The sequence below is a fragment of the Pseudorca crassidens genome, chromosome 9 (assembly GCF_039906515.1).
Source record: "Pseudorca crassidens isolate mPseCra1 chromosome 9, mPseCra1.hap1, whole genome shotgun sequence".
In the NCBI taxonomy this organism is placed as follows: domain Eukaryota; kingdom Metazoa; phylum Chordata; class Mammalia; order Artiodactyla; family Delphinidae; genus Pseudorca; species Pseudorca crassidens.
Genome location: NC_090304.1, coordinates 82,585,683 through 83,715,016, shown reverse-complemented (window position 1 = coordinate 83,715,016; position 1,129,334 = coordinate 82,585,683). Strand labels below are relative to the sequence as shown.

Sequence of the window (1,129,334 nt, the reverse complement as noted above, 5' to 3'; positions counted from 1 at the left end):
GCATTGCACTTCATAATTTCTACGAGCTTATTTAAAGTGTAACATTTTTTCTGACATATTATTTGTTCATACTTATTCACTCAAGCATTTTTCATTACAGTGTGCAATTACCTATTTGTGTGTTCCTGTTTTATGCTACAATAAAAATAGAAGTGAGGGGTTTTCTTCCCTCTCCTGAGAACAAGGAAAATAAAGGGAACAGTGAACAGGCTAGAGAAGAAACATAACCTGGCCTGAAAGAGCTAATCACCCCTTATTTTATTTTAACTGTTACTAATCTGTAGTGTCTGTAACTAGATTTGTACTTCACAAAGCTAACCTATCACTCCCTAACTTTGTGTAAATTACATCCTCCTCCTGGTGTTTACATTTACTGTGCTCCCTTGTAACAAATCACCCCCTGTAGCTTTTGGCTTCAGAAAGAAGGTCGCTGGCCTATAAACCAGAGACAAAAGGACCCAATTACCAGGCTGCCTAATGCCAGCTATGACTGTTTTGAAAAAATGCAAGGAGAAAAAGAATGCCAGGGGGGCACAGTTCTTGAGGTGCTAACCTGCCATGTCTTCCCTTCTGCCTGGCAGAGGAATAAAGCCATCTCTCTATCCTCCAAAGTCTCTGTCTCTGTATTCTGTTCAGCATCCGTGCACAGAGAGCCAAGGTTTTTTGGCAACATCTCCCAAACATAGAACTTTAAGTTCCATGAAGAATAAGACATTCTAAAGTATTAATCAAGTGCTTTGAGACTATAAAACACCGAGCTTATATATAATCACAAAGATAAAGAAGGTTGGAGAATAATAACAAACTAGATACTTTAAAAACATTAAAAATAGTTAACATAAAACAGATTGAAGTATATCGACTAAAAAATTATTCACAGCCTAAAAGTTGAGAGTTATGTTTTATTTGGTGGGAATTTTAGGACTTCAAGCCTGGGAGGCAGCATCTCAAGTAACCCTGAGAGAACTGCTCCGAGGAGGCGAAGCAGGGAGCCAGGATATATAGTAGTTTTGCAACAAGGGGCAGGTAGTCTGAAAGTCAAAAGATTATTAATTAAAGAAAACCACATATGTCAAGTTAAGTAATTTAATGCTTTTCTATATATGGGGAGATGCAAGAGTCTGGGCTCACTGAAATCGTTGCTTTGATATGCACCTCAGCTATCTGGGGCCCATATCTTGTGTTTTCATATTGCTGTTTCCTCAGGGCTCTCCGTGGGGAGTGGCTGTAGTCTGATGGCTGCTAGATGGCAGGTATTCTTTTCCTTCCTGAGTTCCCTCAGGATTCAGCAGCTCACCATAGGCTGTGGCTGTAATCACTGATGACTGTGACATCCTTTGTTTACTGATATGGCAGGCAATATTCCATTTATCAGGTAAGTATGCTTCATTTTAAGTTTTCATAAAACTGAATTTGTGTTTCCAAGAAGCTTTCCCAGGAGTTTCTATTTCACCTATCTGAAAATCTTAACTTCAAACATATAGTGTTTACTTGTTTGATATTCAAAATAGATGTATTCATTGCAGTTTTGTTACAGAAAAGTGAATTTTAATTTATGAATTAACCTTGAAATATTTAATCCACTGTGACTTTGAGACAGGCTGGGACCTGGGACACTTTGCTGCAGTGTTTGCACCTGGACAAACGTCTCCTCCAGCAACAAAACACAAAGAAACTACATGGGACTAAAAATAACTGTGTGCATGCACAGTTGGGGCAAATTATGGACAACAAGATACAAAAAGACTAAAACCCAACTGCCACTTCTGAAGAGCCAGGAACAAAAACAGGAGGCAAAAGTAGGGTACCAGTAGCAAAAGCAGGGTAATGAGCATGACCCCTGTACACCATACCCGCAAAGGGGTGGGCAAACCACCTAAACCACCCCTCTGGCCCGACCCCTGGACCCACCCCTACCCTCACCCCATAGATGGAGACAGCTCGCCCCAGACTCAGCAAGCAAACATGGGAATCTGCTACTTCTTTTTGCCCCCTCCTGCTGCAGGATCCCCAATAAAGCCTTGCCTGAATTTGTCTGGCCTTTTATCAATTTCTATTAATTAAAGAAGTCTAAGAACCCTGGTAAATAACAGACTTTGTGGCACCCAGTGTGGGGCATTTGTCCCCTTCCTGGGAGAGAATCTGGGCATCTCTGGGACCACTGAATGCAGCTTTCCCATGGGTGTCAAGCGGCCACCTGAACCTCTTGTTTGGGTGTCACCAAGTTTGGTAAGTCTGCCTTCCTGGCCCCTGAGGACTTCAGTACCTTCATTCAGGCAATGCTTTCCCTCTCCCTTTTGTCCCTTTCCCTCTCCTGATATCTCTCTACTTCTCCTTTCTCTGTCTTCTTCTACTTCTCTGTCCTATCCATCCAAGAGAGTGGACGTCAGGCAGCTACAGCATCACTCCTCTTGGAAATGAGACAGGCTGGGACCTGGGACCTGGGACACTTTGCTGCAGTGCTTGCAGCTGGACAAATACCTCCTTGAGCAACCGAATAAACAAAGGGGTGGGCAAAGCACCCAAGCCACCTCTCCAGCCCAACCCCTGGACCCACCCCTACCCTCACCCCACATAAGGAACCAGCTTGCCTCCCTCCTCAGTGAGCAAGCAAGAGAAACTGTTACTTGTTTTTGCCCCCTTATGCTGCAGCAGGAGCCCCCAAAAATCCTTGTCTGAATTTCTTGTCTAGCCTCATCAATATCTATTGATTAAGGAAGGCCAAGAACCCTCGTTGGTAACAACTTGACAGATTTTTGTCATAATTAACCCAAATGTCACTCCACTCTTTCAGATTCTCTTGGGATTCAGAAAAGCATCTGTTTACCCCTTGCATCAATTGTGGGGTCAAAAAATTGGTGATAATAGCAGAAAAATGCAAAATTATATAACAGAAACTTTTAAATCCTATTTAAGGCACAGAAGAGACTAGAACAAATGAAGAGGCATACCATGTGCTTGAAGAAGGCTCAACATCATAAAGAAATCAATTGTCTATAAATTACTTTGTGAATACAATAACCAATAAAATTACCAACAAAAAATGCTGGCATCAGGGAGGGGAACTAGACAGGTTGATATAGAAAAGTAAGGTAAAGCAAGTTGTTGTTACCAGTTTGCATTTGGCCACATCAATAGAAATCCATGGTTTAATCAAACAAAGCGTAATGTAATAAGGAGCCTAAAGGTAGCTGGTCCAGGAACCATGTTGTTTCTCCTTTTCTGCTTTGTAACACTTAGTATGTAACTTAAGTCTTTATAGTCACAAGGAGTGTGTTCCATTCTTTCACATCTGTACATTGCATCTATTAAAAATAGGAACAAGGGGGAAGAATAAAGGGCAAGAAGTGTATGACACCTAAGCCTACCCCATTTTTATTAGAAAAATTATGACTTTCCTAAAGCCTGTCCATTTTCTTCTGTTTAAATCTTAATGAACCAGAAGTAGGTTACATGACCACAACTAACCGTGGAAGAGTCATGAAGATTCCAGAACAGTTTTGTTATAGAATGACACTCAGCTTAGATTTATCTGAGGTTTCTTTGTGGTTAGACTTAGGTTAAGCATCTTGGAGAAAACTATCACAGAAGGATGACTGTGTTCTCATTGTATCCTATCAGGTAACACAGAATTTCCATTTGTTCTATTACTAGTGATGTTAACCCTGATCATTTAAATAAAGTGGCTTCTGCCAAACTTCTCTACTATAAAGTTACTCCTTTTCCCTTTGTAATTAATAAGTATTTTTCAGACAGTTCTTTGAAACTACATGATCAGGTCACCCCAAATGGCTGTTCTCTTGCTCTCTGTACATCCCCAGTTCAACCAGTCCCTGCCTCACCTACACCCTACTCACCCTACTTCCCAATTAATCTTAGATCCTAATCATTAAATGCCTACATACTTACCCCCACCCTAGCTAGTGATTATTCTAATCTTTAGATCAGAACTATTTCCACTATGATAGTTTATCAAAGGGGTGGTGAGAGGTGTGCTCCTCTGCTGGTTTCCCTGGTAATCAATGAGCCAAGCTGAGGTCAATTCCCCCTATAACTGATAACACCTTCTTCCCCAGGTAGCAAAGTTTGCTCCCATATACTGTCTGCCATCTGCCTTCCATGGTGGGGTGTCCCTCCAAGACACTTTTGCTTTTGTAAGATCCTCTATCCATTAAACCATTGATGTCTTTGTCACTGACTTCGGGCTCTTTCCTTGGTCTTGAGGCTGGGTAATTACAGGGCTTGCAGGCCTGCAGGGGGCAGCCCAATAGAAACTATGCTAATTTATTATCAAACTTCCAAATTATGCATTTTTATTAGTATAGACTCATGATTTCTATCTCTATTCAGTAGATTCATAATTTTATTCAGTGGGATAATAATACATTATTATCAGAATTTATTTTGATGCCCCAGTTTGGCCAGTGAGAGCCCCAAGCTGGTTTTTGTGACATTTCCACATACCTCCATTTTCTTTGAGTGCTTCCTTACTTTCTAGTATAAGAAGATGACCTAGGCTCATCATGTCATTTCTCTGCCTACGCCTTGAAATCAGCCCATTCTCCAAGAATCCCTTGTATATTTTAGTTTAATAAGAATCACATTAAATCTGTAGATTGCTTTGGGTAGTATTGCCATTTTAACAATATTAATTCTTCCAATCCAAGAGCATGGGATATCTTTCTATTTCTTTGAGTCCTCTTTTATTTCCTTTACTAATGTTTTATAATTCTCAGTGTATAAGTCTTTCACCTCCTTGGTCAGGTTTATTCCTAGGTTTTCTTTTTTTTTTTTTTTTGGTGCAATCTTAAAAGGTATTGTTTTTTTACATTCCTGTTCTGATATTTTATTGTTAGTGTAAATGAATGCAACCAATTTCTGAACGTTAATCTTGTATCCTGCTACTTTGCTGAATTCATTTATTAGATCTAGTAGTTTTTGTGTGGAGTCCTTAGGGTTTTCTATATATAGTATCATGTCACCTGCATATAGTGATAATTTTACCTCTTCCCTTCCAATTTGGATAACTTTTATTTCTTTTTCTTGTCTGGCTGATGTAGGTAGGACTTCCAATACTATGTTGAAGAGAAGGGATGAGAGTGGGCATTCTTGTCTTGTTCCAAATTTTAGCGGAAAGGCTTTCAGATTTTCACCATTGAGTATTACACTGGCTGTGAGTTTGTCATAAATGGCTTCTTTTATGTTGAGATATGTTCCCTCCATTCCCACTTTGGTAAGAGTTTTACTGTGACTGGATGTTGAATTTTGTCAAATGTTTTTTCTGCATTTATTGAGATGATCGTGTTGTTTTTGTCTTTTCTTTTGTTAATGTGGTATATTACATTGATTGAGTTTTGTATGTTGAACCATCCTTGTGAAACTGGGTTGAATCCTACTTGGTCATGGTGTATGATCTTTGTTATGTGTCGTTGGATTCAGTTTGCTAGTATTTTGTTGAGAATTTTTGCATCTATATTCATCAAATATATTGGCCTGTAATTTTCTTTTTTGTTAGTGTCTTTGTCTGGTTTTGATATCAGGGTGAAGGTGGCTTCATAGAATGACTTTGGGAATGTTCCCTCCTCTTCAGTCTTTTGGAAGAGTTTGAGAAGAATCGCTATAAGTTCTTCTTTGTATGTTTGGTAGAATTCTCCTGTGAAGCCATCTGGTCATGGACTTTTGTTTGGAGGAAATTTGTTTGTTTGTTTGTTTGTTTGTTTAATAGATTCTATTTCACTTCTAGTGATCAGTCTGTTCAAATTACCTATTTCTTCTTGATTCAATTTTGGTGGGCTGTATGTTTCTAGAGAGTTGTCCACCTCTTCTAGGTTGTCAAATTTTTGGCATATAATTGTTCATAGTATTCTCCTATGGTTTTTTGTATTTCTGCAATATCAGTTGAGAGTTCTCCTTTTTCATTTCTTATTTTGTTTATTTGGATTCTCTCTTTTTTCTTCTTGGTGAGCCTGGACAGAGGTTTATCAATTTTGTTTACCCTTTCAAAGAACCAGCTCTTGGCTTTGTTGATTTTTTTCTATTGTTTTTTAAATTTATATTTTATTTATTTCCTCTCTGATCTGTATTATGTCCTTCCTTCTGCTGACTTAAGGTTTTGTTTGTTATTTTTCTAATTGTTTAGGTGGTAGGTTAGGTTGTTTACTTGACATTTTTCTTGTTTTTTGATGAAGGCCTGTATTGCTATGAACTTCCCTCTAAGAACTGCTTTTGTCGTGTCCCATAGATTTTGTATGGTTTTGTTTTCATTGTCATTCGTTTCAAGATATTTTTAAATTTCCATTTTGATTTCCACATTGACCCATTTGTTTTTCTGTAGCATGTTATTTAGTCTCCATGTAATAGTTTTTTTCTCATTTCTTTTCCTGTGGTTGATTTCTAGTTTCATGCCATTGTGGTCAGAGAAGATGCCTGAAATAATTTCTATACTCTTAAATTTGTTGAGGTTAGTTTTGTGCCCTAGGATGTGGTCAGTCCTAGAGAATGTTCCATGTACATTTGAAAAGAATGTATATTATGGGGGGATTTTTTGGATGTAGTGTCCTGAAAGTATCAATTAAATCTAACCATTCTATTGTATCATTTAGAACCTCTGTTGCCTTATTGATTCTCTGTCTGGAAGATCTGTCCATTCATGTGACTGGGGTGTTAAAGTCTCCTACTATTCTTGTATTCCTATTGACTTCTCCCTTTTGTCTGTTAGTATTTGTTTCTATGTATTTGGGTGCTCCTATATTAGGTGCATATGTGTTGATGAGTGTAAAATCCTCTTCTTGTATTGATCCTTTTATCATTATATAGTGTCCTTCTTTATCTTTCTTTATAGCCTTTGCTTTAAAGTCTATTTTGTCTGATGTGGGTATTACAACTCCCACTTTATTGTCATTTCTGTTTGCATGAAATATCTTTTTCCATCCCCTCACTTTCAATCTATGTGTGTCCTTTGCCTTAAGGTGGGTCTCTTGTAGGCAGCATATTGTAGGCTCTTGTTTTTTTTATCCAGTCTGCCACTCTATGTCTTTTGATTGGAGCATTCAGTCCATTGACATTTAAGGTAATTATTGACACATATGTATTTATTTCCATTTCAAACTGTGTCTCCCAGTTGATTCTTTTTTCTTCTTTGTTCCTTTCTTTTTCTTTCTGTTTTTCTTTTTGTGGTTTAATGATTTCCTTTTAAAAAGAAGAATGTTCTCTTCTTTTAGGTTTTTGTAAATCTATTGTATGCTTTTGATTTGTGGTTGCCCTGTTTTTCAAGTATGATAACCTCTTCCTATATCTGCTTGCTTTAGACTGATAGTCATATAGTCTCAAATATATTCTTAAAAAAAAGAGAAAGAATATGCATTTTCTTACTCTCCTCCCCCACATTTTATGATTTTGATGTCCCTTTTTACATCTTCATATTTATCCTTTTGCTATTTTTTTTTTTTTTTTGCGGTACGCGGGCCCCTCACCACTGCGGCCTCTCCCGCTGCGGAGCACAGGCTCCGGACGCGCAGGCCCAGTGGCCATGGCTCACGGGCCCAGCCGCTCCACGGCATGTGGGATCTTCCCGGACCGGGGCACGAACCTGCGTCCCCTGCATCGGCAGGCGGACTCTCAACCACCGCGCCACCAGGGAAGCCCTATCCTTTTGCTATTGCTTGTGTTTATCATTGCTTTCACAAATAGATTTTTTTTTCATTTTTGATCTGTATACTGGCTAATTTAAGTGATTTGCTTTCCAATTGTGATTTCCTCCTTCCTATTTTTTCTTGCTTCTTTTCTATTTAGAAATGACATTTCAATATTTCTTTTAGGATAGATGTAATATTGCTGTATTCTTTTAGTTTTTCTTGTCTGAGAAATTCTTTATTTCTCCTCCTATTCTAAATGATAATCTTGCTGGGTAGAGTATTCTAGGTTGCAGATTTTTCTCTTTCAAGACTTTGAATACATTTTGCCACTCCCTTCTGGCCTGCAGTGTTTTGGTAGAGAAATTAGCTGATAGCCTTATGGGGGTTCCCTTGTAAAGAACTCTTTGTTTTTCTCTTGCTGCCTTTAGAACCCTCTCTTTATCAACTTTGCCACTTTTATTATAATATGTCTTGGTGTATATTCTGTTTGGGTTCATCTTGTTTGGGACTCTCTGTGCTTCCTGTATCTGAATATCTGTTTCCTTCTTTAGTTTTAGGGAAATTTAATTTAGGGAAATTTTCAGCCATAATTTCTTCAAATACATTTTCAATCCCCTTTTCTCTTTCTTCTCCTTCAGCAAACCCTATTATGAGTAGATTGGCTCATTTTATATTATCCCATAGGTCTCTTATATTGCTTTCATTTTTTAATTTTGCTTTCTGTTTGCTGTTCTGATTGGGTAATTTCCATTATTCTACCTTCCAGATTACTTATTCTTTCTCCTTCATTTTTCATTCTGCTATTCATTGCCTTTAACTCAGCTTTTGTCTTGACGAATGAATTTTCTAATTTTTCTTGGCTCCTCCTTATAGTTTCTAGTTCCTTTTTACAGTAATCTGCATTTCTGTTGACAGATTTTCTTAATTCCTTCAGTATTTTCATTACCTCCTTTTTGAACTCAATGTCTATTAGACTGAAGAGGTCTGTTTCATTTTTTTGTTCCTTCAGGGGAATTTTCTTGATCTTTGAACTGAGTGTGGTTCCTCTGCTTCTTTGTTTTGCTTATATTTCCCTTAGTCTGGTGTTTAGGAGAAACAGTTATCTACTATAGTCTTGGAGAGCCATTTATAAGTGGGAGCATCCCTGTGTAGCTTGTGTGGGTTTAATATTTTTTTGGTGTAAGGGCTGTTTTTGGTTTGTATGTTTGCTGTCTCTTTCCCCAGTGTGTGCTGGCTCTTGTCCCCTTGATAGGGGCTGTGCAGGTGCACAGGTGCATGACTTATGCAGGGTCCTAGGCAGCCAGGGACAGAGGTTAGCTCCAGGTCACAGGTCCCTCCACAGCAGCAGCAGCAGGTCACGTCCCCCCGGGGAAGTTGGCCCCAGATCATAGAACCCTAGGCGGCAGCAGAAGTGGTAGCCAGTTTTGCGCCCCAGAGGAGATGGGGCAGTGGTTGGCACTGGGTTGTAGGGCCCTTGGTAGCAGCAGTGGTCCATGCACGTTCCTGGGGATGTTAGCCCTTGATCATGGGACCCTAAGCAGTGGTGGGCTGCACAGGATCCCGGGAAGGCGGGGGCAATGACATGCACCCACAGGATCCTCAGTGGTGACAGCAGCTGCAGAGGTCCATACCCGCCTCTGGAGTCCAAGATGGCAGCCGTGGCTTTTGCCTGCCCCTGGAGCTCATGTAGGTGGTGCCCTGTTACCTGTGAGCACAGGGAGAAACAAGATCCTATGACATGGGCCCTTTTTATTTTAAAATACCCCACATTCTGTGTTTAGCTTATTGCATATTATTTTAAAATTTATTTTAACATGATTCCTTATCTTTTATTTTTAATAAACTAGTGGTTAGATTTAGAGATTTGATTAGATTCAAGATCAAGTTTGTTTTTTTACAAAAATACTTGTCTCTACTTCCTATAGTATCACATCTTGAAGCACATTATAGTTGTTTCACTTTTCCTAGAGGTAAGATTGATAAGTGGACTCAAGTGTTGTCACCATGAATTCATCCATTACCAGGGTCCCCATCTATTTACTAGTTTTAGTATCTGCTGATGATCATTGTCAAGACTTATTATTTTACTAGTGCTCATAAAATGGTGATGTCAAATATTATTATTCCTGTACAATCAGTAGATGAAGTTCTTTTATAAAGAAATTTCCCTCATGGCCAAGATGGCAGAGTAGGAAGACGTTGAGCTTATGTCCTCCCACAGGCAAAACGGAGTTACAATTATTTACAGAGCAACTATTTCTGAGAAAGACCAAATCTAGCAAAAACTATCTTCTACTACTTAAGATACAAAGAAGGAACAACAACGAGATGGGTAGGAGGGCTGAAGTGCAGTATAGTCAAGACTCATATCCATGGATGGCTGGCATATTAATGGAAGGATAAATACAATTGCAGAGATTTTCCCCAAAGAATGAGGGCTCTGAGTCCCACACTGGACTACCCAGCTGTGGATACTGCACCAGGAAGATGAGCTCCCAGAACATTTGAAGGCCAGTGGGGCTTCCTTTCCAGAGAAGTTGAGGGGTGGGGGAAATAGAGACTCTACTCTTAAAGGGTGCACACAAAATCTCACATGCTCCAGGACCCAGGACAGAAGGAGTAATTTGAAAGGAGCCTAGGACAGAGCCACCTGCTGATCTCAGAGAGCCTTCCAGAGAGACAGTAGGCAACTGGAGTTCACCCTGGGGACAAAGACACTGGTGGCAACCATTTTGGGAAGCTCGTTCTACCACGTGGACACTGGTGCTTGCAGGTGCCATTTTGGAAACTTTCTTCTAGCTTATTAGTGTCAGTACACAGCCCTGCCCACCAGCCTGTTGGCACCAGTACTGGGATGCCTCAAGTCAAGCCAAGCAGCTAGCTGGGCAGGGAAATAACCCCACCCATCACCAGGCCAGCTGTCTTAAAACACACACACATCATAGCTGCCCTGGGACATATCTCTGTCCACCAGAGTGCCCAGGACCCAACCCTGCTCACCAATGCCCAGACAATAAACCTGGGATCCTCAGAGCACTGCATCCAGAGACCGCCAGACCAGCTTGGCCCACCAGAAGGTCAACACCAGCTCCAGGAACCCCCAAGATCCACAGCCAGAGACTGTGATACTTGGTTCCACCCAACAGTGGGCCAGCACTAACCCCAGGACCAGCATAACACACCAGTAAGCAGGCATCATCACCAGGACCCCACAGGCTCTAGCCCCACCTACAAACAAGATGACACCAGCTCCAGGACTACCAGGCCCTGGAGACAAACACACCAGGACCCAGCCTCATTCACCATTGGGCAGACACCAACCCAAGTACCACAGTAGCCCCACTACCTGCCATATCAAGACACATCTCACCAACCAGCAGGCCAGCACAAGTGACTGAACACCCAGGGCCATAGTCTCACTCACCAACATACCAATACCAGCTACAGACCACCAGGTCCTGCAGATAGAAACTCTTAAGACCCAGTACCACCCACCTGTGGACTGGCACTAGCCTCAGGGCCCAGCCTCACTCACCACTGGGTGACACCATTCCCAAGACAAACACAACCCTGCAGCCTGCAGTGCCAGGATCCAGCTCACCCAACAAGTAGGCCAGCACCAGCCTCTATGTTCTCTGGGCCCCAGCTACACTCACCAGAATGTTGAAGCCAGATTTGGGACATCCTAAGACCCCAACCAGCTGTGTAGGGAACCAGTCCAGCCGATCAGCAGGTAGACAATAGATTCAGAACCCAAGCCCATGAACCTCCCACCCAGAACTAGGTTCTGCCCAACAGTGGGCCAGCAGTAGCACCAGGAGCCCCCTGCACTCTGCAGCCATCAACCTCATGACCCAGCCCCACCCATGAGCATCTGGAAGCCTCCACACAAGGCAGGGCCTAACAACCAACTGAATGAGGGCCAGTCACATCTACAAGACCACCCACAGTAGTCATCCCACCACAACTGAAGAACCTATACAGCCCACATAGGAGGCACCCCTAAAGTATATAGCTTTAGTGACCAGAAAGGAGTGTGCTGCTGTGATGTATAGGCTGTCTCCTACAAAAGGTCAATTCTGTAATGTTGGGAAATAAAACCATCATCAAATACATAAAAATGAAAACAACAAATTAGGAAAAATAAGGTGACAGAAAATTATGTTCCAAATGAAGAAACAAGATAAAATCCCAGAAGAATAACTAAGTGAAGTGAAGATAAGAAATCTACCCAATAAAGAATTCAAGGGATTGATCATAAAGATGTTCAAAGAACTAAGGAGTAGATTAGGTGAACAGAGTGAAAAGTTGTAAGTTTTTCAAAAAGATTTAGAAAATACAAAGAAAAAGTAAACAGATGAATAATACAATAACTGAAATGAAAAATATACTAGAAAGACTCAACAATAGATTAAGTGATCAGAGGAACAGATCAGCAAGCTAGAAGACAGAGTAGTGGAAATCAGTGAAGATAAATAGAAAAAGGAAAAAGAATAAAAAGAAATGAGGATGATCTAAGAGACTTCTGAGACAACATCAAGTGTACTAACATTTGCATTACATGGATCCCAGAATGAGAAGAAAGAGAGAAGTGGCGGAGAACATGTTTGAAGACATAAGAGCTGAAAAATTCCTTAACCTGGGAAAGAAAACAAATATCCAGGTCCAGGAATCACAGAGAATCACAGACATGATCACACCAAGACACATTGTAATTAAATGGGAAAAATTAAAGATAAAAATAGAATATTAAAAACAACAAAGGAAAAGCAACAAGTTACATAGAAGGGAATTCCCATAGGGCTTTTCAGCAAAAATCATAAAAGCCAGAAGGAAGTTGCACTATATATGTAAAGTGATGAAAGGGAAAAACTTACAGCCAAGATTCTCTACCTGGCAAGGCTTTCACATTTGACTGAAAGATCAAAAGCTTTACAGACAAGCAAAAGCTAAAAGAGTTCAACACCACAAAACAAGCTTTGCAAGAAATGTTAAAGGGACTTCTCTAAGTGAAAAAGAAAGGGCCACAACTAGAAACATGAAAATTATGAAAGGAAAAATCTCATAGATAAAGGCAGACATACAATAAAGGTAGCAAATCAACCACATGTAACCCTAGTAGGAAGGTTAAAAGACAAAAGGAGTAAAACCATCTATATCCACAGTATTTAAGGGATACACAAAACAAACACATATAAAACATAATGTCAAAAACAATAATTGGAAGAGGAAGGGAGTAGAAATGCAGAGGTTTTAAAATGCATGTGAAATTGGACTTCCCTGGTGGCGCAGTTGTTAAGAATCCACTGCCAATGCAGGAGACATGGGTTCAAGCCCTGGTCTGGGAAGATCCCACATGCCACGGAGCAACTAAGCCCATGTGCCACAACTACTGAGCCTACACTCTTAGCATGTGAGCCACAACTACTGGGCCTGCGTGCTACAACTACTGAAGCCTGAGCACCTAGAGCCTATGCTCCACAACAAGAGAAGCAATCGCAGTGAGAAGCCTATGCACCGCAACAATGAGTAGCTCCTGCTCGCAACTAAGCCCATGCACTACAACTACTGAGTCTGTGCCCTAGAGCCCAGGAGCCACAATTACTGAGTCTGCATGTCACAATTACTGAAGCCCATGCACCTAGAGCCCATGCTGTGCAACTAGAGAAGCCACCACAATGAGTTGCTCATGCACTGCAACAAAGAGTAGCCCCTGCTAGCTGCAACTAGAGAAAGCCCAAGCACAGCAATGAACACCCAATGCAGCCAAACTTTTTAAAAAGATAAATAAATAAGTAAATAAATAAATAAATTTATAAAATGCATGTGAAATTAAGATAAGTAAATTAAAGTAATCATGTTTAGATATAGATTGCTATATATAAACCTCATGGTAGCCACAAACCAAAAATCTATACTAGATACACACAAAAAAGAGAAAAGAATACAAACATAACACTAAAGATAGTCATCAAATGACATGGGAAGAGAAACAAAAAAAGAAAAAGAAAAAAAAACCCACAAAAACAACCCAGATACAATGAACAAAATGGCAATAAATACGTACCTTTCAATAATTACTTCAAATGTAAATGGACTACATGCTCAAATCAAAAGACATAGAGCAGCTGAATAAATACAAAACAAGACCCATATATGTAATTCCTACAAGAAACTCACTGAAGATCTAAAGACACACACAGACTGAAAGCAAGGGGATGGAGAAAAGTATTCCATGCAAATGGAAATCAAAAGAAAGCCAGGGTAGCAATTCTTATAACAGAAAAAAATACATTTTCTAACAAAGAACTTTGTAAAAAGAAAGAAAGAATGTCGTTACATAATGATCAAGGGATCAGTCCAAGAAGAAGGTATAACTATTGTAAATATGTATGCAACCAACATAAGAGCACCTAAATACATAAAGCATATCTTAACAGACATAATGGGAGAAATTGATGATAAGGCAGTAATTGTAGGGGATTCTCACTTGCCACTTACATTAATGGACAGATCATCCAGACATAAAATCAATCAATGAGGATACACTGCCTTAAATGACACATTAAACCAAATGGACTTCATATATACATATACATACACACACACACACACACACACACACACACGCACACATATATATATGTATATATTCTGTTCAAAAGCTGCAGAATAAACATTTTTTCAAGTGGACATGGAACATTCTCCAGGATAGATCACATGCTAGGCCACAAAACAAGCCTTGGTAAATTTAGGAACTCTGGAATCATATAAAGTATCTTTTCTGACAACAACTCTATGAGCCTAGAAATCAACCAAGAGAAAAAAATGCAAAAAACACAAACATGTGGAGGTTAAACAATATGCTACTAAACAACAAACAGGTCACTGAAGAAATCAAAAAGGAGATATAAAATAACTGAAGATGAATAAAAACACAACAATTCAAAACATATGGGAGAGGGGCACCTTTAAGATGCTGGAGGAGTAAGACGTGGAGATCACTCTCCTCCCAACAAATACATGAAGACTACATCTATATATGGAGTAACTCCTATGGAACACCTATTGAACGCTAACAGAAGACCTCAGACTTCCCAAAATGGTCTTGATGCTCTGGTCGGCTGTCAGGCCTGAGCCTCTGAGGTGGGAGAGCCAAGTTCATGACATTGGTCCACCAGACCTGCCAGCCCCACATAATAGCAAATGGTGAAAGCTCTCCCAGAGACCTCCATCTCAACCCTAAGACCCAGCTCCACTCAACGACCAGCAAGCTACAGTGCTGGACACCCTATGCCAAACAACTAGCAAGACAGGAACACAAACCCACCCATTAACGGAGAGGCTGCCTAAAATCATAAGTTCACTGACACTCCCAAACACACCACCGGATTTGGTCCTGCCTACCAGAAAGACAAAATCCAGTCTCATCCAGCAGAACACAGGCACCAGTCCCCTCCACCAGGAAACCCACACAACCCACTGAACTAACCTTAACCACTGGGAGCAGACACCCAAAACAACAGGAGTTATGAACCTGCAGCCGGCAAAATGGACACACCAAACATAGTAAGTTAAGCAAAACGAGAAGACAGAGAAATACACAGTAGATGAAAGAGCAAGGTAAAACCCCACCAGATCAAACAACTGAAAACAAAACAGGCAGTCTACCTGAAAAAGAATTCAGAGTAATGACAGTAAAGATGATCCAAAATCTTGGAAATAGAATGGAGAAAATACAAGAAACCTTCAACAAGGATCTAGAAGAACTAAAGAGCAAACAAACAATGATGAACAAAACAATAAATGAAATTAAAAATTCTATGGGGGCTTCCCTGGTGGAGCAGTGGTTGAGAGTCCGCCTGCTGATGCAGGGAACATGGGTTCGTGCCCCGGTCCGGGAAGATCCCACATGCTGTGGAATGGCTGGGCCCATGAGCCATGGCCACTGAGCCTGCGCATCCGGACCTTGAGCTCTGCAATGGGAGAGGCCACAGCAGTGAGAGGCCCACGTACCGCAAAAAAAAAAAAAAAATTCTATGGAAGGAATCAATAGCAGAATAACTGAGGCAGAAGAACGGATAAGTGGCCTGGAAGATAAAACAGTAGATAACTACCACAGAGCAGAAAGAAAAAAAGAATGAAAAGAATTGAGGACAGTCTCAGAGATTTCTAGGACAACATTAAACACACCAACATTCAAATTACAGGGGTCCCAGAAGAAGAAGAGAAAAAAAAGGGACTGAGAAAATATTTGAAGAGATCATAGTTGAAAACTTCCCTAATATGGGAAAGGAACTAGTCAAGTACAGGAAGTTCAGAGAGTCCCATAGAGGATAAATCCAAGGAGAAACACACTGAGAAATATATTAATCAAACTATCAAAAATTAAATACAAAGAAAAAATATTAAAAGCAGCAAGGGAGGGGCTTCCCTGGTGGCGCAGTGGTTGAGAGTCCGCCTGCCAATGCAGGGGACATGGGTTCATGCCCCTGTCCAGGAAGATCCAACACATTGTGGAGTGGCTGGGCCCATGAGCCATGGCTGCTGAGCCTGTGCTCCAGAGCCTGTGCTCTGCAACGGGAGAGGCCACAGCAGTGAGAGGCCCAAACACTGCAAAAAAAAAAAAAAAAAAAAAAAAAAAAAGCAGCAAGGGAAAACAACAAATAGCATACAAAAGAATCCCCATAAAGTTAACAGCTGACCTTTCAACAGAATCTCTGCAAGCCAGAAGGGAGTGGCAGGACATACTTAAAGTGATGAAGGAGAAAAACCTACAACCAAGATTACTGTACCCACTACGATCTCATTCACATTTGAAAGAGAAATTAAAACTTTACAGATAAGCAAAACTAAGAGAATTCAGCACCACCAAATGAGCTCTACAACAAATGCTAAAGAAACTTCTCTAGTCAGGAAACACAAGAGAAGGAAAAGACTTACAATAAAATCCCAAATCAATTAAGAAAATAGTAAAAGGAACATACATAACAATAACTACCTTAAATGTCAGTGGTTTAAATGCTCCAACCAAAAGACATAGACTGGCTGAATGGATACAAAAACAAGACCATACATATGCTGTCTACAACAGACACACTTCAGACCAAGGGACACATACAGAGTGAAAGTGAGGGAATGGAAGAAGATATCCCATGCAAATGGGAATCTAAAGAAGGCTGGAGTAGCAATTCTCATATAAGACAAAATAGACTTTAAAATAAAGAATGTTATAAGAGACAAAGAAGGACACTACATAATGATCAAGGAATCAATCCAAGAAGAAGTTATGACAATTGAAAATACTAATGCACCCAACATAGGAGCACCTCTATACATGAGGCACATCCTAACAGCTATAAAAGGGGAAATTTACAGTAACACAGTAATAGTAGGGGACTTTAACACCCAACTTTCATCAATGGACAGATCATCCAAATTGAAAATAAATAAGGAAACACAAGCTTTAAATGATACATTAAACAAGATGGAATTAATTGATACTTATAGGACATTCCATACAAAAACAGGAGATAAGACTCTTCTCAAGTGCTCATGGAATATTCTCCAGGATAGATCATACCTTGGGTCACAAATCAAGACTTGGTAAATTTAAGAAAATTGAAATCGTATCAAGTATCTTTTCTGACAACAACACTATGAGGCTAGATATCAATTACATGAAAAAATCTGTAAAAAATACAAACACATGGAGGCTAAACAATACACTACTAAATAACCAAGAGATCATTGAAGAAATCAAAGAGGAAATCAAAAAATACCTAGAAAAATATGACAATGAAAACAAGACGATCCAAAACCTATGGGATGCAGCCAAAGCAGTTCTAAGAGGGAAGTTTATAGCAATACAATCCTACCTCAAGAAACAAAAAACAACTCAAATAAACAACCTAACCTGACATCTAAAGAAATTAGAGAAAGAAGAACAAAAACAAAAACCCCAAAGTTAGCAGAAGGAAAGAAATCATAAAGATCTGTTCAGAAATAAATGAAAAAGAAATGAGGAAATGATAGCAAAGATCAACAAAAATAAAAGCTGGTTCTTTGAGAGATAAGCAAAATTGGTAAACCATTAGCCGGGCTCATCAAGAAAAAAGGGGAGAAGACTCAAATCTATAGAATGAGAAATGAAAAAGAAGTAACAACTTACACTGCAGAAATACAAAGGATCATGAGAGATTGCTACAAGCAACTGTATGCCAATAAAATGGACAACCTGGAAGAAATAGACAAATTCTTAGAAAAGCACAAACTTCTGAGACTGAACCAGGAAGAAATAGAAAATATAAACAGACCAATCAAAAGTACTGAAATTGAAACTGTTATAAAAGTCTTCCAGGGCTTCCCTGGTGGCAGAGTGGTTGAGAGTCTGCCTGCTGATGCAGGGGACATGGGTTTGTGCCCTGGTCCGGGAGGATCCCACATGCCACGGAGCGGCTGAGCCGGTGAGCCATGGATGCTGAGCCTGCACGTTCAGAGCCTGTGCTACGCAACGGGAGAGGCCAAAACAGTGAGAGGCCCGCATACTGCAAAAAAAAAAAGAAAAAGAAAAAGTCTTCCAAGAAACAAAAACCCAGGACCAGAAGGCTTCACGGGCGAATTGTATCACAGAAGATCTAACACGTAGCCTTCTCAAACTCTTCCAAAATAGAGCAGAGGGAGGAACACTCCCAAACTCATTCTATGAGACCACCATCACCCTGATACCAAAACCGGTCAAAGATGCCACAAAAAAAGAAAACTACAGGCCAATATCATTGATAAACATAGATGCAAAAATCCTCAACAAATACTAGCAAACAGAATCCAACAGCACATTAAAAGGATCACACATCATGATCAAGCGGGGATTATCCCAGGAATGCAAGGATTCTTCAATATACGCAAATCAATCAATGTGATAAACCATATTAAAATTGAAGGGGAGAAGCCATATGATCATTTCAATAGATGCAAAAAAAAAAAAGCTTTCGACAAAATTCAACACCCATTTATGATAAAAACCCTGCAGAAAGTAGGCATAGAGGGAACTTACCTCAACATGATAAAGGCCATATATGAAAAACACACAGCCAACATCATTCTCAATGGTGAAAAACTGAAACCATTTCCACTAAGATCAGGAACAAGACAAGGTTACCCACTCTCACCACTATAATTCAACATAGCTTTGGAAGTTTTAGCCACAGCAATCAGAGATGAAAAAGAAATAAAAGGAATCCAGATCAGAAAAGAAGTAAAACTGTCACTGTTTGCAGATGACATGATATCATAGATGGAGAATCCTAAAGATGCTCCCAGAAAACTACTAGAGCTAATCAATGAATTTGGTAAAGTAGCAGTATACAAAATTAATGCACAGAAATCTCTCACCTTCCTATACACTAATGATGAAAAATCTGAAAGAGAAATTAAGGAAACACTCCCATTTACCACTGAAACAAAAAGAATAAAATACCTAGGAATAAACCTACCTAAGGAGACAAAAGACCTGTATGCAAAAAACTATAAGACACTGATGAAATAAAGATGTTACAAGCAGATGGAGAGATATACCATGTTCTTGGATTGGAAGAATCAACATTGTGAAAATGACTCTACTACCCAAAGCAATCAACAGATTCAATGCAATCCCTATCAAACTACCACTGGGATTTTTCTCTATGCCAATAAAATTGACAATCTGGAAGAAGTGGACAAATTATTAGAAAAGCACAACCTTCCGAGACTGAACCAGGAAGAAATAGAAAATATGAACAGACCAATCACAAGCACTGAAATTGAAACTGTGATTAGAAATCTTCCAACAAATGAAAGCCCAGGACCAGATGCTTCACAGATGAATTCTATCAAACATTTAGAGAAGAGCTACACCTATCCTTCTCAAAGTCTACCAAAATATAGCAGAGGGAGGAACACTGCTAAACTCATTCTACGAGTCCACCATCACCCTGATACCAAAACCAGACAAAGATGTCACAAATAAAGAAAACTACAGGCCAATATCACTGATGAACATACATGCAAAAATCCTCAACAAAATACTAGCAAACAGAATCCAACAACACAGTAAAAGGATTGTACACCATGATCAAGTGGGGTTTATCACAGGAATACAAGGATTCTTCAATATATGCAAATCAATCAATGTGATACACCATATTAACCAACTGAAGGAGAAAAACCATATGATCATCTCAATTGATGCAGAGAAAGCTTTTGACAAAATTCAAAACCCATTTATGATAAAAACCCTGCAGAAAGTAGGCATAGAGGGAACTTTCCTCAACATAATAAAGGCCATATATGACAAACCCACAGCCAACATCATCCTCAATGGTGAAAAACTGAAACCATTTCCACTAAGATCAGGAACAAGACAAGGTTGCCCATTCTCACCACTCTTATTCAACATAGTTTTGGAAGTTTTATCCACATCAATCAGAGAAGAAAAAGAAATGAAAGGAATCCAAATTGGAAAAGGAGAAGTAAAGCTGTCACTGTTTGCAGGAGACATGATACTATACATAGAGAATCCTAAAGATGCTACCAGAAAACTGTAAGGCCAACTAGCCTGAGGCAGGGGAGCACAATCAGATTCACAGGTTGCATCAGACCGAAATTCTCCGGACCACCCAGTTCCAGAAACTGCCCTGGAGGCATTCCGGACCACCCAGTTCCAGGAACTGACCTGGGGACTTTGCACCCGGCCCAGCCTTCCCGCCTTTCGAGGGGCGGGACTAACGGTCCCCCAGGATACCCGAAAAGACCACCAAATAAGGAATACCCTGTGCCCTCCCAGATTCACCACACCCCTTTCCTTTCTTCCCCTATAAAATCTTGCCCAACCCTCGCCCAGGTGCGACTTCTCTGGCCCCTTTCTCTCGGACCAGTGAACCTCGCCCGGGAGCACTCTCTAATAAAGCTCACTTGAAGCTTTCCTCTGTTTCGCGGTGCCGTTTGTTAAGATCCGACCTTACAAAAACTACTACAGCTAATCAATGAATTTGGTAAGGTAGCAGGATACAAAATTAATGCACAGAAATCTCTAGCATTCCTATACACTAATGATGAAAATCTGAAAGTGAAATTAAGAAAACACTCCTATTTACCACTGCAACAAAAAAAATAAAACATCTAGGAATAAACCTACCTAAAGAAACAAAAGACCTGTATGCAGAAAATTTTAAGACACTGATGAAATAAATTAAAGATGTTACAAATAAATGGAGAGATATACCATGTTCTTGGACTGGAAGAATCAACATTGTGAAAATGACTCTACAACCCAAAGCAATCTACATATTCAATGCAATCCCTATCAAACTACCACTGGCATTTTTCACAGAACTAGAACAAAAAATTTCACAATTTGTATGGAAGCACAAAGGACCCTGAATAGCAAAAGCAATCTTGAGAAAGAAAAACGGAGTGGTGGAATCAGGTTCCATGATTTCAGACTATACTACACAGCTACATTAATCAAGACAATATGGTACTGGCACAAAAACAGAAATATAGATCAATGGAATAGGATAGAAAGCCCAGAGATAAACCCACTCACATATGGCCACCTTATCTTTGATAAGAAGGCAAGAATATACAGCGGAGAAAAGACAGCCTCTTCAATAAGTGGTGCTGGGAAAACTGGACAGCTACATGTAAAATTATGAAATTAGAACACTCCCTAACATCATACACAAAAATAAATTCAAAATAGATTAAAGACCTAAATGTAAGGCCAGACACTATTAAACTCTTAGAGGAAAACATAGGCAGAACACTCTATGACATAAATCACAGCAAGATCCTTTTTGACCCACCTCCTACAGAAATGGAAATAAAAACAAAAATAAACAAATGGGACCTAATGAAACCTAATAGCTTTTGCACAGCAAAGGAAACCATAAACAAGACCAAAAGACAATGCTCAGACTGGGAGAAAATATTTGCAAATGAAGCAACTGACAAAGGGTTAATCCTCAACATTTACAAGCAGTTCATGCAGCTTAATATCAAAAAACAAACAACCCAATCCAAAAATGGGCAGAAGACCTAAACAGACATTTCTCCAAAGAATATATACAGATTGCCAACAAACACATGAAAGAATGCTCAACATCATTAATCATTAGAGAAATGCAAATCAAAACTACAGTGAGATATCATCTCACACTGGTCAGAATGGCCATCATCAAAAAATTTAGAAACAATAAATGCTGGAGAGGGTGTGGAGAAAAGGGAATCCTCTTGCACTGTTGGTGGGAATATAAGTTGATACAGCCGCTATGGAGAACAGTATGGAGGTTCCTTAAAAAACTACAAATAGAACTACCATACAACACAGCAATCCCACTACTGGGCATATACCCTGAGAAAATCATAATTCAAAAAGAGTCATGTACCAAAATGTTCACTGTAGCTCTATTTACAATAGCCAGGACATGGAAACAACCTATGTGCCCATCATTGGATGAATGCATAAAGAAGATGTGGCACATATATACAATGGAATATTACTCAGCCATAAAGAGAAACGAAATTGAGTTATTTGTAGTGAGGTGGATGGATCTAGAGTCTCTCATACAGAGTGAAATAAGTCAGAAAGAGAAAAACAAATACCGTATGCTAAGAAAAAGAAAAAAGGTAATTAAGAACCTAGGGACAAGACGGGTATTAGGACACAGACCTACTAGAGAATGGACTTGAGGATATGGGGAGGGGGAAGGGTAAGCTGTGACAAAGTGAGAGAGTGGCATGGACATATATACACTACCAAACGTAAAACAGATAGCTAGTGGTAAGCAGCCGCATAGCACAGGGAGATCAGCTCCGTGCTTTGTGACCACCTAGAGGGGTGGGGTAGGGAGGGTGGGAGGGAAGGAGATGCAAGCGGGTAGAGATATGGAAACATATGTATATGTATAACTGATTCACTTTGTTATAAAGCAGAAACTAACACACCATTGTAAAGCAATTATACTACAATAAAGATGTTAGGGCTTCCCTGGTGGCGCAGTGGTTGAGAGTCTGCCTGCCGATGCCGGGTACACAGGTTCGTGCCCCGGTCCGGGAGGATCCCACATGCCATGGAGCGGCTGGGCCCGTGTGCCATGGCCGCTGAGCCTGCGCGTCCAGAGCCTGTGCTCCGCAATGGGAGAGGCCAAAGCAGTGAGAGGCCCGCGTATCGCACACACACAAAAAAAAGACGTTAAAAAAAAAAGCAAAGCCCTTTATAACCTGAATACAATGAACAATTTCCCATAGTCACTTCAAGATTTTTTTACCAAGCTACCTACAAGAAGTTTGCCTATATTCTTTCAGTGAATGGAAGTTATACCTAGCCTGTGATGCACATAGTGATTTGTTTCCAAATTCCTGTAAATTGTTGAGATAAGCAAAGTGTGCTGATGTCGAAAGAAGGTAAAGATTTTTCAGACCACATTATTTAACAGATATCTCAATAATGAATACAGTGGATGATTTCTTGCTGTGGGAAAGTAATGCTACACTATATTTACTTATTGAGATGAAGATAAACTTGAAGTTTGATGCATTTAGTGTATAGTTTAAGATTCCTGTAATACTGCTATTTTTACAGGTCTTTTAAATCTGCACTAACAGCTTTCTTGGAACGCTCAATAGGAGTGAAAGCCTTTCAAACTGCATGGGAAAACCTGCGTATAGTTAATGTATGTGTTTTTCACCAGCTACTTTAAAGAAATTTTATTCACCATGTTCTTTCAGTATTTGGAACTTGTACCCAAAATTTGGAGGAAGTAGTGAAACGTTTTGAGAGACCAGCAAACCTATACTATCCAGAGCTTATTAGAAAGCTATGCTAAGCTCTGTGTTCTAAAGGCATATAAGAGTGATAGACTTTCAGATCACATGCAAGTGATGGTTTGCTATATAAGGAAACATATGTGTACTTTATAAGTTAGTGAAAGAAGTTTTTATGCAGTGTTCTTTCAGTAAATGGCACTTAACCGAAGTGGCTGAACCAGGTAACGTTTTATTTCACAGACTTGTAACACTAGTGTTGCTATAGGCTACTTTGAGTCTTTCCTCAATACAGGAACATAACTGAGAATAAAAGCAAAAGCTTTTTCAACACAGATACAATGAAGAGTTTCTTATAGACACAAAAAACCATTTACCAAACTATAAGCAAAAAGTTTTATGACTGTTTTTTCAATGAAAAAAGTTATACTCACTGTGGGATAGGTGTCCTGATTCGTTACAAAACTTGAATATCTAGCGTTTCTAAATTCCTGTACGTTGAGCTAAGCAAAGTGCTCAAGGTGAAAGGAAGGAAAAATCTTTGAGGTGAAACTGTACAACACGAGTCTGAAAAAATTAATGGGATGATATGGTTTCTTGCTATGGGAAAGAAATACTACGCACTGGCTTCTCTCATTGAGTGAAAGATATTTGAAGCGTGATGGATGTCTTGTATTGTTTCAGACCTGTAAAACTGCTATTTCTACAGATCTTTTAAAGGTGCACTAAGCTCTCCCTTGGAAAGTCCAATAGGCATGAAAGCCATACAGACAGCATGAAAAACCTGGATTCCCATATAGAAAATGTATTTATATTTTAGAGCTAGATGAAAATTTTATGCACAGTGTTCTTTCATTATTTGGAATTTAAAGAAAGTGGCTGACTCAGAAAGGGTATTATCTCAAAGACTTGACACACTAGTATTTCTATAGGCTGCTGTGAGACTTTCCTCAATACAGGTTCTTAACTGAGATATAAGCAAAGTCCTTTTCAACCTGCATAGAATGAAGAGTTTCCCATAGCCTCAACCGGACCTTGTTATCAAGCCACTCCCAAGAAGTTTGCCTCACAGTGCTCTTTCAGTGAAGGGAAGTTATACCTAGGCTGTGATACATGTAGTGATTTGTTTCAAAAACTTGTAAATCTAGCCTTGCTTAATTTGTGCAGGTTGTTGAGCAAAGCAAAGTGAAGTTAAAGACTTTCAGATAGCATGCTTCAACATCTCTCATATACTGAACGTAGTGGATGGTTTCTCTCTATGGTGAAGAAATACTATACCCTGTTCTCTCATTGTGAGGAGATATACTTGCAGTGTGACGTATGTAGTATTTAGTTTAAACCTGTAATACTGCTAATTCTACAGGTCTTTTATAGGTGCGCTAACATCTCTCTTGGAAAGGCGGATAGAAGTGAAAGTCTTTCAGACTACATGAAAAGGCTTTCTTCCTGTATAATCAGCATATGTGTTTTTTGCAAGCTAGATGAAAAAAATTTTATGCACAGTGTTCTTTCAGTATATGGAACTTGTACCCCGAATTTGGAGTATGTAGTAAAAAGTTTGAAAGACCTGGGCACATAGAGTTTCTAAAGTTTATTTTAAAGCTATACTAGGCTTTGTGTTCTAAGGGTGAGTAGGAATGAAAGACTTTCAGACTGCATTCAAGTGCTGGTTTCCCATATAAGAAATGTATGTGTATTTTATAACATAGATGAAAGAAGTTTTTTAGCACAGTATTCTTTCAGTAAATGGAACTTAACCCAAGTGGCTGAATCAGGCAGTGTTTTATTTCACAGACTTGTAACACTAGTGCTTCCACAGTCTACTTTGAGACTTTCCTCAATAAATGTATCTAACTTAGAATATAAGCAAAGACCTTTTAAACCCAGATACAAGGAAGAGTTTCCCATACAGGTATTTTAAACAGCCGCATACAAGAAGTTTTCTTGACAGTGTACTTTCAGTGAAGAGAAGTTATACCAACATGTCTCATATAATGAATTTAGTGGATGGTTACTGATATGGGAAAGAAATAGTATGCACGGGGTTCACTCATTGAATGGAAAATATACTTGAGGTGTGATGCATGTAATATATTGTTTAAGAGACTTGTAAAACTGCTATTTCTATGTGTCTTCTAAAACTGGGCTAAGCTCCCTCTTGGAAAGGAAGAAAAAAGTGAAAGACTCTCAGACTGCATGGAAATGCTTGCTTCCATTATGGTCTTTGAGTATATGGAACTTAACTCTTGTGGCTGAAGCAAGTTTGGTATTACTCCAAAAACTTGTAATACTAGTGTTTCTATAGGTTACTTTGACTCTTACCTCAATAGAGATTCCTAACTTAGATTAGAAGCAAAAACCTTTTGAACCCACATTCAATAAAGGGTTTCCCATAGTCTCCACAGGACATATTTACCAAGCAACCCCCAAGAAGTTTTCCTGACAGTGTTCTTTAACTGAAAGTAAGATGTACCTACACTGTGATACATGAAGAGATTTGTTTTAAACACCGGAAAATCTAGCCTTTCTAAATTCCATTGAGCTAAGCAAAGTGTGCTTAAGCAAAACAAGGTAAAGTTTTTCAGAGGGCATGGTTTAACAAGTGTCTCATATCATGAATGGAGATGATGTGTTTTTGCTATGGAAAAGGAATGGTATGCACTGTGTTCTCTCACCGAGCAAAAGATACACCTGACATGTGATGAATGTAGTGTATTTTTTAAGAGATCTGTAACACTGCTATTTCTACACGTCTTTTAAAGCTGCACTAAACTCTTTCTTGGAAAGGTTTTCTTCTCATACTTCAGTGAAAGAAGCTTTATGCACAGAGTTCCTTCAGCATATGGAATTTTACCCAAGTGCCTGAAGCAGGTATAACTATAAATGAAGTACAACATAAAAAATATTGAATCAATATGTTATACACATGAGACAAATATAATATTATAAATCAACAATACCTCAATTTTTAAAATAAATTACTACTTTTAAGTAAAAAATATGACATAATCATATATTAAGTTTACTTTGCAAATACAAATCAGAAAAATTAAATCTCAGTAGATTGTGTCCTAGGATGGCCTCACGAAAAGATAAAACTTGAGTTTGGTCTTAAAGATGGGATAGGTGTTAAAAAACAGAAAGGATAAGAGCAAACATTTCTGACTGGAAGAAAAACTTACACAAAAGCAAACTGATTTACTTTCAATTCTTACAAGAACATCTAAGACTCCAGATATTTCATTGAAAGCTGCATGAAGTTCTGTGTTCAAAGGGCAAATAAGAGAGAAATCCTTTAAGACTTCATAGAAAGCCTTGTTTGCCATTTAGCAAATGGACGTGTTTCTGATAAGCAAGTGGACAGGGACACAACCCAGCTGTGGGCAGGATGGGTCTACAAGCTGAGGGATTGTAGTTTTCTTGCAACTGTTGTCTGCTCCCTGGTAGGTGAGGCTGGTCTAAAGGTTAGTGCAGGTTTCCTGAAGGGAAGGGTTGGTGTCTGCCCACTGCTAGGTGGAACTGGGTCTTGACTGGTGGGCAGGGCCATGTCAAAGGGCATGTCTAGATGTGGTTGTTGGCTCAGGAAGACTTTAGGCAGCATGTCTGTGGCTGTGTTCCCACCAAGTTAGTTGTTTGGCCTGAGGAGTCCCAGCACTGGTGCCTACAGGCTGTTTGGTGGGGCCAGGTCTTGGAATTAATAAGCCAAGTTGGCAGCCACTAGCAGCAGTGTTCACAAGGTAGAATGTTCCCAAATATGGCAGCCACCAGTGTTTATGCCTCCAGGGTGAGCCACTGCCCACCCCCCCAACTCTTCAATAGACTCTCCAAGACCAGGAGGTAGGCCTGCTCAGGCTAATCAAGTTACTGCTTTTGCCCTGGGTCTCAGTGCACATGAGATTTTGTCCATGCCCTTTAAGAGTGAATTTTCTATTTCCCCCAGGGGATCCCCAAATTAAGCCCTGCTGTCCTTCAAAGCTAAATGCTCTGGGGATTCATCTTCTCAGTGCAGGACCTCTGGGTTGGAGAACCCAACATGGGGCTCAGAACTCTCACTCCTTTGGGAGAACCTCTGCAATATAATTATTCTCCAGTTCATGGGTCACCTACTGGGGGGTAAGGGATTTGATTATAATATAAATACAACTCTCTTACTCATCTCATTGTGGTTTCTTCTTTATGTCTTCAGTTGTAGTAGATATTTTCTTGTAGGCTCCAATCTTTTTCATTGATGGTTGTTCTGTAGGTAGTTATGATTTTGGTGTGCTTATGAGAGGAGGTAAGCTCAGAGTCTTTCTACTCCACCACCTTGACTGGTCTCTTCAAATTAATGTTTCTAAAAACTGCAAAGGTTATGCACTCATCAGTGTACTCTAGTGCATATAAGGGAAATATTTGCATCTGCATATGGAGAATTGTTTCCCATATCAGCAATAAAGATGTATGGAAAAAGTTACAGCATAGAGATGAGCTCAAGATGGTGGGGTAGAAGGACATGCACTCACCCCTTCTTATAAGAACACTGGAATCACAACTAACTGTTGAAAAACCATTGACAAAAAAATGCTGGAACCTACCAAAAAAGATACCCTACATCCAAAGACAAAGAAGAAGCCACAATGAGATGGTAGGAGGGGCACAAGTGTGACAAAATCAAACCCCATAGCCATCGGATGGGCAATCCACAAACTGGAAAACAATTATACCATAGAAGTTCTCTCACTGGAGGGAAAGTTCTGAACGCCACCTCAGGCTTCCCAGCCTGGGGGTCTAGCAACAAGAGGAGGAGTCCCCAGAGAATCTGGCAGTACTTCCAAATGACTGGGGGAAACAGAAACTCCACTATTGGAGGGCACACACAGATTCTTTTGCACACCAGGACCCAGGGGAAAAAAGCAGTGGCCCCATAAGAGACAGGGCCAGCCTTACCTGCTAGTATTGGAGGGTGTCCTGCAGAGGTGGGGAGGGGTAGCTGTGGCTCACTGCAGGGACAAAGATACGGGCAGCAGCAGTTCTGGGAAGTACTCATTGGTGTAAGCCCTCGAGGAGGCCACCACCAGCACCACCAAACAACCTGTAGGCTCCAGAGCTGGATTGACTCAGGCCAAACAACCAACAGGAAAGGAACACAGCCTCACCCATCAGAAGAGAAGTGGATTATAGTTTTACTGAGCAAAGCCCTGCCCACTAGAGGGACAAGACCCATCTCTACCCATCACCGGTCCCTTGCACAAGGGGACTCTTAGATAGACTCATCCACCAGAGGTCAGACAGCAGAAGCAAGAAAAACTACAATCCTGCAGCTTGAAGAACAGAAACCACAATCACAGAAAGTTAGATAAAATGAAATGGCAGAGGATTATGTCCCAGATGAGGGAACAAGATAAAACCCCAGAAAAACAACTAAGTGAAGTGGAGATAGGAGACCTTCTAGAAAAATAATTCAGAAAAATGATAGTGAAGATGATCCAGGATCTCAGAAAAAGAGTGGAGGCAAGGTTCAAGAAGATGCAAGAAATGTTTAACAAAGACCTAGAAGAACTAAAGAACAAATAAATACAGATAAACAATACAGTAACTGAAATGAAAAATACAGTAGAAGAAATCAATAGCAGAATAACTGAGGCAGAAGAATGGATAAGTGGCCTAGAGGCAGAATGGTGGAAATCACTGCCATGGAATAGAATAAAGAAAAAAGAATGAAAAGAAATGAAGATGGTCTAAGATAACTCTGGGACAACATTAAATGCACCAACATTCACATTATAGGAGTCTCAGAAGGAGAAGAGGGAGAGAAAGGACCTGAGAAAACATATGAAGAGATAATGGCGGAAAACTTCCCTAACATGGGAAAGAAAACAATCACCCAAGTCCAGGAAGTGCAGAATCCCAGGCAAGATAAACCCAAAAAGGAACATGCCAAGACAAATGGTAATCAAATTGACAAGAATTAAAGACAAAGAAAAAATATTAAAAGCAACAAGGGGAAAATAACAAATAGCATACAAGGGAACTCCCATAAGGTTATCAGCTGATTTCTAGCAGAAACTGCAGCCAGAAGGGATTGGCACAATATATTTAAAGTGATGAAAGGGAAGAACCTACAATCAAGAATGCTCTATCCAGCAAGGTGTCATTCAGGTTTGATGGAGAAATCAAAAGCTTTACAGACAAGCAAAAGCTAAAAGAATTCAGCACCACCAGATCAGCATTGCAACAAATGCTAAAGAAACTTCTCTAGGCGGGAAAGAGACCAGCAACTCAAAACAACTTTGTACGCATATAGACTGCCATACCTAAACCTCATGAGAACAGCAAACCCAAAAACTACAATGGATACACACACAAAAAAGAAAAAAAAACCCAAACACACCACTAAAAATGGTCTTCAAACCACAAGAGGAGAGAACAAAAGAGGAAGGGAAGAAAAAAGACCTACAAAAACAAATCCAAATCAATTAAGAAAATGGCAATAGGAACATGCATATTGATAATTAACTTAAGTGTAAATGGATTAAATGATCCAACTGAAATACATAGACTGGCTGAATGGATACAAAAATAAGACCTGTATGTATGCTGTCTACAGGAGACCCACTTCAGACCTAGGGACACATACAGACAGAAGGTGAGGGGATGGAAGAAGTTATTCCATGCAAATGGAGATCAAAATAAAGCTGGAGTAGGAATTCTGCAAATCAATCAGTATGAGACACCACATTAACAAACTGGAGAATAAAAACCGTATGATCATCTCAATAGATGCAGAAAAAGCTGACAAAATTCAACACTGATTTATGATAATAATAATAATAAAAAACCTTCCAAAAAGTGGGCAGAGAGGGAACCTTCCTCAACATAATAAAGACCATATACAACAAACGTGAGAGTCCATGGTGAAAAGCTGAAAGCATTTCCTTTAAGATGAGGAAAAAGACATGTATGTCCACTCTATCCACTTTTATTCAACATACTTTTGGAAGTCTTAGCTATGGCAATCAGAGAAGGAAAAGAAATCCAAATTAGAAAATAGGAAGTAAAACGGTCAGTGTTTGCACATGACATGATACTATACATAGAAAATCCTAAAGATGCTACCAGAAAACTACTAGAGCTCATCAATGAATTTGGTAAAGTTGCAGGGTACAAAATTGATACACAGAAGTCTATACACTGACAATGAAAGATCTGAAAGAGAAATTCAAGAAACTATCCCATTTACCATCGCATCAAAAAGAATAATATACCTAGGAATAAACTTACCTAAGTAGACAAAAGACCTGCACTCCAAAAGCTATAAGACACTGATGAAAGAACTCGAAGATGACACAAACAGATGGAAAGATATACCATGTTCTTGGATTGGAAGAATCAGTATTGTCAAAATAACCATACTACCCAGGGCAATCTACAGATTTAATGCAATCCCTATCAAATTACCAGTGGCATTTTTCACAGAACTAGAGCAAAATACTTAAAATTTGTATGGAGACACAAAAGACTCCAAATAGCCAAAGAAATCTTGAGAAAGAAAAATGGAACTGGAAGAGCCAAGCTCCCTGACTCAGACTATACTACAAAGCTATATTAATCAAAACAGTATGATCCTGGCACAAAAATAGAAATATGAATCAATGGAACAGGATAGAAAGCCCAGAAATAAACCCGTGCACCTATAGTTAATTAATCTATGACAAAGGAGGCAAGACTAAATAAATGGTGCTGGGAAAACTGGACAGCTACATGTAAAAAGAATGAAATTAGAACACTCTTTAAGACCATACACAAAAGTAAGCTCAAAATGGATGAAAGACCTAAATGTGAGACTCGACACTATAAAACTCTTAGAGGAAAACATAGGAAAAACACTCTCTGACATAAATCACAGCAATATCTTTTTTTATCTGTATGCCAGACTAATGGAAATTAAAACAAAAATAAACAAATGGGATCTAATTAAACTCAAAAGCTTTTGCACAGCAAACAAACCATAACCAAAATGAAAAAACAACCCACACAATGGGAGAAAATATTTGCAAATGATGTGACTGACAGGGATTAGTTTACAAAATTTACAAACAGCTCATGTGACTTTATATCATCAAAACAAAAATACCTAATCAAAAGATGGGCAAAAAACCTAAATAGACATTTCTCCAAAGAAGACATACAGATGGCCAACAAACACATGAAAAGATGTTCAACATCACTAATTATTAGAGAAATGCAAATCAAAACTATGGTGAGATATCACCTTATACTAGTCAAAATGGCTATCATCAAAAAGTCCACAAACAATAAATGCTGGAGAGAGTGTGGAGAGAAGCAAACCCTCCTACACTCTTGGTGGGACTGTAAATTGGTACAGCCACTAAGGAGAATAATATGGAGTTTCCTTAAAAAACTAAAAATAGAGCTACCATAAGTTCCTGTAGTCCCACTACTGGGCATATATCTGGATAAAAACATGGTCCGAAAGGATAAATGCACCCCAGTGTTCATTGCAGCACTATTTACAATAGCAAAGACATGGAAGCAACCTAAATGTCCATCAACAGAGGAATGGATAAAGAAGATGTGGTACATGTACACAATGGAATATTACTCAGCCATTTAAAAAAGTGAAATAATACCATTTGCAGCAACATGGATGGACCTAGAGATTGTCATAATGAGTGAAGTAAGTCAGACTAAGAGAAATATCGTATGATATCAGTTATATGCAGAATCTAGAAAGAAATGATCCAAATGAACTTTTTTACAAAACAGAAACAGACTCACAGACTTAGAGAATGAACTTATGTTTACCATGGGGGAAGAGTGGAGAGAAAGGATAGTTAGGAGTTTGAGATTGAGATGTACACACTGCTATATTTAAAATGGATAACCAACAAGGACCTACTGTATACCTACTGTATAGCACAGGGAATTCTGCTCAATATTATGTAACAACCTAAATGGGAATAGAATTTGAAAAAGAGTGGATAAATGCATACGTATAATTGAATCACTTTGCTGTACATCTGAAACTAACACAACATTGTTAATCAACTCTACTCCAATATAAAATAAAAAGTTTAAAAATCTTAATAAAAAACAATTTAAAAAAGCCACATCATAGCTCTGTATGGCATGTGTCTTCTTCCTGAATTGAACTTCTACCCAGGATTTCATATTTTTATTTATTTTTCTAAACTGGCCTTTGAAGTTGCCCTCAGCTCAGACTTTTGTCAATGAATGTGAGGGAAAGCTTTCTTGACACACATACAGTGAAGCAATACCCATACTATCAACCTCAATGTGTTTAACTGCTACATATAAGATGATTTCAGACAGTGTTCTCTCAATGAAAGGAATATGTTCTCAGTAATTCATGCCTCTATTGTGCTATTAGCAGTTTGGCCAAAATAAGATCGCACAAGATATAAGGGCGATGCACACCTAACAGTGTTACAGTAGTGCAGATACAAAGAACACTTTGTATCTGCTTGTGGAGATTTCTTCCTTTATTAGCAATATAGATGCTTGTAAGGAGCTCATGGTCCTATTGCTTGGCATTGTGTTCTTTACCTGAATTGACTTTGTACCCATAAATTTATGCTTGTAGTGAGTTGCTCCTAAAAACTATTATGATGATGATTTATCACGGTATTATAGCAGTGTATACAAGAGAAACCTTTGTGTCTACATGCAAAGACTTTTTTAATACTAATAATATATGTTTGTAAGATGCTGTTTGATAGTATTACTTGGCACAGTGTTCTTTTTTTGAATTTAACTTATACTCATTATTTCATAATTGTAGTGAGTTATTTAATTGGCTTGTTAAACCTGTGATTCTCTATCTATTAGCAAGCTGTGCTTAGCTAAACTAAACTTCTATCAGTGATTGGCCGGAGGGGAAGATGGCGAGGCCGGAGGGGAAGATGGCGGAAGAGTAAGAGGCGGAGATCACCTTCCTTCCCATATATACACCAGAAATACATCTACACATGGAACAACTCCTACAGAACACCTACTGAATGCTGGCAGAAGACCTCAGGCCTCCCAAAAGGCAAGAAACTCCCCACGTACCTGGGTAGGGCAAAAGAAAAAACACAGACAAAAGAATAGTGACGGGACCTGCACCAGTGGGAGGGAGCTGTGAAGGAGGAAATGTTTCCACACACTAGGAAACACCTTCACGGGCGGAGACTGCGGGTGCGGAGGGGGGAGCTTCAGTGCCACGGAGGAGAGCACAGCAACAGGGGTACGGAGGGCAAAGTGGGGAGATTCCTGCACAGAGTATCAGTGCCAACCGGCACTCACCAGCCCGAGAGGCTTGTCTGCTCACCCGCCAGGGCGGGCGGGCCTGCGAGCTGAGGCTTGGGCTTTGGTCAGAGCGCAGGGAGAGGACTGGGGTTGGCTGCGTGAACACAGCCTGAAGGGGTTAGTGCACCACGGCTAGCCGGGAGGGAGTCCGGGAAAAGGTTTGGAGCTGCCGAAGAGGCAAGAGACTTTTCCTTCCCTCTTTGTTTCCTGGTGCGCGAGGAGAGAGGATTAAGAGGGCTGCTTGAAGGAACTCCAGAGACGGGCACGAGCCGCAGCTAAAAGCGCGGACCCTAGAGACTGGCGGGAGACGCTAAGGCTGCTGCTGCCGCCACCAAGGGGCCTGTGTGCGAGCACAGGTCACTATCCACACCCCCCTTCCGGGGAGCCTGGGCAGCCCGCCACTGCCAGGTTCCCAGGATCCAGGGACAACTTCTCAGGGAGAACGCACGGCGGGCCTCAGGCTGGTGCAACGTCACGCCGGCTTCTGCCGCCGCAGGCTCGCCCCACACTCCGCGCCCCTCCCACCCCCCGGCCTGAGTAAGCCAGAGCCCCCGAATCAGCGGCTCCTTTAACCCCGTCCTGTCTGAGCAAAAAACAGACGCCCTCCAGTGACCTACATGCAGACGTGGGGCCAAATCCAAAGCTGAGCCCCTGGGAGCTGTGAAAATAAAAAGAGAAAGGGAAGTCTCTCCCAGCAGCCTCAGAAGCAGCGGATTAAAGCTCCACAATCAACTTGATGTACCCTGCATCTGTGGAATACATGAATAGACAACAAATCATCCCAAATTGAGGAGGTGGACTTTGAGATCAACATTTATGATTCTTTTCCCCTTTTCCTCTTTTTGTGAGTGTGTATGTGTATGTTTCTGTGTGAGATTTTGTCTGTATAGCTTTGCTTCCACCATTTGTCCTAGGGTTCTATCCGTCCATTTTTTGGTTTGTTTTTTTCAAATTAAAAAAAATTTTTTTTCTTAATAATTAATTTTAATAACTTTATTTTATTTTACTTTATTTTCTTTCTTTTTCTCTTCCTTCCTTCCTTCCTTCCTTCCTTCCTTCCTTTCTTTCTTTCTTTCTTCCTTCCTTCCTTTCTTTCCTTCTTTCTTTCTTTCCTTCTTCCTGTCTTTCTTTCTTTCTTTCTCTCTTTCTTTCTTTCTTTCCTTCCCTCCTTTAGACAACGGATCATCCCAAATTGAGGAGGTGGTCTTTGAGAGCAAGATTTATGATTTTTTCCCCTTTTCCTCATTTTGTGAGTGTGTATGTGTATGCTTCTGTGTGAGATTTTGTCTGTATAGCTTTGCTTCCACCATTTGTCCTAAGGTTCTATCCGCCAGTTTTTTGTTTGTTTGTTTTTAATTATTTTTTCTTAATAATTGTTTTTGAATTTAATAACTTTATTATATTTTACTTTATCTTCTTTCTTTCTTTCTTTTTTCCTTCCTTCCCTCCTTCCTTCCTTCCTTCTTTCCAACCACTATCCCTCCATCCCTCCATCCCTCCCTCCCTCCCTCCTTTCTTTCTTTCCTTCTTCCTTCCTTCCTTGCTTCTTTCCTTCCTTCCTTCCTTCTTTCTTTCTTTCTTTCTTTCTTCTATCTTTCTTTCTTTCTTTCTTCATGCTTCTACTAATTCTTTCTGTCTACTTTTTCTCCCTTTTATTCTGAGCCGTGTGGATGAAACGCTTTTGGTGCTGCAGCCAGGAGTCAGTGCTGTGCCTCTGAGGTGGAAGAGCCAACTTCAGGACACTGGTCAACAAGAGACGTCCCAGCTCCACATAATATCAAATGGCGAAAATCTCCCAGAGATCTCCATCTCAACACCAACACCCAGCTTACTCAACAACCAGAAAGCTACAGTGCTGGACACCCTATGGCAAACAACTAACAAAACAGGAACACAATCCCACCCATTAGCAGAGAGGCTGCCTAAAATCATAATAAGTCCACAGACACCCCAAAACACACCACCAGACGTGGACCTGCCCACCAGAGAGACAAGATCCAGCCTCTAACACCAGAACACAGGCACTGGTCCCCTCCACCAGGAAGCCTACACAACCCACTGAACAAACCTTAGCCACTGGGGACAGACATCAAAAACAACGGGAACTACAAACCTGCAGCCTGCAAAAAGGAGACCCCAAACACAGTAAGATAAGCAAAATGAGAAAACAGAAAAACACACAGCAGATGAAGGAGCAAGATAAAAATGCACCAGACCTAACAAATGAAGAGGAAATAGGCAGTCTACCTGAAAAATAATTCAGAATAATGATAGTAAAGATGATCCAAAATCTTGGAAATAGAATAGGGAAAATGCAAGAAACATTTAACAAGGACGTAGAAGAACTAAAGGTGAAAAACACATGATAAAAAACACAATAAATGAAATTAAAAATACTCTAGAAGGGATCAATAGCAGAATAACTGAGGCAGAAGAATGGATAAGTGACCTGGAAGATAAAATAGTGGAAATAACTAGTTCAGAGCAGAATAAAGAAAAAGAATGAAAAGAACTGAGGACAGTCTCAGAGACCTCTGGGACAACATTAAACGCACCAACATTCGAATTATAGGGGTTCCAGAAGAAGAAGAGAAAAAGAAAGGGAATGAGAAAATATTTGAAGAGATTATAGTTGAAAACTTCCCTAATATTAGAAAGGAAATAGTTAATCAAGTTCAGGAAGCACAGAGAGTCCCATACAGGATAAATCCAAGGAGAAATATGCCAAGACACATATTAATCAAACTGTCAAAAATTAAATACAAAGAAAGCATATTAAAAGCAGCAAGGGAAAAACAACAAATAACACACAAGGGAATCCACATAAGGTTAACAGCTGATCTCTCAGCAGGAACTCTGCAAGCCAGAAGGAAGTGGCAGGATATATTTAAAGTGATGAAGGAGAAAAACCTGCAGCCAAGATTACTCTACCCAGCAAGGACCTCATTCAGATATGATGGAGAAATTAAAACCTTTACAGACAAGCAAAAACAGAGGGTTCAGCACCACCAAACCAGCTTTACAACAAATGCTAAAGGAACTTCTCTAGGCAAGAAACACAAGAGAAGGAAAAGACCTACAATAACGAACCCAAAACAATTAAGAAAATGGGAATAGGAACATACATATCGATAATTACCTTAAATGTAAATGGATCAAATGCTCCCACCAAAAGACACAGACTGGCTGAATGGATACAAAAACAAGACCCATATATATGCTGTCTACAAGAGACCCACTTCAGACCTAGAGATACATACAGACTGAAAGTGAGGGGATGGAAAAAGATTTTCCATGCAAATGGAAATCAAAAGAAAGCTGGAGTAGCAATTCTCATATCAGACAAAATAGACTTTAAAATAAAGACTATTAGAAGAGACAAAGAAGGACACTACATAATGATCAAGGGATCGATCCAAGAAGATACAACAATTGTAAATATTTATGCACCCAACATAGGAGCACCTCAATACATAAGGCAAATACTAACATCCATAAAAGGGGAAATCGACAGTAACACATTCATAGTAGGGGACTTTAACACCCCACTTTCACCAATGGACAGATCATCCAAAATGAAATTAAATAATGAAACACAATCTTTAAATGATACATTCAACAAGAAGGACTTAATTGATATTTATAGGACACTCCATCCAAAAACAACAGAATACATATTTTTGGCAAGTGCTCATGGAACATTCTCCAGGATAGATCATATCTTGGGTCACAAATCTAGCCTTGGTAAATTTAAGAAAATTGAAATTATATCAAGTATCTTTTCCAACCACAACGCCATGAGACTAGATATCAATTACAGGAAAAGATCTGTAAAAAAATACAAACACATGGAGGCTAAACAATACACTACTTGATAATGAAGTGATCACTGAAGAAATCAAAGAGGAAATCAAAAAATACCTAGAAACAAATGACAATGGAGACACAACGACCCAAAACTTGTGGGATGCAGCAAAAGCAGTTCTAAGGGGGAAGTTTATAGCAATACAATCCTACCTTAAGAAACAGGAAACATCTAGAATAAGAAACCTAACCTTGCACCTCAAGCAATTAGAGAAAGAAGAACAAAAAAACCCCAAAACTGGCAGAAGGAAAGAAATCATAAAAATCAGATCAGAAATAAATGAAAAAGAAATGAAGGAAACAATAGCAAAGATCAATAAAACTAAAAGCTGGTTCTTTGAGAAGATAAACAAAATAGATAAACCATTAGCCAAGTCATCAAGAAAAAATGGGAGAAGACTCAAATCAGTAGAATTAGAAATGAAAAAGGAGAGGTAACAACTGACACTGCAGAAATACAAAAGATCATGAGAGATTACTACAAGCAACTCTATGCCAATAAAATGGACAACCTGGAGGAAATGGACAAATTCTTAGGAATGCACAACCTGCCAAGACTGAATCAGGAAGAAATAGAAAATATGAACAGACCAATCACAAGCACTGAAATTGAAACTGTGATTAAAAATCTTCCAACAAACAAAAGTCCAGGACCAGATGGCTTCACAGATGAATTCTATCAAACATTTCGAGAAGAGCTAACACCTATCCTTCTCAAACTCTTCCAAAATATAGCAGAGGGAGGAACACTCCCAAACTTCTTCTACGAGGCCACCATCACCTTGATACCAAAACCAGACAAGGATGTCACAAAGAAAGAAAACTACTGGTCAATATCACTAATGACCATAGATGCAAAAATCCTCAACAAAACACTAGTAAACAGAATCCAACAGCACATTAAAAGGATCATACACCATGATCAAGTGGGGTTTATTCCAGGAATGCAAGGATTCTTCAATATACGCAAATCAATCAATGTGATAAACCATATTAATAAATTGAAGGAGAAAAACCATATGGTCATCTCAATAGATGCAGAGAAAGCTTTCGACAAAATTCAACACCCATTTATGATAAAAACCCTGCAGAAAGTAGGCATAGAGGGAAGTTTCCTCAACATAATAAAGGCCATATGTGACAAACCCACAGCCAACATCATCCTCAATGGTGAAAAACTGAAAATATTTCCACTAAGATCAGGAACAAGCCAAGGTTGCCCACTCTCACCACTCTTATTCAACATAGTTTTGGAAGTTTTAGCCACAGCAATCAGAGAAGAAAAGGAAATAAACGGAATCCAAATCAGAAAAGAAGAAGTAAAGCTGTCACTGTTTGCAGATGACATGATACTATTCATAGAGAATCCTAAAGATGCTACCAGAAAACTACTAGAGCTAATCAATGAATTTGGTAAAGTAGCAGGATACAAAATTTATGCACAGAAATCTTGCATTCCTGTACGCTAATGATGAAAAATCTGAAAGTGAAATCAAGAAAACACTCCCATTTACCATTGCAAGAAAAAGAATAAAGTATCTAGGAATAAACCTACATAAGGAGAAAAAAGAACTGTATGCAGAAAATTATAAGACACTGATGAAAGAAATTAAAGATGATACAAATAGATGGAGAGGTATACCATGTTCTTGGATTGGAAGAATCAACATTGTGAAAATGAATCTACTACCTAAAGCAATCTACAGATTCGATGCAATCCCTGTCAAACTACCACTGGCATTTTTCACAGAACTAGAAGCAAAAATTTCACAATTTGTATGGAAACACAAAAGACCCCGAATAGCCAAAGCAACCTTGAGAACGAAAAACAGAGCTGGAGGAATCAGGCTCCCTTACTTCAGACTATACTACAAAGCTACAGTAATCAAGACAGTATGGTACTGGCAGAAAAACGGAAATATAGATCAGTGGAACAGGATAGAAAGTCTGAGATAAACACACACACATATGGTCACCTTATCTTTGATAAATGAGGCAAGAATGTACAGTGGAGAAAGGACAGCCTTTTCAGTAAGTCGTGGTGTGAAAACTGGACAGGTACATGTAAAAGTATGAGATTAGATCACTCCCTAACACCATACACAAAAATAAGCTCAAAATGGATTAAAGACCCAAATGTAAGGCCAGACACTATCAAACTCTTAGAGGACAACATAGGCAGAACACTCTATGACATAAATCACAGCAAGATCCTTTTTGACCCACCTCCTAGAGAAATGGAAATAAAAATAATAATAAACAAATGGGACCTAGTGAAACTTCAAAGCTTTTGCACAGCAAAGGAAACCATAAACAAGACCAAAATACACCTCAGAATGGGAGAAAATATTTGCAAATGAAGCAAGTGACAAAGGATTATTTTCCAAAATTTACAAGCAGTTCATGCAGCTCAATAACAAAAAAACAAACAACCCAATCCAAAAATGGGCAGAAGACCTAAATAGACATTTCTCCAAAGAAGATATACAGATTGCCAACAAACACGTGAAAGAATGCTCAACATCATTAATCATTACAGAAATGCAAGTCAAAAATACAATGAGATATCATCTCACACCAGTCAGAATGGCCATCATCAAAAAATCTAGAAACAATAAATGCTGGAGAGGGTGTGATGAAAAGGGAACACTCTTGCACTGCTGGTGGGAATGTGAATTGGTACAGCCACTGTGGAGAACAGTATGGAGGTTCCTTAGAAAACTACAAATAGAACTACCATATGACCCAGCAATCGCACTACTGGGCATATACCCTGAGAAAACCATAATTCAAAAGAGTCATGTACCAAAGTGTTCACTGCAGCTCTATTTACAACAGCCTGGAGATGGAAACAACCTAAGTGCCCATCATCGGATGAATAGATAAAGAAGATGTGGCACATATATACAATGGAATATTACTCAGCCATAAAAAGAAACGAAATTGAGCTATTTGTAATGAGGTGGATAGACCTTGAGTCTGTCATACAGAGTGATGTAAGTCGGAAAGAGAAAGACAAATACTGTATGCTAACACATATATATGGAATTTAAGAAAAAAATGTCATGAAGAACCTAGGGGTAAGACAGGAATAAAGACACAGACCTACTGGAGTATGGACTTGAGAATATGGGGAGGGGGAAGGGTGAGCTGTGACAAAGCGAGAGAGCGGCATAGACATATATACACTACCATACGTAAGGTAGATATCTAGTGGGAAGCAGCCGCATAGCACAGGGATATCTGCCCGGTGCTTTGTGACCGCCTGGAGGGGTGGGATAGGGAGGGTGGGAGGGAGGGAGATGCAAGAGGAAGAGATATGGGAACATATGTATATGTATAACTGATTCACTTTGTTATAAAGCAGAAACTAACACACCATTGTAAAGCAAGTATACCCCAATAAAGGTGTTAAAAAAAAATCTTCTATCATTGATTATAAGGGAACCCGACCCGCATACAGTGAAACATTTTCCATGCTATCAATATCAATGTTTTTAACAAGTTAATTACCAGACTGTTTGGGACACTGTTATATTAGTGAATGGAACAGATTCCCCGTACGTTATGCTTGTGCTGCATTGTTTATCAGTAATGTAAATCTATTCTTTCTAAAAACTACTGTGAGCATATATTCATCACAGTTTTCTTGCAGTGCATATTAAGTGAAACCTTTAAGTATGCATGTGGAGAGTCGTTTCTTACATTAGCAATATATTTGTTTGCAAGAAGCTTCTTCTTTAATAATATTAATAGGCACAATGGGTTTTTTCCCTGATTTAAACTTATACCCAGAAATTCATGCTTGCAGTGCATTGTCTAACAGGCCTGTTAAAGTAGTTATTCTACTAACTATTTGTAAGCTGCACTCAGCTCTGACTTCAATCAGTGAATGTAAGGGATAGCTTTTTCAATCCAGTTACAGTGAAGCATTTCTCATTCTATCAATATCAATGTTTACAACAAGCTAATTACAAAACATTTTCAGGACAGTATTATTTCCATGAATGCAACATGTTCTGAATATGTCATGCTTATATTCATTTGTTTAACAGTCCTTTAATATGAGTGTTTCTACAAGCTACTATGTCAATGAATTTTTCCTGTGTTCTTCCAGTGCATATTAAGTGAAACTTTTATTTCTTCATGTGGAGACTTTTTTTTATATTCGCAATATAAATGTTTGTAAGACGCTATATGATAGATGTAATTGGCACAGTGGTCTCTTCCTGAGTGGAACTTAAACTCTGAATTTGATGCTTGTAGTAACTTTTTAAAAACATTATCAATGTCAATGTTCATATCAAGCTACATATAGGATGGTTTAGGTACAGTTTTATTTCAATGAATGGAACTTATTCCCAGTTTGACCCTCTTGTATAGCATTGTTTAACTGTCCTGTAACACATTTCTAAAAGCAACTATGATGATGCATCATCACATAGTTCTAGCAGTGCATATAAGTGAAATGTTTTCATATGAACATGAAGACTTATTTTCCATATAAATAATATAGATGTTTTTAAGAGGGTTTATGAGAATATTACTTGACACAGTATTCCTAATTGAACTTATACTGAGACTATCATGCTTGTAATAATTTGTTTGACAGGCTATTAAACCTGTGATTCTTCTACTTACTTGGAATCTGTATGCTCTCAGGCTTCTATCAGTAAATATAAGGGGCGGCATTTCTACTCTCATAAAGTGATGCATTTCCAATATTATCAATTTCAATGTTTTTTAACAATCTACCTACAAGACAGTTTCTAGACAGTATTGTTTGAATGAATGGATTATATTCCCAGTATGTAATGCTTGTATTGAACTCTTTACCAGTCCTGAAATGATAATTCTTCTCAAAGCTGCTATGAAGAGGCATTCGTCACACAGTTCTAGAGATGCATATAAGTGAAATATTTCATTCTGAAATTGGAGACTTGTTACCTAGTTTCATATTACCTGGAACAGAGTTCTTTTCCAGAAGTGAACATAAACCAAAATTTCATGCTAGTAGTGAGTTAACAGAAGGTGAAAAATAAAGTCAGAACTGGAAATAAGAAAATTACAAAATGAGAAAACTCACTGGTAAAGGCAAAACATACAGTAAATGTAGGAAGTCATTCACATGCAAAGCTAGTATGGAGGTTAAAATACAAGAGTAATAAAATCATCTATATCCACAATAAGCAGTTAAGGGATACATGAAACAATTAAATATAAAATATGATATACAAAACAGTAATCATGAAGGGAGGAGAGTACAAATATAAGGGTTTTTAAAAATACATTTGAAATTAAGAAATATGCAACTTAAAACAATCACTTATAGATGTTATACCTCATGGTAACTGTAAACCAAAAAGCTATAATAGATTTACACAATGAAAGAGAAAGGAATCCAAACATAAACTAAAGAAAGTCATCAAAAGAGATGGGAACAAAAAAGAAAGGGGGAAAAAAGACCTACAAAAACAAATCCAAAACAATTAACAAAATGGCAATAAGAAGATACATATTGATAATTACCTTAAATGTTAAATGGACTAAAGACTCCAACCAAAAAACATAGAGTGGCTGAACCAATACAAAAACAAGACTAACTACAAGAGACCCACTTCATATCTAGAGACACATACAGACTGAAAGTGAGGGGATGGAAAAAGCTACTCCATGCAAATGGAAATCAAAAGAAAGCTGGAGTAGCAATACTTGTATCAGACAGAATAGACTTTCAAATAAAGACTATTACAAGAGACAAAGAAGGACACTACATAATGATCAAGGGATCAATCCAAGAAGAAGATATAGCAATTGTAAATATTTATGCACCCAACATAGGAGCACCTCAATATGTAAGGCAAATATTAACCAACATAAAAGGAGAGATCGACAGTAACATAATTATTTTAGGGAACTTTAACACCCCACTCACATCAGTGGACAGATCATCCAGACAGAAAATCAGGAAACAAAGGCCTTAAATAACACATTAGACCAAATAGACATAATTGATGTACATACAGCATTCCATCTGAAAACAGCAGAATACACATTCTTTTCAAGTGTACGTAGAATATTCTCCAGGATAGATCACATGCTTGGCCACAAAATAAGCCTTGGTAAATTTAAGATAATTGAAATTATACCAAGCATCTTTTCAAAACACAATGCTATGAGACTAAGAAATCAACTGCAAAAACAAAGCAAAACAAAAAAGCCACAAACACGTGGAGGTTAAACAATATGCTACTAAACAACAAATGCTAACTGAAGAAATTAAAGAGGAAATTAAAAAATACCCAGAGAAAAATGAAAATGAAAGCACAATGATCCAAAACCTATGGGATGAAGAAAAGCATTCTAAGAAGGAAGTTTATAGAAATAAAATCTTACCTCAGGAAACAAGAAAAATCTCAAATAAACAACCTAATCTTACACCTAAAGCAACTAGAGAAAGAAGAACAAACAACACCCAAAGTTAGTAGAAGGAAAGAAATCATAAAGATCAGAGCAGAAACAAATGAAATAGAAACAAAGAAAACAATAGCAAAGATCAATGAAACTAAAAGCTGGTTCTTTGAGAAGATAATGAAAATTAATAATCTTTAACCAAACTCATCAAGAAAAAAATGGAGAAGGCCCAAATCAATAAAATCAAAAATGAAAAAGGAGAAGTTACAACTGACACCACAGAAATACAAAGAATCATGAGATTACTACAAACAACTATATGCCAATAAAAATGGACAACCAAGAAGAAATGGACAAATTCTTAGAAATGTACAGTTTCCAAAGATTGAACCAGGAAGAAATTGAAAATATGAACAAGACCAATTACTAGTAATGAAATTGAACCAGTAATCTAGAAACACCCAGTAAACAAATTCCAGATGTCTTCACAGGTGAATTATATCAAACATTTAGAGAAGAGTTAACACCTATGCTTCTGAAACTATTTTTTTAAAAAGTTGCGGAGGAAGGAACACTTTTAAACTTATTCTATGAGGCCAGCGTCACCCTGATACCAAAACCAGGCAAAGATATCACAAAAAGAGAAAATTACAAGCCTGATACACTAGTGATCATAGTTGCAAAAATCCTCAGCAAAATACAAGCAAACCAAATCCAACGATACATTATAAGGATCATACACCATAACCAAGTGGGATTTATCCCAGGGATGCAAGGATTTTCAGGATACCCAAATCAATCAATGTGATACACCACATTAACAAATTGAAGAATAAAAATAATATGATCATCTCAATAGACACAGAGAAGGTTTTTGATAAAATTCAAAATCCATTTATGATTAAAACCTATCCTTAAAGTGGGCATAGAGGGAGTATACCTCGACATAATAAAGGCCACATATGACAAACCCACAGCTAATATTATACTCAATGGTGAAAAGCTGAAAGCATTTCCTCTAAGAGCAGGAAAAAGACAAGGATACCTACTCTTGCCATTTTATTCAATATAGTTTTGGAAGTCCTAACCACAGCAATTAGAGAAGAAAAAGTAAAAAAGGAGTCCAAATTGGAAAGGAAGAAATAAGCTGTCACTGTTTGTAGGTGGCATAATATTCTACATAGAAAATCCTAAAGATGCCACCAGAAAACTACTGGAGCTCATCAATAAAATCAGAAACATGCAGGATACAAAATAAATATACAGAAATCTCTTGCATTTCTATATGCTAACAACAAACTATCAGAGAGAGAAAGTAAGGAAACAATCTCAGTTACCATTGCATCAAATAAAAATACTTCGGGGAAAGACTACTCAAGGAAGTAAAAGACTTGTACTCTGAAAACTATGACACTGATGAAAAAAACTGAAGATGACACAAACAGATGGAAAGATATACTGTACTCTTGGATTGGAAGAATCAATTTTGTTAAAATGACCATATTACCCAAGGTAATCTACACATTCAATGCAACCCCTATCAGATTACCAATGGTGTTTTTCACAAAACTAGAACAAAAAATTTTTTAATTTGTATGGAAACACAGAAAAACCTGAATAACCAAAACAATATTGAGAAAGAAAAACAAAGTAGGTAAGACAAATCATGGTCTCTGCTTTCAGATTATACTACAAAGCTACAGTAATCAAAACAGTATGGTGCTGGCACAGAAACAGACACATAGATCAATGGAACAGGATAGAGAACTCAGAAATAAACCCATGCACTTAATCTCCAACAAATGAGGCAAGAATATACAATGGAGAAATTACAGTTTTCAATAAGTGGTGCTGGGAAAATTGGACAGCTACATGTCCAAAAGAATGAAATTAGACCATTCTCTAACACCATATACAAAAATAAACTAAAAAATGGATTAAAGACCTAAATGTAAGACCAGATACTATAAAACTCCTGGAGGAAAACAGGCAGAACACACTTTAACATAAATCACAGCAATATTTATTTGGATCTATCTCCAAAAGTAAAGGAAATAAAAGCAAAAATAAACAAATGGGACCTAATTAAACTTAAAAGCCTTTGCACAGGAAAGGAAACCATCTACAAAACAAAAATATAACTGGCTGAATGGAAGAATATATTTGCAAAATATATGATTGATAAGGGATTAATATCCAATATACATATACAGCTCATACAACTCAACATCAAAAAAACAAAAACCCAATTTAAAAATGGACAGAACTGATGTTTTTCCAAAGAGGAAATGCAAAAGGTAAACAGGCACATCAAAAGATGCTCAACATTGGTAATCATCAGGGAAATGCAAGAGACAACAATGAGATATTACCTCACACTTATCAGAATGGCTATCACTAAAAAACAAAAATAACAAATGTTGGCAAGGTTGTGGAGAAAAGGAAACGCTCTTACACTGTTGGTGGGAATGTAAAGTGGTATAGCTGCTGTGGAAAACAGTGTAGAGGTTTCTCAAAAACTCAAAATAGAAGTACCGTATGACCCAGCAATTCCAGTCCTAAGTATATATCCAAATTTAAAAAATAGTAATTCAAAAAGATACATGCATCCCAATGTTCATAGAATAATTATTTACAATTGCCAAGATATGGAAACCACCTAAGTGTCAATCAAGACATGAATGGATGAAGATGTGCTACATATTTATACAATGGAATACTACTCAGCCATAAAAAAGAACAAAATTTTGTGATTTGCAGTAACATGTATGGACTTGGAGGGCATTATGCTAAATGACATGATATATACAGATAAAGACAAATACTGTATGATATCACTTATATGTCAAGTCTAAAAAAAAATCAACAAACTAGTGAATATAACAAAAATAAGCAAACTCACAGATAAAAAGAACAAACTAGTGGTTACCAGTTGGGAGGGGGGGACTTTGAAGTGGGGTAGTGAGAGGCACAAAATATTGAGTGTAAGATAAGCTGAAGGATGTGTTCTATAACACACAAATATCGCCAATATTTTGTAATAACTATAAAAGGAAAGTAATATTTAAAATTTATATAAAATTTTTTTGAAAAATAAAATACAATGTCTATAATTTCAAAAAATTGTGTATAAAATTTCTTTCATCAAGTTTGTGAAAAACAGATACTATCACTATTGCATGCAGTCAGAAAGGATTTCACTCCAATATGCCTCTAGAACAAAAAGATCAGCAAGCTTTCAATTAACCTGTAAAAACTGTAGAATTACAGATTTCTCAAACTTTCACTACATACCCCAAATATTGGGTGCAACACCCTATAATGAAAGATCACCATGAATAAAATTTCTAATGCCTAGCTTGTAAAAAACACATACATTGTAAAAACACATTATATAGGAAACAAGACATTCCATGTTATCTGAAAGATTTTCATTCCTATTTGACTTTATAAGAGAACTTTAGTGCAGATTTGAAAGACCAGTAGAAATAGCACTATTAAAGATCTCTTTAAAAAATACACTACATGCATTCATTTTTTACTTAAAGACAGAATACAGTGTATTTCTTTTGCATAGTAAGTACAACCTTCTACATTCTTTATATGAAACATTTTTAAACATGCCATCTGAAATACTTTATCTTCCATTTGCCGTGAGCACAGGTAGCTTACATCAACATCATACAAGAATTTAGAAAGGCTAGATTTACAAGTTTTTGAAACAAATCACTACATATATCACACTCAAAATAATTTCCCTTCACTGAAAGGACACTATATGAAAACTTCTTAGAGGTATCTGGGTAAAATGATCTTCACCTGACTATGGGAAACTTCACTTTAGGATAGTTGAGGAGGTCTTATATTTTCAGTTAGGTACCTATAGAAACACTAGTGTTACAAGTCAGTGAAATAATACACTACCTGCTATAGCCATGTGGGTTAATTTCCATATACTGAAAAAACACTGTGCATAAAACAACTTTCATCTACATTATGAAAGATACATACATTTCCCATTTGGGAAAGCAGCTCTTCATGGCAGTCTGAAAGATTTCACTCCTATTTGCCCTTAGAACACAGAGATTAGCATGGCTTTAAAATAAACTTTAGAAAATTTAGGCTTTTTGAGAATCTCAAAAGTTTCCGTACATTCTCAAAATTCAAAGTACACATTCTGTGTATTGAAATAACACTGTGTATAAAAATTTATTTACTCTAACGTGTAAAAAACACATACTTTGTATGGGAAACAAGTCTTTCCATACAGCCTGAAAGGCTTTCTTCACTCCTATTGACCAATCAAAGAGAGAGATAAGTCCAATTATAAAAGACCTGTCACAGTGGAATATTACTCAGCCATTAAAAAGAATGACATAATGTCATTTGCAACAACATGGATGGACCTAGAGATTGCCATACTGAGTGAAGTAAGTCAGACAGAGAAAGAGAAATATATTGTATGATATTGCTTATATGCTGGAATCTAAAAAGAAATGATACAAATGGTCTTATTTACAAAACAGAAACAGACTCACAGACTTAGAGAATGAACTTATGATTACCAGGGGGGAAGGGAGGGGGAAGGGACAGTTAAAATTGACATGTACACATGGCTATATTTAAAATGGATAACCAACAAGGACCTACTGTATGACATAGGGAACTCTGCTCAATATTATAAAACAACATAAATGGGAACAGATTTTGAAAAAGAATAGATACATGTATAACTGAATGACTTTGCTGTACATCTCAAACTATCATAACATTGTTAGTCAACTATACTCCAATATAAAATTAAAAGTTTAAAAAAATAAAAAATTAAAATAAAATAATAAAATCTCAAAATAGAATGATAAAAAGAAAAGACCTGGGGACTTCCCTGGTGGTCCAGTGGTTAAGACTTCTCCTTCCAATGCAGGGGGTATAGGCTCGATAGCTGGTCAGGGGACTAAGATCCCACATGCCTCGCAGCCAAAAAATCAAAACATAAAATGGAAGCAATGTGGCAACAAATTCAATAAAGACTTTAAAAACTGTCCACATCAAGAAAAAATCTTAAAATAAAAAATAAAAGACCTGCCAAAATAGCAGTTTTACATGTCTCTGAAAAAATGCACTACATGCATCACAATTCAAAAATATCTTCCACTCAATGAGAGAACACAGTGCATAGTATTTCTTTCCCATAGCAAAAAAGCATCCCCTCCACTCATTATATGAGACACATGTTAAACGATGTCATCTAAAAAGCTTTACTTTCCTTTCACCTTGAGCATACTTTGATTAACTTTACAAGTTTTTGAAACAAATCGCTTACTTGTATCACAGCCTAAGTATAGCTACCCTTCGGTGCAAGAACACTGTCAGAAAAACTTCTTTCAGGTAGTCTGAAAAAGGTCTTGTAGGGACTATGGGAAACTCTTCATTTTATGTGGGCTGAAAAGACCTTTGCTTATCTTCTCAGTTAGGTACCTGTATTGAGGCAAGACTGAAAGTAGCCTCTAGAAACACTAGCATTCCAAGTCTGTGGAATAATACACTCTGATTTAGCTACTTGGGTTAAGTTCCATATACTGAAAGAACACTGTGCATAAACTTTCCTTCGACTAGTTGAATAAAAGACACATATATTTCCTCTATAAGAAACCAGCCTTCTCATGTAGTATGAAAGGCTTTAACTCCTATTTGCCTTTAGAACACAGAGCTTAGCCTAGCTGTAAAAGAAACTTTAGAAAGTGAAGGTCTACAGGACTCTCAAGAGTTTCCTTACATACTCCAAATTTGGAGTACAAGTTCCATGCATTGACATAACACTGAGTATTAAGTTACATTCATCTAAACTGGCAAAAACACGTACTTGACTGTATTGGAAACAAGTGTTTCCATGCAGTCTAATAGGCTTTCTTCATCCTATTAGACTTTAAAACAGATAGCTTGGCACAATTTTAAAAGATCTGTAGAAATGGCACTTTTACAGATCTCTGAGAGAACAAACTACATGTGTCACACTTCAAGTATATCTTCCTTTCAATGACAGAATGCAGAGCATAGCAAGAAAAAATCCTCTCCTTTCATTATATGTGAAATATATCTTTCATCAAACAAGTACTTAAATAAGAACATAAGAAAGGTCTTTCCAATACAGATACAATAAAGAGATTCTATAGTAAACAGAAGACCATTTTAAATACCAAACAACCAGCACAAGGTTTTTCTAATAGTGTTTTATCAGTAAAAGAAAGTTACACCTTGAGGGTGATATATGTAGTTAGTTGTTCCATAAACATATAAATTGACCATTTGTAATTCTTATGTGATGTTGAGTTAAACTGACTATGCTCAATGCGATTGGAAGGAAAAGACTTTCACATGGCATAGTTAAATGTATTTACCATATTAGGAATGTAGATAATTGTTTACTACCATAAAAAACCAACTACGATAAACTGTGTTCTTTCACTGAATGGAAGATATATTTGTAGTGTGATGCATGTAGTATATTTTTTCAGAGATCTGTAATACTGCTTTTCCTATAGGTACTCTACAAAGCTGCACAAAGCTCTGTGTTCTGAAAACAAATGGGAGTGAAGGTCTTTTACACCGCAGGAAAAGACTTGTTTCCATATAGAAGACGAATGTGTTTCTTACAATCTAGAAGTATAAAGTTTTATAAAGATTGTTCTCGCAGAGTATGGAATTTGAAACCAGGATTTAGAGTAGCTAGTGAAATGTTTGAGAGACCTGCAAACCTACAATTTATCATTTCATTAAAGCTGTGTGATGTTCTGAGTTCAAAGACTAAATAAGAGAAAAAGCCTTTCAGACTACACATAAAGTCTTTTTTTCCAATTTAGTAAATAGATGTGTGTATCCAAAACAAGGTGAAAGAATTTTATGCAGTGTTCTTTCAGTGTGTGGAATTTAACACAAGTGGCTGAAGCAGTTAGTGCCTTATTTTATAGACTTGCAAAACTAGTGTTTCTAAAGACTACTTTGACTCTTTTCTCAAAACAGGCAACAAATTGATAATATATGCAAAGGCCTTATTAACCTGCATACAATGAAGAGTTTCCCATAGTAACCAGAAGGCCATTTTACCAAGTTACCAACACACCGTTTTTCTCAGTGTTCTTTCAATGAAGGGAAGTAATAAAATTGTTTGTGATACAAGTAGAAATTTGTTCCATAACCTTGTAAAGCAAGCTTTTGTAATACTTATGTGATATTGAGATGAACTAAATGTGCTCATGCAATTGGAAGGTAAGCCTTTCAGACAACATATTTAAATTGCTTCTTGCCACAAGAACAAATATGCACTATATTAATTCATTGAGTAAAATATATTTGAAGTGTAATGCATGTAGTATATTGTTCAACAGGTCCATAATACTGTTCCCACTAGAGGTAAATATAATAAGATGTGCTAAACTGTGTTCTAAAGGTAAATAGGAGTGAAAGATTTTAATACTGCAGGAAAAGGCCTGTTTCCCATATTAAAAGAGTATGTGTTTCTAACAAGCAAGGTGAAAGATTTATACAGATTTTTCTTTCAGTGTACAGAATATATACCAAGGATTTGGAATAGAAAGTGAAATGCTTAAGAAACCTGCAAACATACCATTTCTAACATTTAGTTGAGACCATACAGATTCCATAGAAAGGCTTAGTTCCCATTCATTAAATTATGTGTTTCTCACAAACTGGATGAAACAAAGAACTTTTATGCACAGTGTTCTTTCAGTGGATGGAACTTAATCCAGGTGGCAGATGCAGGTAGTGCTTCATTTCAAAGACACGTAACACCTATGTTTCTGTAGGCTACCTTGAGTCCTTTATAAATAAAAACAGGAACCAAACTGAGAATATAAGTAAAGGCCTCTTCAACACGCATACAAAGCAGAGTCTCCCATAGTTGCCAGAAGACTTTCTTTTTTACCAAAAGAATAGCAAAAAATTTTTGTGTGTGACTGTGCTTTTTCTCAAGGGAAGTCATATTTTGTGTGTAATATATGCTTTTTCCCCCATAAACTCTTAAATCTAGCATTTGTGTTTCTTTATGTTGTTGTTTTAATTTTTATTGGAGTATAGTTGCTTTACAATGTTGTCTTAGTTTCTGCTGTGCAGCAAAGTGAATCAGTTATATGTATACATATATCCACTCTTTTTTAGATTTCCTTCCCATTTAGGTCACCACAGAACACTGAGTAGAGTTCCCTGTGCTATACAGTAGGTTCTTAATAGTTATCTATTTTATAAATACATAGTACTGTTTATATGCCAATCATAAGCTCCCAATTTATCCCACCCACACTTCCCCCGTTGGTAACTATGTTAGTTCCCTACATCTGTGACTATTTCTGCTTTGCAAATAAGTTCATCTGTACCATTTTTCTAGATTCCACGTATAAGCGATATTATATGATATTTGTTTTTCTCTTTCTGACTTACTTTGCTCTGCATGACAATCTCAAGGTCCATCCACCTCTCTGTAAATGACACTATTTCGTTCCTTTTTATGGCTGAGTAATAATCCATTGTATATATGTAACACATCTTTATCCATTCCTCTGTCAATGGACAATTAGGTTCCTTCCATGTTCTGGCTATTGAAAATAGTGCTGCAATGAACATCAGGGTGCATGCATCCTTTCAAATTCTGGTTTTCTCCAGATATATGCCTAGGAGAGGAATTGCTGGGTCATATGGCAGCTCCATTGTTAGTTTTTTAAGGAACCTCCATACTGTCCTCCATAATGGCTGTATCAATTTACATTCCCACAAAAACTGTAGGAATGTTCCCTTTTCTCCACACCCTCTGCAGCATTTATTGTTTGTAGATTTTTTGATGATGGCCATTCTGGCTAGTGTGAGGTAATACCTCATTGTAGATTTGATTTGCATTTCTCTAATAATTAGTAATGTTGAGCATCTCTTCATGTGCTTTTTAACCATCTGTATGTCTTTGGAGAAATATCTATTTAGATCTTCTGCCCATTTTTTGATTGAGTTGTTTGTTTTTTTGATATTGAGCTGCATGAGCTGTTTGTATATTTTGGAGATTAATTCCTTGTCAGTTGCTTTGTTTCCAAATATTTTCTCCCATTCTGAGGGTTGACTTTTCATTTTGTTTATGGTTTCCTTTGCTGTGCAAAAGTTTTAAGTTTCATTAGGTCCCCGTTATTTATTTTTGTTTTTTTTTCCATTACTCTAGGAGATAGGTCAAAAAAGATCTTGTTGTGATTTATGTCAGAGAGTGTTCTGCCTATGTTTTCCTCTAAGAGTTTGATAGTGCCTGGCCATACATTTAGGTCTTTAATCCATTTTGAGTTTATTTTTGTGTATGGTGTTAAGCAGTGTTCTAATTTCATTCTTTTACATGTAGCTCTCCAGTTTTTCCAGCACCACTTATTGAAGAGACTGTCTTTTCCCCATTGTATATTCCTGCCTCCTTTGTCATAGATTAGGTGACTATAGGTGCATGGGTTTATCTCTGGACTTTCCATCCTGTTCCATTGACCTATATTTCTGTATTTGTGCCAGTACCATAATGTGTTGATGACTGTAGCTTTGTAGTATAGTCGGAAGTCAAGGGGCCTGAATCCTCCAATTCTGTTTTTCTTTCTCAAGATTGCTTTGGTTATTTTGGGTCTTTTCTGATTTCATACAAAGTGTAAATTTTTTTGTTCTAATTCTGTGAAAAATGCCGTTGGTAATTTAAGAGGGATTGCATTAAATCTGTAGATGGCTTTGGGTAGTATAGCCATTTTCACAATATTGATTCTTCCAATCCAAGAACATGGTATATTTTTCCAACTGTTTGTGTCATCTTCGATTTCTTTCATCAGTGTCTTATAGTTTTCAAAGTACAGGTCTTTTGCCTCCTTAGGTAGATTTATTCCTAGGTATTTTATTCTTTTTGGTGCCATGGTCAATGGGATTGTTTCCTTAATCTCCCTTTCTGATATTTCATTGTCAGTGTTTAGGAATGCAAGAGATTTCTGAGTATTAACTTTGTATCCTGTAAATTCATTGAGGAGCTCTATTAGTTTTCTGGTATCATCTTTAGGATTTTCATGTCATCTGCAAACAGTGACAGTTTTACTTCTTCTTTTCCAATTTGGATTCTTTTTATTTCTTTTTCTTCTCTAATAGCCGTGGCTAGGACTTCCAAAACTCTGCTGAATAAAAGTTGCATGAGTGGACATCCTGTTCCTGATCTTAGAGGAAATGCTTCAGCTTTTCACCTTTGAGTATGATGTTAGCTGTAGGTTTGTTGTGTATGGCCTTTATTATGTTTAGGTAGATTCCCTCTAAGCCCACTTTCTGGAGAGTGTTTATCATAAATGGGTGTTGAATTTTGTCAAAAGATTTTTCTGCATCTATTGAGATGATCATAGGGTTTTTATTCTTCAATTTGTTAATATGGTGTATCACATTGATTGATTTGCATATATTGAAGAATCCTTGCATCCCTGGGATAAATCCCACTTGATCATGGTGTATGATCCTTTTAATGTGTTGTTGGATTCTGTTTGCTAGTATTTTGCTGAGGAATTTTGCATCTATGTTCATCAGTATTATTGACCTGTAGTTTTCTTTTTTTGTGATATCTTTGTCTGGTTTTGGTGTCAGGGTGATGGTGGCCTCATAGAATGTCTTTGGGAGTATTCCTTCCTCTAATTTTTTTGAAGAGTTTCAGAGTGAAGGTGTTAACTCTTCTCTAAATATTTGATAGAATTCACGTGTGAAGCCATCTGGTCCTTCACTCCTTGTTGGGAGTTTTTAAATCACAGTTTCAATTTCAGTACTTGTGATTGGTCTGTTTATATTTTCTATTTCTTCCTGGTTCAGTCTTGGAAGGTTGTATCTTTCTAAGAATTTGTTCATTTTTTCTAGTTTGTCCATTTTATTAGCATATAGTTGCTTGTAGTATTCTGTTCTGATTCTTTGTATACTGTGGTGTCCATTGTAAATTCTTTTTCATTTCTAATTTTGTTTACTTGCATCCTCTCCCTTTTTTTTCTTGTTAAATCTGCCTAAAGATTTATCAATTTTGCTTATCTTTGCAAAGAACCAGATTTTGGTTTCATTGATCATTGTTATTTTCTTCATCTGTATTTCATTTATTTCTGCTCTGATCATTATGATTTCTTTCCTTCTATTAACATTGGGTATTGTTTGTTCCTTTTTTTTTTAAACAACTTTATTGGGGTCTAATTGCTTTACAATGGTGTGTTAGTTTCTGCTTTATAACAAAGTGAATCAGTTATACATATACATATGTTCCCATATCTCTTCCCTCTTGCGTCTCCATCTCTCCCACCCTCCCTATCCCACCCGTCCAGGCGGTCACAAAGCACCGAGCTGATCTCCCTGTGCTATGCGGCTGCTTCCCACTAGCTATCTACCTTATGTTTGGGAGTGTATAAATGTCCAGGTCTCTCTCTCACTTTGTCACAGCTCACCCTTCCCCCTCCCCATATCCTCAAGTCCATTCTCTACTAGGTCTGTATCTTTATTCCTGTCTTACCCCTAGGTTCTTCATGACATTTTTTTTTCTTAAATTCCATATATATGTGTTAGCATACGGTATTTGTCTTTCTATTTCTGACTTACTTCACTCTGTATGACAGACTCAAGGTCTATCCACTTCATTACAAATAGTTCAATTTCATTTCTTTTTGTGGCTGAGTAATATTCCATTGTATATATGTGCCACATCTTCTTTATCTATTCATCGGATGATGGGCACTTAGGTTGTTTCCATCTCTGGGCTATTGTAAATAGAGCTGCAATGAACATTTTGGTACATGACTCTTTTGAATTATGGTTTTCTCAGGGTATATGCCCAATAGTGGGGTTTCTGGGTCATATGGTAGTTCTATTTGTAGTTTTGTAAGGAACCTCCATACTGTTCTCCATAGTGGCTGTACCAATTCACATTCCCTCCAGCAGTGCAAGAGTGTTCCCTTTTCATCACACCCTCTCCAGCATTTATTGTTCTTAGATTTTTTGATGATGGCCATTCTGACTGGTGTGAGATGATATCTCATTGTAGTTTTGATTTGCATTTCTCTAATGATTAATCATGTTGAGTATTCTTTCATGTGTTTGTTGGTATTCTGTATATCTTCTTTGGAGAAATGTCTATTTAGGTCTTCTGCCCATTTTTGGATTGGGTTGTTTGTTTTTTTGTTATTGAGCTGCATGAGCTGCTTGTAAATTTTGGAAAATAATCCTTTGTCAGTTGCTTCATTTGCAAATATTTTCTCCCATTCTGAGGTGTATTTTGGTCTTGTTTATGGTTTCCTTTGCTGTGCAAAAGCTCTGAAGTTTCATTAGGTCCCATTTGTTTATTTTTATTTCTATTTCTCTAGGAAGTGGGTCAAAAAGGATCTTGCTGTGATTTATGTCATAGAGTGTTCTGCCTGTTTTCCTCTAAGAGTTTGATAGTTTCTGGCCTTACATTTAGGTATTTACCATTTTGAGCTTATTTTTGTGTATGGTATTAGGGAGTGATCTAATCTCATACTTTTACATGTACCTGTCCAGTTTTCCCAGCACCACTTATTGAAGAGGCTGTCCTTTCTCCAATGTACATTCCTGCCTCCTTTATCAAATAAAGGTGACAATATGTGCGTGGGTTTATATCTGGGCTTTCTATCCTGTTCCATTGATCTATATTTCTGTTTTTGTGCCAGTACCATACTGTCTTGATTACTGTAGCTTTGTAGCATACTCTGAGGTCAGGGAGCCTGATTCCTCCAGCTCCGTTTTTCGTTCTCAAGATTGCTTTGGCTATTCGGAGTCTTTTGTGTTTCCATACAAATTGTGAAATTTTTGCTTCTAGTTCTGTGAAAAATGCCAGTGGTAGTTTGATAGGGATTGCATCGAATCTGTAGATTGCTTTGGGTAGTAGAGTCATTTTCACAATGTTGATTCTTCCAATCCAAGAACATGGTATGTCTCTCCATCTATTTGTATCATCTTTAACTTCTTTCATCAGTGTCTTATAATTTTCTGCATACAGGTCTTTCGTCTCCTTAGGTAGGTTTATTCCTAGATATTTTATTCTTTTTGTTGCAATGGTAAATGGGAGTGTTTTCTTGATTTCACTTTCATATTTTTCATCATTAGTGTATAGGAATGCAAGAGATTTCTGTGCATTAATTTTGTATCCTGCTACTTTACCAAATTCTTTGATTAGCTCTCGTAGTCTTCTGGTAGCATCTTTAGGATTCTCTATGTACAGTATCATGTTATCTGCAGACAGTCACAGCTTTACATCTTCTTTTCCAATTTGGATTCCTTTTATTTCCTTTTCTTCTCTGATTGCTCTGGCTAAAACTTCCAAAATTATGTTGAATAAGAGTGGTGAGAGTGGGCAACCTTGTCTTGTTCCTGATCTTAGTGGAAATGGTTTCAGTTTTTCACCATTGAGGATGATGTTGGCTGTGGGTTTGTCATATATGGCCTTTATTATGTTGAGGAAAGTTCCCTCTATGCCTACTTTCTGCAGGGCTTTTATCATCAATGGGTGCTGAATTTTGTCGAAAGCTTTCTCTGTATCTACTGAGGTGACCATATGGTTTTTCTCCTTCCGTTTGTTAATATGGTTTATCACATTGATTGATTTGCATATATTGAAGAATCCTTGCATTCCTGGAATAAACCACACTTGATCATGTTGTATAATACTTTTAATGTGCTGTTGGAATCTGTTTGCTGGTATTTTGTTGAGGATTTTTGCATCTATGATCATCAGTGGTATTGGCCTGTAGTTTTCTTTCTTTGTGACATCCTTGTCTGGTTTTGGTATCAGGGTGATGGTGACCCTGGGTCACCATCATGGGTTTGAGAGTGTCCTTCCCTCTGCTATATTTTGTAAGTGTTTGAGAAGGATAGGTGTTAGCTCTTCTTTAAATGTTTGATAGAATTCGCCTGTGAAGTCATCTGGTCCTGGGCTTTTCTTTGTTGGAAGATTTTTAATCACAGTTTCAATTTCAGTGCTTGTGATTGGTCTGTTCATATTTTCTATTTCTTCCTGATTCAGTGTTGGCAGGTTGTGCATTCCTAAGAATTTGTCCATTTCTTCCAGGTTGTCCATTTTATTGGCATAGAGTTGCTTGTAGTAATCTCTCATGATCTTTTGTATTTCTGCAGTGTCAGTTGTTACTTCTCCTTTTTCATTTCTAATTCTAATGATTTGGGTCTTCTTCCTTTTTTTCTTGATGACTTGGCTAATGGTTTATCAATTGTGTTTCTTTTTTCAAAGAACCAGCTTTTAGTTTTATTGATCTTTGCTATTGTTTCCTTCATTTCTTTTTCATTTATTTCTGATTTGATCTTTATGATTTCTTTCCTTCTGCTAACTTTGGGGGGTTCTGTTCTTCTTTTCTAATTGCTTTAAGTGCAAGCTTAGGTTTTTTATTCTAGATGTTTCCTGTTTCTTAAGGTAGGATTGTATTGTTATAAACTTCCCTCTTAGAACTGCTTTTGCTGTATCCTATAGGTTTTGGGTCATCCTGTCTCCACTGTCATTTGTTTCTAGGTAGTTTTTGATTTCCTCTTTGATGTCTTCAGTGATCATTTCGTTATTAAATAGTGTATTGTTTAGCCTCCATATATTTCTATATTTTACAGATCTTTTCCTGTAATTGATATCTAGTCTCCTAGCATTGTGGTTGGAATAGAAACTTGATACAATTTCAATTTTCTTAAATTTACCAAGGCTTGATTTGTGACCCAAGATATGATCTATCCTGGAGAATGTTCCATGAACACTTGAGAAGAATGTGTATTCTGTTGTTTTTGGATGGAATGTCCTATAAGTATCAATTAAGTCCATCTTGTTTAATGTATCATTTAAAGCTTGTGGTTTCCTTATTTATTTTCATTTTGGATGATCTGTCCATTGGTGAAAGTGGGGTGTTAAAATCCCCTACTATGAATGTGTTACTGTTGATTTCCTCTTTTATGGCTGTTAGTATTTGTCTTATGTATTGAGGTGCTCTTATGTTGGGTGCATAAATATTTACAATTTTATATCTTATTCTTGGATTGATCCCTTGATCATTATGTAGTGTCCTTCTTTGTCTCTTCTCATAGTTTTTATTTTAAAGTCTATTTTGTCTGATATGAGAATTGCTACTCCAGCTTTCTTTTGGTTTCCATTTGCTTGGAATATCTTTTTCCATCCCCTCACTTTCAGTCTGTATGTGTCTCTAGGTCTGAAGTGGGTCTCTTGTAGACAGCATATATATGGGTCTTGATTTTGTATCCATTCAGCCAGTCTGTGTCTTTTGATGGGAACATTTAGTCCATTCACATTTAAGGTAATTATTGATATGTATGTTCCTATTCCCATTTTCTCAATTGTTTTGGGTTTGTTATTGTAGGTCTTTTCCTTGTCTTGTGTTTCTTGTCTAGAGAAGATCCTTTAACATTTTTTGTAAAACTGGTTTTGTGGTGACGAATTCTCTGAGCTTTTACTTGTCTGTAAAGGTTTTAATTTCTCCATCATATCTGAATGAGATCCTTGCTGGATAGAGTCATCTTAGTTGTATGTTTTTCTCTTTCATCACTTTAAATATGTCCTGCCAGTCCCTTCTGGCTTGCAGAGTTTCTGCTGAAAGATCAGCTGTTAACCTTATGTGGATTCCCTTGTGTGTTATTTGTTGTTTTTCCCTTGCTGCTTTTAATATGTTTTCTTTGTATTTAGTTTTTGACAGTTTGATTAATATGTGTCTTGGCATATTTCTCCTTGGATTTTTCCTGTATGGGACTCTCTGTACTTCCTGGACTTGATTAACTATTTCCTTTCCCATATTAGGGAAGTTTTCAACTATAATCTCTTCAAATATTTTCTCAGTCCCTTTCTTTTTCTCTTCTTCTGGAACCCCTATAATTCGAACGTTGGTGCGTTTAATGTTGTCCCAGAAGTCTCCGAGACTGTCCTCAGTTCTTTTCATTCTTTTTCTTTATTCTGCTCTGCAGTAGTTATTTCCACTATTTTATCTTCCAGGTCACTTATCCATTCTTCTGCCTCAGTTATTCTGCTATTGATCCCATCTAGAGTATTTTAAATTCCATTTATTGTGTTGTTCATCATTGCTTGTTTCATCTTTAGCTCTTCTATGTCCTTGTTAAATGTTTCTTGCATTTTCTCTATTCTATTTCCAAGATTTTGGATCATCTTTACTATCATTATTCTGAATTATTTGTCAGGTAGACTGGCTATTTCCTCTTCATTTGTTAGGTCTGGTGGGTTTTTATCTTGCTCCTTCATCTGCTGTGTGTTTTTCTGTTTTCTCATTTTGTTTATCTTACTGTGTTTGGGGTCTCCTTTTTGCAGGCTGCTGGTTCATAGTTCCCGTTGTTTTTGGTGTCTGTCTCCAGTGGCTAAATTTGGTTCAGTGGGTTGTGTAGGCTTCCTGGTGGAGGGGACTAGTGCCTGTGTTCTGGTGGATGAGGCTGGATCTTGTCTTTCTGGTGGCAGGTCCAGTTCTGGTGGTATGTTTTGGGGTGTCTGTGCCCTTATTATGATTTTAGGCAGTCTCTGTGCTAATGGGTGGTGCTGTGTTCCTGTCTTGCTAGTTGTTTGGTATAGGGTTTCCAGCACTGTAGCTTGCTGGTCATTGAGTGAAGCTGGGTGTTGGTGTTGAGATGGAAATTTCTGGGAGACTTTCACCATTTGTTATTACGTGGAGCTGGAAGGTCTCTTGTGGACCAGTGTCCTGAGGTTGGCTCTCTCACCTCAGAGGCACAGCACTGACTCCTTGGTCTAGCACCAACAGCCTTTCATCCACATGGCTCAGAATAAAAGGGAGAAAAATAGAAAGTTATAAAGAAAGAGGATAAAATAAAATAAAGTAAGATAAAATAAAGTTATTAAAATAAAAAATTATTAAGAAAAATTTTTTTAAAAAAATAAATAAAAAACAAACAAAAAATGAATATACAGAACCCTTCAACAAATGGTGATAGCAAAGCTATACAGAGAAAATCTCACACAGAAGCATACACATACACACTCACAAAAAGAGGAAAAGGGGAAAAAATCATAAATCTTGTTCTCAAAGTCCACCTCCTCAATTTTGGATGATTCGTTGTCTATTCAGTTATTCCACAAATGCAGTGTACATCAAGTTGATTGTGGAGATTTAATCTGCTGTTCCTGAGGCTGCTGGGAGAGATTTCCTTTTCTCTTCTTTGTTCGCACAGCTCCCGGGGCTCAGCTTTAGATTTGGCCCTGCCTCTGCGTGTAGGTCGCCGGAGGGCGTCTGTTCTTCGCTCAGATGGGACGATGTTAAAGGAGCAGCTGATTCGGGGCTCTGGCTCACTCAGGCCGGGGGAAGGGAGGGGCATGATGCGGCGCGAGCCTGCAGTGGCAGAGGCCAGCGGGACATTGCACCAGTCTGAGGCGCGCTGTGCGTTCTCCTGGGGAAGTTGTCCCTGGATCCCGGGACCCTGGCAGTGGTGGGCTGCAGAGGCTCCCTGGAGGGGAGGTGTGGATAGTGACCTGTGCTCGCACATAGGACCCTTGGAGGCGGCAGCAGCAGTCTTTGCGTCTCATGCCCTTCTCTGTGGTCCACGCTGTTAGCTGTGGCTCGCTCCCGTCTCTGGAGTTCCTTTAAGCAGCGCTCTTAATCCCCTCTCCTCGCGCACCAGGAAACAAAGAGAGAAGAAAAATTCTCTTGTCTCTTCGCCAGGTCCAGACTTTTCCCCGGACTCCCTCCCGGGTAGCCGTGGTGCACTAACCCCCTGCAGGCTGTGTTCATGCCACCAACCCCAGTCCTCTCCCTGCGCTCCTACCGAAACCCAAGCCTCAGCTCTCAGCCCCACCCACCCCGGCAGGTGAGCAGACGAGCCACTAGGGCTGGTGAGTGCTGGTCAGCACCAATCCTCTGTGCGGGAATCTCTCCGCTTTGCCCTCCACACCCCTGTTGCTGTGCTCTCCTCCATGGCTCCGAAGCTTCCCCCCTCCACCACCTGCAGTCTCTGCCCGTGAAGGGGCTTCCTAGTTTGTGGAAACCTTTCCTCCTTCACAGCTCCCTCCCACTGGTGCAGGTCCTGTCCCTATTCTTTTGTCTCTGTCTATTCTTTTTTCTCTTGCCCTACCCAGGTACATGGGGAGTTTCTTGCCTTTTGGGAGATCTGAGGTCTTCTGCCAGCGTTCAGTTGGTGTTCTGTAGGAGCTGTTCCACGTGTAGATGTATTTCTGATTTATCTGTGGGGAGGAAGGTGATCTCCCCGTCTTACTCTTCCACCATCTGCCCCCTCTCCCCCATTCATTCCTTTGTAAAATGATACCTTTCTCATTGGAGTGTTGTCAAGATGATGAAATTATAACATTGTTCTAAGCACTTTACACTTATTACTTCACTAATCCTTGAAACAACATTATGAGGTATGTACTATGATTATCTTCCTTTCATAAATAAGAAAACTGAGACATAAAGTGACAGGAACTTAACCAAAGTCATAAAGCTAGGAAGTCACAATCCTGAACCTGTACCCAGGCCATCTGATTTTAGAGAGGCTCTTGCTTGACACACAGTTGGTACAAAACATATCATCTTCCCAGATATATGCACTGATTTTTCCCACATCTTCCAGATATATGAGGCAATTTTCCCCTCTTTGCATAAACTAGATAGAGTTACGTTTCTGACACTTAATACTGAAAAACTCTTAATATATCTGCCAACTGGTTGACTTCACCTTTGGTGGCTGGCTATTAGGGAGGCACAGGAGAGTCTCTGAATACCAACAAAGCAAATTTTCATGCAAAACTTGTCACTTATAAATATATGCAAAACGTTTTGTTTAATGGAACAAAGATAGAAAGCTGAACAAATATATATTACTCAATTATATTTTCTAAGCAAACACTCAAAAACATAGCCATACTAATCAAGAAAAAGGAGATGTCTCAAATAAATAAAATTAGAAATGAAAAAGAAGTTACAACTGACATGACAGAAATACAAGGGATCCTAAGAGAGTACTACAAGCAACTATATGCCAATAAAATGGACAACCTAGAAGAAAGAGACAAATTCTTAGAAAGGTACAAACTTCCAAGACTGAACCAGGAAGAAATAGAAAATATGAACAGACCAATCACAAGTACTGAAATTGAAACTGTGATTAAAGAACTCGCAACAAACAAAAGTCCAGTACCAGATGACTTCATAGGCGAATCCTATCAAACATTTAGAGAAGACTTAACACTTATCCTTCTGAATTTCTTCCAGAAAATTGTTGAGGCAGGAACATCCCCAAGCTCATTCTATAAGGCCACTATCACCCTGATAGCAAAACCAAAGATATCACAAAAAAAAGAAAATTACAGGCCAATATTATTGATGAACATAGATGCAAAAATCCTCAACAAAATACTAGTAAACAGAATCGAACAACACATTAAAAGGATCATGCACCACGATCAATTGGGATTTATCCCAGGGATGCAAACATTCTTCAATATCCACAAATCAATCAGTGTTATACAGCACATTAAAAACTGAAGAATAAAAACCATATGATCATCTCAACATATGCAGAAAAAGCTTCTGACAAAATTCAACACTGATTTATGATAATAACTCTCCAGAAAGTGGGCATAGAGGAAACCTGCCTCAAAGTAATAAAGGTCATATATGACAAACCCATAGTAAACATGATTCTCAACAGTGAAAAACTGAGAGCATTTGATCTAAGATCAGGAACAAGACACAGACATCCACTATCACCAGTTTTATTCAACATACTTTTGGAAGTCCTAGCCACAGCAAACAGAGAAGAAAAAGAAAAGAAAGGAATCCAAATTGGAAAAGAAGAAGTAAAACCATCACTGTTTGCAGATGACATGATACTATACATAGAAAATCCTAAGGATGCTACCAGAAAACTTCTAGAGCTCATCAATGACTTCAGTAAAATAGCAGGATACAAAATTAATGCACAGAAATCTCTTGCATTCCTATGCACTAACAATGAAAGATCAGAAAGAGAAATTAAGGAAACAATCCCATTTACCCTTGCATCAAGAAGAATAAAATACCTAGCAATAAACCTACCTAAGGAGGCATAAGACCTGTACTCAGAAAACTGTAAGATGCTGATGAAAGAAATCAAAGATGACAAAAACAGATGGAGAGATATATTATGTTCTTGGATTGCAAAAATCAATATTGTGAAAATGACTATATAGATTCAGTGCAATCCCTATCTAATTACCAATGGCATTTTTCACAGAGTTAGAACGAAAAATTTTACAATTTGTATGGTAACACAAAAAACTCCGAATAGCCAAAGCAATCTTGAGAAAGAAAAACAAAGCTGGAGGAATCAGTCTCCCTGACTTCAAACTATACTACAAAGCTACAGTAATCAAGGCAGTATGGTCCTGGCACAAAACAAAAATATAGATCAATGGAACAGGATAGAAAGTGCAGAGAGATAAACCCACACACTGATGGTCACCTAATTATGACGAAGGAGGCAAGAATATACCATGGAGAAAAGACACCCTCTTCAATAAGTGGTGCTGGGAAAACTGGACAGTTACATGTAAAAGAATGAAATTAGAACACTTCTTAACACCATACACAAAAATAAACTCAAAATGGATCAAAGACCTAAACGTAAGATCGCACACTATAAAACTCTTAGAGGAAAACATAGGAAAAACACTCTTTGACATAAATCACAGCAAGATCTTTTTTGACCCACCTCCTAGAGTGATGAAAATAAAAACAAAAATAAGCAAATGGGACCTAGCTAAACTTAAAAGCTTTTGCACAGCAAAGGAAACCATAAACAAAATGAAAAGACAACCCTCAGAATGGGAGAAAATATTTGTAAATGAAGCAACTGACAAGAGATTAATCTCCAAAAGATACAAACAGCACATGCAGCTCAATATTAAAAAAACAAACAACCCAATCTAAAAATGGGCAAAAGATTTAAATAGACGTTTCTCCAAAGAAGGCATACGGATGACCAAAAAGCACGTGAAAAGATGCTCAGGAGAGCTAATTTTCAGAGAAATGCAAATCAAAACTACAATGAGGTATCACTTCACACCAGTCAGAATGACCATCATCAAAAAATCTAGAAACAATAAATGCTGGAGAGGGTGTGGAGAAAAGGGAACCCTCCTACACTGTTGGTGAGAATGTAAATTGGTGCAGCTACTATGGAAAGCAGTATGGAGGTTCCTCAAAAAACTAAAAATAGAACTACCATATGACCCCACAATCCCACTCTTGGGCTATACCAAGAGAAAATAATTCAAAAGGATACATGCACCCCAATGTTCATTGCAGCACTATTTACAATAACCAGGACATGGTAGCAACCTAAATGTCCACAGACAGAGGAATGAATGAAGAAGATGTGGTACATATATACAATGAACTAATACTCAACCATAAAAAAGAATAAAATAATTCCATTTGCAACAACATGGATTGACCTAGAGATTGTCATACTGAGTGAAGTAAGTCAGACAAAGAAGGGCAAATATCATATGATATTGCTTATATATGGAATCTAAAAATAATGGTACAAATGAAGTTATTTACAAAACAGAAATAGAGTCACGGATGTAGAAAACAAACTTATGGTTATGGGGGGTGGGTGGGGGGAAGAAGGGTAAGGATAAATTGGGAGATTGGAATTAACATATACACACTACTATATATAAAACAGATAACTAATAAGGACCTAGTCTACAGCACAGGAAACTGTACTCAATACTCTGTGATGTCCTATATGGGGAAGGAATACAAAAAGAGTGGATATATGTATATGTATAACTGATTCAGTTTGCTGTACACCTGAAACTAATACAACATTGTAAATCAACTATACTCCAAGAAAAAGTTTTTTAAAATATGTACAATCTGAGACTCAAAGGAGATTAGGTAGTGTTTCTTTTTTTTTTTTTGTGGTACACGCGCCTCTCACTGTTGTGGCCTCTCCCGTTGCGGAGCACAGGCTCCGGACGCAGGCTCAGTGGCCATGGTTCACGGGCCCAACTGCTCCATCTTCCCAGACCAGGGCACGAACCCATGTCCCCTAGCATCGGCAGACGGACTCTCAACCACTGCGCCACCAGGGAAGCCCTAGGTAGTGTTTCTAAAGTCCCAGTACTAGTAAACAGTGTTGTTCTGATTTTAATTTAGTTCTGATGGACTCAAAAGCCCATTTTCTTTCTTCTACCACAACTGTCATCAAGATGAATGGTGAAATCCATACTTCTCCCTTTTTTGTAAGCAAAACCATCTTTGAAGCAGGTGTCACATTTCAGGAAATGAAATTAAGTTTAGAATCTGAATAATTATATCCACAGTTTGAATTTGAATCTCATATCTATATTTTTTTACTGCTGCAGTTTCTGTTGTCTTTAATGATCATCTAAATTTATTCTTCCCATTATAATATTTAGCAACTAAGAGTATTAAGAAAGTTTGTTTCCTTATTAAAGTGTCAGAAGTGCACAATGAATTCATAATGTCAAGGCAATAGCTGTTATTTTAGTCTAAAATACAGAGGAAAAGGTCATTGCTTTTCTTATGAGCTTAACATATGTTCTTGATGACACACCAGAGTTCTATTGGTGAAAAACTACTGTAGGCTTTGAAAGCCAGTTATTTATATTTAGGAGAATTTCATTCTCCCTTTGTGTGTAGCTGATTGTTTAAAATAGAAATTAATATTTTTATTCATGTATTTTATATTTTAGAATGAGCTTTGCTTTAAACAAATACTACATGTGTGCATTGAAAATTTTAATTTCACTGGATATGAGTTGTGCAATCATGAAATTGACAGGAAAATAGCTGTCAATACTTTTAATTTTGTTATGTAGACATAAATACTATAGATCATAGTGTGACTACTTATACTTGTTTAACTCATTTTCATTTTGCATTTCTCTTTTTAAAATTTAATTAATTAATTAATTATTATTATTTTTTGCAGTACGTAAGCCTCTCACTGTTGTGGCCTCTCCCGTTGCGGAGTACAGGCTCCAGACGCGCAGGCTCAGCGGCCATAGCTCATGGGCCCAGCCGCTCCGTGGGATCTTCCCGGACCAGGACACGAACCCGTGTCCCCTGCATTGGCAGAGTGGACTCTCAACCACTGCGCCACCAGGGAAGCCCACATTTTGCATCTTTAAACCACTGCTTTGAGTTTATTGATATTGATCAAGTGGCCACTTGATGGTCACTTTTAAATTGGCATCAGGGTGCTCTTGAGCTGTGTATGAGGAAGCTGTTCATTAATTTTCTCTTTCTGTGTATGTGTAGCTCCTAAAAATAAAAGACTAGACCATTTCATCCAAACAAACTTAATTTTGTTTAAAGCAAATATATACTGTGAATGATTAGATAATAATCAATGCATTTGAAATCTGCTATTAATTTAGGGACTTAAATATGTCTAAAATAAACTGGCAGACAATAAAATACTTACAATGAATAATGGGAATTAAAATGAGGAAATATCCTGAATCTGCAAACGCAAATTTCTGTTGTTTCTGTGGGAACCTCAGATATGTAAATGAGTACAGTTAACAATTAAGTTAAATGAAAATATTAATGTTTTAGTAACTTGGAAGAGATAAGCAAACTGTCTAATAAAGTTTGGTTTGTATCATTGTTGGAAACCTATTTTCTTTAATAATCAAAGAATTATTTTGAGGTCTATCTTTTTAATTTGGATATTCAGGATTAAGCTAAGTAACCGGGAAGCAAATTAATTAAAACCATTTTAGAACTGAGCTAGACAAGAAAAACCAGATCCTAGAGTCTTGATAAAGGTGGTTGGAACATTCTTTTTCATCAGTAAAAAGAAGTACAGTTCTTGGATAACAATCATCATATGGAAGAGGGTTTCTGGGGTTACCAAAAAATGGCATGTGATTTTGGGTTAAAGACACAGCCTTACTGATCTTTCACAGAAATCATGGTTCAAATATCAAATACATTGTCTGTTGAAACTACCTTCTGCAAAACTGACATTCTTTCAACTTTGGGCATGATTATTTACTAGAGAAAAATGTTTAGCTCTTCCTGAAGCTTAATCATATTTATATTTAGAATTATCATTAAAAATAGTATTTTTCAGGATAAAGAAGATGTGGTACATATATACATTGGAATACTACTCAGCCATAAAAAAGAATGAAATAATGTCATTGGCCACAACATGGATGGAACTAGAGATGATCATACTAAGTGAAGTAAGTCAGAAAGAGAAAGAAAAATACCATATGATATCAGATATATGTGGAATCTAAAATATGACAAAAATGAACCTATCTATGAAACAGAAACAGAGTAACAGACTGTATAGCACAGGGCACTATATTCAATATCCTGTGATAAACCATAATGGAAAAGAATATTAAAAAAGAATGCATATATATGTTCAACTGAATCATTTTGCTGTATAGCAGAAATTAACACAACATTGTAAATCAAGTATACTTCAATAAAAAAATAATATGAGGTATCTGGAAAAATTAAGAAAGGCACTAAGATAAAAAACTCAGCGAGGTGTCATAATGCGTTCATATTTTCCAACAACATTCTGTTTGGAAATCTTTTACTGACCAGTTTAGTTTCATAAACTATACTTTTTGGTTATAAGAAGGAGTTTTAGATACTTCACATCCATATATTAACTAATAAATTTTCAGCCCATCATGTTCATGCCTACCAGAATTGTCTCTCTGGAAAACCAAATTATATATGCATTGCCCTGATTGAAAAGCAGGATTCCTTTTTATCTTGTAGGGGCAAGTATAATATCCTTAATATAGCTTACAACCCTCTATCACAAAATCCTCCAGATTTTCATTTCTCTACTTATTCTGCCACATTACCCTTTAGTTACAACTGCTCCTCATTGCTCTCCAAACCCTCAGACCATTCATTCTCTGCCTTTTCTGTCCCTGCCTTTTCCAGCTGATTTAAATTCATGAGCACTAATATTAAATTGGTTGCAATCCTACTGCATTTTTCTGATTCACTCACCCAGGTGACTATTCCATACCTTTCCTTCTCTCCTCCAACCTCTAATGCATTATTCTCCATCCTTATTCTCATCTGATTACCTTGTTCCCTATACCACTGAAAACAGCAGAATCATTCAGAAGCTCCCTTTATCACATCCACCCACCTGGATGCATCTGTCCCCTTCACTCTGCCTTCCCTCCTGCTACTAGAGAGAAAGTGTCTATGTTCCTGCCTAAGTTTAGTCCCTTTGTCTGTACATTAGATTCAATTCCTTCTCTCTTATTTAAGATGTTACTTGAGCAATTGCCACCTCTTTGGCACACACATTTCCCCATCTTGACTGCATCATTCACCAAAACATAGAAACATGTCATTGCTTTTCCCACTACAAACACACACACACACACACACACACACACACACACACACACACACACACACACACACACACAATCCTCTCTTGATCCCATCCCTTACCCTTAGATACTGTCCCATATTTCTGTTCCCCTTTTCTGCAAAAACTTGAGATACTTTCATTATCTCCAATTTTTCTCATCCATTAACTCTAGAACTCACTCAAATGAGGCTTTTGCTCTACTCTACCACTAAAGGTTTTTGTTTGTTTGTTTTGTTTTGTTTTTTGTTTCAAGGTCACCAAAGACCATCATATTGCTAAGTCCTTGGGCAGTAGTAGTGTTCAGTCTTCATTCTCAGTGCTCATCTTACTTGACCTATCAGGAATATTTAACTCAATGCAAATGCTCTGTGTTAAGGGCTGGATTTTTGTGTGCCCCACCCCCATATGTTGAAACTATGCCTTCCAATATGATGGTATTAGGAAGTGGGGCATTTGGAATTAGGCGATTAGCGATTAGAATTAGGTGAGCTCATGAGGGTGATGTCCTTATGGATGGGATCAATGTCCTTATAAAAATCATGAGAGAGCTTGCTTCCTTTCTCTGCTTCTGTCATATTAGGATACAATGAGAAATCTGCAATCCAGAAGAGGGCTCTCACCAAAATTTGTCCATGCCTGCATCCTAGAGTGAGACTTCCAGACTCCAGAACTGTGAGAAATGTGTTGTTTATAAGCCACCTTGTCTATGTATTCTGTCAATAGTAGCCAGAACTAAGGCACTCTCTCTTTGATACAGTTTCTTCTCTTGGCTTCCGGGAGATAATGTCAATCAAGTTTTCCCCCTCCTTCTAATCAGTCAATTTTTCTTAGACTCCTTTGCTGATTCTTTTCATCTCCCCAAACCCTAAGTTTTAGAGGCTCCCAGGTCCTCGGATCTCACCTCTTCTCTTTCTATTACCACTCTCTTTAAATACACTGATGATTTCCAAACCTAAATCTCTAGGCCAGACCTCTCCCCTGAACTCCCAGCTTATATTTCTCAACTTGACATCCTCGCTTGTATGTCTAACACAAAAACACATTATGTTCAAAACTAAAATCTTTATCTCTTTAAAAGTTTTCTCATTCCACAGTTATCTCTCCATAGTAGATATAAATTCTACTTTTTAAAATGTTTGGGTTAAAAATCTTGGAGTTCCATTAACTTCTCACTTTCTCTTATACCCCACATATATTTCCAGTCTTTCAGCAAGTACTGTTGGCCATACCTTTAAAATATATGTAAATCAGACCACTTTTCATTATCTCCAAAATTACCACCCTTGTTGTATTCTTGTTTTTTGCTTATTTTACTCAAGATTTTACTTTTTAACAAGAAGCCAAAATGGTCCTTTTAAAACTTAAGTATGATTATATGCCTCTTTCGCTCAAAACTCCACATGGTCTTCCAACTTTCTCAGACTAAAGACCAAAGTTATTATCATGGCTGATGAGACTTTATATTAACTGCCTCTACCCTTACTACTTCTTTGACCTTATCTTCTATATTCTCTCCCTCTCTTGCTCTGCTCCACCTATATTGACCTCCTTGCTGTTCTTCAAATACACCAAGCAAGCTTCTACCTCAGAAACTTTTCAAGAAACTTGGAAAAAATTTCCCCAGGTATAAACATGGATTACCCCCTTACCTCCCTTTGGCTCTTATGAAAATATTGTCAAGAAAGCCTTCTCTCACCCCCTAACTAAAATTACGCCTTCTTTCCTAATTTTCCATACCCATTTATTTTTTCATTTTACTCATTATAATCTATATATCATTTTGCTCAGGTTTCTGGTATATTATTTGTCTCCTTATCCCCAGTGAATGAAAAATATTGCCTGCCATATCAGTAAACAAAGGATGTTGCAGCCTTCAAGCCATCACATTACAACCACCCTGACAGTGAGCCCTGAGGGAACTCAGGAAAGAAGCATAATGCCCATCATCAAATCATCAGACACTGTGGCCACCACACCGACTCCCAACAGAGCACCCCGAGGAAACTCAGGGTGGGAAGCACAGGATACTGGCCCCAAATATCTGAGATGCGTATCAAAGGAGTCATTTCAGTGAGCCCAGACTCTTGCATCTCCCCATACACAGAAAAGCGCTAAATTTCTTAACTTGAGATATCTGGTTTTCTTTAATTAACAGTAATCTTTTGATGTCCTGACTACCTGGTCTTTGTTGCAAAAACTCCTCTATACCCTGGCTGCTCCCTTGCCTCTTTGGAGCAGTCTCTCAGAGCTATCTGAGATGCTGTGTCCTGGGCTTAAGTCAATTTTGTCCACCTAATAAAACATAACTCTCAACTTTTGGGTGGTGCTTTTTTTTTTCTGTCTACATCCCCATTAAATATTAACTCCATGAGGGCAGAGATTGTAGTCTGTTCTGTTAATGGCTATATCCCTGTTGATTTGATCAGAGGTTCAATATGTATTTGTTGAAAGATTGAATACCTTCATAGTTTTATTAACTCTTCATGAGGCTTTATTAATCTTTTTTCTGAGATGTCTTGAATGTTGTTTGTTTAGCAAATTGTTATCTTCCATCTGTAGTACAGCATTCTACCAGGGAGATTTTTCTCTCTTATGAAAGCAGCTTCTAGTTGTTTTTTATAAAAATAATAATAATCACTAACACCTATGTTGTGCTTACTCTGATCTAAACGCTTTACCTGTATTAATTACAGGTAGAATAAAAACCCTATGATGGCTGAGCTATTGTAACATCTATTTTACTGATGAGTTAACAAAGTTTAAAATTACACAGGTAGTAAGTGGTGGAGCAGGGATATTTCAAACTCAGAGAATATGGCTTTAAAGTCTGTACTTTCAAGCACAGTGTTTTGCAGCTTAGAGATAGAAGTTCACTGTTAAGTAAGTCTGCAGAAAAGATAAATATCAATAGATACTTTCATTTGACATATGGAAACCAACCCCTCTTAGTGTTGGAGACAGAGTGTTCTTGAAAAGGATTGGATACATTTGCATAGAGGAGTATGTGGGCATTCCGGTGGTGGTGGGGAAGTAACTGAGTTACAATTTGATATTCTGGTGGACTGGGATGATAGAAAAAGTTGACTGTTTTTATTGTCATAGAGACTGAACTAGAAATGGCTTTGAGTTGTGGCGAGGAGCAAGGAGAGTGGTTCTGCTTCCATGATGCAGCAAACCGTGGAAGTGATCCTGACTCAGCCAACTTGTTCTTTAGGAAGCAACTGGGCAGGTGAACCAAAAACGGGCTTAGGAAAGCCTCAAAAACTTGGGATACATGAGGGAGGATGTCATCTCAACTGAACCTATAACTCCCTCAAAAAGCCTCTGGAGAGTTTCCCTTGCAGAAGTGCTGTCCCCTACAGTCCTCTCTTCAGTTCTTGCTATTATTTCTGAAAAGCTTCACCTCACAGCTGGAACTCCATAGTCACTAGCTCCTAAGGTGACTGGCACTCTGCAAACTGACTTGACCTTGCCACTCTGGGGCTGCCTTATGTCTTATGAATATGCATAGGTGAGGGAATTAAAAAGCATTGATCCTCAGGTCCCTGGCCTCTTCTCTAAGCATCATGCTGGGGAGTGGGTTCTTCCACCCTCAGAGAATCTTTACAGCTGTGATAAGCTGCTATCTTATTTGAGGAACCTCCATATTGTTTTCCATAATGGCTATACTAATTTACATTCCTACCAACAGCACACAAAAGTTCCTTTTGCTCTACATCTTTGCCAACATTTGTTATTGCTTGCCTTTTTGATAATAGGCATCCTAACAGGTATGAGGTGATATCTCATTGTGGTTTTGATTTGAATTTTCCTCATGATCAGGGATGTTGAACACTTTTTCATGCACCTGTAGGTCATTTGTATATCTTCTTTGGGAAAAACCTTTGGAAAAAAATGTTTTTTCAGGTCTTTTGCTCGTTTTAAAATTGGATTATTTGTGATTTTTTTTGGCCACTGAGTTGTACTAGCTTTTGTGAATGTTGTGATAGAAGTCCAATTTTATTCCTCTACAATGTGGTTATCCAGTTTTCCCAGCACCATTTATTGAAAAGACTATTTTTTTCCCCATTGAGTATCCTTGGTTCCCCTGTCAAACTTTAGTTCACTGTATATGCATGGGTTTATTTCTGGGCTTTCTATTCTGTCCCATTGGTCTGTCTGTTTTTATGCCCATACCATACTGTCTTTTTATAGCTTTGTAATATAGTTCAAAATCAAGACATGTGACGCCTCCAGCTTTGTTCTTCTTTCTCAAGATAACTTTGGCTATTCCAGGTCTTTTATGGTTCCACACAAACTTTAGGACTGTTTTTCTCTATTTCTGTGAAAATGCCTTTGGAATCTTGAGATTGCATTGATCTATAGATGGCTTTGGGTAATATGGACACTTTTAACAATATTAATTCTTCTGATCCATGAACAAAGAATATCTTTTCACTTGTTTTTTTCTTCTTCAATTTCTTTCATCAAAGTTTTGTAATTTTCAGTGTACAGCCTGCTGTCTCTAGAAATATGGGTGCTACTAGGCCCTGTAGAATATGTAGATTCTCCAATTGCCCCTGTCCCTATTTCTTTGCCCCTCTCTTTTGTGCCCTTTAGAGAGGGAATTGGGGAAATTCCTGCTGACGCCTTGTATACAGATAGGTCTAGTCAGGGCAATCTGCCCAAATAGACTGCAGTCGCTATTCAGCCCAACACTGACATCACCTGGATGCAAACAGGAACAAATGACAGCAGCCAGTTTGATGAATTCAGAGCAGTTTGTCCAATCACTCATGAGCCCTGGCCATTGATTCTTTGTACTGACAGCTGGACTGTTCTAAAGGGATTAATTCTATAGCTTGGACAATGGGAAGCCAATTGTGATCAATGGGATGATCATAAATAAGCAATTGTGGGGGGCAAAATATGTGGAAAGACATTTGGGTTTGCCTGAAAGAGCCTGAGGTAGTCCTCACTGTTTTCCATATGCCAGTTCATAAGGCATTGACATCCCCTGGCAATCAGGAAACTGATGTCCTAACCTGGGTATGAACACTAGCAACTGATCCCTCAGCAGATATGAGAGATTGAGTGCATAGGAAGAGTGGCCCCTGTAGCACCCAGGTGGGATGGCACATTGCTAAGGCTGTTGGATTGCCCTTGAGATACAGTGATTTGTTTAAGTTCTGGTCAAGAACAGCATGTTCTGTGTATTCTCAACAATGTCCAAGGCAACTGGCCAAGGAGTCTGGGGCCATCTTCTGAAGTTCCCAACCAGTGAGGAATTGGCAAATTGATTATATTGGCCCCCTCCCTCTGAGTAAGGGTTCTAAATATGCCGTGATTTTTGTGGACCCTACATCTGGCCTAACCTAAGCTTTCCCCTCTTGGTGCATAAACCAGCCTGCCACCGTTGGGACATTAGAGAAGCTGAGTACAAAGTACAAATACCCTTGATGAATAGACAGATCAAGGATCACATTTCAAAGGAGAAAGACTATGCAAAAGAATACAATATCAAATAGAGGTTCCATCTCCTCTATAACCTACTAGCAGCAAGGTTGGTAGAAAGGAAAAATGGAGTATTAAAGTGACAGATAAAGTTATGAACAGATAAAACCACCCTAGCTGGTAGGTCAAAGTACTTTCATAGGCTTTAATACATTTGAAAGATCAAAAACTAGGGCCTGTTGCCCTGTTTTCCAGACTGGGGTCCCCTGATGAGATACCCAACATTGTAAAGGTATGGAATTCTTGGATGATGGCCATTGCCCCTACTCTCGCCGTGGATCAATGTGCTATTCCACTGAGGACACCGAGTCCTATCATGCCTGGGAAAGGCATTATCTACTGCAGTTTACAGTGGGGCATCCCACTGGGATGAGTGAGTTACTTCAAACCCTTGTGCGAGGGGAAACTACTCAGTCACCACTGGGATCCCATTGTCCTGCTGCAAGCCAGATCTATTGAAACACACTATGCTGGAATGGAACATGCCTCACTGAAAGAGGAGAGAAGGCGGGGGTTCTGGTCTGGAGTGTCCTGCCCCCATTCATCTCCTCACACCTGACAGTTCTGCCCACCCCCAGCCCTGGTCAACGTGTGTAGTATGCACAACCAGGTCAAGTTCCTTAAGCTGACAACTTCTCTCTCCTCAAGGCCAGGTGGGTACATTCTGTTCTCCACTGAGAGAACAGATGATAATTTGGCTGCTATCTTTTTTCCCTCAATTGCCTTGGAGGAGGTTATGGCACACACAGAAGCCCTTACTAAATTCACCTAGCAAACTTTAAATGATAGTCAATAAATCCTGTCTTTACTGAACGCTAAAAAGCCTCTAATGAGAAAACCTGTGCTTCAAAATAGGATGGCTTTGGATATTATTACTGCCTTGCAAGGGGGTACTTGTGCTATTATCCAAACAGAATGTTTTGTGTTCATACCTGATGATCTGCTAATGTATCATCTTTATTAAATCACATGAGGAAACAAGAGAAAGTTCTGAGTGATTCTTTTTTTTTTTTTAATTTATTTTTGGCTGTGTTGGGTCTTCGTTGCAGTGCGTGGGCTTCTCATTGTAGTGGCTTCTCTTGTTGTAGATCCCGGGCTCTAGGTGCACGGGCTTCAGTAGTTGTGGCACGCAGGCTCAGTTGTTGTTGCTCATGGGCTCTAGAGCACAGGCTCAGTAATTGTGGCGCATGGGCTTAGCTGCTCCACGGCATGTGGGATCTTCCCGGACGAGGGCTTTTACTCGTGTCCCCTTCATTGGCAGGCGGATTCTTAACCACTGAGCCACCAGGGAAGCCCTGAGTGATTCTGTTGGCCTTAATAAATCATTGGTTTGGGTCGTGGGCTCTTGGTGGAAAAAAAATTACTTATTTTGGGAATCATTATCTTAACCTGCATTTTCTCTTGCATGTGCCTATGTTGTTGCTGTGGTATTTGCTTCCAGAGCAGCCAGATAGCTATAAAATGAGCCACCTCCATGCTAGTAAAACCCTTTGCTGACCACTCAGGGCACATTGTGGAAAAGGGGGGGGCATGTAAGACTGTAAGAGCCAATCATGAGTGTAGAATGTGGGAGGAGGTCATAGAGAAGATGCAACAGTTGGTTGACCTGTGAGCTGGACCCAGACAATCAGAAGATCCTGAGCCCCTCCCCTGTCCTTGGAGTATACATTCCACCCACCCACACTAGGAGCTGTTTCAAGGATGTAAACTTGACAGAATAAAGTTGTTGTAGAGACCATCTGGATGGTTTATGAGACTGAACCCAGTAAATGCCTCTATATAAACTTTTAAGATTCTGGAGTGTGGGTGCAGAAATCTCATCTTGTGGCCATCCAAGACAAGCCTTTAATGAAAGTTCCCTTGTTTATTAAACCTGCCATCCACCAATCTAGTCTGCCTCTTTCTTTGGTCTTTCCTTTACCCTCAGTGTATGGGGGCCAGTTTACAGACCAACAAAACTTATTCCTAAGTATTTTCTTGTTTTTAATGCTATTGTGAGTGGGATTGATTTCTTTATTTCTTTTTTTGGTAGTTCATTGTTAGCATATAGAAATGCAGCTTATTTGTGTATTTTGATTTTGTATCCTGCAACTTTACTGAAGTCATTGATTAGTTCTATCAGTGTTTAGGTGGGAATCTTCTAGGTTTCCAATATAAAATATCATGTCATCTGCAAACAGATACTTTCACTTCTTCCCTTCTGATTTGGAAGCCTTTTATTTCTTTTTCTTGCCTGATTGCTCTGGCAGGACTTCCAGTACTATGTTGAATAGAAATGGTGTTTTGCCACTGATCTTACAGCAAAAGCTTTTAGCTTTTACTATTGAGTATGATGTTAGCTGTGGGCTTGTCATAGGGCCTTTATTATGAGTTACATTCCTTCTATATCCAATTTGCTGAGGGATTTTTTTCATTTAAAGATGTTGAATTTTGTTAAAATTTTTTTGCATCTATTAAGATGACCATGTGATATTTTATCCTTCATTTTGTTAACATGGTTTATTTCATTTATTGATTTGTGTAATTTTTTGTTTTTCTTGGTTTTTTTTTCATGCAGAAAGTTTATTGAGGAGTGTCAAAATCAACACATATAGGAAAGTCCAGGAAGTGGGAACTGGGCAGAGGGAGGAGTTGAACTGTGATGTGGTTTCCATAAAGGCCTCAGATGACCTTAGGCGGGAGCTCTGGAGCTAGGATCATCTTTCAATGTTGTCCTAACTTGAGGCAAAGGGGTTGAGGTTCAGATTTTTTTTTTAAATTAAAGAATAGTTGACTTACAATATTGTATTTGTTTCAGGTATATAACATAGGGACTCTATTTTTATAGATTACAAAGTTTTTACAAAATACTGACTATATTCCCTGTGCTATACATTACATCCCTGTTATTTATTTTATAACTGGTAGTTTGTTCCTCTTAATTCTCTTCACTTATTTTTCCCCTCCTCTTCCCCTTGATTTGTGTATGTTAATACATCCTTGCATCCTAGGGATAAATCTCCACTTGATCATGGTGTGTGTTTCTTCTAATGTGCTGTTCAATTCAGTTTGCTAGTATTTTAATCAGAATTTTTGCCTCTATGTTCATCAAGGACATTTGGCCTGTAATTTTCTTTTCTTGTAGTGACCTTGTCTGGCTTTGGTATGAGAGTAATCCTGGCCTTGTAAAATGAGTTTGAGAGTGTTTTCTTCTCTTCAACTTTTTTTGGAAGAATTGGTATTAGTTCTTCTTTAAATGTTTGGTAGAATTTACCAGTGAAGACATCGGTCCCAGGATTTTCTTTTTTGGGAAGTTTTTGACTACCACTTCAATTTCCTTACTCACTGTTTTGTTCATATTTTCTATTTCTTCATGATTGATAGGTTGTATTTTTCCAGGAATTTATTCATTTTTTCTAGATTGTCCAATTGGTCTGATTCTTAAAAGAATTATTTGTTCAGCTAATAGGTGGGGAAGGCAGTGTGAAGTAGCAGCAAATGTAGAGAGATAGAAAACAGCTTGGAACATTGACTGTCAGTGTTGGGTAGGGGTGAATTAGGTGGAATAATAATTAGCTTCTAAGGTTCACAAGTTGGCTGCAAGGAGGGCTACAATTAGATGTGAGTGGTAGGGAGGGTGGTGGTCATCAATAATGTAACAGGCTAATGGATTTGAATTTTATTCTATAGATTATTGGAAGCCATTGGAAGGATTTTAAGCAGTAAATTACTTTGATGGTAATTCTTAACTCTTTAAGAGCAGTATTGTTACTTAAAAGTCTTCCCGCAAGCTTTGCCTAAATCTACTAAAAGTCAAAAAGGGACGTTTAATGGAAAAGTTAAACCAGATGCTTAATCCTTCTGATGGACTTGTCATACACAGATTGGTGAACTAAAAAAATAGCTGATGTCTAAAAAAGAAGATGAATTTATTCATTGATAAAGCAACCCTCTCTTTGTCAGGTTATATGGAAATGACCAAGTTACCTGTTTACTGTTTTCCCCAAACCTGGGATTGAATGTCCCATAGGGCACCTCTGTGGCTCAATTAAAACAAACAAACAGAAACCTTTATAAGTATTTACAAAACTCATAAATCTTGAGACTGACTTCAGAGATGAGAAAAATTTAAATAAAATGTGTGAAAATAAAAACCATCTGGCTGCCCAAAGATTAATTTTAATCCAAACAATGAATCCAGCTCAGCTTTATGCATTCTCTACTCATAACAGCAAAGAATGTAGAAAAGCACTGGTTATACATTAGTGCTCAAACTGCAGGACTTTTTATTTATTTATTTTGTCTTGAGCATTGAAAAACCCAATATAAACTATTAAGATCCTGTAAAATTAGATACAACCAAGTGTATTGATGTTTCATCTGATTTGTATTATACTCATTTCTTTGGTTTATTTTTATACAACATTGTTTTAAAAGCTAGTAAAATGAGTTTGAGAGTGTTTTCTTTGTCTAGTGTTCATTGTCTCCATATACAGAAATTCTATGAGAAACAATTCAAAAGGCATTTCTCCTATGCTGGATTCTTTGCTCATAATGCCAAGCATAGCTTAAACTACTTAACAAAATGTAGCTGCAAAATGAAATTCTTATATAAAATGCAAAACAGGAGGATATAAAAATAAGCCTGAGAAGTCCAAGTGATGGCTCTCAGACTAAGTCCTGTGCAAAGAAGATAACTCTGAGCAGGCTCCTTGGGCTGAGCCTTGAGTACCTTCCATGGCTGAGGAGGAAAGGATTTGAGAAGTTAAGTACAGTTCTGGTTTTATGATGGTAAGAGTAATAGACAAAACTCTTATTGAATAAACTATTTATTTGATAATCCAAAGACATCATGGGCATGATTAGCAACTCTTTGGCAGGTGGCAGTGCTCCCTAAAATATTATCAAATACAAAACTTCACCCAAATATTTGACTAATGATTAAATGACCTGAAATGGAAGAGCAAGTATAAATTAACTAGCTATAAAGTTTGAGTTTATTGGCTTAATGACACTTGACACTTTTAATGAGAGACTAGAAATATCAGGGTAAGAGAGGAAGCTCAAACTCTATATACTCTATATACAGCTGATGATTATGCAGAAATTATACATGGTTATTTTTTGGTCGGAGGATTGTAGATTTATTTGCATGTCTAGAATATATACAGAATAGTTTATTATCATTTTATCTTCTTATAGTGTTTTATAATTTACAGAGTACTCCTAAATGAGTTAAAACAGAAAGTGCTGTTAGCATTCAGTGTTCTCTATATAAATGCTAGATGAGAGAGCTTTATCTCAAAGTACCAAAAATCCTTCTTTTTCATTGCTGCCAGGGATCCTAGGCTAGGTTTTTTAGTAACTACTGCCTCTCTCTTTGCCATTGACATGGCTGCTTTCCCCTCCCCTCTTATTTATTTATTTTGCTTTCCCAAAGTTTTTTTTTTTTTAATTTATTGGAGTATAGTTGATTTACATGTTATGTTACTTTCTGCTGTCAGTGAAGTGAATCAGTTATACATATACATATATCCACCCTTTTTAAGATTCTTTTCCCATATAGGACATTACAGAGTGTTGAGTAAAGTTCCCTGTGCTATACAATAGGTCCTTATTAATCTATTTTTTATATAGTAGTGTATATGTCAATCCCAATCTCCCAATTTATCCCTCCCCGCTACCCCCCACCCCGGTAACCATAAGATTGTTTTCGACATCTGTGACTCTATTTCTGTTTTGTAAATAACAAAAGTTATTAAGTTCATTGGTACCCTTTTACAAATTTTTTTTAAAATTAATTAATTTTATTTTTGGCTGCGTTGGGTCTTCATCGCAGTGCGTGGGCTTCTCATTGCGGTGGTTTCTCTTGCTGCGGAGCATGGACTCTAGGTGCATGGGCTCAGTAGTTGTGGCTCGTGGGCTCTAGAGCACAGGCTCAGTAGCTGTGGTGCACGGGCTTAGTTGCTCCGGGGCATGTGGGATCTTCCTGGACCAGGGCTCGAATCTGTGTCCCCTGCATTTTGGCAGGCCGATTCTTAACCACTGCACCACCAGGGAAGCCCCTGTACCCTTTTTTTTAGGTCTTCTGCCCATTTTTTGATTGGGTTGTTTTTTTTCTTGTTGAGTAGCACTTTTTAAATTAAGCATTTTATTTTGACATAATTGTAAATTTACATGTAGCTGTAAAATACTAGAGATATCCTGTGTACTCTTTGCACGCAAAACTGTAGAACAATATTACAATCAGCATTTTGATATTGACAATCAAAATACATAACATTAACATCTCAACAAGGATCCCTCATGTCCTACTACAGCCATACCTACCTCCTTCCTGTCTCCACCACCTCTTTAAACCCTGGCAGTCACTAATCAGCTCTCCATTTCTATAATTTTGTCATTTAAAGAATGTTGTATAAATAGAATCATACACTATGTATGCTTTCATAATTGGCTATTTTTTTCACTCAGCATAATTCTTTGGCCACTCATCCAGGTTGTAAAGTGTTTCAATAGTTCATTCCCTTTTATTGCTGAGTTAGTATCCCATGGTATAGATCTACCGTAATTTAACAATTTACTACATAATAGTAGACTGGATAATGGTCCCCAAAAATGTCAAGTCCTAATCTCAGGAACCTGCAAATATTATTTATATGGGAAATAAATGTGATTTGGTTAGGAAACTTGAATCCTGGATTATCTGAGTGGCCCTAAATTCAATCACAACCATCCTTAAAAGAGAGAGACAGAGGGAGATTTGACACATGCTGAAGAGGAGGCCATATGTTCATGGAGACAAAGAATTGAGTGACATGAACACAAACCTAGGGATGTTGGCAGCCACCAGAAGCTAACAGGCAAGGAATAGATTCTCCCCTGGAGCTCTAGAGCCTCCAGAGGGAGTATGGCCCTGCTGACACCTTAATCTCAGCCCAGTGAAACTAATTTTAGACTTCTAGCCTCCAGAACTGTGATAGAATACATTTCCATTCTTGTAAGCAACCACGTTTGTGGTAATGAGCAAGTTCACACAGAATAGATCCACATTCCCCTCTCCCTAAGACTCTGGACTCTTCCCTTTATAGTACTCTGGGAAAGTTCTGACATTTCCAACTAGTTGACTGTAGGCAGCTATTGTGTCAATGTTACCATCATTTCCAGGTTCTCAAGCCAATACGTTAAATCACGTTTCCTGTGTGAATACACCAATATCAATATGCCTGGCCTATCTTATGTCATCCTTTTTGGTTTAATACCCTTAGAATCTACTCCCATACTTGTTCCCCAGACTCCTACCAGTGCAATGTGATAATATCCTGTACAGGTGCCTTCTCTTGGGCCTAATCTTGTACTCGTCTGGGATATGCTGGCATCTAATTGATTATTTTCCGGAGTGTAAAGATGGATAGTAGGTGTGGATCCTGATATCCCCTTATGAAAGAATTTTCTTAGGTGAAGTCACTGAAAGCTTTTTTTCTTGGGTGTATGGCAGTTGGGGTAAGACTGTTTCCCTCAGACAGAAGGGGTTGCTTCTGTCAGCTACAAAAGACAAGATATTCCCCTAAAGCTGCCATAATAAGTTTTCTGATGTTTCACGCTTGCTTTCAATTTATCCTTTTTCCTGTGTGTACATCCTGGACATCCAAAATGACTAGCCCGTGACTTCCTTGGCACTCTGGGGGCATGGGTTCGATCCCTGGTTGGGGAACTAAGATCCCACATGCTGTGTCGTGTGGCCAAAAATCAAAAAAGAAACAAAAGAAACAAAACAGAACTACTAGCCCTCACAACAGCCTCTGTAATCCCCATCATGGCCATAGTGACAAAATGCCACATCCACTTGATTTTCCTGTCTTCCAACACCTCACACCACCACTAGTGATAATGTGAGTAAATGTGAAATCACCTCTTGCCACAAGTATCCATTTCCCCTGACAAGGAAGGTATTTGTATATCCACCAAATGCATGCAATTCCAGAATCCTACTTTGAGGCTGTGTTTCTAGGAGCTACTCATGGTACAAATTACTATATTATACAGGTCTGCAGCAGGAAACAGATGGCACACCCAAATTGAGTGAGCAGAGTGTAGGCAAGGATAAAGGAAATTACAAGAGATGGTGAAGCAGCCTGGGCTAAGCAAGAGCAAGATGTTTCTACTCAAAAGAAGAAAAGGCAAGGAAAACTGGTTGCTGAACCTATGAGATCTACTTCTGGGCTATGTCAGGAGCTGTGATGTAGAGGAATACAGCTATTTCCAAACCACTGCATGGGAGGAAGGCAAGAAAATACACTCCCTGACCTCTTTCCCTTCCCACCCAGTCTTCTCCTAATGGTTTCTCCCATTTGCAACACTCAACCAAGGAAAAGGGATTCTGGTTAATATTGGGCATAGAAGTCAACTTCCCAGGGTACTGAGCAGGGTGAAGGGTAGAGTAGATTTAGAGGGGGGAGAGCCAGTTTAGCAGGCTTCCTGCTAAGGCAGTACTAGGAAGAGCACAGAAAGAGTGCTAAGTATCAACAGAAATAACATGGTACTGTTAGGACCACCAAACTTCTGGGCTTCTACTAGCCTACTGCTTAAGGTCTAGGCCAGTAGAAGAGTGGCCTTACACCTAGCACATGGGTACTTTCTCAGAGGTGACCTGCAAAGGTGTGCACTATGCCAAGCGTTAGGCTCTACTTCTGATTAAGTATTCAACAAATTGCACTTTTCATCCCCCTAATGTTGGTTCCCTAATGTTGGTTCCTTTCTAACTTTTCCACTGAAGAATGATCCTAAAAGAACAGTGACTGCATATTCCTAGGCAGGAAAATTCCTTTGCAGTCCCCTGCAACTTGTCTTAAAACTTGGGCAAGTTTGCATTCTATTTTACTATTATCTGTATTGCTTTCATCATATTCTTTCTGAAAATTTAGATTAAAATGAATGCCTCCAGGTGTCCTATTGTAACTCCTAAGGGTGACTGCTAACCCCTAAGGGTATGTATAATGTCCTTTAAATTTCTGCTTAAGTGAGCTGATTATTCTTACACTGTTGTCACTTTTAAGACATCCAATCCTGATGTTTCCATTCTAATAGGAAAATACAGGATATAAGTACATAACACTATGCACAGACTATGGATGCATACACAAGTAGTTAAGTGCATAAAACTACAAGTGATACAAGTTACCTCTGGAGAGGGAAAAAGGAATAGGACTGGGGGTGATGCCGAAACTTAGCCTCTGTGCACTGGCGCTGAATTGAATCTTGGAGACAGAGTTTTGTGTGAAGTAGAAAAGAACTTTATTGCTTTGCCGGGCAAAGGGGGACACAGTGGGCTAATGCCCTCAAAACTGTGTCCCAACCTGGAAGGATTTGGTGAGGAGTTTTACAACAATGGTTCAAGGGTGAGGTTGCTGATAAAGATCAGGGTGTGTGCAGGGCCTGCATTCCTTTAATATGGCCTCAGGTGTTCTCCTGATGAGCTTCTTGTGGTCCTGGATGTTATCCAACTGTGACCTTCTCTCTGGAATAAAGAATGCTTCATCAAGTAGTTAATAACTTCCATTTGTTGGGGGTTTTAGTTCTGCAGAAGAGCTCAAAGATATTGTTATGTGTATCCCTTGAGGCAGAACTAGGACCCTGCACTATTGTTTGACTGCTCCTCCCTTGTCTCTGCATCCCCTCCCTCACCTGATTAGCAGCTGTTTGAATCTGCCCTTTGCAACTCAGGGAAGGTCATGGAGACAAGCCTATTGCCTATTCCCTACAAACAAGAAAGAGGGAACACAGAAAGGCTTCCATGCCCAAGAGCCCCACAGAGTCCTGCTTGGTTTCAGGGGTGAGAGCTATTTAGCAGTATCTTTGGGATAAAAAATTTGACGCAGATATGGCAAAATAGTGTTAAACTAGTTGTTGGTGACACACCTGGCATTATTTCATGAAATCAGCAAAAACTACAAATAAAGGCTCCCAGGCCCAAGCATTCCTGCCCCAGGATTGCTTACATTCATTTACAGCAAATCACTGAATTTAGTAGAGCACAGTTCAGACTCTGGATCTAGGCTATCTGGTTCAAATATGGAGTCCACTGTATAATGGTGGTATGATCTTTATTTAGTAAGTTGCTTAACATCTCAGTACCTTATTTTTCCCACCAGTATACTGAGGATAATAGGACTTACCCTATAAGGTTATAAGGATTGAAGAGCTTGATACATGTGAAGCACTTACAAAGGAAGACAGGTATTCTACTATAAACACTCTCAGACAAAGAATATTAATTGGAGATATGTCCAAAGACTTCTGCCAATCCCAAATTCACAAACACTGATGGCATATTTTCCCCATAAAATGAAATAATTATTAGCTCTCTTCACATCCCTTTTAATATGATCTAGTACTAGGAGATGGAACTGTTTTTAGGCATAGTTTTGATCAAAGATGTATGTATATACATGTATGTATAAATCTGTTTAGTTGTTCAAGTTCAGTTGGCAGTCCTTCAGCCAGCGAGGCTATTTAGTTACCCAAATCTAATTAGTTTCTGAGGTTCAGATACTTAGTAGTAAGGATGGTGAATACTTTAATTGAAAAATATATCCAAATCTATTCAGTTCCTGAGTTTGAATAGCAAGGGGTATGTGAATATGTGTATGTGCATACGTACACACATAGATCCACACATAGATCCATCAGAGTTACTATGCAGGAAACTATTAACAGAAACCATTTTTTTTGCCAGAGCTGAATTATGTTTACTGTACAAAGAAACTAAAACTGTCCAAAATGAGCTCAGGAATAGTGCGAGTGTGGACGGCAGCAAAGGGTAGTGTTGATATGGTGAATGCCATCTGTAGTTAGATCTCCTATACCACTCTGCAAAAAAATGTATCTCCTGTGCCCCATTTGTTCTCAGGAAGCTACTTGAGGATATGATCCACACAAATGAAGGAGTAAATCTAAGACAGACATGAGATATAGGAAATGGGAAATCAGGGAATCCAATATAGGGGAGACACAAGCAATTCCTAGGATGATGTTGTTGTTGTTTTGTTTTTGCGGTACGCGGGCCTCTCACTGTTGTGGCTCTCCCGCTGCGGAGCACAGGCTCTGGACGCTCAGGCTCAGCGGCCATGGCTCACGGGCCCAGCCGCTCCGCGGCATGTGGGATCTTCCCAGACCGGGGCACGAACCTGCGTCCCCTGCATCGGCAGGCGGACTCTCAACCCCTGCGCCACCAGGGAAGCCCCCTAGGATGATGGTGAAAAGAGATTCCAAGATGACAGCTGTGCACCAGTCACAGAAGGTAAAAAGTCCAGACTGGACAAAACAGATTATTGCTCCAGAAGCAATTTCTTCAAGATGGATGAAACTGATAAAACAACTGGTATGTCTGAACATAGAGTTTTGGATTTAATTAGCAATAAGTATATAGAAACCTATGTAAACAAAATAAATTATTAAGTCAAGGAAATAAAAATGCAGTACAGGGTAAGAATAACACATCACTTAGCTGTACAGTGTTACAGTAATCTTAATGATGTAAACATTCTTAATCACAGTCAATAATGTAAACACTGAATTACATATGCTGGGAAAAGGGGAGCAGGAAGGGTAAGTGCAATGGTTGGGAAGCAGAAGAACAAAGCTTTGTATCAGGAATTAAAGAAATACCTCAAACTGAAAACAAGTAAAAGCAATATAAGCATGTTACCTGAAGATATGGTAATAAATAACAACAAAATAAAACCAGTGAAACAGCTTGCTCTGGGGACAGGAAATAGGAGAGGAAGGTCAAGGGAGTGGTATTTTTCATTTAGAAAAAGAATTTTTTATAGATCTATTTGATTCTAAACTATGTGAATCCATTTGACTCTATGTGAAACTTTAAGAAATAACAGAACCCCCCACCCCCACACCCCCAGAAATCTAGCATGGTACCTGACTCATAAAAATTCAATAATGTTAATTATTTTATTATTATAATGACAAGAAAGATGACAATTTTTCACATCACCATTACACTCATGCTAGGGATAACAATGCTTCCTCTACTATAAATGCTATTTGATCTTTTTAAAACATGTTATTTACTATGCTTGGAATATATGGGCATGCTTAATGAAATAAAAAATTATAAAACATTCCAAATTTTTTTTTTACTTAAGCAAAGTATCTAATTTTATACAATTTACACACAACTTTTAACCAATGAAACTATTTCACTTCTTGACATTCAACAATTATAAGACTTTAACTCCCCAAGACATGCACTACAACCACAAAATAGATTCTGTCATCAATATGATGGTCTTGGCATCTTATATATAATGTTTCCACTTTAAATTAAGTCTTATTTACCAAAATAGAAACAGGCTAAGATAATGAACAGGACGTTTATAAAAAAAGAATACGAACAGCGAATAGCAACACTGACATACCAACCTCATTTGTAATGAAAGAAACACAAATTTAAAAAATAAGGTACCATTTTTCACCTATTTTGGCATAGATTAATTTTTTTAAAAAAGATCCTATCTACAGATGACCAGAGAGTATGTAGGTGGGGGGTGAGAGAGTGGTCACACATATAACAATAACTAGAAGTATAAGTTGTACAGCCTTTTTAGAGAACGATTTGGCAATACTTATAGAAGCTCTAAAAATGTTTATTTAATTCCTTTGAACCAATCATTCCATTTCTAGAAATTTACTTTCTTAAGGACATAATTAAACGTACCTCAAAATGTGGTTACAAGGATATTCAACAAATCACTGCTTATAGTAAAAACTGCAGACATTCAAAATGTCTAACACAGAAGAAAGAATGAGTAAATTGTGGCACACCTCCATTATGGCAGACACTGGGCTTCCCCTAGATGTCATTCCCCCAGACTTTGCCTTAGCTTCTTCCTTACCCAACCCAAAAGTGTCAGAGGTCAACTTTCTCAGTGACCTGATCTGAGTCAACAGAAACTTTGTGGAAATTTTCTGGGGGCTCTTAAGAGGAAAAAATCTTCCTCACTGACAAAACTGAGATGTGAGAGGAAAAACAGCCTTTCCTGCCTTTTAGATACAATTTTTATGAAGATGTGAAGCTGGAAGTTACAGCAGCAGCTCTTACAACCACGAGGGAGACAAGCCTAAGGCAAAACCAATAAGCTGAGGCTAGGCAAAAAAAAGCGTCCTTAATGACACCTCTGAACTGTTTATGTGAGACAATAAATGTCCTTGGTTATTTAAGTCGATTATATTTGAACATTATTACCTCTGGTCAATAGCATCCTGATAGAAACCGTACAACACAATACTTTAGAGTCACTAAAAGTTACGCTACAGCAGTCTATTTATGAACAGTAGATGTACAGTTCAGAGAAAAAAAAATTAAAAATAGTATGTTCCCATTTAAAAAAAGAGTAACTATGTTAATATGGAATCGTTTGCCAAGAAAAAGGTCTGGGAAGATAGTTACCTCTGAAATAGTTATCTCTGAAAGATAGGAATTCGAATGTTCCCTTCTTGTGAATTCACATTTTCTGTTGCTTTCTAAAATGAACATATATCACTTTAAGATTCTCCCACCAGTTTCTATTTCTTCAGTAAATCCAATGCGATTTTGGGGAGGAAGAAGAGGTAAACATGCATTCTAGTGAGCTATCCTGAACTGGGAGTCTGCCTTTTTAATAGGAAAAGTTGTTTCTTCTTTTTTAAACTGTTTTGTGAAATAAAATTTGATACTCTCAGGCATTTATTTTTTAGTGAATACAGAAGATTACAGTTTTCATTTCCATTTTTACTTAGAAAATCATATCATGACTTTGTACCATTTCGTATTGAAATTTCTTCTGTGAAGCAAAAACAGTCCCAAAATGAAGGATCTTCAGGGGTCATAGGAACAGCAGATGATATTAAATCATTAAAGGTGAGAATAGTAAACTGCCTCTGGGTTGGTTTAGAATCACCTTGAAATGAAACCTAAAAGGGTAAAAAAATTAGATTACCTCAATGTTATACTGCATATTAATCTTATGGTCAATTTTGTAATTAGGAAAATAAGAAATCAGTAATCACATTTCAGCAATATTAAATTATACTTCAATAACATTAAATTACAACACAGTAGCATTTCTAGATAATTGCTTCTACTCCTTATATTAGTGTTGCCAATATAACAAATCAAGAAAAATATGAAATAACCTGATTCTCAAACTTTTTGTAGATAAAAATAACCTGTGGTATTTGTTTAAAATGTAGATTTACTGAGCCACACATCCAAAAATTCTGATTCAGTAGATGAGTCAAAAAGGATCCCAAAATATATAACTTTAACAAGCAGGTGGGTTATTCTGATAGAGAGGGACCACCAGGCAAACTTTTGAGAAATACTCTAGAGGGTGCGTCTGATAAAATACCCATAACCACACAGAGATGCAACACTTCATTAGGAAATGACTCATTCAACACTAAATTTAAACTATATCTTATACTCCGTGATAGAGCCCTTGTTCACAACTCAGCCCAGTGTGGACTGTCTTTAACATTCTATACATTCTACTAAAGATAGTACTTGGGTCTTCTACAGTGCTTTTACAAGGTTAATATCTATTTTATATGATGTAATTCTCATAACTGTGCTGATATGGTTGTTACCTCAACTCTATAGATGGGGAAATTGAGGCTCAGTAAGATCAATCAATTTATACAAGCTTACAACACAGGTTAAATGGTAGACCTGAGCCTGAAACTCAGCCAGGTCTTCTGAATAGTACCCTCACCCTTTTCTCACTATGCCAGTGCTGCCTAAATAGGCTGTCTCCAGGGAAATAAAAAGAAAGTACTGCCATGTGCAGACATTACAAAAAATATAAAGCTCTATGGAATCATAAGGTATTAGCAGAAAGGGTAATGCTGAGACTTCAGCACACAAGGACAGGTAACCTGGGTTGGAACATCTTCAGATTACAGGGGTCAATTTTAACATGTCATTCTTTTAAAAGAAAATAATCTATGAAGAATTTTAATCTTTTTAATCTGTCAAAGGCATGATCTGTAGACTGAGCTTTTTTTCTAAAAGTAATGATGCATACATATTGATCACACTACATTCTCTCATGCAGATTCCCTAAAAATAGTAATAAGCATATAGTTTCAATTATTGTGACATTATCAGTATTCCTTAAATAAATACTTCCACAGAATCACAGCTATATGTAGGCTGAGAGTCAAGACCCTAAGGTTTCTTTTTTAAAAAATTTCTCAACTTACCAATTAATTAGCAGAAGAAAGTAAAAATCGATTTTGATTGGAAGAATTGATGTTATGCTAGAATATATCACAAGATCTCTCACATTTTTGACACTTTGGAAATAATTTAGGAGAGTATTATAAAAAGGGGAAGGAGTTCAATTTGACAGATAATTCCATTACTCACTATCCCTCAACTTGGTACCCTTAATATTCAAAGACAGCCCCAATTCACCAGGAAATAAACCACTGTTAAGATGACCAAGACAGTGATTATCTTGAATATCTACTGAATATATGAATACTAGGACAGTACCACCAAAATTTTTTGTCATATTTAAGTGTATTTGAATGTGAAGAAGCAAGTAACATACTTTTAAAACATTTCTGTGAAATCCCAGATGATCTTAAGGATTAGATAATGAACACTTCTAAAGTCTATAATTAAAAAAAAAAAAATGCCCAAACCTCTAACCTGATATAAACCAAATGATTATTTCCATCAATAAATAACAAATTCAACTTTAATACATGCTTTTTAGAAAAAAATCAAGGAAATCTTAAAATCTTACATCCTGATGTCTAGATCCATTGGGTTTCCTAAGAGCTACTGCAACAAAATGGTGCTCATCTATTTTGCTTTCCTGAAAAATAAAACATAAGTAAATAGAGAATACTAAATATAGAAACATAGATATATTTCTATTTACATTTAAAAAATTTCACTCCCCCCAACCATATATACACATACATACATATATATCTCCACTCCCCCTGACTTGAAGGAATAGTCACATATATTTTGGCCCTTTACTCTGTAATATTTCAATATATATATTTCCTAATAGGGACATTCTCTCACATAACCACTGTAGTTAATAACTTTGGTAAATTTAACATTAAAATAATACTTAAATCTACTATCTGTACTCCAACTTTTGTGAATTAATCCAGTAATGTCCTTTTATATCATTTCCCCACCTCCAGTACAGGAGGCAGTCTAGGGTCAAGTATCACATTCAGTTGTCACTGTCTTCCTAGCTTTTCTTTTGTCTTTTAAGATGTTAGTATTTTAAAATACAAGCCCCACCCCCCACTTTTTACTAATAAACGTTGGCTATTTTCAGTCTGATGGTTCTTAATGATTACACTTATATTATACATTCTTAGTAAGAATACTACATAGATAAAGTATCCTATCTAGAGGCACATCTAGATAGCCATCTGCCCTCACTGGTGATGTTAGTTTTGTATATGCTTAAAGTGTACATTTAAAAAAATTAGATTGCAGCACTGGTTTATAAGCATTTAGTTAACTACATACTACAGCCGATGGAAAATCATGGTGGAAATTCATAGGTAAGACTTAAAAAATATGTAATTTCCTATTTTCCCCTATGTATGAGACAAAGGGGGAGGGGGCTTTAAAATATAATAGACATTGAGGCAGTTACCAGAGAAAAGTATGAACAACTGTTAAAAACTAAACAAAATTTCACCAAAAAGCCACTTTACTAAGGCAGTCTTCCATAAGACATGAGTTGAAATAGGAAACTACAATCAGAAATAGTATTACTTAGGGACTTTTCATCCTTCATCCTCTTCCTCATATCTTCATATGTTAAGATATCCAAATTAGCAATAAATAAATAAATAAATAAAAGAAATTCAAAAGAGATAAATTTAGGAAAACACTTCAAGAGAAGAAAAAATAACTAGCTAAGTATGAGAAAACATTTAATAGGTCAAAGTTTGTTACCGTAAACAAAACTATTCTTTTTGAACATGGTTCTCCCATTCTTTACACTGAATGTATCAATAATATAAACACTAACATACAGAGATGTTTTGGCTATAATTATTTTTGGAAAACAACTTAGATCAGCAGTTTTTGTAGTGTCTGTAAGGCGGAATATTAAGAGGTAACCGTGGGCAATAACTAGTTTTCATCCAGCCTGTCCACTAAAATGCCACTTAAATGCTCAATTTGTTTACTTACCTCATTATAAGCTAAAATTCAATGAGACTGATTTCAAAATATTCACCATATCTACTCGGACCTCATCAACATCACATAAATATGAAATTTGAAAACAGCAAAACTAGGGAAGTTATTTTACAATGACTCCAGTTTATCAAACATTAATATTCGATGTTTCACTAGAATAAAAGTTCTATGAGGTGATCACCTTTCCCTAAATCCTTTCTGCCTAGTACATCTATAATAAATATTAGTTGAAAAAAGAAATGAACCCAGCAAGCTAGCTAGCTAGTTAAGCTAGTACATTCAATGCTACTGAACTTGACTTAATTTTAAGACTTTATAAATTTTCAAAAGTTTCCTAAGCTTATAGTTTTTTTATCCATAAAACTATTGTGAATAACAAAATTTCCTTAAAATCTCCAACAAACCCAAAGGGAGCAAGAATATTTTACTTTTTCAGGAGATAGTTTAGCATTAGATTACAAAGATTAACCTGCTTTAGTCAAATTTTATGTCATTTTCTTAGTATGTATTTTCACCTTATAAACAAAGTAAAGTAACAGTTTAAGGTATAACTTAAATCATTCAACTTTTACAATGTTTTCCCAATGGTAAAGTACTAAAGAAAATCTCATAAATGTTAATATATCTTTTTTTTTTACATCTTTATTGGAGTATAATTGCTTTACAATGGTGTGTTAGTTTCTGCTTGATAACAAAGTGAATCAGTTATACATAGACGTATGTCCCCAAATCTCTTCCCTCTTTCGTCTCCCTCCCTCCCACCCTCCCTATCCCACCCCTCTAGGTGGCCACAAAGCACCGAGTTGATCTCCCTGTGCTATGCGGCTGCTTCCCACTAGCTATCTATTTTACGATTCGTAGTGTATACATGCCCATGATACTCTCGCACTTTGTCACAGCTTACCCTTCCCCCTCCCCACATCCTCAAGTCCATTCTCTAGTAGGTCTGTGTCCTTATTCCTGTCTTGCCCCTAGGTTCTTCATGACATTTTTTTTCTTAAATTCCATATATATGTGTTAGAATATGGTATTTGTCTTTCTCTTTCTGACTTACTTCACTCTGTATGACAGACTCTAGGTCCATCCACCTCACTAAAAAAATAACTCAATTTCATTTATATTTATGGCTGAGTAATATTCCATTGTATATATGTGCCACATCTTCTTTATCCATTCATCCGATGATGGACACTTAGGTTGTTTCCATCTTCTGGCTATTGTAAATAGAGCGGCAATGAACATTTTGGAACATGACTCTTTTTGAATTTTGGTTTTCTCAGGGTATATGCCCAGTAGTGGGATTGCTGGGTCATATGGTAGTTCCATTTGTAGCTTTTTAAGGAAACTCCATACTGTTCTCCATAGTGGCTGTACAAATTCATATTCCCACCAGCAGTGTAGGAGTGTTCCCTTTTCTCCACACCCTCTCCAGCATTTATTGTTTCTAGATTTTTTGATGATAGTTATTCTGACTACCGTGAGATGATATCTCATTGTAGTTTTGATCTGCATTTCTCTAATGATTAATGATGTTGAGCATTCTTTCATGTGTTTGTTGGCAGTCTGTATATCTTCTTTGGAGAAATGTCTATTTAGGTCTTCTGCCCATTTTTGGATTGGGTTGTTTGTTTTTTTGTTATTGAGCTGTAGGAGCTGCTTGTAAATTCTGGAGATTAATCCTTTGTCGGTTGCTTCATTTGCAAATATTTTCTCCCATTCTGAGGGCTGTCTTTTGGTCTTGTTTATGGTTTCCTTTGCTGTGCAAAAGCTTTGAAGTTTCATTAGGTCCCATTTGTTTACTTTTATTTCCATTTCTCTAGAAGGTGGGTCAAAAAGGATCTTGCTGTGATTTATGTCAGAGTGTTCTGCCTATGTTTTCCTCTAAGAGTTTGATAGTTTCTGACCTTACATTTAGGTCTTTAATCCATTTTGAGCTTATTTCTGTGCATGGTGTTAGAGAGTGTTCTAATCTCATACTTTCACATGTACCTGTCCAGTTTTCCCAGCACTACTTATTGAAGAGGCTGTCCTTTCTCCACTGTATATTCCTGCCTCCTTTATCAAATAAAGGTGACCATATGCATATGGGTTTATCTCTGGGCTTTCTATCCTGTTCCATTGATCTATATATTTGTTTTTGTGCCAGTACCATACTGTCTTGATTACTGTAGCTTTCAGTATAGTCTGAAGTCAGGGAGCCTGATTCCTCCAGCTCCGTTTTTCGTTCTCAAGATTGCTTTGGCTATTCGGGGTCTTTTGTGTTTCCATACAAATTGTGAAATTTTTGGTTCTAGTTCTGTGAAAAATGCCAGTGGTAGTTTGATAGGGATTGCATCGAATCTGTATATTGCTTTGGGTAGTAGAGTCATTTTCACAATGTTGATTCTTCCAATCCAAGAACATGGTATATCTCTCCATCTATTTGTATCATCTTTAACTTCTTTCATCAGTGTCTTATAATTTTCTGCATACAGGTCTTTCGTCTCCTTAGGTAGGTTTATTCCTAGATATTTTATTCTTTTTGTTGCAATGGTAAATGGGAGTGTTTTCTTGATTTCACTTTCAGATTTTTCATCATTAGTGTATAGGAATGCAAGAGATTTCTGTGCATTAAATTTGTATCCTGCTACTTTACCAAATTCATTGATTAGCTCTAGTAGTTTTCTGGTAGCATCTTTAGGATTCTCTATGTATAGGATCATGTTATCTGCAAACAGTCACAGCTTTACATCTTCTTTTCCAATTTGGATTCCTTTTATTTCCTTTTCTTCTCTGATTGCTCTGGCTAAAATTTCCAAAATTATGTTGAATAAGAGTGGTGAGAGTGGGCAACCTTGTCTTGTTCCTGATCTTAGAAGAAATGCTTTCAGTTTTTCACCATTGAGGATCATGTTGGCTGTGGGTTTGTCATATATGGCCTTTATTATGTTGAGGAAAGTTCACTCTATGCCTACTTTCTGCAGGGTTTTTATCATCAATGGGTGCTGAATTTTGTCGAAAGCTTTCTCTGCATCTATTGAGATGACCATATGGTTTTCCTTCAATTTGTTAATATGGTGTATCACATTGATTGATTTGCATATATTGAAGAATCCTTGCATTCCTGGAATAAACCCCAACTGATCATGGTGTATGATCCTCTTAATGTGCTGCTGGATTCTGTTTGCCAGTATTTTGTTGAGGATTTTTGCATCTATGATCATCAGTGATATTGGCCTGTAGTTTTCTTTCTTTGTGACATCCTTGTCTGGTTTAGGTATCAGGGTGATGGTGGCCTTGTAGAATGAGTTTGGGAGTGTTCCTCCCTCTGCTATATTTTGGAAGAGTTTGAGAAGGATAGGTGTTAGCTCTTCTCTAAATGTTTGATAGAATTCGCCTGTGAAGCCATCTGGTCCTGGGCTTTTACTTGTTGGAAGATTTTTAATCACAGTTTCAATTTCAGTGCTTGTGATTGGTCTGTTCATATTTTCCATTTCTTCCTGATTCAGTGTTGGCAGGTTGTGCATTTCTAAGAATGTCCATTTCTTCCAGGTTGTCCATTTTATTGGCATAGAGTTGCTTGTGGTAATCCTTCATGATCTTTTGTATTTCTGCAGTGTCAGTTGTTACTTCTCCTTTTCATTTCTAATTCTATTGATTTGGGTCTTCTCCCTTTTTTTCTTGATGAGTCTGGCTAGTGGTTTATCTATTTTGTTTATCTTCTCAAAGAACCAGTTTTTAGTTTTATTGATCTTTGTTATCGTTTCCTTCATTTCTTTTTCATTTATATCTGATCTGATCTTTATGATTTCTTTCCTTCTGCTAACATTGGGATTTTTTTGTTCTTCTTTCTCTAATTGCTTTAGGTGCAAGGTTAGGTTGTTTATCGAGATGTTTCCTGTTTCTTAAGGTAGGATTGTATTGCTATAAACTTCCCTCTCAGAAATGCTTTTGCTGCATCCCATAGGTTTTGGGTAGTTGTGTCTCCATTGTCATTTGTTTCTAGGTATTTTTTTTATTTCCTCTTTGATTTCAGTGATCACTTCGTTATTAAGTAGTGTTTTGTGTAGCTTCCATGTGTTTGTATTTTTTACAGCTCTTTTCCTGTAATTTATATCTAGTCTCAGAGCACTGTGGTCGGAAAAGATACTTGATACAATTTCAATTTTCTTAAATTTACCAACGTTTGATTTGTGACCCAAGATATGATCTATCCTGGAGAATGTTCCATGAGCACTTGAGAAAAATGTGTATTCTGTTGTTTTTGGATGGAATGTCCTATAAGTATCAATTAAGTCCATCTTGTTTAATGTATCATTTAAAGCTTGTGGTTTCCTTATTTATTTTCATTTTGGATGATCTGTCCATTGGTGAAAGTGGGGTGTTAAAATTCCCTACTATGAATGTGTTACTGTCAATTTCCCCTTTTATGGCTGTTAGTATTTGCCTTAGGTATTGTGGTGCTCCTATGTTGGGTGCATAAATATTTACAATTGTTATATCTTCTTCTTGGATCGATCTCTTGATCATTATGTAGTGTCCTTCTTTGCGTCTTCTATTAGTCTTTATGTTAAAGTCTATTTTGTCTGATATGAGTATTGCTACTCCAGCTTTCTTTTGATTTCCATTTGCATGGAATATCTTTTTCCATCCCCTCACTTTCAGTCTGTATGTATCTCTAGGTCTGAAGTGGGTCTCTTGTAGACAGCATATATATGGGTCTTGTTTTTGTATCCATTCAGCCAGTCTGTGTCTTTTGGTGGGAGCATTTAATCCATTTACATTTAAGGTAATTATCGATATGTATGTTCCTATTCCCATTTTCTTAATTGTTTTGGGTTTGTTATTGTAGATCTTTTCCTTCTCTTGTGTTTCTTGCCTAGAGAAGGTCCTTTAGGATTTGTTGTAAAGGTGGTTTGGTGGTGCTGAACTCTCTCAGCTTTTGCTTGTCTGTAAAGGTGTTAATTTCTCCATCATATCTGAATGAGATCCTTGCTGGGTAGAGTAATCTTGGCTGCAGGTTTTTCTCCTTCATCACTTTAAATATGTCCTGCCAGTCCCTTCTGGCTTGCAGAGTTTCTGCTGAAAGATCAGCTGTTAACCTTATGTGGATTCCCTTGTGTGTTATTTGTTGTTTTTCCCTTGCTGCTTTTAATATGTCTTCTTTGTATTTAATTTTTGACAGTTTGATTAATATGTGTCTTGGTGTGTTTCTCCTTGGATTTACCCTGTATGGGACTCTCTGTGCTTCCTGGACTTAACTATTTCCTTTCCCATATTAGGGAAGTTTTCAACTATAATCTCTTCAAATATTTTTTCAGTCCCTTTCTTTTTCTCTTCTTCTTCTGGAACCCCTATAATTCGAACGTTGGTGCGTTTAATGTTGTCCCAGAGGTCTCTGAGACTGTCCTCAGTTCTTTTCATTCTTTTTCTTTATTCTGCTCTGCAGTAGTTATTTCTACTATTTTATCTTCCAGGTCACTTATCCGTTCTTCTGCCTCAGTTATTCTGCTATTGATCCCTTCTAGAGTATTTTTAATTTCATTTATTGTGTTGGTCATCGTTGCTTGTTTCATCTTTAATTCTTCTATGTCCTTGTTAAATGTTTCTTGCATTTTCTCTATTCTATTTCCAAGATTTTGGATCATCTTTACTATCATTATTCTGAATTATTTGTCAGGTAGACTGGCTATTTCCTCTTCATTTGTTAGGTCTGGTGGGTTTTTATCTTGCTCCTTCATCTGCCGTGTGTTTTTCTGTTTTCTCATTTTGCTTATCTTACTGTGTTTGGGGTCTCCTTTTTGCAGGCTGCAGGTTCGTAGTTCCCATTGTTTTTGGTGTCTGTCCCCAGTGGCTAAGGTTGGTTCAGTGGGTTGTGTAGGCTTCCTGGTGGAGGGGACTTGTGCCTGTGTTCTGGTGGATGAGGCTGGATCTTGTCTTTCTGGTGGGCAGGTCCACGGCTGGCTGCATGTTTTGGGGTGTTTGTGGACTTATTATGATTTTAGTCAGCCTCTCTGCTAATGGGTGGGGCTGTGTTCCTGTCCTGCTAGTTGTCTGGCATAGGGTTTCCAGCACTGTAGCTTGCTGGTCATTGAGTGAAGCTGGGTGTTGGTGTTGAGATGGAGATCCCTGGGAGATTTTCGCCGTTTGATATTACGTGGAGCTGGGAGATCTCTTGTTGACCAGTGTCCTGAAGTTGGCTCTTCCACCTCAGAGGCACAGCACTGACTCCTGGCTGCAGCACCGAGAGCCTTTCATCCACACGGCTTTTTTATGAGAAGAAATTCTGCAGAATCGTTTCAGAAACTGAGGGAGGAAAGTGAATGAAGACAAAAAAGATCCTTTTCCTGCAATCCCTGGCCTCCTGGTATGAAGACACTAGGACAACATTCAATATTTCTACTTTTTAAAGCACTTCCTTTCAAAAGCAAAGAATTTCTGTTTCATCTAATTTCATCATTTGAAACTTTTTGGTGGTAAATTTAACTTTCCTAAGAGAAACCAGTTACGAAAATTGAGAGCCTATGAAATCATGAGATTCCTCTTGGCATAAGAATTCATATTTCTTCTAGAGTATTAATTTTCCAGGTGTGAGATACAATACTCAGGTAAGTGGAAAATCCTTTGGAGGATCTGTTGTAATAAATAATGGATTCTTGATGATGTCCACGCTAGCATTTTAGGTCTACAACAGATACAATGCTAAGTAAGATACTGCCCCTGCCTTCAGGGAGCCCTGGGAAAGTAAAGCAAGTAGAGAAGTACAAAGATTATGAGGCAAAATGTGGTATGTTGTAAGAAAGAAAAAAAAAGCTTGGTCTTAAATGAAATAAAGAAAAGGCTCCTGAAATGGATTTAAATTGTTCAAGGAGAAGGCAAGGTGGAGATTGCGGCAGGGTGGATGGGTGGGTGGTGGTGAGGACACAGAAGAATTGAAACAAATATAAATACAAGAGGGTTGGAGATATTTAAAGAATATCAGATAGCAGGTTGTGATTTGGCTGCAATGTGGAGTGTATATAGGGAAACGACGGCCAAAAATGAAGAAGGATGAAGCAAAATAATGGAAGAGGAACCCAGTTAGGAGGCTACTGCATTAGTCTAAGTTGGATGTAAACAGTGCCCACACTAAGCGTTTTCAGAGGGGAGCATGTCACTGTTAATTAGAGGGTTTGGTATAACAAGGGGAGGAGGAGGGGAACTTAAAAATGGGTCTGGGCTTTCTTAATCCTGGATGACTGGATGGTGGTACCATCAAAAAAAGTAAAGTTAGAAAAAGAAAATAACTTGAAGGGCAATTATTATTTTGACTTATCTGCAGAATTTGTGGTGTCTGTGTAGTGTTCAAGGAGAAGTACATAGCAGTGAGAAATAGGAGTCTGAAGAGTGAAAGAAACTGAGTTAAAGGTTTGGTAGTCATATGCAGAAAGGTAGTGTGCTTGAAACTGCTAATTGTGAGAGTGGATTCATGAAAACAGTAGATGCCTGGGAAAATGTCTATAATTAGAAGGTAGCAATGAAATGTACTTCTTAAATATAAGAGTTTTAGGGTTCAGTCTGTTGTCTTCTTTTCTATATACTTCTAGATGGTTTCACAGACTACCTTCCACTAACAGCTCTCGTTTAATGACAAGCCTATTCTTTCCTTAAAGCTCTCAGCTTCTATTTCATAGCTAAACTCTCATCTTGAATGTTATTCAAAACACTAAGTAGATTTTTTAAAAAATACTCATTTGCTTTATAATTTTCATTTCATATTCTTCTTTTGAGTCTCCAAGTAAATAAACACTCCTTTTTCTCCCAGGATGCAGAATTTTACCATATGTCCTATGATGGCACTGTCCTTTAGTTCTGCTTAAATGAGGATAGTATCCTTAGCCTTCTGCACCATTAATTTGTGTGCCAGTAGATACCACATATCCACACGTGCAGTCTAGACCCTATTTCTGGTATCCTGCAGGCATTCTTTTAATGCTGCCTGCAGGAACAGGGCTATTTTTTCCACTTAGCTTATCAATTCTCACACTAGGAAGAGAATCTATGAGTCTGAAGTAGTTCAGTTATTCACTGGCTATATGCATTAATTAATGAAAACTACAGTCTCTGACATGTACTATTTCTAGGTATTTGTCCCACCTCCAACCCAGGTAACAGTACTTTCTAAAATACCTTTAAAGGTACTTTCTAAAATACCCTGTGTGCTTACATTTAGTCATCAAATACGTATTTCTCCCATCTCCAACCCAGGTAACAGTACTTTCTAAAATACCTTTAAAGGTACTTTCTAAAATACCCTGTGTGCTTACATTTAGTCATCAAATACTTATGGAGAAAAAACCAAGCCATGGGGCTAATCATGTTTGGCTATGACTCTGTTTCAAGAAGTTGTGTCTACACAGTACAGAAAGGAGAGAAGAGCAAGATGGCTACAAAGTTGTCCTGTGCAGAGGTTTCATTTGGAGTTACCCATGAAAAGTAGGGAAGGGTTGAAACTTCTTCCTACCTTGTTTTCAGTTTACTAAAGCAGCTGGACTCTACAGAGTAGGAACAGAAGGCAACTTATTCTCTCTCACCATTTCCCTTTAAACAAGTTCTGACAATTCATTTTTCTCTTTCCCTGGATGAAATCTTGATCAGATCTCATAAATGACATTTCTGGTCATTCTCAGTATCAAATTTTCTCTGAAAAATGTTTGATCCAAATTAAATTTTATTCTAATTTCATAAGAAATTCTTCCTCCCACTATCCTAGCTCAAACCTAATTCAGGGTTGGAAGTCTCCAATAGGGAAAGGAAGTGATTTCCTCTCTTCCTAACTGCAGATGCTCCCTCATTCACTATGCTGCCACCTCTAGTTCTTCTAGTGTGGGTGAATTTAGTGTGTATGAGTGAGAAAGGAAAAGACTGAATAAAAGGGAGGAAAGGACAGTGAAGATCATTCACGCCACGGTTGTACACTGAAATCATAGCCCTTCCTCAGCTGCATACCTAAAGACTGGTTCTTTATCTTGTGGGGGTACTTGGAGATGCCCAGACAGGAACCTCCCGTCTGTTTCTTGACTCTAGGTATGCCTCCCCTGGCTCTACGTTCATCATTCTCCCCTCAAACCCTGGCTTCTGGCTATCCATACCACCAGATTCATCCTGTTAAGTTCACTCTCCCCTTCCAGGCCTGTTTATAGTATAAAAATAATCCACACTTAAATATATGCATCTAACATATATTATTTTTATATTTTTCTAACTGGTACACTGAATGGGTAAAACACCCAGGTACATTCAGTAAAGAATTTAATTTTTCTTCCATAGATGTCTTCAAATATGCCCTGCTGGATCTCCCTTCCCACCTTCTGAACAAGCCCTTAGACAAACCCCATAGCTCTTCAGTCACTTTCAGCTTAAAAAAAAAATCCCATTTCAATTGTTAGAACACATTCTTCTCCTTGGCCTCACCTTGCTCTTCTGCTCTGGTTTCCTTAAGGTAAGGTGGCAGAGAGGAAAGGGATGGAGGAAACAGGCAAAGTAATGATCAATGATGTTGTAATCTAGTTTTTAGAACTCTGGGTCATATCAAGTATCCAAATGCTGGCTTAGTGAGCATCTGAGGAATTTTCAGAGAACTACTTCCAGTTCCTTTGTCCCGTACCACTGCCTGGAACTAGCAGTGCATTTAACGGCTGACTTCTTGTAATTCTTACCCTCATCAATTAATACACAGTAGAATGCACAATGCCTCTTTTTGGAATTCCTCTTGGGTAGGGTCCTTTCAAGACACTTCAGGCCCATTTTCCACAGCATCTATTTTGGTCCACAGGAACTCAGACATCTTTGTCACCCAAAACGTTTAAGCACAGCTGGCCCAATCACTGACTCTTCCCTCCTCACCCTGCTACTAGGCCTACTCCATCTGGCACCACAAAGGATTTCCCCATGAATGAAATGGCTGACGTTTGCCCCTTTCAGTATGAATTATTTTTTTAAACAAATGTATTAAAAAATACAGTATCCTAATATAATATAATTTACTTTTTAATTCATAGAATCCCTACCTTACATGGTATGTTAGCAGTTTTGACACAACTCTCTTTCTCAAGATACTTTCTGCCCTTGGATCCTCCTAACAGTACTTTCGTATTTTACTTCTTACCATTTTGGTCATTCTTTCTTATTCTCCTCCCCACTCCACCTTTAAAAAGTATTCTCAGGACTCTGTCCTTGGTCTTTCTCAATTCTACCTTAGGTAATCTCATTGCCGCAACTGTAAATCCCATGGCTTCAACTACCATCCACGTGTTAATGATTATGATTTTTTCCCTTTAGCCCAGCCTTTCATTCTATTCGCCTGCTTGACAACTTCACTTAGATGTTTTTATGGTATCTCAAACTTAAATCCCACTTGTTCTCTAGTATTCAGTATCTCAACAGATGGTCATATAAGTCACAGAATTGATCATAACATCTTTATCACCTCACTTCCTTAACCTCCATATACCATCATAGACGGAACATGGTTTTAAAATACAATTCTGATCTTACCACTCTCTATTTAAACCTTGTTAAATTCCCTTGAGAAAATTAGTAAACACCTTCTATTTTATCCATTCATCATGAATTCTTTATTCTGGATACTGACTTTCTCTGTACACAATTCTGATGACTATGGGAACAACCACATTATAATACAATCCATTTGCTGGGCTCTGGACACTTGATACAAGTTGTAACACACTTCCTTGGCTACAATGATTGGTCAAGAGATAAGCACCTAACACCCAACCTAAGCCTTTCTCCAGGGCTTATAGGGCTTGAACAGAAAGGGAGTTCACCAATCTCTTAGGGTTTTTAAACTACAAACTGTTACACATAAGAGTGGTAGGCAGTCATGTTTCCTGCCACACAGACCAGATAAAGTTAAGAAAGCTGGTGTACAGAATGAGAAATGTGGGTGGGAGAAAACTAAAGCCAGGAAGGCAAAAGTAAAAGATAAAATGAGTTCTGAGTTTTCCAGTCCCTAATTCTAGCCAATTCTGAAACCTGGTTATATGAATTACTCTAGTAACCTACAATAATGTCTTTTTGGCTAAAATGAATTTGTGTTAGGTTTTTCTCACTAGCAACCAAGAATTCCTAGTGACAAAAACCAAATAAAGAAAGAGACCAAAATATTAACCAACCCATAATGCCCTACATGATATCATCAGCCTAACATAGCATCTCTCTCAAATCCCCTCAACACAGTACACTGGCAAAATGGCATCCTTTAGTTGTTCATACACACAAAGCTGTTTTATTCCAGGGCCTCTTTTCCCTTCTCTTTTACTTAATGCAATATGACTTATCTTTCAAGTATCAGCTTAAATGTTATTGTGCTCAGAGTATCCCTGACTTTACCTTCAGAGCACACAGACTGGATTCCAAATGTGTCTAGTTTCAATGACTAGCCTCCCCAAGTTAAGCGTATGCTCACATGCACAAAATAAGAAAATGCTTATAGTTATAGCAATTCTGATAAATCTCTTACCTCAAATGCCCATTCTTTTTCTTCTTCCCCATCCAGAAACAAACGTGTTTCTTTATAAACTTGGCCTATATCCAGGTTTAATGGGGATATATCAAATTCAAGCCGCTGCAATTCAAATCCTAATCCAACACCTATTGCTTTTATGAAGCTTTCTTTCAGTGCCTAAGATACAGACAGACATTTTCTCTTAGAGCTTTAGTAAATTGTTCATAAAATCTACTGTCCCCAAAACATATGGATTTTTAATTCTTTACTACTTTACAGCTATAAGCTATTTATTTTTACCCTTATAGTAGCATGGAAACAAACCAGTTGTGAGAACTTAAGACAAATCATTTAAGCTCCCTTTGCCTCCATTCCCTCATGTATAACATGTAATAATAGTAGTACCTTACTAGTGGGGTTGTTATGATAATTAACTAACTTATGAAGGGCTTACAATAATGTTTTCTGGCACATAATAAATATTATATGTTAAATAAGGTCTCATGTGTACGAGATCCTTTAAGACAGAAAACCTTATTTATAAATACTGATAAACTGTCTTGTTTTTAGCTTTAAGAGTATCTTCTAGTTGAGCATTAAATATATGTTAAATTTTCTTAAATGTCATTAGAATATAATAATGTGTACATAAAAATCATGAAGTTCCCAAGTAATGACTTATTTACTTCAAACACTGTATGAACTACAGGTTTACCACAGGACTTTTGCTCCTGTTTTTAGCAAAGATAATGGAATCAACACAGGGGCTTACTCTCAAAACTAGAAAGAAATTATACCCAATTCCTATAAAACATATCCAGCTGAGTCCATTCATCCTTAAAGCTTCTGATTGTTTCCCATTCTTTGTTGGTAAACTTTCTTTTCATAATATGAAAAAATTCTGGAATTGAACCACGACCTGTCAATTGAGGAAACAGAGAATTACCAAAATTATTAGACAGCGCATAAAAGAAAACTATAGTCCAACTTTACTTTTGAATACAGTCACAATAACCCTAAACAAAATATCAGCAAATCAAAATAAGCTGAGAGAAGGGTAGCTTAATAGAACAGTGAAATTCTGTGAATTATTAAATAATTAAGGAGAAAAAAACATATGGTTCTATATAGATGCTCACCAAAAATTTGATAAAATTTAGCAGCCAAGCTATTATAAATCTTAAATAACTAGGGGAAATTTCCTATATATGAGAGAATATCAGAAATCCAAAACAAGTACTCTTAAAATAGAGCAATAGTATGCTGGGGTTTAAAATTTTGCTTTGCCATTTCACAGGAAAATCAGGGAACAATTTCTTTACTATAATTTTGGGGGAACTGGTAGAAAGCTAAGGAGTGTTCTTTTATCCTAAGTTATTAACATGACTGGAAAGTTAATATACACTTACTTCCTTCACAATAACTGTTTTTAAACATGTTTTCTAATATGACTTTTCCAAACAAAAACAGATTTTAATTTCTGTTCTATTGGCTCATTTTTTAAAAAATCTCAAGTATATCCTTAGCTCCACTGTTCCATAGACAATAAAATTTTACATAGCATCCTAAAAATGAATAGAACTCAAAGGATCTGACTCCCAGAACTAAGACACAAATTAAAATATATGGTATGTCTTTCATATATTTTTTCAAAATATTATAATTATGTGTTTGTCTATCTTTACTACTAAACAGAAACCTTCTATCATCATTCATTTACTTATTGTACAAGTATGTAGAATGTGTACAAATACTATACCAATATGAATTGACCTAATGGTTAAAAACAAATCAGTCATGGTTCTTAGCCTCACACAATTACAGCCTAATTGGTCAATCAGAAAGTCTGGCAACAAGGTAGGTGAATCACAAATGTTTACTATATGAATAAATGTACATTAACTATTATGTGGTAAATTACTCCTAAATGCTCTATTGCCCTGTATCCTTAGTTCATGATTGCATTACTTCCAGTAAGCCTCTTGAAAGTAGTCCCTCTGCAGATTCTGTTAACATAGCTTGTCTACTCCGCAACTCCCATTTCTAAAATACTCAACTCCAAAATCTGACATTCCCAACTGGCTGCAACCATAGCATGTCTGGAAAGAAGAAATATGTCAATTCCCCTACTTAATGCTTTACTGGCATTTAACAACTAACTAACCCCATGAGGATTCAACATTTAGAACGACAACTATATCATTCACTCTAAAAATACCCAAGTGCTCGATGCCAGGAATATCATGATAATCAAAACAGACATGGGTCCTTATGTTCATAGAGAGTTTAAAGTTTCTCCTACAGTAACCAAGTACCTTTTCCATAGTTACCTCAAGGGTAGAAAATATTAAAAAAGAGCTCTCCCACAAAATCGTCTACAATTCCCCCACCATCCCTACTTCAAAATGGTCAAAACAGTCTCCTCTTGTTTACCTAGGAAATATTTCTAATGACATTCCAGTGATATGTGGTTCTTCACTTCACTTCTTCACTTCCTTGTTTGTTTTCAAGTTCAACAGACTCATTTAATTAATCTGTCTACTCTTTAGTCCTCTACTATTCGTAAGAAAGATAACTTTACAATCCATTTTTATTAATCAACTAATGCTTATTGTTTGTATCTGTTCATATTAATGTTAAAAGGCTATTATTTCCTAAAAGCCCTGCAAAGCTGTAAAGTCATTTCACGCAACAGCACTGAAATATTAAACTGGGACCTTAGGAGTTCCAGGGCAGGGCAGGAGATTCTTACCCTTTTGGGTCTATGAACCCCCTTTGATAGTCTGGTGCTTATTCCTCAAGCCCCTTAAATAAAGACTGTCTTATTAAAATGCAATGCATCACTAGTACATACTGGCTTGACAGATAAAACACTAAAGAAAGTAAAGAAAGCAAGCTTGCAAAAGTTATAAAAGTAAATCTGGAGATTTTAAACACTGGGAGCACTATACCTACATAAATTGTAAACTGTTTCCTCTTGAATAGATTCGGGTACAAATAGTGTAAATAAGAACAATGAGAAGAACAGCTACCTTGGATTTTGGAAGACAGCATTATATATTTTGAGTGGAATTGTAGTTTTAACAGAATACTATACAAAAAGCCTAAAATTTAAAAAGATATGCCTGTTGTCATCTATAGTGTCATTATGTTTGTTGGTTTCTTCAAGTTATAATTCCATAACCTTCAAGAAACCCCCTGATTTTTACATAAATATGATGGGGCAATCGAAGAAAAAATTTAAATATTCACACTAATAAAAAAAAACTCATTTAACATAAAAAGCAATCTAGCACAACCACTGGAAAAGAATCATAACTGATCATGTACAGCTTAAAAATATCCGATATGAGTGTGTTTTCATATACTTTTGAGAGCATCATATCCCACAAAATAAGAGATTGACAGCAACAGAAAAAGATGACTTTGTAAATATTCAGCCAAAGACAACAGCGCCACATTGTGGCATTATGGTGAAAATACACAGTGAATGAGTACTCTGTTAAGGACTTAGTTTATCTAGGAAATTGGAATTAAAAAAAAATCAGTAGGAAATACCAGAATAGTACGTTTGCCCCTCAAACTAGCTGAGACAGCACAATTATTAGACACATAAGTTGGCAAAGCCTCCTAATAATACCAACACATATTCATGTCTATTACAATATTTGATTTAATAGACATATAAGAACTTAAGTTAAAAAAAGATAAAGATAAAATAACTGAGAAACTTACATAGAACCACTAACCAGGTTTAGAAAAGCCAGATCCCTCATCTTATAGCTTAATCTTTAGGGAAAGCAGCACTAGATATTAACTAAGTGTTCTGCAATGATCAACTAACCAAGGTCACAGAGCAACTAGAAAGTTTATTAAACAGAGTAGTAACCTACAACAAAATAATTTATAGAGTTGAGCCTTGAACAAGGCGGGTTTGAACTGTGAGGGTCCATGTCTTCCAAAACTCATGCCCACACAGAAACTAAAAATGTGACCTTATTTGGAAATACAGTCTTTGCAGGTGCAATCAAATTAGGATGGATTAAGGTGGGTCCTATATCCAATGACTGGTGTCCTTATAAGGAGAAACATTTAGACACGAAGAGAGAATACAGGGAAAAAGGCAACATAACAATGAAGGTAGAAAGTAAACTGATATAGCTACAACTCAAGGAATGCCAAAGATTGCCAGGACACTAGGAAGAAGCAAAGAAGAATTCTTTCCTGGAATCTACAGAGGTAACATGGCCCTGTCAACACTTTGACTTCTGGCCTTCAGAACTGTCAGAGAATAAATTTCTGTTTTTTTAAGACACCAAGTTTTTGGTACTTTGTTAGGAGCCCTAGGAAACTAATACATTCACGCACACAATTTAATTCATTTATACAGACACACTCATATACTCTTAGCTTTAGTGTTATACCCCTGGAGTCAAATGTTCAAATCCTGGCTCTAACACTTCTTTACTATTATTTATTTAACTTCACTATGGCTGTTTCTTAAGCTATAAAATAGGGAAAAAGAGCTGGATAGTTTAAGAAATAAACATATAAAGGGCCTGGAGCTATTAAGTACCAAATAAATGTTAGCTCTAAGGCTATTGTGGTAGTTGTTTTATATATATATCCTCTTTTGTGAAATGTTTTATCAAGTCTTTGTCCATTCATTATGTAAGTCTTTCTTTTTTTAATGTATTTTTTTTTTTTTTTTTTTGCGGTACGTGGGCCTCTCACTGTTGTGGCTTCTCCCATTGCTGAGCACAGGCTCCGGACGCGCAGGCTCGGCAGCCTTGGCTCACGGGCCCAGCCACTCCGCGGCATGTGGGATCTTCCCGGACCGGGGCACGAACCCGTGTCCCCTGCATCGGCAGGCGGACTCTCAACCACTGCGCCACCAGGGAAACCCTAATGTATTTTTTAAAAATTAATTTATTATTTATTTTTGGCTGTGTTGGGTCTTCGTTGCTACGTGCCGGCTTTCTCTAGTTGATGTGCGCGGGCTTCTCATTGCAGTGGCTTCTCTTGTTGCGGAGCACGGGCTTCAGTAGTTGTGGCATGTGGGCTCTAGAGCACAGGCTCGGTAGTTGTGGCACACGGGCTTAGTTGCTCCGTGGCATGTGGGATCTTCCTGGACCAGGGCTCGAACCCATGTCCCCTGCATTGGCAGGCGGATTTTTAACCACTGTGCCCATTAGGTAAGTCTTAAGTGACTTTTCTATCAATACTTACAAGTATTTTAAATATTAACAATATTAACCTCTGTCTGTCTTATTTGCCCCAGTTTGCGAGAAGAGATTTAATATAAAATCAATTACATATGCTAACTTTGCCCGTTCTTCTTATCTTTGTAAGTTTAAAAGGCATCCTTCTTTCAGAAATCTGGCCAAATATACAATTCTATTGTGTTCTAGTAATTGTTATTAAAATTTAATTCTAATTAATTCTGTTGTACACTGTGTAACAAGGATCTAATGGCTTTCAGACAATTTTACTCATGAAAAAAAAAGTTGATGGGTTACAATCTTTCTTTTTGTTGGCTCTATAAATTACATCTAATATAGTGTTTCCCAAACGCTAATAGGTCTAACAATCACCTGAGAAATTGTCTGAATATAGAATCCTTGGTTGTATCTAAGAAATTCTAGTTGAAGAGGTCTGGGAGGGTTTCAATGAACCTGCATTTTTTTCAAGGAACCTGCATTTTTAACAGGCATCCTGGCTGATTTTAATATCCTGGCCACCATTTCAGAAACACCATTCTATACATATAACAGTAATAACTATCACAACCACCTTAGAGCTAACATTTACTTATTAAGTACTTAATAATTCCAGGCACTTTACATGTTTATTCCCAATCTAGCCAATGCTAGTGGTGGTATGACTGTTGAGCCATCAGTATGTAAAACATATACACACAAGTTTTAGGGGAATTAAAGATTTAAATGTTAAAAAAAAAAAAAGTGCAATTTTAGAACAAAATCTAGGAGACTCTATAACCTACAGTTGGAGTAAATCTTTTACCAACTTATTTTTTTTTTAAATGAGACAGAGTTCAGAATTTATCAAGGAAAAGTTAGATATATTAATTAAATAAAAGACAAAATTCATATGGCAAAAAATACAACCAAATTCAAAAGATAAACAAATAATAGAGTGGGAAAATAGTTGTAACAGATTTGGTCAATGAAGTGTCAATATCCATAATACATAAAGAGCTTTTATACATGGATTAGAAAAGATTAATAAGTAGTTCACAGAAGAGCAAATTCAAGTAGCTAACAAGCTACCCTAGTGATTAGTGTAATGCACCATTTAATAAATAATCTTTAACTGCTGAATTGAAATATTATGTATAAATACTGGGCACTAACCTTTAACCCTCCTAGCTGTCTATTCTTTTGCTAACACCACACTCTTTTGTTTACAATGCCTAATATAAAAAATTGTTAAGGCAAGTTCCCTCTCACTAAACTTTGTATACTCTTCTTAGATATCAGTTCCTTCACAAAAACTTTAAATTCATTTAACCCAGTTCCATGGAATTTTTCAGATTTTGTACTTGCAAATCTTTAAACAGGTATCAATAAAATCTAGTATTGAGAGGTCATATATTATAGAATGCAGTGTCTAAAAATATAGGCTTTGAGGTATGGGTTCAAATCCATGATATGCTACTTTTCAGCTTGGTTGCCTTGGGCAAATGTCTTAACATACTCCATAAAATAACAATAACTTATAACTTAGGCTTAAGAGGGTGAAATAAGATAATGCATAGAAGGCATTTAACACAGAGAAGTTGTTCAATAAATACTAGTTCTATGTTGTGATCCCACTCAAATCCTCTGCACAGTGGAAAAGACCCATCCTGTAACTTGGAAAGGGGGAAAACTACCTGCCAGTAAAGACCTGGTTTTCCAGCAAGTTCAGAGCACAAAGAGAAGTGTGACTTATTTAAGCTGCTTGCTGGCTGTAAATCTCCAAGTTAAAAAAAAACAAAAAACAAAAAACAACATTTTGCACATCCTGCAAAATGCAGATCCAAAAAGAATGTAGATCAGCTTAGAATGTAGATCACAAACAATAGTGGAATACAGATCTTCCTTGACTTACGATAAGGTTATGTCCCGATAAACGCATTACTAAGTTGAAAATAGTTTAGGTCAAAAATGCATTTAATACCCCTAACCTATGGAACATCACAGCTTAGGCTAGCTTACTTTAAATGTGCTCAGAGCACTTACATTAGCCTACAGGTGGGCAAAATCATCTAACACAAAGACTATTTTATAATAAAGTGTTGAATACCTCATGAAATGTACTGAATACTGTACTGAAAGTGAAAAACAGAATGGTTGTACTAGTTGTTTTACCCTCGTGATTGTGTGGCTGACTGGGAGCTATGGCTCACTGCTGCTGCCCAGCATTATGAGTATGGAATGGCATATGGCTAGCACAGGAAAATGTCAAAATTCAAAGTATGGCTTCTACTGAATTGCTTTTAAACCATCATAAAGTTGAAAAATTTTAAGTTGGACACTATAGACTGTAGCAGCAACAAAGTTGGAAACCGAATCTGATGGATGCAAATGCAGGAGAGAAGAAGCTAGGGAGATAAATGCAGGGTGAGGAAGAAGACTCGAAGGAAGAACTATTTTAAATCACAACTCACTGATGAGAACAGTTTATATTCCAACTAGAATCTGATATGAATATCATTTTTCACTGTAGTTGCATAACCACTTTTTAATTTTTCAACAAATTTTAGGAATATTTTGTGTGAAACTGAGAACTCCTATTATTTGTACATTCAATAAATATTTACTGAGCACCTGCTATGTGCTAGACACGCTGCTAAGTACTAGGTATACTGTGGCAAAAACAAAACAAGCATAGCTCCTGAACTTATTTAATGAAGGAGAACAGATAATAATCAAATAGCTAAGTTATAATTACAAATGAGAAAGGCCATGAAGGAAAACAAGATCAGGTGGTCAGGAAAGTCCTTTCTGAGGAGGTACTGGTACTGGCTACTTCTCATCCTTCATGTCTAAGGTACTCACGAAAGAGTGGGGAGAAGAACAGGCAGAGCGATCAGCTTTTCTGAAATGACCTGAACAGGAAAAAGTCTACTACATTCAAGGTAATAAAAGATGAGTATGGACAGAAAATAGTGAGCAGAGAGCAGCTAAAAATGCAAATGGAGAGATAAATGAGAATAAGACGATAAAATCATGTTAAAGGGACTGAATTTTATTATGAACCAACCTAAAAGTTTTAAGAAAATTGCTTTAAGGAAATTTTTAAAGACCACTCTAACTCTGTACTGAGAATGTACTGAGAGAGAACAGAAGTGAAGAGGGGGAACCAAACAGGAAGCTATTAAAATAGTGCTATAAATAGTATGGTGGAAAGAGACAACAAATAGGCTCTACCATAGCTACCATATAATATCACCACTTACTTTATACTTACTGTACGTAATTTACATAACAACTGTTCAAGAGGAGTAGTTCTATGATACAGTCATTTCAAAGTTATTAAATTAGTATTAAATCTCAAAATATTGAGTCATTTTGTCCTGCCAATTAATATCCAGCAAAGTTTATAACAAAAATGTGAACTTGAAAGTATAAACCTGTGGGGAAAAATATTTTCAGTCTTTTCCCAAATTTTAATAATTTTTATACTGTATCTCTTATCTTGCCTTGTAAACATGGGAACCAAACTGAACAATTCATACTTTTATACTTTATACAATCCTTACTTTTATACTTCTAACTGCAAAAGCCTTTAGTGGTAGATAAAAATTAGAAAATGAAGGAAAAACAACCAATATTTCTCAATTGGGTACAGCAAATTATAAAGATGACCCACAAAACACCTCACCCCACTCCTGACCACAGGGTTGGGATTGTATTGCACTGGCAATTTATCTATACTAGGGCCCCCAATATCTTATAATCCCTCTTCTCTGGATATCCATTAAACAATTATTTACTGAGTGCCAAGTATGCACCAGTTACTTCTGTATAAGTTTCCTCTCTCCATTAAGTAGAGAATAACGTGGTGGTTACAATAGGGTCCTTCTAGCATCTGGCTAGAAGGGAGAAACCCAAAACTTCTTACATCCATCAATATATTCTCTCCTGCCCTGCCATAGCAGCAATGGGAGAACTGGGAGATGGCGGGAAATGATCTGCACCTAGCAGAAATGTCTAATGTGATAAGGAAAGACTCCACAAGTTCCTACATGATGTTGACCTGCAGACAAAATGGGAGTAATAGAACTGAGTCTTACAATATACTCACGATGCCCCCAAAGTCTAACTCCATCTTGAGAGTTGATAATCTAATAACAATGCCCGAAACAAAGTACAATACTTCCCTTGCTCCTATACTGTTTTACCCTCCACCATTTAGCAACTCTTGGAAACCTTCCCTGCTCAATTTCCTCACTTACTCTGATAAGCAGAGCATTTCAAATGAATCGCCAGTGAAGTAAACCAGTGTCTACTTTCCTGAGAAATGATGCTGTGTCCATTAATCTTTCAGACACTAGTGACACAGTAACAATACTAATGGCAACTGGAAAACAGCTCTTCCCCAATGCATTACTGGATATATCAATAGCTTTTTGGCAATGAAAGAGCCAAATAGGAAAAGGCCTGGATACTGTGATTAGTCAAACAAGAGCAATGAAAAAAGATGGTGGATAAAAAAAGTCTAATAAAATATAATTAACAGAATCTTCACTTTTTGCTCAATTACCTTCCTATCATTTATTAAGTTTCAATTAGTACTTACTTGTTTATCTGGTATTGACCATAAGCCAACATTGCCCATTAAGCCAACTGTAATTAAATCTGTGTCTCACAGGCATTATTTCTAAGCAGATATCAACCTGATGAGCCAACCATTACTGTGTAATTGTACTGACTGCATTCTAAGGAGCAATGGTCTCTCCAATAATTTCTGATTTTTAGGGAAAGGTCACATAAGGACCACAGAAAGCTATGAAGTTTATGGGCTCATTTGCATGCTCACTCTGAATCCTCTGTAACAGTGGTTCGTTGATAAGGTTCACAATAAGCCTTCTATGACCCTGCAAAAAACCAGATCCTCTCTCAGAAAAATGTACCTGTGCATACAAAATGTAGCAAACAATTTCAGGAGGTTAAAAAAAAAATGACTTGATGCTTATCCAGGGTCAAGAACCCCTGCTATCATTAGTATAGCCTCCTTCTGAACAAAGTTAAGAATAGAGGTTTAATAGATTTATGAGCAGGTCAGAGAAAAAGCTGTTGGTGGGAAAATTCAAAGCAAAGACACTGACAATAAAGATGAGAGAGGAGATTCACAGCAATACCCTGAGGCCTAACTACTGCAGCACAAAGTGCTTATTCATTCATTTGACAAATATTTATTGCACATTATTTTGAACTAGGTAGGGTGCCAGACGTGATAGCAGATATAGCTACTATCAGAAGTAGCTAACATAGTTCCTGCTCTCATACAGCTTGTAAGGACCAGTGGGAAGAAAATCAACATCCTGAAAAATAATTATAAAATGAAATATATAATTGGAATGAAGGAAATATACTTTATGAGAGCCTAGAACAAAAGAACCTGGCTTAGATTGAAGGTCCACAAAGGCTTCCCTAAAGTAAGACTAAAGTGAAAGCTAACCAGTAAATAAGTTACCTATGCAGAAATGGGGGTGGGGGTAAAGTTATTACAAATATTCCAGTCCAAGGGAAACATAAGCAAAGATCCTGTGGTAGACACAGTGTGGAGATTAGGGAACTGCACTATGAAATTAGGAAAATGTTGGTTCTCTTATTTTAACAGCTTTCTTCTTATCCTGTTACTTATCTTCTGATAAAAATGATAGTATGCTGTGTCCCACCCACCCCATAATATACGTAAGGCACTTAGGAAAATGCCATGGCACACAGTAAGTGCACACTAATGTTAGTGATGATGAAAGTTATAGAGTAGTTGAGAGAACTTGTGTTCTAGTAAAATTACCTAGGTATAGTCAACACCACAATAAATGTTAGCAGTTCCTACAGCCACCAATTACAAATTTCTAAGGCAAAATATAAACAACTTAAAATATTTTAATAATTGCTTGCTCTTCATTTCCATTTATATAAATGTGCTACAAAGAGCTATATTTAGATACAGTACAAATACATGTTATCTCTACTTAAGGACTACAATATACTTTACCACTGAGATTATTCTTTTTTAAACAAACCAACAACTAATTGGTTAATTCTGGGAAAGACTTAAATGAAACCAAGTTCTTACAATACATATAATTACTATTTTTTTAATAGAATGATACTCAAAATTGACTCCCTGTTGAGTTCAATTTGATTGAACATCTACTACTTAAATAAAAAATATTGAGCTATGGAAAAACTGTTCTTTAGAAAATTTAACAGTCTTTGAGAATAGTTTCAAATTTAGTCTTACTTAACAAGCTGAGGTATAATTCAAAAAGAAAACCTTTGTTTTCACGTTGCCTCTAGGCAAAGTATTATACGAATCCCCAGTAACAAAGAATCTATCTTTTATGTAGAAGTCTGTTAACATTCAAGAAAATATATAGTAAACAAAGGATGTTGGGGCCCTCAAGCCAACAGCCACCCCCAACTGTGCACCCTGAGGGGATTCAGGATGGAGAAAAGCAGGATACTGGCCCTAGACAGTTAAGGTGCATATCAAAGGAATAATTTCAGTAAGCCCAAACTCTTGCATCTTCCCATACATAGAAAAGTGCTAAATTCATTAATGAAATGTTTGGTTTTCTTTAACAGTAATCTTTTTATGTTCTGACTACCGGGTTTTTGTTGCAAAAAACTCCTATATATCCTGGTTCCTCCCTTATCTCTTTGGAGCAGTCTCTCAGAGCTATTTGAGAGGCTGCTTCCCGGACTTGAGTCCTCAGAAAGTCTGCAGAATAATTCTCAAGTTTTGGGTTGTGCATTTTTTTCAGTCGACAATACCCTGCTCTCTCAGATATACTACCCTTGAGTACGAGCACATTTTTCCTAAACTTAAATATCTACATCTCCTTGTCTGATATTATTCAACAGGTAAGAACTAAGAGAAGACACTTAATAACTCTTGTACTACAAAAATGCAACATTACCTGGAAAACTAGTCTTCATTATATCAATTCCAACTTGTAGCTCAGACTCCGCAGCAAGTACAGCATAGTCTCCTTGATGAGAGATGTTAAAGTTGAAATTGGGGTAAGGATTCAATGAGTCTTTCGCAAGGATTGGTTTTCCTTTTGCAGTTCTTTGCAAACGAATATTATTCCAAGGTATATTCAATTTTTCTGCAACTAATTTCCTCATCATCAGACGACCAGCCTGTTAATAAAACATTTGTTAAGTATTGATGTCTGTACTAAAGATTTAGGTAACACTGCCTATAACATACAAAGTCTATTTTTGTGGTTTCTAAAATATTCATTTCTTAAAGTTTTTAAAAAGTACCTAAGTATTAAATACCTGCTTTAAGATTTAAGAAATGCTTATGAAGACAGACAACTTAAAGTCCCTCTTTAGCAATTCCCTCCCTCCCCTTAACAAGTAACCAACCAATGTTATCAAGTATTCATCCCTTCAGTCTTTTCTCTAAGTACCCAAAATATGTTCATTTGCTTTTACTATCTATCCATTTATATGAAATCCTACTATATGTACTATTCTACCATGTATAATCTTTTAAATTTCTAAGTGTTGGGGATTATTTTATGTTTGTATATAACCATCTGGCCTGTGCATTTCATACTATCAAGGTACCACAACTTGACTATCCCCTATTGTTGGATATTTTAGGCTGGCTCTAGTTTTACTATTATAAAAAAAATTCCCCATTGAGCAACCTTGTTGTACTTACATCTCTGTGCATATATGCATGTATTTCTAGATCATATATACTTATCACTGGGCTCAACAATTAGCAATGCATGACCTATCTTTTTTCACATATACCCCATCCACTCTCTCCCTCCATTAATTATTAAGAAAGAAATGGGGCTTCCCTGGTGGCACAGTGGTTGAGAATCTACCTGCCAACGCAGAGGACACGGGTTCGAGCCCTGGTCTGGGAAGATCCCACATGCCACAGAGTAACTTAAGCCTGTGTGCCACAAATACTGAGCCAGCGCTCTAGAGCCCACGAGCCACTACTACTGAACCCACGTGCCACAACTACTGAAGCCCGCGCACCTAGAGCCTGTGCTCTGCACCAACAGAAGCCACTGCAATGAGAAGCCCGCACACGGCAATGAAGAGTAGCCCCCCCACCCCACCCCCCGCCGCAACTAGAGAAAGCCCGTGTGCAGCAACGAAGACCCAACGCGGCCAAAAAGAAATAAATTAAATAAATTTTAAAAATATATGTATATTTTAAAAAAGAAATGACTAAAATCACACAAAAATACCTAAGGGTATAACAAGGCATATAATATTTTGAAAAATCTTCCAAGTTTTTTTCCCTTCAGTTCTAAACAATGACTTTTAAATACTGCACGAGTTTGAATTTGACAATTTCTTACAAATTACAGAAAGTATAAAAATATTCACCAATATGCCTTCAAAAATCAATCAGCCCACATTTCAAAAGAAAAAGTGCTTTGACAGAGGAACATTTTCAAGGTAACAGTCTTTGATGGTAATTAGAAGCTGTTTCAAACTGCGCTATATACACAGAAGTTGTTTTGAAACCCGTTTCCATTTGTTGCTAAAAATACGTAAGTAAAATAAACAATTATATCTAAAGTACTGTTTCCCAAGCTATTTAGTCAGAAAGGTATGCCTAGGACTGCATCCTTCCTTGACTTAAGTTTCCCTGGTAAAAGGAGGCTGGACTCTTCCAGTTCCACGGCGTGCAAGGCTAAAGTAAGTCATAACTGTCAATATTTCTTAGGGCCTATCACGTGCAGGAGAATGGTAGGATACTTAACAGGCTAAGAATGTGCTATGGGCCCAAGCAAGGAAAAATAAATTTTGATAACTTAAAAATAAGAAAAAAAACCATTGTGGGTAAAAAGAACTACTTTGTAGGCCTTCTCAACACCTATTTTAGGGTTTAGCACGATCTCTATTTTCAATTACAACGGGGGAGGGGCTAATATTTACAGCGGACGAGGCCTCCGAGGAGACTACAAAGACGGTGGAGACCAGGCCGCGCGCACACACGGTAGAGTCAGCAGCACCTACCACTCTCGCCCTGGGGCGGCCACAAACTGGCGCCGACGCTAGCGTGGGAGGGGGGAGTCTCTACAGCCCGGCCCACCATCCCCAACATCTGCTTCCTCGGCCCTCAATACGAAAGACCTGTAGTACCAAAGCTGCCTTAGCGTCGCGTGCAAAGACGAACTGGCCAATGCGCTCCTTCTCCTCGGGCTGGATCGATCGCACCGCGAGCAGCCATTCGGCTCGGCTCGGCAGCCAAGCGCCACAGGAAAAGGCCCAGCGCACGCCCTCCATTGCTGGCACCAAGCAGAATCGCTTAGCGGGGAAAACCATACACTGAAAACCTCACCGCCACCTCGGGCTTGATGGCGCGGACGCTAAAAGTGCCCCACCCACTTCCTCCCGGCGCTCGGGCGGAGGGGGCGGAGCGTCGCGCTACGTCAACTGCACGTTGCTCACCGAGAGCCCTCACTTCCACGCCGCCTACTCTGCCACCTCCTCCCCCGGGAGCGGAAGTGGAGACCCTCCTCTGCGCTTTGCGGCAACGCGTGACCGTCACGTGGGGCGGGGCTTCGGAGGCGAGCGAAGGGAGGGACAAAGGCCAAGAGCGTATAGAACGCCACTCACACTTGGAGAAGAGATAACGGGACAGAGGTGCAAGCCAATCGCAATCAGGCCTGTGGAGGCAGAGACTGGGGTGGAGACTTCGGAGACTGCAGTTCCAGGTGGGTGATTTCTGAGCTGTGAGAGAGGAGTGGGATGGTAGCGTCTTATTCCTGGGGACCAGGATCGGCCCCTATTAACCACAGAGAAGAGAATTTTCTTGGCTTAGGCTACCAGTGCCGCTCCTTCGTGTTCCAGGGCGGGAGAGGTTTCTGTGGCAGGAAGGGGACTGCATGGTGCCCCCAAGAGTTGTGTTTCCCGCGGCCCTGAGTTGCCTTCCTCCCCTGTCCCCTTAGGCCGAAACTCATCTAGACACTCCAACCCTAGCAGCCCTCCCTGAAACCTGCCTTCTAAGGCTGGGGCAAAGACTCTGCATTGCCTCCAGTGTAGGGCGCGGACCCTGCCTGAATCCAAGGCTGCTACCAAGCAGCTAACTGTGTTGAGGCCATAAAGTGACCCAGGTGCGGTTTTTGTGGCTGCCAAGCCTGGGCCAGAGCCCTAGGGAGAAAACTGAGGATTCTGTTGTTGAGGCACCGGTGGGTGGTCCCATTGTTATCAGAGGTCTTTGCTCTGAAAGCAACAGAACCAAGTTGCATAATTTCAGGAGCCCTTCATAATTAACTCTGTGCCTTTGATCAGTTATTTGCTTGTGATCAAAGATCCTTGCGGTTTTGGTCCAGGGAAAAGTTGATCTGTGTAGATCAATTTAAATGCCTAACTTTGTGGTAGATTAAATGCGACACTGGGATTCAGCCGACTCCCTTCTTCCTTTGGCTGCCAGGGAATGTCAACTAAAAGCCAGCAGTAGTAATTAACAGTTACTTGCGGCTTATTTCCATCCTCTTTAAGATAGGTTTTATTCTGTTTTCATCTATATTTGTTTCTGTTAACTTTTCGTGATATCATCATTCCCCTCCAATCATTTGCAAGTAAATGAGATCTTGAACATACACAAACACAAATCCTCAAAGGGCTGTAAAATGAAGTACTGGCTTCATACATCAGTTTAGCTAATACTATGTGTCAGGTGCTATATCTGCTTACAATCTGGCAAAGAAGATAAGACATGTACAAAAAGCTACAGTAAGAGAAAATGTAAAGATATGTAAAGTATAAAGTACTGTTACCCATACCAGCAATGATTTTAAGTCATTTGTCCACTTTTAACTTTATGTATCTAAGCACCATATTAACACTTTTCCATTCTTGTCTTTTTGAACTGACTATTACAATTTTGGTATATTTACTTTTCTATTTCTAAAAACACTTCTATGTCCATTATATCCCATGCTCGTCTATGCAGTAATTTTTACCGTTGGAGAAACAGATGAGAAAGATAATTTGTGGAATTATTTAAACTCAGGTTTAGGAACGTATGGTCCACTCTTTTACCTTTCAGCTAAGCTTTGTGTATTCAATCTATAGAGCCTAATAAAGGTAGGTAATGTAGTGGTTTTTTGTACTTGTTTTCTCAGAATGTTCTCTTCTCCTCCCATCAGCACATTCCTTGTTCCTCTTTGTCATTCAGGACTCAGCTCAAATGTCATACGAAAGAGAATGTCTCCACAGACACGTATAAAAAGCTCACTCTTCCCACTCCCTATCCCCCAGCCCTGAGCCTAGTACCCTAGTGGACACTCTTTATAGGTTTGTTTAATCCCATTCCCTATCTACTTTTTAAATTCTTACTTGTCCATCAGGGCTTAGCTCAAGCCTTACTTTTCCTAAAGGACTACTACAGAGTACTTAAAAAAATATATATATTGTCTATATAATTAATTTGGCAATTAATCTAGTACTGCCTTATTGGCCTGAATTATTTATATGTGTGTTATCTTGCAAATTAGAATGTAACTGCCCGAGGGGAAGTTCATGTGTACCTTGCCTTTTACAAATAGTATACTTCAGCAAATGTTTTTGATGAACTTTTAGAATAGATTTTACTCTTCATGAGCTAATACTGATATTTATATTCTGTCTACTTCCTTCCCTTTTTTCTTAAGGCAGTATAAAGTGTGCAGTTAATAGCTTGCCTAACTATATTCAGTAAACCCAAAAATGTATTATAGTATTTTTTATTGCATTGGTTAGGGGGAAAAAGGACTAAAGTGATAGCTCAGCAAGCTTGTAGTAGTCATCTTACCAGATCCTGATCTGTGGCTTCTTAGGATTCTGAGAGACTTGTGTTCCAGTTTCAGTTCTATCACCAATTATCTATGTGACTTTGGGTAAATCACATAACCTCTCCCAGGTATCAGTTTCAATGGAAAAGCATTAAATGAGATCATCTCTAAGATTTGGTGATTTTTTTAGATAATGTTCATTAGCTTTTTATTCTATTGCAAAACCTTGATTTCCCCTTTTCCTTTAATTCCTGTATCTGTTCTATCGCAAAGTTTTATTGGTTCTACTACTAAAATAGAGCTAAAATCTATTTCCCTCCATCTCCAGTCTCTAGTCTAAACCACCATATTTCTCACCTGAAATACTGATTAGTTTTCTATCTTGCTCAAGAAAGGGAAACATTCTCTTGCTATGTCTGTCCTCCATGCCATAAGCACTCCTGAAACAACCTGTCTTCAGAGCTAAGTCTAGAAGTCCATGCTCTTAATCACAGTGCTATAGGCCTCCTTAATTAGACTGAGAAGGAGATAAGAAACTTGAAAAGTGTTGTGGCACAGAAAAGAATGGGGAACTAGTTAACAGTGTGAATACTTCTGAGAGGTTAATAAGATGAGGGGAGTGAAGTTAGCATTTGACTACAAGATGGTAGTGTGGTGACATAGATATGAGCAATTTTATTTATTTTATTTTCATTTTTCTTTGATTATTTTATTCATTTATTTTATTGAAGTATAGTTGATTTATAAAGTTTCAGGTGTACAGCAAAGTGATTCAGTTTTATATAATATATATAATATAATATATATATAATATATTATAATATATATAAAATATAAAAATATATACTATATATGTTATATAAATATATATAAATATATGTGTATATATAATATATAAATTATATAAATGTACATAAATTATATATAAATTGTATATATAATATATATGAATATAATAAATATATATAATAAATAATATATTTATATAAATATACAAATAAATATATATAAATTTTATATAATATATAATATATATATATATAAAATATATATATATTCTTTTCCAAACAAGACATTGAATACAACTCCCTGTGCTATATGGTAAGTCCTTGTTGTTTATTGTATATATAGCAGTATGTATATTTTAATCCCAAATTATCAATTTATCTCTCCCCCCTTTCCCTTTTGGTAACCATCAGTTTGTTTTCCATGTCTGTGAGCCTATTTCTGTTTTTTAAATAAGTTCATTTATATCATTTTTTAGATTCCACATATAAGTGATATCATATGATATTTATCTTTCTGTGTCTGACTTACTTCACTTAGATGATAATCTCTAGGTCCATCCATGTTGCTGCAAATGGCATTATTTCATTCTTTTTTATGGCTGAGTAATATTCCATTATATATACATACACACACACACACACACACACACACACACTACATCTTCTTTATCCATTCATCTGCCAATGGACAGTTAGGTTGCTTCCATGTCTTGGCTATTGTGAATAGTGCTGCTGTGAACATAAGGGTGCATGTATCTCTTCTTTTTTTTTTTTTTTTTTTGTGGTACACAGGCCTCTCACTGCTGTGGCCTCTTCCATTGCAGAGCACAGGCTCCGGATGCGCAGGCTCAGCAGCCATGGCTTGCGGGCCTAGCCGCTCTGCAGCATGTGGGATCCTCCCAGACCGGGGCATGAACCCGTGTACCCTGCATCGGCAGGTGGACTCTCAACCACTGAGCCACCAGGGAAACCCCTGTATCTCTTCTAATTAGAGTTTTTGTCTTTCCTGGATATATGCCCAGGAGTGGGATCATATGGTGATTCTATTTTTAGTGTTTTAAGGAACCTTCACACTGTTCTCCATAGTGGCTGCACCAGTTTAGGTTGCCACCAACAGTATAGAAGGATTCCCTTTTCTCCACACCCTCTCTAGCATTTATTATTTGTAGATTTTTTGATGATGGCCATTCTGACAGGTGTTTTGGTTTGCATTTCTCTAATAACTAGCAATGTTGAACATCTTTTCATGTGCCTATTGGCTATCTATATGTCTTCCTTGGGGAAATGTCTATTTAGGTTTTCTGCCCATCTTATGTTTGTTTTTTTTTTGATATTGTGTTGTATAAGCTGTTTGTATATTTTGGAAATTAAGCCCTTGTTTGTTTGCATCATTTACAAATATTTTCTCCCATTCTGTAGGTTGTCTTTTTGTTTTTTTTTAATGGTTTCTTTTGCTGTGCAAAAGCTTTTAAGTTTAATTAGATCCCATTTGTTTATTTTTGCTTCTGTTTCCATTACTCTATGGGAGAGATCCAAAAAAATATTTCTGTGAATTATGTCAAAGATTGTTCTGCCTATGTTTTCCTCTAGGAGTTTTACATTTAGGTATCTGGTTTTACATTTAGGTCTTTAATCCATTTTGAGTTTATTTTTGCATATCGTGTTAGAGAATGTTCTAATTTTATTCTTTTACATGTAGCTGTACAGTTTTCTTAGCACCACTTATTGAAGAGACTGTCTTTTCTCCACTGTGTATTCTTGCCTCCTTCATCGTAGATTGATTGACTGTAAGTGTATGGGTTTATTTCTGGGCTTTCTAACCTGTCTCATTTATCTATGTGTCTGTTTTTGTGCCAGTACAATACTGTTTTGATTACTGTAGCTTTGTAATAGAGTCTGAAGTCAGGGAGCGTGATTCCTCCAGCCCTGTTCTTCTTTCTCAAGATTGTTTTGGCTATTTGGGGTCTTTTGTATTCCATGCAAATTTAAAAAAATTTTGTTCCAGTGATATGAGCAACTTGAATAGAGTGAAAAAGAGGAACTTGATTGTAGTGGGTTGCGATGATAACTGGTGGCAAAGTTACTGCAGACAGTTCTTTAAAGAAGTTTTTCTGGGAGTAAAGAAATAGGATGGTAGCTAGAGGAGGGTAAAAGATCAAAGGATAGATTTTTGTTTGATATTTGTTTAAAGATGGGAGATACTAAAATTTGTACATTGATCGAAAATGTTCAATAGAGTGATAGAAATTGTGGATATAGGAGTTTGTGTGTTCACCACTCTAAAGTGTACTCCAGAGTGGAGGACCTTGTCTCTATTGTTTTTGACTGTATGCCCAATATCTGGAATAGTGCTTACTACAATAATAGTTACTTCATAAATTTTCTATTATTTGTTGAATAAATGAATGACTTGGACTCTATTTATCTTACCTTCTCTCAATTCATCATTCACACATCAGCCAGAAAAAAATAAATCTAATCATGTCGCTGTCTAGTTCAGTCTTCCATAATTCCAGTTGCACGTAGAACAAAATTCCAGTTCCTTGTGGCCTATAGGATCCTGCATGAGGTAGCACCAGCCTTCTGTAACCCTATCTCCCCAACATTCTTGCTCTCATTAACTATACTCCAGCAATGCTGGCCTTCGTTCATATCCTAAAACTGAAGGACCCTTTCCCATTCTAGGGCTTTATACATGATTTCTCTCACCAACCCCTTACCTTGTCATTATTCGGGTGTCAGCTTAAATGACACCTTCTCAGAAAGGCTCTTCCTAATATTGTAGTGGATGAGAGCATGGGCTCTGGAGCCAGAGTGCCTGGGTTTACATCCCATCTCCTTGCTTACTTGCTATCTATTATTATCTTTAGGGTTTTGTTCCAAGATACTGAAAACCCATTCTTCACATTTTAATTCACATACACATGTAATGACAAATATGTCATGATTGCTGCCTGTCAAAAGTGATTGTAAGGTATCTATTTATCAATTTCAGATATCTTAAGCCTCATTTTCCCTGTATATAAAATAGGGACAATAGTATTATCTATTTTATAGTAGTTGTTTTGAAAATTAAAGAGTGTGTAAAGCATGTGGTACAGAGCCTGGCACAGAGTAAGCACTACGTAAGTGTTCACTGTTAACATTGTCATTATCTGAAGTTGAATACCACCCGCTGTTCATTTTTATATCTATTTCCCAGTTGTTTCTTCACAGTATTTATTGCAGTTTATAATTTGACAGTCTTCTTTTCTAGATACTAAACATCAGGAAAGGAGGGATCATGTCTGCCTTTATTCTCCATGCTCTCTCTAGTGCCTAATACAGTACCTGGTATATAGTTAGCACTCTGTAATAAATATTGAATAGAATAGGCCAGCAAAATGCTCTATGTTGAAACATCAGTGACCAAACTAATATCAGTGGAAGGCCCAATGAAATCAAAGCCCACATCAGTCACAGCACAACTTTAGTTTAATATTCCACTTCTATCAAGTTGCATATGCTCTTTTTCTTCTTTTTTTTTTGTTTTTGCGGTACGCGGGCCTCTCACTGTTGTGGCCTCTCCCGTTGCGGAGCACAGGCTCTGGACGCGCAGGCTCAGTGGCCATGGCTCACGGGCCCAGCCGCTCCGCGGCATGTGGTATCTTCCCGGACCGGGGCACAAACCCGTGTCCCCTGCATTGGCAGGTAGACTCTCAACCACTGCGCCACTAGGGAAGCCCTGCATATGCTCTTCTGTCGTTACTTAATATCAAAGGCTTGGTTCTTAGACTTGATTCTTGTACTTTTATTGAATAATTTTTTAAATCAAATTTTAATGGAACACATTAAAAGTAAAAACAAGAGAATAGTTTTGAAAATTGATTCAATGTTTTCGGCAGGAAGGTATTTCGTTGAAGCTGAGATGCATTCTTATAAAATACAAGACTGTTTTTTGTGCTACTAAGAAAGAAGAAAAGTGCCATTTAAACTATGACACAGCTTTCCATGACTTGGAATTTTTCGTACTTATGGAAAGCCCTTTTAAAAAAAATCATATCAACCTTGTACACACATTAAAAAAAAGTAAGCAAAATCAATTAGCTGAGATGCTCACATTCAGAATCTAACTCTTCTAATTCACCTTCGCCTCAGCATCTCAGTGTCCATGTTTTTCTACATAATGTTGTTCTCTGTTATCAGGAGCATTAATGATGTATCATTTCTTAAATGAGTGTCCATTTTTATCTTTAGGGTTTTCTTCAAAGACACTGATACACATCCTTCATATTTTGATGCACATACATATGTAATGACAAATATGAGTGTTATTTAACTAAAGTGATTATAAGATACCTATCTGTCAATTTCAGATATGTTAAGTGTGAAAGAATGTCTTAAAATTAGTGAAATATAATGTTGAATTTACAGAATATTTTGGAGGAAAAAAATTGCCTTACAGATATTTTACCAAGATTTAAGAATTGTTTAACAATTAATAATGTTATTGCCAAAGTATATGTTATTACTGATTTTAAACATTAATATTTTATATACCATTTGACAACGTTAGTTTAACATCAGTATCATTTAAGCATCACAACAGTACAATGTAATTGGCGTGTCCACTTTGCAGATGAGGAAGCCAAAGCCTTAAAGAGCCTCAATAGGGGTCACTACTAAGTGATGGATCATGTAAGACCCTGTTCCTTCAGCTCTCAATCCCAGGTTCTTTGCCATTTGCAAAATATATAAGTACAGACTTACTCAAACCTAATTTAAGAAATGAAAGCTTCAGCTTCTTGGATTTGTCATTCTGTGTAGAGTATACATGGCAGGCTTTATCTTTTAACAACATTTATAAAAGTGAATAGCTGTGTATGATCCTAATATATTTGAGAATACTTGAAAATTTCTAGTAAAGTTTGCTTTTTGTGACTATCTTTGTAGAAGTAAGAATTTCTTTATACTTATATCATTGTGTTTAATTCTTATTCATGAACAGTGAGACTGAATAATTGACTTAATTCAACACAGATCCAAATTACATTCATATTTTTAATGACAATGAACTTAATATAAAAAATTTGTGGTTGAGTTTTTTAAGTTGATGTTCTCAAGACCTATGCCACTATGAAGAAATATAGTTTTTATCCTTTTGAAAGTCTCAGGTTTGGATACCTTTTAGCTGTTTTGTTTTACATTCAACTTATTTTTAAAAACTGAGGAACCACCAAAAATAAAAGGAAATTTTCTTTGAATGTTCTAAGTGTTTTGAACAAGAACAAAACTGTAATGTCAAAGTAGTTTCTGATTTGAATTTATATATCATTGTCTTTTTCTTTTAATTTTTATTTTGAAATAATTACAGATATACAGGAAGTTACAAAAATAGTACAGAGAGATCACATGTATCCTTCACCCAATGTCCCCAGTGGTTATATCTTACATAATTATTGTCCAAATTCAAAACCAGGAATTTAACATTGATACAGTGTGTGTATAGTTCCATGTCATTTTATCACCTGTGTAGAGTACTGTAACTGTTGCCATAGTCAAGTCTCCTTTGTGCATATCCACCTCCCCCAACCCCCCACAACAAAGTCCTTAATCCCTGGAAACCACTACTTGCTTTTTCATGCCTATAATTTTGTCATTTCAAGAATATTATAGAAATGGAATCAAACAATATGTGACCTTTTGAGATTGAGTTTTTTCACTCATGATAATGTCCTTGTAATCCATCCAAGCTGTTGTGTATATAGTAGTTTGTTCCTTTTTAATGGTGAGTTATACTTCATGGTAAGAATGTTCCACAGTCTGTATACTCATTCATTTATTGAGCAACATTTTGGCTGTTTCCAGTTTTTGACTATATAAATAAAGCTGCTATGAAAAGTTATGTACAGGTTTTTAAGCCCACATAAGTTTTTGTTTCTCTAGGATAAATACCCAGGTCTATGATTATTGGGTAGTATGTTATATGTTTAGCTCCCCACCCTCCAGTTTTTTTGAGATATAATTGATATATAACATTGTATTTTTGGTGTACATGACTTGATATATGTATGTATTGCTGAATGATTACCACAATAAGTTTAGTTAACATCCATCACCTACAGTTACAGTTTTTTCTGATTTGAACTTGTAAGGTCTACTCTCTTAGCAGCTTTCAGATATTCAATACAATATTGTTAACTATAGTCATCATGCTGAATGTTACATTTACAGAACTTATTTATCTTATAACTGGAAATTTGTACATTTTGACCCCATTTACCCAGTTCTCCCTCCACACACACACCCCCACCTCTGGCTAACACCAATTTGTTCTATGTTTCTATGACTTTGGGTTTTTAGATCCCACATATAAGTTAACATCTTACAGTATTTGTCTTTCTGTCTGACTTAACATAATGCCCTCAAGGTCAATACATGTTGTCACAACTGGCAAGATTCCTTATTTTTTATGACTAAATAATTTTCCTCTGTGTGTGTGTGTTGTGTGTATCATATTTTCTTTATCCATTCATTTACCCATGGACGTTTAAGTTGTTTCCATGTCTTGGCTATTGTAAGTAATGCTGCAGTGAAATGGGGGTACAGATATCTGTTCAGGACAGTGATTTGATTTCTGTTGGATGTATACCCAGAAGTTGAATTGCTGGATCATATGGTACTTCTACCTTTAAGTTTTTGAGGAACCTGCATACTATTTTCTATATTGTCTATACCAGTTTACATTCACAACAAATGTATACAAAGGTTTCTTTTCTCCACATCCCCAACAGCACTTGTTATTGCTTGTCTTTTTGATAGTAGCCATGCTGACAATTGTGAGGTGATATATTGGGGTTTTGATTAGCATTTCCCTGTTGATTAGTGGTGTTGAGTACTTTTTCATGTACCAGTTGGCCATTTGAATATTTCTTTTGAAAATATGTCTGTTTGAGTCCTTTGCCCACTTTTAATTGTGTTATTTGGAGTTTTTTTGCTATTGAGTTGTATGAGTTTGTTATACATTTTGGAAATTGGTACTTTATCAGATGAGTGGTTTCAGAGTATTTTCTCCCATTCTATAGGTTGCCTTTTCATTTTGTTGATTGTTTCATTTACTGTACAGAAGCTTATTAGTTTGCTGTAATCCCACTTATTTTTGTTTTTGTTGCTTATGTTTTAGGTGTCATATCCAAAACAATCATTGCTATTACCAATGTCAAGGAGCTTATTCTCTATTTTTCTTTTGGGAGTTTTATGGTATCAGGTTTTACATTTAAGTCTTTAATCAATTTTGAGTTAATTTTTGTGGATATTGTGAAATAGGGATCTAGTTTCATTCTTTTGCACGTGAATATACATTTTTGCAAACACCATTTATTGAAGAAACTGTCTTTTTACCATTGAGTTTGTGGCTTCCTTGTCAAACATTAGTTGAACATATATGTGTGTGAGTCTACTTTTGGGCTCTTGTTTCTTTCCCACTAGTCTATGTGTCTGTTTTTGTACCAGTACAAAACTGTTTTGATTACTATAGCTTTGTAATAGAGTTTAAAATCAGGAAGCTTTGTTCTTTCACAGGATTGTTTTGACTATTTGGCATCTATGGTAGTTCCATATGAATTGTAGGATTTTTTTTTCTATTTTTGTGAGAAATGCCTTGGGAATCTTGATAGGGATTGTATTGAATCTATAGATGGCTTTGTGTAGAACAGACATTTTAATAATATTAATTCTTCCAATCCACAAACGTGGGATGTCTTTCCATTTATTTGTGTCTTCAATTTCTTTCATTAGTGTCTCGTAGTTTTTAGTGTGTAAGTTTTTCACCTACTTGGTTAAATTGACTCCAAAGTATTTTATTGTTATTGATGCTATTGTAAATGGGTTGTTTTCTTTATTTACTTCTTAGTTAATTTGTTGTTAGCATGTAGAAATCTGATTTTTGTATGTTGATGTTGTGTCCTGTAACTTTACTGAATTAATTAGTGCTAACATTTCTTGGTGGAGTCTTTAGAATTTTCTATATATAAAATCATGTCATCTGCAAACAAAGACAATTTTACTTCTTCCTTTCTGAATCTGATGCCTTTTATTTGTTTTTCTTGCCTGATTACTCTGGCTAGAACTTCCAGTACTATGTGAGAGTGGGTATCCTTATCCTGGTAGTGACATTAGAGGAAAAGCTTTTCAGCCTTTCACCACTGAGTATACTGTTAGCTGTGGGCTTGTCATATATGGCCTTTATTATGTTGAGGTACTTTTCTTCTATGCCCAGTTCATTGAGAATATTTATCGTGAATGGGTGTTAATTTTTCAAATGCGTTTTCTGTATCTGCTGAGATGATCATATGATTTTTATCTGACTGTTAATGTGATGAATCACATTTATAGATTTGCATATGTTGAACCGTTCTTGCATCCCAGGGATAAATCATGGGATATGATCTTTTTATTGTGCTGTTGAATTTGGTTTGCTAGTATTTTGTTGAGAATTTTTGCATCTGTATTCATCAGGGATGTTGGTCTATAGTTTTTTGGGGTTTTTTTGTAGTGGTCTTATTTGGCTTTGTTACCACAGTCATCTTGGTCTCGTAAAATGTGTTCAGGAGTATTCCCTCCTGTTCACTTTTTTTGGAAGAGTTTGAGAAGAATTGGCTTTAATTCTTCTTCAAGTGTTTGGTAACTTTCACCAGTGAATCCATCTGGTTCTGGACTTTTCTTCATTGGGGATTTTCTTTTGATTACTGATTTATTCTTAGAGAAATTGGACTATTCAGATTTTCTGTTTTTTCATGATTCAGACTTGGTAGGTGAATGTTTCCAGGAATTTATCCATTTCTTCTGGGTTGTCCAGTTAGTTGGCATATAATTATTAATGGTAATTTCTTATGATCCTTTGTATTTCTGTGGTATCAGTTGTAATGTCTCCTCTTTTACTTATACTTTTATTTATTTAGGTTCTCAATCTCTTTGTCTCTTTCTGTCTCTGTCTCTCCCTCTGTCTCTCCCCTCCCCCTGGATTAGTCAAGGTAAAGTCTTGGCAATTTTGTATTTTTTTTCAAAGAACCAACTCTTAGTTTTGTCATCCTGTTTTCTATTTATTCATTTCTGTTATCTTTATTATTTCCTTACTTCTGCTAACTTTGGGCTTATTTTATTTTTCTAGTTCCTTGAAATATAAAATTAGGTTGTTTATTTGAAGTCTTTCTTTTTTCTTGATATATGTATATATTGCTGTAAACTTCCCTCTTAGAACTGTTTTTGCTCCACTCCATAAGGTTTGGTATGTTGTATTTCCATTTTCACTTGTCTCAAGATACTTTTTAAATTTTCTTTTTAATTTTTTCTCTGATACATTGGTTGTTCAGAAGTGTGTTGTTTAATTTCCATATATTTTTCCATATATATTATATATATATAATATATATAATATATCCATATATATAAATTCCATATATTTTTCCATATATTTGTGTTGTTTAATATTCCATATATTATCAAGGTTTTCTCCTGATACTGATTTATAGTTTCATATGATTGTAGCCAGGAAACATAGTTGGTGTGATTTCAGTCTTCTTAAATTTGCTGAGACTTATTTTGTGGTCTAAAATATATTCTAGCCTAGAAGATGTTCTGTGTGAACTTGGTAAGAATGAGTATTCTGCTGTTGCTGGATGGAGTGTTTGTATATGTCTATTAGGTTCATTTGGTCTATAATGTTGTTCAAATATGCTGTTTCCTTATTGATTTTCTGGGTGATGTGTCCATTGTTGAGTGTGGGTGTTAAAGTCCCCAACTATTACTGTATTCCTATTTATTTCTCCTGTTAGTTCTGTTAGTATTTTTTTAAATATATATTTAGATACTCTGATGTTGGTTGCATAAATATTTACAACTGTTATATCTTCTTGATGGATTGACCCCAATTTCATTATATAATGCCCTTTGTCTCTTTTGACCATTTTTAGCTGAACATCTCTTTTGTCTGATACAAATATAGCTACCCCTGCTTTCTTTTGATTACCACTTGCTTAAAATAGCTTTACCCGTTGCTTCACTCTCAGTTTATGTGTGTCTTTAAAACTAAAGTGAATCTTTTGTAGTCAGCTTACGGTTGGATTTTTGTTTTTTAAATCCATTCATTCATTCTGTGTCTTTTGATTGATGAATTTAATCCATTCACATTTAAAGTAATTACTAATAGTAAAGACTTTTATTGGCATTTTGATTAACAAAATGTGTTCTGACTTCGTTTTTTACCTTTCTGTTAATACTGTTAGCTGTGGGCTTGTCATATATGGCCTTTATTAACAGTATTAACACACATCACATTAACAGTATTAACAAAATGTGTTCTGACTTCGTTTTTTACCTTTCTGTCTTCTTTGTGACTTGATGACTTTTTGTAGTGGTATTCTTTGACTCCTTTATCATAATTGTTTGTATAACTGCTATAGTTTTTTTTCTTTCTGGTTGCCATGAGGCTTACATAAAATTTCTCATGTTTTTAACATCCTATTTTAATCTGATAACATCATTTTGATAGCATACATAAACTTTACATTTTTACTTCTCCCCCTTTTCCATTTTAAGTTATTGATGTTTTAGTTAATATATTTTATATTGTGCATCAAATACATTATTGTAGTTATTACTTCTTTATGTTTTAACTTTTTTTTTTTTTTTTGCGGTACGCGGGCCTCTCACTGTTGCGATCTCTCCCATTGCGGAGCATAGGCTCCGGACGCACAGGCTTAGTGGCCATGGCTCACGGGCCTAGCTGATCCGCGGCATATGGGATCTTCCTGGACCAGGGCACAAACCCGTGTCCCCTGCATTGGCAGGTGGACTCTCAACCACTGAGACGCCAGGGAAGCCCTATTTTTTAACTTTTAGAGTTATAAGTGAATTATGTACCACCATTACAGTATTAGAGAATGTCACTGTATATTTACCATTGCTAGTTAGCTTTACACTTACATTCGTGTTTTTTTATGATGTGAATTAGCATCCTTTCATTTATGCTTGAAGAACTCCGTTTAGTATTTCATTTAAGGCAGATCTAGTGGTGATGAACTCCCTCAGTTTTTGTTGGGGAAAGTCTTTATCTCATTCATTTCTGAAAGACTGCTTTGCCAGTTACAGTATTCTTAATTGACAGGCTTTTTTTCTTTCAATATTTTGAATACATCACCCCATTCTCTCCAGGGCTACAAAGTTTCTGTTGAGAAATCTGCCTGTAGTCTATGGGGGTGGTCCTTTGTATATGATGTGTTGCTCTTCTGCTCCTGTTTAAATTCTTTCTTTTCTGACTTTTGACAATGTAATTACAATGTGTCTCTGTAGCTCTTTTGGGGTACAATCTGTTTGGTCTCCTTTCGGTCTCGTAACTGTGGATGTCCATTTCTCTCCCCAGGTTTGTACAGTTTTCAGCCATTCTTGCTTTAAAAATATTTTCTGTCCTTTTCTCTTTTCTTCTAGGATTCTCATAATGCAAATATTATTCTTTTGATGGTGTCCTGTGGCTCTCATAAGCTTTTTTCACTCTTTTGCATTTTTTTCTCCTCCGACTAGATAATTTTGAATGCCTTATTTTCTAGTTCATTGATTCCTTCTTCTTCTTGACCAAGTCTGATATTAAGGCTCTCCATTGAATTCTTCAGATCAGTCATTGTGTTCTTCAACTCTAGGATTTCTGGGTTTTCTTTAATAGCATTTATGTTTTGGTTGAACTTCTTATTTTGCTCATGCACTATTTTTCTCATTTTGTTTAATTGTCTGTAAAGCTCACTAAACTTCTTTGAAGGGATTATTCTGAAATCTTTGCACACAATTCAGAGATCTCCATTACTTTAGGGTCAGTTATTGGAGCTTTATTACTTTCCTTTGATGGTGCCATGTTGGCTCAGCTCTCTGCTCCATTGCTGTTGTAAGCAAGGCAGTAGGTTGGGCTGCGCAGTGTCCTGAGAGTTCTGATTAGTTTTTCTGGTTGGGCAGGCATGGAAGCTGTATTCAGCCCTAGGCCAGGCTTTCAGTTTGCTTCCCAACTTGGGGGCTGTGTAACAGAATTCACAGCTGGTATGGCTTGCTGGCCAAGGACCTGAATCAGGCAAAACTGTGCACAAAGTTCCTTGGTCAGACAGGTTCACTAGCTGGGCTCTGCAGATGAACAGAGTCACTGGCTTGGCGCTCTGCAAGTGCTGCTGAACTGCTCTGTTTCCTGGATGCTCTGGCCAGGTTTCCAAGTAAGTGGGGCTGGGATTGTGCTCAGTAATAGGTAGAGCTAGGAATTAGCTTCCCTGCTTGGGCCAGCAGCAGCAGCAAAGCGGGCATCAAAGCCAGCAAGGTGGAGATTTAAGGTGGCAGAGGAGTAGGTGGACCTGGAGTTCATCTCTTTCCACAGGATGCATCAGGAATACATCTATAGGTGCAACAATTCTCAGAACACTGGCTGAAAACTAGCAGAAGACCTTGGACACCAGAAATGACTATAAAGATTCCTGCATAACTGGGTAGGATGGAAAAAAAGTAGAGAGAAGGAGGAGGAGAGGAAGCAGACGGGACCTGAACCCTGGGGTGGGGGAGCTGAAGCAGAGGAGAGAGTCCTGAATTTGGGGAAACCCTCTCTCCAACAGAGAAGTTGATTGGGACGGAAGGGAAGCATTTGAGGCTGTTGGAAGAGGGTGAAGCAGCCAGTCTGTGGCAGACGGGACAGAGTGAGAAATACACAGGTGGTCCGAACCTCAGCCCTACATGCCCCAGACTGGAACATGTGTTCACAGGTGTGCAAGGGGGCTGGGAGCTGCTGCGTGGGGATTGGATAACAGGCCCAGAGCGAGAACTGCTGTTGTCTGTGGGGAGATGGACTGAGGGAATGAGAGAGGGGAAATCTGCAGCAGGGAATGCCTGTGGAAGAAGACTGAACTGCCATGGAAGCAGGGCGCTATTGCTGAGTCATACGCAGGGGAAGGAGCCACTATTGTAACCTCTCTCTCCCCACATGCTGATGCCTGCCAACGGACAATAAAAGAAGCGTGTTTAAGGCTGCCTCTTGCTTGCCGGCTGCCAAGCAATAAAAAAAAACCCCTTAGAGCTGGCCCTCAGGCGCCGGCTGCAGGACAATAATAAAAAGCCCTCTCAGGGCTGGCCATCGCACGCCTGCTGCCAGGTGCCAGAAAAACCCTGGCCAGGGCTGGCCCCCATGTGCCTTACGCCAGGTGCCAGAAAAGACCCTCAGTAGGGCCATATCTCTTGCACCCTTGGCCGCCAGCTTCCCTGTGCATTTGGTCCCGCTGGGGCTCCTGCAATCCAAGCAGTCATACCACCTCTACACCTGGTCCTCACAGGGGCAGACCCAAGAGTTCCAAGGCAGCCTCAGGACCAGACTCCTGTGGGTGGACCACATGCTGAGGTGGGGATAAAACCAAAGCTGAACCCCAGGGATGGGGTGACTAAGGAAGAATATCGAAAATCTTTCTATTGGCTGTATAAGCTACAGATTAAATCCCTAGGATCAACTATGTAGACCTTGCATCTATGGAATATCTAAGTAGACAATGAGTGTTCCCACAAATGAAAACGGTCTAGCTCTGGCAGCTGTGGATTCTGGGGGCAAGCACACGCAGGAATTGGGCCAGATCAGAGTCTGAGTGGTCCCCACAGGGCCTTCAGCAGGTCCAGAGACCAGCCCAGAAGCAGGGGGAGCCTCTTGGGGAGGCAGAGGTGGGCTGTGGCTCACGGTGTGTGCAAGGACACTTACACTGGAGACCCCAGGGAAACATAATTATTACTATTAACTTCATTATGTCTTGATTCATTCTGTTGTTGGTTTTAGCTTTTTTTTTTTGGTTTCCTTTTCTTTTTTTTGTTTTAGTTTTTTTAGTCTTTTGGGATCTCTGTGTTCTATAACATATCTTTATATATTTTTTTATACATTTTTGTTTTTACTTTTCTCTTCTGTGTTCTTTTCCTTTATTTTCTCTTTCTCTTTTTCTTTAATATATATTTTTAACATTTCCATTTATACTTTGTCTTTCTGTTGTCCTGGGTTGTTTCCCTTTTTTTAAAATTTTATTTTATTATTATTATTTTAAATCATATTTATCAGTTCTGTTTCCTTGCTTTATTCTTCACTTGGCACACTGCTTTGGTTTTTTTCGGTTATGTGGTTTTGTTAGTTTCAGTCCTAATTGTTTGATTCCATTTTTGATTTCTTCTATTTGTTTCATTGTTCTCTTGCTTTTTGTTTGATTTGGCTCTGTTTTTGTTTCTTTTACGTGTTTTTTTCCTTGTTTCTGTTTTTACCATTTCTTTGGGGTTTTCTGTGTCTTTTTTTTTTTCTTTAATATATTTTCTATTTTTTAAATATATTTCTGTTTCTACATTGCTTTTTTGTTGTTCTGTCGTCTTTCTCTTTTTTTTAAATACTGTTTTGGTCAGTTTGTATTGTTTTCTGCTTCATTCTTCAGTTGGCACTCTGTTTTGGTTTTGATTTTTGGATTTGGGTTTTTGTCAGCTTTCTTCTTAATTGTTTGATTTCGTTCTTGGGTTCTTTTGTTTGTCTGGTTGTTCTCTTGCTATTTGATTCATTTGGTTCTGTTTTTGTTTCTTTTCTGTGTGTGTGTGTTTCCTTGTTTCTGTTTCTGCTTCTTTTATTTTCTACCATTTGTCTGGGGTTTTGTTCGTTTTTTTTTTTTTTTTTAATCCAGTTTATTGCTGGGATGAGCCACTTGCGGGGTCTTGATCCCTTGACCAGAAGTCGGACCTGAGGCTCTGGAGTGGGAGCACCAACTCCAGGATGCTGGACCACTAGAGAATTCCCAGCCCCAGGGAAGATTCAACACCGAGAGCTCTCACAAAGGCCTCTATCTGAATCCAAGACCCAGCTCCACCCAACTGCCAGCAGCTCCCAGTCCTGGATGCCTCATACCAAACAACAAACAAGACAGGAACACAAACCCACCCATCAGCACACAGATGACCCAAAGTCATACTAAGTTCACAGACACCCCAAAACACACCAACATGGCCCTACTCATCAGAGGGAAAAGACTCAGCTCCACCCACCAGAATGCAGGCATCAGTCCCTCCCATCAGAAACCCTACACAAGAAAGTGGACCAACCCTACCATGGGTGCAGAGAACAGAAGCAAGAGGAATTATGACCCTGCAGCCTAGGGAAAGGAGACTTCAAATACTGTAAATTAAACAAAATGAGAAGACAGAAATATAGGCAAAAGAGCAAGGTAAAACCCCACAAGACCAAATAAATGAAGAGGAAATAGGCAGATTACCTGAAAAAGAAATCAGAGTAATGATAGTGGAGATATCTGAAAACTTGGAAATAGAATAGAGAAAATACAAGAAATGTTCAACAAGGACCTAGAAGAACTCAATAACTGAAATGAAAAATACTCTAGAAGGAATCAATAGCAGAATGAGGCAGAAGAGTGGATAAGACAGCTGGAAGATAGAATGGTGGAAATAACTGCCACAGAGCAGAATAAAGAAAAAAGAATGAAGAGAATGGAGGACAGTCTCAGAGACGTCTGGGACAACATTAAGTGCACCAGCATTCGAATTATAGGCGTCCCAAAAGAAAATGAAAAAACGAAAGGGTCTGAGAAAATATTTGAAGAGATTATAGTTGAAAACTTTCCCAACATGAGAAAGGAAATAGTAAAGTCCAGAAAGTGCAGAGAGTCCCATACAAGATAAACCCGAGGAGGAACATGCCAAGACACATATTAATCAAACTAACAAAAACACAAAGAAAAAGTATTAAAAGCAGCAAGGGAAAACCATCAAATAACATACAATGGAATCCCCATAAGGTTAACAGCTGATCTTTCAGCGGAAACTGCAGGTCAGAAGGGAGTGGCAAGATATAAAGTGATGAAAGGGAAAAACCTACAACCAAGATTACTCTACCCATCAAGGATCTCATTCAGATTCGATGGAGAAATCAAAAGCTTTACAGACAAGCAAAACTTAAGAGAATTCAGCACCATCAAACCAGCTTTACAACAATTGATAAAGGAACTTCTCTAGGCGGGAAACAAAGAGAAGGAAAGGACTTACAAAAACAAACCCAAAAGAATTAAAATGTTAATAGGAACATACATATTTATAATTACCCTGAATGTAAATGGATTAAATGCTGCAACCAAAAGACACAGACTGGCTGAATCAATACAAAAACAAGACCTGTATATATGCTTTCTACAAGAGACCCACTTCAGACCTAGGGACACATACAGACTGAAAGTAAGGGGATGGAAAAAGATATTCCATGCAAATGGAAATCAACAGAAAGCTGAAGTAAAAACACCCATGTCAGACAAACAGACTTTAAAATACTGTTACAAGAGACAAGGAAGGACATTATGTAATGATCAAGGGATCAATCCAAGAAGAAGATGTAACAATTATAAACATTTATGTACCTAACATAGGTGCACCTCAATACATAAGACAAATGCTAACGGTCATAAAAGGGGAAATTGACAGTAACACAATAATAGTAGGGGACTTTAACCACCCCACTTACACCAATGGACAGATCATCCAAACAGAAAATAAATAAGGAAACACAAGCTTTAAAAGACACATTAGACCAGATGGACTTAAATGATATTTATAAGACATTCCATCCAAAAACAACAGAATACACTTTCTTCTCAAGTGCACACAGAACATTCTCTAGGATAGATCACATTGTGGGTCACAAATCAAACCTTGGTAAATTTGAGAAAATTGAAATCATATCAAGCATTGAGAAAACTGAAATTGTATCAAGCATCGTTTCCGACCACATTGCTATGAGACTAGATATCGATTAAAGGAAAATAATGTAAAAAGTACAGACACATGGAGGCTAAACAATATGCTACTAAACAACCAAGAGATCACTGAAGAAATCAAAGAGGAAATCAAAAAATACCTAGGAACAAATGACAATGAAAACACAACAACCCAAAACCTATATGGTGCAGCAAAAGCAGTTCTAAGAGGGAAGTTTATAGCAATACAATCCTACCTCAAGAAACCAGAAAAATCTCAAATAAACAACCTAACCTTAAACCTACAGCAATTAGAGAAAGAAGAATAAGAAAAACCCAAAGTTAGCAGAGGAAAGGAATTGTAAAGATCAGGTAAGAAATAAATGAAAAAGGAAGGAAACAATAGCAAAGATCCATAAAACTAAAAGCTGGTTCTTTGAGAAGATAAACAAAATTGATAAACCTTTAGCCAGACTCATCAGGAAAAAAGGGAGAAGACATATCAACAGAATTAGAAATGAAAAAGGAGAAGTAACAACTGACACCACAGAAATACAGAGGATCATGAGAGACTACTACAAGCAACTATATGCCAATAAAGTGGGCAACCTGGAAGAAATGGACAAATTCTTTGACAGGTACAACCTTCCAAGACTGAACAAGGAAGAAATAGAAAACATGAACAGACCAATCACAAGCACTGAAATTGAAACTGTGATTAAAAATCTACCAACAACAAAAACGCCCAGGGGCAGAGGCTTCACAGGTGAATTCTATCAGACATTTAGAGAAGAGCTAACACCCATCCTTCTCAAACTCTTCCAAAATACAACAGAGGGAGGAACACTCCCAAACTCATTCTATGAGGCCACCCTCACCCTGATACCAAAACCAGACAAAGATGTTCAGAAAAAAAGAAAATTACAGACCAATATCACTAATGAACGTAGATGCAAAAATCCTCAACAAAATACTAGCAAACAGAATCCAACAGCATATTAAAAGGATCATACGCCATGATCAAGTGAGGTTTACCCCAGGAATGGAAGGATTCTTCAGTATATGCAAATCAATCAATGTGATACACCATATTAACGAACTAAAGGATAAAAACCATATGATACTCTCAATAGATGCAGAAAAAGCTTCTGACAAAATTCAACACCCATTTATGATTAAAACTCTCCAGAAAGTGGGCATAGAGGGAACATACCTCAACATAATAAAAGCCATATATGACAAAACTCACAACCAAGGTCATTCTCAATGGTGAAAAACTGAAAGCATTTCCACTAAGATCAGGAACAAGACAAGGGTGCCCACTCTCACCACTATTATTCAACATAGTTTTGGAAGTTTTAGCCATGGCAATCAGAGAAGAAAAAGAAATAAAAGGAATCCAAATTGGAAAAGAAGAAGTAAAACTGTCACTGTTTGCAGATGACATGATATTATACATAGGAAATCCTAAAGATGCTACCAGAAAACTACTAGAGCTAATCAATGAATTTGGTAAAGTAGCAGGATACAAAATTCACGCACAGAAATTTCTTGCATTCCTATACACTAACAACAAAAATTCAGAAAGAGAAGTCAAGGAAACACTCCCATTTACCACTGCAACAAAAAGAATAGTATACCTAGGAATAAACCTACCTAAGGAGGCAAAAGACCTATATGCAGAAAACTATAAAACACTGATGAAAGAAATCAAAAATGATATACCATGTTCCTAGATTGGCAGAATCAACATTGTGAAAATGACTATACTACCCAAAGCAATCTACAGATTCAATGCAATCCCTATCAAATTACCAATGGCATTTTTCACAAAACCAGAACAAAAAACTGTACAATTTGTATGGAAACAAAAAAGACCCTGAATAGCCAAAACAATCTTGAGAAAGAAAAACGGAGCTGGAGGACTCAGGATCCCTGACTTCAGACCATACTAGAAAGCTACAGTAATCAAGACAGTATGGTACTGGCACAAAAACAAATATAGATCAATGGAACAGGATAGAAAGCCCAGCAATAAACTCACACACATATGGTCACCTTATCTTTGATAAAGGAGGCAAGAACAGACAATGGAGAAAAGACAGCCTCTTCAGTAAGTGGAGCTGGAAAACTGGAAAGCTACATGTAAAAGAATGAAATTAGAACACTTCTTATCACTATACACAAAAATAAACTCAAAATGGGTTAAAGATCTAAATGTAAGGCCAGACACTATAAAACTCTTAGAGGAAAGCATAGGCAGAACACTCTTTGACATAAATCACAGCAAGATCTATTTTGACCCACTTCCTACAGTATTGAAAATAAAAAATAAAAAAAACAAATGGGACTTAATGAAACTTAAAAGCTTTTTCACAGCAAAGGAAGCCATAAACAAAATGAAAAGACAGCCCTCAGAATGGGAGAAAATATTTGCAAACACAGCAACTGACAAAGGATTAATGTCCAAAATATACAAGCAGCTCATGCAGCTCAATATCAAGAAAACAAACAACCCAATCCAAAAATGGGCAAAAGACCTAAATAGCCATTTCTCCAAAGAAGACATACAGATGGCCAACAAACTCATGAAAGCTGCTCAACATCACTGATTATTAGAGAAATGCAAATCAAAACTACAATAGAGGTATCACCTCACACCGGTTAGAATGGGCATCATCAGAAAATCTACAAACAATAAATGCTGGACAGGGTGTGGAGAAAAGGGAACCATCTTGCACTGTTGGTGGGAATGTAAATTGATAAAGCCACTGTGGAGAAGAGTGTGAGGCTTCCTTAGAAAGCTAAAAAAATAGAACTACCACATGACCCAGCAATCCCACTACTGGGCATATACCCTGAGAAAACCTTAATTCGGAAAGATACATGTACCAGAATGTTCATTGTAGCACTATTTACAGTAGCCAGGACATGGAAGCAGCCTAAATGTCCATCAACAGATGAATGGATAAAGAAGATGTGGCACATGTATACAATGGGATATTACTCAGCCATGAAAAAGAAGGATATTGAGTTATTTGTAATGAGGTGGATGGACCTAGAGACTGTCATACAGAGTGAAGTAAGTCATAAAGAGAGAAGCAGATACCATATGCTAACGCACATATGTGGAACCTAAAAATATGGTACTGATGAACCTAGTGACATGGCAGGAATAAAGACGCAGACGTAGAGAACGGACTTGAGGACACAGAGGGGTGAAGGGGAAGCTGGGACAAAGTGAGATAGTAGCTTTGACATATATACACTACCAAATGTAGAATGGAAGGCTAGTGGGAAGCTGCTTTATAGCACAGGGAGATCAGCTTGATGCTTTGTGATGACCTAGAGAGGTAGGACGGGGAGGATGGGAGGGAGCCCCAGAGGGAGGGGTTATGGGAATATATGTATACTTATAGCTGATTCACTTTGTTGTACAACAGAAACTAGCACAACCTTGTAAAACAATTGTACTCCAATAAAGATATTAAAAAAAAAAGCCAGCAAGCTCATGGTTTGGGCCTCACATGAGGCAGAATTGCACATTGAGTTCCCTGGCCAAATGAGATCACTGTCTTGAAAACACAAACTAAACAGCTTTTTAAGAAACTGCCAAATAATTTCCACTAGCAATGTATGAATGGTCCAGTGTCTTTGAATCCTTTCAAGCTTTTGGTGTGATTATTTTTAATATTATATTAGCAATTCTAATAGTAATAGTTCCCTGTGGACTTAATTTTACATTTTCATAGTGGAATCCTCGGAGATATAGGGGGTTTGGTCCAGACCTCTGCAATGAAGCAAATATTGCAGTACAGCAAGTTATATGTAGTTTTTGTTTTTCCAGTGCATATAAAAGTTATGTTTATACTGTATTATTGTCTATTAAATATGCAATAGCACTATGTCTAAAAAAGCAATGTACATGCCTTAATTTTAAAATACTTTATTTCTAAAAAATACTAACAGCCATCTGACATCACAGGGTTGCCACAAATCATCAAAAGTACAATATCTGTGAGGTGCAATAAAATGAAGTATGCCTTTAATGACTAATGATATTGAACATCTCTTAATGTGCTTATTTGCCATCTGTATGTTCTCATTGGTGAAATATTTCTTCATGCCCTTTTCCTATTTCTTAATTGATTGTTTGGGTTTTTGTACTGTTGAGTTTTGAGAGTTCTTTATATATTCTAGATATGAATCTTTTATCAGATTTCATTTACAGATATTTTCTCCCAGCCCATATCTTGTCTTTTCATTATCTTAACATGGTCTTTCACAAAGGAAAAGTTTTTAGTTTTGGTAAAATTCAACCTACCAATTTTTTTCTCTATTTCATGGATTATACTTTTCCTGTCATATCTAAGAACTCATTGACTCCTAGTCACAAAGATTTTCTCCTATAATTTCTTCCTTCTAAAAGTTTTATAGTTTTACATTTTATATTTAAATTTATGATGTATTTTGAGTTAATTTTTTTATGAAGTGTGATCATTAGATCAAGGTTCTTTTTTCATTTTTTTTGCCTGTGGATGTCCATTTGCTTCAATATCATTTGCTTTAGTACTATTCATTGAATTGCTTTGAACTTTGGTCAAAAATCAGTTGACTTTACTTGAGTGGAGCTACTTCTTAGTTATAGTCTCTGTTCCACAGATCTATGTATTAGTCTTTTCACCAGTATCAGGCAGTCTTGATTACTGTAGCTATGTAAACCTTTAAGTCAGGTAGACTGATTCTTCTCACATTATTATTATTTTTCAAAATTGCGTCAGCTATTCTGTTTTCCTTATCATCCCATATATGTTTTAGAGTAAACATCTCTATCTCAAAACAATTTTTTATGGAATTTTCATAGGAATTGTATTAAACTACTATAATCAATATGGGGAGAATTGACATACTTACTATGTTGATTTTTCTAATTCATGAATGTAGCATATCTCTCCATGTATTTAGGTTTCTTTGATTTCTTATATCAGCATTTTGTAGTTTGCAGTGTACGAGTCCTGTACATTTTTGTCAGATTTATACCTGTGAATTTTTCTGTCTCTCTTTCTCTCTCTCCCTCCCTTGCTATTGTAAGTGGTATTATTGTTTAAATTGTGGTTTCCATGTGTTCAAGGCTATTTTATAGAAAAACAATTGATTTTTGTATGTTAATATTATATCCTGTGGCATTGTTGAACTTACTATATATATATGTATTTATGGATTATCTGGGATTTTTCATAGACAATTTTATAGCCTATAAATAGAGACAGTTTATTTCTTTCTTTCCAATATGTATGCTTTGTACAGGATTTTCTTGCCTTGGTGTGCTGGCTAGAGCTTCCAGTACTGTGATGAAAAGCAGTGGTAAGAGTGGATATCCTTGTCATTTTTCTCATCTTAGAGTGAAGGTATTCAGTCTCTTACCATTTAGTGTAGTATTAGCAATAGGTTTTATTGTAGATGTTCCTTATCAAGTTGAGGAAGCTCTTCTCTATTCATTGTTGGCTGAGAGTTTTTCTTGTTAATACGTGTTGGATTTTTAAATGCTTTTTCTGTGTTTATGTGATCATATGATTTTTTCTTTCATAGCATCCTTCATGGTGGTTTATATTGATATTTGAATATTGAACTACTCTTACATCCCTGGATATGGTTGTAGTATATAATTTCTTTTATTTATTGCTGAACTATTTTTGATAATTTTTGAAATAATTTTTACATCATATTTGTCTTTTTTATTTTTGTAGTAGTGTCTTTGGGGTGCTACAGTAAAACTCACTTAATAAAATTAGTTGGGAAGTATTCCCTCCTGTTTTATATTGTGGATGAAATTGTATAGATTGATATTCATACTTTAAACATTTGGTAAATTTAATTTATTTAATAGTAACATGACTATTCAAATTTTATATTTTATCTTGAGTGAGTTGTGGTAATGTGATTTTTGTGGAATTAGTCTATTCCATCTGAACTATCAAATTGTTATGTATAGAGTTGTTTATAGTATTCCTTTATCCTTTTGATGTTTTCAAGGTCTGTAGTAATTCTCTTGTTTCACTCCTGATATTAATAATTTGTGTTTTCTCTCTTTTATTCTTTCTTTGTCAGTCTTGCTAGAGGTTTGTCTACTTTATTGAACTTTTCAAAGAATAAGCTCTTTGTTTCATTGATTTTCTCTGCATTTTAAAAATTTTAATTTCATAGATAATTTGCTATGTATCATTTTCTCTCTCTTGACTACATTGAGTTTATTTTGCTCTTCTTTTTCTAGTTTTCTTGAGGCAGGAGCTTAGGTGATTGATTTGAGACCTTTATACTTGCATAATGTAATCATTTCCTGAGATAAAGTTTTCTCTCAGCATTGTTTTAGCTACGTCCCACACGTTTAAGTATGTTGTGTTTTCGTTTTCATTCAATTCAATGTATTTTTTAAAAATTTCCCTTGAGACTTTCTCCTTGCCTCATGAATTGTTAACAAATGTGTTACTTCATTTCCAGGTGCGTGGAGATTTTAATTTTTATTTATTTAAATTTTTTTTGGTTGGAGTATAATTGCTTTACAATGTTGTGTTAATTTCTGCTGTACAATAAAGTGAATCAGCTGTGTGTATAAATATATCCCCTTCCTCTTGGACCCCCTCCCCATTCCCCAGTCCCACCTGTCTAGGTCATCACAGAGCACTAGGGTGAGCTCCCTGTACTATGCAGCAGGTTCCCACCAGCTATCTGTTTTTCACATTGTAATGTTTTTATGTCACACCTAATCTCCCAGTTCATCCCACCCTCCCCTTCTCCCCTGTCCACATTTCCATTCTCTACGTCTGCATCTCTATTCCTGCCTTACAAATAGGTTCGTGTGTACCATTTTTCTAGATTCCATATATATATGCGTTAATATACGATATTTGTTTTACTCTGACTTACTTCACTCTGTATGACAGACTCTGGGTCCATCCACGTCTCTACAAATGGCCCAATTTCGTTTCTTTTTATGGCTGAGTAATATTCCATTACATATATATGTACCACATCTTCTTTATCCATTCATCTGTCGATTAACATTTAGGTTGTTTCCACATACTGGCTATTGTAAATACAGCTGCAGTGACCATTGGGGTACTTGTATCTTTTTGAATTATGGTTTTCTCAGGTTATATGCCCAGTAGTGGGATTGCTGGGTCATATGGTAGTTCTAGTTTTAGTTTTCTGAGGAACCTCCATACTGTTCTCCACAGTGACTGTATCAATTTTCATTCCCACCAGCAGTGCAAAAGGGTTCCCTTTTCTCCATATCCTCTCCAGCATTTATTGTTTGTAGATTTTTTGATGATGGCCATTCTGACTGGTCTGAGGTGATACTTCATTGTAGTTTTGTTCTGCATTTCTCTAATAATTAGTGATGTGGAGCAACTTTTCAGGTGTTTGTTGGCCATCTGTATGTCTTCTTTGGAAAAATGTCTATTTAGGTCTTCCTCTCATTTATTGATTGGGTTGTTTGTTATTCTGTTATTGAGCTGTTTGTATATTTTGGAGATTGATCCTTTGTCCGTTGCTTCCTTTGCAAATATTTTCTGACATTCTGAGGGTTGTCTTTTCATTTTGTTGATGGCTTCCTTTACTGTGCAAAAGCTTTTAAGTTCCATTAGGTCCCATTTGTTTATTTTTGTTATTATTTTCATTACTCCAGGAGGTGGGTCAGAAAAGATCTTGCTGTGATTTGTGTCAAAGAGTGTTTTTCCTATGTTTTCCTCTAAGAGTTTTATAGTGTCTGGTCTTACCTTTAAGTCTTTAATACATTTTGAGTTTATTTTTGTGTATGGTGTTAGGGAGTGTTCTAATTTCATTCTTTTACATGTAGCTGTACAGTTTCCCCAGCACCACTTATTGAACAGATTGTCTTTCTCCATTGTATATTCTTGCCTCCTTTGTCATAGATTAGGTGACCATAGGTGCGTGGGTTCATCTCTGGGATTTCTATCCTATACCTTTGATGCATATTTCTGTTTTTGTGCCAGTGCCATACTGTCTTGATTACTGTAGCTTTTAATATAGTCTGAAGTCCTCCAGCTCCACTTTTCTTTCTCGAGATTGCTTTGGCTGTTCAGAGTCATTTGTGTTTCCATACAAATTGTAAAATTTTTTGCTCTAATTCTGTGAAAAATACCATTGGTAATTGATAGGGATTGCATTGAATCTGTAGATTGCTTTGGGTAGTATAGTCATTTTCATAATATTGATTCTTCCAATCCAAGAACATGGTATATCTCTCCATCTGTTTTTGTCATCTTTGATTGCTTTCATCAGTGTTTTATAGTTTTTTGAGTGCAGGTCTTTTGTCTCTTTAGGTAGGTTTGTTCCTAGGTATTTTATTATTTTTGTTGCAGTGGTAAATGGGATTGTTTCTTTAATTTCTCTTTCTGATCTTTTGTTGTTAGTATACAGGAATGCAAGAGGTTTCTGTACATTAATTTTGTATCTTGCAACTTTACCAAATTCATTTATGAGTTCTAGTAGTTTTCTGGTGGCATCTTTAGGATTTCCTATGTATAGTATCATGTCATCTGCAAATAGTGACAGTTTTACTTCTTTCCCAATTTTGCTTTCTTTTATTTCTTTTTTTTCTCCGATTGCCATGGCTAGGACTTCCAAAACTATGTTGAATAAGTGTGGCAAAAGTGGGCAACCTTGTCTTGTTCCTGATCTTAGAAGAAATGCTTTCAGTTTTTCACCATTGAGAATGATGTTGACTGTGGGTTTGTCATATTTGGCTTTTATTATGTTGAGGTAGGTTCCCTCTATGCCCACTTTCTGGAAATTTTTTTATCATAAATGGGTGTAGAATTTTGTCAAAAGCTTTTTCTGCATCTATCGAAATGATCATATGGTTTTTATTCTTCAGTTTGTTAATATGGTGTATCACATTGATTGATATGTGTATATTGAAGAATCCTTGCATCCCTGGGATAAATCCCACTTGATCCTGGTGTATGATCCTTTTAATGTGCTGTTGAATTCTGTTTGCTAGTATTTATTTGTTCAGGATTTTTGCGTCTATGTTTATCAGTGATATTGGCCTGTAATTTTTCTGTGTGTGTGATATCTTTGGTTTTGGTATTAGGGTGATGATGGCCTTGTAGAACGAGTTTGAGAGTGTTCCTCACTCTGCAGTCTTTTGGAAGAGTTTGAGAAGGATTGGTGTTAGCTGTTCTCTAAATATTTGGTAGAATTCGCCTGTGAAGCCATCTGGTCCTGGACTTTTGTTTGTTAGAAGACTTTTAATCACAGTTTCAGTTTCGTTAGTTGTGATTGGTCTGGTCATATTTTCTATTTCTTCCTGGTTCAGTCTTGGAAAGTTGTACTTTTCCAAGAATTTGTCCATTTCTTCCAGGTTGTCCATTTTATTGGCATATAGTTGCTTATAGTAGTCTCGTATCATCCTTTGTATTTCTGTGGTGTCAGTTGTAACTTCTCCTTTTGCAATTTTATTGATTTGAGTCCTCTCTCTTTTTTTCTTGATGAGTCTGGTTAACGGTTTATCAATTTTGTTTACCTTCTCAATGCACCAACTTTTAGTTTTATTGATCTTTGCTGTTATTTTTTTAATTTCTATTTCTTTTATTTCTACTCTCATCTTTATGATTTCTTTCCTTCTGCTAACTTTGGGTTTTCTTTCTTCTTCTTTCTCTAGTTGCTTTACGTGTAAGGTTAGATTGTTTATTTGAGATTTTTCTTGTTTCTTGAGGTGAGATTGAATTGCTATAAACTTCCCTCTTAGAACTGCTTTTGCTGCATCGCATAGGTTTTGGTTCATTGTGCTTTCATTATCATTTGTTTCTAGGTATTCTTTTATTTCTTCTTTGATTTCTTCAGTGATCTCTTGGTTATTTATCAGTGCAGTGTTTAGCCTCCATGAGTTTGTGTTTTTTACAGTTGTTTTCCTATAATTGATTTCTAATCTCATAGTATTGGTGTCAGAAAAGATGCTTGATACGATTTCAATTTTCTTAAATTTTCCAGAGCTTGATTTGTGACCCAGGGTGTGATCTATCCTGGAAAATGTTCTGTGTGCACTTCAGAAGAAAGTGTATTCTGTTGCTTTCACCTGGAATGTCCTATAAGTATCAATTAAATCTATCTGGTCTATTGTGTCATTTAAAGCTTGTGTTTCCTTATTTTCTGTCTGGATGATCTGTCCATTGGTGTAAGTGGAGTGTTGAGGTCTCCCACTGTTATTGCGTTACTGTCATTTTCCCCTTTTTTGGCTGTTAGTATTTGCCTTAGGTATTGAGGTGCTCCTATGTTGGGTGCATAAACATTTATAATTATTCCGTCTTCTTCTTGGATTGATCCCTTGATCATTACATAGTGTCCTTTCTTTTCTCTTGGAACATTCTTTACTTTTAAGCCTATTTTGTCTATATGAGTATTGCTCCTTTAGCTTTCTTTTGGTTTCCATTTGCATGGAATACCTTTTTTCCATCCCCTCACTTTCCATCTGTATGTGTCCCTAGGTCTGAAGTGGATCTCTTATAGACAGCATATATACAAGTCTTATTTTTGTATCCATTCAGCCAGTCTATGTCTTTTGGTTGGAGCATTTAATCCATTTTCATTCAAGGTAATTATAGATATATATGTTCCTATTACCTTTCTCTTTATTGTTTTGGGTTTGTTTTTGTAGGTCCTTTTCTTCTTTTTCTCTTGTGTTTCCTGCCTAGAGAAGTTCTTTTAGCATTTGTTGTAAAGCTGATTTGGTGGTGCTCAATTCTCTTAGCTTTTGCTTATCCCTAAAGCTTTCGATTTCTCCATCAAATCCGAATGAGATCCTTGATGGTTAGAGTAATCTTTGTTGTAGGTTTTTCTCTTTTATTACTTTAAAAATATCCTGACCCTCCCTTCTGGCCTGCAGAGTTTCTGCTGAAAAAACAGCTGATAACTTTATGGGGATTCCCTTTTACGTTATTTGTTGCTTTTCCCTTGCTACTTTTAATATTTTTTCTTTGTGTTTAATTTTTGTTAGTTTGATTAATATGTGTCTTGGTGGTTTCTCCTAGGGTTTATCTTGTATGGGACTCTCTGTAGTTTCTGCACTTTGGTGGCTATTTCCTTTCCCATGTTAGGGAAGTTTTCAACTATAATCTCTTCACATATTTTCTCAGATTCTTTCTCTTTTTCTTCTGGAACCCCTATAATTCGAATGTTGTGTGTTTAATGTTGTCCCAGAGGTCTCTGACACTGTCCTCAATTCTTTTCATTCTTTTTTCTTTATTCTGCTCCTCAGCAGTTATTTCCACCATTCTATCTTCCAGCTCATTATTTGTTCTTCTTTCTCATTCTGCTGTTGATTCCTTCTAGTGTATTTTTTTGCTTCAGTTATTGTGTTGTTCATCACAGTTTTATGTTCTTTAGTTCTTCTAGGTCTTTTTTAAACATTTCTTGTATTTTCTCAATCCATGCCTTCATTCTATTTCTGAGATTTTGTATCATCTTTATTAGTATCATTACTCTGAATTTCTTTTCAGGTAGCTTGCCTATTTTCTCTTCATTTATTTGGTGTTGTAGGTTTTTACTTTGGTCCTTCATCTGTAACACATTTTTTTGTCAACTCATTTTTTTTAATGTGTGGGGCTTTGTTCCTGTCTTACTGGTTGTTTGGCCTGAGGTGTCCAGCACTGGAGTTTGCAGGCAGTTGGGTAGAGTGAGGTCTTGGTGCCAAAGTGAGGATCTCCGGGAGATCTCACTCTGATTAATATTTCCTGGTGTCTGAGGTTCTCTGTTAGTCCAGCGGTTTGGACTTGTTATCCCCACCTCAGCAGCTCAGGCCCGACCCTCAGCCTGGGAAACAAGATTCTGCAAGCCGTGTGGCGTGGCAAAAAAAAGAAGAAAAAAAAAGTATGATATCGAAGAATAAAAAATAAAGTGAAAAATAAAAAATATATTGGAAAAACTAGAAATATAAGTGAAACAACAACAACAAGGTAAAACAGAACCAAAACAGGAAAAAAAAAAAAAAAGAGGCAGGGAAGAAACCAAAAGGAGCAGAACAATCACAAAGAGTAAAAGATAAAATAAAATTAGAAAAATGAAAGACTTAATAGAAAAAATAAAAATATAAATGATACCACCACAAGGTAAACAGAACCACAACGTTTAAAAAAAAAAAAAGAAAAAAATGAAGAAAAGAAAAAGGGGCTGGAAAAAGCCTTGGCTTGGGTCAAGGACCTTAGGTGGTGGTGGGGGTTTAAGGTGGGGGCGGGCCCCTAGGCTCAGGACCTGCACAGCCGGAAAGGACAACATGGCTGGAGGGGGCCTCAGAGCGTGGATTAGAGTGCAGGGGCAGGGTTTGGGCTCTGCACAGCCAGTGGTGGCCTTGGAGTGCAGAGGATCAGGCCCAAGACCTCAGCCGGCTCCGTATGGCCCAGGTGGGCGGGGGAAACACTGGCTTTGTTCCTTTCTGATCCTCCAATCTCCCAAGGGTCTCTCTGCATCCCCGTTGCTCTCCTCACTGTGGGTGGGCCACTCTAGGTGTGGGAACCCCTCCCCCAGCCGCCCCACAGGGGCATCCATCCCATCCTGCCTCCATTTCTTCTCCCCCACGCCACGTCCTACCTGGTTACTTGGGGGTTCTTCCCATCCCCTTCGGTGTCCGTGGCCCCTCACAAGTGCCTGGTAGGTGCCCTAGTTGTAAGGAGATGTGAACTCTGTGTCCTCCTATTTTGCTATCTTGACTCTGCCCCCTCAGATTTTAGTGTTAACCTTTCTCTTAATTGATTTCTAGTCTCATTTCATTGTGGCCACATAACATAATCTGTGTGCCTTCAATTCTTTTAAATCATTTAAGGGTAGGTCAGGATATGGTCACTTTTGCTATATGTTTCATAGGCACTTGAAAATCATGTGTATTCTGTTGATTAGATTCTGTTGGTTGCTGGTGTTATTGAGTTCTTGTGTATCATTGCTGATTTATTGTGTTCTTGTTCTATTAATTTTAGAGAGGACATTCAGGTCTCTAGCATTATAGCTATAATAAATGCATTTGTCTGTTTTTCTTTTCAGGTCTATCAGTTTTTGCTTCCCATTACTGCACCTCTTTTGTTTGATATGTACACATTTAGGTTTGCTATGTCTTCTTGCTGGATTGACATTATGTGATATATCTCTTTGTCCCTGATACTTTTCTTTGTTGATGTCTACTTTACCTGATATTAATATAGCCACACCTGTTTTCTTTTAATTCATGCTTATATAGTATATCTTTCTCTATCTTTTGACTTCCAACCTACTTATATCATTCTGTTTGAAGTGAGTTACTTTTAAGAAGTATAAAGTTGGGGTTATTTTTTTTTTAAATCTATTCTGCTGATCTCTGTCTTTTAATTGGTACGTGTGTATGTGTGTGTGTGTGTGTGTGTGTGTGTGTGTGTGTACCATTTACATTTAGTACAGTTATTGAATATGTGAGTACTGAAGTTTGCTTTTTGGTTGTTTGTTTTCTGTTTATTCTGGTTTTTTGTTTTTTGGGGTTTTTTTTGCGGTATGCGGGCCTCTCACTGCTGTGGCCTCTCCTGTTGCAGAGCACAGGCTCCAGACTCACAGGCTCAGCGGCCATGGCTCATGGGCCCAGCCGCTCCGTGGCATGTGGGATCTTCCCAGACCGGGGCACGAACCCGTGTCCCCTGCATTGGCAGGTGGACTCTCAACCACTGCGACACCAGGGAAGCCCTGTTTATTCTGTTTTTAATTTCTCTTTTTTCTTTTTTCTGCCTCCTTTGGGTTACTTGAACCTTTTTTAGGATTCCATTTTCCGTTTTCATTCTGTTATAATGATTCTGGGTGTATCTCTTTGTATAGATGCTTTAGAGATTGTTCTAGGATTACATCACTTACATATGTACATGTATACATTCATTCCTCCATATCTGTAGGTTCCACATCTGCACATTCAGAGGACTGAGCGTACTATGCCAGCCATTTAATATAAGGGAGTTAAGCATCTGAGGGGTTTGGTATTGGATGGGGAGGAGTGTCCTGGAACCGATCCCCTGTGGTTACCAAGGGACAACTGTACATAATATATATATGTGCATGTATATAATATATACTTTGTAATTGCTCACTGAGGTTTTTCTGTGATGGCTGCTTAAAATTCTTGGCACATAATTCTGACATCAGTGTCATCTCACTGTTGATGTCTGTTGATTGTTTTTTCTTATTTAATTTGATATATTCCTGGTTCTTAGCTCTACTGAGTATTATATAAGACTCTAGATCTTATTTAAATCTTGTATTTTAGTGGGGTTTTTTTTTAACACTGCTCTTTTCGGTTTAGGTTACCACCTCATTGCTGCCAGGTTGAGAAGGAAGTCCAGACTTTCCACTATACCTCTGTTGATACCTAGGAGAGGAAGGGCTCCTTTCTACTGCTGGACAGAATTAGAAGTTTAGGCTCCCCTCTCTGCATCCTCTGATACCAATCTCAGCCTCAGATTATCCGCTGATAACAAGAGGCACCTTGTTATTGCTCCTCACGTGGTCTCCAGTGACATCATTGGGGATGGCCTTGTTGCTGCTAATCGGTAGTGGAAGTCCTGATTCTTTACTTGGCCTCTGACTCTACTCCAGCCAGGAGGGGGTGGAATGCCATGTTACTGCCAGGTGGGGGTAGAAGGTCAGGCTCCCCACATGCCACATGATTGCCACTGATTGGGGGGGTTGTTGGTGGCCACTTGTTACCACCCAGAAATGATTAATGTCCTGACTCCCCACTCAGCCTTCACCAACAGCATTCCTTTGGGGGAATGGGAGGAGGAGAGCTGAGGCACCTCATTACAGTCTGGCAAGGGTGGAATTCTTGGCTCTCCATTCCACTTTTGCTGACATTGGTGGTATAGAGCCCCAGTTTTTTTGTGGTGTTTGTCAAAACTTTTGTCTTGCTAGGTTGCTCTTTTTCCTGGTCCTTTGCCTAAAGAGATCATGTTTTTCTTGGATCTCTTTATGTGTGTGCCCATTGGTGTTCAGTGTTGTCAGCTTCTTCACTATCTATGATATATTAGGCAAAAATAAAACCCAAGGAACTCATCACTGTCTTGTTCCTTGGGTCTGAAGTTCACTAGCCAGCCTGCCTGTTTCTCTCCACTTCTCACAGGCTCTGTATGTTTGTGAGATATATTTTTATATATGTCCAGGGTTTTTAGTTGTGCTTAGCAGGAGATACAGGGAAAAGTATGTCTACTCTACTTTACTAAAGCAGAGGTCTCATTTTTTATAGGAGTATTATTTATAAGAATTAAATTAAATGCTGTGTGAGACCCATGGCCCAGTACCTAACACATGGTACTGGCTCTATAAATGTTAGCTCTTATTTTTGTCATATATGTCTTTCTTATTCAGAATGATCTTAAATTGTCATGGTAAGTTTTGACCAGTACATTTATGGTTGGATCTTTTGAGCACTAAAATTACTTTCTGAGCTTTCATTTGATATTAAAATCCAGGGTCAGAATAGTATTGAAAAGAGCATGGACTTTGAGTGAAACAAGCATGTTTCTGTTAGTTTTGTGTCTTACACCTTATTGTTTAATCTCAGCCTCAATTTCCCATTTTGAAAAAGTCATTATTAATACTAATCTTAAAGGATTATGAGCATTGAATGAAATAGCTTTATAAATTACTTATAAATTCTAATATTTTCAGGTTTGTTATATCACAGATAAACTATGAAAATTGAGTCTCTAACCATTCATTTGCTTATCAGTGTTTACCTGTTAACAGAAATGAAAGTTTTGCCATATAGTATTGTTCTCTGATTTGTTGCTTTAAAGGTCCAAAATGATTCGCTTTGATAGGGATGTAAGTGCTTAATTTAGATTGTTGTAATCATTATCAAAAATTGCCCTCCATATCTCCCCTTTTTTGTCAGTGTATTAACATGCTCAAATTTCTCCCATCTAAAGCAAAACAATATTTCTTAGAATTGCACCTCTAGTCCCAACCTCACTGAACTTAAAAGAAAAATTTATACAAATTTGTTCATTATTCCCTCTTAAAACCACTGTAATCTGGCCTCTCCCCACCCCACCCTCAAATCATCGGTGACTTCAGTCCTTACCTTACCTAATCTCTCTCAGCTTTTGATAATATGGGAACTGCTTCATTCTTGAAATCCTCTTCCTTTGGCTTCCACCATCTTTCCTAATTTTCTTGCATTTCTCTTCCTGTTCTTTGTGAGTTTTTTCTCAGCTGTAGAACTTTTTCACCTGTATCTACTACAGATTGTATTTTCCATTATATTTTCAGTTTGTGTAGACCATCACCTGGTATGTAGCAGATGCTGCATAAATAATTCTTCAACTTAAATTGTCTATCCCTTAAGATTAGTTATCCTTGGTGTTCCATCCTTGGCCCTCTTCTCTGCTAATTCTACTTACTTTCCTTGATTGATTTTTATTAATTTCAATGGCTTTAGTTATCTTGTGGATCAGATCCCTCTTCCCCTTTCATATATTTTCCAGTGCCCTTTCTCTTTTTTTTTTTTTTTTAAGAAAGAAATGCAAAATTTTATTTGAGCCAAATTTGAGGATTATAACCTGGGAAGAGCATCTCAGAAAGGTCTGAGAACTGTTCCAACTGATTCACTTTGTTATAAAGCAGAAACTAACACGCCCTTTCTCTTTGATTGTGCTTATAATCGTTGATTAAGTAAAGTCTCCATGTAGAAATTCACTCAAGCCAAATTGACAAAATAGGACATTTCAGCTTCTCTGCTTGACCATTCTACATAGAGTAAACATGGAGGGCTTTAACTTTTAACCACTTTACAAAAGTGAATACCTGTGTGTAATGCTGATGTATTAGTTGATACTTGAAAATTTCAAATAAAGCCATTTTACTTACATTACTAGTTATAGAAATAAAAATTACAATGTACATTTATCGTTGGTTTCACTTCTTATCTGTGAACTATGAGCCTCAGTAACTGACTTAATCCAAGGTCCAAATTATTTATGTATGTATTATAACTTGGTATAAATAATTAGGTATAAATTATATATACACATACAGTGATATTTAAACGTATTGCAAACCATGTTGCTTTTATTCAACGTTGTACAGGAGGTCTTAGCTACTACTGTAGTACAAAAAAAGAAATAAAATTGGTAAAAAATAGGAAAGAAAAGCAACCTTAGTATTTACAAATATGTAATTTTTATGCAGAAAACACGAGAGAATCAACAGATAAATATTTAGATTAATAAATGTGTTTATTGAGTTGCTGGGATTAAAATTAATATTCATCAATTAAGATAATCCTATTTGTTGTAATAGCTACATCTCAGTGGCTTAACAAAATTAAATTTGTTTTTCATTAAGAAAAAGTGTTTGGATTTTTTAAAGTTGATATTCTCATTACCAGTGCCAGTGAACATGCATATCTGTCCCATTAGATAGTAAGCTCCATGAGGATAGGAGCCACATCTTTGTTACTCACTGCTATATTCTTAGCAGAATGATATTTCTAAACTGTAAATCCAGTGGTATAATGCCACTCCTTAAAAGTTTTCTAAATATTCCTCATTACCAATAGAATGAAACCCAAGCCCCCTTGCATGGTATGTAAGACTTTGCATGAGCCATTCCCTATTTACTACTTAAGCTTTTTTTACCCTATCCCCTGTCCTCAACTTTGTATTTCTCCAAAGGGGCCGTAATAACTCTTATCCATGCCTTTGCATTTATAAATTAATTTTTTCTCTTGGAAATGTCTTTCTCACCTTTGGTAACCATTTTCCTTTTTTTTCTTTTTTTTTTTTTAACAGCTCAAGTACTGTACTCATCAGGATGGCTTCCTCAATCCTCCTCCTCCCCTCTGTATTTTGTCCTTTCCACCCCTGAAAGCAAGTCTGAATGTTGTCCTTCCTCTATGCTTCCATAACACTGCTCATATCTCTATTATGACCCTTATACAGTTTACTTATTTCTTTCCCCACTAGCCTATAAACCTGTAAGAGCAGGGATTCTGTGCCTCATTTATCTTTATATTCCCAAATGTATGCACAGGTTTGAAACCCAGAAGATTTTAAATAAAAGTTTATAGAATAAGAAAGATCAGTGTTAAGGCTGTTGGGGCAATTCAAGTGAGAATGATGAGAGCTTAAACTAAAAGAATAGCAGTAGGGATGAAGAGAAGTGGTTTTAAAATGGATGTATATGGTTGGTGAAAGACGGCTTCCAAGTGTCTAGCTTGGGAAGTGTAGTGGCCGTTCATCTAGATGAGAAATAGAAAAATAATAGAATTATGGCGGGGGAAAACCAACATGATATTACTTAAATTTTGGTAGTTTCCAGTGGTAATTATGACCACATTAAAGAATTGGAAAGTAGAGGTACCCTGAAATGTCCAATAAGAATGTATTTTAAAATTAAGTTGTAGAAAAAAATTTTATGTATACACACACATACGTAATCAATCACATACAGAATGAAAGTATTATGAAACAAGTATTCAGTATCTACCCAAATCGTTTCCTTCATCTCTCCCTGATTAGACGGCTTAGAAGTCAGGGTAGTAATTTCTGCTGTAGATTGTCCCCTGTGGATCAAAAATCCTTGTCAACACCTATAATCCTAAACTTTGAGGGAACTTTTAAAAACCCAGATGAATCTAAGCTTATAGGAGATAAATTTATTTTTCCATCTTCAGTATCTAACTTCCTCTAATAAAGAAGGATTTAAATACGTATCTTTAAATGGATGAGAATTCGGAGCAGTTCCAATGGGTGTGTAGGTGATAAGGACTGAGTCTTTCAACCAATTCTGTGATTCTTTGAGGCAGGCCATGGAGAGACCCTATATTGCTGTTACAGATTATTGATGCTGTAGCCCATTGCTAGACTTGAGAAATAGACCAGGAGTAACACCCTGGCCTCATTGTGTTGTTGAGAAGATGCTTTGATCCTTTTCACAGCACTAACTCATGTCTATCTAGTGTATATCACGCTGGTTACCTGCTCTGTTATACTACCCCTTGTGTAGTATAAATACTCCCTGGCTAGTCCCTTTAAGTATTCCTTTCTATCATTATGGAGTCAGAAAGAGGAGGCTGGCTCAAGTCTCCACCAGTTGTCTCTTCTTTTCATTGATCCTGATACTCCATATAAAACTACTTTGCAATGATAGCTCTTATGTTCAGCTTTCCTCTTAAGCCCTAGGAATTATTAGAGAACTGTTTCTGCTGTCCCTCCCCCTACCACCTTTTAAATGTAAACATTTTGATTAATGTCATTTAAATGATTTCTTTGGCTTTTATGTTAACTTTCTAATAGAAAATAAGTACTAACTTTCATTTATTTAGCACATAGTAAATGCTAAACTATTTATTATTTTTAATCTTCTCAATAACACAACTAGATAGGTAAAGTTTATCCTTATTTTACAAATGAAGAAAATGAGAATCAAAGATCAGAAGTTACTTGCCTCAAATGTATCACAAGTATATTGCTGAGCCAGCATTGGAACTCAAGTCTTATCCTCTTCTAAAGCCCTACTCCTTCTTCTGTTTCATATTACATCATACCCCTGGGAAGATATATGATTTTATAGTTATTAGAAAAGGAGGAAAAACATGTAATTTTATAAACAGTTTTACAGGTGACTTAAGAAGTATGCCTTGTGAGGTGAGGAATTACTGGGATATTCCTTTTCATCCTAGGTCAGATGTTATCAACATTCTTTTGTTGTTGTTGTTGTTGTTTTGTTTGGCCGTGCCACACATCTTGCAGGATCTTAGTTCCCCTACCAGGAATCAAACCCAGGCCCCAGCAGTGAAAGTACAGAGTCCTAACCACTGGAGCACCAGGGAATTCCCTCAACATTCTTAAGTAAAGATTTGCACTGTTGTGATGATTATCTTTGTACCCCACTCTAACTTAGAATATTCTTTTCATCCTAGATCAGATGTTATTAACATTCTTACGTAAGATTTGCACTGTTGTGATGACTAGGCCACAGGGTGCCCAGACATTTGGTCAAACATTTTTCTGGGTGTGTCTGTGAGGCTGTTTCTGGATGAGATTAACATTTGAGTAGATAGACTGAGTAAATTATTGCCCACTCTAATGTGGGTGGGTCTTATCCAATCAATTGAAGACCTGAAGAGAACAAAAAGGCTGAGTAAGAAGAAACTTCACCTACCTGACTGCTGGAGCTGGAACATTATCATTTCCTGCCTTTGGACTGGAACTGAAAAATCATCTCTTCCTAGGTCTCCAGCCTGCCAGCTTTCAGACTAGAACTTATACCATCAGCTGTCCTGGTTCTCAGGCCTTTGGATTCAGACTGAAACTACATCGTTGGTTGTTCTGAGTCTTTGACTTGCCAGCCACGTATCTTGGGACCTCCATAATTTTGTGAGCCAATTATTTATATGTATATACATATAATATATTTATATATGCACACATATACATACCTACACACACACCACACACACATCACACATATACCAGTAGTTATATATATAACAAATAGGCTTATAGCCAAATATATAGCATACTGGTTCATTGGTTCTGTTTCTCTAAAGAACTCTAATACAACTGTTTTCTGCCTTACTTTTCTTCACAAATGCTCCCAAGCCTCTCATTACCTTTTTTCCCTCCACGACACCCACTCTCATTCTTAATATGTCTGTTTACTTACAGTTACTCAGAACACTGCTCACAAAATTACTGCAGGTAACTTATTTTTCCAATACTACTGTGAATTACATCCTATTAATGGCCCCTGCGTGTGCATGCACACACTCTTATACAGGCACATTATTCTTCATATAGTACATCAGCTAGTCAGTAACTTTCTGTGATAATGAAAATATGCTATGTTTGTGGTATACAATATAATAGCCATTAGCCACATGTATTAGCATTCTCCAGAGAAACAGAGCCAATTGGAAGGAGAGATAGATAGATAGATAGATAGATAGATAGATAGATAGATAGATAGGGAGATTGATTTACTGTGTGGAGTTGGCTTATGTTATTATGGAAGCTAAGCAGTCCTAAGATCCGCAGTCGGAAAACTGGTCCAGGAAAGCCAATAATAAAGTTGCAATCCAAATTTTAGTCCAAAGGCAGAAGTCTGATATTCCATCTCAAAGACAGTGGCAGAGAGAAAGAATTCTATCTTACTGGGCCTTTTGTTCTATTCAGGCCTTCAGTGGATTCAATGAGTCCCACTCACATTAAGGAAAACAATCTGCTTTCCTCAGTCTACTGATTCAAATGTTAAGCTCATCCAAAAAAACCATCACAGACACACCTAGAAATAATGTTTAGCCAAGTGTCTGGGTACCCTGTGGCCCAGCAAGTTGACACATAAAAGTAACCATCATATTACATATGGCTACTGACCGCTTAAAATATGGCTAGACCAACCAAGGAACTAAATTTCTAATTTTTATTTAATTTTAAGTAATTTAAATGTAAATAGGTATACATGGCTCACAGTTACTATTTTGTTTTTTTGTTTTGTTTTGTTTTGTTTTGTTTTTTTATATATGTTCCCATATCTCTTCCCGCTTGCGTCTCCCTCCCTCCCACCCTCCCTATCCCACCCCTCCAGGCTGTCACAAAGCACCGAGCCAATATCCCTGTGCTATGCGGCTGCTTCCCACTAGCTATCTACCTTAACGTTTGGTAGTGTATATATGTCCATGCCTCTCTCCCGCTTTGTCACCATTTACCCTTCCCCCTCTCCATAGCCTCAAGTCCATTCTCTAGTAAGTCTGTGTCTTTATTCCTGTTTCACCCCTAGGTTTTTCATGACATTTTTTTCCTTAAATTCCATATATATGTGTTAGCATACGGTATTTTTCTCTCTCTTTCTGACTTACTTCACTCTGTATGACAGACTCTAGGTCTATCCACCTCATTACAAATAGCTCAATTTCGTTTCTTTTTATGGCTGAGTAATATTCCATTGTATATATGTGCCACATCTTCTTTATCCATTCATCCGATGATGGACACTTAGGTTGTTTCCATCTCTGGGCTATTGTAAAAAGAGCTGCAATGAACATTTTGGTACATGACTCTTTTTGAATTATGGTTTTCTCAGGGTATATGCCCAGTAGTGGGATTGCTGGGTCATATGGTAGTTCTATTTGTAGTTTTTTAAGGAACCTCCATACTGTTCTCCACAGTGGCTGTATCAATTTACATTCCCACCAACAGTGTAAGAGGGTTCCCTTTTCTCCACACCCTCTCCAGCATTTATTGTTTCTAGATTTTTTGATGATGGCCATTCTGACTGGTGTGAGATGATATCTCATTCGCAGTTACTATTTTGGACAACACAGTGGTAGATTGTCTCAGTCCTAGAATGAAGCTTTGACTGATGCTGCAGGACCATTCAGACTACTTCTCCAGTATCTGGCTTCCACCTGGGCTTGAAACACCTCCTCTGGGAGAACACAGCCACCATGTAAAAAGTCCAACTACCCTGAGACTGCCATGCTATGAGGAAGTATTAAGCTAGTCACATGGAGAGAGTATATCAAGAGAGGGAGAGAAAGCCCTATCTGTTCTAGCCATCCATCCCATTTGAAGGAAATGTGAATGAAGAAACTGTATTGGACCTCTAACCCAATCAGGCCTTCAGGTGACTTCAGCCAGAGCTGCCACCTGACTCAATGAAAACTCACAAGCAAGAAGTTCCATCTAAACCTGCAGAACCATGAGAGATAATAAATTGTTGTCTTAAGCCACTCAGTTTTGGGGTGATTTGCAAGGCAATAAATAACCAGAACAGAAGTATGCTAAGGAATCAAGGCTTCCTATTTTTCTGGCTCCCCTAGATCCCAATCTTCTTTTCTTTCTGTTTTCTACTTTCTTGCTTTTTGTGGTATAAACTTTTATGCTTAGAACTAAATTAGCAGTTTGGGAAAGTCACAGTTATCTGGCCTTCAAGTATCTTGGCTTTTTGACCTCATATTTAAAAGGCTTTCCTGCTTTCAGATAGGCCAAGTTGGACCAATGTTTGCCTTTTACTTCCTTAGTAAAGGCCATAACCAGTTAATACAATCTAATACCCTGATCTTTTTCAATCAGTTGTCTTTTTTTTTTTTTTTTTTTTTTTGCGGTATGCGGGCTTCTCACTGTTGTGGCCTCTCCCGTTGCAGAGCACAGGCTCCGGACGCGCAGGCTCAGCGGCCATGGCTCACGGCCCTAGCCGCTCCACGGCATGTGGGATCTTCCCAGACCGGGACACGAGCCCGCGTCCCCTGCATTTGCAGGCAGACTGTCAACCACTGCGCCACCAGGGAAGCCCCGATCAATTGTCTTTTAAAAGTCTAATCCCAGAAGACAAATACCTATGCTTCAATATTAACATTTTAATCTCTACTTTGCTACCAGAAGAAAATGGATGGGAGGGAGAGGGATGTGTTGGGTAAATATTCAAATGATACCTGCTATATAAGCAATACCTCTTACATATAACAGACTAGTCATATACTCAGATCCTATATAAGTTATTTATACAACTTATAAATTGTGCTATTTAACACAGTTATATAGCCTTGAACTTTATCCCTTAATAATGTACTTTTTATTCCAGTGAGCTCAATATTTATAAAAATTTAAAAGGAATTTATTGCTAAATGTCAGGAAAACAAGTGTTTAGGACACGATTTACTATTATGATTGTTCTTAGTGAGCATTTTTTTGTGATTGACACTAAGAGGGCAAATTTTGGATCTGAAAATTTCATTAGGACTCTGTTACATCAGTGATTTGTTTTTTTCATTCCAGTTCTAAGAACAGATGGAAGTGGCTATGGATAATTCATATGATTTCAATCAACAAGGCTCATGTAATGGAATTCCATCTGAGAAGAAAAACAACTTCCTCGTGTCAGAAGATCATGGACAGAAAATCTTAAGTATACTACAGAATTTTCGAGAACAAAATGTCTTTTATGATTTCAAAATAATCGTGAAAGATGAAATAATCCCATGTCATCGTTGTGTGTTAGCAGCATGCAGTGACTTTTTCAGGTACTTTACCTTGTCTGTTTATCCCTCAGATTTTATGATACCACTAATTAAGTTATTTTTTACGGCTGTACTCAATTTCCCCCCACTGAACATGAAACAGTAATCTTTAATACTTAAAAAAAAATAATTAGAACCTAGATTAACTAATGATTTTTGAATATGAAAATATAAGAGTACCTTTTTTAAAGTTCAAGTCTTCCCAGGCTAGGATTGGGAAGTTCTGTGGAACATTAGTCCCTTGAATTGTTCTGGAAAAATATTGTTTTGATCTGGGGTCAGTTTTGTTTGGGGGATCCCTGCACTGTATAATTTGGGAAAAGAGGAAAGGACAGATTGAGCAAAAATGGAAGCCAAGTTCAAAGAAAATGAGGAGTCTGAGAAGAAAATACATTTCAGTCATGTATTATATCCCATGGATTGTCCAGGAGAGAGGGACTCTAATGCAGAGAATTTCTCTTCACTTTAGCCAAGATAGTCCTACAGTAGGGAAAAGTACTTCCAGAACCATTTCTGGAGAGCACCCAACTTTTTCTGATTCTAATTCTGAATATAATTTGGTTCCCCATGTAGATCATCCTACAAGGAATATCCTAGTCATGACACTGTAAGAATCCACTGTGATGACAGTGGGTTTCTGATTCTTAACAGTGATTAAGGGTCATGACCTTAGTACTGTGGTAACTGTATCAAGGTAATACCTGTGAGGCCTATTCATCAGACAGACAAACCTCTCTTGCTGACATCTTGACCTTCAGCCCTCCTAGTCATACTGCAATAAACTCAAATCCTAATTGCAGTATTTTGCATTATGTTCAGTTTTAGAAACAATTTTTATTCTAAGTAAGCAGGGGTTAAATCTCTTAACAAAACACCTGTTTCTGTAGGGTTTCCTGCTTTGAATTTGGGAGCAGTGGCTCACTGCTGCATCACAGTTTACTGGGGACAAGGGGGCTACAACTTTTACTAGCCTGTTGCCTAACTAGACTATATGTCTTCATGTATTCTTTTCATTTCATCTCTCATGTATCCTAAGTTATTCTTCTTCAGACTCTACTGGGGCCCTAACTGTTCTTATGTTCTCCCACTCTCAGGTTCCGCTAGTTTCTTCCCACCTCTCTTCTAATCCACTTTTTCTTCCAAGTAACTTTCTTGCTCCCTTATCTTTCATATCACCTCTTCATCAGAGGAAGCTGTACAGTATAATGGTTAAGTACTTGGCCTCTTAATGCACATGCCCTAAATCTAAATCCCAGCTCCACCACTTACTAGGCTTGTGACCTTAGGTAAGTTACACAACCTCTTCAGGCTCCTTATTTGTAAAAATTTAAGATAATAAAAATAGGACCTAACTCATAATGAGTGTTGAATGAAATATTGTGTATATATATATTTTTTGCGGTATGCGGGCTTCTCATTGTTGTGACCTCTCCCGCTGCGGAGCACAGGCTCCGGATGCGCAGGCCCAGTGGCCACGGCCCGCGGGCCTAACCGCTCCGCGGCATGTGGGATCCTCCCGGAGCGGGGCACGAACCCGTGTCCCCTGCATCGGCAGGCGGACTCTCAACCACTGCGCCACCAGGGAAGCCCAAAATAATGTATATTAATGATTATGTCAGTGCCCACTACATTCAATTAATGTTAGCTGCAATTATTATTATTTCCAAACCTAGCCAAAAAATGGAAATAATTTGGTATGAACACACAGTCTTATTTCTCCATAATGTTTTCATGTTAACAAAGTAAGAAATTCGTATAAGCATTTGAACTGGCAGTCCTCTACTCTTTATGTTGAAGTTATTTATTAATTAAATGTATTTGCACATATATTTGTCCATAGTACTTTGTTCAGCCTACTCCTAGCTTTTTAGGGATCTACTTTCAATTTTTAAAAATGATTGTTAAAACAACATGTTTTTCAAAATTCGCATCTGTTTTGAAGTAAAACAAATGACAGTTTTATAATGACCTAGATCCTTTATTATATATAGTATTTTACTAAATGAGTATATAGTTCACATAAAAATATGTACAAATGTAGATAGAAAGTCTACATTATTTACACTCTTGTATGATAAGGCCACTAATTCATAATTTTGTGTTATGATCAAACTCACTGGAGTATTGGGATATAAACTCACAGAAATATTGGGGTATATAAAATTAAAATAGAAAATTACATAGTGCATGGTAAATGCCCTTTAAAATATTTTTGGAAAATTAAAATTATGATTGAGTGTAAAGTCACTGGAGACAAGATTCAAAAGGAATCACACGTATTGTGTAAACACTTTATGATAACATGGTAAATTTGAGATAGAAGTTAACTGGATACTTTAAAGATGAGTAGGATGAAATATAGAAATATATTACTTGTGTTTTCTCAAAGAAAATGTGGAAGTTGGTGGTAAATTAGAAATACATACAATTTTAGAAAACTTTTTTTCTTAAAATGATATTAATAATAGTTTGCATCAATTAACTTAGTTATTTCTCTCACAGCTCAGTGAAATAGGTACTACTAGTATCCCCATTTTCAGATGAAGAATTTGAAGCACAATCAAGTTGTTAACCTCCCCAAGGTCACACAGTTAATAAGTGGTATAGGCTAGATACCCACCCAGGCAGTCCTGTTCTAGAGGCCATGCTCTTATTATTACCCTAAACTGACTATAGATATCTTAATAATCTAATTATAACCACAGGTTAATGTTTCTAAGTTGATATACATTATTGAAATATCCTGCATAATGTGTAACATGTATAAATTTTTGTAACTCTATTTATTCGTTATTGTGTTAAAAAGTATTGAATACTCCTAGTAGAAAGGGGCGTTAGCATCCTTTTCCTAAGGAGTATTCTGTATTTGGAAGGCTCCTCATATTTTTCAGTTGGACACTTGTGCTGTAGTAACTTTAGCTACTCTCTATAGTAGACTTTAATAATGAAGTTTGGTTTTCCCCCAGAGTACTTGGGCGCCTGAGCACTACTCACAAAGGTGTCCTGGACAGTACTGGAACAAATACAAACCAGTATTAAACCAGGACCAAAATCAGATGATCTTTAGTCTTAATGAATGTTCAACTGGCAGTCTTTAGTTCTTTGTTGTAGCTCTTTCCTCTTTATCTTTATTTGCAGTTCTACTGAAAACCATCATAATGGGTTTGTTTAAAGTGTAAAAATGAATAACTCTGGATATGAAATTAATATAAGGATGGACAGCAATATTGATCTTACCAAAGCCAAATGTAAAATATATCTTAGTCTCCTGCCTAAATATTTCTGAATAATTTATATTTTTGCTTAAACTGAGCCAAAAAATTTCCTATTTCCTTAGAGTCTATCAGCTTTACCAGATGGGGATAAATTAGAACTTATTATGAAGAACTTTCAAGCTGGTCTAATTATTCAGATCTGGAGACCCGTCTCCATCTCTCAGTGGCTATTTCTACAAAAAACTTATTTTTAGCCTTTTTAGTTTGGTGTGGTACACTGTTGTTTAGTTTCATAAAATCATATTCCCTTTTTCCTAAAGTGCTGTATGAAATGTGTTTTTAGACATGTATTCAAGTTTATCTTATTTGGTGGATTTCCCCACACAGACAGAGTCATTGGAAACATCTGATATCTCACTGTATTCCATCTTTTACATATTTCACTGCTGCCAAATTGAAAATTATTTTGAAAAAGACTTTTAAATCCTAAACCCAGAAGCTTTTATATATTTTAAGTAATTTTAGTTATCACCTGCAGAGTTGATACTAAATTAACCCATAAGTAAATAAATTCAGCCATTAGAGAGATTTTACCCTAATTTTATGAATAATATATAAGAACATCGAATCAGATGCAAAATTTGAATCTTTTTGTAGCCTTTGGATCCATTGCTGTGGGTCAGCTATAATGTGTATATTTTGCAATATGGGAGTTATGTAATACGTATATTTTACAGATAAATCATATGGTCTCTAACTATTATAGATATAAAATTAATTTATTAGGATGCTTTAAAAATATATTTTGTAAATGTATTTTACATCAACCTAAGAGTAAAGGAAACCTCTTTAAGGTAATATTGAAAATTATCGTGGAATAAAATATTCCTGTTTATTTGTTCTCCTGTGTTCTTCATTTTTGCAGGGCTATGTTTGAAGTAAACATGAAAGAAAGAGATGGTGGAAGTGTTACCATTACTAATTTGTCCTCCAAAGCAGTAAAAGCATTTCTTGATTATGCCTATACTGGAAAAACAAAGATAACAGATGATAATGTGGAAATGTTCTTCCAGTTGTCATCATTTCTTCAAGTTTCCTTCTTGTCCAAAGCTTGCAGTGACTTTTTAATAAAAAGTATTAATCTTGTGAATTGTTTACAGTTATTATCTATATCAGATAGCTATGGTTCTGCCCGTTTGTTTGATCATGCTTTATACTTTGTACAACATCACTTTTCTTTATTATTTAAATCCAGTGATTTCTTAGAGATGAATTTTGGAGTACTGCAAAAATGTCTGGAATCAGATGAATTAAATGTTCCTGAAGAAGAAACTGTACTGAAAGTTGTCCTTAGTTGGACTAAACATAACTTAGAATCAAGGCAAAAACATCTGCCTTATTTGATTAAAAAAGTAAGATTATATCAGTTATCTGAGGAGACACTTCAAGATTGTTTACTCAATGAAGAGTGTTTACTCAAAAGCACAAACTGTTTTGACATAATCATAGATGCAATTAAGTGTGTGCAAGGTTCTGGTGGACTTTTCCCTGATGCTCGACCATCCACAACTGAAAAATACATATTTGTTCACAAAACTGAGGAAAATGGAGAAGATCAATATACATTTTGCTATAATATTAAAAGTGATTCATGGAAGATACTGCCACAATCACACCTGATTGATTTGCCAGGATCTAGTCTGTCTAGTTATGGGGAGAAAATATTCTTGACAGGTGGTTGCAAAGGGCCGTGTTGTAGAACAGTTCGGCTTCATATTGCAGAGTCATATCATGATGCCACTGATCAAACCTGGTGCTACTGTCCGGTCAAAAATGATTTTTTCCTGGTATCAACTATGAAAACACCAAGAACCATGCATACATCAGTTATGGCTCTCAACAGATTATTTGTCATAGGTGGAAAGACTAGAGGATCCCAGGACATTAGAAGTCTCTTAGATGTTGAATCTTACAACCCTCTTTCCAAAGAATGGATATCTGTTAGCCCATTACCCAGGGGCATATACTATCCTGAAGCAAGTGCATGCCAAAATGTAATTTATGTTCTTGGATCAGAGGTAGAGATTACAGATGCTTTTAACCCATCACTTGATTGCTTTTTTAAATACAATGCTACAACTGATCAGTGGTCTGAACTAGTAGCAGAGTTTGGGCAGTTTTTTCATGCAACACTAATTAAAGCTGTCCCAGTAAACTGCACACTGTATATATGTGACCTTTCCACTTATAAGGTTTATAGTTTTTGTCCAGATACTTGTGTTTGGAAGGGTGAAGGGTCTTTTGAATGTGCAGGCTTCAACGCAGGTGCAGTTGGAATTGAAGATAAAATTTATATATTAGGTGGTGATTATGCACCAGATGAAATCACAGATGAAGTGCAGGTCTACCACAGCAGCAGGTCTGAGTGGGAAGAAGTTTCACCAATGCCAAGAGCCTTAACTGAATTTTACTGCCAGGTGATTCAGTTTAATAAATACAGGGACCCATGGTTTTCTAATCATTTCTAAAAGTAGTGTGTGATTAGATATTCTAAAACTATTGCAGTTTTAGAAACCTGCAGTAAATTTATTAACCTTAATTATTGGTAAAACCGTCTTTACAGCTTAATAACATAAAATGCACCTTCTATGAGAGAATTACTATGAATGTATACCATATATGAATTAGCAGTTCCCAGAAACTTAAAATACAAAATAAATTTTACCAAAAATTATATTGTATTTAATTTAATCTTGGAGAGTCTAGAATATTACTATTTTCATATGTAAATAAAATTCAGGCTTTGATGTTTTGATTTTTAAAGTACTTTATCCATGAAACACTAGTTAAAAACAAATCAAACTTCACAGAATTGTACAGTTAAGATGGGAGAAATCTCTCTAGGTAAAAATTATTTATTTACACTGTATTATATGAAGTGAAAAATAAATTAGAGTCGAGAATCCTATCTTGTTACTACAGGTATAAGAGTTGTCGAATTCCTATTTTTTCTGATCACTGGTTAGCTGCTTTTAAGCCCTTTCTTTTCTTTCACCATTTTTTAGTCAGAACATTTTCTGAAATGCAGTGTATTTCCCCAGCCTTCTAAACTGTACACTAAACATGGTTTAACTCTTTTCATGATTCGACTCTTCGTTAAGAGCATAATGTACTGTGCTGTATTGCCCTAATGCCATTGGCAGTTACTGAAATGTCTTAAAATTTGCTGATTCTATTAGTTTTCAGTGTTAGTTGGTTTCAGTTTTTAGCAGTATTATACCTTATTTTCTGGCTCAAGCTCAGTAAATTAACATTTTTGATTTAAATAATCAGTTCTAAGTTATACCTGACCTGAGTTTATCTTGACATGTAACCCATTTAGTGAAGTTCTTGGTTTCTGGGATCGTAGTCCTAAAATACTTTTTCTGTATCATTGCCAGTTTCCAATGTAAGTGAGGATGTAGAAAATCTGACCTCTAGATAAGTGGACCACTATTGTTGGCATTTCTTAAACTTTTACATGTACAAATTTGAGTTACAATAAGAAATTTCAGCGTTTAAATTAGTACCATATCAGTTTTCTGTGATGATATATACCAGCTGTAAAGTGCTGTGTATGTTTACTACTTCAGTAAATTATTCACAGTGAATTATTTTCTAAATTTAAAAATATGACTAGGCTTTTGGTATTGATAGTAGTATTTGAAACTTGCATCTTGTTAGATGTTTAATCATCTTTAACCCAAACAATGAAAGAGTGTTACTCATCCTTGTTTTCAGCTAAGATGATTCTGCCTTGTAAGAGGATATGTTTCTTTATCAGTTTTACAGATATAGGTATTTTAGGTTTTAAGATACCTGACTTATATCTCAGGTAATGTGCAGGTTGTATTTCTGTGGAATCAAATGTAGATTCCCACACACTGTAGTAAATGTTAATCTGTTGTACATATTCTTTAGAAGTGGAAATATACTTAAATGAAGGTCCTTTTATTTTACTATATAAATTTTTGCAATCATAAGTTTCAAATATATTTTTTAAAATAGAACAGAATATTAGACTGAATTATCGTGCAAGTCCAAAATCAGGGATTGTCTGTAATCAGATGACAGTTGCATAAAAAGTATTCTGTAGAATTGGTGGTTTCCTACCTTAGTTGGCTCTGCCCTTTCCTCTGTGTGTGTATTGTGTGTGTAAGAAAAAAAGAAAATTCAATGGAGGCTTTCTTTTACGTGTTACGTGGCATTCTGGAAACAAGTTATTTGAGAAAGACCATAACACAGTGGGGACTAAATTGTTAACTTAAGCACATATAAACAAATATTTCCAGAAAGGGAGAACTAAAGCAAAATAGAATCCATTCCTGATCTTGTTTCATTAATTTTATCTTGATTTCTACCATTCTTGTCATTGGCCATTGATTTCTGATGTTACTAGAAATATGCTTGTTATCAAGGCCTAGGTGACTCCCTCTGTATTTGATTTAATACACTTTCTAACGCACAAGGCTTTCTGCTTTAGTTTCTACAATTGCTGCAGGTTACTTGTTAATCACTTTCACTTATTGCCATCGCTTTACATCTGTACCTGAGTGCTCTTCATCAGTTATAACTGCAAGAAAAGTAGTCTGTCTAGTCATAAAACCCCAAACTCTTCCTTTACTTACTGTTCTTTTTCCTTGGCACCATAGCAATCTGTGCTGGGCTTGGCTCTGTTAATAATTGATCTTGTTCTCTCTAATTTTGCATCATCTGGTAAAGGTAACAGTTTCATTTGATCTATCAAATGGTTGTTGAAAATGGTTCTGGGTGTTCAAAATCCTCAAGGAACCGAATCACATACACACATTGTCAGTGACTGAACTGGTATTATTGATATCTTTCCGATCTTGCCAATCACTGCAGCTTCACTAAGAACCATATATATTATTCTGGCCTTACCCTCCATTCTGGATTTCTGACATGCAAATCTCAGTGCTCTCTCAAGTCTATTCTCAGTACCCAGAAGGAGCCGTCTTTCCTGTCTGTAAGGTTAGGAAATAATATCCCTTTATGACTTCTTCCCTTAGTCTTTTTTTTTTTTTTCTTTAAAGTCTGCTTCCCTTTCATTATCATCCTTCAGCCAGTGCTGCAGTGTAAGATACAAAATAATTATGCTCATTATCCAGATTGCTTTCATTCTTGTGGAAAAATTCTAATTAACATTTCTAAATCCTTTATCATTTGTCTGGGTCCACTACATTTGGCTTATGCATGCAAAAAATTTCCAATATTGTAATGTCTTCTAAAATTGAAAGTAGGTATGTGTCACTATTTAATATAAAAAAGGTTAAATTCAACATTTATACGAGATCAAAGTTAATGAACATTTTTAGAGCAATCTTCAAACTTGATTTACAATGTGGAGCACCTTTTGTTCATCTATTGCCTGTGAGACTAAGCAGTATGAAGAATATTTGCCTAATCAAAATTTACTGCATTCCCATAACACTCAACTCTGGTGTGGGGAGGGAAAGAGGTCTTTATCACAGCAGTATTCATTATATGTTACCCTTGAAAGCTAGAATATTATTTGAGAGCAACCACATCCTGTAACATGATTCAATTTTTCCCAGATACCAAGAAGAGCAATTGAATACATGTACAGGGTACCTAGCTCAAGGCATATGATTTGAAAATCAGAGTCAAGTATAGAGGGAGACATCTGTTTACCTTTTGAGATTTGGAAGCAATAAATGTAATGATTAAACATATTGTTGAATACATGATATTACTTTTAGATCATCATTCTCAGTTTAATTGGATCCAATGTTTGGAAACTCGTATGTCTAGAATTAAATGTGTTAAGACTCAAAAATGTCTTCCAATGGGCAGCTCTTGAGAGCAACCTAAAAACAAAAGCTGAAATTTATAAGGAAGGAGATTTCTGTTCAACATAAGAAACAATTTTACTCCACTTTGTAAAGCCATATTTAGAATAAGACTAGTTATCAAAGACTGTGGCATATGGCAGATAGATGATTAGCCCAAATAAATTCCTACACAGGAGTATACAACCAAAGATTTCTACATTCTATTTACACATTTTGATCTTAATAGTTTTCTGACTCTTGACTAATTTCTTCCTCCTTCAGTTTATTTAGCGTTTAGGCATTCTGAGTAACTTGATTTCAATGATTCTGCATACTCAAGATTTCAATAAGACATGAATCTTAAAATTACATCATTTTAGGAGCATTCTTTTTGAAGGAAACTTGTTCTTTTTTTTTAGTCACTCAGGAAGAAGTCTGTAAAGGGTGCTGACATTTATAGTGAGCTGCTAATAGGGATTTTTCCTTCTGTCTACTGTAAGTGCACATTTGTTTTATAGTGAATAGAAGCTGAAAGACCAGTACCTAAATTTCTCCTGAATTGTTCTTATTTCACTGCAAATGGAGCTATATAGCTAAATGTAATGATTCTAATTAAAGATTATGTGATTTGAAAGAATATCTTTACATCTTAAAAATCTATATGTTTATAAATTATATTTGATGGCACTATGATGCTTAATCAAATTTAATCTATAAATAGGGAATTTAATCACAGTATGATATTACACACTAATCAAAAGATAACTTTTCTAAATCATAGATTCATATTCAAACTTGAAAATAACCTTAGAATCTAATACAGTTTCCAACCTTGTATAGAAAGCCCCTCTAAATTCTAAAATACCCTTGACAGATGATTTTTTTTTCAAAATCTAATTCAGTTCTTTCAGGGTAAAGAGCTCACTACCTCCATTTTTGAACAGTTCTGTTAGAAAGTTCTTCCTATCATTGAAAGCAACTCTGCCTACCTGTAATAACTTTCAATCCCTGGTCCTAGGTTGCTGTCTCCAAGTATTGGAAACAGCATGTCTTCCATTCCTCTAAAATCAAGTCCTCACTTTCCTTCTTGTTCAAATGCTTAACACTTTAAAACTTGCCACAATGGCCAGGATTACATGCCTTCACCTTGTACAGTTGCCTCAGAGAATCTATCCTAGCTCTATTGCTTTTTTGGTGTGTTGAGCATAACCAGCATTGCAGAATCTCTTGATAATGCAATCATCTCATTCCCTTAACCAGTTCTCTAGCTCTTATAAATCCAATATCGGCTAGAGCCTTGCTGTATCTCTCTCCTTCTACCCCCTGTCAACATAATCACAAACATATACTTTCTGAGAGAGGAATTCTAAAGCCAAATTTTAGTGTCTTTTGATCATTTGTCATTGGATATGGTTTTCAGAATTTTAAAAGCGTTTCTAAAAGAGACCCTAAAAAGTATACAAAAAATAGAAACCAAAGCAGTCACATCCTTCGTAGTTAATGAAGGGACAATTTGCTCACAAATGAATAAAAACAATTTGCTCACAAATGAAAAAAACATTATGATAACAATCTAAGTTTGGAGATTCATCTGTGCTGATTGTTCAGTTGGATAGAGCATGATAATTCCATAAAACAATGCCATTATTAAATAACTCTATAGGTCAGTTAGCTTTATTCATCTCATTAACTTTGACAACACTCTCAGTCATATCTAACTAGCTCAGCAAATTATGCTATTGGTTCCAAGGGTAACAAGGTTGCTGGAATAACTCCGAGTACATTCTCTGAGTATCACATTGTGGTGTAAATATTTCTTTACATGTCTGACTTCCTTACTTAATTGGAAACTCTTAGGAATAGGGACATATATTTATCATTTCTGGACCTAGCAATTAGCACAGTGCTTGCATATAATAAGGCATTTAATAAACTAACATTCTATTAAGCCAATATATGAAGCAAAATTTATTATAGTTATATTGTTATTGAATGGATTCGATATAAATGTACATTTTGCAATTTATTTTCATGTACAAAAGAAATTAATTTACATTAGGATTTTACATTTAAGAATTCTTCACATTGTACTTTAGTTATCTACTAATGTATGTGTTAATTCTTTTTGTAGTATTTGATATCTTGCTCATGTTCAAAGTCTGGGCTAGGTAATTTAGACAACTTTTTGTTAGTATATGTTGTATATTAATTTTTGTTAGTATATGGAAAAGTTAATAATGAAGTATTTTTTATTTGAGAATGAAATTGCATTACACAGCACATTGCCCTCATTTGGCGAACATGTATAGTTGGTTGTATAGTCGTATAGTATATGTATATTTGGTTCTTGAAAGTGAAATTATACTTTAAAATAATTTATTTCCTTAATTTTTTAGTGCTTGAGATTATTCTCTGAATTTTAATTATAATATTTAATTCTGTGTTTCCTTCCAAATGCAATAATAGATAAGACAATGACTGAAAGTTTCATTAGTAAACATGCAACACCCATTTCTCCTACAAGAGCATAATAGCTCTAGTGACTTTTTTCCCACTTGGGGAGACTGTTCAAAGCTACTTACATTGCATACTTAAGTGATTTACTTCATTTCCTGTTAGTAGAATATGGGCTTTTGCCATATGCTGTGAGACATAAAATCAGCATTTTTGCAGGTCCATGTTAACCATATTAACATGTAGTAAAACATTTCAATTATATAAAATAATTATTAATGTATTAAAGTGTATCTCAGAAAAGAATATATATATTCTGTTTGTATTTATTGTTATTAGAAATAAAAAAGGTAGACAAAGGTGGATGCTAAAGCTTTCATTTTCTTGCCACCCCCTTCCCCAGATGCTCTGAGTAGCTCTAATGAGTCTCAGAATTCCTGAGAGAGTAGTGGTGGTGGCGGGTTACTGTCAGAAGGGGCTCTGTAGCTATGATGACATATCCAGCAACATAGACTTCAAGGTGGACATCCTGGTCTGAACAAATAGAATACAGCTAGATCTCAAATGAGTCATAGGTGGGGAGAGACCTCGAGGTTCTGACTGAACTAACAAAGGACAGACTAAATGTCCATGAGCCACAAATGAAAGCAGTAGAAGCTAGCTGAAGGTACAGGGTCAGGCACTGTCCAACCCTGCTTCACTGGACATCAGCCTCACAAGAATCAGCCAGCTGCCAGGGTATAAGCCTTGTTCCTACCTCATGTGTCCAAATGCTCGGGGGAAGCTAGTGAAGGGGTCCAGAGTCTGAGAGACTAAGCCGTACCATAAAAAGACTTTTAAAATGTTTACGTTGGACGTTTGCTCTCTTAGTTCCAGTTCGTATAATTTTTCCTCTTTCTGGACAGGCCCACTTGCTATCATGTTTCTGGTTTTCCCATGCAATGAGTTGTGATTTACTAAACAACCTTGGAGCCCAAGCCCTCTTCTGGACTACTGCTCAGGTTGAAACAGAGTTCATCTTTGAAAACCCAACCCTTAAAAAAATCAACTATCCCTATCCCACATGCTTGCATAAACCTAGTTACTTTCTCTGAATTTCTTAGGCTCTCTTAGCAAATCCTTGGTCCCACCTTATTGCTCCAGACTTAACCTTTATTACCTCCAATTCTCCATGTGCTTCAGATTTCTGTAGTTTACTTTGCCATCAAATATTGACTCATCACCTTCTCTTTAATCCCCCTAGACAGAAGCCTTTAACAAAGTTAATTTAAAATGTAAGGATATTGTAGGGAATTTACCTGTTACCAGGTTGTTGGGGATGCTCCCCTCAGAGGAGAAGTCTCCTCTCTTGGTGAACATTTTAACACTTGCTAGCTTTCCTCTCAAGTCAATTAAACAGAAATGTTAATAATCTCGGTCTGATGCATTGGCATTTGAAGTTCTTTCCCTAAATTCTGAACTGCCTGAATTTGTCCCTTTCTCTCCACTACAGGAGAAAAGCCCCTTAATGACAAAATTTAATCTCCATATTCACAGAAAATAAGTTGCAAAACCCATTTAAACTAGCAGTTTGTCCCCTTTCCAACCACTAAGTAACTAAGAGTTAATATTGTGCTACAGGCTCTTATGCAGTTACAGTATGTTACAAATATGTTTTGTCAAAAACTATTTGTAGGGCTTCCCTGGTGGCGCAGTGGTTGAGAGTCTGCCTACCGATGCAGGGGACATAGGTTCGTGCCCCGGTCCGGGAAGATCCCACATGCCACGGAACGGCTAGGCCCGTGAGCCATGGCCACTGAGCCTGTGCGTCCGGAGGCTGTGCTCCACAACGGAAGAGGCCACAAACTATTTGTAGCAATTTAGCCAATATACAGATTTTAATAGATTTATATGTGTATTTTTCAAAGAAAATAATAATCCTAAAAAGTAATTATTCTTTTCACTATGAATATGGAGTTTCAAAATAATGTTTATAAAGTGTTTTGAGGTTTTTGAAACTACAAAATATCGAATTTTTAGGCAATGTGGCACTAAACCAATCTACCTAATGAACATTAATTAATCAAACTTCAGGTTATTTTAATTATTTTTATTTATGTTTATAAAACCCATGTTTCCAGGATAAAGTTTTTTTGCACTTATTAAATTTTGCAATTCTAAAGACTTCTATAAAGCTTAATGAAACTAATCCCAAGATAGCAAACTTAAAATTCATGAAAAACTTAAGAAATTTGTGGGACCTATCTTAAAATAGAATTTAAGCATAAATATTGAACAGATCATCCTAGTATTTACAGTGTTAGATATCACTGGACCTGATAAATATTTTTGCATTTCTTCCAAGTTCAGGGCTTGTTTAAACTGATTTTGCTCTAGTAGTCATTAATGAATCTTACATGGGAAGTTATTTACCCTTACCTAACCTTGACCAAAACATATGGTGCAAAATTAGTTTAAAATTTTCAATCAAGAAAAGCCTTTCTCTGGGGCCTTTTCAGATTTAAAAATCCAATTAGCTTAATTTTTTCCTTTTAGAGATTAACCACACTTTTATGCTATGAAACATTAATTGGAATTCAAGCTATTGCTCTTTTTTAAACAAACTTTCAACAAATCAGTAAATTTTTTCTTTTACAAATAGTATTCACCTTGTATCTATTCCTGAAGGAATAAAATATACCACAATATTCTTCCATTTAAATACAATTCACACTTCTCTTACAAGCACAAATTAATGAGCACTCTTGTTTCTAGGAATTTTCACAAAGAGAATTATTCGGTAGTTCAAAGCATTTAAATTTCTTCCCTTGATAAATGAAGTATTGAAGCTCTAACCAATAATTATTTTTATGGGATGTCTACCCAGGAATATATGTGTCAGGCAGTATTGCTTAAACTTGCTTCGAAAAACATATCTGGGAGTCTGTTAAAAATACCGAATCCAGGACCTTACTCGTAGGGATTTTCAGTTAGTAAGTCTAATAGATTCGGGTCCTAGGAACTAATATTTTTAACAAGCACTGCAAAATATTCTTATCAGTAAGCAGGCCTGGAAACATACTGGGGTAGAGATTGAGAGCCCAGCTCTCAAGTCAGGCAGGTCTGGGTTTATATCTCAGATCCACCACAGAGTGGTTTAAAAGCTGTATAAGCTTGAGCAAGTTACTTAAACATTCTGTGACCCCAGGTTTTTTATTGGCAAAATTGAGATAATAGTTGTACCTCCCACAAAATGTTGTTGTGAGAATTAGATCAAATAATGCAGGTGACATGCTTGGCAATAGGAGATGTTCGATAAATGTCTTTTGTCTCCTCTCTTTTTTCATGTTTGATTTCAGCAGAAGCCATCTTCCCCTAACTCTCCAACATGCTACCACAGCCTTACATTCTACAATTAGAGATAAAATTTTAAATCTGAAAAGTACCCAAATGTACCTTGGCAGAGGGAATTGATGGGACAAAGTAAAACTTTGCCTAATACACAGTTTAGCTTTGACTTGGCCCTAACCATTCCCTCTTAGGCTCAACCATGGGTATCTCATTTATTAATTTATTCATTTAACAACCATTTCTTGAGTTCCTAATGTGTGTCATCAGTATACTAGGCTTGAGGGTACAATAGCAAGAAAATCAGATGTGTTCCCTATTCTCCTTGGACTCACTAAGTATTCTGCTGCTTCTGCAAGTCCCTCCAGATTTGTTTTGCCTGATCTCTATTGATAACAAACACTTTCAGTTTGGCCCCATTTTTGTTTTCCACTCTCTCTTTCAGGGCCTTGTGCCTTAGTAAGTTCTTTGGCTTCCACATCTGCTCTGCCCAGATGAGAATTCCCTTTTTCTCCTTGGCCCACATCTCTCAAGTTCAACAGTGGCTCCTGTGGCTGATGCCAGATGGAGAATGAAGCCCAGATCTCCTGTATACACATGAGCAGAGGGTCAGACAACCAGATTACAGAACCTAAAGCAGTCATAAAATGGGTGAGAGCTCTTAGAAGTCTACAAGGAATTTCAAATCTATTGAATGTTTTATTTTCACAAACTGAAATGTAGAAGAATGTATAAATCTTTGAACACAATTCAAAAAGTTTTTTCTCATTCGTTTCCCACCCTGGTATATGTATTCAGCCCTATGTAACATGTAATGTTGACAGACTCTCATATATCATGCAGAGTACTATTTTAATATTTTTTCACCTGGTAAATTAAGATTACCATTTCTCACCAGTTCCCCAAGCATTCAGTTTCCCCCTCACCGAAATAACACAGACTTAAGAAAATGTGCAGAGGTCAGCTTATTGATATTTAGAAATACAAAATGAGGATGGTCAGTCATGAAAAATTGCACTTATGTATAATGATCCCTCTCATTAATAATTTGAGTCCACCTCGATCTTGCAGATGTAATTAATGCAGCATCAGGGGAGTAAACGAAAGCAGAGGCAAGTAGTATAAATTCCATGTGACCAGGAATACTGATGATAAAATGCAGTCAGGACCTCAGTAGTAAGGGGAGGGCTGAAGGATAGAAACTAGTGATTGTATAAGAAGAGTTCGATCAGCAGCTACTGTAAGTTGTCATTCCTCAACCCTGTTCTGCTCAGCCAACATCTCTAGCCTTAAGTGGGCTACACTTACATATGGCCAGGAATTATGACAATCTATGTCTTTGAGTGGGGGAAAAAAGGCAGAAGGATATATTATGGGAAGTAAGAGGGGTCTGGACTTACAAGTTTTGTTGAGTCCAAAGAATAGACACTCAAATCCAGTGGCTGGGGCCCAGATTTCCTTGTTATAAACTTCCGTTGTATCATAGAGATCTCTCTGAACAGGGGTGAGAAGCTTGCACATGAAGACCCTAATGCTTAATAAATGAAAATGGTTCTTTCTACTTTGAGTGCCTCAATTTATTTAGCTGGGCCTAGGTGCAGTCCACACTTCTGCAGAATAACAGTGTCATAGTTTGAATGGAAAAGCACATGGCATTAAGGTGTCACATAAAAAAGGCCAGCTGGGGCTTCCCTGGTGGCGCAGTGGTTGAGAGTCTGCCTGCCGATGCAGGGGACACGGGTTTGTGCCCCGGTCCGGGAAGATCCCACATGCCGCGGAGTGGCTGGGCCTGTGAGCCGTGGCCGCTGAGCCTGCGCGTCCGGATCCTGTGCTCTGCAATGGGAGAGGCCACAGCAGTGAGAGGCCCGCGTACCGCAAAAAAAAAAAAAAAAAAAGGCCAGCTGGCTACCCCAGACAGGTCCTCATAGGATGGCAGGACTTTTTTGCCACCATGTCTATATCAGTTACCTATTGCTACATAACAAACTACCTCAAATCTAATGGCTTAAACAATCCTATTGCTCAATGATTCTATAGGTCAGGAATTTGGACAAGGCTCAGAAGGGGCATCTTATCTTTGTTCTACATGGGCTGGATAAATTCACATAGGGATGGAGGCCTCACACATCTGGTACCTTTGTGCTAGCAGTCAATGGGACAGCTCAGTTCTCTTCCCTGGGGCTTCTCTCTTTGTGTAGTCTCTTTCCTCTAGGGCTGCACTGTCTAATATGGTAAGCACTATCCACATGTGGCTATTTACATCAAAAATTATATTAATCAAAATGTTTTAAAATTAAAAATGTAGTTTCTGAATTACAAGTCACACTTCAAGTACTCAGTAGTTATGTGTGGCTAGTGGATGCCACATTGGACAATATAGAGTATTTCCATCATAGCAGAAATTTCTGTTAGAAAGCACTGCTCTAGGGCCTTTCTCTCCATGTGGCTCCAGCAGGATAGCCTGAACTTCTTTCTGTGGTACCTGGCTTCTCTCTAACCTAGCTATGACAGCATAGCTACAGAGCCTCAAGACATGGGCTCAGACGTCCCAGACACCACTTCTATATTCTATTGGTCAGGGCAATTCACAAAACAACACAGATTTAAGAGGTGGGAAATAGACTCCATAGCACATAGCAAAGACATATTGTAAAGGGTATGGAAACAGAGGTATGATTTATTGCGTGTCATTTCTAACAATCTACCAACATATCAAATCCAATTCTGAGTTCTCTCTAGGAAGTACTCACAGGTCAGAATCTGGACTCTTTTGAGCCTCTTCTCTCTTTACTCACATTCTCTGCACTATTTTTGGCAGCCGTATTCTCTCAGACCTCTGCTTCTATATCCTCTCTTTCTCCCTTACCATTGCAAGATAAAATTACATCATACGGTAAAAATTGCTTAAATTCCATTGTCAAAGTTTATGATCACTGCCATGCTTACACGGCATGCTCAAATCCTTTGCCCCTCTCTTGCTTTGTCATACTTACTGCACAAAATCAAAACTGAAGTGATCTGATGAGAACTTCTATAAATTCCCACCACCAACCACATCTACCCACCTCCTGGCATCTTTGTTCATATACTCAGTATTCCCCCTCTTTACAATAGATGAACTGTCCTTGTGGACACTCCCTGCTTGTGAGTAGATCAAATCCCCTCTCACTTCAACAATTCTTCCCCCTTTCTCCTTCAGCATCCCCATTTTCATGCATCATTTCCACCAGCATACAAACATGTTGATTCCATATACCTTCCAGCAACTGCCCCATTTCAACTGCATCCATTTTTTCATCTTTCTTCTCTGAGGATTTTGCCAATCATTTCACCAAAGCTGCTTTTGTTAAGGCCATCAGTGGCCGCATGATACTTCTTGATACCTGAATTATCAGCAGCGTTTTATCCAGTTCATCACTCCCTCCTCCTCGATATACTTTGCTCATGGGGCTTCCAGAATTCCACCCTGTTCTGGCTTTCTTTTTGCCTAACTCCACCTCAGTCTCCTATGCTTCTTCCTTCTCTTCTCCCACATCTCCTAATGTTAGAGCGCCCCAGAGATCAGCTTCTTAAGACTTCTTTTCTTTTCCATAACTCCCTGGGCAATCCTATCCAACAGCAAGGACTTAAATTCTATCCATTTTGTTGTCAAATCCAAGTTCCTATGCACAACACACAGTGATGCCAAACAAACTGAAATGTTTGGAGCAGAAAGGTATATTGCAAGGACCAAGCAAGGAGTATGGGATGCTCATACTCAAAAGATCTGAACATCCCAATGGATTTCAGGGAAGCGTTTTGTTTTTTGTTTTTTGTTTTTTGTGGTACGCGGGCCTCTCACTGTTGTGGCCTCTCCCGTTGCGGAGCAACAGGCTCCGGACGCGCAGGCTCAGTGTCCATGGCTCACAGGCCTAGCCGCTCCGTGACACGTGGGATCTTTCTGGACCGGGGCATGAACCCATATCCCCTGCATCAGGCAGGCAGACTCTCAACCACTGCGCCACCAGGGAAGCCCCAGGGAAGCGTTTTTAAAGACAAGGTGAGGGAGAGAGTCGCAGGGTACATGATCAGCTCATGCACAGTTCTTTAACTGGTTGATGGTGAAGTCACAGTGTTCTGTCATAGGGGTTAACATCATTAATCCTCAGGTTCAGCTGGTCTGGAGGCTATATGCTGGTGGAGATCATGCAGTTAGCTTTTATTCATCTGGTAGGGGGTTCATTATCTGGAAAACAACTTGGGAATGTGCATCAGACTGTGTTATCTATGTCCTTCAGGGAGAAAATAAAGATTCTGTGACTCAGTTATATGGCTGATCTATTGTTTAAGTTGTTACCAGTTCTCCTGGCCCAACTGCCATTTTTTGTTATTACATATTCACAATCTTTCAATCAGAAATTCTTGAACCAGCCTTTTGTGATTCAGGGGAGACCTGGGAGACTAAAGGTTTTCTACAAATGAGAGGCAGGAAGAGGACATGGGGGCAGGGGAGGTCTGTACCAGAAAGGGCCCAAAGGTTCCTGCTTGGTTACACATTTGTTGATGACTTCCAAATGTATAGTTCTAATCGACATGTATCTCAAAATTCCTACAAACTATCTCTTTTTTTAAAAATTTTATTTTATTTATTTTTTTATACAGCAGGTTCATATTAGTCATCAATTTTATACACATCAGTGTATACATGTCAATCCCAATTGCCCAATTCAGCACACCACCATCCCCACCGCCCCGCAGCTTTCCCCCCTTGTTGCCCATACGTTTGTTCTCTACATCTGTGTCTCAACTTCTGCCCTGCAAACCGGTTCATCTGTACCATTTTTCTAGGTTAATATGTGTTATTATACATACATGTGTTAATATACGATATTTGTTTTTTCTCTTTCTGACTTACTTCACTCTGTATGACAGTCTCTAGATACATCCACGTCTCAACAAATGACCCAATTTCGTTCTTTTTTATGGCTGAGCAAACAATCAGCAAAATATACAATATATTTTGTATATATCAGCAAAATATACAATATTCACCAAAACCTTAAGGTTTCCAAAACTAAACTACTATACTCTCTTACAGCTCTGTAATGGCATCTCTACCCTATTTCCTCAGGACAAAGTTTTTTGTTGTTTTTTCTTTTATTTCTTTTTTCCTTTTTTACTTCAAGTATACTTGATTGTGTTAGTTTCAGGTGTATAAAAAAGTGATTCAGTTACAAATATTTTTTGCTTGTTTGTTGTTTTTGTTTGTTTGTTGTGTTTAGGTAAGAATTGGATTTATTTAGAGAGAAACACACTCCACAGACAGTGTGAACCATCTCAGAAGGTGAGAGGCATGGTTAGTTTTTTGTTTGTTTGTTTTGTTTTGTTTTGTTTAACATCTTTATTGGGGTATAATTGCATTACAATGGTGTGTTAGTTTCTGCTTTATAACAAAGTGAATCAGTTATACATATACATATGTTCCCATATGTCTTCCCTCTTGCGTTTCCCTCCCTCCCACCCTCCCTATCCCACCCCTCCAGGCTGTCACAAAGCACTGAGCCAATATCCCTGTGCCATGCGGCTGCTTCCCACTAGCTATCTACCTTACTACGTTTGTTAGTGTGTATATGTCCATGACTCTCTCTCGCCCTGTCACAGCTCACCCTTCCCCCTCCCCATAACCTCAAGTCCGTTCTCTAGGAGGTCTGCATCTTTCTTCCCGCCTTACCCCTAGGTTCTTCATGACATTTTTTTTTTCTTAAATTCCATATATATGTGTTAGCATACGGTATTTGTCTTTTTCTTTCTGACTTACTTCGCTCTGTATGACAGACTCTAGGTCTATCCACCTCATTACAAATAGCTCCATTTTGTTTCTTTTTATGGCTGAGTAATATTCTATTGTATATATGTGCCACATCTTCTTTATCCATTCATCTGATGATGGGCACTTAGGTTGTTTCCATCTCTGGGCTATTGTAAATAGAACTGCAATGAACATTTTGGTACATTACTCTTTTTGAATTTTGGTTTTCTCAGGGTATATGCCCAGTAGTGGGATTGCTGGGTCATATGGTAGTTCTATTTGTAGTTTTTTAAGGAACCTCCATACTGTTCTCCACAGTGGCTGAACCAATTCACATTCCCAACAGCAGTGCAAGAGTGTTCCCTTTTCTCCACACTCTCTCCAGCATTTATTGTTTCTAGATTTTTTGATGATAGTTATTCTGACTACTGTGAGATGATATCTCATTGTAGTTTTGATCTGCATTTCTCTAATGATTAATGATGTTGAGCATTCTTTCATGTGTTTGTTGGCAGTCTGTATATCTTCTTTGGAGAAATGTCTATTTAGGTCTTCTGCCCATTTTTGGATTGGGTTGTTTGTTTTTTTGTTATTGAGCTGCATGAGCTGCTTGTAAATTTTGGAGATTAATCCTTTGTCGGTTGCTTCATTTGCAAATATTTTCTCCCATTCTGAGGGTTGTCTTTTGGTCTTGTTTATGGTTTCCTTTGCTGTGCAAAAGCTTTGAAGTTTCATTAGGTCCCATTTGTTTATTTTTGTTTTTATTTCCATTACTCTAGGAGGTGGGTCAGAAAGGATCTTGCTGTGATTTATGTCATAGAGTGTTCTGCCTATGTTTTCCTCTAAGAGTTTGATAGTTTCTGGCCTTACATTTAGGTCTTTAATCCATTTTGAGCTTATTTTTGTGTATGGTGTTAGGGAGTGATCTAATCTCATACTTTTACATGTACCTGTCCAGTTTTCCCAACACCACTTATTGAAGAGGCTGTCCTTTCTCCACTGTACATTCCTGCCACCTTTATCAAAGATAAGGTGTCCATATGTGCGTGGGTTTATCTCTGGGCTTTCTATCCTGTTCCATTGATCTATCTTTCTGTTTTTGTGCCAGTACCATACTGTCTTGATTACTGTAGCTTTGTAGTATAGTCTGAAGTCAGGGAGCCTGATTCCTCCACTCCTTTTTTCGTTCTCAAGATTGCTTTGGCTATTCGGGGTCTTTTGTGTTTCCATACAAATTGCAAAATTTTTTGTTCTAGTTCTGTGTAAAATGCCATTGGTAGTTTGATAGGGATTGCATTGAATCTATAGATTGCTTTGGGTAGTAGAGTCACTTTCACAATGTTGATTCTTCCAATCCAAGAACATGGTATGTCTCTCCATCTATTTGTATCATCTTTAATTTCTTTCATCAGTGTCTTATAATTTTCTGCATACAGGTCTTTCTTCTCCTTAGGTAGGTTTATTCCTAGATATTTTATTCTTTTTGTTGCAATGGTAAATGGGAGTGTTTTCTTGATTTCACTTTCAGATTTTTCATCATTAGTATATAGGAATGCCAGAGATTTCTGTGCATTAATTTTGTATCCTGCCACTTTACCAAATTCATTGATTAGCTCTAGTAGTTTTCTGGTAGCATCTTTAGGATTCTCTATGTATAGGATCATGTCATCTGCAAACAGTGACAGCTTTACTTCTTCTTTTCCAATTTGGATTCCTTTTATTTCCTTTTCTTCTCTGATTGCTGTGGCTAAAACTTCCAAAACTATGTTGAATAAGAGTGGTGAGAGTGGGCAACCTTGTCTTGTTCCTGATCTTAGTAGAAATGCTTTCAGTTTTTCACCATTGAGGATGATGTTTGCTGTGGGCTTGTCAAATATGGCCTTTATTATGTTGAGGAAAGTTCCCTCTATGCCTACTTTCTGCAGGGTTTTTATCATAAATGGGTGTTGAATTTTGTCTAAAGCTTTCTCTGCATCTATTGAGATGATCATATGGTTTTTCTCCTTCAATTTGTTAATAAGGTTTATCACATTGATAGATTTGCGTATGTTGAAGAATCCTTGCATTCCTGGAATAAACCCCACTTGATCATGGTGTATGATCCTTTTAATGTGCTGTTGGATTCTGTTTGCTAGTATTTTGTTGAGGATTTTTGCATCTATGATCATCAGTGATATTGGCCTGTAGTTTTCTTTCTTTGTGACATCCTTGTCTGGTTTTGGTATCAAGGTGATGGTGGCCTCATAGAAGGGATTTGGGAGTGTTCCTCCCTCTGCCATATTTTGGAAGAGTTTGAGAAGGATAGGTATTAGCTCTTCTCTAAATGTTTGATAGAATTCACCTGTGAAGCCATCTGGTTCTGGGCTTTTGTTTGTTGGAAGATTTTTAATCACAGTTTCAATTTCAGTGCTTGTGATTGGTCTGTTCATATTTTCTGTTTCTTCCTGATTCAGTCTTGGCAGGTTGTGCATTTCTAAGAATTTGTCCATTTCTTCCAGATTGTCCATTTTATTGGCATAGAGTTGCTTGTAGTAATCTCTCATGATCTTTTGTATTTCTGCAGTGTCAGTTGTTACCTCTCCTCCTTTTTCATTTCTAATTCTATTGATTTGAGTCTTCTCCCTTTTTTTCTTGATGAGTCTGGCTAGTGGTTTATCTATTTTGTTTATCCTCTCAAAGAACCAGCTTTTAGTTTTATTGACCTTTGCTATTGTTTCCTTCATTTCTTTTTCATTTATTTCTGGTCTGATTTTTATGATTTCTTTCCTTCTGCTAGCTTTGGGGTTTTTTTGTTCTTCTTTCTCTAATTGCTTGAGGTGCAAGGTTAGGTTGTTTATTCGAGACGTTTCCTGCTTCTTAAGGTGGGCTTGTATTGCTATAAACTTCCCCCTTAGAACTGCTTTTGATGCATCCTATAGGTTTTGGGTCGTTGTGTCTCCATTGTCATTTGTTTCTAGGTATTTTTTAATTTCCTCTTTGATTTCTTCAGTGATCACTTCGTTATTAAGTAGTGTATTGTTTAGCCTCCATGTGTTTGTAGTTTTTACAGATCTTTTCCTGTAATTGATATCTAGTCTCATGGCGTTGTGGTTGGAAAAGATACTTGATATAATTTCAATTTTCTTAAATTTACCAAGGCTTGATTTGTGACCCAAGATATGATCTATCCTGGAGAATGTTCCATGAGCACTTGAGAAAAATGTTTATTCTGTTGTTTTTGGATGGAGTGTCCTATAAATATCAATTAAGTCCATCTTGTTTAATGTATCATTTAAAGCTTGTTTTTCCTTATTTATTTTCATTTTGGATGATCTGTCCATTGGTGAAAGTGGGGTGTTTAAGTCCCCTACTATGAATGTGTTACTGTCGATTTCCCCTTTTATGGCTGTTAGTATTTGCCTTATGTATTGAGGTGCTCCTATGTTGGGTGCATAAATATTTACAATTGTTATATCTTCTTCTTGGATCGATCCCTTGATCATTATGTAGTGTCCTTCTTTGTCTCTTCTCATAGTTTTTATTTTAAAGTCTATTTTGTCTGATATGAGAATTGCTACTCCAGCTTTCTTTTGGTTTCCATTTGCATGGAATATCTTTTTCCATCCCCTTACTTTCAGTCTGTATGTGTCTCTAGGTCTGAAGTGGGTCTCTTGTAGACAGCATATGGTTAGTTTTTATGAGTTGGGTAATTTCATAGGCTAATGAGTAGGAGGACTATTTCAATAATTTGGGGGAAGGGCATGGATTTCCAGGAATTGGGCCACCGCCCACTTTTTGGCCTTTTATGGTTAGCCTCTGAACTGTCATGGCACCTGTGGGTGTGTCATTTAGCATGTTAATGTATTACAATGAACATATAATGAGGCTCAAGGTCTACTGGAAGTGAAATCTTTCACCATCTTCGACCTAGTTGGTTCTAACCAGTTTCTGTAATGTCCTATGGCTATGTCATTCTTTTAAAGGTTGTGCCCTGCCTCCTTTCCTCCTGTTTCATCCTTCCCTCAGAGATTTTACTCCCATAATCTTATGGGAAGCAGAGGGGCAAAGGTCCATCTTCTGTAACAGCTGAGTAGGGGTGTTGACCCTGCCTGTCAGGGAGTAAAAATCTCTGGATGCCTGACCTAGGTGTCCCAGGGGCAGGAGAGTGATTTGTTTTAAGTTGGTATGGGCTGGAGCCCTCTCATAGCCATCATCTTGATGTGGAACTGTTGTAATTGTTTCCTTGGCCTTCCTATGAATCTTCTTGATGATGAAGCACTTTTTGTAACAGCATCAGAGTAAAAGATAACTATCTATAAATGACAAAAGACTTAAAAGGCACTGTTAAACATCTGATTATAGTGTAATTGATGAACTTGGTTACAATAACCAAAATTACAAATGACTACATTAACATACCAAATAATCCTAGTTAATTTAGTATTTTTCTTCCTGCTGATAAACTCTGTAACAGGAATAACATAAACTTGAACTTCAGTAAACCTAGGTACTACAGAAGTATTATATTTAACACTGATAACTCTAAAGATATGTCTGTATTAATCAAACCAACAAGCTTAAGCCAGCTTTAAAAGCAGATATTAATTTAATGTTGAATATTTCCTAGACCACTTGAACCCAAAATTCATTTTGGCTGGTGATCTTCATATTTATGATATTTGTATGAGCACTTAAGTTCCTTTAAGCCAATTAAATAGAGCTCTTTTTTTTTTTTTTTTTTTTTTGCCGTACGCGGGCCTCTCACTGTTGCGGCCTCTCCCATTGCGGAGCACAGGCTCCGGACGCGCAGGCTCAGCGGCCATGGCTCATGGGCCCAGCTGCTCCGCGGCATGTGGGATCTTCACGAACCCGCGGCCCCTGCATCGGCAGGCGGACTGTCAACCACTGCGCCACCAGGGAAGCCCAAATAGAGCTCTTTTATGAATTAATTTTGGCAATATCATACATCTGCAACACACATACAGATACATAAAAACACACAAGCAAACAGAGACCTCATAGTTCGCATTTCAGAATTTCAGCCATGAATCAGGCACAACAACATAAAATCCATCAGTTACAAGGGGTTGGATTCAAATTGGTCTTCTGGCAAATGGAGCAAATCAAGGTTACATGTCTAGATGGCTAAACACTTTTTACTAATGTTTATAAAAAGACACTTAGGATTTCTATTTATCCAAATACTAAATTACTTTACCCATTTTTTCAAATTTTGCATTTTAAAAAGATGGTGGACGTAAGGGTTACTAGAGATGACCAGGTAGAACATTTGCATCTCAAAGGCACAAGCAAATTCCTCCTAGGATGACTTTGTTCCCTTGAGGCCAGAAAAATATTTTTTCTTCTTTTTCTTCTTTCTCAAAGAATTGGGTAGCCACCTCAATGATATCAAAAGACTGACACACCCATTTCACCGATGTTGTAAGGTTTTACTTTCCCTCAAAATTCCTATCAGGCTCTGAATATCATCTATGGTTAGTTTAGTTAGACCAGTGGCCTCCCATTTTAGTAATCTATTTACAAACCCTTTCAAGGATCTTCCTGGTTAAAGAAATTTGTGCCTTATATGTAGACACTCTATAACCCTTTTTAACTTAATAACCACCAACTGGATATCTTTGGCCAAGCCCAGAACCTCGATATTCCACACTCCAGGGTCTACTAAGGCTTCTATTTCAGCTCCAGATTCAATCTGTTCCTTTCCACTTTCTGTTAGAATCATTTGGTGATGAAGGTGGTTACCTTGCCCCTAGAGAAACAGAGTGGCCCCTAGCTTAGGTAACAAATCTCTTCCCATTAAAAGGATGGGACAATCAGGCACAAACAGAAAGGAATGTAAAAACAACTGGCCACTGATGGTGCACAAAAGGGGTTCCAGGAAAGTGTGCCCCTGCCTCTTCCCTGACACCCCCATTATATACTCCTTATGATTGCTAAGGTTTCCAGTCTTTTTGATTAAGACTGGAAAGGTTGCAATAGCATATATAAAAAATTTTATCAAGTGGACCACCACATCAATGACCACCCAAAGCTCGACATTAGTTATGTAGATAGTATTTCTAGACAGAGTCATTTTTGGGCTCTGGCCACTTCAGTCTTCTGATTGTAAAACCTTCAATGGCCAAGGGACCCCCACTGCTCTCTGGCATCTGGGGCATTCCCTCTTTTAATGCCCTAGCTGTTTGCAAAGGGTACATTGATCACAATCCTTCCTCCATTGCCCCTTTTGTCCACACAGGGTACACTGGTCCTGTCTGGGTACCCATGGGTCTAGTGGTCCACCAGGGCCAGATTGGCCCAGAAAAGCTGACCCCCACCCCCGCCACTGGTGGTCTCTGAGAGGACAAAGCCACTGCAATCATTTGGGCCTTTTGCATATTTCTCTGGGTGCGTTCAGTCTTTTTGGTCATATTCCTATTATTGAAAACCAAATAAGCCAATTGGAGCAAATTATTCATCAGAGTCTGAGGAGCAGTAGTTGCTTTCTGAATTTTGTGCCTGATGTCTGGGGTACACTGGGCTATGAAATGCATAGCCAAAAGGGCCTGTCCCTCTGGGGAGGAGGGATCCACATTTGTATACTTCCTAAAGGCCTCCATTAGTCTCCCTTGGAAGACTGCAGGATTTTCATCCTGTCCCTGTTGGACCTCTTTTGCTTTTTCATAATTAACATGTTTTACTGTAAGTTTCTTCATAAGCTCTATTAAACAGGTGATCATATGGTCCTGTCTATACCTATCAATAGAATTCACCTGGTAATTCCATTGTGAGTTCAACTTGGGACAGTGTTGTTCCCCACCTGGTGTACTGCATGGCCCCATAGGGTGGGTCTGTTAAAATGTCCTCTGTGTCTTTCCTAGAGTTATTCCTCTGAGCTACACATGACTTAGTTTTTAGGGGGGTCCATTGCCTAAATACAAGGCCATGAAAATTTGAACATATGGTACCTCACTCCATTTAAATTTCCTAACTCAGATTGTGGCCAAACCTGATTACATAACCTAATAAGTTTTTTCCTTTTTAATTCCTGTTGTCAGAATTTTTCTCAATCTTGGAATGTGTGGCCCAGGGGGGTATTGGTTGGGAATGATGCAACATGATCCATTTCAGACCCAAGCCTGAGGTGATGTCTCTAAATCCCATGCTATCCAAAATTCCACTTTCATGACAAAACCCACCAGGAAATTTGGTCAAGATTGGCACTTAGGATTTTAGATGCTATCCCTTCCAAAGTAGTCTCCCAACCAGGTGATAGTGCCCCAAAAGTTGATGCAAACAAATGTATAGAAGGTGGCCCCAACAGGATTGACAATGAGTAGGAGTTGGTCTAGCTATAAGTGGGAAATAAAAGGTCAGCACTTATCAATAAAAAGTACATCTTGGCAGCCACACAGGGCTTCTGGGGTTTAGAAAAGAAAGAAAGAAAGAAAGAAAGAAATGGTACAGACATGAATATAGAATGTAGGAGAAAAACCTCAGAGTCAAGATGAGTATAGATTATCAAATCCTGCAACAACAATTCTGTCCTGGTCCTGCTGTTGTATGTGCATAAGCATAGCCATTCCACACCATCTTTCTATAGCAAACCATGCCAGTTGCCATCATTCCCCTGGTCTGGACCTAGGTTCCCGATCAGAGTCCCAAAACATTTGGGGTTGACCAGCCTGACAAACATAGGCAAACATTGGCAGAGCAGCCTCCCTGGTACAGCTGGCTCAGTGTCCATTCTAACATGTCAGCTGAAACCGTGCACCTCAGATTGGACTTTAACCCACATGCAGGGACTAGAACCCAGCCAGAACCCACTCTCTTTTAATTGAGATCACACACTGTCTCAGGACTTAATGAAGCTCAGGTTATTTATGTCTAATCACAGAAAAAATTAAGTGAGAGATAAAGTGTAGGTAAAAAGTGGATTTATTTAGAGAGAAACACACTCCACAGAGTGTAGGCCATCTCAGAAGGTGAGAGGAGATAAATAAATAAATAAATATATATATATATGAAAGAATATATATATTCTTTTTCATATTCTCTTCAATTATAGCTTATTATATGATATTGAACATAGTTCCCTGAGTAGGTCCTTGATGTTTATGTATTTTATATATAGTAGTGTGTATCTGTTCATCCTAACTACCTAATATATCCCTCACCTGCGTTCCCCTTTGGTAACCATCGTTTTCTGTGTTTGTGAGTCTATTTCTGTTTTGTAAAAATGTTCATTTGTATCAATTTTTTGGATTCCTCATATAAGTGATATCATATGATATTTGTCTCTCTGTGTCTGACTTACTTCACTTAGTATGATAATCTCTAGGTCGATCCATGTTGCTGCAAATGGCATTGTTTCATTCCTTTTTATGGCTGAGTAATATTCCATTCTCTCTCTCTCTATATATATATATATATATACACACATATATGTGTGTGTGTGTATATATCTATATCTATATCTATATATATGTATATATACCACATCTTCTTTATCCATTCCTTTGTCGAAGGACATTTAGGTTGCTTCCATGTCTTGGCTATTGTAAATAGTGCTAAAATGAACACTGGGGTGCATGTATCCAATTTTTTAAAAAAAATCTTTATTGGAACGTAATCGCTTCTCAATGCTGTGTTAGTTTCTGTTGTACAACAAAGTGAATCAGCCATATGCATAAATATATCCCCATATTCCCTCTCTCTTGAGCCTCCTGCTCACCCTCCCTATCCCACCCCTCTAGGTAGTCGCAAAGCACCAAGCTGATTGCCCTGTGCTATGCTGCTGCTTCTCACCAGCTATCTCTTTTACATTTGGTAGGGTATATATGTCGATGCTACTCTCACATTATCCCAGCTTCCCACCCACCACCCATGTCCTCAAGTCCATTCTCTATGTCTGCATCCTTATTCCTGCCCTGCAAATAGGTTCATCTGTACCATTTTTCTAGATTCCACATATATGCATTAATATAGGATATTTGTTTTTCTCTTCCTGACTTAATCCACTCTGTATGACAGTCTCTAAGTCCATCCACATCTCTACAAATGACTCAGTTTCATTCTTTTTTATGGCTGAGTAATATTCCATTGTATATACATGCCACATCTTCTTTATCCATTCACCTGTCATTGTAAATAGTGCAGCAGTGAACATTGTGGTACATGTCTCTTTTTGAATTATGGTCTTCTCAGGGTATATGCCCAGTAGTGGGATGGCTGGTTCATATGGTAGTTCAATTTTTATTTTTTAAGGAACCTCCATACTGTTCTTCATAGTTGTTGTATCAATTTACATTGCCACCAAGAGTACAGGAAGTTTCCCTTTTCACCACACCCTCTCCAACATTAACTGTTTCTAGATTTTTTGATAATGGCCATTCTGACCAGTGTGAGGTGGTACCTCACTGTAGTTTTGATTTGCATTTCTCTACTAATTAGTGATGTTGAGCATCTTTTCATGTGCCCCTTGGCCATCTCTATGTCTTCTTTGGTGAAATGTCTATTTAGATCTTCTGCCCATATTTTAATGGGGTTGTTTGCTTTTTTGATATTAAGCTCCATGAGCTGTTTGTATATTTTGGAGATTAATCCTTTGTCTGTTGTTTCATTTGCAAATATTTTCTCCCATTCTGAGGGCTGTCTTTTCGTCTTGTTTATGGTTTCTTTTGCTGTGCAAAAGCTTTTAATTTTAATTAGGTCTCATTTGTTTATTTTCATTACTCTGAGAAGTGGGTCAGAAAAGATCTTGCTGTGGTTTATGTCAAAGAGTGGTTTTCCTATGTTTTCCTCTGTAGTGTCCAGTGTTACATTTAGGTCTTTAATCCATTTGGTGTTTATTTTTGTGTTTGGTGTTTATTTTTGTATATGGTGTTAGGTGGTGCTCTAATTTCATTCTTTTACATGTAGCTGTTCAGTTTTCCCAGCACCACTTATTGAAGAGGCTGTCTTTTCTCCATTGTATGTTCTTGTCACCTTTGTGGTAAATTAGGTGACCATATGTGTGAGGGTTTATCTCTGGGCTTTCTATCCTGTACCATTGATCTATGTTTCTTTTTTTGTGTCAGTACCATTCTGTCTTGATTACTGTAGCTTTGTAGTGTAGTTTGAAGTCAGGGAGCCTGATTCCTCCGGCTCCATTTTTCTTTCTCAAGATTGCTTTGGCTATTCGGGGTCTTTTGTGTTTCCATACAAATTGTAAAATTTTTCTTCTAATTCTGTGAGGAATAACATTGGTAGTTTGATAGGGATTGCATTGAATCTGTAGATTGCTTTGGGTAGTATCATCATTTTCACAATATTGATTCTTCCAATCCAAGAACATGGTATATTTCTCCATCTGTTTATGTCATCTTTGATTTCTTTCTTCAGTGTTTTATAGTTTTCTGAGTGCAAGTTTTCACCTCCTTAGGTAGGTTTATTCCTAGGTATTTTATTATTTTTGTTGCAATGGTAAGTGGGATTGTTTCCCTAATTTCTCTTTCTGATTTTTTTTGTTAGTGTATAGGAATGCCAGAGATTTATGTGCATTAATTTTGTATCCTGCTACTTTACCAAATTCATTGATTAGTTCTAGTAGTTTTCTGGTGGCATCTTTAGGATATTCTATGTATAGTATCATTCATGTTATCTGCAAACAGTGACAGTTTTACTTCGTTTCCAATTTGTATTCCTTTTATTTCTTTATCTTCTCTGATTGCCATGGCTAGGATTTCCAAAACTATGTTGAGTAAGAGTGATGAGAGTAGGCAACCTTGTCTTGCTCTTGATCTTAGTGGAAATGCTTTCAGTTTTTCACCATTGAGTATGATATTTGCTATGGGTTTGTCATATATGGCCTTTATTATGTTGAGGTAGGTTCCCTCTATGCCCACTTTCTGGAGAGTTTTTATCATAAATGGGAGTTGAATTTTGTCAAAATCTTTTTCTGCATCTATTGAGATGATCATATGGTTTTTATTCCTTAATTTGTTAATATGGTGTATCACATTAATTGATTTGCATATATTGAAGAATCCTTGCATTCCTGGGATAAATCTCACTTGATCATGGTCAATGATCCTTTTATTACATTGTTAGATTCTGTTTGCTAGTATTTTGTTCAGGATTTTTGCATCTATGCTCATCAATAATATTGGTCTGTAATTTTCATTTTTGTGTTATATCTTTGTCTGGTTTTGGTATCAGGGTGATGGTGGCTTCATCAAATGAATTTGGGAGTGTTCCTCCCTCTGCAATTTTTTGGAAAAGTTTGAGAAGGATCAGTGTTAGCTCTTCTCTAAATGTTTGTTAGAATTTGCCTGTGAAGCCATCTGGTCCTGGACTTTTGTTTGTTGGAAAAATTTTAATTACAGTTTCAATTTCATTGCTTGTGAGATCTCTTTATATTTTCTAATTCTTCCTGGTTCAGTCTGGGAAAATTGTACTTTTCCAAGAATTTGGCCATTTCTTTGTGGTTGTCCATTTTATTGGCATATAGCTGTTTGTAGTAGTCTCTTATAATCCTTTGTATTTCTGTGGTGTCAGTTGTGATTTCTCCTTTTTCATTTCTAATTTTATTAATCTGTGTCCTCTCCCTTTTTTTCTTGATGGGTCTAGCTAAGGGTTTATCAATTTTGTTTATCTTCTCAAAAAACCAACTTTTAATTTTATTGACCTTTGCTATTGTTTCCTTCATTTCTATTTCATTTATTTCTGCGCTGATCTTTATGATTTCTTTCCTTCTACTGACTGAGTTTTTTTTTTTTCTTTTTCTCTCATTGCTTTAGGTATAGGGTTAGACTGTTTATTTGAGATTTTTCTTGTTTCTTAAGGTGAGATTGAATTGCTATAAACTTCCCTCATAGAACTGCTTTTGCTGCATCCCATAGGTTTTGAGTCATTGTGTTGTCATTGCCATTTGTTTCTATGTAGTTTTTGATTTCTTCTTTGATTTCTTCACTGATCTCCTGGTTATTTGGCAGTGCAGTGTTTAGCCTCCATGTATTTGTGTTTTCTTACAGTTGTTTTTCCTGTAATTGATTTCCAATCTCATAGCATTGTGGTCGGAAAAGATGCTTGATACAATTTCAATTTTCTTAAATTTTCTGAGCGTTGATTTGTGACCCAAGATGTGATCTATCCTGGAGAATGTTCTGCATGCACTTGAGAAGGAAATGTATTCTGACAGTTTCACGTGGAATGTTCTATAAATATCACTTAAATCCATCTGTTCTATTGTGTCATTTAAAGCTTGTGTTTCCCTATTTATTTTGTTTGGATGATCTCTCCATTGGTGTAAATGGGGTGTTAAAATCCCCTACTATGATTGTGTTACTGTCGGTTTTCCCTTTTTTGGTTGTTAGCATTTGCCTTTTGTATTGAGGTACTCCTATGCTGGGTACATAAACATTTATAATTGTTATATCTTCTTCTTGAACTGCTCCCTTGATCATTGTGTAGTGTCCATCTTTGTCTCTTATAAAATTCTTTATTTTAAAGTCTATTTTGTCTTATATGAGAATTGCTACTCCAGCTTTCTTTAGATTCCCATTTGCATGGAAAATCTTTTTCCATCCCCTCACTTTCAGTCTTTATGTGTCCCTAGGTCTGAAGTGGGTCTCTTGTAGACAGCATGTATATGGGTCTTGTTTTTGTATCCATTCAGCCAGTCTGTGTCTTTGATTGGGGCATTTAATCCACTTACATACAAGGTTATTATCAATATGTGTGTTCCTATTACCATTCTCTTAATTGTTTTTGGCTTGTTTTGGGGGGTCTTTTTCTTCTCTTGTGTTTCCCACCTACAGAAGTTTCTTTAGCATTTGTTTTAAAGCTGGTTTGGTGGTGCTGAATTCTCTTAGCTTTGGCTTCTCTTAAAAGCCTTTGATTTCTCCATCGAATCTAAATGAGACCTTTGCTGGATAGAGTAATCTTGGTTGTAGCTTTTTCTCTTTCTTCACTTAAATATATCCTGCTACTCCCTTATGGCCTGCAGAGTTTCTGCTGAAAAATCAGCTGATAACCTTATGGGGATTCCTTTGTATGTTATTTTTTGCTTTTCCCTTGCTGCTTTTAATATATTTCCTTTGTATTTAATTTTTTTTAGTTTGATTAATATGCCTTGGTGTGTTTCTCCTAGGGTTTATCCTGTATGGAACTCTCTGCACTTCCTGGACTTGGGTGACTATTTCTTTTCCCATGTTAGGGCAGTTTTCCACTATAATCTCTTCAAATATTGTTGCAGTTTCTTATGTCAGGGCTGAGAGTAAGCTCATCACACAAGATGAATTGTGCAGAAACATGACAGTAGAGGGCTGCTGCTCTCTCAGGCAATAACAGCCCCGTCTCATCCTGCTGTGGTGACTTTTATTTAAGCATTATCTAAGTTTACATCTTAAGACTTGTTTACTTAACATTCCAGAAATACCAAAGCAGCCAGATATGCTTTTACTGATTATACAATACAATGGGCTTTCTTAAGAACATGCTGTGTTTCGTCCTTGAATGCAAAAGCAGCACAAGGACATTTCCTTGTGTTCCCATTATTCTGATTATACTGAGGACATTTCATGGATCAGTGCCCAAAGTGGCCAGGACTGTTTGCAGTTCTGGCTTTTTCTCACGCACCCAGCTTGCTGGGGGGAGAGCTCATGGGTCACGTCTCCTTCCATGTCCTCAGTTATTTCTCTACAAATATTTTCTCAGACTCTTTCTTTTTCTCTTCTGCTTCTGGGACCCTTATAATTCAAATATTGGTGTGTTTACTGTTGTCCCAGAAGTCTCTGAGATTGTCTTCAATTCTTTTCATTCTTTTTTCTGCTCCGTGGCAATTATATCTATCATTCTGTCTTCCAGCTCACTTATTCGTTCTTCTGCCTCAGTTATTCTGTTATCTATTCCTTCTAGTGTATTTTTCATTTCAGCTATTGTATTGTTCATCTGTGTTTTTTTGTTCTTTAGTTCTTCTAGATCTTTATACAACATTTCTTTTATTTTCTCAATCTGTGCCTGCATTCTATTTCCCAGATTCTGAATCATCTTTACTATCACTACTCTGAATTCTTTTACAGGTACATTGCTATATCCTCTTCATTTATTTGGTCTTCTGGGTTTTTACCTTCCTACTTACTTTTTTGCCATCTCTCTTTTTTTTTTTTTATGGCTGGGATTTTTTTCCTGTCTTACTGGTTGTTTGGAGTGAGGCTTCCAACACTGGAGTTTGTAGGCTGTTGGGTAGAGTGGGTCTTGGTGCCAAGATAAGGACGTTTGGGAGATCTCCCTTTGATGAATATTCCATGAGGTCTGAAGTTCTCTGTTAGTCCAGTGGTTCAGACTTGGAGCTCTCATGACAGGAGCTTTGGCCCGACACCTGGCTCATGAACCAAGATCCTGCAAGCCAGATGGGGTGCAAAAAAAAAAAAAAAAGGAGAACAATAACAAAGTGTAAAAAACAAAATTAGACTAGGAAACTAACAGATATGTTAGAAAGAATATAAAAATAAAAATATAGATGAAACAACAACTGGAAGTTAAAACAGAACCATAAGAGTAAAAAAGAGGAGAAGAAAAAAAGTGCGGAAAAGGCCTTGGCTGTGGGGGGCGGGGCTTAGGCAGGGGTGGGTTTATGCCATGGGCGGGGCCTATGCTTAAGACCCACAGGGCTGTAAAAGGCCCTGGGTGGGGGAGTGTGTGTGGGGGGGCTTAGGCTCAACAGAACACAAGGGACCCAGTTGTGCCTCTGGTCTCAGAGGGCTGGGGACGTGACCTGGGATCCCAGCTGGCTTCCTAGGCCCGAGTGGGCAGGGCAAATGTGCTCCACTCCTCTCCCACTCCTCTGGTCCTGGGGAACCCCTCCCACCTGCCTCTCTTTTTCTCCCCCAACCTCCCTCTTACACCCCCAGAACCATGTGGCCTGTAGGAGGCTTTGGAGGGAGGCTCCGACCTGGGAGCCCAGCAGGTTTCCCTGCTGAGTGGGCGGGGCAAATGTCCTCCACTCTTCTCCTCTCCTATGGTCCTGCAAGGCCCCTCCCACCTGCCTCTCCTGTTCTTCCCCAACCTCCCTCCTATGCCCCCAGGACCAACATAGTCTGGAGGGGGTCTCTCAGGTTGTACGACCTGGCCCAAAAGCCGGGCAGGCTTCGCAAGCCAGTTGGTCAGGGGAAACGCTTGGTGCACTCCCCCATGATCCAAGCTCCCAAGGGTCCCTCCAGGCGTGGGCACCACTTACCCCTGCCAGAGAACCCTCAGGGACACTGGCCCTGTCTGGCTTCTACTTCTCATCACTCCTGAATCCCCTCACGTCCTACCAGTTCACTTGGGGGTTCCTCCCATGTCCTTGGGCATCAAGGTCACCCACCAACATCTGGCAGGCACACTAATTGTGGGGAGAAGTGAACTCTGCATCTTCCCACACCTCCATATTCTGATTCCAAATCTTTATGTTCTTTCTGTATGCATCCTTTTTTTTTTTGACATCTTGATTGGAGTATAAATGCTTTATAGTGTTGTGTTAGTTTCTGCTATATAACAAAGTGAATCAGCTATGTGTACATATATCAGCATATCACTCCCCCTTTCATCTCCCTCCCAAACACCGTACTCCACCCCTCTAGGTGGTCACAAAGCACAAAGCTGATCTCCCTGTGCTATGCAGCTGCTTCCCACTAGCTATCTATTTTACATTTGATAATGTATATATGTCCATGCCACTCTCTCACTTCGTCCCAGCTTACCCTTCCCCATCCCCATGTCCTCAAGTCCATTCTCTATATCTCCGTCTTTATTCCTGTCCTGCCCCTAGGTTCGTCAGAACCATTTTTTTTTCTTGTTTTTAGATTCCATATATATGTGTTAGCAGATGACATTGGTTTTTCTCTTTCTGACTTACTTCACTCTGTATGACAGACTCTTGGTCCATCCACCTCACTACAAATAACTCAATTTCATTTCTTTTTATGGCTGAGTAATATTCCATTGTATATATGTGCCACATCTTCTTTATCCATTCATCCTGTGATGGACACTTAGGTTGCGTCCATGTCTGGGCTATTGTAAATAGTGTGGCAATGAATATTGTGGTACATGGCTGTTTTTGATTTATGGTTTTCATAGGGTTTATGGCCAGTAGTGGCATTGCTGGGTCATATGGTAGTTATATTTTTAGTTTTTTGAGGAACCTCCATACTGTTCTCCATAGTGGCCATATCAATTTACATTCCCACCAACACTGCAAGAGGGTTCCCTTTTCTCCACACCATCTCCTGCATTTATTGTTTGTAGATTTTTTGATGATGACCACTCTGACTGGTGTGAGGTGATACGATATTGTAGTTTTGATTTGCATTTCTCTAATAATTAGTGATGTTGAGCATCCTTTCATGTGTTTGTTGGCAATCTCTATATCTTCTTTTGGAGAAATGTCTATTTAGGTCTTCTTCCCATTTTTGGATTGGGTTGTTTGTTTTTTTGATATTGAGCTGTTTGTATATTTTGGAGATTAATCCTTTGTCAGTTGCTTCATTTGCAAATATTTTCCCCCATTCTGAGGGTTGTCTTTTCATCTTCTTTATGGTTTCCTTTGTTGTGAAAAAAGCCTTTAAGTTTCATTAGGACCCATTTGTTTATTTTTATTTCCATTTCTCTAGGAAGTGAGTCAAAAAGGATCTTGCTGTGATGTATGTCATAGTGTTCTGCCTATCTTTTCCTCTAAGAGTTTTACAGTGTCTGGCCTTACATTTAGGTCTTTAATCCATTTTGAGTTTATTTTTGTACACAGTGTTATGGAGTGTTCTAATTTCATTGTGTTACATGTAGCTGTCCAGTTTTCCCAGAACCACTTATTGAAGAGGCTGTCTTTTCTCCATTGTATATTCTTGCCTCCGTTATCAAAAATAAGGTGACCATATGTGCGTGGGTTGATCTCTGGGCTTTCTATCCTGTTCTAATTATCTATATTTCTTTTTTTGTGCTTGTACCATACTGCCTTGATTACTGTAGCTTTGTAGTATAGTCCGAAGTCAGGGAGCCTGATTCCTCCAGCTCCATTTTTCTTTCTTGAAATTGCTTTGGCTATTCGGGGTCTTTTGTGTTTCCATAAAAATTGTGAAAGTTTTTGCTCTAGTTCTCTGAAAAGTGTCATTGGTAGTTTGATAGGGATTGCACTGAATCTGTAGATTGCTTTGGGTAGTATAATAATTTTAACAATGTTGATTCTTCCAATCCAAGAACATGGTATATCTCTCCAACTGTTTGTATAGTCTTTAATTTCTTTCATCAGTGTCTTATAGTTTTCTGCATACAGGTCTTTTGTCTCCTTAGGTAGGTTTATTCCTAGGTATCTTATTCTTTTTGTTGCAGTGGTAAGTGGGAGTTATTCTTTAATTTCCCTTTCAGATTTTTAATCATTAATGTATAAGAATGCAAGAGATTTCTGTGCAGTAATTTTGTATCCTGCCAAATTCATTGATTAGTTCTAGTAGTTTTCTGGTAGCATCTTTAGGGACCTCTATGTATAGTATCATGTCATCTGCAAACAGTAACAATTTTATTCTTTTCTGATTTGGATACCTTTTATTTCTTTTTCTTCTCTGATTGCTGTGGCTAAAACTTCCAAAACTATGTTGAATAATTGTGGTGAGAGTGGACAACCTTGTTTTGTTCCTGATCTTAGAGGAAATGGTTTCAGCTTTTCACCATTGAGAACAATGTTGGCTGTGGGTGTGTCATTTATAATGTTGAGGTAGTTTCCCTCTGCCTACTTTCTGCAGAGTTTTTATCATAAATGGGTGTTGAATATTGTCAAAAGCTTTTTCTGCATTTATTGAGAATATCATATGATTTTTATCCTTCAATTTGTCAACCTGATGTATCACATTGATTGATTTGTGTATATTGAAGAATCCTTGCATTCCTGTGATACACCCCACTTGATCATGGTGTATGATCCTTTTAATGTGCCGCTGGATTTTGTTTGTTAGTATTTTATTGAGGATTTTTGTATCTATATTAGTCAGTGATATTGGCCTGTAGTTTTCCTTTTTTGTAACACCTTTGTCTGGTTTTGGTATCAGGGTGATAGTGGCCTCATGAAATGAGTTTGGGGGAGTTCCTTCCTCTGCTATATTTTGCAAGAGTTTGAGAAGGATGGGTGTTAGCTCTTCTCTAAATGTTTGATAGAATTCGCTGTGAAGCCATCTGGTCCTGGGCTTTTGTTTGTTGGAAGCTTTTAAATAACAGTTTCAATTTCAGTGCCTGTGATTCGTCTGTTTATATTTTCTATTTTTTTCTGGTTTAGTCTCAGAAGGTTGTGCATTTTTAAGAATTTGTCCATTTCTTCCAGACTGTCCATTTTATTGGCATATAGTTGCTTGTCATAATCTCTCATGATCCTTTGTATTTGTGCCGTGTCAGGTGTTACTTGTTTATCATTTCTAATTCTGTTATTTTGAGTCTTCTCCCTTTTTTTCTTGATGAATCTGGCTAATGGTTTTATCAATTTTGTTTATCTTCTCGAAGAAAAATCTTTTAGTTTTATTGATCTTTGTTATTGTTTTCTTCATGTCTTTTTCATTTTTTTCTGATTTGATCTTTATGATTTCCTTCCTTCTGCTAACTTTGGCGTTTTTTTTGTTGTTCTTCTTTTCTCTAATTGCTTTAGGTGTAAGTTTAGGTTGTGTTTTTTAAGATTATTCTTGTTTCCTGAGGTTGGATTGTATTGCTATAAACTTCCCACTTGGAACTGTTTTTGCTGCATCCCATAGATTTTATGTCATCGTGTTTTCATTGTCATTTGTATGTAGGTATTTTTTTATTTCCTCTTTGATTTCTTCAGTGATCTCTTGGTTATTTAGTAGTGTATTGTACAGCCTCCATGTGTTTGCATTTCTTGGGTTTTTTCCTGTAATTGATATCTAGTCTCATAGCTTTGTGGTCAGAAAAGATACTTGATATGATTTCAATTTTCTTAAATTTACCAAGGTTTGATTTGTGAACCAAGATATGATCTATCCTGGAGAATGTTCCGTGAGCACTTGAGTAGAAAGAGTATTCTGTTGTTTTTGGATGGAATGTCCTGTAAATATCAATTAAGTCCATCTTGTTTAATGTATCATTTAAAGCTTGTGTGCTCTTATTTATCTTCATTTTGGATGGTCTTTACATTGGTGAAAGTGAGGTGTTAAAGTCCCCTACTATTATTGTGTTCCTGTCGATTTGACCTGTTATGGCAGTTAGAATTTGCCTTATGTATTAAGTTACTTCTATGTTAGTGCATAGATATTTACTATTTTTATATCTCCTTCTTGGATTGATCCCGTGATCATTATGTAGTGTCCTTCTTTCTGTCTTGTAATAGTCTTTATTTTAAAGTCTATTTTGTCTGATATGGGAATTGCTACTCCAGCTATCTTTTGATTTCCAATTTGCATGGAATAACTTTTCCCATCCCTTCACTTTCAGTCTGTATGCATCCCTAAGTCTGAAGTGGACTCTTGTAGATAGCATATATACAGGTGTTGTTTTGTATCCATTCAGCTAGTCTATATCTTTTGGTTGGAGCATTTAATCCATTTACATTTAAGGTAATTATCGATATGTATGTTCCTATTACCATTTTCTTAATTGTTTTGGGTTTGCTTTTTTAGGTCTTTTCATTCTCTTCTGTTTCCTGCCTAGAGAATTTCCTTTAGCATTTGTTTTAAAGCTCGTTTGGTGGTGCTGAATTCTCTTAGCTTGTGCTTGTCTGTAAAAGTTTTAATTTTTCTGTTGAATCTGAATGAGATCCTGCAGGTAGAGTAATCTTTGTTGTAGGTTTTTCCATTTCATCACTTTAAATATGTCCTGCCACCCCCTTCTGGCTTGTAGTGTTTCTGCTGAAAGATCAGCTGTAAACCTTTTGGGGATTCCCTTGTATGTTATGTGTGCTTTTCCCTTGCTACTTTTAATATTTTTTATTTGTATTTATTTTTTGATAGTTTGATTAATATGTGTCTTGGCATGTTTCTCCTTGGATTTATCATGTATGGGACTCTCTGTGTTTGCTGGACTTGACTATTTCCTTTCCCATATTAGGGTAGTTTTCAACCCTAATCTCTTCAAATATTTTCTCAGTCCCTTTCTTTTTCTCTTCTTCTCTGGAACCACTATAATTCTAATGTTGGTGCATTTAATGTTGTCCCAGATGTCTCTGAGGCTGCCCTCAATTCTTTTCATTCTTTTTTCTTTATTCTGATCTGTAGTGGTTATTTACACTATTTTATCTTCCAGGTCACTTATCCGTTTCTCTGCCTCAGTTATTCTGCTGTTGATTTCTTCTAGAAAAATTTTAATTTCATTTATTGTGTTGTTCATCATTGTGTGTTTGCTCCTTAGTTCTTCTAGGTCCTTGTTAAATGTTTCTTGTATTTTCTCCATTCTATTTCCAAGATTTTGGATCATCTTTAGTATATTACTCTGAATTCTTTTTCTGGTAGACTGCCTATTTCCTCTTCATTTGTTTGGTCTGGTGGGTTTTTACTTTGCTCCTTCATCTGCTGCGTATTTGTCTATCTTCTCATTTTGCTTAACTTACTGTGTTTGGGGTCTCTTTTTGCAGGATGCAGGTTCGTATTTCACGTTATTTTTGGTGTCTGCCCCCAGTGGGTAAGGATGATTCAGTGGGTTGTGTAGACTTCCTGGTGGAGGGAACTGGTGCCTGTGTTCTGGTGGATGAGGCTGCATCTTGTCTTTCTGGTGGGCAGAACCATGTCTGGTGGTGTGTTTTGGGGTGTCTGTGAACTTATTATGATTTTAGGCAGCCTCTCTGCTAATGGGTTGTGTTGTGTTCCTGTCTTGCTAGTTGTTTGGCATGGGGCGTTCAGCACTGGAGCTTCTGGCCGTTGCATGGACCTGGGTCTTAGTGTTGCAATGGAGAGCTCTGGGAGAGCTCTCCCTGATTCAGATGCCTTAGGGCTGGGAGGTCTCTGGTGTTCCAATGTCCTGAACTTGGCTCTCCCACATCAGAAACTCAGACCTGACACCAGGCAGGAGCATCAAGACCCTGTCAGCCACAAGGCTCAGAACAAAAGGGAGAAAAAAGAAAATAATAATAAATTAAAATTTTATTAAAATAAGAAAACAGTAATAATAATATAAAAGAGAGCAACCAAACAATACACAAATCCACCAATTATTACAAGTGCTAAAAACTAATCTAAGATAAACATAAAATCAGAAACAAATCAGTCACAGACAGCAAACCCCAAGTCTACAGTTGCTCCCACAGTCCACTGCCTCAATTTTGTGATGATTCATTGTCTGTTCAGGTATTCCCTAGATGCAGGGTACATCAAGTTGACTGTGGAGTTGTAATCCAATTCTCCTGAGGCTGCATGTAGAAATTTCCCTTTCTGTTCTTTGTTCGCACAGCTCCTTGGGTTCACATTTGGTTTTGGACCCATCTCTGCCTATAGGTCTCCCTCAAGAATCTGTTCTTCCCAGAAAGGATGGGGCTAAAGCAGCGGCTGATTAGGGGCTCTTGCTCATTCAGGTTGGGGGAGGGAGGGGTATGGTAGTTATATTTGTAATGCAGGGTGAGTCTGCAGTGGCAGAGGCCGCCTGACATTGCAAATGCCTGAGGTGCACCATTTGTTCTCCTGGGGTACTTGTCTCTGGATCATGGGACTCTTGCTGTGCTGTGCTGCACAGGCTGCTCCCACGGGGGGTGTGGATAGTGACTTGTGCTTGCACACAGGACTCTTGGTGGCAGCAGAAGCAACGTTAGCATTTCACATCGTCTCTGGGGTCCAAGCTGATAGCTCTGGCTTGTGTCCATCTCTGGAGCTCGTTTAGGCGTTTGCTCTGCCTTCCATGCGCAGGCAGAGAAGGAATCCCCTCTCCTCATGCACCCCAAAACAATGGCCTCTTAGGCAGGTCCAGACATTCTTCCGGACTCCCTCCCATCTAGCTGTGGCACACTAGCCCCCTTCAGGCTGTGTTCACGCAGCTAACCCCAGTCCTCTCCCTGGGATCTGACCTCCAAAGCCTGAACCTCAGCTCCCAGCCCCAACGCACACCAGCAGGTGAGCAGACAAGTCTCTGAGACTGGTGAGTTCTGGTCAGCACCAATCCTCTGTGCGTGAATCTCTCTGTTTTGCCCTCTGCACCCCTGTTGCTGCACTCTCCTCCATGGCTCTGAAGCTTCCCCCCTCCCATCCCCCCATCTGCGCCAGTGAAGGGTCTTCCTAGTGTGCAGAAACTTTTCCTCCTTCATAGCTCCCTCCCAGAGGTACGGGTCCCATCCCTATTCTTTTGTCTCTGTTTTTTCTTTTTTCTTTTGCCTTACCTGGGTATGTGGGGATTTTCTTGCCAGTTGGGAAGTCTGAGGTATTCTGCCAGCATTCAGTAGGTGTTCTGTAGGAGTTGTTCCACATATAGATGTATTTTTGACGTATTAGTGGGGAGGAAGGTGATCTCCACGTCTTACTCCTCTGCCATCTTGAAGGTTCCCTAAGCTGCATGTATTTTTTGAATTAGAGTTTTCTACAGATATGCCAGGAGCAGGATTTCTGGATCATGTGGTAACTCTATTTTTAGTTTTTTAAGGACCCTCTGTACTGTTCTCCTTAGAGGCTACACCATACTGTTCTCCTTAGTGGTTTACATTCCCACCAACAGTGTATGGTGGCTCCCTTTCCTCCACACGCTCTCAACTTTTATTATTTGTAGACTTTTTGACGATGGCCATTCTGACTGGTGTGAGGTGAAAACTGATGGTAGTTTTGATTTGCATTTCTCTAATAATTAGTGATATTGAGCAGCTTTTCATGTGCTTTTAGCCATCTGTATGTCTTCTTTGGAAAAATTTCTATTAGATCCTCCACCCATTTTTGGATTGGGTTGTTTGTTTTCTTGATATTGAGCCACATAAGGTGTTTGTATATTTTGGAGATTAATCCCTTGTCAGTTGCTTCATTTGCAAATATTTTCTCCCATTGTACAGGTTGTCTTTTTATTTCATTTATGCTTTTCTTTGCTGTGCAAAAGCTTTTAAGTATAATAGATCCCATTTGTTTATTTTTGTTTTTATTTTCATTTCCCCAGGAGGTGGATCATGAATGATCTTACTGCGATTTATGTCAAAGAGTGTTCTGCCTATGTTTTCCTCTAAGAGTTTTATAGCACCCAGCCTTACATTCAGATTTTTAATCCACTTTGAGTTTGTTTTTGTATATGGTATTAGAGAATGTTCTAATTTCATTCTTTTACATGTAGCTCTTTTCACCATTGTAATTCTCTGCCTCCTTTTTCATAGATTAGGTGACCAACAGTGCGTGCGTTTATCTCTGGGCTTTCTATCCAGTTCCATTGATCCATATTTCTGTTTTCGTGCCAGTACTATACCATTTTGATTGCTGTAGGTTTGTACTACAGTCAGAGAGCTTGATTCCTCCAGGGCTGTTTTCGTTTCTCAGGATTTCTCTGGCTATGTGTGGTCTTCTGTGTTTCCATGCAAGTTGTAAAATTTTTTGTTCTAACAGTGATAGTTTTACTTCTTCCTTTCCAATATGGATTCCTTTTATTTGTTCTTCTTCTCTGATCACTGTGGCTAGGACTTCTGAATCTATGTTGAATAAAAGTGGCGAGGGTGGGCATCTTTGTCTTGTTCCTGATCTTAGAGGGAATGCTTTCAGCTTTTCATCCCTGAGTATGATGTTAGCTGTGGGTTTGTCATAGATGACCTTTATTACGTTGAGGTATGTTCCCTCTATGTCCATTTTCTGGAGTTCTTATCATAAGTGGATGTTGAATTTTATCAAAACATTTTTCTGCATCTATCTAGATGATCAAATTATTTTTATCCTTCAATTTGTTAATGTGGTGTATTAATTTTCAGATATTGAAAAATCTTTGCATCCCTGGGATAAATCCCACTGGATCATGGTGTATGATTCTTTTAATGTATTGTTGGGTTTGATTTGCTAGTATTTTGTTGAGGATTTTTGTATCAATTGGCCTGGAATTTTCTATTTTGTGTTTTATCTTTGTCTAGTTTTGGTATCGAGGTGATGGGGGCCTCATGGAATGAGTTCACATGTGTTCCTTCATGTGTACTTTTTTTGGGAATATTGTCAGAAGGATAGGTTTTAACTCTTCTCTAAATGTTTGGTAGAATTCACCTGTGAAGCCTCTGGTCCTGGACTTTTGTTTGTTGGGAGTTTCTAAATTACTGATTCAATTTCAGTACTTGCAATTGGTCTGTTCATATTTTCTATTTCTTCCTGTTTCAGCCTTAAGAGATTGTACCTTTCTAAGAATTTGTCCATTTCTTCTTGGTTGTCCTTTTTACTGGTGTATAGTTGCTCATAGTAGTCTTACGATCCCTTGTATTTCCATGGTGTCGGTTGTCCCTTCTCCTTTTTCATTTCTGATTTTATTCATCTGGACCCTCTCCCTTTTTTTCTTGATGTGTCTGCCCTATGGTTTATCAATTTTGTTTATCTTTTCAAAGAGCCAGGTTTTAGTTTCATTGATCTTTTCTATTGTTGTCTTAGTCTCTATTTCATTTATTATATCTCTGATCTTTATGATTTCTTTTCTTCTACTAACTATGGGTTTTGTTTGTTTTTTCTCTAGTTGCTTTAGGTGTAAGTTTAGGTTGTTTATTTGAGATTTTTCTAGTTTCCTAAGGTAAACTTGTATCTCTATAAATTTCCCTCTCAGAACTGCTTTTGCTGCATCCCATAGGTTTTGGATTGTCTTATTTTTGTTTTCATTTGTCTTTAGGCATGTTTTGAGTTCTTCTTTGATTTCTACAGTGATCCGTTGGTTGTTTAGTAGCGTATTGTTTAGCCTCCACGTGTTTGTATTTTTTGCAGTTTTTTCTTGTAGTTGGTTTCTAGCCTCATAGCATTGTTGTTGGAAAGGATGCTTGATATGACTTCAATTTTTTTAAATTTACCAAGGCTTGCTCTGTGGCCCCACACATGATGTATCCAGGGGAATGTTCTATGTGCACTTGAAAAGGATGTGTGTTCTGCTGCTTTGAGATAGAATGTTCTATAAATATCAATTAAGTCCATCTAGTCTAAAGTGTCATTTAAGGCCTGTGTTTCCTTATTGATTTTCTGTCTGGATGACCTGTCCATTGATGTAAGTGGAGTGTTAAGATACCCCACTATTATTGTGTTACAGTCAATTTCTCCTTTTGTCTGTTAACATTTGCCTTATATATGAGGGTGCTCCTATGTTGCACACATGTATATTTACAACTGTTATATCTTCTTCTTGGATTGATCCTTTGCTCATTATGTAGTGTTCTTCTTTGTGTCTTGTAACAGTCTGTATTTTAAAGTCTATTTTGTTTCATATAATTATTGCTAATCTGGCCTTCTTTTGATGTCCATTTGCATGGAATAACTTTTTCCAACCCCTCACTTTCATTCTGTATGTGTCTCTAGATCTGAAGTCAGTCTCTTGTAGGCAACATATATACAGGTCTTGTTTTTGTATCCAGTCAACCTGTCTATGTCTTTTGGTTGAAGCATTTTGTCCATTTACATTTAATTATTGATATGTGTGTTTTTATTGCCATTTTGTTAATTATTTTGGATTTGTTTTTGTAGGTCTTTTGTTCCCCTTTCTACTTTTGTTCTCTTTTCTTGTGATTTGGTGACTATCTTTAGTGTTATGTCTGGATTCCTTTTCCTTTTTTCTGTGTATATCTACCATAGTTATTTGGCTTGCAATTGCCATGAGGTTTCAGTATGAGTCTCTCTCTCTCTATATATATATATATGTACACATATATGCACACACATACATGATTGTGTTAAGTTGCTGATCTCCTAATTTCAAATGCATTTTAAATATACACCCTTTGTACTCTCTTCCACTCACAAATACTGTTTTTGATATCATACTTACATCTAATTATTTTGTGTATCCCTTAACTACTTATTGTGGATACAGATGAGTTTGCTACTTTTTTCTTTTAAGCTCCCTACTAGTTTGTGTGTGGATGATTCCCTACTTTTACTCTATGTTTGCCTTTACTGGTGAGCTTTTTCATTTCATAATTTTCTTCTTTCTAGTTGTGCCCTTTTCTTTTTCACCTTGAAAATTTCCTTTAATATTTTTTATAAAGGTGGTTTAGTGGTGCTGAAATCGTTTAGCTTTTGCTTGTCTGTAAAGCTTTTGATTTCTCCATCAAATCTGAAGGAGAGCCTTGCTGGGTAGAGTATTCTTTGTTGTAGGTCTTCCCTTTCATCTCTTTAAATATACTATGCCATTCTCTTCTGGCCTGCAGAGTTTCTGCTGAAAAGTCAGCTGATAGCCTTATGGAGTTCCCTTGTATGTTATTTGTTGCTTTTCCCTTGTTGCGTTTAATAGTCTCTCTTTATCTTTAATTTTCATCATTTTGGTTATAAGGTGCCTTGGGATGTCCCTCTTTGAATTAACCTTGTATGGAATTCTCTACACTTCCCGGACTTGGGTGACTATTTCATTTCCCATATTAGGGAGGTTTTCAGCTATTATCTCTTTAAATATTTTCCCAGGCCCTTTCTCTCTCTCTTCTCTTTCTGGGACCCCTATAATGCAAATATTAGTGTGCTTGATGTTGTCCCAGAGGTCTCTTAAACTGTCCTCATTTCTTTCATTTGTTTTTCTTTTTTCTGCTCTGCAGTAGTGATTTCCACTACTCTGTCTTCCAGTTCCATGATCTGTTCTTCTGCATCTTTTAGTCTATTACTGATTCCTTCTAGTGTATTTTTCATTCCAGTTATTGTATTCTTCAACTCTCTTTGGTTGCTCCTTATATTTTCTAGCTCATTGTTAAAAACCTCTAACTTCTCGCTCTGTGCATCCTTCCTCCCGATTTTTTTGATTATGTTTGTGATCATTATGCTTTCTTGGGTAGACAGTTCACTTAGTTATTCTTCTGGGGTTTTATCTTGCTCTTTCATCTGGAACATAGTCCTTGCCACCTCATATTGTCTAAGTTGCTGCTTGTATTTTTATGTATGTGGTAGCTTAGTTACATTTCTCAACCTTGGAGCAGTGGCCCTCTGTTGGAGTCATCCTATATGTCACAACAGTGCACTCCCCTCTCATCATCCAAGCTATATGCTCAAGAGGTTCCCTCTAAGAGGGCTTCATGGGTCTTTCTATTGTTGCAGGCTGACATTGTGGGTGGTCTAGTAGGCTTTGTTGAGCCCCTGACTTTTGCTTATGCTTTGGGCTGCCTGGTCACATGTTGGCTGGTTGCAGAATCCGTGGTGTCCTCAGGGATAGTGTTGGCTCACTGCTGGGTGGAGTCAGGGTCTCAAAGGCTCTGGAGCTGTTGCCGACCCACTGCCAGGTAAAGCCAGATTTGGGGGTTATTTTAAGACCGCTGGCCGACAGAACTAGTTCCTGGAATTTGGATGCAGAGTCCTGGGATCGCAGACCTTGTTTCAGATCATTGTTGGAGGGGGTGCCAATTCCTGACACAGTTAAGTATGGGGTGCAGGGTGTCCTGGAGGTGGCATTGGTCTGCTAGTGGGCAAGACCAGGGCCCAGCTGGTCCCAGGGTAGAGACTGCCCTGTATTGTGGAATTGTGATTTTCTTGCTTCTGGTTGCCTCCTGGTAGGTGAGGCTGGTCTAGAGGCTTGTTCAGTCTTCCTGGTGGGAAGGGCCAGTGCCTGTCCAGTGGTGGGTGGTGCTGGGTCTTATACCTCTGGTGGGCTGGCTGGACCTTGTCTAGTGGTGTGTCCAGAGGCAGTTGTGGGCTCTTTAGTTGTTAGTCAACCAGTCTACTTATGGGTGGGGTTGTGTCCCCACCCAGTTAGTTGTTTGGCCTGAGGGTTCCCAGCACTGGCATCTCCAAGCTGTTGGGTGGTGCTAGCTTTGGCAAATATGAATGAAAATGGCAGCTGCTTACAGCAGCAGTGTTCATGGCACTGAATGTTCCACAATATGTCTGACACCAGTGTCTGTGTCCCCAGGATAAGCCACACTCCCCCCTCCCTGCCTCTGCAGGAAACTCTCCAAGACCAGCTGGTACGTCTGGCCTAGGCTCCTATCAAATTATGTATTTTGCCCTGGGTTCCAGTGTGTGTGAGATTTTGTTTGCATCCTTCAAGAGTGAAGTCTCTATTTCCCCCAGTTCTGTGGGGCTCCTGCAATTATTCCCCACTTGCCTTCACATCCAAATGCTCTGGAGGCCTGTCTTCCCAGTTCCAGCTGCCCAAGCTGCAGAGTCTGATGTGGGGCTCAGAATTCTCAGTCCTATGGGAGAACCACAGCAATATAATTATTCTCCACTTGTTGGTTACCCTACTGGAGGGTATGGGTTTTGATTATATTCTGAATCTGCCCTTCTTCCCCATCTCACTGAGGTTTCTTTTTATGTCTTTTGCTGTAGAAGATCTTTTCTGGTAGGTAACAATTTTTTCCATCAGTGGTTGTTATGTGGTTAATTGTGATTTTGGTGTGCTTGTGAGAGGCTGTGAGCTCAGGGTCTTTCTACTCTGCCATCTTGGCCACTCTCCATATAATTATATATATATATATATATATATATATATATATATATATATATATATATTTTAACACAAAAAGCCCCTCAAAACCGCAGGGAATTTCCTTACTAACTTTTGTGGCCCTTAATTGCCATTAATCTCCTACTTATTTCACTGAAAAACAGGCAAAAATATTCTCCTTTACCTATTAATATTTGATTTAAATGTAACATTTCATAAATTAAAGCTGTTTTTGTACAGGTTTAATGTAAAAGGCTTATTCTTAATAACAAAAAGATTGCTTTACTATTGTTCTACTCTCGTAGTTTCCTGCTAGATATTTTTCTATATTTAAGCATGTTTTTAAGTTTGATTAACATGTAGCAGGAGATTGGTTCAAGATGGCAGAGTAGAAGGACGTGCTCTCACTTCCTCTTGTGAGAGCACTGGAATCACAACTAACTGCTGAACAGTCATCGACAGGAAGACACTGGAACTCACCAAAAAAGATACCCCACAGCCAAAGACAAAGGAGAAGCCACAATGAGATGGTAGGAGGGGTTCAATCACAATAAAATCAAATCCCATAACAGCTAGGTGGATGATTCACAAACTGGAGAACAATCACACGACATAAGTCCACCCACTGGAGTGAAGGTTCTGAGCCCAATGCCAGGCTTCCCAACCTCGGAGTCTGGCAACAAGAGGAGGAATTCCCAGAGAATCAGACTTTGAAGGCTAGCGAGATTTGATTGCAGGAGTTTGACAGGACTGGGGGAAACAGAGACTCCACTCTTGGAGGGAATACACAAAGTAGTGTGCACATCAGGACCCAGGTGGAAGGAGCAGTAACCCCATAGGAGACTGAATCAGACCTACTTGCTTGAGTGGGAGGGTTTCCTGCAGAGGCAGGGGTGGCTGTGGCTCACTGTGGGGACAAGGACACTGGCAGCAGAAGTTCTGGGAAGTACTCCTTGGCATAAGCCATCCCAGAGTCCACCATTAGCCCCACCAGAGAGCCTGTAGCCTCCAGTGCTGGGTTGCCTCAGGCCAAACAACCAACAGGGAGGGAACTCAGCCCCACCCATTAGCAGACAAAGGGATTAAAGTTTTACTGAGCTCTGCCCACCAGAGCAACACCCAGCTCTACCCACCACCAGTCTCCCCCACCAGGAAGCTTGCACAAGAACTTAGATAGCCTCATCCACCAGAGGACAGATGGCAGAAGCAAGAAGTACTACAATCCTGCAGCCTGTGGAATGAAAACCACATTCACAGAAAGATAGACAAAATGAAAAGGCAGAGGACTATGTACCAGATGAAGGAACAAGATAAAACCTCAGAGAAACAACTAAATGAAGTGGAGATAGGTAACCTTCCAGAAAAAGAATACAGAATAATGATAATGAAGATGATCCAGGACCTCAGAAAAAGAATGGAGGCAAAGATTGAGAAGATGCAAGAAATGCTTAACAAAAGACCTAGAGGAATTAAAGAACAAACCCCCAGAAGAATTAATTAAAGAACAAACAAACAGAGATGAACAATACAATAACTGAAATAAAACGTACACTAGAAGGAATCAATAGCAGAATAACTGAGGCAGAAGAATCGATAAGTGACCTGGAAGAAAGAATGGTGGAATTCACTGCTGCAGAACAGAATAATGACAAAAGAATGAAAAGAAATGAAGACAGCCTAAGAAACCTCTGGGACAACATTAAAAGCACCAAAATTCACATTATAGGGGTTCCAGAAGGAGGAGAGAGAGAAAGGACCCGAGAAAATATTTGAAGAGATTATAGTTGAAAACTTCCTTAACATGGGAAAGGAAATAGACACCCAATTCCAGGAAGTGCAGAGAGCACCAGGGCAGGGTAAACCCAAGGAGAAACACGCCAAGACATGCAATCAAATAGTAATCAAGTTGACAAGGATTAAAGACAAAGAAAAATTATTAAAAGCAACAAAGGATAAACGACAAATACATACAAGTGAATCCCCATAAAGTTAACAGCTGATCTTTCAGCAGAAACTCTACAAGCCAGACGGAGTGGCAGGATATATTTAAAGTGATGAAAGGGAAAGAACCCACAACCAAGATTACTCTACTCGGCAAGGATCGCATTCCGGTTTGATGGAGAAATCAAAAGATTTACAGGCAAGCACAAGCCAAGAGAATTCAGCACCACCAAACCAGCTCTACAACAAATTCTAAAGGAATGCCTCTAAGTGGGAAACACAAGAGAAGAAAAGGACCTACAAGCACAAACCCAAAACAATTAAGAAAATGGTAATCGGAACAAACATATCAATAATTACCTTAAATGTGAATGGATTAAATGCTCCAACCAAAAGACACAGGCTTGTTGAATGGATACAAAAACAAGACCCATATATATGCTGTCTACAAGAGACCCATTTCAGATCTAGGGACACATACAGACTGAAAGTCAGGGGATGGAAAAAGATATTCCATGCAAATGGAAATCACAGGACAGCAGGAGTAGCAAACTCATATCAGATAAAATAGATTTTAAAATAAAAAATGTTGCAAGAGACAAGGAAAGACACTACATAGTGATCAAGGGATCGATCCAAGAAGAAGATGTAACAATTATAAATATATATGCACCCAACATAGGAGCACAGCAATACATAAGGCAAAGGCTAACAGCTATAAAAGAGGAAATAATAGTGGGGGATTTTAACACCTCACTTACACATCCAGACAGAAAATTAAAAAGGAAACACAAGCATTAAATGACACAATAGACCAGATAGATTTAATTGATATTTATAGGACATTCCACCCGAAAACAGCAGATTACACTTTCTTCTCAAGTGCACACAGAACAGTCTGCAGGATAGATAACATCTTTGGTCACCAAACTAAGCCCTGAGAAATTTAAGAAAATTGAAATAATATCAAGCATCTTTTCAGAACACAATGCTATGAGATTAGAAATAAATTACAGGGAAAAAAACCTAAAAATAAAACACATGGAGGCTAAACAATACATTATTAAATAACCGAGAGATCAACGAAGAACTCAAAGAGGAAATCAAAAAATACCTAAAGACAAATGAGAACAGAACTGCGACAATCCAAAACCTATGGGATGCAGCAAAAGCAGTTCTAAGAGGGATGTTTATAGCAATACCTCAAGAAACATGAAATATCTCAAGTAAACAGTCTAACCTTACACCTAAAGAAACTAGAGAAAGAATAACAAACAAAACCGAAAGTTAGTAGAGGGAAAGAAATCATAAAGATCAGAGAAGAAATAAATGAAATAGAAACAAAGAAAATAATAGCAAAAATCAATAAAACTAAAAACTGGTTCTTTGAGAAGATAAAAAGATTGATAAATATTTAGCTAGACTCATCAAGAAAAAGAGGGAGAGAACTCAAATTAATAAAATTAGAAATGAAAAATGAGAAGTTACAACAGACATTGAAGAAATACAAAGCATCATAAGAAACTATTACAAGCAACTCTATGCCAATAAAATGGATAACCTGGAAGAAATGAACAAATTCTTAGAAAAGTATAACCTTTCAAGACTGAACCAGGAAAAAATAGAAAATATGGACAGACAAATCACAAGTAATGAAATGAAACTGATTAAAAATATTCCAACAAAAAAATCTCCAGGACCAAATGGCTTCACAGGTGAATTCTATTAAACATTTAGAGAAAAGCTAACAGCCATTCTTCTCAAACTCTTCCAGAAAATTTCAAAGGAAGGAACACTCCCAAACTCATTCTATGAAGCCCCTGTCACTCTGACACCAAAACCAGACAACGGTACTACAAAACAAGAAAATTACAGACCAATATCACTGATGAATATACACGCAAAAATCCTCAACAACATACTAGCAAACAGAATCCAACAACACATTAAAAGGATCATATACCATGATCGAGTGAGATTAATCCCAAGGATGCAAGCATTCTTCAATATATGTAAATCAATCAATGTGATATACCATATTAACAAATTGGAGAATAAAAAACCATATGATAATCTCAATTGATGCAGAAAAAGCTTTTGACAAAATTCAACACCCATTTATGATAAAAACTCTCTAGAAAGTGGGCAGAGAGGGAAACTACCTCAACATAATAAAGGCCATATACGACAAACCCATAGCAAACATCATTCTCAATGGTGAAAAACTGAAAGCATTTCCTCTACAATCAGGACCAAGACAAGGATGTCCACTCTCACCACTATTATTCAACATAGTATGGAGGCTCTAGACATGGCAATCAGAGAAGTAAAAGAAATAAAAGTAATCCAGAGTGGAAAAGAATTAAAACTGTCACTGTTTGCAGATGACATGATACTATACATAGATAATCCTAAAGATGCCATCAGAAAACTACTAGAGCTAATCAATGAATTTGGTAAAGCAGCAGGATACAAAATTAATGCACAGAAATCTCTTGCATTCCTATACACTTACAACAAAAGATCAGAAAGAGAAATTAATGGAACAGTCCCATTCACCACTGAAACAAAAGAAAAAACATGCCGAGGAATAAACCTACCTAAGGAGGTAAAAGACCTGTACTCAGAAAACTATAAGACACTGATGAAAGAAATCAAAGATTACACAAACAGATGGAGAGATATACCATGTCCTTGGTTTGGAAGAATCAATATTATGAAAATGACTGTATTACCCAAAGCAATCTACAGATTCAGTGCAATCCCTATCATATTACCATTGGCATGTTTTACAGAACTAGAACAAAAAATCTTAAAATTTGTATGGAGACTCAAAAGACCCTGAGTAGCCAAAACAATCTTGAGGGAAAGGAATGGAGCTGGAGGGATCAGATTCCCTGACTTTAGACTATACTACGAAGTTACTTAATCAAGAGAATATGGTACTGGTGCAGAAAACAGAAATATAAATCAATGGAACAGGATAGAAAGCCCAGAGATAAACCTACACACCTATGGTCAACTAATCTATGACAAAGGAGGCAAGGGTATACAGTGGAGAAAAGACAGTCTTTCAACAAGTGGTGCTGGGAAAACTGGACAGCTACATGTAAAATAATGAAATTAGAACACTCCCTAACGCCATACACAATAAATAAGCTCCAAATGGATTAGAGACCTAAATGTAAGACCAGACACTATAAAACTTTTAGAGAAAAACATAGGAAGAACACTTGACATAAATCACAGCAAGATTTTTTTTGACCCACTTTCCAGAGTAATGGAAATAAAAGCAAAAATAAACAAATGGGACATAATGAAACTTAAAAGCTTTTGCACGGCAAAGGAAACTATAAACAAGACTAAAAGACAACCCTCAGAATGGGAGAAAATATTTGCAAACCAGTCAATGGACAAAGGATTAATCTCCAAAATATATAAACAGCTCATGCACCTCAATATTTAAAAAAACAAACAACCCAATCAAAAAATGGGTGGAAGACCTAAACAGACATTTCTCCAAAGAAGACATACAGATGGCCAAGAAGCACATGAAAAGCTGCTGAAAATCACTAATTATTAGAGAAATGCAAATCAAAACTACAATTAGGTATCACCTCACACCAGTTAGAATCGGCATCATCAGAAAATCTTCAAAAAACAAATGATGGAGTGGATGTGGTGAACAAAGGAACCCTCTTGCACTGTTGGGAATGTAAATTGATACAGCCACTATGGAGAACAGTATGGAGGTTCCTTAAAAGAACTAAAAGTAGAGTTACCATACAACCCAGCAATCCCACTACTGGGCATACACCCAGAGCAAACCATAATTCAAAAAAAACATGCACCCCAATATTCATTGCAGCACTATTTTACAATAGCCAGGTCATGGAAACAACCTAAATGCCCATCGACAGATGAATAGATAAAGAAGATGTGGTACATATATACAATGGAATATTACTCAGCCATAAAAAGGAATGAAATTGGGTCATTTGTAGAGATGTGGATGGACATAGAGATTGTCATACAGAGTGAAGTAAGTCAGAAAGAAAAACAAATACCGTATATTAATGCATATATGTGGAATCTAGAAAAATGGTAGTGGTAAACCGGTTTTCAAGGTAGAAATAGAGACACAGATGTAGAGAACAAACATATGGACACCAAGCAGGGAAGGTGGGGTGGGTGGAGAGGTCGTGGGATGAATTGGGAGACTGGGATTGACATATATACACTAATATGTATAAAATAGACAACTAATAAGAACCTGCTGTGTAAAAAATAAAATAAAATTCAAAAATAAGAAATAAAATCTCTATGTTAAAGAAATATTTATTTGAATTTCAACAACAACCAAAAAAAAAAAAAGTAGCAAAGTGTGTCTCATGTTGTCCATGTCCTAGTGCTAGAAAACATCCTCAATACTTCTTGTGCATTAATAGTACTGGCCTTTCCTTCTTCTTGAGGGGTGAAAGGGGCTTTATTTTAATAGAATTTGGAAATGATGTCAGAATCCAAGATTACATTACTATAGCAACAGAGAGTAATGGAAAGACTAAATGTCAAACAGATTCACTGTTGCCATAGTGACAATCAGTTGCCTTACCAAGTATGTTTACTGCTATGTTCTGGTTCCATTTTTAAAATATGCTTATCTATATGAATGCTCCAAAAGGGGAGAAAAAGTCAAAATGATGAAAGACAGAGAGAAGCTCTTCAAGAGATGAAAGCAATTTGTTTCACTATGCATTATTTAATAAGAAGCCAGAGTCCACAAAAAGCCTACAGGGGAAATAGAAATAACCATTTCTGTTCAAATAAGTATCTTTTCTATTTGCAGTCAGAGAAATTGAAGCATGGAGTCTAAGGCATGTCTGTATTGTCATTTCATGCTATTTCAAATGATTTTTTTCTGAGCTCATGAAAATAGGGAATTCTGCCACCTTGAAATGGAGGAGTTTTTAAGCAGTAGCACCTGAGGACAGCACATGCATGCCAGACAGCTGAACCTGAGGCAAAATCATTAAAGCAAGCAACAATTTATTTTAGCCCCTTTGACTATCTTTTCCTTTTCCTTTCAGCAGCCTCCTCCCCTTGCTGACAAAACATTCTCATTATAGGAACTCATCAAGGCCCTCCCCATCCCACAGCTTCCTAGTGACCCCAATTTGTACCTTTCTCTACCTCTTCCCATAATTATTTCCACTAGACTAAAGCTAGGGAGGGCAGTGCTCACTCTTACCATTGAAAATGCAGTTCCTTTTTTAAAATCAGGTTGTTTTTTGTTTGTTTGTTTGTTTTTGCGGTACGCGGGCCTCTCACTGCTGTGGCCTCTCCCGTTGCGCAGCACAGGCTCTAGACGCGCAGGCTCAGTGGCCATGGCTTACGGGCCCAGACGCTCCGCAGCATGCGGGATCCTCCCGGACTGGGGCATGAACCCACGTCCCCTGCATCGGCAGGCGGACTCTCAACCACTGCGCCACCAGGGAAGCCCGGGTTGTTTGTATTTTTGATGTTGAGTTGTATGAGCTGTTTATACATGCTGGATTTTAACCCCAAATTGGTCATATAATTTGCAAATATTTTCTCTCATTCAGTAGGTTGTCTTTTCATTTTGTCAATGATTTCCTTTGCTGTGCAAACGCTTTTAAGTTTAATTAGGTCCCATTTGTTTATTTTTGCTTTTATTTCCTTTGTTTTAGGAAACAGATCTGAATAGACATTTTTCCAAAGAGGAAATACAGATGGCCAGAGACACATGAAAAGATGCTCAACATCACTAATTATTAGAGAAATGCAAATCAAAACTACTTTGAGATATCACTCCACACATGTCAGAATGGCTATCATCATGAAGAACACAAATAACAAATACTGGCAAGGATGTAGAGAAAAGGGAACCCTTGTACACTGTTGGTAGGAATGTAAATTGGTACAGCCACTGTGGGAAACACTATGCAGGTTTCTCCAAAAACTAAAAATAGAACTCCCATATGACCCAGCAATTCCACTCCTGCGTATATACCCCCTCAAAAAAGCCAAAAACACTAATTCAAAAAGATACATGTACCCCAATGTTCATAGCATCTTTATTTACAATTGCCAAGATATGGAAGCAACCTAAGTGTCCATCAACAGTTAAATGTATATGTATACAATATTCAGCCATAAAAAAAAGAATGAAATTTTGCCATTTGCAGCAACGTGGATGGACTTGGAGGGCATTATGCTAAGTGAAGTAAGTCAGACAGAGAAAGACAAATACTCTATGTTAGCACTTATATGTGGAATCTGAAAAAATAACAAATTATTGAATATAACAACAAAAAAGAAGAAGACTCACAGATATAGAGAACAAACTAGTGGTTACTAGTGGAGAGAAGGAAGAGGGAAGTGACAAGATAGGGGTAAGGGAATAAGAGGTACAAACTATCAGGTATAAAATAAGCTACAAGGGTATATTGTACAACACAGGGAATATAGCCAATATTTTATAAAACTGTAAATGGAGTATAACCTTTAAAAATGGTTAAAAACAAACAAACAAAAAGTAACCAGTAAAATAAATAAATAGATATTTGTTTTAGAAAATGCAATTCCTAGTATAATGCCTGACTCATAGTAGGGCACAATAAATATGAATTGAATGAATGAGCTTCCATCAAATGATATCCTTTTTTTAGTTTTCTAAGATCCACTAGGTGACTGAAACACCAAATCCAAAGTTACATGTAAATAGACAGTAATGGCCCAATAGGTCACTTTCTCAAAGTCTACTTTAGAAATGACTGGTATTTAAAGGTTAATTTTGGAGGTGGTTGTTGGGAAATCAAGATGCATTTATTCTACAGAAGCAATGTGTGAAATGGTAGTTAAGTTTCTGCACTGACCAGCAAAAATACATGTAATGCCAAATGTGCCTGAGCTATAAAAATAATAGTCCCACTTCCATAATTTCTAACCCATTTGTAAAATTGTTTCAATTGTTCAAAATTAACTTTCATTGTCATTTCAGGAGCTTGTCTCCACCAGCAAATAATGGTAGTTCTGGCAACAGAAAACATTCTTAGGTATCAGTAATGTGCTGACTAACTATACTTCTGTAGTAGGCAGGGTAATTTCCCATGAAAGATGTCCACATCCTAACTCCCAGAACATATAAATATGTCACATGGCAGAATGGATTTTCCACATGTGATTAAGGATCTTGAGATGGGGAAATTATTCTATATTATCTTGGTGGGCCCAATTTAATCACAAAGTGTACTGATAAGTAAAAGGGAGGATGAGAGTATCATAGTGATGCAGTGTGAGAAGACTTAACAAGACATTGCTGGCTTTGAAGAGGGAGTAAGGAATCATGAACCAAGGAATGTGGGCAGCCTCTAGAAGATGGAAAAGGCAAGGAAATGAATTTAACCCAGTGACTCCTATTTGGAATTCTGACATCCAGAACTATAAGAGAATAAATTTATGTTGTTTTAAGCCACCAAGTTTGTGTTCTTATTAAAGCAGCAACAGGAAATTAGTGCAACTTCCACATCTACATAAAGGAAATGAGCTCTCAGAGAGCAGTGGTTTTGAAATGCTTTTGATTTGGCCCACTTAAATTCCATTTAAAAACTTTTCCTTCACCCACTACAGCTATCCTTACTTTCCAGTGAGCAAAAGAACTCTAATCATACTGAAAATGTACAAAGTAACAATAAAAATGAGAAATAGCCATCATTAAAAGACAAAAAATCAGCAAAAGTAAAAATTTTATGAATATATTAACAGCAGTCAAAATCCACAACCAGATTAAACCAACACAGATAATTCAATAACAATTTTCCTTCCAGAAAACTTTGGGGATTCCAATGATCTGCATGTGCCCATACCCAAAGAGGAAGTTTGCAATGTTGTCAAGAACTATGTGAAGTCAGACTCTCACTGAACTCATTATGTGGTAGTTTTAGTTTATGAGCATCAAATTTTATTAACCCTTAATAACATACTAGGTAGCCTACTTGGAATTAGCCCTTATCCATATGAAAATTAGTCCTTATCCATATGAATAGGGCTTTTGAAATGGACCCTTAAGAACGAAAAATCAGCCCTTGATTTGGAACATTCTAAGACAAACAGTAGGAGATCAAACTTTGACAATTCTTCCTGCAACTTTTGTATAACGTATTAGAGAGGAAATACTTATTGTGTGCATAAGATAAGGAACTGTGAAGAGGGATTGAAAGAAGGTGAAAGAAAATAATTTCAAATTTTGAGAGATGATCCCATTCATTATGTAAGTCATTATAAATTGATTCTTTTTCTTGGAACACTTTGGTTTAAACTTTTATTTTTCATTCATCTATTCATGTTTCATAATGTATATCTAGAATATAAGGGATATGATGTTATCACAACTTAATCTAGGTTTAACAATTAACACTTGTTACAGTTTAATCCAGGTATTAGAGTTACCCTACCAGACAAAAATAATTTGGTTGCTATATTTTCAAAAATCTCCATAGAAAACTGATAGCAGATGTTCCAGATATTAAGATGGGAGCCACTGAATCACAAGAGTGAAAGGGTCTCTACAGGTGACCAGCTTCAAATAATTTAATAAATGTTTGAATCTCATCTACCCAGCACCACTAAGAACTTTCTACCAAAACAATCCCAATTCCTTTAAGTAATTTTCAAAACAGGATTTCAAGCCTCGTCACACCTTGGTCCTTTAGAATACTTCTAGTATTCTTTTTTTAAATGTGATATGCAATATTCTAGATATAAAATGGGATCTCCCCATAGCAGATCAAACCATAATTTTCCTTATTAATGAAGGCTAATATTACATTGACCTGCTGTTTATTTTGGTTGCCATATTTATTCATTCAACAAAAATGTATTGGGAATCTACTATGTGAACAAAACAATAAAAAAATCCCTGCTCTCATTGAGTTTACACTATATGACGTTGTAAATGTATAAGTCCTAAATTCATTTTGAATTTATTTTAAATCTATCCATCCAGGTTCCTGCCAGCTTCACACCACTTTTAAGCCACTGCTTGTCCATGAGATGTTTGCTTCTGCTCTGTTCAGAAAATTTTCTTCAAGTTTTCATAGCTTACCATGTGTAAGAGTTGCCATTCTTTCACAATAAACAGATCTTTAAATGAAAATATTTTTATTCACTTTTTACACTTATCATTTAACTTAAAATTATTTACTATTTCCTTTCCTTCTTGAAAATTATAATCTCAAGTGAGAAAAAGCAGAATAGTGAAGTATCTTAGAAAACTAAGCAACAACAAAAAAACAAAAGATACAACCTCAGCACTTTGAGAATGATGAAAAGAAAAAGAAATTATGCATAAATACAGGAAGCTAAGCATTACTTTGTAGTTAATTGCCAAAATGAACAGCAGAACACTACTGAGGGCAATTATTAAGAAGCACATCACCCAGTATTCTCTATGTTGGCTATTGGATTACACTTGTTTTCATTCATGCATGTGGACTTTAAACATTATTTTTAATTATGCCATAAAGAAAGCTGAACATGCTTTTTGTTTCATGCAGAAAACAAAATGATTTTGAAGCATCACTGACTAAAGTAATAACTTATTTCAAGGCACTTTTCGAAAACATGAGTCACTACTTTTGCTGGAAAGCAAGACTCCCTAAGGTCATTTGATTCAACATACACTAATCCACCAGGAGTTTCTCACAGCTAACAAAGGAAGGGAACATTCTAACATGACTGGCTGTATTTCTCCTTCACCAGCAAAACTAATAAGTCTTTTTGATTTTCTTTCTTCAGTGTTTTTTTCAAAACTGTTTCATTCTATCTCCTCTGTGTTGTGGTTCTCAACATCTTTTGCCTACAGAAAATATGGTCTCCTTAATAATCCCCCTGCACCAATCCATCTTGTTCACTGCTATCAAGATTCTTATCTTGAAGCATACATCCCATCTTGCTACTCTCTTCCTCAAAAAATCTCTACCCTCCTGGGCTTCCCTGGTGGCGCAGTGGTTGGGAGTCAGCCTGCCGATGCAGGCGACGCGGGTTTGTGCCCTGGTCCGGGAAGATCCCATGTGCCGCGGAGCGGCTAGGCCCGTGAGCCATGGCCGCTGAGCCTGCGCGTCCGGAGCCTGTGCTCCGCAACGGGAGAGGCCACAGCAGTGAGAGGCCCGCGTACCGCAAAAAAATCTCTACCCCTCATCCTGCTCCCTATTGTTCTTTTTTATACCAACATCTCATTTATAACTTCTGAGTTTTTACAAGGTAATTTTTATTTTGTTTTCTTATCACTAACAAGCTCTTTACCCTGCCTCTCTCTCTTATCTGGGATTTTATACATGTGGGGATTTTTGTCTCTTTGTATTGTTTACCTAGGGGAGAAAAAGGGGGTGAGGGAAGGTGAGGAGTCTATGTGTTTTTAGGCTGTGCTACATTCTAATGAATATGTGGATTCCTGTCTTTTTAGTAGGAAGGTAGGTAATAGTATTAATAAAACAAAATTCATATTTTATGGCAAGACAAGAAAAATTTAAACATAAAATTTTCTCTCAGCCCATTTGGGCCTCGTCCCTCCTCTTTAGTGAGCACTGTACATGCGCATTATTCATTAACCAGACCTTAGAAGACACAGGAATGCCTGCTCTACTGAAAAGAGCAATTTTTCTCCTGGCACCAGCAAGGTAGCTCCTTAGGAGATAACATTCCTTTCTCAATCCTGTAAAGGGTCACAATGACCCCACTACTCGCCTTGTATGTGTAGATCTGGACTATGTAAACTGTCAGTATGTTACTTTGATGTATAATCCTTTTCTCAAAATATATGTAACTGTTGCTTTGAACTCTAGTGGATAGAACAGTCCTAAGAGCTTTCTGAAAGACTGTCTGCTGAATTATAATCCTCAGGTTGACTACAATAAAATTCTTTATTTCTTTTTTAGGTTGACTATTATTTAAGTTTTCATCGACAGTATCTTGGACAAGCATTGAAAGTTGGTGAGAAGATTAGACAGGACAGTAAAGTATGCCTGACAAGAAAAAAGTCTTCAGTGACAATACAGAGGAGGGGTTTAAGTGAGAAATGGGGAAAGAACAGCAGGCAGAGTTGGAGCTCTGGTGGCTGGTAGGTGTCAGTATCACAGCAACACAAGGATTTACAGTAGAGGCTGTAAGAGGTTAAAAGTAGTCTTGAGCCATTTCTCTAAGAATAATTAAATCAGCTTGGTGCAAAATACTGTACAATCCATGGTGGTATTAGAAATTTACTAGATGGATATATTTAAAAGTCATTATAATGCAAGTTTAAAACCATATACATTTATTGAATCTGTTTTGTTGTTTTCCTATGGAGCAGTTTGATGTGGTGGAGACATCACTGGATAGAGATTAAGAGAATCTGAGTTTATGGAAGATTATATGTTCCAGAGATGACCACAACAATATCTCCCACCCTCCACATTCTTCTACAATGTGACTTTACCACTACCCATTAAGAGAGGGAGTCTATTTGTCCTCCTCCTTGAATCTGGGCAGGTCCTGTGACTACCTTGACCAAAACCAAAACAAACAAAAATCTCCAACCACAACAATAAGAAAACCAGCAGAAGCAGTGTTATCATGCCAGTTCTAGCCAAAACCCTTAACTGGCATGGCAGCTTCCACTTCTGCCTCTTGCAAGGCAGCCACTATATAAGAAGTGTGACCACCCTGATACTACTAAGTGTGTGAGAAGTCTATACCTAGAGAGGTCCTGGAGGATAAAATGTGATGTGGAGATGGAAAGACACCATGAAGCACTGAGGTGGCAGACATGTATATGAAGAAACCATTTTGGAAGTTGAACCCTCACCTGCTGGCCCAGCTGATGCTTCACAGATCAGAAACAAACCACAAGCCAAACACTTCTGAAATTCCTCATCCACAAAATGGGAGGGGAGTGGCAGATGCAATGGTGGTTCTAAACCGGTAAATTTGGGGATGTTTTGTTACATAGCAATAGATAAACAAAATAGGGTCTTATTCCATTTGTCTTTTAGTAATCCAGTGAATGAAGAGGTCCACCTCTAGAAGATGGGAATACCAATCCTTGTCTATCTACCTCATATACTTGCCTGATGTTAAAAGAAGATAAATAGGTGAAAGTGTTGAGGAGGCAAGATATTATTATTGTTCCATGAACAATGTCTATGTGTCTATATTACTAGTTTGTGTTTGCCCATGTATATATGTTTTCATTACCTCATGATTGTTCTTTCCAATTATAAGCTGAGATATTTGAGATTTGGTCACTGAATTCCCTTTGTGGTAGCTTTCAATTTAGGTGGAATATCTTTTATTAAACATAGAAATTATCCTATGTTATTTTAATAACAATCTTTTAAGCAATATTAACATTTTTCATTCCAAATATACATTTTTGTTCTATATGATTAGAAAGCATACTACATTTTTAAGTTATCAAAATAATTTTCTAATTGTTTGACCGAGTCACAAAGCCTTAAAGGAATTCTATGGTTCATTGTTTCTTGACTAAGGTAATTTGAAAGAGGAAATAAAAATCAATTGTGCTTCTCTGAATAATAGAAAAGCAAATGAGAAATCAAAGTAGCAATAAAATTGTATTGACTGTTTTTCTTTCTATAGAGCAAGCATATTTCTAATTTATAGTCAGCTGAGTGACTCATTCTGTAGAGTTGGTCAATAGTGTATTTCAATCATTCTCAAACTTTGAGACACTTTAGTTAATGACAGAAGGGCTCACTTTTCAATAATTCAGATGGATAATAACCTTATAATGTTGAACAAAGATTAAATTTTTTCTAGTAATAAAGTAGAAACATTGATCAAATAAAGTTTCACAACTATGCTACTTCCAACTATGGTGTCTTGGAATTAAGTGTTCTAGTCAATTTAATAATCTGATTAATAAAAACTTTTATAGAGAGGCAGTGTGTTTTCAAAAAAATAGTTCTAGGTCCTATCCTGAGCTGCTCATCTTACTAGTTGTGTGTCTTCAGACAAAGTATACAACTGTCTACACCTCAGTTTACTCACCTTTTAACTCATAAAATGAAGATTATGATATCTATATGATTAGAGTGTGATGAATAAGAAATGTATATAGAGTACCTATTATTATTCTTTATGTCTAGAAGTTTTCATTGGAATCTGCTGTTTGATATCTATCTTGGAGGGAGGACTGGGCATTTTGCTGCCTATATCACTAATATCAGCCTTGTCACTTCTATAACTACTGCTATCACCCTTTACTCCCACTACTTGTTATTGCTCATGATGGGTCAGAGGCAGACCCTCTCTTTACCAGAGGGTCCTGAAAAGGATAACCTCATATTTTAACTTTTCTTATAGTCCTTTTTTTCTATATAAGTTTCCCTTGAGCTTGGTTAGTGGAAACTTGAATCCTCCCCACAGTCAGTCACAGTGCCAGAAGAGCTCCCAGAGGTTAGGGCAGCCGTTGTTGTTTCCCTCTACTCCACCCCACAAACACACAACATATTTCTTTGAGACTTTTAATTTTAGTGTCTATTTGACAGTCCCACAGTCTATAGGTGCAAGGAAAAGGACTCCCCATGACTTACCCCTCTTCATTCTGAAATTTCCAGTAGATACAATCTTTCTCCTAAAGCCTTAGGGACATCACATTTAAAGGTTTCTGACTGCCTGTAGATGGTTTTCTGTATGGCAATTCCTCTTTTAGCACTTGCTACTCCAACTAGAGAATCATCTACTATATCAAGTTATAGAACTGGGCTTGCCTTGAGAGTATTATATGGCTGTGCTTAAGGCCTTATACAGCCTAAGGGACTGAATAAGAAGTTTCTTCTTTGATTTGCCTTTCTAACATGGTTTAAAAGGAACGAGAATAAAAAGGGAAAGAAAGAAAACAGTGCACTGAGTTTATTCCATTTATGAAAAATATTTCAGCAAGCAGGCCACACAAATTTTCATTAAAAAATTAGATCAATATAGTAATCAAACAAAAATCCACTAAGCTTTGAAACAGCAGAGCTACACATCTATGTTGTCTTTGCATTTAGTTGTTAAGGGATAAAATATTCAGAGGAAAGATGAAGTGAGTCCTTGGTTTTAAATAGATTTAACCTTGCAAATACCATTTGTATATGCAGTCTCTACTACTAGAAAGACATGATGGTCAAAAGTGCAAGTTACTTTACCAAAATATCAGAACAAAACATTAAATAGTGTTTTTGAGAATCCTGAAATATTATCATTAAATGTTTAATAAGCACCCACAGGATGGACTGTATTCTGTTAGGTACTTTGGGACCCCTGTAATTTTAATTAGAGCAGTTCTTGTCCTCAGAAACTTTATTTTTTAATTAATTTTTATTGGAGTATAGTTGCTTTACAATGTTGTGTTAGTTTCTGCTGTATGGCAAAGTGAATTAGCTATATATATATATATATATATATATATATATATATATATATATATCCCCTATATTTTTTTGGATTTCCTTCCCATTTAGGTGACCACAGAGTACTGAGTAGAGTTCTCTGTGCCATACAGCAGGTTCTCATTAATTATCTATTTTATATATAATAGTGTATATATGTCAATCCCAATCTCCCAGTTCATCCCCCTTCTTCCCCGCCCTTGGAATCCATGTTTGTTCTCTACGTCTGTGTCTCTATTTCTGCCTTGCAAATAAGTTCATCTGTATCATTTTTCTAGATTCTACATATAAGCAATGTTATACACATATATTATAAGCAATATATATTATAAGCAATATTATAAACATATAAACATATATATTATAAGCAATATTATACATATATATACATATATATGTTTTTCTCTTTCTGACTTACTTCACTCTTTATGAGGTCCATCCGTGCCTCTGCAAATGGCACAATTTCATTCCTTTTAATGGCTGAGTAATATTCCATTGTATATATGTACCACATCTTCTTTATCCATTCCTTTGTCAATGGACATTTATGTGGCTTCCATGTCCTGGTGATTGTAAATAGTGTTGCAATGCACATTAGGGTGCATGTATCTTTCTGAATTATGATTTTCTCTGGGTATATGTCCAGGAGTGGGATTGCTGGGTCATATGGTAGTTCTATTTTTAGGTTTTTTTAAGGAATGTCCATACTGTTCTCCATAGTGGCTATATCAATTTACATTCCCACCAACAGTGTAAGAGGGTTCCCTTTTCTCCACACCCTCTCCAGAATTTATTCTTTCTAGATTTTTTGATGATGGCCATTCTGAACAGTGTGAGGTGATACCTTATTGTAGTTTTGATTTTCATTTCTCTAATAATTAATGATGTTGAGCATCCTTTCATGTGTTTGCTGGCCATCTGTATGTCTTCTTTGGAGAAATGTCTATTTAGGTCTTCCACCTATTTTTTGACTGGGCTGTTTGTTTTTTTGATATTGACCTGCATGAGCTGCTTGTATATTTTGGAGATTAATCTTTTGTCAATTACTTCATTTGCAAATATTTTCTCCCATTCTAGCCCTCAGAAACTTTAGGATGAAATAAGGAAAGAAGCAGGTAAGCATTAAGTATAGTATATATTGATTTATGTAATATTAAGTAATTTACTTGTTAGATCACTGAGCAAAGCTACCATTTTAAAATTGTGTTATGTCATCCTGTTCTCTTTAACTTTAAATCCATACCCTAAGCTAAAAATCCACAGAATTATATTTATAAATAAATATACAACTTAAATTTCAAAATTGGGGTATCAATAATAAAAACTAACCCTCATATGGTGCTATTATAGGCCTAGCACTATTCAATGGGTTCTATATATGTTAACACACTGAATTCTCACAATGATCCTGTGATGATGACACTACTAATATTTGTATCTTTCAGAGGAAGAAACTGAGCCACTAAGATGCTAAATAGCTTAGTGATTGAGCCCTCTGGCTCCCTAAACCAAATTCCTAGTGAAGGGAATTAAGAGTGAAAGAGGAATGACTTGTTCAAATAAAAATAATTCCACATTGCAAAATTGATGTTTAAATCTCTCAAATATTCACAAACACAAGACAACTAAATGTATAAGACAAAAAACATTTGTTTAAGAAAACTATGAATTTTGAAAATAAAGAAATTACAGGCATTTTCCTGATGAAGTACCTACTTCAAGCCTTTATGGACTAATATGCTAGAAGGAGTTAGTTTATGTAGCAGATTTCTTTCAAAATGGGATATAGGTAAGAAAAATAAGATAAGGAGGGAAGACTAGTAGAGGGAGAAAGGGTAATTAATCTTTCTTGACAATTTGACCTGGAACTGGTGTTAAGATATGATTTACCTTCAGAAAATTAATTTGTCACCTGGAACAGTTAATGTTGATTATCAAACTGTTCTATAATGTATTTAAATTTATTTTGGCATTGGTTCTGACAGCGATACAGGTAAAATATGCAGTTTCTAAAACTTCATTTAGTTATTCAAAAAATATCTATTAGGCACCCATGATGTACCAGGTATTAAGTACTTGAGATATATCAGTGAAACAATAGACAAAGAACCCTGGCCTTAACAGAAATTAAAGCATATTAGAGGGAGATATAAAATATAACTATATAGTATGTTAGAAGTTGAGCAGTGCCATGGGTAAAGGAAGAGCAGAGTGTGAGGGGTTGGAGGCTTTAGGGGAAGTGGGATGTTTGTAGGTTTAAACAGAGTATTAGAATAAGTGTTATTGAGAAGGTGACATTTGAACTTAGCTTTGAAGGTGGAGAGGGATATAGCCATACAGAAAGCTTGGGGAAGAATATTCCAACCAAAGGAAACAGCCAGTGTAAAAGCCCTCAGGAGGAACTACCTTTGGTGAGTGAGTGAAGGGGAGAATAGTAAGAGAGGAGGTCAGAAAGATAAGAGGGAACAGGTCCACTGTATGGGCTTTGGTTTTCTTAGAGAAATTTGGAGCCATTGGAAGGTTTTGAGCAGGAAAATGAGATGATCTGATCTATATTTATCTTAATGATGTCACTCTAGATGTTGTATTGGGAACAGATTGCAGGGGTGGAAGAGTAGAAGCAGAGAGAATAATCAAGAGGCTATTACAATAATCCATATTGGATATGATTGTGGCCGAGGTAGAAGCAGAAGAAGTGGTAATTCTGGTTATTTTCTGAAGGGAGAGCCTACAAGAATTCCTGATGGATGGGACATAGGGTGTGAACAAGAAAAGTTGAAGATGTCAACAAAACATTTGGTCTGAGGAGTGAGCAGCAAAGAAGGTGGAGTAGAAAGACCCTGAGCTCGCCTCCTCCCACGAGTATACCAAGATCACAAAAAGGTGCAGAACAACCATCAATGAAAGAGACTGAAACTTACCAGTAAAGATCTACAACTAAAGACATAAAGAAAGAACAATGAAACAGGTAGGAGGTGTGGACTTGTGATATGATCAAATCCCATAAACCCCAGGTAGGCAACCCACAGATTGGAGAACAGTTATATTGCAGATGTTCTCCCATAGGAATAAGAGTTCTTAGGCCCATATCAGGCTCCCCATCTTGAGAGTCCAGCACCAGGAAGAGGAGACCCCATATGGCTTTGAAGGCCAGTGGGGCTTAATTGGAGGCACTCCAAGGGACTGAGGGAAATAGAGACTTCATTCTTAAAGAATGCCCACGAAATCTCACCTACACAGGAACCAAGAGCAAAAGCAGTAATTTGGTGGGAGCCTGGATCAGAGCTACCTGCTACCGTTGGAGGGTCTCCTGGGGAGTCTGTGGCTCACCCTGGGGACATAGACACTGGTGAGGGACATATTAGGGAGTATTTATCTGTGTGAAACCTCCTGGTGGCTGACATACTGGGTCATTAGTACCAAAACCGAGCCACATCCAACAGCCTGTAGTCTCCAGTGCTGGGATGCCTCAGGCAAAACAACTATCTGGGTGGGGACACAACTACACCCATCAGCAGACAGGCTGCCTAAAGACATTCTGAGCCAACAGCCACCTCAGGACATGACCTTAGACACAGCCCTGCCCACCAGAGGGCCAAGGCCAAACTCCATCCACCAGTGGGCAGGCACTGACCCCCTCTAACCAGGAAGCATGCACAAGCATCTAGAACAGCCCTGCCCACCAGGGAGCAGACACCAGAAGTAATAAATGTACAATCCCACAGCCTGCAGAACACAAAGCAGGCCAGAACCTACCCTGGAAAGAGCTCGTCCCTGGCCCATGTGTGAAAACAAGGGAGTGTACTGCGGGGACACATAGGATCTCCTACAAAGAACAACTTCTCCAAGGTTGAGAAATGTAACTAACCTACCACATACATAAAAATACAAACAGCAACTTGGATAACATGAGGTGGCAGAGGACTATGTTCCAGATGAAAGAGCAAGATAAAACCCCAGAAGAAGAACTAAGTGTCTACCCAAGAAAGCATAATGATCACAAAGATGATCAAAGAACTCAGGAGAAGAATGGATGGACAGAGTGGGAAGTTAGAAGTTTTTAACAATGAGATAGAAAATATAAGGAGCAACCAAACAGAGTTGAAGAATACAACAACTGGAATGAAAAATACACAAGAAGGAATCAGTAATAGACTAAATGATGCAGAAGAATGGATCATTGAGCTGGAAGACAGAGTAGTGGAAATCACTACTGCAGAACAGAGAAAAGAAAAATGAATGAAAGAAATGAGGACAGTTTAAGAGACCTCTGGGACAACATCAAGCACACTAATATTTGCATTATAGGGGTCCCAGAAAGAGAAGATAGAGAGAAAGGGCCTGGGAAAATATTTGAATAGATAATAGCTGAAAATGTCCCTAACATGGGAAAGGAAACAGTCACCCAAGTCTGGGAAGTGCAGAGAATCCCATACAGGATTAATTCAAAGACATCCCAAGTCACCTTATAATCAAAATGATGAAAATTAAAGATAAAGAGAGACTATTAAATGCAACAAGGGAAAAGCAACAAATAATATACAAGGGAACTCCATAAGGCTATCAGCTGACTTTTCAGCAGAAACTCTGCAGGCCAGAAGAGAATGGCATAGTATATTTAAAGAGATGAAAGGGAAAACCTACAACCAAGAATACTCTATCCAGCAAGGCTCTCCTTCAAATTTGATGGAGAAATCAAAAGCTTTACAGACAAGCAAAAGCTAAACGATTTCAGCACCACTAAACCACCTTTACAAAAAATATTAAAGGAAATTTTCAAGGTGAAAAAGAAAAGGTCACAACTAGAAACAAGAAAATTATGGAATGAAAAAGCTCACCAGTAAAGGCAAACATACAGTAAAGGTAGGGAATCATCCACACACAAATTAGCAGGGAGCTTAAAAGACAAAAGTAGTAAACTCATCTGTATACACAATAGGTAGCTAAGGGATATAATTAGATATAGTATACAAAATAATTAGATGTAAATATGATATCAAAAACAGTAATCATGAGTGGAGGAGAGTACAAACGGAGTATATTTTAAATGCATTTGAAATTAAGAGATCAGCAACTTAACACAATCACGTATGTGTGTATACATATATGTGTGCATATATATATATGTGTATATATATATATATAGAGAGAGAGAGAGAGAGACTCTTATACTGAAACCTCATGGTAACCACAAGACAAATATCTATGGTAGATATACACACAAAAAAGAAAAAGGAATCCAGATATAACACTAAAGATAGTCATCAAATCAGAAGAAAAGAGAACAAAAGTAGAAAGATGAACAAAAGACCTACAAAAACAAATCCAAAACAATTAACAAAATGGTGATAAGAACACACATATCAATAGTTAAATGTAAATGGACTAAATGCTTCAACCAAAAGACATACACAGGTTGACTGGATACAAAAACAAGACCTGTATATATGTTGCCTACAAGAGAATGACTTCAGATCTAGAGACACACACAGAATGAAAGTGAGGGGTTGGAAAAAGTTATTCGTGCAAATGGAAATCAAAAGAAGGCCAGAGTAGCAATATTTATATCAAACAAAATAGACTTTAAAATACAGACTGTTACAAGACACAAAGAAGGACACTACATAATGAGTAAAGGATCAACCCAAGAAAAAAATATAACAATTGTAAATATGCATGCAACATAGGAGCACCCCCATATATAAGGCAAATGTTAACAGACATAAAGGAGAAATCGACAGTAACACAATAATAGTTGGGTATTTCATCACTCCACTTACATCAATGGACAGGTCATCCAGACAGAAAATCCATAAGGAAACACAGACCTGAATTCAAACTTTAAACCAGATGGACTTAATTGATATTTATAGAGCATTCCATCTGGAAGCAGCAGAATACACATCCTTTTCAAGTGCACATGGAACATTCTCACAGATAGACCACATGCTGGACCACTAAGCAAGCCTCAGGAAATTTAAGAAAATTGAAGTCATATCAAGCATCTTTTCCGACCTTAACACTATGAGGCTAGAAACCAACTACAAGAAAAAAAACTGCAAAAAATACAAACACGTGGAGGCTAAACAATACGCTACTAAACAACCAATGGATCACTGAAGAAATCAAAGAAGAACTCAAAAAATACCTAGAGACAAATGAAACAAAAACAAGACAATCCAAAACCTATGGGATGCAGCAAAAGCAGTTCTGAGAGGGAAGTTTATAGAGATACAAGCTTACCTCAGGAAACTAGAAAAATCTCAAATAAACAACCTAAACTTACACCTAAAGCAACTAGAGAAAAAACAAACAAAACCCATAGTTAGTAGAAGAAAAGAAATCATAAAGATCAGAGATATAATAAATGAAATAGAGACTAAGACAACAATAGAAAAGATCAATGAAACTAAAACCTGGCTCTTTAAAAAGATAAACAAAATTGATAAACCATAGGGCAGACACATCAAGAAAAAAAGGGAGAGGGTCCAGATGAATAAAATCAGAAATGAAAAAGGAGAAGGGACAACCGACACCATGGAAATACAAGGGATCGTAAGACTACTATGAGCAACTATACACCAGTAAAAAGGACAACCAAGAAGAAATGGACAAATTCTTAGAAAGGTACAATCTCTTAAGGCTGAAACAGGAAGATAGAAAATATGAACAGACCAATTGCCAGTACTGAAATTGAATCAGTAATTTAGAAACTCCCAACAAACAAAAGTCCAGGACCAGATGGCTTCACAGGTGAATTCTACCAAACATTTAGAGAAGAGTTAAAACCTATCCTTCTGAAAATATTCCAAAAAAAAAAAAAATACACATGAAGGAACACATCTGAACTCATTCCATGAGGCCCTCATCACCTTGATACCAAAACTAGACAAAGATAAAACACAAAATAGAAAATTCCAGGCCAACTGATACAAAAATCCTCAACAAATTACTAGCAAATCAAATCCAACAATACATTAAAAGGATCACCCACCATGATCCAGTGGGATTTATCCCAGGGGTGCAAGGATTTTTCAATATCTGAAAATTAATACACCACATTAACAAATTGAAAGATAAAAACAATTTGATCATCTAGATAGATGCAGAAAAAGGTTTTGATAAAATTCAACATCCATTTATGATATGAACTCCAGAAAATGGGCATAGAGGGAACATACCTCAACGTAATAAAGGTCATATATGACAAACCCACAGCTAACATCATACTCAGGGATGAAAAGCTGAAAGCATTCCCTCTAAGATAAGGAACAAGACAAAGATGTCCACCCTCGTCACTTTTATTCAACATAGATCTGGAAGTCCTAGCTACAGTAATCGGAGAGGAAGAACAAATAAAAGGAATTCATATTGGAAAGGAAGAAGTAAAACTATCATGGGTTAGAGCAAAAAACTTTACAGTTTGCATGGAAACACAGAAGACCACAAATAGCCAAAGCGATCTTGAGAAAGGAAAACAGACATGGAGGAATCAGGCTCCCTGACTTCAGACTATAATACAAAGGTACAGTAATCAAAATGGTATGGTACTGGCACAAAACCAGGAATATAGATCAGTGGAACAGGATAGAAATCCTAGAGATAAATCCATGCACCAATGGACACCTAATCAATGACGAAGGAGGCAAGAATATACAATGGAGAAAAGACAGTCTCTTCAATAAGCAGTACTGGGAAAACTGGACAGCTAAATGTAAAAGAATGAAATTAGAACATTCTCTAATACCATATACAAAAACAAACTCAAAATGGATTAAAAACCTAACTGTAAGCCTGGGTACTATAAAACTCTTAAAGGAAATCATAGGCAGAACACTCTTTGACATAAATCGCAGCAAGATCTTTCATGATCCGCCCCCTGGGGAAATAAAAATCAAAACATAAATAAACAAAGGAGACCTAATTAAACCTAAAAGCCTTTATACAGCAAAGGAAACCACAAACAAAAGAAAACCACAGCCCACAGAATGGGAGAAAATATTTGCAAATGAAGCAACTGACAATGGATTAATTTTCAAAATATGCAAACAGCTCATGCAGCTCAATATCAAAAAAAACAACAACCCAATCAAAAAATGGGTGGAAGATCTAAATAGACATTTTTCCAAAGAAGACAAACAGATGGCTTAAAAAGCACATGATAAGTTACTCAATATCGCTAATTACTAGAGAAATGCAAATAAAAACTACAATGCGGTATCACCTCACACTGTTTAAAACAGCTATCATCAAAATGTCTACAAATGGGGCTTCCCTGGTGGCGCAGTGGTTGAGAGTCCGCCTGCCAATGCAGGGGACACGGGTTCATGCCCCGGTCTGGTAAGATCCCACATGCCGTGAAGCGGCTGGGCCCGTGAGCCATGGCTGCTGAGCCTGCACGTCCGGAGCCTGTGCTCCGCAACGGGAGAGGCCACAACAGTGAGGCTCGCATACCCGCCCCCCCCCAAAAAATGTCTACAAATGATAAATGCTGATGAGGGTGTGGAGAAAAGGGAACCCTCCTAAACTGTTGTTTGGAATGTAAACTGGTACAGCCACTATGGAGGACAGTATGGAGGTTCTTTTAAAAACTGAAAACAGAGGTACCATATCATCCAGCAATCCCACTCCTGGGCATATATCTGGAGAAAACCATAATTCAAAAACGTACATGCACCCCAGTTTCATTGCAGCACTATTTACAATAGCCACGATGTGGAAGCAACCTAAATGTCCATCGACATTGACGATGTGGAAGCAACCTAAATGTCCATTCTTTATCACAAATAATGTGATAAAGAAGATGTGGTACATATATACAATGGACTATTACTCAGCCATGAAAAAGAACGAAATAATGCCATTTGCAGCAACATGGGTGGACCTAGAGATTGTCATACTGAGTGAAGTAATTCAGACAGTGAAGGGCAAATATCATATGATATCACAATGGTACAAATGAACTATTTACAAATTAGAAACAGAGTCACAGATGTAGAGAACAAACTTATGGTTACCAGTGGGGGAAAGAAGGGGAGGGATAAATTGGGAGATTGGGATTGATATATACACACTACTATATATGAAATATTGAATAGATAACTAATAAGGACCTACTGTATAGCATAGGGAACTCTACTTAATACTCTATAATGGCCTATATGGGAAAAGAACCTAAAATTGAGTGGATATATGTATATATATAACAGATTTACTTTGCTGTACACCTGAAACTAACACAACATTGTAAATCAACTATACTCCAATAAAAATTCAAAAAAAACAAAGGAGGGTGGGGAGACAGGCAAATTAGTAGGTAGGTGTGTAGATAATCCTTAATTCCCCGTTCCCCCAGCCTTCATTGTTCATTCCATTTCATGTCTCCTCCAAGCTTTATGCTAAATGTTTAGTATTTTCGGAAGGCATTGTGAATGTGAGCAAATTGAGGATTCAGGGAGGGGAAGGGGAATAATTGGTTGTGAAGTGATACTGTAAGCAGAACTGTGAAGAAAATTTAAATGTATTTATTTCTTTTAAAAAAAAACTTTAAAGATATGAAGAAAAAAAGTGTCACTGTTTGTAGATGACATGATACTATGCATAGAAAATTCTGAAGATGCCACCAGAAAACTATTGCTATTAGAGCTCATCAATGAATTTGGTAAAGTTGCAGGATACAAAATTAATATACAGAAATCTGTGCATTTCTATATGCTAAAAACAAACTATCAGAAAGAGAAATTAAGGAAAGAATTCCATTTACCATTGCATCAAAAATATAAAATACCTAGGAATAAACCTACCTAATGAGGCAGAAGTTTCTGTATTCTGAAAACTATAAGATGCTGATGAACGAAATTGAGGATGACACAAACAAATGGAAAGATATACCATGTTCTTGGATTGAAAGAATCAATATTGTTAAATATACTACCCAAAGGCAATGTACAGATTCAATGCAATCCCTATCAAATTACCAATGGCGTTTCTCACAGAACTAGAACAAAAAAATTTTTAATCTGTATGGAGACACAAAAGACCCTGAATAGCCAAAACAATTTTGAGAAAGAAGAATGGAGCTGGAGGAATCACATTTCCTGACTTCAGACTATACAACAAAGCTACAGTAATCAAGGCATTATGTTACTGGCAGAAAAACAGGCACATAGATCAATGGAACAGGATAGAAATCCCAGAAATAAACCCACACACCTATGTTCTATTAATCTATGACAAAGGAGGCAAGTATATACAATGGAGAAAAGACAGTGTCTTCAATAAATGAGCTGGGAAAACTGGACAGCTATGAGTAAAAGAATGAAATTGAAATATTCTCTAATACCATATAAAAAAATAAACTCAAAATGGATTCAAAAGCTAAGAAAGACCGGATACTATAAAACTTCTATAGGAAAACATAGGCAGAACAGTGTTTGATACAAATTGCAGCGATACCTTTTTGTATCTGTCTCCTAGAGTGATGGAAATAAAAACAAATATAAACAAATGGGACCTAATTAAATGTAAAATCTTTTGCCCAGCAAAGGAAACCATAAACAAAATGAAAAGACAACCTACAGAATGGGAGAAACTATTTGCAAATGATGTGACCAACAAGGCATTAATTTCCAAAATATACAAAGAGCTACACAGCTCAATATAAACTAAACTAGACTCTATGACTCATTTTCCCTAACTATAAACCCCTTTAAAGAGATAATACATGTGAAGTACTTAATAGTGTCTAGTATTTAGTTAGTGTCCAGCAATTGTAGTAGTTGTTACATTTTATAGCTGGGAATTATGGAAATGGAAGGAATTCAGAAAGGACATAACATGGGTCTATTTTGTTTTATGTTTTTTGTCTTTGATTCTCAAATCATGAAGTTTTCGAGAAACCAAATAATTTGATATAGAAGAACATGCTATTTGAACAGGCAGAACATGACTCTGAAGTAGAACACAATAGAGTGGAAATAACCTAGAGGAGGAGCTGGCAGACTTCTGATGTGGTCTCAGATTAGCTACTAATTAGTTATTAGATAAGCCACAAATAACTCTGGACATGCTTTCTCTTTTGGAAAATGGAGATTAAAAGATAACATCTTGAGAACAGAAATAAAAGGATACACACTATAAATAAAAACATGATAATAAAATAGTCTTTTAATTGATCTTTTCATGAAGTTAAAAGTTATTTTGAAAAATGATTTATCACTAGGATCCCCCATCTACCTTATTAACTATGGTTTAAATATGTATTTTCATATCTTGTACTTGCATATATATGTATGGTGTAATGTGTTAAATAGTATAAAGACAGTGTTGTATGCTTGTGAATGCGGGATAAGTTAAAATTTGAAGGACTGCTTATTTCTGGATCTTGTGAAATGCATTTTCCCCAAAAAGTTTTGTCAGGAACCACTACTCTTGTCTTTAAAAATTTAAATAAGTTGAGTAACCAAAGGCAAGTTCCAACTTAGGTTCCTATTTACATTTGTATTATTGTTACTGCATATTGATCACAGCCACTATTACTCCCAATAAACAATGTGAATAGGAAAAAGAACCGAGAACAAACTTTTCTCACAGACAATACAGGCTGTGGTGTTTAGCAGAAGGCATTCCATGGAAACTGGTGAAGAAGTGAAGTAAAAGCAATGGGAAATGTAGTATAGAAAAGCTTATATAAAATAGATAACTAATAAGGACCCACTGTGTAGCACAGCGAACTCTACCTAGTACTCTGTAATGGCCTATATGGGAAAAGAATCTAGAAAAGAGTGGATGTATGTATATGTATAACTGACTCACTTTGCTGTACACCTGAAACTAATACAACATTGTATATCAACTATGCGCCAATAAAAAGTTTTAAAAAACCTTTCAGACAGCTGCTAACCAATGATAGATTCATTGACTAAGGCTACTGTTCAGAGGAATTATATGACCGTTGTCCATCCTACAACCTGAAATCTAAATTTGTTTGGGAATAAACTGTGAATTCAAGGTCTTTGCTAGGTGCTAGGGGCAAAAGAAAGACATGATCCCTGCCGTTGAGGAGCTTACAATAGAGCCCAACAAATGTTAGAAGAAAGTGTTTTGTGGGGACACTTTTGTTATCCCTCTACTTCACTAAAATCTTTTCAAACGTTTTGGCATCTTTAAAACAATCTCCTTGCAAGTAGTGCAAGGAGACATTTTTTAAATGAGTTGAGGAAAGAGAACTGGCCAGTGATTTTTGGAGTTTGGAGCTCCCAACTCCAAAAATCTGTGAGATTCTTATAAAAGGAACTCAAGAATACACATCCATTTTGAGTGATGTTATAGCATGGGGTTTAAATGTAGGCTAACTGGGTTTAAATTCCAGCTCTGCCACTTACTAATTCTGCAAACTTGGAAAGATATTTAACATCATTTTGCCTCAGTTTCCTCATCTAAAAAATGTGAGGAATACCAGTAGACTTCCTACTTAGGGTTATCATAATAGTCCAATAGATTAATGTAAATGAAGCCCTTAGATCAGTGCTTAGCACAGAACAGTCTTCAAAACTTATTTTTTAAATGAGTTGAGGAAAGAGAACTGGCCAGTGATTCTTGGAGTTTGGAGCTCCCAACTACAAAAATCTCTGAAATTCTTATAAAAGGAAATAAAGAATGCACATACATAAGCACAACCAAGAGGTTATAAAAAGTCACAATAATTTCTCAAACTGAGAAAACAGTATGATCAATCTTTACTATTAAAATGAAATTTATGCATATGTTTTTCTGTTGATACATGATGTAAAAAAGGCTAGATCAATTTTCACTAAATATTAAGGGTGTATTTGGGATGGGTAGTTAAAATATAGGCTATTTGGCATAAATAAAACTCATTCTGCAGGGGACTCAAAGAAACAGGTGGTCATCCTACAAAAGTGCTAAAATTGTTATTCAACAAGAAGCCTCTGACTTTAAACAGCAGAGATAAACCAAAAGTGATTTTTAAAAATGAGCTCCAAATAGATAGTCACCAGGGCACATATTCCAAATTATAAGAATAGATTTGCAACTGATCTGATTCTTTCATGGGCAACTCCATGTATAGGTGTACTGGAATGAAGAACAGAATGAGATATATACATATATGTGTGTGTGTGTGTATGTTTTAAATTCTACACTTTCTTCCTTTTCTTTTTTTAAAATTTATTTATTTTATTATTTATTTTATTTTTGGCTTTGTTGGGTCTTCGTTGCTGCATGCGGGCTTTTCTCTAGTTGCAGAGAGCAGGGGCTACTCTTCATTGCGGTGCGTAGGCCTCTCATTGCAGTGGCTTCTCTTGTTGTGCAGCATGGGCTCTAGGCACACGGGCTTCAGTAGTTGTGGCTCGCGGGCTCTAGAGTGCAGGCTCAGTAGTTGTGGTGCACGGGCTTAGTTGCTCCACGGCATGTGGGAGCTTCCCGGACCAGGGCTCGAATCTGTGTCCCCTGCATTGGCAGGTGGATTCTTAACCACTGAGCCACCAGGGAAGCCCCAGAATGATATTTTAAAAAATATATTTTTTAATGATTCTTCTAATAACCATTGACCTATAGTATTTCATAGGCTATTCTAGTAGAAACCAAACCTCCCACCATAAATAAAAATGGCAACCTAACCACAGCTGATGCTGGTTGGAATGCCAGAAACCATTTGACTTCTCAAGATTTGACCAAACTGATCTTTGAAACTAAAATTTTCCATCCCTACCTCTTGCTATAATGATTACCATTTAAAAATAGCTTGTGTTCTAACACTTCCTATTTTTCCCAGTTATAACAAAATCAAAATCTAAAGGAAATTAATTGAAACAATTCTACAGGAAACAAATGGGCTTTCCATTCAATGTAAATTTTTTAGAAACATGAAATTTGCTGGTGAAAAGTTTTCAGTGTTATTTTACAAACCATTATAACTTACCTGATGGATGATGAAAATTGCAAGCAATATTATCACAGAGGAAAAAACAGAGTGAGTTTTCTTTTGTCAGTTTTCAGGTCAATTCATCAAATATAATTTTGTCAGACTAAGTGCCAGGTAATGTGCTACGTGCTGAAGATAAAAAGGTAAAAGGTAATAGCAATACTGAATGATATCTAAATAGAACATGTATAGGTGTAAAACTCATACGAAAAAGGAAAAGATCTGTTCTAACATTGTCAAGGAAGAGTTGGTTTTAAAGGGGAATAAGAGTGTGTCGTAAGGACAAGGAGGAAGCAGTACCTGTGCAAAGGAAGAAGAAACAGCATGTGCAAAGGCAAAAATGGAGACTGAAAACAGCATTGATACAGTTAAGTGCAACTGTTGGTATATAATAAAGGTTATAACGTGTTCACTGGGTTATTTTTTTCTTAACTAAACTGTGTCTGGAAGAAAGAAAAAGTGATTTTTTTCTTTCCCTTTGGTTAAATAATAAGCAATGAAATAGAAAGATTTTTGTTAACAATTATATTCTTATTGTGGCCAGGCACAGTCTAGAACAGCATTGTCTAATAGAAATATAATGCCAACCACATATATGTTTAAATTTCCTATTAGTCTCATTTTAAAAAGTAAAAAATTCACAGGTAAAATTAATTTTAATAATATATTTTCCTTGATCCAATTATGCAAAATATTATAATTTCAACTTATCAATATAATCAATATGAAAATGATCAATGAGGCATTTTACATTTTTATATTAAATCTTTGAAATCCTGTATATACTTCACACTTACAGCACATCTCAATTCACATGTTAATTTTATCAGAAATATTCAATCTGTACTTAGATTTCAAAAAATTTATAGTTGAAAAAGTAGATTCACAAAGCTCAAGTTTCCCAAACATATATAGACATTATGTAGTAACTGAATTGAATATCAGTTTTTAAATTTAAAATTAAACACAACTAAAATTCAGTTATTCAGTTGTTGTAGCCACATTTCAAGGGCTCATCAGGCTTGTTCAAGTGGCTACTGCAGTTGAACAACCCAGTTCTAGAATAAATGTTAGGTCAAATCTCTAGTCTGAAATTACTATTACAAAAATCAAATCAGTAAGCAGACTATCAGGTTGGTAATGAGGTACTAATATTAGGCATTTTGGATTACCTTTCACCTCTCCCTTGTTGGTCCATGTCTACCCAGACAAAATACAGATGAGAAAAAATAGTGAGGGTATCTGGAAAAGATCTTGTAATCAACAAGGAGAATGAGGTTAATTGGAGGAAGCTTAAGAGTTCATGATATAAAAGCAGAACGTTCCTAATACTTACTGACTTACTAGGCCTTAACCCTGTTACTGAAGTAAATAAATAGATTCAAGCAGTAGACAGCTTCTGAAAGGGTCAGAGAGAAAGAGTCTGGTCATAATAAGGATGGATAGTTCTCTTGCCTTCTCACTACACTCACCCAAAAAACATCCACTATAAACGAAACCCCAAAACATAAAATACAAGTTCTTATATTTTTCCAAAAGCAAAAAATTTTTTTTGTTCTACTTAGGCAAAGTTATAGACATGCTTCTTTCACAAAGTCATAGGTAAAAATATGAAAGACTAAACTAATTGTTACATTTCAAAGAGGATTATTTCATAAGTACTTCTATTTTATGGAAGAGAGTTCCTCCAGGAATATTGAGCAAGTATTCACGATTCACCTAGAATATTCCATTATTTATTTACCAAATCTTTTTTGAGCGACTATTATATTTTAGGCACTGCGCTAGGCAAAGAAATTTCAGCGGTGAACAAGAAACACCTGCCCGCACAGAATGTGTGGTAAGAGCTGTCAGAGGAAAGGTACTATGATAGGAGCATGCTGGAGTAGGTTGCCAGATTTAGCAAATGAAAATACAGGATGTCAGATATTAAATGGGACATAGTTATACTAAAAATTATTTGTTATTTATCTGAACTTCAAACGTAGTTGAGTATCCTGTCTTTTATCTGGCAAACCTACATTAGAGGGACAACTTGGAAGTGGAGGTAGTGTGAATGGAGAGAAAGGAAGGCTTCCTTCAGAAAGCAACTTTAAAAACAAATTCTGGGCATAGCAGGGAATAGGCAGGGAGAAATCATTCCAGGGGGAAACAATGCAATGCAAACCAAGTCCCAAGGCCACTGTCAAATCTAGGAACTGACAGAAGGGAAGTAATTGGAGTAAGGAAGAAGGAAAACGAAAGAGGAGGAATGTTGATGAAAGATATGCCTGAGAGAAAAACAGAAGAAACTCTTTTAAAGAGTTTATACTTTATCATAAGATGAGTGCGGTTCCACTAAAGAACTTTAAGCAGCCTGTCTTGGCTACAGTGTGAACAATGGACTACAGTCGTACTGGCAGGATAACTGACAGACCAGTAAGAATGCTACTGATGTAATTCAGGATTTCAATAGAGGCCTGAACAAAGGCAATGGAAAGACGGACCCATTAGTAACACCGTAACCTGAGATGGCAGCGAAAGAGGCAACTGCAAAGGGGATAGAGAAGAGGACTGAGAGGAAAACCAGGAGAAGCATTATGTAAATCAAATGAAGAAAGGTCAACAAATCAAATATTTTTTGAGGAGGTAAGATAAGGACAGAGATGTGATGCCTAGATTTAGCCGTAAGACAATCACCAGTGAGCTTTGCCAGGGGCAGTCTCAGAGGAATGATTTTGAGGCCAAACTAGGTCACAGTTGTCTGAGCAGAAGGTGATGCTGGACTAGGAACCAGCTGGGGCAACGCAAGGATCCCACTTCCTCTTTGCCCTTTTAACAGGTAAGGGTCAGGATAGGAGTAGAGTTTGGGGACGGAGCAACCTGGGTCCCAATCTTGTTGAACAGGCTGCGGGCTGATTGCTAGGGGCCAATCCTTTCCTAGAGCTCTTGATTGACAGAGCCTTGCGCCAAAGACTGAGCTTGAACGGGAGGCCATGACTCACAAGGGGGCGGAATTCCAGGGCACTAACCCGGAACGGTTTGGGACTCGCGTTCCTTTGTGAGGAACACCTAGGGCGGGCCCTCTGCCAGAATGGCAGTATCCTCCGGGCCAATGGATGAACCTCGTTAAACGAGCGGCAGCCGCGCCAGCCAATGGCTTAGCGGCAGGAAGCGGGCGAAGTCAGTGGGCGGGGAATTAATGAAGCGTCTTTTTGCCACCCCACCCCCACACACCCCAGAGGCGAGCGTGGGGAGGTTCCGCCAGCGTCGTAGGTGAGCTGTGGCGTTGTGGAGGAGGTTGCTAGGGAAGTGGAGGCTCCGCGGCCGGTGGTTGCTAGCGTGGCAGCGTCAGGTAGCTGCCCCCCCGCTGCCGGCTCTGGACCTGGCCCTGCGGCGTAGCAGACTACGACGTTCAGGAGAAATACCAGTCGCAGCTGCCGCCTGACCTGGGAGGGTAGGGAGGGCCCAAGCCGCTGAAACAAGGCTGCGAAGGTTTTTCGGCCGCCCAGTCGCGACTCTAATTTAATACGCGGAGCGGGGACTCTTCCAGTTTGCCCCACATCCTACCAGGTGCAGTCATTGCTCTGTGGCAGAGTCATGGGCGCGCCCCCTACTACTGACTGACCTCCCAGGAATTCAGCCTTCCTGGATTCTCCCAAGGGGAGCTGCTCCAAAGGAAGAGGTGGGGAGTGAGAGGTATTTTATTAATATGATAACCGGCGACACTTAAGTAAACTTTAATCATTTACCTATCACAGCTTATGGAGAAGAGCGTCCTATTCGGCAGGAAGGTTAATTTCCTCTAAGAATATGGTGGCGACTGTGGGGTGCGGGGTTGGTGGGAGGTGGGGAGCACACTTCCAAGAGGATTGGGGTGGGGGTTGGGGGAAGTTTGTAGATTTTGTGATGTTTTTCTTCTTGAACAGCCTAATGAGTTTACCAAAAAAAAATTTTGGACCCAGAATTTACTGCCTGATTTAACTCAGACCTCTTACTTCTGTCTTATCATGCAATATTTAGGAACTTCATTCTTAAGTATTAGTCCTTGAAAAAAATTGCCCAGGTATAATATGCCATTGGTGGTACACCATCTTCACAAGGATTACCTAAGTGAACTACTTATACCTATTTCCAACCAGGAAAGAATTATTGTGAAATGGGATTTCAGGAAAATGGCTGTTCTCTGTGATTGGGCATGGAAGAACTAAGAATTTTTAGAGGTTGCAACTACTAAATTCCCTTTTGTAAAGATAGGGAAGAAAACCAATATGAAAGGGATAGTGTTTGACATCTAAAATGGCATCTTTTCATATTTTGTGAGGTGTTTAGCCCCAGCACCAAGAATATGTGCCTGCTACATAGTAGGAGTTTGATAAATATTTGAGTAAATTATTGGGTAATGGATGATGAAAATCTAAGCTGTTACATGAGTACCAAAATGTAAAGGAGAAGAGAGAAAAAAGAAATTCCTGGAAACATAGCTTAGTTTCTTTTCGTGCAAGCATAGCTACCAAATTTCAACTCGTTTGCTTTGATTTGGGTACTGTCTTAACACTAATCAGATGTCAAAGATTTTCACACACTTAAGCCATGACTGACTGGAAATCTAAGATACATATTGTTGTCAATTTCAGTGAGCTAAAAAATTTGTGTTAAAGTGCATTTTGTTGAGTTCCCTGATAGTCTAGTGGTTAGGGTTCTGCGCTTTTACTGCTGTGACCCAAGATTCCCTGGTCAGGGAACTCCGCAAGCCGTGCCTCCCGGCCAAACATTTAAAAAAATTAAAAAATAAAGTGCACTTTGTCAATGAAATAGTTCATCAGTTTAGCATAGAACAGTCAGGGACAAAGGGATACCACTTTTGTAGGATAGAGATATGGAGTTACAAATTGTTGGGGGGTGGAAACAGGATATGCACATAAAAGCAACTGCTGCCAAAATTTTAAGAGTGTATTGACTCAAGCATAGTTTTAGAAGGATTGTTATTTTTATCATTACAAAATTGATCTCAGACTCTAAGAGCAGCAAAATCTGATTATGGGTTTCTGCCTAAATTAGGATTCTCTTGACAACTGCAGTCATTGTTTATTATTATGCACTTGTATTTTGCATGTTATAGTTTGTATATTATTACAGTAACATTGCCTCCATATAAAAGGTATGTTGCTTGAATTTCAAAAATATGTGAATTTTCACTGATATATTTGCCTCTTATAGTAAGTTTTTTAGCAAAGAATAAGTTCTTACAAGCCAACATTAAAGATTTGCTGACATTTGGCCCCAGCCTAGCTATCCAACTTTGATTCCTGATACTTCTGCCATTTATTACTGCCCCTCATTATTATATTTGTTTTTTAAGACCCAAATCAAGTGCTAATTCCTTTTCACAACCTCCCTTGATCCCACCAAAGATTTCTCCTTCTGAACACCCAGGGTATTTTGTTAATAACTTCTCTTGTTGCACTTTTCTTACATTCACATTATTCATTGAGTAAAGAAATATTCACTTACTATGTCTAGACTATACTAGGAAATGGATAATAGCTGGTATTTGTTAAGGGCTTATTATATCCTACATATTATAAGCTTCTTGACTGGATTATCTCATTTAATCCTCAAAACATCGTGAGTATTATTCTATTTTTCCCATTTATAAATTAGGAAATAAGTTTAAAAGGTTAAGTAATTTGCTTAAGATCACAGAGCTTCTAAGTGGTGGAATTAATATATAAGCCTAGGTAGTCCGTATTCAAACTTGACATTTACAGTCTCCATTAAAATTTTTTCATGTAAATTTTATGCGTATATGTTTTACTAAATTATAAATTATTTGATAGAAATAATATATTCATCTTTGATCCCTTATTGCGCCTAATGTAAAGTAAGTGATTATAATATAGCCTGATAGTGGAAGCATGTAGCAGGGACATTAGATTTAGATTAATGGAACAATGAAGGTGCTGAGGATGAATAGTCACTGGCCAGATAAAAGAGCAAAGACCATGGGAATTGGGAGCATGTGCCAAAGGAATACATGTATGATAGTCCTAAGGTAGGGGTCATGAAAGCTAGAACTGGGCTGTCCAATACAGTAGCCAATAGGCATATATTGCTATTGAGCACTTGAAGTATGGCTAGTCCAAAATACTCACTGGATTTTGAAGACTTAGTAGAAAAAAAGAATGTAAAATGTCTCGATTGTTTTTATATTGTTTAAATATTGAAGTAATAATATTTTGGTATATTAGTTTAAATAAAATATATCGTAATTAATTTTTACCTGTTTTTCTTTACTTTTTTTAATGTGGCTACTAGAGGATTTAAAATTATATATGTGACTGTCATATTTGTATGGGACAGCACTGGTCTAGAATTTAGAGGAATTTCAGAATGACATACTGTGTGTGCCCATACTGACGTGTATTGGAGAGGGTGGGTTGGGAAAGTATGTTTGGGGTTAGTATTGGAGGTGATAAAATTGGCAAAGGTAGATACGAATATATATAGGTAGGACTCAGGGTTTGTAATAGGGAGAGAGAGAGAAAGACTAGGGAGAGTAAATTTACCTCCGAAATGTGTACAAAGCCTTTGAAAGGTTTTAAGCACTCAATACATATTTGTTGAATGAAGCATTGTGTCTTAATCGCTCAGTCTTAATGGATGTTTCCAATGTATACTCCTAGTTCAATGCTAATTCTAATAAAGATATGGGTAGCTGTCTAAAGACTTAAAAGAAAGTTTGGTTCTCTAACGAGAGCAGTCCATTTCTACTTAAGTCTAAATTGACTTAGCTTGTATTCCTTTGATGTATTCCCAACACATAGGAGTGTGAATTGGTTCTTACAATTAGACATATTCCTCTTCCACCTAACATGACTTTCTCCTGGGCATATTTTTCCAAAAAGAGTCCAGCTTTGTCTGTTGTTGCAAGTCTTGTGGCAGATGAAGCCTTAATGATCTCTGAAGGGAAATTTCTTAGCAGCTACAACATTTGCACTCCATCTTGCCTCTCAGTACACATTTGAGCAAGTCGACTTTTAACACTGATTCTCTAGCGGGGTGCTTCTCAATCCTGGCTGCAAATGAGAATCACCTGGAGAAGATTTTTTTAACTTTATTGAAGAATAATTGGTAAATATAATTGTATATGTTTAAAATATACAGCATGATGATCGATATACATAATACATTATGGAATGATTACCAAGATAGAGATAATTAACACATCCATCATCTCACATAGTTAACTCTGTGTGTGTGTATGTGTTGAGAATGCTTAATATCTGCTAGAGCACTTTTTAAACTCCCAATGCCTAGCAGTATTTTAAGATTGTTTTAATTGCTCAGAGATAGGGACTGGTTATAAGTATTTTTTAAAAGCTCCCTAGGTGATTTTGATGTGCTGTAGATCTGTACTAATATATGCTATTGAGTTCTTAGAATGTGTTTAGTACAAAATGAGATGTGCTCTAATTGTAAAATATACACTGGATTCAAAGACTTAGTAGCAAAACAAGAATGGAAACTCCCTCATTAATCATTTTTACATCGACCATATATTGGAAAGATAATATATTGAACTTACGGGGTTAAATATGTTAAAATTAATTCTACAATTTTTTTGGTTTTGTTTCATTTTTGCTTTTCTGAGGCCACTAGAAGATTTTAAATTACATGTGTGGATCCCTATTTCTGTTGGTGTAGTCCAAGGACCAGCAACATCGGCATCATTTGGGAATCTGTCAGAAATGTAGAATCACTGGTCCCACTCCAGACCTACTGAATCAGAATCTCATTTTAATAAGCGCTCCAGATGATTCAAATACGTAAGGTTTGAGAGACAACATCTTTAGAATTTTTTCAATTTCATAATTTTTCTTCATTTTTTGTTGATTATTTTTCATTGTAGAGGGTGGTAAGTTTTTACATTCATGATTTCCTCTTTGTCTCTTCATTTGTCCTTTAGAATCATTCATATACATCTCATTTTTCTGTTTTCAATTTTCCTTTCATTTTCTTATAATTTAACATCTTCAACAGTCACTGCTTTTTTTTTTTTTTTTTTTTTTTTGGTGGTACGCAGGCCTCTCACTGTTGTGGCCTCTCGCGTTGCGGAGCACGGGCTCCGGATGCTCAGGCTCAGTGGCCATGGCTCATGGGCCCAGCCGCTCTGTGGCATGTGGGATCTTCCTGGACCGGGGCATGAACCCGTGTCCCCTGCATCGGCAGGCGGACTCTCAACCACTGCGCCACCAGGGAAGCCCAGTCACTGCTTTTTAAATTAATGAATGGAATTAATATGCATTCATGTAATATGTGTAATATATAATGTTTCATAAATACATCTGTACTTTTATATTCATATGATTTTCTGGAAAACATCTCAAGAAATTATTAATATCAATTACACTGGTGGTGGAGAGAGATTTTCACTTAATTTTGTTGCTTTATTTAGGTTCTCTAACCATACCTATGTATTTTACTGTTTTTTTTTTTTTTAAGTCAACAGAGATTTGTGGGTATTGGGTTTATGGAACTTTAAAAAGTATATTTTTCTGTAATAAAAATTCCTCATAAATATATTTTTAATATAATGTTAATCACCTCAAAGTAAAATGAAACAGATGTGCTCTAGGCAAACAAACAGCTCTGTGATTGAGACAAACGACTGTATACATGATCCCTAGAACTGGTGGTTGGTGGTGGACAGAGTGAGTGAACCTGTTGTAGAGCATAGCATGTTCTGTCTATAAATGTTCCTAAGTTGAAAACTGAGCTTCTGTGAGTATGTACACACACATAGACATATGTACACATTCCTTTTCTGGTTTTGTTGGCTTGCATTAACATAGTAAAATGTTGTGCTAAGCCATATTCATACTTTAATTGGGCATCATATTCCATTATGTAGCTGTAGTATAGCTTATTCATCTAATCCCTTATTGATGAATATTTATATTTTTACCATGCTTCTACCTTTTAAATATGACAGTGCTTTTTAAATGGTTCAAGAAGCTATTTAAATGGTCTGAAACATTCTGTATCTTTTGGAAACAAAAAGTCTTCCTTAATGCATTGTAAGTAATTTGATATGGAATTTGATGTAACTTTAGCAATCTGTTCTATTTTTAAGGACATCTAACCTGCTGATTTCATTTTTTAAATATGTCTTTGATAACCTGCTCATCATTGGTTCATGCTGCCTAAGTAGTAACATAGCCTATTTATTTAAAATTTCCTTTCAGAATTTTGTATAACTTGTTAACTGTTATATTCTTTGGCATAGTTATAGGGTAGGTAGTTTATCTAAAGTCTTCACTTAATCTCACAAACTGCTTCTTGCCTATATTGACTTGAGCTGCCTTTTCCTTTTAAACATAATGCTTTGCCCATAGCAGTTTCAGTTTTGCTAGCTGACCTTACTTGAGTTATTTTCCATTTCATTTTCTGCTCTCTTTCCCATCCCTCAATCACTGCCTTATTTTAAGTTGTATTTTTACCTCCTTCTGTTTGTTAGGCACAGTGTTATGTGTTCAGGATACTGCCTTTGGAGCAGGTGGGCTACCATCTTCCAGCTCCTCATAGGGGTGGAGCAAATGGTAGAGGAAGGAGAAAGTCAAGTTTGACTGCAGTAATTCCTTGAAATATGCCACAACCACAACATAGGTACTAAAGAGAAGTATATTTGGGCTGGTTTAATAATGTGTAAATCAGTTAGGTTCAGTTCCTTTTTTGTGTTGCTTATAAATATAGTATTTCATGAGTATTCTTCAGTTGCCTCTAGAGAAAAGCAGAATACTTGCCCAGCCCAATTGATAACTTGAATTACATAAGGAATGTTAGGTCAGTGCTAATTAAATGTGATCCTCTAAAATTACAAGTCTTCTAGAATGTTCACTAAACTGTTGTGGGATCAGATGTTAAAACATTGCATTTTCTTAATTTTTATTAGGTAATATTTGAAATATGCAAAAATCATGTAGCTTTAAGTGTGCTAGTAAACTAACTCCCTGACCACTCAAAAGAAAAATGTTCTAGTTTGTAACATTTATCCAGTTCTATGTTATAAATACTGCCATCTTGGCCAGTTTCTATTTCCAAATATGACATTACTGAATGTGGAGTTGGGAAGAGATGTGCACAATGACCTTTGCCAGCTCACATCAGCAGGCTCCAATATACCACTAATGTTATAAAGCATAATGATAAAGACCCACAGACCTACCACTTGACCTACGAACTAGAACAATACCAATATTATTGTGGCCTTTCTGTTTCCTATGTCAAAATTATTTAAAGATTTGCCTTTCGTGCAATAGTAGTAAACCTAATTTGTTAACTGTGTTCCAGGAACTATTCCATATTTTACTAAAACCTTTAATCCTTACAGTATCTCTATGAAGTAATAATATTATTTTACAAGTGGAATTGCACATAGGGAATTTAAATTAGGCCACACAGCTAGGAAGTGGCGGAGTCAGGATTCTAACCCAGGCAGTCTGACTGCAGAACGTGTGCTCATAACCATTACACTACACTACCTCTTTTGATGATATATTTTTTTAATAGATCTTTATTGGAGTATAATTGCTTCACAATACTGTGTTAGTTTCTGTTGTACAACAAAGTGAATCAGCCATATGTGTACATATGTCCCCATATCCCCTCCCTCTTGAGCCTCCCTCCCATCCTCCCTATCCCACCCACCCCTCTAGGTCATTGCAAAGCACTGAGCTGATCTCCCTGTGCTATGCTGCTGCTTCCCACTAGCTAACTATTTTACATTCGGTAGTGTATATATGTCGATGCTACTCTCACTTCACCCCAGCTTCCTCCTCCTGCCCCATGTCCTCAAGTCCATTCTCTATGTCTGTGTCTTTATTCCCGCCCTGCCACTAGGTTCATCAGTACTATTTATTTTTTTTTATTTTTTTATTTTTTTAGATTCCACAGATATGTGTTAGCATACAGTATTTGTTTTTCTCTTTCTGACTTACTTCACTCTGTATGACGGACTCTAGGTCCATCCACCTCACTACAAATAACTCAATTTTGTTTCTTTTTATGGCTGAGTAATATTCTATTGTATATATGTGCCACATCTTCTTTATCCATTTATCTGTTGATGGACACTTACGTTGCTTCCATGTCCTGGTTATTGTAAATAGTGCTGCAGTGAACATTGTGGTACATGTCTCTTTTTGAATTATGGTTTTTGTATGAATATGTTTCCTTATATTCTAGTGACAAGAGGCTTATATTTGACTATAAAGGCAGGATTTGCCTAGGGCAAGATCAAAAGTGCTGCCACTGATGATACATTCTTATTTAGTGGATTTCAATTTTATTATTAAATGTCTCAAGAAATTTTGGAAGTCTGCTTTAGGCATAGTTTGCTGCAATCTTTTTTTGTTTTTGCATGCTTTGCCCTTTTTGTGGATGTATGAAATTGGCAATGATTTCTTGAGAGTTAATTTTCTACTCTTTTGAACTTTTAGTTCTCTCTAGTCTCCATTTCAGCAGCAAGTGGCAGTTCAGGAGATGGTTATTCTACATCAGAGGTTAGAAACAAAATGACATAGTGGTGGGTATGTTTTTGGTGATGTTATTAGATACACAGTTGAAAAAGATTACTGGAAACTTGAAAAGGAAAAAATGCATAGAAGTTTAGTGAAATCTTAATAAAAATTACCTTTTTATTAGAGTTTAGAAATAAGGGATTTGCATCCACTTTTAAGTCCTAGAGAGAAGAGGCTCAAACAGTGATAGAAAAGATTAGTGCATTTTCTGATTAAATTTAGTTAGCCTTACTCAGTTGCTGTGTTTTTGCTTCAGTAGAAAATACTATTTATATTTTTAATTACAAGGGAAAAATTTTTCACTCTAATAAAAATTTTAAACTGGCAGATATTAAAGTTTTTAAGAGAAGAAACCATGGTAGAGTGAAACATAACTGGTTGAAACTTCGGAGGGTTTTTCTGCCTATATACAGAACTTTATCCAAACCTTCCACATAGATAAGGATCTGTTCTTTTTGAAAATTTTCTACTAAAAGGCATCTCAAAACTTAGCAACACATTGCTAAGATTTAGCTATCACAAGCTGCTAATAAAGTGGAAGGAGATGTGGCCTAAGGGAGCCTGAATTTATATCCAAGTTCGGTCATTTAACTAGCCATGTAATGTGCAAATTATTCAGTTTGCCTGAATCTTGTCGTATAAATACAAATGCAAATGATGGTATCTCGCATTCAGTGCTGTGGTGGGGATTAAATGACAGGACATGGAACTTAATGGATATTTGGTATTTTTTTCTTTGTATTGGCAGGAAATGTGGACCTTAACAGCCTCATCCCAACCCTCTCATTTTGTAAGCAAGGGAAAAAAATCGGCTCTGTAGCAGTGATCAGTATGTGAATTAGAAGTCATAAACCATGGTTTGTTTATATATCCCTTACTCTTTCTGAGCCCTTGTCCCCATTACATACTTTTAAAAATCTCTTTTCCAAGAAAAAGACCCATTCAACATCTTTTCCAGTTTGCTAGTGTGCCTTCCCATAATGCAAAGGCTAGATAGCAGAAAAACTACATTTCTCAGCTATTGTATTGAGGATTTGGATGTGCTTTAGATTCCACCAAACAGATGCACTATTTATAAGACTCGAAATCAGAGTCTGTAAGAGAATCAGGTGTGTGAAGCATTTGTTTCACTGGTGTGAGTCAGCCCCATGGTTTTCAAACTTTAGCATGTATTAGAATCATCTGGAAGACTTATTGAAACACACATTGCTGGATCTTGCCCCCAGAGTTCCTTATTCAAATGGTCTGGGGTGGGGCCTGAAAAGTTTACCTTTCTAGCAAGTTTCAGGTACACCCTCTTTCAGAGTCTAAATTTTTTTGCTTTTTGACATCCCAAACTAATGGTCATTTTGGCAGGTTGACTCATTTATTCATTCAAAAAGTATGCCTGCCATATGCCAGGATCTCTGCTAGACTCTGGGGACGTGATGGTGAGTAGAAATGTTGCTGTCCTCATGAAACTTCTGTTGAAATAGGAGAGACATTCTTAGTTGTATGTTAGCACAAGTGTAACATTTAGATGAAGACAAGGAGTAATTTGACTTGTCAGCAAAGGCATCACTGAGGAGCAGATGTCTAATCTGCAAGTTGAAGGATGAGGAGGAATTAAGTAGGCTAGGCAGGGAACAATCCATTTCCTAGGCAGAGGGAACAGCGTGTGCAGAAGCCCTAAACTGGGAAAGGGACTGACAAGAATGGGTGACTGAAAGAGGCCTTTGTAGTTAGAGTAGAAAGGATGAATTTGGGAGAGTAGAGTAGAAGTAGGGAGCAAGTCAAGAGTGAATACTGTCAATTAGTTCGGAACCATTACAGCAGCCTAGGTGAGAGAAAACGGTATCTTGGACTGTGGTAATGCTGGCAGAGACACAAATATAGTCAGTTTTGAGCCATGTTTAGAGGTCTTTTGTTTTTTTAATTATATAGCTTATTGGGTTGAAGTACATTGCAGAAGTTGCAGGTTGATTGATTTTTACTTTTTTCTCTTTAGGAATCATCCATCCTGCCTGTGCTATTGGATGAATGGAAAACTCTGATTTAAACAAAGTACTAACAAGGAATTGTCCTTGATTTCTGTACTTCGTAGCATTCCTCAGAATTCTTTTTACATCTTTTCTTACTGTAAAAACTGCATTTAAGTTAGAAAATGAAGCAATTGAAAAGGAAAAGGAAAAGCAATTTCAGTGTACAAGAAACTCAGACCCTTTTGAAAGAAATTACAAAAAGGAAAGAAGTCATTTTTTCCAAGCAGCTCAATACAACAATTAATGTGATGAAGCGAATGGCTTGGGAGGAGATTGCACAGTGTGTGAATGCTGTAGGAGAAGGAGAACAGAGAACAGGGACAGAAGTGAAAAGGAGGTACCTTGACTGGCGAGCACTTATGAAGAGAAAGAGGATGAAGGCGAACATTAAGCTAGTTGGTTCGGGGTTTCCCCTTCCCACATCCGATTTAGATGATTCTCTCACTGAAGAGATAGATGAAAAGATTGGATTCCGAAATGATACAAATTTTGATTGGCAAAATGTGGCAGATTTCAGGGATGCAGGTGGATCCTTAACTGAGGTCAAAGTGGAAGAGGAAGAAAGAGATCCACAGAGTCCTGAAGTAAGTATTAGCCTGTGTGAACCCTCTTTTTATTTCTCCATTTCTGATATGAAAGTTTATTATAGACCAGGAACAGTTAAGAAATTCCCAGATTTTCAAGCTAACTTAAAAATAGTACATAACAAAGTCATTCCATTTTTTTCCATCTTAATATCATCAATCTCTTTCTTTTCACCTAAATATACTTCTCTTAATTATATATATTAATGATGTCAGGTAATAGTAAATATTTTTCAAAATTCAAAGTAAATGGTTTTGTGTGCTCAAACAATACAGAAAGCTTTTAAGAAATTCTTAGACAAATTAACAACCATGAAGTATAAATAAATACTGAGAACTACTTTTCTCTTTTAGTTTGAGATTGAAGAGGAAGAAGAAATGTTGTCATCAGTCATACCGGATTCCAGGAGGGAAAGTGAACTTCCTGATTTCCCCCACATTGATGAGTTTTTTACTCTGAATTCAACACCATCTAGGTCTGCATATGATGAGCCCCATTTGCTTGTAAACATAGAGAAACAGAAACTAGAATTGGAAAAACGACGGCTTGATATTGAGGCTGAAAGACTGCAGGTAGAGAAGGAACGCCTACAGATTGAGAAAGAGAGGCTGCGACAGTTAGACATGGAGCATGAGCGGCTTCAGCTGGAGAAGGAGCGGCTGCAGATTGAAAGAGAGAGGTTGAGGTTACAGATAGTCACCTCAGAGAAACCATCTTTGGAAAATGAACTTGGTCAAGGAGAAAAGTCCGTATATCAACCACAGGATATAGAAACAGAGAAGTTAAAACTTGAGAGAGAACGCTTGCAACTAGAAAAAGATAGGCTGCAGTTTTTAAAATTTGAATCAGAGAAGCTGCAGATTGAAAAGGAGCGCTTACAAGTAGAGAAAGAGAGACTACGAATGCAGAAGGAAGGACACTTGCAGTGATCTATCTAGATCTCCATTTATCAATCGTTTGTAAACCATAGGCTTAGATAATATAAAAACGGTAGCAGGATTAGCTGTATTTTTTTTTTCCTGTTTAGTATTAGTATTTTCAGGGCTTCCCTGGTGGCGCAGTGGTTGAGAGTCCACCTGCCGATGCAGGGGACACGGGTTTGTGCCCCGGTCCGGGAAGATCCCACATGCTGCGGAGCGGCTGGGCCCGTGAGCCATGGCCGCTGATCCTGCGCGTCCGGAGCCTGTGCTCCACAACGGGAGAGGCCACAACAGTGAGAGGCCTGCGTACCGCAAAAAAAAAAAAAAAAATTGGTGTTTTCAATAGGAAAAAGATAGTTATTTGTGGGTAATTATATGCTTAAGTAGTATATTGTATAAAAACTATGTGCCCTTGCATAAACAGTATAGCAAAAACTATTGTGCTATACTCTTTAAATTAGTAAAATTACATAGTCTTGTCTAATCTGTGCACTCAGAGTTTACAATTATGTCTGTAAAATTCTAGCTCAATAGTTCTCAACTGGGGGTGACTTTGGCTCCCAAAAGATACTTGGCAGTGTCTGGAGACATTTTTGGTTGTCAAAACTGGGCAGTGGGGCATGTTGCTACTGGCATGTAATAAGGAGAGACCAGGGATGCCTACATCCTGCAATGCACAGGACAGCCCCCCACAAAAAAGAATGATCCAACCCAAAATGTCAACATTGCTGAGGTTGAGAAACCCTGTCCTAGCCTGACTGAGCACCTCTTCAGCTTTGTTTCAGTTTCAGAATATTAAAACCTCAGATATTTATGTGGGAGTTACTTAAATGGCCCAGAACTTTAACTATGAAACATTACTGTGTAGTATATTGAATATAGAAAGTTATGAAGATTATAGGTATTTTATTCATATGTTTCCATCTGTAAATAACGTGAGTCAGAAAACAATGTAGGGAACATCAGAGATTGTCTAAAGTGGGTCACTTTGAAAAGCAGTTCATTCGTCTAGCTATTGATGCTTTAGATACCACGCACACTTTTTAAGCTTTAGTTAGTTACGCTTTCTTCTTTGACTTCATTGTCTTAGTTTAGACAAAAATTTTCATTTCAGACATGTACTGAAATCTTAATGTAAGTGGTTGAAGCTAGTAAAAATGTTACCAATTTAAAAATGGTACCCGTAGTCAATGAGCTTGAACTCGGTAAGTGGTAATTTGATTTTTAAAATAGATAATAGCTATTTGGAACTGGGAGTGGGGGTGGGGGGAGAATGTCCTTGTATCCAATAGTAATGATGATGGTGATGAAATAATGATAGTAGCTGTGTGTTTTGAATTAGGGAATCACTGCACACTACCTGACCTAATCTGTAGAAAACTGAGAGTAGTATCTATTATTATTCCTGAATCTGAGGCTTAGAAGTCATACAGTGTGTAAATGGCTAATTTCATATATCATGATGTATTTTGTCTTTGCTCCTCCCTGTGCAACAAAGTATGTATCTTTAGTCCCTTTGGTATTTATTCTGAGACCAAGGGCTTGCTTAATTTGGTGATTTGCCTTCAGTCCCCTGAAGGTACTTCTTCCACAATCCAGGTGATTCTAATGCACACTAAAGTTGAGAATCACTGCACGAGATCACTTTGTATTTTCCCATTTCCAGAGCTGATATGTAGCCTTAGTATATCTCTTCTATTGACAGGTACTACCTTGATTCTGCATTTGGTCCTTGTTAATTTAAGAATGTCTTGAAACCATATGTGACATTTGAGTATGGGTATATAAGGAAAAAATATACTTCTTCTTAGTTACCTTGACTTTGAAATAGTGTTATTTTTCTATAACTGAAATAAATGCTTCTACCATAAAAATAAAATTTGCCTATACTAACTATGTGAACGTTTATCATTTCAAGTGATGCTCAGTGATGAGGGTTGAGGTTGTGAAGCCTGGAAAAGAGCTTTATCATGGTGAGTGGGGGAAAGGGGCCTAAACATTTGTGTTAGACATTGTGCTATGTGCTTTTTTTATACATTATTTTATTTGTTTCTCAAAACAATCCTGAGCTAAGTCATGTTAGCCCTACTTTTATAAGAAAGGAAATAGTGCCTCAGAATACTTGAAAAATGATATGCCAATACTGACCCAAGATTTTAGCATAAGAGCTCTAAGGAGAAGGAGTATTGAAAGTTTGTAGGTGTAATTATAAGTATTGTAGCTTGGTCACTTGCTACTTGTGAAAGTCATTTAATTTACTCTGTGATTTGATTTCCTCATGTGTAAAATGAGTGTAATGATATCTGCTCTGCCTGTGCTTCATAGTTCTTTTTTTGTTAATAAAATGGTATTGAAACTATAGGCTATTTTAAAATAGGCTATTTTAAAGGCAAGTTGATATTAGTGTTACATTTAAGATCAATAGATGTTAATTTCCTAGAAGTAAGCATTGAAGATAGCCAATATTATTTATGGATGGAGCATTCTTGGTTACTATAAGTAAGAGACTTAAAAAAAAAAGCATCAGCTTAATATCTTCCAGGGCTTTGGTTGAGGAGCCTTGGGTTTCTTAACCCTGCCCCAGGTATAGATGGATTGGGTTGGGTCACTATAGTAGGAAACTTCATTGCTGCATTTCTGAAGTGGTAGGCACACTGGGAGTGAGTCATTTTGGTTATTTCTGTGTAACAAACCACTCCAAAACAGTGGCTCATGTTGCTTATGATTTTAGAGGCAATTAGGCTGAGCTCAGTTGGGTGGTTCTGATCTTGGCTGGGTTCTCATGGTCAGCTGCAGGTTAGCTAGGCTGTTCAGCTTCTGGGGGTGTTAACTGGATATTGGTTTGGGGTGGAGGGTTGTCTTAGCTCTCCTGATGGTGTTTAATCCTTTAACAGGATTTGTTTTAATGGCGATGGCAGGAGTTCAAGAGCGAAAGAAGTGATTCTCAAAGTGTCTTGAGGTCAAGGCTCAGGACTGGCACTTCACTTCTGCTGCACGATACTGGCCAAAAACAAATCATCGGGTCAGACCAGAGTTGACAGGTGGGGAATCGAGTCCACCTCTTGATATGAGGAGCTGTAAAGTCTTTGCAAAAAATGGGGATACAGAGAGGGGTGAGGAATTGTGTTCATTCTCATAATCTACTACACAGTCATTTTGGTTTGCCTGGGATACTCCTGATTATACCAGTGGTATTGGTAGCTTATCTGGTTTAGCATTTGTCCTAGGTAGAAATACCCCAATATGGGCATTAAATTATATTGTCATCCTGATCTTGAGGAACACCTTCATCCCTTTTGTAAGGATGCTGATTTAGAAGAAGAAAGGGGCCATAAATTTGTTTATAAACACTATAGTCTTTGTGATTGAAGAGAATTTTTGCTTAACTTCTTTTTTCTACCTAATTTGTCCATTTTTTATTACTTTGCTTCCTCTTTTCATTTTTCTACCTCTTCATGCTTTGTCACTTATATCCTGAAAATAAAAACAGATCATAGTGCTTCCAGAATATTTTGTTTTAAATTGGTAGCTACCTTTCCTACCTCTCCTTAACTTTTTTTTTGTTTTGAAATCAAAATTGTTTTCACTGGGTTGCTCTACATTTGTTTTAACATTATACTTCCCCCCAAATAAATTAATTTTTTAAATACAGGTGACCCATTGAACAATGTGGGGGTTAGGGGCACTGACCCCCCTATGCAGTTGAAAATCTGCATGTAACTTTTGACTCCCTGAAAACTTAACTACTAATAACCTATTCTTGACTGGAAGCCTTACTGATAACATAAACAGTTAGTTAACACATATTTTGCATATGTATTACATTCTGTATTCTTACAACGGAGTAAGCTAGAGAAAAGAAAATGTTATTAAGAAAATCATGAGAAAGAGAAAACACATTTACAGTGCCATAAACAGTGTCTGTTTACAAGATGAATTGTCTGTCTTGGCAGTATCTACATCAATATTGTGTTATATGATACAAAACACAGTAGATGTTATATGTATTACACCAGACATCAAAAATGAATAAAATATGAAAAATTCATTTATTTACAGGTATGATGCTTCATGCATTGATAATAAAGGAGCAGCAGTATGATTGCTTTATGGTAGCCTAGTGTAATCAATATAATTAATTTATGGTAGCCTAGCCTATACACTAATGAATGAATCGTTATAAAATTTTTATGAAATATAGTATACAGTCATATTCATTATAGAGTATTGGAAACATTGTTACATTTAAAAAAATCATTGTGATGATAGGCTGATACTGTTTCTCCAATTATGAGAGAGACATACTGTACAGTAATGTAATACTTTGAAAACAAGTTATAAAATAGCAAGAAAACTAACACATTACTAATCTTATATTAAATATCACTCACCTTATTCCTATATAAGGATAGGCTTTCCACTTATATACAAGTCTTGCACATGATGTTCTACACAGTGAATACTTAGGTGATAATGACTGTGACACAAAAACGTCTCATACAGTTCTTGCTGTACAGTTATTATATTTTCACATGCAGACACACAAACAACAGATAAGTTTATTAACAGTACAGCATAGTGATTATTTACTATTCATTAAGTGGAAGTGGATCATCATAAAGACCTTCATCCTCATAGTCTTCACCTCGAGTAGGCTGAGGAGGAGGAGGAAGAGAAGGAGTTGATCTTGTGGTGGCAGAGGCAGAAGAGGTGGAGGAGGTAGAAGGAGAGACAGGAGAGGCAGGCACACTCAGTGTAACTTTATGGAAATACATTGTAATTTCTGTCTTTTTTGCTTTTTCATTTCTCTAGAAATGTTTTAACATGGTACCAAACCTTCCACTATCTGCTTTAGTTTTGGTGCCCGTATCAGAATGGTCCATGTTGTAAAAGAAGTCAAATGCAGTCTTGCATAATTGGAACACTTCTACCAGATTATCTAATGTCAATTTGTTTTCTGGCACTGCTTCTGTTATATCTCTTCCTCATCATCTGGTTTGAAAGCACTCATCTTCATCAAGTGGTCTTCTGTTAATTCCTCTGGTTGTGGTGTCTATCAGCTCTTGAGTCTCTCCAAGATCCATATCTTGAAACCCTTCCCTCACCCCCCACCTTTTTTGGTCATGTCCACAATCTCTTTTATGATTTCCTTGATTGGCTCTATCATAAGTCCTGTGATGTCATGTAACACAACTGGACACAGTTTTCTCCAACAGGAATTTACAGTTCCAGGCTTAATGGCTTTCACGGCTTTTTCTAAAATAACCATGACATCTTCAATGGTGTAATCCTTCCAAACTTTCATGATGTTCTGTCAGGGTTCTCTTCCATTGTGTTGATAGTCCTTTCCATAGAGTACCATGTGTAATGAGCCTTAAAGGTCCTTATGACCCCCTGATCTAGAGGCTGAATTAGAGATGTTGTGTTTTGGGGGAAGTAGATCACTTTGATGCCTTTGATGTTGAACTTATGGGGTTCTGGGTGGCCAGGGGCATTGTCCAATAGCAAAATAACTTTAAAAGACAGTCCCTTCCTGACAAGATATTTTCTAACTTCAGGGACAAAGCATCTATGGAACCAGTCCAGAAAAAGGGTTCTCATCGTTCAGACCTTCTTGTTGTACAACTAAAAGCCTGGCAGCTGGTGTTCATCTTTCCTTTTCAAGGCTCAGATGTTAGCAGCTTTATAGATAAGAGCAGTCCTGATTATAAACCCAATTGTATTTGCATAAAAAGTAGAGTTAGCCTGTCCCTCCCTGCCTTAAATCCTGGTGCTCACTTCTCTTCCTTACTAATAAATGTCCTGCATGGAATTTTTTTCCAGAATAGGGCACTTTTGTCTTCATAAAAAACCTGTTCAGGCAGATATCCATTCTCCTCAATGATTTTCTTAATGGTGTCTGGGAACTTGTCTGCTGCCTCTTGGTCAGCAGAAGCTGCTTCTCCTATTATATTGGCATTTTTAAAAAGCCAAACCTCTTTCTAAAATTATCAAACTGTGCTGGCATTAAATTCTCCAGCTTTAGATCTTTCACCTTCCTTTTGTTTTAAATTATCATATAATGACTTTGCTTTTTCTTGAATCAAATTAGAGCCTATAGGTATGCCTTTCTTATAGCCACCCTGAACCCATCTAAAAGCTGCATTTTCAATATGAGATAAAAAGGTATTTTGCAAAAGTGCAAGGTTTTCACACCTGCTGCTGGAGCTGCAGTGACAACTTCATGAATTTCCTTTTCCTTTTTTACAATGGTCCTTATGCGGAATTCATTTATCTTGAAATGGTGGGCAATCGCAGCTGCAGACCTTAATCTACTCTTCACATCAAGCAATTCAACTTTTCCTTATAAAGTTATGACTTTTCTCTGCTTCTTGGGAGCATTTCCAGCATCACTAGTGGCATTTTGTATGGGTTCCATGGTGTTATTCAAAGTTGATGGTATTGCACTAAACACGATAAAAAATACACAGGAACTGTGAGAGATCACTTTTAACTGTGGTATGCAATTTACTGGAGAGGTAAACTGCTCATACAGAGATGATTAGCATCACATGGCATTTTAAGCTGATACAACACGAGCTCACCACAATAGCAACAAAAGGTGGCTATGAAATTATTATAGTGTTACAATAAACACTACAGTTAATTTATGCAGTTATTTAATACTGGATTTTTACATTTGTTTACATTTCTTTGGACTATGAATGGTGCCATATATGGTCTATGTGTGTGTAAGTTTTGATAAATTGTAATTTTTTATAATAGATTTTTGTATATTTTGATAGTAAATAATGAAATAGACTAGTACCTACGTATATTTTATGCATTCATGACATATCTTTTTCTTATGTTTTTGATATTTCTAGGCTATGCAGTTCATCTGTGAGTTTTTTCAAATTGTCACAAATCTCCAAAAAGTTTTCCAGTATATTTATTGAAAAAATTTGCACATAAGTGGACAGCTCAAACCTATGCAGTTCGAAGGTTCAACTGTATATAACTTTTGTCAAGGCTTTCTAGTTGCTATCCTTAGACCTGAAGTTGTAACTTCTAAAGCTCCCAGAATATTAAACACCTGTTTCATTTTTTGACCTCTAACTTCTTTTTGACACATGCTGAGCCTTTAGAACATACATATCAGGTGGCATTTTGTGCAGTGCCTTAATTAAAACCCAGATGAGAATTGTCAAAGGTATCACTTTGAAATTTCTCCCCAATGCATATCAAAAAGGATTTAGCTTAAACATAGTGGGAAGAAAACCAAAGAACATATCTTCTTGGGGGAAAAAAAAGAGTTGTTGATTAAATCTCAGGAGATTAATTTACCACTGTAGATAGAAGCATTGAGACCATGCTGAATTGAACTGAGACCAGAAGAAATGAGAAATTGACAATGATTATAAAATTTGAATTTTGATAAATATATTCTGAGAAGAACTTTCTTGATATGAATTTTATCAGGGAAAACCCTTTATTATTTACCATTTATTTTCTGATGTGACCCATTCATCTTTAAAAAATTTTAATAAGTTGAAATATAAAATCCATCTACTCTGGTGTCAATTCCTTTCAAATCTAAATTTCCAGTTCCAACATTTGAATTGAACTATAAACCTGTATTTTCAATTGTTATATGGCATTTCACCATGTATAGTTTGCTGTTTTCTGAAATACATGGTATATGCCAGAATCAAATTCATTAACTCCCTTCTCTCATATCTGTAAATTATCTTCCCTATGCAGTTGGTATTATTTGTACCAGATTGTTTGGTTGGAAATTTTAGTGGTGTCTTCTAATCCTTTGCCTTTTTCAATCTGCTCATGTTGTTAAGTCCTGTATTTTCTTCTTTTGATGGCTCATTCCAACCTCCTTCAATCTCACATGTAGTCTTTGGCATCGTGGCATTTGCAGTCTGTATCTCAGGAGTCTCCTGATTCTCAGTTTGCTTCTATTTAATCCTCCCTGTATGATACTTCCAGAATAGATTTCATAAAGTACTGTGTTCATTATGCCCTGAGAATTAACAGGACGTGAACTAGTGGAAGAAGAGCAGAGCTCTGGAAAGACCATAGGTCCAGTCTCAGCTCCACTTTATCAGCTGAGTGATGTGGGGCAGTTGGTGTTTCTTAGTCATGGTTCTTCATCTCTATTACATTGAATATCATGCCCTAACTCTAACTGTGTTTATATTAATAAAATTAATATATGAGAATGCAGTTAGAATTTAGAAATCAGCTTAAAGACATTACACATTTTTCTTCCTTGTAACAAGGATTCCTTCTGAATCAAGTGTAATATCCTCAGATGTTCTTTGCCTACCCTAAGATTGTCTCATACCAACATAAATAGGTTTGTCAATGTTCTTTCCAAATACTCCATGAAGTTTTCTTCCCTTTTCCTTTGATCATGTTGCTTTTACACTTGAACTTTTCAGTTTTTATCCTAGAGTGACAATCAGAAGAGAAAAGCTTTTTTCTATATGGGGACTTAGTCATTTCTACCATTCTCTACCATAATTAAAAATATAAAAATGAATTTCCCTGAATAAAATTGAAATATTTTATCATATAAATTTGGTATCATTTTAACAAGTTGATGTATAGTTGACTTACAGTATTATCTTAGTTTTGGGTATACAACATAGTAATAGTATATAATAGTAATTTGATGTTTTTATAGGCTATACTCCATACAGAGTTATTATAACATATTGACTATATTCCTTGCTCTGTATATTACATCCTTGTAACTTATTTATTTTATACCTAGTAGTTTGCACCTCTTAAAGCCCCTCACCTATTTTGCCCCTCCACCCATCCCTCTCCCCTCTGGTAACCACTGTTCGTTTTCTATATCTGTGAGTCTGTTTCTGTTTATTTGTTTTATTTTTTTCTCTTTTTAATTGGGGTATAGTTGCTTTACAATGTTGTGTTAGTTTCTGTTGTACAACGAAGTGAAGCAACTATATGTATACGTATATCCCCACCCTCCTGGGAACTCTCTCCCAACCCCACCCCATCCCATCCATCTAGGTCACCACAGAGCACCGAGCTGAGCTCCCTGCGCTATACAGCAGGTCCCCACTAGCTATATGTTTTATACATGGCAGTGCACATACGTCAATCCCAATCTCCCAATTCATCCTCCCCTCCCCCCATGTCCACACATCCATTCCCTATATCTGCCCTGCAAATAGGTTCATCTGTACCATTTTTCTAGATTCCACATACATGCGTTAAAATACGACATTTGTTTTTTTCTTCCTGACTTACTTCATTCTGTATGACAGACTCTAGGTCCATCCACCTCATTACAAATAACTCAGTTTTGGTCCTTTTTATGGCTAATATTCCATTGTATTTATGGGCCACATCTTCTTTATCCATACATCTGTCGATGGACATTTAAGTTGGTTCCATGTCCTGGCTATTGTAAACATTGCAGCAGTGAACGTTGTGGTACATGTCTCTTTTTGAATTATGGTTTTCTCAGGGTATATGCCCAGTAGTGGGATTGCTGGGTCATATGGAAGTTCTATTTTTAGTTTTTTAAGGAAACTCCATACTGTTCTCCATAATGACTGTATAAATTTACATTCCCACCAACAGTGCAAGAGGGTTCCCTTTTCTCCACACCCTCTCCAGCGCTTATTGTTTGTAGATTTTTTGATGATGGCCATTCTGACTGGTGTGAAGTGATACCTCATTGTAGTTTTGATCTGCATTTCTCTAATAATTAGTGATGTTCATCATCTTTTCATGTACCTTTGGCCATCTGTGTGTCTTCATTGGAGAAATGTCTGTTTAGGTCTTCCACCCACTTTTTTATTGTGTTTGCTTTTTTGATTATTGAGCTTCATGAGCTGTTTGTATATTTTGGAGATTAATCCTTTGTCACTTGCTTCGTTTACAAATATTTTCTCCCATTCTGAGGGTTGTCTTTTTATTTCATTTATGCTTTTCTTTGCTGTGCAAAAGCTTTTAAGTTTAATAGATCCCATTTGTTTATTTTTGTTTTTATTTTCATTACTCTAGGTGGTGGGTCAAAAAAGAACTTGCTGTGATTTATGTCAAAGAGTGTTCTTCCTATATTTTCCTCTGAGAGTTTTATAGTGTCCAGTCTTACATTTAGGTCTTTAATCCATTTTGAGTTTATTTTTGTGTATGATGTTAGGGAATGTTCTAATTTCATTCTTTTACATGTAGCGTCCAGTCTTCCCAGCACCGCTTATTAAAGAGACTGACTTTTCTTCATTGTATATCCTTGCCTCCTTTGTCATAGATTAGGTGACCATCGGTGCATGGGTTTATCTCTGGGCTTTCTATCCTGTTCCATTGATTTATATTTCTGTTTTTGTGTCAGTACCATACTCTTGATTACTGTAGCTTTGTAGTATAGTCTGAAGTCAGGGAACCTGATTCCTCCAGCTCTGTTTTTCTTTCTCAAGATTGCTTTGGCTATTCAGGGTCTTTTGTGTTTCCATACATGTTGTAGAATTTTTTGTTCTACTTCTGTGAAAAATGTCATTAGTAATTTGATAAGGATTGCATTGAATCTGCAGATTGCTTTGGGTAATATAGTCATTTTCACAATATTGATTCTTCCAGTCCAAGAACATGGTATATCTCTCCATCTGTTTCTGTCATCTTTGATTTCTTTCATCAGTGTCTTATAGTTTTCTGAGTACAGATCTTTTACTTCCTTAGGTGGGTTTATTCCTAGGTATTTTATTCTTTATGTTGCAATGGAAATGGAATTGTTTCCTTAATTTCTCTTTCTGATATTTCACTGTAAGTGTATAGGAATGCAATCGACTTCTTTGCGTTAATTTTGTATCCTTCAACTTTACCAAACACATTGATTAGCTCTTGTAGTTTTCGATGGCATCTTTAGAATTCTCTATGTATGTACCATGTCATCTGCAAAGAAAAGAAGTTTTACTTCTTTGGATCTTCTTTGGATTCCTTTTCTTTTTCTTCTTTGTTTGCCATAGCAGGACTTCCAAAATTATGTTGAATAATAGTTGCAAGAGTGGACATCCTTGTCTTATTCCTGATTTTAGAGGAAATGCTTTCAGTTTTTCAACACTGAGAATGATGTTTGCTGTGGGTTTGTCGTATATGGCCTTTATTATGTTGAGGTAGGTTCCTTCTATGCCTATTTTCTGGAGAGTTCTTTTTATCATAAATGGGTGTTGACTTTTGTCAAAAGCTTTTTCTGCATCTATCGAAATGATCATACAGTTTTTATTCTTTAATTTGTTAATATGGTATATCACATTGATTGATTTGTATATATTGAAGAATGCTTGCATCCCTGGGATAAATCCCACTTGATCATGGTGTATGATCCTTTTAATGTGTTATTGGATTCTGTTTCCTAGTATTTTGTTGAGGAATTTTTTGTTGAGGAATTGCAGAGGAAGGAACACTCCCAAGCTCATTTTCCTCAGCAGTGTTTTGGAAGGGTATGAGGAGGATAGGTGTTAGCTCTTCTCTAAATGTTTGATAGAATTCACCTGTGAAGCCATCTGGTCCAGGACTTCTGTTTGTTGGAAGATTTTTAATTGTAGTTTCAATTTCATTACTTGTGATTGGTCTATTTATATTTTCTATTTCTTCCTGGTTCAGTCTTAGAAGGTTGTACTTTTCTAAGAATTTGTCCATTTCTTTCAGGTTTTCAATTTTATTGGCATATAGTTGCTTGTAGTAGTCTCTTATCACCTTTTGTATTTCTGTAGTGTCAGTTGTAACTTCTTTTTCATTTCTAATTTTATTGATTTGAGTGCTCTCCCTTTTTTTCTTGATGAGTCTGACTAAAGGTTTATCAATTATGTTTATTTTCCCAAAGAACCAGCTTTTAGTTTCATTGATGTTTGCTATTGTTTTCTTTGTCTCTGTTTCATTTATTTCTGCTCTGATATTTATGATTTCTTTTCTTCTACTAACTTTGGGTTTTGTTTGTTCTTCTTTCTCTAGTTGCTTTAGGTGTAAGGTTAGTTTGTTTATTTGAGATTTTTCTTATTTCTTCAGGTAGGATTTAATTGCTATAAACTTCCCTCTTAGGACTGCTTTTGCTGCATCCCATAGATTTTGGGTTGTCGTGTTTTCATTGTCATTTGTTTCTATGAACTTTTTCATTTCCTCTTTGATTTCTTCAGTGACCTCTTGTTTATTTAGTAGCGTATTGTTTAGCCTCCATGTGTTTGTGTTTTTCACAGTTTTTTTTTTTCCTATAATTGATTTCTAATCTCAGTGTTTTGGTTGGAAAAGATGCTTGATACGATTTCAATTTTCTTAAATTTACTGAGGCTTGAATTGTTACCCAAGATGTGATCTATCCTGGAGAATGATCTGTGTGTACTTAAGAAGAAAGTGTATTCTGCTGCTCTCTGATGGAATGTCCTATAAATATCTATTAAGTCTATGTGGTCTATTTCATTTAAAGCTTGTGTTTCCTTACTTATTTTCTGTCTAGATGATCTGTCCATTGGTGTAATTGGGGTGTTAAAGTCCCCCACTATTTTTGCATTACTGTCAATTTCCCCTTTTATGGCTGTTAACATTTGCCTTATGTATTGAAGTGCTTGTATGCTGGGTGCATAAATATTTATAATTATTATGTCTTCTTGGATTGATGCCTTGATTATTATATAGTGTCCTTCCTTATCTCTTGTAATAGTCTTTATTTGAAAGTCTATTTTGTCTGATATGAATACTGCTACTCCAGCTTTCTTTTGATTGCCATTTGCATGGAATATCTTTTTCCATCTCCTCACTTTCAGTTTGTATGTTTCTCTGGGTCTGAAGGTGGGCCTCTCACTGTTGGGGCCTCTCCCGTTGTGGAGCACAGGCTCCGGACGCGCAGGCTCAGCAGCCTTGGCTCACGGGCCCAGCCGCTTCGCGGCATGTGGCATCTTCCCGGACCGGGGCACAAACCCATGTCCTCTGCATCGGCAGGCGGACTCTCAACCACTGCGCCACCAGGGAAGCCCCGGGTCTTTTTTTGTATCCATTCAGCCAGTCTGTGTGTTTTGGTTGGAGCATTTAATCCATTTATATTTAAGTTAATTATCAATATGTATGCTCCTATTGCCATTTTCTTTATTGTTTGGGGTCTGTTTTGTAGGTCCTTTTCTTCTTCTTGTCTTGTGTTTCCTGCCTAGAGAAGTTCTTTTAGAATTTGTTGTAAAGCTGATTTGGTGGTGCTGAATTCTCTTAGCTTTTGCTTGTCTGTAAAGCTTTTGATTTCTCCATCAAATCCAAATGAGATCCTTGATGGGTAGAGTAGTCTTTGTTGTAGGTTCTTCCCTTTTATTACTTTAAATATATCCTGCCCCTCCCTTCTGGCTTGAAGACTTTCTGCTGAAAAAATAGCTGATAACTTATTGGGATTCCCTTGTATGTTATTTTTTGGTTTTCCCTTGCTGCTTTTAAGGTTTTTTCTTTGAATTTAATTTTTGTTAGTTTGATAAGTATGTGTCTTCGTGTTTTTCTCCTTGGGTTTATCCTGTATGGGACTCTCTGCACTTCCTGGACTTGGGTGACTATTTCCTTTCCCATGTTAGGGAAGATTTCAGTTATAAACTCTTCAAATATTTTCTCAGACCCTTTCTCTTTCTCCTCTTCTTCTCGGACCCCTATAATTCAAATGTTGCTGTATTTAATGTTGTCACAGAGGTCTCCAAGACTGTCCTCATATCTTTTCATTCTTTTTTCATTATTCTGCTTTTTACAGTTATTTCCATCATTCTGTCTGCTGGCTCATTATTTGTTTTTCTGTCTCAGTTATTCCTTTATTGATTTCTTCTAGTGTATTTTTCATTTCATTTATTGTGTTGTTCCTCACTGTTTGTTCTTTAGTTTTTCTACATCCTTGTTAAACATTTCTTGTATTTTCTCAATCTGTGCCTCCATTCTATTTCCCATATCCTGGATCATCTTTAGTATCATTACTCTGAATTCTTTTTCATGTATGTTGCCTATTTCCTCTTCATTTATTTTGTATGTAGGTTTGTACTTTGCTGCTTTGTCTGTAACATGTTTTTCTTTGGTCTCATTTTTTTTTTTTTTTGATGAGTGGGGATGTGTTCCTGTCTTGCAGGATGTTTGGCCTGAGGCATCCAGCATTGGAGTTTGCAGGCAGTTGGGTGGAGCTGGGTCTTGGTATTGAGATGAGGACTTTTGGGAGTCTGCATACTGATTAATATTCCCTGGGACCTGAAGTTCTCTGTTAGTCCAGAGACTTGGACTTTTGATTGTGTTGTTTGCTTTTTTGATTATTGAGCGGCATGAGCTGCTTGTATATTTTGGAAATTAATCCTTTGTCAGTTGCTTCATTTGCAAATATTTTCTCCCATTCTAAGGGTTGTCTTTTCATCTTGTTTATGGTTTCCTTTGCTGTGCAAAAAGCTTTTAAATTTCATTAGGTCTCATTTGTTTATTCTTATCTTATTAATATTTCCTTTCTTCTGCTGACTTTGGGCTTTCTTTCTTCCTTTTCTAATTCCATTAGATGGAAAGGATTTGAGATATTTCTTGTTTGTTGAAGTGAGCCTGTATTTGTATAAACTTCCCTCTTAGAACTGCTTCTGCTGTATCCCATAGATTTTGTAAAGTTTTGTTTCTATTTTCATTTTTCTCAAGGTATTTTTTTTAAGTTTTATTTTGTTTTTTTTTTTGTTGCCCCATTGGTCTTTTAGTAGCATGTTGCTTAGTCTCCATGTGTTTGTGTCTTTTCCCCAGGTTTCTTCCTGTTATTGATTTTTAGTTTCTAATTATTGTAGTTGGAAAAAAGGCTTGGTATAAATTTCAATCATCTTAAATTTATTGACAACTGCTTTGTAGCCTAGCATATTATCTATTCTGGAGAAAGTTCCATGTGCGTTTGAAAAGAATGTGTATTCTGCTGTTTTCAGATGGAATGTTCAATGGATATGTATTAAGTCCATCTAGTCTAAAATATCATTTAAAGCCACTCTTTCCATATTGATTTTGTTTGGATGATCTATCCATTGATGTAGGTGGATATTTGTATTACTGTCAGTTTCTCCATTTATGTCTGTTAATATTTTCTTTATATTTAGGTGCTCCTAAATTAGGTGCATATATGTTTATGAATGTTATATCCTCTTCTTGAATTGACCCCTTTATCATTATATAATGCCCTTCTTTGTCTTTTGTTTTAAGACTTAAAAAAGTCTATTTTGTCCAATATGAGTATTACTACCCAGATTTCTTTTCATTTCCTTTTGCATGAAACATTTTTTTTCTGTCCTTTCGCTTTCAGTCTGTATGTGTCTTTAGTTTGAAGTGACTCTCTTGTAGCCAGCATATAGATGGGTCTTGTTTTTTTATCCATTCAGTCACCCTGTGTCTTTTGAATTGAGCATTTAGTCCATTGACATTTAAAGTGATTATTGATAGGTATGTACTTATTGCTATTTTGTTACTTGTGTTCTTGTTGTTTTTGTAGTTCTCTTTTCTTCTTCTTTTAGTGTTTTCCCTGTGGTTTGATGATTTTTTTTTTGTTGTATGTTTGGATTCCTTTCTCTTTGTTTTTGTGTATCTATTGTAGGTTTTTGATTTGTGGTTACCATGGGTTCATATATTTTGATCTATAAAACTACTTGTTTTAAATAGATAGTCATTTAAGTTCAAACACATTCTAAAAGCTCTATATTTTTTATTTACCCCTCCATGTTTTAGGTTTTGGTGTAATATTTTACATTTTATGTGTATCCTTTAGCTGCTGATTGCAGTTATAGTTGATTTTACAATTTTTGTCTTTTAACCTTGATACTAACTTAAGTGGTTTATCCATTGAATTTCGTATATATTGACATTTATCAGTGAGATTTTTCTTCATATATTTTCTTATTTTTTTGTTTCATAGCCTTTTCTTTTTCACTTAAAGAAGACCCTTTAACATTCTTGTAGGGCTGACTTAGTAATAATAAACTCTTTTTTTTTTTTTGCTTTTCTGGGAACTCTTTCTCTCTCCTTCAATTCTGAATGATAACCTTGCCTGGTAGCGTATCCTTGGTTGTATGTTTTTTTCCTTTCAGCACTTTAAATATGTCATGCCTCTCCCTCCTGGCCTGCAAAGTTTCTGCTGAAAAATCAACTGATACCCTTATGGGAATTCCCTTGTATGTGACTCTTTGTTTTTCTCTTGCTGCCATTAAATTCTGTCTTTATTTTTAACTTTTGCCTTTTTAATTATGATATATCTTTTTGTGGATCTCTTTGAATTCATGTTGTTTGGGACTCTCTGTGCTTCGTGGCCTTGGATATCTGTTTTCTTCTTCAGGTTAGAAAAGTTTTTAGCCATAATGTCATCAAATACCTTTTCTGCCCCTTTCTCTCTCTCTTCTCCTTCTGCGTACCCTATAATGCAAATATTTGTAACTTGATTCTGTCCTAGAGGTTCCTTAAACTATCCTAATTAATTTGTCTTCTCTATGCCATTCTGATTGGGTGATTTCCACTATTCTGTCTCCCAGGTTTCTTATGTGTTCTTCTGTTTCACCTAATCTGCTGTTAATTCCTTCTAGTGTACTTTTACTTTCAGTTTTTGTATTTTTCAGTTATGATTGGTTCTTTTTTATATTTTCTAGTTCTTTGATGAAATTCTCACTGTGTTCTTCTATTGTTTTCCCAAATTCAGTAAGCATTTTTGTTACTACTGCTATGAAGTCTTTATCAGGTAAATTACCTATCTCCATTTCATTATGTTCCCTCCCACCCCCAGGGTTTTATCTTGTTCTTTCCTTTGGAACATATTCCTCTGTCTCTCATTTTGTTTGACTTTCTCTATTTTTATCCATGAAATTAGGCAAAACAGTTACCTATCCTGGTCCAGAAGGTATGTCCTTGTGTGAGAGCATCCTCATGTGGTTTGTAGCTGCCCAGTGGTTTTGGTTAGAGACTTGGATCTGAAGCATGGATTGTCTTTCCCAGGGTGTACTGGCAACCAGTGGTTTGGTGGAGGGTAGGTCTGCAGTTTGAGGGGCTAGAGCTCAAGTCTGGTGCAAACAGGGGCTTCTCTCAGGGTCAGTGGTGGTCTCTGACTTGGCTGGGGGTAGGCCAGGGCCCAAGAGGCTGGAGCCATAGTTCTGGTCTCGTTCCACTTCTCCTCAGGGTGATGGTGGTCTACACCTTGGCAGGAAGCAGTGCCACAGCAGGACAGCCTGTAGTAGGTTGGTGTGGCCTGGGGGCATGCTGGGGTGGTCCTGGCAGGCTGGCTAGAGCACCAATCTGCTGCCTTTGTGCTGGGACTCAGAGCAAGCAAGTCTGTATGCATGTTCTTCAAGAGCAGAGTCTTGGTTTCCTACAACCATCTGGTAAGCCCCACTGGTTTTCAAACCAGCCAAGGAGGTTCATCCTACCTAGGGAGGATCCCTGAGCCCATTATATCCCCCTCTTCTTCTGGGTCACCAAACATGAGTGTGGGTCCTGACTAGATTTCTTCTCCTCCCTTCCTTCCATACTCTGTGTGGTTCTTTCTTTATAACATTGGTTGTAGAAGAGCCATTCTGCTAGTCTTCTGGTCGTTCTCAAAGAGAATTACTCTATATGTAATTGTAATTTAGATGAGTTTGTAGAGGAAGGTGAGCTCAGGGTCTTCCTACTCTGCCATCTTGATTGATATTGAAAATCAGTATCTTTATGTCTTCCAAAGTCTTCCTGGGTACCTTTTGAATAAAAATGTTAATATAAAATGAACATCAATCTGCCCAGCTTATAATTCATTCCCCACTAATTTGAGCACTGTTTCCAAACCATAGGTGTGGGCCCTGGTAGCCAAGTGTGTGTTCTGTGATTCTTTTCCTTTGGCTGCACAATACACACTGCAGTAGGAGTGGACTTGGCTTGGCCTTGCATTCGCTGAGGTAACCATACCATTTGGATGATTCTCTTTCCCATTAAAGATGATTTGGTTTTCAAACCAGCCAAGGAGGTTCATCCTACCTAAGGAGGATCCCAGATCTAATGTTTCTTTTAATGATTCTGCAAATGACAGAATGACAAATGTTTCAATTCATACATATTTGCTATGTATTCTGGTGCCCTCCTATGGGATTTGGGATCAGTTGTTTCGTTTAGAGTCCTCTTTGCTCCCCATGCTTTTTCCAGATCGTTGCTTCTTCATTCTTTTATTAAAAAAAAAAATGCATCTTTGAAACTAATCCACTGACCAAAACCCAGTGTCGTTCTCTTTTCATTACTCTTCTCTGTCACATTCACTGACTCATTTTCTCTCTACACTTGATTGTTCTAGGAACTTTCCAGGTAACTTTGGTGTCTAGGTGGAGAATCCCTGAAAGCTTTGACCACTGAGTTCTGTGTCCTCATAACCAGTTCCACCTCTTCCACTTCACCTCAAACACCCATTCTGTCCCACAATATTCTTCTGGGCTAAGCCACCCTGTTCCTCCATGATAATGAATTCAAACACCAGCTCAGTGAGTACAATTCCAAAACCTCCCAGCTTGCTGCAAGTTCTTTTCATTCTCAGGACTTGTAGTCCAGTGCCCTTTCCAATTTCTCCTCTCTCATCTGTTCTTTCCCAGCTCATATTCTATGACCACCATTTCATTCTTGTTCCCAGGCAGATTGGTGTTACTTTAAATTCACAGCCCCATCTTGGCTCTCAACAGCACTTGACAATATTGCTTTGGTTCTTTAGAATGCATGCTCTTCCATTCTTCAAAACCATGTGCTGTGGGTTGAACTGTGTCTCTCAAAAAGATACGTTGAAGTCCTGACAGGTACTTGCGAATGTAACATTTTTGGGAAGTAGAGTGTTTGCAGATGTAATCAAGTTAAGATGAGGTTATATTGGATTAAGCTGGACCCTAAATCCAATGACTGGTGTCTTTATGAGAGTGCAAGATTTGGAGATGAGAATACACATAGGGAAAGACATGTGACGATGGAGGCAGAGAGTGGAGTGATGCAGCTATAAACCAAGGAACACCCTTGTTGGTAACTATCAGAAGCTAGGAGAAAGGCATGGAACAGATTCTCTTTCAACCTCCAGAAAGAAGTAGCCCTGTTGACACCCTGATGTCAGACTTCTGGATTCCTGAATTGTGAGAGAATAAATTTTTGTTGTATGAAGTCACCAGCTTGTGATTACTTGTTAAAGCAGCCCTAGAAAACTAATACACATGATTTCAAGAGGTTTCCCACAGGAAAGCTCGGACCTTCCTTTGCCTCTCCCTTTATGTTCAGTGGATAACCTTAACTTTAAGGAATTAGAAGCCACCAGACAGTAACTTATTGAACTTCTGGACACCAGAGTTACATATCTACACTTATTCTTTTCCTAATTTTCTTCCTTTTAGAACAAGGACAGTATGATCATATATCAAGCAGTGATTAAGGGTCCAGGGTCTGTAATAAGAATATTTGATTTTAAATTTAGATTCTCCAATTGCCAACTCTATAATTTTGGATAAAATATCTAATTTCTCAGTGACTCATATTCTTTTTATGTAGAATGGTTAATACTTCACAGGGTTGTTGTAAAGATTAAATCCTAAATATCAGAATTAACTGTCATATAGTACTCAGTAAAGGCCAGTTATTATATTTAATTATCACTTGAACCTATGAAATTGTTATACTTATAAGTAAAAAGTGCTTAAATATTGGCAATTCTGTATAGTTCAGCATATCATTTCAATAAACAGTCCAGAGGTAGTCTGAACTTTTATTAAAAGAGAATATTTTCTTGTATCCTCTTGGTGTTGATCTCATTCCTTCCGCTTTTTCAGACACACACAAGCTATCTCTTTTCCTGTATTTTCAACCTCAGTCTTTATATATGCTACTTTGCATCATTACATAAATGTGCTCTACTCTCTACCATTTAAAATTAATACATGGGCTTCCCTGGTGGCGCAGAGGTTGAGAGTCTGCTTGCTGATGCAGGGGACGCGGGTTCGTGCCCCGGTTCAGGAAGATCCCACATGCCATGGAGCGGCTGGGCCCGTGAGCCATGGCCGCTGAGCCTGCGCGTCCGGAGCCTGTGCTCCGCAATGCGAGAGGCCACAACAGTGAGAGGCCACAACAGTGAGAGGCCCGTGTACCACAATAAATAAATAAATAAATAAATACAATTAATACATAAAAGTGACTGAATAAATGAATAATTTCTAGATGTCCATCTCCCCTCAATGCCTTTCACAGCCAAAGCTTTCTGACTTTTTCCTTTCTGACTCTGCCTGACTCAACTCCCCATTCTTTATCTCACTTGAGCTTTCAATATTATCCAAACCAGGTGACCACTCCTTTCTTACATTCTTTTTTTTTAATATAAACTTATATATTTACTTATTTATTTTTGGCTGCACTTGGTCTTTGTTGCTGTGCGCAGGCTTTCTCTAGTTGCAGTGCATGGGCTTGTCATTGTGGTGGCTTCTCTTGTTGTGGAGCATGGCCTCTAAGCACATGCACCTCAGTAGTTGTGGCTCGTGGGCTCTAGAGAACAGGCTCAGTAGTTGTGGAGCATGGGCTTAGTTGCTCTGTGGCATGTGGGATCTTCCCAGACCAGAGATAGAACCCACGTCCCCTGCATTGGCAGGCAGATGCTTAACCACTGTGCCACCAGGGAAGTCCCCTTTCTTCCATTTTTCATTTGGCTTCTCTGGTCACACTCTTGATTCACTGTTCTATATCTGACCATTGCTTTTCTCTGTCTTTTGCCAGTTCCTGGCATCTTTTCCCATCTTTTAAATGTCAAATTTTTTAAGACTCAGCACTATGATCTTTTTATTCTACATCAGTGGTTCTCAAAGTGTAGCCCCTGAGCCAGCAGCATCAATATTACTTGTGAAATTGTTAGAAATATTTACAAATTCTGGGGCCCTGCACTCAGACCTACTATACTTACCAGGGTTCTCCAGGAAACCAAGACCAACAGGGTATGTATTTTTTTAAAGAATTCGCTCATGCAATTGTGGAGACTGGCAAGTCCAGAATTTCTAGTGCAGGGGCAGGTGAGAAACTCAGGCAGGAATTGATGCGTCAGTCTTGAGATAGAATTTCTTCTCTGGGGAATCTCAGTTTTTGCCCTTAAGGCCTTTCAACTGATTGGACGAGGCCCACTCATTTTATTGAGGGTTATTTCCCTTACTTAAAGTCAACTGATTATAGATGTTGACAACATCCAGAAAATACCTTCACAGAAACCCCCACATTAGTGTTTGATTAAATAACAGGTACTAGAGCCTAGCCAAGTTGACATATAAAACTAATCATCACACCCACTGAATCAGGACCTCTGGGGTGGGGTCCAGCAATCTGTGTTTTAAATAAGTTCTTCAGGTGATTCTCATGTGCAGTAAAGTTTGGAAGCTACAGGTCTATATTTTCTACCCAGATGCTCAGACATTTCAACGTCTTCAATTACTATCTATTGAATATATACTGACTCTCAAAGTTCAATCTCTTGCCCAGATTTCTCCTCTGTTCTGTTCAGATGTTTCACAGACACCTCAAATTCAGTGCATCTAAAATTGAACTCTTGATCTACTGCAAACCTGGTCTTCCTCAACTGTTCAAGAGGTCAACAAATAATAACACCCTCCTCCTAGGAGTTCAAGCTAGAAACTTGGCATTTTTCTTTGAGTAAACCCTGTTTTTCACACAGAAGTCCAATCAATCACAGTTGTCTTATAGATTTTACCTCTAAATAATTTTTCATTCTGTTCCCTTCTTTCCATTTCTGCTGTCACCATACTATCCCAAACCCATCACTGTTTCACTTGGATTAATGCACTACTCCTTCCAATCATTCATTCTCCTTGTAGATGTTTTGATTTGTTTTGATGCAGATCTGGACATTACTTAATAATAGGTGATATACATCTGTTACACCTGTGCTTGTACTATTTAGGATACCTTTGGGTACAGTTAAAGAAAAGACCAACTGTAAATGGCTCAAACTATAAGGGAATTTATGATTTCACAAAACAAAGTCCAAGGTTAGATGATTCCAGAGCTGTTTAGTTTGGCAGTTCATCAGCATTATGAAGGACCAACTTCTGTCTGTCTCTCGGGGGACTACTGTAGTCTCATTGTAGGATGTAGTGTTTATTGTAGCCTCACTAATGTGTATTTCACAGACTGCATGACTGTTAGTGGCTGCCTCATGTGTTGGAAACAGGACCATGGAGGCAATGTGTGCAAGGACCAGTGAGGCCAAGGTTTAGATTAATTCTCTATGTGCATACTGAAATCACCAAAAATAGTGATACGAATGTAGGTAAAGAGATGGGCAGAAAGTCAGGGACTAAAATCTCTAATGAATGAGAAATGACCAGGAATATGGTAGATGACTGCAATAAATGGAAATAATAGATGTAAGGCAAGTCCTTCAACGGAGCTGGATTTTTAGAAAGAAGAGAGGAATAATGATCTGGCAGCAGCAATAAGGAGCAAGGATAGCATGTATCACCTTCAGATCCAATAGGAGAAAAGAAAGAGACTTCTTTTGAGAGGGCTTCAGAGGAAACTATGTCCTTAGGAGGCATCCAGTTTTTTAAGTGAAAGTTAAGGGACAAAATCATAGCCACAGAGGGAAGTTGGAAAATGAGTTTTGTGCCCAGATAAAAATCAAGAATTCAGGTTCAGTTATTCTTGAAGGAGAAAATAGATGATGTGGAAGAACAGCAATCTTTGCTGTAAGTACCATCTCCCCCAGTGTTACTATTTTATTTGTTAGCAGGATTTAGGAAGATATAATGTAGGTTGTTCTTAGCATTTGGCATTGTAATTGTACTTTTAGGGCAAAGGTCCCTAATAGGTATTCATGAATGGATTCCAGGTGTACCTCAGCCCTGAGGATGGTGGTGAATGGCCTCAAACTAGGGGTTGTCTTGTCAGGGACACTTCTGAGAGCAAGTCCCATAGTTCCCTCTGATTTACCTGGTACCTGTTGCTCTGCCCCTAGTGCAGGGCCAAGGGGCCAAGGATTGTCCTCTGGATATCCATTTTAGTAGCCAACTGAAGAATGTGCCACTGCCCATTATGAACAAGGGACACCTAAATCTGCAGGAGGCGTGCTCAAGGGTCACTGTACCTCACCCAAGGTTTTGCTGTGGTATCTATGGGTGGGAAGTGGAGAAGGGAGAGAGACTTTACAAAGCAGAGCTCTTGGCTGTAGCAGCAAAGAATCTCTGTCCTTATATATATTTGGCAGATTCTTCCATCCCTTTGTGTCACATATACTCTTTAATGGCATCCAAGTGAGCTTCAGGGTGACTGCTCCAATAAAGCATGTGCATTCATCAAAATTTCATCATTTTAAAATAATTCATACAAAAAGTTTTATTGGATTCAAATCTATTCACATTTATCAAGAACTTTCAACATTATATTTGTTGACAAAAGAAAGGGAAGATTTGTTGTATCCTTTAAATATAATTTTATTTGTTGTAAATTTTTGAATGGTTGTAAAAATGGTTTAAACTTTTTAAAAAAATCACTAGTACAAATAGCGTTTCTGGTTGATGTCAACCATTAAGGATTTAAAGAGGTTGTCTCTCCTTTGTTGAGAATTGTGGGTAGGCATTTAAGTATACAACCTGATTTAAAACAAAAGGTATGGCTACAGAACTAAGCTCATGTTTCACAGTAAATTTATTTGGAAAATATCTGATTTGAAAGCATGGACAGATTTATTCACTAATGCTTTGTATTCTTATTTCTTATCAATTATGTAATATAGAAAAAAATAGAGTTAAGGTTTTTCACCAAGTCCCACATAAATGCCTCTAAATAGCTTCCAGTTTACTCCAAGTGGGCTGCTAAAATGTTAGTGCTTAAAAAAATTTTTATTGAAATATCATTGATTTACAATGTTGTGTTAGTTTCAGGTGTACAGCAAAGTGATTCAATTATACATATATATATATATATATTCCCTTTTTATAGTTCCTTTCATTATAAGTTATTATAAGATACTAAGTATAGTTCCCTGTGTATACAATTGGTCCTTGTTGGTTATCTATTTTATATATAGTAGTGTTTATATTTTAATCACAGACTCCTAATTTATCCTTCCCTCCCTTTCCCCTTTGGTAACTATCAGTTTGTTTTCTATATCTGTGAGTCTATTTCTGTTTTGTAAATAAGTTCATTTGTATCATATTTTTTAGATTCCACATATAAACAATATAATATGATATTTATCTTTGGCTTACTTAGTATGATAATTTCTTAGTCCATCCATGTCAATGCATATAGCATTATTTCACTTTTTTATGGCTGAGTAATATTCCATTGTATATATACAACATCTTCTTTATCCATTCATCTGTTGATAGACACTTACGTTGCTTCCATGTCTTGGCTATTGTAAATAGTGCTGCTATGAACATTGGGTGCACAAAAACGCAACAGGGTAGAAAGCCCAGAAATAAACCTACACACCTATGGTCAACTAATCTATGACAAAGGAGGCAAGAATATACAATGGAGAAAAGACAGTCTCTTCAATAAGTAGTGTTGGGAAAACTGGACAGCTACATGTAAAAGAATAAAATTAGAACATTCTCTAGCATCATGAACAAAACTTAACTCAAAATGGATTAACGACCTGAATGTAAAGCCAGATACTATAAAGCTCCTAGAGGAAAATGTAGGCAGAATACTCTTTGACATAAATCACAGCAATATTCTTTTGGATTTGTTTCCTAGAGTAATGGAAATAAAAACAAAAATAAACAAATGGGACCTAATTAAACTTAAAAGCTTTTGCACAGCAAAGGTAACCATAAACAAAATGAAAAGACAAGCTACAGAATGGGAGAAAATATTTAAAACAATGTGACTGACAAGGGATTAATCTCCAAAATATACAAACATCTTATACAGCTCAATATTGAAAAAACAACTCAATCAAAAAATGGGCAGAAGATCTAAATAGACATTTATTCAGAGAAGACATACAGATGGCCAAAAAGCACATGAAAACATGCTCAGCATCACTAATTATTAGAGAAATACAAATCGAAACTACAGTGAGGTATCACCTCACACTGGTCAGAATGGCCATCATCAAAAAGTCTACAAATAAATGCTGGAGAGGGTGTGGAGAAAAAGGAAACATTCCCATTGTTGGTACAGCTATTATGGAGAGCAGTATGGAGGTCCCTTAAAAAAAAAGAATAGAGCTACCATATGTTCCTGCAATCCCATTCCTGGGCATATGTCTGGAGAAAACCATAATTCGATAAAATTTTAGCACTTTTGATGTGGGCCAAGATGTGAAAGACTGCTTTAGTAAGAGTAACGCTTCAGTTTAACCAAAATGGTATTGGTAATATCTGTCTTCTCTACTTGTTAAAATACACATTAATAAATTGTGTGTGTGTTTTCTAAACATTCCCAGATAGTTTGAGTTACTACCAGGTAAAGTCATGCTTTTCTGTCCTGAAAGAAATAGGAATCTGGCATCTTTTGCTACTGTGATATACGTACTGGTACCAGAAATATGAAAAATTCTGACTAACAGGCATTTTTGTTTTGTATGTCAGAATTCATGTCCTCTTCCTGGGTTTATAGATTTTCTTCTAGAAATCACTACGTTTCCCATCTTCACAGTCCAAGGAAGGTTGACTTGACCACAAGCTCTAGGAGTGGGGTATGATGTGTGCAAGCCTATCCCTATATTCCATTCTCTTGCTACAAGGTTGGTTCAGAGACAGGCAGATAACTCATTCAGAGCCAATGAAACAGAAGAAGGTATTTGTTGAAACTTCTAAGAAAGAAACGTTCACTCTTCCCCTTGACATCTTAGCTTCCCATGGAGATGAGATATCTGGAAATGTATAAAACCATTTTGCTATATTGAGTGGCACAGTTGGCAAGTCTCTGTATAGAGCTTATCAGGGAAGATATAAATGAGACGGTAAAGTTGAGCCCTTGATGAGATCACTTGAACTGTTGAATCAAACCTCTCCTGATGTTGAGGCTAATTCTGAATTTTCAATTTTATGAATCAGCAAATTTCTCCCTGTTCTGTGCTTTCCTAGATTCTGCATTTGTCTATTTGGCATACATTCATCGCAGGGTCAATTTGTGGCCTCTCTGACTAGGTAGAGACTGCTCCTCTCAGGACTAGCCAATTCTTAGAGATAGCCTGCAGCATGCATTTCATATGCAAACCAACCAATCTTGAGTCTGTATGCCCCAGCCACTCCCTTTATCAAACTATAACAAACCAATATTTCCTCAGCCTTAAATCAACCCAGGACCAAGTATGCAATATTTTTTTTCACATCTTTATTGGAGTATAAATGCTTTACAATGTTGTGTTAGTTTCTACTGTACAACAAAGTGAATCAGCTGTATGTATACATATATCCCCATATTTATTAGACAACTTTCTTCTCTTACACCCTTCTCTCCCTCATTTCCTCCCCCTTTTTCTTTCCCTCCATTCAATATTTATGAAGTGTTCCTGAGCACCTGTGCTGGCACAAATGTTACAAAATTGTATGAGACAGTTCCCACCCTTGAATGTGTAGCAATGAATACATTTGGAGTAGACAGATGATAAGTAACCTGATAGAAGCATGTACAAGATTTAGTGGGGCCTGAGGAAGGGAGTGATCAGTTTTTCTTAAGAGTGGTATTCAGGAAGTTTCCTAAAAGGAGTGGGTACTAGGTAGATTTTGTTACCAAAGGCAAAAACAGAGCAGAGTAGAGCTTTCAGTCAGAGGGTACTGCATGGACAAAGACTCAGAAGATTAACTCTTGTCATGCTTAGGTGTGGACAAGTGATTTTCTATGGCTGGAGCACGGGATGTGGCACTTGGTATGGTGCAAAATTTAATGGCACACCAAAAAACTAAGTAATAGATAAATTTATTTTAATGCAGTATTTTTTTTTTTTAATTCATGCAGGGCTTCCCTGGTGGCACAGTGGTTAAGAATCCGCCTGCCAATGCAGGGGACACAGGTTTGAGCTCTGGTCCGGGAAGATCCCACATGCCGTGAAGCAACTAAGCCCATGTGCCCCAACTACTGAGCCTGTGCTCTAGAACCTGAGAGCCACAACTACTGAGCCCGTGTGCTGCAACTACTGAAGCCCGTGTGCCTAGAACCTGTGCTCCACAACAAGAGAAGCTACCACAATGAGAAGCCCACGCACCGCAATGAAGAGTAGCCCACGCTCACCACTAGAGAAAGCCTGCGCACAGCGATGAAGACCCAACACAGCCAAAAATAAAATAAATTAATTTTAAAAATAATTTTTAAAAATTCATGCAAAATTCTTGATAAAATATGAAATTTTGAAAACTTAAAAATTGACATAGTAAAACAAATGGTACCTTGCTACCTTGCAAAAGAAGTTTCAGTAAGCTGAAGTTAATTAAAAATTATTGAAGATGTTTACTTATTTTAAAAAAGTGTCAAAAATGTCAATTCTCTCAATTGAAAAGAAGATAAAGAAGTTAATTTTGAAAGTACTATGAGTTTGTTTGATTAAAGCCAAGAAAGTAAAAACGTAATACAGGGGCTTCCCTGGTGGTGCAGTGGTTGGGAGTCCGCCTGCTGATGCAGGGGAAACAGGTTTGTGCCCTGGTCTGGGAAGATCCCACATGCCGCGGAGCGGCTGGGCCCGTGAGCCAAGGCTGCTGAGCCTGCGCATCTGGAGCCTGTGCTTCACAACAGGAGAGGCCACAACAGTGAGAGGCCCACGTACAGCAAAAAAAAAAAAAAAAAAAAAAAGGTAATACATTTTGTTTTGATATAAATAAAATATTTAAACCTAAAATAATATTGTTGGTTTAATACATCTATTTTTTAAATTTTCAATATTTTTTCAACTACCTTAATATTCTATAATAAAAGCTAACCATTACAAACAAAAACTTATATAGGGACATTTTTTCTTTTACTTCACAGTCTCATATGGCTTGATATGGAGCTCTCTGAATATTATCTTTGTTTAAAATTTTGATGTTTTATCAAAATGTTTTGTAGCAATTTTGATTTTTAAAAGAATATTGCAATAAAATATTATTTAACTTGATTACTGAGTTATTTGATTTCCCCTTAATTTTTGCTCTTAAAGCAGTTGTCTCACTGGTCTCACTCTAATATTGGCCTTGGAAAAGGAGTTAGATTCATTTAAAGACGTAACATATTCTTACTGTTTATACCCACTACAAATTGCTTTCTGATGAGTGAACTTAAACTGGTAATACTTAACTGAAGCTTACAACCATTGCGTTAGAAAAACTTAGCAGTCTTCCTTCTATGTGTCCCTCTTACTCCTCACACAGAACACTTCACTTCTGACACTTCTGGTCGCCAACTATGTGGGGATTTTTTTCCCCAACACCAAGCAATCCTACACAACACCAGCTGGTGTCCTATAATTTAATTCAAAATTGTAATTTAATGTCTCTGTCCCGTAAGACTGTTCCCACCCCACTTCAGATGCCAGTGGCAAATAGTAGGTTCCCAAGTTATTCACAACTTCTTTTTTTTTTGGCTCCATTGGGTCTTCATTGCTGCACGTGGGCTTTCTCTAGTTGCAGTGAGTGGGGGCTACTCTTTGTTGCAGTGTACAGGCTTCTCATTGGGGTGGCTTCTCTTGTTGCAGAGCATGGGCTCTAGGTATGCAGGCTTCAGTAGTTGTGCCACATGGGCTCAGTAGTTGTGGCTCACAGGCTCTAGAGCGTAAGCTCAGTAGTTGTGGTGCATGGGCTTAGTTACTCTGTGGCATGTGAGATCTTCCCAGACCAGGGCTCGAACCCATGTCCCCTGCATTGGCAGGTGGATTCTTAACTACTGTGTCACCAGGGAAGTCCCAAGTTACCCACAACTTCTGTCAGACTTGGCTACAAATGAGAGCTTCCCATTACCTGCTCCTCATTGGATTTAATAATTTGCTGAGCAGCTCACAGACCTCAGGGAAACACTTAACCAGCTTATTAAAGGATATGATAAAGAATACAGATGAACAACCAGATAAAGAGATACAAAGGACAAGGTCTGGGAGGGTCCTGAGTACAAAAGCTTCTGCCCTTGTGGAAGGTGCATCACCCTCTCAGTAAATGGATGTTCACAGAACTGGAAGCTTTCCAAACACCATACTTTTGGGATTTTTATGGAGGAGTTATCACACAGACACGATGGACTATTAACTCCATTTTCAGCTCTTCTCCCTTCTCAAGAGAATAAGGGGTGGGGCTGAAAATTCTAAGCTTCAAATAATGGTTTGGTCTTTCTGGTGAATGGGCATCCAGGAGCCCACACAGAGTCTCCTCATTAAAATAAAAGCCACCCCTATCACTCAGCAAATTACAAGGGTTTCAGGAGCCCCATGCTAGAAATGGGGATGATGACAAAATATATATTTATTATAAACCACAATATCATACCATTATGTAAAAATCAGGCTTATATACATAGCCCTGCCCTCCAGAGAGCCTGCACTAGCTTCTAGACAAGCCTCACCTACCAGGGGGCAGACACCAGTTGTGAGAAAACAACAGCTCCACAGTCTCTGGACCTGTCCTCCCTTCAACCAGCAGGCCAGATCCTGTACTGAGATGGGTTGGGCCCTGGCCCTACACACTAGCAGGCCACCACAAGCTTCAGGACACACCAGAACCCACACCCAACTGTGTCAGAAACATGCCCTACTCACCAGTGATCTAACATCAACTCAGGGATCCCTGGGTGCTGCAATCAGACTCCAGGACCCAGCTCTGCCTGCCACTAGGCCAGCACTAGCCCCAGGAAATGGCTTTCCCATTAGTGGGTGAGCAACAGCCCTAGAGTCTCTAGCTTCTAGACAAGCCTCAACTACCAGGGGGAAGATACCAGTCATAAGAAAACAACAGCTCCACAGTCTGTGGACCTGCTCCCCACCACAACCAGCAGAAGGATACATGCAGCTCTCATAGGAGGAATCCCTAGAGCATATAGCTCAAGTGATGAGAGTGGACGGATGCATAAGGATGCATAGGACGTCTCCTACAAAAAGTCACTTTTCCAAGGTTGGGAAATGTAAACAACCTACCAGATACATAAAAAGAAAAACAGCAACTTAGGCAAAATGAGGTGACAGAGGAACATGTTCCAAATAAAGGAAAAAGATAAAACCCCAGAAGAACTAAGTGAAATGGAGATAAGCAATCTACCAAAGAAAGAGTTCAGAGTAGTGATTATAAAAGATGATCAGATAACTTGGGAGGAGAATGGATGCACAGAGTGAGAATTTGGAAGTTTTTAACAAAGAGAAAATATAAATAACAATAAAACAGAGATGAAGAATACAATAACTGAAATGAAAAATACACTGAAATACACTAAAAGGACAGTAGACTAAATGGTACAGAGGAGCAGATCAGCAAGACAGAAGACAGAGTAGTGGAAACCACTGATGCTAGACAGAAACAATAAAAAAGAATGAAAAGAAATGAGGACAGTTTAAGACACCTCTAGGACAATATCAAACACACTAATATTTGAATTATAGGGGTCCCAGTAGGAGAAGAGAAAGAGAAAGTGGCTGAGAACATATTTAATAGCTGAAAACTTCCCTAAACTGGGAAAGGAAACAGTCATACAAGTCCAGGAAGCACAGAGAGTTCCATATAGGATTAACCAAAAGAGAACTACACCAAGACACATTGTAATCAAAATGACAAAAATTAAAGATAAACAGAATATTAAAAGCAGCAAGGGAAAAGAAACAAATAGCATACAAGGGAACTCCCATAAGGCTATCAGCTGATTTTTCAGCAGAAACTGCAGGCCTGAAGAGAATGGCATGAAATATTTAAAGTGATGAAAGGGAAAAACGTATAATCAAGAATACCCAGCAAGGCTCTCCTTCAGATTTCATGGAGAAATCAAAAGCTTTATAGACAAGCAAAAGCTAAAAGAGTTCAGCACTACAACCACTTTACAAGAAAAGTTAAAGGAACTTGTCTAAGTGAAAAAGAAAAGACCACAACTAGAAACGTGAAAATTATGAAAGGAAAAATCACATCAGTAAAAGCAAATATACAGTAAAGGTAAGAAAACATCCATGCACAAATCTAGTGGGAAGGTTAAAAGTAGTAAAATCATCTGTATTCACAATAAGCAGTTAAGTGATATACAAAACAATTAGATGTAAATCACACTATCAAAAACAGTAAATGTTAGGGGAGAAGAGTACAAAGACAGGGTTGTTAAAAATGCTTTTGAAATTAAGAGATAAGCAACTTAAAACAATCATATATATATATAGTTATATAGTTATATAGTTATATATATAGCTATATATAACCTCATGGTAACCACAAACCAAAAATCTATAATAGATACTACACAGAAAAGAAAAAGGAATCCAGACATAACACTAAAGATAGTCATGAAATCACAAGAGAAGAGAATACAAGAAGAAGAAACAAAAAGGACCTATAAAACCCCCAAAACAATTAAAAAAATGGCAATAAGAACATACATATCAATAATTACTTTAAATGTAAATGGACTTAATGCTACAATCAAAAGACAGTGATTGAATGGATATAAAAACAAGACTCATATCTGTGTTGCCTACAAGAGACTCACTTCAGATCTAAAGACACACACAGACTGAAAGTAAGGAAGTGGAAAAAGATATTCCATGCAAATGGAAATCAAAAGAATGCTGGAGTAGCAATACTTGTCTCAGACAAAATAGATGTTAAAATAAGACTGTTATAAGAGACAAAGAAGAACATTACATAATGATCATGGGATCGATACAAGAAGAAGATATAACAATTGTAAATATATATGGACCGAACATATGAGCACTTCAATACATAAAGCAAATATTAATGGACATAAAGCGAGAAATTGACAGTAACACAATAATTATAGGGGACTTTAACACCCCACTTACATTAATGGACGAATCATTCAGAGAGAAAATCAATAAGGAAACACTGGCTTTAAATGACACATTAGACAAATGGACTTAGTAGATACATATAGAACATTCCATCCAAAAGGAGCAGAATACATGTTCTTCTCAAGTGCATATGGAACATTCTCCAGTATAGATCACATGCTAGATCACAAAACAAGCCTTGGTAAATTTAAGAAAATTGAAATCATATCAAACTGGAAATCAACTACAAGAAAAAAACTGCAAAAAAACCCCACAAAACTCTTGGAAGCTAAATAATATTCTACAAAACAACCAACAGATCACTGAAGACATCAAAGAGGAAATTTTAAAAAACTAGATATAAATGAAAAAAAAACATGATCCAAAATCCATGGGATGCAGCAAAAGCAGTTCTAAGAGGGAAGTTTATAGAGATACAAGCTTACCCCAGGAAACAAGAAAAACTCAAATAAACAACTTAACCTTACACCTAAAGGAACTAGAAAAAAATAAGGCCCAAAGTTGGTAAAAGGAAAGGAATCATAAAGATCAGAGGGCTTCCCTGGTGGCGCAGTGGTTGAGAGTCTGCCTGCCGATTCAGGGGACACGGGTTCGTGCCCCGGTTCGGGAGGATCCCACATGCCAGACCCGTGAGTCATGGCCGCTGAGCCTGCGCATCTGGAGCCTGTGCTCTGCAACGGGAGAGGCCACAACAGTGAGAGGCCTGCGTACCACAAAAAAAAAAAAAAAAAAAAAAAAAAAAAGATCAGAGCAATAGTAAATGAAATAGAGACTAAAAAAAAAAAAAAGAAAAGATCAATGAAACTAAGAATTGGTTCTTTGAAAAGATAAACAAAATTGATAAACCTTAAGCCAGACTCATCAAGAAAAAAGAGAGAGGGCCCAAATCAATAAAATTAGAAATGAGAAAGGTGTAGTTACAGCAGATACCAAAGAAATACAACAGATCATAAGAGATTACAATGAACAACTATATATCAATAAGATGAATAATGCTAGAAGAAATGGAAAAATTCCTAGAAATGTACAAACTCCAAAGACCAATTACTAGTAATGAAATTCAGTCAGCAATAAAAAAAAAAAAAAAAAACTCCTAACGAACAAAAGTCCAGGACCAGATAACTTCAGAGGTGAATTCTACCAAACATTTAGAGAAGTGATAACACATATTCTTCTCAAACTGTTACCCCAAAATGCTTCCCAACTCATTCTGAGGCCAGCATCACCTTGATACCAAAACCAAAGATATCACACACACAAAAAGAAAATTTCAGACTAATTTACTGATGAACATAGATGCAAAAATCCTCAACAAAATATAGCAAACAGAATCCAACAATACATTTAAAGGATCATACACCATGCTTAAGGGAGATTTAACCTAGAGATGCAAGAATGACTTAATATCTGCAAATCAATGTGACACACCACGTTAAGAAATTGAAGAATAAAAACCATATGATCATATCAAGAGATTCAGAAAAAGCTTTTGACAAAATTCAACATCCATTTATAAAAACTCCCCAGAAAGTGGGCATAGAGGGAACATACCTCAACATAATAAAGGTCATATATGACAAGCTCACAACTAATATCATACTCAATGGGGAAAACCTGAAAGCATTTCCTCTAAGATCAGGAACAAGACAAAGATGCTCACTCTTGACACTTTTACTGAATATAGATTTGGGAGTCTTAGCCATAGCAATCAGACAAGAAAAAGATATAAAAATATACAAATTAAAAAGAAAGATGTAAAACTGTCACTCTTTGCAGATGACATGATTCTATACATAGAAAATCCTGAAGACACCATCAGAAAACTATTAGAGCTCATCAATGAATTCAGTAAAGTTGCAGGACACAAAATTAATATACAGAAATCTGTTGCATTTCTATATGCTAATAACAAACTCTCAGAAAGAGAAATTAAGGAAACAATCCCATTTACAATCACATCAAACAGAAGAAAATTCCTAGAAATAAACTTGCCTCAGGAGGTAGAAGACCTGTATTCTGAAAACTATAAGACACTGATGGAAGAAATTGGAGATATGTTCATGGGTTGAAAGAATAAATATTGTTAAAATAGCCATACTACCCAACGCAATCTACAGATTCAATGCAATCCCAATCAAGTTACCAATGGCATTTTTCACAGAACTAGAACAAATAATTTTGAAATTTGTGTGGAAACACAAAAGACCCCAGATAGCCAAAACAATCTTGAGAAAGAACAACAGAGATGAAGGAATCATGCTCCTAACTTCAGATTAAACTACAAAGCTACAGTAATCAAGATAGTATGGTACTGGCACAAAGAAAGACACAAAGATCAATGGAACAGGATAGAAAGCCCAGAAATAAACCCACACAGTTATGGTCAATTAATCTATGACAATGGAGGCAAGAATATACAATGGAGAGACAGTCTCTTCAATAAGTGGTGCTGGGAAAACTGGACAGCTACGTGTAACATAATGAAATTAGAACATTCTCTAGCACCATACACAAAAATAAACTGAAAATGGATTAATGACCTAAATGTAAGATCAGAAAACATAAAATTCCTAGAAGAAATCACAGGCAGAACTGTCTTTGACATAAATTGTAGCAATATTATTTTTGGATCTGTCCCCTAAAGCAACGAAATAAAAGCAAAAATAAACAAATGGGACCTAATGAAACTTAAAAGCTGTTGCACAGCAAAGGAAACCATTGAGAAAACAAAAAGACATACTGAATGGGAGAAAATATTTGCAAATGAAATGACCAATAAGAGGTTAATATCCAAAATATATAAAAGGCTTTAAACTCCACATCAAAAAAACCCCAAACAACCTGATTACAGTATGGGTAGAAGACCTGAGTAGACATTTTTCCAAAGAAGACACACAGATGGCCAAAAGACACATGAAAAGATCCTCAACATCATCAATCATCAGAGAAATGCAAATAAAAACCATGATAAGATATCACCTCATATCTGTTAGAATGGCTGTAATCAAAAAGAACAGAAGGATATATTGTATATCACAGGAATATAGCCAACAGTTTATATGAACTATGGAATACAATTTTTAAAAATTGTGAATCACTTTGTTGTACATTTGAAACTTATGCAATATTGTGCATTAACTATACCTCAATTTTTAAAAAAAGTTAAAAAATAAAAAATTAGACTTAAATAATTTTTCTACTATTTATTGTATAACAGAATTTTAGAATTTTTGATCCATAGCACAAGTACAGAGAATAAACTATATGAATGAATTGAGAGCCTTTGTTCTTTATCTCATTTATTGTAACTAAGAAGTAGACTTTGAAATTACTGTTGAGCTTGTAAATCCATGGAGAGCTAGGGGCTTATGTAGATAGATTTCAAGGGGTGTTTGTGAACCACCTTAAATTTTAGGCAAACTTTTTTTAGATATGTACATGTCCATGATGTTGATCTGATTCTGTACTCACCATTTTATTTTTCATATGCTATATTTTTCTGGCAATTATAAATTCCATTCATTCACTCAGTAATTTGAATCAGCATTTTTAATGTGTCAATTATTATATTTGTGGTTATGGTTATATTTTAAGTGGTTTTCTTGTATATAGCTGTGTATAGATAGTATAATGCTGAGTATTGCTTTTTCCTCTGATCCTCAATCTCTCTCTATCTTTAATGGATATATTTAGACCATTCACATTGGCTATAAATATTAGCATGGTCATATTTAAATTTATCATCTTGCTAGCTGTTTTCTATTTGTTGATTGGTTCTTTGTTCCTTTTTATTTTCCTTTCCTGCCTTCTGTTGTATTATATTTTATAATTCAATTTCAGCTCCAGTAATGGCTTATTAGTTATACATTTTTTTAAAAAGTAAATTTTTTTCATAGTGTTTCACCTAGGATTTACAATATATGCCTTCAATTTATCAAATCTACATTCAAATACTATTATAGTATTTCATGTGCAGTGTAAGAAACTTCACATAGTGTACTTTCAATTTTGCCCTCCCTTCCTTTGTCATTATTGTTATTAATTTTACATTTTCATGTATTTTAAGCCCCTTCATTTCCTTGCCACATGGCTATTCACAAATGGCATTCTTTCAGGCCAGCAGCAGTGCATCTCTCTTCTTTTTTTACGTCTAGGCCTCCTTTTAAGAACTCACTTTATTAGGTCAGGCCCACCCATAATAAACTCCCTTTTGATGAAATCAACTGGTTAGGGACCTTAATGACATCTGAAAAAAATCCATTTTCCCATATAATGTATCATATTCAAAGACCTGCACTTGTGATTATACAAGAGCTTGCCTCATTAGGGGCCATCTTAGAATTTTGCCTAATGCATTTATTTAAAGACCCTGTGTTATAGTTCCAGCAGCTGGGTATGTTCTGTTTATCAGTTTATTTCTTGATGATGGGCTTTATTTGTGTGTGTGCCTTGTAATTTTTGATTAAATACTGGAAGTTGTAGGCAGAAGAACAGGAGAGACTGAAGTAAGTAATATTTACATGTGTAAATGGCACTTCTTTTTTTTTGGTCAGGACTTTGTTTTGGGGGTGTTGAGTAAATCTAATTAGGAGTTGTGCTGGATTTTGTTGTCGTTAGCATTACCTTCAGTATACCATAGGTTTCGAAGTCGTCTAGTTATGGGCTGCTGTTACCCTGTGCTTAATGTGGAGACTGAGGTGCAAGAGAGTTTTTCTCAGTGTTCCTGTTCCTCCCATAAGCTTTCAGCCATTCCTTCACACTTTTACCACTGTAGAGACCTCTCTCCACACTCTTATCCCTCTGCTCAGTAGCAGACAGCTGTTGCTTGTTAATCAGTACTAGGCTTGTCATGGGAGCAAACTAGGATTTTCTGTTATGCTTGTCTAGCATCAGTCATAGGCAGGCATTACTTTGGCATTGAGAGTGAGACTTTCTCAGTATTCCTATCCTTCCATCTCTTAGAATCAAAGCTGTAGTCTATTTTGGGTGAGAAATTCCTGCCTCTTGCCGGTAGCAGTAGATGTCTGCAGAGTGTTGGAGTAGAATCTTGGGCCCATGACAGTTTCCTATGCCTCCTCAGGGGGGCTTCAGTTAGTTCAGTTATTCAATTATTTCTCCAAAAGCAATAATTCTTTGTTTGATGGAGAGAAAAGGATTTGCTAATCCTCCTCCAGTAGCTTGAGACTTTTGATTTGTAGAACAAAAGGGTCTGGGAAGTCATGCGGGACATGTTAAGTGTCCCGCAGTAGGTGCTATTCACCTCATGCATATCTGCTTCACCAAAGGAGTCTTCCACCCTGGCCTCAATCTTTCTTCTGAGCACTCAGTGAAGGGTCATGAGAAAGAGATTGCAAGTAAGTTTGAATTCTCGTGGTTCAGGGTCCTCAGCTATTTCAAACTGACCTACTAGCCAATACTTGGCCTTTAAGAATGTCTTGACATTTAAGCTGAATTCTTCTTACCCACTTGTGTTGGTAAGAACAGTGTCACCTCCTCTCTGCTGTACTAAGTGTGTGAAACTGTTTCTGTATCCCATCACTCCCTGAAGGGATTTGTCCTTTTTCCAAATTCAGTTTACTTGGATGCCATGAGAAGTTCCCTGACTTGCACAAAAAAAGTTATGATTTTATTTTTTTGATTATTTGGCTTTTTCTTGTTAGGGTGAAAGTGACATTTTTGCAGCTTTCTATCCTAGGTAGAAGCAGAAGTCGAAGGATATAGAGATAAAATAAATATAGTTTTTTTAATTGAGCTCCTGTTACCAGATGCTGTGATAAGCAATTTATGAACATTCATTCTCCACAGCAACATCAAATGCTAGGTATTCTTGTTTCTATCTTACAGATGAAACAACCGGCTTTTTTCCAGAGGTTAGAGGGTAAATGCCCCCAAAAAGGATTTATACTTAGTTCTGTCTGACTCTAAAGCTAATTCTGGTACTCATTGTTGCCTCTGGAACCAAAGAGTCTAGAAAGATAAACTGAAGAAGTTTATAAAACTAACCATGTAACAGTGGTATAAATGCTGTTATAGAGGCACACACAGTACTTAGGGAAACAAAAAAGAGGGATCTCCAAACTGAGAGAATCAGGAATGTCTACCCAAAGATATGATTTCCAGAATGCTTCTTGTTGGATGAGTAGGAATTAGGCACAAAGGGACAGATGATATATGCCACACTTTGTGCCCACTCAGCTTCTTTTGAATATCTTCTTACATATATTTTCCACAGTATGCTTCCCTAAAGTGGAAGCCAGTATTTGGTTTCCCTGTCTCCCTTGTGCAAAAGGAAGGAGAGAACTGAGTTATCATCTAAAACCACCAGTTAGAATTCATGCCTGCAGTTTTGATTGGAAAGAGGCCATGCATGGAGCCCATTTCCTGAGAAGGAGACAGAGTATGCTGGGAGGCACCCCACCTTCAGAGGCAGTAGAAACAGAAGTCCTAACAGCAGTGTCCCTTGTTCAGTGTCCTTGCTCTGATATATGTGTCCACTGATAGTTAGGGGCAGATCAGTGATATAACTTAGGCATTGTTCTTGGCTGCTTTGGCTTCATGTCTGACTCTCTGTGTTTTCCAGAGATTCTGTGAATTCTCTAGTATTCATTAATAAATTCACTTTTTGCTTAACTGGACTAAAGTAGTTCTGTTGGTTATAATTAGGAATAATTTTTGAAACAGACACATTTCAGGTAGAGGTAATATTTGGCAAGACTTAGAAGGGAAAGAACATGAAGCATTCTGAAAACTAGAGCTGTGATAGTAATTTGGCATTAATGGAATGAAAAGTGGGTGAGGGAACATACTAGAGATGTTGATAGGCCTCATATAATGGATGTTGAATTATTTTAATCAGGAAGGTGACAGGATCATATTTGTGTTTTAGAAAAATCTCTCTGGCAGCCATGTAGAAATGGACTAGAGGGGGATATAAGTGAGAAAAGAAGCAAGGAAACCTATTAGGATACAACTGTAGTACTTACAGTGAGAGATTGAGTCCTTGATTAAGTCAGTCATTGTATGGATGAAGAGCATGGGACAGAATAAGGAGATATTCAGGACATACAAGAAATTTAAGGGGCTTCGCTGGTGGCGCAGTTGTTGAGAGTCCGCCTGCCGATGCAGGGGACATGGGTTTGTGCCCCGGTCCGGGAAGATCCCACATGCTGCGGAGTGGCTGGGCACGTGAGCCATGGCCGCTTAGCCTGCGCGTATGGAGCCTGTGCTCCGCAACGGGAAATGCCACAACAGTGAGAGGCCTGCGTACCGCAAAAAAAAAAAAAAAAAAAAAGAAATTTAAGATGTTGATTAATTATATGTGAGAATGATGAAGAAAAGTGGTTCTGGAATGATTCTCATGTTTCTAATTTGGGAGATTAGGTAAATGTTAGTGCCACTCACTGAGGGAATATAAAAGGAGGTAGGAATGTATAGTGAAAGTTTGACAAGTTGCAATTAAGTCAAAAAGAGATAACCACTAGAAAACTGGATATGTGAGACTAGAATGGAAGATAAAGATTTTTGAGCTAATAATGTATAGATGATTGTAGACATCTTAATGATGGTGAGATCAACCAGGTGGTTTATGTCCTGAGAAGAGAAAGAGGAAGAGGATACAACCCTGGGTATATCAACATGTAAGGTTTGGTTGGAGGAAATAATGAACATAAAATAGACTGAGAAGGAATAAACAGGAGATTAGGGGGAAAACTGAAAAGTAAAGAGATTAATTGGTTTAGATCCACATTAAAAATTTTTAGTTAATACAGCTATAGGATGTTTACTTGTGACCTTGGGATGGACATTTTGGTAAAGTGATGGAGCCAAATAGAGGGGTTAAACAAGGGATAAAAGGCCACTCTTTTTAGTGACTAGGGTATGAAAGGAAGGTGAGAATTGAGTTATCATCTGGAGAAAGATAAGAAGGTAAATAATCATAAGGTCTGCTACATGTCTATTGGTATGGGTGACTTAAATAACATAGGGTAAAAGAACTGCAGGGCTAGGGCTTACATGAAGCACCTACATTGACCTTGAAGTTGTTCAATACGATAAGAGAACTTGGAAAGAATGAATAAGCCAAATGCCATAGTCCTTGATGAATGTGAGGCAATGACAGAGAAGTCAGCAGACAAAATGGACAAGTAGGCAGTCCATTTTGACAGTGTGCTTACATGACATACACTTCAAAGAGGAGAGGTTTTTTAATGCATGGAAGAAGATGTATAATTGTAAGGATTGCCATTCCTTTTCCTTCTAAATTCCACTACTGTATGTGGAGTGATATTGTTAGGAGATTGGACAGTGCTCTGGGGAGAGACTGAGGCTATCAGGAGTTTCCTAACTTTATAATGAAGACACTAGGAAGAATGGTGGCAAAGTCAGGGAGAGAGGGAAGCAGTGAGAAGATGAATGGGGAGAAAGATGAGAAGTGCAGAAGAATTTTGGGAGGAGAATGTGGGATGAGAGAGAGAGATTATTGGGATAATTTCGAAGTGTGGCTGTGACCAAAGATGACATGGAGGTAAGCCTAATGGGTTGAAAGTTTCAAGTGAAACTCAAGTCAAAGTATCAGAATTTCCTGTACAGGTCTGAGGCCCAAAGATCTGGAAGCTCTGACCTGCTCTGATGGTGGTCTTAGAAGATTCATGATGCTAATAGACTTTGATTGTGTTTAGAGTTATAAACAAAATATTGTTGTAAAGTATGGCTCTGAGAAAGTCTCAGGCATGTAGAATTAATCAACCCCCACATTTTAGAAGTTTGGAATTGCACCAGTTTTCAGTGACTAAGGTCATTCTCTAGATGTATACAGATATGGCCTAAATTGTTTCAGATACCTTCTTTGTTAGAAAATGTTAAAAGCATTCACATTTATGCAGAAAATTAGCTCAGGGAGCTGACAGAAATTTCTATACAGGCAATGATCACGAACGTCTTTAGTTGGTTTTCACTCATTAGTTCCTTTATTCATTTAGTCAATCAGCTCATTCAATCATATATTGAAATACTGATTGCCAATGACACAGTTTTCAGCCATTACTAAATGTTTAGGAACTTTAGAAGTGTTGGCCAAGTGTATGAACTCTGAGGGGGAAGTTATAATAATCTTCTACTTAAGCAGATTCTCGTTGTGTTTGGGATTACAGGATTACAAATCTCATAAATAACTTCATTCAAGCCATGAATTAGACATTATAATTTAACAGATTATTTACTTAATGATCTTATTATATAATTAAATAATGATCTATGTTTTATGATTTATTTTGTTGTTCATGACACTTTGCAGTCAGCACAAGTGGCTAAAAAACAGTTTATGTATTCTGGAGGTCTTCCTAACCTGCCATCTTCTTCAAATCCAGAAAAAAGTAAAATGAACCTTCATTCTTTGCCATGTGGAAGGACAAGTTTCAATCTAGATTTCTGCACATTTTTGTGGGAAGCAGACATATTATTAGGGCTATTTCTGGCATCAACCCAAACATGGGATTTAGAATTTTCTCCTTGACTCCCTCCTTTAATCCAACCACAAATACCAGTCTGTGGCATGTAGGAAATTTTAATCTGCAGGTCATGGGAAAAGGAATACATCAAACATTGCATACCTACAATGGAAAAATCATATGCCAAACATTCCTGTTCCTGTAAGCTCTTTTGGCCACCCAATCCTATCGGCCTTTTACCCAATTTCTGCTCCCTTAATGTCTCTTTTTTCTCTAATCTTTTATTTTTCCTCATTCTTCAGTCCACTTTTTCACCCAAAGAAAATGAAATTAAAGCAAGATAAATAAATGGGTTATTCTTATTTCATGGAAAATAATTTATCTCTCTCTTGTTTTTTGAGATACAATTTCCAAATCTCATCTCTTGCTCTTCATAATTTATCAAAATCTTTTCTTAAAGAGCAGCTCTCTTTTGAAAATATTACTGGTACTAGCTGTTTAGAAAATATATAAACATACTACTGATTACATTTGCATTTGGTTTTACAAATGCTAAGTACTCTAGCCTGCTGGACTATGTGAAATTAAAAACTGTTTATGAATGTGCATGAAAAAGCACACTTTTCATGCAGCATCATATTGATAAATATAAGGCAAATGAATCTGTGCAATTTCAATTTGTCTTTTCAGAAACTCTCCTAGATGTTACTTTTCATTTAGTTCTTATTAACACTTTATTGATTTTGAAAATTGGGATAGTCTATTTTCTGGGAAAGCTATTAGACCATTTTTTTCACTGATACTGACTATATAAAGTTGTGTTTATGCACTGACAAATATATTGAACACCCACTATGTGCTATGCCTTAGGGAAATGGAATGAGTTGACAGTTGATAAGTGGGAGACCAGGAAGCAACCTGAAGCAAGCCTGAAACAAGTGTAGTAACAGTGTGGCATTTTCAATTAGTAGCTATTGAATTGAGTGTAGCAAAGTGGTTCTCCTGAGGGCTCTTTATATCTTTCATATGTGGTCATCATGTACTAGCTGATATAGTTTCAAAATTGGCTTTTCCTAAAATGTTCAGGAAATTCTGCCCTAGATGGTGATCATGCTTGCTTGATAATTAAGTTCTTTACTTTATGGAACTAAGGTTTTTAGCTTAAATGTTTTTAACTTAGACATACATGTTTTAAAATCACATTTCCTAGCTTTATAGCATTTCCTCAGATTAGATAGATATCACTTTTTACTAAAGTCAAATTTAAAATTTTGTTTTTGGCAAAATTATTCTATAAGGAACACAGAAATTTAAACATATAATAGTATTACTAATATAGAAATAAAACTATAAGAAATATAACTTCTTAAATTTATATCACTAATCCACTCTGTGACTTAAATGAAAGCTATTTTTAGAAGCATGGCTAAAACCTTAATCACCTTATGATAGTTTCTCTAGCTAAACAAATTACTTCATAGCTAGATACAATTACATGGAATACCTTCTTATCTGATCAGAAAATTAATCAGATCATATATATTTTTTTAGTGCTGTAGACAATGCCATGAAATCAGCCAAATTTTTTAGTGCTGTAGACAATGCCATGAAATCAGCCAACCTTCACTCTTCACTTTGACTCACTATATACTTAACACACACTGTTAATGAGGAAAAGACTGTTAATGATGAAAGATGTTGTCTTTTTTTGCTTCTATTAAATTAATTCAATTCAATTCATTCATTCATTCAACAAATGTTTATTAAGCACCTACAATATGCCAGGCACTGTGCTGGGTGCTGGGGATACAACTGTGAACAAGATAGACAGTGCCTGCCCTCAAAGAGCTTACAGTCTAGTAGTTAAACAGACAAGTACACAGGCAATTACAATGCAGTATGGTAAGTGCTGTGATGGGGACAAAACATCAAAAGGACACCTAACTCAGTCTCATGGGCAGGGGCTGGTAGATAGTCATGGAAATCTTCCTGGGGCAGGTAAAATATGATTTGAGTACTGAAGAATGTGTACCAGTGAATCAGGTAAAGAGGAAATAGGGAAGTGTTATAGTTTGAGGAAATAGAAAATGCAGTGTCCCTGCTTTTGAGGTTCATTTATGGGCAGCAGAAGTTGGGTAGAGGGGAGAGAATTCATGGAAGAAATAAGTAAGGGCCAGATTATAAAGCAATTCATTTGCTTTGCTCAAGAGCTTGCAATTTTTCCTGAGGGAACTCTATGTGTGTGTGTGTGTGTGTGTGTGTGTGTGTGTGTGTGTAAGCTATCAGATTTGCACTTTTTAAGATTGCTCTTACTGCAGCACAGAAATTGAATGGGGGACGAGAATCTTGAGAGTTGAAGCAAGGTGATCAGTCTTTCAACTTTTCCAATTTTACCTTCCATGATATCACACCCATTTCTCTTCAGCTCATATACTCCTTAAACAATCCATTGACAAGCCAAACTTTGGGTCACTGCTCACCTATAAGGTTTTTAACACCTGTAAAAACTCCACCTATGAAAACTCAACTCATCCTTCAAGGCCAGACTTCCAAAATCATCCTATCTTGTGCTTTCTGCCAAGATCTCTAAGTATTGTGATGTTTATCTGTGTTATGGTACTTATTATTTCAAATGATCTAAACCTCCTTTTGAACCAAGTTAATTTAATCCCTACATAACTAAGGTGATTTTTGTAAATAAACATGTATAATTTTCAACAAAGACTAATTCTTCATACGTTGTCTACCACAAAATATTATTAGTGCCTTCAAATTATTTAAATGGAACAATGGGAATGGGGAGAGAAGCCCAAGAGACACATTATTTTATGCAGCAAAATACAGCCAAGTAAAATTTCAGTACATAATTACCAGGTATGTTGCTGTTATGACAATGATTCATTCCCCAATTTAAATACTCCATCTTTGACAATTTAACTGCTAATGAAGCAAAGATCTGTTAAAAAGAGTAGCTTACTATGCAAAAATAATAAGGGCTTGCTACATTTTTAAATATGGCCCACAATTTACTTCTACAATCCCACCTATAGTCTTACAATTTCTCAAATAACTTTTATAATGATAAGAAAAAACTTTAAGCTCTGTAAATATTTTAAGAATGTCTGTTGTTTATTCTTTTTTGTGGGTACAAAAACCACAATTTTGTACACAGAACAAGATTATAAATAATATAGATAATATGAGTGACCCGTAGGCTCTTCTGAGTCTACATTGTGGACTGATGATTTTACTTTAAAGTTGTCTTCATTTTGTTTTTGTTCCTGGTAGTGAGAAAAATGTAATCTGTGGACACTGATTCATGTGACAGAGTGAAGGTTACAGCAAACAAGAAGATGACCAACAACTTTTATTTTAAAAAAGTCTCTAAAGTTTCTTACAGTGGTGGCATTTATTTCAATTATTGCAATGTATTGTTCCCTAAGATGGTTAGAAAAAAGAATTGTGTTGTCCTCTACCGAATTTACGTCAGTTAAAAAGCAAGCATGTTTCAGTATTTGTTTTCTCCAAAGTAAGTGTAAATACTTCCTTTAATTTTTTTCACAGGATTTACGTGTTTGTTTATTATTTTCTTATCAGAGTTTAGTGATTTTGTTTTCTTGGCTGGATAGTCTTCCATTGAATATATGGGTGTTCTGGAGACACAGGTTAGCATATTCATTGACTTCTGTAACTATTTTATCCCTTGGAGTGAAGACTGAGGCCTTTCTGAGCAAGAACTTCACAGTTTAATGTGCTAACTCGCATGTCTGATTAGTTTTTAAGTTCACTCAAGTGAAATCTGTTGCTGTTGATACACCCATCCCAGCTCCCCCCACCCACTCCCCCCCCAAAATTCTAAATTTTGAGTTTTCCTGATATAAAATCTGAGTTTGGGTTTCCGAGCTGAGCTCATGCACATGTTGCTGCTGCTGATGTTCAGCGCCTTAGGATGTACTTCCCGCTCTCAGCCAAAGGATTGGTTTGCGAAGACCTGCACTTAGCATGTCCCTCAGGGCTGCGTTTCCATCAGTCACCAACACAGTTTAATTAAGGCACTCAATTATTTTTTTGGTTTTTATGGTAGGTCTGATGCAATGACAGCCAATCCTGAACTTTGTCTAATTGCAGTTCCAGTGTGTACAGCCTTTGGGCAGTCGGGTGTCAAGACGCGGCCATTTTCACCTACACTCCCAGTGATGGATAATCTGGCTTTGTTTCTTATGGCTTCAGAAAAGGTCAGCTGGGTTGCATGGAAAGGAAACAGAAAGAATGTGGAGTGTTACAATATTTCTGTCTTTTCAACAAAATATGACACAACAAACACCAAAATATCAATAATTAGACATCTGCATTTTTTCCATATTCTTCTGGTCATATGAAAACTGCTTATCACAGGAAAGAAAAGCTCAACTACCTGGAAGAATAAATCACTCTAGAGTTTGTGGTCCTATCTGTTTAAGAACTAATTCTAAAATCATAAAACAAGATTTTGTTTGGCAAATCTGGGCAGGACACATCTTTCAACTTGCTGCACTCTACACCCTGGTATTTCTAGTCCAACTTAAAAGCTTCTTTAGGTTTGACAACATTCTTTATTTGGATCTTTTTTTCTTGTTATAAAATGTCTTAACAGTTAAATGATTGTACTTTTAAAATTGTGATGAATTGTCTAACCAAACTATATATATATATAGACTATTTATGACAGATATTCCTGTCTTCAGAACACAGATCTATCCACAGATACTTTCATTCATTCACAGCAGCTATAGATATGACCCAGAATAGGACAATTAGTGACATAAAGTTCATTCTATGCCTACTATGGAAGTTAAAGTTCATATTTTAAGAAGCTTTAAGTGGTTAAAGGGAAGTGCACTGAAAGGGGGCATGTTTCAATGCCTCATTGAACGGTCATCACTGGGGAAGTTCCCGGATTGATGTTATGGGGTCAGGTCTCATTATATTCTTGTTCTGTCATATTAGGTAGAAGGTAACAATACTACACTGAGGAGAAACAGGCAGTGTTATTATGAAATCTACTTGCTGTTCATTCATTGCCTTTAAATTCTTTCTAGTAGCTGAAATTTAATGTTAAAATCTTTCTAGTAGCTGAAATTTAATGTTAACTCAAGAAGAAATAAGGTAAAGGAGATATTCCCTAAGTTTGTTGTGGCTTATCATAACTTTCTCATAACTCATATTGTGTCTTAATTCCCTGTTATGAATTTAAGTTTACCTAATTCTTTAGGAAATTCCATCCCTGTATTTATTCTGCCTTGTAACTTAAATATTAGAATAATGATGTATTAAATATGAAATAAAAATTGGATTAGAAACTGTTATAATGAGAAGGTTTTGAGATCAGTTACCCTGATAACTTCAGAAAGTTGAAGTCAAATTGCTACTGATGTATGTATGATAAACACTGAGGTCATTATTATAGTTCACCTTTAGTAAACAGTCTCAAAAATTAAATTTTACTTATCTTTATAATCAGGAGTCAGGAGACAATCTCTATAGAAATTACTCATCCCTAAATTAAAACAAACCAAGATGACAGTCTGACTTTGTTTCTTCAGATTCCCTTTCAACATTTAATATTAAGTAAAATAATTATTTTAAAAAATCTATTAAAGTTTTTTGAAGAGGAAATATTAAAATATAATTAATAAGAGCATTGTGATTTTTTCAGAAAGCTTTTGCCATAAAATCTATTTTTTTCCCTTTATTTTCTTGATTGCCTTTATGAGGAAAAGAAAATATCAAAACAGGAAGTATTCCATGTACTCTCAAGTAATCTCTCCTTCTCTATGGATTAATGCAACTGAGTGTTAATAAGTCTTTGACAACTTCTTATTCTCTCTTTAAATCTTAGTATTCTTAGTTCTCTGCATTCTTATTTCCTATACTTATATCTTCTGCTTCTTACATAAAATGTCGTTTCTATTAATCTTTGTGTGACCCTGCTGAGACTACTCAAACTGGAAAACTTTCTTATAAATTTACCATATAGTCTGGTTCTGGTTCTGGTTGGATGTTATGGCCAATGGCTGTGACCTTAATTAGGTGTTCCCTTGAGGGATGATCACTTTTAAAGTAGACATTCAGATTTTGTTTTTGAAATTCTGATACAATATTATCTAAATTATCAGTCATTTTCATAATTATGGTCAATAGAATTTTTGAAAGGAAAAATCCATTTAATATGGGAGTACAATGGAAAATGCTTGCTCTCAAGTCTTCTCTACAGAATCAGATCATTTCATTTGCTCTGAATGCCATTAAGTCTTTTAAAAAGTCATATGGATATGAATGCTTTATTTATTTATTTATTTATTTATTTATTTATTTATTTATTTATGCGGTACGCGGGCTTCTCACTGTTGTGGCCTCTCCGGCTGTGGAGCACAGGCTCCGGACACGCAGGCTCAGCGGCCATGGCTCACGGGCCCAGCCGCTCCGCCGCATGTGGGATCTTCCCGGACTGGGGCACGAACCCGTGTCCTCTGCATCGGCAGGCAGACTCTCAACCACTGCACCACCAGGGGAGCCTGAATGCTTTATTTTTATTTGAAATTTATCGTCTTAAAAGTTCAGCTCTAAAGGCAATTCATGTGATGAACTGCAGTACTAGGTTCTGACTCCAAAAACATTTATTACATGTGAATTTTATGTACATAACCTGGGAATTCATATCTCTTTCTAGCAATTTCCCAGAACTTTGTATTGAACTAGCATCCATGAGTATTTCTAGAATTTTTCTAGAATGCATTTGCTATGCTAAAGAAAACTTTTAAACGATATCTTATGAAATTCATCACAGAATGAAGTCCAAATAATTGTCTCTGAAAACTTCTCAGATATTGTTTTTTGCAGTTCAGGAAAAATCTCTCCACAATTCTATAAATATTAAGTTGAAAGCATTATTATAATGGCTAAGAAAGCTTGACATCATCATAATTTGTTGTTCTGCTATTAGAAGACATACTCTAAACATTCTGATCTGAGTGAATTGAGGATTTTGTTCTCAATTCTTTTTCACAAAATTTGGAAAGAACCACTTTGGGCTTATCTATGTACAGTTGTACTCAGTCACTGATTTCTAGATTATGGATAAAAGCAATTAGATCTTGGTTAAAGAGGGATGGCTTTTGCTCTTTGCTTTAAGAGACTAACAAGTATTTCAATAGCTTTTTTTTTTGGCCATGCCACCAGGCTTGTGAGATCTCAGTTCCCTGACCAGGGACTGAACCTGGGCCACAGCTGTGAAAGCCCGTAATCCTAACCACTAGGCCACCAGGGAACTCCCTCAGTAGTTTTTTTTACAAATAAATATCAAAATCAAGCATGTTTACCTGGCATAACCTCAGGTATACATCTTATTCTTATAAAAATTATATTGGGTTTGACTCTAGGGTGCCTCAAGCACTAAGTGTCTCTTGGGAGTTCAAAGTTTCATTTATCATTGTTAATAGAATGGCCATTATATATAATTTCAGAAAATGGAATTTAGATACCCGACTTTAAGAAAAGCAACAACAAATGCTTCCAGATCTTATTTTAAAACGATTTTCTATTATCAGAGGGAAAAAGTACTAGACATTTAGTCTTAAAAAAAATGACCTCCATCCTATATTTTACTGAATGCTTATAATTTTTTATTGTCACATGATGAAAGAGTGTAAGTGGGACTGATCTGGCTTACTTAAAAGCAATTGAAATGAAAACAAAAGTCAATAAATACTCACTGCAATTTTTATTTTTACTGTGTCTCTCCTAATGAACATATATTGCTGACATCTTTGATGGAGAAATTGCCTAAAATGCCTGTTCACCTTAGTGATGCTGTGAAAATAAAAGTTGAATTTCATCTAATAAATGTGGATTGTAGTCAATATTCTGATGATCACTCCTGCCTAAAGGTCTGACTCAAGGACTACTGCCAGATGAACAAATAGCAGGGTTTCACTCTTTAAAAATATAGAAAGATGGCTAATGTATATAAAACAAATTAGAATAGGAGCTAAAATTCATTGAGTGCTTACTATGTGCCTTGGAGATTTTACATATATTTTCTCAGAAAACAACACAACCTTATTAAAAATAGGCAACTGTCTAGGCTTTGATCATTTGAAACAGGTTTTATGCTTACTTTGTTAGCATTTACCTTAAAACTAGTTTGTTCCAGAGAAGATTAGCCTGTTCTGTGTACAAGGAAACCCAGATCTAATTTCAAATTTCTCCCAATTTTCAGGTAGAATATACTGTTTAAAACATTTTACAGAGCAATTCTGGAAGTTTGTTTTAGTCTTTTGAACACTTTCAATGCAGATATCTATTGGCAACATAAAGTTTCGAACAGTACATCTGCAGCCAGAGAAAACTGAACAGTGCACTGAAGTTTTCAAAAATGTAAAGCTGTAAATTAGAAGCAAGCAATACCACCACAGACAGGTCACAACACTGCATTTACAGAATGCATCACCCACTCACTGTAGTAGGCCCTAAGTCCTACCCCTAAATTTTAATACTTTCGGTTCCATATACGTTGTAACCTTCTCTATAGGTTGCTAAATTCTGGGTATTCTGCGAGGAAGTTGGGTTAAAAGTCTGTGCACTCTTTGCCACCTTCATTCTCTTCGCTTCTGCCCTGGACTTGTAACAGAACTCTATCAAAGCCACCAGCATTGCCAAGCCCAAGCCGCCAACCAGAATGTAGAAGACGCCTGCTACGTTGCTCAGGCTCAAGGCACTCGTCTTGTCCTGGAGGGGATAAAGACACTTGAGTTAACTGTGCAAAGTCACATCCAGAAGATGAAAGAACACATGAAATCCAAACAGCTAATTAAAGTAAATGCTTAATTTAACCTGAAATTATTTAACATGTATAAGTCACTGGTGTAGCTTTATGGATTTAAACATAAAGCTTATAGGTCTTGGCAGAAGTGAAGTTATGATGATTACCAATAAATTGTGTGTAATTACATTCAATAAAATCTATAACATTTATCATTGCTAAATATACAATGAAAACCACTATACTTAGCCATATATAAGCATAGGCAGAAGTGGGCTTATTATTGTTAAGTTTGAAAATGACATTTTAAAAACCCAATTACATGTGAAGGAAACCTCTTTTGGCTTTCCCTCCATTAAAACATTTTTAATTTTTGATATTTCTTTTGAATAAATTTAACTGCATGCTTCCTACTTAAAGAACTAAGGGACTTTAAGCTAGCAGTTTCACATTTTGTTCATCATGACTTTACCAAATACATGCAAATAGTGTGCTAGGGTATATGTTATTTGTTCTTTTAGTCACATCTGTTTAAGAAATCTCCTGGAAAGTGTCAACTTTAACATATTATATACTATTTAGGAATAACTATATATGCAACACATTGGAAACTTTTTAAAAAGGTACTTTAAAAATATACAAATGTTTCCACGGTCAGTTGAGAACTAAATTATTTATGGACAGATTTATAACTATTTTTATTGACTTTAAAATATGATTCCATTTCGCTTAAAAATGCTTGATCAGTTAATATTTTAGACATATTATTCTCCAGAGATTTAGAATACATATTATTTCATAATAAATTCAGAAATAGTCTGAAATATGGAAGCATATAATTGCAATTAAAATTGTAACAAGAATTCATAATTTTTCATAAATTGTAAATATATGTTATATAACATTATTTGAATAAGTATTTTGGGTAGACTACCTGAAGGATGCCCCGTGGTCAGCAGTGTGTTTTGTGCAAGCTTAAATAGTTTTATTAGGAGAAGGTTTAATTTTAAAAATTACTATGTACACTGTTCTCTTAGCCATAACATCAACTGATTGGACCAAAAATTTAGGGTAACTTCATTTTAAAAATAATCACTCATTAAGTACTTTTGCTTCTCTAACTTTACATAAGGGCTTGAAATAGCTATTTCATTATTTGGCCAAGCTTTTCTCATTCCACTCTGGTTCAAAGGCAGACAAAAGTGATTGAAACACGGGGAGAAGCCTGAATAGAGATCAGTTAACATTACTTTGTCTCTTTCTTAAATTAACTGAGGTTCTCTTATATATGTAAGTCACTTATTTAATGTCGTAGAATAACCAATAATTTTTTTCTTTCTAAAAGAAGATACAGGAAAAAATAAATGAAGATTTCAAGAATCCTCAACAATGCCTTTCAGGCATTATGTCCTATTAATTTGTGCAGGTGTTTAGATTCACTGATAAGTTGTTACATTTTTTTCTTTAAATGAAAATATAACTGTTTGTAACACTATTTTCATTTGTACTCAACATGATCAGGCCTATAGGTTTCTGCATTGTTCTAAAAAAAATTCATGAATGAGATCTTAGAAGCTGAAGATATTATTTGTAAACATTGATTTATTAAAATAATTTTGCTAGAACAGAATTGAAAGGTTTACTCTGTTTATCAGAACAAAAATATAATAGGTCATCTTCAAACTAAAGTGGAATGCTTGGCAAAATGGTGACAAAAGACTGAACTCCTGAATAAAATATATTTAATATTTAAAATATTCTTTCTGTAGATGACTGCTGATCAATTCCCCATTTCCTGTTCTGAGAATACATCAATTCTTGAAATAATACATTTCATGGTCTTTGCCTCCAAAACAAACAAAAACCAAATCCAAAAGCACTATTTTTATTAGTGGTACGTATATTTGAGAATAATATAGGAATTTTATTATTTTATATATTTTTACAGTTAATTTGTTTATTTAAAAGCCTTAATATTGAGGAGCAGTTTGCAATTTTCTGAGAAGCTACTCCCTTTGGCTTAAATCTATGACATTAGCTTCTAGTTTAGGCAGTGTATAGAGAAACATTTAGTTTTTACTGTTTCCATATACTCTTGACAATTGCTCCCATTTACTGCTTTGTGAGCACAAGAGGAGGCCCCGAACTGCAGCGACTGACCTTGCTTCCAGAGTCCTTGGGTCCACATTCACCTTTATCGTACCACCATTTGTTTTTCAGCTTGTCTAAGACGCCTGCCTCACTGAGTTTCAAAACGGCAAGGTTTACAGGAGTTCTTCACGTGGAAAATAACATAAATAACATTATATATGTTATTTTATGTTATTCAAGTAAAACTACATTAGAATCGCATGGCAAAGTGACAGAGCAGAGGCCACAGTAGGTGTTATGTCTTGTACTGTAGGCCCAGGTTTCAAATCAGACATAAAACTGGGGCCTGCTCCATCGCTTTAGGTAACAGGCACATACTGCTAGGGACGATTTTTAAATAAAATGTATGCAATTACTGTGAATCCAAAACTATTAGCCTGGATTGGGTTTCTTGAGCATTTTCAGTTTTCCCACCATAAACGTGGAGTCATTCAAAGTCCAGAAGCTCCTTTTTTTCTTTCAAAATTAATGGAAGTGGCTATAGGTTGACAGGCTTAAAATAGAAGCTAGGTAGGACTGGTTTCATTTCTTGCCGGCATTATGATTCAGCTAGTGGAATTTTACTCTATGCCTTAAATGTATGGCTACAGTATCCATCATTAAATTGACTCCTTTGCCACTCTCATCCAAGACCTAATTGAAAGAGGAAGGTGAGTCAGGTGTTACTGACAAAGGGCCACCTCATGCAGAGGAAAGTCCTTATAAGACAAATATGTAAATCATTAGTTTAAAGTATAAGCCCATGCTGATATTTTCCTTCTGAATTGCAGTATTTAACTTAAATAATATCACCAGAAATAATTTTCATCTATCTTGAGTCTACCATATGAATATATTCTAAGTATAAAGTGCAGTAATTATAATATATTCTATAAATTCTTAGAACAAATACATGATAGGTTAGGGGTAACCAAGATTTTTATAAACAGACAAACTCCTCATACTATAAAATTCCATTTTTCTTTTCTACTGTCTTTGAGTCCTTCAATACTAAATATTATACAAGGAGTCTCAGAGAGGAAAGTTTCACTTGTCAGTCAGTGTCAGTGTTCTGAGGAACCTAAGAATTCTTCTGGCTTTCATTCCCATGTTAACCTCTGTGTGTGTAGAATAAAGCCTAAAAAGATGGATGGGAAGCAGTAACGCCTAGGATCTTCTGTTGTTACTGTTTTTGTGGTTGTTTGGTTTTCGTTTCTTTTTGCTTTTACATTCGGAGAGAGACTCCTTGCATTCCTCTTGACATTTTTAAGGCTGCCACAATCATTTTGTCTGGCTGTATCTCCTAATGCTTCACTTCTTCTAGGAAATATTGAGTGCATTTGGAGAAACACAGCATACATTTATTTGGTTACCAAGGGATTAATTCTATGAACCTATCTACACAACTAGGTAATGCATTAATAATTATGGTGATGATGATTCCTAACATTTACTGAGCACTCACTATGTACCAGGGACTATTAAAAATATTTTACATGTTTAGTTACTATTATCACCTGTATTTTACAAATGAGGAAACCAAAACACAGAGAGGTTAACTCATCTAGTCAGCTAGGAAGTACCTGAATCAGGGTTTGTAATGGTCTGTGTAATTGAAAATATTAACAACAGAAGACTTAGGAAATAGGGGTTTCTGGTTAATTGAGTTTTCTGATTAACAGTTAAACTAAAATCCATTTTTTTTGGTACTGTTTTTCTGAAAAAAGTTTCTAAAATATAAGTTTTTGTTTATCTGGTTTCTGAATTCAATTAAATTTTTGTATCAATGTCAAAGATCTTACAAGGTTTATTGTTCAATTTAAGCATATGCACTTGCCACATTCATAAAATATTATATTGTTTTTTGGATTAAAATCTAATGTCAGCATGATTTAATGCTTTGTACTAAAAACCTGAGTTTGGGTGTGGGGTGAGGATTATGGTTAATTGGGGTTCTTGGTTAGCCCCAGTTAATCTAGATTTTACTGTCTATAACCTCCCCACCCCCACATTACATCCCCCACTTCCATTTATGAAATGATTGTTACAAAACTACACCTGAGGGTTGGTTGGTGAACTGTGAACTCCTTGAGAATAGAAGCCACATCTCATTCATCTTTGTAAAATATTTACAAGGATATCTGACTCAGGGTAGGGGCTCTGTAAAATTATTACATTTAAATTATTCTGAATCCAGAACAAGCATTTTTGTTTAACTGATACTAAGGGTTTTTAGGTCCCCAGGCTAGCTCACCAAAGCCTTTTTAACGCACGTGTAAAGTACCTTATATTAGTCTATATTGTACTTCTTGCATGGGTTGTGCGGGGAGGAGGAGGACTTAATGCTGAAAAGAGAAGGAAAATGAAAGCAGTTTCCTTAAAGTTTCTTATAGATGGGACAGCTATTTTGAATCCAAAAATATGGATTAAATCAGCGGTCCCCAACCATTTTGGCACCAGGGAACAGTTTCATGGAAGACAATTTTTCCAAGGGGTCGGGGGAGGGATGGTTCAGGTGGTAATGCTGGGGAGTGGCAGATGCAGCTTATCACTCGCCCAATGCTCACCTCCTGCTGTGTGGCCTGGTTCCTAAGAGGTTGCAGACAGGGTTGGGGACCCCTGGATTAAATGAAGACTGCCTTTGACTTATCTCTCTTCCTTCTTAAGGACCATTTCTCCTACCTGCTTCATTTTCCCCTTGCCTCTTTGTCCATTCTGCTATTCACTCCAGTAGTCTGGTTTTACAGGATAAGATTAGATTGGAATTTTGAATAATAGATATTTATTAACAACCAAGCTTAATGGTCAACTGGTGGAATGTCAGGCACTGAGCAAGAAATTCATTACTAGGAGAGTCCTTCTCCAAGGGTTAGCTTCCCTTACTGGTCTTTGTTTACAACATTTTTTCCTGCTTATGAATGCATATGTTCCATAATAATCCCTTTATTATTGCATTGGTTTCCATGGCTGGGGAGAAGGCCATTTGCAAGTATAACATATTTTAAAGTCAGGAATGGACTGTATTCTTCAAAATGCCAAATTAAAAACTGGGTATTGTGAGATTTACTATAATTCCTAAAGAACTCATTATTTGGTAACAACATTTACAAAATGACTTAAATATGAATATCCACATCCATGAGTATGCCTATTTTTATATATATAGGAGGAGAATAAAGTATAAAACAAACAGAAAAAAATCAATAATTTTGTAGATATTATTAGCATTATGGGTCATTGATGATTACAAGTATTGCCAAAATTTCCAACTAGAACCTGGATTAAACAACTCACATAAAAATTGGCATAAAATTCTGTGTATCATTTGTGCTCAGACTAAATCATATCAGATTAATCAAAGGGGATATGAGTTTTAGACTTTGCAATGAAACTTTTAAATTGGTTCATTGCCAATTAGTAAATTTCTCTTATTCACAAGAATGAGTATGAATTTCTTATGACCATAAAAAAGGCCACAGCACAATAACATTCAAAGGAGTAATTTTTCAAACAAATTCATCCCCTCTCAAATCATGCCTTTCCACTTTATTTCATTTAACATACCAGACCTTTTCCCTTATTTCTTCTGTGGAGCCTCTGGCCTAGGGCTGCCTTGGTCATGCTCTGGGAATGGCTATCAGTTGAGTGGGGAGGCTAATGATTTTGTGAACTGGAAGCTGCCACTGTGACTCCAAATAATTCAGTTGTTGATTATATTAAATCAATCAATCAACAGTGGGTATTTCTTCTTTTACCCATAGATATTGGTGCATAGCCCAGGTAAAACAGAACTTTAATAATGTGCTGCTGTATGGAAGGCTGGAGATGTCTTTCCTTGTTATAATCCTGTAAATGACAGGTGGGTCAATTAGCCCCTCATTGGAACATATTCATGTGTGGTACAGCTTTCCATGCTTTCCCCCCTTTGCCAGATGAATCACTGTTAGGAAAGTTAATTTTTTCCTACTAAGATTCTTTATGTCAAGATCACACCAGATGATTTGTATACTTGTGCTGAGATCACTGAGTGTGCATTTCACACAATGTGCCTTGTAGATAAACTGGCAGTATTTAATTTTCTCTTCTGCTTTGGCTTTATACTTAGCAAAGGCTTAAGAGCCAGCCTCTTCCTCCAATTCAGCGCTTTTCCTCCTTTCACCTCTTTCGATAAAGATCAGGCCAAATGGAAGGGGTAAGTTTAAAAAGAAAATCAGTCACCCAAAGGAGCTACAGAACAAAAATTTAAAAGCAGCAACTATCTCCTGGTAATTTACTTTGATTCTAAGTTAGGTCAGGCCATTTAAAATACCACCTTTTAAAATAAATGCAGAGTAGGGTATTATTATTATTACCTATTCTATTGGTGATAAATATTATATCAATATACAACCGACTAGAAATATTTTTCTAGTGTGAAAACAAAATTCCTGAGGGAAAATAGAACATACTGTAATTATATATGTAATTAACATACATTTTATGTTAATTTTTATAACATTTTAGAAAATGACTCAAAATATGAAATAACATTTTAGAATGTCATCTTATAGTTCATGTTTGGTGAAAGTAACAGGTGAAAGTACAGGAATAAGCAGTTTGATTTTTGAAAACTACAAGGTTAGCTTCATATATTTATTTGGTGTCCATTATGTACCAATGTTGGATGCAAACAGATTAAAATTCAATTGAGTTGTCCAATCCCTTATTTAAGTAAAGTAAAATGACTTTTGTTACATAGATTTTTCCATTATGTGTACATTTCTGCTTCTGCTTGCTTATTTTTCTCTGGAAAGAGTCTAAGAGTCTTTAATATACACTAAAACAGGAATTCATTATTCATTTTTTGTGGAAAATTTTATCTGTTAAGCAATATTATACTTTGTTTATATTTGTGATAAAAATAAAAATTTGCAAACAAAGTTTTTCTAATTGAATAGAATGTCTTCAGTTTTGTTTTCTCTGGTCTTATTAGAGTACATTTTCTTACATTTCTAATTTGCATAGAGGAGTAGATTATTAGTGTAAATGAGCAATTTTCTATTTATGTGTGTATATTATTTACGCATTCATATTTTTATGGAAATGATCAGAACATTCTAGGTAAGTTGGGGCTCCAAAATATAAAAGAGTTAATACTTCTGAAGAAAACATACGGTTGCTGTCTTGAATGGAGGTGTCTTAAAGGGGAACCATCTCAGAAGAATCCCTGATGACTCTCTCTAGCTTTTCTCTGCTTTTTTTCTCCAGGGACTCAGATTCTCCCTCAGGATAGGAGATGGATGATCAGAATTGGGTCCACACAATTCTGTGTCTCCTCCTTTTTCATGCCTCCTTCTGCGGCCAGAATATTCATTTTGCAAAGTTTATTTTTTCTTCTCCTGCAACAGGGCTGTCTATAAGATGGAAATATACAAGTAAGCTGAATTTGAAAGGCTTTTCAGATCAGGATCGAGGGGGAAGTTACCAGCATTGGAAGAGGTTGAGGTTTGCAGCCTCCTTGACAGATATACCCTTTTTAAACAGAGCATAATTCTCTGGGTTTGGTGGCCAGGCAAGTGAGAGAATTTGTAGCCCAACCAAGAACCTGAAGATGAGCAGGACTACTTGTTTTGGGCAATTCTCTAGAATTTAAAATAAAGAGTGTATATTTAAAATTTTTCAATGTTCTTACATACCAGTTGAAGATATGTAAGGAAAGAAAATTCAGTCAGAATATTCCCATCACTGGATTGGTTTTCTTTATGTCTATCCACAGTGAAGAAGAGTTCTGGAACACTAGTTAATAACTTCTGCTTAGAAATAAAAGCAAAACATTATTTTATGAAGCTGGAAATAAGACAGGGATGCAGTAAAGATAAAACTGAGTTGGTCTTATTTTTGTAGCCGGATATTTCTTTAGTTTGACCCATTATGGAAGGCAAAAACTGTCTAGTTCATATGATTACCTTTGATTTGTTATATAACTTGCTATTTAATGGAAGCCTGAGAGTTTTAAGTGGAGAAATGTCTTTCTGGTAGGTACCTGATTTAGTGGAGTCAGATTATTGTTATTACTTAAAAACATTTCGTGGCAGCTCTTTTCGTGAGGAAAACAAGACAGACTGAACTTCTCTGTTCTCTCTCCTCTTCGCTAATTGCTCTTTCAAAAGCCTGCTTTCCAAAACGAAGGTTCCTAGGACTATGTCTGATCCATAACTTCTTCAGAGCCAGAGATTTTCAGTGACTATTTTAGTTAGGTTTGTTAGTGTGTCCCCAAATTGATATTGTTTGCAAATATTTTTGCTTTGACAGTAATTGCATACTTAAGTTTGTGAAGGGACTTGACTAGCAACTTCAGTGGTATTAGTAGGTCTAAATTATGTCTCCCAGCAGATGCACCTATTACTTTACATACTGTTTACCCGCTTTTGGTGACATTGAGGCTAACCTTGGAGTCACCTCCCCCGCTGCCACATTCTCCTTTGTCGTACCACCATTTGTTTTTCAATTTGTCCAAGAGGCCTTGTTCATTCAGTTTTAAAACTGCGAGGTTAACAGCATTTCTTGAAACGATAAAACATATTTTGTAAGAAACTGCACAGCTGTTAAGATGTTAGAAGGAATGAGGATTTAAGCTCTTTTATAAGCTTCTCCCAGACGCTAAATAAACCTCTCATTTTGTCATCCTGCAGCCCCTTCCACCAGGCAATTGTAGTTTCCTTCAAAGTGTATTAAACCTGTAGCATTTGGTGTTGTTCACTTTCACAGTTCATTTCTTGTCAAGTAACTGACATCAACATCAACCAATTACATGGATTTTTTTTTTTTTTTTGCAAAACAGTAATAAACTTGAATTTACTAGTAATTGACAAAGAATTGTGTCTTGAATTCCTTTGCCTCTAAGAATGTCAACCACCGGTAAGAGACAAATGAAAATTCATTCCCAGAAGGAAAAACATAATTGCGTAAACAAATCAGCAAATCAGCCACTAATTTTTGTGTACAGATTTTCTGACAACAGAGTATGGCTTAATTATTATTCCTTTTATTATTTGTGTTGGTTCAGTTTCCTGGGCTGGAAGTCATAGAATAGTCAAGAGAAATGTAGTAGCAGCTCTCAGGGAGCTTATATTTGAATTTCGTGTTGATTCTTAAAGTCACTAGATGCTATTTAGAAACCAGGATCATATATCCAATTTGACTGTTTAAATTATGTAATTAAACCACAGGAAGTCATGCTGCATTTGATATGGACTTCGCAAACAAACACTAGATTAGATTTCCTCCATGTTTATCTCTTTAGGGGAATAAGGGTAGCACATTCTAATTATTCTCTAAAAGGATTAAAAAAATGTGTCATGGGTTTTGCCTCCCATAAAACAAAGCAACCTCATGTTAATAAGTAGCATTTGAACATTGATTTGCAAGTGAAATATCATTTAGTTGATTAATAAAAATGTCACATTTCACCACAAATCAGCCTATTAATGTATTTATTCTTTTAAAATGTTTTTGTAATATTTCAGGTAAATGATGTGCATTTTCCAGTGTTGTAATGGTCTGATCCACTTGGAGAGTAAACATTTCCCATGAGTAAACCACACACTTTGAGAGGATTAACACTTTTTTTTTTTTTTTTTTTTTTTTTTTTTGCGGTACGCGGGCCTCTCACTGTTGCGGCCTCTCCCGTTCCGGAGCACAGGCTCCGGACGCTCAGGCTCAGCGGCCACGGCTCACGGGCCCAGCTGCTCCGCGGCATGTGGGATCTTCCCGGACCGGGGCACGAATCCGTGTCCCCTGCATCAGCAGGCGGACTCTCAACCACTGCGCCACCAGGGAAGCGCAGGATTAACACTTTTTAAAAGTTAGACTACCATTTATTAAATGCTAAGTAAATAATTAGCTGTCCCCACATTTCCAAGTAAGTCCCATGTTAGTGGTGTAAAATAATTAATATACTTCCTGAAGTGAACAATACCAAGTTGTCAGTTTAATCACCAAAAGGACCAGACTGAAATCTAGGGATGAACGAATATTCAGTGAAGCTAGAGTCATCTATTTTTTTAAAATGCTGTTGGGAGAAAAGGGTTGTTTTAATTTATTTTACGTCCATAAGAAGCTAAATATATTTGTCTTTCAATGAAGTGAAGCTAACAACTAAAGTTTTCTATTTTGGAGAAAATTAGTTTTATAATCCACTTTAGTCTTAAACATTTCTATTAGATTTTTTTCCAATAAAGTGGTATCCCAATTATTTTATATGTTGATTTAGACCATTCCTTTGATAAAACTAAAATCATTTCATGAGAGGGTTATTTAACATGGTTACTAGCCATCTAGTATATCTAAAGACAGTTTCTAAAGATAAACATATCTAAAGACAGTTTCACAGCACAATAGAAAACAAAAAAGCAAAATTAAAAAATGGATAAGGAAAAAAGCTTTATGTTGAGAAAACTGTTTGGAATAAAGCTTTCTACAAAGTTATTCTAAGACATTGTCTTTCTAACAACATCTAATAGGCCATGTAAAAACAGTTCAGTTTCACACTGCTATCCTTATATATGTGTGTGTATGTATCTATATTTGGTTAATATAATATACTTGACCCGTAGGTAAGTCACCGCCCAGTTCACAATCCACATTTTCCTGTGGTCCTTCAATAGAATTCACATAATACTATCACATGTAAAATTTACTTTTACTTAATGAAGTAAAATTTTACTTTTCTTAAATGAAGGCACTTTGTAATTAATATTTAGGGACAGTCTTTAGGATTTCAAAATTTCTTTGCCTATTAAAAGTGCCTGCTATTTTCTACAATTGTCTGACTAAAGATGTAATTTCTCTATGTAATCAGTTTAAGTCTAAAGGCATCCTTAGATTGCTATTTAAAATGCAGCATAAACCACATCTGTAAGGACTATTTGAACATCTGTTCTATTTTATAGAATGCATCACTTTTACATGTTATTAATAAGAATCATCAACTGACTTTTAAAATGTACATAAAGTTACTTTACTCAGTTTTCTAGACTAGTTTAAAAAGTATTTTTTAACCAGGCAAAAAGAAAAAGGAACCCTGAAGGAATAATTACAAGCAAGCCTAAGGAAGTCATAAGGAGTCAGGTAAATAAGGCACATAGACAGCAGATCCTTGCTGCAGCACATTTTACTATTACTTTGGAATCCCCTTCATACATTTCAGACATAGATTTTGAAATCTATGTCAGAAACTCATATTGATGATAAGGATATTCTTGTCCTGATTAAGCATCAGAGAAGCCATAATAGTAATCTGCCAAGCAGATAAAAGAAAGAAGAAAAATATTGTGGGCTATTTTTTACATTAATTATTCCTTTCATTCTATTAAATGCAGCTTTTACAGAATAAACTCAATCGAAATGGATTGCTTTCATTTAAAAATGGAAAAAGAGGAAGAAACAACAATAAGTGATCATATTTTTGCTGGAAGTGTAAATAAACCACATTTGAGAGCCCAGGTATGTTGACAGTGACCTTTTATAGACTGCAATAGGACCCAGGTAACATACTTATTTGCCTTTTCCTTTTATAACTTAGGGGAATCCTAGGTAAGAAAAACCCCACTCCAAATAGCTTTTTTCATAGTGGTGAGGTGATGGAGAACTTAATTCAGGCCTGGAACAAAAATGCTCACCTGGACAAATTCCAGGACCTCTGGAAAAATTCCAGGAGTTTTTACTCCTGCAATCATTCAGTTGAGTTTGAGACTATGAAAATCCATCTCTCCTTGCCCTAGCATCTGGGACCCATTTTTGTTAACTAAACAAAAGCTTTAGAATGGAAATTAACAGACCTAAACTTTTTCCATTTATTAATTTTGGGTAAATTAGTGCAAATTAAGATTTTCTTGTTGAAACCATGCTCAATTTAAGCTATTTATCTCTTACTCTCTACATTTCCGTAAATAATTTATCATTAAATTCTATAGATTTAGATATGCTTTTATGTTTACTTTATGCCTCACTCATTGTATTTACTTCTAGACCATAATTCTTATAGTATAATTTTTTCTGTTGGTGAGATATTAAAGTTTACATCTGATGAAATGTTTACCTATATAAACAGAGAAATTTTTAAAAGTTTGTTTAGTAAAGTATTCTTATGATTTCCTGGATTTGAGAATACTATTGTAAAGGACTGATATACAAGCCTTAGACTTAGTCATTGTTTGCACACAAGATATTCAGGGTATATATAATTTGTAGAATAAATAGTTTCCAATATTATATTTAGTCTGGTTAAAACAAATTCAATTACATTTCACTTAGTAGGTTGAACACTTCATTATTGTCCCTGATATCAATAATATATGGACCTAATGGATTTTATTTGTCTAAACTACTGTGTAATTTTGCTAATGCTTTATTATCCTTATAAAAAAGGATCCATTAATTATATACACATGAGAAAGTCTCTTTAGTTTTAGGCCTGTACTCTTTTAACTTGAGTGTTCTCTTCATACTAAACTCTCTATAAAATTTAAAGATCAGGTGTTAAAATGTCCAGAATATTTACCTGAATGATGCTAGAAAGTTTTTTTGTAGTCCTGATACATTTTAATATATTTTTTAAAAACTGAAAAATTATGTGAATCAACATGCAATTGTGTAAAACACATAAGAAAATCCTTTAAAACCTGCAAAGGATATTGGTAGATAATTTATGCAGGAAGAAGTACAAAATCATATAAAAATAATTCAACCTTACTTGGAATTAAACTAATGTGAATTAAAGAAATGCAAATTCATTTTTTTGCTATTCATATTGGCAAAGATAAAAGTAAGGATAATATTCAATACAGTAAAGGATTTAATGTCCTAATACACTGAAAATAGAATTTAAACCAGGAAAGAAAATAATATGGTTTTGTACAACAAAAACTTAAAAACAATTCTTACCCTTGAAAATTATTGACAATATTGAAAATTATTGATAATAATTCCTCTATGAGGAATCAATCCTAAGAAATTAATCAGTGATGTTGACAGAGTAACATAATAAATGTTATAGTATATTTATATAGCAAAACGCTGAAAGCAATTTATATGCCCAACAGAAAGGGAGAAGTAAGTAGACTTTAGTGTACAGCAGTGGTTTTCAAGCTTGATCTGAGTGTCAGAACCACTTATTACAAATACAGATGCTCAGGGCTAAACTTGCTGTATCAGAATCTTCTGCTGTATCAGAATTAGGGCAGTGTATCTACATTTTCGCAAAGTTCTTGAGGTGTTAGTATTGGTAAGCACCAATAATCCATATGACTGAATGTTTAACAATCATTACGTGATTTTAATGACCAGGGAAATGCTTAATGTTGAGTGAAAAAAAAGAAAAAAATTTGTATATTCATTGTGATCTTCATTTGAGAAAAACATATATAATGTTTATATGTATATATATATATATATATAAAAATGTTAATGTAAAAAAACTGGTAAGAAATACAACAAATAGCTATCTGTAGGTAGTGGGATTATGATTGATTTGGACTGCATATTGTTCTTTATGCTTCCGCACTCACCCCAAATTTTCTGCAATGAAAAGTGACACTTTAATAATCAGTAAAGAACAAACAAAAACACTCTCTTAATTATTTTATAATATAATGCCTAATAGAATTATTTCATGAAAATCAAAATATATATTCTATTTTGGATCAAGAAAAATTGAGGAAGAATTAGAATTTAGAAGTTATTCTTAAGGATCTCAGAAAAAACATTCATTGTTCTGATAATGTGGTTTGCTTTGGTTCACTTTGTTTTGTGTCTCTAGTCACAGGCTGAATGGAGAAAATGTGATGCATTTGGCTTCTACAAATGTTCTACCTTATTTGAGGGGAACAGGTCAGGAAGAGAGGTATGCGTCTACCCATCAGATAGTATCAGCAGGAGGTTAATGAAACTCTCAGTGGCCTAGAGAGAAGCCTTGCTGTTTCACATGAACTTACATAGACAAGGAGAGTTTTTTCACTTAGGCCGGATTAAATGAATGTGATTGATTGTGAATAAACTTGAGTCCTGCTACGTGGGTGATTAAAAAAATATAAATATAGCTCTGTTTTTAGAAAAAGAGATTCCATGGCTGGCAGCTTTGTTCTTTTCCAAACAAGTATTAGACACTCTAAGAAAAAAGTCTTTTTCAATGTTTTGCAGTAATTTTTAAAAAGGCAATTAAAACAAATCTTCCATCATATAACATATTCACTCTATCTTTTTTTTGAAATCAAACTAAAATTCCAGACCGGAAAACTCATTTGATTTAAATTTTGTTATGTAGCTGGTAAATATATGCAGAAGTTTTTCTAGGGCTACTCTAATAAGAAAATAGTAATTTCATGAAAAATAAATAATAACTAACTCTGTATAGATTATTCATTCTGATAGTTAAATGATGGCCATATTGTCAGTATTGTAACAAGTGTTGCATACATGGAAGTCCATCCCATATACAAGATGAGATAGGTAGACATGAGCAAATATCACATGGGATTTTACTTTTGTGGTTTAATGATGTCCCCCTCCATCCCCTTCCCATCCCCACATAAAGGCAGCTAAAGTAAATTAGCAGGAAAACAGAATTTTCAACAAATCCCAGAACTTTGTATATAGTCAGTTAATAACTAGCTGAGAAAAAGAACTATTTTATCACTCAAGGAAATATAAAAAGTGAATAAAAATCAATAGGCTGTCAAATAATAAGAGGTTAACTAAATATATCTGATTTAAGGAAAGGTATTTGCTTTCACAGTTCTACCGTTTATCAGCTGTTTAGGCCTGGAAGACTAATTCTCAGCATTTATCAATGCTCCACTGTTTTCAATTTAACTTGTAGCTATGCTATTAATTTTTTCCCCAAATTATTCCTTCCAGTAAACAAGCACAAGGCTCTTTTTGCTTCATTGGATTTGTGCACTTTTTTCCAAAGGCAGAATTTGGGCTGAGTTGCTCTCCATATATATATACATGCAAACATTTTTAGAAAAGTTATTAAGTTTTCACTCCAGTTTGCTTATGCAATGACAGGTAAGATTTGCATAAAATGGCACTATTGATCAATAATTTAATATCAAAATTCAGAGGGAAATTTTTTTTTAAGGGGAAAGACAATTCAGACCCAGCAGGATTTATAATGAGCATTTGAAAACCACTTTGATAATGAGGGATTTATTGTCTTTATTTTGGATTTTGGCTGACATATATGCAGTTAAGTTAGTCTATAGAAATGTTTGTATTTCATACTTCAATTGAAACAAAAAGAACTGAACAAATTGAGTTAATACCAGGCTAGATTCCAAGAACTGTCTCTAAATTGTGTTCTTTGGAATTTGCATGACTAATTCCTATTTGAGAACTAGGTCTGAAGAATGTGATGTTTAGAAGGATCACTATGATATTTGTGAGGATATCTGCCAGTAAATTTAGTCAGCACACTAGCTTGAGATTGTGATAAATAAAACATTTAATTGTATTTTTACTGTTGAGTTTTTTTTAAATGTTATATTTACAAATATTTCATGCAGTCTAGTTTCTTGACTTTTGTCAATTTTAGGTCACAGAGTAGAATTTTCTATCCTCCTTTGGTCATGGACTTCTTTTAGAAGTCAATGAAAGCATGGATACTTTCTCAGGAAAAATGCACAAATGTACAAAATCCAGATTGATATACAATTTCAGGGAATTGCTGGGGAACAAAATCTGCCACCCCAAAATATCTCTGGACTTCGTGACTCTTGGTTTAAAATTTGGTAGAGTACTACTTTTGGTTTGTTGATCTTTTTTCTCCCAAGGATGGTCACTGTTTTTCTTTGTCTCTGTCTTTTGTGTCATTTGTTATAAGGAGAAAACCATTGGTCTGATCAAGTTTTCTTTTTGTCTTCTATGCCTTGAGAGTTTAGTTTATATACTAATGAGAAAAATCTCTCTGGTTTCTGCCATTCAAAAGGTCCACATACCAGTGTGCATTTGGCAGCCAGTTAAATAGACTGGGATTCTGAGCAGTCTCTTTGTCCAGCTGTGCCAGCTTTCAGAGGAGTTTTGTCATTAGGGGTCCAGTCCATAAGGGGCCTTTATCTTCTCAAACTTTCTTAGAATATTTTTAGGAGTGAGCCTTTGGAAGATGGGAACTACATCATCCATGCCCTCACTTCGGGACGCCTCTTGTGTCCGTGGTACCATGGTCTGGAAAGTTACCTCAGGGTCTTTCCGTAAATTGGCTTATTGGTTTGAATCACTATTAAGATCCTACTCATCAATGGCCAGATGATGGATCCTTTGAATTGGAAAAACTTATAAATTGGTCAATTTTTAGAAAACTCTCATCATAAACAGCTATTTTACTGGTACCTATGGAAAGACCAAATTAAAAGGTGGATATAATGATATATAACAGCTAACCTTAAGAACTCTCTTAGTTTTAAAAATAAAAACAAAAAACCTGTTCAGGAAGCCTTATTAAATTTGTGGTCTCCGCTTCCCCTCAATGGGTCTTACAGATGCTAATAAAAACATTAGATTAATTAATAAGAGAATTGAGGAGAAAGAGGCTCTTCCCAACAAGATGGAAATTTTTAAAGGGTTGTTAAAAAATAAAATAAATAAAGCAAATATTGAAAGTGGTAGAATAAAGAGGAATCAGAAAGGGAAGAGTCATGGAACTCACCACAGCAAGATGGAAATCTTTAGATGGTTATTAAGAGTTGGGATAAATAAAACGAACATTGATGGGATCAAAACAAAGGTTTTTAATACAGCACTACCTAGGACTGTGTGAGCCAAAGGGACCCCCCATTGGTGCTCCCCGACAAGGCCACCAAACAAATCTGCTCTAATTACCCCAGTTTGGATAAATTTTAAAAGCTGGTAGGAAAAAATTACACTGAGAAACCTGACCAGCAATTGCTTGGGGCAAGATTTAGGCCAATTAATCAAATCAAAGATTGACAAAAAGGCTTGGGTCCCTTGGCTCAACCCCTTACTGGGGTCCTCAAAGCCTTTTATACAGGAATGAATAAAATGGCTGGGGGAAAAAAAGGAAAAGTTTCTGGGACTCCTTGTAAGACAGACTTGTTGGTCCTAATGGAAACTAAGGTTAAAATTATAAGAACTGATAGAACTAAGATGAAAGTTTATAAGGAAATTGGTGTATTTGAATGGGCTTTATGTAAGATGGTTGCATCTCTTTTGCCTGATTGCATTGTGGGGATGGACATTTTGTCTTCCCTTGCCTGGTATTGTAAGACAGGGCAGGTAAATCCACCCTTTAGGCAGTGTTAATTGAATATGCTAAAGGAAGCCAATAGGGTTGCCTGAGCCCGCATAATATGAGAAGGAAATTGGGGGTTGATATTTAGGGGATAAAAGAACCACTAGTGGAAGATTTTGCCCCTAGAGTGAATTGGTATGGGGTGGCCTTGTGCACTCAGAAAGAGGGAATTTATTGAATGCTTTGTGCAGACTTTTTGAAGGCACGATGCCTTGAATCCTAAAGTTCTAGAACATAGAAATCTTTTGGTTTCCATTTTAGTTGGAAATCTTCTCTGTGATATAAAGAAGCAAATTAAAGAAAATGTAGTTGGATGAACAGATCAGCCTTTTGATATTATTTCGGCAGCAGCCCAGTTCTTAGGGGAAATGGAAAGCAACCATCTTTGTCTTGCAAATCTCTACAAAATCAGAAATGTAAATACAGCTCACAATGGCCTGAGACTGAGCCTGGCTGACTCAATCAGATAGAACCTGAAACACCAAAGAAAAAAAAGAGATCTTTTAAAAAGTACAATCTGCTGGAAATGCTCCCTCACACAAAATCTAATCCACAGCCTCCTTAAAGATTTATCAAGGACAAATACAAGTCTTAAAAGTCTTTTCCACATAGTAAAAAGCCTTAGCAATCTGAGCAGATACAAACTTATTCCAATTGTTGTTTATAAACCAGTGAGTTTTGTGTTGTACCTAATTCATGACTAAACTTTTACAATGAAAGCTATGACATCTGTGGTTGTGTCTATGTCTATGTGTGTACATTATAGATATGGTATTTTTGTATCTCTGAATGGTATTAACCAAAATTAATTTGTAAAGAACTCTTTTTAATTGACTTAAAAGTAAGCACTTACAAATTAAACATTTCTAAATGTAGCAGAAATGAATCCAAATAGTTTTCAAGTGTACCTGATCTAGGATTAATCTTTAATAAATAAAAGCAAGTTTAAGTTTGTTGGTTTAATTAAACAGGCTTATCTTGAGAGTTATCAGCATTAAATGTAAATTAAACACATTCTACCAGGTTTACCACAAGTTAAATATATTCAGTTATCTCTGTTACAAAATTTGTCACCAAAAAGGATAAATTTTGTATGATAAAATTTTCATAAGTAATTAAATAAATTTAAATAAAACAAGAGTTTTTAGATGAACTCTTTAAGAATAATTATGTTTTATGGCATATCTACTTAAAAGTAATTTCCTTAAATTTTATTGGTAACTTGAAGCTTTAGAGTTTTGCTAAGTTAAATGATGGGAATTCATTGACTGTCTAGATCATTTCTAGAGAAGATAAAATACTGAAATATTAATTGTTAAACAACTCTAAGTCTACTTTTGTCTTCTTATTACAGAAAAACTAAAGATGTTGGGTTTATTAGAAACATGTCATGCATCACATTGAAAAAAAATTATGCCATAAGGAAATGTATGTTTTTGGATATTATAAAATGTATTTATAAGTTTTCCAATAAAAAAAAATACTGGTATAACAGTTTACAGTTGCTTAGTTTTCAGTAGAAATTAAGGTTTCTAAGGGTTACAAATTCTAATTAATCTGTATAAGTAAAACTACTAAAACTAATAAGGAAAACATCTTCATATGTAAGGAGAAAAAGGTATGAGTGGAAATGCTTTTTGTTAAGGAAAAAAAGTAATTTTGTCCTAAAGAGGGGTTAAAAAAAGAGGGAAAGAGTAAAAGAGAAATCACAGGACGAAATCTGAAGGTGAAAAAGGAAGTTATAGAAGATTTGTGGAAAAGGAGCCCTGCGAAGAGTTTTGTGCTTGGTCAGGACTGGTTAAGATTAAAATAAATTTAATTGAGTGAATTAATTTTAATGTTAAAAGTAAGCTGGTGCAAAATTAGAATTTGGTTTTCTCTCTTGTTAGGAAGACAAAGTTTTCTTGGAATATTCATCTACTTTGATAGCAGATTGTAAAATTTCTTACCTTTCAAGTAACCTGTTGTAACTTTCTGTATTTACTTTTGAAATCTTTTATTGTCACTTTGATTAAGTGAATAAGTATTGTTTCACAGTGACCTATAATCCTATTTGACCAAGTGTTTTAAAACCTTTTGATATCTTTGACAAACTTTCCTAAATCAAAATTCTAAATAAAGTCCTTTTGACCTCTAGCTAACTTTGGGATGTTTCAGAGGGCCCCTGAAAAAGCTCGAAGAGAGATATTAAACTAACAAACATGGTATGTCAAATTACATGGGAAGCATTGTCAAATGAGAAATGATAAACCTTCTTAGGTTATATTGTATGGGTAAATTTTATTAATATAAATGTTCTAGAAGTTATATGAAATTCCTAAAATTCAGATATGTCCTGGTATGTTACCATTTTTCTAGTTATTATCTTAAAATGTTGTATGTCACAGAAATAGCCAAATTTCCTTGTCAATCGCATTGCAATCAGATTTTTAATTTGTCTTTTGTCATTTATAGACAGTTATTGTCTTACTAAAATGTTTTTACAAAATGAAGATCTTCAAGATGATTCATAGAAAGGATTTTTGGACAAATATAAGTTTCTGATAACTTGTAGATCATACCACTAAACTAGTAAGAAATTATAGAATTCTAATGAAAAACCTAATGGCTTCATAAAACTGCTAATAAAAGATCAAGGTCAATAAGAATAATTATATGGGACTGAATGAACTGATGAATGTGAGTTATAATTTTTATGACTTTTTGTCTGAAATTATACTGGCTTTTTAATCTTTGCTTTCCAGATAAAAAGAAATATTTCCTCTTATATTAACTATAGCTTATAGCAATTCGGTAAATTATACCTTTGTAAATAGAATTGAAATAACTTTTTCTTCCTACCTTATCCCTCCAGAATTTGGAACTCTTAGTGAGTATTCTTATTTTCATGACAATATATTTATTTACACATGTTCACTAAGAATCTATTCTCCTTGTATTAGAACACAATTGGAAACATTGGTTATATTACCAAAGCTTTGACTGGAATGTCATCTTTGAGAATATGCATAGAATCAGATATGACCAGACAGCTTTAAGGAACTAAGATTGACTTTATGGAGCCATAAAGCCCTTTGGAAAAACAGCCTGGTACCTTTCTTACAGGGTTCCCAGCAGCCTTACCAGGTGAGTAAGGAAGGTCATTGCCTGGAAGGCACAAGAACCTCAGGATATTTTCGGGACATCAAGAAGAGAAGAATTCAACCAAATCTATATATATTACAGGTAAATTTGATGTCAAGTCCTTGGCATGGCTTCATGGTATGAGAAGCATTTAAAAGTTCAATCTGGAGATTCCTTTGAATAATTCCAGCAAAGCAGATTTAAAAGAGATTATATGGTCAATTACTATTTTTGCTGGACTTAGGTAAATAATCAGGCCAAGTTTAATGACACTAAACTTATTTTGCGAACAAATTAGTCTTAATTTGGTTTTCTTTGATAGAAGTGAGGGTAATTTTTAGAGAAAAAAATGTGTGTTTCAGCAGAAACTATAATCTATATATATAGATCCAGTCCTGCAAACTGGACTTGATCCTGAATTCGTATAGTTTCCTCAAATATTTGGCTACAGCTCTTCAAACTAATGTTTCCAATTTTTCTCCTGCTGCTCCTTTTCATTTGGAATCATTGAGAACTAAAGCTGCCCTTTCCCTGAAGCCCTGCACACTGAAGCTGAACAACTTGTTATAAACTTTAGAGAGATCACCATAATTGCCTATATTTAGACAAACCTCTTGACTGTTGCTGTGTAAGCTTCTTGGAAAGTTTGCCTGAACACCCAATGACATCACTGAAGACATTTCAAACTGTAAAAGATGCTTTGACCCTGATATCTAGAAATCTTGATTGGTAGCTCTCAGGACTCAGACACTGGGTTTAGAATTTGCTCCAATAATTAACCTTTGTTTTTCTTTTGTCTCCCCACAAATACCTCTTATTAAATATCTGATTGCTTGCACCCTATAGGCCTAACTTTGAGAGCCTACCTGCATCACAGCCTCCTGAAATGAACTGACTTATCGTCAGGACTATGAGACTGATTGGATAAGATATAAAGCAATATATCTATTCAACTTCTGGACTGTGAAACTTCTCGAAGTTTCAAAGGTGAGACTGTAGGGGAACAAAATCTGCCACCCCAAAATATATCTGGCATGTGAATTATTTCAAGCTGAAAACAATCAAGCCCCAAAAGACTCAGGAAGAAACTTTGACCTTCTTGCTAACTGCCTTAAGAATTTAGATAGAGGGCCTGTTATAGGAATAGAGCTATCACCAGAGAAATCTGCAAAGAATATGGACCAGGTGTGGTGGGGGTATCCTTAGAGATCAGAGACCACTCAGTGTACCACTGTCTCCACATGACCCAAGCATTTGTTTGCTAAATATTTGCTTTTCCATCTCTATGTGAATTGTCTTCCTCCCCCTTTGAGGTCCCAAACGACTACCTCCAACATCCTCTTTTGTCTTTAGCTGAAGATTGTTTTTAAGGTGAGGGCTTGGGCCATTTTGGCAAGTTAGTCAGTTTTCCTGGGTCTCTCCCATGTATACATGTTATTAATCTTTTGTTTGATTTTTCTCCTGTTAATTTGTCTCATATCAATTTAATTCTTAGACCAGCCAGGGTAGAGGAAGGGTATCTAACCCTCTCTGACAATTCTAATAAATCTATTTTTAAATTAATTAATGACGATTTTCATGTATGCCTATTAAAGGTAAGAGAAGTAAAAATATTTCTATGACCCATGGTGGCTCCAGAATTTTAATAGAGAAGAGGTTTTTAGTTTTGTTTTTTTTTTGCGGTACGTGGGCCTCTCACTGCTGTGGCCTCTCCCGTTGCGGAGCACAGGCTCTGGATGCACAGGCTCAGCAGCCATGGCTCGTGGGCCCAGCCACTCCGTGGCATGTGGGATCTGCCCGGACTGGGGCACGAACCCGCGTCCCCTGCATCAGCAGGCAGACTCTCAACCACTGCATCACCAGGGAAACCCAAGAGAAGAGGTTTTAAGACTGTGATTTGGCAAGAAAGAATTTCCAAGGTATTAACTCAATTTGTGATCATTCTGCAAGCACATCATATATGGGTTTTTTTAAAGGACTGTCTGTTAAATCAATAAAAATTTAAAAAAAACTGTCAAAAGATATTATTTACCCTTACATAGTATTTAGAAAATATAAATTAATCATATTAAATAATTTAAATTTTATTTTATTTGTGGTGGCCTTTGAGTGTGCTATTTGAGATTATATGGGATAAAGTCCCTGCCCTAAGCCACCCCATTATCATTATCTGTTATCAAATTGTACAAAAGGGCTTTATTTCAAGGTGAAGTCACAACTACCAAGATTGTGAAGTGCTTCAAGTTATCTCTAGATATCATTCACTATTTAAGTTGTGATTATCATCATTCTAAAATAAAATTTAAAAAATACTAGGCTTTTCACAAAGATGCTTTGTCTGGACTGTCATTTGCTGTGTGCACTCTGCCCCATCCCTGACTTTAGATTCTTTCATCTCCTAGACCATTCTCCTTATTCTTTTTATACAATTTCCAGAATTCTAAACCATTCCATGAACCATGACCATGTTTCCTTTTTCCATCCTTTGCTGAGTCTTAAAAATGTCCATCGATTGCTTTAAAGAACTAGAATCCTACAATATTTGAGTCAAAATGTGGTTTAGAGGTTGTCTCCAACGTTCTCATTTTACAGATGTGGTCACTGAGGTCTAATGAAAGTTAGGTGACTTGCTCAACAAAGCCCAGCTGGGACACAGGTCTTCTGCCTTCTAGTCCAGTGCTCTTTTCTACAGTACTATGATATCTTTGTTCCTGTCTTCCTTTCTTGTGTAGTTAAACTATTTGCTCATTCCTCCTATGGCTATCTAAGGAAACTTTTCTTTTTCCTGAAAAGTTTTTCAGGGTTGGTAGGGGTTACCCCTTGATTAAGCTTTGACTCATATTCCCTGCACTAGGAAGGTGGTACCTCCTGTTCTCTCTGGCTAAATACTCCTTGAGCTGAGATAAATCTTCAAAGGTAAGTGATCTTGTCAACTGAATTGATCCTTCCCAAATATCCAAGAAGGAAGTATAGTAGATGACTTCCTTTAAAAAACAGTACTAAAAGCCTAAATGATGACTTGATTTCATTAGATGGTAACATTTATTTTCTCTCATGGTTAAAATAAGATAGGTTTATTTTGATACATACAAGGTTCTTAATGATTTAAGTGATAATCGTTTAGGATACCTAATCTTGGATCTCCAAGAACAGTATCATAATAAAGCTTCAGTATAGTGAATTAGAAGGTCACGGAAACTCAATCTCATCTTTGAATTCTCATTTCCCCTCCTTTCCTATAGCCAATTATCCATTAAGAACTGTTTTTCTGAAAAGTGTCTCTTAAATTTGTATTTTCATTTCTATTACACTGGCATCGCCTTATCAAAGTCTTTATCACCTGAGACAAGATCCACTGACTCTCGATCCATTCTCAGATCCTCAGAGTCAGAATAACCTTGTTTCTCTGCTTGTTTGTAGTGCTTTGTCAAAAACCTTCAGTGATTCCCGATTGCCTCCAAGATACTATTCTATTCTAGTTTTTCTGGTATTCAAGGCTTCCCAACAATTCAGTTTACATATATCTTTAAAATATAATTTCATTATATTTTGTTGAGCTAGACTCTGTGTCAAGTTCTCTGTATTCTCACTGAATCCTCATTGAATCCACATGGCTAGTAAATGGCAAAGATGGAAATAAAACCTGGGTCTGTCTAACACAGTAGCCCAGCCTCTTAACACCCCTAGTTTCCCAAACAGAACTTCTCTGCCTCCAGCCAGTCTTGTTTCCTTATAGTCCCAAATATGTTTTATGCAGAATCAATTCCAGTCTCACGATAGAAAGTTTACCAGGAATTCCTTTTTTTTTTTTCTCTTAGCTTTTCTAAATTCTTATCATTTTCCAGTAATCACTCATTGACTTATTCATTCAATTAATATTTATCAACTATTACATCCGAACCTATTTTATCAGGTCTTTCCCAAATATTCTAGATTCTAATTATCTCTTGCTTCTTTAAATTATCTATTTATTTTCAGGAGCACTCACATTTGCTCTGAGTCATACGTTCCTTTACAATGTTAGCTGTACCATTTTTTCTCCTTCTTGGAGGACAGCAGCTGTGTCTTATGGTACTTTATACCATTCTCAGTCCTAATGCAGGGCAAGAAATATAGTAGGCATTCAATAACTAAATGCAGAATTGATATCTCAGTGAGTTAACTTAAGGTGCTACTTTTCAAGCAACCTACTAAAATGAGAGTATAGTGTGTTAGACAACAAAAGAGAATCAACCATGGAACCTAATGAATTTTGGGAAGACCTGGTATGAAGAGTGTTTTAAAACACACAAAAAAATAAAATAAAACAAAATAAAGCAAAAGGCTTCAAAACTGTCTTTTAAATATTGGCAAGGAGGACATAAAAAATTACTGACACTAGCCGTCTTAATGAATAATGGCAAGCAATTTTGTCCATTGTATAAACAAAATAATCTAAGAAGGTATTCCATATTATAGATAGTTAAAGAGATCACCAGCTCAGTTTGTGTAGCCAAAGAATACTAAAAGATAAAATCATATACAAGTTTGTTTGTGAATATCAAGGGAAATCTGATACTTCCAACTAAACCCAAAGACAAAAATCACAGATACTGGCAATTTTATAGATCAGTTTTAATCTATTTTAGTGTAGCAAATAAAACATACTACCTTTAGAAATTTTTTTACTGCTTAGAACAATATAATTCAGCACATTTTAGAAATTAAAAATTTCATTTATCATAAACAGATTTTAAATGTCAACTGTATTTGTTTTAACTTAAGATTTATTTTATTGTATATATAAATAATGTATTTAATTCACTAAATACATCTACTTAACCTTTATATACAAATACTTTAAATTTCCTATCAAGTTCTTGAGAGAAAATATTAAAGTTTTAATTTTTCTCTTTCATTTAAGGTTGCAGGTTCATTAGTAATAGAATAGTCTTTAAATATAACTCAAAATACATAACTTAAAATGTCTTTTAATTGATCTTGTTTCATCTACCTTAACTTTTGGGTTGGATTTTGGTTAGGTGGGAGAATGGCACAAACAGAAAAAGGAAATTGATTGATAAAAATAGGTCTTAGAGAAATAGAGATTATAAGCTAATGGGATCTTGAAAGGAAGCTATCTGAACTTGCCATACAAACTAGGAGAGCATGTGACTTTTCTGTTATTCTCTGACAATAGCTGAAGACTAAGAATTCTAAATATTTGTCTATAAATATTTTAAGTTTATGCCATTCTAAGTGAAACATAAAGCTCTTATCTTTGACAGCAACAGGGCTCATAATCATATTTCAAACAGAAACATATTCTCTCATTTATTTTTATTAAAATTTAAATAGGAAGAAACGACAAAAAGTTTAAATTATTAAGTCTCGCCTACAGTTGTTCCTATTGGGGTTAATACTAGAACATATCACACAGTCTTTTAGCTATTAGCTCCTCATCAGGTTGGATACTTTTTAAACTACCAGTTTGGGCACTTTCATTAATTATTTTTAATATATTTAATAAATGGAATGCAGTTAATATGAGATCAATACTTTTCACTTTACTGAGCGACTAAACAAGAAAAAATGATGTTTTATCTCAATTTCAGGTTATCCAAAAGAACTTGAAGTCACTGCAGAACCACCAAACAATTCTTTCTTGGAATTAGATTACCATGATATATTTCGTAAGAATTCAAAGTACACAACAGATCTGCCTGACATAACTAATATCTGTGTGGGTGTCCAATTTTAACATATAAATAGCCCACTAAAAATATTATGACTTTTTTTTTCTTTGCTTAGGAATGAATAATGTGCCTCCAATATAGCCTATACCTTTCACTAAAGGAGTCAGTCATTGAGAAACTCGAAGTTAGTTTCTATTAGGTTTCTGGATTTGGTGACCATTGCAATATCATTATCTACATAAATAGTATACGTTGGCATTAAAATCAAATTTCTAGTTCGTATGTGTGCTCTCCTGTATGTTCCTAATCACATGACTACTATGGCTCTTACTCAGAAGATAGCAATCTCTAACAAAAATATATCCTGCTGAAATGAATTTCTTTCATTAAAAACCCCAACAATCCAATTTTAAGATAACGCCAAGATTCTAAACACATTTGTAACAAAGCAAAAACTGTGTTTCTGTAAGATGATGATTATTTACTGACAACTCATTGCCTGAATTCTCATTCTTTTGGCACATTTCTTCTCCTTCCTAAAATTTCCTTCTTCTTGATCCCCAACTGTCTCAGTTACATGATCCTAAAGCTTTCCTAAAATCTGTTTGAGTCACATTAAGATGTAGCCTCCTTGGAGAGCAACAATAACAAAAAGCTATTGCTGGATAGAATCTGGAAGCTGATCCCTCCATAATCCATATGATTTCTTCAAATATCTCAAATTCTGGATGCTTTGTAAATTCTCTCACTTGTTTCCACTTTGGATTTCTCCCCTATGGAAGGACCAGTTTGAAATAGAGTACCAAAGGCAGGGAATACTGATGATGTTCATTGACAACAACGTAAAACGTGAGAGGTAACACTGGAAACCATTAAAGAAAATGTAAAAGGCCTGGGAAGTGCTTCTATAAGCATGGAGAAGTACTGCTCAAGACAATATTACCTCCCTTTCATCTTATTTTTCTAACCACAGTTTTCATAGGGTATCTTAAAAATTTCATTAATCCTATACTACTTCACACCAAAAGTCTAACTGACCATATTTCAAATTATGTATCATTTAAATTATATCAGCTGCTTATTTTAATAAAATTTTTTCTTAATGATATATTTTCTATAGAAACACTTTGGATTTTACTTTTAATATTTTTGTAACCTCATTATCCATTATGGTTTGATTGTCAGTTACTATCCATATTTTACATGTAGTGAAATTAACAACTGATGACAATTTCCTAAGGCCTATGTAAAAATCTAATCCTTAATGGAAAACTGGCACTGATATTTAATGATGATGGAAAACCTTTACATATAACTGATAAGACTTGTGTGAAGGTTTTTATTTTTTTCCTATTTCATTTGTAAGTGGATATTCAAATAACTATTATGCATAGGTGGCAAGCTGCTTTCCTAATCCTGTTGGGTTAAAAAATATAAATATATAAAGAAAAAGGGATTAAAAATAGGTGGGGGAGGGGTTTCCTTCAAATAAATGGAACCCATTCTTTTGAAAGAAAACTCCCCTCTTACCTTGGTCCTGGAGCTGGTTAGTTCTCCTCTGTCCTCCTCCTAGGGGAGAAATACCCAAAGTTAAACAATAATAGAACATGGTCTTGTATTAAAGTCAAGTTCAGTTCTGGTTGATCCCTTCCTCAGGTCTCACAAGACACTACCAACTATCTGATATACTGGGGCATTCATTGAATTGAACTTAAAATACATTTAAAGATTAAGCCAAAGGGGAATGAACATTAGCTGTGTAAGGGAGACAAAACTGTCTGCTCTTTAGTCAGTCTATTTTATTAGAGCTTCAATAAGCTGAAGACTGACTTAGAGCAGAGTAATTTATGGAAGGGCATTGATTGGGTAATTTTCATCAGCTGGAGTGAATCATGAAGGGTGTACCATGGGGAGTACCTAAAGTTCCCCAAGTAGAGAGAGGCATGCTGTGATGTTTCAATGCATTTCTCTGATGTTCTTCATGTCTTTTGAGGGTAAAATGATAGTGCTACAAGCAACACCATGTTTGAAGCAGTACTAAATCTAGTATGAACAAGAATTATTGTGAAAGTGAAAAAAAACCCTAATAGCTCATTAGATGGAAACATTTGGAAAAAGTCTGAGACATGGATATGATCAGAAACTATGTGCTTTAGTTTTTTCAAAACAGGGAATCATAGGTTAGATAAAGAGGGGATTTTTTTTTTTTCCTCAATGTGTCTCTAACTAGTACTCTCAGTGTCTTTGGAGAGAAACAAGGCGGCATAGTGAAACAAGCATGGATTTTGGAATTATATAATAATGGGGTCCTATTCCAGTTCTGTCATTTCTCAGCTCTTTGACTTGAATTTCAGCAACATCATCTGTCCACATGAAGATAGTAGAACCAATGTCAAGGGGTTGTGGCGGAAAATATATTCATATACATGTGCTTGGTATGTAGTACAGTAGTTATTAAATTTTATTTCCTTTTTATTTATATGGTCTCTGATATGGCATATAGTTGATTTACAATGTTGTGTTAGTTTCTGCAGTACAGCAAAGTAAGTTTGTTGTACATGATATGGTCTTTTCTTACTTGAATGACTTTATCTCTTTAGAGACCAATGTCTAATTAACTGACCTTAGCATCAATTCCTATATACCCCTTGGCGTAATTTCAGAGATAGTGACCAGCTCCCATAAAAAAAAAAAAAAAATCAAATACCAGACAATTGATTGAATTCTGTGAGACATGGAGGAAAGTGGAGACCAAGAATGAGCCTGAACCCATACAAGATCATGTGCTATTGTTATTTAACTTTGGGTAACTTATTAAAATTCTTTATCAAGTAAAATGACATCAAGTGAGAAAATGGATGTACTTTTGGAACGTCAGGTTGTCACAGTATATCCCAGAGACGTCAAAATGAAGGATGCTGTAGTCATTACTCAAATGGCTATTATGAAAATGTGCAGGGAAAAAACACTGTATGGCAGATTCTATATTATACATCTATTACTGTTACCATTTATTTAATGTTGGATTCATCCTATGAACTTTAATCACTTTAACGTTACATGATATAAATATGGCACAATAAAACTCCTCCAGCTACAAATATACATGTTTTTTCTCATGTTCTTCCTTGGAAACTTTAACTTCATATATTTAATGAATATTCTAAGAATGGCTATTTTGACAAACCAGCCTTTATCCACTATACTCTATAAATTCTAAAGAATATATACAGAAATAGAGACTTTCCTTTTTTTCTGAAACAGATATATTCAAAAATCATAAAGCTGTGCTATAAATAGAAAAAAAGAGTAAATTATATTTTATGAAACACCTACTTCATCCATGGAACCCACTTATCTGATAGAGTTTTTGATGGAATTATCTTTATATTCTGAAATGATCTGAGAATCTATGAATAAGAACAACTGTAGGTACACTGCCAGGCTTGGTTGCAATTACAGTGGCTATACAGTCTTCATGCTTCAGGGCATAAACTGATTGCTATTTATAATGAAGGGAAAAATAAAAAAGAAATTAAGTAGTACTAAAGTTGTTGGAGCTATTATGGTGCTCTTAAAAATCAACCCTCTCAAATATTACATATTGAACCACCACGGGATACCACATTTCATAGATCAATTTTTATCATATCTAGATATGGATATATATGTTTTATTCTTAAAAAAACAAAGTAAGTCCTTCTACATGTATGTGTATCACCTTAGCTGTTTTATTCCCACTTTAATATAATCCAAAGAATTTTGTCAGATTTGTACGTTGCCAAAAATTTGATGTCAGTATATAATTTTAAATCTCTCTCTATATAAATATAAAAGAATTGTGTCTATCTCTAGCTCTGTGGTTCTCTCAGAGAAGTTCTTTCCTTAAATACTTTTCCATTTCACAATGTAGACAGACTATGATAAAAGCAGCTATTTACTTAATTAGTGACTTACTTAATTCCAAAACCTGATGAGTTTCTATTGATGTTCTGGGGATGAATTTTCCTCCAGTGTTATTAGGTGTCCACAACTTCAAAGAGGTATAAGAGAATTCTTTGGTTGTTTTGCTAAAGACAGTTCAGGGCATGACTCAGAATCTTAGACTCTCAAAGTGAGAAGGGAATTTTGATGTCACTGTCACAGTACTCTCTAAGAGATGTGAGAATCCCTTCTATTTCTGTTTGAACAACTCTGATGTCGAGAATCATAGCCAATTTCCCCCCATTTTTTGGACCAGTTTTAATTGTTGAAAAATCTTTCTTTGTGTTGACCCAAAATCTACCTCTGTGTAATTTCCTTAACTTATCAAGAGTTTATTTAGTTTTTAATATTAATTAGACTTTATAGTTTCTTGAGCTCTTATATGGCTATTTGCAATATGCCTTGAAATTATCAGTGTTGCTGAAACTGCAGCATGGAATAATCATAGAACCTGTTCAGTAAGTTTTCAAAGTAAACTATATTTATATTAATAAGTTTTTTTTCTTTTTTTGTTCTTTTCCTATAAGAGCACTGGAGAGAGTCAGAAGATCTCCGTTCCAATCTCAGCTGTGTGAGACTGTGGGCAAGTCACGTAACGTCTCTAATTTATAATGTCTTCCTCTGTAACAAAATGACATCATAAAAGGGTTAAAAGGAGCAAGTAAAAAATATATATATGTGGAAGTGGTTTGAAAGCTATAATGCTGTACTGCTACTATTATTGTTTCACTTTAGAAATACATTGCTCAGCAATTTTTAGAGCTCTATGTTAAGCTAAATTTAAACATTATGTCTTAAAAGTGAACAAATTAAAAAGCACATTAATTAAATAATAGATTAACTGATTCTTTGCATTATATGATATTATCATTGCTATATCATTTCATAGTAAATAATTCTTTTTTTTAGTCTATGACCTTCATTTTTACTCTGGAAGACAATCAGGTCAGTTTTTCTTGGATCCCATTTACTTCTATTTACCTCTGATTAGCCTAGCCTCAAATATAAGCCAAAAGTTAGGGCATTGATTTAGGGTTCTGGATACTTGGTTTAATTTTAAGTTTTTTATTTCACATTCTTTTTATCTTTTAAATTTACTTTTCATGCTAAAGATGTTAGCAACTTAGAGCAGCTGTACTTATTGATAATACTTTTTTTGTGATCCTAGTTGCAAATTCCTGAAAAGAGGGGAAACTAGGGACCGGGTGTCTGATGATGTCTTCTCTTAGTTACTAACAGGATTCTGGCCTGTTACTATATCTAAAAGGATGTTCAGAAGTTGCAAATCTGTCAGCTCCAAATATGAAACAACTAGGCTTCTATAATAGCAGAGGCCTTGCAGGTAGTTCTTGACAGTTTTTATATAATCTTTTGTGTAGTGAAGCAACAATGGAGAGGGTCCATATACTCTTATGTTGTCTTTGAAAGTGAGTTGCTTGTGTCACATTTGTTTGATTGACTCCAATTTAATTTTTATTTTGGCAAACTCCCAAATAGTTAACACTTAGAAAAAACAGATTGAATTTTTAACATTTCTGTAAAAAATATTTGTGTATTAATTTCTTCATTGAGTACCCTAGAGAAAAAGTTAAGATAAATAAAATCTAGATTATTTCAATATGATGTCATGACTTTGTTTGGTCAATAGTATTTACAGTGATAGATTTCTTCAATATTTTGGTATTGTATACTTTGAAAGGCAGAATTAATGCTAAGAAAATTTTTATGCCTTTAATGATTCTTTCATTGTTGAGTTGTGTGACAGTAAAGAAACATATTGAAATGGCTTTACGAAGTTTCTGAAAGTGTATTTCATTCTGTGAATGAGTCCTAACAATGAATTTTAGGTTTTCAGAAAGTTTGGAATCTGTCCATTTAAAATAAACTACTTTTAATCATGAAAAAGCTATTCCTGGTATTAAGGAGGATAAACAATATATTCACAGTATTTCTAACTTCTGTTTTTATGATTATTATTTTTAAAATGTTCTCATAATCAATATAATGCCCATTTCTGAGAAGGCTTGTGGCCAGGCTAGGTATTTTAAAAACTCGAATGGTGACTTTTCTATTCAGGTGTTGCCAGGTGTGTATGACTATGTTTGTGGCAAAGCTATTTCAAATGTATGTTATTTCATTCTGAAAACAAGAATTATAGGACTGATTTTTGGGGAGAAATAAATATTTAAATAAATGACCTACAGTTTCTTATCCCTACTTAAATTAAAGCAGAATATAATTCTAAACTAGGGTCTTTACTATTTCCCAGTTCATTACAAATGACTGCCAAACTATTCTATCTTCCTTCTCTTAAATATGAATAATAAACCAGCCCCATCTTGGCTGATATTGTTTTGGCCAAACAGACCCCTTTTCACTTGCTTTGTTGTTCCTTTGTGTCCCCTTTATAACCTGAGCGCTAGCACTGCAATTGCTTCTGGAAACCAATCCTTGTAGTGAGATGATGTGTAAAGATGAGTGACATAATATGGAACCTGTCAAACTATTAGACATATATCAAGAGGAAACACTTAAATACACTACTAATATAGGGATAAGTTCATCTACAGCACGTTTATTACATATCAGATTATGAACTTTATCCTTAGATACAACTATATGTTTCCTAAATACACGTGGCATGGGTAGGTCAAGGCTGCTTGACTTGGTTGGCTATAGGTTCTACACTCACATTAGTTGTGTGTTGCAACTGAATTAACTTGAATTTTATAGGATATAGATATTCTTTTGGGGGATTCTTTACACTTAATATATTTGTTTATAAGACAATTGTGTGGGACTAAAGAACAACAGCTTGGAATTCTGGCTTTTCACAGAACTGTCAAAATTGAGATCTAAACTTAGATCTCTTGTCAAATCAGGTTGTGAAGGCTTAAACTGTTAAACTTCTTTTGTAGCAGTTTTATCTTATTAAATTTAATCCTCTTTGAAGTGGTATAAACTAAAACAGCCACAAATTATCCACGTTTCTCAGGCAAGTTACTAAAATATAGCTTCTAAGTGTAATGGAGAGGAGGCATATACAGGTAAACACTGAATTTAAACTTTCAGATGGTGTTACCTACGGCAGCCACAAAACATCCCCAGAATGAACAACTTGAAAACTCTCTGGTAAATTCTCAGGTGGAACCCAGCAACCATCTGTTGAATAAATTGGCAAATGAATGAAGGCAAATCATATTGGCATTTTTTTCTTTTTACAAGCAGGGAGAATGGAAAATGTATAATACTTGGTGATCTTAAAGAAATGCAGAAAAATGCAGGATTTTTTTCCTTTTCATGGGGAGCTGTAAATTTAATCATCTTTTGACTGCAGGAAAGAGCTAAATGAAAAATCTAAAATTTCAAACGGCAATAGAAAGTGTTATGTTTCCTACTGTACTCAGTATCTAGCAAGAGAAAGATGGGATGCATGAATTCTAAAGGGGATTATTTTCCCCTGGGACACATTTAGCATTGATACCTTTACCATGTGACATCTCAGTTTGTGAATGTAAAATACTTGGTACCCACATCTCTAATAGCAAACTGAGTAAGTGTTTAAGCATATCACAACCAGGGGGATTTGCATGTGTTTGTGTGCGTTTATGCTGAGAGGTGCAAATGATTTTTGTATGAGTGTGTTTTCTAATCCCTAGGCCAACAGACTATGTTCCAAAACATAATGGGATCACAAAAACTAAGTTCAAAAACTAAGTTATCTGTAGCATCTTTTAATATGCCACCTAATAAAATGAGGGATATTCATAAATGAAAACATATCTCTCCCTTTCCATAATAGTTAAAAATAAACCCATACTTGTGTACTAATCTGCTGCAACTCGTTTCCAGAAAATAAGTTAAAAGTATATTTACTTGAGGCCAAGTGCTGCTAAGTAATATTAAGTACTCACTTTAAATTTCTGTACTTTTAAGTTTTACTAGTGTCTACATTAAGTGCTAACAATTGACTTGTTACTAATACCAAAAACAGACTACAACTTTAGTGTCACACACAGCATCCAGCAAATTCCTTCTTTCTAAACTTTCCAAGTATACCTGAACTTATGACTAAATATATCTCAGAAATTTTATGTAGGAAAGTGGTTCCTTCAAGATAATATATTTTTCACACATGAATTTGAATATTAAATTTAATACATCTGCCCTAAAAAAATACTCCCAAGTTGAAGAAACATAATTTGGCCTACAGAGAACTCTACTTACCCTGATACAGATTTAGACTTGAGACAAGTGTCTTATGAGGTCAGTGATTGTGTTAAATACCGAAATAAAAAGTCCAATGAAGATGTGCTATTCTAATTCCCATTCTTAGTACTTCCTCTCCTCTGCCATGATATTGCTGTGGGGGCTCTGAGTTGCCTGTTGTAAACTAAGCATGATGTGCCTGGTTTCAAAGGAGCAGCTCCTGTTGCCACAGGTTCCTGTACCTGGGCATCAGCAAGTCCAAATGGGCCTCACTTTTCCCCAGATTTCAACCACTGATCAAGTTCTTTTGGAACTGCTTTCTCTTGAAAGACCTTTTTTTTTTTTTAACGACAGATCATTTGTCTTATATTAGGCACAGTTCCACAAATATCTTTAGAGAAGGCAAAATTTGAATGGGAATTATCCCTATTGAATAATAAAAGTATAGGAGACTAGCTTTTTTCTTTTTTAGTTTTATTTTTAAATTTTTGGCTGTGCCACGGCTTGTGGGAACTTAGTTCCCCGACCAGGAATCAAACCCGGGACCATAGCAGAGAAAGTGCTGAGCCCTAAACACTGGACTGCCATGGAATCCCCAGGACACTAGTTTTTTTAATGTGGCTTCAAACATTAGGGTCAAGCATAAAAATCTTTACAAAGGCCAGGAAAATTCTGAAGATATGATCCACTTCTTTGTTTCCTGGAAGTACTTGAAGATACTAGATACCATGAATATTTTTAAAAGGGGTATTTCTCATTTAACAACTATTTAATAGTCAGTAAATCTGTATTAAATAAATTATGATTTACTCTAAACAATCTTTATCAGTTTACTTATTGCATGGTAAAGTTGAGAGTCTAGAAACTAGTGTAATATAGATAATACACTAAAGAAACTACTTTTTGATAGTAAAGTATACAACTTTCCTAGATAATAAATACTATAGTATAGTACGTATCTATACTAAAGTTGCATAGTAAAGTTGATAGTATTGATAGTATAGTCAAAATACACTTCCTCTTTCATCTAAACTTTACATCACATTGCTATGCCATCTAGAGTGTCTATTTTAAAACAACCTTTAAAAATTTCTCAACCAGTGAAGGCTTTTACAAGAGTTTTGGATTGCCAAGGGTACTGGAGAAGGGATGAGAAGGAAGTTCATGTAGAATAAATGGCATTGTGTATGTGGAAAGAAGATTCAGGAGAAATATCAAAGTAGGGAGATAGTGAAACATAAGAGATTTTACCCTTTTATCTCACAATAAGACCTGAAAGTTTTCTTTGGAAGGTAACTTAGAAAAACAAATAGTAATGCCAGTAAGATTTAAGTTTTTTGACTCACTGATATTTATAGCTTGTAGGTACACTTACCTATAATTGCTTTCCTTTTCAATTTTAAAATTTATAGATTCTAAGTTTAACAACATCAATATACCTGGCATCATTCTATCACCTACAAATTGGAGAATCTATGTCAAATCATAATATACTGATAATTTCTGAGCATACTTACTGGCCTTCTGTTACTGAGAGCCGTTAGTGATAGCTTGATGGTTTTAACATTGTGAAATGCTACGTATGTGTATGCCCAGCAAACACTAGCCTGAAATAAAGTCTCTCTGAACAATAGGGAGCTTTGAATATCATTCTCTGCCATAAAGATGGGTGCCAGTCATAACTGGTTTAATATTTGTTACCCTAGTCACAGATATATGCTCTGTGATGATCCTGATTGCCTGTGTTTTAAAGCCTACATTAAAGACCCAAGTCTTGATTTTCCATCCTGATTATATATCCTACTCTTACTCTTTTCTGTGACATTTATTTTGAAGCATTTTGACCAAACAGCAAGATCTGGAAATAAAAAAACTCCCTAGATCAACAGAAGATTGCTAGTCATTTGTCTGCATTCTCTGGTTATACTTATATAGAAGGAAGATTGTTTTCCTTTTCATAAAGTCTCATATTACCCAATGAATCAAAACAGCAGCGTTTGGAAGAAAGCCATAATTAATGACAGTGAAACAGACCAATCTCAATGTGTCCAGAACTATTAACCTAAAAACTTGGTTAAAAAAATAGATCTTGTGGGAAAACAGACTTAGTCTCAACTGAACAAATGAGGCAGAAAGTTTTCAAAGATACTCTTGATGAAGGTATGCCCTCTGGATCTTTCTCTGATGACTAATTATTTTGAATTTCGTCATTTATACAGAAGGTGCCTATTGGTCCATCTCTATATTAGTTTGCCTCTTTTGAAGCAGAAGGTTACTAGTTGAATAAGAATGAGAATTTAAGCTTAATGAGCCTCCTGCTTAGTTGGGCTGGGTGTGGGGGAGTAAGGAGGTGTGGGTAAGGTGAATGGTGGTTAGCCTTCAGTGCACTTCCAGTATTCTCAAAGACAGGACAAAATGACTGTGGTTTTGGCATGCAGGGACCAGCTTGCTCAGGAAATTGTGGCATGTATAAAGCAAAGCACATAAACAAACTCTTAACCCAGGAAGCTGAGTTTAACAATTGCCTCATTAACAAGATCCAGGGAAAGACAGGAAAAGAGGGGGAGGCCAATAGCTGATTATTATACAGTTCTAGACAGATGAAGCCCTTCAGCTTCTCCCTAAACAATCCCTGTAGTGTGGATTTGACAAAGTGGTACATTTAAGAGGGAACACTCTTGCTATCAATGGGAATCAGGCGCGCCCTTATCTGAGGGCCAAATTCAGTCCCTGGAACTTGACTTTATCAGTAGACACAAGACAGAGGACAAGGCAGCTACATCCACAGAGAATTAATTAAGAGCAAATGCTACATCCAGTGAATGTAATCAATAGTGTGAACAGTAATCTACATATCACCCTCTGTTGCTGTCTCCCTTTCTATTTACTACTATTTCGATAGAGATTTATTTGCCACATGGCCTCACTGAAATTACATATTTCTCATGTTGCATCAAACAATATATTCCCTTAAAGACCAAATATTCTAATGTCACTTTTAGTTTCTGAATGGCTGAAATCTTTTTGGGTAGAATTTTATCATAGATAATTTATTTGTTTGGCTTTCTCCGTGCACATTTCTCCAGTTTCATATGCGAAGTGTGTTCAAATAAACCTGACTTCAGTATTGCCAAAGTCTACACCCAAATATGTCTTTGCTGGCTAATTTTGTTCTATCTCCTTTAAAAATTGTCCCTTTTGAACATACCATGGAACCCCTCTTGAATTATTACAGTGTTGTTTGCAAACACAAAATACTGTTTTAACACAAACTTTTCAGTACTAGTATTTGTTTCTTATATCTGTCTCAACTTCTCCCCCACCCAGCACATATACCTAAAGTACATTGCAGCTCCCTTTTTGAAACCAATCATATAATTTTATATTGTTTTCACTCCTACTAGGCAACAGTACAGGTCTCATTACCTTCATTTTTCAAAGGCTTACCAGAAGCATCATTTTTCAAGACCAGGTTCTTGGTTAATTCCTTTGGCAAAGATTCTGATTTCTTCTTGAATCTGTGCTTTGTATGAATCTCTCCTAAGCAGCACTGAGACCAGAGTAATTTATCAGTCGTCACTTTTGACCCCAGCTTTGCTCTAACCCCAGCAATTCAACAGCAGCCTTTGTTACTTAAGGAAAATAGGAAACTCTGCCTCCTGGACATAAACATGTGAATTTTCTATGTCCAGGACCAAAAGGGTGAAAAGGGCAGATTTTACCAACATTTCCTTAAGAAACAAAGTCTCACTTTTAACACATGTGGACTACCAACCACATGTGTGATGCTTTGGTCATAAGTCACATTTTAGGGGTCTATGTGTGAACAATTTTGAATTGTTACTGGGTCTAATTTTACAGATCTTACTTACCCCATACTCCCTTTGCAACAGTAGAGAGTGTGACTTGAGTAAGCACAATAAAATCAGAGCCCAGTTTTCCCTCTGATCATAATTGCATTTATAAATAAATGTGATTTACAAAGTTAGCATTGATACAACTCAGGATTTTCTAAAATATAATGATGTCATAATAAATGAAACATTGAAATGGAAAAAAAGTGTTTTTCTAGAAGATATTGATTTCTTCTTAGAAACTAGCAGGCAGGCATAATTTTAAAAATAATGAAAAAATGTAGAATTATTACTGACACAATGAGAATGTAGATTTCAGTGACCAAAAAAAGTTGATGAGATATAGAAGCATATGCTACCCATGTTTTAGGCCCACTGGAAGCAGCTAGTGTTCAACCAGTTTGGTTTTTATATGGCCTTAAAAGATATATGTCAATTAAGATTAATTATTCTAAAATTAAAAAAAAATACCTGATTGTTGAGCAAAAAATATGAAATGGAGAAACAGAAAAACAAACAAACATACCATGTTCACACACAAAACAAAATAATTCTCTCAGGGACATCAGGGAAGGTGGAATACTATAACAACACATGTTATATTGTTATACTATTCCACCCACCTTAATGAAGAACCCTTGGGTGTTGCTACTCCATAGCCTTTCGAATCCAGATTTCCTCCCACTTTCATTGTGTCACATGGCTTTCGCTGCTCAATGTATTCATTCATAGTGGACTCCAGGAGAAAGGCAAATTTGCCCTTGGATTTTCGGACACGAGCTACTCCCTCAGCTGTAGTCCTAGTGAACACTGATGGCTCTGCTGATCGCATGTAGGTCCACATCTTTTCATACACTGCTATTTTTGATCTCTGGAGGACATTAAAATAAAATTAAATACAGGAAAGAAGGGAACAAGATGTTAATATTGACTGAACCGAGATAAGGATAAAACCTTCTACGTTACCCTCTAATTGCAATTTGCCATAATAACATTATTCTTTTACAATTAGAAAACTGCCTTTTACAACTGTTTAAGAAAATCACTGAAATGAAAGACATTTAAAAGTGATATTTGGAGAAAAAGGTACCTCATGTCATAATAACTACCTTACTCAACTGCTTAAAGAACAACTTATTATTATTATAAAATGTAGACAGCCATAGAGAGAGTTGTACTGAATTATAACAAACAAGGAGAGTTGTTATATTGTTTTATTTTCATATTTTTCCATGCCTCAAAGTTTTAATGTAAACCATTCTAAAAAAATGTATACAAAATGTGCAGTTCCTATCAAGTCAGTATTTGAACACCAAAGGAGGAGGAGAAATCTGCCCTAGTTTACAAACCAAATATCCATAAAACAAGAATCAAACTAGGTTCACCAAAACATTTTTAGACCTTTTTTAACAAAATCTCCAAATAGAACATATATTAAACTTTAAAGAGAACTAATTATTGTTTTCCCACTTTATATTTTGGAGAGTTAGTTTTTCTAATCCCTTGACTTCAGCCAAGAAACTTACTTATATTTTTGTTTATTTGGGCTGTATCTACATTATTTGCAGGACTTAATTTATCCAATTCATTTTGTTGGTATCTGCATTCATATTAGATTTTTTCATCCACACATTTTTTCACACGAAAATATATCCAAATGAACTCAAATGTCCCCAAAGGATATATTTAATAAAATAGAAAAGCCCAAATCCTGTTTGGTGTTTGACAATACAATGATACACACAGACTTTTATCTGGTGCAATTAATTTTGTTCAATAGCAAGATGTGGAAATTTTGCATCTGGATCCAAATTAAAAGTAATGGAGACTTCAGTCAAACCTAAATCTAAGCATGAGGCCAAATCCTGAGTAGCATGTATACTTATTTACACCAACCTTGTTTTGTTTACCAGAAGATAGAATCCAACAAGAAGCAAATCTTCAATAATCAACAAGGTACCCAAATAGCAAATTTAAGAATACATGTTTTGGGTAAAAGCAAATTACTCAGGTGAACAAAGAAACTGATAAAAGTGGTATTCAAAATTTTGGCTTCATAAGGTGGAAATTTAGTAATCAGTAAATCTATATAATAAGTCACACAATAAGAGATTTGCATACCTAAACACCGAAAAACCCCAGATATTTTATGTTAATGTATATTCAAATGGTGATAAATATCAGATAGGAAATAGATATCCTGTATCCTCTGAAATGTTTTTATGTTATTAACACTTGAAAATATCTCATGATTCAGAGATTCTGATATGTTTGTGTATGCGTGTTTAGGTAATGACAGGTTACTTCTGGCTATAGAAATCCTCACATTAGGAAAATTCTATGCCAAATATAATTCAGTTGCAAAGATTCTATATTGTACCAGGACAGAAGAGTATCTGGATTCAGAACCCTTAACCATGAGATCCACTAGGGAGGCCATGTTGCCAGGCCTCATTCACTCCATCTCTGATAATGAAGTTCTCTTCTAGAGTATGAACTACTCCATTTTATAATGAGTTCCAATTTCTGAAAATTATCAACTCTCTGGATCACTTGATACTGATTGTGTTTAAACATCTATCCTGATGATTTCAATTTAGATGTGTTGCTAAACAACATCATTTAGGCATATAATCACTTTTTTTAATGTATTGATAACTTCACTTCAGAGTTACACCCCAAAAGGTACAGAGTTCTCTATATATTTTTTGTTTCACTATGTATACTACATTGAAACCAGAGGAAATAAAATCTGAGTATTATTTTAATTAAATTTCTTTTGAAAAATTTTAAGAATATGAGAATCATGCTAGTTACTTGGCAATTTTCTACTTATTTTTTATATCTTATTAAAGGAAAAGAGAACAGCTAAACAAAACTAAGGCAGCAAAATGGAAAAAGAGTATTTTTAGGGCTTGGTAATTATGAAGATAATTTAACTATATAGAATGCAACATAATATTAAAGCAAATGATTTTTTTAAAGGAATAAAATACCTTTAGGTCATTGATATTTTATAGATGTCCATTCCCATAATATTAATGTGAGGAAAATTACTACTGCTTTTGTTTAAATATATTGAATTACATATACCTTAAGTGCAAAAGAAGTTAAATTAATTTCTTTGAAGTCCAGAAGAAAGAGGAATCTGTAGTGTAATTATGCTTAGTTTCTTATGTATAATAGAAATTATAAAATACACACTCTCAGTGGAAAATAGAGGAATGATGAAAGAAACGTTTTTGGAAAAAAAATTTATATGGTGTGTCACTATGTTAATGTTTAGAAATTCTGATTCTGATTTAAAGGGGCATGGTTTAGATAAAATCAAGTCCACATGGTGGAGAGGGTGAGGTTGGGAAATTCAGGAGGTAAAGGACTGGAAATAATATCGCTGTGCCTTACTTGTGACTGTAAGAGGGTGTTTGCTAAGGAATGAGGATAAGGTAATTTTTATAAATTTGATGAGACAGACTAAAATGAGATTTTTGCAGACCCAGTAAGCTCATAAATGTAGTGATAGTGGGACTTTTACATCTTTATCTTCAATTGTGATATCTACTTAAAGATCAGGTTTGGGGAATGAATATGCTCAAGGTAATAAGCAAAGATAATATGTCATTTTTTTTAAATTATAAAATTGATCTCAGATTTACTTGTTTCATCTTTATTGTGAAACACAATGCATGGGAAACTATTTAAAGCATTATTTCATTACTTATAATAATTCTTGGAGATTTAAAAATGTGCCATCCTTTTAATTTTTCAAAATTAAGTATTTTGCCATTTCTGCTTTTAATAGAAAATATGTAAAAATGTCATGCACTATAGTTGATATTTACATTGTTATCAGGTAAATTATTTCCTGCTTTTAGTAGCTTATGCAGCAAGACTGATGTTCCAGTAAGAGCTTATCAATGTACTATTTGATAATATTATAAGCCCTGAAATACTAATCCATCTCATTTATGCATTCATGATTTCACTGATGACTGAAACAGGTACAGGATAAAATCTGCACTGAAATGAAAATCAGTGTGTTTAAATCAGGTTTATAATAATGTAAAAGTACCTTAAAAAAGCCTGTCATTAAGTGACAAGTACAAAATTCCTTTAAATGCCTCTATGTGTATGCTTAACAAGTGGCACAGAACATGAAACATATCAAGTTTCATAATGGTACAAAACCAAGGCAACAGTTGAATTCTGATGTAATTTTCTCCCATGGCCTAATTCTTTTTCCAGAACAACTGCAACATTTTTTGAAATGCTGAGTATTCATTTCCTGAGGCAGTTTAGTGAAGCTGATAGATGTACCATTACTGTGTTCCTATAAGAAAACATTTTTGACAAGGGCAAAAATACCTTTCACGTTCTGTTTCCTCAACAACCCATCAGACAAATGATTTATTTAAACCAGGTGATCATGTATGAGAGAGGAGGGAGAACATAGGGTAGGAAATGAAGGAGATTTTTATCAGAGAACTCAAATTTATGTATTCCTGGAAGTATGCTTCCAGGGAAAATTATTTTCTTGTCCTATTAGGGTTCAAACTATTCTGCAACATAAATACCTATACATATAACACTCTTTCAATTTTAAAACTATAATTGGGTGGGACAGAAAGGAAACAGGGCATGGTGACTGCACTACTTATATGGGAGGCTCTGTATCTAGGAAGCAGCTTTCCTTATTCCTATATTTCTAATCAATATATTCTCTTACCTACTTCATTAGTTTTTCAAACTTGAGCAGTTTTTAAAAACTCTCTAAAGATTAGAAATAACATTCTCAATGTATTTGATGCCAAAGAGCTCTACAGTGAGTTATTTTTGAAACATTTTCAGGGAATCAATATGATATTTCTTTTCCCCTTTCTCACTCAAGGCAAAATGATGAACCTACAAATATCTGCTTTATTTACATGAAAATCAGTCATCATTTTTCAGTAAAATGTAAATGATAGCACAAATTTGTATTCTATTTTGATGCATATACATAATGGTTTTTAGTCAAAGTCACTAAATTTTACCTAGTTTCTTTTGGGTGGAAACACAGATTTCCAGAAAAGTACTGAAATTATGCTGAATTATGTGAAAAGTACTGAATTATGTGTTACTATATTAAGCTTTAGAGACTGGAATGCACTCAGTAAGTTAAAAAATTTGGCTAATTAAGTTTATCCATAGAATATTGTTAATAAAATATATTGTCATGACTATTATTCACAGTTTTAGAAAAATCTACAAATAGTTTATAATTTACAAATTTTATATCTATTAGTAATGTTCCAAATTGTTGACAAAGGTGTTCACTGCCTGTTTTTTTGAAAACAATGTGCAATGATGGGTTTGGCACAATTTTTGAGTGATTTGTTCCTGATTTAGTGTTACATAAACATCTGTCATATCTAAGAATACTATAATTGAATTTTTTTTAAAAGAAATATTATTGAAATTCAAGTGCATGAAAGTTAAGGCTGGCTTAAGGAGTAGTATCTTTTGTTGTTTTTAATTTCCAAGCTGAGTGAGAAAACAATAAATATACACATTTAAAATGAAAATGTAATCTCCCAAGTACTGTATATAAGTGTGAATTTACTTTAAAGGGCTATCATTAATTTTACACAATAGTTTAGGAAATAGTGAAACATATCTTGTCTTCTAAATTACTAAATATTTAGTCTCTAAGCAATTGATGTTAAATATAAGATGCCACAATTACCTAATGAAATATTTGTGAAAATTTCACCCTGACCACTTTTTAGTTTTTTGGTTCTAAAGTCACAAAATTAACCCTTATCTCTGATCACACATTGTGAAATTTCTGGATTTAAGTAAAAGCAGAGTGAAAGAGATTCACAGATCAAAAAATTCATCCTTATAGTGGTACAAACAGCTAAAAACCCCAAAACCTCCAAAATACCTGCCATCATGATGGCAAACCAAAGGAATTATATCCATATGTGAAACGCAATTATATCAGTTTGAACAATTTTATCTGCAAAAGCAGAGAAATCAGCAAAAATGCAATATCATACAATGTTTTACAAAGGTGCTAGAACTTAGTAGTTCTTGTTCCCATTATCATGTGAGAAAGCAAATATATTGCTTTGAAATCCATTGTTACAGAATAGATTATAGAATAATAAACATCATATAGGTACTATAACATGAAATTAAGGTTTTGGGATTCAAATGCAGCAAGGTAAATGTATTCTTTGAAAAAAAAAAAAAAAAGCCATGCTTTCATTTTTATGCTCTAAATTCCAAAGCATAGATAAATCCAAATCTTGCCAGATGAAGTATCTTCATAGCATTATGAATATTGGAATCTTTGGGATAAATTATGTTATAAAGTTGCTTTATTTACCTTTTTATTGTTACTTTTCCTTAGTAAGGGTCCCTCTTGTAATGTGAATAAATCAATTAGCTTTTTCATATTAAAGTGATTATAAAATCCAAGTAGAAGTATATAGCATTGCTATGTTTAAACATAGCAGTTACCATTATGTTTGCAAAACTTATAATAGCTAGAGCCCATAATATAATAATTGGCAAAATTGCCTGAATTTGAAAGTTATGAACATTTCCTTTTTAGTTTTCCCCTCCACTTACTCTGAAAAATTCTTTTGTTGACCCTGAATCCAATGTTCCATAGGCAATTTCTGTTTGTTTGGCCAGGTCTTCCGCACTTTCTATGGGGGAGACCATTCTCTCGACAGTCAGGAAAGCAGCGAGGTTAGCAGTATAAGATGATATAATGATGAGTGTAAAGAACCACCAAACACCTCCAACAATTCGACCTGAGAGGGATCTAAACATGGATAAGATAATAACATTTTCCTTTCTATAATCAACATAGAGAAAGAAAAGAAATACCATCAGTTCACCGTGTATGTTTAATAATAATTACAAGTATCATTTTATGTTCTGAATAGTCTACTCAGAATGGTTCTAGTATTTCTGTATCACCTGACATCCTTTTTGCTATATTGAATGTATAAATGCCACATTTAGAATACTTTTCCTTTTTATTGCTTACTTGGCAGAAATGTAGAACCAAAAGCCTTTCCTTCAGGTCCAGAAGAGGAATGCTTACTTAAATTCATTGATCCCTTTTGCACTTTAACATCTCTGAAATTAAGATGCAACCTATGTTTGATGAGATAAAACACAGTACCATAGTTTGATTGGCAGCACTGTTTCTCTCTCTGTGGCACATAAAATAGGAATACATCTTAACAATTGGTGAGCTCTTAGATTTGATACAAGATGGCAGATGCTCTTCTGAGAGAACTTGTTTTTACCTTCAGTCAGAGCTATGCCAAGATGGATGGGACATATGCCAAGGTGGGGCTGGACCACATGAAGATCTAGGATTGGTCTCAAAGTAACCATAGTTAAGAATGTTTTGTTTGTTTGTTGGTTGGATTGATATTCCATTTCTTATCTGAATGGAGGATGAGCTATGTCTTAAAGTTCTTTACACACTGGTATAAAAATGTTCTCTCTGCCACTTCCAACCTGAGACCAAAGCATGTGACTTGTTAATATGCAGTGTAACGGCACTGAAAACTGAGGCTAGAGCTCAGAAGAACATTTTCTCTTTACCATTTCTCTGGTTATCAGGGATGTGTGGGTGAGCAGAAGAAAAGTGAGAATGAAATGAATAAAAATTCAGAGCATAATCATAATTGATCTCATTCAACAGGACCATCAGACTATTTTAAATTCCTGTGACAAATTATTTTTAAACATTTTCTTAATATGAGGAAAGATTTCATATTTTCAATGGCATTTCTAGCTTAAAATGCTCCCTTCTTAACCATTATTATATAAGTGACACCTGTTGGTTTTAACTTAACATTTGCTTAATCCTGGTTTTAAAACCATAAAACTGGGGATTTGTTCAAGATTGTGGAGTAGAAGGATGTGCGCTCACTCCCTCTTGTGAGAACACTGGAATCACAACTAACTGCTGAACAATCATTGACAGGAGACACTGGAACTCACCAAAAAATTACCCCACATCCAAAGACAAAGGAGAAGCTGCAATGAGACAGTAGGAGGGGCGCAATCATAATAAAATCAAACACCCACAAGGTGGGTGACTCACAAATGGGAGAACAATTATTCCACAGAAGTCCACACACTGGAGTGAAGGTTCTGAGCCCCACATCAGGCTTCCCAACCAGGGAATCTGGCAACGGGAGGAGGAATTCCCAGAGAATCAGACTTTGAAGGCTAGCGAGATTTGATTGCAGTACTTCAACAGGACTGGGGGAAACAGAGACTCCACTCTTGGAGGGCACACACATAGTAGTGTGTGCGTCAGGACCCAGGATGAAAGAGCAGTGACCCCATAAGGGACTGAACCAGACCTACCTGCTAGTGTTGGAGGGTCTCCTACAGAGGTGGGGAATGGCTGTGGCTTACAGCGGGGACAAGGGTACTGGCAGCAGAAGTTCTGGGAAGTACTCCTTGAGCTCTCCCAGAGTCCACCATTAGCCACACCAAAGAGACTGTAGGCTCCATTGTTGGGTCACCTCAGGCCAAACAACCAACAGGGAGGGAACCCAGACCCACCCATCAGCAGACAAGCAGATTAAGGTTTTACTGAGCTCTGCCCACCAGAGCAACAGCCAGCTCTACCCACCACCAGTCCCTCCCATCAGAAACCTTGCACAAGCCTCTTAGATAGCCTCATCCAATAGAGGACAGACAGCAGAAGAAAGAAGAACTACAATCCTGCAGCCTGTAGAATGAAAACCACATTCACAGAGAGATAAAATGAAAAGGCAGAGGGCTATGTACCAGATGAAGGAACAAGATAAAACCCCAGAAAAACAACTAAATTAAGTGGAGATAGGCAACCTTCCAGAAAAAGAATTCAGAATAATGATATTGAAGATGATCCAGACCCTGGAAAAAGAATGGGGGCAAAGACTGAGAAGAGGCAAGAAATGTTTAACAAAGACCTAGAAGAATTAAGGAACAAACACCCAGAAGAATTAAAGGACAAACAGAGATGAACAATACAATAACTGAAAAGAAAAATACACTAGAATGAATCAATAGCAGAATAACTGAGGCAGAAGAATGGATAAGTGACTTGGAAGACAGAAAGGTGGAAATCACTGCCACAGAACAGAATAAAGAAAAAAGAATGAAAAGAAATGAAAACAGCCTAAGAGACCTCTGGGACAACATTAAACACACCAACATTTGCATTGTAGGGGTCCCAGAAGGAGAAGAGATAGAGAAAAGACCCAAGAAAATATCTGAAGAGATTATTTGAAAACTTCCCTAACATGGTAAAAGAAATAGCCACCCAAGTCCAGGAAGCACAGAGAGTCCCAGGCAGGATAAATCCAAGGAGAAACATGCCGAGACACATAGTAACCAGACTGACAAGAATTAAAGACAAAGAAAAAATTTTAAAAGCAACAAGGGGAAAATGACAAATAACATGGAAGGGAACTCCCATAAGGTTAAAGCTGATTTCTCAGCAAAAACTCTACAAGCCAGAAGGGAGTGACACAATATATTTAAAGTGATAAAAGGGAAGAACCTACAACCAAGATTACTCTACCCAGCAGGATCTCACTCAGATTCGATGGAGAAATCAAAAGCTTTACAGTGGGCTTCCCTGGTGGTGCAGTGGTTGAGAGTCCGCCTGCCGATGCAGGAGACACAGGTTCATGCCCCGGTCCAGGAAGATCCCACATGCTGCGGAGTGGCTGGGCCCATGAGCCATGGCCGCTGAGCCTGCGCATCTGGAGCCTGTGCCCCGCAATGGGAGAGGCCACAGCAGTGAGAGGCCCGCATACCACACACACACAAAAAAGCTTTATAGCCAAGCAAAAGTTAAAAGAATTCAGCACCAACAAACCAGCTCTACAACAAATGCTAAAGGAACTTCTCTAAGCGGGAAACACAAGAAAAGGACCTACAGAAACAAACCCAAAACAATTAAGAAAATGGTCATAGGAACATACATATTGATAATTACCTAAACGTGAATGGATTAAATGCTCCAACCACAAGACACAGTCTTGCTGAATGGATACAAAAACAAGACTCATATATATGCTGTCTAGAAGAGACCCATTTCAGACCTAGGGACACATACAGACTGAAAGTGAGGGGATGGAGAAAGATATTCCATGCAAACAGAAATCAAAAGAAAGCTGGAGTAGCAATACTCATATCAGATAAAATAAACTTTAAAATAAAGAATGTTACAAGAGACAAGGAAGGACACTACATAATGATCAAGGGATCAATCCAAGAAGAAGATATAATAGTTATAAACATATATGCCCCCACCATAGGAGCACCTCAAAACATAAGGCAAATGTTTACAGCTATAAAAGAGGAAATTGACAGTGACACAATAATAGTGGGGGACTTTAACACCTCATTTACACCAATGGACAGATCATCCAGACAGAAAATTAATAAGGAAACAAGTTTTAAATGACACAATTGACCAGATAGATTTAATTGATATTATAGGACATTCCGTCCGAAAACAGCAGATTACACTTTCTTCTCAAGTGCATATGGAACATTCTCCAGGATAGATCACATCTTGGGTCACAAATCAATCCCTGGTAAATTTAAGAAAATTGAAATCATATCAAGCATCTTTTCTAACCACAACACTATGAGGGTAGAAATAAATTACAGGAGAAACCCCCATAAAAACACAAACACATGGAGGCTAAACAATACATTACTAAATAACCAAGAGATCACTGAAGAAATCAAAAGGTTTTTGATAAACCACAGCAAGATCCTTTTTGACCCACCTCCTAGAGTAATGGAAATAACAACAAAAATAAACAAATGGGACCTAATGAAACTTCAAAGCTTTTGCACAGCAAAGGAAACCATAAACAAGACGAAAATGCAACCCTCAGGATAGGAGAAAATATTTGCAAAGGAATCAATGGACAAAGGATTAATCTCCAAAATATATAAACAGCTCAAGCAGCTCAGTATTAAAAAAACAAAGAATCCAATCAAAAAATGGGCAGAAGACCTAAATAGACATTTCTCCAGATAAGATATACAGATGGCCAAGAGGCACATGAAAAGCTGCTCAACATCACTAATTATTAGAGAAATGAAAATCAAAACTACAGTGAGGTATCACCTCACACTGATTAGAATGGGTCTCATCAGAAAATCTACAAACAACAAAGGCTGGCGAGGGTGTGGAGAAAAGGGAACCCTCTTGCACTGTTGGTGGGAATGTAAATTGATATAGCCACTATGGAGAACAGTATGGAGATTCCTTAAAAAAGTCAAAGTAGAATTACCATATGACTCAGCAATCCCACTACTGGGCATATGCCCAGAAAAAAACCATAATTCAAAAAGACACATGCACCCTAATGTTCATTGCAGCACTATTTACAATAGCCAGGTCATGGAAGCAACCTAAATGCCCATAGACAGATGAATGGATAAAGAAGATGTGGTACATATACACAATGGAATATTACTCAGCCATAAAAAGGAACGAAATTGAGTTATTTGTAATGAGGTGGATGGACCTAGAGTTTGTCATACAGAGTAAAATAAGTCAGAACGAGAAAAACAAATACTGTATGCTAACACATATATATGGAATCTAGAAGAATGGTACAGATGAACCAGTTTGCAAGGCAGAAATAGAGACACAGATGTAGAGAACAAACATATGGACACCAAGGGGGGAAAGCGTGTGTAGTGTGGTGGTGGTGGTAGGATGAATTGGGAGATTGGATTAGTGTACATATGTACACTAATATGTATAAAATAGATAACTAATAAGAACCTGCTGTATAAAAAACAAATAAATAAATTTTTAAAAACCCATAAAACTATGACTTGATTTGCTTTAATTTCTTTTCATTTCATTATTTGAGGATTATTGATTCAACTTTCTATGTTATTGGAATTTAAGCACATTTATAGTGTTCCTGGTTCTTAAGGAATGCAAACTGCATTGTAACTAAAATGTCTCTTTTTGAGAAAGCATTTCTTTAAAAATACATATATTTGTGATGCTAATATAAGTCACTTTAAATTCAATTCTTAGCTTCTCATGCCTTCAGCTATTTTTCTGAGAGAAATTTGGTATTTTTCTTGCAACAGGAGGTTGGCTGCATTTTTGACAAACATAACTGAAACACATCCTTATGGATATGAGCCGTTACTCCACCGATAAGGAAAACAAATATAGTATTTACGTTGCTGACTCTTCGCCTACTGCTTAGCTTGTTTATGATTATTAGATAGAACAATGTATATCTGGAACCTACTATATTAACTCAGGTTTTAGGTAACTCCATGGTAGAAATCTCCATTAAGCTACATGGGATGTAAATCGAATTCAAAATTAATTTTCAAAAGTGAACAAAACAATAAAAACATTTGATTTTGAAAAGGAGACAACATAAAAATAAATTCCTATTCTTAAGAATTTAGATTTAGTTTCCATCTGTAATCACTGAAAGAAATATTAATACAAAGTTATTTTTGAGCATTCTGATGGGTTCCATATGTTACTTTTCCATTGGGAAATTAATCTTTATTATGTATCCATACTTTGTGCTAATTTGGAAAAATCGGTTATGAGTATATTTAGATTAATTTGGGATTGCAAAGTTTTTCTGTGTTTCAAGCAATGCTCTGCCTCCAGGAAAAGAACATATAGAGAGATGTTATGCACAATATTTAGAATTACTGTGGAATTGGTGAAGAACTTAAGGGTTTTGAAACTAACCTGGGTGAAATGTCACATCCTTGCTGCATAAAAGCACCCAAGGAAAACCAGAGGCTGTTAAAGATGCCAAACTCATTGGGAGGCTGGTCACTGGGTCCTTCCTTTCCATCTTCTGGCTCTTCTGTGTGCCACTCATATGGACTAAACCTACTAACTAGGAACAAGACCACGCTGACACCAATGTAGGCAAAGACTATGCACATCCAAATCTCATAGGCCAGAGGATCCAAGAAGGAAAACACTCCTGGTTTAGATTTCTGAGGCTTTTTGATCATAATAGATATGCCCAAACTCATGAAGGGCTTAGAGAAGTCAATGACCTCCTCTCGGACCAAAGTGATTGTCAGAGGGGCAATAGCAATCTCTGCTTTCTATAAAAGAAAAGACACATGAAAACATGTAGGTTAATAGATTTCATGAAGCAAGTAGTACTGGATTGATCCATTCAAAGTTAACCAGTTATGTATTTATTCTACATTTTTTGGGGAATACCAACAATAAATAAGGCCAGTAATAAATACAAAGATGAACAGATTTGTTTTCATAAAATATTATGTCACTTTAATTGCACAGAATATTTTTATTGGTGCTAGTAATTAGATGAGAGGAAGAGAAAACGAGTAGACATAAGCAAAAATAACTTGAATTCAAATAACTGCCTTAGTCTTTAAGGGTCTGAGATGGCGCAGAGGAGGATATTCGATAGCTTTTCCATATGGCTGAATTTCTGAATTTCTTAGCCAGAATTGCTGCTATTTTGCAGTGTTTTCTGTTTCATTTGGAATGTTGTCACTGATTCATTACTTGGCCATTCCTTAATATTATGAATTTCAAACATCCTTTTCTTTTTTATTCCTTTCCAGTTATGAGTAAACCTATCATAAAGTCTGCGTTTGTGAGATAAAAGAAACCTATTGTTTGACAACATTTTTTGACTCAGCACACACACACAAATCTGGAAACTGACATTTATTTCTTCCTATTCACATACTTTGATTTCTACTTTCAATTTCTAAAAACGATTTTGGAAAACAGTGGATTCAATTCTCATATATTATTATTAATAAGACACCAGCTTCCATTTTCATTTTGTGATTCTGAGTAATTTTTCTGAGCCTTTTTCCATATCTGTAAAATGAAGACATTTTCTTTCCTGTTTACCTCATTGTGTTATTGCAATTATCTGTTAAATAAGCCTTAATAAAACAATAGTGAGCATTTAATGAGGGATTATGTATCTATGCTGATTTAAATATTAGGAATGGCTTTTCACTTAACCTTCTTAAAGAGATAAACAATCTTATGTTTATCATTGTTTTATAGATGATGAAACTGAGACAAATGAGTTTTACACATCATAGCAGCTCTGCAATTTGAGACTGTACTTCTATTAAATCATGCCATCTCTAAGATCAAATGAAATAAAGTGTGGTGAAAAAACTGTAAATTGTTACATGATCTACAAATGAAAAAAGGATTTTTGATTATTTATTTTAAATGGAAAATATTTGGCATTGAAATGGAATCTGAAACACAGACATATATGCTCTTACATAGTGGCTGCCACTCTTACATTCACTCTATATCTCCTCAGGCCCTGGATTGATACAATGGCCAGCAGCTTGATACAAATGCAACTGGAGGGTTAGCATGGGGAATGTACTCTGGCTGTCACGTTTTCCACTGGGTGACTGAGGATTAACTGCATACACTTTCAAGTGGGAATAAACTTAGTTCACATCACAAATGCCCACATATAATACAAAAGCCAGAGAATCATTGCTGAGAGGTTATTTCCCCATAGTTATTATTATCTGTATAATTTTCATTATACAGTGATATATGAAGTAGATATAGAAAAATTAGTATATAAAAACAGAACCAGAAATTTAGGAAAATTTATCTTCATTTCCTTCACCTACTCTTATTATTTTCTTTATATATGCCCTACTAGACATTGTTTTATGAATATTAATTTCTTATTTTAAAATGGGATAATATATAACACTATATTTTATAATTCCTTTTCTCAAGAGAATGAGTTATTTCAACATATATAGTAAAAATAAGTTTTAATGATTGCAAATATTTTATCATGTTAAAGCATCAAAATTTACTCAATTTATTATTTTATCAATTTATTATATTGTTTCCAGTTTTACACAATTTATAATAATGGTGACGTGAACACCTTTGAAGACAAATCTTCGCACATATCTTTATTATTTAAAATAAATTTCTAGAAAGGGATTGCTGATCTAAATGATAACAATCTTTTTAATGTTCGTTACACGTTTTGCCCAACTTTTCTCCAGAAAGATCATGCAAATAGCACTGTGGGAAAGCACCTTCGGCTTTGAACCTTGGATACCCCGTGTATCTTTATTCTCATCTATCTTCACCAATTTGCTAATTTCATTGTATTGATTTGAATTTTTTTTTGTAAAACAAATAGCCACTTTTACTCTTTTTATGTATTACTTGTCATAATCTGCCCCATTTCCATATGAGGTATTCATTTTTTTGCTTACTAATTTATGTGTTTTAAAATAAATATTAAAAATATTATTTTTCATATATGTTTTTAATATTCCCCCAGTCATCAATTTTGGTTTACATTACTTAGTTCATGATACTTTATTGCATTATATACGTTTTAAAATTTTGTTGTAGCCATATAAAATTATCTTTTTGTGTTTTCAGCCATTGGTTTCATGCTTAGAAATATCCTTCTCATATCATGATTAATCTCAATCATATATTTTATTCTAGTACCTATGCTCCCTCTATAATTTATCTAGCATTTTGCATGATAATGTATTACAAAATTGTCCTGCTTTCCCAGCAGGAATAAGTGAATAATGCATTCTTTCACTGATTTGAAATACTACCTTTCACATACTACAATGTTATGTGTAGTATCTTCTGAAATTTTTTATTTATACAAGTTACCACTAATGAGAGTAAGCCTTAAAAGTAGAGAAGCATGAAGAGAAATAAAGGAGTCTCCAACACATAAAACTAGATGCAATGGAAAGCAAGCATTAGATGATAGTGTGACAGCAATGTTCAATGAGGACACATTTGAAGTTCTGAAATTTGTGATTTGAAAGAGGCCAGTGAACAGAGGATACATCTGAGTTTTCTCTGCTAACATTGGAGATGCTGTGTTTGCCTTGTTCCATTACCTCTCAGTGACTTCCAAAATTGTGAGAAATATCTCCTGTAAGAATCTGATAATATTTGGATTCTCAAAGACCTCTGGAGTAAGGCTCATGAACCAGCATTTTAACACACACCACAGGTAATTCTGGTGTTGGAAGGCCATGGAACTTGCTTTGAGAAAACAATCCCTTGGGTTGTTTATACACACACAAGTACAGCGGGGCCCAGAAGAAGGCGCTGGAGCAGTGTACCACAGAAGATCATATAATGAACTTGCTGCAGTGTGCAGGTGTGACAGGCAGAATGGACCTGAGAGTGTCATGGAGGTTTTGAGCTTTGGGGTAACCATCTGGTGGTGTGCTGAGATTACATATGCCTGTCTCACAGATAATCTATCCCTAAAAATTACAGTAACAAAGTTTGCAAAGAGTAAAGTAAAAAAAATGGATTCAAAGTTAATCATTTTGCTGGCTTTATTGAGTATAAGAATATAGATGGAGTTTTATTTAGGGCCCTGCAAACTGGGATTTCATGTAAGTATTAGCAGTAAAAAGAAAAAAAAAGTAGTTGAGAAACAAGTAAAAACTTTGCAGACACCAGAATGGAAAATAACAAATCTGTGGAAAGTGTATGAGACATGGAAAAAGATTCCTTTTGGGAAAAAACTGGACAACTCAAGTGGCAAAGATCAGATTATTTAAACCCTAGCAGGCTGGCTGATGAATGAATAAGCATTAATAACCATTATGTTATCTTCTCTCTCTGAGAACTGCCTGGGACTTTCTGTGCCTGTGACACGAGTACTACTGATACAAATTTTTGGTGTTAATTACGTTACTCTCTTCATATCACCTGTTTTCATTATTTAAACAATATTCTCCCAATAAAATGTGGTCAGAACCCTTGCCAAGGGGTGAGCCTGGGCTGCCAAATTGGTAAGGACTCCAGAGGAGAGATATGTAACAAATGTCTTAGAAAGTAACTCTGGTTAGTTATCTGGTCCATAATTAATTGGTAATCCAAGAATGAGTTTTTGAGATCAAATACTCAATAGTGTCTTCTGAAGGATATGAATTAGTGTAGTTCTAACATTTAGGTTAATGTTCACATTTAAAGTCTAAAAGTTTAAAATATTACCAATGGACACATGCTTTAGGAACCCTTTTTCTTTGGGACTTAAAACTCAATATCAAACTGTTGATGAGCCCTGTGATAAAGTACTTTTTGATTTTTTAAAAGTGCGAATTTAGTTTTCCTCACTTAGGGCACCTAACTAGTCGGCAGTTCTTTCAAATGAATATAAAACTAACTAATTGCTCTTTAATGTCAAACAATTTCCTCTTGCTGCTGAGGTTATAGCTACCATACTGGACTGTGTGGAGAATGTTCATTGCTTCACGGTCTGAAAAGCAGGATGCAGAATCACAAAACTATTGAATTGCAGTTCTGGCTCGGAAAGTGAACCCCTCTATATATTTCAGTTATGCTCTAACTTGTTCTACCTTTATTCTTTCCTGGTGAAGGATGACTCTTGTGTAATTCTTTATTTTTAAAGGGGTCTTGTGACAATTAATCAGACAATGTGTTTTGAAGGTGAAATTTGTGAAATATGAATTAGCTTATAGAAAGTTTCAGAATACATTTCAAGTGTATGTGACTTATTGGTTACTTGATGAATAGAGCTTACTGTGAGCTCTAGGTTTGTTTTCTGGACTTTGGAAATATCATACCTTCACTAGCATTTGATAACTGTTGGCTTGATTTTAACACTTTGCAGTAGAACCTGAAGAGACCAATCTTGTTCTGGTTCAGGCAGGAATGTCTACATTGAATTTGCCCTTGGCTTTCGATATATACACTCAATATCTTGTGAACTCAAAGGGAAGGGCATGACATGATTTCATGTGAAGCCCATTATGGAATAAATTCTAGCTTTTGTGTTTTGTTGTGTAGGAAAAAATGATGTTGTTGCATTAAGTTTAAATTTACTGTGTTCAGCAGAGTTGTAAGAACTTCACATTATTGGTGAATACTTTAATATATGTTAAAATAGTTTACTGATTGCTTCACCAATAACTTAAAATATATTTACCAGTAAATACAACCAACAGGGATATAAGTAACTCTCAAAATAGTTCTCAAAACAACATGTCTATTGTATAACAGCATCAGGCTTAAGAGAATAATCATGGCAGATACTGAAGTCAGTGTTATTTTTTATAAAATAGGACATTGTATTCTGAATTTTTATCTTTTTGAAATTATCAAGTATTGGTTTCTCCCATTGTTTGGAAATTGCATTATTAATGAAATAGAGAAACATTTGACATCATATATGCTTCTTTGAATGTAACTGCAAATTTAAAAGACAACAGTAGACATTTAAAAATTGGTATGTGCCCACATGAAAAAAAACTTCAGGTTTATGTAAGTAAATTTTCAATAGATTGATTTGCTTACCCCATAAACAAGTTCCCCTACCATCCCATTCCAGATTTTTGTGTCTGCATCCCTTGCTCCATATTTTCCATCAGGGACAATGGCAATTTTATACTTGATACCAATATGTTTTGCAATTTCAGATGCCAAATCTACACAGTATCCTTCATACTTGTCATTTCCTTCAAACATTTCATGATTTTTCTTGTACATAACATATGGGGATTCCTATAATGAGAGAAGTAGAACTGTAAGGGAGAAATTATAAAACATTCAAAAACTTCATGCAACTCTTCAGTTTCAGAATTTAACAAAATATTATATTTAGTATTAGTACACACACTGATTTTGTGTGGCAAGAAATTGATAGTAAAACAGATGAATGTATAAATGTGCTTAGAAGTATATTAAGTTGCTTTACATTGGATACTAAAAATTAAATCTTTAAAATAATTTTCTCTTGAGTGATTATTACATACCTAGCACTGTGACTGTGATAGGAAAAATATACATTAATAATAGACTAGAGAAGCATAAATTATCATTTATGGCAATGAAATTACTATTTCCAAAGTATCTCATGACCTGAAGACTATTTAGGAGTCAGCTTCGTGTAATAAAAGACTCATTCAAAGTCACAGTTCTCCGTATTCTGCATCTTATTTAGCCACATTCAACTGAGACTTTCTTTAGGAAAAGAGCTCTATCATTCTTCTTTGCTCTTTAGCATTTAGCAATATGTCTTTCTCAGAGCAGGCATTATTAGCAAGTTCAAAGAAGAAATGAATTAGTAGTTTTTAAAATTTTATATACTAATTTACATTAAATTGGCTTTCCTAAAATTGTCCTATATTTTGGCTTTAATTAGGGCTGTGTTCCATGAATTTTTATCCTATTATAAAATATGTTTCCAATGGAAACTAATAATTTTTCCCCAGTTGTGACAATCACACACTTCAAGTAATATTCCCATTTAGTTTCTGAAGCAAGTAAGACAAAATAGCATGAAGAATTATTGTGAAAATCCTTATAAAATGAAAAAGATTACTGTTAACTAATAATAACTGAACAGTTTTCAGTACACATACACACACACACACACACACACACACACACCTCTAAACCAAACCATTTAAAGTCTGTGAAACTAAAGAGACATGTTAGCAAAAAAGCACTTGATTTTATAAATAAAACCTAATGCCACCAACTCAAAGATAGGCCTGGCGAACACGCAGTACCTACAGAACTCCTGGTCACACTTCAGATTTTTTAGTCATTTGCAGACAAGGAGTGACCACTTTTGACCACAGTGTCATTGAAGTAATGATTCATATTTTATAAAATTGTACTGAGACATTTAGTAATTTTAATACAAATCTTTTCTTTTCTCCCAGAAATCTGTAGTTGGGAAAGTTGAACTTGCTCTTAAAACTCTGGATTAGAAGGTAATTTACTTTGTATTACATGGCAGTCTACACTAATTCTGATTTTGTTTTTAAGTACTTTGTAAATGTAGAAACTATTTCTAAAAACTTAATAAAACTGTACATTACATGATATATGATTCGCTCATAGAGATGCCTAAATAACTCTATTGTGGGAAATTGTATAGCATTGCTCCTTGTATTGTTTTCTTAAATCCTGCCTTAGGTAGACACGGCCAAGTGACCCAGAAGTCTCTCACTTCTTCCTTGAATTTGATGAATATTCTAACACTGGACTTGGGTAAAGAAAGTTTCTCCACCAACAAAATAAAGGCCGCTAATTGTCTCTTTAGATAGATGAAAATTAGTTGTTAACTTACAGAAAACATTCTCCAAATATGAAGCATTTTTCAAATTATGAATGTGGTTATGAAAATCGGTGAGTTGTTGCAATACATTGTTAACTTCTAAGCTATGCTGTGGAATATTAGTAGTTAAAATGAACTAATCCTTTCATTATTTCTTGAAATAGCTAGTTAAAATATGGAAGAATATGTATAAAAAAGCAAGAATCACACATTTGCAAAATGCTTAACATTCTAATTGAAATGGCTGTTAGTATAACAAACAAGAGGTTTTCAAAAGGAATATTGCTAAGGTTCACATTTGGTACTAAGGTTGATAAATTCTAAAGTGTCTGAAATATTTGAACACATGAATTTTAGCCCTCAGATATGTATACTACCATATTAGCTTGTGTACAGAAGTTTCTCTAGCTAGCATTATCATCTAATTTGCAAAATCCCCTTACATTATATAGTGAATAATTTGCATCATTCAAAGCTGCATTTTTAGTATTTACTTAAATATTTGTTAAACACCCACTGTGTGCCAGGCAGCTTTCTGGGAACTAGGGGTACACAAATAAATAAAATATCCCCTTCGTCCTCTTGTGATTAAGGTTAAATTCTTTTTAATAAAGGTAAAGGAGTGAGAGTGGTAGGGGACAATAATAAAATATAGTAGTAAAAAATAATATTAGCCCTCACTTATTTAGTGCTTACTCTGTGTCAGTTACAGAGTTCTAAGTTCTTAATTGTTCTTTAATTGTGCTCTTTTATTTACTTTTCACACTGCCATTTTGAGGTAGGCATTTCCCATTTTGCAGATGGAAAATTTAAGCTTAGTTTCAACAAATTGCTCAATTTCACAGAACTAGCAGGAGTGAGAGTTGAACCTATATTTTGAAATATCTGGACATTTTTGAAGCTATTGTTGCATCTGTCAAAATATATGCAACCATTTGAGATTTCATATGATTTAACAAGCAAGGTGACAAGATTAGATAAATGAATTTCTATATTTTTAGTGAATGAAATTCTCTATATGAAATCTTGAGTAAACAATGTAGATAAAATCGTTCCATATTTCCTCATTGTGTCTGGTACTCAATAAATATAAGGCATTCAATAAATATAAAGATCTCCTTGTCTATCAGTGCTTCCTAAGTAAGAATATCATGGAAAAGTAATTGTATTGGAACTTCTTATTCAGATCTTCAAAAGGAAAGTAAATATTGACAAGTTCCAGGTCACCTCTTCTGAAACAGGTACATGTATATATAAATACAAATTTATTTAGTGTTTTCATCTTTTTCAGTTTCCTTTTTGGATAGCAGGGGCACATCAGGTCTTTGTTTTCCTGACAAATGAACCAATAAAGGCTAGAGAAACCTTCAGCTTACCGAAGATGTTGATTAGAAATTTAGCTAGGCTTTTTGCACAAACAAGGGCATGCATAATTGTTGATATTCAGATATTGGTGCATGGAAATTAAGAGAAATAAGATGATCACACTCAGGAAGATGGAAGAACAAAGGGAGAGAATTGCTAGGCATTTCTTGCAGGAAACCTCTCACAGTTGCTCAGCTCTTCCCAATTTCTTTGAGTGTGTCTCATTTTCCTTTTCTTCCACATCAAATCCAAATTAGCAGCAAATCCTCAACACTTTCCCAACCTCTTCATTTGCCCCATCTTGAATCTGATAATTTATCCCCAAGTAGCCCTTCAAACACTGCATACTTGAGGAGATTCAATACAAAGTTTGGGGGCTACTACAGGTGAAGAAAATACCAAATCTTTTCAATATAATAAAAAACGAGTTATAGCCAATCATTAAGGGGTATTTGTGGGCCGTTTTTGTTACGCAACCTTATGGAGCCCCAAGTGTTCAACTGTGAATAAAAATGGAATATAACCTACCATCTTTGTTATCAACTACTTTGTTCTGTGGGACAATAATTCCTTAGAAGTTATTTGAAATGCACTACTTCTTAGTGACTATGAGCTTATTACCACAATTTCCATAATGCATAGTGTTCTACATCTGCTCTGCAATTTCAGGAAAGAAATCAATCTCCGTTTAAAACTACTACATTAGGGTTTGCTTATGAAAATGTTTGTGTAAATGAATTAAGATGATTTTCAATCAGTAAAGTATCATTTTCCTATTGAGGAAATTCTTGTTTGTATTTAGCAAAAGTAAAACTATTGAAATATATATATTTATTAGAAAAGCTTTAAGATTTTCTAAACATCACAAATATAATCATTAAAATTGCTACTTGAAAACAGTTAAAATAATAAAATCAGTAGCATCAACAAAGGTTATTTGCTATGTGGATATTTGTTTTTCTCCAAAGATCTCAATGTAGATAATTTATCCCATGTGTAAAATTCTTAAAAGTGAATATTAAAATGTTATTATTCAATACATAAAAAATGAGTAAATTTAATGGTGGCACAGTTTTAAACTTATTAAAAATAACATTTAAAAACATTCAGTTATAAGCTCTTTGGAGACAGGTGTATGTATGGGGAAGATTAATATCTGGTACAGGAAGAAAACAAAAGTATCTATTTTCTGTATCGGTATATACATATATGTGTATATAAATATGCATGTGTATATTGTATACACACATGCATCTATGTATACTGCACTTACAAAATTCTACATAGAAGAGATAAAATATCAAACAACTCATAAAATGTATAAAAAATATTCCTCTGGTACAAGGAAGAAAATAAAAATATCTGTATTTTCTGTATCGGTATATACATATATGTGTATATAAATATGCATGTGTGTATTGTATACACACATGCATCTATGTATAGTGCATTTACAAAATTCTACATAGAAGAGATAAAATATCAAACAACACATAAAAAGTATAAAAAATATTCCTGGAAGGACTAAGTGGTATAAGTAAAATTGCTTTAAGGTTTATAATGTAATTCTGAGTCTACGGTGAATAAATTTGGATTTTATGCAAAAATTTCCAAAAGGATTGTTATGTTCCTATGATGGCAAGAAGTACATTCTTACTTTAGTAATGCATCATCAACCTCTTTACCTTCAGTGGTAAAGATTTGGGGAAAAATGGGCTTGGCTGAAATATAACTGCATCATCTCTCTTTTTCCAGAGAGTTCAGCCAAAGTAGTGAGATTACAGACGAAATCACCACTACGACGTCTACTGCAAACTGCCTTTTCCTCAATTGCTGCACTTACCCAAACCACATGGCACAGATTTGGCTTCCTTAGGTTGTTTATTTTGAATGTAAAATGTTAAACCACTGTATGGTTACAGTCTCATAAATTTTGCAAATTTTTAGTCACTAAGACTTAGAAAAAATGATGAGCATCTGAATCTAGAACTTTAGACCCTTCAACTTTGTAGTCATGATTCTCATGTGATGATATTGTCAATTTTACTTTTATTTAGACTTAGTTAAGTTATATTCAGTATGACTATATTCAGGAAGAATACATTAGTCATTAAAATGAAGATCACATGTAGATATAAAACAAATAGATTTCAGAAATTCAAAAAGCTAAAGACACTTTTTATTTAAGAATGATATCTACTATACTTATTTATCATGTTTCTTGTCTGCTTTCTCTCACTAGAATGAAAGTTCAATTGAGAGTGCAGGATTTTTGTCTGTTTTGTTGGCTAACATATCCCCGGGCTTATAACTGTGCCTAGCAAATAGCAGACGCTTAATAAATATTTATGAATGAATAAATGAATTTCTCAATCAACTTTATTTAACAGTATCATATACTATTACAGTGTATCAACATGTAAATAACAATATACACAAAGGAAAAACAAATGGGAGAACAGCAAGGCCATATCAATTTCGATCAAAATGAGTGAGTTCCAGTGCCACAACACTCTCAGCCTTCTTTTGTGTCTAGATATCTGTCTTGCACATAGTTTAATATCTAACCAATTCCATTGCTGTTGGAAGTTTTCAACTGAATTTGAGGGGTTATTATACACTGGTGCCAATATCTCATTCATTTATAAGGAAGAATATTTCTTTCAAAATGAATGAGATGATGGAGATGTCATAGGTCCTGGAATATCATTTTCAACAAAAGCAAATATAAGGAAGGATTCTAGTTTTTTTTTTTTGAATTATTGAAGTTGCAAAGGTCAGAGGCATTATTTATATGGAGACTACATTTTTATACAAAAGACAGATACTAGTATTGCACTATTTTGATTGCAAAAATATTGGTGATATCACTGTCAAAGAACAGATAACTTTACAGAATAGTCGTTATGTATATAGGAAACAATTGGATTCTTCAGTAATTTGTACTTATTTTTTGACAGCATGCTTCCTGAAAAACAGCCATGCTTGCAAAACTAATTCAATATTTTGGTTTTAAGAATTATATCTCCAGCTCCTTTAATAACAGAAAAAAAGGAGATTCTCTACATTATATTTATAATGCACATTAAAACACTTTATTTCACATATAACAGGCAAAATTTCAAAAAATCTTTAAAGAAAACAACTACGTGTATTCAGAAAAGAAGGACACAAATTCACAGATATTTACTTTTAGAAAATCTACGCTTGGAATTAGAAGTATGATAATTCCATCATTTACATACAATGACCTCATTTCCAGATATGGGAATGGATACATCAGAATTAAGCGACTCTTTTTCAACATCTATTTTCTTGAAAAAGATGAGGATTAATTCTTCTTTTGTTTTAGTATCTCAGGAAAGTCACAGAACTTAAAAACTTTTTTTTCTGGTTGTCCAGAGTTGGTCATCCAAGAAGAATCCCACATGAAAAATTAGCTTAAATTTACTACACAGGAGAAAAAGACTTGAGCTTTAGTTAGGAATGGTCGAACAGCGTGGAGCTCATTTCTTTCTTGATCAATTCCTTAAAATAGGATTCTTCATCAGAGGCTGAAAAGAGGAGGACTGAACTGAAGTATGACTTTCCATTACTGTCTTTTTTAGGAATGTATATATATATGTATATTATATATATACATACATATATATATATTTAAGTCCCATGCAAATATTACACAATTAAGTTAGAAGATATATATTTTGCATCCTTACACAAAAACTGCTGTTGGTTGGTTTGCATTCTAAAATTATAAACTTCCAACTAAGTCTTGGCAGATTAACATTAAGTTTCTAGCTGGTGATGCAACACTGATAAAATTAACTGCAACATTATGAAAGCTTTTCTCTGGCATTTTCATGCTTTGACCTCCATGTCAAAATTTTGGAAATAACTTGACATTACTAAAAGCATAAAATTAAAATTACACAAGCTAAAAACTAAATTACATAAAATACTTCCACTTTATTTAGAGTAAGGGCTTCAAAAGTAGTCAAAAATGTGTTCTGCCTAACGAGACAGTGAGCTGAGGATATACAACTTTAAATTAGATAGAAAAGGTTACCGATTGTTGATCTCCTTTGACTAGCATTGACTCTAAAAAGCATGTTTGAATTTAGAAGAGAAAAATATGAGGCATCATATTATTTAAAAGATAAGTTCACGAGAATCTCTTTGAAAAAGCAGCCTTAAAATTTAGAGTATTTTTCATTTTATGATGTGACTGAATGAATATCATTTTTCTTAATTCCTAGGAGAATTCCAGTACATTTTATTGTGTATTTGTCACAGGTCAATGAGAAAAATAATCGGTATAAAAACCCCTTTTTGCATTAAAATTAAATATAAAATAAATTTATTTCTAAAGCATAGTTGTGTAAAGCATACTCATTAAAATCTTCACATTCATACCTCCACTATTATAAACAGACAATGCAAATCATTATTAAATGGATAAAGTACCTGAAAATTATAATTTTAAACACTATTAACGATTATTACATTGGTGTTTTAAAAACATAATAACAACAATGATATGATCTTTACTACTGGATATTTTTATGTGATTAGTTGTTGATCTTTTTCATGTTTATTCTTTTGTCCTTTGAAATCTTAGCATTTCATACATTTCCAACTAGAGAGCTTCAATTTTTAACACCTGAGCATTTTTCCAAGAACAGTAATGCAACAAAAGATAATACAAATAAAAGTACTAAATGTACTCAAAGTTCAAGACAAACTTATTCAAAGCCTCGATAGACTTTTGTGGATCAGAACACCCATGCCACCATCACTAAGATGCAGCTTTCATCCTCCCTGTTCACTGTAGCTGGGGAATTAAAATTGCCTGTGGACAAAATGGAACATCATAAAGCACAGACCAAAACTTACCATAATAGTGGTTACAACCACTGTTCTGTTCTCAATAGCTGCTGTGTCATTGCCAAGAGTGGGCATATCTTGAATTAAGACTAATTTATCCATATCATTCCAGTACCCAACCTGCCAAATACAGAAAATTATTCAAAACACATTTTAGAAGAGTTTTCTTTAGTTCTTATCAGAGCAATGAGAGGTATTAATAAGTAAGCAAACAAAACAAATTTATAAAGCACACAGTAATGTGTTTGGAAGTTTTCTTAATTGATAATGAGCCAGTTTTCCTGATGCTAATGATACTGCCTAGTTATACATTTGGCAAATTTGCAATTTACAATCATGGAGTAGCCAAGACATTGAGAATGGATGAGTTCAAAAAAGAAGGTGGATACAGATGGAATACAATTTGTGTTGATCCTCTTGTAGTGAGATTGATTGGCACCTTCTGTAACTAATTTACATGATTTTATCAATAATGTTACAGGTTTTATGGTAAAGGGAAGAGTCAGATTTACATAGAGTACACATACAAGATGTTTTCAAGAAAAAAGACTTGTGTATTTTTAAAGCAATATGGAAATAGTTTTTGGTTTCACATAACCTAGCCACTAGTCTCACCATTTTTAAATGCTAAATACATCAGATGTTAATATTAATGATTACTTAACATTTTCACTTTTGAAATTTTTTAATTTTTTCACTTTAAATCCTTATATTACTTCTCATTTAGATGTGGAACAAACTCCTTTCCATAAAATATATGAAGTAATTAGTTAAACACTTTACAAAGTAAATAAATGGGGTCCTAAAGGAAATTTAAGGTTCTTTTTATCATGCAGACCACTAAGTAATACTAATGGCTACCACTTCTTGCCTGCTTGCTCTCTGGCAGACACTGTAATGAATACTGTTTAAAAAATATATGCATCTTAAAGTTTATACACATAGCAAATGTAAAGGTAGGTGCAATTACCAGTCCATATACTTTGCTATTATGCTACATAAACTCCCAAAATGGGTGTTCGTTTAATGCTTGCCAAACTTCTTTCTTGAATTTCTGGCTGCAGTTGATAAAACTCATATTTCCAATAAAATGTATGTAATTGCTCACTGGTCTGTAATCACTATTTGTCCCAATATGTTTTGAAAGTCTCTCTTGCTTCCTCTAAGTTCTTAACTTTCATGTTAGTATTTGTGAACATTTTAAAATAAAGTAAGCATTAGCATATCAGAAAGAGACACTATATTATTCACAAATATTCAATAACAGAATAGACATAAAAAAGAATTTTCATTAATATGGTTTGCTATATTGCTTAGTTTGATCCAAAATTATGAGTATAAATCAATTCAGCAATTATTTTCAATTGCCCATTTGAATTTATTTATAGCTAATATTTATTTAATGAGTCAGTGAAAAATTTAATTAAAACAAAACAAGTATGACTTTGAGACCTATCCTCTCTTCAAATCCTACATGTACTTAAAAAATAACTTAAAAAACATAGTTGCTCCCTGTTAGTTTTCCTTTCCACATGACAGTTATACAACATAAAAATAGGTTTCACAGTTTAGTACTCCGTTACGATGCAGCCACCTTCCAGATCTCAGCAACCCATTTTCTGGGAAAGCATTTTTTCTTTATTAATGAGTTCCCACAACAGAAAAACTACAGATCTGGGACACATTCTGGAGAGTCTTCGGATGTTGACAAGACCTTGACATTTTGCAGTTAAGAACAACCTGTGTGTTCATGACTATCTCCCCCCACCCAAAGATAAATGATTTAGAAGTACTGGCAAATTAAAATAATAGGCAAAATTTTACCCAACTGTATCTATTTGCCTTATATCTGCTTGAAATTCTGGTGAAAAAGAAAACCATGGTTTGTGTATGGAGTCATGGTTTGTGCATAGATCTCATGTGGGTCATGGACTTTTTGGGAAGTAGGACAGTATGGGGTGAACAGTGATATAAGGGTCACTTCTTAAAGAAAGGAATATTAAAGTTTATACCTAGAACTTCATATGAGATAGAGCTTTTCTCTCCAATTTTTCACAACATTTTACAATTTACTAGGGACACTTCCCATGCCTGATCTCATTTAATTAGACAGGGAAAGAGGCACTTTTTTCCTAGAGACAGAAATTCGGTGAAAAATAATTTTGTAATGTTAAAGCAAAAACATGGAAGCATTTAAATTGCTAACTGGCAGGAAATGTCAGAGAAGTATTTGTCTTCTTTGGATTCCTAAAGGTGAATTGTGCACAAATATAACCATAATATAATATATGAGTAAATATCTCCATATTTATGGTGGACTTTGCCTGCAATGTAGGGATTATGTAGAGATGGAGGGGCTATGAGAAGCCTCTGTTCTACTCAAAGTTGGTTCCTGGGAGAGCTGGTTTGACCAGACCTGTCCTGAAAGATATGGCTTAGTTCTCATACCAACCCTCAAGGGAAAAGTTATGGGCCCTGGGACTGATGATATTTTGTAACAGTTACGAGAATAGCTTTGAAGCTAGATGAGCCTTAGTCTCCACCCCAGCTCCATCTCTTTCTAGTTTAACATCCCTGAGCAGGTTACTTAGTTTCTCTGAGCCTTACTTTTCTCTTCTATAAAATGAGAAAAATACATGTTACTTTCAGGTTGCTGTAAGGATTAAATAATAAAATGCACATCAGTTTCCCTTTACTGTGTCTGGTGTATAACCTGCTCTCAGTAAATACAATTTTTATGATTAAGAATTCCTGAAACCACGCAAGCCTGGTTTTAGAGCATTCTTGAGAGATCACTGGAATGGCAAGAAGATTCCACCATACTTAGGAGCTGAGACTTCAGAAAGAGCTTTGTGGCTTCTGCTTAATGAGACTCTCACTCACTTTCCCTGTTACGGAAGTCAGACAAACTGATGGGTTAACTCTCTGATCTATTTTCAAAGATAGCTCTCTTACTGGCAAGTGTTCAATTTAAAAGAATGGTTGCTCGCTTTTCAGACATATTGCCAAGTCTCACCAGCAGAGTGTTTCTCATGGTAGTTCATTTTTAAGTTTAATATTCCTGACAGAGTGCCCAAGAAAAACAAAGATGGATGAGTCTACACCATTTCACATTTCATATTTCTTTTAAGAGTCTTAGACAAATGTCAGCTGAGTGTGAAGATGTACCGTTCCTCACTTTTCCAACTTATTCTTTAACTTTCTCCTCTAAAAACCTTATTTTTTGTTACCATCATGTTTCAATAGGCCATGAAAAGATTCAGTGCCGTAAGTAGCCCACTTGATGTTACCACTAGTTACCACCAGCTTCCTTTTTCCATTATTCTTTCTTTTATAAAGAGATCGTTTTACTTTTTGTACTTACTGTTTTGTGAAATATGGAATTGTCTTTTGCATTTTAGAAAGGTTCTACTTAAATGGCTAATTTTGCAGAGTCTGGTTTGTGGCAGGCTGGTCACCAGTTAGCCAATGATTTTAAGGACTTATGGAATATTCTGTCTGCTCCACAGCTAGCAGAGGGACTTTGCTTAAAATGGGCTTCTTTGTTTCTTGTTGCTGGTTGCGTGCTGACAGAGTGGGTGAAATTGGTGTTTACATGGAACCTCCTAACTTTCTTCTTGGGAGCATGTCAGTCCCTTTCTTCGGGTAGTACCCTTAAAAGAGCCCATCATACAGCTTGGCTTTCAAGCTGTCATTCCATCTCTTGCCCTTACTTGATCTGGATCAGATAGGCTCCTGCTTACCCTATATTAGCTGGCAGCCTGCACTAAAGGAGATGCCACTAAAAGGCTGAAAAGCTAGAGATGGTTTGCATGGCAGCTCCAAATCTCTCCTCACACATATGCAGAAGCACATGCTATGACAGACTGGAGCAAAACACAGCTTGGAAAGTCTTTGCCATCTTCCACGTATGACTTTAATTATCCTGCATCCAGCCTATCCTCAGGTTCTTGCCTCTACCATTTCTACCTATCCAAACTAACTTCATGACTAACTTTAAATCTCCACCATGCAGCCTTCTTTGATTTGTTTTCCTCCAGCTGGAAGTGATCTCTTCCTCTTTAGACTTTCCACATGCTTTCTCTTTAACTGTCGTATGGAACTTACTATATTCTATGCTACTAGAAAATAAACTCCTTTACAGCAGAGTCTACTCAGGCAGGGTACTAGGTAGAAGGGTTCTGGAGTCAGACATATCTGAATTAAAAATCTTTGTTTTCTCACTTGTAGGCCTTAGACAAGTAACCATAGCCTATTGCACTGTAACTTTCTCACTAGAAAAAAGGAGATAATTGTACTCTGTTACAGGCTTATTGTGAGGATTAAATTACACCAAGTCCAGTGGTTGGGACATAGCAGGCATTTCATAAATTGTAACTATCATTATTATACTAACAAAGGAAAGTATATTTGGGAAAGTTTTTTTAAACAGCCAAGTGTTGAAACAAATAGTTTTTAGATAATGTAAGTTGAGCATGTCTTTCCTTGAGCATCCTAGCTAATGCTAGAGAAAAGAATGTTAAAAAATTATATGTGTTAAGTATAAAATGTTTATAGCCAATTGCTGTGGTGGAATTATATTGTTCCATTATATAAAGTACTTTTTGGACATTGGGAAAACTATGCTTAGTCACATCATAAGAAGACTTGCAGAGTTACTTTCTGAAATCCAAAAGTCTTTCATCATCAGCTTCCTAAACAACCTCCCTGGCTCCTCAGTTGATGTTCTTAGGTGTTTCTCTCCCTCTTCAACCTAACAATAATCTTAACAATATTATCTTCCATCTCCTCTTTTCTTTGCTCATTTGAATGTTTACTTGCTTATTTCAGGAACATTTAACTTGTTCTAAATATGCCCTTTAGAAGTAGTCTTCTTTGTTCTCTCTCTAATAGTTTCATAAATGACTACATGGAAGTGAGTAAGTCTCTTACCTACATTGTGTGCTTTCCTGAAGAGTACATTATGGGTTCTGTGGGATTTTTTTGCTAAGCCTTTAAAAATATTGCTTCTATTTTGGATAAAGGATGTAAACAACATGTAAATTAGTTCATTTCAGCTTTGGTACACCACTAAATATCAGTCATAGGACACAAGAATTTATTTCAGCATGAATTATCAAGAAAGTATTATTTGTAAGTGTAGTTGACCCTTAATCAACACAGGTTTGAACTGCTCAGGTCCACTTTTACACGGATTCGTTTCATAGTAAATACTACAGTACTATACAATCTGTGGTTGGTTGAATCCTCGGATGTGGAACTGCAGCTATGGAGGAACCACATATATGGAGGGCCCACTAAAATTTAGACCTGGATTTTTGACTGTGTGGAGGGTCAGAGCCCCTAGCTCCCACTTTGTTCAAGGGTCAACCATATTCACAATTTTTAAAAAATGTAGACTATCCAGCTACCTTTCACCTATAAGGCTTTAAAAATGTCAAATGAAAACTAAGAAAACAGTTGAAGTGTGGCTCACCTTTCTAGGTCCTGTGCTCTTTAGCTCAAACACATCCATTGTGTAATTGACCCTACGTCCATAGTGGTCAAACTGAACATTTCCTGTCAGCCCTTGAATTTGAACCTATGAATGAAAAAGAAAATCCACACATGTAATCACTTGCCATTTTAATTACAGAAATCTTGACTTCATCTGCTAGGCTTATGACTACACATGGGTATGGAACTATAAATTATAAGCAACTCACTAAAAAACCATGGGATATTTGAGCTACTGGGATAGAATCTGAAAGAGGAATATCAAAGTAATATATAAGCAATTCTGTTATGTGTTTGGGAGATGAACATGTTTTATTTATTTATTTTTTATTATGAAGTTCCCATTGTAACTAACAGAATACTCCCTCAAAATTGTTTATAGGAATGGAAATATGGTTTGTTTTATAGTTACTTTTCTGTTTTATCTGCATATACACATAACAGATTAAATAGCCCTGATAACCACATCGGATCATATTTCTCCTCATTAATATTAAAATTAAGATATAAGAAATCCAGAAAAATAAACATATTTTTGAAAATATTCAAGTGTACTTTATTCCAAATTTCCTTTAATTCATTTATACTTAACTTACGTTCTGAATCCATGGCATTTCAGAACATTTAAGATGTAATACTAAAAATACAGACATATCACATTAATCACTTGAAAAATGGTGTTAGTATTAACTATAAAAGACTAAAGTAAACAAACAATCCAAGGTTACAGGCAATTTAAAGATCTACTGAGAAGAGACCTTCAAGATGGTGGAGGAGTAAGACGTGGAGATCAACTTTCTCCCCACAAATACATTAGAAATACATCTACATGTGGAATAACTCCTACAGAACACCTACTGAATGCTGGCAGAAGACCTCAGACTTCCCAAAGGCAAGAAACTCCCCCATGTAACTGGGTAGGACAAAAGAAAAAGGAAAAAACAGAGACAAAAGAATAGGGACAGGACCTGCACCTCTGGGAGGGAGCCGTGAAGGAGGAAAACTTTCCACACACCAGGAAGCCCCTTCACTGTCGGAGATGGTGGGTGGTTGGGTGGAAACTTCGGAGCCATGGAGGAGAGCACAGCAACAGGAGTGCAGAGGGCAAAGCAGAGAGATTCCCACACAGAGGATCAGTGCCGACCAGCACTCTCCAACCTGAGAGGCCTGTCTGCTCACCTACCAGGGCGGGTGGGGTCTGGGAGCTGAGGATCTGGCTTTGGAGGCCAGATCCCAGGGAGAGGACTGGGGTTGGTTGCGTGAACACAGCCTGAAGGGGGCTAGTGCACCACAGCTAGCTGGAGGGAGTCTGGGAAAATGTCTGGAACTGCCTAAGAGGCAAGAGAACATTGTTTCAGGGTGCACAAGGAGAGGGGATTCAGAACACTGCCTAAACAAGCTCCAGAGATGGGCGCGAGCCACAGCTATCAGAGCAGACACCAGAGATGGGCATGAAATGCTAAGGCTTCTGCAGCAACCAACAAGAAGCCTGTGTGCAAGCACAGGTCACTATCCACATCTTCCCTCCTGGAGCCTGTTCAGCTCACCAATTCCGGGGTCCCATGATCCAGGGACAACTTCCCCAGGAGAACACATGGCACACCTCAGACTGTCATGCCGGCCTCTGCCACTGCAGGCTGGCCCCGCATTCCGTACCCCTCCCTCCACCCAGCCTGAGTGAGCCAGAGCCCCCAGTCAGCTGCTTCTTTAACCCCATCCTGTCTGAGCAAAGAATAGATTCCCTCTGGTGACCTACACGCAGAGGCAGGGCCAAATCCAAAGCTGAACCCCAGGAGCTGTGCAAACAAAGAAGAGAAAAGGAAATTTCACCCAACAGCCTCAGGAGCAGCGGATTATATCTCCATAATCAATTTGATGTACCCTGCATCTCTGGAATACCTGAATAGACAACAAGTATTCCCAAAATTGAGGTGGTGGACTTTGGGAGCAACTGCAGACTTGGGGTTTGCTTTCTGCATCTAATTTGTTTCTGGTCTTCTGTTTATCTTAGTTTAGTATTTAGAGTTTATTATCATTGGTAGATTTGTTTATTGATTTGGTTGATCTCTTCCTCTTATTTTTTAATGGTTGCTCTCTTCCTCTTTTATATATATATATATATATATATATATATTTCCTTTTTCTCTTTTTGTGAGTGTGTATGAGTATGGTTCTGTGTGTGATTTTGTCTGTAGAGCTTTGATTTTACCATTTGTCCTAGGGTTCTGTCTGTCCCTTTTTTTTTTTTTGTACAGTTTTTAGCATTTGTTATAATTAGTGGATTTGTTTTTTGGTTTGGTTGCTCTCTCTTTCTTTATTATTACTTTTGAATTTTTAATAATTTTTAAATTTTATTTTAATAACATTATTTTATATTTTTCCTTCTTTCTTTCTTTTTTTCCCCCTTTTCTTCTGAGCCATATAGCTGACAGGATATTTGTGCTCTGGCTGGGTGTCAGGCCTGTGGCTCTGAGATGGGAGAGCCGAATTCAGGACATTGGTCCACCAGAGACCTCCCAGCTCCATGTAATATCAAACAGCAAAAGTTCTCCCAGAGATCTCCGTCTCAATGCTAAGACACAGCTCCACTCAACGACCAGCAAGCTACAGTGCTGGACACCCTATGCCAAACAAGTAGCAAGACAGGAACACCACACCACCTATTAGCAGAGAGGCTGCCTAAAATCATAATAAGGTCACAGACACCCTACAACAAACAACTGGAAGCAGACTTGCCCACCTGAAAGACAAGATCCAACCTCATCTACCAGAACACAGGCAGCAGTCCACTCTACCAGGAAGCCTACACAGCCCACTGAACCAACCTCACCCACTGGGAAAGGACACCAAAAACTATGGGAACTATGAACCTGCAGCCTGTGAAAAGGAGAACCCAAACACAGTAAGTTAAGCAAAATGAGAAGACAGAAAACAGCACAGCAGATGAAGGAGCAAGGCAAAAACCAACCAGATCTAACTAATGAAGAGGAAATAGGCAGTCTACCTGAAAAGGAATTCAGAATAATGATAGTAAAGATGATCCAAAATCTTGGAAATAGAAGAGAGAAAACACAAGAAACGTTTAACAAGGACCTAGAAGAACTAAAAAGCAAACAAACAATGATGAACAAAACAATAAATGAAATTAAAAATTCTCTAGAAGCAAACAATAGCAGAATAACTGAGGCTGAAGAACAGATAAGTGACCTGGAAGATAAAATAGTGGAAATAACTATTGCAGAGCAGAATAAAGAAAAAAGAATGAAAAGAAATGAGGACAACAATTGTCTCAGAGACCTTTGGGACAACATTTAATGCACCAACCTTTGAATTATAGGGGTCCCAGAAGAAGAATTGAAAAAGAAAGGGACTGAGAAAATAGTTGAAGAGATTATAGTTGAAAACATCCCTAATATGGGAAAGGAAATAGTCAATCAAGTCCAGGAAGCAGAGAGAGTCCCATACAGGATAAATCCAAGGAGAAAAAGCCAAGACACATATTAATCAAACTATAAAAAATTAAATACAAAGAAAAAATATTACAAGCAGCAAGTGAAAAATGACAAATAACATACAAAGGAATCCCCATAAAGGTAACAGCTGATCTTTCAGCAGAAACTCTTCAAGCCAGAGAGAGTGGCAAGACATATTTAAAGTGATGAAAGGGAAAAACCTACAACCAAGATCACTCTATCTAGCAAAGATCTCATTCAGGTTTGATGGAGAAATTAAAATCTTTACAGACCAGTAAAAGCTAAGAAAATTTAGCACCACCAAATCAGCTCTGCAACAAATGCTAAAGGAACTTCTCTAGGCAGGAAACACAAAAGAAGGAAAAGACCTACAATAACAAACTCAAAACAATTGAGAAAATGGTAATAGGAACATATATATGGATAACTACCTTAAATGTAAATGGATTAAAAGCTCCAACCAAAAGACATAGGCTGGCTGAATGGATACAAAAACAAGACCCATATATATGCTGTCTACAAGAGACCCACTTCAGACCTAGGGACACATACAGACTGAAAGTGAGGGAATGGAAAAAGATATTCCATGCAAATGGAAATCAAAAGAAAGCTGGAGTAGCAATACTCATATCAGATAAAATAGACTTTAAAATAAAGAATGTTACAAGAGACAAGGAAGGACACTACAAAATGAGCAAGAGATTAATCCAAGAAGATATAACAATTATAAATATATATGCACCCACCATAGGAGTACCTCAATACATAAGGCAAATGCTAACAGCTACAAAACAGAAAATCGACAGTAACACAATAATAGTAGGGGACTTTAACACCTCATTTACACCAATGGACAGATCACCCACACAGAAAATTAATAAGGAAATACAAGCTTTAAGTGACAAAATAGACCAGTTAGATTTAATTGATATTTATAGGTCACTCCATTTGAAAACAGCAGATTACATTTTCTCTTCAAGTGGTCATGGAACATTCTCCAGGGTAGATCATATCTTAAGTCACAAATCAAGCCTTGGTAAATTTAAGAAAATTGAAATCATACCAAGTATCTTTCCCGAAACAACACTATGAGACTAGATATCAATTACAGGAAAAAATCTGTAAAAAATAAAAATACATGGAGGTTAAACAATACACTACTAAACAACCAAGTGATAACTGAAGAAAACAAAGAGGGAATCAAAAAATACCTAGAAACAAATGACAGTGAAAACACAACGACCCAAAACCTATGGGATGCAGCAAAAGCAGTTCTAAGAGGGAAGTTTACACCAATATAATCCTACCTCAAGAAACAAGAAACATTTCAAATAAACAACCTAAACTTACACCTAAAGCAATTAGAGAAAAAAGAACAAAGCAAACCACAAAGTTAGCAGAGGGAAAGAAATCATAAAGAACAGATCAGAAATAAATGGAAAAGAAATGAAGGAAACGATAGCAAAGATCAATAAAACTAAAAGCTGGTTGTTTGAAAAGATAAACAAAATTGATAAACCATTAGCCAGACTCATCAAGAAAAAAAGGGAGAAGACACAAATTCATAGAATTAGAATTGAAAAAGGAGAAGTAACAACTGACACTACAGGAAAACAAAGGATCATGAGATATTACTACAAGCAACTATATGCCAATAAAATGGACAACTTGGAAGAAATGAACAAATCTTAGAAAAGCACAACCTTCCGAGATGGAACTGGGAAGAAATAGAAAATATAAACAGACCTATCACAAGCACTGAAATTGAGACTGTGATTAAAAATCTTTCAACAAACAGAAGCCCAGGACCAGATGGCTTCGCAGGTGAATTCTATCAAACATTTAGAGAAGAGTTAACACCTATCCTTCTCAAACTCTTCCAAAATATAGCAGAGGCAGGAATACTCCCAAACTCATTCTATGAGGCCACCATCACCCTGATACCAAAACCAGACAAGGATATCACAAAGAAAGAAAATTACAGGCCAATATCACTGATGAACATAGATGCAAAAATCCTCAACAGAATACTAGCAAACAGAATCCAACAGCACATGAAAAGGATCATACACCATGATCAAGTGGGGTTTGTCTAGGAATGCAAGGATTCTTCAATATATACAAATAAATCAATGTGATATACCATATTGACAAATTGAAGTAGAAAAACCGTATTATCATCTCAATAGATGCAGAAAAAGCTTTTGACAAAATTCAACACCCATTTATGATAAAAACTCTCCAGGAGGTAGGCATAGAGGGAACTTACCTCAACATAATAGAGGCCATATGTGACAAACCCACAGCCAACATCGTTCTCAATGGTGAAAAACTGAAACCATTTCCTCTAAGATCAGGAACAAGACAAGGTTGTCCACTCTCACCCCTATTATTCAACATAGTTTTGGAAGTTTTAGCCACAGCAATCAGAGAAGATAAAGAAATAAAAGGAATCCAAATCGGAAAAGAAGAAATAAAGCTGTCACAGTTTGCAGATAACATGATACTATACATAGAGAATCCTAAAGATGCTACCAGAAAACTACTAGTAATAATAATTAATTAATAATAATTAATGCACAGAAATCTCTTGTATTCCTATACACTAATGATGAAAAGTCTGAAAGAGAGATTAAGGAAATACTGTCATTTACCACTGCAACAAAAAGAATAAAATACCTAGGAATAAACCTACCTAGGGAGACAAAAGACCTGTATGCAGAAAACTATGTGACACTGATGAAAGAAATTAAAAATGATGCAAACAGATTGAGAGATAGACCTTGTTATTGGACTGGAAGAATCAACATTGTGAAAGTGGCTATACTACCCAAAGTAATCTACAGATTCAATGTAATCCCTATCAAAGTACCAATGACATTTGTCACAGAACTAGAACATAAAATTTCACAATTTGTATGGAAATACAAAAGACCCTGAATAACCAAAGCAATCTTGAGAAAGAAGAACAGAGCTGGAAGAATCATGTTCCTGGTCTTCAGACTATACTACAAAGCTATAGTAATCAAGACAGTATGGTAATGGCACAGAAACAGAAATATAGATCAATGGAACAGGATAGAAGCCCAGAGGTAAACCCACGCACATATGGTCACCTTATCTTCGATAAAGGAGGCAAGAATATATAATGGAGAAAAGACAGTCTCTTCAATAAGTGGTTCTGGGAAAACTGGACAGCTACATGTAAAAGAATGAAATTAGAACACTTCTTAACATCATACACAAAAATAAACTCAAAATGGATTAAAGACCTAAATGTAAGGCCAGACAGTATAAAACTCTTAGAGGAAAACATAGGCAGAACACTCTATGACATAAATCACAGAAAGATCCGTTTTGACCCACCTCCTAGAGAAAGGGAAATAAAAATAAACAAATGGGGCCTAATGAAACTTAAAAACTTTTGCACAGCAAAGGAAACCACAAACAAGATGAAAAGACAACTCTCAGAATGGGAGAAAATATTTGCAAACGAAGCAACTGACAAAGGATTAATCTCCAAAATTTACAAGCAGCTCATGCAGCTCAATATGAAAAAAACAAAGAACTCAATCCAAAAATGGGCAGAAGACATAAATAGACATTTCTCCAAAGAAGATATACAGATTGCCAACAAACATATGAAAGGATGCTCAACATCACTTATCATTAGAGAAATGCAAATCAAAACTACAATGAGGTATCATGTCACACCGATCAGAATGGCCATCATCAAAAAACCTACAAACAATAAATGGTGAAGAAGGTGTGGTGAAAAGGGAACCCTCCTGCACTGTTGGTGGGACAGTAAATTGACACAGCCACTATGGAGAACAGTATGGAATTTCCTCAAAAAACTAAAAATAGAACTACCATACTACCCAGCAATCCCACTACTGGGCATATACCCTGAGAAAACCATAATTCAAAAAGAGTGATGTACCACAATGTTTATTGCAGCACTATTTACAATAGCCAGGACATGGAAGCAACCTAAGTGTCCATCAACAGATGAATGGATAAAGAAGATGTGGCACATATATACAATGGAATATTACTCAACCATAAAAAGAAATGAATTTGAGTTATTTGTGGTGAGGTAGATGGACCTAGATTCTGTCATACAGAGTGAAGTAAGTCAGAAAGAGAATAACAAGTACCATATGCTAACGCATATATATGGAATCTAAAAAACAAATGGTTCTGAAGAACCTAGGGGTAGGACAGGAATAAAGATGTAGACGTAGAGAATGGACTTGAGGACACAGGGAGGGGGAAGGGTAAGCTGGAACAAAGTGAGAGAGTGGCATGGACATATATACACTATCAAATGTAAAATACATAGCTAGTGGGAAACAGCTGCATAGCACAGGGAGATCAGCTTGGTGCTTTGTGACCACATGAAGCAGTGGGATAGGGAGGATGGGAGGGAGATGAAAGAGGGAGGAGATATGGGGATATATGTATATGTATAGCTGATTCACTTTGTTATAAAGCAGAAACTATCACACTATTGGAAAGCAATTATACCCCAATAAAGATGTTAAAAAAAGTAAATAAAGATCTACTGAGGTAGTCAGTAGATTAGTAGATTAATAGTGTTTGCCAATGTTTGAGGTTCTTCCTCATTCTTGGCCCAATGTAGGCTTGTACTTCTTGCACCCTTTTTGGTTAGCTAGGTCTATGTGACTCTTTCTGACAAATGAGTTGTAAACAGATGTGATGAGTGCCAGAGCATTTAATTGCCAATTAGAAAACTGCCCACAACTCTTTGCCCTTGGTAGCATTCAAGATGGTAGCTGCTATGTCAGCTTGGATCCCTGAGTGATTATAATAAACAAAGTGCCCCTACTAATCTGGTGATTGTGAGTGAGAAATACTCTTTTGATGTTTTAAGCCACTGAGACTTGGGGTTGTTTATTACTGTGGCATAACCAGCTTATCCTGGCTAAGCATCTACATATCATATAAACATCAGTATTCTATCCAGTATCCTATTTAGAAAAGTCTCAGAAATGAAAATGGTTCAATATAATAAAATGACAATTGTAATATATATTTATTCACAGATAGATTATTCTGTTTTCTTGAATATGCCATTAAAAAATGACTGTGAAATAAATTGAATGTAAATAAAATTGTGAGTTACCTGTTTTAGCGTCCTCTCCATGTCAATCCCCTGGCCCCATGGAGCAGCAGGATTTGCCAGACAATCTCCAGCATTTCCTCTCCTGGAAATATCAATTTTCTGTCTCCTAAGACTTCGGAATGTTTCAGCCATCACAAGGACTCCATCATAAGTCAGAGCAGATGTATACTAACAAAATGAAAGTAATTATAATGGTAAATGTTAAATTCTTATCAATCACCGGAATTGGGGACTAGTCTGGGGACTCTGTTTGTTTATGACATAAAGTACCATGCTGCCAGAAGGGCAGTTAAATTACTGATAATTAATTGCCTCTAGCTTCAGAAATTTCTATTATTACTTTATTACAAAGACTGTATATCAATTCTTAACACTGTGGTTTTAAAAGGAGAAAACACACTCTGAAAAATAGAAATTCTAATGCACAATTTTCCATCAGTTGGGAGAAGCAAGGCCTCTAGGTGTGGTCTTTTTGTTGTGTCCAAGTGAAACAGCTAAAGTATAAAAAAAAAAAGACTAAATGCCGTAATCTCTTGCTGTGTTTGAACCCCTGGAGGGCTGGAATGTCTCACTCTTTCCTCCTCCAAATGCCCATCAGGAGTCCCTGAGATTTAATATATGTTTATTGACTTGGAGTATATAACTCTGTCCAGTTTCTCAGAAGAATGAGTGGGAATGTTTACTGTTACTCAGATATAGAATGCCAGAAATAACATCTATTTATTTAACAAGTGTGTATACACATGGTTAAATAAGCACAAGTATTGTTATGTCCATGCCTGTTGAGTGTGCTCAGGAAGGTTAAGTCATTTCTCTAAGTTTTTATCATAACTTAGGATACAGTGGAGAAATGAAGTATAGATCATCTGCTTTCTGATGATTGTCCCATGCTTCTCTTTGAGAAAAGACAAAACTCTCAGGAAAAGATTATTAAGGTTAGGAGAGGAAATGAGGAAAATCTGAGAAGAAAATGTGATTTGTTTAAGCTGAAAATAAAAAGAACAGGGAACATTTGTAAAGTTTGATTAGAAAATTCCTAAACATATGAAACAATGGAACAATTCTCTTGTGTGGCAGAGCATCAACTGCTAGTCATAAGAAAAAAATACATTATCTCTTTCAGGAATTCCATATGGTCAATTCTATATTATTAACACATTCTAAGCCTATACGAGAGGTACTTTTGTGCTATGGAATGTGGAAAATGATCCTGAATTGCTGCTTATAAATTAATAAAAATCGTTTGAAATTTAAATCATAGAAAGTAAACTTAGGCAATATACCTGCTAAGCATAGCAGTCAGCGATCCTGGGAAGAGAAGGACTAAAACATGGATAAGATAAAGAATATAAATTCTAACAAAGAACCTTTCAATGTCAGAGAATCTAATTAAAGCTTCATCAGAAAGATTTATATGTGACTTATAAATTATAAGCCTTGCTATATATTCTTCAAGGACATGACAAAATAGGTTTAATGATAAGCATACACCTTCATATTTGGAATGGGATGGTCGAAGGAAATTAAGGTACTTAACCAAGGTACTCAGCCAAAAATGGACATACCTCCTCCACTGCCTGGAGCAACATACCTTTGAGTAGAGAAAGCCATCAAATCATCTTTCTGGATGGCAAGAAAATAAAAACAAGTAATAAAGTAGAACTTATCAAAGATATAAAGGGCAAGAGAAAATATGCAATGCTAGCATTTTAGGATCAAGGAGAAGAAAAGAAAACTATTGTTGCTTTTCTAATAGGAAGAAAGAAGCTGAGAGATATGACTCCAAAAAAGCAAAAGCACTTGCTGTGTTTTAAAAAGTCCATTCATTTTTATGAAACAAGTGAACTAGAAAAGAGAACAGATATCGTATAGAGTGGAGCAGAGAAAAGCAGACATTCAGCCAGAGTGGCAAAAGCTTTTGACGGGTCATAGAGCTGATAGATGGAAAGAAGCAGTAGTTTAAACTGGTTTTACCATTTTAAAGGATTTCATTCTTTTCCATGTGTCTTATTGTGCTGAAGTCCAAGAAACCATATTTATGGGCACGCATTTCTAGATGGTATCTAGAAATTCTTATTAAACATACTCTTCATTTTGGAGGAGAGTAAAACTAAGTCTTGACCTAGAGCTATTCACTGCTTTAACCAGTGATTAGAATGGTGGGATGAATTCTGTTTATCAACATTTGTATATAAAAATATAGAGTTTGGCAGAATCACAGCACAGTGGCAAGAATTTAGGTTTTGAGAACTAGGTGAATTCTAATTCTGCTACTCATAGTTTTATGGGAATATGTTGTACATTTTTCAGCTATGAAGCAGAACAAAATCAAATAAAATAATGACTATCTTCTGTGGTACTTGTGAGGATTGAATTTCATAGCATATCTGAGAGCTAGATACTGGCTAGGAATGGTGAAGACTACAAAGATGGCCCAAAAGATGGCTGTCTAGTGCTCCTCAGTACAAGAAAGCTGTGATGTGTCTTATGGAAAAAAATACATGTTAGATAAGCTTTGTTCAGGCTTGAGTTATACTGCTATTGGCCATGAATTCAATGTTAATTTATTGACAATGTTTTAAATAAGATATCTTTAAACAGAAACACAGATAAAACAAAGTGTTATGTGTTGATTGTTTGACAAAAATGTAGTGACCTAACCTTGTAATTTCCCCTAGGAGTAAGTGTTCAGTATTCACTCATTCAGTGTTCATGGCAACTTTATAGAATGGGACTACCATGAACAATAAGAACTGGCTATATCTATTTATTAAATGGCCACTGGGTGCCTACTATTACGCTAAGAAAACTCTGAAAGATGAGAAAATTATATGTATTTATATATAAAACAAAGTGCCCAAAGCTTTGACATAGATAAGTCTGGTTGGAGATGATCAAATAGTAAACATTGTGATAGGCTAAAGGCAAGATAGGGAAGGACAAACGACACCAGTGTGTCCAGACAGGAGGACCACAGTGGACACATATTATTACATATTATCACTGAAATGGAAAAAGTCACAAGGTGCTGCAAAACACTGCCAAGAAGTTTGAAGCCCATTCTACATACTAAAACTGTAAGGGTAAAAAAAACTTGAAGAGATGGTTTACAGAAAAAATGCTGAGATAAAATATGGCTGAGAAAAAAATGTGAGGAAGGAAGAAATACAAATAGAGAAGAGAAGGGCAAGGGAGTCTCTACATACATTGATGACAGAATGAGGGGAATATCTGTAAAGCAAACTGTCCCAATGAGTTTAGAAGGAAGCTTTACACTTTTCTCCTTGTGTATTAATACTTGATATAATTGAGCTTTTGGGATGATTTTTCTCTGAACCAGCTTGAAGGCAAAAAGACTAAAAGACTTCTCAAGTTTCTTTTAATCCTGAAGGTGGTTTACATCTTGAAAATTTTTTGGCTTTTTAATATGCTTTCATATGTATTATCTAAGCATGAGAAGTGGTGTAATATAGTGGACAATGCACTTGTCTAAGACTCAGGGAACCCATGACTTGGTCCTGGGCATTCCACAAACCTGGTCCTTGACTCAGGGACAGCCAATTAACATACCATTTAATATCTTGTATTTATTAATCTGTAAAATCAGAGGGTTGGACTACAGTGTTTGAGCATAGTGGATACTCAATAAATGCTTTCTTTTGAAATTCCATGCTTCTATAGAGTAGTGAAAATGTTATGACTAGCCAAATTCCTATATTACAGAGAAGAAATTGACATGGATAGTAGAGAAAGTTTTATAATTAGGAAATGGAAGAACCGACTTGCTCTACCCCTAGATCATAGTTTTCTAGGCTAGAATTTCCAAATTATATTTGAAAACTTTTTACTAGAATACACAGTGAGAGATTAGTAAAAGTTGTTGAAATGATGATTCCTTTTTATGTAGGAATTCAAAACCATGTAGGAGTTGGAGTTTAAGAAACATTATGCCATTATTTACATGATATCTAAGGAAGTCATCTATCTCTTCAGGAGAGAAAAAAATGTGCTTATGATCAGAAATTTACCAGCTTCCTTTGTAGATACCAATAACATACTTCTGTAATGTCTGTCACATAAAATTTAAAAATCTGACATTTTACTGTTAACTTGAAAGAGAAATTTTGCAGAAGCTTATACATTTTACATTTCTACCAATTTCCCAATTTCCCTACTCATTGTAAATCACTTTGCAAATATATTTTTATCTGGGTGGAATAGCTATCAGTGGTTGTTCACATTTGAAATATTTAGTTCACAAAATTTTTTTAAAAAGCATACAATTTCTTCATGGAAATTCATACACAAAGTAATCATAAAATAATATAAAAACATAATATAATATATATAATATAATATATAATATAATATAGTAAACTACTTGAACTAATGTCTAACAACTCCTCTCTTAAATATAGAAATTTAGAAGTTATTAAGGGCTGTGTGACAAATAGTGAAAAAATATTTCTGCCCTATGCCACATTGTGTCTGGCAAAATATTACTAGGAAAACTGCATAATGAGCTTTCTACCTTAAATTTTAAAAAATACTAAAAATTCTAAAAATAGATAAGATAAAAACAAACAAATACCTTTGGAGGTGTCTCGGATCCTGGATATTCTCTCTGATCTAGTTTCTTCCAGCGATCCATTAATTTGGTTACCATAGGTGTATTAAAATCTACTAACTGGAATCCTGTAACATTGGCTCCACCATGTATAAACCTCTCAAGAGAAATATCCTTGAATCCCTATAAAAATCAATATGACAGTTTGTTTATTATTTATTTATTTATTATATACATTTATTATTATATACATTATTATTATATATACATTTATTATTATACATTTTGGCTCTTCAATGGTAACATAAATTGGTAATCAATATGATTTCTAATAAAGTGATGGCTAGAAACAGATGGAAGATCCAATTTAGCTGTTAAATTCTGTCATTCAAAATTTAATACATGACACCACATCAACAAAAGAAAAGACAAAGGTCACATGATCATCTCAATAGATACAGAGAAAGCATTTGACAAAATTCACCATCCACTCATGATAAAAATTCTCACCAAAGTGGGTATAGAGGATACATATATCAACATAATAAAAGCTATTTATGACAAACCCACAGCCAACATAATACTCAATGGTGAAAAGCTGAAAGCCTTCTTGCTAAAATCTGGAGCAAGACAAGGATGCCCACTCTCACCACTTCTATTTAACATAGTATTGGAAGTCCTAGCCACAGCAATCAGAGAAGAAAAAGAAATAAAGTGTATCCAAATTGGTAGGGAAGAGGTAAAATTGTCATTATATGCAGATGACATGATACTATATACAGAAAAATCCTAGAAACTCCACATAAAAACTACTAGATATGATAAAGGATTCAGCAAGGTAGAAGGATGCAACATTAACATACAGAAATCTGTTGCCTTTCTTTACACTAACAATAGATATCTGAAAGCAAAAGTGTAAAAAATAAACTTTCAAAATCATATCAAAAAAATTTAAAATACCTAGGCATAAACTTGACCTCAGAGGTGAAAGACTTATATCCTAAGAACTATAAAACAATGATAAAGGAAATTGAAGATGATTCAAAGAAATGGAAGGATATCCCATGCTCTTGGATTGGAAGAATTAACATTGTTAAAATGACCATACTGTCTAAAGTACATACAGATTTAATGTGATGCTTATCAAATTAGCCATGCCATTTTTCATAGAACTAGAATGAATAATCCTAAAATTTATATGGAACCACAAAGGACCCATAATTGAAAAGCAATCTTGAAGAAAAAGAACAATGGTGGAGGCATAACCGTCACAGATTTCAGACAGTACTACAAAGCTACAGTAACCAAAACAGCATGGTCTTGGCACAAAAACAGACATATGGATCAATGGAACATAATAGAGAGCCCAGAAAAAAACCCACACACCTACAGTCAGTTAATCTTTGACAAAGGAGGCAAGAATATACAATGGAGAAAAGATAGTCTCTTCAGCAAGTAGTTTTGAAAAAGCTGGACAGCTGCATATAAATCAATGAAGTTAGTATATCCCCACACACCATACACAAAAATAAATTCAGAATGGCTTAAAGACTTAAATATAAGAAATGATCCCATAAAACTCCTAGAAGAAAACATAAGCAAAACAATCTCTGACATAAATTGAACAATGTTTCATAGGTCTCCCAAGGCAAAGTAAATAAAACCAAAAATAAACAAATTGGACCTAATCAAACTTAAAAGCTTTTGCGCAGTAAAGGAAATCATAAATAAGATGAAAAGACAACCTACAGAATGGGAGAAAATATTTGCAAATGATGCAACCAACAAGGACTTAATTTCCAAAATATACAAACAGCTCATACAGCTTAATAGCAAAAAACCCACAAACAACCCAATCAAAAAATGGGCAGAAGACCTAAACAAACATAATAGACATGTTTCCAAAGAAGATATACAGATGGCCAAAAGGCACATGAAAAAATGCTCAACATTTTTAATTATTAGAGAAATGCAAATCAAAATCACAATGAGGTATCACCTCACACAAATCAGAATGGCCATCTTCAAAAAGTACAAATAATAAATGCTGGAAAGGGTGTGGAGAAAAAGGAACCCTCTTACACTGTTGGTGGGAATGTAAATTGGTGTAGCCACTATGGAGAACAGTATGGAGGTTCCTTAAAAACTAAAAATAGAGTTACCGTATGATCCAGCAATTCTACTCTGGGACATATATCTAGAGAAAACTCTAATTTGAAGACATTTGCACCCCAGTGTTCATAATAGCTCTATTTACAGTAGCCAAGACTGGAAGCAACCTAAGTGTCCATCGACAGATGAATGGATAAAGAAGATGTGGTAAATATACACTATGGAATATTACTTAACCATAAAAAGAATGAATGCATGCAGCAACATGGATAGACCCAGAGATTATCATACTAAGTGAAGTAAGTCAGATGGAGAAGGACAAATATCATATTATATCAGTTATATGTGGAATCTGAAAAAATGTTACAAATGAATTTATCTACAAAACAGACTCAACAGACATAGAAAACAAACTTATGGTTACCAAAGGGGAAGGGGTGTGAGGGATAGATTAAGAGTTTGGGATTAACAGAAACACACTATTACATATAAAATAGATAAACAACAAGAGCCTACCATATAGCACAGGGAACTCTATTCAATATTTTGTAATAATCTATAATGGAAAAAATCTGAAAAAAAAATATACACACATATGTGTGTGTGTATATAACTGAATCACTTTGCTCTATACATGAAACTAACATATTACAAATCAACTATATTTCAATAAAAAATCTAATACCTGAGAAAAGGATATAAGTATTTCTAGTTCAGTTCAACTCAATTTAACAAGTATTTCTGAAATGGCTCTGAGTGCCTTTTATGAAGCATGGAGGAGGATATAGGAGATGAATGAAAGCATCAAAAAGTCTTCTGTTGATAATATAATTGCCCTCTGATATAGATAAGCAGATATGTGTCTCATGTGAAAATGCATCTTATATCAAGGTATAATGGTACCCTGAGTCTGTAATGGGTAACACTTTTTAGGGAGGTTCAGTTTAATTACAAAGTGGTTTTAAAGCAGACAGAGATGGCGACTTGAACTAGAGAGGGTGAAAGCTTTGATTACATCAGTCACTACAACCCTCGTAGTCCTGGGAAATGGCAGTGGACAAGAAGAGAGCAAATAGGCCATTCATGTGTGATAGGGAAAAATATGGGGCCCACCAGGTGGAGTGAGGAAGGTGGCAGGAAAGGGTGTCATCTCACTTGGCCCAGAAGTAGTTATCTGAGTTTAAAAAATTCTGGAAAGTTATTTATTTTCTAACTGTATCTTTCTATCATCTATCTATCTATCTCACTATCATCTATCTTCCATATAGTTTATTTTAGAACAGGCCCTCTCTTTTCCATTAAGAATTTAAGGTACATTACAAAAATACACACCCAATTTTGTAAACAAATAATTACAGGAAGAAGGCAAAAAGTGTATTACAGAAGTGAATTCATAAAACCAAATATATTAGCTCTGAGAAAAGTAAACCACACACACACACACACACACACACACACACACACACACACACGAGTTTGAAGGATCTGTGCTTTCTTTCTTTTCTGTTCCCTCTTAGTATTTAGGAAACTTTCTTTTGAAAATGTGAATTTGATTCAGTCATGTTGAGAAAACTAAGGGAAAGTGTTTTGTCTATCTATCTATCTATCTATCTACCTACCTACCTACCTATCTATTTATTTATTGGTCAAAGTAAAATATGCAGCAGTGACCCTACAGTATAGTAAGATTCAGGGAGAAGAGGAAGACCTATCCTCCTGCATATGTCTCAGCCATGATTTTGGAAACTTCTCTGTGTTTTATTTTAATAACAAAGGAGACTGTCTTACTAGCCAATATATGCACGTTACTTTCTGGCTATCTAAAAAGAAACAGACCAGTCTAATGGCAACTAAGGAAGGTTGCTATAGAAAGACCCAGGAGTGTGTATTCATAGTTAATATTGCTGCTGGGCTTATTAGGTACCAGGCACTGTGCTAAGCACATTTCACAGATTATCAATCTAGTTTAGTTCTCATAACAAACTTATGAGATAGATCTTATTATTAGCCTTATCTTACAAAAAAGGAAACTGAGAATCAGTGGAGATCTATTCAAGATCTCCCAGCAAATACATATTAGAACCAAAAGACTCTTAAGTTTGTGTTTTTAACCCCATGGTCTTGTGTATTCTTACACAAATATGAGTTTTCAATTTTGGTATTTATCATATCCATAGGAGAGGCAGGGAGAAAGTGTAGAAAACAACCCAGGCTTTGAATCCCACTTCTGTAACTTTCTAACCTTAGGTTTCCCACATGCAAAATAAGAATGATAATGCTAAAGCAGCTAGCATCTGGTTTAAATTCAGTAAATAATAGATATTATTAATTAATTCATTCAACAAATATTTATTGCATGCTTATTATATCCTAGCTAATTTGACAGTTCATCAGTAATATTCTCATTTCACTGGGAAAGAAACTAGACACCAGAAATTAAATCCATGTTTTTGAAATTGGAAAAACACTGTTTGTCAATTTCTAGCTAGTAAAATGTCAGTTGAACATTTGTTTGTTTCTATGAGAAGATAAGGCAGACAGAGGCAGGAAAATAATTTCAATTTTCTAAAAGACACAGTGATTCAACTATTGCATTAGCTGCTAATTGATGACATTTTATTTTATTTTAGCAGTGGCTGAAATAAAAGGCCTGCCAAGTTTTCTTTGATAGAGTTATCCCACAGCTGCAATACACACAGGCAAAAAACTGCAGCCTTCAGAAAAGTCATCTGATGTAAAGTCTAACTGATAAATAACAGTTCACATCTCTCTGATTCCATTCTGCTGCTATGCTGAAGGTAAAGGTGAAAATATTACCACATCTGATTACAAGCTCCTTTTAGTTATGATCTGAAAGAATGGTGGGTGGCTCAGTTAATTTTAGCTATGTCTGAGTACAGGCAATATTTTTTCCTTCATATATTTTAAAATAATTTTATACAGCAAATTGATAGGATCTAGATTGTGAAGCAGTTTTCTTGGAAACGGTTACTTTGGTGACTGTTTAGATTTCAGTTTTTACCCAGAGAATATTGTGGAACTGAAAGTTCTGAGAAACACTGTAATAAAATTGTAACTCTACAGTCCTGGGGCAGTGAGGGGAGGTGGTCAGTGGCTAAGTAACTAAGTAAATAATGTCCCACAGGCAGAGGGGAAACCAGGGTAGAGGCCTTCGGCTTGTTGAAATGGGCTATTCAACAATGCTTGCATTTCACAATGGTCAGTGACATCCTAATAAAATATTAATTTCCAACTTGGTTTTCCTTTTAATTTTCACTTAGAGTTCATACATCCTCTGGGAATAAGGGGGAAAGTGAAATTAATAAATTATAGAACTTCAGATATCTTGATGATTACTGATGTAAATCTATATACATCCATCACATCATAGGTATTTTATAAATACTTATTTTATGTTTTTTCTAATTAAGATAACATTTCTGCTGTTTTGAATTTCAGGTTCACAGGTTGGCTAAATCATACTGAGACAGCTCGGGTGCAGTTAAAAAGAAGGAACCTTAAATAGAATGGGAAAGATTCTGTCTTAACACCTTTTAAAAATTAGGTTAGGGGGGCTTCCCTGGTGGCGCAGTGGTTGAGAGTCCGCCTGCCGATGCAGGGGACGCGGGTTCGTGCCCCGGTCCGGGAGGATCCCACGTGCCGCGGAGCGGCTGGGCCCGTGGGCCATGGCCGCTGAGCCTGCGCGTCTGGAGCCTGTGCTCCGCAACGCGAGAGGCCGCAGCAGTGAGGGGCCCGCGTGCCGCAGAAAGGAAAAAGGGAAAAGGAGAAAAAAAAAAAAAAAAAGTCTATTAAAAAAAAAAAAAATTAGGTTAGGGCTTCCCTGGTGGCGCAGTGGTTGAGAGTCCGCCTGCCGATTCAGGGGACACGGGTTCGTGTCGCAGTCCGGGAAGATCCCTCACGCCGCGGAGCGGCTGCGCCCGTGAGCCATGGCTGCTGAGCCTGAGCGTCCGGAGCCTGTTGCTCCGCAATGGGAGAGACCACAACAGTGAGAGGCCCACATACCGCAAAAAAACAAAAAAACAAAAATTAGGTTAAAAATTGACTTAAAGGATGCGGTTTTGATGATCATGTAGATAGATGGTGGAGTCAGACATGCTCAATGCAGAAAAGTTGAAAAATATAGGAAGCACCAAGCAAAAAGTAAAATAATGTCTCCAAATTAATGGAATCTTTAACTGGGGTCATTGCACTTGAGTAAAAACTTGCTAGACTCCAAATTTCAAAAATTGAGTTTTAGTCTCCATTCTTACTAACCAGACACCTAAATGTGGACATCACTTTCCTCTCTGTATATTAATTTCCTTACATTCTAAATGAAGCATGAATGGTGTGTGCATGTGTGTGTCTGTGTGTGGTGGTGTGGAATAGGTAAGGAATAGATTCTGTTAATTTTTAATGATATATTCTGAACATTCTATAATTTTATACTACTTTATGACAGAGCCAGGTGTTTTCCTAGATGTGATAGTAAATTTTAAATGATAGATTTTAAGAATGTGCCTTGAAGGAAATTGCCTTGGAACAAACATCAACAGTTCCTTATTGCTACTGTTGGCCATATTTAAATCATCTGACTGCTGGAGGAGAGATGAAGAATGCTCTGAATATAAATACAGAGAATGTTTGTAAGGTCAAATTTCCCCTTAAGGGTGGTATAGGAAATGCTTAAATTAATGGTCACTTTGTGGCTATATAACTTATTTACTAATCTTGAGTTTATTTATTTATTTGAATTTATTTATTCTTTGCAACTAGACAGCACAGAGCTTCAATCTTGATTTTGAGACTTAGATGTGTGTGATCTTGGGTAAATTATACTGAACCCCATTTTCTGATCTATGTTTATCTATTTTGAGGATTAATTTGAAAAATTATAGTAACAAAATAAATGCAGTGACATAAGCTGGGTGCTGGAGGATAAAAAGCCATTCAACACATAAAGAGTAAGGATAATGGCCCTTTTTACAAGGTCAAAAAAGACATTGTTCCTGCCCTTAATGATCTTGTGAGGTGCTAATGTTTCAATTGCCACTAGGCTACAGGAAGTTGGACAATACCTGGCACAGAGGAAGTATAAAAAATGATTTCATAAAGGAAAACAATGAATGCATTCTGTACTATTAGTGTACAGGGTGATTTGTGAACCCAGAAGAGTGGCTATCTGATTAGGTATATAAGGAAAGCTTTCTAAAAGAAGTAACTGTTAATTAAGACTGGGTGGGGTAAGTGCTTCCTGGTGTAGAAAACAGCATAAGCTAAAGCTGCAAACATAAAAGCAACATTAGGTCTGGGAATTAATTTGGTTTTAGGAAGGGACACATATAGGGTGGAGTGGGAGAGAGGCTCTTGGGTTAAGCAGGGATAAATCTTAAAGAGCTTTGTACATTAAGGTAAGTAGTGTAATACTTTATCCTAAAGGATTTTAGTAGTGTGGTACTTAGATTTAGAATGCTTACTCTGATAGGAGATGGTAACAATGGGTGCAATTGCAGTATGTCATTTTGAGAGAAATGCAAGAAGTCAGTGGCAGGATGAGATGGAAGCAGGTAGAGTTGGAAAGACCAAGGGGTCTTTCCCTTTTATGAAGAGCATGAATTCTTTTACTGAATTTACAGCCTGGAGCCAATGAAAATAATTTAAGCAGGGGAATGAAATAATCATACATGTCTTTGAAAAATAACAGGGAGCAAAGTGAACAAACTGGAAAAGAGAAAGTGCAAGGGCAAAGTAGGCAAGTAATTTTCTTATTTAAATCTGAAAAACAGACTACATTGAACCACCAGATAGACAGTTTTCCTGTATCTAATTTTCTTTGAAATTTCTAGAACAGAGCTTAATTGATTGAGATACAATATGCTTTCACCAGTACCTCTAGATGTGTAAATAAAACATACATATACCCACATATTTTGGGCACCCTAGCCCTGGGGTCCAACACTGGGAAGATGAATCCCCTTAGCTGATTTGGAAACCAGTGGCACTAACAGTAGGCCTGTAAGAAACATAGACTGCTCATGAAGAACACAAACACACTTGCTTACCTGTGGGAACAAGGAAGAAGAAGCAAATTGAAACAGCCTGGAACTCTGGCCAGTTACCCATGACTGCCCCAGCATGTGCCCTGGTCTACAGTGAACACCTCCTCCAGCCTCTCTTGCTCCAGCTGCTCACAACTAGGGCAAAGACTACCATAGCTGAGGAGAGTGCACAATTGGTGGGGATGGAGTTGGCATGGCATCTGAAAGGGGTAAATGTGGCCATTACTGGTGTTTGTGAAGGTGGCAGATCAGGAGCAATATGGAACTCTGACTGGTGTGCCAAGGCTGTCCCAACACATGTGCCAGCCCCCACCTGGTACCTATTCTGGTCCCTCTTCTCCAGCACTGCTCCCCTCTGGGGCAAAAGTGCCATTATTTGGAGTGAGGAGGGCACACACTTAGAGGAAATGGAACCAGCTCTGACCCGAACCTTGGGGCATCTGCTCCAGCAACTTGGGACCCAACACCACCCATGATAGGGCAGTGATAGCCACTAAGCATCGGAGAAGCCCCAGATCACACTTGGCTCTGGATGAAGTCTCTCCATCATCAGCACCATCTCCTGTCAAAGTGATAGCTGCCAGTACATTCTGGCATGGGGAAAACATGAAACATGATCACTTCAGATCCAGACCTCCCACAAAAGCCACCGGGCACATATAGACTGCATTGAGATGTTCCCACACAAGGACACCCCTTGAAAATCAGGATGGGTTGCTGTGTCACCCAATTTTATAGAGAAAGAGAAAATTAAGCAAGATGAGAAGGAAGAGGAATTTGTTCCAAATGGAACAATAAGAAAAAACCCTGAAAAAACAACTAATAGAACAGAGATAATTTACCAGATGAAGAGTTCAAAGCATTAGTGATAAAAATGGTAATGGAACATGGGAAAAGAATAGATGAACACAATGAGAATTTAAACAAAGAACTAAAAAATATAAAAAAGAACCATTCAGAGCTGAAGAATACAATAACTGAAATGAAAAATAGAAGGATCCAGAAGGAGAAGAGAGAGAGAAAATGATTGCAAATATATTTTATAATATTGTGGCTGAAAACTTCCCGAATCTGAAGAAGGAAACAGATATCCAGGTACAGGAAGCACAGAGCGTCATAAACAAGATGAACCATACAAGGACATATTATAATTAAAATGGCAAAATCTAAAGAGAGAACTTTAAAGGCATCAAGAGAAAAACAAAGAGTCACATAAAAGGGAACCTCCAAAAGGCTATCAGCTGATTTTTCTGCAGAAACTTTGCAGTCAGGAAGGCAGAATCATGATATATTTAAAGTGCTAAATAGGGAAAAACCTACAGCCTACGATACTCGAACTGGCAAGATTATCATTCAGAATTAAAAGAGAGCTAAAGAAGTTATCAGACAAGCAAGAACTAAAAGAGTTCATCAATACCAAATCAACCTTACAGGAAGTGTTAAAGGGGCATATCTAAGTGGAAAAGAAAAGGCTACAACAAGAAGAACTTATAGGAAAAAAAATCCCACTAGTAAAGAAAAATATATAGTAAACGCTGTGGATTAACCACTTAAATAAGCTAGTATAATGGTTAAAAGACAAAAAAAAGGAAAATCAACTATAACTACAACAAATAGTGAAGAAATAGATATGAAGATGTAAAATATGACATCTAAAACACAAAATGTGGGGGAGGGGAGTAAAAAAGTAGATGGTTTATAACATGTTTGAACATAAGTGACTATCAGTTCAAAACAAATAGATATAGTTAGAGGTCAGCATTTATGAACTTGATGGTAACCAAAAATCAAAAATCTACAACAGATACACAAAAGCCAGAGAGAACCAAACACTAGCATACCACAAAAGAAAATCATCAAACCACAAGGGAAGAAACTAAAAGAAAAGAACAGAGAACTACAAAACAAGCAGAAAACAAGTAACAAAATGGCAATAAGTACATACCTATCAATACTCACTTTGAATGTCAATGGACAAAATACTACAATCAAAAGACTTAGGATGGCTGATAAAAGAACAAGACCCATCTATATGCTGCCTATAAGAGACACACTTCAGATCTAAAGACACACAGACTGAAAGTGAGGGGATGGAAAATATATTCATGAAATGACAAATAAAGCTGGAGTAGCAATATTCATGTCAGACAAATCAGAGTTTCCAAAAAAGTCTATACCAAAAGACAAAGAAGGATATGATATAATGATACAGGGATTGATACAAGAAGAGGATATAGCAATCATTAACATACACACACCTAAAATAGGAGCACCTAAATATATAAAGCAACTACTAATAGGCATAAAGGAAGAAATCAACAATAGTACAAAAACAGTAGGGAACTTTAACACCCAACTTACATCAATAGACAGGTCATCCAGACAGAAAATCACTAGTGCAACAGAGATTGTAAAATAAATGATAGACAAGTTGGACTTAATAGATATCAACAGGACATTCCATACCAAAGCAGAAGAATACACATTCTTCTCAAGTGTACACAGAATGTTCTACAGAATAGATGACATGCTAGGCCACAAAACAAGCCTCAACAAATTTAAAAGAATAGAAATTATATCAAGCATTTTTTCTGACCATAGCAGTATGAAACTAGTTATCAATTACAGGAAGAAAAATGGAAAAGACACAAACAAATGTTGAATAAATAATATGTTACTAAAAACAAATGTGTCAATGAAGAATTCAAAGAGGAAACCAGAAAATACCTTGAGACAAATGAAAATAAAAATACAAATTTCCAAAAACAATGGGATGCAGTGAAAGCAGTTCTAAGAGGAAAGTTTCTTTTAATTGTTAATGTTTTTTAATTTTTATTTTTTAAAAATTTTTATTTTTTTAAATTTTAATTTAAAATTATTTTTATTTTTTAAAAATTTTACTGGGGTATAGTTGATTTACAATCTTGTGTTAGTTTCAGGTGTACAGTAAAGTAAATCTGTTATAACATACACATATCCACTCTGTTGTAGAATCTTTTCCCATATAGGCTATTACACAGTATTGGGTAGAGTTCCCTGTGCTGTACAGTAGGTCCTTATTAGTCATCTATTTTATATATAGTAGTGTGTATATGTCAATCCCAATCTTCCAATTTATCCTGCCCCCCTTTACCCCCTGGTAAAAATCAGTTTATTTTCTATATCTGTAACTCTATTTCTGTTTTGTAGGTAAGTTCATTTAGAGGCTTTTTTTAAGATTCCACATATAAACGATATCATATGATATTTGTCTTTCTCTGCCTGACTGACTTCACTCAAAATGATAATCTCTAGGTCCATCCACATGCTGCAAATGGCATTATTTTGTTCTTTTTATATAGCTGAGTAATATTCCACTGTATATATGTACCACATCATCTTAATCCATTCCTCTGTTGGTGGACATTTAGGTTGCTTCTATGTCTTGGCTATTGTAAATAGCACTGCAATGAACACTGGGGTGCATTTAACTTTTTGAATTATGGTTTTCTTCAGATATAGGCCAAGGAGTGAGATTGCTGGATCATATGGTAGCTCTATTTTTAGTTTTTTAAGGAACCTCCATACTGTTTCCATAGTGGCTGTACCAGTTTACATTTCCACCAATGGCATAGGAGGGTTCCCTTTTCTCCACACCCTCTCCAAATTTATTGTTTGTAGACTTTTTGACGATGGTCATTCTGACTGATGTGAGGTGATACCTCACTGTGATTTTGATTTGTCCTTCTCTAATAATTAATGATATTGAGCATCTTTTCATGTGCTTTTTAACCATCTGTATGTCTTCTTTGGGGGAAAATGTCTATTTAGAAATAGACATTTCTAAATGTCTATTTAGATCTTCCAATCATTTTTTTTGTTTTTTTTTGTTTTTTTTGTTTTTTTGTGGTACACGGGCCTCTCACTGCCGTGGCCTCTCCCGTTGCGGAGCACAGGCCCCGGACGCGCAGGCCCAGCGGCCATGGCTCACGGGCCCAGCCGCTCCGCGGCACGCGGGATCCTCCCGGACCGGGGCACGAACCCGCGTCCGCCGCATCGGGAGGCGGACTCTCAACCACTGCGCCACCAGGGAAGCCCCCAATCATTTTTTGATTGGGTTGTTGGTCTTTTTGATATTGAGCTATATGAGCTGTTTGTATATTTTGGAGATTAATCCCTTGTTGGGTGCTTCATTTACAAATATTTTCTCCAATTCTGAGGTTGTCTTTTCATTTTGTTTATGGTTTCTTTGCTGTGCAAAACGTTTAAGTTTTATTAGGTCCCATTTGTTTATTTTGTTTTTGTTTTCATTACTATAGGAGGTGGATAAAAAAAAAAAAACTTCCTGCGATTTATGTCAAAGAGTGTTCTGCCTATGTTTTCCTCTAAGAGTTCTATAGTATCTTACATAACATATATGCCTTTAATCCATTTTCAGTTGGTTTTTTTTTGTATGGTGTTAGGGTGTGTTCTAATTTCATTCTTTTATGGCTGTCCAGTTTTCCCAGCACCACTTATTGAAGAGGCTGTCTTTTCTTCACTGTATATTCTTGCCTCTTTTGTCATAGATTAGGTGACCATAAGTGTGTGCTTTTATCTCTGGACTTTTTATCCTGTTCCATTGATCTATATTTCTTTTTTTGTGCCAGTACCATACTGTCTTGATCACTTTGGTTTGTAGTACAGTCTGAAGTCAGGGAGCCAGATTCCTTCAGCTCTGTTTTTCTTTCTCAAGATTGCTTTGGCTATTCCAGGTCTTTCGTGTTTCCATACAGATTGTAAATTTTTTTGTTCTAGTTCTGTGAAAAATGCCATTGGTAATTTGATAGGGATTGCATTGAATCTGTAGATTGCTTTGGGTAGTATAGTCATTTTGAAAATATTGATTCTTCCATTCAAGAACAGGGTATATCTCTCAATCTGTTTGTGCCATCTCTTATTTCTTTCATCAGTATCTTATAGTTTTCTGAGTACAGGTCTTTTGCCTCCTTAGGTAGGTTTATTCCTAGGTATTTTCTTTTTTATGTGATGGTAAATGGGGTTGTTTCCTTACTTTCTATTTCTGAACTTTTGTTGCTAGTGTATAGGGATACAAGAGATATCTGTGCATTAATTTTGTATCCTGCAACTTTACCAAATTCATTGATGAGCCCTAGCAGATTCCTGGTTGCATCTTTAAGTTTTTCTATTAATAGTATCATGTTTTCTGCAAACAATAACAGTTTTACTATTTCTTTTCCAATTTGAATGCCTTTTATTTCTTTTTCTTCTCTGATTGCTATGGCTAGGACTTCCAAAAATATACTGAATAAAAGTGGTGAGAGTGGAAATCCTTGTCTTGTTCCTGATCTTAGAGGAAATGCTTTCAGTGTTTCACCATTGAGAATGATGTTTGCTGTGGGTTTGTCATATATGGTCATCTCTGCCCACTTTTTGGAGAATGTTTATCATAAATGGGTTTTGAATTTTGTTGAAAGCTTTTTCTGTATCTGTTGAGTTGATCATATGGTTTTTATTCTTCAATTTGTTGATGTGGTGTTTCACATGGATTGATATGTGAATATTGAAAAATCCTTGTATCCCTGATTTAAATCCCACTTGATCATGGTGTATGATCTTTTTGATGTGTTGATGGATTCTGTTTGCTAGCATTTTGTTGAGGATTTTTGTATCTATGTTCATCAGTGATATTCGCCTGTAGTATTCTTTCTTTGTGACCTCTTTGTCTCATTTTGGTATCAGGGTGATGGTATCAGAATGAGTTTTGGAGTGTTCCTCCCTCTACAATATTTTGGAAGAGTTTGAAGATAGGTGATATCTCCTCTCTAAATATTTGATAGTATTCATCCTGGGCTTTTGCTTGTTGGAAGATTTTTTTTTTTTTTTTTTTTTTTGCGGTACATGGGCCTCTCACTGTTGTGCCCTCTCCCATTGCGGAGCACAGGCTCTGGACGCGCAGGCTCAGTGGCCATGGCTCACGGGCCCAGCCACTCCATGGCATGTGGGATCTTCCTGGACCGGGGCACGAACCCGTGTCCCCTGCATTGGCAGGCGGACTCTCAACCAATGCGCCACCAGGGAAGACTTGTTGGAAGATTTTTAATCACAGTCTCAATTTCAGTGCTTGTGATTGACCTGGTTATATTTTCTATTTCTTCCTGGTTCAGTCTTGGAAGGTAGTGCTTTTCTAAGAATTTGTCCATTTCTTCCAGGTTGTCCATTTTATTGGCATTTAGTTGCTTGTAGTAACTCTCACGATCCTTTGTATTTCTGCTGTGTCAGTTGTTACTTCTTTTTTTTTCATTTCTGATTCTATTGATTTGAGTCTTCTCCTTTTTCCTTGATTAGTCTGGCTAATGGTTTATCAATTTTGTTTATCTTCTCAAACAACCACCTTTTAGTTTTATTGATCTTTGCTATTGTTTCCTTCATTTCTTTTTCATTTATTTCTGATCTGATCTTTATGATTTCTTTCCTTCTGTGAACTTTGGGCTGCTTTTTTTTGTTGTTGTTCTTCTTTCTCCAATTGATTTATGTGTAAGGTTAGGTTGTTTATTTGAGATGTTTCTTGTTTCCTGAGGTAGGATTGTATTGCTATAAACTTCCTTCTTAGAACTGCTTTTGCTGCATCCTATAGGTTTTGTGTCATCATGTTTTCATTTTCATTTGTTTCTAGGTATTTTTGATTTCCTCTTTGATTTCTTCAGTGATCTCTTGGTTACTTAGTAGTGTATTGTTTAGTCTCCTTGTGTTTGTATTTTTTACAGATTTTTTCCTGTAATTGATATCTAGTCTCATAACATTGTATCAGGAAAGATACTTTGTATGATTTCAATTTTCTTAAATTTCCCAAGGCTTGATTTGTGACCCAAGATATGATCTATCCTGGAGAATGTTCCATCAGCACTTGAGAAAAATGTGTATTCTGTTTTATGTGGATGAAATGTCTTATAAATATCAATTAAGTCCATCTTGTTTAATGTGTCATGTAAAGCGTGTGTTTCCTTATTTATTTTCAGTTTGGATGATTGGTCCAGTTGTGGAAGTGGGGTGTTAACGTCCTCTACTCTGATTGTGTTACTGTTGATTTCCCCTTTTATGGCTCTTAGCATTTGCCTTATGTATTGAGGTGCTCCTATATTGGGTGCATAAATATTTACAATTGTTTTATCTTCTTCTTGGATTGATTCCTTGATCATTATGTAATGTCCTTCATTGTCTCTTGTAATAATCTTTATTTTATTTTATTTTATTATTTTTTTATTTTTATTTTTTGCGGTATGCGGGCCACTCACTGTTGTGGCCTCTCCCGTTGCAGAGCACAGGCTCCGGATGCGCAGGCTCAGTGGCCATGGCTCACAGGTCTAGCAGCTCCGCGGCATGTGGGATCTTCCCGGACCAGGGCACGAACCTGTGTCCCCTGCATTGGCAGGCAGACTCTCAACAACTGCGCCACCAGGGAAGCCCAATAGTCTTTATTTTAAAGTCTATTTTGTCTGATATGAGAATTGCTACTCCAGCTTTCTTTTAATTTCCATTTGCATGGAATATCTTTTTCCATCCCCTCACTTTCAGGCTGTATGGGTCCCTAGGTATGAAGTGGGTCTGTTGTAGACAGCATATATATGGGTCTTGTTTTTGTATCCATTCAGCCAGTCTATGTCTTTTCATTGGACCATTTAATCCTTTTACATTTAAGGTAGTTATTGATATGTATGTTCCTATTCCCATTTTCTTAATTGTTTTGGGTCTGTTATTGTAGGTCTTTTCCTTCTTTTGTGTTTCCTGCCTAGTGAAGTTCCTTTAGCATTTGTTGTAAAGCTGGTTTGGTGGTGCTGAATTCTCATCGCTTTTGCTTGTATGTAAAGTTTTAAACTTCTCCATCGAATCTGAATGAGATCCTTGCTGGGTAGAGTGATCTTGGTTGTAGGATTTTCCCTTTCATCACTTTAAGTATGTCCTGCCACTTCCTTCTGGCTTGCAGAGTTTGTGCTGAAAGATCAGCTATTAACTTTATGGGGATTCCCTTGTATGTTATTTGTTTTATTTCCTTTTTTTTTTTTTTTGCATTACGTGGGCCTCTCACTGTTGTGGCTTCTCCCATTGCAGGGCACAGGCTCCGGACATGCAGGCTCAGTGACCATGGCTCACAGGCCCAGCCGCTCCGTGGCATGCGGGATCCTCCCAGAAGGGGGAACAAACATGCATCCCCTGCATTGGCAGGTGGACTCTCAACTACTGCGCCACCAGGGAAGCCCCCTTGCTGCTTTTAACATTTTTTCTCTGTATTTAATTTTTGATAATTTGATTAATATGGGTCTTGATGTGTTTCTCCTTGGATTTATCCTGTATGGGGCTCTCTGTGCTTTTTGGACTTGATTAACTGTTTCCTTTCCCATATTAGGGAAGTTTTCATGTATAATCTCTTCAAATATTCTCTCAGTCCCTTTCTTTTTCTCTTCTTTGAGACCCCTATAATTTTAATGTTGGTGCTTTCAATGTTGTCCCAGAGGTCTCTGAAACTGTCCTCAATTCTTTTTCCTTTATTCTGCTCTGTGGTAGTTATTTCCACTATTTTATCTTCCCAGTCACTTATCTGTTCTTCTGTCTCAGTTATTCTGCTATTGATTCCTTCTAGAGAATTTTTAATTTCATTTATTGTGTCATTCATCATTGTTTGTTTGCTCTTTAATTCTTCTTGGTCCTTGTTAAACATTTCTTGTATGTTCTCCATTCTATTTCCAAGATTTTGTATCATCTTTAGTATCATTACTCTGAATTCTTTTTCAGGTAGACTGCCTATTTCCTCTTCATTTGTATGGTCTGGTGGGATTTTCCTTACTCCTTCATCTGTTGTGTGTTTCTCTGTCTTCTCATTTTGGTTAACTTACTGTCTTTGGGGTCTCCTTTCCACAGGCTGCAGGTTTGTAATTCCCATTGTTTTTTGTGTCTGCCTCCAGTGGCTAAGGTTGTTTCAGTGGTTTCCTGCTAGAGGGGAACTGGTGCCTGTGTTCTGGTGGATGAGACTGGATCTTGTCTTTCTGGTGGGCAGGACCACGTCTGGTGGTGTGTTTTGGTGTGTCTGTGACATTATTATGATTTTTGGCAGCCTCTTTGCTAATGGGTGGGGTTGTGTTCCTCTCTTGCTAGTTGTGTGGCATGGGGTCTCCAGCACTGTAGCTTGCTGTTCCTTGAGTGGAGCTGGCTCTAGCCTTGAGATGGAGATCTCTGGGAGAGCTTTCTCCATTTTCTATTACTTGGAGCTGGGAGGTCTCCGGTGGATGAATGTCCTAAATGCAGCTCTCCCACATCAGTGGCACAGACCTGACACCCAGCTGGAGCACCAAGACCCTGTCAACCATGCAGCTCAGAAGAAAAGGGAGGAAAAAAGAAAGAAGGAAAAAAATAAAACAAAATAAATTTATTAAAATAATTTTTTTAATTTAAAAAGTTAAAAAAGCATAAAAAAGAAGAAAGAAGAGAGCAACTAAACAAATAAACAGATCCACCAATGATAACAAACCCTAAAAATTCTACTAAAAAACAAAAAAGGAAACCGACAGACAGAACCTTAGGACAAATGGTAAAAGCAAAGCTATACAGACAAAATCACACAGAGAAGCATACAAATTCACATTCACAAAAAGAGGAAAAGGAAAAAAAATCTATATATAAAAAAAAAGGAAGAGAGCAACCAAATCAATAAACAAATCTACCAATGATAATAAACTCTAAATACTAAACTACGATAAACATAAAACCAGAAACAAATTAGATGCAGAATGCAAACCCCAAATCTACAGCTGCTCCCAAAGTCCACCACCTCAATTTTGGGATGATTTATTGTCTATTCAGGTATCCAGTGATGCAGTGTACATCAAGTTGATTGTGGAGATTTAATCTGCTGTCCCTTAGGCTGCTGGGAGAAATTTCCCTTTCTCGTCTTTGTTTGCACAGCTCCTGGGGTTCAGCTTTGGATTTGGCCCCACCTCTCCATGGAGGTCACCTAAGGGTGACTCTTCTTCACTTAGACAGGATGGGATTAAGGTAGCAGCTGATTAGGGGGCTCTGGCTTAATCAGGCCAGGGGGAGGGAGGGGTATGGAATGCGAGGTGAACTTGAGGTGGCAGAGGCCGGTGTGATGTTGCAACAGCCTGAGGTGCGCTATGTGTTCTCCTGAGGAAGTTGTCCCTGGATCATGGGACCCTGGCAGTGGCGGGCTGCAGAGGCTCCCAGGAGGGGAGCTGTGGATAATGACCTGTACTTGCACACAGGCTTCCTGGTGGCTGCGGCAACAGAGTTAACATTTCATGCCTGTGTCTGGTGTCTGCGCTGATAGCCATGGCTCGTGCACATCTCTGGAGCTCGTTTAGGTGGTCATCTGAATCCCCTCTCCTAGTGCACCCCAAAACAATGGTTTCTTGCCTCTTAGGCAGTTCCAGACATTTTCACAGGCTCCCTTCCAGCTAGCTGTGGTGCACTAGCTCCTCTCAGGCTGTGTTCATGCAGCCAACCCCAGTACTCTCCCCGGGATCTGACCTCCAACACCCAAGCCTCAGCTCCCAGCCCCCACCCGCCCTGGTGGGTGAGCAGACAAGCCTCTCAGGCTGGTGAGTGCTGGTCAGCACTGATCCTCTGTGTGGGAATCTCTCCACTTTGCCCTGTGCACCCCTGTTGCTGCATTCTCCTCCATGGCTCTGAAGCTTTGCCCCTGCCCACCCCCTGTCTCTGCCAGTGAAGGGGCTTCCTAGTGTGTGGAAACTTTTCCTCCTTCACAGCTTTCTCCCAGAAGTGCAGTTCCCGTCCTTATTCTTTTGGCTCTATTTATTTCTTTCTCCTTTTGCCCTACCCAGGTACATGGCAAGTTTCTTGCCTTTTGGGAAGTCAGAGGTCTTCTGCCAGCATTCAGTAGGTGTTCTATAGGAGTTGTTCCAGATGTAGATCTATTTCTTATATATTTATGCAGAGGGAGATGATTTCCACATCTTACTCCTCTGCCATCTTGAATGTCTCCCCGTTTATTAATTTTCTGTCTGAATGATCTATCCATGGGTGTAAGTGGGGTGTTGAAGTCCCTTACGATTATTGTGTTACTGTTGATTTTCCCTTTTATGACTGTTAGCATTTGCCTTTATATTGAGGTGGTCCTATGTTGGGTACATATATATTTACAATTGTCATGTCTTCTTCTTGGATTGCTCCCTTGACGTGATGTCTTTCCTTGTCTCTTGTAACAGTCTTTATTTTAAAGTCTATTTTGTCTGATATGACTATTGCTACTCCAGTTTTCTTTTGATTTGCATGAAATGTCTTTTTCCATCTTCTCACTTTCAGTCTGTATTTGTCCCTAGGTCTGAAGTGGGTCTCTTGTAGACAGCATATATACAGGTTTGTTTTTGTATCCATTCAGCCAGTGTGCATCTTTTGGTTGGAGCATTTAATCCATTTACATTTAAGGTAATTATCATTATGTATGTTCTTATTGCCATTTTCTTAATTGTTTTGGGTTTGTTTTTGCTGGTCATTTCCTTCTCTTGTGTTTTCTGCCTAGAGAAATTCCTTTAGCATTTGTTGTAAAGCTGGTTTTGCAGTGCTGAATTCATTAGTTTCGTTTGTCTGTAAAGTTTTTTATTTCTCCATCGAATCTGAATGAGAGCCTTACTAGTTAGAGTATTCTTGGTTGTAGGTTTTTCTCTTTTATCACTTTAAATATATCATGCCACTCCTTCTGGCCTGCAGAGTTTCTGCTGGATAATCAGCTGTCAACCTTATGGGGATTCCCTTGTATGTTATTTGTTGCTTTTCCATTGCTGCTTTTGATTTTTTCCTTTGTATTTAATTTTTGTTAGTTTGATTAATATGTATCTCAGTGTGTTTCTCCTTTGGCTTATCATAGATGGGATTCTCTGCACTTCCTCGACTTGGGTGACTATTTCCTTTCCCATGTTAGGGAAGTTTTTGAATATAATCTCTTCAAATGTTTTTTTCAGACACTTTCTCTTCTTCTTCTGGGATGTTTATAATTTGAATGTTTGTGCATTTGATGTTGTGCCAGAGGTCTCTAATACTGTCCTCATTTCTTTTCATTCTTTTTCTTTACTGTCTTCTGTGTCAGTGATTTCCACTATTCTCCACTATTCTCTCTTCCAGCTTCCTTATTCTTTCTGCTGCCTCAGTTATTCTGCCATTGCTTCCTTCTAATGTATTTTTCATTTCAGTTATTGTATTGTTCATCACTGTTTGTTTGTTCTTTAGTTCTTCTATGTCCTTCTTAAACATTTTTGTATCTTCTGGATCCATGCCTCCATTCTTTTTCTGAGATCTTGGGTCATCTTTCCTATTATTACTCTGAATTCTTTTTCATGTTTATTGCCTGTCTCCTCTTCATTTAGTTGCTCTTGTAAGTTTTTGGATTGCTCCTTCGTCTGCAACATATTTCTTTGTTGTCTCTTTTTGTTTAACTTACTGTGTTTGTGGTTTCCTTTGCAGGGTTGTAGTTCCTCTTGTTTCTGTCCCCTGGTGGGTGAGTTTGGTCCAGAGCCTTGTGTAGGCTTCCTTTTGGGAGGGACTGGTGCCTGCGCTCTGGTGGGTGGAGATGGGTCTTGTCCCTCTGGTTGGCAGGGCTGTGTCAAGGGGTGTGTTTTGGCGTGTCTGTGAGCTTAGTATAACTTTAGGCAGTCTGTCTGCTGATTGGTGGGTTTCTGTCCTGTCTTGCTGGTTGTTTGGTCTGAGGGATCCAGCACTGTAACTTGCAGGCTATTGCATGGAGGTGGGTCTTGGTGCCAAGGTGAGGAATGCTGGGAGAGCTCACACATATTAATATTCTCTGGGGCCAGGAATTCTCTGGGCATCCAGCAGCCAGGACTTGGCACCCCCACCACAGGGCTCAGGTTCGACCCCTGGTTGGGGAACCAAGACCCCACAAGCCATCCAACATGGCAAAAAAAAGAAAAGAAAGCAAGCAAACAGAAAATAAGACAAACAATAAAAACCAAACCAAACAAACAAACAAAAAAGAAACAAAAAAGTAAAGAAAACAAAAACCAGACACACAAAAAGACAACAAAGGAAAATAGAAAAAAATAGAAACAATAAAGAAACAAAAAACCAAAGCAACATCAAACAAAAATCAAAACAAAAAATAAAATAAAAATAGAAAAATAAAAAATTTACTAAAAATTCTTTAAAAATAAAAAATAATAAAAAGAAATAAAACAACAAAACAAAACAAATTCCCTAGTGTCTCCATTATCAGTGTCATTTGCCCCACTGTGAGCCACAGCCAACCTCTACCGCCCCATGAGGCCCTCTTAGTAAATCTCTGGATCTGCTGTGGGTACTGTGGGGGCAGCTCAGACTCTGACTTGCTCCAGCTCCCACGTGTACATGCCCCCAAAGTCCACAGCTGCTAAAACAAGACTGGTCTCAGTTGTGGGAGCACTTGTTTTCCATTCAGATATTCCACAGATGCAGGGTTTACCAAGCTGATCACAGGTATTTAATCTGCAGCTTGTGCAGCTGTATGGAGAGATTTCAGTTCCTCTTCCTTAGTCACATAGGCCCTGGGGCTCAGCTTTGGTTTTGGCCCCTCCTTTGTATGTGGACCACCCTCAGGTGTCTGCTCCCCACCCAGGCAACAGGGGGCGAAGGAAACAGCTGACTGAGGTACTCTTGGTTGCTTAGGAGGAAGGGGCAAGAGGCAGTGACTGATGGGGGCAAGCATGCTTGCTTAGGGGGGTGAGGGATAAGGTGGCAATGACTAGGGATTGTGTGCTCACTCTGCTGGGATCCCCCTCTAGTGCCTGTGGACACAGGGGTTGGCAGGAGGTGGTGACAGAGTGGGGCACACATGCTAACTCAGGCATGAGGGAGGCAAGGTAGCAATGACTGAGGCATTAATGTTCACTCTGGTGGAAGACCCTCTCAGTGCCTATGGAGGGAGGAGCTGGCATGTGAGCAGAGAGGCCGTGATGGCAGCCCCACCCCTTGCACACCACTCAACAATGGTGCCTTGCTTCAATGGCAGTCCATGCTTCCTCCAGGAGCATTCCCAGTTGTGGAGCTCCTCACTCCTGTCCCCTCAGGCTGTCTCCACGCAGCAGAGCTCCTCACTCTTGTCCCTTTGGGCTGACTCCATGCAGCCAACAGCAGTCCTCTCCACAGGTCCGCTCTCCTAATCTGACACTTCAGCACTCAAACCCTGCCTCAGGCTGGGGATTGCAGGGCTGTGGCACAGACTGTCCGTGCAAGTCTTGCTCTGTCCTGCCTCTCACAGACTGGCTGCTGCACTTTCATCCAATAACCTCTGAAGACCTCCTCACCATTTCAGCTGATCTTGCTGCTGGTAAGGGGGCCTCCCTGGGTGCAGTAACCTCTCCTCTCCTTCAGCTCTCCCCCAGGGATGAGGGCCCTATCCGTTTTCTCTTTTCTTTATCTCCCCTTTCTCTCCTTCAGCCTACCCAGTTATGTGAGGAATTTTTCTTGCCCTTTTAGGTATCTGAGGTCCTCTGCTAGTGTTCAGCAGGTGTCCTGTGAGAATTGTTCCACTTGTAGATGTATTCTTGATGTACTTGTTGGGAGAGGTGAAACCCAGGTCCTCCTAACATGCCATCTTGACCTCTCTCCATAAATCCTTGTTTAATGACTCTAAGAGGGAAGCTTATAACAATACAGGCTTACTTCAAGAAAACTCTCAAATTAACAACCTAACCTACTATCTAAAGTAATTAGAAAAAGAACAAAGAGAGCCCAAAGTCAGCTGAGGGTGCTAATAATAAAGATTAGAGAGAAAACAAATAAAATAAAGACCCAAGAAACAATAAAAAAGATTAATAAAATGAAAAGATATTTTTTGGAAAAAAAATCAAAATTGATAAGCATTTAGACAGGCTTATCAAGAAAAAATAAAAGACAGGACCTAAATAAACAAAAAAGAATGAGGAGAAATTACAACTAATATCATAGAGATAAAAGAATCATAAAAGAATACTATGAACATTTATATGTCAACATTGGACAACCTAGAAGATATGGATAAATTTCTAAATACATATAATCCAAGAGTGAATCAGGAGGAAACAGACAATATGAACCGACCAATCACTAGTAGTGAAATTGAATAGTAATCAAAAAACTCCCAGGAAACAAAAAAGTCCAGGACAAAACTGCATCACAGGGGAATTCTACCAAACATGAAAAGAAGAGCTAATACCTTTCCTTCTCAAATTATTCCAAAAAATTGAAGAGTAGGAAATACATCCAAACTCATTCTACAAGGCCAACATTACACTGATACCCAAATCAAAGTTACTACAAAAAAAGAAAATTACAGCTAATATCTTTGATGAATATAGATACAAAATTCCTCAACAAAATATTAGCAAACTGAATTCAACAATATATAAAAAGGATCATATAACATGATCAAGTGGAATTTATTTCAGAGATGCAAGGATGGCTCAATATTCACAGGTCAATAGATACGATTTACCATATTAACACAAGGAAGGATAAAAATCACATGATCATCCCAATAGACTCAGAACATTTTTTTTGAGAAATTCGGTATCCATTAATGATTAATTTCCTATGGAGGTAATTTATCTGAAAATAATGAAGGCCATATATGATCATACAAGAGCTAATATCATATTCAGTGGTGAAAAAGTAAAAGCTTTTCCTCTAATATCTGGAATAGGACAAAGATACTTACTCTCAACTCCTATTTAAAAGTGTTGGACGTCCTAGCCACAGCAATCAATAAAAGGCATCCACATTGGAAGGGAAGAAGTAAAATTGTCACTATATGTAGATGCTATGAAACTATATATACAAAACCCTAAAGTTCCCACTAAAAAACTATTAGAACTAATAAATGAATTCATGGAAGTTGTAGAATACAAGATTAATATACAGAAATCTGTTCCATTTCTTTACACTAATAATTAAATTTCAGAAAACAAACAAGCAAATAATCCCATTTAAAATTGCAACAAAAATAATAGAACACGTAGGAATAAACTTAACCAGGAAGTGAAAGACCTATACTCAGAAAACTGTAAGATGCTAATGAAGGAAATGGAAGGTGATATAAAGAAATGAAAAGATATTTCAAATTCATGACTTGGAAAAATTACCATTGTTAAAATGAACACACTACCCAATGCAATCAACAAATTTAATGCAATCCCTATCAAAATATAATGACATTTTTCACAGAACTACAATAAATAATCCTTAAATTAATATGGAACCACGAAAGACTCTGAATAACCAAAGCCACCTTGAGAAAAAAGAAGAAACCTGAAAGTATCACACTACCTGACTTCAGACTAAAATACAAAGATGAAGTAATCAAAACAGTATGGTACTGGCACAGAAATAGACACATAGATCAATGGATAAGAATAGGGCCCAGAAATAATTCCACAAACTTATGGTCAATTAATGTACAACAAAGGAAGCAAGAGTATAAAATGGGAAAAAGACAGTCACTTCAATAATGGTGCTGGGGAAAACTGCACAGTTACATGTATAAAATAATGAAACTAGAACATTTTCTCACATTGTATATGAAAATAAACTCAAAATGGATTAAAGACATAAAGACTGAAAACCAAAAAATTGAAGAGTAGGAAGTACATCCAAATTCATTCTACAAGGCCACCATTACACTGATACCCAAACCAGACAAAGTTACTATAAAAAAAGAAAATTACAGCCAATATCTTTGATGAATATAGATGCAAAATTCCTCAACAAAATATTAGCAAACGAATTCAACTCCTGAAAGAAAATACAGGCAGACCACTCTATGACATAAATCACAACAATATTTTGGGGGGCCCATCTCCTAAGACAAAGTAAGCAAAAGCAAAAATAAACAAATACAGACTAATTGAACTTAAAAGCTTCTGACAGCAAAGGAAACCATCAATAAAACAAAAAGACAACCTTCTGAATGAGAGAAAATACTTACAAATGCTATGACCAGAAATGGCTAATATTCAAAATATACAGATAGCTGATACAACTCAACACTAAAAAAACAAACAAACCACTTAAAAAATGGGTAGAAGGGCTTCCCTGGCGGTGCAGTGGTTGAGAGTCCATCTGACGATGCAGGGGACACGGGTTCGTGTCCTGGTCTGGGAAGATCCCACATGCCACGGAGCGGCTGGGCCTGTGAGCCATGGCCGCTGAGCCTGCACGTCCGGAGCCTGTGCTCCACAACGGGAGAGGCCACAACAGTGAGAGGCCCGCATACCGCAAAAAAAAAAAAAAAAAAAAAAAAAATGGGTAGAAGACCTGAATAGACATTGTTTTAAAACAAGACGTAAACATGGTCAACAGGCACTTGTAAACATGCTCAACATCATTAATCATCAGAGAAATGAAAATCAAAACCCCAATGAGATATTACCTCACGCCTCTCAGAAAGACTGTTGTAAAAAAGACCACAAATGACAAATGTTGGCAAGGATATGGAGATAAGGGAAACCTAATACACTGTTGGTAGGAATGTAAATTGGTATAGCCACTATGGAAAACAGTATGGAATTTCCTCAAAAATCTAAAATAGAAATACAATATTATCCAGCAATTCCACTCCTGGGTATATATACAAAAATAAATAAATAAATAAAAGCACTACAAAAACATACATGTGCCTGCCGCCTGTGCCCACCCCATCCCCAACAGCCTCCCGCTGCTGAGTCTCTGCTGTGTCTCGACCCCAGACAGTGGCAAGAGAGACCCCATCACCTCCTTTCTGCTGTGTTTCCCAGCCTGGTCTCTGAATCTCCAAATGACCCTAGTTACAGGAGGTCTGGCCAATAGAGCGGACAAAGTTCTGCAACCTTGAGACACATGGAGTTTGATTTGGAACTGCAAGCAGTACCCTTCGATGTGCCTAGGAGGAGAAAGTACCCCTGCATCCAGACATAGCACCTGGACTAAGAACAACTGAAGACTTAAATAGTGCAGTGTGGCTGACAGGGTCCAGGTGCTCCAACTAGGTGACAGGCCTGAGCCTCTGAGGTGGGAGAGCTGAGTTCAGGACATTGGACCACGAGAAACCTCCTGGCCGCATGTAATATCAACTGGTGAAAGCTCCCCCAGAGATCTCCGTCTCAACACTAAGACCTAGCTCAACTCAACAACCAGCAAGCTCCAATGCTGGACATCCCATGACAAACAATTAGCAAGACAGGAACACAATGCCACCCATTAGAAGAGATGCTGCCTAAAATTATAATTAGTTAACAGACACCCCAAAACACATCACTGGATGCGGTTCTGCCCAACAGGAAGACAAGATCCCACCTCATCCATCAGAACACAGGCACCAGTCTCCTCCACCAGGAAGCCTACACAACCCACTGAACCAACCTTACCAACTGGGAGCAGACACAAAAAACAACAGGAAAAACGAACCTGCAGCCTGTGAAAAGGAGACCCCAACACAATAAGTTAAGCAAAATGATAAGACAGAGAAATATGCAGCAGATGAAGGAACAAGATAAAAACCCAACAGACCAAACAAATGAAGAGGAAATAGGCAGTCTACATGAAAAAGAATTCAGAATAATGATAGTAAAGACAATCCAAAATCTTGGAAATAGAAAGGAGAAAATACAAGAAAGTTTAACAAGGACCTAGAAGAATTAAAGAGCAAACAAACAATGATGAACAGCACAATAAATGAAATTAAAAATTCTCTAGAAGGAATCAATAGTAGAATAACTGAGATAGAAGAACAGATAAGTGACTTGGAAGATAAAATAGTGGAAATAACTACCACAGAGCAGAATAAAGGAAAAAGAATTGAGGACGGTTTCAGGGACCTCTGGGACAACATTAAAAGCACCAACATTCGAATTATAGGGGTTCCCAGAAGAAGAGAAAAAGAAAGGTACTGAGAAAATATTTGAAGTGAATATAGTTGAAAACTTCCCTAATATGGGAAAGGAAATAGTCAATCAAGTCCAGGAAGCACAGAGAGTCCCATACAGGATATATCCAAGGAGAAACATGGCAAGACACATATTAATCAAACTATCAAAAATTAAATACAAAGAAAAAATATTAAAAGCAGCAAGGGAATCCCCATAAGGTTAACAGCTGATCTTTCATCAGAAACTCTGCAAGCCAGAAGGGAGTGGCAGGACATATTTAAAGTGATGAAAGGGAAAAACCTACAACTAAGATCACTCTACCCAGCAAGGATCTCATTCAGATTTAACAGAGAAATTAAAACCTTTACAGACAAGCAAAAGCAAGTTGAATTCAGCACCACCAAACCAGCTTTACAACAAATGCTAAAGAAACTTCTCTAGGCAGGAAACACAAGAGAGGAAAAGACCTCCAATAACAAACCCAAAGCAATTAAGAATATGGTAATAGGAACATACATATTGATAACTACCTTTAGTGTAAATGGATTAAATGTTCCACCTGAAAGACATAGACTGGCTGAATGGATACAGAAAAATACCCATATATATGCTGTCTACAAGAGACCCACTTAATATCTAGGGACACGTACATACTGAAAGTGATGGGATGGAAACAGATGTTCCATGCAAATGGAAATCAAAAGAAAGCTGGAGTAGCAATTCTCATATCAGACAAAATTGACTATTACAAGAGACAATGAATGGCATTCCATAATGATCAAGGGATCAATGTAAGAAGAAGATATAACAATCGTAAATATTTGTGCACCTAACATAGGAGCACCTCAATACATAAGGCAAATATTAACAGTGATAAAAGGGGGAATCGACAGTAACACAATCACAGTAGGGGACATTAACACCCCACTTTCACCAATGGAAGATTATCCACAATGAAAATAAATAAGGAAACACAAGCTTTCAACGACACATTAAACAAGGTGGACTTAATTGATATTTATAGGACATTCCATCCTAAAACAACAGCATACAGTTTCTTCTCAAGTGCCCATGGAACATTATCTAGGATAGATCATATTTTGGGTCACAAATCAAGCCTAGGTAAATTTAAGAAAATTGAAATCATAGCAAGTATCTTTTCCAACCACATGCTATGAGATAAGATATCAATTACAGGAAAAAACTGTAAAATATGAAAACACATGGAAGATAAACAATATGCTACTTAATAACCAGGAGATCACTAAAGAAATCAAAGAGGAAATCAAAAACTACCTAGAAACAAACGACAATGAAAACACGACAGCCCAAAATGTATGGGATGTAGCAAAAGCAGTTCTAAGGGAGAACTTTAGAGCAATAAAATGCTACCTCAGGAAACAAGAAAAATCTCAAATAAACATCCTAATTTTACACCTAAAGCAATTAGAGAAAGAGGACCCAAAACCCCCAAAGTTAGCAGAATGAAAGAAATCATAAAGATCAGATGGGAAATAAATGAAAAAGAAATGAAGGAAATGATAGCAAAGATCAATAAAACTAAAAACTGGTTCTTTGAGAAGATAAACAAAACTGATAAACCATTAGGCAGACACATCAATAAAAAAAGGGAGAAGACTCAAATCAACAGAAATAGAAATGAAATAGAAGTAACAACTGACACTGCAGAAATACAAAGGATCATGAGAGATTACTACAAGCAACTATATGCCAATAAGTTGGACAACCAGGAAGAAATCGAAAATAAAACAGACCAATCACAAGCACTGAAATTGAAACTGTGACTAAATATCTTCCAACAAACAAAAGCCCAGGACCAGATGGCTTCATAGGTGAATTCTATTAAACATTTAGGGAAAAGCTAATACCTATCCCTCTCAAACTCCTCCAAAATATTGCAGAGGAAGGATCTCTCCCAAATGCATTCTATGAGGCCAACATCACCCTGATACCAAAACCAGACAAAGATGTCACAAAAAACGAAAACTACAAGCCAATATTACTAATGAACATAGATGCAATAATCCTCCACAAAATACTAGCAAACAGAATCCGACAGCACATGAAAATGATCATAAACCATGATCAAGTGTGGTTTATCCCAGGAATGCAAGCATTCTTCAATATACATAAATCAATCAATGCGATAAACCATATTAACAAATTAAAGATAAAATCCACATGATAATCCCAATAATGCAGAAAAAGCTTTCAACAAAATTCAACACCCATTTATGATAAAAGCCATTCAGAAAGTAGGCATAGAGAGAAATTACCTCAACATAATAAAGGCCATATATGACAAACCCACAGCCCACATCATTCTCAAAGGTGAAAAACTGAAAACATTTCCACTAAGATCAGGAAAAAGACAAGGTCGCCCAGTCGCACCACTATTATTCAACACAGTTGTGGAAGTTTTAGCCACAGAAATTAGATAATACAGAAATAAAAGGAATCCTAATTGGAAAAGAAGAAATAAAACTCTCACTGTTTGCAGATGACATGATACTATGTATAGAGTATCCTAAAAATGTTACCAGAAAACTACTAGAGCTAATCAATAATTTCATAAAGTAGCAGGATACAAAATTAATGCACAGAAATCTCTTATATTCCTATACACTAATGATGAAAAAAATGATAGAGAGGTTAAGGAAATACTCCCATTTACCACTGCAACATTAAGAATAAAATACTGAGGAATAAACCTACCTAAGGAGAAAAATGACCTGTATGCAGAAAACTGTTAAGACACAGACGAAAAAAATTAAACATGATCCAAACAGATGGAGACATATACCATGTTCTTGGATGGGAAAAATCAAAATTGTGGAAATGAATATACTACCCAATCTACAGATTCAATGCAATCCCTATCAAACTACCAATGGCATTTTTCACAGAACTAGAACAAAAAATTTCACAATTTGTATGGAAACACAATAGACCCCAAATAGCCAAAGCAATCTTGAAAAAGAAAAACGGAGCTGGAGGAATCAGGCTCCCTGACTTCAGACTATACTACAAAGCTACAGTAATCAAAGCAGTATGGTACTAGCACAAAAACAGAAATATAGATCAATGGAACAGGATAGAAAGCCCAGAGATAGACCCATGTACATATAGTCACCTTATCTTTGATAAAGGAGGCAAGAATATACATTGGAGAAAAGACAGCCTCTTCAATAAGTGGTGCTGGGAAAACTGGACAGGTACATGTAAAAGTATGAAATTATAACACTCCCTAACACCATACACAAAAATAAACTCAAAACGGATTAAAGACCTAAAGGTAAGGCTAGACACTATAAAACTCTGAGAGGAAAACATAGACAGAACACTTTCTGCCATGAATCACAGCAAGATCCTTTTTGACCCACCTCCTAGAGAAAAGGAAATAGAAACAAAAATAAACAAATGGGACCTAATGAAACTTAAAAGCTTTGCACAGCAATGGAAATCATAAAGAAGATGAAAAGAGAACCTTCAGAATGGGAGAAAATATTTGCAAATGAAGCAACTGACTAAGTAGTAATCTCCAAAATACACAGCAGTTCATGCAGCTCAATATCAAGAAAACAAAAAACCCAATCCAAAACTAGGGGGAAGACCTAAATAGATATTTCCAAAGAAGATATACAGATTTCCAACAAACATATGAAAGGATGCTCAACATCACTAGTGATTAGAGAAGTGCAAATCAAAGCCACAATGAGGTTTCATGTCACACCAGTCAGAATGGCCATCATCAAAAAATCTACAAATGATAAATGCTCGAGTGGACGTGGAGAAAAAGGAACCATATTTTACTGTTGGTGGGAATGTAAATTGATACAGCCACTATAGAGAACAGTATGGATTTTCCTTAAAAAACTAAAAATAGAACTACAGTATGACCCAGCATTCCCACTACTGGGCATATACCCTGAGAAAACCATAATTCAAAATGAGACATGCACCACAATGTTCATTGCAGCACTATTTACAGTAGTCAGGACATGGAACTAACCGAAGTGTCCATCAACAGATAAATGGATAAAGAGATGTGGCATATATATACAATGGAGTATAACTCAGCCATAAAAAGAAATGAAATTGAGTTATTTGTAGTGAGGTGGATGGACCTAGTGTGTCATACAGAGTGAAGTAAGTCAGAAAGAGAAAAACAAATACCATATGTTAACACATATATATGGAATAATAAAAAAAAATGCTCTGAAGAACCTAGGGGCAGGACAGGAATAAAGACACAGATGTAGAGAATGGACTTGAGGACACAGGGAGGGGGAAGGGTAAGCTGGGACAAAGTGAAAGGGTAACATTGATATATATACACTACCAAATGTAAAATTGCTAGTGGGAAGCAGCTGCATAGCACAGGGAGATCAGCTCACTGCTTTGTGACCACCTAGAGGGGTGGGATAGGAAGGGTGGGAGGGAGGTACAAGAGAGAGGGTATATGGTGATATATGTACACGTATAGCTGATTAACTTTGTTATGCAGCAGAAATTACCACAACATTGTAAAGCAATTATACTCCAATAAAGATGTTTATATGGAACCACAAAAGACCCAGAATTGACAAAGCAATCCTGAGGAAAATGATTAAAGCTGGAAGTAAAACCCTTCCACACTTTGACTATAGTGCAAAGTTCCAGTAAACAATACAGTGTGGTATTGGCACAAAAACAGACATATAAAGCAATGGAACAGAATATAGAGCCTAGAAATAAACCTATGCATCTACTATAAATTAATCTATGACAAAGAAGTGAAGAATATACTATGGAGAAAAGACAGTCTCTTCATCAAGTGCTGTTGGGAAAACTGAATAGCTATATGTAATTCAATGAAATTAGAACACTCTCTCATACCATATACAAAAATAATCTCAAAACGGTTTAAAGACCTAAATGTAAGACAGGACACTACAAGCTCCTAGAAGAGAACACAGGCAAAACAGTCTTTGACATAAATCGTAGTAATATTTTCCTTGATCTGTCTCCCAAAGGCAAAATGTATAAAAGCAAAGATAAACAAATTGGACCTAATCAAACTTAAAAGCTTTTGTGAAGCAAAGGAAACCATAAGCAAAATGAAAAGACAACCTATGGAATGGGAGAAAATATTTTCAAATGATGCAACTGACAAGAGGTTAATATGCAGAATATACCCACAGTTCATATAGCTTAATATCTGAAAAATAAACAACCCAATCAAAAAATGGACAGAGACCTAAATAGATATTTCTTCCAAAGAAGACATACAGATGACCAATAGGCACATGAAAAGATGCTCAACATCACTAATTATTAGAAAGATGCAAATCAAAATCTCATTGAGGTATCATCTCACAACAGGCTATCATCAAAAAATCTACAAATAGGGCTTCCCTGGTGGCTCAGTGGTTGAGAGTCGGCCTGCAAATGCCCCAGTCTGGGAGGATCCCACATGCCACGGAGTGGCTGGGCCGGTGAGCCATGGCTGCTGAACCTGCGCATCCGGAGACTGTGCTCCACAATGGGAGAGGCCATAACAGTGAGAGGCCCAAGTACAGCAAAAAAAAAAAAAAAAAATCTACAAATAATAATTGCTAGAAAGAGTTTGCACACTGTTTGTAGGAATGTAAATTGGTGCAGCCACTATGGAAAACAGAATAAATATTCCTTGAAAAATTAAAAATAGAACTACCATAAGATATAGAAATCCCTCTCCTGGGCACATATCCAAGAAGATACATGCAGCCCAATGTTCATAGTAGCACTATTTCCAACAGTCAAGACATGGAAACAACCCATGTGTCCATCAACAGACAACTGGCTTAAAATATATGGGATATATATATATATATATATATATATATATATATATATATATATACACAGTGGAATATTACGAAACCATAAAAAGAATGATATAACACCATTTGCAGCAACATGGATGGACCTAGAGAATATTATGCTTAGTGAAGTAAGTCAGACAGCAAAAAGACATATACTATATGATATCACTTATATGAGGAACCTAAAAAAGAATACAAATGAATCTATATAGAAAACAGAAATGGACTCACAGACATAGAAAAGAAACTTATGTTTACCAAAGTGTAGAGGGAAGGAGAAGAAACAAATTAGGAGTATGGGATTAATGGATACAAATCTACTATATATAAAATAGATAAGGAATAAGAATTTACTGTATACCACAGGGAATTACATTCAATAATTCATAATAACCTATAATGAAATATAATCTGCAAAAAACCCCACACCTAAATCACTATGCTGTACACCTAAAATTAACACAATATTGTAAATGAACTATACTTCAATTATAAAAATAATATGCTTGTAAATTCATGATATAATTTTAAACATCCCATTTTGATGTTTGCCTTGTTTCATTCTTCTCTTTTTGTTAAATATGAATTGGACTTCATACTTTCTGTTTTGATTTTCAACTTTATGACTACAGAATATTTGAAACTTTCTAGAATATTTGTAGCCTTCACTAACCAGTAAGAATTTTTATTTTAGGAATCAGTTCTTACTATTCTCATTAAATCAGTATTTTTTCAACTGTATTGAGGGATACATGACAAATAAAATTGCGATATATTCAAACTGTACAATTGATGATTTGATATGTGTACACACTGTGAAAGATACCCACCATTGATTTAATTAACACACCCAACACTTCACATTTCTTTTTTTGATGAGAACAAAATTTCTACTCTCTTAGCAAATTTCAATAATATAGTATTAATAACTATAATGACCATGTTATACCATGTTTTTATATATATATATAATATATATTTATCCATTTAGATAATAGCCACCCTAACGAATTTGAGGTTTGAGGTGGTATCTCATTGGGGTTTTGATTTGCATTTCTGTGATGAGTAATTATGTTGAGCATCTTTTCATATCTGTTGATAATTTGTCTTGTTTGGAAAAATGTCTTAGGTCATTTGTCCATTTTTAAATTACTTGAGTTTTGCTATTAAGTTGTAGGAATTCCTAGTATATTTTCAATATTAACCCTTTATTTGATATGTGGTTTGCAAATATTTTCTCCCATTCAGTAGATTGTCTATTTATTTTGTTGATGGTTTCCTTTGCTGTGTAGAAGCTTTTTCATTTGATGTAGTCTCACTTATTTGGTTTTTTTTTTTTTTTTTTTTTTTGCTTGTGCTTTAGGTATCAGATCCAAAAACTCATTGCCAGGACCAAAGTCAAGGGGATTATCCCCTAGCTTTTCTTCTAGGAGTTTTACAGTTTCAGATCTTATTTTCAATAATCCATTTTATATAGTAAAAAGGTCCATTTTCATTCTTTTGAATGTGCATATTCAGTTTTCCCAACATTATTTATTGAAGAGACTAACCTTTCCTTATTGTATATTCTTCACTCCTTTGTTGAAAGTTAAGTGACCATATATGCTGGGGTTTATTCCTGAGCTCTATATTCTGTTCCATTTATCTATGTGTCTGTTTTTATTCCAATACAATATTGATTTGATTACTATAGCTTTGTAATAGAGTTTGAAATCAGGAAATGTAATGCCTCCAGCTGTTCTTAATTTTTCTTTCTGAGAGTTTGCTGTTATTGTATAGAAACACAACTGAGTTCTATATTAATTCTGTATCCTGCAAATTTACTGAAGTCATTTATTCTAAAAATTTTTTTTGGAATCTTTTTTGGTGATTTTTTCTATCAATACTATAATGTCATTTATACAGACAATTTTACTTCTTCTTTTCTAAATTGAATCCTTTTATTTATTTATTTTTTGGCTCATTGCTCTGGCTAGGACTTCAGTACTATATTGAAAAATTGTGGTGAGAGATTGAATCAAGATGACAGACTAGAAGGACGTGTGCTCACTCCCTCTTGCAAGAGCACCAGAATCACAACTAACTGCTGAGCAGTCATTGACAGGAGGACACTGGAACTCACCATAAAAGATACCCCACATCCAAAGACAAAGGGGAGGCCACAGTGAGATGGTAGAAGGGGCACAATCACAATAAAATCAAATCCTGTAACTGCCGGGTGGGTGACTCACAAACTGGAGAACATTTAAACCACAGAAGTTACCCACTGGAGTGAAGGTGCTGAGCCCCATGTCAGGCTTCCCAGTTTGGGGGTCTGGCAATGGGAGGAGGAATTCCTAGACAGTCAGATTTTGAAAGCTGGCAGGATTTGATTGCAGGACTTTGACAAGGCTGGGAGAAACAGAGATGCCACTCTTGGAGGACAAACACAGGGTGTTGTGCACATCGGGACCAGGGGAAGGAGAAGTGACCCCATAGGAGACTGAACCGGACCTGCCTGCTAGTTTTGGGAGGTCTCCTGCAGAGGTAAGGGGTGGCTGTGTCTTACTGTGAGGACAGAGACACTGGTAGCAGAAGTTCTGGAAGTACTCCTTGGCATGAGGCCTCCCGGCATCCACCATTAGCCCCACCAAAGAGCCTGGGTAGGCTCCATTGTTGGGTCACCTCAGGCCAAACAACCAACAGGGAGGGAACCCAGACCCATCCATCAGCAGACAAGCAGATTAAGGTTTTACTGAGCTCTGCCCACCAGAGAAACAGCCAGCTCTACCCACCACCAGTCCCTCCCATCAGGAAACTTGCACAAGCCTCTTAGATAGCCTCATCCACCAGAGGGCAGACAGCAGAAACAAGAACTACAATCCTGCAGCCTGTGGAACAAAAACTACATTCACAGAAAGATAGACAAGAAGAAAAGGCAGAGGGCTATGTACCAGATGAAGGAACAAAATAAAACCCCAGAAAAACAACTAAATGAAGTTGAGATAGGCAACCTACCAGAAAAAGAATTCAGAATAATGATAGTGAAGATGATCCAGGACCTCAGAAAAAGAATAGAGGCAAAGGTTGAGAAGATGCAAGAAATGTCTAACAAACACCTAGAGAATTAAAGAACAAACAAACAGAGATGAACAATACAATAACTGAAATGAAAAATACACTAGAAGGAATCAGTAGGAGAATAACTGAGGCAGAAGAATGGATAAGTGACCTGGAAGATAGAATGGTGGAATTCACTGCTGTGGAACAGAATAAAGAAAAAAGAATGAAAAAAATGAAGACAGCCTAAGAGACCTCTGGGACAACACTAAATGCAACAACATTTGCATTATAGGGGTCCCAGAAGGAGAAGAGAGAGAGAAAGGACCCAAGAAAATATTTGAATAGATTATAGTTGAAAAATCCCCTAGCTTGGGAAAGGAAATAGCAACCCAAGTCCAGGAAGCACAGAGTCTCATACAGGATAAACCCAAGAAGAAACGAACCGAGACACATAGTAATCAAATTGAAAAAAATTAAAGACAAAGAAATATTATTAAAAGCAGCAAGGGAAAAATGACAAATACCATAAAGAAGAACTCCCATAGAGCTAACAACTGATTTATCAGCAGAAACTCTACAAACCAGGAGGGAGTAGCATGACATATTTAAAGTGAGGAAAAGGAAGGACCTACAACCAAGATTACTCTACCCAGCAAGGATCTCATTCAGATTTGATGGAGAAATCAAAAGCTTTACAGACAAACAAAAGCTAACAGAATTCAGCACCACCAAACCAGTTCTAAAACGAATGCTAAAGGCACTTCTCTAAGTGCAAAGCAGAAGAGAAGAAAAGAGTCTACAAAAACAACTGAAAATAAATAAGAAAATGGTAATAGGAATGTACATATCAATAATTACCTTAAACGTGAATGGATTAAAAGCTCCAACCAAAAGACACAGGCTCACTGAATGGATACAAAAACAAGACCCATATATATGCTGTCTACAAGCAACCCACTTCAGACCTAGGGACACATACAGACTGAAAGTGTGGGGATGGAAAAAGATATTCCATGCAAATGGAAATCAAAAGAAAGCTGGAGTAGTAATACTCATATCAGATAAATAGACTTGAAAATAAAGAATGTTACAAGAAACAAGGAAGGACACTACATAATGATCAAGGGATCAATCCAACAAGAAGATATAACAGTAATAAACATATCTCCACCCCCCATAGGAGCACCTCGATACATAAGGCAAATGTTGACAGCTATAAAAGAGGAAATTGACAGTGACACAATAATAGTGGGGAACTTTAACACCTCACTTACACCAATGGGCAGATCATCCAAACAGAAAATTAATAAGGAAACACAAGCTTTAAATGACACAATAGGCCAGAGATTTAATTAATATTTATAGGACATTCCATCCCAAAACAGCAGATTACACTTTCTTCTCAAATGCGCATGGAATATTCTTCAGGATAGATCACATCTTGGGTCACAAATCAAGCCTCAGTAAATTTAAGAAAATGGAAATCATATCAAGCATCTTTTCTGACCACAATGCTGTGAAGTTATAAATCACTTCCAGGGAAAAACAAGTAAAAAACACAAACACATGGAGGCTAAAGAATACATTAATAAATAACCAAGAGATCACTGAGGAAATCAAAGAAGAAACCAAAACATACCTAGAGACAAATGACAAGGAAAACAAGACAATCCACAACATATTGAGTGCAGCAAAAGCAGTTCTCAGAGGGAAGTTTATAGCAATACAATCCTACTTCAAGAAACAACAAACTACTCAAATAAACAATCTAACTTTACACTGAAAAGAACTAGAGAAAGAAGAACAAACAAAACCCAAAGTTAGTAGAAGGAAAGAAATCATAAAATCAGAGCAGAAATAAATGAAATAGAAACAAAGAAAACAATAGCAAAGATCAATAAAACTAAAAGTTGAAAAAAAAACCAACTAAAAGCTGGTATTTTGAGAAGAAAAACAAAATTGATAAATCATTAGCCAGACTCATCAAGAAAAAGAGGAAGAGGACTCAAAACAATAAGATTAGAAAGGAAAAGGAGAAGTTACAACAGACACTGCAGAAATACAAAGCATCCTCAGAGACTACTACAAGCAACTGAATGCCAATAAAATGGACAACCTGGAAGAAATGGACACATTCTTAGAAAGGAATAAGCTTCCAAGACTGAACCAGGGAGGAACAGAGCAATCGCAAGTAATGAAATTGAAACTGTGATTAAATATCTTCCAACAAACAAAAGTCCAGGACCAAATGGCTTCACAGGTGAATTCTATCAAACATTTAGAGACGAGCTAACACTCATCCTTCTCAAAGTCTCCCAAAAAATTTCAGAGGAAGGAACACTCCCAAACTCATTCTATGAGGTCACCATCACCATGATACCAAAACCAGACAAAGATACTATAAAAAAAGAAAATTATAGACCAATATCACTGATGAATATAGATGCAAACATCCTCAACAAATGCTAGCAAACAGAATCCAACAACAAATTAAAAGGATCATACACCATGATCAAGTGAGATTTAACCAAAGAGTGCAAGGATTCTTCAATATATGCAAATCAATCAATGTGATGCAGCATATTAACAAATTGAAGAAGAAAAAATATATGATCATCTCAATAGATGCAGAGAAAGCTTTTGACAAAATTTAACACCCATTTATGATAAAAACTCTCCAGAAAGTGGGATTAGGGGGAACCTACCTCAATCTAATAAAGGTCATACAGAACAAACCCACAGCAAACATCATTCTCAATGGTGAAAAACTGAAAGCATTTCCTCTAGGATCAGGAAAAAGACAAGGATGTCCACTCTCACCACTATTATTCAACATAGTTCTGGAAGTCCTAGTCATAGCAATCAGAGAAGAAAAAGATTAAAAGGAATACAAATTGGAAAAGAAGAATTAGAACTGTCACTTTTTTCAGATTACATGATACTATACATAAAGAATCCTAAAGATGGCACCAGAAAGTTACTAGAGCTAATCAATGAATTTGGTAATGTTGCAGGATACAAAATTAATGCACAGAAATCTCTGGCATTCCTATACACTAATGATGAAATATCTGAAAGGAAAATTAAGGAAACCCTCCCATTTACCACGGCAACAAAAAGAATAAAATACCTAGGAATAAACCTACCGAGGGAGACAAAAGACCAGTATGCAGAAAACTATAAGACATGGATGAAAGAAATTAAAGATGATACAAACAGATGGAGAGATATATCATGTTCTTGGATTGGAATAATCAACACTGTGCAAATGACTATACTACCCAAAGCAATCTACAGATTCAGTGCAATCCTTATCAAATTACCAATGGCATTTTTTACAGAACTAGAACAAAAAAATCTTAACATTTGTATGGAGACACAAAAGACCCTGAATAGCAAAAGTGGTCTTGATGAAAAAAAACGGAGCTGGAGGAATCAGACTCCCTGACTTCAGACTATATTACAAAGCTACAGTAATTAAGACAGTATGGTACTGGCACAAAAAACAGAAATATAGATGAATGGAACAGGATAGAAAGCCCAGAGGTAAACCCACAAACCTATGGTCAACTAATCTATGACAAAAGAGGTAAGGATATAGAGAAAAGACAGTGTCTTCAATAAGTGGTGCTGGGAAAACTGGACAGCTACATATAAAAGAATGAAGTTAGAATAGTCCCTACAGGGACTTCTGGGAAGATGGCGGAAGAGTAAGATGCGGAGATCACCATCCTACCCACAGATACACCAGAAATACATCTACACGTGGAACAACTCCTACAGGACATGTACTGAACGCTGGCAGAAGGCCTCAGACCTCCCAAAAGGGAAGAAATTCCCCATACAGCTGGGTAGGGAAAAATTAAAAAAACAATAAACAGAGACAAAAGAATAGGGACGGGACCTGCACCAGTGGGAGGGAGCTGTGAAGGAGGAAAGCTTTCCACATACTAGGAAGCCCCTTCATGGGTGGAGACTGCAGGTGGCAGAGGGGGAAGCTTCAGAGCTGCGGAGGAGAGCACAGCAACAGGGGTGTGGAGGGCAAAGTGGAGAGATTCCCGCACAGAGGATCGGTGTCGACCGGCACTCACCAGCCCAAGAGGCTTGTCTGCTCACCCACTGGGGCAGGCGGGGCTGGGAGCTGAGGCTCAGGCTTCCCTCAGAGCACAGGGAGAGGACTGGGGTTGGCAGCATGAACACAGCCTGCAGGGGGTTAGTGCACCACGGCTAGCCGGGAGGGAGTCCGGGGAAACGTCTGGACCTGCCGAAGAGGCAAGAGACATTTTCTTCTTTCTTGGTTTCCTGGTGTGTGAGGAGAGGGGATTAAGAGCGCTGCTTAAAGGAGCTCCAGAGATGGGCGTGAGCCGCGGCTAACATCATGGACCCCAGAGACGGGCATGAGATGCTACGGCTGCTGCTGCCACCACCAAGAAGCCTGTGTGTGAGCACAGGTCACTATCCACACCTCCCTTCAGGGGAGCCTGTGCAGCTCGCCACTGCCAGGGTCCCGGGATCCAGGGACACCTTCCCTGGGAGAACGCATGGCGCACCTCAGGCTGGTGCAAAGTCCTGCTGGCCTCTGTTGCAGCAGGATCGCCCTGCATCCACAACCCCTCCCTTCCCCCAACTTGAGTGAGCCAGAGCTCTCGAGTCAGCTGCTCCTTTAACCCTGTCCTGTCTGAGCAAAGAACAGACACCCTCTGGTGACCTACATACACAGGCGGGGCCAAATCCAAAGCTGAGCCCGGGGAGCTGTGTGAACAAAGAAGAGAAAGGGAGATCTCTCCCAGCAGTCTCAGGAGCGGTGGATTAAATCTCCACAATCAACTTGATGTACCCTGCATCTGTGGAATACATGAATAGACAATGAATCATCCCAAAATGAAGAGGTGGACTTTGAGAGCAAGATTTATTATTTTTACCCCTTTTCCTCTATTTGTGAGTGTGTATGTGTATGCTTCTGTGTGAGATTTTGTCTGTAAAACTTTGCTTTCACCATTTGCCCTAGGGTTCTATCCTACCGTTTTTTTTTTAAATTTTTTCTTAATAATTATTTTTTATTTTAATAACTTTATTTTATTTTATCTTACTTTATTTTCTTTTCTTTTACGCTCTTTCTTTTTTTCTTTCTTTCTACTTTTTCTCCCTTTTATGCTGAGCCGTGTGGATGAAAGGCTCATGTTGTTGCAACCAGGAGTCTGTGCTGTGCCTCTGAGGTGGGAGAGCCAAATTCAGGACACTGGTCCACAAGACAACTCCCAGCTCCACGTAATATCAAATGGTGAAAATCTCCCAGAGATCTCCATCTCAACACTGACACCCAGCTTCACTCAATGACCAGCAAGCTACAGTGCTGGACACTCTATGCCAAACAACTAGCAAGATAGGAAAACAACCCCACCCATTAGCAGAGAGGCTGCCTAAAAACATAATAAATCCACAGACACCCCGAAACACACCACCAGATGTGGACCTGCCCACCAGAAAGACAAGATCCAGCCTCATCCACCAGAACACAGGCACTAGTCCCCTCCACCGGAAACCTACACAACACACTGAACAAACTTTAGCCACTGAGGAAAGACATCAAAAACAACAGAAACTACGAACCTGCAGCCTGTAAAAAGGAGACCCCAAACACAGTAAGATAAGCAAATGAGAAGACAGAAAAACACATAGCAGATGAAGGAGAAAGATAAAAACCCACCAGACCTAACAAAAGAAGAGGAAATAGGCAGTCTACTTGAAAAAGAATTCAGAATAATGATAGTAAAGATGATCCAAAATCTTGGAAATAGAATAGAGAAAATGTAAGAAACATTTAACAAGGACCTAAAGAACTAAAGATGAAACAAGCAATGATGAACAAGACAATAAATGAAATTTAAAATGCTCTAGAAGGGATCAATAGCAGAATAACTGAGGCAGAAAAACGGATAAGTGACCTGGAAGATAAAATAGTAGAAATAACTACTGCAGAGCAGAATAAAGAAAAAAGAATGAAAATAATTGAGGACAGTCTCAGAGAACTGTGGGACAATATTAAATGCACCAATATTCGAATTATAGGGGTTCCAGAAGAAGAAGAGAAAAAGAAAGGGACTGAGAAAATATTTGAAGAGATTATAGTTGAAAACTTCCCTAATATGGGAAAGGAAATAGTTAATCAAGTCCAGGAAGCACAGAGAGTCCCATACAGGATAAATCCAAGGAGAAACACGCCAAGACACATATTAATCAAACTGTCAAAAATTAAATACAAAGAAAATATATTAAAAGCAGCAAGGGAAAAACAACAAATAACTCACAAGGGAATCCCCATAAGGTTAACAGCTGATCTTTCAGCAGAAACTCTGCAAGCCAGAAGGGACTGGCAGGACATATTTAAAGTGATGAAGGAAAAAATCTACAACCAAGATTACTCTACCCAGCAAGGATCTCATTCAGATTTGATGGAGAAATTAAAATCTTTACAGACAAGCAAAAGCTGAGAGAGTTCAGCACCACAAAAACAGCTTTACAACAAATGTTAAAGGGTCTTCTCTAGTCAAGAAACACAAGACAAGGAGAAGATCTACAATGACAAACCAAAACAATTAAGAAAATGGGAATAGGAACATACATATCGATAATTGCCTTAAATGTAAATGGATTAAATGCTCCCACCAAAAGACACAGAGTGGCTGAATGGATCAAAAACAAGACCAATATATATGCTGTCTACAAGAGACCCACTTCAGACCTAGAAATACATACAGACTGAAAGTAAGGGGGTGGAAAAAGATATTCCATGCACATGGAAACCAAAGGAAAGCTGGAGGAGCAAATCTCATATCAGACAAAATAGACTTTAAAATAAAGCCTATGAGAAGAGACAAAGAAGGACACCAAATAATGATCAAGGGATCGATCCAAGAAGAAGATATAACAATTGTAAATATTTAAACACCCAAAATAGGAGCACCTCAATACATAAGGCAAAAACTAACAGCCATAAAAGGAGAAATTGACAGTAACACATACATAGTAGGGGACTTTAACACCCCACTTTCACCCATGGACAGATCATCCAAAATGAAAATAAATAAGGAAACACAAACTTTAACTGATACATTCAACAAGATGGACTTAATTGATATTTATAGGACACTCCATCCAAAAACAACAGAATACACATTTTTCTCAAGTGCTCATGGAACATTCTCCAGGATAGATCATATCTTGGGTCACAAATCAAGCCTTGGTAAATTTAAGAAAATTGAAATTGTATCAAGTATCATTTCTGACCACAATGCCATGAGACTAGATATCAATTACAGGAAAAGATCTGTAAAAAATACAAACACATGGAGGCTAAACAATACACTACTTGATAATGAAGTGACCACTGAAGAAATCAAAGAGGAAATAAAAAAAATACCTAGAAACAAATGACAATGGAGACAAAATGACCCAAAACTTGTGGGATGCAGCAAAAGCAGTTTTAAGGGGGAAGTTTATAGCAATACAAGCCCATCTTAAGAAGCAGGAAACATCTAGAATAAACAACCTAACCTTGCACCTCAAGCAATTAGAGTAAGAAGAACAAAAAAACCCCAAAGCTACCAGAAGGAAAGAAATCATAAAAATCAGATCAGAAATAAATGAAAAAGAAATGAAGGAAACAATAGCAAAGATCAATAAAACTAAAAGCTGGTTCTCTGAGAAGATAAACAAAATAGATAAACCACTAGCCAGACTCATCAAGAAAAAAAGGGAGAAGACTCAAATCAATAGAATTAGAAATGAAAAAGGAGAGGTAACAACTGACACTGCAGAAATAAAAGAGATCATGAGAGATTACTACAAGCAACTCTATGCCAATAAAATGGACAATCTGGAAGAAATGGACAAATTCTTAGAAATGCACAACCTGCCAAGACTGAATCAGGAAGAAATAGAAAATATGAACAGACCAATCATAAGCACTGAAATTGAAACTGTGATTAAAAATCTTCCAACAAAGAAAAGCCCAGGACCAGATGGCTTCACAGGCGAATTCTATCAAACATTTAGAGAAGAGCTAACACCTATCCTTCTCAAACTCTTCCAAAATATAGCAGAGGGAGGAACACTCCCAAACTCCTTCTACGAGGCCACCATCACCTTGATACCAAAACCAGACAAGGATGTCACAAAGAAAGAAAACTACAGACCAATATCACTGATGATCATAGATGCAAAAATCCTCAACAAAATACTAGCAAACAGAATCCAACAGCACATTAAAAGGATCATACACCATGATCAAGTGGGGTTTATTCCAGGAATGCAAGGATTCTTCAATATACGCAAATCTATCAATGTGATACACCATATTAAAAAACTGAAGGAGAAAAACCATAGGGTCATCTCAATAGATGCAGAGAAAGCTTTTGACAAAATTCAACACCCATTTATGATAAAAACCCTGCAGAAAGTAGGCATAGAGGGAACTTTCCTCAACATAATAAAGGCCATATATGACAAGCCCATAGCAAACATCATCCTCAATGGTGAAAAACTGAAAGCATTTCCACTAAGATCAGGAACAAGACAAGGTTGCCCACTCTCACGTCTCTTATTCAACATAGTTTTGGAAGTTTTAGCCACAGCAATCAGAGAAGAAAAGGAAATAAAAGGAATCCAAATCGGAAAACAAGAAGTAAAACTGTCACTGTTTGCAGATGACATGATCCTATACATAGAGAATCCTAAAGATGCTACCAGAAAACTACTAGAGCTAATCAATGAATTTGGTAAAGTGGCAGGATACAAAATTAATGCACAGAAATCTCTGGCATTCCTATATACTAATGATGAAAAATCTGAAAGTGAAATCAAGAAACCACTCCCATTTACCACTGCAGCAAAAATAAAATATCTAGGAATAAACCTACCTAAGGAGACAAAAGACCTGTATGCAGCAAATTATAAGACACTGATGAAAGAAATTAAAGATGATACAAATAGATGGAGAGGTATACCATGTTCTTGGATTCTTGGAAGAATCAACATTGTGTAAATGACTCTACTACCCAAAGCAATCTACATATTCAATGCAATACCTATCAAACTACCACTGGAATTTTTCACAGAAATAGAACAAAAAATTTCACAATTTGTATGGAAACACAATAGACCCTGATAACCAAAGCAATCTTGAGAATGAAAAACGGAGCTGGAAGAATCAGGCCCCCAGTCTTCAGACTATTCTACAAAGCTACAGTAATCAAGACAGTATGGTACTGGAACAAAAACAAAAATATAGATCAATGGAACAGGATAGAAAGCCCAGAGATCAACCCACGCACATATGGTCACCTTATCTTTGATAAAGGTGGCAGGAATATACAGTGGAGAAAGGATAGCCTCTTCAATAAGTGGTGTTGGGAAAACTGGACAGGTACATGTAAAAGTATGAGATTATAACACTCCTTAACACCATACACAAAAATAAGCTCAAAATGGATTAAAGACCTAAATATAAGGCCAGATACTCTCAAAATCTTAGAGGAAAACAGGCAGAACACTCTATGACATAAATCACAGCAAGATCCTTTTTGATCCACCTCCTAGAGAAATGGAAATAAAAACAAAAATAAACAAATGGGACCTAATGAAACTTCAAAGCTTTTACACAGCAAAGGCAACATAAACAAGACCAAAAGACAACCCTCAGAATGGGAGAAAATATTTTCAAATGAAGCAACTGACAAAAGATTAATCTCCAAAATTTACAAGACTTCATGCAGCTCAATAACAAAAAACAAAAAAAACAATCCAAAAATGGGCAGAAGACCTAAACAGACATTTCCTGAGAGAAGATATAGAGATTGCCAACAAACACATGAAAGAATGCTCAACATCATTAATCATTAGAGAAATGCAAATCAAAACTACAATGAGATATTATGTCACACTAGTCAGAATGGCCATCATCAAAAAATCTAGAAACAATAAATGCTGGAGAGGGTGTGGAGAAAAGGGAACACTCTTGCACTGCTGTTGGGAATGTGAATTGGTACAGTCTCTATGGAGAACAGTATGGAAGTTCCTTAAAAAACTACAAATAGAACTACCACATGACCCAGCAATCCCACTACTGGGCATATACCCTGGGGAAACCATAATTCAAAAAGAGTCATGTGCCAAAATGTTCATTGCAGCTCTGTTTACAACAGCCAGGAGATGGAAACAACCTAAGTGTCCATCATCGGATGAATGGATAAAGAAGATGTGGCACGTATATACAATGGAACATTACTCAGTCATAAAAAGAAGTGAAATTGATTTATTTGTAGTGAGGTGGATGGACCTAGAGTCTGTCATACAGAGTGAAGTAAATCAGAAAGAGAAAGACAAATACCATATGCTAACACATATATATGGAATCTAAGAAAACAAATTGTAATGAAGAATCTAGGGGTAAGATGGGAATAAAGACACAGACCTACTAGAGAATGGAGTTGAGGATATGGGGAGGAGAAAGGGTAAGCTGTGACAAGGTGAGAGAGTGACATGGACATATATACACTACCAAACGTAAAATAAATAGCTAGTGGGAAGCAGACACATAGCACAGGGAGATCAGCTCGGTGCATTCTGAACACCTGGATGGGTGGGATAGGGAAGTTGGGAGGGAGGGAGATGCAAGAGGGAGGAGATATGGGTACATATGTATATGTATAACTGATTCACTTTGTTATGAAGCAGAAACTAAGACACCATTGTAAAGCGATTATACTCCAATAAAGATGTAAAAAAAAAAAAAAGAATACTCCCTAACACCATACACAAAAATAAACTCAAAATGCATTAGAGACCTAAATGTAAGACCAGACACTTAAACTCTTAGAGGAAAACTTAGGAAGAACACTCTGACATAAATCACAGGAAGATCTTTTTTGATCCATATCCTAGAGTAATGGAAATGAAAAGAAAAATGAAAAAATGGGAGCTATAGAAACTTAAAGGCTTTTGCACAGCAAAGGAAAGTACAAACAAGATGAAAAGACAGCCCTCAGAATGGGATAAATATTTGCAAATGAATCAATGGACAAAGGATTAATCTCTAAAATATATAAACACCTCATGCAGCTCAATATTAATAAAACAAACAACCCAATCGAAAAATGGGCAGAAGACCTAAATAGACATTTCTCCAAAGAAGACACATAGTTGGCCAAGATGCACATGAAAAGCTGCTCAAAATCACTAATTATTATAGTAATGCAAATCAAAACTACACTGAGGTATCACCTCACACCAATTAGAATGGGCATCATTAGAAAATCTACAAACATTAAATTCTGGAGAGGGTGTGGAGAAAAGGGAACCCCCTTGTATTGTTGGTTGGAATGTAAATTGATACAGCCTCTATGGAGAACTCTATGGAGGTTCCTTAATATAACTAAAAGTAGAATTACTATATGAACCAGCAATCCCACTACTGGGCATATACCCAGAGAAAACCATAATTCAAAAAGACACACATACTCCAATGTTCATTGCAGCAGTATTTACAATAGCCAGGACATGGAAGCAACCTAAATGCACATTGACAGATGAATGGATAAAGAAGATATGGTACATATATACAATGGAATATTACTCATCCAGAAAAAGGAATGAAATTGAGTCATTTGTAGAGATGTGGATGGATCTAGTGACTGTCATACAGAGTGAAGTGTCAGAAAGAGAAAAACAAATATTGTATATTAACACATATATGTGGAACCTAGAAAAATGGTACAGATCAACCAGTTTGCAGGGCAGAAATTGAGACACAGATGTAGAGAACAAGTGTATAGACATCAAGGGGGGACGTGGCGGGGGTGGGTGGTGGTTGTAGTGTGATGAATTGGGAGATTGGGATTGACATATATACACTAATATGTATGAAATGGATAACTAATAAGAACCTGCTATATAAAAAAATAAAATTAAATTAAAAAATAAATAAATAACTAAATAAATATAAAAATAAAAAAAGAAAAATAGTGGTGAGAGAAGACATCCTCATGTTAAATGAAAAGCTTTCAGCTTTTCAACATTAGATATGATGTTAGATGTGGGCTTGTCATACATGGCCTTTTTTATAGTGCAGTATGTTCCTTCTATACTCAGGTTCTTGAGATTTTTTTATCATGAAATGATGTGAATTATGTCAAAAGCTTTTTCTGCCTCTATTGAGATGATCATATGATTTTTATTCTTTTTGTAATGTGGTGCCATCACATTGGTCAATTCGCTGATATCAAACCATCCTTGCATCTCTGGGCAAATCCCTCTTGATCTTGATATGATCTTCGTTCCATCCTTTTAATGTACTGTTTAATTTGGTTTGTTAATATTTTGTAGAGGATTTTGTATCTATGTTCAACAATCAGTCTGAAATTTACTTTTTTTGTAGTGTCATTGTCTGGCTTTGGTATCAGTGTAATGTTGGCCTTGAAAGTAAATTTGGAAGTGTTCTCTCTGCTTCTATTTATTGGAATAATTTTAAAAGTTTTGGTAATTATTCTTGTTTAAAGGTTTGGTAGAAATTATCCATGAAGCCATATGGTCCTTGACTTTTTTGTGGAGGAGTGATTTGGTTACTGATTCAAACTACTCTCTTGTTATTGATTAGTTCAGATTTTCCTTTTAATTATAATTCATGCTTGATATGTTTTATGCTTCTAGGTATTTATTCATTTCTTCTAGGGTATATAATTTGTCAGTATTATTGTTCATAGTAGTTTCTTATGATCTTTAGTATTTCTGTGGTATTAGCTGCAATTGATCTTCTTACCTTTATGATTTTTAAAAGTTTTCTTTTTCCTTTGTCTAGTTAAAGATTTGTCAATTTTGTTTATCTTTTAAAACTACCTTCATCGATATTTTCTATTGTCTTTTTAGTCTCTATTTCATTTATCTCCACTTTGATCTTTGTTATTTCCTTCCCTCACCTAAATTTGAGCTTAGTTTTTTCTCATTTTTCTAGTTCCTTGAGGTACAAAGTTCTTTATTTGATTTCTCTATTTTTATTTAATGTTGGCATCTATTTCTATAAACTTCCCTTTTAGAACTGCTTTAGGTGTATTCCATATGTTCTGGCATGGTATGTTTCCATTTCCAATTGCATTTGTCTCAAGGTACTTTTTTATTTCACTCTTGATTTCTTTTGACCCAATGGTTGTCAGGAGCCTTTGGCTAATCTCCACATATTTGTAGATTCTCCAGTTTTTTTCTTGTAATTAATTTCTAGTTTCACACCACTGTGGTCATGTGGATGCATGTCCCATTGGCTTTTGGACCTAGGTGTTTTTGAGGGGCTCTCTCTTGAGTGGCAGCCTTAAAAACTGAGGTGTTAAACATGTGGTCCAAGTCCTTTGCTCTTCATGTAGAAGCTGAGGGTTGGGGATTCCCTTCCAATTGTATGGCACTATGCTGGGAGTAGTGTTTATGGAAAGAGTGTGCCTCACCCTTTCCAACCCATTTCTGTGTGGGTGTTTGCTCAGCTGCCTGATGTGTAGGAGTCATTCAGTTAGTTTCTGGATTTTTCTCAGAGGAATTGCTCTGTATGTGTGTCTGTGGAAGGAAGGGAGTTTAGGAGCTTCCCTTGTCTCCATCATAATCCCTCCAACTAAATCAGTCTTTTCTACTTCATATGTTGTTACTTAGTCGTTATATAGATGACTTGAATGTGATGCCATCTACTAGGGCTGTTTAATACAGGCTGTTATACCCATTAGGATATTATAACTATTAATTCTTTTAATTTTGTATTGGTTTGTCAATGTCAGCAATTCCGTTCTGGCATGATAATCTGTAACATATTGTCTTTTTTCTTCCTTCTGAATTCCATTGTTTGGAAAGAATAGATGGTATTAAAACCTTCTATTTGCTAGAGTCTCCTTGTATAATGTCATTGTGACATTATAAGTCACATCAATAAATGTCTCTCTTTTTCTCTTATGGTGATTAATATCAGGATATATTTGCTTTAAGATTTATAGTTTTATAAAATATTTTGAAACATCCAGACTACAGGCCTACTAAAAGCAATGGAAAAAACAGGTAAAAATTTCTCAGTATTTTCATGATAATATTAAGTAACAAAATTATACTTTATTCAAGAAACACAATACAATAAAACTTTAGAGTTTACTGATGTATTTTAATATCTCAACTCCATAGTGAAACCTAGTTCACTAAAGACTTAAAATTCCTGTCTCAAAGTATGATGGCCCACTTGCCACATGAAAAGAGTGGATGAATATGAATCTGTTTTGTAGCATTGTGTTCTTTCCATGCTTTGAGTGCAAGATCCTCACCAAAGAAATATGTGGTGGGAAAAGAGGAAAAGGAGAACACATTCTTAACTTCTCTAGGATAAACCACTTTTGAGATCAAGCCCTTAGGGAAGATATGATACTGCCCTTTTTATCAGGGTACTCTGATAAATCAAGGAGAATGGCCCTCTGCATGGTCAGTTTTCCCCCGCACTTGCAAAGTTAACAAGAAATACTTGAGCCTTGCCAAGAAATCTAAAAGGACTTGACTTACACCTTTAAGAATTTTATACTAATGCCTGTATGTTGTACAAACAATAAACATCTATATATATGTGAAAAGTTGACAGTATTAAAATAATTTGGATTACTCCCAACAAAAGACTTTCTTAAATAGCCATTTCAAACTTGTTTTTCATAAAATTAAAAAACATGGGTCATCAATTTTAATCATTCTTGTAATACATCTAAGTATTGACAATCTTCATCCATAGAGTAGCACATTTATCATTCACACAGACAAAAGGCCATTATCTAATTTGTCAAGTAATATCATAGTAAAACAAACATTATAATTAGCTTTAAAGGTCACTATGGCAGATATCAAGCTTATCTGCACCAAAATATATTGAATTAGAAATATGATCACTGTGATTAATGAAATACAATTGTTTTTAAGGAAAGACAAGAAAAATTTAACAAAATTTTTCCACCATTTGAGCTACCACCTCCTCCCCTTTAGTGTTCAGTGTGCATCTGCATTATACATTAATATATTACCTAGATTCTCTTAGATGACCAGGAATGCCTACTCACAAAAAAAAAGAAAGAAAGAAAGAAAGAAAAAGAAGCAATTTCCTACTGGCACCAGCAAGCTAACTACTTAGGAGATTAGGAGATAACATTCCTCTCTCAATCCTGTAAGGGGTCACAATGACCCACTATTGCCTTGTTGGACTATGTAAACTGTCAATATGTTACTTTGATTCATAACCCTTTATCTCAAAAAATTATGTTTTGACCTCTAAGTTGTGCAGAAAATCTCGTTGCTTTGACCTCTAATGGGCAGAACAGTCCTCAGAGCTTTCTGAAAGACTAACTAGCAGGTTATAATCCTCAGGTAGGCCTAAATAAAATTTTCCATTTCTTTCTTAGATTGACCATTAATTTTTTTGTGGACACATAAGAGTACTATCCTATGTGTTATAAAAAGCTTAGTAAGTAATATAGTTTAATAATAGAGCACTATTTCAAGGCACAGTTAACATAATCTTGAATGTCTGAGCAATTCTTATGAAAAATAGAAAATAAAGAGTTCTTACCAAGTTTGCAATGATATAATGGTAGCCTTTAACATGCTTTCCAACACTCACAATCTGTGAAGATATAAGGAAATATGAGAAAACCAATTTAACTTTACTGAATGATCATATTTTTAAAAACAGAATTTTAACTATTCTAGCATAATGCCATGTGGAAACATGTTGAGAAAATGATATCGTTTCTCTTATGAAAGTGATTTATCCTAATTATAAGAAATTCATAAGCCACACTAAAAATTAAGTGGTTGAAGTAAAAAAAAAAACAAAAACCCTGTAATTTCAATCCCACTGTATAAATGACCAATCATTTCATTATATCTTGTTCAGAAAACTACTATGCTATAATCCCCTCAAAGAGAATGACAATGTTATGAGACAAACCAATAGTTTACATATATTTCTAAAAAAGAATACTTTAACATAAGAAAGAAAATTATTTTGGTTCAAAGAATTTAGATGTACTTAATTTATTGATGATTTATAAGAATTCATGATAGACTGTTAGGTGCCTCAACTGGTGAGAATCATTTTCTATGAGTAGATTGGATCGTTGTCCTGAAAAGCAGGTAAGATTTTTCTAGGCAAAATCTCTGTTTTTAGATACCTCTGATACCACAGAATACCTAGGTAATTCTCACTTTCCTATGGATATAGCAATATTTTATTATGATAAAAAGAATAAGGACAGGGGACCTTGAAGATGGCGGAAGAGTAAGATGCGGAGATCACCTTCCTCCCCACAGATACACCAGAAATACATCTACACGTGGAACAACTCCTACAGAACACCTACTGAACGCTGGCAGAAGACCTCAGACCTCCCAAAAGGCAAGAAACTCCCCACGTACCTGGGTAGGGCAAAAGAAAAAAAAAGAAAAAACAGAGACAAAAGAATAGGGACGGCACCTGCACCAGTGGGAGGGAGCTGTGAAGGAGGAAAAGTTTCCACACACTAGGAAGCCCCTTCGCGGGCGGAGACTGCGGGGGGCGGAGGGGGGAGCTTCGGAGCCGCGGAGGAGTGCACAGCAATGGGTGCGGAGGGCAAAGCGGGGAGATTCCCGCACAGAGGATCGGTGCCGACCCGCACTCACCAGCCTGAAAGGCTTGTCTGCTCACCCGCGGCGGGGCTGCGAGCTGAGGCTGGAGCGCAGGGAGAGGACTGGGATTGGCGGCTTGAACATAGCCTGAAGGGGTTAGTGCACCACGGCTAGCTGGGAGGGAGTCCGGGGAAAAGTCTGCACCTGCCGAAGAGGCAAGAGACTTTTTCTTCCCTTTTTGTTTCCTGGTGCGTGAGGAGAGGGGTTTAAGAACGCTGCTTAAAGGAGCTCCAGAGACGGGCGCGAGCCGCGGCTAAAAGCGCGAACCCCAGAGACGGGCGCGAGCCGCGGCTGAAAGCGCGGACCCCAGAGACGGGCGGGAGACGATAAGGCTGCTGCTGCCGCCACCGAGGGGCCTGTGTGCGAGCACAGGTCACTCTCCACACCGCTCTTCCGCGGATCCTGTGCAGCCCGCCACTGCCAGGTTCCCGGGATCCAGGGACAACTTCCCCGGGAGAACGCACAGCGGGCCTCAGGCTGGTGCAAAGTCACGCCGGCCTTTGCCGCCGCAGGCCCGCCCCGCACGCCGTGCCCCTCCCGCCCCGCCGGCCTGAGTGCGCCAGAGCCCCCGAATCAGCGGCTCTTTTAACCCCGCCCTGTCTGAGCAAAAAACAGACGCCCTCCAGCGACCTACACGCAGTGGCAGGGCCAAATCCAAAGCTGAGCCCCTGGAAGCTGTGAGAACAAAGAAGAGAAAGGGAAATCTCTCCCAGCAGCCTCAGAAGCAGCGGATTAAAGCTCCACAATCAACTTGATATACCCTGCATCTGTGGAATACCTGAATAGACAACCAATCATCCCAAATTAAGGAAGTAGACTTTAGGAGCAAGATCTATGATTTTTTTCCCTTTTCCTCTTTTTGTGAATGTATATGTGTATACTTCTGTGTGAGATCTTGTCTGTATAGTCTTGCTTCCACCATTTGTCCTAGGGTTCTATCCGTCCATGGTTTTTTTTAAAAATGTTTTTTCTTAATAATCAATTTTAATTTTAATAATGTTATTATACTTTACCTTCTTTCTTTCTTTCTTTCTTTCTTTCTTTCTTTCTTTCTTTCTTTCTTTCTTTCTTTCTTTCTTTCTTTCTTTCTTTCTTTCTTTCTTTCCTTCCTTCCTTCCTTCCTTCCTTCCTTCCCTCCTTTAGACAACGAATCATCCCAAATTGAGGAGGTGGTCTCTGACAGCAAGATTTATGATTTTTCCCCATTTACCTCTTTTAGTGAGGGTGTATGTGTATGCTTCTCTGTAAGATTTTGTCTGTATAGCTTTGCTTCCAACATTTGTCCTAAGGTTCTATCTGTCCTTTTTTTTTTTCTAAATAAGAATTTTTTAATTCAATAATTTTATTATACTTTATTTTATTTTTACTGTATCTTCTTTCTTTCTGTCTTTTTTCCTTCTTTCCCTCCTTCCTTCCTCCCTCCCTCCCTCCCTCCTTTCTTTCCTTCTTTCCTTCTTTGCTTCTTTCTTTCTTTCTTCCTTCCTTCCTTCCCTCCTTTCCTTCTTTCTTTCCTCATACTTCTACTAATTCCCTCTACTTTTTCTCCCTTTTATTCTGAGCCATGTGGATGAAAAGCTCTTGGTGCTCCAGCCAGGAGTCAGGGCTCTGCCTCTGAGGTAGGAGAGCCAACTTCAGGACACTGGTCAACAAGAGACCTCCCAGCTCCACATAATATCAAACGGCGAAAATCTCCCAGAGACCTCCATCTTAACACCAGCACCCAGCTTCACTCAATGACCAGCAAGCTACAGTGCTGGACAACCTATGCCAAACAACTAGCAAGACAGGAACACAACCCCACCCATTAGCAGAGAGGCTGCCTAAAATAATAATAAGGCCACAGACACCCCAAACACACCACCAGACGTGAACCTGCCCACTAGAGAGACAAGATCCAGCCTCATCCACCACAACACAGGCACTAGTCCCCTCCACCAGGAAACCTACACAACCCACTGAACCAACCTTAGCCACTGGGGAAAGACATCAAAAACAGCAGGAACTACGAACCTGCAGCCTGCAAAAAGGAGACCCCAAACACAGTAAGATAAGCAAAATGAGAAGACAGAAAAACACACAGCAGATAAAGGAGCAAGATAAAAATGCACCAGACCTAACAAATGAAGAGGAAATAGGCAGCTTACCTGAAAAAGAATTCAGAATAATGATAGTAAGGATGATCCGAAATCTTGGAGATAGAATGGACAATAGAATGGACAAAATGCAAGAATTAGTTAACAAGGACCTAGAAGAACTAAAGATGAAACAAGCAACGATGAACAACACAATAAATGAAATTAAAAGTACTCTAGATGGGATCAATAGCAGAATAACTGAGGCAGAAGAACGGATAAGTGACCTGGAAGATAAAATAGTGGAAATAACTACTGCAGAGCAGAATAAAGAAAAAAGAATGAAAAGAACTGAGGACAGTCTCAGAGACCTCTGAGACAACATTAAATGCACCAACATTTGAATTATAGGGGTTCCAGAAGAAGAAGAGAAAAAGAAAGGGACTGAGAAGATATTTGAAGAGATTATAGTTGAAAACTTCCCTAATATGGGAAAGGAAATAGTTAATCAAGTCCAGGAAGCACAGAGAGTCCCATACAGGATAAATACAAGGAGAAATACACCAAGACACATATTAATCAAACTGTCAAAACTTAAATACAAAGAAAGCATATTAAAAGCAGCAAGGGAAAAACAACAAATGACACATAAGGGAATCCCCATAAGGTTAACAGCTGATCTCTCAGCAGAAACCCTACAAGCCAGAAGGGAGTGGCAGGACATACTGAAAGTGATGAAGGAGAAAAACCTGCAGCCAAGACTACTCTACCCAGCAAGGATCTCATTCAGATTTGATGGAGAAATTAAAACCTTTACAGACAAGTAAAAGCTGAGAGAGTTCAGCACCACCAAACCAGCTTTACAACAAATGCTAAAGGATCTTCTCTAGGCAAGAAACACAAGAGAAGGAAAAGACCTATAATAACGAACCCAAAACAATTTAGAAAATGGGAATAGGAACATACATATCAATAATTACCTTAAATGTAAATGGACTAAATGCTCCCACCAAAAGACACAGATTAACTGAATGGATACAAAAACAAGACCCATATATATGCTGTCTACAAGAGACCCACTTCAGACCTAGAGACACATACAGACTGAAAGTAAGGGGATGGAAAAAGATATTCCATGCAAATGGAAACCAAAAGAAAGCTGGAGTAGCAATTCTCATATCAGACAAAATAGACTTTAAAATAAGGACTATTAAAAGAGACAAAGAAGGACACTACATAATGATCAAGGGATCGATCCAAGAAGAAGATATAACAATTGTAAATATTTATGCACCCAAAATAGGAGCACCTCAATACATAAGGCAAATACTAAAAGCCATAATAGGGGAAATCGACAGTAACACATTCATAGTAGGGGACTTGAACACTCCACTTTCACCTATGGACAGATCATCCAAAATGAAAATAAATAAGGAAACACAAACTTTAAATGATACATTAAACGAGATGGACTTAATTGATATTTATAGGACACTCCATCCAAAAACAACAGAATACACATTTTTCTCAAGTGCTCATGGAACATTCTCCAGGATAGATCATATCTTGGGTCACAAATCAAGCCTTGGTAAATTTAAGAAAATTGAAATTGTATCAAGTATCTTTTCTGACCACAATGCCATGAGACTAGATATCAATTACAGGAAAAGATCTGTAAAAAATACAAACACATGGAGGCTAAACAATACACTACTTGATAATGAAGTGATCACTGAAGAAATCAAAGAGGAAATAAAAAAATACCTAGAAACAAATGACAATGGAGACAAAACGACCCAAAACTTGTGGGATGCAGCAAAAGCAGTTCTAAGGGGGAAGTTTATAGCAATACAAGCCCACCTTAAGAAGCAGGAAACATCTAGAATAAACAACCTAACCTTGCACCTCAAGCAATTAGAGAAAGAAGAACAAAAAAACCCCAAAGCTAGCAGAAGGAAAGAAATCATAAAAATCAGATCAGAAATAAATGAAAAAGAAATGAAGGAAACAATAGCAAAGATCAATAAAACTAAAAGCTGGTTCTCTGAGAAGATAAACAAAATAGATAAACCACTAGCCAGACTCATCAAGAAAAAAAGGGAGAAGACTCAAATCAATAGAATTAGAAATGAAAAAGGAGAGGTAACAACTGACACTGCAGAAATAAAAGAGATCATGAGAGATTACTACAAGCAACTCTATGCCAATAAAATGGACAATCTGGAAGAAATGGACAAATTCTTAGAAATGCACAACCTGCCAAGACTGAATCAGGAAGAAATAGAAAATATGAACAGACCAATCACAAGCACTGAAATTGAAACTGTGATTAAAAATCTTCCAACAAAGAAAAGCCCAGGACCAGATGGCTTCACAGGCGAATTCTATCATTTAGAGAAGAGCTAACACCTATCCTTCTCAAACTCTTCCAAAATATAGCAGAGGGAGGAACACTCCCAAACTCCTTCTACGAGGCCACCATCACCTTGATACCAAAACCAGACAAGGATGTCACAAAGAAAGAAAACTACAGACCAATATCACTGATGAACATAGATGCAAAAATCCTCAACAAAATACTAGCAAACAGAATCCAACAGCACATTAAAAGGATCATACACCATGATCAAGTGGGGTTTATTCCAGGAATGCAAGGATTCTTCAATATAGGCAAATCTATCAATGTGATAAACCATATTAACAAATTGAAGAAGAAAAACCACATGATCATCTCAATAGATGCAGAGAAAGCTTTTGACAAAATTCAACACCCATTTATGATAAAAACCCTGCAGAAAGTAGGCATAGAGGGAACTTTCCTCAACATAATAAAGGCCATATATGACAAGCCCATAGCAAACATCATCCTCAATGGTGAAAAACTGAAAGCATTTCCACTAAGATCAGGAACAAGACAAGGTTGCCCACTCTCACGTCTCTTATTCAACATAGTTTTGGAAGTTTTAGCCACAGCAATCAGAGAAGAAAAGGAAATAAAAGGAATCCAAATCGGAAAACAAGAAGTAAAACTGTCACTGTTTGCAGATGACATGATCCTATACATAGAGAATCCTAAAGATGCTACCAGAAAACTACTAGAGCTAATCAATGAATTTGGTAAAGTGGCAGGATACAAAATTAATGCACAGAAATCTCTGGCATTCCTATATACTAATGATGAAAAATCTGAAAGTGAAATCAAGAAAACACTCCCATTTACCATTGCAACAAAAAGAATAAAATATCTAGGAATAAACCTACCTAAGGAGAAGAAAGACCTGTATGCAGCAAATTATAAGACACTGATGAAAGAAATTAAAGATGATACAAATAGATGGAGAGGTATACCATGTTCTTGGATTGGAAGAATCAACATTGTGAAAATGACTCTACTACCTAAAGCAATCTATAGATTCAATGCAATCCCTATCAAACTACCACTGGTATTTTTCACAGAACTAGAACAAAAAATTTTGCAATTTGTATGGAAACACAAAAGACCCCGAATAGCCAAAGCAATCTTGAGAACGAAAAAAGGAACTGGAGGAATCAGGCTCCCTGACTTCAGACTATACTACAAAGCTACAGTTATCAAGATCAATGGAACAGGATAGAAAGCCCAGAGATAAACCCACGCACATATGGACACCTTATCTTTGATAAAGGTGGCAGGAATGTACAGTGGAGAAAGGACAGCCTCTTCAATAAGTGGTGCTGGGAAAACTGGACAGGTACATGTAAAAGTATGAGATTAGATCACTCCCTAACACCATACACAAAAATAAGCTCAAAATGGATTAAAGACCTAAATGTAAGGCCAGAAACTATCAAACTCTTAGAGGAAAACATAGGCAGAACACTCTATGACATAAATCACAGCAAGATCCTTTCTGACCCACCTCCTGGAGTAATGGAAATAAAAACAAAAATAAACAAATGGGACCTAATGAAACTTCAAAGCTTTTGCACAGCAAAGGAAACCATAAACAAGACCAAAAGACAACCCTCAGAATGGGAGAAAATATTTGCAAATGAAGCAACCGACAAAGGATTAATCTCCAAAATTTACAAGCAGCTCATGCAGCTCAATAACAAAAAAACAAACAACCCAATCCAAAAATGGGCAGAAGACCTAAATAGACATTTCTCCAAAGAAGATATACAGACTGCCAACAAACACATGAAAGAATGCTCAACATCATTAATCATTAGAGAAATGCAAATCAAAACTACAATGAGATATCATCTCACACCAGTCAGAATGGCCATCATCAAAAAATCTAAAAACAATAAATGCTGGAGAGGGTGTGGAGAAAAGGGAACACTCTTGCACTGCTGTTGGGAATGTGAATTGGTTCAGCCACTATGGAGAACAGTATGGAGGTTCCTTAAAAAGTTACAAATAGAACTACCATATGACCCAGCAATCCCACTACTGGGCATATACCCTGAGAAAACCGAAATTCAAAAAGAGTCATGTACCAAAATGTTCATTGCAGCTCTATTTACAATAGCCCGGAGATGGAAACAACCTAAGTGCCCATCATCGGATGAATGGATAAAGAAGATGTGGCACATATATACAATGGAATATTACTCAGCCATAAAAAGAAACGAAATGGAGCTATTTGTAATGATGTGGATAGACCTAGAGTCTGTCATACAGAGTGAAGTAAGTCAGAAAGAAAAGACAAATACCGTATGCTAACACATATATATGGAATTTAAGAAAAAAAATGTCATGAAGAACCTAGGGGTAAGGCAGGAATAAAGACGCAGACCTCCTAGAGAACGGACTTGAGGTTATGGGGAGGGGGAAGGGTGAGCTGTGACAGGGCGAGAGAGAGTCATGGACATATACACACTAACAAACGTAGTAAGGTAGATAGCTAGTTGGAAGCAGCCGCATGGCACAGGGATATTGGCTTGGTGCTTTGTGACAGCCTGGAGGGGTGGGATAGGGAGGGTGGGAGGGAGGGAGACGCAAGAGGGAAGAGATATGGGAACATATGTATATGTATAACTGATTCACTTTGTTATAAACCATTGTAAAGCAATTATACCCCAATAAAGATGTTAAAAAAAAAAAAAAAGAATAAGGACAAAACAACATCAAGAGACTTTTCCTTCTGCTACATTAATCTTTTCTATGAATGTTTTTTAGAAATGTTTAGAAAATTAGAAACTAAGAAAGTTTAGAAAAAAGTAATCAGATATTTAAAAAAGTGCAACTTTATTTCCGTACTAGAAATTAAAATTCTTATTTTGTGAAACTGAAAATTTCTTTAATTAGAGAAACTCTAATGACAGTTACTAATGAGCAGCTTTGTAGCCTCATTGGTGTCCTCAAAGGTAACAACACAATATAAGATTTACATATACTTTTATTATTATTTTTTTGCGGTACGCAGGTCTCTCACTGTTGTGGCCTCTCCTGTTGCGGAGCACAGGCTCCGGACAGGCAGGTTCAGTGGCCATGGATCACGGACCCAGCCGCTCCGCGGCATGTGGGATCTTCCCAGACCGGGGCACGAACCTGTGTCCCCTGTATCGGCAGGCGGTCTCAACCACTGCGCCATCAGGGAAGCCCTACATATACTTTTTTCATTAAAGAAAAAATTGAGTTATTTTTGGTATTTTAATATCTTCTAAAATAATTCTTTGTAAATTAGTGACTTGTGTATGAAACACAGGAAAACCATTTTATTTTTTTATTATTTTTTTCAAGATAGCAGAAGCAGCTTTATTCTGAAGCTTGCATAGCTTTGCACAAATAAAGCATTGGTGATATCTAGTATTTTAAAAGTTGCCGTATGAGTATTACATGTTTAATTAATAAAACAATTCAATTTAATGAAATGTTTAGATAATCCCAGAAATGTTTCAACAGAACTTCAGTCAGAGACATTCACGGTGAGAATTACTGCTAGTAAGTATCAGCTTATTCCAAACAATATTTGTGAACTAGGGAGCTACAATAGGGTTCTCATTTCCATTCTTATTCATGTCCCATAACCACACTTTCATGCAGGTGCAAATTTTATTCCTGAGAGATTGGAGTTAATTTGTGCAATATTGTCACCTTGCAAGCTGCCCAGCACCATAAACAACCTATCTTATTTATAGCTGAAAAGGAAAACAGCTGGAGGCCAACAGATGCACTAACTGTCACTGTTTACATTCTACTCCACTCCTTGGTTAGTTTTTAACCAGAGCCAAGTTGGCCTCATGTTAACTCCCCCGTTTTATATGCTCACCTGCTCTTCCCCTTCTACCAATCTATTTTTCCCAAGGGGTCCAATCCAGTTTTTGTTTTTTTAAATTTTTATTGGAGTATAGTTGATTTAAAATGTTGTGTTAATTTCTGCTGTACAGCAAAGGGAATCAGTTATACATATACATGTATCCACTCATTTTTAGATTCTTTTCCCATATAGGTCATTACAGAGTACTGAGAAGAATTCCCTGTGCTATACAGTAAGCCCATACTAGTTATCTATTTTATATATAGTAGTGTGTATATGTCATTCCCAATCTCCCAATTTGTCTCTCTCCCCTTTTTCCCCTCAAGTTTGTTTTTTGATTGGGTTGTTCGTTTTTTTGATATTGAGCTGCATGAGCTGTTTGTATATTTTGGAGTTTAATCCCTTGTCAATTGCTTCATTTGCAAATATTTTCTCCCATTTTGTCGGTTGACTTTTCATTTTGTTTATGGTTTCTTTTGTTGTGCAAAAGGTTTAAGTTTAATTAGGTCCCATTTGTTTATTTTTGTTTTTATTTTTATTACGGTAGGAGGTGGATTGAAAAGATCTTGCTGTGATTTATGTCAGAGAGTGTTCTGTCTATGTTTTCCTGCAAGAGTTTTATAGTATCCAACCTTACAATTAGACCTTTAATCTGTTTTGATTTGATTTTTTTGGTATGGTGTTAGGGAGTGTTCTAATTTCATTCTTTTACATGTGGCTGTCCAGTTTTCCTAGTACCAGTTATTGAAGAGACTGTCTTTTCTCCATTGTATATTCTTGCTTCCTTTGTCATAGATTAGTTGATCATAAGTGTGTGGGTTTATCTCTGGACTTTCTATCCTGTTCCATTGATCTATATTTCTGTTTTTGGACCAATACCATACTGTCTTGATTACTGTAACTTTGTAGTATAGTCTGAAGTCTGGGAGTCTGATTCTTCCAGCTGTGTTTTTCTTTCTCAATATAGCTTTGACTATTCAGGGTCTTTTGTGTTTCCATACAAATTGTAAAATTCTTTGTTCTAGTTCTGTGAAAAATGCCATTGGTAATTTGATAGGGATTGCATTGAATCTGTAGATTGCTTTGGGTAGTATAGTCACTTTGATAATAACAATTCTTCCAATCCAAGAACATGGTATATCTCTCCATCTGATCTGCTTGTGTCATCTTTGATTTCATTCATCATTATCTTATTGTTTTCTGAGTATCTCCTTAGGTGGGTTTATGCCTAAGTATTTTATTCATTTTGATGCAAGGATAAATAGGATTGTTTCCTTAATTTCTGTTTCTGATCTTTCATTGTTAGTGCATAGGAATGTAAGAGATTTCTGCATATTAATTTTATATCCTGCAACTTTACCAAATTCATTGATGAGTTCCAGTAGTCTTCTGGTGGCATGTTTAGGGTTTTCTATGTACAGTATCAGGTCATCTGCAAACAGTGACTTTACTGTTTTCTTTTACTTTTCTTTTTCTTCTCTGGTTGCTATGGCTAAAACTTCCAAAACTATGTTGAATAATAGTGATGAGAGTGGGCACCCTTGTATTGTTCCTGATCTTAGAGGAAATGCTTTCAGTTTTTCACCGTTGAGAATGATGTTGGCTGTGGGTTTGTTGTATATAGCCTTTATTATGTTAGGTAAGCTCCCTCTGTGGCCACATTCTGGGAAGATTTTATCATAAATGGGTGTTGAATTTTGTCAAAAGCTTTTGCTGCATCTATTGAGATGATCATATGGTTTTTATTCTTCAATTTGTTAATATGGTTTATCACATTGATTGATTTGCATGTACTGAAGAACCCTTATCTCCCTGGGATAAATCCCACTTGATCACAGTGTATGATCCTTTTAATGTGTTGTGGTTTATGTTTGATAGTATTTTATTGAGGAGTTTTGTGTCTATGTTAATCAGTGATATTGGCCTGCAACTTTCTTTTTTTGTGATATCTTTGTCTGGTTTTGGGATCAGGGTGTTTGTGGCCTTGTAGAATGAGCTTGGGACTGTTCCTCTCTCCGCAATTTTTGGGAAGAGTTTGAGAAGGATAGGTGTTAACTCTTCTCTAAATCCTTGGTATAATTCACCTTTGAAGCCATCTGGTCCTGGATTTTTGTTGTTGGAAGATTTTTAATCACAGTTTCAATTTCATTATTTGTGATTTGTTCATATTTTCTATTCTTCCTGGTTCAGTCTTAGAAGGTTGTATCTTTCTAAGAATTTGTCCATTTCTTCCAGGTTGTCTATTTTATTGGCATAGAGTTGCTTATAGTAGTCTCTTATGATCCTTTGTATTTCTGCAGTGTCAGTTGTAACTTCTCCTTTTTCATTTTTAGTTTTCTTGATTTGAGCCCTTTCCCTTTTTTTCCTGATGAGTCTGGCTAAAGGTTTATCGATTTTGTTTATCTTCTCAAAGAACCAGCTTTTAGTTTCATTGATCTTTGCTACTGTTTTCTTCATTTCTATTTCATTTATTTCTGTTCTGATCTTTATGATTTCTTTCTTTCTACTGATTCTGAGTTTTGTTTGTTCTTCTTGCTCTAGTTGCTTTAGGTGTAAAGTTAGGATGTTTATTTGAGATTCTTCTGAGGCAAGATTCTAGTGGTATAACCTTCCATCTTAGAACTGCTTTTGCTGCATCACATAGGTTTTGGATTGCTGTGTCCCTAGGTCTTTTTTTTTTTTTTTCATCTTTGATTTCTTCAGTGATCCACTGGTTGTTTATTAACATATTATTTAGCTTCTATGTGTTTGGTTTTTTACATTTTTTTCTGTAATTAATTTCTAATCTCATAGGGTTGTCAGAAAATATGCTTGATATTATTTCAATTTTCTTAAACTTACCAAGGCTTGATTTGAGACCCAAGATGTGATCTATCCATGAGAATGTTCCATGCACAGTTGAGAAGAAAGCGTATTCTGCTGCTTTCTGATGAAGTGTTCTATAAATATCATAGTCTGCCTGTTCTAATGTGTCATTTAAGTCTTTTGTTTCCTTACTGATTTTCTGTCTGGATGATCTGTTCATTGACGAAAGTGGTGTATTAAAGTTCCCCACTATTATTATGTTTCTGTCAATTTCTCCTTTTATGGCTGTTAGCATTTGCCTTTTATATAAAGGTGCTCTTATGTTGGGTGCATATATATTTACAAATGTTATATCTTCTTCTTGTATTGATCACTTGATCATTATGTAGTGTCCTTCCTTGTCTCTTGTAACAATCTTTAAGTCTATTTTATCTGATATGAGTATTGCTACTCTAGCTTTCTTTTGATTTCCATGTGCATGGAATACCTTTTTCCAACCCCTCATTTTCAGTCTGTATGCATCCTAGGTCTGAAGTGGGTCTCTTGTAGACAGCATATGTATGGGTCTTGTGTTTATTTTTATTGGAGTATAATTGCTTTACAATGTTGTGTTAGTTTCTGCTGTACAACATTGTGAATCAGCTATATGTATACATATATTCCCTCACTCTTGGACCTCCTTCCCACCCACCATCCCACCTATGTAGGTCATCACCAAGCTGAGCTCCCTGTGTCATACAGCAGTTTCCTATGGGTCTTGTTTTTGTATGCATTCAGCCAATCTATGTCTTTTGGTTGAAGCACTTAATACATTAATATTTAGGGTAATTATCAATATATATGTATCAATATGTAAGTTCCAATTGCCATTTTCTTCATTGTTTGGGTATTTTTTTTTTTGTCCCTTCCATGCCTCTTTTGTTCTCTTCTCTTGCGGTTTGATCACCATCATAAGTTCTGTGTTTGGGTTGCTTTTTCCTTTTTTTATGTGTACCTATTGTACTTTTTTGGTTTCCATTTCCGGTTTGGTTTTGATAAAGTAGTATATATATATATACACACACACACACACACACAAAGTTGTTTTAGGTTGCTGGTCTCTTAATTTCAAATGCATTCCCATTTCCTGCATTTGTACCCTCCTCTTCTTATGGTTGCTTGTTTTAATATCCTATTTGTGTATGGATGATTTCCTTTACCAGTGAGCTTTCCCATTTGTAATTTTCTTGTTTCTCATTGTGGCCTCTTTTTTATCCCTGAACAGAGAGGTTCCTTTAGGATTTGTTGTAAAGCTGTTCTGGTGCTGCTGAATTCTCTTAGCTTTTGCTTATCTGTAAAGTTGTTGATTTTTATGTCATATCTGAATAAGCATCTTGATGGGTAGAGTATTCTTGGTTGTTGGTTTTTCCCTTTCATCACTTTAAATATATCATGTTACTCCCTTCTGGCCTGCAGAGTTTCTGCTGAAAAATCAGCTGATAATATTATGGGAATTCCCTTGTATGTTATTTGTTGCTTTTCCCTTGTTGCTTTTAATATTTTTTCTTTGTATTTAATTTTTGTTAGTTTGATTAATATATGTCTTGGCATGTCTCTCCTTGAGTTTATCCTGTATGGGACTCTCTGTGCTTCCTTGAGTTGGGTGAATATTTCCTTTTCCATGTTAGGGAAGTTTTGGACTATAATCTCTTCAAATATTTTTTTCAGGCCCTTTCTCTTTCTCTCCTTTTTCTGGGAACCATAAAATGCAAATGTTTGTGTGCTTAATGTTGTCCCAGTGGTCTCTGAGACTGTCCTCATTTCTTTTTATTCTTTTTTCTTTATTCTGTTCCACAGCAGTGATTTCCACCACTCTGTCTTCCAGCTCATTTACTCATTTTCTGCCTCAGTTATTCTGCTATTGATTCCTTTAGTGTATTTTTCCTTTAGGTTGTTGTGTTGTTCATTTCTGTTTGTCTGTTTGTTAAATCTTCTATTTTTGTTGTTGTTGTTGTTGTTGTTGTTAATCATTTCTTGTATCTTCTCAATCTGTGCTTCCATTCTTTTTCCAAGATCTTGGGTCATCTTTACCATCATTACTCTGAATTATTTTTCTGGTAGATTGTCTATCTCCTCTTCATTTAGTTTTTCTTGTAGGTTTTTATCTTGCCCCTTCCTCTGCAACATATTTATCTGTCATTTCATTTTGTCTGCCTTATTGTGTTTGTGGTCTCCTTTCTTCAGGCCACAGGGTGTTAGTTCCTCTTGCTTCTGGTGTCTGCCCCCTGGTTTGTGAATTTGGCCCTGGGGCTTGTGCAGGCTTCCTGATGGGGGGGACTGATGCCTTCCCTCTGGTGGGTGGAGTTGGTTCTTGTCCCTTTGGTGGATAGGGTCATGTCAAGTGGTGTATTTTGCGGTGTCTGTCAGCTTAGTATGACTTTAGCCAGCCTGTCTGCTGATGGGTGGGGCTGTTTCCCGGTCTTGTTGGTTGTTTGGCCTGAGGCATTCCAGCACTGGAGCCTGCAGGCTTTTGGGTGGGGTCAGGTCTTGGTGTCAAATGAGGACCTCTTGGAGATCTCACACAGATTAATATTCCCTGGAACCTCTGATACTAGTGTCCTTGCCCCATGGTGAACTACAGCCAACCCCCGCCCTCCCAGGAGACCCTCCAAGACACCTAGGTAGGTATAACCCAGGTTCCTATGGAGGTACTGCTTTGTGCTCAGTCCCAGTGCGTGTGAGACCCTGTGTGCACCTTCCAAGAGTGAAGTATCTGTTTCCCCCAGCCCTGTGGAGCTCCTGTCCTCAAGCCCTGCTGACCTTCAAGGTTAAATGCTCTTGGGGTTCTTCCTCCTGATGCCAGATGCTCAGACTGTCTTGGAGGTTTATTTTTATATGGGAACATCCCTATATAACCTCCATATGTTTAATTTGTGTGTGTGTGTGTGTGAGGGCTGTTTTTAGTATCAATGTCTGCCACCTCTTTCCTCAGTGTATGCTGGTCATTATCCCCTTGATAGGGTGTTTGAGTGGTTTTGTGGTGACCAGGCCTGCCCTGGATAGTAAGCAGGGTCTCCCCTTTACTCTGTGGTTGTCAATGCCTGTCAAGGGCAGGGTCTGCTTCCCAGTTGTTTGAATGGAGGCCCCCAGATTTGTCTCATAGCTGTTTCTGATCTACGGAGCGAGGTAGGTGAGATTGGAGCACTCCCACTGGGAAAGAAGCCACTGAGTCTTCCTCCTCTGGAGCAGTTCACCTGTGAGCATGTTGCATTGTATCACCTTTCACCCGTTGTGTGAGCTTACAAGTTATTCTTGTTGTTGGCACTGCTCTCGGCCCCACCTTAACTGTGGGTATGCTGGCAATTGGCCCCGGTGTCTCTCAGGCATTGTTTTCAACAGTCCACCAACATAGATCCACTTAAGTCAGCTCCCAGGATTGCAGTAATTATAGATCTGGACCTACTGTGGGCTCTATGGGGGCAGCTCAGACTCTGGCCTGGCCCATCACCTGTGTATGTGCTCACAAAGTCTGCAGCTGCTAAAGCTAGACCTGTCTTGGCTGCAGGAGCACTCATTGACCACTCAGATATTCTGCAGTCACTGAGTTTACAAAGCCAGTCATGGGGGTGTAATTCTGTGGTTTGTGCATCTGTGAGGAGAGATTTTAGTTCTTCTTCCTTAGTTGCAGTGCCCCTGGTTTCAGCTCCGCCTCTGCGTGGGGGAGCAGGATGCCAAGGGCGTAAGAGAGCTGGCCACAGCAGGGATGGGGCATGAGGTGTGGCCAGGGGCTGCAAGTGCGAGACAGCCAGTCCCAGCAGGATCCCTTCCTAGTGTGCTGGGGAGGCAGGGGCTGGAGCATGGGGAGAGAGGCTGCAATGGCAGCCCTGCCCTTTGTGCATCACTCAACAATGACACTTCACTTCTATGGAGGTCTGGGCTTCCTCCAGGAGCATTCCTGGCTGTAGAGCTCCTCTTTCCCATCCCCTCAGGCTGTCTCCTCACATCCAACAGCAGTCCTCTCCCCAGGTCTGCTCTCCAAACCCCGAGTTCCAGCACCCAGGTCCTGTCTGCACTGGCAGACACATGTCTCAAGCTGGGGTATGCAGAGCTGTGACTTGGACCCTCTGTGTAGATCTCACTCTGTCCTGCCTGCTACAGACTGGTTGCTGCACTCTCCTCTGAGCTCCCAAATCTCCCCTTCTGTCCCAGCTGATCTCCCTGCTGGTGAGGGGGCTTCCCCAGATGCAGGAACATGTTCTCTCCTTCAGCTTCCCACCAGAGGTGTGGGTCCTGTCCCGCTTCCTCTCCTCTCCTTTTCCCCTTCTTCTTTCTTTCATCTTACCTGGTTATGCAGGGATTTTTCTTGTCTTTTTAGGTGTCCAAGGTCCTCTGCTAGTGTGCAGCAGGTTCTCTGTGAGAATTGTTCCACTTGTAGATGTATTCTTGATGCATTTGTGGAGAAAGTTGAACTCTACATCCTGCTACTCCTCTGACATCTTGACTTCTCAACCCATTTATTTTAAACCCAGAACATATGAATTGTGTTGGAAAACAGAGTTTTGCATACATAGCTTTTGGTGAAATGGAGTTTCTGTTCATCTAATCTTTTCTTTTCAATTACATCTAAGACATTTTCTTTGTATTAAAGATTCTTCAGTTTCATTACAATGAGTTTGGATTTTTACTTTTTAATTTTTGTTTACTTTGTTCAGCATTTTGTGCTTCCTGACTATAAGGATTGTACTTCAACAATTCTGGGCAATTCTCAGCCAAAATCCCATAACATATCCATTCAAAGATATTTTCTATTTGCTTCTAACAGATACTACAATGTTGGTATCACTGGCCTTAGGGTCACCTTTATGATAATTTTCCAGTTTCCAGATTCCCAGATCACAGGGTATGGTATAAATTCAAACTACAATATGCCTAACAAAGGCTGTGATGACAAATTCTCACTGAAGATATCTCCCTCCCTACACTAAGCCCAGGCCAAGACAGAAAACACTTAAAAGTAGATTTTTTCTACTCTTCCTCTTTATTGAGATGTTTCCTTTCAATAGTCTGGCTTTATGTGGGATCCAAGATCTAACTTATTGCCTTGACTGAACACAAAGTTCTTGTTCTTGAGTGAGCATTAAATCCCCAGTCAGGCTACCCAATCTGACAACTTCCTTCAGCACAGTCATCTTGCATTCTTGACCCCTGAAGATTTTCTTTACTTTCTTTGATGCTCAGCCATACATTTGTAATGTTCTACATAGTATTCTACATGTTTTATATTGCCAGATTTATGTAGTCCATAATTTATCTAAAACTGAAATCCCCTTGACAATCTTACCATAAAGATGAGGACAAGCAATAAATAGATTGCAGTATAAAGAAAGTTTGGTAAATAAGCAGTTTAATTACTCATGTTATTGGGTAATGCAAACCTGAGTGGTTTAGCATGGGCTGAGCAGGCTGGAGCCCTCTTATTCTCTGGGTAGCTCAGTTACAGCTTTTGCAAAGATAATTATCAAAGATGGTTGGTACATATTTGGGAAACTGCATACTCTATTGTTGAATCTTACTAGAGATTCCTGCTATTTGATCTCAGCAAGGATTGTTGCCACTTGGCAATCCATTATTTATCTCTTGCTGATTCACTATAACTTTTCTCTGGTGTGGCTATTTAAGCCTTTTATGCACTCTCTTTAACCCCCTTACTTCTCCTGCCTCTTCTTTCTCAGCTTGCATTTTCTGTGTGTCTGTAGTCAATCACCTCTGATTTCTTTTAAATTCATTTTAAAGTATAAACACTTGTAAATGTTAAAAAGATATGGAACCAATGGAAATTCTGCACTAGGTGTCTCCATGAAGAAACTACTCTTGGTTCTAGATTGCTCGAAAGAACTATAATAAACTAGAGCTTATGTAATACATTTTCAAGAGGTGAGGATTTAACAAAACCACAAAGAACTGAAAGTGATGTAAATCCTGGCAGAAAAGGCCTTGCACAGCTTGATATGTATCAATATTCTGGAAACTGAGAACTCAAAGGCCAGAGGTCTGAAGATTTATTTACCTGGCTGGTTATGCTAGACAGAATACCATTTTTGCTGAGCCAGATCCTGGCTGGGAAAAAACAAATGTGCTAGACAAACTGTTGCAAAGGTCTCATTGCTTTTAAACACTCACCACCCTAACCTAGTGTGGCCATGGTGTAAGGTCAGATTTTGGTCCCTCTGCCAAGCATCCACCACTAGATGGAAATTTCTTTGTGAAAAAAACCCTAATTTATACTCTGTAGCAAAGTGTCCTACACCTAGAAGGTCATTTGTCTAAGGTTTTTTTTTTTATGTCTGTGTAAAACTGACAATGTCATGAGTATGGTTTTTCATAACTTTCATCATCACAACCAAAGTGAAGACTGTCCCGTAAAACAACCAAATCTGAGTGACTTAATTTTGCATGCAGATCAAACATTGTGTCTCTGTATTTCTGATGTTATTCTTTTATAAAGAGGGAAAATAAACAGCTTGAGGTGAAAGATATGTATAGCTGATTCACTTTGTTATAAAGCAGAAACTAATACACCATTGTAAAGCAATTATACTCCAATAAAGATGTTAAAATAAATAAATAAAATAAACCATTAAGAAAATACAGTAGCAAAAACAAAGAAGAAAGAAAGAAAAAGAAAAATAGCATTACCTTCATACAGTGTGTTTGGCCAAGTCATTAAGAGAAAACAATGCCTAGGGTGAGGACTTGGTTGCAATAATTAATTAAGGCCTTTCATAGAGACAGAAAAATGTAGGAGTAGAAAATCTGCATCTCCATTCTTTTTACCTTCTTGAAAGACACAGAGGATGCAACTAGACAAAGAATAATGATCAAGTGTCTGTTTAGAATTCTAACTAATAGGTTAGGAAAGATTATACAAGTTACATTGATCATTCTCTTTCAAAGGAGTCCATCTTTACAAGAATAAAATACTTACAGAAAGTGACTAATTGATTCCTTTAATTACTTTTTCTTGTTTGTTTTTTAGGAAACAAACAGCTGTTTAGAAGTATCTTTGGTGCTGGTCAAATGAGTCAGTTCTAAAATTAAGCCTAGGTATATTACCATGGTAAACCCCAGATGAGATCCCAACAATTGTTTTATTAACAAATTATGACATAATTGATATTTATGAATGTGACTTCTAAATATTTATTAATTTATTAAAATTAAGGAAAATGGATCCAGGACAGTTCCATCTTGATCTCACCCTTAGATAAATTTAATTCAATAGCTGTTACCTATGTACAAGTTTAGGGTAAGGGGATTCAAGAACTATAAAGTAAGTCAGTGCTGCTGTTATAAGGGTGTTTACTTTCTCGTAAGGGTATAATATTTAAATAGAAATGACTGAAATGCAGAGCAGAGTAAAGGGAGTGTTGTGGGTTTTAAGGAGAAGTGGTATCACTTGGTTAGGAGAATAGGTAGTTTTAAAGAGAGAACCGATAATAAATATTGATTAAAATATAAAGAAGTTAATGAGGATATAAATGTCACAAACACTAGTTTATTAAGATGAACTCAAGACTCCCAAATGAATGACAGTTCAGCCTTCAATCCACAATCTGATTTTGTGTTAATTCTTTATATTTCAATGACTTATAAAGCATTCAGATGTCTTTCTAGATAAGAGCTTATATTACCTCAAATTATTATTATAAAGCTATGACCATTATATTGAGCACTATTTTTAAGCTAAAGATCTGCAATGGCACACTTGAGTATGAATGATTTTGGTTTCCCTTTTAATTTCATAAGTTAGCTGGAAATTCCTCTCCCAGGAATTGTTAATTGTTATTATGTTCCAGAGAATTCAGTGACAAGGAGAAAAGAGTACAACATATTTGGTGGTGATAGGGACATGATGCCTGGTAAATGTTGGAAACATTATCATGAAGGCAGTCACTGTCACTAATACTTTTTTTTTATAGACATTCCAAAGTCCAAAATGTTCCCTGAATGTTGATTTTTAAGGTGTTTCAAAATATATTATTATTGATAAAAACAAAAGCTTTAGTTTGTTTAGTTCACTTCAGTTCCATCAAAGTAAGACATAAGGCAAAGGACTTTTGCAAACAACCTGCAAACTTAAACTACAACTTGTAAGATAACAGCAGGCCCTCAGTATGATGCACAGATGGGGAGAGGAAAAGAAGGAATCCCTGACCAAAAAGGACTAAGGCTGTTTAGTGTGAGAAGAGATTCAGGGAGAAAATAGGGAATGAGAACTCTCTTCATATATTTAAACATAAATATTTTATTTTCTTCTATACTTGGAAATGTTAAAAATTATAAAAGTTTCTAATTAGGACAAACTCTTTTTAGGGGAAAGGGAGGGGAAAAGAGTTGTCCATAATAAGATGGCTGCCTCTTAAAGTAGTGATCTCTCTCTCACTGGAAGTTCCTAGCAGATACTGACTGACTACAAGTAAAAGATTTTGAGTACCCTTCTTTGAGCTCTAGAATCCTGTACAAACTTAAATTCCTATGTCTGTATTGTTAGTCAATGTAATAAACACTACTGATGCTCCACCTACGTTTTTCCTCTTACTATTTCAATGCATAATTGCTCACCTTCTAACTGCCAGCCCCTGAATTTCCTTGACTCAGGGTCTTCTCTGATCTCTAGAGCCCACTTTGCCCTTGGTGGTGGGGAGACCAGGTTAGAAGTGCCAGGGAATTAATACATTCCTTCTCAGCAGCCCTCATACAACGATTGACAGAAGCTGGTGCATAAATACTCTCAACTCCTTGCCTCACAAGTGAGAAGATTCTGACATGTATGTTCTACACTAGCTTTTATTAATTAGTTTACGCTAATTTCAAATGAGATTAAGCCACTGTCACTCACATGATAATCTCCTAGATAAAGGCATCTTTTATTGACTGCATTTCTCCAGTCCGCTCTTAGTGTGTTCTTCCCCTCCTAAACCAACTGATTACACATACATCCTTGTCTTAAGATCTGTTTCTAGGGGAAACCAAACTAAGACAGTCTCCCAATAAAAAACTTACCAGTGTGGTAGTGAAATCAATAATGTAAAAAACACTTACTTTTTGTTGGCAAATTGTCCCAAACTTTTCATCTCTGTAGTGTAGCACATCTACATTATACTCTGTGTCCCTAGTCTGTATGTATAATCAAGGATTCAAGTTTCATAAAATACTTTTATTTAGATATCTAAAGTTTGTGAAAAAGCTTTATTCTCTTATATAGGGAAATAGGAATGAACCAGTACCTTTATATTCCTGACTCATGATTCCCTCCTTCATATTGTCTTATATACCTTAAGGACACCCATTCTTAGTACTGGTTTGTTTTTGTTTCTTTCCTTGACTTTATTGCAAATGTTAAAAAATTTCTTCACTTTCATCCTTTCAGATCACAGATCACTTTATATACACCTCTCTCTCATTCAGGGCCCTATAAGCAATATAATTTGAGTAGGGTCATAGAACTATGAGTGAAAAGCAAGTGCTGATATGTGGGTGTTTCATTTCCACTCCATGACACTCCATCTCACTATGGTAACTGCCAATAGCTTCAGAAATGCACATTGTAGAGTATATCCTTCTCTCTGTTTATTATGGTGGTTTTAAAATTCTATACCCACAAAGCTTGGCTAAAATGATTCTCATTCATGTTAACTATGAACATCTCTTAGCAGACATCCATTTTAACTGCATTTTAATTTAGTGATTTAAAATATTTGCAAAGAGGCAAAAAATATTCTGTGGAATTTGTGGTTATGAATTTGAAATACACGTTATAGATTGAAAGAACCAGTGAGGAGCATGCTCTTTTAATTAACAGCCTTTTTTTTTTTTTTTAACAGCCTTTTTTTAAGAAACTATATAAAAAATAATTTTAATGAGATGTAGGTGGAGGAGGCAATTCTTTGCTTTCATAAATAGAAACACAGAATAAATACAGTTATTAAGTGATGTAGGTAGGACTCCAGCCTGGGTCTTTTGACTAGAATTTTCATACATTTTTCACTACACCCTATTGCCTTCCTTAGGCCAAGCAATTCAGAAAAATGATATATTTTTGGCCAATATTAATTTATCTTGTGCAAGAGAAAAATGAATAAAACAGATATTTGTGAGTGACATTTTAAATCATATTAGATATTTGATGAATGTAAAATTTGTTTATGAGAAAAAAACATCTTTCTCATGATGAAACAAAGACACAGTTCCTTTTCTTCAAATAATCTATATGAACATATTGCTTAATTGAATAAGAACATACATGCAAGGTGTTCCTAGTTCCATTTTTCTTCTAGAAGTTTTATGGCTTTGGGTCTTACATTTAAGTCTACAATCCATTTTGAGTTTACTTTGTATATGGTGTGAGAAAATTATCTAGTTTCACTCTTTTGAATATAGCTGTCCAGTTTTACCAACACAATTTAATGAAGCAACTGTCTTTCCCATTGTGTATTCTTGCTCCTTTGTCATAGATTAACTGACCATATGAAGTGGGTTTATTTCTAGGCTCTCTATTCTGTTCCATCGATCTCTTTGTCTGTTTGTTCAGTACCATACAGCAGGGGTCCCCAACCTCTGGGCCATAGATACTGGTCTGTGGCCTGTTAGGAACTGGGCTGTGCAGCAGGAGGTGAGTGGTAGGTGAACAAATGAAGCTTCATCTGTATTTAGAGCTGCTCCCCATCACTCGCATTACTGCCTGAGCTCCATCTCCTGTCAGATCAGTGGTAGTATTAGATTCTCATAGGAGCGCAAACCCTACTGTGAACTGCACATGTGAGGGATCTAGGTTGTACACTCCTTATGAGAATCTAATGCCTGATGATCTGAGGTGGAGCTGAGGTGGTGATGTTAGCACTGGGGAGCGGCTGCAAATACAGATTATCATTAGTAGAGAGGTTTGACTGAACAGAGACCATAACAAATCAATTGCTTGTAGACTCATATCAAAACCCTATCAGTAGGGACTTATCTGGTGGTGCAGTGGTTAACAATCCACCTGCCAATGCAGGGGACGAGGGTTTGATCCCTGGTCTGGGAAGATCCCACATGCCATGGAGCAACTAAGCCCATGCTCCACAGCTACTGAGTGCATTCTAGACCCCCTGAGCCACAACTACTAAGCCTGTGTGTCACCACTACTGAGGCCCTCATGCCTAGAGCCCATGCTCCACAAAAAGAGAAGCCACCACAATGAGAAGCCTGTGCACCACAATGAAGAGTAGCCCCCGCTCTCCACAACTACAGAAAGCCCATGTGCAGCAATGAAGATCCAATGCAGCCAAAATAAAAACCCTAACAGTGAGTGGCAAGTGACAAGCTGCATCTGGTGGAAGACTTTATAGTGGCAAGTGAGTTGATGTACTTCAATTGTACAGTTGCATCTGGTGGCAGGCTTTAAGTCAGAATCCAACACTTATTTTAGTCTGTGTATGGCCCATCCATTATTTTATTTACCACTTCTGTCTGCACCTCTTTCCCTCACTGCACACTTGTCTCAGTCACAGTTTTGGTAAGCCCACAAGCTAACCCTAGCCAAAATGAGTTAAAAACAAATGTCGCTGGAGAGGTTCTTTGAAAAGGGGGAAAGACTCAATGATGAGACAGCAGAAGACTCTAAGACTGCCAACAAAAAGAAAGCTGCATTTAAAAGAAAATAGCAAGAGTCCTACTTAAATTATGGGTTCATTGCAACAGGTGATTCACATTCTCCAAGCACCCTGCATTCAAAGACAAGGCTTTGGAGTTTTTCAAAAGAAAAAAGCATGAATACTAAGAGCAGAAGCAATTATTGAAGGCCACCACTTCATCAAATGTGTCTGCCCTGAGAGCATCATTCTTAGTGGCTAACCACATTGTTAAAGCTAAGAAGCCCTTTACTATTCATGAAGAGTTGATCCTCCCTGCTGCTAAGGACATTTGTTGTGAGCTTTTAGGAGAGGCTGCAGTTCAAAAGGTTCAGTTCAAAAGAGTGTTCCTCTTTCAGCTAGCACCATAACTGGATGAACTGATGAAATAGCAGAGATATTGATGTACAATTTTTAGAGAAGATTAATGAGTCACCGTGGCACACAATCCAGGTTGACGAGTCTACTGATGTTGACAACAAGGCAACAATACTTCTTTTTGTGTGATATATTTTTTAGGAGGATGTGCATGAGGATATGTTATGTGCACTTAACCAACAGCACAGCTGCAGAACTATTCAAGTCTTTGAATGATTACATATCAGGAAAATTGAATTGGTCATTTTGTGTCAGTGTATGCACAGACAGAGCAGCTGCCATGACTGGTCAACTTTCTGCTTTCACTACTTGGGTCAAAGAGATTGCTTCTGAATGTGATTCTATGCACTGTGTCATCCATAGAGAAATGCTGGTTAGCCAAAAAATGTCACCTAAACTTAACAACGTTTTGTAGGATGTGATTAAAATTATCAACCACATAAAAGTACATGTCCTTAACTCACTTCTGTTTGCACAGCTCTGTGAGGAGATGGACTCAGAGCACACATGTCTTCTCTTACACAAAGAAGTGAGATGGCATTCTAAAGGTAGATCACTAGCCAGAGTTTTTGAGTTACAAGGCTACCTCAGAGATTTCTTTCAGAAAAACAGTCACCACTGGCAGTACATTTCAGTGACATAGAATGGGTTGCAAAACTTGCTTACTCGTGTGACGTATTCAACCTGTGCAACGAACTCAATCTGTCACTTCAGGGGAGAAAGACAACTGTGTTCCAGTCGGCAGATCAAGTGGCTGCATTCAAAGCCAAACTAGAATTACGGGGGCGATGAGTGAACTTTGGGATTTTTGACATGTTTCAAACATTAGCAGAGATTTTGAAAGAGACTGAGCCAGGGCCTTCTTTCTCCTAGCTGGTGCATGATCACCTATCTCAGGTTTCCAGAGTTTGAGCATTACTTCCCAACCACAAAAGACCCCCAAACTGGGAAGGAATGGATCCAAGACCATTTGTGAATAAGCCAGGTGAATCAACTTTGTCTTGCTAAAAGAAGATCAAATGCTTGAGATTGCAAATGATGGTGGCCTTAAAAGTATGTTTGAGACAACTTCAAATCTCCATACGTTCTGGATTAAATTCAAGGTGGAATATCTTGAGAGTGCCACAAAAGCACTGAAAAGCCTGCTTTCATTTCCTACATCCTATCATTTTGAAGCAGGGTTTTCAGCAGTGACAGCAACCAAAAAGAGATTATGGAGTAGACTGGACATAAACAACACATTTCGTGTGTCACTGTCTCCCATCACCCCCAGATAGGACCATCTAGTTGCAGGAAAACAAGCTTAGGGCTACCATTGATTCTGCATTATGGTGAGTTGTATAATTATTTCATTATATATTATAATAGAAATAAAGTGCACAATAAATGTAATGTGCTTGAATCATCCTGAAACCATCCTCTCCCCTCTGGTCCATGGAAAAATTGTCTTCCATGAAACCAGTCTGTGGTGCCAAGAAGTTTGGGGACTGCTGCCATACAGTTTGATTGCTATAGCTGTGTAGTATAGTTTGAAGTATGGGAGCATGATACCTCCAGCTTTGTTCTTTTTTTTCTAAAGAGTGTTTTGCCTATTCAGGGTCTTTTGTGGTTTCATACTTTTAGGATTATTTGTTCTAGTTCTGTGAAAAATGCCATGAGTATTTTGATAAGGATTGCATTAAATATATAGATTACTTTGGGTAGTATGGACATTTTAACAATATTAAATCTTTCAATCCATGAGCACCATATATCTTTCCATTTATTTGTACTGTCTTCAATTTCTTTCATCAATGTTTTAAAGTTGTCAGAGTATGGGTCTTTTATTTCCTTATTAGATTTATTCCTAGGTATTTTATTATTTCTGATGTAAATTGGATTGTTTTCTTAATTTCTCTTTCTGATAGTTCATTGTTAGTGCATAGAAATGCAACAGATTTCTGTATATTAATTTTGAATCCTGCAACTCTACTCAATTCATTGATGAGTTCTAGGATTTTTTGGTGGTGTCTTTTGGATTTTCTATGTATAGTCATGTCACCGGCAAACAGTGTCAGTTTTACTCTTCCTTTCCCACTTGGATTCCTTTTATTTACTTTTCTTGTCTGATTAGTGTGGCTAGGCCTTCCTATACTATGTTAAATAAAAATGGTGAGAGTGGGCATCCTTGACTTGTTCCTGATCTTAGAGGAAAAGATTTCAGCTTTTCACCCTTGAGTATGAAGTTAGCTGATGGCTTGACATATATGGCCTTATTAAGTTGAGGTATATTCCCTCTATAACAACTTTATTGAGAGTTTTTTTTTTAATCATAAATGGATGTTGAATTTTTTCAAAAGCTTTTTCTGCATCTATTGAGCTAATCATACGATTTTTATCCTTTGTTTTGTTATTGTCGTGTATTAAATTGATTGATTTGGGGATATTTAGCCATCTTTGAATCCCTGGGATAAATCCCACTTCGTGATGTATAATACTTTTAATGTATCATGGAATTATTTGTCATTGAGGATTTTTGCACCTATATTTATTGGGAGTATTGACCTGTAATTTTCTTTGTTTTGTGATATCTTTGTCTGGATAGTGTCATGGTGATGTTGGCTTTGTAGAATAAGTTCAGAAACATTCTTTCCTCTACAATTTTTTTGGAAAAGCTTGAGAAGTAGAGGTATTAACTCTTCTCCAAATGTTTGGTGGAGTCATCTGCTCCTGGACGTCTGATTGTTGGTAGTTTTTTTAAATTACTGATTTAATTTCATTACTGGTAATTGATCTGCTCATATTTTCTATTTCTTCCTGGTTCAGTCTTGGGAGATTGTACATTTCTAGGAATTTGTGCATTTCTGCTAGGTTGTTCATTTTATTGGTGTATAATTGTTTGTGGTAAGCTCTTATGATCCTTTGTATTTCTGTGGTGTTGAATATAAGTACTCCTTTTTCATTTCTGATTTTATTGATTTTGACCCACTCTTTTTTCTTGATGAATCTCTCTAAAGTTTTATCAATTTTGTTTATGTTTTCAAAGAACCAGCTTCTCATTTCATTGATCTTTCCTATTGTGTTGTGTGGTTTTTTTGTTTGTTTCTATTTCATTTATTTCTACTCTGAACTTTATGATTTATTCCCTTCTACTAACTTAGGGTTTTGTTGTTCTTCTTTTTCTAGTTCCTTTAGGTGTAAGATTAGGTAGTTTATTTGAGGTTTTTCTTGTTTCTTGTGGTAGGCTTTTACCACTATAAACTTCCCTCTTAGAACCTCTTTTACTTTGTCCCTTAGGTTTTGGATCATTGTGTTTTCATTTTTCTTTGGCTTCAGATATGTTTTTATTTCTTCTTTGATTGACTCAGTGATACATTTGTTGTTTAGTAGCATATTGTTTAGCCTCTAACTCTCTGTGTTTTTTGCAGTTTTTTTCTTGTAATTGACTTCTAGTCTCATAGCATTGTGTTAGAAAATATGTTTGATATAATTTCAATCTTCTTAAATTTACTTCTTAAATTTATTTACTTTAAAATACATTTTAAATTTATTTTGTGGCCTAGCATGTTATCTAACCTGGAGAATGTTCTATGTGTCCTTGAAAAAAATGGATAGAATACTGCTTTTGAATGGAATGTTCTATACATATCTATTAAGTCCTGCTAGTTTAATGTGTCATTTAAGGTCACTGTTTTCTTATTAATTTTCTCTCTGTTCTTTCTGAATTATCTGTCCATTGATGTTAGTGAGGTGTTAAAGTCCCTTACCATTATTGTATTACTGTCAACTTCTCCTTTTATGTCTGTTAATATTTGCTTTATGTATTTAGGTGTTCCTATGTTGGATGCATATATATTTACAACTGTTATACCTTCTCAAGGGATTGATCCCTTGATCACTATGTAATGTTCTTCTTTTTCTCTTGTTACAATTTTTGTTTTAATGTCTATTTTGTCTGAAATAAGTACTGCTACTCTGGCTTTCTTTTCATTTCCATTTGCATGAAATATCTTTTTTCATCCCTTCACTTTCAGTCTGTGTGTGGCTGTGCCTTTAGATCTGAAGTGAGTCTCTTATAGGTAGCATATATATGGGTCTTGTTTTTGTATCCATTCAGCCACTTTATGTCTTTAGATTGAAGTATTTAGTACATTTACATTTAAAGTAATTATTGATAGCTATGTACCTATTACCATTTTGTTAATTGACTTTGGGTATTTTTATGATTTGGGAAGATTTTATTTTTTGGATGTTGTCAGAAATTACAGCAATAAATTCATATATATGCAATTACTACATTCAACAAATAATATTACAATACAATTAATGCATACAAGTACACTTAGAACAGGTTTAATTCCACAGCACCTAAACTGCCCCCAGAGTGACTAAGGCACTCTTCCTCCTCCCTCCCATGTACTGGTTCACTGTTCTAGCTATTAAGCACAGGTACATGCAAAGTAACACAACTGATTAGCATGGTATTCCTCAGGTCAAGGAAGAGTTAAGGAGTTTAGGTTAAGTGCTAGATCAGAAAGTTGGGGATATACTATTACAAATAGTAAGGAAGTTAATAGCCTAGTTACTTGGAAGAGTATAGAAGCAGCTACTAAGTGGCTAATCTACACTGTAGAAGGAGCAGCCTTTGTGTTGTTTGTGTAGTTCTTTTTTTTTTTGGTTTCTTTCTTCTTCTTTTGTTCTCTTGCACTGTGATCGATGACTATCTTTAGTGTAATGCTTTAACTCTTTTCTGTTTTCTTTTTAATGTGTATATCTATTATATATCTTTAGTTTGTGGTTACCAGGAGGTTTGTATATAGCAATTCATATAGATACATATGATTATTTTAAGTTGCTAATCTCTTAAGTACAAATGCATTTTAACAACCCTGCATTTTTACTCTCCTGTCCATGTTTAGTGCTTTTGACATCATATTTTACATCTTTTTGTTTTGTGTATTCCTTGTTTACTGTGGATATATATGATATTATCACTTTTTTCATTTAACCTTCCTACTAGCTTTATACATGGTTGGTTTTCTATCTTTACTATGTATTTACCTTTACTAATGAGATTTTCCTTTCACAATTTTCATATTTCTAGTTGTGACCTTTTCAGCTTAGAGAAGTCTCTTAACATTTTTTGTAAAGCTGGTTTTGTGGTGCTGAACGCTTTTAGATTTTGCTTGTCTTCTAGTCTCATAGCATCATTTTAGAAAATGTTTGATGTAATTTCAATCTTCTGAAATTTACTGAGACTTATTTTGTGGACTATTTTGTGATCTAAAACTGTTGATCTCTCCTTCAAATCTGAATGAAAGCCTTGCTCAGTAGAGTATTCTTGGTTGCATGTTTTATTCTTTCATCACTTTAAATATATTGTGCCACTCTCTTCTGACCTGCAGAGTTTCTGCTGAAAAGCAGCTGATAGCCTTATGGGAGTTCTCTTGTTCATAATTTGTTACTTTTCTCTTGCTGCTTTTAATATTTTCTATTTTTAAGTTTTGCCACTTTAATTTCAGTGTGTCTCAGTGTGGTCCTCTTTTTGTTGATCATATTTGGGACCTCTGTGCTTTCTGGACCTGGAGGTCTGTTTCCTTTTCCAGGTTAGGGAAATTTCCAGCTATTCTGTCTTTAAATATGTTCCATGTCCCTTTCTCTCTTCTCCTTCTAGGACTCCTATAATGTGAATGTTGGTATGTCTGATGTTGTCTTAGAGGTCTCTTAAACTGTGCTCATTTAAAAAAAAAAATTATGTTCAGTTTCAGTGATAGCTGCTACTCTGTATTTCTGGTCCATTCTTCTGTATCATCTAATTAATTGTTGACTCCTTTTAGTGTATTTTTATTTCAGTTATTGTATTCTTTACTCTGGTTAGTTCCTTTTTATATATTCTAACTCTTTTTTAAAATTCTTACTGTGTTCATCCATTCTTGTCCCGAGTTCTTTGAGCATCCTTATGATTATTACCTAAGACGCTTTATTGGGTAGATTGCTTATCTCCACTTCACTAGGTTCTTCTTCCCTGGTTTTATCTTGTTCCTTCTTTAGGAATGCATTCCTTTGTAACCTCATTTTGCCTAATTATCTGTTTTTAATTCTATGTATTTGGTAGGTTGATTACATTTCCCAATCTTGGAGAAGTGATCTTTTTTAGGAGATGTCCTATGAATCCCAGCAGCACACTCCCCTCTGGCCACAAGAGCTATATATTTAGAGGTTCCCCCTCTGTGGGCTGCATGGGCTCTTCTGTTGTGGTGGGTTAACTACTATGGGTGATCTGGTTAGCATGGCTGGCACCTGGTCCAATTGGTTGTCAAGCTCTGCCCTTGTTTACAGGCTGCCAGCTGCTTGTGGGTGGGGTCTGGTCATGGGTTGGCTAACTGTAGAGCCCTGGTTGGGGGGGGTCTCAGGGCTAGTGCTGATGGGTGGATTCAAGTCCTTGGGTGGGTGGTTTTGGGACCAATTGTCCTGGATCTAGTTTTGGCCTCCTGGTGGGAAAGGTCAGCTCCTGAAATGGGTGGCTGTGGGATCTGGGATGTCCCAAAGTTGGCACTGGCCTATGGGTGAGTGGGGCTGGGTCCCAGTGTGTGTGGTTGAGGAGCCCAAGGTGTCACAAAGCTGGTGTTGTCCTGCTGATTGCCAGAGCGGGGGCCCAGAGGTCGTTAGGGCTAGTGCTGGCCTGCTGGTGGATGGAGTCTGGTTCCAGAGTCTCTGGCTACAGTACCCTGGAGATCCTGGAGCTGGTGTCTGTCCACTGATGGGCAAGGCCAGTTCCTGACACAACTGGCTACGGCATGCATGGTGTCCCAAAGCTGGTATTGACCTGCTGGTGGGTGGGTCCTGGGGTCTCTGGCTCAGGACTCCAGGGATCTCAGAGTTGGTGTTGGCCCCTTGAAGTGGGGTGCCTGGGGCTAGAGGTGATTGCTGGCAGAGCATTGTCCTGTGGAGTCCCAGGGTCTCTGGATGCAGGGCCTTGGATGTCCTGGAGTTGGCTTCAGCTGGCTGGTGGTAGAGCCAGGGCCCAGGGGCCTTGGGACTGGGGCCTGCCCAGCGATGGGTTAGGCTGGTCCCAGGGCTAGTGTCAGCCCACTGGTGGGTGGAGTCAGGTCCTGGGGTCTCTGGCTGCAGGGCTCCAGGGATACTGGGACTAGTGCCAGCACACTGGTGGGTGGGTCTTTGTCCTGGGCTTTCTGGTGGGCAGGTCCAGGTCCTAGGGTGGCTGGGGGCTCAGGGGAAGCTATGGCAGTCAGCCTGCTGATGGATTGGGCTGTGTCCCTGCCTTGTTAGCTGCTTGGCCTGAGGCATCCCAGTATTGGTGCCAACAGGCTGGTGGGCAAGTCCAGGTCCTGGCACTATAAGCTGGAAGGAGGATTCCAAAATAGCATTTGCTAGCACCAGTGTCCATGTGGTAGAAGGAGCTTCCCAAAACTGCTGCCACAATTGTAATTATCCTCCTGTTTGTGGCTCAACCACTGGGGGTATGGGACTTGACTATATTGTGTCTCCACCCCTCCTATAAGTCTTGTTGTGGTTCCTTCTTTATATCTTTAGTCGTAAAAGATCTTTTCTGCTAGTCTTCAGGTCCTTCTCATCAATAATTGCTTCATAAATAGTTATCTTTGTAAAAAAATTTCTCACTTGTTTCTTCATTCTTCCTCTAAGTTCAATGAGCATCTTTATGACCATTACTTTGAATTCTTATCTGGAAGATTGCTTATCTCCATTTTGCTTAGCTCGTTTTTTTAGGTTTTGTCTTGTTCTTTCATTTGGAACATATTCCTTTATCTCTTCATTTTGCCTAATTCTCTGTGTTTGTTTCTATGTATTAGGTAGATCAACTATATCTCCCTGTCTTGAAAGAGTGGCCTTGTGTAGAAGGTATCCTTTGGGGTTCAGCAGCATGGTCTCCCTGGTCATCAGAGTCAGGTCCTCCAGGAGTACCCTCTGTGTTGGGTATGTGTGCCCTCTTGTTGTGGCTTACTGTGAGAGAGCTGCTATGTGGGGCTGGCCTTTGGTGAGTCTGACTCTAAGGCCCAGCTGCAACTGTTACAAAAGCTTTTATGTGCAGGGCTGGGCCCTTCTGTGGAGCCACTTTGGGGGGCATCAGTGAAATCCATGGGTGCCTGACAGTACTGGTGGTGTGGGGAGCCACTTTGGAGGGGCTCCAGTGCCTACTGAGGGAGACTGCCAGGTCTGCTTTGGGGGATTGCTGGTTGGATCTGGTTCAAAGCAAGTCGAATGCAAGGCAAAGTGAGTGGTGTTGATTAGATAGGGAGAACCAGAAATGACACCTGATAGTGCTGGGCCAGCAAGGTGGACAGTGAGTCACAACCTCCACCCCCCACACCCCCAAATTGGCATCCACCACTTCCTCCATTCCCAGAGAAAGTTCCAACAGATCCCTGCCCCTCAGGCATATGCTCTAAAATTAGTTGATTAATCTCCTTCATGTATGACTGAGGTGCTTTTCAAACTACTGTCTCTGTGCTGGGAATTGGGAGAGGGTAAGTTTTTAAGTGTGAACCCTATAATAGTGGATTCTCAGTTTCCTATAGCCCTCTGGCTCTCCTGGAAATAAACCCTGCTGTTTTTCAAAGTCAGACATTATGGGGGCTCATATTCCCAATGCAGGTTCCCCAGGCTAGGGAACCCAACGTGGGGTTTGGAGCCCTCATTCCTCAGGGACGACCTCTGAGCCTATGATATTCCTTCCAGCAATGAGTTGCAGTGACGGAGTGTGGGTTCTGGCTAGAGCATGTCTCTGCCCCTCCTATCCATCTCAATGTGGCTTTTTCTTTTTATATTTAGTTGTGGAAGTCTTTCTATTAGTCTTCAGGTTGGTCTCAGATATAGTTTCTCTACATATAGTTGTAATTTTGGTGTGTTCGTGGGAGGAAGTGAGTCGAGGATCTTCCTACTCTGCCACCTTGTCCTGGTCCCTGGATTGAAATTGATTAACTTTGTATACAATGCTTGGAAATTAGTAGGTATTGGATAAATGTTTGCTTAATAAATGAGCAAATAGATGAGTGTTGTATACATGTTAAGAAAGCAAAATTATAGTGTGGGGTGGGCAGAGACAAGAAAAATTGTTTCTCTTCTGTTAGCTGCAAGATATTTGTAATATATTATTATCTTACACAGAATATTTGACTTTTAAGTTTGCATTATGATAGCAATCAGCAGAAATAGACACAAGTTAATTATAAAAATAGAATTCAAATATATATATTTCTAGTATAGTTTCTATGGTTTTAAAGGGAAAGACATAGGGCAAGTACAGATACAATTTAAGCCTGGACTTTGGAAAAATGTAACAAACATTTGGTTTGTGACCTTGAAAAAACCTTAAAAAATAGAAAATAAATTCCCTATATCTAATCTTGATCTTTCTTCCATTTGCCAGTGATTATGTGAACCTTTATTTTCTTGCTTCCTTCCTCCCTTCTTCCCTCCCTCTCTTTCTCTTTTTCTTTCTTTCCTCCTTTTTTCCTTTTTGTAAGAACAAGACCACTTTAATTTTCTGCCACAATCTGATTTTAAACTTGGCATTGGTTGTATATGAGCTCAGAGAAAACACAGAAAATCAGTAGGGGAGTATTGAATGATTATATGGTTGATCTTAAAGGGAGAATTAGGAGTGAATTTGTTCCTTTACCTTTCTGACTGAATCAAAGTGATCAAAAAGATTAATCACTTCATCTACTGGCAGATAGTATACTTTATCACTGAACTATTTAATATACTCTAGGATTTATAAAGAGTAAATATATTTATAGTGTTTACAAGATTCAGAAAAAGTGTCCTCAAAGGTATTGTTGAATGTTTTACTTCTTTTTTGTTAATTTCACTGTCTTTTAAACATTTGAAGAGTAGATGCAAAATTCTACTGAAATAAATTATGAAGTTCTCTTTTCTATTTAAAGAGAAATAGGGGCTTCCCTGGTGGCGCAGTGGTTGAGAGTCCACCTGCCGATGCAGGGGACGCGGGTTCGTGCCCCGGTCCGGGAAGATCCCACATGCCGCGGAGCGGCTGGGCCCGTGAGCCATGGCCGTTTAGCCTGAGCGTCCGGAGCCTGTGCTCCGCAACGGGGGAGGCCACAGCAGTGAGAGGCCCGCGTACCGGGGAAAAAAAAAAAAAGAGAGAAATAGTGCTTGTCTTTCCCTAAACCATAGTAGATACTTCTATGCAGCTGCTTTCTATTTAAGGCTAGTAAAACTAATTTATTTTATATTTCTAAAATTATCAAGAATATTTTTCTTTATCTTTTTTTTTAAAGCTGAGCTTTTGAATGTTTCTGACAACAATAATAATGGAAACTATTCTAATAAGTGTTCTTGCAGCATCAACTAAAACAAATTAGTTGAACACAATTTAATCCTAGAATTCACAATTCTTTTAAGACAAAAACTATATTTTTCTTTTTCAAAAAAACTTATATTCTTTGCTTGCTTTACTTTTCAATTTATCTTTTTAAAAAATTTTAGAACAAAATTAGGAATAGCTCCATCCATGGCAACAGTAGCTAAGAGACAATTAGAGACCCCTTTCTAATTCCCACAAATTTATACTAGTCTGACTGAGATATGTAAATGTATTTTCATTTTCTATGAAAACAACAAACCCCATAAATTGTAATGGGGCTTGTACATTCAAATCAATTTGGCAAAAAATAAAATGAAAGAAGTAAAATTTTCCTTTTTTTGGACATAACTTCATGTCTTTTAAGTTCCTCTTATTTTGTTGCAGCTCCTGACTGAGCAAAGCTCTATTTGCAAATGCAGCTTTATAATGAAGCAAAAGCAGCAAGCTCTGCCAGTACTGTAGTGTAGGAAATTGCTGATATAATTTCTTTGCTGTAGTAATTTGAGTGCCTGATTTGTTCCCATTGCACCTTATGCATTGTTACTTTAATATATGGAAATGAAACTCTTATGCTTTTTTCAGCTTATACAGCAAACTCTAGAAAACCCAAATTTCCTATCGTCTTTGGTGGGTGATATATTTTCGACAAGAAAGCTTCTCAGGTAACTGAAAGCTTACCTTCAGAAACTCCGGGTGCTATTGGGTGCTCTTCCCTTGAACACATAAAAGAAATATCTCTTGCCTGTGTCTTCAAGTGAAGCTCATTCAGACTTTCATTTATTTAACAATAATTTTTTGATCCTCTTTCATATCACTGGGAATATATTGGTAAATAATTAGAATAGACCCTGCTCTGATGGAGATATGTCAACAGCAAAGACAGATAGCTAAACTAATACAACACAAAGAATTCATTTTCTTGCTACTACAGGTCTTTACCACTTCATCTTAAATTACTGTGCCACTCTAATTCTACATTTGCTCCCGCCTGATTTTTATCAGCTAGAACTATGGGTTGGTCAAGAAGTTTGTTTGGGTTTTCCCACAACAGTATCTGCCTTCTGAGCTTTTACAGACCTCCTTGTTTTCACAATTGTTTCTGTCTGGAATATCCTTACTTTTTTCTGTTCCTGGAAAAATACAATGCATTTTCAATTTAAATGTCTGTTTTCTCTGTGAAGCATTTCTGACTGTCTTGATTATATTCAGTCACCACATCTTCTGGGTTCCTGATATATTTTGTAATACTTCGGTTTCTGAACCAATCAAATTGTTTTGTAATTATTTATTCATGTTTCTGATATCCCAGCTTGAGTGTAAGCATTCTCAGTATAGGGAACATGTTTTGCTCGTCTTTGTACAGCCCTGCAATGCCTGGAATGATGTCTGGCACATAGATGTTGAATTAATACATTAGGAATCAAGGGCAGAATTGTCTAGTCTACTACTGTTGACTCATTCCTACTGTTAGAATGTGTGCTGTTTAATCCTATAGATGATTCAAATAATCAAAGCTATTATCTCCAATTATCAGATTTCTTCTTCAGTGACTACTCCTTATAACTGAAGGTAGCTTTACTCTTTTCTTTGTGCTTCTTTTGTCTCGTCTATCCCTTACTCTTGTTTTTGTGTTTTCTTTAAAAATTTTAGTGTGAAAAAATGACTTTATGGTCATTAGCCAGTAACTAAATAAAACGTGTATTTCCTTCTAGATAATGATACAACCAGTTATGGCATAAGAGGCAGGCTACTGAAGGCTTTGGTTGTTTTTGATACTTTATTCAGAGCTAGAGATGTTTTTGGAAGTGGAGGTGGATTGGGTAGAGTTCTAGATTTAATGCAATTTTTTTATGTTAGAGAATTCTGAAAATTTGTAAATGCAGGCTCTAAATAAAGAGTCTTATCTGTTGCCATGCATTTGACAACTTGCCAAAAATCCTGTCTGAGATCTGACATCTCATTTAAGTAGTACTAGGTAAGGAGGTGGCCTTGGATTTAGAATAAGTTAGCTGGGGGCTATGTCCACATTTCACCACTTATGTGCAAACAGCCATATTTCTGTTTGTAAGGAATTTTCCTTTTTCTAATTGATCATGCCCTGAGATAGAATTATTGGCTTCCTTTGGTGATGTAACAAACCTCTGAGAGGTCAGTCATGGCTTTTAGGCTTTTTTGATTAATTTTCAAACAGTATGACAAGGTCACTGGGTTTGCCAATTATCTGAGTGTCTAGTGGGACACTGAGTTTCCCTGTCATATAGTGAAAGCAAGAATACTGTTGAAAGGGACACCGATTTGAGTATGTATTAGAGGTAGTTTGAGATAACTGTGAGCCACCTGTAGAGCCATTTTTCCCCATTCTTTTGTTAAACATCTATTTCATACTGTAAGGTTGACCCATACCATCTTCTCCTGATAAATACTTGGTTAGACTCCTTAAATACATCCTACGGCCAAATAAATAAATTGTCCTAGAGCCAATATAGTTCCAGTTCTCTATCTAATGCCTTTCATATCATCATGTATTGAATAAGAACTGGCACTCATAGCAAAATTCCTGAGATGCTTGATCATTTTATATGTACTATATTTCTAAAAGAAAGAATATATTTTAGTAGGATTTTAGGAAATGCTTTTGGTTTGAGCCTTAGTTAACCAGATAAGAGTTACTAACTAGAACAGAAATTGCTCATAAATTTATCTTCAGCAGAGCATAATGTCCGACCTAAATAAAGTGGACACTCAATAAATATTTGTAGAATGAATGAATATACAGAAATGGCCACTTGAGTGGCCATTGAATATGGCCATTGAATATACAGAAGTGGCCACTTGAATGGCCATTACTTCATGCTTCTTTTCAACATATAGCCTATGTGTAAAATTATTTATTGCTTCAGGATCAAATGCAATTATCAGGAAGTCTTCATTGGAAATAACATTATTGACTTTTAGAGTGAGAAGGGTTTTACAAGATCATCTCAGCCCAATGCTTATTTAAAGTAAGGAGAATAAGAGTCATAGGCATTAAGTTACTCCACTTACTTTTTCAAAATTAACAATTGAAGATTTCTTACCCATCTCTCAAAAGCTAAAAACATTAATCATTTTTGGAAACATCATTATTTTGGGAATATGTCAATTGACCAAAGGAAGAGGTAGAAGAAAGTACATGCCATCCCACTGCCCAGACTGTATTCCAGAAAAGGAGGGTTTCACTGACTATAGAACACAGAAATCTAGCTGCATGACTCTTGGGTATTTTTCATGGTGTATTAAAAATATGTGAGCAACCATTAGCCTTAAGTGCTATTTTGGTCAAATAATCTTTAATGCCTGAAAGACAGTTAAGATCAAGTTTGTTGCTGCTTTTTGGTATACTGGGTTATACACATGAATCAAAGTCTGACACTTAAATGTCCAACTGATAAGGCATAAGATAAAATCATTAGGGACTTTTTGCAAGCAATCAAAATTTAAAATCAAAGTATATGTGTGAAAATAAATAATATATGAAAAGGTTCCCACTTTATAGTGGGCACTTATTTTGATATAAAAACAACTCATTTGTTTCCAGCTATATTAAGCTATTTTGAGCTACTCTATAAAATAATTGATGAAGAAAACTAGGTAAGATGAATAATGTTAGTGTCCAAAATGGTATATTACTTTAAGTAAAAATTGAAACTCTTTCTATCAATAATTGATCACAAATTCAACAAATACTCAAAAAGTATCTTTAGTTTTAAGTTTCTTTTCATAGTTTTTTCCTGCAGATGATTGAACCAAATTGCCCATTGGATTTAGAGAGACAAAATGTAATTTGTTTTATTGCAGCATGAAACAAACAATATAATAAATCTAACTTGGTGGTTTTGCTATATTTCTATTGCCTTAAATAGCTCTGTGAGTGATATTTACATAAATTCTTTCATTTTTTTCTGTGGTGTAATTTAGGGTGGAAAAGTCAATATAACTTTAAAACACATTTTCAAATACTTGTTTTGAAATTCATGTTTTGAAATGTTTGAATGAATATGTGGTTAACTGCTATTTTAACTAACAATACATTTATAAGAACTAATTAATTCATAGCATAAAAATAATTTGGAAAACATGTACAGAAGATAAAGTGCTTTTTGAAGCAGTTGTTCATTAACATATTTTGAGAGAAAATTGTGAGCTATTTCCATTAAGTTTTTGAAAATTGATACAAATTGAAGTGTCAATGAAGTAATTATTGACAGCATGTCACCACAATATGAAGTGTGCCCATCCTTCTAGAAATTTACTAACACATCCCCTTATCCTCATTGTACTAATTTCACTATCTTCTGAGAAAGGGCTACCTTTTGTCAAAGGCATTTTTTGACGGGAGATAAAGATGGCAGAGAAGGAGGACATCAAGCTCACTTCCCCCCACAAACACATCAAAAATATATCTATATGTGGAGCAACTTTAGCTGTAAACAACTGAAACTGGCAGAAAAGCTCTTCCACTAACAAGACTGTAAGAAAGATCCACACAGGGATGGGTAGAGAGGGAAGAGAAGAAATCAGGTCAGAACCTCCATCCCTAGCAGGGGACACAGAAAAGGAGGAGGATATCATGGGGTTGGACATTCTCCCTCGACCGTGAGGGGTTTGAACCACATATTGTGCACCCCATACCTGGGGTCTTGCACTAAGACAAGTCCCCTTAGCTGGTTTGTAAACCAGTTGGACTTAACACGAGGCTGTAAGAAATTGACACTTTACTTTTGAAGAATGTGCACACACACTTGCTTTTGGGAAAAGGTGCGGGAAGCAGATTGAAAACTCCCTGGGGTTCTGACCAGTTTCCTGTAGCCGCCCCAGAGCACACCCCAGCCCACACTGGCAGCCTGCTCCAGCCCCTCTTGCTCCGCTGCAACTCTCCACTAGGGTGAAGGCAGATGATGGTGCTGGCTGGGACCTAGACCTGCACCTGAACAGGGTGTACTGAGTGCAGAGGAGGCAGTTTGGGATTGGCCTGGGGCTCTATCTGGCAGGCCAGGGCTGTCACAGTGTGTGCCTGAGCCTGCTCCAGGTGTCTGCTCTGATCCCACTTGATCTTTACTACTGAGATTTTTCCTTTCTTATAAATTCTCACTTCTTGTAACCTTTTCTTTTCCATTTTAACACTTCTTGTAGAGTCGGTTTAGTATTATAACAAACTCACGGGTCACATCATATTCAACAGTGAAAAGCTGAAAGCTTTACCTCTAAAATCAGGAACAGGACAAGGATGCCCAACCTTGTCACTTCTATTTTCATAGTATTGGAAGTCCTACCCACAGAAATAAGATGAGAAAAAGTAATAAAAGGCATCCACATTGGAAGGGAAGAAGTAAAACTGTCACTACTTGCAGATGACATATTAGTATATATAGAAAACCCTAAAATTTCCACTAAAAAACGATTAGAACTAATAAAACAATTTAATAAAGTTGCAGGATACAAGATTTATATACAGAAATCTGTTGCTATTCTATACACTAATAATGAACTATGGGAAAGAGAAAGCAAGAAAACAATCCCATTTACAATTGCATCAAGGAGGTTAAAGACCTATACTTTGAAAAATATAAGACATTGATGAAGGGAATTTGAAGCTGACCCAAAGACTTGAAAGGTATCCCATGTTTATGAACTGTAAGAATTAACATTTTAAAAATGTCCATACTACCCAAAGCAATGTACAGATTTAATGCAATCCCTATCAAAATACAAGGACATTTTTCACAGAACTAGAATAAATAATCCAAAAATTTATATGGAACCACAAAAGACCCTGAATAGCCAAAGCAAGATTGAGAAAAAAAGAATAAAGCTGGAGGTATTACACTCCCTGACAACAGACTATACTAAAAAGCTACAGTCATCAAAACAGTATGGTACTGGCACCAAAAAGACACATATATCAGTGGAACAGAATAGAGAGCCTAGAAATAAACCCATGAACCTATGGTCAATTAATCTACAATAAAGAGGCAAGAATATACAATGGAGAAAAGACAGTCCTTCAATAAGTGGTTCTGGGAAAACTGGACAGTTACAGATAAAAGAATGAAATTAGAACATTTTGTCAGACCATATACAAAGAAAACACTCAAAATGGATGAAAGACCTAAATGTAAGACTGGAAACCATAAAACTCCTAGAAGAAAACATCTGCAGAACACATTATTTGACATAAGTCATAGCAATATATTTTGGATCATTCTCTTCAAGCAAAGGAAACAAAAGCAAAGGTAAACAAATGGGACTTAATTAAACTTCTGCACAGCAAAGGAAACCATTGACAAATAGAAAGACAACTTAGTTAATGAGAAAAATTACTTACAAATGATATGACTGATAAGGGATTAATATCCAAAATATATAAACAGTCCACACAAGATCAAAAAAACAAACAACCTGATTAAAAAATGGGCAGAAGACCTGAACAGATATTTTCCCCAAAAAGACAGAGATGGTCAAAAGGCACAAGAAAAGATGGTCAACATCTCTATTTGTTAGAGAAATGCAAATCAAAACCACAATAAGGTAGCACTTCACACTTGTCAGAATGGTTATCATCGTCAAAAGCCCACAAATAACAAATGCTGGCAAGAATATGGAGAAAAGGGAACCCTAGTACACTTTTGGTGGGAATGTAAACTGGTGCAGCCACTATGCAAAATAGTATGGAAGTTTTTTAAAAAATTAAACAATAGAACTACCATATGATTTAGGAATTCCACTCCTGGATATATATCTGAAGAAAATAAAAACACTAATTCAGAAAGATACATGCACCCCAATGTTCACAGCCACATTATTTACAATAGTTAAAACATGGAAGTAAAGTGTCCATTGACAGATGAATGGATAAAGAAGTTGTGATATACACACACACACACACACACACACACACACACACACGTGTATATATATAGCATGAAATATTACTCAGCCATAAAGAAATAAAATTTTGCCATTTGTAACAACATGGATGGACCTGGAGAGTATTATGCTTAGTGAAATAAGTCAGGCAGAGAAAGACAAATACTGTTTGTTATCACTTATACGTGGAATTTAAAGAATAAATAAGTAATTAACATAAGAAAACAGAAACAGTCTCACAGATATAGAGCACTAACTAGTGGTTACCAGCAGGAAGAGGCAACGGGGGAGGGACAAGACAGGAGTAGGGGATTAAGAGGTACAATATACTATGTATAGAATAAATAAGATTCAATGACATGTTGTACAGTACAGGGAATATTGCCAATACTTTATAACAACTCTAAATGGAAGATAATCTATGAAAATATTGATTCACTATGTTGTACACCTGAAAATCATCTATACTTTAATAGAAAAAAAATTAGAGACATTTTTCTGATCAAGATTACTTAGCATTTTACTTTTTAAAAAATGCTTTGTTTGAGTCTCTGAAATTGTTTTCTATTGTTATTTCATTTTATTAAGGAGGATATTGAAACACAGAGTTATTGAAGTAAATGTACAAGTTCCTGACAAAGTTTGGACTAGCTCTTGTTTTTAGATGAGTCAAGAAACATTAAAAGTGATTTTGCTTAGAGCTACAGGAATTAAAATATAGACAGTTAAAAAATGTTCAGAATAGGAAACAGTTTTTCTTGGGGAGAAATTTTATAGGACAATTAAGAACACAATATATTCTTACAGTAGAGTAGACTTTGTTACAATTTATGATATTTATATTTGAGCCGCATTTTAAATAGACAAAAATCTATTAATAGTCTCATTATTACTATGCAGTCATGATAAAAAAAACTTTTAGCATTCTGAAGAAATTAAAATAGAAATGGTAATGGTAAACACTCAAGTTTTCTAAGCTCTGGGGATCTAATGTACAGCATGGTGACTATATTTAACAGTACTGTATTGTACACTTAAAACATGCTAAGAGAGTAGACCTTAAATGTTCCCACCCCTAAGAAGAAATGGTAATTATGTGACGTGATGGAGGTGTTAGCTAGCCCTACTGTGGTAATCATTTCACAATATATTTGTGTATCAAATTATAATGTTGTATTCCTTAAACTTATAACATGTTACATATTAATCATATCTCAATAAAGCTGGAAAAAATAAAAAAAATAATTTCTTTGAAATCATAACAAAAGTTAGATGCTTGGTTCCCTTAGTGAGAGCTTATTTAAGGTTTATTTATTCAACAAGTTTATCCATAGCACCTGGGTGTACTGATTTTCTTCTTAGAAACCTGCTAAGCCTCTGAAATGGGTCAATATGCTTTAGGCACTCAATTGCCTTCTCCAGCTGTGGTCTTTTAAGCACAAGTCTTTTAGCAACTAGAGGGTCTTTCTGAGCCTTACCCACTGACAGGAAGATGTTAGAATTGACTGTTCTGTGGGATTCATGAAGAGTTATTTACAAAGCTTCAGTTGTTCATGTCAAACAACTCAAACTCTCAACATACGGGTAGAGTGGGAGGGAGGGAGAATGGGAGTTTGAGCTGAAGTGACCAGGTCTTACTTAAGAAAGTAGGAGAGTTTTTTCTTGGATTCCATAAATGCACACTAAAAGTTTCATATACCTCGTATAATCACAACCATAATGATTTCTTGGACTCCCTGAGGAATAAACCTGAGTGATGTACAGGTTAAAATTAACATTTTCTAATAGAATAATAACACAATTCATCAATCAAATGTTTTTTTCCTTCTTTTATAAAAGTGTAACAGGAGGAGAGTACTCTTTCATTTTTCCTTACAGTATAGTCTGGCTTCATGAGAACTTTAAAAGAAATACTACATGCTTTTTTTTTTTTTTAATAATCTTATTTATTCTCTCCTTGTTTATTTCTTTTTTTTTAAATTTTATTTATTTATGGCTGTGTTGGGTCTTCGTTTCTGTGCGAGGGCTTTCTCTAGTTGCGGCAAGTGGGGGCCGCTCTTCATTGCGGTGCGCAGGCCTCTCACTATCGCAGTCTGTCTTGCTGCGGAGCACAGGCTCCAGACGCGCAGGCTCAGTAACTGTGGCTCACGGGCCCAGTTGCTCCGTGGCATGTGGGATCTTCCCGGACCAGGGCTCAAACCCGTGTCCCCTCCATCGGCAGGCAGATTCTCAACCACTGCGCCACCAGGGAAGCCCACTACATGCTTTTTTACTTTTAACATTTACAAATGCTAATTATAGTTGAAGAAGGAAACTTATGGCATCTAGTTCAGCGTCCCTGGATATTAAGGAGAAATCTCTGAAACATATCTTGGCTTTGATATGTATAGTTGAGTACTTAACTTGTTCTCATAAATAAACCTCCAAATTGGTAAGTGAATCAAATCATATTGTTATGCAAATAAACTGTATGCAGCAAACTAACCAATAAAACATGCTACATTATTGTCTAGCTAACCTAACATATTGTAGATAAATAGGAGCAAACATTTATAAAACCACTAGATGGCATTCATTCACTGCAATTTTGGCCAAATACAGCCTTTAAAGCTTTATCATGATATGCAGGATTAGGGGCAAGTGTTATCCATTATTTGATGATATTTTTCTTTCATATAACACACTGACAAAGCTCAATTTTATCTTTTCCTGTATGCTTCAAATCAAATCAACAGATACTTACTGAAAGCTTTATTAAATGATTCTTTCTTGTGAGGAGATTTGAAAGCCATCTTCACTGTGGTGGTAATGTATTTACTTACAACATCTAGAAGAAAATATGCTATATGCACTGTGCCACTTAATTTTCTTTTATTTCATTGCTTTATTAATTCATGTTGATATTTCTCACAGAGCTATTTCTCTAAAGGTTATAAAAAGTACAGAGTCACATTTTCTAATATTTTAGATGGAATTAATCTTCAATCTTAATGCTTATGAAAATAGGAGGTCAAGAGCTCTTGAGTCACAAAAAGTCCTTTCTATTGTATGTCTTTAAAATGTGTGAGGAAAAGTACTTCTAACTTCATTGAGAACCACAATGACCTTTGGTGATAAAAGATTATGATTTAGTCTTGGAGATAAATAAATCATGGAATGAAAACTCCCAAACTCCACACTTCAGGCTAAACTGTTGGAAGAAGATATTGATGGGCCAAAAAAAGTCAAATATTTTTGTAGAAGGTCTAGGTTAATAGTAACATAAAGTCCAGTACTTACCTGTTCTAATATGTTTTGAAGCCTCTCTATCTCACAGTCTATTACAAATTTCTTTTCTTGTCTTCTATCAAGCTCTTCTAGAAGTTGCCTATAGCTGACATCATTAAAATTTTCCACACATATAGCGCTGACATGCCAACCATTTTGTCCTGCTTTTTCCATGATAGCTTGAAGTATCGAGTATCCTAGTGGGGAAAAAAATCCAGAGGGGTTACTAAAAACATGCCCTTAAATAACATGCAGGCACTGAGTCTACCTCAATATTTTTATATTCCAAAACATACAATGAATTATTAGAAATTTAAAAACATGAGTGGTTATTTCTGAATCATTTAATTTTACTTTCTTTACTTAGGGCAAAAACATTCCTTAAAAATATTGCTTGAATGAAGTAGCAACATCATACCTTGAGTAAGCTCTCAAAATCCCTCTACCAAAGACTATTACATTGCTTTGGATATATTTTTGATGAGATAAACCAAAAACAAAATCTAGTACCACCCGTAGTCAAGAACAATTTCATAAACTTTTTGCTAATTTTACTCACTAGACAGAATTAATTTTGAACAGCTGTATTGATTTTCCCCTTGAGCAAAGTAGTAACAACATTTTTGGGTTCAACTGTGTCATAAAATAAACATTGCAACACTATTTATTGAGGACCCATTATTGTAAATGGAGAAGGCATTATTTAACTCTTCCTGTCTTGGTAGGGGAGTGATGTGGATTGGGGGTGAACTGAATGAAAACTAGGTGATGCAATGGGCACTCAAACTCATAATCTAGTAGAGGAAACAGACATTCAAATAAACAAATGAAACTTAGTTTAAAACTGTGTAATGATAGCCGTACTCAAGGGAAAGTGTTGGCCCAAGGGAAAGTTTGGTAAAATCTGCCTTAATGGGACCAGGAAAACTGCCATGAGGAGAAACAACTTGAACTGGGTCTTGAAGGTTTAAAAGGTGCCTTTAAGATTGCTGAAAAAGGAGCATTTATTAGCGGGAAACAGACTTCCAGAGGGAATGGAATGGTCTTTACACTGTTCTTCATTCAGATCTCTCTGCATGTGGAAGGGAAGTCATGGGTCTTAATGTCTGGGTTAAAGATGAAGGGGCAAACTCATGAACCCAGCACTTAGAATATTTCTTCATGACAACATTGTCTTGAAATCTTGAATTTTTGAGCTCTCAGTTTTGAGTTGGAATGTGAAAAAAAGGAAAAAAGATTCTTTGAATCTATGTATAACATTTAAACGAAGGTTGTTTTGGATCAGAGCCTGTTATTTTTTCCCCTTGTGGCTTAGCATAAAAAAATATGCTAGTCCTCTTTAAGAAGGTCTAACACTTATTTGAGCTCATTCTATGGCAGCAGTTGCCTATAGTTTCTCCCTCCCTTGGTCCCTGGACTTAGAGTGGAGAGCTGGGTGGATTAAACCTGAAGACTTAAAATGAATGCAAAGCATTTGCTAGATAAGAGCACCCTTTACTCAGTTTTCTGTTTGGTATGTGAGTCTCTCAGGTTCAAGGATTTTTATTTTTAGGTATGTTTTCTACAAGTTAGAGTTTCAAACATTACGGATGTTCATTTAATATCAACAGATGGAACTGATGATGAGGTCATATTTGAAATATAAATTACCTGATATCCTGCCAAATGAAATACTGTGGCAGTCAGGATTAATTTTTATCAAAATGAAAACAATTCCCTAAAGAGGAAGAAAGAGGGCATGTTAATTACTATATAATTATTCTAGTATATCTATTGCTTTGTTTAGTCTTTCCTTTTGTAATGTATGCCTGTAATTATCTCTTCAAATCTTACCTAGATCCCCCCTATCCCTGCCCCAAATTCAGTACTCTTTCCCTTGTTTCCTATTATATGCATACGTAACATGATGGTCTGCATCCTATCTTAATGAAATCAAGCAGGACTCTGAGGGTCCTCCTGGGTTCAAAAGTCCCTCAGTGTCCCGCGTTTCTTGTTTTTAGAGAAAGGCTTTAGTCTTCTAGGCCTTCCTTGAGTTCCAAAGAGCATCAGTTACTAATTAGGGAAGTGAGGGAACACACAAACAAAGGTGAAGCAAACTCAAATGGTCTTGGAGAAAACACAAAGCCCAAAAGGTCTTAACAGAAAAAAACATCAGGGGCCAACTGGGAAATGAAATTCTTGACCATCACATAATGCTCTAAGTAAATAATAAAATGTCTCAACTATTGTTTTTGCTCTCTCCTAGAAAGAAGTTAAAGGATCATAAGACCATGATTTACTAATTTGCTTTGTAGGAACAATCAATCAAAATCACCAATGACACATCAAATCATAAGACGGTGGCAGGGGGCTTCCCTGGTGGCGCAGTGGTTGAGAGTCCGCCTGCCGATGCAGGGGATACGGGTTCGTGCCCCGGTCCGGGAAGATCCCACATGCCGCGGAGCGGCTGGGCCCGTGAGCCATGGCCGCTGAGCCTGCGCGTCCAGAGCCATCGTTCCGCAACGGGAGAGGCCACAACAGTGAGAGGCCCGCGTACCGGAAAAAAAAAAAAAAAAAAAAAAAAAAAAAAAAAAAAAAGACGGTGGCAGGAAGTCTGCAACTGAGATCTATGGGAAGCTGAAATTACAAGGCCCCCTCCCCTTTTACCCTTTTTGCTTTTAAAACCCTTGCACCCTGGCCAACCAGCAAGATGGATCTGAGACAAACCTACATCTCCCATCTTCTCTGGAGAGCAGCACCCTCTAGATCAGTAAACCTTTCTCTGATCCAAACTCCGACGTTTTTGTTTGTTTGGCCTCACTATGCATCTAGCACACAAACTTGGGTTAAACAACATTAATGTACACTGTACACGTTCATGCCTCATTTATCCTGTTACTGGGATTTGCTCTCTGATAGTGAATTAATGTTCTTTCATTCATTTTTGACACCTATGAACATGCTCTTTTTAAAAATACCAATTGACATCTTATTTTCCGTTTTCTCCTTTTATTTACTGTAGTATCAAAATAATTAAAAAAAACTTTTTGTTTGATTTTCTTGCATGTTGTAAAAATAATAACTATGTCCACACACATCATCCCTGTGACCAATTCACAGCTTGGCACAGTTCTTTAGATACTGCCTTTGTTTGTTATCATCACGTCATGTGGATATGTCAGTGCTAGGCTGTTATTTTCCTACCTACAGGAATTTCACAGAATATAGAGCCACACGTCTTCTGATGAAATTTATATATGTTCCCAGTTGCATAACAGATATTGAAAGATTCACACTAATAAAACAAAATTATAATTCAAATTCAACATTTTGTTATCTGAGTTTTCAGATTTAGAAGTGACACTAGAATTGAAATAAAACAAAACCCTAGGACACAATCTTTGTTAAAAGACAAAGAAAGTTGGCTGCCTAAAAAGAACCATTAAGCATAGTCAGAAATAAATGGCATCTTTTTAATGCAAAGGACACACAGTTATAGTTTCAGAGCCCAGGTGAAAATTTGAGTTCTTTTACAAGCTGTGTTTGATTTTAATATCCTATCTTATTCATTGCAACTCAGATGTACCTGTCTTATTTATTTGCCAAGATAGTTGGGAATACATTGTAATTCAGAGAAAATACTGCTGTTGAATCTATGATTGTGTAACTTACCTGTTATATAAACTAGAAAATCACAAGTCAAGTCATATTAATTCTACAACTGCCTACGATTTGTATCTCCTAGTTCTTAGAAAATCTGTAGTGCAATATTGTTGGTCAGAAAATGAATACTACAGTTTTAGGTGAATATCACAAGAGTAATGAGGAGTTCACTACTGTAAAGAATTTTTAAGTCTTGCTTTTATTTAAAAGCTGTCTAACATTTTAATCTAATATAATTTATTGAAAACTAAGACATCCGAGATTCTTTAAGATATGCCAGGATAAACAAAGTTATGATTCTTGTCTTGACCAGGATCTAGCAAAACTGATATTTAAGTAACTATTATACAAATTACACTGTATTGTGTAAGTAACTTCAAAAGACCCAAAATAATTTTATTAGAATAGTAGTGAAAATGTATGATGGAGAAGATCACATTGTTGGATTAAAATAAATGATTAAAGGCTTTTTCATGGTTATTAAAGAACACTATCAGTTACACATACAAATATTTTAAAATGTTATATTATATAATGATATTACTAATTATGTTAAATAGAATCATAGTGATTTAAGCAGTCTTGAGCTACTGTATCCTTACACATCAACACTTTTTATATCACCCATGAATAATGACCTATTTTGGGTGAGCAGTACCATCCAGATATTCAGCTGTTAGCAACACAAACTGGGCTTGTTTATCTGATGTTCTCTTTTGAAAGAGTTATTTGATTCAACTATCTGCACATGGAGGGGCAGGAGGAGAGTCAGGAAATATCTATGTCAGAGTGGATATAATTTCAAAAAGGAGAGAGTTATCTGTATGCTATTAAAAACCCTTCTCTTTGATAAGGATAGAAAAGTGCTTTTTAATTAGAAGGTCACTGGTGCACACAACAGGAGTAGCATCAATGGAATGCTGAATATAGGAGTCATATTTCAGAGAAGTAAGAAATTGAGAAAATGAGAAGTGAAAATGTAGAAATTAGGGAGGAATATCATCAGAATAATTAATTTAATGAGATGAAGGATATGCCTCTATAAGTATGAGATAGAGAAAAATTGAGGCCATGGGAACTCATTTGGGAAGGAGAGGACTGGGTCTGTCCCATGTGGCATCGTTGAGCTTAAAAAGAAGTGACAAAGGGATATAGCAGCAGTTTGTACTTACTCAAATTAAAGCCTCTTTCATTAATTTTATAGATTGCTATGCAGGTACCCACTACTACCCAATTTCTCTGATCTGGCATAATTACTGGCATCCAAAGCTAGTATATTCCAAGAGAAAGGTGTGTATATCTGAAAGTCTACTTTATACTGTATTTTAATCTCAGTCATGAGAGGAATACGATTCTGTAAACCTCACGGCATTTAACGCCATCATAATGGCACTACAGAGCCGATTTAGTAACCATTTGGTTTGGACTCTTTCCAAAGCAGCCTAGGTACTGAAATAACATGTTCAAAGGCTACAGTCTGAACTCTAAGATCTCAGAACACAGAAGGAGTAACCAACATTGTAGCTTGGTTAAAATTATCGGCAGCTGTGACTATAGCATTTATTTATGCCATAGTTCAAGAAGGGCATAGTGAAAATAAGCAAAGATCTGCCAACTTACACAGTTTGAAGCCATACATATAAACCTGAGGTAAGATGGAATGTCTTGAGTTTTCCCTTTTCTACAAAAAATCAAGAGTAAAAATAGAAAATCCTTCTTCAAAGATGGTTATTTTGGGTCTTAGATTTTCCCTAAGTCCTCTTGTATTTTCTGACAATAACATTTATTGTCTCTTGACCACTACATTGTAGTGTCCATATTTAATTCAGAGATATCATACAGGGGAATTTGATACTTTAAAACTTTAAAGTTTTCTGTCAGTTGCAACTGAACCTAATCTTTATTTATACAGGCATATAGCAAATATTTTCAACTATTTGCCACAGGTTCAAGGCACTAAACTCCTCCTCCCAGGCATGCGTTATTTTCTTATTTCTCTTGGGCTTTTCTAGAACTAGACCACTGGAGAATTTTATTTCACTTGTTTACATGGCAACTAGACTAATCTTTGTCTAGTTTGTTTCTGTCTGGAAAGTCTATGGCACTTCCTTGAATGAAGCTTTCAATGTTTTCCTATTCTTTTATGTTACATACCAAAATCTGGTCATACTTGTCTCCTCCCTCTCTTTCTAGTCTCATTTTGTACCATTATTCTTCTTGCTTTCTAACCTCTAGCAGCATTGTCCTTCTCAGATATTTTAAAAGGTAGCATGCATCTCCACCTCATTGCCTTTACACATGTTAGTGTTCCCTTTAAAAGACTATTTCCTTCCATTTTTGCCTTCTATTCATTTTTCAGACCTCACCTTAGACATCACTTACCTTCTAACTAGATCACTTACTCCTCATATAATCTCTTGTAGCTTTCTGTACATTTCTTTCAGAGATTTTTTTTTACCAGTTTCTAACCATATATTTTGAATGATGATCTGATTAGTGTCTTCCCTCTCCTCCCCCCACTCCCATACTGTAGGCTCCATGAAAGTAGTGAGTATTTCTGTGCTCAGTATTTAGTCTAGTGGTTCTCAGTAGATGCTCAGCAAAGTTGTCTGAACACAGAAATAAATTAATGGGAATTTCATAGAGAGGAATCAGGATGTCAAGAGGATCAGAAGAAGCATGGCAGGTCACATTCAGGAACTTCAAATGCTTCAGATTATGTTGTGTGTTTGGAAGAACAAGGAGCGTGTGGAAAATTGGTGTGGACTGTGGGAAGAGCTTCAAAGGCTGGAGAGGTAACAAGAAAGGGACACCTCATAAGGGCCTTCTCTACCATATTATAAAATTTGGCCTTTACTCCTCAGGAACTTTAAGAAGAGACTGACAGAACTGCATGTGTTCTAGAGGGATTGTTTAGCTAAGGTGTGAAGGATACAATGGATGAAGGTAACACAAAAAACAGGAAAACCAGTTGGGAGGCCATATTGAAGTAATCCAGGTGAGAGATAATAAGGAAGGAGAGTAATTTCTAGATTAAAGTGGCAGAATAAATCAACTTGATTATTGTTGAAACATAAGGAATAAGGAGAAGGAAGATTTGAGCATAATGACAATCTGTTCTTCTGGTGTTCATTTTACTTGTTTTCAGAAGAAACTCTTAGGTCTTTTTGATCTCCTGAAGAAACGAATATTTTTCTATTTGGATTTCAGATGTCAAGTAACTTCTAATGATATGGTCTTTGCAGTCACCTCCCTCATCACCCAAAGCAGTATGCTAAATTCTGAGACAGGTTTGAGAAACCCACTTTTCTCTCTTGCTATAAACATCAATTTTTCAAGAGACCATCTCTGTAGATTTTGAATATTCCCTAAGAATAATTGGATATTTTTTCAAGCTTGTTTGTAGCATTTTTTATCTCCTCAGCACTATGGATATTTATCAATATCTTTTTATACTATAAGGGAATCTCTTTTTATGCAAGAAAAGCATTCTTGAAAAATTTGTGTAATTTTAAAGCCAAATGACTGAAGACCAATTTCCTAAAGAAATAGATATCTAGCATAATTTATATAGTTACTATTTTGCTCATCAATTGAGATTTTATCTACTTTTTATAGTATACTACATAAAATTCACAATTCTGATTTTACCTATTTTTTAATATCACAATATATAAAGTTCACAATTCAAACTTGCATAAAATACAACCATTATATCTTCATAAGGAGATTAAAATATAGATTTATGAATTAACAGTCACTCAAATAATGTTTGTTTCATATTAAACACTTAAAGTACTTAAGACCTAATTTTCTTTTTTTTTTTTAACATCTTTATTGGGGTATAATTGCTTTACAATGGTGTGTTAGTTTCTGCTTTATAACAAAGTGAATCAGCTATACATATACGTATGTTCCCATATGTCTTCCCTCTTGCATCTCCCTCCCTCCCACCCTCCCTATCCCACCCCTCCAGGCTGTCACAAAGCACCGAGACAATATCCCTGTGCCATGCGGCTGCTTCCCATTAGCTATCTACCTTACGTTTGTTAGTGTGTATATGTCCATGACTCTCTCTCGCCCTGTCACAGCTCACCCTTCCCCCTCCCCATAACCTCAAGTCCGTTCTCCGGTAGGTCTGCGTCTTTATTCCTGTCTTATCCCTAGGTTCTTCATGACATTTTTTTCCTTAAATTCCATATATATGTGTTAGCATATGGTATTTGTCTCTCTCTTTCTGACTTACTTCAATCTGTATGACAGACTCTAGGTCTATCCACCTCATTACAAATAGCTCAATTTCATTTCTTTTTATGGCTGAGTAATATTCCATTATATATATGTGCCACATCTTCTTTATCCATTCATCTGATGATGGGCACTTAGGTTGTTTCCATCTCTGGGCTATTGTAAATAGAGCTGCAATGAACATTTTGGTACATGACTCTTTTTGAATTTTGGTTTTCTCAGGGTATGTGCCCAGTAGTGGGATTGCTGGGTCATATGGTAGTTCTATTTGTAGTTTTTTAAGGAACCTCCATACTGTTCTCCATAGCGGCTGAACCAATTCACATTCCCAACAGCAGTGCAAGAGTGTTCCCTTTTCTCCACACCCTCTCCAGCATTTATTGTTTCTAGATTTTTTGATGATGGCCATTCTGACTGGTGTGAGATGATATCTCATTGTAGTTTTGATTTGCATTTCTCTAATGATTAATGATGTTGAGCATTCTTTCATGTGTTTGTTGGCAGTCTGTATATCTTCTTTGGAGAAATGTCTATTAAGGTCTTCTGCCCATTTTTGGATTGGGTTGTTTGTTTTTTAGTTATTGAGCTGCATGAGCTGCTTGTAAATTTTGGAGATTAATCCTTTGTCAGTTGCTTCATTTGCAAATATTTTCTCCCATTCTGAGAGTTGTCTTTTGGTCTTGTTTATGGTTTCCTTTGCTGTGCAAAAGCTTTGAAGTTTCATTAGGTCCCATTATTTTTGTTTTTATTTCCGTTACTCTAGGAGGTGGGTCAGAAAGGATCTTGCTGTGATTTATGTCATAGAGTGTTCTGCCTATGTTTTCCTCTAGGAGTTTGATAGTTTCTGGCCTTACATTAAGACCTAATTTTCATATTAAAGTTATATACCAACACTTTGGGAAAGCAAAGTGTTGAATTGAGAGGAGGAATAGCGCCCCTCAGAGAGAACTTCACTGCAGAGAGAATGACCTGTACTATGATTTGGTCCTTAGAGGACAGGGAGGGTTTAATCGGTGGAGATGGTGAAGAGGAAGGAGTTACTGCAGCATAAGGCAAAGACAGAGAGGTGGAAGCTTAAAGAATACTTAATAGGGGCTTCCCTGGTGGCGCAGTGGTTGAGAGTCAACCTGCCGATGTAGGGGACACAGTTTCGTGCCCCAGTCTGAGAAGATTCCACATGCTGTGGAGCGGCTAGGCCTGTGAGCCATGGCTGCTGAACCTGCGCATCCGGAGCCTGTGCTCCGCAATGAGAGAGGCCACAACAGTGAGAGACCCGCGTACCGCAAAAAACAAAACAAAACAAACAAACAAAAAAGAATACTTAATAAATTATTAATAGTTAATAGACTAGTTTTCTAGAGTAGTAGATTCATAAACTATATTATGCTTTATTATCATTTTACAATACAGTTGAATCACCTAAGAGCCTTGTGAAGTAGGTATTATTATCCCCGCCATATAAGTGAAGATATAGACATAAAGATAGATTATGTGATTTATGTCAAATCATTACCCTAATAAGTGGCAGAGCCACAGTTTGAACTCAGGCCTTCCATTTTTAATTTTAGGGACTTTTCCACCACACTTTAGTGAACAGGGAAAGCAGGAGATAAAACTAGGCAGGAAGGTTGAGGCTGTGTTGTGAAGGCCTTTAAATAACAGTCATCATCAACTCTTCTTGTTCACAAACACATCTCATATTTCAGCATATTCTGTCAGTGCTATCTTTAAAATATATCAAGAATCTGACCATTTCTCCCTATAGCCACTGCCAGCATCTAGGTCCAAGTCACATTGCCTCTTGTCTGGATTATTACAATTATCTCCTTACAAGTCTCCTTGCTCGGCCTTTGCCTCCTTCAGACTAGTCACAGCAAGCAAGTCAGATCATATCACTCACAGCCCAAAGCTTCTCACTGATTCTTTACAATAGCCTGCATAGCCCCACATCTCTGACCTCATTTACTCTCGTTCTCAGAAGTCAGTAGCAAACTTGCCTTTTTGCAGTTGCAATAACCGAACAGGTGATACTCTAACTCAGGCTTTTGCCCTCGTGTGCTCTCTCCAATGTGGGTCTGCAAGGATTATTCTTTCATTTCCTCTAGGTCTTTACCCAAATGCTTTCTCTTCAGTGGGCCCATCCTAGGCTACTTTCTCCGAACTTTTGTCCTGACATTTCCTATTGCCCTTTTTTGCTTTATTTTTCCCTAACATCACCATCTAACATACTATATATTTTTTTCAGTTAGCCTTGTTTATTGTCTATTTCCCGCACTAGAATATAAGCTCATGAAGGTAGATTTTGTTTTGTTCACAGTGCTAGAAGAGTGCCTGGCAACTAAAAAGCACTCAGTGAAACTTCTGAATAATAAACTACTAAAAGTTAAATTTTACTCCATTGTCAACAGGGAAACTCTGGAGATTTTGGAGCAGAGAGGAGACAAATTTATAAAATTGCTTTCAGGGGCTTCCCTGGTGGCGCAGTGGTTGAGAGTCCGCCTGCCGATGCAGGCGACACGGGTTCATGCCCCGGTCTGGGAAGATCCCATATGCCGCTGAGCGGCTGGGCCCGTGAGCCGTGGCTGCTGAGCCTGCGCGTCCGGAGCCTGTGCTCCGCAACGTGAGAGGCCACAGCAGTGAGAGGCCCGCGTACCTCAAAAAAAAAAAAAATGCTTTCAGTATATTAGAATTTATAGTATTAGAGGAAATGAAGGATACAGTAGAAAGAGAAGAGAGAAAGATAGTCCATATAGGACGCTACTAAAATTAATATAGGTGTAATGGAATAACTCCTCTAATCTAGATAGGTTCTGAAAAAAAATACAGAGAAAGGAGAATGTCAGTTGCTTGCTTTTCTCTAAATTCTATACATTTTCCCTCATTCTGTATTTATCTATGTAAGAGTCAGGAGATTTTTCATTATATCAGGTGGAACTATAAGAAGTTGTCATTCCTGTTAGTCTAAAATATTCAAATTTCGGCAAATGTCTTATGGTTCAATCTAATTTCTGAATCTATAATAAATAATATTCAGTGGAATTAAAGTGATATGAAAATGACTTAGTTTATATAGTTAGACCCTAAAAGAATGTGACAAGTAAATGCAAAAACTCCCAAACTGGGGCGGAGGGAGGTCATGAGTGGTATGAGCCAAGAGCCCTGCACACCTCAGCAAGTCCTTAGGTTATCCCTGGAAATTGCTCTAAAGTTTTCATGATCAGTCTTCATAGCAACCTTCTTGAGTCATTAATAAAGGCTAAAATAAGTCTCAAAAAACGTAGAATTAAAGAAATTGTGAAATCCATTTTAGAAAGGACTATATTCTGAATGATAAAAACAGGCATACTTTTGGTTCATAAAAACAGATCCTCAGCTAACCCTGAAAAGTTGGTTCATTGGTTAAGGATGCAGGAGAGCCAATGCTATACATAGAATTCTGGTTCTTAAAACAGCAATTAACTTATTCATCAATACACTATGTTGAAGTTTGAGGCCAATATATCTCCTTAATTAATCATGAAAACATCACTAGCAACAAAACATACAGAAGTGTTTCACAACATATTAAATATCAGTTTATTAGATTTAAATTCCAAATTGTGTACTATAAATAATATTAATTTGGATCTGGCTTTTACACACAAAGCCAAAACAATTCATTTGTGTTGATTTGAAAGTGATATTTTAAAATGTTACTTTTGTCTTCTCTTTAGAAAAGGAGTAGCAATGCATAATTTTCTGTGATGATTCTGGTGAAAGAATTTGCATACAATTAGTGAGACAATTTCTGTTTCTAGTAGGGACAAGCACAGGATGAAGTAAGTATTCACCATATGATTAACCTAATTTTTATATCCCACTGAGGCTAGCTCAGTTCCAAGAAGTAATTGTAAACTCATGGCAGGGACCATGAGCATGAATACATTTAATTACTCACTATTAAATTTCTTTAGTAGGGAAATGATACTGAGTTTATCATCTAAATAAAGAGAAACTTCTTCAACAGCATGCCAGGTGACAAATGATGGGTTCAGTGGAAGACTCAGTTATGTTCAACTGCAAAAATTTGTTTTTCTCATTTCAACTATATGGTTCTGAGGCAGGTTATTTGAATTTCTCAATTGTCCACTTTTGACTTCCGTGCAATGAAGATGATAATGTAGGGTTTTATTAGTTATAATAGTTTGCTCTGTAGCTGTTAATAAAAATCAGCTTCATTCCTTATGGTAGAATGAATGTAGACTGCTGTTGTACCTTTGAGGGAAATACTTTGTGAATTCTTGATAGGTGAGGGAATTCCTCACTACAACTCTGGGAGAATCATAATGTATGACTCAACATCCGACACCATCACAAAAATGAAAACAAAAACTTAACTCTTACTCTTGAATCCATATTTGGTTATTAGCCATTTACTCAGTCACTTTAGTCAGAAACCCAGGGGATACTCTCAGACTTGGCACTCTTCTCTACCCTTATACCAAGTCAATCCTGATATTTCTTCCTAAATATTATATTTAAGGTCTTTAATAAGCAAATCCCTACTTATTCTTTCATTTTTCATTCAATGAATATTTACTGAGGGTCTACTATATGTCAGGCCATTGCTCTAGAGGCTGCAGGTATTGAAATAATAAAAACAGTAAAAGATGCCTACCTTCATGAAGTTTACACTCCAGTGGCTGAGCCAGACAAACAAATATACAGATACATTTATAGTATAATGACAAGAGATGGTAAATACTTTGAAGAAAAATGAAGGAAGAACAGGACAGAAATGACTGGAGATGACAGTGGGAAGGGTGCTTATCTTTCCAAACCAATCTTTCTTAAGTATGCATCACTCAAGTAATACTAAAGATTGGTAGTTTGCTGAATAAACCAGGTTCTCTCTTGCCTTAATGCGTTGCAATGGCAGGTCCTTGTGCTAAGAGAGTCTGTATTCTTTATCCTCATTTGCAACTTCTAATCCTACTTTAAGTCTAGCTTTAGCTTTAGGCCATTTTAGACTTCTCTGACCTTCCTATATTGAGTTGTTGTCTTTTTTCTTTATATTTCCCTAGCTATCTGTACAATAATTATACCTCATGTCTCACTGAATTAATTAAATTTTTTATCAAGTAAGCACTATATGCTACTTTTGAAAGTACTAAGTATACAGTAAGTCACAGTTATTTATCTCAAGGGTTTGAATTACAGTAATTGCAATTTCTAGTTTACCTGTCTAGCTCTCATTAAGTATGAGATGAGTTCTTGTTCATTTTTGTTTCTCTAGTTTTTTTGTTTTTTTTTTTTTCACACAAAGGAAAGAATATGGTCAGTATGAGTTATATTGAATTGAATGGCAGGGTAAAAATCCTGCCTTTTTATATAACCCCTCCCTCATTTGATCAAGCATAATAATAATAAAGATAATAATAAAAATAACTAACAATTATTGACTGTCTACATAATCCATAATAGACTATAGTAATTGTTTTATGAGCATGGTGATAGTTTTATTGTCTTCAATTTGTATAAAGAAAACTGATGATAGAGAAGTTAAATTCTTGGCCCAAACTACTTAGCTATTGATTGGTAGAGCCTCATTCTGTCTGATATTAAAGTCTGCCTTTTATTCTCCTCTATGATATGGTCTGTAATACAAGAAACAACTCTATTCTGTTTGGGTTAATTTTATCCCCTTATTAAGAATTAATTTCTGCCACAGAAATATCCCTGAATGTGAAGCACTCTTAGGTACCATGAATATTTCCAAGGAGTGCTGTGTCCTCTATTCATGCTGGGGATATGCTTGCTGCTTTAATTCCAGGTTCACAGAGAAGTGAAGTACCTTCCCTTCAGTACCGACTCCCCAACAATTTCTGGCAGATCTGATCCAAATGTTACAACCACTGAAAAGATTACAATAACACAAAGTTTCTTCTTTGACAATAGCCTGTGAATGCTGTCCTGTGGTCAAGTTTGGTTAATGATGTCGTCCCTGGCACTGCTCAGGACATACCATCAACTGCTTTCTCTCTGTAAGGATATCAAACATTAAATCATAGAATTAGGTAAACGCTGGTGGAAAAGCTTTTGAATTACTATTTAGATCAATCTATATGCTTGCCCAAGTTCTTCCCTTCTAGAAGGAGTCACAAAACCCTACAGCAATATTTCATAAGTTATACTTGAATCACAGTATGGGATGCCTTTTGCTGATGGAGGGATTAATGTCGGCGACTTATTTGAATAGGTATTAAGATAGTAAAACCAAAAAGTACTAGTATTTTTAATTAGAATATGGTTGCCTGAAAATTGTAATGGATTTAGAAACAATTGTATACACTTTTATTATTGTAAGAAATTTGAGCCAAGTTTGTATAGTCAGGATGAAAAGTCAGATCAGGCTATTCATTTTTTTCAATCAGCTATTTGCAATATGGCAGTAAGTCAGTAAATCAGTGTCTGCTTTGGTTTCTGAATCAACAATCTATAGATTGTCTATGTACCACTGACATCTTGACTGAAGGTTCATTTCAAGGTTCATTCTGATGAAACTAATAAGTCACTATCAAATTAGTTGTGTTAGTGAATTTGATTTTTATTAGTTTAGTTATTATAAAGCATCTGATGAATTAATTCATAAAGTTGGTACAAATTTCTTCATTATGTGCTTTTAAAATGTAAAATTTGAATTATATTATATACTGACTATTTTAAACACCAAGTGTTCCCTCAAGGCTCATAATGTTATGAATGTAATTATAATACTTGGACTTCCCTGGTGGCACAGTGGCTAAGAATCTGCCTGCCAATGCAGGGGACACAGGTTCGATCCTTGGTCCAGGAAGAACCCACATGCCACAAAGCAACTAAGCCCGTTTGCCACAACTACTGAGTCTGAGTGCCACAACTACTGAAACCCGTGCACTCTAGGGGCCCACATGCTGCAACTACTGAGTGGCATGCTTCAACTACTGAAGACCGTGTACCTAGAGCCTGTGCTCCACAGCAAGAGAAGCCACCACAACGAGAAGCCTGCACACTGCAACAAAGAGTAGCCCCTGCTTGCCACAACTAGAGAATCCCTGCACACAGCAAAGAAGACCTAACACAGCCAAAAAAAAAAAAAAAAGAAAAAAAGAAAGATAATACTTGAACTCAACTATTGTCTTTGTTCTAAAAAGCTTTTAGTGCTGGGATTTGTGAAAATATATTATAGTCCATTTCTGAAATGCCCATTTGCAGATAGATACTTAGAATTAAATGAGTCTATATGCAATATTTCCTCAAATAATGCTGACTTCTTTAAACATGGGTTGCATTTTATGATACCCCCTTGATAATTCTAGCAATGTTTGTAGATTGCACTATTTCAGTACAATCTGGGGAAAAAAATTTTTTTTTTTTAATCAAATTGAAAAACTCTAGAGTTCAAAAAAGACTTATTTTTTTCCTGGGACTCACCTCTTTGTAGATGTGGGGTGGTCTTGGGTCCAGAAGAGAGTATAAGTTGGATTTCTGAATTTTGTAACAGAATGTTGATTTTTGCCATCTGTATATATTTTACATGAAGTATATAGACTCTCTTTGCAATTGGGAATGCAATTCTGCTCCCCTAGCAAATCTAAGATCTCATTGACTATTTGCAACCCAAAGAGACTTTAGGGATAATGTAGTCCAAATTCTTGAACTTGAGGGAATGAAGGCCCCCACCCCCCAAAAAAAGGACTTACCAAGATGTAAGTGCTAGGTATGGTAGACACTAAAACAGAGGTCTCCTGACTTCTAAATTAGTATACTTTCCTGCATATCACTGTCTCATATTCCTGTTACAAAATTCCAGCTAGCAGTTACTATTTGAAGAAAGTGATCTAAAGAATATGCTATTCACTAACGATCTAATTATCAGATATGAATCTTTATATTCTACTTATTTATTTGGACCTCAGCATCAGATATTTTGCAAGGTAATAAAGCATACTTAATGACCCTTGTAGAAGAAAGAACCTTGATAAATTCCTTTTATAATGCAAATGAAGAAAGAGTTTGCCTCTCTAAATCAAGATCCGAATCTAGATCTTCCTAATCTAGATCCTTTTGTAAAACAGTATGAATAAAAATTTAGCTAAACATGTCTCCTGTTTTGCTTTGGATCCAAGAAAGATAAGACTGAACGCTAAAATCATGGTATATCTTTCTCTGAGTATACTTCTACTGTATTATGATGCCATGTTTCAAATATTATTGCACTAAATGCAAAGCAACTATTATTATGCTACCAAATGTAAACTAATGATCACAAGTGGCCCAGGTAGGGAATGGGAAGGTGTGTTTGTAAATGTTGGAGGCCTGTAGGAAAATAATTTAAAATTATTGAATATGGCTGAGTAATTACTGAATGCGGCTGAGCGCTATTTTCATATTTAGCAATCATAAAATTTTAAAGAGAGAAGAAAACTCTCATTTTATAAATAAGGGAACTGAGTCTTAGGTAGAGGAGATGCTAGACACCTCTTAAGAAGTCAATGGCAAAACCAGGAGCTGAAGACTAGAGACTATGAAATATTACACATATAATGAGGATCCAGAAGTCTCTCTTTCTCTCTCCCATTCTTCTCATTCTCTTTCTCCTCTATTTCTTTCTGTTTCTCCCCATCCATCTAACCCTCCTTCCCTTCTTCAGTAATCATTTCATCTTACTACACTTAAGATTATTTACACTAATTACATTTCACTTTACAAAATGATTTACTGTACATATAGACATGATATCCAAAATATTTAACAAATCATGTAATACTGGTCATTCAAAATGATCACTGGTGCAGCATGGTCCTGGAGGGAAGAATATAATTTCTATGCACATGTTTTTTTTGTAACCCTCATTTTTCTTTAATAATAGATCATTTGTATCTTTTCAGGTCAAAAACATAGAACTATATCATGATTATTAATGGTAACAGAGTATGCCATTGCATGGTGTGTCAAATTTTATTTAACATTTAGGTTATTTCAACTTTTTTTCTTATTATAAACAACAACATAATTTTTCATTTTAAAATGTAACTCAGATCAAATCAATGTTAATTAATAAATTGGTGAGCAATAAAAAACAGGCTAAAATGTTACAAATCATTTTTGTTTTCAATAAATGTGTAATTACTAAATTGCAATATAGCTTTTTGGCTTTTATAAACAGAAACCAAATAGTATTGGAGTATTCTCTTTCTGGCAAAAATCCTTCCATGTACATTTAAAACTGCACATAAAATCAAACTGATTTCTCTTTTCTTTGCATGTGGCTGTGTGCTTGTGTATGTGTCCACATGCACACATTTACTTAGGTCTTTACATTCAAGCATCAGTCTAAAAACTTTAAAAGCTCCTAAATAATGTAAATGTAAATGAACAAAGAATATCTTAAACTTGAAAATAAACCAAATGTGCCATTTGAGAGATTTAATCATATAAAATAAATGTGCTTTTGCGTATTTGTCTTTCTTTTGCCTCAAAATGCTCTAATCTCAGTTTTAACACACTGTTGGAGCTGAGAGCAGGTAAAGTGTGAGATGAGTTAACTTCTCTTCCATGACAGGGACTGTCTTGGGTCTTTCTTGAATATAAGCCTTGATCAGGTGATCGAAACGTTTCTGCTGTCACTCAAAAATATCTCAGATGGCAAATCAGCACAAAATTTAGAAAAAGACTATGCTCAAGTAGGTACACCTTTGCAACTTTCTGATACTGGAAGAAAATTTTAAAGGTTTCAATGGGTTTTTATCAACTGTAGCTATTTAATGTTTTCCTATTTCTAAAAGTAATTCATCCAAATCTCTGTCTACCTATGTAACTATTTGTCTGTCTAACTATCTGTTGAGAGAGAGATAGAAAGAAAGAGATAGCAAGAGATATGTACAAAGTAAAACAAAATTTAAAAAATCAACCATATAGATCCTCAAGATGGCAGAGGAGTAGGAGGATGTGGAATTCATCTCTACTTACAAACACATCAAGAATACATCGACAAATGGAACAATTCTCACAAAGCACCTGCTGAACACTAGCAGAGAAACTCAGACACCTAAAAGGACAAGAAAGATCTACATGTAACTGGGTAGGATGAAAGAAAGGACAAGGGAAAAGGAAGAGGAGAGGAATGGGACAAGACCTGTGTCCCCAGCAGGGAGCTGAAGGTGAGGAGAGGTTTCCACATCTGGGGAAGACCTCACCACTGGGGAGATCAGCTGGGACAGAAGGAGAGATTTGGGGGTTCAGAGGAGAACCCAGCAACCAGTCTGTGGCAGGTAGGACAGAGTGAGACCTACACAGATGGTTCGTGCCACAGCCCTGTGTGCCACAACCTGGTTTGGGTGTCCACTGATGTGCACAGGGGCTGGGTACTGGTTTGGAGAGCAGACCTGAGGAGGAGACTGCAGTTGGCTATGAGGAGACAGCCTGAGGGGATGGGAGTGAGTAGGTCCACAACCAGGAATGCTCATGGAGGAAGCCCAGACCACCAAAGTAGTGAAGTGCCATTGTTGAGTGATGTGCAAGAGGCAGGGCCATCATTGCAATCTCTCTCCCCATGCACCAACCCATGACTCCATGGGCACTAGGAAGGGCTCCTGCTGCAGTCAGCTTCTGTGACTAAGGAAGAAGAGCTGAAATCTCTCCTCACAGCTACATGAACTGCAGAGTTACACCTCTGCTGATGGTTTCCTAAATTCAGCACCTGCAGGATATCCAAAAGTACAACAAGTGCTCCTGCAGCTGAGAAGGGCCTGGCTTTAGCAGCTGTGGGCTTTGTGGGCATGGACACTGGGGGTTGGGCCAGGCCAGTTTCTGAGCTTCCTCCATAGCTCCCAAGCAGGTCCAGGTGAATGACTACGGCAGTCCTGGGACCTGACCTCAGTGGATCTGCAACAGTGGCCTGGTGAAAACAACATCTGAGGGTTAGCAGGGCCAATTGCTGGCATACCCACAGTTAAGGTGGGACTGAGAACAAAGCCAACAACAGTGTACTTTGTAAGCCCACACAGTGGGTGAAAGGGGACACAACAGAGCACATACACACATGAACATGTCCAGAGGAGGAATACTCAGTGGCTTCTCTCCTGGTTGGAGTGCTCCATTCTTACCTACCTCACACTGCAGATTGGAAACACAGCTAAGAAACAGACCTAGGGCCTCTACTTCAGTAACTAGGGAGCAAACCCCACCCTTGACAGGGCATTGACAACCACAGAGCAAAGGGGAAGTCCCACTAAATATCCAGGGCAGGCTCTGGTCAATACAACACCAGTTGACCCCCCTATCAAAGGGATACTGGCACAAACCTCTGGACCAAACTCATCCACCAGGGGGCAGTCACTGGAAGCAAGAAGAACTAAGATCCTGCAGCCTGCAGAAAGGAGACCACAAACACAGTAAGTTAGACAAAATGAGATGACAGAGAAATATTCTGCAGACTTAGGAGAAAGATAAAAACCTATAAGAAAAACTAAATGAAAAGGAGAAAGGCAATGTACCAGAAAAATAATTCAGAATAATGATAGTAAAGATGATCTCAGAAAAAGAATAGAGGCATGGATCAACAAGATACAAGAAGTGTTTAACGAAGACCTAGAAGAGCTGAAGAACAAGCAGAGATGAAATCACAATAACTGAAATGAAAAATACACTAGAAGGAAGCAGTGGCAGAATAACTGAAGCAGAAGAGAGAATAAAAGAGCTGGGAGACAGAGTGGTGGAAATCACTGCCATGGAACAAAATAAACACAAAAGACACTAAATAACCAATGGATCACTGAAGAAATCAGAGAGGAAATAAAATACGTACAGACAAATGACAACGAAAACACGACGATCAAAAACCTATGGAGCACAGCAAAAGCAGTTCGAAGAGGGAAGTTTATAGCAATACAATCTTACCTCAAGAAACAAGAAAAAACTAAAATAAACAACCTATTCTTACACCTAAAGCAACTAGAGAAAGAAGAGCAAAAAAACCCTCAAGTTAGTAAAAGTTAGATAAAAATCAGAGCAGAAATAAATGAAATAGAGACAAAGAAAACAATAGCAAAGATCAATAAAACTAGGAGCTGGTTCCTTGAAAAGATAAACAAAATTGATAAACCTTTAGCCAGACTCATCAAGAAAAAAAGGGAGGGATTCAAATCAATAAAATTAGAAATGAAAAAGGAGAAGTTACAATGGACACCACAGAAGTACAAAGAATCATAAGAAATTACTACAGGCAACTATATGCCAATTAAATGGACAACATAGAAGAAATGGACAAATTCTTAGAAAGGTACAACCTTCCAAGACTGAACCAGGATGAAATAAAATATATGAACAGACCAATCACAAGTAATGAAATTGAAACTGTGATTAAAAATCTTCTAACAAGCAAAAGTCTAGGAACAGGCGGCTTCACAGGCAAATTCTATCAAACATTTAGTGAAGAGTTAACACCTACCCTTCAGAAGCTCTTGCAAAAAATTGAAGAGGAAGGAACACACCCAAACTCATTTTATGAGGCCACCGTCACCTTGATCCCAAAACCCAACAAAGATATCACAAAAAAAGAAAATTATGGGTCAATATCACTGATGAACACAGACACGAAAATCCTCAGCAAAAAACTAGCAAACCAAATCCAACAACACATTAAAAGGATCATACACCATGATCAAGTGGGATTTATCCCAGGGATGTAAGCACTCTTCAATATATGCAAATCAATCAATGTGATACACCACATTACCAAAATGAAGAATAAAAACCATATGATCATCTCAGTAGATGCAGAAAAAGCTTTTGACAAAATTCAACACCATTTATGATAAAAACTCTGCAGAAAGTGGGCATAGAGGGAACTTAACTCAACATAATAAAGGCCATATACAATCAACCCACAGCAAACATCATTCTCAATGGTGAAAACCTGAAAGCATTTCCTCTAAGATCAGGAACAAGTCAGGAATGTCCAGTCTCACCACTTTTATTCAACATATTTTTGGAAGTCCTAACCTTGGCAATCAGAGAAAAATAAGAAATAAAATGAATCCAAATTGGAAAAATAAGTAAAACTGTGATTGTTTACAGATGACATGATACTATACATAGAAAATCCTGAAGATCTTACCAGAAAACTATCAGAGCTCATCAATGAATTTGGTAAAGTTGCAGGATACAAAATTAATACACAGAATTCTCTTGCATTCCTGCACACTAACAATGAAAAATCAGAAAGAGAAGTTAAGGAAACAATCCCATTTATCGTTCCATCAAAAAGAATAAAATACCTAGGAATAAAACTACCTAAGGAGGCAAAAGACCTGTACTCGGAAAACTATAAGATAGTGATGAAAGAAATAACAGATGACACAAACAGATGAAGACATATACCATGTTTTTGGATTGGAGAATCAATATTGTCAAAATGACTATACTACCCAAAGCAATCTACAGATTCAATGTAATCCCTATCAAATTACCAATGGCATTTTTCACAGAATTAGAACAAAAAATTTTACAATCTGTATGGAAACACAAAAGACCCTGAATAGCCAAAGCTATATTGAGAGAGAAAAACACAGCTGGAGGAACCAGGCTCCCTGACTTTAGACTACACTACAGAGCTACAGTAATCAAACAGTATTATACTGTTACAAAAACAGAAATGTAGATAAATGGAACAGGATAGAAAGCCCAGAGATAAACCCACACACCTATGATCACCTAATCTATGACAAAGGAGGCAAGAATATACAGTGGAGAAAAGGCCATCTCTTCAATAAGTGGTGCTGGGAAAACTGGATAACCACATGCAAAAGAATGAAATTAGAACACACCCTAACACCAAAAAATAATCAACTCAAAATGGATTAAATATTTAAATGTAAGGCCAGATACTATAAAACTCTTAGAGGAAACCATAGGCAGAACACTCTCTGACATAGATCACAGGAAGATCTTTTTTGATCCACTTCCTAGAGTAATGAAAATAAAAGCAAAAATAAACAAATGGAACCTAATTAAACTTAAAAGGTTTTGCACAGCAAAAAAAAAATAAACAAAATAAAAAGACAACCTACAGAATTGGGGAAAACATTTGCAAATGAAGTAACTGACAAGGGATTAATCTCCAAAATGTACAAACAGCTCATGCAGCTCAATATCAATAAAACAAACAACTCAATCAGAAAATGGGTGGAAGATCTAAATAGAAATTTCTTCAAAGAAGACATACAGATGGCCAAAAAGCACATGAAATGATCTTCAACATCACTAATTATTAGACAAAAGCAAATCAAAACTGCAATGGAGTATCACTTCACACCCTTCAGAATGGCCGTCATCAAAAAATCTATAAACAATAAATGCTGGAGAGAATGTGGAGAAAAAGGAACCCTCATACACTGTTGGTGGGAATGACAACTGGTAGAGCCACTATGGAAAACAGTATGGAGATTCCTTAAAAAACTAAAAATAGAGCTACCATATGATCCAGCAGTCCCACTTCTGGGCATTATCCTGAGAAAACCATAATTCAAAAGATACATGCACCCCAATATTCATTGCAGTGCTATTTACAATAGCCAAAACATGGAAGCAACCTAATATCCAACCACAGAGGAATGAATTAAGAAGATGTGGTACATATATATACAATGGAATATTACTCAGCTATAAAAATGAACAAAATAATGCCATTTGCAGCAACATGGATGGACCTAGAGATTGTCATATTGAGTGAAATAAGTCAGAAAAAGATAAATATGTGATATTGCTTACATGTGGAATCTAAAAAATGGCTACAAATGAACTTACAAAAGAGAAATAGAGTTACAGGTGTAGAAAGCAAACTTATGATTATCAGAGGGTAAGGCTGGGGGTGAGATAATTTGGGAGATTGGGATTGACATATACACTCTATTATATATAGAATGGACAACTAATAAGGACCTAGTGTATAGCACAGGAAATCTGCTCAATACTCTGTAATGACCTATATGGGAAAAGAATCTAAAAAAGAGTGAATATATGTATATATATAATTGATTCATTTTGCTGTATGCATAAAACTAACAGAACATTATAAATCAACTATACTCCAATAAAAATTTTAAAAAGTCAACCATATATCCACAATCCAAACTATCTTTTAATATTTATTGAATTTCTTCTAGTTCTTCTTATTTATATTCTCACCAACATGAATGCTAATGTTGTATGCATATTTTTGTTTCCTAAAATAATTATTTATCTCTGCTATTAAAAACCTAACAAGCACTATTTTAAAGGCTGCTTAATATTATTTCATGATGGTTTTCTAAAGCTCATTTGTATCCTTATTAAGATTGTTCTCTTTTTTGTTCTTGTAAACAATATTGTAATCAATATATGGCTTCTAATGCTCCATTTCAACTGTTTCAACTCCATAGAGGTAGTTCTGTATTATGTGTCAATAGATATTCATAATGTTAAACCATTTTATTTGCTTTCTATTTGGGAAAACATTCATTATCATCTCTCTAAAACTGGAAAGTTTAGTAAGGCAATAAGACATATAGAACACAGAAAATACACTGATTTATTAGGTACAAATCCTTTTAGAAACTTTTTAAAAATTTTTTTGAGAATGATAAATTCCAGTAGGAAATCCTAGGGTTTGTTTTTAAGGCTAATTATGAATGTAAATCTTGAGGTATTTATATCCATAACATATCTTTAGTAGTCGAGGTTGCAGAAAGGAAGGGATCGCTACTGTTGTTTGAGGTTCTATTTATCTTAGATTACTAGTCCTAGAACAACTGCTTCCAAGTTTATATAGCTTAGACTCTCCTTATCTGAGGCATGTACACTGGTCCTACATCATTTGATCCATCACTTCACACTAAAACTACTTTGGCTGTGTTGCTGCTGCTGATTTGTTTAAACAGGTAGTTCAGCATCATTGCCAAATTAACCACTCCAATACTCAATTAGCTATTCATTTTTAAAAAGGCAAGCTTGTAAATTCAAAACTATAGACTTATTATCTTGCTAGTTATCTGTACTCAGATTTTATGCTAAGTGTTTCTTTGGGAATTGTGCTGGATTGTCCATCCAGATACACTTTTTAAAAAATTGAAGTATAGTTTACTTATAATGTTATGTTAGTTTCTGTTATACAGCAAAGTGATTCAGTTATACATATGTATACATTCTTTTTAATATTCTTTTCCATTATAGTTTATCACAGCATATTGAATATTGTTCCCTGTGCTATAAAATAGGACCTTGTTGTTTTTCCATTCTATATATAATAGTTTTTATCTGCTAACCATATGATATCACTTATACATGGAATCTAAAATATGACACAAATGAACCTATCTACAAAACGGAAACAGACTCACAGACATAGAGAACAGACTTGTGGTTTCCAAGGGGGAGGGGGAGTGGGGGAGGGATGGATTGGGAGTTTGGGGTTAGTAGATACACTTTTCATTTTTCCCCATCTTGCCTTGGGTTGATGGAAGAGAAGCCTGACCAATGTGGTCTGAATTTATGATATTTGACTTCCAGTTGAGTTGATTAAAGGAAGTCAGTTGCAAGAATACCAAAGAGCTGGAGAAGAGTGAGGTTAGGCTATTCTTTCCATGATTCCTTTCCTGCCAGGTCAATGTGGGGTGACCGCATCCATTAAATAACCTGCCATTCAGCATTCTCCATACAGCTACACTCTCCATACAAACATATCATCCACTTACTTGTGCAGTCACACTTATGGATGTAAAGTCTCCATGCTGTTGCTAGCTTGAGGATATAGCACAATCCTTTTTCTTGTTGGTGTCCCTAAACCCTGCCAACAATTTTTCAAGCAGTTCTTGATTACTGTTTCAGTCTGCTCTGGCTGCTATAACAAAAATAACATAAACTGAGTGGCTTTTAAACAACAAACATTTATTTCTCACAGTTCTGGAGTCTGGGAAGTTTAAGACCATGGCACTGGGACATATTAGATCATGGCCCACAGTGCAGGCCAGCTTACTCATTGACAGCTCTTTCCTCACTGTAACTTCACATGGCAGGAGAAGAAGGAGAGTAAGCTAGCTCTCTGGGATCTCTTTTAAAGGCACTAATCCCAATCATGAGGGCTCCACCCTCATGACCTAATCACTTTCCAAAGGCTCCACTTCTTAATACCTTCACACTGGGAGTTAAGGTTTCAACATATGGGAGAGGGGGAAGATGGCAAAAGAGTAAGACATGGAGATCACCTTCCTCCCCACAGATACATCAGAAATACATCTACATGTGGAACAAGTCCTACAGAACACCTACTGAACTCTGGCAGAAGACCTCAGACCTCCCAAAAGGCAAGAAACTCCCCACGTACCTGGATAGGGCAAAAGAAAAAAGAATAAACAGAGACAAAAGAATAGGGACGGGACCTGCACCAGTGGGAGGGAGCTGTGAAGGAGGAAAGCTTTCCACACACTAGGAAGCCCCTTCGCGGGCAGAGACTGCGTGTGGCAGAGGGGGGAAGCTTCGGACCTGTGGAGGAGAGCACAACAAAGGGGTGTGGAGGGCAAAGCGGAGAGATTCCCGCACAGAGGATGGGTGCCGACAGGCACTCTCCAGCCCGAGAGGCTTTTCTGCTCACCCGCCAGGATGGGCAGTGCTGGGAGCTGAGGCTCGGGCTTCCCTCAGAGCGCAGGAAGAGGACTGGGGTTGACGGCGTGTACACAGCCTGCAGGGGGTTAGTGCAACACGACTAGCCAGGAGGGAGTCCTGGGAAAAGTCTGGACCTGCCGAAGAGGCAAGAGACTTTTTCTTCTCTCTTTGTTTCCTGGTGCGCAAGGAGAGGGGATTAAGAGTGCTGCTTAAAGCAGCTCCAGAGACGAGCGCGAGCCGCGGCCAAAAGTGCGGACCCCAGAGACAAGCATGAGAGGCAAAGGCTGCTGCTGCCGCCACCAAGAAGGCTGTGTGAGAGCACAGGTCACTATCCACACCTGCCTTGTGGGGAGTCTGTGCAGCCCGTCACTGCCAGGCTCCCGGGATCCAGGGACAACGTCCGTGAGAGAACGTACGGCATGCCTCAGGCTGGTGCAACGTCACGCCGGCCTCTGCCACCACAGGCTCGCCCCACAATCCGTACCCCTCCCTCCCCCCGGCCTCAGTGAGCCAGAGCCCCCAAATCAGTGGCTCCTTTAACCCTGTCCTGTCTGAACGAAGAACAGACGCCCTCCGGTGACCTACACGCAGAGCCAGGGCCAAATCCAAAGCAGGACCTCGTGAGCAGTGCAAACAAAGAAGAGAAAGGGAAATCTCTCCTAGCAGGCTCAGAAGCAGCGGATTAAAGCTCCACAATCAACTTGATGTACCCTGCATCTGTGGAATACCTGAATAGACAAAGAATCATCCCAAATTGAGGAGGTGGACTTTGAGAGCAAGATTTATGATTTTATCCCCTTTTCCTCTTTTTGTTACTGTGTATGTGTGTATGCTTCTGTGTGAGATTTTGTCTGTATAGCTTTGCTTTCACCATTTGTCCTAGGGTTCTATCCTACTTTTTTTTTTTGTTTTTACTTAAAAAAATCTTTTTTCTTAATAATTATTTTTTATTTTAATAAATTTATTTTATTTTATCTTACTTTATATTATTTTCTTTTATCCTGTTTCTTTCTTTCTTTCTTTCTTTCTTTCTTTCTTTCTTTCTTTCTTTCTTTCTTTCTTTCTTTCTCTCTATTTTTCTCCCTTTTATTCTGAGCTGTGTGGATGAAAGGCTCTCAGTGCTGCAGCCAGGAGTCAATGCTGTGCCTCTGAGGTAGGAGAGCCAACTTCAAGACACTGGTCCACAAGAGACCTCCCAGCTCCATGTAATATCAAACAGTGAAAATCTCCCAGAGATCTCCATCTCACCACCAACACCCAGCTTCACTCAAAGACCAGCAAGCTACAGTGCTGGACACTCTATGCCAAACAACTAGCAAGACAGGAACAAGAGCCCACCCATTAGCAGAGAGGCTGCCTAAAAGCATAATAAGTCCACAGACACCCCAAAACACACCACCAAACGTGGACCTGCTCACCAGAAAGACAAGATCCAGCCTCATCCACCAGAACACAGGCACTAGTCCCCTGCACCAGGAAGCCTACACAACCCACTGAACCAACTTCAGCCACTGAGGAAAGACACCAAAAACAATGGGAACTAGGAACCTGCAGCCTGTGAAAAGGAGACCCCAAACAGAGTAAGATAAGCAAAATGAGAAGACAGAAAAACACACAGCAGATGAAGGAGCAAGATAAAAACCCATGAGACCTAACAAATGAAGAGGAAATAGTCAGTCTACCTGAAAAAGAATTCAGAATAATGATAGTAAAGATGGTCCAAAACCTTGGAAATAGAATAAATGCAAGAAACATTTAACAAGGACCTAGAAGAACTAAAGATGAAACAAGCAACGATGAACAACACAATAAATGAAATTAAAAATACTCTAGATGGGATCAATAGCAGAATAACTGAGGCAGAAGAATGGATAAGTGACCTGGAAGATAAAATAGTGGAAATAACTATTGCAGAGCAGAATAAAGAAAAAAGAATGAAAAGAACTGAGGACAGTATCAGAGACCTCTGGGACAACATTAAACGCACCAACATTCGAATTATAGGGGTTCCAGAAGAAGAAGAGAAAAAGAAAGGGACTGAGAAAATATTTGAAGAGATTATAGTTGAAAACTTCCCTAATATGGGAAAGGAAATAGTTAATCAACTCCAGGAAGCACAGAGAGCCCCATACCGAATAAATCCAAGGAGAAACACGCCAAGACACATATTAATCAAACTGTCAAAAATTAAGTACAAAGGAAACATATTAAAAGCAGCAAGGGAAAAACAACAAATAACACACAAGGGAATCCCCATAAGGTTAACAGCTGATCTTTCAGCAGAAACTCTGCAAGCCAGAAGGGACTGGCAGGACATATTTAAAGTGGTGAAGGAGAAAAACCTACAACCAAGATTACTCTACCCAGCAAGGATCTCATTCAGATTTGATGGAGAAATTAAAATCTTTACAGACAAGCAAAAGCTGAGAGAGTTCAGCACCACAAAACCAGATTTACAACAAATGCTTAAGGAACTTCTCTAGGCAAGAAACACAAGAGAAGGAAAAGACCTACAATAACAAACCCAGAACAATTTAGAAAATGGGAATAGGAACATACATATAGATAATTACCTTAAATGTAAATGGATTAAATGCTCCCACCAAAAGATACAGATTGGCGGAATGGATACTAAAGCAAGACCTATATATATGCTGTCTACAAGAGACCCACTTCAGACCTAGAGACACATACAGACTGAAAATTAGGGGGTGAAAAAGATATTCCATGCATACAGAAACCAAGAGAAAGCTGAGGTAGCAATTCTCATATCAGACAAAATAGACTTTAAAATAAAGACTATGAGAAGAGACAAAGAAGGACACCAAATAATGATCAAGGGATCGATCCTAGAAGCACATATAACAACTGTAAATATTTATGCACCCCACACAGGAGCACCTCAATACATAAGGCAAATACTAACAGCCATAAAAGGGGAGATCAACAGAAACACATTCATACTAGGGGACTTTAACACCCCACTTTCACCAATGGACAGATCATCCAAAATGAAAATAAATAAGGAAACACAAGCTATAAATGATACATTCAACAAGATGGATTTAATTGATATTTATAGGACATTCCAACCAAAAACAACAGAATACACATTTTTCTCAAGTGCTCATGGAACAGTCTCCAGGACAGATCATATCTTGGGTCACAAATCAAGCCTTGGCAAATTTAAGAAAATTGAAATTGTATCAAGTATGTTTTCTGATCACAATGCTGTGAGACTAGATATCAATTACAGGGAAAGATCTGTAAAAAATAAAAACACATGGAGGCTAAACAATACAATACTTAATAATGAAGTGATCACTGAAGAAATCAAAAAGGAAATAAAAAAATACCTAGAAACAAATGACAATGGAGACACGATGACCCAAAACCTATGGGAGGCAGCAAAAGCAGTTCTAAGAGGGAACTTTATAGCAATACAATCCTACCTTAAGAAGCAAGAAACATCTTGAATAAACAACCTAACCTTGCACCTAAAGCAATTAGAGAAAGAAGAAAAAAACCCAAAGTTAGCACAAGGAAATAAAACATATAGATCAGATCAGAAATAAATGAAAAATAAATGAAGGAAATGATAGCAAAGATCAATAAAACTAAAAGCTGGTTCTTTGAGAAGATAAACAAAATTGATAAAGCATTATCCAGACTCATCAAGAAAAAAAGGGAGGAGACTCAAATCAATAGAATTAGAAATGAAAAAGAAGAAGTAACAACTGACACTGCAGAAATACAAAAGATCATGAGAGACTACTACAAGCAACTCTACGGCAATAAAATGGACAAACTGGAAGAAATGGAAAAATTCTTAGAAGTGCACAACATGCCAAGACTGAATCAGGAAGAAATAGAAAATATGAATAGACCAATCACAAGCACTGTAATTGAAACTGTGAATAAAATTCTTCTTCCAACAAACAAAAGCCCAGGACCAGATGGCTTCACAGGTGAATTCTATCAAACATTTAGAGAAGAGTTAACACCTATCCTTGTCAAACTCTTCCAAAATATAGCAGAGGGAGGAATACTCCCAAACTCATTCTACAATGCCACCATCACCTTGATACCAAAACCAGACAAGGATGTCACAAAGAAAGAAAATTACAGACCAATATCACTGATGAACATAGATGCAAAAATCCTCAACAAAATACTAGCAAACAGAATCCAACAGCACATTAAAAGGATCAAACACCATGATCAAGTGGGGTTTATTCCAGGAATGCAACGATTCTTCAATATATGCAAGTCAATCAATATGATACACCATATTAAAAAACTGAAGGAGAAAAACCATAGGGTCATCTCAATAGATGCAGAGAAAGCTTTTGACAAAATTCAACACCCATTTATGATAAAAACCCTGCAGAAAGTAGGCATAGAGGGAACTTTCCTCAACATAATAAAGGCCATATATGACAAAACCACAGCCAACATCATCCTCAATGGTGAAAAACTGAAAGCATTTCCACTAAGATCAGGAACAAGGCAAGGTTGCCCACTCTCACCACTCTTATTCAACATAGTTTTGGACGTTTTAGCCACCACAATCAGAGAAGATAAGGAAATAAAAGGAATCCAAATTGGAAAAGAAGAAGTAAAGCTGTCACTGTTTGCAGATGACCTGATACGATGCATAGAGAATCCTAAGATGCTACCAGAAAACTAGTAGAGCTAATCAATGAATTTGGTAACGTAGCAGGATACAAAATTCATGTACAGAAATCTCTGGCATTCCTATACACTAATGATGAAAAATCTGAAAGTGAAATCAAGAAAACACTGCCATTTACCATTGAAACAAAAAGAATAAGATATCTAGGAATAAACCTACCTAAGGAGACAAAAGACCTGTATACAGAAAATTATAAGACACTGATTAAGTTAATTAAAGATGATAGAAATAGATGGAGAGATATACTATGTTCTTGGATTGGAAGAATCAACACTGTGAAAATGACTGTACCACCCAAAGCAATCTACAGATTCAATGCAATCCCTATCAAACTACCACTGACATTTTTCACAGAACTAAACAAAAAAATTCACAGTTTGTATGGAAACACAAAAGACCCTGAATAGCGAAAGCAATCTTGAGAATGAAAAACGGAGCTCGAGGAATCAGGCTCCCTGACTTCAGACTATACTACAAATCTACAGTAATCAAGACAGTATGGTACTGGCACACAAATAGAAAGATAGATCAATTGATCAGGATAGAAAACCCAGAGATAAACCCATGCACATATGGTCACCTTATCTTTGATAAATGAGGCAGGAATATACAGTGGAGAAAGGACAGCCTCTTCAATAAGTGGTGCTGGGAAAACTGGACAGGTACATGTAAAAGTATGAGATTAGATCACTCCCTAACACCATACACAAAAATAAGCTCAAAATGGATTAAAGACCTAAATGTAATGCTAGAAACTATCAAACTCTTAGAGGAAAACATAGTTAGAACACTCTATGACGTAAATCACAGCAAGATCCTTTTTGACCCCCCTCCTAGAGAACTGGAAACAAAAAAAATAAAGAAACAAATGGGACCTAATGAAACTCAAAAGCTTTTGCACAGCAAAGGAAACCATAAACAAGACCAAAAGACAACCCTCAGAATGGGAGAAAATATTTGCAAATGAAGCAACCGACAAAGGATTAATCTCCAAAATTTACAAGCAGCTCATGCAGCTCAATAACAAAAAAACAAACAACCCAATCCAAAAATGGGCAGAAGACCTAAATAGACATTTCTCCAAAGAAGATATACAGACTGCCAACAAACACATGAAAGAATGCTCAACATCATTAATCATTAGAGAAATGCAAATCAAAACTACAATGAGATATCATCTCACACCAGTCAGAATGGCCATCATCAAAAAATCTAGAAACAATAAATGCTGGAGAGGGTGTGGAGAAAAGGGAACACTCTTGCACTGCTGGTGGGAATGTGAATTTGTACAGCCACTATGGAGAACAGTATGGAGGTTCTTTAAAAAGCTACAAATAGAACTACCATATGACCCAGCAATCCCACTACTGGGCATATACCCTGAGAAAACCAAAATTCAAAGAGTCATGTACCAAAATGTTCATTGCAGCTCTATTTACAATAGCCAGAAGATGGAAACAACCTAAGTCTCCATCATCGGATGAATGGATAAAGAAGATGTGGCACATATATACAATGGAATATTACTCATCCATAAAAGGAAACGAAATTAAGTTATTTGTAGTGAGGTGGATGGACCTAGAGTCTGTCATACAGAGTGAAGTAAGTCAGAAAGAGAAAGACAAATACCGTATGCTAACATATATATATGGAATCTAAGAGAAAAAAAATGTCATGAAGAACCCAGGGGTAAGACAGGAATAAAGACACAGACCTGCTAGAGAATGGACTTGAGGATATGGGGAGGGGGAAGGGTAAGCTGTGACAAAGTGAGAGAGTGGCATGGACATATATACACTACCAAACGTAAAATAGATAGCTACTGGGAAGCAGCCGCATAACATGGGGAGATCAGCTTTGTGCTTTTTGACCACCTAGAGGGGTGGGATAGGGAGGGTGGGAGGGAGGGAGATAGGAGGGGGAAGGGATATGGGGACATATGTGTGTGTGTGAGTGAGTCACTTTGTTATGAAGCAGAAACTAGCATACCATTGTAAAGCAGTCATACTCCAATAAAGATGTAAAACACAAAAACAAACAAAAAAAAACCCCCAAAGATTACAACATATGAATTTTGGAAAGGGGTGGAACACAAACATTCAGACCATAGCAATTAGCCAGTTACAGTGCACTGTTTGTTTCCTCCCAGGATCACAACTAACTGAAGTAGTTTGAGTCCAAAGAAATACAAGTTTCGTAGAAGGTATTTATAGGTATGATTATTTTACCTATCCTGTTAACATTTCTCACCTTAATATAAATTCCAAAAATTTCATAAGACAGTTCGTTACTTTAGCTGTGTGATTATTTCTTTCTGTGGTCAGAAAAGCCTGTGAGCTAACCCTTTATCCAAGATATCACTACTTCCAAATATGCTACATTTTAATATTGCTTCAAAAATTAAGAAGATCTAATGCAACAGTTTATAATTTCAAAGAGTATAAAAAAGAGCTGTATTCTGGCCCTCCTTATTTTTGGGTTGTACCTTAATGATCTTGTATTCCTTTTACATTTTCGACAAAGGCTATTTTATAATAAATAATAAGCAAACCTTCTCCATTATGTTAGTGATATATCATTTTTATGAAACAGATATGATTTGAAAAGACAAAGGTTTTTGTTATCCAATTGCTGCCACAAAGATTGGCTTATTTGACCAAAAAAATCTGTCAAAATTAAAATTATATTTGTTAGACATTATCCAAAATTAAATTGTTTAATTCTACAAAACTTCATCCAGCAAGTTTTAACTTACATTGAGTATATTTTCTAGTTCACCCAGGCTGGCAGGCACACCAGATGGTTAAGTGCTTCATAGCCAGATAGTCTATAGGGACCTCAATAGTGGATTTTCAGTGACTCAAGTGGATCAGTTTTAATACTTGTTATTAAAGTTTTCCAAATCTAAATATTTCTCCCTTATGATTTGGAACTTTGGGGTTACAGTCAAGCAAGTATACAAATGTTTGACTTGACAGGTACAAAGATGCTTTGTGGGAAACATTCCAGCCTTGTCTACAAATTATTTTCTGCAGGGAGATAGGGATACCTTTTCTGTAATTTTTCGGCATTCAAAATAAAATATCTTATCCTGCCACCTGATCATCTGATTCTCAAAACATATGGATGCTGTCTCAGTCAGTAATAAGAAACAAAAAACAGTGTTTTAGGACCTCATTAAATATACTTGAATAATCTGCTATCCTTTCATTAAGTACAGATAGAGAAAAACAGGTTGATTAGTTTTACCCTTTGGTTGCTTACACATTTTACAGTATAGCCTGTGTCAAAATAGGTTACTGGATGGCACCTGCTTAGCCCCACCTACAGAATTGGGTTAACAAATATCCTATAATATTATATACTCAACTTTTATTGAGAAACACTATTTAGACCATTTCTGCATTTGTTGTAAACTATCTCTAAAGAAAATATTTTTTACCCAATGTCCTCCAAATAAGTCTCACATTTAACCTATTTTTATGACTTCATCATCAGGATGATCCTTCTTGGAGAACTTGTAAACTCAATATTTTATGGTAACAGGGATTACACAATCAATACTTTTCCTTTTGTCCCCACTTTTCCCATTTGTCCTGAACTGTCCCCAAGCAGTTCAGGACAAATGCTATATTCAATTATTATAACTGTATTAGCCCTTGTGTTTCCATAGTTGTTCTTTCCTTCTTTTTCATGCCTTTGTCTTTTATTTCTTTTAAAATAATATACATGTATGTGTGTGTGTGTGATATTCAGATATATATGTAATGCATATATACATATATGTATAATTACATAAATATGTAATTGCATATATGTGAATTCCATAGTATATTATGTATATACATTTTCATTATCTTTTAAAACCATCTCAGTTCCATTTTGTTAAGAATCAAGTTATGAATAGATATGAAAATACTTTCTGAAATTTCATATGAATACATGTAAAAATAATTTCTTCTTCTCTTCTTCAAAACTAACTGCAGATGTCAAAACAATTTACATGCAATGGACATTAGAAAAATCAGTAATTTAAAAATGGGGTTTGTTTTCCAAATTCCAAATACAAGTTTCCTAATTTTTAGAATTATTAACAAAGAACCATTATATATACAAAAGAAGTATGTATATGTAGATTCCCAAAGTATTTAAATATTGTCATCAGGAACTTATTCTTATCATTTATTTTACAGACAAACACATCATGACTAGTTAATGATCAATTATTTTTCTTCTTTTCTTTGACAAATGAAAGCATTCCCTCTAAGAAGAAACTGCATGAACCATAGTTCATGAGTGCTTACTTAATTCTCACATATACTCAGTGGCTTTTGTGGGAGGCCTATAGCTGAAATGAGTGTGGGCTGAGGCTTTTTCTGGGACTCACCAGGATTGCTGCCTTGGTAGGGGTGCTGGAGCTGGAGCAGCTAGAGCTGAAGCCTGGCATGGGATAGGCCCTCTCCTGGGGTGCACTGGGAGTTGCAGCTTTGGCAGGGGGTGTTGGAGCCAAATATGGGCTGGGGGTGTGCTAGGGTGGACTTGGCAGGCTGGCTAGAGTACCAGGTGCTTTTCAGTCTGCTGCCTCTGTGTTGGGACTTGGAGAGAGTAAATTTGTGTTTGTGCCCTTCAAGAGCAAAGTCTGGTTTCCTACAGCCCTCTGGCTCTCTCTGTGGTAAACTGGTTTTCAAAACCAGTTAATGAGGCTCATCTTTCCGGTGATGGCCCCTGGTGTTGGGGTGCCCAATGTGGGGCTTGAGCCCCTTGATTCTTAGGGAGGACCTCTGAGTTTGTGATAGCCCCTTTCTCTTTTGGGTTGCCTGCTGGGGGTTGTGGATCCTGATTAGATCAATTTTCTTCTTCTCTTAGCCATCCTGGTGAGGTTTTTTCTTTACATCCTTAATTGTAGAAGAGCTGCTCTGCTAGTCTTCAGGTTGTTTTCAGAGATCATTATTTTATATGTAGTTGTAGTTTTGATTTGTCCTTTGGAGGAGATTAAGCTCAGGATCTTCTTACTTTGCCATCTTGATCACTAGTAATAGACTATTCATCCGTTGAACAATCTGAAATTTTTTCAAGCATGGCTGACAGGGATCTGCATCTCAAATTCATTCAGACTGGATTGGTCATTTCTTAGCCCAACAATATTTAACCTTGCTTATAGGTAGAATGATTATACAATTTATCATGCAAACTGAGATATTTTCAAGAGTAAAAGGGGGCACTGTTAATATTACACTAGGGTGTCAGGTGTAAACCAGAACTTTGCAGTCAAACCAAAATATAGGGGTCAGCTGTAAGCCTATGTTCTGGGGACAACAGAGGTAAATAAGGCATTGCAAGCAGCTCATAATTTTTGAATTTCTCTTATGTTGTAATTGAGAACTGATCAAAACCATTGACAGAAAAAAATGATCAATGGGAGAGGTCATGTGAAAGTCCAGAGGTATTATCTGTGAAGTGGTCTTAGTTGTCCAGGCAATCTCTGAGTCTCCTTTATTGTTTTTCTTGTTCTTACTTGGCTAAAGTTTAATTAATCCATGTCTCTGAGGACTTACATGTGAACCTATCAACACTCTTTTTTTTTTTCAAATCTCAGAAACTTAGGATAATAGAAATTCTGTGAGGTGTCTAGAGCTGGGGATCTGGAATAAGGATCCAGTGTTTGAGATCAGAGAGTTCTGGGCCCAATGGAAAGCAATTCAAGCTTTCTCAGTTTGGAAAGATATTAAAAGGGTGATGCACTTGGGTTAATAGAATGGATTCAATGGATTCTATTTCTGAAAAGCCAAATTAACTTTTACACATATAAGAAAATTCAAAAATAGGCCTAATACATTATTTATTGAAGCTTTGTTTATTGCATATTATATTTTATACTTTTGAAACCAATTTAAAGATGTTAACAAATAAACATAATAGTACCTTTCTAAACAAAACAACATAGACTAGTAAATTTGAAGATCAAGTGACTTTATCAGGCAAGCAAATTTCACTTCCAATTCTAATCTATGTTGAATCAAAGCATTTTACAGCTGGGAGGAATTATAGTGCAATTTAATCAAACTTCTGATGTGAACACAAAGGCTGAGCCAGTGTGCTTATATGACTTGCCCAAGGCAAAGGGCAAGTTATGGGAAGCTGATTGGTGGCAGAGAAGGATCTAAAAAAAAAACCTTCTTGTGTCTCTGAGAACATTGTCCTTGTCCTTGGGGAAATCTGGATGAGGCAAAGCTAAAAAGAACTCAGCAGTCCTCAAAAGGATTTGGACTTCCATTAGCTTTGGGCGGAATAAAGCAAAAGAGGAAAAAGAGCAAAATAACGTGCCTATTGAGTTCCTACGAAAATAAATATTTTAAGAAGGCTCTTAAGGATTATCAAAGGTTTAGTTTTCTTTTTCCTCAGCTTCATATCTTTCTAGAAATAGATTTGTATCAAGAATTCTTGAATCATTCAATGATTGGTTGGTTCCAGACTCTGTGGACATGAAACTCCACTTTCCATTGTATCTCATTGCTTTCACTCTTTCATTTCTCCTTTAGGAGGAGTGGCTGCCACATCTTTGAAAGAGATCAAGAGAGTATGGGTTGAAAATTATCATGTGATTGTCTCATGGCCTACTTAAGCAAACTTACAGTTAAAGTATTTGCTGGTAGAATGCTCTAGGAAGTCATTTATCCATACCTTCCAGGAAAGTATGATCTAATATTGCTAGATCCTGTACTCTCTGCATTCTCTCGGTTGTGCCTTCAAAATTAAGGTGGACACTTCTCAACATATTCACTACTGTTGCTCTGGTCCAAATCACCATAATCTCTCATCTAAGTTATTGCAATAACCTCCTAACAGCTTTTACTGTTTTGGTCCCGGTCTCCTTCCAGTCTATTCTCATCACAGTGGTCAGATTGATCCTGTTCTGATCCTACATCTCTGCTCAAAGTCCTCCGATAGCTTTCCATATCACTCGGGGAGTACATACATAAAATACATACATACATAAAATAAGTAGAAATTTTAAAAAATAAAGTTTTTACAATGGCACTTTCCTCCCACTCTTGGACTTCTTTACCTTTCCTCAACAATTTGCTCACTCTGTTTTAGTTAACTGACTTCATTTATATTCCTTAATTATACAAGGCATACTCTCTCTTCAAGGCTTTGCACATGCCGTTCCCTCTACCTTCCATGTTTTTCCCTCAGAAAGCCACACAGCTTCCTCATCTCTTTCAAGTTTCACTCAAATAATACCTTCTCAGTGAGACCTTCCCTGAGCATCCCATTTAAAAATTAAATTTAAAAAAATGTTTAAAAAGTAAAACCTATATCCCCAGTGGTTAGTATGTGGTAGGCATTCCGTAAATATTAATTCAGTGAATGAAGGACAATCACTTGTGCCCCATTAGCTGTGACATTCACAACTATCAGCACTAAGCATCTCTTCTTGTCTCTAGCTTCTCTTGGGGAGCATAAAATGACATGTGTAGATTTGACGGTTTCAAATCCAGAACTGGAGTGAAATCTCCATGTGACTTCGGAATCAAGACTACAATCTTTGGAACAACAGCAACAATGAAAATGCAGGTACCCACTTGAATTTGTTTTTATTTTAACAAATCAGGATGATAAAAAATACACAAAAACCTTATAACTACCATCTATATCTGCACAATTTTATATGAGAAAACATTTTAATTCTAAAAGAGTAAGAAAGATACAGTTTTAGAATAAGGAACGTTTCTTCAAATTAAAAAAATTAGCTTCACAGAAACTCTCTACAATCTCTTGATTTTGTCTCCTGTGCTCACTATGGTAGGTGGATCCATAAGAGACATGAACTTTGGACTCCAGACTTGCAATCCTGCTGTGAATGAGTCCCAACCATCCACAGACAGAGCAGGCTCCCTCTGCCCACAAGGCTGCAAGACAGAACAATGCCTGTGTCTTCACTTTATTAAAAGACAAAGCTAAGGGTTTAAGAAAAGGTTTTGGGGTTAAGATGTTGTATATAAAAACAAGAGTGAAAATTTTAAGACTTAAGGACTTTTCTTGGGAATACTCATTCTTTGTATGTAGGAACAAGAGTGAAAATTTTAAGACTTGAAAACTTTTCTTGGGAATGCCCATTCCGCATTCCTTTTGCAGTTCAAGTATCTGAATGTTGACTTATTTGACTTTACCAAAGAGAATTGGTAGAATTCTGGTAGAATTTGGGAAATTCTCATACTCCACTGTCTGACATACTCCACTTAGTATGATATTCTCTAGGTCCACCCACATTGCTGCAAATGGCAATATTTCATTTTTTTTATGGTTGAGAGGTATTCCATGATAGATGGATAGATAGATAGATAGATAGATCAATAGATAGATAGATAGATTATAGATATAGATAGATATAGGTATAGATAGATATCACATCTCCTTAAACCAATCATCTGTTGATGGGGACTAAGGTTGTTTACATGTTTTGGATATTATAAATAATGTTGCTGTCAGACAGTATGTCAGACAGTGTAGTATGAGAGTTAAAGAGAAACCATTAAAACATATAGGAGGAATGTTAATCACCTGAATTTTGCTTTGGAGCAGATTGGAAGCTTAAGAAGCCCAAAACAAAATTCAAATTTTTAAGGCTTCTTAATAAATAAACAGTAATTTCTACACAGGTTGACTCCTTTGCTTGCTTTTAAAGCTTTCCATAAGACATAGAGGGCAACAGTATATGTTTTGAGGATTTAGGATGCTTAATTATGAAAAGGTCTAAAAGGTAAGAAAAGGTCAAACCTCTTGGTTAATAACTGATAATGAACAATGTATGAAACCACAGGCACATTAAAATGGAGGAGCAGTTCAGATTTCAATTTCTTTATAAGACTGGCTTTCTAACTAATACACAGTTTTCACCATATTTTGAGTCTGTGAGATGTTTGTACTTTTTGATGTCACAAGTTAAACTTACAGATGATATACTGAAGTTGAGAGCTTCCTTGAAACAATTTTGGGGTATATTATAATATTGTAAAGAAACTGCATCGTTCAAACCTTCTACATACATGTGAACGCAGCACATCACCACTAGTATTCTACAACATATCAGGATCCATTATGCTGTATTAATAAGGCATTCTAAATGCTGTAGGTATATGCTGCAGGTATATTTGGAAATTTCTATCAAAACAAATTATTTCATGTTCACCTATCATATTATGCTTATTAAGTTCCCTCATGAGTTATGTTGTCAATTTTGAGGGACAGTACTGGAACTTGAAACATAATAATGTACTTATGGACCATTTATTAGTGGCTTATACATTGTGGAAGAATACATATGTTTTAGTGTCAATAACAGGGTGATGCACTTTGTTGTGGGTAATAATTTGGTTATTAAATATTTTAAACAGCTTCAGTGACAAAAAGCTTGTGTTCAAGAGTTTATAATGGAAAAAGAACATTAGTTTAATTTATGAAAAGAAAAATCTATTGACTTAAAATGAATTAGAGTTTTCATCTTTTCCAGATATATCCCCAGGAGTCGGGATTACTGGATCACACGGTAGCTCTATTTTTAAGTTTTTAAGAAACGTAGGTATTGTTTTCTATATGGTCTGCACCAATGTATATTCCCACCAATAGTGTAGGAGGGTTCTCTTTTCTCCATGCCCTCTCCAATATTTATTATTTGTAGACTTTTTAATGATAGCTATTTTGACTTGTGTAATTCAAAAAAATACATGCACCCCAATATTCGCAGCAACATTATTTATAATATCCAAAACATGTAAACAACCTTAGTCCCCATCAACAGATGATTGGTTTAAGGAGATGTGATATCTATCTATACCTATATCTATCTATATCTATAATCTATCTATCTATCAATCTATCTATCTATCTATCCATCTATCATGGAATACCTCTCAACCATAAAAAAAAATGAAATATTGCCATTTGCAGCAATGTGGGTGGACCTAGAGAATATCATACTAAGTGGAGTATGTCAGACAGAGAAAAATATTATATGTTATCACTTATATGTGGAATCTAAAAAGTAATACAAATTTATCTATATACAAAACAGAAACAGAGAAACTTATGGTTACCAAAGGGGAAAGGGAAGGAGAGAGGGATAAATTAGGAATATGGGATTAACAGATACAAACTATTATACATAAAATAGGATTTACTATATGGCATAGAGAGCTATATTCAATATCTTATAATAGCCTATAATAGAAAATAATCTGAAAAATATATGTATAACTGAACCTCTCTGCTGTATACCCAAAACTAACCTAATATTGTAAATCAACTATACTTCAGTAAAAAAAAAAAAAAAAAGGAAAAAATGAATAAAAGTCTTCAGGGTTTTTAATCTACTATTCAAAGTAAATAAGAATTATTTGAAATGTCATAATGTTATCTATCTATAATAACTTGTGAAATATTAGTTAAATTGTTTTAAAACATAGAACTTTTGTTTTGACAGTAATAACAAAACAATCTAAAAAGACTTATATAGCATTAGCTAATTTAGCACTTGTAAAAAGTTCAGATAAGGTAGGCCCAGGTTTATATTTCCCTTAACTATTAATGAAATTTTGTAAGAAAATAATATTATTAAAATAAAATAATAAATTAAAGCTGATTATAGTTAAAAATATATTTGAGACAAATTTCTTTATAAGATGATTATGGAAATTATAATATTCTGATTAAAATTATATTAGATAAACATTTCTGTATAAGACAATAGTTATGATCATTATAAATAATGGTTATGTATATTATAGAAAACCTCTGAGGAGTTCTATTTGCTCACAGCGGTTGGTCAACAGCATGGTATTGAATATGCTTGATTCACATAAAATTTTATTTTTGTTAAAATGTTCTGTAACACTGATTTATGATTATTTCACATTATTGAAGTTTGAATGTATTAGAAAAAAGTCTACCTCCATTATTTTTACTAGACTTTCAATACTTGATATTTTTAAGATAGATTTTAAAAAAGAAACTAATAATATATTAACTTATACCCACCCATTTATCATTACACCTTTGAATACGGGGGATGGAGGGAGTTATGATTATTCCCATTTCACAAATAGAGAAGTTGATTATAGGAATTATGTATCAACCATTATTAATAAACTAGAGATAAAGCTAAGTGTGTAATTTGGGATCCTTATTTTCAATCTTTCATCCATTAATTCTTCTAAATTATTGACTGTGCTTATATAAGATTTTGACACAGTATCCCATACAAACATGTGATACATTTTCAAGGAAGAATGATATCTTTTCTGTTTTATAGCCAAATAAAATGAGATAGAGATTAAATGACTTGAAAAAAGATAAAAAGGGAAACCATTATCAGAATAGAAACAAGAATTGAGAGAATCTTGTTTCTTCGGTATCCATTCTTTCAATAAATATTTATTGAACACCTTTCTATATTTAGATATAGTGATTTAGACTTGAGAAATAAAGAGAAATAAAACTGGCCCATGCCCATGAACAGTTCACACTGTATCAGGAGGGGCAGGAATCCTCCTCTATAGTAGGAAAGATGACATGTATATAAATAACTTTCCTACAAGGCTGAAATTAGTAGATATAATTTGAGAGCTCTAGATACACTACTGTAAAATTTCAGTAACAATAACTTCTTTTTCTAGAGTGAGTAGAATCTTCCATATGTATATCTTTATAGCATCAGAAAGGAAGGAAACTAAGCTATAGCAGTAGATGGCAGGCTGGAGGAAGCCTGTATATGGATGGGGTAGGATGAGGGCCTTGTCTCTCAAAATGGGTATGGGGACATGGGAGACACTGAAGAAGCATATGAAATACAGTTGAGTAGCAAGAACTAGAAAAGTTCCCGAAGAAGAAAGCTGTGCTAGTAGGAGCCTGAATGTCAATTTCATGTAATGGTCATGTTTCAGGGGTCTGTCATTAGTCGCTATCCTGTCCCCAGGAGAGAGGCAATATTTTCTTCAATGCAGTAGTTCTTTGAGTTGACACAGGAAGCAGTGCTTCTGCTTCAGGTAGATTTGAGACTGTTTCAGGGGTCAGATGAGGGTCAACTCTTCTGTATCTTTTTAATCAATACTCCTTAGATCATTCTGCATAGCCAGAACCAGAACTCCACAGGCAAGCATTTACCTGGGAACCTGGGGAGTATAAGGTATGTATCTATAAAGTAGTGGGCTGGGTCTGTGAGCTCCACAACAGAAGAAAATGCATTATTTTACACAGAATGAAATAGGCCTGTGCCTATTAACACATGCCACATCATCATGTAGAAAAGGTTCATATTATTGCTTAATTTGTAGAAATGGAAATTCCAGGTTTTAATTTAAAACTTAAAACATTTTAACTCACAAAAAGAGAACCGTAATTATTTAGTTAGGTGATTTTTATCTTTATTAGAAAATAATACTCATTTTTTTTACCTTTACCTTTTAGCGAGCATTTTAATCAAAGTTTAATTTATTTTAATGATCAAAACCTAGTGTGATTTTGAAAATTGCCAGAAATTGGTCAATCATTTTGAAAACAATCTAAATAAATTGTCTTCAGTGTACTGGGAAGATAAGTGATTGTAATAGAAACAGAGTGAATTACTCTGTCTTGTTTTCTCACTCAGCACTGCAATTCACAATGATATGTAGCTCTTATTTGGAAATCATAATATGCTAACACTCTAATTTGTAATATTTTTGACTTAATTAAAAGATAGTACAATAAATATCATACTAGACCTTAAAAATCAGGCAAAATTCAGGAATTCCTGATTGAAAACATTTCTTCATACCATGAGAACCTACTCCATGGCAGTATGGAATGCACTTATTGATTCTGGATTGAGTTCCACAGAATGCTTCTCTTTTCCCTTTTGATTTGTAGATCTAGTCTCTTTCTGTCCTGTATTAATCTCACCTTCAGCAGTTGGACTTACTGTTCTACCTGACTGAGAATATGAAAGACATCTGGAAGGATGTCCTTTAAGCACTCCCTAGCATGTGAATCTAGACTGTGCTCCTTGCCCTTTCCTCAATAATGGAGGGACTACTGGAAGGTGCACCTTCTTCTCTCTAATGTCAATGACGCCAGCTGTGGTCTTGGATATAGCATGTGAAGATCCAAAATGGTCCTAAGGTGTCTCTGGGAACATCCTCGCTAGTGGGAATCACTAATTTTAACTATGTCATCTGAGTCATCCTGCTGCTAGTTCAAGAATACTATGCAAATATTTTTGGAGTATGGATTATCACATATATAAAATATAAAATCAAAGTTATCAGTATTAAAAGTAATGCACACACATAATAAATTCATCCTTGTATATCACTTAAGATTATTTCTCAAAATGTTATTTTCAGATCATCTACATCAATATTACCCAGTGTGCTTGTTAAAAAGAGTATACTTGGGCTCTACACCAGACCTACTGAATCAGACCCTCGGGGTGTGGGACTCATAAGCTCCCCATGTGATTATTATGGAAAATAAAGTTTGAGAGTCATTGACTTAATATGATGGCAAAGGTAATATTAGCTATGAGTGCTCTGAAGTGAAACCTAAGGTGAAGAAAAGTGTCCATAATATGAAGGAATATTTGCCAAAGCAAGGAACCCAGAGTAAACATAGGGCAATGGCCTCATGGGGAGGATAGGAACTCCACCAATCATCTAGTCCATGCTCTTGATATCACTGTACAACCTCACGATTACTTTCAGTTCAATGGCTAAAAGTTTTGAGTCACCACTCCATCTCTTTGGACAGTCTTCTCACTGAAATTAAGTGAGGTGGTCCCAATATTAGCTCCTCCCCCCACCGCTCAGAAGATAAGTAAGTCAAATAGAGCAAGTCAGCATCCAGTACTTTCTCCTTTCTCTTTTATGCTCTGGGTCTGGTGAAAAGGAGGAGGGGAGAGGAATATAAAAAAATTGCTGCTTCAAGAGTCCCATGTTGCGATGACTAATTACTTTCCCTTTCTACCAGCCTAGGAGCTTAACTTTTTATTATTGAGAAGAACTAAGAGAATATTATTGAGCTGAAATTCTATTAATTCACAATATATTTTTGTTATCACTTTTATCCCCTTCTTCTCCCTGATACTCAAAATCTCCTTTTAACAGCTCTAACCTTCTATCCTCAAACATACTGAGACCCTTCCATCTTGATAAACTGTTTATCTTTCCCCCCTCTTACCTTAATTAATTACTGTATTATTTTTCTTCTTTCTTTCATTACCAATCTTCTCAAATGCCTAGTGTTTACCTGCTGAACTCATTTTCTTGCAACCCACTTTATTTCTACCCCCCCACTTTAAAGACACCACTCTCAAACAACAATGGTCTCTGCTTTTCTAAATCAAATGACTTTCACTCTTCTTCATGTTGATTAAAAGCTATAAAAGAATTATGCAGTTTAATATGTATCATCTGGGAATCCATTGGCCAAACTGTTAATTGATCACAAGTATTAGTGTGATATTTAATAAAAGCCCATGGATTTGTCAATCATTATTTGGACATAATTGGTTACATTTCATCACCATTTGATTCTGCCCACTGTTGCATTCATAGCTTTATTTCTAACTCATTAAAATGGAGGATGAGAATGCAAAATCATAGTATAGTATAATTTAAATAAAAATCACATCACATACATCTGTGTTTAATAGACTGTACAATTTACAATAGTTTTTGTATTATTTGTATATTATATATAAATTTGTAAATATTTACAAATCAAATATTTACTAATGTATTAGTAAAAACCATATCATGTAATGAATGCATCCCTCATGTGTAAATCAAATTTTATAATCTGATTGTGGGATATTTTAATTTATGAAGAACATTCTCCACTTAAAATTTGTCAACATAATAAATCTTTTTGATTTGTTTTGCTCAAATTTTTAAATTTTTAAGTACAATGTTTAATAATAAAGTTAAAAATATTTTTAAAAAATTTAAATATATTATAAAATACATGGAGTAGACAATAACATATTTCAGCTCTTTGGATTTTCAGTTTAATATTAACATTTCTAGAAATAGAAAGTAAGAATTACTTTGTATTTTATGATAAAAGATAAATAATTAGAAATCTTAAATATCCCCCAATTTCATACATATATTGATCAGAAATTCTTGAATCAAATGCACTACACTAATGTATTTATTAGGATGATGTTAAAACTTATTGAAGACTATTTGCAGCAAGTTGAAATTTAAACAATCAGCCTGAATAGGTTTTCTGTTTGTTAGAACATCAACTTGATGCAGGTATATTCAAGGACTGCATGTCTGCCTGAACCCCCAGGAAACTGAACTTATCCCTTAAGGTCACACAGCATGGTAGCTAAAAAAGGTCTTTATGTAGCAGGACTATAATACTTACATCTGCAAATTTATTTAAATAACTCTTTAGATTTCACTGCATATTTCTAGGTGAAAACCATATTTTCCATAACTCTTTGATTCACTTAAGATCTTTTCTATCTTCTTATCCTTAAAATGCTAGCATGCTTCCCACAGAGAATATTAGCATTGCTCTCCCCAAACACATTTCATTAGTGGGGACAGCATGCTACCATGTCATTCTCCATTTAGAGACTCTGTACTCAAGCCTGTGCTGATTTTAACATGGAATGGTCAGAGCTTTGTAATGGATAGGGCCATGTGTATAAACAGCATATGTGGGATAATTTGGGCTCTGAGCCCTCATCTGTCCTTAAATACTTTCCCATTGATCTTCCATTACATTTGCACAGATTAATTTACCATGTTAATAGTTATTATCTTGGATAATTTAGATATTATGAAAAGATTGAAAAATTGAGATATGGAAGATGGAGTGTGTGTGTGTGTGTGTGTGTGTGTGTGTGTGTGTGTGTGTGTATGAACATAAAGACAGCAACCTCTGGAACAGTGTCAGCTCTTCTGTTCCTCCTCTAATTTTTTCTGACTATGATATGCTCATATATTCCTACTGGCACATCATAATATCCTGTATTTCCCAAGTCAGGACAATTACAATACTTTATTATAACTATTCTTTACATTGACTATATTGAACTAGTCAATTAATCAACATATGAATTAAAATAAAGTATTTTATAAATGGAGACTTAACAGCCAGGAATTATGTTTATAGAAACACAAAATGAATGTAATAAATATTAATCATGTAAAAATAGTAACATAACAAAAAAATTTGAAGATGGTTGGAGATAGGTAGGAGAAAATGTAAGGGTACTATGTACCATGGCTTATATAGCACAAAGCCAATCAGCACCTTTTAAATAAAACATATAAGGGGACCAAAAAGGTGGAGTAGGAGGATATGGAACTCACCTTCCCCCACAAACACATCAAAAATGCATCTACATATAGAACAATTCTCACAGAAAACAAACTGAAAACTAAAACTGTATAGAAGAAATCCTATACAACTAAAGCTGCAAGAAATATTTCCACAAAACAAGGTAGGATGGGGAAAAAAAGGCATTAGATTGGGACCTGTGCCCCTGGGAGGGATCTGTAATGAAGAAGTAGTATGTATGGACAGATCTGAGCCCCGGGGAGTGAGCAGGTCAAGCCACAACCTGGGCATCACAGTCCTGGGGTCCTGCATGGAGGAGATGAGAACTTTGCCTGCTGGGAGAACCACTGGGATGGAGGAAAGGTCTAGGGAAGCCGAAACTGTATTTGTGAGGAGTGCCTGCAAGCTGCTTTGCCAACAATCAGGGCAGAGAGAGTCTTGCACTGGTGGCTGCCACCTCACCACAACCCCCAATCTGAATGGGGTAAACACACTGGCCCCACTCACTCCCCACCACAGACTTGCACTAGGTCTGGGATAAATGCAACAGAGAAAGGGACGAGATTTTGCACTACTTCTGAGTAGAACCAGGACACATCCACAGGCAGTGCATAGGTCCTCTGTGACTGCATGAGCCTTACTTGTTTCAGCAGACCTCTTCTCTGACAGTGCAGCAACAGCCATGGAGCAGGGAGGAAGTCTCACCTCACATCCTGAACAAGCTTTAAACTCCCCACCACCAACCACATACTCTGTCAAAGGGATAATAGCCAGCACACACTGAAGAAAGATGCGTCTGGCATCCATAGTAAAACCAGCACTCACAACAAAGACATTAGACACACACAGTCTAGACAGGAATGCTCCCACAGAAAAACACCCCTTCAAGACCACAGTAGACAACTGTTTCTCCAAAATGCACAGAGACAGAGAAAGTTAAGTAAAATGAAAAGACAGAGGAACTACTCTCAATGAAAAGAACAAGAGAAATCCCCTGAAAGAACAGATAATGAAACAGAACTCACCAATCTACCAGACCCCAAGTTCAAAGAGATGGTAATAAAATCCTAACTGAATTAAGAAATATTATCTATAGAAATGCAGATCACTGTAACAAGGAACAAGAAACTATAAAGATGAACCAATCAAAAATAAATAATTCTGTTGCCAAGATAAAAACCAATCTAGAAGCAATGAATAGCTGATTAAATAAAACAGAAGAAAGAATAAGTGATCTGAAAGATGGAATAATGGAAATCACCCAATCAGAGCAGCAGACAGAAAGACAAATGAAAAAAATAAAAGCAACATATAAAATATATGGGATAATATAAGGTTGCCAACATATGGATAATAGAGGTTCCCCTAGGAGAAGAGGGGATCCAAAAGCTATTTGAAGAAATTATGGCTGAAAAGTTCCAAAATCTAAAGAAGAAACCAGATATCCAGGTATAGGAAGCACAGAGGGTCTCAAAAAGATAAATCCAAACAGACCCACACCAAGACATACCATAATTAAAATGGCAAAATTTAAAGATAAAGAAGATTCTAAAGGCAGCAAGAGAAAACCAAAAACTCAGTTACAAGGGAACTCCCATAAGGCTATCAGCTGATTTCTCCACAGAAACCCTGCAGGACAGGAGGGAGTGGCATGATATTTTCAAAGTCATGAAAAGGAAAAGTCTGCAACATAGAATATTCAACCCAGGAAGATTATCATTTAGAATAGAAGAAAAGAGAAAGAATTTCTCAGAAAAGCAAAAATTAAAAGAATTCAGTCATACTATTCCTACCCTAAAAGTAATGCTGATGGCTCTTCTCTAAATGGAAAAGAAGCAAGAATCTGTAGGAATGGGAAAATTACAGTGGGAAAGGCAAATATATGAAAAGATTGAAGATCACTTAAATACATCAGTACATAGATTAAAAAAACATTTAAAAATTTGTAAAAGTGATTACAACTATGATAAACAGTAACAGGATAAGCATGAAGATATAAAATAGGACATCAAAATCACAATATTGGGGGAGTATAAAAATGTAGATCTTTTAGAATATGTTTGAAATTGAATGACTATCAGTTTAAAGCAAGTATGGATCAACATACCTGAACTCCATGGTGACTACAAATCAAAAACATACAACAGATACACAAAAACCAAAAAGAAAGGAACTCAAGCACACTACAAAAGAAAATTATCAAACCACAAAGGAAAAACAAAGAAGAAAAAATGAACAAAGAACTACAAAGACAACTGGAAAAGAAGGATTAAAATGACAATAAATACATACCTATCAATAATTGCTTTAAATGTCAATGCACTAAATGTGTCAATCAAAACACACAGAGTGGCAGATTGGTTAAAAAATAAAACAAGAGCATGAAATATGCTACCTACAAGAGACTCACTTCAGTGCAAAAGGCACACACAAACTGAAAGTGAGGGGCTTGAAAAAGATATTTCATGCAAATGGAAAATGACAAGATATTGGAGGTAGCTATACTCATATCAGACAAAATAGACTTTAAAACAAAAAATTATAAAGAAAGGCAAAGAAGGGCATATAATGATAAAAGAATCAATATAAGAAGAGGATATTACACTCATTAACATATACATACCCAATCTAAGAGCACCTAAATATATAAAACAAATACTAACAGACATAAAGGGAGAAATTGACAATAATACACTGATAGTAGAGTTTAACACTCCACTGACTTCAATGGCCAGATGATCCAGATAGAAAATCAACAAGGCAACAGAAGTTATAAATGACACAATAGACCAGTTGGACTTAATTGACATCTACAGGACACTATATCCCACCAAAACAGAATACACATTCTTTTCAAGCACAAATGGAATGTTATCTAGGATAGACCACATACTAGGTCACAAAACAAGCCTCAACAAATTTAAGAGGATGGAAATTATTTTAAGCATCTTTTCTGATTACAACAGTATGAAACTAGAAATCAGCCACAGAAAGAAAAATGAGAAAAGAATGAACACATCGAGACTAAACAACATGCTACTAAAAATCCAATGGGTCAACAATGAAATTAAAGAAGAAATCAGAAAATACCTTGAGAAAAACAAATATGAAAACATGAATTTATAAAATCTATGAAATGCAGCAAAAGCAGTTCTAACAGGGAGGTTTGTAGTGATACAGGCCTTCCTCAGAAACAAGAAAAATCTGAAATAAACAACCTAACCTAACACCTAAAAGAATTAGAAAAAGAAAAACAAACAAAATCTAAAGTCAGCAAAAGGAAATAATTAGGATCAGAGAAGAATCAAATACAATAGAGCTAAAAAAATAATAAAAAGGATCAATAAAACCATGATCTGATTTTATGAAAAGATAAACAAAATCGACAAACCACTAGCAAGGCTCACCAAGAAGAAAAGTGAGAGGACCCAAATAAGCAAAATAAATAATGAAAGAGGAAGAAATAGTAACAATACAACAGAAATATAAAAAAAAATCATAAGAGAATACAATAAACAGTTATATGCCAACAAATTGGGCAACCTAGAAGAACTGCACAAGATTCTAGAAACATGCAGCCTGCCAAAGTGACTCAAGAAGAAACAGATAATTTGAAAAGAAATCACTAGAAGTGAAATAGAATCTATAAAAAAAAAAAAAAAAAATCCTTGCAAGCAAAAGTCCAGGACCAGATGGCTTCACTGGGGAATTCTACCAAATATACAGATAAGAACTTATACCTATCCTTCTCAAACTATTCCAAGAAATTGAAGAGGAGGGAACACCCCCAAATTCATTCTATAAGGCCACTATCACCCTGATACCAAAATCAGACAAAGACAGTATAAAAAGAGAAAATTATAGGCCAATATCTTTGATGAATATAGATGCAAAAATCTTCAACAAAATGTTAGCAAACTGATTCCAGCAATATATAAGAAGGATCATACACGTGATCAACTTGGATTCATTTCAGAGTTGCAAGGATAATTCAACATATACAAATCAATCAATGTGATACACCACATAAACAAAAAGGATGACAAAACTACATGATCATCGCAACAAACACAGAAAAAGTATTAATATTTGACAAAATTTAACATCTGTTCATGATAAAAACTCTCACCAAAGTGGCTATAGAGGGAACATACCTCAATATAATAAAGGCCATTTATGACAAATCTGCAGCCAACATAATATTCAATGGTGAAAAGTTGAAAGCCTTCCCACTAAATTTGGGGACAAGACCAAAATACCCACTCTCACCACTTCTATTCGACATAGTATGGAAGTCTTAGACACAGCCACCAGACAAGAAAAATAATAAAATGTATCCAAATTAGAAGGGAAGAGATAAAACTGTCACTGTTTGCAGTGACATGATACTCTATATAGAAAACTGTAAAGTCTCCACACAAAAACTATTAGAATTAATAAATGAATTCACCAAGTTAACAGGATATAAGAATAATATACAGAGATCTGTAGCATTTCTTTACACTAATAATGGAATATCAGAAAGAGAAAGTAAAAAAAGAAAAAAATCCCATTTAAAATTACGTCAAAAAAAACACACCTAGGAATAAAGTTAGCCAAGGAGGTGAAAGACCTATACGATGAAAACTATAAAACATTGATAAAGGAATTTGAAAATGATTCAAAGAAATGGAAAGATAGCTTGTGCTCTTGGATCAAAAGAATTTGTATTGTTAAAATGGCCAGAAGCAATCTACAGATTAATACAACTTTATCAAAATATCTATCACATTTTTCACAGAGCTAGAACAAATAATCCTAAAATTTATATGGGATAACAAAAGACCCAGACTTGCCAAAGCAATCCTGAGGAAAAAGATCAAAGCTGGGCTTCCCTGGTGGTGCAGTGATTGAGAGTCCGCCTGCCGATGCAGGGGACACAGGTTCGTGCCCTGGTCCAGGAAGATCCCACATGCCGCGGAGCGGCTCGGCCCGTGGGCCCGTGGGCCATGGCCGCTGAGCCTGCACGTCCGGAGCCTGTGCTCCGCGACGCGAGAGGCCACAACAGCAGGAGGCCACAGCAGTGAGAGGCCCGCATACCGCAAAAAAAAAAAAAAAAAAAGATCAAAGCTGGAGGTATAACACTTCTTGCCTTCAGGCTATACTACAAAGCTACAGTAATCAAAAGTTTGTGGTATGGCAGAAAAAACAGACATAGATCAATGGAACAGAATAGAGAGCCCAGAAATAAACCCACGCACTTATAGTCAATTAGTCTACAACAAAGGAGACAAGAATACACAATGGAGAAAAGACAGCCTCTTCAACAAGTAGTGTTGGGAAAGCTGGACAGCTACATGCAAATCAATGAAACTAGAACACTAGAACACTTCCTCACACCATATACAAAAATAAGACCCAAATGGTTTAAATACAAGACATGACATCATAAAACTCCTGGAAGAGAACATAGGCAAAACATTCTGTGACTTAAATCACAGCAATATTTTTGTAGATCAGTATCCCAATCCAAAAGAAATAAAAGTGAAAATAAACCTATGGGACCTAATTAAACTTAAAAGTTTTTGCACAGCAAAGAAAACCATCAACAAAATGAAAAGACAACCTATGGAATAGGAGATAATATTTGGAAATGATGCAACTGACAAGGGGTTAATATCCAAATATACAAACAGCTCATATAACTCAATATCACAGAAACAAACAACCCAATTGAAAAATGGGCAAAAAACCTAAATGGACATTTTTCCAAAGAAGACATGCAGATGGCCAACAGGCACAGGAAAACATTCTCAACATTGCTAATTATTAGAGAAATGCAAATCAAAACCACAATGAGGTATCACTTCACACTGGTGAGAGTGGCTATCATCAAAAATAACACAAATAACAAATGCTGGAGAGGGTGTGGAGAAAAGGGAACCCTCCTACACTGTTGGTGGGAATGTAAATTGGTGCAGCCACTATGAAAAACAGTCTAGAAGTTCTTTAAAAAACTAAAACTTGAGCTACCATATGATCCAGCAGTCCCACTCCTGGGTATATATTCAGAAAACATGAAAACTCTAATTAGAAAAGTTACATGCACCACAATGTTCATAGCAACACTACTTACAATAGCCAAGATATGGAAACAACCCAAGTGCCCATCAACAGGAGACCAGCTTAAGAGGAATGAATTATTACTCAGTCATAAAAAAGAATGAAATGTTGCCATTTGCAGCAACATGTATGGACCTAGAGAATATTATACTTAGTGAAGTAAGTCATACAGAGAATGACAAATACTATATATCACTTATATGTGGAATTAAAAAAATAATATAAATAAATCTATATATAAAACAGAAACAGACTCAGAGACGTAGAAAACAAACTTTCAGTTACCGAAGGGGAGAGAGAGGGAGGGAGGGACAAATTAGGAGTATAGGATTAACAGATACAAACTACTATATATAAAATAGATAAGCAACAAGTATTTACTGCACAGGGAATTATATAGCACAGGGAATTATATTCAATATCTTGTAATAACTTATAATGGAATATAATCAGAAAAAAATAACTGAATCACTATGCTGTACCTCTGAAATACACAATATTTAAATCAACTATACTTCAATAAAAAACTTTTAAAATATAAACACATGTCTCTAAGACAACAAAAATGACCATGATGACTCCAGCCTCTTAATATTTTTCAGTCTTTTTCTCAAAATTAAAATAATCTCTTGGGAAGTAATATCTTTTGTCATAAAGGAATTTATTTAAAGTTTATCAATTGCTTTTTCCTTGTCTTCTAATGAATTCAAGTAGAATAATTATTTATTATATATATAAAAATTACATTATTGCTCAAAGTCAATTATGTGAAATTATTTCCATCCTACCTTTTACATATATTTGTATATCTTCCATTATATTATCACAGGTTAATTTACAAGGTCAATAATTATTATCTTAATTAAATTAGATATTACACAGAGATGGAAGGATTGAAATATGAAGTAGGGTTATGGAGATATACCTGTCTATCTATCTACCTAGAAATAGTTGAAATAATGTTCATCAAATATTGACACCTGTTATTTTTGGGTAATAACTCTGTTCTGACTCAAGAATCTTATACAATGTCTAACATCTAGTAAGTGTTCAATAAATATTTGTTGCATGAGCTACGAGAAAGGAAACTCTGCTTAGAAATACAAAGTAAAGCAGTGGACACCCTCATAATTAACTTCTGACAAGGGAGTGCTAAAAAGGGGGGTGGTGAAAGATGTAGGAATTTGAAAGAAATAGTACTGTTAAACTCTTAAGAATATGTTTTATAATTACATATAATTATGTAATTATGAATATGTTTTATAATTACATATAATTATGTAATTCATATAATTATGAATTTGGGGGCTGAAAAGATAATGAGAGATGTTTCTATCAGTAAAAAGGCATGCTTGGGGCTTCCCTGGTGGCGCAGTGGTTGAGAGTCCGCCTGTCGATGCAGGGGACACGGGTTCGTGCCCCGGTCCGGGATGATCCCACATGCCACGGAGCGGCTGGGCCCGTGAGCCGTGGCTGCTGAGCCTGTGTGTCCGGAGCCTGTGCTCCGCAACGGGAGAGGCCACACAGTGAGAGGTACGTGTACTGAAAAAAAAAAAAAAAAAAAAAAAGGCATGCTTGATTTCCTAGTTGTGAGCTTTGTTCAAGTGCATTTGTAAAGGCAGTGACAACCAATTAACTTTCTTCATCATGTGGAAGAAGTAACATATACTCTGAAATTCACACCACAGAAAGAGAAAGAGTGGAATGCACAGCCACAAAACCATGGAAGGACATGTACCAGCCACCCTAGAAGCCCAGCTGCTGCCACACCTTTCCTGTCAGAGCTGTTAACTCTAAGGCAGGAAATTCTCAGTTTGGATAATACAGGCACTTGCGTAGATGAATGAAAAGCAAAGATTTGATCCTTAATGTAACAGAGCAGCTCAGTGGGAACAGAATTGAATTAGGTGTCAGAGGACCGAGCTCCACTTTGGAATAATCACTTCTCTCTGCTTCAGTTTGCTCCTCTGTAAAATGAAGGTACTAATACTTGCCTTGAGTACTTCTGAGGGTGATGGTAGATCACAAATTAGATAAAGGAAGTGACATGCTTGGTAAACTGTAAAGCACTACCCAAGTCAAACTTATCATTATTTAAGGTTATTTTTGATACTCTGCAGCAGGAAGAAAGTCAGAAAGAAAAAGCAGCTTTACCGTGAATTAATACCTTGTCTCAGAAAGTGAGTGTAAAGACAGTGATAGAAAGTTAATTGTCCCTGTTTTAAGCAGAGATCTTTACATTTGTTTTAAGAAAATGGCTTTTACTGATCTATCTCAACTAGCCGATACATGTCACGTCATGTCTGCTCTTTCTCAGAATGCTTCACTGCTCCCATCATTCTGTCTCTTACATTCCAGACTCTTCCTCTTCTACCCGAACCTCTTGTTCTTTGGTGATCTCATCTATTCCCCTGCCTTACTCTGCTCCAAATGAACACTTCCTATCATACACATAGACATAGATGTTGAATAGGCACTTCAAACCCAGAATGTCCAAAATGGAATTCATTGTCTTCCTTACTACACTTACTTCTTCTGCTGGGCTTTCTATCTCAGTTGGTTACATTGCTGTTTACCCAGTTTCTCAATTTTGAAATTATAGAACCAAGGATGTGGTAGATAGTTTTGCACTGCATAACTCTAAGGGATGCCATTCATACAGTAGTCTCTGTGAATGCAGCCAATGTTGTGCAGTGTACAACCTGCACAACTGAACATGGCAGTCCTCCCAACAGCTCCCCAACTTGTTCCGTTATCTCAATTGTCATTTATTTCTTGATTTTCTACAATAGAGAGAAGTCTGTGGACAATTCTCAATTTATCGGAGGACCCCACTTAAACATTCATGACACTTTATCACAGTTTATCTTTAGTTAATAAGTCAGAGACAGTATTCTCAGTATGGACTGTTATAGGTGAAAATGATAATGCAGGAACGTTTTTGTATTAATTTAAACATATATATTTTAATACCACATACAGATGAATGTGGTGCATATGTGTGTGTATATGTGTTTAGTAGAGAGTATACAAAGATAACCCTCAAAAATCCCCCCTCCCTGTATGCACATGCTGCTCCTCACGTCAAGAGGTGGAGCTTATTTCCCCTTCCCTTGAATCTGTGTTGATCTTGTGACTATCCTTGGTCTATGGGATATTACAGAAGAGATGCAACTGAAGACTTGCCAAGTCTTGAACAGAGTGTGTGAACCTTGTCCTTGTCCTTCTGAAACACTACTTTTTAGAACCAAGCTACCATGTTTGAGAAATATACAAAGAGACATGTTGGTTAATAGACCCAGCTGAGATCCCAACTGACAGATAGTATCAACTTGACAGTCATGTCAATTAGCCATCTTGGACGTTCTCGCTCACTCAAGTCCCCAAATGACTATAGCCCTATCCATTGTCACAGGATTGCCCAGCTGAGCAAGTCACCACAAAAAGTCATTAGGAATAATAAATGCTCCTTTTAACTCACTAAGTTTGGGGTGGTTTGTTACCCAGGGATAGATAAGAAAGATAGTATATGTATGTGTGTGTACACATGAGAGTGTATTTAATTCATCTCTTTAAGGAGCCTAAGGTAAAGGCACAAAAGGCCATTAGCTAAAAGTGGTATGTATACTTTTGGTGGGAACAGTTTCCAAAACAGTTCTCTCCAATATTCAGTAAAACCACCAGTTAAGGCCATGGGATAAATAATAGAAAGGAAGAGAATGCCCCAGTGATGAGGAGAACAGGGCCTGATCCTGGGTGGAGAATGTAGACAATGAGTCTCATAATCTAAGCTTCTGGTTATCCTTTTGTATGTCATATCTATGCCTAACTGAGTTGATAAAACTTCAAGCAAATGAATAAAAGTGAAGCAAGTGAAGATTGAGGAGTTTCAAACATGTCTTCCACCTTTAAATTCCATACATAGAGACCCTACCATCTGGTGACTTGTCTATAAGACCAGAAAACCTGCTGAGATGTAGCTTGTCATCTATGGGACTAGTACCATCATCAACTCTATGGGAGCTAGGAACCAGCAGGGAGGAGCTTGCTTCTCTCTTCCCAGTCCTTATCTAATGTAGATCCTCCAGATTTTGTCTAAACAGCCTTGAGACAAAACATTCTGCTTTTGAGAAAACTTAGATAAGTCTTAGCATTCTGAAATTCAAGTCCAATGCAATTCCCATTTCCACTTTCACTATTTTAGTTTATAGCCTTTTCATCTTTGAGACTAAACCACTACATTAGTTTCCTAAGTCATTACCCTATAGTTTCTATTTCCTTCCATTAATACTCCATTCTGCTGTCAGTGATCTTTTAAAACACAAATCTGTCACTTTACTGCCCAGTTAGAAATGTGACATCGAATTTCTCAACACACAGAATGGAGTAATTGTTAAGAAAAACAGGGATGGGAGATCTTGGGTTTTATTCAATAGGGAATAGGTATAATGATTTTTCAGGCAGGAGTAAAATAATCAAAGCAGTATTTTGAAAATGTCTTTCAATATCAGATTCATTAATTCCTCTTGATTTTAAGAAGCCTGTTAGTTTTAGTTCATAGCAACTATTTTTTTGTGGGTCTCTTTTTTATCCTTTTTTCCATTTTAATCTGCACATGTCTCATGCTCCAATTCACACTCCTAGTCACACGTTTCCCTAACTCAGACCTCCTTATACTTATCTCTGTTTGAGTCTACAACTTTAAGTTTATATTTACATATAGATACAAAAGCTTTCTGCTTTTCTCCCTTCAATTTCTGTCATCTAAAGAAAATGGAACTAGTCCCAATAGATCAGATAAATATTTCCCTTTCCTTTGAACACCTCTCCAAACAAATATCAGCACCTCTGTTAGTATATGTTGACATGAAGTAGGGAATATATCTTATAACTGGGACATTTTAAGTGGTTTCTCTTGCATGAGGATTAACTCTCTGTGGGTAGTTGATCATGTTTCAATTTAAACTGCCTAGCACAGTCCCTTCACTCTCCACAAAGACAACTGCAGGGGTTGTTCCCAGAAGCCAGCAGTCATTGCTACTTTTGTCACTGGCAGATGAGACTGGTAAATTAAAATGATTCTATAGGCATCCTCTGAAGTCTTCTCAGTTTGTAGCAGATTCACTGAGTAAGAAAATTAAATATTAGGACATATTTCTTGACTCCATGTAGCTCCTGCTAAAGAGTTAGTTATTGCTCTTGCATTGCCAGAAATTTGGACTTCAACTTAGAAGGGTCTTGATGTTTCAATTCCTCATTTAGACATGTCCACAGTTCAAATCTCTCTCTTCCGTGCAAGCTGGATGGTTTTCCATAAGTTACTAAATAGTTTCAATATTCTTGTCTGTAAAAGGGTTATAATGGTATCTTCTGAGAATTAGAAATTATCAGTCTGTGCGTACATGTGTGTGTATGTGTGAACATTACTGACATAGCACACAGTAAATAGAGCTATTATTATTAGGTGATTCTATGACTCTTTTCCCTATTGCAGGTCTGTCTGGGAATACTGGGAACTCTATGTCTTCCTCCCCACTGAGGAGCAGTTTCCCATTTGTAATGTCAGCAAGCTATTCTCTGAGGTAAATCTGAAAATTGTCTCTATACATTTGGAATACTTTAAGTAGCTGAATATAAGCAATCTCATGTCAAAAATCACATCTGTGACACTGCATGGAACAAGAGGTAATCCCCAAAGATATGTTTTCAGATAAACCATTTCTCAAGAATTGTGCTATGGCCCTTGGAAAATTTTGTTACACCATGTATAAAAAGTCAGATCATGGGGTACACAAAAACTGAAAATCTGAAAGCCTTACACTCTTTTTATGAAAACACTGAGATTTGTCTCACCTGTCTTTCATTCTCTAGGAAGTCTGCTGACCGGCAAAATGTCATGTTTAAATCTCTCCTTATTTTGAATTGTGATCAGGAGGTACAAGCTTTCTTAAATATGATTTTCATCTATTTTAGTAGCCTCCGTACCCTGTATTGGCCACCTCAGGTAGGCACTAGCAACAGTGCTTAGCTGCATTTCCAACATATGGAATAATCTGGGTACATACCACATACAAGGTCAGTGGTGGCTACTGTGTCAACCAGTTTCTCATGCGTAAGAAATGCGTGCCTGGCTATGTCATTTGTCCAACTTTAAAAATGTATCTAGACTCAGCATGAATACAGTGGCTCTTAAATAGAGCAAAACAGCTTGGGAGATTTTACTTTCCCTCAACAATGCCCAGAATCCCTTGTTCAGTTAAGAAATAAATTAAATTTTGTGGAGGAGAAACAATAGTATGTTTGAAATATCCATAGCTGTTCCCCTTTACTTATATTTTAAAATGACTAACATTATTTAATTTACATTTGTGATGTCAATTGTCAAGTAGAAATAAAATCTTGTGGACCTATTTTTAATGGCTAAAAATAGTGTTGCAATAAAAATTCCAACTAAAAAAGCAGTCCTGTTTCACTGATGGTATCTTAAGAAAGCACAACATATTGGAAGTGTTTGCTGAATGGTCTTTTCTTATGTGTACTAAAATTCTTTTTTTTTTTTTTTTTTCAGTACGCAGGCCATGGCTCACGGGCCCAGCCGCTTTGTGGGATTTTCCTGGACCGGGGCACGAACCCTTGTCCCCTGCATCGGCAGGCAGACTCTCAACCACTGCGCCACCAGTGAAGCCCTAAAGTTCTGTATACCAGAAACATACCAAGATGTTTGGCAGAACCTGTGATACATTGTTTAATCCTTGTTTATATAAGAAAGCAAATTGATTTTAAAATATTTATGCAGTGTAAGAAAATGTGAGGAGACTTAATAAATGCATATTTTTCCCTTTGGTATCCCCATTAGTTTCTCCTCTGTTCTTTTGATGATGAAAATTATAAAATAATCAGCAGTAATATCATATAGCTCTATTTCCTCTCTAGCTCTATAGCACTGATGATTGGAAGAGAATTTCAACAAATTTTTAGCTCTCATTATCTTTTACTTTTTGAAGACTTTTTTTTTTTTTTTTTCCTGCGGTAAGCAGGCCTCTCACTGTTGTGGCCTCTCCCGTTGTGGAGCACGGGCTCCAGACACGCAGGCACAGCAGCCATGGCTCATGGGCCCAGCCGCTCCGCGACATGTGGAATCTTCCCAGACCAGGGCACGAACCTGTGTCCCCTGCATCGGCAGGCGGACTCTCAACCACTACGCCACCAGGGAAGCCCTGAAGACATTTTGAAAGTGTTACCAGGACAGCTATGCCATCCTCTTCTCATCCCCTAACTATAAAATAAAATTATACAATATTTTAGTAAACCCATGAGATGAAAGGGATTGATTTTAAGATAAGTTGCTTTAACGTGAAAAATTTTTCTGAAATAGAAATTTAACTTTAGGTTATTTTTCCAGTTTACTGTTTCTTTTCTAAATATTTTATATTTTGCTTCATAGTGTCAACTTTAGTTGGCACTCGCCATTGGCACTTGCTATCTACCTCTACAAAGATTAAATCATGTGCTGCTGCAGATGCTGATTTTCAACACCCCCTGAAAAGAGTTCAGCGTGGAGAGCAGAAATGAGGAACTCTGTGCAGAACAGGTCTTCAGATAGTTAGGTATTTTCAGGAGCCAATTTTATGAGGCCAATTCTTGTATCTCCTCATACCTAGAAAAACACTAAAATCCTTCATGATGATGTCTGCTCCTAATGACTAGCAATAACCTTCATGAGACTAGCAGAAACCTTCTACAAAAAATATGTGCTTGATTGCATGTACTCCCCCTTCACCAAAATCACATATATACTGACCTTCCCCGCTACCTCTTTGGAGCAGTTTCTCAGAGCTATCTGAAATGCTGTCTCCTGGGCTGTCGTCCTCATTTTACCCCAAATAAAACTTAACCCGCAACTCTCAAGTTGTGCATTTTTTTAAGTTGACAATAGTAATCAATTAACAATGTAATTTAGCAAATACAATGTCACTGACATTGGTATCTTGTACTGAATTAAATTACTAGGCCCAAGATGGAGCCAGTCCTGCCAGGGGGGCCATGTCAGCAGACTGAAACTTAGATAACTTTTGTGAATGAAAAAATGTCGCCTGCTATATTAGTAAACAAAGGATGTTGCAGCCATCAACCCATCAGCCACTGCAGCTGCCCCTGACTGTGTACCCTGAAGGGATTAGGGATGGAGAAAAAGAGGGTACTGGCTCTAGACCATTAAGATGCATATCAAAGGAATGATTTCAATAAGCTCAGACTCTTGCATCTTCCCATACATAGAAAAACCCTAAATTCATTAACTTGAGATGTCTGGTTTTCTTTAATTAACAGTAATTTTTTGATGTTCCAACTACCTGCTTTTTTTGCAAAAACTCCTATATACCCTGGGCTCCTCCCTTACCTCTTTGGAGCAGTCTCTCAGAGCTATCTGAGAGGCTGCATCCCAGGCTTAAGTCCTTAGCAATTACGCTTAATAAAACATAATTCTCAACTTTTAGGTTGTGCATTCTTTTTTCCGTCGACACTTCTGTGTCCCTGTAAATGCTCTATTTAACCAGAAACTTAGTATATCCAGTCAGCCAGTCTTCAAACACCAAGCCAACTATCGGCTCTATACATATTTCCTTGTTTTTTATTCATTTTCTATTTTTCTCTTTCTTATTTCTTATTCTTTATCCTATAAAAGCTTCCTGCCTTCTGCCTCATTTTGCAGTTCTCTGGACCTTGGGAAGAGAGACTGACTGCTTTAGGAAGTGTTAAATAAAGTTTGCTTGCAAATTGTCTTCTTTAATCATCTTAACAGTTGTATATAACAAAATATTATTTTGCTATGGCAATATTTTATGAATTTTTGATTTAAATGTATATTTTTGGAATCTGTTCAGATTTCAAGTAGACACTAGAATTACACAAGCTTGAAAACTATTTTTATCTCATGTTTTCAAGTGGGAGCCCAGATATTCTGCTAGGTCATTTGAAAGCAATTGCTGAGCTTAAAAACTTCTATTTTGGCATCTTTGCAGCTTTGCAAACAATGATGCTCAATTAACATATGAAGAAGCTCCATTTCATCTATAGGAAGTGAGAGTCTTTTCCTATTTTCCTTCTTTGTATCTCCATAGGCCTTCCCTTCCTTAAAAATCTATCATTGTTCTGGTTAAATATGGCAGACTGAATGCAAATGAATATTTTTTCTTCCTCCTTAAATCCAACTAAAATGACATTGCGAAGGGATAAAACTAAGGTAAAAACCCACAGAAACACAGAAAATTGGAGAAGATATGAAAGAACACACTTGAGATGTCAACAAAATATTGGAAGCTGAAAAGCAGATGGACAAGTGGTGACATTTAGACAAGCAGAGGCAGATGAAAGGTACTTGTTTGCAGTGAGGGAAGCAAGAATCAAGACAAATAATGCTGCAAAACACCAATGTCTCAGGATTTGGAGGTGTCAGTTACTTCTGAAGGTTAGAAAATCAGTAAGGCTAAATAACAGAAATAGAGTGGGTTAGTCTTCCAGATTCTCTCTTTAATCCTAGCAGGAAACAAGTAGTTTACTGCCTGGAGAGGACACCAGCAGAGATGAGGGTAAGGGTACTGTATTGAGCAGAGGGGATAATGTGAAAGTCTATATGTTAAAAGGTGAAGAATCTCAGTCCCTTTCTCCAGCTCATTTCCAAGAATTGTGGCTGCTAAGGTTACATACAATAAGCAAGAGATTGATGATTCTTCCTGGGGATATTGACTAGTCCAAGAAGAAAGACCTAGGGAGTTGAAATGGCTAGGTTCTTCCCCAGTCATCCTATAATGAGGCCAATCACTTGACAAACTCCAGCCATTGCTACAGAGCTTCTAGTCAGCTTTTTTTGTTCTCTCAATCTTAAATAAGGGTAAATAGGCAAGGAACATCACACATTCAAAAAAAGTTGTAAGATTAAAGATAGAGATCAAAACAAAAAAGAACTTAAAGGGAACACATCAATTCAGGGAGCAGAAGAAGACTCAGAAAACAAAACAAAACAAAACAAAAACATTATAATCAGTATGCTCAGAGAACTAAGAGAAAGTACTGTACCTATGAAACAAAAAAGTGTAAGCTTTTGAAAAGAAACATTCAGAAACTTAAAAGAAGGAATTTAAAACTTAAATTTGGAAACTAAAAAAATGACAGCAGAAATGAAAAATTTAGTAACTGAGTTGGAAGAAAAAGTTAAGAAAAATCTCTCATAAAGTAGAACAAAAAAAGAGAGAAAACATAAAAAAATTAGAAGATAAGTCCAGAAAATCTTATAGTTAAATAATAGGAGTTTTAGAAAGGGAAACAGAGAACACAGAGAAGAAGAAATTACCAAAGAAACAATAAGAAAGTTTCCCAGAAGCGAAGGGCAAGAATTTGGAAACAATTTACTCAGAGCAATTAATTCAAGAACAAATGTTTGTCTCACACCTACATTGGGAGACAATTCTTCACGACCTCTCACATTTATGCATGTCTTGTGAGAACTGCCTTTGTTACAGACTATCTTTTCATAGATATTTGTATAGCAAACAACCTTGGAAAATAGAGATAGCATTTACTTCTGGGGCAAATAGTAGGTTTGTTTACAGCTCTGGAAGATGAAGATAGTGTCTCCTCTGGAGCATAGGGTTAGGCATCCTTACTGCCCATGAAAAAGATTCCTCAGCTCAGGGTTCCTTTCCTTAGATGCAATGTACTGTGTATGCAGATGTCACCTGTCCCTTTTTGTTTCATCTTCTGAAAATTGGAGCTTGGGGAATGAACACAAAAATGATTGATACTCTAGCTACTATGATTGCTATGAGTAATAAACTGTCCTTCATCTTTGATCCAGGAGACTTTTGTCTTCTTCCAGCATTCATAAAACAATATCAGGATAACTAAGCCTACAGATAGGGTAAAATTTCAGACCCATTACAACTCTTGACAGTTTTGGCAATGAGGATGAGATGTGGAGAGATAATGGCTTTCTGAGAGCAGAGGGGTATGTGTCTCACAGGCTGATTGACAGGCTTTAAAGGAAATCCATAGGAATCAGTAGCAAAAATGTTGACTAAACTATATCGTCAAACAAGGCAGTAAATTATCCTCCACTTTATAGCCTGTTAATGAGAAGGAACTGAAGATGTGGTTGCTGACTGAGTAACAGAAAGTAGGTTCAAAGACAGCTGCCCAAATAGTGCCCTATTTATTGTTAACTCTATTCCAGATAGGGAATTTCCTTGCCAGTGTGGTATTCAGTCTCAGGTCTGCCCTATTGTAATGAGCATTACTACTGCTCATTCTGTGTGGGAAGAAGGTTTTCCCACCTTTCACATAATACTTTCAGAGTTGTGCACTCTCACTGAGGGAGAAAGGAGAGAAATTTGTTACAATTTTGTCTGGTTTGCTTAGAAAATGGGGGTGGGGTACATAATGCTTGTTAAGGAATAATGTCAACAGCAAGGCCATCGTTAGGCTTAACCCCCCTTGCAGTCTATGCTGACAAACTCTGATCCATTCAAACACAATAACAAAATATCTAAGAGTTGTTTTTTGTTTTTGTAATGGGTGTTGGTTTTTGAAACGGAGCTTTGGCCCTTTGGGGTAGATTTCCCCCAAAGATAAACTCTAATCAGAAACTACAGATGAGACATTGACTAGTTTGGGGGCTTTTAGTGCCCTGGATCTGGTTGTAACACTGATGCAGTTGACACACTGCAGAATGAGAAACTGACCCAGAGAAGTCTAAAAGTCTAGCAGTAACACAGCTTGAGATGGAAAGCAAAAGCAACACCCAGCTTCTACAGAGCTGCTTTCTTCCTCCAAGTCCTCTCCTGTCTCCACATCTCCTCCCTCCCAACTACCCCAACATCAGCTGCTTTAAGGAGAAAGATGTTTAATGGTGGGGTCAGATCTCCTCAAGGGGAACTGAAGGTTATATACACATGTCTAAGTATGTCAGGGAGGGAAGGGACTCAAACTTTTACAGCACTGTTGGATATAGGTGCCCATTATCCCAGTCTGTCCTGCTCAGGAGAGAAGACACCCACATTTAACTGATAGGATTTGAACAGAGTTCACAGTGGGGACCGGAGCTGAAATGACCTTGTGAGTCAGGCTTTTTGTGCTAATTTGATGTATTATTTTTGTGGCTTACTCTGTAGAATATATAATTGGTATTGCATGCATGCCTGTACTATGAATGTTCATAAATGCCAGAGGGAGTGTTCCCATATGAAAAGAGCTATAGTTGGAGAGGTGATAGTATCTGCCCACAACCCTAAAGACCCTTTGAGATAAATGTCTCTGTGACTGATGATTTTGCCAATTGAAACCTCTGGCAAAAGGAGGCAATATCTATCCAGAGACACCCTTGGGGTTTGGGACTCTTTGTGTCCTTAGCACAGCTACCAGGTACATCCTTTTATAAAGCAGCTATTAATTTGCTTCTAGGTTCTTGCTGAAATCAAATGTCTGAAGCATAGAAGTTTTTTGACTCTTTGACCTGACATTCCCATTTTGGGGTAAGTCAACTTTCACTCAATGCCTAATAAGGTAAAAGGGCCCAGCAAGCCTCAACGGTTAGACAGCTGTGATGTATTAAAGAATGTAGCTGACCTAGACACAGCAGCATATCAATATTAGGTAAAAAATTGCACTGCCTAAACCAAATCTCTGGCTCAATGCTATCTCCAGTTCACAGCAATTTCTCTAAATGCCTGGGCCTAGTTTACTGATGGTTACTGATGATTCAGCTAGGCTGAAGTCTAGTGATATCCACTGAAATACTGCAGCTTTTACCAAACACACAGAATTGAAAATGGATGTGGTTGCTTTGTTTAGTGGGCAGAACTCAAGTCCATTCTCATAGCTCTGGCTAATGCTTCCCTTCATAAACCTCATTATATTTTTACTGACTCATGGGTGATTGCCACTGGCCTTAGCTTTTTGGCCTGACACTTGGAAAATTATAAATTGGCAGATTAGTGATCTCCTCTTTGAGACCACAAACTGTGGGAAAAAATTGTGACTGCTGATTATACTGAGTCATTCACTTGCCTCAGTGACTAATGGGAATGGGTCCATTCTCTGATAAGACTGGAATCAAGGGCTGATTGAGCCTGCACCACTCAGACTGCCACCATTTCTTCCTGGATGCATCATTGTGCTAGCAATGACAACACATCCATCATAACAGACTGGGAATAAAATAAATGGCCCCAAGTGTTTAAGGAAATGTCTGCAGTAGATCTTGCAGCCTTCAGATGACTCTGGCAATCTCTTCAAAATGAGGCCACCCTTGGTTTATTGGGAGATCTTCTTGGAGAGCTAAATGAGTTGTTATTTGTGCACAATCTGTGAGGTAATTATTAACTCCAGGGAAAACAAAATATATTCCAGTTATAATCATGGTGCTCTACATGGCTCAACTATGAATAATATTTCAATAAGCACAGAAATGAAAACATCAAATATTATGATGAATCTATATTGTAAAGATGGAGGAAGTGAAATGTGTATGTAGATGTGTTTTTGTGTTTCTTCAGCAGAATAAGCCACTGAAGAGCTAAATCCCCATCTTTCTTAGTAGGGAGTCATTAGATATTGTTTAATGAAAAATTTAAGAAATAATGTAAAGTGCTATTTAAAAATATGTAGGTATATAACACCAGGAAGAAAAACTAAAAGACCTGGTAACAATTGACTTTGTGGAGTGGGAAGTGGAATGTGGGAATTGGAATGAGCAGGGGGTGGAGCAGGAAACTACAGGGTGTTTTTAAGCTTAACTAAACTGTTTGACTCTTAAAACCATATGCATGCTGTATTAGTTTGCTAGGGCTGCCATAACAAAATACTGTACTGGGGGGCTTAAACAACAGAAATTTATTTCTCATATTTCTGGAGGCTGGAAGTCCAAGATCAAGATGCTGATGGGCTTGATTCTTTCTGAGGTGAGAAATGGAATGTTGTCTGCCATATCAGTAAACAAAGGATGTCACAGCCATCAGCAATTGCAGCCACCATGAGCCCTGAGGGAAGGAAGGAAGGAAGGAATACCTGCCATCTGGCAGCCATCAGACTTCAGCCACTCCCTATGGTGACCTCTGAGAAAACTCAGGATATGGAAACACAGAATACTGGTCCCAGATAGCTGAGGTACATATCAAAGGAATAATTTCAGTGAGCCCAGACTCTTGCATCTTCCCATACATAGAAAAGCGTTAAATTCCTTAACTTGAGATATCTGGTTTTCTTCAATTAACAATAATCTTTTGACATTCAGACAACCTGCCCTTTGTTGCAAAACTCTTGTATAACCTGGCTTCCCCTCCCCCTTGCCTCCTCGGAGCAGTTCTCTCAGGGTTACTTGAGATGCTGCCTCCTGGGCTTGAAGTCCTAAAAATTTCCACCGAATAAAACATAACTCTCAATTTTAGGTTGTGAATATGTTTTAGTCAACAGAGGACTCCTTCCTTGGCTAGCAGATGGCTGCCTGTCTCTGTGTCCTCATATGGTCTTTTCCTTGTGCATCCTTAGTGTCTCTCTCTGTGTCCAAATTTCCTCTTCTTATAAGGACACCACTCAGATGGATTAGGGCCCATCCTAGAGTTCTCCTTTTAATTTAATCACTTCTTTAAAGGCCTTAGCTCCAAATATAGTTACATTGAGGTTCTGGGGGGTAGGGCTTTAATATATGAATTTGGGGGCAATGCAATTTCAGCCCATAACTTATGCATTAATTAAAATAATTGAAAAAAATTCTATCTCAGAAACGTCCTTCAGATTTAAACCATGTAGCACTTGATAGTTATCTGGAGTTTCGAACTTCATTGTTAGCTCTAACAGCAATATCCATAGGTATTAATATACTTTGTAAAATATGTCAGGACTTGAAAAGTAACATTTAATTTTAGATCCATTTATCATGTTTCAAGTAAGATAGCAGTAACCACAATATCTTGGGAGAATGCCACCCTTACTATTTTGTCAGTTGTTTCCACTCAATCTTGCAAAATACCCTTTCCATCACCTGCTTTCTTGAGCTCACACAAGCAGTTCTTCAAGCTACTTATCTATGTTTTTTCAAATTTGTTTATTTTGTCCTCTTTCCCCCATTTTTTGACCTCTTCTCTTTTTTAGCTTAGTACCTTATTTTTCTCCACAAGAACCTAACCACAGAATTCTTGCCTATTCTTAGATGAAATTGGATAAGACGAGAAGAAAAAGAAATTCACCTCTATCGTTTGTAATAAGTTCTGTAATTCAAACTCTATTCTATAATAAGTCAAAACCAACTCTGGCAAATCCTTCGGGAGACATCTGCCAACAAACATTGTGATTCCAAATGAATTTTTGTAAACAGTGATAAGAATCCTGCTTTATCACAATGCATTTGAGAATATCTTGACAGAAATACTAAACAAAATTAATGACGAAACATGAAATGAGATTGAACTGAGAGAGAGTTAATATATTGCTTAGTACCACTGTCATTCTAAAAGAACAGAAAACGTTGGGAATAGCCTATAAATACTGAAAAGAACTGAGTATTTAGCACATTATGAAACTAGGGGTGTTCAAAAGCATCAATTGTACTAAAGGTAGCAGAAAGGAATTGGCCAACAAAATATATTGTATCCAGACCTTGCAAAGTAATGCTCAAATATTATACACTCCCATAAAAAAAAAATCCATTTTTGTTATATAATTTTGTGACATATTAACTGCACCTTATTTTTCAGATACTTTTGCTCTTTTTCCTGCCATTATACTATTATTATGTTAAGAAGATATATAATTAAGACATATCATAAGGCTGTGAACTAAGAATGCTGCCAGCCATATAGGTAAACAAAGGGTGTTGCAGCCACCAAGCTACCACATGCCCCATATATAGAAAAGCCCTAAATTCCTTAACTTGAGCTATCTGGTTTTCTTTAATTAACAATAATCTTTTGATGTTCCGACCACCTACCCTTTGTTGCAAAAACTCCTCTATATCCTGGCTCCCCCCTTGCCTCCTCAGAGCAGTCTCTCAGTGTTATTTGAGATGCTGTCTCCCAGGCTTGCAGTCCTAAGAATGTCTACCAAACAAATCATAACTCTCAACTTTTAGGTTGTGCATTTTTTTTCAGTCGACAAGGCTAATTAAATCCCAGTTCATCACACTTTAATTAATTACTCTATTACCAAAACACAACAAAATTTAAGTAAGCTTACAAGGACATAGAATAAGAATGTGAGCAAATATGGTAAAAGTAAAATCAGGGTAGAAAAAAATCAATGCATTTCCTGAACACCCTACTGTTTGCCAACATTATGCTAAATGTTATATACATGCAAAAGTGTTTAAAACATGTTTCTTTCCTAAGAGTTTAAAATCTGCTTGGTGACATCAACCTGCATAAACACTTATAGTAGGTATCTAACTTTCCCAAACTTACAAATCATTCTCTAAAATCAACCAAAAGAAAACAGAAATGTCAATAAACCTCAGGTTCTTTTTCTCAAAAAATTTCTGCTCTCCTTTGGGGTAGGCTTCAGGCAGCACTCCTAGCAAAGTCTTCTGGCTGGCATTTAAACTTTATCTTGGTTATTATTGCATACTAGTCATGAAACCATATATTTGTCAAGTGCCTTATTACCTTGAAGTATGAAATGTGCTACAGGAGTTAAAATAACATTATATACCCAAAGGAATGGCTTGGCTTCAAGCTAAGCATTTTCAGTTCCACTTAAGCTTTTGGTATTACTGTCTCTTTGTAATGCAAATTGTTCTACAGCACAAGGATTTTCCCAGTTCTGGGAACCTTTATGGCTAGGAAGGCTTAGACTAGCTCATCTGCAGTTGTAATAGTTCTGCTGCATTATGTGGTACTTAAGAGCAGCAGTGAAATCAGCCTAATATGCTTAATATGATAAGTCATGGTTTGTGTCAGCCTTTGGCCTAATGTGGTGTCTGTGTGTATGTGTGTAGAGTTTTTTTAACATAATTTTTTGGGAAATTATGGACAAGAAATAGAAACTACAGAATTCAAATTAGTAAGATCCTTTGAAAATTTCTTCAGAAGGAGTGGTATTGACAAAATTAAATTACTTCAATACAATTTTAATTAAATCATTCAGATTTTGAGTTTTCCCTTTTTTTAACATATTATTTTCTGAAAACAATTTCTAAAATGCAACTTTTGAGTCTAAGTTCTCATCTCACCATTTTCTTGAGTATTGAGGTAAAGTGAGCTCTTAGTTCAGGGTCTTCTAAAGATTCAGTGAAATTTAAAATTTAACAGAAGGCACACAATAGAGGCAAAGGGGTCAATAGTGGTGTAAATGGAGAGCCAGTTAATACACAACAGTATCAGCAACAAACTACTGGAAGCCCAGGCTTCATAATTGTCATGGAAGTCTTCCCTCTGTCCCTAACTGCCTTCTGATCAATTTCTGGATTGGAGAATTGGACAGAGATTACATATGGCATAAGTATACACAGCAAAACCTACATTTAAAAGTTGTGAGTGCCTTAGTTTACGGATCCTGAGTATAAGGAACTTAAAATTCATGAGGTTGACAGCCTACTACAGGTTACTAATCACCTGCAAGCACAACTGAATGAAATGAGAGCTAAATGAAATAATGAATAACGATAGGATGTGGATATAAACAGGAAAAAAAAGGAGTAATTCTGACTAGGTAGATGAAAAACATGGATTTGGGGGCGTTTGACTTAGAATTTGAAGGGTAAGGATTTTCATGAAGGGAAAATGGAGGGAAACATTTCAGGTTGAGAGAACACTGCATATGAAAATTGCCCAGTGTGATGCCTGGCATGGAGGAACCAGGCAATAATTACATTTTCCTCCCTTTGACCAAGTACACAGAAAGTGCATGCCTGGCAGTGGGGAAGGATTAGTTGAGGAGCATGGCTGGAGTGGAAGGTGTAAAAAAGAATGATGGAAAGATACAAGGAGTTGGGTCTTAAATCCAAAACATGTGGATTCCTTTACCTACTAATTATGTGATCTTGGATAAATCTTTTACTCTCTGGGCCTGAATTTCCTTATTTGTGAAATTGGGATTGTATTAGCTTCCTAGAGCTGTTGTAACAAAATACCACAAATGTGGTAGCTTAAAACAAGAGAAGTTCAGTGTCTCACACTTCTGCAGGCTAGAAATCCAAAATCCAGGTGTGGACAGGGCTCTACTCCTTCTGAAGCCTGTAGGGAAATCTTTCTTTTTCCTTTTCCTAGCTTCTGATGGTTTGCTTACAATTTTTGCTGTCCTTGGTTTGGAGCTGCATATCTTCAATCTCTGCTTTAGTTGTCACACGGCATTTTCCCTTTGTGTCTCTGGCTTCACATGTTGTCTTCTTATCAGGATTCCCTAATAATACTTGATTAAGAGCACCCCACTCCAGTATGACCTTATCTTAAATACATCTGCAATGAGCCTATATCCAAATAAGGTCATGTTCTGAGGTATTGGATGTTGGGATTTCAATGTGTCTTTTTTAAGGTGACACAATTCAATCAGTTGGAGGCATTGTAATGTCTACATATTTCATTGTATTGTTGAGAGGCTTACCTATGATAGTGTATGATAATGTATGCATGTTATAAAATACAAAATTACTTGAGAGCAGGTTATGTGCTGAGCACTGAAATTATATGAAATAATTGTCACCCAAATAAATTCATGACCATTCTCACTTTAACAGATGGGAAAAGTAAGGTACAGAGATGTTAACTGCCTTGCAGAAGGTCACATAAAATAGTAAGAGGAAGAGCCAGGATCCAAAATCAGATATGATGATTAGACCACAGGTTCTCGAACTGTGCTCCATATGTCTCTCAGCAATAGCATGCAGACAAATAAGTAAAGATCCATTTCCACTTTTTTACCCTTGATGCCCTAGTTCTTACTGAAACCATAAAATGGTTTCATAAAAAAAACATGCCTCAAGGGAAAAAATTATATACTAAAATAAACTGACAGTGTCCAAACTTGAAAGCCTGCTTTTTTAGGTCCTTAATCCATGTGCCTTAGAAAGATGAAGGAAAAATTTTCTTCCATTGTCCTGATTTCCTTGTCTAAAATGGATGGTCATGAAATCTAACAATTCACATACTTTTTTTTTTTTTTTTTTTTTGCGGTATGCGGGCCTCTCACTGTTGCGGCCTCTCCCATTGCGGAGCACAAGCTCCGGACGCGCAGGCTCAGCGTCCATGGCTCACGGGCCCAGCCGCTCCGCAGCATGTGGGATCTTCCCAGACCCGGGCACGAACCCGTGTCCCCTGCATCGGCAGGCAGACTCTCAACCACTGCGCCACCAGGGAAGCCCCCAATTCACATACTTTGATTTTCTTATACAATCATAAAAATTTGATTAAAGACAGAGGAAGTGTTTAGGTTTAAAACATATGACTTCTAAAATCCCATATCAAAATTGTAGCAATTTTCAGAGGCATGTCAGCATCAAGGAATAAAGGTGACTTATGTATGGCTATTAAGCAGAAGCCCTTCTTGGCTGCATTTTCTGTCCTGCTGTTGCCCTTTGGCCATTTGGTTCCCATTATGCTCTCTTCTATGCACGTGAAGGGAAGAGGTCAGCCTTTAAATGTTGCATTTGTCACAAAATTGCTCTCAGCAGGCATTTTGTGCTGTAAGGTGACTGAAGTTTCACTTGGAGGAAGATTGTGACCATTCTAAGAATGTCATCCATCTGAACTACCTCTGTCACTGTTATTATGTGTAATAAATTATTAACTAAATATTTGGAGAAAAATAGCATAACAAGCAAGGAAGATGGAGATTAGCGTCAGTGATTAATAATGGGTAGAACTATCAACAGCCATATATGCAAGTTATTGCTGTGCAATAGGTTACCCAGGCCACTCTCTTAATGTGAAAAAAAATGTTGTGAATTTGCATCCACCTCTCTCCTGAGTAACAGACCTGTACTTCCAACTCTCTATGGGACATCTCCATATGAGGGTGGCACGGGCACTTCTAACTCATTAGACGCCAAACCAAACATCACCTTTTCCTAACAAACTCTTGGGACTATAATTATTCATTGAGTGGATTTACTGGGCCTGTCTTCCATAACTGCAATTTGCTATCTAATCTCTTAAAAGTCTTTAGCAAACCACTTTATTTGGCTCACTTTTGATGACTCATACTGTACTTTTAGCAATGTTAATTCTCTCCTGTCCTTCTAATTTCACCTTTCTTTCTTTTTTTTTCCTTTACTTTCCTGAGCATCTTTATCTCTGCTTTGTGTTCTTTCTTCATTTAAGTGCTTGCATCATTAAATTGAAATGTTTGGCAAACAAACAAACAAACTCATAGTAAAAGAGACTAGATTTGTGGTTACCAGAGGCAGTGTGGGGACAGGGGATATTGAATGAAGGCAGCCAAAATGTACTACAAATTTCCAGTTTTAAGATAAATAAGTACTAGAGATATAATGTAAACGATGATACATAGAGTTAACACTGCTGTATGTTATACATGAAAGTTGTTAAGATAAAAAATCCTATGGGTTCTCCTCACAGACATTTGTTTCTTTTTCTTTTATTTTGTATCTATATGGGATGATGGATGTTAACTAAACTTATTGTGATAATCATTTCATGATGTATGTAAGTCAAATCATTATGTTGCATACCTTAAACTTATACAGTGCTTTATGTGAGTTATCTCTCAATACAATTAGAATAAAAGAAAATAAATTAAAAAATAAATGTTCCAAAAACTTGTTTACAAGTTTTGCTGGATTCAATTTGTTGGTGTATATTCTTTAGTTGTTTGTTTTTTCCATTTATTTCCATCCTTCCCACCTCCCTGCCCCCCCCCCCCCGCCACATACTTTTTGATTATTAACCTTTGAAGGAGGTCATTTTCTTCCTTAAGTATCTATTTGTAGACAATATATATTGGGGAGGGATGGGTGGAGCTCTTTTCTAAGGAGACAAATTTTCTTTCTGAGCCAGGGTTTTGCCAATGGGTCTGCTTCACTTTTACTTCTCCCCATCCAGTGGAGAAAGACAGATGCTAGATTGCTGGCAATGTAAACCCTTTCTTCTCCCCAGACTCCCTCTACCAGCTATGGGGATTCATCTCCTTGCAAATACAGATTGTCTGTGTTAGTTCTTACTTAGCAATATCTCCTCTACTTCTTGGAACAAAACAGTCCAAGGAAGCTCCTGGCACTATGATCTGTCGCTGTCACAGATATGAAATTGAGGCTTTATATCTCAGGTAGTGCCTCTCACTTTAAGACACATAATTTTCCAGTTCTGAAATCTGTGGCTTCGATGTCTTTTCTAAGTTGCCCTTCTACCACAACCCTGCTTGATAGTGCTTTGGGTAAATTTTTTATAGTTAAATAAATAATTGTTTTGTTTTGTTTTAAGGTTTCTGTTTCTAGTTTGTTTTAAGGTTTCTAGTTTCACCAATGATGGACTTTATGATTGTTTCTAAATTTTCTTATTTGTTATTGTGGAAAAATCCAAGAGGTAAGGTAGCTAACTTTATTTCACCATATTTAAATATGATTTGAATGTGATAAATGTTTTTAAAGTAAAATCTATAGATATTCAACAAGATTTTGGTTATCCAAGCATTGGAGTTGTCTTATTCTTGAATATGCTGTCTTTATAAAAAAAGAATCAAAATGTAATTCATATACCATAACATTTACTCTTTTAAAGTGTACAACTTAGTAGTTTTTAGTATATTCACAATGTTGTACAATTATTACCACTATCTAGTTCCAGAAGATTTTCATCACTCCATAAAGAAACCTTATACACTTTAGTGGTCATCTCCAATTCCTTCTTCTTCACAGCTCCTGCCAACCACTAATCTACTTTTTGTCTCTATAGATTTACCTATTCTGAACATTTACTATAAATAGAGTCATACAGCATGTGGCCTTTCGTCTCTGGCTTCTTTCACTTAACATAATGTTTTCAAGGTTCATCCATGTTGTAGCATGTATCAGTACTTCATTTCTTTTTATTTCTGAATAATACTCCATTATATAAACAGACCATATTTTGTTTATCCATTCATTAGTTGACGGGCATTTGTTTTGTTTGCAAGAAAACTGGAATGGGGCAGAAAGTAAAATAATCACATAATATTTACAAGTGTCTATCACTTATATTATGTAAGACCCTATTAGAAATCATACATGTACTATTTCAAAACATAAAATACCTTATAAAGTAGGTATTATTTTACTGAAAGGGAAACTAAAGCTCAGAGAAGTGGCTTGTTATAGACCTAGGATGAGTGAGCAGAGACCCCAGGCATAGGAAATCTAAAGCCTATGCTTTCTCCATTATGCTATGCTACATCATGTTGTATCACACACACCCAGAGTGGTATATATGACATCAGGTGGGCTACTGGACAACAAGGAGGAGTTGCATCTTAATTAATTAATTCCTGGAAATTTAGAAAAATGAATGAATATCTTGGAACATTAGTAAATTCAATCAACCTTAAAGTGACTGAGAAATTTCATAAGAAATTATGACATTTTCCTATTAAAATTATACACTCCCTGAAGCTATCTGACTTCCTAAAATATTTATTAAAATTTAGATGCAGCAGAAATTATTTCCAAACTCTATCAACTCTGCTAATGCTTTGGAAGTAAGAAAGAAGATATCCTGTTAGGACTCATTCGTACAAGTTTTGTTTTGTTTTGTCATTTTTTGATTATATAAACTCAAATATGTAACTGTCAGTGTATCTAAAAGTTTCTTACTCAGCCTTCAGCGGTAGTAGCTGGAGCAACATCAATAACAGATGGGCTAGGTAACAGAAAGGACACAGAGAGATCTCAGAATTGAGGGTGACCTGGCAGGTGAAGGAGGTCAGGAGTCAGGTAAGAGTACAGATGAATAGTGGGAGTAACAGCAAGGCTCTGGAAAAGGAAGGACATTCCCATTTACTTCTCTGTGAGGCGAAAGAATCTTAGCAACATTTCTTGTCTTAGCTGACTCTATTTCTAAATCCCTTTTTTGAAACCAAGTAAAGGATTTGCTTTGTGTTCAAAATGGATGAATATACTTCCAGAAGTGACCTTAAATTGCATTGGTCTATTAGATAGGAATCTTTGATTCATGACACTGGTTTAAGCAAAAAGGGGGGTTTATTGACTCATGTAACTGGAGATGTCCAGTGGAAAGGCTGGCTTTGTATTGCTTGATTTAGAGACTTACACACTATCATCAGGAGTTTATTTCTCAATGAGCAAAAAGGACTCTTGGTAGCCCCAGACTCAACTTATCTACCTATTCACTCCAACAAAAATTTTTCTTATTGCTGTGGCAGAAAAGTCCCTGATTGGCAAAGCTTGGATCACATGCCCATCTTTGAACCAATCACTCTGGCTGGGGGTAGGATATTATAATTTGGGCAACCATGAGTTATGTGTTAATGGGGTTAATGGCAAGTAAGATCTACCCCATCCTTGGAAGGGGTTCTCCATGAATTAGTAGAGATATCCCATAGTGAAAGGAATAACAGGAAGAGCTGCCAGGAATATATGACAATAGATGTTCACATGAATTGCTATGCATTTATTTCTGTATATATTGCATGTGTTCTTAAAGATATGAGACAGAAAATGTATCCAGTTTTGTTTTCCCCTTTGTGTATACACTTAAAATAATAATAATGAGCAGCATTTGTTATTTGCCTACTATTTGCCTCTCTGTTAGGCATTTTGTGTTTTTTCATTTGAATCCGAACAGCCTTACCATTGTTACCATTTTACAAATCAAAACACTGAATTTCCAGCGAGATTAATTTGCTCAAGACTACACAGAAACCAACATATGTACAAAATAATCTATCCTACTTAATACCATATCGTTTTAATTTCTGTAAATGGTCATCATGCACATGACACTGTCACTAATACTTTGCTTGTACATTTAGAGTAATATCAACAATAATGATTAGCAGAGGTATTATTTATAAAGTAATAATAAAATATTAATTGATAACATTTATTGGACATTAAGTATGTATCAGACACTAAAATTCACTTTCTGTGTAGCAGCCACATGATTTCTTTAAACTATAAGTCGAATAAATCAGATCCCCTATCACCTGTTTAAAAATCTTCATTGATTCATTTTGCTCTTACAAGGAAACCCAAACTTCTTAACAAGGGTTAAAAGACCCTGCTCTCACTAACCTCAAATCATACCCCTTGTCCTCTTGCTAATTTTGCAACACACTGAGTTCTTTTTTAGTTCAGCACATTTGCACTTGCTATTACATCTTATGGAAAGTTTTTGCCCTTTTTTTGTTGTTTTCTGCAGGGCTGATTCTCTCTTATCCTTCAGGTCTCAGCTGAAATGCAACCTGAAAAAGAGGCTTTCCAGGACCACTTATCTAAAGGAACCCCTCACCCCCACCCCTTACTCTCTTGCACATCCTCTTATTTGTTTCCTTCCTTTTATAACCTGTAAATGTCTATCTTGTATTGTTCATGTTTCCTGAGTACTTTGAGCACAGGCAGACACATACTAGGCACTCAGCACTTTTAGAAGAGAAGGTTGTTTTCACAGTCTCCTATGAACAGGACACTATCAGAATCCTAGTTTATACTAATAAGGAAATGAGTTGTTAGGTGGGATTAGGTCGTGTCCAAATGTTGCATAGCTACTAAGTGTCAGAGTCCACATTCAGCCTTATTACCTGACTCCAGAGCCTGTACCTTGCTGTCCTTATTTGTTTGGGGTTTTCCTAGATCCTAATTAAATTTGGAACTAAGTAACAGTGTCTCCATACCATTTTTCCCCAGTCATTTATAAAGTATAAGGCAGGAATGTTTCTGCCTTCAACTCCTTCTAGAATTTTTCTTCATTTTGGAGAACTATTCTTGGCACTTTAGTGACTCAGGATCACACTATGAATTTTATTACAGCTGTTCAATTCCTGAAAATATTTCAAGCTCTACATAACATTGCTAAATGTGAAACAAATTACATAATAGATGAATTCCTCCTTATTGAGGATCTCCAATTAATCTATTATCTGAATATGAATAGATAAGCTGTGGTTTTATGATTCCTTCTCCTTCTTCCCTTCCAACTTACCCTTATAAAAAATGGCATGTTTCACTCTTCAGGGTAACTTTGGTACTTACTTCTTAACTTAGATGAAGAGAACAGCTAGTCATTCCTAATTTCCTTGTAATCATCCTTTAAATAAGAACGAAAACACTTTTCCCTAATCTTCCTGTCATACCTCTGTCTATGAGCAGAATGATTTGGAGAGAAGGTAAGAATCAGAAGCCTGAAGTTGTAATTTGGGTTATAACATTATGTATTTGTGACAAGATCCTATAAGGGAGAGGAGAGGAAAGAAAGGAACACTGAGTTCTCACTTTGTATTAGTTACTTGATATTCATATTCTTATTTAATTTATTCCAAACACCAATTAGGTTATTATTATCACTGTTTCAAAGAGGAGAAAATAGGTTTGTAAAGGTTATACAAATTTCCTAAAAGGACAAAGATGATAGTAGGTGACAGAGATGGGATTCAAACTGTGGTGTGACTGAGTCAAAAGTCTGGGTATGGTGTGATCCTTCACATCACACTAGAAGATGGCACCAGGTAGTGGAAAGGTCAAGTCAGAACTTGCCTGGGTCTCAGTGTTCTAATCTGGAGAATGAGATGGCTGGAAAAGGGTCTCCAAAAGTTCCAATAAATCAAACTTAACGTAATTCTTCATGCCAATTATTTACAACATTTACATGAAGCCTGGTTTATCCATAAATGCTTATCAAATAAATCTGAAAGAATCCCTGTATGCTACTTAGGAAAGGGCAGAGAAAGCAAGTGGGCAATAATCTGGAGAGAACAAAGGAATGACAGTTCACAGTAGAAACTCAAAAGCGTTTGTGAATAAATGAATAAATTATAAAATAACAGAGATAATCCTTGGCAAAATAATGAGATATTCAATGTTTACTTCAGGTGCTTTCCTTTCTCCTCGTCAATATTTTCCCACCTGTCCAGGTGTCAGTTCTGGGTACATTAATGGAACCATCTTACTCTGAAATCAGAGTCCACAGGTTTCCTTTCTGAAAAGCAAGAGAGGGAAAGGTAAAGCAAAGGATGGTAGGGATAGAAGGGAACTAATGAGTACTGCAAGGATGCTGATCTTTGTGAATTCTAGCCCAGCAGAAGCACTTACTAAGGAGAGTGAGTACAAAGTATAAATGTCCTTGCTTGCTTTGTCATGGCCTAGCTTTGTGATGTGATCTAAGATTGCCAGATACAGTAAGTAAAAATACATGATGCTCAGTTAAATTTGAATTTCAGATAAACATCAACTAATTTTTTAGTATTTTCCATGCAGCGTATAGAATATAATTTTCAAAAAAAAATTCATTGTTTATCTGAAATTCAAATTTAACTTGGTATCCTGTATTTCATCAGGCAGCCCAGTCTTTCATTTTTTAAAGACACTAAAGCATACAGATAATATCACTGTTTCATTCATAAGTGGGCATTAAAAAAATTCCTCCTGAGACTGAACAATTCCAGTCAACCCTTTGTTTACTGCCAGGCTGAGGCTTGGAAGTCGCTGACACCAGAAGCTGCCTTTGGGGACTTGACGTTTGGGACTTGACACACCAAAAGAAAGTGGGAGATAGGGTGAGAGAAAAAGGAACTGAAGAGACAGGTTAAAGGTCTCCCTGCCTCTGGTTCCCAGATATGTTGCCATAAGAATTTGCATTTTATAGTCTAAGACTGTTGAGGTAAATCTGAAAGTCACAACTTGTTTTTAATATAATTCCCTCGCCATTCACTCTCTGCAGTGCCTGCAGTTCTCTCAACCATGGGTCATACTGGCAGCTTCCTTTCTCCTCTTACCACTTAAGACTCCCTGCATGGATAATTTTATAATTGGGAGAAGGGGTGATTGCACTCTAATAAAAATGCAAGTCATCACTTCCAAATAACTCATCCCTCTCCCCTCTCTTCTCAAATATACAAAATCTCATCTTGCATATAATTTGCTAAAAGTTGTAGCATTGCAATCAGTATTGCAGTGCATGCTAGACAGCTTCAGAAATAGCAGGCTTAAAAAAAAAGCAAACAGTAATCAACATTTTAAAAATGCTTAAACACAGTTGCAAATATTGCACTTTCTTATAAAAGTAATTCTGAAGAAGGAGGCCAACAAACATTTGCCTTTTCTTATATTGTAGCTTACGCAAAAATGTCTGCTTACTCTTGTTTTCAGGTGTCAGGTGAAATTCTGAAAGATGCTAGGGAGATAGTAAGGGAAGTTTTCCCAAATATCCAGGCAAGCTTTAGCATTTACATATAACCTCTTCTTTAGAGAGTCAGCTAGGCCTCGGGGAGAAGTTTGGAGACAGGTATATTTTGGAAAAGTTCCTTGAGGAATTGCTTTTCCTTCTCACCTTGGCCACCCATACTCAAGAAATGCTACTTGGTTATATTAAGATTTACAGGGGTTGTGACCCATTTTAGCCCCCTTGAGGACTGATTCCTCTAGGACCTAATGGAATAAACTTTTTAAAGATAGGCTTTTACTGTGACAGGTTCACTAAACTGAGTTGCTTGGCAAGTGTCATTGCCTGGGGTCCTTTAAATCACCTTCAATAGGTGTCCAGATGGCTAGTGAGAGCAGCAGATCCTGGCTTTCAGTCAGGTGGAGGTCTAGCTCCCTCACTCTTGCCCTTCCTCTCAGAGGAAAGAAAGAGGTTAACAATTGGCAAGCTGTCTTCCAGAGTTAAAACCAAGTTATATGACTGCAACTGCCACCCCACAACAAGGCTGCTATAATATGACTGTTAGTTAATTCATTAGCCAACAGTGTAGTAACAAATAGAATATGTTCCTTTGTATAAAAGTGTATCTCTTAAACTGTCTTTATGTTTAATATTTTTTTTTAAAGTGTATTAGTGACAATCATACAGTGCTTCATATTAATTATGTACCTTTTTTTAGGAATCTTATCCCCATCCTAGAACATTCATGGTTATCATTGTTACTGTTTCAGGTAGAAAATAAATATTATTTGTTTTGATTCAAAGAAGATGAAATGTTCTAACATGGAAGCCTCAAACTAAACTCCAGGCTCCACAGATGAAAGCTGTGAGGCAAAGCAAAATGAAAGCTATCCCTATCCTTAGAGGTCAACAGTGATGGATCGTTGGAAGAGACTGAGAAAAAGCAGAAATCAATGAGTTGCACTTTCTTGTAACAGATAGCAAGTTTAAGTTTTTGAAAACTCTTTAAAAACTATTAAAAATGATGCTTAGCATTGCCTTTATTTGATTATTATCTGAATAAAAAATTAAATATATGCATTTATTCCATAAATTTATGGAGCTATTTGTTTTTCTTTGGAATTCATTCAATTCTACATTTGCTGTTACATTATGAATTAGCTGCAGATTTTTTTGTTCCCCATTTGTTATTCATATTTTAGTTTTTATTAGTTAACAGACTTTTAACTTAGTCACTTTAAATTTCAGGGGATATAGATTGAATCTGTATTTTACTACTTGTGAGACAGGCTAGATACTGGCATTTATTCATATTTAGGGAAAAGATGTACCTAACTATATTTTTGATCAAAAGTCTCTGTCAGCTAAGTTTAAGTTTGTCTGTTGATCTGCCAGTGATCTTGTTTTATCATCTCTGGGGACAGGAGTGAATTACAAGCAATAGCAAAGATCTTGCCATTCCTGAATTTCTTTATCATAATTAAAATATTTTTACAGCCACTATGGAGAACAGTATGGAGGTTACTTAAAAAACTAAAAATAGAACTATCACATGACCCAGAAATCCCACTACTGGGCATATACCCTGAGAAAACCATAATTCAAAATGAGTCATGTACCACAATGTTCATTGCAGCACTCTTTACAATAGCCAGGGCATGGAAGAAACCTAAATGTCCATCAACAGAGGAATAGATAAAGAAGATGTGGTACATATATACAATGGGATATTATTCAGCCATAAAAAAGAACAAAATAATGCCATTTGCAGCAACATGGATGGACCTAAGATTATCATACTGAGTGCAGTAAGTAAGTCATACACAGAAAGACAAATATCATATGATATTGCTAATATGTGGAATCTAGAAAAAGGGTACAAATGAACTTATTTATGAAATAGAAGTAGAGTCACAGATGTGGAAAAAGAACTTATGGTTACCAGGGGATAAGGGGTAGGGAGGGATAAATTGGGAGATTGAGATTCATATATACACACTACTATATATAAAATAGATAACTAATAAGAATCTACTGCATAGCACAGGGACCTCTACTCAATAATCTGTAATGGCCTTTATGGGAAAAGAATCTAAATAAAGAGTGGATATATGTATATGTATAACTGACTCACTTTTCTGTACACCTGAAACTAACACAACACTGTAAATCAACTATACTCCAATAAAAAATTTTAAAAATCAAATAGCAAAAAAAACCCAAAACCGTTTTTTTTTTGATCAAGCAACAACAATGGAAAAGGACAGGGACTGTTACAAACCCTGAGAGGGTTTACTATCATAAGTTTTTCCAATGGAAATGGATCTTTATTTTCATCTTTTCCCAGTTTGTCTTCTAATCTTGGATCCAGAGAGAAGGAATTCTGAGCTCCTGAGCCATATGAGAAAAATAATTAAAAGCTTCCTCCCCTTTATTATTTTTCCCCTCCAGTCCTGGGTAAGATTTTCTATTTCAACCATGACTCTGGGGGTAAGATATTAAGTAGCCCTTCAAGATTGATTGAGCCCACAATAAAGATCAACAAATTGAACTCAAGGAATAAATAAATAGAAAATAGTAATTAAATCCATGGAAAACATTCTTAGCACATACATTAAAAAATGGACAACACTGTGAAAACGTAGAAAAGGATATATCTCCTTAATTAGATTTAATAGATTTCAAAGAAATGAATGCTAGAAATAGCTATTTTTATTAAATAGAACAAGACAGGATCAAAAGAATGGACCATGATATGAAAACTGAAATAGACCAAATAAAATTAATATTGTAAACAATAAAAAGTAACAGGCAATAGAGATTATCTGAAGTTACACAGACGATAATTGTGAGAAATATCCAGAAAAAGAAAGAGGCAAGTAAAAAATCCAGAAAAATATGAGCAAAGATAATCAGAGTAGGAGATATGGAGAGCTATTATATGAATAACTAAAGTCTTTGAAAATAAAGGACAGATATAATCAGTGATAGAGTAGGACAAAAAAAAACCCTTCAACTTTTCAGAACCAGAGAAAGATACTTAAATCAGATATTATGGATCTCACTGAACTCTACAAAAAGCAAATAAGTAGTAATTAATATCAAAACACACACACTACTGCAGAGGGCAAAGCAGAGAGATTCCGCACAGAGGATAGGTGCCAACAAGCACTCACCAGCCTGAGAGGCTTGTCTGCTCACCCACCGTGGTGGGTCAGGACTGGGAGCTAAGGCTCGGGCTTTGGAGTTTGGATCCCGGGGATAAGACTGGGGTTGGCTGTGTGGGCACAGCCGGGGGTGGGCTGGTGTGCTGCAGCTAGCTGGGGCAGAGTCTGGGAAGAAGTTTGGAATTGCCTAGGAGTCAAGAGACCATTGTTTCGGGGTGTGCGAGGGGAGGGGATTCCGTGGCTGTCAGCACAGACACGAGAGACGGGCATGAAACACTAATGCGGCTGCTGTAGCCACCAAGAAACCTGTATGCAAGCACAGGTCACTATCCACACCTACCCTCCCAGGAGCCTTTGCAGCCCTCCACTGCCAGGGTCCCTTGATCCAGAATCCCTGGCAGAACACATGGCATGCCTCAGGTTGTTGCAGTGTCATGCTGGCCTCTGCTGCCGCAGGCTTGCCTCCCCCTCCCATTACTTACCTCTCCCTCCCCCCAGCCTGAGTGAGTCAGAGCCCCCTAATCAGCCATTCCTTTAAAACCCTCCTGTCTGGGTGAAGAATGGATGCTCTCAGGTGACCTGCATCCAGAGGCAGGGCCAGGTCCAGAGCTGAGCCCTGGCAGTTGTGCAAGCAGAGAGGAGAAGGGGAGGTCTCTCTGGGTGGCCTCGGGACCAGTAGATTGAATCTCCACAGTGAACTTGATGTGTGCTGCATCTGTGGAATACCTGAGTGGAGAGTGAATCATCCCAGGACTGAGGGCATGGACTTTGGGAGCAACTGTGGACTTGGGGGTTTGCTTTCTGCATCTAATTTGTTTCTGGTTTTGTGTTTGACTTAGTTTGGTGTTTAGAATTTATTATCATTGGTGGATTTGTTTTGTTTCTGGTTTTGTGTTTGACTTAGTTTTGTGTTTAGACTTTATTATCATTGGTGGATTTGTTTTTTGGTTTGGTTACTCTCTTTTTTTTTTTTAATTACTTAAAAAATTTTAATAACATTTTTTTATTTTAATGACTTTCTTTTCTTTCTCTTTCTTCTTTCTTTCTTTCTTTCTTTCTTTCTTCTTTCTTTCTTTTCTCTCTTTTCTTCTGAGCTATGTGGCTGACAGGGTCTTTGTGTTCCAGCCAGGTGTCAGGCCTGGCCTCTGAGGTGGGAGAGCTGAGTTCAGGACATTGGTCCACCAGAGACCTCGGAGCCACAAGTAATATCAACTGGAGAGGACTCTCCCAGAGATCTCTGTCTCAATGCTAAGACCCAGTACCACTCAACAACTAGCAAGCTCCACTGCTGGACACCCCATGCCAAACAACTAGCAAGACAGGAAATCAATCCCACCCATTAGTGGAGAGGATACCTAAAATCATAGTAAGTTCACAGACACACCAAAACACGCCACCAGACAAGGTCCTGCCCACCAAAAAGACAAGATCCAGACTTAACCACCAGAACACAGCCACCAGTCCCCTCTACCAGGAAGCCCACACAACACACTGAACCAACATTACCCACTGGGGGCAGACACCAAAAACAATGGAAACTACAAACCTGAAGCCCATGCAAAGGGGATCTCAAACACAGTAAGTTAAGGAAAATGAGAAGGCAGAGACATACACAGCAGATGAAGGAGCAAGGTAAAGACTCACCAGACCAAGCAAATGAAGAGGAAATAGACAGTCTACCTGAAAAAGAATTCAGAGTAATGATAGTAAAGATGATCCAAAATCATGGAAATATAAGAGAGAAAAATACAAGAAACATTTAACAAGGACCTAGAAGAACTAAAGAGCAAACAAACAATGATGAACAACACAATAAATGAAATTAAATATTCTCTAGAAGGAATCAATAGCAGAATAACAGGCAGAAGAACGGATAAGTGACCTGGAAGATAAAATAGTGGAAATCACTACCACAGAGCAGAATAAAGAAAAAAGACTGAAAAGAATTGAGGACAGATTCAGAGACCTCTGGGACAACATTAAATGCATCAACATTCGAATTATAGGGGTCCCAGAAGAAGAAGAGAAAAGAAAGGGACTGAGAATATATTTGAAGAAATTATAGTTGAAAACTTCCCTAATATGGGAAAGGAAATAGTCAATCAAGTCCAGGAAGCACAGAGAGTCCCATACAGGATATATCCAAGGAGAAACATGGCAAGACACATATTAATCAAACTATCAAAAATTAAATACAAAGAAAAATATTAAAAGCAGCAAGGGAAAAGCAACAAATAATATACAAGGGAATCACAACCAAGACTACTCTACCCAGAAAGAATCTCATTCAGAATTGACAGAGAAATTAAAAACTTTACAGACAAGCAAAAGCTAAAAGAATTTAGCACCACCATACCAGCTTTACAACAAATGCTAAAGGAACTTCTCTAGGCAGGAAACACAAGAGAAGGAGTGGACCTGCAATAACAGACCTAAAACAATTAAGAAAATGGTAATAGGAACACACATATTGATAATTACCTTAAATGTAAATGGATTAAATGCTCCAAGCAAGAGACATGGACTGGCTGAGTGGATGCAGAAACAAGACCTATGTATGTGCTGTCTGCAGGAGACCCACTTCAGAAGTAGGGACACATACAGACTGAAAGTGAGAGGATGGAAGAAGATATTCCATGCAGATATTCCATGCAGATATTCCATCCAAGAAGATATTCCATTCCAAATCAAAGTGGGGCTGGAGTGGCAATTTTCATATCAGGCAAAATAGATTTTAAAATATAGACTGTTGCAAGACACAGAGAAGGACACTCCATAAAGATCAAGGGATCAATCCAAGAAGAAGATATAACAATTGTAAATACTTATGCACCCAACATAGGAATGCCTCAATACATAAGGCATATGCTAGCAATCATAAAAGGGAGGTCAACTGTAACACAATAATAGTGGGGGACTTTGGCACCCCACTTTCACCAATGGACAGATTGTCCAAAATTAGAGTGAATAGGGAGGCACAGGCTTTGAATAACACATTAAACAAGATAGACTTAATTGATATTATAGGACATTCCATCCAAAAACAACAGAATACACTTTCTTCTCAAGTGCTCATGAAATATTCTCCAGGATAGATCATATTTTGGGTTGCAAATCAAGCCTTGGTAAATTTAAGAAAATTGAAATCGTATCAAGGATCTTTTCTGACCACAACGCTATGAGACTAGATATCAATTACATGAAAAAAAATGTAGGAAATGCAAATGCATGGAGGCTAAACAATACACTAATGAATAGCCTGGATATCAGTGAAGAAATCAAACATGAAATCAAAGAATACCTAGAAATGGGTGACAGTGAGGACCCGATGGCCCAGAACCTACGGGATGCAGTGGGGGCAGTTCTAAGAGAGAAGTTTATAACGATGCAATCCTACCTCAAGAAACAAGAGAAATCTCAAGTAGGCAACCTAACCTCACACCTAAAACAATTGGAGAGGAAAGAGAAGAGGAAGCCCAAAGTTGGCAGAACATAAGAAATCATAAAGGTCAGATCAGAGATAAATGAGAGGGAAGTGAAGGAAATGACGGCAGAGATCAATAAAACTAGAAGCTGGTTCTTTGAGAAGATAAACAAAACTGGTGAACCATTATCCAGACTCATTGAGAGGAAAAGGGAGAAGACTCAAATCAATGGAATTAGAAATGAAAAAGGAGAGGTGACAGCTGACACTGCAGAAATACAGAGGATTATGGGAGATTGCTACAGGCAACTATATGTCAGTGGAATGGACAACCTGGAAGAAATGGACAAATTCTTAGAAGAGCATGGCCTTCTGAGGGTGAACCAGGAAGGAATGGAAAATATGGACAGACAAATCACAAGCACTGAAATTGAGACTGTCATTAAAACCTTCCAACAAACAAGAGCCTGGGACCAGATGGCTTCACAGGAGAATTCTATCAAACATTTAGAGAGGAGCTGGCACCTATCCTTCTCAAACTCTTCCAGGGTATGGCAGAGGGAGGAACATTTGCAGGCTCATGCTCTAAGGCCAAGATCACCCTGGGGCCAAGTCCAGACAAAAATATCACCGGGAAGGAAGGCTGCAGGTCAGTGTTACTGGTGAACATGGATGCAAAAATTCTCAGCAGGGTTCTGGCAGGCAAAGACCAGCAGCACACTGAGAGGGTCGTACACCATGATCAAGTGAGGTTTATCCCAGGAATGCAAGGATTCTTCATTATATACAAATCAATCCAAGTTGTACATCATATTAAAAAATTGAAGGAGAAATCCATATGATTATCTCAAAGATACTGAAAAAGCTTTTGACAAAACTCAACACCTATTTATGATAAAAACCTTCCAGAAAGTAGGCATAGAGGGAAATTACCTCAACATAATAAAGGCCATATATGACAAACCCACAGCCAACATCATTCTCAATGGTGAAAAACTGAAACCATTTCCACTAACATCAGGAACAAGACAAGGTTGCCCACTGTCACCACTATTATTCAACATAGTTTTGGAAGTTTTAGCTAGAGCAATCAGAGAAGAAAAAGAAATAAAATGAATCCAAATCTGAAAAGAAGAAGTAAAACTGTCACTGTTTGCAGATGACATGATACAATACATAGAGAATCCTAAAGATGCTACTGGAAAACTACTAGAGCTAATCAATGAATTTGGTAAAGTAGCAGGATACAAAATTAATGCACAGAAATATATGGCATTCCTATACACTAATGATGAAAAATGTGAAATAGAAATTAAGGAGACACTTCCATTTACCACTGCAACAAAAAGAATAAAATACCAAAGAATAAACCTACCTAAGGAGACAAAAGACCTGTATGCAGATAATTATAAGACAATGATGAAAGAAATTAAAGATGATACAAACAGATGGAGAAATATACCATGTTCTTGGATTGGAAGAATCAACATTGTGAAAATGACTCTACTACCCAAAGCAGTCTACAGATTCAATGCAATCCCTATCAAACTACCAATGACATTTTTCACAGAACTAGAAAAAAATTTCACAATTTGTATGGAAACACAAAAGTCCCTGAACAGCCAAAGGAATCTTGAGAAAGAAAAACGGAGCTGGAGGAATCAGGCTCCCAGACTTCAGAGTATACTAAAGCTACAGTAAGACAGTATGGTACTGGAACAAAAACAGAAATATAGATGAATGGAACAGGATAGAAAGCCCAGAGATCAACCCACGCACCGATGGTCACCTTATTTTTGATAAAGGAGGCAAGAATATACAATGGAGAAAAGATAGCCTCTTCAATAAGTGGTGCTGGGAAAACTGGATAGCCACATGTAAAAGAATGAAATTAGAACACTCCCTAACACCATACACAGAAATAAACTCAAAATGTATTAAAGACTTAAATGTAAGGCCAGGCACTATAAAACTCTTAGAGGAAAACATAGGCAGAACACTCTATGACATAATCCCAGCAAGATCCTTTTGACCCACCTCCTAGAGAAATGGAGATGAAAATAAACAAATGGGACCTAATGAAACTTAAAACCTTTTGCACAGCAATGGAAACCATAAACAAGATGAAAAGACAACCCTCAGAATGGGAGAAAATATTTGCAAATGAAGCAACTGACAAAGGATTAATCTCCAAAATTTACAAGCAACTCATGCAGCTCAATATCAAAAAAACAAACAACCGAATCCAAAAATGGGCAGAAGACCTAAATAGACATTTCTCCAAAGAAGATATACAGATTGCCAACAAACAAATGAAATCATGCTCAACATCAGTAATCATTAGAGAAATGCAAGTCAAAACTACAATGAGCTATCACCTCACACCAGTCAGAATGGCCATCATCAAAAAATGTACCAACAGTAAATGCTGGAGAGGGTGTGGAGAGAAGGGAACACTCTTGCACTGTTGGTGGGAAAGTAAAGTGATACAGCCACTATGGAGAATATTATGGAGGTTCCTTAAAAAACTAAAAATAGAACTACCATGCAACCCAGGAATCCCATTACTGGGCATATACCCTGAGAAAACCATAATTCAAAACGAGTCATGTACCACAATGTTCATTGCAGCTCTATTTACAATAGTCAGGACATGGAAGCAACGTAAGTGTACATTGACAGATGAATGGACAAAGAAGATGTGGCACATATATACAATGGAATACTACTCAGCCATAAAAAGAAACAAAATTGAGTTATTTGTAGTGAGGTGGATGGACCTAAAGTCTGTCATACAGAGTGAAGTAAGTCAGAAAGAGATAAACAAATACCGTATGCTAACACAGGTATATGGAATCTAAAAAAAAGAAAAAATGGTTTTGAAAACCTAGGGGCAGGACAGGAATAAGATGCAGACGTAGAGAATGGACTTGGGGACACAGGAAGGGGGAAGGGTAAGCTGGGATGAAGTGAGAGAGTGACATGGACATATATATACTACCAAATGTAAAATAGATAGCTAGTGGGAAGCAGCCACATAGCACAGGGAGGTCAGCTTAGTGCTTTCTTTCCAACTAGAGGGGTGGGTTAGAGAGAGTGAGAGGGAGATGCAAGAGGGAGGAGATATGTGGATATATGTATACGTATAGCTAATTCCCTTTGTTATACAGCAGAAACTAATACACCATTGTAAAGAAGTTATACTCCAATAAAGATGTTAAGAAATTAAAAAAAAAAACATGCTGTGGCTCAAGAAGAAAAAATAAAGTAAAAGTGAAAATTTAAGGATTATAGAGGGCTTAAAACAGAACAGAAGCAAAGAAAGTTGCAATTGCAAAAGACAAGTCCAAGCTATCATTTTTCAATTCAATAAAAATAATCTACCTTTCTTATTTTAAGTTAAAACATTTAAACTTCTAGTTATATAAGAATTGAACTTATTTCTTTATTCAAGACAATGGGAATGGGGGAGCTATGAATTGGGGGATCTGTAAAGTAGTGAGATTCTAAGTATTTGACTTAGCATAATGGAGGAAGCTGAAAGACCTAAGGAGGGACAATTAGAAGCACAGAGCCCAGCAGAAAGGCTCAAGAATGAAGGCACCAATTTCATTGAAAAGAGAATACCTCTGGAGCTAGAAATAGGTACATTGGCTGAAAGTCTACTTTAAAAAACTTTTGAACACCCCACTTCTTTCCTAAGTCAATTAACTGCATCTGCCTATCTCCTACCCATGCAAATCCAGATGAATAATTTATAAAGAGAATAAAGCAAAGGTATTCTAGACCTGAGGACAAGAAGCTGAGTTTAGGGAAGACGTGCCATGATGAAAATAGGCTGTGAAATGAAAATCTGCATGTTGAATCATAATCCTCTCCTAGTTAGTTTTTTAGTGCCTTACTTATACATCTTAGCAGTCACCCCATGGGAAATTTGAAAAATGCCCCAACTGGAAAATTATTCACCCAAACAAAACAAAGTAAATAATTTTCAAGTGAAAAGACGTCAATAAGGAAGCCAAAGAATATGTCAAAACACTTTTGTTAATACATGAGACAATGCTATGTATGCATGAAAAAAGAGCAGGAAGCTATTAAAAAGGACTATTCAGAGAACAACAACAAAAAGCTCTTGAAAAGTAAAAATAAGATAACAACCCCCCAAAACACAGAAAAGTACAACACTGAAGTATAAAATTGGCAAAATCTCTTAAGAGGTGCAACCAAAAGACAAAGAAAGGAAAAATAGGAGTGAAAAATTCAAGTAAATTTGATAATCAGTCCATGACACCCAATGTCTAAAGAGTAGGAATCTCTAAAGGAGAAAACTGAAAATATCATATACTTCAAGGATAAAAATTTCTAAATGAGGAGATCCACAGATGGTTCAGCACAAGTAATGGGGGGAAAACACTCAGGCTTCTTCATCCTATAAATTAAAAACACTGAGAAAAAAAGAATAGGTTCTAACAGCTTCCATAGTGAGTAACAAAGTGGACTGATTCAAATAATTGGGAATAAAATAACACTGTACATTGATCTTACTTCAAAGGATAGCAATTTTATTAGAAGTAAGAGAATAGAGGTAGGATACATCGGTGGGTATTAAAGAGGAGGGAGATAGCTCAGTCTTCATCTTTAATGGCAAGAAGCCAATAGATAATATTTAACATTGAAAAAAGGCCAAGAAAATAGCAGTTTAAGTATGATATTTAGAATTTATGTATTTAGATATTTAGGATCTAGTCCAAAACTGTCAGGAGTTACAAGTGCTTACCTCTAAGGAATGAAAACTGAGGTTAGAAAGGAAAGATCTTTTTCTTTTCATGCCTTCTGGAACTAGTTGTCTTGTTAAACTGACTATATGTATAATATTGATTTCTTTTAATTAGTGGGTGTGTCTTGTTTTGTTATGTTTTGGTCTTTTTTTGTTTTTTTTTATTTTTTAACACCTTTATTGGAGTATAATTGCTTTACAATGGTGTGTTAGTTTCTGCTGTATAACAAAGTGTATCAGGTATACATATACATATATCCCCATATATCCTCCCTCTTGTGTCTCCCTCCTAACCTCCCTATCCCACCCCTCTAGTTGGACAAAAAGCGCTAACCTGATCTACCTGTGCTATGTGGTTGCTTCCCATTAGCTATCTATTTTACATCTTGTAGTGTATATATGTCCATGTCACTCTCTCACTTCATCCCAGCTTACCCTTCCCCCTTCCTGTGTCCCCAAGTCCATTCTCTACGTCTGCATCTTTATTCCTGTCCTGCCCCTAGGTTCTTCAGAGCCACGTTTTTTTTTTTTTCAGATTCCATATACCTGTGTTAGCATACGGTATTTGTTTTTCTCTTTCTGACTTACTTCACTCTGTATAACAGACTTTAGGTCCATCCACCTCACTACAAATAACTCAATTTTGTTTCTTTTTATGGCTGAGTAGTATTCCATTGTATATATGTGCCACATCTTCTTTATCCATTCATCTGTCAATGTACACTTACGTTGCTTCCATGTCCTGACTATTGTAAATAGAGCTGCAATGAACATTGTGGTACATGACTCGTTTTGAATTATGGTTTTCTCAGGGTATGTGCCCAGTAATGGGATTCCTGGGTTGCATGGTAGTTCTATTTTTAGTTTTTTAAGGAACCTCCATAATATTCTCCATAGTGGCTGTATCACTTTACTTTCCCACCAACAGTGCAAGAGTGTTCCCTTCTCTCCACACCCTCTCCAGCATTTACTGTTGGTACATTTTTTGATGATGGCCATTCTGACTGGTGTGAGGTGATAGCTCATTGTAGTTTTGACTTGCATTTCTCTAATGATTACTGATGTTGAGCATGATTTCATTTGTTTGTTGGCAATCTGTATATCTTCTTTGGAGAAATGTCTATTTAGGTCTTCTGCCCATTTTTGGATTCGGTTGTTTGTTTTTTTGATATTGAGCTGCATGAGTTGCTTGTAAATTTTGGAGATTAATCCTTTGTCAGTTGCTTCATTTGCAAATATTTTCTCCCATTCTGAGGGTTGTCTTTTCATCTTGTTTATGGTTTCCATTGCTGTGCAAAAGGTTTTAAGTTTCATTAGGTCCCATTTGTTTATTTTCATCTCCATTTCTCTAGGAGGTGGGTCAAAAGGATCTTGCTGGGATTATGTCATAGAGTGTTCTGCCTATGTTTTCCTCTAAGAGTTTTATAGTGCCTGGCCTTACATTTAAGTCTTTAATACATTTTGAGTTTATTTCTGTGTATGGTGTTAGGGAGTGTTCTAATTTCATTCTTTTACATGTGGCTATCCAGTTTTCCCAGCACCACTTATTGAAGAGGCTATCTTTTCTCCATTGTATATTCTTGCCTCCTTTATCAAAAATAAGGTGACCATCGGTGCGTGGGTTGATCTCTGGGCTTTCTATCCTGTTCCATTCATCTATATTTCTGTTTTTGTTCCAGTACCATACTGTCTTGATTACTGTAGCTTTAGTATACTCTGAAGTCTGGGAGCCTGATTCCTCCAGCTCCGTTTTTCTTTCTCAAGATTCCTTTGGCTGTTCAGGGACTTTTGTGTTTCCATACAAATTGTGAAATTTTTTTCTAGTTCTGTGAAAAATGTCATTGGTAGTTTGATAGGGATTGCATTGAATCTGTAGACTGCTTTGGGTAGTAGAGTCATTTTCACAATGTTGATTCTTCCAATCCAAGAACATGGTATATTTCTCCATCTGTTTGTATCATCTTTAATTTCTTTCATCTTTGTCTTATAATTATCTGCATACAGGTCTTTTGTCTCCTTAGGTAGGTTTATTCTTTGGTATTTTATTCTTTTTGTTGCAGTGGTAAATGGAAGTGTCTCCTTAATTTCTATTTCACATTTTTCATCATTAGTGTATAGGAATGCCATATATTTCTGTGCATTAATTTTGTATCCTGCTACTTTACCAAATTCATTGATTAGCTCTAGTAGTTTTCCAGTAGCATCTTTAGGATTCTCTATGTATTGTATCATGTCATCTGCAAACAGTGACAGTTTTACTTCTTCTTTTCAGATTTGGATTCATTTTATTTCTTTTTCTTCTCTGATTGCTCTAGCTAAAACTTCCAAAACTATGTTGAATAATAGTGGTGACAGTGGGCAACCTTGTCTTGTTCCTGATGTTAGTGGAAATGGTTTCAGTTTTTCACCATTGAGAATGATGTTGGCTGTGGGTTTGTCATATATGGCCTTTGTTATGTTGAGGTAATTTCCCTCTATGTGTACTTTCTGGAGAGTTTCTCTTATAAATGGCTGTTTACGTTTGTCAAATGTTTTTTCTGCATCTACTGAGATTATCATATGGCTTTTATTCTTCACTTTGTTTATATGGTGTATCACACTGGTTGATTTGTATTTATTGAAGAATTCTTGCATTCCTGGGATAAATCCCATTTGATCATGGTGCATGGTCCTTTTAATGTGCTGTTAGATTCTGTTTGCCAGTATTTTTTTGAGGACTTTTGCATCTATGTTCATCAGTGATATTAGCCTGTTGTTTTCTTTTTTTGTGACATCTTTTTGTGCCTTTGGTATCAGGGTTATGGTGGCCTGCTAGAATGGGTTTGGGAGTGTTCCTCCCTCTGCTATATTTTGGAACATTTTGAGAAGGATAAGTGTTAGCTCTTCTTTAATTGTTTGATGGAATTCGCCTGTGAAGCCATCTCATCCTGGGCTTTCGTTTATTGGAAGATTTTTAGTCACAGTTTCAATTTCACTGCTTGTGATTCATCTGTTTATATTTTATGCTTTTCTATAGTTTATGCTTTTCTAAGAATTTGTCCATTTCTTCTAGGTTGTCCATTTTATTAACATATTGTTGCTTGTAATAATCTCTCATGATCCTTTGTATTTCTGCATTGTCAGTTGTTCTTCTTTTTCATTTCTTATTCTGTTGATTTGAGTCTTCTCCCTTTTTTTCTTGATGAGTCTAGCTAATGGTTTATTAATTTTATTTACCTCCTCAAGGACCAGCTTTTAGTTTAATTGGTCTTTGCTATCATTTCCTTCTTTTCTTTTTCATTTATTTCTGATCTGATCTTTATAATTTCTTTCCTTCTGCTAACTTTGGGTTTTTTTGTTGTTGTTGTTCTTCTTCTTTCTCTAATTGCTTTAGGTGTAAACTTAGGTTGGTTATTTGTGATGTTTCTTGTTTTTTGAGGTAGCATTTTATTGCTATAAACTTCCTGCTTAGAACTGCTTTTGGTGCATCCCAGAGGTTTTGGGTTGCCGTGTTTTCATTGTCATTTGTTTCTAGGTATTTTTTAGTTTTCTGTTTGATTTCTTCAGTGATCTCTTGGTTATTTAGTAGTGTATTATTTAGTCTCCATGTGTTTGTAGTTTTTACAGATTTTTTCCTGTAATTGATATGTAATCTCATAGCATTGTGGTCAGAAAAGATACTTGTTATATTTCAGTTTTCTTCAATTTACCAAGGCTTGATTTGTGACCCAAGATATAATCTATCCTGGAGAATGTTCCATGAGCACTTGAGAAGAAAGTGGGAAGTGTATTTGATCACATATACTGACCTTTAACATTCTAGAATTTTTTGGTTTTGGCATTTATATTGTATTACCTTAATTAAGTCATGAATTTTATGACAATGCTTTGACTTTGGCTAGTGGTTTTGCTCCTATTATTCCAGTTTTTGGCTTCCGATATGGGTTTATCTTTTTGTAGGTGTTTCCTTTGGTTTTGTAATTTCTTCCTATTCACTTAAGTAAAGGTTAAGCTTTACACTGCTTGGATATTTTGAAAATTTTGATTAACTTGAGAGCCAATTTAGGGTTAATTGTTTTGTTTCCCCTCTTAACCATCAATTACTGATGAGTGGGCTGCCTTACTAAATCATGGATGATCTCTTCACTCTTTCTGCTTTATGTTCATGATCAATTGTTCTCAGATGAGTCATATTAATTAAACAGTACTCTGAATCTTTGTTCGCCCTCTTACTCATTCCTAAATAAACTTCATATTACAATGTCAACATTGCAGAAATGGAATGGGAAAGACCAGCTTAAAGTAATCAATGTAACAAAGTGTTAATTTAAAATATTAGCAGCTAAATTCTCAATCCCATATAAAATTGTTTTAAATTTAAGAATTCTATGTCTGAAAGGGAAGAGTCCTTGAAATCAGTTCCTTTAACTTATGAGGATAAGATAACCTCTAAAGTGTATTTTTCTACTAGGTACTCACACATATTAAGTAATTATTTTTTAAATAGAGTTATTTTAATGTTCTCTTTGGAAAAAGGCAAAATACTGTGTTCCAATCATTGAATTGAAAATAGCTTTACAATGGTCATATCTGGTACATTTCCCCAGTGGTTTTCACATGAGAATAGTTTTCAAGCAAAGCATACTTTTCATACGTTAAGAAAAGGAAAGTGGTTAAAAAAAGGAAATTCGGGGCTTCCCTGGTGGCGCAGTGGTTGAGAGTCTGCCTGCCGATGCAGGGCACACGTGTTCGTGCCCTGGTCTGGGAAGATCCCACATGCCATGGAGTGGCTAGGCCCGTGAGCCATGGCCGCTGAGCCTGTGCATCCAGAGCCTGTGCTCCGCAATGGGAGAGGCCACAACAGTGAGAGGCCCGCATACGGCAAACAAAAACAAAACAAAACAAAAAAACTGAAATTCGGGATTCCCTGGTGGTGCACTGGTTGAGAGCCTGACTGCCAACGCAGGGGACACGAGTGCATGCCCCGGTCCAGGAAGATACCACATGCCGCGGAGCGGCTGGGCCCATGAGCCATGGTCACTGAGCCTGCGCGTCTGGAGCCTGTGCTCTGCAACGGGAGAGGCCACAACAGTGAGAGGCATGTGTACCACAAAAAAAAAAAAAAAAAAAAGAAAGAAATTCATTAACTTACCACTTGCTACTACCATGCTCTCAGAATTTTTAAATTGTGCAATCATCCATGGAAAATTTATTTAGTTTTATAATAGTTTTCTCCTTTATTCCAACCAACTACAGTTAGCCAGTACTTAGTTACCCTCTTGACAACTTTAACAATCCTTATCAGAACCTCCTCATGTCTACTGTCATTTTCTTTTTGTGCAAGAGTACACAACCAGAATTCATTTTATCTCTTTTTTGATACAATTCATAGTTAAAAAAATCTGTTTAGAAAGTAATTCTGTTTTTTCCTTTAAATTCAAAACACGTATCATTTCCTGAGAATGGTGTGTGTGGTGTGATTTGTGTGCATGTTTCAATTAAATGGAAGCAAGAACACTTGATGTTCAGAAAATTGTTATTTATTAGGGGAAGCTAAAGATTGCTTTAAGTCATAATATGACTCTAATAATCAGGTTTATATTTTTCTTTTTTTCAAATTTTTATTAAAGTATAGTTGATTTACAATGTTATGTTAGTTTCTTCTGTATAGCAAAGATAATCAGTTATACATATACATATATCCACTCTTTTTTAGATTCTTTTCCGATATAGGTCATTACAGAATATTGAGTAGAGTTCCCTATCCTGTACAGTAGGTCCTTATTAGTTATCTATTTTATATATAGTAGTGTGTATATGTCAATCTCAATCTCCCAATTTATACCTCCCCCACGTTTACATTTTTCAAAGTGTAGGTGAAATTATTTTAAGAAGTTATTTTGTCACCCCTACCTGCCCCTGAAAGCTAAAGGATCCTTGCCTTGATTTATCTCTGTGTTTGTTTCAAAAGCCTCCGGAATTTAACAGAGATATTTCACAGCTGTGCTTTAAGAGATATGCAGTGGTCAATAGCCATGAACTGGCTCTGACTTGACCACAGAAACATGCCTGCACAGATTAGACCTGGAGGTGTCCAAAAGTTACCTCTGCATCATTACCATGCTAAGATCTCCGCACAAGGGTGGATTCATACTCTACTAGGCACAATTCATGCTGTGTGCAAAGTAATGTGGAAGCCTGTGCATGCCCCGTCTGACCAGCTTCCCCTGGCAAATCTCTGCCCCTTTCCTAGAGCCCTGATGACATGTCTGCTTCTTACCTCTTAAACTTCCCTCACTCCCTTTCCTTTGGGAAGAAGGTGTTTTTAGAGCATGAGCTCTCCCTTCTTCATGTCTTGGTCAATGGAAAAGTTTCTGCTTTGCTATACTGAACCTGGCTTCATTTGATTTACATTTGTGACTCTAGAGGGAAAATGACCCATTGAGGGGTCACTGACCTGCTGAGGATTGGTAACAATATCATACGAATTTATTAATTAGGATGTTTACTTAACATGTCCTATATGTGTAATGTAAGAGTGATTCACTAGATTACTAATTTACACTTAAATAAATGTAACATCAAAAACAAGTAAATAACAAAACATTCTACAATAAAGTTCCCAAATATAGCAAATGAACAGCTTTGCTTATTTTCCATGCTCAAATACCTCATCTTCTTATCTGAAATTTAACTTTAGCTTTTTCAGATCTAGGAAATACGAAGCATACAAGAGAGAGCCAGTCTTAATCGTAAACTTCAAGATATCAATATCTTGATATTTAATTTTTTTTTTTTTGGTATAGCACCAAGTAGAATCACTTATCTATTCAACTTACCAAATATATTGTAAGCCTACTTTGAGACTACCACCATATCTACATTTTTGAAGCCTAAAACAAACCTCATTAAGAGCTTATAAAGTGTTCTTTATCTGGAAGATTTACAATGTGTATTGCTTAACTAATTAAGAATTATGATGGAAATAACACCTCAATTTATTTAGCTGTTCATGAATGTTGCTCTGAAATATTTTTCAGAAAAATCTATGGATTTAATTACCTCAATTATGCCTTAAAGCAGTTAAAACAAATAATTAACTTTTCAGTGTAACTTTGCGTTCACATTAACATGAATACCTAACTTTTGTTATGCTTTATGATGCCATAATATCATACATAAGACTGTCATATATATATATATATAAATGCCTGTATACATCTCTATATGTATATTGAAGATGTATTTATTTATATAGGTAGACATAAATGTATAATTCTAAAAAAGAATCTAGACTTCAAAGTGTCAATAATCCAAAATCCTAGAGCCCCAGTCTTCTTTATATTATAGAAATAATATTAAACCCAATTAAATGATTAATTAAAAGGATCATACACCATGATCAAGTGGGATTCATTCCACAGATGTAAGGATGGTTCAAAGTCTGTAAACCTATCAGTGTGATACATCACATTAACAAATGAAGAATCAAAATCATATAGTCATCTCATTAGATGCAGAAAACTCTTTTGACAATATTCAACATTCATTATGACAGAAACTCTCAACAAATTAGGTATAGAGAGAACATACCTCAGCATAATAACGGCCAAACATAACAAAACTACAGCCAACATTATACTCAACAGTGAAAAGCTGAAAGAATTTCCTCTGAGATCAGGAACAAGACAAGGATGCCCAGACTTGCCACTTTTATTCAACAGAATATTGTAAGTTCTAGTCACAACAGTCAGACAAGAAAAAGAAACAAAAGGAATACAAATTGGAAAGGAAGAAGTAAAGTGTTGCTGTTTGCAGATGATATAATACTATGCATAGAAAATCCTAAAGATGCCACCAGAAAAACCTATTAGAAGCAATAAATGAAATACATTTATTCAATTCATATATTCAATTTATAAAGTTGCAGTATAAAACTTAATATGTAAAAATCTGTTGCATTTCTATACATTAACAACAAACTATTGGAAATAGAAATTAAGAAAACAAACTGATCTAAAAGTATAAAATACTTAGGAATAAATCTATCCAAGGAAGTAAAAGAATTGTACTCATCTAACTGTAAGATATTGATGAAAGAAATTGAAGATGACAAAACAAATGAAAAGATATACCATACTCATGGATTGGAAGAATTATTATTGTTAAAATGACCATACTCCCCAAGGCAAATCTACAGATTCAATGCAATCCCCATCAAAATACCAAAGGCATTTTTCACAGAACAAGAACAAATAATTCTAAAATTTGTTGGAAACACAAAAGACCCCAAACAGCCAAAACAATCTTGAGAAAGGAGAACAAAGCTGGAAGAACAATGTTCCCTGATTTCAAAATATACTGCAAAGCTACAGTTACTATAGCAGTATGGTACAGATAAAAAAACAGATACATAGATCAATGGAACAGAATAGAGAGCTGAGAAATGAACCCACAGTTATATAATCAATTAATCTATGACAAAGGAGGTAAGAATATACAATGGGAAAAAATACAGCCTCTTCAATAAATGGTATTGGGAAAACTGGACAACTACATGCAAAAGAATCAAACTGGACTACTTTCTCACACCATATACAAAAATAAACTCAAAATGGATGAAACAGTTAAATGTAAGACCTGAAATCTTAAAAACCCTAGAAGAAAACATGCCCAATACACTCTTTGACATCAGTCTTAGCAATATTCTTTTGGATATGTCTCCTCAGGCAACGGAAACAAAAACAAAGATAAACAAATGAGATTACATCAAACTAAAGAGCTTTTCACAGTGTAGGAAACAAAACAAAAATGATATATCATATATCATTATATCATTACAAATATATGCTGTAAGGGGTTAATATCCAAAATATACAAAGAACTCATATGATTCGATGTCAAAAAAAACCAAAAAACAACCTGATGAAAAGATGGGCACAGGATTTAAATAGAAATTTTCTCAAAGAAGACCTAGAGATGGCCAATATGCAGATGAAAATATGCTCAATATTACTAGTCATCAGTGAAATGCAAATCAAAACAACAATGAGACATTATCTCACATCTGTCAGAATGGCTATCTTCAAAAAGACAACAAATAATAATGTTGGCAAGGATGTGGAGAAAAGGGAACAATTGTGCACTGTTGTTGGGAATGTAAATTGGTGCAGCCACTATGGAAAACAATATAGACATTCCTCAAAAACTTAAAAATAGAACTACCGTACAATCCAGCAATTTAACCTTTGGGTATTTACCTGAAGAAACAAAAACACTGATTTGAAAAAGATATATTCACTCCAATGTTCATTGCTGCATTATATACAATAGTTAATATATGAAAGCAACTTAATGGATGAATTGATCAACAAATGGATATCCAGCAGTGGACAAATGAATAAAGAAGTTATGATACACACACACACACACACACACACACACACACACACACAAACACAATAGAATATTACTTAGCCATAAAAAAGAATGAAATCTTGCCATTTATGAAAACATGGATGGATTTAGAGGGTATTATGCTAAGTGAAATAATTCACAGAGAAAGACAAATATGGTATGGTCTTTCTTATATGTGGAGTCTAAACAAAACAAAACAAAGCAAGTTTGTATATACAGAGAACAGATTGGTGGTTATTGCCAGAGGCAGGGGGTGGGAAAAATGGATGAAGGGGGTCAAAAGATAATAAGAAAATAGAACAGCAATGACTGGAGCTAGAGGAAGTAGAGGAAGACAGCTGGTTTGAACATATTTTCATATACTTGGATAAGAAACAGAGAGCAATTCAGAAAAAAAAAAAAAAAGACAGACTCCTAGGTCAGAAAGGTGATATATATTCAAATCTTGAGACCTCAAGATAGGTTTTCAGGGGAAAAAAAAAACCTAAAATTGACACGTTTTGTACATGCTACATTAGCTACTGAACCTAACAGCAATCCAGTGAAGTAGGAGTTCCAACATATAAGTAAACTTAGTTTTAGTGAAGGTAGGAAACTTTTCAAAAGTTGTACAGCTAGTATATAGTGCCAGGATTCATCTCTCTTTTCTATCTGAACTGCAAAGCCCAGCTTTTTTGTTATGCTGTCTCAAAAAATTTAAAGTATATAGTGAATACTATTATTAAGAGGTTCTAGTATGTGTGCTTATGCCTGTGTATATATGCAGTGTGTCTATACAGGTACATAGTGTGTATAATATTTACATTCTTAATATAAATTGATATATTAATATATTATAATAATATAAATTAATAAAATATAGCTATAAATAATCTTTTTGAAAGAAGTAAGATAAAAAGAAATGATACTTCAAGGACATAAGCTTTGAAATTAATTAAGTTATAGAATGTGCTTTTGTAAGAAAAATTATATTCAATATGCTTGTAAAGAAAAACAATTCTTAATAGAGACACAGATGTACAGAACAAACGTATGGACGCCAAGGGGGGAAAGAGGGGGGTGGGTGGTGGTGGTGGTGGTGTGATGAATTGGGAGATTGGGATTGATATATATACACTAATATGTATAAAATAGATAACTAATAAGAACCTGCTGTATAATAAAATAAAATAAAATTCAAAAACAAACAAAAACAAACAAACAAAAAAGAAAAACAATTCTTGGTAAACATTAAAGAAATTACCAGTATTTTTATTTGTAAGAATTTCTGATTGATTAAATAAGCAATATCCAGGAAAACTTTTAATAGCTTTACTGATGCTGAGAAGAGAGGGAATATCTTACCTATTGTAATAGGCTCAGAAATATTAAAAATAATTACCTTTACTGATAGGCTTGGTTGTGTCACAAACCATTTTTCTCATTTTGTGCCCACAGTTCAATTAGCTAATACTTTCTACATCTTGACAGCCAGGGTCACTGATGAGGTTAACTAACTCCTTGGATTTTATTTGATATTAATGTATGCCTACTCATCTTTATTCTGCAAGTACCAATTTATCTCAGATTGTTCTAAATCTAAGAGTCATTGACTCAGGTCTTAAATAGGAATGCATAGAAGAAGCTCTATTTCAGCATCTTGTCTAGCACTGCCATTCTGGCTTTGCTTTTGATGTTCTACCAGCAGATGGATTCTTGCTCTCGAATTCCAGCCTCCATTTGGCTATTTCTGTTCTTATGCTCCATTTTCCCACTGCCAGTCTCTGGAACTCAGATGTCCTGTGTTTGTAAGTTTGTTTTGGTCATTGACCAAACAGATGAATCTCCTTGAAGTGGAAGCATATTCCCATCTGGACCTAAGCAGGTCGCCTGTCCATCTGAGTCTTTGTTGTTTTTCTCTATCTTAGATATCCACTAATTGCCTGCCTTTTTCTGCTAGAATTGGCATGCCAGATGCCAATTTTCTTCAACCTTGTCTAATAATACTGCTCTTCTTCATGTCTTTCCTTTGTGACTCATACCTAGGCATCACACTCTTAGCATTAGAGACTATTTTAGTTAGATATTATGAAATATTTTCTTGAACACCTCCAGTGATCAGAAGCACAGTATCTTCTAAGGAACTCAATTCCATTTTCATTATAATTTTGTTAGAAAGTTCTTTCTTATTTTGAGTCAAATTCAAACTCACTATAGTTTTTTCCCTGGTTGGCTTAAAAATGAGCATAGTGTTTATGCAATGAATACAATAAATCATAGTGTTTATTATTATTTACAACACAAAGTTTTCAATTAAAAGATATTTCTGCCCATGGATAATAATAGTGGAAACAAAAAGCCACCGTTCAGAAAATGTAAGTAACACGCAAAAAGTTATAGTTAGTAGATTGTGGTCCCAATATGAACAAATGCCATTTTGGTTTTGTTATTTCTTTTTTTCAAGTGATCTTGATTTCACCCAATCACATTTAGCCACTCATTCCCATGGATATAATCTTGACGTTGACAAAAACTGCAATCGCTACATAATCAATTGGACAACCTTTAAATTTCACTTCCTATGCCTCCAACTAATTCCCTCTAGAGCCATACTCCAACAATTCTTTGACCCCATTAGAATCATCAACCCATTGATCCTACTGCTTTTGTTCTATCCCTCATTGTCCTTATGTGTTTTCTTGTCTCCTAAACCGCTTATAATTCATGGTTAATCATAGTTACACTTGTATACACTCTCAACTCCTTTACCTCTCTCCAGTTTATCATATTCATTTGGCAAAATTCTAACCCAGATTAAGTCCAATTCTTAATCAGACTGAGCCTACATCCATATAGCTGAATGTGGCTGGATAAAAACTCACAGTCATACCAACTAGTGTCTTTAATGGTGTCTGGAAACCTAATTCATTCTCTTTCCTACTATCTTAGATGATTATTATATCTTTTCTTTCCTCAAATATGAAACTTTTTCACATGCTCAGTTTCAGCAGACCTTAACTCCTGTTTTGTCTAAAAACTGAAGCTTTCAGAAAAGAACTTCCACAAGCTCCTACCACTATATCTGCCCATGCATCTGACTCTGTGTGCAAATATTCTACTTTCTCTTCTGTTACTATGAGTGAATTATCTGTGTTCCTAGCTAAGACCAAGTCCTTTATGTGTACCTTAGATTCCATCTGCCCTTACTTACTCAAGGACATCTCCTTTCTCTCCAACATCACCATTTTTCTCCTCTCTAGATCATTTATCAGCGTATAGACATGCTATTATTTCTTCCATATCTTGATCTTATTTTCCCTCCAGCTACTGCCTCATTTTTATCGTTCTCTTTACAGCAAAACTCCTTGAAAGAGTCATCTACTTTTGCTGTCTTCAATTTCTCTCCTTCTGTTCTTTCTTGAACACAAATTAGGTTTTCACCCCCTCCGGTGAAACTGCTCTTGTGAGGATCATCAATGACCACAATTTTGTTAAATACAATGGGAATTTCTCAGACCTAATCATACTCAATTTATAAATAGCATTTTACTCAGTTGATCACTCTTCCTTGAAACCACTTGATACTTGGCATCTAGAACTACCACACTCACCTCACTTTCCTTCTTTCTAGCCATTCATTTCTCAGTCTCTGTTGGTTCCTTTTCATCTCATCCATGTCTATAGATCACAGTGCCCAGGGCAGAGTTCATTACTTGGATTTCTCTTATTTTTCTACCCTCACTGTCTATGTGCTGACATTCTCTTGTGATGGCGATGACTTTAAATACCACCTTATACTAATAACTCCCAAATTTATATCTTAATCCTGTTCCTCTCTAAATTCTAGACCAACATATATGTCTACTTAACATTTCCACTTGGAGATTGAACAATGAACACCTCAAAATTAACATGTTAAAACCTGAGTTCTCCTTCACTCCCCACCAATGTTCTTCTGTCTGTCCACATCTCAGTGATGATAATTGCATTTCTAGCTGCTAGAGCCTAAACGCTTGATGTCAATGTTGTTTCCTCCATTTCCCTCACACTCCACAATAGCAAGTTCTATTGACTCTCTTCAAAACATATCCTGAATTTAACCACTTGTGACCACCCCCAGTGCTAGTCTACGCATTTCTTGCCTGGATTATTGCAACAGTCTCCTAAATGGTCTCGTGTTTCTGCCCACTCCCATTCTCAGTCAGTACCATAGAGATCCTGTTAAAAATGTAAGTCATATTATGTCATTTCTCTTTTCATTCAAAACTAGATCCTGCAGGGTCCCATGTAATATAACATCCATCACTTCTCTGAGCTAACTTCCTATTCTTCTCCTTCTCTTCCTGTATTTCCAGCCACTTCATTTTATCACTATTCGTCAAGCACTCTAAGGAATCTGCTTTCTTGCTCAGGTTTTTGCAATTGTTTGTCCTGCCTGAAAACTCTCCCATAGATGTTCTGAGGGCTAAACCTTCAATTCTTTCAAATCTTCCTCAAAATTACCTCCACAGGTGACTCCACCCTTCTACTAACAATTCATATCTCTTTCCCTAGCTTTATTTTTTTCTTTGTCAACGTGTCATCTAACATATCTTTTTATTGTTTGCCTTTTCTCTATTTCAACACAAGCTCCATGAGTATAGCATGTATTGCTGGCTCTGTGTGTGTGTGTGATTTTGTGTGTATGCATATTGTGATTTCATCTGTCTTGCTTATATGGCTAAATCTAGGATAGTTCTTAGTAAAAAGTTGTTTCTACATATATTTTCTAAATAAATGAATACATAGGAGGAAGAATTCAAACTAGGCTTATCTTGTTCAAAAAATTCAGGTAATTTCTATTTAAATTGTAGTCAGCAGTCACCTAAACAAATACATTGAGCTCTATGCTGTATACTAGAAGACATGCTGATATAGAGTTTGCATTCTTTCTGGAGAACAGATGAAGCCAACAATAAGTAGCAGAAATTGGCTTATAATTAATTGCTATTGATATAGTACTGATGACAAGTCCCAAGAAGGGGAAATGAATAAGATATAAAGGAATCCATTATGGTTTCAAAAAGGTGGTGTAGTTATTAAGCTGATTTAAGTGATGGGTGATATTTAGCCAGATAATGAGGATAAAACATGAGTTAGATTGGAAGGATGTTGGAAACCTGACTAATTAGAATGGCTTAAGAGTGAAATCGGGGAATAAATTTTAATTTGGTGATGGTATTCCAAGAAAAATACAGAAGCATGCAGTGTTAAATTGATAATTAAAGTGTAATAATAGACCCCAAATCTCACTGTATAACCAGGTTTCCTGATTATTCATATTTGTAGAACCAAAACAGTTAAATTTTTCTTTGTTACGCATGTACCATAATTATCTTCTAAAAGGTGCACACCACCCTTTAAGCCTTCATTCTATAATCTTACTTAGAGTGAGCTTTATTTATGTCTTTTTTCTCATCTAAACATAAATTCTTTAGTATTTCTTATATGTCATTGCTCCTAATGTAGTGCTTTCTGTACAGTCTCTGATTTACTTTGGGCTTCTTTCTTCTATTACCAAAATAAGATATTAAGGTTTACAGTGTGTGGAAAAGAAAAATGACAAAAACTTTTATGAACTCTTTATAAGACAAATCATCAGTAGCTATGAAAGTATTAATCTATTGCTCAGTGTAAGTTTGGTACAACTATTTAAAAAATGTTCAGAGGAAAATAAATTCTATTTTATTTATTTACAGAGTCACTTTATAAAGATGATTTTTCTTTCTTATTTTCCTAGTTTCCCATGTGTTTAGACTCTAGATAACTATCTAGTACCTATTTGTCTTGTCCTGTACCTCACAGGATGATGGAGGAACCAGAACACTGATGGAAATCACCTCATACAACGAGATTGGTTGAAGGTAAATCAAGTAATGACACAATATTTGTCAAATATTGGAAATGTATGACTACAATGAACATTGATATTCATGAAACTTGGTACACTGGAAACTAAATGCTTTAAGAGGCCATCTTATAGTTTCCAGAGGTCACTCATTGTGTCCAACATATATAACTTTAAAAATCATATATAAATGATATACAAAAATCATATATAAAATAATTATATATAAACACAATTAAATTTGTATCACGTGTCAATCGATTTGAAAGAAAACAATATGTTTAACATTTAATCAACAGAAAATACCCAACTAAATGAGAATGTGCTAGAAAGAGCAAAATTTTGGACAACCTTGCCAAACAATGTACTGCATTTGATTTTAGGAAAACGGATTAGTTGGATGGAATCAATGAAAATATTGAATTGCATCCTGGGGAACTAACAGTACAGGAAAGAGAGGATTTGGCTAAAGATAAAATTAAAATTGAAGCAACTGATATAAATGTGCTTTGAAATGATATAGCTTATCAAAAAATCACTATGTCAAGATTGGAAGCTTAGAATGATGATTAGAAATGGGTTCCACTTCAGGCATTTGGCTGGCAGTCTTTCTTGCATGGACTCACAGCTAAAATGGCTTTTGTCACCTGCTGAAGCTCCTACCTTACTTCCTTTAACCGCTAAAAGAAATGTAAATGGTTGTATTAGGCAAGGGAAATAAGGTTTATGCTACTAATAACAAAATAATTGTAGTAAAGTTGAATATGAAAACATAATAAGCATTGATGTTCTAATACTGTGTTAATTTTATTTCTGTATTTTTCTAATGACAATGCAAGTCTCAGACAATCTTCCTGAATTATTGTAACTATTTTAATTGCTCTCCCTGCTTAATGGTTGCCCCTCCCCAAATCAATTCACTCCAGAGTAATCTTTTACTCTGTTTTTAAAACTCATCAATAGCTTCCCACTATCCTTAGAATAAAGTGCAAATCTTACTTAGCCTAAGTGTATCTCTCCAGCTTCTATCTCTTACCCCCCAAACACCCACCTCATTTACTCACACAGTCACTCTGGTTCCTTTCACAGTAAACTTCCTTCAGTTTCTCAAACATGTATACTCTCCTACTAATGCTTCAGAGGGAGCAGAGGCATGACTTCTCTGGAAATCCTTGCAAGACACCCCATCTATCCTATGTATGTGCAATGATAGCATCATATTCTTCCCCTATCAGCATACTTGCCATATCATTGAATAATAATTACTTTTTAAATTAATTTATTTTATACCCCTAGACCTGGAGTTCTTAACAATTTTTGGTATCATGAACATATTTAGTATTCTGGTGAGGTCTTTTTAAAGGCATAAGATAGATTACTTAGGATAACAAAAGAAACCAGTTATATTGAAATAAAATTTCAAGATATCAAAATTGTATTTCAAGATATTGAAATACAATTTCAAGATATATTGATATACTAATATATTTGCTTTTTAATTATTGCATTGAGTAATAAAACCTAGTGGCATGTCAATAGCAAACAACTTAAAAATTATGATGAGCAAAAATGATACTTTCAGATATCTGTAGCACTGAAAAGTGTTATCTCTGATTTTTAATGGTGACAGAGTCACAGGTATACTAATACCTCTGCGATTTGTGGCCTATATTAATAATTAACTTTAATGCTAATTTTCAGTTACAGGTTAGGAAATATAAAGATGTCAATTTTTTTCCCCATACTAGTTTACAACCCCTCTCTCGTTATCTTAGGTTAAAACCTCTCTACACGTGGGTCAACTCAGTAAGGAGAGGCACCAGATCTGTCTTGTCTATCATTGAATCCCCATTTTTTTTACTATATAACCATATAGCAGTAACTATAATATAACTACATATATAACACTTTCTGTTTTAGGTGTTGGAGATGGAGCTGTGAATAATAAGACAAAAACACTCTGTCTTATGGAACCTTCATTCTAGTGGGAGAGGAAAGCACATCATAGACACTCATATTGTTTCTGGAAACAAATGTTCCTCTTTTGCTTTGACCTCTTCTAAGATCAATAAGTGCCTACAAACTGCTACTATAGCAGTTTCTAGTCAGGTATTGAAGTTCTGAATTAATTGGCTGATAATAAAGAGATCATTTAAAAATGGAGAGAAATTCTTATTGCCCTTTAAAATATACATTTTCATAACTGTCTGCTCATTTAGGGTTTCTTGATAGAGAATCATAATTCCTACATCTTCGTGTCCTAGCTTATGCAATTCTCCCTTGAGATCCTACTCTTCTTGGTTAACTACTAACTTTTCAAGACTGAGATACCACTTACTCTGGGGAGATTTCTTTCCAATTCTCCCCACATAGCTTCACCACTCTGGTTTGGAATTCTTCCTTGGTGTTCAAGTAGTACTTTGGGCATATCAATTTTTGAACAGCTGACAGACAGGAGTGAAATTATCCACCTGTGTATTCATAACCTCGTTTGCCTTCCCTTAAATTATGTGACCCTCTGTCTCTGCTAGACTACAAGGCCCTCAGTAAAGCAGGCACATTGCTCTCTCTACTGAAGCACTGCTTCTGAATTCCCTGTGGGGATGAAAACCTTTCAACTCTGAGAACATTCATTCTTGCTTTATTGAGAATGTTTAAAGGTCAATTTTAAGAGAGGTAGCAGAATGCCTGTATTTTGGGGCTCTCAAAACTCCAAATGACATTATATGCACTTTTTGAGCTCCTTACTGTTGGATTCTATGGGCTATCTCCCTGTAGGACAGGGACTCAGCAGGGATTGTGTCTAGATATTGTGATCCTAATACCTGACCTGCATTATACCTCATCCTCTATTTACCTGCGAGGAGGTGTAGAATAGGGACTGTGTAGTATCCTTATTACTGTCTATATCTTTAAAAGTATAGGAAATGGCGCTGGCTTCAGGTATACTCCCAAGGGATGTGTCAGACCTCACTTACATCTACTTTGTCTAGCCTAAAATCCCAGGGAGTGGTAGCCCACTCTTATTTTATTTATATCTCCAGGAGTTAGCACAGTGCTCAGCAAGGGCAGTAGTTAGCTAGAAATGTTTCCTGAAGTGAACCAAAATGACTTTAACAAAATTATGAGATTTCTAGCCTGCTGGCACAAGAAAATGTTTTTCTGTTGATAATGCACAATTTTCCTTAAATAAGAGAATAAAGAACCTGTGAGAATCTGATATGATTTTGGCTGTATTATTTTAAAATCTTAATAATTTAATTTATGGGTAGACAATAGGGATGATATGCCACCTAACTTTGTATTTTGGATCAATCAGTTGATAAAATGGCATAGCCTTGACCAGATGCCTGATTGGTACTTTAAATATCAATTTAAGAAGTTGGTGGATGAGGAAGACCCTGAGCTCACCCCCCACCATGAGCACAACAAAATTACAACTATTTACAGAACATCTATTGATGAGAGAGACCTGAAGACTAGCAGAAAAGATCTTCCACAACTAAAGATGTAAAGAAGAAACCACAATGAAATGGGTAGGAGGGGAAGAAATGAGGTATAGTCAAGACCCATATCCCTGGATGGGTGACCCACAAACAGGAGGATAATTACAATTGCAGAGGTTCTCCCCAAGGAGGAATGGGTCCAAGTCCTACATCAGGCTCCCCAGACCGGGGATCATGAACCAGGAAGATGAGCTCCCAGAATGTTTGGCTTTGAAGGTCAGTGGGGCTTACTTTCAGAAGAGCCAGAGGGCTGCAGGAAATAGACTGAACTCTTAAAAGGGTGCACACAAAATCTCACATGTCTCAGGACCCAGGGAAGAAGCAGTGATTTGAAAGGAGCCTGGGTCAGATGCACCTCCTGAGATCTGGAGAGGCAAAAGGCAAATGAACCTCAACCTGGGGACACAGACACTGGAGGCAGCCATTTTTAGAAGCTTCTTCTGCCACAAGTACACTGGTACTGGCAAGCATCATTTTGGAATCCTCTCTTATTAACACTCACACTCAACCCTCCCAACAGCCTGATGGCACCAGTACTGAGATGCCTCAGGCCAAGCAGCTAGCTGGGTGGGACAATAGCCCCATGCACCAGCAGGGTGGCTGCCTCAGGGTACCCCTGAGTCCCCAGATGCTCTGGGACCCAGCCCTACCCATCAGAGGGGCCAGAACCCAGCCCCTCCTACCAGCAGTCTATCACCAGCTCAGGGACCCTTGGTCCCTGCAGTCAGAGACCCCACATCCTAGCTCCATACCCAAGTGGGCTGGCACTAGCCCCTGGTATCTCTAGGCCCCTGCCACCCCCCAACAGTGGACTGACACCAGCTCTGAGAACGCTGTACCCTGCAGCAACAGATCCAAGGAACCAACATCACCCACCTGTAGGCTGGCAATAGGTCCAGGAAATGACTTCATCCACCAGTGGTACGCACTAACCCTGAGATACACTGAGCCCTGGTCCCACTCATGAGCAGGCCGACACCAGCCTTAGCACCCCACTGAGCCCCAACACTTCTCACCAGCAGGCTGCACCCAGTCTGAGAGACATTGGGTCCCTAATCTAGCCACCCAGGGATCTGATACCACCCACCAGCAGGGCAACACCTCCTTTGGAACACTCTGGTCCCTGTAGCCAGCTGTATCAGGAACTGGCCTCAACCACCAGCAGGCCAACACTAAATCTGGGATACCCTGGCCACAACCAGATATTCCAGGACTCTGCGCCACCCACTAGTGGGCTAGTGGGCCAGGAACAGCCTGAAGCTACACAGCCAGCCATCTTGAGACCTGGCCATGACCACAATGGCCAGCATTTGCTGCATAAGGCAGGGCCTGGCAACCAACGAAACTGTTGGAAAGCCACACTTACAAGACCGCCCACAGTAGTCAGCCTGCCACAACAGAAAGGTCCATGCAGCTCACATATGGGGCTCCCCTAGAGCACATAGATCTTGTGACCAGAGGACTGCATTGCTGGGATGAATAGGATGTCCATGGAAAAGGCTAGTTCTCCATGATCAGGGAACATAACCAACACACCAAAAACAAAAAATAAAAACAGCAAATTAGGCAAGATGAGGGGACAGAGAATATATTCCTGTTGAAGGAACAAGATAAACCCCCAGAAGAAGAACTAAGTGAAGTGGAGATAAGCAATCTACTCAAAAAAGAGTTCAAGATAATGATCATAAATATGCTCAAAAGTACTTGAGATAAGAATGGACAAACACAGTGAGAACTTTAACAAGGGGTTAGAAAATATAAAGAAGATCCAAACAGAGCTGAAGAATACAATAATCAAAATAAAAAATATACTATAAGGAATCAACAATAGATTAGATGATACAGAGGAAGAGATCCATGAACTGGAAGAAAAATGGAAGTCACTGAAGCTGAACAGAAGAAAGAAAAAAGAATAAAATAATGAGGACAGTTTAAGAGACCTGTGGAACAACAGAAAGCATACTAACATTCACATTATAGGGGTCCCAGTAGGGGATGAGAGAGGGAAGAGGCAGAGAACATATTTGAAAACAAAATAGCTGGAGACTTCCCTAGCCTGGGAAAGGAAACAAACATTCAGGTCCAGGAATCACAGAGAGTCCCAAACAGGATCAAACGAAAGAGGAACACACCAAGGCATATTGTAATCAAAATGGTAAATATTAAAGATAAGAGAGATTATTGAAGTCAACAAGGGAAAAGCAACAAGTTACACCCAAGGGAACTCCCATAAGCCTATCAGCACACTTTTCAACAGAAACTTTGCTGGCCGTAGGGGAATGGCATGATATATTTAAAAGTGACAAAAGGGAAAAATGTACAACCAAGAAGGCTTTCATTCAAGAAGGCTACCTGGCAAGGCTTTCATTCAGATTTGAAGGAGAGATCAAAAGTTTCACAGACTAGCAAAGAGTTCAGCACCATGAAACAAGCTTTACAAGAAATGTTGAAGGGCCTTCTCTAAGCAGAAAAGAAAAAGCCACAACTAGAAATATGAAATGGATTAAAGGAAAAATCTTATTGGTAAAGGCAAATATACAGTAAAGTTAGTAAATTAACCACATATAAAGCTAGTAGGAAGGTTAAAAGACAAAAGTAGTAATATCATCTATATCCACAGTAAGTAATTAAGGGATACACAAAGCAAAAAGATGTAAAATATGATGTCATAACAGTAAATATGGGTGGGTTGTAAAAATGCAGGGTTTTTAAAATGCATTTGAACTTAAGAGATTAGCAACTTAAAATAATCATGTATATATAGGATGCTATATATATAAACCTCATGGCAACCACAAACCAAAAATATATAATATAAATACACCTATAGAAAAGAGAAAGACATCTGAATATATCACTAAAGACAGTAATCAAATCACAAGGGAAGATAGCAAAAGAAGAAAGGACCAAAAAGAACTACAACAACAATCCAAAATCAATTAACAAAATGGCAATAAGTACATACCTAACAATAATTACTTTAAATGTAAATGGACTAAATGCTCCAATCAAAAGACATAGGGTGGCTGAATGGATACAAAAACAAAACCCATATAGATGCTGCCTACAAAAATTTCTCTTCAAATATAAAGACACACATAGACTGAAAGTGAGATGGAAAAAGGTATTCTATGCAAATGAAATGAAAATAAAGGTGGAGTACCAATACTTAGACAAAATAGACATTAAAACTAAAACTGTAATAAGATGATCAAGGGATCAATCTAAGAAAAAGATATAACATTTTAAATATATATGCACCCAAAATAGGAACACCTAAATACATAAAGCAAATATTAACAGACATGAAGTGAAATATTGACAGTAACACAATAATAGTAGAGGGCTTTATCTCCTCACTTACATCAATGGACAAATCATCCAGACAGAAAGTCAATAAGGAAACAATGGCCTTAAATGACACATTAGAGCAGATGGACTTAAATGATAATAGAACATTCCATCCAAAGCAGCAGTATACACATTCTTATCAAGTGCACATGGAACATTCTCTAGGATAGATCACATGCCAGACCACAAAATATGTCTCAATAAATATAAGAATATTGAAATCACACAAAGTATCTTTTCTGACCATAATGCTATGAGACTGGAAATCAACTACAAGGAAAAAAAAATTCAAAAGATCACAAACACAGGGAGGCTAAATAATATGCTACTAAACAACCAGTGGTTCATTGAAGAAATCAAAGAGAAAACCAAACCATGCCTCAAGAGAAATGAAAATGAAAACACAATGATCCAAAATCTATGGAATGCAACAAATTAGCTGTAAGTGGGAAGTTTACTGTGATAGAAGCTTACCTCAGGAAACAAGAAAATCTCAAATAAATGACCTAATTACATATCTTATTAAAATAGAAAAAGTAGAAGAAACAAAATCCAGTTAGTAGAGGGAAAAATCATAAATATCAGAGCAGAAATAAATGATATAGGGAGGAAAATAACAATAGAAAAGATCAATGAAACTGAGTTAGTTCTTTAAAAAATAAGCAAATTGATAAACATTTATTCAGACTCACCAAGAAAAAAAAAGACTTTCAAAACTAATAAAATCAGAAGTGAAAAAGGAGACATTACAACTAATACCCCAGAAATACAAAAGATCATAAAAGATTACTATGAACAATTATATGCTAATAAAATTGACAAACTCGAAGAAATGGACAAATTCCTAGATATGTCCAATGTCCCAAGACTGAATCAGGAAGAAATAGAAAATATAAACAAACCAATTACCAATAATAAAATTGAATCATTAATTAAAAAACAATTCACAACAAGTCCAGAACCAGATGGCATCACAGATGAATTCTTGTAAACATTTAGAGGAGCATTATTACCCAAATTTCTTAAATTATGCAAAAAATTGCAGAGGAAGGAATGCTTTCAAACTCATTCCATGAGGCCAGCATCACCCTGACACCAAACCAAATATATCACAAAAAAGAAAATTATAGACCAATATCCCTGATGAACATACATGCAAACATTCTCAATAAAGTATTAGCAAACCCAGTTCAATGATCCATTAAAAGGATGATACAACATGATCAAGTGGGATTTATTCCAGGGATGTAAACATGGTTCAATATCCCCAAATCAATCAATGTGATTACCATGTTAACAAATTGAAGAATAAAAATCATATAATCATTTCAATAGATGAAGAAAAATCTTTTGACAAAATCCAACATCCACGTATGATAAAAACACTGAACAACGTGGATATCAAGGAAACATACCTCAATATAATAATGGCCAAATGAAAAATCTACAGTCAATATCATACTCAATGGTGAAAAGCTGAAAGCATTTCCTTGTAATATCAGGAACAAGACAAGGATGCCCACTCTCAATATTTTATTCAGCATAGTATTGAAAGTCCTAGCCATAGCAATCAGACAAGAAAAATAAGTACAAGACATTAAAATTGGAAAGGAAGAAATAAAAATGTCACTGTTTGTAGATGATATGACACCATAGATAGAAAATTCTAAAGACACCACCAAAAAAATTTAGAAATAATAAATGAATTTGGTAAAGTTGCAGGACACAAAATTAATATGCAGAAATCTGTTGCATTTCTGTACACTAACAACAAACTATCAGAAAGAGAAATTAAGAAAACAATCCAGTTGCAACAACAACAAAAAAAAATACCTGGTAATAAATTTAACTAAGGAGGTAAAAGATCTGTATTTGGAAAGCTATAAGACAGAAGAAAGAAATTGAAAACCATGCAAGCAGATGATAAGATACAACATGCTCATGGACTGGAAGAATTACTTTTGTTAAAATGATCATACCATCTAAGGTAATCTGCAGATTTAATGCAATCCCTATCAAAAAACCAATGGCATTTTTCACAGAACTAGAACAAATAATTCTAAAATTTGTTGGAAACATAAAAGACCTCAAATAGCCAAAACAATCTTGAGAAAGAAAAAAATCTGCAGACATTATGCTACTGGATTTCAAACTATACTACAAAGCTACAGTAATCAAAACAGTGTGGTACTGGCACAAAACAGACACATGGATAAATGGACCAGAAGAGAGAGCCTAGAAATGAGCCCACAGTTATGTGGTCAATTAATCTATGACATAGGAGGCAAGAATATACAATGGAGGAAAAACAGCCTCTTAAATAAATGTTGTTCAGAACAGCTACATGCAAAATAATCAAACTGGACTACTTTCTCACACCATATACAAATATAAACTCAAAATAGATTAAAGACTTAAATTTAAGACCTGAAACTAAACCTTCTAGAATAAAAATAGGCAGTATGCTCTTTGATATTGGTCTTAGCAATGATTTTATGGATATATCTCCTCAGGCAAGGGAAACAAAAGCAAAAATAAACAAATGGGATTACATCAAACTAAAAAGCTTTTGCACAACAAAGGAAGCTATCAGCAAAATGAAAAGATTGCCTACTAATGGGAGAAGATATTTACAAATGACAGATGCCATAAGGGGTTACTTTCCAAAATATACAAAGAACTTTTATAATTCAACATCAAAAAACAAATAACCAGATGAAAAAATGGGCAGAGGATCTAAATAGACATTTTTACAAAGAAGACAGAGAGATGGCCAACAGGGACATGAAAAGATACTCAACATCACTAATAATCAGGGAAATGTAAATCAAAACCACAATGAAATATCACCTCACAATTGTCAGAATGGCAAAAGGATGACAAATAACAAGTGCTGGCAAGGATGTGGAGAAGAGGGATGCACACTTTTGATGGGAATGTAAATTGATGCAACCACTATGGAAAATATTATGGAGATTCCTCAAAAAAATAAATAGAATTACTATATGATCCAGTAATTCCACTCCTGGGTATTTATCTGAAGAAAATGAAAATACTAATTCAAAAAGATATACACATCCCTACGTTCATTTCAGCATAATTTACAATATACAAGATAGGGAAGGAACCTAAGTGCCCATCAATGGATGAATGGATAAAGAAGATGCTGTATATATATATATATATATATATACACACACACACACACACACACACACACACACACACACACAATGATTTATTACTCAGCCATAAAAACGAATGAAATCTTGTCTTTTGTGACAACATGGATTGGCATAGCGGGTATTATGCTAAATGAAATAAGTCAGACCGAGGTATATAAATAGTATATGATTTGACTTATGTGGAATCTAAACAAAAAAGCAAATGAATAAGCATAACAAAACAGAAATGGAGTCACAGATTCAAAGAACAAACAAACAGATGGTTGCCAGAAGGAGGGGGTTAGGGAGAGGATAGAAATAAGTGAGGGAGATTAAGAGGTACAAATCAAGTAAGTGTCATGAGTATAAAATATACAGTGTGGGGAATATAAATAATTATGTAATATCTTTTTATGGTGACAAATGGTAACTGGAGTTATTGTAGTGATCATTTTGAAATGCACAGAAATATTGAATCACTATGTTGTGTACCAGAAACTAACAAGAGTGTTGTAGATCAGTTATACTTCAAAAATCAGCAAACAAGCAAACATACTCATAGAAAAAGAGATCAGATTTATGTGTACCAGCAGTGATGGCAGGGGAAGAGGCAACTGAATGAAGGCAGTCAAAAGGTACAAACTTCCAATTATAAGATAAATGAGAACAGTTAAGTCCCCATATACAAATGAGTTCTGTTCCAAAAGCATGTTCATAAGTCTAATTTGTTCGTAGTCCAACAAAGTTAGCTTAGGTACCCAACTAACACAATCGGCTATATAGTACTGTACTGTAATAGGTTTATAATATTTTTCACACAAATAATACATAAAAAGCAAATAAACACCAAAAATAAATTAAACATTTTAATTTTACAGAACAGTACCTTGAAAAGTACAGTACAGTACCAGCTACATCACTGCTGCTTTTATGCTTGCTTCCAGACATACTGGGCTTGAAATATAGATACTGTACTACTGTACTCTATACAGTACTGTACAGTAAAGTACACACAAGTACAACCACTTATAGAGGATGCACACGTGACAATGTACACCAGACACATAAACTAACTTATGTAACTGGACATGCGAATGCACGTTCACACCTTTGAATGTTTACAGCTTGAAGGTTTGTATGTAGGGGACTTCCTGTACTAGGGATGTAATGCACAGCATGATAAATATAATGAACACTGATGTATGTTATACATGAAAGTTGTTGAGAGCAAATCCTGAGTTCTCACCACAAGGAAAATATATTTTTTCCATTTCTTTAATTTTGTATCTATATTAGGTGATGGATGTTCACTAAACTTATAGTGGTAAACATTTCATGATGTATGAAAGTCAAATAATTGTTGTGCACCTTAAATTATACAATGCTGTATGTCAATTATATCTCAATAAAACTGGAAAAAAATTGTAAAATATCACTTTATCAGTGTCTATATCCAGTTCTAGACTATAAACCACTTGAAGGCATGTTTAAATGAACAGTTTAGATAAAGATCCCCCTCAAAAGATATGTATAATCATTAAGTGTCTTCCCTCTTACTTATAATTATTGGAAGAACTAAGGAAATATCTTCAGGTATGTTAAAAATATGTGTTCTTTATTATTTTATTATTTTTCTTTTGCGGTATGCGGGCCTCTCACTGTTGTGTCCTCTCCCGTTGCGGAGCACAGGCTCCGGATGCGCAGGCTCAGCGACCATGGCTCACGGGCCTAGCCGCTCCGTGGCCTGTGGGATCTTCCCGGACCGGGGCAGGAACCCATGTCCCCTGCATCGGCAGGTGGACTCTCAACCACTGCGCCACCAGGGAAGCCCGATGTTCTTTAATTTAAAAAACATACATCGTCAAAATACAGTTAATGTATATAAAATTATACTGGGGAGACTGACCATGTTTGAGCATCAAAGTTTTGATTAAGAGTTGTGTTGGTTTTCCATATGAAAAGGACCTAATTTATTCTTGGCAAAAAATCTTTAGAAGGATTATGATATAAATATAAATATCCAAAGCTTTTAATTGTAAGGTGTTAAGACTTTGTTTTCACTACTAGTAGCAAAAATTTTTCTTTTATAGGAACTCTCTTGACTAAACTTAGGCAAAAAAATTGCATATTTGACTATGGCCACTCCCCTTGCAAATTACTTTTTATATCTGAATATATTTAAAATATATAAAAGATAATTTATGTTCTTACTTTTGATGTTGGTTTGTTTCTTGTACTTTATATCTACTTTTTCAAATTCCACAGCCTGACATTGACTGTCATCCTACAGACTTAATAGTTATATGATGTTCAATAAAATAGTATTTTATTTCTGCTTTTCATATGAGAAGAACCAAGTGCAGTTTTACTCTATGGCCTTCCTAAATATTTTTCTATTTTTTTAACATATGGCATTTATAAATAATATTTTAAAAGCATTCTGCTACCCTTATAAGGGGAAGTGATGGTTCTTCTTCGGTCTATTTTCATTCAGCTAACATTAGTTTGGTTCCATGTAAACCAACTTTCTTACATGACCCTCCATGAGAATCTTTTCAGCCTTCTACATCACATATTGATCATATGGGGAGAAATCCTTTCACTAAGCTTTAATGTTTTAGAACACAGATGACATTGCCGAAGTGTAATTCATTTTAGAATTAAATCTCTAACGTTAATTTCAAGTGGATATTCAACTAATAGCAAAATTCATATTGCTATGGCATCTCTATACCTCTGAGTGTATCATATTTCTATACTCTCTATGATGACATAAACTCTAGAAGCTGGGCCAGGTCATTCCTTTTGAACAGACGAAAGGATTACTGAGTGGCTAGTATAACTAGGAACAAGTTTTTTGTGTAGATACACGTTACATGTAGTTGATAAGACAGAACAGGGCCAGAATTTGGTGACTGGTGAAGAAAAATAACCACTAAGAATTTAGGAATGAAATGGAGGCACCCTCCCTTAACAATGAAGATGGCAGCCCCATGTGTATATTGAATATGTAATATTTTTAAGCTTTAAAAAGTGAATTAGAAAAACAATTACAATGTCTTTTATAGAAGGACTGTGTGTATGAAATTCACATTGCTTTTTGAGACCAAGCAACAAAATAGAGTATACTTAGACCTGTTACTATTGATACACATAAGCGCATATCACAACTTTTTTTTTCTTTAACACTGTGGAAAATACCTTTACTGTCTTTAGTTTTTAAAACAGCACTGTAATTCATAATTCAAATGTATTATTTTTTTTGTTGGGTGAGACCAAACTGCATCAGATAAACCCTATATTAAATGAGCCAACTTAGATGGGAAAAAAAGGAAACAAAACAACCCTCAGGCATAAGCAGCAAGAAGGCCATGTGGGGTGAAATTCTTCAACACTTAAAGGGATGGAACACTCAAACTTATCACCCATCCAGTGGGAAGGCAATACTCACAGAAACCATTGGATCTGCTGACACAGACTTTGGGTGATGATAAATAGGGTAGAAGGCTGTCTATGTGAAAAGGTTTTTCAATGGACAGCCAATGTTCTTTAGGGCAGAAAAGCATGCAAATGATCAAGTCACATAAGAAGTAAATGAAAATATACATTATTCTACATGCAACAATCATCATTTTAGTTTGTCTCTTCAGGACTTAGCTCTTCTCACCACCTTCTTCAGATCTAAAAAACTTTTTTTAAAAAAAAATACAAACAGTTCATACAGCTCAATATCAAAAAAGCTAACAACCCAATAAAAAAATGGGCAGAAGATCTAAGTAGACACTTCTCCAAAGAAGACATACAGATGGCCAAAAAGCACAGGAAAACATGCTCAACATTGCTAATTGTTAGAGAAATGCAAATCAAAACCACAATGAGGTATCAGCTCACACCGGTCAGAATGACCATCACCAAAAAGTCTACAAATAATAAATGCTAGAGAGGGTGAGGAGGAAAAGGAACGCTCCTATACTGTTAGAGAGAATGTAAATTGATGCAGCCACTATGGAAAACAGTATGGAGGTTCTTCAAAAACTAAAAATAGAGTTGCCATATGATCCAGCAATCCCACTCCTGGGCATATATACAGAGAAAAACATAATTTGAAAAGATACATGCACCCCAATATTCATTGCAGCACTATTTACAATAGCCCAGACATGGAAGCAACATAAATATCCATCGACAGATGAATGGATAAAGGTGTGGTATCTATATAAAAAGGAATGAGAGTGGCTGCATCCTAATAAAACTTTATTGATGAAAAATTGGTAAAGGGGCATAACTTGCTGACCCCTGAGTTTTAGAGAATTGACCTACCCAAGATGGTGGAGACGGAGATGGTGATAACAGTTACAAAAGAAGCAGCAGTAGCAACTCACTTGTATACTGAGTTTCTTGGCACAGTTCTTGGTAGATTGGGCACAGTTCCAAGGATCTAAAGTGCAGTAGCTCATTTAATTTTTTTTTTTTTTTTCGGTACGCGGGCCTCTCACTGCTGTGGCCTCTCGCATTGCAGAGCACAGGCTGCGGACGCGCTGGCTCAGCGGCCATGGCCCCCCGGCCCAGACCCTCCGCGGCATGTGGGATCCTCCCGGACCGGGGCACGAATTCGCGTCCCCTGCATCGGCAGGCGGACCCTCAACCACTGCGCCACCAGGGAAGCCCACTCATTTAATCTTGATAATAATTTTATGAAATAGGCACTATCTAGCCTCATTTTATACACTAAGAAACAGTATATATACAGTGGAATATTACTCAGCCATAAAATAGAGTGAAATAATGTCATTTGCTACAACATGAATGGACCTAGAAATTATCATACTAAGTGAAGTAAGCCAGACAAAGACAAATATCATATATCACTTATATATGGAATCTTAAAAAAATGATACAAATGAACTTATATACAAAACAGAAATGGACCCACAGACATAGAAAACAAGCTTATGATTACCAAAGGGGAAAGGGTGGGGAGGGATAAATTAGGAGTTTGGGGTTAACATATATATACTACTATATTTAAAATAGATAATCAACAAGGACTTAATGTGTAGCACAGAGATCTATGCTCAATATTTTGTAACAACCTGTAAGGGAAAAGAATCTGAAAAAAATATATATATATGTATATATATATCTGAATCACTTTGCTGTACACCTGAAACTAACACAACATTATCAATCAACTATACTTCAATAAAACAAACACACTAAATAAAACTAACTGGCAAAAATAAATAAATAAATCAAAACATTTAAAGTGCCAAGAGTAACACAATAAACTCCTGTGTCTTGCAAACCTCTACTAAGGCCTCCACTGACTGTCACAGTTTTCAATTTATAGCATTACATCTAATTCTTTTAGTTCCCAGACTTGAGACAGAAAGGGGAAATGTAATGGAAGAATGGTATACAAGGGCATTAAGGTTATATTAGGGATGCTTCGCAATTTTATCTTTATTCTCTGTGCTTGACAGTGTAGTTTAAAAACTGGCAAGGGAGTTATAGAGGTAGCATGTCATTTCTGCAGCATGGGAGAAGATAAATAAGCTCACAGATCACCTGCTACCAGTGTCTGAAATTGAAGATGGGCAACACATGTGTTGCTAGTGATTGACACAGCTAAACAGAGCTTCCAGATGAAGCTTAGTAAGATTTGTTGCAGAATGTTGGCATGGAATAACCAAAGCCTGACATACACCAATGTGAGTTGGCTTCTATAAAGGTAACAGATGTCTCTTTGACAGGTTAGCTAGAGAAAACAGTTTTTATAGTAAAAGAATGTAGAAAAGGAGACAGAATAAAGAAATTTGGAGAAGTTCCCACCCAGCCTGTGGTTATTATCCATGCAGGTGGAAGGAAAGAAAAGATTATCTTCTCTCAGATTTTGGTAGTCGTTTTTGCATTTTGAATAGCTAACAGCATTTCATAGCTGTGTGAGAGTGATAGAAAAAAAATTCTGTATTTTTCTCTTCATTTGCAGAAGCATAAAGTCCCCTTGTGTGACTCAGACTGCCTTGATCATCCATCAGTGTTGCTGTCCACTATGTTTTAAAGAGGAGTGCTTCAGAAGAAGCAGCCTATTGTTCAAATTGACATTTAGTACTGTTAAGAATATCACAATGACTTCACTCAGCATTTTTGTGTGTTTGTGCTGCTGCTTTTAGTCAGTAAAGTCATCCTGAACAACAATGAAATTAAAGATATTCATTTAGAGAATCTGTTTATATAAGCTTAAATTTCACTTCAACAGGTCAGAATATTATCTTCTGTGTTTTTCTTTTAAGTAATGTACACACAAGATAACAATTTGAATTGTTGGTGCTGTAATCAGCTGAGGGTATGATTGAATCTAATTATTTTCCAACTGAAAAAAACAAGGGCCAAAGAGATAGAACTGTCAGCATCACAGGGCAAGTTAAGTAAAGGGCCCTTCAGGTCCAGCACTGAGGCAGATTATGTTGCAAGAACAAAGGAGGCTCCAGTAGGACACACACATCTTGTCTCTGAATACTCCGGAAATTTGTTTAAATATTCATTTTACTTGGCATACATACCTGCTAAAACTGGTGTTAGATTTTTCATGTTCTAGATGAGTTCAGAGAAAATAAAAATTGGTGGGGGCTTTAGTAGTCATGGAAGCTTCCTCAGCAGTTTGAGATCTTGAACCATTGGTAAGATTCTAAACTCAATGGCCGTTTATAGTTGCAATTCACCAGACTAGAAGCCTATATATTACTATTTTTATAGATCTATATTTCATCATACCATGGAATTAAAATATTAATTTGTCTTGCATACTTTTATGTCTTTTTGGCTTTTATCAGTTATACTTGTAATTATACAAAGTTTGACTTTTTTTTCCAAAAAGTGCTTATTTACCTCTTGGTTCGATTTTACCTTTAGAATGAGGGTAGAAGCCATTAAATGCTTTCATCTACCTGTGTGTGGCTAGAAATGTCTAATTCCCACATTTGACTGTAGATATTTTAGTCATGATCCCTAATTTCCTTTGACTCGAGAATTCCAGATTTCATCATTCAACATTTTTAAGCATAATCTTCATGTCACTGTCTAGTTTTTATATGAATATATTTTATCAGAATTTTTAATTATCAGAATTTTCAAGGGCTTTAATAGATTGTCCTTATTTCATACCTGACTTCCAGTTTTCAATCCAACCAGTCCTGAAGATATTGACTAATGATGGAAAGACTTTTTTCCCCTACCATTTATTTGCATGGATATTTGCAGTTGCTTATTGAAAGTAACAGTGATATGGTAGAACATCTTAATTCTATTAATTTTAGAATGATCACATAGAGTTTTATGGGTTTGTTTAGAATATTTTAATCCCATTTTCATACAGCATATTGCAATTTCTAAAATGGTATTTTTGTCATATAATCATTCAATTTCAATTTTATTTTTATTGAATGTTAATTTATTATCAACAATAGTTTTTGATATTAGTGTTATTAATCAAACATGGAGTAATTCCATGTGCTTTTCTTTCTTTGATTTAGGGGAGTAAATCCGTGTGCTTTTCTTCTTTGTAATGAACAGTCAGTATACTCCTATTCATTAAATAGAAGTATACTATTATAAAAACATTATATTTTCAGTGCTAATGCTAATAAAACAAAGACAAAACAAACACAAAATCCCAAACTAGGGACACTGGCAATTCACTTTTTATATTTTACTACAAACAGTATTTAAACAACATTTAAAAACATTAAACTTGTATGATATCAATAATACTTGCAAGATTCTCCCAGTCTTTATCAGCTTTTCTGTTTCTGAACTTGAGAACAGCTCAATGTATAGAATTCTTCACCTCTAACAGACTGTATAATGTTGCTTACAAAATGTTTCCTTGGTCTTAGATTTGTCTAAACTCCATGACTACATGGACAACATTTCACGTTTTTTTTGTTTTCTTCAGGGGGATCTAATACAACTCTACACAAACAATGGGGCTTCATGTACTTTTAATTGATTGGGGAAAAATAATCACCATTGCTTATTCACTATGTCTGCTCAAATTTACATTATAAAGAGTTATATAATCGTTTATTAATTGTTTTGAGTATAATCTAGTAGAGTCAAATGCCTTTTGACTCCTTTATTCACAGAAAAATAGATTTTGAACGATTCTGAAATTGTCTTTGTCTAGAACTACCAGAATAGATTCTCTCTGGTCTTTTCACCAGAATGTCAAGAATGGAAATCATTGTAATGTTTCAGCTCTGTTTTCTGAGGAGAAGCTGGGAGAGTCAGAGAACAATACCTTCATCTCCATGGGGGTGAGTGCCAGCTCTGATAGCTTTTCCTTTACCTCCTCTCTGAAGGAGATTTCTCCCTTTGCATGAGGGAGTCCATTTCTCTTTTCTCAAAGTCCAAGATGCACCTTAACAGCATGTTTACAGTCTAATTCACAGTGGAACTGCTAGTGATTCGATTAAAACCACTGTTTTGTAGATTAAATCTTTAAATGGAGCTTCTCCTGCAGAGTAATGGTAACATTATTTTTAAGCTTACCTTACAAAAAAAGCAAAAGAACCTCATTTAATAAAAGACCTTGCCATGGGGCAAGATTTTTCCCTCTACTGAATTAGAAGAGAAAGACTAATATGTACTATACCTTATTTATCGTTTAATCACCAGAATTTAGCACACTACATGATACCACATCAGCACATGAAAATTTTTGGTTAAATGAATTAACCAGTGAATTAGTTAACATAATTAATTAATCCAGTCTTAGATTCTGTTTAGTATGCTATCTTTCACCTAAAAAATTCACATAAGTAGAAATTAAAGCATTATAAAGATAAGTGTTTCACAAATCAATAATATATGGAGAAGTAAAATCTACACTGCTTAAATGATTTTTGAAATTTGTTATAATGAATGATCATAAAAAGAAACAATTTATTGCTTCACTTCCCTCATGAATTGCGATAATCCACTGTAATAGGAGATTCAACTCAATGTGATCTTAACGGCTGTAACAAGGGCAATATTTTATGAAACATTGTCATAAACTGCTGATTAATAGCAGACATTTCATTCTAGGCATGAATACTTTTATCCCAGTCAGCTGATACCATTGGCAAGAGTTCCCCACTATTTTCTTTTGTTTCAATTGTTTGCTTTTAGTACTAGATTAAAAACAGAATACAGCAGTTAGGAGAGATTAGCTATCAGATGTTAAATTGAAACAAGTAACAATTGATGTTATATAACTTTAAAGATGTGAGCATAACTTGATTTATATTGTAAATTTCCTATGAAAGTACTATCATTTGAAAAAATATTAAAAGTCCAAGCTATATCAACACATGCCTAGTTCATGCTTTAGAAATGTCTGAAGATGATGATTAGTTATAACTTCCCAAGAAACAATTTGTGTCTCTTTGGTACTTTATAGCAGTAAATTAAATCACTGCTAATTAATGTAAATATATTTTTTTGCGGTACGCGGGCCTCTCACCACTGTGGCCTCTCCCGTTGCAGAGCACAGGCTCCGGACGCGCAGGCCCAGCGGCCATGGCTCACGGGCCCAGCCGCTCCACGGCACGAGGGATCCTCCCAGACTGGGGCACGAACACGTGTCCCCTGCACCGGCAGGCGGACTCCCAACCACTGCGCCACCAGGGAAGCCCTGCTAATTAATGTTTTATTTGTTAAACATTTTTTTTTCATTCTGTCCTTTTTGCAATGTCTTGCTTATTCCCCATTTGATATTGGAAACAAAATTTATTGCCTTTCAGACTGATATAATTGATCAATATTATAGCAATAATTAATATATGCATACTTTACATATATATGTATTGGTGAATTTCTTCAGATTCCTGGAATCCACCCCATACCCACTAAATCAGAATCTCTACTGAGAATCACAGCTATAGTCTTTCCAATTAAGTGATGCTAATCCTTTTTTAAAAATTATTTTTTCCTTTCAAAAGAGGTTATATTTTAACAGGTCCTTTCTTTTTAACAACACAGATGTGATTTATGCCAGCAAAATGTGTATGGGTAAATCTTTGACTGCAAGAAATACTTGTAAAATTTAAAGTTTACATAATTTATAAATGGAAAATTGATAGTTTATTGTGGTACAGTAGAAAATATGATTTGTACAAAAAAATAAGAAATTTCAAGAAGCCTAAGTCAATCTCCACTATTTACTAAATAGCTTTTATTCATTCAACATGTACTGACTGAGTGCTCAGACATGCCCAGTACTGTGCTAATTACCAGGATTACAAAGATGAGTAAGAGGGGGACAGACTCCTGTAGTCATGCCATTTAAACAATATGTTCAGTTCTAGAATTAATATTGAATTAAATATTTTAATAACAGTAGTGAATTTTTAATAGCTATTTGTCTAGCCTCTATGTAAATTATAGAAATGTAGAGATGTCTAACAGACTACAGAAAATGTTTTTTTGTCTTCCAAATTAAATGTCTTCCAAATTAAATCTGATAACAAGTTCACCAAATTATATTGCAATTAATTTGCTAAACCAACATAGGGATAAATTTATGGGATAATAAATAATGCTAATAATGAAAACTATAACTTATATAGTATTTATGATGATTCAGGCACTGTTCTAAGCACTTTTCATAGATGCACTCAATCTTCCAAAACAAGTGTGTGGGGAAGGTAGTATTATTGTCTCCATTTGACATGTTAGGGTGAGATACAGAGAGATAAGCAAACCTGTGAAACCTGTGAAAAAGCAAACCTGTGAAAAAGTTCACAGAAATATAGGAGGTAAAGTCAGCTTGTAAATACAGGTAGGCTTGCATTGAAGACAATTATGCTGTAATAACTTTGCTACATCTAAATCAGCTTGTAAATGATTAATCTATTTCAATGCAACTTCATAAATTTGAGTAATATGAAGCTTAATGCTGGTGCATTTTCTCAAATTAATTTTGTCTCTTGACCTTATACTTTATTGTTTCAATTATGTAATAGACTGGTAAGATATTTTCTCTTTTATACACACACACACACACACACAAAACTAGAAGCTATTTTATCTCTTCTTATTTGAAGGTCTGCCATATTTTGAATAGCACAATTGAGAAAATATTTTAATACTATGCCTGAATAAATAGTATTCAATATAATTTTGGAATTGCAACTGTCAGGAAGAAACATATGGATAATAAAGGAAACTTTGCAGCATTTCTGATGAGCAGCTGTTCTAGTTGGTTGAATCCTTCCTTAGGATGACCGTTATTGAGTCTTTATACTTCTGCACTGGCATTATGCATCCTCTGAAAGGAATTCAGAATTATGCAAATGAGTGGAAAGAGATCTATCTCTGTGCAATTGGATAATTCCCAGTGTAACAGCTGTGTGGGGCTAAGACTGAAAGTGACTCTGGAAGCGAAAAGATTGTGTGGCTTCGTGTTCCCTTAATTTTGGATTTAAACTTTCCCAAGTGTTTGAGAACTGCATACACTAAATTGTTCATATTAGATGAGTTGAAAATGCCTTTTAATCCACTATAATGATAAAGTTGATACATACATTTTCTTTTCTTCATAGAGTGTTAAATATTTGGGGAAAAAAAGAGCTACAATAAAAGACATTTCTCCCTGAATTATATTAATTTTGAATTTTTTCAAGGGCAGCACAGTGTTATAAAGGTAAAACCATAGAATTCAGTGTCAGAAGATCTCAATTTTATGCAAAATTATGAGTAAAGTGGGAATAACCTTTATTAAGCAACTCATGGGCTAAGTATTGATTTGAGTACTGCTATAACTTTACATTTATTATTTCACTCTATCCTCAGTCCCACTGGAGGTTTGGAAAGTTGAATAAGCAGCCAGAAAATGCTGAAGCCAGAATCCAAACCCGAGCCAGGTCTGTTTGAACCTCAAGTCCTTGACCTTTCCATAGCACACTAGCATTTCTCTTCTTGTTTATGAAGTCAGCTGGGCTTTTGTTGATGAAGAGTGGGGAGTTCCTTGGCATGATCTGAGAAGGACAAAAAGATCTACCTACAACAGTGCTTAATCTCCATCCTGCTGCTTATCCATTTGATTCAGTCTTCAAGTTAAGGCAGCGCTTCTCAAACTTGAGAAATCACAGACTCAAAAGAGTATCTTCAGACCTCTAGGAGTCCGTGAATCCTAATGTGAGAAACACCACCTTAAAAACTGAACCCTGTAACTTTGCTGTATGGTTTGAGGACATGTAATGGAGAGTAAAACTTCACACATTGATAGAAATACTGAAATAATGCACACTTGGTTATAAAAGGATATTCAATAACCCTTCACTAATTTTGTTATTATTATTGAAATAAAAGCATACATTTTAAAAGTCTCAAAAACTTGAGAATTTTTTAGTATGAAAACTTTGGGATGTGGAATTTTGTTTCTAAGAAACTATGTTAGGGCTTCCCTGGTGGTGCAGTGGTTAAGAATCCACCTGACAATGCAGGGGACATGGGTTCGAGCCCTGGTCTGGGAAGATCCCACATCCTGTGGAGCAACTAAGCTCGTGCACCACAACTACTGAGCCTGCACTCTAGAGCCCACGAGCCACAACTACTGAAGCCTGTGTGACACAACTACTGAAACCCACGTGCCTAGAGCTCGTGCTCCCCAAGAAGAGAAGCCACTGCAATGCGAAGCCTGCACACCTCAATGAATAGTAGCCCCCACTTGTCACAACTAGAGAAAGCCCATGTGCAGCAATGAAGACCCAACACAGCCAAAAATAATAAATAAATAAAAATAAATTTAAGAAACTATGTTAACATCAAACACATTTTGGTAAGATGCATATTTATTCAGAATCATTCATTAAAAAATTAGTGCTGATGAATTTGTGAGATTAATTAGTAAATATCTAGAACTATCCTGAGGGGATGAGGCAAAAGCTAGATGTTTCCCTGTGGGAAAGAAGTCTAAACTGTGCAGGTGAAGGGTTATTGATACTACAACTGATAGAGAACTTAGCTCCAGGCCAGATACACCATGTGTGACCTGATCATAACTGGTCTTAAATTCAGGAAAGGGGAACAGTTTCCAAGATTATATTTATGATTTAGAAAATACAATGAGTTTATCTTAGGCATCATCTTCTGCTTCTGCTTCAGATTTGTTTATTTTACAATTAACAAAATTCTACCGTCTTCTCTGAATCTTTAAGCAAACATTACTTTAAGAGCCAAATACCCTTTTGTTAATTGTAAAATAAATCTGCAGTGAAGAAATAAATGCTTCTCTTTTTGGAGGTGGGGAGAGATTCTTTTTCCAACCACTTTTTCCTAGGCCCCCTGGGTATAATTTACCCTTGCGTGCGCTGGAAATTTAAAAGTAAGCATTTTTAGGATTTTCTATGTGTAGAATCAAGTCATCTGCAAATAGTGACAATTTTACTTCTTCTTTCCCAATTTGGATTCCTTCATTTCTTTTTCTTCTCTGATTGCTGTGGCTAGAACTTCCAAAACTATGTTGAATAAAAGTGGCAAAAGTGTACATCCTTGTCTTTTTCCTGATCTTAGAGGAAATGCTTTCAGTTTTTCACCACTGAGTATGATGTTAGCTGTGGATTTGTCATATATGACCTTTATTATGTTGAAGTATGTTCCCTCTATGCCCACTTTCTGGAGAGTTTTTATTATAAATGGATGTTGAATTTTATCAAAAGCTTTTTCTGCATGTATTGAGATGATCATATGGCTTTTTATTGTTTAATTTGTTAACGTGGTGTATCACACTGATTGGTTTGCAGATATTGAAAAATCTTTGCATCCCTGGGATAAATTCCATTTGATCATGGTGTATGATCCGTTTAATGTATTGTTGGATTTGGTTTGCTAGTATTTTGTTGAGGATTTTTGCATCTATGTCCATCAATGATATTGGCCTGTAATTTTCTTATTTTGTAGTATCTTTGTCTGGTTTTGGTATCAAGGTGATGATGGCCTCCTAGAATGATCTTGGGAGTGTTCCTTCCTCTGCAATTTTTTGGAAGAGATTTAGGAGGGTAGGTGTTAACTCTTCTCTAAATGTTTGTTAGAATTCACCTGTGAAGCCATATGGTCCTGGACTTTTATTTGTTGGGAGTTTTTAAATTACAGATTCAATTTCAGTACTTGTAATTGGTCTGTTCATATTGTCTATTTCTTCCTGGTACAGTCTTGGAGATTGTACCTTTCTAAGAATTTGTGCATTTCTTCTAGCTTGTCCATTTTACTGACATAGTTGCTTGTAGTAGTCTCTTATGGTCCTTTGTATTTCTGTGGGGTATGTTGTAAAAAACTAAAAATAGAGCTATCATATGATCCTGCAATCCCACTCCTGGGCATATATCCAGAGGAAATCATAATTTGAAAAGATACATGCATTCCAATGTTCCTTACAGCACTATTTACAATAACCAGAACATGGAAACAACCTAAATGTCCACTGACAGATGAATGGATAAAGAAGATGTGGTATATTCATACAATGGAATATTACTCATCTATAAAAAAAGAATGAAATAATGCCATTAGCAGCAATATGGATGGACTTAGAGATTATCATACTAAGTGAAGCAAGTCATACAGAGAAAGACAAATATCATATGATATCACTTATATATGGAATCTAAAAAAAAGTGATACAAATGAACTTTTATACAAAACAGAAATAGACCCACAGACATAGAAAACAAACTTATGTTTACCAAAAGGGAAAGAGGGGGAATAAATTAGGAGTTTGGGATTAACATATACACACTATTATGTATAAAATAGATAACTAACAAGGACCTACTTTATAGCACAGAGAACTATACTCAATGTTTTGTAATAACCTATAAGAGAAAATAATCTAAAAAAATAAATATATATGTATGTATAATTGAATCACTTTGCTGTACACCTGAAACTAACACAACATTGTAAATCAACTGTACTTCAATAAAAAATAAAATAAAAGAAGTTATACAAATGGGCAATATACACTTTAATATATATATATATATATATATATATATATATATATATATATATATATATATATATATAGGATAAAGAAAGTTCCCCAGAGAAAAAAATTCACATAATCAAATAAAAAAATACTCAACCTCAAAAAAAAGTAAGCGGAAGTTACACTGTGTATTATTGCACTAGGTGATTCCTATGAGGTTTATAAGCGATTTTTAAAAGACTTGTGAGTTGAATTTAAACTAGCTATAAATTGAAAGAATACCAGTGAGAAAACAGTTCTTTTTTCCTGTAGGATCTAATTCTATACAGAAGCATTAATTTTTATTTTCCATGAGTAATGAAATAATCACTGATATAAAATGAAACGTACCCCCAAAATTGTGAAACAAAAATTTAAAAAAATTAGTTATGCAATTCATATATCTAGAAACTTCATCTTTGATTTAAAAAATTAGACTCTGAATGGTGGAATTAAAAAAGAACAGGAATGGGACTTCCCTGGTGGTCCAATGGTAAAGAATCCCCATTCCAATGCAGGGGATGCGGGTTCGATCCCTGGTCGGGGAAACCAAGATCTTACATGCCGCAGGGCAACTAAGCCCATGCATCACAACTACTGAGCTCACGCGCCTCCACGAGAGAGCCTATCTACCGCAGAAACTACAGAGCCCACGCTCTCTGAAGCCCGTGTGCAACAACTAGAGAGAAGCCCGTGCGCCGCAACAAAGACCCGACTCAGTCAAAAAAAAAAAGGAAAATAAATAAATATTAAAAAAAAAGAACGGGAGTTTGTATGGGTGAACAAAGATAGGAGAAGAACTAGAGATCCACAGCTAAGATGTCCCTGTCAGAGTCTAACACCTAGAAGACTTTTAAAGCCTGAGGGAAAGCTACACATGAGGAGACCACTGTAAGCAGGCAGTCAGGGTAGACTTGAGGCACTCATCTCTTTGAGCACTAATCAGTGCTCTGTAATTCCATTATCCTAATACTTTTATTCTCTTAAGTAACCCCTTGAGTCAACTGATGCCCCATTGAAAACAGACATTCCATAGCTTTCAAACAACTGCTATTCAATTGAAATGCAAAGTCCATAAATGTGAGCTATTGAATATAAATGTGGATATTATTCTTACTTGGATAACTTACTATGATAATATAAATGGAGTATGAGCTGAGATCTATACTCTGTAACATTGATGGGACTTTTAATAATGTTTTCCTATGTTTGGTTTGTGTCTTAAACAGCTCCCCTTTTACTTAGTGATTTAAAGATTTTATTTACATTCACTTAATAAAACTAGAAAGGCATTTGTAAAAGATGTGTGCATCTTTGCAAAAAATATATTTAGGGGTTTCCACATGGCACAAATGATCCCCTTTTTTGAACATACAATCTATAAGATGGGTTCCCTGAATTTATGATGAAATAATGTTCAGTAATAGAAACTAGAAGGCTTTTAAAAGCATCAGGGAAACTACATACGAGGAGACCATTTTCTTTAGTTATTTGGACAAGCGGAATTCCTTACCAAATCTGGACCAAGAATTCCCTTTAACAGAAATTTGGAATAAAAACTAAGAGGACCTAACCTAGTTCAGTCTGGCTTAGTCTCATGAATCAGTATCTGTGGAGTGACTATCTTTGACCCATTTTTGAAATATAGGAACTATGATTGAAAACCTGAAGCAGAAGTGAATCCTCCTGCCTGGCCTGGTGATTTTTCAGTTCTTCGTCCCTTTCCCTTACTGAGGCCTCTTTGTATTCCTGACTTTGGGACCAATGAAGCACCCGTGCACACTCACTGTCATCACTTTCTGTTACTTTCAAGTGAGGGGTTGCGAGAAGTAACACTTTTGGGACTGTTTTGGGACTGTTATTGTACTTTAATTATTCCTATGAAATTGTACTTTGGGACTGTTATTGTACTTGAATTATTCCTATGAAAATTATTGAGATGAATGGCTGTCACTCTAATATGTAAAATGGGTTCTAGAAGCTGAACTTTCCTGGCCTTCTTTTATATTTCCATGAACTTAGGCTTCATCCTGATGGTATTTGGAATCATAAAGATTTTTTAAAAGACACTATTTGATTAATGTGTTATTTGGGACACCACTGAAACAACGTTAAAGATTTTCCTGAATGATTATGCAATAAAATGAATAAGGACTTATTTTAATCAGATGAATATGAATTTTATTTAAATAAAATATGAGAATGTAAGGCAAGATGTATGAATATTAAATAGAATGTTTCATCTCTACGGGGAGGGAATGGGGAACTATTTAGCAATAAATAGGTAGGTGAAATTTTCTTTCAGTTTTATTAATCACATATATTAATTTCTGCCCTTGACTGCATTATTTATTTTTCTGCATGTTTAACTTAGGTATATAATGTGTGTCTTTTTGTTTTTTAAGCTTCTTGAGTTGAAAGCTTAGTTTATTTGTATCCAATTTTCTTGTTTTGTGATAAATGTCTTCAAAAATATGAAATTTCTTCTCAGTACAACTTCAGTTACATCCCACATATCTTTATAATTTACATTTGGAAATAATTTTAACTTATGGAAAAGTTTAAGAATAAAAATAATACAAGAGGGCCTTCCTGGTGGCACAGTGGTTGAGAGTCCGCCTGCCGATGCAGGGAACACAGGTTCGTGCCCCGGTCCGGGAAGATCCCACATGCCGCGGAGCGGCTGGGCCCGTGAGCCATGGCCGCTGAGCCTGCGTGTCTGGAGCCTGTGCTCCACAACGGGAGAGGCCACAACAGTAAGAGGCCCGCGTACCGCAAAAAAAATAAAAATAAAAAAAAATAATAATACAAGAAAGACCCATACGCCTTTTATAAAAATTTACCTATAGTTAACATTTTACACACACAAATATATATATATACATATACACACACAGACGTGCACACAGACACTTGTATGGGTTATACGTACTTTTTTTTTATACGTACTTTTTTTCTGAAACAAAATGCATACATCATGACCCTTTAATCCTAATTATTTCAGTGCTTCAGGGATTTTGGAATCATTCAGACCAAAATTACAGTTAAGCAATGGTAAAAGCAGCATTGGCTCCAGAGGGAATGTTGAGAGAGCAGAGTTGAGCAGTAAGAACTGAATGTGGAGAATACTAATGGTTAGGATCAGGAACATAAGGCAGAGAACAGGCAGCATGCTTGTCCGTTAGTATCTGCAGAGTATCAGTTCCAGGACTCTTGTGGATACCAAAATCCACAGTTGCTCAAATCCCTTATATAAAATGTAGTATTTGCATGAAACCTAAGCACATCCTCCCACATACTTTAAATCATCTCTAGATTACTTATAATACCTAACACAATGTAAATACTATGTAAATAGTTTTGATTTTTGGAACTTTCTGGAATTTTTTCCCAACATTTTTGATGCAGTTTGTTGAATCTTCAGATGTGGAACCTATGGATATGGAGGGCTGACTGTACTGAAGATGATCATGGGAACATAATGTTTCAAAAGTTAGTGCAAAATAATGTCAGATACCAAAGAACAATTTAAGAGGATAAAGAATAAGAAGCACTTAAGAATATGAAATATCAGGAACGTCTTTGGATTTGGAGAGCTGAAGGTTAATTTTTGAAGAGGTTAAATTCTGTAGAGCTGGTAGGTAGAACCCAAATTGCAAAGGACTAAAGAGTGAAAACGAGGAAGAACTTTGTAGACTGTGTTTCAATGAATGTGATGATGAGAGACTTAGCATAGTGGTTCAGGAGAGCTCGAATTATAGAGGGTGTTGAGTGCTTGTTTACCGTTGGGGAAATTTGGTCTTGTATATAGACAAAGAGAGAGAAACTGAAGGTCAAAGAGGTTGTGTAGATAACTGAAGGGAAATATGAGAGAAAACATTTGGAGGGTTAGCACTGAATGAAGGCAAAGACTATTTCTTGAAGGCAGAAAGAACATAGAGTATTCAGATCATTTTGATGTGGATAGAATATTGAGGGAACTCATGTTAAATGACCTCAATAAAAGTACCCTGATCTCCAGAGAACTAAGGGAGTAGAAAAAAGTCCAGTTTGATATATGTGAAAATTGGTAAAACTTTGAAATAAGAGCTTTGGGGAAAGTAATAAGGTTTTGACTAGGGATGAGCAGAAATTGCTCAGCCAAAGTGAGGGCCTTGGTCAGTCTGTAATGGCACAAAGTGATCCCATTTTATGTCTTTCTCCAGGACTACTTGGCAGTCTAGAAATAGAAAAAGACTGAATGACTGGGTTTATTTTAAAAATTGTGTTAAATTGGAGGATATTGTTAAGTCATGTATTAAAATACTTAATATTTTAAGTATTCAGGTGTCATCACAGTCAAACTGTCCTTGCTTCAGGATGTTATGTGCATTACAAGGCTGTAGTAAACTAGAGCACTTTATCATCCACATTCTATATGTATATCATGTAAATACACAAAATAGTAATATAAATGATGTATTATGACATAAAGAAAATGTATATATTGATGTTACTAGCATCTTTAGTACATATTGAAATACAGAATTGATGTAAGAACCCATGAGTTAAAGTAATACCTTGTTTTTGTTACTTAAAAGTAACTTAAAAGTTAAAATGGAGGAAACTTTTTAAAAATAAAATCTGGCTCCAAATCCCTAATGATAAATTTTGACTAAAGCCAGCCTACTCTGATGATTCATGTACTTGACACCTTCTTAGCATTTATGTTTATAGGTTTTACTATGCTCTTTTTCACTTGTTTATGTGTCACATTCTAATTTTCCTAGTTGCTTTTTCTTCCCTGCAGAATCTTACCACCTTCAGTTCATTGTCTATATTGCTTTAGTGTTCTATTTTCGAAGCATAACCTTTTATCATGTCAACACTCTACTTTAAAATAACTATTGGCACCCCTTTACCTAGGGCACAGAGTCCAAATTCTCAGGTGGGCGTATACAATCTGACATTATCTGTTCTCATCTGTTCCAGACATCCTCGGTCAGCCCCATTCTCCCTGACAGTCATCTCCCACTCCCTTTTTTATTGAGCCATACTGAGTTACTTACCATTTGCATAACATATCATACTGTTGCCTCTAAGAAACACCATTCTTCCCTCACTTCATCGGGAAATCTCTTAGTCAGTCTTTAAGATCTACCTAGCTCAAATGTCATCCTTTCTGAAGCCTCCTCTTGACTGTCTAGGCAAATTAATCTGGCTCCTGTGTACCTGTGCTCAGTCTTGTATTGTATGTGCCTCAATTAGAGCATGGTTTACATTAAATAATGGTTATCTGCATAAATACCATTACACAAATTGTTGCACTTAACATTTCATCTACGTGTTATCTAATTTCACCTACATTCCAAACACCTGTTATATATCAGCCACAGGTCTGGGGAGTCTGAACAAGACCTAGTACTTCTCCTTTGGCTCACAGTTCTCTTACTAGATGCTAATCTTATCCAGGTTACTAAGCCTGTGCCCCAGAAAATGTGGACAGCTCTCCATTCATGTTGAAACTTTACCTTCTTACCTCTACGCCTTTATTCATTCAATTTCCTCTCCCTGGAATGCCTTCCCTTTCCTGTAGTTGAAAGCATGCATTAACTTCTTAGGCACCAATTCAAATTCTACTTCCTACTTAGGGCCCATCTTAGTCTCAAATCTGATATGGGGGTCTTCTTCCTTTGAATCCCAACATTTTCTTTGTAACTTTCTTATGTTACTTTCTTTTTTTTGCTAGATCACCATTGTATTTATTTATTTTAACATCTTTTTTGGAGTATAATTGCTTTACAATGTTGTGTTAGTTTCTGCTGTATAACAAAGCGAATCATATACATATGTATATCATATATATATATATGTATACATATATCCCCGTATCCCCTCCCTCTTGCATCTCCCTCCCTCCCTCCTTTATGTTACTTTCTTAATGTACTTTCTATTACAGTGACATGTGTTCTGTTTTCTTTTTGCTATCAAAATCTATAGTTTATGCATATATTCATGTAGCATGGTACACATGGCTAATCATCCACAAACATTTGTTTAATTCAGTTGGATGATTTAACTCATATAAGGAAAGCTCTAGCCCATTTTCACCAAAGCATCATTTATTATGGTCTGAAGCCTCTATTTATAGAAAATACCAGGTTTTTTTTTTTTTTTTTTAAAGTCTGGGTATGGTTTATTTATTCACTTTTCTTTTTTTAAAATATTTTTTCCATGAAAAAGTAAGCAATACTTTGACTTCCTAAAATAGAAATATGTAGATTCTGATTGTTCACTTGATATTCAAGTAGTCATTCCTTGATGTAACTGTCTGATTTCATTACTCTGTTATCTTCAGTTTTTAAATAAAATTTTAACTTTTAAAGCCTGCTAATGTTACTATTTTTATGCCAGTATCATCCTTTATCCATCTACAGATGATGCTTTTAGAAGACAACTTTGTTTTTATTAAGTAAAAATGCATTTAGAAGAAAACTGGCACATGCATATCTTTGACTTTCAGTATTAAACTTGGCACATTATCTCTTGGGGCTGGCAGTCGCCACTATGCTTGCCTTGTCATTCTCCATTATGTGCTCTAGTAGTACAGCCAACACCTGTGACCACACAAAAGCCCATACACAGCAGCTGCAGGACTCAGATGTCCATGCTGAAATAAATTTCTAAAGCTGAAATATTTGGATCTGTAACTGGTTCTTCTTTTGAGCCTTTCAGGAATTGTTGGGATTTCCCAGTGCTGCATAGTGTTACATATGAAGTGTCCAGGACCTGCTTACTCTGCTATCTTCTTTGGCTATCTTTGATTCATTTTTTTTTTTTTTTTGGCCGGGCCACAAGGCTTGAGGTATCTTAGTTCCCCAACCAGGGAACGAACCCGGGCCCTGGCAGTGAAAGCACCAAGCCCTAACCACGGAACTGCCAGGGAATTCCCTATCTCTGATTCAAATTAAAGGTGGAGGTCCTCATTAGTATCATAACGTAGTGTGTTGAGCACAGATTTTGAAGTCCAACTGCCCAGATTTGAAGCCTGGATCTGTAACTGACTTGCTGTATTATCTTGGACAAGTTATTTAACCTCTGTAGGCCTCAGTTTTATGATCTGTAAAATGGAAATACTAATATCACCTACCTCAGAATACTGTGATGAAGAAATGAGTTTATATATGTATAGCTTTTAGAATCATGCCTATACACTGTATGCACTATATAAGTGCTTGCTATTATTACTAGATTATAAATTTTCGAAGAACCTCAGACACCACTTGAAAGCAATATTCCTCTAATACCTATGATTAGCATTTTTCCTTGTTCATAATTTTCTTTTTCCATTTGCATTTTTGTAGCATATGCTTCTTTTTTATCAAAAAATGCATGAGTCATCAAAAACACATTGGTGGGGGGACTCGCACATGTTTTAGAATATTTTAAGAACGTACTATACCACTTCTTATTTATACAGTCACAAATTGTTAAGTGTTAAAATTAGAAAAATATTTTCCTAGTTCAAGTATAAATAACTTAATAAGTGATAAGATATCAGAAACTCCATGAATCCCATGTCTGTCTTAGAAACCAAGCAATCCTTGTCATTCATTCCTGGGCCTCAGGAACTCCAGACCACCATCTCCTGAAATAACGATTAGATGACGGTACATGCTCCAGTCTTTTGTTTTTTTAATCATTATACTTGCCAATTCTTAATTCATTTGTCAAATTTCATTTGACACATATGTATGGTGTATCTTCTATGTGCCAGGTACAAATCTAGACCCTGAGAGTGCAGCACTGAATAAATAAACACAACATCCTGTTGTAATGGAGCTTATGTTAAGTAAGTAAATGTTTAGAATGCAGAGTGGTGAAATGTGATATAGAGAAAAATAAAGCAGGAAGGGAGAATGGGGAATACCAGGATGGAGAATGGAGGTGGTCAGAGAGAATCTCACTGAGAAGGTGATATTAAGAAAAGACTTGAAGGAGAGGCAGAGAGGTCTTTTTACTTCTGTAGAAAGAGTATTCCAGGCAGAGCAAAGAGCAGGTACAAAGGCCCTGAGGGTACAATGTACCTGGCATGCCATCATAAGAACTTTGATCTTACACTGAGTGAGTAGGAAGCCATTGAATAGCTTTGGGCAGAGAGCTATGGTCTGCCTATCTTAGAAGGTTCACTCTGGTTATTGCATTATGAAGACACAGATTGGGGTAAGGATGGGAGCAGAGAAATCAGTTAAGAAGCTATGGTAGCAATCCATAACAAGGACCTACTGTATAGCACAGGGAATGCTGCTCAATATTCTGTAATAACCTAAATGGGAAAAGAATTTGTAAAAGAATTGATACATGTATATGTATAACTGAGTCACCTGAAATTAACACAACATTGTTAATCAACTATGCTCCAATATAATATAAATTTTTTTTAAAAAAGCAAAAAAATAGAGACAGAATGCCAGAATAGTAAAGAGCAGAGCAGATAACAACAACAAAAAAGAAGCTATGGTAGCAATCCAGCTTAGATATGATGGTGCCTCTGCCTTTGATCTATTTTTTATTTGAGTTACTAAATATGTAACTAAATATTACTAAATATGTAAGTCATAAAACAAAGCTAAGCCTTATATGCAGGCCCAATTAAGATTTTGGAAATATGTGTAAATGCATTCTAAAGTTAAAATTGCTGGTACTACATCACAGTGGTTCCAAGGTTAATTTCCAAAGTCCATATCTATTACTTAACATAAGTATAAACATAAGCATAAAACAAAAAAACGCTAAATATGACTTGGGATAAGTGACAACATTATTTTATGTTGTTTTTCTTCATCTACCATATATACATAAACAGTAAAAACTTCTATACGCTTGGATGCCTTCGAGAAATAGTTTTTTTCCCCTCCTAGAGAAACCTCATGCATAAAGGTAAACAAACAAATAATCCCTATTTTGATATTTCACATTAGAGGCTTTGATCAGGTTTATGATTATAGGGTATCCTGAAGAATAGGAAATATCATTATTTAAATAGAAAGACTTGAGTTCTATTTATCTAGTAATTGAAAGGAATAGTTCAACTGTGAAAGATATGAAAACTAAAACTTTGTTAGGTCAGGAATGCAATATATCAGGTGTAAACACCTATGTTCACGGTATAATAGATTTATAATAAATACTATTTCCATAGTACTCATACTCCACTCTTGTATAAATCCTGAAATCAGCTGCTCAAATATTTAGTGAGTTACTTTTATGAATAATTTTTAAAAGATATTTTTGTATTATGCAAATTTGGTTACTTAGCAATGTAAGCATACACAGAACAAACAGAAACTTAAACTCTTTCATATAAGATGATTCTATTGACATAATCAATTTTCAATGAAGATTCTAAGTCAGGGGTTAGCAAGCTTCTGTAAAGGGTCAGGTAGTAAATATTTTAGACTTTGCAGGTCATACAGTCTCTGTTGCAACTACTCAGCTCTGCCATTGTAGTGAGAAAGCAGCCACAGATTATACAAAACTGAGTATGTGGCTGTGCTCCAATACAACTTTATTTGCAAAGAAAAGCTGTTGGCCAGAATGGATCCTCCAGATGTAGTTTGCTCAGTCCTGTTCTAGAAGTTAGGAGTGAAAAGTTTCAGACCTATGAAGATTTGTGGTAACTGGGAAATTCTAGTTATTATGGATGCCCAAAGGCACAATTTTCAGACTTGGTCCTGTCTATGCTCTTCAGCATTATCCGTTCCAAATTTATTTCCACTAAGCAGTTCATTTTCTCATCAGTGATTTCATTAGCAATATGTTAGCTCCAGTGCTTCTTTAAACTCATTCTGATTTGTCTAATGTACATGAGTTTTCAGTACCTTAACTCTTGCCATTGTTGTTGATGCAATTCTACTCTTGCTAGTTTTAAAAACATTACTCTGTATTTTAAATTTAAACATCTGTGTACAGAAATACAGTGCTGAATAGGATTATTTCTCTATGTTACATCAGAAAAATCTTAGCTATTTCATGATCTGTTCCATTTTGAACCCTATGTTAATCTGTATTGAGTTCTGCTGTATCACAGCCTTTGCTAACTTGGGATGCTCTTTCAATCCACTTTTCAAGGTTATACTGCTTTAATGGTCCTCTCCCTCTGAGGGCATATCTTAGAATCTATACAGCCATAGAGCTGAAAACACCATTGGTCACACAATTCTGGGGGCTGATCTGCTTGGCTGTAGTAACATCTGGCCCAATGGGTAGCCCTGGCCTTATTCTGACAAATGCATGACTTTAATAGTCCTCTTGGATCTAGTAAGGATCTACCTTGTTACATGTTTTTGACAAGAAACAATAATTTCCTGCTCAGGTGCTACTAAGAAGACTGTTTCTTAAGAAAATAAAAATTCCCTTTCTTTAAGTCTTCTTTTTCCTCTTCTTCTTTTTAAAAACAACCTGCTTTTCCCTGACTACAGTAATATGCAGCCAACATATGTTTAATATTTAAGAAGACAGCTCACTCTCAAACTTGCCATTCTAGCTGAACAGACATTTTGTCATTTAAAACCTGCTAACTCCTTAATACACTATCCATAGTTCCTATGTAAACCAGTGCAGATTTTCAGGGGGTTTGAGCTGGGGTAGGGGTAGGGAGAAACTCTTTCTAATATAAATTAAATTTAGAAGGGTATTTTTTAGACTTAATAGGAATGCATACTCTTTGATTCTATATATCATTTATTTCCTAAATAACTGAGTGAAAACTTAGATAATGTAAATAGATAATATAAAATTCACAAAATGAAGTAACAGAAATGCTTTAAATAGCATACATTTCAAGTAAAAATTTAAAAAAGAATTAACATAAATCATCAAGTTTAATATAAAACTACAGAAAAATAATCTCTTCAGGATATATCAGTGGCAAATGTTAGTTTTAATTTCATACTCTACTTATTGTTTATTTCTGAATTGACATTTTAAGGTCGTGTTTGGGGGTATTTTAAGATACAAGCACACAAATTTTTTAAATGAGTCGTAGCTCAAATCTTCCCTAAATTTGAATTGATAGAAAGGTACCTTTTAGATATCCTTTTCTAAAATTCATATGAAAATACCTAAATGATTCTCAATGAAGTGAGAGAGGAAGAGAGTAACATGTGCACTCATATAAAATACCCTATGACATAGAATCCTTTCTGACAGGGTATGGTAAGCAAAAATGTAAAAGTTTCAGAGAGCAATGTCCCTCACAAAATTCTTTTCTCTACTTTCCAAATTAAAGTAGCAGAGTATTACAAAGGAGGGTATTTATACTAATTTCCTCTAGTAGAGGAAGAATGCTTGTTTGTTATTGATCTTAATCTGGCAACTATCAAAACATAATAAAACCCTAAAATAAAGTTTGAAAAATAGGTAGAATGTAATCTTTTGTATGACAATCATTACTGTGTTTAGATACCAAATATTCTGGTATATTCTGTTTGTCCAGTAGATCTTATCTATTCTGCCATGAATTGATGATTCTAGTTACATTCCAAACTCTCTCAGAAGTTTTAAAAGGTAGTTTTAGTAAATGCACAATGGCACAGGGCCAACGCATAATCTTAGTGAACTCTTAGTGAAACGTAGTCATCACAACCACCTTGCTGGCCTCAACTGGCACCTCCCTGTAAACCCTGTGTGCCAAAGGTTTTAACCAAACCAGACTTCTTAGCATCTGCAAAAGTCCATGAGTTCTTCACTTTCATGGCTTGGTTTGTGCTGCCTGCTGTACCTAGAGTGCTCTCTTTTCTCACTCCTATTTCTTCTAGAAAATCCTATTTCTTCTAGAAAATTCTATTTCTTCAGACTCTTTTTGTCCTCCCCAAAAGAATATTAGAATCTCCTATTACTTTGAACCTGGTATTTACCCATATCCTCTTTTTATTTTGTATTTCTACCCACTGCTCAACTTAGCATAGGACCATGCATATACCACACTGAAACATGGTCCTTAAATTTGATTCAACAGTTGCTCTTGACATTGATCTCAAATAGTTCTTTATGCCATTTTGTTTGTTATTCTGTAATCTGTTGGTATACAGATGAACTATGATGTAAAAAATCTTCAAAGCAAACAAAAATATTTATGGCAGATACATATTTCCCAAACAAGCTAATACCATATAGGTTGGAGATCTGGATTTCAATTTTGGAGATCAGAAGTTTATTCTAGTCATTAACCAATTAGAGACAAAAAACACAAAGAAAATAATTGTCAGAAAAATTATTAGTTTGACTCTAAACAAAAATCTATCAAAGAGTATCTGGTTCATGTCCTATAGAGTTTAAATATCAAGACATCCCAAAGGAGTATGAGTAAGAGCTATCTTGGGAAGGTGTGCAGGCTCATACATGTGTAGTAACACTCCATTTATCTATATAATTGGAGAACCATTTCTAACACATTAATGAGTTTTTAATTTAATACAGTTAACCCTATTAAACAACAACACAATGCTTAAAAATTATATATTTTTTAAAAATGGAGATCTGTACACATTTTGCAAACTACAGTTCATGGACCAGGCCCCCAATTGTCTTGGTATGGCCTATAAGGAATTAATGGTTTTTACATATTTAAATGTTTGGAGGGGAGTGAAACAAAATAAAAATAAATTTTTGTGACACATTAAAATTATATAAAATTCAAATTTCAGTGTCTATAAATAGAGTTTTATTAGAGCACAGATATTCTCATTCATTTATGTATTATGTATTAGTATTATCAGTGGCTACTTTTTCATACAACATCAGAGTTGAGTAGCTGTAACAGAAACCAAATTGTCTGCAAAGCCTAAAGTATCTGCTATCTGGCTCTTTATAGGAAAAGTTTGCTGACCCTTGGCATAGATCATTCTCCCTCATTAAGTAAGGCATAATGAACATAATGTAAACTTTTATTTTGGTACGTAGTATAACATAATGGTTAAAGGCAAGAGTTTGTCGACTAAAGAGGCCTAGCTCTCTCATTGACTGCTCTGTGACTTTGGGCAAATTATTTAAACTCTCTAAGTTTTAATTGTCTCAGGAATAAAACAGGATAATAATTCTACTTATCTTTTGGGTTTGGGGAGAATTAAATATATAACATACATAGCAAATAACCTAGTGCATATGACAGTTGTGGAGCCCAAAAATATGCCTAAAATGTAAGGACACAGGAAAGAAAATAAAACAATGGCAAAAGATACACTTGACAAATATGGGCCAAAAGAAAACTTGGGTAGCTATGTTAATATTGAAAAAATAGACCTTAAGACAAAAAGCATCATTGAGGAGAGAGGGGCTCATTACCCCTCTAATATACATTAAAAAAGGTTCAATTTACCAGGAAGATGCTAAAAATTCTAAAGTATTTTATATAAGATATATCAATCACATATAAAGCAAAAATCTATATGAATACAGTTAGAAATTGATAAATCTATGACCACAGTGGGAGGTTTCCATGTACATTTCTCAATTAGGTTAAACAGTCAGAAATTTAATAAAAACATAGAAGATTTGAATAAAAATGTGTAATGATTATATAGAAAAATTCTCCATGAAATATTATTAAAATTGTACTTGTACTGGAACACGAAGAAAATTCTAAGAAGTTTCAAAGAATTAGTATTATTGAGAACACATTTTCTGCTAGAATTCATTAAGCACTTCACACAAATGAATTTTATATATCTTAACAAATGTGACACAAGGACAAATGAAACATTTGAATGAGGCTACCGACTCATGAAAGAAATTGAAGCATGGTTTAAAAAGGTTCTTCAAACTTCATGCCCAAATATTTTAAGACAAGTTTTATCAAACTTTTGAGGAAAAGTTAATTTTAACATTATACAAACACATCCAGAAAAGATAAAAATACATAATATTCTGCAACATATTCTAGAAGGCTAATATAAATCTTGCTACAAAATTCCATTTATAATTACATGTGTAAAATGACATGTGTCGTAAAGGGGGTGATGTAGTTTTATTTCCCCTCCACTCCTTCCTGTTGACTTTAATACAGATATATGATTGGAGCTTAAGTAGCCACCATGGACCTTAAAGTGAAGCCACATGTTGAGGATGTCATAGCAACAATAATAGAAGTCTGATTGCCAGAAGATAATGGGACTTCCATAGCAGTTATATAGTAGTGCCATACTATATGTACCTCATATATATATACATATCTATGCATGCGTAGGGGTATGCATACATATATTGTTATTTTGTATTTGTTATTATTTGTGGCCTAAACTATTCCTATCTAATAGAAAACCAAGATAGAAAACAATTTGCAGTAATTTTCCATTGTACTTTTCTTAGAAATATCACACTTCACACAAGTGTCTCATGAATTATTCTTTCCAAATATATAGGGGAGTCTTCCTGGCAAGTATTTGTAAGTACAATGTACAATTTCTGAATGCTTCTGAAGATTTTAAAGCACAAAAGTGGCATATCTGTGGTTTGTGTTGCAAGTAGTTCACCCTTGCAAGTTAACAGAAGATGAGTTTAAGAAGGACAGTACTGGAGCCAAGGAGAGAAGTTGATTGATGCAGGAGAATGAAGAGGGCCTGAGCAAAGACTTCACTACTCTCCTCCTCAAATTTATCTTCTGTGCACTTACATGGAGGAAGGGATAAATTTGGCATATTTTTATGTGGCACACATTTGGCAGGACTGATGATTGGTTTGAAGAAAAAGGAGCAAGCCTAGCATGCAAGGCAGAGCACTACCTTCTAGGATAGAGAATATATGAAAAGGAACAAGTTTGAGGGGGCAGGTGATAGATTTATTCTTGAAATGCTGAGTTTTCAGATACAAATGGGACACAATAGTTACTATGTAAATGAGTCATACAAGTGAGTATGAGACCATAAGATTCATTCATTCATAATTACTGAGTGTGACTAAATAACTGGTCCAGTCCTTGTTCAGGGAAACTCAGTGAGTAGGACAGAATTCCTGCTATTATAGACCTTAAATAGTCCAATGGCAAACGCATAGAATTAAAGAGTTGGAATACCAGGTTGATAGAGATAATACAAAATGCTATGGAAGCACACAGAAGGGGTGTTAACTCATTCGAGGGTAAATGTGTAGAAAAAGACTCCTTGAAGCAAGTTATGCTCAGACCTGAAGGATGAATAGGAATTACTCCAGAGATATGCAATATATGTTTGAGGTTGAGGAAATGGCATTTGCAGAGCTGTCAAGGCAAGAGAGAACCTAGGGCTCAAAATCTTTAGAAAAGCCATTTTCACTGGGGCTTGGTGTTTCAGGGGAAGTGGACTATATAATGATATGGGAGAAGCAACCAAGAGACGGACTGTAAAGCATCATTTAAGGAATTTGAACATTATAAGAAGGGTAATGAAAAGTCATAGAATAAATTTTAATCAGGAATGGGGTATATGCAGGTTTGTGTTTAAGAAATTTACAGAGGCAAAGTTGCTGAGGACAGACCCCAGGGGGAAATGTCAGCATTTTAGGAGAAGTTAGAGGAAGTCTACAAAGGAGATGAAAAATAAGAAATCACAAACTTATGCTTCAGTCTGTTTCTTCATCAATTTAGCATTTATACCCAGAAATGTCTTATGTATTATGAAGGTTTATGTCTCATAAAATATTATCTTATAATAAAAAATTGTCTCATAATATAAAATATTATATAAAATATTAACCAAACACCTTTGATTTGTGATTAATAATACTGAAATGATAAATAGGGCTTTCCTGGTGGTACAATGGTTAAGAATCCGCCTGCCAGTGCAGGAGACATGGGTTCAAGTCCTGGTCTGGGAAGATCCCACATGCCGCGGAGCAACTAAGCCCATGCTCCAGCCACAACTACAGAGCCTGCGCTCTAGAGCCCGCAAGCCATAACTACTTAGCCCATGTGCCACAACTACTGAAGCCCATGAGCCTAGAGCCCATGCTCCACAACAAGAGAAACCCCTGCAGTGAGAAGCCTGCACACCACAATGAAGAGTAGCCCCCGCTCGCTGTAACTAGAGAAAAGCCCATGCACAACGAAGACCCAATGCAGCCATAAATAAATAAACAAACAAATAAATAAATAAATAAATTTATTAAAAACAATTAAAAATTCTGTTTAAAAAATGATAAATATTTATTGGAGTTTAAGCATAAATTATTATGGTATTAGTATACTACTACCACTAATTGCTACTACTAATAAATATAGTAGCAACAGCAACAACAAAATAATAGCTATAACTTATATAGTTTATTATATGCCAGGAATTTGATAAGCACGTCATGTATAACTCATAGTGACCCAGTAGATTTGATTATTAATACTATTTTTCAGACTAGAAAACTGAGATCTAACTATGTTAAGGAACACCTAATAAGTAATACATCTGAGATTTGAATTCAGGCACTTAACACTATGGTCTTAGGACTGTCCTCTACGGACAAAATCTGGGCTATAGAACTGAAAGAATGCTGGAGCTATTTCTGTTTAAACATGCAAAAGATTGTCAAGGCTATCATATATTAAACTAAGGAAGTTATATCTAAGAACTCCTTTCCATTGCTTCAAATAGTAAGTTACTGCTTTCCATAGTCCTGATATATGTATTATAACATGGTGAATGAACTCTAAAAACACCATTGAGTAAACCTTACCTCTGACATAAGTTTTATGCTGTAAGGGTTTTAACCTTAATTGTGCATTGTCACTACACGCACATTTTGTTCCATTTTTATAATAGAATGAAAATTAATTGAGACAATGTAAATTATCTTGAGGCACTGTATTCAATCAGAGCTCTAAAAGAAAGCTTTTCCCCTCAGATCTTCAAATAAGCAATATTATTTTTAAACAAAGAAGCAGTCAGGAAATTGCAAGTCATTTGCAGACTTACTGCTTTTGAAAGTTGTGGGTCACTGAAAAGGTGGAATCATGAGAAAGCTTATGCAGTTTGACCTTTTAGGATAAAAAAAAATTGCTAAAACATTATACTCACATTCCATCAATTTAAGGATTCTCAAGGAACGTGTTCCTTACCCTTGGTCCTCAGATGTGGCTGAATAACTCTATTGACAGATTCAGCATCTGTTCAGGGCTCTGACACAGCAAAGGCTTTAAAAATTTTTTAATATTTCAAAAAAATCATTAAAATGGTCACCATGAGGGAAAATTAGAACTCTCTTGGACTCCCATACATTTATTTTGTAATTTGTTTGTTTGAATTTTGAATTTCCATTGGGCAGGGCATAATCACCTTTCCAGTGAGTAGGGCCTCCAAAGGTCTCATCCAGATCTGTTCTTTTAATACATTACTTATTTATATATTTCATTGAAGTATGCCTGATTTATAATATTATTTTCAGGTGTACAACATAGTGATTCAATATTTTTATAGATTATATTCCTCTTAAAATTATTACAAAATAATAGCTATATTTCCCTGTGCTGTACCATATATCCTTGTTGCTTATTTATCTTGTACATAGTAGTTTGTATCTCTTAACCTTGTATCCCTATCTCGCCCCTCACCCTTTCTCTCTCTCCACTGGTAACCACAACTTTGTTCTCTATATCTTCAAGTCTATTTCTGTTTTGTTATATGCATTGGTTTGTTTCACTTTTTGTTTTCCATATATAAGTGATAACATTCAGTATTTGTCTTCATCTGACTTATTTCACTAAGCATAATACCCTCTAGGTCCATCCATGTTGTTGCAAATGGCAGAATTCCATCCTTTTTTATGGCTGAGTAATATTCCATTAGATCTTCCTTATCCATTCATCTGTTGTTGGATACTTAGGTTGCTTCCATATTTCTGTTAATGTAAATAATTCTGCTGTGAACATTAGAGTGCATGTAATTTTTCAAATTAATATTTTTGTTTTCTTCAGACATATATGCAGCAGTAGAATTGTTAGATCATATGGTAGCTCTACTTTTAGTTTTTTGAGGACTCTTTATACTGTTTTCCATAATGGTGCCCCAATTTATATTCCCACTAACAGTGTACTAGGGTTCCCTTTTCTCCACATCCTCCCCAACATTTGTTATTAGTGGAATTTTTGATGAAAGCCTTTCTGACACATGTGAGGTGGTATCTTCTTATGGTTTTGATTTGCATTTCTCTGATGATTAGCAATGTGGAACATTTTTTCATGTGCCTGTTGGCCACCTGTGTGTCTTCTTTGGAAAAATATATATTCAGGTCTTCTGCCCATTTTTTAATTATATCGTTTGCTTTTTTGATATTGAGTTGTATGAGCTGTTTATATATTTTGGATATTGACCCTGTATTGGTCATATCATTTGCAAATATTTTCTCCCATTCAGTAGGTTGTCCTTTTGTTTTGTTGATGGTTTCCTTTGCTGTGCAAAAGCTTTTAAGTTTAATTAGGTCCCATTTTAAAATTTTTTCTTTTGTTTCTTTTGCCTTAGGAGACAGATCCAAAAAATATAGCTAAGATTTATGTCAAAAAAGTATTCTGCCTATGCATTCTTCTAGGAACTTTATGGTTTCTGGTCTTTAATCCAATTTGAGTTTATTTTTGTATGTTGTGTGAGAAAATGTTCTAATTTCATTCTTTCACATGTAGCTGTCCAGTTTTCCCAGCACCACTTATTGATGAAACAATCTTTTCCCACTAATATTCTTGCCTCCTTTTTTGTAGATTAATTGATCATGTTAGTTTATTTCTGGATTCTCTATTCTGTTCCACTGACCTATGTGTCTACTTTTGTGCCAGTACAATGTTGTTTAGATTACTGTAGCTTTGTAGTATAGTCTGAAGTCAGGGAGCATGATACCTCCAGCTTTGTTCTTTTTTCTCAAGATTGCTTTGGCAATTTAGGGTCTTTTGTGGTTCCATATACATTTTAGGATTATTTGTTCTAATTCTGCAAAAACTATGGATATTTTTATAGGGATTGCATTAAATCTGTAGATTTCTCTGGGTAGTATGGACATTTTAACAATATTAATTCTTCCAGTCTAAGAACACAGGATATCTTTCCATTTCTTTGAATCATTTTCAAATTCCTTCATCAATGTTTTATAGTTTTCAAAGTATAAGTCTTTCACCTCTTTGGTTAACTTTATTCCCAGATATTTTATAATTTTGATTTGACTGTAAATAGGATTTTCCCCCTAATTTCTATTTCTGGTAGTTCTTTATTAGTGTATGGAAAAGTAATGGATATTATAGTATATTAATCATGCATCTTGCAAATTTATTAGTTCTAATGGTTTTTTGACAGAGACTTTAGGGTTTTCTCTATATAGAATCATGTCATCTGCAAATAGTGAGAGTTTACTTCTTACCATCCAATTTGGATGCCTTTTATTTCTTTTTCTTTTCTGAGAATTGTGGCTAGGACTTCCAATATTACGTTAATTAAATAGAAGGAGTGAGAATGGGCTTTTTGTCTTGTTCCTGATTTTAGGGAAAAAACTTCTATTCTAAATGATAATCTTGCTGGGTAGAGTATCCTAGGTTGCAGGTTTTTCCCTCTCAGGACTTTGAATATATAATGTAATTGCCTTATGGCCTGAAAAGTTCCAGCAAAAATATCAGCTAATAGTCTTATGAAGGTTGCCTTGTATATGACTCTTCATTTTTCTCTTGCTGCCTTTTAGAATTCTATCATTAACTTTTCTCATTTTAATTATGTTGTGTCTTGGTGTGAGCTATTTCAGTTCATCTTGTTTGGGTCCCTCTGTGCTTCCTGTACCTGGGTATCTGGTTCCTTCTTTAGGTTTGAGAAGTTTCCAGCCATAATTTCACTAAATACATTTCTGGCTCTTCTTTCTCTCTTCTCCTTCTGGGGACCCTATAATGTGAATGTTGGTACAATTCATGCTGTCCCAGAGGTCCCTTAAATTGCTCTCAGTTTAAAAATTTGTTTTTCTTTTTGCTGTCCTGATTGGGTGATTTCCATTAGTTTATCTTCCAGATCAATTGTGCATTCTTCTGTATCAACTAGTCTGCTGTCTTTTTGTTTTGTCTTTTTATTTTGTTGATGGTTTCCTTTGTTGTGCAAAAGGAAAAAAGCTTCTAATGTGTTTCTCATTTCAGTTATCACATTGCTCAGTCCTGATGGCTTCTTTTTTATATTTTCTAGTTTCTTGTTAAAATTCTCACAAACTTCCCTATTTCAGTTAACATTCTTATTACTATTCTTTTCCCTAATTCAGTTAGCATCCTTATTACTAATGCTTTGAGCTCTTCATCTGGTAAATTATTTATTTCTGCTTTATTATTTATTTTTCATGGGTTCTTCTTGCTCTTTCAATTGAAACAAATTCCTCTGTTTTCTCATTCTGCTTAAATTTCTCTGTATGAAATTAGGTGAAACAGTTACCTACTGCAGTCTTGAAGGAGGGCGTCTTTGTGTGGGTGTGTCTGTATACAGTCTGCATGTGCCCAATGACTTTGTTGGTAGAGCTGGATCTGATGTGAACACAAGACATGACCTTCCCCAGAGTGTGCTGGTAGCTATCACCTTGGAAGGAGGTGGAGCTTGAGATGGAGTGGCTAGGCCAGAGTCACATGTAGTTGGGGCTTCTCTTCAGCTCAGTGGCCTTCACTACCCTATCTGAGGTGCAAGTGGGTCCTAAGTTGCTAAGACATAGGTCCTGAGGGTTAAATCTGAGCTGGCTCCATTCCATTTAAGTGTGTGTTCTACAACCTTCTAGCACCTGCACCCTCACCCCTGAGGGGAGCAGTGCTTGGGCAAGAGGGGCTGGTGTGGGTGGTCCACTTGGGTCTGCACATGGGCTATGGTGGTCCCACCATAGTTGGAACCCCAGGATGCTTCTGATACACTGTCTCTGTAAACACCATCATGGCTGCCCCTGCCCTGCTCAGATGCAGCTCAGGGTCTAAGCTGCCTTTGTCCCTTCCAGCTGAGCTCTCCCCTCAGCGGCAGCAGCCCTCACCCCAATGGGGAGCTGTGTCCTAAGCAACCGGCTTAGGCTGAAGTACATGCAGGGGTTGTCACGGGAAAATGGCCAGTGACCTGGTGCAGTTTCAATCTGCCCTCTCTGCCCTGCTTCAGGAATAAACAAGTGTGTGTGTGCTCCTCAGGAGTGGAGTCTAGGCTCCCCACAGCCCTCCTGCTAGTCCCACTGGCCCTCCAACAAGCCAAACAGACTCGTTCCCCATGTCAGACCCCGGGTCTGGGAGTCCAATATGTGGCTGGAACCACTCACTCCCCAGGGAGGATCTCTCCTCTTCTGTGTCCCTTCTTGGGGGTACAAGTCCCAACCTGATTGCTTCTCTTCCCTTCCCACTGGATTCTGTGTGGATCTTTCCTACAACCTTGTTTGTACAGAAGTCTTTCTGCCCGTCTCCGGTTAGGTGCAGTGAGAATTGTTCCATACGTAGGAGTATTTTTTTTATTTTATTTTTTTTTTTGTGGTACATGGGCCTCTCACTGTTGTGGCCTCTCCCATTGTGGAGCACAGGCTCCAGACCCACAGGCTCAGCGGCCATGGCCCACGGGACCAGCTGCTCCGTGACACGTGGGATCTTCCTGGACCAGGGCACGAACCCGTGTCCCCTGCATCGGCAGGCGGACTCAACCACTGCGCCACCAGGGAAGCCCGGTAGGTGTATTTTTGATGTGCTCTTTGGGGAGGTGAGTTCCGTGTCCTCCTACTCTGCCACCTTGATCTCTTCCCCCCAGATATGTTCTTAGTTTTTTTATTTAGAGACTGAACACTGATGGTGGGAAAGAAGTGAGAAAGGAAGAACATCCAGACAGGTGATCTGTCAGTCAGTCAACAATATGTGTCTAGTGCCTACTAAGTGGCAACTAAATTGACCCAAATATTCATGGAAGGTGCAAACTTATTTTCTCTGCCATCACACTCAGGCCTCTTTAACCTTTCAAATGAATGTTTGAGAGGCTGATGGCACCACAAAAGCAACTGTAGGCTTCTGTATTTCATCACAGAATTTCTCCATCCTGTCAACCCACTCTTATTTTGCTGCTCCTTACTCTGCTCTCTTCTTTGACTACCCTTGTTTTAGCTTCATGTCATTGTTCTTTGCTAATCTCTGCCTTGTTTGGCAGTCCTGTTCTGATTCATTCTCCTTGTTAGATTTCACGACTCTTTCAGCATACAACTTTCAGCATTTGTCCTCAAATCTTTCATTCTATGACCAGGGAAAGTGGGAGGTGACAGAGAGATGTGCACCTCTCTTTTCCTTCTCTCACCAGGGAAAAAGGATTAGACACAAACCCTCTTTGTAAAAACACCCACCAATAGTCCTTCATCCCATCCTCTCACCCCTTAGTACACTGTTCCCCTTCCTAGTCCATTGTGGTAACAGCCTGTAGAATCTGGGATAATAAGGGCAGGGAATAAACATTGCAGTGACAACCAATGGAGATGCTATGAAGGGAGCAGAGAATGCCTTACCTCTTCCTGATTACAGTAGTCCCTGTTATCCAAGGCTTCACTCTCCATGGTTTCAGTAACACTTGGTCAACCATGGTCCAATAATATTAAGTGGAAAAGTGCAGAAATAAACAATTTATGTTTTAAATTGTGTGCCCTTCTGAGATGCGTGATGAATCTCCCACTGTTCCTGCTCCATTCTGCCTGAGATGTGAATCCTCCCTTTGTCCAGCCATCCTGCACCTTAGTCACTTAGTAGCCAGCTTGGTTATCAGATCAACCTTTGTGGTATAGCAGTGCTTGTGTTCAAGTCACACTTATTTTACTTCATTTTGGCCCCAAAGCACAAGGGTAGTGATTCTGGCAATCCAGATATACCAAAGAGAAGCCATAAAGTGCTTCCTTTAAGTAAAAAGGTGAAAGTTCTCGACTTACTAAGAAAAGAAAAAAAATAGTATGCTGAGGTCACTAAGGTCCACGGTTAGAATGAATCTTCTATCCATGAAAGTGTGAAGAAGAAAATGGAAATTTATGCTAGTTTTGCTGTTGCACCTCAAACTGCAAAAGTTATGGGTACAGTGTGTGGTAAGTGCTCAGTTAAGATAGAAAAGGCGTTAAATTTTTACAGTAAGATATTTTTAGAGTAAATATCAGTACATGTTTATAATTTTCTATTTTATTATTAGTTATTGTTATTAATTTCTTCCTGTGTCTAATTTATAAATTAAACTTTATCACTGTAAAAACATAACATATAAAGTGTTCAGTACTATCCATAGTTTCAGGCATCCACTGGGTGTCTTGAAACATATTCTCCATGGATAAGGGGGGACTACTGTACTATTTCTTCCTCAATTACAAGTTAAAATCTCTATAGGAAGCTCCACTGTTATTTTTATACCTGTATTTTCCTTTGCTCTCCCACTGGCCTGGATCCAGCAGGAAGACAGTGATACACTTGAAAGATACAGTTAAGAGTTGTTTTCCTCCTGTTGGAATGTATTTTCCTCACACTTAGCAACTGGCAACAAATAAATATTTGGCATTGTCAGACTGACCATAAATGTAATAAAAGTCAGTAAGTAAATAAATTTGGATGAGCTATAAAATATAGTCTAAATCCTAATGGGTTCACTATAAACAGTTACCTGAAAGTTGTCACAGTAGGTTTACAAAAAGGGAACTCTTCTTCATCCTGGTGAGGGTTTTAGACTTAAAGATTTTTTTTTCAGGATTAGAAAATAAGTTGAAAATAGGGCTTAATGTTGTAAAGAATTAAAGATAAATTACTCATCCTTTCTTGGATAATACCCAGTTAGAACCTGAAAGATTCTTACTTCTCCTGAACTGATATGTCAATTAACTCTGTTTTGCTATTGTGTTTGTAATTTTGTTTTTAATAAGAAAAATGGTCCAGAGCATTTTAAGTGGCACAATTAATGGTAGATGTGTGCTAGCAGAGTATCAGTATGTGTGGTAATTAGGAATTGGAGATGGGGGGAATGAGGAAAAACAGGTGCTTGTAATTAGCACTGTAGACACTAAGCACTCCAAGTCCAGTTGAGAGGTTGTATAATTACCCCTGATTTTCCCCATCCCACCCCTATCTGAAAGGGATTTCAAAGAAGGAACAGATATCAGTAATTTTACTTTGGTGTGAATTGAAGTCATTAGGCTCTGTTCCTTAGAGTTATCTGCTCTGTCATCCCTCTATATTATTATGAACTTGAGTTTAAAGGGATCCTAGGAGTCCATAACTGGTAATGGATGAGAGAAAGGTTAAGGTTCCCATTGTGCCTGAAATCATTCACTTTGCCTTCTCTCTCTAGGTTCTGAGGGAAGGCAGAGAAAGAGGGAAAGAGCAATAAAATGAAACAGTATGAGAAAAAAATAAAGAAGAGAATTGGAACTGAACCCAAAAGGAAGATAGGAGAGTTTTCTGGAGTGATTTATACAGGTTTAATTTTGGGGAAATAAAAGAGAAATCGAAAGGTGTCTCATGCCTCTTCCTTTTCATTTACTCCTTTTTCTATTACTTAGATCTCAACTTTTTTGTAAAAGGATTTAAAGCAGTTTTAAAATAAAAGGTATGCATGCATTGAAACCCAAAAAGCAGAAATAAAATAGGAAGATCTCTCCCCTCCCCATGCAAACATACTCCTCTTTCCATCCCCTCATCACTTGCACTGGCTTTAGCATGGGATAGCAGCATATACATATTATGCCATCCACAGCATTGTTTCCTAGACTTCTCAAAATATGTTGTGCAATGTGTAGAACGTATTTTTGTAAAAAATAGTGCTAAAAAGAAAAAAAATGACCAAAGGAAACAAGCCAAACTAGCCAAAGTAAAGTTTTATCCTCTATGCTTTGCCAAATATATCTCTCCTAGAAACAATTTACATAATGTTATAATATTTATTAAGATAATGGACACAAGATATTTAGCAACCTGTGAAACATCATTAGCCTGGAAAGCACTAATGTAGGTAAAACACTGAGCAGTAAATGTTAAAGAGAACCAGGATTAAGTAAAATAAGGTCAGTGTCAGCCATTGCTTACATTAGACACGAGGTCAAAGTTGCTGGTCATCATAACAGTTTTGAAAAATACCGACAGTGATCATTAGAATTTTAAAAAATGTTAGGTTTATGTCTCATCTTTCCCTTGATCATAAATTCACCTTGTTATCAGTGGTGTTAGAAATGGCCTTAAACACATCATAAATACTTAAAATTCTGGGCAACAGACACAGGTAAAAAATATGTTATTTTGAAAAGATTTATTGAAAAACAACCATACTTATAAATATTTAAATTAATGTCTCTTTTTCACTCAAGGAAAATGACATATTAATTAAATTTGAAAAAAATTTCAAGATTTTATATAACTGAAAATATTATTTAAATTTTTCTAAATATTTAATTTAATATGTCTAAATTAAGAATGTTATTTTTCAGCCTTCTCCATATTTCTTCATCATAATAAAATTGCATTCAATTCAAGTACCATTCTTACAGGAGAATTTTTCATTTTGACTACTCTATGAACTATTTGGTTCATTAAAATATGGTGCCATTAATAAAAAATAAGTTACATGATTAGTTATTAGAGCTCTAAATTTATTTGATACTATTGTCAATGACTTCATTTGATTAATTCATTTATTTCATATTTATAGTAACCCCTGATAGTATGCCTATCAGGGGTTACTATGCTAAACATGAAAGGTATAAATATAAAAAGATATAACAATAACTGGAGAAGGACTTACATTTCTAAGGGAAGAAAAGATATGTAAATGTATAAAAAATGAAGTATGAAAATTACTATATAAAGGATTATGTGCAGGATGTTCTCTAAGTTCTTTTCTTACATAGTAAAATATAAATCAAGAAGAGATTTGGACATTTCACTCAAAGTGAAATATTGCAGATGAGCTCTGTGGTTAGATATGCTATGTTGTCCAATACAGTAGTTTTTAGGCAAATGTAGTTATTTAAATTAATCAATTAAAGTTAAGCAAAATTTAAAATTCAGTTTCTCAGGTAGATACATAAGTCACATTTTAAATCATTCAAGAGTATCATATTTATTAACACAAAAATCTTATCAAAGTTTGTGTTTAAATGATGTTTTATAATTGTTTTTCCCAAAAAGGCAATGATCTTTTTGGAAAATAGTTGTGTTCCAAATTAAAATTGTAAAAACATCAAGCTATGCATCAAAGACAAGTTTCCAGTTGTCAAGTAGAGTGTTGTGCACTATTTTCTAATGAAGTCATAGCAAGAGAGTTAATTTATTTTCAGTAGTAGCTTGCTCATTATTGCATTATTAATATTTATCAAAGTACCTGATGAAAACTGAACAAAGTTTTATTAAATGTTAAATGGATAAATGGATACATTGAAAGAATAAATAAATGAACACATTTTTTTTCTTCTTTGAGAGTCAGTCAAACACACAGAAGCAGGAAGTCATCTGCTGGTAAAGAGATCACTGATGCCACCTACTACTTTTGTTTTCCACCCACAATTTCCAGGGAAGGAATAGAATATTTGGAATATAAAATATCAAGAAACCTTAAAGATAGTTTGAATGAGCCTTAAAGAAAGTGCAGTTCAACTTTCCTTCCTCCTGCCCCTGCGTCCCCTTTCTTTCTCTTTCTTTCTTCCTTCCTTTCTTTCTCTTCCTTCCTTCCTTCCTTCCTTTCTTTCTTTCTTTCTTTCTTTCTTTCTTTCTTTCTTTCTTTCTTTCTTTCTTTCTTTCTTTCTTTCTTTCTTTCTTTCTTTCTTTCTTTCTTTCTTTCTCTGTCTCTCCCTCCCTCTCTCCCTCTCTCCCTCCCTTCCACTCTCCCTCCCTCCCTTCCTTCCTTCCTTCTTCTTCCTTCCTTCCTTCCTTTCTTCAGGTGTGGACAAAAATATAGACAGGTTCACACAGCTCATCAACAGCAGACTAGGACTAGAACACAGGTTTTATATCAGAGGAAATAAAGTATGATTCCTTTTATTGATTGCAATTCAACATTTTAAAACACTACTTAAAGTTATAATAGAGTGAAGCTCTTGTATCTTAAGATATCACTGTATCACTATAGTGATTACAATTTCAGAAATAATTGAGTGGATCAATGAAATAATTTATTCCAAAATAAGAATTTATGAGGCATCAGAAAGTCAGGTTCCACTCAAGTTCATAGAGAAATTCAGGGTCATATTAAGGCAGCTACTTAGAACAGGAAAAATGTTTAGATGAGCAGTTCATGATCACAGTAGAGGATTAGAGAAAAGTACTAAAATGTACCATACTATCTTATTTCTTTACACTTCATTTTTGCATTATATTTAAATATTCTGATCTTTAATGTTGATGTGTGTTCTTTTAATTATTCATGATGTGAAAATATGGATGACTCTTAGACAACTATATTTATGACAGAAGTTAATCATACTTTCATAACTGTGGTTCACACCTCAGTTGGTGATAGTGATACATAATTTTAAAAACTGTATCTAAGAGGAGGTAAATTGGGCTTGTGATCCTAAATTCATAAAATGAGCACAATAATTTCAAAGAGGGAAAATTATTCTCGTCTTTTGCAAGTACTTACGTAAGACCCAGAATATTGAGAAAAATGGTAGTATCATGGCAAAGTGAGCCATCTGAACATAAGAAACAGCCATTTTCCTGACATGTTATTTTTCATTCATGCAATTACCACTTGGAATAAAGGTGTATACTCTGTGATTTTTTAAAAATTTATTTATTTGTCTGCATCGGGTCTTAACTATGGCACACAGGATCTTTGTTGAGGCAGGCAGGATCTTTTTTGTGACGTGGGCTCTTCATTGTGGCATGTGGGTTTTCTCTTCTCTAGTTGTGGCATGTGGGCTCCAGAGAGCATGGGCTCTGTAGTTTGCAGTGGGCTCTCTAGTTGAAGAATGAGAGCTCAGTAGTTGTGGCACGTGGACTTAGTTGCCTCGCAGCAGGTGGGATCTTAGTTCCCCGACCAGGGATCAACCCACATCCCCTGCATTGGAAGGTGGATTCTTTATCACTGGACCACCAGGGAAGTCCCTAAAGGTGTATACTTTGAAGTTGGATCGAATTACTATAATAGAAGGCAATTCAAAGGACTAGCTATTCATCCCAAAGTAAGTATTGGAGAGAACTAAGAAATACTAGAGAGTGATTTACATCAACTGGTTAAAAGTAACCAGTTAAATTCTAGGGTGATGACAGGAGAAAGCAGGCTTTTGTGCAGCAAGTTAATAGGTAGATTAAAAGTTACAGGATGCCTTATTAGAAGAAATAGTGCTGGTACCATGATGAGTTTAAGCCTTTGAAGGCAGAAATTTAACCAGGAGAAAGAATCTCTAAATAACCAAGTATTGTCTGCTTATACTAGAGAGATCCCATGGTAAAAAGTAATGGGAGGTGGACCAAGTTTGGATCATCTGACTTGTTATGCAGGAGTGAGGATCCTAAAAAGTACAAACTGGTGCAAAAGCAAATCATTAATTTTAATCCCTGTTTGGTGGGGAGACTGATGCATGAATGCCTAGAATCCTCTCCTTGCCAGAGACTGGTTTGCACAAGGGCAGAGGAAAGTGAGACAGGTCCCAATGGTATTTCAATGAGACCAAGATGCCATAAGATAAGGATCTTCTGCCCAAAGTGGCAAACTAAGCTGTGTCATAACAAGCCACAGGAAGAACCATCTCATCCATATTCCAGTATATATTTCTTGACATTATGATTCAATTTTTTAAGCACTTAAAATCAATTTTATTGAAGTGGAATTTTTTTTTCACTTGACACTCATATTATATAATTGATGAACTTACATTGGTACGTTATTACCCAAAGTCCTAGTTTACACTAGGGTTCATCCTTGGTTTTATACATTCTATGGGTTTGGAAAAATGTATAGTGACATGCATCCACCATTATAATATTACACAGAACTCTTTCACTGCCCTAAAAATCCTCTGTGCTCCACCTATTGATCCCTTCTTCCCCTTCACTCCTGGAAACCACTGATCTTTTTATTGTCTCATAGTTTGTCCTTTCCCAGAATGTCATATGGTTGGAATAATGCAGTATTGTATCCTTTTCAGAATGTCTTCTTTCACTTAGTTATATGCATTTAAGTTTCCTCCATGTCTTTTTATGTCTTGATAGCTCATTTATTTTCAGTTCTGAATTGTCTAAATGTATCACTGTTTAATCATCCCTTCACCTACTGAAGGACATCTTGGTTGCTTCTAAGTTTTGACTATTATGAATAAAGCTGTTATAAACATCTGTGTGAAGGTTTCTGTGTGGTTTGGGTGAAAACACCAAGGAGCATGATTGCTGGATCATATAGTAAGAGAAAATCTAGTTTTGTGAGAAACCGCCAAATTGTCTTACAAAGTGGCTGTACCATTTTACATTCCCCCCAACAATGAATGAAAGTTCCTGTTACTCCACTTCCTAACCACCATTTGATGTTGTCAGTGATCTAAATTTTTTCCATTCTAATAGACATGTAGTAGTATCTCATTGTTGTTTTAATTTGCATTATGATTCAATTCTCAGTGTCCCCTAGCTTAAGAATATTTCCAAAAGTTAGAAGTGAGGAGAGTGATAATCTCTCTAATCTGTAATACATTCTCTAGGATGCTTTGGATTGTTAGCTATTGGAAAATGATACCATGAGATATACATAGGCTCCCAAATTTCAAAATGAGAATTAGAGTATGCTACAACCATGAAGAAAATACACTGATGATATTAAATTTTCTGAGCTTGTTTCCAAATGGAAAATTTACCAAGAATGCCAATATAAACAAAGGACTATCATTGGTGTGAAATCTTATATGACTTACATTTCCATCTAATTAAATATGTAAATATAAATGAGAAATATGAATTCATTTAATAAGTTTTTGTCTCAATATAGGATTCTGAATATTTGGATTTTGAAGATAATTATATCTTCAAATGATTTATTTTGTTTATTGTTTTTATATTTATTGTTTTACTCACTTCACAGGTAGAATTTTACTAAGCATGTTCTTGAAATGTTGCCTGTTTGAACTTTTACTATAACTTCTTGTCTGCTCCTAAATCTTACACTTTAAGGAAAAAGAACTGAAAACAAAACCCCACAGGTGATTCCCTGATGTTTATTTTGAAACATAATATGTTGCTATATTCTGGTCACTAAATAAAAAGCAGAACTGAACAAAAATTGGAATTCCTTAAGTTATGTCTCCAACCGAAAGTCAAAGTATATCAACATTGTACAGAACTGTATGGATTGCCAATAATTTAGTGTTAGTTATCCACCTTGTTTCTCCAACACATGGATCATACCACTTATTAATCTTTAAAGACTGATAGGTAAAGATAAAGTGAAAGATTGCCAGCAAGCAGAAGACTTACCACCAAATCTTTATTCTCATTATCATGACCCTTCAATTACTCATTTAACATTTTATATTTCAAACTCAATGCTATGCCTCAACCTGATACTATTTAAAAATCTTCCAAATCATGAAATAATTTGCATTTGAGGTAAAGGACATACATATTTTATGACTGCACCTGAAATATCATCATGGAAATTAAAAAAAAAATTTCTATTTTAATTTCAACTAAAGAGCATGGTTTGCTCAAGTAACCTTGTGAATTTGAAGTTCATTTAATTAAAAATTTTTCCCCAGAGTCAAGATAAAAACACTGAGAATACACATTGACCATTTTCTGATTTTAGCCACATTAGGGATCAAAATATTTTGCTCACACAAGTGATACAAAGTCATTTCAGATAGCAAATTAGAGTTTTACTTATGTAGATGTGGAATTGCGACTTACCCCTGTCTGTGTCATACAGGAAGACAAAACAGTTCCATTCATAGTGATCCAGCAGACTCAAGAGTGCTCCTCGTAAGGAAGGCCTTAGCTGCAGCACAAACTGGCTCTCCCCCTCAGTAGGGAAACTTGGTGTGATGAGGGAGATGTGTAAGGCGCTGCAGAATGAGGTCAAGGTATGTACTGACCTCTTATCATAGAGTCCAAAAATGGCAAATACTCCTCTAGAATACTGGGAACAGACTGAAACAAAAACAAACAAAAAAACCCATAAACTATTAGCACACTCTAAAACTGTTGACTCCACATCTATAGTTTATGAAACAAACAAAATCTCTGAGTCATTGATATGTCAGGAATATAATATAAGGAAACAGTAAAAGTGAAGTGTGCAATTATTTATATAATCAATTAGTGAAATGTTAAGCTTGTCCTCAAAGCCCTGCAGTAAATGAGATAACAAGGGGTTTTCTCAAGAGACCAATTTGAATTAAGAAAAATTTGACTAAAATGAAGTAATATATAACATTCCACGATAATGTGACAAATCCTATGCTAGAGACTTTTAAGTGTGACCATAAGAAGCCTAGGGTGTTGGGTAATCTAGAGATATTTATCTTAGGAGTAGTTCCTTGTGAAACAAAGAAATTAGATTTTTCTTTGTTAAAGCAGTTATAGTTTCTTGAAAAAAATTAACTGTCCTGATAACATTTATATCTATATTCTATATCTGGGTTTTAGGAAATTATGAAGCATAATTAAATAAGATAAATTAATAAAATCTGGAGGTATTTCATTTATTCTTTTTTATTGTGCCTCTTGAAACTGGAGAGAGAGCCTAAGAAATTTAATTAAATAAGAAGAGGGTAACAATTAACAGAAAATAAATTGCTACTGGTTTTCTTTAGATGATGTGCTGTAAGAGATACACACATGTTCTGGAAAAACTAAAGTCCAATTAAGGGACCAGAATTTACATTCATAAAAAAAGACTAAGAATTGACATTAAGATATAGGGGGAGCTTACCCGGCTCTTTGGTGGGGATAATGGCAGACACTGGGAGGGCTCACAACAAGTAGTACTTCCCAGAACTTCTGCTGCCAGTGTCCTTGTCCCTGCAGTGAGCCACAGTCACCTCCCATCTGCAGGAGACCCTCGAGCACTAGCAGCCAAGTGGCTGACAGAGTCTTGGTGCTCCGGCCGGGTGTCAGGCCTGAGCCCCTTAGGTGGGAAAGCCAAGTTCAAAACATTGGTTCACCAGAGACCTCCAGGCCCCACATAATATCAAATGGTGAAAACACTCCCAGAGATCTCCATATCAACACTAAGACCCAGCTCCACTCAACGACCAACAAGCTACATGGCTGCACAACTCATGCCAAACAACTAGCAAGACAGGAACACAACCCCACCCATTAGCAGAGAGGCTGCCTAAAATCATAATAAATTCACAGACACCCCAAAGCACAGCACCAGACATGGTCCTGCCCACCAGAAGACAAGATCCAGCCTCATCCACCAGAACACAGGCATCAGTCCTCTCTACCAGGAGTCTACACAACCCACTGAACCAACCTTAGCCACTGGGGGCAGACACCAAAAACAATGAGAACTACGAACCTGAAGCCTGTGAAAAGGAGACCCCAAATGCAGTAAGTTAAGCAGAATGAGAAGACAGAGAAATACACAGCAGATGAAGGAGCAAGGTAAAAAAACACCAGACCAAACAAATGAGGAGGAAATTGGCAGCCTACCTGAAAAAGAATTCAGAATAATGATAGTAAAGATGATCCAAAATCTTGGATATAGAAGGAAGAAAATACAAGAAATGTTTAACAGGGACCTAGACGAACTAAAGAGCAAACAAAAAATGATGAACAACACAATAGATGAAAGTAAAAGTACTCTAGAAAGAATTAATAGCAGAATAACTGAGGCAGAAGAATGGATAAGTGACCTGTAAGATAAAATAGTGGAAATAACTACAACAGAGCAGAATAAAGAAAAAAGAAGGAAAAGACTTGAGAACAGTCTCAGAGACCTTTGGGACAACATTTAATCCACCAATCTTCGAATTATAGGGGTCCCAGAAGAAGAATTGAAAAAGAAAGGGACTGAGAAAATAGTTGAAGAGATTATAGTTGAAAACATCCCTAATATGGGAAAGGAAATAGTCAATCAAGTCCAGGAAGCACAGAGAGTCCCATACAGGATAAATCCATGGAGAAACATGGCAAGACACATATTAAACTATCAAAAATTAAATTGAAAGAAAAAAATATTAAAAGCAGCAAGGGAAAAGCAACAAATAACATATGAGGGAATCAGGCATCAGGTTCCCTGACTTCAAAATATACTACAAAGCTACAGTAATCAAGACAGTATGCTACTGGCACAAAAACAGAAATATAGATCAATGGAACAGGATAGGAAGCCCAGAGATCAACCCGCACACATATAGTCACCTTATCTTTGATAAAGGGGGCAAGAATAAACAACGGAGAAAAGACAGCCTCTTCAATAAGCGGTGTTGGGAAAACTGGACAGCTACATGTAAAATAATGAAATTAGAACACTCCCTAACAACATACACAAAAATAAACTTAAAATGAATTAAAGATCTAATTGTAAGGCCAGACAAAATAAAACTCTTAGAGGAAAACATAGGCAGAACACTCTGTGACATAACTTACAGCAAGATCCTTTTTGACCCACCTCCTACATAAATGGAAATAAAAATAAACAAATGGTACCTAATGAAACTTAAAAGCTTCTGCACAGTGAAGGAAAATATAAACAAGATGAAAAGAAAACCCTCATAATGGGAGAAAATATTTGCAAATGAAGCAACTGACAAAGGATTAATCTCCAAAATATGCAACCAGCTCATGCAGCTCAATATCAAAAAAACAAACAATCCAATCCAAAAATGGGCAGAAGACCTAAATAAACATTTTTCCAAAGAAGATATACAGATTGGCAACAAACACATGAAAGGATGCTCAACATCACTAATCATTAGAGAAATGCAAATCAAAACTACAATGAGATATCACCTCACACCAGACAGAATGGCCATCATCAAAAAATCTACAAACAATAAATGCTGGAGAGGGTGTGGAGAAAAGGGAAACCTCTTGCACTGTTGGTGGGAATGTAAATTGATACAGCCACTATGGAGAACAGTATGGAGGTTCCTTAGAATACTAAAAATAGAACTACCCTATGACCCAACAATCCCACTACTGGGCATATACCCTGAGAAAACAATAATTCAAAAAGAGTCATGTACCACAATGTTCTTTGAGGCACTATTTATGATAGCCAGGAGAGAGAAACAACATAAGTGTCCATTGACTGATGAGTGGATAAAGAAGATGTGGCACATATATACAATAGAATATTACTCAGCCATAGAAAGAAATGAAATTGAGTTTTTTGTAGTGAGGTGGATGGACCTAGAGAGTGTTATATAGAGTGAAGTAAGTCAGAAAGAGAAAAACAAATACCGTATGCTAACACATATGTATGGAATCTAAAAAAAAAAAAAAAGTTTCTGAAGAACTTAGGGGCAGGACAGGAATAAAGATGTAGACATAGAGAAGGACTTGAGCACATGTGGAGGGGGAAGGGTAAGCTGGGACGAAGTGAGAGAGTGGCATGGACATATACGCACTCTCCAAAGTAAAATAGTTAACTAGTGGGAAACAGCCGCATAACACAGGGAGATCAGTTTGGTGCTTTGTGACCACCTAGAGCGGGGGGGATAGGGACGGTGGGAGGGAGATGCAAGAGGGAGGAGATATGGGGATATATGTATATGTATAGCTGATTCACTTTGTTATACAGCAGAAACTAACACACCATTGTAAAACAATTATACTTCAATAAAGATGTTAAAAAAAAAGATATAGGGGAAAGACTGCAAACTTTGCAAGTAAGTTCAAATTGTTGTGATTTTGCTTATTAGCCAGGTAACCTTGGCTAAATTCCTTAAAATTGCTTGTCTCAACTCTGAATATATAATATGCCAAGGATTATATGAGATAATGTATCTAAAACTGCTATCCTATGAGGCTATACGAGGCAATTAGTAAGTGATAGATTTTATAAACACAAACTTTCTACATGCATGTATAAAGTTTAGTATTTTTATTATTTAATAAGAGAGTAAAATGATTAGAGGGTAAAATACCACAATTGATCCACAACCAACTATTAAGATTCTTATAACAAATACCAGTTATTTTCATGAATATTTAATAAAGAAATACTATCAAGAAAGTACATCCAATTCTAATTCTATGCTCACCAGAAACTGGAATTTGATTACCTGAGTAGATTGACCAAACTGGAAAGCTGGTTCTGACAGTGTGACTGGCTATAATTTTCCTGCAACTTATGAGAAACATCATAATTTAACATATGAATATCTTAGGCTTAAACTCAATTCAGTTCTATGATTTAAGGGACCGAATAAATCAAGTTGCTGAATTGGACCTTAACCTCATGAATGTTCCACCAAAGTTTGGAGATATTTATGTAAGTGCTATACATTTGGCATATAACCTGGAGTTACTCGGTGCTTTTCTTATTTCATATTTTCTTGTTCCTTTGATTTTCATGCAAGTTGAGGACCCACTTTCCATCTTTATGTAGTAGATAATCTAGTTCAATTAATTTTTATTTTACTTTACTGAAAAAAATTTTAAAGAGCTTTAGAACTCAAATCTAAGATACTGGCTTTCAGTTTGGCGCTGAAAAATATTGTACTTCATATAAATTCATAAAATTCATAAAATTTTATATAAAAAATATATTTTATTTATATCTTTTCTTCATTCATTCATCCATCAGTGAACATTTAGGTTGTTTCCATGCATTGGCTACTGTATATTAATATATAATAATGATGTATAATGATGCTGAAATGTACATGGGTATACAGATATCTCTTTGAGGTGGTGATTTCACTTCCTTTGGATATATACCCAAAGTGGCATTGCTGGATCATATGGTAGTCCCGTTTTTTAATTTTTTTGAGGAACCTCTATACTGTTTTTCATAGTGGCTATACCAATTTATATCCCTCTCTCCCCACAGTTTGTGAAGGTTCCCTTTTCTCCACATCCTTGCACACTTGTTATCACTTGTCTTTTTGATAATAGCCATTCTAACAGGTGTGAAGTGATATCTCATTGTCCTTTTGATTTGCATTTCCCAGATTGATTGATTTCTCTGATGTTGAGCATCTTTTCATGTATCTGTTGGTCTTCTTTGAAGAAATGTCATTCAGGTCTTTTACTCCTTTTTAAATCAGATTGTTATTATTGTTATTAAATTGTATGAGTTCTTTATATATTTTGAATATTAACTCCTTATCAGGTATATTATTTACAAATATTTTCTCCCATTATGTAGGCTGTCTTTTCATATTGTTGATTGTTTCTTTTGTTGTCCAGAAACTTTTTAGTTTGATGTTTATTTTTGCATTCATTGCCTGTGCTTTTTGTGCCATATCTAAAAATATCAATGCTATGACCAGTTTAAGTCTTTTATCCATTTTGAATTAATTTTTGTGAGTGGCATAAGATTGGGGTCCAATTTCATTCTTTTGCATGTGAGTATTAAGTTTTTCCAAAACCATTTATTGAGACTATTTTTCTTCATTGAGTGTTCCTGGCTCCTTTGACAAATATTAGTTGACTCTAAGTATATGGGTTTATTTCTGGGCTCTTGATTCTGTTCCATTGTTGTATGTATTTGTTTTTATGCCAGTATCATACTGTTTTAATTACAATACTTTGTAATGTAGTTTGAAATCAGGAAGTGTGGTTTCTCCAGCTTTGGTTTTCTTTCTCAAGATTGTTTTGGTTTGGGGGTCTTTTGTGGTTCCATACAAATTTTTAGGATTATTTGTCTTAGTTCTGTGAAAAATATCATGGGTATTTTTCTAGGGATTGCATTAAATCTGTAGATTTCCTTGGTGGAGGGACATTTTAACAATACTAATTCTTCCAATCCCTAAGCACGGTATATTTTTCCATTTATTTCTTTCATCAATATCTTACAGTTTTTGGTGTACAGGTCTTTCACTTTCTCGGTTAAGTTTATTATTAAGCATTTTATTGTTTCTTAAGCTATTGTAAATTTTTAAAAATTTATTTTTCAGAGAGTTCATTGTTAGTATATGGAAACTCAACCGATTTTGGTATGGTGATTTTATATCTTGAAACTTTACTGATTCATTTATTAGTTCTAATAGTTTTTTGGTGGAGTCTTTAGGATTTTCTATATATGAAAGCATATAATCTGAAAACAGAGACATTTTTTACTTTTCCCTTTCTGATTTGGGTGCCTGTTACTACTTCTTCTTGCCAATTGCTCTAGGTAGGACTTCCAATACTTGGTTCAATAGGAGTGGTGAAAGTGGGCACCTTTATTTTGTTCCTGATCTTTCAACTTTTCACCATTAAGTATGATGTTAGCTATGGGCTTATCATATATGACTTTTATTTTGTTAAGGTACTCTTTCTATGCTTTCTTTGTTAAGAGTTTTTATTATGAAAGGATGTTGAATTCTGTCAAATATTTTTTCTGCATCTATTGAAATAATCATGATTTTTATCTTTCATTCTATTAATATGGTTTATAATATTTATTGATTTGCAGATGTTGAACTATCCTTTCATCCCTGAAATAAATCCTATTTGATCCTGGTGTATAAACCTTTTAATGTGTAGTTGCATTCAGTTTGCTAGTATTTTGTTGAGAATTTTTGCATCTATATTTTTCTGGGATATTGACCTGTAGTTTTCTTTTCTTTCATGTCCTTATCTAGCTTTGGTGTCAGGTAATGCTGGCCTTGTAAAATGAATTTGAGAGTGTTCTTTTCTCTTCAATTTTTGGGAAGAGTTTGAGAAGGATTGGTATTAATGCTTCTTTAAATATTCACCCATGAAGCCACGGGTTCTGGGCTTTTCTTTGCTGGGAAGTTTTTGATTACTGATTAAATATCTTTACTTATTATCAATCTGTTCAGATTTTATATTTCTTCATGATTCTGTCTTGGTAGATTGTATGTTTCTAGGAATTTATCCATTTCTTAATACCATCTTAAGAATTGTTTCCTGGCTGTTTTGTAATTCCTTTGCTCCTTTCTTCATCTCTTGCTGTCTTTGTGAATTAATCATTTTCCATAGTGATTTTGATTCCCTTCTCTTTATGATTTGTGTAACAACTGTGGGTTTTTACTTTATGGTTACAATAAGGCTTACATAAAACATCTTATAGATATAACAGTCTATTTTAAGCTAATGCCAGCTTAACTTCAATAGCATACAAAGCTCTACCCTTTTACTCCTCCCCATTTTATGTTTTAGATGTCACAATTTCCATCTTTTTATATAATATATCCATTATGGTTATTTTTAATACTTTTGTCCTTTAATTTTTTTTTTTTTTTTTTTTGGTCATACACGGGCCTCTCACTGTTGTGGCCTCTCCCATTGTGGAGCACAGGGTCCAGATGCACAGGCTCAGCGGCCATGGCTCATGGGCCTAGCTGCTCCGAGGCATGTGGGATCTTCCCATACGGGGGCACGAACCCGTGTCCCCTGCATCGGTAGGCGGACTCTCAACCACTGCACCACCAGGGAAACCCTGTCCTTTAACTTTTGTACTAGAATTGTGATTAACATACCATCATATTACAGCATTGGAGTTTTCTGAATTTGCCTATATAGTTACTTTTAGCAGTGTGCCTTATAGTTTCATACATTTTCATGTTATTAATTAGAATCCTTTCATTTTAGCTTGAAGAATTCTTTTCAGTATTTCTTGTGAGGCAGATCTAGTGGTGATGAACTCCCTCAGCTTTTGTTTGTCTGGGAAAGCCTTTACTTCTCCTTCATTTCTGATGGACAACTTTGCCAGATAAAGTATTCTTGGTTGAATTTTTTTTTTTCTTTCAGCACATTGAATATATCTTCCCACTCTCGCCTGGCCTATAATATTTCTGATGAGAAATTCACTGATAGCCTTAGAGGATCTTTTATGAGTGGCAAACTTCTTAATTCTTGCTACTTTTATTATAATGTGTTTGGATAAGAACTCTTTGACTTTAATATGGTGACCTGTAAGCCCCATAATCTCAAATATACAAATCTTGCCCCTGATCTGGGAAATTTTCAGCCATTATTTTTTTAAGGAAACTTTCTGTCCCTATCTTCTTCTCTTCTCCTTCTATAACTCCCATAATTCATAGATTGTTTATCTTAATGGTGTCTCATAAGTCCTGTAGGTTTTCTTCATTTTCTTTTCTTTTTTTTTGTTTTTTAATGTTACTCTAACTTAGATATTTTCAAATTGGGTGCCTTCACACTCATTGATTCTTTCTCTTGTTTGGTTGAGTCTGATGTTGAAGCTTTCTATTGAATCCTTCAGCCAGTCATTATATTTTTGAGCTCCAAGATTCCTGTTTGGTTATTTTTATATTTTCTATCTCTTTGTTGAACTTCTCATTTTTTTGTATTGTTTCCTTGATTTCTTTAAATTGCTTACCTGTGTTCTCTTGTGGCTCTCTGAGAACCTTTAGAACAATTATTTTGCATTCTTTGTCAGGCAATTCATGGATCATCATTTCCTTAGGGTCAATTACTGGATATTTACTGTGTTCCTTTGGTGGTGTCATGTTTTTCTGATTCTTTGTGATCCCTGTAACCTTGGGTAGGTGTCTGCACATTTTAAGAAAACATCTCCTTTTCCAGACTTTATGGGCTGACTTCTTTATCTGTGAGTTGGGGAATGCTGGAACATTTTGTGACTCCAGCCTAGTCTAATACTACAGAGTGCCAAATGCAGGGGTGTGTGTGAGTGCTCCAGGTCTTGGGAGGGCATTGTGTCTCATCAGCTCAGGCAGCTGGGGTCTGTGACATTGAAAACTGCATGGTCCTTGGCAAGAGTTATGGGGGTTTCACATTGGCTACTAAGGCTGATGGTGGGGTTCTCAAGAGCACCTCCAGGTCCAGCAGCTAGGGACTGGGGAAGGTGGCAGTGGTGGCCAGAACCAGTGGTGTGCATACACTTGGCTGACTGCATACACACACACAGTGGTGAGAGCTGGGACCAAGAGGAGTCAGAGCCAATTGCAGGAGCACAAGCAGCTTCTGGAGCCCTGGTTGTTGGCATGTAGTCATGGAACAGCATGGCCTAGCTGCAAATGCATGTATGGTGGTGGGGGCTAGTGATAGGAATCAGGGCAGGCATCGTGCAGGTTCTTGACTACTAGGACAAGCTGCAGGCAACCAATCGCAGGGCAGGCCAGTGAAAAAGGTCAGGGCCAGATCCAGGCCGACAACAGGTGTGGGGACCTTGTTTGTTGGTGGGCACTGATGTGGCTACAGGGGCTAATAATGGGTGTGCACACAGCAGTGGGAGTTGGCTGCAGGAGTCTAGGCTGGCATCTTGCATGCACATAGCTGCAGAGGCTGGGACTGGCTGCTAGTACTGATCTTGGGTTCTGGCAGGAGGAGGAAGGAAGAGAACAGGAAGGGATTCAGGCAACTGGCATCTGTGAATGTGGAAATCTGTAGGACAAAAATTTCAGCCATGAAATAGGCAGGGGATCTGTAATGGTTGTTTTGATTGTTGGTTTCTTCAGCAGAGAAGTCTGCCTGTGCCCTTTGTGGGCCAATCTGCTGGGGTCCAGTAATAAAAGCTGTGCTAGTCTGCAATATCTTTAAAGGTTCTGAGATTCTTAGTAGTGAAGCCTACTGGGATCCTCTGACAAGCAGGCTACTGGGAACCAAGGTCATTCCTGCACATGGCTGTTATTGGTAGCCCCTTCCCTTCTTCCTTGTTCCTAGATGTCTCTAGATGTCTCAGCTTTGCTGGTCTCTGGATGGGGTGAAACCACAGTGGGTACTTTGTGCAGTTCCCTAAAAGACTGGGGAAGCTGGTCACTCACCCTCCTCTCCTTTTCTGGGCCAAGAGAAATCTCTTGGGTTGGGAGTTCCCTTTTGGCACTAAACAGTGCCAGTCTTGGGGAAGGGATGATGCAGGCAAAATGAAACTTTTCTTCCTATCGTTTCTGTGTGGTTGTTCTCAGATTTTTGCTCTATTGTGTTGTTGAAGCTTCGTAAGTGGACTCCTGAGCTCTGAGCTATTTTCATTTGTGGATAGCTTCCTAACTGTTGTTCTTTGTGGGAAAACAGAAGCCTGGGTCTCCTACACTGCCATCTTGGTCATAAAATTCTAAATTTATTAAATATCTCCACATTCCATCTGAATAACACAAGGACATTTAAGCATTTTAACCTAGAAATTGTGCTCCTGTCATACATGTTATTATTATTCAATATTGTAGTTCCACATGTGTTTAAATATTTTAAACATATCATAGCCTCTATCCAATGTTACTATTAACTGAAACCCTTGGTAATTTAACACTTCTTTGTGTGGATTATAGTTCTTACTCCAGGTGAATTGTCAACATGTTAGTTTCATAGCTTTGAACTGTGAGCTCATTTTAGCAAAGTCTGTCTGTGAGAATTTAGAGAAACCTGCTTGGATAAACATTTCTCAAAAGTGATTTTGCATTTGCCAAGCATCCCAGTGTATTTGTATATGTGGTGGTGGTGGTGGTGGCAGTGCTGGTGTGTGTGTGCATACATACCTGTAAATCTCAGTTTATGGTCTCTTGGAAAATGCAGAGTGCATAAATTTGTACAGGAAACTTACATGAGAGCAGACCATGTGTAAAAATTCTCATGAGAGACCATCATTATGATTATTTTTGTATACAGAGCTCCTGGCAAGCCACTAAAATTACACTCTCTCACTAAAGCTATAGCCTGATTTGTATGGTAGTCTTAGCTCCAACTTCATGCTACTTGTTGGTCCAATGTCTTTAAGATTATGTTCTCATTCAGACATTTAGTTCAAATCTCCTCAAGGGAAAGCCACAGTGTCCACTCTTGGTTTTAAATTATTATTGTTTTCAGTTCCCCAGTTCTGTCCTTTGGATATATACATTTTTATTTTCTTGTAAACTCAACATACATTTAAAAATTTTTTTTTTTTTTTTTTTTTTTTTTGCGGTATGCAGGCCTCTCACTGCTGTGGCCTCTCCCGTTGCGGAGCACAGGCTCCGGACGCGCAGGCTTAGCGGCCATGGCTCACGGGCCTAGCTGCTCCGTGGCATGTGGGATCTTCCCGGACCGGGGCACGAATCCATGTCCCCTGCATCGGCAGGAGAACTCTCAACCACTGTGCCACCAGGGAAACCCTATAACTGTTTTTAAAAAGTATGTTTATGTTATAGAATCAGTAATAATTCTGTAACTGAAAGTCTTTGCTGCATGTGTTACTGTATATGCAGATGTTGTGATCTAAGGTAGAAATTTCATCCAAACTTATGTTTGGCATAGCCTCTAAAATACTTTGCTGTTTCTATGAATTATCAATCCTAATTATGCAGAAATTTCCTTTTCTTGTAAACCTTCCCTGATTCCCTTAGGCTGAATTAGAGGCCCCTTCTCTTTTCTGCCCTCATACTCTGTGCATTTCTTAAAACACTGACCTTCCTTAGCTGTATTTGATATAGTTATTTTTGATATTGTCCATCCCTAGCAATAGCCATGAGATTCCTGGGAGTCTTATTCACCTTACATACCCCAATTGATATTGTGTTGACTGGACAAGTGAATAAATAAAGTACAATAATATTTTAAGGAAGAGTATCATTTTATATAATCTGATATATTATTCTCTCAGAAACTTTATTACTTCCTCTCTATTATTACATTGTAATAAAATTACTTGTTTCTCTCTTATCTACTAGGTTTGTATATACAATTAAGATTAGACATTACATGTTGTACACATATTGCATAAATGTTTATAAACATATTACAGAAATAATTGTTGGGTAATATTAATAAAAATTACATCTATTAATATTGGAGAAAGGGAATGTATTAATTTTATTTACCAGAAATGGAATGTGTTGAGTCAGTAAGTTCAGGGGAAGAGGAATAATCAAGCAAACATTGAGGAGAAGGAGGCAAGCTAAAACAGAGGAGGCTACAGGATATTTCCATTCCGATGATCACAGCAGTGAGGTAACTTAAGAATGTGTTGGAACAAGGCTATGTGGGACAAGAGTCTCAGGATAAATTGAACTACACAGGTCTCATTGCTAGCAGTCATGGTCATAAGCTTCCTCCTTATATTGATGATATTTTACCAATGCAAATAATGTTAAAAATGGCAATTAGAACAACAAATGAAGTAGTAATTACATTTTGCAGATAGAACTAGGGAAGAATTTGTGAGCCAGATATAGGTGAGGTGAGGATTGTAAAATAAAAGGCATTGTTATGCTGGGGATATTGGCTTGGTACTGCAAATCTGTTGTTTCTCCCTTCTCATGGATTAGTCAGTGTAAACATAATAGGTGTTTTGTGCTTATATGTTACTTCACCTGTTTTACCTGATGGTCATTATTACACTGGTGGATACCCAAGAATTAAACACATTCTCCCACTCTGATGGCTTTGGCAAATTGGCTGATGCTGTTAGCATTTGTGAAAATCTATTGCCTTGAATAATTTCCCCAACCTTTTCTGCTACAAGAAGGGTTAGAATGTGTCGGCAGAAGATTAAAAAAATAAAGATAACAACTTATTCCTTTAGATAGATCTTTACATTTTACAAAGAACATTCACATATATTACCTCATTCATCATTATTGATATTCTATTATTGTTACTCTTATCTTTGCATTGTGCAAATACATACTATAGAGATCCTGTACCATTAAAGCCCAACCAGACAAGAGCTGAGGCCTCTCTGGGTGTTGAGGGGCGTTGGCAGCAGCAGAGATCACAATTATCACACTGTTGCTTATTGTGGGGGAGCCAGCTTGCTCTGCCTGGGCTGAGTGGGCAGGTTGTACTGGCTGACCCATGCTCCCTGACTGGGGTGGGCTGGTGGGTATGTCTGGAAACTTCAGTTTTCCTGGAGCCTCTTGAATTTGGGGTTCACAAAGGAGAAGCCAGAGAATGCTGTTTGGTCGATGGGGTTCTTGTCACTGTAGGAGAAACATGGCTTCTGATCCAGGAACTCCTGGTTAAAGTTGCTATACATAACTTCTAGGAGTTAATTAGCAATACTAGTAATAGTGAGTTCCTAATAATACATTTCAGATTCATGATTCCAGTAACAATTGGATTAGATATCAATAAAATGTTGTCTTCATTAATGATCTAATGATGAATTTATCTTCAAAGGAATATGACTTCTCAGAATATCAAGTAGTAATATATATATATATTCGGGGGGTGTTCCTTGAGGGAGGACAGGAGAAATTTGAGCATGTTTATAGGTTGAGGAAATGGAGCCAGTAGAGAGGGAGATATAGAAAAGAAAGGGGGCAGTGATTAAGTAAGGCCCCAGAAAAATAGAATGTTTGGGGTCAGTGATGGGTATAAGGTTGGCCTTGAATGAGATGTGCAAGTGTGTGAAGGGTACCTCTTTCCATAAATTTCACAGATGAAAAGATTAGATAAGATGTATGTGGGCTGATAGTTTTCTAGTTGCACTGATATAAAAGACAATGTTGTATCACTGAGGTTTGATAAAGGTGTTTGTAAGTGGCACACATTTCAAATGGTTGCAGAGGGTAGGAGAGGAAACTAAAACAAGAACATATAAAATGGCTTATAAATTCCATGATGCTAAAGAACCATGCCTATTTTATCCACAACTGTAACCAACACAACATATTAACACAATACCTGGCATTTAGTAAGTGCCCTATAAAACCTTATTGAATGAATGACAAAACAATATGTATGATTAAATGAATGCTGACAAAAGACAAGATCAGAAAATATGAGTTGGAAGTGGCAGCAACTTAGAAATTCATGATTTTCTTCAGGCTCAACACAAGGATGGTGATCAAAGGGAATAATAAAGAGGAGTTGGTGTTTAGGAGTTTATTACTGTCTTTTTTCTTGAAACACATTATTGTCTTGGCTTACTTAACAGCACACTTTCTTGGGTCTCCTCTTATCTGAACACTGATTCTCAGTTTCCTTGCTTGTATCTCCCTGTCTGACCTCCTTCCTTTCCTTTCTTCTTTCCTTCCTTCCTTCTTTCCTTCGCTTCTTCTTTCCTTCCCTTTTTCCTTCTTTCCTTTCCTTTCTTTTCCAGCTTTACTGAGATATAATTGACACTATGACTTATCTTGAAATAATGACATAACCCTTCTTCTATACTCTTTCTTTAGATAATCTCATCTATTTTTATGATTTCAAATATCATCCATGTACCAATATATCCCTGACAAATATCATCTGTTTTGTCATCTCTGATGAGCTTCTGACTCAAATATCAATGCTTGACATCTCCCTTTGATTGTCTATCCAGCACTGAAAATCCAGCTGGGACAAAACAGAAGAATTTCATTTTTTTCCAGAACGTGGTACCTGTTTTCCCCAATCCTAGTTAAAAGCATGACCATTTATCAAAATGTTCTGTATTTTTATCTTCTTTTTGTCCCCATATTGAAGTCGTGAGCAAATCTTGATGGTTTTACCTCCAATATGTCTAAAATAATACCTAAGTCCCTTCAGTTCTCTATATCCCCATTACACTGCCATTATCTTGCCCAGTATACTACAAAAGTCTATAAGTATACTAACTATACTTCCTACTTCCAGTTTTCTTCCTCCCCAATTACTCTACAGTCAGCAGAGAATGCAAGTAAGATTGCATCTCATTCCTACTTAAAATTTCAGTGGCTTTTCATCATATTTAGAATAATATTCATGTGGTCTTAAAAACTTCTAATGATCTTGCCTTCACTAGTCTCATTGACCATTGTCCCCTCTCTCAGTACACTCAGCCAAACACTCCCTTTTCATCCCATGGTAGGGCCTTTGCCTTAGCTGATCCCTCTTCCTGGCCTTCCTATGGCTGGAATTTTCCCTGTTCTTGTCTCAGCAAAGATTCCAACTCCTCAGAGAGGAGCTCCCTGACACCTCTATGAAATGAGGCTCCCATAGCTACAGTTACTCTCTATCACATGATCTTTTTAAATTTTTTGTATAGTCCTTACCACTATTTGAAATTATCTTATTTATTTGCTTGCTTATGCATCTCTTTTATCCAGCAGAATAAAGGATCTACAAGAGCAGATAATTTGACTTCCTTGTTCACTGATGTATTCTCAGGTTCCAAAACTGGCACATGGAAAGTGCTCAATTAATATTTGCTAAATGATTGAAATCATGGTCTCTAGTAAAAGAAATAAGGAAATAAGACAGACTAGGAGAGGGTGGAATGACTGACTGGAAGCCACAAAAATCTACTTTCAGGTTGATGAGTTGACTTAAGTAGTTAAAAATTTTCATTTCTACTGTGAGGCTAGACAATTTACTTTCGATGTTTGTGTGTGTTCTCTCTTCCCTTTCAACTGTGTGCCAGTTTACTCTTAGTTTTTAATTAAATTTTAGTCTCTGAAAACTGCCAGCTATTATGACATAGAAATTTAATGATTCTATATAAGGAAACCGATTGTAGTCAAAATTATATATTAATTTTTTAACAATTTAAAATTCAGGTAATAGGACAATCCTCTCCTTCACAATTGAAAAAAACATACTTTTTTATTTCATATTTTTATCAGAGCGATGTTATAATTTCATTTTTATGCATTTAATTTTCACTACCTAGAAGATGATGAGGCTATGAGTTCACCCAGCAGCATAGATTCTGGAGCTGCTGGTGAAATTCTATTAATTCCTGGTCCTGCAACCTCTCCTGAACCTCATCCTGCACAGCTCCTGGTCCTAGAATTTCCTGACTACTGTTTTCCACCATGAGTTCATCTAATTTCTACCTGTTAATTTTTAGAATTCTGCCATTTATTTTTCTTCTAAAAGAAATATTATCACCCATCTGGATCTTTAAAATAATTTCCCTTAAAACACTAACAGTTTATATGAAATCTTTAAAAAGTCAGAAAGTATTCATTAAGCATCTTCCTCTTTCTCCAATTATTTGCTGTTAAAATGATAAGCTCCTCATAGTCAAATTTGAACAGGCTAAATCAGATGGTAGGTAGTGCATGCTGGACCCAGAATTCATTAATTTATGCCTTTAAGGCATTATTATAGGTTATTAATATATAAAAGCTAATTTTCTTAGATGTCTAAATGGTGGGTAGCTACAGTACATAAAGTTACTGAAGTTCTTCACCATAAATGACAAGTTGAAATGCAAATTACACAAAAATATTTCACCTTAATTATACCACAATTAAGTTCTTTCACTTTCTCAGAAATGTCTTCTCTGAAGATGCTCTGCACAAGGCCATCAAAGATCACAATGAAATATAATCATGGGCTGCACTTGTACAGCCCTGTACATGCTCCCCTTCAGTTTTATGGTGTCTCAGCTAGAAAGAAGATTTAAATTCTAAATTAAACTAATTGAAAGCTTAGTAAAATCATACAGACTTGTTTGCACATTTCTTTCTGCAGTCAGGCCATTGTAATGGAAACACATGGCTCATTTTTCTTTCAAGGCCTATAAAGGAATAAGCAGAAGCCTATTTGCAATATTCAGCACGAGAAACAAGATTCCATTCAGTGTAAGGTGGCTTCCTTGGCAATAGTTTGGGTGGTGTGAAGATCATATCTTTCTTTTACACTACTAATATATAACTGAAGGACTCCAACAAGTGAACCTTTAGAAGGAAAGAAGGTGAAAGGAGAGGAAGAAACCAATTCTAAAAAGCACCTAAATCATAGCAAGTATGTTTGGTTCTTTATTTGTCAAATTCCAATCATGAAGAAAGTGTAGAAGGAAGGGCAACCAGTGATTTACTGTTTAGCATTCAAGGATCTGGAGTATATTTTTACCTTTAAGTGGCTCCTTAATGGAAAAATTTGATTCATCATCTGTATTTTATACCATATAACTCGGTTGCATAATTTCAGTAGATTCTTCTTATGCTGGAGAAACACTTTTTCAAGGATCTTAAATAATACGTTGAAAGCTTTTCTTCATCAGAGGAGACACAGCTGTCTTCCTGAAAAGCATTTAAATACATCATGGAAGTGGTGGATAACATCAATTAAAAATGGAATGGAATAATATTTGCCAGATATTTGAGTGGGTTTTAGAAATTGTTCTCATGAATATTATGCTTCCTGAATAACTGAAATGTCATCACTTATTTTGGATGCAGAATTTGTGACATTTGTTTAATGTCTGTTGGTACTACTAGACATAATTCTGTGGCAGCAAGGATCCTGGCACCTTTTTTCCTCCAGCAGCCAGCATAGTTCTTGGCACATAGTTGGTGGTCAGCAAATATTTGCTGAATGAATAACCAAATCAATGGACACAAAGAAGAGGTTATGTGTGAAAGGTATTCGTGATTCATTAAGATATTTGGCCCTAACTAATATTTTGAATGAAGCAAGCAGCCATTTCAAGCAAATCTAACATGTAAAATTGTGTTTGCACAAAGTATAATTATGCCTCATTGTATTTAAGATGACACAATTTTACCAAAGTTAATTTACACACAGCTTGTTTGGAGCTCACAGCTTACATACTATTTTTTAAGATTTTTTTTTTTTTTGATGTGAACCTTTTTTTTTTTTAAGCCTGTATTGAATTTGTTACAATACTGCTTCTGTTTTATGTTTTGGTTTTTTGGCCATGAGGCATGTGGCTCTCTGACTTGGGATCGAACCCGTACCCCCTGCATGGGAAGGCAAAGTCTTAACCACTGGACCAGCAGGGAAGTCCCGCAGCTTACATACTTTTAATGGGACTGCCTGCTCTGTGCTTTAGGCTAAGGATACATGTACAAATGTTCTAATGTCATGTTCCAAGCATGAGGGAGCCATCCAGACAGCTAGCTGAAGAAGGGAAAGGGAAGACAACTTGACAATTATTAAACTATTGTGTGTCAGGCTCTGTAATAATAGTCATTTTATATTCATTATCTCATTCAAACTTTCTACAACCCTGCAAGTTATGCATTATTCTCATTTTTCTTTTCCTTTTTTAAAAATGAAATTAGGTAAAGTTATATAACTTGTATACAATTTTACATCTAAGTGGGGAAAGAGCAATTTTTAACCCAAGTCTGATTCCAAAGTTCATGCTTATTCTACTCTACTGCTTGAAAAGAAAATCGCTGGTGAAGCACTTCTTCCATTCTGCTCTGCTGAAGGGATTTTGGCCATTATACCCCTATACTACTGGAAGAGGCACGATAAGTGTACTTATACTTCATGGAAAAAGAAGTAGGTCTTACAGGATTATGGAAAACTGATGTTGTGTTAAAAAGCCACTTCTTAAAGCAAACCAAATTTTAGCTGTCAATTTAAAAAGGACAAACACATACATAACTCAGACAAGTAAGATTGCAGTATCCACTGTTTCAATTTTTTTTTGTAATTGTGCATTTCTAAAACACCCTGCACAAAATCCTGAAAGAGAATTTACAAGTAACAATGACTAGATGGAAATACTAAACATTTGCATGGTTTAGTTGGTTCATCTATAAAAACATCTACTAAAATATTTTTCCTGTTCTAGAATATAATATTAGAGCCAGTAGTCAGATGTTAGTAAATATCATAAAATGGTTGGTTTAATTGTGTGTTGTGATACATTATTTTGTCTATAATCAAATTTTAAGAACAATTGTCAAACATCTGGACTGTACACTGAGAAGGAAAACACAAAATAGAAACAATGAGCCACTCTAGTTACTTTTTCAGTCAAAGTTATATTTTTAAGCTTTTTGAGTTCTCAGAACCATTTCCAAAGTTTTCATAGTTAAATAAACTCTGATTTATAAAGCACTTTACTGCTTTGCTCTAAGCTATTAGGATATTATAGAACAGAATGGTGTCTAATAAAAATGCTATTTCATTCCCTATGATATTAAACCATGATTTATTATTCAAAGAATATTATTTATAATTTGCTTTGACTGTGTTTGTGTGTGTGTCTGAGTGTGTGTGTAATGAAAATAGAAAACACTTTTGGGTTTTGAGAAATTAGAATATGCCTTAGTATAGTAATCACTACAATCACAATACTTTTAAAAGCATTAAAGCTTGAAGTATTTATTTCCTTGCTTTTATATTAAAATAACATTTTTTCTAATAACTATTCTTAGAATAGTTAAAATCCCTCATGACCAAACAATCAGACTTTATATTAGAACATAGACTTTTGAAAAAAATTGAAATTTATGTACATCTGTTTCTTAGCCAATAAAATGAAGAGAAGTTTATTCATTCTATCCAAAGGAAAATAAATTATGCAATATGAGATTTCATTATGTATATAAAGAAATTTATGTCAAGGGTTGAAGAGACTGACAGACATGTATACTGTAAGATATAGTACACAGGGAGATTCTAAAATTTTTCTAAACAACTTATTTGGTACGCTACGAAAGAAAAGAGATTTCAGAAATTATATAACACTAAGATCCACGGTTTTCTGAAAAATCATGAACTTTTCAGACACAATAGTTTTCTAACATAACCAACCATGTTTTTAGAGAAGTGCACAATAATAAATGTTTTTTTCAGTTTGGCTCTCCAGCCACCTGTTTATTCACCTAACATTAATGTCCTCTAAATGACAACTGCAAAATTCAACCACTGCAGGTGCTAGGTGGGGAATGTGGATGGGTGAAACAGGGAAGTGTGGTGACATCAGCAATGAACTTGAGAGGACTTGCCCATTTAAGGGGGCTAGCCACTCTCATCTCCATGTAATTGTGGCAAGAGGGATTAATGGCTCAATGTGGCTGGGAATTCAGAATTTTTGACAAAATATTTAAATATGAATATTTGTGAGTAATCGGCTCGTTTTTAAATGTTGGCCAACAATTGAAACATTATTTATTGTAGACTGGGTCAGGACAACTTTTATTTGTGGTCAGCATAATTCCTAGAACTGACAGTTTTCTGGGACTATTGCTGTCCTCTGTTCATTTAGGTTTGACAATATATTGCCAAACTAAATTTTATGATCTTCACAGTGTTTTTTAACCTGGTGCTCTTAAATTTGAGCTGTTTATTGTCAGTATTAAAAAGTATGTATAAGTATTTAACTGTGTATATTTCCAGCGCCAAAGAGAAAATATCTTTCCTAGATTATGGAATTTGGTGACTGGAAGAGACCTTAGAGACTACCCTGATGAACTATCTCCTTTGTGAAGGAGGAAAGTGAATTCCTGTTACACAGTTGTTTTCCTATGGCCTCTGGACACTGACAAAGCAAAGCAGACATCCTTAGCTTAGACAAACAGTACAAGTCAAAAGTCCATCCAAATGAGAGAAACAGTAACAAGATGCTAACATGAATTAATAGATATTTAAATTTTATAGAGTATATTATTTGTTACTGGTAAGGCAGGGAGCTCTGCGAGAAAGGAAAGTGTACACTGTCTTGTGTCATGGTGTTAAACTATATTTCATGAAATCATTGAGCTCAGAGAGTCTGCCAGATACTTCTGTAGATTTTCATTATGGGTCTGAGTACCTTTTAATTACTCAAATATTTAATCAGTGCTTCATTTTGTGTAAACTGTTCTCCTTTTTCTTCTGCTGATCAAGACAAAATGAGTTGCTTATTTCTTCTATTCACTTACAGGCAAACAGACATATAAGCCATAGTGCACTATATTGAGTCTTTAGGCAGATTTTTTTTTTTTTTTTTTTTTTTTTTTTTGCGATACGCGGGCCTCTCACTGTTGTGGCCTCTCCCGTTGCAGAGCATAGGCTCCGGACGCGCAGGCTCAGCGGCCGTGGCTCACGGGCCCAGCCGCTCCGCGGCACGTGCGATCCTCCCGGACCGGAGCACGAACCCGTGTCCCCTGCATCGGCAGGCGGACTCTCAACCACTGCGCCACCAGGGAAGCCCTAGGCAGATTTTTGTTTTTGCAACTTGATTTTTCTTTTCTGAGAATGCTTGCAGATGTCATGGGTAAAATTTCTTAGGACGTTTTATATTAAAATTTTTATAATTTTTTTATGTTTAGAAGTTATATTTTTTATATTTAGAAAATATAAAAGTGAATTATTTTGAATAATAATTTGTGGATGAGGTAGCTATATATTAATTCAGCATATAATGATTGATTTGCATATTATGTTTCAGGTCCTCTATTAGGGGCTGGGAAAATAAAAATAAGTAAAATATGTTCTAATTTTGAGAATATGCAAAATTAGACATTTATGTAACAGTATTTAATTCCATCAGGGCTAGAATATTCATTCAACAGTATTAAGCATCTATTTTGAGTTTCACAATGTTCTAGGTGCTGGGGGACACCCCGATAAATAATTCACATGTGATCCCTACTCTTACACTGAACAAATGATGACAAATGGAATAAATGCTTTTAAAAGAGGAGAGGAGTAAAGGATGCATATTTAATGAGTGTTAACTAGGAGTATGTCAGTCATAAGGTGAGGAAAAACTTTTTCAGATACAACAAATGAAAACTGCAAAGAGCTATAAAGAAACTAAAGAAAGACTATTTTGTTTCCCCTCCTACAGAGGGTGGGGAAATGGTAAGCTATAAGGCTGAAGAGCAAGTACAAAGCCAGGTCTTGGAGAACAGTATAAGAACAGTGTGGATTTTGGACTTTATCCTAAGTGCAATGGGAAGCCACTCTCCTATTTGGAAGTAGGACAGTAAAGTACTATGATTTGTGGTTTTTTTTTTTTTTTTTTTTTTTTTTTTCGGTACGCGGGCCTCTCACTGGTGTGGCCTCTCCCGTTGCGGAGCACAGGCTCCGGACGCGCAGGCTCAGCAGCCATGGCTCACGGGCCCAGCCACTCCGCGGCATGTGGGATCTTCCCGGACCGGGGCACTGGTGCTAGATCATGCGAATATTTTCTATTGCCAGCTGATGGAATGTGAGGCTTCATCACAGAGGGCACAAGGTGGTAGTAGCAGGCAGATATTGGCTTTAGGGTTTGGTCCTCCATTATTACTTTTCCATGCAGGAATACAGCAGCTCCCTCTGAGGAGCTCCAGCAACATCCCCAGGCCACACTCTCCTCACCAGAGACTTCCAAGCTTCTCCAGCCCACTAGAATACTCTAGCAACACACAGCTGTTCTATAAACCTGTACACGTGAGACAGGCTGGGACCTAGGACCCTTTGTTGCAGTGCTGCAATGCTTCCACCTGGACAAACAAAATACAAAGAAACTATATGGGACTAAAAATAACTGTGTGCATGTGCAGTTGGGGCAAATTATGGACAAAAAGATACAAAAGACCAAAAAACTGCTGCCACTTCTGAAGAGCCAGGAGCAAAAACAAAGTATTGGGAGCAAAAGCAAGGTACTGAGCATGCCCCCTGCAGTCAACACCACCTAAGGGGTAGGCAAAACACCTAAGCCACCTCTCTGGCCCGACCCCTGGACACACCTCTACCCTTACACCATATAAGAAACAAGCTTGCCCCCTGCTGCAACAGGGGCCCCAATAAAGCCTTGTCTGAATTTCTTACCTGGTCTCTATTCAATTTCTATTGATTGGGGAAGGCCTGGTAGGTATCACACCCTCCAAACAATAACAGTTTCAAATGCTTCTGAAGATCTGATTCTGCGAGCTCGAACCCTCTACTCATCAGATCTTCTCTGGCCATTTCTAGAAACCAGGATTGGCCTGAGACTTCCTGCAGGTTTGCCTCCTGCAGGCTGTAATTTCCTATGGTAGGTACACTCTCTTCACAGAAGTCTGAATTTCTTCCCTTGACAGGGAATCTTCTCCTAGTCTTTAATTCTTATTGTTCACTCTTCCTCAGCCTAGGATTGTAGCTATTCTTTTGCATTTGCTAATTTTGGACATGTTGGAGTCCTCTTGCATGCCTTTTAGTACTTAACTTCATTCTACTAATGATTCTTTACATTAATTCCCCACCCCCCACCCCTAGCAAATAAATCATGTGGTTTCTAACTCATGATGAGATTCTGACACAGCTCATGATCTGTATTTTGCTAATCAAAGCATCCTGAAGTAGCAACCACAGGATGCCTTCTGTGGTGGCAGTCAGGTTTATGTCCTAAGCCTGGTGCAAGAGGCTATATGTTGTGTGCAGGGCTGAAGCCAGGCAATGATACACGTGTCCTCACTGGACCATTTTGCGGTCAATTTGTGCAATGTTCATGCCTTGTTCTTGGATCTAGTTAACCAGTCCTCCTGGCAATTCTGGGAAGTACTTAGTAAATTTTTAATGAATTAGCTTTTGACTTAAGTGAGCTAGAATTAGTTTCCATTGCTTGCTACTAAGATTCATGCCTTGTTCTTGGATCTAGTTAACCAGTCCTCCTGGCAATTCTGGGAAGTACTTAGTAAATTTTTAATGAATTAGCTTTTGACTTAAGTGAGCTAGAATTAGTTTCCATTGCTTGCTACTAAGAACACTGTTAGAAATAGCTAATATTTATTGAGTACTTAAATTGTTCAAGCACTGTTCTAATTACTTTATATGTATTATCATATTTAATCCTCATAGAAATCCAATAAAGTATGATTATTCATATTTTACAAATGAGGAAACTAATGTTCAGAGAGGAAAGATTTGTCCAAACTCACAGAAATAAATAGTAGAGTTGACAGTCAAAGTGACATTGATTTCTAAATCTAGTGCTCTTAATTGCACCTACAGACATCCTCTTTATTATTTTTGTGACGACAATGTGTGATCAAACACAGAGTTTTATTTTTCCCAAACAACATAGGAATTACATTTGATGGTCAAGCTAGAGAGAAAAAGCTATCTCTGTATCATTAGTGTTCAATCCAGAGCTCAAATTTTATTGAGTTTGGGGGCCAAACTGAGTCAACATTTCCTTGAGATATTTTCTGATCATTTTCTACCCATTTCTCATAGTTCTGCTAAAAATTGATATATTGGGAAATCTAACATAATTATTAATTTTCTATCCAGTGAATGGTCCAGATTAGGGAGGATAAGGGAGTTGAGGTTAAGATTAATTGCTATTAACAACAAGGTAAATAAAATTAGTAGGAAGTAAGAATCTGATATCCTTTCTTCCTCATAGTGTGAATATTTTTTCTTAGAATTTACATATCCTAACTCTCTAATTTGTTCTTTGGAAAATCATCTTATTAATTTATCATAAAAGCTAACAAATCATTATTGTTTACTAGATATGTTGATATATTTTATTCTTGAGAAATGTAAAATTTATATTTTTATTTTAAAAGTGTAATGATGTAGTTCAGTCAGTCATTCTTTAAGGATATAATTTAGAAACACAGTTTAGGCAACTAAATGCTCTTGGACCATTTTAGAAAAAACCATGGTTTAAACAATTTAAAGAGCCCATTACACTCAACTACATTTTAAAAATTGCATAATTTGATTAAAATGACATTTAAATGTCAAGTACTTTTCCAGCATTTCCTTTCTCATGATTGCTCACTGCTGAGATATTTGTGCATAATTAGGAGGGTTTTCTCCCCCTCTTTCTTTTTTAAGTAAAAGTCTATCTCTTCAACCTTATTCATTGACACATTTGAGTGTCCATTTGTTTTCTTCCTGGAATTGAACTGTGGGGTAATTAAAACTGAGCTATTATATCTCTAACAGTTTTAATATTTAATTAAGTGAAAATCATTTAAAAGAAGAAATAGTATTTTTAAATAAGTTGACTTATAGAAGTGACAAATTCTAAGTGTGTAAATTATAATATTAGTTTGGTTGTAATATGATTTCATCAGTATAGGGAAACTGTAAACTACCTAATTTCCCAATATTGAAAAATTTCACAGTTGAATATACAATATGATTTCAAATTGGTAGAGTAGAAAAATATGTGCCAAGATATCAAGAAAAGTTGTCTTTGAGAGAAAAGTAAATGAAATTTTTATATATTCTCTTATAATTTCGAGCTCATATCAAGTTTACTATGATCAACATTCATTACGTTTTTGTTGTAAAGCAGAAACTAACACACCATTGTAAAGCAATTATACTCCAATAAAGATGTAAAAAAAAATAATTTCAAAAACAAAAAACAAACAAACAAACAAAACATTCATTACTTTTATAATTAGGAAAAAAAAAGCTTTATTTTGAATGTTTGAAGATAATGACTGGCTCTTCTTCAAAGTGTAAATGGTCTTTGAGCTCAAGACCAAAGCTTTCCCCAACATTTCTAGTGCAGTTTATCTTGGGCTGTTTTAGTGTTCCATGTCCAATATTAATGATTGGGAGGATAATATTTAGTTTGCTGTGGGAATAGCTGAGGGCAAAATGCTCCAGGCAGAAGGTAGAAAATTATGAAGGTCAGGATTAATAATTGCACAAATAATTTGTGCAATTGCTTGTTTAATTACGTTTTTCTTTTCTGTTTGATTGTAAAACCCACTAGGGCTAGACCTTCTGCAGGGATCTATCTGCCGCACTTTTTACAGTGCTTTGCAACATTAATAATACATACCATAATATATACCTCATATATACCATGAGGTATTCATGGTATTCATGAATACCATGGGGTATTATCGCATTGTGGTTTTGATTTGCATTTCCCTAATAACTAGTGATATTCAATAACTAGTGATGTTGAACATCTTTTCATGTGCCAGTAGGCCATCTGTATGTATTTTTTGAAAAATGTCTATTCAGCTCCTCTGTCCATCTTTTTAATTGGGTTGTTTGTTTTTTTCTTGTTGCGTTGTGTGAACTCTTTATATATTTTGGATGTTAATCCTTTATCAGATATATGATTTGCAAATATCTTCTTCCATTCAGTAGGTTGTATTTTCATTTTGGTAAGTCAGACAGAGAAAGACAAATAACATATGATTTCATTTGTATGTAAAATATAAAAAAATACAAACAAAAAACAAAATAAATGAACAAATCAAACCAAACAAAAACAAACACATAGATACAGAGAACAGAGTAGTGGTTATCTGAGGGGAAGGGGGGGGGAGGGTGAAATGGGTAAAGGAGATCAATTGTATGGTGACTAATACAACTAAGTTGTCGGTGATAAGCACACTGTAGTGTACACAGAAGTAGAAATATAATGTTGCATATGTGAAACTTACATAATGTTATAAATCAATGTTACCTAAATAAAAAAAATTTAAAAAAAATAATTAGGGACCTCTCTGATTGACATATATATTAAGTAAAGGAACAACTGAAATGTTCATATATTGCTGATGGGAGTGTAAAATAGTACAACCACTTCAGAAAATTGTTTGTTCCTTATGAAGTTAAAAATACACCTACCCTGCATTCCAGCAATTCTAGCCCCTAGACAAATGAAAGAACATGTCTACTGAAAGATTTGTACAAAAGTAGTAGGTTTATTAATAATCACCCAAACTGGAAACAATCCAAATGCCCATCAACAGAATAAAGTCATGGTATAAATACTATTCAGCAATTTAAAAGAATGAGCTATGGTACATTCAACAACATGGATGAATCTCATAAACATTATGTTGAGCAATAGAAAGTATATTTCATATGACTCATTTACATGAAATTTAAGAATAAGTAAGTATAATCAATGTGAAAGAAATCAGAGCAGTGGCTGTCTGTAGGGGTGAGGATTGATTGGAAGGAATCATTAAGGAATTTTCTGGAATGATAGGGGGTATAGAGATCAATACAGTTATCAAAATTCATTAAATTGTACACTTAAGATCTGTGCATTTCACTATGTGTAAATTTTACCACAATAAAGAAATGAACACATAAAGAATAAAGAATAAATTTCAATAGTTAGTACTACTTATGAGGAATCTGAGGATGAAATATGCTTAGTGAAAGACTAATTGGCAATGCAATTTTAAAGAATGTTATTTGCTGTGAAAAATACAATATAGAACAGGAAACCCTTCACATTTATAGTTTCAATAGTCATTGCTTGGAATATTACCCATGCCAAGTCAGGCTCCTTTTCTCCATCAATGACTTTCTCCCTCCCACTTAGCCAAAGTCCATCTGAGTTATGTGTAAAATAAAAAATTGAAACAAAAACTTTGTGGTATATATTTACATCCCTGTACTCAGGGCCCTCAAGAAGAAAAGCCCCATGAGGGATGAGGGCTTCCTCATTAGTTTTCAGAATAAACTGATCATACATGTTTATTTTAAAAATAAACTCTGTTTTGAGTGCCTATTATGTGTCTGCTGCCTACGGTGCCATGTCCTGAGGACTCCATAAACTCGGTTCCTGCTCTAAAGTGGTTCATAATTATACATGTGTTTCTACCTGCTCAGAATTCTCCAATGACCTATTTCTAATATTTACAAAACTTAAAAGCATACATGTGCACAAAGGACCGATGGTTTGGTAAGAGGTATGTCCACAACAGATCAGGAGTCGTAACCTCCCAAAACATAGTGACTCAGGGGAAAACTATACTGTAATTACCTAATCGTTTTGATAATTCCTAATACCAATCACAATTCTCTCTAGCAAACACAATGAGTGGCAGGGAAAATGGAGAATTCTGTTAGTCATTATTACCCTTTGGGTGAAAACGGACTCTTTTTTTTTTTTTGCGGTACGTGGGCCTCTCACTGTTATGGCCGCTCCTGTTGCGGAGCACAGGCTCTGGACTCGCAGGCTCAACGGCCATGGCTCACGGGCCTAGCTGCTCCGCGGCATATGGGATCTTCCCGGACCGGGGCACGAACCCGTGTCCCCTGCATCGGCAGGTGGACTCTCAACCACTGCGCCACCAGGGAAGCCCAAAAACGAAAACTCTTTATAGCACTTTCTAAACTTAAAATTAAAAAATCGGGTACCAAGACCAGGTACTAATGTCTGAAGAGGTTCAGCTTGTCTGTTCTAGAAATAAATGCCATACAGTTAAACTGTTATCAGTCGACTTTCTTTTAAATTTAAAAATAATTCAAAAAGTCAATTCTTCATATCAAAAAACAGAGAGAGAGCAAGAGGTTGAGAGAGAGAGAGAGAGACTGTAAGAGAGATAGAGAGAAAGAGAGATAAATTTTTTAAGAATAAAGGCTGCAACACAGTCAATGGCTCAAATATGGAGCTCAACAGACATACCTGTGATGTAAGCTCATTCATGTGTTCACCTTGTGTCCCGTTTATGGTTCCAAATTTCTAAGTAGGCCACTGATTGAAATTGACAAGAATTCTGCTCTAGGAGTTTCAGCAAGCACAAATCTTTTCCATTTCAATACACTGATAGCTCAAAGGAATAAGCTGCCAAGGGAGCAATAGAATGGAACGGCATTCCCTCTCCTTTCATCAGTGCCTGCATTAACAGTAAACTCAGGCTTCCATTTTAGCTCCTTTCAAGAGACATTAGTTTACTAGGCAAAAAAGTTATCACTGCCACCAAACACAAAAAAGAGACCTCATTTAGGACTTTGAATATGCATATCATTTGGTAAGAAAATAATCAATTCTATTTTAGGTGACTGGTCTTTTTAACTCTCTGCTATCAAGTTTCTTTTAATAAATTGCTCTCTCACTGAAGTAAAAAGTATGCAAATTTTCTTATAAAGAGAGTTGCCTACACATTTTTAAATTGAGAATCCCTCAGAGAGACAAATATGTTATCTCTGAAGATTCTACCAATGAATCTTTATGAATAATAGTACTCTGTCATATCACAACCTGTGAGATCTTCCAGACTCTCGTAAAAATGAGGTAGGAGATAGATGGGCCCCAGGCCAAACAGCAAAGTTAGTTCTCCATAAAAGCAGGATAATGGGGAGGCTGGGCCCCGCCCAGATAAGAAATAAAAGACCACATATACCTCACCCTCGCAGTCAAGAAGACCTCCCCAACTACACATGCACAGAAAGACTCCCTGGAGGTCAAAAAGAGAGGGGGCGCCACCCCATAGTAAGTGATGTCAATTACCCATAGGACTTTTCCCTAGAATACATCTTGGCTAGGAGATGTGCACGCACACATGGGAGGACCCTGAGTTATATCAAATACAGACTCAAAACCAGGCAAAACCAGATGATTGGTCAAAGGAAACCCAGAAGACATGCCCCATATAAATGATTCAAACTACCACAAGGGCGCAACTTTCTCTCTCTGAGCCTGCCCATGTGTCTATCCACAGGTACTGTACTCTTTTTCCTCCTAATAAACACTTTATTTGCTTCACTACTTTGATCTCAATGTAGAAATTCATTTCTACACAGCTAACGGGCCAGGGCCTTGTCCTGATTCAGTGCTCTCACTGCCGCTGCCCAACCTCAATCTCTGGCTGGAAACTGAAACCCTGCTTCAAGCAGCTTTAGGCCGAGGCTACCCGAGATCATATTTGGTGCTGAAACCTGGGACTTCAAGGTAAATTGTGGGCTTCGCCCAGCTGTGGCTTGAGACCTCTGACTTTCCCTTTTTCTCGCTTTCTCTTGTTCTCTGCTTCACTTTCTTTTCCAGTCCCACCCCTCAGGCCCTCTGGTCCTGACCCCCATGGAATTTTCCATTGCGGCCAACTCTAATTCCTCCAGGAGTTCCCCCTTCACTCCAGGCCTTGGTAGTCCACACACTGTAATGGACAGCCTATTGGGCTGGCCACTTTTAAGCAGACGGCAATGCTCAAGGACAGCCCTAGCAATGCACTAGCAATGATCCAAACGTCCCCTATTGGGGTCCCCTCGTGCAAGGGGCCTGGTTGATCAGAAACGTCTAATCAGGGGCTCATGGGAGAGTAGAGTATGCTCAAAATCCCATCAAGCACAGGATTCAAAGGAAATTCAGAGGACACTCTGAATCTCCTTCAGGTGTCTCCTAATAATGTTTCCAGGATGCTGGACTTCATTTCTAGGAGTGCAGTTAAGCCAGATGGGCTGAGAAAAGGAAAACTTAGGTTCTGCTCTAACATTTGCCTGGCCTTTATTTAAGTTGGGCATGGAAAAATGACTTGAAAATGGCTTGAAAAACACTTACTTTACCTAGACGATCTCTAATTCTTGAGACTGAGGGGAAAAAAACACCAAAAGTGGAAGAAGCCTTTAAAATTTTTTCTTATTCCAACTGTTATTTATAAACTAGTGAGTTTTATATTGTGACATCTGATTCATGACTATGTTTAGAAAAAGAAGTTAGATCTCTCGTGTCTGTCTGGATATATGTATGTCTCAGTATGTGTCTCTGTGTTTGAATAATATTGCTGAGGTTAATTTGTAAATGAGCTCTATTTAATTGGCTTAAAAAAAGTAAGTGCTTACAAATCAATCAATTCTAAATACAAAAGAAATTAAGCTAAATAAATTTCAGGTTCATGTGAACTGGGAAAAATTCAGTATTAAATTAATATCTGGTATTAATGTATAAGTTTGTCAATCTAATTAATATAAACATGTCTTTAGAGTCATCAACACTAAGTATAATATTTTATTACACATAGGTCTAATATAAGTTAAACAAAATCTTGTTGTATTTGTTACAAATCTGTCAGCAAGGAAAGTAACTCAATATGAAGAAACTTTAAGGAAATAAAATGCAAATGAGGTAAAAACTTTGAGTGAACTTTTAGGAATAAAATAAATACTGACACATAAATTACTGAACATTGGCCTCCTTTTACAGAGAAACAAAAGGTTTAGAACTATTAATAACTATGTTTGGTGTCACGCTGAGATATTTTCTATAAGAAAGCACGTTTTTTTCAAAGAATTATTATTTGGATTTATGTTTACCAACCTACAGAGTGCTGACATAAAGGACAGTTTGTGGTTGCTTAAAGAAAGTAGGATGTGTGTTTTCACAAAAGAAGGTATAAAGAATTAAATTGCATTTTATTAAGGGAAAAGGAAGTAGGTCTGACTTACAGGTGGCTGTTTTTGGATAGAAAAATATGGTGATGAATACAGAAAGTGTTAAAAAGATTTGTGGAAAGTGGACCCTGAGAAAAGAGTTTTGTGCATGGTCAGGATTGACTAAGTTTAGAATGAATTTAATTGAGTAAATGAATTTTAAAAGTAAGCTGGGGCAAAATTTGAATTTGGCTTTCCTCTCTGTTAAGAGGACAAGTTTTATTAAAATGTTGAACTGCCTTTGATAACAGATTTTAAGTTTTTTTTACCTTTTATGTTATCTGTTCTGTATTAGCCTTTGAAATCCTTTATTCTTACTTTGGCTAAGTGAATAATTTTTGTTTCACAGTGATCTATGATCCTAACTGACTGACTGTTCTAAACCCTTTTGATATTTTTGACAAAACTTCCTAAATCAAATTCTAATGAGGGAGATAGATAGGTTCTAGGTGGTGGAGTAGAAGGATGTGCGCACACTCTCTCTTGTGAGAGAACCGGAATCAAAACTAACTGCTGAACAATCATTGACAGGAGGACACTGGAGCTAACCAAACTAAATACCCCACATCCAAAAACAAAGGAGAAGCCTCAGTGAGACAGGAGGAGGGGTGCATTCACAATAAAATCAAATTCCATAACCTCTGGGTGGGTAACTCACAAACTGAAGAACAATTATACCACAGAAGTTCACCCACTGGAGTGAAGGTTCTGAGCCCCACATCAGGCTTCCCAACCTGGGGGTCTGGCAATGAGAGGAAGAATTCCCAGATAATCAGACATTGAAGGCTGGTGGGATTTGATTGCATGACTTCGATAGGACTGGGCTAGACAGAGACACCACTTTTGGAGGGCACACACAAAGTAGTGTGTGCATCAGGACCCAGGGGGAAGGAGTAGTGACCCCTTAGTAGACTGAACCAGACCTATCTGCTAGTGTTGGAGGGTCAAATGCAGAGACAAGGGGTTGCTGTGGCTCACCACGGGGGCAAGGACACTGGCAAGAGAAGTTCTGGGAAGTACTACTTGGTGTGAGCCCTCCTGGAGTCTGCCATTCGCACCACAAAAGAGCACATAGGCTCCAGTGCTGGGTCACCTCAGGCCAAACAACCAACAGGGAGAGAACTCAGCCCCACCCATTAGCAGACAAGAGGATTAAAGTTTTACTGAGCTCTGTCCACCAGAGCAACACCCAGCTCTACCCACCCGCAGTACCTCTCATCTGGAAGCTTCCACAAGCCTCTTAGATAGCCTCATCCACCAGAGCACAGACAGCAGAAGCAAGAAAAACTAGATTCCTGCAGCCTGTGGAACAAAAACCACATTCACAGAAAGATAGACCAAATGAAAAGGCAGAGGACTATGTACCAGATGAAAGAACAAGATAAAACCTTAGAAAAACAACTAAATGAAGTGGAGATAGGCAACTGTCCAGAAAAAGAATTCAGAAAATGATAGTGAAGATGATCCAGGACCTCAGAAAAAGAATGAAGGCAAAGATCGAGAAGATGCAAGAAATGTTAAACAAAGACCTAGAAGAATTAAAGAACAAACACCTAGAAGAATTAAAGAACAAACAGAGATGAACAATACAATAACTGAAATGAAAAATACAGTAGAAGGAATCAATAGCAGAATAAATGAGGCAGAAGAACGGATAAGTGACCTGGAAGGCAGAATGGCAGAAATCACTGCCATGGAACACAATAAAGAAAAAGAAATGAAAAGAAATGAAGACAGCCTAAGAGACCTCTGGGACAACATTAAACACAACATTCACACTGTAGGGGTCACAGAAGGAGAAGAGAGAGAGAAAGGGCCTGAGAAAATATTTGAAGAGATTATACTTGAAACTGTCCCCAACATAGGAAATGAAATAGCCACCCAAGTCCAGGAAGTGCAGAGAGCCCCAGCAAGATAAACCCAAGGAAAAACATGCTGAGACACATAGTAATTAAACTGACAAAAATTAAAGACAAAGAAAAATTATTAAAAGCAACAAGGGAAAAATGATTAATAACATACAAGGGAACTCCCGTAAGGTCAACAGCCGATTTCTCAGCAGAAACTCTACAAGCCAGAAGGGAATGGCACAGTATATTTAAAGTGATGAAAGGGGAGAACCTACAACCAAGATTACTCTACCCAGTAAGGATCTCATTCAGATTCAATGGAAAAATCAAAAGCTTTACTGACAAGGAAAAGCTAAGAGAATTCAGCACCACCAAACCAGCTCTACAACAAATGCAAAAGGAACTTCTCTGAGTGGCAAACACAAGAGAAGAAAAAGACTTACAAAAACAAACCCAAAACAATTAAGAAAAAGGTAATAGGAACATACATATCTATAATTACCTTAAATGTGAATGGATTAAACACTTCAACCAAAAGACATAGACTAGCTGAATGGATACAAAAACAAGACCCATATATATGCTGTCTACAGAAGACGCACTTCCGACCTAGGGACACATACAGACTGAAAGTGAGGGGATGGAAAAACATATTCCATGAAAATGGGAATCACAAGAAAGCTGGGTGGCAGTACTCATATCAGATAAAATAAACTTTAAAATAAAGAATGTTACAAGAGACAAGGATGGACACTATATAATGATCAAGGGATCAGTCCAAGAAGAAAATATAACACTTCTAAATATATATGCACCCAACATAGGAGCATCTATATACATAAGGCAAATGCTAACAGCTATAAAAGAGGAAATTGACAGTAACACAATAATAGTGGGGGACTTTAATACCTCATTACACCAAAGGACAAATCATCAAGATAGAAAATTAATAAGGAAATGCAAGCTTTAAATGACACAATAGACCAGAGAGATTTAATTGATATTTATAGGGCATTCCATCTGAAAACAGCAGATTACACTTTCTCAAGTGCCCACAGAACATTCTCCAGGATAGATCACATCTTGGTTCACAATCAAGTCTCAGTAAATTTAAGAAAATTGAAATAATATCAAGCATCTTTTCCGACTGCAAAACTATGAGATTAGAAATAAATTACAGGTAAAAAGACATAAAAAACAAAAACACATTAAGGATAAACAATACGTTACTAAATAACCAAGAGATCACTGAAGAAATCAAAGAGGAAATGAAAAAATACCTAGAGACAAATGAGAACAAAAACGCAATGATCCAAAACCTCTGGGATGCAGCAAAAGTAGTTCTAAGAGAAAAGTTTATAGCAGTACAATCCTACCTCAAGAAACAAAAAATCTCAAATAAACAATCTAACCTCACACCTAAGGGAACTAGAGAAAGAAGAACAAACAAAACCCAAAGTTAGTAGAAGGAAAGAAATAAAAAAATCAGAGCAGAAATAAATGAAATAGAAACAAAGAAAACAATTTAAAAAATCAATAAAACTAACAGTTGGTTCTTTGAGAAGATAACAAAATTGATAAACCTTTAGGGAGACTCATCAAGAAAAAGAAAGAGGGGACTCAAATCAATAAAATTAGAAATGCAAAAGGAGAAGTTACAATGGACACTGCAGAAATACAAAGCATCATAAGAGACTAATACAAGCAACTCTATGACAATAAAATGGACAACCTGGAAATAATGGACAAATTCTTACAAAGGTATAACCTTCCAAGACTAAAGCAGAAAGAAAGAGAAAATATGAACAGACCAATAATGAAATTGAAACTGTGATTAAAAGTCTTCCAACAAATAAACTCCAGGACCAGATGGCTTCACAGGTGAATTCCATCAAACATTTAGATAAGAGTTAACATACATCTTTCTCAAACACTTCCAAACAATTGCAGGGAGGGGACCACTCCCAAATTCATTCTACAAGGCCATCATCACCCTGATACCAAAACCAGACAAAGATACTACAAAAAAAGAAAATTACAGACCAATATCACTGATGAATATAGATGAAAAAACCCTCAACAAAATCTAGCAAACAGAATCCAGCAACACATTAAAATGATCATACACCATGATGAAATGGGATTTATCCTGAGGATGCAAGGATTCTTCAATATCTGCAAATCAATCAATGTGATGCACCATATTAACAAATTGAATAATAAAAAACATATCATCATCTCAATAGATGCAGAAAAAGCTTTTGACAAAATTCAACATCAATTTATGATAAAAACTCTTCAGAAAGTGGACATAGATGGAACCTACCTCAACATAAAAAAGGTTATATACAAGAAACCAACAGCAAACAACATTCTCAATGGTGAAAAGCTGAAAGCATTCCCTCTAATATCAGGAACAAGACAAGGATGTCCACTCTTGCCACTATTATTCAACATAGCTTTGGAAGTCCTAGCCACAACAAACAGAGAAGAAAAAGAAATAAAAGGAATCCAAATTGGAAAAGAAGAAATAAAATTGTTACTGTTTGCAGATGACATGATACTATACATAGGAAATCCTAAAGATGCCACCAGAAAACTACTAGAGCTAATCAATGAATTTGGTAAAGTTGCAAGATACAAACTTAATGCACAGAAGTCTCTTGCAGTCCTATACACTAACAATGAAGATCAGAAAGAGAAATTAAGGAAACAATCCCATTCACTATTGCAACAAAAAGAATAAAATACCTGGGAATAAACCTACCTAAGGAGGTAAAACACCTGTACTCAGAAAACTATAAAACATTGATGAAAGAAATCAAGGATGACACATCACATGGAGAGATATACCATGTTTATGGATTGGAAGGATCAATATTGTGAAAATGACTATATTACCCAAAGCGATTACAAATTCAATGCAATCCCTATCAAATTACCAATGGCATTTTTACAGAACTAGAATAAAAAATCTTAAAATTTGTATGAAGACAAGAAAGACCCCAAATACTCAAAGCAATCTTGAGGAAAAAAAACAGAGCTAGAGGAATCAGACTCCCTGAATTCAGATGATACTACAATGCTACAGTAATCAAAACAATATGGTACTGGCACAAAAACAGAAATATAGATCAATGGGACAGGACAGAAAGGCCAGAGATAAACCCACGAACCTATGGTCAACTAATCTATGACAAAGGAGGCAAGGTTATACAATGGAGAAAAGACAGTCTCTTAAATAAGTGGTGACAGGAAAACTGGACAGCTACATGTAAAGGAATGAAATTACAACACTCCCTATCACCATACACAAAAGTAAACTCCAAATGGATTAAAGACCTAAACGTAAGACTGGACATTATAAAACTCTTAGAGGAAAACATAGGAAGAACACCCTTTGACATAAATCACAGCAAGATCTTTTTTGACCCACCTCCTAGAGTAATGGAAGTGAAAACAAAAATAAACAAATGGGACCTAGTGAAACTTAAAAGTTTGCCCAGCAAAGGAAACCATAAACAAGACGAAAAGACAACCCTCAGAATGGGAGAAAATATTTGCAAATGAATCAACGGACAAAGGATTAATATCCGAAATATATAAACAGCTCAAGCAACTCAATATTTAAAAAAACAAAACAACCCAATTAAAAAATGGGCAGAAGACCTAAATAGACAATTCTCCAAAGAAGACATACAGATGGCCAATAAGCACATGAAAAGATGCTCAACAGCGCTAATTATGAGAGAAATGCAAATCAAAAATACAATGAGTTATCACCTCACGCAGGTCAGAATGATCATCATCAGAAAATCTACAAACAACAAATGTTGGAGAGGGTGTGGAGAAAAGGAAACCCTCCTGCACTGTTGGTGGGAATGTAAATTGATACAGCCACTATGGAGGGCAGTATGGAGGTTCCTTAAAAAACTAAAAATAGTACTACCATATGAGCCAGCAATCCCACTACTGGGCATATACCCAGAGAAAACCATAATTCAAAAAGACACATGCACCCCAATGTTCATTGCAGCACTATTTACAATAGCTAGGTCATGGAAGCAACCTAAATACCCATCGACAGACAAATGGATAAAGAAGATGTGTTGTATATATACAATGGAATATTACTCAGCCATAACAAGCAATGAAATTGGGTCATTTGTAGAGATGTGGATGGACCTAGAGACTGTCATACAGACTGAAGTATGTCAGAAAGAGAAAAACAAATATCATATATTAATACATATATGTGGAATCTAGAAAAATGGTACAGATGAACCGATTTGTAAGGCAGAAATAGAGACACAGATGTAGAGAACAAATGTATGGACACAAAGGGGGCAAAGCCAGGGTGGGTTGGTGGTGTTGGGATGAATTCAGAGATTGGCATTGAGATATATACACTAATAACTATAAAATAGATAACTAAAAATAACCTGCTGTATAAAAAAATAAATAAAATTAAATTCAAAACAAAAATTTCTAATGAAGTCCTTTTGACCTGTAGATAACTTTGGGATGCTTCAAAGGGCCCCTGAAACATCCCAAAGAGCGATATTAAACTACTTAGGTTCATTTGGCATGCTAAATTACATGGGAAGCATTGTCTAATGAATAATAAATATTCTTATGTTATATTGTAAGGTAAATGTTATTAATATAGATATTCTAGTAATTATATGGAATTCCTAAAATTCTGAGATGCCCTGGTAAAATGTTATCAGTCATAATTCTAGTTATTATCTTAAACTGTTGTATGTCACATCAGAAACCAAGTTTCTTTTTCAATTGCATTGTAATCAGATTTTAAACGTGCCTTTTTAAGGCTTTTATCATTACAGACACAGTTTCACTCTAATGCTTCGCAAAAATGCTTCCTCTTCAAGAAGACTCATAAAAAAGACTTTTTGATTAATACAAGTTTCTGACTCTCAGACCATAATGCTGAACTGTGTAAGAAGTTGAAGAATTCTAATGAAAAACCTGATGGCTTCATAAAAAGTTAACAAAAGAACTGATTGAACTGGTAAATATGGTTATAATTTTTATGGCTTCTATCTGAAAAATTACTAGTTTGAATCTGTGTTTTCCAGGTATAAGGAAACCTTCCCCTCAAACTTATTATGACTTACAGTAATTTGGTAAATTATACTTTTGTAAGCAGAATTGAAACATTTATCTTTTTTCTCTATCTGCTCACTCCAGAGATAGGAAACTCTTATGTTCCCAGCAGCTTTATCAGATAAATTAGGAAGGACACCTCACTAACCGTTACAGAAATCTCCAGGTATTTTTGAGCCTTGAAAAGGGATGAATTCACCTAGATCTGTTAGGCGAAATCTGTGATAAGCCCTTGGCATGAATTTCCTAGTACTGAGAGGTCTTTTAAAGTCCAGTCTGAGACTCATTATAAAAGTTTCAGCAAGCAAAACACCTGTATGATCAAGTATAGTAGGCTAAGTTTATTGAAACCAGACTATTTTGCAAACAAATTACTCTTAATTTGGTTATGTTTGGTAAAAACAAGGGTAACTTTAGAGAGAAAAAGATTATGTTTCAGTGAATATTAAATTCTAATTTTGTTAATGGAGGTCTGTATTTACTAAGACACACCTCCCAGATAGTTCCTTGCTTTTATGTTATGTTAATGTAAAGTTTAATTGAATTATTTAAAGGACACTCTAAGTTTGTTTCTGAAGCTTATCTCAGTAATCTACCTTTGAATGAAGGTCAGATGCCCCACAACCTGAAACCAGTGGATTATGCACACTGGAAAAGACATAATTTAAAGGACTATCTCCAGCTTAGATGGAAAGACCCTTATCAGGTACTCTTAACTAGCTCATGCACAGTGAAACTAAAGGGAACTGACTCTTGAATTAATTTCCACTCACAAAGGGCCCCTGAATTGGACTGGCCTATAGGGAGGACTGCTGACCTCAAACTCACCTTAAAACAAAGCTCAAACAGAGGAGATACTACACTCACACTAGGACAAAAAGAAGACGACACCAGAAGTAGACAGCTAGCCCAAGATCCTGGACCTGACTTGTACGATCATTTATAATGTTTTATTTTGTTTCCTTTTTTTGTTGTTGTTGGAGTATAGTTGCTTTACAATGTTGTGTTAGTTTCTGCCACACAGCAAAGTGAATCAGCGGTACATATACACACATCCCCTCCCTATTGGACCTCTCCCCCACATCACACCCAACTAGGCCATAACAGAGCACCAAGCTGAGCTCCCTGTGCTATACAGCAGGTTCCCACTAGCTATCTGTTTTACACATAGTAGTGTATTTATGTCAAACCTAATCTCTCAATTCATCCCACTCTCCCCTTCCACCCCTGTGTCCACATGTCTGTTCACTACATCTGCCTTTCTATTCCTGCCCTGCAAATAAGTTCATCTGTATCATTTTTCTATTTTCCACATATATGTGTTAATATACAATACTTGTTTTTCTCTTTCTGACATACTTCACTCTGTATGACGGACTCTAGGTCTATCCACGTCTTTACAAATGACCCAATTTAATTACTTGTTATGGCTGAGTAATATTCCATTATATATATGTACCATATCTTCTTTATCCATTCATCTGTCAATGGACATGTAGGTTGTTTCCATGTCTGGCTATTGTAAATAGTGCTGCAATGAACAGAGGGGTACATGTGTCTTTTTGAATTATGGTTTTCTCAGGGTATATGCTCAGTAGTGGGATTGCTGGGTCATATGGTAGTTCTATTTTTAGATTTTTAAGGAACCTCCATACTGTCCTCCACATGGCTGTATCAATTTACATACCCACCATCAGTGCAGGAGGGTTTCCTTTTCTCCACACCCTCTCCAACATTTGTTGTTTGTAGATTTTCTGATGATGATCATTCTGACAAGTGTGAGGTGATAACTCATTGTAGTTTTGATTTGCATTTCTCTAATAATTAGCGCTGTTGAGCATATTTTCATATGCCTCTTGGCCATCTGTATGTCTTCTTTGGTGAAATTTCTATTTAGCTCTTCCGCTCATTTTTTAATTGGTTTGCTTGTTTTTTTGCTATTGAGCTGCATGAGCTATTTGTATATTTTGGAGAGTAGTCCCTTGCCTGTTGTTTCATTTGCCAATATTTTCTCCCATTCTGTGAGTTGCCCTTTCGTCTTCTCTATGGTTTCCTTTGTTGTGCAAAAGCTTTTAAGTTTCATTAGGTCGCATTCACTTATTTTTGTTTTTATTTTCATTACTCTAGGAGGTGGATCATAAAAGATCTTCTGTGATTTATGTCAAAGAGTGTTGGTCCTATGCTTTCCTCTAAGAGTTTTAAAGTGTCCTGTCTTACATTTAGATCTTTAGTTCATTTTGAGTTTATTTTTGTGTATGGTGTTAGGTAGTGTTCTAATTTCATTCTTTTACATGTAGTTGTCCCATTTTCCCAGCCACATTTATTGAAGGGGTTGTATTGTCTGCATTGTATATCCTTGCCTCCTTTGTCATAGATTAGTTGACCATAGGTGTGTGGGTTTATCCCTGGGTTTTCTGTCCTGTACCATTGATCTATAATTCTGTTTTTGTGCCAGTACCATACTGTCTTGATTACTGCAGCTTTGCAGTATAGTCTGAAGTCCGGGAGCCTGATTCCTCCAGCACGATTTTCCTTTCTCAAGATTGCTTTGGCTAATCGGGGCTTTTGTGTTTCCATACAAATTGTAAAATTTTTTTGTTCTAATTCTATGAAAAATGTCATAGGTAATTTGATAGGGATTGCATTGAATCTGTAGATTGCTTTGGGTAGTATAGTCATTTTTACAATATTGATTCTTCAAATTCAGGAGCATGGTATATCCCTCCATCTGTGTCATCTTTGATTTCTTTCATCAGTGTTTTATAGTTTTCTGTGTACAGTTCTTTTGCCTCCTCAGGTAGGTTTCTTTCTAGGTATTTTATTCTTTGTGTTGCAGTGGTGAATGGAATTGTTTCCTTAATTTCTTTTTCTGATCCTCATTGTTAGTGTACAGGAATGCAAGAGATTTCTGTGCATTAATTTTGTATCCTGCAACCTTTCCAAATTCATTGATTAGTTCTAGTAGTTTTCTGGTGGCATCTTTAGGATTTCCTATGTATAGTATCATGTCATTGGCAAACAGTAACAGTTTTACTTCTTTTTTTTCAATTTGGATTCCTTTTATATCTTTTTCTTCTCTGATTGTTGTGGCTAGGACTTCCAAAACTATGTTGAATAATAGTGGCTAGACTGGTCATCCTTGTCTTGCTCCTGATGTTAAAGGAAATGCTTTCACTTTTTCACCATTGAGAATGATGTTTGCTATGGTTTTGTCATATATGGCCTTTATTATGTTGAGGTAGGTTCCCTCTATGCCCACTTTTGGGAGAGTTTTTATCATTAATGAGTGTTGAATTTTGTCAAAAGCTTTTTCTGCATCTATTGAGATGATCATATGGTTTTTATTCTCCAATTTGTTAATATTGTGTATCACATTGATTGTTTTGAGTATACTGAAGAATCCTTGCATCCCAGGACAAATCCCACTTGATCATGATGTATGATCTTTTTAGTGTGTTGTTGGATTCTGTTTGCTAGTATTTTGTTGAGGATTTTTGCATCTATGTTCATCAGTGATATTGGCCTGTAATTTTCTTTTTTTATAGTATCTTTGTCTGGTTTTGGTATCAGGGTGATGGTGGCCTTGTAGAACGAGTTTGGGAGTGTTCCTCCCTCTGCAATTTTTTGGAAGAGTTTTAGAAGGATAGTTGTTAACTCTTCTCTAAATGTTTGACAAAATTCACCTGTGAAGCCATCTGTTCCTGGACTTTTATTTGTTGTAAGATTTTTAATTACAGTTTCAATTTCATTACCTGTGATTTGTCTGTTTATATTTTTTAATTCTTCCTGGTTCAGTCTTGGAAAGTTGTACCTTTCCAAGAATTCATACATTTCTTTCAGGTTGTCCATTTTATTGGCATATAGTTGCTCATAGTAGTCTATGATCCTTTGTATTTCTGTGGCATCATTTGTGATCTCCCCTTTTCACCCCTATTTTATTGATTTGAGTCTTCTCCTTTTTTTCTTGATGAGTCTGGCTAAAGGTTTATCAATTTTGTTTATCTTCTTAAAGAACAAACTTTTAGTTTTGTTGACCTTTTCCATTGTTTTCTTCACTTCTATTTCATTTATTTCTGCTCTCATCTTATGATTTCTTTCCTTCTACTAACTTTGGGTTTTCTTTGTTCTTCTTTTCCCAGTTGCTTAATGTTTTCTTGAATTTTTGTACCTTTGTGTATGAATCAAATGTTTTCCTATCATGGACACGATCCCATGTTAGTTGTAAAATCAATCCAATTGTTGGGTTTGTGGCTAATTACTTTTTCTAGGCCTTATGGGTCACCTTGGTGGTTTTCTCCACTCCAAGTCTCTTATTGGCCAGCTGTTAGGGAATTTTTTCTAGAAGAGAGAATTACAGTCATGTTCAGGCCACTACTGCTATTACTAGGTGGGAATCCCCTCACCTAGCTGATTAATAATATTTGCTCTGACCCTGGTCATGAATGTGAATTTTCCTCTATTACTCAAGCTCAATCAGAGCAACAAGCAAAATTTCAGCCAATAAATAAAACCTCCCACAATTATGGGATGGATTTATGTAGTTAACACCAGGGTATGGTAATTTAAGTTTAGAGGCTCCTTTATGCTGGGAACAATTAAATCCTTCTAAGGCTAATCAGTCTAGTAACACTAGGAAAGTGAGCTGGGTACCTTATGGACAGTGCCAATATATATTTTCCCTTAATGATAAGGATTGGTACAGAACAGACTAAGTCAGACGACCTGAGGATATACTGAGCTACACCTAATGGAAGGTTTTGACTTAAATTCTTAATTGTGAACTTACTAATACTGCTAGATATATTATTTTCTATATTGCCTGTTTCAGAAAATTGTTGTTTCTTAAATTACCAAATGTATGACTGAGCCTCTGATAAAATGATGATATATAGTCCCATATGAGATCAATGATTGTAATATTGTAACTCTAGATGTGAAAAGGAGCAACGAGAGGGAATATTTTCCTGGATCATAAGAGACTAGTAAGACAGGTGGCCCAGAGAATTTTTGCTACTTGCACGGCCTAGTCCTGTAAAAGCACATTGAGTCGCCTATCAGTGAAATCTTTGTCAGACTTGGAAATGAGCATTCCTAGCACCATGGGACAAAATGGTCATGAAATATCCCCCCAAACCATGGTCAAATTTATGACCATGAAGGGACCCTGCCAATTGGAAACTGGTACTTGCTATTTAACTCTATGAAGATTAAATCATGGCCATTGAAGCTGCTGACTTTCAACACCCCCTGAAAGGACTTCAGGGTGGAGGTCAGGAACGAGGCACTCTGTGCTCTGGGAAAAACTTGCAGAACAGGCCTTCAGATAGTTAGATACTTTCAGGAGAAGATTTTGTAAGCCCCAATTCTTGCATCTTCTCATACCTAGAGAAACTCTAACATCATTGATGGTGACATCTGCTTTGACTATTAAGGAGAAAATTACAACTAAAAGTCAAAATGGAGTAGCTATGGTTTAGATATCCAAGGAAATAACTAGGGACACTATGGGTGTGATTTCAGACAAGTTCTTGTATTGCTAAGAACTTGAGTTTTCTGAGCTATGTCAGACTTGGGATACCACCAGCCACTCTCAAAACAATGTCAGTTGGTGGCTGGTGACTAAAACCTTACTTTTTAAAGCTCTCCTCTTGGAACTATTACGTTTTTTACACAATGAAATTACTTCAGATCATACATTAACAAAAGGAAGGGACATGTATAATGACCAATAGCACTTGTTATCTATGTGTTAATAACCACATTAAAAGTTAAAACCTGCTTAGATAAAACTGGACAACTGGCTACCTGGCTACAAGTCTCTCCAAAGTGCCAGGCCCAGACTGGGTTTCAGCCTTATTCTCCTGAAAAGAAATAAGATCTATTTTGTCTACTAATGTCCAAATTGTCCAACTACATCTAACTGGGTCTGTTACACCTATATCAATCATACTGAGCTAATAGAAGAGTACATCAAAAATGTATATGACCATCCCAAATGGCTCCATTCCTTTGTTCAGCGTAACCCAAGCACTGACTCTATCTGGACCAAGATCAAAATTGCTATCACATGTAACCTGGTTCTTACTCCTGCTTGGCCCCTGCTTACAATAATTCTTTCACTGATTTTTGACCCATGCCTTCTTAATCTACTTGTCTAGCTTGTTCTTTCTAAGGGCACAACAGTTTCCCAGACAAGATGACAGTTAGGCAGAGATTCCAGCCACTCCTTGAAACAGATCCTGCTGGAATAACAACAGAAGTCACCCTGGGCCCCTTAAAGAGACCAAGCGAGAGCTCCGTGACCCAACTAGGTAAGGTCAATAAGCCCCTTGCCAGCCTGAAGAAGCTACGGAAGACAGACCTTTGCCCTTCATCCTCCCAAAAAAGATTTCTTGTGTTCTATGTCTCTCAGGGGAAATTTGAGGTAGGAGATATGTGGGCACCAGGCCAAACAGCTGAAGTTTGTCCCCTGTGGACAGAAACTCCATAAAAGCAGAATGATGGAGGAAGCTGGGTCCTGCTCAGATAAGAGATAAAGGACCACATATTCCTCATTCTCAAAGTCAAGGAGATCTCCCTGATTACACATGTGCAGAAAAATTCCTTGGAAGTCGAAAAAGGAGGGGTGTCACCCCATAGTAAGTGATGTCAACTATCCATAGGCCTCTTCGCTAGAATACATCTTGGCTAAGAGATGCACATGCACATTAGCCAGACTCATCAAGAAAAAAAGGGAGAAGACTCAAATCAACAGAATTAGAAATGAAAAAGGAGGAGTAAAAACTGACACTGCATAAATACAAAGGATCATGAGAGATTACTACAAGCAACTATATGCTAATAAATTGGACAACCTGGGAGAAATTGACAAATTCTTTGAAAAGCACAACCTTCTGAGACTAAACCAGGAAGAAATAAAAAATATCAACAGACCAATCACAAGCACTGAAATTGAGACTATGAATAAAAATCTTCCAACAAATAAAAGCCCAGGAACAGATGGCTTCACAGGTGAATTCTATCAAACATTTAGGAAGAGTAAACAGCTATCCTTTTCAAACTCTTTCAAAATATATCAGAGGGAGGAACACTCCCAAACTCATTCTATGAGGCCACCATCACCCTGATGCCAAAACCAGACAAAAAAGTCACAAAGAAAGAAAACTACAGGCCAATATCACTGAAGAACATAGAAACAAAAATCCTCAACAAATACTAGCAAACAGAATCCAACAGCACATTAAAAGGATCATACACCATGATCAAGTGGGATTTATCCCAGGAATGCAAAGATTCTTCAATATACACAAATCAAACAATGTGATAAATCATATTAACAAATTGAAGGAGAAAAACCATATGATCATCTCAGTAGATGCAGAAAAAGCTTTTGACAGAATTCAACACCCATTTATGATAAAAACCCTCTAGAAAGTATGCATAGAGGGAACTTACCTCAACATTATACAGGCCATATATGACAAACCCACAGCCAACATGATTCTCAGTGGTGAAAAACTGAAACAGTTTCCTCTAAGATCAGGAACAAGACAAAGTTGTCCACTCTCAGCACTATTATTCAACATAGTTTTGGAAGTTTTAGCCACAGAAATTAGAGGAGATAAAGAAATAAAAGGAATCCAAATCAGAAAAGAAGTAAAGCTGTCACTGTTTGTAGATGACATGGTACTATACATAGAAAATCCTAAAGATGCTACCAGAAAACTACTAGAGGTAATCAATGCATTTGGTAAAGTAGCAGGATACAAAATTAATGCACAGAAATATCTGGCATTCTTATACACTAATGATGAAAAATCTGAAATAGAAATTAAGGAGACACTCTCGTTTACCATTGCAACAAAAAGAATAAAATACATAAGAATAAACCTACCTAAGGAGACAAGAGACCTGTATGCAGAAAATTATAAGACACTGATGACAGAAATTAAAGTTGATACAAACAGATGGAGAGATATACCATGTTCTTGGATCAGAGGAATCAACATAGTGAAAATGACTATACTACCCAAGCAATCTACAGATTCAGTGCAATCCCTATCAAACTACCAATGGCATTTTTCATAGAACTAGAACATGAAATTTCACAATTTGTATGGAAACACAATAGACCCTGAATAGCCAAAGCAATCTTGAGAAAGAAGAACAGAGCTGAAAGAATCATGCTCCTAGACTTCAGACTACACTACAAAACTACAGTAATCAAGACAGTATGGTAATGGCACAGAAACAGAACTATAGATTAATGGAACAGGATAGAAAGACAAGAGATGAACCCATGTAGGTATGGTCACCTTATCTTTGATAAAGGAGGCAAGAATATACAATGGAGGAAAGACAGCCTCTTTAATAATTGGTGCTGGGAAAACTGGACAGCTACATGTAAAAGAATGAAATTAGAACACTCCTTAACACCAAATACAAAAATAAAGTCAAAATCGATTAAAGACCTAAATATAAGGCTACACACTAAAAAATTCCTAGAGGAAAACATAGGCAGAACACTCTATGATATAAATCACAGCAAGATCTTTTTGACCCACCTCTTACACAAATGGAAATAAAAACAAAAATAAACAAATGGGACTAATGTAACTTAAAAGCTTTTGCACAGCAAAGGAAACCATACACAAGACGAACAGACAACCTCAGAATGGGAGAAAATATTTGCAAATGAAGCAACTGACAAAGGATTAGCCTCCAAAATTTACAAGCAGCTCATGCAGCTCAATATCAAGAAAACAAACAACCCAATCCATAAATGGGCAGAAGACCTAAATAAACATTTCTTCAAAGAAGATATACAGATTGCCAACAAACACATGAAAGGATGCTGAACATCACTAATCATTAGAGAAATGCAAATCTAAACTGCAATGAGGTATCACCTCACACCAGCCAGAAAGGCCATCATCAAAAAATAAATGTTAGAGAGCATGTTGAGAAAAGGGAACCCTCTTGCACTGTTGGTGGGAATGTAAATTGATACAGCCACTAATGAGAACAGTATGGAGGTTCCTTAAAAAACTAAAAATAGAACTACCATACGACCCAGCAATCCCACTACTGGGCATATACCCTGAGGAAACCATATTTCAAAAAGAGTCATGTACCACAATGTTCATTGCAGCTGTATTTACAATAGCCAGGACACGGAAGCAACCTAAGTGTCCATCGACAGGTGAATGGATAAATAAGATGTGGCACATGTATACAATGAACTATTACTCAGCCATAAAAAGAAACGAAATTGAGTTATTTGTAGTGCGGTGGATGGATCTAGAGACTATCATGCAGAGTGAAGTAAGTCAGAAAGAGAAAAACAAATACTACATGCTAACACATATACATGGAATTAAAAAAAAAATGTTTCTGAAGAACCTAGGGGCAGGACAGGAATAAAGACGCAGACGTAGAGAATGGATTTGTGGACATGGGGAGGGTGAAGGGTAAGCTGGGATGAAGTGAAAGAGTGGCATGGACATATATACCCTGCCAAATGTAAAATAGATAGCTAGTGGGAAGCAGCCACATATCACAGGGAGATCAGCTCGGTGCTTTGTGACCACCTAGAGGGGTGGGATAGGGAGGGTGGGACGGAGTCACAAGAGGGAGGAGATATAGTGATATATGTATATGTATAGCTGATTTACTTTGTAATAGAGCAGAAACTAACACACCATTGTAAAGCAATTATACCCCAATAAAGATGTTAAAAAAATTATTAAAGTTAAGGTAGTTGAGAGTCCAGTGATAAATAAAACTTCTGAAAATCATTTGAAATGTATATATTATCAAATTGTACTGTAGAAGTAAGAAAATTATTTTACTTCTTTATGTAAATGGAAGTCTGTTCTTCCTTCTATGCTCTCAATGAAATCTACATTTAATCAGAGCTATAAAATGTGCTATAGTATAGGCTGGTGTCCTATCAATCTAGGATTTCTTATAGAACCAAAACCTTTGAGAATATAGCTAACATTTTTGCATATGGAAAAAGAAATAGTTGTAATGGATAAGAAATTTACAGAGAAATTATAAACATTGTCTAAGAAAAAATTATGCTTGTTACTACACCTAACTTTGTATTTTAAATGTAAGTTATTATTTTTAATATTTGTGGCAGAGTCCACTAGCATCTATTCACTTCTTCCTGGCACTCAGTTACACTACATTTCTGGGTCTCGCTTGCAGTTACTGGTGGCTGAGCAAGTAAGTCTTTCCCAATGGAAATCAAGTAGAAATGATATGATGAGCCACTTTCAAGCTTGACACATTTCACCTCTTATGTGTACTTTGTACTTTTTCCTGCTAGCTGATGGCAGATGACAGGGATGGCTTTATAGGATGCCAACACCACAAAATGAAAGGATCCCAGGTCCCCAAACACCAAATAGAGGAAAGCCCTTCTCCCGTTAACTTGAAAACCCACTATTGAGTTACGACTTCTCTTGTCTTCATCTTGAAATGTTTGGGTCTTTTTGTTATAGCAACCTATCATATTCTAGCCAGAACAGAGCTATATTGAGGCCTTTATGCCTGTTTAATATCCAACTATATTCCATATTCTCAGACCTGGCTCAAATTCACTATCTTCTGTGCAGCCTTCCTATTACTTTTATCTTGACGTAAATCGTATCTTCCTGACCAGATTTCTTATACTAATCTATTGACTATTAATTAGAGCGAAACATCTGCCTGTAGGCTTCTTGACCATCGAATCAGAATAAGTTCCATATTCTTACTTCCAGTGGGGCCAAATCATGGATGGAAAGAAAGATTTCTCTAGTGTTAAATTCTAAAATATGTTTCAAACATGGAACTTCATATAGGGAAGACAGTGATATATAATAGAAAATGCGCTCAACAACATGCCTGCAACAAATGTAATGAATAGATGCAATAGTATTGTAAGTTATAGCATCTTTTGATTGTCATGGTTGGCAGCCCTGCAGGGTGCCAAAGTGAAACATAGTAAACAAGTAATTGATGTTTTCCCGCCTCAATCCAAAGATCAGTCTTATACTTATTTGACAACACATTGTTTAGTAATTCTCCATAAGATATAATATCTGTATGCCAGATTAAAAAAAAAAAGAATTGAACAGCTATCAATTGTGATTGTCATCAAGTCTGACCTCGAAGACAGCAAGTTCTGAGTTGTTGGTTGATGGTGAATCCATTGCATTTGAGACCAGAAAAGCATATGCTTTGACTGCTATCATTTTGTGGACATTAGGAAACCTAATCTAGACTGTTTATTAATAGAAGGCTTTCAAAGACACCTGATGAAACAGTCAGAATATACACAAACATGCACACACACACACAGATTTCTGGGTCTGTTCCAACTTGCTTAAGATCACAGAGTCATTCTGTGCAGTGTAACTGTATTACATTCTAAAGCAGATATTATCATTGCAGTTGAATAAATATCTGCATTGCCATGTCTAGTTTGAGCAATACAGATTCCTGGTGAATCTGAATAAAATAATTATTTGGAAATACATCCATCAAGATGGGTTTACTAAATATGAACCAATTACATTTTGAAAGACAACTGATGTTATTTTATAATAGATTATACTAGTCTTAGGTCTAATAATATTTAGGTGCCAGGCTCAACTGTTGATTGAGGCCATTGTTAATTTGTGACATATCATTATTTTACTATGGGGACTTGTCCATCATTTATTATAGGGAAATGTCAACAAGGTTATGTAGAAGTGGTATCAGATCATTAAAATGTTAAGAAATTGAACACAGTCTAATTTTGTGACACATATTCTCCAGCACAATATCTTATATATAGAAGTTGCACCAATTACTTTGTCTCAATTATATGTTGATTTGGTTTCTCTTGTTTTTTAGAATTTAAAGTATTTCACAACTAATTTTTGTAACTCTTAGTTTAAAAATTACAAAAATAAGATTGAGATAATGAATTCCTAAAAAAGAAAAAAATATTTAATTTTAGTTTATCAAATATAGCCTCTAAATAATGTTTCTGTAAATTTGAATTTGGAAGTTGAGATATAATTTCTACAATTCTCACATAAAAGAAGCTCAAAAATATTTTGTAAAACCTAAATCATGTAGACTTTGTCTAAAGGCCTTTCTAAGTTTAGTGGTTTCTGTATTATCATTATAACAAAGAAAATTAGCTTAGCATAGCTGTGCTCACTAAGTACCATACAAGTTCCAAAGCCTGCCACTGCACAAGTTAATTGTTTTACTGACAGCTGTACCTACTACTGGTCCTCTGGGTCAGTTGCTAATAATTGTTAAATTGTCCTTTTGTTACTTTAATGGTCACGAGCTACTTTAAATTTCCATTCTGGTTTCTGTTTGTGCATCTTTAAAATATTTTATGTTCTTAATTAGCATATATTAATTAATAATTCCTGAACTATTTTCCCTGAGTAATTTAACAACAAACCCAATTTTAAAAGCTTCTCATCAAGATAGAGAAACAGGTAGTTGAAAGTTTACTGAAAGCTTGTGTTCCCACAGATCATTCAGGAAAGAAAAAACACTTGCAGTTGATATTGGAATATATAATTCATGATGGTGTTTTTGTAAATTAAGCATGGGTTTAAGTTATTAAAGCATTAGAGAAAAATTAGAAATTTCCCATAATCCTATCATTTTAACAAATAATTTCATTTTATAAATTTCCTTTGAGTATGTGTCCATAGGTACACAATTAAATGTATTCAGAATGTTTTTCTGTATTATGTTGCAATAGTAACCTGTTACTTAGTAGAAGAGTTTTGCTTAGATTTCTAATGATAAACACTATTTTTATATCTCCATCATGAAATTAAACATCTCATCATATACAAAAAAATATTGAGCAATATTTACCTTTCTAAATTGTATTTAAATTTAATATATGGCTTCTGTTTATGAAATCATTTCTCCAGTGCCTTTTTTAAACACTGTTTTCATATTTTTTGAGCATTCACTAGTTATGAGGAATGGCCTGAGGTCAAATGTACTTTTAAATCTGGACTGCAATGATTTATTCATAGGTAATTCACTCAAAGCTTTTTCAGTGTTTAAAAAAACAAAACAACAACAACAAAACTACATGAAAAAGATTCACTAAGTATGGTAAAGGGTACAAGTAATGTGATTTTTAAATTATGCGCAAAAATAGGATTGTTTGAAGTGTTGAAATAATCTTTTTATTGAGAAGCAAATATGAATTGACTTTGAAATCTTTATGTCTATGGGAGGAAGTTTGCATTTCCATTTCTATGATATTTTCTCATTCCAAATAAGATAAAAAAACTTAGTGAATTAAATGGCTGACATAGCATGAATAGGAATATGCCTATAGACCTTTACAGTTCCCTTTAGTTTATCTTCGTTATCTGAAGATTTTACTTTTTCTATCTAGATATTCTACATATAAATCTCTTGGACAGTTTAACATGAATTAGATACACCAGTTCTTTATTATAGGGAAAAAAATCCACCAATACTTTCCAGTGTCCTAGTATGAGATGTTGGCCACAGAGATGAACCGACCAATATGTGTATTCATTTGGTGAGACTGGCTTTCTTGATAAGTGTAAATTGAAGCCATTTTTCTAATTATTCATAATAACAATTATTTACATATATAATGATTTATAACCTATAACATCCATGTATTTTAAAGCTGAATCTTCTCAAAAAATGCTGTCATAAAGGGTAAAGGAAAGAAACACTGACATTTATTTCCAGCCAATTATTTTCAGAATATTTTACATTTAATTCTCACAAGTTTTCAAAATAAGTGTTGTGGTATCCCCATTTTACGAGGGTGAAAGAGCAGTTCAGAGAGGTTTTAAACTTGTCCAATAGTACAGCTTTAGTAAAGTGCTGAGCCAGAATAGAATTAAGCCTCAAGGACTATATAGTTCCAAATCCTTAAGGACTGATGCCTCATCTTAAAAAGATTATATCAACAAAATTGCCTATAATGTATGGAACATGCTTAATCAATATTCATTTCATGAAATAACCTCTCTTTCTTGTATCGCCATCCCTGTAATATCTTCTTAAAGTCGCTCTCATAGAAATAGTGTTCCGAGTTAAAGAAGTGTATTTTATTGATATTTTCAAAGAGTGGCTGCTATTTTGTTCATTTTCAGTTTTTTTCCCCAAAGGGAATGTATAGATGAAATCCATATAAATCAAGTTCTATATAATGAGAAAAAGTTTGGACAGACTAAAACACAAGTATGCTGTAACACATGAAGGAATAATTTTTCTTCTCTTCATAATTTTATTTTTAGAATGTTGTTTTGAACTAAATTAGGTGAATAAATTTGAGTTACACAGGTCAGAGGTGTATTGTGTATACTTTGACAATAATCTATCTGCTTTAGCAATGATTCACTATATTGATATTTATGATCTTCAAATAAATAAACTGATGTTTGCTTAATAATGTGGCTGATAAATGGAATACTGACTGCCATATCAGTAAACAAAGGATGTCACAGTCATCAGCGATTGCAGCCACTGCCAACGGTGAGTTGGTGAGCCCTGAGGAAACTCAGGATATGAAAATACAGGATAGTGGTCCCAGGTAGCTGAGATACATATCATGAGGAATGATTTCAGTGAGCCCAGACTCTTGCATCTTCCCATACATAGGAAAATGCTAAATTACTTAACTTGAGATATCTAGTTTTCTTTAATTAACAGTAATCTTTTGACATCCAGACTACCTGCCCTTTGTTGCAAAACTTTTATAATATATAACCTGGTTTCCCTCCTTGCCTCCTTGAAGCAGTTCTCTCAGGGTTACTTGAGATGCTGCCTCCCAGGACTGAAGTCCTAAAAATTCCCACCAAATAGAACATAACTCTCAACTTTTAGGTCGTGAATATTTTTTAAGCCAGCAGTAGTATATATTTGTGTATGGTATACAATCAAAATATTGTTTCTGCAAATTACTAAGTGAATTATTTTTTCCTCTATCTCCTTCAAGTATGGTTATGCCATTCATTTGTAACATAGTTAGGTATTTTTGTAGTATTATTATTTTTTGTATTCCATTTTGGGCTCCCCCTACATCCTGGTTTTGTCATATATTTTTGTTTGAGGGTACATCCTATAAGACAGTGCTACACAGAAAAGTATACTTAAAGAAGTATCATCCCTTTTACATTCTTTCATTTCCATTCCTACCCACATTATATTGGTAACCAATCTCATTATTTTCTGATTTATTTTTCTGATATTTCTTTTGAAGAGATTAGTGGATAAATGTGTTTTATTCATTGCCCTTTTTTCTTACATAAAGGATCGCATACTATAGGTACTCTTTCACATATCCTTTTTTTCATGATTGTACAAATGATTTTTTATTTAAAAATACAAAATAAATGATCTATAAGCATGGACAATGAAAATCATTATATATTGTCAACTGAAACTAGTAATTGAGGATTATAGTGAGTTTCTTAAATATCAGACAGCCTTTTCTTCATTTTCTTCAATTGACTTCTCTGAAATTATTGGTGAGAAACATTGTCTCAAGCATCCTGTCATAGTTCATTAGTAATGGTGAAGCACTGTTCTAGGAATTAGAACTTATCACCCTCTATACCATCCATTCCACTGATTTCCAGGATCTTTCTCTTCTTTAGCATCCAATAAAGAAGTTCTTACAAACTTAGTTGGATCAGTAATTCCCTTCTGCACCATATTCACAAAAGCTCCAAGCATAGCATCATAACCAACTTCTGAGGAATTTAGCATAATTTTCTCAATTATCAATAATCTTTCAACATCTACATTCTTAACAATGATAAGTACAAGAATTTTGAGTGTTCTTTTAATAATTTCTGTATCATTTTTAAAAATCTTCATTAGCTATAATTAGTGAGTCTAAGGCTGAAATGTAGCAAAGCAGAACACAACCCCCTCCCAGAACAATGCTTTGTTTAACAGCAACTCATGGAACATCAAGGGCATCTGTAAATATTTTTTCATTCACTGCAGCATAACTTGTTTAATTAACCTTCAGCACAGCTATTCTACTGAAAATTTTGCTAGAGTCCACTCAGTTTTTCCTTTTCACATTCTTTAATTATGATATCTGACTGCTCATTGATTTCTTGAATATGTTTTTCAATTTGAGACTGCTAACTTTTTCCTTTTAAGAGCAGAACTTCATCTTTGGTCATAATGACCTCTCCAACTTTTCCTAAGTCATGAGTCTGAAAATCATCACCATCATGATTTAGGGTCAATCTCTCTTCTCTGAACACTGAACCACCACTAGCTATTGCCATGTTTTTAAACAGGTTTTTTTCTATTGTCACAAACACCTGGAGCTTTGACTGCTACAATCTGAAGACCAACTTTTAGCCTATTCAAAAGGAGTGTATTTAGAGCCTCTCCATCAACATCTTCAGCAATTAGTATCAAGGGCTACAATGAACATTGGCAATTTCAAGGGCCAGTATAATAGACTAGATACTTTCTTTTCAGTCAATAGAACACAGGCATTCTGAAATACACATTTCTGATCTTTTGATGTATACAAAATATGAAGAAATATAAACTTCAACTTAATAATTTATAATTTCTAGTTCATCATTCGGGGGTTTTCTATCCTTTAACATGTCTACACCATTTATTCCAATCTTTTTCATTGCATTGGAAATTATATTGCCAATTTCTTTGTTTGCAGAAATCTTAGCAATCAGCAATTTCTTAAAGGGTTGGTACAAGTTTAGACTGTGTCCTAAGTTCAGCAATTACAGCACCTATATCTAACATTACACCTCTTCTGATTTCCACCGGCTAAACACCTTTGCTAATCTTCTCTAAGCCATCTTTGGTAATAGAGTATATCAGTAGGGCAGCAGTGGTGGTGGGCCTATGGTCTTTTTATTTGTATCATTGGCAATATTTTTAACAAATATGCTTTTTCTGTCTCTGTGAATGGCTGCTTAAGTCTTTTTCTTATTTTGCCATTGGGTTTTTGATTCCTTTTTCTTCAGTTTTAAGAGTTCTTTATGTATTAGGGATATTGGCTCTTGTGTTACACATTGCAAATGTTTTCTCCCAGTTAATAAATTGTCTGTGATATTGCTTATGTTATTGTCTTAGCTTCTTTTTTTTAACTTTCACTTTCACGTAGTCAAATTTATCAATGTTTTCTTTCATTTCCTCTAGAGTTTGTGAAATAGAAAGTATTTTCTTATTGTGAGGAGAAAGAGAAATTCATACCAGTGTTCTTCTAGTTCTTGTTTTCATTTTTTATATTTGCATTCCTGATCAATTTGGAGTTTATTTTGGTATATGGTGTGTGATATTTATCAAATTTTATTTTTTTCCAAATGGCCACCCAGTTGTTCTACAACCATTAATTAAAAAGTCCACCTTTGCCTCATTGATGCCCCACAGATTACCTTGATCATATAAGCTTCCTTATGTATTTGAATCTACTTCTGGGTTTTCCATTCTGTTCCTCTGTTCTCTTTATCTATTCATGTGCCAGTACCACACTATTTTAATTGCAGCTACTTTGAAGTATATCTTTATAGCTTTCTATCTGGCAGGGCTAATATCCTTTCATAGATTTTCTTTTTCAGTGTTTTCCTGCCTCTTCTTGTATGTTTGTTTTTCCATATGAACTTTATTATTATTTTCTACACCATAAAAAAGGCTGCTAATATTTTGATTAAGATTGAGCTAATTTTATAAGTTAATTAAGGGAGAACTGACATCTTTATAATGTTGAATAGTCTCATACAGGAAGAGGGGATGTCTCTTTACTTGTTCAAGTATACTTTTACTTCTTTCAGGTATGTTTTAAAGTTTTCCTTATAGAGGTAGCACATATTTCTTTTTAAGCTTATTCCAAAATATTTAATCTTCTTTGCTGCAGTTGTTAAAGGGGTTTTCTCTACCCATTCATATCTTTCTTAGACTACTTAAGAAACTCCCAGCAATCATCCATATCTTCCTTCAATCCTTTCTCTACACCAGATTCAGGGTGATCTTTTAAAAATGTAAATTTGTTCATTTTCTTTCAAAGTCCTTCAGAAGCTTCTACATTAAGATGAAGACCAAGTTCTTAGCTAAGCTTAACAAGTCTTCCATCTTCTGGCCTATACAGCCACTTCTCTGTGGACTTTGACCACACTGGCCATTTTTCTTTCTGTGGGGCCTTTGCCACCTACTCCCTCAGCCTGAAATGTTCCTCTGCACTTAACCACTATTCACTCACCTAGTGGCCTCTTAGTCACTTTTCATTACTCAGATCAGTTACTATCTTGAGGATATCTTTCCTGATCCCTAAATTCAGCAAACATTTTGCAAGCTCTCATAGAACCTATAATTTTTATTAGCATTCCCTGCAATTGTAATTAAATAGTTAATTAGGTTATAAATTGATTAATAAAAACTTACGGGGAAAGAATTATTTCTTTGGTGGCTGCCAGAGAGTGTTGTGTATTATAGACACTCACTGAATGAAGAAAGTAAACGTGTCTTTTTAAACAAGTATTACATGTTAAGTTGTATTGAATAAGTATTTATTATATTTACAGACCTGGAGATATCTGTAAGCTTTTGAAATAAATTAGATAAAGATATATTTATAATTATAAAATATCAGTGAAGTTTTTGGTCCTCTTCTTTACTTTTTTGAGTATTTGTGCAAAATCAATTAAGTACTAGTAATTTTATTTTATTTTATTTCTTACAGAAAAGCATTGTCAGCACTTAAATGTACTATAACTAAAATATTAGATGAAGTATAATAGATTAATCCTATAAATATTCACAAGAAACTGCTCATTCTTTATACATCCCAGTAGGCTTTGGAATCTAATGCAGAAAAGGCAGAAGGTAATAGGTTTGATAATTTGGTAAATTAAAAATAAAGCCGTAGTCTTAATTTTCTTTTATGTTTGTAAGTGCATCAAAAAGTGAATTTATTTTTTCAGAAATGTAAAATATTTAAAAGGAATCTATCATTTTGTCTCCATTATGGAATAACTACTGTCTCTGCTTACCAATATTTATTTTTTGGTACATATAGGTTTAAAATAGTTCTAAGAAGAGTACACTTAAAAATGGTACTCTGGAAGAGTCATGCAGAGTTTGGGTCAAGAAGGCAGAATAGGAGGACCTGGGGTTCACTTATCCCCACAAGTATATCAAGAATGCAGCTACAAGTGGAACAATTCACACTGAGCACCTGCTGAGCACTAGCAGAGGACCTCAGACACCTAAAAGGACAAGAAAAGACCCTCGCGTAACTGGGTAGGACAAAAGAGAGAAAAGAAAGAAAAAGAAAAGAGGAAACAGGATTAGCTCCTCCTCTTGCAGAGGAGCTGAAGGAGATGAGAGGTTAACATAACTGGAGAGGCCCCCTCACTGGCAGCTCCATCAGCTGAGATGGAGGGAAGCTTTGGGGGCTATCGGAGGAAATTGTAGCAGCGGGCCTGTGGCAGGTAGGACAGAGAGAGAATTTGACGGACAGTCTGTGCCACAGTTTTGGGCACCCCAGCTTGAGACAGGGGTCTGCCAGTGCTGGCGGGGGTTGGGTGCTGAAACATGGGGTTTGGAGAGCAGACCCAAGTAGAGGACTGCTATTGGCTGCATGGAGACAGCCTGAGGGGATGGGAACGAGGGGCTCCACAGCCAGGAATGCTCCTGGAGGAAGCATGGACTGCAATGGAAGGCATCAGTGCTGAGTGGCACACGAAGGGCAGGGCCACCATTGAGGCCTCTCTCTTCACACACCAGCCCCTGCTCCATGGGTAATGAGAGGGACTCCCACCAAAGCAAGCACTCATGCACCAATCAGTCACCACCTTTTGCCCCCCCACCTAAGCAAGCAAGAGTGACCCAGTCAGTAGCTGCATGCCCCATCCCACTAAAATGGGCCATCCTGCTCCCAGTCCCTGCCTTCACCTCATCTCTCCTGGGTGGGGAGCAGATGCCTGAGGGTGACACACATGCAGAGGTGGGACCAAAACCAAAGCTGAACCCCAGGGGCTATGTGACTAAGGAAGAAGAGCTGAAATCTCTCACTGCACCTGCACATGCTGCAGATTAAACCACTGTGATCAGCTTGGTAAACCCAGCACCTGCAGAACATCTGAATGGACAATGGGGTGCTTCCACAACTGAGACTGGTCTAGCTTTAGCAACTGTAGACTTTGTGGGCACGTGTACATGAAAGTAGGGCCAGGTCAGAGTCTGATCTGCCCCTACAGTGCCCACAGTGTGTCCAGAGACCTAATAAGAGGTCTTGGAGAGCCTTCAAGGGAGGCAGGGGTTGGCTATGGCTCACTGTGGGGGCAAGGACACTGATAGCAGAGGACCCAGGGAAGTTTTTAACTTATTCATTTATTATTTTTATTTCTTATATTTTTTAATATATATTGTATTTCTTTATTTTTATATTATTTTTTGTTTTTGGGGGGTTTGGTTTGGGGAGGTTTTTTGGTTGTTGTTGTTTCTTTGCTTTTTTGTTTGGGTTTTTCTGTTTTTTGTTTTTGTTAGTTTTGTTTTTATTGTTTGTTTTGGTTTCTGGTTTTTTTGTTTCATTGTTTACTTTGTTTCTGTCTTGTTTTTTGTTTTTATTGTTTGTCTTGGTTTTTGTTTGTCTGTTTGAATGTTTTGTTTTGGCTGTGCCACAAAGCTTGTGGTGTCTAGGTTCCCCTGCTGGGGGCTGAACCTGAGCTCCCAAGGGGGATCACCGAGTCCTGGCCACTGGACTGCTAGGGAATTCCCGGCCTCAGGGAATATTAATTAGCATGAGCTCTCCTGGAGGTCCCCATCTTGGCACTATGACCCAGCTGCAAACAACTGCCTGCAAATTCCAGTGCTAGAACACCTCAGGCCAAACAACCAGAAACACAGGAACACAGCCCAACCGATCAGCAGAAAAGCTGGCTAAAGTCATGCTAAGCTCACAGACACACCAAAACACACCACTTGACATGGCCCTGATCACCAGAGGGACAAGACTCAGCTCCACCCACCAGAGGGCAGGCCCCAGTCCCTCCCACCAGGAGGCCTACACAATCCCTGGGACCAAGCTCACCCACCAGGGGCAGACACCAGAAGCAAAAGGAACTACAACCCTGCAGCCTGTGGAAAGGACACCACAAACACAGCAGAAAAAGTAAGACAACAAAGAAATATGCTGCAGAAGAAGGAGCAAGGTAAAAACCTGTAAGACCAAGAAAATGAAGAGGAGACAGGCAATCTACCTGAAAAAGAATTCAGAGCAATGATAGTAAAGATGATCCAACATCTCTGAAAAAGAACGGAGGCAGGGATCCAGAAGATACAAGAAATGTTTAACAAGGACCTAGAAGAACTAAAGAACAAACAGTGATAAACAATACAATAACTGAAATGAAAATACACTGGAAGGAATCAATAGCAGAATAACTGAGGCAGAAGAAAGGCTAAGTAAGCTGGAAGATAGAATGGTGGAAATCACTGCCATGGAACAGAATAAAGAAAAAAGAATGAAAAGAAATGAGGACAATCTCAGAGACCTCTGGGACAAGAAAAACACACCAACATTAGAATTACAGGGGTCCCAGAGGAAGAAGAGAAAGGGAAAGAGACTGAGAGAATATTTGAAGGAATTATATTAGGAAACTTCCCTAACATGAGAAAGGAAATAGTTATCTACATCCAGGAAGTGCAGAGAGTCCCATACAGGATAAACCCAACAAGGAACATGCTGAGACACAAATTAATCAAACTAACAAAAATTAAATACAAAGAAAAATATTAAAAGCAGCAAGGGAAAAGCAACAAATAAGATACAAGGGAATCCCCATAAAGTTATCAGATGTTTTTAAAGAAGAAACTCTACAGGCCAGAAGGAGTGACAGGATATATTGAAAAGGAAAAACCTACAACCAAGAATAATTTACGCAGCAAAGCTCTCATTCAGATTTGATAGAGAAATCACAAGCTTCAGAGACAAGCAAAAGCTAAGAGAATTCAGCACCACCAAACCAGCTTTAAAACAAGTGCTAAAGGAACTTCCTTAGGTGAGAAACACAGGAGAAGAGAACAAAAGAGGAAGGGAAGAAAAAAGATCTACAGAAACAAACCCAAAACAATTAAGAAAATGTCAAGAGGAACATACATATTGATGACTATCTTAAATGTAAATGGTTTAAATGCTCCAACCAAGACACAGACTGGCTGAAGGGATACAAAAACAAGACCCGTATATATGCTATCTACTAGAGACCCACTTCTGACCTAGGGACACGTACAGACTGAAAGTGAGGGGATGGAAATAGATACTCCATGCAATACTCATATCAGATAAAATAGTCTTTAAAATAAAGACTATTACAAGAGACAAGGAAGGACACTACATAATGATCAAGGGATCAATCCAAGAAGAAAATATAACAATTGTAAATATATATGCACCCCACATAGTGAGCACCTCAATACAAAGGCAAATTCTAACAGTTATAAAAGGGGAAATCAACAGTAACAGAAAAATAGTGGGGAACTTTAACACCTCACTTACACCAATGGACAGATCATCCAGACAGAAAATTAATAAGGAAACAGAAGCCTTAAATGACACATTAGACCAGATAGACTTAATTGATATTTATAAGACATTCCATCCGAAAGCAACACAATACAACTTTTTTCTCAAGTGCACATGGAATATCCTCCAGGATAATCACATCTTGGATCACAAATCAAGCCTGGGTAAATTTAAGAAAATGGAAATCATATCAAGCATCTTTTCTGACCACAACACTATGAGATTATAAATCTATTACAGGAAAAAAAAGAGTTAAAAGCACAAACACATGGAGGCTAAAAAATATGTTACTAAATAATCAATTGATCACTTAAGAAATCAAAGAGGAAATAAAAAAAAAATACCTAGAGACAAATGGTAACAAAACCCCAGTGATCCAAAACCTATGTGACACAGTAAAAGCAGTTCTAAGAGGGAAGCTTATAAGAATACAATCTTACCTCAAAAAAAAGAAAAATCTCTAATAAACAACCTATCATTACACCTAAAAGCAACTAGAGAAAGAAGAACAAACAAAACACAAAGTTAGTAGAAGGAAAGAAATCATAAAGATCAGAGCAGAAATAAATGAAATAGAGAAGAAAAAAACAATAGCAAATATCAATAAAACTAAAAGCTGGTTCTTTTAGAAGATAAACCAAACTAATAAAACTTTACTAAGACTCATCAAGGAAAAAAAGGAAGAGGACTCAAATCAAAGATTAGAAGTGAAAAAGCAGGAGTTATAACTGGCACCACAGATGTACAAGGATTATAAGACATTACTACAAGCAACCATATGCCAAAATAATGGACAACCTAGAAGAAATGGACAAATTCTGAGAAAGGTAAAACCTTCCAAGATTGAACCAGGAAGAAATAGAATATATGAACACAATCACTGTAAATACAATAATTTCACAATTACTGAAATTGAAACTGTGATTAAAAATCTTTCAACAAACAAAAGTCCAGGACCAGATGGCTTCACAGGCAAATTCTATCAAACATTTAGAGAAGAGTTAACACCTATCCTCCTGAAACTCTTCCAAAAAAATTGCAGTGGAAGGAACACTCCCAAGATCATTCTACAAGGCCACCATCACCCTGATCCCAAAACCAGACAAAGATATCACAATAAAGAAAATCACAGGCCAATACCACCAATGAACATAGATGCAAAAATCCTCAACAAAATACTAGCAAACTGATTCCAACAACACATTAAAAGGATCATACAACATGATCAAGTGGGATTTATCCCAGGGATAACAGAATTCTTCAATATTGGCAAATCAATCAGTGTGATACACTACATCGACAAATTGAAGAATGAAAACCGTATGATTATCTTAATAGATGCAGAAAAAGCTTTTGACAAATTCAACAACATTTATGGTAAAAACTCTCCATAGAGAAGGCATAGAGGGAATCTTCCTTAACATAATAAAGGCCATATATGGCAAACCCACAGCAAACATCATTCTCAATGGTGAAAAACTGCAAGCATTTCCTCTACAGCAGGAACAAGACAAGGATGTCCACTCTCACCACTGTTATTCAGCATAGTATTGGAAGTCCTAGCCATGGTAATCAGAGAAGAAAAAAACATAAAATGAATCCAAATTGAAAAAGAAGATGTAAAGCTGTCACTGTTTGCAGATGACATATACATAGGAAACCCTAAAGATGCCACTACTAGAGCTAATCAATGAATTTGGAAAAGTTGCAGTACACAAAATTAATACACAGAAATCTTTTGTATTCCTATACACTAACAATGAAAGATCAGAAAGAGGAATCAAGGAAACAATCCCATTTACTGTCCCAACAAAAAGAATAAAATACCTAGGCATAAACCTACCTAAGGAGGCAAAAGACCTGTATTCAGAAAACTGTAAGATACTGATGAAAGAAATAAAAGATGACACAAACAGATAGAGAAATATACCACGTTCTTGGATTGGAAGAATCAATATTGTAAATGATTATACTACCTAAAGTGGTCTACGGATTCAATGCAATCCCTATCAAATTACCTATGGCATTTTTCACAGAATTAGAACAAAAAAATTTTACAATTTGTATGGAAACACAAAAGTCCATGAATAGCCAAAACAATATTGATAAAGAAAAACACAGCTGGAGGAATCAGGCTCCCTGACTTCAGACTATACTACAAAGCTACAGTAATCAAGACAATATGGTACTGGCACAAAAACAGAAATATAGATCAATGGAAAAGGAAAGTCCAGAGATAAACCCACGCACATATGGTCACCTAATCTATGACAAAGGAGGCAAGAATATACAATGAAGAAAAAATAGTCTCTCCGATAAGTGGTGCTGGGAAAACTGGACAGTTTCATATAAAAGAGTGAAATTAGAATACTTCCTAACACCATAAAGAAAAATAAACTCAAAATGGATTAAAGACCTAAATGTAAGACTGGATACTATAAAAATTTAAGAGGAAAACATTCACAGAACACTCTCTGACATAAATCACAATAAGATCTTTTTATGATCCACCTCCTAGAGTAATGAAAATAAAAACAAAAATAAACAAATGGGACCTAATTAAACTTGAAAGCTTTTGCACAGCAAAGGAAACCATAAACAAAATGAAAAGACAACCCTCAGAATGGGAGAAAATATTTGCAAACAAAGCGACCAACAAGGGATTGATCTCCAAAATATACAAATAGCTTATGCATCTCAATATCAAAAAAACAAACAAGCAAGTCAAAAAATAGGCAGATAATCTAAATAGACTTTTCTCTGAAGAAGACATACAGATGGTTAAAAGTACATGAAAAGATGCTCAACGTCACTAATTATTAGAGAAATGCAAATCAAAACCACAAATAGGTATCACCTCACCCCCTTCAGAATGGCCATCATCAAAAAATCTACTAACAATCAGTGGTGGAGAGGGTGTGCAGAAAAGGGAACCCTCCTACACTGTTGCTGGGAATGTAAACTAGTACAGCTACTGTGGAGAACATTATGGAGTTCCTTAAAGATCTAAAAATAGAGCTACCGTATGATCCAGCAATCCCACTCCTGGGCATATATCCAAATAAAACTATAATTTGAAAAGATACATGCACCCCAATGTTCACTGAAGAACTATTTACAATAGCCAGGACATGGACACAAACTAAATGTCCATCAACAGAGGAATGGATAAAGAAAATGTGGTATTACTCAGCCATAAAACAAAACAAAATTGAGTTATTTGTAGTGAGGTGGATGGACCTAGAGTCTGTCATACAGAGTGCAGTAAATTAGAAAGAGAAAAACAAACACCGTATGCTAATCCCAAATATATATGGAATCTAAAAAAAAATGGTCATGAAGAACCTTTGGGTAAGACGGGAATAAAGCCACAGACCTACTAAAGAATGGACTTGAGGATATAGGAAGGGTGAAGGGTAAGCTGGGACAAAGTGAGAGAGTGGCATGGACATATAAACACTACCAAATGTAAAATAGATAGCTAGTGGGAAGCATCCGCATAGCACAGGGAGATCAGCTCGGTGCTTTGTGACCACCTATAGGGGTGGGATAGGGGGTGTGGGTGGGAGGGAGGGAGACGCAAGGGGGAAGAGATATGGGGATATATGTATATGTATAACTGATTCACTTTGTTATAAAGCAGAAACCTACACACCATTGTAAAGCAATTATACTCCAGTAAAGATGTTAAAAAAGAAAAAAAGAAAATGTGGTAATATATACAATGGAATATTACTCATCCATAAAAAAGAACAAAATAATGTCATTTGCAGCAATATGGATGGACCTAGAGATTGTTATTCTGAGTGAAGTAAATCATTCAGAGAAAGCCAAATATAATATGATATTGCTTATATGTGGAATCTGAGAAAAAGGGTACAAATGAAATTATCTACGAAACAGAAATAGAGTTACAGATGTAGACAACACAATATGGTTACCAGGTGATAAGGGGGGGTGGGGGGAGGGATAAATTGGAATATTGGGATTGATATATACACACTACTGTATATAAAATAGATAACTAATAAGGAACTACTGCATAGCACAGGGAACTCTACTCAACACTCTGTAATGGCCTATATGGGAAAAGAATCTAAAAAAAAAGAATGGATATGTATATGTATTACAGATTCACTTTGCTGTACACCTGAAACTAACACAACATTATGAATCAACTATACTCCAAAAAAAATTCTATTTCGTCCTTTCACTTAATGTTATTTCACAAATACTTCTCAGTACTGCTTTATATTTTTGAAACCTATCATTTTTAAATTGTCTTTATTATTTATTTATTTTATTTTTATTTTTCTCTGAATCGGGTCTTAGCTGCGGCACGCGGGATCTTCTTTGACGCATGTGGGATCTTTCGTTGTGGCACGTGGGCTCTTCGTTGTAGTGCACAGGCTTCTCTCTAGTTGTGGTGCATGGGCTCAAGGGTGCGTGGGCTCTATAGTTGTGGCATGCAGGCTCCAGAGCACATGGCCTTTGTAGTTTGTGGCACACAGGCTCTAGTTGAGGCACACGGGCTCAGTAGTTGTGGCACGCAGGCTTAGTTGCCCTGCGGCGTGAGGGATCTTAGCTCCTGACCAGGGATCAAACCTGCATCTCCTGCATTGTAAGGCAGATCCTTTACAACTGGACTTCCAGGGAAGTCCCTGAAACATATCATTTTAATGGAGATATAAGTTTCATTACAATGACATCTCCAATCTCTTTAACAATTTATCAATTTTTGAGGTTTTTTTTTTTTTAGGAATTACTGCAACTACATAGCCCTGCCTACTCAGCTCCCTGTGCAAACATGTTGTAATGTCTTTGTACAGAACTTTTTAATTACTTAAGTTTTGAATTATTTCTTTGGAATAAATTATAAGAAATGGCATTATGAATCAGAAGGTTGAATAAAATCATTTCGTTTTAATATTAAATTCTTCTCCAAGAGAACAATAACAAATTACTATTTAATTGATATTTATTCATAAGTCTCTCTGTTCTATTGCATCTTCACATGTGTAATTTGATTGTCCTTATTTTAAATACATGATTAGATGTGGATAAGAATCCCTGCCAACACCGGGCAAGTCATTTATCCTATCTGTTCTTCAGTTTCCTTAACTTTAAATGGCGATAATATCACATATCTTATAGGACTAAATGCATTAATATATGCAAAATGTTTAGAACAATGGCTGGCATACCTCAAACACTATGTATGAGTGATATCAGCATCATGATGACGTGAGATGTTTCTACTTTTTGTCCCCTTTTCAACCAAGAATTAGACACCCTTCCATGAACAAAAGCACATTTTCTGGGAGTTGTGGGATCCAACATTACATGACAAGGAACCTAGGAGAAGTCTTGCCCATTTGTGCATCCAAACCAGGCAGACAGACTGTTCAGGCTGTGGAACTGGCAAAGTAGCCAACCTGTCTCAACCCCTGTTGCCAAGGTCAGGAAAAGAACCTGGAGAGTGCTGACCTGGTAAGATACCTACAAATGAGAGAGAAACTGTAGAAGTCCAGCCTCTTAAGGGGAAATTCTAGCACACCGTTGGAGAAAAAAATGTATATGAGTTATAGAATGCAGTGAAGATGGTAAGAATTTTAACAGTGCTGTCACCACTCCCACCCCCTCATCCCATGCAACACCACATGGGGATGACCTATCAAGCAGTGGCCTCCTTTCTTGCAAAGGAAAAGGACAGCAGTAAACCCATTTCTCTCCAGCAGCACCCAGAGTACTGAGGCAAGATCTCCATGACTGGGAAGAGGGAGCTGATCAAGAAAAAGGAAGATAACGATATCAAAGGGATTAAAGGGATGCAGTTCCTGCAGACTGCACTGCAGACTTCATCAGGAAGCCCACCTGTGAGTTTTTGGGAGTACCTTACCTGAGTATCTCCCTACTAGGTCTGTAGGCACCCCCAATGCCACAAGTGGTAAACACACACCACCCACCACACTGAGGCAGCTTCTTGTGCATGTTCCAAAGTGCAGAGGGAAGATTGAGCTACAGCAGACAGGAAATACACTCAGAAAACAGACCAGGGTCTGTGGGCAAGGGAGAAACCACAAATTTCAGCTATGGTGCCACCTTTTGAAAAACAAAAGAAAGGCTTCCAGTAGCAGTCTGGTGAGTTGTAAGAACCAGATAAGACATCAAAGCTTAAGAATTCTGCCACAAGAGGGAGCAAGAAGAGTAGAATGTACCTATACAAAGGCAGAGAAAAACGCAGATTTTTTTTTTCTTGGGGTCTCATATTGGAAAAGATACAGCAGCAATGAATAGAATAACCTAGCTGAAGGAAACTAGCAAAGATTTAAGGTGTCTGCTATGTCAAATATGAAAGCAGCAATGTAAAACTACAAAGAACATCAAAAAAATCAAGGGAATGGGGACTTCCCTGGTGGCGCAGTGGTTGAGAGTCCGCCTCCCGATGCAGGGGACACGGGTTCATGCCCTGGTCTGGGAGGATTCCACGTGCCACGGAGCAGCTGGGCCCGTGAGCCGTGACCGCTGAGCCTGCGCGTCTGGAGTTTGTGCTCCGCGACGGGAGAGGCCACAGCAGTGAGAGGCCCGTGTACCGAAAAAAAAAAAAAATCAAGGGAATGTTATTATCAAAAGATAAAAATAATTCTCCAATACTGAGCTCAAGGTCATGGAGGTTCATGATCTAATACATAAATAACTAAAAATAGCTGTTTTTAAAGAAACTCAACAAGCTACAAGAAAACTCAGAAAGACATTTCAATGAAATCATGAAAAAAATACATGATCAAATTGAGATATTTATGAAAAGAACTAAACAGAAATTCTGAAGCTTAAAAAATCAATGAATGAAGTAAAATATACAATAAAGAGCATCTGCAGTAGAGCAGGACAAATGAAGACGTAATAAATGAGTTAGAGGACATAGATGTTGAAATAACTCACTTAGAAGAGAAAAAAGAATGAAAAAGAACACAGAAAGTCTATGTGATCTATGGGATTCCATAAAAAGCACAAAGAATAATCAGAGTCCAGAAGGAGAAGAGAGGGCAAAGGGGATAGAAAGTTTATTTAAAGAAATAATAGTTGAGAACTTCCCAAACCTGGGAGAGAATTGGACATCCAAGTTCATGAAGCTGATAGCTCACCCTATTATTTCAATGCAAAAAGACCTTCTCCAAGACACATTGTAAGGAAACTGTCAAAAATCAAAGATAAAGAAAAATTCTAAAAGCAGCCAGGGATTGATTGTAACCTACAAAGAAACCTCCATTAGGCTATCAGTATAAATGTATAAATGTATCAGTACCATGTATAAAATCAACATACAGAAATCAGTTGCACTAACAACCATACACAAACAACAAAACAGCTGAAAAGTAAATAAAGAAAACTATCACATTCATAGTAGCATCAAAAACAATAAAATACTTAGGAATAAATTTGACTAAGGATGTATAAGATTTGTACAATGAAAACTACAAGACTTTGATGAAAGAAACTGAAGAAGACACACATAAATGGAAAGATGGCTGGGTTCATGGATCTGAAGAATTAATATTATTAAAATGTACATACTACCCAAAGCCATCTATAGATTCAATGCAATCCCTGTCAAAATTCCAGTGACATTTTTCACAGAAATAGAAAAAGAACTGTCCTAAAATTTGTATGTATTCACAAAAGACTCCAAATAGCCAAAGCAATCTTGAAAAAGAAAAACAAAGCTGGAGACATCACATTTTCTGATTTCATACTGTATTACACACCTATAGTAATAAATTAGAACAGTATGGTACTGCCATAAAAATAGACACATAGACCAATGGAATAGAATCAAGAGCACAGAAACAAACTCCCACATTTTCAGTCAACTAATATTTGACAAGGGAGCCAAGAACACTCAATGAGGAAAGAATAGTCTCCAACAAATGGTGTAAAAACTTGATAACCACATGAAGAAGAAATTGGACCCCTCTCTTACCTCACTCTGAAAAATTTACTCAAAGTGGATTAAAGACTTAAACATAAGACCTAATATGATAAAACTCCTAGAAGAAAACATAGGGAACAGTTCCTTGACATTGGTCTTGGCAAAGATTTTTTTAGATAAGACACTGGAAGCACAAAACCAAAAATCAACAAGTGGGACTACATCAAACTAAAAAGATTCTGCACAGCAAAAGAAACAATTAACAAAATGAAAAAGAAACCTGTGGAATGGGAGAAAATATTTGCAAACCATATTGGATTAGGGTTAACATCCAAAAATATATAATGAACTCATATAATTTGATGAAAAAATCTGTTTAAAAAATGAGCAGAGGAACTAGACATTCTCCAAAAAAGACATCCAAATAGCCAACATGTACATAAGAAGATACTTGACATCACTAGTCATCAGGTGAATACAAATAAAAAATCAATGAGGTATCACTGCACATCTGTTAAAATGGCTATCATCAAGTAGACAAGAGATAACAAGTGTTGGCGAGGATGTGGAGATATTTACTATTGGTGGGAATGTAACTTGTATAGCCACTATGGAAAGCAGTATGAAGGTTCCTCAAGAAATTAAAAATAGAACTACCATTTGATCCAGCAATTCAACTTCTGGATATACAGGCAAACCTTGGAGATATTTCTGGTTCGGTTCCAGACCCCTGCAATAAAGTGAATATCACAACAAAGAAAGTCATGCAAATTTTTTGGTTTCTGAGTGCAGATAAAAGTTATCTTTACACTATACTGTAGTTTATTAAGTGAGCAACAGCATTATATCTAAAAAACAATGCACATACCTCAATGTAAAATGGTTTAATGCTAAGAAGTGCTAACCATCACCTGAGCCTCCAGCGAGTGCTAATGTTTTTGCTGGTGGAGGATCTTGCCTTGATGTTGATGGCTGCTAACTGATCAGTGGTGGTTGCTGAAGGTTGGGGTGGCTGTGGTACTTCCTTAAAATAAAACAACACTGAAGTTTGCTGTATCAATTGACTATTCCTTTCACAAACAATTTCTCTGTAGCATGCAATGCTGTTTGCTAGCATTTTACCCACAATAGAACTTTCAAAATTAGAGTCAATCCTCTCAAATCCTCCTGCTATTTCATCAGCTAAGTTTATGTAATATTCTAAACCCTTTGTTATCATTTCAACAATCTTCACAGTGTCCTCACCAAAAGTAGATTCCATCTCAATAAATCACTTTCTTTGCTCATCCATAAAAAGCAACTCTTCATCTGTTAAAGTTTTATCATGAGATTGCAGCAATTCTTTCTGTCACGTCTTCAGGCTCCACTTCTAATTCTAGCTCTCTTGCTATTTCCACCACATATGCAGTTACTTCCTCCACTGAAGTCTTGAATCCCTCAAAGCCATCCATGAGGGTTAGAATCAACTTCTTCCAAACTCCTATATATGTTAATATTTTGACCTCTTCCCATGAATATTAATGTTCTTAATGGCATCTAAAATGGTGAATCCTTTCCTTTACTTTGCCCAGATCCATAAGAGGAATCACTATCGATAATAAGACTTGAAAGGCAAAATTACGCCTTGATCCATGGGCTGCAGAACAGATGCTATGTTAGCAGGCATGAAAACAACATGAATCTCACTGTACCTCTCCATCAGAGCTTTTGGGTGGCAAGATGCATTGTCAATGAGCAGTAATATTTTGAAAGGAATTATTTTCCTGGGCAGTAGGTCTCAAGAGTGGGCTTAAACTATTCAGTAAACCATGCTGTAAACTGATGTGCTGTCATCCAGGCTCTGTTGTTCCATTTATAGAGCATAGGCAGAGTAGATTCAGCATAATTCTTAAGGGGCCTAGGATTTTGGAAATGATAAATGAGCACTGGCTTCAACTTAAAGTTGAAGTTAGCCTCTAACAAGAGAATCAGTCTGTCCTTTAAAGCTTTAAAGGCTTCTCTAGCTTTGAAAGTCTTAGAAGCCATCTCCTTCCAATATAAGGCTGTTTCATCTACATTGAAAATTTGTTGTTTAGTGTGGCTATCTTTATTAGTTATTTTAGCTAGATTTTCTGGATAACTTGTGGCAGCTTCCACATTAGAACTTGCTGCTTCACCTTGTACTTTTATGTTATGGAGATGGCTTATCTCCTTAAACCTCAAGAACCAACCTCTGCTAAGCTTCAAATTTTTCTTCTGTAGCTTCCTCATCTCTCTCAGTCTTCATAGGATTGAAGAGAGTTAGGACCTTTTTCTGGATTAGGCTTTGGCTCAAGGGAATATTGTGGCTGGTTTGATCATCTATACACACCAGTAAAACTTTCTCTGTATTAAACATAAGGCTGTTTTGTTTTCTTACCATTTCTGTGTTCACTGGAGTAGCACTTTTAATTTCCTTCAAGAACTTTTTCTTTGCATTCATGGCTTGGCTACCTGTTTGGTGCAAGGGGCCTAGCTTTCTGCCTATTTAGACTTTCAACATGCCTTCTTCACTAAACTTAATCATTTTTAGCTTTTTATTTAAAGTGAGAGGCATGTGACTCTTCCTTTCACTTGAACACTTAGAGGCCATTGTAGGGTTATTAATTGACTTATTCCAACATTGTTGTGTCACAGAGAATATGGAGGTCTGAGGAGAGGAAGAGAGATGGAGCAATGGCCAGTCAGTCAGTGGAAAAGTCAGAACACACACAACGTTTATCAATTAAATTCATTGTCTTATATGGGCATGGTTCACGGTGCCCCAAAGCAATTATAACATCAAAGATCAATGATCACAGATGCCCTTAACAAATACAATATAGCGGAATTTTGAACTATTGAGAGATTTACCATGGAGACAGAAAGTGAGCAAATGTTGAAAAAATGGTGCTAACAGACTTGCTCTATACAAGGTTGCCACAAACATTCAATTTGTAAAAAAAAATGCAATATCAATGAAGCGCAATTAAGTGAAGAGCAATAAAATGAGATATGCTAGTATTACACACACACACACACACACACACACACACACACACACACACAGAGGAATATTATTCAGCCATGAAAAAGAAAGAAATCCTGCAAGTTGCACAACAATATGGTTGGACCTTGAGGGCATTACATTAAGTGAGATGTCAGACAAAGAAAAACAATACTGTATGATATCACTTATATGAGGAATCTAAGAAACTAAATTCATAAAAACAGAGAGTAGAATGATGGTTACAAAGGATGGAGGGTGGTAGAATTAGGAAGATGTTATTTAAGGGTACAAACTAGCAACTAGTAGATAATTAAGTTCTGGAGCTGTAATGCACAGAATAGTGATTACAGACAATACTGTATTATAAATTTCAGAGTTGCTAAGAGGCTATATCTTAGTTGTTCCCACTACAAAAAAGAAATTATAATTATGAGACATGATACAGGTTTTAGCTAATTCTATGGTGGTGATCATATTGTAATATATAAATATATTAAATTACATTGTACACCTTAAACTTACATAATGCTATATGTTAATGATATATCAATAAAAAACTATACATGTTAATATCATTACTGTGATTTGTTAATACTTTAAAAAATATTTTTATTATATGAATTTCTTTCTATTCCTGTTTCCATCAGCCATTAGTTATATGTTTCCCATTCTTTGGTTTTCCTATTATCTTTATTATTATTATTTTTATTTTATTTGTTTTTTTAGTTTTATATATATATACGTGTGTGTGTGTGTGTGTATGTGGTTAAATATCTTACAATTATATTCATCAGTTTACCTTTGTATTTTCCTGTATTACTTCAGAATCTTCTGAATGATCTGTATATTAAATTTTGTTTTCAATTGTTTTATTTTATTTTTATTTAATTTGAACTTATTGTGCTTTGTCTTTGAAGCTGTAGATAGCTATAAGCTAACTTTTCTTCAATGACTAGAAAAAAGTGTGTAAGAATAAAAGTGCCTTGAGAAAAAATTAATATATATTATTGTGGTCAAATATTTCTTCTACAGCACAAAGTAGAAATAAAAAAATTTACAGTTTTAAGTCACACACCTAACTTTAGGGGAAGTCACTTTAAAGTTTGATAGTATTAGGGCTTCCCTGGTGGCGCAGTGCTTGAGATTCCACCTGCCGATGCAGGGGACGTGGGTTCATGCCCCGGTCCGGGAAGATCCCACATGCTGTGGAGCCATGGCCGCTGAGCCTGTGCGTCCGTAGCCTGTGCTCCACAACGGGAGAGGCCACAACAGTGAAAGGCCCGCGTACTGAAAAAAAAAAAAAAAAAAAAAAAAAAAAAAGTTTGATAGTATCAGGTTTGAATGTGTATTATGCTTATTAATTTACTCTTACTCATTTTCTGGTGTTGTCACAAATCCAATAATTAACACTTTTCAGGTAGAAGAGGCTAAATAAATTGTAATCTTAATCAATGATTTTTCCACACTGTTTAATTGCATTCAAGGAGGTTAAAAATTATGTTTGCCTTACACTTGCTGAAAGTGTTAGCCAATACTTTAAATAAACCTTGTTTCATATTCATATGAACACACGTACTCTCTCCAATAATCGAAGTGAATTTTTGATCAACATGTAATGAATACATTCTGCTTTGAAATAAAGAAAAGCTTTAATTTAAAATCACATTTGTATATATTCTAAAGCCTCTGATTGTCTTGAAGGATCTGTGAACTTCCAAAAGTGACTTCTACGTAGACGTAATATGGAAACATACCATCTCAATGAATATAAATACACTTTCATTGCAGTTAAGAACTTATTCAACAAATAATGCTGAACATTTACTGTGTGTCAAGCACTGTGCTGAACACAGAAGATATACCTGTAGGCTAGTGGGTAAGGAAGAAAGTAAATAAGCAATTTCAGCACCGTTTGTTTTCAATCTTGATAGGGGTGATCACAGAGTGACAAATAAGCACAGATAAAAGACACCTAACTCAGTCTCAGGGGATCAAGAAAACTCTGAATATGATAGTCTCCAAACTGAAATCAGGAAGGGGGAATAAACCCCACTAAAAATGGGAGAGAAGTTTTACCAAGTATAAGGAATAATGTGTACAAAGTCCAGAGTCAAGAAAAAACATGACTTTTTCAGAGATTTTGCAGATAACTCAGAAGGACTGGAGCTCAAAGGGATTAGGAGTAGTTGGGAAGCTGGAAAATGAGGCAGGTGTCTATTCATAAATTATCTTTCATGCCAAGCTGAAGATTTTGACTTTATTCTGAAGATTAAGAGAAACCAATATAGATTTGCATTTTTGAAAAACTATCTTGTATTCTGTTAGGAGAATGCATTGGAGAGAAACTAGACCAGAGGCAGGAAACCCAGGGAGAAGGTAATGCATTAGTCTTCCCAAGAGGTGATGTTTTCTTACACTAATTTAATGTCAGTGGGAATTAAAAGAGGTCAGTTTCAAGACAGAGCTGACTTACTATTTTTAATGCTTGGATTTGGGGCTGAAGAAGAAAGAGGGATCAAGGATGCTACTCCAGCTTCTGGCCTGGGCATATGGGTAAATGTAAGCTACCATAAGTGTATAGATATCTTCTGACAAATAACGGAAAAGGGAAAGAGACATTCAGTGCAGGATTAGACAGATTCATTGAAAATTTGCCAGCATCTAACTAATTATCACATGGGATTTGAGCACTTCTGTTCACAGTGAGGCATAAATATGGGGGAAAGTAACAGGACCACATGAGACTGAAACTACCAATAGAAATGATCTACTCTAGTTTAGCAAAATGTGCCTGGCATAAGCTTGCAATTGTCAAATCAATCATTTCACTAATTAAATAAGAGGAAGATGATATGGTAGAATTCTGGAAATGTATTCACCTATCTATGGTTCAAGTGTTATACCAGAAATGAGCAGACTCATTCTTCTCTTTCTGCAATTATGCAATTATTGTATCACATCAAGTCAATCGTTGTCAAAAAGGTTTTTGCTACTGGGAGTTATGTCATCATCCCAGAGGAACTTTTACAGAAGCATCTACCTGAACTCTTCACATACTACCAGTGTCATACAATAAACCATCATATCTCTATGCTTTGTTAGGCAGTATATGATATGCATGGATTTATATCATTCATTTATTCAACAAATGTTTATTGAGTATTACATTAGGTTTTAGGCATTGTTCCAGGCCTTGGGAATAAAATAGTGAATAGAACAAAGTTCCTACCTTCACAGAGCTTTTGGTAGTTGAAAACAGATGATAAACAAATGTGACAGATAGTGATAAATGCTATGAAGAACAATAAATCAGAGTAAGGAGAATAGGATAGGAAGTGTGAGCAGTGGTGGAATAGGAGGTTGTGAAGTTTCTAATTTAAGTAGGTTGGTTATGGTGAGCCTCTCTGATGAGATCATGTTCAAACAGAGTGTAGGGTTGAGGGAGTGAACCATGTGGGTATCCATGAGATGAGTATTTCAGGCAGAGGGAATAGTAAGTGCAGAGGCTGTGCAAAATCAAAGCAGGAACATATTCCTGTAGTCAAGGAACAATAAGAAGTTTTATTGTGCACCAACTATATATATGCCAGGTTATATGCAAGGTTTAACAAAGGAAACAAAGATAAAGAAGCCCTTGCCCCCAAGGAACATATACTTTAATGCAGAAGATAAAAAGTACAAAGTAGAAGGTGTCAATATAAAGAAAACGTTATGGTATTATTTCTGGCAGAATGGATTGGGAAACAAAACACTGATTAAAAACTGGAGTAACAAATGACATAAATGTATTTGCATCATTTGTATCATTGTATCCATATCCAAACATCACAGAAGGTTAACAATACCTGAAGTTATGGGTCTGTTCAAATTTCAGTATTGTCATGTGACATGATTTTGTTCCAGAGAGGGCTACTTGTTTCTTGAGTAATTCTATAAACCTTATTTGTAAGCCATCTTTAAAATTAAGTAGCAGGGGCTTTTCTGGTGGCACAGTGGTTGAGAGTCCGTCTGCCAATGCAGGGGACACGGGTTCGTGCCCCAGTCCAGGAAGATCCCACATGCCGCGGAGCGGCTGGGCCCGTGAGTCATGGCCGCTGAGCCTGCGCGTCCAGAGCCTGTGCTCCGCAACGGGAGAGGCCACAACAGTGAGAGGCCCGCGTACCAAAAAAAAAAAAAAAAAAAATCAAGTAGCAGGTTTGGAACAGCCAAAAACAGTGTTCAGGGAAAGTATTTGTCTTCTTCCTGCTCTATTCTTCACATAGAGCACATGGAAGGAGATAGGGACATGATAGGTCTTCAAGAATCTTTTCTGAATGAATGGATAAATGAGTGAAGAGAAAACAAATGCCCAGAGTTTAAATGATATTCATGAAAACATAATTCTTGTCAGTTTCAGCATTAGTAAAGAGTACAGGAGTATTTGGGGAAAGCAATATGATGGAGCTGTAGAAAGTTAGGTAACTCAGCACAGACAGATCAAACTGTCATGGTATATTCAGGAATTGGGTGGCTCTTTTGTGCAGAGTTGGGATTGGCTTCACATTTAAATGGATGCCCTTTAAACAGCAGCATGCTTTGCAAATAGCAGCTGCAGCTGCAAAACCAGAGAATCATCCTAGCATGTGCAGCATGAAAAGGCCCATTGTTCACAAATAGGTCTTTCAGTCACACCCGCACATGGATCATAATATGTCATCAAGTATGGTGGATAACAATATCATATACACGTAGTGCTATGCCCTCCTTTCCAAGGTGATTGTTTACCCACATTCTCTCTGGTTTTCTGACAGATTATATACAAAAAGTTTTCTTTGGTTCCACTGCAATTTACTTGAGGCCACAATTACTTCAATGATTTGATCAAAGTCTCCCTTGGTGTCTCATTGCAAAGCAGTTCCATGTTACTAGGAAAACAGACCCAAGCCTGAGTCTCAATGAATGTCACAGAGAATTAAAATTACCTCTAACCCCACCTGAATTTGACTGAAGCCACAAAAACTGTTATGTTAATTTGAGATATCCTTTTGCATGTAAATAATTTCAGGGTAATCAAAAGATGCCATGTTTTCCATTAAATTTCTATAAAAATATTCATCCTATTTTGGGCACTGTTATGATGCTTAAAACGATAACCTTACAATATTACTGCATTGATTACATGTCACATTAATACTTTTCATTCTAGTCATTTAATATTAATATAATTAAATCATATTTTGTGATTCTAGAATTCATTAAAATTTTCATTTATTTGCACGTAATATCAATTAGGAATGAAAAATGGCTACTGGGTATAAAATCAGTGTCATAGTAAGCAGAAACTTCCAAACAAATGAATTCATTTTCCTTATCTCTAGCATGATATGCTAGTTTATGTGAGAAACACAGAGAAATTGCCTAGTTTAAAATAATAACTATTCTTCCACAGTTGCACTTCCCCTTCACTCTCTCAGTTCCTAGCACAGCGGCCAATTGAATGGGTGGATGCGTGAATGAGTACAAGTTTTTTTGATTACAAACAATTGAAATCATCTTTTTAGGTAGCATTCAAGTTAGGAAGTATTTCAGATTTATACACCATTGTGCAGCCTTTTCTGAAGCACATACTTCTTGACCATTTTTAACACTCTTGTCCTTCCACCTTTGTCCCACCTCTTGGCTGAGTCCATGTTCTTTTCAGGTTGATTTTAGTCTGGGATTTCTTAACCTATTTTTCTTGAATGAAACACAAGAATCTTAAAATTGTAGGCAAAATTGTTGAGGATATGTGCATTTGGGCATTGTTCTGGAGAGAAAGAGAGAGCCTATAGCTTTTATCAGTCTTCAAAAGGATGTTGTGTTCCAATACAAGAACTACCCTTAAATGACTTTACACATCAACAAAATGTCTCTCACTGGGTTCTAAGTGCTTGTTTCCAGAAAATAATATTTTCCAGAAAGTAATAAAGTAATAAGTATGCTAGAAAATATGAACTATAGTTAGTTTAGAATATAAAGTATGTTATCAGGAAAATGTTATTCTTATATTTCTTGGAACTGCATTTTATGCAGAATAAAATACACTTTAAAAATCCTTATCAGGTACAAACATTTAATTAAATTTTAGTAAGAAGTAGTATCTTGCAAACTATTGAGTAATTATTATTATTAAATTTTAAACACCTTTAATAAACACTTCATTTCAATACATTCTGAATGCATTTAGGAAGCTCACAAGTATAATATAATGACTATATACAACAGCAATTCATTTGCACATTAAAGATAGTTCAATTGACTCAGTACATACTTACTGAGGTCCTGCTTTTATGTTGGTCTCTATGGTATATGCTAGACTAGAAGTACAATGAGAATAAGACACCACTCTCTTGTCTTCGGGGTTATAGTGTAGCAGAAGCCTTATTCTGAAGGCATACCCAGGACCCTATAAGAACCAAGGTCAAATGCCTAACAAGTCTTTGGAGCTTAGGGGAAGCTTCAAAGAGGAAGTAACTCCTGTCTTGACCAGTATCTCCCAAGGGAGATGGGATGGGGAGGAGGTGGTGTGAGATCAATGAACCAGCAGTAGGGGCAGCCAACATAAAAAGTCCAGACTGCCAGGGAGGTTGCCACCTTCAGAGAACTAAAGATTTTTTCAGGAGAACTGAAATGCCAAAGGTTTCTGTCTTTTATTAAAAGAGTTTGCTTGCCCCTTATTCAGAGGGCAATGGGGATCCACTAAAGACTTATAAAAGAAAAAAAGGAGATGCAAATTGGAGACAAGAATGCAATGCTATTCAACATTTAAAGCATTTAGAAGTTAATAGCTGAGCAAAATTAGTTTGAATACTTCAGGCCTCTAGAATTTGTTTTCCATAATCTTCAGATTAAGGAATGGCTCCTAGTCAATAAATAAGTGAAAAAAACCCTAAACTAAATTCTCATTTCCTGTTAAAGAAATAGCTATTTAGCAGACAAAACCAAATACATGTGACTATAAAGAATAAAGGACTTTAAGTCTGTGCTACAAACACAGGTTAGGGAAGAAACACTGATTAACTGGTGTTTTTAGGAAAGGCCACTCTTTTCAAGTTAAAGTAAGAAAAAAGGGAGAACCAAGAAAAGACCTCTCCCCCCATCACTTCCTCCTCTCCCCAGGATGAAAACATAAGAAGAAGAGGAAATAAGAGGAAAGAAGGCAATGCCGCTGAGAAGCAGTGACACTGACTATGGAGCCATTCCATGGATTGAGAAAGACTGACAGTGACTGACAGACACCATCACAGCAGAGAAGAAAATCACTTGGGAATAGATGGCAGATATGACTGAGCTTTTCAAAAACAAAACAAAATAAAACCAAAAAGCCTGAGATGAGAAATGTAGTGCTCTGCAAGGCTAATACACAAGTGGGAAACGTGTAGTTAATATTTTTCCTAAAGATTTTTAGTTCAAATTAAACAAGCATGTAGACAATGCTTTAGCATGTAAAAGATAAACTAGTTTTCTGAGTATGAAGTTGGAGAAAAGATAATGAGGCAAGATCTTGAGTTCAGATCTGCTACTTACTTGGGCAAGTTACACCCTTGGGCAAATTACTTTGTTAACTTTAACCCCTAGATTCCACATCTGTTTAGGATTTTGTGACATAGTAAGAGGCCCTTCATTGACCATTTTCATACAATATTTCTAATAATCACAATAGCACTGTCAAATAGACCCTATTATCTACATTTTCAAAATAAGAAAAACTTAGTAAAGATTAAAAAATTTACCTAACCTTACATACTTAGAAGTAAAAAAAAAAATTCCTGAGAGAAATGTATACATGTGTACACAAATATACATATATATACTGAACATACACACACACATAGTGTCTTTAGGGCATGGTTAATATAATTCCTCAGTTTTATTAATTTAGTTGATGACACAGAAAGATAAAAGAAGTTTCCAAAGTAAATGGGTGCTAGAACTTAAAAATGCTTTATAATTTTAAAAAGTGTTCTAAATTGAATTCAGAAATAAACACCACAGGCAATACAAACAAGAGTTCACTCAGAGTTTGACTCCTCTATGCAAAATATAAACTTTAGGAGACAAGGATTCTGTTTTGTTCATTGCTGTATCTTTAGTACCTCAAAGAATACCTGGCACATAGTTGTCCTTAAATAAATATATTTTGAAGAAAGTTATTTCCACAGGCAGTAAAATTTTAGTTAGATTCTTATATTGTAGGATACTACATTCACACATTGAAATAGCCTAGAGTTAGAGGCAAACTGGGAGTCTCACAGGAACGGATGGTTAACAATAGTGAAGGCACAACACAGAGTATACACAGCACACAGAAACAAGAGATTAGAGGTTTGGACTAGGTAGACTGTAAGAACATACTTTTGGAGAGGGGAAGGGAAAGGAGGAGGGAAGGAAGGAAGAAAATAAGAAAATAAATATAAAATAATGAGGTAGGAGATAGATGGGCTCCAGGCTAAACATTTACAACTGGCCTCCTGTTCACACCTCCTGGGGTGAGAAGAAGATGGACTCCAGGCCGGACATTCATTACCAGCCCCCTGTTTACATTTCCCTAGGCAAGAAACAAACGGGCTCCAGGACTACATATTTATGACCAGACTCCTTTCTATATTTCGAGATGTGCACCTCAATATAAGAAACAGCAATAGGAATAGGGTAGATAACCAGACTTTGGACACTTTTATGGCAGGGACAGAGAGGACCTAAACCCTGTTAAAAGATCAAGAGGTCATACATTTCCCATCCTTCGGGCAAGGGAGACACTACGCATGGGCAAAAACGTTCACAGGGTCAAAAAGGCAGGGGATGCCAGACCATAGTAAGTCCTGCTATCTCCCTCCCAGAGACCTTTGCGATGAAATCCATCTTGACTGAGGAGTGCGTGCATACCCAGGGGAGGGTCCAGAGGCAAATTCGCCATGGGGTCAAAACAATAAGATTGGCCCAGAAGAAGACAAAGACCCAGAAGACTGCCCCCTTAAAAAGGATATAAACTTCCCAAAGGCACAACTCTCACGAGTCTCCCGCTGAGTTTGCCTGTGCGTCTTTTCGCATATACTCTGCTTTTCTAATAAATACTTTACTTTCTTCTATACCTTCCAACACCTTGTCAGATTCTTCATTTCAAGGTATACAAAGCACTGGGGATTTAGGTTCTGGCTGCTGACCCTGTGGTCTAGTGGTTAAGATTCTGGTTTCTATCCAGGCAACCTGGGTTTGATTCCCCGTCAGGGAACTGAGATTTTGCTTCCAGCTACTGCTTGCTGCTGCTTGCTGCAAGCTGCCGCTTACTGCCACCTGCCGCTTACTGCCACCTGCGTCCAAAATCAATACTGTGCACAGTTTAAGGGTTTACAATGAATAAACAGGTAAGCTAAAAATAATAAAAAAGAAGAGTGTAATAACACGCTAAAAAGAGTACTGCACTGTGTGAACACACAGGAAGAAATGCCAATTTCTCCCTCTGGCCATTAGGTGCAGCACGTCTCTAGGAATATTTACATCCTCTCATTTTTAAATCCTAGAGTTTAAAAAAATATAGACTGCTCTACAATCAAATATTTTTTAAAGTTATTTTTTTAAAAATCAAAAACACCAATTGAGATTTTTTTAATAACGAATTTTAGAAATCCTAAACCCCAACAATTTTTTCCTTTTCCCTTGACCAGTTGCCATTTGCCAGTTTGCTGATAAACTGCATATTTATCAGGTGCAAGAATGGAGTCATATATAACAATTATTTTCATAACATGCACAAATATTTCAGTTTGCAAGAGACTAAACAGCAGACATTATTGTTAGTTATATTTTCACTCCTTTTTTCTGAACTTTGATTTGATTTGACTCATTATTTTATTTAGTTATGACTTTTTATCTTGGGTGATTGAAAATATTAAAAATACAATCTATTAATATTAATAACATAAAGTCGTATTGGTATAGCTGAAGCTTTCAACTCCCTGCCTTCAGTGAAGTCTCTGGCAGATGATGACCAAGTGACTTAACAGCAAAATACTATGGCTCTAGAGTCTAGCATATTTTTTTTTCCAAAAAGCACAATCAATATATGCCAAAAGTGCTGTAATTTGCTTTTACGTATTTCATATCCATTTATATTTTGCAATGCTCAAATCTGCATCATTTAGCTGAAATAAAGAATACTATAAAGTAGTTTAGTAATTTATATTAAATTATCTGCATTAACCCCAAAGGAAAAGTTACCCAATTGATACATTACAGATAAGATCATTGTAGTTTTCGACGATTACAATTCAGAATTCTATATCTCTCTATGATAGTTCAAATATCTTCCATACTTAAAGCTGAAATAACTTACCAAAAAGTTATGTAAAAGCATAGTTAGACAAGTAGCTCTTTTGAGTTTAGCAGTGAAATGGGTATGATAGCCTATCCTTTTGATTTGGATTTCAAGGGAACATGTTAAGATGAATTTTTTTCCCTAGTTGATTTTATGAGTTATTTACATTTGAGTAGTACTGAATACAGTACTACTTTCCAATCAAAGGAATGAAGCTATGGAAGTTTGGAGCAATTGCAAATATTTCACTGATATTTAATTTGTCCTAGTTCATATCATATCTCTCCAATAGCACTGGGTGCTTTGAGATCAGAGGCACCATTGGAGTCTTTGTGTTCCCAATAATGTTTATTATGGTGCTTTAGTCCTAAAAATCACTCAGTAAATGCCAACTTAAAAAAAATAAGTAATTACATATACGATGTTTCCTGTACAGATCTAACCCATGGAAGGTACTTAAATAAATGGTGAGGTCTTCTCTGGTGGCACATTGGTTAGGAATCCGCCTGCCAATGCAAGGGACACGGCTTCAAGCCCTGGTCGGGAAAGACCCCACACGCTGCAGAGAAGCTAAGCCCGTGTGTCACAGCTACTGACTGAGCCTGTGCTGTAGAGCCCGTGAGCCACAACTACTGAAGCCCGCGCGCTTAGAGCCCGTGCTCCACAAGAGAAGCCACCGCAACGAGAATTCAGTGAACCAAAACAAACAGTAGCCCCCGCTCGCCGCAACTAGAGAAAGCCCGAGCGCAGCAACGAGGACCCAATGCAGCCAAAAAATGAATAAATAAATAAATTTATTAAAAAAAATAAATGGTGATTATTACTCTTTTTCTCACCATCATCATCGTCTTTGTCATCATCAACATCACAATACCATAAAATTTATACAATCCCTGCATTCTGTACATCTTAGGGATCACGTATCTTTCAAATAGGTCAGCACCGTGGGGTTAACTTGTAACTTAGTTTTTGTTGATTTTAGATATTCTCTTAGGTGTATGGTTTTAGAACCTAGCAATTATTTCTATAGCTATTATTTAATATTATGTGATAGCATTTAAAAATACTCTTCAATAAAATTATTCATTTAATCATCAAAACAGTCCTATGATGTAACTACTATCATTATATTCATTTTATAGATGTGGAAACTGAGGCTCAGTTGTTTAAAACTAAATTTTAATTAAGCTAAGCAAAGTATTATTCAGACTCTTATAGAGTGCATGTTTGATTTTCATAAGAAAATTTAACTTCTCCTTCTGGCTAAATTCTACAAAGGAAATAGACTGTATTTCTTTCTAAGAAATTTCTTATTCTGTATTGTTTGTATTTCCTCACTTTTATTTTCTATATTTAAACAACACAATCTGGAAGCTTACATTTCCTTTTGATTGCTCAATCTTGTCATCTTCAGCAGACACACATCAGTCAGTCTGTCTAACTTGGCTGCTGTAACTTACTTACAAAAATCTGTACCAAGGAATCATACCTGCATGCATTTTTCAGCATGCTAGTCTTAAGCTAAAGAACTAACTCATTAACTAGCCAATTAACTAACCTACTGAGTAACAAGAAAAATAAAAACCCTTAACAAGGAGTAGGTGATTTTTCCTCTCATCTTTGTCTTAGCACCGTGATTATTTTCTTGAGTCAGTACAAACTATGCAGGAAGCATCTGATCTTGATTATTCACCTCAGGGTTCTATCACCGCACTTCTTGATTTCCACTCTCTGCCCTTGGCTGTTAAAATGAAGTACTAACATAAGGGGAAGACATGCTTCGCCCAAGAAAAGTACCCATCTATATTCTATTTCAAGATTTTTAAAAGTCCTTAATAGTAAAGAAAACTGATACAATCATTTATTTGTATATAAGAGAATGGTAACAAGGATTCCTTCCCCACATGTGTGCACACATACGCAAGCACACACAAACACACACAGCCCACACACATACACACCACACAGAGCATCATAAAAGCCCAGTTCTAACTAATCTCCATGTAAACCTCAGGTTCTTATGACAAGTTCAACCTTCTTATTTTAAAGATGAGGAAATAAAAACTGAATATAAAAGACACACAGAGAAAGAGAAAGAAAAGACATGGACAAATTAATTAATCCACATAGTTTAAATATTTAATCTTGAAATTATTATAATTCTTTAGTAACTTTGCCTTTATTAAATATGAGTGGAATCTGAGATGTGATTTTTAAAAAGTCTCTAGAAAAGGTCACTTAGATGGATCTCCAGCCTTGGCAAGAAAATGACTAACCATGGTGGGTGGGTGAATATTCTCAAAATTTTGAGATAGAGCATGCATACATCTTTTTATTTAAAATACATACATATTTCTGTTATTTAAACAACTTGACCACAGAAGTTGTGAAATAAACTTTATGTTAATTCCCAATCATTTCATTTCGAATCCTTATTTTAAGAATGTCCTTTCTATGTTAACAGCCTTATTTAGACCCTACTCTCCCCTAACTCTGTTAAGAGTAAACCTATCAGAATTTGTTGATGTCCACTAAGGTAAAAGTGACTGATTAACCTACACAGAGCAAATTTATCCACATATGTATTGCAGAATGTTCAAATGTTAAAGTTGCCCCCAAACTGTAAGATCCTTTTATTTGTTTATTATTTATTTATTTTTAAAATTTTTATTGGGGTATAGTTGATCTATAATGTTGTGTAAGTTTCAGGTATACAGCAAAGTGAATCTGTTATACATATACATGTATCCATTCTTTCTTAGATTCTTTTCCCATATAGGCCAGTACAGAGTACTGAGTAGAGTTTCCTGTGCTATACCGTAGGTCCTTATTAGTTATCTATTTTATATATAGTAGTGTGCATATGTCAAACCCAAACTTCCAATTTATCCCTCCCTCACCCTACCCCCTGGTAACCATGAGTTTATTTTCTACATATGTAACTCTATTTCTGTTTTGTAGGTAAGTTCATTTGTACCTTTTTTTTAGATTCCACATATAAATGATATCATGATATGTCTTTCTCTGTCTGATTTACTTCACTCAGTATGACAATGTCAGATCCTTTTAAAAAAAAGCAGCTTCTGTCAGCAAATGAACATGAGCTCAGTTAAGAAAAATAATGTCAGTTCTATTAAATATAAGGAAAAATTAAGTATAAACTTGCTAAAGGCCGGAGCAGTGGGTTTGCCATGGAAATCAAGTTATACTCCTTTTCTGAAAGGGCAGAAAAATCATTAGATCAAGAAGGATGGAAACACTGCATTTCTTTTCTCTCTCATACTTCCACTCTCTAATTTTGAAGAAAAAAAAATATAAGGATAGGTGTCAGGGAAAAATGCAAGTAAAACGATTTTTCTGCCATGGGTAGCAGAAGGCTGCTCTAGGAAAGGGGGTTACCTAAGGTGTAAGCACTAATTAAGGATAACTAAGGTGTAAGGATTAGACCAGAAGCTGCTGGTAGGAACTTGAAGGCTTTTCTGCAAAGATGGACTAAGTTTCAAAGTTAAGAAATAATTGTGCTTCTGTTGCAACCTCCTGAGGTCCTACTTCAAAAAAGCTAGTTGCTAGAGAGATTGGAATTTGAAGCACAAAGTTCTGGGCTGACTGCATGAGAGGGATTCTATCACATGACTTGTTGACACTGAAGTAAAAGAGAGAGAATAAAATTGTAATAAAGGTGAACTAGACTGATTAGAAATGAAGTATTCTGCTTGAAGTTTTGAAAAGCCTTCTCTTGAAGGTGGTACTCTTTTGGTATCAATTATGATTTACTTCTGTAAATTATAGGGCAATATTTTGGCAATACAATTTTAAATCTGCTTAAGAAAATAATTATGACTCTGATAATTTTATTTTTTTAATTGAAAAAAATTTTAATACAATTTTGAAAGGTTACTTTCCATTCACAATTATTACAAAATATTGGCTATATTCCCCATGTTGTAAAATACATCTTTGAGCCTATCTTACACCTGATAGTTTATATCTCCCACTCCCCCACCCCTGTATTGTGGAGGGAGGCCCTCCACTGGTAACCACTAGTTTGTTATCTATATTGGTGAGTCTTCTTCTTTTTTGTTATATTTTTAGACTCCATATATAAGTGGTATCATAGAGTATTTGTCTTTCTCTTCCTGCCTTATTTCACTTAGCATAATACCCTCCATGTCCATCCATGTAGCTGCAAATGGCAAAATTTCATTCTGTTTTATGGCTGGGTAACATTCCATTATATATATGTGAGGCATATATATATATATATATATATATATATATATATACACATATATATCACATCTTCTATATCTATTCATCTGTTGATGGACACTTAGGTTGTTTCCATATCTCGGCTATTGTAAATAATGCTGCTGTGAACACTGGGGTCCAATTAGTGTTTTTCCCAGGAGTGGAATTGCTGGGTCACATGGTAGTTCTATTTTTAGTTTTTTGAGAAACCTCCATACTGTTTTCCACAGTGGCTGCACCGATTTACATTCCCACTAACTGTGTAAAATTGTTCGCTTTTCTCCACATGCTTGCCAACATTTTTTTTTTTTTTTTTTTTTTTTTTTTTTTTTTTTTGCGGTACGTGGGCCTCTCACTGTTATGGCCTCTCCCGTTGTGGAGCACAGGCTCCGGACGCGCAGGCCCAGTGGCCATGGCTCATGGGCCCAGCCGCTCCACGGCATGTGGGATCCTCCCGGACCGGGGCACGAACCCGTGTCCCCTGCATCGGCAGGCGAACCCTCAACCACTGCGCCACCAGGGAGGCCCTTGTTATTTTTGATGATAGCCATTCTTAGAGGTTTGAGGTGGTATTTCACTGTGGTTTCGATTTGCATTTCCCTGATGATTAGTGGTGCTGAGCAGCTTTTCATGTGCCTGCTGGCCATCTGCCTTTCCTCTTTGGAAAGATGTCTATTCAGTTCTTTTGCTCATATTTTAATGGGGTTGTTTGTTTGTATGTTTTTGATATTGAATTTTATGAGCTGTTTATATATGTTGGATTTTAATCTCTTACGGTCATATCATTTGCAACTATTTTCTCCCATTCAGTAGGTTGTCTTTTCATTTTGTCAATGGTTTTCTTTGCTGTGTAAAAGCTTTTAAGTTAAATTAGGTCCCATTTGTTTATTTTTGCTTTTATTTCCTTTACTTTAGGAGATGGATCCAAATAACTATTGTTGCAAGTTAGGTCAAATAGTGTTCTGTCTGTTTTCCCCAAGGAGTTTTATAATATCCAGTCTTACATTTAGGTCTTTAATCAAAGGAATCCAAATTGGAAAGGAAGAAGTAAAACTGTCACTGTTTGCTGATGACATGATATTATACATAGAAAATCCCAAAGATGCCATTGGAAAACTACTAGAGTTCAACAGCGAATTTGGTAAAGTTGCAGGCTACAAAATTAATATACAGAAATCTGTTGTATTTCTATACACTAACAATGAACTCTCAGAAAGAGAAACTAAGGAAACCATCCCATTTACCAACACATTAAAATAATACAATACCTAGGAATTAACCTACCTAAAGAGGCAAAAGACCTGTACTCTGAAAACTATAAGACATGGATGAAAGAAATTGAAGACGACACAAACAGATGGAAAGATATACCATGTTCTTGGATTGGAAGAATCAATATTATTAAAATGACCATACTACTCAAGGTAATCTACAGATTCAATGCAATCTCTATTAAAATATTAATGGAATTTTTCACAGAACTAGGACAAATAATCTTTAAATTTGTATGGAAACACAAAAGCAATCTTGAGAAAAAAAAATAGCCAAAGCAATCTTGAGAAAGAAAAATAGAGCTGGAGGAATCATACTCCCTGACTTCAGATTATACTACAAAACTACAGTAATCAAAACAGTATGGTACTGGCACAAAAACAGACTCATAGATCAGTGGAACAGGATAGAAAGCCCAGAAATAAACCCATGCACTTATGGTCAATTAATCTATGACAAAGGAGGCAGGAATATACACTGTAGAAAAGACAGTCTCTTCAATAAGTGGTGCTGGGAAAACAGGACAGATACATGTAAAAGAATGAAATTAGAACATTCTCTAACACCACACAAAAAATAAACTCAAAATGAATTAAATACTCTGTGAATTTTAGAGGCCTGTTTACAGAAGGAGAAGTATATGACCAGGTTTAATTTACCCAAAATTCAGTTTAATTCACAGTTGTCTGGTTTTACAATAGAACTGAAATACAAGTTCTGGGTCATAAAAGGGATCAGGAAGGATGCATACAACTCACAGTGTGCTTTTCAGTCAAACACAATACCTTAAATTTTGGCATCGAAGAGCAGGCAAGGGTTTGGAGAAAGCCAATTGAGCCTTTCATTGTTTCCTTTTTTTTTTTTTTTTGTGGTATGTGGCCCTCTCACTGTTGTGCCCTCTTCCGTTGCGGAGCACAGGCTCCAGACGCACAGGCTCAGCGGCAATGGCTCACGGGCCCAGCCGCTCTGCAGCATGTGGCATCTTCCCAGACTGGGGCACGAACCCATGTCCCCTGCATTGGCAGGCGGACTCTCAACCACTGCACCACCAGGGAAGCCCTCATTGTTTCTTAAATGATAGCAAAAGTTTTGTCTCCGAATCTAATACATTATTCCTTTTGCCCACTTACAATGTCTCTAATTTAACCAAATACCACCTCTCCTTTGTGTCCCCTCCAAATAACCATGGCCGTGAATAATTAAACCTCTTCATCATAAAAATACATGTATTGATTTAAAAAGCAAATAATCTTATATTTTGTTTAATTTCTTTTATAAAAGAAAATCTAACATATATCCTCTCTTACCTTACCTAAACCACTCTCTCACACTTGCTATTCATCTGTCTAGAATATGTTTGTCACAATTAATATACTGGATAAGTCACTCTTCAGTTGTTGTTTTATATGTCCCCTCATCGGAAATACCTTCCCTGATCAACTAGGCTAGGTCAGATTCTCCTGATATAAATAGCATCTGAGACTTTTTCTTTCTAGCACAGCCATCTTTGTTAATGGTGTATTAGCTGTATATTACTATCTACCTTTCTACTACCAAAATTTCTTTCTCATAGCAGATGTGTGAAATGCAACTGTGTTGAAGGCATGGTGAATAGATTGTAAGTACCATAAAAACGTGACCCTCTATTCCATTAAACATTGTATCTCTAGCACTATGCAATCCTGTTGCATATTGGTAGCTAATATATATTGTTGAGAGTATGGATTTGTTTCCTATTCCACCTTATTTTCATCATATTTTTCTCATTTCTATTTTCCAAGACCCTGAAATGTGTCAGTTACCAGATATTTGAGAAAGACAGAGAGAGAGGGAGAGAAGAGAGAAAGGCAGAGACAGAGACAGAGACATACAGTCACAGACTGAGACTGATTTTGGATGGAAGTAAACCTAATTTCTTCATAAGGCCAGTTTCTTGCTCTCTGCTTAGTGCTGCATATCAAACCATTCTTTGATGGTGATTAAGAAGTTCATTTCTTATAAACAAATGCAGCTGTTGGTGCTGATGATTAAAATGAAGAAAAATGCAGAGAACTAAAAAACTGATTTTATAAACATATGTAGAAACATTAAGGATCAGCCATACATTATTGCATTTTAAGGGGAAAATGATATAGTGATATTGAGTGTCTGGAGTTTTGAGAAGGTCTTAGTATTTCAAGTGTCTCCTGCCTAACTCAGCTCTCTCAATACTCACAACCCTGCACTTGCACTGGCATCTCTCACCTTCAGCCTGGCTATAAACGAAGTCATCATCATTCCTCTGAGAACTATCTCATCCTTCAATCAAAATATCTTTATTTCCCTAGAGAGCACTGTCATTCAGATTTGGAAACCTAGTTATAATTGATTCTTCTTTTTTAATTGCTAACTCCCCCATGTTGAATTAATTGCCAAGTCATCCTGATGTGTCCAAAGTCTACAAATATTTGAAGATGTAAATACTATTTCCCCTTCTTCACAATGCGTTTCTTGTCTCTTCCCCAGAAGGAACTCCCTAGCACTGTCTCTCCAGTAATATCACTTTCTGCCTTCTACCTGTTAGTAGTCTGGCATGTAGAAGGGCCACAAAATTTAATAATACTAATAATAGACACTGAATTGCATCTGTTATACTGTTTACTACACTCTAAGATCCTTGGAGACCAATCTAGATATTTCATAGCATTTAACCATGTCCATAGAAGAGAGTAACGAATGTAGATTAACTCCTCACAGTGCTTCTCAAGTCCCTCTTTTGTTTTCCATTTCTTCTGCCAATTTTGTTCTAGCGTTATTGCCAGATTATTATTGCTAAAATAGTTTTAATTTTATTTCTCAGCTTTGAGGGTCTGCTCACACACCTTTTGTCCAATATACACACCATTGCCTTACCCATCTTAAAACAGTTCAGGACAGCTCATGTGACTTTTCTGAATGAAAAGCCTTTATTACTTTTTCTATTATATACTAGATTCATATATTTTTCATGTAACTGTCAAAGATCTTTAAAATCTGGCCACTGTTGGCCCTTAGATTCTTGGCTCTCTCTATTCTTTCACATGCATCCAATAGAAGTCTACTTTTTATGTTATAACTCTCCCAATACAGTCTACATTTTCCTACCTTCATATATTTGTTGGTATTTCTCTTTTCTCTTAGAATGTCTTCCATCCTACTTCCATTCTCAATCCAATCTAATCCACTTTAAAACTTTTCTGATCATATATAAAACATAATTTTCATACTTGACTTCTTTCTCTTATGTAATTAAGAACTATTAGCAGACAAACATATATTGTCTCCTCATACCCTGTAGTGACTATTACTCTTCTGTTAGGTTGAATTATATCAAAGTGCTGACACTTGTCAGTTTTGACATTTAAAATGGCAAATCCATAGGATTTAACATTATATTTTCATGCTGTCACAGAGCCAATTTGGCAGTGATTTCAAACCAGGGGCCAAGTCCAGTAAGTTTGAACACAAAATTTTTTAAAGCTCATGTTTTATTTTAAAATTAGAGCTTTGGCTGAGAATCTCATTTTTATGAAGTGACATCCATTTCTGAAGATAGGCTACAGCCAGTGGGCGTATTTCAGTTTTATAGGTGTGTGAAGAATTTTTCTTTCTTCCTTTCTTTCTTTCTTCCTTTCTCTTTCCCTCCGTCCCTCCTGGCCTCTCTCATTCCTTCCTTCTTTTCTTCCTTCCTTCCTTTCTTTCTTTATCTCTTTCTCTCACTTTTTCCTTCTTTCCTTCTTTCCTTCCTTCCTTCCTTCCCTCCTTCCTTCCTTCTCTCTCTCCCTCTGTTTTTGTAGCTAGGATTTTGTTGACAAAACCACAGACTCAAAGGAATTCAGGTGACAAATAATCGATAAATAGATGTGTTACCTAATAATAAATGTTATAACCCATATGAAGAATATTCTTTTTTAGCCAGGAGATTAGTCATATTGTTTTTATTCACAAGAAAAATCAGTGCAAATAGTTATTCAAGATTCCAAATCTTTACATGACTTATGGGAAACAAGGCATACACCAAATACTGAGTAATCTTTATAATGAAATTAAGATAAAGGATTTTTTAAAAAATATACTTTCTTTATGAGAACATTAGTCTACTATTTTCTAGTGTATTAAGAAATACTGATGTATCAACTTAAGCAATATTAACAATTCTTGTAAAGTTAATACTATTTCTAAAGTGTCCATCTTTAGAATAGACAGAGTTTAAGTAAGCCAAATTCTTTTCCTTCTCTGCTGAAGTAAGATTAAGCAGGACTGATTTTTTTTCCCCTTAGGTTACATTATTTACCCTATATTTCCTCAGAAAAGAAAATCACCTAAGGTTGTTTTATTTTCTTTTGTTTTAGTGTGGTCAGTCTAAGCCAACAAAATCTTCATATATTTTTATTTTAGCTATTGAAACAAAAGCAACTCATTCATCCAAACAAATGACTGAGACACAGAGCATTAGGATTACATACAGTTGTAACAGATACATGGTATAATGATGAACAAATCATGCAACCTCTGTGTTCCCTATTTGTATAATGTCATCCATGAAATTCTTAAGCTCAGAATATCCTGATGACGCAAAATCTATCATACTGACACTAAGGTTCCCTTGAAACAGTCTGTGTGGCACACCCCCACTCCAATAATATGCATTTATTTCCATTTCCTCTATATCTTCCGCTTTCCCCATTTTCACTCTTTCCATTAGGTTCTTAAGACTTTCATTTTTCTCCTCCTTGCTTTTTTTCATAATTGTATGATACTGAACAACACTGCACTATCTAAATATTATGATCAAATAGTCAAATCAATGTATTGTGTATTATTTGATAAAGATGATGGGGTTTTTTATATGTTATTATTCATACCAGACAAGAGTTAGAAAGTAGTAGCAAATATTTCCATGAGTAACAAATGAAGTGAAATATTTTATATATAAATACTCTTTGATGAAATATTGCATTAATGAGTCATAAATTAAAATCTAAGGAAGTTTCTAAAAAGTTGGTTATATATTATTTTATACTGGAAAAAAACATTCCTTTGGCCTTCAGAAGCCTTGGTTTTAAGCTTAGTTCCAAGTTAAGTAAATATTGTCTGTTATCACACATTTTCCAATCAAACTGTAGATTTTTAAAAGTGTCAAAGATACTAGTTATTTGCTGCTTCAGATTGATTCTGGGTATGAGCAAATAAAAAACAACTAATTAATATTGGTTAATGACATATTATTTTAGGGGCCATCATATACAATGATTCATTTGCAAAATATCAAGTGCAATACAAACTTAAAATATAACATTAAATATCATTGAATGAAATGCCTGAAAAAATAATATATATGTTTAATATACAGAGAAAAAACATAAATTTTTAAATTTCTTATACATCCACTCTATCTTAAGTGTTTTAACCTTAGTTTGTCAATTTATTTCCTTAGAGTTCTAAGACTAGAAAACTCGAAGACCTACCATTATTATAAATAGGTTATGTATTTCAAAGGTACGATTAATATTAGAGGATAGATCTTTTTCCCCTCTGGGAGGACTTGACCTATCAAAATTAAGGGATAGATTATGGGATATTTTTATATGATGGGTGAAGGTTTTGTCATTCTTCACACCAGGAATATGCATCATCAGTTCAAGCATACAGTTTTTGCTAAAGACAACTATAGTCGCTGTCCAATCATTTATTACTGTGAAAGTGACTGTCATTTCCTAGAGATTAGTGTTGGGGTTCCAAACTCTGCTCTTCTTTAAATTGTAGTGTTGCTTAATTAATCATCTGAGCCAACTGCAGCGCTGGGTTAAAATAACAGTGTGAAACAGCACAAATCTGATCATGACTGCTTTTGGTACACAGGGTTAAGTAATGCCCATGGCTGGAACTGTAAGTAAGAGTAGGTCTGACCACATCTCTAGTCAAGAAGTGCATTATTTGCTATCTGTTTAAAATCCCACTGTTAAGTAGACAGACCCTAAGTATATCTTCTGAACACATTGCTTATACTGGTCTCCAATGAAAAGAGCAGTGTACGACCCTTGAAGTGCTCATTTCACTTGATAGAAAGTCATTGAAAAGCACTAGTTTGTAAAGCAAATAAAAGTTGATGGAGTTAAATAGTAGTTTTGTATGCACTTTGTTGCTAAAATTACAAATTTCAAAGAAATGTCTTGTCTTTGGCCACTGAGGGATTCCAACCTGAAGAGAGTTGGGGGATGAAATGGTCCAGTATATTTACTGTTTCACCATTAATGGTATTTCCTTTTTAATATTTTGGAAACAGTACTTAAGAAAGTCAAAAATAAATTTGTCTTCAGTTAGAAGCTCCTAGAAAACCTGAATGGTTGTATAATACAACATCCAAATATCTATGTCTCAGGAATGAAGGTTTGGGTCTCCCCACCAAGTAATGAACCATGACCAGCTGACATGCTTGCTCTGACCACATGACCATATAGAAATCAGAACTATAATTGTCATGAATATTTTCTTTATTTTATTACAAATGTGTTTTCACATATGAAAACACATTTGAAACAAATGTGTTTTCTGTCCTCTCTTATCCTCTTATCATGTAACAGAAGATGCATTTACTTTGTATTATAGTATTCAAGTATTGTTAACTTTACATCATAATATTTAAGTTACAGGATGTCAAGGAGAAGAGTAAGCATCACACAAGGACTTTGCATCCTTTACTTGAAAAAGGGTTAGCCATTTTCAGTTGTATGCAGGCTAGTTGTATCATATTAGGCAGAATTATGACCTTATTATTGCCCTTATTGAGAGATTAAGTATAATTTAGGAGATGCATATAGGTGACAAGGTGACAAGGGGTAGGTTTGTAATGGTTAATTTTATGTGTCAACTTGGCTGAGCTAATTGCCCAGATATTGGGTCAAACATTACTCTGGATATTTCTGTGACAGTGTTTTTTGAATGAGGTTAACCTTTAAATTGGTAGACTTTGAGTAAAGCAGATGGCCTCTGCTGTGTGTGAGTGGGCCTCATCTAATCAGTTGAGGCCTTAATAGAACAAAAACTGACCTTCCCGAATCAAGAAGGAATTCTGCCAGGAGAGGGCCTTTGAACTTGAACTGCACCATGGCTCTTCCCTGGGTCTCCAGCCTGCCAAAACACCCTGCAGATTTTGGATTTGCCAGCCTCCATTATTATCATGTGAGCCAATTCCTTAAAATAAATCTCTCTGACTCTCCATATATAAATACACATTCTATCAGTTCTATTTCTCTAGAGAACCCTGACTAATCATTCACTAAACCACAATTTCCTTAGTGGAATCTCCAAATCTTGTCTTTTTCTTTTCATTAAACAATATTCTCGAAGACATTCTGACAATTTAAGGTTGAAATCTCTTCAAGTGGGAAAATTAACTACAGTTCTCTCCTAACTTACCCCTTTACCCCCAAAAAACCTCACATCTCACCCTCTATGATTAAATATCACTTCATTTTATTTACTTCTGCAAATACTATGCTTTTTAAATATGCTTTTAGCTTAAATATATTTTAAAAATTATCTAGAATGACTTATTCAGAGTCTCATCTCATAATATCTTGATGTGCTTCACTGACATCAGTCTGAATGGCAATTTCAGTGAGAAGCTTCTGAAATTAACACTCAGAAATTAATTTCAAAAGCTGAAATTCAGAGGTGTATTTTGGATGCTAAACATAGAGCTTATTCATGAAGCAACAGGTTATTAGAGTTGCTTAAATAAACGTAGAATACAAATTCTGTGTGGCTTACATGAAATGTCAAAAGCCGTACTGCATTCATGAGGCAACAATTATGAATAGAAAACTGAAATAGAAAAGCATTAGTTTCCCCAATTAAATATAGAATTAAAGTGAATAAGACAAGTGAGAACCATTTTCAGCTCTGACCACTGTCTTTAATCTTCTGACATGCTTGCTCACTAATGATCAAGATAATGGGTAAAGCTCATTAGAGTTCTGTGTGAGAAAGGAAACATCATAATCAATGCTGAATTAGATTTAGCTTAAAGCATCTACATAATTGACACCCCACATGACCTTTACATTTACTCATAGAGAATTTTCTTATTATTGTTAGTGACCCAAATCCTGGCTTAAATATAGCTTGCTCCCAGGCTTTCAAATACATAAATTATAATATTTTTTAAAGTACATACTTGAATAGAAGTTATATACGGAAGTACCAAATTCCAATAAAATAGGTTGTTCATCTATCATTTCATCCAAAAAATATCTACATATTGTCTACTTAGTGCCAGGCACAGTATGAACCTCAGTGATACACTGGGAGATGAGATGGAGTTAGTCTCTGAACAGGCTTATGGAAGATGCAGACAAATAGATGATTACAGTGCAACACATCCAGATTCCTTATCATAATTTACAAATATTTATTTAGTCTATCTGCCTCTGTGACCTCACCTTTTAGGAATACCTCCATTGTTCATGCACACAAAGCAGATTGGCTTTTGCAATGGCTGTTTCCTGAACCTACAATTCTTTTTGTAGATATTTGCTTGGCTAGTTCCCTCATTCAGGTCTCAACTCAAATATTATCTTCTTTCTAGACTGAAATTGTTGTGCGGCTATGCTATTTTTTAAGTGACTACTAGGGAATACTAGGTATGAAAGACAAGAAGGAATCTGAGATGTGGTGGTCTAAAACACATTAAAAAGATAGTTACAATATACAGCACTTTCTGAAGATCTGAACTGAAGTTTTGCTTTGTTTTGTTTAGGGAGGGTAAACTCTTTGTTTGAATTTGTAAATTCCTTTTCAAAAAAATTGCTAGCTGTATTGCATGGCCATTTCCCGTTTTTTGGCATCTTCTTAATTTGTTGATACTTTATTAACTGATCATGCAGTTCATTAGGAATGTTTCCTGCTGAGTAAAACAGAAGAAAGCTACCTCAACTTATTTTTGCCCAGTTAACTTCTTCTTCAGTTAACATTACATGCATCAAGAGTGCGTTGCTTAACTGTGGTTATCACTTTGTCCTTCTCTTAACTTCACCAGAGGACACACCAAAAAGTTACAATGATTGCTCAAAGGCAGTTTATATTTAAGGTTTTATAGCTTAATGATTATCTTTATTTATTTATTCATTCTAAAGATAAATAAAAATTAGAGACTGAATCACTTGTTTGTCGCTAATCTGGAAATACTGAAGATAATAATTTTATCTTTAAGTCTGATCTTTTCACATATATGTACTTATTTAACAATAACATTATATAGGGCTACTTCTGTGCTTTACAAATTCTGTACTTAGTATAACTGAATTTTTAAAATTGCTCATTTTTCTTATTAAAAGCGTGTGACCTATGTAATATACTTATATTCATATGTAATTACCAAGTATTCAATAGCAGGTGTGCAAAGGGAACTGTTCACCTCCCTCTATTTCTGCTCCCCAAGACTTCTTTTCTCTAGCAATACTAAAGTATTTTAACATTTCTGTGGTTATTAAAATATATTATCTTAAACTGAATCATTAAGCTCATCCTTCAGGGTCCAGAAAATGCAACATTTGCTCTTTCAATGTTCACTTAAATTTTCACCTTCTCTGTGAAACTTTTTTCCATCCTTTCCATTTAAATTTAACCGTTTATGATCAATGTCCTCTTTACATACTTCTATCTCTACATTTACACAACGTTAGCACACTTCTTGGTAAACCTGTCTTTTTTTCCCCTCTTAGAAATGAAGCTTCTTGAAGATGAGATTTTACCCAACTCATTTGGTAGGCACAGCACCCACTGCAATGTTTAGCAGATACACTTCATAACAAGGTGAAACATTTCAGCAGCCAGAATTCCAGAGAGAGCTTTTCCTCATGAGAAAAGCAACAGACTAGAGAATAGGATACTTTAATTCCACAGGTACACTGAGGTGGGAGGGTCATGTGTGACATCTAGAAGATTTTGGTAAGAGAGGGCTGCTGAGATTCATAGGACCAGGAAGGAGAACACCAAAGAGGAAACAGCATAGGGTGCAGAGTGGGCAGTGGAGAGGGCGAGGAGTAGCTGCCCTAAGTGTGAGACTTTGGGGTAAACAATATCCAATGCCACTGTAGGAAGTTTTGCCATGGGAAAAGCTGCACAAACCCTATATCATACCTCCATGAAATCTTTAAGATATAAATTGGTAAAATGCACTTTGGAATGTAACACATACAGTGAATGTCTGTTGAACTCAGTAATGTGAACTATTTCCCTGCTCTAGAGCCACCTAAAATTAGTCACTTACTGTTCTTCACTCCTGCATGTCTCTACAGCATGCATCACACTAAATTTTATTTTTGGTATTTATTTTTAATTTTACAAATGTTATATTATGATATGAGAAATAATGCTGAAGTTAACTTTTACCATCACTCACGTACCTAGTTCTTTCCCCACAAGGAGCTACTATTATCAGTTCATGTATACATTTCTGACTTCTTACTATGAATTTATACACACACACATACCCCTGTAAATATCTTGATTTGTTTTTATAGATATTTTAAAATATAAGATATCTAGTGAATATGTTCTACAAACCCAAAGAAACTTTTGTCCTATTCACTCAAATTCTTGCATAGTATTACAATGTAGTTTATTTAGCTATTACTGATGGAAGAACATTGGTTTGTTTCTCTAGTTTATCTAATGCAAACAATTCTGCTGTAAAATAATGAAATGGCCTTCTGTATACTTGTGCAGGTATTTTTCTAGAGCAGATACCAAAAGCTGGTTCCAAAAGAATATGCACCTATTTTTAATAATGCTATTTACTACAAAATTTCCTTACACAGTGGCTATAACAATTTTTTATCTGTCAGTAGTGTAAGTGCTCACCTACTTCCTCTTATTCTTTCCAATACTTAACATCCTTATTATATACTACATTTTAAAAAGAACATTCTCTATTTTATTAATTAACATATGCCCTGTGCCTAACATATTTTGGTTATTGGGTGTTTATTAAATACTTGTTGAATAAATTAATACATTTATAAATGTGAGAAGACTACTGTGAAAGGATCAAAGGCATACTGATAATGTCTTTCATGTATTCTTAGAATCACTACAGTTAGTCTAGGAACAAATATTAATAAAACGACTAAATATATCTGGAATATAGATACGTATCATATTTTTTAAATTGGATAATTGAAATAGTATAAATATCAGAACATATAAATACTCACATTTGCCAAAAACCTGTGATTCCATAATTAAAAAAATGATTTTTGGATCCTGAAAATAAGACAGCACTATTATAGGAAATCAAATATTACAGAGAAGTAGATTTTCTGAGTCCAAGATTATAAAAAACACTGAAATTAATTGGATAATAACTCTAATGTTTGACGATCCTTATAGACCTCGTTCTTAAGAAAACAGTTCAAAAATTAAAACTGGGGCTTCCCTGGTGGCTCAGTGGTTGAGAGTCCGCCTGCCGATGCAGGGGACACGGGTTCGTGCCCCGATCTGGGAAGATCCTACATGCCACGGAGCGGCTGGGCCCGTGAACCATGGCCGCTGAGCCTGCGCATCTGGAGCCTGTGCTCTGCAACGGGAGAGGCCACAACAGTGAGAGGCCCGCGTACCGCAAAACAAAAACAAAAATTAAAACTGAATTCCAATTGGGGAAGGGTATGACACCTGAGATAGAGTTTTTAAGTGTCAGGTTATGCTTTCTTTAAATTCCTCAGTGTTTTCTATTAAAAATTAAGCAAGAGAGGAATTCTAAACATTAATTAAATCTACTGGTCAATAAACTGTGCTTTGACTCCTAAATATTAAACTATTGTTCTTTGATTATGTCAATAAGCAGATGACTCAAGTAATTATATTCTTATGGAATTCAAAATGTGCAGAAGATTTCAGTTAAGAGTTACCCTGGGTCACAAATATCATGCATTTTTTAAAAAGTTTCATACAAATAAGTGGCAGATAGCTATTTACAAAGAGAGCATCAGCACAAGGGGGAAGCAATTATCCATAGAAATTTTTATATGTTGACATCAATTCATACCTAATTACCTGAAAACAGAAATCAACTCAAAGTCTGTGCCATTAATTGACTAGCTTTCCTGAGTTTCAGCTATAGTGAAAATCTTGAAAAGAACATAACTCTCTGCCTGTCAGCTACTGTAAGAACATATCCCCAAGGAGCCCATTTAGTACTTTAAAAATGTTCTCCATGCAGAGATTTCCTTTTTTACATAGGCACTTATATCTTTCATTCTCTACAAGTCCCTGAAGATTAAGAGAAGGATAATACTTTCATCTGAGATGATGGCCTAGTGCTACTGAGGTTTTGATTTTATAACTGAGCTTCTCACCTGAATCAGCATTTGTTTTATTTTTCATGGCATAGAAGATTTGTTTCATATTTACAGATAGGGATACTAAAGTAACCCTCCATTTTCTTCTTTCAATACTCCTTTTTTAAACTTGGAAACTAGGCTTTCCTTTTGATGCATACTTTTAATTCCCAGTAGTAATAAATGCGATAATACAATATATATATAGGCTTCAGAGGCACTATACATATCTTAATGGAAATGCTGGAATAGCTGGGTTCACTACTTATGCAGACAATTTCAGAATTGCTGACATACTGAAGCCATGTTGTCCACCAGATAGAAATTCATAATTTTTGTCCATGACTGAATTGTAATGTAGCCTGTATTTGGCCACAGTGTTACTACTATCTTCAGAAGTCTACTCCATCCTTTTTCTTTCAACAAAAATCATCCTAGGCAAATGGGTTTCTAAATCATCTAGTAGGTATCAAGTTATAGAGATGTGGACTTGGCTTCTTTGAATAAATTTAAAGATTACCCAATTCTCTTGCCACACACTCACACACATTGTCTACTTTGCTAAACTCATCTTAATCCAACATTGCTAAAATTAATTATAAAACTGATTTACTTGCATGGTAAAATGCTAATACACCATGGAATATACAGGTTATCAAAATACATACATAAACATGATTGCAAGAAATTGGTAGAATATTTCACTATTACATAGAAGAAATAGATATTTCAAGTACTATTTCTCCATTTCCACATATATTTTCACATTCTTCATTCTTCATATGTAATTCAGGTAAGTAACAGATTATACTTCAAATATAGAGGTAACTTTAAATGGATTACATATGCAGGTGGTTGCTAAATAGTCCTTTCCTTGAATCTCACTACATTAAAAAAAAATCTAGGAACACATGAAAATCCACTTACATTTAAAAAACATTAGATATACCCTGCTATTTAAAATTTTTGCCTTTAAAACTATATTCAATTGATCTCATAATTCGATGTAGATAACTTTAAGAAATAGTTTTATCAGTCATAAAGTTTCTGAATGTAATAATAAATAACTCATGCACCTGTTTTGAGTACTTTCTTGTCTTTAATTAAACCAATGTTAATTAATAGTCCAATATTTATTTTTAAGTAAGACTAATAAATACAATAGAGTTATTTCATGAGCGATGATTGTGGAAAAAATGAGAGTGGTAAATTGTGAGCTGACATCTTGTCATGCTCATAAAATTCATAGCAAATGGATAAAAGCCCTTTCCAAGTCCTAACAGAAGGGGGAGTAAAGAGTAAAACTGCTTCTTTTTCATATAGAAGAAAACATTTATTTTATTTGTATCAATTTACAAATAAATTTGTATCAATTTATTTTATTTGTATCAATTTATCAATCCCTTCTACTTTTACATTTTGCCAACTCCAGTGCAAAGGTCAGGAAACTTATTTGGATTTGTACACCCTATTTTACATATGAATAGTTCTATGTTAATGTCACTTGCCATATAACACTTTAATCTGTGTTTTCAAGGTGACTTCGTTTTTTTTTTCCATTATTTTGTGAGCTACTTGGAGCCAGGAACCTAGTTTTAGGCTGGAGAGGGGAGTAGGAGTCAGATGGTGTTGACCTTTTCAGCCCCCTTAGGTGGTTAGAGTTATTCTAAGAGCAAAGGGGATAGATTAGAATAGGTTAATTAGAAAAGTTAAGTGAACTATCCAATCTGATTTTCAATTAGGAAAGTTCAATTCAGCTACAAGGAAATATGTGACCTACCTAATCTAAAAATAAATTGTTAAATGAATGCTGGTATTTAATAAATATCTGTAATATGTATGAAAATTGATAACAAAACTATAAAAGTAGAAAACAAGTTTTAGATTGGTAAAAATAATCAGAAATTAGAAAAATAAATTTTTCTAATAATCCTTTAATTAACGTATATTTTTTCTTATAGTACTCATAGGTTAACTAACTCATGGAGATGACTGCATCTCTGGGTTAAATAACAGGTGGTAATTCAGTAAAATAAAATTATACCCAATTATTTGGCTCTGAGGATACCATTATCATTGTCACTACAAAGCAATATTAAGCTCTGCATCAGAAAGTCGTTCTCAATTTTATGTTAAAATGTCAATCTATTTCTGCTGGACCACTGTACTTCTCTTTCTGGGAAAGTTCCATAGTTGGGCTTTAGTATTAGAAAGTGTCCTTCAATTTGTATTATATTTATAGTAAACTAAATACAGTAATAGTAAAACTAATATTTTCTTTGGTAATTTATGAGCTACAGTAACTCTATTTTTCCATTAACATTCCATTAGAGAAATTATTTTCTCTTTAGCTTTAAAGCAGAATGGGTAAGATCAAATATGCTTTCTAAAGTTGTGACTACAGAGAATACTCCTTTGATCCTCACAGAGCAGTTGGCCCAGATTTATGTGTAGAGTGGCCAATCAATGAATTTATTTTGATATTCAACTCATTTTAATTGTACACAATCCTTAAATGATAAAAGAATTGTAGTAACTGATTAAAAAGCTGTATTTTTCATAAGCCCCAATCATTCTTTTTCCATTAACTTAAAATTCTTTACTGTGCTATTCTATTTCATACTAAATGTCACTTTTGAATAATATATGTTCTCCAGAGTCAGCAGTTCAAAATTCCAGTTAGAGCAATTAAGCTGTTCTAGCTCCAGTGGTAAAGAAATAAATACTACAGCATCATTTATTGAAAGATGGTAGTAAATGGACACAGTCATCAGAAATCACCTGATATGCTTGTTAAAAAGCAAAATTCTGCACCTCAGCAAAGACCTCCTGAGTCAGCATCTGTGGTGGGTGGAGTCTGTGATGTACATTTTAACAGAATCTATAAATATCAGTTGTAATAATGGAATAGAACTTTACCAGTATTAATAGATATTTCCTTAAGAGTAGGTGATATTATAATAATTATCTAACTTTTCTTCCCCTAATATGATATTGACCATACAATTAATTCCATAAGTACTTAAATTCTTATTTTGAACTTCATTTGATTTATTATCTACATCAGAAATGAAACTTCTGTTAAACACCTCCTCTGTATGGTCCTTTTAACTCCCTCTCATACTTCCTCAAGCCATTCTCTATTTTGAAAAGAAGGTATGGTAGGTAGAAAAATGGTTCCACAAAGACATCCATGTTTTGATCCCTGGAACCTGTGAATACAGGTTACAGAACTAAAGGGACCTTGCAGAAATGATTAATGTTAAAGACTTTGAGATGAGATTATCTTGTATTATCCAAGTAGGCCTAATCTAATCACATGAACAAATGAAAGCAAAGGAGCTTTACCAGAAGTGGTCAGAGAGGGAGAAGTATCTATGGAAGAAAGGCATAAGGATGCATCTGCATGTTGCAAATGGCTTTATTTCGTTCTTTTTTATGGCTGAGTAGTATTCCATTGTATACATGTACCACATCTTCTTTCTCCATTCATCTGTTGATGGACATTTAGGTTGTTTCCACGTCTTGGCTATTATGAATAGTGCTGCTATGAAAATAGGGGTGTATATATCTTTTTGAATTACAGTTTTGTCTGGATGTATACCCAGGAGTGGGATTGTTGGATCATATGGTAATTCTATTTGTAGTTTTCTAAGGAAACTCCATACTGTTTTCCATAGTTACTGTACCAACTTACATTACCACCAACAGTGTAGGAGGGTTCCCTTTTCTCCACACCTTCTCCAGCATTTGTTATTTGTAGACTTTATCACAGCCATTCTGACTGGTGTGAAGTGGCACCTCATTGTAGTTTTGATTTGCATTTCTCTAATAATTAGTGATGAACTATATCCAATAGCCTGTGATAAACCATAATGGAAAAGAATATTAAAAAGAATGTATATATATATATACACACACATATATATATATATACATATATATGTAAAACTGAGTCACTTTGCTATACAGCAGTAATTAACACAAAATTGTAATTCAACTATACTTCAATTAAAAAAAAATCACCTCGAAAAAAGAGATACATTGTTGTTATTTTTTAAGCTGAAAGAAAGGGACCAGGAGCCAAGGAATGCAGATGGCCTCTAGAAGCTGGAAAAGGCAAGGAAACTAATAAAACAGACCTGGGCTGCTGGAAAAGGATGAAGCCCTCCTGACATTTATTTTTAGCCAAGTGAGAGGCCTACCAGGCTTCTGATCTCCAGAATTATAAGAAAAAAAGATTGCTGTTTTAAGCCACTGAATTTATGGTAATTTATTTTGGCAGAAATAGGATATAGAAGGCATTGGCTATGTTTATTTATTTAGGATACAAGTACCTGTATGACTGGTATCTGTCATGAGAAAAAGATATTCTAGTTATTATCAATTTAGTTTTCAAATTTTAGCTAAAGTTGTTAGAGGTTTACAAAATACACAATTGCATGTAACACACAAAGGTATTTAGAACTGAAGGCTATCACCAAAAATATCTTTGTTGCATACACTTTTAACTGCTGAAATGCTGAAATAGATTAATAGAAATAATCTTAAATTTGATCTAGATCATTTACCACTTCTTAGCTCTGGTTGTCTTAGACAAACAGTCCCCCTTTTTGTGTACATCATTCTTTATCTGGAAAATCCATATGATAATGCCTGGCCATCATCCTTAGGGTCTCTGTTTGCAATTACGAAAAAGCCAACTGATGAACTTTAAAATGTCCTGAAAATATATTTGAAAATATTATAGTAAAATATCCATGGGAATTAAATTACCTCAAAATAAATCAATGTAAAAGGAAACAACAGAAGGATTTTCTGTGCGTCCTATACTTGAATACATAGGCACAATAGATCTTAAGTTTCTTGGTTGCTCCTAGAATCTAGAAGTAAATTTACTAAATAAATGATACTTTTAGTAACTCATTTTTTCTGGAGGTTGTCTTAAATTTTTATAATGCCTCGTATTTACTATGCCCATCGAATCTAAAGCGAAGAAGTGGTGGCTTGGGAGTCCATAAAGTGTTTTCTGAACAATTCTTTCACTGGGTTAGAAACACAGATATCTATTTAAAATATGTAAAACAGATGTACTCATATAGGATCAGCAGCCTGTAGAAACAATTCTGGAAAATGTACATTTTTGGTCCCACTTAAGGGGGACTTAAGGGAGTTCTTTGGGAAGGACTAAAGACTGATGATATAAGATCATGTGGATATGAAACACATGATGTTCACTCACTCACAAACCTCCTTAATGTCAGCAGACACTCTGCTGGGTACCTGATATACAGGAAAATATACATATATATTTAAAGTCTCTGATTTCTAAGTTTGATAAAGGAATAGGGTTGGGGAGACCAACAAGTTAATCATGAAGTGCAATGCATTGTGATTATCCTGTGATAAAGGATCAAAATAGATCTATGAGAAAATAAATCATAGCATTTTACATTCTGGGTGAAAAAGTGAAGCTGGGCTTGTGTGAGAGATTGTGAGATTTTATTTGTTTGTATAAGGGTTTGGTTAAAGTATTCCCAGTCAGAAAGAGCAGCATGAATAAAAGCACAGTGACTGCACATCCTGTATAACTGAATTTGAAGGTAATAAGGAAAGAATTTTGAAGGTGATCATAAGGCAAAGATATTGTTTTTTGTTTTAAACAAACGAATAAACAACATATATATGTATATGGCTATATATATATATATATTATACATATAAAATTAGATGTTTTTATTCTGGTATGGAAAATGACTGAAGTCCAAAGAGATTAGTGTAAACATGGTACATATGAAAAAGGTTATTGTAATAATTCAGCGAGAAGACAAAAGTAGAACAGAGGCTATAAAAGTGGAAGAAAAGACACAGAATAAGAGAAATTCTGGGGGTATCATGGGTTTGGTGATTAATGTGTAGGAAGTGTGGGAGACATAAAAATGACTCCCAGTTTTCTGGCATATGTGACTGAAATATATGTACTCTAAAAAAAGCAGCAAATGATGGAGGAGTAAATTTTTCTTGGACATTGTGCCAGGGGCATCTAATTGGCAATGTCCAGCAGAAGAAGGTTAGAAACAGATGAACAAAGCTCAGGAAAGATACTGGGATTAAGAATTCAGGTTTTATTCACTTAATTTTTTTTTTGGCCATGCTGTGTGGCTTGTGGGATTTTAGTTCCCTGACCAGGGATTGAACCTGGGCCACAGCAGTGAAAGTGCTGAGTCCTAACCACAGGACCACCAGGGAATTCCCTTTATTCACTTTTTAAACCAAGCTCAAAGGAGACTATTAGTTCTTTAATATTTTCAGATTTTTCAAATTGAAGTATAGTTAATTCACAATGTTGTATTAGTTTCAAGTGTACAGCAAGTGATTCAGTTATACATATATATACAGACATATATATATATATATATATACACACACACATTCTTTTTCAGATTCTTTCTCATTATAGGTTATTACAAGATATTAATATAGTTCCCTGTGCTATACAGTAGGTCCTTGTTGTTTTACCACTATCCCTTTTGGTAATAATCAGTTTGTTTTTTATCTCTGTGAGTCTATTTCTGTTTTGTAGGTAAGTTCATTTGTATAATTTTTTTTTTAGATTCCACATATAAGTGATATCATATGATATTTGTCTTTGACTTACTTCACTTAGTATGATAATCTCTACTGTGTGGCAAAGGATTACTTGTGCAATTAAAAATAGTAAAAATCAAACAAATAAAACAAGAGGTCATTTATTTCTGAGATATTTTTCAAAACAGTCTAATGATATGGGTTATGCCAGTCCTTGACACCCTCATTTTCATTTCCATTCTACACCACTTTGATTTCTAGGCATTGACTGCCTTTTGCAGTTATCAATTCTCTATGTTTATCACCATAGTAGTTTATATCATAATCTCTAATAAACATTAAATCCAGAGAAGATAAATGTAGGGTATTTTCATACAAGGTACTTTGCCATCAAATCTGCTTTATTTGGTGGAAGCAAACAGAATCCAGCACAAGGTACATAGCTACTTGGCCTTTGCTTAATTAAAAAAAAAAAGTATGAAAGTTGAATTACCCTGCCTGCAATATGTGCATAAATGGCTCTTAATATGGGTAGTTACGTTGTGTGGCTTTGAAAGTATTTTCACTATAGCTAGAGAGGCCTATTTGTAGGAAGTATTTAATGCCTTTTGTTTCATGCTCCACTTGAACAACTGAAGAGACTGAGCAATCTTGAGACCATGTGTTTCAATACTCAGTGGAGAGAGTAGATAATCAATTCAGGAAGATGCTTAAGAAATTGACAGTTTAAGCTTGACCAAAAAGAAGCATGACTTTTTTTTTTAAGTCAAAAGGGGTGTTCAGAAGCAAAAGCAAACAAAGGAAGAAATTAAATAATGTTTCATATAAGGCAGATGCTGATCAGGTTAAGAAGTTAAAACCAAACAGAAAGAAAGCCAGTATAATTTAGGTAAGGTAACCACAACATCTACTTAGCTTTTCTTTTATGAATAACTAATTCAAAAATGATCAAAGTAACACATACCAGATACTAAAGATTCTCTTCAGTAACTTAATCATACAATTTGAATAATACCAACAAAAATAACAATAAGCATCTATGCCAAACACTGACTCAATTAGGTATAATCATTATCTCATATTTTAAAAAAGAGATTAAGTTTTCCAGAATATCTGCTTAAACCAGTTAATTCAGAAGTCATGAAGGAGTACTTTCATGTTAATATCTACATGAATGAATCTTTGATTAAAATATAGTTTATTTCTTGTCATCTTTCCCCCATAGTTTTCCATAGAGAGTTAGGAAGGACATCATAAACATTTATGGAAATATATATTAGCACTAACATAGTACACAGCACATAATAGATATTCACTAAATATTGTTTGAATGGATCAGTGAAAAATAGGGTACAAAGAAATTAAAATAAGTTGTTCTTTGAGATTTATATAAAATAAAATGGTTTCTTTCATTTTTTGTCCCTTGAGAGAGCAAAACAATGGTTATTAACACACTGTCATTAATAACTACATTTTAAGAACTCTCAGGTTGTGGTTTAAAGTATTTAAGTACAGAGTCTCACCTATTCACAGCCCTCACTTTGCCTCTAAACAGAAAAACATTAAAATAACGCAAATTGTTTTTTAAAAAGGTGGAAAGACCCTTTGTTTTGATAAATAACTGAATTTCACTTGATTATTCCTAGTTGTTATTCCATGTTCAGGTGAAAACTATGACTAGGATCCTTCTTGGCCAAAAGCATCCATCTATCACATACCTGCATGCAAGTAAGCATAAACGTTCTTCAAAAAATGGCATGGAGACCAAACTTTGTGTACTATTTTTCTGTGAAAATACTTTATCAGCATTAAATTCATTGTAGGAAGTGTCTCACAAATAGATGTGCTGTATTAACATATTCCTAATTTCATCTGAATACTTATGAAGTCATTTTGACATAAATTGTTCCCCAAAGGAGAGTTTTTGAATTCAAGTAAGAGTTGAGAAATTAGCAGTGCTTTATATATTTTATTTTGGCTCTGTAAAAAACAAGAATTAATTAATAGCTTGGTTTATATGCTACAGTCAGATAAATCACTTCACACTTGTGCTTCCTACTTTCTGACCTCCTTTCATTTCCAGTTCCCAGTACCTTGTATTATGCCCTAGTTCCTTGCAGCATCCCACCTGGTCTTGTGCCAATGCCTTTCTCCATGGACAGTGCTACAACAATAAAGAGTAATGGTTAAAAACCTGAAGTGAGAGTCAGCATGGGTAGGTCCAAATAAATGGAGTTGCCTTTTTGTTTTGTTTATAGTTTCTTTTGCTATGCAAAACTTGTAAGTTTGATTAGGTCCCTTTGTTTATTATTACTTTTATTTCTATTGCATTGGTAGACTGACCTAAGAAAACATTGTCACAATTTATGTCAGAGAATGTTTTGCCTATGTTCTCTTCTAGGAGTTTTATGGTGTCATGTCTTATATTTAAGTCTTTAAGACATTTTGAATTTATTTATGTGTGTGGTGTGAGGGAGTATTCTAACTTCACTGATTCACATGTGGCTGTCCAGCTTTCCCAACACCACGTGCTGAAGAGACTGTCTTTTCTCCACTGTATATTATAGCCTCCTTTGTCATAGATTAATTGACCATAGGAGTGTGGGTTTATTTATGGACTCTCTATTCTGTTCCATTGATCCATATGTCTTTGTGCCAATACCATGCTGTTTTGATTACTGTGGCTTTGTAGTATTGTCTGAAGATGGGGAAGGTTATGCCTCCTGCTTTGTTCTTTTTCCTCAGGATTGCTTGGGCAATTCTGGGTCTTTTATGTTTCCATATAAATTTTAGGATTATTTTTTCTAGTTCTGTGAAAAACCTCAAGGGTAATTTGATAGGGATCACATTAAATAGGTAGACTGCTTTGGGTAGTAGGGCCATTTTGACAATATTAATTCTTCCAATCTGAGAGCATGGGATATATTTCCATTTCTTTGAATCATCTTCAGTTTCCAGTATCAATGTTTTACAGTTCTCAGCATATAAGTCTTTCACCTACTCGGTCAGGTTTATTCCTAAATATTTTTTTTGGATGCAACTTTAAAAAGGATTTTTTTTTAACTTTCCCTTTCTGATATATCATTGTTAATGTAAAGAAATGCAACTGATTTCTGTATGTTAATCTTGTATCCTGCTACCTTTCTGAATTCATTTTTCAGTTCTAGCAGTTTTTGTGTGGATTCTTTAGGGTTTTCTATATAGAATATCATGTCATCTGCATATAATGACAATTTTACCTCTTTCCTTCCAATTTGGGTACTTTTTACTTCTTTTATTTGTCTGATTGCTGTGGCTAGGACTTCCAATTCTATGTTGAATAGAAGTGGTGAGAGTGGGCATTCTTGTCTTGTTCCAGATTTTAGCAAGAAGGCTTTCAGCTTTCCATCAGTGAGTATTATGCTGGCTGTGAGTTTGTCATGAACAGCTTTGATTATGTTGAGATACGGTCCCTCTGTACCCACTTTGGTAAGAGTTTTTATCATGAATGGATGTCGAATTTTACCACATGTTTTTTTTTTTTTTTGCATCTATTGAGATGATCATGTGGTTTTTACCTTTTCTTTTCTTGATGTGGTTTATCACATTGATTGATATGCATATGTTGAACTATCCTTGACCCTGGGATGAATCAAACTTGGTCATGGTGTATGATCTTTTTTATGTGTTGTTGGATTTGTTTTGCTAATATTTTGTTGAGAATTTTTGCATCTATATTCATCAAAGATATTGGCCTGTAATTTTCTTTCTTGGTAAGTGTCTTTGTCTGATTGTGGTATCAGGGTGATGACAGCTTCACAGAATGACTTTGGGAGTGTTCCTTCCTTTTCAATCTTTTGGAAGAGTTTGAGAAGGATTGGTGTAAGTTCTTCTTTGTATATTTAGTAGAATTCCCCAGTGAAGCCACCTGGTCCTGGACTTTTGTTTGTAGGGAGTGTTAATAATGTAATAAACAGTGTAATAATGTAATAGATTCTATTTCACTTCTAGTGATCAATCTGTTCAAATTATCTGTTCCTTCTTGATTCAGTTTTGGTGAACTGTATATTTCTAGAAACTTGTCCATTTCTTCTAGGTTGTCCAATTTGTTGTCATATAATTGCTCATCATATTCTTTGTTAATTTTGTTTACTCTTCCAAAGAACCAGCTCTTGGTTTTATTGACTTTTTTCTATTGTTTTTTAATCTCTATTTTATTTATTACCTCTCTGATTATTATTTCCTTCCTTCTGATGACTTTAGTTTTTGATTGTTCTTTTTTTTCTAATTCCTTTAGGTGGTAGCTTAGGTTGTTTATTGGAGATTTTTTGTTTTTTGAGGAAGGCCTGCATCACTATGAACTTCCCACTAAGAACTGCTTATCCTGTATCCCATAGATTTTGTATCATTGTGTTTTCATTGTCATTTGTCTCAAAGTATTTTTTAATTTCCTCTTTGATTGCATTGCTAACCCACTGGTTTTTCAGTAGCATATTGTTTAGTCTCCATGTAACTGTTTCTTTTTTTTAATTTTCTCATATCTTTTTCTGTGGTTGATTTCTAGTTTCATGCTGTTGTGGTCAGAAAAGATGCTTGAAATAATTTCTATCTTCTTAAATTTGTTGAGGCTTATTTTGTTTCCTAACATGTGGTCAATCCTAGAGAATCTTCCATGTGCACCTGAAAAGAATGTGTACTCTGGTTTTATTGGATGTAATATCCTGAAAATATCAATGAAGTCTAACTGTTCTATTGTATCACTTAGGGTCTCTGTTTCCTCTTAAAAGGCAAGTCCTGTTATCTCTATTGATTTTCTGTCTAGAGTATCTGTCCATTGATATGAGTTGGGTGTTAAAATCTCCTACTATGATTGTATTCCCAACAATTTCTCCCTTTATGTCAGTTAGTATTTGTTTTATATATTTGGGTACTTCTATATTTGGTGCATATATATTAACGAGTGTAATATCCTCTTTTATTGATACTTTTATCATTATATAGTGTCTTTCTTTATCTTTATGGCCTGTGTTTTAAAGTCTGTTTTGTCTGATATGAGTGTTGCTACCGCCAGTTTTTTGACATTTCTGCTTGCATGAAATATCTTTTTCCATTCTTTCACTTTCAATCTATATGTGTCCTCATCCTAAAGTGGGTCTCTTGTAGGCAGCATAATGTAGACTCTTATTTTATTATCCAATCTGCCACTCTATGTCTTTTGATCGGAACATTTAGTCTATTGACTTTTAAGGTAGTTATTGATAGATACATATTTATTGCCATTTTAAACCTTGTTTTCCAGTTGTATTTCTTTTTCTATGTTCCTTTCTTTTTCATTTTGTGGTTTGATGGTTTTCTTTTGTATTATGTTTGTGTTTTTGTGAAATTATTGTGTTTTTGAATTGGGTAACATAAAAACACATTACCCTGTTTTTCAAGTATGTTAAACCCTTCCTATATCTACTTGCTTTAGACTGATAGTCATATAGGCTCAAACACATTTTAAAAAAATCTACCCTCCACATTTTATGATTTTTTGATGTCCACTTTTACATCTTTATGTTTATCTTTTTTGCTGTTCATTGTGGTTATTTCTTTCACAAAAATGTTTTGATTTTTTTAAAAAAAATCTTTGTTCTGGCTTATTTAAGTGATTTACATTACATTTGGGATTTTCTCTTTCCTACAGATTTTTGCTTCTTTTCCATTTAGAGAAGACCTTTTAGTGTTTCTTTTAGAATAAGTTTAGTATTTCTGTATTCTTTTAGTTTTTGCTTGTCTGAGAAATTCTTTTTCTATCCTTCTATTCTAAGTGATAATATTGCTGGGTAGAGAATCCTAGGTTGCAGGTTTTTCCCTTTCAGGCCTTTGAATATATCTTGCACTCTCTTCTGGCCTGCATTGTGTCTGTAGAGAAATCAGCTGATAGCCTTTTGGGGGTTCCTTTGAAATTATTTTTTTTCTCTTGCTGCCTTTAAAATCCTCTCTTTAACTTTTGCCATTTTAATTACAATATGTCTTGTTATAGGTCTGTTTGGGTTCATCTTTTGGAGGACCCTCTGTACTTCCCATACACAGATATCTGTTTTCTTCTTCCAATTTGGGAAGTTTTCAGTCATAATTTCTTCAAATACATTTTTGATATCCCTTTCTCTTTCTTCTCCTTCTGGGATCCCTATTATGTGTAGATTGGCAAGTGTTATATTATCCCATAGTTCTCTTGTATTGTTTTTCTTTCATTGTCTTTCTGTCTGCTGTTCTGATTGGATGATTTCCATTATTCTATCTTCCAGATCACTTATCATTCTTCTGTATTATTCAATTTGCTATTTATTGCCCTTGCTTGGCTTTTGTCTTGGCAAATGAGTTGCCTAAGTTTTCTTGGTTCCTCTTTATAGTTTCTCATTCCTTTTTATAGTAATCTGCTTTTCTATCAATAGCCTTTCTTAATTCCTTCAGTATTTTCATTTCCTCCTTTTTGAACTTGGTATCTATTAGACTGAAAAGGTCTCTTTCATTGTTTGTTCTTTCAGGGGAATTTTCTTGATATTTTAATTGGGAGTGGTTCCTCTGCTTCTTCATTTTACTTATATTTCACTGAGTCTATGAGTTTGGGGGAAACAGTTATCCATTGTGGTCTTGGAGGGCTGCTTTTATGTGCAAGCATCCCTGTGTAGCATGAGTGGCTTTAATATTTTTGGTGTGAGGGCTGTTTTTAGTATGGATGCCTGCTGCATCTTTCCTCAGTGTATGCTGGCCTTTATCTCCTTGATCGTGGGTGTGACTGGTGGTGTTGTTACCAAAGCCTGTACTGGATACTAAATGGAGTCTCCTCTTTGCTCTGTTGTTGTCACAGCCCTGCCAGAGGCAGGGTCTGCTCCTTAGTTGTTGGAGTAGAAGCCCCCAGATCCATTTCTGAGCTGCAGTGTGACGTAGGTGGGATTGGAGCACTCCTCTTGTGAGAGGAGCCACTGAGTAATCCTCTGCTCTCCACAGAGGACTGCATTCTGTGGTGTTGCCTGTCACCCATTGCACAGGCTCACAAAGTGCACTGTTGTTGGCACTGCCCTTGGCCCTGCCTCAACCATAGGAATGCAGGCAATCGGCCCTGGTGTCCCTCAGGTGCTGTGTTTACAAATCCACCAGAGATTGTAGGTGTATTTCCACTGAAGTCAGGTACCACGACAGCAGTCATGCACCTGGACCTGCCTTGGGAGCTATGGAAGCAGCACAGACCCTGGCATGACCTCCACATATTTGTGCCCACTCAGTCTACGATTGCTAATGCTAGACTTGCCTCAGCCACAGGAGTACCTGTAGACCACTGGGATGTCCAGCAGAAAGCCCCAGAGGCTGTAAACCTGTGGATCACACACCTGCAGGGAGAGGGCTCAGATTTCATCCCTGCTTCCTAAGTCACATGGTCCCTGGAAATCAGCTCAGATTTCAGCCCTGCCTCTGCATGTGGGCAACCCACTGGCATGTGCAGGATTCCAGAGCTTGTATAGGTGGTGCTGTGCTGGCTGAGAATGTGCTGAGAAAAAGGCTACTATGGGGGGCTCTTTCCTTCCCTTCATGCGCCTGTTAACAATGGTGTTTCCCTTCCTTGATGGGCCTGGTCTTTTTCCATGTACACCCCTAGATGCAGCCTGTATCACACTGCAGCCACTTCAGGCTGTCTCCACACAGTCAATCCCAGTCCTTTCCCTAGGTCTGTCCTCTGAAACCCAAGTTTCAGCACTGAGCATTTGCCCACACTAGCAGATGCACGTCTTGGACTGGGGAGTGCAGGGAGGTAGCAGGGACCTTCTGTGTGGTACTGCCTGCTGCAAACTGGCTTCTGCACTCTCCTCTGAGTCTCTGAAGTTACGTTTTTGTCCCAGCTGACCTCCCCACTGGTGAAGGGGCTTCCCTGGATGTGGGAACCTTTTATCTTTCATAGCTCTCTCCCAGGGGTGCAGGTCCCATCCAGATTCCTCTTTTTATTCCTTGTCTTTCATCCTACCTAGTTAGGTGGAGATCTTTCTTGCAATTTTGGCTGTCTGAGATCTTCTGCCAGTGTTCAGTAGGCATTCTGTGAGAACTGTTCCACATGTAGATGTATTTTTGATGTATTTGTGGGAGGAGGTGAGCTCCATGCCCTCTTATTCCACCATCTTGATTGGAGTCCCCTTTGACATCTTATCTGATTTAACCACTTGGTCACACAAAGATTTATCCTCTGAAGACAGACCAGAATATTGCTGCCTTGTACAGAGGGGTAATGAAATCACACTAGTTTAACAAAATAAGATTTTAATTGGTTATTTTAGCAAGTTATTTTACAGAGAGAAAAGACGACTGGTTCTGCCACAGAAGTGCCAGATAATATTTGTGGCAATGTGCATCAAAGCTACAAAATACATATAATATAGCTAGAGTTATCATTTTAATATATACATCAGATTATGTTGCTTTCCTGCTTTACTCCAACTTGAGATAAAAATCAAAGCTCCTTATTCTGGTTTTCAAAGTCCTTACATGTCCATAGCTCTTGGATCTCATCTGTTCCATTTTCTTTCTTACTTGCCACCCTGTCTTCATGCTGGAAACACTGGTTTTCCTTCTGTTTCAAAACCAACAAGCTCATTTTTATCACAGGGCCCCTAGTTTGGACTTTCTTTTTCCTAATCTTCACTTGTCTGACTCTGAGTCATTCACATCTTTGTTAAAAATGGACTTCAGGGCTTCCCTCGTGGCACAGTGGTTGAGAGTCTGCCTGCCGATGCTGGGGACACGAGTTCGTGCCCCGGTCCGGGAAGATCCCACATGCCGCGGAGCGGCTGGGCCCGTGAGCCATGGCCGCTGAGCCTGCGCGTTCGGAGCCTGTGCTCCGCAACGGGAGAGGCCACAACAGTGAGAGGCCCGCATACCGCAAAAAAAAAAAAAAAAATAAATAAATAAAAAAAAATAAAAAAATTAAAAATGGACTTCAAATGAGAGACCTCTCCTAACCACTCCCATCACTAGAATCTACAAGCCATGGAAGCAACACCTTGGCTACCTTTTCTCTAAGGTATCCCCAACATCTTGATTAGTTCACTCTGTACACTAGACACTCAATACATTATTTGTTGAGTAGTGAAATAATCACTTACTATGTGATAGTCTCTGTGCTGCTAGTGATACATACAGCATTTCATTCAGTCTTCCTAACAACCCTACCAGGTAAATATTATTATTATGATTTATAACTAGTAAGGGCCCAGATTCACCATCTGGTGTGTCTGGCTCCAGAACTCTTATTTTTTTACTAACCTACTAGCAAAGATGAATGAAAACTTGAACACTGTGAGTACTATTATCATCTCCACTTTCATGTCATATTATACAGATGTCTATTGAAGCAATTGTCACTTTAAAGCATATTTACAGGGACTTCCCTCGTGGTGCAGTGGTTAAGAATCCTCCTGCCAATGCAGAGGACTGGGGTTTGAGCCCTGGTCCGGGAAGATCCCACATGCCGTGGAGCAACGAAACCCGTGCACCACAACTACCGAGCCTGTGGTCTAGAGCCCATGAGCCACAACTACTGAGCTCATGTCCCACAACTACTGAAGCCCATGTGCCTAGAGCCCATGCTCTGCAACAAAGAGAAGCCACCGCAATGAGAAGCCTGTGCACTGCAACAAAGAGTAACCCCTCCTCGCTACAACTAGGGAAAGCCTGTGCATAGCAATGAAGACCCAGCACAGCCAAAATAAATAAATTAATTAAGTAAATAAATTTATTAAAAAAAACATATTTACATGTTGATTTTCCACATGTGACTATGAGTTCCTTGGGAGTAATGACTGTGCCTTATTTATCTATATAACTCTTATGCCTGGAACATAGATTTGCAATGAATATTTGTTGAAGAAATAGATGAATTTAGACAATTTCTATTACTAAAATGAGATCTTTTTGTTGAATTTATGTATTGAAGAGAGCTTTATAATATAATGAATTTTCTTAACCAAGTAACTTTTGAATCAGAAATCTTATGCACTTAAGATATATAAACTTCTCCATATTGAAAAATTGGTTGAGTAAGTTGATGTACTTGATATAAAGGATTTATGGTTTTCAAGACAATTATTCTTTTAAAGATTTTTCATTCTCAGAGACATGTTTATAATAATTACTGGTATTCGATAACAATGTTTCTTCATAAAGGTATAAGGACACTTTGTATTATCTGCTATGTAAACATTTTTGACAAAATTGCTTTTGTTCACTAATTTCTAGAAACTATTTTATTATGTAGTATTTTGCTTTCTGTGTCATAGCTGTAAACAGCAGAGGATTTAGTGTGAGAGAGAGTGTGAGTGCCACTACAATGATACCTCCATCTGTAGTTTAAAGAACATAGATATGTCCCTCCATCATTCTTTTCACTGACTCTGAGGAAATCTCAGCCTCAGCCTGTAACTTCTTTTTTTCTGACTTCAACCATTATCTTTTCTGAAATGTTCAACTTTTTCCTACATCATTTACTTTCACCTTTCTATGAATCCCTTTTTTATTATGTAGAATTTGCTTTGCCATGTAGTATTTTCCATCTTTCTCAAAATTCTACTTCAGAATAAGTATAGAGTAAAATTTTTCTCTCTAAAAATTCAATACTTTCACTTTACTATGGACTTGTTTACTATGGTTTAGTCCTATTGATCTGACTGATCCCCCTTTCCTTCATAACTTAACTTCCTCACTTTGGTCTATTAGCATTCTCAATTCCCATCCTATCCACCCTATGAAATGGATATTTTATAAGGGTTATATAAGATGATATGGTGGACTGCCAAATTTCTAATTGTGTATAGAGTAGCTTAAATGTACATGACCCATTATTACTCTATGACAAATAAAATCTCATTTGCTTTGTTAAGTCTTGCCTGATTTGCCACATCACATTCTTTTAACCTTGTCAAATACTATTGAGTTCATATTTTTAAATACATTTGGTGTGCACACACACACATACAGGCACACACACTTTGCATAGTTAAAAGTCTTATCACCTCAAATTTACAGTTCCTTAATGGTTCTATTAGAATAAATTCATTAAGTTTTTTTTTATTATTGAAATATATGAGTATGATTTTCAGAAAAATCAAGTGGTATAGAAAGTCCTATAATGACAAGAAAATCTCTTGTCTCATCTTTCCTTAACCAAGTCTTCTCTAGGGGCAACTATGCTTGCAAAAAATATTACTTAACCCCCATATCCTGTCACCCAAATTTCATAATCATCAAGAATTTACCATACTTATATATTCCCCTTCTTTTGCTCCTCCTGTCTCAGCTGGATTATATTTAAAAGCAAAGCCCAGACAAAATGTTATCTCATCATTTTTATACATCAGTCTGTACAAGGAATTAAGGATCAATTTCTTTAAAAGTACGTAAATTTTCACCATCTAATATGATGCCCTTATCTTACCTACACAGTTAATTCCTTGATTTCATCTAATATCCAGCCCATATTCTTATTTTCCTATTTATCTCAAAATGATTTTTTCCCTAAAAAGGCTGTTTGAATCAGAATCTAAACAGGATACATATATTACATATTACATATAGTTTTTTTGTGACTTCAGAAGTTACTAGGGGCAAGGAATGTTCTGATGATATAATTAGTGGTTTTAGTCTTAAATTTATGTTCTTTTCACTGAATTATCTTTTTTTCTTGTGGTATTTTTTTCTGATATTCTTTTAATATTATGTTACAGGCTTTCCTCAAAAGTCTGGTGCCTATTTGTTCATATTTTAGAATAAAGCAATAAAAAATTGACTGGGACTCTGGACATGGTAGGAGTTTGTCAATTACAGGTTTTATTTGAGGCTGTATGTTGGGAGAATTTTGGCCTGAAGTAACACAATAATTAAATAAAATGCCTTAAACAGTGTGGAACAACTAGAAATATGAAGGTAGGTTATTTCAGGGTTAATTCATAAGTTCATTGATGCTATTCAGGGAAGAGGTCATAGGCTTAGCCCTTAGTCCCAAAAGGCTGTGGCAATTCCAGGTATCCTAGGTAGACATGACAAATATGATAAAGAAGAAAGATGTTTTCTCCTAACACTCTTTACTTTAGTGAGAAAAACCTTCCCCAGAAGTCTCTCAAGACTTCCTCCCATCCAACTTATCAGGGCTGGGTCAAATGCTCGTGACCAAGATATAAGGGATTCTTCAAAAGTGGGTATTTGGCACTTTTACCTTTGATGGTGACAGCCATCTCTTCCAGTAAGGGAAATTGTGGGGGTTGACATAGGTGACATTTGGGTTAATAACCCAAGCAGCTGTCACATGGGGGTGAGGAACGAACTAATATTATGGAACTTCCAGGTATTTTTGTTTCATGAATCTCCTTGGAGTTTGGCTAAATTCATTGGTTCCTTTTTGGCTTTGTTTCTGTGAACATTTGGGGATCTACTGATGGACTTTCCCCACTACCTCCATCAATGTGGATTTATATCTTTTAATTATTTGAATATCATTTTTAGGGTTTTGGAAGAAGAGATTAATGTGCGAATTCAGTCTATCATCTTGACCTGAAAGTTTAAAATTCAAATTTTTTAAATTTTTAATTATCAACCTACTTTTCAAGTCACAATTAAGGAGGAAATTATGAGTTTATTACATTCTGCTACTTTTCCATAGACAACATCTCTTAGAAACTTCCTTCAAAAATTCAACAAAGATTTGTGGAAGTCGTTGTTCATTTCATACTTGAATCCTATATCCTTCTAAATTTTTTCTTGACAATATGAAATATCACAGCCCAAATAATTTCTACTACCTGTTGTTTTATTTGTCAATAATTTTCCCTTCAGACCCTTATTTCTTTCTGCATTAATTTACACATATTGAATTCATAGACCTCCACCAGTTTGTTCCCACAGAAATCACCCCTCTTAATCCCACATCTTTTTATCTAAAATAGTGAACTTTCTCTTTTCTTTTTCTAGACACACTTCAGATTTTCCTTTGTAATACAATAGATCATTTTATGAATTCCAGGCCATTTAAAACACTCTGTTTAAAGATCAGTTACTTATTTTTCTGAGCCTTATTTTTACAATGTAGACTACAGGTTTTAAAAGAAGAAATCTATTCAGTATAAAAAATGAAAATTCAGTTCTTTCATTCTTTATCCTATAAACTCATGGCATGTAGCATATTCATCTAGAGACAACTTAAACCTAAAAGAGATGCACTTAAATATTTATTCAGCCCAAATATTTGTAATTTATTATAATATCTACTGCATTAATGGTACTCCTCTATGAAAAATCATGATGCTTTTTGATAAAGGACAATTTAGTCCAAGCTCAGCATCTTACCTCTGCATAAATGCTTCAGGTTTCTAGATACATTCACAGCAGAAAGTATAACATTTCTATACCCATAAGTAAGCACTAAAAATAAATAATAAGTTCAACCTCTTTTTAAATTAGGAAACTCACTTTGTACTTTATAACATTAGTTTTGCCATTTTCTTCAAACAGGTAAAGGATGTTTTCATCACTATTTCTCTCTGTAAATACTAAGTTGAAAATTTAAGTATATAAGTATATAAATTGTTTAATAAATTTAATCTTTTCAGGTACATGGTGATAATGTCCATCACATAACTTGAATGTTGAAATATATATATATAGTCAATTTCTATACATACTTAAGTAATACTGCTGATTACTTGGAAACTAAGAAAGACCAGACACACAAACATTTTGTAAGTTGAGACTATATGACATTTATATGAATAGTCTTCAACTTTTAAATTTTCCTATATTTATGAAATATGCTAGTTAATAGTTTCTCTAAAATAAAATTTAAAATGAGGCATTTAATGATAAAATAATTGTAAACACAAATATTTAAATTAAAAGATATAATAAAAATCTAAAGTTATTTTTGATGACAGAGAAAATGCCTTCCATCTGTACTTTCTTTAAATATATAAATCTTATTTTTCCATTTCATATTTAAGTTAATCTAATTTTGCATAAACAACAAAACACATTCCTTTTAAATAGACAACTTTGATTTAGACTCTTAAATTAATGTACTTACTAAATAAAATACAAGATTCATGCCAAACTTCAATCAGAAAGTCCAATACACAGTTGTATATTTTTGTATATGTTGTTCACTTATCACATAATATACATGTCACTATTTAAACCATTAACCCCATAATCATTGCTTTAAGTTACAACCTTTGAAGGTGAAATTTCCATATAGAGGAAGAGTTTTATAGCAGCAAATAATAAACAGATTCTAATATTTCTAAGAATAGAGTCCACATTTTCTCTATGTCCTGTAATCCACTGCTTCTTGCTTGTCACTTGTCTTTACTTTGTGGCTGTCCAAGACACACTGAAGTGTTATGTTTATGATGCAATATATATACTCTTCAAGAATTTTCCATACCTTCTAAACATAGATTTTACAAAACTGAATGACTATAAAGTAACTCTATTGATGAGATATCAGTATTTACTAACTCTAAATAAAGGAAATATTTTGCTCTCCAAATACAGATATAAATCCAGAAGAAACTTGCTGAGTGTTGAAAAGGGCACATATATTCAAAGGAAAATTTTATCTTTCCTGAAGAAGAGAGCTGTCTTCTCAGTACTGAACATGAGATACATTTTTAATTCCAGTTCTCAGTTCACATAGCCATTGAGCTACATGAGTGACAACATCCACTGTTCCAATGAAAATTAAGTCTCTTGTTCAGTAGAATAGATGAACCAATTTTCTGAGAATCTGAATTACTATTTAGTAGAAAGTCTCAAAAATATATCAAAGTTGTATCAAATAGATCCTTATGAAGATGAACAATATTTGAAAGTGGAAGGGAACAATGGAATGCAATTCTACTTACTCTGAAGTATCATCCTAGTCAGGCAAATTGACAAGGTCAAGGGTGAAGACTGTTGACTCTTACAAGTTCACAATAAATATGTCACGTCAATTGATTGACAATACCAATAAAGCCACAGTGAAAATGTACTGGATATGTCCTAGGTAACAGAATCCATTTTTAAGTTTTCATCCTTAAAGTATGAGTCTATTTATTGCTATTTATTTGCACAACACTCTTCTGTTTTTTTTTAAGTTTAGTTCAGTTTTTTTTTAACTATAGTGGCCTTTAAATTCAAAGTGCTACATTACAAATAAAAAGCCCTGTGCTGTTCCTTTGATTTGACTTCAGGTTGCTGTGTCCACTTGACAAATTTATGAGCAGTGTACAATCATGTAGTTTATGTCTCAGGCAACTTGACAGTTGAGTATACTACCATGAGCAGATGAAAATTGGAAACATTGCTGGATGCCATCAGTAGGTAGCTGATTATGAACCTGAACCTAAAAGGTATTACAGCATTCAGAATACTCTGAGACACATTGGAGCAGATTTTCCAAGGGATCTGGAAAGACAGTTTTGTAGTAACTTATAGAGGCTTAGAGATGACTAAGCTGGTTATAAACCAGCCCCTGCACCTATTCTTCAGATTTTGGTATCACTTTTAATATTAGGTTAGCAGTTCTCAACCAATAATACTAAGGGTAAATCAATGGAAGACCAATAACACATCTAAGAATCATGCTATTTCCTTTGTTAACTAAGGAAAAGAAAATTTATTCCAATATTTGTAAAATATTTTTGAATACTATGAGTAACTTTTGAAAAGCTTGATTGTTGCCCATAAAAAAGGTGGGAAAAGCTTGAGCTTACATCAGTTAACAATAATTATTTCCTTAGCACAGATTTGTTTATTCTGGAGTTAACTGCTGGAAGCTCCAAAATATGTTAAATGTAAAATGAATGTAAAATGGCTTACTTTGTGTGTGAAATTTAAACCTGTTTCATCAGCAATACTTAATTACTACCTTGGATGTGAAGTGACAGAGTTCCATTAATTAGCTCAGGGATGAGCATTACTCATTCTTCTGGCACTGAAGCAATTCCTACTACAGCAAAGCTGATGTGGGAATGATAAATGACAACAGACTACATAATTGTTACTATCTATTGAGCCAAATTAATGTAACCCCAAACGGAAGTGTGCAGAGGAAAACACTGCAGTGATACGGAAAATTTTTGAGTCTAACGAATATCTGTGCATTTTCATAAATACCTCAGGTAATTGTGATGCAGGTTTGCTTCAGTTCACTCAGTGTAGCTGTATGTTGCAAAGACGCTGCATGCCAAATGAAACTGTAACATTATTTGAGGAAAATAGCATTTGAAATATAATATTTATACTGATTGTCATTTCAGAATAGTATTTTCATGAACTATAAATTAGGCATGAAAATGCATATTTTGTGAGTTTTTATGTTTACCTAAGTTAGGTGGAATTATTTTTTCTTGTTTAATCAATTGCTTGAAAATTCATAAGAAAAATCCATGCTGAAATACTGATCTGCCTGAAATTTCATTTTTTAACATGAATTTACAAAACTTGGTTTCCTTATAAATGTCCAATTTCAACTGATTACACTGCAAAATGTTTGCTCAAATAGCCACTACTTTAAGATTGGATCTACCCTACTGACTGAACTGATTTTGCTATAACAGGGACCTATTGAAGATAATTTGTATATTATTTAAACACTGCTAATTTTTAGTGAGAATATTTATATACAATCTTCCTTTCTGAGATTTCTACAGGAAAAGCCAGCTTGTCATTTGAAAGTCTAAAATGAATGTGCTGGGCTTCTCTGGTGGCACAGTGTTTAAGAATCCGCCTGCCAATGCAGGGGACTCGGGTTCGAGCCCTGGTCCAGGAAGATCCCACATGCCGTGGAGCAACTAAGCCCGGGCACCACAACTACTGAGGCTGTGCTCTAGAACCCGTAAGCCACAACTACTGAGCCCGCACGCCACAACTACTGAAGCCCGTGCGCCTAGAGCCCGTGCTCTGCAGCAAGAGAAGCCACTGCAATGAGAAGCCCACGCATCACAACGAAGAGTAGCCCCCCCTTGCCCCAGCTAGAAAAAGCCTACACACAGCAACGAAGAACCAACACAGACATAAATAAATAAATAAATAAATGTATAAAATGAATGTGCTTCATGGACCTTCTGAATAAATAGTCTGAGAACCCTCATAAAAAATTTTAGTTCCTGGGACTTCCCTGGCAGTCCAGTGGTTAAGATTTCACCTTCCAATGCAGTGGGTGTGGGTGTGATCCCTGGTTGGGGAGCTAAGATCCCACATGCCTCAGGGCCAAAAAACAAAAACATAAAAAAAAAACCCAAAAAACCAGAAGCAATATTGTGACAAATTCAATAAAGATTTTAAAAATGGTCCACATCAAAAAAATTATAAAAAAAATTCTAGTTCCTGTGCCCTACTCTAGATCAACTGAATCAAAATTTGAGAGGCTAAGTCTAGGAATTCTTTTTTTTTCTTAAGTGCCTTTCCACCCCACTCAGAGATTCTAAAGTTTTTCTTTGTCTGGATGTTTAAAAGTTTCATGTTGGTGTAGTCTTTTTCAATAATGGAAACATTCTTTCATACTCTTTAGTTGTTATACAACAAAATATTTAAATCTTATAAGTAATTATAACTGGTATCCTATTTTCCATTCTCAGGAAGCTGCTTTAAGTATAAGGAAGCCTGAAGGGCTGTGTAAATGCTAGGGATTACCACTACATGGAAACAGGACAAACTTTTATTTATCTGGCAGTCCCTCTCTTCTGAGAAAATACTCTTTGAGAGATTTGTACACTCCAAGGCTTCCCTTATGAAGACGATGAATGGAAAAGTCCCCAAATAGGTGAGACTTGCAAAACAAATAAAAGGAAGTATTCCCACCATTTTCAAATTATAATTTGGAACATTTGTAAATGCAGAACAGTTTAATGAATCATCATTTATTTATTCTCCCAACACTCAGAAAGACTCAGTGAATATTTTGGCACTTTTTTTTCTTTTTTCTTTTTTTTTTTTCTAAATGTCTTCTCTTTATACACAGATCTTCTTCCACTTGCAATAGGGTTACACCCAGATAAACCCAACCCATCGCTAGTTGAAAATATCATAAGAAAAATGTATTTAATACATCTAACATACCAAACACCATAGCTTAGCTTAGCATACCTTAAACATGCTTGGAACAATTTCATTAGCCTACAGTAGGACAAAGTCATCTACCACAAAGCCTATTTTATAGCAAAGCATCAAATATCTCATGTAATTTGTTGAATACTGTGCTGAAAGTAAAAAACAGAATGGTTGTGTGGGTACAAGAGGGTTATATTATCTTGGTTGTTTATCCTCATGATGACATGGTTGACTGGGAGCTGTGGCTGACTGCTTCTGCCCAGCATCACAAGAGAGCACCATACAGCATATCGCTAGCTCAGGAAAAGATCAAAATTTAAAATTTGAAGTACCGTTTCTACTGAGTGTGTATGGTTTTTGAACCATCATAAAGTGGAAAACTCTTAAGTCGAACCATTGTAAGTGGGGACCGTTGAGATCATATAGTATACATGTCTTTGAGGTTCTACGTTTTATACTATCTTCTTTCATAGCTATTTTCTCAGATAGTTCAAAATTATTGGCATTATCCTTTTAATGTCTTCATATGAGTTGACTGTGTAGGTGACATTATTTCAGTAATCATTACCTTGTATTTGTACATTTAGTTTGTATTTGAATTTTCAATATTATATATAATGCTGAAATCTACTTCTGTGTTGCTGAAATATTTATTAATTTACAGGTCAACAGTTATGAGTATTTAAAAGTTCTTGTTAAATAATAAAAATAATAATAAAATTGCTTTTCAGAATAAGTAAATCAGGGACTTCCCTGGTGGTTCTGTGGTTAAGACTTCACCTTCCAGTGCAGGTGGAGCAGGTTCTATCCCTTGTGGGGGAGCTAAGATCCCACATGCCTTGGGGCCAAAAAATCAAAACATAAAACAGAAGCAATATTGTAACAAATTCAATAAAGACTTTAAAAATGGTCTACATCAAAAAACAAATCTTAAAAAAAAAGAATAAGTAAACCAATTTAAACTTTCACTAGAAGTATATGATAAACCCCATGTATGAAATCTCACACAGTTTAACTTTTTATCCTTCTTTGAATTTCTCTAATTTGTTATGAATTGGCATGCTGTTTTTGCATAGGTGATTTTTAGTTTATATGACAAGGAAAAAGGTCACATTTACAAGCCAATGCTAATACATAACAAAAAAAAGCCGAAGTTCTTGATTTTTCTACCTTAAATCTTGTCTGTCAGATAGAACTGTCAGAGCAATACAATAATAAACAACATTTTAAAGATATAATTAAAGGCCAATAATGGATGAAATAATTTAATAACATTATTTTCTAAATGAATTTAAGTCCTATACTGAAGTATTCAAAGACCTTATAAGTAAAAATGCTGAAACATTCTCAGAGATATTTTTCTGAGGTAAACTGGAGAATTAATTATATTTTCAATCCATTATAGCTCTATTTCTTATCTCTCTGATCTATTATGCTCTATTATTAATATTGTATTTATATTTTCTTCCTAATCTATTTTGGAGGGTAACTGGTAGTTACCTTTATAATTCTAAATAATATGCTTATTTCCTAATGTATTTACTTTAACTGTTAACAGTGTATGTTATCATATCTCACTTCACTCTGAAATTTACTTTCTAGTGTCCACTTTTGAAAAATATCGTTTTCTGGTAACAATGAATTATATTTAATTTAACATTATTTTTATACTTTGTTTTAAGAATTAAACCTGTTTCCAGATTTCAACAATAATTATTAGAGTTTTATGACTAATTACTATTTAAATAATTATACTTACCTCCAGATCTACAACGCCATAAATTTCCTACTAAGTTTAAGTATTTGATAAAACTTTCTGTTTATTGAAATACATTCTCTAATATTATTTTTAGAAAGAGAAAATTGGTGGTTTACGTCCTGATTTAATGCATTTTTGATATTGCTTTTATATTTGAGTAACCATATAATTGGTAACACATGCTTAACTAACAGTTTTCCCCTCAATACCTGTAGATAACATCACAATGCCATCTCTCAGCTAATGATGGTGAGAAGATGTCTGAGAACAGCCTGATTTTTTTTTTTTTACCTTGTAGGTGATCTTCCTCTTTTCCCCTCATGGCTTGTGGGAATCTTTCTTTCTTTCTTTCTTTCTTTTTTTATCGTGTTAGTTTTTTGTTTGTTTGTTTTTAAATTTCTTTATTGTTTGGCTGCGTCAATCTTAGTTGCTGCATGTGGGATCTTTCGTTGTGGCCCGTGGGCTCTTAGTTGCAGTGCCTGGGCGTCTCTCTAGTTGTGGAGCGTGGGCTCCAGAGCACACGGGCTCCAGAGTTTGTTGGCTCTGTAGTTGCAGTGTGCGGGCTTAGTTGCCCCACGGCATGTGGGATCTTAGTTCCCTGATCAGGGATCGAACCAGGGTTCCCTGCATTGCAAGAACGATTCTTAACCACTGAACCACCAGGGAAGTCCTTGTAGGAATCTTTCCTTACCCTAATTTCAAACAGTACACCAGACTATGTCTCAGCCAATCTTTGATAATTTTCCTTAGAATTGTCAACAAAAAAAAATAATCCATCTAAGAAAGAAACAGAAAATTTAATTCAAGCCAAACTGAGGATTATAACCTGGGAATAGCACCTCAGAAAGCTCCAAGAACTGTTCCACCAGTTAGAAGTCAAAGCACAATTATGTAAGTTTTTTGAGACAGAGAGTTGTATATATATATATTTTTAACATCTTTATTGGAGTATAATTGCTTTACAATGTTGTGTTAGTTTCTGCTGTATAACAAAGTGAATCAGCTATAGGTATACATATATCCCCATATCCCCTCCCTCGTGCCTCTCACCCATCCTCCCTATCCCACCCCTCTAGTTGGACACAAAGCACCAAGTTGATCTCCCTGTGTTATGCAGCTGCTTCCCACTAGCTATCTATTTTTCATTTGGTAGTGTATATATGTCAGTGCCACAGTGCCACTCTCTTACTTCATCCCAGTTTACCCCCCTCCCCTTGTCCTCAAGTCCATTCTCTACATCTGCATCTTTATTCCTGTTCTGCGCCTAGGTTCTCCAGAACCTTTTTTTTTTTTTTTTAGACTCCATATATATGTGTTAGCATACAGTATTTTTTTCTCTCTTTCTGACTAACTTCACTCTGTATGACAGAATCTAGGTCCATCCACCTCACTACAAATAACTCAATTTCATTTCTTTTTATGGCCAAGTAATACTCCATTGTATATATGTGCCACATCTTCTTTATCCATTCATCTGTCAATGCACTCTTAAGAGTGCTTCCAGGTCCTGGCTATTGTAAATAGAGCTGCAATGAACACTCTGGTACATGACTCTTTTTAAATTATGGTTTTCTCAGGGTATATGCCCAGTAATGGGATTGCTGGGTCATATGGTAGTTCTATTTTTAGTTTTTTAAGGAACCTTCATACTGTTCTCCATAGTGGATGTATCAATTTACATTCACAACAACAGTGGAAGACGGTTCCCTTTTCTTCACACCCTCTCCAGCATTCATTGGTTGTAGATTTTTTGATAATGGCCATTCTGACCGGAGTGAGGTGATACCTCATTGTAGTTTTGATTTCCATTTCTCTAATGATTAGTGACATTGAGCATCCTTTCATGTGTTTGCTGGTAATCTGTATATCTTCTTTGGGGAAATGTGTATTTAGGTCTTCTGCCCATTTTTAGAATGGCTCGTTTGTTTTTTGATATTGAGCTGCATAAGCTGCTTGTAAATTTTGGAGATTAAACCTTTGTCAGTTGATTCATTTGCAAATATTTTCTCCCATTCTGAGGGTTGTCTTTTCGTCTTGTTTAGGGTTTCCTTTGCTGTGCAAAAGCTTTTAAATTTCATCAGGTCCCATTTGTTTATTTTTGATTTTATTTCCGTTTCTCTAGGAGGTGGGTCAAAAAAGATTACGCTGTAATTTATGTCATAGAGTGTTCTTCCTATGTTTTCCTCTAAGAGTTTGATAGTGTCTGGCCTTACATTTAGGTCTTTAATCAATTTTGAGTTTATTTTTGTGTATGGTGTTAGGGAGTGATCTAATTTCATTCTTTTACAGGTAGCTGTCCAGTTTTTCAGCACCATTTATTGAACAGGCTCTCTCTTCTCCATTGTATATTCTTGCCTCCTTTATCAAAGGACCATATGTGCATGGCTCTATCTCTGGGCTTTCTATCCTGTTCCATTGATCTATATTTCTGTATTTGATCCAGTACCATGCTGTCTTGATTACTGTAGCTTTGCAGTATAGGCTGAAGTCAGGGAGCCTGATTCCTCCAGCTCTGTTTATCTTTCTCAAGATTGCTTTGGTTATTCGGGGTTTTGTGTTTCCATACAAATTGTGAAATTTTTTGTTCTAGTTCTGTGAAAAATGCCACTGGTAGTTTGATAAGGATTGCATTGAATCTGTAGGTTGCTTTGGGTAGTATAGTCACTTTCACAATGTTGATTCTTCCAGGCCAAGAACATGGTGTATCTCTCCATCTGTTTGTATCATCTTTAATTTCTTTCATCAGTGTCACATAGTTTTCTGCATACAGGTCTTTTGTCTCCTTAGGTAGGTTTATTCCTAGGTATTTTATTCTTTTGGTTGCAATGGTAAATTGGAGTGTTTCCTTAGTTTCTCTTTCAGATTTTTCATCATTAGTGTATAGGAATGCAAAAGATTTCTGTGCATTAATTTTGTACCTTGCTACTTTACCAAATTCATTGATTAGCTCTAGTAGTTTTCTGGTAGCATCTTTTGGATTCTCTATGTATAGTATCATGTCATCTGCAAACAGTGACAGTTTTACTTCTTCTTTTCCAATTTCAATTCCTTTAATTTCTTTTTCTTCTCTGATTGCTGTGGCTAAAACTTCCAAAACTATGTTGAATAAGAGTGGTGAGAGTGTGTAACCTTGTCTTTTTCCTGATCTTAGTGGAAAGGGTGTCAGTTTTTCACCATTGAAGATGATGTTGGCTGTAGGTTTGTCATATATGGCCTTTATTATGTTGAGGTAAGTTCCTCTATGCCTGCTTTCTGGAGGGTTTTTATCATAAATCGATGTTGAATTTTGTCAAAATCTTTTTCTGCATCTATTGAGATTATCATATGGTTTTTATCCTTCAATTTGTCAATATCAGAGGGCTGTATACTAAATGGGATATAATATTATTGACAGTTGATACGATCCACATCTAAATATCATTGTGGCCCCTTACAAGATCAAGAATGTATGTTGTCTTTTAAGGAGTTGCCCTTTGATGCTAGGAGAATGTTGCTCTTTATGGTTGAGCAGGTGTTTCTGCTGATGGGAGAGATTTGGTCAATGCATAAGAAGATACACAATTCACATTAGGAGGGAGAGAGGAGGCCAAAGGGCAGAGAAATTTTTTTTTTTTTTTTTTTTTGTGGCTTGCGGGCCTCTCACTGCTGTGGCCTCTCCCATTGTGGAGCACAGGCTCTGGATGCGCAGGCCCAGCGGCCATGGCCCACGGGCCCAGCCACTCCACGGCATGTAGGATCCTCCCAGACTGGGGCACGAACCTGCGTCCCCTGCATCGGCAGGCAGACCCTCAGCCACTGCGCCACCAGGGAAGCCCCTGAGAAAATTTTTTATGTTTAAATATTTTTTGTCTCACCATAAAATGTGAGCTTTATCTCACAGGATATAACAAGCTCTTTCTACACAGAACTTCAGATGAACGTTGTTGCATTATCTGGAACTTCCTTGTACTCCTTCTTGGATTTTTTTCTCCGTCTTCAAAAATTCCAATTATTTATATATTTGATCAACATTATCTTCCATAGCTACAATAGCTAATCTATCATTACTTCGTAATCTATCATTACTTGGGTTCTGGTTCTGTAGCTCTACAGTGTGTGATATTTTCTCCACTGTATCCTTCTTATTTTAAAATTGCTAATTCTACTTATTGATGTTGCTAAAGTAGGTTTAAGTTTTGAGATGATTTTACTTTTCTAATCAAATGCTTTACTTAATTTTGCCAGCTCCCTTTCATCTCTTGAGGTATATTCCTTCTTTACTCATAATTCTTTTCTTAGATCTCATGGTCTCTTAAATTTTCTTAAACGTTCAAACACCTGCTTTTTAATTTTCTTCTAATTTCTTAGGATATACATTTAATTGAATACTCCTCATTTTTCCTTTGCATGCTATATTCTCTTTTGTCAATGTAACAGAAATTTTAGAGTTACCATGATATTCTTTGCTGCTTTTGTTGTTTTTATACACTTTATTTCTGACTTCGAGAAGTTCCATCCATTCCTGTTAACTGTCCAAAATAGTGCTGACTGCCCCCAAATAGTGTCTTTTATTTCCCTTCCCTGTTTAAACAGATGCTATTGGAATCTTCTCCTTATTCTTTGAACTGGGTGCTTTAGTTATTCACTTGCTTGAAAGAGGGTGTAAACAGGGCCTGAGGCAATGGATAGCTGCATTCTGCATTTGTTATTTCTTCCCACTTTCTTTCCAAATCAGTTGACTCCCTGCCAAGGAGCATATCTGGATTTTGTCATTCTTCAGCTTTGGCACAAGCAATAAGGTTTTCAGTAATTTCCTTTGAAAATCTTTATAAGCAGAACTCTTCTCATACTTACTTTTATATCTGACATCAATCATATTTGTAACTCAGTTAAACTGCAGCAGGAATAACTGCGTGCAACACAATATTAGAAATAGTCTTACTTCTAATTCTATAACTACTAGTATTACCTATGTTACTACAGTAAGGACGATCTCCACCAGTTCCACTGAAGGAGACCAGGGAAACAAGGTACACCTAGTTTATTGGTACCTCAGCAGAGCTTATTGTAGAATCTCTTTAAAATCTCTAAGTAAATCATAAGGAAACATGGGATCACAATAGAAAAGACAGGGGCTTTGTAACTGGTTAAATGACTGTTGACAATTGGTAGACATCAACATTTCCTAAAGGGAAGAATTTTTAAAGAAATTTTACAGTATCTTATCTTTTTCATGTTCCTATACTACATTGATATTACTATCATTCCCTTGAATATTTATCACAATATTTTCAGAAAGCAAGAAGCAGATAAAATGGTAAATATATCAAACATATTGTATTGAACTATGATCTGTATTCAAAACAAAAATCATAGGAAGAAATATAAAATGCTGTACTTTAATTTAAATAAATTACCTAAATATTTATAGAATATGAAGGATGTGACTTTGCATCAGAATTAAAATAGACAATATTTTAAGCTAGATATGTCTGATTCAACAATATAATACAAACTTATCTGGAATTAATAGAAGTCTGATAACCTAAACCTAGGATCTAGGACATGTGGTCTAGATCAATTTAGACACATCTGTTCTTTTCTGGAACTTTTTAGGAACTGGTAAAGTAGGTGGGGAGGACTTCTGCTGCCAGTTATGTATTTGCAGAAAAATTGAGAATATTGATGATATAGGCTGGTTAATACCTTTGAGGCTTTTTTATGACTGTCAAGGTTGAGGGCCCTACTTAGGAACAAGGATCACCCCTTAATTTTCCAAGGATTGTTGGATGTGACCCAACTGCAGGGACAGAATTTCACCATAATAGTTAACACAGTCAAAGTGTGCAATTTCGTTTCATGAATAATTGGTTTCCATCAGGATGGATGGATGACTTTGTTTGATGCAATGTGTGTTCTTGTCTGCTGCCCACTCCTCCTCCCTCAAATGTGGATTCCTGTGAAAGAAGGGTTGGAAAGGGCAATTTTGTATCTTGCAAGAAATAGAATACAGGTAACACTGCTTTGTGGACCAGTAACACAACACGCACTGGAGAACATTTTTCCTACTATAAGGTACAGAAGGATAGAGAGGTGGCTAACTTTCTATGGACTGGAAGTGAAATTGGTGAATGACATCACAACAGGGCCCATAGGATCCACATGATCAAAATCATGTGGACATAGAATGATATCATATGCTGGCCCATATGTTTGTTAATGTATGTTCTCTCTTGTTGTATTCAAGGATTCTTTGGAGATTAAAAAAAAAACCTCCCATATCAGAGATTCTTACCTGCCATGTGTGTTGCCATTTAATTGCTCTCATTACTAGTCTCAGCTAAACCATTAAGCAGAAAAATTCCTCTCAATTTTCTGCTCATTTAACTGCTAAAATAAACATTAGTGACCAGATTGAACTGGGAAACAAATTCAGAAGAGACAATAACGGCTAGGGTGAGTAGAGAGCAAAAGCCTAATGTAATACAGCAATTTAGGTTAAATGACCACTAGATCTAAATTCCATAAAAATTAAATTCTGATTAAAAATTAATATAGTTACTAATTTCAGAATTGTATTAAAAAAAGAAGTAATAATTATTTTATGTTACTTACTCATTAAATGCTAATAAAGTTTTAGATTTAAATGATACATCAAAGTTCTATTTTATTTTACTTTTAGTTTCTTCAATATTATCATGACAAATACTGGACAAGTAAACACACATAAACGTTTGTAAGTGCTCATTGCACTTACAAAGCAAAGTTGCATAATTTTAAACATAGTAATTTACAATAAAAATGATAATTAGGATAAGAACAATGCTAGAAAATATGTTCTGTTTGAGGTTTAAAAACACGTTTATTTTTACATGTTATATGAAAGGAAAAATTAAGCAAAAGAAATGTAATTAAAAATACATTACAAACAAAGCAAAACAAAATAAAAATAATTAGCTATGACCAGTCATCCATCTAATTAAAAAATGAATAAAAATTAATATGCATTATGATGAAAAAGGTATCATCATACACTGTTGATGGTCATGTTTGTCTATTTGGAAAGCAATTTCACAGTATGTATCAAGAGCCTATAAATGTGTATGCTCCTTCATCCAGTAGTTCTTCTAGAAATATATCCAATGGAAATAAGTAGAAATATGGTCAAATTGTTATTTATATTCGTTAATACTGGAAAAAATAAAAACATTTAAAAATAAAACATTAGTTAAGTACATTATTAACTTCCATAGACTAAACTATTAGTTGGTCATTAAAACAGTATCTTTGAATATTTATTGAGAAAATGCCTAAAATAAAATGTTAATTCAAAGAAGCACAACATAGTTTACAGATAAGTGTTTTTAAAACAGTAAAACTAGTATCCATAGATTTATTATTAGGTAGTCTAATTACTGTGATTTTAATTGGTTTAGTTGTTATAACTGTATTTTTCAAATTGCCTAACAGACACATTACTTTTGTAATTTAAAATATCTGTCAATTGGAAAGGAGATCAAGATGGAGGAGTAGGAGGATGCTGAGCTCACCTCATCCAATGAACACATCAAAAATACATCTATATGTGGAGCAACTCTGAAAACAACCTAGGGACTATAAGAAAAGCTCTTCTACAACAAAGGCTGTAAAGAAAGAGCCACACGAAACCAGGTTGGAAGGGAGGAGAAGCAATCAGCTTGGGACCCATGCCCCTAGAAAGGGATACAGAAGAGGAGGGGCATATGATGTGCTCAGGGAGTGAGTGGTTCAAACCACATATTGGGCACCCCAGACCTGGGGTCTGACACAGGGAAAATGATTCTCCTTAACTGGTTTGAAAATAAGTGACAACTGGCCAGGGGCTGTAAGAAACCAAGGCTATACTCTTGCACGTGCACATACTTGCTCATTCCTGGGAATAATGTAGAGGCAGTAGATTGAAAACTGCCTGGGCTCTGACCAGCTTGCCAGGACCATTCCAGTCCAAACCTTAGCCCACACCAGGCACATGTTCCAGCCCCTCTTGCTTCAGCACTGCTCTCAACTAGGGCAGAGTTGCCATTGACAATGGGAGAATGCACAATTAGAAGGAACGGAGCTGGCTTGGACCACACAATGCCTCTGAATATGGCAAACACAGCCATTGGCAGTGCTTGCATAGAGGCAGTAGATTGGAAATTGCCTGGGACTCTGAATGGCTTGCCAGGACCATCACAACTTGTACCCCAGTGTGCATAGGGCATCCACTCCAGTCCCTCTTGTTCAGGCACAGCTCTCCACTAAGGAGAAGGCTGCCATTAGCAAGGAGAGTGCACAATTTAGAGGAAACAGAACCAGCTCAGACATGACTTTCAGGGTTTCTACTCCAGCACCTTGGGTGCTGCCACCTCCCCTGATAAGGCGGTGATTGCTACTGAGCATAGGAAAAGCCCTGGCTCAAACCTTGCTCTGGCTCTAGCTCCTCCTTCTCCATCCCTGCCTCCCAACAAAGTGGTAGCTGTCAGAACACTCTGGGGGAAGATGTGACCTGTCCTCACTTCAGATCCAGATCTCCCACCGCAGCCACTGGGCACATGCAGACAGAGAAGGAGCCTCCACACAAAAAGATATCCCTACAAGATCAAGATAGGTAACTGTTTTACCTTATTTCATAAACAGGGAAAGTTAAAAAATGAGAAGACAGAAAATACAGTTCAAATGAAAGAAGAAGAAAAATCCCTGAAAAAAACCCTAATGAAAAAGGATAATAATTTACCAGATAAAGAGTTCAAAGAACTTAGTAATAAGAATGCTAACACAGTTAGAATTTTAACAAGGAACTAGGAAATATAAAAAAGAATCAATCAGAGCTGAAGAATACAATAACTGAAATGAAAAATATACTAGAAGGAGTTAACAGAAGAGAAGGTGATACCAAAGAATGCATAAAAGAACTAGAAAATAATAGAAGTCACCCAATCAGAACAGCAAAAAGAAAAATACATTTTAAAAAATAGTATATTTTAGGGATGGTTTGGACAACATCAAACATACAAACATTCTCATTATAGGGGTCCAAGAAGAAAGAGAGGAAAGGGTCAAAAATGTATTTTATGAAATTATGGCTGAAATTTCCCAAAGCTGCAGAAGGAAACAAATTTCCAGGTATAGGAAGCAAAGAGAGTCCCAAACAAGGCAAACCCAAAGTGACCCATACCAAGACATATAAATAAAATGGCAAAATCTAAAGATAAAGGGAAAATTTTAAAGGCAGCAAGAGAAAACAAAGAGTCATATACAAGAAGACCCCCATAAGGCTATTAGCTGATTTTTCTACAGAGACTATGCAGGTCAGAAGGGAGTGGCATGATATATTCAAAGTTTTGAGAGGAAAAACCTGTAACCTAGAGTACTCTACTCACCAAGATTATCATTCAGAGTTGGAGGAGAGATAAAGAACTTATCAGACAAGCAAAAACTGAAAGATTTCATCAATACTAAACTGACCCTACAGGAAGTATTAAAGGGTCTTCTTTAAGTGGAAAAGAAAAGGCTATAACAAGAAGAATTTACAGAAAAGGAAAAATCCCACTAGTAAAGAAAAATATATCATAAAGCCTGTGGATCAACCACTTAAGTCAGCTACTATGATGATTAAAAGACAAAAAATGTGAAATAACCTGTAAATGCAATAAATAGTTAAGAGTTAGACATGAAGATGTAAAATATAATGTCAAAAACACAAAATGTGGGGAAGGAGAGCAAAAAATGTATAACTTTTAGAATGTGTTTGAACTTATATGACTATCAATTTAAAACAAGTAAATATAGACCAACACATAGTTATAAGTCAATGTAACAAGTAGATATATTTATAGATCACCATATAGTTGTTTGTCAACATACACATTCAGATCTGGATCTGAAGTGAGCATGAGTGATGTCTTCCCCTGGGGTATTCTGACAAATCAAAAACATGCAATAGATACACAAAAACAAGACAGAAAGGAACACAAGAAAAACACTAAAGAAAACACTCAAATTACAAGGGGAGAAAGCAAAAGAAGAAGAAAAGAACAGAGAAGAAATACCAGAAAAAATATATATATAAGTAACAAAATGGCAATAAGCATATACCTATCAATAATCACTTTATATGTCAATGGACCAGTCAAAAGACATAGGATGGCTAATTGGGTAAAAAAACAAAAGTCATCAATATGCTGCCTAAAAAAGACTCATTTTAGAGCTAAAGACACACATGAACTGAAAATAGGGGATGAAAAAAGATATTCCACACCAACGGGAATAAAAAAAGCTGGGGAGGGGGGTGGCTTCCCTGGTGGCACAGTGGTTGAGAGTCCACCTGCTGATGCAGGGGATGTGGGTTCGTGCCCCAGTCCGGGAAGATCCCACATGCCGTGGAGTGGCTGGGCCCATGAGCCATGGTCACTGAGCCTGCGTGTCCGGAGCCTGTACTCCTTAACAGGAGAGGCCACAACAGTGAGAGGCCAGTGTACTGCAAAAAAAAAAAAAAAAAAGAAAGCTGGGGTAGAAATTCACATATCAGACAAAATGGACTTTAAAAAAAATCTATATAACTAAAGACAAAGAAGGGCATTATATAATGATAAAAGTATCAATACAAGAAGAGGATACAATATTCCTTAACCTATATGCATCTAATATAGGGACACATAAATATATAAAGCAAATATTAACAGACATAAAGGGAGAAATTGACAATAATACAATAATAGTAAGGGACCTAAACACACCATTTAACATCAATGGACTGATAATCGAGACAGAAAATCCATAAGGAAACACTAACCTTAAATGGCACATGAGACCACTTGGACCTAGTAGATATCTCTAGGACATTCCATCCAAAAACATCTAAATACACATTCTTTTCAGGTGCACATGGAATGTTCTCCAAGATAGATCACATGCTATGCCACAAAACAAGTCTCAACAAATTTGAAAGGATAGTAATTATACCAAGCATTTTCTCCAAACACAACAGTATGAAAGTAGAAGTCAATTACAGGAATAAAAATGCCAAAAACACAAAGACATTGAGACAAAACAACAAGCTACTATAAAACTAATGCATCAATGAAAAAATCACAGAGGAAATTAAAAAATACCTTGACAAAAATGAAAATAAAAACAAAACTTTCCAAAATCTATGGGATGCAGGAAAAGCAGTTCTAAGAGGGAAGTTTATAGCAATACAAATCTACCTCAAGAAATAAGAAAAGTCTCAAATAAACAACCTGACCACCAGGAATTAGAAAAAGAAGAACAAAGCCCAAATCAGCAGAAGGAAGGAAATATTAAGGATCAGAAAGGAAATAAATGAGACCCAAAATCAATAGAAAAAATCAGTGAAACCAAGAGCTATCTTTCTAAAATAATAAACAAAACTGACAAGTGTCTAGGCTGGCTCATCAACACACAAAAAAAAAAAAAAATAAGAGAGAGAGAAAAGACACAATCAAAAAAAATGAAAGAGGAGGTATTAAAGCTGAGATACAAAAAGATACAAAATTACAACTGAGATACAATCACAGAGATACAAAAAGTCATAGGAGAATACTATGAACAGTTATATGCCAACAAACTGGACAACCTAGAAGAAATGGGTAAATTTCTAGAAACATGCAACCTTCCAAGACTGATTCAGGAAGAAACATACAATCTGAACAGACCTATCACTAGTAGTGAAATTGAAAGCGTAATCAAAAAACTCCCAGCAAACAAAAGTCCAGGACCAGATGGCTTCACAGAGGAATTTTACCAAATATATAAAGAACAGCTATTACTTATCTTCTCAAACTATTCCAAAAATCTGAAGAAAAGCATCACTCCCAAATTCATTCTATGTGACCATGATTACCCTGATATCAAAACCAAAGACACTACAATAAAAGAAAATTACAGGCCAATATTTTGACAAATATAGATGCAAAAAATACTCAGCAAAATATTAACAGAGTCCAACAATATATAAAAAGGATCATACAAGGTGATCAAATGGGATTTATTCCAGGGATAAAATGATGGTTCACTATCTGCAAATCAATGTGATACACCACGTTAACAAAGAGAAGGACAAAAATCATCTCAGTTGATGCAGAAAAGCATTTGACAAAACTCAACATCTGATCATTATAAAAACTCTCATCAAAGTTATTATAAAGGGAAAATATCTTAACGTAATAAAGGCGGCTTATGAAAAACCCACAGCTAACATCACACTTAATGTTGAAAAGTGAAAAATTCTTCCTCTAAAATTAGGACAAGACAAGGATGCCCACTCTTGCCACTTCTTTATAACATAGTATTGGAAGTCCTAGCCACAGCATTCAGAAAATAAAAAGAAATAAAAGGCATTCAAATTGGAAGGGTAGAAGTAAAACTGCCACTATTTGCAGATGACATGTTATTACATGTAGAAAACCCTAAAGTCTCCACCAAAAAACTATTAGAACTCATAAATGAATTAGGTAAAGTTGCAGGATCCAAGATAAATATACAGAAATCTGTTACTTTCTATACACTAATAATGAATTATCAGAAAGAGAAAGCAAGAAAACAATCTTGTTCAAAATTACATCAGAAATAATAAAATACATAGAAATAAACTTAACCAAGGAGGTGAAAGACCTATACTCTGAAATCTGTGAAATAATAATGAAGAAATTTAAAGATGATACAAAGAAATGGAAAGATATCCCAAGTTCATGGTTGGAAGGATTAATATTGTTAAAGTGACCAATCTACAGATTTAATGCAATTCCTATCAAAATACCATGACATTTTGCACAGAACTAGAACAAATAATCTGAAAACTTATATTGAACCACAAAAGACACAAAATAGCCAAAGTAATCTTGAGAAAAAAGAAGCTGGAGGTATCATATGCCTTGACATCATACTATAGTACAAAGCTACAGTCATCAAACAGTATGGTACTGGTACCAAAAAGATACATAGATCAATGAAACACAATAGAGAGCCCAGAAGTAAACCCACACACTTATGGTCAATTAATCTATGACAAAGGATATATATCTATTCAATGGAATACTACTCAGCCATAAAAAATGTTTGAAATCTTGCCATTTGTGACGACATTGATGGACCTAGACGGTATCATATCAAGTGAAATTAGTAAGACAGAGAAAGACAAATACCATAAGATTTCACTTATATGTGGAACCTCAAATATAAAACAATGGAACAAACATAAAACAGAAGAAGACTCATAGATACACAGAACAAACAAGTGGCTGCCAGAGGGGCAAGGGGTGGGAGGTCGGAGCAGGGGTGAATGAAATAGGTGAGGAAGATTAAGAGATACAAACTTTCAGTTACAAAATAAATGAGTAACAGGGATGAAATGTGCAGCATGGGGAATATAGTCAACAATATTGTAATATCCTTGTGTGATGACAAATGGTAACTAGACTTATGGTGATTATTTTGTAATGTATAGAAATATCGAATCACTATGTTGTGCATCTGGCACTAACACAGTGTTGTAGGTAAATAATACTTTAATAAAGGAAAAAAGTGAATCAGTGAACTTAAAAATTAATATGATTAAGTAAATATTCCCTTTCCAAGTAAGTGTGAGATAAGGTGTATTTGCTGCTTTATTTATGATGATTTGTTTTCTTTCTTTGTTGCTTTATTGTTTTAAGGGAAAATGAAGGCATGTTAGTGAAATATTGAGTGTTTATGCAAATATTTTCTAACTATCTATTATGTGTACTACCCTAATTTGAGAACTGAGAATACATATTAGGAAAGGATATGTGGACAACTTCACTAATAAAAAAGGTAAAAGATGATGGAGAAGAAAAACGAAGAATGAATGTTATCCTGAAAAAGTTAGAGAAAGTGAGTTCAAATAATTCAAAGAAAGATGACTAAAGAAAGAAAGCACTTCCCTCAAGGAGGAGAGATAAAGTGAAAATGGTAGCTCACAGTAAGTTTTCTAATGGAGGCTAAAGTGTGAAAACCTAAGGTCCATGAAGAGACTTTGAAATATTAGAGTAAATGAAAATAGTGAGTTTTTACTAAAAAGAAAGTCTGAATAATAGAAGACTATTTAAAAAGGGGTACAAATAATATGAATTAATCATATGTATGATTACTGAGTAATCATATTTTTTCTCTATATGAGTATGGAGAAAAAAAGTACCCCCTAAGGTGCAGATTCCTGAAGAGAAAAACTATTTGATAATATCACCACTTTGTACTTATGGCATTTGTTTAAAAATGAATTTATATATTATTTATGGAATAAAATAATAAGATTTAGAGCAACAGGTGTTCAGCAGATTCAAGGCAGCTGCATTTATACTCTGCTTATTGGGTATTGTTTGTGGATGCCCCAGGCCTTGATAGCCTCTGTTAACACAATGTTTCTGAACCGTCTCTTCCACCACATTCCTCCCTGTTCATATCAGCATGATCTGTCTGATGCTCTGGTTTCACAACAATCACCATCAATATTGCACAGCTTCCATTAGTGTTTCAATTAGTGTTTCAACTTCAGGATTTCCTTGGGAGAAGTACTTCACAATTCCACTCTTGCATAAGAACTCGGCATAAGAGCTACTCTACTTCTTTCAGAAAAAGAAACCTATATCATCTATCACGTGACAGTGAAATTAGTTCAATGTTATATGATGTATATATTGGTAACAAAAATATACCTTTATAAGAATTCAGGATCTCAAATATCCATGTTAATTGGAACTAGAACTCCATTGGTGAATCATTTTCTTCTTTCACGATCATTCTCACTTGGGTTGGCTTTTAAAAACTTTCATGTTCAAATGCATTTTATTTTACCTAGCTTCTAAAATAACAGTATGCTATAATGACTCTAAAATATGAGTTACCCATAATATGCCTAGGTTTAAGACACAATGCCATATTTTCCTGGCTAAAAATTTTTCTGTCCTTCCTTAGAACCTGCAGAGTACACTGTGGTATTTACCACTATCTAGTTTGTATGATGGTCATCTATTTACATGTCTTATTTCTCCTTTTAGACTTTAAACATCAGGAGGTCAAGCTTTTCTTTGAATCCTCTAGTGTCTAGTAGGGTATGATGCACTGGGTAAACACTCAGTAAATATTTATAAATACTTGTTTTAACAAATGTAAGTGTTTTATCTGAGATGATTCATATCACATAGTATGCACAAAATCCAGAGATTCTATTCCCCAGAGATATTCAGTCTAATTAAAAGTATTACTTTTAAAATGGCAATGATATTAGAATAAGATTTTATATAATGCTGTTGTAAGCAAAAGGATTTTTTAAATGTGACAGGCGTAGAACTCATAGAATTCTATTGTTAATATCATGAAATGCATTAATTTAATTATATATTTCCATTTCTAGTGTTAAAGGCAACAAAGTTTCTATTCAAACCTCACACCATTAAGATTATCTAACTTCACGGGGAAATATTTTCAAATGATTGATTATTCTCAACAATAACGTGGAGTACAAATATCAAAGTTAAACAGCATTACATAGAGTTTTAATCTTATAAATGTTCAAATTCTTCTGTCTCTATAGTTAATATTTTAGATGCCAAAAAAAAGTCTCACCATTGTTTTGTATTGGTACATGCTGAGGTCATTTTTTTATTAATACCAACTGAAAAGTCAAGAAACTGAACAATCATGTGGTAAGATTCAAACACATCAGACTGAGGGGACCTGGTTGATTTGATGGTCATGACAGATAATGCACTGATTCAATTCTAGCCAAGTGCAGTTAGAACTGAGCACCTCTGCCTCTGTGATTTATTTGAAATGATTCATTGTTGAGAGATACTGTCATCCCATGTCATCATTTTAGGATTTTTCTTTACAAAGAGTTCATGGATTAAATAAGCATCCTTTTTCCAAAGCATATGTTTACAATGACATTGTCACAACAGTGGGGAAGCATTACCATATAGTGTGCATTAAGTGAGGGTAGACTTTAGACCATGGACTTCCAAAACCTGGGAACACTAGGGAAAATGGAGGGGGCACTCTTTTCCATGTTAGCCTTGATAATGTATAGGCTACTTATTGTACCTATAAAGAAAGGAAAAGGATGAAAATATATGATGTTCTGATTTGGTAAGTGGGTCAGGCGGGGTAAGGAAAGTAAATAAGATTCTGAATAAAAAGTCACTTTGAAATTTAAAAATGAAAAATGGCAAAGTATTCTTGAGGGATAAAATGAAGAGAGCAGGATATTAGAAAAAAACATAGAAAATTATACTATTTACACTTCTGCAAATTTTGTTCACCATTGCCTTAAAATATATATTTCATGAACATTATCTACTTTTAATAAACATGAAAATTTTATACTGTTAGACATTCCATGTGGGGAATCATCTAATAAAAACAAATGATGGAAAGCAAGAAGGCATTTGTCTTTTACTTTCTCTGTATTGGAATCTGCTCAGTTTGTATTCCAAAACTGTCTGCTTCACATTTAACGGATTCCAAATATACTCGATAATTAAGAGTCAGTGTTTAGCATTACACACACGGATGGTAACAGAGATGTGAGGCAGAGATGTCTCTGGGTTGATGTGGAATACTCAGCTCTCAGGTCTTCCAGTAGCATTCCATGTCAGACTACAGAGATCATCTTCTATACCTTCCTGTTTCTAAACCATCTTGAGTATATACAATAATGCATATATGCTTTTTTTTTAGGATTTGAGTTTATGGTGAATAGTTGAAATAAATAAGGTTAGAGTTTACTGTGATACTGAAATTGTACATTAAAAATGTAAGAAATAGTTCATATTGGTCTGTATTCAAGGCCGTTAGCCACTAACACAGTTTCAAGTGCAATGATGGTGAGGGTCACTCGAGGAGATTGTTTGGCTGGGACGCTCTGTGTGGAATGCTGTCACAGCCCAGCCAGGCAAGAAAGAGCAGCCTCTTCTCATGTCTCTTATGACCTGTGAAATGGCATGAATCCAGGACAAGACTCACCTCTGTGAGTCCCACAGAAGTTACAAAATGTCCTTCAAGTTTTTCCTTTGCCAAAAATATAATTTCCACAATTCACATTTCAATTTTACTTAGCCACTTCTCCTAAAGTAAAACCAAAGAAATTTATAACGTATATTATTATGCTTGACATTTACTGTGGAACCATCATTTATCAGCACTATCACAAATCTTCTTTATATTGTCTTTCCCCTTAAAATACTGGTTTGGCTCCTAAGTCACAAATTATATATTTCTTAGTATGGCTATAATTCAAATAATGACATTTTATTTTACTTTCAGCAGTTAATTTCCTACAAAGAGGTTAATTCCCTGGTTCTATTTTGTGTTCCAAAGAAACTTAGAGATAAATTATTTCTGAAGTCTCTGATAGTGTTATTTTAGAGAATATTTAAATATGATTCCTGTATTTGATTGTAGATATTTAAGAAAAAGACACAAGTTGTAGTTTTAACTGACAATACTGTTGTCAGAAATTCTGTATATCATCTAATTTCTAAATACCTTATTTTTGAAACACTGTGAATACTATACATGTGTGAGGTATTATTATCACAGCTATACAAAAGTATTCATATTCTTCAAGTCTCAGCCCAAAAGTACACACCCTAAAATCATTTAATAAAAATATTGGTGCATGGACTACAGAGTGCGCACTTTTTACAATGGAATTTATGAAAACTTTTCCAACATTCATGTATACCTAGAATATCCGACAATGTTTTATTTTCACAATCAGTCAGCCAGTCCAGAAGATTATTTTCTATATACTGTATTACATAATAAGTTCACACAGGCAACCTAGGAAATCCAGGGACTGCCAGAGTCTGAGATATTAAAGAGTGGCAACTTTCAAGCCTGTGTAGCCTTTTGTGGAATAGGAAACACAGCCTGGAATCTGGAGTCAAAAGCTTTCAGTTTGGAGTCCACTTACTGGCTGAGGGACCTTGGGCAAGTAGCAAAGTAGTCATAGTCACAGTTGGACTGATCCATGTGGCAGGCACTGTGCTAGGCACTTTACAAGCAAAATCTCCCTCAAATAGTTACTCCATCAATAGTTACTACTATTTTCCCTGTTCTGCACATCAGGAAACTGAGACTCAAAAAGTTTCAATAATCTGCTTAAGGTCATGATGTCTAGGAAGTGGCAGAAACCATTTGCAACCTAAGAGCACTAAGCACCAGGCTAGTGCTAGGAGTCTCAGGTTCCAGACTAATATTTCTAGTTATTTCTCGGGGTTGTATTGAAAACCAAATGACATAAGCTGTATGAAAGGTTTTGTAAATGATGTAGTTGTTATTTACGTGATTTCAAAAGATATCTTCCAGGTCTTGGATTCTGATTTTGTTATTGAACTAGGTCTGGAATACAGCCCTTTGACCTATATAGTCTGGATTTCTGTGGTGCAAGAGATTTCCAAACTTGGCTTCAAAACTCCAGTGCAATTACACTTGATTTGTGGACTTACAGCTTGAACAGCTTGAAAAATAATGCAAATTTACATTAAAAAATATTTCCTGAGAGTTTATTACAATTTATACACTGTGCTATGTTCTAAGTTCAGGGGATAAAACAGAAACATAGCTGGAGACTCTGTCCCTGAGGAGCTTACTCTACTGATCAGATTTACAACTTGTGCATAATTTGTAAATTTGTACTTTGGAATCAGTTTCTTTGAATCTGACAACCAGAAAAATAAATACTTTAGATAGACATATATAAAAATCTTCTAAGAAATGGCAATATTGTCAGTTGTGAAAACCACTCCTGACAAAAAAAAATCAACCTTGACTTTAAGGTAATTTTCAAACAGAAATACACATATGTGGAAGAATAAAGTTCATCTATTTAAATTGTACATTTTGTTAAGGTCATTTAGGAATTACTGAGCACCTACAGAACTAATATTTCCGATAATATATAAAATACAACATAGAACACCATGGGGTAACTACCTTTAAGGAGCTTCTATGTTTATATTCTGATTTGTTCTAAATACTGCAAGGTATTGGGGAGGTTGCCTTCTTAAATGATCTTAAAGCAGAGAAGTCTCTCCTAATCACAGATATTTCAGTTTTACTTCCCATGCCTATCTAAGGCATATGCCAGGGTTGTAATTCTCTGTGGCTTCTGAGAAACTGTTCTCGCTTATTTGTTCTTTATCTCAGGGGTCATAAAGTCAAATGCCTATAAAGCCTAGATGGGAAGTAGGCCCTCTGGGTTTCTAAGACCCAACTAGAGAGAACAGACCTTTTTAAAATGGGGGCCACTCACTAAGCTCCAGATCATTGTTGCCATTAGGAAATTCTGATACATTGTAATGAGGATTTTGTAATTTTCCAGAGAAGTCAGAAATCCAAAATTTTATGTACAATCCACTGATTTTTAGGTTTGCAACAAATTAAATTTTTAAATTCTTGTGAACCAAACAAGACAGTTTGCTATCTTCTTTCTCATGATGTTGCTCTTCCCCAGGATCCTTTTTGTTATAATGCTAACTAGATATATTCCAGCAATCTGCTTCTTGTTCATGATTTTAACTGTCACCTACCTGCAGAGTATTCTAAAACCCGTATCTTCATCCCAGATCTTTCTACAGCTACTTGAATACTCAACTGCCTCAGAGCTCCTCAAGCAGACAGAAATCCCTAATTGGATTAGCTCCAAAATGAAAGCATAAATTGCTTTAGGACCTTTTTATTCTAACTTCATTCCATATCCTACTTAACAATACCCTCCACTATCTTTTAAGTCGTGATCCTAGAGACACCTTCCCCTTCACCTCCATCAGCCATTGAAGTCTGCATTTTATTTTGTTCACATGAGGCTGAGTGAGTGATACATATTATTATTTCAATGATTACAGCAGGTACACTAATCCTCAGAGGACAATACCTAACACTTCATGTGACATATTTTAATACACATTGTTTTATGTTTCCAATTAAAAACAAAGTAATATTTCCCTTAATTTATAATTTATATTCCTGAAACTCAAAGAAGTTGATTAACCTGTCAAAAATTCACACAGTTTCCCTGGTGGTTCAGTGGTAAAGAATCTGCCTTCCAATGCAAGGGACGCAGGTTCGATCCCTGGTCGGGGAAATAAGATCACACATGTTGCAGGCCAACCAAGCCCATGCGTCACAACTACTAAGCTTGTGCGCCTCATCTACAGAGCCCATGCGCTCTGGAGCTCACGTGCCACAACTAGAGAAGAGAAAACCCTCACACTGCAACTAGAGAGAAGCCCATGCGCTGCAATGAGCAGCGCAACAAAGATCCTGCATGCCACGATAAAGACCCGGCACAGCCAAATAAATAAATATTTTAAAAATCAATCAATCAATAAATAAAATACATGTGGCAAAGTCCATCAATGTGCTGATGACGACTTTGATACTTTCAGAAATATTAAATTCTTTAAAAAAAAAAGTCACACAGCTAGTGAGTAACAAAGATGGGAACTGAATCCATGTTTGCCTCCAGAGCCTATGCTTTCTCCCTTCACGGGGATTGGAAGGATGGAAATGTTTCTACATATGCAACAAAAGTGGAAATACATTTAAGGCAGTGCTATTTATTGTCTTTGAAGCTGGGTAGAAGTGAGAGCAGAGGCTAGAAATTGAGAAGTATAAGTAAACAGACGTGTCTAGAGTAGATCCTTATGAGGAGAGAAGAAGTCAGTTTAACCTATAGATTGAAGGGAACCCAGAACAATGAAGGGTGATAGAGATGAGTGAGACTTTGCCCTGGTTCATTTTATGTTCTTGCATCTATCCTCTTTTCTCTCTGGTTGATACTGCATATCATGCCAGAACAATGGTCCCTGAATTCCACTTTTCATAATGCCAGTCCCCTGCCCAAACCTTTAGAAAGTCCTGAATTTACAATGGGCTCCACCATCTCACTCCCTTCACTGTAACTCTACTTGGATCCAACAAGACATTTTCCTGGGCTGTCCTACCACCTTTTCAAGGTCAGCGTGCTTGCTTACTCTGTTCAGCCCTCTTTTATGCGTCTCCCTTCCCTTCCCGTTACTTTCATGACAAGATTAAATTACACTTTATTAAGGTTTATGTTGATAAAGTCTTGCTTCTTCTGATATTCCTTTTTTGGTGATTATTAGACAACAGTATTCTAATTTAACACCTTCTTATTCCCTTATTTCACATTAAGTTATTTCTACTTTTCCAGCAGATTATAAGCCTTTTATGGTAAAATATCACATCTAGTATTTCTTTTCAATAAAATGTGTGGTACAATGAAGGAAGCAAGACAGTTGCCAAATGAATATTCAATTAACTAAGGTGACAACTGAACACTTAAAAAGCTGCATATTAACAGGGGCATAATAATATAACAGGGGCATAATAGCAAACACATACAGATGCTTAAGGAATATAGAATATAGAAGTGATAAGCAACTTGATGTCTCTGAGACAATAGGGTGGTTCAGATTCATAGGTGTTGAGTCAAATCTGGAGCTGACAAAGAATTTGGTTTTATTCTTTCCATATAAATTCTGGCATCTAAGTAAATCAATCCAATCTTACTTCATTAATCAAATTAGTGTTTATAATGTAGAATCCTTTTCTTGAGTCTATTATCTTGGCCCTATAAGAAACAGTCAAACTGTCTTCTCCCCTTGAGGAGAAAAAAGAGAAAATGGCTTTTAAAGTACATTATAAAAACACTAAGGCAGGCAGAGCTAGCTGCCTCCTTTCTAATGTAATCATAGCATTTGTCACATTGCATTGAGACTTTCAGTAGTCATCACTAAATTGTGTGCTGCTTAGGAGCAAAGAGCCTGTGTCCCCAGAATGGAATATGGTTTGGCACACTAGACACACAAAAAGTTGTCTTGGGGGCTTCCCTGGTGGCGCAGTGGTTGAGAGTCCGCCTGCCGATGCAGGGGACACGGGTTCGTGCCCCAGTCCGGGAAGATCCCACATGCCGCGGAGCGGCTGGGCCTGTGAGCCATGGCCGCTAAGCCTGCACGTCTGGAGCCTGTGCTCCGCAATGGGAAGTTGTCTTGGAAACCAGGTAGAAATGTGAGAATCTTTTGGAGTCTAAATTTTTATGGATGCTGTGTAAAAAAGTCTGGGGTAGAAATGAGAATGAACCATTGATGCTTGGATCAGAATTTTAAATGGAGAGCTGAGACATCCCTGTCCATGGGCAGGCATCCTGGCAGTATCAATAATTCAGGTGAAACAATCCTCATGAGACATAGGAACACAGAGGGAGGGCAACTTGTAAGACTGTCCCTTCTTACATGGAGACTCTAATTATAGAACTCTTTGCCTCTAAATTCTGAAGGCAATGTGTTTATACAATTATAATCATTGTAATAATATTTAAAATCCTTCACCAGTCATCTATTCATATGGGGATGTCAATAAAGAATTGTTTTTCATGTTTTTATAGTCTCAACAGTCACTAACACAGAATCTGCCACAATTCTGAACTGGATGCTCAAAAAATTGATTTAAAACACTAGTATCTAACCATCAACTCCCAAATCTCTCCATTCTCATATCCATAATCTCAATGGGTAGTAATTTAGTGTTATGTGCCAGGCATTGTGCCATGAGCCAAGCACTAGGGATTCATTCACAAATACAACGGCATCCCAGTCATCCAGAAGTTCACATTCCAGGGGGAGAATGTACAGCTAAATAATAATACAGTGTAAAAAGGGAAGCTCAGGATGCCACAAGGATCATAGCAAAGTGGAGCTAAACCAGCCTAGGGTGATCAGAAAAGACTACCCAGAGACAGTGACCAGTTATCCAAGAGCCATCAACTCACTCATGCAGCTACTGTGCTTTCTACAGAAGTGAAAATAATATATGCAGTTAGACTCAGTAAGTTATATATTTCAATTGGCAATGAAAAATGCTTGTAATCACCAACAGTTCTCTTGGCTCTTTTAAAGTAAACATAATGACTTAATTTAATACTTTTAATTAATTCAAGCTGATCTTTTCATTTTAAAATAATGAACGTGTGTAAACAAAGAGATCAAACATGGCAACTGCTAAGTGGACATGATATTCTGACAACAAGACCTATATTGGCTTAAATGTCTAAAGAGCTCCTTAGGTTATCTGTCCCATTTGAACAGAGCAAGACAAACACAATACTTACTGGTAAGATCACAACATTTTCCTTTATTTAAATATTGTTAATCAGAAAACTATAAATGTATGCTTTTTTGTAAACATATAAAAAACTCAGAAATATGTAAATAAAAATTCTGCATAGTAACATTAAAGAAAAATAGTCACTACCAAATTTTGGTATGGTAGTTTTCAATCTCTTGTATATATTATGGTTCTTATGAAATTGGAATCAAAAGACAGTCTATATTTTTTCACTGACATTATAGCTTTTATATTTCCCATATATTAAGTGTCTCTAAATTATTAACAGTTATACTATTCTGCCAAGTAGAGGGCACATTGGCTGCAGTCTATTGATTTAAAAGCACTAGAGTATTACTATCACTAAATGCAAAATTACCCTTTGAAATAAAATAAAGTGTAGAGGAGGTAAAGACATTGCTATTTTTTTTTAATTTTAACAAGATTTCCTTCTCAATAAAATATTCACACTTGGTTTCTAATCTGAGATTTTATCACTTCTGTAAAATGAGGCTTATTTTCACAGCCACTTATGGTTTCATAACATACAGTCATTACCAAATTTTGTGAAAATAACAAGAATTAAATGCTAAAGGCATGTATATATTATATATGTACACAATACATTGTGGTGTATATGCTATATATTTTTATATCTATGCATAACAATATAAAATTACTTACAAAGTTATTTGTAACTGTACTAATTATTATTCTCGTCTTACAATTATTCAGCTTACTTTTTTTTTAACATCTTTATTGGGGTATAATTGCTTTACAATGGTGTGTTAATTTCTGCTTTATAACAAAGTGAATCAGTTATACATATACATATGTTCCCATATCTCTTCCCTCTTGCATCTCCCTCCCTCCCACCCTCCCTATCCCACCCCTCCAGGCTCAGCTTACTTTTTTAAAACCCGTTCTTAATACTCTATATGTGATTGAGTGACAAATCACAATTTTAGTACAGATGCTCATCTGTGCCAAATAAATTAAATTATACACTTCTACGAAGGTCGATAACTAAAAAAAAGGGAGAATAGTCTGAAATTTAATCTGGAATGTATATGCTGTGTTCTATAACCATCTATACCAATCTGTAAGGAGACTTAATTGCCTTTAAACACATTATTAATGATGCCTGTTTGTTCATTTTTTTCCCTCCCACAGATCCCAACAGATACCAACTCCCACAGATACCAACTCTTTTCCAACCTGCCTATTATCATAAATGGCCTGGTTTGCAGTCTGAAGATACATGGTTGAGATAGTAAGCTGAACTCAAATTCCTGAACTCAACTGTTGGGACAAGTCAGATAGAGGACTGTCATGACTGACATTCTTCCTTAAACAGTCTGGCTAGACTTTAATTAATTTAACCATTCCTCCAACTAAATACTGCCAAGTAATGCTTTAATGAGCATTTTCATGGCTAGAGATTTTCCTGTATTCCTGAGTTCAAATGATTTACAATTTGTAATGTTTTTGATACATTGTGACAAATTGATTTTCAAAAGCATTGTATCAATTTTAAATGCCCCAGCCATCTTGAGTAATTTGAAATTTTCTTTTTCAATTAAATTTGATGGCCTTTGTGTTTGTTTTAATGTTTAAAAAATACAAGTGCAATGAAATGACAATCTTTATAAACAACATGGAAAAATTTGATCAATTATTATAGGATAATTCACATTTAACTACCACACATACCTAAAGAGTATTGGTTCATGACCTGGTATCACAGCCTGTTTTTAATTTTAATCATCAATAAGGATAATCATATAGTGAAGAGTCACATGGAATTTAAAATAGTTTATAGCTAACTTAATTATGACTCAAGATGGTCTTGATGTTTCCAAACAAGTTGAAATTTAAGAGTGTACATGTAAAATCTTTCATTTTGAATTTTAAAAAATGCCTATGGAGAAGTTGATTTGTAGCAATTCATGTGGAAAAAAGGGCAAAGTGTTAAGTTTTAATTGACTATGAATTTAACAAGAACAGAGTGATGTAACAAACTAATTAAAACTCAAATAATCTTGGTCTACACTTTATATGCAAAATGCCTAAATAATCGGAATTAACATTCTCACCTGGACAGATCATGTCAGATCATAATCATGAGTGTCAAAAATGTGGTTTAATTCTAGACAGATCATGACAGGAGAATCGGGTTAATTCAGGTCAATATATTTTAATAAAATTATGATAAATCCATGGGATATTCAGAATGCCAGAACTAGGTTGTTAATGGTTTTAGAAACTATGTTATACAAGGAAATGTTATTTAGCTTGGGGAAGTACAAAGGGGACTTGTGTTAACTGTTTTCAAAAATGTGAAGTGTTTGAGTCATATAGAGAAGAAGTTGATTTATGTTATGTTATTCAATTCTGGCTAAGAATTAGTTGTTATAATACCCAACCAAGAAATGGATTCCTTTCCTCCTTTTCCTCCTCTCATAATCAGCAGACATTTATTAAGTATGGAACATAATTGTTCCTGGCACAGTGAAAGACCCTCAAAATAGAGGTACTAATAAGGTATCATCCTTGTCCTCAAGGAACTCGCAGTCTAATGGATTTGACAGATTATCTATCTATCTATCTATCATCTTCCAAGGTATACACAATATACAGAAAGTACTATACAGGAAAGTTAACTATTCAAGCAAAAGCTGATCAACATCTTTGTTAAAAGGGATATCATTTATACTTTTAATTTATAGCTGCTGTACCTTTGTGTTTCCTTCTTAAAATGATGTGCATAGTCTTTTAAGGTATATTTATAAACATAATGTTTATATCGTACTCATATATTATTGACATATATTATTTAAGAAAAATCCAAATATAAAAACAAAGCTAATTTTTAATGGGATCAATGTTGTTACTGCTCAGTAAATGTGAAATTGAGCTCCTTGGTTATCAGAGGAAAAAGGGAAACATTTGGACTTACAAGTGTTCCATTAAGAAAAAAGAAAGCATGCATATGTTTTTCAGAAAAAAAATATTTATCTTGATTCTAAGTCTTTGGAGCAGAGAAGTAGTGAAATATCTTTCAAACTTGCCAAGGTAAGATTATATACATAGTTTAAAATTTAAGTAATTTACACAGGGTAAACTAATTTCAAAAGAGGGAGGGATAAGGGCTATAGAAACAAGCAAATTGTGAAATTTACTATAGAAAATGCAATGTGGATAATCAAGAATTGACAGGTTTTCATCGTATGTTTGACTCCAGATGCCTTCTTTCACATCTTCTAGTTTCATGAACTTTAAGAAGTGCTAAGGAAGCAGTCAATGTCTGAACAGATGGTTCTCCTGAGTATGCTTACTAGTACACCTGGTATGCTTACTGGTACACCTGGGCTTCCCACATGGGCTTTCTCCTATTCTGAAAGCAGATTGTATCAGCGTTTTCTAGTTCTTTTGTCAGCAGACACCACATGTTATAAGTACCTAGAAGTTCTCTTCTACCAGATTTAAATTTATCAAAGTGCTCTCTGGCCAGCACAATGTACGTCAATTTGCATTAACTGTCCCACTTTGTTCTTTATAGGACTTACTTTCCTCCTTTTTTAACCCATCCCATCAATTGACTCTAATGAAAACAAATGAGAAAAAAACATGCTTAAGATAAGGAAGACACATAACATTTATTTTGGATCCACTACCTCATTGTTCATTTTGGATCCACTACTTCTGTTCATTTTTTTCTAAGATAACACATGAAAAGTCTTAGCTATCTTAAGGATGCCCCAAGGATGAGTGGAGAGAAAACTCATCACATACTGTTCATTCTTATATTCAAAGATATTTACTGATCCTTGCTTTGTACCAGGTATTGTGCAAGGCTATGAGGATATATTGTTTAACAAGGCAGATAAAGGCCTTGGTTCTGGGAGTTTATTTCCTAGTGGGGAATTATAGATGATAAATATGTAAACAAATGAAAATAATAATTACAGATTGTAATAAATGCAAAGATTATCATACGGTTGGTAATGCAATATAAAGTAATTGGAGTTTGGGAGTGGGAAAGCTTACTCTAGAGAGGCTGGCAAGGAAGGTTTCTTTTAGGTGATGACTTTGACCTGAGTCCTGAAGATTCAGAAAAAGCTAGTCAAGCAATAACTGGATTGGAGGAACAGCCCCTCTCCAAAAAAAGGTAATGGAAAGTACAAAGGTATAGAAAAAAGAATGAAAGGGTTAAAGGATGTTCAGGAAACAAAAAGAAGAATGAGAAAACTTCAGCATGGAGAACAAGGCAAAAAGATGGGCAGGAGTCAGATCATGCTTATAATCAGAGCCTGTTAAAGAGTTGCAATTTTACTCTAAGAGACTGAAAAGCCATTGGAGGGTTTTAAGTAATGAAAAATGTCTCTTCTTTCAATTCTGAAGGGAACCACTGGCTCCTGTATGTAAAGTGGATGGGAGAGGTAAGGTAGAAGCAGATTAACTATGAAATTATTAGAAAAGTACCATTAACTTGGACTAGAACTGTGGGATAGAAATGGAGAAAGGTGGAAATACTTGTAATGTACTTTGGAGATAGGAGCAAGAGGACCTGGTCAGATGTTAAATGACAACAGGAAAAAACCTAGGAAAGTAATAGATGGAGCAAGAAAGCAGATGAGAAAAATATCAAAACTAGAAATATGACCACTAGGGACTGTCAGGAAAGGTAGATGAAGAAAAGCAAATAGGAGAACTTGAGAAGAGGTAATATGCAGAACTTCTGCTCAAGCTCAAATTCAGTCATGATAACGGAGATCTGCACAAATATATCAGTTCAAAGAAGTTGTAAAAGAATAGCTTATTCAAATAATTAGAGCAGAAAAAAATAAAGATCAATTCCTAACACACATAAGAAAATAAATTCCAAAAGAGTTAGCATTATAAATATAAAATTTTAAACCATAAAGTATACTAGAAAAATGTGGAATAATATTATATAGTTTTAAGGACAGGAATACCTTTATAAGCAAAGCATGAAACCTAGAAGCCATAAAGAAAATGACTCACAGATTTGAGTACATAAAAATTTAAAATATCTGTACAGTAAAAGGCATCATAAATGAAGGTGGAAGCCAAAGGCACAGTAGAAAAATAATTTGCAACATACATGACAAAGGGTTCATTTCTTAGCATGTAAAACACTCCCTCAAATAGAAAACACTGGCAAAGTAAAAGAACAACAGTTCACACAGAAAGATATACATGGTCTTATAAATATAGGAAAATATTCTCAGCCACACTATTAATCAAAAACATGTAAATTAAAGTAGCAACTAGATGTCATTTTTATCCATCAGGACAAGTGAAGATTCAAGAGACTGATAATGACTAGTGTTAGCAGGTCATAGAAAAACAATTATTCTCACATTTAGGTGGCTGTAAATTTAAATAATACTTTGTTTTTGAGGAGAAGACACTGACAATATGTACTAAAAGCAATAATCCACATTATTTGATATAGTAATTTCATTTTCAGGAATTAATCCTACAGGAATATTCACACAGGTACTCAAGTAGTTTTACTGCTATTCTGTTTGTAATATAAAAAATGTGGAAACAACCTAAATGTTGATCCAGAGTGTACATTTATCATAGTAACTTTGCACAATGACATTATGTAGCAGTAAAAGAAAATAAGATAGCTCTATATAAGTATAGTATATAACTGACAGAAAACATTTTATGATAAATGAAATAAAATAATAAAATATAGGTATAAATTAATATCATTTTTATTAAAAAGTTTCATTTATTCAATAGATATATATTAGTACCTTATGTTTATAATACTCTTATCTCTCTACCTAGGTCTATACAGATAAGAAAAGAAGTCTGGAAAGATCTATAAACCCTATTTACTGTGATTATCTCTATGTGGTGAGACTGCAAAAATATTTTGCCTATTTAAGACTTCTAAATTATTTGAAATTTTTGTGTCAGTTTAAAAAGATAAAATATGAAAAATGGAAAGATCACAAGGTATAATATATTTAAAGTTACTGATGAGAAACTGCCTATTTTAGAAAAAGCAGATAAGCAACAAAAGTAAGCAAACAATGATTACAGCTTATGGTGTAATTTTTGCTGTAACTGGAGAAATACAATGGCTTATTCAAAGAAAATACTACATCTCAATTTTTTTACCCTTTATTTTTGAGATAATGTTGAACTTTTTATTTATGACACTAGTAGTTTTATTAAGTTGGAGACAAGTGATGATGCTATGAAGACTGCAGAAAATTTGACTTAGGGTGATGATCTTTAAGACAATCCTCACTATGTTTATTGGAATCCAAAAACGTGTAAAGGAAAACTGAAATGAAATCCCTGACAGCTAAGCAAATCTTTAAAGCACTGGGGAAAATATGTTTCGATTCGAATAGATGTAGTTATTCTGAAATCAAATAACATTCCTATAAAACTTATGTAGGTTGGCCAACTAATGAAGTATCCAACACTGTTTGTGTAACATATAAAGACCCACTTATTAATTTTTACACCTGGTGGTATTTATAACATGAATTTGGAAATATAAAGTAATGAGAGCATTATCATTTAGAATACTCAAATTTCTGTGTTGCATTACAAATCACATAGAAAACTCGATGTCCAGTGTAAAATGGACATATTCACTGGAGTAAATGAAAATTGTTAAAGAACTAACTTTGAAGAAAACATCTTTCTATTTAAATTAGGAGTTATCTAGCTACTGTCACAGAGTGATGGCTATCTTGTGAATACTGTACTAACCAAGATACTATAGTGTGAATGGCAGGCAAAACTGACTTCAAGATCTGATGCCCTGGATACTTGTCATTAGGCAAATTTTCTTAACAACAGATCTTCAGTTTCTCCACATAAATAATTAAAATAATAATGATGTCTGCTTCTAGAGTTGTGTAAGAATTGAGGTAACTAACACAGAGACTTGGCACATAATCAGTAGCTATTATTATCGAGGAGAAATGAGTTTCAAAGAACAGGGAGTTATCAGCTATGTCAAATCCTGCAAACTACAATATTAAAAGACAATGACTAAGGAAAAATGGGATTTACTATTCTGTAAGTCACTGATGACCTTCAAGAACACTGTTGCAGGAGTGGTGATGGTTAAGGGAGAAGGTAAATCGTGATAAAAATAGAAGGAGCTGATGTGGAATATGTAGAACTTTTGATAGTAAGAGAAGGAATAAAAATAATATGATGACAGTTTAAGAGGCAGAGGACCAAGTCAAGCATTTTTCCAGCTAGGACACACTGATTATTTTCTATGACAAGGAAGAAGCTACTGGAGATGGAGTTTATGGGAAAATTCCAGGTTAGTTTCAAAGATAAAATCCAACTGGCTTTCTTCTTCTTCTTTTTTTTTTTTTTTGAAATGAAGAAGGTAGAGAATGAAGTACTGTGCATTTATCTAATATATGTGTAGCTCCTTTAGGGCTGTGGGCTTTTTTTTTTCTTTTTCTTGTAACTGGAATTCATTGAGAAGCTGTTCAAAAGTTTAGACTGTCTCTCTGTAAACACACACACACACCGTGCTCATGAACACATAATTTTGCATGCAATTACGAGAATTCATCAATCTCTTTAATCCATCCATGAACCAGTTCTCTCTCCAAATGGTCCATAGATCCCAGACAAAGTTACCCTCTCATAGGACTTAGAAATAATTTTAAAAAATATGCATTTAGATTTGTGTATATAAACTAAAATTAACAATTCAGTTAGAGGTCAAAAACATTCCTATGAAATATCAACAAAATATATTTATTCAAAACATAAATTGCTTTTTCAAAATATAAACAGAAAATATAAATAAACTCGAAGTTTTAGCATTGGTTTTGAAATAAATGTTCTATATGTCAAAGAATGTAATACGACTAAATTTAATTGAGTTATAGGCTAAATATTTTCCAAACACTTTTCTAATATTCATAAAATTCATGTGTTTTGTATGTTAATGAACGAAGAAACTGTGGCTCAAAAGTGTTAAGTAACTTACCCACTATCAGGTTGTAAATTGAAGCCTATGTGGCTCAAAAGTCCAGAAAAGACTCTCCCTACCTCTAAATAAAACATAAGACTATTCTAGGCCAACATACATGAAAGAGTATATATTAATAGAATTTATGTGGGATTAATAAAGGTTGTGTTTTTTCTGGTCAAAATACAAAAGAACACTAAAGAATAAAGAAGGAAAGACTTGTTAAAGATCAATTATCCATGCAACTCATTATTAAAATTCTGCAGCCAGTGACAAGGTTGATGACTATTTACTTGAAATTCTTCCCATTTCTTGGCTCCTGTGAAATTACTCTTGCCTCATTTTCATCTGAACTCACTGACCCATTTCCTTCAGTCTCTTTTTCTCTCTCTGTCCCTCAAGTACTGTATTTCCTGGATTTATGTCCTCAACATTCTGTTCAATGTTTTTGCTCTCTCTGTATGATTTTGCCCACATCCATGGTTTCAGCCATTATCAAATGTCTCTCTTTAGTTCAAACTGAGCCCAAGAGCCCCAGATACACATGTCCAACTCTCTACTGCATTTGGATGTCTCTTAAACTCCTCAAAATCAGTACATCCATACCATACTCATCTTCCCCATTCAAATCTGCTCCTGTGTGTCCCTTCCTAGTTGATGGTACTGCTATCTAATCATTTTTCCAGACCAAAAATTGAAGAAATCATCTTTAATTCTTACCATACTTCCTTTCCATTCTCCCACACAGACATCCAATCTATCACTAAGTTCTGTCAACAGTTCTGTATTCTTAGATCTATGTACTTTTCTCTCTCCTTAGTGCTTCTACTTTTATTCAAGCACTTAATCATCCTAAATTGCATTACTTCAAGACTCAACTGTTTTTTTCTTCCCATTTTGCCCCCTTCTAATACATTCTCTTTCTTGAAATCATCCTGTTCTTTGTAAAACATAAATCTCATCATGTCACTGTTGTTTTTAAATCATTTATGGGTCCCCCTTTTTATTCAGAAGAGTCTCCTTACAAGAGCTACAAGATCCTGTGTGGATCTACAAAGCCCTGCCCCTTAGCACACCTCTCCTTCCCAGTACAATCAATACTCTACAGCCAGACTAAACCATATCCAGTGGCTCAATCACACCTGGCCCTGCCACACCTTGGTGCCTTGTCATGTTCTGCTCCTTTGGCCAGGCGTGCCTTCCTTCCTCTCTATTTTTCAAATAACTCAACTAGAGTCTTAACACCCAGATCAGATAACATTTCCCCTAGGATACCATGACAAGTTTGATGTTCCTTCCTGTGTTAATGTCTGTCATAACACTGTTTCTCTGTCATAATACTTTGTCTTACTGTACTGTGATAACTGGCTTGTACATCTTTCCCCCTAGACTATTAGCTTCTTGAGGGCAACAACTACTCTTATAAGTTTCTGTATGCTCATTTCTAGTATAGTGTCTTAAATACAGTTACCCTTGATAAGTATGTTTCATGAATAAATGGATATGTTTATTATCTAATCTACTGAATGAATGGACAAATTCACTACACAATATGGCTTCAGTCTTTGTTATATCACTCACTGCCATCTGATTAATGAATAAGTTGCCAGAAATGTCTTGCCCTATTTTCTTCAAAATGTTACAATTAAATTAGAAAAAAAATGACAATTCTTTTCTTTCTTGGTTCAAGTAATCTCAATACAGATGTAGTTTTCACATCCTACGGTCTCCTGGTTAAAGTACTAGGATAGTAATTAGAAGACCTGAGTTCAAACTCAGGCTCTGCAACTTATTAGCTACATGGTCTTTGGCAAGTCAAGTAACTTCTTTGAGTCAAAGCTGGCTTAACTAAAAAATAATAACTAAAAAATAATGACTATCTTCTCAGACAGTCTCACTCAAAGACTAGCTTGAGGTCAAATAAAATCATGTACATAAAAGCAGTTTAAAAACTATGTGTTGTAGTAAAATGTAAGGTGTATGGTATTTATTCTTCATTTTAAATTCCTGAACTATAGTAAAATTCTGTAAATAAGACATATACATATTTCCCAATGTCAGAAAGTAAAATTTTTTTCCTCTTTGAGAAATAAAAAACCCTTGGGAGAATCCACAAGAAAAAAAACAGTTCAGAGAGTTTTTCAAATGGCTTTAAGAAAGCTTAGTACTGTGACAATTCTGAAATACATCAATGCAAATTGTGCATCATTTAAGAAAGGGACAAGCCATAGAAATGTGACTCATCTTTGTCATCAATCTCATGGGGAAAATTAAGAAAAAGAGGGAAAGAATATTATAAAACTAAAGAATTATTTCAAATCAACATAGAATCTTGCTATCAATTCAAAATAAGGAAATCTAATGACAGTCACTCATTTTCCTAAAAATAATCAAAAGTCAAATAGTATTTAATGTATTTCTGCGAACAACTTTGCAGGTCAAACCATCAGAACTTATTTTTAGCATTTTTAAGATTATTATATCAGTCCAATATAAACTCTTAGAATGTCTTTTTAGGACTACATGTCCTTGAGAAGGAAAATGTACAAAACTTAAACATTGTTGAATTAAAGCCAAAAGTTTGTATTATTTAGTACCCTTAAACAAGTTTGAATTAAGTCCCTATTATATAAGCTCTGCCTGCAGAGCCTACCGGATATAATGTCACATTTTCAATGTATTTAGATTAACTAAACAAGTATATTTTACATACCAACCTACTTTTACAAGTGGCACACAACTGGGTATTTAGAGTTGATAACTAAACCCATCACAAATAGAACTAATATTTAACTTAAAAAGAACAACTTTCTCATCATTACTAGGATATAATATGCATTCTATTTTTGACTTACAACTTTCCTATCCATCATGTTGTAAACTACTGAATAGACAGATTTTAGACAGAAAAGGAGAGTAAGATAAACACATTATTTGTAAAAAATAAAACAAAAATATTAACCAGTTGGTCTTTCCTATCCAAGTTTAAAAAGTTGGGAATATTCCACAAAATTCTCTTATTATTTCACCTAAGGGACAATACATGAGTACTTGATCTATTTCACTATGTTTTTCCTACTACCCATATGAAATTAAAAGAATCATTTGAGAAACTGAACATCTGTGGATTATATTGTAAAGGGACTGCCTTACTTATTAAAGACTGATTCTTTTACAGGATAGCTAACGTAACTGGACTAAATTAATAATTGCAATGTCTCATCTTTTTATCTTTTAGAAAGCTTGGGATAGATTATTTTAGTATTTTCGTTATTACTTCTTTGGCAAAATTTAAGATACATCATCCTCCAAACCAAAATATCTTTATTAATTAACTATTAGAAAAATATAAGAACATAGCCTGCTTTTTCAGGTTGTCTCAAATGTTTTGTAAAGAACATATTCAATTTAACTAACATGTTTGTTTGCAAGGATAGCTATTTTGGGTCAACTGTATAATATTTTATTAGAGGACATTCCATATTGAATATTTAATATTTTATTAAATTAATTTATTAAAGGACAGTCCGTATTGAATTTATTTTTTAAATAAATTTATTTTGCCGTACACCATACTTTGAATAGATTACAACAAAGAAATGTATACCTTTAATTACATTTTGAAATTTGACTACTTGGGCTATTTATTACACCTATACTTTGTTATTGAAATATGTCATAATTCTATATTATCTGTATTTCTTATAATTTCAGTTTTATACTTAGCAAAGTGTGATTTTTCAACCATGTGAATAGTTTAAAATGAGAACAATATTTTAATTTAATCTTACACAAATATTGTAAAAAAAATAAAATGAAACTATAAGCCAAAATTATCCCCACCCTCTCTCAGCAACTTGGGATTTATACCAAACGTGAAAAATTTGAGTTAATTGGATTTATACTTATGCAGTATGTAAACTCTATACACAGAATGTTTAGATTGTCTGAAGTATTCTTAGAATGCTAAATTAATTTTGAGGCAGAAGAACCAATGTTAAATTACATCTGTCCAATAGATGACCAATAATACTCTTTATTCTTTAATCTGTCTTTTTTGTCTTTAAGTATACATTCCGTAAACTAAACATATCCTGTTTAGTGGCCCTTATTCACAAAGACACTAGATTATGAAGTTTTACAAGGGCACACTGCAGGAAAATTGTATTTAAGATAAACCTAGCCAGACACATATATTTTTTTATATTTAAAAAATATATGTATATTTAATCCAACATGAAAAATTTTTAAATCTAGCCTGTATCACTGTGAGGAATAAGTTCCATGTTAATTCTACAGAACACTATTTTTATCCTTTTGTACCCAAAGGCATACAGCTTGATATATGAGTTTGCCTCATACTTATTGCTTACGTGTCACCTTTAATTAGACTGGAAAATCACGCGTCTACATGCTCTAGGTCAGTCCATTTAACAAACACCAATCACCTGACCCACGCTCTCTGACCATTGATTTTTCCCAAATTCTGCTTAGATTTGCCTTAAGGACATTTGGCATACTCATTTGTCAAAATTTTTTCCTTTTCTTCACTAGAAAATGGGTTTTTTCCTTATTTACAATTTATGTTTTTTAAAAATATTTTAAGCATGTATGCAAAGTCAGTTATATGTGATTATGAAAAACATGACACCACTAACATTGCCTTACACTTGGAATCAAAATAAGCGGACTTAGTTTACTTAGCTTTAATTTTCTCAATTCTAACATGTTAAAGAATAGCATATTACCTATATTTTATACCTTTTTTTAAACTTTTTCATTCTGTGTACAGATTCTTAGCAATTTCTTATGTTTACAGGTTCTTTACCAGTACACTTTATTTTATACAATATTTTTATTACATAAATAATATAATACTAATTAAAATTTTCCTGAATGAGATTAACATATGATATGGAAGAAGAAAGAACTATCACTTTATAGTTTATATAGCTGGAAGCCATAACATAAACTTTAAAATACTGAAGCACTTAGTTAGAAAATATAAAACGAATATAGCTCCACTTTTAAGACAGTCTTTCATTAACTAAATAATAAAAATGAATACTTATATAGCAATTTACTGTAGACAAAGTACCTTCAAATATATCTGAATCATGAATTATCTGTAAACTTAGAAATGGTTTTGTTGACAGAATCTCAAGAGAGACACAAGAAAAAATTTTAAATCAACAGATAATAATCACACACTAAGAATATTTTATACCTAGAACTGTTTGAAATGTTAACATCTCTATCAAAACTTGGAACAAAAATTAATAACTTAAGACATTTTCAAAAATGACTATCCACAAACTTAGCTCTAATTTATGTTCATTTCTGCTTAAAAATAACTCCCATATAATTATCATTATAATCAATATTGACTTTATTACTAAATACAACAAATGATTTTTTTAATTAAGTAGTACCCAAAGGAGCTAGAGGATTCCTGAAAATTAATACAATTGTAGCAGTTAAAAAAAAAGTCAGATCTTTAACCTCCTTATGAAATCAAGTTCTAAAGTAAAGTAATTAGATGCCAAAAAAAAGGAAACGTAATCATGTCACTTGTTAGATGAATTAATGGCAAATATATATGAATTAAAATAATTAATGAAACAGATATCCTCCTAACACAAAAACTCCTTGTTTTCAATTTCAGTAGTTTGTTCAGTATACACTTGTACTCAGAAAGAGGACTTTCAAAATTAAAATATACTCAACTTGATATAATAAAAATATCATACAAAGCAGATTGAATATTTTATTACTGCTGTGCAAAATTTTATATAGAAACTATTCCTATATGTCTTACATAATCTATAACCATTATCTTAACATGTAAATTTTGAGCAGTAGTAAATTAGCATGTAAAAATAAGGAGGTATGTGAAACATGTTTCCCTCAAGAGTGAAAATGCAATCTAAATGTTCTATTGACTGATCATATTTTAGTGATTTTTAAATTAATACACAGTTGATTATATTTTTACTTTGTTATACAGTATTTTGGCAGGGGAGCTCTGTACAACTGTTTAATTATAGTGTTAGGTAAGATCACCAAATCTCAATCTTATTGCATAAAATAACAGATCCAGCTGGGTTGGTTTGTAAATTCAGTGGATTGGAGACTAACATGATTTGCCACCAAGGTAAGGATTCATGGAGTTATATTCACAGGATATATGCATTACCTGATAGCAGGAGACATTCACAACCCAGAATATAAGAGCAGGGCAGTCTCAAGTGACATCACCAGATCATCTGCAGCGTCAGCCAACAGACTCAAATATATATCCTCCACACCACCGCTCCCCTCTTTCTAACTGTTAGCAAACCTTCCATTGCCTTTACCAGTGTAAGAGAGCATGTGTCTTCTTTAAAAGCAAGACATATGCTTACTCAAGTGAAAAGCAAATAAAAACCAAGGAACAGAAACCAAAAACTAGATTGAGTACAATTTTCACTAACTTGATATTCAGGTTGTAGAAATAATACTGAAATGTTAAAGGAGAAAGTAACTTCAATTAATTTCAAGAAAAAAGAAAGATGGAAGAAGGGAGTGAGGGAGGTGGAAAAGAAAGAGGGAGGGAGGGAGGAAGGAAGGAAGAGAAAGAAAGACCAGCTAAATATCCCTGAGACTAAATCTTACTTTTAACTGATTTGCTCTGTAACCAGCAAACTGTGGAGGTCTTGAATGTCTTTCTTAAAAATATAATAATAATAATAGTAATAATAATAATATAGAGGAAGGAGACTCTATTGCCCCATTTTAATTCTCTTCTCATTTACCTACAACTTATGTTTTACTTACAAGCATTTGTTACAGCGAAACTGTTGGCTGTCTCAATGTTGTCCACATGAGGTACCAAATTAAAGGGAGCTTCTGACGCATTGGGGCTGGTGTTATGAAGAAAAATTGCTAATCGAAAAGCAGTGTATTCCTGATCTGTGTTTCGGATGAAGAGACCACCTATTAAAAACAGCAGAAAAAGCACATTCAGTGTCTCCTCTTGTAAATGTTACTATACCCACCCCAAGAACTGTCAAATTCACTGCCATTCACCAACACATACAATTAAGGAGCTATTCCTGCCACATCTTGGGAGACTGCCCTTTGTCCCTAAGGTGTATGCTTAATATTTTAGTCTTTAAGGCAGCTCAGCCTTTTCCTGTCCCAATTTGTCATGATCACCGTGACCTCTGAGACAGATCATTTAGTGTGCTTTCCTTTCTCTCTCTTGCACTGCCCATGATTCTCAGCACACTGCTACAGAAGCCAGCTCCAGGGCATTTCTAAGATGCATGCAGATGGGAAGAAAAGATAATTTGCATTAAAATACAGAAATCAAGGGATGTGGTGAAGTGCAGGTTAGAGGGAAATCAGAAAGGAGACATGAACTTTGTCTTTATGCAGCTCTTGGACTCAGCCTAATTAGCACCGTTTTGTGCACTGTCTACGAGAAATGATGCAGTCTGAGGCTGGGCTTAGCTGGAAGAAATTCAATTGCTGCGTCCCATTAAAAGACAGGAGAGAATAGCAAGAAAAGCGAAGGACGGATAGGGTCCCTGGAAATAGAGTCGAGAGGGAGGATTAAGGGCAAAAGATTCAAGAGGAAAACAAAAGAAGAAAAGGTTCCGGGAAAGGGATCTAACTTTGGAATCCGTTAACTGGTAGCAAGCAAAGACAAGGAGGTGTGGGTGTAAATGCTTTTTTGCACAGTGTCTTTCTGTAATAGAGAAAGCTGCTGCGTACAGCACGGGAAGAAGGGGGGGGGGTGTTTTGTTTTGTTTTGTTTAAACAAACTCTACATCCCTTCATGCTTTAGAGAAAGAAATGAAAAGAAATATCAGATAAAATGCTACCAAACCCCACGGAGGTTTTTTCCCCCCAACTTATTGCAATCCTACTTAAGCGACATGATCCAAAGGTGGAAACAGGAGTATAGACTGAGGATGGACGGGTGGGCAGCTCTGTGCTGTTCTAACTGAACCTGCACCAAAGAGGCAGTCTTTTTATAAAGGGGAGAAAGGAAGAGGGAAGCAGAGGGGAAAGGAGCCGCCGAAGGTTCCCCTAAATTGCTTATCAGTAACTCATTTGATTCACTTTCGGATATCTGCTACAGCCACCCACACGCATACCCCACCGGAGCAAAGCTTACCTATTTGCACGCTGCTCGGAAAGGCTCCCATGGCGAGTCCCCAAAATCCAGAAAATAACAATACTATCTGTCTGCAAATAATCCTCATCTTCTTTTCTCCTCTCCCTGGCGCGCTCTCTCTTTCTCTCGCACTCTTCCTAAAGGCTGTTCAGAGAGACATTGAGGACTATGGCGCTAAAATTAAAAACAACCAAAAAAGAAAGAAAAAAAAAAAAAAAAAAAACAGAGGAGAGAGGTTTGGGTGGTTTGGGGTTATGACTATTTCCCTTTAGCAATCCATCCCGAGCTGCCAGATTTTTCCCGCAGTCTCCATAGCCCTGGGAGAGGTTTTCTGTCCGGCTGCAAATGTTACACATGCAAAAGATGGTGGTGGAGCGGCTACTGGCTGCTCGCAGAGATGAGACATGCGCTCTCTCTGTGCCTAGCTCGCACTAGCTCTCGGCCCTCGCTTTCTCACCTACACACACACACTAGCGCCGCGGCCGCCGCACGCGCTCTGCTGCTCCTTTCAGCCAACAGCCACCTAAAGCCTACACCAGCCCGGAGCCTCGCGCCCCCTCCGCGAGCGCGCAGCACTCCCTCCGCACGCCCCTCGCCCACTACTCGGCAGGCTTCATCCCTTGGGTGCTCACCCGAGCGCCTCAGTCTCTTCGACGCTCCAGAGCCAATCTGGAGACAGGTTTTTCCTTTTCACGACTCCCGCCTCTCTTCTTCCCGCGTTCGCAGTGGGTCCTACTCTGGGGATGGGCACCCCCAGCGTCCCTCTCTGCTTTCCGGGCGCCTCTGCTTCGCGGCTGCACTTGGCAGGAAATTCACCCGCGGGCCAGGTCCTCAAGCCCCGAACAGGGCCTCGGGGGGTTAGTACTTCCCCATGCCCCCGGCCCCCTGCCGCATTCTTGCAGGCTCTCGGGGAGGACCGGCTGCCTCTCTCTCCTTCAGCTCAGCCTTTCTCTCAGCCTCGCCCTCTTCTGCCACTGGGCTGCGCGCGGGGACTCCGGTCCTCGCTGCAGCAAAGATTTCTCACCAGCAAACAGCCCGGGAATCTGGAGAGCCTGAGACGGGAATGGACGAGATGAAGGGGCTCGAGAGAGAGAGAAGAGGATGAGAAAAGGGGGCAAAGGGCAGCCTAAGGCAGGTTTAAGAAGCTGGAACCAAGGAGGAAAGAATTGATGGAGTTCAGGCTGGAGAAGAGACACAGAGAGGTCAAACCATTTTAGGAAAGAGAGGAAGGAAGAAAAAGTTAATTTAAATAACAAAATAGGGTGATGAACGGGGTGGGGAAGAGACTGAGAGGTGAAAACTGAATAGGGGGTCTACTTGTTCTTTGAAAGACTTGGAACTAGGAGTAGGAAAGGTAATTAAAGAGTTCTTTCTCTCCAGTCACCTTTTCAAGAGACACTTTGCCTCTGTGCTAGACACACTTCAGGAGTAGCAAGAACATAGTTCAGGGGCTGATGAAGAAGAATGGGAAGGGCAGTGCTTGGAGCAGTGGGCACAAGTTGGTATTTGTGCCTGATAGAAAAATGGGGTATTTTACATGCACATAGTTTCTTAGCTGGAGCTCCAGAATACTCACTCTACTCCATGTCACTCCAAGAATACTTAAGCACTGCCTTGATGATGTCAATAGTTGTTTTAAATGGGTAGAAGAAATTTATTATTCTAGAAAGTTTTAGAGCTATGGTGTCATTGCCTCTCCAAGGGTCACCTTTAAGACTTCATTTCACTTGGCTGTATTGGATGGAGTCTGTACCACACCCAGAGAGAGTGACTGCAGTAGCAGTGAATGAAAGGTTTCTGATTTCCTCTTTATGGTTTGAGGTCTTCTGACCTAGACAGTATATTTAATACCCTAATTCCATTAAAATGTAAGAGGAAATGTGTTTTAAATCTTTACAGTTCTTTGGGTGCCATTGGTTGAATCATATTATTTTAGAGCCTGGAAGGCTGGATCACATCAGCTAAAGCCAAGCTTTTGACGAATTATTAGAGGGAGGGATTCTCCTTAAAGGTTAACTGTAAGAAATTTTAGAAATCTTCTGGTATCATACCTTCATATTAGTGTCTTCTACACCTAAAGTACTGTCTTCCATTACATTTTACAAAAGAATATAGTAAGTGCCTATGCTTATCTGATGTAACATTTGGGAAAAGAGGAGAAAGAATTGATCAGTGTGGCCCACCCGGTAAAGACTTCTTGAAATATGTACTGCCTTTACTCCTTCAAGTCTCCTTTCATTAGATATCACTAATTGCCTACAGTTGGAATTTGAGGATGACATTTAATAATCCTCAATTAATCCTCTGTTAAATCTTCAGAGTGCTTTTCTTCAGAGTGCTTCTCTAAGTTCTGAATTTTGCTTTTAAAGTCACATCTTTTTGTTGTTGCTGTTATTTATCCACTTTTCTGTTACATTTCACAACAGATTGTTATGACAAAAAACATCTTAATTGTGAGTAATTGGATACCACAAATCATACATTTGTCACTTCAGTTTATAAGGCTTTAGTCTTACAAGTCAAGTGGGATTTGAAATGTTTTCCTTTTTGTCTTTTCTGTCAATGTAAAAACCAAGCTGTAATAATATTATTCTGTTTCTCTTATAAGAAGATAATAAAATAAGCCACATAAAATTCAAGTTGAATTTAACTGAAATTAAAATTTCAAAACCCACCAAATCATTAAATTCATAACCTAGTTGGGCAACTAGTCTAGCTCCCCCTAATGCACAGAGGCAATAATTAACTTTTGTTCTTCTCAAAATCAAAAGATTTGAGGTTTCAAATAATGTAATGCCACCATCACTATAGGTGCAGGACAAGTTTTATGTTTTTATTTTTTAACAGAATCTAATTTTTATTTAAATGGAATGGCATTACTTTCATATAGAGTATTAATCAAGGTTAACCAATTCTTATCTTGTTCATCTAAATTTCTACATGTAGTACGGTCATTTTATTTTTCATCTAACCACGATAATGACACCTTGACTAATATGACCACAGATGACACAACTATAGTTTTCCAAAATAGTAATCTGGTTTTTTATAATTTCTATTTTTCAGTTAATTAAAACCTCCATTTTACTTTATGCATCTAAATTATCTTTCTCTGTAGGATATCTCTATTTATCTCTCTATATATCTATATCTACAGGGATATACTTATAGATATATCCTCATGTCATGCTTGTCTTTAAGATGTACCAAAATGGAACAAGTTTTAGAGTTGACTCGGAAGGAAGGCAAGTGGAGGCTGTGGCAGACGTTGTGCATTCATATATAATAGAAATTATAATCAACAACACTGAAGACAAAACAGTGAAGAATAGAAATGTAGCTAGTAATGGTACAGCTAACACCTGCACTTTTAATCTTGAGTTTCTGATCCTCCAGTCATATGTATAAATATGACTCATGATACACTTCTTATTATCCTAAGTATGAATTTACATATAGAAAACAATTACTTGAGACTCTCTTTGGAGCACTTGTAAAGGCAGAGGTAAGATCCTGCTATATCTCTGCAAAAAATTTGAAGGATTATTACCAGCTGAGAAAACCAAAGATACATATGTTTGATCTTATTGCTTTTGTGTTATTCTAAGTAAATATTTTCACAGTTTTCTGAAATTCAACTTACTAATATATTAAAAGAAGGTATCATACTAGAAGGTTTCTAAACTTTCTTATAGTTACCCAAATCTCTGATCCTATGAAGTAAATTCAGCCAGCATTTGGGCAGTTCTGCTATGGGAAAGGCCCGATGCTGTGGGCAATCCACAGATGAACATGCCACAGCCTCATACACAAAACATTCACATGGTGTGGCAGGGAAGGCTTTGTGGAGAATTTTCTGTGAGAAGAGATAGATATTGATAGATAGGTATAGCTCTCTAAGTAGAAAAATGGTGTCCAAGGGCCTGATGATATAAAGCACATGCTGCCGAGCTGTTTTGGGGTATAAACTTGGGGTCGTAGAGGATGATAAGAACAGAAAGTTAGGTTAGACTGTCAATGGAGCATACTGAATGAAGTGCTTGGGATACTGAACCTTATTCTGTGAGGAGGTATCTGGTATGTGTATACAGAGAAAGGGAACATTGGTGATAGTGAGGTGGTTTGGTGATGTAGACCAGGAAAGGCAGGAGCTGAGACTAGTTTATAGACTGCCTTTCAGAAAATCATGTGAGGTGGGACAAAGATCTGGAGTAGAACCATAGAAAAGCAACAGGATAAGGGAAATAGGAAAGTTATTGCTGAGATAAAACTGACAGGGCACACTCATCACCTGGTGGGGAATCATGGGTGTGCCATATATTTAAGAGTTAGGATCAAAGGTAACCTCAAGTTTGAAACCTGAGTGTTCTAAAAAGAAGCTGTGGTAATCAGCAGGTTGGTGATATCTTCAATTGGGAAAAGAAATTTAGGAGAAAGGGCAAGTTTGCTGGGAAATAGGCTTTTCATCAAATTATTCACACTCAGATAGTTATATTTTGAGCACCTACCATGTCTAAGTGCTTGAGATATAGTGGTGAACAAAACAAAATTCTGGCTATTACTGGAAGATTCCTAATATCTGTGAACCTTCACTATTTTGCTAAGGCCTTTCATATATCATTTGATCTACAGAAAAATTTAGATATCATTAAATTGATTAGGAAACCCATCTAAAGGTTAAAATTCTTACATAAATTTATATTCTTAGTAACTGATAAAACCAAGAGCTAGGGATAAAACTCAGGTCTGTCTGATTTCAGAGACCATGCTGTCCTCATTAAAGCCTGCTGAGTTAATGAGCTCAAGGTGCAAAGAGGGGTCTGGAAGATTAAAAAGTAAACTGGAAGAATCCACAATATTTAGAAAAGTAGTATGGTCTTCGAAGACCTCAGGTTTTTACAGTAAAATAAGTGAGTTCAGATTATAGACCCCTAGTGCCTTGGTTACATTAGCATGGATACATTACTTAACCTTTCTATTCTGGTAGAACATATGTAAATTTTCAGCACAGTTCTGGCACATCATAGGCAGTTCTTATTAATAAAGAGTTGCCAAAAATGTGATCAAGGTTCCAATAGAGGGAGGCACAGGGTACCACGTGAGCAAAATAGGAAGTCTAATTCTGATTTCGAGGGAACCCAGGAAGAACTCACAAAGAGAATTTGAACTGAATTTTTATGGGTGTGTTTTATGGATTAGGTAAAGAGAAAAAAATATGTGCATTACATCAGTGGGCATATGCCTTTCTGTAAGCTACTAGAAGTTTGGTAAAACTGGACTTAATGTTGTATTAGGGGGAGTGCTGGAAGTAAGGTTGGAAAGCAAAGCAAGGGATGGTTATGAACTGTTTCATTCAGTTCATATGAACATTTCATGTCTGAATCTCATAGACATAGAGAAAAAACATTATCAGCAAAGGGGTAAAAAGATAAGATTTTCATTTTAGATCCAAAATCTTGAAATGTGTAGTAAATGCTACACAGTGAGGTTGGAGGCAGGAGAAATTTGAAAGCTGTAGAAATAGTCTAGGTGTAAAATGATTGTGTGAACAAAGCTAATAACAGTCGAATTTACTTGAAGTTGTACTTTTAGGTTTCTATACACTAGCAGAATTATAAAAGTTCCATGTACAAAACTATGTATAACAGTACTATTTACCACAGCAAAACCCCAAACAACCCATATGTTCTTTGAGAGGAGACTACCTTACAAGCTATTGTATATCTAAACATTGGGGTTATTCAGTGAAATAGAATTGCCTCTATATACCACTGTGGAGTGATCTCAAGGATATGTTATGTGAGAAAAACGAAGGTAGAGACAAGTACGTGCACACTAGCATTTATCTAAAAGAAGGAGTATTTTCTCTAGGGACAGAAAATCAGAGTAAAGAGAAAGAAGCAATAAACCTTCCATAGATACTCAGAGTTACATTATCTTAATTTATTTAAAAGCAGATAATTCTGGCATCCTCTGTAGTGGGATATCTCCTAAAGACAAAAATAATTGCAAAAAGCAACTTACACTGTTTTCACTAATCATATTGTTGATGCTAGTATTGATATTGCTGTTCTGATAATGTTTTGTATATATTGTTGCATAAAACCAATGAATTATTATGCTGGTGTTGTTGGAAAAAGCATCAGAGAAAGGTGATACATGTTTAAGATCAAAGAGGGTAAGTAAAAAACCTGGTAGTTTTGAATTTGAATTGGAAGTTTCAGTATGGATTAATGATTTATTTTATATTTTCAATGAAATATGTATTTTCTAGTTCTATACACTACTGGCATAGAAATAATGACCAACCTATTAAAAATCAACACTTCTTGTACTCATTTTGTGGTATCTAATACTATACCCTACTAAAAGACATTTCAAGTCTAGGGAAAAGACTCATTCCAGGTCTATGGAAGGAACTGTACAAAATGCACTTGGAACATTGTGTCATAACAAAAAGATATGAAGCTATTATAATTACTGAGTTCATGTCAAGAGTTTTCAGCAGCCAACTGGAAGATCTTTCCATTGACTGAAGATATCAAAAGGAATAATGCTTGCAACATATTATAACACATCACTGTTAAATCCACAGCATCATAGTGATAATTTTGAAAAGAGATAGAAGCCTCATCAATCTCCTTTATGTTAGTTAGGAAACAAACTCATAAATATTTTAACATAAACTTTTCATTTTGGCATATTTGATTTACAGAATAGTTGGAGAGATATTACAGAGAGTTTCCCTATACCCCTCACCTAGTTTCATTTTTCTTTAGTGTTACCTTACATTACTCTGGCACATTTACCAAAATTAAGAAACCGACAGTAGCATGTTACTGTTAACTAAACTCCAGATTTTATTTGGATTTTATCAGTTTTTCCATTAGTGTTTTATTCTGTTCCAGAACCCAATTCAGAATACTTCATTGCATTTAGTTGTCATATCTGTTTGGGTCTCTTCTATTCTGCAACAGTTTTGTCATCTTTGTTTTTCATGACCGTGACAGTTGGATGAGTACTAATCAGGAGTTTTGTAGAAAGTCCCCCAGTTTGGATTTGTCTGATGCTTTTCTCATGCTAATTGAGGTTTTGGACTTTCGGTAAGAATACCATAGAGTATCACATCATGCCAGGCTTTCCATGATATTCCCATTAACATCACTAGTGATAACCTTCATCAACTGGTAAAAGTGTATTTTCAAGGTTTCTCCACTGTAAAGTTACAATTTTTCCATTCCATAATCTATTCCATAGAAGTGAGTCAAGAAGTATGGCTCACTCTCTAGGGTGAGAGAATATGTACATATATTACTTGGAATTTTGTAAGGAAAATCTGTCTCTTCTTCCCTCATTTTTTAATTTAATCATTTGTTTATATCAGTATGGATTTATATTTATTTTATACTTTGGGTTATAATCCAATGTTAAAGTATTTACTAATTATTTTTGTTGCTTAACTTACTCCAGCTTTGGACATTTGGAGCTACAATTATTCCCCCATCCTTTTGTTTTTTGAACACTTCCATGCTTATTGTAATTACAAGATAATCCAGGATCATCTTGTATATTTTCTGTTGTAGCCTTAGTATAGTACATTTCTTCAAGGAGTCCTGCTTACTCTTATTAGAAGATGATATGTAAAAAGCAAAATCTGGACAGTGGGTTTGCTCATTGTTACTGGGTTGTCATTGTTTCCAGGTTTCCATGTAGGATAGAGCTTGTATACTAACCTATGTATACATACATATCAAAAATTATTTCTCTAGCTATCCATCTATATATGTATTAAGCTAAATATGAGTTCATACTGATTTCTCCACTTCAAATGCAGCACTGCCGAGTTTGTTCTAGCTTCCATTCTTCCTTATCTTGCTTAGATATCAAAAGAAATGATATCTTCCATATATTATAACATATCAATATTAAATCTATGACATTATAATGATGAGTTTAAAAAGACAACAGTCTCATCAATCTCCTTTATATAATGTTAGGAAAGCAACTCATAATTTCTCTCCAACTATGAGAAACCTGGTTCCAACAATCAAGTAAGATACATTTACTTATGATATAAACCTAAATTTAAGTTTTACAAAACAATTTAATTTTTATACCATATTTTTTTTAATCCACTGGTGATTACTGAAAACCCATATATACTATTGTTGATTATCTGCATGCCTGGAACACACTGAATTCTATAGACATTAATATAAATGGATGACATTGTTTATGACATTCTGTCCTATAAGAGGCAGGTGCATTATCCAGACTAATACCAACAATTTAATAAATAAATTTATTTATGTATTTATTAGCTAAATCATTTCTTGACAGGGCCTAGATTTTTCAATATGTATGTATTTTTCCCCAACTAAACTGATACTTTTTGATTTTCATATAGTTTGATGCAATCACTTTCCAGCAATAGGAACAATACCCTAGTGCCTCATAGAGTGCATTGCTGTACCTTTTTATCTATCTGTTAAACGTGCTTGAAATCAGCACACTAATCTTGCCCTATAGCAGTTGCTTGATTAATCTTTTTCCAATCTATCTACCTCACATGGTCTCTCCATGAAACTGATTGACACTGTGCATGATTTAAATGCTGATAAGTTGTCTCTCTTTCAAAACCACAGAATCCTTATTACACCAAAAAAAATTACTTTCCTTGTTTTATGTTCCTCATTCCTCTCTGGAGTCACTGCAATTGAAAGGGGTCACCAAGTAAGACTAATTCACTCATTCATTCACCATTTATTTATAGAACATTTACTATGGATCATGGTATCATGAAGGAATGAAAAAGTTTTTTAGCCTTTATGGCATTTGTTCCTTAAAATTAAAAGATCCCAAATACAGACACATATACATAAACACACATATCCAAGTGAGTACAAAAAAATATGTTGTAAACCTTACATTAGTGGTAGAAACCTGATGTGATTGATCTCCTTCAAGGCGGGAATTATGTTGTATTAAACATGAATCTACCCCTACAGCAGCACTAGCTCCTCATCTTAATACCTATTCAAGGATAGGAATAGCTAAGTAAAGTATCATGGGAAAGTTAGTATTTGAGCATGATTATAAAAAACTGGAAGGTTATCATTTGTTGAGAAATGGAGGAGCATTTCAGACAGAAGAAAGAAGTGGGTGCTCACTAGGAGCAATGAGTAGCCCAGAGATGGGAATCATGATGGGGATTAGTAGCCAGTAGGACTCAGGAGTTTAATAAAAGCCAGATTCTGAAGAGCTTGGCATATGTAGACATGAAATAAATATTTTGTAAACAAATTGGAAAATGTTACAAAATGGGGTGTTGAGAAATACATTTCCCCTTTACCTTGTTTATTAACAAATACTATTGTATTTCTTTTAATAATGGAGTCACGGATTGTTTGTTTAACTTGATTCATATACAGGCAGTTGATGGAGAATTGATGAAATTACTTTGATAATCAAAGTCCTCCAAAATGATATTTCAGATTTAAAAAGTGAATATTATATTGTGTTTTCCAGTTTAAACAACTACATTGAACACATTCACAAATTATGTGTTTAGTATTTTAAAATTTAATTTGACTTTGGACAGTTTAATTGCGATGACTATAATTGTTCTTTATTAGGCAACTACAATGATTTAAGAATGTAATTTTTAGTTCTTGAAACAATCTTTCAATTTAGTTACTACTAGGCTTGTTTTTAAAGATGAGAAGATTAAAGCATAGAGTGTTTAAGTAACAAGCCCAATGTCACATAGCTAGTAATGATACAGCAGGATTCAAAGAAATATTCAGTTCCATAAATACCACATATATTTATAAGAAAAGCCAAGTGTTTTGTTTGCATCAATTGTCATGGCTCTGATTTAAGCTGAAGCTTATGCATCATTAATGAAAGAAAAATTATGTACTTTCTAATATTGTAGAAATATAAGTACTGAGTAAGTCATTTAACACAAATGCCATGGTAGCAAAGTTAGATCAATAATAATTATTTCTTCCAGTTTAACAAATATAAATATTTGATTGGTTAGGAAGGAAAAAATCTAAAGAAAGGGAAATAAGCATACTCACTCTAGTTATATAACCATCTGATACTTGAAACAACTCAAATGGTTGATCTATAATAGAGTTACCTCTCCCTATTATAAATCATATACATCCCAGTTTATTACATATAAGTTCTAAACATTTTTCTGATTCCATTTTTTTCCTCCTTTTTTTATCACCTAAGAAAATTTGAGTTGTATGTATTTAGTCACACCATATCCAACTTCTTTCCCTTGAAAATATCCTCGGCTGTGACTGAATACATTTTGCATAGCATTTTTAACAAAAATAACATGAAGCCATACTGACTTCACTTCTAAGATGATTCTACTCACAAACTTGTCTGGTTTCCTGAATGTTCAAAACAGTCTTGTGCAAAATGTTTGTCAGCCAGCATACTTCTTAGTCCAATGGAGAGATTATGGATAAGCTATTTATGAAAGTGATCAATTACTGCTATCCCCAGATAAATTCTTTTTATTTATTTATTTTTATGGTGGTAACTTTATTATTAATTTATATATCTATTGATCTATTTATTTATTTATTTGTCGTAACTTTATTTATTTATTTATTATTGTTTTTGGTGTGTTAGCTTCTACTTTATAAGAAAGTGAATCAGTTATACATATACATATGTTCCCATATCTCTTCCCTCTTGTGTCTCCCTCCCTCCACCCTCCCTATCCAACCCCTCCAGGCGGTCACAAAGTACCGAGCTGATCTCCTGTGCTATGCAGCTGCTTCCCACTGGCTATCCACCTTACGTTTGGTAGTGTATATATGTCCATGCCTCTCTCTCGCTTTGTCACAGCTTAACCTTCTCCCTCCCCATATCCTTAAGTCCATTCCCTAGTAGGTCTGTGTCTTTATTCCTGTCTTACCCTTAGGTTCTTCATGACATTTTTCTTCTTAAATTCCATATATATGTGTTAGCATACGGTATTTGTCTTTCTCTTTCTGACTTACTGCACTCTGTATGACAGACTCTAGGTCTATCCACCTCATTACAAATACCTCAATTTCATTTCTTTTTATGGCTGAGTAATATTCCATTGTATATATGTGCCACACCGTTTTTATCCATTCATCCGATGACGGACACTTAGGTTGTTTCCATCTCCAGGCTACTGTAAATAGAGCTGCAATGAACATTTTGGTACATGATTCTTTTTGAATTATGGATTTCTCAGGGTATATGCCCAGGAGTGGGACTGCTGGGTCATATGGTAGTTCTATTTGTAGCTTTTTAAGGAAACTCCATACTGTTCTCCATAGTGGCTGTACCAATTCACATTCCCACCAGCAGTGCAAGAGGGTTCCTTTTTCTCCACAGCAGTGCAAGAGGGTTCCTTTTTCTCCACAACATTTTTTGTTTCTAGATTTTTGGATGATGGCCATTCTGACTGGTGTGAGATGATATCTCATGGTAGTTTTGATTTGCATTTCTCTAATGATTAATGATGTTGAGCATTCTTTCATGTGTTTGTTGGCAGTCTGTATATCTTCTTTGGAGAAATGTCTATTTAGGTCTTCTGCCCATTTTTGGATTGGGTTGTTTGTTTTTTTGTTATTGAGCTGCATGAGCTGCTTATAAATTTTGGAGATTAATCCTTTGACAGTTGCTTCATTTGCAAATATTTTCTCTCATTCTGAGGGTTGTCTTTTGGTCTTGTTTATGGTTTCCTTTGCTGTGCAAAAGCTTTGAAGTTTCATTAGGTCCCATTTGTTTATTTTTGCTTTTACTTCCATTTCTCGAGGAGGTGGGTCAAAAAGGATCTTGCTGTGATTTATGTCATAGAGTGTTCTGCCTATGTTTTCCTCTAAGAGTTTGATAGTTTCTGGCCTTACATTTAGGTCTTTAATCCATTTTGAGCTTATTTTTGTGTATGGTGTTAGGGAGTGATTTAATCTCATAATTTTACATGTACGTGTCCAGTTTTCCAAGCACCACTTATTAAAGAGGCTGTCCTTTCTCCACTGTACATTCCTGCCTCCTTTTTCAAAGATAAGGTGACCATATATGCGTGGATTTACCTCTGGGCTTTCTATCCTATTCCATTGATCTATATTTCTGTTTCTGTGCCACTACCATACTGTCTTGATTACTGTAGCTTTGTAGTATAGTCTGACTTCAGGGAGCCTGATTCCTCCAGCTCCGTTTTTCATTTTCAAGATTGCTTTGGCTATTCGGGGCCTTTTGTGTTTCCATAAAAATTGTGAAATATTTTGTTCTAGTGCTGTGAAAACTTCCAGTGGTAGTTTGATAAGGACTGCAATGAATCCGTAGATTACTTTGGGTAGTAGAGTCATTTTCACTATGTTGATTCTTCCAATCCAAGAACATGGTATACCTCTCCATCTATTTGTATGATCTTTAATTTCTTTCATCAGTGTCTTATAATTTTCTGCATACAGGTGTTTTGTCTCCTTAGGTAGGCTTATTCCTAGATTTTATTATTTTGGTTACAGTGGTAAATGGGAGTGTTTTCTTGATTTCACTTTCACATTTTTCATCATTAGTGTATAGGAATGCCAGAGATTTCTGTGCATTAATTTTGTATCCTGCTACTTTACCAAATTCATTGATTAGCTCTAGTAGTTTTCTGGTAGCATCTTTTGGATTCTCTATGTATAGGATCATGTCATCTGCAAACAGTGACAGCTTTACTTCTTCTTTTCTGATTTGGATTACTTTTATTTCCTTTTCTTCTCTGATTGCTGTGGCTAAAACTTCCAAAACTATGTTGAATAAGAGTGGTGAGAGTGGGCAACCTTGTCTTCTTCCTGATCTTAGTGGAAAAGCTTTCAGTTTTTCACCACTTGAGGACGATGTTTGCTGTGGGTTTGTCATATATGGCCTTTATAATGTTGAGGAAAGTTCCCTCTATGCCTACTTTCTACAGGGTTTTTATCATAAATGGGTATTGAATTTTGTCAAAAGTTGTCTCTGCATCTATTGTGATGATCATATGGTTTGTCTCCTTCAATTTGTTAATATGGTGTATCACGTTGATTGATTTACGTATATTGAAGAATCCTTGTATTCCTGGAATAAACCCCACTTGATCATGGCGTATGATCCTTTTAATGTGTCGTTGAGGATTTTGCATCTATGATCATCAGTGATATTGGTCTGTAGTTTTCTTTGTTTGTGACATCCTTGTCTGGTTTTGGTATCAAGGTGTTCATGGTCTCATAAAATGAGTTTGTGAGTGTTCCTCCCTCTACTACATTTTGGAAGAGGTTGAGAAGGATAGGTGTTAGCTCTTCTCTAAATGTTTGATAGAATTCGCCTGTGAAGCCATCTGGTCCTGGGCTTTTGTTTGTTGGAAGATTTTTAATCACAGTTTCAATTTCAGTGCTTGTGATTTGTCTGTTCATATTTTCTATTTCATCCTGAATCAGTCTTGGCAGGTTGTGCATTTCTAAGAATTTGTCCATTTCTTCCATTTTGTCCATTTTATTGACATAGAGTTGCTTGTAGAAATCTTTCATGATCTTTTGTATTTCTGCAGTGTGAGTTGTTACTTCTCCTTTTTCATTTCTAATTCTATTGATTTGAGTCTTTTCCCTTTTTTTCTTGATGAGTCTATCAATTTATCAATGAGGTTTATCAATTTTGTTTATCTTCTCAAAGAACCGGCTTTTAGTTTTATTGGTCTTTGCTATCATTTTATTGGTCTTTGCTATCGTTTCCTTCATTTATTTTTCATTTATTTCTGATCTGATTTTTATGATTTCTTTCCTTCTGCTAACTTTGGGTTTTTTTTGTTCTTCTTTCTCTAATTGCTTAAGGTGCAAGGTTAGGTTGTTTATTCGAGATGTTTCCTGTTTCTTAAGGTAGGATTGTATTGCTATAAACTTCCCTCTTAGAACTGCTTTTGCTGCATCCCATAGGTTTTGGGTCATCGTGTCTCCATTGTCATTTGTTTCTAGGTATTTTTTTTATTTCCTCTTTGATTTCTTCAGTGATCACTTCGTTACTAAGTAGTGTATTGTTTAGCCTCCTTGTGTTTGTGTTTTTTACATATCTTCTCCTGTAATTGATATCCAGTCTTATAGCATTGTGGTCGGAAAAGATACTTGATACAATTTCAATTTTCTTTAATGTACCAAGGCTTGATTTGTGACCCAAGATATGATCTATCCTGGAGAATGTTCCATGAGCACTTGAGAAGAATGTGTATTCTGCTGCTTTTTGATGGAATGTCCTATAAATATCAATTAAGTCCATCTTTGTTAATGTATCATTTAAAGCTTGTGTATCCTTATTTATTTTCATTTTGGATGATCTGTGCATTGGTGAAAGTGGGGTGTTCAAGTCCCCTACTATGAATGTGTTACTGTCAATTTCCCCTTTTATGGTTGTTAGTGTTTGCCTTATGTATTGCGGTGCTCCTATGTTGGGTGCATAAATATTTACAATTGTTATATCTTCTTCTTGGATTGATCCCTTGATCATTATGTAGTGTCCTTCTTTGTCCCTTGTAATAGTCTTTATTTTAAAGATATGATATGAGAATTGCTACCCCAGCTTTCTTTTGGTTTCCATTTGCATGGAAAATATTTTTCCATCCACTTACTTTCAGTCTGTATGTTTCTCTAGGTCTGAAGTGGGTCTCTTGTAGAGAGCATATATATGGGTCTTGTTTTTATATCCATTCAGCCAATCTGTGTCTTTTGGTGGGAGCATTTAGTCCATTTACATTTAAGCTAATTATCAATATGTACATTCCTATTCCCATTTTCTTAATTGTTTTGGGTTCATTATTGTAGGTCGTTTCCTTCTCTTGTGTTTCTTGCCTAGAGAAGTTCCTTTAGCATTTGTTGTAAAGCTGGTTTGGTGATGATGAAATCTCTCAGCTTTTGCTTGTCTGTTAAAGTTTTAATTTCTCCAACAAATCTCAATGAGATCCTTGCTAGGTAGAGTAATCATGGTTGCAGGTATTTCTCTTTCATCACCTTAAATATGTCCTGCCAGTCCCTTCTGGCTTGCAGAGTTTGGCTGAAAGGTCAGCTGTTAACCTTATGGGGATTCCCTTGTGTGTTATTTGTTGTTTTTCCCTTGCTGCTTTTAATATGTTTTCTTTGTATTTAATTTTTGACAGTTTGATTAATATGTGTCTTGTTGTATTTCTCCTTGGATTTACCCTATATGGGACTCTCTGTGCTTCCTGGACTTGATTAACTATTTCCTTTCCCATATTAGGGAAGTTTTCAACTATAATCTCTTCAAATATTTTCTCAGTCCCTTTCTTTTTCTCTTCTTCTTCCGGAACCCCTATAATTCGAATGTTGGTGCGTTTAACGTTGTCCCAGTGGTCTCTGAGACTGTCCTCAATTCTTTTCATTGTTTTTTCTTTATTCTGCTATTCAGTAGTTATTTCCACTATTTTATCTTCCAGGACACTTATCTCTTCTTCTGCCTCAGTTATTCTGCTATTGATCCCTTCTAGAGTATTTTTAATTTCATTTATTGTGTTGTTCATCATTGCTTGTTTCATCTTTAGTTCTTCTAAGTCCTTGTTAAATGTTTCTTGCATTTTGTCTATTCTATTTCCAAAATTTTGGATCACCTTTACTATCATTATTCTGAATTCTTTTTCAGGTAGACTGCCTATTTCCTCTTTATTTGTTAGGTCTCATGGGTTTTTATCTTTCTCCTTCATCTGTTGTGTGTTTTTCTGTCTTCTGATTTTGCTTATCTTACTGTGTTTGGGGTCTCCTTTTTGCAGGCTGCAGGTTCCTAGTTCCCGTTGTTTTTGACGTCTGTCCCCAGTGGCTAAAGTTGGTTCAGTTGGTTGTGTCGGCTTCCTGGTGGAGGGGACAAGTGCCTGTGTTCTGGTGGATGAGACTGGATCTTGTCTTTCTGGTGGGCAGGTCCACGTCTGTTGGTGTCTTTTGGGGTGTCTGTGGACTTATTATGATTTTAAGCAGCCTCTCTGCTAATGGATGTGGTTGTGTTTCTGTCTTGCTAGTTGTTTGGCATACGTTGTCCAGCACTGTAGTTTGCTGGTCGTTGAGTGAAGCTGCATGCTGACATTGAGATGGAGATCTCTGGAGATTTTCATCATTTGATATTACGTGGAGCTTGGAGTTCTCTTGTGGACCAGTGTCCTGAAGTTGGCTCTCCCACCTCAGAGGCACAGCCCTTACTCCTGGCTGCAGCACCAAGAACCTTTCATCCACACGGTTCAGAATTAAAGGGAGAAAAAAGTAGAAAGAAAGAATTAGTAGAAGTAGAAAGCAAGCAAGCAAACAAGAAAGAAAGATGAAAGAAAGAATGAAAGAAAGAAAGAAAGAAAGAAAGAAAGAAAGAAAGAAAGAAAGAAAGAAAAAAGAAAAGAGGAGTGAGAGAGCAAGGGAGGGAGGGAGGAAGGAAGGAAGGAAGGAGAGAAGAAAGGAAAAAGGAAAGAAAAATAAGATAAAGTAAAATAAAATAAAGTTATTAAAATAAAAAATAATTATTAACAAATATAAAAAAAAATTTAAAAAACGGACAGATAGAACCCTAAGACAATGGTGGAAGCAAAGCTATACAGACAAAATCTCACACAGAAGCATAAACATACACGCTCACAAAAAGAGGAAAAAGGGAAAAAATCAGAAATCTTGCTCTCAAAGTCCACCTCCTCAATTTGCGATGATTTGTTATCTAAAGGAGGGAAGGAAGGGAAGAAAGAAAGAAGATAAAGTAAACTAAAATAAAATACGATAAAATAAAACAAAGTTATTAAAGTGAAAAATAATTATTAAGAAAACAACAACAACAACAAAAAAAGCAGGTGGATAGAACCCTAGGACAAATGGTGGAATCAAAACTATACAGGCAAAATCTCACACAGAAACATACACACTCATAGAAAGAGGATAAGGGGAAAAAATCATAAATCTTGCTCTCAAAGTCCACCTCCTCAATTTGGGATGATTTGTTGTCTATTCATGTATTCCACAGATGAATGGTACATCAAGTTGATTGTGGAGCTTTAATCCGCTGCTTCTGAGGCTGCTGGGAGAGATTTCCCTTTCTCTTCTTTGTTCTCACAACTCCTGGGGCTCAGCTTTTGATTTGGCCCTGCCTCTGCGTGTAGGTCGCTGGTGAGCATCTGTTCTTCACTCAGACAGGACAGGGTTATAGGAGCAGTTGCTTCGGGGACTCTGGCTCACTCACGCCACAGGGAGGGAGGGGTACGGATTGCGGGGCGAGCCTGCGGCGGCAGAGGCCAGCGTGACGTTGCACCAGCCTGAGGCGTGCTGTGCGTTCTCCTGGGGAAGTTGTTCCTGGATCCCGGGACCTTGGCAGTGGCAGGCTGCACAGTCTCCCCGGAAGGGGGGTGTGGATAGTGACCTGTGCTCACATACATGCTTCTTGGTGGCGGCAGCAGCAGCCTTAGCTTCTTATGCCCGTCTCTGGGGTCCACGCTTTTAGCCGCAGCTCGCGCCTGTCTCTGGAGCTCCTTTAAGCAGTGCTCTTAATCCCCTCCCCTGGCACACCAGGAAACAAAGAGGGAAGAAAAAGTCTCTTGCTTCTTCAGCAGGTCCAGGCTTTTCCCCGGACTCCCTCCCGGCTAGCTGTGGTGCACTAACCCCCTGCAGGCTGTGTTCACGCTGCCAACCCCAGTCTTCTCTCTATGCTCCGACTGAAGCCCGAGCCTCAGCTCCCAGCCCCACCCGCCCCAGCGGGTGAGCAGACAAGCCTGTCAGGCTGCTGAGTGCCAGTCGGCACCGATCCTCTGTGTGGCAATCTCTCCGCTTTGCCCTCCTCAGTGTGGTGGCTGCGCCCTCCTCCGCAGCTCTGAAGCTTTCCCCTTCCGTCACCCACAGTCTCTGCCTGCGAAGGAGCTTCCTAATGTGTGGAAACCTTTCCTCCTTCACAGCTCCCTCCCACTGGCACAGGTCCCGTCCCTATCCTTTTGTCTCTGTTTATTCTTTTTTCTTTTGCCCTACCCAGGTACGTGGGGAGTTTCTTGCCTTTTGGGAGGTCTGAGGTCTTCTGCCAGCGTTCAGTAGGTGTTCTGTAGGAGTTGTTCCACGTGTAGATGTATTTCTGTTGTATCTGTGGGGAGGAAGGTGATTTCTGCATCTTACTCTTCTGCCATCTTCCCCTCCGTCCTTCCCAGATAAACTCTTAAAATCTGATTATTTCAATATCTTTATTAGAAGAATACAAAAATATATTTTTATAAATTATACATAATTATATGTAATAGAATATTGCATGTAAATCAGATGTGCATCAAAGAAAATATTATTAGTGGTTATTTGGAGAATGTGGGATCATATGTATTTTAATTTTCTTTTACATATTTTACGTACTTTCAAAATTTTCTAAATTGGTCTTTATTGCATTTATTTATTTATTATTATTATTATTATTATTATTATTATTATTATTTTGCAGTACGCAGGCTTCTCACTGCTGTGGCCTCTCCCGCTGCAGAGCACAGGCTCCAGACACGAAAGCTCTGTGGCCATGGCTCACGGGCCCAGCCACTCCGCAGCATGTGGGATCTTCCTGGACCGGGGCACGAACCCGCGTCCCCTGCATTGGCAGGCGGACTCTCAACCACTGTGCCACCAGGGAAGCCCTGCATTTATTTTTATTTATTTATTGAGGTGTAGTTGATTTTCAATATTATATCAGTTTCAGTTATACAACATGGTGATTCAATATTTTTGAAGATTTTACTCCATTTAAAATTTTATAAAATATTGATTAGATTCCCAGTGTTGTACAATATATCCTTGTTCCTTATTTATTTTATACCTTGTAGTTAGTACCTCTTAAGTCTCTACCCATATCTTGCCCCCTCCACCCTTCCCTCTTCCCACTTCCCACTGGTAACCACTAGATTTTTCTCTATATCTGTGAGTCTTTTTCTCTTTTGTTAAATTCATTTGTTTATTTTATGTTTTAGATTCAACATATAAGTCATAACATACAGTATTTGTCTTTCTCTGTCTGACTTATTTCACTCAGCTTAATACCTTCTAGGTCCATCCATGTTGCTTCAAATGGCAAATTTTCATTCTTTTTTAAAGCTGAGTAATAGTCTATTGCATATATATATATATACACACACACCACATCTTCTTTTCTTTTCTTTCTTTCTTTATTTTCGGTACATGGCCTCTCACTGTTGTGGCCTCTCCCTTTGCAGAGCACAGGCTCCGGACGTGCAGGCTCAGTGACCCTGGCTCATGGGCTTAGCCACTCCACGGCATGTGGGATCTTCCCAGACTGGGGCACGAATCCGTGTCCCCTGCATCGGCAGGCAGACTCTCAACCACTGCGCCACCAGGTTAGCCACCACATCTTCTTCATCCATCACTTGTTGATGGACACTTAAGTTACTTCCATATCTTGGCTTATAGAAATAATGCTGCTAATGGATTTTGGGGTGCATGTATATTTTCCACTGAGTTTCATTTTATTTGGATATATACCCAGGAGTAGAATTGCTGAATTATATAGTAGTTTTATTTTTAGTTTTTTTTGAGAATCTTGTACACTGTTTTCCACAGTGGCTATACCAGTTAATATTCCCACCAATAGTGTACAGGATTCCCTTTTCGCCACATACTCGCCAACATTTGTTATTTGTGGTATTCTAGGTAATAGCCATTCTGACTGGTGTGAGGTGATATCTCATTGTGTTTTTGATTTGCAGTTCCCTTATGAATAGTGATGATGAGTGTATTTTCATTTGTCTGTTGGCTGTCTCCATGTCTTCTTTGGAAAAATATCTATTGGGATCTTCCCTCCATTTTTTAATCGGGTTGTTTGTTTTATTGATTTTGAGTTATATGAACTGTTTATATATTTTGGATTATAACCCCTTGCCGGTAATAATATTTGAAAATATTTCCTTCCACTCAGTAGTTTGTCTTTATGTGTTTTTGATGGTTTCCTTTGATGTGCAAAAGTTTTAAAGTTAAATTAGGTCCCATTTTTCATTTTGCTTTTGTTTCTTTTGCCTTAGGACACAGATCCAAAAAATATTGCTATGATTTATGTCAGAGAGTGTCCTGCCTATCTTTACTTCCATGAGTTTTAAGGTTTCTGGTCTTACATTTAGGTCTTTTATCCATTGTGAGTTTATTTTTGTATATGGTACAAGAAAATGTTCTAATTCCCTTCTTTTATGTGTAGCTGTCCAGTTTTCCCAGCAACACTTATTGAAGAGACTATCCCCCATTGTGTATTCTTGCCTCCTTTGTCATAGATTAATTGACTGCAAGTGCAGGTGCATGAGTTTATTTCTGGACTCTCTATTCTGTGTTATTGATCTACATGTCTGTTTTTTTTTTTTTGCCAGTACCATGTTGTTTTGATTACTGTAGCTTTGTAGTATAGTCTGAAGTCAGAGAGCATGATACCTACAGCTCTGTTCTTTCTAAAGATTGCTTTGGTTATGCAGGGTCTTTTGTGTTCCCATACAAATTTTAGATTTACTTGTTCTAGTTCTGTGAAAAATGTCATTGGTATTTTGATAGGGATTGCATTGATTTGTAGATTGCCTTGGGTAGTATGGTCATTTTAACAATATTAATTCTTCCAATCCATGAACATGCTGTATCTTTCCATCTGTTTGTGTCATCTTCAATTTCTTTTATCAGTGTCCTATAGTTTTCTGAGTAAAGTTCTTCTACCTCCTTAGATTAATTCCTAGATATTTTATTCTTTTAATGTAATTATAAATGGGATTGCATTCTATTTTTGATACTTTGCTGTATAGAAATGCAACAGATTTCTGTACATTTTGTATCCATTCTTAGACTGTTTATTCTATATGCATAAAGAAAGCTAGAACATAGGTAAGATAGATGGTAGGCAAAGGAGTCACATGGCATCAACAGCTATGTTATGAAAGGCTTTTAATATTGTGTACAGATGATAGTGGTATCCAAATTTTTCTGCATCCTTCTATCAATAAATAATTGTAATGTATCTTTAGTGGTATTTATAAATAATTTGCATTTATTATCACCCTAACATATATTTGAACATTAATTTAATATATTATTAGTTTATATTTGGACATTAATCAATTGGTAGAGAAAAGTGGCTGTGCTTCCTTTGTAACTGGAAGAAATAAAATGTATATAATGAAATGAACCAAATACTTCTAGAACAAGAATAAAAGCATGTATAATATCTTGGTTGGAGTAGAATCCATATCAAATAAGTGAAATCCCTGGTAAGACAGAGAAGGAACATATCAAATGGGTAGAGAAATTTGAGTAACAGTCAGGCTATAAAAATGTGTTGAAGAGTGATTATATGTTTTCTAATGGCAGACTTATGTTCATTCTTAGGTAAACCATGAAAATACGGACATTAAAAGGTAGAAATAAAGAATATTTCAATTTCATTTTATTCCCATAAGTGGAAAATCTTTTGATTTTTCCCTAAAATATTGTTTTTATAATTTGTTAATAAAATCTAATAACATCATGTTCTTTGTTTTACAGTATGTTTTTATTTATTAATAGTTTGTGAGAGAGAAGTGTGATCAAATGTGCTTCATTAGCTTTGCTTTAATTCTTTATGATACAGACATTTGAAGATCTGGTTATAATTTTGGTTTGTTTTAGTACTGGTTTTAATGGCTATCAAAGTTGAAAATGCGCCATAAAGATATACAGGTTCAAATGGAACAGGTTTACTGTATTGCGTTATCCAGTCACCATATTTATTTTTCAATCCAACCCACTAATCATTCAAACTCTATGTGTTGAAACCTTGTATTCAATTATTATTATTTTTTTTTGATGAGAACTCTTAGGATTCATCCGTTTAGCAACTTTGACATACAACATAGAGCAGTGTTAATTATACTTATCATGTTGTACATTATATTTCTAGCACTTATCTATCTTGAAACTGGAAGCTTGTACTTTTTATTGCCTTCATTCAGCTCCCCCTCCCCTTAACCCCCTCCTCCCTGGTAACCACAAATCTGATCTTATTCTATGAGTTTGTTTGTTTGTTTGTTTTTGCAGTATAATTGACCTACAAAACTATGTCAGTTCCTGGTACATAATATAGTGACTTGATATTTCTATACATTTCAAAATGGCCATCTAGTTATGATAAGCCTAGTAATGAACTGTCACCATACAAAGATATTACATGATTATTGACTGTATTCTTCATGCTGTACATTTCATAACCATGACTCATCTATTTTGCAATTGAAAGTTTGTACCTCTTAAACTTCCTCATCTATTTATTTCCTCTCCCCTTTCCCCTCCCTTTTGGTTACCATCTGTTTGTTCTATGTATCTATGAGTCTGTCTGTTTTGTTACATTTTTTCCATAGTATTACTTTTTAGATTTCACATATAAGTGAAATCATTTAGTGCTTGTCTTTCTCTGTCTGAATTATTTCACTAAACATAATACCCTCTGGGACCATCCATGTTGTTGAAAATGTCAAGATTTCATTATTTTTTTATGGCTAAGTAGTATTCCATTGTGTGTGTGTTTGTGTGTGTGTGTGTGTGTATAAAATCTTATACATATATAACATCATATATATATAAAACATCTTATTTACCTATTCATCTATTGATGGGCACTTAGGTTGCCTCTGTATCTTGGCTATTGTAAATTATGTTGCAATGAACCTAAGGGTTAATGTATCTTTTTGAACTAGTGTTTTCATTTTCTTTGGATAAATACCAAGGAGTAGAATTGCTGGATCTTACGGTAGTTTTATTTTTAACTTTTTGCATAATCTCCATCCATATTTTCCACAGTGGCTGCACCAATATACATTCCTACCAACAGTGCACTAGGGTAGCATTTTCTCCACATCCTTGCTGACACCAGTTGTTTGTGGTCTTTTTGATAATAGAAGTTCTGCCAGGTGTGAGGTGATATATCTCATTGTGGTTTTGACTTGCATTTCCCTTATGATTAGTGATGTTGACTGTCTTTTCATATGCCTCTTTGCCATCTGTATGTCTTATTTTGAAAAATGTCTGTTAATGTCTTCTGCCCATTTTTTAATAGGATTTTTTTCCATGTTGTGTTGTATGAGTGCTTTGTATAGTTTGGATATTAATCCCTCATGGGATATATTGTTTGCAAATATCTTTTCCCATTCAGTAGGTGGCCTTTCCTTTCTGTTGACAGTTTTTTCACTGTACAAAACCTTTTTAAATTGATGTAGTCCCATTTATTTATTTTTGTTTTGTTTCCATTGCCTGGAGAGACACAACCAAAAATATTAATAAGACCACTAAAAAGAAGTGTACTGCCTATGTTTTCTTCTAGAAGTTTTATGTTTTCAGGTCTTACATTTAAGTCTTTAATCCATTTTGAATTGACTTGTGTGCATAGTGTCAGAGAGTGCTCCACTTAGATTGTTTTGCATGTAGTTGTCCAGTTTTTTCCAGAAATATTTATTGAAGAGACTGTCTTTCCCTGTTGTGTATTCTTGCCTCCTTTGACATAGATTAATTGCCCACACAAGTGTGGGTTCATTTCTGGGCTCCTGTTCCATTGATCTATGGACCTGTTTTTGTGCAAGTATCATATTATTTTTATTATTGCAGCTTTGTAGTATAGTTTGAAATCAGGGAGCATGATATCTCCAACATTGTTCTTTGTTCTCAAGATTGTTTTGGTTATTCAGGGTCTTTTGTGTTTCCATACAAACTTTAGAACTATTTGTTCTAGTTCTGTGAAAAATGTAATTGGTATTTTGATATGGACTGCATTAAATTTGTAGATTACCTTGGGAAGTATGGTGATTTTTAAAAATACTGATTGTTCCAATCCAGGAGCACAGTATATCTTTCCATCTGTTTCTGTCATTTTCAATTTCTTTTGTCAATGTCAAAGTTTTCTGAGTGTACGTCTTTTACCTTCTAAGTGAGATTTATTCCCAGTTATTTTATTCTTTTTGATATGATTGTAAATGAGATTTTTCTCTTAATTTCTATTTCTGCTACTGTGTTGTTAGGGTATAGAAATGCAGCAGATATATTAATTTTGAATACTAAAGCTTTACTAAATTCATTGATAAGTCCTAGGAACTTTTGGGTGATGTCTTTGGGATTTCCTATGTATAGTATTATGTCATGTGCAAAAAGTGATAGTTCTACTCCTTCCTTTCCAATTTACAGTGTTTTTATTTCTTTCTCTTTTCTGATTGCTAGGGCTAGGACTTTCCAAACTATGTTGAATAAATGTGGCAAGAGTAGGCATCCTTGTTTTACTCCTGATCTAAGAGGAAATGTTTTCAGCTTTTCACTGTCAAATATGATAGCTGTGTGTGTCATATATGGCCTTTATTATGTTGAGGTATGTTCCCTCTGTACTCACTTTGTTGAGTTTTTATCAGAAATGGATGCTGAATTTTGTCAAAAGCTGTTTTTGGCATCAGTTTGAGATTATCATAAGATTTGTCTTTTAAAAAAAAATTACTAGAGTATAGTTAATTAAGAAGGTAGTTAGTTTCTGCTGTACAGCAAAGTGAATTAGGCATACGTATACATATATCCACTCTATTTTCAATTCTTTGCCCATGTATGGCATTACAGAGTACTGAGAAGAGTTCCATGTGCTAAACAGTAGGTCCTTATTAGTTATCTATTTTATATATAGTAGTGTGTATATGTCTATCCCAATCACCCAATTTATCCCTCCCTACCCACCCCCACTTTTCCCTCTGGTAACCATAAGTTTGTTTTCTATAGCTCTGTTTTTTAAATAAGTTCATTTGTACCATTTTTTAAGTTTCCACATATAAGCAATGTCATATGATAGTTTTTTTCTTTGTCAGACTTACTATACTCAGTATGACAATCTCTAGGTCCATCTATGTTGCTGCAAAAGGCATTATTTCATTCTTTTTTATTGCTGAGTAATATTCCATTATATGTATGTATCACATCTTCTTTATCCACTCATCTGTTGATGGACATTTAGGTTGCTTCCATGTCCTGGCTATTGTAAATAGTGCTGCAATGACAACTGGGGTGTATGCATCATCTTGAATTATAGTTTTCTCTGTATATATGCCCAGTAGTGGTATTGCTTGGTCATATGGTAGTTTATTTTTAGTTTTTTAAGGAACCTCCATCCTGTTCTCCATAGTGGCGATTTACATCCCCACCAACAGTGCAAGAGGGTTCCATTTTCTTCACATCCTCTCCAAAATTTATTTATTGTTTGTAGATTTTTCCATGATGGCCATTCTGACCGGTGTGAGGTGATACCTCTTTGTAGTTTTGATTTGCATTTCTCTAATAATTCGTGATGTTAAGCATCTTTTCATATGCCTCTTGGCCATCTGTATGTCTTTTTTGGAGAAATGTCTATTTAGATCTTTTGCCCATTTTTTGACTTATAAGTATCAATTAAGTCTATTTGGTCTATTTTGTCATTTAAAGCTTGTGTTTTCTCATTGATTTTCTGTCTGGATGATGTGTCCATTGGTGTCAGTGGGATATTAAAGTCCCCCACTATTATTGTGTTACTGTAAATTTCCTCTTTTTGGTGGTTAGCATTTGCCTTATATGTTGAGGTGCTCCTATGTTGTGTGCATATATATTTACAATTGTTATTTCTTCTTCATGGATTGATTCCTTGATCATTATGTAGTGCTCTTCCTTGTCTCTTGTAACAGTCTTTATTTTAAAGTCTATTTTTTTCTGATGAGTATTGCTACTCCACCTTTCTTTTTATTTCCATTTGTATCAAATATCTTTACCCATCCCCTCACTTTCAGTCTGTATGTGTCCCTAGGTCTGACATGTATCTCTTATAGATAGCATATATACGGGTCTTGTTTTTGTATCCATTCAACCAGTCTATGTCTTTGGTTAATCCATTTATATTTAAGGTAATTATCAATATGTATGTTCCTTTTGCCATTTTCTTAATTGTTTTGGGTTTGTTTTTGTAGGTCTTTTTTCTTCCCTTCTTCTTCTGTACTCTTCTCTTGTGGTTTAGTGACCATCTTTAGTGTTGTATTTGGGTTGCTTTTCCTTTGTTGTGTGTGTATGTATTGTAATTTTTTTTGTTTGTGTTTCTCATGAGATTTTGATATAACAGTCTATATAAATATATATATATATATACATATATATTTATATTTATACACACACAAGTTTGTGGTTATTTGCTGATCTCTTAATTTCAAATGCAATTCCCATTTCCTGCATTTGTACTCTCCTCTTCTCATGGCTGCTGGTTTTGATATTATATTTGTGTGTGGATGATTTCCTGCTTTTACTGTATTTTTGTTTTTACCAGTGAGCTTTCCCATTTGTGTTTTTCTTGTTTCTAGTTGTGGCCTCTTTTTTTCCCCTGCCTAGAGAATTTATTTTAACATTTCTTGTAAAGCTGGTTTGGTGGTGCTGAAGTCTCTTAGTTTTTGCTTGTCTGTAAAGCTTTAGATTTCTCCATCAAATCTGAGTGAGAGCCTTCCTGGGTAGAGTATTTTTGGTTGTAGGTTCTTCCCTTTCATTACTTTAAATATATTGTGCCATTCCCTTCTGGCTTTCAGAATTGCTGTTGAGAAATTAGCTGATAACCTTATGGGTATTCCCTTGTACATTATTTGTTATTTTTCCCTTGTTGATTTTAATATTTTTGTTTATCTTTAATTTTTGTGTATTTGATTACTGTGTGTCTCGGTGTGTTCCTCCCTGGGTTTATCCTGCGTGGGACTTTCTGCATTTCCTGGACTTGGGTGAATATTTCTTTTCCAAGGTTAGGGAAATTTTCGTCTATAACTTCTTCAACTATTTTCTCAGGTCCATTCTTTTTATCTTCTTCTTCTGGGACCCCTGTAATTCAAATGTTGGTGCATGTAATATTGTCCTAGAGGTCTCTGAGACTGTCCTCATTTCTTTTCATTCTTTTTTCTTTATTCTGTTTTCGGAAGATATTTCCACCATTCTGTCTTCCAGGTCACTTATTTGTTCTTCTGCCTCAGTTATTCTACTATTGATTCCTTCTAGTGTATTTTTCATTTCAGTTATTAAGACAATAATATCTCTATTCATCTGTTTCTTCTATAGTTCTTCTAGGCCTTTGTTAAACTTTTCTTGTATCTTCTTGATACATGCCTCCATTCTTTTACTGAGATCTTGAATAATCTTTACTATCATTACTCTGAATTATTTTTCAGATAAATTGCTTATCTCCTTTTCATTTAATTGTTCTTGTAGGTTTTTATCTTGCTCCTTCATTTGCAACAAATTTCTCTGTTGTTTCATTTTGTCTGACTTACAGTGTTTCTAGTCTCCTTTCCACAGGCTGCAGGATTGTAGTTCTTCTTGCTTCTGGGGTCTGCCACCAGGTGGGTGAGTTTGGTCCAGAGGCTTGGTCCATTATCCCCTTGATAGGGGGTTTGACTGGTGTTGTAGTGACCAGAGCTTGCTCTGGATATTGAGTGGAGCCTGCCCTGTGCTTTGAGGTTGTCTGTGGTTGCCCCTTTCTGGGGCAGGGCCAGCTCCCTACTTGTTGGAATAGATACCTCCACATCTGTTTAGTAGCACGATCAAGTAATTGCCTTTGATGTGGTGTTTAGACCATATAAAACTGCTTTCTTTGAGCATTGATAGCTGTAGCTAATTTCCCTCTCTTACTTTCCTTCATTCTTTTTATACAACAATCATACCTTTCAAATTCCAACAGTTATTCATGCTTTCGATAATTTTCTAGTGTAAATTTAATTGGTATTGTTTAATATAGCTCTGGTGGATTTATGCAATCTAACATTACTTAGACTGCATAAATCCAACAGGGATATAATTTTCAAGAAAAGTCTCTTCTTGAATAAAATATCATAATAAAACTCTGCTAAATCCAGAGAAAATCACTGTATTAACACTTGATTTTTATTTAAGTGTCATTATCTTTCTATTCTTGAAAAAAATGTTTCCAAAGTTGGCATTTCCTCCTTACTTTCAGTGTGCCTTTAACATGTTATATTGTCATAACATTTTATTTAATTGCTGAAAGAGTAACAAAAATTATAGTTTATTCCTATGACATTTTTATAAAGTAATTTAAGGAGTATAATTTTAGAAGGATGATTATTATTAACACAATGTTATCTACAGAACAAAATGTGTTATTAATACCCTTGTATCATATACATCTTTTCAACACAGTGACTAGAAATAGATTTATCCTGGGCTTTATAGGATCATTTGATGGGAAGCTCAAAGATTTTGTAGTCTGTCTCCCTACAAGCATGTTTGGATGATTACTTCATAAAGATGAGAAGAAGAGGTGAAATAGGAAATTTAAATTATAGCTCTATAGAATAAGCAGTAGAAAGCTGATTGTTAAATAAATTTTATTTTTATAGGATGTCAGATTTGTTTTCTTCATATTCCAGATCAACTTTTTGATCCTTAGTATTTTTAAAGTCTACACTATTTTAAGTGTTCAACATTTTATATTTGTGAAACATAACCATAACATTTTTATTGAGCTAAGTAAATAATATTAAATGCAGAATACTCATTTTGTTTACTCTAAGGAAAAAGAAATTTTTGAGTTGATGGTATAGAGTTAATCTAACAATCCTGAGAAGTTAGCACTATTTAACCAATGTAGTCAATATAGTCATTTTCATACAATATTTATTAGAACTATCCTATATATTTAAAAAGTTTTTATATATGATACATATGTTATATAGCATATATTCAGTTGAATGTATATTTGCAGAGGAATGTTCTGATATCTACTTACATGAAATGTTTTTGGACAACACTGAATGTATAAAATTTGTACAATAAAAAAATAAACACAAACAGTCTAGCAGAGGGAACAGCAAATGCAAAGGGCCTGAGTTCGGAGGAATCAGGGTAACTTTGTGGAACTAAACTAAAGCCCATTTAGCTAAACCCACACAAAATGTAGTTAAATTATTTGGGCTTGTGTATTGGGAAGGCATATCACATAAGACTTTATATGTCATACTGAGCCTTTATCCTCAGCGAAATACAGGGTTTCTAAAAGGCATTATGAAAAGACTTCATAGAATCCTATTTGCATTTTACAAAATCACTGTGGTTGCAATGTGAAAAATGTGTTAGAGTTGGGGAATCAACATGGGTGTGGGGACACCAGTTGTAAGGCTATTGCATTTGTGAAAAGTAATTTTTTAGGAGAGGGTACTATCTCATAAAACATTATTTAGGAGGTAAAAATCACTGACAGAGTGATGGATTGGATGTGGAGACTGCACCAGAGGTAACATAGGTAATTCCTATGCAAGTTTTGTCCTATGCATCATTTAAGTCTCAGTGTTAGAAACTAGTGTGAATCACGTTTTTCTGTTTCTGTTGATTGCTCCAATATTAAAGGCAAATTGTGGCCCAGCTCCAAAAAGTTCATAAGACTTGAAGGCATGAATTTTTTGTACTGACCTCATTACTTTCTCCATTTGCTTTTGCAAATTTTTTCTTTGCAGCATTATTCTAACTTATATTAAACATACATTATGGCTTCCTGAGTTCTTTGAATTCTTGTAAGCCACCTTAATCATTTTTTAAATAATATATGGCAAAACTAAGAGATACAAATTACATTTAAAAATTTTAATGAATTAATTGAATTTCCAATAAAATTGTAGCAGGTAAAATAGAATACTTATTAAAATATTAGTTAGTTAAACTGGAAAATAAAGGTAGTAATTCAAAATACTTATCAAATGATTGACACTTCCACTACTCTCCCCACCATATTCCTATTACTAATAAATCCTGACTCTTGTAATTAGATTGCTATAGCAGTACCATTAGGACATTCCAACATATATTTTAGTTTAAGAAATAGTTAATGATTATACATTACATGCCATGGACTTTCTGGACACTGGAAATTTAGAAATTAACAGATTATGGTCTTATTATTTAGATATTTTAACACCCATAGAGAAATTTTAGAAGGACACTCTAAAATTAGTGATAATAATTACCATAGTAGCAGCAGTGACAGCAACTTCCTACCATGACGTACGCTGGTAAGACACTATTAAAATTGGCTAAAAATAAGCAGAATTTTGAAGTCCTGTAGACCACGAAAATCTTCTTGATACTTATAATTTAAAAGTTGGTTAATCAATTGATACCTACCTGATGGGAACTTTTTACTGGTATTCTAGAAAGCTCTGTTCTCAAGTTTATTACCAATGTTTTGGATGAAGAAACATAGGAATGCTCTTTAGCAGTGGAAAACGTGTAGCTAGGAAATATAGAAAAATGCAGGATGATAGGTCAGTACTCACAAATGTTTCCATAGAAAATAAATAAATATCAATCTAGAATAGAGCATACACAGTTTAGTAGTAGTATGTGTGGAACAGGCTTGAAGGTTTTATGTGGTAGTTAATTTGATAGAAATAACTATATGATATGATTACCAAAAATTTGGTGTATTCTTTGGCTACCTTAAGGTGAAATACAAGATAGAGTATTGTTTTAATCTGCTCGGACTGCTATAAAAAACATCATAGACAGGGTGGCTTAAACAACAGAAATTTATTTTTTTCACAGTTCTGGAGATTGGAAAGTCCAAGATCAAGGTGTTGGCCAAGGTCATTTTGGTTCCAGGTATATGCTTCTTTGCTGTGTCCTCACATGGAGGAGAGTAAGAGAGAGAGCTTTCTCCTGTTTGGTCTCACAAGGATACTAATCCTAGTGGATTGGTGTCTCATCCTTATGACCTCATTTAACCTTAATTGCCTCCATAAAGGCCCTATCTCCAAATAGAGTCACATTGGGGGTTGGGCTTCAACATATGAATTTGGGGTAGGGATATAAACATTCAGTCCATAACAAGTATTTTGCCTGAGGTCTGTAAAAGCTTATGTGGTTGTGTTACAGAAAATATTGTTTCCAGTTTTGGACCCCACACTTTAAGAAATATGTAGATAAGCTTGCTGTGTTAATAAGAGAGCAACTGAGATGGTGATTAGGATAGAAATTGGAACAAAAGTGGAACAGATGCAGACTAAGTGAAGTTTAGTTGAGAAAAGTGATTACTGTTGAAGAGAAGCAGCAAATGATTTGGATGGGCTGTCATGAGGAAGATACATTTTATTGAATGTCCCCACTATGTTCTAGGAAAACATCAGTGTGCCAGATGCTTCAGGAAGACAAGGTCACTGAATACAGAAATCTTCATTTCTATATGCAGAGCCATCCGAAGAAAAAATGTCCTATCTTGAAAAGTATTGTTCTTCCAGTAATTTGAGATATTTGAAAATAGGCTGGATAATTATTTTGTCAGAATGATTTAGTAGAATTAAAATATTGGAGGAAAGTTCCCATATTTTGAAGTTTGGTTTCCTGATGCTGGCTTTATCTTTATTAATATCTTTGAAATTTTCTCTGAGCTATCTACTCATTAAAATTTTAAGATTTTTGAGGACAATTATTATATTCATAATTAAAATTTTATACCTATACAGGATGCATTATAGTGCTAGGTATATCTATATATGCATATTTCATTTAAAAACTCATTTGCAAGTAAATTGAGGTGAAGTTTTAATTTGTAAATAAAATAAAACAAATACTGAGAATTGATCCAAGTTGAAAAGTTTCATTAATGTTAAGGTCATTTCATGAAGGTTATTAAACTATTTCAAAAGAAGATTTATTTCAAAAATTTTTAAAGAATGATTAGGATCAGATTCCCCATGAAATGTGAAATTCTTTCTTTCAATCTAGTTACTCAAAAGTTGATAGTGACTAACACACCATTGTAAAGCAATTATACCCCAATAAAGATGTTAAAAAAAAAAGTTGATAGTGGCAACTTTCTTGATTAGAATTTCATTTTCAGACATTTTGAAACAAAGTGATTCAATGAAATAAATATTTGTATAATTGGATGTAGAAATAGATTAATGTTTAGAATGTCAATTTTCTCCAGTTCATGTTTCCCTGCTTAATAAGACATCTGAAATGAAGCTGCTGATGATAAAGATTAATACTTTTAAAGTTCTAAGAGATTCAGTGAATGAACATGAGAGATTATCTCACTAATATAAGCCACTTAACCAGTCCTAAGATAATTACTTTAAATGTTCATATATAAGCATTTATTATTTATGGTATACTTTATTTTCCCAACTTTATCAAGGAATAATTGACAAATACAATTTTATACTTTTAATGCATATGATTTCACCATTTATCTATATTTAAATAGATAGATATTATATAGATATTCCCTTTCATATATAAATATGTATGATTACCAAGATTAAGATAACATATCTATCACTTTAGTTAACTATATTTTTCTTTTTTTGGTGAGAATGCTTAAGATCTACTCTCAGCAGCTTTTAAGTATAAAATACCATGTTATTTATTTATTTATTTATTTATTTATTTATTTATTTGCCGTACACGTGCCTCTCATTGTTGTGGCCTTTCCCCTTGCAGAGCACAGGCTCCGGACGCGCAGGCTCAGCGTCCATGCCTCAAGGTCCCAGCTGCTCCGCAGCATGTGGGATCTTCCCGGTTCGGGGCACGAACCCGTGTCCCCTGTATCGGCAGGCGGACTCTCAACCACTGGGTCACCAGGGAAGCCCTTAAGTATACAACACCGTGTTATTAACAATAATCTCCATGCTGTGTATTTGTGTATTAGATCCTCTAAGTTTATTTTTCTTATAATTGAAACTTTGTACCGTTTGACCTGTATCTCCTCATTTTCCCTTTTACCCAGCTCCTGGAAACCAGCATACTATGTTTCTACAAAGCCAGCTTTTTTCCATGTAAATGATTACAATGCAGTATTTTTCTTTCTCTACTTGTGTTATTTCACTTGGCATAACACCCTTCAAGTTCATCCACGTTGTCACAAGTGGCAGAATATCCTTCTATTTTATGGCTGAAAAATATAACACATTTTCTTTATGAATTCATCCACTGAAAGACAATTAAGTCCATATCTTGGCTACTGTGCATAATGCTGCAGCGAATATGGGTGTGCAGATATCTTGAGATCATGATTTTATTTTCTTCAGATATGTACCCGGGATTGGGATTGCTGGGTCATATGGTATTTCTATTTTTAAATTTTTGAGGATCTGCTATACTGTTTTCCCTTATGGCTGTACCAATATACATTCCACAAACAGTGTATAAGGATTCCCTTTCTCCACGTCCTTGCCAACATTAGTTATCTGTCTTTTTGATAATAGCCATCCTAACAGGTGAGATATGACATTTTATTGTGGTTTTGGTTTGCATTTCCCTTCTGATTAATAATGTTGAGCACTTTTTCATATACCTATTGGCTAACTGCATGTCTTCTTTGGGAAAATGTGTATTTTGGTACTTTATTCATCTTTTAATTGGATTATTTGCATTTTTGCTATTGACTTATATAAGTTCCTTATCTATTTAGTATTTTAACCCCTTATCAAGACATATGGTTTGCATATATTTTCTCCCATTCTATAGGTTGCCTTTTCAATTTATTGACTGTTCCCTTTGCTGTACAGAAGCTTTTTAGTTTGATGTAGTCCCACTTGTTTACTTTAGCTTTTGTTACCTGTACTTTTTGTGTCTTATCCAAGAAATCTGTGCCAAGACCGAAGTCATGGAGCTATTTCCCAAAGTTCTCTTCTAGGAGTTTTATGGCTTCTTACATTTCAGTCTTAATCCACTTCAAGTTAATTTTTGTGAGTAGTGTAAGATAGGGGTTTAATTTTATTATTTTCTATGTAAATCACCAGTTTTCCCAGCACCATATATTGAAGAGATTATTCTTTTCCTATAGTGTGTTCTTAGCATTCTTGTCAAAATTAGATTGACTGTATACACATTAGTTTATATCTAGGCTCTCTTCTGCTCCACTGGTCTATGTTTCTATTTTTATGCCAATAACACACTGTTTCAATTACTATAACTTTGTAATATATCTTAAAATCAGGAAGTATGATGCCTCTAGCTTTGTTATTTTTTTCTGAAGATTGCTTTGCCTATTTGGGGTCTTTTGTGTTTCCATACACATTTTAGGATAGTTTTTTTTTTTCTATTTCTGGGAAAAAGTCCATTGGAATTTTGAATAAGGATTGCATTGAATCTGTAGATCACTTTGGGTTCTATATACATTTTCACAATACTAATTCTTCCAATATAAGAAAATGGGACATCTTTCAATTTATGTGTATTTCCTTTTTTTGTTTGTTTTTTGTTTATTTATTTATTTTTAACATCTTTATTGGGGTATAATTGCTTTACAATGGTGTGTTAGTTTCTGCTTTATAACAAAGTGAATTGTTTATACATATACATATGTTCCCATATCATTTCCCTCTTGCATCTCCCTCCCTCCGACCCTCTCTATCCCACCCCTCCAGGCGGTCACAAAGCACTGAGCCGATATCCCTGTGCCATGAGGCTGCTTCCCACTAGCTATCTACCTTACGTTTGGTAGTGTATATATGTCCATACCTGGCTCTTGCCCTGTCACAGTTCACCGTTCCCCCGCCCCATATCCTCAAGTCTGTTCTCCAGTAGGTCTGTGTCTTTATTCCAGTCTTACCCCTAGGTTCTTCATGATATTTTTTTCTTAAATTCCATATATAAGTGTTAGCATATGGTATTTGCCTTTCTATTTCTGACTTACTTCACTCTGTATGACAGACTCTAGGTCTATCCACCTCATTACAAATAGCTCAATTTCGTTTCTTTTTATGGCTGAGTAATATTTCATTGTATATATGTGCCACGTCTTCTTTATCCATTCATTCGATAATGGGCACTTAGGTTGTTTCCATCTCTGGGCTATTGAAAATAGAGCTGCAATGAATATTTTGATACATGACTCTTTTTGAATTATGGATTTCTCAGGGTATATGCCCAGTAGTGGGATTGCTGGGTCATAGGGTAGTTCTATTTGTAGTATTTTAAGGAACCTCCATACTGTTCTCTATAGTGGCTGAACCAATTCACATTCCCACCATCAGTGCAAGAGTGTTCCCTTTTCTCCACACCCTCTCCAGTATTTATTGTTTCTAGATTTTTAATGATGGCCATTCTGACTGGTGTGAGATGATATCTCATTGTAGTTTTGATTTGCATTTCTCTAATGATTAATGATGTTGTGCATTCTTTCATGTGTTTGTTGGCAGTCTGTATATCTTCTTTGGAGAAATGTCTGTTTAAGTCTTCTGCCCATTTTTGGACTGGGTTGTTTGTTTTTTTCTTGTTGAGCTGCATGGGCTGCTTGTAAATTTTGGAAATTAATCCTTTGTCAGTTGCTTCATTTGCAAATATTTTCTCGCATTCTGAGGGTTGTCTTTTCGTCTTGTTTATGGTTTCCTTTGCTGTGCAAAAGCTTTGAAGTTTCATTAGGTATCATTTGTTTATTTTGCTTTTACTTCCATTTCTCGAGGAGGTGGGTCAAAAAGGATCTTGCTGTGATTTATGTCATAGAGTGTTCTGCCTATGTTTTCCTCTAAGAGTTTGATAGTTTCTGGCCTTACATTTAGGTCTTTAATCCATTTTGAGCTTATTTTTGTGTATGGTGTTAGGGAGTGATCTAATCTCCTACTTTCATATGTACGTGTCCAGTTTTCCAAGCACCACTTATTAAAGAGGTTCCATGACCACTTGAGAAGAATGTGTATTCTGTTGTTTTGGATGGAATACCCTATAAATATGAATTAAGCCCATCATGTTTAATATATCATTAAAGCTTGTGTGTCCTTATTTATTTTCATTTTGGATGATCTGTGCATTGGTGAAAGCGGGGTGTTAAAGTCCCCTACTATGAATGTGTTACTGTCAGTTTCCCCTTTTATGGCTGTTAGTATTTACCTTATGTATTGAGGTGCTCCTATGTTGGGTGCATAAATATTTACAATTGTTACATCTTCTTCTTGGATCGATCCCTTGATCATTATGTAGTGTCCTTCTTTGTCTCTTCTAATAGTCTTTATTTTAAAGTCTATTTTGTCTGATATGAGAATTGCTGCTCCAGCTTTCTTTTGGTTTCCATTTGCATGGAATATCTTTTTCCATAACCTTACTTTCAGTCGGTATGTTTCTCTAGGTCTGAAGTGGGTCTCTTGTAGACAGCATATATATGGGTCTTGTTTTTGTATCCACTCAGCCAATCTGTGTCTTTCGGTGGGAGCGTTTAGTCCATTTTCATTTAAGGTAATTATCAATATGTATATTCCTATTCCCATTTTCTAAATTGTTTTGGGTTCATTATTATAGGTCTTTTTCTTCTCTTCTGTTTCTTGTCTAAAGAAGTTCCTTTAGGATTTGTTGTAAAGCTGGTATGGTGGTGCTGAACTCTCTCAGCTTTTGCTTGTCTGTAAAGGTTTTAATTTCTCCATCAAATCTAAATGAGACCCTTGCTGGGTAGAGTAATCTTGGTTGCAGGTTTTTCTCCTTCATCACTTTCAGTATGTCCTGCCACTCCCTTCTGGCTTGCAGAGTTTCTGCTGAGAGATCAGCTGTTAACCTTATGGGGATTCCCTTGTGTGTTATTTGTTTTGCTTTCCCTTACTGCTTTCTAATTAGCTTTGTTTGTATTTAATTATTGACAGTTTAGTTAATATGTGTCTTGGCATATTTCTCCTTGGATTTATCCTGTATGGGACTCTCTGTGCTTCCTGGACTTGATTAACTATTTCCTTTCCCATATTAGGGAAGTTTTCAACTATAATCTCTTCAAATATTTTCTCAGTTCCTTTCTTTTCCTTTTTTTCTTCTGGAACCCCTATAGTTTGAACGTTGGTGCATTTAATGTTGTCCCAGAGGTCTCTGAGACTGTCCTCAGTTCTTTTCATTCTTTTTTCTTTATTCTGCTCTGTAGTAGTTATTTCCCCTATTTTATCTTCCAGGTCACTTATCCGTTCTTCTGTCTCAGTTATTCTGCTATTGATCCCATCTAGAGTCTTTTTCATTTCATTTATTGTGTTGTTCATCCTTGCTTGTTTCATCTTTAGTTCTTCTAGGGCCTTGTTAAATGTTTCTTGCATTTTTTCCATTCTATTTCCAAGATATTGGATCCTCTTTACTTTCATTATTCTGAGTTCATTTTCTGGTAGACTGCCTATTTCCTCTTCATTTGTTAGGTCTGGTGCATTTTATCTTTCTCCTTCATCTGCTGTGTGTTTCTGTCTTCTCATTTTGCTTATCTTACTGTGTTTGGGGTCTCCTTTTTGCAGGCTGCAGATTGGTAGTTCCCGTTGTTTTTAATGTCTGTCCCCAGTGGCTAAGGTGATTCAATGGGTTGTGTAGGCTTCCTGGTGGAGGGGACTAGTGCTTGTGTTCTGGTGGATGAGGCTGGATCTTGTCTCTCTAGTGGGCAGGTCCACGTCTGGTGGTGTGTTTTGGGGTGTCTGTGGACTTATTATTATTTTAGGCAGCCTCTCTGCTAATGGGTGGGGTTGTGTTCTTGTTTTGCTAGTTTTTTTGACATAGGTTGTCTAGCACTGTAGTTTGCTGGTCGTTGAGTGAAGCTGGGTGCTGGTGTTGAGATGGAGATCTCTGGGAGATTTTTGCTATTTCATATTATGTGGAGCTGGGAGGTCTCTTGTGGACCAGTGTCCTGAAGTTGGCTCTCCTACCTCAGAGGCACAGCACTGACTCCTGGCTGCAGCACCAAGAGCCTTTCATCCACACGGCTCAGAATAAAAATGAGAAAAAGTAGAGAGAAAGAATCAGTAGAAGTATGAAGAAAGAAAGAAAGAAAGAAAGAAAGAAAGAAAGAAAGAAAGAAAGAAAGAAAGAAAGAAAGAAAGAAAGAAAGAAAGAAAAGAGAAAGAAAGAAAGAAAGAAAGGAGAAAGAAAGAAAGAAAGAAAGAAAGGAGGGAAGGAAGAAAGGAAGGAAGGAAGAAAGAAAGAAAGAAGAAAAGAAGGAAAGAAAGGAGGGAGGGAGGGAGAAAAGAAGGAAGGAAGGAGAGAAGGAAGGACAAAAGAAAGAAGATACAGTAAAATAAAATAAAGTATAATAAAGTTATTAGATTAAAAAATATTTATTTAGAAAAAAAAAATGGACAGAGAGAACCTTAGGACAAATGGTGGAAGCAAAGCTATACAGACACCTTACACAGAAGCATACACATACACCCTCACAAAAAGAGGTAAAGGGAAAAAAAATCATAAATCTTTCTCTCAAAGTCCACCTCCTCAATTTGGGATGATTTGTTGTCTTAAGGAGGGAAGGAAAGAAAGAAAGGAAAGAAAGAAAGAAAGAAAGAAAGAAAGAAAGAAAGAAAGAAAGAAAGAAAGAAAGAAAGAAAGAAAGAAAGAATAATAGTTATTCAAATTAAAATTAATTATTAAGAAAAAATTAGAAAAAAGCAGATGGATAAAACCCTAGGACAAATGGTGGAAGCAAAGCTATACAGACAAAATCTCACACAGAAGCATACACATACTCACAAAAAGAGGAACAGGGGAAAAAATCATAGACCTTGCTCTTGAAGTCCACCTCCTCAATTTGGGCTGATTCATTGTCTATTCACGTATTCCACAGATGCAGGGTACATCAAGTTGATTGTGGAGCTTTAATCAGCTGCTTCTGAGGCTGCTAGGAGAGATTTCCCTTTCTCTTCTTTGTTCTCACAGCTCACAGGGGCTCAGCTTTGGATTTGGCCCTGTCTCTGCATGTAGGTCGCTGGAGGGCGTCTGTTTTTTGCTCAGACAGGACGGGGTTAAAGGAGCCGCTGATTCGGGAGCTCTAGCGCACTCAGGCCGGGGGTGGGGGGGGTGGGGGAGGGAGCGGCACAGTGTGCGGGGCGAGCCTGCGGCGGCAGATGCCAGCGTGACATTGCTCCAGCCTGAGGCCTGCTGTGCGTTCTCCCAGGGAAGTTGTCCCTGGATCTCCGGAACCTGGCAGTGGCGGGCTGCACAGGCTCCCCGGAAGAGGACACACAAGCCCCTTGGTGGCAGCAGCAGCAGCCTTAGCGTCTCCTGCCCGTCTCTGGGGTTTGCACTTTTAGCTGTGGCTCGTGCCCGTCTCTGGGGTCCACGTTTTTAGCCACGGCTCACGCCCGTCTCTGGAGTTCCTTTAAGCAGCGCTCTTAAAACCCTCTCCTCGCGCACCAGGAAACAAAGAGGGAAGAAAAAGTCTCTTGACTCTTCCGCAGGTCCAGACTTTTCCCCGGACTCCCTCTCGGCTAGCCGTGGTCACTAATCCCTTCAGGCTTTGTTCACAAAGCCAAACCCAGTCCTCTCCCTCTGCTCCAACCAAAGCCCGAGCCTCAGCTCACAGCCCCTCCTGCCCCAGCGGGTGAGCAGACAAGCCTCTCGGGCTGGTGAGTGCCTGTCGGCACCGATCATCTGTACGGGAATCTCTCTGCTTTGCCCTCCGCACCCCTGTTGCTGTGCTCTCCTCCGCGGCTCCGAAGCTCCCTCCTCCGCTTCCCACTGTCTCTGCCTGCAAAGGGGCTTTCTAGTGTGTGGAAACCTTTCCTCCTTCACAGCTCCCTCCCACTGGTGCAGGTACCATCCCTATTCTTTTGTCTCTGTTTTTTCTTTTTTTCTTTTGCCCTACCCAGGTACGTGGGGAGTTTCTTGCCTTTTGGGAGGTCTGAGGTCTTCTGCCAGCATTCAGTAGGTGTTCTATAGGAGTTGCTCCACATGTAGATGTATTTCTGATGTATCTGTGGTGAGGAAGGTGATCTCCGCGTCTTACTCTTCCACCATTTCTCCTCTGCTATGTGTATTTTCTTTAATTTCTTTGATCAATGTCTTATGGTTTTCAGTGTACAGGTCTTTCATCACTTTGATTGTTGCCTTCTTAATTTCTCTTCCAGATAGCTCAATGTTAATATATAGGAACAACTGATATTTGTATGTTGATTTTGTAACCTACAACATTACTGAATTTTTTAGTAGGTTCAACAGTTTTTTTTGTTTGTTTATTTTGTTTTATTTTTGTGTGTGTGCATTCTTTAGGATTTCCTGTATATAAGATCTGTAATCTGCAAACAGAGATAATTTTACTTCTTCCTTTCCAAGATGGATGCCTTTTTTTCTTGCCTGACTGCTATGGCTCAGACTTCCAGTACTATGTTCAATAGAAATGGTGAGGGTGGACATCCTTGTCTTGTTCCTGATCTTAGAGGAAAAGCTTTTAACTTTTCACTGCTGAGTTTGATATTAGCTGTGAACTTGTCATATATGACCTTTATTATATTGAGGTACATTTTTTCTATACCCAATTTTTTGAGGGTGTTTAATCATGAAACAGTGCTGTATTTTGTCAAATGCTTTTTCCGTATCTATTGTGATGATCATATAACTTTTATCCTTTATTTTGTTAATGTGGTGTATCACACTGGTTGATTTGCATATATTAACCCATCCTTGCATCACAGGGATAAATCCCACTTCATTATGGTGTATAATCCTTTTAATGTGCTTTTGTGTGTGTGTGTGTGGTACACGGGCCTCTCACTGTTGTGGCCTCTCCCATTGCAGAGCACAAGCTCTGGACGTGCAGGCTCAGTAGCCATGGCTCACGGGCCCAGCCGCTCCGTGGCATGTGGGATCTTCCCAGACCGGGACATGAACCCGTGTCCCCTGCATCAGCAGGCAGACTCTCAACCACTGTGCCACCAGGGAAGCCCTTAATGTGCTTCTAAATTCAGTTTGCTAGTATTTTATTAAGGATATTTGCATATATGTTCATCAGGGATATTGGCCTGTAATTTTCTTTTCTTGTGTTATCCTTACCTGGTTTCACTATCAGGATACTGTTGGTCTTGTAAAATGAGCTATATCAGAAGGCAAAAATAGACAACAATGAAATAATAGTAGGGGGTTTCAATACTCCACTCTCAACAACAGATAGATCATTCAGACAGAAAATCAATAGGAAATAATTGACCAGAACTACACTTTAGACCAATTATGTTTAACTGACATATACAGAATATTCCATCCAGCAATAGCAGAATACACATTTTTTTCAAGTGCATATTCTCCAGGATAGATCTAGATCACAAAACAAGTATTAACAAATTTAAGATGATTGAAATAGTATCAAGCATATGATTGATATGACCAAATTAAGCATATGATTTTCCAACCATAATGATATGTAATAGAAATTGATAATGGGAAGAAAGCTGGCAAATTAACAAATAATGTGAAAATTAAACAGTACACTTCTGAACAAGCAATGTGTCACCAAAAGGAAACAAAGGAAAATTTTAAAATCTTCAGTTGTACAGAAATGGAAACACAGCATACCAAAACTTACGGGATTCAGCAAAAGCAGTTCTAAGTAGGAGGAAATTTATAAATGCCTTTATTAAGAAAAAAGAAAGATCTCAAACAATCTGTCTTTACACCTCAAGAAACTAGAAAATGAAGAACAAACTAAGCCTAAATTTTGCAGAAGGAAGAAAATAATAAATATTAGTGCTGAAGTAAGAGAAATAGAAACAAAGAAAGACAATAGAAAAGATCAACAAAACTGAGTTGGTTTTTTAAAAAGATAAATAAAACTGACAAACTTTTAGCTAAATTAAGAAAAAGGGAGATTTCTCAAATTAATACAATTATAAACATGTGAGGAGACATTACTGATGCCACAGAAATACCAAGGATCATGGAAGACTGTTATGATCAATTATATGCCAACAAATTAGATAACTTAGAAGAAATAAATTCCTAAAAACACACAACTCACCAAGACTGAATCAAGAAGTAATAGGAAATTTAAACAGACCAAAAATGAGCAAGGAGATTAAATCAGTAATCAAAAACTTCCCCCCAAAAAAGTCCAGGACAAGATGATTGTATAGGTAAATTCTATCAAAATTTTAAAGAAGAATTAATATCAATTATCCTCAATCTCTTTCAAATAATTGAAGAACTCCAAACTCCAAACTCCAATACTTCTAAACTGATTATTTAAAAATCTATTTATGTATAGGGTTAGAGAAAGCATAGTCTATACATTTTGTATGCATGGGCTATGTGCTAAAGTTGTCATATGCTACTCTGAAAACTATAAAACATTGATGAAAAAATTTGAAAATGATATGAAGAATTGAAAAGATATCCCATGTTCTTGGATTAGAAGAATTATATTGTTAAGACTTCCATACTACCCAAAGCAATCTACAGGTATAATGCAGTGCCTCAAAAATACCATGACATTTTTCACATAACGAGAACAAACAACCTTAAAATTTATATGGAATCTCAAAAGGATCTGAATTGCCAAAGCAATTTTGAGAAAAAAACAATAACCAAGCTGGAGGTATTCTGCTTCCTGACTTCAGAGTATATTACAAATCTATAGTAATAAAAACAGCATGGTACTTGTACAAAAACAGCCACATAAATCAATGGAACAGAACAGAAGGCCCAGATATAAAACAATACAAAAAGAGACTCACAGATATAGAGAACAAACTAGTGGTTACCAGTGGGGAGAGGAAATAGGGTAGGGGCAAGAAATAGAGGTATGGGATTAAGAGGTACAAACTACCCTGTATAAAATAGATAAACTACAAGGATATATTGTACAGAACAGGGAAATGTAGCCATTGTTTGTAATAACTTTAAATGGAGTGTAATCTATAAAATATTTAATCGCTCTATTGTACCTGAAACGGAGATAATATTGTACATCAACTCTACTCAATAAAAAGTAAAATAAAAAAATAAAATTATGACCCACTAATAGTAAACTAATAGTAAACTAAACTATATTTATGTCATTCTAATACCTTGCTCCTATTATTCATGTCTTACTTTATAGGCATTAGACTAATTCAATTTATTGGAAAATGTAATTTATAAACTTAGGTTGTTTGTAAGAAACTATACTGCAGTAATTTGGTACTTTTTTATGCCATATATGTAAGACAGTTTTAGAGTCTGATTGTGATGAAGGCATATAATTTCTTTAAATTGTGAAGAGAATCATTTACATGTTTCAATAAATCAATCAAAATATTTATTGAGTCTATTATAATTAGTTCTTAGAATACTATAATCCATTTCCTGACAATGGTATTTCATTTTGGAAACATGTTCAGGAAATATTGTTGCATGAATTTTGGAAGATCAACCTCTTCCTCATCAGGAGCATAATATAGATGAGATCAATTAATCATGTATAGAGCAATTATTTTAAGAACTAGTTTCTCTGGGGTAACTATTTGTAAGCTCTAGGACAGGAAACTGAAATATATAGAGAACTTATATATAAGAAAACCATATTACCCCAATAGCACATATACATAATTAATACAAGAGTATATAAAATACATACATAAAAGTGTTTCACTTCACTAGTGATAAAAATGTAAATAAAACTGATAAAGTTGCTTTCATACTCATAAAATTGGCACATCTTTTAAATTTAATATTCAATACTGGTGATTTTATGATGAGAAAAATATATCACAAGAGAGAATATAACCAGTATAGGTTTCTTAATTATTCAATTATTTATTATCCTTTCATGATCCCCATTCTCTTTTATAGTAGATAAAGAATTGGAAGTCAATATAACTTATGTGCAGAAATGCTTTTCTGTTTTATCTGTGATAAAAAATATTGGAAAAAATCATCCAAATGTTTAATGGATACATAAATTATTATATATCAATTCAAGTCAATATTATGAAGTCTTTGAAATTATATTTATGAAAGTCATTAATGATGAAAAAGTGTTTATGATATAATGTTAATTTTTTAAAAAAGAATAATTTGATAGGCCACAAATAAAAATAAGGTGCATAAGAAAAAAGAGACAGGAATTAGAGATTGTCAAATTGCCAAAAGAGTTGGTCCAAGTGATGAGACCACAGGTGTTTATTTTTTTCTGAGTCTTTAAATTTTTATGACATTTGCAACATCCTAAGGTGAACATTACTCTACCAATCAGGGGGAAAAGTCACAGTATAAACAGATAATTTATACCAGGTTTATACTTGATAACAAGCTTCCATTAAGAAAAAGGTGATTTTGCAATTCAGTCTGAAAACTGAAGTATTTCTTAATCTAGATAGCAGAGTTTCTCAAACTAATACAATGGCTATATGTAAAGAAAAAGAATGAAACATGAAAATGAACCTCTACAAATGCATAAGTTAACTTGTAAATATATTCTAGAGATAATAATTTGTTAGATTTGAGGGGGGATCTGCTAAAAGTCTTGAAAATCACGACCTTCCAGATAGAGTAATTTTCTCAGTTTATTCAACTCTCTTCAGAAAGAAATTGCCTGATTTTGGATGACCAGCTTGGATGATTGTGGATGACAGAAACGTCTGTCTTGAGGAGACTCCAGCTTTTCTGTTTTTATCAGCAAAGAACCTTTTGATTTACAATTTCTTATCCTGAGATCCCTTACTTAGTGGAAAAATGTGAGGCCCAGTATTCTTCTAAAATATATGTTAAACCTGAGATACATAGGGAAAAATGACATAGTACTTTTCCTTACAGTGTTCTTAGGCAAGATACAGATGTATAAAATTATAAAATATAACACAGTATGATGACTACAACATTGGATTCATGTGTAATACAAGGACTGTAAAGAGAGGAAGTGATAAAATGTGTTGAGAGAACATTACATTACAAGGGAATTTTCCAGAAGAGAGATTTTCTAAGTTGAATTTTAAAAGAAAAGTGGAAGTTTATCAGAGGATGGGTGATGTCAGTGGCATTCTCTGCCAATAAAGCTGATGTTTGTAGACATGTATAATATGCAGAACTTTCAAAGCTGAAAGAAAGAGAATCATCCTAGATGGAGTTATTCTATACATATCCCTACTGGTAATTTAAAAAACAATGAGTAATATCAGGTAATACAAGGTTGACTGGGTAGCCAATGTTAATCTTATCAAATGTGCAGAAATACAGATCAAATACAAACTCAAAAGATAATTTGGTTTTCTGTCTCTCTGAAAGTGACACTTTTGGTAAGTAGGTCAAAATAATTATTTTTTTTCATTTACTTGATTAGACAACATGGATATTTTAATGTTATGGACAATATGAGAGGAGATGAAATGTCATGTGAGTTTATAATACTGTGTCCAAGAATATTCTAATTAACTAAAAATAGAAACAACAGGATTTTGATCAGAAATATTCAGTATTTCATACTTTTCTTAATGGTAGACTATTTTTAAAATTTTATTTAATTTATTTATTTTTGGCTGTGTTGGGTCTTCTTTGCTGTGCATGGACTTTCTCTAGTTGTGGCAAGCAGGGGCTCCTCTTCGTTGTGGTGTGTAGGCTTCTCATTGCAGTTGCTTCTCTTGCTGCAGAGCATGGGCTCTAGGTGGGCAGGCTTCAGTAGTTGTGACACGCAGGCTCAGTGGTGGTGGTTCGTGAGCTCTAGAGCACAGGCTCGCTAGTTGTGGTGCATGGGCTTAGTTGCTCCATGGCATGTGGAATCTTCCCAGACCAGGGTTCGAACCCATATCCCCTGCTTTGGCAGGCAGATTCATAACCACTGCATGATGAGGGAAGCCACATACTTTTTTTAAAAGTAATTTTCTCTCAATTTTATTACCCATTTTTGGAATAAATGCAGTAATTTCCCACAAACTTTCCTTTTATCTTTCTTGAAAAAAACCCACAGCTGTTAAATATAAATTATGAACCATAATTTGAGTTGATTTAAATGAATATGCCATATATCAGGGGAGTTTATGATAATTTCCCACAAATTTTAAAACTTTTCTGAAACTCCCTGTAATGATACCTCAAAGAGATTCCTAATAAAACTCCAGAATTACAATGAATTTACTTTTTAAAAAAACCTGTTATTGGAGTATAGTTGACTTACAATGTTGTATTAGTTTCAGGTGTACAGCAGTGATTCAGTTATACATATACAAGTATCCACTCATTTCTTTCTTTTTTTTTTAGATTCTTTTCCTATACAGTCCGTTACAGAGTATTGAAGAGAGTTACCTGTGCAATACAGCAGATTCATATTAGTTATCTATTTTATATATACTAGTGTGTATATGTCATTCCCAATCTCCCAATTTATCCCTCTCTCCCTTATTCCTTCATAACTATAAGTTGGCTTTCTACATCGTAACTCTACTTCTGTTTTGTAAATAAGTTCATTTATACCTTTTTTTTTTTAGATTCCACATGTAAGAAATGTCATATGATATTTATTTTTCTGTGTCTGACTTAGTCCACTCAGTTTTACAACCTCTAGGACCATCCATATTGCTGCAAGTGACATTATTTTGTTCTTTTGTATGGCTAATATTACATTGTATGTATATACCACAATTTCTTTATCCATTCCTCTATTGATGGACATTTATGTTGCTTCCATGTCCTGGCTTTTTAAAATAGTGCTGCAATGAACACTGAGGTGCATGTATCTTTTCAAATTATGGTTTTCTCCAGATATATGCCCAGGAGTAGTATTGCTGGATAACATGGTATTCCTGTTTTTAGTTTCTTAAGGAACATCCACACTGTTTTCCATAGTGGCTGTACCAATTTACATTCCCACCAACAGTGTAGGAGGGTTCCATTTTCTCCACACCTTCTCCAGTACTGACTGATTTTAGATTCTTTGATGATGGCTATTCTGACCAGTATGAGGTGATGCCTTATTGTAGTTTGATTTTCATTTCTCTAATAATTAGTGAGGTTGAGCATCTTTTCATGTGCTTTTTAGCCATCTGTATGTTTTCTTTGGAGAAATTTCTATGTAGACCTTCTGCCTATTTTGATTAGGTTACTTGTTTTTTTGATATTGAGCTGCATGAGCTGTTTGTATATTTTGGACATTAATCCCTTGTCCATTTCATTGTTTGTAAGTATTTTCTCCCATTCTGAGGGTTGTCTTTTCTTTTGTTTATGGTTTCCTTTATTGTGCAAAAACTTTTAAGTTTAATTATATTCCATTTGCTTATTTTTGTTTTTATTTTCATTACTCTAGAAGGTGGATCAAAAAGATCTTGCTGTGATTTATGTCAAAGAGTGTTCTGCCTATGTTTTCCTCTAAGAGTTTTATAGTGTCTGGGGTTATGTTTAGGTCTTTAATCCATTTTGAGTTGATTTTTGTGCATCATATTAGGGAGTGTTCTAATTTCTTTTTTTTTTTTTTTACATGTAGCTGTCCAGTTTACCCAGCACCATTTATTGAAGAGACTGTCTTTTCTTCATTGTGTATTCTTGCCTCTTTTTTCATAGATAAGATGATCATAGTTGTGTGGGTTTATCTCTGGGCTTTCTATCCTGTCCCACTGATGCATATTTGTTTTTGTCCCAGTACAATACTGTTTTCATTACTGTAGCTTTGTAGTATAGTTTGAAGTCAGGATTCCTGATTCCTGATTCCTCCAGCTCCATTTTTCTTTCTCAAGATTGCTTTGGCTATTTGGGGTGTTTTGTGTTTCCATACAAATTGTAAAATTTTTGTTTTATTTCTGTGAAAAATGCCATTGATAATTTGATAGGGATTGCATTGAATTTGTAGGTTGCTTTGAGTAGTATACTCATTTTCACAATATTGATTCTTCCAATCCAAGAACATGATATATCTCTCCATCTGTTTTTTTTCATCTTTGAATTCTTTCATCAGTACCTTATAGTTTTCAGAATACAGGTTTTTGCCTCCTTAAATAGGTTCATTCCTAAGTATTTTATTCTTTTTCTTGATATGGGAAGTGGGATTGTTGTCTTAATTTCTCTTTCTGATCTTTCATTATTGGTGCATAGGAATGCAAGAGATTTCTGTGTATTAATTTTGTATCCTGAAACTTTACCAAATTCATTGAGGAGTCTTAGTAGTTTTCTGGTAGCATCTACAGGATTTTCTACGTATAGCGTCATGTGATCTGCAAACAGTGACTGTTTTAATTCTTCTTTTCCAATTTGGATTCCTTTTATTCTTTTTCTTTTCAGATTGCTGTGGCTAGGTCTTCCAAAATTATGTTGAATAGTAGTGGTGAGAGTGGACATCCTTGTTTTGTCCCTGATCTTAGAGAAAATTCTTTGTTTTTCACCATTAAGAATGATGTTTGCTGTGGGTTTGTCATATCATGGCCTTTATTATCTTAAGCTAAGTTTCCTCAATGCCCACTTTCTGGAGTTTTTATCATAAATGGGTGTTGAATTTTGTCAAAAGCATTTTCTGCATCAATTGAGATGATCATATTGTTTTTATACTTCAATTTGTTAATATGGTGTATTCCATTGATTGATTTGTATATAAAGAAAACTTCTTGCATCCCTGGGATAAATATCACTTGATCATTGTGTATGATCCTTTTAATGAGTTATTGGATTTGTTTACTGGTATTCTCCTGAGGATTTTTGCATCTATGTTCATTGGTGATATTGTCCTGTAGTTTTCTTTTTTGGGATATCTTTGTCTGGTTTTGGTATCAGGGTGATAGTGGCCTTGTAGAATGAGCATTGGAGTGTTCCTTCCTCTGCAATTTTTTGGAAGACTTTCAGAAGGATAGGGGTTAGGTCTTCTCTAAATGTTTGCCAGAATTCACTGGTGAAGCCATCTGGTCCTTGACTTTTGTTTGTTGGAAGTTTATAAATCACAGTTTCAATTTCATTACTTGTGATTGGTCTGTTTATATTTTCTGTTTCTTCCTGGTTCAGTCTTGGAAGATTGTACCTTTCTAAGAATTCGTCCATTTCTTCCAGGTTGCCCATTTTTTTGGCATATAGTTTCTTGTACTAGTTTCTCATGCTCCTTTGTATTTCTGTGGTGTGAGCCATAACTTCTTTTTCATTTCTAATTTTATTGATTTGAGTCCTCTCCTTTTTTTTCTTGATAAGTCTGGTTAAATGTTTATCAATTTTGTTTATCTTTTCAAAGAACTGACTTTTATTTTCATTAATCTTTGCTATTCTTTTCTTTATTTCACTCATTTCTGCTCTGATCTTTATGATTTCTTTCCTTCTACTAACTTTGGCTTTTGTTTATTCTTGTTTCTCTAGTTGCTTTAGGTGTAAGGTTATGTTGTTTATTTGAGATTTTTCTCTTTTCTTGAGTTAAGATTGTATTGCTATAATCTTCCCTCTTAGAACTGCATTTGCTGCATCCCATAGGTTTTGGATTGTCATGTTTTTGTTGTCATTTGTTTCTAGGTATTTTTTGATTTCCTCTTTGATTTCTTTAGTGGTCCATTGGTTATTTAGTAACATATTGTTTAGCCTCCAGGTGTTTGTGTTTTTTTACATTTTTTCCTGTAATTGATTTCTAATATCATAGCATTGTTGTTGGATAAGAAGCTTGATATGATTTAAATTTTCTTAAATTTACTGAGGCTTGATTTGTGACCCAAGATGTGATCTATCTTGGAGAATATCCTATGTGCACTTGAGAAGAAAGTGTATTCTGCTGCTTTCAGATGGACTCTCGTATAAAGAGTAATTAATCTTTCTGGTCTAATGTGTCATTTAAGGCTTGTGTTTCCTTATTAATTTTCTGGCTGTTGTAAGTGGGATGTTAAAGTCCTCCAGTATTAATGTGTTACTCTTGATTTCCCTTTTTATGGCTATTAGCATTTCTCTTAAATATTGAGGTGCTCCTATGTTGGGTGCATATATATTTATATTCATTATATCTTCTTCTTGGATTGATCCCTTCATCATTATGTATTCTCCTTCCTTGTCTCTTGTAACAGTCTTCGTTTTAGAGTCTATTTTGTCTGATATGACTATTGCTACCCCTGCTTTATCTTGATTTCAATTTGCAGGGAATATCTTTTTCCATCCCCTCACTTTCAATCTGAATGTGTCCCTAGGTTTGAAGTGGGTCTCTTGTAGGCAGCATATATTATATATGGGTCTTGGTTTTGTATCCGTTCAGCCAGTTTCTGCCTTTTGGTTGGAGTATTTAATCCATTTACATTTAAGCTAGTTATCTACATGTATGTTTCTATTGCCATTTTCTTAATTATTTTCAGTTGGTTTTTGTTGGTCTTTTTTCTTCCCTTCCTCTTTTGTTCTCTTCTGTCGTCTTTTTTGCCTAGATAAGTTCTTTTAGCATTTGTTGTAAAGCTGGTTTGGTGGTGGTGAATTCTCTCAGCTTTTTCTTGTCTCTTAAGCTTTTCCTTCTCTGTCAAATCTCAGTGAGAGCCTTGATGGGTAGAGTATTCTTGATTGTAGGTTTTTCCCTTTCATCACTTTAAATATATCCTATCACTCCCTTCTGGCCTTCAGAGTCTCTGCTGAAAAATCAGCTGATAGCCTTATGGGGATTACCTTGTATGTCATTTGTTGCTTTTCCCTTGTTGCTTTTAATATTTTTTCCTTGTACTTAATTTTTGTTAGTTTAATTAATATGTGTCTCAGCATCTTCCTGCTTTGTTTATTCTTAATGGGACTCAGTGCTTCCTGGACATGGGTGACTATTTCCTTTCCCATGTTAGGGAAGTTTTCTACTATGATCTCTTCAAATATTTTCTCAGGCCCTTTCTCTTTTTCTTCTTCTTCTGGAACCCTATAATTAAAATATTGGTGTGTCTAACATTGTTCCAGAGGTCTCTGATACTGTCCTCATTTCTTTTCATTCTTTTTTCTTTATTCTATTCTGCAGTAAATATTTCCACCATTCTGTCTTCCAGGTCACTTATCCCTTCTTCTGCCTCAGTATTTTTGCTATTGATTCCTTCTAGTGTATTTTTCCTTTCAGTTATTGCCTTGTTCATCTCTGTTTGTTCTTTAGTTCTTCTAGGTCTTTGTTAAACTTTTCTTGTATCTCCTTGATCTGTGCCTCCATTCTTTTTCTGAGATCTTGGATCATCTTTACTATCATTACTCTGAATTCTTTTTCACATAGATTGCCTATCTCCTCTTCATTTAGTTCTTGTGAGATTTTACCTTCCTCCTTCTTCTGTAACAAATTTCTTTATCTTCTCATTGTGTCAAACTTACTGTGTTTGTGGTCTCCTTTTTGCAGGCTGCAGGATTGTAGATCCTCTTGCTTCTGGTGTCTGTCCCCTGGTGGGTAAGGTTGGTCCAGAGGCTTATGCCATTATCATCTTGATAGGAGGTTTGATTGGTGATCTGCGCCTGCCCTAGGTATTGAGTGGTGCTTCCCCTTTGCTCTGTGGTTTTCACTGCCCTGTCAGGAGGAGGTTCTGTTCCTTAGTTGTTGGAGTAGAGACTCCCAGATCTGATTCTTAGCTGTGATTCTGATCTGCAGTGTGAGGTAAGTGGAATTGGAGCATTCCCATGGGGAGAGAAGCCACTGAGTATTCCTCCTCTTTAGCTGTTCACCTGTGAATGTGCTCTGTCATGTTTCCTTTCACCTTTGTACCATCTCACAAAGTATACTGTCGTTGGTCCTGCTCTTGGTCCCACCTTAACTGTGAGTATGCCAGAAACTGGTCCTGGTGACACTCAAGTATTGTTTTCACCTGGCCACTGGTACAGGTCCACTGAGGTCAGGTCCCAGGACTGCAGTAGTTGTGCACCTGAACCTGCTGTGGGAGCTATGGAGGCAGCTCAAACTGTGATACACCCCTACCCCAACAGTACATGCCCAGAGAGCCCACAGCTGCTAAAGTCAGACCCATCCCAGCTGCAAAAGCACTTGGGTCTTTTCAGATATTTCACAGGCACTGAACTTAGGAAGCTGTCAGCCAAGGTGTAACTCCTCAGTTCATGCAGCCATGAGGAAACATTTCAGCTCTTCTTCCTTAGTCACATAGACCCCGTGGCTCAGCTGTGGTTTCAGCCCCTCCTCTGGGTAAATTTACTAGTGGGGAGGAGGTATCTGCACCCTCCTGGGACACCAGGGCAGCTCCTGGCACCTGCTGACAGATTTCCTAGTGGGGAGAGTTATCTGCATCCTCCCAGAACATCAGGGCAGAGCCTGTCACCCACTGGCAGATTTCCCAGTAGCAAGAGCTTTCAGTGTGACAGAAGGGTGAGTTCCAGCACCCACTGACAGATTTCTCAGTCATAGAAGCTATCTGCACCCTTTAGGAGCAGCAAGAGCAGGTCCTGGGGACCACTGTCAGAATTACCAGTGGTTGAATCCTTCTAAGCCCCTCTGGGTCAGCAGGGGTGGGTCCTGTTACCCACTGGTGGAATTTATAATTTCAGGAGCTGTCAGCACCCTTCCAGGTCAGCAGGGGCAGGGTCTGGAGTCTGCCCATAGGCATGGAAGGGGCAGGCAGTGACCATTTCTGGAGCCCAAGATGGTAGCAGCACTTGGTGTCCATCCACTGAGCTCCTGTAGGCAGAGTCCTGTTGCCTGGGGGTGCTCACAGGGAAAGAAGCTTTTATGGTGGTCCTGCTCCTCTCCTGGTGCCTCTCCTAATAATGGTGCCTTATCTCTCTGGTGGTCCCAGACTTCTTCTTAGTACACCCTCAGTTGGCACAGCCTGATCTCTTCAGGCTGCTTCTGCACAAAACCCTTGTCCTCTCCCTGGGACTGAGCTTCAGTGTCTGGGCTTCAGCACCCAAACCCTACCTTCACCAACAGGGGAATATCTCAGGTTGGGGAGAGCAGGGTAAAGGTTCCAACCCGCTGTGCAGGTTACTCTCCATTTTTGCCTTCCACAAACTGGTTGCTGCTCTCCCCTTTTATGCTCCAAAACTCCCCCCTCTGTCCAGTCTAATTTCTCCACTGGTGAGGAGTCTTCCCAAGGTGCAGGGAACCTTTCCTCCTTCACAGCTCCCTCTTTGGGGCATAAGCCCCATCCTGATTCCTTTTCCTTTTGTCCTACCCATGAAGGTTTTTTAATCTTTTTGGACACCTGAGGTCTTATGTCAGTGCTCAGTAGCTGTTCTGTGTAAATCGTTCCACTTGTAGATGTATTTTCAATGTTTCTGTGGAGGGAGTTGAACTCTGTTTCCTACTCTGCCACCACCTTGATCCCTCACCTATTTTGTAATAACTTTAAATGGAGAATAATTTATAAAAATATTGAATTACTATGTTGTACATCTAAAACTAACATAATATGGTAAATCGATTATACTTCAACAAAAAAATTTTTTTCATGCTTATGTAAGAGCACAGGACACATAGTTTAAGAAAACATAGTTGTCTTTTCACTGCAATCTTCTGGAACCCATATCCCAATCCAAACGAATGGCTCTAATAATGCAATTTAAGCAAATTAGCAGGTAATAAAGAGATCCTTTTACACAGGGAGACACTTGCTCTCTCTCAAATTAAACACATTTTCTGGCATATTTATTCACAGGAAGTTTTTTATTATAATGCATATTTTCAGTACTGATTTGTATTTAAAAGTATAGAGAACACCCAAATGAGTAAATTATAATGCCTTTTTTATTTTTCTTTGTCAGTGAAATGATCCCACCCTGAAAATTTTGAATTCATTGGCAAAGTTATTTTGTATTACCTTTAAATTTATCATTTAACATAGCAGAAAAGACACGTCAACTCACCTGGCAGTAGGCACTGCAATATTTTTAATAGCATTTTATAAGTAATGTCATATTCAATTAGTAATTTCACCATGCCACCTCAATAATTACTGAACTAATCCATAAAATGTCAACAAAAATCACATCAGGTGATTGTTTCCTCAGCCATTTAGAAGTTATTAATATGCTGTCAAGTTTAGAACTCAAGCTGAATTCAAAGCAAGTCCTTGATCTTCAGATTTTCTCAGTGACATTATAAACTGGCGATTTAGGTGAAAGGTTCTATTTTCTTATTCCCTTTTATCTAAATCATAGTCTTAATTTCTCTGTGTGTCTCCTCTGTTCTCTCTACACAACAAGACTCATGAGTTGTGTTGGCACTGAACTGAGTCTCCTAATTAACTCAGCTTCTGTCTATTTCTATATTCCAGTCAGAAGATGATGGATTTGGCTGAAATTTCAAAGATAGAACATGTCATTAACATTGATTTTTTGTAATCTGTAATAGGGTATTATGTTGGCATCCCTTCACTGAAATTCTAAATATGTGGATTAATCACAAAACGATATTCTTCAGAAATACTGAAATTACAATATTTTTATGTTTTTCATATATCAAACTGCATTTGTGCTGTGTTCTTTCATTAAAATTTTTTTTTCTCTTGTAATTTGCTAAATTTCAGGCAATTCCTGGTTGTTTCTTTTCATAAATTTCAAAATAAAATTAAGACCTGCTTTTTTCTAGGGCATTGTTTCAGAATAATTGTGAAGTTAGATATATCTCTGACACTGGGACATAAATTAAGCTATTTATTAACCAACTAATATTTTGAAATTTCTACTTTAAGAAGACCTTAGAGGGATACAAAGAGATGCCAACTTTTGGTCCTCAAGGAGTTTATAATTTAGGTTGGAAGGAAATGCTCCATCAAATGAAAAATCAATTAATAATAATGAGTTAAATTGGAATGCAATACTGGTTCAAAATGTGTAATTAGATATTATACAACTGTTAAATTAATAGTGAAAATAAGGTATATGTTGTCCAGTGAAGCTTCAAAGCACTTTAGCTAGACTTTGAAGGACAGCATTAAAATTTAGAGATTTTTGTAGAACATCCAGTCCTATGCTTCAATATCAGCACATAATAAAATAAATCTGATTCCCTCTTGGGGTCATCTCATTTTAATTTGCCCTTAACTGGCAATCCCAGGATACTTAACACCTACACGTAGCATGGACAGTCCCTAATCCTGACATTAGGAGCCATACCCAAGATGAGCTATTGTGTTGTATCACTGACCAATTTTGCCCTTAAACATCAATTCAAATTAAGCAATGGCTATCTGTCAAACTTTGTGATGGATAATTCAGGGGTTATAAAAATAACTATTATATGGTTGTTATTTATATTTTCGTGTCTGGGAAAGATATTCTCTCAGATTTCCCCTCCCTCCTCCTGCTCCTTTATAAAATGGTAACTGACTATATGGTGGAGGAAGTATGGGTTGAAATAACTTTGGGGATTTACAGGAAAAATGATGCTCATAGTCACAGGGCTCTTCAGGAACCACACAGGTTACAATATTTGAGTAGTTTGTCTGGGTGAAAACTGAATCAGTGACTGATGAGCTGCAAATGGTTCTACCTGGCTCCTTTGGGAAATTAAATATTATGGCTACTACCCACTGCCATGGTCCTGATCATTTATTCCTGGTCCTCAAGCCCAAACCATCAACAGCTTCTCATCCCAATCTATATTCCTGCCTTTATACCTCTGTTCTCAAGGCAGACAGGAATAACTTTGGACAACCAGGACCTCTGTTCTAGGACCACCTGTTTGGATACCTCCTATCAATGAGTCTGTACCATCTTAAAATTTTATGCTTTTAGGGATAACCCCAGAAACTTACAGACTCTTTCTAGTGTCCCGAGAGAAGCATGAGACAAGTTCCATACATTCTTGAGCTACCCATCCCTCACTGAATATTTATAAAACATTGGTAATTTCCCAAGTAGAGAACTTGAGGTCCAAACATGAAAAGGTGTGCATAAGCATCTTTCTTCCTTTACCATATATTGTTACTACTCTTAAATAGAAAACTTCATAACTACTATTGGCAGAAAGAATTTCTTCTCTACACTTATAGAAGAAATTCTGTAACCTAAGATTTTAGACTTGGTTATTATTATTTTAAAGGATTTTGGAAAATTCTTTTGTTTCTTTTCCAAATCTAATGATAAAGCTTGGTATTTTGACACATAACCTTATGTTAATTGTCAAGTGCTTACTGTTAACTCTATCTGACTTTATTAATTTTGAAATGATCCCAATTAATAAACATTTCGATCTATTCACTTATGCAGATAACTCAAGCTAGTTATAGATAAAATCTTGCATAGAGAAATATAAACAAGAAATTAAAGCAATATTTAACAAAATATTACTCCAGTTAAATTCTGGCAAAAGGTGATAAGGATCTGTATCAGTTAGAGTTCCACCAAACAGAACCAGTAGTATATGTATAATCATCATGATATATAAGAGAGAAAGGTATTTGGCGGGCAGGAATATGAACTCTAGGGTAGAAGCTGATGCTTCAGTCCACCTACCAGCAGAATTTCTTTTTCCTCATTGAAAACTGTTTTGCTGTTAAAGGCCTTTCAACTGACTGGTTAATCCTTCATTTACTAAATATCAACTGATTGCAGATATTAAGCACCATCTACAAAATATCTACGTAATGCCTAAGTTAACGTTTGATTGCAGAGATGGCTACTATAGTATAGACTTGTTTAAAAAATAAAACTAACCATTACAAGGCCTAAATTAAGCTGGACGTAATGGAAACAGAATATAAAGGATCAACTATGAGGGAAAACAACTAATTAGATAATAGAAGCAAAGGTGATGGAGCACTCAAGGATAACTTGGAAGGTTTTATTTTGGGTAACTAAGAAATGATGTACATGTAACAAAACTATAGGAAACTGATTTGGAGAAAATACTAGCTAATCCAGTTTTACATATTGATGGATGCAAGTTGAATGGCCAAATAATTGGAGGTTATTTGCTCAACCGACATAATTTAATTGAATTGCTGAAAGGATGGCCACATATCTCCACTTCCCTGCCCTGGAAAAAGTTGAACAGACTAGTAGTGCACACTTGACCCAATCCAAAGGGTAAGCCTAAACACATTTAAATACCATGCACATAAGCTAGTCAGATGGTCACGGGTTTTACAACAAGCATAGTATTCTAGAGTTAGAAATCATAGAGTTGCAAGAGTATTCAGTATAGCCCAGGCAAGAGAAGAAAGAGTCACAGAAAGGCATAGATGAGAGAGATTAAGCAACCCTTAAAGATGGGAGATATGACTTTAGTTCCTGTCTTCCTAAACACTGTTTTCATGATACCTGGCTTTACTTCATTTTAAATTTTACTTCATTTATTATACTATTTCTAAGTTTTATTATTATTACAATTCCCATTTTCTAAATATATTTGAGTTAGATTGAGTGGATTTCTGTTCTTGCAACCAGGAATAAAACCATGTACTGGGAAGAAATCTAGTTAGAAATATCAGCACTATTTATTTTCAAACATTCTACTACCTCAATAGTTAGTGTGTTTGGTAATGGTAAAAAGGAGAAAGAGAGAATTTTAAAACCTAGACCAATATGAGTGTGATATAGTTGAACTGGAAAATAATGGACTCCATTAATAGTTGTATTTGGTATAACATGGCACTTGCAGGATTGAGACTAAATGTTTATGAATGTTTATGATATGTTCTGATGCCTTCACTGCAACAATTATTCAACAACACGTGTAGTTATAATCCATTGACCCTACCATATTTTCACTGCTCATGTCCTTAGTTCCCACCTTATCCAGCTTAAATTCCTTGATCCATCATAATCTTCACTTTCTTATGTAAGTAAGGTCCCTAACTTTCATATCATTTTTTGCTTTGCTATTCTCATCTGGTAAAATCCCAACCACATTTAGTTCCAGTTCTCTGACTACTTCATACATCGCCATCCAGAACATCATTGGAAAAATACTTCAACAATGTTTTTGGTCAAAATTGAAATTTACAATCACTAACCTCAAATGGGCCCTTCATGTTAACCAACAATCATGCTACATTTGCTTAATTCAGTCACATCTGCTTTTCTAGGCAATGATTTTATACTTTCTTCTACTCTCATTAAAACTCTAGCACTCCCTTCTTCCCCTTTCATTCCCTTTCTTATGGTGATGATCATGCTTATTAGTTTACTAAAAGTATAGAACTACATAAATTCATTACCATATCTTTGTTGTCCATTGGTTAGATAATATGACTTTCCCAGAAAACCTCTGTTATCACTTCTATAGTTCAAATTTCCCCCTTTTGCTTTTGATTCCTATCAGCAAGAGCTGGTATTGGAGAGAGGGAGAATAAGAATTGACCCTTAATGGATGTGGGGTTCTTTTGGGGTTGATGAACATGTTCTATGATAATGGTTATACAAATTGGTACTTATACTAAAAACTAATACATTTTACACTCTGAACAGGTAAACTTTTGGCATATAAATTATATCTCAATAAAGCTGTTTTTTTTTAAAGAACATATAAAGGAATATCTTTATGACCTTGTGGTTTGCTAAGGTATCTTTGACAGTAACACAAACACAAACACACACACACACACACACAAGTGTATAACCATTGAAAATTAATAAGCTGGTCTCTTTCAAAATGAAAAATTTCTGCTCGTCAAAAGTCATCATTAAAAAATAGACAAGCTATAGCATAGGTTAAAATATTCACAATACAAATGTTTAACAAGACACATATGAAGATGTGAAAAGCTCCTAAACCCAATATTAAAAATCAAATAACCCAATTAAATAGTGAACAAAAGACTTGGACATTTCACAAAGGAGGATATACAAGTGTACAGTAAGCAAATTAAAATGTGCTCCAACTGTCATTAGAGAAAGAAAATTATTTGATACCACTCTACTAACTTAGTAAAAATATAAAGAAGAAATGAAAACATGAATATTAGTGAGGATATGAGGCAGTCAGAACTTTCATTCACTGACAATGGAAATATGAAATGGAATCAAGTTAGAAAATCATTTGATAGTTTCTTATAAAGTTCAGTATCACCTTCCTATGACTTAATAATTCCATTTCCTATTTCTTTTTACAAGAGAAATGGAAACATATATCCACAAAAAATTAGTACAAGAATGTTCAAAGCCCCAAATAGTTCCAAAAAACTGGAAACATTCCAGTTGTCTATAAATAGATGAGTAATTTAAAATGTATATTTATACAATGTAACACTACTCTGCAATTAAAATTAGTTAGCAACTGATATATTCAACAAAATGGATTAAATAAAAACAGTACCTAAAACAAAAGAAGCTTTATACAAAAGAATACATCATATGATTTGATTTATTTAAACTCCAAGAAAAGACAAAACAAATTTGTGATAATAAAAATCAAATCTGATGCCTCTTGCTATAGGGGCATTGACTGGAAAGGGATATGAAGACATTTTCTGGGATGGTGAAAAAGTTCTAAATCTTGATTGCAGTATTTGTTACACAAGTTTATGTATTTTTCAAAATATACTAAACTATTAAGGATGATCTATGCATTTCTCTACATGGAAATTATACATCATAAAAATAAATAAAAAATTAACATACCTCATTTAGCTTAGTTAGCAGGTGGCAGTCAGTGAGGAAGCTGTTATCAAACACTGGAAAGTTGCCAATGCATATTATGGTGAAAGATAAATATTTTGTAAAATTGTTTCCTTTGAAAATCTGGATCGCTGCAGAGGAAAAGGGCTACACAGCAGAATACCAGTTATGTGTGCTGAGTATCAGTATGTTTTTAAAGTGATTCTTAGAGCAAAGCATTACAACAAAAAAGAGATGAGCCTCAGGAAGAATTGGTTAGTTTGAGAGCAGAAACGAATTCAAACCAGAAGAAATAAAAAATCTGAGACTTGCAGATTGAAAAAGTCAACTGCTTCTACATCCCCAACTGGGAAAGGCCGATAAAGATATTTTAGTTGAACAAAGGACTTAGCCTTTGTACGCAGAGGTTTAAGAATGGGGAGGACTGATTAACAGGGTTCAAATCATATGTCATTAATTTCAGAGGGAAAGAAAGAAAATCAAGGAGGTAAGACTCAAATAAATAAATCATGCTAGATAATTACATCTAGCAGAGAACTTGAGTATAGTTACAGATATGTGGTACTGACTGAGGTGATAAGGTTAATTTATTCAAGAACTTATTGCCAAATAAACCATAAGCTTGGCCTAAAAATACTTGTACTTGCAGGATTTGGCTACAGAATATGAATTCTCCCAGGAGGAATACTCGCTAATGCCCATTACAAATGTTGCCATAGACCACAGAAAAAAGAAGTGGACAAAAGATTTGTTCCCAGAGAAGAAAGTCTACTTAAGTAACTTTCTCTATTACCAGGACAGAGAGTGGTTACAAAGTCAGTCCCATAGGATTTTGTCATTACTATCGCTTTCCCATCCTTCCCTTCCCCAAATGAGACTTTCATTGAAGTTTGCAGCCCATCCCTGCTTCAGGGCAGGGCAGATCACCTGTCTTTTGTCCACTGATTGTTAGAGTAGGATGTCATATCTGATGAAGAGGATTGTACAGCACCCGCAAATCCCTCCTGGACTATGAGCTGGATACATTTCCTGGGTGAGGGAGTGGGTATTTAATGAGGCTTGGGAGGCAAATCATGCAGGGATTCATAGGCTGACTCAGTGAATTTAACTTAAAAACAATGGTCAGCCATTGAAGGATTTTAGCTTACATGACATGACCTGATGCGGGTCTTGAGAATGCCTCTCTAGCTGTATGTAGTATGAGTGGATTGGAAGTGGATCCAAGTGAAAAATAGGCAGTAAATTAGGTTCTACAGCAATCAAGATAAGAGAAGATGATAGCTCGTAGTAGGCTTGTGGCAGAGGAGATTTAGAAGCATGGATCAGTATGAGAAATATTTAAAATGTTAAGTAAACTGAAATTGGTGATGCATTAGAAATAGTAGGTGAAAGAAGGGGGATAGCAAGAGGGTCTTTTAAAATTTTGACCTAAAAATGTAGTTGGATGATGGTGTTATTTGCTGAGTAAGCAACTAAAAACTAACCAGGTTTGGAAGAAATAGATTGAAATTGGACCAGTTGGATAAGAGGTGTTTACAGTCACCTGGAGACATCTAACGTCTTAAATTCAGAAGAAATATCATCCTTAAATATACATCTAGGAATAAGTAAGATATAAAAAATGATTGAGGGCGATCGGGAAGATGGCAGAAGAGTAAGATGCGGAGATCACCTTCCTCCCCACAGATACACCAGAAATACATCTACACGTGGAACAACTCCTATAGAACACCTACTGAATGCTGGCAGAAGACCTCAGATCACCCAAAAGGCAAGAAAGTCCCCATGTACCTGGGTAGGGCAAAAGAAAAAAGAATAAACAGAGACAAAAGAATAGGGATGGGACCTTCACCAGTGGGAGGGATCTGTGAAGGAAGAAAAGTTTCCACACACTAGAAGCCCCTTCGCGGGCAGAGACTGCGGGTGGCAGAGGGGTGAAGCTTTGGGACCATGGAGGAGAGCGCAGCAACAGGGGTGTGGAGGGAAAAGCAGAGAGATTCCGGCACAGAGGATTGGTGCAGACCGGCAATAAGCAGCCCGAGAGGCTTGTCTGCTCACCCACCGGGGTGGGCGGGGGTGGGAGCTGAGGCTCGGGCTTCCATCAGAGCGCAGAGAGAGGATTGGGGTTGGCAGCATGAACACAGCCTGCAGGGGGTTAGTGCACCACGGCTAGCCAGGAGGGAGTCTGGGGAAAAGTCTGGACCTGCCGAAGAGGCAAGAGACTTTTTCTTCCCTCTTTGTTTCCTGGTGCGCGAGGAGAGGGGATTAAGAGTGCTGCTTAAAGGAGTTCCAGAGACGGGCGCGAGCCGTAGCTAACAGCGCAGACCCCAGAGATATGCATGAGATGCTAAGGCTGCTGCCACCGCCACCAAGAAGCCTGTGTGCGAGCACAGGTCACTATCCACACCCCTCTTCTGGGGAGCCTGTGCAGGCCGCCACGGCCAGGGTCCCGGGGTCCAGGGACAACTTCCCTGGGAGAACACACGGTGCACCTCAGGCTGGTGCAATGTCCCACATGCCTCTGCTGCCACAGGCTCACCCCGCATCCGTACCCCTCCCTCCCCCAAGCCTGAATGAGCCAGAGTCCCCGAAGCAGCTGAACTTTTAACCCCGTCCAGTCTGAGCGAAAAACAGACGCCCTACGGCAACCTACACGCAGAAGCAGGGCCAAATCCAAAGCTGAGCCCTGGGAGCTGTGCAAATAAACAGAAAGAGAAGTCTCTCCTAGCAGCCTCATAATCAGCGGATTAAAGCTCCACAATCAACTTGATGTACCCTGCATCTGTGGAATACATGAATAGACAAAGGATCATCCCAAATTGAGGAGATGGACTTTGAAAGCAAGATTTATTATTTTTTCCCCTTTTCCTCTTTTTGTGAGAGTGTATGTGTATGCTTCTGTGTGAGATTTTGTCTGTATAGCTTTGCTTCCACCATTTGCCCTAAGGATCTATCGGTCTATTTTTTGTTTTCTTTTTCTCTTTAAAAAAAAATTCTTAATAATTATTTTTTATTATAATAACTTTATTTTATCTAACTTATTTTATCTTCTTTCTTTCTTTTCTCTTTTCTTTCTTTCTTTCTTTCTTTCATTCCTTCCTACCATCCTTCCTTCCTTCCTTCCTTCCTCCCTCCCTCCGTTCTTTCTTTCTTTCTTTCTACATTTTCTACCTTTTATTCTGAGCCGTGAGGATGAAAGGCTTTTGGTGCGGCAGCCAGGAGTCAGTGCTGTGCCTCTGAGGTGGGAGAGTCAACTTCAGGACACTGGTCCACAAGAGACCTCCCAGCACCATGTAATATCAAATGTTGAAAATTTCCCAGAGATCTCCATCTCAACACCAGCACCCAGCTTCACTCAACGACCAGCAAGCAACAGTGCTGGACAACCTATGCCAAACAACTAGCAAAAAAGGAACACAACCCCACCCATTAGCAGAGAGGCTGCCTAAAATCATAATAAGGCCACAGACACCTCAAAACACACCACAAGATGTGCACCTGCCCACCAGAAAGACAAGATGCAGCCTCATCCACCAGAACACAAGCCCTAGTCCCCTCCACCAGGAAGCCTACACAACACACTGAACCAACCTTAGCCACTGGGGACAGACACTAAAAAAAACGGGAACTACCAACCTGCAGCCTGCAAAAAGGAGACCCCAAACACAGTAATATAAGCAAAATGAGAAGACAGAAAAGCACACAGCAGATGAAGGAGCAAGATAAAAATGCACCAGACCTAACAAATGAAGAGGAAATAGGCAGTCTACCTGAAAAAGAATTCAGAATAATGATAGTAAAGATGATCCAAAATCTTGGAAATACAATAGAGAAAATACAAGAAACATTTAACAAGGACCTAGAAGAACTAAAGATGAAACAAACAATGATGAACAACACAATAAATGAAATTAAAAATACTCTAGATGGGATCAATAGCAGAATAACTGAGACAGAAGAACGGATAAGTGACCTGGAAGATAAAATAGTGGAAATAACTACTGCAGAGCAGAATAAAGAAAAAAGAATGAAAAGAACTGAGGACAGTCTCAAAGACCACTGGGACAACATTAAATGCACCAATATTCGAATTATAGGGGTTCCAGAAGAAGAAGAGAAAAAGAAAGGGACTGAGAAAATATTTGAAGAGATTATAGTTGAAAACTTCCCTAATATGGGAAAGGAAATAGTTAATCAAGTCCAGGAAGCACAGAGAGTCCCATACAGGATAAAGCCAAGGAGAAGTATGCCAAGACATATATTAATCAAAATGTCAAAAATTAAATACAAAGAAAACATATTAAAAGCAGCAAGGGAAAAACAACAAATAACACACAAAGGAATCCCCATAAGGTTAAGAGCTGACCTTTCAGCAGAAACTCTGCAAGCCAGAAGGGAGTGGCAGGATATACTGAAAGTGATGAAGGAGAAAAACCTACGACCACGATTACACTACCCGGCAAAGATCTCATTCAGATTTGATGGAGAAATTAAAACATTTACAGACAAGCAAAAGCTGAAAGAGTTCAGCACCACCAAACCAGCTTTACAACAAATGCTAAAGAAACTTCTCTTGCAAGAAAAACAAGAGAAGGAAAAGACCTACAATAATGAACACAAAATAATTAAGAAAATGAAAATAGGAATATACATATTGATAATCACCTTGAATGTAAAAGATTAAATGCTCCCACCAAAAGACACAGACTGGCTGAATGGATACAAAAACAAGACCCATATATATGCTGTTTACAAGAGACCCACTTCAGACCTAAGGACACTTACAGACTGAAAGTGAGGGGATAGAAAAAGATAGACCAGGCAAATGGAAATCAAAAGAAAGCTGGAGTAGCAATTCTCATATCAGACACAATACACTTTAAAATAAAGACTATTACAATGGACGTGAAGGACAGTACACAATGATCAAGGGATCGATCCAAGAAGAAGATATAACAATTGTAAATATTTATGCACTGAACATAAAAACACCTCAATACAAAAGGCAAATACTAACAGTTTTAAAAGGGGAAATCAACAGTAACACATTCATAGTAGGGGACCTAACACTCCACTTTCACCAATGGACAGATCATCCAAAATGAAAATAAATAAGGAAACACAAGCTTTAAATGATACATTAAACAAGATGAACTTAATTGATATATATAGGACATTCCAAATGTCCTATATTTGAACATTCCATACAAAAAAAAAAAAAGAATACACATCTTTCTCAAGTGCTCATGGAACATTCTTCATGATAGATCATATCTTGGGTCACAAATCAAGCCTTGGTCAATTTAAGAAAATTGAAATTGTATCAAGTATCTTTTGCAAACACAACGCTATGAGAATAGATATCAATTACAGGAAAAGATCTGTAAAAAATACAAACACATGGAGGCTAAACAATACACTACTTAATAATGAAGTGATCACTGAAGAAATCAAAGAGGAAATCAAAAGTACCTAGAAACAAATGACAATGGAGACACAACGACCCAAAACCTATGGGATGCAGCAAAAGCAGTTTTAAGGGGGAAGTTTATAGCAATACAAGCCCACCTTAAGAAGCAGGAAACATCTCGAATAAACAACCTAACCTTGCACTTAAAGCAATTAGAGAAAGAAGAACAAAAAAACACCAAAGCTAGCAGAAGGAAAGAAATCATAAAAATCAGATCAGAAATAAATGAAAAAGAAATGAAGGAAACAATAGCAAAGATCAATAAAACTAAAAGCTGGTTCTTTGAGAAGATAAACAAAATAGATGAACCACTAGCCAGACTCATCAAGAAAAAAAGGGAGAAGACTCAAATCAATAGAATTAGAAATGAAAAAGGAGAGGTAACAACTGACACTGCAGAAATAAAAAAGATCATGAGAGATTACTATAAGCAACTCTATGCCAATAAAATGGACAACCTGGAAGAAATGGACAAATTCTTAGAAATGCACAACCTGCCAAGACTGAAACAGGAAGAAATAGAAAATATGAACAGATCAATCACAAGCACTGAAATTGAAACTGTGATTAAAAATCTTCCAACAAACAAAAGCCCAGGAGCAGGTGGCCTCACAGGCGAATTCTATCAAACATTTAGAGAAGAGTTAACACCTATCCTTCTCAAACACTTCCAAAATATAGCAGAGGGAGGAACACCCACAATCTCGTTCTATGAGGCCACCATCACCCTGATATCCAAACTGGACAAGGATGTCACAAAGAAAGAAAACTACAGGCCAATATCACTGATGAACATAGATGCAAAAATCCTCAACAGAATACTAGCAAGCAGAATCCAACAGCACATTAAAAGGATCATATGACATGATCAAGTGGGGTTTATTCCAGGAATGCAAGGATTCTTCAATATACGCAAATCAATCAACGTAATACACCATATTAACAAATTAAAGGAGAAAAAACATATGATCTTCACAATAGATGCAGAGACAGCTTTCAACAGAATTCAATACCCATTTATGATAAAAAACCCTATAGAAAGTAGGCATAGAGTGAACTTTCCTCAACATGATAAAGGCCATATATAACAAACCCACAGCCAACATGATCCTCAATGGTGAAAAACTGAAAACATTTCCACTAAGATCAGGAACAAGACAAGGTTGCCTACTCTCACCATTCTTATTCAACATAGTTTTGGAAGTCTTAGCCACAGCAATCAGAGAAGAAAAGGAAATAAAGGAATCCAAATCGGAAAAGAAGAAGTAAAGCTGTCACTGTTTGCAGATGCCATGATACTATACATAAAGAATCCTAAGGATGCTACCAGAGAGCTACTAAAGCTAATCAAAGAATTTGGTAAAGTAGCAGAATAAAAAATTAATACACTGAAATCTCTTGCATTCCTATACACTAATGATGAAAAATCTGAAATGGAAATTAATGAAACACATATAAAATAAAAACATAGGCAGAACACTCTATGACATAAATCACAGCAATATCCTTTTTGATCCACCTCCTAGAGAAATGGAAGTAAAAACAAAAATAAACAAATGGGACCTATTGAAACTTAAAAGCTTTTGCACAGCAAAGGAAACCATAAACAAGACCAAAAGAAAACTCTCAGAAAGGGAAAAAATATTTGCAAATGAAGCAATTGACAAAGGATTAATCTCCAGAATTTGCAAGCAGCTCATGCAGCTCGATAACAAAAAAACAAACAACCCAATCCAAAAATGGGCAGAAGACCTAAATAGACATTTCTCCAAAGAAGATATATAGACTGCCAACAAACCCATGAAGAATGTTCAACAACATTAATCATTAGAGAAATGCAAATCAAAATTACAATGAGATATCATCTCACACCAGTCAGAATGGCCATCATCAAAAAATCTAGAAACAATAAATGCTGGAGAGGGTGTGGAGAAAAGGAAACAGTCTTGCACTGCTGGTGAGAATGTGAATTGGTACAGCCACTATGGAGAACACTATGGAGGTTCCTTAAAAATCTACAAATAGAACTACCGTATGACCCAGCAATCCCACTACTGGGCATATACCCTGAGAAAACCATAATTCAAAAAGAGCCATGTACCAAAATGTTCATTGCAGCTCTATTTACAATAGCCCGGAGATGGAAACAACCTAAGTGCCCATCATCGGATGAATAGATAAAGAAGATGTGGCACATATATACAATGGAATATTACTCAGCCTTAAAAGGAAACGAAATTTAGCTATTTGTAATGAGGAGGATGGAACTAGAGTTTTTCATACAGAGTGAAGTAAGTCAGAAAGAGAAAGACAAATACCATATGCTAACACATATATATGGAATTTAAGGGAAAAAATGTCATGAAGAATCTAGGGGTAAGACATGAATAAAGACACAGACCTATTAGAGAATGGACTTGACGATATGGGTAGGGGGAAGCGTAAGCTGTGACAAAGTGAGAGAGTGGCATGGACATATATACACCACCAAACGTAAAACAGATAGCTAGTAGGAAGCAGCTGCATGGCACAGGGATATCAGCTCGCTGTTGTGACCACTTACATGGGTGGGATAAGGAGGGTGGGAGGGAGGGAGACGCAAGAGGGAAGAAATATGGGAACATATGTATATGTATAACTTATTCACTTTGTTATAAAACAGAAACTAACACACCATTGTTAAGCAATTATACCCCAATAAAGATGTTAAAAAAAAAAAAGAAAACTTAAAATAAAAAAATGATTGAGGATTTTTACTTAAATTAGCCTAGGAAGAAACTATAGAATTAAAACAGAAGAAAGCCTAGGTCAATGGAAGGGGCAGCTCCGTGAAATAATTATGTCTAATACAAGTTTTGTAGCACTTAGATTAAGTTCAAATTAAATTCCAAATACATATCATATTCTACAACTCTGAAAGGAATATGCTGCAGTGGCAAGAATTTGAGCTCTTGAGTCAAAATATTATTTTGTCACTTAATAGCTGTTGACCTTGGGCTAATTATTTAACAAGTTTGGGCTTCAGTTTATCCATGGGAAAAGTAAGGATAAGATTGACTTGAAGAACTACTGTGGAGGGTTACAATTTTTTTTTAAATGTGAAACATTTGATATGTATCAGGAGTTCAAAACAAAAGTAGCTCTTAAATTATTAATTCTGTGACCTTAGAAATACTGGGAAAAAATAAGTACCTGTGTAATATTTTATTTTTTTTAATTTATTTTTTATTTATTTTTTTTAACATCTTTATTGGGGTATAATTGCTTTACAACGGTGTGTTAGTTTCTGCTTTATAACAAAGTGAATCAGTCATACATAAACATATGTTCCCATATGTCTTCCCTCTTGTGTCTCCCTCCCTCCCACCCTCCCTATCCCACCCCTCCAGGCTGTCACAAAGCACCGAGCCAATATCCCTGTGCCATGGAGCTGCTTCCCACTAGCTATCTACCTTACTACGTTTGTCAGTGTGTATATGTCCATGACTTTCTCGCGCCCTGTCACAGCTCACCCTTCCCCCTCCCCATAACCTCAAGTCCGTTCTCTAGGAGGTCTGCATCTTTATTCCTGCCTTACCCCTAGGTTCTTCATGACATTTTTTTCCTTAAATTCCATATATATGTGTTAGCATACGGTATTTGTCTTTTTCTTTCTGACTTACTTCACTCTGTATGAAAGACTCTAGGTCTATCCACCTCATTACAAATAGCTAAATTTCGTTTCATTTTATGGCTGAGTAATATTCCATTGTATATATGTGCCACATCTTCTTTATCCATTCATCCGATGATGGGCACTTAGGTTGTTTCCATCTCCGGGCTATTGTAAATAGAGATGCAATGAACATTTTGATACATAACTCTTTTTGAATTTTGGTTTTCTCAGCGTATATGCCCAGTAGTGGGATTGCTGGGTCATATGGTAGTTCTATTTGTAGTTTTTTAAAGAACCTCCATACTGTTCTCCATAGTGGCTGTACCAATTCACATTCCCACCAGCAGTGCAAGACTGTTTCCTTTTCTCCACACCCTCTCCAGCATTTATTGTTTCTAGATTTTTTGATGATGGCCATTCTGACTGGTGTGAGATGATATCTCATTGTAGTTTTGATTTGCATTTCTCTAATGATTAATGACGTTGAGCATTCTTTCATGTGTTTGTTGGCAGTCTGTATATCTTCTTTGGAGAAATGTCTATTTAGGTCTTCTGCCCATTTTTGGATTGGGTTGTTTGTTTTTTTGTTGTTGAGCTGCATGAGCTGCTTGTAAATTTTGGAGATTAATCCTTTGTCGGTTGCTTCATTTGCAAATATTTTCTCCCATTCTGAGGGTTGTCTTTTGGTCTTGTTTATGGTTTCCTTTGCTGTGCAAAAGCTTTGAAGTTTCATTAGGTCCCATTTGTTTATTTTTGCTTTTACTTCCATTTCTCGAGGAGGTGGGTCAAAAAGGATCTTGCTGTGATTTATGTCATAGAGTGTTCTGCCTATGTTTTCCTCTAAGAGTTTGATAGTTTCTGGCCTTACATTTAGGTCTTTAATCCATTTTGAGCTTATTTTTGTGTATGGTGTTAGGGAGTGATCCAATCTCATAATTTTACATGTACGTGTCCAGTTTTCCAAGCACCACTTATTGAAGAGGCTATCCTTTCTCCACTGTACATTCCTGCCACCTTTATCAAAGATAAGGTGTCCATATGTGTGTGGGTTTATCTCTGGGCTTTCTCTCCTGTTCCATTGATCTATCTTTCTTTTTTTGTGCCAGTACCATACCGTCTTGATAACTGTAGCTTTGTAGTATAGTCTGAAGTCAGGGAGCCTGATTCCTCCAGTTCCTTTTTTCGTTCTCAAGATTGCTTTGGCTATTCAGGGTCTTCTGTGTTTCCATACAAATTGCAAAATTTTTTGTTCTAGTTCTGTGAAAAATGCCAGTGGTAGTTTGATAGGGATTGCATTGAATCTATAGATTGCTTTGGGTAGAAGAGTCATTTTCACAATGTTGATTCTTCCAATCCAAGAACATGGTATATCTCTCCACCTATTTGTATCATCTTTAATTTCTTTCATCAGTGTCTTATAATTTTCTGCATACAGGTCTTTTGTCTCCTTAGGTAGGTTTATTCCTAGATATTTTATTCTTTTTGTTGCAATGGTAAATGGGAGTGTTTTCTTGATTTCACTTTCAGATTTTTCATCATTAGTATATAGGAATGCCAGAGATTTCTGTGCATTAATTTTGTATCCTGCCACTTTACCAAATTCATTGATTAGCTCTAGTAGTTTTCTGGTAGCATCTTTAGGATTCTCTATGTATAGGATCATGTCATCTGCAAACAGTGACAGCTTTACTTCTTCTTTTCCAATTTGGATTCCTTTTATTTCCTTTTCTTCTCTGATTGCTGTGGCTAAAACTTCCAAAACTATGTTGAATAAGAGTGGTGAGAGTGGGCAACCTTGTCTTGTTCCTGATCTTAGTGGAAATGCTTTCAGTTTTTCACCATTGAGGATGATGTTTGCTGTGAGCTTGTCATATATGGCCTTTATTATGTTGAGGAAAGTTCCCTCTATGCCTACTTTCTGCAGGGTTTTTATCATAAATGGGTGTTGAATTTTGTCAAAGGCTTTCTCTGCATCTATTGAGATGATCATATGGTTTTTCTCCTTCAATTTGTTAATATGGTTTATCACATTGATAGATTTGCATATATTGAAGAATCCTTGCATTCCTAGAATAAACCCTACTTGATCATGGTGTATGATCCTTTTAATGTGCTGTTGGATTCTGTTTGCTAGTATTCTGTTGAGGATTTTTGCATCTATGTTCATCAGTGATATTGGCCTGTAGAGTTCTTTCTTTGTGACATCCTTGTCTGGTTTTGGTATCAAGGTGATGGTGGCCTCGTAGAAGGAGTTTGGGAGTGTTCCTCCCTCTGCTATATTTTGGAAGAGGTTGAGAAGGATAGGTGTTAACTCTTCTCTAAATGTTTGATAGAATTCGCCTTTGATGCCATCCGGTCCTGGGCTCTTGTTTGTTGGAAGATTTTTAATCACAGTTTCAATTTCAGTGCTTGTGATTGGTCTGTTCATATTTTCTATTTCTTCCTGATCAGTCTTGGCAGGTTGTGCATTTCTAAGAATTTGTCCATTTCTTCCAGGTTGTCCATTTTATTGGCATAGAGTTGCTTGTAGTAATCTCTCATGATCTTTTTTATTTCTGCAGTGTCAGTTGTTACCTCTCCTTTTTCATTTCTAATTCTATTGATTTGAATCTTCTCCCTTTTTTTCTTGATGAGTCTGGCTAGTAGTTTATCTATTTTGTTTATCTTCTCAAAGAACCAGCTTTTAGTTTTATTGATCTTTGCTATTGTTTCCTTCATTTCTTTTTCATTTATTTCTGATCTGATTTTTATGATTTCTTTCCTTCTGCTAGCTTTGGTGTTTTTTTGTTCTTCTTTCTCTAATTGCTTTAGGTGCAAGGTTAGGTTGTTTATTCTAGATGTTTCCTGCTTCTTAAGGTGGGCTTGTATTGCTATAAACTTCCCCCTTAAAACTGCTTTTGCTGCATCCCATAGGTTTTGGGTCGTTGTGTCTCCATTATCATTTGTTTCTAGGTACTTTTGATTTCCTCTTTGATTTCTTCAGTGATCACTTCATTATTAAGTAGTGTATTGTTTAGCCTCCATGTGTTTGTATTTTTTACAGATCTTTTCCTGTAATTGATATCTAGTCTCATGGCATTGTGGTCAGAAAAGATACTTGATACAATTTCAATTTTCTTAAATTGACCAAGGCTTGATTTGTGACCCAAGATATCATCTATCCTGGAGAAGGTTCCATAAGCACTAGAGAAAAATGTGTATTCTGTTGTTTTTGGATGGAGTGTCCTATAAATATCAATTAAGTCCATCTTGTTTAATGTATCATTTAAAGCTTGTGTTTCCTTATTTATTTTCATTTTGGATGATCTGTCCATGGGTGAAAGTGGGGTGTTTAAGTCCCCTACTATGAATGTGTTACTGTCGATTTCCCCTTTTATGGCTGTTAGTATTTGCCTTATGTATTGAGGTGCTCCTATGTTGGGTGCATAAATATTAACAATTGTTATATCTTCTTCTTGGTTCGATCCCTTGATCATTATGTAGTGTCCTTCTTTGTCTCTTTTAATAGTCCTTATTTTAAAGTTTATTTTTTCTGATATGAGAATTGCTACTCCAGCTTTCTTTTGGTTTCCATTTGCATGGAATATCTTTTTCCATCCCCTTACTTTCAGTCTGTATGTGTCTCTAGGTCTGAAGTGGGTCTCTTGTAGACAGCATATATAAGGGTCTTGTTTTTGTATCCATTCAGCTCATCTGTGTCTTTTGGTGGGAGCATTTAATCTTTTACATTTAGGTGATTATCAATATGTATTTTCCTATTCCCATTTTCTAAATTGCTTTGGGTTCGTTATTATAGGTCTTTTCCTTCTCTTGTGTTTCTTGCCTAGAGAAGATCCTTTAGCATTTGTTGTAAAGCTGGTTTGGTGGTGCTGAACTCTCTCAGCTTTTGCTTGTCTGTAAAGGTTTTAATTTCTCCATCAAATCTGAATGAGATCCTTGCTGGGTAGAGTAGTCTTGGTTGCAGGTTTTTCTCCTTCATCATTTTCAGTATGTCCTGCCACTCCCTTCTGGCTTGTAGGGTTTCTGCTGAGAGATCAGCTATTAACCTTATGGGGATTCCCTTGTGTGTTATTTGTTTTGCTTTCCCTTACTGCTTTCTAATTAGCTTTGTTTGTATTTAATTATTGACAGTTTAGTTAATATGTGTCTTGGCATATTTCTCCTTGGATTTATCCTGTATGGGACTCTCTGTGCTTCCTGGACTTGATTAACTATTTCCTTTCCCATATTAGGGAAGTTTTCAACTATAATCTCTTCAAATATTTTCTCAGTCCCTTTCTTTTTCTCTTCTTCTTCTGGAACCCCTATAATTCGAATGTTGGTGTGTTTAATGTTGTCCCAGAGGTCTCTGAGACTGTCCTCAGTTCTTTTCATTCTTTTTTCTTTATTCTGCTCTGCAGTAGTTATTTCCACTATTTTATCTTCCAGGTCACTTATCCGTTCTTCTGTCTCAGTTATTCTGCTATTGATCCCATCTAGAGTACTTTTAATTTCATTTATTGTGTTGTTCATCGTTGCTTGTTTCATCTTTATTTCTTCTAGGTCCTTGTTAACTGTTTCTTGCATTTTGTCCATTCTGTTTCCAAGTTTTCGGATCATCCTTACTATCATTATTCTGAATTCTTTTTCAGGTAGACTGCCTATTTCCTCTTCATTTGTTAGGTCTGGTGCATTTTTATCTTGCTCCTTTATCTGCTGTGTGTTTTTCTGTCTTCTCATTTTGCTTATCTTACTGTGTTTGGGGTCTCCTTTTTGCAGACTGCAGGTTCGTAGTTCCCGCTGTTTTTGATGTCTGTCTCCAGTGGCTAAGGTTGGTTCAGTGGGTTGTGTAGGCTTCCTGGTGGAGGGGACTAGTGTCTGTGTTGTGGTGGATGAGGCTGGATCTTGTCTCTCTAGTGGGCAGGTTCACGTCTGGTGGTGTGTTTTGGGGTGTCTGTGGCCTTATTATGATTTTAGGCAGCCTCTCTGCTAATGGGTGCGGTTGTGTTCCTTTTTTGCTAGTTGTTTGGCATAGGTTGTCCAGCACTGTTGCTTGCTGGTCGTTGAGTGAAGCTGGGTGCTGGTGTTAAGATGGAGGTCTCTGGGAGATTTTCGCCATTTGATATTATGTGTAGCTGGGAGGTCTCTTGTGGACCAGTGTCCTGAAGTTGGCTCTCCTACGTCAAAGGCAGAGCCCTGACTCCTGGCTGGAGCACCAAGAGTCTTTCATCCACACGGCTCAGAATAAAAGGGAGAAAAAGTAGAGGGAATTAGTAGAAGTATGAGGAAAGAAAGAAGGAAAGGAGGGAAGGAAGGAAGGAAGGATGGAAGAAAGAAAGAAAGAAAGAAGCAAAGAAGGAAAGAAGGCAAGAAGGAAAGAAATGAGGGAGGGAGGGAGGGAGGAAGGAAGGAGGGAAAGAAGGAAAAAAGACAGAAAGAAAGAAGATACAGTAAAAATAAAATAAAGTATAATAAAGTTATTGAATTAAAAAATTTTTATTTAGAAAAAAAAAAAGGGACGGATAGAACCTTAGGACAAATGTTGGAAGCAAAGCTATACGGACAAAATCTTACACAGAAGCATACACATACACCCTCACTAAAAGAGGTAAAGGGGGAAAAATCATAAGTCTTGCTGTCAGAGACCACCTCCTCAATTTGGGATGATTCGTTGTCTAAAGGAGGGAAGGAAGGAAGGAAAGAAAGAAAGAAAGAACGAAGGTAAAGTATAATAACGTTATTAAAATTGATTATTAAGAAAAAAATTTAAAAAAGAAAACCATGGACGGATAGAACCCTAGGACAAATGGTGGAAGCAAGACTATACAGACAAGATCTCACACAGAAGCATACATATACACACTCACAAAAAGAGGAAAAGGGAAAAAAATTCATAGATCTTGCTCCCAAAGTCCACTTCCTTAATTTGGGATGATTGGTTGTCTATTCAGGTATTCCACAGATGCAGGGTATATCAAGTTGATTGTGGAGCTTTAATCCGCTGCTTCTGAGGCTGCTGGGAGAGATTTCCCTTTCTCTTCTTTGTTCTCACAGCTCACAGGGGCTCAGCTTTGGATTTGGCCCTGCCTCTGCGTGTAGGTCGCTGGAGGGCGTCTGTTTTTTGCTCACACAGGACGGGGTTAAAGGAGCCGCTGATTGGGGGCTCTGGCGCACTCAGGCCGGGGGGTGGGGGGAGAGAGGGACGTGCGGGGCGGGCCTGCGGCGGCAGGGGCCGGCGTGACGTTGCTCCAGCCTGAGGCCCGCCGTGCGTTCTCCCTCGGAAGTTGTCCCTGGATCCCGGGAACCTGGCAGTGGCGGGCTGCACAGGCTCCGCGGAAGAGGGGTGTGGAGAGTCACCTGTGCTCGCCCACAGGCCCCTTGGTGGCGGCAGCAGCAGCCTTAACGTCTCCTGCCCGTCTCTAGGGTCCGCGCTTTTAGCCGCGGCTCGTGCCCGTCTCTGGAGTTCCTTTAAGCAGCGTTCTTAAACCCCTCTCCTCACGCACCAGGAAACAAAGAGGGAAGAAAAAGTCTCTTGCCTCTTTGGCAGGTGCAGACTTCTCCCCGGACTCCCTCCCAGCTAGCCGTGGTGCACTAACCCCTTCAGGCTATGTTCAAGCCGCCAACCCCAGTCCTCTCCCTGCGCTCCGTCCGAAACCGAAACCCAAGCCTCAGAGCCTCAGCTCACAGCCCCGCCCGCCCCGGTGGGTGAGCAGACAAGCCTCTTGGGCTGGTGAGTGCCAGTTGGTACCAATCCTCTGTGCGGGAATCTCCCCGCTTTGCTCTCCGCACCCGTTGCTGTGCACTCCTCCGCGGCTTCGAAGCTCCCCCCTCCGCCTCCCGCAGTCTCCGCCCGTGAAGGGGCTTCCTAGTGTGTGGAAACTTTTCCTCCTTCACAGCTCCCTCCCACTGGTGCAGGTGCCGTCCCTATTCTTTTGTCTCTGTTTTTTCTTTTGCCCTACCCAGGTACGTGGGGAGTTTCTTGCCTTTTGGGAGGTCTGAGGTCTTCTGCCAGCCTTCTGTAGGTGTTCTGTAGGAGTTGTTCCACGTGTAGATGTATTTCTGGTGTATCTGTGGGGAGGGAGATGATCTCCGCATCTTACTCTTCCGCCATCTTCAAGGTCCCTACCTGTGTAATATTTTAAATGTGAATTCTATTTTAAAAAATAAATGTTCTAGTAATTACTATGTGCCAGAGTTATCTTCAAAAATAATATTACATGTTCATTGTTTATAATCACCATGGATTGAAAGGATACTTTAAAATTTAATTGAAGGAAAGGGTATTATTATTATTTTTTACATCTTTATTAGAGTATAATTGCTTTACAATGGTGTGTGAGTTTCTGCTTTATAACAAAGTGAATCAGTTATACATATACATATGTCTCCATATCTCTTCCTTCTTGCATCTCCCTCCCTCCCACCCCTCTACATGGTCAAAAAGCACCGAGCTGATCTTCCGCTGCTATGCACTACTTCCCACCAGCTATCTATTTTACGTTTAAACGTGTATATATGTCCATGCCACTCTCTCACTTTGTCCCAGGTTACCCTTCCCCCTCCCCGTATCCTCAAGTCCATTCTCTAGTAGGTCTACATCTTTATTCCTGTCTTGCCCCTAGGTTTTTCTGACCATTTTTTATCTGTTTTTTAGATTCCATATATGTGTGTTGGCATCCTGTATTTGTTTTTCTCCTTCTGACTTACTTCACTCTGTATGACAGTCTCTAGGTCCATACACCTCACTACAAATAACTCAGTTTCGTTCCTGTTTATGGCTGGGTAATATTCCACTATATATATATGTGCCACATCTTCTTTATCCATTCATCTGTTAATGGACACTTAGGTTGATTCCATGTACTGGCTACTGTAAATAGAGCTGCAATGAACATTTTGGTACATGACTCTTGTTGAATTATGGTTTTCTGAGGGTATATGCCCAGAAGTGGGATTGCTGGGTCGTATGGTAGTTCTATTTTTAGTTTTTTAAGGAACTTCCATATTGTTCTCCTTAGTGGCTGTATCTACATCCCCACTAACAGTGCAAGAGGGTTCCATTTTCTCCACACCCTCTCCAGAATTTATTGTTTGCAGATTTTCTGATGATGGCCATTCTGACCGGTGTGAGATGATATCTCATTGTAGTTTAGATTTGCATTTCTCTAATGATTAATGATGTTGAGCATTCTTTCATGTGTTTGTTGGCAATCTGTATATCTTCTTTGGATAAATGTCTATTTAGGTTTTCTGACCATTTTTGGATTGGGTTTTTGTTTTTTTGATATTGAGCTGCATGAGTTGCTTGTAGTTTGGGAGATTAATCCTTTGTCAGTAGCTTCATCTGCAAATATTTTCTCCTATTCTGAGGGTATCTTTTCATCTTCTTTATGGTTCCTTTGATGTACAAACACTTTTATGTTTCATTAGGTATCATTTGTTTATTTTTGTTTTTATTTCCATTTCTCTAAGAGGTGGTTCAAAAAGAAACTTGCGGGAATTTATGACATAGAGTGTTCTGACTATGTTTTCCTCTAAGAGTTTGATGGTGTCTGACCTTACATTTAGATCTTTAATCCATTTTGAGTTTATTTTTGTGTATGGTGTTAGAGAGCATCCTAATTTCATTTTTTTTTTTTTTTGCAGTATGCTGGCCTCTCACTGTTGTGGCCTCTCCCGTTGTGGAGCACAGGCTCCAGACACACAGGCTCAGCGGTCATGGCTCATGGGCGCAGGAACTCCATGGCATGTGGGATCTTCCCGGACTGGGCATGAACCCATGTCCCCTGCATCAGCAGGCAGACTCTCAACCACTGCGCCACCAGGGAAGACCCTAATTTCATTCTTTTACATGTAGCTGTCCAGTTTTCCCAGCAACACTTATTGAAGAGACTGTCTTTTCTCCATTGTTTATTCTGACATCCTTTATCAAAGATAAGGTGACCATCTCTGTGTGGGTTTGTCTCTGGGCTTTCTATCCTGTCCAATTGATCTATCTTTCTGTTTTTGTGCCAGTACCATACTGTCTTGATTACTGTAGCTTTTTAGTATAGTCTGAAGTCATGGAGCCTGATTCCTCCAGCTCCATTTTTCTTTCTCAAGATTGCTTTGGCTATTCGGGGTCTTTTGTGTTGCCACACAAATTGTGAAATATTTTGTTTTAGTTCTCAGAAAACTGCCATTGGTAGTTTCATAGGGATTGCATTGAATTTGTAGATTGCTTTGGGTAGTATAGTCATTTTCAAAATGTTGAGTCTTTTAATCCAATAATATGGTATATCTCTCCATCTATTTGTTTAATCTTTAATTTATTTCACCAGTGTCTTATAATTTTCTGCATACATGTCTTTTGCCTCCTTAGGTAGGTTTATTCCTAGATATTTTATTCTTTTTGTTGCAATGGTAAGTGGGAGTATTTCCTTAATTTCACTTTCAGATTTTTCATCAATACTGTATAGGAATGCAAGAGATTTCTGTGCATTAATTTTGTGTCCTCTTACTTTACCAGATTCATTGATTATCTCTAGTAGTTTTCTGGTAGCATCTTTAGGATTCTCTATGTATAGCATCATCTCATTTGCAAACAGTGACAGCTTTACTTCTCCTTTTCCTATTTGGATTACTTTTATTTCTTTTTCTTGTCTAACTGCTGTGGGTAAAACTTCCAAAACTATGTTGAATAAGAGTGGTGAGAGTGGGCAACCTTGTCTTGTTCCTGATCTTAGTGGAAATAGTTTCAGTTTTTCACCATTGAGGATGATGTTGGCTGAGGGTTTGTCATATATAGCCTTTTTTATGTTGAGGAAAGTTCCCTCTATGCCTACCTTCTGGAGGGTTTTTATCATAAATGGGTGTTGAATTTTGTCAAAAGCTTTCTCTGCATCTATTGAGATGATCATAAGGTTTTTCTCCTTCAGTTGGTTAATATGGTGTATCACTTTGATTAATTTGTGTATATTGAAGAATCCTTTCATTCCTGGGATAAACCCCACTTGATCATAGTGTGTGATCCTTTTAATGTGCTGTTGGTTTCTGTTTGCTAGTATTTTCTTGAGGATTTATGCTTCTATGTTCATCAGTGATATTGGCCTGTAGTTTTCTTTCTTTGTGGTGTGTTTGTCTGGTTTTGGTATCAGAGTGATGGCAGCCTTGTAGAATGAGTTTGGGAGTGTTCCTCCCTCTACTAATTTTGGAAGAGTTTGAGAAGGATAGGTGTTAGCTCTTTCCTAAATGCTTGATAGAATTTGCCTGTGAAGCCATCTGGTCCTGGACTTTTTTTTGTTGGAAGATTTTTAATCACAGTTTCAATTTCAGTGCTTGTTACTGATCTTTTCATATTTTCTATTTCTCCCTGGTTCAGTCTCAGAACACTGTGCATTTCTAAGAATTTGTCCATTTCTACCAGGTTGTCCATTTTATTGGCATAGAGTTGCTTGTAGTAATCTCTCATGAGCCTTTGTATTTCTGCAGTGTCAGTTGTTACTTCTCCTTTTTCATTTCTAATTCTATTGATTTGAGTCTTCTCTCTTTTTTTCTTGATGAGTCTGGCTAATGGTTTATTAATTTTGTTTATCTTCTCAAAGAACTAGCTTTTAGTTTTATTGATCTTTGCTATTGTTTCCTTCATTTCTTTTTCATTTATTTCTGATCTGATCTTTATTATTTCTTTCCTTTGCTAAATTTGGGGTTCTTTTGTTCTTCTTTCTCTAATTGCTTAAGGTGTAAGGTTTGGTTGTTTATTTGAGATGTTCCTTGTTTCTTAAGGTAGGATTGTAATGCTATGTACTTCCCTCTTAGAACTGCTTTTGTTACATCCCATAGTGTTTGTGTTGTTGTGTTTTCATTGTCATTTGTTTCTAGGTATTTTTTGAACTCCTTTTTGATTTCTTCAATGATCTCTTGGTTATTAAGTAATGTGTTGTTTAGCCTCCATGTGTTTGTATTTGTTACAGGTTTTTTCCTGTAATTGATGTCTAGTCTCATAGCATTGTTGTCAGAAAAGATACTTGATACAATTTCAGTTTTCTTAAATTTATCAAGACTTGATTTGTGACCCAAGATATGATCTATCCTGGAGAAGGTTCCATGACCACTTGAGAAGAATGTGTATTCTGTTGTTTTGGATGGAATGTCCTATAAATATCAATTAAGCCCATCATGTTTAATGTATCATTTAAAGTTTGTGTTTCCTTATTTATTTTCATTTTGGATGAACTGTCCATTGGTGGAAGTGGAGTGTTAAAGTCCCCTACTATGATTGTGTTACTGTTGATTTCCTTTTTTATGGCTGTTAGTATTTTCCTTATGTATTGAGGTCCTCCTATGTTTGGTGCATAAATATTTACAATTGTTATATCTTCTTCTTGGATTTTTCCCTTGATCATTATGTAGTGTCCCTCTTTGTCTCTTGTAACTGTCTTTGTTTTAAACTCTATTTTGTCTGATATGAGAATTGCTACTCCAGCTTTCTTGTGATTTTCATTTGCATGGGACATCTTTTTCCATCTTTTCACTTTCAGTCTGTATGTGTCCCTAGGTCTGAATTGGGTCTCTTGTAGACAGCATATATATGGGTCTGGTTTTTGTATCCATTCAGCCAATCTATGTCTTTTGGTTGGAGCATTTAATTCATTTACATTTAAGGTAATTATCGATATGTATGCTCCTTTTACCATTTTCTTAATTGTTTTGGGTTCACTATTGTAGGTCTTTTCCTTCTCTTGTGTTTCTTGCCTAGAGAAGTTCCTTTAGCATGTGTTGTAAAGCTGGTTTGGTGGTGCTGAATTCTCTTAGCTTTTGCTTGCCTGTAAACTTTTAATTTCTCCATCAAATCTGAATGAGATCCTTGTTGAGTAGAGTAATCTTGGTTGTTGGTTTTTCTCCTTCATCACCTTAAATATGTCCTGCCACTCCCTTCTGGCTTGCAGAGTTTCTGCTGAAAGATCAGTTGTTAATCTTATGGGTATTCCCTTATGTGTTATTTGTTGTTTTCCCTTGCTGCTTTTAATATTAGTTATTTGTATTTAATTTTTGATGGCTTGATTAATATGTGTCTTGGTGTGTTTCTCCTTGGATTTATCCTGTATGGGACTCTCTGTGCTGCCTGGAATTGGTTAACTATTTCCTTTCCCGTATTAGGGAAGTTTTCAACTATAATCTCTTCAAATATTTTCTCAGTCTCATTCTTTTTCTCTTCTTCTTCTGGGACCCCTATAATGTGAATAATGTTGTCCCAGTGGTCTCTGAGACTGTCCTCAATTCTTTTCTTTCCTTTCTCTTTATTCTGCTCTGCAGTAGTTATTTCCACTGTTTTATCTTCCAGGTCACTTATCCGTTCTTCTGCCTCAGTTATTCTGCTCTTGATCCCTTCTAGAGAATTTTTTAATTCATTTATTGTGTTGTTCATCACTGTTTGTTTGTTTGCTCTTTAGTTCTTCTAGGTCCTTGTTAAACATTGTTTAAGTCCTTGTTTCTTGTATTTTCTCCATTCTATTTCCAATATTTTTTATCATCTTTAGTATCATTATTCTGAATTCTTTTTCAGATAGAGTGCCTATTTCCTCTTCATTTGTTAGGTCTGGTGGGTTTTTACCTTGCTCCTTAATCTTTTGTGTGTTTGTTTGTCTTTGCATTTTTTTTAACTTACTGTGTTTTGGTTTCCTTTTTTCAGGCTGCATGTTCATAGGTTCCATTGTTTTTGGCGTTTGTCCCCAGTAGCTAAGTTTGGTTCAGTGGGTTGTGTAAGCTTCCTGGTGGAGGGGTCTAGTGCCTGTGTTCTGGTGGATGAGCATGGAACTTGCCTTTCTTTGGGCAAGTCCAAGTCTGATGGTGTGTTTTGTGGTGTCTGTGGCCTTATTATGATTTTAGGCAGCCTCTGTGCTAGTGGATGGGGTTGTGTTCCTGTTTTGCTAGCTGTTTGGCATAGGGTGTCCAGCACTCGAGCTTGCTGGTCATTGAGTTGAGTTGGGTCTAGGCGTTGAGAAAGAGTTCTCTGGGAGATTTTCTCCATTTGATATTACATGGGGCTGGGAGGCCTCTTGTGGACCAGTGTCCTGAGCTTGGCTCTCCCTCCTCAGTGGCACAGCCCTGATGCCTGGCTGTAGCACCAAGAGCCTGTCCTCCATGCAGCTCAGAATAAAAGGGAGAAAAAAGAAAGAAAGGAAGAAGAAGATAAAATAAAATAAAGTTATTAAGATAAAAAATAATTATTAAGAAAAATAATATTTTAGTAAAAAAAAAAAAGTGGACAAAATGAACCCTAGGACAAATGGTAAAAGCAAAGCTATACAGACAATATCACACACAGAAGCATACACATACACACTAACAGAAAGAGAAAAAGGGGGAAAAAAAATATATATATATATATATATATATATATATATATATATATATATATATATATATATCGTTACTCCCAAAGTCCACCTCTACAATTTGGGATGATTTGTTGTCTATTCAAGTATTCCACAGGTGCAGCGTATATCAAGTTGATTGTGATGATTTAATCCTCTGATCCTGAGGCTACTGGGAGAAAGTTCCCTTTCTCTTTGTTCACAGAGCTCCCAGGCTTCAGCTTTGCATTTGGCTCTGCCTCTGCGTGTAGGTCGCCTGAGGGCATTTGTTCATTGCTCAGACAGGACAGGGTTAAAGGAGCAACTGATTTGGGGGCTCTGGCTCACTCAGACTGGGTGGAAGGGGGGTACGGATGCAGAGCTAGCCTGCGGTGGCAGAGGCCAGTGTGACGTTGCACCAGCCTGAGGTGCACCGTGCATTCTCCCGTGGTAGTGTTCCCTGGATCATGGGACCCTGGCAGTGGTGGGATGTGTGGAGAGTGACCTGTGCTGGCACACAGGTTTCTTGGTGGCGGCAGCAGTAGCCTTAGCATCTCATGCCCATCTCTGTGTTCCGCGCTGATAGCTGTGGCTTTCGCCCATCTCTGGAGCTCCTTTAAGCGGCACTCTGAATCCCCTCTCCTCGTGCACCAGGAAACAAAGAGCCAAGAAAAAGTCTCTTGTCTCTTCAGCAGCTCCAGACTTTCCTGGACTCCCTCTTGGCCAGCTGTGGCACACTAGCCCCCTTCAGGCTGTGTTCACATAGCCAACCCCAGTCCTCTTCCTGCGATCTGACTGAAGCCTGAGCCTCAGCTCCCTGCCCTGCCCGCCCAGGCAGGTGAGCAGCCAAGCCTCTAGGGCTGGTGAGTGCTGGTCGGCACTGGTCCTCTGTGCAGGAATCTCTCCGCTTTGCCCTCCACACCCCTGTTGCTGTGCTCTCCTCCGTGGCACCAAAGCTTCCCGCCCCCGCTCTGCCACCCACAGTCTCTGCCCGTGAAGGGGCTTCCTAGTGTGTGGAAACCTTTCCTGCTTCATGGCTCCCTCCCACTGGTGCAGTTCCCATCCCTATTCTTTTGTCTCTGTTTATTATTATTATTATTATTATTATTTGCCCTATGTGGGGAGTTTCTTGCCTTTTGGGAGGTCTGAGGTCTTCTGCCAGCATTCAGTAGGTTTTTCTGTAGGAAATACATCTGTAGATGTATTTCTGATGTATTTGTGGGGAGGAAGGTGATCTCTGTGCCTTACTCTTCTGCCATCTTAGCTCCTCTGAAAAGGTATTATTATTTATTTATTTTTTGTGTTATGTGGGCCTCTCATTGTTGTGGCCTCTCTCATTGCAGAGCACAGGCTCTGGATGAGCAGGCTCAGCGCCATGGCTCATGGGTCCAGCCTCTCCGCGGCATGTGGGATCTTCCCGGACCAGGGCACAAACCCGTGTCCCCTGCATCGGCAGGCGGACCCTCAACCACTGCACCACCAAGGAAGCCCCAGGGTATTATTTTTATAAGTTCAGAGATATAGAGAAAAAAGCTCATGACTTTGCTGTTGCAATAATGGAACAACTATAATATTGATATTAAGCTGACTTTTTTTCAGTAGTCATCAATGTCATTTTGCTGTCACATTATTTCCAAGATAAGGGAAAATTAGCAACTCGGCTGCAGTTACTCTGAAACATTTCATTAATGCGGCCCCTCATATTTACTTGTACATTTAATCATTCTCATTTTTTCCCTTCTTGAAGAAGAGCAATTAATCTGTTGGCTGGGAAAGGACTTAGATACCAAATACCCACAAGGAGAAAATGTTCTGTAGTTCCTGTTAATATCATTATTCTATTGCCATGTTAGAAAATAAACTCTCTGAGGGTGTAAAATGTCTTTTACTTTATTACAAAGTTCTCATCTCTAAAGAGATCTCTAACCCATAAAGTCCTCTACATCAGTGGATACATAATAAAAATTGCTGATTTAAACCAGGAAAGAACATATAAAAACACTGTCTGTTAGATATTTGATCACTTTATTTTCTATTAAGTATTTTATTTATGCTACATCTATGTAGTTCTGTGTATGAAATTTAATTTTGCAGAACTTCCCTGATGTGGCCTGTGGTGTGCAGGTAAGGGGGATGGTCAGGCTGGAAATAGACTTAAGAAAATGTAGTGTGCTATCCATTGATAGAGAGCAATATATTTAAAATTAACAGTTGCTATGTTACCATCACAGCAGGATCAAATGAAAGGGAAAGCTACTAGGAGCAAAACTTCAGGCAAACTGTGGAATCAAAGGCACTAATTAGTCTTGTCAAACAAACAGCTACAGTCATCACTTTGTGACCAACATGAGAAAAAAATGCAAGTAAGTTTATTGTTGCTAGCTTCTTCACAAAGATTCACTTTTTGTGCAAAGCTATAAATTCAAGCCTGTAGGTGTGCTTAGCTCAGAATTGTGTTTCATTAGCTTTACTTTGAAATATCCAAGGTTTTTCAATCTGGTTCTGCTACTCAGCACTCCCCCCATTCCTAGCCTGGCCGTTAAGAGCATGGATTACATTTTTTATTTTCCAACAGGAAGAAAGCATTTCCATGTGAATTTCATCTTGTCAGAGAATAGTCACTAAATAAGTGGCATTTAGAACACTTCAGGGGTGCTAATTACCCATTATATATACTTTAATGGACGCATGAGTTCACAAACATTTACTTTCTCAGTTAATCTATTTTCTCCCCAGATTTGTTTACCAAAATAAGGAAGATTAAACTTATCTCCCATTTGCATTCTTGTAGAAAAATAAAAGGTTAGAATAGTCCTAGTTTTGACATGGTGTTAATATATTTATGTTTCTTGGTTCAATTTAGATTTGTTAACTCTTGCCTTAAGAATTAAATATGAAGGTTGGAAAGCTTTCATTTTACCCTTTGTTTTAGTTTTTTATTGTCATTTTCTTTTCCTCCTTTCAAATTCTAAATTCTGTTTAAACTGTATTTGCTTGTCTAATTTAGGCATCCACTTTTTTGTTTGTTTACTGTGGTCCTGATATTAGTATAACTGGTTAAGAGCAATTATACTATTCATTCATATTTTTTCTCTTCAGTGACACCAGTGTATCAAGGAGATTTGACTCATAAGACTGAAAACCAACCTTTCACTTCTTTGTTCTCAATTCCCTGCTCCCTTTCACCACAGGGGACTCCTCCTGTGTTCATCAAGGCTGGCTGAACCCAGCTGGCTATGCTGAGTTTTCAGAGTGACTCGGGCACTGGGGACAATCTGGCTCATTTATTAGCATCTGACTTTTTGGCCCAAAGAACAACATCTTATAAACAACACATAAAAGTCTGTTTTTCAGGATGTCAAGTTTTGTGAAAACCATCTTCTTGGAAAAAAATATATTCTTTTTCCTTTAGTCCTTACATTTACAACATTTCTTTTTGGAAAGAATAGCTGTGGAATTTAATTGAAAAAACTAACAACAAAAAACAAAACAAAAACCCCTGAAAATCCTAAATGATCCAAACGGGAGTGCAGGTAGGGCTAAGTCAGCAAATCATTCAATTTCAACATCTACTTCTCAAACCAAATATTCTAAAATATATATGGTATAATCTATGGGTATTTAGTGAAGCTGGCTTTTGATCTCACTTAAGTCATTTTTCAAAAAACAAACAAACAAACTCAAATATCCATTGCTTTAAACTCTTAACTTCAAGTTGTCAAGAGAGCTTTGTGTTAACAAAAGTCTATTGCAGCTCAAACACAAAAGATTATTTCACTAAAATTTACACATAATTACAATATCAATAAGCTAACATTAAACAATTTAATAGCTTTCAGGTCTTGTTCTAAACAAGTGACAGTTTCTTTATTTATTGTTAAAGGGATAAGACACAGGTGAAGTGAGCTGAAATTAAGATGGTATAGTGGTTATATCCAAAACTTATCCATAGTAATTATTACTTAAAAGCTCGAAGGTGAACACAGAAAGGCAGAAGTCAAGGGCACAGGAGACCAGCACTGAGTCAGCAGCAAATAAATACAGACATGGCCACGGCAGAGTCCAGGGTCAAAACCAGAGTTAAACAGCAGATATTACACAAAGGACAGAAAGTCCAATGGGTAAGATGGCAAAGTATAGGCTGAATGACTAAATCAATAACCAGAAAGGTAAATGGGGTAGCAGAAGATGAGGCCCTCCTAAAAGAAAGCCAGATGGTACTTGATTCTTCTAATAGACATAACTCTGTCTCAGGGTTTCTATCTAAACATTGGGTTTCAGCTTTAAAGACAAATAGTTGAAACTTTAAGGCCAAATAAGTATTCTCTTGAATTAATTATCCTTAAGACTCTGTAGTCACCAAGTTAATTTCCATACCTGAGTGTCCATATGTATATATTATTGGATGGTATTTTTAAAAAAATATTGTTAGGTATTTATCCATCTTTTATATCTTTCCACTAAAGTGGAATAGGAAGAGCATCCTTTTCTATCATGTTCATGGCTCTATGCCTAGCAGATGGCTTAACACTGTCATGTAAAAGTTGCTTTATAAATATTTGGTGAATGGGTCAATCAATAGCTATTTTTCTTTTACATTAATGCTTCATTCTTAAAATTATGAATTGTGTCTCCTAACATTCTTTTCCCTACAGTTTCAATCTGTTTTATTACATATGAAAATTGAACATCTTTACTCTAGATAGATTAGCAGTGCTCAGTAGCAACAGAAGTTAATCCCAAATTCCATTTTTCTATTGGAAATACATCCAAAATTCTAGGAGCTTATAAAATGAAACTGTGGCATATGGTGTGATTGGATCAAAGAGGACAAAAGTATAAATTCATAACATCATCTCTTTAAAAAAACAAAGAAAACAATATTTTAAAGAGCAATGTTTCTTTCATAAAACATCATGAGTGCCTAATATTAACAATATTTATTAGTTGTTAATATAACTTATAAGAATTTCTATAAATCTTGAAGGCCAGTGTTTTTAACCTATATAAACTTTGTAATTTCTAGAGGATTATATATTTTGTAAAACCTGTTGTGTAATGAGCAAATAATAAATATGAAAATTGGGATTTAGAACTTTATTTTAGTTCTATATTAGTTTATTATAAAGTAGAGAACTTCTTAAAGATATCCTCTCATAGTTGACTATTGCCTATGTCAGGGCAGATTCCCAAACCTGGCTTCAAGATTAAAGCCAAACCAGTCTAGTTGTGTGTTGTCAAGGGGTTATACAATGTGATACAAAACATGGCATAAGAATCACTGTCTCTCCAACAAGGCCGAATGGAACAGTTCACTTACAGGGTGTTTGTTGGGGGTGGGGGGAGCGGTGGGACTGGGCAGTTCCCATTGACAGGCTCTACCATCCAACTAAGAAAGTTTAGATGGAAGTCAAAAACTCCCCATAATACACTCCACTGTTTACTTTTGGAGTTCTATAATCAATAAGTAACTTCCCTATTTTCTTGGCAAATATAGAAATAATGGAGAGAGAGAAGCAGGAATCACACAAATGGAAATCAAAATGCCAGCTTCATAACAGGTAAGACTGTTTGAAGAGCTTGGCTTAGTTCTATGGCAACAGTGGCTTCTTAATGCTGTACTCCAGAATTAAGTTTATCCATCTAGTCATTAACCATGCTGAAATACTCCAGAGTTTCTCCAAAAGGGCTGTGCCTCTAAAACTAATGTCATGTAGACGCAAAGCAAATGCAGTTGGCAATGGGCAAGAATAAACAATTCATTTTCTCAAATTCATCAGTCACCTAAATATACCTCTATCCCAGGGAGTAGAGACAAAAAGGCATAGGGAGACAGGTCAGGATTACACTAGAGAGTCCTTCCTCATGAGAGGCCAAGGGGTTGGAACTAAGCATCACTCTCCAACACCATTATTTTTTGGTCTCCCACACTGGTTTTCTGTCCTAATAGATAGCTATATATTGTTACAGATTAATTCTTCCTTTTTTGCTCCTTTACTCTTTTCTTAGTTTTCTTTCCCATCTTTTTCATTTCATGTTTTCTTAGTTTTACAATATAAATGGTATTATTAAATAACTATTCAAAAATAAATCTGCTCTGTACAGAAATACATTAGGGTACTTGAAAGAATGGGAAATCCCCAACACAAATGTCTCAATCAAAACAAAATTGGAAGAAAGCAAAATCACCTATAGTTTAGTGAAAGCAGAGAGGTTTCATTAAATGTTAACATGAACTGAATTGTCATGGAGGGCAGAAGTATATGAAGAGCCACAGAGAGGTTACTGGGCAAACAAATGCTGAGTAAACACTGAGAGAAAGATCTTGTCCCTAAACACCTGTCTTGGTGTTACAGCCAGGAATATAAAAAATGTATGGTCAAGGGTAATGAGGATTTTTTATGCTTAGCTATAATGGGATATTTCATAAATGTAGTTCTTCATTTTTAATACAGAGTATCTTCAAATAGTATAAAGCATTAGACATAGAAAACTTGTAGCTTTGTAACATTTTATTAGCAAAGATTTCAAATGATAATAAATCATTTAAAAACTCAGAGCAATCTTAAAATATCAAGAAAAAATTTAACCTACTTTAAAATAACATCTCATCACCTACACATTTCTTACAAAATATGATTTTAAGGAATCGTGAAAATTTATGCTCCTTTGTATACACTTTATGTAAAAAATAAATTTGCTTACTGACTATAAAACATACTTACCTTTGTAGACTCAGCCATCAGACAATAAACAAAATCTATGCTACTCCAGCTGTGCTACATATCAAGTTGTGCACTACAAGAAGAAATGACTTCAAAAATTCTTCACCTGAATTCAGAAGTAGCAGGAGACTTTTCTATTGTTTGATGTAAGCATAAAAATCCAATCTCACTTTTATATTCTAGACTTGAAGAGCAGATGAATAAAGCTGGTCAGCAGTCAAACTGGGCAGTAGCTCAGGCTGAGATGAACCGGCTAAGGGTTAAGGACTTCTGCAAGTCATAAACAGCCAGAGATCTGGACCTCAAGTTCTTGAAATGAAGCTTACACAATTTCAGTTCTGACTAAATTGGAGAAAGCTGAAAACACAAAAAGTAGGAATATAGCAAGAGAAGGCAGAAATGGTCAAGGCAGGAAGATGTCTGTAGATGTAAAATTTTAGCAAACTAAAATCCCAAGTGTGACTGACTCTAGGTCTAGATTATCTTTGCTTTGATTATTTTAATATATTTTGTCAAGCACAGGAGCCCATGACTCATAAATAACTATGGGAAATAGTTATAGGTAAAGGAAAAGTCAGAAATCCCAAAGAAACTGTCTAGCCAAGCTCTTTCTTTAAACAGCCAACAGGCACACAGGCACACATGTGACCTACAGCTCCATTTTTTCAGAAATCAATGAAATATTCAATTTTAATATCTGTACTCCTTTTCTCAATGTGTTTCACTGACTTCATGGTCTCTAGATCTTCTAACTTTGATTCAATTTTGGTGTCATATTTGAAAATAGAATCCAGCTTCCATAGATTTAGTCCTTGTTTGCTATAGCAGTTTGCTAAGACTACCATAACAAAGTATCACAAAATTGAGTGGCTTAAACAATAGAAATTTATTGTCTCACATTTCTGGAGGCTAGAAGTTTGAGATCAAGGTAAGGTGCTGGCAGAGTTGGTTCCTTCTGAAAGTTGTAAGAGAGAATCAGTTCCATGCCTTTCTCTTAGCAGTCTTTGGCACTACTTGAACTGTAGATGTAACAATTTGTGATTCATGTTTACATGGAGTTCTTCTGTGTATCTGTTTCCAAATTTCACCTTTTTATAAAGACTCCAGTCCTATTGGATTATGGGTCTAGCCCACTTCAGTATGACCTCATCTTAACTAATCTACTGCAGTAACTCTAGTTCCAATAAGGCCACAATCTGAGGTACTGGGAGGTACCTCAACATATTCATTTTCAAGGAACAGAACAAATCTATAACAATGCTTCTGATCATAAGGCTTCCATGCAAACCTTGTGCATTAGTCTTGTTTTAGACCCACTCTTTCAAAGAGTTGATTGTGATTGGTACAGTCACTATGGAAAAGAGTATGGAGGTTCCTCAAAACATAAAGAAATAGAACTACCATATGGTCTAGTAATCCAACTTCTATGTATATAACTGAAGGAATTAAAATAACTATCTCAAAGATAGTGCACCCCCATGTTTACTGTAATATTCACAATAGCCAGACGTAGAAACAGCCTAAGAATCCACTGAAGGATGAATGCATTTTTAAAATATGGTATACATTTACAGTGGAATACCATCTAGCCATAAAAATAAAATCCTGCTATTGTAACAACATGAATGGACCTTGGGGGTAATATGCTAAGTGAAATAAATCAGATAGAGAAAGAAAAATACTGCATGATCTCATCATATGTGGAATCTTAAAAAAAAATCTAACTCATAAAAACAGAGTGTAGAATGGTGCTTGCCAAGGGCTATGAAGTAGAGGAAATGAGCAGATGCTGATTAGAGGGTACACATTTCTAGTTACAAGATGAATAAATTCTGGGGAGCTAATGTACAGCATGGTGACTATAGTAAAAAATACTGTATGATATACTTGAAAGTTGTTAAGTGTTCACACACACACACGCAAATGTTAACTATGTGAGGTAACAGATGTGTTAACTAACATTATAGTGGTAATCAATTCACAATATGTACATAAATCAAAACATAAGGCTGTACACCTTAAACATATATAAATCTATATGTCAAATATACCTCAATAAAGCTGGAAATTTTTAAAGCAAATAAATCAATAATTGATTATGAAGTGGGATGGAGAACATTGAGGAACCTGTATAAGATCAATAAAAGTGATCATAGCTGTGTTATAACCATTTAAAAGTTCATTTCTTAAAATAGTACTGTATACTCACTTTTTCCATTTTCTTACCACCTACTGATACTTTACTCACTTTTCTTCTGGCTTTATACTTTACACTTACATTCTCACAACAGTGATCATTTGAAGGCTGCCTTCATGTGACTTTAAAATCTCCAAATTGGAAGCTCCATTCTTTATCTCAATTTCCTCTAACTCTCTGCAATAATTTTCATTAGAACCTCAGCCAGACTCTCTCTGCTCCAGGATTTTATTGTACCCAATCTCTGGTCTCTTTATGTCTCTGACCACATACTTTTTATTGTATTGTCTTTCTATCCATCTTTCTTCTGCTTTTAAAATACTTGTTGAATAATTGAGTGTATAGATAAATGGATGGATGGACAGATGGATAGATGAATAAATTTTGTACGTAAGAGCAATGGAAAGGCAGTGTAAAGTTTTAATTAACAAAATTACATAACTAGATGTATACTTCCTTTTGATAATAAAAATTATATGTAAGGTGAACATGATGATACACATACATAGTGAAATGAATACCATACTCAAGCTAAAATATCATGCCCTCACATAGTTAACATTTTTTGTATGTGTGATAAAAGTATATGAAATCTACCCTCTTAGCTAATTTCCAGTATGCTATGCAATATTTTTAACTAGAGTTATCATGCTGTACATTGAACCTATAGACTTATTCGTCTTACATAACTTCAACTTTACACACTTTGACAAACATCACCGAATTTTTCCCACCTCCCCACCCCTGGTAACCACCAGTCTACTCTCTGCTTCTAGGTATTCAACTTTTTAGATACAAAATATAAGATATATCATACAGTTTCTTTTTTTTTTCTTTTTGTGTTTGGCTGATTTCACTTAGCATATTTCTTGATGGCATTCTTTTTTTCTTTTTTTTTTCTAACTTCAATTTTTCCCAACAGTTCTAACTTCAATTTTTCCCAACAGTTCTTTGCCAAATTATTTTTTTCAAGAACTCTCTTGTTTGAGAACTTCATTGGTACTCATTATCTAATGAGTGATAACAATACATTACCCCAGATCAAGGTCTTTTAATTTTCTATCAGCCCCAAACCCACTACTTTCATACAGGTTCTCTAAGATAGTGATCAAGTATTTCTGAAGCCCAAACTTTTCTATTTCAGTGATTTTGCTACTGCCACTCACCCTGCCTAGAATATCTTTTGGAAATGGATTCTTTAATTATGTTAATAAATTACCTTTAAGTGTGTTATCACATTTCCTGGAAAAAATGTTTTGCATATTATCTGACAGTTTTGTTTCCCAGAAATGGAAAAGTCATTTAACTTTCTTAGATTACAATAATTCTTACAATTATTTAGAAGGAATAGTATTACTTCTATTTCTCAGAAGTTCTGTGGTGGTTCGTTTCATACTGTTCGTTATATAGAACTTTACCTGTAAAGCTTATAGAATTCTACAACTTAAAAAAGCTTCTATTTCTGAGTTATCTGGATTTTGCTATTAGGCCAAGAAGAACTAATGTATATTAGGTTTATTAAGTTATAAATATTGTTTATTTGAAGATAATGAAAATGTTTAGATAACAGACACATACAAAGTTGGATAAGAGATCAAAATCTTATCTTTTTTTTTAACATCTTTATTGGAGTATAATTGCTTTACCATGGTGTGTTAGTTTTTGCTTTATAAAATAGTGAATCAGTTATACATATGGCCCCATATTTCTTCCCTCTTGCATCTCCCTCGCTCCCACTCTCCCTATCCCACCCCTCTAGGTGGTCACAAAGCACAGAGCTGATCTCTCTGGGCTATGCGGCTGCTTCCCACTAGCTATCCATTTTAAGTTTGGTAGTGTATATATATGTCCATGCCACTCTCTCACTTTGTCACAGCTTACCCTTTGCCCACCCCATATCCTCAAGTCAATTCTCTAGTATGTCTGTGACTTTATTCCCTCTTGCCCCTAGGTTCTCCATGATTTTTTTTTTTTAGATTCCATATATATGTGTTAGCATACTATATTTGTTTTTCTCTTTCTGACTTACTTCACTCTGTATGACAGAAAATTGGTCCATCCACCTCACTACAAATAACTCAATTTCATTTCTTCTTATGGCTGAGTAATATTCCATTGTGTATATATATATATATATATATTCCATTCTTTTTATGGCTGAGTAATATTCCATTGTGTATATATATATATATATATATATATATATATATATATATATATATATATATATATATCTCACATCTTCTTTATCCATTCATCTCTGATGGACACTTAGCTTGCTTCCATGTCCTGGCTCTTGTAAATAGAGCTGCAGTGAACACTGTGGTACATGACTCCTTTTGAATAATGGATTTCTCAGTGTATATGTACAGAAGTGAGATTGCTGGGTCATATGGTAGTGTTATTTTTAGTATTTTAAGAAACCTCCATACTGTTCTCCATAGGGACTGTATCAATTTACATTCCCACCAACAGTGCAGGAGGGTTCCCTTTTCTCCACACCCCCTCCAGAATTTAATGTTTGTAGATTTTTTGATGATGGCCATTCTGACCACTGAAAGATATCTCTGTAGTTTTGATTTGCATTTCTCTAATGATTAATGATGTTGAGCATTCATTCATGTATTTGCTGGCAATCTGTATATCTTCTTTGAAGAAATGTCTATTTAGGTCTTCTGCTCATTTTTGGATTGGGTTGTTTGTTTCTTTGATATTGAGCTTCTAGTAAATTTTGGAGATTAATCCTTTGTCAGTTGCTTCGTTGGCAAATATTTTCTCCCATTCTGAGGTTGTCTTTTGGTCTTGTTTATGGTTTCCTTAGCTGTGCAAAAGCTTTTAAGTTTCATTAGGTCCCATTTGTTTATTTTTGGTTTTATTTCCATTTCTGTAGGAGGTGGGTCAAAAAGGATCTTCCTGTGATATATGTCATAGAGTGTTCTGCCTAAGTTTTCCTGTAAGAGTTTTCTAGTGTCTGGACTTACACTTAGGTCTTTAATACAATTTGAGTTTATTTTTGTGTATGGTGATAGAGAATGTTCTAATTTAATTCTTTTACACGTAGCTGTCCAGTTTTCCAGGCACCACTTATAGAAGAGGCTGTCTTTTCTCCATTGTATATTCTTGTCTCCTTTATCAAAGATAAGGTGACCATATGTGCGTGGGTTTATCTCTGGGTTTTCTGTCCTCTTCCATTGATCTATATTTCTGTTTTTATGCCAGTACCATACTATCTTGATTACTGCAGATTTCTAGTATAGTCTGAAGTCTGGGAGCCTGATTCCTCCAGCTCCGTTTTTCTTTCTCAACATAGCTTTGGCTATTCGGGGTCTTTTGTGTTTCCATACAAATTGTGAAATGTTTTGTTCTAGTTCTCAGAAAAATGCCATTGGTAGTTTCATAGGGATTGCATTGAATTTGTAGATTACTTTGGGTAGCATAGTCATTTTTACAATGTTGATTCTTCCAATCCACCCACATGGTATATTTCTCCATCTCTTTGGATCCACTTTAATTTCTTTCATCAGTGTCTTATAATTTTCTGCATACAGGTCTTTTTTCTCCTTAGGTAGGTTTATTCCTAGGCATTTTATTCTTTTTGTTGCAATGGTAAATGGGAGTGTTTCCTTAATTTCTCTTTCAGATTTTTCATCATTAGTGTATAGGAATGCAAGAGATTTCTGTGCATTAATTTTGTATCCTGCTACTTTACCACATTCATTAATTAGCTCTAGAAGCTTTCTGGTAGCATATTTAGGATTTTCTATGTATGGTATCATGTCATCTGCAAACAATGACAGCTTTACTTCTTCTTTTCTGATTTGTATTCCTTTTATTTATTTCTCTTTTCTGATTGCTATGGCTGAACCTTCAAAGACTATGTAAATAATAGTGGTGAGAGTGGGCAACCTTGTCTTGTTCCTGATTTTAGTGGAAATGGTTAATGTTTTTCTCCATTGAGGATGATGTTGGCTGTGGGTTTGTCATATATGACCTTTATTATGTTGGCTGTGGGTTTGTCATATATGGCCTTTATTATGTTGAGGTAAGTTCCCTCTATGCCTACTTTCTGGAGGGTTTTCATCAAAAATGGATGTTGAAATTTGTCAAAAACTTTCTCTGCATCTATTGAGATGATCATATGCTTTTCCTCCTTCAATTTGTTAATATGGTGTATCACATTGATTGATTTGCATATATTGAAGAATCCTTGCATTCCTGAGATAAACCCCACTTGATCATGGTGTATGATCCTTTTCATGTGCTGTTGGATTCTGTTTGCTAGTATTTTGTTGAGGATTTTTGCATCTATATTAATCAGTGATATTGGCTTGTAGTTTTCTTTCTTTGTGACATCTTTGCTTTTGGTATCACGGTGATGGTGGCCTCGTAGAATGAGTTTGGGAGTGTTCCTCCCTCTGTTATATTTTGGAAGAGTTTGAGAAGGATAGGTGTTAGCTCTTCTCTAAATGTCTGATGGAATTCGCCTGTGAAGCCATCTGGTCCTGGGCTTCTGTTTTTTGGAATATTTTTAATCACAGTTTCAATTTCATTGCTTATGATTGGTCTGTTCATATTTTCTATTTCTCCCTGGTTCAGTCTAGGAAGGTTGTGCATTTCTTAGAATTTGTCCATTTCTTCCAGGTTGTCCTTTTTATTGGCATAGAGTTGCTTGGAGTAATCTCTCATGATCCTTTGTACTTCTGCAGTGTCTATTGTTACTTCTTCTTTTTCATTTCTAATTCTATTGATTTGAGTCCTGTCCCTTTTTTTCTGATAAATGTGGCTAATGGTTTATCAATTTTGTTTATCTTCTCAAAGAACCAGCTTTTAGTTTTATTGATCTTTGCTATTGTTTCCTTCATTTCTTTTTCATTTATTTCTGATCTGATCTTTATGATTTCTTTCCTTTTGCTAATTTTGGGGGTTTTTTGTTCTTCCTTCTATAATTATTTAAGGTGTAAGGTTAGGTTGTTTATTTGAGATGTTTCTTCTTTCTTAAGGTAGGATTGTATTCCTATAAACTTCCCTGTTAGAACGGCTTTTGCTGCATCCTATAGGTTTTCATTGTCATTTGTTTCTAGGTATTTTTTTATTTCCTCTTTGATTTATTCAGTGATCTCTTGGTATTAAGTAGTGTATTGTTTAGCTTGTATGTGTTTGTATTTTTCCAGATTTTTTCCTGAAATTGATATCTAGTGTCATAGCATTGTGTTCAATAAAGATATTTGATAAGATTTCAATTTTCTTAAATTTATCAAGGCTTGATTTGTGACCCAAGATATGATCTATCTTGGAGAATGTTCATGCACATTTTAGAAGTGTATTCTGTTGTTTATGGATGGAATGTTTTATAAATATCAATTAAGTCCATCTTGTTTAATGTATCATTTAAAGCTTGTGTTTCCTTATTTATTTTCATTTTGGATGATCTGTCCATTCATGAAATTGGGGTGATAAAGTCCCCTACTAAGAATGTGTTACTGTCAATTTCCCTTTTTGACTGTTAGTATTTGCCTTATGTATTGAGGTGCTCCTATGTTGGGTGCATAAATATTTACAACTGTTATATCTTCTTCTTGGATTGGTCTGTTGATCATTATGTTGTGCCTTTCTGTTTCTCTTGTAATAGTCTTTGTTTTAAAGTCTATTTTGTCTGACATGAGAATTGCTGCTCCAGCTTTCTTTTGATTTCCATTTACATGTTATATCTTTTTCCATCCCCTCACTTTCAGTCTGTATGTGTCCCTAGGCCTGAAGTGGGTCTCTTGTAGACAGCATATATATGGGTCTTGTTTTTGTAACCATTCAGCCAGTCTACGTCTTTTGGTTGGAACATTTAATCCATGTACATTTAAGGTAATTATCGATATGTATGTTCCTATTACCATTTTCTTAATTGTTTTGGGTTTGTTTTTGTAGGTCTTTTCCTTCTCTTGTGTTTCTTGCCTAGAGAAGTTCCTTTAGCATGTGTTATAAAGCTGGTTTGGTGGTGGTGAATTCTCTTAGCTTTTCCTTGTCTGTAAAAGTTTTAATTTCTTCATCAAATCTGAATGAGATCCTTGCTGGTTAGAGTAATCTTGGTTGTAGGCTTTTCTCCTTCAACACCTTAAATATGTCCTGCCACTCCCTTCTGGCTTGCAGAGTTTCTGCTGAAAGATCAGCTGTTAACATTATGGAGATTCCCATGTGTGTTGTTTGTTGTTTTTCCCTTGCTGCTTTTAATATTTTTTCTTTGTATTTAATATTTGATAGTTTGATTAACGTGTGCCTTTGTGTGTTTCTCCTTGGATTAATCCTGTATGGGGCTCTCTGTGCTTCCTCGAATTGATTAACTATTTCCTTTCCCATATTAGGGAAGTTTTCAACAATAATCTCTTCAAATATTCTCTCAGTCCTTTTCTTTTCCTCTTCTTCTTCTGCAGCCCTATAATTCTAATGTTGGTGCATGTAATGTTGTTCCAGTGGTCTCTGAGACTGTCTTTAAATCTTTTCATTCTTTTTACTTTATTCTGCTCTGCAGTAGTTATTTCCACTATTTTATCTTCCTGGTCACTTATCTGTTCTTCTGCCTCAGTTATTCTGCTCTTGATCCCTTCTAGAGAATTTTTTAATTCATTTATTGTGTTGTTCATCACTGTTTGTTTGTTTGCTCTTTAGTTCTTCTAGGTCCTTGTTAAACATTGTTTAGGTCCTTGTTTCTTGTATTTTCTCCATTCTATTTCCAAGATTTTTTATCATCTTTAGTATCATTATTCTGAATTCTTTTTCAGGTAGACTGCCTATTTCCTCTTCATTTGTTAAGTCTGCTGGGTTTTTACCTTGTTCCTTCATCTTTTGTGTGTTTTTCTGTCTTTTCATTTTGCTTATTTTACTGGGTTTGGGGTCTCCTTTTTGCAGGCTTCAGGTTTGTAGTTCCTGTTGTTTTTTGTTTCTGCCCCCACTGGCTACAGTTGTTTCAGTGGGTTGTGTAGGCTTCCTGGTGGAGGGGATTACTGCCTCTGTTCTGGTGGCTGAGACTGGATCTTGTCTTTCTGGTGGTCAGGTCCACATCTGGTGGTGTGTTTTGGGGCATCTTGTACCTTATTAAGATTTTAGGCAGCCTCTCTGCTAATGGGTGGAGTTATCTCCCTGTCTTGCTAGTTGTTTGACATAGGGTGTCCAGCACTGTAGCTTTCTGGTCGTTGAATGGAGCTGGGTCTTGACATTGCAATGGATATCTCTGGGAGATTTTTGCCATGTGATATTATGTGGAGCTGGGAGGTCTGTGGTGTACCAGTACCCTGAACTTGGCTCTCCCACCTCTGAAGCAGAGCCTTGGGGCCTGGCTGGAACACCAATAGTCTGTCAACCACATGTCTCAGAATAAAAGGGAGAAGAAAAGAAAGAAAGAAAGGTAAAATAAAATTATTAAAATAAAAAAAAATATTAAAAAATAATTTAAAAATTAAAAAAAGGAAAGAAAAAAGAAGAGAACAAACAAACCAAAAATCCAATCCACCAATGATAACGTGCTAAAATCTATAATTAAGAAAAAAAAAAAAAAGAAAAGGAAAGACAGAACCCTAGGACAAATGGTAAAAGCAAAGATATACAGACAAAAGCACACACAGAAGCATATACTACACACTCACAAAAAGAGAAAAAGGGAAAAAAAATATATATATATATATAATTGCTCCCAAAGTCCACCTCCTCCATTCATTGTCTATTCAGGTATTCCACAGATGCAGCGTACAGCAAGTTGACTCTGGAGATTTAATCCACTGCTCCTGTGGCTGCTGGATGATATTTCCCTTTCTCTTCTTTGTTTGCACAACTCCTGTGGTTCAGCTTTGGATTTGGCCCTGCCTCTGTGTGTAGGTCGCCTGAGGATGTCTTTTCTTTGCTCAGACAGAAGGGGATTAAAGTAGCAGCCGATTAGGGGGCTCTGGCTCACTCAGGCTGTGGGGAGGGAGAGGTATGGAATGCCTGTGGTGGCAGAGGCCAGCATGATGTTGCAACAGCCTGAGGCATGACATGTGTTCTCCTGGAGAAATTATCCCTGGATCATGGGACCCTGGCTGTGGTGGGCTGCACTGGCTCCCAGGAGGTGATATGTGGATAGTGACCTGTACTTGCACATAGGCTTCTTGATGGCTGCAGCAGCAGCCTTAGCTTTTCATGCCCATCTCTGTGGTCCACGCTGGTAGCCATGGCTGATGCCCATCTCAGTAGCTCTTTTAGGTGGTGCTCTGCATCCCTTCTCCTTGCACACCCTGAAACATTGTTCTCTTGCATCTTAGGCAGTTTCAGACTTTTTCCTGGACTCCTTCCTGGCTAGCTGTGACACTAGCCCTCTTCAGGTTGTGTTCATGCAGCCAACCCCATCCCTTTTCCTGGGTCTGTACTGCGAATCCAGAGACTCACCTTCAAGGCCCCACCCGTCCCAGGTGGAGGGTGAGCAGACAAGCCTCTCGGGCTTGTGAGTGCTGGTTGTCACCAATCCTCTGTGTGGGAGTCTCTCCACATTGCTCTCAGCACTCCTATTGCTGTGCTCTCCTCCGTGGCTCCAAAGCTTCCCCTCCACCACCACCCCTCCCACCCAACTCTGCTAGTAAAGGGCTTCCTAGTGTGTGGAAACATTTCCTCCTTCACAGCTCCCTCCCAGAGGTGCCGGTCCCATCCTTGTTCTTTTGTCTCTGTTTTTTCTTTTGCCCTACCCAGGCACATGGGGAATTTCTTGCCTTTTGTGAAGTCAGGTCTTCTGCCAGCATTCTGTAGGTGTTCTGTAGGAGTTGTTCCCTGTGTCGATGTGTTGTTGATGTATTTGTGGAGAGGAAGGTGATCTCCAAGTCTTACTCTTCTGTCATCTTGAAGGTCTCCCCTCTGTGCCATTTTTTTTAGATTCCACCTATAAGTGATGTCATGTGATATTTATCTTTCTTTGTCTGACTTAACTTCACTCTGTATGACAAACTCTAGGTCCATCCATGTTGCTGTAAATGGCATTATTTCATTCTTTTTAAGGTAGAATAATAGTCCATTATATATATGTACCACATCTTCCTTATCCATTCCTCTGCTGGTGAACATTTAGATTGCTTCCATGTCTTGGCTACTGTAAACAGTGCTGCAATGAACATTGAGGTGCCTGTATCATTTTGAACCGTGTTTTTGTCTGGACATATGTCTAGGAGTAGAATTTCTCGGTCATATGACAACATTATTTTTCATTTTTTAAGGAACTTCCATACTGTTCTCCATAGTGGCTGTACCAATTTACATTCCCACAACACTGTGAGAATAGTTCCCTTTTCTCCACACTGTCTCCAGCATTTATTGTTTGTAGATTTTTTGATGATGGCCATTATGACTTTTGTGAGTTGATAGTCATTGTAGTTTTGGCTTGTATTTCTCTAATAATTAGTGATGTTTAACATCTTTTCATGTGCTTTTTGTTCATCTGTATGTGTTCTTTGGAGAAATGTCTATTTAGATCTTCTGCCCATTTTTTGATTGCATTGTTTGTTTGTTTTTTTGATATTGAGCTGTATGTGCTGTTTGTATATTTTGGAGATTAATCCCTTGTCAGTCACTTAATCCCTTGTCAGTCACTTAATTTGCAAATATTTTCTCCCTTTCTGTGGGCTGTTTTTCGTTTTGTTTGTGGTTTCCTCTGCTGTTCAAGAGCTTTTAAGTTTACCCCATTTTTAAATTTTTGTTTTTATTTTCATTACTCTAGGATGTTGATCAAAAAAATCTTGCTGCAATTTATGTCATAGAGGGTTCTGCTTATGTCATAGAGGGTTCTACTTATGGTTTTCTCTAAAACTTTAATAGTATCCAGCCTTATATTTAGATATTTAATCCATTTTGACTGTATTTTTGTGTATCATGTTAGGTAGTGTTCTAGTTTCATTCTTTTACATGTAGCTGTCCAGTTTTCCCAGCACCACTTAATGAAGAGACTGTCTTTTCTCCATTGTGTATTCTTGCCTCCATTGTCATAGATTAGGTAACCATATGTGCTTGCATTTATCTCTGGACTTTCTATCCTGTTACATTGATCTATATTTCTGTTTTTGTGCCAGTACCATACTCTTTTGGTTACTGTAGTTTTGTAGTATAGTCTGAAGTCAGGGAACCTGATTCCTCCAGCTCCATTTTTCTTTCTCAAATTGCTTTGGCTATTCAGGGTCTTTTGTGTTCCCATACGAATTGTAAAATGTTTTCTTCTAATTCAGTCAAAAATGTATTTAGTTAGGGATTGCATTGAACCTGTAGATTACTTTGGATATTATAGTCATTTGCCAATACTGATTTTTCCAATCCAAGAACACAGTGTAACTCTCCATCTGTTTGTGTCATCTTTGATTTCTTTTATTAGTATCTTATAGTTTTCTGAGTACTGGTCTTTTGTCTCTTAAATAGGATTATTCCTAGATATTTTATTCTTTTCAATGAAATGGTAAATGGTATTGTTCCTTAATTTCTCTTTCTGATCTTTCATTGTTAGTGTATAGGAAGTGCAAGAGATTTCTGCATATTAATTTTGTATCCTGCAACTTTACCAAATTCACTGATGAGCTCTAGGAGTTTTCTGGTAGCATCTTTAGAATTTTCTATGTATATTATCATGTCATCTGCAGAGTGACAGATTTACTTCTTTTCCAATTTGGGTTAATTTTATTTCTTTTTGTTCTCTGATTGTTGTGGCTAGGACTTCCAAAACTATGTTGAATAAAATTAGTGAGAGTGGACATCCTTGTCATGTTCCTGATCTTAGAGAAAATGCTTTCAGGTTTTCACCATTGAGAATGATGTTTGCTGTGGGTTTGTTGTATATGGCCATTATTATGTCTAGGTCGGTTCCCTCTATGCTCACTTTCTGGAGAGTTTTTATCATAAATGGATGTTGAATTTTGTCAGAAAATTTTCCTGCATCTATTGAGATGATCATATGGTTTTAATTCATCAGGTTAATAATGTGGTGTATCCCATTGATTGATTTGTGTGTAAGAATCCTTTCATCCCTGGCATAAATCCCACTTGATCATGGTGTGTGATGCTTTTAATGTGTTGTTGGACTTCAGTTTGCTAGCATTTTTTTGAGTATTTTGTGTCTATATTCATCAGTGATATTGGCCTGTGATTTTCTTTCTTTTGTGGTATCTTTGGTTTTGGTATCAGGTTGATGGTGGCTTCGTAGAATGCATTTGTGAGTTTTCCTTCCTCTTTAATCTTTTGGAAGAGTTTGAGAAGGATTGGTATAAATTCTTTGCATTTAGTAGAATTCCCCAGTAGAATTCCCCATCCAGTCCTCAACTTTTGTTTGTTGGAAGTTTTTTTTTCACAGTTTCAATTTCAGTATTTATGATTGTTCTGTTCATATTTTCTACTTCTGTTTTCTATTTCTTCCTGGTTCAGTCTCGGCAGCTTGTGCATTTCTAAGAATTTGTCCATTTCTTCCAGGTTGTCCATTTTATTGGCATATAAGTTGCTTGTAGTAGTCTCTTATGATCCTTTGTATTTCTGTGGTGTCAGTTGTAACTTCTCCTTTTCCATTTCTAATTTTATTGATTTAATTCTTCTCCCTTTTTTCCTTGATGTGTCTGGCTAAAGTTTTATCAATTTTGTTTATATTTGAAAAGAACCAGCTTTTAGTTTCATTGATCTTTGCTATTGTTTTCTTTGTCTCTATTTCTTTTATTTCTGCCCTGATCTTTATGATTTCTTTACTTTAGGTTTTGTTTGTTCTTCTTTTCTAGTTGCTTTAAATGTAAGGTTTGGTTGTTTATTTGAATTTTTTCTTCTTTCATGTGGTAAGATTGTATTGGTATAAACTCCCTTCTTAGAACTGCTTTTGTTGCATCCCACAGGTTTTGGATCATCATGTTTTCATTATTATTTGTCTCTAGGTACTTTTTAATTTCCTCTTTGACTTCTTCAGTGATCCATTGCTTGTTTAGTAACATATTATTTCATCTTCAATCCCTTTATTTCTAAGCTATTAAAAATTATTCAAACTCCTATATTTATTAACGGAGTAAAGTAGTGAAATGAATGAAGTTTTACATTGAGGTGACAATAGAGAAGAAGTGCTCTTCATAGGACATGTGCATTTTGAAAAAATGTGAAAAATGTAAAGACAAAGCAAGTACTCAAATTACTGTGTTTCATCTACATTTGGGCTCTGCAAAAGGACTTTACCATTTCAGGATACCTCTTTCCTTTAAATATTTTACTGTTTAGGTTAATTTAAAAGAGATGGCTTTCATGAATATTAAAGATGTATGTTGAACCTAAGCATATATATTTACATGAACTCTTATTCTTACTATATTTTGTCTTTAAATTATGAGGTAAAATATTTGAAAAATTGATTCTACAGAGTATGTTGGTAAATTCTTGGCAGCTTTGTGCATGGAGAAGAATCTTATTATATATTTTATAAACATAAGTCATTACATATATTAACTTTTCTGAGAGATATTTTTTTAGTGTGTGTAACTAAGACATGAATAACTGCAAGATTTTGCTTTAGTGTTAGCTGTTGTTATCAGAAAGTTTAATCTATTACATTTTTTCTTCAACACACAGGCTTACATAGCTGAAGATATCATTTAAGATATAGAATATAGAGCAATAGTTCTGGCTTGCCAAGCTCAAGAAAAATGTATTTCAAAGGAGTAAATCTTCTTTCTTGAGAGGGACATTTTATCTTCTGTTAATTAAAGAAAGTGATCTTGAGATGATAAAATAAATTTATAACTAAGATGATACTAAGGCTAAATGTACAAATACCTCTGACATTCTAAAACTGTAAAAGTAGCATAAGCCCCAAAGAAGTGTGAAATGCATTTTAAAGAATAGCATAACTTTGGAAGAGAGTAAATAGTTACATTCAGGTAAATGAAGTAAAGGTATGAAATTAACTTAGCTCTAGAGATCTTTCCTGGAGATCTCATCAGATATTAGAGAAAAATTATGCTAAACCATACATATGCATGCATACAAGTCTGGTCACTTTCTGTTAGAATCACCTCTAATGAGTACAGAGACTGTGACAGTAATACAAATGGAGTCCACAAACCATATGTCAAAATATTTAAAATTTATAAATTAATTTTTCAAATTGCTAAAATATCTTAAAAAATTAATTATATAAAGTATGCTTTAAACTCCTGCCCTGACAAACATAAATTTGTTATGATCTTCAACATGTTGATTCAGGGAGAACTAGCTCAATCAGCTCCCAGGGCCCTGATTCTGCTACCCCCTCAATTCTTTTCCTATCCCTGACTTTATCTTTCACTACAAGAGGTCTTAAATCCACATGTGTGCACAGATGAATCAGTTCCACCAGTTTCCTTAAAGAGTCACCACTTGGTCCCCTCCTCCTGTAAGTTTAGGCTTGGGTACAGTGGCTATGCAGTCTACTCTTAGGAAGACAAACCAGGAAGTGTTCCAAACAGATTCAAGATGGAGCTTAGGGCCATTCAAACAAGCATTCCAATTACCCAGAATGTTGTGCCAAAGGGAAATTCAGAATCCATATGCTTCCACCTGTTGACCCTGTAAACTCCTAGCCATGGGTTGAGGTCCACTGGTGGGGGCCTCTCCTGCCAGGATTTTTAAGGACAATACTGCTTTCCACAAAGGAAACAAGCACACCTTTTTCAATAAACACTTCAATACTATACATTATTTATACTGAGTATGAACAGAAAACGGAAATGTCAAAATAGTATTTCAAGTATATTTTAAACATAGAATACATGTGAATTTTATATGATGTCAATGTTTCATAGCTTTAGCAATGTCAAAATGTATATAAATTCTGTTTTCAGTCTCATAAATTGTTATTTCTATTGCTTCTGCTATGTGCACTCTGTTAATCACTGTGGATATAAAATTGAACAAGACAGTCACAACCTCAACAGCCTTGGGGGTAAATAGATAATTAGTGTAAAATAAACATTATAAGATGTAGGTCCCTATGAGGCAATGGATGCAAGTTTGACAGTTTAGGGAAATCTTCCTGGAGATGTGATTTTAAGTTGGGATCTGCAGAATAAATAGAAATTAGCCAGACAAATGGAACCTGTGAAAACTATAAAGTTAGAGAGAATAAGACAAATTCCAGGAACTAAAAGAAACTCATGATTCTATATAATTTGGGTAAGTATATGAGTGTCAGAGCTAAACCCAGAAAAGTAAGCTTGGACCATGAGGGTCCTTGTGTAACAAGATAACAGTGTAGACTTGAGCCTGAAAAAAATAACAAACCATTGAACAGTTTTAATAGACATATACAAGATCAGATTAGATTTGTTTGCTCATTTGTTTGTTTTTAAAGTTTGCTTTAGCTTCTGTTCTTTTTCTAATAGATCTTTACTGGAATATAATTGCTTCACAATACTGTGTTAGTTTCTGTTGTACAACAAAGTGAATCAGCCATATGCATACATATATCCTCATATCCCCTCCCTCTTGTGTATCCCTCCCACTCTCCCCATCCCAAGTCTCTAGGTCATTGCAAAGCACCAAGCTGATCTCCCTGTGCCATGCTGCTCCTTCCCACTAGCTAACTATTTTACATTCGGTAGTGTATATACGTCAATGCTACTCTCACTTCACCCCAGCTTCTCCCTCCACCACTCTGTCCTCAAGTCCATTTTCTATGTCTACATATTTATTCCTGCTGTGCCATTAGGTTCATCAGTACCTTTTTTTTTTTTTTTTTTTTTAGATTCCATATATATGTGTTAGCATACGGTATTTGTTTTTCTCTTTCTGGCTTACTTCACTCTGTATGACAGACTCTAGGCCCATCCACCTCACTACAAATAACTCAATTTTGTTACTTTTTATGGCTGAGTAATATTACATTGTATATATGTGCTACATCTTCTTTATCCATTCATCTGTCGATGGACACTTATGTTGCTTCCATGTCCTGGCTATTGTAAATAGAGCTGCAATGAACATTGTGGTACATGTGTCCTTTTGAATTATGGTTTTCTCAGGGTATATGCCAAGTAGTGAGATTGCTGGGTCATATGGTAGTTCTATTTTTCGTTTTTTAAGGAACCTCTGTACTGTTCTCCATAGTGGTTTTATCAGTTTACATTCCCACCAATAGTGCAGGAGGGTTCCTTTTTCACCACACCCTTTCCAGAATTTCTTGTTTCTAGATTTTTTGATAATGGCCATTCTGACCGGTGTGAGGTAATACCTCATTATAGTTTTGATTTACATTTCTCTAATAATTAGTGATGTTGCTTTAGCGTCAATATGGGAAAATGAATAGATTGATACAAGATTGAATATAGGGATCTAGGCAAGAGAGTACGTTGGGACTACAGTGGTATTTGTAAAGATAAAGAGAAGTGGAAAGTTGTAAGGGGTATCTGGAAGGTATAATTGACAAGGCAGCTGATTCATGTAGTATAAGGAATGGGAGAAAGAAGGAATCAAAGATGATAAGCTTAGGGCTTCCCTGGTGGCACAGTGGTTGAGAGTCCGCCTGCTGATGCAGGGGACACGGGTTCGTGCTCCGGTCCGGGAAGATCCCACGTGCCGCCGAGCGGCTAGGCCCGTGAGCCATGGCCGCTGAGCCTACGTGTCCGGAGCCTGTGCTCCACAATGAGAGAGGTCACAACAGTGAGAGGCCCACATACCCCCCCACCAAAAAAATGATGATAAGCTTAAAGCAGGTGTCTGCTAGTCGCATTCACTGAGAATAGAGCATAAGAGGAAAAAGATTTGGTAGCCATGTGTGAAGAGCTGTCCTGTCCTTAACATGGGTGGGACCCAGTACAAAAGTGTAAATAAACCCTTCTTACATATGTCTGCATATATGAAAGTTCTGAAGCAAGCAACAAATGCTTTAGTAAAGGTATTCTACTCCCTCACCTACATAACCTGGAAGGCCAGTTTTAGGTTTAGAACTCTTGAACTTCCCAAAGTTTTGTACTAGGACATGGTGACAGAGAGATAGCTGGTCCCCACCTCCCCTCTCTTCCCACCCATGACCCTATGTTCTTTATGTGAAGACCCCAGCCTGCATGTCCAAATCCCTTGGAAACAGACATCCATTGAACACCCACCCCTCAGGTGCAAGGGTCAGTATACCTGTAGGTGAGGTCTGCTTTCAAGGGAACAACCCCTGGGAAGAAATCCATGCAGGCTCAAGAGAGGGAATTGAGAGGTCCTGGAACAAGAAGTGTGGTGCAGAAGTAAGGATCAAGCCACAAGCGGGTACATCATTAGTCCTGCCAATCTCTTAACCTGAGTAGAACCGTTCAGCTGGAGAGTAACAAGAGAGGAGAACTTTAAAGCACAAGGCCCAAGGCATGCTTCCTTATACCCTGTCTACTGGGAAGGTGGTGTGCTGAAAGTTGGATGCAGACAAGAAGTAATATGAGTTCATTTTGAGACAGGTTTACTTAAAATTGCTGGTAGAATATCTAAGCAATAACATTCCATAGTCAGTTAAAATACAGGTACAAGTTTTTAGAAAACCAATGTACCATGTTTCCAGTACTGCCATAACAAAACACCACAGACTGGGTGGCTGAAACAACATAAATTCATTTTCTCACAGTTCTGGAAGTTGGAAATCCAAGATCAAGATGCCAGCAGGCTTTCTTCTTCTGAGTCCTCTTTCTTTGTCTTGCCAATGGTCACCTTTTTGCTGTGTCCTCACATAAATGTCCCTCTGTGAACATGAGCCCTTGGTATTTCTTCGTGTGTCCAAATAACCTCTCCTTCAAAGAAATTCTTCTGTTTAGATTACATTAGTACCCACCCTAACAGCCTTATTTTAAATTTAGCTTAAAATCTTAACCACTTTAAAGGCCCTATCTCCAAATGCAAGTTAGTACTTCAAAATACGAATTAAAGGGGGGAATACAATTCTGATCATAATAGTCATTCTGGCCAAAATATAGACTTGGATGCTACCAATTGCTATGGGCTGAACGCATCCTACCCAAAATTCGTATAATGAAATCCTACTTCCCAGTCGACGGTATTTGGAGGTGGGGCCTTTGGAAGGTAATTAGGTTTAGATAAGATCATCAAGATGTGTCCCTCAAGAATTAATGCTCATATAAGAAGACACACCAAATAGGCTGCTCACTTGCTCTCTTTGCCAAGTGAGGACACAGCAAGAATACAGTCATCAGCAAGCCAGGAAGAGAGGTCTCTCCAGGAACTGACCTTGTTTGTCCATTGATCTCAGACTTCCAGTCTCCAAGACTGACTGTGAGAAAATGCATTTCTATTGTTGAACTCTTCCAAATCTATTGTATTTTGTTATGACTAAAACATCAGTGAACAGAAGTTGAAGCCATGTGAAAAATGAGTTTACCTGGGAAAGAATGTCCAGGAAGAACCCTGATTTACACCACAAGCAGAAGCAGAGGAGCTGATAAAGAAAATTAGAAACAAATAAAATAAGGTTGAAGAGGGAAAAAATTACTTTGATCTATTAAGGTGGCTTGCATAACTATGATTAAAAAACACAAACCTAAATAAATGAAAAATGAACCTGTGATGGTTAATTTTACGTATCAACTTGATTGGGCCATAGGTGCCCAGATATTTAGTCAACTATTTTTCTAGGTGTGTCTTGGGGTGCTTCTGGATAAGAGTAACATTTGGAATGGTTGACTGAGCAAAGTAGGTTACACTTCCCAGTGTAGGTGAGCCTCACCCAATCAGCTAAAGGTGTAAATAGAACAAAAAGGCTGACCCTCCTGTGAGTAAAGGGAAATTTCACTTTGCCTGGCTGCTTTGAGCTGGAACATTGGTTTTGTTTTTGCTTTTTTTTTTTTTTTCCTGCCTTCAGACTTGAACTGAAATATTGACTCTTCCTGTATCTTGAGAATGCTGTTTTTTTTTCTTTTAACAACTTTACTGGAGTATAATTGCTTTACAATAGCGTGTTAGTTTCTGCATTAAAACAAAGTGAAGCAGCTATATATATACACATTTCCCCACATCCCCTCCCTCTTGTGTTTCTCTCTCACCCTCCTTATCCCACCCTGCTAGGTGGACACAGAGCACTGAGCTGTTCTCCCTGTGCTATGTGGCTGCTTCCTAATAGCTATCTATTTTACATTTGCTAATGTGCATATGTCCATGCCACTCTCTCACTTCATCCCAGTTTACCCTTTCTCCTCCCCGTGTCTATATTGCATTCTTTACATCTGTGTCTTTATTCCTGTCCTGCCCCAGCTTCTTCAAAACCATGTTTTGTTTTTGTTTTTTTTTAGATTCCTTATATATGTGTTAGCATACAGTATATGTTTTACTCTTTCTGACTTACTTCAATCTATGACAGTCTCTAGGTCCATCCACCTCACTACAAATAACTGAATTTTGTTTCTTTTTATATCGGAGTAATATTCCATTGTATATATGGCCACATCTTCTTTATCCATTCACCTATCGATGGACACAGGTTATTTCCATGTCCTGGCTATCATAAATAGAGCTGCAATGAACATTGTGGTACATGACAGTTTTTCAGCTATTGTTTTCTCAGAGTACATGTCCAGTAGTGGGATTGCTGAGTCATATGGTATTTTTACTTTTAGTTTTTTAAGGAACATCCATAATGTTCTCCAGATGACTGTATCAAATTACATTCCCACCAACAGTGCAAGAGGGTTCCCTTTTCTCAACACCCTCTCCAGCAATTATTGCTTGTAGATTTTTTGATGATGGCCATTCTGACCAGTGTGAGGTGATACCTCGTTGTAGTTTTGATTTGCATTTCTCTAATGATTAGTGATGTTGAGCATCCTTTCATGTGTTTGTTGGCAATATGTATATCTTCTTTGGAGAAATGCCTATTTAGATCTTCTGCCAATTTTTGGACTAGGCTGCTTGTTTTTTATTGACATTGAGCTGCATGAGCTCTTTGTAAAGTTTGGAGATTAATCCTTTGACAGTTGCTTCATTTGCAAATATTTTCTCCCATTCTGAGGGTTGCCTTTTTGTCTTGTTTATGGTTTCCTTTGCTGTGAAAAAGATTTTAAGTTTCATTAGTTCCCATTTGTTTATTTCTGTTTTTATTTACATTTCTCTATGAGGGGGGTCAGAAAGATTCCTGCTGTGATTTATGTCATAGAGTGTTCTGCCTAGGTTTTCCTCTAAGAGTTTTACAGTGTATGGCCTTACATTTAGGTCTTTAATACATTTTGAGTTTATTTTAGTGTATGGTGTTAGGGAGTGTTCTAATTTCATTCTTTTACATGTAGCTGTGCAGTTTTCCCAGCACCACTTATTGAAGAGGCTGTCTTTTCTCCATTGTATATCCCTGTCTACTTTATCAAAGATAAGGTGAACATATGTGCGTGGGTTTACCTCTGGGCTTTCTATCCTGTTCCATTGATCTACATTTCGGTTTTTGTGCCAGTACCATACTGTCTTCAATACTGAAGCTTTGTAGTATAGTCTGAAGTCAGGGATTCTGATTACTCCAGCTCCATTTTTCTTTCTCAAGATTGCTTTGGTTATTCAGGGTCTTTTTTGTTTCAATACAAACTGTGAAACTTTTTGTTCTAGTGTGGTGACAAATGCCATTGGTAGTTTGATAGGGATTGCATTGAATATGTAGATGGTTTTTGGTAGTAAAGTCATTTTCACAATGTTGATTTTTCCTATCCAACAACATGGTATATCTCTCCATCTGTTTGTTTCATATTTAATTTCTTTCATCAGAGTCTTATAGTTTTCTGCATACAGGTCTTTTGTCTCCTTAGGTTGGTTTATTCCTAGGTATTTTATTCTTTATGTTGCAGTGGTAAATGGGAGAGTTTCCTTAATTTCCCTTTCAGACTTTTCATCTTTATTGTATAGGAATGCAAGAGACTTCTGTGCATTAATTTTGTATTCTGCTACTTTACCAAATTCTTTGATTAGCTTTAGTAGCTTTCGAGTAGTATCCTTAGGATTCTTTATGTATAGTATCATGGCATCTGCAAACAGTGACAGCTTTACTTCTTCTTTTCTGATTTGTATTCCTTTTATTTATTTTCATTTTCTGATTCCAGTGTCTAAACCTACCAAAACTATGTTGAATAATAGTGGTAGAAGTGGGCAACATTGTCGTGTTCCGGATTTTAGTGGAAACGGTTTCAGTTATTCACCATTGAGAATGATGTTGACCATGAGTTGTCATATATGGCCTCTATTATGTAGAGGTAAATTCCCTCTCTGCCTTCTTTCTGGAGGGTTTTTTATCATAAATGGGTTTTGAATTTTGTCGAAAGCTTTTTCTGTATCTATTGAGATGATCATATGGTTGTTCTCTTTCAATTTGGTATATAGTTTATCACATTGATTGTTTTGCATATATTGAAGAATCCTTGCATTCCTGGGATAAACCCCACTTGATCATGATATATGATCCTTCTAATGTGCTGTTGGATTCTGTTTGTTAGTATTTTGTTGAGGATTTTTGCATCTATGTTCATCAGTCATATTGGCCTGTAGTTTTCTTTTTTTGTGTGACATCATTGTTTGGTTTTGGTCTCAAGGTGATGGTAGCCTCATAGAATGTGTTTGGGAGTGTTCCCCTCTGTTGTAGTTTGGAAGACTTTGAGGATAGCTGTTAGCTCTTCTTTAAATGTTTAATAGAATTCACCTGTGAAACCACCTGGTCCTGGGCTTTTGCTTGTTGGAAGATTTTTTTATCACAGTTTTAATTTCAGTGCTTGTGATTGGGCTGTTTATATTTTCTATTTCTTCCTGGTTCAGACTCTGAAGGTTGTGCTTTTCTGAGAGTTTGCCCATTTCTTCCAGGTTGTCCATTTTGTTGGCATGTAATTGTTTGTAGTAATCTCTCATGATCCTTTTCATTCCTGCAGTGTCAGCTGTTACTTCTCCTTTTTCATTTCTAATTCTATTGATTTGAGTCTTCTCCCTTTTTTCCTTCACTTGTCTGTCTAATGGTTTATCAATTTTGTTTATCTTCTCAATGAACCAGCTTTTAACTTTATTGTTCTTTGCTATCATTTCCTTCATTTATTTTTCATTTATTTCTGATTTGATCTTTATGGTTTATTTCCTTCCTAAATTTAGGTTTATTTTTGTTCTTCTTTCTTTAATTGCTTTAGGTCTACAGTTAGGTTGTTTATTTGAGATGTTTCTTGAGGTAGGATTGTATTGCTACAAACTTCCCTCTTAGAATTGCTTTTACTGCATCCCATAGGTTTTGTTTTGTTGTGTTTTCATTGTCATTTGTTTCTATATATTTTTTTTATTTCCTCTTTGATTTCTTCAGTGATCTCTTGGCTTTTTAGTGGTGTATTTTTTAACCTCCAAGTGTTTGCATTTTTGCAATTTATTTCCTGTAATTTATAACTAGTCTCATAGCGTTCTGGTCAGAAAAGCTACTTGATACAATTTTAATTTTTTAAAAATTTACCAAGGCTTGATTTGTGACCCACGATATGATCTATCTTGGAGAATATTCCATGAGCACTTGAGAAGCGTATTCTGTTGTTTTTGGAAGGAATGTCCTATAAATATCATTTAAGTCCACATTGTTTAATGTGCCATTTAAAGATTCTGTTTATTTATTTATTTTCATTTTGAGTGATCTGTCCTTTGGTATAAGTGGGGTGTTAAAGTCCCTTACTATGATTGTGTTACTGTCAGTTTCCCCTTTTACGGCAATTAATATTTGCCTTATGTATTGAGGTCCTGCTATATTGTGTGAAAAACTATTTACAATTTTTATATCCTCTTCTTGGATTGATCCCTTGATCATTATGTAGTGTCCTTCTTTGTCTATATTATAATAGTCTTTATTTTAATGTCTATTTTGTCTGATAGGAGAATTGCTTATCCAGCTTTCTTTTGATTTCCATGTGCATGGAATAACTTTTTCTGTCCCCTCACTTTCTGTCTGTATGTGTCCCTAGGTCTGAAGTGCATCATTTGTAGATAGCATATATATGGGTCTTGTTTTTGTATCCATTCACAGTCCACATCTTTTTGTTGGAGCATTTAATCCATTTATATTTATGATAGTTGTCAATACATATGTTCCTATTCCAATTTTCTTAATTGTTTTGGGTTTGTTATTGTAGGTCTTTTCCTTTTCTTGTGTTTCCTGCCTAGAGAAATTCCTTTAGCATTTGTTGTAATGCTGGTTTGGTGGTGCTGATTCCTCTTAGCTTTTCTTGTCTGTAAATGTTTTAAGTTCTCTGTCGAATCTGAATGAGATCCTTGCTAGGTAGAGTAATCTTGGTTGTAGGTTTTTCTCTTTCATCACTTTAAATATGTCCTGCCACTCCCATCTGGCTTGCAGAGTTTATGCTGAAAGATCAGCTGTTAACCTTTTGGAGATTCCATTGTATGTTATTTGGTACATTTCTCTTGCTGCTTTTAATATTTGTTTCTTTGTTTTTTATTTCTGATAGTGTGATTATTATGTGTCTTGCCATGTTTCTCCTTGGATTTATCCTGTATGGGACTCTCTGGACTTCCAGGACTTTACTGACTATTTCCTTTCCCATATTAGGGGAGTTTTCAACTATAATCTCTTCAAATATTTTCTCAGTCCATTTCTTTTTCTCTTTTTCTTCTGTAACCACTATAATTTGAATGTTGGCACATTTAATGTTTTCCCAGAGGTCTCTGAGACTGTCCTCAATTCTTTTCATTCTTTTTTCTTTATTCTTCTCTGTGGTAGTCATTCCCACTATTTTATCTTCCAGGTCACTTATCCGTCCTTCTGCCTGAGTTATTCTGCTATTGAATCCTTCTAGAGAATTTTTAATATTGTGTTGTTCTTCTTTGTTTGCTTGTTCTTTAGTTCTTCTAGGTCCTTGTTAAAAATTTATTGTATTTTCTCCATTCTATTTCCAAGGTTTTGGATCATCTTTACTATCATTACTATGAATTGATTTTCAAGTAGACTACCTGTTTCCTCTTCATTTGTTTCATCTGGTGCATTTTTACCTTGCTCCTTCATCTGCTGTGTGTTTTTCTGTCTTCTCATTTTGCTTAATTTACTGTGTTTGGGGCCTCCTTTTGCTGGCTGCAGGTTCATAGTTCCTGTTGTTTTTGGTGTCTGCCCCCAGTGGGTAAGGTTGGCTCAGTGGGTTGTATAGGCTTTCTGGTGGAAGGTACTGGTGCCTGTTTTCTGGTGGATGTAGCAGGGTCTTGTCTTTCTGGTGGGCCGGACTGTGTCCAGTGGTGTGTTTTGATGTGTCTGTGACCTTATTATGATTTTAGGCAGACTTTCTTCTAATGGGTGGCATTGTGTTCCTGTATTGCTAGTTGTTTTGCATACGGTGTCCAGCAGTGTAGCTTGCTGGTGTTTGAGTGGAGCTGGGTCTTAGCGTTGAGGTGGAGATCTCTGGGAGAACTTTCACCATTGGATATTATGTGGACCTGGGAGGCCTCTGGTGGACCAAAGTCCTGAACTCAGCTCTCCAACTCAGAGGCTCAAGCCTGACACCCAGCTGGAGCAACAAGTCCCTGTCATCGACACAGCTTAGAAGAAAAGGGAGAAAAAGAAAGAAAGAAAAATAGGAGACAGGAGAAGATGGCAGAAGAGTAGGGTGCAGAGATCACCTTCTTCTCCACAGATATATGAGAAATACATCTACACGTGAAACTGCTCATATAGAACACACACGTAATGCTGGCAGAAGACCTCAGACCTCCCAAAAGGCAAGAAACTCCCCACATACATGGGTAAGGCAAAAGAAAAATCAGAGACAAAAGAATAGGGATGGGACCTTCACCAGTGGTAGAGAGCTGTGAAGGATGAAAGGTTTCCACACAGTAGAAGCCCCTTCGTGGGAGGAGACTGTGGGTGGCGGATGGGGGAAAGCTTCAGAGCCATAGAAGAGAGCACAGTAACAGGGGTTCAGAGCACAAAGTGGAGAGATTCCCGCACAGAGAAACAGTGCCGACCAGAACTCACCAGCCTGAGAGGCTTGTCTGCACACCGACAAGAACGGGTGGGGGCTGGGAGGTGAGCCTCGGGCTTCGGAGTGTAGATCCCAGGGAGAAGACTGGCATTGGTGGCATGAACAGAGCCTGAAGGGGTTAGTGCACCACGGCTAGCCGGGAGGGAGTCCGGGAAAAGTCTGGAGCTGCCGAAGAGACAAGAGATTTTTTCTTGCTCCTTGCTGCCTGGCGCATGAGGAGAGGGGATTAAGAGTGTTGCTTAAAAGAGCTCCAGAGTTGAGTGTGAGCTGCGACTATCAGCGTAGACCCCAGAGACGGGCATGAGATGCTAAGGCTGCAGCTGCAGGCACCAAGAAGCCTGTGTGCGAGCACAGTTCACTATCCCCACCTCTCTTCCCTGGAGCCTGTGCAGCCTGCCACTGCCAGGGTCCCGTGAACCAGGGACAACTTCCCCAGGAGAACGCATGGCATGCCTCAGGCTGGTGCAACATTACGCTGGCCTCTGATGCCACAGACTTGCCCCGCACTCTGTACCCCTTCCTCCCCCTGGCCTGAGTGAGCCAGAGCCTCTGAATCAGTGGCTCCTTTAACCCCATCCTGTCTGACAGAAGAAGAGACACCCTAAGGCGACCTACACACAGAGGCGGGACCAAATCCAAAGCAGAACTCCGGTAGCTGTGGGAACAAAGAAGAGAAAGGGAAATTTCTCCCAGCAGCCTCAGAAGCAGTGCATTAAAGCTCCACAATGAACTTAATGTACCCTACATCTGTGGAATACCTGAATAGACAACAAGTCATCCCAAATTGAGGTGGTGGACTTTGGGAGCAAGATAGATTATTTTTTCACCTTTTCCTCTTTTTGTGAGTGTGTATGTGTATGCTTTTGTGTGACATTTCGTCTGTATAGATTTGCTTTCACCATTTGTCTTAGGATTCTGTCTGTCTGTGTTTTTTTGTTTGCTTGTTTGTTTTTTACTTTAAAAAAATTTTTCTTAATAATTATTTTTTACTGTAATAACTTTATTTTATCTTACTTTATTTTATTTTTTTCTTCTTTCTTTCTCTGTATTTTTTCTCCCCTTTATTCTGAGCCGTTTGGAGGACAGTCTCTTGGTGCTCCAGCCAGGCGTCAGGGCTGTGCCACTGAGGTAGGAGAGCCAACTTCAGGACACTGGTCCACAAGAGACCTCCCAGCTCCACATAATATCAAATGACAAAAATATCCCATAGATCTCCATCTCAACACAAAAACACAGTTTCACTCAACGACCACCAAGCTACAGTGCTGGACACCCTATGCCAAACAACTAGCAAGAGAGGAACACAGCCCCATCCATTAGCAGAGAGACTGACTAAAATCATAATAAGGCAACACACACCCCGAAACACACCCTTAGATGTGGACTTGCCCATGATAAAGACAAGATCCAGCCTCATCCAACAGAACACAGGCACTAGCCCTCTCCACCAGATAACCTACACAACCCACTGACCAACCTTAGCCACAGGGGACAGTACCATAAACAATGGGAATAATGAACCTGCAGCCTGTGAAAAGGAGACCCCAAACACAGTAATCTAAGCAAAATGAAAAGACAGAAAAACACACAGCAGATGAAGGAGCAAAGTACAAACACAACAGACATAACAAATAAGGAAATAGGCAGACTACCTGAAAAATAATTCAGAATAATGATAGTAAAGATGATCCAAAATCTTGGAAATAGAATAGAGAAAATGCAACATTTAACAAGGACCTAGAAGAACTAAAGAGGAAACAAGAAATAATGAACAACACAAGAAATGAAATTAAAAATTCTTTAGAAGGGATCAATAGCAGAATTACTGAGGCAGAAGAATGGATAAGTGACCTGGAAGATAAAATTGGGGAAATAAGTACTGCAGAGCAGAATAAAGAAAAAAGAATGAAAAGAACTGAGGACAGTCTCAGAGACCTCTGGGACAACATTAAATGCAACAACATTAGAATTATATGGGTCCCAGAAGACGAAGAGTAAAAGAAAGAGACTGAGAAAAATTTGAAGAGATTATAGTTGAAAACTTCCTTAATATGTGAAAGGAAATAGTTAACCAAATCCAGGAAGCACAGAGAGTCCCATACAGGATAAATCCAAGGAGAAAATGCCAAGACACATATTAATCAAACTATCAAAAATTGAATGCAAAGAAAACATATTAAAGCAGCAAGGGAAAAACAACAAATAACACACAAGGGAATCCCCATAAGATTAACAGGTGATTTTTCAGCAGAAACTCTGCAAGCCAGAAGGGACTGGCAGCACATTTTAAAGTCATGAAGCAGAAAAAGCTACAACCAAGATTACTCTACGCAGCAAGGATCTCATTCAGATTTGATGGAGAAATTAAAACCTTTACAGACAAGCAAAAGCTGAGAGAGTTCAGCACCACCAAACCAGCTTTACAACAAATACTAAAGGAACTTCTTTAGGCAAGAAACACAAGAGAAGGAAAAGACCTACAATAACGAACCCCAAACAATTAAAAATGGGAATAGGAACATACAATTGATAATTAGCTTAAAAGTAAATGGATTAAATGCTCCCACCATAAGACACAGACTGGTTGAATGGATACAAAAACAAGACCCATATATATGCTGTTTACAAGACACACACTTCAGACCTAAGGACACATACAGACTGAAAGTTAGGGGATGGAAAAAGATAGTCCATGCAAATGGAAATCAGAAGAAAGCTGGAGTAGCAATTCTCATATCAGACAAAATAGACTTTAAAATACAGATTATTACAAGAGACAAAGAAGGACACTACATGAGGATCAAAGGATCGATCCAAGAAGATGATATAACAATTGTAAATAATTATGTACCCAACATAGGAGCACCTCAATACATAAGGCAAATACTAACAGCCATTAAAGGGGAAATCGACAGGAACACATTCATAGTAGGGGACTTTAACACCCCACTTTCACCAATGGACAGATCATCCAAAATGAAAAAAAAAGGAAACACAAGATTTAAATGATACATTAAAAAAGATGGACTTAATTGATATTTATAGCACATTCCATCCAAAAACAAAAGAATACACATTTTTCTCAAGTGCTCAAGGAACAGTCTCCAGGATAGATCATATCTTGGGTCACAAATCTAGCCTTGGTAAATTTAAGAAAATTGAAATCAGATCAAGTATAATTTCCAACTACAGTTCTATGAGATTAGATATCAATTTCAGGAAAAGACTTGTAAAAAATACAAACACATGTAGGCTAAAAAATACACTACTTAGTAATGAAGTGATCACTGAAGAAATCAAAGAGGAAATCAAAGAGTACCTAGAAACAAATGACAATGCAGACACGACGACCCAAAACCTATGGAATGCAGCAAAAGCAGTTCTAAGTGGGAAATTTATAGCAATAAAATCCTACCTTAAGAAACAGGAAATGTCTCAAATAAACTACCTAACCTTGCACCTAAAACAATTAGAGAAAGAAGAACAAAAAAATCCCAAAGTTACCACAAGGAAAGAAATTAAAAAGATCAGAACAGAAATAAATGAAAAAGAAATGAAGGAAACAATAGCAAAGATCAATATAACTAAGATCTGGTTCTTTGAGAAGATAAACAAAATTGATAAACCATTAGCCAGACTCATCAAGAAAAAAAGGGAGAAGATTCAAATCAATAGAATTAGAAATGAAAAAGGAGAAGTAACAACTGAAATTGCAGAAATACAAAAGATCATGAGAGATTACTACAAGCAACTCTATGCCAATAAAATGGACAACCTGGAAGAAATGGTCAAATTCTTAGAAACGCACAAGCTGCCAAGACTGAATCAGGAAGAAATAGAAAACATGAACAGATCAATCACAAGCACTGAAATTGAAACTGTGATTAAAAATCTTCCAACAAACAAGAGCCCAGGACCGGATGGCATCAAAGGCGAATTCTATCAAACATTTAGGGAAGAGCTAACACCTATACTTCTGAAACTCTTCCAAATTTTTGCAGAGGGAGGAACAGTCCCAAAGACATTCTATGAGGCCACCATCACCCTGATGCCAAAACCAGACAAGGTGTCACAATGAAAGAAAACTACAGGGCAATATCACTGATGAACATAAATGCAAAAATCCTCAACAAAATACTAGCAAACAGAATCCAACAGCACATTAAAAGGATCATACACCATGATCAAGTGGGTTTTATTCCAGGAATGCAAGGATTCCTCAATGTACGCAAATCAATCAAGGTGATACACCATATTAACAAATTGAAGGAGAAAAACCATATGATCATCTCAATAGATGCAGAGAAAGCTTTTGACAAAATTCAATACCCATTTATGATAAAAACCCTGCAGAAAGTAGGCATAGAGGAAACTTGCCTCAATATAATATAGGCCATATATGACAAATCCACAGCCAACATCGTCCTCAATTGTGAAAACTGAAACCATTCCCACTATGATCAGGAACAAGACAAGGTTGCCCACTCTCACCACTATTATTCAACATAGTTTTGGAAGTTGTATCCACAGCAATCAGAGAAGAAAAAGAAATAAAAGGAATCCAAATCAGAAAAGAAGAAGTAAAGCTGTCACTGTTTGCAGATGACATGATACTATACAGAGAGAATCTTAAAGATGCTACCAGAAAACTACTAGAGCTAATCAATGAATTTGGTAAAGTAGCAGGGTACAAAATTAATGCACTGAAATCTCTGGCATTCTTATAGACTAGTGAAGAAATATCTGAAAGTGAAATTAAAAAACACTCCCATTTACCATTGCAACAAGAAGAATAAAGTATCTAGGAATAAACCTACCTAAGGAAGCAAAAGACTTCTATGCAGAAAATTATAAGACACTGATGAAAAAAATTAATGATGATACAAATAGATGGAGAGATATACCATGTTTTTGGATTAGAAGACTCAACATTGTGAAAATGACTCTAATACCCAAAGCAATCTACAGATTCAATGCAATCCCTATCAAACTACCACTGGCATTTTTCACAGAACTAGAACAAAAAAATTCACAATGTGTATGGAAACACAAAAATCCCAAATAGCCAAAGCAATCTGAGAATGAAAAATGGAGCTGGAGGAATCAAGCTCCCTGACTTCAGACTATACTACAAAGCTACAGTATTCAAGACAGTATGATAGTGGCACAAAAACATAGATCAATGGAACAGGATAGAAAGCCCAGAGGTAAACCCACGCACATATGGTCACCTTATCTTTGATAAAGGAATCAAGAATACACAGTGGAGAAAAGACAGCCTCTTCAATAAGTGGTTATGGGAAAACTGGACATGTACATGTAAAAGTATGAAATTAGATCACTCCCTAACACCATACACAAAAATAAGCTCAAAATGGATTAAAGACCTTAATGTAAGGCCAGACACTATCAAACTCTTAGAGGAAAATATAGGTAGAACACTCTATGACATAAATCACAGCAAGATCCTTTTGGACCACCTTCTAGAGAAATGGAATAAAAAACAAAATAAACAAATGGGACCTAATGAAACTTCAAAGCTTTTGCACAGCAAAGGAAACCCTAAACAAGACGAAAAGACAACCCTCAGAATGGGAGAAAATATTTGCAAATGAAGCAACTGTCAAAGGATTAATCTCCAAAATTTATAAGCAGCTCATGCAGCTCAATAACAAAAAAACAAACAACCTAATCCAAAAATGGGAAGAAGCCCTAAATAGACATTTCTCCAAAGAAGATATACAGACTGCCAACAAACACATGAAAGAATGCTCAACATCATTAATCATTAGAGAAATGCAAATCAAAACTACAATGAGATATCATCTCACACTGGTCCAAATGGCCATTATCAAAAAATCTAGAAACAATAAATGCTGGAGAGGGTGTGGAAGAAAGGGAACACTCTTGCACTGTTGGTGGGAATGTAAATTGATACAGCCACTATGGAGAACAATATGGAAGTTCCTTAAAAAACTAAAAATAGAACTCGCATACGACCCAGCAATCCCACTACTGGGCATATACACTGAGAAAACCATAGTTCAAAAAGGGTCAGGTCCCAAAATGTTCATTGCAAGTCTATTTACAATAGCCGGGACATGGAAGCAACCTAAGTTTCCATCAACAGTTGAATGGATAAGAAGATGTGGTACATATATACAATGGAATATAAAAAAGAAATGTAATGGAATATAAAAAAGAAACATAATGGAATATAAAAAAGAAACATAAAAAGAAACGAAATTGAGTTAGTTGTAGTGAGGTGGATGGACCTAGAGTCTGTCATACAGAGTGAAGTAAGTCAGAAAGAGAAAAACAAATACCGTATGCTAACACATATATATGGAATCTAAGAAATAAAATGGTCATGAATTACCTAGGGGTAAGTGGGAATAAAGATACAGACGTACTAGAGCATGGACTTGAGGATATGGGGAGGCGGAAGGGTATGCTGTGACAAAGTGCAAGAATTGCATGGACATATATACACTACCAAACATAAAATAGATAGCTCGGTGTAAGTAGCTGCATAGCACAGGGAGATCAGGTAGGTGGTTTGTGACCACCTAGAGCGGTGGGATAGGGAGGGTGGGAGGGAGGTATATGCAAGAGGGAAGAGATATGGGAACATATCTCTTCATATCTAACATTATATCATATGTATAACTGATTCACTTTGTTATAAAGCAGAAACTAACTCACCATTGTAAAGCAATTATACTCCAATAAAGATATTAAAAAAATTAGAAACTAAAAAGTAAAACTAACAAAAAACATTTGTTATTATAAATAACAATGGAATTTAGTATGTTATTATACCCTCAGACTTACTGTAGGACATGCTGTTCTTTGCTGTTCCACTTGTGGCAGGATTCATATTTGTTCTAACAGGTACAGATCTCTATGCCTGATACTGTGAGGAAATGTTATACTTGAGCTCCACTCTTATCTCTCTCAGGCATTTTTTGGAATTGTCTAAAATGTAAATACATACTGTCAACCTCCAGCATGATACCAAGCACAAAATAGAAACCCAATAAATGTTTAACTGTCAAAAAAAAAAAAAAAAAGAAAAATAAATCAAATAAAATGAAGTTATTAAAATAAAAAATTAAAAAAATATATTAAAAATTAAAAAAATACAATAGTACTTAAGAAAACAAGCAAGAAAGAAGAGAGCAACTAAACCAAAAACCAAATCAACCAATGATAACAATAACTAAAAACTACACACAAAAAAACCCCAGAACCCTAGGAAAAATGGTAAAAGCAAAGCTATACAGAAAAAATCACACAAAGAAGCATACACATACACCCTCCCAAAAAGAGAAAAAGGAAAATATATATATATATTAAAAAAAGGAGTAGAGTAACCAAATTATTAAACAAATCTACCAATGATAATAAGCTCTAAATGCTAAACTAAACAAACAAAACCAGAAAAAATTAGATGCAGAAAGAAAACCCCAAGTGTACAGTTGCTCCCAAAGTCCACCACCTCAATTTTGGGATTATTCATTGTCTATTCAGGTGTTCCACAGATACAGGTACATCAAATTGATCGTGGAGGTTTAATCCTCTGGCCCTAGGCTGCTGGGAGAAATTTCCCTTTCTCTTCTTTGCTCACATAGGTCCTGGGCTTCAGCTTTGGATTTGACCCTGCTTCTGCGTGTAGGTCGCCTGAGGGCCTCTGTTCCCCAACCAGACATGATGAGGTTAAAGTAGCAGCTGATTAGGCAGCTCTGGCTCACTCAGGCCGGGGGTGGGTAGGGAGGGAGGGGTACTGTATGCAGGGTGAGCCTGCAGCGGCAGAGCTGGTGTGATTTTGCAACAGCTTGAGGTGCACCATGCGTTCTCCTGGGGAAGTTGTCCCTGGATCACGAGACCCTGGCAGTGTCAGGCTGCAGAGGCTCCTGGGAAGTGTGGTGTGGATAGTGACCTGTGCTTGTACACAGCCTTCTTGATGTCTGTAGCAGCAGTCTTAGCATTTCATGCTCGTCTCTGGTATCCGCACTGATAGCCGTGGCTCACGCCAGTCTCTGGAGCTTGTTTAGTCGGTGCTCTGAATCCCCTCTCCTCCCGCACCCTGAAACAATGGTCTCTTGACTCTTAGGCAGTTCCAATCTTTTCCCTCAACTCCCTGTCAGCTAGCTGTGGTGCACTATCCCCCTTCAGGCTGTGTTCATGCAGCCAAACCCAGTTCTCTCCCTGGGATCTGACCTCCAAAGCCTGAGCCTCAGCTTCCAGCCCCTACCTACACTGGCGGGTGAGCAGACAAGCCTCTCAGGCTTGTGAGTGCTGATTGGCACTGATCCTCTGTTTGGGAATCTCTCTGCTTTGCCCTCTGCACCCCTGTTGCTGCTCTCTACTCCATGGCTCCAAAGCTTCTCCCCTGTCCACCCCCCATCTCCACCAGTGAAGGGGTTTCCTAGTGTGTGGAAACTTTTCCTCCTTCACAGCTCCCTCCCAGAGATGCAGGTCCTGTCCCTATTCTTTTGTCTCTGTTTATTCTTTTTTCTTTTGCCCTACCCATGTACGTGGGGAGTTTCTTGCCTTTTGGGAGGTCTGAGGTCTTCTTCCAGTGTTCAGTAGGTGTTCTGTAGGAGTTGTTCCACGTGTAGATGTATTTCTGGTGTATCTGTGGGGAGGAAGGTGATCTCTGCGTCTTACTCTTCCACCATCTTCCCCTCGTCCTTGAGCATGGGTTTTATAGCTAGTACTGTGCAATCAAAATATTTAGCTGGATAAGGTTTAGTTCAGACATTTTACAAATATTTTCAAAGTTATTTTAACCAAATATAATGTCTTAGAAAAGACATTATACAACTATAAAAATCCTTATAATTACACTGACCATAAAAACTAGTAAAACATTTCATCAAAGCAGAGTAAATAATAACAAGAACTGTCTGGTCATGAGTAATTGTTAAACATGAATTTTAACTCAATCCTTTATACAACAATTTGTCAGAGGAGCTATTATTATCCTCCCCTTTTTTCATAGATGAGAAATTTGAGAAAAGAGCTTATGAAACAACTATTTCCAAACTAGAGAGTGATGGGGAAGAGATGGAACCCATTCAATTCTTCATCAGAGGCTGCTCTCTAAAGCAATTTATTTAAAAACAAAATACACTACACACACGTACTCTATATAACTGTTAACTTTAAATGAATCTCCCATATTGTTAAGACAATTAGTCAAACTGAGTGGAAAATACTTTTAAATATTTTTTACTCTAAAGGCTAAAATATATCTCAAATGGATTTAAAAGTTAAATTCTATGAAAATCAAACCATAAATATATAAGTGATATCTACACATATATATGAATAGTGATCAAGCCTTTGAAGAAGAGAAAGATTCCTAAGTTTAGGAGTAAAGGAATATTATGAAGGATGAGATAAACATATTTCACTCTCATAAAAAACTGAAATTCTTTACAATGTTTGATTAAAATGGTGCTGTAATGAGCAAAAACAAAGTAAGAATATATCTGAAATAAATGAAAAAAGCAAAAGGTACAATTAGCTGCTAAAATTTTTTATAGGTTTATTTCAAAGAACTAAATGATAATATTATTATCTATAAAAAGAGGAACAGACAGAACATTTGAATTGTAAAAAAACCCAAACAAACTCAAATTCCAATATATAAATGGATAACAGGAATAAATGCAAAATTCACAAAAGGATAAATAAAATAGACTTAAAATTATAGAAAAATATTAATTTCCTTTCATATTACCAGAATTACAAATTTAAGATATTAATGTATGTATTTTTCACCATTTAAATTAAGGAATATTTTTAAGACAGTAAATGCTGCAAAAAATGAAATAAAAAAGATATTCTCATGTATTGCTCATAAGATTATAAATCTAATATCAGATATTGATACACAGATTTTCACTCATAGTAATAGTCCATAAAAAAACATTAGGAATAGAACATTATGAACATCATGAAAAACTGAAAATAATCTCTTTCCAATTTTTTGGTGGAATGCTAAGAAATCTAAAATGTACCTACTCAGAGGAATATTAGATATTTCATTCTTTGTATATAATAATGTAGAAGGTATGTTGATATAATATTAAATGGAAAGTACAGGACATAATATTGTACATTTAGTACAAAAATATTATGGTCTTCAAGACAAGGAACCCGCTCTCAACATTCCTATTCAATACAGTCTTAGCAAGAGCAATTAGACAAGAAAGAGGAATAAAAGGCATCCATATTGGAAAATTAAAACTGTCACTATTTGCAGTTAACACGATTGTGTATATATATATATATATATATATATATATATATATATATATATATAAAATATTGTAAAGACGCTACCAAAAACTATCAAAAATAATAAACTAATGCAATAAAGTTGCAAGGTACAAAATCAATATACAAAATTCATTGTGTTTTTACACACTAACAATGAAATAGCAGAAAGGGAAATTAAGAAAATAATCCCATTTTAAATTGCAATAAAAAAGAAGAATAAAATACCTAGAAATAAATCTAACCAAGGAAGTAAAAGACCTATACTCAGAAAACTATAAAACTGTTGAAGGAAATTGAAGACACAAAGAAATGGAAAGATATTTTGTGCTCATGGATTGGAAGCATTAACATTGCTAAAATGTCCAAATAGCAATCTACAGATTCAATGCCATCCCTATTGAAATCCCCACAACATTTTTCACAGATATAGAACAAACATCCTAAACTTTACAAGGAATCACAAAAGGCACTGTATAGCCAAAACAATCCTGAGAAAGTTGGATATATTACAGTCCCTGATATGAAACTATATTACAAAGCTATAGTAATCAAAATTTTATGCTACAGGCAGAAAAACAGACATGTAGATTAATGAAACAAAAACGAGTGTGCAGAAATAAACCAACACATACATGGACAATTAATTTATGACAGAAGAGCAAAGAACATACAATGGAGAAAGTATAGTCTCTTCAATAGTGTTGGGAAAACTAGACAGCTACATTCAAAAGAATGACACTAGACCACTATCTCACACCATATACAAAAAATCAACTAAAAATAGATCAAAGACTTGAATGTACAACCTGAAAGCATAAACTCCTAGAAGAAAACAGAAACAGTGCACTCTCTGACATTGGTCTTAGCAGTATCTTTCTGGATATGTCTCCTCAGGAAAGGGAAGCAAAAGCAAAAATAAACAAATGGGACTTCATTGAACTAAAATGTTTCTGCACAGCAACAGAAACCATGAACAAAAAGAAAAGACAGCCTAATAAATGGGAGAAAATATTTTCAAATTATATATTTGATAAAGGGTTAATATCCAAAATATATAAAGAACTCATTCAACTCAACAACAACAGAAAATCCCAATTCATATAAGGACAGAAAAGCTGAATAGACATTTTTCCAAAGAAGGCATACAGATGGTTAACAGACATATATATTTAAAAAAATCAAAGCCACAATGAGATATCACCACATTCCAATTAGAATGGCTATTATAAAAAAATAGACAAGAAATAACAAGTGTTAGAATATGGAGAAAACAGAATCCTCATACACTGTTAGTGGGAATGTAAATTGGTACAACCACTATGAAAAGCAGTATGAAAATTACTTTAAAAATTAAGAATAGAACTACCATAAGATCCATCTATTCCACTTGTTATTTATTCAAAGGATATGAAAACACTAATTCACAAAGATATATGCAGTTATGTTCATCACAGAATTATTTACAGTAGTCAAGATATGGAAGCAACCTAAGTGCCCATTGATGGATGGATGGATAAAGAAGATGCAGTATATATACGCGATGGAACTCTACCCCGCCATGAAAAAAAGTGATGAAATATTGCCATTTGCAACAACATGGATGAAACTTGAGGGTATCATGATCAGTAAAATAAGTCAGACAGAGAAAAACAAATAGTGTATGATTTCACTCATTTGTGGAATATAAAAATAAATAAAGAAGCAAAGAAGCAAAACAAACAAAAAAAGCAAAACAAAACAAACAAAAAAACACATAGATACAGAGAACACAGTAGAGGTTATGAGAGTAGTGGGTAAAGGGAATCAAGTTTATGGTGACAGATGGAAACTAAAATTTTGGTAATGAGAGCATGCCATAGAGTATACAGAAGTCAAAATATAATGTGTATACACAAAACTTATATAATGTTGTAAACCAATGTTATGTCAATGAAAAATATGTGCTCTTATTTATGTCAATAGGTATTTACCAAGATATAGATATAAATGTATGTCTCTGTGTGTGTGCTTATACAGAGAGAAAGAGAAAGAACCTAAAAAAAATTGACCAAAATGCCAAGGAATTTGTGTGAGTGACTTTTTGAATTTCCAAAACACATTTATTAAGTATAGATTACTTTTAGAGTGAGAGGGAAAAAAAGTTAATAAATCAACAGAAATGGGTAATATAATGAATTATCAAAAAGCTTCCTAATGAAAAAATATCAGAATTTAAAATACATGCTATTATTTTCTCTAATACTTTGTTACTTATATATATGAAATATCTTACAGAGATCATGAGTTTGGGGAAGATGTCATCATAAAGCCACAACTGCTTTTCATCATTTAGAAATGTGCTTTTCAGATGATCCAAAAAGAAACTCAATTTTTAGTTTGCTTTTGTGAACTGTTTCCTGAAACAAAATCTTCAGGTGACAATTCAATGAAAAAATCTGAGAATACTCTCCTGAGCTGAAAATTAAATCCTGGGGGACTAATAGGTAATAAAATCATCAAGCTGCTCATGGAATTCTACTCTTTCCTTGAATTCTTGTCTTCCCTGGCTATTCCAGAGTTATTCTTGTGGGGAGAAAAATGACAGTCATAATTGCCCATTGTAAGGCAGCATGTTTCCCAGAGATCATGAGCAATGTGATAGGCTGCTGAAAAAAATAACCCTCTCTAGAGTCAAGTGGGTAGCCTATGAATTCCAGGGGATAATAGAATTTTGGGGGAATTCCTTGGTGGTCTAGTGGTTAGGACACCACAATTTCACTGCCAAGACCAGGGTTCAATCCCTCATCAGGAAGCTAAGATCCTACAAGCCATGTGGTGTGGCAAAAAAAAAAAAAAAATCGTTTTATATACTTCTCAAGTGGACAACTGTATTCTAATACATTATTCTTTTTTTTTACTATGCTATATTAAAGGAATAATTCTGACAAACATTGTAAAGTCAATATTTTCTTAACCTGTCTTAGAATTTATAAAGTCAAGCTGACTTCATAGTTCAGATGATTCTTACCTTTAAGGGATTATATTAATTTAGTTTTGCTCAAGAAGCTAAATTACATTTATTTAACAAGGCACAAATTATAGTATACTAGTAATCTGTATTCTCTGAGACAGTAGAGTTAAATCTAAAATGGCATATTTATAGGAACAGAGATAAATTAAAAAATATAATTTTAACATGATATGCAAAAAAGGTCATTCTTCTATTTTTTGGGTATTTTAGAAAATTCTCATTTCATGAAGTCTTAAAAATTTCTCTCACTTTTAAAGAATTTGGTGAAACTCCTTTCCTTTCCCCCTGTCCATTTCTAATCAATCCTATCTCCACATTCCCATTAAAGTTATTAAATTACTTAATTGAGCAATAGCCTCATTCATTATCTCTATAACAATGAATTTCAGAGTCTTAGGCCACAGCCAGGACTAAATTTCCTATCCTGAGGTAACACCTGAAAGTCTGTTTTGCCACACAAATTCCCTGAAAAGTGGAAGATAATACTTAATATTTTTCTTTCATTTTCATGTGGTCTTTTGCATTTTGTTGGATGTAATTCTGTTTAATAATTTCAGGTCCAAAAAAACACATATTGCTGAAGTTGTTTCATACCATATAATGTGCAATAAATATATCATTTAAAAATGTTAAAAAGTACTTTCTTTTTTAACATGTTTATTAGAGTATAATTGCTTTACAATGGTGTGTTAGTTTTTGCTGTATAACAAAGTGAATCAGCTATACATATACATATATCCCCATATCTCCTACCTCTTGCGTCTCACTCCAACCCTGCCTATCCCACCCCTCTAGGTGGTCACAAAGCACCGAGGTGATCTCCCTGTGCTATGTGGCAGCTTCCCACTAGCTATCTTTTACATTTGGTAGTGTATATATGTACATGCCACTCTCTCACTTCATCCCAGCTTACCCTTCCCCCTTCCCATGTCCTCAAGTCCATTCAATACGTCTGCATCTTTATTCCTGTCCTGCCCATAGGTTTTCAGAACCATTTTTTTTTAAGATTCCATGTATGTGTGTTAGCATATGGTAGATGTTTTTCTCTTTCTGACTTACTTCACTCTGTATGATAGTCTCTAGGTCCATCCACTGCACTACAAATAACTCAATTTTGTTTCTTTTTATGGCTGAGTAATATTCCATTGTATATATGTGCCACATCTTCTTTATCCATTCATCTGTCAGTGGACACTTCGTTTGCTTCCATGTCCTGGCTAATGTAAATAGAGCTGCAGTGAACATTGTGGTACATGGCACTTTTTGAAATATGGTTTTCTCAGGGTATATGCCCAGTAGTGGGATTGCTGGCTCATATGGTAGTACTATTTTTAGTCTCTAAAGGTACCTTCATAGTGTTCTCCATAGTGGCTGCATCAATTTACATTCCCACCAACAGTACAAGAGGGTTCCCTTTTCTCCAGACCCTTTCCAGAATTTATCGTTTGTAGATTTTTTGATGATGGTCATTCTGACTGGTGTGAAGAGATACCTCATTGTAGTTTTGATTTGTATTTCTCCAATGATTAGTGATGTTCAGCAGCCTTTCATGTGTTCGTTGCCAATCTGTATATCTTCTTTGGAGAAAAGTCTATTTAGGTCTTCTGTCCATTTTTGGATTGGATTGTTTGTTTTTTAATATTGAGCTGTATGAGCTGCTTGTAAATATTGGAGATTAATCCTTTTTCAGTTGCTTCAGTTGCAAATATTTCCCCCTATTCTGAGGGTTGTATTCACATCTTGTTTATGGTTTCTTTTGCTGTGTAAAAGCTTTTAAATTTCATTAGGTCCCATTTGTTTATTTTTGTTTTTAATTCAATTTCTCTGAGAGGTGAGTCAAAAAAGATCTTGCTGTGATATATGTCATAGAGTGTTCTGACTAGGTTTTCCTCTAAGAGTTTTACAGTGTCTTGCATTACATTTAGGTATTTAATCCATTTTGAGTTTACTTTTGTGTCTGGTGTTAGGGAGTATTCTAATTTCAATCTTTTACATGTACCTGTCCAGTTTTCCCAACACCACTTACTGAAGAAGTTATCTTTTCTCCACTGTATATTCTTGCCTCCTTTATCAAAAATAAGGTGACCATATGTGTGTGGCTTTATCTCTGGGCTTACTACCCTGTTCCATTGATCTATATTTCTGTTTTTATGCCAGTACCATACTGTCTTGATTACTGTAGGTTTGTAGTATAGTCTGATGTCTGGGAGCCTAATTCCTCCAGCTGTGTTTTTCTTTCTCAAGATTGCTTTGGATATTGGGGGTCTTTAGTGTTTCCATACAAATTGTGAAATTTTTGATTCTAGTTCTGTGAAAAATGCCATTGGTAGTTTGATAGGGATCACATTGATTCTGTAGATTGTTTTGGGTAGTATAGTCATTTTCACAATGTTGAGTCTTCCAATCCAAGAGCATGGCATATCTCTCCATCTGTTTGGATAATCTTTAATTTCTTTCATCAGTGTCTTATAGTTTTCTGCATACAGGTCTTTTGTCTCCTTAGGTAGGTTTATTCCTAGGTATTTTATTGTTTTTGTTGCATTGGCAAATGGGAATGTTTCCTTAATTTATCTTTCAGATTTTTCATCATTAGTGTATAGGAATGCAGGAGATTTCTGTGCATTAATTTTTTATCCTGCTACTTTACCAGATTCATTGATTAGTTCTAGTAGTTTTCTGGTAGTATCTTTAGGATTCTCTATGTATAGTATCATGTCATCTGCAAACAGTGACAGCTTTACTTCTTCTTTTCCAGTTTGGATTCCTTTTATTTCTCTGGTTGCTGTGACTAAAACTTCCAAAGCTATGTTGAATAATAGTGGTGTGAGTGGACAACCTTGTCTTGTTCCTGATCTTAGAAGAAATGGTTTCAGGTTTTCAGCATTTAGACAAATGTTGGCTGCCTGTTTGTCACATATGACCTTTATTATGTTGAGGAAAGTTCCCTCTATGCCCACTTTCTGGAGTGTTTTTATAATAAATGGATTTTGAATTTGTCGAAAACTTTTTCTGCAACTATTGAGATGATCATATGGTTTTTCTCCTTCAATTTGTTAATATGGTGTATTACATTGATTGATTTTCATATATTAAAGACTCCTTGCCTATCTGGGGTAAACCCCACTTGATCATGGTGCTATGATCCTTTTAATGTGCTGCTGGATTCCGTGTGCTAAAACTTGTTGAGGATTTTTGCTTCTATGTTCATCAGTGATATTAGCCTGTAGTTTTCTTTCTTTGTGACATCTTTGTCTGGTTTTGGTATCAGGGTGATGGTGGCCTCATAGAATGTGTTTGGGAGTGTTCCTTCCTCTGCTGTAGTTTGGAATATTTTGAGAAGGGTAGGTGTTAGCTCTTCTCTAAATGTTTGATAGAATTCACCTGTGAAGCCATCTGGTCCTGGTCTTTTGTTTTTTGGAATATTTTAAATCACAGTCTCAATTTTAGTGCTTGTGATTTTTCTGTTTATATTTTCTATTACTTCCTGGTTCAATCTTGGAAGGTTGTGCTTTTCTAAGAATGTCCATTTCTTAGAGGTTGTCCATTTTATTGGCATAGAGTTCCTTGTAGTAATCTCTCATGATCCTTTGTATTTCTTCAGTGTCAGTTGTTACTTCTTCTTTTTCATTTCTAATTGTATTGATTTGAGAATTGTCCTTTTTTTCTCGATGAATCTGACTAATGGTTTATCAATTTTCTTTATCTTCTCCCAGCTTTAATTTAATTTATCTTTGCTATTGGTTCCCTCATTTCTTTTTCATTTATTTCTGATCTGATCTTTATGATTTCTTTCCTTCTGCTAACTATGGGGTTTTTTGTTCTTCTTACTGTACTTGCTTTAGGTGTAAGGATAGGTTGTTTATTTGAGATGTTTCCTGTTTCTTGAGGTAGGATTGTAATGCTATAAACTCCCCTGTTAGATCTGCTTTTTCTGCATCCCATAGGTTTTCTGTCATCATGTTTTCATTGTCATTTGTTTCTAGGTATTTTTTAATTTCCTTTTGATTTCTTTAGTGATCTCTTGGTTATTTAGTAGCATCTTGTTTATCCTCCATGTGTTTGTATTTTTTAAAGATATTTTTCCCTGTAATTGTTATGTAATCTCATAGTGTTGTGGTTGGAAAAGATACTTGATAGGATTTCAATTTTCTTATGTTTACCAAAGCTTGATTTGTGACCCACGATATGATCTATCCTGGAGACTGTTCCATGAGCACTTGAGAAAAATATGTATTCTGTTGTTTTGGATGGAATGTCCTATAAATATCAACTAAGTCCATCTTGTTTAATGTGTTATTTAAAGCCTGTGTTTACTGATTTATTTTCATTTTGAATGATCTGTCCATTGGTGTAAGTGGGGTATTAAAAACCCGTACTATTATTGTGTTACTGTCAACTTCCCCTTTTATGGCTGTTAGGATTTGCCTTACGTATTGAGGTGCTCCTATGTTGGGTGCAGAAATGTTTAATTGTTACATATTCTTCATGGATTGATCCCTTGATCATTATGTAGTGTCCTTCTTTGTCTCTTGTAATAGTCTTTATTTTGAAGTCTATTTTTTTCTGATAGGAGAATTGCTACCCCAGCTTTCTTTTGATTTCCATTTGCATGGAATATCTTTTTCCATCCCCTCACTTTCAGTCTGTATGGGTCCCTAGGTCTGACGTGGGTCACTTGTAGACAACATATATATGGGTCTTGTTTTTGTATTCATTTATGCAGTCTATGTCTCTTGGTTGGAGCACTTAATCCATTTACATTTAAGTGGTTGTCAATATGTATGTTCCTATTACCATTTCCTTAATTGTTTTGGGTATGGTATTGTAGGTCTTTTCCTTCTCTTGTGTTTCCTGCCTAGGGAAATTCCTTTAGCAATTGTTGTAAAGCTGGTTTGGTGGTCCTGAATTCTGTTAGCTTTTGCTTGTCTGTAAAGCTTTCAATTTCTCCATCGAATCTGAATGAGATCCTACTGGGTAGAGTAATCTTGGTTGTAGGTTTTTCCCTTTCATCACTTTAAATATGTCCTGCCACTCCTTTCTGGCTTGCAGAGTTTCTGCTGAAAAATCATCTGTTAACCTTATGGGGATTCACTTGTGTGTTATTTGTTGTTTTACCCTTGCTGCTTTTAATATTTTTTCCTTGTATTTAATTTTTGTTAGTTTGACTTACCTGTGTCTTTGCATGTTTCTCCTTGGATTTATCCTGTATTGGAATCTCTGCATTTCTTGAAGTTGATTGACTATTTTCTTTCCCAAATTAGGAAAGTTTTCAACTATAATCTCTTTAAATATTTTCTCCATCCCTTTCATTTTCTCTTCTTCTTCTGAGACCCTTATAATTCAAATGTTGGTGCATTTAAGGTTGTCCCAGAGGTCTCTGAAACTGTCCTCAATTCTTTTCATTCTATTTTCTTTAATCTGCTCTGCAGTAGTTATTTCCACTCTTTTATCTTCCAGCTCACTTATCCATTCTTCTGCCTCAGTTATTCTGCTATTCATTCCTTGTAGGGTATTTTAAATTTCACTTATTGTGTTGTTCATCATTGTTTGCTCATTAGTTCTTCTGGGTCCTTGTTAATAGTTTCTTGTATTTTCCCCATTCTATTTCCAAGATTTTGTATCATCTTTACTATCATTACTCTGAATTCTTTTTCAGGTTGACTGACTATTTCCCCTTCTTTTTTCTTGTTCTTTGGGTTTTTACCTTGCTCCTTCATCTGCTGTGTTTTTCTCTGTCTTCTCATTTTGCTTAACTTACTGTGCTTTGGATCTCCTTTTCACAGGCTGCAGGTTTGTAGTTTCCATTTTTTTTGGTGTCTGCCCCCAGCGGCTAAGGTTGACTCAGTGGCTTGTGTAGGCTTCCTAGTGGAGGGGACTGGTGCGTGTGTTCTGCTGGATGAAGCTGGATCTTATCTTTCTGGTGGGCAGGACCACATCCAGTGGTGTGTTTTGGGGTGCATGTGACATTATGATTTCAGGCACCCTCTTTGCAATGGGTGGGGTTTTGTTCCTGTCTTGCTGTTTGTTGGCATAGGGTGTCCAGCACTGTAGCTTGCTGGTCATTGAGTGGAGCTGGGTCTTATCATTGTGGTAGAGGTCTCTGGGAGAGCTTTTGCTTTTTGATATTATGTGGAGCCAGGACTTCTCTGTTGGACCAATGTCCTGACCTCAACTCTCCCATCTCAAAGACACAGGCCTGACACCTGGCTGGAGCACCAAGACCCTGTCAGCCAAACGGCTCAGAAGAAAAGGGAGAAAAAAGGGAAAAAAAGATTAAAATAAAAAAATAAAATAAAATAATTATTAAAAATTTTAAAATGTAATAAGAAAGAAAGAAGAGAGCAACCAAACCAAAAAACAAATCCACCAATGATAACCAGCACTGAAAACTATACTAAAAACAAAAAAAAACAAAAGATAAAAATAGAACCCTAGCACAAATGGCAAAAGCAAAGCTATACAGACAAAATCACAGAAATAAGCATATGCATACACACTCACAAAAAGAGAAAAAGGAAAAAAAATATATATATATATAAAAGGAAGGGAGTAACCAAATAAATAAACAAATCTACCAATGATAATAAACTCTAAATACTAAACTAAGATAAACACAGAAACAGAAACAAATTAGATGCAGAAAGCAAACTCCAAGTCTATAGTGGCTCCCAATGTCCACCACCTCAATTTTGGGATGTTTCATTGTCTATTCAGGTATTCTAGAGATGCAGCATACATCAAGTTGATTGTGGGGATTTAATCTCTTTGTCCTGAGGCTGCTGGGAGAAATTTCCCTTTCTCTTCTTTGCTTGTAAATCTCCTGGGGTTCAGCTTTGTATTTGGCCCTGCCTCTGCATATAGGTCACGTGAGGGCATCTGTTCCCCAGCCAGACAGTGTTAAAGTAGCAGCTGATTAGGGGTCTCTGGTTCACTCAGGCCTGTGGGAGGGAGTTGTACAGAATGTGGGGGGAGCCTGCGGTGACAGGCAGGCGTGACATTGCAACAGCCTGAGGTGCTCTGTGTCTTCTCCCAGGGAAGGTGTCCTTGGATCATGGGACCCTGGCAGTGGTGGGCTGCACATGCTCCTGGGAGGGGAGGTGTGGATAGTGACCTGTGCTTGCACACAGGTTTCTTGTTGGCTGTAGCAGCAGCCTTAGCATTTCATGCCCATCTCTGGTGTCCGCACTGATAGCCACGGCTCAAGCCCATCTCTGGAGCTCATTTAGGTGGTGCTCTGAATCCTCTCTCTTCATGCACCCCAAAACAATGGTCTCTTGCCTCTTAGGCAGTTCCAGACATTTTCCCAGACTCCCTCTCAGCTAGCTGTGATGCACTCACTAGCCCCTTTCAGGCTGTGTTCATGCAGCCAACCCCAGTTCTCTCCCTGAGATCTGACCTCTGAAGCTGGAGCCTCAACTCCCAGCCCCCACCTGCCCTGAAAGGTGAGCAGACAAGCCTCTCAGGCTGGTGAGTGCAGGTCGACACTGATCATCTGTGCAGGAATCTCTCCACTTTGCCCTCTGCACCCCTATTGCTGCACTCTCCTTCGTGGCTCCAAAGCTTCCCCCCACCACCCACCCAGGCCCCTGTCTCCACCAGTTAATGGGCTTCCTAGTGTGTGGAAACTTTTCCTCCTTCACAGTTCCCTCCCAGAGGTCCAGGTCCCATCCTTATTCTTTTCTCTCTGTTTTTTCTTTTTTCTTTTGCCTTACCCAGGTACAGGTGGAGTTTCCTGCCTTTTGGGAGGTCTGAGGTCTTCTGCCAGCATTCAGCAGGTGTTCTGTAGAAGTTGTTTCACATGTAGATGTATTTCTGATGTATTTGTGGGGAGAAAGGTAATCGCCACATCTTACTCCTTCGTCATCTTGAATGTCTCCTCCTAAAAGTTACTGTTTTAATTTAATTCCTTTAGCAGCCATTGTAAATGGCAATTCATTAGGTGATAAATATATATATTATATATATATTTATATTTCAATATATATTTTAAAATATATCAACAAATTTTCCATTGTCATGTTACTATGACTGACTGATTTCTTCAGGTATAAATCACTTTGAAAAATGTACATAATCACTTTTTAAAAGTTTTAAACATATCATCCAAATAGGAAGTTAATATTTGTTCAGCAAAAACTATGTCAGTTTGACTCTACTTTCATTGGCTTTAAAATATAACAAATAAAGTTAATCTTAGCCATACTATATGTTAAAGCCAAAATTATACAATGTGATTAATGAGGAAGTAATGGAAGATAAAAAATAGAGCTGACAAAGATCCAGGCTGATGATTCAACAATCATAGTGTTAGGTAGGGAAAAACAAACGAACAAACCACAGATTTGAGAGTGAGTTTTCCGTTCCCCTTATTAGTAGTGGTAACTTAATCCTTTCTGTGTTCTCAGAAAAAGAAACCACTGTAAAGATGTTGAGGGAATAATTGATGGTAGAAAGATTCAGAGCATTCTGGCAGTAGAGCATACATGTATAGTAAATTTCACTGCTTATTTAGAGGCTGGGATAAGAGAAACAATATTAAATTGCAATGCTCAGTAGGCACAGAAACACATAGTGCTTGCTCTCTGCTAATTCAAAAAGAAAAAAATATTAAACCTAACAATACATCTAAATGTTCACAACAAAAAAATTCTTCTAGAGGCTGACTTTTAGAATATATTGCATAATATTTTCTGGACAGAACTTATTTATAAGTAAACATTACTTTAGTAAAACTCTGTACCAACCTAGATCATACTATGTCGTGTTTATGATAGTCTCTGCCTCTTATTTAAACTTTATCACCAAGCTTCTGCAAGCTATGTTATTTCTTCCACTTTTATTCTTATAAATTTTTAAGTTTATTTTATTCCAGTAAGTTTAATTGTCATATCTTTTTAGTTATTATTTCTCTGACTCTTAGCCTACATTTATCCATTACTAATGTCTACACTAGTGTTCCATTGGATAAATTTGCTTCCTTTTATGATTCATGCTAATAATTATACTTAAATATCTATTATTCACAAAAAATATAATATACATATTTAACTCTCTCAACAACTCAGTGGGGTAGTATGGTCTATTGAATTATTGCTTCTGTCAATTTTCTTCCTTCTAGTAGACAAAGAACAGTATATCATCAACCTCAGACTTTTAGTTGGATCGTGTGACTCACCTTGATCACTAGATAGTATGTACAAGTGTCAGTGTGTCAACTGTGAACATAGACTTTCAGAGCTTTGATGTTTCAAATTGCCCCCAGAAATTCTCTTGCTCTCATGAAGACAGTGTATTCCAAATAGTGGTGCCTTTTTCTGCCTATGTTTCAAAAAAGACTGCAGGTGTCATGAAACAAATCTCCACCAATCTCAGATGAGCCCAACAAAATCTAGATGACTTCTAAGGTAACAGGATTGTTCATTGCCAAAGAAAATCTATCTAATGTAAATATGTATTTTAACAGGAAAAAAGGTCTCACAGAGTTCACATGAATTAGTAAATCACCATTTACTCTGTGACAAAAACCTAGGCCTTCTGAAAAGTACACAAATTTTTTTTACTCAACATCAGAGTGACTTCTCAACTAAAGAAGCCAAGTTCCTTGAAGAAGTCATTCCTAAATATACAGTAAAAAGGGCAGGTATTTTCCCTCAGCAAGCTTCCTGTCTCCCAAAATCCATCAAGAGCAAAAAAACTCTCTCCATTCTCCTTCCCACAAATACATTTATCTTTATGATGTACATAATGTAAGTGCTCTATTTATTCCATGACTTTATTTTGTGTATATGAGATAATCTGTATCTCCTCATATCAGTTCCTTTCTGGGTTAGAATTTCATTTCAATGTAATTAATATAATTACAACAGTGGTTACTAAATGGTAAAAAGAATGAACATGCTGAGTTTGGTAGTAGTAATATGTCAACAGACAGACACATAGTTCTTCCTAAATCAAGCTTGAAAAATAACTTTCTAACATAAAATCAAAACCCTTGTTATAAAATAGGAGACCTGGAGGTGAGAGGCATTATATCATTGTTTAAGGAAAGGTCCATTATTTCTTATTGTTTAAGGGAAGAAGAAAAGTGAGCAAATATAACATATATAGACTCCAAGGTATCAGGCCAACTAAGACACCAAAGTGTCCAGGGATCATAAAATAAATATATTAGCAACAAATCACCCAATCACTCATTTGTTTACCTATTCATTTAATCACTAAGCTTGGGCTGTTATAACAAAATACCATAGACTGGGTGGCTCAAACAGGAGAAATTAATTTTCTCATAGTTCTATATGTTGGAAGTCTGATTTTAAGATACCAGCATGATTGGATTCTAGGGAGGACCCTCTACCAGTTTGTAAAATGAGGACATCTCTCTGTGTCCTCACATGGAAGACAGAGACAGACAGACAGGAAGAAAAATAAAGTTATTTAGTACCTTCTCTTATAAGGGAACTAATCCCATCATGAGGGCCTTACCTTTATCATTTCATCTAAACCTAATTATCTCTCAAAGAATCCACCTCCAAATACTATCACCCAGGAGGACTGGGATTCATCATAAGAATCTGAGGAGGGCACAATTCAGTCCATAGCAAACATGTATTGATCATCTATGTGCTAGATACTTTGCTAAGCCCTGAATATATATTGATAAACAAGTGTGTCATATTCCCCACTCTCATGGAGCTTTTGGTCCAGAAGGAGGATAGAGAAAATAAATAATATAGTTCAAAAGAAATATTCTTGGGAAAATGTAGGCATTATAATGAGACATCTTAAGTACCTGGAGTTGGGGAAGTTTTCCTGAAAAAGTGTTCTAAAGTGAATATGTTCCAAGTGAATGAGTACAGGTTATCCACATAAAGGAGGCAGGATCAAGGCCTACAGGCAGATGGAATGTTATGTATAGAATTCTTGAGTCCAGGTAGAGTAAGGTGAAATTAAGTACTTGAACTACAAAGTAGCTGAAGCATAGTTTTTTTTAATCACACACTTTGATAGGACAGACTGATGAGAGATGATGCGGAGGTTAGCAAGTACCAGATCATTCAAGAACATGTAATGAATGTTAAGAACCAATTTATACACTAAGAACAAAATCATAGCAATCAATTTTAATTTCCTGGAGAAGACAGACTGTCTGTAAAACCCATTGTATAGAGTACCTAAAGCAAATTCATTCTCCATAAAGGTGATGAGAAATACAAAAAATATATAATTTCCCCAAATTTATAACATTAATTCAGTTTGAAAATTTGCATTGGTATTACAGTTTCATGGTTCCCTCTTAATTTAGTAATAATAATACTTGAATTCAACATTTTGTGAAAGCAACACAGGTACCTGACTATGTATGTAATTGGACAAGCAATAAGAAAAACTCAAATACAACTACGAACATATAAATTGCCACACTTAGATTGTGTCATTCATTTATTGGGCCATTTAATGTATTTATTGAAAATCTACTCTAAGCCTGGCACTAAATAGATGTGATATGTTTGTGAATAAAAAAATCATCTCCACCCTCATGGAGCTTACATTTTGGGGGGGCGGGCACAGAAAGAGTAAGCATACTAAACAAATAAATTAAATAGTATGTTAGAAGGTGATGTGTACTTTGGAGAATAGAAATAGAACAGGAAAAGAATATTAGGAGTACCTAGATTAGGAATAGGTGATGGTTGCCATTTTAATGAGATATTCAAGGTAGTCTCATTCAGAAAATGGCATTTCAATAAAACTTGAAGGAGGGAATTAGCTATGCAGATATTGAAGGAAACAACATACAGGCAGAGGGAAAAATATTTCATGCAGAGGAAGAGCCAGTGTGAAGGTCTTAACAAGGGAGCATTCTTGTATTCAAGGCACTAGAAGGAGGCTGATGTGGTTGGATTGAGTAAATGAGAAGCAAAGAATAATAGAAGATGAGGCTTAAGGAGGATCATCTCATGGAGGACTTTATAGGTTATTGTAGAGGATTTGGCTATTACTATGAACAAAATGCAAAGTCATTGGAGGGTTTTTGAACAGAGAAGTGATAGGATCTAACTTACGTGTAAAATGAATCACTTTAGTTACTGTGGTTGGCAAAATAATGGGCGCTCAGAGATGTCTACATCCTAATACCTGGTATCTATAAATATATTGTACCTTACACGGCAAAAGGGAATCTACAGATGTGATTAAGTGGATCCAATTTGATCACCTAAGTGAAGAAATTCAGAAATGGAAGAGGGAAGCAAAAGGCTGGATCAGAGATGCAACATGAGAAGGACTCTATTTGCCATAGCTAGCTTTGAAGATGATGGAAGAGGGCCAGCACCTGAAGAATGAGGTGGCCTCTAGAAGCTAGGAATTGCTCTCAAGTTATAGCCAGCTCTCAAGATAATGGGGACCTCTGTTCTAAAACCACAAGGAACTGAATTCTGCCAACAACTGGAATAAACAGGAGACAGATTCTCTACTAGTGTCTCCAGAAAGGAACATAGTCTGCCAACACCTTGATTTTTGTCCAATGAGACCTTTACTAAGCTTCTGATCTGTAGAACCATATAACAATAAATTTAATTATTTTATACCACTAAGTCTACGGTGATTTGTTACAGCAGCAACAGAAAATTAATACAATTAGTGTGTTGAGAAACCGCTTTGGAAGGTGGGAGGAAAGGTGAAACAAAGAGAAGAGTTAGGAAGTTATTGCAGTAATCAGATGAGAAATGATAATTTGGATAAAGGTGGTAGCCATGAATGTGAAAAATGATCAGATTCTAGCTATCATCTGAAGGTACAGACAACAGGATTTCCTAACAGATTGGATGTAGAGGATGAGGAAGAATCATGTATAGCCCCAAGACTGATAGCCTGAGTAAATGAAAGGATAGAGCTGTCATCAGTTAATACTGAGAAGACTGTAAGAAGAGCAGGTTTGGGGGAAAGCCCAAGAGATCAGTTGAGGTGTATATTAGACATAAGAGTAAAGTCTGAAAGTAAGAACTTGAATATGCAAGACTGAGCACATGAGAAAGGACAGGGCTGGTTATAAAATTTGGGTGTAGGTGGCACACAGACTATTATTAAGATATAGACAGGATGGAACACACATGGAATAAGTGTTGATAGAGCTCCCTTTGGCTAAATATTCTTCTCCAGAAATATTTAATTTTAAAATATATACATTTATTATGTTGCTCAATATTCTGTAATAACCTAAATAGGAAAAAAATTTGAAAAGGAATAGATACATGTATATGTGTAACTGACTTTGCTGTACTTCTGAAACAACTAACATAACATTGTTAATCAACTCTGCTCCAAAATAAAATAAAAATTATATATAATGTATATATATATATGTATATATATACACATTTTTTAAAGTAGCCTATGATATATTTGGAGATATCATCCTTCCAAATTATTTTCTTTCATCACAGGAAGGACACAAGACCCACAGAATATGTGGAGTTTTAAAAGCAGGGTGTTTAAGATAGATATAGAGAATACTGTGAGTATCTAGACAGAAGGGACCTAGATAAACAAAAATAAACTTTTCTTACTGGGCTGTTCTTCCTAATTCCTTCTCTGATTACATAAGCACATTTAAAAAAAATTCTGACACCATTCCATGTTAGAAACTGAATCATGCTCAGCACATTAGTCTCTGGGTCATTGCTTGCTTTGCCTCTGGAAAAATGGCTACATTACTTTGTCAAACTTCATTTCTTCAATTGCTACAGTTCCCTGAGAAAGACTGGTAATAGGTAAACCTTAAATAAGAAAGTCAATCTGAAACAGAAATGAGCAGACTCAGATGTCTTTTTTCCCCACCAAAAAATGCTTAGAATGGGCCAGATGCCATGCTAAATGCTCTGCATGTGTTATTTCACTTAACTCCTCACAACAGTCTCATGAGATGGCATTATAATTACAGGTGAAAAAAATTGGGAGAGATTAATAAGTTGCCAAGTGTCATTCACAGAGTTAGAGAATGTTAGAATCAGGATTCAAATGCAAGTAACACCATCTCTAAAGTTTTCTCTCTTAGCTTTCTTGCTATGGTATTAGTCCATCACACATTCTTCTAATTTTAACTCTAATATTATCTTTAAATCTTCCCATTATCTCCATACCTACCACTAGTGCTTAGCTCATGCCCTCTTTATTTTATTTATTTTTCTTAATTTATATCACATGCATTGTTTTTCTTGCTCTTTGTTCTGTTTTCTTCCAAAACATTCTCAATGAGCTACCATAATATTCTATCTCAAAAACAACACTTTAATAATTCTCTTGCTTAAAATCCTTTTGTGATGGCTCCCTATATCTTACAAGATGAAGTGCATCATCCTTAATATGCTATAGAAATTCTTCATTTTATACCTTCAGCCTCACATCTCACAAGCCGTTCCTGCCTGGCATCTTATGTTCCAGCCACACAAACAAAATGTACATCCCTGAATATCCTTAAGCATCTGGCAACTCTGCCACAAACACCACCTGATGCCCCCTTGAATAACTTCTATTTAGCATTAAAACTTCCCCTTATAGGGCTTCCCTGGTGGTGCAGTGGTTGGGAGTCCGCCTGCCGATGCAGGGGACATGGGTTCGTGCCCCGGTTCGGGAGGATCCCACATGCCGCGGAGCGGCTGGGCCCGTGAGCCATGGCCGCTGGGCCTGCGCGTCCGGAGCCTGTGCTCCGCAGCGGGAGAGGCCGCAACAGTTGAGAGGCCCGCGTACCGCAAAAAAAAAAAAACAAAAAAAAACTTCCCCTTATAATACTTTCCTTATACAAAAAGAAACATTTATTGAGCATTTACTCTGTGCCACACACTATACTAGACACTCTTGAAATAATAGATAGAGAATATGACTTTTCTTAAGAAATTATGACATATCTTGGAGACAACCACATAAAATGTAAATGTGATGTTCAGAGTAATGAAAGCTGAGCCTGGGAAATCCTAAGTACACTCAGTAATCCTCTCTGCACTCACAACTTTCTTATCATATCACATTAAAATTACTTGCTAATGATTCTGAAAAAATATTTATTATTTTAGATTATGAAATATTTTTCTAATATGCTGTTAATATCACACCAGAACTCATTTGAAATGAATTTAAATACATGGATTAATTTACATAACAAATTTGATTTCTCTTTATGAAAAGAATGTTCTTAATCTATACAAATAAAATAAAAGTGCAAATATAAAAATAAAGAATAAGAATATAACTATTTTTAGAAAACATTTCTTAACATTTAAAATTTAAAACATAAGTCTCTACAAAACAAAGTGTTATTCTGAATCAATACATGTGATTTGGATTCTTGTCTAGCACTTATCCTGAGAGCTGGCTATAACTTGAGGGCAATTCCTAGCTTCCAGAGGCCACCTCACTGTCAAGGATTAATCAAGGACAATCTGGCACAATTAACTTTTTCACATTAAATAGCCTAAAAATGGCAACAAATGGAAATTTGTGAGTGCTATAAACCTTTCAAGTTTGTAAATTACCAAATCTTTCAAAATTGTATTTTTGCAGGTAAAATTAAACCCTAAGGGCTAGTAGTTAAAATTCCTTAGCTGTAGTCACTTTATTACACCAAATGTTTTGCTTATATGTGAATATACACACATTATGCCTCATATGAGGCATATTACCATATTATTTATATTCACACTTCTATATTCACAATATATATTCTATATATTTTCACATATTGTATTAATATATTTTTTAAAATCTATATTTTATGTATATATTCTCAATATATCATATTTCTATACACATTTTATATATTTGAATTTAATATTGTAAGAAGCCATGGCTCAGAAAATTTGAAAACCTTTCTAGAACTTCAGAGCTAACAAACAGAGCTGGAATCATGTCCTCAGGTTTATCTGACACCAAATGATTCTTTGATCCTAACAAAAAACATGAAGAGTTGAAAGGATTTGCCCAAGAATTAATCATCCAGTTAATGTTGCAACCTTGATCAGAAAACTAGTTTCTTAAACTAGTTGATGTTCTATTATACTTTTTCATATTAATATGTTGAGAAAAAGGTACCTATTGATCAGTATTCTAGATTCTAGCAACATGACTGACTAAGCTATCATAGAACTACCTTTCATTATAAAAAAATTAAAATGCTGGAGAAAACATGACAGTTAAATAATAATATTATTTTACATGTATCTGTCCAGTTTTCACAGCATTACTTATTGAATAGGCTGTCTTTTCTCCATTGTATATTTTTGCCTCCTTTGTCATAGATTAGGTGACCATAGGTGTGCGGGTTTATTTCTGGACTTTCTATCTCTTTCCATTTATCTATATTTCTGTTTTTGTGCCCACACCATACTGTCTTGATTGCTTGGAGCTTTGTAATATAGTCTGAAGTCAGGGAGACTGATTCTTCCAGCTCTGATTTTCTATCTCAAGATTGCCTTGGCTATTCAGTGTCTTTTGCATTTCCATACAAATTGTAAAGAGTTTGTTCTAGTTCTGTGAAAAATGTCATTGGTAATTTGATAGGGATTGCATTGAATTTGTAGATTGCTTTGGGTAGTATAGTCATTTTCCCAATATTGATTCTTCCAATCCAAGAACATAGTATATGTTCTTCTGTGTCATCTTTGATTATTTTCATTAGTACGTTAAGTTTTCTGCATACAAGTATTTTGCCTCCTTAGGTAGGTTTATTCCCAGGTATTTTATTATTTTTGTTGCAATGGTAAGTGAGACTGTTTCCTGAATTTCTATTTCTGCCCTTTCATTGTTAGTGTATAGGAATGCAAGAGATTTCTGTGTATTAATTTTGTATTCTGCAGCTTTATCAAATTCATTGATTAGCTCTAGTAGTTTTCTGGTGGCATCTTTAGGATTTTCTATGTATAGTATCATGTCATCTGCAAACAGTGACAGTTTTATTTCTTCTTTTACAATTTAGATTCTTTTTAGTTCTTTTTCTTCTGTGATTGCCATGGCTAGGACTTCCAAAAATAAGCTGAATAAGAATGATGAGAATGGACACACTTGTCTTGTTCCTGATGTTAGAGGAAATACTTTCAGTTTTTCACCATTGAGAATAATGTTTGCTGTGGGTTTGTCATATATGGCCTTTATTATGAATGTTCCCTAACACCATACACAAAAATAATCTTAAAATGGATTAAAGACCTAAATGTAAGTCCAGACACTATAAAACTCTTAGAGGAAAACATAAGCAGAACACTCTTTGACATAAATCATAGCAAGATCTTCTTTGACCCACCTCCTAGAGTAATGGAAATAAAAAAAAATAAATAAATGGAACCTAATTAAACTTCAAAACTTTGCACAGCAAAGGAAACTGTAAACGAGACAAAAAGACAACCCTCAGAATGAGAGAAAATATTTGCATATGAAGCAACTGACAAAGGATTAATCTCCAAAATACACAAACAGCCCTTGCAGCTGAATATCAAAAAAACAAACAACCCAATACAAAATTGTGCAGAAGACCTAGATAGACATTTCTTCAAAGAATATACAGATTACCAACAAACACATGAAAGGATGCTCAACATCACTAATCATTAGAGAAATGCAAATCAAAACCAAAATGAAGTATCACCTCACACCGGTCAGAATGGCCATCACCAGATAATCTACAAACAATAAATGCTGGGGAGGGTGTAGAGAGAAAAGAACCCACTTGCACTGTTGGTGGGAATGTAAATTGATGTTCTCCACTATGGAGAACAGTATGGAGGTTCCTTAAAACACTAAAAAGAGAAATACCATATGACCCAGCAATCCCACTTCTGGATATATGCCCAGAGAAAACCATAATTCAAAAAGACACATGAACCCCAATGTTCAAAGTAACACTATTTACAATAGCCAGGACATGGAAGCAACCTAAATGTCCATCAACAGAGGAATGGATAAAGGAGATGTGGTACATATATAAAATGGAATATTACTCAGCCATAAAAAAGAACAAAATTGGGCCATTTGTAGAGACATGGATGGACCTAGAGAGTGTCATACAAAGTGAAATAAGTCAGAAAGAGAAAAACAAATGTTGTATATTAAAGCATATATGTGGAATATAGAAAAATGGTATAGATGAACTTATTTGCCAAGCAGAAATAGAGACACAGACATAGAGAACAAATGTATGGATACCAAGGGGGAAAGGGGGGTGGGGGTCGGAGGAATTGGGAGATTGGGATCAACACCTATATGCTATTGATACTATGTATAAAATAGATAACTAATGAGAACTCACTGTATAGCACAGGGAACTCTACTTATTGCACTGTGGTGACCTAAATAGGATTAAATCCAAAAACGAGGGGATATATATATATATATATATATATATATATATATAATATATATATATATATATATATATATATAATATATATATATATATATATATATATATATATATAACGCTGATTCATTTTGCTGTACAGTAAAAACTAGCACAACACTGTAAAGCAACTATACTCCAAGAAAAATTAATTTAAAACAATAAAAATTAATGATACAGAGTTAGATAATACAGAGGTAAATCCCAATTGTCAGAATAAAGCAGGAACTAAAAGTCATACTGGTAAAAGTGGTCTGATATCATTTGGTATCATATCTGAGAAAGAGCCCCCTAAAACAGTATCTAGTGTTTTAATAACCACACAGGGAAATAATAAATAACATTGGACTTGGTCAAGTTCAGAATTGTAGTTGAAAAGACTGCATCAAGCTGGGACCGAAAAAGGCTATGCATCCATGAAAAGCACCTAAAGCAGTAAAAATGTTTGCTTTTTCTGGGACCCCTGGTGATGGAGAAACAATTTCCTGTGAGAAATTAAGACTCCAAGCATATAAGCTATGCATGTTAAATTCTCCTGAAGATGTGAGACTCCCAAGATAAAGGAATTGACCAAAATAATTTGTTTAGGACCCAAGAAACCCACAGAGCTCTAGCAGAAAAAAATTAGAATTACACCATAAGGTCACTTCAACAACAGGAATGTATGAGATTCTTGAAATATAAAAAACAAACTATCCCTAAAAGGGAGTTTTCAATAAACATTTTAAGACAATGTGGAAACCACTATGAGGGAAAGTCACCCAACACAATCAATAAGAGAACTGGGACATCAAGAACTAGAAATTATAGACTTATCTAAAAGGTACCATGGTACATTTAAAATATTTTAAGAGATGGAAGGGAAACCACAATGAACAAGAATAAACACAGGGAACAAAGTGTCACCTAATTTGAAAATATTAAGAAAATAACATCTTAAATATGAAAGCTAATGTAATAAATAAAAGTAGATTCTAAGTGGATTAAAAAGCAGATAACTCACAACTGGATAATTAGAAGACACAGCTAAGAAAATTGCCCAAAAGAGAGAGAAAGAAATACAAAGATTGCTTATATGAAAGAAATATTAAAAAACTCTGAAGACAGAAGAAGTTCTAACATATGTCTAATGAGAGTTTCAGTGAGATACAACAGAAATAATGAAAGAAATGTAATACTTGAACAGACAGTGCCCTTGGTCTTCTAATTCCAGCAATAATAGATTAACATAGTTTGACTATTAAGTCTTATTGAGGAAAACCACCATAGCAGGGCAAAATAATTTTTAAAATTATATGGAAGGCAGAATACAAATAAAATAGTAAGTAATGAGGTTAAGGGAAATTCTGAGAATGAACTCTGCGTTTTGAAATGCTTTTCCCTGGGAGTATTTGGCACAACTTTGTGCAGGACATCTGATAGACTCAGGTCTTGGAAATAAAAGTGGAACCTAGATACTGGCAAAGGCAAAAGCATGACTCTTTTCCCATCTGAAGGGCTGCATGCTGGGAGTAAAGATAAACTAGACATAATTCAGAAGTTGTCCAGCTTTAGGCAAGTAAATTTCTAACTCTCAAAAATTCTGACTCTCTGACTTTGGATTAAAGTGACTTTAGATTGCCAGTGCCACCAAATAAGGAAAATAAAATCGTCTCTGAAAACAGATTCCTAGAACTCAAATTATTGCAACAATTACTTTTCCAAATATAATTTCCAATTTGAAAAGATAATGGCTTAGAAATTTCTTGAAACAATCCATAAAATACAAGAAACCATGAATTAAAGAAGTCCTATGAACCTTAAGACTGAAAAATTTTAAAAGAAGTTTAACATAGAAACATCACCGGGAAATTTCTGAAAACCAAAGTCAGTGAGGAAAAAAACATAATACTTTTAAAGGAAAAACAATTAGACTAACAGTTAACTTCTCACCAGAAACAACAGAAGCAAGAAGAAAATGAAATAAACATATTCAGTCCCTAATTACTTACACAGTAAACAAAATATAAATAAAAAGTTCAGAAAAAAAGTGAAACAATATTGTTCAGAAATGGACAAGTAATAAATAAACTACCAAAATATTTCCTTTGGGCTAAAGAAAGATGATTCAATATGGAAGATAGAAAAGTGAAGAAGAAATAGCAAACAGTACAATGATAAATATATGGATAAATGAAGAGTTTATTTTATCAATCAAAATTTCTTTAAAAATGCATTATTTCCCTAATTGTATTGAATAGATAATTGGGAAAAATCAGATGACTGTATGTGTGTCTGTCTATTTCTGAATTCCATTCTTCCACGGGTCTAATTGTCTTTCTATTCCAATACCATACTCTATTGGTTTCTGTTATTTTACATATGTCCTTAAATTTTCCTTCTGAAGGTGATTTGACTCCTCCAAGTTCTTTTCATTCCAGCTAAATTGAGCAATCTTAGTGTCAATTTTAATCTTAGTATCATTTTACAGCAAAAATGTTTGTTGGAGTTTTTATTGTGATTGTATTCAATTTAAAGATCTTCACATAGCACAGGGAGATCAGCTCGGTGGTTTGTGACCACCTAGAAGGGTGGGATAGGGAGGGTGGGAGGGAGGGAGACGCAAGAGGGAAGAGATATGGGAACATATGTATATGTATAACTGATTCACTTTGTTATAAAGCAGAAACTAACACACCATTGTAAAGCAATTATATTCCAATAAAGATGTTAAAAAAATGATCTTATGGGAAAGACTTGATAACTTAAAATATCCATGACCATCATATTTCACTTTCAGTTTGTCTTTCATTTCTCTTAGAAATTTTGGGGTTTTCAGTGTATAGGTCTTTACACATTTTATTTATTTCGATGTATTTTTGGACTTTGATTTTTCTCAGAATCTTTTTTTTTTTTTTCAATTATCATCATAGAGATCTTGGATGTCAGTCACTGAATTTATTTCTAAGTATTCTGTATTTTCTGATTCTATTAAAATGGCATTGTTTATTTCTTTTTCCAAATATTTGTTGCTGATATATAGAAATTAACATTTTTGTATGTTGACCTGTATTGAAAATAAATCACTATTAGTTTTAAGATTTTTTTCAATAACTTCCTTAGGATTTGTTTATATACACAATAAGACAATCTATGAAGAAAGGTTTATTACTCTTCCCAAACTTTATGTCTTTTATTTGAGCACTTCATAAGTATTATCATTTTTTGTATAAGGCTGGATTTAATTTACTAATATTATGTTGAGGATGTTAGCATCTGTGTTCATGAGAAATACTAACTTTCTCACCTTCTAATATCTTTATCTACTTTTGGTATTAGGATTAAACTGATCTCATAAAAAAGGCTGAGAAGTTTTCCATTTTCCTCCATTTTCTGCAACAGTGTGTATAATATTGCTGTACTTCCCTGGTGCCAATGCAGGGCACACGGGTTCGATCCCTGATCCTGGTAGATCCCACATGCCGCAGAGCAACTAAGCCCATGCACCAAAACTACTGAGCCCGAATGCCACAACTACTGAAGCCCCCACACCTTGAGCCTGTGCTCTGCAACAAGAGAAGCCACCACAATGAGAAGCCCGCTCACCACAATGAAGAGGAGCCTCTGCTCGCTTCAACTAGAGGGAGCCCATGCACAGCAATGAAGACCCAACACGGCCAAATAAATTTATTTTTAAAAAATTGCTGGTATTTCTCCCTAATTTGTAGAAATCACCAATGAATCAATCTAAACTTGGGATTTTCTTTGTGGAAAGATGTTTAATTACAAATCCAATTGTTTTCACAGATACATGGCTATTCACATTTTTTTTTTTTTTTTTTTTGGCGGTACGCGGACCTCTCACTGCTGCGGCCTCTCCCGTTGCGGAGCACAGGCTCCGGACGCGCAGGCTCAGCGGCCGTGGCTCACGGGCCCAGCCACTCCGCGGCACGTGGGATCTTCATGGACCAGGGCACGAACCCGTGTCCCCTGCATTGACAGGCGGACTCTCAACCACCGCGCCACCAGGGAAGCCCAGATTTGGACCATTTTTAAAGTCTTTGTTGAATTTGTTACAATATTGCTTTTGTTTTGGTTTTTTGGCCACGAGGCATGTGGGATCTTAGCTCCCCAACCTGGGATCACACCCCCTGTATTGGAAGGCGAAGTCTTAACCACTGGACCACCAGGGAAGTCCCTGGTCATATGTTTTTCAAATAACTTATCTGTTTCATCAACATTTTCTAATTTATTGGGATAATTTACTCATAAAATATTGTTATTCTTTTAATTTCTATAAAATTTAATAATTCATTTATGATATTGGTTATTTGAATTTTCCCTTTTTTCTAGAGATTTAACAATTTTATTAATATCTTAAAAGAGCAAACTTTTGGTTTTATTGATTTTTCTCTATTGTTGGTTTGTTTTCTAATATACTGATTTCTGTTCATGTCTTTATATACCTTTATTATTTCCCTCATTCTACCCTTGTTTGGGTTTGATTTGCCCTTACTTTATAGCTTCCTATTGCTGATTGATTTTAAACCTTTATTATTATCTAATATAAGCATTTAAAACTACAATCTCCTTTGAACACTATTGGTACCTCACAGTTGTAAAATGTTGTAATGTTATTTTCATTCAGTTCAAAATGTTCTATAAATTCCCTCATGAAGTTCTCTTTGACTCGTGGATTAGAAGTATGTTGTTTAATTAGAAGTATGTTGTTAGAAGTATGTTCTTTAATTTAGATGTATGTTGTTTAATTAGAAGTATGTTGTTTAATTTCCAAATATGTGGGTATTTTCTAATTATTTTATTATTCTTGATTTCTAATTTAATTCTACTTTGGTTTGGGTATACTCTATAAATTCCAATATCTTAAAATTGGAACTTGTTTTATTGTTCAACATATGGACTTCCTTGAGAATATTCCATATGCCATTAGGAAAATAATATGTATTGTGCAGGTATTAGGTATAATGTCTTAAAAATGTCCATTTGATAAAGTCAAATTTTATTTGACTGATTGGTCATGTTACTGTTGGAGAAGATTTTCAAAGCTATATCCTCAATGTTTTTTTCTAACAATTGTTCTATCAGTTACAAAGAGGGGGGCTTTCAAATATCCAACCATGCTTGTGTACTTGTCTATTTCTCCCTTTATTTCCATCAGTTTTTATATCATACATTTTGAAGTTCTCCTTATAGATGCACACATATTTAGATATTTATATAATATTCATATAGTTGGATTTAACTCACTGTCTTGTTATTCATTTTAAACTAATCAATTATTTTTCTTCCTTCATCCTCATTTTCTGCCTTTTTAACTGATCAATTCTTTATTGTTATATTTGATCCTCTCTGTTAGATTGTTTCATATAATTTATTAATTTATTTACAACTGACATTTATTATAATATAAAATAGTCATAGCAGGTTTCCTTTTTGCAAAAATATTCAAAGCAATTCAAATATTTATCAACAAGATAATGGATGAATATATATTTTTACAGTAAAATAATATAAAACATTGAAAATGAATGAACCAAACTTACATAAGACTTCACAAATATTAAGGTGGAAAAAAGGTAGTATAGTTCAACAGTTCAACTTCTATATAAAATATTAGAAGAACAAAAATATTTGCTTTAAATATTAGCACATATAGTGCAATTAAATAAAATCAAAAGAATAATAAACAAAATATTAAGAATAGTGGTTACCTGTGTGGAAGAGGGATGGTAACAAATAGATCAGTAAGGGTATAATACAAGATAGCTTCAATAAGCATATTAAAGTTCTAATCTTGTAACTAGATGGTAGGTACAACTATGTTCATTATGCTACTATTACTATTTACAATTGCTTTGCATTTAAGTATATATATTCTTTAGCAGGCATAACATTTCATAATAAAATAAAAAATGATAAAAATTGATAAGCATATTTATATTCGGTGAAGAGTAGATTTCAGAAGAATATATAAAATGTGATGACATTTATGTATATTTCAAAAATAAGTGAAAATACTATATTTTGGGAAACATATAGATATACGAAATCATTGTGCAAGATTACACACACCTCTTTCAGTTTTTTTAGTGCTATGTAACAAATCACCTTAAAACTTGATGGCTTGAAACAATTTACTAATTTTTTCATGTTCTGTGAGCTGATTGGGCTCATTTGGATGGTTTATGCTTAGACTTTTCTTAGGGCTGCCAAAGTACAGCACCTGGGTTGGAGTCACTAGAAAGTTCTGCGCCTGGATACTCTTTGTTGTTTTTCTTCACATTCCAGGGCCTCTCCATGGAACTTAACTTCCCACAACGTGGCAATCTCAATTGTGTCATACTTCTTACATGGTGGATGGCTTTTATGGTCAGGAGACAGAAAGTGCAAGCCAGTTGAAGACTGCTCAGAACCGACCTAGCATCACATCTGCCATTGGTCAAAGCAGTCTCAGCAGTTGCTCTGATTCAAGGGGAAGAAGCAATAAGCTCCATCTCTTATTGCAAGATTTTCACAGCCACATTGAGAAGCACATGTGAGATGCTGGATATTACTGTGGCCATTTTTGTAAAATACAATCTGCCACAACACGCATTTCAGGCTAATGGTAGCCATAGCAGAGGCAGGGAGAGGAGAAATGAAATAGATAATGTTACAAGGAGAACTTTAACCCCACCTGCATTCTTTTATCTTTTAAAAATGAAATATCTGAAGTAAATGTGACAAAGCAGCTTGTGAGTACACAAATATTTATGATGTGGTTCTCTATACATTTTTACACTTAGAGTATTAAAGTATTTTGTAATTTTCCAACAACGCATATGATATTTCAGAAAAAAAAAAACATTCTAGGTTTCAGAAGATGGAAGAAACTTGTTATATCTTAAGTTTACCTGTATCTAAGGTGTCACAGTACTACGAGTCAGAAATTTTAGTTTCGGATCTTTTAAAAATATTTCAGTTCTAGATTATTTTTTGAAGAAGCTAAAAGATCATTTTATCTTCAAGATATATAAGTATCACTGTTTTTTTCCCAAATAAAATATTGTTGAATAAGTCTTGATTTTAAATTCTTTCATGAAGTTATATAAAAAGTACGATGACATCTCTGTAAGGTTTATAGCATGCTTTTATAAAGTTACATGCTTTTATACTTTTATTATAAAAATAGAGCTGCAATTTAAATATGTATTCTATTTTAGAACATTAGGTAATTAACTGATTTTACTGTTTTCTAATACTTTCATTCACTAATCACTGCAAGAATCTGAAGAATATTACAACTCTGTAAGAAATGAAAAATCATGGGAGTCAGCTAAGGATAGTCATAGAACATGGCTTGCATTTTAGTATAGCATTGGTTTGGAAAAGATCTAAAAGTATTCAATCAAAAATACTTCTAAGTGTCACTGGTTCTAGGGGAAGGATTTAGTCATTTTATAAGTTGTTTTTCTGATATTCACTGCTATACTTTATTCTCCACATAATCTAAAATCAGTCTTATGGACACAGAATATGGTTTTTGTGTCAGGCATGCATAGTCCTGAGAACCCTGGTTAAAGAAGGACCTGTGTAGGTCACTATTTCCCTTTTCCTAGTATTCCTTGAATAGATATGCTACATTTATTGGTCAAATGAAAACGGAATCTTTTGCTTCAATATGGGGAAATCCTGTTTCTCCTCCTTTGCTACTTGCATGCAGTCACAAGACTCTTGGTGACAAAGACAAAAAATTAGCAGCATTTTGTCTTTTAGCACTGTAACTTTCTCAGCCTGAAATTTGATTTAAGCCAATACATGGATTGCAATTTGAGAAAGAAACAATGAAATAATATAAACTCCAATAAATATTAAAATTTAAATTAAAAATAAAAATTATGAAAATGAAATCTTCTTTGAAGAATGAGAATATCATCCAGTTTTCTCTACAATTTTATTCACAAATTCAAGTGAGCAGGAAATTTAAGTGTATTTTTCTGATTTAAATTCATTCTAATTTTGAGAGCTTATTCTGTTGGATAGGAGAAACTTGATGTTATTCAGTTTCCATCTCCCCTTTCCTCTGCTTTTGCCTAAATTTTGGTGGTCTTATATAGAGCTGAGGTGTTGGAGGAGGGACCATTCTGCATTCAAGTCATTTATACTCAAAGGTATCTGTGGAGATGCCTGTCCTCCCATCTGGACTGGGATATTTACAGGTTGCCTCAGTGATGCCCCTCATTTCCATAAATATCCTTCAGGTCTGAGAGATCTTTCATATATTTCTCCTTCACCATTGAGGGCTAGAACTTAATTCTGGTGTTTTTTCCTTTGCTCTGGACCATGGATATCTCTGTGAGACCATCTGTTGTCTTCATCTTCCTAGACACCCCATATAGACAGTCCTTATATCCAATAAATAGACGAAGAAGTCCTATCAATTAATAAGAAAAATACAGATAAACCAGTATAAAATTGAACAGGTCTTAAAAGGGTACTTCAAAAGAGGATATTTAAATGAAGCATGTGCCAATATATTCAATACTATTAGTTATCAGAGAAATACAAGTTAAAATCATGAGCTACCATTACATATATAGTGTAGATAAATTTTTTTTTTTTTTTTTGCTGTACGCGGACCTCTCACTGTTGTGGCCTCTCCCGTTGTGGAGCACAGGCTCTGGACGCGCAGGCTCAGCGGCCATGGCTCACGGGCCTAGCCGCTCCGCGGCATGTGGGATCTTCCCAGACCGGGGTACGAACGCGTGTACCCTGCATCGGCAGGCGGCCTCTCAACCACTGCGCCACCAGGGAAGCCCAATAAATTTTTTAATGTAAAAGCTGTTACATGTATAAAGCAACCAGGTCTCCCTTTTACTGGTGGGATTACAAGTTAGTGGTACTACTTTTAAGCTTTCAGACAATATAATATATGAATAAATATATGCATAAACCATGACCCTATAATTTTTATTTATCTATTAATCTATCTATCCACCTAAGCAAATGTACAAATGTGACCAAATATGCATTATTCATAATATCCAAATTTATATCGGCAGTATAATGTATAAATAAGTATGGTATATTCATTGAATAGAGTACTATAGATCAATGAGCTTCAAAATGTGATTCCTGGGCCAAAAGCATCAGTACCAATTGAGAATAGTTGAGACTCAGTACCACTTGTTATAACTGCAAATTCTTAGTCCCCACCCCAGACCTACTGATTTGGAGACTCTGAAAGTGAGGCTTCAGATTTCAGTTTCTGACAAACCCTCCAGGTAATTCAGATGCATGCCTAGCTTTAGAAGCACTATTCTGAGTGTATATATATATATATATATATATGCAAAAAATCAATATATGAAAAAAATCTGCTACATGCCATATACTGAAAAAAAATCTATCCTTAAAGACTGAGAGGGAAGATGAAGGAACTTCTGGGGTAATATTCTATTTGGATGCTAGTTACAAGGTATTTACCTTGGCAATATTCATAAATATATGCACTCATAATTTGTTAATTATATGTAAAAAATAATAAAATGGCAAAAATATCATGCCCCAATCCTCAGTTCTTTTTATATCACATACCCAATAATATGTGATTATTATCTCCTTTAAATTGAATACCATCCTCCCACATGCATGTTAAAATTTATTTGTATTTTTAAAAGACAGTTTACTTTAAGAAAATTCATCTAACCAATTATTTATATTGTACTTTGAGTGTTTGCTTGTATATATGTTAGATTTTAACAAAAACTTTACTGGAAAATAAATTATTTTCTCTCAGTAGTCTTTCATGTCAAAATCAGATGGTACTGATGGCTTTATTTGTTGACCACTACCACGTGGTAGGTACTTCACATATTTCACTTTATTAAAACTTGCTATGAAATGAATAGTATTCCTATTTTAGAAATAAAAGTACTGAGGCCTAGAGAAACTGCACAATGTCCTCAAAAAGTAAATGGCAAACTCAGGATTGGAAATCAAGTCTGTTTAATTTCAAGTTCATAATCCTTCTACAGTATCACATCATAACAGTAGATGCACAAAATAATAATTAACTCTACATGGAATAAGATTATAAGAAAGGTAAATGAGGTTGATAATGCTAGGAACATCATATATTCTCCATGAACTAGCCAAGATTATAGATTTTCAGAGTTGGATGGCATCTTGAATGTCATCTAATTAGATCATTTTGAATTCCCTTTGAAATCACCTCCAGGTACGGGGAACTTGGTTCTTGTAAGCTTGCCCTTCCTTTTACAACTCCTTTTATTAGAAAAATTTTTCTTATATTGAGGCCAAATACATTTCTCTGTGCCTTATAACCAATGGTTACAATTCTGCCTATTATAGTCGTATGAAAATGTTTATTTACATGACAGAATATCAAATATTCAAAGAAAGCCATTGTTTTTTGTTCCTTGAGTCTACTTTTTCCTTGGTTCCTCCCACTTTTTTCAGTATTACCTCCTTTCAGTCACTTCATGATCCTGATCTTTCCCTTCTGACTGCTTCAATTTGTTTATATCCTTTTAAAAGAATCTTCACACTTAGGTGTTGCCTAAGAAGAAAAGCAGAGCAAGAACACTTCTTTTTCCAAACCTCAAGTGCTTTTCATTACACCAGAGAATTGTAAGAACTAAAAGAAAGAAACTATTAATTTTTTGATTTAAGATATACTTCATAGAATTCCAAGAACTAAAAGGAAAGGAACTACCCATTTTTGTTTAATATATACTTCAGTTTGGATCACGTCCTTGTAAGAGTTTCAGCAGAGGCAAGATTTTACTAATTATGATTATAGATATGGAAATATGTCATCCTCAGTTGTTCAAAACAGTTTTATCAGAGTAATGATATGATCCAATATAACCCATGTTAGAGTCCTAAATAGAATGCCTGACAGTTAACGTGTGCACTAGATAAATGTTTTCCCTTCGTTAAGTCAGCTTCCTTACTAATAAAAATGGCCTGAGTAGATTAAGTCAAAAAATTTTATGAAAGTAACAGTACTTAATACATAATGGTTTCATTTCCCCTTTCCACAGTTTCCAAAAAGACACAAATACAGGACTAGCTTATTCAAATGGAAAACATCACTATCATTATCATAACCATCACACTACCATCATTATCATCACTATCACACACATTTGTTGCATGCTTACTGTGTGCCAGACACTTTCCCAACCCTTTTCATGTTTTATCTCATTTTATTAAAATCCTATATTAATGTCCTACAGTAGCTATATGTATTAATCCTGTTTTATATGTGAGGCAACTAAGACACAGAAAAGCTAATAATGACACGTTATTGTTTATACCAAGGTAGTAAATGATGACGTACTGTTCTATACTACAGGTTCTAAGACCTTTATTAATAAAAGAAAGCTCTAAATCTGTCTTCATTACCAATACATTTGGCCATGCATGCTCACTCCTAATCAAAGAGATATGGAGCACATTACTATAGGCCAAGCCTTTAATAACTAAACAGAACTAAGACACAGTCTATTCTTCTATGGAGCTTACACCATAGAGGTGACAGTGATATTAATGCAGTTGAACCAAGAGAACAAAAGGAAATTGTAATATGCCATGATATATTCTATAGAATAGTAGAAAGCTAATAGGAGTTAATGGTCAAAATGAGTCAGGAGGCAAAAACTTTCCAAGAAAGAAAAACATAAAATGCAAATACCTAAAATCTAGCAAAAAACTTGTGATTTTAGGTAACTTTTAAATTAGTTTTATGTAAGCAAAACATGGAATTAAAAAAGGGCTCTCACATGTGATGAGGCTGGAAAGGTAAGCAGGGGCCAAATCTAGACATAATGACTACAAGTTTTGGACTTTACCCTAAAAGTGATGTAGAGCTTCTGAAAGATTTTTGTCATGGGAATAATGTGAGTAGTTTGAGGTTTTATAATATCTTTCAGACAGTGTTTCTGTTTCAGACAGAAATTGATGAAGAGGGAGAGTTAAAAGCATTGGCAAAAGTGGTCTCAAGAGAAAAAGACTAGTAATCTGTGGAAGTTCTGCAAATTAAAAAAAAAAAATTCATGAGGTACTAAAGAGGGAGGATAGAGAGAAGGGGGCCAGTATAAGGCACATTAACAAAAGTGAACCTATAAGACATGACTGGATTTGTGTGTGTGTGTATTTGGGGTGTGAGGAGGTGAAAAAATGGAAAAAAAACAAAGGATGAGTCCCATTTTGTTAAAATGCACCTACCTTGATGATGCCTTTGTTTTCCTTCTTAAATGTAATAACTTGTAGATATTAGCAGCCCTTGTCTTATTTTCTCCTACCTATGCTTGTCTCCTCTCAAAGGTAAAACCCTATTCTCCCAACCAGAGTTTCACTAATTTTCAGAATAATTTCCCAATTTTCAAAATAAAACAAACTAGAGAAGGGAAATACGTAAGCAACTTCAGATTCAGATTTAAATCACTTTCCCAGGCATACAGAACCCCTGTTAACCAGCAATGAACTGGTTTTCCTGAGTCAACCCCCTCTCAGGCCAACTAGGGACATCAGGCCCCAGGGCTCATCACTGGGCTTTAGGAATTTTATCTGCTTCCCTCTAACCTGGAGCACAGCCATTGCTGACCAATGACTTCTCTCAGGTCACATTTTTCATCTTTATTCTCTTATTCCAATAATGAGGTTCCTGCATCTACGATCAGGTGCCTATGTTAACACATAATTCTTCCTATCTGGTTTTGATTTTGGCTCCCTTTTTCACATGATTATTTTCGTAACCTGCTTAGTATTTCAGACCTCTCTTAAGACAGTCACACTTCTGCTAGGTCCACACCCCTGGAACTAAAACACTGCCAGCAATTTCTCATCCTGGAGCAAGGAACTAGTTACCTATTTTTCACATGTCCCCAAAACTGTCTTTCTGGAGCTCTGAATATCTCCTGATTGCCTTTTCAAGGATCACTTTTCCCTGAGGGAGCATCTTGGTATAGTTTCACTATTGATGCTGATCATATACCTGAGAAATAATTTGGGATTAGAATGCTCCAAGGACACAATAATGTCCATTGGCAGCTGACCTAGAATCTAGCCCTAGGCCCCAATTTTATTCTGTTTCACCTTTTTGTGACCATGCAGTTATGCCCTGTCAATCCACTCTGAGATGTGATAGGCATCATCTGTAAATTTTCCTCTCCTTTGGATAGAATATCAAACACATAAAATGTCTCTGGATTATAAAAAAAGGAATAAAGTGTTATTCTGAATATATTACAAATAAAAATACACTATCATAAGAATCAATAATAGCACACACATGCCTGGCTTTGCAATTATCTTAAAGGAGACTAACTTTATAAAACAGCTACAGTAAAGAGTGTTTGTTTGCAAAACAGTTTATTTAAAATTTATTTAAATTTGAATTACTCTATATGTGATCTGAAAAAAATTCCTATCTCCTCTCTCTTCCAAAACACATCCATTGATTAGTCCAAAAATATGCTGGAGTGGCAAGGATGTGGAGACACTGGAACCTTTATACATAGCTGGTGGGAATGTAAAATGGTGCAGCTGCCTTGGAAAATAGTTTGGCAGTTCCTCAAAAAGTTAAGCATAGAGTTATATGATCCAGAAATCTACTCCTAAAAACCATATGTTTACACAAAAACTTGCATATAAGTTCATAGCAGCATTATTTATAATAGCCAAAAAATAGAAGAAATGTAAATGTCCATCAACTGCTCAATGGATAAATAAAATGTGTCATATTCATACAATGGAATATTATTCAGCTAAAAATGAATGGGATACTGATACATGCTACAATGTAGATGAAACTTGAAAACCTCATGCTGAATGAAAGAAGCCAAGCCAAAGAAATGCTACATGTTGTATAATTTCATTTATATTAAATGTCCATAATACAGAAATCCATAGAAACTGAAAGCAAGTTAATGTTTGCCCATGGAGGGGGTAAAGGGGGAGGAGAGTAACTACTAAGGGGCACAAGATTTCTTTGGGGGTTGATGAAAATATTCTGGAATTAAAAAGTGATGATGGTCACACAACCTTGTAAATATCCTAAAAACCAATGAATTTTATACTTCAAAATGGTGAATTTTATACTTCAAAATGGTGAATTTTATAGTATATGAATGACATTTCAAAACATAATAAATCAGAAGAGGGCCAGTGTGCAATATAATGTGTGAAATATTTGGAAATGTCATAAAAAATTCACTTGATTAGAGAATTTGAAAAATTAGATACAAATTGACCCTTAAAGCCCTAAATCAGAATATATTAGACTTCTGTGCTTTACTTTTTCTTTATGATCATATTATTTCCTGAAACCTAAAAGTAGTTGCAAATTCCTAGGGATTTTCAGAGCATTTCAGAACGTCCTCATCTGAAAGATAATTTAAAAATTTAAAGAACACTATGGTTCCACTTATTCCTTGTTTATTTCTTTTTGCTGGATTTGGATTGTTGTTTCATTCCATAGGAGGAAAATTCTCAAATCAATTTTCAGAGTTGAAAAAAAAGTACAATAATGTAATCCAGTCCTCTTATTAAAAAGATAGAGAAACTAAGGTCTATTATATAAGTTAACTGAGCTGCTGCCCACTAGTATAAAGTTAGTTAGTGAAACAACTAAGATTATGTTATTAAATCACAATGAATTATTATTTTGTCCTTTAAGATATAGGAAGTCTTTCTTATCTCTTGAAATGTTAAAATTTGATAACTATTTATTATAAAGTTCCCTTATCCTTGTTGTTAATTATATATTATGATTAGGTCAAATATGCCAGGATGGGGTCAGTCAACATGCTCTGGCCTTTGTCCACTTCTCTGACCTCCTTCCCTAGTGTGTCCTCCCCCTCATTCATTCTCCAGCCCATATTGGCCTTCTGTTTATCTTCTAGTATCTAAGCATTTTCCACCTTAGAGAATTTGCATTTAATAGTCCCTCCATCTGGAAAGTTGGCTGCCTAGACCTGTGTGCAGTGTGTTCCTTCATATCATTTATATACCTACTCAGAGGCCTTCTCTGATCACCTAACTAAATTCAGTCCCTCACCTTCCAGACCCCTAACTTTACCTGCAATATTTTTCTTCATATAATTTACATTTATCTGAAGGTTTTTAAATTGAATTCGTTAGTTAGCTTTTTCTTTTTTTTCTGTACTGCCTTTCTTTCTCACTAGAACATAAGTTCCAATAAGGATTTTACCTCTTTATCTCCAGCACTTTATTTCCAGCACTTAGGACAGTGCCTGACTCATCTCAGACCTAAATATATATGTGTTGAATGAATGAATTAAATGGAAGTGGTCACTTTTATCTTATAAATAGAAGCCTAAAGGTTGAGATTTTAAGTTCATTTTCTGGCAAAAATGACTATTTTGTGTTATAAATTTAGTTTTTTCCATTCTGAAGGGGCAAGAAAAAGAAAGGTACTTAGGTTAAGATCCAGATATTCCTTTTTTTTAATTTTTATTTTATATTGGAGAATAGTTGATTAACAGTGTTGTGTTAGTTTCAGGTGTACAGCAAAGTGATTTAGTTATACTTATACATTTATCTATTCTTTTTCAAATGTTTTCCCATTTAGGTTTTTACAAAATATTGAGCAAATTTCCCTGTGCTGTACAGTAGGTCCTTGTTGATTATCTATTTTAAATATAGCAGTGAGTACATGTCAATCCCACACTCCCAATCTATCCCTTCCCCCAACCCTTCCCACCGCTCCACCAGTAACCATAAGGTCATACTCTAAGTCTGGGAGTCTGTTTTTGTTTTGTAAATAAGTTTATTTATATCATTTTTTTTAAAGATTCTGCATATAAGCTATATATGATATTTGTCTTTCTCTGTCAGACTTACTTCACTTAGTATGATAATCCCCAGGTCCATCCATGTTGCTGCAAATGGCATTATTTCATTCCTTTTAAGTGCTAAGTAATATTCCATTGTATATATGTACTACATCTTTATTCATTCATCTGTCGATGGACATTTAGGTTGCTTCCATGTCTTGGCTATTGTAAACAGTGCTGCAGTGAACATTGGGGTGAATGTACCCTTTCAACCAATGTTTTTCTCTGGATATATGCCCAGGAGTGGGATTGCTGGATAATATGGTGGCTCTATTTTTAGTTTTTTAAGGAACCTCCATACTGTTCTCCATAGTGGCTGTACCAATTTACATTCCCATAACAGTGTTAGGAGGGTTCCCTTTTCTCCACACCCTCTCCAGCATTTATTGTTTGTAGATTTTTTGATGATGGTCATTCTGACTGGTGTGAGGTGATACCTATTGCAGATTTAATTTGCATTTCTCTAATAATTAGTGAAGTTGAACATCTTATCATGTGCCTCTTGGCCATCTGTATGTCTTTGGAGAAATGCCTATTTAGGTCTTCTGTGTATTTTTTCATTGGCTTTTTTTTTTTTATATTGAGCTGCAAGAGTTACTTGTTGCATCATTTGCAAATATTTTCTCCCATTCTGTGGGTTGTCTTTTTGTTTTGTTTATGGTTTCCTTTGCTGTGCAAAAGCTTTTGAGTTTAATTACATCCCATTTGTTTATTGTTGTTTTTATTCCCATTACTCTAGGAGACAGCTTGGAAAAGATATTGCTACAATTTATGTTAAAGAGTGTCCTCCCTATGTCTTCCTCTAAGAGTTTTATAACCAGTCTTACATTTAGGTCTTTAATTCATTTTGAGTTTATTTTTGTGTGTGGTGTTAAAGAATGTTCTAATTTCATTTTTTTTTACATGTAGCTGCCCAATTTTCCCAGTACCATTTATTGAAGACACTGCCTTTCTTCCATTGCCTCTTTGTCATAGATCAATTGACCATAGGTTCATGGGTTTATTTCTGGGCTTTCTATCCTCTTCCATTGATCTATATTTCTATTTTTGTGCCAGTACTATACTGTTTTGATTGCTGTAGCTTTGTAGTGTAGTCTGAAGTCAAGGAGCCTGATTCCTTGAGCTCCAATATCTTTCTCAAGATTGCTTTGACTATTCAGGGTCTTTTGTGTCTCCATACAAATTTTAAGATGTTTTGTTCTAGTTCTGTGGAAAATGTTGTTGGTAGTTTTATAGGGATTGCACTGAATCTGTAGATTGCCTTGGGTAGTATAATCATTTTGACAATATTGATCCTGCTAATCCAAGGACATGGTATATTTTTTTCCATCTACTTGTGTTATCTTTGATTTCTTTCATCAACATCTTATAGTTTTCAGAGTACAGGTCTTTTTTCTCCTTAGGCAGGTTTATTCCTAGGTATTTTTTCTTTTTTGTTGTGATGGTAACTGGGATTGTTTCTTTAATTTCTCTTTCTGATCTTTCGGTGTTAATGTATAGAAATACAACAGATTTCTATGTAGTAATTTTGTATCCTGCAACTTTACCGAGTTCATTGATGAGCTCTAATAGTTTTCTCATAGCATCTTTAGGAATTTTCTATGTATAGTATCATGTCATCTGTAAAGAGTGACAGTTTTACTTCTTCTTTTCCAATCTGGATTCCTTTTATTTCTTTTTCTTCTCTGATTGCCATTACTAGGACTTCCAAAACTATTTTTAATAGAAGTGGTGAGAGTGGACATCCTTGTCTTGTTCCTGATCTTAGAGGAAATGTTTTCAGCTTTTCACTGTTGAGTGTGATGTTAGCTGTAGAAAATCCAGGAGATTTCTGATGGTTGAACTTCAAAATGACTTCAAAATTGGTTAGTGAGTGCCATTGTGGAATCTCTATCTGTACAAATGTTCATGCATAAATCAGAAGTCTACTTGTATGTTTCTTAGTTTGATAAGTATGTTTATCATCTGATATTATTATATTTTCAAAAGTCCTGTTTCATGTTGTTAATTTAGTATATGTATTTTGACCCTTTCTAATAAATTAATGTGACATAATGAAGCTATTAGATACACAAATAGTGCTTGATAATTTCAAATAAGAGTAAACCAAAAGTCACCTTATAAAACATATTATTCTCAGGGTTTTCCATAATACATATATGTCAAATGCTAATTACAGCTACTATTTCCTTATTATTCAGTTGTCTCAGCCATGGTAATTTAACTGTTTATAGGAGAGCAGCAGTATGTACAGTCTTTTTGTCAATTGTTTTTACCATTAGTGACAAAATGGATTATTTTTTGGTTAGAATTAATTTGTTCCCTAGTTTGTTCCAACTGGATGTATTTTAAATTAATATGCTAACATCAATTTTGTATTACAAAGAGATTTCTTTGCCCTGCAAACTAAGCCTTGAAATATTCCTTCAAAAACTGAGGTCCTAATCAGCACCTCAGTACTGATCATAAATTTTTATTTGAATTGGTTGAGGATTACCAGGAGCCTTTTTTTCATAAAAATATTCTGATGATCAGTGACATTGACAATTCTTAAAAATAATGTTTTTCAGATGATCTATTTAGAATAAAAAATTTCCTAAAATAACTTGTTATAAATTACTAGCTTGTAGACCATTTTTCTGAAGTGAGAGATTCAGGTTGAGTGACTAATAGGATACCTGTGGGAAGAATTGTCACTATGAATTTAGAAATGGAAACAACAATGCTACTATATATTAGCTTGCTAGAGCTGCCATACCAAAATACCACAAACTGGTGGCTCTTAAAAAGCAAACTTACTCTCTCATCACTCTGGAAGTTAAAAATTTGAAATCAAGGTGTTGGCAGAGTTGGTTATTCCTGAGGCCTTTGATAGAAGGACTTGCTCTAGGCCACTCTTTTTGGCTTGAACTGGTTTTTTCCCTATGTCTCTTCACATCGTCTTCTCTCTACCATGCATCTATGTCCAAATTTTTCCTTTTTATAAGAATATCAGTTGTATTGGATTAGAGGTCTACCCTAATCCAGTATGACTTTAACTTAACTAATTATAATACATCTGCAACAACCCTATTTCCAAATAAAGTCACATTCCCAAGTACAAGGGTTAACATATGAATTTTGAGGAACACAATTCTACTTATAACAACTACTAATAATAATTATATCTTTTGTGTATAATATTATATTTAATCCTTTATGAGATAGGTAGTATTATTCTTATTTTGTAGATGAGGCTAAAAGAATGGTTTGTCACAGACTTTATTATATGCTAAGGTTGGAATTACTTCTGACTCCAAACTCATTGCTGGATACTTTTATTGAGCTTCACCATCATCATCATTTTGACCAGGGCCACTTGTTGAACAAATTGAGATAAAATCTGATAATAAAGTGATGACTTTATAATGTATTGAATCATTTACCTTTAGAATTGTTCATTTATCTGTTTCTGTATAACTACCCTAAAACCTAGAGGCTTAAAATAGCACTCTTTTTATTATATCTCATTATTTGGTGGATACTCAGATGGCTGATTATTTTGTTCCACATAATGGCAACTGGGTTTACTCAATAGTATTTAGCTGATAGTTGGTCTAATCTGGAGAGTCCAAGAAGGCTCCATTCACATAGCTGGGATCTTAGTGGGGCCACTGGAAGCCTGAGCTCAGATTCTCACCCTCTGGTCCTCAGAATTTCTGTTCAGTGGGTAGTTGGACTTCTTCCATGATGCTCAGGGCTCCAAGAGTGAGTATACCAAGAGGCCTGACTGAGTCACATTCAATTTGTTAAAAGGACTGTCTCAGAATTAGGGAAGAGAGCTACAAAATTTCTTGGAAGTATAGTTCATTTGGGAGCCCTATTTGAAGACTAACTACTAAAAAACTATAAGGGCTTAAAAACCACCTAATTTAGTTTTCAATCTTGTTAAAGATATCTGCAAATGAAAGTTTTAATGCTCTTTGTATATTTGTAATATCACAAATACTGTTATAAATTAAAATAAGTATTTGATAATGAGTTCAATAATATTTCATCTGCTCTTAGATTCTAGTATTTATAATTAGAGAATTAAGAAATAAGAATTTGCTATACATTCACTTATTTTTATTTCAGTAAATTAAGATCTATCTTAATTATTTGATTACAGGCTTCGAGAACCCAACTATTAGATACAAGCCATCTTCTGAAAGTGTAGAAGAAAACAAGATGAATTATTTCAGTTCCTAAATCTTGGTTTTGAGATATCTGAGACAGGCCTGAGAGATGATATGACCTCTCCAAGATCACCTCTAGTCTAAAGAATAGACCTCATAACTCCTGTATTGGTTCTTAAACAAACAATGCTGCTCTCTCTGATGCTTCACTAGTAAATTTTGCAGCAATAAAACATAGTATAGTAGTCAAGTGTAGACACAGGAGCACAAGTATTAAAATTCATAATTCTGATTGTGATCATTAGAAAGTTAAGTTATTTTATCTCTCTATGTCTCAGTTCCTTCATTATTATCTAATGTTAACATTAGTACCTCCTTTGAGGAGATGTGAGAATTTAGAGTTAATAAATGAAAAACACTTAAAGCAATGTCTAGGACATGGTAAGTATTGTATAAATGTTTACTGTCATTATTACATTCACAAAAAACATAATAATCATTGACACATATCAATAGAAAGCACCTTTCTTTTTGCTCTTAGAAAAAGCTTGGCATTTGAAATTATGTAATAGTATTAATTAAATAACTTTTATATGTAAGGTAGTTTATATACTTCACTCACTTAAAATCTTAGATAAAGATTAAAACATATACATGGACTTTTAATTCTAGAACAACTTTTTAAAAATTCTATACAAATTTTTCTGAATTCTTATTTAATAGATTGGGAAAATGATGTCCAAAAAGGATATGTAATTTTCCAAGTCTACACTGTGCACAAGTGAAAAATATATCAATTTCTCTTACTAAATCAGTGATATTTCATCTCTAGTATATTTCAATTTCAAAATCAAATCATAACTTTCTCTATTCACATTTAAGTGGAAACTTGCATGTCAAATCTACTCCTTAATTTTTGTGGCTATAATGAAATGCATAATATCTTGAGTAATTGATAAAACTTGCAGTAGGCACATCAGCAAACAAAAGGATATTAGAAGTGTGGAATATATTGAGAATGCATGCCAAAGCAAGTGACAGTTCAGTATATGCTGATGCTGTGCTTTCTGCCAAACAAGCATGGGATGCCAAACATGCATACCATACACTTCCTAATCTTCAGTCTTTACACATCGTAGGCTTTTTGCCTCGAATGCTCTTCCTTCCCAGTTTTCATTAAATTCATTCTTTAGGCCTAAGGCTGTTTAGCAGGTACTTCAGGAGCCTTTTCCTAACCTCCCAAACTAGGTAAATTCCCTATGTCATATGTTTCTGTGGTTTCATTATACTCCTATATTTATTTGTTGAGCTTGTATCTTTTACCCAACTCTCTTAGATATAGAAGAGCATAAACTGTACCTATCATGTTCAATGCCATGAGCCAAATACCCAACACACTGTCTGTAGAGATTACAGACATTAGGTTGCCAAAAATGTTTGTATTTCTTTTAAGAAATTCTCCTGAAATCTGTTATCATTTAATGTAAAATGAATCAAATAATCACCTTAAAGGTGATTTAAAGTTTTTGAGACCAGAAACCATGTGATTTGTTATTAATTATATTTTTAGTACTTAACATGCCTGTACACAATAGATGTGCAAGAAGTCAAGGTTAAATGACAGTGCTCAATACATTAGACAATTTAGAACGCTAAAAGTATGAACTGGATTGAAGATCTTTGTTCTAGTTTGACTCCCATCCTTATAAACTGTGACCAAAGACAAGTTGCTTAACTTCTCTAAGTCTCATTCCTTTTGTCTATAAAATGAGAGAAGAGGGGAATAATACCTTCCTCATAGGATCAAATGAGGAGAAAAATTCCTAATACATTTCAAACATCTAAGAAAGAAGACAAAATAGAAGTTACTTTAGCCCAGCCTACAAAACCCCACATTTGGGCTTCCCTGGTGGCGCAGTAGTTGAGAGTCCGCCTGCCGATGCAGGGGACACGGGTTCGTGCCCTGGTCCGGGAAGATCCCACATGCCGCGGAGCGGCTAGGCCCGTGAGCCATGGCCTCTGAGCCTGCGCGTCCGGAGCCTGTGCTCCGCAACAGGAGAGTCCACAACAGTGAGAGGCCCGCGTACTGCAAAAAACAAAAACAAAAACAAAAAAGACCAAAAAAACTCCCACGTTTTCTCCTGCTGTCATGTGAAATAAGAAGCAAAACTATTCCATGATAAATTCAAGCTACAAAATTACAAGAATATTGACTTTGGTTAAATATAAGGAACATAGTTCTAATAATTATTGCTGTCCATCAGGAGATGAGACCGTCTCAAAAAAAAAAAAAAAGAAAAGAAAAAAGTAGATCCTTTCCTGCACCTTAATAGATTTAGAGAATGGCTGATTTAAAAAAAGAAATTCCTACCTTGTAAAGCAAATGAGACTGGACAGTCTCCAAACTTATTTTAATTTGAAAATTACATTAATCTAATCTTCCCTGATGGGAGCTCTTTTTATCCCTTATTTCTGAATTTTGATGCTTTAATTAACTTAGCTATTTGAACTAAGGGCATTACAAATTAGCCTTGAAGTAACCCAGAAATATGTTGTAATATGGTTTTCTGTGGACTATAGTTTGTGATTAGGCATGTCTCTTTTGGATACCAGTCAGTAGATTTAGATGCTGAATTACCAAAAGTACTTCATTAAAAATCACTTTATCTTGTAAGGTAATATTCCAGATTGTGTTCTTATGTCTGTTGACATCAGGGTGCCTGAGAGATCCATTTTTAACAAGGAGTTAACTAGAAATTATGTAATACAGTGATTACAACTAGCTTATCAACGAAGTCTTTAACATTGAAAAGTATGTTATATAAGATTGTGAACAATTTTATGAACATTTCGACATGATTTCATAATGCAATATTCAGCATATAATTTGGGGTTGAAAGAGGGCATCTTTATAATCATAAAAGTATCATGTCATTGCACACAAAACAATTTCTAAAGTTAAAACAAATTCTGTGATATTTGATATTTTCTGGTAAAATTAAATTATTCAGCATGAAAAGAGTTATCAAGAGTAAATATTAAGGAAGAATCAACAATGTGAAAATGACTATACTACCCAAAGCAATCTACAGATTCAATGCAATCCCTAACAAGATAGCCATGGTAGGACTTCCCTGGTGGTGCAGTGGTTGAGAGTCTGCCTGCCGATGCAGGAGACATAGGTTCGTGCCCCAGTCCGGGAAGATCCCACATGCCATGGAGCGGCTGGGCCCATGAGCCATGGCCACTGAGCCCGCGTGTCCGGAACCTGTGCTCCACAAAGGGAGAGGCCACAACCGTGAGAGGCCCGCACATTGCAAAAAACAAAACAAAACAAAAACAAAAAATAGCAATGGCATTTTTCACAGAACTAGAACAAAAAATTTCACAATTTGTATGGAAACACAAAAGACCCTGAATAGCCAAAGCAATCTTGAGAAAGAAAAATGGAGCTGGAGGAATCAGGCTCCCAGACTTCAGACTATACTACAAAGATACTGTAATCAAGAAAGTATAGTAGTGGCACAAAAACAGAAATATAGATCAATGGAACAGGATAGAAAGCCCAAAGACAAACCCACGCACATATGGTCAACTTATCTTTGATAAAGGAGTCAAGAATATACAGTGGAGAAAAGACAGCCTCTTCTCTTCAGTAAGTGGTGCTGGGAAAACTGGACAGGTACATGTAAAAGAATGAAATTAGGATATTCCCTAACTTCATACACAAAAATAAACTCAAAATGTATTAAAAACCTAAATGTAAGGCCAGACACTACAAAACTCTTAGGGGAAAACATAGGCAGAACACTCTATGACATAAATCACATAAAGATCATTTTTAACACACCTCCTAGAGAAATGGAAATAAAAGCAAAAATAAACAAATGGACCTAATGAAACTTAAAAGCTTTTGCACAGCAAAGGAAACCCTCAACAAGACGAAAAGACAGCCCTCACAATGGAAGAAAATATTTGCAAATGAAGTAACTGACAAAGGATTAACCTCCAAAATTTACAGGCAACACATATAACTCAATATCAAAAAAACAAACAACCCAATCCAAAACTGGGCAGAAGATCTAAATAGACATTTCTCCAAAGAGGATGTACAGATTGCCAACAAAAACATGAAAGGATGCTCAACATCACTAATCATTAGAGAAATGTAAATCAAAACTACAATAAGGTATCACCTCACACCAGTCAGTATGGCCATCGTCAAAAAATCTACCAACAATAAATTCTGGAGAGGGTCTGGAGAAAAGGAAACCCTCTTGTACTGTTGGTGGGAAGGTAAATTGATGCAGCCACTATGGAGAACCATATGGAGGTTCCTTAAAAAACTAAAAATAGAACTACCATACGACCCAGCAGTCCCACTACTGGGCATATACCCTGACCAAACCATAATTCAAAAAGAGGAGTCATGTACCACAATGTTCATTGCACTTCTATTTACAATAGCCAGGACATGGAAGCAACCTAAGTGTCCATCGACAGATGAATGGATAAAGAAGATGTGGCACATATATACAATTGAATATTACTCAGCCATAAAAAGAAACAAAATTGAGTTATTTGTAGTGAGGTGGATTGACCTAGAGTCTGTCATACAGAGTGTAGTAAGTCAGAAAGAGAAAAACAAATATCGTATGTTAACACATATATATGGAATCTAAAAGAAAATAAAGGTTCTGTAGAACCTAGGGGCAGGACAGGAATAAAGAAGTAGACATAGAGAATGGACTTGAGGACATAGGGAGGGGGAAGGGTAAGCTGGGATGAAGTGAGAGAGTGGCATGAACTTATATATACTACCAAATTTAAAATAGATAGCTAGTGGGAAGCAGCCGCATAGCACAGGGAGATCAGTTCCGTGCTTTGTGACCACCAGGACGGGTGGGATAGGGAGGGTGGGAGGGAGATGCAAGAGGGAGGGGATATGGGGATATATGTATGCATATAGCTGATTCACTTTGTTACACAGCAGAAACTAACACACCATTGTAAAGCAGTTATACTCCAATAAAGATGTTTTAAAATAAAGAGTTAATATTAAGGACCAGAGTTTCTCAAAGTTTGTTCCAGAAAAAAAAAAAATCATATTAGCAACATCAGAATTGCACGGAGTGCTTATTAAAAGTTGAAACATCTCAGTTTTGCCCAAGAACTAATAGCTTTTGGGGAAATAGATAGATAGATAGATAGATAGATAGATAGATAGATAGATAGATAGATAGATAGATAGATGATAGACAGATAGATAGAAGGGAGGAATAGAGACTAGGAACATGCATTTTTACATCCCACATGAATCTTACAGACACCAAGGTTTTGAAATTCACTGTAATAAAATATGACTGTGGGCAATATATGAGAACATAAACAAACAGACTGTATTTTCAAACTCTGGTTCATATGGCCAGGTTTCTAAGATAAAGTAATAACTGAAATAGTTTTATGGGATAATTCTGAACTGAAAATATTACTTTCAAGGTATATACTCTTGTGACAGAAGTGAAGTAGAGGTTTGTCTGGACAGGAGACAGTGTAGGGGGAGAGGGTCTATCATCTGAGGGATTAAATAAATGTTAATTAGTATAAAGATAATGAAGAGACTGGCAAGTTGCAATGTAGAGCTTGCTACATCTGAAAGTCATCAAGTTTAATCCAGAATTTAAGTTTTGTTGAATATTTAGCCTCTAGTTATAAAAATGCTACATTAACAGAATCACAGAATCATAGAACTGGAAGAGTCTTCAAAAGTCACCAAGTTCAATCATTTATTGCTATTGAATCAACATCACAAATCCTTAATATATTAAAGTCTATTTGTTCAGAAATTAAAAATTTTCTCATCTCAACTCAATGTCCATACTCAAGTGTGTTTTATACAAATATGAAAATCTAAAGGTAGATGATGTTAATTAGATAGATAGAAGAGAGGACTAATTTTCTTTATGTGCTGCTATTTATAAAATTCTTTCTTTGCTTTTTAAATGTAGCAAATGATGAATTTTATAGAAAAGTATGAGTCACATCTGGCAAGCTATTTTTGATTTACTGAGCTTGGAATAGCTGCAAAAACACTTCCTTTTATAGACTTGTATAGTCAATCATTTGTTGCTTTCCTTGCAAATCAGCATTAGTTTTATACTACTAAGATTTCCCCCCATTTTACAGCATTAAAATGGGTCACAAAGCAATTCAGTTCAACTTTAAATTCAATCAAATTAAGAATATATTTATTGAGCAGTAGTTCTCTGCTAGCACTTTTCTATGTACTGCAGCAAAGCCCAAGTCTTTAACCACCACAAGCTTCTAACTTTACTTGAGGTCTCCCCCAAGCAAACTAAGAAATGGTGAAGTAACAAAATAAAGCATTCTAGAATTTGGGCTGAAAGAAAATGGTTTTAATGGTTCAGAACTGGGAGGTGGCACTCAGTATTAGTAGGAAGATCTAAAGAGGGCTTCATGATAAAGATGAACACATGACTTAAGTTTTGATAGGCATTGAATAATTCTTCACCACTTCCATGACAAAAAATGTTTGAAAGTTGGAATGGGCATGATTACGCAGGGATCAGTGAAGGGGTAGTTTATGACTTAGATCTTTGAATCTCAGACTTTTATATATGTTACGTAGCAAAAAATGTAAGCCCTTTGAGCATAAAGACTACAAAGGTAAAATTGATAATGGAAAGGTTATAAATTATGGAGTTAGAAAAACCTCAATTCTCAATCTTGTTTTTGCAATAACGAACAGGGTTATCTGGAAATTTTACTTACATTCTTTGCGCTTGGCACTGGGTTTCTTTATAACAATGGGAATAATGAACCCTTTTTTTTTTTTTTTTTTTTTTGGTGGTACGCGGGCCTCTCACTGTTGTGGCCTCTTCCGTTGCGGAACACAGGCTCTGGACGCGCAGGCTCAGCGGCCATGGCTCACGGGCCCAGCTGCTCCGCGGCATGTGGTATCTTCCCGGACCGGGACACGAACCCGTGGTCCCTGCATCGGCAAGTGGACTCTCAACCACTGTGCAACCAGGGAAGCCCAATGAACCCTTTCTTGAAGGGCTGTAGTAAAGATTTAATGAGAGTAATAACACTGTACAGCAAATAATGAGTCAAAAATATAGACGGTCTTGTTGTAAGTATATGACCTGCACATAATAAGAGCCCGATATGTGTGATGTGGCTGATAGGAAGATGATTCTGTAGGTAGTGGGACATCATTATGTTTTTTCAAGAATGTTAGGTACTTAAATCATAAGCATGGATAAGGTTACACAGGGAGAACATGTGGAGGAAAGTAGATTAAGGATGGAAACACAGGAAGAATCACAGAGTGGGAAAAGGAGGAGAATTTCACCAAGAAAACAGAGAATAAGCAGTCAAAAGTATGCAACGATATGCTTAGGAGAGCATGGGGGTATTGAAGGCAAGGGAGTAGAAAATGCCAAAACATATAAGGTGTTCAACAGAATCTAATGTGTTAGAGAAGCCTGAAATTGTAAATACTGAAAAGTTTCCATTGGGTTGAGGCCATCATTAAGCTTCATGAGAACAGGTTCACCTGCTTGGCTGGGGAGAAAATCAAACTGCAAGAGGCTGAGGAATGAAGGAAAGTTGAGAAAATGCAGACAGTGAGTTCCTACTGCTTTTCAAGACTTTGCTGACAGTAGAAGAGAAAAAGCAAGGTAATTAGAAGGAATGCTGTATGAAGGTGGAAGGAGAGTCAGGAGCTTGAAACAGAAGTGTAGAGCAAAAACTGGTCTCCGTGGAGTGAGCTGAGAATGGTTAGAAAGAATTAAGTAAAATGTAAATTGAGATATTTACAATCTACATTTAGTGTTAGGAAGTACATAAGATCTTTACCACTAATCATAGAAAACATGACAGAATTTTCTTAGATAAACGATGGTTGAGGAGGGATGTAGGAAGAAGAATAGGGAAGAAGAGAGGGATGCAGCTTTTTTTCTTTGCTTGAATAAATACCAGCAAAAAATGTATTACACTGATATTAATTGTAAATATAAACTCTATTAAAATCTTTTAGTGCCTGCATAGTATCCATAGCAAAAATCAAGAAACAGAATTGAAGAGAGAAGGGGATCAATATGGAGAAGTAAGAGGACGTGGAGTTCACTGCCCCCTACAAACCAACAAATATATCGAAAATACATCTACATGTAGAAAAATTCTCATGGAAAATTAATCGGAAACTGGCAGAAGTATTCCTAAACAACCAAGCCTTTTAGAAAGACTCCATTTCCAGATAATCTGGTAGGACAGGGGGAAAAAAGCATCAAGTTGGGACCTTTGCCCCTGGGAGAGAACTAAGAGGAAAAGGAAGACCACCCGGGTAGAATGGGTGGGTCTAACCACAGACTGAGGTGCCGAGTCCTGGGGTCCTAAGCAGAGTAGACAAGACCCTGTGGCTGCATGGAGAACCACTGGGGCAGAAAGAAAGGCTGGAGAAGCCTAAACTCCACTCAAGAGGAGCAGTGCATGGGTGTTGGCTTGCCACCAGACAGAACAGAGAAAGGTCTGCCTTAGTGGCTGTGGCTTCACCACACTCCCCAAACCAACCTGAGTAAAAGTGAGGCCTCACTCACTCCACACCACAGCTTGGCACTGGATCTAGAAAGGCCAGTTCCTGGGAAATGATTCAATCTAGAAATGCAGAGGCTGCCCCTGGGCTCTGGGGTGTGGTCTAAGAGGGGCAGTGGTGGCCATTTTTGGTGATTACTGAAACGTGACCCAGAAGCTCAAACTTTTGAGGGAAGCACAGCCTCTTCAATTCCCATGACCACAATGCCCTGATGCCCAGTCCCAGCCAAGAGAATGCTCCAGCCCCATCTGCTCCATGCCATAACTTTGCACTAGGTCTGGAATGTCCACAACAGGGGAAAAGATGCTACCTTAGACTATGTCTGAGAGGAGCCACAGACACCTACATCAGACCACTGGAAGCACACAAACCTCACTTACTTCAGCACTCTCCTCCTTCAGGACAAAGGCTCCAGTGCGGGGAGAAGGAAAAGGAAACACTTAAAGGGAACAGAGCCACCTTGAGCCCAAATCTCAAGGATTCTGCTCCAGCAATGTGAGAGCAGACCCCACCTCTGGCAAGACTGTGACTGCCACTGAGCAGAGAGCAAGTCTCACCTCACACCCTGTACAGGCTCTAGCTCCTCCAACACCAACCACACCCCCTATCAAGTTGACAGCTGCCAGCACATCCTGAGGAAAGAGGTGACTGGCATCAGCATCAAATCCAGCCCTTGCACCAAAGACATTGGGCAAATGCAGTTTATGTAAGGATGTTCCCACATAAAAACACCCCTTCAGGACCACAATAGGTAACTGTTTCTAAATTCATAGAAACAGAGAAAGTTAAGTAAAATAAAAGGCAGATGAGCTACTCTCAATTGAAAGAGCTAGAGAAAAACCCTGAAAAAATAATGAAACAGTCTAGCAGACAGGTAGATAATCAGTCTACCAGACTCTGAGTTCAAAAATCTGGTAATGAAAATGCTAACTGAATTAAGAGAGAGAATTGATCTAAACACATATTTTTAAAATTCTTTTCCATTATGGTTTATTACAGGATATTGAAAATAGTTCCCTGTGCTATACAAGAGGACCTTGTCGTTTATCCTTTCTGTATATATAATAGTTTGCATCTGCTAGACCCAAACTCATAATGCAACCCTTCCCTAAACTCTCCTTCCCTTTGGTAACCACGAGTCTATTCTCTATGTCTGTAAGTCTGTTTCTGTTTCACAGATAAGTTCATTTGTGCCATTTTTTAGATTCAACATATAAGTGATATCATATGGCATTTGTCTTTCTCTTTCTGGCTTACTTTACTTAGTATGATAATCTCTAGGTCCATCCATGTAGCTGAATATGGCATTATCTCATTCTTTTTTATGGATGAGTTTTATAGCTAATTATCTAGCTAGCTAGATAGCTAGATAGATAAAGAAGATGTGGTATGTATGACTTACCACATCTTCTTTATCCATTCATCTGTCGATGGACATTCAGTTTGCTTCCATGTCTTGGCTATTATAAATTAAGCTGCTATGAATATTGGGGTGCATGTAACTTTTTGAATTAGAGTTTTTATCATTTCCAGATATATGCCCAGGAGTGGGATCACTGGATCATATGGTAACTCTATTTTTTTAGTTTTTTAAAGTAGCTCCATACTGTTCTCCACAGTGGCTTCACCAATTTACATTCCTACCAACAGTGTAGGAGGGCTCCCTTTTCTCCACACCCTCTTCAGCAGTTGTTATTTATAGACATTTAAAATGATGGCCATTCTGACCAGTGTGAGGTGGTACCTCATTGTAGTTTTGATTTGTATTTCTTTAATAATTAGCAGTGATGAACATTTATTCATGTGCCTATTGGCTATCTGTATGTTTTCTTTGGATAAATTATATGCAGATCCTTTTAACAGGAACTAGAAACTATAAAGAAGACTTAATCAAAAATAGATTAATTCAATTTCTGAGATAAGAAGCACTCTAGAAGCAATGAATAGTCAACTAAATTACACAGAAGTATACATAGGTGATATGGAATATAGAATAATGGGAATGATCTAATCAGAGCAACAGAGAGAAAGACAAATTAAAAATGAAAGCAACATGGGAGTATATAGAATAATATAAAATGTGCTATACACATTATAGAGATCCAGGAAAAGAGAGAGAAAAGGGGATCAAAAATGTATTTGAATAAATTATGGTTGAAAACTTCTCAAACCTAACAAAGAAAACATATCCAGGTGTAGGAAGCACAGGAAACATATCCAGGTGTAGGAAGCACAGAAGTTCTTAAGCAAGTCCTCTTGTCAGGCTCACCAAGAAGAAAAAAGGGAGTACCTAAATAAAATAAGTAATGAAAGAGGAGAAATAACAACTGATACCACAGAGATAAAAAAAATCATGAGAATACTATGAACAGTTATATGCCAAAAAATTGGACAACCTAGAAGAAATGGACAAATTTCTAAAAATATACAGCCTCTCAAGAATGAGTCAAGATGAAGCAGACAATCCAAGCAGATCAATCACTAAAAGTGAAATAGAATCTGTAATTTAAAAAAAACTCCCAGCAAACAAATTACCAGGAATGGATAGCTTCCTGGAGGAATTCTACCAAACATAAAGAAGAACTTATACCTATCCTTCTCAAACAGGTCCAAAAAATTTAATGGGAGGGAACACTACCAAATTCATTCTATGAGGCCACCATTACCCTGATACCAAAATCAGACAAAGACACTACAAAAAAGAATATTACAGGCCAATATCTCTGATGAATATATATGCAAAAATTCTTAACAAAATATTAGCAAACCAAATCCAACAATACATAAAAAGGGTCATACACCATAATCAAGTTAGATTCATTCCAGTGTCACTAGGATGGTTTAATACATGTAAATTAAACAGTGTGATACACCACAGTAACAAAAGGAAAAACAAAAACCACATGATAATCTCAATAGATGCAGAAAAAGCATTTGACAAAATTCAACATCCATTCATGATAAAACTCTTATCAAAGTGGGTATACAGGGAACACACCTCAACATAATGAACATATTGTATTTAATTAAATTAATTAATTTATTTATTTTTGGCTGTGTTGGGTCCTCATTGCTGTGCACAGGCTTTCTCTAGTTGCAGAGAGCGGGAGCTACTATTCGTTTTGGTGGATGGCCTTCTCATTGCAGTGACCTCTCTTGTCATGTTGCACAGGCTCTAGGCACATGGACTTCAGCCGCCATGGCACGTGGGCTCAGTAGTTGTGGCTTGCAGGCTCCAGAGCGCAGGCTCAGCAGCTGTGGCACACAGGCCTAGTTGCTTCGTGGCATGTGGGATCCTCCTGGACCAGGGATCAAATCCATGTCCCTTGCATTGGCAGGTGGATTCTTCACAACTGTGCCACCAGGGAAGTCCCCATATTGTATTTTGAATACAATAAGCTCAGAGGCAACATAATACTCAACAGTGAAAAGTTGAAAGCCTTCCCACTAAATTTGGGAACAAGACAAGAAAACCCACTCTCACTGCTTCTATTTAATGTAGTATTGGAAGTCCTAGCCATAGCAATCAGACAAGGAAAAAAAAAGTATCTAAATTGGAAGGGAAGCAATAAAACTGTCACTATTTGCTGATGACATGATACTCTATATAGAGAACAATAAAGTCTCCACCTAAAAACTATTAAAATTAAAATGAATTCAGCAAGGTAGCAGGATACAAGATTAATATACAGAAATTTGTTGCATTTCTATACACTAATAATGAAATATCAGAAAGGAAATATAAAAAAGAAATCCCATTTAAAATCACATAAAAATATGTAGGAATATATTTAACCAAGGATGTGAAAGACCTATATGATAAGACAGTAAAACATTGATGAAGGAAATTGAAGATGATTCAAATAAATAGAAAGATATCCTTTGCTCTTGGATTGGAAGAATTAATATTATTAAAATGGTCATAGTACCCAAAGTGACTTACAAATTTAAAGTAATTTCTATCAAATGCCCAGGACATTTTTCACAGAACTAAAACAAATAATCATACAATTTATATGGAAACATAAAAGACCCAGAATTGCCAAAACAATACTTAGAAAAAAGAACCAAGCTGGAATTATAACCCTCCCAGACTTCAGACTATACTACAAAGCTGCAGTAATCAAAACAGCATGGTATTGGAACAAAAACAGACACATAAATTAATGGAATAGAATAGAGAACCCAGAGATAAACTCACACACCTATGGTCAATCAAACTTTGACAAAAGAGGCAACAATATACAATAGAGAAAAACCAGTTTTTACAATAAGTGGTGCTGGGAAAACTGGACAGCCACATGTAGAACAATGAGATTAGAACATTCCCTCACACCATATACAAAAATAAACTCAAAATGTTTTAAAGAACTAAATTAAGACATGAAACCATGAAACTCCTAGAAGAGAACATAGGTGGAGCACTCTGTCATAAATTGTAGCAGTATTTCCTTGAATCAGTCTCCTAAGGCAAAATAAATAAAAGCACAAATAAACAAATGGCATGTAATTAAACTTAAAAGATCTTGAACAGCAAAGGAAACCAGCAACAAAATGAAAACAAAACCTATGGAATGGGAGAAATATTTGCAAATGATGTAACAAATAAGGGGTTAATATTCAAAATAGAGGAACAGCTCATACAACTAATTATCAAAAAAAAAAAAAAAAAAAACACCAAACAATTCAATGAAAAATTGGCAGAAGAATAGACTTTTTCTAAACACATAGAGATGGCTAACAGGTACGTGGAAATATGCTGACCATTGCTAATTATTAGAGAAGTGCAAATCAAAACCACAATGAGTTATTACTTCACACTTGTCAGAATGGTTATCATCAAAAATTCTACAAATCACATATGTTGGAGAGGATGTGGAGAAAAGGGAACACTTTTACTCTGTTGGTGGGAATGTAAATTGGTGCAGCCACTATGAAAAACAGTACAGAGTTTTCTTAACAAACTAAAAATTGAGCTACCATATATTCCAGCAATCCCACTTTCAGTTATATATCCAGAAGAAACAAAAACACTAATTCAAAAAGATACATGCAATGTTCATAACAGAGCTATTTACAATAGTAAAGATATGGAAGCAACCCAAAGCCCCACTGACAGATGATTGGATTAATAAGAGTGGTATACAATGGAATATTACTCAGCCATAAAAAGAATGAAATACTACCATTTTCAGCAATGTGGATTGTCCTAAAGAATATTGCACTTTGTGAAATTTCAGACAGAGAAAGAGAAATACTATATGATATCACATATATGGAATCTAAAATAGAAATAAATGTATATACAAAACAGAAACAGATTCACAGACATAGAAAACAAACTTGTGGTTATCAAAGTGGAGAGGGGAGGAAGGGATGGACAAACTAGGGGCATAGGATTAACAGAAACAAACTTCTATATATAAAATAAGTAAGCAACAAAATATACTATTTACCATAGGGAATTATACACATTATCTCGTAGTAACCTATAATGGAATATAATCTGCAAAATACTGAATCACTATGCTGTACACCCGAAATTAACAAAATATTGTAAATCAACTATACTTCAATAAATAATAAAAAGCAAATTTCAGAAATTTAAGTACCATATAAGGCTCTGAAATAAGCAAAATTAAATTATTTTGTTTAGGCTTCACATATGGTTTCAAAAATGCAAGGGAATGATAACTCACCATTCAGAGCAGTGGGAAGGTAGGAGGATAGGATAGAGGAATCACACATGAGTCATCTCAGTGGTATTAATAATTTTCTAGTTAAGTTGGGTGATGGGTTTACTGATGTTTATAATCTTGCTCCATAACTTACATATACTGTTGTGTCTATGAAATACTACACAGTATGAATATACTTAAGGGCCTTTTTTTTTTTTTGCAGTAAGCGGGCCTCTCACTGTTGTGGCCTCTCCCATTGTGGAGCACAGGCTCCGGACACGCAGGCTCAGCGGCCGTGGCTCATGGGCCCAGCTGCTCCGCGGCATGTGGGATCTTCCCAGACCGGGGCATGAACCTGTGTCCCCTGCATCGGCAGGCAGACTCTCAACCACTGCGCCACCAGGGAAGCCCTAAGGGCCTTTTTAATAACACTAGCTCCTCAGAGTAGAACCTTTCCTCTGTCCAGGTAATTAGAGTTCCACACATGTTCAGAGCATTAAACCCTTGCATTTTCTGCAGTTCCCTTTGCCTAGAAAGCACAGATTGTCCCTGTGACTTGTGTTCCCTGATGTCACTTGTAACAATCAACCTATTTGTTAACATTTCTTAGTTAATACTTCCAGTTACACTTTTTATTATCCATTCTCTTCCAGGGAAAAGGATTTTAAATGTTTTTGTGTATCTTCTATTACCGGATATTTCCATTTAGTTCATTTAAAGATTAATGTTATGAAAACATTTTGAATGTAATATTAATAACTCCTGGGCTTAAGGATTAAAAGTTTTGGTTTTGAAGCCAGAATTCTTGGTTCAAACTCCATCTTCATCATTAACTAGAGTTATGACTTTGGGCAAATTAGCCTCATTATACTTCCATTTTCTCATTTATAAAGTGGAAGTAATAAAAAACCTATTCATAGAGATATCCTATATTTAAAGTAATTTATAAACTTTAACCACTTAAAAGAGTGGCTGGCATCTAGTAAGCTTTTAATTCATGCTAGTTATTATTTTGTGCATGTCACTCATTTGCTAAAATAAAGCTTTTAAAGAGAAATTCTTCCTCCCACCCCAATTTTGAATCCTTTTAAAAACATTTGAACAAAAGAGAATAGTTTAAAAATTGTTACAAAAATGGATGAACCTAAAAATCATTATGCTAAGTGAAAGAAGCCCGTTGTGACAGACTACATGTTATGATTCCACTTGTATGAAATGTCTAAAAGAGACAAATTTGTAGACAGAAAGCAGAACAGTGGTTCCCTAAGGTTCTGGGTAAGAGCAAGAAATAACAAAATGGAGGTGATGAAAATGTTCTGAAGTTGGATTATGGTGATAATTGTACAACTCTGTAAATTTACTGAAATTATTGAATTGTACACTTATAAATTTTTTAAGGAATATTTTCAGAGTTTTTACTTTAACAGAACCTTTATCTGGATGGGTAAAATCTGATTAAACTCTCATATTTGAATGTAGTCCAAAATCCAGCCACATACTGTTATGTGTGCAATGCAGAGACTATGTCTTACGTTACTTGGGGGAAGGTTGATTTTATTAAGTCTTACTGTTCAAGAATATACTATAGCATTTGAATTAAAAAATAGAATTGGAGAAAGGGAGTTATTTAAGTTTAAATGGGGACTATATTAAATTTTTTTCAATATATGTTTTCTTCTTTGCACAACTAAGTTTACAAAACCAACAACCTTGTCCTCCAGGGAAGAAATACTACACTATTTCTTTGAGAAAAAAATGTTTAGGCACAGTACCCGTGATATCTAAGAGAATTTAGAAAGAGCCATGAAACACAGAAGAGAATTCTATCCTCTGAATACTAAAACACACACACACCCCAAAATCCTAAAATAAAACAAATAAGAGAACAAAGGAAAATAAGCATCATATTTGTAACTTCTGTCACATAAATTGAAAAACAAAATTTCTGACCATTCATTTCCATTAAGGATCCAACTTCTCTATTAGAAACAACTTTGACCTCAGGCAAGATTCCACTTGGTTTATTACAGTCCTCTTTCCCATTCACTAAAATCTATTCAAATTTCTTCCCTTTCTGACATATGTTTTGCAGTATGTTGATATTCACTTGGAAATAGCTGTTTTCCTAGATTCTAATGATGTCTAAGCCAGCAGCTGCAAGCTCACTGAGAATACAGCAAATGTGTGTGCACAGTACAAAATTCTTCCAATTAGGACTGCTGCTTAATTGGCAAGTTTGATGTCACATAGCATGACCACTGCATTATATTTAAATCTGAATTCCATGGAAATGTAGATATTTAAGAGCTTATTAGAGTATTTGATGGGAGATGAAAGAAAAAAATAGTTCATGTGTTTGACGGAAACAAATATGACTCGATTTTGACATTATTATTTTCTTAAACTACTTGAGCAGTGTAGCAAACTGGTTAAGGGTGTCAACTCTGGAGTTAGAAATGGATAAGAATTCTAGCTATTCATCTTGGCAAATCATGTGATCTTAGACAAGATTCTTAACCCATCTGAGCTTTAGTTTTTCTATAGGTAAACTAGAGATAATGAAAGCATATAACCCTTAGGTTGTTTAAAGTTTAAATGAAATGATAAATATCAATCACTAAGCATAGCAACTATTAGATAGGAAGTTCTCAATGAATTATAGCTACTATAATTATCCAGTCAAGGACAAGGAAAATATTCCAGGTTTTTTTTAAATTCAATGCTATACATTACAGACTCAATAAATACTATTAAATTTAAATTTTTTCTCTTTTAAAATTTATTTCAGTTGATTTTAATGCCAGCTTGGAATAAAATATGTATTTTTGAACTTATGAGCACATATTTTTGTGTCTGGCTTCAGAATCCCTTTATTCCCTCTATAGATATAACTTGCAGTCTTTCTCTTCGTCCTTTCATACTGACTCCTCTTTGTGCCTTTGTGGATGTGATGGTGCTGATGGTGGTCAGGGTTTTTAGAAGCAGGAACATCCACAACATTTCCTCATACAGTGGAAGAATCATCAGTTTTTCTCATTAGTTATGATGAAGGACTATCTGCTGCCACAAAACTGTCATGGTCTGATTTTACTTTACTAGTCTAATCAAGCTCTCAGTGCCTACATTGATGCTCCTTCCCTGACTAGGAGTTTATATGATTAGCTAATACTCACACAGACAACAGTCAGACTTGATGGCAATTACTAGTCATCCCCTGACAGGATCATATTTCTCATCCAGCTGTTCAGACTTGGTGACAATGTTACCCCTTGAAATTTCTAGTGACCTTTGTTCCAATATGTACAATCTTAGCTGTCCTTAATATCTGTCTCTGAACTCTACAAGTACAAATCCTCAACGATCAACCCCACACCAACATCACTACACACACTGTTACCATCCTCACTATGGCAAAAGAAGAAATAAACAAATTGAAATGGCTTAAAATGAAGGTCCTCATTTGCTTAGCCGTAAAGGGGATGAAAATCCACATTATTTGCTAATATAGAGCCCATGTAAGCCAAACAGCAAGACCAAACCCCACAAGTTAATAAAAAACTTGGCAGAATTTTCCAGAGGTGTTGCCTGTTATGTCTTATGATCCCAGGACCATTCCCATTATCAAAATTGTTGTGACTCCAAAGAAATCAGGAAGACTGAGAAGCCATCTTCCATGCCTATCAGAGGAGGGAATAGTCCACTTGCTGCCTCATTCAAATATTAAGAAGAATAGATAATCATCCAAGATCTTTTTTATATATATAAATGTTTATTTGTCCTATATCGGCTAAAACTGTAGAGAGATCTAAATAAGGATTAAAACTCTATCATAATAAAGAGAAAAGAGCTAATAAATTGATCTCAAGCAGAGGGTGGGTATTGCCGGATAGAAAGTCTGTGTGAAGAATTACTGCACTCCCATTTTCTGTCAACAAGAGTGTTTCTCAAGACTCCACTTACCTTCAATAATTTAACAATGTTTATCTTCTCTATAAAACTCAATGTCAGAGAAGAATAGAGGAAAATGTGAGTGGAAAATACGTATATTGGATTTAGATCCTAAAAGTACTGTGTGTATTGGCTATGGTTACAAGATTGATTTATAACTACAATGATAGATTAATAGTGGGTAGATAGGTAGGTAGAGAGAGAGATAATTATTGCTGGAATAATTGAAATGTTTTTCTTTGCTGTAATTTTTAAATGAATTATTTTTTAAAATTTCCAAATCATATATTTGCATGTTGGTGCATTTACCATCATTTTACCAAGTGATAAATGACACTCTTCATGAACAAGCTTGAAAACCATTTTTAACTTAGTCTACAGTGACCCGGAATCTTCAGATCTTCCTGCAACATTCCTACAACTGTCACCAGATAACATTATAAATAAAGTATGCAAAATGTAATCCTTTAAAATGTACCCTGGAATATCATGTGATACTCTAACATGGTTCTGAGTTTATTATTTGTGATAATTGGCCTTTTGAGATCTGAGGGTTACTCTTAAGGAAATTTTAATGATTTATATTATTTCTTAACTTCATCATATATAGTCTTACTTCACATAATATATAGATGCAATTAGCTTTAATTTTTGCACAAAACTAGTTAAGACTTTTCCCCAAAGAAAATTCTTCCTTTTGAGAAGTTAACATTGTAGAACTTCTAGAGTTCACACTATTGGTTATCCTCTACACTTCCGTGTTTTCCCTTCTGCTTTCTAAAATCACCCAGATTTTATTCAACTATCCACCCTTTTCTCCACATGAATAAGGAAAAAAAAAGAACCCATTTAAAATATCAGACAAGGCTTCCCTGGTGGTGCAGTGGTTGAGGGTCCACCTGCCGATGCAGAAGACATGGGTTCGTGTCCCAGTCCGGGAGGATCCCGCATGCCACGGAGCGGCTGGGCCCGTAGGCCATGGCTGCTGAGCCTGCGTGTCCAGGGACCTGTGCTCCACAACGGGAGAGGTCACAGCGGTGAGGGGCCCGCGTACCACAAAAAAAATAATAATAAAATAAAATAAAATAAAATAAAATAAAATAAAATAAAATAAAATATCAGACAGTGGGTTTTGATGAGCCCAAGATAATCATGGTAATCTCACTGTGCTTTGCCGTAATTGATTAATTGATTTAGGCTTGAATGTGTGATTCTGATGGAGACATAAGGACAAATCTGTTAAGGGATGGCAAAAAGGAGTCCCTCCTTCTTAATAAAGAGATAAAGTAAGAGACAACCCTTCTTTGTACTTTGGCTATTATGCTTTTTATATGTGATACCTGCAACTGCTGAAATTAGTTACAGGTAAACCCATCTAATAGAGGTTAGATCTCTGACGTGCTGGACCTGGGGCCTATATATCCTCCTATATGAGATAACAAATTCCTACATTAATTAAATCAGTTTCAGATGGGCTTTTATTATAATTTAAAAATCCAATTCTTTGACCTTTAAAATTCAGTGGAAAGGCTACTCAAATTGCAAACACTCAAGAAATTACACTTAGGTTAACTGCAGCAGAAAACAAATTGGATGATGGAAGTGAATATTAGCTATAATTAGGAACTCAAAGCACATTTGGCAAATTCAGTAAAGCTACCATTTGTAAGTGTTTCTGTCACTTTGATTTCAAGTTAAAAGTTAAAAAGCTACAGGAATACCTATATTGTGGTATGTTGATGATACATTATTTATTTATATTCATTAATAAAGATTGATTTAAGTGCAACTCTCATTCAATAAAATATATCAAAAATTAAATGACTGGATTCAGCATTCAGATAGAATTTATAAGTTTTTAGCACTCAGAACTTATAATCTAGTTGGAAAATATATGAGCCATTCATTTAAAACAACAGCAATCAAAATGCCATCAGATTATAATTACTCAAAAATGTGTCAAAGACTATAAAAGCTTTCATTTGTCAATGAAAGATGCAGAAGTCTCTGAAAATGCCATGTAAGGGGTAGATATTAGACACTGGAAAGTGAAACACTCACTATAATTTGTAATACATGATATGAAGGTGTAAAAATCAGAACACTGTTACAGAAACTATCTCATGGTACAGGAGTGCTTCTTGTCAGTTTCTATAAATAAAATCAATATTCTCCCAGTCATATAGCCTGGGAATCACTTCTCTCTTTACTTGGTTTACTACAGTCAGTTTACTGAGTTGTTTCAATTCTTCCTGCATGGTGTTTTTCATTCTTCCTCTTTGTTTCCACTACAGAAAATTTTCCCACTGCTGAAAGCTTCCTAACTAGGATTGATGTTTTCACTCCGTATGGTTTTCTGTCCTTCTTCTGGTCACCTTCAAATTAATATTTCTAAAATACTGATGTCAGCTTTTTTACTTCTCCTCAAAACCTCCTATGAATCCTTGTTGCCTGCAGGAAATGATATAGAATGAAAATTATTATCCCTTCTATTAAATTCTTTATAGTCTGGTAGGAAATTACAGAAAAACACAAACATAAGTACAACAAATTATTAAAGAATTTCTGATAGAAGCTTGCTCCTAGTAGAAAATATCTTTGTGATTGACCACATTAAAGTCCTTATCCAGGCAAAACTATTCATTAACCCTCTCTAGCCAAATAACTTTGCACTTCTTCATCAATACATTTTTCCATAAAACATTTATCTTCTCTGGAAAATTCACTCTACCTAATTTATTCACTAATCCTTAACAATTCTTCAATGCTTATTTACAATTTAGCTTTCTCCTCATTTTGAAACCTCTTATTCTTAATATGGATTCAGCAAACCTCTTTCTAGTCATCCCCTGTGCTAGAGAGCATTGCACTTTAGAGAGCAGCTTGTTCTATTTATAAACAGTTTGAATTATCAGCACGAACTTGTTTAATGGAACCAAAATTTACTTTTTTCTGTCAGTTTTAGTGGACTATTACAATGTAGCATTAAGTAAAATAATTTTTCTTTTTTATAACAACCATTTAAATATATGAAAATATCATTTTGACAGCCCTATATTTTATCTTTTCTAGGCCAGCTATCAATAACAGATTTGTTTCTCAAATGATGTTCTTTCTAGACTCTTCACTATTTGATCGTTTTTACTTCAGGAATTAATTATGGAATTGTTAACATATCTCCTAAAATAAAAATAGTGTCCAGGATATCTGCTTTTGACTATGACAGATGAGCTTATAATACCACAACTGTTCCAAATATGAAAAGTAGGAAAACTTAGCAAAGTAGTTTGTATGCCACTTATTTTAAGAATTCTGTTTCCTAAGAAAGCAAAGGACTTAAGGGAAAAGATCAAAGACAGAAAGAAAATATAAAGAGATGAACCAAAACTTTCAAGTGTTACTTCCCATCAAGGAAATTGTCACTACTGAGTTTTAGCTGAGAAGCCAAATTCTGAGAAAAGAAAAGGCTTCCTGCAGCAACATGGACCTAGAGATTATCATAATAAGTGAAGTCAGACAGAGAAAGATAAATATCATATGATATCACTTATATGTGGAATCTAAAAAATGATACAAGTGAACTTATTTACAAAATAAGAAATAGACTCACAGACATAGAAAACAAACTTATGGTTACCAAAAGGGATAGCAGGGAATGGGAGGGAGATAAATAAGGAGTTTGGGATTAATATATACATACTACTATATATATAATAAGTAAAAAACAAGGATGTACTGTATAGTGCAGGGAATTATACTCAATATTTTGTACTAACCTATAATGAAAAAGAATCTGAAAAAGAATATATATATATATATATATATATATATATATATATACATATACACATATATGTAAAGAAAAAAAAAGCTTTCTAAGAAACTGAATCTGTGCAGGGCACTAAGCAGTCACATGGGGCTGCTGAGAGAAATTGGAGTTCAGAGCTAGCCAAAGAGGAGATGTCCTGGTAAAATGCCAGCCTCTCAGTTGAGACCTCTGAAGGTCCACAAACAATAGTAAGAACAAAGTTCAAATAGAATGACTTTCAAATAATCTGAAGTGAATAGCTTCAATCTAAGCATATATTATAGTGATGTGCCTCTTCTTTAAATGACTGTCAAGAAGAAAAAATAAAATTTTAAAAAATCATCTTTAAATAAAAATAGTGATACCAAGACTAAAATAATAGTAAACTAACTCTATATGTTTTCATACCAAATGACTGGCATTTAATAAAAATTCACCAAGTCCAGCAGAAAACAAAATGATGAAAAACTAAGAGAAAAAAAATGAAATAGAAACATGAGATTAAAGATATTTCTGTATCCAGAAACAGACTTTAAAATAGTTTTGATCAATTTGTTCCTGAAAAAGAATAACACTGTGAAGAATTTAGGCAAAGTGAAATCTTTAAAAAACAGACTGAACACAAACACTGAAATTAAATATATAATACCATTTAAAATCACTCAAAAGCTTAAAATATTGTATAAAATATGTACAGTACTTGTATGCTGACAATCTCTAAATGCTGTTGAAAGAAATCAAAGAAAATCTGAATAAATGGAGAGACATACTATGTTCATGGATTGAAAGGCTCAATATGGAAAAGATGTCTATTCTCCACCCAAATTTTATACACTTAATGTAATTCCTATCAAAATCCCAGCACATTTTTGTAGATATAGACAAGTATTATTCTAAAATTTATATTGAAAGGCAAAGGAACCAGAATAACTAAAATAATTTTGAAAAAGAAAAGGAAGAATCAGTCTACCTAATTTTAAATTTTATTATATAGCTACAGTAATCAAGACTGCATGACATTGTTAGAGAAATAGACACTTTGATAAATGGAACTGTAAAAAGAACTCAGAAATAGATCCAACCAAATATGCCCAACTGATTTTAACAAAGGCATAAAAACAATTCAATGGAGGAAAGATAATCTTTTCACCAAATGGTACTGGTAGATATGGACATCCATAGGCAAAAAACAACCTCAATCTAAGCCTCAAACCTTATACAAAAACTCAAAATAAACCACAGAATTAAATGTAAAAGTATAAATCAATATGGAAAAAATTGGGAGAAAATATGTGGGCTCTAGGGCTAGACAAACAGTCCTTAGACTTGGCATCAAAAATATGGTCCATAAAAGGAAAAAAAAAAAGATAAATTGGACTTCATCAAAATTAAAAACTATTACTCTGCAAAATACCCTGTGAGAGTATGAAAAGACAAGCAACAAACTGAGAAAAAAAATATTTGCAAAATACATATCCAAGAAAGTACCAATTTCTATACAATAAAAGAATTCTCAAGCTCAACAGTTTAAAAAATATCCAATTAGAAATTAGGCAAAAGACATAAAAAGACATTTCCTTGAAGAGGTTATACTGATGGCAAGTAAACACATGAAACAATGTTCAACATCAGCAGCCATAAGAGAAATGTAAATTAAAACCACAATAAGGCCCTACTGTATAGCACAGGGAAGTCTACTTAATATTCTGTAATAACCTATATAGGAAAAGAAGAAAAGGAATGGGTATATGTATATGTATAAATGAATCACTTTGCTGTACACCTCAAACTAATACAATATTGTAAATCAACTATACTCCAATATAAAATAAAAAATTCAAAAAGAGTAAACGACTCTTTTTTCTATGAATTTATATACAAAAATATATTTTATATAAATGAGAATAATTTTCAATTAAAAAAGACAACAACAAGTAAGGTGTCACTACACAACTATCAGAATGGCTAAAATTAAAAATAGAGGCAACACCAAATGCTGGAGAAGATATAAAGATAATGGATCACTCATACATTTCAGTAAGAATGTAAAATGGTACAGTCATTCTGGAAAACAATTTGGCAGTTTCCCAAAGGTTACATACTATATTATTCCATTGGTTAACACTCTTGAGATTAGAAAATTATAGAAATGGAGGTTAGATTACTGGTTGCCACGGGGGAAGGAGAAGATTGAAGTGGGAAAGAAGTGGATATGGCTACAAAAGAACAACATGCAAGATTCTTGTGTTGATGGAAATACTCTGTATCTTGATTGTATCAGTGTCAATATTGTGGCTGTGATATTATACTATTGTTTTACAAGATATTACCATTGGGGGAAACTGGGTAAATGGTACACTGAACCTCTCCATACTGCCCTTTACAACTGCATATGAATCTATGACTGTCTCAAAAAAGATATACTAATATCAATATAAGTGTAATTTAAGGCATAAAGCATTATTTGAGATGCTTAAGATTATTTGAGATAAATAGGGTTACAAGCGAAAATACAGCATTTCTAATGGTGCATGATTCTGTTAAGTTAGTCTCAAAATACACAAAGCAAAAACTTCAGTCCTATAAGGAGAAATAACTAACTCACTCACAATCATTGTTGGAGATTTTAACATGCAGTTCTCAATAACTGATAGATCAAGTAGACCATCATGCAGAATACTACATGATTAAATAATATAATGTAATTGACATAGAACACTACATAAATGAACTACAGAAACATATTTTCTCAAATGCACGTGAAACATTTATGAAAAACTATATTATGCTGCCATAAAAATGTCTCAACAAATGTTATAAAATTACATAGAATGTGTACTCTGACCATACAATAATTATTTTAGAAATCAATAACATAAATTGAAAATCTCTAAAAAATATAACCAATAACTTATAAATATCTCATGAATCAAATAAGAAATCACAATAAAACATAGTAAATATTTTGGATTGATTGATGTAAATGGCAATATTGTCCACAAGGGTAATATTTAAATATTTGATATAATTTTTATATAGCAGTTATATATGTAATACATTTTAAATATAAATATTTTAAAATATTAACAACTATAGCACTAAAAACATCAAATATCTTAGAAGAAACATAACAAAAGAAAACCCAACAAACAGTAAAATATAACACATTTAAAAAAAAAATCAGTGAACTGCTTCCAGTCTATCAAGTTTATTGATTGGAACAAACAATATAAAAATATTCTCCCAAATTTATATCAATTCAGTGCAGTTACAGTAAGAATCCTAGACAACTTGGGTTTATGGCATGTCTGAAAATTGACAATTTTAAAATTTATTTGGAAAAAAGAGAGTAGGCAAGATAGCAGAGTAGGAAGAGCCTGAGCTCACCACATTCCACAAGCACATCAATATTACAGCTATTTACAGAGCAACTTTCAATAAGAACAACATGAATACTAGCAAAAAAAAAAGTCTTCTAAACTAAAGATATAAAGAAGGAACCACAATCAGACGTCTAGGAAGGACAGAGGCATGGTATAGTCAAAGTGAGTCAAAGCTCTAAGTGAGAAACCCTCAAATGGGAGGATAATTACAATTACAGAGGTTCTCCCCAAAGAGCAAAGTGTTTAAGCCCCACATTCCTTGGCCTGGGGCTCCTGCAGCAGAAAAACAAACCCCTACAAAGTTTAGCTTTTAAGGCTAATGGGGGTTACTTTCAGTAGAGCCAGAGGGCTGTAGAAAATAGAGACTTTACTCTTAAAGAATGTACACAAAATCTCACTGTCAGACCCAGGGAAGAAGCAGTAATTTAAAAGTAGCCTGAGTCAGACCTCCTTGCTGATCTTGGAGTGCCTGCCAGAGAGGCAGGAGATAACTGGGACTCACTCTGTGCACATAGATGCTGACAGTAGCCTCCTGGGGGAGTTCATCCTATTGTGAGGACACTGATACTAGCAAGCAGCATTTTGGAATGCTCTCTCTAGCTTATAAGCTCTGGTGCCAGACCCACCCACCATCCAGTTTCTACCAGTCCTTGGACATACCAGGCCAGGCAGTTAGCTGGGCAGGGACACAGTCTGACCCAATAGCAGGCAGGTTGCAATAGGGACCCCAGAGACCCCAAACACCCCAGGAACATGCTCCACTCACCAGAAAACAGACACTAAATCTGGGAGTTCCAGGGACCTTGCAGCCAGAGGCCCTAGGACACAAGCCCATCAACCAAAGGGGTGGCACTAATGCTAGGACACACTGGGTTCTAGCCTAACTCATCAGGGTGCTGACACCAGCTCCAGGAAACTCCAAATACCACAGTTACATACCCCAGGACCCTGCTTCACCCACCAGTGGGTGGACACCAGCTCAAGGAACCCATGGGATGAAGCCCTTCCTACCAGTGGGCCAATATCAACTCTCAGACTCCCAGGGCCCTGCAAACAAAGACCCTCGGCCTGGCTCCTCCCACTAATGGGCATACAGAAGTTCTGAGATACCCAGGGCAGACAGATAAAAACCCCAGGACTTGGCTCCAGAAAGCAGTGGGAAGGTACCAGCTCCAGGATCCCCTGGGCCCTACTCTGCACATGAGCAGGCCAATATCAGCTCTGGGACCATTGAACCCCTCAGCCAGCTGCCCCAGGAGCAGGTCCAAACCATCAGTGAGCAGAAACCAACTCTGAGACTTCCAGCCATGTCAGGTACCAGCCTCGCCTACCAGCAGGCTGTCACCAGCCCTTCATTAAGACCTAACATGTCATGGTTCTGCCCATAAGCAGGCAAACACTAACTCTGGGAACTCCAGCAACACAGCCAGCCATGCCAGGACTAAGCTCAGCTGACCAGTGGGCCAACAGTAGCCCTGTGAACCCACAGGGCCCCACAACTGACTGCTTCATGATCCAACCCTGCCCACCAGCAGGACTGCACCACCCAGCACCCCCTGAGCTGTGCAGCCAGGCTTGTCAGAACCTGTGCCTTTCCACCAGCTTCCAGCAGCCTCTGCACTAGAAACGGCCTAGCAACCAACCAGACTGGGGGACAGCCATGCTTACCAAAACAGCCATAGTAGTCGGCCTAACAATACAGAAGGGCCCATGCACTCCACAGAGACAGAACCCTAGAGCATACAGCTCTGGTGAGGAGAGGAGGTGCAATGCTGGGCCCCATGGGACATCTCACACATACTGCCACTTCTCCAAGATCAAGAAATGTAACCAAACTACCAAATACATAGAAATAAAAACAGAATTAAGCAAAATGAGGTGACAGGAATATGTTCCCAATGAAGGAACAATATAAAACCCAAGAAGAAGAAGTAAATGAAGTGGAGATCAGTGATCTATACAATACAGAGTTCAAGATCGTAAAGATGCTCATAAAGATCATAAAGATGCTCAAAGAACTCAGGAGAAGAATGGCTGAACAGAGTTTTAATAAAGAGTTAGAAAATATAAAGAAGAACTAAACAGAGCTAAATATAAAATAAATGAAATTAGAAAATATACTATAAGGAATCAATAGATTAGATGATGCAGAGGAAAGGATTCATTCAAAAACTGGAAGACAAGGTAGTAGAAAACACTGAAGCTGAACTAAAAAAGGGAAAAAGAATTTTAAAAATGAGAGCAGCTTAAGAGACCTCTGAGACAACATGAATTGTATGAATGTTCACATTACAGGAATCCCAAAGGAAGAGGAGAGAGAAAGGGACAGAGGACATATTTGAAAACAAAGTAGCTGAAAACTGTCCTAACCTTGGAAAAGAAACAGACATCTAAGTCCAGGAAGCAAAAAGAGTACTAATCAAGTTGGACCCAAAGAGTACCACACAAAGGCACATTGTAATGAACATGGCAAAAATTAAAGATAGAGAGAGGTTATTTAAAACAACAAGGGAAAAGCAACAAGATGCCTACAAGGAAATTCCCATAAGATTCACAGCTGACTTTCCAGTAGAAATTCTGCATACCAGAAAGGAGTGGCATGATATTCTTAAAGTGATAAAAGAAAAAAACTGACAACCAAGAATACTCTAACTGACCATGCTACCATTCATTTTTGAAGGAGAGATCAAGTTTTACGGAAAAAAAAGCTAAAAGAATTACAGCTTCACAAGAAATGTAGGGACTTCTCTAAGTGGAAAAGAAAAGGCTGCAACAGGAAATATAAAAATTATGAAAGGAAAAATCTCATTTGTAAAGGAAAATATATAGCAATGGTAGTAGATCAACCACTTATAAAGTTAAAAGGATGTTAAAAGGCAAAATAATTAAAATCATCTATATCCATAATTAGTAGTTAAGTAATACACAAAACAAAATGATGTAAAATATCATGCCTAAAACATTAAATGTGTGGGGGAGTAAATATGCAGGATTGTTAAAATGCATTCAAACTTAAAAGATCAGCAACTTAAACATATATATCTATCTGTATATAGGTAGATAGATAGAGAGATAGATAGAGTTATATATAAACTTCATAGTAACCACAAACCAAAAATCTATAATTGATACACACACAAAAAAGAAAAAGGAATCCAAACATAACACTAAATATAGTCATCAAATCACAAGGAAAAAGAGCAAGAGAAGAAAGGAAAAAATAGAACCATAACAACAACCATAAAACTATTAACAAAATGACAATAAGTACATAATCAATACTTACTTTAACTACAAATGAATAATGTTTAAATCAAAACACATAGACTGGCTGAATAGATACAAAGCAAGAACCATACATATGCTGCCTAAAGAGACCCACTGCAGATATAAACACACAGACTGAAAATGAAGGGGTGTAAAAAGGTATCCAATGCAAATAGAAATTAAAAGAAAGCTGGGGTGGCAGTACTTATATCAGACAAAATAGACTTTATAACCAAGAGTGTAACAAGATAGAAAGAGCAATACATAATGATAAAAGGGTCAATTCAACAAGATATACCAATTGTAAATATATATGCATCCAACAGAGTAACACCTAGATACAAAAAGGAAATATTAAAAGACTTAAAGGGAGAAATGGACAGTACCACAGTAACAGTAGGGGGCTTTAACACCCCACTTGCATCAATGGACAGACCACCCAGGTAGAAAATCAATGAGAAAACACTGTCCTTAACAATTTATTAAACCAAATGAACTTAGTAAATCTTTATAGAACATTTCATCCAAAAGCAACAAAACACACATTCTTTTCAATTGCATATGTAATGTCCTCCAGGACAGATCACACGTTAGACCAAAAACCATACCTTAGTAAATTTAAGAAGATTGAAATTACATAAAGCACCTTTCCAGACACAATGCTATGAGAATAGGAATCAAAAAAGAAAAATCTAAAAAACAAAACAAAACCCACAAACACATGAGGACTAAGCAATATGCTACTAAACAACAAATGGATCACTGAAGAAATCAAAGTGGAAATCAAAAAATACCTGGAGACACTTGGAAACAAAAACACAAGTTCCAAAATCTATGGGATACAGTAAAAGCACTTCTAAAAGAGAAGTTTATAGCAACAAGAAAAATCTAAAATAAACAACCTAACCTTATGCTTAAAGGAAATACAAAAAGAAGAATGACAAAACCCAAAGTTAGAAGGAAAGAAAATAAAGATCAGAACATAAATAAATAAAATATAAACTAAAAAAATAAATCAATGAAACTAAGAACTGGTTCTTTGAAAAGATAAATGAAATCGATAAACCTTTACTCAGAGTCAACAAGAAAAACAAGGAGGGCCCAAAATAATAAAATCAGATATAAAAGAGAAGTCACAATTTAATCCACAGAAATACAAAGGATCATTTGAGATTACTATCAATAATTATACACCAAAAAAAGGACAATTTAGAAGAAATGGACAAATTCCTAGAAATGTACAATCTGTCATTACTGAATTAGGATGAAAGAGAAAATATCAACAGATGAATTGACAGTAATAAAACTGAATCAGTAATTTAAGAACTCCCAACAAGCAAAAGTCCAAGATCAGACAGCTTTGCAGGTGAATTTTACCAGTCATTAAAGAAAGGTTAAAGTCTACTCATCTCAAAATATTCAAAATAACCCAAAAAAATTACAGAAGACTGAATGTTTCCAAACTCATTCTACAAGGCTAGTATCACTCTTATACCAAAACCAAAGACATAAAAAAAGAAAATTACAAGACAGTATCACTGATGAATATAGATGAAAAATCCTCAACAAAATATTAGCAAACTGAATTCAAAAATACATTAAAAGGATAATACACCATGATAAAATGAGATTTATCCCAGGGATGCAAAAATGGTTTAATATTTGCAAATAAATCAATGTGATACACCAGATTGACAAATCCAAAAATAAAAATCATATGATCATCTCAATAGATCAAAAAAAATCACTTGACAAAACTCAACTCCTGTTTATGATAAAAATTCTCAACACAGTGGGTATAGAGGGAAAATACCTCTGCATAACAAAGACCATATACTGACAAGCTCACAGCTAACATTAAATTCAACAGTGAAAAGCTGAAATCATTTCCTCTAAGATCAGGAACAAGGTAAGGCTGCCACTCCAGCCACTTTTATATAACATAGTATTGGAAGTCTTAGCCCCAGCAATCAGACAAGAAAAAGAAATTTAAAAATCTAAATTGGAAAGGAAAAACAATGGTCACTGTTTGCAGATGACATGATACTATACACAGAAAATCCCAAAGATATCACCAAAGCACTCCTAGAAACTACCAATTAATTTGAAGAATACAAAATTAATATTGTATTTTTTTTTTTTTTTTTTTTTTGCGGCACACGGGCCTCTCACTGCTGCGGCCTCTCCCGTTGCGGAGCACAGTCTCCGGACGCGCAGGCTCAGCGGCCATGGCTCACGGTCCCAGCCGCTCCCCGGCACGTGGGATCCCCCCAGACCGGGGCACGAACCCGCGCCCCCCGCATCGGCAGGCGGACCCCCAACCACTGCGCCACCAGGGAAGCCCCAATATTGTATTTTAATACAATATTTAATACAAATTAATATTGTATTAATATTGTATTGTCCATTGTATTTCTATACACTAAACACCAAATACCAGAAAGAAAAATTAAGAAAAAAAACCCATTTACATTCATATCAAAAAGAATAAAATACATGAGAATAAATGTAACTAAGGAGGTAAAAGACCTGTATTCAGAAAACTATAAGACACCTATCAAAGAAATTGAAAATAATACAAACAGATGGAAAGAAATATCATGCTTATAGATTGGAAGAATTAATATTGTTAAAATGGCCATACTACCCAAGGCAATCTACAGATTCAATGTAATCCCTACAAAAATACCAATGGTGTTTTTCAGAGAACTAGAACTAATAATCCTAAAATTTGTGTGGAAACACAAAATTTCATGACATGAACAGTCAAGTCAATCTTGAAAAAGAACAACAACAACAAAAAAACTGGAAGCATCAGTTCCCTGATTTCACACTTTACTACAAATCTGATATAAAAAAACAGTATGGTAATTTGGCATAGAGGGAAACTACCTCAGCATAACAAAGGCCATACATAACAAACCCATGGCTAACAACATACTCAACAGTGAAAAGCTGAAAGCATTTCCTCTAAGATCAGGAATAAGACATGGATGTCCACTCTCACTACTTTTACTCAACATAGTTTTGGAAGTCCTAGCCTTGGCAATAAGAGAAGAAAAAGAAATAAAAGGAATGAAAACTGGAAAAGAAGAAGTAAAACTGTCACTGTTGCAGATGACATGCTATATATAGAAATTCCTAAAGACACTACCAGAAAAATACTAGACCTCATCAATGAATTTGGTAAAGTTGCATGATACAAAATTAATACACAGAAATCTGTAGCATTTCTATACACTAACAATGAAAGATCACAAAGAGAAATTAACAATCTCATTTAACATTTCACCAAAAAAATAAAATATATAGTAATAAACCTACCTAAGGAGGTAAAAGACCTGCACTCCAAAAAGTATAAGATGCTGATGAAAGAAGTCAAAGATGACACAAACAAATGGAAAGATATATTGTGTTCTTGAATTGAAGAATCAGTAGTCAAAATGACTATACTACCTAAGGCAATGTACAGATTCAATGAAATTCCTATCAAGTTAACTATGGCATTTTTCAGAGAACTAGAGGGAAAAAAAATTTAATTTGTATGGAAACTCAAAACACCCCAAATAGCCAAAGCAATCTTGAGAAAGAAAAATGGAATTGTAGGAATCAGTCTTCCTGACTTCAGACTATACTACAAAGCTACAATAGTCAAAACTGGCACAAAAATAGACTTAGAGATCAGAGGAACAGGATAGAAAGCCCAGAAGTAAAGCCAGGCACATATGATCAATTAATCTATGACAAAGGAAGCAAGAATATTTAATGGAGAAAAGACAGTCTCTTCAATCAGTGGTGTTGGGAAAACTGGACAGCTACATGTAAAAGAATGATATTAGAACATTCTCTAATGCCATATACAAAAATAAACTCAAAATGGATTAAATGAATTAAAGACCTAATTTTAAGACCAGATACTATAAAATTCCTAGAGGAAAATATAGGCAGAACAATTTTTGACATAAATTGCAACTATATCTTTTTGGATCCAACTCCTAGAATATGGAAATAAAAACAAAAAAAAACAAATGGGACCTAATTTAACTTAAAATCTTTTGCACAGGAAAGAAAGCCATAAACAAAATAAAAAGACAACCTAGGGCTTCCCTGGTGGCGCAGTGGTTGGGAGTCCACCTGCCGATGCAGGGGATGCGGTTCGTGCCCCGGTCCAGGAGGATCCCACATGCCGCGGAGCGGCTGGGCCCGTGAGTCATGGCCGCTGAGCCTGCGCGTCTGGAGCCTGTACTCTGCAACGGGAGAGGCCATAGCAGTGAGAGGCCCGTGTACCAAAAAAAAAAAAAAAAAAAAACCTACAGAATGGGGAAAAATGTTTGCCAATTATGTGACTGACAAGGGATTAATCTCCAAAATATACAATACAAACAGCTCATACAGCTTATTATCGAAAAGACAAACAAACCAATCAAAAAATGGACAGAAGATCTAAAAAGACATTTCTCCAAAAAAGACTTACAGATGACCTGAAATCCCTTGAAATGATGCTCAACATCACTAATTATTAGAGAAATGCAAATCAAAACTTCAATGAGATATCACCTCACATTGGTCAGAATGACCATCATTAAAAAGTCTACAAACAAGAAATGCTGGAGTGGGTGTGGAGGAAAGGGAACCCTCCTACACTGTTGGTGGGAATGTAAATTTGTGCAGCCACTATGGAAAACAGTATGGAGATTCCTCAGAAAACTACAAATAGAATTACCATATGATCCAGCAATCCCACTCCTGGGCATATATCTGGAGAGAACCATACTTCCAAAAGATACATGTTCCCCAATGTTCATAGCAGCACTATTTACATTAGCCAAGACATGGAAGCAACCTAAATGTCCATCAACAGATGAATGGGTAAAGAAGATGTGATTATATATATATATATATATATATGTATATGTATACATATATATCACATCTTTTGTATATATATATACTGGAATATTACTCAGCCATAAAAAAGAATGAAACAAAACCATTTACAGAAACATGGATGGACCTAGAATATCATATGGTATTCAAGTATCACATGATATCATTTGTATATGGAATCTAAATAAATAATATTAATATAAATACAAATGAAATTATTTACAAAACATAAATAAACTCACAGACATAGAAAATAAACTTATGGTTACCAAAGGGGAGGGGGGAGGGATAAATTAGGAGTTGGGATTAAAATATACACACTACTATATATAAAATATGTAGTATGTGTAATAGATAACCAATAAGGACCTACTGTATAGCACAGAGAACTATACAAAATATCTTGTAATAACCTATAATGGAAAAGAATGTAAAAATATATATATATATATGCATATATGTATAACTGAATCATTTTGCTGTACTCTTGAAACTAATGCAACTTTTTAAATCAATTATATTTTGAAAAAATTTTAAATGCAGTATGGTAATGACCCAAAAATAGACACATAGATCAATGGAACAGAATAGAGTGCCCAGAAATGAACCTTCACTTACATGGCTATTTAATCTATTATAAAAGCAATAACAATAGACAATATGGAAAAGACAGTCTCTTCAATAAATTGTGTTGTGAAACTGAACATCTACACATAAAAGAATTAAATAGGACTAGTTTCTCATATACAAAAATAAACTCAAAATGGATTAAAGACTTAAATGTAAGAACTAAAACCATACAACTTCTAGAAGAAAACATAGGCAGTACCTTCTTTGAAATGCCTTAGCAATATTTTTTTGAATATCTCTCTTCATGCAATGGAAACAAAAGAGAAAATCAACAAATAGGATTACATCAAAGTAAAAAGATTTTGACATGATGGATCTTCACTAAACTTCTACTGTAATCATTTCATGATGTAAGTCAAATCATTATGCTGCACACCTTAAACTTATACAGTGCCGTTAGTCAATTATATCTAAATAAACTGGAAGAAAAATAAAATAAATTTTATTTGGAAAATGTAAGGTCCAAGAATAGCCAAAAAGTTCTTTAAGAAGAAAAAAATGGAGGACAATACTGAATAGCAACAATCATTATAAAACTACAATAATTAAAATAGCATGGTATTAGAACAAGGCTAGACAAATAGAGTAGAATCTAGAAACCCTAATAGGGATATATACATATAGATATCATATGTGACAAAGATATGACTCTTGAGCAGTAGTTGAAGGTCAATCTTTTTTTAAAAAATTTATTTCATATAGGAGTATAGTTGATTAGGTTTGGGTGTACAGCAAAGTGATTCAGTTATATATATACACATATTTATTCTTTTTCATATTCCTTTCCCATTTAGGTTATTAAAGAATACTGAGCAGAGTTCCCTGTGCTATACATTAGGTCCTTGTTGGTTATGTATTTTAAATATAGCAGTGTGTACATGTCAATCCCCATTGTTCTGGGTTAATTTGCTATCCATGTTGAACAAATATTTTCCAATATTTCACACTACAAAGGATACTCAGTCTAGGTGGATTGCAGATCCAAATGATAATGGTAAATAAGCCAATCTTTTAGAAGATAATTGTTTTTAAAAAACTCAACTTTTCAAGGTAGGCACATATTTCTTAAGCACTAATCATAAAGGAAAAGTTTGATAACTTGGGCAACATTAATACTAAGAACTTTCAAGACAAAGTATCAATAAAAATGAAGGTCACAGATTGAGTAAAGACATTTGCTATATATATAACTAGGAACCCTTATCCAGGATATAAATTTTAAAACTCATCCAAGTTAATTTTTTTAAAACAACAAAACGAAAAATATGAAAAAAAAGACTAAACACTTCAGGAAAGAAAATTTCCATACAGTCAATGAACAGGGAACCCACTTTTCCTAAAATGGTCCTGGTCTACATCTACTGGCATTGCTTCCAATTAGTGACCATTTCATTCTCAAAAGTGTTCTGATTTGGATGATAAATTATAGGATCACTCTGATAGATTTTTAAAAAATGCTCACAATATTTCCCATCTCTGTACTCACATCTCATTGAAACATGACTTTGCCCTCCTCCTTTCAGTAGGAGCCATAGCCATATTAACCTATTTCTCCATCCGTCCCTTTGAATTTATCTGGACTTGTGATTGGAGTTGACAATTAAAATGCAACAGAAGTCACTTCAGAGGAGTACCAGTGAAAAGCCTAAGCTAGCCCCTATGAGAAAGAAAGACCACATTAAGAGAGAGGCCCAGCTGACAGCACAAATGACCAGACAGTTCAGTGCTGCCATCTTAGATCCAGCCCCAGTTGATCTATAAGATGACTACAGCAACAGGACCAGCTCCAGAATGGAATAGCTGACTACTGGCTGCTGGCTACATAGTTCTGCTCAACTTGTGATATTTCAGGCAGCTCCAACAATTTGCCATTTTTTTCTGTGTACGTTATATTTCAGTAAGAATTTATTTTTATAAATATAGTCCTGAAATCTAAATTCAAAACTCTTATAAGATCTAATCATCTAACTGTAACTATTATGTTCATTATTTTGGACAAAGTCCTCATAAAATTCAGACTAAAATTTATTTGATTTTAAGCACCCAGCCCATTGTTTCACTTTGAAGTCACCTTAAGCCATTTACATTTTACCTGAACACAATGACTTTTTTCCTTCTAATTCTATGTTGAGAAGTTTTTTTTTTTTAGACCCAAGTGTAATATATCGCCGTTAATGCTCATTTGGTTACTTTTATTATGTAGGCATTACTTTAACCTCTTAAGGTACATTTAAATTTTTGTTCATAGTCAAAAATCAATCATCACTGTTTCCAATTGCTAATCCTCTGAGCATATTATTAGTTATACCTCTTACATTTGAGTAATCTGGAAACTTCATTAAAATACTGGATAAAGGGGGCTTCCCTCGTGGTGCAGTGGTTGAGAGTCCGCCTGCTGATGCAGGGGACACGGGTTCACGCCCCGGTCTGGGAAGATCCCACATGCCGCGGAGCGGCTGGGCCCGTGAGCCATGGCCGCTGAGCCTGAGCGTCCAGAGCCTGTGCTCCGCAACGGGAGAGGCCACAACAGTGAGAGGCCCGCGTACCGCAAAAACAAACAAACAAACAAAAATACTGAATAAAATGTTAGGTAATCAATATATGTGAGTTTATTGATAAATATAAATAGTTACAATGTTATGACTTGAGTTATATACATATATTGATAGGAAATGAGTGGATATACAAATGAAAACATGAGAAAATTATCTTTCTCTTTGTATATTCCAATTGAGTGGCATTACAGTATAGAGATAAAGAAGTTTAGATTTAGAACCAGATGAGGTGGTTTAAAATACTACCTGTGCTATCTCCTCACCACAGGACATCAGGCAAGTTACTTAAACTTTTTCTGTCTAGGTTAGTTCATCTGTAAAAAGTAGAAAATAATGGTACCTACTTCAAACTGTTTTTGTGAACGTTAACTATTGTAATACATATAGATCATTCAGAGAATCGTTCTGCAGTATGGCAGTTCTGCCTTTATACAGTAAATGCTCAATAAACGCTAGATAGTAGTTTTTAACTTGGTGAACTTATTCAGAGGAAAAGCAAACCTGCTGAAACAAAGGGACTCAATAATATAGTGGCTCAAAGAACATAAAATTGAATTCTCTTTTGTACAACTTTTCCAAGGTGAGTGGTCCAACCTGATCAGGATATTCAGGGACCCAAATTCTTTCCACCATGTTGCTTTACCACCTCTTAGGGCCTTATTTTTGTCTGTAAAGTCGAACAAGTCACAGACATGGCCATGCTCCACCTGACTGGAGGACAACGGTGCATGGAGGCCAGCATGTTCAAGGCCTTAAAGCTCATAATTTCATATCCTCTCCATTCACATTCCATGGTCAAAAAATGTAGTTAAATCACCACATCTAGCCCTAGAGGAGTCTAGTAAATGTAGTCTATTATTCTCTTTCTCTGGAAGAAGGGGAGAGTGAATCTGGATGGATTAAAGCAGCCTGGATCATACTTGTTATCTGCCATATAAGGTTGTTGCCCTTGACCGGTTACAATGGGTAGCATCGTTCAAAACCATAAGAAAATGTCTCTATAAAAGAGTGTTTCCTAAATCATTAATATTAATGAAGACTTCATATAGATGAAAGGAATGTAGCAGAGATGAAGCCCAAGGTCAAATGCAAGACTTAACATGTCTCGTACCACATACCACATCAAGGAAAGAAATAGTGCTTTGGGAAGATCCATGTTTCTAGAGGTTATGCAATATTTCAATCAGGGAATGCTAATGTAAAATACAGTTTATGGTTACTTAAGGAAAGTAGGATGTGCATTTTCAGTAAATGAAGGTATGTGAAATGTAAATATTTTGTTAAAGGAGAAAGGGTGATTTTTTCCTTGGAACTGGTTATTTCTGAATAGTAAAAAAAGGGGACAAAATAATATAGCTACAGAAAGTTGCAAAATGTTTGCCGAAAAGGAAAATTGGGGAAAGAATTTTGTATGTGGTCAGGACTTTCTAAGTTTGGATTAAATTTAATTAGGTAAGTGGATTTTATCAAGAGCAGGAAAAATGGTACAGATGAAACTAATTCCAAGCCAGGAATACAGACGCAGATGTAGAGAACAAACGTGTGGACACAGAAGGGGAAGGGGAGGGTGGGATGAATTGGGAGATTAGGTTTGACATAAGTACATTACCATATGTAAAATAGATAGCTAGTGTGAACCTGTGGTATAGCACAGGGAGCTCAGCTCGGTGCTTTGTGATGACCTAGCTGGGTGGGATGGGAAAGTGGGAGAGAGGTCCAAGAGGGAGGGGATATATGTATACATACACCTGATTCACTTCATTGTACAGCAGAAACTAACACAACATTGTAAAGCAATTATAATCCAAAAAAAAAAAAAATGAGTAGGCTGATGCAAAACTGGATTTGGTTTGTCTCTGTCATATGAGAACAAAGTTTTCCTAGAATGCTGCTTTTGATAACAGATCTTGTGAATTTCTGTGTGTTTAAGTGATCTGTATTTTACTTTTGGGATCTTTTTTTCAACTTAGCTCAAGGAATAGTTATTGTTTCACTGCAATCTATGATCCTCGGTGTTTTAAAACTTTTTGAAATTTTTGACAGACTTCCCAAATATCATATTCTAATTAAAGTTCTTTTGACCTCCAGCTAACTTCGGGGTGCTTTAAAGCACCTTTAGAGCATCCCAAAGAGAGATCCTAAACTAACTGGATTCTTTTTGTATGTTAAATTACATGTGATGTATGCTGGTTTCTTCTGCCAGTGTCCCTTCTCCATTTTTCTCTCTTCTCTGCTCATTGTGCTCCCATGAGGAAAAACCTAAACCCAGACAATTACAGCAACAAACAGCTTTACTTTCTCCTCTAGCTTATGTGCTCTGGATAAAACCTTGCTTTTTAAAGGGCACAAGGTTTCTATAGAAATTTAAAATTTAATGTAAAATATAGAACCTATTTCTAATAAATGTTATAATCATAAAAATGTATCTGAAATAAAATAATGTCAAGGACATTTAAAATAATAATTATTAATTAAAATTTTTTTGAGAATGTAAAAATTTTCAAATTGAGACTTTTGGTAAAATTATCTACTTATGATAATACTTTAATAGATAAAAAGAAAAACTTGAAAGTTAGTTAAGGCTTGTCACTGTTATGATATTTCATATCAAAATATGATACAATATAAGGCCATTGTTTTTCTCTGTCCTGAAAAGATTCAGTGTTCTATTTTTTTCTCCTTAGGAAACATCTACACATTATATACATAGTTAAGGTAATTAATTGATGTTAAACAGTATCTATTCTAAGTTGTGTTGGTGATTAAAATTAAACCTTTTTATTCAATGTGAATAAAGAAATAGGAACATGAACAAATAATAGCACAACACTAGGGAGGGTTGTGAACTGGAAGGTGAGACAGGGTATTCTCCAACTCTAATTTTCTGAAGTTAAATTAGGAACTTAAATATGTACAGTAACCTCAAAAAATTCAGTAATATTGTGACAACTGTGTATGTAGGAAAAATTTGATGTGATGGTTCTTTTCCTGCAATGGTGAAATTAATTTAAGTGTGGCATTGGAAATCATGGATTTTGTAGTAAAGGAATAAAACTGCCAAGGAAGTTCCTATAGATGAGGTTAAAAGCAAGGCCATCTCTAAAGACACAGCATAGTGGCCTAGTAATAAGATACCAAAAAAGAACCCACCCACAAATAGCATTTGCTTTATTTCAAACACTTTCCTGTGTGGAACAAATTTTGAATGTAAATTTATATAACTGGTGACAAAACATGAAATGTTTTACCCCAAAAATGAACTTTTATGATAAGGCCCATCTGCATTCCTATTTTAAATTTTCCAGGGAGAATACTTAAAAACCTCCACCTTTTCTTTCCTAAATATGAGGATTATTCATGATTTATTAAATTTCATTAATAGTGAAAAAGCTGAGCTTATGAAAACCAAACCATAAAGATAATCAATTTATTTTACTAAGCAGGTAATTGACCTTGAACAAACTGATACAAAGGGCAGATTTAGAGCATTCTGGTAGAGAGGTTGATTTTAGTAAAGTTTTTCGGTTATATTAGGAATCTCTAAATATCTGGACTTGGGATTTTCCAGAGAAGCAGCAAAAGCAGATCAAATAGCTTCCTTTCATATTTTATAGCTTCTGGGTCCCCAAAAGTTAGGAGACAATGTGGGTGATCAGCACAAATTTTTCATAAAATGTCCACCTTCAATTTGATGAAATAAAATTTATATTTTAAGGCAGTACAAGAAAAATTAAAATATAAAATTCTCTCTTTGTTCAGGCATGTTCGTTCCCTCTCTCCCTAATGTGCAATGTGTATCTGCATTACACATTAACCAGAGCTCCTCAAAGATGTTAGTGCCTGCTTGACCCTAAAGATCATTTTTTCTTCTTCTGACATTAAAAATGTAACTTTTTAAAAGAATGGTGGTCTTTCCCAACTCTGTAGGGAGTCATGGTGACTTGATTCTTGCTTTGTATGTGCTTACCTGGACTATGTATTCTTGGTGAAATTTATGTAAAATATCAATACTTCATTTTGATGTACAATCATTTGTCTCAAAAATGTATATGGCCATGCCTTCAACGTCTAACAGGCAGAACAGTTATCAGCACTTCTGAGAGTCTATTTCTCAGTTTATATTCCTCAGTTTGGCTTGGAATAAAATTTTCTTTTTTCTTCTTAACTTGATTATTAACTGAATGTTCATAGACACATTACAATTGACAGAATTAGAGGATGCACCAATCTTGGTCAAAGAAGTCTTAGCAGAGAAAATATATCAGTTATCTCTATCTCCCTTTTTTCTGCGCTGCTCTTCTGTATGTGGCATTCCTTTCCTGGAAACTTAGTGAAATGTTATGCAGTGGAACAATTATGTAATGGAAAACTATTTACTACAGTAACCTAGTTCTATTAGGACAGAAATATCCTAAAATTAGATTTCAGATATATCTATGTCTGTTTTTGAAATTATGCATTAATCAATCTTTTAAAGTGTTACTTTTTAAGTGATGTTTACAAATCTGCTAGTCAAATAAATAAGTGATTTCCTAAGAGGCAAATCTGCCAACAATTTAGGTAAGCTAATTATCATACTTTAATATATGACTAAATGCTTCACCAAAAGGCATTTTCTGAACCTAAAAAGATTGCCATAGGAAAGTTTATTATAAAAAAAGAGAGAGAAAAATCAGATGTTACTGCTTAGTTAATTGATAAAAATCCAAATACATTTAAGTAACAGATTTTTATATAAGGCTTTTTAACAAAAGAAGTATAATGCATTCATTTAAACAATCTCTAAAATCAAATAGTGATTTAACAATTTAACAATCCTATGGCACATTACTTCTGGAATGCTCAGAACACAAAATGAAATGCTACTTATGTCACAGAAATTACATATATATAAAAATGCATATTAAAAATGCTTGACCTACAAAAAGTATTTAACTCAGGAGAAAGGGGAGGTATTGATGTTTTGCATAATCTGTTTTGGGACACAACACTGTACATAACATTGCAGCAACAAAATGCATAATTTCTATATCAAGTACTTACCTTCTGTGAAGCTTTTTATTCAGAATAATCACCCTAGTCATTGAAGTAGCACTCCCAGGGACACACATGAGTATATTTCCCAAATATGGAAGCATTTTTTGATCCTGGTTTAAAACAATTAAGCAGCTATGAAAAATGTGAGAAAGCAAAGACTTGGAAATAGTGGCTTGCCTTTGAGCTATGTGATCTTGGACACGAATATAACTCTCCTGAGCCAAAATTCCCTCATTTGTAGCAATAGAATAATAATAATAATATTTGTGTGAAATAAGGATCCAATTGTCTATCATTAAGAATGCCCATTGCGTATGTAGTGCCCAAAATTTTTAGTTACTCATAATATTATCAAGATATAAACAGAATCCAGAACGACACAAATTCTACATTATTTTCTTTCATGCTTAAAGTCACACACTACACACTCAAGTGCTTTATAAAGTTTCAGTGCACTAAATGATAAATGTTTATAAACCTCTTTTTAGGTTTATTAACTAGTCGTGAAAGACAAAAACACTCATTTTTTCTGCTGCAATAAAAATGGCTGAAAGGACATACTGAAAATATAATGCTTTCTTTTCTCTGCCAAGAATGTTGGAAATTTCATAGAAAACATTACTAAAGGTGTGAAAAACAGGTATTAAGAAAAACATGCAGTGTGAAGTTTTGATATACAATTAGATTAACTTAGAGCCTTTGTAACATCTCTTTGCTTATTATATTTACTAGACTACAAATCAACAATAAGAACAAGAATAAATTTTGTGTGTTTGTGAGCCTGCCAAGTGTATCAGGTCAAATGACATGGACCAAGTAGTATGTACACAAGTTTCAGAACAGCATTTACTGAGAAAAACATAAAAAGCAAGAAAGTAGCAGGCACTGAGTTTCCCCATTGCTCATTTTGCTCTGTGGCAATGAAATGAGCTCTAACAAAGCTGGATGCCATATTTTGGAAGAAGGATCCTAGTCTTTGGACTATGAAATTTATAAAATCCATGGTTAGAGAAACACCTGGCCCCTCTTTGGCAGTGATTAGGGACTGGGATCCATCACATATTTGTTGCTGTGACCAGTGAGACCATAGGCCTTTTTTGCCACTTCAGCATTCTTAGTTGGGATACATCCACTCCTCTGGTGGTGTAATTTGAGACTGGGTTCCAAATTTTCTGGATGAAGCTGTGTCCCAGTGATTTCAAGCCTTGATGCACCACCTCATCATTCTATTAGGATTGATTATTCCTTAATTTAAAGGAAAATGTTTTATGGTAAAACTTTTATTTTCTCCATTGATGGACCATCTCCTTTAACTGAAACAAGAATGGTGAGAGACTTAGCACCAATAGACAATTTTAATTTCAACCTCTGCTACACAATCACTTGAAAATGAATGGTGTAGATATTGTGCCATCTATAAATACATTATGAATTTTTTCTTATGAACATTTTATTTTAAAAATTTAATAAACAGCAAAGTTGAAATAACATTACAGTAAACACCTGTATACCCATCACATACATTTTATCATTGACAAATTTTATGGTAGCCTTATTGAGATAGGATTCACATGGCATACAAGTTACCTGTTTAAAGTATACAATTCGATGCTTTCTAGTATATTCACAGAGTTGCACAACCATTACCACAAATGATTTTAAAATATTCTAAAATGGTTTCTGTGGGGACTGTCAAATTATTTTTAATACAATTTAACACACAAGAGAATTGTAACAAATATTTCTAATAAGAAAAATACGGATTAAAAGGGGTGTTTTGGTACCACACAAAGATTTTTTAATTATCTGGGGCAAACGCTTATAGGCTATGGTTACATATTTTTCTTCTTCAAAGAAAAAATGTTCGAAAATTTTTAGCTTTTTTCATTAAAAACAGTGTTGAAAATAGTATGGTACTTGGTTGTTTCAGAAAACTAAACAAACAATTATGTAAATAGTACTTTTAAGTAACTATTACTTTTAAAATATATATGAGCACATAGCTATGCTTTGGAAAACATGTTGGAAAAAGAACATCTTTAAAATATTTATATTTGCATAATTTTGATGCAGAAAAATCAACCTATAAAAATTCTCAAGTGTACATTTCAAACAAACTTTAAAAAAAATCCTCGGGCTTCCCTGGTGGCGCAGTGGTTGAGAATCTGCCTGCCGAGGCAGGGGACACGGGTTCGTGCCCCGGTCCAGGAAGATCCCACGTGCCGCGGAGGGGCTGGGCCCGTGAGCCATGGCCGCTGAGCCTGCGCGTCCGGAGCCTGTGCTCCGCAACGGGAGAGGCCACAACAGTGAGAGGCCCACGTACCGCAAAAAAAAAAAAAAAAAATCCTCAATACAAAAAAATTAACTCAAAATGGAGTATACACCTAATTATGTAAATAAAATTATAGAATTTCCGTAATAAAATACAGGAGCAAATCTTTGTGACTTTAGATTTTGCAATAATTTCTTAGAGATAACAGCAAAACACAAGCTATCAAAAAATATCAAGATACTTCTTTCAGATTAGAAGTTTTTTTTTTTCTCAAAAGGCACAATTAAGAACATGAAAAGAAAAATTACAGACTGGGAGCAAATATTTGCAAATCACATATTTTTAAAAACTTGTATCCAGAATACTGCTCAATTAGAAGACAATAACCCAATTTTTTAAACTAGCAAAAGAATAGATATTGTACAAAAAAGATATATGCAAATAGCTAATAAGCACATGAAATCATACTCTACATCATTAGTCATATGATAAATACAAATTGAAAGTGTAACAAGTTACCACAAAATGACTATTATCAAAAGTCTAATAATACCAAATGCTACAAAGACTATAGAGAAATGAACACTTCTGCTGGTTGGACTAGGGAATGGCAATCTACTTATTTAAAAAAAATTATTTTATATTGAAGTATACTTTATTTTACAATGTTGTATTAGTTTCAGGCATACAGCAAAGTAATTTAGTTATACATATGCATGTATCTATTATTTTTCAGAGTCTTTTCCCATATAGGATATTATAGTGTATTGAGTAGAGTTCCCTGTGTTATATATTAGGTCCCTGTTGATTATCTATTTTATAGATAGTAGTGTGTATATGTTAATCCCAACCTCCTAATTTATCCCTGCCCCCCAACCTTTCCCCTTTGGTAACCATAGGTTTGTTTTCTAAGTCTGCGAGTCTGTTTTGGTTTTGTAAATAAATTCATTTGTAATAGTTTTTGGATTCCACTTACAAGTGATATCATATGACACTTATCTTTCTCTGTCAAATGTACTTCACTTAGTATGATGATCTCTAAATCCATCCATGTTGCTGCAGTATATAAGAACCTACAGTTTAAAAAAACAAACAAACAACAACAAAAAGAAAAACAAGTAATACTAAACTTTCTTTGGGTTATTTGTATGGAAATATGTAATATAAATTTTTCAGACATTACATGAAATTTCTAAAAATCTTATATGTTCTGGTATAATGAGTCATAATTCTAATTATTATTTTAAAATATATATATATCAGAAATACTAAATTTCCTTGTCAATTGCATTATTATGAACTTTCATTAAATCTTTAACCATGGTCATTTTTAAATCTTTTGTCATTTACAGACAGTCCTGGGTGTACTCTGATGCTTTTGCAAAAATGTTCCTATAAAAGGGTTTCATCTTCAAGGAATTCATGAAAAAGTCTCTGAAAAGTACAGGTTTCTGGTAACTGACTATACTGCTGAACTGAATGAATAAGCATTTTCAGAAGTCTAATAGAAACTGATTAATTCATAAAAGTGCTAACAAAAGATCAAGATGAAAAAATAAATAATTACATGGGATTGAGTGAACTGATGAGGATGATTATAATTTTTGTGACTTACTGTTTGAATATAAAAAAAAAATCCCACAAGGACTCAGAGGCAAAAATGTACAAATCAATTTTCACTGCCAAGTAAAGGAGCTGTTACAGTGGAGGATTACTGGACTGAATGTCAATATTATGACATAGTATGAGAGTGTTTTGTGTTTGGTAATTGCAATCATTGTTGCTTTTGTTGTGGTCATCCATTTACAATGCTTGGTGTCAGTTTATTTATCTCTTGTAAAAATAAAATACAGTGTGTGTGTGTGTGTGTGTGTGTGAGAGAGAGAGAAAAAAATGATGATGATGAGAGATAGATGATAGATAGATAGATAGATAGATAGATAGATACAGATAGAAATTCCTTATTGTCTGTTTTTCCTACTAGAATGTTTTGTTTCCTGATTAAACTTTCAAATAAAGAAAAGCCAATGAGATTTCAGTGATTTGAAATTGACTTATGAATGACAATCTATCTTCTTTTCCCATTTAATCAAAGAAAGTGTGAGAAGGTAAAATCTATAAGAATAAAAGAAAGATTATCAGTGAATAAAATATGACAGAATTTACTTCAGAAAAATATAATATTCTTAAGCATTGATAAAAATAGCTCTTTCATTAAGTCTGGATTATTAAAAAAAAAAAAACTACTTTGAATCAATATAAGGATTACTGTTTAATTTCCTGACTACTGCCGTTAACAATAAATGTCTAGATGAGTATATTAAATATACAGTGATATAAAATATTTTAGGATTCAAAGTTTTTACTGTCTTTAAAATACATCATATTTATGACAGAATGTCATTTAAAGCGTGCTAAATATTTCCAATGAGGTCTCTGGAAGCACTGACCAAATATTCAGCATTTGAATTCAATGGTTTTTTTATAACATTAGAATATCTATTACAGAAACTCTGTATATGTATATATATGTTACATGCATATTTATAAAACTATGCACAATTACAATAAATATACATACATATAACTATATTATTTTTCTGAAGAAATCTTTTCTTCATTCTGCTATCTACCATCTTTGGACTGCAGTTATGTCATAATAGGAACAATCATAATCATAATTAACTAGTTAACATACATTGAGTGCTTGTTATATGCCATAAACTGTTTCATTTCTTCTAAATATATTCCAGCTATAGTCTTTGACAGATGTAATGTTATTCATGATATAACTGAGAAAGAAGCCATCTTTGGTTAGGTAATCTGCCCATGATCACAGAGTAAGGTGGGAAGGTGAGATTTCAACTCACAAAATCTGGTTCCAGGGTTTAAGTTCCAGCAAATAAGCAATCAAAGGAGAGAGATTTTAATAAAGTGCAAAATATTTACAGATCAATAGCAAAGGTAATTATAGTAATGTGACCTTCCACAACGAGATCAACATTTTTTCAGATTCATCAAAGCATACATATATATTTGATCTATATGTTAAATTTGCATTGTCATTGCCTCTTACTTGTGGATTAATGACAGTATAAAAATAAAATCCTCACCATCTCAGGATGGGTTTAGTAAGGTGAGAGATGTGCTATATACCTAAAGCAACGTTTAAAGGTTTTTTTCCTCATTTTTAAATGCATTTTGTTATAAATAGTAAGATAATATAATTTTTATTTAACTGTTGTGCACACTGGCATTAATACAATATTTAATAGCATAAATTTATTTCTGCTTGGTCACATCATAAGTCACCAAACATTTTATTTTTTGAAAGATATGATATAGAACAACTTGTCACTTTTTGTTAAATTTAATATAGAAATCAAAATTAGGGATTTCCTGGTAGTCCAGTGGTAAAGAACTGGCCTTCCAATGCAGGGGACATGCATCCATCCCTGGCCGGGGAACTAAGGTCTTGCATGCCACAGGACAACTAAGCTCGTGTGCCTCAGCTACTGAGCCCACGTGCTCTGGAGCCCACGCACCACAACTAGAGAGAGAAAACCTGCATGCCACAGAGAGGAGCCTGCGTGCCGCGACGAAGAGCCCATGCATTGCAACAAAATATCCCGCATGCCTCAATGAAGATCCCGTGTGCCGCAACAAAGACCCAATGCAGCCAAAAAAATAAAAATTAATTAATTAATTAAAACAGAATAATAAAATTAGCTCAAATATCCATTTATTATGTCTAATTTTTCTTCAATTATATGTGTACAAGTCCTCTTTTAAATCCAGCATTTATGTTGATTGCAAGACTGATATCATTCTTCTAATGGAAATCCTAAAAAAGCTAAATTAAAATGGAAAAATTATTTTTCCCTAAATATGTTTTATTTAGTACTTAAATTATTTTTTAAATATTTTGCTGTATTTTTCTTTTTACTTTCCCCAGGAAACAAAAGGAAATTCTAACAAATATATGTTTGTACTTGAAATTGCACTTGACAAAAGTGATTAAAAGATCTTAGTAAAATATTCAGAAAATTTTATGGCAAATTCTTTGACATTATATTATTTCAATATTGAATTACTATTATATTTTAGTTTTTATTTAAACAGTGTTACAGAAGAGATGGATTTCCCATGCAGAAGATTTCCAAATATACTTTGTATAGATACTCTGCCATCAAGATGGAACATAACTTTCCCCTCTTTTAGAGTAGGCTATGCATAGAGACTTCCTTCCAAAGAATACAGAATGGAAAGGTGACATTGGGAGGAAATATTTTACAGTGGAGAAATCTGGCAAACACTAGCTCACACAGATGATCAAGGTCAACATCAACAGCTATAAATCATGTTGATAGTATGTACCCTTGTTATGATGTGTTGAAAATGGCACTTTACCTCTATGGTTTTCCTCCCAATACTCATGGCACCCATATAATCATGAAAAAAATCAGACAAATCCCAACTGAGAGCATTTTACAAAATACCAGACCAGTACTCCTAAAAATTTTCAAGGTGATCAAAAACAAAGAAAGTGTGTGAAACTGTCACAGCTGAAAGGAGATTAAAGAGAAATGAATGCTAAAGGTAAGGTGGTATACTGGACAGAAAAGAACACTAGGTAAAAAGTAATGATATCTGAATAAATTATAGACAATTAATAATAATGAACCAATATCAGCTCATTAATTTTAACAACTGTAGCATGCTAATGTAAGCCACTATAATAGGGGAAACTGTATGTAGAGCATATGGGAACTTTCTGTACTATCTTTGCAATTTTTCTGTAAATTCAAAACTGTTACAAAAAATACAAGTTATTAAAGTACATCCCCAAATTAAAAAATAACAAATAAATAAATAAATACTATTTTTGAAACTTGAAAATGTATAAAAAGAGTTAAAAAAATATATTATCTGTAATCTCACCATCCAGGTATAACCACTGTTAGTGGTCCCATGTGTTTCTTTCACAATCTTTTATTTATAAATAAGCATATATATTTTTACCCAATTTGGATCTTGAATCCAATACTTAATACTATTTGACCATCTTACCTTTACACCTAACCTTATAATCTAAATATTTTATCATGCCATTGCACAGCCTTTAAAACATAATCTTGGGCTTCCCTGGTGGCGCAGTGGTTGAGAGTCCGCCTGCCGATGCAGGGGACACAGGTTCGTGCCCCGGTTCGGGAAGATTCCACATGCTGCGGAGCGGCTGGGCCCGTGGGCCATGGCTGCTGAGCCTGTGCATCCGGAACCTGTGTGTCTGGAGCCTGTGCTGTGCAACGAGAGAGGCCACAATAGTGAGAGGCCCGTGTACCACAAAAAAAAAAAAAAAAAAAAAAACCCATAATCTTAATAACTGCATAACACTGAATTGGGTTCATGTATTATAATTAATTTCTTTTTTAAATAATATCAGACAAGAGAATTTTTTATAATTTCCATTAATTTTTAAGAGGATAATTATTATTGTAGCACATAGATGTTTACCTAATCTACAATTATTTCTTCAGTACAAATTCTGTTCTGTGTTACTACATCAAAGAGTAATAACATTATTTAGACATTTGATAGTCATTGCCAAATTGCTTTTTAAAAATTTTATTTCTACATTTACTCTTGAGGTTATGAGCTTTGTGCTATTCTCTCTGTACTTTTTGCTAATGAGATCATTAAATAACAACATCTATAGATTCAATTTTATTTCTTTGATTATTAGTAACATTTGTATATTTTTCATACATGTTTTTATTTCCTCTGTACAAGTCCTTTGTCTTTTGTTCTTTGTGTTTTAACTGGAAATTCACATTTTTCATTTAGGCTTTAATAATCTTTTATGTATTAAAGAACTTAACTCCCGAAAAGTCATGTTTATTTCTAACATTCTAAGTGTTTTTTCTATTAGATTTATTTAATATTATATTTGTATGTAGTAAAATCTAACAATGTTTTCCACTAACACTATATCCACTGATTTTTGTTAAGTTGCTTTCTTATCAATGTCATATGCATTCATATTTTTCTTTCATCTATTTTGTTTGTCATTTATTATTTTTTTGTTTGTTGATTTTGTTATTTGAAAGCTCTAAATTATATGTAGATGCTAGTAAATATTTTGAGAGTAAGGCCTAATGTTTTACATAGCTGTTTTTTTTTTTTGCTCAGAGAATCTAGACCAAACTAAGAATGGGACAATTTTTACTAGCTAAAAAAATTAATGTTGATTAGAGTAGAAGGACAGTGGGGAAATTGTTAAAGTTATATGAACAACTTTCTTTGAGCTATCATCATTCATGAGAATTGGCCCAGTCATTTGGGAGGACTTGGTGAAGCTCAAGAGTTTGGATTATACTCTGTAGGGAAGAGAAACAAAGGACTGATAGGATTTGAGGTGAGAAATAGGGAATGCTTACTCATTTGGAACTTGGAATCCTTACTTCAAGAATTTGCATTAAATTTCCATTGTCTCTTTGTCCTATAGATCAATTAGATTTAGCCTTTTCATCCACTTGTTCCTTCAGAACAGAATGGGCAGAAATTGTCCCATCCCCCAAATCTGTTTTTTTCCTTATATCATTTTCAGCCTCTGACCTAAAATTATGAAACAACTTTTCAAACTTGGAGGATGCTTCCAGCATTAAATTTTGCTTCCTGGGACATTTTCACATTCATTTATCTCTGAGTTTGTCCTGCCTCTGCTTGGTCCTGGCAACTTGGTCCTGGGAAATGGGATGTCTCCACCTTCAGTCACAGATTCCAGTCTTATCGTCCTCCTACTAGGACCTATCATGATAGCCGAGAACCTCACCTGTGCTTTAATTGGTGAAAATTCTCCTGGTTTTCATAAATGACAGACTGCTACAAAATCTGATGTAACATTACATTTAATCTCTAATCTTTATAAACTTTTAATTAGGAAGAAAAATGAGAGAAAATCAGACAAACTCAATTCAGAAGTTCATATTAAATTTTGAAAATATTTAAAACATGTTTACATAAGTAATTTGGTGCATATAAATAGAACTGACATGCAAACATTATACAGAAAATTAGAATGTTTCTATATATGGTATTTGAATTATAAAATAAAATCTGCAGTATCATGATGTTAAAGAATTGAAATGTGAAAAGAATAACTAAAATTTTCATAGCTGAACAATCCAAGAAATATTCTTATAAACATTATAAGATGCCCAGTTAGGTTCTCAGCTTTATTAAAAGAAAGGACCACACAGACTAAAATCTAGAACTCTTTTAGAAGATGAAAAAAAAATGTTATATAAATTCACCCCTACTTTATCCCCTTCAATATATCCCCTTATGTCTGGAGTCTTTTATTAATTTAAAAGTATGGAGTTGGGATCAAGATGGCAGAGGAGCAGGAAGCAGAGCTCACCTCCTTTCACAGAAACAGTGAAAATACATCTACAAGTGGAACGATTCACACAGAACAGTTACTGAGCACCAACAGAGGACCTCAGACGTCCAAAAAGACAAGAAAGCCTCCACATAACCAAGTAGGACAAAAGTGAAAAGAAAAAGAAGGAATCAGGATAGGGCCTGTGACCCAGGGAGGGAGCTGTGAAGGAGGAAAGGTTTTCTCACCTTGGGAAGGTTCCCCAACAGCAAAGAGATTAGACTGGATGGAGGGAGAGTTTCAGAGCCTAAGAGGGGAGAGTAGAGACTGGTTTGTGGAAGGCAAAATGGAAAGTAACCAGTACAGAGGGTCAGCACCACCAGCCTGCATTCTCCAACCTGAGATACTCCTCTGTTGATGAGGGTGGGGGTTGGTTGCTGAAGCTCAGACTACAAAGCTCAGACCCAGGGAAAGGACCAGGGTTAGGTGCAGCAAGAGCCTGAATAGGTCATGCCATGGCAACCGAAGGTGTACTAGGAAGAAGCTTGGGCCTGCCACAGTGACAAGGCACCATTGTTAGGATGTGCAGGAAGAGAGGGTAGGGACCACCAAAGGAACTTCTTTCCATGTAGGCAACAGGACATCACCTGCAGGAGCTCTGGGGGCAGACGTGAGTCACCACCGCCATCTTGGGCTCCAGAGGCAGGCACTGGCCGCCTCTTCCAGACCAACAGGCAGACACTAGGACTTGCCCCTGATGACCTGGAAGGGCGAAGACTGCACCTGACACTAGGAATTCTGCCAGTGGGACACATGTCCTACCCCTGCTGAATCAGAAGGGCACGGACAGCTCCAACCACTAGGAATTATGCCAGCAAGTCCAAGGACCTGTCCACCCTGTGCTGGGGTCACATGGATAGCTGCGAATACTAGGAAATCCATCAGTGGGTGCCAGAATCTGGCCTGTTGTCCTGGGAGCATGTGGCTAATTCCCCCCACTAGGAAATCCACCAGTGGGTTCCAGGACCTGCCCCACTCTCCCAGGAGCATGCAGATAGTTCTTGCTACTAGGAAATCATCAGTGGGTACTGGGACATACCCTGCTGTCCTGGGAGTGCACAGATAGCTCTCACTACTAGGAAATTTACCAGTGGGTGCCAAGACTTGCCTCACTGTCCCATTAGGGCACAGATAACTCTCCCCATTAGGAAGTCCATCAGGAGTTACCAGGACCTGCCCCACCGTCCTAGGAGTATGTGAAAATCTTTCACTTCTAGGAAATCTGCCAGTGGGTGCCAGGACCCACCCCATTGCCCTGGGAGGGTGCAGATAGCAACCCTCACTAAGAAATCCTCTCAGAGATGAAACCACAGCTGAACCGCAGGAGCTGTGTGACTAAGGAAGAAGCATTGAAATCTCTCTTCATGCCTATACAAATTGTGGAGTTGCACCTCCACTGATAGCTTCTTAAATTCAGTGCCTGTGAAATATCTGAAAGGAAAAAAAGTGCTTTTGTAGCTGGGACAGGTCTGGCTTTAGCAGCTGTGGACTTTGTGGTCATGTATATGTAGGGGTTTGGCCAGAACAGAGTCCAAGTTACCTCCATATCTCCCACAAAGGGTCCAGGTGCATGACTGCTGCAGTCCTGGGACCTGACCTCAGTGGATCTGTACCAGCAGCTGGGTGAAAACAATGCCTGAGAGTCACAAGGACCAATTGCTATCATACCCACAGTTAAGGCAGGACCAAGAGCAGTGCCAACAACAGTATACTTTGTGAGCATGCACAATAGGAAAAAGTGGACACAACAGAACACATTCACAGCTGAACAGCTCCAGAGGAGGAATACTCAGTAGCTTCTCTCCCTGTGGGAATTCACCAATCCCACATACCTCACATTGCAGATCAGAATCACATCTAAGAAACAGATCTGAGGGCCTTTACTACAAAAACTATGGAGCAGACCCTGTTCCTAACAGGGCAGTGAACACCACAGAGCAAGGGGGAAGCACTGCTCAATATCTATGGCAGATGCTGATCAGCAATCAAACCACCTATCAAGAGGATAATGGCACAAGCCCTGAAGCCTGAAGAAAGGTGACCACAAACACAGTAAGTTTGACACAATGAGAAGACAAAGAAATATGTTGCAGAAGAAGGAGCAAGGTAAAGTCCCACAAGAGCTAAATGAAGAAGAGATAGGCCATTTTCCTGAAAAAGAATTCAGAATAATGATAGTAAAGATGATCCAAGATCTCAGAAAAAGAATGGAGGCACAGATCGAGAAAATTCAAGAAAAGTTTAACAAAGACATAGAAGAACTAAAGGACAAATAAACAGAGATGAACAAGAAAATAACTGAAATGAAAAATACACTAGAAGGAATCAATAGCAGAAAAAGTGAAGCAGAAGAAGGGATGTGAGCTGGAAGACAGAATGGTGGAAATATTTGTTGCAGAACAGAATAAAGAAAAAAGAATGAAAAGAAATGAGGACAGTCTCAGAGACTTCTGGAACAACATTAAACACACCAACATTCGAATTATAAGGGTCAAGAAGAAGAAGAAAAAGAGAAAGGGCCTGAGAAATTTTTGAACAGATCATAGTAGAAAACGTCCCTAACATGGGAAGGAAAATAGTCACCCATGTTCAGGAAGCAGAGAGTCCCATTAAGAATAAGTAAAACAAGGAAAATGCCAAGACACATATTAATCAAACTAACAAAAAGTAAGTACAAGGAAAAAATATTAAAATCAATAAGGGAAAATAACAAATAACATACAAGGGAATCCCCATAATGCTATCAGCTGATTTTTCAGAAGGGACTCTGCAGGCCAGAGGGAGTGGCAGGATATGTTTAAAGTGATGAAAGGGAAAAACATACAACCAAGAATACTCTATTCATCAAGGCTCTCATTCAGATTCGACAAAGAAATCAAAAGCTTAGGAGAAAAGAAAAACTAAGAGAATTCACCACCACAAAACCAGCTTTACAACAAATGCTAAAAGAACTTATCTAAACAAGAAAGATGACAGAAGAGAACAAAAAAGGAAGGGAAGAAAAAAGACCAACAAAAACAAACCAAAAACAGTTAAGAAAATGGCAATAGAAACATACATGTAGATAATTACCTTAAATGTAAATGGATTAAATACTCCAACCAAAGACAGAGACTGGCTGAATGGATACAAAAACAAGACCTATATATAATATATGCTACCTACAAGAGACCCACTTCAAACCTAGGTGTGGGAAGCAGTCAGCCTTGAGAGCAGGCTGCGGACATGCCAGGCATGCCTCTGCTGCTCGAAAGGACTGTCCCTACTTGTTCCCCTCCTTGTTCCATTTCATGGGAGCTAAATCACCAGGGCCCAGAAATCAGAAAGAATGTAAAATGAGACAAGCAAAGCTGTCTCTTCCCTGCACGTGCAGGTTATTTTTTATGATTCTGGGTTTATGGGTTTTCTCCCAGGGAAGTTAACCTTCAGCTGAGACAGTCTGTAGATAATGTAAACCACCATCTGGCAACCTTTCTTTTTCTAGTCTATATAATCTGCACCTGTAGCATAATAAAATTTGCCTTGCAACCATCAGTTGTCTTGGTCCTTCTGACCCCATTCGTCAGTGCTACTTCAGTTCCTTACCCCTTCCCTTCTGACCCTGGGCAGTGAACTCCTCTTTCTCTGGCTGGTCCGTGGCACCTAGGGACACATACAGACTGAAAGTGAGGGGATGGAAACAGATATTCCCTGCAAATTGAAATCAAACTAAAGCTGGAGTAGCAATAGTCATATCAGAAAAAAAGAGACTCTAAAATAAAGACTGTTGTAAGAGATGAGGAAAGACATTACATAATCATGAAGGGATCAATCCAAGAAGAATATATAACAAATGTAAATATATATGTCCCCAACATAGGAACACCTCAATATATAAGGGAATTTCCCTGAAATTAAGACTGTGATTAAAAATCTTTCAATTAAAAAATGCCCAGGACCAGATGGCTTCACAGGTGAATTTTATCAAATATTTAGAGAAGATCTAATGCCTATCCTTCTCAAACTCTTCAGAATATAGCAGAGGGAGGAAGAGTCCCAAACTCATTCTACGAGGCCACCATCACCCTGATATCAAAATCAAAGATGTCACAAAGAAAGAAAATTACAGGCCAATATCACTGATGAACATAGATGGAAAGTCCTCAACAAAATACTAGCAAACAGAATCCAACAGCACATTAAAAGGATCATATACTATGATCAAGTGGGGTTTATCCCAGGAATGCAAGGATTATTCAATAAATGCAAATCAATCAATGTGATACACCATATTAAAAAACTGAAGAATAAAAACCATATGATCATCTCAATAGATGCAGAAAAAGCTTTTGACAGAATTCAATACTGATTTATGAAAAAAAAAACCTCCAGAAAATAGGCATAGAGGGAACTTTCCTCAACATAATAAAGGCCATATATGACAAACCCGCAGAAAACATCTTTCTCAATGGTGAAAAATGAAACCATTTCCACTAAGATCAAGAACAAGACAAGGTTGTCTACTCTCACTGCTATTATTCAACATAGTTTTGGAAATTTCAGCCACAGCAATCAGAGAAGAAAAAGAAATTAAAGGAATCCAAAACAGAAAAGAAGAAGTAAAACTGTCACAGTTTGCAGATGACATGATACTATACGTTGATAATATTAAAGATGCTACCAGAAAACATCTAGAGCTAATAAATGAATTTCGTAAAGTAGTAGGATAAAAAATTAATACACAGAAATCTCTTGCATTCCTATACACTAATGATGAAAAATCTGAAAGAGAAATTAAGGAAACACTCCCATTTACCACTGCAACAAAAAGAATAAAATACTTTGAATAAACCTACTTAAGGAGACAAAAGACTGGTATGCAGAAAACTATAAGACACTGATGAAAGAAATTAAAGATGATCTAAAGAGATGGAGAGATATACCATGTTTTGGATTGAAAGAATCAACAATGTGAAAATAAATCTACTACCCAAAGCAATCCCTATCAAACTACCAATGGTATTTTTTAAAGAACTAGAACAAAAATTTTCACAATTTGTATGGAAACAAAAAAGAGCCCAAATAGCCAAAGCAATCTTGAGATAGAAAAACGGAGCTGCAGGAATCAGACTCGCTGACTTCAGACAATACTGCAAAGCTACAGTATTCAAGACTGTATGATACTGGTACAAAAACAGAAATATTGATCAATGGAACAGGATAGAAAGCCCAGAGATAAACCCATTCACATATGGTCACATTATTTTTGATAAAAGTGGCAAGAATATACAATGGAGAAAAGACAGCCTCTTCAATAAGTGGTGCTGTGAAAGCTGGACAGCTACATATAAAGGAATGAAATTAGAACACTCCCTAACACCATACACAAAAATAAAGTCAAAATGGATTAAAGACCTAAATGTAAGGCCAGACACTATCAAACTCTTAGAGGAAAACAGGCAGAACACTCTATGACATAAATCACATCGAGATCCTTTTTGACCCACCTCCTAAAGAAATGGAAATAAAAACAAAAATAAACAAATGGGACCTAATGAAACTTCAAAGCTTTTGCACAGCAAAGGATACCCTAAACAAGATGAAAAGACAACCCTCAGAATAGGAGAAATATTTGCAAATGAAGCAGCTGACAAAGGATTAATCTCCAAAATTGACAAGCAGCTCAATATCAAAAAAACAAACAACCCAATCCAAAAATGGGCAGACCTAAATAGACATTTCTCCAAAGAAGATATACAGATTGCCAACAAACACATGAAAGAATGCTCAACATCATTAATCATTAGAGAAATGTAAATCTAAACTACAATGAGATATCATCTCACACTGGTCAGAATGGCCATCATCAAAAAATCTGCAAACAATGAATGCTGGAGAGGGTGTGGAGAAAAGGGAACTCTCTTGCACTGTTAGTGGGGATGTAGATACAGCCACTATGGAGAACAGTATGGAGTTTGCTTTAAAAACTAAAAATAGAACTACCATGTGATCCAGCAATCCCACTACTGGGCATATACCCTGAGGAAACCATAATTCAAAATAGTCATGTACCAAAACGTTCACTGCAGCTCTATTTACAATAGCCAGGACATGGAAGCAACCTAAGTGTCCATCGACAGATGAATGGATAAAGAAGATGTGGCACATATATACAATGGAATATTAGTCAGACATAAAAAAAAACGAAATTGAGTGTTTTGTAGTGAGGTGGATGGACACAGAGACTGTCATACAGAGTGAAGTAAGTCAGAAAGAGATAAACAAGCACCGTATGATAACACATATATATGGAATAAATTTTAAAAAAAGGTTCTGAAGAATCTAGAGGCAGGACAGGAATAAAGACATAGACGTAGAGAATGGATTTGAGGACACAGGGAGGGGTAAGTGTAAGCTGGGGTGACATGAGAGAGTGGCATGCATTTATACATAATACCAAATGCAAAATTGATAACTAGTGGGAAACAGTGCATAGCACAGGGAGATCAGCTTGCTGCTTTTTGACCAACTAGAAGGGTAGGATAAGGAGGGTGGGAGGGAGATTAAAGAGGGAAGGTATATGTATATGTATAGCTGGTTCACTTTGTTATAAAGCAGAAACTAACACACAATTGTCAAGCAATTATGCTCCAATAAAGATGTTAAATAAATAAAAAAATAAATAAAGAGGAAAAAAGTAGAATATTAAGGTCTGGGCTCTGAGTAGAGACTTCAAGAGCTGGGAATATTTGTTTGAAAGACTGTTGAAGAGCAGCATGAGTAAATCTCCCTCTTTTCCACTCATATCTCCATGATGCAATGTAATTGCCTTTGGGATGAAACAAAGCAGATATTGTCCAAGAAATTTAACAGTCTCCTTGAGATGATCTTGGGCCCCTAATGTGGAAACTATTTTCCCAGATTTGGCCCATACAAAAATTTGGCATACTCTTTATTAACATGTACAAAATAAATCCACCCACTGCATGCCTGGGTTAGATGCACAGAACTGGTAGTTAGCTACCTCCTTCATGAGAGGAGCCTACAAGGGAAAGAAAAATACAGGTTAGCTCAGTGAGTTATCTCATACAAAAATAAATACTTACAAACTATAAAAATAAATAAACTTGGAGTACCAAGCTTACCAGATGTTTGGGGTAATTTAGCAGCACAATAAGAATTTCTAATATTAAAACACAATGTTTGCACATATAATTGATAACATAGAGTATTTGTCTTTCTCTGTCTGAATTATTTCACTAAGTATAATAGTCTCTAGGTTCATACACATATTTGCAAATGGCAGAATTTCATTCTTTCTTATGGCTGAGTAATGTTCCATTTTATCTATCTATCCACCTTCTTTATCCATTTATCTGTTGAAGGATATTTAGGTTGCTTCCATATCTTGACTATTGTAAATAATGCTGCTACCAACATTGTGGTTCATGTATCTTTTTGAATTAGTGTTTCCTTTTCTTTGGTTATATACCCAAGTGTATAAATGCTGGATCATATGTTAAAACTTATATATGGAAACTAAAAGGTAAAACAAACAAATGTATATAACAAAACAGAAACAGACTTATAGATATAGGAAACAAAATCCTGGCTACCAGTGCAGAGAGAGAAAAGGAGAGGGGCAAGAAAATGGTATGGGTTTAAGAAATACTAACTACTATGTACAAAATAGATAAGAAGCAAAGATATATTGTATAGCACAGGAAAATACAGCCATTGTTTTTTAATAACTTTAAATTGAGTATAATCTATAAAATATTGAATAACTATGTTGTATACTAGAAACTAATATAATATTGTAAATCAATTATACTTTGTTTTAAAACATCACAATTATTTATAGTAGAAGACACAAAGTTAATTTAAGGAAGAGAAAGAACTTTAAAAATTATTGACCATAGAGAGTTTTAGAGGATATATTGCATCCATGAAAGTAATTGATAACATTCACTGTTTATTTTTTTGTGCCACACACTGTGCTAAAAGAATTACATATATCATCTTATTTAGCCCTTTGTGAACTAAGAATGCTGCCTGCCATATTGGTAAACAAAGGATGTTGCAGCCATGAAGCCACCACATGCTCCAATGGCAAGCCCTGAGGGAACTCAGGAAGGAAACATAGAATGCCCAACATCTAGCGGTCACCAGACTTCAGCCACCCCCTATGGTGCAACCTGAGGAAACTCAGGATGAAAAAACAGGATACTGGTCCCAGATAGCTGAGGTTCATATCAAAGAAATGATTTCAGTGAACTCAGACTCTTGCATCTTTGTACTTTAATAAACTAGAACTGATTAAATAGCCAATTTATTATGGAATAATTGCCAGTACTTTTTGGAACTAAGAGGGAAAAATGGATAAAGATTCAAAGCAGTGCATTGTATATCCAATAAATGTAATGAAAACCATTCAATATCTCCCCCCACTACATGGAAACTCAATTGTAACTTAAATGCATATTTTGATTGTTAAAAGCATATTCATAGCTTTTAATAGTATCAATCATTTCAAATCATTTATTAACATAATTAGCATGCAGTTTTTGAAACTATTCATTTGCTTTGAGTTTCATCACAGTCTTAAAGAACAAACCAAGCATTAACTGCTGATATCAACTAAATCTTTAGGAAAGCAGAAGCATGGTATCAATGAAGACTGGAATTAGCATTATTAATTGAGAAAAGGGGAAACTTGCACTCTCACTTTTCAGTTGAAAGAATTGACCCATATAAAATTTAGTTGACAACACTGTATTTTTAAATTACTTTTATTGCTAAGCTGTCTTACATGTTAAATTAAAATTTCTATTTTTTGTTATCAAAAATTGTTAATGTTCAATAACTGAAAATAAACCTTGGGTCACTAGCAGGGAATTTTCATACATATGGAAAACATGAAAACACATCATACAGACTTTGTCACTGTCAGTGTGTGCATATTCCTATAAAGTAAGCACTTTAGGAATTTTTTTATTGGGGTACAGTTGCTTTAAAATGTTGTGTTAGTTTCTGCTGTACAATGAAGTGAATCAGCTATATGTATACATATATCCCCTCTTTTTAGGATTTCCTTCCCATTTAGGTCACCACAGAGCACTGAGTGGAGTTCCCTGTGCTATACAGTAGGTTCTCATTAGTTATCTATTTTATACATAGTACTGTACATATGTCAATCTCACTCTCCTAATTCACGCCAATTCTTTTCTCCCCTTGCTATGCATACATTTGTTCTCTGCAGATGTACCTAGAGTCTGTCATACAGAGCGAAGTAAGTCAGGAAGAGAAAAACAAATACCGTATATTAAAGCATATATGTGGAATCTAGAAAAATGGTACAGATAAACCTATTTACAAAGCAAAAATAGAGACACAAATACTTTAGGATTTTGCATAATCTAGTTTTATTCTCCACAACAAGATATCTAATGATTTTTCAGAATTTAATTATATTTAGGCTGATAGGAAATGAGCTTCCTGCAATCTTGATAGAATTTGCCAATTTTCAGGCATGGTTACTTATTTATTAGTTTTTCTGAGAGCAAATTTCTCAAATTTGGTGTTTAAGACATCCAGTTCTATTCAATTATATTATTAAAGATTTATTACTTATTGAAACTGTAAATGCTAAGATAGAGCATATTCCTTACACTGAAAAAACAATTAGATTTTTTTTCCTGAGTTCTATGAATTTATCTCCCTAAATTTTTCTCTTCTTATTTTCAGACAACAGAATATTTTTAAACAAATTTTAATGACTTCTGAGATATATCTGCACCTGTTTATATTAAAATTATATATTTAAGAGCATAATACAGGTACTTTCATTTATCAGTTTATATTTTCTCTGCATTCAAATACTTGTTGACTGACTGAATGAAAAAATCAACTACTGACTGACATGATTTTTATATTCATGTTTAAACCTATTATATTTTACCTTTTATAATTTTAACAACAGGTTTATTAATTATAAAGTAATTCAGAAGAGGTTGAATGTTCATGAGCAAAATGAATGTGTGCTCAGTGAAAACAGGTATTTATAGAAAACGTTGTACCAATCATCATGTTACCATGTTCATTTTCTTTTTCCTAAACTGTTTACTAAGATTGTACAAGAAAATAATAGTACCATATAGTCAGTTTCTCTGAACTGAACTGCATCTTGGAATCCTAACTTTGTTTTCTTGCTAGATTTCAACTTCCACTGTTAGATAATTAGTTCCTTCCATACTATCCTTGAAACATAAAACATTTCTTATGTTTAACCACCTCCCCACTGTCCCAGTCCTAGTTCAAAACATCATTTCTCAGTCAGAATTTTAAAACAGCCTCTGTACTCTTCTCCCTTTCTTTAATCTTATCACTTTCCAATACACTTGAATTCTATATCAAAGTGACTTTTCTAAACAAATTTTATTCACTTGCTCAAAATTCTTTATTCACATTCGAATACCTACATAATTATATCTTACTTCCTTAACATGATATGTAACATCTTGTATACTTGGTGAGCCTTATTTTTCATTATTCTCTGCTTTCAGTAAATGGTTTGTTGTTATCTAAACCCACTGTATAATTTCATGTACCTATTTCATGTTTCCACTATCTAGGATGATTTTTTCTCTTAATATTTATCTGGAAACTTATTGCTTATGCTTCAAAATTCCTGCAAGTATATTAAGTCTTCTGGAATGGTGGAATGAGGACCATGGCAAATCCTCTCCCCCCAAAAGGAACAATTAAAATCCTCAAGTTATCAGATTACCAAAAATAACAACTTCAGAACTCTGAAAATTAACTAAAGGCATAAAACAACTTAAAAAATATATGCAAGATAAATGACTCAATCTTGGTAATGACAGCAGGATGTGTGGTGCTTTAACTTGTAACTGTACAATTTTGTCAGGGTTCATTTTGTCTGAGTCTCCATGGAGAAGATCCACTCCCAGGGGCATTGTCAAAAACAATAACAATTGGTTGCAAATAATGGGGGAAAAAGCATCATCTCAGCTGACTAATAATGTGATGTTAGTTGGGGCAAGAAAGGGATCAGCAAAAAACTTAACAGGGAGATCTAGGGAAAAGCTTCAATGCATTCCTAGTAATCTAGAAGGCTGTGTGCATGTGCAACATTATGTTTATGTACAGGGCTGAATACATGTCCAGGAAATAAGGGAGATGATCACAGTTAATCATACCTAGCAGACCATGAGACACTTTACAAGGAGAAAGGAAAAGTCAAAGCAAACGACTGAATTGCCTAAACTTTGAATGTGTGCCACAATGCATACACAGATTCCCTCAGCAAATAGTGAAGCATTACTGGCTTATAATGTTTAAAGAAAAAGTTTTTCCCAATCATTAAGTGACCACTAAGCTCTATTTAGGAAACAGTATTTTTAAAAAATAATAATAAAGAATTTTTAAAAGTAGTCAGAGATTTTAGTGTTTGTATACTGTAGGGAAAACATTTTCTACAGAACTAGTCCAGGCAAGTCACTAACAAACAATCAAATTAAGACAAAAAATGAGGGACATCAGAATCCTGAGTTGCTACAATAACTTACCTAAAATGTCGAGTCTTTACCTAAAATTATGAAACAAACAGAGAAAAAGGAAACTGACCTATAGGGAGAAAAAAAGCAATCAATATAAAAAGTTTCTGGCTTTCAGTCAACTATTATAAATATCTTCAAAGAACAAAAGAAAAATAATTGTAAATAATTAAAACAATTTAGAATACCAAAGGCCCACCAAGTATAGAATAAACAAAGAGATATGAATTATTAAAAATAGAAATTATGAGGTTACAAAGAACAGCAACTGAAAATGAAAAATTCACTAGATGGTCTTGACTGCACGTTTGAGTTGGCAGAAGAAAGAATCAGATATCATCTCACACCGGTCAGAATGGCCATCATTAAAAATCTAGAAACAATAAATGCTGGAGAGGGTGTGGAGAAAAGGGAACACTCTTGCACTATTGGTGGGAATGTAAATTGATACAGCCAAACAGTATGGAGGTTCCTTAAAAAACTACAAATAGAACTACCATATGGCCCAGCAATCCCACTACTGGGCATATACCCTGAGAACACCATAATTCAAAAAGAGTCATGTATCAAAATATTAATTACAGCTTCTTTTACAATAGCCAGGACATGGAAGCAACCTAAGTGTCCATCAACAGATGAATGGATAAAGAAGATGTGGTGCATATATACAATGGAATATTACTCAGCCATAAAAAGAAACAAAATTGAGTTATTTGTAGTGAGGTGGATGGACGTAGAGTCGGTCATACAGAGTGAAGTAAGCCAGAAAGAGAAAAACAAATACTGTATGCTAACACATATATATGGAATCTAAGGGAAAACAAGGTCATAAAGTACCTAGGGGTAGGATGGGAATAAAGACACAGACATACTAGAGCATGGACTTGAGGATATGGGGAGAGGGAAGGGTAAGCTGTGAGAAAGTGAGAGAGTGGCTTGGTCATATATACACTACCAAACGTAAAATAGGTAGCTAGTGGGAAGAAGACCCATAGCACAGGGAGATCAGCTAGGTGGTTTGTGACCACCTAGAGGGGTGTGATAGGGAGGGTGGGAGGGAGGGAGATGCAAGAAGGAAGAGATATGGGAACATATGTATATGTATAACTGATTCATTTTGTTATAAAGCAGAAACTAACACACCATTGTAAAGCAATTATACTCCAATAAAGATGTTAAAAGAAAAAAAAAAGAATCAGGGAATGTAAAGATAAATCGATAGAGATTATCCAATCCGCACAACAGAATGAATGAAGAAAAAAAATGAACAGATTCTGAGAGACCTGTGGGATACCATCATTATACTGATATACACATAATAGGAACACCAAAAAGAGGAGAGAGAAAGGGGCAGAAAAATTATCAGAAAGATAATAACCAACAATGTCCCAAATTTGGTGAAAAATATTAATTTATATACCTAAGAAGCTTAATGCAATCCAAGAAGGATAAACTCAAAGAGGTCCACAACTAGACCCACTATGATCAAATTATCAAAAACAAAGAGAAAATCTTGGGTGAAGCAAGAAATAAAATGACCCATCACATACAAGGGAACCACAATAAGATAGGTAGCTGCCTTCTCATCATTCACATTGGTGAATGAACCAATGAGGTGATATTTTTAAGGTGCTGGAAAAAAATTTAAAAAAGAAAACTGCTTACCTACCAAAATAAAGATATTCCCAGATAAACAAAGATTGGGAAAGTTGGTTGCTTGCAGACTTGCCTTACAAGATACACTAAAGGAAGTTCTGCAAGCTGATATGTAGTAGCTCAAATAAGCACAAAGAAATAAAGTAGTAATGAAGATAATTACACAGAAAAACATAAAAGACAGTATTTTACTCTTAATTTATTCAAAAGGCAGCTACATAAAACACTGTAACATTGTATTGTTGGGCTTAAAACAAAACTGCCATTTGTGTCACAATGATAACATAGAAGAGGGGCAGGGAAGTGAGGAAAGTTTCTATATACTATTTAAATTAAGTTAGCATTCAGCAGATATAAATTTTTTAAAATTACAATGTATTTTTCAATTTCAAGAACAACTTAAGAGATGCTAAGAAAATGAGAGAATAATTAAAAAATGTAAAGTGAAAACAAAAAGCAATTAAAAAGACACACTAGAAAATATCTATGTAACATAAAAAAAGGCAGTAGAGGAAAAACAGAGGAACAAAAAAGAGATGAAAAGAAAATTGATAGATAAATGATATGTAAATCCAATAATGACATTAATTACATTAAATATAAAATGATTAAATACTGCAATCAAAATGTAGAGCTTATCAGACTGGAAAAAACATATATTATATATATATTATAAAATATACACATTGTGTATGTATGTGGATAAAGTGTCAAAGAAACAAATAGATTAAAATGAAAGGAATGAAAAAACATGCCATGCAAACAGTAGCCATAAGTGACCTGGAATGGCTATGCTAATATCAGACAAAATAGATTTTAAGACAAAAAGGTGTTACTAGGAATAGACACATTTTATAATGGTAAATGGGTCAGTTCATCACGAAGATAGCATAATTATAAACATACATAAACTGAACATAGAGCCCCAAAAAACATGAAACAAAAAATTAACAGAATTAAGGAAGAAATTGACAATTCATCAACAGTAGTTGCAGACATCAGTACTCCACTCTCAATAATTGATAAAATAACAACTAGAAAATAAGCAAGAATATGGAGGACTTGAATAATACTGTTAAACAACTTGATCTAATTTGTATCTATAGAATATTTTACTCACCAACATCAGAATTTACTCTTCTCAAGTGCATATGGAACATTTTTTTCAGACTATATCATATGTTAGGCCATAAAACAAGTGTTAATAAATTTTGAAGGATTAAACTCATGAAAAGCATGTTCTTTGACCAAAATGGAATTAATTAAATTAGAATCCAGTCACATAACTAAATTAGAAATCAATAACACAGATGTTTGGAAATTAAACAATACTTGTGATACTTGTGATGCAAGGTGATTTTGAAGGTTAAATCAATATGTATATAAAAGAAACTTGCACCACTAATTCACTTATTTATTAGTTTATTTCACAAATATTATTGATTGTCCATTATTTGTCAGATGCTGTGTTGAGCATTGGGAATACAATATGATAAAAATAGATACATTACCTAGTATAACATATATTACACCCCAAATTAAATTCTCACAGTTGTATAACTGCAGAAGTTTCTTTGGAAGAATGTGGAAAGAACACAAAGTAGGGTCTTCCCTGGTGATGCAGTGGTTAAGAATACATCTGCCAATGCAGGGGGCACGAGTTCGATCCCTGGTCTGGGAAGATCTCACATGCCGTGGAGCAACTAAGCACATGCACCACAACTACTGAGTCCGTGTGCCACAACTACTGAAGGCTGTGCACTTTTGTTGTGCTCCACAACAAAGAGAAGCCACTGCAATGAGAAGCCCACCGTTTGCTGCAACTAGAGAAAGCCTGCGTGCAGCGACGAAGACCCAATGCAGCCAAAATAAATAAATAAATAAACACAAAGTAGGTAGTGGTAGGAAAGGAGTGAGTACATGTAAATTAAAGCTTCTTAGAGGAAACTGAGGTCTGAAGAATGAGAAGAGGTTGGAATAATTGGAGGAATGTCAAGAAAACTATTCCAGGTACAGGGAATAAGATACGTGGTGAATTTCTCACAGAAACAAGTATGACACATCCAAAGAACTGAATTCATAGTACACACTTACTGTGTATCTGTGGTGATGAGAATAGTGGGGAAAAGATGCTACAGAGAACAGATTCTTGAGAGATTTACAAGATATGTTAAGGAGTTTGTATTTTACTGTAATGTCAAAGGGAAACTTTGGGGATATTAAGCAGAAAAATAATATTATATTTCCATGCTAAAGGATCATTCAAGCTTATTAGAAAACATATGAGAGATGTGCAAGACCAGAGATAGTCATGGGTAATCCAGGTGACATCTGACAGCTGTGCTGCTGGAACTGGCTCATACCGGATCATGAGAGGGGACTGTTACATAGTTTAATTGTATAATTTCAATTCTTCTCATGTGAGGTATCCAAGAAGAGATTTCTTTCAGGAAGCATCATATGTATGGATTCAGAGCTTAGAAAACAGAGCTGAAGTAGAGAAAGCATATAGATGTAAACTGAAGCTATAAGAGTGAATGACATCACTCAAGGAGTGTATATAAGGTGAAAAGATGAGAGGAAATCCTAAGTAACCACAACATTTAAGGTATTGTCATATAAGGAAAGCAGAAAACTGTGGTCAGACAAAAAAGGGGGGAAACCATGAGAAAGTCATATCACAAAAACAAATGTTTTAAAAAGGAGCAAGAGCTTGATAAATACAGGTGATCTAATCACAATAATTATCTATTTATGCCTTTCCATTAGTTAACTGGTAGAATCAATTTATGCACTAATCAACTTGTCCATTTGTCCTTTCTCTTTGTCATTTGCTTGCTTAACATCTTCTCTCAAATCTGGTAACCTATGGCATTTTAGCATATTCAAGGAAAAGCTCCTCTGATTATATGTACATACTATTGTGACAATACTATAAAATGAATAGTCATTTGTAGTCTAAAAGTGTGCATTAAATCCTTTGAAAACTCTACCTCAAATAGATTGAGATTGTGTGAATTTTTAATTTTCAAAAAATTTAATTAAATTTGTCAAGAGCCACAGTTAATTTAATATTTATTCAGTACAAAAGTTATCAGTATGTTGTATGATCTCAAGGTCAAAACACTACTTTATTCAAGGTAAGGAAACTATATAGAACTAGCTACTTGTAGTGGTTTATATTTTTATTAACCAGAGTCAGAATGAATGTCAAACTGGACAACGAGAAAATAGCGCTTCTAAAGATTATACCTACTGTGGTATTTTTTTCCTTCAACAGAGTACTTATAAACAAAATTCATCATTATTTGTTTTGTATTGTCATATATGACATACAACTGTAAATTAATATGACTGATTTCTTTTAGTCAACTATTTTAAGTTTAATTCCCAATAACAATATATCATTGACTAAAAAAAGTAACTGTAGAAAAATTTTTACAAAACAAAACAATACTAATCATTTTCTTTGGACACATATGTATGTTTTTGAGGAGAAAAATATCTAAAGGTATATATAACTAACCTAATATTAGAAATGACTTCTAGGCAGTTGAGGTAGAGGGAAGGGAGAACTGGATTGGAAAAGAAATGTCCAAGGGAGATTTAAATGCATTTGTCTTTTAAGTTGGAAAAGGTAAATGCATTCATGTGTTATTTCTACAATTGTCATTAATTTTTTAAATTAAATTTATTATGACAGTGATAGACCATGTGCAACCAAGGTGTCAAGACATTTAAGACACTGTTGTTCTAGCTCATTCTTATAGAAAAGGGAGCAAGGCAAGGTCCTTTATTTTCATTTCTATCAAGGCACACACTACATTTGTAGGTGTTTTCTCTTTAAGAGACACTTTAGCTTTTACTATTGTCAGTCTTTAGAACAACCTTAGATATTTAAGCTTAGGACTATAACCATTTTACAGAGGCAGAAGCTTAGAGAAATGCATGAATTAGCAGCAAATCTTGGTTTACATACCATTCTTTCTTTTTTTACTTTGGCTAACTAAGAGTGTCCTTAAAAGCAGAAATTTTATCTACCAAAGAAAAGAAATTCATGATTGGATAAATCACACCTAGTAAAGTGCTATGGATATAGCTGGTATTCAATAGATTCTTGCAACTGAATTGGTGTTGAATTAACTATATCAGTACATCATTTGAGTAATTTTTCTTTTATTCCCTGAGAGCAAAGACAAAAAAAAATGTTGTGCTGTTTTTAGTTCACAGAGTCCAAGATTGTTTGCACTAAAGTGAAATTCACAATTAATCACCTTCCTGAATGACTTTATTTTGGAGATGGAGAGCTGAGATCAAAAGTGAAAGAACTAATTTCAATGATAATGATAATAGTTCCTCTTATTCAGTGTGCATCCAGCCACTTTATTTGAGTTGTGGTTGATTCTTTCAATAATCAAGCAAGGCACGTACTATTTTTTTCTTTCTCAAGCAAATAATAAGACTAAGAGAAGTTTAATAAATTACTGAAAGCTTTTACCTTTAGTCCTGGGAAAACTTCACTTCTTCTAGAGGTCCTGTCTTTTCCTGACTACCTTAAAGACCTCTCCCCTCAAGTCTGTCTTAGGACACTTCCCCAATTTGTTTTTACTTTAACATTTATCTCTACCTATTCTTTTGCTTAACATCTGTATTCCCATTTAGAAAATGTGTAAACTTATGAGAGAAGGAAACTTCCTGTTTAGGGTTTTACTCATGCCTTTAGGGAGAAGGAACTCTGCAATTGTTAAATTGTTTTCTCCACTGTCAAATTTCTTGCCCTTAAACTTAGACTGTCTCTATCTTACTCAGATGTTGTACCAATTCAAGTACATGCATGAAAAATAACAATAAGAAAATATGTTCAATGTTGGTCACATTAGGTACTTGATGCATTTTTACAGAAATGGAAGTTATGATATTTGGAAGTATGATCTCAAACATTTTTATATTTATCATTAAACAATCAACATCTCTCAAAATGGATGCTTCCACTGCTCATTTATGAAAAATTTAGCAATGTTTAGAAATAGCCTTTGAAATTTTAGATCTATTATGCTATTTTCTATTTTACCAATTTGAATCTATCATAATATTTCTGATTGTAAAATGAACAAAAGTATCAAGAATTTGAAATTATCTCTCTTAATATTGTTCTATCTTGACATTTTTCCTTGCTTTGAAATTTGGGCTGCCATTATGCATGTATATTGCATTTGTCTTTTCATATGAGCAAAAATGGTTTGTGTTTGTATCTTGAGAAAAACAAGTAGCTTGTTCATACTTCTAGAAACTCTACTGTTCTATTTTTTTGTAGAAAAATATAATATCTCATTAACAGAATATCACTGAGATCCTGTACCAGGTAAACAGTCCTGATTTTAGTTTTAAGGTGTGATGAATCTACTATGATATAGTTGTGATACTGAAAAATCAACAAACTGTAATTCACTTGTGTAAGTTTTTATGAGTACTGGGGAGGTCTTAAATCACTGGAATACATCACAATCTACAGTAGCACCTACAAGAATAAGGCTATGTTTCTTGTTGCTGTTGATGCATTATTTTGCTACTGAGCTGTTCGAGATGTTGGTCTCACATGATCACATCTTTTTGGTATAGTTACCCTAAAAGTAGACAGAAAAACCCTGTCTACATTAAATTTGAAGAGGCACAGAACTTTTTAAGCACAATTTATCTAATATACAGAGAAAGCACCAGCTGCAATAGCTATTTTTAAAGCATACAATTAATTTTAGTTTTCCCTAAACAATCCTGGTAAGAACTTGAATATATGTTGTAGATGCCCAATAAGGAATTCTAAGAATTTCAGTGTGCTAAGTAAAAATGGAAAATATATAGAATAGATTTAATTATAAAAAGAGGACAGTTTGACTTCTTTGGACACCCTAAGAACAATGATCAAAAGAAAAACACTGTGGATAATTGTTAAAGATGCTAAAATTTATTCTCCATTTAAAATTTTAGGTAACTCTTTGGGGATCTTATTAAAACTATCTGTGTTATAAGAAAATTATAAATTTATTTTACAGTAAGGAGAGATCATTATTTATTTATTGCAAAATTGTAGACAACTTTCATCCTTGACTCAAGGACATCATGTGGCTGGGGGACTGGCAATGAGATATTGCTACAATAAGGAACCCTAGCCTAGAAGTGCTATCCTTTCCTCATGGACCTGAAGCTGTCTTTCTCCACCTGAGTTACGAGGCAGCTGGCAGAGGGATGGGGGAAAAGAAAGAAAGAGGATTCTGAAGCAAAAAGCACTCAATTAGAAAGCCTCAGAAAGAGAAAAACAAATACCGTATCCTAACACATGTATATGGAATCTAAAAAAAACAAAAACAAAATTGTCCTGAAGAACCTAGGGGCAGGACAGGAACAAAGACGCAGACATAGAGAATGAACTTGAGGACATGGGGAGGGGGAAGGGTAAGCTGGGATGAAGTGAGAGAGGGGCATGGACATATATACACTACCAAATGTAAAATAGATAGCTAGTGGGAAGAAGCCGTATAACACAGGGAGATCAACTCGGTGCTTTTTGACCACCTAGAGGGGTGGGATAGGGAGGGTGTGAGGGAGACACAAGAGGGAGGAGATATGGGGAGATATATATATATATATATATATATATATATATATGTATAGCTGATTCACTTTGTTTTATAGCAGAAACTAACACACCATGTAAAGTAATTATACTCCAATAAAGATGTTTAAAAAAGAAAGCCTTTTTGTCCCTGTGGGTCTGAAGTTACCCTCCTCTGCCTAGGTATTAGCAGCCTGCAACACCAGTACTTGCCTAGGAATCACTTATGTTCATGGGTTGGAGACTCCATTTCACCATCAAGAGGCACCAGCTTTCCCAGACTGGGCAAACTCTCTTTAATCCTCAAGCAGCACCAGGAGGAAACATGGGAACCCCAATGACATGAGATAAACCACAACATAGTAGCACAATGACTCTAAAAAGTAGCTCTCAAAGGAAGGCCAATGCCTGTTTATTACAGGTAAACAGTGTAACTGTCTCCTAAAATAACAATAACAAGAACAAAATTAAATAGGACTCTGAGTTTCCCAACATAATAGCTAAAATGTCCAGAATAAAAAAAATAATAATAATTACTCATCATACCAAGAATCAGGCAAACAATTTAAGTGAGAAGAGACAATTAAGAGACACAAACATTGGGGTGATGGAATTATGTGCAAAGGATTACACAGTAACTGTATGCAAAGAATTATAAAGTTATCATGAAAATAATCCAAATAGCTAAAATTCTTATTAAACAAATTTTTAAAAATAGAAAACTTTGAGAAATAATTAGAAGCTATAGTAAAGAGACAAATGAATATTATAAAACTGAAAAAATAATAACATAAATTAATAAAAACTTGTTAGATGAACTACAGAGTTGAGTGACAGTGAAAGTAATAAGTGAACTGAAGGACAAGTCAAATGAATTTACTTGGTTTGAACAAAAAATAAATGAACAGACCCCTAAGGATCTAATAACAAATGATCCAACATTTATATCATTGGATCCTAGAAGGAAAGGATAAGAAGAGTGGGGCTGAAAGTATTTTAAAAAATAAAGGCTGAGCATTTTTCACATTTGCAAAAGACATAGACCTACAAATTGAAGAAGCTGAGAAAATGAAAACATGAAAAACAACCCTTCAAATTCCACCCCGAGATACATTATAATTAAACTTCTGAAACCTAAATCCAATGAAAAAGCCTTGAAAGTAGCCAGAGATAAATGACACATTACCTTTAGGGGAACACCTATTCAAATGACAGCATAATTCTTATCTAAAACCATGGAAACCTGAATGAAATGTCACAATATTTTCCAAGTGCTGAAAGAGAACTGCCCATTATTATTTCTATGTGAAGTGAATGGAATGAAGGGGAAATAGACACATTTATCAATAATTTCTTTCATTACAAATGGTCTAAATATACCACATAAAAGGCATAGATTGGAAGAGAATATACAAATATGGCACAACTATATTCTTATAAGAAACTTGATTCAAATTCAATTACATAGATTCATTGAGAGTAAATAGGTGGAAAAATATACCAGGCAAACATTAAAAAATAAGGAGGGTTATATTATTATCTGATAAAATACACTTCTGAGGAAATAAAGTTACTAGAAACAAAGGGAAACTGCATAATGATAAAAGGATTAATCAAGCAAGAAAACATGACAATTCTAAATTTATATAAATGAAACAAGAGAGTCTCAAAGTACAAGAAGCAAAAATGAATAGATCCAAAAGGAGAAATATACAAATCTGTAATTATAGTTAGAAATTTCAGTATCTCTCATTCAAAACTGAAAGAGCTGGAAGAAGTGGAAAATCAGGAAGAATATAGATGATCTGAATAACACAATTAACCAATGGGATATAACTTACATAATAAACACTCCATCCAATATCAGCAAAATAAACATTTTTTTTCAAATGCCTACAAACATTCATCAAGATAGAACATATCCTTAGCCATAGAAGCACCTTTGAAATATTTAAAAGGATCAACATAGCTCAAAGCATATTCCCTGACCATAATGGGATAAAACTAGAATTTAATAACATAAGAACAAAAGGAATATCTCTGTACATGTAGAAATTAAATATTCCATTCCTAAATAAAACACACATCCAAGAGGATGACTGAGGAAATAAAAAATATAACTAAATGAAAGAGAAAAACAATATATCAAAATGAGAAGGAAATACACAGCACTAAAAGCTTACATTAGGAGAAAAGAAAAGATCTCAAATCAATAATCTACTTTTCTAACTCAAATAAGGATTAAAGAAGAACAAAGAAAGCCCATAACAAGCAGAAAGAAAGGAAAATAAAAGGCAGAAGACAATAAAATTAAAAACAGGAAAACCACAGATAAAATCAATGAAACAAAAAACTAGTCCTTAATACAAAATCAAGAAAGTTGACAGAGGGGAGAGATCAAGATGGCAAAATAGAAGGAAGTGGAGCTCACCTCCTCCTGCAAATACAACAAAAATACATCTAGACATAGAACTATCCTCACAGAATGCCTACTGAATGCTGGCAGAATATCTCATACAACCAAAGCTGCTAGAAATGTCACCATGTAACTGGGTAGGACAAAAGAAAAAAAAAGGAATCATGGTAGGACCTGTGCCCCTAGGAGGGAGCTGTGAAAGAAGAAAGGTTCCCTCACCCTGGGAGACCCCTTCACTAGTGGGGAGATCAGCTGGGACAGAAAGGGAGCTTCAGAGGCTCAAAGGAGAATGCAGAATCTGGCTTGTAGCAGGCAGAACAGACAGAAAACAGCACAGATAGTCCTAGCCGCCCTGCTTCACTCCACAGCCTGAGATGTACATGTGTTGTTGCACACAGGGGCTGATTGTTGAAACTCAGGTCTCAGTGGAGAGACCTGGGGAGAGGAATAGGGTTGGCTTTACAGAGACAGCCTGAAGGGCCTGAAGAGTGGCCCAGGTTGCAGCTAGGAGTGTGTGAAAGATGGAGCCCAAGGCTGCCATAGGAGCCCCAACATTAACACATACATTAAAGGAGGGATAGGGCCCAGTCACAGCAGCCTTATTCTTGGCGTGACTCTACCAGTTATGGGAGTACACAAACACAGGTGGTTGACCACATGCTGAAGGAGGCAAGGTTACAATCTGAGCCAAGCCCCAGGGACCACATGCCTTTTGAAGCTGGGCTAAAATCAGAGCAGCTTTGTGACTTTGGTGGATTTATGCCACCTTTGTAAGCTTAGTGCCTGCAAGACATCCCAATAGATTACTGGTGTTTCCCTGGTTGGGATGGGTACTGAGTTAACAGCTGCAGGCTTGTGGGTACATGAACAGAGAGGCAGAGCCAGAGACTTTACTAATGGCTTTGGGAGCATAGCACCTGAGGGATATCTGGGATGACTGCCTGCATTCTCACAGATGAGGCAGGGCTGAGAACAACACCAACAACAGTATATTATGTAAGCATGCACAACAGGTAACAGATGACACCACAGAGTGCATCTCCTGTGGAGGAAGACTCAGTGGTTCCTCTCCCAGCAGAAGTACTCCAGTCCTGACTACTCCACACCACAGCTCAGAAACAGATCTGGGGGCTTCTACTCCAACAACTGAAGAGCAGACCCTGATCCCAACAGGGGTGTGACAGCCACAGAGAAAAGAGAAGAGTGTGTTCAACATTCAGTGCAGGTTCTGGTCATAACAACACCAGTCACAAAACTTATGAAGGGGATAATGGCCAGCACACACTGAGAAAAGAGACAGCAGTCACCATAATAAAAACAGCCCTCACACCAAAAATATTGGACTCAAACAGTCTACACAGGGAGGTTTCCACATGAAAAGAGCCCTTCAAGATCACAATAGATAACTCTTTCTGCTAAATTCGTAGGATCAGAGAAATATAAGTAAAATGAAGAAGCAGAGGTACAAATCCTAATTAAAAGAAAAATAGAAATCCCCTGAAAGAACAATGAAACCAGATCCCAAATTCAAAAAGGAGGTAAGAAAAATACTGAAGGAATTAAGAAAGGCTATTGATGGAAATGCAGATTACTGTTATAAAAAACAAACAAACTATCAAGAAGACCCAATTATAATTAGATAACTAATTTGCTGAGATGAAAGCTGACTTAAAGGTGGTAAGTAGCAAACTAAATAATGCAGAAAAATGAAGAAGTGATCTGGAAGATAGAATAATGGAAATCATCCAATCAGGACAGCAGACAGAAAGCCAAATGAAGAAAAAATGGAAGCAATATAAGTGACCTATGGGATAACATAAAGCACTCCAATCTATGCATAACAGGGATTCCAAAAGGGGAAGAAAGAGAAGAGGGGATCAAAAACGTATTTGAAGAAATTATGGATGAAAGCTTTCCAAACCTAAAGAAGGAAACAGATATGCAGGTACAGGAAGCCCAGAGGATCCCAAACAAGATGAACCCAAACATATCTACACCATGACATATCATAAATAAAATGACAAAAGTTAAAGAGAGAATTTTAAAGGAAGCAAGAGTAAAACAAAGAGTTAGTTACACAGGGACCCCCACAAGGCTATAAGCTATTTTCACTACAGAAACAGTCCAGGACAGAATGGAGTGGCAAGATATATTCAAAGCCCTGAAATGAAAAACCTGCAACCTAGGATATTCTACCCAGCAAGGTTATCATTTAGAATAGAAGGAAAGAGAATTTTTCAGACAAGTGAAAACTGAAATAAAACACCCCACTGACATCAATGGACAGATTTTCCAGACAGAAAATCACTAAGGCAATAGACATCTTAAATGAAATAATAGAATAGTTAGACTTAATTGATATTTTCCAAGACATTACATCCAAAAAAAAAAAAAAAAAAAAAAACCCTGAATATGCATTCTTTTCAAAAACGCATTCTCTAGGATTGACCATATACTAGAACACAAAACAAGCCTCAACAAATTGAAGAGGATACAAATTATTCAAACATCTTTGCTGGTACAATGACATGAAATGAGAAATCAACCACAGAAAGATAAATGAGAAAAAAAAATCACATGGAGACTAAATAACATGCTACTGAAAAACCAATGGATCAATGATGAAATCAAATAGAAAATTAAAAGACATCTTGAGATAAATTAAAGGAAAACAAAACCATACAAAATCTATGGGATACAGAAAAAGCAGTCCTAAAAGGGAAGTTGATAGCAATATAGGCCTTCATCAAGAAAACAAGAAAAATCACAAATAAACAACCTAAACTTCTACCTAAAGGAATTAGAAAAAGATGAACAAATTAAATGTAAAGTCAGCAGAAGGAAGGAAATGATAAAGTTCAGAGAAGAAATAAATACAATTGAAATTAAACAAATAGTAGAAATAATCAATAAAACCAAGGGCTGTTTTTTTCCAAAGCGTAAAAAAAATTGACACACTTTGGGTCAGGGTCACCAAGAAGAATAGAGAGAGGACCCAAATAAGCAAAATAAGAAATGAAAGAGGTGAGAGAACAAAGGAAACTGCAGAAATACAAATATATATATATACACTATGATAAATTTTATGTCAACAAATTGGAAAACCTAGAAGAAATGGACAAGAAACATACAGCTCACAAAATCTGAATCAAGAAGAAATAATTTGAACAGACCAATCACTAGAAGTAAAATAGAATCTATAACAGAAAAATAAAAAAAAATTAAAAATTAAAAAAAAAAAAAAAAAACTTCCTGCAAACAAAAGTCAAGGACCAGAAGACTTCACTGGGGAATTCTACTAAACATATAAAGAAAAACATATACTGAGCTTTATCAAACTATTCTAAATGATTGAAGAGGAGGGAATACTCCCAAAATCATTCTATGGAGCCACCAAGACTCTTATACCAAAACCAGACAAAGACATTACCAAAAAAATAAAATTACATGCCAATATCTTTTGATGAATATAAATGCAAAAATTCTCAACAAAATATTAGCAAACTGAATCCACCTACACACACAAATGATTGGATACCATGATCAAGATGAATTCATCCCAGGGTCAAAAGGATAGTCCAACATAAGTAAATCAATAAATGTGATACACCACATCAACAAAAGGAAAGACAAAAAACACAAGATCATCTCAATGGATACAGGAAAAGCATTTGATATAATTGAACATCCATTCATGATAAAAATTCTTTTTACCTTTTATAAGATATAAAAGATAATTATATTTTTATCTTTTATAAGATAAAAATTCTTATAAAAAGTGGGTATAGAGGGAACATATCTCAACATTATAAAAATTATTATGAAAAACCCACCTCCAATATGATACTTAGCTGTGGAAAGATGAAAGCCTTCCTGCTAAGATCTGGAGCAAGAAAAGAATGCCCACTCTCACCACTTCTATTCAACATAGTACTGGAATTCTTAGCCACAGCAATCAGACAAGAAAAAGAAATAAAATTATCAAAATTGGAAGGGAAGAGGTAAAATTATCATTATGCGGAGATGACATGATACTATATATAGAAAACCCCAAAGACTCCACATAAAAACTACTAGAATAGAGAAACGAATTCAGCAAGGGAGAAGGATACAAGAATAACATACAGAAATCAGCTGCATTTCTTAACCCTAACAATGAAATCACATAAGTGGAAAGGAAAAAAAAAAAAGCCTTTTAAAAACTCATCAAAAAATAAAATACTTTCAAAGGGAGCAATCAGGATGGCAGAGTAGTAAGATGTGAAGCTCACTTCCTCCCACAAATACATCAAAAATACATCTGCATGTGGAACGATTCTCACAGAATATCTACTGAATGCTGGCAGATCTCAGACTTCTGAAAGGGCAAGAAAATCTCCACATAACTGGGTAGAAAAAAAAAAAAAAGAAAGAAAAGTGTGAAAGGAATTGGGATGGAACCTGTGCCCTTGGGAGGAGCTGTGAAAGAGGAAATGTTCCTGCAACTGTGGAAGTTCCCTCATGGACAGGGAGATCAGCCAGGACAGGGTGGGACCAGAGCCTTGGAGGAGAATACAGCACCTGGTTTGCAGCAGATTGAACAAGAACCCCCATAAGCCTATAAGCTATTTATATCTACAACCTAGGATACTCTACCCAGCAAGGTTATTATTTAGAATAGAAAGAAAGATAAAGAATTTCTCATACAAGCAAAAACTAAAAGAATACAGCAATAGTAAATCCACCCTACAAGAAATACCGAAAGGTCTTCTCTAAATTAAATTTTTTTTTTAACATCTCTATTGGGGTATAATTGCTTTACAATGGTGTGTTAGTTTCTGCTTTATAACAAAGTGAATCAGTTATACATATACATATGTTCCCATATCTCTTCCCTCTTGCGTCTCCCTCCCTCCCACCCTCCCTATCCCACCCCTCCAGGCTGTCACAAAGCACCAAGCCAATATCCCTGTGCCATGCGGCTGCTTACAACTAGCTACCTACCTTACTACGTTTGTTAGTGTGTATATGTCCATGACTCTCTCTCGCCCTGTCACAGCTCACCCTTCCCCCTCCCCTAAATTAAATTTTTATAGTAAAAAATCTATTGTAAAAATGTATACAAAAGAGAAAACTGAAATCAGAAAGCAAATAAGCCAGTACACAGATTAAAAAAATTTTTTTTAATTTCTGTGAAAGTGATGATAACCACAATGAAAAGCAGAAGAATGAACGTGAAGATGTAAAAGAGGACATTAAAATCATAAAAATATACTGGAGGATAGTAGGAAAATATAAATTTTTTTTCATTTCCTAAAATGTGTTTGAGCCTATATGACTACCAGTCTAAGGCAAATAGATATAAGAAGGGGTTAACATACTTGAAAAACAGAATAAGCACAAATCAAAAATATGCAATACATTCAAAAAAAAAGAAGAGAACATAACTATAATACAAAAGAAAACAAACATCAAACAACAAAAAGGAAAAAAAGGGACAAAGAAGAAATATAAAATCAGTGGGAAAACAAGGTTTAAAATGGCAATAAATACATATCTATCAATAATTACCTTAAAGGTCAATGGACTAAATATTCCCATCACAAGACATAGAGTGGAAGATTGGATAAAGAAACAAGAGCCTACAATATGCTGCCTACAAGTGACCCACTTTAGGGCAAAGGACACACACAGATTGAAAGTGAGAGGATGGGAAAAGATATTTCATGCAAACAGAAATGAAAATAAAGTAGGGGTCGCTATAGTCAAACCTGACAAAATAGACTTTAAAACAAAGGCCATAAAGAAAGATAAAGAAGGGCACTATGTAATGATAAAAGGATCAATATAAGAGGAGGATTTTACACTCATCAACATATATGCACCCAATATAGGAGTGCCCCAAAACATAAAACAAATACTAACAAACATAAAGGGAGAAATTGACAGGAATACAATAATAGTAACATCCACTAATATCCCACTAACATCCCACTCACATCAATGGACAGATCCTCTAGATAGAATATTAATAAGGCAACAGAGATATTAAATGACAAAATTCAACAGACTTAATTGATATTTTCAGGACATTACATCCCCCCCCCAAAAAAAAAACCAAACAAACAGAATATACATTCTTTTGGAGTACACATGGAACATCCTCTAGAATTAAGCACATACCAGGGTACAAAAACAACCTCAACAAATTTAAGAGGACAGAAATTATCTCAAGCATCTTTTCTAACCACAATGGCATGAAACTACAAATCAATGACAGAAAGATAAACAAGAAAAGAACGATCATATGGAGACTAAACAGCTTGCTACTAAAAAACCAATGAATCAACGATGAAATCAGAGAAAATTTAAAGAAATATCTTGAGACAAATGACAGTGAAAACACAACCATACAAAATCTATGGGATTTAGAAAAAGCAGTCCTAAGAGGGATGTTCAGAGCAATACAGGTCTTCCTCCAAAAACAAGAAAAATGTCAAATAAACAAGATAACCTACTACTTAAAAAATTAGAAAAAGAAGAACAAACAAAACCTAAAGTCAGCTGAAAGAAGGAATAATAAAAATCAGAGAGAAAATAAATAAAATAGAGATTAAAAAAGAGAAAAAAATAAATAAAACCAAGAACTGGTTCTTTGAAAGGATAAGATTGACATACCTCTGTCCAGGCTCACCAAGAAGATAAGAGAGAACATAAATTAAAAAAAAAAAAAAAGAAATGAAAAAGGAGACAAAGAAACCAATACTGAAGAAATACAAAAAAACAGTAAGGGAATACTATGATCAAAGATATGACAAAAATTTCGACAACCTAGAAAAAATGGAAAACTTTCTAGAAACATATAGCCCACCAAAATTGCATCAAGAAGAAATAGATAATATAAATAGAACAATCGCTAGAAGTGAAATAGACTCTGTAATTAAAAACCTCTCTACAAACAAAAGTCCAAGACCAGATGGCTTCACAGGTGAAGTCTACCAAACATACAAAGAAGAACTTATACTGATCCTTCTCAAACTCTTCCAAAAAATTGAAGAGTAGGGATCACTCCCAAAGACATTCTATGAAGCTACCATCATCCTGATACCAAAACCAGACAAAGACACTAACAAAAAAGAAAATTACAGGCCAATATATTTGAAGAATATAGATGCAAACAAAATATTAGCAAACCAAATCCAACAACATGTAAAAAAGAGCATACACTATGACCAAATGAGATTCATCCCAAGTTCACAAGGATAGTTCAACATAGGCAAATCAATTAATGTGATAAACCACCTCAACAAAAGAAAAGACAAAAACCACATGATCCTCTCAACAGATGCAGAAAAAGCATTTGACAAAATTCTACATCCATTCATGACAAAAACTCTTGCCAATGTGTGTATAGAGGGAACATATCTCAAGATAATAAAAACTGTTTATGAAAAACCCACAGCAAATATAATACTCAATGGTGAAAACCTGAAAGCCTTCCCACAAAAATGGTACAAGACAAGGATACCTATTCTCACCTGTTCTATTTAGCATAGTACTGGAAGTCCTAGCCACAGCAATCAGAGAAGAAAACGAAAGAAAAAGTATTCAAATTGGAAGGGAAGAGTTAAAATTATCATTATATGCAGATGACATGATACTATATATGGAAAACCTTAAAGACTCTACACAAAGAGTACTAGAACTAATAAATTTAGCAAGGTAGCAGGATACAAGATTAACATACACAAATCAGCTGCATTTCTCTACAGTAACAATGAAATATCAGAAAAAGAATGTAAAAAGAAAAATACCTTTTAAAATTGCACCCTGAAAAATAAAATACTTAGGAGTATATATGACCAAGAAGGTGAAATACTTAGACACTGAGAACTATAAAACATTAATAAAGGAAACTGAAGATGATTCAAAGAAATGGAAAGATATCCCTTGATCTTGGATTGGAAGAATTAATATTATTAAAATGGCCATACTACCAAAAGCAATCTAAAGATTTAATGTGATCCCTATCAAATTACCCATAACATTTTTCACAGAACTAGAACAAATAATCTTAAAATTTATATGTAACCATAAAAGATCCAGAATTGCAAAAGCAACCTTGAAGAAAAAGAACAAAGCAGGAGGTATAACCCTCCTAGACTTTGGATAATAGTACAAATCTACAGTAATCAAAACAGTGTTGTATTGGCACAAAAACAGACATATAGATCAGTGGAAAATAATAGAGAGCCCACAAATAAACCCACATACTTAAGGTCAATTAATCTTTGACAAAGGAGGTGAGAATATACAATGGGAAAAATACCATCTATTCAGCAAGTAGTGTTGAGAAAGTTGAAAAGCCACATGTAAAGAAGTTAGAACATCAAAGGAGTTAGAACACACCATCTCACCATACACAAAAATAAATGCAAAATGGCTTAAAAAGTTAAACATAATACATGACATCATAAAACTCCTAGAAGAGATCATAGGCAAAACATTCTCTGACATAAATCTTACCAGTGTTTTCTTAGGTCAATCTCCCAAGGCAATAGAAATAAGAACAAAAATTTAAAATGTGACCTAATCAAACTTATAAGCTCTTGCACAGCAAAGGAAACCATAAACAAAATGAAAAGACAACATACAAACTGAGAAAATTTTCTGCAAATGTTGTAACCAAAAAGGGCTTAATTTCCAAAATATACAAACAACTCATACAACTCAACAACAAGAAAAAAACAAAACCCGATCAAAGAAAGGGTAGAAGATCTAAATAGACATTTCTCCAAGGAAGAAATACAAATGGCTAATAGACACATGAAAGATGTTCAACATCACTAATTACTAGAAAAATGCAAATCAAAACTACAGTGAGGTACCACCTCACACCAGTCAGAATAACCATCATAAAACAATCTACAAATAAAAAACACTGGGGAGAAAATGGAACCCTCCTACACTGTTGTTGGGAATGCAAGTTGGTACAGCCACTATGGAAAACAGTATGGAGGTTCCTCAGAAAACTAAAAATAGAATTACATATAATCCATCATTCCCACCCCTGAGGATATATCCAGACAAAACTCTAATTCTAAACATATGTGCATCCCCATGTTCATAGCAGCATTATTCACAGTAGCCAAGACATGGAAACAACCTAAATGTTCATTGACAGATAAATTGATAAAGAAGTGTGGCACATATATACAATGGAATACTACTCAACCATAATAAGGAACAAATTAATGCCATTTGCAACAACATGGATGCAACTAGAGAATTTTATACTAAATGAAGTATGTCAGAAAAAGACAAATACCATATGATATCACATATATGTGGAATCTAAAATATGACTCAAATGAACCTATCAAAAAAGAGAAACAGCCTCATGGACATAAAGAAAATACTTGTTGTTGCCAAGGGGGAGGAATGGAGTGGGAGGATGGGGTTAGCACATTTAAGCTATTTTATACATAGAATGGATAAACAACAAGGTCCTATTGTATAGCACAGAGAACTATGTTCAATGTCCTGTGATAAACCATAATGAAAATGAATATTAAAAAATATATATTTTTTATATTTGTAAGTATATATGTATAACTGAATTACTTTTTCTGTGCAGCAGAAATTAACACAACATTGTGAATCAACTATACTTCAACTTAAATTTTTTTTTTTAATAATTAAAAAGTACTTAGAAGCAAACCTCACCAAGGAAGTGAAAGACATATGTTGAGAAACATAAAACATTGATAAAGGAAATTGAAGATGATTCAAAGAAATGGAAAGATAAGATGTTCTTAGATTGGAAGATGTTCTTAGATTGGAAGAAACGGAAATGGAAAAAGAAATGGAAAGATAAGATGTTCTTAGATTGGAAGAATTAGTAGTGTTAAAAAGGCCTTACTAACCAAAGCAATCTACTAATATAATGTGATCCATATCAAATTACCTATGACATTTTTTACAGAACTAGAATATATAATTGTAAAATTTATATGGAACAATAAAAGACCCAGAATTGCCAAAGGAATCCTGAGGTAAAAGAACAAAGTAAGAGGCATAACCCTCCAGACTTCAGCTAATACTACAAAGCTACAGTCATCAAAACAGCATGGTATTGGCATAAAAACAGACAGATGGATCAATGGAACAGAAGAGATACCCCACAAATAAACCCACAAACCTACATTCAATTAATCTTCAAAAAAGGAAGCAAAAATATAGAGTGGAGAAAAGACAGTCTCTTCAGTAAGTGGTGTTGGGAAAGTTGGACAGTCCCATGTAAATCATTGAAGTTAGAAATTCTTCACACCATACACAAAAATAAACTCAAAATGGCTTAAAGACTTAAATATAAGGCATGACTCCATAAAACTCCTAAGAGAGAACTTAGGCAAAACATTCTCTGAAATGAATTTTTGCAATGTTTTCTTAGATCAGTCTCCCCAGGCAATGGAAATAAAAGCAAAAATAAACAAATGGTACTAAATCAAACTCATAAGCTTTTGCACTGCAAAAGAAACCACACCTGAAACCAAAAGACATCCTACAGACAGGGAGAAAATATTTGCAAATGTTGTGACTGACAAGGGCTTAATTTCCAAAATATAAAAACAGCTCCTACAATTCAATAACAAAACAACAAACAACCCAATCGAAAAAAGGGCAGAAGACCTAAATAGACATTTTTCCAAAGACTAGAGATGACCAATAAACACATGAAAAGATGTTCAGTATCACTAGTTATTAGTGGAGAAATAAAATCTACAGAGATGTATTAGCTCACAATTGGCCATGATTAAAAACACTAAAAATATTAAATGCTAGAGAGGGTATGGAGAAAAGGGAACCCTCCAACACTGTTGGTGGGAATACAAATTGGTGCAGCCACTATAGAAAACAGTAAGGAGGTTCCTTAGAAAACTAAAAATAGAGTTGCCATATGATCCAGCAATCTCATTACTGGGCATATATCCAGAAACGAAGAAAACTCTAATCAGAGAAGATATATGCACCCCAATGTTCATAGCAGCACTATTTATGACAGCCAAGACCTGGAAGTAACCTAAATGTCCATTGACAGATGAATGGATAAAGAAGGTGTGGTATATATACACATTGGAATAATAGTCAGCCATAAAAGAGAATGAAATAATGCCATTTGCAGCAACGTGGATGGACTTATAGATTACCATACTAGGTAAAATAGGTGAGACAGAAAAAGACAAATATCATATGATATCACTTATATGTGAAATCTAAAATGTGATACAAATGAACAATTTACAAAAGAGAAACAGACTTACAGACATTAAAAAACAAACTTATAATTACCCAAAAGGAAAGCTGGGGGATAAATTAGGAGTTTGGGATTAGGAGATATAAACTACTATATATAAAATAGATAAACAACAATGTTCTACTGTATATAACACAGGGAACTGTATTCAATGTCTTGTAATAAACCATAATGAAAAAGAAAACCTCTGGCAAGATTACAAGAATTGAAAGAAATGACTTAAGTTATTAATCTTCAGATTGACACAGGGTTATCACTACAAATTGTGCTACCATTAAATAGAATAAGAAAATAACTATGAAAATGTTACACTCATAAATCAAAAACTTAGAGTAAATGTACTAATTCCTCAATAATGAGAAACATTCCAAACTCAACCAAGACAAAGTACATAATGTAAATAATTCTATAAACATAAAAGACATTGATTGTATGGCATTAACAATTATGACTTCTTAATCTTCCTTGATTCTGAAGAAATTTTTTCTTCCTCTGAGTCTACACACTTTCCTTTTACTGAAATCTTGTCCTGTACCCATCCGTCTAAACCTTCCCTTAGCCTAGTTAAGATTTACTCATCTGTTAGGTCAATTGAAGAAATGATTTATTGAAAAAGAAGTCTTTCCTAAGACCCAAAATAAGTTAGGTTCTTGTAGGGGTTATTTTTTATCTGTTTCCACTTGTGCAGCATTAACTTCCATTCCCCCTAGTATCAGCTCCTCACTTTTCTAGTATTTACTCAATTTCAATCCATGTGGTTTCAGTAGAACTGACTCCACAGCTTGCTACAAGGTATTTATGTCATAGGCCTGGTCAATCAGAAAACTGCATTATTTGGCATCAGTGGCCAAAATGGATGGACATATGGCTGAAGCCATGACAATTGTCCCAAAGACACAATTCCATACCTTTGTTTTGAACCATTGAGAATAAAAACACTCTTGCTATGAATTTGAAGTCAGTAGGTTGTAAACTACATATTTTAGAGATATTTATCCTACCACCATGGACACTCAACATTAGACCAAAGTCCACAAAGAGGGAAGCAAAGTTTAATGGTGGAGACTAAGTCCTGATAACATTGCTTTAATATGTAGGTAAAGGTTTAATTTTTTTCAACACGAGCTAGTTAATTCCTTCTTGCCTTAAGTCATTTTGGATTTGGATTTGTGGCACTTCTAACTTAAAGGGCACAGATTAATATAGACCCTCTATTAATTGTGGGCTTTGATTTTATAACATTACAATTGTGATATGTTTGTCTCTTGTACTAGACATGTGTAAGTTCTATGAGGGAAGGCTCATGCTTGTTTTGTTCCTGATTCTCCCATAGCTTTAAGCACATTATATGTCCATTAAGTATTTTTCAATGAATTAATACAATTATTCAAGTTTCTATTGAGCTTTTTGTTTTCATATCCAAAAATATCTTGTTCATTTGTCTTAGATTTTTCCATCATAGATATTTAAAAAATATTTGATGCATTACTTTGCCTCTCAATTGTCATACATATTGTTTTTATATTTCCCTTTTACATACACATTAAATTTCTTATTAATATTATACCTAGGTATTTTAAGTTTTGTGTTTCTATTAGAAATCAGATCATCCACCATAATTCTCCAATTGTCTTTGGTATATAAAGGAAAGCTCTTGATTTGGTGTTATTCATTTCACATCTACACATTACAGTGACCTCTCATTTCAACTATAACAAAGTTGCTTATCTTTGGTTTTATATGAGGAAACAAATAAGGATATTTTTGTCCCTGTCCATATATTTTACTGCATTAACAATAAAGTTTAGTATTTAAAGAGTAGAATCTTTAACTTCTATATTGATTTGCCACGTTTTTTTAAACTTTATTTTCACTTTCTTGTCCCTAGGTTTTCTTTCTTTTTTTAACTTTTCATTTTGGAGTAATTAGACTTAAAAAATTAGCAAAAGTAATACACAGAATTCCCATGCATCCTTCACCCAGCTTCCCCTAATTGTTGATATCTTATATAATCATAATATTATTATCAAAATCAGGAAACGAACATTAATACATCACTGTTACTGTTACTAATTACAGACTGTAATCAAATGTTACCAGCTAATGTGCTCCATTTTAGTTCTCTGAGTTGAGATGCTAACAAACTTTGGAGTTGAAGGTTACATGCATAACAATTGGGACATATTGCCAAATTGCTTTCCCAAAAGGCTGAACAAATTTGAAGTACCCTATAGGAAGATTCCATCACTGTAAATTCACAAGATCATAGTTATCTCTTATGTTGCTGTTGTTCATATGTTGGTCATTGATTACTAGTGAGCATGAAACCTGCTTTATCCTCCAAAATTTTTATTGCCTAATTATGTAGGGATATCTTTCTAATCATTTGTACATACTTGATGTATAAACTATTGACTTCTCTGTCTCTCTCTGTATATATATATATATATATATATATCAACATATTGTTACATATACTTTATTTGTTGAAATATTTTTTAAGTCTACTTCGTGTATTTTTATATTGTTAATTGTAATCAATTTCACACTATATATTATGAAAATGTAATTTTAGAGTCAACGTATTTTAACAAATCAGATTCTTCTCACTGAGGGAGCTTAATCTTTCCCAGTAGTTCTATTTCTGGCTTTGTATCAAGGTTTATGACCACTTCTAACATGACTTGTGGGCTTTATTATGCTAAAAGAGTGTGTCTCTTGCCCACCCTGTGTTCTATTAAGTTAGACTTGGGCGACACAGCCAGGCAAATTGCACTTTTCCAGTCTAGGAATTTTTTCCAAGGATTGACCTAAAGGGAGAAGGGGACACACTTGGATTCTTTTTTTTTAACTGAAGTATAGTTGATTTAAATGTTGTGTTAGTTTCTGTGAAAAGTGATTCAAGTTATATATATATATATATATATATATATATATATATATATATATTCTTTTCCAATATGGTTTATTACAGAATATTTACTATAGTTACCTGTGCTGTACAGTAGGACGATGTTGTTTATTTCATATATAGTAATATGTATCTCCTAATCCCAGACACCTAATTTATCCTTCCACCACCCCTTTTCCACTTTGGTAACCATAAGTTTGTTTTCTATGTCAGTGATTCTGTTTCTGTTTTCTAAATAAATTCATTTGTATCATATTTTAGATTCCACTTATAAGTGATATCATATGGTATTTGTCTTTTTGGGTCTAACCTATTTCACCTAGTATGACAATCTCTAAGTTGATCCCCATTGCTGCAAATGACATTATTTCATTCTTTTTTATGACTATTATTCCAGTGTGTATATATACCACATTTTCCTTATCCATTCATCCGTCAGTGGACATTTAGGTTGCTTCCAGGTCTTGGCTATTATAAATAGTGCTGCTATAAACATTGGATGCATATATCTTCTCTGATGAGAGTTTTCATAGTTTCTGGATATATACCCAGTAGTGGGATTGCTGAAGCATACGGCAACTCTATTGTTAGTTTTTTAAGGATCCTCCATACTGGTTTCCATAGTAGTTGTACCAACTTATATTCGCACAAACAGTGTAGGACGGTTCTTTTCTCCACACCCTCTCAGCCCATTTGTTACTTGTAGATTTTTAATGATGGCACACTTGGATTTTTATCTTAGTTTGCATGAGTTGTGGGAAATCTCATATCTTAAATTGAATTACTGACTCTCAAACCTTATAATATTTCTATCATGAACATTTCTTTTCTGCTTCTTTGAAACAAATCATTGACTAGCAGTTTCTTAACATGTAAAGATAGTTTCCTTTTAGAGAGATGAAACAATTTTGCAAAGCATGTCAAGTAGTGTCTGATATTTTTCTCTTAGAAAAATAAAAGTCAAGGCTTATGCCTGAAGAGTGGATGTTCCACTGTTACATCTAATTGTACAGTTTCTCTGTGCAAGTTTGGTGATCTTATTTAAGCTTCATCTGATTGTGAATTCTTATTAATCATTGAGTTGATTTTTTCCAATCTGTGGACTTAGAAACATGAATTTATGATGATATTCAACCAGAACTCCCTAGAGTACTAATATAAATGTGACTCTCCTAACTTGTTATTACCACCATTTTGAACTATTAAGACCTGTGCTGTAGTTGTTGTTAAGTATTTTTTGAGGCATACTTCCTGAAACTAGCATTGATTCTCACTTAAAAAAATCAGTATATTTGTATTGTTCTAGATTGTATTGTTCTCATTAAAACAATTTTAAATGGCTTTTTAATTATTTACTTATATAGAAATTTTATATGCATTAAATATATATTAAATAAATAAATATACGTATATAAAACAGAAACATAAGCTATCAATAATTTCAACAAATCAACATTTCAAAATATTTTAAGTGAAATTTACTATTGAGATAATTGTAAATTCTCATACAGTTGTAAGAAATAATAAAAAAAGATCCCATGTATATTTTTTCCAATTTCCCACATTATCATTTGCAAAACTATAGTACAATATCATGACCTCTATTTTGACATTGATATAATCCACTGATATTATTCAGATTTACCCAACTTTACCTTATTGATTTGTGTACGTATATGCGTATGCATATTTTGTTCTATATAATTTTTAGGACATGTATAGTTTTATGTATGCACTACAAGTCAAGATACTGACAGTTCCATCATCACAAGAACCCCTCTTGTTGCCCTTTTATGACAACACCCACCTCCCTTCTGTCTGCCCCTCTCACTCTCATCTGTAATGCCTGACAAGCATTATATTCTCCACTAGTGAAATTCTGTCATTCCAAAAATGTAATATAAATGGAGTTTTATAGTATGTAACCTTTTGAGACTGGAGTATTTTCACTATGCACAGTTATCTGGAGATGCAGTCAAATTGCAGTCAAATGCAGTCAATAATTCATTCCTTTTTTATAGCTGAGTAGTTTTCTGTGATTTGGATGTACCACACTTTGTTTAACCATTAGTTTGTTAAAGGACATCTGGCTCTTTTCAGCTTTTGACTATTACAAATGAAACTGCCATGAGATTTTTGTGTTGAACATAAAGTTTTATTTCTCTGGGATAAACATCCAAGAGCACAATTGTTAGGTTATATGAGAGTTGCATGTTTGGTTTTATTAGAGCTAAGAGATTCCAGAGGGGCTGTATCATTTTAATTTCCCATTAGCAACATATAATTGATCCACATTAATTTTTTAATTGATCCCAAGTTTATATTTGTGTTTTAGAAAATATCCATTTCTTTATATTGTTCTTACCAACATCATTAATATTATCATTTTGTGTTTCTTTTAGAATCCATACAATAATAGATACAAAGTTTCTTCTGAAGGTAGTTGAATGAAAAATGATTAGTAGGAGAGACCAGAAGCTGTAGAGAGGCAGGTACTGGAGTTTTCCTAAGCCCATGTGCTATTATATGCCCCCCGCACTAGATGGTTTTTCCCTCACACACAGAAACCTCGCCATATGAACAACTTAAATTCTGCCTCAAAACAAAAACAAAACTGCAAAGTACTGCATGTCATGGTTACTTTCAAAGAATCAAAAGAGCTACAATTAATGTGACTGCCAAAGGTGTACTAAAAAGTTTATATTAAAGGAAAAAGGAGCAGTGATCTGTAGTTAAAATCAACAACACTAGATTATAGAGTCCTGGGTTCTAGATCCACAAGTGACACAGATTGCTGTGTGGGCTTGTATTTTTCACTCACAATGCTTTGTCCCTCAGACAACTCTGAGCCACCTGTATAAGATCACATATTTATTTTCCTGGAAATTAAAATGAATTGAATGATTTTTCTCATTTACATTCATGTTATATAAAATACATATACTAATAAATTGAAATAATTGGTAGTCTTTCTTTGGGATTGTAGAAGAAATTCTCTGTGAGAATTTATTTTAACATGTTACACAGCCTGCAAGTAGGAGTGGCTTACACATTGCTATTCGAATTCTAAGAGGACAAAGTTTTTCACATCTCATCTCCAGTACAAATTCTGGGGGAAAGAGGAAAAGCACAGATTATCACCAGATCACTATTGGTTAAATTCTCTAGTAACCTATGGAAATCTAAACTTACCTGTGTCCTAAAAAGTGACCAATTAGTACATAACAAGGATATATATTTTGTAATCATGACTTGTAGTTCTGATGATTGAAATTTAATGGAAATAGATTATAGGAAATTAATAGAGTATTGTGAAGCTTATTTAAAAAGAAAACTAATGTTCAGGGAAATTCAATTTTTTCATGTGTTAAACATATCTTAGTGTTTCAAAACGCACTGTAAAAAGTTTAACTCGGACACATTCATTAAATTGCATTTGTTTGCCTTATCAAACAGCAGATGGTGAGTCATTGTTCGAAAAGTAACATGTGTTACCTTTACCAAATAGAGTTATTTCAGACAATTGTTTTGAATGTGCTATTGAATTTTTTATTTTCAGTGTGGAAGCAAAATAAGCACACAAAAACTTCCTTGGAGTTCTAGCCTTAGTTACTTGCTAACATTTCAAGGTTATCCTATCTCTTGTCAACAACTGGTTATTGACCCCTGATGCATACAAAAGGAAAGCTCTGAAACCATATTTGTGGCAACTAATCTATTTTTTTTAACCATGAAATCAAGAGCCTTAATCACATTAGTAATGCCTGACCATTCTGTTTCAATTCCAGGGCTGTCTAGTGAAACTAATGAACTGTCTTGATGGCTCTAAAGCAGAACCAGGGTCTCACAGGCCAGTTGTGAATTATGAGTACATTTCTTTCTATTGCCCATAAATATTTTCTAGTTTTATATTCACAGTAGCTTAAAACACCTAAATTCACATCACTGACAGTGTAGCAGTGCTCTGCATGTTTGGGATTAATAGTTGAGTTAAGTATATCCCCTATATTTAAAAAATTCATTTTCAGTATAGTCCAATCTTAATTACCATAAATCAGACCTTATCTGGTGATAAGGTTGATAAATGTCAGCACCTTTTTTTTTCCCTGTGTGTGTCATAATAACTTTCACACTGCATCATGAAATAGTATTTTGGAGAGAAATAGACCTAGAGTTAAATACTATAACGTCAAGTTTGAAAGGTAATATTGGTTTTGACATGAGACCATCGCATGGCTGGTAGGGCCAAAGAATGGGTGTGGAGAAGTTGATTTGGCCATTATGTGTATGGAGGTAAGACTTTGATTACAAATGGAATTTCTCAGGAAGGTGATGCAAAAAAAAGGTTGGTTTTAACATAGAGATTGGGGAAATGCCTGTAAAAGAAACAAAGGAAGGGGAAAAATTTCAATTGAAGGTCAGCAGGACTTAACTGAAAGAAAGGCAAGTGACGTAGATGCAAATGGAGATGAAAGACACAGAAGTAGTGAGGGCCTTTCATGAGGCAGCCATTTAAATATGTCAGAAGCAAGGTGAGTGTCCAGGAGGAGGCAAGTATTAAATTTAATGAAAATCGATGAAAACAAAAAGTGTCTGGATTCAAGTTCTAAATGTTCAAGGGAAACCTGAGAAGGGCGTTACACAGAATGGTAACTAGCTCATGCTTAACTCTGCTGAGTGAAGAAGAGGCAGATGGAATGAAAGTAAGTTGTAAGGGCACATATGCAACACCGACCTGACTGCACTGTACAATTTGCTGTGTCCCTTATTTTTCTCTAAGGTGCCATCGACTAGCTCAGGAATCTTTGCCTTAGTAATATTTGAATGTATTCTCCAACCTTCTACTCCCACACACACATTCTGGTTTTTGGCTGGAAGAGTCATTCAAATACAAATCACCGTTGTTTACTAAATACATTTTTCTCTAGCTCTAGCAATTTATAGGAGTTTTTTACTAAGTTCATTCATTGTCTTTAATAAATCCTTGAAAGTAGACTTACAACTGTGAAAAGGATGCCTGGTATAACCTCTAACCATTCTGATGTAAACTTACCCTGTGATAATCCCAGGAAGGAGAAGACCAGGCTAATATAATGCAGAGATAGTGTAAAACTGTAGCTCCAATAGAGCACCAGTACTAAGATTTCCCTAAAATACAATCATATTTGTAAAAATGGCCATTTATTTAATATATCAATAATAATAATAATAATGACAGTAACAATAGCCCCTATTTTGTGATGAGCATTTGTTATATGCCAGGAATTCTAATATGTGCTTTGCTTATTTCATTCTTTTAAATCTTCTCACCAACCTTATGATTTAAGCATTATTTTCCCAATTCACAGATGAGCACTTTGGAGCTCAGAGAGATTGAAAAACCTGCCCAAGGTCACTCTCAGTAATTAGAAGAGTTGTGGCTCTAGTCAGATATGCTCTAGTGCAGAATCTCAGACAACATGGATTTATTTCATGGGATTAAGGATTGTCTTACCTTTTGTTTTTTTGTTATAAAAATACTCTAAGACAAGGGGTAATTTAAAATTCCATAACTCCATAGTTTAAGTGAATGCCTCATTTATTTTTTAATTTTTATTTATTATTATTTTTTTTGCGGTACTAGGGATTCTCAATGCTGCGTCCTCTTCCGCCACGGAGCACAGGCTCCGGACGCGCAGAATCAGCGGCCATGGCTCATGGGCCCAGCCGCTCCACGGCATGTGGGAGTCTCCAGGAATGGGGCACAAACCCGCGTCCCCCGCATTGGCAGGTGGACTCCCAACCACTGCGCCACCAGGGAGGCCCCTTCATTTATTTTTAATTCAGAAGACATGGGCCCAAAAGAGTGTGAAAGCATAAGACATTAGTAAAGGAACAATGTGCTTAAATGTTTGCTGAGAGAGAGGAAATGTGTCAGGGGCATGAAAGGAAATTTTCTCCTATATTACACTTTTGTTTAACCTTGTTCCTGACTGGAAGAGTTTAAGATTAACTCATTTCAACAAGATGTGCAGTTTCATGAGAGGATAAAAGATCTCCAGTAGAGCCCTAGTCATGAAATTTCCCCAAAATATAATAATAGTACTAATGATCATTTATTTGTTTGATATATTCTTAATAACAACAATAATAGTCTTATTTTGAGTTGAACATTTATTATATATGAGGGATTCTAATATGTGCTTTTCTTATTTTATCCATTGAGATCCTTCCTGCAACCCTATAATAAAAACTGACAAATATTTCCAGGAAGTGTGAGTTCCTAGACACTAATGGATCAGTGCCACAAGTGATGGTATCAGTTCTGCTTCCAAATAAAATTTGGGACTTCAAAAGAATGAAAATAATAGGAAGTAATGAATGACAATAAAGGCCTTGAGTAAAAACAGGATTGAAATTAAGACCATGGGTTAAGCCTAGATAAATATTAAAGTCCCGTTCAGATGTGAGAAATTAATTGCTTTTCATGTTTCTAAAGTAGGCTCTTATAGTTTTAAGTCAAGATAACTGTATGCAAATATGTCAGATTAAAATCTAAAGGCACTTATTTATAGTTCCACCAACAACGGTATACAAGTGTTTCCTTTTCTCCATACCCTCATCAGCACTTATTATGTCTTGTCTTTTTGATGAGTACCATCCTAAAAAGTGTGAGGTGATAACTCATTGTGGTTTTGATTTTCATTTCCCTAATGATTAGTGATGTTTAGCATAGTTTTATATACCTTTCAGTCACTTGTACATCTTTAGAAAAATATCCATTCAGGTTCTTTGCCTGTTTTTTAAATTGGGTTATTTGTGTATGTGTGTGTGTGTGTGTGTGTGTGTGTGTATTGTATAAGTTTCTTATATTTTTGAATATTAACCCCTTGTCAGATATATGATTTACAGATATATTCTCCCATTTTGTGTTGGTGGGAATGTAAATTGGTACTGCCACTATGGAAAACAGTATGGAGTTTCCTTAAAGTATTAAAAATAGAACTATCACATGATTCAGCAATCCCACGTCTGGGTATGTATCCAAAGGAAATGATATTAGTATCTTGAAGAGATATGTGCACTCCCATGCTCATTACAGTTATTAACTATAGCCAAGATATGGGAAAAAACCTGTCTCCACCAATGGATAAATAGATAAAGAAAATATGATGTATGGAATATTATTCAGCTTAAAAAGAAGGAAATTCTGCTAATTGAGACAACATGGATGAACCTGGAGGACATTATGCTAAGTGAAATAATCCAGACAGAAAAAGGCAAATACCATATAATCTCACTTATATGTGGAATCTAAAAATATTGAACTAGTAGAATGGTGGTTTCTTGGGGCTGGGGGTGGAGTGGGGGATCAATGGGAAGATGTTGGTCAAAGGGTACAAACTTTCACTTATAAGATGAATAAACTCTGGGATCTAATGTAAACATGGTGATTATTGTTACTAATGCTATATTATATAATTGAAATTTGCTATGGGAGTAGATCTTAAGTGTTCTCACTGCACACATGCATACACATAAATAGTAACTACATAAGGTGAAAAGGTGGGGAAAAATAGCTAAAAGCACTAGAACTTGGGATTGCTATTCCAAGAGGTAGTTGCTTTAAAGGGAAACCAGGGAACCAGAAAAGAATCAGAACTTTGTATATCTGTGATTGAGGGGGCTGGTCAAGTAATTAATATAACAATGTTAATGAGGCCCTACCATAATCTGTGAAGCCCTTGAAGGAAGAGATATATGTCATGATTCTTTCCCAAGAGGATCAACAGTCTAATGGTGGCAGAGATCATATAGAGAATAATTTAAATATAAAATGGCAATATTTAAGGTACATTTGGAGTACAAGAACTGTTCTTAATCTGGACTGAGAGGAAAGATTTCCTGGAGGAAGCATGATGCCTGAACTAAGTCTTGAAATAGGAGAAAGAGTTACCTTGTAAAGAAAACTAAGGTCTTTCATCTCTAGCAATATGGCAAATGACTTAGCATCTTCCAAATGAAAGAACTAAAATGCTCAATAAAATATTCAAAACCTTTTAAAATGCATTTCTGATCTGACATTGCAAAAAAGGATTTTTTCTTTATGGAGCTCATAAAGTGAAAGAAAAAATACTACTGTTAGTAGTGCATATCAAAACCATCTTCCAATGAAAAGTTTCTGTCACACTCTGGAAACCTTGAGCTTAAGGGAATAGTACTCAAAGCTTACTCTCTGCTAAAGATGGAGCATCTTAGAAAAGACTTTTATAGAAAGGTGAGACCTCAAGGGACCAGTCTCAGTGTAAAATTAAATACTAAGTAAAATCCCTACTCAGAGGGAATAGTAAACAAATGAACTGGAGATTGATATTGAGTAAGTGGGAGGAAATAGTCTCTCCTGATAAATTTTTATGAGCCAGGTGACCCCTGATTTATGTCTGAAATCATAGTAATTGTTTAGTCTGAAAAATATGAAGCAGATAATTGAATTTAAAATGGTCTGTAGATGATAAGCTTTCAAATAAACTCATAGCATCAACTAAAGCGTAAAAATGTCCCACAGATGCAATTCCAATGAGAATATGCTGCTGACAATAAAAAGTTACATAGTACATATTGAAATAATGCCCCTGGAATGAGACCTACAAAAGTTTCAGAAAATATGTTAACATATATTTCAACTGGAATTATCAGGTGGCAAAGAATACAATATATTTACATTAAATGCATCTCAGAAAACGAAGAGCACGATATAAATAAAAGCAAGGAACAAAAAACTACAAAGAATAAGAGAGTTAAATATAACAAAATAAGACTTGTAGAAATATTATAAATACATGTGTGTGCACAATATATTATACACCTAATTGAATTTTAAAACTCAAAGGATAGACTAAATTCCAGAGTTTAATAGAGAACTTTAAGACAGAAAATACATTTTAAGAATTATCCAGAATGCAGAGAGATTAAGATACAACAGAGTGTTTAAAAGTCAGGGATGAGAGAGTGAGAAGTTACACCATATAGCTTTTCAGAGTCCCAGAAGAAGACAAGAACAAAAATGGAGAGAAGCAACACTTGAAGTGAAAAAATCAAAAATCTAAGAAGCTCCATATATCTCAACAGATTAGTGAAAAGTGAAGAGAAATCCAGCCTGGGCCTGTAATATTGAAACTGTACATCAAGAAGGAAAAATAGCCTGAGAAGAAACAGAAATCACCACCAAAGTCACCATAATTAACTTTGATGGCTGCTTCTTAACAGCACCAATGGAAACCAGAAGACAGTGGAGTATCTTCCAAATTCTGAGACAAATGAACACTCAAGAATTCAATATTGAGAGAAGCTTTCTTCAAGAATGAGGATAAAATAATGATACTATAAAGGGAAAACCTGAGAGATCTTACAGCCAGCTGACACTCACAGGATAACATATCAAGGCAGGAATTGAGGAAGAAATAAAATCATCCCATGGGGAAGATCTGTGGTTGATGAGAGAATATTCTGGTTGCAAAGATATTGGCAAATGTGTGGGTAAATTTAAACAAACTTGTGAAACAATAATAATACATATGTTTGTAAGAAGAAAAGAAAAAAACATAAAGCTTATAAGTAGGGAGTAAGGTGAGCATAGTTGAAAACTTTGGCAAACTGTTGTCACTTTCTTAAAAAGTTAAACATGCATCTACCCTATGACTTAGTAATTCCACAACTAGTTATTTATCCAAAGGAAATCGAAACTCTGTGCCCACACACCCCCACATAGGCTTGAAAAAAAACATTCAGAGCAGTTTTTTTGTTTTTTTGGGTTTTTTTTTGTTTTTTGCGGTACGCGGGCCTCTCACTGTTGTGGCCTCTCCCGTTGCGGAGCACAGGCTCTGGACGCGCAGGCTCAGCAGCCATGGCTCACGGGCCCAGACGCTCCGCGGCATGTGGGATCTTCCCAGACCGGGGCACGAACCTGTGTTCCCTGCATCGGCAGGCAGACTCTCAACCACTGCGCCACCAGGGAAGCCCCAGAGCGGTTTTATTCACAGTAACCTAAACCTATAAATGGCTCAGATAGCCATAAATAGGAGAATGTATTTTAATAAAACAAAACCCAAAATACAAAATTATAATACATTCATACAATGGAGTACTACTTATCAATTTAAAGCAATAAACATCTGATACATGGGTACTGATGGATGAGTGAAAAAAGCCCAGTATAAAAGAGAGTCTACCGTATGATTCAATTTATATGAAGTTCTATAACAGATAAAACTAGTCTGTGCTATCTGTAATAGATATCAGATACATGGTTGTTTCAAGGGGTGGAGATGGTTTGACTGAGAAGGTGAACAAAGGATCTTTCAGGAGTGATGGAAAAGTTCTATATATTGATTTAGTATAGATTATACAGGTGCATTTTCAATATGATCAAATTGTACATGGAAGACCTGAGATATTCATTGTATGTAAATTATACATCAATAAAAGGAGACATAGACTACATAGCTTCTCAACAAGTAGAGGGAAAATAGAATGAGAAAATAAAACTACATACTGAATAATTGCAAAAAAGGCAAGACAGACAGAAAAAGAAAAAGAAAGTGAAAAAGAGGGACAAATAGAAAGTACATAATAGGAAGATAGGAAAAATTCTAAAAATTGACTAAAGTCTCAAAACACAAACGGCAGATCATCACCCTATATATGTTCAGAAAGTGTAGCTATATGGTGTTTACTGCTATATATGGACAATACAGAAAAAGGGAAAGAAAGATTGAAAGTCAAAGGGTAAAAAAGATATACTAGAAAAAAAGCAACTTGGAGATGGTAAGAATGCATTAATATCTGACAAAATAGACAATAAGGCAAAAAGCCATACCAGAAATAAAGTAGGGCTCTGTAAAATGATACAAAAGATAAATTGAGCAGATGTCCATAAAAACTCTATGAATAGGAAGAATTTCAATCTTTAACATTTTAATTATTTTTATAATTTTTACATATTCATGCAGTGGTTTGGTCAGGCATGGGTAATGTATCCACCCCTGTATTGGCTAGAAGTGCTGTAATTAAAGAGAGGAGTGAGAGCTACTTATGGAGTTGGAGTAGGTAGCTCTGTTGGAGTGTATTTCCTTTCCCAGGTAAGAAAAGGGAAGATTTACCTTAGGTTATCTGATTGGTACTGGTAACCTTTAATCATGTTAAGTTTTACAGGTGTCAGAAGGATAGTAAATTCATTTCTGCACATTTAAATTTACTGTGAGAATTTCAGGTAAAATATTCAAAATTACCTGGTTATATGGGTATGGAGTTAAACACAGAGGATAAGATTGGAGTTCCAACATTGTTAGCCTTCAGTATAGAAGTGTATTTGTAACTGTGAGGTGAGATGAATTAAGAGAAAGTCATGACAAACAATTATGGCCAGCACAACAATTACATGAAATAAATGTAGTATTATGCTTTAGTGTGATAGGTGTATTTCCAGGAGTAGAAAGGAAGTACACTTACAATTACAGACTCTGAATTTTATTTGAAATTGACCTTGTAAAAATAAAATGATTTACACACAACTTTTAGTTATGTTCTTTTCTTAAAGTAAAACTCTATAATTTCCTTTTGCCAGAGTTTGTGGTTTGTCACAAGTCTCTGCATAATTTGTGTTTATTTTTAAAACATCCATACCACATTCCCACTCACTTGTTCAATAAAGAATTTGAGGCAAGTAAATCCTTAATTTTATTTTGAATCTTACACAGATTTCAATTTAATGATTTCAAATTTGCAAATAAAATGAAATTTCTTATTCAATAAAAATTTGTACTCACTGTTGCTCCTTAATATTTGATTTAAAAACAAGAACAAAATGATTTTACTGTAACACAAACTTCGATTAGATGGCAAAATTGACCTTATAGGCTCCTTATTATTTCCAGCATCCTTCATTTCTAGCATCTCTGTGATTACATTTTTAGCCCTGAAATGTGTTTTGTACATGAATCACTTCTGTCATTGCTGTTTTAACCAAAGGACTTTTCAAACCTTCAGTGGGTGTGGTATTCATTCTATTTTTTTTCTAGTTAAAAAGAAACACGGACAATATAAAACATTAAGTTTTGGAGAAAAAAACAGCTTTTATTTCACTGTACTGTATCATACTTGTAACATACCACCAAAAATGAGATTGTCCAGGACTTAATCTTTTAATAAGTGGGCAGAAGGTAATACTGGTCCTCATAGTATTTAACTTTCAAATCTCTTCTCAAAATAGGTTCTTCTTTAAAAATAAATCATAAAACTTAGTTGAGAGTGTTGCAGTGTGTAGAAGTAGCAATTAGTGTTAGAAACATAAAAAGCTAAAATACCACCTTTCCAAAGCTTTTAGTGTAAAGGACCATGTAATAGCTAAGGCATTTCTATAGGAAAACTGCATTTGCTTGTGGTTCCTCTTTACTTTTAGACTCACCTAGTTGGAAAAAAAAAATACAAAACAGATAACAACCAGAACTTCTGAATTTGCATTAATGCGTGCAACAGAAAATGCTATGCAATATAAAGGTTAGGCTGATTTTTTATTTTTTTATTTTTTTGCAGTACGCCGGCCTCTCACTGCTGTGGGCTCTCCCGTTGCAGAGCACAGGCTCTGGACGCTCAGGCTCAGTGACCATGGCTCACGGGCCCAGTCGCTCCGCGGCATGTGTGATCTTCCCGGACCGGGGCATGAACCCGTGTCCCCTGCAACGGCAGGCGGACTCTCAACCACTGCGCCACCAGGGAAGCCCTCAGTTTATATTTTGAATTTCTTTCACACTTACTCCTTTAAAAAATCTGACATGGTAATAAGGTAGCAATAATATTTTAACTATTAAGTATTTCTTAACATAAATTTTCAATATGGTTTTAAAATGTTAAATTTTTTAATATAGATCTTTTATTCTCTGCAGTATTTAAGATGCAGGTACCATGCTGGTTTTGGTCATGTACGGTAAAGAGCTGGGCATAGAATGATTACTATCCATGTCTGCAACTTGCCTGTGTACAAGTGAAGCTTGTAATTGAGCGGGCTCCTCTTTCCTTCCATTGTAAAGTGAGACATTATATTTCTCCCTTTACATGTAGTTATAATTTTTCTACTAAAGATCCTATTATCTGCTGTAGCACACAGTAGCCTACAGGATTGATGATGTGCAAGACCGAAGGGGCTAACACATAGCTCAAGGTTACCAGTCTGTGTGGCTCCAAGGTAGTTGCTAAAGGAACTCTTTTACTATTACCATTATTATTGTTTTGTTTTATTATTGAAATATAGTTGACATACAATATTAGGTTAATTTTAGGTGTACTACATAATGATTTGACATTTACATAAATTATAAAATGAGCATCATGATAAGTCTAGTAACCATCTGTCTCCGTAAAAACTTATTACAATATTATTGACCTATTCCTTATGCTATATATTATATACTCCTGACTTATTTATTATGTAACTGGAGGTCTATACCTCTTAACACGTTTCACCTATTTTGCCTACACCCCAAACCCTCCCTTCAGGCAATCATCCATTTATTCTCTGTATCTACGAGTCTCTTTTACTTTGTTTTCTTTGTTTGTTTTGTTTTTTAGATCACACATATAAGTGAGATGCAGTATTTGTCTGTCTCTGTCTGACTAATTTCACTTAGGCTAATACCCTCTAGGTCCCTCCTTATTGTTGCAAATGGCAGGATTTCATACTTTTTATAACTAATATTCCATTGTGTGCATCCATTTGCCTATCAATGGATAAAAAGGTTGCTTACATTATCTTGGATATTGTAAATAATTCTGCAATGAACATTGGAGTGCATATGCCTTTTTAAATTAGTGTTTTTGTTTTTCAAGTAAATATGCAGAAGTGCAATTGCTGGATCATATGGCAGTTCTATTTTTAGTTTTTTGAGGAACATCTATATTGTTTTCTAGAACTGTTGAACCAAATTACAATCCCAACAGTTCTTGAGGGTTCTTCCTTTTCTCCACATTCTGCCAATATTCACTATTTATTGACTTTTTGATGATAGCCATTCTGACAGGTGAGAGGTAGTATCTCATTGTAGTTTTGCATTCCCCTTACGATTAGTGAGTTGAACATATTTTCAAATGTCTGTTGGCCATCTGTGTGTCTTCTTTGGAAACATGTCTATTCATGTCCTCTACCCAGTTTAATCAGGGTTTTGATTTTGAGCTGTATGAGTCCCTTCTATATTTTGGATATTATCCCCTTATCAGGTATATTGTTTGTAAATATCTTCTCCCATTCAGTAAGTGGCATTTTAATTTTGTTGATAGTTTACTTCACTGTGGGAAAGCGTTTTAGTTTGATGAAGTCCAATTTGTTTATTTTTGCTTTTGCTTTCCTTGCCAGAAGAGACAGACCCAAAAAAGTATTGTTAAAACAAATGTCGAAGAGTGTACTGCCCATGTTTCCTTCTAGGAGTTTCAGGTTTTACAATTAAGTCTTCAATTCACCTTGAGTTTATGGGGTGAGAAAGTGATTCAGTTTATTTCTTTTACATGTAGCTGTCCAGTATTCCCAAGGTCATTTATTGAAGAGTCTATCTTTTCCCACCTGTATATTCTTGCCTACTTTGTCATAGATTAATTGACCATAAAATATGTGTTTATTTCTGGGATCTCTATTCTGTTCCATTGATCCATATATCTTTTTGGTGTCAGTATCATACTGGTTTGATTACTGTAGCTGTATATTATAGTTTGAAATCAGGAAGCATAATACCTCCAGCTTTGTTCCTCTCTCTCAAGATTTTCCTGGCTATTCAGCGTTCTTTTGTGCTTCCATACAAATTTTAAGATCAATTTTTCTAGTTCTGTGAAAATAGTCATTGGTATTTTATAGGGATTTCATTGAAGCTGTAGATTGCCTTAGGTAGTAAGGTCATTTTAACAACATTAATTCTTCCAATCCATGAGCACAGTGTATTTACACATTTGTTTGTGTCATCTTCAATTTCTTTCATCAATGTCTTATAGTTTTCTGAGTACAGATCTTTTACCTCCTTGGTTAGATTTATTCCTAGGTATTTTATTCTTCTTGATGCAATTGTAAATTTGATTGTTTTCTTAATTTCTCTTCTGATGGTTTGTTGTAAGTGTATAGAACTGTAACATATTTCTGTATATGACTTTTTTATCCTACAACTTTACTGAATTTATTTATTAGTTCTAATGGTTATTTGTTCGCACCTTTAGGGTTTCTACATATAGTATCCTGTCATCTGCAGGCAGTGACTGTTTTACATCTTCCTTTTCAATTTGGGTGCATTTTTTTTCTTTTTCTTGTCTGATTACTGTGGCTAAGACTTCCAATACTATGTTGAATAAAACTGGTAAAAGTGGACATCCTTGTCTTTTTCCTGATCTTAGAGGAAATACTTTCAGCGTTTACTGTTGAGTATGATGTTGGCTGTCGATTTGTCACATACGGTCTTTATTATGTTGAGGTATGTTCCTTCTATACCCACTTTGTTGAGAGTTTTTTATTATATTTGGATGGTGAATTTTGTCAAAAGCTCTTTCTGCAGGTATTGAGATGATAATCTGATTTTTATTATTCAATTTATTAATGTGGTGTATCATGCTAATTGTTTTCCTTATAGAGATACTGAACCTTCCTCATGTTGTAAAATCCTTTTAATGTATTGAATCAGAAAAGATGCTTAACATGTTTTCAGTCTTCTTAAATTCATTGAGACTTGTTTTGTGATGTGATGTGTCCTGCATAATGTTCCATGTTTTCTTGAGAAGAATGTGTATTCTGCTGCTTTTGGATGAAAAGTTGCAAATATACCTATTAATGCCAACTAGTAAAATATGTGACTTAAGGCCAGTGTTTCCCTAATTGATTTTTGATCTGGATAATCTGTCCATTGAAGTAAGTGGGGCATTAAAGTCCCCTACTGTTCTTGTATTACTGTCAGTTTCTCCCTTTATGTTTGCTAACATTTGCTTTATGTATTTAGTTGCTCCTAGGTTGGGTGTATATATTATTACAATTCTTATATCTTCTTGTTTGTTTGATCCCTTTATCATTATGTAATGGCCTTCTTTGTTTCCTATTAGTCTTTGTTTTAAAGTCTACTTTGTCTAAGTATTGCTCCCCCAGCTTTTTCTTCATTTCTGTTTGCATGGAATACCTTTTTCCATCCCCTCATTTTCAGTCTGTGTGTGTCTTTGGATCTGAAGTGAGTGTCTTGTCAGCAGCATATTTATGTATCCTTTTTTTTATTATTATTATTCATTCAGTCACTTTATTTATTTTCATTGGAGAATTTAGTCCATTGACAGTTAAAGGGATTATACAGCCACTATGGGAGACAGAATGACGGTTCCTTAAAAAAATAAAAATAGAGCTACTGTATGATCCAGCTATCCCACTCCTTGGCATATATCTGGAGAAAACCATAATTCAGAAAGATACATGCACCCCAATATTCATTGCAACAGTATGTGCAATAGCTAGGACATGGAAGCACCTAAATATCCATCAACAGAGGGATGGATAAAGAAGATGTTGTACATATATACAGTGGAATATTACTCAGCTATAAAAATGAACAAAATAATGCCATTTGCAGCAACATGGATGGACCTAGAGATTGTCATACTGAGTGAAGTAAGTCAGACAGAGAAAGACAAATATCATATGATATCACTTATATGAGAAATCTAAAAAAAATGGTACAAATGAAATTACCTACAAAACAGAAATAGAGTTGCAGATGTAGAAAACAAACTTATGGTTACCAGGGGATAAAGGGAGGGGGGATGAATTCGAAGATTAGGGTTGACATATACACACTACTGTACATAAAATAGATAACTAATAATGACCTACTGTATAGCACAGGGAACTCTACTTAATATTATGTAATGGACTGTATTGGAAAAGGTTCTAAAAAAGAGTGGATATATGTATATGTGTAACTGATTCACTTTGCTGTACACCTGAAACTAACACAACATTGTAAATCAACTATATACCAATAAAAATTTTTTAAAAAAATAAAGAGATTGTAAAGTAAGTATAGGTATGTACTTATTAGCATTTTGTTAATTGTTTTCTGGTTGTTTTTGTAGTTCTTTTTATTCCTTTTTCTCTTGTTTTGCTGTCTTCCTTTGTAATTTAATGACTAATGCTATGTTTAGATTCTTTCCCCTTTTTGTGCGTGTGTGTACCTATTATAGGTTTCTGTTTGTGGTTATCATAAGGTTCATATATACCAAATATATATCTACATATACCTATATATATGATTATTTTAAGTTGATATAATCTTAAATTTGAGTTCATTCTAACAACCATGCATTTCTCTCCCTCTCCCAAAGTTTAATTTTTTGACATAATATTTTACATATTTTTTTATTTTGTGTACCCTTTAATACACAAAACATATAATTGATAGATGGTAGTAGATATGGATAATTTTACTACATTTCTCTACTATGTTTACTGTATGTTTGTCTTTACCTATTATTGTTTCTGTCGTATTTTTATATTTCTAGCTGTGGTCTTTTCTGCTTAGAGAATTCCCTTTAACATTGCCTGTAAAGCTGGTTTAGCTGTTCTGAGGCCTTTTAGATTTTGCTTTCTGTAAAACTATTTTCTCTCTTTCAAATGTGAATGATAGCCTTGCTAGGTAGAATATTTTTAGTTGTAGGAGTTTTCCTTTCATCACTTTGAATATATCATATCATTCCCTTCTGGCCTGCAAAGTTTCTGCTGAAAAGTCAGTTGAGAGTCTTATGGGAGTTCCCTTGTACATAACTAGTTGTTTTTCTCTTGCTGCACTTAAGATTCTCTCTTTATCTTTGCCATTTTAGTTTTGATATGTCTTGATGTAGAACTCTTTAGTTTCATTTGTAGGGGGACTCTCTGTGCTTTCTGGATCTGGAATTCTGTTTTCCTCCCCAGACTAAGGAAGTTTTCAGCTATTATGTCTTCAAATAAATTCTCTTCTGCTTCTCTCCCTCTTCTCTTTCTGGGACCTTTATAATGTGAATGTTAGTACACTTGATGTTGCCCCAGAGGCCCCTTAAAATATCCTTACTCTTAAAAATTATTTTTTCTTTTTTTCTATTCAGCTTGGATGATTTATACTATGCTTCAAGTTTGCTGATCTGTTTCTTCTGAATCATCTAATCTACTGCTGATTCCTTCTAGTGTATTTTTTATTTCAGTTTTTCTATTCATCAGATCTGTTTGGTTCTTCTTTAAATTTTCTAACTCTTTGTTGAAATTTTCACTCTGTTCATCCTTTCTTCTCTTGGGTTTGGCAAGCATCTTTATGATCATTACCTTGAACTCTTTTAAATTGCTTATCTACACTTCTTTTAGTTCTTCTGAGGTTTTGTCCTATTCCTCCTTTTGGAAAATATTCCTTTGTATCCTCATTTTGCTTAATTCTCTGTGTTTATTTCTATGTATTAGGTAATTCAGTTAAGTTTCTTGATCTTGGAGAAGTGGTTTTATGTGGGAGATTCCTTATGTGGCCTAGCAGCACACTGCCCTCTGGTCACCAGAGCTATGATCCAGGTGTGCCCCTTATGTGAACTGCATGGGCCCTTCTCTTGTGGGAGGACTGACTACTGTGGGTGCTCTGGTAGGTGGAACTGGCCATTGGCCCAGTTGGCTGCCAGGCCCTGATTCATGTGGTGGCTGCCAGCCAGTTTGTGCATGGGGCCAAGTCCCAGCATGGCTGTTTGCATAGCTTGGGGTGTCCTGGGGTTGCTGCTAGCCCACCTGAGGTTGGAGTCAAGTCCTGAGACAGTTGACTTCATGGCCCAGGGGGTTGTGGGGCTAGTTCCAGCCCTCTGGTGGGCTGGTAAGTTTCTGGCACTAATAAGCTAGAGGGAGGACTCCAAAACTGCCTTTTGATCTCCCAGCCTCCTTTGCAGCTGGTGTGATCATGTGACTGGGCTCTGGACCAGGGAAGACCAGGAAAGACCAGGGGAGTGTAGATATGCTTTATCCCACCCTCCTCCACACTTTTGTCTCCTGAGGAGCCAGGACACAGACCTGGCTGTAACCTGGACTGACCACAAAGATGAGGATGTTGCCCTGGGTGGAGCCTGAGTCCTGAACAACCCAGTGGGCAGGGACCCCACCTCACTGCTGGACTTTCATGAGAATCTGAGACTGTAAAGAGAGCTCCATCGACTCAACCGCATGCCTTGGACTCAGGAAAGTCACCTGCAGCATCAGAAGCTCCCGGTGGTAAAGGGGGCCCTGGGTTAGAGGCCACATGTACAGAACAAGCTGAAGGGTCCCCTCCCCTCTAGGCAGCTGCCCTCCTGGGATCCCAATCCTGCTTGGGCTGGGGGACCAAGGTCCCTGGAGAGGACCCAGATGGCAGTGGTCAGACTCCTGCAGCCCTGAGTGAGGTAGAGGAACACAGAGGTCAATAGGGGCAGCCAAGCAATGGGTGGCAGGGGTAGGGGCTTGTTGTGCCCCCGCCACAGGTCCTGTGACAGGATGATGTGGCAGCCGCAGGGTGTGGAAAGAAACATGTAAACAAAGCCCCAGACCCCTTCTGAGACTGAAAGCAAGTCACTACAAGTACTTGCTGAAAAGATGAATCACAGGAAAAGAAGTGTGGTTCCTGCTCATAGGGACAGATCAAATGAGAAGGGGGGCGCTGGGGACCAGAGGTGAGAAAGAGAGAAGGGGTGGGAGCTGTCACGGCAGGCAGGGAGGTGACAAGCTTCAGGGTGAGGGGCCGGGTGGGCTGGTCCAGGGAGGAGGGTTGAGGATGTGAACTGGGGTGGTCTTATCGTTTCAGCTGAGCTGCCCTCGAACATTCTCTGGGCTTCGATCCACCAAGGCCTCCCATGTGTCACATGGGGAGCTGAAAAGCCCAGGGGCTTCTCTATTTCCCGTGTGACTTTGGTTTATAGAAAGCGTGATTTGGCATCATCTGAAATGCACATCTGACCAATGTAAAGAACCTTGCAAGTTTCCACAACATATGCCACAGACACAAACGCCTCTGAAGAATGCTGGTGCCCAGTAGTGATTGATGACCCAGCGATGAACCTACTTGGATCTCTCACATCAGAACATGGCACAATGGGTGCCTCCGAGGCAGGTCTTGAGGGAACTCTTTAGACAGAGCCTTCCTCCTGCCCCACAGCCAACCTCCCTCCCTGATCCCCTTGCCTCCCTAAGGTTTGACCCAACTCCTTCATCACCCACCCCTTTCCCCTTTTTACTTGACCATCCAGTTTCCATCAGACCCTCAGCGAGAAACAAAAATAATTCATGGTGCAAACTTGGGAGAAGCAGCTCACCTGGTAAAAAATAAGTCCCTTTGTACTTAAGAGGCCCCACCAAGTGCTGACTGCACGGAAGTCCCAGGAAGCTGAGTGGGGGCAGCAGGGGATGGGGGGTGGGGGTGGGGCTAACTGCCCCTCCCCTACACAGGGTACTGGTTTTTGGTGCATGCGTAGATGGTGCTCAGCTGGCTTCTCCTCCGGATCCGCTCAGGCACTTTGGGGAGGATCTGGAAGGTCTGAGGCAGCAGCTCCAGACAGGCCTCACAGAACTTCTTGATTCACCAGCAGTAGATGATGGGGTTGAAGACAGACTTGAGGTAGCTGAGCTCTAGGACGCAGAGGCTGGTGGTGTAGAATGTGTGTCCGCAGTAGAACCTCCAGTTGAACACGGGACAGCAGGCTGTAGACAGAGTGTGGCAGCCAGCACAGCGAGAAGCCCACGAAGAGGATCAGGATGGTGGTGAAGGCCTTGGTTTTGAAGCTCAGGTCCAGGCTGACCTGCTGCTGCCGTTGGAGCCCCCGCAGGCCGGTGCAGGTTGGCAGCTGCAGGTCCAGGCTGTAGGACTTGTTGTGCACGTGCACGGCGTCCTTGCACACTGTGTGCAGTATGCCCAGGTAGGAGCTGAGCATCACGGCGAAGGTCGCGAAGAAGGCGGCCCCCACCAGCGTCAGCACTTAGGCGCGGCCGGCCAGCAACTCGGTGTAACCCAGCATGCATTGTGGTGCCCGCGCTGGCACCTCCACCTGCGGCCAGTCGCCCAGCAACAGGGTTGAGACACAGAAGTACAGAGCCCAGGACACGGCGGTGATCACCTTGGCCCTGCGGGGGTTCAGCCTTTCCTGACGCTGGACGATGATGAGGAAGTGGTCCACACTGATGATGAGTAGGATGGCCACGCCCTCCAGGACGAAGGACCAGTAGAGCGCAGCCGAGAGACTGCAGAAGGAGTCCCCGAAGTGCCAGGAAACAGTGATGAGGGTTACGACGGTGAAGGGCATGAAACACAAGGACAGTATGATGTACAAGAAGGCCAGCGTGGCCAGCAGCAGGGTGATGGTGGAGTGCATGGCCGGCCTCTGGTACACGATGATGCAGACCACGGTGTTGCTGAGGAACCCCACCACGATCATCAGCATCATGAGGACTGCCAGGGACATCCTGAGGGGCGCAGGTGAAGGGGGTGCCCGAGAGTCTGCCGCGTGGCTCCCTTTGGGCAGCAGGTATTCGTAGGTCTCAATGGACGAGCGGTTAGAGGCCATCATGGAGGAAGTCCTGGAGCTGGGGCAGAAAGGAGAGGAAGGGGCCTCAGCGCTTCAGGGGCTGCTGCATTCTTTCTGCTGGCTGCATTTTCCTCCCGGTTTTCTTGGATCTAGAGGGCGCTGCAAGGGCTGGGAGGAGCCTGCCTCTTTGGGAGCAACTGGCTGGGATTTGCGATTCATCACAGCCTCATCATCTCCGTGACAATGACTGTGTCCGCAGCTTTCTACTTGGACGCTCTCACTGGCCTGTTGCAAAGAAGCATGAAAGAGAAGGGGGTTAGACCTTCCAAGCATGGGTTGAATAGAGCAGTTTTTACCTTTTACAGGTATTTTAAACATCAGAGTGGAGCTGACTCACTTATTTACCACGTGGGGAAAAGGCTTGGTCTTCACAAATACGACGAGCCTTGTCATGTAACCCAGGAAACCTGATCAGACCTACATTGTGGGGGACCAGAATTTGTAATCAACATTTCCATAATCAGCATGTATTTTATAACTTGAATTACAAACATCCTGATCCAGTGAAGCTTTGGCTGAGGCAACCCCCAGTAGAGAGCCAGCTCCATGAGGGCAGGGTTTTGTCTGTGTGGTTTGCTGTGTCCCCAGCAGAGAAGATGTTCAAAAGAAATTCTGTTGAATGAATAAATGGTAGTTGATGCCGCTGCTATTTGTTTAAGTGTGGAGTCACATGCAGTTTTAAAAAATAATCCAGCAAGATCCCATGTACCCTTCCCCCAATTTCCCTTAATGGTAACACTTTGGACAACTGTAGTGCTGCTAGAATGTTAGTTTTGGAAACACTGATGAAAAGGAAGACACTATCCCCCCAGATAAACTCTTTTAAAGGATGCTGTTGGGGCTTCCCTGGTGGCGCAGTGGTTAAGAATCCGCCTGCCAATACAGGGGATGTGGGTTTGAGCCTTGGTCCAGGAAGATCCTACATGCTGCAGAGCAACGAAGCCCGTGTGCCACAACTACTGAGCCCACGTGCCACAGCTACTGAAGCCCACACGCCTAGACCCCATGCTCCGCAACAAGAGAAGCCACCACAATGAAAAGCCTGCACACCACAATGAAGAGTAACCCCTGTTCGCTTCAACTAGAGAGAAGCCTGCGCACAGCAAGGAAGATCAAACACAGACAAAAAAAAAAGAAAAAAAAGTTGCTTTGTCAGCACCAGTGTCCTCATGGTAGAACAAGCTTCCAAAAATGTCTGCCACTAGTGTTTATGTCTCCAGTGGGAGTCCTAGTAGCTTCTTGCCTCTCCAAGTCGTTCTCCAAGGTCAACTAATGGGTCTGACCCAGACTCCTTTCAAATTATTTCCTCTGTGCTGGGATTCAGAGCATGTGAGATTTTGTGCATGCCTTTTAAAAGCAGAGTGTCTGTGTCATATAGTCCTCTGTCTCTCCCACATGCAAGCCCCACTGTCTTTTAAAGCCAAATGTTCTAGGGACTCTTCTTCCCTGTGCAGGAACCCTGGACTGGGGAGCCTGATGTGGGGTTGAGACTCACCATTCCTTGTGAAGAACCTCTGCAATTGTGATTCCTCTCATTTGAGCATTGCCTATCCAGGGGTGTGGGTCGTCTTCTCCCACACTTCTAGTTGTGGTTCCTCTTTTATATCTTTGGCTGCGGAAAATCTTTTCTGCTAGTCTCAGCTTGTTTTCATGGATAGTTGCTTTGTAAATACTTGTAATTTTGGTGTGCATCCATTGTAAGAAGGGAACATTTTCTTTCGCTTGGATTTTCAGTTGCTTGAAAAAATAATACAATATCATTTTTTTCTATAAAAATTGAGAAAAATCAAATGCATAGATATGTTCAACTTTAGAAAAGTAGGTATTTGGTAAAAGATACTTAATAATTGGTATATTACCCTCACACACACACACAAACATAATTTAACTCCATATGCATACTACATTTATTTTTCCATTCCTATTTATTTCATATAGATCACACATTTTGTAAACTAGCAGGGGCCATACCAAATGGCTCACTTTTTCTATTGCCCTATACATTTTCTGTACAAACCATCTAACTGTGATGTTGCTTATTTAATAATCTGAAATTCAATACTGGCAAAGCCAAGAATTTATGCTGATAATAAATCAATTTCTCTGAGGGGTGTGGAGTTGGGTTCTTGCTTTCCGTTCCTGGAAGGAAACGTTTAAATACTGACAACTGTTACTTTAAACCCACCTTGGTATTACAGGGGCTTGAGTCTAACCTCCCTTTAAATGCATACAAGTTTTCAGAGAATTCAACCTAGGCATTCAAAAGGAAAGGAAAACTGGCTCAACTTTGTTCCATTTTCCTTCAGATAATGGATAGGAGAATGTGAAAGAGAAGCCATTTAGTCTTAAGTACACATTATATGGTATTTTCAAGGATGTAACAGTCCTTAGTTCTTGGGCAAAAAATCTTAAGTCTCAAGAGAAGTAAAACATTGACTTGTGAAGAGTTAGGAATTATATACACTAAAACCAAAACTTTTATTTATCTAGAAAGAAAGTTGACAAATACTATAACATAACACATGATCTTACAGATTTTGAAATTTTTAAATGTGGCATTACTATTAAATAAATCATGTGGAAAGCAACTATATTGACAACGATAGCAAAAATCTGTATTTTGTACATCCTGCTGACAGTTGATAGCATGACTGAATTGATCAAAATCTATTAATTATTTCTTTCAACCTTCAAAATCTCTCCTTGCTTAAAACTGATGAAATCACAACATCATTAATCCAAATAAGTGATTATAATTATCAAATTAATTATTCCTATACTATCAAGTTCTGGTTATTTTGATCAGTTTAAGTACTATGATCTGAAGACTGATTTCTGAATACTAAACATATATTTAGGGGCTTTTACTTTGATTTCTGGTAAAGCTTTGCATATTTGATAATAACAATGACAGATTACATTTGAATTTCAACCCAATACACTGATTTTATTGTTTCTGTATTTCAGATAGTCAAAAATCAATTACCTTGACAATAGTGCTTATTTCATATGTACAAAAAATATTTTAAGATTAGACAAGGAATTTTCTTTTTCTTCTTCTAATATTAATATTATTACTACTACTACTACTTAGGACTGGCTTGCCTCACCTATATAGAGAGTAAAGGAATAGTTTATTATAAGACCATCTGGTGTCAATATGAATAAATTGAAATTAACAGATAGATAACCCTCTTCATTTTTAAAGAAAAGTGTTATTTCTCAAGTGTTAGTGTGATTATATTTTCTGTCTTCCAAGACTTCACAAAATGAATTGCTGCTGAAATTTCTATGACATTCGTCCTTTTCTTAAGAAGAAGAAGCCTATATCAGTCAGGACAGCTGATTTGGTTCCACCACGGAGAGGGGGAAGCTTTTACTGAGGCATTGTGCTGTGTTACATATAACAAAACTCTGAGAGAGTTGCCTATACCCCATTTCTTCTCCTTCCATTCACTTTTGAACCCACTTCAATTAGGTTTTCATGCCCATTCTTCTATTTGTTATTCTCAAAGTAACAAATAACTTGCACATTGCTAAATACATTAACCAATTCCCAGTCCTCAGTGTATTTGATCAACAGTGTGTTAATCAATCTAATTCTTTTTAAAATTTTTTATTTTATATTGGAGTATAGTTAACTAACAATATTGTGTTAGTTTCAGGTGTACAGCAAAGTGATTCAGTTATACATATATATGTACATATTCTTTTTCAAATTATTTTCACATTTAGGTTATTACAGAGTATTTAGCAGACTTCCCTGTGCTATACAGTGGGTCCTTCCTGTTTATCTATTTTAAATACAGCAGTGTGTATATGTCAATCCCAAACTCCCAATCTATCCCTCTCCCCTAGCTTTCCCCTCTGGTAACCATAAATTCATCCTCTAAGTCTGTGAGTCTGTTTGTTTTGTAAATCAGTTCATTTGTATCATTATTTTTAGATTTTGCATGTAAGTGATATACGATATTTGTCTTTCTGTGTCTGACTTACTTCACTTAGTATGATAATATCTAGGTCCATTCATGTTGCTGCAAATGGCATTATTTTATTCTTTTAAATGGCTGAGTAATATTCCATTATATACAGGTACCACATCTTTATCCATTCCTCTGTTGATAGACATGTAGGTTGCTTCCATATCTTGGCTATTACAAACAGCGCTGAAATAAACATTGCTGTGTGTGTATACTTTTGAACCATGTTTTTCTTGAAATATATGTCCAGGAGTGGAATTGCTGGATCATATGCTAGCTCTATTATTAGTTTTTAAAGAAATCTCCATACTGTTTTCCATAGTGGCTGTACCCATTTAATACTTTCCCACAAACAGTGTGGGAGGCTTCCCTTTTCTCCACACCCTGTCCAGAATTTACTGTTTGTAGATATTTGGTAATGGCCATTCTGACTGGTGTGTGGTGATATCTCATTGAAGTTTTGATTTGCATTTCTCTAATAATTAGCAGTGTCGAGCATCTTTTCATTTTCTTCTTGGCCATCTGTAAGTCTTTGGAGAAATGTCTATTTAGATCTTTTGCCCATTTATTGATTGTATTGCTTGTTTATTTTATATTAAGTCACACGAGCTGTTTGTAATTTTTTTAGATTAATCTCTTGTCTGTTGCTTCATTTGCAAATATTTTTTTCCCATTCTGTGGGTTGTCTTTCATTTTATTTATGGTTTCCTTTGCTGTGCAAAACTTTTTGAGTTTAATTAGGTCCAATTTGTTTATTTTTGTTTTTATTTCCATTACTCTAGGAGGTGGATATAAAAGATCTTATTTTGATTTATTTCAGAGAGTGTTATGCCTATGTTTTCCACTGAGAGTTTTATAGTATCTGGTCTTACATTTAAGTCTTTAATCCATTTTGAGTTTATTTTTGTGTATGGTATTAAAGAATGTTCTAATTTCATTTCTTACATGGAGATGTCCACTTTTCCTAGCTCTGTTTACTGAAAAGACTGCCTTTCCTCCATTGTCTTGCCTCCTTTGTTGTAGATTAATTGACTTTAAGCACTTGGGTTTATTTTTGGGCATTTTATCCAGTTCCATTGACCTATATTTCTGTTTTTGTGCCAGTACCATAGTGTTTTGATTACTGTAGCTTTGTAGTACAATCTGAAGTTAAGGAGCTTGATTCCTCCAGCTTTGTTTTTCTTTCTTGGGATTGCTTTAGATATTTAGGGTCTTTTGTGTCTTCATACAAATTTTAATATTTTTTTATAGTTCTGAGAAATATGCCATTGGTAATTTGATAGATATTGCATTGAATCTGTAGATTGCCTTGGATTGTATAGTCATTTTGACAATATTTATTCTGCCAATCTAAGAACATGGTATATCTTAACATCTGTTTCTGCCGTCTTCAGGTTTTTTCATCAGCATATTATAGATTTTGGAGTACAGGTCTTTTGTCCCATTGGTAGGTTTATTCCCAGGTATTTTATTCTTTTTAATGTGATGGTAAATGGGATTGTTTCTTTAATTTCTCTTTCTGATCTTAGCTGTATGTTTGTCATATATGGCATTTATTATGTTGAAGTATGTTCCCTCTATGCCCACTTTCCTGAGAGCTATTATCATAAATGGGTGTTGAATTTTTGTCAAAAGATTTTTCTGCATCTATTGAGATGATCATAAGGTTTTTTATTCTTCAATTTGTTGAGGTGGTGTATCACACTGATTAATTTGTGGATATTGAAAAATTCTTGCATCCCAGGGATAAATACCACTTGATCATGTTATATGATCCTTTACATGTATTATTGGATCCAGATTTCTAGTATTTTCCTGAGGATTTTTGTGTTGATGTTCATCAGTGATATTGGGCTGTAATTTTCTTTTCTTGTGATATCTTTGTCTGGTTTAGGTATCAGGGAGATAGTGGCCTCATAGAATGAATTTGGGAACGTTCCTTCCTCTGAAATTTTTGGGATAGTTTCAAAGGATAGGTGTTATCTCTTCTCTAAATGTTGGTTAGAATTCACCTGTGAAAACATCTGGTCCTGGACTTTTATTTACTGGAAGTTATTTAATCACAGTTTCAGTTTCAGTACTTGTGATTATTCTCTTCATATTTTTCTATTTCTTCCTGGTTCAGTCTCAGAAGTTAGTATCTTTCTAAGGATTTGTCTATTTTTTCTCAGTTGTCCATTTTGTTGGTGTATAGTTTCTGGTAGTAGTCTCTTATGATCCTTTTTATGTCTGTGGTGTCCATTGTAACTTCCTCTTTTTCATTTCTAATTTCATTGATTTGAGTCCTCTCCCCCACACCTTTTTTTTTTTTTTTTTTGATGAGTCTGGCTAAAGGTTTATCAATTTTGTTTTTCTTTTCAAAGAACCAGCTTTTAGTCTCATTGATCTTTTCTGTTGTTTGCTTTCTTTCTATTTCACTTATTTCAGCTGTGATCCTTATGATTTTTTTCCTTCTACTAACTTTGGGTTTTCTTTGTTCTTCTTTCTCTAGTTCCTTTAGGTGTGAGTTTAGATTGTTTACTTGTGATTTTTCTTGTTTCCTAAGGTAAGATTTTATTGCTATAAACTTTTGTCTTAGTACTTCTTTTGCTGTGTCCCATAGGTTTGGATCATCATGCTTTCTTTCTCATTTGATTTCCTCTTTGATTACTTCAGTGATCCATTTGTTGTTTAGTAACATATTGTTTAGCCTCCATATGTTTGTGTTTTTTTACAGTTTTTATTTTCTTGTAGTTGATTTCTAATCTCACAGAGTTGTGGTCAGAAAAATTGCTTGATATGATTTCAATTTTCTTAAATTTGCCGATTCTGGCTTTGTGGCCCAACATATGATTAATCCTGCAGAATGTTCCATGTGCCCTTGAGAAGAATGCATATTCTGCTGCTTTGGGATGGAATGCTCTATAACCGTCAATTAAGTCCATCTGGTCTAATGTGTCATTTAAGACCTGTGTTTCCTTATTGATTTTCTGTCTTGAATATCTGTCCATTGATGAAAGTGGGGTGTTAAAGTCTCCCACTGTTATTGTGTTACTGTCAATTTCCCGTTTTATGTCTGTTAGCATTTGCCTCATATATTGAAGTGCTCTTACTTTGGATGCATATTCACAATCATTATGTCTTCTTCCTGGAATGATCCCTTGATCATTATGTAGTGTCTTTCTTTGTCTCTTATAACAGTCTTTATTTTAAAGTCTATTTTGTCTGATATGAGTATTGCTAGTCCTGCTTTCTTTGATTTCCATTTGCATGGAATAAATTTTTCCATCGCTGCACTTTCAGTCTCTATCTGAAGTGGATGTCTTGTGACTGCTTATATACAGGTCTTTTTTTTTTTTTTTAACATCTTTATTGGGGTATAATTGCTTTACAATGGTGTGTTAGTTTCTGCTTTATAACAAAGTGAATCAGTCATACGTAAACATATGTTCCCATATGTCTTCCCTCTTGCGTCTCCCTCCTTCCCACCCTCCCTATCCCACCCCTCCAGGCTGTCACAAATCACAGAGCCAATATCCCTGTGCCATGCGGCTGCTTCCCACTAGCTATCTACCTTACTACGTTTGTTAGTGTGTATATGTCCATGACTCTCTCTTGCCCTGTCACAGCTCACCCTTCCCCTACCCATAACCTCAAGTCTATTCTCTAGGAGGTTTGCGTCTTTATTCCTGCCTTACCCCTAGCTTTTTCATGACATTTTTTTTTCTTAAATTCCATATATATGTGTTACCATACGGTATTTGTCTTTTTCTTCCTGACTTACTTCACTCTGTATGACAGACTCTAGGTCTATCCACCTCATTACAAATAGCTAAATTTCGTTTCATTTTATGGCTGAGTAATATTCCATTGTATATATGTGCCACATCTTCTTTATCCATTCATCCGATGATGGGCTCTTAGGTTGTTTCCATCTCCGGGCTATTGTAAATAGAGCTGCAATGAACATTTTGGTACATGACTCTTTTTGAATTTTGGTTTTCTCAGGGTATATGCCCAGTAGTGGGATTGCTGGGTCATATGGTAGCTCTATTTGTAGTTTTTTAAGGAACCTCTATACTGTTCTCCATAGTGGCTGAACCAATTCACATTCCCACCAGCAGTGCAAGAGTGTTCCCTTTTCTCCACACCCTCTCCAGCATTTATTGTTTCTAGATTTTTTGATGATGGCCATTCTGACTGGTGTGACATGATATCTCATTGTAGTTTTGATTTGCATTTCTCTAATGATTAATGATGTTGAGCATTCTTTCATGTGTTTGTTGGCAGTCTGTATGTCTTCTTTGGAGAAATGTCTATTTAAGTCTTCTGCCCATTTTTGGATTGGGTTTTTTGTTTTTTTGTTATTGAGTTGCATGAGCTGTTTGTAAATTTAAGAGATTAATCCTTTGTTGGTTGCTTCATTTGCAAATATTTTCTCCCATTCTGAGGGTTGTCTTTTGGTCTTGTTTATGGTTTCCTTTGCTGTGCAAAAGATTTGAAGTTTCATTAGGTCCCATTTGTTTATTTTTGTTTTTATTTCCATTACTCTAGGAGGTGGGTCAGAAAGGATCTTGCTGTGATTTATGTCATAGAGTGTTCTGCCTACGTTTTCCTCTAAGAGTTTGATAGTTTCTGGCCTTACATTTAGGTCTTTAATCCATTTTGAGCTTATTTTTGTGTATGGTGTTAGGGAGTGATCTAATCTCATACTTTTATATGTACCTGTCCAGTTTTCCCAGCACCACTTATTGAAGAGACTGTCCTTTCTCCACTGTACATTCCTGTCACCTTTATCAAAGATAAGGTGTCCATATGTGCATGGGTTTATCTCTGGGCTTTCTCTCCTGTTCCATTGATCTATCTTTCTGTTTTTGTGCCAGTACCATACCATCTTGATAACTGTAGCTTTGTAGTATAGTCTGAAGTCAGGGAGCCTGATTCCTCCAGTTCCTTTTTTCGTTCTCAAGATTGCTTTGGCTATTCGGGGTCTTTTGTGTTTCCATACAAATTGCAAAATTTTTTGTTCTAGTTCTGTGAAAAATGCCAATGGTAGTTTGATAGGGATTGCATTGAATCTATAGATTGCTTTGGGTAGTAGAGTCATTTTCACAATGTTGATTCTTCCAATCCAAGAACATGGTATATCTCTCCATCTATTTGTATCATCTTTAATTTCTTTCATCAGTGTCTTATAATTTTCTGCATACAGGTCTTTTGTCTCCTTAGGTAGGTTTATTCCTAGATATTTTATTCTTTTTGTTGCAATGGTAAATGGGAGTGTTTTCTTGATTTTACTTTCAGATTTTTCATCATTAGTGTATAGGAATGCCAGAGATTTCTGTGCATTAATTTTGTATCCTGCCACTTTACCAAATTCATTGATTAGCTCTAGTAGTTTTCTGGTAGCATCTTTAGGATTCTCTATGTATAGGATCATGTCATCTGCAAACAGTGACAGCTTTACTTCTTTTTTTCCGATTTGGATTCCTTTTATTTCCTTTTCTTCTCCTATTGCTGTGGCTAGAACTTCCAAAACTATGTTGAATAAGAGTGGTGAGAGTGGGCAACCTTGTCTTGTTCCTGATCTTAGTGGAAATACTTTCAGTTTTTCACCATTGAGGATGATGTTTGCTGTGGGCTTGTCATATATGGCCTTTATTATGTTGAGGAAAGTTCCCTCTATGCCTACTTTCTGCAGGGTTTTTTATCATAAATGGGTGTTGAATTTTGTCAAAAGCTTTCTCTGCATCTATTGAGAAGATCATATGGTTTTTCTCCTTCAATTTGTTAATATGGTTTATCACATTGATAGATTTGCGTATATTGAAGAATCCTTGCATTCCTGGAATAAACCCCACTTGATCATGGCGTATGATCCTTTTAATGTGCTGTTGGATTCTGTTTGCTAGTATTTTGTTGAGGATTTTTGCATCTATGTTCATCAGTGATATTGGCCTGTAGTTTTCTTTCTTTGTGACATCCTTGTCTGGTTTTGGTACCAAGGTGATGGTGGCCTCATAGAAGGAGTTTGGGAGTGTTACTCCCTCTGCTATATTTTGGAAGAGTTTGAGAAGACTAGGTGTTAGCTCTTCTCTAAATGTTTGATAGAATTCGCCTGTGAAGCCACCTGGTCCTGGGCTTTTATTTGTTGGAAGATTTTTAATCACAGTTTCAATTTCAGTGCTTGTGATTGGTCTGTTCATATTTTCTATTTCTTCCTGATTCAGTCTTGGCAGGTTGTGCATTTCTAAGAATTTGTCCAGTTCTTCCAGATTGTCCATTTTATTGGCATAGAGTTGCTTGTAGTAATCTCTCATGATCTCTTTTATTTCTGCAGTGTCAGTTGTTACCTCTCCTTTTTCATTTCTAATTCTATTGATTTGAGTCTTCTCCCTTTTTTTCTTGATGAGTCTGGCTAGTGGTTTATCTATTTGGTTATCTTCTCAAAAAACCAGCTTTTAATTTTATTGATCTTTGCTATTGTTTCCTTCATTTCTTTTTCATTTATTTCTGATCTGATTTTTATGATTTCTTTCCTTCTGCTAGCTTTGGGGTTTTTTTGTTCTTCTTTCTCTAATTGCTTGAGGTGCAAGGTTAGGTTGTTTATTCGGGATGTTTCCTGCTTCTTTAGGTGGGCTTGTATGGCCATAAACTTCCCCCTTAGAACTGTTTTTGCTGCATCTCACAGGTTTTGGGTCGTTGTGTCTCCATTGTCATTTGTTTCTAGGTATTTTTTGATTTCCTCTTTGATTTCTTCAGTGATCACTTCATTATTAAGTAGTGTATTGTCTAGACTCCATGTGTTTGTATTTTTTACAGATCTTTTCCTGTAATTGATATCTAGTCTCATGGCATTGTGGTCAGAAAAGATACTTGATACAATTTCAATTTTCTTAAATTTACCAAGGCTTGATTTGTGACCCAAGATATGATCTATCCTGGAGAATGTTCCATGAGCACTTGAGAAAAATGTGTATTCTGTTGTTTTTGGAAGGAGTGTCCTATAAATATCAATTAAGTCCATCTTGTTTAATGTATCATTTAAAGCTTGTATTTCCTTGTTTATTTTCATTTTGGATGATCCGTCCATGGGTGAAAGTGGGGTGTTTAAGTCCCCTACTATGAATGTGTTACTGTCGATTTCCCCTTTTATGGCTGTTAGTATTTGCCTTATGTATTGAGGTGCTCCTATGTTGGGTGCATAAATATTAACAATTGTTATATCTTCCTCTTGGATCTATCCCTTGATCATTATGTAGTGTCCTTCTTTGTCTCTTTTAATAGTCCTTATTTTAAAATCTATTTTGTCTGATATGAGAATTGCTACTCCAGCTTTCTTTTGGTTTCCATTTGCATGGAATATCTTTTTCCATCCCCTTACTTTCAGTCTGTATGTGTCTCTAGGTCTGAAGTGGGTCTCTTGTAGACAGCACATATAAGGGTCTTGTTTTTGTATCCATGCAGCTCATCTGTGTCTTTTGGTGGGAGCATTTAGTCCATTTACATTTAAGGTAATTATCGACATGTATGTTCCTATTCCCATTTTCAAAATTGTTTTGGGTTCGTTATTATAGGTCTTTTCCTTCTCTTGTGTTTCTTGCCTAGAGAAGATCCTTTAGCATTTGTTGTAAAGCTGGTTTGGTGGTGCTGAACTCTCTCAGCTTTTGCTTGTCTGTAAAGGTTTTAATTTCTCCATCAAATCTGAATGAGATCCTTGCTGGGTAGAGTAGTCTTGGTTGCAGGTTTTTCTCCTTCATCACTTTCAGTATGTCCTGCCACTCCCTTCTGGCTTGTAGGGTTTCTGCTGAGAGATCAGCTGTTAACCTTATGGGGATTCCCTTGTGTGTTATTTGTTGTTTTTCCCTTGCTGCTTTTAATATGCTTTTTTGTATTTAATTTTTGACAGTTTGATTAATATGTGTCTTGGCGTATTTCTCCTTGGATTTATCCTGTATGGGACTCTCTGTGCTTCCTGGACTTGATTAACTATTTCCTTTCCCATATTAGGGAAGTTTTCAACTATAATCTCTTCAAATATTTTCTCAGTCCCTTACTTTTTCTCTTCTTCCTCTGGAACCCCTATAATTCGAATGTTGGTGTGTTTAATGTTGTCCCAGAGGTCTCTGAGACTGTCCTCAGTTCTTTTCATTCTTTTTTCTTTATTCTGCTCTGCAGTAGTTATTTCCACTATTTTATCTTCCAGGTCACTTATCCGTTCTTCTGCCTCAGTTATTCTGCTATTGATCCCATCTAGAGTATTTTTAATTTCATTTATTATTTGTTCATCGTTGCTTGTTTCATCTTTATTTCTTCTAGGTCCTTGTTAACTGTTTCTTGCATTTTGTCCATTCTATTTCCAAAATTTTGTATCATCCTTACTATCATTATTCTGAATTCTTTTTCAGGTAGACTGCCTATTTCCTCTTCATTTGTTAGGTCTGGTGCATTTTTATCTTGCTCCTTTATCTGCTGTGTGTTTTTCTGTCTTCTCATTTTGCTTATCTTACTGTGTTTGGGGTCTCCTTTTTGCAGACTGCAGGTTCATAGTTCCCGCTGTTTTTGATGTCTGTCTCCAGTGGCTAAGGTTGGTTCAGTGGGTTGTGTAGGCTTCCTGGTGGAGGGGACTAGTGCCTGTGTTGTGGTGGATGAGGCTGGATCTTTTCTCTCTAGTGGGCAGGTTCACGTCTGGTGGTGTGTTTTGGGGTGTCTGTGGCTTTATTATGATTTTAGGCAGCCTCTCTGCTAATGGGTGGGGTTGTGTTCCTGTTTTGCTAGTTGTTTGGCATAGGTTGTCCAGCACTGTGGCTTGCTGGTCGTTGAGTGAAGCTGGGTGCTGGTGTTAAGATGGAGGTTTCTGGGAGATTTTCGCCGTTTGATATTATGTGGAGCTGGGAGGTCTCTTGTTGACCAGTGTCCTGAAGTTGGCTGTCCTACCTCAGAGGCAGAGCCCTGACTCCTGGCTGGAGCACCAAGAGCCTTTCATCCACACGGCTCAGAATAAAAGGGAGAAAAAGTAGAGGGAATTAGAAGTATGAGGAAAGAAAGAAGGAGAGGAGGGAAGGAAGGAAGGAAGAAAGAAAGAAAGAAGCAAAGAAGGAAAGAAGGCAAGAAGGAAAGAAAGGAGGGAGGAAGGAAGGAAGGAGGGAAAGAAGGAAAAAAAGAAAGAAAGAAGATACAGTCAAAATAAAATAAAGTATAAAAAAGTTATTGAATTAAAAAAGTCTTATTTAGAAAAAAGAAAAAGGGACAGATAGAACCTTAGGACAAATGTTGGAAGCAAAGCTATACAGACAAAATCTTACACAGAAGCATACACATACACCCTCACTAAAAGAGGTAAAGGGGAAAAAATCATAAATCTTGCTGTCAGAGACCACCTCCTCAATTTGGGATGATTCGTTGTCTAAAGGAGGGAATGAAGGAAGGAAAGAAAGAAAGAAAGAAAGAACGAAGCTAAAGTATAATAACGTTATTAAAATTAAAATTGATTATTAAGAAAAAAATTTAAAAAAAAAACTGTGGACGGATAGAACCCTAGGACAAATGGTGGAAGCAAGACTATACAGACAAGATCTCACACAGAAGCATACACATACACACTCACAAATAGAGGAATAGGGAAAAAAAATCATAGATCTTGCTCCTAAAGTCCACTTCCTTAATTTGGGACGATTGGTTGTCTATTCAGGTATTCCGCAGATGCAGGGTATATCAAGTTGATTGTGGAGCTTTAATCCGCTGCTTCTGAGGCTGCTGGGAGAGATTTCCCTTTCTCTTCTTTGTTCTTACAGCTCACCGGGGCTCAGCTTTGGATTTGGCCCTGCCTCTGCGTGTAGGTCGCTGGAGGGAGTCTGTTTTTTGCTCAGACAAGACGGGGTTAAAGGAGCCGCTGATTCGGGGGCTCTGGCGCACTCAGGCCGGCGGGGAGGGAGAGGCACGGAGTGCGGGGCAGGCCTGCGGCGGCAAAGTCCAGCGTGACTTTGCACCAGCCTGAGGCTCGCCGTGCGTTCTCCCAGGGTAGTGGTCCCTGGATCCCGGGAACCTGGCAGTGGCGGGCTGCACAGGCTCCGCGGAAGAGGAGTGTGGAGAGTGACCTGTGCTCGCACACAGGCCCCTTGGTGGCGGCAGCAGCAGCCTTAGCGTCTCCCGCCCGTCTCTGGGGTCCGTGCTTTTAGCCGCGGCTCGCGCCCGTCTCTGGGGTTCGTGCTTTTAGCCGCGACTCGCGCCCATCTCTGGAGTTCCTTTAAGCAGCGTTCTTAAACCCCTCTCCTCACGCACCAGGAAACAAAGAGGGAAGAAAAAGTCTCTTGCCTCTTCGGCAGGTGCAGACTTTTCCCCGGACTCCCTCCCGGCTAGCCGCGGCGCACTAATCCCCTGCAGGCTGTGTTCACGCCGCCAACCTCAGTCCTCTCCCAGCGCTCCGACCAAAGCCCGAGCCTCAGCTCCCAGCCCCGCCCGTCCCGGCGGGGGAGCAGACAAGCCTCTCGGGCTGGTGAGTGCCGGTCGGCACCGATCCTCTGTGCGGGAATCTCCCCGCTTTGCCCTCCGCACCCGTTGCTGTGCTCTCCTCCGCGGCTTCAAAGCTCCCCCTCCACCTCCCACAGTCTCCGCCCGCGAAGGGGCTTCCTAGTGTGTGGAAACTTTTCCTCCTTCACAGCTCCCTCCCACTGGTGCAGGTGCCGTCCCTATTCTTTTGTCTCTGTTTTTTCTTTTCTTTTGCCCTACCCAGGTACGTGGGGAGTTTCTTGCCTTTTGGGAGGTCTGAGGTCTTCTGCCAGCCTTCAGTAGGTATTCTGTAGGAGTTGTTCCGTGTGTAGATGTATTTCTGGTGTATCTGTGGGGAGGAAGGTGATCTCCACGTCTTACTCTTCCGCCATCTTCAAGGTCCCCCTACAGGTCTTGTTTTTGCATGCTTTCAGCCAGTCTGGATCTTTTGTCTGAGCATTTAATTCATTTGCATTTAAGATACTTAACAATATGTATGTTCTTATTGCCATTTTGTTAATTGTTTCGGATTTGCTTTGTAGTTGTTTTTTTTTTTTTCTTCCTCTTCTGTTCTCTTATCTTGTGATTTGGTGACTAACTTGTGTTTGAATTTCTTTTCTTTTTTAATTTGTTTTATTTTTTATTTTATTTTATTATTTTTTTTTGCGGTATGCAGGCCTCTCACTGTTGTGGCCTCTCCTGTTGTGGAGCACAGGATCTGGATGCGCAGGCTCAGCGGCCATGGCTCACGGGCCCAGCTGCTCCGCGGCATGTGGGATCTTCCCGGACCGGGGCACAAACCCGTGTCCCCTGCATCGGCAGGCGGACTCTCAACCACTGTGCCACCAGGGAAGCCCTAATTTGTTTTATTTTATTTTTTGGATGTGCCAAAAGGCTTGCAGGATCTTAGTTCCCTGATCAGGGATTGTACCCGGGCCCACAGCACAGAAAGCACCAAGTTGTAAACACTGGACCACCAGAGAATTCCCATGTTTGGATTTCTTATTTTATTTATTTATTTTTTTTAATGTGTGTAGATTTTGAGTTTGCTGTTAGCATGAGGTTTTAATATGTTAGTCTATATATAAATAAGATTGTTTTAAGTTGCTGGTCTTTTAAACTCGAATCCATTTCCAATATCCTGCTTTTATGCTCTCTTCTTCTCACAGTTCTTAGTTTTGATATCATATTTTTGTGCAGATGACTTACAGCATGTTTGCCTTTACTGGTGAGCTTTTCCATTTGTAATTTCTTATTTCTAGTTGTGGCCTTTTTTTCTACCTAGAGAAGTACCTTTAGCATTTGTTGCAAAGTTGGTCTGGTGGTGCTGAATTCTCTTAGCTTTTGATTGATTGTAAAACTTTTGATTTCTCTCTAAAATCTGAATGAGAACCTTGCTGGGTAGAGTATTCTAGGTTGTAGGTTTTTCCATTTCATCACTTTAAATATATCATTCCACTCCCTTTCGGCCTGCAGAATTTCTGCTGAGAAATCAGCTGAAAACCTTATGGAAATTCCCTTGAATGTTATTTGTTGCTTTTCCCTTGTTGCTTTTAATACATTTTTCTTTGTCATTAATTTTTGTCAATTTGATTACCATCTGTCTCCATAGAATAGAATAGAATAGAATATGAATGTTGCTGCATTTAATGTTGTCCCTGAGGTCTTTGATACTGTCCTCATTTCTTTTCATTCTTTTTTTTAAATTCTGTTCCACGTCAGTGATTTACAACATTCTGTCTTCCAGCTCACTTATCCATTCTTCTGCCTCATTTATTCTGCTATTGATTCATTCTAGTGCATTTTTCATTTCAGTTATTGTATTGTTCATCTCTGTTTGTTCTTTAGTTCTTCTAGGTCCTTGTTAAACATTTTTTGAATACCTCAACTTGTGTCTCCGTTCTTTTTCTGAGATCTTGGATCATCTTTACTACCATTATTCTGAATTCTTTTTCAGGTAGATTGCATATCTCCACTTCACTTAGTTGTTCTTCTGGGGTTTTATCTTCTTCCTTCATCTGGGACATATTCCTCTCCTGTCTCATTTTTTCTAACTTTCTATGATTGCATTTTCTGTTTGCAGCCTGCAGTGTTGTAGTTCTTCTTGCTTCTATTGTCTTCCCCCAGTGGATGAGGCTGTCTAAGAGGCTTGTGCAGGCTTCCTAGTGGGAGCAACTGGTTCCTGCCCCCTGGTGGGTGGGAGTATGTCTTTTTCCTTTGGGCAGGGTCATGTTGGGGTGTGTATTTATGAGGCAGCTGGTTTTCAGGAAGACTTTAAGAAGCCTGCCTGCTGTGTTCCCTCCCTGTTCATTTTTTGGCCTGAGGCATACCAGCACTGGAGCCTACAGGCTGTTGGGTGAGGCCAGGTTTTAGTGAGAAAATGGCAGCCTCCAAGAGGGTTCCAGCCAATGAGTACTCCCCAGAACTAATATAACCTGTGTCTTTGTTTCCACTGTGAAGCACAGCCATCCCCTGCTTCCATGGGAGACCCTCCAATACTGGCAGGTAAGTCTGGCCCAGTCTTTTGAAGTCACCACTTTTTCCCCATTGGTCCTGGTATGCTTGTGAGCCTATGTGCATCCTCTGAGAGTGCAGTTTCTGTTTCTCCCAGTCCTGTGGAATTACTGTGATCAAACACTGCTGGCCTTCAAAGCCAGGTTCTCTGGGGACTCCTCCTTCCCTTGCCCAACACTGAGGTTGGGGTGCCTGATGTGGGTCTCAGAACTTTCACTCCTGTGGAAGAACTTCTGTGGTATAATTATTTTCCAGTTTGTGGGTTGTCCACCTGGCATGTACGGGATTTGATTTTATGGTGATTGTGCCCCTCTAATAGTCTTATTGTGGATTCTTTGTCTTTGGATGTAGGATATCTTTTTTGGTAGGTTCCAGCATTTTTTTGTCGATGGTTGTTCAGCAGTTAGTTGCAATTTTGGAGTTTCCATAAGATGAGGTGAGCTCATGTTATTCTACTCTGTCATCTTCAATCTTTAATTCTTGAAGCATTTATTTTACTTGGCATCCAGGATACCAATCTGTGTTCTCCTACATTATTGACAATATTATTGCAGATTCTCTTCCTGATTTATCCAGACCTCTAAATCAGGAGTGCACAAAGCATCAGACTTCTATGCTTTTTTTCTATGCTTTCCTTCTATGCTTTCACTTTCTTGTTGATCTAATACAGACTTGTCTTTAACTAGTGTCTTTAGACTGATGATGCCCACATTTACACACCAACAATCCCTATGGTAGATTAAATTATTATTCCCATCTTCTCTAGATGAGAATTAAATATCTCCCCTCCAAAAATGTCAGATTTAACAATGTGACTTAATTTGGTCAATAAACTGAGAATGGAAATTATATTGTTCACCTGTAGGAGAAGATTTATGAGCCAAGGTATGATTCATCATGTTGCCTTTTCTTTCTGCTGTGGACTGGTAAAGCGTTAACACATCTATTTTGTTGGACCAGGTCTCAGAATCAAGGTAACTTGGAGCAAATCCTCAGCAGCCCCAAGGTAACCATGGAGCATGAGTGGAAAAAATGTTTCCTGTAGGCCACCAACATTTGGGTGTCATTTGTTACTGTTGCATAATGAAGTACTTTATCTGATGCAAACCCGTCTTTTTCCTCAGATCTCATATACTTACTCTTTATTGAACTCCTGTATGTTGGTATTTAACATGTCATAAATAAACTGATCATTTCCCTCCAAATATTTTCCTCCTACAGTTGTCTTTATCTCACCAAATTGCAATTCTATCCCTTCTGCTGATCAGACATTGACTTCTCTCTTATCTCACAGTCCCTAATCAATCCTTTGACAGGTCCTGCAAACTTCAAAATTAGCTGTAGTTATATCTATAAATATATGACTGCTTTTAACCATTTCTGCTCTAAAACATTTAACCATCATCTTTCATTTGAACCAACTGCAATAACCTCCTAAACAGTCTCTCTGTCTCTACTTTGGCTTTTTATATTCTATTATTTCTACTGCAGCCTGAGTGATTAAATTTTTTGGTCAAATATCTCCACTGGTTTTCCATTTCACTCAGATAAAGAAATATTTTTACCATTGCCTAGAGCATCCTTATAATCTACTCTCTGAATTTACCTTCTCCCACTCTCTTCCCTCCTCACTTTATTTCAGTCACATGAGCTTCCTTGTGGTTCTTCAAACATACTAAACACAGTCTTTCCTCAGGGCCTTTACATTGCTGTTCCTTATGTCTTGTATCTTTTCCCCGATACCATGAAGGTTAAGTCTCTTACTGTCCTCACATCTTTTCTTGAAATATCACTGAATTCATGAGGCCATCCTTAATGATTGTATATAAATCTCAACACTGACTATCCCAAGCTGCTCCTCAACTCTTCCAAATACATTTTTCATAATTTTTCTCCAAGGTACATAACATTATATGACATATTACATATACACTAGTTTATTGACCCCCTCACATAAATATAAGCTGTATTACAGCCAAGATTTTATCAGTTTTCTTCACAGCTGTATCTTTCGTACCCAGATCAGAGTCTGTCATATAGTATGTGCTCAATAATATAAAGAGATCTGAAAGGTCCTGGCTCTCCCTTTACCTTTGTGACCTTGGACAAGTTAATGACCTCTGTGCCTATCTTATATGGTTTGTGTGAGGATTTTAAAAGAGAAAATATAGATATAACACTTAGAGCAATGTCTGGCACATAGTAAGTAATCATCAACATTAGCAAAAAAAAAAAAAAAAAGGTGATGTATAACTTATTATACAAACTGGGAGTATATTCTATACCAGAAACACATGGTTTCAAATCCTTACTCTGTTATTGAAAGCTGTGTTGACCAACATAAACCTCACCTTCTATGCTTCATTGTTCTTATCTATAAGTTGATGATAACAGAATTTATAAAATTAGAGATAATGTATATGTAATGTCCAGACTGTGTCTTAATTATAGTAGCCATACATATAGTTACCATTATAATGGAAACAATTTATTGAGTGATTGATCTGTACCAGGAAATGAGTACTTGGACAATCTTATAATGTAGCCATTGTTATTTTCTCACTTTTCCAAATAAAGAAATTAAGTTGTTGAGAGTTTTGGGAACTTTATCAGAACTTATAGCTAATAAGTGGAGGGGCTGGAATTTGAACCCAATTTTTGTTCTTGAACTCTAGCCTACCCTTCTTTATTTATATATTGACTTACTAATTAATAAACATAAGTGTTAATCCTCAAAGAATTTAATACCTATCTTGTAGACTAGTGGTTCACATATAAATATAGTAGACACTGATACAGGATGTAAGTAAGAACTGGAGCCAATATTAAAAGCTTCTTGTCAAACATTTGAAATTATTACACCCTGAATATTATTAACAGGAATTCACATCAAAGAGGGAGAAATGAAGGAAGTTTTAAAGAGGAAAAATAACTTTACCTGTGTGTTGACATAAGTAAGACTGAGGAGGACTCTATTCTGATTGGCCAATAACATCGGATTTTATTATTTCTGAATTTTCCACCCCCCTCTGTAGAAGAATGGTCCTCTGAGGCTTCTTTAGCTACTTGAGAAGCATAGTGGTACTTTAGGTTTGGTCTTGTTATATGTTTGTTCTAGAAAAGAGGCCAAGAATGTTCTTCTGGGCAGATTTGTAATAATAAATATGAAAAGATAAGCAGTTTGTCTTACTTCTTAAGCTTATAAAAAGTCTAATAACATTTAAAAAGTTTAGTTTTCATAAACAAGGAAAAAAAGGAAATAATAATTAGGAAAATAACAATTATCTCACTTAATCCTCAGAAAGCTATTTAAGGTAAATGATACTATTGCTATTTTATACATGAAAGAACTGATGTATAGAGAAACAAATAAGTTGTTCAAAGTCATGTAGCTTTGACAAGTACTGAGTGTCACAGGAGTGTAGGCCTCTGAACAAGCACTCTTTTCTCCCTTAGACTCTTCATTTTACTAAATACACCTTAATGAGATTGAGGAGGGGGAATGAAATGTAGAGCAAACATTTCCAAGTTTTAGCTCTTAAAGTTTAGCTGCCATTTTAACTCATCTCTTTAAAACCTATATTAACTTTAAACTCTGAAGCTCTGTTAGAAAAGAAAAAAAGATTCATAACATATTTCAACACTTTGGAAAATTTACAGTGAAAAGTTTCAGAAACTTAAAAAGGATTTGAGACCAGTGAGATCTATATCTGTATCTATATCCATATCAATATTCATACCTATGTCTGTATCTACAACTGTATCTATCAATTCACCAATGAATCTATTGACCAGTCTCTATCAGATAAGAGGATTCTTCCAATATATCACTATGCCTTTTTTCCGATGTTGAAATAAATGACTATGTGCTTACCAACATACCTTTAAAAACTAGAAACTATGATCCATATCTGGTACACGCAGTTTTCCTAGAGCATAGAATACTTTTTACTGTGTAGACTAAATGTAAAATAAGGCTCAATGAAAGGCAGAAGAAAATCAGAGATGAACATTCAGCTATTGGCAAATATTGTTGCTCTCTTTCCTGATAAAACCCGCAAAATGTTTTGTAGGGAGGTTGCTTGGGTTCTTTGGGTAGGGGGTTTCCCCAGAGTGTTGAAAAAGAGATAATGAAGGAAAGGAAATGCCAAACTACAATCAGAGAAAAGAGTTAAAAGACTCTCTCATGCAGGTGAAACTAGCTCCGTACAATGTACCTGCAAGTTAATAAAGTGATGCTCCACGTTCACACTTTTGCCCTCTTTTTCCTGGAGGGTTGCAGAAAAAAGTCTTCCCTAACTACACAGACATATCATGGCATAAGATTGGTCCAAAGACAGTATTGTCAGATTTCTCTCAGCAATCTGAGCCTGAATCATATTCTCACTGTCTGTTTGAATTTGTGTTCCAAAAGAGCAAGTTGTCATTGCCTGCCAGAAGCAAGCCTGGCCTGTCTGCCTCTGTTGTTTCCTAGTATGGTTAAGACACTCTGCTAAATGCTGTTTTCAGTCGGTTTGAATGTATGTTTTCAGTTTTAGCTGCAACCCTTACACTTCTGTCCCTAAATTTTTCCATTATGTGTTCAAATACTAAGTGATGCCCCAGTCTATACCATGTCACACGTTCTTTTTAAAGATTCTTCTTGGAGACCTCATACTTGTTAGTCTTATGTAACATGCTGAGAATTTTTTCAGAGAAACAAATTGAGTAAAATCCTGGCTTAGTGTAGTTTAAGGCAGGCCCAAAGGCTGGAGTAAATCATACTACATATATATATATATATATATATATATATATATAATGTGTATATATATGTATATATTTAAATACATCTTTTTTTCACAATGTTATATAGAATGTGGCTGCTTGGTTATTTCATCTGGAGGCACAGCTCTTGTCAGATCACGGTCCTACTCAGGAACCTCAGTGACTCTACATTGCCTACTGAAAAGAGAAATACTATGTCGTGTAGTCGAAGGCATGCTAAGGACTTTAGACAACTCATTTAATCCTCATACACTTGCTACTCTATTTTACCAATGGGATGGATTTTACCTGAGCTTTAAGTAGATGGACCACAAGGTCAGCTTTCTGGTGCCCTTTGCAGCATCAACGTTATATCTCTCTGCTCCTTCATGGACTCTCCCTTCTAGCCAAAACAATCCTCCATTGACTTTATATTTTTCATATAACTGAGCTTTGGCTTATATGGTTCCTCCCCCCGTCCCAAGCAATATCCTTCTTCTTTTACTGCACATTCAGATCCTGCAATCCTAGCACCTCCCATTTTGTCCAGGTAGCTTTCTCTTATTCCTCTACTACTTACTATGGTCCTTTCTCCAAGCATGCTATGATAACGTTTTCTTCTGAATGATCAAAATAATGTATGTGAAATTCTTCAACACACTTTCTACCTGTGTATTTTATCATATGCATTTTACTTCTTTCTATAATACTCTAAGATTCTATGAAAATGGAAGCTTCCATAATTTCTTATGCCATGATTTTATTAAAGGATTAATAGGTCAAAGGCTCTAATATCCAGGTTTTTTAATGTGAAAATTTAAAAGTCTAAATTTTACTCTAACTCCTATTTCTAATTAAATTTGTATCTTTCTTCTTTTGCTCTGAGCATTCATTTATATTGCTTAACTTGAATTTAGCTTATAAATGAGATGGAACCTCAGCGTTAAAGAAGATCAAAGGAAGAGGTGAAGATGAAGAACAGCAAAAACAAAGAAGGGATGAAGATAAAATAGTGTGTTTTGAGTATATAGTGACATTACAGAAATGGTAGTCTCATTAGTTTATCTGCTTTGCTTATAAGAAAACTAGTAGTGCCATTTTTTAAATAATCAGAATTTCTTCAACCCCAAACACTCATAGGAAAAGTGAAAATAGTTGCTTAGACAAATACAATTGACTAAGTAAATGTACGTACATGTCATACAGAAGTATGAGATCAAAATTCGTATCAACTTTTTATAGATGAAGAAGCTGAGGTTGAGAGGTTTTTTACTTGCCTAGTGTCATATAGCATCTAGAAGACAAAGCCAAAATAACAAGACTTCTTTATCTTGAAATCTCATGCAACATAGCTTGGCTTCACAGACTTTAGTAGACCTGGATGGAGCTACCAAATCCTATATCGTTGAGTCTATCTGATTTGCATCAATCATCCTAATGCACTAATCCCTACTACTTGCTGCTTTCAGCATATCCTACAAGTATAGTGCTCCCAAGTTGTTTTGGACACCTTTGCAAGCACCATCACTCCAAATTCACACCAAGGCATTGAGAAAGGAATGCTCTCCTTCCCAAGAAGTCTTGCATTTTGAAAGGCTAGATCCATGTTAGAATGAATATTAGCATTGGTCAAATGATTTTATAGAACTAGAAGACTTCTTGGGAAATTCTAATCTAGAATGAGCATTTATGGTACAAAACAGAACTCTTAAGAGTATCCTTAGACATTCTTTCAGACAAATCAAAATAATGGTGTCACTATTTAAAACACACTTGCTCAACTATGTATGAGTACCTGCCTTTGATTTTAGATATTTTGAAGCAAGAAAATTTGAAAAATTGATGTTAATAAAAGCTTTCATACCTTTCATTGGGCACAGTCTAAATATAACCTATATCCTCAATGTAGTGAACTTGAATGTGATAGTTGCTTAAATTCCAGAATAAGAGATGTTCTTTCAGTTTGCTGGTAAAGTAAGTTACTGCAAACTTTAGTTTGTTCAGATTGTAAAGAGAACATGCAAATGTCTTATAAAGGATTAACTTATTTTTACTCAATTGTTCATACGCGTAGGGTTTTTGGCACAGTTCATGTAATGAAAAACAATAGTTCTTATTGTTGCCAGCACTGTAATAATTAAATACTTTTTTCTGCATAAAAATGGAACACTTTGAAATTAGTGTGAAGACTAGGGTAAGATAAATCTCAGATAAAATGTCAGTTTAGAAAAATGATGAGCTCTTTTATAAAATATCTAACACTTGAAGAATAGTTGACCATTAAATTATCACTTTAATTTGGTATTAATTGTGCTCTATGAAATTTTCTACTTCTGTCGTTCACAAAAACCTGTTTGATTGATTTACTGAATATGGATATTTGTTTCTATTTCCCATCTTCAGTCTGATTTTTGTAGCTATTATATTTTAAATTATTGTTAGAAAATGTAAAGCATAACCAGGAAATGTGCTGGGCTAATTCCTTGAATATCAACACATGAGACATGTTTCTTGACATGTATTTGTATGTTATACCAATATTTGAACATTTACTATTTGAAAATCATGGTTATATTTGGTGAGGACCAAAATATTTAAAAAATAAATAATGTCCCAATGGCTTGTCAGATTAGTTTCTTATTTACTCCTAAATGTTCCATATTTCTATTTGCAAACATAAATGGTATTTTTCAATTCCAATTTCCATTTCTTCATTGTTCAAATATAGAAACACAGTTGAATTTTGTATATTGACTTCATATACTGTGACATTACTAAAGGCATTTATTAGTTCTACTTGCTTTCTTGTATATATGTTAGAATTTCCTTCATAAACAATCATGGTATCTGTGATTAAAGAGAATTTACTTCCTCCTCCCTAATCTGTAGGCCTTTTATTTCCTTTATTAGCCATTTTATTTATTTATTACATTGACTAGGTCTTCTATTTCAAAGTAGAATAAAAATGGTGTGAGCAGACATAATGTTTTCAGTCTTGGGGGATAGCATTCAGCCTTTAACAATTAGCTATGACATTACCTGTAAATTTTTCATACATGCCTTTGATTAGTTTGAGGGAGTTCCCATATATTTCTCATTTGCCAATAGAGTTTTTTTTCTTTTAATCATGAATGGGTATAAATTTTGCCAACTTATCTTTTACATCTATTGAAATAAATATTTTATTTTCCTTTTCAGTTCACTAATTTGGTGAATTACATTGCTCAGTTTTCAAATGTTAAGTCAACCATACATCCTGGGGTGAACCACACTTGGTAATTGTCCTTATTCTTTGTATACATTGCTGTATTCAATTTTCTAAAATTTTTTTGAGGATGTTTACATTTAAGCTAATGAGGGATTTTGGTGCCTAGATTTTTCCTTGTAATGCCTTTGGATTTTGTATCAAGATATTTCTGACCACATATAATAAGTTGGGAAGATTATCTTCTGGAGAATTTGTATAAAATTGATATGATTTCTTCCATAAGTGTTTGGCAGAATCCACGGTGAACTCATCTCGGCCTAGAATTTTCACTGGGGGAATAATTTTAAACTTAGATCAAATTTGTCTAATAGCTAAAAGGATATTAAAGTTATATATTTTTTTCTTGTGTGGGCTTTGGAAATTTGTATCTTGCAAGTATATATTTGTGCATATGACCTTCACTGTTGTCTTATTAACATATAATTGTTTATAATATTTTATATTAATACTTTGTTCCTTGTAGGATCTTTAGTGATTGTTCCTTCTCTAATTTGTAGCATTTCTCTTCATGTCCTTTCAGTATGATTAGAGTTTATAAATTTTCATACTCTTTGCAAAGAACCAGTTTATGATTTCACTGGTTTTCTCTACTGTTACTGCTTTTATTTCATTCTTTGAGTCTTTTAAAAATTGTAATATTTTTCTTTCTGATTACTTTGTGTTTAAATTATTTTTTACTCCCTAGTTTCTTATGGGAGAAGAAATGATCACTAGTATGAGACCTTTCTTCTTTTCCAAAATATTTAAAATTATAATTTTTCCACTGCTTAACTGCATCTCACAAATATTGACATGTTTGATTTTCATTTTATTAAGAATATTTTTAATTTTACTTATAATTTTTTCTTTAATTCATGGACTATCTTTAATCCATGTTGTGTTTATTAATTTTCAAATATTTGGGGATTTTCCAGATTTTATCTTTTTTCTTTTAGTATAATTTTACTTGATCAGAGAATATATTTTGTACAAGTTCTATCCATTTAAATTTATTAAGATTTGCTTTGTGGATCAGAATGTGGTCTATCTTGGTGAATATTCCACATTACTTGAAAGGAATGTATGTTTAATGTGGTTTTTAGGGGGAGAGTTCTCTAAATGTAAACATGTACAAGTTGGTTGATAGTATTGTTCAGGTTTTTTATATCCTTTCTGATTTTCTGTCTACTTGTGTAACAATTATTGAGAAAGAAGTGTTCAAATCTCCAGTGATATTTATAGATTTGACTAATACTCATCTTATGAAATTTTGCTTCATATATTTTGAAGCTCTGTTTTTGGAGAGCATCAAGAGGTAGAAAGATATCTTTATGACCAGAGACAGGGTATTCAGTGCAGAGAAGGCTGTGTAAACAAAGTCTGCCTAGTTTTTTTACTAATTACTACCCAAACCTAAGTTTCTTGTCTTGTCAGTTCTTTACACATTTGTTGCTTCTTTGTCTAAAAGATATATAAACAACTTGCTTTGGTCACTTGAGTTTTATATGAGTGAGACCTCTGTGCAAATGAAATTAAATGTGTTATTTTTCCTGTTAATCTGCCTTGTGTCAATTTAATTATTAGATCACCAAAAGAACCAAGAAGGGTAAAGGGAAAATTTCCTCTCCCTGACAATATTTTTTTAATCCTTTTACTTTTAATTTCCCTGTATCTTTATATTTAAAGTAGATTTCTTATAGACAGCATATAGTAAGGTCTTGCTTTTTTATACAATCTGGCAATCTGTACATTTTAATTGGAATATTTAGACAATTTATACCTAACATAATTATAGATAGGCTGGGTTTTAAACTTACTGTCTTTAAATTTGTTTCTATTTGTCACCACCTGTTCCTTTTTATCTTTTCTTCCTATATTCTTATAAATTGTGTATTTTTTATGATTTCATACCATCTTCTAAATTGCCTTAAGAACTATACCTCTTTTTTTGTTAGCAGTTGCTTCAGGTTTTTACAGTAGTCATCTTTAACTTATCACAACATATCTTCAAATCTTATAACACTTTATATATAATACAAATACCTTATCAGAGTGTATTTCAACTTCCCTCACCATTCTTTATGCTACAGTGATCATAAATTTTGCTTCTGCTTATGTTAGAAACTCCAAAATATATTGCTATTATATTTGCATGATATAATCAATTAAAGAGATTTTAAAATAATAATAATTTTAAAATATTTGCCCATATATTTACCATTTCCAGCACTCCTCATTTCTTTGCACAAAGCCAAATTACCTTCTAGTATTATTTTTCTTTTGCCTGAAGAACTCTCTTCAACACTTTTTTTAGTGCAAGTTTGTTGATGATGAATTCTTTCAAATTTGTCTATCAGAAATACCTTTATTTTGCTTCCTTTTTGAAAGACAGTGAGATTATTTTAGTCTGTGGATAAATTTAGGAAAAATTGACATCTTAAGAACTCCTAGGGCTTCCCTGGAGCTGCAGTGGTTGAGGGTCCACCTGCCAATGCAGGGGACACGGATTCATGCCCCAGTCTTGGAAGATCCCACATGCCGCAGAGAGGCTGGGTCCGTGAGCCATGGCTGCTGAGCCTGCACGTCCGGAGCCTGTGCTCCACAACGGGAGAGGCCACAACAGTGAGAGGCCCGTGTACCGCAAAAAAAAAAAAAAAAAAAAAAAAGAACTCCTAGAAACTCAATATATGATTTATTTATTCTAATAGTACATTTTTGTAGATTTAAAAATATATACTCCTAATTTTTCTTGTTGTTTATTCTTATCTTTTTTATCTTTATGCAATTATTTTTTAAAATTATCTGTTTTTTGGCTTCTATGAAGCTACATTTTTAATATTTATTTTTCATATGGCCACTCTTCTCAAGGATGTGAGTGAGTCTAAGAATTGTATAAGTCATGCCACTTGATAAAAGCAGGGGAAATGACTCTCTTTCTGAAACAATTCCCATTTCTGATTGGCGCAAATCTTAGATCTCTGAGCCAGTAATGAAATAGCACTAACCAGATGTCTCCCTATTGATTGGGTAAGACTGCAGTACTTTGTGAGTTAAAATATGCATGTGTCCCCAAAATATTTCTTTACTTTGTTCTATGGACTATTTTTATAAGATTTATAGGAGTTTGCTAATTTCTTGAGTGGAAGATTTGGCTTTCCAAGTTATGTTTTTTGTTTTGTTTTGTTTTTTCTCAGTCTTCATGGATACTTCAAAGAAAATTGAGTAAGGAAAATTTATAAGCTTTTAATTAGATACACTTTTAAAGGGGAACCCAAATTACCATTGTTAAAGTATCATTAAATTAAAAAAAGTTTCAAAGGAAAAGCGTTAGTACACTATTTTCAGGAATTGCATTCAATTAACAGTAGAATACTCTAATTCAAGTCACTTTTTTTAGGTGTTATGTATTTCATTGTGTAAAACATGCATGCTCTGGGCTCTTGTTCTTGATAAGCTCTTAGCTTTACATAAGAACACTTCCCTGAAAACCCACTGTAAAGAATATTCTACTTTTATTGCATTATTGTTTGGTCTTCATTATCATTGCATTTTTCCCTGTCTATACTGATCTAGTACACTAATTTGTCTACTTATACTTGTCATGTCTCCCGTCACTAGAATATAAGCTCCATGAGAGCAAAACCTTGTGTGTTTTTTTCATTTTTGTACTGTTAGTGCCCAAAATATTTTTGCACATGTAATAGGTATTCAATAAACAATTTTGTATGAAAATATATGCAATGAATTAACTTAATTTAAATTCTATGTTTTCCATTAAAGTACAGAAGAAAAAATCAATTTTTGCCTGGGATATTAAGATGGAGGAGCTATACTGAAAGACTTCAGAGGAAATGTATTTGAACTGGACCCTGGAGAATAATAGTAATTTACGGGGTGGAAAAGAGTGAGAACGGTAACTTCTTAGTTTGGGTTCCATAGAAACCAAGCCTAAGGCAAGGGTTGAGGTACATGTGGTTTATTAAAGGAGTACTCTTCAGGAAAATCCTTTAAGGGAATCAGTGGAGCAGACTAGGGAAAGGAAACTTGCTCATCGGGGGTGTGGTCTCAAGTAAAGTCTAGCATTAATTGACTCCACCCTTGGGAGCTCTGGAGTGTAAAGTCTCAATATGTCTCTTGATAACCAGCGAGATTCTCTGGAGAAGGGTCCAGGTATAAGCTCTTATTTTCAGACATTGCAGCAACTTGAAATAACTATACCAGCTGATTAAGGGAATCTGAGTGAAGTACGGACATGTCACAACTCAAATTCAGCAGCACATGCACTAACTAACTAAATAAATGATAAAGAAAACAACATTTAGTAAAGCTGTTTTCTTTTTTGGAGAAATCAACCATTTGGGAAAAATTCTAGGTTTCATAAATAGCCCAGGAGTTTCACTCCCCTAGCTCGCATTTTAATTGAATGATTTTCAATAGCTGCTGCTCCAGAAGGCAGAAATCTTTTGAGAATCACCAAATACATCTCTAATCATAACAAATGCTACTCTTCTGAGTTATGATTGTCACTTTAAAATTACAATTGTAAGTCTCCATAAGTAGATTTTTATTTAAAATGCCTCCCATAACTTCAAATTTAAAGAGATATAATTTGGGGTTTTGAAAATTATAACAGTAAGACCTAAAATTCACAATATTAATATTAAAAAATGTTTGATAAATTGTTTTGGGCTACTTATTAGGATAGGTTGAGCCAAGAAAAGTTAGTCTTGATATAAATTGAGAAGGTAGAAACAAATTCTGTTCCTTTTTTTTTTCAAGAGGAATGAGCATTCCTGAACAAGGGACCCTGCAAGGAAAATGCCTGTCATGATTTCAGCAGTTTTCAGAGCAAAGATAGATTGTAATTGTGTCATCACTGAAAGATGCTATCAGGTTAGATTGAATGAGAGATGATGGTTTCACAGTCAAGAAATAGCTATCTCCTAAGATCATTTTTTTCATTTAAATTCTCTGTGCAAGATTGTTCTTATCTTATTTGGGCTTATTATCTACACTGTTTTCATTTCAAAGGAATTTAATATTGAAACACTGAGAATGAAAAACTGTGAAGCTTTTACTAAACTTCCAGATCTAAATTTTCTGGGTTTTTCCTTCGACATGAGTAAAATGGTGTGTAATACCTACCTACGTGGGACAGACACAATAGTCATTACCATCTTTTAGAAATGGATTTTTCTGTCCATTTCTCTCCACCTTCCTTCCCTGCCGAACAACCTCTGTTACTTGTATATATTTCTTATATTAAGTATTATGAGATAAACATCTTTTATTTAAGTAAAATTCCTGTGTATCACATATTAATGCATGAATATCAATCAAGTGCAGCATGCTCATTAAGAACAAAGACACTGGAGGCAGACTTTTCAAATAACAGCTTCACCATTTACAAGCTGTGTGACATTAGGCAAGTTATTGACAGACACCCATTTCTGGCTCTATAAAATGGAGTAAATAATAAAACCAATCATTCTGTGTGTGTGTGTTTGTGAAGATGAATTAATTAACATTTGTAAAGTACATCAAAGAGAATTTCCTGGGCTAGGATTGTAAAAGACCCATCCCTAAAGTCTTGTGATGTTGTAATTTTCATTGCATTGACTGAGTTATGCTAGAGAGTAAGGCATCATTAAAAGTGTCTGATCCTAAGTAGGTGCCTAATAAATATTTGGTAAGAGAAGAGACGAAAGTAAAAAGAAAATAAGCCCACCTATTTCTTGTTTGGGTAAGCTAGGAGAATTGAGTTAAATTATTTCTGACCGTAGAATTATTCATTCACAAACATTTTCACATCAGTTTTACATGATTTCACAATCACAGCCACCACAACTCTTTGACAGTTATTGATATAGAGGAAAATAATTAGTAACAGGTTTGTAATTGTGTAATTCATTATTTTCCTTTCCAAGGGAGAGGATGTGGTGGTTCTCAAAGCAAAGGAAGGGAGGGAGGGAGGAAAGAAAGAAGGGAGATAGAAAGAGAGAGAGATAGCTTTCTTCTCTCCTGTCAAACTGCCCTCTTAGGTCCTGGTATCCTTGCCCTATACCCATTTACACTTAGCCTCATATAGTCCTTCAGTCAGCCTGAGGAGACCAGTTCACTGACCTTTGCCTAACCAACAGAAATAGATCTTGCCCAGTGTCCCTGAGAGAGCATCTGACATTCTGTCTACTCTGCTCACCCAGATAACACCTTAAAAAAAATTCCACATTTATCTGTTTGGGTATTAGTTTTCACATGGGCAAACCCTTTGGAACTGCAGTAGAAAATGATTTATCAAATGGGAGACAGATAGTGCTGCAGAGAGGAAGGACTTCAGAACTTTATATAAGTCAAAATTGCTGTCTCTTGCTGTAGCAATTGTGGCTAAATACAGTTAAGAAAGTGCCAAAAGATTGAGCCAGACATGTGTCTTTCTCCTTTGAATCTCCTTCTGCCTTTCATACAATGTGTAAACCCAGGCTTATTGTTCCAGCCTGAGAGAGCTGAGAGTTTGTGGCTTAGACAGATCTACAACAGACATTAAGATATTCTGTTTCTTTCTTTCTTAAGCTTGTGTGTGCGTGTGTGTGTGTGTGTGTGTGTTTGCTACAGGCATGCTTTCACACAAGCTCATATCTGTACATTGACTGCTGCACTTTGAATTGACTCTTTCATTCATGAGAATGTTGAGATGTGAAATTTCACCCTGAACATTAAGGAAGCATGAGGCAGGTCTTTTTGCTGACTTTAGTTTGAGGGTTAATTGTAGTGTGTTCTATACTGGGCTTTGTGGCCAAACATTTAGTTAATGTATAGGTTTACTTTACTCTGTTTCTATTATTTCCTACACATATGTATTTCTTCTGGAAAATATGGCAAGTAGGTTTTCTGGTTGGGTCAGGGCAGAATCTAAATAATCTTGGTGATTTGTACAAAATCTCAGTATCATATAACACTTTAACGGCATTTAAATCCAACTGTTACTTCTAGCAAAAGTAACTTCTTATAATTCCTTGAACATGGGCTTCAGGATGTTTTCTTGCCTCTTCTTTTCTCTTAAGGTAACCCTGAATTTGTATTCACATTATGAATTTTCCCTTAACCTCTTGATTTGTCCAAATCAATTTTTACACAGGGCTACATCAATCAATTCAAGGACAACAAGTAAACACTGTCAAAGAAAGTAAACAGCCTCGACAGGACAGAAGAAAAAGGTTCACAATATATAACATAACTATAGTGACTTGGTTCTTCCCACACTAAGAAAAATAATGCATAACTTATCTTCAAGCCTGGCAAGTGGTTAATATTTTAATTCCCCTCAACAACCTGAAACTTGAAAAATAAGGAAGTCAAGACTGACTTTTTCCTGAATTATGATCAGACAGGGACATACTTTTGTTACATTAGTAGAAAAAAATCCATGTATGGATTTGGAATGATTAAAAACCAGATATAGAAGGAAGTTCTTAATGCATTTCACTAGTATTCATACAACAGATTTCCTCATAAATCTCCTACGCTTCTGTTTGGCTTCAGAAGACAGGATAAGTCTCTAGGGTTTCGTCTCAATGAAAGTTTAATTTATCTCATTTCCACCTCTGTGAGAGAATTTCTGATGGTTGTCTAGATTTTCTAAAACATCTATTTTAGAATGATAGCCCATATTTTCATTTGACACTTAATATGTCTGCTTCTTAAAGAAACAGTGGGAAATTTTTATCTGGCTGTAATGTAAATTCAGGTGGGGAGTTCTGAGGGTTTATGCCAATTACTGAAGGAAAGAACATCGCTAACCAAGATTTTAAGGTAAAGAAAATCCTCAAAATTTGATGTGCATGTATATATCAGAAATGAAGAATTTTACCATAAAAAATGGAAAGCAAAGTGTTTAATCTAGATGATGTAAGAATGTTTCCACTGTGCATAAGAAGCAAAAGAACAATTTTCATTGCCCTGCAGCGTGTGAGTGTTGTATTAAAAAAGAACTGTGAATAACGAAAGAATATCACTTCATATACTGGAGCAGAACTGATTTTCATTTATGAATTCTTTCCTAGAAAGCTCTGGGATTTGGAGGTGAATACCCACAGGTTAAAGTGAAAGCAATTTGCATAGGCATTGAAGAACTCTCCAAGGGACAAGTGAAACAAAATAAACATATAAGAACGTAACTGTATAATATTGTACACAGTACTTATTCAGTTATCTACACATAATTTAATTAGAATTTTTTTCTGAGGTGGAATTCAAATATATTAATCAACATTTTCAAAAATAACTTAAAAGTTTCATTTATTTTTCTTCATTAGCTAATCTATTTCACTTTCACTACAATTATCCATTATTGTCTTTAGGCCTCATACATTTACAGCTGTGTCCTTAATATACAGTGCCCTTGCTGCTCAGGCCCACACTAACCTCCATGAATAAAATGTGGTAAGCTACGTGGTCTCTATTTTACAGCTATGATTCAGTCACATAAGAATAAAAAAGGACAAAGATCAACAGCAAGCACTTAATCTGGTTTTGCAAAAAGTCTGAACAGCTGACTTTCTGTCAGCTTGAAGTTCATTTTTATCTGGATATAAATGCCCAGCAACTTAAATGCATGGGAATCAAAACTTTCTGAGACGGTTTAAATGTGGGCATGCTTTAATTAATGATTGGTTTCACAGTACATACAAATACATGATTTAATAAGTTCTGAAAGTCTCTTGTCAACCTAATTCCCTGAAGATAGGGAAAACTCCTAGAGTTTAGTCAAGATTTAATTGTAGGCACCTTTATAAAGACCTCATTGCCTCCTTGTCTACTGGGGTATTTGGAAGAGATATAGTCTGGAAATTCAGGCAATCTCAACCACATTAGTTTCTTCTGTTTCTTAAAAACTAAAATCTAGAATGGGGAATTGAAAATAAATACCATTAAAGTACTAACATTTAATTTCGTTCACCTCTCTCTTTCTTTACATGCAAATACTTATTAGTTTAATTAATGCAATTATGAGTACCCCCAAAGTCTATCATAATGGTACATAATGATATATACAAATTAGAAAAAAATGAAAAAGATGTTGATAGATTAGAAGTTTAACTTTAAACATTTAATAGATGTCTGTGTATATAACCATGCAGTTGACCTTATCCTGGCTGTATGATAGGTTTGATTTTTAAATTACTTTATGCTTGGTATTTAGTGGACAGTGACTTGTTTTTTGCCTCATGGATTTGAAGACCAAACTGTTTTTCCTCCTTGCCTCACAAATTTGAACATCAGATAATATTTACAGCCTCCTGTAATTCAGTTTATAACACCTGCTCTCCTGTGAAACTACTGAAGGCTCACTTCAACACAATCCACCTATCTAGTCTTCACCTTGTCCACCGCTCAACTCCAAATAACCAACATAATGATGTGATTCATATGTTTTATTTTTCTTTGAGATACCAAATCTAAAGGTAAAATACTGTATTTTACATATATACATACAATCCTATTCATACACTCCTTTTCTAGAAAACAATGGTTGAAAAAAATAAGGCTATTATATGAAATACAACAATTATGTTCAATTGTCCAGTCACATGCAAAATAAGAGTAGTATTTCTCCCAAATTTGATGAAACTCAATCTGCAGGAAAACACCAAAAATACCATATGGATGATATAAATGACAATAAACCTAGTTTCTTTTTAGTAGATATTAGCTTGCAGAAAACAAAATGAGTTTTAGTAATGTGTATTATTTGTATTACTTTCTACCAACGACTATTCTTAGTAAAGAATGAAGTAGTTACATGATTCAATCCAGGAACAACTAAATGAGAAAAAAATAGAATTTATATTTACTATTGACAGAGAGTTTTATAAATATTAGAATTCTAAAGAATTTCTAGGCTTACTGAACAAATGTTTTCTTTCTAACAAGTTTTGTGATTCTATTAAGTTTGAGAGAAAATTAGCCAATGAGTGTGGCTACTAAGGGAAAAGTGGCAGCCAAACTTTTGGAAGTAACTCTGAATTTTCTTCTTTCAGGAAATTTTGTTTTCAGAAGGCATACACAAAGCATGCTCTTGATTTACACTTCTGTTTTGTTGAGTCTTAAACCTGCATGAAGTGCAAGATCAGTGTACTGGATGTCTGTTGACAGATACTCTTAAAAAAAGGAACATCATGCAGCAGGCTGTCTGAACTCTCACACTGTATTAGCATTGTCATCTCAGGGTTATATTTAAATACCTTTTCTGCCCTCATATATTCACATGCCTTACTTGAAAGTTGCCATGAGTGTAAAAAGTTACAATTACGTACAGAAATATGAGGAAGCTGTGACTACATTTGAAATATGGCCTTAAGAATTATGTCTAATCCTGGTAAATTTTATTATATACATATCAATTCTGAGCCTTATGTAAGTTGATTATACAGTACATAATCATTTCCATCTGGTTTCTTTTGCTCAAAATAATGTTTTTGAGATTCAATCATGATGTTGCCTTTATCTGTGGTTAGTTCTTTTTTATTGCTTATCAATATTTCATTGTATAAATTTACCATAATTGTTTATTCATTCACCTGTTTTGGGATGGTTTGATTGTTTTCAATTCTTGATGTTTAGGAATAAAGCTGCTGATATCATTCTTGTGTAAGACCATACTTACATTTCTCTTGTGTGAATGCCCAGGATTGACACTGATGGATCATATGAGAAGTGGATACTTCACTATGGAGTGGCTGTACACTTTTGCATTCCCACTAGTAACATATTAGGGTTCTAGTTATGCTGCATCCTCACCAGCACTTGGAACTGTCAATCTTTTTAAATTTGGACATTTTGTTAGTGATGCAGTGTTATCTAATTTGGCTTTTTACTTGGATTTCTCTCGTAACTAATGATATGGAGTATCTTTTCCTGTGTTTATTGGTCATTTATTAATCTTCTTTTGTGAGGTTTCTTTAAGTTTTATATATATATATATTCTATATATTCTTTTATATTCTAGTTTCAAGTCCTTACCAGAGATCTGTATTGAAATGATTTTTAATTGGTCTAAAGCATCCTTTTTCATGTCCCTTAATAGTATTTTTTAAAGTAAATTTTTAACTTTGCAAAAGTCACATTTTACCTTTTACATTTCTTGCTTATTATTTTCAGAAATATAACCTTACAACAGCTTAATTTCACTTACCCAACTTCTTCCTTTGCACTGTTGTTTTCATGTATTTTCCATCTGCATATGTAGTAATCACCACCTGATACTGTTATAATTTTTTAACTAGTTATTATTTACAAAGAAATTAACAAGAAAAAGCTTAATTTTAAATTATTTTTGAAGCTCTTTATTCCTTCTTATAGATTCAAATTTTTACTTGATATCATTTTCCTTTAGCCTGAAGAATATCTTTTAGCACATCTTGTAATGAAACTTTACTAGTAATCGATTCCTTCAAGCTTTCATTTATCTAAAAATGTCTTTATTTCAACATCCTTTTTTTATGAATGAGGTTATCATTTGAAATAATATTTTGGCATTTTCATTTTTTCTCAAAAAATTTCAGAAGCTTCACAGTTATGTGTCTATAAATGAGGTTTTGTTTGTATTCATCCTACTTGGGCTTTTCAAGTTTCTTTAATCAATTAAGATGATTTTTTTAAATCAAATTTAAGACTATCATGCTTTATCTCTTCCAAATATTTTTCCTCATCCTCACTCTTTTCTCCTTCTGGGTATCTAATTATACTTATATTCATCCACTTAATAGTTTCCCACAAGTTTCTGAAAGTCTGTTATTCTTTAATCCAATTTTGTCTGTTCCTCATATTGGATCATTTCTATTTATCTCCCTTCTATGTCACTGACACTTATTATTGACTTCTTCAAGTTACTTTTGAGTTAATTTAGGAACATTTTCCCATTAATCTGGACATTTTAAATAGTTTTTTAAAAGGATACACCCTGTCTGTTTACTGATTATCATAATATTTTAAGAATATGTTTTCCTTTAGTTCATTGAACTAGTTGCTTTAAAGTCTTTGTCTGCTAAATGCAAAATATATGTGATCTTGAGGCTGATTACTATTAAGTGATTTGGTTTGTTGATGTAGATGCATGTTTAATTGTTTAAGAATTTCCACACTCTGGTCCAAAATAGTACCCTTTTACATGTTCATCAATATTGTATAAAAGTTCCAGTTCTTCCACATCCTTTTCAACACTTTGTGTTTTGTATTTTTAAATTTTAACCTTTCTAATGGTTTTCTAGTGGTGTCTCATCGTAGTTTTAATTTATATATCCCTAAAGAAAAATGATGTTGTTGAGCAATTTTTTCATGTACCTATTTGCTATCCATATATGTTCTCTGCTGAAGTATCTGTTCAAATCTATTCCAGTTTTTAAAATTGAGTTGTTTGTTTCCTACTGAGGTTTAAGATCGCTTTATATATTCTGGATAGACATCCTCTATCAGATGTATTATTTACAGTCATTTTCTCTCAGACTTGTCTTTTGATTCTCTTAACACTATCTTTTGAAGAGAAGAGCTTTATAATTAGATGAAATTCAACTTATCAATTTGTTATTTTGTCTATCATGCTTTTATTTTCATATCTAAAAAATATTTTCTATCTCAAGATCACAAATGTTATTTCCTATATTCTTTTAGGCATTTCAGAGTTCTTCGTTTTGAATTTTGACCCATAATCCATTTTGAGTTATTTTTTTTTTTTACATCTTTATTGGGGTATAATTGCTTTACAATGGTGTGTTAGTTTCTTATATGTGGTGAAAAATATAGATGGAAGTTGTTTTGTTTTATTTTTCTTTGTTTTTGCCAGTGGATGTCCAACATAATTGGATATTGTGTTGTATAGCCAACAAATTGGCAGCACAATATGTTGAAAGGGCTTGACATTTTTCACCAAATTGTTGAAAATCAGTTGTTCATAAGATGTGGGTCTATTTCTGGACTCTACCATCAGTTGATCTATTTATTGATTTCTATGCCAACATCATGCAGTCTTGATGATTGTAGTGTTGTAATAAGTCTTGAAAACCAGTAGTGTTAGACATACAACTGTGTCCTTTTTCAGAGTTGTTTTGGCTACTCTAGGTCTTTTGCATTTCCATATGTATTTTATAATCAATTTAAATGACATGTTAATTGAGATTACCCCAAATGTTTATCTCAATTTGAAGGTGAGATGACATCCAATAATATAGAGTTAGGGTAATTTATTGATCCATGAGCATCATACATATGTCTTCTTTGATATTTTCTAGCAACTCTTTTGTGCTTTTCAGTTTGAGGCCTTTTACATCTTTTGTTAAGTTTATTCAAAAGTAATCCATATTTTTGATATTTGATTTTTGTGTATTGATCTTGTATGCTGAAAGTTTGCTAAACTCACTAACTCACTATTCTAGCTTTTTGTCTTTTTTTTTAAATAGATTCCATCAGACGTCTTTCATGTTCTTTTCTTATTTATTTATTTATTTATTTATTATTTTTGCCTAATGCCCTAGCTAGAACTTCCAGGACAATGTTGAACAAAAGTAGGGAGGGAGGGAACACTTACTCTGTTCTTGATTTTAAGGGAAAGAATTCAGTCTTTCAGCTTTAAGTATAGTTGTAGCTATAAGTGTTTTGTAGATGACTTTTCTCTGGTTTAGAGAGTTTTCTTCTATCTTTCTGGAAGTTTTTATCATGAATGGGTAGTGGTTATTGTGAAATGTTTTCTCTGTATTATTGAGGCAATCACATGATTTTTCTCTTTTAATATGGTGTATAACATTAATTAACTTTCAGATGTTAAATAACCATACCTTATCAAGATGCATTATTTCTTTTCTATATTGTTGGATTTTGTTTACTAAAATTTTGTTTAGAAATTTTACAACAATATTTATGAGGCTTATTGGTCTGTAGCTAGGTTTTGGAATCAGAGCATAAAATGAGTTGAAATATGTTGCACTATTTTCAATTTTCTGGGAAAGTCTTTGTAGAATAGGTTTTTTTTCACATAAATGTTTGTAAAATTTACTTGTGGTAAGGCTTTAACTATAAATTCAATTCCTTTGATAGATACTGGGATTTCAGGTTACCTATTTCTTTTTGAGGGAGCTTTGGTGATTTTTGTCTTTCAAGTAATTTTTACATTTTATATAAGTTTTCAGATTT

General features: G+C 36.1%; 4 protein-coding genes and 2 pseudogenes across 27 annotated transcripts; 2 read left to right on the top strand and 4 right to left on the bottom strand.

Moving 5' to 3' along the window:
* Positions 1–84,206: 84,206 nt before the first annotated feature.
* AASDHPPT (aminoadipate-semialdehyde dehydrogenase-phosphopantetheinyl transferase) lies at positions 84,207–118,455 on the bottom strand. Of its 5 annotated transcripts, none has more exons than XM_067750899.1 (7): positions 118,348–118,455; positions 115,830–116,055; positions 104,464–104,585; positions 103,682–103,843; positions 90,746–90,817; positions 88,754–88,904; positions 84,207–84,453 (listed from the first exon to the last, which is right to left on the bottom strand). In XM_067750899.1, exons 2-7 carry the CDS (start codon positions 116,041–116,043, stop codon positions 84,329–84,331), a joined length of 846 nt encoding a protein of 281 aa, XP_067607000.1. In that variant the 5' UTR covers positions 116,044–116,055; positions 118,348–118,455; the 3' UTR covers positions 84,207–84,328. The 5 variants fall into 5 exon arrangements, with proteins under 5 accessions (XP_067607000.1, XP_067606999.1, XP_067606996.1 ...); XM_067750898.1 differs by having other exon boundaries at positions 118,281–118,430; XM_067750895.1 differs by lacking the exon at positions 118,348–118,455 and adding an exon at positions 118,039–118,331.
* KBTBD3 (kelch repeat and BTB domain containing 3) lies at positions 118,209–174,155 on the top strand. Of its 2 annotated transcripts, XM_067750894.1 has the most exons (4): positions 118,209–118,613; positions 158,486–158,630; positions 162,030–162,274; positions 166,412–174,155. In XM_067750894.1, exons 3-4 carry the CDS (start codon positions 162,042–162,044, stop codon positions 168,012–168,014), a joined length of 1,836 nt encoding a protein of 611 aa, XP_067606995.1. In that variant the 5' UTR covers positions 118,209–118,613; positions 158,486–158,630; positions 162,030–162,041; the 3' UTR covers positions 168,015–174,155. The 2 variants fall into 2 exon arrangements, with proteins under 2 accessions (XP_067606995.1, XP_067606994.1); XM_067750893.1 differs by lacking the exon at positions 158,486–158,630 and having other exon boundaries at positions 118,268–118,613.
* A 70,671-nt stretch (positions 174,156–244,826) lies between these two features.
* Positions 244,827–284,857, top strand: MSANTD4 (Myb/SANT DNA binding domain containing 4 with coiled-coils). 6 transcript variants are annotated; one of them, XM_067750891.1, is made up of 6 exons: positions 244,827–244,971; positions 255,265–255,882; positions 256,237–258,008; positions 258,722–258,776; positions 259,698–259,844; positions 283,726–284,857. In XM_067750891.1, the coding sequence occupies exons 2-3, from the start codon at positions 255,421–255,423 to the stop codon at positions 256,810–256,812; spliced, it is 1,038 nt and encodes a 345-aa protein (XP_067606992.1). In that variant the 5' UTR covers positions 244,827–244,971; positions 255,265–255,420; the 3' UTR covers positions 256,813–258,008; positions 258,722–258,776; positions 259,698–259,844; positions 283,726–284,857. The 6 variants fall into 6 exon arrangements, with proteins under 6 accessions (XP_067606992.1, XP_067606987.1, XP_067606991.1 ...); XM_067750886.1 differs by having other exon boundaries at positions 256,237–258,776; XM_067750890.1 differs by having other exon boundaries at positions 256,237–258,776; positions 259,698–259,916.
* A 15,056-nt stretch (positions 284,858–299,913) lies between these two features.
* GRIA4 (glutamate ionotropic receptor AMPA type subunit 4) lies at positions 299,914–815,518 on the bottom strand. Of its 14 annotated transcripts, none has more exons than XM_067750875.1 (17): positions 815,120–815,517; positions 814,488–814,661; positions 813,140–813,298; positions 649,120–649,359; positions 486,698–486,882; positions 441,920–441,973; positions 390,370–390,528; positions 385,779–385,946; positions 377,137–377,241; positions 371,670–371,780; positions 363,641–363,847; positions 358,016–358,386; positions 351,853–352,051; positions 345,858–346,105; positions 315,531–315,645; positions 306,805–306,939; positions 299,914–302,413 (listed from the first exon to the last, which is right to left on the bottom strand). In XM_067750875.1, exons 2-17 carry the CDS (start codon positions 814,573–814,575, stop codon positions 302,249–302,251), a joined length of 2,709 nt encoding a protein of 902 aa, XP_067606976.1. In that variant the 5' UTR covers positions 814,576–814,661; positions 815,120–815,517; the 3' UTR covers positions 299,914–302,248. The 14 variants fall into 14 exon arrangements, 11 of the variants coding, with proteins under 11 accessions (XP_067606976.1, XP_067606978.1, XP_067606974.1 ...); XM_067750877.1 differs by lacking the exon at positions 315,531–315,645 and adding an exon at positions 309,134–309,248 and having other exon boundaries at positions 814,488–814,631; XM_067750873.1 differs by lacking the exon at positions 315,531–315,645 and adding an exon at positions 309,134–309,248 and having other exon boundaries at positions 815,120–815,516.
* LOC137229706 (60 kDa heat shock protein, mitochondrial pseudogene) lies at positions 702,334–703,799 on the bottom strand (annotated as a pseudogene).
* A 273,540-nt stretch (positions 815,519–1,089,058) lies between the features above and the next one.
* On the bottom strand, positions 1,089,059–1,090,358 carry LOC137229705 (probable G-protein coupled receptor 45; annotated as a pseudogene).
* Positions 1,090,359–1,129,334: the final 38,976 nt, after the last annotated feature.

Excerpts from the sequence above, each read along its gene's own strand:
- KBTBD3 (XM_067750894.1), top strand. The coding sequence starts at position 162,042 with ATGGAAGTGGCTATGGATAATTCATATGATTTCAATCAACAAGGCTCA. Across the intron at positions 162,275-166,411 it reads GCATGCAGTGACTTTTTCAG|GGCTATGTTTGAAGTAAACA; the intron begins GTACTTTACCTT and ends TCATTTTTGCAG.
- AASDHPPT (XM_067750895.1), bottom strand. The coding sequence starts at position 118,221 with ATGGTTTTCCCCGCTAAGCGATTCTGCTTGGTGCCAGCAATGGAGGGC. Across the intron at positions 88,905-90,745 it reads ATGGATCTAGACATCAGGAT|GTTTCATTTCAAGGTGATTC; the intron begins GTAAGATTTTAA and ends TTACCCTTTTAG. Across the intron at positions 84,454-88,753 it reads AGAAATTTCAATACGAAATG|AGAGAAGGTCACAGTTGGAT; the intron begins GTACAAAGTCAT and ends TCTTTATTCCAG.
- GRIA4 (XM_067750875.1), bottom strand. The coding sequence starts at position 814,575 with ATGAGGATTATTTGCAGACAGATAGTATTGTTATTTTCTGGATTTTGG. Across the intron at positions 649,360-813,139 it reads TTTCGCTGTAACAAATGCTT|TCTGTTCCCAGTATTCTAGA; the intron begins GTAAGTAAAACA and ends TTTTTGTTTCAG. Across the intron at positions 371,781-377,136 it reads AGAGCACAGGACCTAGAAAG|GTTGGGTACTGGAATGATAT; the intron begins GTGAGCCACACT and ends TGTATTTGGCAG.
- MSANTD4 (XM_067750891.1), top strand. The coding sequence starts at position 255,421 with ATGAAGCAATTGAAAAGGAAAAGGAAAAGCAATTTCAGTGTACAAGAA. Across the intron at positions 255,883-256,236 it reads GAGATCCACAGAGTCCTGAA|TTTGAGATTGAAGAGGAAGA; the intron begins GTAAGTATTAGC and ends TTTCTCTTTTAG.